Genomic DNA, 943,070 nt, shown 5'->3' on the forward strand with positions numbered 1-943,070 from the left:
GTGCTGATGCATTGATTACATTTATTTTAAATGTCAGCTTCCATTTGGGGCTCTGAGTTGAGCTGAAATTTTTCTCTACTAAATTGCATAGATTTATTATTTATTATGAGCATCATGAAATTTTACACATGTAGCTGGAAAGTCCATTTTAAATGACATGGAGTCACCCCCTCAATTGCAGAGGTATCTCAACTCGGGTAAGAGAGTTCCCCAAAGGGAAATGAGTAGCAAGCCTCAGTAGTGGGATGAGGCAGGAAACGCAATCATCCCCCAGTGCTTCCCCCGATGAGAGAAGGGTCCTCTTGGCACCCAAAACAGCCTTCAGTCAGGTCAGCTGGGTGAGGGAGACACACACTGAGATGGCTGGGTTCCTCTGTGGAAAAGCACTGGGCGGGGGGCATTTTGGACAGCTCTTTGGAAAGCTGTAAAATAAAATGCAGTTCAGAACACATGGTGTTTGATCAAACAGAGCCTCCTCTCAAGCGCCAAGACTCGGCGGAGGCACTCAGAACTGCATATTGTAAGCCAGAGTGTGTGTTCATAGGAATAATTTAAATATTAGGGAACTTAGTCGTTTGTTTGTGAAACAATTTCTAAATGTGTGTGCTGTCTCATTCTGCTTGGGAAAAGAGCCAAGTTACCAATACAGGAGTGTGTGGGGTGTGTGCGTGTGTGTGTGTGTGTGTGTTTGTCATGCATGTGTGCCATGTGTATGTGTGGGCATGGGTGCTGGCACACAGCACGTTCCACAGGATAGTTATTTCTCAGAACATGAGCCAATATTTTTCTCTTTCTAAAACATGTTTTTCTTAGTTTAAGTACATTTTCTTCACAGAATAATTGTCCTTTACAATTACAAACCAAGATTGGGGCCACTGATTCCACTCCTTTTCCTTCCTTCCTCCCTCCCTCCCTGCTTCCCTCCCTCCCTCCCTCCCTCCCTTCTCCTTCTTTCCTTCCTTCCTTCCTTCCTTCCTTCCTTCCTTCCTTCCTTCCTTCCTTCCTTCTTTCCTTCCTTCCTTCCTTCCTTCCTTCCTTCTTTCCTTCCTTCCTTCCTTCCTTCCTTCCTTCCTTCCCTCCTTCCTTCCTTCCTTCCTCTTTCCTTCCTGCCTTGCTTTCTGCTTCCTTCCTTCCTCTCTCTCTCTCTCTCTCTCTCTCTCTCTCTCTTTCTTTCTTTCTTTCTTTCCTGATGGAGTCTTGGTCTGTCATCCAGGGTGGAGTGCACTGGCACGACCTTGGCTCACAGCAACCTCTGCCTCTTGCCTCCCAGGCTCAAGCAATCCTCTCACCTTAGCCTCCCGAGTACCTGGGAATACACGTATATGCCACCAAGCCTGGCTAATTTTTAAAATTTTTGCATAGAGACAAGCTCTCACTATATTGCTAAGCTGGTCTCAAACTCCTGGGCTCAAGTGATCCTCCCGCCTCAGTCATCAAAAGCGCTGGGATTACAGGCACAAACCACTGCACCCAGCCTAATTTCTTTTTAATTCGACAGATTATTATTTTTCGAATGAGTTTCTTTTTTAAAAAGAATTTCCAAAGAGGAGAAGTCGCCATCAGTATGTTATATTCATCAGCTAGCAGGACACAAGTATTGGGCTTTGCCAACACAGTGTGGTGGTTATCAGACCTTGTTTTATAATTTTTAACTTAATTTTATGTTTGAATAGTCAGTAATTGGAGATGATACACAATTTAAAAGTGTATGTAAAAAAAAAAAAATTGCATTTCTCTCCTTCTCTCCTTACCCCTAGCTACCTAGTTTCTTCTAGAGAGGCCCTCCAGCACTTGTGGCTACCGGCCTTTTCTTTCTTTTTTTATACAAATGGGAACTACCATGGCTGCACTGTTCTGCACCTTGCATTTTCACCCCAGTACACCTTGGAGAACACTCTATATCAAAATAGTTTCCTTATTTTTGTTCAGAGCTACAAAGTTTTCACATTTTAGATATTTCTAATAATTGGCTATTATAATTAATAACTGTGGATGTGCTGTTCGCATATGTGCAAGTACAGCTGCATAGTAAAATGCCTGAAGCAGAATTTCCGGGTAGAAGTGCTTAGAGTTTTGATGGGTAAGAACAAATTACAAATCTATAGAGATTGTAATTAATTTACATGCCTTCTAGCAATGTAGGAGACTTCGTGCTTTTTTTTAACTTTTTCTTTAACAAAGTATGCCAATTTTTAAAATCTTTGTCAATCCGGTAGGTGCAAATGGTATTTCTGAGGGAGCTGTTGGCGGGGGGTGGTAATAGATAAAACAAGATTGCCCGTGAGTTGATCAACGTTGACGCAGAGTGATGGGTGGAGGCAGGGAGGTTCACTGCCCTATTTTAGTGCAGGTTTGAAGTTTTCCAAAGTAAAGGCTTAGTAAAATAGCCACTTATTTGTATGTGCTTTGCTGGGTCCTGTCTATTCATAGTCTTTTCCCATTTTTCTGTTACGTTGTTAAAGCTTTTGTACTGGTTTACAAGGAATAATTTAAATATTAGGGAAACTAGCCCTTTGTGAAACAATTTCTAAATATTTTTCATACTTTGTCCTTTAACTTTTGAACTCTCAGAATTTTTTTTGTATATTTGAATTTAACAATCTTTATGACTTCTGAGTTTTGTAACATAATTAGAAAGATGTTTCCTAGTCCAATTTTTTTAAAGTTCTATGCCTCTTAAAGTATTTTCATGGTTTCTTTCTAGGTTTTTTGTTTGTTTACATGCAAAGCTTTGGTATATCTACAGTTTAGATGGTTCTAATATTTACGACAGAATCCAGTTTTATTCAGATGTTTGTCCTGTTGTCCCAGCATTATTTATTATATGATCCATCTATTCTTCCTTGATTTCATTTCCCTTTTATGATACAATGAATCTTCAGAGGTGTTAGAGCCAGTGTATCCCACAGTCTGTCTGAGATAGCTAAAATCCATGACCTCTCTCTCATCGAATTGCAGTGGCTAGTACCACCAAAACAATGCTAAATATTATTGTAATGTTTTGGGTTTTGTTTTTTGCTTGTTTGTTTTTGTTTGTTTGTTTGAGATGGTGTCTCACTCTGTCTCCCAGGCTGGAGTGCAGTGGCATGATTTCAGCTCACTGCAACCTCCGCCTCCTGGGTTCAAGCAATTCTCCTGCCTCAGCCTGCCAAGTAGCTGAGATTACAGGCACCTGCCACCATGCCCAGCTAATTTTAGAATTTTTAGTAGAAACAGGGTTTTACCATGTTGGCCAGGCTGGTTTCGAAGTCCTGACTTTAGGTGATCCACTTGCCGTGGCCTCCCGAAGTGCTGGGATTACAGGCATGAACCACCACTCCTGGCCCCTGCTTCTAACTTTGATGGGAATACTTTGTATTCCCCCATTATGCATGATGCTGGTTTGAGACTAAAATAGGTATCTTTTATTTTAAGGAAGTATCCAACTATTGCTAATTTCTGAAACAATCCCCAAATCTCAGTGATTTGAAGGTTGTTGTTGTTTTAATCACTTAATCACAGCCCAACATGGGTCACAAGGGAATGTGAGGACTTTCTTCCACGTGATCCTTCAGGGACCCATGCTCCTAACATTTCTTGATGCTACTATTCCCAGAGCATCAGAGGCCTTCCTGGATTCTCTGCATCTGAATGGCAGAAAAGCTTAGAGAATATGCAGGGAATTGTATGGAAGATGTTCTACGGGCCAGGCCTAGAAATGGCCACTCACTTCTTCTCACATTTTTCCTACCTGCAAGAGAAGCTGAACAATGTTGCCTATCTTGGTGTCCAGGAAGGAAAAGATACAGTTTGATGAATGCATTACTGTGTCCATTATTCCTATTATTTATTTCCCGCCTATTTGCATGTTCATTTTATGTGCACAAATATGGAGTTTACTGTATTAGTTAGGACTAGCTAGGTTATGCTACAATAATAGACAACCTGAATGGCTCAGCTTATGCCTTACTAATGATCCATAGGCCCAATGTAGAGGATCAGCTCTGCCCATCCTAGTCACTCGGGAACCCAGACAGACCATCCGATACCTGCTTCCACGATAGCCATGACAGATAAGGAAATGCCTAGAAAGGCAGAAACCACGTTTCATTGACTGAAGCAAGTCACACTGCCACGACTAACTACCAGGCAGGGGAGGAGGAGCATGTCCAATTCTCCCATGTGCTCGGACACAGAAGTAAACCAGATATAACTTAGCTGTGGAAATACCTAATTACCTACGTAGTATGTATAAAACTATAAATCTGTGTTCTAAGGCCTATCTCACATCTAATCTATGATTGTTTTTATATCCATAGACATATGTTAATATAGTAGGAAAACACTGAAATGCACCTCACCCCAAGAATAGGATAAGGAGTTGAAGAGATTGTTTATAACCTTTTACACCTTGGTCTACTCAGGGTTTTATATCAATACCCCCAGCCATTAAACTCAACGGAGCCTGTCTAGAAAGACCAGATCTGCATTCGTTTATTATAAAACTGATAAATCAATCCTTAAATCCCACTAAAGCATTTCACAAGTCTCCATTCCAAGGACTAAAACGTACTGCAACTAAAGTTTTTATTTCATTTGGAATCTGTCAAATACCATAAAGAGGCCAAAACTAAATTCTGTTAGCAAAGGTCAAGATTTGTGAAAATTAAATACCAAAAAAAAAAAAAGTCTTATCAGCGGTTACAGTTTCAATAGCCTTCTCCCTCAAATTTTAGAAACAAAGTGCCCCTTTTTTTCTTTATGGGCTACTAGGTACAAAGTAGTACAAGAAAATATACATATTCTAGAGAAATCAATCAGTCAAGAAATGAATTAAGTTCCTACTATGCACGCCAGCTCTTGGAATGTGGGTAATTTGTTTTTCCATTCCAGTCATTATTTGGGTTTCTAACCAGAACTTTACTGGTTGTTGGATGGATGAGAAAAGGTCAGGATGAAATCTGAGCTAAGAGTGCAATTTGGGATGGATTCTCTTCCAAGGTGTGTCACAAAGTAAGCATGGTGGGTATATCATAGAATAATTATCACCTGTCAATCAATATCCCTCCCCTGAGTTTTGTTCCTTCAGGAGAAGTATTGGAAACAGAGACTCTACCCTTGCCAGATTCTTGAGCAAATTACCCAGAGTAAGCTGCTCTTTGTAAACCCTACTGTTAGAGAGAGAGAGGTGGGTGGGGAGGGCTTTAGGGAAGTACCCTTGATGTCTGGGACTCCATTTGCTCCCCTCTGCCTTCTTCTGACCTCTACAAGGTTCATCTGTGTCCGTACGCTTTGTAGCATTCCTTATTTACCCCACAGCTGGCGTTTACTGAGAACTACTATGTACCAGATCCTGTGCCAAGTCAGGGTGATACAAAGTAAAACCAAACGTGGACCCTCCTTTGGAGACCGTCACCACCCAGTAAGGAAATGGACATGTTGGTGAGCTTGGCACGGAGACACTGCTCCGCCGCTTGCTGCGCTGTGCAAGCTGCTTCATTCACGTTAAGGTTTCAGATTAAATCAGTACTGGCTTAAGCCTCCACCTGCAGATTGGCAGGAATTGCAGGATCCCAAACTTGCACTTTCTTGTCCTCCTGGATCATCTAGGAGTCCCGGAAGGCTCCACCACAGTCTTCTTCCAAGTCCTGTTTTCTCCCAGGCTGCGGCTTCTATTTTGCTAACCTGGTTCGCACTGCCAGCCATTACTGCAAATCACCTGTCAGCATTGCTCATCCAGGCTGCAGCCAGAGGGTCTTTCAAAAGAGAGGTGCTGAGCAGGGATCTATTCCTCTCCGTCCTCAATCAGTATAGGTCCCCGTCACTACGCCTCCCAGGGCTGTGGCTCTGAAGACTCAGTCCTTCCAACACTTCCAGCAGAGCCTTCATGGAATCCACAATAACCAACCCCCTTTCCAGACCCAGAGATTCCCAGTAGCATGACTGCTTTCCTTCTCAATCCCAGAAATACAAAGGCTGTATTTCTTCTCTCTTCCAGGCCCTGTTGCCATGACGAATCTAGGTCTTTCAACTACCTGGCTAGCAGGAGGTCCTCCTCCCGATGTTCCAGTGGCTCATTCTGTGGTCTTGAATCAGGGCCACTGCTTATAGTTGTGAAAGTTACACATTGCACAACTTCAAGAGTGGGACTGTTGGGTTACAAGACAGATGCACACTTAAGTTCACAAAGAAATGGATGGTTTTCCAGAATGACTGTACCAGTTTGCACTCCCATTAGCAACACTCTGTCTCTCCATATCCTTGTCAAGGCTTGAGTCATTTACCCTTCTAATTGTTTCCATTCCATGGGGATGAAGTCATTTCCATTACTATACTTTCTAGAGCTGGATTATTGGTGACACTGAGCTTTGGTCATTTATAATCTTAGTCATGAACTGTTATGGTCTGAAGGTTTGAGTCCCCCCCCAAATTCATATGTTGAAATCCTAATACCCAGTGCGATTTTAGGAGGCAGGGCCTTTGGAAATGATTAGTCATGAGGGTGGAGCCCTCGTGATGGAATTAGTGCCCTTATAAGAGACAGCAGAGTGCTTGCAACCTTTGTCTCTCTCTGCCGTGTGAGGATACTGACAGCTGTCTAGCTATTTGTAAACCAAGATGAGAGCCCTCACCAAAGCCCAACCATGCTGGCGCCCTGACCTCAGACTTCCAGCCTCTGGAACCATGAGAAATACATATTTGTTGTTAATAAGCAACTCAGTCTATGGTAATTTGTTATAGCAGCTCAGACTGACTAAGACAAGGACCTGTACCTTAGCGAACAATTTGGAAATATGCTTAATCTAGATGGTATAAGTTAAGGGTAACCAATAACAGATAATCCGTTCCCTGTGAAAATGTTAGTTTTCTTGAAGCACACTAAATACATCACCTTCTTGGGCCCGCACAGCCATGATGTCCAGCACTTTCCAAAGCACATTTCCCCCTGTGGGCAGACAAGGTGCATCTGGCCCTGTGGAGGGATGGGACAGTAGGTGGCATAGCAGAATTCAGCATCAATCTCATTAGACCAATTATTTATATTATCCAAACTACAAACCTTTTCCTGTCCTACACTCACTATTAACAAACACTTGTGAAATGCCAGGCATGGCACTATGTGTGTGCAGGGGATAGGGCAGATGACAGAGGGCCCTCATGGAATTCACCTTCTGAAAGAGAAACAAACAGCTTTAGATGCAATAATGCTACTGGAAGTGCCTGAGTGCAGAGTCTTGGCACCTTCACTCATATCCCCGGCATCCACAGGCAGAGCTACTCCGACCCACACACAGGCCCTGCCATGTGGCAGGTTAGTGGGGATGGTGCCTTCATGCACAGCAAGCAGCCAAGCCATGAGAAGCTGAGATGGTGACAGAGTAGAGTCACCCAGCTGGGCCCAGCAGAAGCCAGGTCCCTGAGGACACAGTGGCACTTGCTCCTTGTTCTGGGCCTTCTTGCCCCTGCCCTCATTCCAACCACACAGCTCGTCAGCGGTGACCACAGTGGAGACTTCAGGCTCTCCCCAGTGAGCAGGAAGAGGTGCCTGCCCTGTGCTCTTGTGCTGGCCTGAGGCCCCTCTCCTTGGCTTGTAGAGGCCATCTTCTCCCTCTGTCTTCACGTGGTCTTCCCTCTATGTGTGTCTGTGTCCTCATCTCCTCTTCTGATATGGACACCAGTCATATTCGATCAGGGAACACCTTAATGACCTCATTTTAATTTGGTTACCTCTGTAAAGACCCTATCTCCAAATATGATCACATATGAGTTTAGGGAGAACACAATTTAGCCCATAACAGGGAGACACCACATGCCCACTAAAATGTCCTCCTCAAATCAAAGGAGACTGACAGATGAAGGTGTGTAGCAGGTAATGAGATATCATCCCAGCCAACAGCAAATTGGGAAAGCAGCTTATTCAGGTTTTATCTATTTTTTTCCCTATGCCTTCCTCTGTCAAGAGCAGGGAGGTGGGAGCTCAGTGGTAGCTGAGCAGCAGCTGCAGCCATGAAGCAGGACAGCCCAAACCACTGTGCCATTCTCCAGCAAAGCAACTTCTACTGAAAACTTCTGCCATGTTCAGTGGCTCATGCTGGTAATCCCAACACTTTGGGAGTGGCATTTTTTAAAATGCCAAGTGTGAGTCTCAGTGACATGACTGTTTGTCTTCTCAATCCCAGAAATACAAAGGCTGAGACTTATATGGCATTTTTAAAGCAACTATTAACTATATAAACACTTTATTCAACACTATCAAGAAATGTCAAGAGTATGTGAGCTAAATCTTCACATTTTATTTTCAACTTAACAGTACAGTTTGGTAGTATGACTCGGAAACCAAAAAGAAAACAATAAAAACGCATGCATTTAACTCCTACAACTCAACAATAAAAACAAAATCTAATTAAAAATGGCATACACTGGAATAGACATTTCTCTGAAAATATACACAGGGCCAATAAGCACATGAAAAGACGTTCAATAACATTAGTCATTAGGGAAGTGCATATCAGCGAAATATCACCTCACAGCCGCTAGGATAGCCCTTAGTAAAATAGGTAGGAATGAGGGTGAATAACAAGTGTGGGCAAGGATGTGGAGAAACTGGAACCTTTATGCATTGCTGGTAGGAACATAAAATGTTGCAGCTGTTGTGGAAGACAGTTTGGTAGTTCCTCAAAAGGTTAAACATAGCACTACAATACGATCCAGCATTCCACTTCTGTGTATAAGTCCAAAATAATTAAAAGTAGGGACTCAAACACATATTTGTACATCCATGCTCAGAGCAGCATTCGTCAAAACAGAAAAACGGCAGAAGCAGCACAATGTTCATCAACAGGGGAATGGACAAACAGAATATGGTGCATACACTGGAACACCCACTCAGCCATAAATAGAAATGATATTCTCACACATGCCACAACAAGGATGAACTGCAAAAACATTATGCTAAGAGAATAGCCACACACAAAGGGCAAATATTGTATGATCTCACTTTGTGAGCTACCTAAAATGGTCAAAATCATAGAGACAGAAAGCAGAAAAGGGGTGTCTGGGGCCCGGGGGCAGGGAGAATGGGGAGTTGGTGTTTAATGGGTACAGAGTTTCGGTTTGGGAAGATGAGAAGTTCTGGAGATGGATGGTGGCGATAGCCACACAACATTGTAAATGCAGAAATGCCACTGAACTGTGCACTTAAAAATGATGAAGATGAGCCGGGCGCAGTGGCTCATGCCTGTAATCCCAGTACTTTGGGAGGCCAAGGTGGACAGATCACCTGAGGTCAGGAGTTTGAGACCAGCCTGGCCAACATGGTGAAACGCCATCTCTACTAAAAACACAAAAAATTAGCTGAGCATGGTGGTGCACACCTGTAATTCCAGCGACTCAGGTGGCTGAGGCAGGAGAATCGCTTGAACCTGGGAGGCGGAGGCTGCAGTGAGCCGAGATAGCACCACTGCACTCCAGCCTGGGCAGCAGAGTGAGACTCTGTCTCAAAAAAAAAAAAATGGTGAAGATGGTAAAGTCTATATTATATAAATTTTACCACGATTTTTTTTTAAAGTCTCTCTGTTTGCTTTGTGGAGGAGAGACCAGAGGAAGGATGGCAGGAATGGAAGCAGAAAGACCCTTTTCAGAGGCAACTGTGACAATCAAGGCTTAGACTAGAATGGCAGTGACACCGGTGGGGATTCGGGGTAAATTTGGATGATCCCAACATTTCCCACTTAACGTCATTAATTTGTTCCTGAAAATCAGATATTCTGTGAAAAACCATTAAAAACTTTCTTACCATTGTTTGTAAATGGAAAAAAAAAAAGTCATACTACAGTGCATGGCAACCATAACCCCAACCAATTTCCTAATATATAACTACAACACAGTCAAATGTCTACAAATAATAAACTATTATGTCAGGATGTGAAATGCTTAAACCATCATTTCCTGACCTCCAAATAGTGAATGTGCTGTTACTTGTTCATCTGATTTGCAGGCAGTAGCAAGTAACAGTTTATATGCCATAATATTTTGTTTACAATGGGCCATGACAAATAACACACAGCAATGAATCCATTTGTTGGAAAAAGTGCAGACAAAAGTTTACAATAAAAGAGTGAGGCTCAGCCGGGCCCCATTACTCATGCCTGCGATCCTAGCACTTTGGAAGGCTGAGGTGGGAGGATCGGTTGAGGCCAGGAGTTCAAGACCAGCCTAGTCAATATAGGGAGACCCCCAACTAAAATTAAAAAAAAAACAACTGAGGATCTTTTCTTAATTAACTGTGATTCTCCACCTTCACAGGTTCCAGGGATGCGGGCATGGATATCTTTGGAGGCTGCTATTCTACAATGCATGAAGGGTGGAGGAAGTATAAGCTGTCATGACGGTGCTAAGCTGAAGAACCTGGGATCTCCTGCCTCTGGCTTTCTTACTACATGAAATGAATTTCCAAACTGTTTAAGCTAAAAAAACATGCATATATCTTAGTTTGCGTTGTGGCTTTCTGGCTGATATTATGAACAAATTCATGCTGTATAACTGTATCCCCTTGATAACTTTTCATACTAAATTTACACTCATGAACACCAAAGTACCAAATGAAAAATTCAGGCAAGTTACAGCAAAGAGCTCAGATAAACAAGGGAAAAAATGCTTGTCTGTGGGCAATCTACCAAATTAGGATCGCTACTTGGAAGCATTCAAAATTAGTCTTTATTATTAAAGTACATTTTTTTCACAGGAAGAAAGACTTCCTGTATATGTCTAAAAGGTTGATGTAAAAGTGCAGCTGGCCATACATAGGCTAATCCACATTAATTTAATATTAAAATACGTATGCCAGCTCTTTCTAAATTTGCTCCAGAGCAATAGATGTCTTGGGAGTCCGTATTAATAAAACATCATGTTGCTCGAAGCAGAAAGGAGCCCTGTGGAACAGCCCTGAAAAGAAGAAAAAGACCAGAAACTCCACAGGCTGCTCTGCTCAAAAGGAAGATTAAAAATACCCACTAGGCCGGGCGCGGTGGCTCAAGCCTGTAATCCCAGCACTTTGGGAGGCCGAGATGGGTGGATCACGAGGTCAGGAGATCGAGACCATCCTGGCGAACACAGTGAAACCCCGTCTCTACTAAAAAATACAAAAAACTAGCCGGGCGAGGTGGCGGCGCCTATAGTCCCAGCTACTCGGGAGGCTGAGGCAGGAGAATGGCGTGAACCCCGGAGGCGGAGCTTGCAGTGAGCTGAGATCCGGCCACTGCACTCCAGCCCGGGCGACAGAGCGAGACTCCGTCTCAAAAAAAAAAAAAAAAAAAAAAAAAAAAAACCCACTAGAAGCAAAATAAGAATTAGAAAACAAATACAAGACCACCTTTCTCTTTAATTTCTCCACTTTTCTCTTTCCACATATGATTTAACACCAGTTTGCCATAATAGGCTATCCTTAATAAAGACAGCACAGAATGAATTAATAAGTGAATGAACGAATACAAAAACAAACGATTGGATAGAATGGCTCATCATTTGGGATCAATACGTCATAGCAATCCTTTCATTGCTATGAAGGATAGCAATGAAAGTACAAGGTATTATTCAGGAGCATAATAATTGTCAACAGTTTCCCTCTTCTTCCTCACTCAGCAGCAGTCACATGTTCTCACTGTCCTTAAGCAGATCTAGTAGTTGTGTGGAGTGCTAAAGTCTAACTGTGAACTCATCTTTTAATGAAGACCCTAATTTTTAAATCACATGGACTCTTGATTTGTTTTGCATATTTCATATATCAATACATATAGCATGCATCCAACACATAGTATAAATTTTTTTAATATATAGATCCAAAAGACTGTGTTAAGACATAGTAGACCCAGAGTGGAACAATGAATGTGTGAACAGCAGTCAAGAAAAAAGTTTAGTTAGTGCTCCGTGAGAATACTCATTCAATTAGGAAGTACAACCCCAGCACCCACTGTTAGTCAAACATACATCCTCGTCCTGACTCAGAAACACATTTGGATACGGAGATGACTTCCTTGGCCACAGAGGGCCTCCATTTCCCCCAAAAAAGAGGGTTGGATCAGGTGGTGGTTATGGCGTCTCCCAGTTCACAAAAACGACAGCATCATTTTAGCGAGGAGTAGTTTAAACTAATGTTTAAAGTATTACAAACGCCAAGCACTCCAAATAGACTTTAACCACTAAGTAAGAAACCCTGGGCTATTCTCCAAGAGTCTTAAAACTTGCTTAGAGTCCAAGAAGACAGAATTGCTGAAAATAAGTTGTGTTGCCTTAAGAATAGGAACCAAAATATGGTTTTAACCAAAATATTTGATTTGTGTGTTAATACAGACACACTTTTAGTTCTATGCCCCAACTTTTAATATTACAGCAGTTATTTTAAAGTCTAAAACTATGATCAATGGGCTTTTAATGTCATATTTATCTTAGATTGTTGTTGTTGCTGCTTGGGGTTTTTAATTTCATTTTTCAGTAGAAATTTTAGAAATTTGTCAAAGAATAAAGTATATATGTCTTTGGGCATATATACTATACTTCAAGTTATATGCATTGGAAATTTTACATATGGTATTATCATTGTGTTCAGATTTAGATATTTCAGCTAACACACGCATAGATTTCCCTAAATCAATCCTACCCCTCCACTACCACCTCCACCACTGCTTTTTAAAGGATTTAGTCCATTACACAAATGTTGCTTATATGTGTTTCTTCCAGGCAGCTCCCATTGTCTGCAAGTACTCTTTTCAAAAACAAATTCCAAAGTAAAGTTAAATGCAGTCACATTACAGAGATAGTAGCAACAATATTTGGTTAACATAACTTCCCAAATGTAATGTGTGGTTCAAATAAATTTGTTGGGAAGTGAATGTTTGCAGTAGAAGAGTATACGCAGATATAAACATCAGAACCTTTACGATTAAATCAACAGAACGCCATTGCAATGTTCTATATCAGTGAAGAATGGCTTTAAAGTACAATGCTTTAGTAAACACAGACCCTCACTTTACTCAGTAATGTTAAACTTCCCTTTCACCAAACATCTCATGAATGCCTGCCAGCATGAGATACAATCGGTTAATGTAAGGTTCACCTTCTTCTCCTTTGTCTCCACTATACGCATATTTTGAAAATGAAAAGACACAAACGTGGAAACCAGGGTATTTACAAAAGTAATTATTAGCACCACAAAGATCCATAATTCCCATTACTTTATACGTATATTGGAAATGGTTTGTTATTGCATATGATACCAATATGTATTCACTCCTATCAAAAGATAACAGTCACACCTAAAGGCATATTTCTGTGAAAGCCATTTCACAAAACAGGAAAAAACGCTGAATTTTGAAATGACAGAGCTTTGCGTCCTTCTGCTAGGTGTTTTATTTTTATCGCATAGTTTCTGTTAAGAGAAATTTAGACACAAATAGTCTTTCTCAATTAGGCCAGCTGGTGGCGGTGTTGACTGCATACCAGAATAGCCTACAGCTGGCAGGAGCTTCTCATTGTTTCAAAAGAGTATTTCCCAAGAAATACAAATGAGTTCATCTTATCTGTGTTTTGAAACTTTCAAAGACATTATTCCCTCATATCAGCACTACTGTGAACTCCCTTTGTAAAGCCTGATGATCCATCTATTTCTCTTGGCCTGTGCACAGCATTCAAGAGACAGGACGCGTTTCATTTCCAAGGCTTAGTTAATCGATGGATACACGTTATCTGTTCACAGCTAGAAAAGCGCCACTGTTTACCTTGCCCGTGACAGGGCTTTGAAACTGCATGGAACTTTTCCTATAAGCAGAAGAAAGGACAACATCTGCTGAGAGAAACACGAGTTTATATTTGGAGTTAAAACATCAAAATCGTCCAGGCTGCTGTCAGATTGATGTGTATACAGACCCACTATGGGTACGCAAATCAGTAACTTCCCACGAACTTCTCTTTAATTGTACTTTTACTTGATATGTCCTTATCTCTGTGTGTGTGTGTGTGCGCGTGCGTGTGTGTGTGTGTGTGTGTTTAACCTGCTACTTAATGGAACAATCTCTGACATCAGGGCTTTGAATCATGCCAACAAGATAAACTGAAATCGATCATATTGTCAAAACGCATTTATAAACATAAATGCTTCTGTATAATCTGAATAAAATTTTCTTTTTATTGCCAAAGTTCTCAGGTTTACTTACATACTCCTCTTCTCTCCATGTGCATGGCTGAGTTAGTTGTTCATTCCCTTTCTGTAGAATAGAGTTGGCAAATTTTTCTTAAAAGGTCAGATAGTAAATATTTCAGGCTTTGGGGACCAAGAGGTAAAGTCGAGGCTATTATGTGGGCACCTACATAATCACTTAAAAACGTAAAAGCCATTCTTAACTCAAGAGCAGTGCCAGGTGCAGAGTCAGGACAGATTTGGCTTTGCAGGCCAAAGTTTGCCAATCAGCTTCCAGAGAATAAATTATATCATGGGATGTATGTATATTTTTCCAGTAAAATCCACAAAGACTGGCAGAAAAATAGACTCTAGCCTGTATATTATGTTAAAATATTTCTAGTTAAAAAGTTTTCCAATTTAAAGCTACATATTAGAATTTGATACGAATCATTTCTATGTTTTAAAGTGCATATTACTATCACCAAGAAATAAAAATCCTGGACCTGAGATCAGAAAATTTGGCCCAAGAGACACTCATAATGCTGCACAGTGGGCTGTGTGCGGGGACAGGGCAAGAGAAAACCACCAGAAACACCCCCAAATAAATAACCATAATGCTGTGCACAACATACCAACCCCAGTAGGCGATTTTCAGCAACTACCTGACAGTGTGTTTTAAAACTTAGTGTTGACAACACAACACTTTTTTCTTGTTATCGGTAAACATTTTAAATTGTATTTGTTTTAATTGACTAATAACAATTATACATATTCATGGAGTTCATAATGATGTTTCAATACATATAAAGTGAGTGATCAGATCAGGGTAATCAGCATTTCCATCACCTCAAACATTTATCATTTCTTTGTGTTGGGGACATTCCATAGGCACCAATACTCTAAATTTTAAATTGAGAATTTATTTATTTTTGACAATTATTAGCACTGTAGGTTTTCAAGAAAAGATCCCCCTTGTTGCAGACCTGGGACCGTGCAGGGAGCGCTCGGAGGCCAGGACAAAGGGTATCGGGGATGGGCTGGTGTTGATGTCTCCTCCACGGAGATCTGAGGGAATGAGGAACTAATTTGTTGAACTAACTTAGAATGAATCATGAGTTTTGGGTTCACACTTTGTTTTTGTTTTATTTTTTTTCCTTTCACCAGCAGCATAGGGTATTTTGCAAAGTAGATTAGCTAGTAGAAAAGGAATGGAATGAAATAACAGAATCACTCAATAATTATTTATCTTTGACTTTGCAATATGGTCAAAAATATTCTCAGAAGCTTACTTTTTGAAAACGAAAAAAAGAAACTTGAGCGCATATGCCTGCATGCTGGGCCCTGACTTAGAGCTAATAGGGAACTTCAGTATCATCCAGCTTAACCCTCTTATTTCACAGGTGAGTAAATGACAGCCCAGTGCACTTGAGTGGCTTGCCCAAGGTCACACAAAAAGAAACTAGCTATTCCAGGCCGATGTACAATCAATCTACTTAACAGCAAACTTTCTAGACTCCAGGGATGGAGCTAAATAAAAGCAAGTTATTTTTCTTGAAATGAATGGGTCTTAGAGGCTCACAAGATAAGGGTAAAATATGAGCTATTTTGAATGCCTTCTAGCATTATCCAGAAACCCAATAAAAATGGGAATTAAGGGATACAACTCTCACTACTACTCCAGACAGGACAGGTGCAAGCTGTGGAGAGCCGGGGGCTCGGGGGGAAGTAAGTGGTGGGTGGGGGTTTGGGAGCTGGCCTCCTCCAGGGGTCACCAGCCTCACTGTGTCTGAGGGTCTCCAGTGCCGGCACAGACCTGCAGCATGTGTCATTGCCTCAGTTGTTCCATTCAGCAGTCACCGGGCCCTCCCTTTTGGGGAATCAAAGGGAAGCATCAGGAGAGACCAGGCATCTCAAGGCTGGGCTCTCTGAACATCACGAGATCAACTCCTTAAACAGGAAGCCAAAGCCTCTCGCCCTTCACATTTAAACATATCAAACTGCTGCGTTCTAATCAAGTCAAGCAGCCAGTGTTGTTTTTAAGACTTAGAGTCTCTACTTTACGGGACACTGTGATCCATAAAATAAATTTTTATCACAAAGTGGCATTTGCTGAAGAGGTTCCTGGCTACTGAAGTGGATTACCCTTGGGCCCTCTATCAAGACGGCTTCATGTCTGGATTCCAGGTGACTAGGATAGTTTTCACTCTACTAAACTGCACCACCTATAACCCACCCGATCTCCCGTGAGTGTCAGAGTTGGACACCCTGCCCTGCAGCACCATAACAACGAGAGAACCCAACCTTGTAGAGTCAGTGCCATGGTCTGGGGACATAGGAAATGCCCCTTTCTACACAGAAGGAAGATTATATTACCTAGTCCTGGTGAGTTTTTTTCCCATCATTGTCATCCAACAGAAACGTCAATCTCCATACATACGGCCAACAAGCATATGAAGCAATGCTCAGCATCACTGATCATCAGAGAAATGCAGATCAAAACCACAATGAGGCACCATCTCACACCGGTCAGAATGGCTATGGTTAAAATGTCAAAAAAAAAATAACAGATGCTGGTGAGGCTGCAGAGAAAAGGGCACACTTATACACTTGGTGGGAATGCAAATTAGTTCAGCCCTTGTGGAAAGCAGTTTGGAAATTTCTCAAAGAAGAAAAAATAGAACTACCATTCAACTCAGCAACCCCATGACTGGGTATACAACCGAAGGAAAATAAATCACAAAAGACACCTGCCCTTGTATGTATGTTTATCACAGCACTGTCCTCAACAGCAAAGACATAGAAACAACCCAGGTGCCTATCAACAGCAGACTGGATAAAGAAAATGTCGGCCGGGGGCAGTGGCTCACACCTGTAATCCCAGCACTTCGGGAGGCCGAGACGGGTGGATCACAAGGTCAGGAGATCGAGACCAGCCTGGCTAACACGGGGAAACCCCATCTCTACTAAAAATACAAAAAAAAAAAAAAAAACCAAAAAACATTAGCCGGACGTGGTGGCGGGTGCCCGTAGTCCCAGCTACTGGGGAGACTGAGGCGGGAGAATGGGTGAACCTGGGGGCAGGGCTTGCAGTGAGCCGAGATCGCACCACTGCACTCCAGCTTGGGTGACAGAGTGAGACTGCATCTCAAAAAAAAAGAGAAGAAAGAAGATGTCAAACGTATACACCACGGAGTACTACAAAGTCACAAAAATGAATGAACTCATGTCCTCTGAAGCAACATGGATGCAGCTGGAGGCCATTATCCTAAGCGAATTGACACAGAAACAGAAAACCAAATACCACATGTTCTCACTTTTTTTTTTTTCTTTTGAGACAGGGTCTTGCTCTGTCTTAAAAGCCCAGCCCAAGCTGGGGTGTAGTGGCATGATCACAGCTCACTACAGCCTCAATCTCTCGGGCTCAAGCAATCCTCCCACCTAAGCCTCCCAAGTTGCTTGGACTACAGGTGTACGCCACCATGCCCAGGTAAGTTTTTAAAATTTTTGTAGAGACAGTGTCTCATCATGTCTAGTCTCAAACTCCTGGGCTCAAGTGATCCTCCCACCTCGGGCTCCCAAAGTGCTGGGATTACAGGTGTGAGCCACCACACCTGGCCTGTTCTCACTTATAAGCTAAACCAATGTTTAGCTTTACCACAAAAGGACACAAAGAAGGGAAAAATAGACACTGGGGACTCCAAAAGGGAGAAGGCCGGGGGCATGGGCTGAAAAACTACTCATCGGGTACTATGTCTGCTACTTGGGCAATAGGATCCTTAGAAGCCCAAACTTCAGCATCACACAATATACTCTTGTAACAAACCTGCACCTGCACCCCAAATCTAAAATAAAAAGTAAAATTTAAAAACAAATACATACATAAACAAAATGGAAAAAAAAGAAATGTCAATCTCCCCTTCAAAATGCAAAGTTAGGACATTTTCTCAGCTGACTACTGAGCTCCCAAGTTTTTAATTTTAAACTAAATTTAATGTTGACAAATAATGTTGGATGCTGTATATACTCTATACTATTATAGCTGTTATTAAGAATATTATGTCTGTCATTTTTCTCCAAAATTTTCAGAATGTTTTATTAAATCCTAACACAAATTTCCCTCAACCCTACATTGCCCCATAATCCTTATCTTGGTGTGGCTCAAATATAACAGAAGAGGCTAAGGTACACAGATAGCCAGAGCAGGCAACGTGATTATGAATGGAGGGTCCTCTGACACCTCAGGAGATAGTCCCCCCACCCCTGGTATGCATTTAATATTAGAATTCCATTTGCAGAATAGACCTTTCCCTACTAAATTTGCAGGAATGGTGTCAGAGAACAGGAAGAGCCCAAAGATTATGGTTAAGGGCTGAGAGACACAAAAAGGCTCTGGATTACTTGAAATCCCAGTGACTTGTGAGTTGCTACCATGAGGAGGTTGAACAAAGGGAGCGGGGTTCAATGGATAAAGAGCGTCTACCAGCAACTGATGAGGACGGCCATCTGCAGTTAAGTTAATTCACCTTGAGTGTTTAAGCATAACAGTATATCGTGCCCTTTGTCCTTCTTCATTGATATGAATTGATACACAACCCCTTCACTGATATGAATCGAGTAATTTTTGTCTTCATTTTTTTTTCTGTTCTCTGTGTGTGTGTGCGTGTGTGTGTGTGTAAGATGGGAAGATCTTCTTTCCAGTTTAAGATATCCCAAAGTGTCCTTGTCCATAGGCGCTTAACTGGGGAGTGGGCTACCCAGCTGTTTGATCTGCAGGGCCACAGTTTACTTTGGATCTTGCCTCATTTTTGTTCTAAAGCCCTTGCAACATGCTGTGCCTCGTGTTGTTGCTCGTCTCAAGTGGCTGTTCTCCATTCTCATTTCTGTTTTTGAATTAGGTCTCCAACTTCAGGTTCAACTCCATTGACAAAGCCAGATGAAAAAGCTGTTGCTACCTGAGCGCCTCTGTAACACTCAGATGTCATCAAAAGTTGTTTTCCAGTCTATCTCAGAAACCTCCTATAGTGTCATCTTTTTCTTTGTTTGTATGATTGAATTATGCTCCAGCAGATCTGTATTGAAAACACTTGGGGTATGACTTTTAGCACACTTGACCTACATTTTGGGTAGGTCCCTTTTTTTGACTGTCAGGTTTATTGTGGAAATGGGAATCCTGTAAGGTCTCTTTCCTGGTCAGTCCAATCAGCTTTTACCCTCCAAGCTTTAGCATCGGAGGTTCTGACCAACATGTGTACATGTTGATAAATGTACAAGGTACACATGTGTGTAAAATGTGTACAAAGTCAGGGGTCCCTGGGTTATATGCCCCCAGAAGAATTCTAAATGTTTCTAATAAATATTTGCTGTTCTTCTTTGGCTTTAAGGAAATTGTTTTGGTTTATTTTTTTCAACTTAAAAAAAAATAGAGACAGGGTCTCACTGTGTTGCCCAGGTTGGTCTCGAACACTTGGGCTTAAGCAATCCTCCTGCCTTGACCTCCCTAAGTGCTGAGATTATAGGCATTAGGGAAATCTTCAATTTTACCTCTTAATTCAGCCCAGGTCCAAGGCTTAATTCTACAGTTGCCCCGCATAACTGGCTTGCAAGAGGAGTTTTAGGAGGGTTGTTTGGGAAAAGTAGGAGGTCTGGACCAAGGGAAGATGAGGGAGGTGGTGTGGGTGTGGAAGGACAGTGATCAGAGCATAAAAGGAAAAGAGAGCTGGATATTAGGAGACAACCAAGGGGGCATGGAGGGGGAGGTTTTCCAGAAAAATGAGTCTAGTGAGTTCTTTCTTACATTTGTCAAATTGCTCATTAGCTTTGGTCAATGAATCTTTTAGTGAAGCACTTTATACTTCAGAATTTTATCTGGAGGTTTACCAATCAAAAAATGCCACCCGTTGGGCCGGAGGAACATTATTTCCTTTCTTCTCAAACAGACCATTTTGTTCAAATGAAATGCTCTGCTGAGTGGCCACTGAAGGCCCAATCACCCTTGGTGAAGTTATGCCATTTAGAGAAACAGGCACAAGAATTTAGACTGAGTCAGATTGCGTATAAGAAGCAGGAGTGTTTTGAGGTACAGGAGAGGATTCAGACTTCGAAGACCCCTGAGAGCTGGCGAGGGTCAGAAGGGATGTAATGCTCTGTACCTCCTGTCTTGGGCCCCTAGACTGACAAGTGGCCACCCCCGAATGCAGGCTTCACAATCTGCTCTCCCAGCAGGCAGAAAGCCAGAGAGGATGCCGTCTTTGGATCAAAACAAGCTCTCAAGACACAAAATCCAGACAGAAGGAGAACCTCATCTGGTTTTATTGGTTACCCATAGCTGAGTTTTGTCCAAGTGGGTGCCTGTCAGTGAGAACCACAAGCTCACAGGTATGTGAGCGAAAAGGACTGTCAAAGAATGGTATGATTCCACCAACGCTGACAAACAAATGGGAACTGATACCTAGTTATTAACAAATGCTGGATACCAAAGTGAGCATAATCAAGGAACTCAACACAAAGAGAATGGGGTTTAGGCTCAGGGCTGACTTAGCACATCCATGCTTCGAGTAGCAAGACACAGGGGACCTCTGTGGGTACCAGACCTGGCTGAAGGTTGAGTCCAGGACAACAGAGTGTGCAGACCTCCACGGCAACTACGGAAATACATGAAGACCAACCAAGTGAGAACAAGCAAAGGCTATTTATTCAGAGTTTGCCACAGCAAGGGCATCACCCACCATCTTGCATTTCGGCAGAGACTCAAAGGCAAGCAGAGAGGTAGGAAAGCTTTATAGTAGAATCAAGGGAAGCTTTCAAGTGTGTGTTGATTGGAGGATATAGGCGTGGGAAAGCTGGAGGCAGCTAACTAGAAGTGGGGCCTCCTATGTGATTGGTTAGGGTGCATACTTGAATTTCTCTGATTGGCTCTTAGTTGGAAGCAGGAACAAAAATTAGAGAAACTATCAGTCATCACTCAAGTTCTTAACCTGTTATGGTGGCTCACACCTCTAATCCCAACACTTTGGGAGACCAAGCTGGGTGGATCACTTGAGCTCAGGAGTTCAAGACCAGCCTGGGCAGCATGGTGAAACCTTGTCTCCACAAAAAAAATACAAAAAAAAAAAAAAAAATATATATATATATATATATAGAGATAGATATATTAGCCAGACATGTCAGCTGCACCTGCAGTCCCAGCTATTCAGGAGAATGAGGTGGGAGGATCACCTGAGCCCAAGAGGTCAAGGCTGCAGTGAGCCATGATCACCAGTGCACTCCAGCCTGGGTGCAGAGTGAGACACTATCTCAAACAAAACAAAACAAAACAAAACAACAACAACAAAAAACAAGTTCTTAACATTTTGGGCCAATTGTTACAGAGATTATTGCTGCAGCTTGTGGATCTGAATTCTATTTCTATATAGCCATATTTATGGTCATTGTCCACTGGTCTGTTCAGTCTCTCAGCACATAGCCTTCACCCCAGCACTTTTGTTCCCGTGTGAATGAAATGAACCATGTAAGGTTATGCATGGCAACATTGTTTTGATAGACAAAAGAAAAGTTGGAAAACAACCAAAATGTCCATAATCAGGGCACAGGATAAATGAGTGAGGCTGCCCCCCTATAATGGAGTACTAAATCAGTGTCCCCTTACTGTGCTCCCAAAGCCCATTGTCCATGCTTTGATGACAGCACTCATCACATGGTGTCCATTTATATGTCTGATTTCTTAACTTCACTCTTAAGGACTCAACACAAATTTTAATTTTCTCTATGTGTCTGCTTAATACTTGTCAGGTGAGAGTAAAACATGGGGAACCTGTTTCCCTCCAACCAGAGGACAGGCAGTCATAAAAAGCAGTACAGAGTTTAAATTTCACTAACAGAAAAACACAATTCAGTAAATTAAAGCATCGTTTTTTTGAAGAAAAATTGTATTCTACCATAAATTTAGACATTAGACTACATTTACAAAAGCAATAGAAGTGTTTAATTCAAATGAAATAAGATTCTAAAAGAAGGAGTCAGCACAGTTTTTCTAAAAGGGGTCAGACTAAATATTTTAGGCTTTGAGGACCATATTGTATTTGTCACCCATTCTTTGATTTTTTTAAAATAAACTTGGCCGGGCGCGATGGCTCACGCCTGTAATCCCAGCACTTTGGGAGGCCGAGGTGGGTGGATCACCTGATGTCCACCAGCCTGACCAACATAGTGAAACTCCTTCTCTACTAAAAATACAAAAATTAGCCTTGGAAATCTAAGTATAAATATCTAAGTATGAATATTAAGGATACTAAATAGGTTTTTTCAGACAAAGTAACCATACAAGAAAAGAGATTGAACTGACTACTGTAACTTTAGAGATAGAAGCACCTCCAGAACCTATTAAAACTCAAATTGCTGTGGGGTCCAAATTCCAAAGTGATGCCCATGTTTTTTGTCTGGGACCACATTTTGAGACCTGTTGCTGGATAGGCTAAAAGCTTTCCAAATCCTTATTTTGCTGCGTCGTGAGGAGATTCTTGTCATCCCTGTGAGCAAAGCTCCTACGAACGAATTCCCCTCCCAGCAGCCATTGTATTGGGCACTTTGTAGCTGTTACACGGAAACTTCACATACCCACCCAAATCTGAGGACAAAAGGAAAATGTTGTCTAACCGGCAACACCCCCTGAGATATAACTCTGGAACAAGAACACAGCAAGAATCTATTAATAGGAGTGATCCCTTTTGAACTGAAAAATTTCTGTACCCCTCCCTGAAGTAAGCGCCAGTATTAAAGTTTGCTGACCTGAATGGGTCATAATGCAATACGGTGACAGTTTATGTAACTTGTGAAACTAGTTCAGCCAATCTTCAAGGACAATAGGCTTAAAATGGATTGATGTTAGATCCTTTTTAGGTGGACTTGGGTGTTCAGTTTGGTTTATTAACCTTCCCTAAGCCTACTAGCCTGTGCCAATTCTTATCATAATCCTTAGCACTCTAAATGTATGGTCCTTGGGATCAAGACCAGCTTACTTGTCTTTGTTGAGTTAATACACATTAGGCACTTAGAACAGTACCTGCACATAACGTGTACTATACAAATCTGAGTAACTGCTGTTACTATTCACAGCACCTAGCATGGAGCTGGGTACTTAGAAGGAGTTCAATAAATACTTTGTAATAATGAATAAACAAACAGTATGACGCATGGTTATGATTTGGGACAGTCCAGATCTTAAGTTTCTGTTTGGGATGATGAAAAAAGTTCTGGAAATAGATAGTGGTGATGGTGTATTAGGTTGGTGCAAAAGTAATTGTGGTTTTTGCCATAGCATTCAATCGCAAAAAATCACAATTACTTTTGCATCAACCTAAATACAACATTATGAATGTACTTTTTTGGGCTTCCACATGTAAGTGAGAACGTGCAGTATTCAACTTTCTCGTCTAGCCTTACTTCACTTAAGTAAGTGTCCTCCAGTTTCATCCACAGTGCTGCAAATGACAAGATTTCATTCTTTTTCATGACTGAATAGTATTCCATTGTGTGTGTGTGTGTGTGTGTGTGTGTGCGCGCGCGCGTGTGTGTGTAATTTTCCTTATCCATTCATCTGGTTTTGGACCCCTAGGTTGATCTCATATCTTGGCTATTGTGAATAGTGATGCAACAAATGTGGAGATGCAGATGTCTCTTCATTATAATGATTTCCTTTGCTTTGGATAAATTCCAGTAGTGGAATTGCTGGATCAAATTGTAGTTCTGTTTGTAGTTTTTTGAGGAATCTCCATGCTGTTCTCCACAGTGGCTATACTACTTTACATTTCCACCAAAAATGTGTAAGAATTCCCTTTTCTTTGCATCCTCACCAGCATTTTATATTTTTTGTCTTTTTGATAACAGCTATCTGAACTGGGGTGAGATGATACCTCCGTGTAGTTTTGATTTGCAATTCCCTGATGATTAGAGATGTGCGCACATTTTCACATATTTCTTAACCATTTTTATGTCTTCTTAGGGAAAAGTCTGTTCCGATCATTTGCTTTTTTTTTTTTTTTGAGATGGAGTTTTACTCTGTCACCCAGGCCGGAGTGCAGTAGGCTGATCTTGGCTCACTGCAAACTCCACCTCCTGGGTTCAAGCAATTCTCATGCATCAGCCACCTAAGTAGCTAGGATTACAGGCATGTGCCACCACACTCAGCTAATTTTTGTATTTTTAATAGAGTCGGGGTTTCGCCATGTTGGCCAGGTTGGTCTCGATCTCCTGGGCTCAAGTGAATCACCCACCTCGGACTCCCAAAGTGCTGGGATTATAGGCATGAGCTACTGCGCCTGGCCCATATGTCCATCTTTTTCTTTCTTTTTTTTTTTTTTTTTTTTTTTTTGAGACGGAGTCTCGCTGTGTCTCCCAGGCTGGAGTGCAGTGGCGTGATCTCGGCTCACTGCAAGCTCCGCCTCCCGGGTTCACGCCATTCTCCCGCCTCAGCCTCCCAAGTAGCTGAGACTACAGGCGCCCGCCACCACGCCTGGCTAGTTTTTTGTATTTTTAGTAGAGATGGGGTTTCACCATGTTAGCCAGGATAGTCTCGATCTCCTGACCTCGTGATCCACTCACCTCGGCCTCCCAAAGTGCTGGGATTACAGGCTTGAGCCACCGTGCCCGGCCCATCTTTTTCTTTCTTTTTTTTTTTTTTTTTTTTTTGTTAGCTGTTAAAGTGCTTGGGTATTCAGGACATTAATCCCAAATTGGATGAGTAGTTTGCATAGATTTTCTCTAATATCATACATTATCTTTTCACTCTATTGATTGTACCCTTTGCTGTGCAGAAACTTTTTAGTTTGCTATAATCCTATTTGTTTATTTTTATTTTTGTTGCTTGTACTTTGGATATCCTATTCATAAAATCTTTTCCCAGACTGATATCCTGAAGCATTTCCCCCAGAAGAACTTCCTCTTCTAGTAATTTCATGGTTTCAGGTCTTAAATTTAGGTCTTCGATCCACTTTAAGTTGATACTTGTATTGGGTGAGAGGTAGGAGTCTAGTTTCATCCACTTTTCCTAGCACCATTTATTGAAGAAACTGTTCTTTCTCCAATGAGTGTTCTTGGTACTTTTGTCAAAAATCAGTTGACTATAAGTATGCACATTTATTCCTGCATTCTCTATTCTGTTCCATTGATGTATGTGTTTTTTAATGCCTGTTTTGGTTATTACAACTTTGTAATATATTCTGAGGTGTGGTAGTGTGACGCCTCCAACTTTTTTATTTCAAACTTTATCCAGTTTTACTAAAGGTACTTTCCATAAACAATCATGGTATTTCAAGCAGGACATGGGCAGACAGTCATTAACAGTACACAACAACTTTCAAACTCCCTTCTTCAGTTGACTACCAAAAATCAGAAAGCCACTATAAAACTCAATTAAGTCTTCATCTGATGCTCTGAACAGAGAAAGTTGAGTGAAGGTTAACATTTCACATTTAGCCTGTTGTTCAACACCTTTTCATGAGCCGGCCCTGACTTTCAGGAAGTGAAATGAAAATGGCAGAATTTATCCAAAGATCCACAACCTAGAAATGGAACCACTGCTCTTTTAAGGAGCACCATCTCAGTGATATCACTGGAAAGTCCAGATTGCCTGACACACTGGCAACCAATTGTTGGGGGTCACATCCCAACAGGTGTCTGGGTTTAAGGGAGTTAAGTCTATGCTGAAAGGTTGAAAGGGAGAAGAGGACATAAAAATGAATTTGTTTTTATGGCTTTTGTGACAAGATGGCCATGTGTGTCAAAGTCAGGAAATCCCTCCTCCTGGGAGCCAAGAGGAAGTCTCTCAAAACTAGAAGGGAAAGGTGTTCCACATCAATCCAGCTTCACAGACATTCTTTTCCCCAAAACAAAAATGAATTGTTCCGTGTGCTAACAACATAGCTTTAAAAAAAAGTGAAACAAAATGCTGCATTTTTATAAAACTTGATAAAAAAGAGTATTTCAAACTGTACAGTCACCTCTAGAGGTACATAGTTATCAAAAATGTGCACACTTCACTTGGCATCTCCAACACCTTCAGATTTCTGTGCCTGGTCTGTTTTGGCATCTCCATTTTCTGCAGGGTTATTCCCCTCCTTGCCAGCAACAGCTTTTCCCTTTTTTTCCATTGGGTACCTTCTCTCCCTTCTTTTCAAGAACCTTTTTCGGCTTGGGCTTTGGCTTTGGAAGGGCAGGTTTAGCAGACAACCTCGCGGATCTTCTCAGTGGTTCGTCTTTTACCTTGGCTTTATCTCCTTTAGCATCCCCTTCAACCTTTATCTTGGGCATGATGGCAGCAATGGTAGTGGGATGTAGGCACTGGGCAAGGGATGCAGTGGCCCATGGGCTTTGGTTAGCCCAGGCGTCATTCTCACCCTTCTTCTTTGATACCTCCAACTTTGTTCTTTCTGTTTGGGATTGCTTTAGATATTCAAAGTCCCTTGTAGTACAATATACATTTTATGATTTTTTTCTATTTCTGTAAAAAATGTCATTGGTATTTTCATAGGGATTACATTGAACCTGTAGATTGCTTTGGGTAGTATTATCATTTGACAATATTAATTCTTCCAATCTATAAGCATGAGATGTCCTTCTATTTGTTTGTATCCTCTTCAATTTCTTTCATCACAGTTCTGTAGTTTTCCTTACAGCAGGCTTTCACCTTCTTGGTTACATTTATTACTGGGTAGTTTATTTGTTTTGTAACTATTGTAAATGGGATTGCCTTTTTGATTTCTGTTTCAGCTAGTTCATTGTATGTGCCTAGAAAAGCTACTGATTTTTGTATATTAATTGTGTATCCTGCACTCTACTGAATTCATTTATCAGTTTTAAGAATTCTTTGTAGAGTCTTTAAGTTTTTCTGTATATAAGATTATGTCATCTGCAAAGAAGAACAATTTGACTTCCTGCTTTCCTATTTGGATTTATTTTCTTCTCTTGGCAATTGCACTCGACAAGACCTCCAGTACTATGTTGAACAAAAGCAATGAGAGTGGACATCCTTGTCTTGTTCCAGGTCTTAAGAGAAAAGCTTTTGGCTTTTTCCCATTCAATAAAATGTTAGCTGTGGTTTTGTCATACATAGCCTTTATTATGTTGAAATACTTTCCTTCCATACCTAATATATTGAGAATTTTGATAATGAAATGATGTTGAATTTAATCAAATGCTTTTGCTTCATCTATTGAGATGATGACATGGTTTTAGTCCTTTATTCTATTGATGTAATAATGATGTTTATTGATTTGTTATGTTGAACCATCCTTGAATTCCTGGCATAAATTTCACTTGAGTATGGTGTATCATCTTTTGATGTAATTTTGGATTCAGTTTACTAGTGTTTCACTGAGAACTTTTTCACCTATGTTCATCAGGGATATTGGCCTGTAGATTGTTTTGTTGCTGTTCTGTTCTTGCCTAGTTTTGGTATCAGGGTTATGCTGACCTCCTAGAATAAATTAGGAAGAATTTCCTCTGCTTCAATATTGCTGGAATAATTTGAGAAAAAATTGGTCTTAATTCTTGTTTAAAGGAGCAATAGAATTCAATGGGAAAGCTATCCAGTCCTGAACTTTTCTTTTTTGGGGAACTTTTTATTATTAATTCAATCTCATTACTTATTTTCTTTTTTTTTTTTTTTTTTTTTTTTTTTTTTTTTTTTTTTGGTGAAAGAGCCTTGCTCTGTCACCCAGGCTGGACTGCAGTGGTGTACTGCTGGCTCACTGCAACCTCTGCCTACTGGGTTCAAGCAATTCTCCTGCCTCGGCCTTCCAAGTAGCTGAGATTACAGGTGCATGCCACCATGCCTGGCTAATTTGTGTATTTTTTCAGTACAGACAGGGTTTCACCATGTTGGCCAGGCTAGTCTTGAACTCCTGACCTTGTGATCCGCCCACCTCAGCCTCCCAAAGTGATGGGATTACAGGCGTGAGCCACTGCGCCCGGCCCAATATCATTACTTCTTATTACTCTGTTCAGGTTTTCTATGTCATCTTGGTTCAATCTTGGGAGGTTGTATGTGTCCAGGAATTTGTCCATTTCCTTGAGGTTTTCAAATTTATTGAAATGTAGTTGTTCATAAGTAGTTTTTAATTATCCTTTGTATTTCTGTGATATCCACTGTGACATCCTCTTTTTCATTTCTGATTTTATTTACTTGGTTTTTTCTCTTTTTTAGTTAGTCTTGCTAATTGTCTATTTTGTTTATCTTTTCAAAAATCCAAATTTTTGTTTCATTGATCTTTTGTAGTTTTTGGCCTCAATTTTGTTTATTTCTGCTCAGATCTTTGTTATTTCCCTTTTTCTACTAATTTTGGATTTGGTTTTTTCTTCCTTTTGTAGATTTGTATCTTTGTGCATTATTAGGTTGTTTATTTGAAATATTTCTATGTCTTCATGTAGGCATTGATTGCTATAAATTTGCCATTTAACATTTCTTTTGTTATGCCCCATAGGCTTTGGTATGTTGTGTTTCTATTTTCATTTGTTTCAAGGAATTTTTAAATTACCTTCCTAGTTTATTCCTTCACTCATTGGTCATTCAGAAGCATGTTTTCTAATTCCCATGTATTTGTATAGTTTTACATGTTCCTCTTGTAACTGATGTCTAGTTTATTCCACTGTGGTCACATAAGATATTTGACATAATTTTGATGTTTTAGTGTTTTGAGACTTGGAATTTCCTTGAGACAAGGAAATTCCTTGTGGGCAAAGGACAGAATGTCTCAAGGAAATTCCTTGTGGGCAAAGGACAGAATTCAAAGTCATCCCTTTGAGGTTGACCTGAAACTAATGAATATCTGATTGTTTCCTCTGCCCTATTCTTTATGTAACAATGCAGATTCACCAAGCCAGACTAAACTGTGTAGTCAGTGGAAAGCTGATCAAGGACTTAAAAGAATGCAACCTTTTGTCTCTTATCTACTTCTGACCTGGAAGCCCCCACTTCAAATTGTCCTGCCTTAGCAGACCAAACCAATGTTCACCTTACACATATTGATTGATGTCTCATGTCTGCCTGAAATGCATAAAAGCAAGCTATTCCCCAACCGCCTTGGGCACATGTCCTCAGGACCACCTGAGGCTGTGTCATGGGTGCATCCTTAACCTTGGCAAAAAAAACTTTCTAAATTGACTGTGACCTGTGTCAGATATTTTGGGTTCACATTATTATCTTTTCACTTTCAGATGCAAGCCTCCCTTGAACATTTCTTGTAAAATCAGGTTAGTGATAATGAATTCCCTTATGTTTTGCTTGTCTGGGAAAGAGTTCATTTCTCCTTCACTTCTGAAGGAGACAGCTTTGCTGAGTATAATATTCCTGGTTGACAGGGGTTTTTTCCAGTACTTTCAATATCTTCCCATTCTCTCCTGGACTGTAATGTTTGTGTAGAGAAATCTGCTCTCAGTCTAATGGGGATTCTCTTAAATATGACTTGACACTTTTCACTTGCTAATTTTAGAATTCTTTCTTTGTCTTTGACTTTTGACAATTGGACTATTATGTACCTTGGAGAGGACCTGTTTGGGTCGAATCTATTTGGAATTCTTTGAGCTTCCTAGACCTGGATGTCCACCTTTCTCTCAAGACTTGTGAAGTTTTCTGTTATTCTTTTGTTAAATGTGTTCTTCTCAGCTTTGCCCATGTCTTCTGCCTCTGGAAAACCCATAATATGAATATTTCTTGGCTTAATAGTGCCCCGTAAATCTTATATCCTTGCTTTGCTTCATTATTTCTTCTTCTTTCTTCCTTTTATCCTCCTCCTCCTCCTTCTTCTTCCTCCTTCTTCACTTTCGTCTCCTTTTCTTCTCCTTCCCCTCCTCCTCCTCCATCTCCTTCTTCTTCTTCTTTCTTCTTCTTCTCCTTCTCCTTCTTCTTTTCTTCTTCTCCTTCTCCTCCTACTCCTCCTTCCTCTTCTTCTTCCACTTCTCCTTCTTTTCCTCCTTCTTGTCCTCCTTCTCCTTCTTGTGCTTCTGCTTCTGCTGCTTCTACTTCCTGAGTTGTTTGAAAAGACCTATCTTTCAGTTCAGAAATTGTTACTTCTACTTGATCTAGTCTTTTGTTGAAACTTTCAATTTTATTTGTTTTATTCATTGAATTATTTAGCTCTAGGAATTCTGTTTGGTTCTTTCTTATGATATCTTTTTCCTGGTATCTTTCTCTTTGTTGAATTTCTCATTTAAATCAACTCAAACCATGAATTGCTTTCCTGATTTTATTGAGTTTGTATGTCTGCATTTTCTTGTATCTCACTGAGTTTCCTTATGACTATTATTTTACATTTTTCTCTGCCTTTCACATATTTTCTTATAATTATGGACTGTTACTGGAGAATTATTGTTTTCCTTTGAGGGGTCTGTTTCCTTGCTTTTTATGTTTGATGTATTCCTACATGAATTTTGCACATCTGATGGAAAAGTTGCCTTCAGCAATTTTATGGAGTAGGTTTCATAGGGAAACCTCATAGGTTTCATACACTTATTCACATAAGTGAGTTTTGGGGTGTCGGCTTGGTGGGACGCATTGGCCTTTTTTCTAGGTTAATAAGTAGTGTGTTAGCCATTTCTTCAGCCATAATCCACACTAGTGGCATTTGTGTGTGTATATATAGATACACACACATATATATGCAAAATTATGTGTATGTACACATATATGTGTATATATATGCAAAATTGTGCATATATACACACATACATACATATATACACATATATATGCAAAATTTAATGAAGCTAATACTGTGACCACTACAGAGGCCCCCAGTGTGTCACTTCTAATCATAATCCTTTCCTTCCCTAATCAGAAATAACCATTATGACTTTTGCAAAATTCAGTTTCTTGCTTAAAATTTTCCATTTGTTTATGCATTTCTAAGTGATATAATTTAGTTTGCCTGTTTTAAAAATTATGTAAATAGAATCACACTGAATGTGTTGTGTGTGTGTGTGTCCTGTTTCTTTCACCTAACATTATATATGTGAGATTTATTTACGTTGTTATGTACAACTACTGTTAATCAATTTTTATGATGCATGGTATTCCATTGTATGAATATACCAAAATTAGGTTGTTGTTGTTTTTTTTTTTCTGAGACAAGTGGCTGGAACTACAAGCATGCACCACCACACCTGGCTAATTTTTGTATTTTTAGTAGAGATGGGTTTCATCATGTTAGCCAGGCTGGTCTCCAACTCCTGAACTCAAGTGATCCACCTGCCTTGGCCTCCCAAAGTGCTGGGATTACAGGTGAGAGCCACCATGCCGGGCCCCAACATTAGTTTATTAACATAGCTATACCAGTTTCTTTCAATTATAATGTGAATAATACATCTTTTTTCATATTTTCATTTTAAACCTTTCTCTACCTTATATTTTGGAAGTATTTTTTGTAGATACCATATAATTGTATTCTTGTGGTTTTGATGTTCTTGTTATCTAATCTGATAATCTTTGTACTTTAGCTGAAGTATTTAATCCATTTGCATATAATATAATTACTTTATACTTGGGCTTAAATCTAGCATATTTTAGACTTTATATTTGTTATAGCTATTCAATGTTTATTCTCTGCTCCTTTTGTAATATTTTTTATCATTCCATTTTTTCTCTACTGATTTCAAATTAGATCATTGGATCCTATTCTTTTCTTTGTTTATAAGATAAAACAATATAGTTTAATGCAATAAGGTATGAAAAAATAATTAATATAGTTTCAGATTTCAATTGCAACAAGCTTTTTTTTTTTTTTTTAAATCACATGATTGGCTCCTCTGGCGACCAGATCCCATCTTCCAAGAGTCACCTCATTAGCACTGACTCCTGTATGATTGAAAGGGGCTTTTTAAATTATTATTTCAATAGATGTTTGGAGAATAGGTGGTATTTGGTTGCATGAATGAGTTCTTTAGTGGTGATATCTGAGATTTTGTGCACCCATTACCTGAGCAGTATATACTCTACCAAATTTGTGTTTTTTTATCCCTCACCCACCTCCCTCCCTTTGCCCTGAGTCCCCAAAGTCCACGGTATTATTCTTTTTTATTTAATAGAGATGGGGTTTCACCATGTTGGCCAGGCTGGTGTCGAACTCCTGACCTCAAGCGATCCACCCGCCTCAGCCTCCGAAAGTGCTGGAATTACAGGAGTGCACCACCATACCTGGCCTGTGTCGTTCTTATGACTTTTCATCCTCATAGTTTAGCTCCCACTTATGAGTGAGAACATACAATGTTTGACTTTCCATTCCTGAGTTACTTCACTTAGAATAATAGTCTTGAATTCCATCCAGGTTGCTGCAAATGCCATTATTCTGTTCCTTTCTATGACTGAGTAGTATTCCATGGTATAAATATACCACAGTTTGTTTAACCACTCATTGAATGATGGGCATTTAGGCTGTTTCCATATTTTTGCAATTGCAAATTGTGCTGCTATACACATGTGTGTGCAAGTATCTTTTTCATATAATGACTTCTTTTTCTCTACCCAGTAGTGAGATTGTTGCTGATACTATTCTTTTAATGGTTATCCTAGAAATAAAAACATGAATACTTATTACTAAGCAAGCAATGGACTTGCTGACTGATGTTTATAGAAGCCAATGTTACGGCAGAGGCTTTTGAGAAAAGAAAGACTTCATTGTGAATCAACTATCAAAAAAGACAGGAAGCAATGCTCAAATCTCCCAAAAAAAGTGCTCAAATCTCCCCAAAAAATCTCCCCAAGCCAGGGGCTTGGGCAGGTTTTACAGGAAAAGGGTAATTAGGTGTGATCTAATTGGATCTTGCAAAGAGGTAATGCCTAGGGGTGTGGTCTAACTGGATGATGCCATGAGGTGATGCCAGGGTACTATCTCATTAGAGCATGAGATGAGGTAATCCCCAGGCTTGCGGCCATATGCAGTCCCTGTTCCTCCATTTGAGAGGCTTGGTTCCACCTGTGGTTGACTGTTTAGTTCTGCCTGGATCTGGAGTCATGAATAAAGCATATTTGGTTCATCTGGGCATGCTCGGGTTATGTGCCCTGCCTTCTAAGGCTTCACAGCAATTGAAAAACAATTCACCATTTTAGTATACAAAGATGAACTAGATTGAGCTGGTTCTATGGTTACATACTTAACAAAATCTAAAGATATCCTCCTCCTAGACAATGAATGGACCTCAGAAAAAAATTTAATTTCATTTACCCTTTTCCTAAATTATATGTTATTGTTGTGAGTATTAACTCTATGTTTTTTTTTCAATCCCACTAAATATTATTGTTCATCTTTTTCCTTTAGGATTATCTAGATACTTAGCACTTTCATTGCTCTTTACTTTTTCTTGCATGTTATGTCTTCCATTGGAATTATTTTCTTTTGCCTGAAGTATATTCTTTTTTTTTTTTTTAAACAGGATGTCACTCTATCACCCAAGTTGGAGTATAGTGGCACAATCATAGCTCACTGCAGCCTCAAACTCCTGGGTTCAAGCAATCCTCCTGCCTCAGCAGCTCAAGTAGCTAGGACTAAAGGCATGCACCACCACACCCAGCTAATTTTTTTTTAAGAGGCAGGGTGTGATATGGTTTGGCTGCGTTCCCACCCAAATCTCATCTTGAATTGTAGCTCCCACAATTCCCACATGCTGTGGGAGGGACCTGGTGGGAGATAATTGAATCATGGGGGTGTTTTCCCCCATACTGTTATCATGGTAGTGAATAAGTCTCACAAGATCTAATTGTTTTATAAAGGGAACCCCCTTTTGCTTGGGTCTCATTCTCTTTCTTTGTCTGCCACCATGTGAGACATGCCTTTCACCTTCTACCATGATTGTAAGCCCTCCCCAGCCACGTGGAACTGTGAGTCCATTAATCCTCTTTCTTTTGTAAATTGCCCAATCTCAGGTACGCCTATATTAGTCCGTTTTCATACGGACTAATATAGGGTGTCACTGTGTTTCCTAGGCTGATCTCAAACTCCTGGCCTCAAGCAAACTTCCTGCCTCAGTCTCTGCAAGTGTTGGGATTACACACATGAGCCACCATGCCTAATCAAGATGTATATTCATTAAAATTTCATTTAGTAATGCTCAGCTGATAGTGAATTCTCTCAGCTTTCATTTATCTGAAAATGCCTTTTTTAAAAGTCATTTTTGAAAAAGGTATTTTTTTGTTGCTTACAGAATACAAGATTGGCAATTATTTTCCTTCAGCAAATTGTCTTCTTATTTAAATTGTTGTGATTGAGAAGTCTGTGTTTCACTCTGATAGTATTTTGAAAGTAATTGCTTTAAACATTTTCTCTTGCCTTTGGCTATCATCATTTTTATTAGTATTTGTTATTTTATCATGATATTTATTTGAGGCTAGATGAGGACACCTTTGTACTTAGTGTGCTTCCCATATTTGTGAATTTGTGATCTTCCATTAATTCCAGAAAATTCTCAGATTTCACCTCCTAACATATTGCCTCTCTCATTCTCTTTCTTTAGAACTCCACTTAGCTATATTAGAGCTCACTTTATTCTCCTCACCTTCTAATCCTCCTTCCATATTTTGTATCTTTTTGTGTCTCAATAATACAGGCTAGATGAATTATTCTCCCCTGTTTCAGTTAACTAATTTTCTCTGTGGTAGGGTTTAATCTTTTGTTAAACATATCCAACATATGTGTAAAGTTTAGTCTTTCAATTTTCCATTTATTATTCTATTTGGTTCTTTTTTAGATTTGGTAGGTCACTTTTTATATGGTTCTATTCCTGCATATATATATTTTTTCTTTAAACACAGTAAACCTGATTGGTTTACAATCAATCCATGGCTGACATTTTCACTGCCTGAAGTGTTTACAAGTTTATTTCTGCAAACTGATGTTTCTGCTTTTTCCTTTTTCTCTTTTTGTGCCCATAATGCAGTGAATCTATGTACACTCTTTAAATTGTGTGCTAGGCACTATCCATGAAAATTTATTTGTGGAGACTTTTTGAGACCTAAGATAAAGGTATCTCTACCCAGTGGTAAATGCCTAGTGGTACTATTAGTAAAAGGACCACTTTTTTTTCTAACTTTTTAAACAACATTATTGAGAAACCACATAAAACAATACTTGCATAGTTTAATAATACATATCAGCACCTTTTAACAAGAGGTTATAAACTGTGTAACCACTGTCAATGCCAACATGTAGAATTTTCTCCTTAGAAAATCACCGTGTGTCAGTTTACCTATGTAACAAACCTGCACTTGTACCCCTGAACTTAAAATTAAAAAAAAGAAACTTACCTTGTGTCTATTTGCAGTCTGTTTTTCCCGCTTTAAACCCTAATGAACCACTAATCTGCTTTCTGTCACTATAAATTAGTTTAGCTTGCTCGAGAATTTGACACAAATTACATTGCACACTTTTTGCTTTTTTATACTCTTGTGTCTGCCTACTGTTATTCAGCATAATATTTCTGAGAATCATCCATGTTGTTGTATGTATCAGCAATTTGTCCTTATTTCTCAATAGTAACTCAAGTTAGAAATATACCACAATTTATTTATCCAGTCAACAGCTCATGGACATTTGAATTGTTTCCAGATTTTGGTCATTTTGAATAAGGCTACTATTCATGAATAGTCCCATTCATATAAATGAACAGGTATTTACAAATATTTCTGTAAACATATGTTTTTGTTTCTCTTGGGGATGGATTTCCTGGGTCAGGTGGTAGGCACAGATTAACTTTACAAAATCTACCAAACTGTCTTCCAAGGTGATTATACCAAGGATCAGTTTTAAATAAACTCAAGGCTTTAAAAAAATTGGCCATGCAGGAGACAACAATTTATGCTGAACATCCATGAGAAGGGTTAAATGTTACTGTTTCTCAGGAATAAGGTCCCTGCCCTCCGTATCACCTCTGATCAACTTCAGGGCAGCCGTTCTTATAGACACCTGGTGAGAGCTCACTTCTGATTACTTTACCCTTATAGTATAGCCTTTTGAACCATCTTAATGTGGGGAGTGTTTTCTCCCCTTCTTAGGCAGATCATGGAATTTGCTTTCTATCATCTTCTAAGGCCATCAGAACCAAAGATCAAACTTCCCAGACCAGCAAATGCCTTTAGAACCCAAGAGGGTTCTGTGCTCTGCTTACCTTCCTGTGCTTTCATTTTCCCTTAGATTTTAGCTGGGGAATTTCTTACATCTTGGCAGCTTTTCAATGATTGCAAATAAAAATCTTTTGTATTTTTCCCAAAATTGTAGGTCTTTTCAGAAGTAGGGTTGGTTCTAATAACTAAGTCCACAACAATATTTGTTCTTTTCTTTCACCTCCTCTGTTATATCAGGAAACCGGTCTGTTTTATATCCTCCTCATGTTTCTAAATTGATTAAATTTTTATAGTTGGAATGCATTCCACTTATAATCAGCAAAAATAATAAAGATATTTCAAATTTGAAAAAAATAGTGATTATCTTTAAATTTTTTCTATGAGAAGTATTTTCCCTACTTCCTTTAAAAGGACAAGCTAAGGTTTTTTTTTTTTTTTTGAGATGAAGTCTCGCTGTGTCACCCAGGATGGAGTACAGTGGCATCATCTCGGCTCACAATCTCCACCTCCCAGGTTCAAGCGATTCTCCTGCCTCAGCCTCCCAAGTGGCTAGGATTACAGGTGCACACTGCCACACCCAGCTAATTTTTTTGTATTTTTAGTAGAGACAAGGTTTCACCGTGTAAAGGGCAGGCTAAGTTTTGTGTTTTAACACTGGAGGTGGGATGAGGGGAGTGGTGGGCTTCCTAGGGCAGCATGCACAAGATCAGACTAGTTGTTATGGGTTGAATTGTGACCCCTAAAAAGAAATATTGAAGTCTTAACACTCATATCTTAGAATACACCCTCATTTGGAAATAAAGCACTTGCCAATATAATTAATTATATTGGAGTATGGTGGACCCTTCCAATATGACCAGTTTCTTACAGGAAAAGAAAACAGAGGGCCTGCATGGTGGCTCATGCCTGTAAATCCAACACTTTGGGAGGCTGAGGCAGATGGATCACTTGAGGCCAGGAGTTCAAGACCAGCCTGGGCAACATGGTAAAACCCCACCTCTACTAAAAATACAAAAATCAATTGGATGTGGTGGCACATCCCTGAAATCCCAGCTACTCGGGAGGCTGAGAATCATTTGAGCCCGGGAAATATAGTGAGCCAAGATCACACCACTGTACTCCAGCCTGGGTGACAGAGGGAGACTCTGTTTCAAAACAAAAACAAAAAAGAAAGAAAGAAAAGAAGAGAACAGAGACAGGGATAGGGGGTAGTGGCTTATGCTTGTAATCCTAGAACTGTGAGAGGTCAAAGTGAGAGGATCACTTGAGACCAACAGTTCAAGGCTGCAGTGAGATATGATTGTGCCACTGTACTCCAGCGTGTGTAACCAAGCAAGACACTATCTTGAAACAAACAAACAAACAAACAACAACAACAACAACAAAAACAGAGACAAAGACAGAGACACACAGAGATAACACCATGGGATGTCAACAATTGTGAGACATCACCAGAACCTAGGAGAAAGGCATGGAGCAAATTCTCCATCAGAGCCCTCAGAAGGAACCCACCCTGCCTACATCTTGTTTTGGGCTTGTAGCCTCCAGAACTTTAAGAGAACAAATACCTGCCTTTTACAGCCATCTATGTTGTAGTACTTTGTTCCAGTAGCCATAGGTAACTAGCATACTAATAAAGGAAAAAAACTGGATTATTCTAAGCAAGAATTCATTCATTTGAAAGAATAAGGGAAAAGTCCTAATCCCAGTGGCAGACTATGCTGATGTATAGTATAAACTGCTGGTGATGAAAATGGGAACAGCACTTCCCACAGTGCTGCAGGAGGAGGTAGGACCTCTGATGGTGTTGACATGTGAGACTAGGCATCAAATCCCTACTCTAAAGGTTTAGCTGACACAAAGCAGGGGAATAGCCTAAGCAGCAGAGTTGCTGGTCTTCCAAGAGCCACCATGGGCTCAGAAAATAAACCACTTGGTTGCATCCCTATGGCATTCTTTAATATGTTCTTCTGTCCCCTGTACTTTTTCTAAACTGGAAATACACTAGAATATTCACTTCAGAGATGGCCATAGATAACAATGCACAAGAACACACCAGCAGGCAGATTCAGGAGCTGCAGACAATAGTGAAAATAGTTTAATAGACTAAGAACAAGAAGCATTTCATCAAGTTTTCTGGACAACAATAGCATTATCCCAGCCCCTACTTTTGTAAAGTTGGGATAGAGTAAGCCAAATAAACAATAAATTTAATCTCTTTTCAACTAGACATATTAGAGCTCAAAGACAGATTTTATCTGATTTGGAAAATAAATAAAAATTATAGTGTTTACACCCAGTTGCTGTTAAGCAAGTTTTTACTTTAACCATATTGGTATGTCAGAGAAAAACATAGAATAAAGTCATTGGAGATCCCCCTATTTAGACCTGGAATTTGACATACTTTTTCTCTCCTAATTCTATCTTTCACCAAGATATTTCTCTCCAATTCTCACACTTACATTAGAAGCCAGGTGCTTTCTATGACAATGGGCTTTTTTGGGGCCTTCCCAGGAGATTTGCTTCCATCTCACCTGTCTCAGAAACTAATGGGACCCAGAAAACTGTAGAGGCCTGGGAGCTCCTGAGAACAAAAAAGAGACAGGTAGTTTGCTTATATCCCAGAAGACTCACATTGCAGCAGACAGTGGCTGTCACAGCTCAGTGATCTCTCCATTGGGGGAAATGGAGAAAAGAGTGTACCATGCACCAATATTCTGTCTTTTTGGGGAGCTGCTCAAGGCACAATCATTAGAGAAAAAAAGAGATTAGGAGTGCCTGAAAAGAAAAACAGCAGATCCTTCTAATTGATAATTCACACATGTAACTCCAGGGAAGACACCTACACAAAAAAAAGTTTAAGAGGACTAGCTAATCGTGAAGGTCTTTCTCTGTACAAATCTAGTCCACAAAGATTGGAGGAGGTAGCCGTTTTTTCAAATGCATGGATCCCAACATAAAGTTACAAGGCAAATAAAGAAACAGGAAACATTGCCCTATCAAAAAAACAAACAAACACACAAAAAACAAAATAAGTCTCCAGGAACTGACCCTAAAGAAATGAAGGTGTGTAATTACCTAACAAAAAATTCGAAAGAAACATAATAAACAAAAAATAAATACATAAAAAATAAAAATGAATAAAATTTAAAAATAAAAAAATTTAAAAAATAAACATAATAAAGATATTTAACAAATTAAGGATAATTATATGAGAACAAAATGAGAATGTTAACAAAGAGACAGAAAATATTAAATAGAACCAAACAATAATTTAGTGACTGAAACATACAATTACTGAATTGAAAAATGTACCAGAGGCCGGGTGTGGTGGCTCATACTTGTAATCACAGCACTTTGAGAGGCCAAGGTGGGCAGATCACTTGAGATCAGGCATTCAAAACAAGCCTGGCCAACATGGTGAGACCCTGTGTCTACTAAAAATACAAAAATCAGCCAGGTGTGGTGGCATGCGCCTGTAATCCCAGCTACTCGGGAGGGTGCAGCATGAGAACCACTTGAACCCAGGAGGCAGAGGTTCGAGTGAGCCGAGATCCTGCCACTGCACTCCAGCCTGGGTGACAGAGTAAGACTCGAAAGAAAGAAAGAAAGAGAGAGAGAGAGAGAGGGAAGGAGAGAGGGAGGGAAGGAGGGAGAGGGGAGGGGAGGGAAAGGGAGGGGAAGGGAGGGGAGGAAAGGAAAGGAAAGGGGAGGAAGGGAAAGGAAAGAAGGGAGGGAGGGAGTGAGGAAGGAAGGAAGAGAGGGGAGGAAGGAAGGAAGGAAGGAAGGAAGATGGATGTACCAGAGAGTTTCAACAGTAGACTTGGTCAAATGGAAGAATTAATTAGAAAGCTCAAAAACAGGTCATTTGAAATTACCCAGTGAGAGGAGAGAGAAAAAGAATGCAAAAGAGTAAAGAAAATATAAGGGATGTATAAGCCACCATCAAGCAGACCAATGGACACATTAGGTAAGTCTCAGAAGAAAAGGGGGGAAGGCAGAGAGAAAGAAACAGAAAGTTTATTTGAAGAAATAATGGTCCAAAACTTCCAAAATCTAGGGAAATAAATGGACATCTAGATTTGAAAAGTTCAAAGATCTCTAACTAGATAAACTGATGAAATGCACACCACAACACTTTCTGATCAAACTGGCAAAGGTCAAAGACAAAGACAACTTTGAAAGCAGGAATAGAAGAGCAAATAATTATATACAAGGGAGCTTCCATAAGACAATCAGCAGATTTCTCAGCAGAAACTTTGTAGGCTGAGGTAATGGAATGATATATTTAAAGTCTTAAAAAAAAAAAGGCTGCCAATCCAGAATGCTATTATCTAGAAAAACTATCCTTCAAAAATGAAGAAATAAAGACTTTTCCACTTTTCCAAATAAACAAAATCTAAAGAAGTTCATTACTACTAGACCTGCCTTATAAGTATACAACTATAAAAGATGTTAAGGGATATACATTAAAAATGGAACTCATGATATCAATTACAGTTTACACAAATGTAATGATTTGCGTAATTGATGATGAGGATTAATAATTACAACAAATACATATTATATCAAATATGTAATCTGTGACAGTAAGTAGAGGGGAGAAGTAAAAGAGCAGAGTTTTGTATGTGATTAAAATTGAGTTGTTATAAGCTTAAAATAGACTGTTATAACTATAACATGTTTTATGTAAATCCAGTAGTAACAACAAAGAAAATATTTGACTGGGTATGGTGGCTCACACCTGTAATCCCAGTACTTTGGGACGCCAAGGCAGGAGCACAATGCCTCTAACCTCTTTGCTAATGCATAACAAGTGACCTTTGCTCCAGTTCCCAATAAGTTCCTCATCTCCACCTGAGACCTCCTTGGCCTGGACCTCATTGACCATATCACCAACAGCATTTTGGTGACAACAATGTAACAAGTCTCTAGAAAGTTTCAAACTTTCCCTCATCTTCCTGTCTTGTTCTAAGCCATCCAAACTGTTCCAATCTCTGCCCTTTACCCAGTTCCGAAATCACTTCTATATTTTCAGGTATCTTTATAGCAATGCCCCACTCTTGGTACCAATTTTCTGCATTAGTCCATTCTCACATTGCTATAAAACACTGCCTGAGACTGGGTAATTTATAAAGAAAAGTTTAATTGACTCACAGTTGCACAGGCTGTACAGAAAGCATGGCTAGGGAGGCCTCAGGAAACTTACAATCATGGTAGGTGAAAAGAAAGGAGGCACATCTTACATGACTGGAACAGGAAGAAGAGAAAGTAGGGAGAGGTGCTACATGCTTTTAAACAACCAAATCTAGTGAGAACTCACTCACTACCACAAGAATAGCAAGGGGGAAATCTGCCCTTATGATCCATGACCTCCCATTAGGCCCCCTCATCCAACATTGGAAATTACAATTAAACATGAGATTTTGGCAGGGACACAACTCCAAATGATATCACCTACAGACCAAATGAACCTAAGAAACATACACTGTATTATCCATCAAACTGCTATAGAATATACATTTTTCTCAAGTGCCCATAAAACATCATCCAGGATAAAACATGTGTTAGGTTAAAAAATAAATCTTAGCAAATTTGTGATGACTGAAATCGTACCAAGTATCTTTTTCTGGCCACAATGTGATAAAACTAGAAATCAATAACAATAGAAAAACTGCAAAATTCACAAATATGTAGAAATTAAACAACACACTCTTGAACTACCTGTGGGTCAAAAAGAAATCAGAAGGTAAATTAGGAAATATCTGGAGACAAATGAAAATAGAAACACAATATACCAAAACTCATGGGATGCAGTAAAAGCAGTACTAAGAGGGAAGTTTATAGCATAAACTTTATGTATAAAAATATACATATATCTCAAATAAGCAATCTAATCTCAAGGAACTAGAAAAAGAAGAACGAACTAAGTCCAAAGTTACAGAAGGGGGAAAAAAAAAAAAAGATTAGAGCAGAAATAAATGAAATAGAAAATAGAAAAACAATAAAAGAACAATAAATGTAAAGGTTCTTTTTTGAAGAGATCAATAAAATTGAAAGACCTTTAGTTATATTAAGAAAAAATCCAGGGGCCAGGCACGGTAGCTTACACCTGTAATCCCTGCACTTTGGGAGGCCAAGGTGGGTGGATCACCTGAGGTCAGGAGTTCGAGACCACCAGCCTGACTAACATGGTGAAACCTCATCTCTACTAAAACTACAAAATTAGTCAAGCATGGTGGTGTACACCTGTAATCCCAGCTACTTGAGAGGCTGAGGCAGGAGAATCACTTGAACCCTGGAGGTGGAGGTTCCAGTGAGCCAAGATCACACCACTGCACTCCAACCTGGGTGAGAGAGCAAGACTCCATCTCAAAAAAAAAAAAGAAAGAAAGAAAGAAAGAAAAAATCCAGAAGACTCAAATAAATAAAATCAGAAATGAAAGAGGAAACATTACAAAAGATAAAGATAACACAGAAATAAAAAGTATTATGAAACAGTAGTATGAACAATTACACATCAACAAATTGAGTAACCTAGAATAAATGAATAAATTCCTAGAAACATACAACCCACCAAGTCTGAACCATAATATATAGAAAATCTAAACAGACTTAAAACTAGTAAAAGATAGAATCAGCAATCAAACACCTCCCAACAATGAAGAGTCCATGACCAGATAGCTTCACTAGTTAATTCCATCAACATTTAAATAATTAATGCCAAATCCTTCTTAAACTCTTCCAAAAAAAGTGAAGAGACGGAATATTTTCAAACTCATCTTACGAAGCCAACATTTCCCTGATACCAAAGGCAGACAAAAAGGCTACAAGAAAAAAAATTAAAGACCAATCTGAATCGAGATGCAAAAATTGTCACCTAGCAAATCAAATTTAGCAGCACATTAATGGCACTATATACCATAGCAAAGTGAAATTTTTCCTGGAATGAAAGGACAGTTCAACATACAAAAATCAATCACAATGATATACTACATTAACAGAACAAAGAATAAAAATCACATGATGATTTCCACAGATGCAGACAGAGCAGTTGACAATGTTCAACACTCTTTCATGATAAAAACACTCAACAAACTAGGAAAATAAGGAAATTACTTCCCAATAATAAAGGAAATGAAAAGTCCATAGCTAATATCATACTCAATAGCTAAAAGCTAAAAGCTTTTTCTCAAGATCAGGTACAAGGCAAGGATGCCTACTGTCACTACTTTTATTCAACATAGTTCTAGAAGTCCTAGCTAGATCAATTAGGCAATATAAAAAATAAAAGTCATCCAAATCAGAAAGAAAGAAGTCACATTATCTTTGTTCACAGATGACATGATATTATAAGTAGAAAACCAAAACAATGCCACACAAAAACTGTTAGAAGTAAAAAATGAATTCAAAGTTTCAGGATAAAACTACCAAAAGCAAAGTTGCGGGATTAAGATACAAAAATCTGTCACATTTCTACACACTATGAAAAATCAAAGCAAAAATAAATTAAGAAAACAATTTCATTTATAATGGCAGTCAAAAGAGTAAAATACTGAATAATAACTTCAAACAAGGATGTGAAGACTTATGCACTGAAAACTACAGAACATTGATGAAAGAAATTAAAGAAGACATCAATAGATGAATAGACACCCTATGTACATGGAATGTACTTAACATTGTTAAGATGTCCACAGTACCCAAAGTGACCTACAGATTCAATGTAATCCTTATAAAACTCCCAATCACATTTTTTGGCAGAAGTAGAAAAAGAATCCTAAAATGTATATGAAAGCACAAAATTTAGCCAAACAATAGCTGAACCCAAACAGACAAAGCAATCTTGAGAAACAACAAAGCTGGAGGCCTTAAACTTCCTGACTTCAAAACATGTTACAAAGTTACATTAATCAAAACAGTATGATACTGTGAAATAGACCAATGGAACAGAACAGAGAGCCCGGAAATAAACCCATCTATATACATTCAACGAATTTTTGACAAGAGCACCAAGAAGACAAAATGAAGAAAGGAGAGTCTCTTCAATAAATGGTGTTGGGATAACCAGATATCCACATGCAAAAGAATGAAATTGGACGCTTTTCTTACACCACACACCTGGTGTAGGAGGTAAACATCCTTAGGGAGATGTTATTGTGCTTCCTAAAAACCGTTTGGTTTATTTAACTTTGGAGCCATGTGAATTTCCTACCTTATTGTAAAACAGGTGATTTTTTTGAAAGACATCTATGAACTGAGAATAAAACATAACAAATTAACTTAATTGTATACCTAGTTGAAGGTATACAAATATAAAGTTGGAGGCATAAACATAGAGGCTAACTACTCCAAGTGAGTTTAAAACACAGTGATATCATTGCATCACAAAAGAGATGAAAAACAAAAAGATTAAAACTGTTTTCAGTAATCACATTGTTAGTTGCATTTAGTACTGTTATTCTGAAACTATTGAACATGTTGTGTGGGTTAAAGGAAATAAACAATTATGTAATATTCTAATTGTATTTACCAGTATCCTTAAGAACCCTGGTTCATACCTCGGAAAAAGGAGATATAGATGTAAACCAGAAAATAAGATATTGCATGGATTTATTGGCCAATATCATTTCTTCAGACAAAGGAACACACTGTACAGCCTGTAATGTCCAGTAATAGGCAGAGAGATTCTCGTTAGAGTAATGTTTGATAGGGAAGTAGAACAGGCAATTAAAACATTGATTTAAAATCACTCTTTAAAAGCATAAAGACTGGATCACACACCTTCATGAGTGTATACTCACACTCAACATGAGTGGAACTAAAGGATCTAAAATTCTCCATTTTTCTGGTGGATCTGGGGAAGAGGGATTGGAGAGTATGCAGGTTTTGACTATGCAGTTCTTGCCAAGGGGGGAATATGCTGGTATAATGATCATGCTTTTTCCTTTTCTCCACATATCACCTCAACTTTTTTCTCCCTACCTGATGCAACGTTCACAGAACCAGGGCTACAACTACAAGTTCTGGAAGGAGGTATAGTTCCTAAGAAATCTTATGTAGAATTCCTAAGGGCCTGATAGAAGTGGGTTGTACTTCACTCCATCTAGCATAATTGGGGTTAGCAGTGAATTCAACTATATGGCCTGGTGGTAAAAACAGTGTTAGTGACAGAAGGCAGAGCAATTCTAGACAAATGGGGTAGGTATCTGGCAAAATCCCTCCTTTGAGACAAAAAGCCTGAAACCCACAGCCCAAAGTGAGAACTTCATTTCTGTTAGCCTGCTCTCTCCCAATTGGTTCTGAATAATGTCTTTTTGCCAATTGAATGTTGCCTTTTCCAAAACTACCTACAGCCCCCTTGCTCCCATCCTGTGCCTATAAGAAACCAGAGACAGAGAGAATAAGTGGCTGGACATCAGGGAGAAGTGGCTGGACATAGGGGAGAGGCAACTTTGACTTTGGAGATGGCGGCTGGATGAGGCAACTTAACTTTGGAAGAGAGAAGCAGAGAGGCAGCTTGACTTCAGGGGAGAGAGACCCGCCCTTCCCATCCTCTTTCCAGCTCCCCTCTCTGCTGAGAGCCACTTTCATTACTCAGTAAAACGCTCCACATTCACCATCCTTCAATTTGTCTGTGTGACCTTGGGCACCAGATAAGAATTTGGGACTTACCAGGTGCAGGTACCTAAAAAGGCTGTCACACTGGCCCTTTGCCTTTGCTGGCGGAGGGCAGGCACCCCACACAATGAGGCAAAGGGCCCACTGAGCTGATAACACACTGTTGTCTTCAGACAATGGAGCTAAGAGAGCATTGTAACATGCCCTCTGGGGCCTTGGGGTCACAGCCACCTCCAGGGCGATGCTACCATGGGTCCTGCACAGAGTTCGCTCCTGCTGGCACTAAAGCAGCTGGTTTCTGCACTTGCTCACCTGTATGTTTCCTCCTATCGGGGTGAAGTGCAGCAGACCCAAGCAAGTGGAATTTGCTTTTGCTGGCACCAAAGAAGCCAGTCAGCTCCTGTGCTTGTTTGCTCGCAGGCTCCCTCCCATGAAGGGTTGAATGGGGCAGGGTAAGTAAACAAGACACCCTGCCATGAATCCCACAAAGATGATATCCTGCATCATCACCCACTAGCTTTGCACCTGTTTCACCTTATCCTATGTCAGTGGGAATGAAGGGAAGGGAAGGAACTTGCTGCTAGACTAGTATTGCTGCCTGCAGTGTAGACAAGCACAGTAGCTGAACCTAATATCTCTTCCAAAGGTGGAAAAGTTTGGTATAAATGAAGAGAAGGAAGAATAGTAGCTGAGGGTAAAAGAATGAACAAATGGATTACAAATTGAGAGAAATTTAGTATTACATTAACACCTTGAAAGATGACCTCCTGTTTTAGCTCAATTATATCAGGTGCCTGAAAGGGTGATGCATATGTTGGCCAAGACTCCTCCTGCTTTTGGAAACTGACAAGATTGGATGGAAACCTGCAAATCTGAGTGGCTTCACTATGGGAGACAGTCATATGAGATGATGAACTGGAGTAATTATTAATGACTGAATGGGATGCTAGCAATATGGCAGTATCTTTTGAATTGTATGTCCTTTTGATATAAGGTATTTGGGTTCAAAGATCAGGGTGGATTGTGATACTGTAAAATATATATTTGGCCTTCATCTTGGTTTTCTGGCATACAACTCCTAAAATCCTTGGAATCTTCAAGGTAATACCTCTCTTCGTATGCAAATGAGTTCACTGATGCCTGCCAGCCCCCAGGTAGCTTCAGAATAGGGGCTGGTCACCAGAAAGATCAAGGCAGGATTAGAGGGTTTTGACTTTCAGCAGCCCCTATCTTTGAGAGGGGAGAGGGACTAAAGGTTGAGTTGATCACCAGTGGCCAATGATTTACTCAATCATGCCTACATAATGAAGCCTCCATAAAAACTCAAAAGGACTGGCTTCAGGGAGCTTCCTTCTGGACAGCTAAAAACATGGAGGTTCCTGGAGAGTGATGCACCCAAGGAAGGTCTGGAAGCTCCATGCCCCTTCCCATAATTCACCCTATACATCTCTTCATCTGTATCCATTGTGATATCCTTCATAATAAACCAATAAACATGTTTCCCTGAGTTCTGTGAGCTGCTCTACCAAGCTAATCAAACCTAAGGAGGGAGTCATAGGAACCCTGATTTACAGCCAGTTGGCCAGAAGTACAGGTTAAAAAAAAGAAAACCAGTTTGCAACTGGCATTGGAAGTAGAGGCAGTCTTGTGGCACTGAGCCCTTGACCTGTGGGATCTGATGCTAACTTCAGGTAGACGGTGTCGGAATTGAATCAAATTAGAAGACACCCAGCTGGTGTCTCCTATACAACTGATTGCTTGCTTGGTGTGTGGGGAAAAACCCTCACACATTTGGTCACAGAAGTCTTTTGTGTTGATTGCTGTGGTGTAACAGCAGAGAAAAAAGTTTCTTTTTTTTCTCTAATGGCTCTAATTCTATTATATGGACTCTACCCTCATGACCTAATTACCTGTCAAAAACCCCATCTCTGAATAATACCAAATAGGAGGGTTAGTGCTTTAACCTATGAATTTTGAGGGGGACACATTTAGCCCATAACAATTTAGGTTTGCACAGAATAGAAAGATTAGCCAACATTGTTCCCCAAAGAGAAAATTAATACATGTGTTTTACCTTGAAGTCTTCAATAAATAAACTTGAAGTTTCTTTCCCCCTCATATAATCCTAGGCTAGAATGGCAGCTCCATGACCATAGAGAGCCAGGCTTCTACCTTATTTCTCTGCCATCCTCAACACATGGCTTCCTCCTCATTGTTCATGGTGATTACTGGAGCTATAGCTATAACCTCCACATTCCACCCAGCAAGAAGGATAAAAAAGGGCATGTGGCCAGGTGCGGTGGCTCATGCCTGTAATCCCTGCACTTTGGGAGGCCAAGGCGGGTAGATCACCTGAGATCAGGAGTTTCAGACCAGTCTGGCCAATATGATGAAACCCCTCTCTACTGAAAATACAAAAAAAAATTAGCCGGGCATAGGGGCAGGCACCTGTAGTGCCAGCTACTCGGGAGGCTGAGGCAGGAGAATGGCGGAGCTTGCAGCAAGCCGAGATCATGCCACTGCACTCCAGCCTGGGCGACAGAGCAAGACTCCGTCTCAAAAAAAAAAAAAAAAAAAAAAAAAATTACCTGGGCATGGTGGCATGTACTTGTAATCCCAGCTACTTAGGAGGCTGAGGCAGGAGAATTGCTTGAACTCGGGAGGTGGAGGTTACAGTGAGCCAAGATCACGTCACTGCACTCCAGCCTGGGCGACAAGAGCAAAACTCTGTCTTAAAAAAAAAAAAAAAAAAAAAAAGAACACAAAAAGAAGGGCATGCCTCTCTGTTTTTATGATAGCAACTAACTAAACAATTCTCCACATTAGGTACAAAGTTCTAAGAATTCATTACCAATTTCCATAGACCCCAGAGGTCTGATATGCTGACTTCCTTTTGAAAAGTGGGAGTTTTCTCACATTTTCACCTTATGGCTAGTATGTTAGGGTAGCAATAAAATCAAATCAAATTTTACACATTTTTTTCCCCAATAGTCATTGCCAGTATGCTAGCAGGGAAAAACAAACAAACAAACCAAAAAAAATCATGGTATTCAAATAAAGTGACTTCTGGTGTGGAAAATAGCAAGTGTTATCCCATAAAACTTCAAAACTGACCTAAAACTGGTATAAGAACTCCTACAGAACTCTCACATCATCAAAAATGGAGGGAAAATATTAAACTTAATTTTTCAAAGACCAAAAATATAGAATATGTTTGTGTAGATGTCAGTAAGGATGCTTCAGTGGTACTAGCTTAAGACTGAAACAAAACAGACCAGATGACTATATATACATTCATGTGTGCTTTTTCTGGATTCTCATTATCTTTAATTTTCTTGTTCCTGGAAAAGGCATACACAACCCTGAGGCTCCTTTTGTAATAAGACCTTTCTGAAGGTCTCTGGTTCAATGGCACTCAATAAATATTTTAAAATAGTAAAATTGAAGGCAGCATTTTTAAATGTCCCAAGACAATATCCTGTCTCATAAGCATTAGGATTAGTACTCAAGGAAGAGAATTTTTGGTAAAACACTGATAGAGCTTAGTATAGCATACTTCACAATAGTCTGGAAGAGATTTCTAACAGTTCACCTGCTAGCGAGTAAAGCCAACATTTTCTGAACAGGCTGATGATTAGGTTATTAAGGATAATCTGGTCCTTGATCCAGTAGTGATTCTCTACCATCAACAACTTGATGATGGGTAAGCTACAAGGAACCATAAAAAAAGAAACAAAAGACATTCCAAACCCTTCTGGTGATGCATACCTCGTTGTTCTAGGCAAAGATGAGATATCCAGCTGTTAAAAGTTGTTATCTGAATTTTAGAGGGGCAATAAAATATATGCTTATAAGGAATGAAGTGTTATACCTGTTTTTGGAGAATATACCCAGTTTTACTTTTTAGGGAGATATTAAAATCATTTTGTTTTCTCGAAAACTTCAATTTGTGGGTTCCTAAGATATGAGTAAGCCATACTTAATAGCTATGGGGGCCCATTTAGACCCCCAAAGTTGGCATAAAGATCATTTTAAAGTGAAAACGTTTGAGCTACAGAATATGCAGAAAGGAATCTTATCTGAACATCTCTGATCTGACTACAGCAGACCCTCCCCAAAATACAGTACCATTAGCCACCCTCCAAGGGAGCTTCCTGCTAATTCAGCTGCCAAAAGGACAGACTATCCATTTCTATTAGCATCAAAAAGCCCAGTAGTACTTTCCCATTGTTCCCCTTCAAGTCCTAACACCACACACCCCTCCCCTCCCATTAAGTTGTTACATAAATTCTTATCTCTGGTTATTCAGTGAGTTACTCATCATTGAGCAACTCCCAAATGCACATGGAAATAAACCTTGTCTTTTCTCCTATTAATCTATTGTCAGTGAATTCGCATACCTCCAACCACTGGAACCTCAAAAGGTAGAGGAAAGAGTTCCTCCCAAAGCTATCGAAGACTCTCTAAGATTATTCTGCCACAAAGATATAAATTGGGGTGGGAAAGGGAATCCAATAAAAATAATAGACTTGAAGGTATAAAATAAACTTGTTCAGGATAAAACAGAGTAAGTTAGAGTAATGCTGATAGTTTTAGTCAGATGTGGAAAATGATTTTTGCATTTTCTCCTGTGTTCAGGGTCTGTTTTAGTCAGGGTTCTCTAGAGGGACAGAACTAATGGAATATATATATATATACACACACACACACATATATATATATACACATACACACACACACACACACACACATAGATATATACACATGAGAGTTTATTAAGTATTAACTCACATGATCACAAGGTCCCACAATAGGCCATCTACAGACTGAGGAGGAAGAAGAGCCAGTCCAAGTTCCAGAACTGAAGAACTTGGAGTCCGATGTTCAAGGGCAAGAAGCACCCAGCATGGGAGAAAGATGTAGGCCGGGAGGCTAGGCCAGTATCTTTTTTCACATTTTCTGCCTGCTTATTATATTCTACCCACACTGGGAGCTGATTAGATTGTGCCCACCCAGATTACGGGTGGGTCTGCCTTTCCCAGCCCACCGACTCAAATGTTAATCTCCTTTGGCAACACCCTCACAGATACACCCACGATGAATACTTTGTATCCTTCAATCCAATCAAGTTGACACTCAGTATTAACCATCGCAAGTCCACCCCTTGTCTACTTGAACCCATACACATCTCCTGAGATCATACATAATCTTCAAATAAAGACAACAATAAGGTCATGATTATGCCTAACATAACTATCCTTCATACAACTGGAAACGCACCAATTCCCAACCCAAACACTATTACACAAAGTTAACCATACTTAAATGTTGATGTCAAGTCAATAAATCTTACATCACATGATAAAGGAGAAAGGAAACAAAATAAAGATATTTTCTTAGTACAAGTGTATACATGCAAAAACATGCTTTTAACAAAAGAAAGAGGAAATCCTCATGACAATTATAGTCTTGACTTCTGCAGCTGGTCATGTGGTCATAGCTGGTATTGATGACCACCTTCTACTACTACCCATTCTGTATTCCCTTTGCCTTCAACAAGCACCTCAGCAGGCTGTGGTTTTTTCCCTGGTGGAATGACCCAAACCTTCATTCCTGAAGGGTCTGGGTCATTTGTAGTCCTGCCTGGATTGGGCTGTTGTAGTTTCCCATTGACCTTAATCACAGGGCATGGTAATACTAAGAGATGTCCTAACGGATCTTCTGTAGTCCATGCTTACTCTTCCTTTCCTCTGTTGTGGAGTAGCAGACTGATTTCATCTTGATAGTCCAGGTCAATCACCCCAGTCAACACTGTCACTCCCTTCTTAGCCTGTTGATTTAAAGGTAGCAGAGGTCCAAAGTGTCCAGGTGGTAATCTTAACTTCCAGTTTAATGGAATTGTTGTTGTGTCTCCTGGTGGCAGCTTTCCTCTCTCTGGAACTAAGACCTCTAGGCCAACAGAACGTAATGTCATGGGAACAGGAAGCAAAAGTTTTACTGGTGGATCACTAGGGGTGATGATGAGTGGTGCCACTTCCACTTCCACCTCTTGATTCCTGGACCTGTGAATCTTGGCTATGGGAGAAACAGTACCATATATTAAATGCTGATTCAGAGCATACATGGCCTTCTGGAGAACTTTGCCCCCACCCTGCAAAGTATTGTCACCTAGCTGGCATTGTAATTGTGACTTCAAAAGGCCATTCCTCCATTCTATCAGTCCAGCTGCTTCAGGATGATGGGAAACATGGTAAGACCAATGAATTCCAAGAGCATGGAGCCCACTGCCACACTTCTTTAGCCATAAAGTGAGTGCTTTGGTCAGAGGCAATGCTGTGTGGAATACCATGATGGTGGATAAGGTATTCTGTGAGTCCCTGGATGGTAGTCTTGGCAGAAGCATTGAATGCAGGATAGAAAAACCCATATCTGGAGTAAGTGTCTATTCCATTGAGGACAAACATCTGCCCTTTTCATGATGGAAGAGGTCCAATACAATCAACCTGCCACCAGGTAGCTGGCTGATCACCCCCAGGAATGGTACCATATTGAGGGCTCAGTGCTGGTCTCTGCTGCTGGCAAATTGGGCACTCAGCAGTGGCCATAGGTCAGCCTTGGTGAGTGGAGGTCGACGTTGCTGAGCCCATGCATAACCTCCATCCCTGCCACCATGGCCACTTTGTTCATGGGCCCATTGGGCGATGACAGGGGTGGCTGGGGAAAGAGGCTGAGTGGTGTCCACAGAACAGGTCATCCTATCCACTTGATTATTAAAATCCTCCTCTGCTGAGGTCACCCATTGGCGAGCACTCATGTGGGATACAAATATCTTCATAGTTTTTGGCCACTTAGAGAGGTCCATCTGCATACCTTTTCCCCAAATGTCTTTGTCACCAATTTTCCAATCATGCTTCTTCCAAGTCCCTGACCATCCAGCCAAACCATTGGCTACAGCCCATGAATCAGTATATAATCGCACGTCTGGCCATTTCTCCTTCCAGGCAAAGCACACAACCAGGTGAGTTGCTCAAAGTTCTGCCCACTAGGAAGATTTCCCTTCACCACCGTCCTTCAGGGATGTCCTACAAGGGGGCTGGAGTGCCGCAGCTGTCCATTTTCAGGTGGCGCCTGCATATCATGTAGAACCATCTGTGAAGCAGGCTCTAGTTCTCTTCCTCTCTTCTCTTCCTCTGTTAACTGAGCATATGGAACTCCCCATGAGGCCATTGGTGCAGGCTGGGGGAGAGAAGGCAGGGTGGCAGGAGTGGAAAACATGGGCATTTGAGCCACTTCATCATGTAAGTTACTCGTGCCTTCAGGACCTGCTTGGGCCCAATCACGTTATATAACACTTTCATTTGGAGATGGAATGTTGCTGTGCACAACCCACTTTATGGCTAGGTGGGTCAGAAAGCACCCAGTACATGATAGACAGTTCAGGTCCCATGGACTTGATGACCCATAGTCAACTGTTCAGTTTCCACCAAAGCCCAGTGACAGGCAAGAGCTGTCTCTCAAAAGGAGAGTAGTTACCTACAGAAGATGGCAGGGCCTTGCTCCAAAATCCTAGAGGCCTCTGCTGTGATTCACTTATGGGGGCCTTGCCAAAGGCTCCAAACAGCATCTCTATCTGCCACTGACATCTCAAGCACCATTGGATCTGCTGGGTCATATGGCCCAAGTAGTAGAGCAGCTTGCACAGCAGCCTGGACCTGCTGTAGAGCCTTCTGTTCTGGACCCCACTCAAAACTGGCAGCATGTCGGGTCACTTGACAAATGGGCTGGAGAAACATATTCAAATGAGGAATGTGTTGCCTGCAAAATCCAAATAGGCCCACTAGGCATTGTGCCCCATCCTGGCTTGTAGGATGGGCCAAATGCAGCAAAGTATTCTTCACCTTAGAAGGAATGTCTCGACAGGCCCCACTGCACTGGACTCCTAGAAATTTTACTAAGGTAGAAGTTCCCTGAATTTTACCCGGATTTATTTCCCATCCTATGGGACACAAATATCTCACCAATAAGTCCAGTGAGTTTACTACTTCTTGCTCACTGGATCCAATCAGCATAATGTCATCAATGTAATGGACTAGTATGATATCTTGTGGAAACAAAAAGCGATCAAGTTCTCTCCGAATAAGATTATACCACAAAGCCAGAGAGTTGATATACTCCTGAGGCAGGACAGTAAAAGCATATTGCTGGCCTTGCCAGCTGAAGGCAAATTGCTTCTGGTGGGCCTTATAGACAGGAATGGAGAAAAAGGCATTTGCCAAGTTAATGACTGTGTACCAGGTCCCAGGAGATATGTTAATTTGCTCAAGCAATGAAACCACATCTGGTACAGCAGCTGTGAGTGGATTCACCACTTGGTTAAGCTTATGATAATCCACTGTCATTCTCTAAGACCGATCTGTCTTCTGCATAGATCAAATGGGAAAGTTGAACAGGGATGTGTTGGGAATCACCACCCCTGCATGTTTCAAATCCTTGATGGTGGCACTAATCTCCACAGTCCCTCCAGGGATGTGATGTTGTTTTTGATTTACTATTTTTCTAGGTAGAGGCAATCTAATGGCTTCCATTTGACCTTTGTCACCATAGTAACCCTCACTCTACCAGTCAGGGAGCCAATGTGGGGGTTCTGCTAGCTGCTAAGTATGTCTATGCCAATTATGCATTCTGACACAGGGGAAATTACCACAGGATGAGTCCAGGGAACCAGTGCACCCACTGTAAGTTGGACCTGAGCTAAAACTCCATTAGTTACCTGACCTTCATAAACCCCTACTTCAATTTGAAGGACCACAATGACGTTTTGGGTCCCCTGGAATCAGTGTGAGCTCAGAGCCAGTGTCCAACAGTTCCTGAAATGTCTGATCATTTCCCTTTTCCCAGCACAGTTACCCTGGAAAAAGGCCAGAGGTCTCCTTGAGGAAGGATGAGTGAAAGATTCACTACATAAATTGTTGGTAATGTAGTGGGGTCCTTCCTCAAGGTGACCAGGCCTCCCCATCATTCAAGGGGTTCCAGGTCTATGAACTGGCTTAAGTCTGGAAATTGATTGAGGGGCTGTGATTCTCTCTTTTTATAATTCAAATTGGTATTTTGTCCATTCAACCTAGAAGTTTTCTGCTTCCATAAATTAAGTAGAAAAGCAGTAGGCTTCCTGTCAATTTAACTTCTAGAAACACCATAATTAATTAGCCAATGCCAGAGCTCTACATGAGTCAGATTGTTCTTTTATAAATTTTTATTTACTTACTTATTTTTTATACTTTAAGTTCCAGGGTACATGTGCACAATGTGCAGTTTTGTTACATAGGTATACATGTGCCATGTTGGTTTGCTGCACCCATTAACTCGGCATTTACATTAGGTATTTCTCCTAATGCTATTCTTCCCCCAGCCCCCCACCCCACGCCAGATCCCAGTGTGTGGCGTTCCCCGCCCTGTGTCCAAGTGTTCTCATTGTTCAGTTCCCACCTGTGAGTGAGAACATGTGGTGTTTGGTTTTCCGTTCTTGCGATAGTTTGCTCAGAATGATGGTTTCCAGCTTCATCCATGTCCCTAAAAAGGACATGAACTCATCCTTTTTTATGGCTGCATAGTATTCCACAGTATATATGTGCCACATTTTCTTAATTCAGTCTATCATTGATGGACATTTGGGTTGGTTCCAAGTCTTTGCTATTGTGAATAGTGCCACAATAAACATATGTGTGCATGTGTCTTTATAGTAGCATGATTTGTAAGCCTTTGGGTATATACCCAGTAATGGGATCGCTGGGTCAAATGGTATTTCTAGTTCTAGATCCCTTAGGAATCACCACAGTGTCTTCCGCAATGGGTGAACTAGTTTACACTCCCACCAACAGTGTAAAAGTGTTCCTATTTCTCTGCATTGTCTCCAGCACCTGTTGTTTCCTGACTTTTTAATGATCACCATTCTAACTGGTGTGGGATGGTATCTCATTGTGGTTTTGATTTGCATTTCTCTGATGAACAGTGATAATGCACATTTTTTCATGTGTCTGTTAGCTGCATAAATATCTTCTTTTGAGAAGTGTCTGTTCATATCCTTTGCCCACTTTTTGATGGGGTTGATTTTTTCTTGTAAATTTGTTTGAGTTCTTTGTAGATTCTGGATATTAGCCCTTTGTCAGATGGGTAGATTGCAAAAATTTTCCCCCATTCCATAGGTTGCCTGTTCACTCTGATGTTAGTTTCTTTTGCTGTGCAGAAGCTCTTTAGTTTAATTAGATCCCATTTGTCTATTTTGGCTCTTGTTGCCATTGCTTTTGTGTTTTAGTCATGGAGTCCTTGCCCATGACTATGTCCTGAATGGTATTGCCTAGGTTTTCTTCTAGGTTTTTTACGGTTTTAGGTCTAACATTTAAGTCTTTCATCCATCTTGAATTAATTTTTGTATAAGGTCTAAGGAAGGGATCCAGTTTCAGCTTTCTGCATATGGCTAGCCAGTTTTCCCAGCTCCATTTATTAAATAGGGAATCCTTTCCCCATTGCTTGTTTTTGTCAGGTTTGTCAAAGATCAGATGGTTGTAGATGTGTGATGTTATTTCTGAGGACTCTGTTCCGTTCCATTGGTCTATCTCTCTGTTTTGGTACCAGTATCATGTTGTTTTGGTTACTGTAGCCTTGTAGTATAGTTTGAAGTCAGGTAGCATGATGCCTCCAGCTTTGTTCTTTTTGCTTAGGATTGTCTTTAATGCAGGCTCTTTTTTGATTCCATATGAACTTTAAAGTAGTTTTTTCCAATTCTGTGAAGAAAGCAATTGGTAGCTTGACAGGGATGGCACTGAATCTATAAATTACTTTCAGCAGTATGGTCATTTTCATATTGATTCTTCCTATCCATGAGCATGGAATGTTCTTCCATTTGTTTGTGTCCTTTCATTTCATTGGGCAGTGGTTTGTAGTTCTCCTTGAAGAGGTCCTTCAAATTCCTTGTACATTGGATTCCTAGGTATTTTTTCTCTTTGTAGCAATTGTGAATGGGAGTTCACTCATGATTTGGCTCTCTGTTTGTGTTATTGGTGTATAGGAATGCTTGTGATTTTTGCACATTGATTTTTTATCCTGAGACTTTGCTGAAATTGCTTATCAGCTTAAGGAGATTTTGGGCTGAGATGATGGGGTTTTCTAAATATACAACCATATCATCTGCAAACAGAGACAATTTGACTTCCTGTTTTCCTAATTGAATACCCTGTATTTCTTCCTCTTGCCTGATTGCCCTGGCCAGAACTTCCAACACTATGTTGAATAGGAGTGGTGAGAGAGGGCATCCCGGTCTTATGCTGGTTTTTAAAGGGAATGCTTCCAGTTTTTGCCCATTCAGTATGATATTGGCTGTGGGTTTGTCATAAATAGCTCTTATTATTTTGAGATACGTTCCATCAATACCTAGTTTACTGAGAGTTTTTAGCATGAAGAGCTGTTGAATTTTGTCAAAGGCCTTTTCTGCATCTATTGAGATAATCATGTGGTTTTTGTCTTTGGTTCTGTTTATGTGATGGATTATGTTTACTGATTTGAGCATGTTGAACCAGCCTTGCATCCCAGGGATGAAGCCAACTTGATCTTGGTGGATAAGCTTTTTGATGTGCTGATGGATTTGGTTTGCCAGTATTTTATTGATGATTTTTGCATCAATGTTCATCAGGGATATTGGTCTAAAATTCTCTTTTTTTATTGTGTCTCTGCCAGGCTTTGGTATCAGGATGATGCTGGCCTCATAAAATGAGTTAGGGAGGATTCCTTCTATTTCTATTGTTTAGAATAGTTTCAGAAGGAATGGTACCAGCTCCTCTTTGTACCTCTGGTAGAATTCGGCTGTGAATCTGTCTGGTCCTGGACTTTTCATTGCTAGGCTATTAATTATTGCCTCAATTTCAGAGCCTGTTATTGGTCTATTCAGGGATTCCACTTCTTCCTGGTTTAGTCTTGGGAGGGTGTATGTGTCCAGGAATTTATCAATTTCTTCTAGATTTTCTAGTTTATTTGTGTAGAGGTGTTTATAGTACTCTCTGATAGTAGTTTGTATTTCTGTGGGATCAGTGGTGATATCCCCTTTATCATTTTTTATTGCATCTATTTGATTTTTCTCTCTTTTCTTCTTTATTAGTCTTGCTAGTAGTCTATCAACTTTGTTGATCTTTTAAAAAAAACAGCTCCTGGATTCATTGATTTTTTGAATGGTTTCTTGTGCCTCTATCTCTTTCAGTTCTGCTCTGATCTTAGTTATTTCTTGCCTTCTGCTAGCTTTTGAATTTGTTTGCTCTTGCTTCTCTAGTTCTTCTAATTGTGATGTTAGAGTATCAATTTTAGATCTTTCCTTCTTTCCCTTGTTGGCATTTAGTGCTATAAATTTCCCTCCGCACACTGCTTTAAATGTGTCCTAGAGATTCTGGTACGTTGTGTCTTTGTTCTCACTGGTTTCAAAGAACATCTTTATTTCTGCCTTCATTTCGTTATTTACCCAGTAGTCATTCAGGAGCAGGTTGTTCAGTTTCCATGTAGTTGTGCAGTTTTGAGTTACTTTCTTAATCCTGAGTTCTAATTTGATTGCACTGTGGTCTGAGAGACAGTTTGTTGTGATTTCTGTTCTTTTACATTTGCTGAGAAGTGCTTTACTTTCAACTATATGGTCAATTTTGGAATAAGTGCAATGTGGTGCTGAGAAGAATGTATATTGTGTTGATTTGAGGTGGAGAGTTCTGTAGATGTCTATTACGTCCACTTGGTGGAGAGCTGAGTTCAAGTCCTGGATATCCTTGTTAACCTTCTGTCTCGTTGGTCTGTCTAATATTGACAGTGAGGTGTTAAAGTCTCCCATTATTATTGTGTGGGAGTCTAAGTCTCTTTGTAGATCTCTAAGAACTTGCTTTATGAATCTGGGTGCTCCTGTAATGGAAGCATATATATTTAGGGTAGTTAGCTCTTTTTGTTGAATGAATCCATTTACCATTATGTAATGGCCTTCTTTGTCTCTTTTGATCTTTGTTGGTTTAAAGTCTGTTTTATCAGAGACTAGGATTGCAACTCCTTTTTTTGTTTTCCATTTGCTTGGTAGATCTTCCTCTATCCCTTTATTTTGAGCCTATGTATGTCTCTGCACCTGAGATGGGTCTCCTGAATACAGAACACTGATGGGTCTTGATTCTTTATCCAATTTGCCAGTCTGTGTCTTTTAACTGGGGCATTTATCCCATTTACATTTAAGGTTAATATTGTCATGTGTGAATTTGATCCTGTCATTATGATGTTAGCTGGTTATTTTGCCTGGTAGTTAATGGAGTTTCTTCCTATCATCAGTGGTATTTACAATTTGGCATGTTTTTGCAGTGACTGGTACTAGTTGTTTCTTTCCATGTTTAGTGCTTCCTTCACAAGCTTGTGTAAGGCAGGCCTGGTGGTGACAACATCTCTCAGCATTTGCTTGTCTGTAAAGGATTTTATTTCTCCTTCACTTATTAAGCTTAGTTTGGCTGGATATGAAATACTGGGTTGAAAATTCTTTTCTTTGAGAATGTTGAATATTGCCCCTACTCTCTTCTGGCTTGTAAGGTTTCTGCCGAGAGATCTGCTGTTAGTCTGATGGGCTTCCCTTTGTGAGTAACCCGACCTTTCTCTCTGGCTGCCCTTAACATTTTTTCCTTCATTTCAACCTTGGTGAATCTGAGAATTATGTATCTTGGGGTTGCTGTTCTTGAGGAGTATCCTTGTGGTGTTCTCTGCATTGCCTGAATTTGAATGTTGGCCTGCCTTGCTTGGTTGGGAAAGTTCTCCTAGATGATATCCTGAAGACTGTTTTCCAGCTTGGTTCCATTCTCCTCATCACTTTCAGGTACACCAATCGAACGCAGATTTGGTCTTTTCACATAGTTCCATACTTCTTGGAGGCTTTGTTAGTTTCTTTTTACTCTTTTTTCTCTAAACTTCTCTTTTCTCTTCATTTCATTAATTTGAACTTCAATCACTGATACCCTTTCTTCCACTTGATCAAATTGGCTACTGAAGCTTGTGCATGCATCATGTAGTTCTCGTGCCATGGTTTTCAGCTCTATCAGGTCATTTAAGGTCTTCTTTACACTGTTTATTCTAGTTAGCCATTCATCTAATCTTTTTTCACGGTTTTTAGCTTCCTTGAAATGGGTTCAAATACCTCCTTTAGCTCAGAGTTTGTTATTACTGACCTTCTGAAGCCTACTTCTGTCAACTCATCAAATCATTCTCCGTCCTGCTTTGTTCCGTTGCTGGCAAGGAGCTGTGACCCTTTGGAGGAGAAGGGGTGCTCTGGTTTTTAGAATTTTCAGCTTTTCTGTTCTGGTTTCTGGTTTCTCTCCATCTTTGTGGTTGTATCTACCTTTGGTCTTTGATGGTGGTGACCTACTGATGGGGTTTTGGTGTGGATGTCCTTTTTGTTGATGTTGATACTATTCCTTTCTGTTTGTTAGTTTTCCTTCTAACAGTCAGGTCCCTCAGCTGCAGGTCTGTTGGAATTTGCTGGAGGTCTACTCCAGACCCTGTTTGCCTGAGTATCACCAGCAGAGGCTGCAGAACAGCAAATATTGCAGAACAGCAAATATTGCTGCCTGATCCTTGTTCTGGAAACTTCATCTCAGAGGGGCACCCGGCTGTATGGGGTGTCAGTCGGCCCCTACTGGGAGGTGTCTCCCAGTTAGGCTACACGGGGGTCAGGGACTCACTTGAGAAGGCACTCTGTCCATTCTCAGAGCTCAAACACTATACTGGGAGAACCACTGCTCTCTTCAGAGCTGTCAGACAGGGATGTTTAAGTCTGCAGAAGTTTCTGCTGCCTTTTGATCAGCTATGCCCTGTACCCAGAGGTGGAGTCTACAGAGGCATGCAGGCCTCATTGAGCTGCGGTGGGCTCCACCCAGTTCAAGCTTCCCAGCCCCTTTGTTTACCTACTCAAGCCTCAGCAATGACAGATGCCCCTCCCCAAGCCAGGCTGCTGCCTCACAGTTCAATCTCAGACTGCTGCACTAGCAGTGAGCAAGGTTCCATGGGTGTGGGACCCGATGAGCCAGGCACAGGATACAATCTCCTGGTGCACCGTTTGCTAAGACCATTGAAAAAGTGCAGTATTTGGGTGGCAATGTCCTGATTTTCCAGGTACAGTCTGTCATGGCTTCCCTTGGCTAGAAAAGGGAAATCCCCCAAACCCTTGTGCTTCCCGGGTGAGGTGACTCCCTGTCCTACTTCAGCTCACCCTCCATGGGCTGCACCCACTGTCCAACCAGTCCCAATGAGACAAACCAGGTACCTCAGTTGGAAATGCAGAAATCACCCATCTTCTGCGTCGAACACGCTGGGAGCTGCAGACCGGAGCTGTTCCTATTCGGCCAACTTGGAACGGACTCTGAGTCAGACTATTCTGATTGCCACTTTGCTTCTGCTGTCCATTACAGTAGCTACACCCACCTTGCCTTTGATGGTTGAGTGCCACCACTTGGCCCCTGCCACCTTGGGATCCAATTATTCCCATTGTATTTAAATTTTGTAGTTGAGTGACTGTGGTTCCCACTGTTACATCTGACATACAGAGAAGAGCAATTACAGAGCTCTCCAAAGATGCAGGTGTTGCCCTCACAAATCTATTTCACAAGGCATTGGTCAAGAGTCTATCTTCTGGACCCTCCCAGCTGGGATGAGTAGGTCTACAGTGACTAATCCACCCCACTATCCCAATCTCCCTAAGCCTTTGGATCCCTTCCTCTACATTAAACCAAGGGAGATCAGGCATTTCCAGCTCACTCACAATGGGCAATCTTTCAATACATATTTCAGCTAACCAAGCACATAAACTATTAGAACCTTTTTTAACTCCCCAAGCTGCAACATTAAATGCTGAGTCCCTACTTTGTGGGCCCAAATCAATAAATTCAGCCTGATCCAACTCTATATTCCTTCCACCATTGTCCCACACCCTTAATATCCATTCCCATGCCTGCTCTCCAGATTTCTCTCTATATAAATTAGAAAACTCAAGCATTTCTTTGCGAGTGTACTGCACCTCCTCATGGGTCACAGTCTCAACCTCACCTCTAAGGCCTGCCAGGACTTTAGTGTAGTTATAGGTCTAGAAACAAACAGGGGTGTTGGTGGTGGCTCCTGAGGAGAATCAACACACTCTTGCTTGGCAACTGCCTCAGGGGAGGTCATCACTGATGCCTCAGGCAGCACAGGGTTTATCTCCTCAGACAAAGGTGGAAAGGCTAATGGCAGCATGGGTGAGGGAGGGGATGTTGCCACTACTGAGGATGGAGAAGCTGTTCTTTCTGGCAAAAAAGGTTCATCAGAGTTTACAAACTCAGTGTCCCCAGCTTCATCAGGGTCCTCCCACACATCCCCATTCCAAGTTGCGGGGTCCATTTTTTTCCATTAATGCCCTCACTTTAACAGTAGACGCCTAGTGAGGCTGTGTATGTGCCTTTCATCACAGGTCAGCTACTCGCATGATAAGAGGTTGTGTCTGTTTTTCCACAATTTCAGCTCTTTCTTTACAGGAGATAAAACTCTCACTCAGGGCAATCTTAGCAGACTTGAGGCTCAGTATCTGCTTCTGAAGCTGGGAGATAGAATCCCTGAATTCATCATTGTCTTTCACCACTTTGTCCACTGAACTTAAGAGCAACCAATCAGCTTCATTATGTTCCTTGATTCCTCACATATGGTCAAAGGTGTTATGTATAGAGTCACTAAACTCCTTGCCTCTCATGAGTGATGAATCAGGAGTGTCAAATGCATGTTTTTGCATACTCTCTAAACAGTTCAAGCCAAGGACTATCAGTGTTCTCCATATTATTAGAAGTAGAGTCCTTAGCATTTTGGGGTCTAATCATATTAAATAGCCAACTCCAAAAACCCCAAAACCAATGAAAGAACTCCATCCTTAATATTCTGTTCCTCTAGAGCCACTCCTGGTACCAAAATGTATATTAGTCAGGGTTCTCTAGATGGACAGCACTAATGGAATATATATACACACACACACATATATAAAGGAGAGTTTATTAAGTATTAAATCACATGATCACAAGGTACCACAATAGGCCTTCTGCAGGCTGAGGAGCAAGAAGAGACAGTCCAACTTCCAAAACTGAAGAACTTGGAGTCTGATATTCGAGGGCAGGAAGCATCCAGCACGGGAAAAAGATGTAGGCTGGGAGGCTAGGCCAGTCTTTCCTCTCACATTTTTCTGCCTGCTTATATTCTTGCCACACTGTCAGCTGATTAGATTGTGCCCACCCACATTAAGGGTGGGTCTGCCTTTCCCAGCCCACTGACTCAAATGTTAATCTCCTTTGGCAACACCCTCACAGACACACCCAGGACAAATACTTTGTATCCTTCAATCCAATTCAGGCTGACACTCAGTATTAACCATCACAGGGTCTCAAGAGTCCTCCCAACCTAGTCCTGCAGTTCGCTTTAGCAGGATTATGAAAGACAATTCGTGTTCAGGTGAATCTGCTGAATTTATTTATTCAGCTTTAATATGTACCAACTTTGTGCCAGGTCTTGAAACAGCAACGGGAAAGCCAGAGAGTAAAAAATGCAGTTTCTGCATTTAAGAGTCATAGCTTCAAGAAAATGCAGTTGTTTTAGTTTTCAGTGATGTCAAGTCAGGAAGGTGAGAGAAAAACTGGACATGTTAGCTTTGGAGAGTTATAGGCAGATACCAGAGGAAACCAGCATTCAGGATCCAGTCCAAATTATAGGTAGATAACAAAACCTCAAAGACAATGAATAGAACTAGAATCTAATAATAGGTGCACTGTAGTCTTCTGGTGAAACATAATTTTACTATATAGTCACTCCATTTCTACCAAAGATAATCACAATAAGACGAATTTGTTCACAAAATAAGTCTAGTCTCACTAAACTTGGCCTGATTATTTACATAACTGCAGCATGAATAGTAATTGAACATGGAGGCTCTTTTCTGTAACTTCTTTGTTTTCTTATTTTTTTAATGAGATGAGGTCTCACTGTGTTGCCCAGGATAATCTCAAACTCCTGGGCTCAAGTGATCCTCTGGCCTTAGTTTCCCAAGTAGCTAGAATTACAGGCACATGCCACTGGGCCAGGATTATAGGTTCTTTTAAAGTTTGCTTTGCTGGACCTTTTCATGAAAAATCTCAGATTAGACTTTTAAAAGCCTCTCGAGGCTATGAAGACAAGCCAAGGGCTTGCTATCAAGCTTCACTTATAATACTGTCAGAGGCATTCAAACCAGAGCAATTCCTTCTTGAATAGGGGCTGGGTAAAACAAGGGTGAGACCTACTGGGCTGCATTCCCAGGAGGTTAGGCACTCTTAATCACAGGATGACATAGGAGGTCAGCAGGAATGGTATCACAAGATACAGGTCATAAAGACCCTGCTGATAAAACAGCAGTAAAGAAGCCAGCCAAAACCCACCAAAACCAAGATGGTGATGAAAATAACTTCTGGTTCTCTTCACTTCTCATTATGCACTAATTATAATATTTTAGCATATTAAAAGACACTCCAACTAGTGCCATGATCATTTACAAATGCCACAGCAACATCAGGAAGTTACTCTATATGGTCTAAAAAGAGAAAGAGCTCTCAGTTCTGGGAACTACCCACCCTATCCCCAGAAAACTCATGAATAACCCATCCCCGTGTAGCACATAATCAAGAAATAACCATAAAAATAGCTAACTACCAGCCCTCGGAGCTGCTCTGCCTATGGAGTAGCCATTCTTTTATTCCTTTACTTTCTTAACAAACTCACTTTCACTTTACTCTATGATCTTGCCCCAAATATTTTCCTGTAAGAGATCCAAGAATCTTCTCTTGGAGTCTGGATTGGTACCCCTTTCCAGTAACAATACCTACAGATTTGGATGAATTCTTCTCTTGTTGAGATCCTCAAGATATCCTAGGGTCCAGGGCCTGCTGGGAAGTGACATTCCTTTCTCACCTGTAAGGCCTGTAAGCCGGGTATCAGTCCAGTTTTTCCAAAGGGAAAAGAGATTTATTGGCATTATAAAATCTACCTTCGTTTCTTTTTTAAATTTTTATTTTATTTTTTTGAGACAGGGTCTTGCTCTGTCACCAAAGCTGGAGTGCAGTGGTGCCATCTCAGCTCACTACAACCTCCACCTCCCTGCAACCTCTGCCTCCCAGGCTCCAGCCAACCTCCCACCTCAGCCTCCTGAGTAGCTAGGACTACAGGCACGCCTTACCATGCCTGGCTAATTTTTTGTATTTTTTTTTATAGAGACGAGATTTTACCATGTTGCTCAGTTTGGTCTAGAACTTATGAGCTCAAGCAATCCACCTGCTTCAGCCTCCCATAGTGCTGGGATTACATTACAGGCATGAGCCATTGGGCCTCAACCTTAGTTTCTTGAAGCTGCTTGTGATAGAGACAGTAGACAGTGAAGATTCCCCAGTGAAACCCCACCTTCAAGCCTAAAACAGCCTGAAGGCTGAAAGATTGGACTGCTGGTCCCAGATGAAAAACACAACCCAGAGGGAGAAATGCCCGTTTCCCAACCTTTCCTAACTGATTCTTTCTGAATAATGCCCACACATGTGCACTGGAGGAATAGGGTGGAGTGACCAGGAATTTGCACCTTACGGAGGGGGAGGAGTCTGGCTTTTCAGCTCATGTGTGGGGACCTGATATTCAATCCACGAGGTGGGAGGCCATTGGCAGGACACCTCTCACTTTGCTGAAAGTTTTTTTTTTCCTTTTTGCCCAGTAAATTCCACTGTCCTCACTCTTCAGTATGTCCACATGCCTAATTTTTCCTGGTCGTGACACAAGAACCCAGATTTAGCTTAACTAAGGAGCAAAAATTCTGCATCACTCGGTCATATCTGACCTATACACATTCTCAAATATGACATTCCAGCCAAAACCTTGGTTATAAAACCAATGCTTCCAATTATGTTCTGTTACAAAGAGAACACAGATTCTTATTGAACCTACATAAATAATTATATTGCCATGAAAGAAGGATAGTCACTAATAGCTTCTGAATTCTGGACAGGTCAAGTAGGGAGAAAAAGTAATTGTACTTTGTTCATAAAGGAGTAATCTACCAAGTTGCTGTAAGCAATAGGTAGTCTGAGAGAAAAGAGAAAATTTTCCTTAAATCTGGAAAACAAAACCAGCAATGATTCAAATAAAATGTCATGAGTTCACTTAGTCTCATGTAACTAATTCTTCTTCTGCTTGATTTTGGGTCTAGCAATTTTATGAACCCAAGAGTTTCCTTATTAGAGTTCTGGAAATCCTTACTCAATACAAGGTATAACGAAGTTACCAGAAACCTGAACCTATCCGTTATTTTCATGAATCTCCTTGAAGATGAAATACTTTCAGACTACACTCACTTGTAAATGTAAGGTTCTTGTATCAGTTCGAATACCATCTCAAAAAAAAAAAAAAAAAAAAAAGAACTGCTGAAAACCAGGTAATTTATAAAGGAAAGAGGTTTAATCGACTCACAATTCAGCATGGCTGGGGAGGCCTCAGGAAACTTACAATCAGGGCAGAAGGTGAAGGGAAACCAAGGCACCTTCTTCACAAGGCAGCAGGAAGGAGAATTGCCGAGCAAAGGGGGAAAAGCCCCTTATAAAACCATCACATCTTGTGAGAACTCACCCACTATCATGAGAATAGCATGGAGGAACTGCCCCCATTATTCAATTACATCCACCTGGTCTCTCCTTTGGCACGTGGGGATAATGGGGATAATGAGGACTGCCAGGCCTCTGAGCCAAAGCTAAGCCATCATATCCCCTGTGACCTGCACGTACACATCCAGATGGCTGGTTCCTGCCTTAACTGATGACATTTCACCACAAAAGAAGTGAAAATGGTCCGTTCCTGCCTTAACTGATGACATTTCACCACAAAAGAAGTGAAAATGGTCTGTTCCTGCCTTAACTGATGACATTACCTTGTGAAATTCCTTTTCCTGGCTCATCCTGGCTCCAAAGCTCTCCCACTGAGCACCTTGTGAGCCCCCCGACCCCTGCCCGCCAGAGAACAACCCCCTTTGACTGTAATTTTCCTTTACCTACCCAAATCCTATAAAACGCCCCCCTTCCCCATCTCCCTTTGCTGACTCTCTTTTCAGACTCAGCCCACCTGCACCCAGGTGATATAAACAGCCTTGTTGCTCACACAAAGCCTATTTGGTGGTCTCTTTACATGGATGCGCATGACAGGGATTATGGAGATTTCAATTCAAGATGAGATTTGGGTGGGAATACAAAGCCTAACCATATCATTCTGCCCCTGGCCCCTCCCAAATCTCAGGTCTTTTCTACATTTCAAAACCAATCATGCCTTCCCAATACTCCCCAAAAATCTTAATTCATTCCAGCACTAACCCAAACGTCCAAGCTCAAAGTCTCTTTGAGACGAGGTAAGTGCCCTCCACCTATACGCTTGTAAAATCAAAAGCTGAACAACTGATTTACAGCCTTGTTGCCACGGGTGAGACCGTCAGCTGGCCCATTACTCAATACAACCATTACAACCAGAAATGCAGACCTCTATACCCTACGCCTCACGTGCTTTGTCCAGCCCAGCCTGTATACCCTATCCCCAATATCAATTCTTGCACTTTGCCTAATAAAAATCCCAACCTTTTCAGAGAGGCAGTGAGGGAATTCTCTTTCTTGTGCTGCCTCCCTTATGCCCATGCATAAGCTCCAGTGAAGTCTCAGGAAAACTCTTTGGGCCTTATGTCAATTTCTATTGCATTGAGAGCCCAAGAACCCATAGTATGTAACAAGCCTAGGCAATGCAGTATGAACTCCCTGGAAAAAATTTAAAGAAAAAGAAAAGGAAGAACTTGGTGTAAGAACCAGGTTGGGAGGAGAGAAGGGTATGTCTTACGTTAAGGAATTCAACTTGGGATTTTAAAGAATAATTCTTTAAGATAGTCCCCAAATCCCTATCTAGATGCCTCTCCTTTGCCTGGTGAAATAAGTTAATGGAGTTTGCTGAAAGATCAGCCACAGGATATGATCAGAAAAGGCAGAGGAGTGAGACAAAGAAAGAGCTAAATGGTTAGTCTACATGATAAAGAATCAAGAGTGAAACTCTGTCTCAAAAAAAAATAAATAAATAAAAAGAATCTGGAGTTTCCTGAAAAAACTTTCAGATAGAAGGATAGGACCTTGCAACCCCATAAACTGGAACCCATGGTGGGAAAGGGGGGTTGGGGAGATGAGAGTGACTGAGGAAATGAGAACAAGGAAGTCTAACTATTGGTGCTCGCTTATCCTCATTACCACTGCCCATGCCCACCTGCCCCTGCCACTGCCTCCAAAGAAGCTTTTTGGTAAAGGAGTGCACTACACAACTACCATATGTTAGTGATAGTTTGTGGGAATTTAAAACAACACCAAAACCAATGCTATATCCCACATTAGTTGGGAAGAGGAGAGGTGGAAACAGGAGGAAGGATAAACTGAGATGGAATTTAGTAGGGGCACAGGAAACAAAAGGCAAAGACCAGGAGAATTCATAGAAATAGAGGAATAAGGGGATGGAGCTCCAAGTACTTTCATTTTAGTATAGTGTGACCACCCCCCCCACACACATACATACATATACATAAGGCGGGTGAGCTGGAGTCATTTGAGAGCCCGAAGCATGATTGTGTTAAATCAAGGTGTCTCTAAACCGGTTGGAACTTCTGAATGGATTCCCTACTGTTAGGGGCTCCTTCCTGTCACCTAAATCCTTTACAGAATACAAGTCCTTTGCCAAGTGTATACTCTGCAAATATCCACTTCAAGTGTGTAGTTTGCCTTTGCTCGCATTATGGTGTCTTTTGAGAAACAGCAGCTTTTATTTTTCTTGTAGCCCAGTTTTTCAATGTATCAATAAAGTATGATGAATACTTTTTTAATGAAGTTTTTGCCAACCCCAAAGTCATAAAGATATTCTCCTATGCTTTCTTCTGAAAGCTTTGTTAGTTTAACCTATTACATTAGGTCTAAAATTCTTCTTGTGGTTTTTGTAAAGAAGAAGGGTTCTGGATACATTTATTTTACTTATAGATATCTGATTGGCACAGCACCATTTATTGGGAAGACCATATGCATTGCACAACAATAACACCTTTATGAAAAAAAAAAATCAGTGGTGGTCTAAGTCTTAGAATCCAGTAGTAATATCTACAGATATTCTTCAAGAACCCCTTTGCAATATGTGGCATATTTGTTTTTACATGTATTTTAGAATCAACTTATTTGTATATAAACATGCTGGGAGTTTGATTAGGATTAGATTAAATCCATTGATTTGGGGAGAACTAAAATCTTTACAATAGTGAGTCTTCCAACAATTATCATGATATAACCCTCCATTTACTTACAGCTACTTCAAAAGGTCTTTTACATCTTTGATTAGATTTATTCTAAAGTTTTTAATTTTTTGAAAATAGTATCTTCTTCCTTATTTCTTTTGTTACTTTGTTGCTAATATTAAAAAATTTGATTTTTTGTATGTTGATCTCATTTCACAAAATTGTTAAATGTACTTATAGTTATTCTATATTAATAACTATTTTTCCTTTTTAAATTTCAGTAGCTTTAGGGGTACAAGTGGTTTTTGGTTACATGGATTAATTGTATAGTGGAAAGTCTGAGACTTTAGTGTACCTGTCACCTGAGTAGTGTACACTGTACCCAATATGCAGTTTTTTATCCCTCATCCTCATTTCACCCTTCCCCCTTCTCAGTCTCCAATGTCCATTCTACCACTCTCTATGCCTTTGCATACCCATAGCTTAGCTCCCATTTATAAGTGAGAAAATACAGTATTTGTTCCATTCCTGAGTTACTTCACTTAGAATAATGACCTCCAGCTCCATCCAAGTTGCTGCAAAAGACATCATTTCATTCTTTTTCGTGGCTGAGTAGTTCTCAATGGTGTATATATACGACGTTTTCTTTATCCATTCATCAGCTGATGAACACTTAGGTTGGTTCCATATCTTTGCAATTGTGAATTGTGCTGCAATAAACATATGTGTGCAGGTGTCTTTTTTTGAAATAATGACTTATTTTCCTTTGGGTAGATACCCTGTAGTGGGATTGCTGGATCAAATGGTAGATCTACCTTTTTTTTTTTCTTTGAGACGAGGACTCAGTCTGTCACCCAGGCTAGAGTGCAGTGGCATGACAATGGCTCACCGCAGCCTCTACCTCCTGAACTCAAGCAATCATCCCACCTCAGCCTCCTGAGACCACAGCTCATCTCCTAGCTGGGACCACAGCTGGGACACCAGCCTGGCTAATATTTAACTTATTTGTTTGTAGTGACATGGTCTCACCATGTTGCCCAGGCTAGTCTGGAACTCCAGGGATCCAGCAATCCTCTTGCCTTGGCCTCCCAAAATGCTAGGATTACAGTCGTGAGCCACTGCACCTGGACTAGATCTACTTTTAGTTGTTTGAGAAATCTCCATACTCTTTTAAGAGATAGTACTAATTTACATTTCCACCAGTAGTGTATAAGCATTTGTGGCTGGGTGAAGTGGCTCATGACTGTAATCCCAGCACTTTGGGAGGCTGAGGTGGGAGGATTGCTTGAGCCCAGGAGTTCAAGGCCAGCCTGGGCAACATAGTGAGACCCTGTCTCTACAAAAATTTTTTTTTTTAATTAGCCAGGCATGGTGGCACATACCTGTAGTCCCAGCTACTTGGGAGGCTGAGGTAGGAGCATCACTTGAGCCCAGGAGCTTGAGACTGCAGTGAGCCATGTTCATGCCACTGCATTCCAGTCTGGGTGACAGAGTAAGACCCTATCTCAAAAACAAACAAAAACAAAAACAAAACAAAAAAACCAAAAAAAACATCATTCCCCTTTCACCACATCAATGCCAACATCTGTTGTTTTTTGACTTTTCAATAATGACCATTCTGGTGGGGGTAAGATGGTATCTTATTGTAGTTTTAATTTGCATTTTCCTGATGATTAATGATGTTGAGCATTTTTTCATGTTTGTTGGTCATTTGTACATCTTCTTTTGAGAAATATCTGTTTATGTCATTTGCCCAATTTTTGATGGGATTATTTGTTTTTTTCTTACTGATTTGTTTGAGTTCCTCGTAGATACTGGATATTAGTCCTTTTGTTGGCTGCATAGTTTTCAAATATTTTCTCCCATTCTGTGGGTTGTCTGTTTACTCTGATTATTAGTTTTGCTATGCAGAAGATTTTTAGTTTAATTAGGTCTCATTTATTTATTTTTGCTTTTGTTGTATTTGCTTTAGGAGTCTTAGTCAGAAATTCTAGGTTTTCCTAGGTTTTTTTGTAGAATTTTTATGGCTTCGAGTCTTAGATTTAAGACTTCAATCCATCTTGAGTTGATTTTTGTATATGATGAGAGATAGAGATCCAGTTTCTTTCTGCTACATGTGGGCATCCAGTTTGCCCAGCCCCATTTATTGTATAGAGTATCCTTTCCCTAATTTATGTTTTTGTAATGCTTTGTCAAAGATCAGTTGGTTGTAAGTATGTGGCTTTATTTTTGGATTCTCTATTATGTTCCATTGGTCTATGTATTTACTTTTATACAAGTAGCATGCTGTTTTGGTTACTCTAGCCTTATAGTATAATTTGAAGTTCAAGTAATGTGATGACTCTAGATTTGTTCTTTTTGTTTAGGATTGCTTTGGCTATTCAGGCTCTTTTTTGGATTCATATCAATTTTGGGATCATTTTCCTAATTCTGTGGAAAACGATGTTGGTATTTTGATAGGAATTACATTGAATCTGTAGATTGCTTTGGGCAATATGGTCCTTTTCATGATATTGATCTCTTCAATCCATGACTATGGGTTATATTTCCATTTGTTTGTGTCATCTATAATTTCTTTCAGCAATGTTTTGTAGTTATCCTTGTAGAGATCTTTCACCTCTTTGGTTAAGTATCTTCCTATGTATTTTTTTCTTTTGCAGCTATCGTAAAAGGGATTGAGTTCTTGATTTGAGTGTCAGCCTGGTTGGTTTTGGTGTATAGCAGTGCCACTGTTTTGTGTACACTGATTTTGTAATCTGAAACTTTACTGAATTCATGTATTAAATCTAGAAGTCTTTTGGAGGAGTCTTTAGGGTTTTCTAGGTACACAGTCACATCATCGGAAACCAGGGATAGTTTGACTTCCTCTTTTCCAATTTGGATGCCCTTTATTTCTTTTTCTTGCCTGATTGCTCTGGCTAGGACTTCCAATAACTAATTCTAATATTATTTCTGTGGTCTTTTGAATTTTTATAAGTACAACATGTGTTGACTGAAAATTTCTCTTACTCCCACTTCTTTTTACATGTGGTAAATTATGTTGACTTTTTTTCTTTTTTCTTTTCTTTTTTTTCTAATTATACTTTAAGTTCTGGGGTACATGTGCAGAATGTGTAGGTTTGTTACATAGCTATACATGTGCCATGGTAGCCAGCTGCATCCATCAACCTGTCATCCATATTAGGTATTTCTCTTAATGCTATCACTCCCCTAGCCCCTGCCCCCCAAGAGGCCCTGGTGTGTGATGTTCCCCTCCCTGTGTCCATGTGTACTCATTGCTCAACTCCCACTTATGAGTGAGAACATGCAGTGTTTGGTTTTCTGTTCTTGTGTTAGTTTGCTGAGAATGACAGTTTCCAGCTTCATCCATGTTCCTGTAAAGGTAATGAACTCATCCTTTTTTTTATAGCTGCATAGTATTCTTTGATGAATATGTGCCACATTTTCTTTATGCAGTCTATCATTGATGGGCATTTGGGTTGGTTCCAAGTCTTTGTTATTGTGAATACTGCATATTGTTTATGCAATACACATATGTGTGCATGTGTTTTTATTAGTAGAATGATTTATAATACTTTGAGTATATACCCAGTAATGGGATTGCTGGGTCAAATGATATTTCTAGTTTCAGATCCTTTAGGAATCGCCACACTGTCTTCCACAATGGTTGAACTAATTTATATTCCCACCAACAGTGTAAAAGCGTTCCTATTCCTTGACATCCTCTCCAGCATCTGTTGTTTCTGACTTTTAAATGATCGCCATTCTAACTGGTGTGAGATGGTATTTCATTGTGGTTCTGATTTGCAATTCTCTAATGACTAGTGATGATGAGCTTTTTTTCCCCATGTTTTTTGGACACATAAATGTCTAATTTTGAGAAGTGCCTGCTCATATCCTTCACCCACTTTTTGACGGAGTTGTTTTTTCCTTGTAAATTTGTTTACATTCTTTGTAGAGTCTAGATATTAGCCCTTTGTCAGATGGATAAAATGCAAAAATTTTCTCCCATTCCATAGGTTGCCTGTTCACTCTGATGATAGTTTCTTTTGCAGTGCAGAAGTCTTTAGTTTAATTAGATCCCATTTGTCTGTTTTGGCTTTTGTTGCCATTGCTTTTGGTGTTTTAATCATGAAGTCTTTGCCCACTCCTATGTACTGAATGGTATTACCTAAGTTTTCTTCTAGGGTTTTTATGGTTTTAGGTTTTACATTTAAGTCTTTAATCCATCTTGAGTTAATTTTTGTATTAGGTGTAAGGAAGGGGTCCAGTTTCAGCTTTCTGCATATGGCTAGCCAGTTTTCCCAGCACCATTTATTAAATAGGGAATCATTTCCCCATTGCTTGTTTTTGTCAGGTTTGTCAAAGATCAGATGGTCGTAGATGTGTGGTGTTATTTCTGAGGCCTCTGTTCTGTTCCATTGGTCCACATACCTGTTTTGGTACCAACACTGTGCTGTTTTTTGTAGTATAGTTTGAAGTCAGGTAGCATGATGCCTCCAGCTTTGTTCTTTTTGCTTAGGATTGTCTTGGGTATGGAGGCACTTTTTTGGTTCCATATGAAATTTAAAGCAGATTTTTCTAATTCTGTGAAGAAAGAAAGTCAATGGTAGCTTGATGGGGATAACATTGAATCTATAAATTACTTTGGGCAGCATGGCCATTTTCACGATATTGATTCTTCCTATCCATGAGCATGGAATATTTTTCCATTTATTTGTGTCCTCTCTTATTTCCTTGAGCAGTGGTTTGTGGTTTTCCTTGAAGAGGTCCTTCAAATCCCTTGTAAGTTATATTCCTAGGTATTTTATTCTCTTTGTAGCAATTGTGAATGGGAGTTCACTCATGATTTGGCTCTCTGTCTGTTATTGGTGTATAGGAATGCTTGTGACTTTTGCACATTGATTTTTTATCCTGAGACTTTGCTGAGGTTATCAGCTTAAGGACGTTTGGGGCTGAGACAATGGTGTTTTCTAAATATACAATCATATCATCTGCAAACAGAGACAATTTGACTTCCTGTTTTCCTAATCGAATACCCTTTATTTCTTCCTCTTGCCTGATTGCCCTGGCCAGAACTTCCAATACTATATTGAATAGGAGTGGTGAGAGAGGGCATCCTTGTCTTGTGCTTGTTTTCAAAGGGAATGCTTCCAGTTTTTGCCCATTCAGTATGATATTGGCTTTGTGTCTGTCATAAATAGCTCTTATTATTTTGAGATATGTTCCATCAATATCTAGTTTATTGAGAATTTTTAGGATGAAGGCTGTTGAATTTTGTCAAAGGCCTTTTCTGCATCTATTGAGATAATCATGTGGTTTTTGTCATTGGTTCTGTTTATGTTATGGATTACGTTTGTAGGTTTGCATATGTTGAACCAGCCTTCCATCCCAGGGATGAAGCCAACTTGATCTTGGTGGATAAGCTTTTTGATGTGCTGCTGGATTTGGTTTGCCAGTATTTTATTGAGGATTTTCACTGCGATTTTCATCAAGGATATTCACCTGTAATTTTCTTTTTGTGCTGTGTCTCTGACAGGTTTTGATACCAGGATGATGCTGGCCTCATGAAATGAGTTAGGGAGGAGTCCCTCTTTTTCTATTGTTTAGAATAGTTTCAGAAGGAATGGTACCAGCTCCTCTTTGTACCTCTGGCCCGGGACTTTTTTGGTTGGTAGGCTATTAATTACTGCCTCAATTTCAGAACTTGTTATTAGTCTATTCAGGGATTCCACTTCTTCCTGGTTTAGACTGGGGAGGGTGTATATGTCCAGGAATTTATCCATTTCTTCTAGATTTTCTAGTTTATTTGCATAGAGGTGTTTATAGTATTGTCTGATGGTAGTTTGTATTTCTGTGGGATCAGTGGCGATATCCCCTGTATCATTTTTTAGTGCATCTATTTTATTCTTCTCTCTTTTCTTCTTTATTACTCTGGCTAGCAATCTATCTATTTGGTTGATGTTTTCAAAAAAACATCTCCTGGATTCACTGATTTTTTGAAGAGTTTTTTTTGTGTGTGTCTCTATCTCCTTCAGTTCAGTTCTGATCTTAGTTATTTCTTGTCTTCTGCTAGCTTTGGAATTTGTTTGCTCTTGCTTCTCTAGTTCTTTTAATTGTGATGTTAGAATGTCAATTTTAGATCTTTCCTGCTTTCTCTTGTGGACATTTAGTGCTATAAATTTCCCTCTAACCACTACTTTAAATGTGTCCCAGAGATTCTGGTAAATTGTGTCTCTGTTCTCATTGGTTTCAAAGCATATCTTCATTTCTGCCTTAATTTCGTTACTTACTCAGTAGTCATTCAGGAGCAGGTTGTTCAGTTTCCATGTAGTTGTGTGATTTTGCGTGAGTTTCTTAATCTGCAGATCTTTATTTGCAGTTCTAATGTTATTGCACTATCGTCTGAGAGACCGTTTGTTATGATTTCTGTTCTTTTGCATTTGCTGAAGCATGTTTTACTTCCAATTATGTGGTCAATTTTAGAATAAGTGCAAGGTGGTGCTGAGAATGTATATTCTGTTGATTTGGGGTGGCGAGTTCTGTAGATGTCTATTAGGTTTGCTTGTTCCAGAACTGAGTTCTGAATATCCTTGTTAATTTTTTGTCTCGTTGATCTAACATTGACAATGGGGTGTTAAAGTCTCCCACTATTATTGTGTGGGAGCCTAAGTCTCTTTGTAGGTTTCTAAGAACTTGCTTTATGAATCTGGGTGCTCCTGTATTGGGAGCATATATATTTAGGATAGTTAACTTTTCTTGTTGCATGATCCCTTTACCATTATGTAATGCCCTTCTTTGTCTCTTTTGACCTTTGTTGGTTAAAAGTCTGTTTTATCAGAGACTAGGATTACAACCCCTGCTTTTTTTGTTTTCCATTTGTTTGGTAGATCTTCCTCCATCCCTTTATTTTGAGCCTATGTGTGTCTTTGCACATGAGATGGGTCTCCTGAATACAGCACACCAATGGGTCTCGACCCTTTATCCAATTTGCCAGTCTGTGTCTTTTAATTGGGGCAATTAGTCCACTAACATTTAAGGTTAATATTGTTATATGTGAATTTGATCCTGTCATTATGATGCTAGCTGGATATTTTGCCCATTAGTTGATGCCATTTCTTCATAGTGTTGATGGCCTTTACAATTTGACATGTTTTTGCAGTGGCTGGTACTGGTTGTTCCTTTCCACGTTTAGTGCTTCCTTCATGAGCTCTTGTAAGGCAGGCCTGGTGGTGACAACATCTCTCAGCATTTGCTTGTCTGTAAAGGATTTTATTTCTCCTTCACTTATTAAGCTTAGTTTGGCTGGATATGAAATACTGGGTTGAAAATTCTTTTCTTTGAGAATGTTGAATATTGGCCCTCACTCTCTTCTGGCTTGTATGGTTTCTGCCGAGAGATCCGCTGTTAGTCTGATGGGCTTCCCTTTGTGGGTAACCCGATCTTTCTCTCTGGCTGCCCTTAACATTTTTCCCTTCATTTCAACCTTGGTGAATCTGACGATTATGTGTCTTAGGGTTGCTGTTCTTGAGGAGTATCTTTGTGGTGTTCTCTGTATTTCCCGAATTTGAATGTTGGCCTGTCTTGTTAGGTTGGGGAAGTTCTCCTGGATAATATCCTGAAGAGTGTTTTCCAACTTGGTTTCATTCTCCCTGTCACTTTCAGGTACACCAGTCAAATGTAGTTTTGGTCTTTTCACATAGTCCTATATTTTCTGGAGGCTTCGTTCATTCCTTTTCATTCTTTTTTCTCTAATCTTGTCTTCTTGCTTTATTTCATTGAGTTGATCTTCAATCTCTGATATCCTTTCTTCTGCTTGATTGATTCAGCTTTGATACTTGTTTATGTTTCATGAAGTTCTTGTGCTGTGTTTTTCAGCTCCATCAGGTCATTTATGTTCTTCTCTAAACTGGTTATTCTAGGTAGCAATTCATTTAACTTTTTTCAGGGTTCTTAGCTTCCTTGCATTGGGTTAGAGCACGCTCCTTTAGCTTGGAGGAGTTTGTTATTATCCACCTTCTGAAGCCTACTTCTGTCAATTTGTCAAACTCATTCTCCATCCAGTTTTGTTCCCTTCCTGGTGGGAAGTAGTGATCCTTCGGAGGAGGAGAGGCATTCTGGTTTTTGGAATTTTCAGCCTTTTTGCACTGGTTTGTTCCCATCTTCGTGGATTTATCTACCTTTGGTGTTTGATGTTGGTGACCTTTGGATGGGGTCTCTGAGTGGATGTCCTCTTTATTGATGTTGATGCTCTTCCTTTCTGTTTGTTAGTTTTCCTTCTAACAGTCAGGCCCCTTTGCTGCAGGTCTGCTGGAGTTTGCTGGAGGTTCACACCAGGCCCTGTTTTCCTGGGTATCACCAGCAGAGGCTGCAGAATAGCAAAGATTTCTGCCTGCTCCTTCCTCTGTAAGCTTCATCCCAGAGGAGCACCTGCCAGATGCCAGCCAGAGCTCTCCTGTAGGAGGTGTCTGTCGGCCTCTAAGGGAGATGTCTCCCAGTCAGAAAACATGGGGGTCCGTGACCCACTTGAGGAGGCCGTCTGACCCTTAACAGAGCTCAAGCACAGTACTGGAAGATCCACTGTTTTCTTCAGAGGCATCAGGCAGGACATTTAAGTCAGCTGAAGCTGCCACCACAGCTGCCCCTTCCCCCAGGTGCTCTGTCCCAGGGAGATGGGGCTTTTATTTTAACTGGGGATGCTGCCTTTGTTTCAGAGATGCCCTGCCCAGAGAGGAGGAATCTAGTGAGGCAGTCCAGCCACAGTGGCCTTGCTGAGCTGCAGTGGTCTCTGCCCAGTGCGAACTTCCTGGTAGCTTTGTTTACACTGTGAGGGTAAAATCACCTACTCAAGCCTCAGCAATGGTGGATGCCACTCCCTGCACCAAGCTCGAGCATCCCAGGTTGACCTCAGACTGCTGTGCTGGCAGTGAGAATTTCAAGCCAGTGAATCTTACTTCCTGGGCTCTGTGGGTGTGGGACCCGCGGAGCCAGACCACTTGGCTCCCTGGCTTCAGCCCCTTTTCCAGGGCAGTGAATGGTTCTGTCTTGGTGGTGTTTCAGGTGCCACTGGGGTATGAAAAAAAAAAAATTCCTGCAGCTAGCTCGGTGTCTGCCCAAATGGCCACCCAGTTTTGTGCTTGAAACCCAGGGTCCTGGTGGTGTAGGCACTGGGGGGAGTCTCCTGGTCTGCAGGTTGCAAAGACCATGGGGAGAGTGCAGTATCTAGGCTGGAGCGCACTGTTCACAGTCCCCTCCCAGCTATCCTTGGCTAGGGCAGGGAATTCCCCAACCCCTTGTGCTTCCCAGGTGAGGCAACACCCCACTCTGCTTCGGCTCACCCTCTGTGGGCTGCACCCACTGTCCAACCAGTCCCAGTGAGATGAACCGGGTACCTCAGTTGGAAATGCAGAAATCATCCATCTTCTGCGTCGATCTCACTGGGAGCTCTGGACTGGAGCTGTTCCTGTTTGGCCATCTTGTCAGCAATCATGTTGACAGATTTTTAAGTGGGAAACTAACATTGCATTATTGAAATTAACCCTTACTTGTTGTAATGTACTAGTCTCTCTTATTTGGTGATTTTTAAAAGCATTTTCTTCTAAAAATTAGTCTACAATTTTCCTTTCTTATATGTTTTAGAATTAAGATCATATTGGCCTTACAAAAAAGTAGAGAAGTGTTTCCTTTTTCTATTCTCTAAAAGAATTTATGTAAGATTGTTGTTATTTCTTCATTTAATGTTTAAAAGAAATCACTGGTGAAACCATTGAATCTGGAGTTTCACTTGTGTGAACGTTTTTAATTATAGGTTAGGTTTTTTAAATAGAGATATGAATTTTTGTTTCTCTTTGTGTCCATTTTGGTAAGCTATGTTTTTCTAGGGATTTCTCAGTTTCACCACAATTTTAAATGACATAATTATTGATTATATTCCTTATTATCTATTCAATATCTATATAACTTGAGGAATGTTTCATTTTTCCTCCTAATGTTGAAAATTTGTCTTTGCTTCTGTTTATGATGTCATGCTAAAGGACCTATCAATTTTATTGTTATTTTCAAATAATACAATTTGGGTTTTGTTTATTTTCTCTAGTGAACATCTGTTTTATATTTTTCTGCTCCTATATTCATTCTACATTTTAATCCCATAAGACATTAAATTATTGATACATATGGTGAATATTTACTTACATTTACCCCCATATTATCTCTTTTCATTTTTCTTTATTATTTTCTCATGTTTCCATGCTTCTGTGTGGGACCATTTTTCTTTTGTCTGCAGAATTCCTTTTAGTATTTCTTCTAGTTCGCATCTGCTAGTGATGAATATTTTTACTCTTGTTTAACTAGAAATGTCTTCAGTTTCCCTTCAGTTTTGAATAGCATTTTTGCTTGGTATAGAGTTCTAGATTGGCAATTATTTTCTTTCAGCACCTTTTGCTTTTCTTATTTTTACTTTTATTTAAGACATTTTTATTTTAGAATTCCCCAGGCTGGTCTGGTCTGAAACTCCTGGCTCAAGTGATACTCCTGCCTCATCCTTCCAAGTAGCTGAGATTACAGATGTGAGCTACCATACCCAACTCTTTCAGCACTTTTTAAATGTTATTTCATTGTCTTCCATCTTCCATCATCTCAGTTGAGGAGTGAATTTAAGTCTTTTGTTGCTTTTACAACTACTGTGCCTTTTAAAAATCCAACTGCCTGAACGATTTTCACTTGTCTTTGGTTTTAACAGTTTGGCTATAATGTGCTAAGGTTGTATTCTTAAATTCATCTTACTTTGGGTTTGTAGGCTTGAATCTGAGACTTGTCTTTCATTAATTTCAGAGAATTTTTCAGCCATTGTTTATTAAAATATTGCTTCTGACTTGATATGGTTTGGCTCTGTGTCCTCACTGAGATCTCATCTTGAATTTTAATCTGAATTGTAATCCCCACATGTTCAGAAAGAGACTTCATGGAAGGTAACTGAATTATGGGGGCAGTTTCTCCCTGCTGTTCTCGTGATAGTGAATGAGTTCTCACAAGTTCTGATGGTTTTGTGAGGGGCTTCCCCTACCCCTTTGTTCTGCACTTCTCTCATTCTTCTTCTTCCTGCCACCACGTGAAGAAGGACATGTTTCCATCTTCTTCCACCATGATTGTAAGTTTCCTGAGGCTTCCCCAGCCATTTGTGAGTCAATTAAACCTCTTTCCTTTAAAAATTATCCAGTCTTAGGCAGTTCTTTACAGCAGCATGAGAACAAACTGATACATGACCCATTATTATACTTTTCTCTTTTGGAGACTTTAATTTCAAAAGTACACAGTACTCTTTTTCTATATTACCCACCCTTTTTACAAATTATGCTTCAGTTTGCATATTTTCTATTCACTTTTCTTCTAGTTCACTACTATTTTGGTCTTGTATAGCTAATGTGCTGTTAAACTCTTTCATTGAGTACTTAATTTCAGTTTTTGAATTTTTCAGTTCTAGTATTTCTATTTTATGGATTCAAATTTTCTAGTAAAACTCTATTTTTCTCTATTATCTTGACATATTAATCATAGCTATCTTATTTTTCTAATAATTCTAATACTTGGTTTTCCTTGAAACTGTTTTTATTGTGTTTTTTCTATTGTTATTTTTCAGTCATAAGGTGTGCCATGCCTAGTAACTTTTTATTAAATGTGGCACATTGTGTACGAAAATTTTTAGGGGTTGTGGATGATTTTATCTTATCTTCCTTCAGGGATTACTATTTCCTCTGCTAGCAGATCAAGTAGGCGATTAATGCTTTGTTCCCATTCAAAACTGAAATGACTATAGGTTCAGTGTACTTCTAGATCAACCCTGACTCTTTGGTCATAGCATCTAGGTGTTTCACCTGAGGACTTATGGAGGCCTGACATCTAATACCTCCCTTTTCAGCAATAAGTGATTACCAAAATCTGTGCAGTACTTATCAGAGGTTTTCATCTGGCCTCTAATCTCCATCCCAGCACAGCCTGAGAATTCAGCAGATGTCTTCAAGCAAGTCCAACAAAGTATTGGGGTCAGTTTCTCACTTCTCTTTCCTTATAAAAATCAAGCCTCTATGACTTGTTGTCTTTCTAGTGTGAGATGGTGAAAGGCTTCACTGGTTTCTCTGCCTCTTAGTAGCAATCCTCTCCCTGATCCCTTTGCTTGAATTCTTCATTTCTTTTATTGCTCTATACTTAGAATTTTAAAATGTCCTGAGGAAAACAGTGACTGCATAATGTCAGCTCAATTCTCTATATGGTTCTCCCTTCTCCAAGATTTTGTCCCATTAATTCCTATTTTCCTCTGTAACTCTTTGATTACTTCAAACATATATTTAAAATACATATTTAACTTCTCTAGCTGATCTTAGAAGAAGCATTATTCTATCTGAACTATTCCATCACACCTGCAAGTAAGTGGGGTTTTGTTTGTTTGTTTGCTTTTTGAGATGGAGTCTCACTCTGTTGCCCAGGCTAGAGTGCAATGGTGCGACCTTTGTTCACTGCAACCTCTGGCACCCGGGTTCAAGCAATTCTCCCACCTCAGCCTCCCAAGCAGCTGGGATTGCAGGCACCCACCATCATGCCCAGCTAATGTTTTTCATGTTTTTGTAGAGAGGGGGTTTAACCATGTTGGTCAGGCTGGTCTTGAACTCCTGACCTCTGGTGATCCACCTGCCTCAGCCTCCCAAAGTGCTGGGATTACAGGTGTCAGCCACTGCGCCTGGTCCAGTTTTCTTTTTTGAACAAAAATTTTATAACATTCTACTCAGCTTGAGGTATTTTTTGCCTACAGAATGAAATCCAAACTTCTTACCAGGTCAGAGAAGTTCCTTTTAACCACCTAGTGTTAGTATATCTTTCTAGCTTCATCTCCTGCTACTCCCTTTCATTCACCCTATAACTCAGTCAAATTGACCTGCTCATGAATCCTCAAATATACCATGCTCCTCCACCATTTTAAGCCTTTGCACAAGCCATATCTTTTGCTAAAAATTCCCTTTCCCTTTTCTCTCTTCCCAAGCTACTACTGATCATTAAGGCTCATCTTAAATGCCACTTCCTCTATGAAGCATTGCCTGTGTGCCAAGAAAAAAGTTAGATACTCCTTCTTTTAAATATCTATGTTGATACTACTATTTTAACACTTTCTTTGTTATTATGTATGTTAATCCGTTTATCTTCTCCAGTGGACTCTGAGATACTTGAAGGTAAGAATATGACATTATGAGTACTTGTATCTTCAATGTCCAGAATAGTAGTTGGCATATATTAAGCTCAAGTTTAGGAGTCCTCATGGTATATCGTTCTCACTAAAAGCCCTTGGAATTCTTTTCTACCTGCCATCCTAATTGTAGAAGACTACGTGCTCGCAAACGAGACTGAGATGTTCCCGATAAGTCCTGCTCTTGCAAACGAAGCAGGGCATTCCTTCCCTGCAAACAGGGAGGACAAAGGAGCCAGCTGCTAACAGCAGACCCTGGGGGCTTGTTTATTTGTAAACATCTTGAAAATCCAGAAAGTCAGGGAAAGGTCAGAAAAACAACAATGTGTCTTGTGACTTGGCAACATTCCACAAACAACTGTATAAAATAAAGCAGAGCGCGCCATTTGAGGCGGCCGCCATGTTTGTCTTGTCTTGTGTTGTCTTGTGTGTTCATTCCTTTGTTTAGGAAATATGCGGACCCCAACACTAATCAATCTACTTTTCTTCCTTTCCTTCATAGTCAAACTTGCCACAAATGATCTAAAACTCTGCCTTAATTATCTCAATTTCCATAATATCAAATATTTATTTTACTGAAATTTGTCAATTGTCCTATAACTTTACAGAAACAACACTCTTGAAATTGCCCAACATTTCCTTCTCACTGTACACCTCGTTTTTTATTAATTGATCCTATGAACTTCAGAATTGATGTACACCTTGTTTTAAAATCATTTCTATATAATTTATCTGACAAACTATTAAAAATTATAGTAGAATTTTTTTGCGTATTAATACCACAAAAAGTCTTAAACTTAGTAAGTCAGATAAAGAATGAAGGCCGTCTTCAAAGATCTTACTACAGTTCTATCCTTCTATGTCTCCTTTGTATCAGCTGAGACTGCTTACTATCTTCTTCAAATCTCTTTCCGAAAGAGACAATACCCGCATCTAGCTCTATACTACTTCTACTACTTCTATGTGTTAAATCATGTGGGAATGAAAGAGAATTCAAAGGGTACACAGCACAAATGTGGTTGGATTTAGCCAGAAGAGGAAGTAGTAATCAGGGTAGGACCAGCTGCATGATGAAAAACGCCACTATCATTTTGACCATGAGATAGCATCGGGGATTTCACCATAATCAAAAAGATTTGTGATGGTCACAGGCAGTTTCAACCTTTCTGGTATTCAGAATCATGATATAGGGACTGAGGATATGAGTATCTCAAAATACTGAGTAAAGATCCATGTTGTCCATTTGGCTGAGAGTGATAACAGGTAGAACCCAAACTGCTTAGAGAAAAGAAAACAAGCAAAAGAATAAGGGAAAGTTGCACTAGATGACTGGCTAAAAAGGTATACTGCTCTTTAATATGAGTTGAACTAGTCACAAGGATCAAGAGTAAATCAGGAGGGAGTAGAAAGAATTGCTTGATCTCATAGTGGCTAAGCATGAAATTGCCACTGGAGTTCCTAGTCCTACCCAGTTTATTCCCACTCCAGAATGGGGATAGAGTTTGGCACGATGTAAACTTTTCTAGCTTCTCTTTTTCTTCCCATTCCAGCTGTGGCCATTCTCCCATATTCTCTATTTTTATCCGTCTTCCTTCTGTTGCTTCTCTTCAGAGTCTCATTTTGCTTACCTTATTTCAATCATTATCTCTTTTCAGATGTCTCTGTTTTGCTGCCTTCTGGAGTGCAGGCAATCATCAAATCTATAGATCTCTAGCCTTATCCTGTGTAGTAAGACCCACATATTTTAAATTTCCTACTAAACATGACCATCTCATAAAATTCCTCAGTAAAATACTAGCAAACTGACTTGAATAACACATCAAAAATATTATACACCATGACCAAGTGAGATTTGTCCCTGAGATGCAAGATGAGTTCAACATACACAAATCAATCAATGTCATATGCTACAAAACAGAATGAAAGATAAAAACCATATGATCATCTCAATAATAGATGCAGAAAAGCATTTGACAAAGTTCAACATCCATTTATGATAAACACTCAACAAAATAGGGACAGAAATTCCTTCAACATATCAGGTCATTTATGAAAAGCTTACAGTTAACATCATAATTCATGGAGAAAAACTGAAAGTTTTTCCTCTAAGATCCAGTACAAAGCAAGAATGCCCATCATCACTACTTCTATTCAACCTAGTACTTATTGTATTTCCTTGATGATTAGTGATGTTGAATACCTTTTCATATCTCTGTTGGCCATTGGTATGTCTTCCTTAGAAAAATGTCTGTTGCAAGTCCTTTGCCCAATCAGCAAGAGCAATCAGACACAAAAAAGAAATAAAAAGTGTCCACTTGGAAAGAAGAGGTAAAATTATCCCTATTTGCAGATGGCATGATTCTATATGTAGAAAATACTAAAGGCTCCAGAAAAGAAAAAACACACCATGATTCGACTAATAAATTCATTAAAGTTGTAGAATACAAAATCAGGATACAAAAATCAGTAGCATTTATATACACCAATAACAAACTGTCTGAAAGAGAATCAAGAAAGTAACCCTATTTATGAGAGCATCAAAAAGAATAAAATACTTAGGAATTAATTTAACCAAAGAAGTGAAAGATTTGAAAACTGAAAACTATAAAACATTGATTAAAAAAATTGAAGAAGACACAAATAAATGGAAAGATACTCTATGTTCACAGATTGGAAAACATTAATATTATTAAAATGTCCATACTACAAAAAGTAATCTAGAGACTGAATGTAATTTCTCTGAAAATTTCAGACATTTTTCACGAAAATAGAAAAACCTATTCTAGAATTTGTATGAAACCACAAAAGACCATGAGTAGCAAAAGCAGTCTTGAGAAAGGAAAATAAAGTTGGAGGAATTGCATTTCCTGATTTCAAATTATATTACAAATTTATAGTATCTAAGTAGTATGATATTAGCATAAAACCACATGCATAGACCAATGGATCAGAATAGGGAGCCCAGAAATAAACCCAAACATTTATCATCAACTGACCTTCAACAAGGAAACCAATAAGACACAATAGGAAAATGATAGTCTATTCCACAAATGGTGCTGGGAAAACTGGATATCCACATACAAAGGAATGAAATTGACCCCCACCCTGGCCTTTTTTTAACACCATATACAAAAATCAGCTCAAAATGGATTAAAAGTTTAAATGTGACCTTAAACTGTAGAACTTCTAGAAATAAGTTAGGAGAAAAGCTTTTTAATCTTGGCTTTGGCAATTATTTTTTAACATAACATAAAAAATTCAGGCAACAGAAGCAAAAATAAACAAGTGGGACTATATTAAACTAAAAAGCTTCTGCACAGCAAAGGGAACAATCAACAAAATGAAAAGGCAATCTATGAATTGGGAGAAAATATTTACAAACCACGTATCTGGTAACGGGTTAATATCCACAATATATAAGAAACTCACACAACTCAATAACAAAAAACAACCTGATTTAAAAATGGGCAAAGGACTTGCAACAGACATTTTTCTGAGGAAGACATACCAATGGCCAACAGATATATGAAAAGGTATTCAAAGTCACTAATCATCAAGGAAATACAAATTAAAACTACTGAGATATCACCTTACACCTGTTAGGATGGCTGTTGTCAAAAACACAAGCAATAAGTGTTGGTGAGGGTATGGAGAAAAGGGAACCATGTACACTATTTGTGGGAATGTAGATTGGTACAGCCCCATTTATAAAAAATAGCACAGGCCGGGCGCGGTGGCTCAAGCCTGTAATCCCAGCACTTTGGGAGGCCGAGACGGGTGGATCACGAGGTCAGGAGATCGAGACCATCCTGGCTAACACGGTGAAACCCTGTCTCTACTAAAAAATACAAAAAACTAGCCGGGCGAGGTGGCAGGCGCCTGTAGTCCCAGCTACTCGGGAGGCTGAGGCAGGAGAATGGCGTGAACCCGGGAGGCGGAGCTTGCAGTGAGCTGAGATCCGGCCACTGCACTCCAGCCCGGGCGACAGAGCCAGACTCCGTTTCAAAACAACAACAACAACAACAACACAGCACAGAGGTTCCTCAAAAAATTAAAAATAGAATTGCCACATTATCTAGCTCTTCCACTTCTGGGTATATATCCAAAGACAATGAAATCAGTACCTCAAAAAGATCATCTGAACTCCCATGTTCACTGCAGCATAATTTATAACAGCTAAGATATAGAAACAACCTGTGTCTGTTGATGGATGAACGGATAGAGAAAATGTGATGTATGTGTGTATATACACACTTACATACACACACCCAGCGGAATATTAGGCAGCCTTAAAAAAGGAGATCCTGTCATTTACAACAACATGGATGAAGCTGGAGGACGTTATGCTAAGTGAAATAAGCCGTGCATGGAAAGAAAACCAGTTCATGATCTCACTTACACGTGGAATTTTAAAAAGTCATACACTGAAACAGAGAGTAGAACAGAGCTTCCCAGGGGCAGAGATTGGGGAAACAGGAAGATGTTGCTTAAAGTGTACAAAGTTGCAGTTCTGTAGGATAAAGGAGTTTAGAGATCTAATGTACAGCATGGTGACCATAATTAATAATACTGTGCTGTATACTGGAAATTTTCTGAGAGACTTCAAGTGCTCTCACTCTAAAAACAAAAAAAATGGGGTGACTATGTGAAGAGATAAATGTATTAATTTGCGTGACTTTAGCAATCATTTCACTATGTATGTGTTTCAAAATATCATGTTAGGCTGGGCATGGTGGCTCATGCTTGTAATTCCAGCACTTTGGGAGGCTGAGGCGAGTGGGTTGCCTGAGGTCAGGAGTTCAAGAACAGCCTGGCCAACATGGTGAAACCCTATCTCTACTAAAAATACAAAAATTAGCCAGACGTAGTGGTGGGCACCTGTAGTACCAGCCAGTCAGGAGGCTGAGGCAGGAAAATCGCTTGAACCCAGGCAATGGAGGTTGTAATGAGCTGAGATTGCGCCATTGTACTGCAGCCTAGGCAACAGAGTGAGACTCTGTCTAAATATATATATATATCCCAGCACTTTGGGAGGCCAAGGTGGACAGATCACAAGGTCAGGAGATCGAGACCATCCTGGCTAACATGGTGAAACCCGGTTTCTACTAAAAATACAGAAAATTAGCTGGGCATGGTGGTAGGTGCCTGTAGTCCCAGCTACTCGGGAGGCTGAGGCAGGAGAATGGCTTGAACCCGGGAGGCAGAGCTTGCAATGAGCCGAGATCGTGCCACTACACTCCAGCCTGGGCAACAGTGTGAGACTCCATCTAAAAATAAATAAATAAATAATAAAAATAAATAAAACAAAACGTGTTTCACACCTGAAATACATGAAATTTTAAAATTATTTAAATTTCCTTCTTTCATCTCAAAATCAGACTTATCATTTCCCCCTCAAACCTTTTCTGACTTCCCTATTTCTTTTACTATTTAACCAGCCTGGCTATTATAGGTTGTGAGGCTGAGTCTGTGTAAGGAATCATTCATCTAGCAGTGATGACTATGCAATAGAATCACCTGGGGGAGCTTTCAAAACATACCAATGCCAAAAAAGAAAAAAAAAAAAAAAATGCCTGCACTGATCTCTGGACAAATGGAATCAGAATCACCGAGGGGAGAGTGTGAAGTCTGTTCCAGTCCCAGTCTGGGCTTTTGTTTCTCATCTACAAAATGGATACAATATTATTTTCCATATGGAATTGTTGTGAAGATGAAAAATAAACTATGTAATACACCTACCGCAATACCTGGTACATAACTGGGGGCTCAGTGAATGGTTTCTATTAATAAGAATAATACCTTTATTTTCCTGTTATTCTAATCACTGAAGTTCATGGTAATTCCTAGTTCTCTGGGTCCTCATTCCCTACATTCAGTTATGCCAAGCTTTATCAATTCAAATTGTAAAATACCACTGGATTCATTCTCTGCTTCAAACTCTTTTTCTCTCCTACAGTTTAGTATGAAAAATTTTAAATATGTATCAAAGTTGAAAGAATTGTATAGCAAATGTGCATAGACTCACCACCTAGGTTCTTCCATGAATATGTTAGCTACACTTGCTTTATCACATAACTCTTCATCTTAGTTTCTGATACATTTCAAAGTAGATTACAGACATCAGTGCACTTCCCTCTAAATGTAATCATTAACTAGAGATCCATGTTTACAGTTTTTTTTTCTGTGACAAAACTTACATATAACGTAGTACACAAATCTTACGTGTACATTTACTGACTCATTTTACAAATGAATATGCCCTTTGAACTGAAATTCCTAACAAGATATAGAATATTACCATTACCCCAAAAAGTTTTCTCATGCTTTCCCCATCAGTGGCCACCTTTCCTCCCCAATCAACTTCTGTTCCAATTTTTTCCAACACAGAGGAATTTTGTCAGGCCCTTATTAATTCACACCAACCTAGACTATGAAGTAGTCTTCAAACTGGTTTTCCTGCCTCAACTAGAATCACTCTTTACTGAATTAGCCTTTCATCCAGATGCTACAATAATCTCCTAAGCCACCACTTTGTCAGGTCACCACTCCACCCTGTACCATTTCATAAGCTCCCATTGCCTGTAAAGGCCAAGCTGGCCCCAGCCTGGTTTTGGCTTCATCCCTACCACTCCTGAAGTAGAAAACTTCGAACTTCTTTCAAGGCACTACACACTTCCCTGGGTTTAGTTAGTTGTAGAAAACTGGACGTAAGCATCTTGAAAACTGAAGTGGTATCCTAAGTATCTTTTTATCTGCTGCGGCACGTGACACTTCCTTGCGCATAATCAGCAGCCAATAGATAAGCATGGAATAAACTAACGGTTAAATTTTAAGGAGGAAATGAATGAGTCTTTAACTCTGACATTGCCCTGGCATTAACTTGGATTGGTTTTATTTACTGTTTCTAGCTCATAAGAATGTGGTGAGGTCACTGTGTAACAGTTCCTCAAGGAACCCTATAAGATTCAGGGATCAAAAAGAGAGGGGGATGGAAGGGGAATCCACTGAAAATTTCTGATTGGAACTCTACAGTGTGACCTTATGCTACAAAAAGATTGAAACTTTGATTTTTTTAAAGTTAGTTCTTGTCTTGTTAATTCAACAAGAAGTTGAATTAACTAACTCTCCAGTTTCAAGTGTACAGCTTAGAGCAGGGATCTCAACCGTGGCTGCATATTAGAAGCATCTGGGGAGCTTTTAAAACTTACTGGTGCCCACACTCCACCCCCAGCCATTTTGATTCCATGTGTCTGGGGTTCAGCCCTGGCGCTGGTATGTTTTGAAAGCTCCCAAGGTGATTCTAATGTGCAGTCACTACTGCTAGATGAATCGTTCCTCACACAGACTCAGCCTCACAACCTGTGATAAATACACAAGCAAATTTACTGCCACCTCCTCTCCCTCCAGAGACCCAGTGTGAAAGGAAAGAGAAAATCTCTAGTCAAAGAGGATAATTTGTTTTGTACCACTCCTGGCAGAGTACAGCATGTGTGTGTGTGCACACCACAGAGGAGAGGTGTGTGCGCACCACAGAGGAGAGGTGTGTGCGCACCACAGAGGAGAGGTGTGTGCGCACCACAGAGGAGAGGTGTGTGCGCACCACAGAGGAGAGGTGTGGGTCTTTGCAGCAGCTACAGGTTCTTAAAGAGCGGGGCCCTTCCTCTTAGCTGCAGGAAGGCTAGGTCAGTAGTTGCCAGGCAGGAAAGGCAGTCACATAAGGTTCATGTGAATCCTGTTGCTTCAGACTGTCCCAGTGAGAGGCCATCATGCTTCTTAATCACATGGGAAATGACTAGGAGGGTAGGGGGAGGAGGTTCTCAGCAAAAATAACCATCAAACTTTTTAGAACAGAGATGCTGAAGATAGCCACATACTACTTGTATTTCAAACATAAAGTTGGGGCCTGTCACATGGAAGGGTAGACACGAGTAGATGTGTCAGTCAAGTTTCTATGCAATAACCAAAGTACACCAGGGCTCCCCAGCCTTTTATTTTCAGGACAGTAATGGAAAATAGTACAGTTTTCCATATGTTGGGTAAACTAAAGGCAATGGTGAGAGGGCATCTGTGTTGAACTTAGTGAAAAAAAAAATCATTTCTTTATATTATATGATTAAAAGAAAACTAAAATGCTAAGTATACAGGAAAGTATTAAACGCTGAGTTTGTTTAAAATTTCCAAATAAAATCTGATCAAAATTTTAATGAGAAAATGAACTTGTCTTTTTAGAATAATTCCTTTTCCTCTGAACCCCAGTGGGTTTTTATACCCTTCAGTTGTATCGTTGGTCCCTGCTGGACTGATGGTTCCCTTATCCCACTCTCATTATCACTGCCCTGCCCCTCCCAAAGGGCAGCCACTCTATTCTGTTTCATCTGTATTTTTTATTTGTCTGTGCTCTTATAAAATGTGCATTGTTGCTTTGTAGGAGGTACTTTTAATTTGTGTAGATAGCATTGTGATCTAGACCTCATTTTATTCCTTTGCTTTGTTTTCAACAAGCGCTGTTTTTTCAGCACAATCCAAAGTGTTCTGTGTATTTTTCATCCTCTGCTTCCCATTGCTGCACGGCGCTCCACAGAGTGCACGCACATGGTTCACCTACCCACACGCGGGGCGCTTTCAATACTTTGTCACCACGAAAAACATTCATTTTCTGCAACGGAAGGAAACCACTTTCCTGTCCTCAACTGGAATCCAGATCATTTGCTCCTTTAAGTTATACTTCTTTAAGTCTAACAGCTAGCTATTCCTACTGTGGAATGCAAATGGTAAATCATAATGCAAATGGTTTCCAGTTCAATTAAACTTTTTCTTTGTTTTTAGAGACAGGGTCCTGCTATGCTGCCCAGGCTGGAGTGCAGTGGCTATTCACAGGCATGATCATGGCATACTACAGCCTTGAACTCCTGGGCTCAAGCAATCCTCCAGCCTCAGCCTCCTGAGTAGCTGGGACTACAGGTGTGAGTCACTGTACCTGGCTAAAGCTGAACTTTTTTATATCAAGTATTCAAAAATAATAATTTTTTCCTCAAACATACTCACCATTATACTTGTAACTCCATTGTTTTGAATAATTCCATTCAAAAATTCAAATCGTAACCCCAGTAAGTATCTCCAGTGAACTTTGTTATGCCCCATTTTCCCAGGTTCAGGTTTTGCTGTGATTCCTTAAATTTTGTCAGTACACAATAACACATTTTCACACAGCTCTTATAATTTTCCTGTCCCAAGTAAAAGTTACCACTATAAACATGTTTTGCAGTTGTCATGTGTTGCTTACCTATCTCTTCTGTCTGGTAACAGACTTGACCTTATTGCAGGTGGGGAGTCTGCCGCTGAGAACAGCAAGAGGTAGCTGGTTTCTTCTCCCTTTTTGCAGTCTGGCTGCTACCCTTCCTCCCGTCTCGCCGGAGATGGTTTCTGACCCTTCTCTGGGATGAGAAATTAGGAGTGAGGAAAGGAGAGGCACAACATTTTTGCCGCTGCCAGAGTTGTATTGCTCTCTTTGGATGTAGCAAAAGTTTAAAACTGGGGTTTTCTCATCTGAGGTATCCTTGTAGGTAATACACTCTCCTCCTACTCAAAATTAAGATCTCAGCCCCTGGAGAACTGGCAGTTCATTTGCAGATTCTTTTCACTGATAGCCTTTTGTCCCTCTGGGCAGTCTTTGGGTAGACCTAAGTCACTCCCTGGTTCGTTCTTGCACAAGATCTGCACCTGGTCCTTGGGTTCCGTCCATGCATATTTTTAGGCCCCTCCCAGCACAGCAGAAATCTCTCCTTGACCAGCTCTGAAGAGCAGCTGACCAGCGCAACTCCCATCTCTCCCCATCCCTGGTCAAGAGGCAGAGGTGAGTCCTCTGTGAGTCCTCTGTGTCTCCCATACCGTAACAGAACACACATCCCATCACACATTACCATTAAAACTCCATTCCCGGGACTTCCGGAGAGTTTAGACAGTTTCATCCTCCAGCATTTCCACGCACACAGAGAGTGAGGTTCACAAAACATCAGCAGTTCTCTCCAAAAGCACCCTCCAAATCTCCTTCGGTCTCCACTGACACAGGTGAGGGGTGGGACATCATCTCATTGGCTCTCTGCCCCTCCTTTCTGCACATCCTGCATAGCTGTGGTCCTCACACTTCACTCTGGCAGCCAGGGTCTTAGGGTCTCCGCTGAAAGTTTCTTGGAACATTCTGTTGCATGCACATTATGATGCCCTGGCTGAGGCAGGTTGATGGCTTTTGATGAAAACAACAGAAGTTGACAGGAAAACAAGAGCATGCACACTGTGTAAAAACGTGTGGTCCAGCTCGACTATGATTCCGCAGCTAGCACGGTCCCTTCCTGCAAAGTATACCTGCTCTCTTTGAAACCGACATTAAAAATCAGGAAAATCCCAGCTTCTCTTAGTAGCCATGTGCAGCAGTTTCTTCTCAAATTAATGCATTCTTTTTGAGGCCTATTTTTTTTTTTTTTTTTTTTTTTTTTTGAGTTTGCCAGAAGGAAGAAAGAGCCAGGGCAGGGGTTTGTTACTGGAAAAAGGGTCTTGTCCCAGACACCAAGAGTGGGTTCTTGGATCTCTCACGGGAAAGAATTCAGGGTCTTTATTTAGTTAGCCTCACTAACTTATTCCCTCAACCTTAAATATCTTGTGAGCAGGACTGCCCAATCCCCTGGGAATAGAACCCAGCAGGTTTGGCTTTATCCAGCCTCTATTCAGGATGGGGGCACTCTGGTTAGGATGACTCTGACAGGTTCACTGCAGCACCAGTCGAGCGCTCCTCCAGAGCTAAGAGCAGGAGAGGCAAGGCCACTCCAAAACACAGGAACCGCCAGACTTGAAGGGTCAACAGCAAGATTCCAGCAGGAACTATGAGATCTGAAATGGCCAGTTATTAGGGGGTGTTACCACAGGAAGGCGCTAAAGTCAGCCTATGACACAAAGCAGAGGACTTGCAACCAAGGGCTTAAAATTTCTTAAAAACAAAGAATAAGAGTTGTTTGTATACTTGTTGGCAATTTTTGAAACTTTTTATTCATGCTAAGTATCTGGACATTAAAAATATTATAAATAAATTAACCTTGGTACATTTTCACATTTTTTTTTTTTTTTTTTTTTTTTGAGACGGAGTCTCGCTCTGTCACCCAGGCTGGAGTGCGGTGGCTGGATCTCAGCTCACTGCAAGCTCCGCCTCCCAGGTTCACGCCATTCTCCTGCCTCAGCCTCCCGAGTAGCTGGGACTATAGGCGCCCGCCACCTCGCCCGGCTAGTTTTTTGTATTTTTTAGTAGAGACGGGGTTTCACCGTGTTAGCCAGGATGGTCTCGATCTCCTGACCTCGTGATCCGCCCATCTTGGCCTCCCAAAGTGCTGGGATTACAGGCGTGAGCCACCGCGCCCGGCCACATTTTCACATATTTTGATCAGTTTCTGAGTTGTACCTGTGTATAATACTGGTTAATGGCATTTCTCTAAAGACTTTTCATTTGGTGAGTAAACCAAGATTAAAATTGTAAGCCCCCCAACTGACTGAATGGACCCCCCTAGTCAAGAGGATTCCAAAGAAACCTGAAAAACCAGTTCCTGCCACGGTGAGAAGTGGGGTCAGACATGCCTCATTACACCCACTGCCTTTTGGAGTTTAGCACAACTGACCAGCGTTCACATTAAAACAGAGATCCTAAGACTCACTGAACAGACTCTTTGTAGCAACCAGACACCAATGTCAACCTGACTCAGCTACAACATCATGACACATAACAGACCCTAAAGGAAATCAAACTATTTTACCCCCAAAATAGGTTTCTTTGATATATTCTGAAATGGCCTTGAAAAGCTGTCTCTTGTAGGGGAAATTTACATTTTGTAGAGAATCTCCTTCCCTTTCCAGGTCTTTTCCTGATTCAGGAGCAAGTTAACTGAGTCTGACACGTTTTAAGGTATGATAAGAGATATTTACCATCTGTTCTCTCTGACGCCTTCTCCCTGAACCTTAACTTCCACAACTCCTCCACCCCCACTGCCACCCCAACGCTTACTTTAATTCAAGCTGATGTCAACTCTCCAGGTATAGCTTAACTCTTTCAATCAACTGCCAACCAGGAAAGCTTTGAATCCACCTGTGACCTGGAAGCCCCTTCCCACCTGCTTCAAGATGTCCCGCCCTTTTTAGCTGAACCAATGTATATCTTAAATGTATTAATCTATGTCACTGCCTGTCACTACTGTCTCCCTAAAATGTATAAAATCAAGCTATAACCCAGTCACCTTGGGCACATGCTCTCAGGACCTCCTGAAGCTGTATAACTGGCCATGGCCCTCAACTTTGGCAAAATAAACCTCTAAATCCGTTTAGACCTGTCTCATACTTTTTGGTTTACAGATATCATTATCATTAATTTTCTTTCACAAAATTGCCAGCAATATTATTCAAAGTGGCATTTTGCAGTTACTACCTTTGAGAGCTTTTTGACTCCTTCATTTGACCTTCTCTGTAGATCATGTTATTTCAAATTGAGAAAGTTCTCCCTTTATGGGCCCTGAGGTACCTGGAGAGCACCAAGCAAATTCTATAAATGATGGGTATTTTCAATTCTACTTTCTTTGGTATTAAATGTGTAAATATTTCAGTCCCAATATCCTCCCAGTTACTGCCTTTTGCCCCTGCCCTCATCTCTCAGGCTTGTCCTTGCTGTGAGCTTCAGAGCAGGTGGACTGATCTCACCATGCCCTTCGCATGTTGCTGTGACACGGCTCAGGGCCCAGGCCTCCCCGGACTCTGACTTGCATGCTTCCCCACACATCCTTTATCTGACTTTATTTCTCCCTCTTCCAAGCTCTGGAAACCTTTCCCAAGTACCATTGAGAATAGAGTTGTCCATAGGAAAGAGAATGACAGTCATATATATAATTTCAAATTATCCAGTGACCATATTTAAAAAGCAAAAAGAAACAGATAAAATTGCCTTAAATATATTTTAATTCAATATATTAAGAAATTATTATTTCAATATACAACCTGGCTGGGTACAGTGGCTCACACCTATAACGCCAGCACTTTAGGAGACTGAGGCAGGAGGATTACTTGAGCCCAAGAGTTCAATACCAGCCTGGGCAACAAAGTTAGATCTCATCTCCACAAAAAATAAAAAAATTAGCCGGGAGTGGTGGCACACACCTGTGGTCCTAGCTACTTGGGAGGCTGAGGCAGGAGGATCCCTTGAGCCCAGGAATTCGAGGTTGCAGTGAGCCATGATTGCACCACTGCACTCCAGCCAGCCTGTGCAACAGAGTGAGACGCTGTCTCGATAACAATAATAATAATTTCTATGGGTAGACTGAATGTTTATATCACCCCAAATTCATAAGATCAAATCCTAACCCCCAATGTGATGGTCTACAGAGGTGGGGCCTTTGGGAGATTAGGTCCTGAGAGTAGAACCCTCATGAATGGGATTAATGCCTTTGTGAACGGGACCCTAGAGAATTCTCTGGCAGTCGTTCCACCATGTGAGGATACACCTGGAAATCAGCAGTCTACAACTTGGAAGAGGCTTCTTATCAGATCCCATGATGCTGACACCTTGAAACTGGACTTCCAGCCTCCAAAACGGTGAGGAAAAAAATGTGTTGTTTAAGCCACCCAGTCTATGGCAATTTGTTATAGCAGCCTAAACTAAGTTGAGTGCAGTGGCTGAGTGCGGTGGCACGATCATACCTCACTGCAGCCTCAATTTCCTGAGTTCAAGTGATCCTCCTGCCTCAGCCTCCTGAGTAGTGGGACCATAGGTATGCACCACCATGGCCAGCTAATTTTTTTGATTTTTAGTAGAGATGGGGTATTGCTGTGTTGCTCAGGCTGGTCTCAAACTCCAGAGCTCAAGTGATCCTTCCACCTTGGCCTCCCAAAGTGCTGGGATTACAGGCCTGAGACACCATACTCAGCCAAGAAATTATTAATGAGACATTTTATATTCTTTTATTGTCCTGAAAATCCAGTGTGTATTTTATACTTTTGGCACATCCCATTTCAAATGAGCCACATTTTCAGTGCTCAGTAGCTGTATGTACTGGTAGTTGCCACATGGGACCTTGGTGCTTTGAGTGTGGTCCAAAGACCAGCAGCAGCATCACCTGTGACCTTGTTAGAAATGCAGAAACACTACATCTCAGAACTTAAAGTAAAATAATAATAATAATAATAATAATAATAAAGAAACGCAGAGACCCAGGCTCCACTCAAGACCTGCTGAATCAGGATGTGTATTTTAACAAGACTCCCCAGGCGACATGGCTGCACATTAAAGTTTGAGACACTCTGGTCTGGAAGACACAGTCAGTCCTCAGTAGAATCCCCCATATCCTCCACTTTTTCCTGAACATCCCCATCACCTGCCTGGTCTTGCTGAAACCTGCTCTGACCTGGGGTACTCCTGCCCCTGCAGGTCTCTCCAGTGGTGCCTGTTTCCCTCTTCTTTCCCTCTCCCAAGGCCCTCCTGGCTCTGTGTCCCATGCCAGCAGGTCATACCACCCACTTGCTCTTGTGGTTGCTATCCTTGACTGACCCTAGTAGCTGCTTGGCACTTCTGGTTCCTTGTCACTCCAACACGACTTAGTGATTTCAGCATCTGGTGATCCATTCAGTGTCCTGGACCCTCAGTTCTCTCCTCACCTCCAAAAAGCTTGACTTCCATGATTATACCTTAGATCTTCCCATTACGGAAAACACACACACACACACACACACCCTTCTGCATCCTTGCTATAAGCTCAGTTTCAAGTAACCACTCTCCAGCCACTATTTCCCATTTTCCTCCTCACTCCCTCAAGCACTTCGATGGTATTTCTACCACTGCAGGACCCATAACACATTGATTCATCCTCCACCTCCCTGTCCCTCACCCCTCATCTCCTCATTTCTCTCCTTGCCACTGTTATTCCACGCTTCATCCTTACAAGCAATCTCTTCCATACACCACCCTCCTCTCTCTTTTGGTCATACATCCTCAACAAAGTCACCGTCTTGGTTAAATCCAACTCTCTGCCTTCACCATGCAGTTGTACACAACCCAAGAAAAACTCGTAACTATTACTTTAAGCACAAGATGATTAACCAAGTTATCCTTGAGTGTTGCCAGGCATTTCCCTAGTCTGTTCTCTCTTCTGCTCTCCTAGATGACTGTCCCATTCCCCTTCCTCAAACTCTGAACACCCCTCCCCCATCCTCACTCTTGGAACCAATGTAGTGATTCATGTTAGGTGTTCACCTGATGGGGTTTAGGTCGGGGTTTCACCATGTTGACCAGGCTGGTGTCGAACTTCTGACCTTAAATGATCCACCCACCTTGGCCTCCTGAAGTTTTTTATCTTGAAATTTGTGATGAGCATGGAGTTACAGTGAGAGAGGTAAGGGCCACTTTGAGTTTTACCTAGTTCCATTTCCCATTTTCCTGTTGCTCCTCGAAGAGACAGAGTGGTCACACATCTTATCAATGATCTGCAGTGGTTCATATTATACACTTCTTTAGTAGCTCACTCTAGCAGCTCACCCAGCATTAACAAGTAGTTATCACAGTGCTTGGTGTGCAGTGGACAGTAATAAATATTTGCCAAGTGAAGACTGAATAAATAAAACGTTCAATCAAAATGTAAATCTGTCTCTTTTGTCTTCCTTGAACTTTAGCGAAAAGGAAACTGCTCAGCATTTTTCTCAAAGCCCTTGATTAGACTTGAAGAGAACATTAAAGAAGGTTTTTCTCTTGACAAAATGACTTCTTAAAACTTTTAATAGGAGCACTTGTTTTTGTTTTTCATTTTTATAGGAATTCTGGTACTAGTCTGTATTTTATGCAAGGAGGAATGCTGAATACAATAAGCTGTAAAAGGCTTCCAGGAATACAGAGCGAGGAAGAAGGAATAACATTCCTGACCTTGAATGTCATCATCTAAATTGATTAATTTTTAAGCTACCCCCATAAAATAGAACTAATAGAAGAACAGAATTATCTGTTTCTCATCAAGATTCAATTCAGGAGGCATTTGCTGAGTATCTTTGCAATGTGTTCTGGGTGCATTCAAATAAGTAAAATGTACAGCTGGTAACTTCGGAGATGCTCTGTTTTTTCAACAGTGTGAATTAAGATGTCTTTTTTGATTTGGCATAACCCAAGAAGGCTTTTTAAAGGAAACACTAATTTCTAGTGTTTACTTGCCTTAGAACTTTGAATCAAGAAGCAGAGAAAGGCAGTTAGGGAGGTGTGAAATGTTTTAACTGACCAAGAATTTCCTTTCTCTTTGAATGCTCTCTTTCCATTTTGCCATTTCACATTTTAAAATTTTTTATAAATACTATCAAAGGTTTATGCTGGATTCCAAAGAAGTTAATAGAAACTTTGCATATATAAATGGAATTCCCAGAATAGTTGAATGGAATGTATACTATTGTGAGTAAATGTTTTTTATAATTTTTTCCTTTTACTTATTCTCATTGCCATTATATTATTCAATTTTGTGACGTTTTATAAATTCACCATTTATGTGATATTTTTGGGCAGGAATTTTTAAAAAGATAGGCAGCAGCTTTTTATAAGTTGCAAAAACCATTCTTAGATGCCACATTTAACCAGGAACACTTAAAAAATAAAAGCATTTTTATTTATTTTTTATTTTTTGAGACGGAGTCTCACTCTGTCGCCCAGGCTGGAGTGCAGTGGCCGGATCTCAGCTCACTGCAAGCTCCGCCTCCCGGATTTACACCATTCTCCTGCCTCAGCCTCCCGAAAAAGCATTTTTAAAATATCCATTTTTAATATTTTAGATGAGATTTATTTTTAGTTAATTTTAGTTAACTCAGCAATATTGTTTATTTGGAATCCTGTTACTTAAATGTACAAGCTCTTGCCCAGAGATGAGGTTTATGTATTTTCTCAGGACTGACTTGGAAGATCTATAATAAGTATTAAGGGAAAGTTTCAGTAACATTCTTAGTTAAGGATATCAATGAAAAGTGGTAATAATGTTTGGTCCAATTTATGCCTTGATTGATTTAAATTCCTGATAATTAAAATGAGAAGGGAAACTTGGCTTAATTAGGAGGTATACCGCATTTTTTAAATGATCATATATTTCACTATTAGAAGGGAACAAAAACGATAATTTTCTCCTGCACCCTAAGACCTTGCTCCCTGGGGGTCAGGGCTGTGTCTTAGTCTCTAGAGTTTGCTAAGTTTCTGGAATGTGTGCTCAGGAAACAGAGGGAGAGAGGGGAGGCCTATCTGCCCCCATTTAATTGTGAAGCAATGGAGGTCAAAGAAGTTTCCTGAGATGACATAACCAAGAATTACAGTCCCAGATTTTCTGCATCCTCTTGTGTGACATGACAAGAATATATATATCTGGCCTCTGCTCCTGATTCCTGACACAGAGTTCCAAAAACCTTTGTAACTGCCTGAATGATAGGAATGCTAGGAACATCTTTTTGTTATAATATTTGATCTTAGTACCCAGTTTCTAAAACAAGAACTTCTAAGACCCTTGGAATCTCCAGAGTGATGACTGTCCTTCACTAATGAAATGACTCAGTATTGGGGGCCCCAGCTAGCTTCAGGATGGGGTTTGGGGAATGAAGACCAAGGCATGATCCGAGGGATGGACTTCCAGCCTCCCCGACCTTCGGGGAGGGCAGCGGGGCTGGAGATGAGTTAATCACCAATGGCTCATGATTTAAAAACTCATGCCCAAATAATAAAGTCTGAATGAAAACCATTAAATTTCTTATTCCTCTGCCCCTGGCACCTCATCGTCTTACCACTACTATGCACATCCCTTTGCCATCCTGAGATTCTTTTCCTTCTGGTTTCTAAGCCTAGCTAAAGTGACCTCTGACAGCATGGGATACTGAAAGAGAAAGATCAGGACTTTTACTATCCTACTGTAGGCTGTGTCTTGTACTGTCTTGTGGGAAGGAAATTGGCTTAAAGCAGGATGAGTCAGAAATCGGGGACTGTTTCCTAACACTAAGTAGTCTCTATGCCTTCCCCTTCTCAGATGTGGTTTTGTTCACCATTAGGTTGGTCCACATTGAGTGTTCAGGAAATACTTAGTTCCATCGGTCCTAGTTTCCATTCATGGGGATGGGTGACTCCTGAACATTCATTCATACGATGGTCCTACCTAGGCTCTACCCATGTTCATACAGGTGTAAGAGTCAGACCCCAGTAGTAGATGAAAACTCTATGATGTGTATCTCTTATGTACTGATCTCATGCATGAATGGAGGTGCTGGCCACTTGGGCTCTACCCATCCACATGATTTCTAGAATCTAAGCCTACCCATCTGAAGGTACTCATACCCTTCCACAGCCTTCATGTCTCCCCAAGGCACATTGTTTCCTTAATCACTAATGGGAATCTGTCCCTTTGTTCTGCCTGCATATAGTCAGCTTGTCATAAGAGTACTAGAATGGCGGAGATTTCCACCCTATGGGCCTCTTTACATGTAGACTGGCATGCTCCATTTACCACCGTGATAGTCAAAAAAGCTCTCTGTCTAAAAACGGCCTTAATATGCTAAGTCTTTGCCTAACATTAGCATTCAAGGCCTAATGGGGTTTGTCTTAATCTACTTGGGCTGCTATGACTATATACCACAGGCTGGATGTCTTGAATAACAGAATTTATTTTCTCACAGTTCTGGAGGCAAGAGGTCCAAGATTAAGGTGTTGGAAAATTTGGTTTCTGGTGAGGCCTTACTTCCTGGCTTGCAGATGATTGCCTTCTCCTTGTGTCCTCACATGGAGTCTCTCTTCCCTCCCCTTCAGCCTGCCTGTGACTTTGCAACTGCCTTGACTAATAGAGTACAGCTGAAGGCAATACAACATCTACCCAGCTCTCTCTCAGGATACTTGGCCTTGGGAACCAGCCATCGTGCTGTGAGAATGCCTAGCTCTGAGCTGTGGCTGAGCTCCCACACAGAGGCAGTGAGTACCGACTTGCCAACTGTGTGTTAGCCAGCCTGGAGGTGGACCTTCCAGCCACTGAATGTCCCTGCGAGGCAGAGATGAGCCTTCCCTGCAGAGCCCTGCCCAGACTGCAATTCACAGGCAACGTGAATGGCCACTGCTGTTTAAATCACCAAGTTTTGGGCTGGTTTACTAAGCAACACAATAGGCACCAGGAACAACTGGGGATGAACCTTTTCTCTTGTTGCTTCCTTGTGATACAATTTTTAACTCCTCAGAACGTGAAAGAGATTTCTCCAGACTTTCAGAAATATAACTGGGGCAAAAGCAATGACTGAATGTATGCATCTACGTCTTTTTTATTCCAATATCCTAATGAAATTATATGAAATTTCATATAAAAAATCCAGCAAACTAAATCTGAAATGTATAAGATGAAATATATGCCATGATCCACAGGGATTTATCCCACATACATGAGGCTGGCTCAACATTCAAAAATCAGTTAACGTAGTCCATCACATCAACAGGCTAGAAAAGGAAATCACATGATCTCATCAATATATGCAGAAAAGACATTTGACAAAATCCAATGCCTGTTCATGATAAAAACACTCAGCCTACTAAGAATAGTGAGGAGCTTCCTAAACCTTATAAATAATGTATAAATAATGTATATATTTAAAGTCCTACAGTTAATACCATGCCTAATAGTGAGAAATTAGAAGTTTTCTGGCTAAGATTAGGAACAAGACAAGGGTGACCCCTCTTGCCACTCTTTTTCAACATCTTACTGGCAGTCCTAGCTAGTGCAGTTGGACAAAAAAAGGAAATAAAATGTATACTGATTGGGAAGAAAGAAATAAAACTGTCTTTGTTCACAGATGACACAATCATCTACATAGACAATTGAGAAGAGTCTCCAAAAATCTCCCGGCCCTTATAAATAATTATGGTAAGGATGCAGGATGTAAGGTCAATTTATAAAAATCTATCTCTTTCATAAAAATGAACAATAAACAAATAGATAAAATTACAAATACAATACCATTTACATTAGCACCCCAAAAGTTATATACTTAGGTATAAATCTAACAAAATATGTACATGATATACATAAGAAAATCTATAAAACTGTGATAATAGAAATCAAAGAAGAACTAAATAAAATGGAGAGATATTTTATTTTCATGGGCGGGAAGACAATATTGTCAAGATGTCAATTCTTCCCAACTTGATCTCATTTTGGGGTGGTTTATTAAACACTATATAATAGGGACTCAATAGGGACTCAATGCAATCTCAATCAAAATTCCAGCAAGTTATTTTGTGGATACTTACAAACTGATTATTGAATTTATATAGAGAGATGAAAGACCTAGAACAGCCAAATCTATATTGAAAGAGAAAAACAGGGTTGTGGACTGACACTACAAGACTTCAAGACTTCAAGACTTCAAGCAATAAAGCTTCAGTAATCAAGATTGTATGATATTAGCAAAAGAATGGACAAGTAGATTAGTGGGACAGAATAGAGAGCCCAGGAATAGAACCACATAACAACTGACCTTTGAAAAAGAAGCAAAGAAAACTCAATGGAGAAAAGACAGTCTTTTCCTCAAATGTGCTGGAACAACTGGCCATCCATATGCAAAAACAAACAAGCAAGCAAACAAACAAACAAAAAAACTGAATCGAGACACAGAGATTACATCTTTCACAACAGTTAACTCAAATGGATCATAGACCTAAATATTAAGTGCAAAATTATAAAACTCCCAGAAGATAACATAAGAGAAAATCTAGATGTCCTTGGGTATGATGATTGTTTTTAAACTACAGTAACAAAGATAAAATTGATACGCAAAGCTTCATTAAAATTAAAAATTGCTCTATGAAAGGACTCTCAAGAGAATGTAAAGACAAGTCACAGACTGGAAGGAAATATTTGCAAAACACATATCTGATAAAGGATTGTTATCCAAAATATGCAAAGAACTCTTAAAACTCAACAATAAGGAAAGGAATAACTCAATTTAAAAAATGGGCAAAAGACCTGAATAAACATCTCACCAAATAAAGTATATAGATGGCAAATAAGCACATGAAAAGATGCTCAACATTGCATGTCATTAGAGAATTGTAAATTAAAATGACACTACACATCTATTAGAATGTACACATCAACTACACATCTATTAGAATGGCCAAAATCCAGAACGCCTGATGAAACCACGTGCTGACAAAGATGTGGAACAGCAGGAATTTTCATTCATTGATGGTGGGGATGCAAAATGGTCCAGACACTCTGGAAGATAGTTTGGCAGTTTCTTACAAAACTAAACATACTCTTACCACATAATCCAGCAATCACATACCTTACTATTTACAAAACAAAGTTTTGTGGTAAAAACTTTGTCCACAAAAAAACTTGTGCAAAGATGTTTGTAACATCATTATTACTAATTGCCCACACTTGGAAGCTACCAAGACATCCTTCAGTGGGTGAACGACTAAACAAACTCTGGTAGATTCAGACAATGGAACATTGTTCAGTGATAAAAAGAAATAATCTATCATGCCAAGAAAAGATATAGAGGAACCTTAAATGCATATTACTAAGTAAAAGAAACCAATGTGAAAAGGCCATATACAGTATGATTCCAACAACATGACCTTTGAAAAAGGTAAAACTATGAAGACAGTAAAAAGATCAGTGGTTGTCGGATGGGCGCGGTGGCTCACGCCTGTAATCCCAGCACTTTGGGAGGCCGAGAGGAGTGGATCACGAGGTCAGGAAATCGAGACCATCCTGGCAAACACGGTAAAACCCGGTCTTACTAAAAAAATACAAAAAACTAGCTGGGCGTGGTGGCGGGCGCCTGTGGTCCCAGCTACTCGGGAGGCTGAGGCAGGAGAATGGCGTAAACCCGGGAGGTGAAGCTTGCAGTGAGCCTAGATTGCGCCACTGCACTCCAGCCTGGGCAACTGAGAGAAACTCTGTCTCAAAGAGGAAAAAAAAAAAAGATCTGTGGTTGTCAGGGGTTGTAAGGAGAGAGGGATGAATAGGCAGAGCACAGAGGGCAGTGGAACTATCCTGTATGCTACTATCATATAATGGTAAATACATGCCAATATACATTCGTCCATACCCATAGGATGTACAACACTTGTTGAACCCTATGTAAACTGTGGAGTTTGGGTAATAATATTGTGTCAGTGCAGGTTCATTGATTATAACAAATGTACTACTTTGGTGGGAGATGCTGATAGTGAAGAAGGTTGTGGGTATGTGACAAGAGGGGGATATGGGAACTCTCTGCACCTTCTGTTCAATTTTCCTATAAATCTAAAACTGCTATAAAACATAAAGTCACTTTAAAAAATATATAATCTTTATATAATTAAATATATATAATGTTTAATGTCCATAAAAGCACTAGAAAGCCAGGAGAGCTAGAACTAGCTTATCAGAAACGAGAGGACTTTCAGGAAGACATAAAGAATTGATTATGGTAAATCCAGTAGTGTGGGAAAAAAGATCAAGATGCAGAAATAATGGATTCTATATTTTGGTTTCTTATTTTTTCAACAATAACAATAAAAGGAAATATCAGGAAAAATAGATTCCCACTCACAATTGCAACATAAATTATAAAACCCTGGTTGAAATGTAATAAGAAAAACGTAAGAGCTAAGTGACAAAACTTTAAAACTTTAAGTCATAAATAAATTGGTAGAAAATAATTCTATACATATTAATATAAAATATAAGTATTTTATATTAATCTGTAAATATAATATTAGTCCCCCTGCAAAGAAAAAATCCTAGTGGAAAGAATTAGATAATTCTGATATTTTCTAGGAAGAGAAAATGTGTAAGAATAGAACATAGCTGGGTGTGGTGGCTTACACCTGTAATCCCAGCACTTTGGAAGGCCAAGATGGGTGGACAACTTGAGGTCAGGAGTTTGAAAACAGCCTGGCCAATGTGGTGAAACCCTGTCTCTACTAAAAATACAAAAAAAATTAGCCGGGTGTGGTGGCATGTGCCTGTAATCACAGCTACTTGGGAGGCTGAGACAGGAGAACTGCTTGAACCTGGGAGGTGGAAGTTGCAGTGAGCTGAGATTACGCCACTGCAATCCAGCCTGGGTGACAGAGCAAGATTTTGTCAAAAGAAAAAAAAAAAAAGAGTAGAATATAAATTTAAAAAATGAAGAATCGGCCGGGCGCGGTGGCTCACGCCTGTAATCCCAGCACTTTGGGAGGCCGAGGCGGGCGGATCACAAGGTCAGGAGATCGAGACCACGGTGAAACCCCGTTTCTACTAAAAATACAAAAAAAATTAGCCGGGCGCGGTGGCGGGCGCCTGTAGTCCCAGCTACTCAGGAGGCTGAGGCAGGAGAATGGCGTGAACCCGGGAGGCGGAGCTTGCAGTGAGCCGAGATTGCGCCACTGCACTCCAGCCTGGGCGACAGAGCGAGACTCTGTCTCAAGAAAAAAAAAAAAAAAAAAAAAAAATGAAGAATCATAAAGGGGAAATGATTAAGCTATCATATTGAAAAAGTTTGACACTGAAAGGTTAGAAAATTAATCCAGTTAAACAAATGAGCTTCTAGTAAAATACCTATTTGTAAATTCCAATTCAAGATACAATCAAGACAAAATATCAAATTAGTGGGGGGAGGATGGACTAATCAACAGATAGCTTTGAGATCATTGATCAATGACTGTCCAGTTGAGAAAAAACATTACATTTTATATAAAAATATATGTACAGCGGTGACTACTGGCTTACACCTATAATCCAACACTTTGGGAGGCCAAGAGGCAGGAGGATCGCTTGAGGTCAGGAGTTTGAGACAAACCTGGGCAAAACAGTGGCAAAAAAAATCTCTACAAAATAAATAAATAAATAAAAATTAGCCAGGCATGGTGGTACATGCCAGTAGTCCCAGCTACTCGGGAGGCTGAGGTGGGAGGGTCCCCCGCTTGAGCACAGAAGTTGTAGGCTGTAGTGAGCTAGGATCACACCTCTGAAGCCTGGGGCAGAGTGGGACCCCATCTCTTCAAACAGACAAACCAACCAACCATATACAGAAGAAAATAGAAGGACAGTGTTATCATCTTGCTGTGGGGAATATCTTTCTAAGTAAGTTCCTAGAAACAAAGCAAAACGAAAAGCAACTTAATGGGAGGATGTATTTGTAACATACAAAATGACATAGTATTGATTTCATATATAAAAAACTTCAACAAATCTATATGATAAACAACCCCACAGAAAATGCGCAAAATATATGACAAGACAATTTAGAGAAAAGGAAATAGAAATGGTTAAGATAAGCATTTGAAGAGACGTTCAACTTCACTAATAATCAAAAACATGCACATTAAAACAAGATACCACTTTTTAAACATCTAGTTTTAAACAATTCCGGGTTGAATATTCAGTGCTGGGAATGGTCTGTGTAATCAGGCACTTTCCTACAGTGTAAGTGGAAATGTAAACTGTGATCACCTTTGTCCAAGGCAGTTTGGCAGCATATATCCCGACACACCCCTGGGTCCTGTACCTGGCAGATATTACATACGGGGTAATTATTTATTGACTTAGTGCAGGATTACTTTCACAAACGGAAAGAGTTCGCTGTGAGACAGAGAGGGCTTTCATTCCTGGCTTTGCCATTTATTTACTAAATAACCTTTAAGCAATTGACTGTAACTTCCCTATGTTCCAACTTCCTTATCTAAAAAAAGTGGAGATATTCCTACCTTGTAGGCTGTGAGGAATACTGAAACAATACATGAAATGTTTCATCTAAAGGCTACCAGCTTACAAGTGCTGAATGAAGAAAAGACTTTATTCTCCCCATATGATTTTCCTGACAACCCAAGAGAAATCCATTTCCTCAGAAAACTTTACCAGCTTCTTTTTACATTCTCCTTCCTCCTCAATCAACCTTCTCGACCTGCCCTTAGGCTCTTGTCTTTTGCCAACACAGTTTATTAGACTCTTCCCACTGAGGGTGATGTTCATTACTACATCAGTCCTTTGATAGACTTGACTGCTGTGGGTTGAATTGAGTTCCCCAAAGAGATGTTTGGGTCCTGACCTCTGGTATGTATAAATGTGACCTTATTTGGAAATAGGGTCTTTACAGATGTTATCAAGGTAAGATGAAGTTAGAGCGGCGTAGGGTGGCCCCTGACCCAATTCAACTGTCGTCCTTATTAAAAGAGGGAAATTTTTAACACAGACACACACAGGGAGAACGTCATGTAACTACAGAGGCAAAGAGGGAAGCAACGTGCCTATAAGCCAAGGAAGGCCAAGGAATGCCGGCAACCACCAGAAGCTAGGAAGAGGCAGACACGATCCTTCCCTAGAGCCTGCAGAGAGGATGTGGGCCTGCGGACACCTTAATTTCAGATTTCTAGCCTCCAGAATGTGAGAGAATACATTTGTTTTAAGTCATCGAGTTTGTAGTATTTTGTTACAGCAGTCCTAGGAGACTAATACCCTCCTGCACAAAAGGTCAACTGACTAATTCTCAGTTTGGTAATAACCAGTGGAACAGATGGAGATGATACAAGGTTTTGGGTAAGTACGGATAAATCCCCTAAAATATAAACTTGTTTTTCCACATTAAGCTAGGGTTAGAAAAGAGAAGAATTATTATCAATCTTTTTTTTTAGTGTGTGTGTGTGTGTGTGTGTGTGTGTGTGTGCGCGCGCACTGCTATAACAGAATACCACACACTAGGAAATGTTAAAGAACAGAAACTTATTTCTCACAGTTCTGGACGCTGGGAAGCCCAGGATTAAGCTGCCAGCATATTTAGTCTCTGGTTCCAAGACGGTGCCTCACTGCTGCATCCTCCAGCGGGGGGAACACTGTCCTCACACGGCAGAAGACTGGGAGAGAGGGCGCGAGAGAGAAAGCCCACTTCCACAAGCCCTTTTCATACCAGCATTAATCCATTCATGAGGGCAAAGCCCTCATGACTTACAGATCTCCCATTAGGCCCCACCTCCCGGTTCTGTTGCATTGGGGATTAAGTTTCCAGCACATGAATTTTGGAGGCATCACTTTCAAACCATAGCAATGTTTAAGGGTCAGATGGGTGTAAAAAAAAAATTTATAAGAAACAAAACATAAGCTTGTCTCTCAGTCCACTCGGACTAAGGGAGGAAAATTAAGGGTGTGGTTTTCCAAGCATGAAGCTCCAAAGGCCCCAAATTTCCCTGGCAGGGTGCCAGATGATTGTATGTTCTTAGTGGCCATTAAAGTTCTCCTACTGTGGCTCCAGGCTCCTTTCTTCTTCACTATTTGGTGGTCTAGAGAGATGTAACAATAAAAATAAATTGATCAAAATTAGTTTAGATGAGTTGGCTAAAACAAAAAATGTATTGAGTTGCAAGGAACAGAAAATCCAGTTAAGGTGGTTTAAAAAAATAAGGAATGTACTGTCTCACATAGAAGTCTAAAGGTAAGAAGTTTTAGGGTTGGTTACTATTGCAGCTCAATTATGTCGGGATTCTGAGTTGCTTTTGTACAATATTTGACTTTCCCTTCATAGTCACAGGATATCCAGTAGAACTCCAAGCATCATACCTACAGAACAACCCCCACGACCAGAAAACTAAGTTTGTCTTTGCCCGTCTCTTTTCAGGAAGGGAAACCCTTTCCAGCCCAGCACACTTGGTTGTGATGAACTCTGAGCTATCAGAGCTAATGGACAATGCATGCCCATGGCATGGTATATACTTTCTTGTTTTATTTATTTATTTTTTTTGAGATGGAGTTTCACTCTTGTTGCCCAGGCTGGAGGGCAATGGCATGATCTTGGCTCACTCGCAACCTCCACCTCCTGGGTTCAAGCCATTATTCTGCCTCAGCCTCCCGAGTAGCTGGGATTACAGGCACGCGCCACCACACCTGGCTAATCTTGTATTTTTAGTAGAGACGGGGTTTTTCCATGTTGGTCAGGGTGGTCTTGAACTCCCAACCTCAGGTGATCCACCTGCCTCAGCCTCCCAAAGTGCTGGGATTATAGGCATGAGCCACTGCACCCAGCCTAGGTACATACTTTCATTGTGACCATGTGACTATGCATGTTTGATGCCTGGCTTTATTAAATAATGCACCAACATGGCATTAGTTTCTCAGTCAAAATCTGTGACATGGAATCTGAATATAAATCTTGGTGATGTTCTTGTGGGAAGTAGTTTTAGAAACCATATAATTACGTTGCTTTTCCAAGTTGATATATTTAATAGTCTCCACAAATAGCTCCCCCAATAAGCTGTACCTCCTATGATTCACACCCTAGGGGAGTCTCCACCCCTTGAATCTGGGCTGGCCTTGTAACTTGCTTTTGATTAACAGAATGTGACAGAAATCGCACTGCATGACTGCTGAGCCCACACCACCCAAAGCCTTGTAGCTTCCTCCTAGGACTGTTGCAATGTTTACTTTTGTGAAGTGAACTACCATGTGTAAGTCCCACCACTCAGACTCCCACACTGTGAGAAAGCCCAGGCCAGCCACATGGAGAGGGCTTCATGGACAGAAAGAAATGCTTAGCCAGGCCCTTGCATTGTCATCCCAACCCAGGCAAGAAACATGTGTGTGAAGAAGCCATTTTGAACTTCTAACCCAATCAAACCTTCAGAGGATCCCTGCTCCAGATGCCATCTGACTGCAACCAGAATCAAAATCCCAAGTAACAACTTCCCATCTGAAGCTCAGCCAACACATAGAACCACAAGAGATAATAACATTTTTTTCTTTAATTAAACCATCAAATTTGGGGCCTCCAAAAAGGGAATGTGATGGACAGGTCCTAGGGTCAATTATTTTCACCTCTTGCTGTTTATGTCTTCTTAACATTCCCCTCCCCTTGAATGAGGGTGAGACTTATGTTATACAAGGCTCTGTCTTAGCATACTGGACTCGGAGATTCTTTTTGCTGGCTTCATGCAGTAAGTAGCCATGTTGAGAAAACCCACATTGTAAGGAGCCACAGGTGGTATCTAGGACCCAAGACTGGCCTCTTCTGACAGCTAGCAAAAAGCCAGGGTCCTCAGTCATACATCCACAATGGAGTGAATTCTACCACCAATCTAATGAACTTGGAAGTACACTCTTCCCCTGTCAAGCCTCCAGATGAGAATATAGCTCATCTGACACCTTGACTGCAGTCACATGAGACCCTGAGCAGAGGACCTAGCTGAGTCATGCCCAGGCTCCTGCCCCACAGAAACTAATATAATAAATGTGTATTATTTAAGGCTGCTACGTTTGTAGTAATTTGTTACACAGCATAGAAAACAAATGCAAGAGGTGAGTGTATTTTGCATAAGAGCTATGAATTGAGGTGACCCAATGATGGCCTGAGATAGTTTTCAAAGAGGGCCACAATCAACTCCTTTCCTCTCTGCATATTCATGCTGCTCCTCACATTGAGATGCGGAATCTAATTCCTTCCTATTGAGTTTGGACTGGTCTTAGTGTCTTACTTTAACCAGTAGAATGTGAGAAGAAGTGATGTTCTGAGAGTTCAAGGCTAAGTCATAAGGAGTCTTGCAGTTTTTTTCCTCAGTCTTTTAGAACCCTATACCTGGTAGTACTGACTCACCATGTGAGCTGTCTCCCACACTGAAGGCACCATGTGGAGAGGCCACAGAGAGGCCAGGGAGAGAGGGCTTGGCCACTTAGATTCCATCTGAGCCCTGTTTTCCAGACTTCCCTGTCAAGGCACGAGACTGTAAGGGAAGACTTTATGAACTCTCCAGCCACCATCTGAATACCACTGAGTGACTCCAGTTAATGTCACAAGGAGCAGAATAACTGCCCAGCAGAGCCCTATCCTAATTACCCATAGAATGATGTGCTGCCATCAGGCAGGATCTGGAAGGACCTCAGACAGGAAAGGCTGAATGCCTTCAACACTAACCTGAGGTTATCTCCTATAGGAGGTGGGCAGGAGGGACTTAATAGTAGAATAATTCCACCTATTTCAACTCAGGGGCTAGGGTTGCATAACATGGCTATGCCTAAGTCCTTCATTGACAAGGGGAATGGAACTAATATGATGGCTGTAGACAAATCAGGATTAACTCCCTAGCGTTTTCACTGAACACTTCACTTGGCTGAACACTTCTTGCGTTGGGAGCCAAGCCATAGTGTCTGTCATGATTATTTGAAGCCATGGTCATTTTGCCAGGATCGCAGCTGATACTGATTTTGCTACAACTATCTCTACTGCTCACTGGCTGCTGAAGGTCCCATCTTCACTAGCGCTTACTGCTTTTTTGGTCAGGTTCCCAGAGGAGCAGCTTGCTTTTTCAAGACTTACAGTTTGCTTGAGAATATGGAACAAATTATCCCAGAGTTGCATGTGAGGATTACTTAGTGATCCTATCCAATGTCAAGTCAAAAGTGGGTCTTCTCACTAACAATTAGGACACAATCCAGGACAGAACCCAGATACTCTTCAGCACTCTTCTATCCTAGGGCGAGTTTCCCAAGGCATGCCTCCTGGAGGTTGATGAAAGATATCTTAGTGGGAATGAGGGGGCCATGTAAAAAAATTCATTAGGATCAAAGTTCTCTTTCCCAGAAGGTCTAGCAAATTCTCTATTGCATAGGATTCGTGATGCTTGCCTTTACAGTCTTAGCATTCCCATTAGCTATGCAGATTAGGACCTCAGCCAACCCTTTACCAGTCATCAAAAATGACTGGAAGCCATTACTAGTTGAAGTGGACTCAGCCATGAGGAGCCTGAGATTTATGACAGCATCTTGAACATGTTAAACATATTAGTACAAAATGGTAAGGTTTCTCTGGCATTACAGTGCTTAGAATTAGCAATAAGACCAATATCTTAACCTTGAGGCAATTTTGACACATTATAAGAATCAGACTAGTAACCAGGAACTGGAAAGTTTCCATAGCAGTCAATGGTGTTTTATTACCTCATCTATTTTAAAGAACAATGTATTACTTCATCTCTAGTGTTTTATGTTATTAGAGATTCACTTTTATTGAGCAAGGCTTTAAGAAATGTTACAAAGGGAGGAGTGGGCATATGCATGTTCTCAAATCCCGAGGGAAAAATAAGGGCCATGGAAGACTTAAACCTTCACATGCTTTTCCTCTCTGGGTTTGATGCTGCTAACAGAAAAGCAATGCTGTGTTCCTTGAGAGGAGGTTCTAATTAGACAGTATAGCAATGATTCCAAGGCTCTGCTCCCTGGGTTTTAGCACATTGAGAAATTGAGATTATTAGAGTGGAAAACCTTCCCAATAAAATGTCCCCAATGAAGTTTTCTAGCTTGAAGACTATTGGTCAAAAGAAAAAAAAAAAAAGGAAAAAAGAAAAATTAAAAAACAGAGGAGCAGGCCAGGTGCGGTGGCTGATGCCTGTAACCCCAGCACTTTGGGAGGCCAAGGTGGGCGGATCACTTGAAGTCAGGAGTTCAAGACCAGCCTGGGGAACCCTATCTCTGCCAAAAATGCAAAAATTAGCTGGGCGTGGTGGCACATGCTTGTAATCCCAGCTACTCAGGAGGCTGAGGCGGGAGAATTGCTTGAACCTGGGAGGTGGGGGTTGCAGTGAACTGAGATCATACCCCTGCACCCCAGGCTGGGTGACAGAGCGAGACTCCATCTCAACAAAACAACAACAACAACAACAACAACAACAACACAACAACAAAAACCCAGAGGAGCTAGAGACAAAGTGACTCAGGCTTACATACAGAGCCTGCTATAGATAGGTATACACATGGCCCAGAACTCATACTTGTAATACTCATTTGCCTGAAGACAGCTATCTGATGGGAAATTATATGAGTGAGGATATAAGAGAAAACAAATAAATGTGCTCAATTATTTTGAATACCTTTGTTTCCCTTTTCTAAATGCATCATTCAAAAAATTTGTTATAGTCTGATTTCATTTGTAGGATGGTATATTCCAAAGTTGAGGTGGCAGATTTCAGGAACTTCCTAGAAGTTTTAGAGCTATTGGCCAGGTGTGGTAGCTCACACCTGTAATCCCAGCACTTTGGGAAGCCGAGGTGGGTGGACCACCTGAGGTCAGGAGTTTGAGACCAGCTTGACCAACATGGAGAAACCCTGTATCTACTAAAAATACAAAAAATTAGCCAGGCGTGGTGGCACATGCCTGTAATCCCAGCTACTCAGGAGGCTGAGGCAGGAGAATCACTTGAACCCAGGAGGCAGAGGTTGCGGTGAGCCGAGATCACACCATTGCACTCCAGACTGGGCAACAAGAGCGAAACCCGTCTCAAAAAAATAGAAAGAAATTTTAGAGCTATCTCGTTGCCTTTTAACTCTGTTTCTAAAACCCTGCTGCCTCTGCTATGCATTCTAAGAAAGAAGATTTATGTGATCTAATTTATTCCAGTGGAAAAGCAGGGATCTAAGTTGTCTCATGTCCAACAAAGTTGGATTGTATAAGATTTTATTAAAAAATCCAGTGCTTCTACTCTGTTTATTACCTGAACTGGAAATCTGGTGTAAATCTTGGAGTTCAGGGAAGGTCAAAAAAAAAAAAAAAAAGAAAAGGAAATGGTCTCTACTTCTCCACTGGATGCTTTCTGTTGCCCCGACCTTTCTCTCTCTGTCATTTTCATGCACTCAGGAGGTCATCTCTTTGGTCTTCCAGTCTTGGTTAAGAGCGCTGGGTCTGAAGTTTGAGCCATGTCAGCCAAGGGTTAGAGCTGGACACAGAAGCCACTACAGGCATCTCAAGTAGAAAGGGATTTAATACAGGAAATTCTATGTTTACAAAATCCTTGCGAGAAAAAAATTTGGCAGTTAAAAACAAACAAACAAACAAACAGACAATTAAACATGCAATGATCACAGGACCCAGCAATTGCACTCTTGGGCAAAGTGAAAATGTATGTTCACACAAAAACCTGTGTGTGAATGTTCACAGTGGCTTTGTTTGTAGTGGTCCCAAACTGGAAACAGCTGAGATATCCTTCAGTAAGTGAACAGTTAAACCAGCGATTGTACTGCCATACTATGGAACGCTACTCAACAATAAAAATTAATGAGGCTGGGGGCAGTGGCTTACCCCTGTAATCCCAGCACTTTGGGAGGCAGAGGTGGGCAGATCACTTGAGGTCAGGAGTTTGAGACCAGCCTGGCCAAAATGGTGAAACGTTGTCTCTACTAAAATATGAAAATTAGCTGGGTATGGTGGAGGGTGCCCGCAATCCCAGGTACTTGGGAGGCTGAAGCAGGACAATTGCTTGAACCTGGGAGGCAGAGGTTGCAGCAAGCCAAGATCGCACCACTGCACTCCAAGCCTGGGCGACAGAGCAAGACTCCCTCTCAAAAATAACTAACTAACTAAATAAACAAACTATTCATACACACAATATCTTGGATGATGAATCTCCAGGAAACTTGAATGACAAAAGCACATTTCAAAAGATTATTCATTTATAATACTTAAAAAAAATTAAGACACGGTCTTGCTCTGTCACTCAGGCTGGAGTGCAGTGGTGCGATCATGGCTCATTGTAGCCTCAATCCCCTGGGATCAAATGAGGCCCCAGCCTCCCCAGTAGCTGGGACCAGAGGCATGTGCCACCATGTCTGGCTAGTTTTTATTTTTTGTTGAGCTGGGGTCTTGCTATATTGCTCAGGCTGGTCTCAAACTCCTGGGTTCAAGCAATTCTCCCGACTTTGTCTGCCAAAATGCTGGGATTACAGGCGTGAACCACTCCACTTGGCCTATAGTACATTTTGAAATGACAAAATTTTAAAAATAGAGGACAGGTTCATGTTTTCAAGAGGTTAGGGATGGGTGTGGGAGGGAGGTGGTGCAGTTATAAAGGGGTAACATGAGGTATCCTGGTGGTTTTGGAATCTTGAGGGCGGTGGTGGATGAATGAATATATACATGCAATAAAACTGTATGGAAGTAGACCAGACATGGTGGCTCATGCCTGTAACCCCAGCCCTGTGGGAGGCCAAGGCAGGAGGATTACTCGAGCTCAAGAGTTCAAGACCAGTCTGGGCAACAAAGTGAGACTTCTCTCTCTACTCAAAATAAATAAATAAATAAATAAAATAGTTGGGCATGGTGGGTGGCCAAGGAGGGAGGATCAATGGAGCCCAGGAGCTGAAGACCAGCCTTGGAAAAAGCGAGACCTCGTTTCTACTAAAAATAAGCAAATTAGCTGGACATGGTGGTGTGTACTTGTGGTCTCAGCTACATAGGAGGCTGAGACAGGAGGACGACTTGAGCCCAGGAGGTTGAGGTTGCAAGTGAGCCTGGATGACAGAGTGAGACCTTGTCTCAGACAAAACAAACCAAACCAAACTGTATACAAGTAAATATACATACTCTTGCACAAATAAGTACAAAAACTGAGGAAATCTGAATGAGATTGGTGAATTCTATTGATGCCAATATGCTGCTTGTGCTATTGCTCTACAGTATTTGAAGACATGACCATGTCACTCACTGTATTATTTCTTAAAAATACATTTGAATCTACAATTATCAGTTGAAAAAAATATTCATGAGACAGAGGAAGAGAACTTGGAGGGCCATCAGTTGTTGTTGAAGTCAGGACATTACCGCCATAGCTGAAGGCCAGAATTCAGAAAACCACTCCTGCTGCTCCCCCAACCCAAGTGGCTCTCATGCCCGTGAAAACGGTGACTAGAAACAAACTTGGACTCTAGCTGCCATTAATCCTCATGTCAGTTGGACCAGAAAGCGGAAAGATGGCTTCTGTTTCACTTCCACCTGCCAGATTGATCAGGAACACATCTAACTGACAAAGCTCAATTTGCTTCCTATATGTGAGATGCAAAATGGTCTGGGACATGTGGCTGTTAGCACTCCAATTTTTCCAAAGAGAATATGGAATGGGAGTTGAATGACTATAATATCTACCATAACCAGCCACTAGCTATGTGGCCTTGGGCAAGTTTATTAATGTTTCCAATTCTTAGTTTCTGACTCTATGAAATAAAGACCATTATCATACTGAGTGTGGAAAAACTCAAATTGTTTTTCCCCTGCTCTAATACAACAATCAACAGAGAAGACTTCTGTGACCAAGTATGCAAGGGATTTCTTCCCACCAACAAGCAAGCAATCAGTTCTACAGGCGACACCAGCAGGGTGCCCTTCGACTCCATTCAATTCTGACACTGTCTCCTTGGAGATGGCATCAGATCCCACAGGTCAAGGGTTGAGTCTCCAATACTGTGCCCCCGCCAACTTCTGATGCCAGTTGCAAGCCCCAGCTTATTTTACCTGTGCTTCTGACTGGCTAAAAATTGGGGTTCACATGACCCCCTTCTTAGGTTTATTAATCTGATAGAGTGGCTCGCAGAACTCAGGGAACCCCTTACTCAGGATTACCAGTTACTATAAAGGATATGACAAAGGATGCAGATGAAGAGATGTACAGGGCAAGGTACAGGAGAATGAGCTTGGAGCTTTGGTGCCCACCCTGAAGCGTCACCCTCCATGAACCTCCACGTGTTCAACGATCTAGAACTCTCCACACACAGTCCTTTTGGGTTTTTATGGAGGCTTCATTACCTAGGCATGATTGATTAAATCATTGGCCATTGGTGATCAAGTTAGCCATCAGCTTCTCTCTCCTCCCTGGAGGTTAGGGGATGGGGCTGAAAGTCCTAGCCCTCTAATCCTGCCTTGGTCTTCACAATGACCAGTTTCCACCCTGAAGCCACCTAAGGGCTGCCACTCAACAGCGAACTCATTAGCATACAAAATACATCATTTTGGTGATTCTAAGCATTTTAGAAATTGTATGCCAGGAAAACGGAAATGACGACCAAATATATATTTTACCACAGCAAATACACTTACCTCCTAGAGTTGGCTGAGACGTAGCACACTGCCCGGCATATCTCATACGCTCCCTCCATCCTTGCTGGCCATTATCATGGTTTGTGCAGTCTGAGAAAGAAAATCAGCAAATGTTCCAGGTGAAAAGCAAAGGAAATAAATATTTAAAAACAGAGAGAAGAGAGAATTTTAAAGGGAAAGCAGGAGAATCATTCTTGAATAACTGGCATGTACTCAGCGGCAAGAGATGGGAAAGAAAGATGTGAAAAATGTTATTCCACATATTTAGTCTTGTATAGAATGATTGACTTATATCCAATTAGAGAACTTGGAGTTGGAGGCCTCACTCTTCTCCCCATATTTTGTATCATGTTAAAACAAATATGAAAATGTTATGAAAGTCATAAAATGATTCAATATCATATCCCCTTTAGATTATAGCCCCTTGAAGATTATTTCTCCTCTACTGCTATACCCTCAGCAGCTAGTATGTTTTGGAGATTAGCCAAGTTTGTGAGTAAAGGTGTCAGCATCAACAACTAGCTACTAAATGTATTTGCTTCTTTTCTGACATACCATGAAGTCACTATATAGTATAACCAGAGTGTCTGTCAGTTCAACCACCCGCTTGTTAACATCTTTCACTGGCCTTTTATCGCCTCCTGGAGAAGGGTTTCTGGGCCTCAGCACTATTGACATTTTGGGCTAGAAAAATCTTTGTTGTGGGGGCGACCTGTGCACTGCAGATGGTGAGCGAAATACTTAACTTCTACTCATTAGATACCTATAGCACAGCTCCGTTTGTGACAATCAAGAATGCCTCCAGGCGTTGTCAAATGTCTCCTGGGGACAAAATCACCCAGGGATGAGAACCACTGTGTTAGAGGAAAACACAACTGAGCCATCACCCTTAGAGCTTTCCATTACAGCTGGTAGCTTTACTTCTAGTTCATGTAATCTTCTTATGCTGCCCCAGACCCTGTGCTGACTTTGTTCAAGTTGCCCTAATGCTACTGGGAAAATGACAACAACCTCCACTACCAACCTCCTCCCTCTGCGCCCAAAAACAGTTAAAAAAAGAACCTCTTTTTCCCTCTAGCTGTCAATTATGGGTTGAATTTCGTCCCTCTCCCAATTAATATATTGATGTCGTAACCCTTAGTAGCTCAAAATGTGACTGTATTTGTAAATAAGGTCATTAAGGTGGGCCCTCATCAAATGTAACTGGTGTTCTTATAAGAATAGGAAGTTTAGACACAGACAGATATATAGAGAGAACACCATGTGAACATGAAGACAGCCAGCTACAAGAAAAGGAGAGAAGCCTCAGAAGAAATCAGCCCTTGATCCTAAACTTCCAGTCTCTGGAACTGTGAGGAAATAAATTTCTATCATTTGTCACCCTATGGATGGTATGTTGCTGTAGCAGACCTACCACCTGTCTTCAGCAAAGTTTTCTAGAGAAATAGCCTTTATTCGGCCGGGCGCGGTGGCTCAAGCCTGTAATCCCAGCACTTTGGGAGGCCGAGGCAGGTGGATCACGAGGTCAGGAGATCGAGACTATCCTGGCTAACATGGTGAAACCCCGTCTCTACTAAAAAAAAATAAAAAAATAAAAATACAAAAAACTAGCCGGGCGTGGTGGTGGGCGCCTGTAGTCTCAGCTACTTGGGAGGCTGAGGCGGGAGAATGGCGTGAACCCGGGAGGCGGAGCTTGCAGTGAGCCGAGATCACGCCACTGCACTCCAGCCTGGGAGACACAGCGAGACTCCGTCTCAAAAAAAAAAAAAAAAAAAAAAAAAAAAAGAGAAATACCCTTTATTCTTCAAGCTCCCTCTGACCTACCATTTCCCATCATTTTGTAAATATTTTCAGGCCCTAATAATGTTGATTTAATTTCCATTATTTCTTCTACTGTCACACACTTCTTAATAGGGCAGGTATTTGGGGGTGTGACCGGAAATTGACTGGTATCAACTTCCAGTGTTTGTGTGATAGGAGGTCTCAAACTACAGGATAAATGTGTCATATCTCCCATAAGTATCCGTTTTGCTCAGTGATTTTTTTTTTTTTTTTTTGAGATGGAGTTTTGCTCTTCTTGCCCAGGCTGGAGTGCAATGGCAAGATCTCAGGCTCACTGTAACCTCCCCCTCCCAGGTTCAAGCAATTCTTCTGCCTCAGTCTCCCGAGTAGCTGGGATTACAGGCGCCCACCATCACGCCTGGCTAGTTTTTTGTATTTTTGTAGAGACGGGTTTTCACCATGTTGGCCAGGCTGGTCTCGAACTCCTGACCTCAGGGTGATCTACCTGCCGCAGCTTCCCACAGTGCCGGGATTACAGGCATGAGCCACCGCGCCCGGCTTGCTCAGTGATTTTTGTTTTTTGTTTTTGTTTTTTTTTTTGAGATGGAGTCTCACTCTGTCACCCAGGCTGGAGTGCAGTAGCGACTCACTGCAGCCTCTGCCTCCCTGGTTCAAACGATTCTCCTGCCTCAGCCTCCTGAGTAACTGGGAATACAGGCACGCATCACCAGGCCCAGCTAATTTTTGTATTTTTAGTAGGGACGGGGTTTCATTATGTTAGTCAGGCTGGTCTCGAACTCCTCATCTCGTGATCCACCCGCCTCGGCCTCCCAAAATGCTGGGATTACAGGTGTGAGCCACCGCGCCCGGCCGCTTAGTGATTTTTTCAGGAAAATGTTAAATAATTTGTTCATGCATTAATTTAAAGCCTATTTACATGAAAACGAATATAGTTGTAGCATATTGCTGTATATTTCACAGACATTTCTAGCTTATAGCATGTTCCTCTCAATGGAAGCGTTCCCTTTCCTCAGCTTCAGGGTCCCTTCATCACTCAGAGGCAGCATCCTACTGGCGCACCAGATGTTTGTTCAGCCATTCTCCTCATAGAACGCAGAGAGGCCGGGTGTGAAACCAGACCGTCTATCTACAAAGCTAAGAAATATTCCTAACGGACTTCGCGGAGCGGGAGAGGGAGGTTTTAAATTAATCCTAAGCTTTTCTGATTTTGGGGTTCCAGGTCTGCTATACATACTCTTGCATGTTATAATGGGCACAGCCCTAGTAACTCTGATTTGAAACGATGATCTGAGGTTATCGATTAGGGGGAGGAGTAAGGACAGAGAAGCAGAGCAACGGAGACCGGGAAGTTTCCGGCTGTGCCCTGGATTGCAGCCAACTGCTTAGGCACACACACCTGCTGTCCTCCAGGCTCTGAGTCACCTCCTCGTCTCTCCCTGTCCAACGAGCAGCTGCCAAATGGCAGCCAAATCCAATAGATATAAGCCAGGACCCCACCTGTGTTTGAATTACTTTCTTTGAAATTTGCCACGTCCAGGTTTATTGACCCGGGCAGTCTTTTCAACATTTCCTTATGCTGCATACGGGCGGGGCCAGCGACTTGCTTGTGCACTGCCAGTCCCCAGAACAGAACACGTTGAATTCAGCTATTTGGAACCTCGTTCCTGGTTCCGACCTCAGGGAACGCCAGAAGAGCAAGAGCCAGCCTCGTTAGTCACCCCCACAACTGCAACCCCCGTTTCGGGGCCTTGTAACGCCAGCGCCCTTCAGGTACCATAAACCAGGCTTCCCAAAGGCGCTGCGACAGGTTTCCAGGAGTCATCAAAGTCGATGGTCCCGGCCCTGGGACCCCAGGGTTTGCAAATTCAGACCTTTAGCCCAATGGAGAGGTCGGCTCAGCGTTCCTCCCAGCATCCTCGGGTGACATTAGGATTCCTGGGAGATTCGAGAGGCCGCCGGGGAGGACAAGGGAACCGCGTCCAGGCCGCCCATGGCCAGCCAGGCGAGAGGCGGGACGCGAAGCCGCTGCCTTCTTCCTCTTCCCTCAGGCGGCGGCGGCGGCAGGCCCCGCCCCGCGCGGCGGCCGTCAGCGGAGGGGCGGGGCCTGCCCCAGCGTCGCCGGTTGACGCGAATGACGCGGCGCCAGTGAGGCCGCAGCCCCGCTGCTTGGCCGTCGGGCCCGCCTCGGCCGGCTCGGCCCGCCCCCGGCCCTCCCCGCGCGGCCTCCCGTGCGCCCCTGTCAGACTGTGGCGGCCGGTCGCGCGGTGCGCTCTCCCTCCCCGCCCGCAGCCTGGAGAGGCGCTTCGCGCCGCACACACCCGCGTTCCTGCCGGCGCCGCGCCTGCCCTCTGCCGCGCTCCGCCCTGCCGCCGACCGCACGCCCGCCGCGGGACATGGCACACGCACCGGCACGCTGCTCCAGCGCCCGGGGCTCCGGGGACGGCGAGATGGGCAAGCCCAGGAACGTGGCGCTCATCACCGGCATCACGGGCCAGGTGAGTGTGGGGGCGGGGGCGCGCCGGCCGAGGCCGCCTGGGCACGCGTGCTCTCCCTGCGCGCCGCTCCTCGCGGGCTGCGGCGTCTCCAGGAACAGCCGTCTCGGTGTCCCGGAAGGGGTCTGCTGCCGGGAGGTGGGACGGAAGGTGCGGTGCCGTGAGTGTGTCGTGTGTGGGGTGTGCTGGATGCATCGAGTGCCTCTGGTCTTCCTCTGGGGGCTGTGAGCGTGTGTGCCGCGCGGGATGTCGCCCTCACACCCGGGCAGGACCGGCCGCTCGCACCTGCCCCTCAGGTGACCGCAGCGTCTCTTCCTCCAAGCCCATTTCGTGCTTCGCAGCTGCTGGTGCCGGGAGGGGAAAAGAACTGGTGATCGATGAACTTGCGGGTGAGGTCCTCTTGATGTATCTCGGCTCACGGGGCGCTTACCTGCTAATGTTTGGGAAGCAGGAAAAAGGGTGCTTTGCTGGTTTCGTCCCCTATCACCGGCTTTCCAGATAGAAAAGAGAACGTGAAAGAAAGTGATGCTGTGGAGTCACCCACTAGGACATGTTTAGGAAAAAGAACTTGAAAAACTTTTAAAAATCACACCAACTTCTGGGATTCAGGTTCACACGTTTGGACGTGTATCTGAGACACACTGGTCCAAAAGTGAGGCTAGGTTCCATTTCCAGAGGAATAAGTTCCTCGAGTAAGGTCATCAGGAGGAGGTCTTCGGAATGTCTCAGGCTAGGCATGGCTGGTTTGTGAGAGTCGTCTCAGAGGTGTTGCAATAGGTAGGATCCGACCACTGTGCTTTATTAAAAGCTGTGCTGTTTGAGATTCAGTGGTCATGAAGTAGTCATGCCCACATATTGCTGTAGAAAGAATGTGATATATGTGCTCTTGGGTATCTCTGGGTGGTGGCCATATAACACAAATAAAGATGAAAATGGCTAATACATATTGTGTCTATTAGTTCCAGTCGCTTGACTAATACTAACTCATTTAGTTCTCATAACAAACTCTTTGAGGAGGTACTTTTATTATCTCTCTGTGGAAACGGAGGCATGGGAGTTTGATTGGCCTGAGGTTAAATCGCTGGGAAGTGTCCAGTTGGTATTGAAACCACTCTGAAAGTTCTCTAGTGTTAGAAAAGGCTAAGTGGGCAGGAGGCAGCGGTTCATAACTGAAATCTCAGCACTTCGGTAGGCAGAGGCGGGAGGATTGCTTGAGGTGAGGCCAGGAGTTTGAGACCAGCTTGGGCAACATATTGAGACCTTATCGCTACAAAAAAAAAAAAAAAAAAAAAATTAGGCAGGCATGTTGGTGCTCATTTGTAGTGCTAGCTACTGGGAGGCCGAAGCAGGAGGATCACTTGAGTCCAGGAGTTTGAGGCTGCAGTGAGCAGTGATGGCACCACTGTACTCCAGTCTGGGGCAAGAGAGTGAGATCCTGCCTCAAAAAAAGAAACAAAAAATTAGAGAGAAGGAGAAGTTGAAATTGGCCAGATGCACAGTCACAGAATATTACACAATTTCAACTATTGAATACCTGATTTACTGCTGGTTATTCATGCATCTTGCTTTGCTTAAGGTAATCATAATAGACAAGAGTTTGAAAACTAGTAAGAGGTGGATCTGAGTTTGAGGAAGAGGGCAAGGATCTGAGGTTGAGAAATTGAATACTTGAATTGAGGCAGTAAGAAAGGTCAGGGCCTACATACTGTCCTCCCCCTTCTCTTTGTTTTCTAATGCTGGGACCTTTCTGCAGATGAATCCCTTTTTATTCCGTTTTGTCAGACTGGACCTGAAGCTCAAATGTTTACCAAGTTTATATAATCTCTGGAAAGTAGAGATTTGATTTTTAGTATTGTCAGGAAATTAGTTAAGATGTTAATGTGCTGTGTTGGTGTGGCCTATACCAATTTACGTGACCAGCAGTATGAATCAGTGCAGATTAGAAATGGAACCTGATTTTGACTTTTAAGAGCAGTCATTTGGATGGAACTGAGTGGCCAGGAAGGTGTGGAGGTGGACCCCCACTCTAGTTTGTCCTGCAGCCTGTCATGTGAGTCTACCTGAAGCACCACACTCAGCAGACCACTCCCTGACCAGAATTTTTTGGTTCCTCATTTCATTTCCAACTTAAAACACCTGCGTGGCTTTCAGGCTGGTGTGAATCTCTGCCCCAGTGTTTTTTTCTTCCCTACAGCATTTGCCCTCTGCATTGTCACCTCATTTGGTGTTGCACTGGCGTATGTACCCCTAGCGTAGTGCTGAATTCTGTAGCTACCACATAAACACTTGCAGAGGGAATGGACTGCTCTTCTATGTTTTTTATTTGTATTCCAGGACAGTGACTCCCAACTTGAGTATCAAGGATCTCTGGAGCACTGTGGTGTTAATGCAAGGGGTCTGAAAATCCATACCTTATTGTACGTTTTCTTAATAATACTGACTGAGAACTTACTGGGCTATTCACTCTGCTAAGCATTTTGTATATCCCTACCTAAGGGGCAGGTATAATAATTATTCCCATTTTATTCCTGGCTAAGTAAGGTTAAGTATGTTCCCTGAGGTCGTACATCTAATGAGTGTCAGAACTGAGATCTGAACCCAGATCTCAGCAGTTGCTCTAAGTCATTTTGCTGTATAGACTGTGGTAAGCCTTATGAGACAGAGAGAAATAAATAGTCTTACTCTAAGAAGAGGTTTCAGATTCAAGTGCCGCTGCTCTGGCACTCAGGGCTATCATGGCATTTGTGCCAAGATGGGCTCTTAAATGAGTTGTCCCAAATTCCCGCTTGAGAATGGTGCGGACAGCCAGGGTGTCCTGTCTGCTGTGTATCTCTAGTATGTATTGTCAGGCTTCTTATTCTAGCCTTCCCCTCCCATCTATTCTTGACACACTCCTTCCCAAAGTGGGAACCTTACTAAATAGGCTTTAAAGAAGCTCAGGCGCTGGCTTTGCATTGCTGTCTCCAGGCCCTCTGCCAGCCACTCTTAAAAGCTCACCCCCATTGGCTAATGATGCTGTTCTTTACTGCACTCTTGGAGATGTTCTTGCTATTCTTTGAATACTGTTGCTTTGTACCTCTTTGGAGTAATTATTTGTGGCTGAATGGCCTCACAATTCTTACTCCTTTTAACTTGAGCCTCAGTGTTCTCAGCCTAATCCTGACAAATGCAACCATTCCAGGAACTTCCTTTGTATTTACATGTATGCAGTCCCTGTTGATTGTATAAGTAATTTACATATCTTTGGTCTTGAGATTATAAACTACTTTAAGATAGAAATCTCATTTGCAGCCTATTGCCTCCCACATGCCTTCGTCTAGTGGGGTTTCAAAAATGTTGACTTACTTTTTCCGTTAGCAGAACGTATCTTCACTGCATGTCTGCTGTGTCCAAGGCTTGTTACAGATGCTGCTACAGATATAAAGATATGAAAGTTGTCTTCATCCGTTTGTGTTGCTATAAAGGAATACCTGAGGCTGGGTAATTTATAAAGAAAAGAGGTTTATTTGGCTCATGGTTCTGAAGGCTGTACAAGAAGCATGGCACCAGCATCTGCTTCTGCTGAAAGATTTAGGCTTCCACTCATGGAGCTGGTGTATGCAGAGATTACATGGTGAGAGAGGAAGCAAGAGGTGGGGTGGGCTGTGGCGTGCCAGGCTCTTTTTAGCAACCAGCTCTAGTGGGAACTAGTAGAGGGAGGAGTCACTCATTACTGTGAGGATGGCACCAAGGCTTCATGAGGGATCTGCTTCCATGAAAAAAACACCTCCTATTAGTCCCCACCTCCAACATTGGGGATTAAATTTCAGCGTGAGATTTGGAGGGGTCAGACATCCAAACCATGGCATTCCACCCCTGACCACCCAGCTCTCATCCTTCTCACATGCAAAAGACAGTCATTCTTCTCACATGCAAAATACAATTCCAGTAGTCCCTAAAATTCTTAACTTGTTCCAGCATCAACTTCGAGGTTCAAAGTCTGAGAATCAAAGCAAGTTCCTTTGAGCTATGAGCCTGTAAAACCGAAAACGAATTTTTTTTTCCAAGATACAATGGTTGTACAGTCATTAGGTAGACATTCTGTGACTGCAGCAGCTGGGTGTTGGAGCAGCATGCAGGACGTTTCAGGACTCCTTGAGGTGTTCCAGGCCAGCTGTGCCCTGGGCCTGTCTCCCCAAACCATGCTGTCCTCCTAGGTCTCTGGGCCTCTGATGGGAGAGGCAGCCTCAATTATGTCTGAGATGCCTTCAGGGTCTTTTCCCATTGTTCTGACTATTAGCACCTGGCTCCCTTTTATCCATGCTAACCTCTTTAGCAAGTGATTGCTCTCCAGCACCACTGGATTTCTTTCCTGAAAAATGTCACTACCACATGTCCAGGTTGTAGATTTGAGAAATTTTTCTGATCTGTTTCCCTCTTCTCTACCAGTTCTACAAGTAATTACAAGTAATGCACTTTGACCAGCACATGCAGCAGACTGAATTACCACCTTCCTCAACGACATCGATAGTCTAGTGTTATGATGACGGCGATAGTGAATAATTAAGGTAGATTAAAATAATTAACGTGTATTGAGCATTTAGTTTGTGACAGGTACTTTTCGAAGTGCATTAAATTTTGTTCAAAGTATATTTGTGGAAGCAACAGAGAGCTTCTATGAGGTGGTTTCCTTTTTTTTTTTTTTTGAGACGGAGTCTCGCTCTGTGTCCCAGGCTGGAGTGCAGTGGCGCGATCTCGGCTCACTGCAAGCTCCTCCTCCAGGGTTCACGCCATTCTCCTGCCTCAGCCTCCTGAGTAGCTGGGACTACAGGCGCCCGCCACCTCGCTTGGCTAATTTTTGGTATTTTTTAGTAGAGACGGGGTTTCACCATGTTAGCCAGGATGCTCTCGATCTCTTGATCTCGTGATCCGCCCGCCTCGGCCTCCCAAAGTGCTGGGATTATATGAGCCACTGTGCCTGGCCTTTTTTTGTTTTTTGTTTTTTTTGGAGACAGAGTCTTACTCTGTTGTCCAGGTTGGAGCACAGTGGTGCAATCTCTGTTTACTGCATCCTCTACCTTCCAGGTTCAAGTGATTCTCGTGCCTTAGCCTCCCGAGTAGCTGGGATAACAGGTGTTTGAATTACTGCTTAGCCCTTTCTGAACTGCAGTGGCTTTGGGTAAGTCACTTATCTTTTCTGCCAGGTTGGAAGAGTAATTCTTATCAAATAGGAAGTAAATCTGCACATAGTAGTGGCCTTTGCCTCGTTACTGGAATAGACCTTCGCTCCACAGTGTTAACAGAATAATGAAACATTTCTTGACTTTCAGGAAAAAGTGGGAGGTATTACTATTTAGCCTTGCTTTGCATGGGGAATCTATTATCTACAAGCAGAAAGTTCTGTAGTATTTGGAATCAACCACAAGGCTATAAGGTACTGGGAGGCCAACAGATTTAATGTTTAGTGAGTCTTTCAAGACTGTGCAAAGCAGATCTGGGAGCTGGTCTTATCTTCTCATATAAGAGGATTGTAGGCAGTGACTTCCACTCTAAATCTTCCTTGCTGGGATTTGCAGTCCTGGGATAAAAGGTTTGGCATTATTGGGCTGGGCGTGGTGGCTCACGCCTGTGGTGCCAGCACTTTGGGAGGCCGAGGCGGGCCTCCCAAATCTCCCGATCACGAGGTCAGGAGATTGATACCATCCTGGCTAACATGGTGAAACCCCGTCTCTACTAAAAGTACAAAAAATTAGCCAGGTGTGGGGGCGGGTGCCTGTAGTCCCATCTACTTGGGAGGCTGAGGCAGGAGAATGGCGTGAACCCGGGAGGCAGAGCTTGCAGTGAGCTGAGATCCTGCCACTGCACTCCAGCCTGGGCGACAGAGCAAGACTATCTCAAAAAAAAAAAAAAAAAGAAAGAAAAAAATAGTCTGGCATTATTGGAGGTGAGAGAGTTGTCTTGAGTACTGCCCTGCTTAATCGAAGACTGTTACATGTGATTAATTGAAAGAGCTCTGGACTGGGAATCAGAGGTTGGGTTTTGATACCAATTAATTGTATAGCCTTACATTTTTAGAGGTTTTTCTTAACTTGTCAAGTGAAAGGGTTACCTGGTTATTCTTAGGGATCTAAGGTGTGTTCCTAGTCTATAGTAGTGTCTTGTTTGGATTACATGCTGACTTATGATTGATTATGTGTACTATAGAGAAATTATACAACTATCTTTATATTTAAGCAGTGCAGTAATGTAATTGCAGTTTTAGACATAAAACCATCTGGATTTTTTTTTTTTTTTTTTTTTTTTTTTTTTTTTGAGACAGAGTCTTACTCTGTTGCCTAGGCTGGAGTGCAATGGTGGTACGATCTCACTCACTGCAACCTCCATGTGCCGGGTTCAAGTGATTCTTGTGCCTCAGCGTCCTGGGTAGCTGGGATTACAGGCGTGCGCTACCATGCCCAGCTAATTTTTATATTTTTAGTAGAGTTGGGTTTTCACCATGTTGACCAGGCTGGTCTTGAACTCTTGGCCTCAAGTCATCCACCCACCTCGGCCTCCCAAAATGCTGGGATTATAGGCGTGAACCACCATGCCTGGCCGGGATAATTTTTTAAAAATGAAACCAGTGAACTATTAATTTTACTGAATTTGAAATTAAGTTTGTAAACTAAGAAGAAATTCATATGAGTTGTATGTTGTCAGAATTTGTAAGGATAGAGTGAAAAATCAGAGCTGTCCATCTTTGTAGGACATATCAAATGAATGAAGTGACTTTTTGGTGAGGAACGATTTTTTTTTTTTAACTGGTACATAATAATTGTACATATTTGCGGGGTATGTGTGATATTTTGGTACATGCATGTAATGCGTAATGATCAAAGCAGGGAAATTAGGATAGAGGAAGGAGTTTTAAATTCTTGGGTTTTTCTTGGGTAGAAAAATGGAGTTAATTATGCCCACATCACAAATTTATGTGTGGATTAAAAATGATGATCATATTATAATAAGGCCTAGCACTGTTCCTGGCATATATTGTTTATGAAGTGATAATTCTTATTTAGTGTGTATAAGTTCTCACAATGGAAGGAATGAGGGAAGGATGGAGAAGTGCTTGGGAATGCAGTTAGGGGTATGTAGGATGAATGAGAATAGTAAAAGGATGGAAGCAGAAGTACCAGCTCCTGTAATATAAGGATAATGAGATCAAGGATGCAAACATATTTTGGCGACAGGTTGGATGGTAATACTATGGCCAGAAATGCAGTCACTGGGCAGGAAAATCAGTTTTCTTGGGGAAGACAGTGAATTATTTTGTTCCTCTGGAGTTCGAAGTGCAGTGGTGCAATCATAGCTCACTGCAGCCCTAAACTCCTGGACTCAGGTGATCCTCCCGCCTCAGCCTCCCTGGTAGCTGGGACTACAGGCTTGTGCCACCAAGCCTGGCTAATTTTTTACTAATTTTTTTTTTTTTTTTTTTGTAGAGACAGGATCTCACCAGCTGACCAGGCTAGTCTTGAACTCCTGGCCCCAAGCGATCATCTGGCCTTGGTCTCCCAAGTGCTGATGATACAGGTGTGAGCCACTGCACCTGGCTTCTTTGTCTTAAAAATGACTTGGGCAATGTGGTCAGAGGTGGCTGCTGTGGAGTGGGCAAGTCCTAAAGGTGGCCATGCTGCTGTGCTGTACCTTTAGCCAGTCTTCTTCCCTGTCTCCCAGAACTTTCTGTAGCTCTCATTTACAAGGCAAGAAAACGAACACTTTCCCTTCAGTTTACCAGGCTATTCTTAGTATACTTCAGTTTTCTCCTTCCTTTCTCCTTTATTTATTTGTTGATTGTTTGCATTTCCTAATGCCAAAACCTTGTTAAAGATACTTCCAGGTGGGGCGCGGTGGCTCATGCTTGTAATCCCAACACTTTGGGAGGCCGAGGTGGGCAGATCACCTGAGGCCGGGAGTTCAAGACCACCTTGGCCAATGTGGAGAAACCCCATCTCTACTAAAAATACAAAAATTAGCCGGGCATGGTGGTGGGTGCCTGAAATCTCAGGTACTTGGGATGCTGAGGTGGGAGAATCTCTTGAACCTGGGAGGCAGAGCTTGCAGTGAGCCGAGATTGTACCACTGTACTCCAGCCTGGGTGACAGAGCTAGACTTTGTCTCAAAAAAAAAACCAAAAAAAGAGATACTTCCAATTTACAATTTCTCATGCTTTTCTTCCTTTCTTGAGGAATTTTGGGAATCCCGCACTTCCAGAAGTAAGGTGCTCAGTTGCACTAACCATTCCTATATAAGCTTAATACATAGGAAATGAATGAGTAAAACATGTCTGAAAGGTAATCCTATAGGATAGAAGGCTGATTATCAGTAATGTTCTTGGCAGTGGGGCACCAGTGTGCCAAACGTAGTCTTTGGCAAGCCAATAAGCAATTTTCCTGCCAAAATCTTGTGACTTACCATAAGTGGTAACCCAATTGTTTATATAAATTTACTCATTGAAATGACTCAGCTTTCCAGGATATTATTTTGGCATTTACTTATGTAAAACTGAGTGACATAGACTTGAGGTTAGATGATTTTATATGCAGTGATGTTCTTGGCTGAAGGGTATTTACCTCATTTGTTTCAGACTCTTCATGCTGTGCCTTTTAAACAATTTACCACATGTGATTTTAGGGGAATCCTTTCTCAGATCTTCATGCTAAGTTCTTTTAAACTTAAGAGTGAAAAAATAAAGGTATTTACTAGGGATTTATAGAAAGTATTTCTTTATACCGACTAATTACACTTAGGAAAATGAACCACCAAAGCTTGGTTGTATTATATATATGTTATGCTTGAGCACTGGGTTTGATTATAATGTGAAATGAATTGCTTGATCATGTTTAACAGAAATGTGTTCCTTAATGCTGAGTGAAAAAGCCTCTAATTGGCACTTTTAGAAATCTTTTAAAATCAAAACATGATTTTTCTATGTTTCTTAGAAGGGTGCTGTATTTCTATACCTTTTCACAAAAGAAGTTAGATTTTTAATGTTGCTTTATTCAAACTATATTTTTACATCTGTAAAAATGATGAATTGGAATTTTGCAGGTATGTGCAGACTAGTAGTATTTTTTGGTGATCAATATTGATAAACATATTTATTGCAGTTTAGAGTGGAATCCTTCAAAATGGAAGCTTTGTTGCAAGAGACCTGCAGGTCAAAATGCAAGTGTGGCATATACGCCTGTTGGAGTAAACCCAGTCAAGGAGAAAGACAGTGGAAACCCTGTTTGTCAAGAGTTGTGGGAGGCCTGAGATTTTACCTTACTTGCAGGCTAACAAATTAGCTTCCTAAAATTCCATGGATGATGGCAGAAGACACAGCACTCCTGGGTCAGCAGGCAGTATGAACTTCGTGTTTGTGACAGCTTTGTTTTTATAGTATTTTCTTGCCCCCCAAAGACCATGTGGGCAACACGGTGGCTGGGTGGGTCTAGGTGGATGTTGTCCATGCAGTGGGTATGTACCACGGTTGAGGAAATCTGAGACTGGGAAACCCCAATTTTTAATAAGGGAACTAATAAACCTACCCAACTTTTGCTTTGAGGGAGACATTATTTTTATTATTCTCCATAGCAAACAAATCTTCCTTCTGCTCCAGAGAGAAACACTATTGCTATCTTAAAATACTATCTACAGATGTCCTGTACAGGAAAGATAGTAGCCAATAAAAGCTGTCAGTGCAACCTGCTCATAAGACATGCAGAAAGTGGAAAGACCCATGGAGAACTGGCTCCCAACACTGTTTGTTTGTCTTGTTCCTGAAACTTACCAGATTGACAACACAGACCAGTTTTCCTCTTTTTTTCTTTGAGACAGGGTCTTGCCCAGGCTGGAGTGCAGAGGTGCAAACACAGATCACTGGAGCCTCAACCTCGTGTGCTCAAGTGATCTTTTGGCCTCAGCCTCCTGAGAAGCTGGGATAACAGATGGGCACCACTACACCTGGCTAATTTTTGTGTGTGTGTTTTTTTATTGTTGTTAAGGCGGGGTCTTGCCGTGCTGCTCAGGCTGGTTTCAAACTCCTAGGCTCAAGCAATTCTACCATCTCAGCCTCTCCAAGTGCTAGTATTACAGGTTTGAGCCACTGTGCCTGGCCCCAGTTTTCCTCTTATTTCTCCGTGCAGTCTATGGGGAGCTCCAGCTTTGCATTTGTTTTCTTTTTGCTTGAAGAACAGAATGATAAGACCTGAATTTGGGTGCTTAGTATGGAATGAATGGGCATTGTCCCTGGGGGAGGCATTTTATATTTCCCTGTATGTATAGGCCTGGGAAGTACAGTAGGTTTGGCTTTGTTGAAACTTTTAGTAAGTTTAATCTGATAGATTAGTCTCAGTTGGCCTGAAGAACTCTAGCTCAGAAGGACATTTTTCCAGCCCTGAAGAAGAATATGCCTGCTTCCTCATCACCTCTAAGGGGATGATTCTAACTCCATTGGCTGAAACCTTCCCTTCCTTATCTGGTCCCTTTGTATAGTACACATATCAGCACCTTTTTTTTTTTTGAGACGGAGTTTCGCTCTTGTTGCCCAGGCTGGAGTGCGATGGTGCGATCTCGGCTCACAGCAACCTCCGCCTCCTGGGTTCAAGCGATTCTCCTGCCTCAGCCTCCAGAGTAGCTGGGATTACAGGCATGCGCCACCACGCCAGGCTAATTTTGTGTTTTTGGTAGAGACGGGGTTTCTCCATGTTGGTCAGGCCGGTCTGGAACTCCAGACCTCAGGTGATCTGTCTGCCTTGGCTTCCCAAAGTGCTGGGATTACAGGTCATCACTTGTTTTTAATTTACTCACTGAGTGACTGTAAACTTCTTGCATTAGTTTCAGTGCTTTCTCTTTTTTTGCTTTATAATTGTACCTGATGTAAACTCTCATACCTTCATTTAGAGATTACTTCTATCATTTTTGAGTATGTTTCTCTAGTGTCTACCATATGCTAGTAGGGCCTGCCCTCGAGATCAGGAAATGTATGTCGTTTCAAATCTTCTTACAAGTTTGCTAGGATCTTTTCTTTTTCTTTTTTTTTTTTTTTTTGATATGGAGTTGCGCTCTTGCCCAGGCTGGAGTGCAGTGGTGTGATCTCAGCTCACTGCAGCCTCTGCCTACCGGGTTCAAGTGATTCTCCTGCTTTAGCCTCCTGAGTAGCTGGGATTACAGGCGCCCGCTACTATGCCCAGGTAATTTTTTGTAGTTTTAGTAGAGACGGGGTTTCACCATGTTGGCCAGGCTGGTCTCGAACTCCTGGTCTCAGGTGATCCGCCCGCCTCAGCCTCCCAGTAGGATCTTGTTTTGATTTTCATGAGTTTTGATGTTATCATTGAAATATCTAGAAATCTGCATATTTTATTTAAGAGAGTCTGCTTTTTGTACACAAGGAATGCTTGTTCTTGGTGAAGCCTCATATATGATGGATAGGAAGGAATAAGAAAGCTGTGAGAGGAGAATAAAAGGACTTAGCTACTGATTGGATTGTTGGATTGGGGAAGTCAGGAGAAGTAAGGGTTTTTGTTTTGTTTGTTGTGTTTATTTTTATGGTTGGTCCCATTGACATTCAGTTTGTGTAAATCCGTGAAGACAAGACTGTATTTTACTGCTGTATCCCTAGTGCAGTGTCTGGAATATGGTGGGCTCTCAATAGATATTTGTTGAATGACATCGGGAGTTCATACCTCCTCAGAAATCCTGGAGGAAATCTACTGCATATAAGAAGTAATGGGAATGTAGATGTGCAGTGTATCATACTTTAGAGCAGTATCGACAAACTTTCCCCTGGATCAAGTCCACCTGCCTCCTGTTTTTGTTTTTGTTTTTGTTTTTCGAGACGGAGTCTCCATCTGTTGCCCAGGTTGGAGTGCAGTGGTGCGATCTCTGCCCACTGTAACTTCTGCCTTGCCCCGGGTTCACGAGATTCTCATCCCTCAGCCTCCTGGTTAGCTGGGACTATAGGCGCCTGCCACCACGCCTGGCTAATTTTTGTATTTTTAGTAGAATTGGGGTTTCTCCATGTTGGCCATGCTGGTCTAGAACTCCTGACCTCAAGTGATCTGCCTGATCTGCCCACCTTGGCCTCTCAAAGTGTTGGGATTACAGGCGTGAGCTACCACAGCTGGCCCTGTTTTTGTAAATAAAGGTTTGTTAGAGCAAAGAACATCTGTTTACTTATTGTTTCTGGCTGCTTCCACATAGAGTTAAATAGCTGCAACAGAGACTGTGTGGCTTTGAAAGCCTGAAATGTTTACTATCTGGCTCTTCACTGAAGGAGTTTTCGAAGATTTGCTGTAGAGCTCTCTTCCTTAGGGTGGATAGTGGAATTGCTACTGGTCATAGGTGATATCTCCAAATGAGAGAATATGGAGACAGAAAGATGAGAGTGAGAAGGAGGAAAATGTTTGCATTTCAGGTTTGGAAGAGAAGGAAGCTAGGGAGGGAGGGGAGAAGAGAGAGAACAAAAGTACTGAGTAATGTCGTGGAATCTGAGGGAGGCCAGAGACGTTTTTGTTGTTTTGGTGGTAACACATAACATACAATTTATCATTACTGACATTTAGTAGATTTACAAGGTTGTGCCGTCTTTACATTTAGTACATTTACAAGGTTGTGCCGTCTTTACCGCTATCGTTCCCGAATACTTTTTCATCACTCCCTTTAAAAAGGAAAGCCCATTCCCATGATCAGTCACTCCCCATCCCCTCCTTTCCCAGCCCCTGGCAGCACAAATTTACATTCTGTCTTGCATGTTTTTCCCTCTTGCTTAGATCTGGGAAAGGTTTTTTTTCATGATGGAGGGAAATGGGCTTCTGTGCAGTCAGAGGAGAAGCCGATGGAGGAAAGGAGTAGTGTGGTTATGGAAGAAGCTGAAGGGGAGAAGGTCTCGGGCATCTGGAGGCCTGAGACGGGCATGAGCATCCAGTCCTGCACTGGCACTGGCGCTGGTGCTGCAGCTGCAGCAGTGCCGTCTCTGTCGCTGCAGTTCTGTTCTCCGGGAGCTGTCCCGCAGTGTGATTTTGGGTGCTGTTCCTTGTTATGAAGCCTCTCAGTCATCTTCTTCAGTCTGCACTGTAGCTTTCATAGATTTCTGATTCAATTAGCTGCAGATTGGTTTCTGTGGCTTCCCACCTGAACAGTGATAGAAAGTGATGATGTGTATGATGGTGGACAGAGAGATGAGAAACCAGTTTTGAAGTCCTCTAAGAAACATGGAAGTGGATGTGAGTGGTTGATCACACCAGTGAGGTGGTGATTTTGATTAGAGTGTAAGTAAATTTCATGGGCGGTAAGTGCTGAGAAACAAAGATTGTTACGGTTTGACGTTTCAAAAGTGGCATCAGGAATTGAGGGTAAGGTGTTTCCTGTTGTACCCCGTTTTGGGGTCTAGGAGAATGAATGAGTAAAAATCCTGAATGTCAGTAGCTCATGGAGTTTTGGATTTTACATAGACTGGTAAAAACTTGAGATTGTTATATGGTGGCTAGGTTATTTTGAAAGTAAAAATCTTAGGAATAACAAATTGCTATCTGCTGTCACAGTAATTAAAAAAAAAAAGTTTTACACACCAAAATGTAAGAAGAACATGCTCCCAGAATAAAGAACACTCACCAAATTACATACTTTTGGCTATGTGAACTACTTTTTCTCATTTCTGTTTTTTTCATTTTGCTGAAGAACGGGTTAAAAATGTGTCATGGATTGGCATTAGTCCATAGAGTACATTTGGGAACCACCTGTTGAATACTATTAAACAAATTTCATTTGTCCAATTTCATTTGTTCAGATTCTGAGATGAAAAACAATTTCATTTATCTGATTTCATTTGCTCAGAACCGAAATATGAACTTCTTGGGGATAGGGATCATGTCTTCAAACTGTGGTGACCATTTTTTTTTTCTTGACTCCAAGGTAGGACACACATTATCTCATATATAAATGATCTAGAGTGCAACTGAATGTTGGAAACCAGGGCTGTCTGAAAGAATTTGGAGTTACTTTATAGTACTTCATCCTTCCTGGTACCCATTTGATGTTGAGCACCATAAAAGGTGCTTGGTAAGCATTCGTTTGTTGGTTGTTTCAGATTTCATTTTTAACCGCTTCCTTTGGCATGCTGGGCAAATTCCTTAGGCTTTTTTTTTTTTTTTTTTTTTTTTTGAGACAAGGTCTGGCTCTTTTGCCCAGGCTGAAAAGCAGTGGAGCCATCTCAGCTCACTGCAGCCTCCGCCTCCTGGGCTCAAGCCATCCTCGCACCTCAGCCCCGTGAGTTCCTGGGACTTTGGGTGGGCTCTACCATATCTGGCTACTTTTTCTATTTTTCTTTTTGTAGAGATGGGGTTTTGCCGTGTTGCCCAGGCTGGTCTCAAACTTGTGAGCTCAAGCCATCTGCCCACCTCGGGCCTCCTAAACTGCTGAGATAACAGGTGTGAGCCACTGTTCCTGGCCCTTAGGCACTTTTCATACCTCACCAAAGAATATACTAGCAGAACCTAGGCGTCAAGATCCCTACGGAATCCTTACAGCTCTGTTTCTGCAGCTCTCCCTAGTCTCTGAGTGTGCTTGGAAGGAATATTCAAATCATTATTGTGTTGTTTCAGGTTTAACTTGGGAACTTGAAACTGAAATCAAGTTTTGGGGAGCTTCTGGGTGGTGACAGATCTTCTTGTTTTGACCAGGCACTCTTTCTAGTCCCCCTGTCCTTATAATGTTGACTTAGGCATCCTGCTGGCTTTGTGAGTTGGTCAACCCTGGGTATTAGGGGGAGGTACAGGGGGAAGAGAATGCTAAATGCATTAAGTGAAGGTTTTGGGGGTTGTTTTTGAGGGGAAGTAATAATACATAGATTTTTGTAAAGTTTTGCGTTTCTACATTTCAGTATAAACCTTGAAAAGGAGAAATAGGAAGAGTTGACCAAGTATTGAAGTCCCTCTTTTTTTCCTTTCAGCTTTTTTGTGGACAACAGTGGTTTTTTATTTTATCCCTTATCAATTTTGCTATTTTGACTAATTTAGCAAGTTCAAATTATTTAAATTTATATAGTATTTTCTTTCCATTGAGTTGTCTTTTAATATTTACTGATGTTTGAACATACAGTTTTTAACCTATTTAAGCGTTACCAAAAGTTTATACTATTGCCAGATTGTTACTATGGGAAATTTGATTTTAGTTGCTAAAAACAAGGAAGTATTTTATATAGACCAGGGAAATAATTGGGAGCACAACTAGAAATCTTAGCAGATTCTCTATATGGGACATCGCTGTTAGTGGAGGACTTAGGGATGGGTCCAGGAAACCTGAGATTACTGCTTAGATCTTTGAAGAATGGAGATCACTTAACCTTTATGGACTGTGGTTTTTCTTCTCTTTAAATGTACATTTCAGAAAATAGATGTAAATATACGTAGATAATAAAAGCGTCTAGATTTTTAGTTTTCCTAAGTCAAAATTTATGTAGATAATGCTTAACATTTGGATTTGGGAAAGATTCCAGGAATTAATCCTGTGGCAGGACTCTGAGGAGGAAGTCAACTGTGGACTCTGGAGACGGGTCTTCAGAGGAGTCTCGAAATGCCAGTAGTGGAAGAGGCAGCATTGGCTGGGCGCGGTGGCTCACGCCTGTAATCCCAGCACTTTGGGAGGCCGAGACGGGCGGATCATGAGGTCAGGAGATCGAGACCATCCTGGCTAACACGGTGAAACCCCGTCTCTACTAAAAAATACAAAAAAACTAGCCGGGCGAGGTGGCGGCGCCTGTAGTGCCAGCTACTCGGGAGGCTGAGGCAGGAGAATGGCGTAAACCCGGGAGGCGGAGCTTGCAGTGAGCTGAGATCCGGCCACCGCACTCCAGCCTGGGCGGCAGAGCGAGACTCTGTTTCAAAAAAAAAAAAAAAAAAAAAGGCAGCATTGTTGTTTCCCTAGCAGCTTGGAATGTGGAGGCAGAAGCTGCTTCCCTGGGGCTCTAGGCAGGAATAAGCCTTCGAGGTTTACAAAGTAGAGGCTCATGCTGGATGACTGGGTTACAATTTAGTATTCTTCAGGTAGAGCAACCAAATAATGCTTTGAAAGATTAATTTATCTTATAGCTCAACAGGTTTTGTTTTCTCTTTAGTTGTAATAAGATTATGTTAATAGGCAAACATTTTTGTCAGGAATGATCTGGGCAAAGTACCCATTTCTGGTACCTGAATTCTGGCCTTGGAATTAAGATAAATCTGTAAAGGGAGAGGAGAGAAAGATGAACATGAGTTTGATTCCTGACCTCAATACTCACTGGGCGTCACAAGGAAATTTACTTTTTTTTTGTCTTCCTCTCACCCAGGCTGGAGTGCAGTGGCATGATCTTTGCTTAACGCAGCCTGGACATGCTGGGCTCAACTAATCTTCCCACCCCAGCCTTCTGAGTAGCTGGGATCACAGGTGTGCGCCACCACACCTGACTCATTTTCGTATTTTTTTTTTTTAGAGACAGGATCTCTCTGTGTTGCCCAGGCTGGTCTTGAACTCCTGGGCTCAAGTGATTCTCCTATCTTGGCCTCCCAAAGTGCTGGGATTACAGGCATGAATCACCATGCACAGCCCATGGGCAAACTTCTGAGTCTTTCTGAACCACGCTTATCTGTACTAGGATGAAAGAAGGTGCCTTGCATAATGATGTTCTGGAAATGGGAACATTGTTATCCTGGAGGATCACTTTGGTTTTTCTTGTGTACCAGACTGGATGCAGGCAGTGTCCTACGTCTGGACACCCCGTCTGCGCTGAAGCACTGGGGAAAAGTGGAGCACAGGAGAACCCCATCACTAAAAGTTTGCTTCAGGGACTCTTGCTTTTCCTGTCTTCTTCCCCTTCCCTTTCCCCACTTTATCACATCAGTCGTAGTTTTGCCTCCAGGAGCCAGCCTCTGTTGTGGTTGCTGCCCAGAGCCTGGCTGCCTGGCCACTTGTATTGCCCCATTGTCTATTGGAGCCTTATTTTACTCGCTTCTCAGATGTCATACCTGGACTCCACTTGTTGAAACTGTCAACAGGGGATATTGGGGCTAATTCCAGGGGAAAAAAGGGAACTTTACAACACTACACAGTTGAACTGAGAAAGCCATTCCATGCAGCTAATGCGTTATTCAGGGTGACTTTTAACACTGCACATTATGGTTCAAGAACTAAATTTGTGTTCAAGTCAATGCCCTTCCTACAGAGAAAAGGGCTCCAAGTTTAAATAGCTGATTTCCAAGTTTTCTTTGGAAGGATTTGTTAAAGCACACCCTTTGGATCAGTTCGTACCACCAGTTCCAGAGCTCACCAAGCTTAGGTGGAGGAGGCGTGACTGCCCTGCGGATGGGGAAGGGCTGCTTTCTTCATTGTACTCTGCGTGGCAGAAATGTTTCTTTCTCTTAAAAGCAGTTTTACCTGTTTTAAAAAATGGGCTCAGCTCAAGGCAGATCACTTAAGGTGGGATGAGAGGGTTTGGAGTGTACACTGAAGAAAAGGGGAGCACTTATAAAGGTGGGGGAGGAAAAGGAGGATGTGAAGGCCCAGAAGTGCTGAGAAGCACAGAAGGGTGGTGAGAAGCACAGAAGGGTGGTGAGAAGCACAGAGGGTGGTGAGAAGCACAGAGGGTGGTGAGAAGCACAGAGGGTGGTGAGAAGCACAGAAGGGTGGTGAGAAGCACAGAAGGGTGGTGAGAAGCATAGAAGGGTGGTGTTGGTGTTGGCTTTTCAGTCTTCATTTTCCTCTGTGAATGAATCCTTTTAGATCAGTGGTGGGATGTCATAAACATTTAATCCTGAGTGACCCAGAAGTTGACACAGGCTTGCACTTTATATCGAAGAGGAACCAAGCACACTCAGACAGGTGTCTGCCATTTTTGTTTCTCAAGGAAAAGTTCCTAAAGGTGTTAAGAGGGGTACATTTTGTCCAGGTTCAGCACTGAGAGGGAGGTGTAAGAAGCTGCTTGCCTTCCTTTTCCCTCGTACTTCACTGTGTAGACCCCGCACAGGCCTGGGCCACGTTCTGAGAAAGGGCCGCACAGCCACAGGTTGGCTCTCATTGAGCATGGTTGTGTGTTAACTACCCATGTTCCCTGGAAATGCTGCAGAACTGAAGATGGAAGCAGGTAGGAGAGCCTGTGTGTGGACAGCAAGGGGAGTGCTGGGCAGCTGCACTTTTATCGACCTTGGGCAGCTGGCCCTGTCGTTGCCTTGCTCTCATGGCCACTGAGATTCAGCTGCCATTCGGACCCCTGTGTGTCACAGCCTCTGTTCTGGAATCCCAGGGAAACCAGCTCTGGCCTTTCCGCTCCGTCCTATAGTTTCAGCCACAGCTGGCACCTCTCCCTGCGTCCAGTGCAGTCTCAGGTGTCTCCTGCTGTGCTTGCCTTTCCACAGTCACTCTCTAGGAATTACTGAAACTCTCACTAGAATCAACTGTTTCTCTAGATTTGGAGCTTGTTCCAAAAGAATACTTTGCTTTTTTGTTGATATTCTGACCTTTGATTCAGTCCTCTCCAAAGATAAGAAAGTTGCCATTTGTAGTTGAAGCATCCATAAAGCATAGTTCTGATGGTGATGGTACAATAGAATTACTTGGGCACGTTGAATAATTCTTGGCTCTTCTCTGCATTTCAGTGGGCTTAGGGCAGGACTTGGATCTGATTGTTTTTAAAAACATTCTGAGGTGTTTGAAAAGTGAGATTGGGGTTGAGAACCACTCATTTATGGTGACTGTGGTAGTGACTTGAAACATTTTATATGTATATATGACATATATATGGAAATATATATTTCATAAACTTTTTTCCTTAACAGTTATTCAGAATAGTAAAAATAATGTTCAGTACTGTACAGTAAAAATAATGTTCAGTACGGAAGTATGGGAGGATATAAAGTTTCAGGGGGAAAAAAACCTAACACCTGTAATCACATCACTCAGAAGTAATTACTGCCTGCATTATCTTTTCTTCATTGTTTTGACTAACTTGTTACTGATTGACTTCACTGCTTTTCAGCAAATGTTACTCGTCTAGAATTGGGTATGGAACTTAAACTGGATCTGGAATAATTCCTGGATGATTCTTTTGGAGTACAAGGAACTACAGGAATGAATGCATCTGGGGTTCTAGGGTGAGGAAAAATCCCAGCCTCAAGAGATATTGTTAGTTAACCAGCTTAGCACCTCCTATTATGATTGTCATAGACATTTGCATGTATATTTTAGTTCACATGTTAGGTGTTTTTAGTAGTTTCATATTATTTTGAGTGATATAATTTAAGAGAGTGAGTGCTGGTAGAATCAGAGTTCATTAGTTTTTGACATGTTATATGCAAACACTTAAAAAAATTCCTGTGATGTTTACTGAAGTTTGCATTTCCAGATATTCATATTCCATTTCTGCATATTCTGATAGGAGGGTTGTGATATCTTTTTTGTTGGGACTATTGCTCTGGTTTATTTATCGATTAACTTTTGTTAATGATATACTCTGTGAAAACACTTTATTAACTGGATTAAAAAATTGTAGCACACAGTAATGCGAAAATTTAGTTGGAATGTTACCCTCATGGACAGTTACCACAGGCAGAATCTAACTCTTGGATACAAACAGCAATCATGATCTCACAGGTCTCCTACAGCTCCGACAAATTTTTTCAAAATTAGTGAACTGCATTCTGGGTCTTTACTATAGAAAAGGCTCTAACTTAACGGGTTTCGTGTTATTTTTACCCAGGAATCAGGATGCCTCACCCAAGGGCAGTTCTGACAAAAATAAAGTATGTTGTTGGTGAGTGTCCAGAAGAGGGTGAAAACTGGCATGGCCTGGCTCAGTGTTGGTCTATCGGAACCTACCCCTAGCATAATTATTTGTTTCCTTTCTCCCTCCTCTTTGTTTTCTCCCTCTCCTTCGTTTCTTTCTTTTCACAGTTTTTTCTTTTCTATTCCCCTCTTTTTTTTTTTTTTTCTCGTCTTAGGTTAGGCTTTCAGGGGTTGGAATGGGAGCAGAGTTCACCTGCCAGGAAGTGAGAATGGCAGTCCTTGGCTCTCCTGTGGCCAAGGTCTGATTACCTGCTAGGTAGTCACTGTGTCCCAGGAGATTTCAGAGAACAAACAGTGGAATCTTATTTAAAGAGTTCTGATAGGAGCATTAATGGTGTTTGTAGATTGTGGTCCAGATGGAAGCTGGCACTTTTCTGACAAACCCCTTGAAACATTTCCTTATTCTACTGTATGTTAGGATTTTACAATCATTCTTTTCTGAACCCTAGCTTACTGGATAGTCACAAGTGCTTTTTACTTCCTTTGTGCTGTAATATTGATCATCCGTGTTGGTTGTTTTACAGCAAATACACTGATCCGGATGCAAGCCGGAAAATGTAAGAGTTGGCAAATGACTCGTCATTTGCATAGAACAGCCGAGGACCTGTCAGAATGAACTTGTGGAAGAGAGCTGTGGCATAGGAGCAGGAGAAAGTGTAAGTTAGGGGCTGTTTGGTTTTGCACTTCATCTTTAGTTCAGCTTTGTTGCAGGGATCAAGACAGCACGTTAAAGTACAAGTTAGGGGGCACCTCTGTCTTTAATAAGATCATAGGCTAAAGGCTTATTTATTTGTTTGCTTATTTATTGAGACAGGGTCTTTCTTGGTTACTCAGGATAGAGTGTGATGGTGCAGTCTTGGCTCACAGCAGCCTTGACTTCCCCAGCTCAGGCAGTCCTTCCACCTCAGCCTTCCGAGTAGCTGGGACCACAGTTGTGCACTACCATGCCCAGCTAATTTTTTTTGCATTTTTTATAGAAACGAGGTTTGGCCATGTTGCCCAGGCTGCTCTTGAACTCCTGGGCCCAAGCAATCCACCCACCTCAGCTTCCCAAAGTGATGAGATTACAGGCGTGAGCCACCATGCCTGGCCAAGGCTTACTGTTAATCTCAGGTAGTGTCTGAAATTGTGCGGATGCACGTGCATTCAAATCTCCTCTCTGCTAGTTCTCAGTTCTGTGACTTTCAAGTAATTATTCAACCTCTCTGTGCCTCAGTTTTCTCTTTTGTAAAGTGAGGATGATGATACTAGCCATAGGTAGAGGTTAAAGGACACAGTGTCTGGCACATAATATTGATAAATATTCATTAATATTTTATTCTTGGCTGTCCTGAACATTAGTCTGCTTTGGCCTAGAATTCCTTTCCTGAAGACATGCTATAATTTCGGTAAGAGTAAACAACTAACTCTTATTTGCAAGTTCAAATAAACATGTTTTATGAAGGTACTTGGTGTTCATTAACAAATGCTATACTTACGATTTTTTTTCTCTGTCTGAGACATAATACCAAACTTGTACACAAAATATTTCTGATCACTGATCTTTGCTCCTATAACTATAAAATTATATGTAAAATAGTTAAAAACTACTTAGTGCACTCTTTGGAATAAATGTATTCCTCCTATGAGAAGCATCATTGAGATCTTTTATTTGGGAAGCAATTAGGTTGCAAATTGTAAACAGTTTCCAACATCATCACCCAACTGAAAATGCCAAGTTGTCTGAGTCTAATGTCTAGAAGTCACTGTGGCCCTGTGGTCAGTGTTCTGCATTAGGGATCCCTGCAACAGGGCTGAATTAAAGATGAAGTGCAGTAACCCAACACCTGTGTTAATAAGTGTGGACAATTTCTTGGGTTCCACAACAGGCTGTCAGTATCCTTCTCATTATTCCCCTAGCCTTTGTTTCACAACCCAGTGGCTTCAGTCACTGTGTCCATTTTCTTATCTCTTAGGGACTGTTCAACTCATTATATTTGGTTACTTTTCCCATCATACCCTAAACCGTTGTTATGTAAGATCATCTAAATTATCTTTCATGGCTAAACTCTGTAACTTCAGTCCTTGACTTACTTGCTTTGTTGGCATGTGTTATCACTGTTACTTTTCCTCTTGATTTTCCCTCCTCTGCTGGTCTTCCTTGTACCTCTCTGTCAGTGCTTTGTTCCGCCCACCCTTGCCGGTTAGTGTGTCTTAACATACCATTCCTGGCTCTCTTCTACTTTGTTCACTTGCTATGTCCATAGCTGCAGCCACTCTGCCCTTGTGATTCCCAAAGCATTGGCTCCAGTCCAGATTTGTTTCCTGTGTTCCAGACCCTGAATTCCAAATGCCTCAACATTTCCATGTAGGTATTTCATAGACATCTCCTACTCCACATGCCCCTCCCTTCTATCATCTCTGTGTTTTTCCCCATCCTAGTTCAAAGCAGGACCACAATCCATTTGGGAGCCAAAGTCAGAAATCTTGGAGTCATCCTATCTTCCTCCTTCCCCCTCACTCCTCCACCAGCAGGTCCTGTTGATTTTATCCTACTGACATAACTTTGGTAGCGGTGTCATCTCTGGTTCTTTCCCTGCCCACATCAGTTACCTTGTCCTGCCTGGGCTGTTGTAGTAACCTCGTACCTGATCTTCTGCTTCCAGTCTCTCTCTCTTCCATTCGTTTGCTGCTGGTGAGTTTTAGCTGGAGTGGCCATCTGATCCTGTCAGATGATCTCGCCTCAGTTCAAACTGTTGGTGGCTGTCTCTTGCCCTGGGGTGAGTGTAACTTCCCCAGTGTCTCAGTGCCTTTGTGACTAGCACTTTCCTGCCTTTGCACCACATGCACCCCAGCTTGTGTATATGTGTTTTATAAAACTGATAGTTTCTTGAATTCACCATATCCACATTAGTCATGGTTCTCTGGAGTAACAGAACCATTGGAGTATATATATATGGAGAGAGAGATATTGATTGATTGATTGATTTTGAAGGAATTGGTTCATGTGATTGTGGGGGCTGGCAAGTCTGAGATTTGCAGGGTGGGCTGGCAAGCTAGAGACACGGGAAAGAGTTGGTGTTTCAGCTCCAGTCCAACATCTAGGCTGCCTGGAGGCAGAATTAGTTGTTCCTTCTGGGTAATGTCTTTGAGTGGATGAAGACCACTCACGTTATAGGGAGTTATCTGCTTTGCTCAGTGTACTGATTTAACTGTTAATCACATCTAAAAAATAACCGTCAGAGCAACATCTAGGCAGGTGTTTGACCAAGTCTGGTTGGCATATCCTAGTTAACACACAGAATTAACCGCCTCACTGTCTTTCTCAATTTTGCTCGTGTTTGTATCTGTCCATATTTCCCCCACACCTACTGTGGTGCCTACTGACCACCTGGAGACCCACTGCTCATCCTGTGCTCCCCTCTCAGCCAGCCCTGACCTTCTCAAGCAGCACAGCATTTGGTAGTACAGCGTTCCTTTTCTGTTCCTAATTGGCTGGTAACTACTTCGATTACAGTATTCCCCCTGGCTGTGAGTATTCTTAAATTGCCTGTCTTCCCTAACAGAATCAGTATGCCTGCAGGACCAGGCTTCTATTGTTTACATTCACCAGTGCTTCAGCACCTGATGAGTACCCAATAACTGTGTAATGAGGCACTGAATGAATGGAGACCTTTGGGCCAAAGGGTCTGAGATCAGCAGGGAGAATGGAAGCAGTTGAGGGAGAGAGCAGGAGTTTCGGAGCCATTTTGAATTGGGGGAATCCCATTCGCTGCACCAGGGCGTGGTCTGTAATCCCCAGGAGAGCATCTTAGACGCCTAGGGAAAGCAGCTCTGCAGTAAGGTTAAAGACAGGGTCGGAGTAAACCTCTGAGAAGCTCCAAAAGTCAATCCCAGATCTTCCTTCTTACAGTGAGTGCTGGTCTAATGATTTCCATAGAATTTGCATCGTAATTTGGTGACAGTATGCAAAAGCTGTCACTTCTCAGACTTCAGCATACTGGACGCTTCCAGCTAATCACCTCCATGCAAGGGAGCCTGGACTGAAACATTGTCTGTTGCTTTTCGTTATCTTGGAGAATAATTTAGGTAGAATTACTGTTTAATTTTCGTATTTCCTATTTAAGAAAACCTGTTTCTTTACGGCCCTTTGACTTTCATTTTCTCTTTTTCTTCCCACTGACCTGGCTGCTTCTTAAAGGGGCAGCACCAAGTTTCCTGTTGTCCCCATGGGCAGTGGCCACAGACTGACTTCTTTTTATTCTTTTATACTCCATGGCACACTCTGAAAGTATTTTCTTTTTTGTTGTTGTTGTTTGTTTTGTTTTTGTTTGGGACTGCTATAAGCTGAATACGACATTCTCATTAATTCTTTTACTCATGTTGCAAAATTCGCTAAGATCCCTTTGTTAACAGAACATTTTAGATGACACTACTTTAAATAATGTAATGTTGTGTTTAAGGGAGGCTGATTAAAATAATAAAATGCAATTGAATTCAAAACAGATGGATAAATCATGACATTACAAGTGAGAACTAGAATTCTACGTGAAGCCAGGAATAAAGCCTAGAGGTAATCTTTGAGCCACAATTTTGTGTTTTTTTGTTTGTTTGAGATTGGGTCTTTCTTCTTACTCTGTTGCCTAGGCTGGAGTAGAGTGGCTCACTGTGACCTGAAACTGTTAGGTTCAAGTGATCTTCCCACCTGAGTCTCCTGAGTAGCTGGGACTATAGGTGTACACTACCACGTCTGGCTAATTAAAAAAATTTCTGTATAGGTGGGGTCTCACTATATTCCCCAAGCTGGTTGTGAACTCCTAATCTCAAGTGATCTTCCCACATTGACCTCCCCCAAATGCTCGGATTCCAGGTGTGAGCCACTGTGCCTGGGCTTGTACATCCTTTCTTAGAAGGTCACAGCTTTATTACCTTTATCAAACAGGACATACAAGTACAGGTTGAATATCCCTTATCTGAAGTGTTTGGGAGCGTAAGTGTTTCAGATTTTTTTTTTTTCCAGATTTTGAAATATTTTCATATACGTAGAAAAATGTGTATACAAATCTTGGGGGTGGGACCCAAGTTTAAACATGAAATTTATTTGTTTTCACATATACCTTAAACACATAGCCTGAAGGTAATTTTATACAATACGTTAAGTAATTTTGTGTGTGTAGCAAAGTTTGTGTACATCGAACTGTCAGAAAGCGAAGGTGACTCTATCGGAGCCACCCATGTGGACAGTCTGTAGTTGTCTGGCATCCCCATCCTTCCTGAGGCTGAATTTATATGCTGCATATAAGCAATTATTGTCTTACACCTATTTACATGAAAGCACGTAACAGTAAAAAATACGACATACCATTATTACAGCGAGAAAACAAGTGTCAGGGTGAATAAGCAGCACAGGAGCATCACCAGACACCTGTACCAGCTGGTAAATCACAGCAGCAGCAAACAGCATCAGGCTTTCAGTCTCCATCTGTGATGCCTTGTTTTGATTAAAAGATTACTGTATCTTATTTTTGGGGGGTTAAAAGAAACCTCAGAAGCATTGAAAGACCGGGAAACTGAGTCCTCTAGGGATAAGGAGGCGTTCTGCTGGATGGCTTTTAAAGATGTTTCCTCCAGAGTCATCTGCCTCATTAGCCACGATGTTTGTCTTACGAGTCTTTGATTTTATAAACTGACATGATTTCATGTTTTATTATGAATGCACACTGCCCTAGCCCTTCAATAAGCCCTTCACACATTTTCAGCATGTTGTCTGTAGGTCCTTTTTCTCAGTGTTGATGTCACCTTCATTGTCACCATTGTATGTTGAGTGTCCCTTATCTGAAATGCTTGGGACCAGAGGGGTGGACTTTTCCACTTCTGGTGCCGTGTTGGCGCTAAAAAAGTTTTGGATTTGGGGACATTTTGGTTTTTCAGATTAGGGATGCTTAACCTGTTGTTGTAAAATTTATGACATTTGAGGAAAACAAAAGTAACCCGGCTGCTCAGGAGCAATATTCATGATACTGAAATCAGAGGGATTTTTTTTTTTTTAAAGTTTCTGGTTTAAGTTGGTGCCCAGGAAGTGTGGTCTTTTAACTGGTGTGGTCTGTGCTCTGTTTGTTACTGGTCTGTGACAAGGTAAGTACAGAAAATGAGAGTAAGTTTAGAAGCTTTTATGGCAGGTTGACATTCCTGAGACATTTACATTGAATCTTTTTTTTTAGTAATTCACCTTCAATTGTATTTTACAGAAGAACCAGTTCGTGATGGATTAGAAATTTAAAATGAGGATGCTGACAGTAACTAGTTCTTTACTGCAGACAGTTTGGGAACCACCGGTTTAGAGGATCCTGTGTAAAGTGATTACAAATAACATCCATATAGTAAGTTCTATGTTTTCTTCTCACTTAACAGGATGTCCTCTTGGCTGATGGCCTAGTGTCAGCATGCTCTTCAGCTAAACCAGTTCTGTAGGGACTCAAGTTTCTACCTCTTGTATAATCTGGCTTTTATTTAGATTTTGCTTTATTTATAAATTTTTATTTATTTTCTGGGTAGGTAATATATTCACCTAATTTAAAATATAAAGATGCAAATGGGTATTCAGGTGAGTCGTCCTGTGCCTGTCCCCCATCACCCCATTTCCTCTTCTCAGAGCACCCACCTGTTGCCTATTTACTTTCTTTTTTTGTTTTTCACACAGGGTCTTGCTCTGTTGCCCAGGCTGGAGTACAGTGGTATGATCAGAGCTCACTGCAGCCTTGACCTGCTGGGCTCCACCAATCTTCCCTCTTCAACCTCCCAAGTAGCTAGAACTCAGGCCTGAATCACTGTGCCCAGCCTATTTATTTATTAAAAGATTTTTAAAGAAATTCTCAATGCTTAGAACCTGTGAAAAAGAGCACGGGTGTTAGGTTAGCTCTTGGAACCTTGTGACCCTGAATAAACTTTAGCCTCTACAAACCTCAGTTTCATAACTTACAGAATGAAGATAATTAACACTAATTGCAGGGTTGTTGGTACGTAACATAGCTTTCAATAAATGATATGGTGATTATAATCTGAAACACTTTAGAATACACATTAAGATATATAGAAGATTCATAATTACAAATGTGCATATTAAATGTATTCAACAATTATTTGGGAAAGATAAAAATTAAGATAATGTTCTGTACTCTCTGAAGTGAATTTTAAAATATTGCTTATTTTCCATTGCAAGATGTAAAAATGTGGTATCATAGTATATTTGCAAAAGTGAATCACTACTTTCTGGCAAAGACAGACTTTTAGTCCAAGAAACAATATAAGGTGAAAAATTTTGTAATTTATGGATGATCTGATCTAACTGGTTTGGCCTAATTTTTCACTTCCTGTAGTCAAAGATATCTTCATCCCTTGTTTTTCGTCATTAAAACTAAGAAGGGAGGCAATTTCTGTGGACTTGAGGTAGAGAAAGATGGCGCTCCTTTTTGCTGTTTCCTTCCTTGCTTTTCTTTCACCTGTGCATTTCCAGAGGTGAGTTGGGTTGTTGTCTTGGTATTCAGATGAGTTCATTGTAATCCTCGACTTTCTTCTCTTTTCCTCTTTTTCTCTGAGGTGTTCGCTCCAACTTTGCATATGTTACAAAAAGGGGAGTAAGTCAGAAAATGGTCAGGCTTGAGGTGGTGCTGGGGAAGCAGTGAGGAAAGGTGGTGAGGAGGTTTGGAAGCCGTTTTGAGGCTTAGGGGTACCCCTGCAGGTGATGGTGAATACTCACTTGACAAACCACTTGTCAGCTCCTTGGGAGCCTGACAGCGATTGTTTTCAGTCACTTTGTCCTTCGGACACTGGCAGAATAATTCCAGAGTCCAAATTAACTTGGGTAAAATACTGCTTGACTTTTTATTTTCTGGATCAAAACTAATCTTTTCTTTACTCCTTTAAAAGAAGGATGTGTAGGGCTCTTTCTTGGTAGGTTTTGGCTCCAGTTAACTCAGTTCATCCGGGGCCTTGGGGGGCACTGGGAGGCTTGGAGGAGAGTGGGAGGGGCTCACTTACCTGTATTAAAGTGCCCTGATATTTCAGTTATTAACATGCAAAGCCACTAATAACAGCAGCTGAAACATATTGAGTGCTTATAGATACCAGGCCTTTTGTGTGTTAAGATCTTTGCAGGTTTAATCCTCAGAAGATACCATCACTTTATAAGCTATTTGCAGCATTATTGTAAGCACATTTTGATGTTTGCTGTTTAAAACAGGGTTGGGAGATGTTTCTCCTACCTTACCCCAGTAAAAGGCTTAGTTCAAAAGCAAGTTAATGAAATTATATGTTTCTCCCTTAAAATTAAACCGCAAATATAAACCTTCACTTAATATTGAAAATATTTTTATATGTCATATATTTTACTGTATAAATATTAAGTTGTATTATAAAAGTATTATAGTATGTTAAAAATATATGGCAGATCTCTATTATGGGCAAACACATGTACTGGTAATAGAGCTGGCAGCTCTTGGTATGGTGGAGAATGAGGTGAGGGGAAATCAAGCAGGGCAGGCCAGGAAGCAGGGGAGGGTCAGGTGGGAGGGGATGCGGTCAGGTGGGATGGGATGCAGCCAGGTGTCCCAGCGTGGGCTTCACAGAAGTTGGTGTCTGATGATCTCTGTCCCTCTAGTGACCACTGCTGAGCTGCTTACCTGATGCTTACAGTTCAGAGCTGTGTTCTGAGCTGGGTGCAGAGCCAGCTCGAGTCCACGTGCTGAGCGCTCAGGCCAGGTGGGCGGTTGAAGCCAGGGCGGCTGTGGGAGGCTGGCAGGGAGGTCTGATGTGTGGGTTTCAGAAGGGTGAAAACCTTGCCAAGTCCTGGGGAAGTGTCCTAGAGTAGGAACCACTGAGCTCCCCTTCCGTGAGAAGCCATGGGAGTTGGCTGCGAAAAGGGGTTGAGGTGCGGGGGCTGCCGCAGAGGCACCTGCCCAGGAGAGGCAGGTGGGAAGCAGCCAACTTAAAGCACTCCGGGGGGTTTGGAGCACGTAAATGCAGTGTAAAAGGGATAGCACGAAGGGCTATGAAGAATCCTAGTGATTATCTTGTAGATGTGTTTCCTCCTTAGAAAATTTGTATGTGTGCAAGTTGCTCGTTAAGCAGGTTTCATTGACCCAGGTTGGCATTGAACTCCTGGGCTCAAGTGCTTCTCCTGCCTCAGTCTTCTGAGTACCTGAGACTACAGGTGCATGCCACCACACCAGCTCAGACCCCTTTAACTGAAGTCTGGCTCTTTCCCACAAAGAAGCGTGAGTGCAGTTTACCTATGTGCACACGTGCTCACATATGCACACACCACCATGTAATCTTAGAGGTTCATAGTACTCTGGAAACACACGCCTGTCGTTCTGATTAAGGTAGAATCTGTTTCATACTAACTTGAGTCAGTGAAGATCATGTTTTTGTTAAAATGTTCAAAATAATTTATCATGTAGGAATTATGGAATGAGATTGTTAGTCTCTTCATTAGAGTTTAAAAACATTTTGTACATATTTCTGAACCTTAAATGCTATATAACTAGAAATTAAAATATCTTTCATTGTAACTCCTTAAGTAGCATGTATTGTCCCCTTTAAAACTATTTAATCTAAAATCTTTTGAGTCTATATGCTGTCCTATTCCCAAAGTGATTCAAGGCAGCCTTTTTTATTTAAACTTTTTATTAAGGAAATTTTCAAATATATACTGAGGTAGATAATCATAGTATAGTGAGCCCCCACATACCCATCCTCTAATTGTAATTATTAACTCATAGACAAATTTATTTCATGTGTAGCTCTATGTTTCTGTGATCCTCTTCCAGATTTTTACAGTAAATTCTGGTCACTGTATGATTTCAGCTGTATTTATTATAGTATGTATCTTTAATTGGCTCTTTTAAAAAGTAACCGCGGGCTGGGCGCGGTGTCTCAAGCCTGTAATCCCAGCACTTTGGGAGGCTGAGACGGGTGGATCACGAGGTCAGGAGATCGAGACCATCCTGGCGAACACGGTGAAACCCCGTCTCTACTAAAAAAAAATACAAAAAACTAGCCGGGCGAGGTGGCGGGCGCCTGTAGTCCCAGCTACTCGGGAGGCTGAGGCAGGAGAAAGGCGGGAACCCGGGAGGCGGAGCTTGCAGTGAGCTGAGATCCGGCCACTGCACTCCAGCCTGGGCAACAGAGCGAGACTCCGTCTCAAAAAAACAAAACAAAACCACACAACCTTTACTGTATTTACCAAGTTAATAATAGTTTGTTAATACAAGTAGATACCTGTCAGTGTTCAGATTTCACTAATTGTCTCATAATTATTTTTAATAATTTGCTTGAATCAGGGTCTGAATAAGGTGATACATTAAATTGATCGATGTCTCTTAGCATGTCTTTAATTACCTCCTTTCCCCCTTCCTTCATTTCCTTCCTTTCTCCTATTTTTCTTCCCTCCCCATCTCTCTCTCTTTTCCCTCTCTACTGTCTCTTTCTCCCTCCTTCCCCCACTGATATGGTTTGGCTGTATCTCCACCCAAATCTCATCTTGAATTGTAGCTCCCATAATTCCCATGTGTTGTGGGAGGGACCCGGTGGGAGATAACTGAATCATGGGGGTGGTTCCCCCATGCTGTCTACAAGTCTCATGAGATCTGATGGTTTTATAAAGGGAAACCCTTTTGCTTGGCTCTCATTTTTCCTTTTGCCTTCTGCCATGATTGTGAGGCCTCCCCAGCCGCGTGGAACTGCGAGTCCATTAAACCTCTTTTTCTTTATAGATTACCCAGTCTGGGTTATGTCTTTATCAGCAGCTTGAAAACGGACTGTTACCCCCTCTCTCTGTCTCTCTGTCTCTTTTTCTCTCTCTATGTCTCTATCTCTGTATGTGTCTCTTTCTCCCTTCCCCATCCTCTCTCATAATCTGTTTGTCGAGGACACTGAGCCATTTGCTGTGTTTTGTTTCTTCCATAGTCTGAATTTGATGGATTATATTCCCAAACTGTTCTTTTATCCCTTTATTTCCTGTAAACTGATGATTTTTCTTGATGTGGGGTGGAGACAAAAGTACTTCACAGTTGGTCTTATGTACTTCCATTAAGAAATATATGATGTCTTGGTTTTCTTCATGTAATATCAGCAACCATTAAGGATCATTCTCAAGATTATCCATTATTTCATTAGAAGTTGCAAGTTGTGATAACCTAATTCTATAATTTTTTTCTTCAGTGATTAGTGGAATACTTTTAAAAAGAGAAGCTCCTGTTGTGTGTGGTGGCTCTTGCCTGTAATCCCAGCACTTTGGGAGGCTGAGGAGTGAGGATCACGTGAGGCTATGAATTCAAGACTAGCCCAGCCAACATAGTGAGACCCTGTCTCTTAAAAGAAAGAAAGAAAATTTATATAAAAAAAGAAGCTCGTAAGTGTAATCATTCCTTGGTATCCATGAGGGATAGATTCCAGACACTTGTAGACACCAGCATCCACAGATGCTCAAGTCCCTTAAATAAAATGGCGTAATATTTGCATATAACCTACACACATCCTGCTATATAGGTTAAATCATACTTAGATTACTTATAATATCTAATACAATGGAAATACTCTGTAAATAGTTGTTATACTATATTGTTTAGGGAATAGTGACAATAAAAGTCTGTACATGTTCATTACAGGTGCAAAACCATCCCTTTTTTTCCCTCATATTTTTGATCTGCGATTGGTTGAATCCTCAGTGAGGAACCAGTGGGTACAGGGGCCAACTGTATTTGGTTACTCTGAGGTATAGAAAAGGCAAAATAAATGATCAGTTGTTTTTCTGTACCAGTTTTTAATGACTTGGTTCCATACCAGTCTCCAATGGTGACTGATTTTGTTTTTAGTACCGTTATGAATTCATGGAATGAAATATTGTTGATGTGTGTCAGTTGAAGCTTGTTGTCCTATTGTTGAAGTTCTGGTTGTCCTAATCTGTGGCCTAATCTAGTTGTCCTAATCTGTGAACCTTTCCATTTGGCTTCTGTGTCCTTTTGATACAGTCTTAATAGTCTTTGCTTCATTGCTTTCTGGTATGACAAAAGGATTCATACATTTTTCCTGCACCAGATCTGCAATCAACTCTTTTTCTAAGGAGCCCAAAGTCAGGTTTATTTTAATTTTGGAAATATTTAAATGAAAAATTAACACTCCATAGGTCATCTTGACGTTTCTGCTAAAGTACTTATTTTAGTTGTTGCCTCAAAGTGTGTAAGGAACATTACCTTGTTCACCTTTTCATTTAACCAAAAACTCTGAATAGTGTTAGTTCATCCCTTCTCCCCTTTAAGCTTGAATTCTAGCCTTCATCATCCTATTCTCATAACGACCCCACTGTGCTTTCTTCTCATCCTGCCGTGTCCTTTAATGCTCGCTGATTGGTGGTCTCCTTATGTGGGTTAGTTTTTAAAGAGTGCTCTTCCTAGCTGCCCTACACTGAAGCATGGCCCAGCAATCTGCTCTGGGCCTACCCTTGTTTTATTTTTTTTACTCCATATGTGCCCCTTCCTTCCCCCCAATCTATAGAACTGTTTTGTGTACTTTTATGACAACATCAATTTGTATTTTATTTGCTCTCGTTTTTCAAAGTGAGTTTACATCAAATATCCCATTTAGTTTCTACAACTGCTTTTGTCAAGACCATTGGGTCTATATTGTTATTTTCATGTCACAAATGAAAAAGAGATTGAAACCCAAAGAGTTTAATGGGCCTAAGGTCCCACCATTAGTAAATGACAGATTAATAAGCAGCTGGAATTAGAATTTAGAGCTGCAGAGTCTGCCCCACTGCCAGGTTTCACCAGCTACCATAAATCAAGGGATTCCTTGCTACATATTTTGAGGGACTCTTGAGTCAGAACAGTCTGAAAAGGCTTCTCTCAGTGACATTTGCCACCTGTGGTGAGTTTTTGCTGTGGATTACAGTTTTGTGATTTCTAATACTGTGAACAGAGATCAGCAGTGAGAGCCCATGCCCCCTTTATTGAATTCAAGGAAACTGGGACAAAAGGAATGTACAGTAGGGGCTAATTTTGATTTCTCTGTCCCTAAGGTTCCTAAGTCACCTAGAAAGGGAGTAACCTTAGGGGATAGAAGTTAAGTAAAAGAATGCCATGGGCATGCAGAAGAAATGATAAGAAACGGTGGTATTTTTCTTTTTAAAGACTTAAACTGATTATTTTTAACAGAATTAACCATTCAGAAAATACTGCCCTTTTAAGCTTTCCAGAGGATGACACACGCTCTTATGGTTTATAGTCAGAATCCATGTCGGGCTGTACATGTAAAAGATGATTGTCATGTTGTTTTCAAGTAGTAAGCTCAGTGTTTCTAATTTAGTTTTTTTTTTTAACAAATTAATATAATTTTTGTATAAGTGGAAAAGCTGATAATTTAAGAAGTCAGGTCCTTTCTGACACAAAGACTACCAAGGATGTTTTCTCCAGCAATTATATTCTTAATAGCTTTATAGTTTTTATTCCCTTGTGAAACATGGGCTTGGGGCTATGCAATTAGAGAATATGTATTGTTTAAGTGTAAAATTTAAGTGCATAAGGAATATCCTGTAACTTTTATTATTATCTAAAAATTGTTGTAATGTTTTTGAGGTTTTGTCCTGTTGATTTTTTTTGTTGCTCTTTCTTTTTGGGAAAAATTCTTTGAAATGTTGGTCCTGCAGTGCTCAAGTCTTGAAGCAGTGTTTTGTCTAAGCTTGGGTGGATTCTGAATAGTTAACATGTCTGTATGCTTGCCTGCGTAAGTTTTTGAGAAAGATCTTCTTGAACTCTTAACTTTCCCAGGTAGAAAATAACACTAGCGCCACTGAAGGAGTTAGTTGAGATATTGCTATTTTATAATTGAATTCATATGTTAAGAAGTCCATGTTTGAAGTATAACTTTTCTTTATCATATCACAAAATATCACATCTACTTGGCTTCCTAATCAATTGAATTACAGAGAAATGTAACACAGGTTCTAAATTAAAAACAAATAGGTACTATGACATTAAAATTCCTTACAGAGTTTTACTATATTTACTTAATTGAATGAACTGTAATTCAAAAGGGATGGGTTAAATTATTACCAATTGTTGAAGGTTTAGTTGAATTTTAGGTGATGAAACTGGGAAAAGGGATGAGAAAGTCGTAATTTTGGAAGGCTTTTATGCATTACGTCTTACAAGAGTACCTAGTTCCTACTTTGGCTTACCTAAAAGACTGGAAGTCGCAAACTTGGTAACATTGTTTTCAAATTGAATAAATATTTCATGGGAATTTAGAATTCTGGGCTCATTCTCACTAATGTCTGTTTTCTGACCTCACGGCATAGATTATTTAAGAAGTACTAACATTTTTCCTGCCTTACATGTTCTTTGGGAGTTAAAAAAATTTTTCTAGTGTTTTTTTGATGGGGAGGATCTTCCTAAAAAGGATAGTGAGACTATTTGAGCATTTCAAATAGATATATTTGTGCATCCTTTTGGTTTGTTTTGCACATCTTTTGATGTAGGGTCTATTTTTTTAAAAAAACATATAGGGCAGATGTTACTATTGAATTAGTCTTATCTAAAGTTTAACATGGAAATTAGAGAATTGTAGGAGAAAGTAATTGAAAGTATTATACACATTAAAAATAAGCGGATGTCATTTGGAAAACAAATAGATATTCTTGCCTTGGAATGAGATTATTTTATTACTTCTTCAGCAGGTATTTGCTGAACACCCACTATGTTCAGGGGGGAATGAACGTGGTAGACATGGCCCCAGATGTCAAGTACTTGTGTAAGGGGCATTAGTAATGCACATCCCCAAAAGACATTCCTCTTACTCTTCTAGTGTGGTGGCAGAGGAAAGACGTAAGTAAACAAAGCAGAGCTATTTTGGGTAATCACTGTGTTAGTCCGCCCTCAGACTGCTCTAAAGAGCTACCTGAGGCTGGGTAGTTTATGGAGAAAAGAAGTTTAATTGACTGACAGTTATGCGGGCTGTACAGGAAGTATGCCCCGGAGGCTGCAGGAAACTTGCAATCGTGGTGGAAGGGTTGAAGGGGGAGGGAAGCACATCTTCACATGGCAGCAGAAGAAAGAGTGAAGGGAGAAGTGCCACACACTTTTAAACCATCAGATCTCATGATAACTCACTATCACGAGAACAGAAAGGGGGACATCCACCCCCATGATTCGGTTACCTCCCACCAGGTCCCTCCCCCAAAACTGGGAATTATAATTCAACATGAGATTTGGATAGGGACACAGAGCCAAACCATGTCAGTCACTAAGTTCCGTGAAAGGGATGAACTACATGTGGTGTGATAGGGCAGAGGGTGGGTGTAGCACCTCCAGGTGCCGTGTCCAGAGATGCGGGTTGAGGAGGAGACACCTTTGCCCATGTCCCGGCTCTGTCTTTCTCTTACCCCACCTTAGGAGTAAGCAGACCTTTCCTGGACCGCTAGCTGATTTCCTTTCCTGTCTCATTGGTCTGCACTGAACCCCATACTCACATCTTAGCCCATCCATTCTCAAGGCACTCCTGGGGCTGTGTTACACCAGGAAAGGATGGGTAAGCACATTGGGGATTTTGTTAGATAACTTGGTAGTTAGCAAACCCTGACCACTACAGGTTTTCTTAATAATCGGTAAAATATATTGAGCACTTACTATTTGCCAGGCTAAGTGTTCTAAGTATTTTATGTGCATTATACCATTTAATCTTTTAAACAGTGTGGTAAGGTAGGTGCAGAAACTAAAGCTTATGGAGATGAACTTGGCCTGCCTTGTGTGGTAGACCTGGAATGCTAACTGCGCACTCTGGTTTCAGAGCTTGCATCCTTAAAATGCAATCTGTGGAAAGTAGGAAATAGATTTTTGAAATATTCTATACAAATTTGTTGATTATAATATTTAAAAAAAAGCACTCAGGAGCTAAATTGGTTACTTTCAGTAGCCAGAAAATTTATTTGTATGAAGATTTGTTTTCTCTACAGTGTAAAATAGTGATTATCTTTTTTACTAATTACATACAACAGATTATATCACCTTTATATATGTTAAGACTGTCTTGTTTACGGATCATTTCATGCTAGGTTTTGGGTCCTTTGGGTGAGGAGTGTGTGTTCTGTCGTCCTGTGCCTGGCAGCCATGGTAGTGGTGAGCTGGGCTCTGTTAGCCTCTTGTTTTACCTGAAACAGCTTAAGAATCTGTCTTAAGCCTAGCATTAAACATTGTGGTAAATCGTATTAGAACCCCCAATATAGATTTTCCTCCCAATTTAAAAATTATTTTATCTTACGTGTCCTTTTTTAGGGCCACTTACTGGCTTTCCAGAGGTTTTAATAAATGCACGTTTGATATTGCTAACTATAAGTACTATAAGCAGAATTTTTCTAGAATTCAGTCCAGAGAGAGAGAGAGAATGTGTGTGTGTGTGTATTAGAGATACGTTATATGCAAGGTTTGACTTGGCACTTGAAAACTGACAACAGGTGTGTGAGTACCCACTGTGGTCAAGGCATCTTGGCTTACACCTGCCTGTTGTGCGGGACTGCTCCCCCTGCAGGGGGAAGATGAGCTCGTCAGCCAGTTCTGGCATTTGCCGTTGAGCTGAGGCTGCCCAAAACATCGGATCTGCAGAGTCCGTTGTGTTTAGTGGCCCAGACTTTTTGATTTCCTTAACTAGCAGCCTCTACCCCCGCAGTATGTACTAATTCCAGGTTCAGTGTGGGGCAACCAGTGCTCTTGTTTTTTCAACCAAGTGTATTTTAGGTTGCCGTCATTTAAAATAAAGGATATTTTAACATCAGAATAGTTAGGAAGTAATCTCAAGAGTAGAAGATGTTATAAGAAGTCTGATTATTGAGTCATGGGCTTATCTGATAATATCTTGATTTCTTTTTTCATTTTGCGATGGCCTGGTGAACACTTAACCGTGTGCTGTTAACATTAAGGAGGTGGGGATCCAAAACAGTTTTCTTGAAGTGATGGAAGAGGTTTCTAAAATTGAGCTTGAGAATTAAGTTTGGTAAGATTCTTGCTCTTATGCTTGGCCAGGACTGCTCAGGTCAGACACACAGTTGTTACCTGTGCTACTGAGAACATTAGATTTCCTTAACCCAAGACATCCTTATTTTTCATTAAATAAGGATGGTGATAGTGAGTTTTCAGATGGATATTTCAGTTTTTTTTTTTAATGTAGCCTACCGTACAGACCTTAGAATTCAGTTAGTGATAATCGTTTAGCAAAATGTGTTTAACTTGAAGAAAATAGTACAACATGCCCTTTCTAAAATTATGGCTTCTCAAATTACCACATCTTGGGCAAGCTATTTTCTAAAGCACTTTTACTTTCCTTTGGATATTTCAACTGCATTGAGCTCTTCCACAGTTTGGGCTGCCGTAAAGCTATGGGAAAGGGTTTTGAATAATCATGCAGACAGTTTCTTATAAGCATCTAAGATGTGTGGGCCTCCATCACTACCACCTGTTTGTGGCCCTGAAAGCTGTGGAAAAATGGTATGTACAGCTTGTATATAATACTCTGTACAATTTTCCTGTGACTGTAAGAAATATGGACTGGTGATCAAGAATAGTAGCTTCTGTTTTTAGGTTTGCCACTGATTTGATATTTACCCTTAGGTAAGTTGCTTAGCCTTTCTTTGTGACAATTTTGTCATCTGTAAAATGGAATATTGAATGCAGTTAAGCTAACTGCACTGTTCAGCTGTGATACAGCTGATAACAGAGCAGGTCTCCTGAAAATGATGGATACATCTTTTCTAATCTAAACTGCTCCAGCAGCAGTTTTGGGTGATGGCATAAACTTGAGGGTAGAAGCCAGATATAGAAGGAGGCTACCTAGGTCATTGATTATCGTTGACCCTGTAATCAGCAGTTCTTGACTGGCTACCATCAGACTTCTTTTATGTGATGTGTGTGGGGTTCTAACTTATGTGCAGCTTCACCTAATCCTAACAGACTAAAGCTTATGTTTTCATGACCTTCTAAGTAAAACTTTCCTAATCTGGGAAAGGAATACCTGTTTGCCTTTTCCACCTCGTCTTTCCTGACTGGGTTTTTCATATGCCTGGAAAAAAGCTACTAACTTGGCAAACATATGCTTAATTTCTTGGTTCTTAAGATCCTATTTTAGAGAAATCTTCTCAATATTTTCCTACTGAGAGGAATTTACTGTGTAACTCCCTTAGTTATTAAGAAAATTGCTTGTGGCCTTGTTAACCTTGCAGTCTTCCCTGCAGAAACTTCAAATGGGCAGGACTGTAATTTCCAGAGGGGAAGGGGTGATCTAAAATGAGAATCACTTTTATTTTTACATAACGATAGGCTAATTGCTCTTAGGGATAGTATTCATTCCTTCAACAAATATTTATTGAGCATCTGCTAGGTGCTAGGAACAAAATAGTTCTAGGAACAATGCAGACAAGTTAATGGGCAATTTGAATCCAATACAGATTTTGTAAATTTGATTACAATTCTAAACTCTAATGTTATAAGTTCAATAGTTAGTTGTCATTGTGGCATGGACAACCAGTTAGTCTCCACTTCTTCCTTATAAATACAATCCCTATATTATTTGGGGTGAACTCTGAGCTTAATTAAAAGACTACATTTCCAGCTTCCTTAGCAGTAAACGTGACTGTGATTCAATTCTGGCCAATGAACATAAGTGACAGTGCTTTGTGGAACTTCTGGAAAGCCTGCTTAACGGAACTTGAGAGTTGGGAGACACGTCCCCTGTGCCTTTACCTTCTGCTTTTCTGTTTCTTGGTACACGGATGTGATGTCTGGAGCTCCAGCAGCAGTTTTGGGTGATGACATAAACTTGAAGGTAGAAGCCAGATATAGAAGGAGGCTACCTAGGTCATCAATTATTGTTGATCCCATAATCGGCAGTTCTTGACTGGCTACCATCAGACTTCTTTTACATGATGTGTGTTGGGTTCTAACTTATGTGCAGCTTCACCTGATCCTAATAGAGTAAAGCTTATGTTTTCATGACTTTATAAGTAAAACTTATAAGGTTTTCTTTGACCTCATAGCATGGCTGTGAATGCCACCACTAATACTTCTGGGAGCGTGGTTTTCAGTAGTTCACCCCTGTGCTTGTTCTCCCTTCATGGCTCTGATGGACTGCTGGAGTAATTTCAGATAACAGGTAAGGAAATCCTCAGACTAAGGAATATCATCTGCACTGTTCCTAAACAAATATTCCTGGAAATACTTTAAAGCAGTGGTTCCCATAGTGTTTCCTCAGATCAACAGTAGCGGCATCAGTCTGGGAATTTGTTTGGAATCCTCGGCCCACATTCTAGACCTACCAAGCCAGAACTCTGAGGCGTGGGGCCTAGCAGTCTGTGAATGAATGACTTGGATGCAGCCTAAAGTGTAAGAACCACTGCTATGTGGTTTTCTGCATCTTGTCACTCAAAGTGGTATATGAATATGAGGTTGGCCAGGTGACAGTGATGGTTGAGTTTGACAAATTTGATGAAAATGACTACTTGGACTCTGTTCAACTTGTTTCCTCTTATTTACTACTGAATGGACAAATGAATACATCAAAAGATGCATGAATTCATGCAAGAGACAAGTAGACCTATGAAGGAGTGGGCATAGCTCCTCAGTGTCTCCTAGAGTCTCCCAGAGGTACCCTGGAGTCTGACCACACTCCACTTGGGGTGAGAACCCAGAACCATCCAGTATTAAAGATAACAACACTTTGCTTGAATGGGAAAACTCATTCAGAGTTGGATGTCTGGGCATCCAGACATGTTTTTTTTTTTTTTTTGAGACGGAGTTCTGTTCTTATTGCCCAGGTTGGAGTGCAATGGTGCGATCTTGGCTCACCACAACCTCTGCCTCCTGAGTAACTGGGATTACAGGCATGTGCCACCATGCCCAGCTAATTTCGTATTTTTAGTAGAGACAGGGTTTCTCCATGTTGGTCAGGCTGGTCTCGAACTCCTGACCTCGGGTGATCTGCCCGTCTTGGCCTCCCAAAGTGCTGGGATTACAGGCGCGAGCCACCACGCCCGGCCGTCTGTGCTTTTGTAGTGCCACCAAATTGTTACAGTGAAAAATGGGGAAGTTGCTTGAAAAAGGACAGCCAGCCTAAACTGACTTGTCATGAAACAGAACACACGTATGGTAGCATATATATTAAAGAAGTTGGTATCATTATCAAAAACCTCTCTGTCACACATACACGCAAAAGCCTACAACACACACACACAGACACACACCCCCTCCCCTGAAGGCTTAGATTGAAGAGTGAAAAAGAGTCCACCTTGTAGCAGTCTGTGGGGGTACATGGAAGAGGTGCAAGCAGAGATGCAGTGGCTCCAGCATAAGAACTTCTTTGGTAACATCTCTGCATATTGCAAGGGCTGCGTCGTGCAGGACTCGCAAGAACCTGATAAGGCATTTGGATATCATTCTAATTGGAATCGGAAACAAATGGGAGCTATTAAATAGAAAAGAGTTAGGATCTGATTTGTAATGTAATCCTCATTCTGGCAGCTTTATAGAAGCTAGACTCCAGAGGGCCACACTGGCAGAAGGGAGACCAGTTAGGAGGCTGTTAGAATAGTCTGGACACAAGGACAGTGTGCCTTGGATTAGAGGACATGGTAAGAAGGCGGCTGGATGTGTGGGATTTGCTACAGGATAGAACTTAAGGAGACGAACTTTTCAATGGGGGAGTTTTATATGCAACTAATGGTGAACTTAGGCAGAGAATGGGGAATAGTAGCATTTAAAACCAAAGAACATACAACTCTGAGTGGAATGTTTCAGCTTTGCAACTATCCACTGATAATTTGGCTTTAACCAAGTTATGCTGTATCTTCAAAACTTTCATTTGTAAAATGGTGTTATTAACATTCACCTTTGGGATTGCTGAGAGAATTAAATGAGAAAAACTCTGTTAAAGGGTTTAGGACAATAACCAGCAGACAGCAAATGCTCAATAAAGGTCATAATTATTTTTCTTTGTAAAACTTTAGATGTAAAAAAATTTCAATATTAGAAAAAGTTCTTCATCAAACCACACATAGTATAGATTAACTTTTGTTACAGAAACAAATGGTATTCATAGATTTTAGCATTATGGTAATTATGTAGGAGATAACAGAAAGATGGCCCCTAACACAAGCTTGGGCTTAAAAAAGAGTGCTGTGGTCAAGTTGTGGAGCTAAGTAGTTTGCCACCTTCTACCGGTAGGTGAAAGGGACAGATTATATGATGATCCCGGGTCTTGTAACCTGACCAAAACCATGAGTGATAACTGTCTACTAGGAAAGTGCTGGCCAGTGAAATTTTCTGTAATGATGGGAATGTTCCGTTCTGCACCATATAATATAACAGCCACTAGCCACATGTGGTTATTGAACACTTGAAATATGACTAATGCAACTGAACAACTGAATTTCTAATTTTCTTTCATTTTAATTGATTTAAGTAGCCGCATGTGGGTAGTGGCTGCTGTATTGAATAGCACAGCTCTAGAAGGTGAGCTCCACAAATGCAGGGACTTTGTCTCGTGTCACTGTACCCACATGCCTAAAGCAGCACTTGGCACATGAGCAATACTCGGTAAATATTAGTTGAATAAATGAAAGGGTGTCCTTTACACATAGGGGATGTATGCAGGAAGATAGTAAACTGAATCATTGCTATTTAATTGTTGCATTACAGTAGTAGAGGGATGAGAGAGCATTGGACAAGATTTGGGGGAAGAAAGGAGATGACAAATCAGGCAGGAGCACTTCTTGATACAGAAATTAACTCTACCTGCGGAAAGACCAGCATGAAGAGGCTGGGAAAACGACCCCGTCACAGGCCAGCCCACAGCTCTGGTGATTGATAATGTATATTTGGCGTGTAGAGAAAATGGTGTGAACCTGAATCCTAACCCTAACCCTATCAAAATAAAGACAAACTAGGATGCTAGTTTTGTAGTTTCCTGAAATAAGTTTCCCTAAGAATGTTAGTCACCCAAATTGAGAAAATTTGGAAAGTCAGGTTTTCCAGAGATAACCTCTACTTAGCTTCAAGGGAAATCGCACTTTCCCACCCCCAATTAAGGAAAATGGTAAATGCTGATATATGTTGGTTTACAATAATCTTTAGTCTTACAAAATGCCGTTTTCTGTGTGTATTTGTGTGATCATTTACAGTTTTCATTCCCTGTGCTACTGTGATGATGTTTCGCTTGCTTTCCTCCCAGCCTACAGTGAGGTTTTCTACCAAAATGTATCCACCTGTGAAGAAAACCTGGTAGAGACATTGGAATCAACCTAAACTACTTATATTTCTTTGGTATACCAGTTAGATTCTATTTAAAAACACTTTTTTTTTTTTTTGGGTACCGTTAACCACTGTCTCCAAATCATTACAGAAAACTTTGTTTTAAAAGTCATTAAAAAAATCTGGACACATAAAACAAAAATCATAGCCTAAATGTCACACCAGTATTCACACTGTGCCTCCACAGTGGGCCTACTGTACTGTCTAAAGAAACTTGGCATTTTGTCTAAGAATAAGTCAATAACAGGAACTCCATCATAAATGCCCTGGTTTCCTGCTAATACAAGACTCTCAGCTGCTGACTCTCACCAGGCAGGAGCATACAAGTTTAAATAACAGCTGGCAGCAAAGCCTGACAGGGAAGGCCATATTATTTTTAAATTGGGGAATTGTTTTTCATAAATGTCTTACATATTCTTTTCCAATTTTACCATCATTTTTCATTTCAAAATTGAATAAATGTCCTCAAAGTGACAGGAAAAACTACATTGAATCAATAAACGTTAACTAGCCCCCAACCCCCCAGTGGCCTAAAGTAACTCCAGTACATAAGCATCAGCCTTTTATTAATTGGACAAGCCTTCAAAAATGAGGAAAAGTAATTTATGTTGGCAATTTGATTAACAGGCTTCCTATGAACACACATTCCTGTAAAGTTAACAAGTATGAGCCATTCAAGACACACCAAGAACAGTTCTTAGAAACCTTGCAAATGAAAATGTGGCAGAATACTTCTGGCCAAAGGGGGTGCACAGCCCGGACCCAGACGCCTTTATTGCTTGATTCAGGGTGACTTTCTGCAGACCCTGTCAAGCGTAAGATGCCACGACTGCTTCTCTAGGACCATGCTCACGATCTGGGACCTTCTTTGTTTCCATCCCTGCTCCATCCATCTCTCCACTGTGGTCCAGAACCAGGGGCACAACTTATCTTTATTGCAGCAGGAGGCATTTCAAGGCAGAAACAGCCCATTCTATCCAGGTAAACCACAACAGACTTGGCATCATGTCAGATTCAATAGCTCTTTCATGCGGTAGCTCCCTTCCTTTGCCAGGACATAGGCCATGAGGCCAGTCTCTGAGCCTATGAGCTACCGTGACTGTTCCCACCTTACTCAGTTTCCAACAGTTAACTCCATTCCCTTTCATCAGCCTGTCCCCTCCTCTCCAACTGAGGCACAGAGAGAATTAAGAGCTAGTCAAGTAAGCATTTGAGTTGAAACCAGACATGTAAGCGTATCAGTGTCAGAGAAGATTGTATCTGTAAAAAAGAAAAAAAAAAAAAAAAAGAAATTGGCAGCAGTCTTACTTGACTGTGCTAAGACCATATCTAAATTACCCAGAGCCAGCTAGGTGCTCTTCCCATTTACCATAATATGATTTATTATAAGGTGATATAATTAACAATAATAATGGCTGACAGCAACAGCATTGGAAAGTATCCCATAACATGCTGAGCTGAGTGCACACAAAACTGTTTTTTTAAAGTTTTTAACTCAAAAGCACTCTGAGTCTTCACACACACACACACACACACACACACACACACACACACGTACATCTATATACATACACATTAGAATTACATCTGTTTTTCATTATTGAAATAAGCATTTTCTGTGCTGTGCTAGTCCATATTAGTCCATGTTTTCTGTGCTGTGCTAGTCCATTGTTACCACATTGAACACCTGCAAATGAGTATTGCCAGTGTTAACAAACACATGGAAAGAGCTTGGTGCCACTACATGGACCACACAGAGCTGAGGACATCTGAGGAATAGTTATGTAACATCACTCCTGCTAAATTATCACATCAAAAGGTGGAGTGTTGTGAGTGCCCGTTTACAGTTGGAAATGAAGTTACTGCTGATAATGGGAGAGATTGAGGGGGTGAGTAGAGGGACATGGGAAATCTCTGTACCTTCTACTCAATTTTTCTGTGAACCATAAAACTGCTTTCAAAAATAAAGCCTATTAAAGTTTTTTTAAAAAATGAAGTTAACAGTAATGATGATTATTTATATTTTGTTCTTTACAAACATATAGGTTTAACTATATGATCTTACCAGTATTCAACCATTTTTGACCCATAAAAACAACAACATCATATGGCTGAAGGTACAATTTGTTTCAAGATTTTTAGGTGGTCAGTATGTTCACTCATTTAAGAATTTGCCCAGCTTTGAGTTTGCTGTGGTGGGCCATGGCCAGGTCTGCCATTGGCCTGCGGTTGAGTGAAAAGCATTAAACACAGGATGGCATAACTGTGGAGCCTTGTGGAATCCTTACGTGGCGACAGAACCTTGAGCTCTGAAGTGGTACCTCCCCAGCTTAGAATATAATAGAGCCTGTGGCTCTGGGTTCCTGCAGATCTGGAGTTCTCACCCTGAGTGGGTTGCACAGACTGGCAAGCTCCAGGGGTGCCTGTGGGAGGCACTGGGGAAGCACCGAGGAGCTGTGCCCTTTTCCTTGTGGATATGCTTATCTCTTGCATGAATTCATCCATCTTTTTTTGCTTAATTTATTTGAAGATTGGTCATCGTGTACAATACTCCTTTAAGGAAGATTGTCTTTTTTGATAATTTTATTATTACATTATCCTTTTGAAATGTTCCTCTTTATCCCTGGTAATATTACTTCTTTTGAAGTCTACTTTGATATTAATTAGCCCCTCAGTTTTCTTATGATTAGTGTTTGTGTTATATAGCTAAGAATGTTTGCTGTTGCGTGCCGTAGTATACTAATCTATTTATTTAGAGGTTAGACTCCTGCAATCTTAGTTATTTGTGAAATAGCTTAGTAACTCACAAGAAAAAAGCCTGAAATCTTCTAAGTAATTAAAATAAGTGCTGTATGCTTCAAACACTTAGTACATAGCTAAGACCCTCCCCTCTAGTGCAGGGAATTCCTAACTAGTCTTCCTGCTCCTACCTTTACCTCCCCAGAATCCCCTTACCTCCTACTCTTACATCCCTGGAATCTCTCTTCAGGGGGGTGACCAGAGTGACCTTTTGAGGTCATGTCATCCTCTTCCCAGCACTGTCCAGTGACACCTATTTCAGGAAAAGCCGGAGTCCTTTCTGTAGCGTGCCGAAAGCCTTCAGCCAGCCCCTCCTGCTCTTTCATCATCCTCATGTCCCATTTCCCCTGCTAGCCTCAATCACACTGGTCTCCCTGTTCTCTGAATATATTAAGCATGCTCCTGATGCAGCCTGTGCACTTGCTGCCCTCACTGCCTAGATTGTTTCGTCTCAGATGTCCATGTGGTGTCCTCTCTTCGTCCTTCACCTCTCTGCTAACATGTCATCTTCTACTGAGGCCCTTAAAATAGTGCTCCCATCCCTTCCATTCTCTTAGACTGCTGTGTTTTTCTCTATAGCACTTTTCATCACCTGGCACATGTATTTGTTTCTTGTCTGTGTCGCTTGTCTAGAGCATAAACTTCCTCAGTGTAGAGTCTTATGTTTACTGCTGGAATCTCTGCTGCCTAGAGTAGTATCTGACACAGTGGATGTGCAATAGATATTTGTTTAATAAATGAATGAATATATTCTAGAGCTATTTGTACAAGGCAGAGATTTCCAGATCACAGTGTTCATATGTATAACATACAATCCCGTACTCTTTCTAATTTGCTATGGTATGGAATAGCATTTACCATATATAGCTTGGGTTTGTAGGCTTTATCTTCTAGAAATCCTTGATTCTTAGACTTCTCACTCATTTATTATGTTTGATAAATATTCTTGTGTCTGCTCTGTGCCTGGTACTATTTCTAGGTACTGCTGAAAAGTGGTTAACAAGCAGTAAGTGTTCTGCTTTCAAGGAGTTTATACTTAAATGAAGAAGACTGAAATAAATGAAGATACTAATAATTTCAACAAATGATAAAAGCCATGAAAATAATCTTAGGAATAGAGATTGAATTGAGCTTGGGGCATTGCATTAAGTTGTTGGTAAGAATGCCTTCTGAGGAGGCATCGGAGGAGCTGAAAATGGAGAGGAGGAAGGGTTTCAGGCAGTGGAAAAGATGGCGCCAAGGCCCCAAGTAGGCTGTATTCTAGAACACAAAGAAAGTTGCAGTACATTTAAGGGAGGGGGCAATGAGTGGGGCGGGTAGTGAGAAGAGAGAGTGGAGGCTTTTGAAGGCAGAAAGTAAACAGGGGATTGTGTTGGATTTTGTAGGCCATTGTTTCAGGTTTATACTTTATTCCCTTAGAAATGGGAAGCCAATGGAATGACATTTGATTTGTATTTTATAAAGATTTCTGGCTGCCTGTGAGTTGTTGTGTCAGAGAGTTAGTTTATTTTGGGTTCCTGTTAAGGTCCAACAGAGATATTTGAGTATAATACTTTGTTGCCATCCATAAAACTAAATATTTTCATTAAATGGAGTTTAGGAAAATCTTAATTAATGAGTAAACAGCACCACGTATTGTGGACATGAAGTTAAAAACAAAAGGTAAATTAGTCTAAATATTTACACCATTATGTCCAATAAGAGATGGATAATGTTGCATATGAAGTTTTTTTAATATGAATTAGGGAATTACATTTTTAAATATTTTAGGGAAGGAAAATGGATAGATGGTTAGAGATTCAGCTTTATGTATAAAGATAGTTGTATTTCTCTTTAGTTTAGCAATGGCAAGCCCTTGATATAAGGACATCATAAGCAAAGCTGTAAGCCATTACCAAGCCTGAATTGTTGACTTAATAAATGGTCTGTTTTCTACCTGTTCTCATTCTAACCAAGAGTGGTCTTACAGCCAGGCTAGAGACACCCCTGTAGATAGACTAGCATAATTCTTCTGGTTTAGGATCCACAATTGCTACCCTTTCTATTTCAGACACCATGCATTTCAAAATGCTTAGCTTTTCTTGAACTTGTTGAGAAGTCTGATGTTGTATAGAAGTTTCAACAGTTCTAATATTTTCCAGTTTCACACAGGCAAACACAATTTTCTGATTCTGTAAAATACCTTGTAGCAGTAAAATGAAATTTTCCTTATTCATTTCTTCTCCGCAGCACTACTTTTCTTTATTGCTTAATTCTCTCTCTCTCTCTCTCTCTCTTTTTTTTTTTGTTACTCATACAGTGATCTCTGGAACATGATTAAAAATTCATATAAACTTGGACCTTCTGGTCATTGAAGAGTCCTAGCATACTTTAACATTTTAGAAAAGAAAAACAGAATTGAAGGAGACACAAAGTACATTAGTTTATGGGAAGTTCCTCAAAGCCTTTCTCTAATATTTTGGATGTATTTCATTTCCTAACAAATATTTTTTCTGTTTTGAGGTAGGCAGTGAGGATATACCTGTTAACAGGCAGCCCCTTCTTCAGGAATTACATGTATTTGTATATTGTGTACAGGCATATGCATCTGTGTATACATAGCCAGATTTGTCATCATGGCCAGGAAATTACCCTTTAGCTCCTGCTGCAAGTTCTGCATTCTTCGTTACTTTTCTCATTGGCTGGTCCTGGTCTCAGGCTCCCCTCGAGTGACTGCTTAGTTTAGGAAATTTCACACACGTTCTCATCATTCATTCACAGTAAGCCTGTGGCACGATGTGCATCATTTCCATTTTATAGATGGGCATAGGAATGATCAGAGAAGGCACTTTGTGCATTGTCTCCCTGATGATAAATGACAGAGCTGGGATTTCGGGAGACCTGGCTTTCTAACTCTAATGCACGCGTCCTCCACTGGTACCTGTGTTGTTTCTCAGTAACAGCTTGAGGAAATGAATGACAGGAAGTAAAATCTGCCTTCTAGCCCTGCAGAACGGGCTCCTCTGTGAGAGCGTGGTTTCCACGAGAGGGGCGTCTTCCTTTGCCATCCCTACTTGTGCCATTGCTTCTCTCACAAGGCGGCTGTGTTCTGGCAGCACCCAGAATTAGGTTGTGCAAAATTAAAGCCATGTTATCCTGGTAGAGTGTTTCAGGGAAATGGGATACTTTGATTTGCGTGGAGGAAAATGCCAAGCCCATGTCTCACATTTTGATTTGTTCACAGCAAAGCCAGAGCTTCTCTAGTGCAGTGCTCCCTTGTGAAGGCAAATGGTGCAGAGCCAGGCAGGCCCTTTTATGGGAAATGTCATCATTTTTATAGACCTGGCCCTTGACGTGGTCAGGTTTAGCAACTTACTTGGGACCACACAGGCAGCGGAGCCGGAGGAACAGCTGGCAACAAAGCCTCCTCCTTCCAGCCAAATGGTCTTTCCCTGAAACTGTCTACCTTCCTCAGGAAACTAGTCTTTTAATAGCATCTACCCTCCACCGAGAACCTGGGCGGGAGGAGGAATAGAGGCATCCTTTGAGAGCCTCCTTCCCACTCAGTGTTTCCACGTGGAGAGCTGGGCGGCCTTGAGTCGCTTGGATGAGTCAGGGACGTGGAGCGCTTTGCCTTAGGGTGGGGGACAGCTTCTGGCATCACCTCCTCCTAAAGCCAGTAGGGAGCAGTTACTATAATGGATGTGTCAGTTTGCTAATGACATTATTTAATGCTGAGTTTATTGGTTCTTCACATAAGACATTATTGAAACTTAAAGTGAGGAAGTTACTTCTCCTAGAAGGGTGTGGGACTGCTGCTGGACACAGAGGTTTAACTCTCCAACCCTTTTACTAGTTAAACGGCTTAAATTTTCACTGGCTTTTTGACAAGTATCCATTTAGAATCAAGTCATCACCACCATCATCATTAGAATTGTCATGGCTCCTGTCTAATGCACTCCAGCTGTTAGGCTAGTAAGCTTGAAGATACACCTTTATCTTCCTTTGCTTTGAACACATTCTGCTTTGATAAAATCTTGATCACTCCAAGACTCCCTAATTTGAAGTCAGAGTCACAAAGATTGCTGTTCTGCAGCTTTCCTCTTGGTAACAGAGTGTACCTTTTGTTTAATTTTTTTTCCCTATATTTTTTAACCAATGTCTCTGAACACCTATTACCACCTTGCTTGACAGTTAAGACAGCACCTTTAGAAGTTAACGTGCTCTGTCCTGAACTGTCCAGAACTAGGCAAGAGGTAAAGAAACCACAAGCAAGCCTGAGGCATGATCTGCAGTTTGTTTGAATTTGTTTTGGATTCTGTGTTTACTGTAGGCATCAAACACTGTAGAAAAAAACATAAAAAAAAACAATTCTAGAGACCTGCTGTGGTAGATTTCAGGAGTGACTTCTGTACTTAGCAACAGTGAACTTTTTAAGTGCTTCCAAGTAGACCTGTGCCTTGTGACCCACACTATTACTACATTTTGGTTAAAGTAAACTCTCTTTGGTCTTGGCACCAGAGGTAAAACTTGTAGAGTTTTAAGTTTAATTAAGGTTGTGTGCATACCACTAGGTGTTTATCAGTGCAGTGCGGGAAATAAACCACCAGGTGGCTCAAGTATATCATCTGCATTTTTTTAGTCCTTGATAATTAAAAAGTTTGCAGTTGCTTCGTACTTTAGGGAGACCATTTAATATAAACCATTGTAAGAGTTTATCTGTTTTTCACACAATCTTAGAATGCTAAAGTAGAAGATTAACTGTTTTGAACTGTTACTAATGTTTATAAGGTTTTGGGCACAAACACTATGTTTTGCTTAATAAAATAAAAACTTAGATCTTATTTGTGTTTGGCTGAAATAAGTCCCCAATTGTCATCTTACGGTTATTTACTTATGTATGTGTATATTTATTTTGGCATATACTCTCCACGATTGCAAATGAAATTAATAGATAGATGTTTAACTTCACTGTTGAAATGTAAACTGTCAGCATAATTTATTATTTGTATATTTAATTTTATTAACTTTTTTTTTTTTTTTGGGTGGAGACAGGGTCTTGCCTATGTTGCCCAGACTGGTCTCGAACTCCTGATATCAAGCCATCCTTCCGGTTTGGCCTCCCAGAGAACTGGGCTTGTAGGCGTGAGCTGCCATACCCAACCTTGTTGCCATGGTTTATATTGTCTTATTTTATACCTTCATTCTTTACACATAATACCTAAGAAATCAACATGTAATTTTTGTGGACTTAATTATTTCTCAAGAAGGCTTTTAAAAACTTACTTCATCCCCTGAAAAGGAAGTTGCTGTGTAGCCTCCCACTTGCATTAGGATAAAAAGAATAAAATGTCAAAGTATTTGCTTTACTTTAGAATATATATGCAGCAAAGTTCAAGAAAATTATCACAGTTCTCAGCAGACCAAGGCATAGCATCTTAATTTTGGTTCTCATACTTTTTATATTTTAATCACAGAGTTCTTGGAATAGATTTTTTTTTTTTTGGCCTGATAGACTTAAGGAATAATGGAAAATAAAACACTTCTTCAAAAATATAATGTCTAATTTCCTATTTATCTAGGTCTTTTTGCTTCAGAATTTTTGAACAGAATCATTCAGTACTACTGCTTCTACTACAGAAGAAGAAAAAGGAAAAGACAGTGAAATTCAAATCTATTTTTTCTTTATACTAATTATGGTTAAAGCTTTTACTGGAGAAAAGATGCAAGTTTTTAAGCATGTGTTTTAAAATTACTATGATTTTACTCTTGCTAACTTCATGTGTGTATAATTACCTCAGAAAGGAAACAAAGATTTTTTTGATATTATTTAAAATAATGTTTTCTTTTTCTTTTTAGCAGAGTAAAGACTGATAATTCCAAAGGCTATAAGGGGTAGTTGTGGCTAACAGAGCAGCATTCACCGAACATCACTACTGTACTTGGCTGGGAACAGTGTTACCGTGTCCGAAAGTCTTGTTATATGTTCCATTGACTATACTAATTGTCCTCTTTTATGCATGGTTAGCCAAGTGGTAGCTAAGAGTTTTAAACAATGGATCTTTATTAAGGTGTTAATTTTTGTCAAGGAAACTGATGTGATTTTAAAGAATGTTGACTGTGCATGACACGTGTAGAAGAAGCTGTGTTTTCCCCTCTTCCATGTTTAGGAAATAAAACAACCAAAAAGTGTGTGTGTGTGTGTGTAGCACTTTTTAACCTTAATTATCTTTTGTTTATATTGGTATCTTGGTATAAAAATTGAAATTTGTTATAATGATAAAGAAATTAGAGATGTGAAACATGTTGATTGATAAAGTAAGGAAGTAAAATTGGTAGAAAATGCTTAAAGATATAATTTAGTGTTATAATACTTTTAGCTGAAATGTTTGTTTATTGGGTTTAAACAACTATATATGTATGTGTGTATGTTTAAAATATATTCCATGAGGAATTGACCTTTAAGAATCATGAAGCATCTTTTCCCCAACTTTCTTCACTCTTCTTTACAGGTCTTAATTTTTCTTATTGTGAATATTATAATGCCATTTCTCTCTGCTTTAATGTTCTTTTAAAAAACATTCAAAGATTACAGTGATTTAAAAAATTAAGCCTTGAACTCAAGAAAAACTCAGTGGAGAATACAAAAGCACCTTGATCAATAGATGCCTTTCCTCCCCTCACACACACACACACTGCTGACAGAGCTGAGAGTAAGCCAGGATTTCCTGAGGCATGAGAACTACCTAACTTCACTTGCATCATGCTGAATTGAGAAAGACACGCCATATATATAATGCCTTTTTTTTTAAAATAGCATTTTTGGCTGGATGTGGTGGCTCACGCCTGTAATCCCAACACTTTGGGAGGCTGAGGCGGGTGGATCATGAGGTCAGGAAATGGAGACCATCCTGGCTAACACGGTGAAACCTGTCTCTACTAAAAATACAAAAAATTAGCCAGGCATGGTGGTGGACGCCTGTAGTCCCAGCTACTCGGGAGGCTGAGGCAGGAGAATGACATGAACCTGGGAGGTGGAGCTTGCAGTGAGCCAAGATTGCACCACTGCACTCCAGCCTGGGCGACAGAGCGAGACTCTGTCTCCAAAAAAAAGCATTTTCACTAAGCTTCTGCTATTCCTGGAATCCATCTGGCTATTTCATGTGTATTTGCCACCTTTACAATCCTAAAATAAAATTTGCGAATAACATATCCTAACTACACACGTTATTTTAAAAAATCCATATATCCTTTTTATTACAGTGAAAAAGGAAATGAAAAGAAAGTTGTTTGCCAGGAGAACTTGCATCTCAGTATTCAGATGTGGAGACCTTGCTGCCTAGAGCGTGGAGGAACTGCTCAGAGGCCACACCTCGGGAGCATCCCTACTGTGGTGGCTGCAAATGCAGACTCAGCAAGCACTGGTGGTGTGCTGTTGGTGTCATTGTTTCTTGAAATGGTCAAATTTGGTTAAATTTGGAATAAAATGGTAGTCTTCCTGTTTAACACATACTCTGTAACACATACGTTGTGCCTATGTAATAACTTGTTTCAGGTTCTACGCTCAGACAATTAATAGGCAGATTTTTTACCCACATGAATATTCAGCAGGACTTGAAGAAGTTCTGAGGACTGCAGAAGTCTTTGGCTGTGCAGACTGTCCTGGGTGCCTGCTGGGCTCGTTCCTCCCACTTGGCCTGGCAGGCTGTGCTTAGCTCATGCTACCAGCCTGGATCCCACACCTCGAAGGGAGACTGAGTCAGATGTGGACTGGTGAGAGGTGTGTGAGCGAGTGTGAGGTCTGGCTATTGCACAGTCAGACATGCTGGCTGCTGCTGTGGGGCTGTCAGCTCCAGGTGCCAGCATGGGCACTGGCTCCCTGTGAGGCTGCGGCTGGACCAGGTGCACCCCAGACAGCTTCCCCAGCTGGAACTGGGGAATGCGATGGCTCCCAGAAGCTTGGAGATGCCAGGAACCACGGGGCCCCAAAGAAGGAGTCACAGCCCTGGCTTGGGGAGCTCCCAGGTCAGGGCTCCCTGAAGGGCCACAGCTGTTCTCTCCTCTTTACCTGCAATATGGTGAGCAGAGGGGCATGTTTCAGCCCTGTTTGTGTTATAGCTCTTTTAGCCTTGCCATTTAGTGGGTCCCAAGTTCTTGTCTTGTGACCAGGAAGACTGAGGTACACAGACAAGTGGAGGGTGAGCAAGACAAAGAGGAGCTTTATTGAGTAATAGAACATCTCAGAGAAGACCCACAGTGGGCAGCTCCTCTCCATAGCCAGGGTGTCCTGATGAGTGTTCAGCTCCTAGCAGAGAGGGTAGCTCCTGTAGTCTGCAGCTCTTGGCACAGAGGAGGCCCTAGACTGGGTGGCTCCTCTCTATAGGCAGCTTGTCCTGTTGTCTCTGCAGCTCTGAGCAGAGAGGGTAGCTCCTCTCTGCAGCTGGTCATCTCATCATCTCTCCATCCCCTGCTGTGCTCTGGCTGAGCCTGGGGCTTTTATGGTCTTCAGAGCGGAGAAAGTGAGTGCCAGTTGGTCCATGGGTGGCCATGGGCAGGCCCAGAAAAGTCACCACAAGCCTGCACTCTGGTCTGTGGTACTGGTAGCCTGGCTCCCAGCCTTCAGGCCCTGCCTGGCCTGAAGGTGGGGCCTCACCAGGGACTTATCCCCTTCCGCACAGGAACCTGTCTGCTTCTTGCCATGGTCTGTGGTGCCCAGGCTGTTTGTGCCAAGGGGTACCTGCAGGCCAGCATCAAGCTGCCCTCAGTGTCCCCCTAAGTTCCACATCCCATGCTTCTCAGCACACAAAGTCTGGAGGGAGCTGAGGTGGCAGGACCCTCACATACCCATCTGGGCTGTGACAGCTCTCTGGCTTGGCCCCAACCCCGTTCGGAGATCATAGCAGGTGCCTGGAGCGGGGAGAGGCCAGACAGTGGGAGTAGGCACCTCTGAGCCTGCAAGGGCAAGGTGGGGGCCTTCCAGGGCCCCCAAGAGCACAGAGAGGCCCAGGTCCACAGCCCCAACTGGGCGGCTGCAGTTGTGCCCAGGAGGGCAGGGCTGGTGTCTGCTCCTGGCTCCCGGTTTCATGGAGCGGGAAGTCCCAGCTGTGCCCCACTTGCAGCCTGCTGTGGGGGCTCCAGGTCCTCGCTGGGCCTGGGCTGGTGTCCAGGGACATCACTGCGAGCTCCCCTGTGGCCCCTGCACTCAGGGGCAGCCTAGAGCTCCCCCTTGTCCTGCTTGCGGCCCTTCCCCAGGGGTTGCCTCCAGAAGCGGATAGCGGGTCGGGAGTGTCAGGCCCAGTGGTCACCCCATGCGGGGTGGACACCTTGGACGTGGCCCTGGGCAGCCCCCTCTGGAGGCGCAGGAGCCTGGCGCCCTTGGCGCAGTGGGCGTGGTGACCGCACCACTGGCAGGGTCCCTGAAGTGGGGACCACTCCCATTTCCCCCTCCCACCCCAGGTTCCCCAGCGCCGCCACCTCCTGGTGCCCTCCCCACAGCAGTTGTGGGTGAGAGTGGTGGTGTGGGGCTAGGGTCCGGAGCCACTGAGGTTCCAGGCCTGGGAGCAGGTCCTGCCTGGCCACATGAGGGTGGGGGCATTGCAGTTTGCTGCCTCGGGGACAAGGGGCACAGGGGCCCACCTCTGCCATTGCCGCCCCTGCAGCCACCTCCCGCCACCACCCATGCCTCCCCTGCTGCGGACGGCGCCCTGCTGCCATCAGTAGGACTGCTAAGAACCTTCTTTGTGATAGGCAGTGATAGGTGCTGCTGAATGGAGGATGATGCCACTGGTTTCCTTCCCCGAGAGTGTGCAGTCTTTTGTGTGATAAAACATGTGCTGTGTCAGGGAGGGTGAGGTAACTTGGCCGCTAGTGGAATCCAGAAAAAATTATTCTCTCCTGAATTGTGACAGCCTCTCGGGGTCCTGTGCGAGAGGACACTGACCTCAGGAAACACTGGATGGGAATTCTAGTTCTGCCCCCTTGAGAAGTGAGACCTTGAGCAGAAACGTGACTTGTCTGAGCCTTGGTATTTTTGTCTGTAGACGCAAGGATCGTGAGATTACCTACAGAGCAGAATAACTGTGAGAATTAAATGAGAAATTTTATATGAATTTCACAGTGTATTATAGTGAGTGCATAAAAGGTTTCCTTTTACTCTTTTTTAAACAAAAGTGAGAAAACAAGCAATCAAAATGGGGTTAGGGTTACTCATACTGAACTATATTTGCTTTTATTAGAAACGTTTAAAAAATAAAATTCGCATAGTTTGCAATGTCAGGTTTCCATTCCACATTTGCTCTTTTTTCCCAATGTGGTTATTTTCAGAAATAAAATATAAAATAAAAGCATGTTATACTTTATTGAAAGTTGAAGGTTGAATGTTTTCCATTGGCTGAGCTGCCTTCCTGAGCTTAACGGTCTCACCATGATGGGGTGGAAAAGGAGATGGGAGTAGTGAAAGGACTTGGAGCCAGGAGTCTATAAAAGATTCACATTTGAAGCTATGAGTTATCCCATAATCTCACTGTGCTCCATTATTAAAACAAAAACACTACTTAGTGCACATTGTTACCAACCCAGTAGTCCTGGAGTCAGGAGTTATCTTGTTCACTTTAAGTTTTAGCGGAATTGATCTCTGTGCTGTAGTAGTTGTTACTTTGCAGACTGAGACCATCAGTTATGCAGTAGAATATCAAAGCCATTCCCCAGAACGGATGGAATACAGACTGAGAAGTAATTATTTTCAAATGTGAGAGTGTGTTTCCAGTCCTCCAGAGAAGTGTGCTAGTTTCACATTCTGCAAGTGTCCCTCCCCCCAGAAAAATGCTCTCGACGTATATTCAGAACGATTAAGGCAGGAGATTATGAACTGCACAGTGAGCAGAGCACCAGAGGGTGGTGGCTTCCACCCTGGGCTTCTAAACCGTAGGATTCCTGGGCCCCATCCCAGATCTACTTAGTTAGAATTTCTTAGGATGGGACTTTTGGGGGAGGATGGTGCCACTGGGGAATCAACAGGTTCCCCAGTTGTTTTTGATAGTCATATGGATTTGGGAATCACCATTATGGATTGAAAAATTAACACTCCACGTATAAGATTATCCTGCATTTCCGGTTGTCCATTTGATATCTCTAAATCTCTCCCTACATCTGAAAGTCACCACAAGTAAAACGACCCATCGGCACCCCTGGCGGTCTCCTTCCTCACACCCTACTCCTACCTCTGCTGTTTGCTTGGCTAACCTCCCTGTAACCTGGACTGAAAACACCAGTTGCCTTTGAACAGTTTTCTGCTGCCTTTTTTCCCCCAGACCAGTCACTGTGTGTTCTTTCATTTTTCTTATCTATCCTTGTCCCTTTCCTGTCTGTGTTTTTATTAATCCTCACTTGGTATTTTGCAGTCTCATTGGTTTTACTGGATTCAGTGTTCTCTACCAGTTCATATAACTAGTTCATCATGAAATTTGTTTTCTTAGCGTAGCCTTCTGATATTGAGTTCGGCTCTTCAGCCAAGTCTTCTAGCCTTATGACACGGTTACCCCAATTCTCTCTCTTCTATGTATGGCAAGCTTTGGCCATAGTGGGCTCTTGAGTTTTCTCTTACCTTACCCTGCTGATCTTCTCCAGGGCCCACCTTGTTGCTTCTGGGTATGGCAGCCTCTTGCACGTCCTCACCGGCTGCTCTCCCACCATTCCTTATACCCAGCTCAAATTTCATGCACTTAGAAGGCCTCCTGGTTCCTCCTTTGCAACATGTGCCCTCGCCTGCCTTGCAGTCCTCTGTTGCATGTTATAATTAGTTAGTTATTGGCTTATCATTATGACTGGACAGTAAATTCCTTGAGAACCAAGACTTGTCATCATGATATCCTGACAGTGAGGAACCTAACCATTGTTGTTGAAGCAATAACTGTTGAATTCTTTAGAAGTGAAATTACCTGGAACATATTTCATTACTTCTAAGAGTAAGAATTAAAACCTCTTAACTACTTTTTCCTATTTCAGTAATGAATCCCCGTCCATATCAAAATAGTATTTTTTCCCTTTGGCTCTCAAGGGGAGAGATGGATTAGTGACCAGGATATGGTAGTTTCAGACATCCCAGATGAGGCAGCTGGAGAGACTAAAGGAAGATTATTGATACTGTTTTTATAGGCAGCTTTAAATTACCTTTGATTTTGGAATTAAGGTGTTGAATAAGAAAGCTAAAATTGTTTAAACGTTTGGCCACTGGTGCATTTCAGCTAAATTGGGCTTTGTGCCTGAGGAGACATTTTGGAGCATTTCGGTAAAATAACCAAATTTGTACTCCAGTTGTCTCCAGAGCAGGAGCCTCTGTGCGTGCTTGTTGATCCTTTGAGTCCCCTTCCTCGGTGGGCGTGTTGCCCCCAGTAATGCAGCAAGTTGTCAGCCTGAATTGAGAACCAGCCTTCATGTGTATAGAATTGACTTGTCAGTTATTAACAGACCTGGGTTCGCGAGCTCATCATTTCCGTCCTAAGCTGAGCGCTGTACAAGGAGGCTGAAGGCTTTACTGTTCTCCTTTCCTAGGCAAATTTCTTGTGGATATTGTTTTCTAGGGTTTTAGAGGCAAGAATTGAAGAGTGATTCTGAAATGAGAGTGGTGGTTTGAATCCACAGTTTTCTGTTCTTTAGAAATTTGATTGAAACCCCTTTTAAATAACAGTCTCTTTGAATAAAATAATTTCAGTGTAAAAACCTTTCTTCATGTTCTCCTAATATGGATGCTGTTTTTATGTTGGCTGTTACGGTGAAAGAAAGGCAGATAAAAGTCACAGCCTAGGGTTTAAATCTTTACTCTTCTACTCATTTGATGTGTCATCTTAAGCAAAGCGTTCTTAAATTTAAACCTCAGTGTTCTTTTCTGGAAAGTGGGCATAGTGATGGTGGCACCACTCTCATAGGATAGGATCTCATGGTGGATTAAATGAAATGATGCATAGCAAGCACTGTATCTCTCAATGTAAATTTTTTCTAAATGGAACCCTGTGAGGAGGCATTTTTGTGTTTCTTCCATTTTGCGTTTTGTCTCAGAGCTCACTACCTCTCTGAGGAGTAGTTTAGGTCTGCTTGGGTGAGAGTCAGGCTTGTGACATGACTGTTGGCGCCATAGGTAAACCAAATTGAGAAAAATATGAATATTTGCTGGTGATAAAAGAATGAAACATAGTTCCTGCAGGTCTTGCTAGTCACTGCGACTTCATCCCAGACCAGTGGGGTAGAAGTGAAGTGGAATCTGAAGACAGGTAGGGGCCACTCCTTGGCCGGAGACAGAATGCTTTACCTGCTGACCAGCCTGAGACATCTTCCTGCCTCAGTGCAGAAAGGACCAGCTGAAGCCAACTTACTCATCCATTTCTTTTGTGAACTTTGCTGATGAATGAAGAATATCTCTGGGAGCTAAATGATGTCATTGTAAAATTCATACAATAGACACGAAATAGAGGAAAATAGAAAATATGATTGCCTAAGGCCGGGCGCGGTGGCTCAAGCCTGTAATCCCAGCACTTTGGGAGGCCGAGACGGGCGGATCACGAGTTCAGGAGATCGAGACCATCCTGGCTAACACGGTGAAACCCCGTCTCTACTAAAATACAAAAAAAATTAGCCGGGCGAGGTGGCGGGCGCCTGTACTCCCAGCTACTCGGGAGGCTGAGGCAGGAGAATGGCGTGAACCCGGGAGATCCGGCCACTGCACTCCAGCCTGGGCGACAGAGCCAGACTCTGTATCAAAAAAAAAAAAAAAAAAAAAGAAAATATGATTGCCTAAAGAGCAAGAATCATTTAGGATGTTTTAATGATCTAGTAAAGTTTTTAAAACATTTATTGTTTTTGAACATAGAGAATCACTAATGTTTGATAGTAGACTTTTTATCGAAAGTATAAAGCTACCCGCATACATAATTATACATGTAAAATATATGTACACGTATATATACTATTTGTGCAATGTGGCAAATCCAAATAAAGACTTCTTTTAGGCACCAGTTTTAAAGTCCAACAATGAGAGAGAATTAGTACATAACGACTCAGTAATTTCAGTTCCTCACCTTGATTAGTCAGATCCTCCTAAGTGAAACTGTGTAGGTGGTTGTGTGGTTTTTAGTACTTGCTTGTCAGAATGGATTTTTTTTCTTTAAATTAATAAATATACCTAAACAATGGTCTTCAGTGTGTATTAAAGCAAATGCTTGAAGGCAGCTGGAAGGGACATCAAATACAAAGATGAAGTTCTTTTAGCATGTTTAATTTATTATGGAAAGGCTAGCGAACACATTGTTTCTGGAGAGGTAACTGCAGGGGCTTGTTATAGATTCCTCTTTCATCCAGGTTGATTCAGATATTCAAGTGTATTAATGGAAATCTTTAAATAGTGCCCTTAGCCTTATTTTGGGAATCAGCTAAATTAAGTAGGTAGACTTATGCCAGATTTCATTAATTGGTATTTTTGCTATTTTTAAGGGATAGGCCCAGTCCTTGATTACAGTAACATAAACATCTGAAGTGAGTTTTGAATTGCTACACAAACAGTATTTTGTTAACATTGTTCATTAAAACATTACAGAGGTCCCCATGGGCTTTGGAAATGAGTAGATTTCTTTTTCCTACATTCCCTTTATGTTTCTGTTTGTATGTACACTTGATTTTTACATGGCAAATTTCACTGGTTCCTAGTGCCAGTTTGGCTTCATTAGAACCACCTGGTAACTCTGTTCATTACAGTTTGGGTGACTTGAAGCCTAACCAAGTTTGGGACTTATTGGTAAGAACATTGTATTTAATATAAAAATTTAATAAATATATGTTAATTTATTTTTTGAGAAATGTTACTAAACATGTGGTTCTCAGTTTTCTCATCTGTAAAATGGGAATCATAACAATCTGCAGAATTTTGAGGGAGATAGTGAGTTGATTGAATGACAATGGAAAGAATGTGAGCATGTCCTAGAAATTCAGGGTGCAGCCCTAGCCCTTACATAGATGAGGCTGATGTGTTCTGAGTGGGGACCTTATTTTAATCACAAGCTGATGAGACTTAAGGAAATTGGGTTATGGATTTGTTAGGTTTAACATTATCTTGGCCCTAGGGTGGCAGTACTTAGGCGTCGATTACATCTTGGGAGAAATTCTGGCTGTTTTAACTGCTGATCTGAGACATGTGGGTGAAGAAACTTGCACATAGGGTGGAATGACACAGCAGGACAGCCTTGGTACACATCTGGGCAGCTTAGCTGTGGAAAATGAGTAAAATGGCTGTAACTGTATTTATTGTTGTTGGCTGCAGACACTGGTTGAAGTTTAACTCTTCCACATTGTTGGATCCTCAGAGTTGGTATCTCAATGTGTACCAATTTAAAGTAATTATTTTGATTAAAATATTTGGTCGGTGTACAGTATAAAGAATACATAATACAAAGTGCAGTGTTTTTGAGGAAGAAATGGTGGTGTGCGTGAGTCAGAAGTACCACGTTGGATCAGATGCATCCCAGTATGCTACAGCTGGCAGTGACCACAGGCATGTTTTGTGGGAGGATATTGTTGTTGATAACGACTTTGAGAAAACTTCAGTTTGTTCAGTAATTGTATTCCAGCTTTCATGTCTTTCTCCCTGACTGGGATGTGTTTGGCATACTTCACTGCTTAGCTATAATGCTGGAGATTTTTCAGAACCCAGGAAAAGCCGTGAAGTCAAACCTTAAGTTTAAAGCTGGCTTTGCCTTGTGGACTTGAACAATAGCCTATCCTCCCTGGGCCTCCACCGTAGAATTATGAGCCCTGTGAGTGCAGGGATCTTGTCTGTTTCATTGATCGCTTCAATTCCAGGGCCTAAAACATTGTCTAGTCCAGATCAACACATACATGAACAGCGACTGTAGAGTGTGGTGAGTATTGTGAAAGGAATGAGCTCGGTGGCACACTGGAGCAGTGTCACAGTCGTATCTGCTGATGGTTTGGTGAGTATTGTGAAAGGAATGAGCTCGGTAGCTCACTGGAGCAGTGTCACAGTCATATCTGCTGATGGTTGCGTGCAGATTACAGTGGTTCCCAATGGTGTAAACACAGAAAACGAGAGACTTATGGTACTATGATAGATTTTTTGACTGTTAATGCTGATAATGAGAATTTTGGGCTTGTATTTTATGTGTTTTTAAAGTTATATTTTTAAAAGAAAAATTTTTATTGCATTTTTACGAAGAAGGGTTTTATGATAGATTGACAATGAAAAACAGTGGGTCCTTTATCACAGATAGTTTGGGAAGCACCGTGCTGGAGAGTGACAGAGAATGACAGCTGTGTAGGTCCAGGCGGCCTCTCTGAGATGAGACTGGAACTGAAATCTAAAGTCGTCAGAGAAGACCTTTCTAGGCAGAACAAATAGAAGTGCAAAGACCTCAAGGTAGCAAAAAGCCTAGTTAGTGTGTTCTAGGAATGGAAAGAGGCCAGTAGTATAATGAGTAAGAGAATCGTAAGAGAGGTGGGGGGAAGGTAGGCAAGGGCCAGATCTTCTAGGGGCTTAATTGACTTGGTCATGAGTTATAGTTTTTCTTAGAGCCAGTTGTTGAGTGGAAGTGGTGTCTCACGTGTGGTGTAAGATCACTTTTGCTACATATGGATTTTAGGGAGCCAATAGTGAAAGAAAATGTACCTATTAGGAGGCTATTACAGTAGTCAGGTGAGAGATGTTGGAGGATTGGATGAAAGTGTGGGCAGAGAAAATGGAGAGAAGTTGACCATCTGTATGATACAGGCACACCTCTGAGATATTGTAGATTTGGTTCCAGACCACTGTGATAAAGTGAATATGACAATAAAATGAGTGACATGAATATATAAGTTATATATAACTTATGCATATATGTTATGTTGTACATATATAAGTGATGTTGATACTGTGCTGTAGTCTATTAAGTGTACAGTAGCATTGTATCTAAAAAATGTATATAACTAAAATACATCTTATGCTAAAGAATGCTAATGATCATCTGAACCTTCAGTGAGTTGCAATCTATTTGTTAGTAGAGGGTCTTGCCTCGCTGTTAGTGGCTGCTGCCTGATCAGGGTGGTGGTTGCTGAAGGCTGGGGTGGCTGTGGCCATTTCTTACGATAAGACAGTAATAAAGTTCGCCACATTGGTTGACCCCTCCTTTCACAAAAGATTTCTCCGTGGCATTCAGCTGTTTGCTAGCATTTTACTCACTGTAGAACTTCTTTAAAAAATGGAATCAATCCTCTCAAACCCTGTGGCTGCTAAAATTATCACTAAGTTTATGTAATACTCTTTGTTGCTATTTCAACAATGTTCATAGCATCTTCACCAGGAGTAGATTCGGTCTCAGCAGACTACTTTCTTTGCTTATCCATAAGAAGCAACTCCTCAGCCATTCAAGTTTTATCACGATATTGCAGCAGTTCAGTCCTATCTTCAGGCTGCACTTCTACTGTGGTTCTTCCTCCACTGAAGTCTTGAACCTCTCAAAGTCATCCATGAGGACTGGAATCAACTTCTTCCAAACTTATGTTAATGTTGCTATTTTGACCCCTTTCCATGAATCATGAACGTGCATCATGGCATCTAGAATGGTGAATCCCTGTCTAGAAGATTTTCATTCCATCAGTGAATCACTCGCTGTGGCAGGTATAGCCTAAGAAAAATGCATTTCTTAAATAATAAGACTGAAAGTTGAAATTACTTCCTGATCCATGGGCTGCAAAATGGATGTTGTGTTAGCAGGCGTGAAAACAACTTGTTAACCTCCTTGTACATCTCCATCAGAGCTCTTGGGTAACCAGGTACATTGTCAAAGAACAGTAATAATCTGCAAATAATCTTCTGGCTGGGTGTGACGGCTCACACCTGTAATCTCAGTACTTTGGGAGGCTGAGGCTGATCGTTTGAGCCCAGGAGCTTGAGACCAGCCTGGGGAACATGGCGAAACCCTGTCTTAAGTTTCATTTCTGTTTCTAAATGATGGGTGTTTTGAGATAGATGGGTGTTTCAGGATATTTGTTTGATCTTATGGACTCACATTGGTGTAAGAAACTTCTTTTCAAGGCTTTTCTAAATGTCTCATAGATGGGTAGATAGATGGGTTTATTACCTTAAGTTTCATTTCTATTTCTAAATGATGATTTCACTGATTTTACATACTTTGGCAGTATCTTAATCTGTTCGTGCTGCTGTAACAAAATACTACGGACTGAGTAATTTATAAATAATAGAAATTTATTTCTCAAATTCTGGAGGCTGAGAAGTCTGATCAAGGCACTGCAGGATTGGTGTCTGGTGAGGGCTGCTCTCTGCTTCCAAGATGGTGCCTAGTCACGGCATCCTCTGGAGGGGAGGATCACTGTGTCTTCACGTGAGAGAACAAAAGAATGAGAATGACTCTCTCTGAAGCCTCTTTTATAAGGGCATAATTTATTTATGAAGACAGAACACTCATGTCTTAATTACTTGCCCAAAGGTGTTTCCTCTTAATAAGTTTTAACACATGATTTAGGGCAACATTCAGACTATAGCAGGCAGTAATTATAATTTCAAGATTGAGAACCCTAAAATATTTTTTTTTGGCATAACCCTTTTGTCTTCTCTGTGAACCTTGATACTGTTACTTCTTGAAATCAAGTTTTAAGATATTTTGAAATTTTTTCTTAGAGAGCCAACAACCTCTTGTTTCTATAAAGGAGTTATCTGAGATTTAAGTTGGATTGTTCTGTAATATTTGTGCTGTAACATTTTACTGTGTTTACAATGCTTGTGTGCATGTACTATGGTGGTTTGCATTTATTTCTCATCCCTTGAATTTCATAATAGTATTCTTGAAGACAGGCAACGTTCTTATTCGCTGTTTATGCCACATGAAGAATGAAATTGTACAAAGTAGTTATTCAATGGAAGGATATTGAGAGATTTCAAATTATTCTATTCCGATAATGACATCTCCGTTTTTCTATACTTATTTGTGGTATACACCATTTTTTAACAAAGAATGTTTGCAAGGATGTTTTGGTGTTAGAATATCATTGTTAGTCAGGGAAGTCAGGGCCTGTGGATGTTCAAAGACATTGAAAAAGGGGAATTATATGAAAATTCTGTTAAATCCTGACTTAATGCCAGCTATGTTTCTTTATTTAAACTTTTATTTCAGATTCATGGAGTACACACACAGGTGTGTATTCACCACATAAAGAGAATTAAAAACAAAAACCATATGATCATCAAAAGTACATTGTGTGATGCTTAGGTTTGGAGTATGAATGAATCTGTCACTCAGGTAGCGAGCATAGTGCCTAATACCATTTGGATTTGTGTCCCTGCCTAAATCTTACGTTGAATTGGAACCCCTGGTGTTGCAGGTAGAGCCTAGAGGGAGGTGATTGGATCATGGGGGTGGGTCTTTCGTGAATGGTTTGGCACCATCTACTTGGTGGTGTTCTTGTGAAACAGTACCCTTGAGATCTGGTTGTTTAAAGCGTGTGGCACCTCTTCTCTTTCTCCTCTTCCTCCTGCTTTGGCCATGTCAGACATGCCTGCTTCCCCTTCACCTCCTTCCACCATGATTGTAAGCTTCCTGAGGCCTCCCCAGAAGCCAAGCAGATGCCAGCATCATGCTTCCTGTATAGTCTGTGGAACCATGAGCCAATTAAACATCTTTTCTTTATAAATTACCTAGCCTCAGGTATTTCTTTATAGCAGTGCAGGAACGGACTAAAACAGTACACAATAAGTAGTTTTTCAGCTATTGCTCCCCTTCTTCTCTCGCCCCAGTAGTCCCCAGTGTCTATTGTTCCCGTCTTTAGGTCCATGAATACCCAGTGTCTATCTCTGACTTATATGTGAAAATATGTGGGATTTGGTTTTCTGTTTCTGCTTTAGTTTGCTTAGGATAATGGCCTTCAACTGCATCCATGTTGCTGCAAAGGACACGATTTTGTTCTTTTTTATGGCTGTATAGTATTCCATGGTGTGTAGGTACCACATTTTCTTTAGTCCACTGTTGATGAGCACCTGGGTTGATTCTATGTCTTTACCATTGTGAATGATGCTGCGGTGAATATTCAAGTATTCATGTCTGTTTGGTAGGATGATTTATTTTCTTTTGGGACTGTCTTGTTCCAGTTGTGAAGGGGAATGCTTCCAGCTTTTGCCTATTGAGTATGATGTGGGCTGTCATCTGGTCATACATGGTTCTTATTATTTTTAGGCACGTTCCTTTGATGTCTAGTGTTTTGAGGGTTTTTATCATGAAAGGATGTTGGATTTTATCGAAAACTTTTTCTGTGTCTATTGAGATGATCATATGGTTTTTGTTTTTAATTCTCTTTATGTGGTGAATCATATTTATTGATTTGTGTATATTGAACCAGTCTGGCATTTCAGAAATAAAGCCTACTTGATTGTGGTGAATAAACTTTTTGATGTGCTGCTGGGTTCAGTTTGCCAGTATTTTGTTGAGGATTTTGTGTCTCTTTATCAGGGATGTTGGCCTGAAGTTTTATTTTTTCATTGTTTCTTTGCCAAATTTTGATATCAGGATTATGGCCACCTATGTTTTTATTCATCTCATTGTCTAGTTGTTTTTTGTCTTCATAGTTACTACCCCAAACCTAGTCTACTTTCCTGATCTCTCCAGATTATACGTACTGCAGACCCATCCCCTTTAACAAAATTTTTCCGGCTTCATTGAGATTAAGCCCGTTCTTAGGTAAAGTACCTTCATCCCTTCATAATCTCTCTGTGGTTTAATGGTCCCCCTCTTCTTAGTCTCTGAACAGGAAAACATGCATCCTGCTTACCAAGGCTGACCTTCCAACTGCATTCTGGTACCTAAGACTTTTCCTACTGAATCCAGCTCCATTTATTTGCTGCCCTTTCCTGTTCTCTCTTCCCCACCTGCCTACAAATTTTCGGAGACCATCCCTTTCTTACAGAAGAGCTCTCTTCCTTTGTCACTGCTGCCTGCTTCGGTAGCTTTTCCTAACCTGCTTGCCTTGATGGCCACATCTTTTCAAGGTGTCCCCTCGGTGCCAGGCCTTTCACCTGACCCTTCCTTCCTCCTCGGCCCTGCACTGTAACCTGTGTGCGGGACCTGACCCTTCCTTCCTCCTCGGCCCTGCACCATGACCTGTGTGCGGGACCTGACCCTTCCTTCCTCCTCGGCCCTGCACTGTAACCTGTGTGCGGGACCTGACCCTTCCTTCCTCCTCGGCCCTGCACTGTAACCTGTGTGCGGGACCTGACCCTTCCTTCCTCCTCGGCCCTGCACTAGAACCTGTGTGCGGGACCTGACCCTTCCTTCCTCCTCGGCCCTGCACCATGACCTGTGTGCGGGACCTGACCCTTCCTTCCTCCTCGACCCTGCACTAGAACCTGTGTGCAGGACTCTGCCCTAGCACTGAAAGGTGTCTTCTGCAGGGAAGGAACCAATTGCTTCTGGGCCAATTCCCACTTTACTCTCCGGGATTGTCTGGGGAGAGTTTCTGAGAGGGAGCATGAGACGAAGGATCTCTCCATATGGTTATCCTTTCCCACCTTTCTTGCTTCCTTGCACTCTCCACGTGCCCTCCCCACTACCCCAACCAGCAGATCAGGTTGTCTCTACATCTTGCCCCAACTTAAGCCAGTAGGTGATTTCTATGAGCTTTGCTCTGCTTCCTTCCTGGTTTATTCCCACCCAACCCCAAATTTCCTCCAAGTTAAGTTGTTTTAGCAGACACTGGGTTAGGAACTTCATGCTTTAATCTTTGCTTGACTTCATGAAACACTGCTCACTTCACAAAAATGAGAAACAACTTAGCTGAAGTAATGCAGCTGGGAAGAACCAAACTTCTGACATCAAAGTCTGTTTTTAACCATTGTTGCATTGTCTTAAGTGCTTGGAATTTTTTCCACAGTGAGAAAAAATGTTAAGAAGATAACAAAGTTTTGTTTTTTAAAAGAAAAACTGATTTTTCTAAACCCTTTGTTTAGAAAATTGCTAATATATAATTTATCAATAAATATAGTGAATCAGAATCTGTCCTGTTTTGATACTATTTGTCAATTAGCAAAAGTAACTGATGTGGGGAGGAAGTCATCCCTGGTTGTAAAAGGGGGGGCTGGTGACACCAGAATTACATGTTGTCAGTGTGCATTTAGCTGTAGTCACATCTGCTGTCTTCAGCCTGTTGACAGTAAAGCATCTGTGCTCTGAGGCACTTTTGTGTGATCCAGTTTTGTACACAGGCAGTTTGTCGGGAGCATTACCATTGCCTCTGTTTCCTCATCTGTAAAATGGTGACAAAATAGTATTACCTTATGAAATGGGGCTAGTAATAGTGCCACAAGCCTGATAGGGCTGTTTATGTGGGTTCATGAACTTATGTGGGTTCATGCATAAGGCGCTTAGAACATGTTTTAAGGGCTATATAACTTTTAGCTATAAAAATAATAATTACTATTATTGTTAATAGAAATTGTTATTGGATATTTTATTTATGGTAACACGAGAGGGGCAGCTTATCTGCCTTTGTACGTGTGTTAAAGCAAAAGCATGCTCGTTTCTCAGGAGCTCTGTTCTGTGAGGCTTGGGTAATTACAGCGTGAGCATGACTGGAAAGTTGAATTGGAGAGGGGCAATTCTTTGAGTGAAATGATGCGACCGCTGCTTCTTGGTTCTTCCCAAGCTGAGGTGTAGTAATGCTGCTCTCTTTTTTTCTGTCGACACAATTCCCTCAGGAATATCTGCAGAGTAGTGGGTCTGATGTCTCCTTTGCTTAACATTTTTTTACGTAGGAACTTACCTACCTCAAGTCCAAGGTGGCGTATGGAAAAGAATTTCCTCTTTGAGCTCAACAGTGATGGGAACCATGTTTTTGTCATTCTTTAGACTGCTTAAATTGCTGAGACTTTTAAAGGTTAATAATATTTTTATCCACCTTCAGTTTTTCAATTTACTATTGTTATATTGTGTAACATGTGCTGTTCTCTTTTTGAGTTAATATATTGTAAGTTAACTTACGTTAATAAATAAAACATCTCCTTTTTCAAGAAGCAAAAATGTGATTATTTCATAGATCCCCAAATCTGTCCAACCATAAGACTTCTCAGGAAATCTTTAAAATTATTATTTTGTACTGTGTTTCAAATAGCTGCCCACACCCCCTCCCCCCTCAAATGATGAGCGAATTCCTCTGGTGTGGTCTGTGTGGCCTGCCTAGAGAGTCCTGATGCCCCACAGTGGCTGTAGACCTGGCCGCAAGTCCTGAAGGCTTCTACCTTCCCAGGTGCATGTCTTTTGCTGTTTCCTATATTTCATATTTGTGGTTAAGCCTTTAGAAACTAGGCACCATTTGCCCAGGCGTGGTGGCTCACGCCTGTAACCCCAGAACTTTGGGAGGCCAAGACGGGCAGATCACTGGAGGTCAGGAGTTCGAGATCAGCCTGGCCAACATGGTGAAATCCCGTCTCTACTGAAAAAATACAAAAAATTAGCCTGGCATGGTGGTGCATGCCTGCAGTCCTAGCTGCTAGAGAGGCTGAGGCAGGATAATCACTTGAACCCAGGAGGTAGAGGTTGCAATGAGCTGAGATTGCACCACCACACTCCAGCCCAGGTGACAGAGTGAGACTCCATCTCAAAAAAAAAAAAAAAAAAAAAAGTCTCAAAAAAAAAAAAAAAAAAAAAAAAGAAACTAGCACCATTAAATTCTATTCCCATTTGTGGTTATTCTTTGATTGTCTCAACAATACTTAAGATGAAAAATGAAGTTTTAAAAAAATTTAGCATGGTGTTTATCCTTGATTTAAGTATTCCACAAGTATAGTTTAAAAAACATGAAATGAGTGAATTTAAACATGGAGTTCTAAATTTTCTATGCGAGACCTGAAGATATCTTAGCAGGAAAGGATGGTATTCAATAAGTTCTTTGTACTTTTTAAAAAGTACTTTTGTAAGCATTTATCATCCATCCCCTCAGCCTTTTGAAGTAGATTGTGTATTTGTTTATATTTTTTGGAATTCAAGAACTCTGAGCCTCCAGCATCTAAGCACAGAACCTTGCACACAGAAGATGCTTAATAAATATTTATTGAATGAGTGAGACTGCCCAAGGTTGCATTATTAGTTACTGTTAGTAGCCTATAATTCATCTATATCTTGGTCCTAAGTCTCATGGTTTTACTCAATAATTATAATATTTTGGGATCGAGGGTTGGAATCCCCACTTGGACCTTTGCTAGTTATATGGCCTTTGGACCTATTCTGGAACTCAGTTTGCTTCTAAGTAAATTGGCAATGCCAACCTGCCCTTTCTGTTCCTTAGCATGAGAAGAAGTGTTACCCAGTTCTTGACACACTCAGATGCTTGAGGAATGGTAGATATTCCTAAAACCAATCTTATGGAATGCTAGTGTAAGACTCAGTGGGTGTGGAAACCATCTATTTTATAATCTCTGAATGTGGGCTTATTTCACTTATAAAAACTACCACTGCAGTAATTCAGAAGCCTGGGTATTTTCCTTGACTCTTGATTATCAGAACTACAAGCAACCACAAACTTTAGAAGCATTCAGGGAATTATTTTTTCCTATATCATTGATGTAGAATAGAACTTCCTGTTTGCACTATTTCTCTGTATAACTTCAATTTATGCCCACTCAGAATTATACAAAGAAAAATGGATATATACTAAACTGTCTTCTGTGCCCCAGTCTCTACTTTTGAACCCTTCTAAATCTGTTACTTTCTCTGCCTTGCTGCCCTCCTTCCCTCCATGCCCTGTAAAAACATGGAAGCATCTAGTATTAGTTAATGTTATCAGATCATTGGCTGGGTGCAGGTGGCCTAAAACTGGTTCATTCTGAAGCATGTTGTCTTCAACTATGGATTTGTACTTTAACTCCTTTAATTTCTTACTGTAGATGAAAACATTTCTACCTTCCTGCTGTTTTTGGATAAACGAGGTGTCAGCACGTAGGCAGGAAGATTTTTCTATTTTTAATAATGAAAGGCTTTAAGACTGTCTATTTTCTTCAGACTTACCTGATTTTATTTCCTAAGTGTTGATAAGCAGTAGTATTATTGTTTTTTAAAATAACCTAGAATTGCAGATTTCTTTTTTAATCCATTAATTAGACTAGTACTTAAAAATTTCTAATATTTGTATCATTTTAAAATTAGTAATTTTATTGCTTTGGAAATTGAGAACATGGCTTTGTGTACAGTTTATGTTTGTTTGGAACTTTTTGAAATTTTCTTTGTGGCCTAATATATTAATATTAGTTTTTACAAATGTTTCATGAATTCTTTAGAAGGAAGATATATTTTTAAAATGTCAGTACAAAGCCTGATATCCACTAATGTTATCAATTATATAATTCCAATCCTCCATGCTTTGTTAAGTTTTTCCTGCACAGTAGATCAGACTGAGGTGTGTGCTCTTCTAATGTGAGTGGATTTTGGGGCACCAGTTTTCCATGCAATTCTAATAATTTTTGCATTTTGTTATATCAGTTCTTTTTTTTTTTTCTTGATACAGAGCCTCACTGTGTCGCTCAGGCTGGAGTGCAGTGGTGCAATCATGGCTCACTGCAACCTCTGCCTCCCGGGTTCAAGCAATTCTCTGCCTCAGCCTCCTGAGTAGGTAGGATTATAGGTGCCCACCACCATGCCCGGTTAATTTTTTTGTATTTTTAGAAGAGATGGGGTTTCACCATCTTGGCAAGCTGGTCTTGAACTCCTGGCCTCGTGATCCACCTGCCTCGGCCTCCCAAAGTGCTGGGATTACAGGTGTGAGCCACTGTGCCTGACCATATCAATTCTTTTTAATTTTTCAGTGTAATGATAGTTCAAACAGAAATTCATGCTTTTTGTGTCTTAATTATTGTTCCACTTAATACTTTTGCCTTGAATTCTATTTTGTCTTGTGTTAATATTGTCACTCCTTTTATTTTTATCTTCTTGAGATATAACCTATCTGGTTGTTTTGACAGGTAGTATCTCATTTTTTCTCCTCAATCTGGAAGACTTTGTCTTTAATATTGGGGAGATCAATTCATTTATGATGGTCATCATAGAAGATAAGTTCAGTTCTACTTGTGCCTTCTTCTTTTTGTTTTAAATATATTCTTGCTTTTTGTGGGGGTTGGGAGGTCTGCTTTTTGTTATGCGTGCTGTCTTTGATGTCTTCCATAGTGTTTGGAAGGCATCTATTTCTAATTCTACAGTCTGGGAAAGCCTCTCAGATTAGCCGGCCACGTGGATTGTTTCTCTGCCATTTATTGTGGCGGTTTAGCCCCTCACTGCTCTCTGTATGGATTTTAAGTTCTGTTGAAATTTTAGTTTCCTTCCTTATGTTGTTCATCTCCTTACATTATCCTATTATCTTTTTGCCTTAGCTTCTTTCTTTCATTATGGCTCTTTGCACCTTTTTCATTGAAGTCTTTGTGCATTTTAATGAGGATATTGAAGACTTTCCCGATACTTTCTTCTGGCTTCTGTGGTAAATAGTTTCACATTGTGTATTTCTGAGTCATTAGGATGATGATCTCATTTTTTGTTCCCTGTGCTATCCATCCACCTGCAGGAAGCACAGTTTTGTTAGTTTTATTTTCTCTTTATTAAATCCTAATATATTTACTGACTGCTTCCTAGAGATACATAGATAAATTAGGCAGACTTTATTCTGTGTTTGTTTTCTGGATTTTAATTTTTTTCCACTCAGTTAATTGCATCTGATCAACAACACATCTGCCTTTTTTTTTCTGTTTGCTTGTTTGTTTGGGTAGTTGATCTTGGACTTTCCAGGCTCCAAATCTGTGAGAAAGAAGAGAACTAAGCACCTACTTTATGGTATTTTGTTATAGCAGACCGAAAGGGCTAAGAGAATGTTAAACAAATTACTTACATTCTGTCTCTGTCCTATCTTCCTTTTTTGTTGTTATTCTTTTAATCTTTTGAATATGTGTACAAACTCATCACTCCATTTTATTAAGCTCCTGAGACCACTGAAAGTTGTATGACAATGCCATAATCTTTACTCTTAAGGTTAAGAGGCACAGACTCCTGAATTCAAGTTCATGAGTTCCTGAATTCATTTACCAATGTGTATTTGCAATTTTTGGTACTATGATTTTGATTGACAGATATTTAAAGGTAGTAAGTTTTTTCAGTCTGATACATATTTGTTTTTAGAGTTTTTATTTTATTTTATTTTATTTTTTTGAGACGGAGTTTCGCTCTTTTGCCCAGGCTGGAGTGCCCTAGCGCTATCTCGGCTCACTGCAAGCTCCGCCTCCCGGGTTCACGCCATTTTCCTGCCTTAGCCTCCCTAGTAGCTGGGACTACAGACGCCCGCCACCCTGCCGGACTAACTGTTTTGCATTTTTAGTAGAGAAGAGGTTTCACCATGTTAGCCAGTATGGTCTTGATCTCCTGACCTTGTGATCTGTCCTCCTCGGCCTCGCAAGGTGCTGGGATTGCAGGCATGAGCCACTGTGCCCAGCCTGTTTTTAGAGTTTTCACTTCTAAAAAAGGTAATCAAATAGGTTAGTCTTTCATTATGCTTTTTTTTTTTTTTTCTTTAAAGACTGGATCACACCGTGTCACCCAGGCTGGAATGCAATGGTGCAGTCATAGCCCACTGCAACCTTGAACTCCTGGGCTCAAGTGATCCTCCCACGTCAGCCTCCTGAGCAGCTGGGACTATAGGTGTGCACCACTATGCCCATCTAATTTTTATTTTTTTCTGTAGAGATAGGGTCTTGCTGTGTTGCTCAGGCTGGTCTCAAACTCCTGGCCTCAAGAGATCCTTCTGCCTTGGCCTTCCAAAATGTTTAGAATATAGGTATGAGCTAGTGCACCTGGCCTAATTGTGCTTCTATTTAGTTTAGAACATACGGTAACAAGGATAATGGACTTAAACCAATCTGTGAGTAATAACGTTTTCTTAAAATTGCATGGAGAAAGTGGAATCCTGTTTTCTTCCTTTCTCTCTTTTTTTTTTTTTTTTTTTTTTGAGATGGAGTTTCACTGTTGTTGCCCAGGCTGCAGTGCAGTGGCGCAATCTTGGCTCACCACAACCTCCACTTCCTGGGTTCAAACGATTTTTCTGCCTCAGCCTTCCGAGTAGCTGTGATTACAGGCATCTGCCACCATGCCTGGCTGATTTTGTATTTTTAATAGAGATGGGGTTTCTTCATGTTGGTCAGGCTATTCGTGAACTCCCGACTTCAGGTGATCTGCCCATCTTGGCCTCCCAAAGTGCTGGGATTACAGGCATGAGCCACCGCACCCGGCCAGTCCTCTTTTCTAATATACCACCAGATAGCGCATTCTGAATCAGCCTAGGACTCTTAAAGCAGTAATTGATAGTCAGGGCTTGCCAGCTGAACACGTGACTGAGTTCTCTCTAGATCTGTTTTTTGAATTCGTATTTGAGGATGGTGTTCTGCTGTAGGAGTTGTGTAAGTTAAAAGTCTCGGATCCTGGCAAATATTTTATGAAATCAAAGGGAAAAGTAAGTTATTCTTCTCATGGCCTCTGTTTTCCCAGAAAACTTAAAATTATATTGCTTTTTTTTTTTTTTTTTTTTTTTTTGCTATTTTTGCTGCCTGGTTCCTTTAAACTGTTCTTGCTGTGTTGCCTTGGCTGGAGTGCAGTGATATGATCTCAGCTCACTGCAACGTCTGTGTCCTTGGTTCATGTGATTCTCCTGCCCCAGCCTCCTGAGTAGCTGGGATTACAGGCTCTTGCCACCACACCCAGCTAATTTTTGTGTTTTCAGTAGAGACGAGAGTCTTACCATGTTGGCTAAGCTGGTCTCAAACTCCTAGCCTCAGGTGTTCCTCCAACCTCGGCCTCCCAAAGTGCTGGGATTACAGGCATGAGCCACCATACTGATATATGTAGTGTTGTTGAAGGAACTCTTTCTTATGAAGATTTTTCAACTGGTTTTAATATCAACTGGACTTTTGTTTAAGAGTTTTCATAATAATGATATTAATAACTTCTGTTTCATTATTTTTTCGAAGTGCCTTCCAGTTCTTAATTTGTCCCTGGTTCATGTTGGGTGAATTTAACACCTTCTGATGTTTAAGGTTATCCTAGATACTAAGAATGTGGGGGAATTTTTAGTTTTTTTCCCCCTAGAAAGATGATTGTGGAGTCTAAAATAAAATCCACAAATTCTCTCTGAATCCTAGTATCTTTTTTCAAGTATTCTTTCTACCTATGACTTTAAACTTTTGGTATTTACATGATACAGTCTTGGTTGTATTATCATATCTTGTCAATATAGTATATCCGGATAGAATTTTAAATACCAGTGGAGTTTTTTGTTCTTCGTCGGCTGTAAGGACTTCTTAGAAATATATCAAAATTGAGAGTAAATTTTTTTATTCTAAATACTCAGAGGTGGAGTTCCTTTTAATAATTTTGACCTTGCCTACAATACTTGTATTAAATTTATATTTAGAAACAGAGTCCTTATTTGGCATCTACTCCATTTTTAAGAGTTTCTTTTAAAAGAAGCAGTTGATGTGTTCTGACTGGTATTTGAAGAATTTAACTGATTCATTTAACTTCAGAAAGTACAGCAAAGAAAAGAAAAAGCATAGTAGAAATCTAAATTTTTGGTTTATGAAATGGAAGCATAGTTAGGGTCTTTTCTACAGTGTATCCTCTCTCTACTCAATATATAAAGACGCTTTTAGTTATTTAATATTGATTTGTAATGACACAGACTAAAAGCTGCCATCTGACATTCATATCATGTAAGATTTTCTTGCTTCACATTCTAAGGCCCACATTTTGTTTGTAGGGAAGTGACCTTTTGCTTTGTTCCTTGTTTCTTCTACTCATGGATCTCAGGCCTTAAAGTGGTGCAAGTGAAGCTGTCAGATATAAAGGTGGTTTTGGTTTTGGATGCTATTGATGGTAAAGAACAAGTTTCGTGCTCACCCTTCCCTGTAGTTTGCAGACCCTCAGAGAGCTAAGGAGGGGAAATGGAAAGAATTAGAGCATGACTATTGCTAACCCATGTTTCCTTCAGAGGAAGGAAGGGAAAGAGCAGGCAAATGTTGAAAAAATAAAGATGGAAGGGGCACCCTTAGAAACGTTTGTACCTCCTCAGTGTAGAGGCATGAAATGACACCCACAAAGGAGAGACATGGTATTGTCTTGCTTCCTGCCTCGGTATTGGCTAACTTTCACTTTAAAGGAATTTTTGAAATTGGTAGGACGTAATAAATGCTCCAGTCAAGGCACGTTAGTCATCCAGCCATTTGTTCGCTTATTTAAGAAGTACTTATTGACTGCCTGCTGTGTGAATCCAGTAATTTCACTAGGCATTGAAGGTACAAGAGGAATGTTGTTCTCGTGGAATTAATACCAGTATATATATATACAATTTAGTGGAGTGGGATGTTGCTGAAATGGACGTCTATGTAACTTGTAATGGGAGCAAGGAGGTAAGAGCAGCCAGAGGAATTACCAGAGGAGGACTGGCTTGGGCTGAGTTTTTTTCAGGCTGGCTAGCTGGGAGCAGACATTCTAGGAAGAAGCTGCATGTAAAGACAGGAAAGGGCATATTACATGTGAGGGTGGGGGAGGATGCATGGCAACAGATTAGGTGGAATCGTAAGGGCATCTTATGTCTTCTGGTAGAGTTAAGGTTTATGGGGGACTTGTAAAGTTGAAGAGGGTTTGACTCTGATGAGATTTGAATTTTGAAAGATCATTCTGGTAGATGATGTTCTGGTAGACAATGAATTGGAGAGGGAAATGAAACTGCAGGTGTGATGCCCAGTAAGGAAACTAGTATACTAGTTGAGATTAGGGATGATGAGGAGCTAGATGAGGCAATATAGATAAAAGAAAGAAAATGGGTGTGGTAAGTATCAAGAAGACAGAATAGATGAATTCATTGACTAATTGGTGGGTATAGAGGCGGCATCTAGGATGACTTTCCCGTTTTGCCTTAAGTAACTGGGTGAGTATTGGCACCCATAACTTCCTGGTTAACCAAATGAAATGCTACGGAAAGTTTAAGGAAGACAAGGTCTGAAAAAAATGTCCACTGAGTTAGGCATCTAGGAAGTCATTGGTGAATTCACTGAAAGGGGAAAGTGTAATGATTCAGTCACAGTTTAAAATTGCTTGGGAGAAACAGTGGCCTAGAAGATGTCATAGTGTTGCAGGGCAGTTCTGACTATGCAATTGCAATTGAATCATCTTTATTTGTAGAGGCAACAATCTCCCCTGGGATTTTCCTTGGCCTATTTCAGCTGCCTGGGATTAGGAACGGAGAATGTAAACAAGATCTTGGCTGATGAGGAAAGAGTAGGATGGCAGAGTTGGGGTTTTGCTCACTAGGTGTGACAGGCTGGCAAGGTGTCAGACTCTTGGAGGAACTGGGAGAACAGTTAGCATTGGCCACATTTTTTACAGATGAAGAAACTGAGGCCTGCTGATGAGGGATTTATCACAGCAGAAGGAGCATGCTTTTGGAGTAAGATAGCGCTAGACTTGATACTTAATAACTCTGTGACCTGGGAAAGTTATTTAAAAATCTTTGTTCACATAAATCTTCTTACTCTGCCATTCCAGATGAAGAATCTAATAGCAGCTATTTGTGGGTGATTGTGAGTAGTAGTATGAATAAGGTTCTAGGGTTCAGAGTCAGATCCGAATTTGAATTTCAGAAGTCCTTGTGTAATTTACTTGAACTCTGAGCTTGTTTCTTCATCTATAAAATGAAAATATTCTCAAATGCTGTTTTGAAGCCTAAAACTAGAAGAGATAATTGTAATGTTTTCTTAGTATAGGGACTGGCAAAGGGTAACAGCACAGAAACTGACAGCCATTTATTATGTTGTTATTTTTACTGTTAATCTTTGGGAACAGTTGGGCTTTTCTTTCCCTAAGAATTTGTGTCAGTTACCTTATGGAGTTTCAGTAAGATAAACTGAAGATATTCAGTATAGGAATGAAGTTTTTTATTTATTCTGCCTGATACTCAATACGTTTTTCCTGCTTTCGGGCCATCTTCAGTTCTGGGTAGTGTTCTGCGAGTGTTGGCGTGACTGCTCATGTTCTGTTTTCTTGCTGCTTTTTTCTTATTCCTGTTGAATACTTTGCTTGTTGGAGTTGCCCAGTCTGTCAACCATTTAGTCTGTTTCCATGCTTGTCTTTCGTATTTACTGGCTTTCTATCTCTGAGTAATTTCAGATGATTTCTTCTGACATTTGACTTGATTCTTTTTTTTTAATCTTTATTTTTTTACCTTTGTCAAGTCTACTGTTTAACCCATCCTTGAGTTCATTTTAATAACCATGTATTTTCCTATCTGGAATGTCTGTGTTTCTTTTTCAGAACTGCCCATTTTTATTTCAAAGTGTTCTCTTGTTGCATTATGAATTTGATTCCTTCCTTTATGTCTCAGCTCCTTATATTTTAAAGTCCTGTGGAGAATGTTCTGTTGTCTAATATATGCTATATGAGCTGATAATATTTTATGTAGTTTTTAACGTGAGTTGTCTTCCACAGGATGCAGATTATGAGATAAACATGCTGTGCTATATGATGGTTATTTTGTGTGCCAACTGACATTCGGTCAGACATTCTGGGTGTATCTGTGAGGGTGTTTTTGGATGAGGCTAACCTTTGTATTGGTAAACAGAGTATAACAGATGGCCCTCCCTAATGTGGGTGGGCCCCATCCAATGAGTTGAAAGCCTGAATGGAACAAAAAGGCTGATTCTCCCATGAGTCAGAGGGAATTCCTCCTACCTGATATCCATGAGCTGGGACATGGGTCTTCTCCTTCCTTTGGACTGAAAGTGAAATATCAGCTGTTCTTGGGTCTCAGAGCTGCTGGCTTTCCGACAGTGACTATACCAAGGCGCTCCTGGCTCTTCAGTGTGTGGACTGCAGATCTTGGGATTACCAGTTTCTCTCTTACTGTTTCTGTGTCTCTCCACACACTTTCTTGGTCCTGTTTCCGGAGAATCCTGACTAGTACAGATTTTAGTCCAGGGAGTGGTTCTAGAGGAGCAGTGTTTTCAGGATGGGTTTTCTGAACGTGATTCTGGGGTTTCTAGAAGTGACTCTCTAATCTGATTAGACTAAAATATGCTGATAACTCTTTCCAGTAGTAAAGAGAGCACTGATAGGCCATGGCATGATCTGGCAATAGAGATACACAAGATATCACCATTGGATACTCCTAACAAACCACTTAAAGCAATCAAGGGTCTGGGTACTGTGTATATGATATTTTTGAACATTTTTGGTAAAGTAACAAATATAGCGAGATTGGCTGGTTGTTACTAATGTCACTGGACAAAGTGGGGAAAGAAAAGGATGAGCTCAAGCATTTAAATTCCCAGCTGAAACACCACATAAATGCCCTGAAGGCTTGTATGTGTGCCCTGAAGGAGAACCTTAAGTTGTATTAGTTGCAGGGCTGAAATGGCTAAAAAACCCAGATTCTTATCCTGTGACTGGCTGTATTATGATACACATTGAACTCCCCATCTCATAGGGTGAATACTGTTAAAGGCATTGATTGGGAAGGAATGGGGTGCTGAAAGTTGGGATGGGGATGTGTGGGAAGACCCTGATGAAACTGGGGATAGTGAACCCTAAATTCTGATGAGTCCTCTTTGCCAGTGGATGTGGCCTCTCCACCCACGATGGGAATAGCCTCTGCATCCCTGTTTGAGGGCATTAACCCTGCATTGTCTGAGGAAACTGTAGTGGCTTCCTTGAGGCAGTTGCTTTGTAAGATAAATTTAAATTTATCTTACAAAGGCATTGAAGGTACAAGAGGAATGTTGTTTCCATGGAATTAATATCAGTATATTAATTCCTGAATTATATAATTATATAATAATGCTGAATCTACTCAGGACCCACCTTTACCACAGCTCTTTGTTTTTAGACCAGTAACTCCAGCAGGCTCCTAAAGGTGAAGGTTCAAAGCATGACCCCTGAGAAGGTGCACTACACTCCAAAATAACTACTTGAGTTTTCTAACCTATACAGACAGAAACCTGGGGAACAAATGTGGGCATGGATATTAAGACTGTGGAATAATGGTGGAAGGAACATGAAGTTGTATCAGACTGAATTTGTTGACATATACTCACTAAGCAAAGATTCTGCATTTAATGTTGCAGTTCAGTGAGTTAGAAAGTGCTTTAATAGTATGTTGGGTTGGCTGAACCATGGACCAAAAGGTGGCCTGCAGTGATTGAATTAGACGTGCTAGACTCGGCTTGTTTTAATGTAGAGAAAAGGATTCAAAGGCTTATTAGGAAGAATGAAATGTTAGAGTGGATTTGTCATTTAAGATCTACTTACCCCACCATGAGAGGGTCCAGAAGACATGCCTTTCACACCTGTGAGAAATCCATTTGTGAGGGGAGCCCCAGCATCCTTGAAGAGCTCTGTGGTTGCTTTTGTCTGTTAGACCTTACAGTGGGAACTGTAGTCACTGAGTTGGGAAACCTAATGCAGCAGGAGCAACTGGATCCCAGGGGCCAAGTGGCAGCACTCAGCCTACAGTGTTCATCCTGTGTGTCTAACGTGGGTGGTATCACCAGTCATTTGAAGGCCTGAGTAGAACAAAGGCTGACCCTCTTAACAAGTAACAACTCTTCCTGCCTGACTGCCCTGAGCTGGGACATGGTCTTTTCCTCCCTTTGGACTCAGATGGAAACATTAGCTCCTTTTGGGTCTTGAACCTGTTGGCTTTCATGCTGGAACTTACACCATTGGCTCTCCTGGGTCTACAGCTTATTGACTGCAGATCTTGGGACTTCTCAGCCTCCATAATCACACGAGCCATTTTCTTGTAGTAAATCAATCTCTCTCTCTCTCTCTCTCTCTCTCTCTCTCTCTCTCTCTCTCTCTCTCACACACACACACACACACACACACACACACACACACACACACACACACACACACACATTATTGGTCCAGTTTTCCTGGAGAACCCTAACACAGCTATTTAGTGTTTGCCTCTCCTGGACCCTGTGGACCTGCTCGAGAATCCCACATGATCTGAGTAGGCTTGGAAATCTGACTTCTCCTTGGTGATTCTCTTTCCACCTGAGAATCAAGGCAGATGACATGATTTCTGACACTTCCCTGGCTTGTAGGCAATTTTTATAGTCCCTGTTCACTGTTAGGACAGTTTATTATTGTCACCTGGGCCTATTATTCAGTATTATAAAAGTAGCCTCCTAGGCACGTCATCAGTCTTGACTGAATATATCAAGAACTTGTCCAGACTTTCCTTACGACAGTTTACATCAGCTACACTGCAGTGTGCAAGGATTGATGAGAAAATGAGAGCGCTGTCTAGATCAGTGGGCTGTTACTCCTCTAATTTTTTGTTTTTAGATGTAGTCCCAGAGCCGGCAAAGTGTCTGAGAGGGATGGCCACAGGAACGAAGGATGGCAGGAATAAATTGAAACTGCAGTGACCCCAGAACTTGGGGAGCAGGAGGGAGCTCAGTTCCCCGTGGAAGCAGTGTGGGTGGGAAGTGTGCATCACTGCTGCTGTCTCCTCTCAACTCAGGGCCACTTGTTAGACGTTGCTTATCTCGTGGGTCTTCCTCAAATCTGGTCATGTAGGGAAGCACCAGGAAAGCTTTGTGCGTGTGTGTGCATGTGTGTTTGCTGGAATGTTATGAAAACAGATATGTTTTATTCTATTATTTGAACCAGGAATAATTTTGCTAGGAATAAGTAAGACTGTTTTAAGTATAAGTTTAAAATTCTCATCCTGAATACGTGAGACTGGAAAAAACAAAAAGGATCTACTCCTTTTTTCTGCTTCCTTTTAGCAGACAAGTAGTTTCAAGCCCCAGAGGTATAAGGAAAAAATTATGGGAAAGAACTTTGGAAACAGATGTCTATTATTTGATTTTAGCCACAGAAAGCCACAGTCTTAATTAGTGGAACCCTGGTGTTCCATGGGAGGAGATTTTGAGAACCACCAAACTTGTCTAGTCAGTTCCTTGTCACCACTGCAACACTGGCCCCTCTATCCTGTGGCTTACTCACAATTCCAAGGTCATGTAGCTTGGGGCAGAGGCATGATTAGAACCTAGGCACCCACAGGTATTCTTTCTGCTCCTTGGAAAATGGACTTCTTTTATTTTTAAAATAGGCACTGGAATGTATGTCTTGGTGTGACTCTGGGGCCAGTTTAGTCTCAAGAGATTTTTGTCTATGAATGCAGTGACCTTATCAGGCATAGACAATTTCCTGTGTCATTAAGATGTTCCTTGGCAGAATATTATTTTTCTTGGTGAATATACTGTGGTATAAAACACGCATGGAGAACCAGCTCTGTTTTTTTCTGAGTGAATTAGCTGTATTGTAGCTTATCTGTGGCAAGATCTTGCTTTTGAGTTTATTGACAGTGACTCCTGTCATTAGTGACTTGCTTGAATGAAGTCTTGGCTTTCTCTCCTTTTATTTTGACTTTTTTAGCAGTCTGAGTCACAGCCAGGAAGTCCTTTGAAACCAAACCCTTAGCCCTTTTTTGTGTTTCAGGGACAGTTTGGGAAATGTCCCTTAAAGGGGTCCTTTGGTTTCTCTGTTGGGTCCCTTATCTTTTTCACCAGCCCCACGTAGGTCCTTGTTCTGTCCTAAACTGATTGGTTTGAGGGTCATGGTGGGGAATTCGGGTTTCCCCCGCTGCCTCTGGTCAGCACTTTATAGCACAGTTTTATTAAGATGTGGAAAATGAATTTTCAAATCCTCAAGTACACCCAAATGGAAACAGAAAACCTCAAAGAAACACTGAAGTTTCTTGAGGGAAGCTGTCAATACTCTGCCTAATTCATAAATCTTGTCCCAGTACTCATAAGATGTAAGATGGTAGATACAGTAGGTGAACTGCAAGCACCTGTAATCAGTTGTGTCATTTGTTACTATTTAAATAGCTTGTTTCAGTCAGTGAGCAAAACTAGCATATACACAGAACTAAAGATTTTATACTTTAAAATTATCTTAGCATATAGGCCGGGTGTGGTGGCTCACACTTGTAATCCCAGCACTTTGGGAGGCCGAGGCAGGCGGATCACAAGGTCAGGAGATCGAGACCATCCCGGCTAATATGGTGAAATCCCGTCTCTACTGAAAATACAGAAAATTAGCTAGGCATGGTGGTGTGCCTGTAGTCCCAGCCACTGGGAAGGCTGAGAATCGCTTGAACCTGGGAGGCGGAGGTTGCAGTGAGCTGAAATCACGCCATTGCACTCCAGCTAGGGCAACAGAGAGAGACTCTATCTCAAAAAAACAAAAACAAAAAACTTAACATATAATGCTTTTGACAAAGTTTATTAAAAATAATTCTTTCAAAGAGCTTCAGGTCATTGTTCATTCAGGTTGAAAGAATAAAGAAAATATATTTAGAGAAATGGTATTTATTGGAATATTTGCAGTCTGTGCTCGTTCAGTAAATTGAGTTGGAACAATAATCCATCAGAGTCTTTGGTCAGGTGTGGTAGTGGCTCATGCCTGTAATCCAGCACTTTGGGAGCCAAGGTGGGCGGATAGCTTGGGCTCAGGAGTTGGAGACCAGTCTAGGCAACATGGTGAAATTCCATCTCTACAAAAAATTAGCCAGGTATGGTGGTGTGCACCTCTAGTTCCAGCTACCCAGGAGGCTGAGGTAGCTGGAACTACCTGATGGTCGAGGCTGTAGCGAGCAATGATGGCACCACCACACTGCAGCATGAGTGACACCTGTCTCAAAATCTTCGTAGACTTATATAACAGTCATGACAATCGAATGACATTTTTCTACAACTTGAAAATTTGTCTTTAAAAAGAATCAATTTTAAAAAAGAGTTAATAAAGTTGGAGTTTGGCGTCAGACCTAGGTTGATTCCTAGTTCTTTCTAGCTGAAAGTATTTCCACTTATAAAATGGGATCATAGTAGTGCTTATTCATTATATCTTAGTGAAGATTAAATGTTAGAAGCTGTGTTACATATTTAGTGCAAGGCCTGGACACTCTCTGTTAACGTCAGTCACTGTCACTCTTCTGATGAGAAATTGCTATCCCAAATTCACTATTCTCAGAGTTCAAATATGATATTTTGGCTGAACTTGCAATTTAGAAAGAAAAACTATTGTATGTAGTAAAAATCTGTTGGAAAATATAGTACTACTTTTCTTTAATGGGGGAGAGGTTTATGTTTTTCTTTAAAATATGTTAATATTTAGGTTTAAATTGTTCATAGTTGCTTTCTATTAACTCTAAAAAGATTGAATTATGTTTTCAACCCAAGATTTTTTGTAGGTTTCCTTGTTCATTTATGCTCCGATGCATGGTGCTATGTAATATGACTATAAAATTGCGTGTTTTATATATTACAGTTGACCCTTAACACGGGTTTGAACTTTTTTTCAATAAATATATTGCAAGATGTTTTGGAGATTTGTGACAATTTGAAGAAACACATAGATGAACCGTGTAGCCTAGAAATACTGAATAAATTGGCTAGGTGCAGTGGCTCACACCTGTAGTCTCAGCGCTTTGGGAGGCCAAGGCAGGCAGATCACCTGAGGTCAGGTTCAAGACCAGCCTGGCCAACATGGTGAAACCCCGTTTCTAGTAAAAATACCAAAATTAGTTGGGCGTAGTGGCATGTGTCTGTAATCCCAGCTACTCGGGAGGCTGAGGCAGGAGAATTGTTGAGCCTGGGAGATGGAGGTTACCGTGAGCCAAGATCACGCCACTGCACTCCAGTCTGGCTGGCAGAGTGAGATTCTGTCTCAAAAAAAAAAAAAAAAAAAAAAATTGAAAAAAATTAAGAAAAAGCTATGCCACTAATGCATAAAATGTATGTAGATACTAGTCTGTTTCGTCATTTACTCTCATAAAATATACACAAATCTATCATAAAAAGTTAAAATTGGCTGGATGTTGTGGCTCACGACTATAAATCCCAGCACTTTGGGAGGCTGAGGTGGGTGGATCACTTGAGCCCAAAAGTAGGCAATTAGCAGTTACATTTTTGGGATCAGAAGTTATCTGAGGATTTCTGACTGCACAGGAGGTCGGTACCCCTGTCTCCTCCCCCTCACATTGTTCAAGGGTCAACTATACGTACAAGGAACTTTTAAAAATAACTTTTTTGACCTAAATTTAATATGTATCCCCAAAGTTGGACTTAGTTTAACTTAACATGTGGTAGAAACACTTTGGGAGTGTTGACTTTCATGAAGTGTCACAATTCTAAAACGCTGAGGAAAAATTCATACATATTCAGTACCTGTGTTTATCCAGAGCACATAATTACTTACCTTCCTTGTAAACCCCAACCTTATGTTCAGTGATTTCTTTTCTTATAGGAGTTAACCTTGATGCTTTTTGATGTAAGTAGCTATATTTGTTAAAACAGCTAAGGACTTGGCTCACCTCACCGCCTCTGGCAGTGTAAGGAATTAACCACCGTGGACACTGTGGGGAGGAAGCATCATTGATGCCGGATGGCAAAGGAAAGGCCATAGTCAGCGCATCTGTGTTGCCACTGCTTTGGGTGAGCGCTAGGGGGCAGTAAGAAGCGATTCACTAAGTCCCCATCCTAACTTTCCCCACTTTCTTGCCCTAGTACTGAAGGGAAGTCAGACCAAATATCTTGGTAAACAAAAAGTGGCCAGCAGATTGTCAAAGCGGTTTTCACTAAGGAGTGAGCAGTTTTGATTTGTGATTCTTACTGAGGTTGAAGTTCGTATTTTGATGTCTTCTGAAACATTGTCACTTCCATTTAACTGATGGGAAATGCCATTTTATTTTAGCATCTAGATGATCTATTTGAGGTTGATTGGAAATTTTGCTTTACAATTTTTTCATTTTTCAGAAAAACCAGTTGTCACATGTTTATGTTTTACTTTTGTGTTGTATTTTCACCATACTGTAGGAAGTACTTTTTTCAATTATAAATTAAGGAATCCCTCCCAGAGCAGTTACATGAATGTCAAGCTGAGATAGCCTTTGAATTCCGTTTCCCTTATGTATACACATGTTTTATTTTGCTATCGTTTTTAAACTATTATATATGTATGTATATATGTATATAACATTACTAGAAACTATTTTGCTATTGTTTTTATTTATTATTTTTTATTTATTTATTTATTTATTTTTTGAGACGGAGTCTCGCTCTGTCGCCCAGGCTGGAGTGCAGTGGCGCGATCTCGGCTCACTGCAAGCTCTACCTCCCGGGTTCACGCCATTCTCCCGCCTCAGCCTCCGAGTAGCTGGGACTACAGGCGCCCGCCACCACGCCCGGCTAGTTTTTTGTATTTTTAGTAGAGACGGGGTTTCACCATGTTAGCCAGGATGGTCTCGATCTCCTGACCTCGTGATCCACCCGCCTCGGCCTCCCAAAGTGCTGGGATTACAGGCTTGAGCCACCGCGCCCGGCCTTTGCTATTGTTTTTAAACATATGTGTGTGTATATATATTGCATATATAGTATTACTAGAAAATATGAAGGGAAAATAAAAGCTGGAACCAGCAAGGTGATGAAAAGGCCACTGTGGGAGTTGAACATGAAAGAATGGTGCTTTCATGAGGAAGGAGTTATTGATGTGGTTTTGGGGGCTGAGGTTTGTTTTTGTTTCAGCTACCATCTTAGAGACAATAGTGAATCAGAACTGTATCAGGCAGGCAGATTTTAATGCCCATTCCAAACAGAGATGTCTCTCTTAGATACACAGGGAAAGAGTCACATAGACCGTCTGTATTTGTTCTGCTTCTCATTTTACCCTTGCGGAATGAAGGAATTCTGCTGAACAGTGCCAGCATTAGTTTAGGCTGAAACATATAATTGTATTGAGTAATAAAGGAATTTTAAAATTCCTGTTTTTTCCTGTGGCTCTCTTTCACAAAACAGGCTAATGGTGAAATACTTTTGCAAGCGTTCCCATTCATCTCTGGCTGATGCAAGATGCCTAGTGCCTTGTGGTTTCCTAATTACTGAAGCCCTAATTTCTTTGGCAAATCTCTCCTCTGTAGATTTCCTTTTGGTAGTGAAAATTACTCACATGACAAGATGAGCACTGGCATCTCTGGTCTGGTTAAGGCAACATCTGGATGCTGAGATTAGCCGTAGGGATGGGTCATCTTTTCTACTCAGGTTAGCAGATTAGTGGTCCTTGGTCAGTGGGCTGAGACAGATTTCTTACCACTTACTTGTTTCCTGGCTCACTTAAAATGAATCAAAGACAATAGCTTGCATTCTACCATAGAAAGTAGCAATCATATTGCCCACAGTCAGAAAGAAGACAAAAGAATTTGAATGCACTTGACTGACTGTCTTAGTGGAGGCCTCTAGAAACTTGTTGCCCAACGTAGGGTTTACAGATAAACAGTGTCGTCTGAGAGCCTATGAGACATGCAGAGTCTCTGGCCCCTGCCCAATCATACTGAAATTAGAACTTTCATGTTAGTAAGATGTCAAGTAATTCTGATACACAAGTAAAGTTTGAGAAGCTCTGCTCTAGAACTGTAAGTCTATGAAGACAATCTGTGCTATACTACAGTTATAAATGGAGTTTTTAGTCAGTCTGTCAGTCACTGCAGTACTTTTTACAAAAGGTAAATTCCTCTGGAATATGAAGAAATAAAAGTTTATTATATATACAGGTAGAAAAAAAAATCTGAACTAGTTTTTCTGTGATTTTTAAAATAATTTGTGGATAGTTTTATGTTCAATGAATTTAGCAATATGTGCAGAGAAAACTGTGGTGTTTGGCTTTCTTAAAATCCTGAGACCTTTTTCCTTCTCATTTTAACAGAACATTGAAGAATGTATGGGTTTATGTGTGGTGTTTGTAAAGAAAATAGATATATATTCAGAAAGGAAGTTTAAAAGTTCTCATGCACAAAGATAAAAATAATATCTACCCCAAGACATATTTATCTTTTAAAAATAGTGATGTTTTGAGTCATAATCTCAATTCTTACCTTACTTTAGGATAAAAAGAAAGTAATTTGCTTTGTTGGTCGTATTTTAAAATTTAAGTTTTTAAAATTTCTTAACATAAAGTATCATTACACTCATTTTAATATTTTAATAGTTATCAAAGAAATGTTCTAAGACTATATTTGTAAAAAAACAGCGACTTTTAAATTTGTTGTGAAAGTCAGTATTTGCTTGTTTGCCTGATTCTCTTTTGTTTTCTCATTAATCTCAACATTTGTTGAGCATATGCTGTGGGCTGATACTGTGCAAGGCAGGCAGGCCTGCCTTTGATTTTCTTTAAAAAATCAATATCCTTTTTCAGTAAAAACATCTCAAAAAATTCACAGTGATAGTGACGTGGAGATAACTGCATTAGCACAGGAAGGTGTTTTTTTGAGTGACAATTTCTCTGTCGCTAGTTTTCCTTTCACACTTTTACCTTGAAATTATGATATGCAACATACAAACCAATGTGGGAGAACCAGCTTTTCAGGACACTGTATAATATATTTGTAATTTTCTAAGCCCGAATCAGAAAGTGGCATTAACTGAAAATATTTAAAGCGAGAACACACTAGATTATCCATCCGTTCAGATTTTTCTTGACGTTAGGAAAGCTAGTAATTACTCTGCCTTCCTGGAATCGTTAAAAAAGTAACCCTAGTAGTCAAGTCTAATAAATGTGGAGAACAATGAGTGATTTAAATTTCCTTTTGTTGTTGTTTTTTTTCTTTATACCTGAGTTTGATTTTATAAGTAGGTTAGTTTAAAATATCTTTTCAAATCCTGGCTGTTATATCTGGTTTCATTTACGTAATTTAGAACTTGACGGAATTTGTGAAATCTTCACGACCCGATTTAAAAACACTTTTCAGCAGAGATACCGATCCTTACCCCTCCTTTCAAGACAGAGCAAACAGCTTGACGGAGCTGCTGCTTAGGAGGAGAGTGGCATGACGGCTGTTCTTCTTACACATCATTTTTCTTAAGGATATGGTATCCCAGAGTGCTCCATTAATACGCAACTCCTGTGAACATGGTGCCTGAATTTGAAAAATTTAAAACAATTATGTTCTTATCTGCTGCTTGGTACACACTAATCTTCTCCTGTCAGTCAGATGCAGTTAGGTTGAAATGTTGATCTGTCATATATTGGTGGTAAGGAAGTAAAATGCTTCCTTTTAAATGGAGGAACTGTGAGAGAGGTCCAAGATAAATTTTGGGCCTTTGGTCACAAGGTTCAGCCAGAAAAGACATCCACCCAAATGGTAATTACCTTTTATGTCATGCCATGAATCCACTTCATTTCTGGAAACTGTCCAATTTTCTGTTTGTTTTAAAATTAATTTTGGGGGAAAAATTGTAGTCTTTTTTGCAGTTTCTCAGCTTTTGTGTTTTGTCTGTTAAAATATTATTAGGAAATAGTAAAGATAAACTTGGTTGTAGATAGTCTTCTAATTGGTAAGGACAAATATCCTTATGATTTGATATCATTTGCATTGTATCAGATTGGGCATATAAAGCCTCATTTAAAGATGTTAATTTGTTTGCTTTTTTGAAGTGGTCACCATTTATCAAGTATTTGTGCCAGTATGGGAAATGTATATAAAAAATAAAGTATGATAGTTATCTTACGGGTTGAAAAAGATGTTATGAAAGAGTTGATTTATCAGCCTCTTTAAAGGTTAAACATTAGCCTGAACCATATGAAATAGGTAAAAATCTGTAAAATGTTGAATACTGAAATTTTATATGGTTATGGTTCAACTTTTTATATTACTCTTGGAATAGATTGGTTTTTGTCTTTTTTTTTTTTTTTGTATCTCTTCAATAAGAGGCTTTTGCTGAACTCGTCTTTAGCCAAATAAAATTCAGCACAGGGTTGGGTCTTGCCAAAAGTTCAGGTCGTTAGCGATAAATACTTTGAAAAACCCAGCTTTTCTCTGATCAGTCATTTAGTTGCGTATCTGGGCATATATTTATTTGATGTAATTATTATTAATACTATAAACCTTAGAATTAGTCAAGAGAACAACGTTTGGGTGGCACCAGACAATGAATGTCTGGAGTCGAGTGGCCTAAGTTTAGGTGGAAAAAATCTTTTTCTGAATTTGAGTTGGAAAAGAATTGGTGCATACTTGTGGTCACTGCCTTTCTTTCCTATTTTATATGCCAAAATCCAAATTACAGATTTTAACCACTTCCCAGTATCTTAATTTAATTTTGAATATGAGTACTTTTTGAACATTACTTTTTGTATGTTAGTTAATGTAAATTATTAACAGCAATCTGAATAGAAAAGAAAATTTATTTTAAATGCTATTTTGATGTTGGATAGAATTTCTGAAATAGAAGTAAATGCATTCCCAAATAGGGTTGTTGTATGTATTCACAAACCATTTTTCTTTTAAGTCAGAAAAATGTGGACTGGGCCAACAGCTGAGGAAGAAAGACTAAATATACTTCATGGTTTTTCCATTTTTGTGTCTAAAATCTACCCTGAAATATAAAATCTTTTAATTTAAATTTTCAATAAACGTGATTGTGACTTGGAATTGTGCGTGTTGGGAAGAATAATTAGTGAATGGTTGAATATAGAAACATATAAAGCAACCTTCATCCTTTCTTACCTTTTTTTTTTTTTTTTAATGAAAGTATTGTATGGACAAGGCAAAAATCCAACTGTGTATAAAGTCCCTCTGGTCACATTTATCCCTAGTGCTATATCTTCCCTTCAGAGTATAATTTTTGGTGTATTTTCTAGCAATACTAGTGTCTAACCTTTACAAATTTATGTAAACGTTATTTTCTACAGACAGCTCTGCCTTTTGCTGGAATAGAGATTCTTGTTCTTGCACATGTATATAACTTGTACATTTTTGAGTATATTCTTAGTCTAAAATTCTTAGCTTTGGAATAGCTGGGTCAGAGGGTAACTTTTCTTCTCTAAAAGTATCTCTACCAATAGCATATGAAAGCACCTTATCACAGTGGGGTTTAGATAACTTTTCTTTGTCAATTTGATAGGTGAACAGTATAGTATTTCATTTTGATTTATATTTATTTCATTTTGATTAGGGGTCAGTATCTTTGCCTGTAAATCTATTTATGAGTTCATTTATATATGAACTCATTTCTCTTAATTGCCTGTTCATCAACTGCCATTTTCCCTATTGGACTGTTGTTATGTTTACTTTTCATACTGGACACATTATTTGTTTATTTGGACATCATTTCTTTTTGTCATATTCATAAGCTTTCTCCCTCCAGTTTGTCATTTGCTTTTTAATTATTTGGTAGTTTTTGGCCCTACAGAAGTTTCTAGTTTTCCTGTAGCCAGTCAGATTATCAGCCTTTTTCCTTTATGATCTCTGGATTTTGTGTCCTGCTTAAAATATTCCCTGGTCTAGAGTTGTAAATACATTTATCCAGGCTTTTTCTAATATTTTATCATAAAATTTCCTTTTTAACCTTTGTTGTATCTGAAAGGTCTTTTGGCATAAAGAATGAAGTAGGGCTGTAGCTTTACTTGCTTCCTAAAATGTGGTTTCCTAGCATAATTGATTGAATAGTCCATTTTTTTCTCCATTGATTAAAAGATACTACTTTTATCTTTTTTTTTTTTTTTTTTTTTTTTTTTGAGGTGGAGTCTTGCGCTGTTGCCCAGGCTGGAGTGCAGCGACTTCCGCCTACTGGGTTCAAGCAATGCCCCTGCCTCAGCTTCCCAAGTAGCTGGGATTACAGGCGCCCACCACCACGCCTGGCTAATTGCTACCTTTATCTTATACTACATTCCTGTATGTATGTGGGACTGTATCTAGATTTTGATTGTATCATTGATATCTCTCTGATATAGTTATATTTTCATAATACATAATTTTTATGATTAAAATGATTCTATCCTTTTAATATTTTTTAAGATTTCTAGGTTATCCTTGCATATTTATATGACTCCAGCGTATAATTTTTCACCTGTCCAAATCTCTGTAACCTGTTGTTTAATTAAACTGAAGGTTAATTAGAGTACAGTGGATGTCTTCATGATGTTGAATCTTCTAATCCAGGAGCAAGAGTTTTCTTTCAATATTTAAAAATATTTTGTTTATACATCTTAGAAGAGCTTAAAGTTTTCTTTATATTATTCCTATTAATATCTTGTTAACTCCATTTTAGGTGTTCGGATTTGTTGCTAGTATTAATAGGATATTTCCTCCCAGCATAATTTCCTCGAATGTTATCATTTTTAAATTTGGAAACTCCTGATTTTGAATAATAATTTTGTAACCAGTTGATACATTCTTGTGTTTTAGGTATACAGTTATATCATCAATCAAATGATAATTTTAGTCTCTTTAGTTCTTTTATTTAATTGCATTGGCTAGTAGCAGTAACAAATTCTGTGTCTTTTAAATACTATCAAATTGGCCAATAAAGTGCCTTGAGTGAATTCAATTTGATTTTAAAGAGCCTTTCAGAAAGGTACTCTTGAATTTAGTTTTGTATTTAATAAAGGACTTTAAATATCATTCTTAATTAAAGTCAAAGTATAAGGAACCAAAAAGTGTAGACTTAGGTATTTGTTTACTGTATTGATATTTTCAGATTAGAGAATTATCTGTGTTTATGACATTGACCTGCCAACTTGTGTGTGGCCTTCAACTATGGTGGACTTTCTAACAGAACATGTCATCTTTAATTTGAAAACCTAGTACAGTTAAGCAAATGCCAGTTTAGGCCAGTGTTTCTTAAAACTATTGGTAAGGTAACATGAAATATTTTAAGGGGTACATTTTAAATTAATAGTTATATCTAATTTTAATTTGTCATAAGAAAAAATCATATACCCATTTTTAACCTGTGTGTTAATGGTTGACGTTTGGTTAGAACAAGATTAAGATGAATGGATTTAAAGAAAAATGTGTGGTACATAGATGTCTTAAACTCTTAAAGAGCATGAGAAATTGATTGAAATAAGGAAAACCCAGTTTTGGATTAATATTAAGATGCATACATTTTCAGAGATCAAGAGCAGGTGTTTCGCATATTTTGTTAATAACAAGGCTTAGTAAATAGCAGTACTGATGATAATACTGAAGATTATTATGAGTAATAGGTTACACTATGAGCTTTTATGCATTATCTCATAAACTGATTATAAGAATTTACCTTCCTGGCATTACAGTCTCAAAGACATACAGCTTACTTCCACCAGATTACATAGGTAGCAAATGGCTATATTTCTCATTTATTGTAAATTTTACTTATTCAAAATTCACTCCAATTCATATTTACATAAGATAATTATTTTTACAAGTTATATTTGCTTTTGGGGATCTTCAGTGAAAATAAAATTAAATCAAAAAATTTTTAATTTTTTTCATTTTTAATTTTTGTGGGTACATATTAAGTGTATAGATTTGTGGGTTACATGAGATATTTTGATACAGGTATGCAATGTGTAATAATCACATCAGGGTAAATGGGATATCCATCACCTCAAACATTTATCGTTTGTGTTACAAACAACCCCATTATACTCTTTAATTTTAAAATGTATAAAATTAGATGATTTTTGATGATTGTCACCCTATTGTGCTAGCAAATACTAGGTCTTATTCTTTCTGTTTTTTGTACCCATAAAATTAAATATATTTAAGCTAATTTTACATTGTAGACAAATACATGAAAGTACTTTGTCTCATTAAATCTAGGGATATCACTAATAGTTCAGGCATTTCTAAGGGAAATTTGCCGGTGTAAAAGCAGTCTAATCATATTCTCATTCATAATTTCCAAATATTCAAATTAGGTAGAAGCTGTGAACTTTAACTGTGGTCTGTATAAATTTTTGTGGACTAGAGATAGCTTGTATTAGGTATCATATAATTAAAGATAGAAGTGTTGATAACAGAAATGTTAGTCAGCTTAAGCACTTCTAAATTGACTGAGTAATTAGCACTCAGTTTATGGCCAAAATCTAGAGTTTGCAACACCCCATCTTTTAAATATTCTTTAGTTTAAGATTGTTGTGACTTCTTAATCTGAAATAATTGCTTCTTATAGGTGGAAATAATTTTAGAGATTGTTTTAGGGTGTGAAGCCCTAATTTTATAGGTGAGAAAACTGAAGCCAAAAGAAGTTAGTGATTTTCCCACAGGACATTGTTATAAATGGTAAAGCTAATCTGATACTGGAATCCATATCCCTAGAATTCAGTGGAGATAGTTTTGTGTTAGTGGGAGAGGTAGACTTTACAGCTAGAGGCCTTCCACTTAGTGAAATTTTATTTTTATGTTGTAAAATTTTTGTTTTTTAAAAATAGAAAGGAGTCTCCCTATGTTGCCCAGGCTGGTCTTGAACTCGTGGGATCCCACCTCAGCCTCCCAAAGTGCTAGGATTAGAGTCACGAACCACTGCACCTGGCCTTAGTGAAATCATTAATTTATTTCACCTTGATCAGAAGTTGGTGATTTGTCATTCTAGTCACTTCCAAATACTGTTAATCTGTATATACCTGTTCCTAAATGAAAATTATTTTACAAGTGCCTGATCTTCTCTCATAATACGTACTAGGTGGAATGAGTGTTTTTTCAAGGAAATAATAAAGTACTTACAAACTTTAAGAAGACTGGGTCGTGGCAGTGTTTGCCTTGAGCATATTGTTCATATAATTAAAAATATCGGGACTTAACCTATACAGCAGACCAAAATAGAGGGTCTTTTAAATATTTTCTGTTATTTCCAGGATATAATGTAATTTTAAGACATGTGAAGAAGATGGAAAAAAAAAAAAAAAAAGAAAACTCCCAAACCTAAAAACCTTGGGACTTAGTTAATGTGCACAATCCTGGCTGGAATCTGCTGTGTGTACTCAGTCTCCCCACAGCTTGTAAAGTCAGTTAAATATAGTCACAGTTGGGTTCTGGGGACGAGCAAATAGGAAAAGAAGGGAAAGCTGGAGGCGTGTTGTAGAAATACACTTCAAAGTAATTTATTCTAACGCTTTTTAAAGCCTTCTTTGTAAATGCACTTTTAAATAGTAGTTCTGTTTCCTTGAATCCACGCAAGAGCATAAAATAGACGGGATTCAGAACTGGCGTGGGAATATTGTCAGCTCCATTACTGCCTGTGTTGGGACAGCTGCTCTGCTCCACGCTGCCTAGTTTCTTTTAATGAACCTAGGTTCAGGTGGCTGAAAAAGCCGTTCTGTGGTAGACGCCTCCCATAATCCTTATGTGCATGTTTATTTTGTGTGCCTGTTCATCGGAGTTTTGTGGCAGTTAAATTGTCCACCTAGGATTTCCAAACAGAAGGAAACACACGTATAAGTGATACAGTATTTGCTGGCAGTGTGGCTGAAAAAATAAAAAGTCCATATACCTTGTTCTCCTTACATTCATTTTAATGAAATCAACTAAACTGATTCTTCAAATCAAACCACTGGCTCTTCAATGATCTTTCCAATTAATAAGAATATAGTTGCCTACCTTTTTTTCTGTGAGTTAAGCATTCCAAGATAAAGCCCTTAATCATCTTAAATTGTCTGGGATAACTTTGAGCAACCTAAAGAAATGTTATGTGTGTCTATTTTTATTCTTTTCTGTATTTTATGTCATCAAGGTTTTGCTTTCCTCATTGGTGAAACAGTTAGATTAGGTGATCCCTCAGGCACTCTCCATGTTGAACTGATGATTCGTACCATGCTGAGGAAGCCTGGTGTATCAGCAGTACCTGCATGTTGCGTCTCTAGGGTGGGGTGCTTGTGTTACAGGGCAGTCCAGACGAGCAGTTTCTCACCTTTTCTACTGTGTTGCTGCATGTCCGTGAGTGGTGTTCCCATAGACTTACTCAGATTTGGGGTTTTTATGAAACACAGCTTCCTAAACTTCACCTCTTTGACAAAGCTGGTACAACACACAGGATGTAATAATAGGTCTTTGAGAACCTTCCATCAAGATTAACTTCAGGCCGGACGTGGTGGTTCATGCCTGTAATCCCAGCACTTTGGGAGGCCAAGACAGGAGGATCACCTGAGGTCAGGAGTTGGAGACCAGCCTGGCCAACATGGTGAGATCCCTTCTCTACTGAAAATACAAAATTAGCCAGGCGTGGTGGTGCATGCCTGTAATCCCAGCTACTCAAGAGACTGAGGCAGGAGAATTGCTTGAACCCAGGACATGGCGGTTTCAGTGAGCAGAGAGCAGAGATCGCACCATTGCACTCCAGCCTGGGCGACAAAAGAGATAAACTCCATCTCAAACAAACAAACAAACAAACAAACAAAAAAAACAACAAACAAACTACATAGATGTGAACACAAACTCAAGAGACCAGAGAATGCTTTCAAGTCTTATATTTATACTTTGCTGCCCAACTTAAGACTTGGAGGTGCATGTTGAATCACTGAATAGATCTATTAACTGGAGGTGTTCACACTGCAAATCAGAATTTACCACACTCGGCTTAGTCACACCAGCATTTAATTTATTTTGGATCAGCACTTCTAGCAAGGAACTTAAGGTTTTACTACTCTAAAAATGCTTTTGAAAAGTTATTTACCCTGTTGCTCACTCAACATCTGACAAAAATGTGAAAATGTTTCCAGGAATAGTAAAAATGTGTTTCAAAACACAGGACTGAAACAGGGAGTTTAATTCTATGGTATGGGTGCCCTGCTTTGAGAATGTCTAATATACAACAACCTTTTTAGAGGCTTTTACCCAAGATTCTACTCCTAACATATTTCAAATGTGAGTCAATATATAAATATTTTGTTAAGACAACTTGTCAGCAACACATCTATGTCATTATGCATAAAATGTAACTACTTTTAGTTTCTAAGTTGTGGAATTATCTAGTATGCTCAGGGGAATTGCTCTAAATTTAAAGCATGTACTAGGCTTGGATACATCTTTACATTTTTTTGAGGCTCTAAAAGAAAGAGATCTGTGTTTTGTAGCATGATCTGCTTTGTAAGCATCTCATTAAGAAATGAATCCTTGTGAGAAGTACAAGCTTGTTGCGCTTCTCACTTGATGGATGGTGGTGGCATGTATGTGGAGAGGGGAGGGATAAATTGATAAATGTAGGGAACTCTACAGTGATGATCTGGGAATGATGCAGAGGTTTCCAATGTCTTAACGCCAGACTAGAGATAATTAATGCTAAGGTTTCAAAATTATAGGAGTCTGATGTCTAGGTCTTTCCTTCTCCATTTGGAATTTCATCACAATATCCTTTTGGACCAAGTCACTGGAAACTTTAGGTTCAGAGTCTTATGCATCTCTTCTGGGCTAGAAACCAATGTCATGTACTGCTGAAATTAGGGACGCTAAACGTGTATGTGAGTGGGGGCAAGCTAGTATTGGTTTTCTCTCTTGGCAGAGTCTGCTGTGTCAGAGGTTTAAATGGTTACCATTTTGATTATCTTCATGATTTGTTTCAGACCATCGCTCTTGCATTTTGGCCAACCGGTAACTTTTTTAAGGTTTCATGGAAACCAAACAGCTTTCTGAATAGTTCTGTTTTTCTCTTCATCCCAGTATACTGCCTTTGACTCTACAATAGTGTAAGAAAATAGACATCTTTAGTTTAAGAATCAACTGGGTGAGTATAAGTCAAATGGGACTCCTATTTTCCTTTGCCTTTGGTCCTGCAGTGCCAGTTAATGGTGTACCAGATCTATCAGCAACATCCTCTTTCCAGTCTTCATACCCTTGGGATACACCATTCTTTCTACCAAGTATAATATCGCTTTCCTCTTCTCTGCTAAGTAAGTTCCTTTCCATCTCCAAAAGGCTGGCTGAAAATTTATCCTTAGGAAGACTTTGTTGTTAGATTGTATTTGACAGTTAACTCTTGCTCTGTTCCATTTAGGGTGAAAACATTACTTTTTGTATGACTAACATTGTAGTAGAAGGCACTCTGAGAAAAGAAGATCAACACTTTCATACCCCTTCAGGAACTGATTGTCTAGCTGAAGAACCAAGAAAAAAATTGAACATCCCTACTGTAAAGACATTTTGAGAGGGGGCTGTTGTTAAAAATCTTGTTTGAGTGTGCAAGAATGTAGAGTGCCAAAGAAGTTAATTATAGCAGAATACTTGAATGAGCCATGGAATTTGGCCCTTTCTGATGGTGTCGTAGGATCACAAGGGCTACTTTAGAGATCGGGTCATTAGACAAGGGTCGTTAGAGATCATGTAATATGATACAATTCCTATCTGTGAGTATTTTGTTAATGCCTGAGACTCAAAATGCCCAAAATGAAGTATCATATTTTCCCACCAAACCAGCCCACCCATTTTTACCATTCTTCAGTTAACTCGACTCTATTCCTTCCTCCTGCCCTGTGACTGTTGACTTTGCCCATCCTTTATGTGTTTATATCACTACCCTTATTTAGGAACTTAATCACCTTCATATGTCTTCAAGGTATATCCTACATCTTATGGTATGAGCAACTTCAACATTGGAAAATAAATGACTGTTGATCTTGTAAAGTGGTTTTACCAATTTACAGTCCTACCAACTGTGCCCAAGAACATGTCTTCCTAACATATCTTCATTAATAATTGATTTTGGTAGTTTATCACACTTTGGCTAATCTACTAGGTGTGAAATGTTATTTCATTGTGGTTTTAACTTGCATTTCCATGTTTGCTAATGAAAACTCAGGATCTTTCATGTGACTACTGGTGACTTATGTTTTGTCTTCTCTGACATACCTACCCATGCATTTGCCAGCATAGTTGTCTCTCAGTATGCATGAGTGATTGGTTCCAGGAACCCTCATGAGTGCTTAGTCCTGTATTTAAAATGGCGTGGTATTTGCCTGTAACTTATGCACATCCTCCTGTATACTTTATTTTCGAGATAGATGTCGCTCTGTAGCCAGGCTGGTCTTGAACTCTGTGCTCAAGGCATCCTCTTGTCTCAGCCTTCTAAGTAGCTGGAACTGCAGTCCTCTGTATACTTCAAATCATCTCTAGATTACTTATAACATCTAATACAGTGTAAACATGGTATAAGTAGTTGTTATACTGTATTTTTAAAGGTGGCATTGCTGTTTTTTTATTGTTTCTTTTCTGAATATTTTCCATCTGACATTGGTTTAATCCGTGGATGCAGCGGGCCATCTGTGTTTCCACTGGGTTGTCTCTTTAGTTTTTTTTTTTTGAGACACAGTCTCACTCTGTCACCCAGGCTGGAGTATAGTGGCACCATGCCGGCTCACTGTAACCTCCATCTCCTGGGTTCAAGAAATTCTCCTGCCTCAGCCTCCCGAGTAGCTGGGATTACAGGCATCCACCACCACGCCCAGCTAATTGTTATATTTTTTTTTAGTAGAGATGGGGTTTCACCCTGTTGGCCAGGCTGGTCTCGAATTCCTGACCTCAGGTGATCCACCTGCCTCAGCCTCCCAAAGTGCTGGGATTACAGGCGTGAGCCACCGCACCCAGCCTAAGATTTGATATTTAAGACTTCTTAAATACCTTTGGTATTTTGGGTACTAAATGTTTCTGTTATATGTGAGCTTACATTATACTTAGCACTTAATAAACCCTTGAGATCTATTCATACTACCTGTCATTATACACCTAATTGAAAATTAGGGATTCTTGCCCAGGCCCGCATCTCTGTCCTCATCTTTAGTGCTGTCCCAGGACCCTGGCTCCAGCGGCATCGGCACAGCAGCTAACTGGACTGGCCAGGTTGGTTTTTCATTGGTCAGTCCCTTTGCCTGGAAAGTCTTTCTTTCATCCTTATCCTCTTGAAAGCTTCTGTGTTTCCTTTATTATTGATGTGCTTTAAGTGCTGCCTTTGTGGATCTTTTTCTCACCTTCCAGAGGCCTTCATTGTGTCTCCTACTTGGCCTTACTTTGTGCAGTCACTCTGCTGGGGATGCAGCAGGCACAGTTGCTGAAGGCTTGAAGTCAGGTAGTCTGGTGTATTATTTTTGGTTTTTATTTTTTATATATTATGATATTTTGACATCTTAGAAACCATTGTGGTTGGGAAGAGGCTACCCTTGCCGGTCTAGCCAATTCTGAGAGGGAGCCAGGGCCTAGCCAGGAGCATGCCTTTGAGATACAAACCAACCAGTCCATACCCAGACCTCCTCTATCTGGCCCTTACACTTCAGGAAGCAGTATTCCCTTGCTCACATCATTCAAGGCTAGGTGCCAGGCAACTAGAGACCACCTCTGTAGCCCAAAGCCTGCTGAAATTATTCAACTTAACCACTCCTAACCTATTCACCCTGCCCCGCCTTGTTTTTCCTGGAAGTCTATTAAGGACTGTGGCCTGGTTCTCTCCTCCTCCTGCCCACTCTGCCTCTCACCACCCTGAGGCTTTCCAGTGTGGCCTGCATGGCGGGCCTCCTGTCTCTAGGATCACTGAGGACAATCAACTGGTTCCTGAGCCTCTACTGTGTTGCCTCTTGTGGCCACACCTGACTGGGATCACCTAAAATAGCATAGAACATATGGTTTGTAATCTTCACTTTGCCTCTTTCTAGCTGGTGACCTGACCTCACCTCCTCAAGACTTTATTTCCTCATCCTTAAAATTGGGATAATTATGGGACCCTCCCTAAAGGGTTGTTCAGAAGACTAATGCACATAGAATACTTCTACCAGTGCTGCCTATGGTAAATATTGCCTGTTATTTTTATTATTACTATTTTTACATATGTTAATGGGCACAACTGTCTTATTTACTGCATTGCTGTTTGTTGAAGGCAAGGCATCTCTGTAACCTTGGACCACCTCCTAAAACAGCAACAGATTTCTGATGAATGAATGAATGAATATGGGAAGGAAAAATTGGAGCCAAGATACGGAATGTTCACATGAAGATGTTTGTTTTTATTTGGTTATGCTTTTGACAATAGAGGTGATAGTTAAATGAAGAACCTTGATTCCTTTACTAAAAAGGCTAGGTTTAACCAGAGGGGCCTGTGATTTCTACACTGTTGTGAGGAGCCCTGGGTTACCTGGAATGCCTCAAGATTTGCTAAGAGGTGGGGTGGGAGTGTGACACAAAGAGGAGTGGGAGGCCACTGCTTGGGAGGAGGCTTGCCTCTCCCATAGCCATTCACAGCTTCCCCACCCTGAAACCAGACAGTTCTGTGGTAATCCCTTGCATAGATTTGATTTCTGCTTTAAAAAAAATTACTTTAGAATAAGCAGTGGAAATCAAGTTGATTTTTAAGTAAAGAGTAGCACAGCCAGTTTATCCTGGTGTGTGGGTGCTGCCACCTGAATGCTGGGGCAGGAAGACCATGGACACTGCCCAGATGATGGGAGTGGGAGTGGATGGCAGTGGTTAAATCTGAGAAGTTCTGTAGGGGAAGGGAGAGCCCCTGTGGCTCTGCAGAGAAAGGGTCACTACTGCCCCTCAATGGACAATGTAGGAGACCAGAGCCCGGGGATATCGCATGTTTGAAGACAGAGGCCAAGCTGATGATACAGATTCGATATAAAAGTTTTAGACATCATCAGGGCGTTGGCGTGTCTGCTGGAGCCATAGGACGTGTGAGATTAGTAACCCAAGGACATTGAATTTTAATTTATGGAGCAAATATGTATTCCAGCCAACCAGTCACATCATGTTGAGCAATGCAGTCGTGGTCCTGCCCTTGTGGACCCTACATACCAGTGGGAAATAGTGGGGTCTGATGCAGGCTGGAGGGATCAGGACGTATTTTCTGAGAAAGTGATGGTTGAACCAGCATTTAGAATTATGAGTTCCACTGAATGAGAGTGTGAGGGACAGGAGCAGCTGGGAGAGTTGAGGAAGGACCAGCAGCTTATGCCAAGCTCAGGAGCGACGGATGATGGAGCCCAAAGAAAGCCAGTGTGACAGGCAGGCGAGTCGGGGGCTTCCTGACAGTTAACTAGAGGTGCAAAGAGTGGAAACTCTTTCCTCCGAACTTGTCCAGCCACCTTGCCTGACCTTTCAGTTGCCACTCTCCTGATTCTTTTGGGTCTTGTGTTAGTCTGCTAGAGCTGCCATATCAAAGTACCACAGACTGGGTGGTTCAAGCAACTGAAACTTATTGTCTCACAGCTGTGGAGGCCGGAAGTCCATGATCAAGGTGTTGTCAGGGTTGGTTCCTTCTGAGGGCTGTGAGGGAAGGATCTGTTCCAGGCCTCTTACCTTGCCGCTGGTGGCTTTCTGGCAATATTTGGTGTTCCTTGGCTTGTGGAAACACCATTCTACTTTATCATCCGGTGACGTTCTTGCTGAGTGTTGCCTGTGTCCAGATTTTCTTTTCTTTTCTTTTCTTTTTTTTTTTTTTTAAATGAGGATCCACTCATATTGGATTAGGGGCCACCTACTTTAGTATGACCTAGTCTTAACTAATTACATCTGCACCAACCCTATCTCCAACTAAGGTCCTATTCCCAGGTCCTGGAGGTTAGGGCTTCAGCATATACATTTTCAGGGGGACACAATTCAACCTCTAACAGATCCTGCTTTTGCCAGATATTGTTGTTGTTGTTATTATTTAAATAGCTCCTTCGAATATGAACAGGAACCTACTCTTTTTTGTCTTATGGCCTAGGGACAAAAACGTAAAATTGAAACTGGCTTGTAGTAAACGTGCAGTAAAACTTAAATAATAAGGTCTTTGTTCAAGTGCCATAATTTACCTCCCCCGTATAAGAAAATACAAGTGCCTATTGTTGGGCATTAACCTACCAGACAGTTGCTGCCAAATGGATAAGCCTGCAACCAGTGGAACCCAAATTGACGCTATAGGAGCGGGGTCGGAGAGAAGGGGGAGTCTGGATGGTAGGAGGAGGGTTGTGGGGGAGAAGAAAGAGGAGAGAGAGAGAGAGCATGCACAGCCAAAACCAAACCCAGACTTCCTGGTGTGTCATGAGGTTGTAGCAGTGCCGAGCCAGTGGCCTTGGAGATGGCAGTGCCACAGTATGTGGCTGCCAGCCCTTTGTGGTCCGAGATCCTGTGTTTAGAACGTGGCTTCCAGCCTACCTGGTCACCTTTCCTTGACGTCTGTTGCTTCCCAAAATGGGGGACCTACTATCAGTTCAAATCAGTTTTTAAGTGGCAGTAATTTCCCCTCCCCTCTTCATCCCTGCCTGTTCAGAATCTGTTTTCAACTCTCAGTCAGTGTTCACGGTTTTATGAAGGCTGAACTTCAGGAGGTGGGCATCTACCTGTAGGCACGATAAGCTGGGATGCATTCTGATGGGTCAGTGCCTGTGCTATGCAGGTTATTAAATATTTCGAATTTCACCCCTAGTTTAACACAATATTTTTGAAATTCAGTTTCTATTCCAGCTCTACATGTGGATATGATAAACAGGTCTGTGTCCAGTTTAGGGCAGGAAATCTTAGACTTGTGGAAGCTGGTTGGTTTTGAGGTCCAGCTTCCTATGCAGTGTGGATTTTCTCCTCCTGTGGCAGCCTGACAACTTGTCTTCCAGTCTCCACAAGAAGATCCAGACAGGCCAGGAGCTTCTTACTGCAGAGGTCTATGGACAGCTTCCTGTTGACCTAATCCCACTCCCCTTGATGGCTTCACCTTGGACTTTTACTGAACCCTTTGTAGTTCATTTTTTGTTATTAATAATGTATTTTAGCACTTCGTTTACTTGAAGGTAGTGCTATTTTGTTTCCCTTTTGAATATTGCTCTCTAGCACAACGCTTCTTTCGTTCTTTTATGTCATTTCTCACTCGTCACACTGGGAAGCCACTTTAGTTTGTCAGCATCCCTCATGACAGGAGCACTTCCCAGAGGAGGTGGTTCCATCAGGACAGAGTGCACTACTGTCAGCTGGAAGGGCTGGCTCAGCTGCTGACATGTTTTGTCTTCCAAAGCAATGCATTCTGCCACTTTGAAGCTACCCTGAATTCAGGGTCACAGGGTCCTGGATTTCCTCACCCCAAATGGTTGACTTCTTGCAATGTTTCTTAAAAACCTTCGGTGGTTTTTGCATTGTTTGAATAAAGTTCAGACTTACTTGACTAATTGCCTTCCAGAATGTGAGTTGGGTTAGGAATTCCCAAACTTTGTTAGAGGAATATTAGGTATGCCAGATGCTAACAGGTTTTATGTTAGCTTTCACCACCAGCTCTCTCTTTCTGGGGAGTGCGTATTCTCTCATTAAATAAATTGGGAACTACTGCTTGCTAGATTGACCTCTTGCTGATTCACAAGGTCCCTTTGCATGTTGCAGGTTTTGAGAGGTTCTAAGCTGTATTAGTTTCCTGTGGCTTTTGAAACAGACTGAGTGGCCTAAAACAACACAGTTGACTTCTCACAGTTCTGGATGTCCAAAATCAAGGTGTATGTCAGAAAGGCCATGTTCCCTTTGGAGGTCTCAAGAGGAGAATTCCTTGCTTTCTTCTTTCAGCTTCTAGTGGCTGCTGGGATCCTTTGACTTGGGGCACATGGCCCTAATCTCTGCTACTGTGGTCTCATGGCCTCCTCTTCTGACTGTGTGAAATCTCCCACTGCCTCTTTCTTATAAGGACTCTGTGATTGTGCTTAGTGTTCACCCAGACAATCCATGGCAATCTCCCTGGCACAAGATCCTTAACTTCATCATATCTGCAAAGATGATTTTCTAATATGAGGTATCAGTCACAGATTTCAGTGGTGAGGACATGGCTGTATCTTTTGGGGACCAATTTTTAGCCTGCTGCGTTAACTCCACAGCTGACCCACTTTACTTGTTCATGGCTAAACACTCTTTTTTCACACTTCGCACACCTACTCCTCCTGCACCCAACTGCCTGTGCTGTTTATCTGCAGCATTTATCTTGGACTACGCAGCTCAAGTCTTTCTTCCTCTTTCACGATGTCTTCCTGTGAGTTCTGGCTTCCCTCTTTTCATTGCAAAGTAGTTTGGTTTATATATATATTTTTAATACACTCTGCATCTCTTGCCTCATCTCTCATGAAATGCTGTGCTGTTGTTGAACTTCTGGCGGTGTGGAATAGTGGATAAGAGTCTCTGGAGTCAGACTGTCTGGGTTGAAATCCCAGTTCCCCAGTTAATAGCTCTGTGACTTTGGGTAAGTCACTTAATTACTTCTGCCTAAATTCCATTGTCTGTAATGTGGGGATAATTAGAGTAAATACTTCTCTTCCTTGTGAGAATTACCACAATTAATAAATACAGACTGCCGTGAACACAGCCTCTCATATGATCAGGAACAATAGCTATAAGCCACATGTGGCTGTCAAGCAGTTCAGTGTGACTAGCACACCCGAGGAACTGGATTTTTAAGATGGAAGCAATGCACAATATATTTCTGTTAAACATACTTTCTTGTTTTGGTAAGACTACGTTAACATACATAAACACACTACCAGTCTTGTTGGTGTCAAATAATTTATTCAGTATATATTTTTTCTGCATTCTAACATTATGGTGTTTATTAAATATTTTGTGCAGATGGTGCAGCTTATAGTGATACAAGTACGTTATTTTGTTGAAACAAATTCGTAATTAAATTGAAATGTTTAATTTTTTATTTCAATTGCTTTTGGGGTACTAGAAGTTTTTGGTTACATGGATGAATTGTATGGTGGTAAAGTCTGAGATTTCAGTGCCCCTGTCACCCAAGTAGTGTACATGGTACCTAACATGTAGATTTTTATCCCTCAGCCCCCAGAAATGTTTAAGTGATATATAAAATAAAGGTAATTAAATTACTTTTTAGTAAAGAAATATGGACAATTTTTAAATTTGAAGTGAAGGCATACTACTGCTGCCGAGTGAGTAGAGATACAGAAATTAATAGTATGATCAAAGCAGTGGGAACAACAAGAGACTAGGGACTTCATGATGAATCTCATTTGCAATTGAATAAAAAAATTTAAAGAAAATGAAATGGGCAATATTAAGACATTTTCAAGAAATCTGTGGTAGATTTGATGAGAAGCTTTTTCTCAGAGGTCAATAAAGAATTGATGCAAGTAATTGCCTGAAAGCAGAATCTAGTGTTTTGTTAGTCCGTTTTGCATTACTGTAAAGGAATACTTGAGACCACATAACTTATAAAGAAAAGAGGTTTATTTGACTGTGAGTTCTGCAGATGTTAGCATGGCACTAACTAACACTCATTCATGAGGGATCTATCCCCATGTCTCAAACACCTCCCACTAGACCCCACCTTCAACACTGAGGATCACATTTCAGCATGAGATTTGGAGGGACAAAAAATCTAAACTATATCAAATGTTCAGTAAATTAAAAAATTTTAACAGAGTATTAGCCTGTAACTTTGGCCACCTATAAAGTGTCTTGGATTCATGCACTATAGAGAAAGCCAGTTTAAGATGGAGAGATGGCAGAAGGAATTATTGTAGGTACCAAAATTTTGTTAGAAAATTATGAGAAGAGACAAAAATGTGTTTCACAAAAACTTAAAGATGTTTTTCGCCAAACAGTTGCCTATAGACCACATGACCCATGTGAAATTTGAAACATTTCAATTATCTTCCTTTAGCTTTATGTAAATTATACAGTATGATGATTCACTGTCCAATTAATACAGACTTTAACTTTAAGGTTTATAAAGAAATGTTGTAATTTTTTTTGCCAAAAATAACAATTTGTGTCAGAGATATTTTTGAATGTTTTAAGAACATTCAATTCAAACATTTGAATGTTGCAAAGACTTTCAGATGGATATGAAAAAATTAATTTCTATCACAACAGACCCATTTGACCCAGCTCTGTTAGGCCAAATTTTGTATTTATTGGAATTTTACAAGAGGTTGGTATTTCTTTTATTGCTTCATTCCACTGTATTCTGAAGCTGGACAGAGTATAAGACAGTAGTTAACTTGGCAAAAAGTGTCATAGATACTAGTAGTTAAAATTGTCCAGTCTATAAGTGCAAATCCATGGATCATTGCTGATTTATGGACCTGCTGAAAGAAATGGAAGGACAATGAAGGCAGTGACCTTGCGATCTTTAGCAGCACTCATTGGTGGAGTCCTGGACAAGTTTTACACAGATTTCTGTTGCATAATATTTATTCCAACCAAAGGTGATCTTTTGTTGAAACAAAAAGGGGCACTTGCGCTAGTATTCAGTACTTAAAAAGGGAATATGGACGGGGTGCAGTGGCTCACGCCTGTAATCTCAGCACTTTGGGAAGCTGAAGCAGGTGGATCACCTGAGGTCAGGACTTCGAGACCAGCCTGACCAACATGGAGAAACCCCATCTCTACTAAAAATACAAAATTAGCCAGGTGTGGTGATGCACGCCTATAATCCCAGCTATTCGGGAGGCTGAGGCAGGAGAATCACTTGGACCAGGGAGGCGGAGGTTGCAGTGAGCTGAGATCACGCCATTGCACTCCAGCCTGGGCAACCAGAGCAAAAAACTGTCTCAAAAAAAGAAAAAAAGGGAATATAGCAGTATAGTTGATGTTTTCTGACTCAGATCACACCACTTTTGAATGAACTAATTTGAAGCTCTCAGGAAAGGACAAGGTGATTTGTCAGCTAGCTAGGCAGATATTAGAATTTATGTTGAAATTGAAGGTTTTCATAATATAAGTCAGTAACGATTAATCAATGTGCAGAAGATTTTAATTACAAATACCGTTGTATACATTGGCTACAAAAACTAGAAAGAATTTGAAGAGCTCTTTGTTGATACTGATAAATTCAGAGTTGTTTTCCAAATTTTGGAAATACTCCTTTGAATCCAGTGTTAATACTGACTTGACATGAGTTAGTGAGCTTACTTAACTTGAACAGATATGGATTTGAAACTAATTTGCTTATACTTCAGAGTCAATCAGTTTTTCTTTCTTTCTTTTTTTTTTTTGAAACAATGTCTCATTCTGTCACCCAGGCTAGAATGTAGTAGCTAGCCTGGTCATAGTTCACTGCAGTCTTGAACTCTTGGGCTTTGGCAGTTCTCCTGTCCCAGCTTTCCAAGTAGTAGGACTACAGGCCTGCCTCACCATGCCCAGCTTACTTTAAAATAACAAACATTTTTTGTTTTTTTGGTACATGGTCTCATTCTGTCACCCAGGTTGAATGCAGTGGTGTGATCATGGCACACTGCAGCCTTGACCTTCTGGACTGCAAGCAGTCTTCCTGTGTCAGCCTACTGAGCAGCTGAGACACACCCAACTAATTAAAAAAATATTGTTTTAAAAATGTTTTGTAGAAATGGGGTCTCACTATGTTGCCCAGGGTGGCCTTGAGCTCTTGGCCTCAAGCCATACTTTGGCTTTGGTTTGGCTTCCCAAAGTGCTGGAATTATAGGAAGGAGTCACCACGCCTGGCCCAAATCAGTTCTTTTAAACAAAGGTGAACCAGTTTTGTCAATGTACTCGTGAAAACTAAAGGAAAGTGATTTTTTGGATACTCAATTTAGTTATGAGAAAACTTTTAAGTATATTTGGTGCAAGTTGGGTACATAAATTTACTTTTTCAGTGATCAGTTTAATGAAATCTAAATACAGATCAAGTATTTCTGTTGAAAATTTACATTTGAATTGTGATATACCATAAGTGTAAAATACAGTCATGTGCTGTATAATGACATGTAGATCAATCAGCAAGGGACCACATACAATGAATGGTAGTCCCATAAGATACCATATTTTCACTGTACCTTTTCTGTTTAGACATACAAATACTTACAATAGTGTGACAGTTGCCTACAGTATTCAGTACAGTAACATGCTGTACAGGTTGCAACCTAGGCACCATAAGACTATGTCATATATCCTAGGTGTGTAGTTGACTCTGCTACCTAGGTTTGTGGGCGTACACTCTGTGATGTTCATGTGATGATACATTTCTCAGAATGTATCCTCATTGTTATGTAACTTATTGACTGCATTGGATTTTGGAGAGTTTAATATGAAAAAGTATGTAAAATATCTGGATAATTTTTTTATTAACATGTGCATAAAACATTCTAGATATATGTGTTAAATAAATGTATTATTAAAATTAATCTTTATCTCTTTCTTTTTACCTTTTTTAATTTGACTGCTGGAAAATTAAAAATTACATAATGGGCTCACATTATATTTCTGTTGGCCAGTGCTGGCCTAAAATGTGAGAAGTATGTAGTGAATGAATGTTGGCATTAATGTTGTTGCTAATATGATGATGATGATGATGTAGTAGATGAGTTGTTTCCTTGCCCTCTCACTAAATTATGTAAACTCAAATGTAGGAAATGCATCTTATTCTTATTTTCATTTACTCTGTCATGTTGCATAGTACATTAGATATTAATAGATGGTTATTAGCTGATTGATTGCTCCATGATCTGCTTTTAACACTGAAAATTCAGACCTCACTGTTTTTAAGCCTCAGGATAAAGGTATAGATATCCCTTTAAATGAGCTTGGGCAAGCATGCACACACTTACTCACTGATGATCCCAAACACACACAGTAGCACGTTGTTTAGTACACTTAAAGGGGGGATTGGTTTAAGCAGTGGCTTTTAATAGTGGATTGTTGCAAGGATAATTGAAGATACTTAAATTTAAAACATTATTTTGTGCTAAACTGCATATGGGTTTTTATATAAATTTATTAATTTCTTTAAAAAACTGCTGTGGCATCTTATTTTGGTTGAAACATTTTTTATTTTGGTCGGGGGAGAGCTATTGTGGACATAACACTGTAATTAGAATTAGACAAATTGGTTTCATATTCTGCCAAGTTCTCTAACTAGCTCTATGACCTTGAACAAGGGATTTGTGCTTTCTTCAATTTTCTGATCCGGAAAAATGAGGATAATATCAGCTACTTCACCAGGATGTTGTGAGATATAAATGGGAAAAAACATCTTAAGATTACTTAGCAACTGTAAGGAATTACAGAAATGTAAGATATTATTTTGATAGAAACAATAATAAATACTTTGAATACTGTATAGTGTAAGGTTGAAGAATGTATAAGGCAAACTAGGTCTATAGAAAGGTGATAGCTTAACTATATAACTCAAATCTACAAAATACTGTCACATAGCCCAGATATATCATAAATATTAGGAGAGAATAGCTGGGAAACAGAAGCAGTTGTTAGACATTTAAGTATTATAAGATTAGACCAAAAGGTGCATGTGGTCAGATTAGACTGAATCAGAGACCCCTGCTTTTCAGCTTCCACACTGAAGGTAAGACTCACTTCTGCCTTAGCCTAAGGGCCTGGCCAGATTGGCAATTTAGAGTTTGGTGCTATTGAGACCAAGGTGTGGGTGGTGGTGCCCAATCCCTATTTGGCCAGGAGGTTATTTTTCCACCTAGAGAACTCCACTGCCCTTACAAAGCTCTGGTCTTTCTCAGTGGAATCTTGAAAAAATGTTTTCTATCAGTACCACTGAATAGAGATTTTAAAAAGTGTATGGTTGGAAAAGAGTTAAGCCCCCGTTGCTGTTGGCAAAATAAAGCAAAGCAACAAAATTGAAAACAACCTAAAAGCATTAGTCCTGTAGAGGCTCAAACTGCAATCTCAGTATCTCACCAACTGTTCGTTTTATCCCCTTTGTTTCTGTGGCGGAGCTAAGCTATCTAGAATCACACCATGATTGTACAGTCTACAAGGCAGTGACACTGGAAGACAGCTGCAAGCATGCAGGAGGCACAGACTTGGACTTTTAATATGTGATTCCCCTATGTCCACCCCAAGTAATTTTGGATGCCTTCTCTGGATGTCAGAACCCTAATACACAGTATAGCAGAACCTAACAAATACGGGGATTCAGTAGCCCAGAAAATCGAGTTTTGCTGGGTGAACCACACCTCAGTGAAATCAACATTCTTTGTGCTAACGTGGAGCTCTCCTTGCCTCCAGTGACTTGCAGTTGTTTTTACAAAATTTGATAGATCCTCGGGCGCCGAATATGAGTTAGCTTTATTAGTTTAATGATCTGCACCTTTCTGGGTAAATGCTTACAGATTTCTGCATTTACGCTCCTGTATATATGCTTGAATTTTGTCTATTTTTTAGTAATTTTAAGTGACAAAATCACAGTTCTTAACTTGTATGTTTCTTCAGTGATTTACAATGTTTCCTGCCTGGCTGGAACTCTGTAGTGGCAGAGATCTGAAATGCATCAGGGAGTTGACAAGTGACGTTTCTATCATGACATGCACGTATTTTAAGAACGGTCTTAACTGGATTAATTATATCCTTGAAAGAAATTGGGTTAAAAAGAACAAGAATATTTTAAAATAGTTAACTCTGTGCTTAACCAACAGCAGTTTTTCAGTAGCAGACTGTTAAATTAATGTACAGTGAAATAGGGAAAGATATAGTCATCGGTATTTATGTATCCTTTTGTTATTCTTACGACCTTTTTAAAGCCATAAACAAAAGGACATTTGTTTTGCCTTCCTGCCTTAGCCAGGACACAAATTATAAAAAGAAATGCACAAGGAAACATTAATAAATCAAGTAAATACTAAAATTTCATAATTCTTCTCTTTTTACTGCAGTTTTTTTTCCTTCCAAATTTAAAGTTTTTCATTAAGCATGGCCTTGCACACTGGACAAAGTGCAGCTCTGTTTTAGAGTACCTGCAAAACATCATTTCCTCTATAAATCACTCGAGTGATTAGAACTGCAAAGCATGGACTTTGCAAAGAAACAGCCTTTAATTGTATGGCCTGTCACTTTGAGAGAGAATGAGAAAGGGAGGAGAGAGGAACTCTAATTTTATATTTTGTACAGTTTTAATTTTTTAATATGTATAGCTATTTACTGCAAAGAGGTTATTATTTCAGTGTGAAGTTTACTGTTAATTTATTATTAACTTCCCTACACACGTATACAAATCTTTATTAATGTATTTGGAACCCTAAGTTCTAAAAACTTTCAGCTAGTATATTCTAAACTTGAAAGGAGTTATTCACATCAGCACTGAACTGGCCAGTTAGGCAGATCTTTAAAAGGATTTGATAGGGATATTCTTCTTGTATTTCCTGTGTATTTTCCCAGTCCTGATTTCATGCTTATGTGTAGTGATTTATTTTTCCAGGGCACTGTGCCATCCAGTAGAGAAGAGGTCAGTGTGGTAGTATTTCATAGCTTTTCTTTCATCCAAAGCCTTGCCACCTTCTGTCCATGACTCATGCATCTACTGGTGTTCTCTGATAGCAAGAACGTTTTGATTAGCTATACAGGTTACCTGGCTATTATTCTCGTCCTGTCCACATGTGGGTGGATGTGTGTGAAATCTGGAGGTCCTAGCCAATATTGAAACATAATCCTATCTAGGCCAGGAAATGCCTGGCTTCCCAGATACTTCTCAGAGCAATAGGGCAGAGACTAAATTTCTTACTTCCTTCCTGTCCTTCTCCATCCCATAACACCTATGGTTCAAATGGGTATTTGATAGTCATTGTATATATTTTATGTGAAAATATCTCTAGGCCCATCATTATCCATTCTAATAGTATCCATTATAGAGGGATCGATCCTATTAGTGAAGCAAATTGCCATATAAATAATTTATTACAAGTAGACATAGTTTAAATCCATGTTCTACCTACTAACTATTAGACCTGAGCTATTACCTCTCAATTCACCTCAGATTCCTCATTTGTAAAATCGAGATGAAAACAGTACCAACGGCATGGGGTTATTGTGAAGAGTTAAAAAGATACTGAATGCAGAGCACTTAGTGCATGCCGGGTGTATACCAAGTGCTGTACAAGTGCTCACTATTCTTCTTAGTACTGCTATCATCATTTGTACTAATAGTAGTCCACATGAAGTTTTTTTTTTTTTTTCCTCTGGTGGATAAAAACTTCAGTATGAGTGGCAAGAATGGGAGGGAGGGAGAGAGTGGAAAATAGAGGTTCAAACAAAAGGAACTTACGTTAAGGAAAAAAAAAAAAAAAGGAAAACCAGTGAGATACTGTATTCCTTGGGCATGCTTGTATTCATGTAGTGATGAGCAGGCGGACTCACCCTTGCTGTATCTATATATTTTGTACCGTCCAGCACACACATAGGCTGTTAATAGATGCCTTTGGATTTACAGATGTTCCTTAACTTACAGTGGGGGTCTGTCCCTATAAATCCTTTGTACGTCGAAAATATCGAAAGTACATTTTTGATTTACAGTATCTTCAACGTATCATGGATTTATCTTAGACTCCATTGTAAGTTGAGAAGTGTACTGAATGTGTATCGTTTTCATACCATCATAGAGTTGAAGAATTGTGGGTGGAACCGTCATAAGTTGGGGACTGCTTGTCCTTTTGAGGCTTTTCCAGCATTTCTGGGACTGTATTTATTGAAGTATCTGTGTGTATGTGTACTGTTTTTCTCTTAATCATTTAATTAGAAATTAATCTTTCTATACCTTACCAACAGTTGCTTCCTTTGTGCCGGCTTGTTTTAAACCCTTTAGTCTCATTTTCCTTATAGAGTTTGCCTAAATTATAGAGAATTATTTTAGTATGTTGAAGTTAGTATTATTACACATGTTGAGTTGTACAAAGATGTGCACTCCTGAGTTCACATGGTGTTTGCATTCTTCCTTGCTCTAATATTATACTAAGGGTTTGCAATAATCATTTGCAATATAAAAGAGACTGAAGATTTGCTAGCCTGCTTCAAAATATCAGGTTTGGAGTGGCTTTTATTGGAGGTAAAAATTAGCCGATTTTATACATGTTCTTGATACTTTTAAGAACAAACCAAATGGTAAAACACAGCCTACTAGAAAAATAGGTACAGTGTATATATAATTCCCTGAAAAAAAAAATTAAGGTCACAAACACCAAAAACTCTGTCGTGTTAATACTAGTCCAAAACTGAAAAAACACGTTTGTACCATTTTTAAAAAGCTATCACATTGGGGAACATTTTTTTAAATTAATCTTTTAGGATATTTCTTCCCTGTTTGATATTTTTTATATGTAAATCTTTTTCTTTTATTTTTTCTTATCAAACTAACCATGGACATAACATAATATTGCAATCTATTGAAACTATGTATGTTTTGGGGGAGATAATTCTGTGCCATGGTAGACCAGTATATAGGATGATTGAAAGCCTCTGGCCTCTTTCTGAAAGGTTGATACCTGTGTTAGCCTTACACTCATCACCCAATACTAGAGAAGGTATTGTGTCTGGCACAGAGCAGCTCTCTTTTCTTGATGTGTTTGAGGTGTATGTGCAACCACTGAGCACCTGTTTGCAAGGCTATTGCCTTTGAAAGGAGGGAAGGGGTGGCTATGTAAAGAGTATCTTAGCTGCTGGACATAAGCAATTCTTCATTATTCAGAGGTTATTGATCATGTTGCTGGATTGCAGTGCTTCTCTGTACCAGGAGGTAAAGCAAAGGAAGTGAAAGTTGTTTCTTTGATGACAGCAGCTTTTATGGGGAAATATTTTTCACCTTTAAAGACTATAGGAGATGGGAGTTATTTCTATGTTTTAAATATTGATGGTATCCTCATTTCCTCTCTACTAATCAGTTAATTATTGCTCTATCGATAATTATTGGCTCTATTCTTGTTCTTCACTTTGGTAATTCCATTTGTCTGTTTTACCTGGTTCTCAATTGTGGTCATTAGTGCAGCCTCTTCATTTTAGATATTTACTCAGTATTTTTTAGTGCAAAATTCTGAGGTCTGGGAGTCCAGGGACCTGGTTTTCATTTTTATTTTTTGGTTGCAGGTTCTGCTACTTCATAACTGTGACTGTATAATAAATATTTACCTGCTTTGAATCCCAATTTCCTGATCTGTAAAATGAGAGGGTTGGATTAATTAATCCCCAGTCTTTTGAATTTTGTGAGTCTCACAGAGATTTTGTCCAATGATTTGTGTTACAAACATAACCTAGGTATAAATACTTTTATATTATATTCTGTCTCTGTATTCTTCACAGCAGTGGTTAAATCATTGGAAGCTTTCAGTCTCATTCAAAACAGCATCATTTGTTAATCATTGAAGCGTTCATGTATTGCTTATTGGAGGTACAGATTACCTTGACATTGTAATTCCAATTAGCTGGGAAGATGTTTTAGGAGTAATTAGACAACATAGAGTTAAAGAACATAAAAAGGCAGTGCAAACGAGTGCTTTCTCTTCTTGCAGAAGGGGATATTCTATTTCCTGATGCTTGAGATGATCTAAACAAAGAGATTCATTTTATTAGTGGTTTGGTTTCTTTAGCCCAGTACCATGACCTTATCCTGTTCAAAGAAGCTGCCACAGGGTGCTTAAGTAGAAACATACAGTATGATTTAGCATGCAGTTCAGAGGGGCCAGGTTCTCACATTGCATATAAGAAAGTTCCCTTTTCATTTGTCTGTCTGGGCTATTCATTCATCTGTATTAGAAGAGAAGAGAAAAATACTAGTCTTTCTGTGTTGCAGGAGGATGGCTTGCCCTTATACATAATGTGTTTGGATGGGGTGTGTAGGGTGTGTGTGTGTGGATGTGAGATCAGTCTTTTTTCAGCCACCTGTGGTCATTGAGAGAAGGGGGAAACTTTCTGTGTTTCTCTCAGCTTTCCATAGTTGTGAAATTTTAGGTAGTTGTCATACTGTAGTCAAAACATGATTCTGTGAATTTTGGAACTGCTCTTTAATTTTTACGTAACTCTGTCTGGAACATTTCTGAGTACTCCATGAAAAGTGAGGGTCCATCCCCTTGGAAGAACAGGAGAGGCATCGGGAACACTGAAACCTGGCCCCTTGGGACCCTGGTGCCCTGCCCTTTGGCCCCAAAGCCGGACTTACAACCACCAGCAATCTAAATCCACCTCCAAACAACACTGAACCACTGCATGGGCAGTGCAAGTGCCCCCAGAACCCATACCTGGAAATTCTCAGGTGCTGTGTCCTTTCTCCCTCCTCTGAGCTCTGGAGTGTTCTACAATTACATGACTTCTCTGCGCTTGGGTCACCTGATTAAAACTGGAAGCACTGTTGCATCATAAAACGCCCTGTAATGGAAAATGACTGAATCAATTTGGTTTGAAAATGCATCTTTTATGGTCTTTTATTATTTTGTTGGGTTTTGACATGTTTTGGTACCAGGTAGAGGAGTGGAAGGAAGGAGATTATTTTCTACTTCAAAACGATGGATGGCTAGGATTCTAGTCCTGGCTTGGTCTGTAACTAGTGTGGTATTAGAAAAGTTGGCTAACCCCTGCTGTGCCTCAGTTACCTGAGAGGCCAAATATGTGCCTGCCTTCCTAGCTTTGTTCTTGTGAGAGTAGGACGGTGGCTCACACCTGCAATCCCAGCACTTTGAGAGGCCGAGGCAGGTGGATCACCTGAGGTCAGGGGTTTGAGAACAGCCTGGCCAACATGGTGAAACCTGTCTCTACTAAAAATACAAAAAATTAGCTGAGTGTGGTGGTGGGCGCTTGTAATCTCAATTACTCAGGAGGCTGAGACAGGAGAATCACTTGAACCCGGGAGGTGGAGGTCACAGTGAGCCGAAATTGTGCTATTGTACTCTAGCCTGGGCAACAAGAGCGAAATTCTGTCTCAAAAAAAAAAGAAAAAAAAAAAAAGGAAAATATTTCTGTGTCTTGAAAATGTTAAAGCCACGGTGATTGCTCAAAATAGTGTGGTATTTAATATAAAATAGATACCCTTCATAGCCCATTTGTGAAATTAAACTTAAAAGGGTCACATTGGGACATTATTTTTACAATTAAAAAGTTTTCTGTAACAAGGATTGAACCTAGGCAGGACTTTATACCGGATTAATTGTGTTCATACTGAGTGAGTTACAGATTTAGTCTATTTGTTCCTTGGTTTCAGAGGAGTCAAGCGTCAGAACTTAATGGTAGTTGTAGGTTCTCATTTGCTATGACATTTCAGTCATTAGTCTGATTGGAGCATTCTTTATCAGCCCTGTGCTTCAAGAGGAGGCGGAAACCACCATCCTGTTGGCTTGGCGGACGTCTGCCTGCTCAGATACTGCGTCTCTCCTCGAGTCCCCAGGGCCTGGGGAAAGGACGAGGGGGCAGCCAGCTGGGCCCCTGGGCTGGGGACCAGGAGCCCTCGCTCGGCTCGTTTCCCACTCATTGTGCGGCCCAGGCCCTATCACTCGAGAGGCCTGGCAAGGAAGCAAGGAGGAAGCCGGTGCCACTACTGGTTCAGAATGTTCCAGTGTGGTTGGAAAGTCTGAGAAGCAGCCTGGGTGAGAAGAACAAGACCTTATTGACAGGGTTCAGTCCTGGTCAGGTCTGTTTCACATCAGCTCTCTAAATAATCACAGCTCTTCCCACCTCAGGGATCTCCAGCACGTTTACTTCTGGCTTTTTTTTTTTTTTTTTTTAAACATTTAATGTAGCTATGGTAGAACACAAAGCATTCGAACTTTTTATTCCAAGAGGATGATTAAAAGTGTAGTGTTGCCTGCTTCAAAACAAGAATAGCGAAACAAAGCCCAAACTTCGTACTTTACGTGGCTTTCCAACCTACTGCCAAATTGTTATTCTTATTGCAAATATTTTTCTATTAAGCTGTTTTCTCATTGATTGATTTATAGGGATATTGATTATCCTAAATAACATTTTCAATGGTTATGTAGCCCAACTTGGCTTGTCATGGTCTGAATTGGTCAGTGTCATTATCTAACTTAAATAATGGTCAGTGTCATTATCTCACATATATTTTAGATATGTAAAAACCATAAGAATTGTAAGAATGGGATTAAAAAAGAATATACCAAACATTTTCTCTTCTCCACGTGAATCTACAAACTGAAATATTTACCTCAAGAAGTCAGAAGAAAATCTGCTGGAGATTTTAGGCCTGGCATGGTGGCTCACGCCTGAATCCCAGCCTTTGGGAGGCCAAGGCAGGCAGATCACATGAGGTCTGGAGTTCCAGATCAGCCTGCCAACATGGTGAAAACCCGTCTCTACTACAAATACGAACATTAGCTGGGGATGGTGCCACTCACCTGTAATCCCAGCTACTCAGGAGGCTGAGGCACAAGAATCGCTTGAACCCGGAGGCAGAGGTTGCAGTGAGCCGAGCTAACACCACTGCACTCCGGCCTGGGTGAAAGAGCGAGATTCCATCTTAAAAAAGAAGAAGAAGAAGAAGAAGAAGAAAATCTGCTCCAGGTTTTAATGAACCACAGAGTGTGTTCCTTGTATGCTTCGCCGTGTCATTCTGCCTGAATTTATGCATGACTTCTGCGTTAATGTAGTAAACACTCGCTTGGCAGTCCTTTCATTTTCAGGACCCATAGGGTATCTCCAATTCCAGCTTTTGGTCAAGTAATAAGAAAAAGGGTTTTTTTTTTCTTTTTTTTCCTGGAATATTTGGTAGGAGCTTTTGAAGCTCAAAGGGATATTTAAAGCCTATTCAAGTTGAAGAAACTGAAGAAAACCCAACCATCCCCAACCGCTTTTGAGGACACGAATTTCCAGTGGTTAGAGCTTCTCATTTTTATCTTTTAGTCTGAATGAGATGGATGGGGACCCTCTCATTGGGCAGAAAGCAGAGGAGCAATTGTGGGATTGACTGCAAAATGTCTAACCAGTTTAAGAGGCTGGTGACTTTTTATAGCACCTCCAGAATGGTGATTTTTGAACTTTCGACCTATTAAATAGTTTAATTATATGTTTCTCATGCTTTCTGTCTGAAAGTGGCTCACGAAATATAGTAGGTCAAATGAAGACCCCTACCAGAAATTTTAAAAATAATTATTAAGAACCAGTTGAGAATCTCTGTATTTTGTCGGATACCTTCATTTTAAGGCAGGAATTAGCCATCTGATTTAAGATTAATAAAAAGGAAATGCTTATGATTTTACAAAAAAGAGAATATCTTCTTTTTTTAAGAGTTCATATGTGTGTGTGCATAGTAATACAAATCTGATCCCCATCCCTGCTCCCTGCCACCTTAAAACCCTTTCAAGCCTTCAGTGAAAAGGCCAGCTGTCCAAAGGTACTTGCCTTCCTCCATGTCCCCTGGCCTTCTTTATTCTGCCATGGAGTCTTTTCCTCCTCACACTAACCCTTCCATGTCCCCAACCCACATAGCTCCCATCTTATCCATTCCCCAGTGGTTCTTTTTCTCTTTACCACTGGAGACAGGGTCTCCTTCTGCTACCCAGGCTGGAGTGCAGTTTTGCAATCATGGCTTACTCCAGCCTCGAACTCCCAGGTTCAAATGATCCTCCCACCTCAGCCTCCCAAGTAGCTGGTACCACAGGCATGAGCCACCATGCCTGGCTAATTTTTAAAGATGTTTTAGACTGGGCATGGTGGCTCACACCTGTAATTCAGCAATTTGGGAGGCCAAGGTAGGAAGAACACTTGTGTCCAGGAGTTTGACACCAGCCTGGGCAACATAGTGAGACCCCGTCTCCACCAATTTTTTGTTTTGTTTTGTTTTAATAGTGGTAGGGTCTCACTGTGTTGCTCAGGCTAGTCTCCAACTCTTGAGTGCAAGTGATCCTCCTGCCTTGACCTCCCAAAGTACTGGGATTACAGGTGTGAGCCACTGTGCCTGGCCCCCGATGATCTTTTTTAACAACCCCCCAGAATTACTAAGATTTCTTTATGTTGCTATGATACCAAGGCATTCTGCCCCCATATTTTGCATGTTTCATACAACTAGTAAGTGGCAAAACCTAAACCCAAATCCATCTGATTCTGGAACTTCATGCTGTCTGTTGATGCTTATCACTTTCCTGGATTTCATTTTCATCCTCTGTCTTCTGTGGAGCTCAAATGAATACTGTTTGTGAAAATGCTTTGTGTACAGTGGAACACCATGTGGTATTTATCGACATCATAGGTAGCCTTTTAAATGCTTTTCTCAAAACTCTTCGTCTCGACCACCTTTCTATACCACTATAAGACTGACGTTTTGCAATTTTTCCTTTCTTCCCAGGATGGTTCCTACCTGGCTGAGTTCCTGCTGGAGAAAGGCTATGAGGTGGGTGACTCAATGGGAAGCAGGCGCAGGCTGGAGGGATTGCTCGCATGCGGTGGCCACATGCTTCCTCTGCTGCCGTCCTCCTGAGTGTGTTTTCCACTGAAACGCAGATAACAAATCAGAATCCAGGGAAGAATGTGTCTTTGGGCTTGTGAGCCTGCCAACCCATTGTGCTGTTTATCTGCTGGTGAGCACTGGTGGCTCCCCTGCACTCACAGTGCTCAGCTGTGGTGCACACTTCCCACATTCTCCGATAACGCAGCAGCCTGTGCAAGCTGAAGCTGTAACATTATTCGGGTTAATTTATGATGTAATGTGTTTCATAAGAAAGTCTTACTCACAGTGAAGTCACTTAATTCAGAAATTACAGAGAGCAATAAAAACCAAGCTGATCGTTGGCAAACGAATGAAAAATTTGTACCTGGAGGTTTTCCTTTCTAAAAGGCAACCATATATTTTATGGAGCTGAAACTTTTAGGTTTGCTGCTTTTGTCGTTGTCTTCACCATTTCTCTTTACTTTAAAAGAAACAATAGTTTTATATATTAATTTTGATGTGCTAAGTATGTACAACTTAATTTTTTAAAGAACGTTTTTCAGATATATACATGTATATAAATTCATGCTATAACAGAAAAAAAAAAAAAACCTTTACAGTGGCCCATATGCTCTGATCTGCTTTATGAATGTTTACATTAATAATTTAGGATTGTCTGTTTATTCTAATTGTTGGTACATTGTTTTAAAAATGTGTAATTTGGGCAAATGGAAACACAACAGGAAAGAATTTGGCATCTAAACGCCAACATTATTTGAAGAAAAAAAGTTAATTTCTTTTAACTCATAATCTGAGAGCCTTGACTTTTAGACTTGGAGAAGTAACAGTAGATGTGTTTAGCACCTTCTGTACCCTTTTCTAATAGCTAATGCTACATTTTGTAATTATATCAAAATAAAACAAACGGAATTATGAAATTCATGTGTATACATATGTCCATATGCATAAGTTGCTGCTATAATCGAGAAAGAAATACCAATTCTACAGAGCAGAGACTTTTAGACTAGGTTATGTGTAGTACAAAGTGTTGGTTTTAGAGAAAGACCTATATTTATTCAGGCTAGATTAACCTAAGGCCTGAATATCTATTAAAAGGAATAGCTTGGCAGAGGGATGCCCATACTGTGTTTCAGATGTTTGGGACCAGCTGAGAGATGTTTGGTGGCTAGAGAGGAATTAGTGATGTTGTTGTGTATTGAGTGAACCTAGGAAAGGAGCTAGCTGGAGCAGAAATTGCTGCACTTGTGAAGAGTGTAATTTGGGCAAATGGAAACACAACGGGAAAGAATTTTGAGTGAGGTGGCATGTCAGAAGTGATGCTCAAAACCACATGAGTGTTGGGATCCGCTCTTCCGGGGACAAGGTGGGCTGAGACTGGAGGTGAGGGTGGTGTTAACAGGCAGCGCCTGTGTCTAGTCCAGAAGAGGAGGGAGCACGGCTGTGCACTGCAGTGATGGTAGACCCAGTGACAGTGACAGAGCGAGTTTGGATGTGTAGATGGTAACCATTCTCAAGCATGTGGTACTGTTAGTGTTACTCGAAAAGGCACAGAAGCAGATCTCTGTTTAGGTGTCCCTTGTTAAGGAACTAGCAGACTTCAGAAGACAAGAAGGATGAGAGATTTGCAAATAGATGTAACAAGAGTCTAGGACTGCCTGATAAGCTGCAGATGTTTTTGCGGTATTTGAAATCGTAAGAGCAGATTTTATTCTGATACAAAAAGACAATAGAAGGCCCACTTGGCAAATCATAGTTAATGGGAGGAATTTATCACCGAAACAATGGTTGAGAGAGAAAACAGGTTTAGGAGAGAGAGATCCGTAAACTCATGGAAGGAAACATGGTTGACACTATAGCGGGAAAGTACACAGCCACAAAGCATAATCAGAAATCAATTCTCTTCCTAGTCCGGGGAAATGTGAGCTGTCTGCATATTGTGGGACTGTAAGTGTGTTTATCCGTACTGTATTCAATTTTAATAGGCTGCTGTCCTCGATTTTAAGAGTTTGGTGTGATTGGAGAATAAACTTTAAGAGGAATCTGATGGTGGCACAGGCTTTGTGTTTTTATGCTTACGTCAAAGTAAATGTTAGAGTAATTTTTCAAATTGGCTGCATTGGAAAATTTCCTGATTTATCAGCGGCATCCCTGATTTTTGAAGGCCACGAGTAAAAGAATAGGATTAGTAGATTGCATGAATTAGGATGAGAGAGGGATGTATTTTATTACATGTGAACTTGGGGTGGGGGGCAGTGGTCGTGGTCAACAGCAACAATTTTGGATGCTTAGAGACGTCAGGCTCTCCAGCTTTAGTGTGCATCAGAATCAGGCCCTGTTAAGACACAGGAGGCTGGTTCGGGGCTCTGGGAACTGTTCTTTCTAACATGACCCCAGTCAGTGTGACATCGCTTGCCTGGGTACTACAGACAGAGAAACCATCACAACTAAAGGTTTAGATGAGATCAGGTGATGGATTGAATCATATGATGAAGTTGAACAAGGTACCCTAAGACGTTTTAGATCCGTGAGGCCTTGCTTCTCTGGGTTACGTATTGTGTTGAATCTAGCCTTTGTGTGAGGTATATTCCAAAGGTCAGAACAGCTGGAAACAACCTTCTTAGGGACGGCAGAGGACAAACCAGGAACAGATCAGCCCTGTGAAGAAGAGGCGTGATGCTGAGGCTGAGTTGTTCTTTCTAGAAAAGCAAGGCACACTGGTTGGTTAGCAGTGGTAAGGCCAATTGTGCATTTTGAAACTGGGAAGCATGGGCAATGTGGAGAGGCCACAGCCACCTGGAGGGGAGTGTGCAGGAGGGCAGGGCTAGGTTGGTGGAGTCGTGATGATGGGTGGTGTAGGCAAAAACAAACCCTGTGTCTGGAATTCATGTAGCGCGGTTAGACGTGCTCCTTTACTTTTTCTCCCATCAGAAAAGCAAAATGAAAGCACAAATAACTTAGCTAGCCTTAAAGCAAAAATAGGCAAAAATAGGCATTTGCGGATGACTTGAAAAGCAATAGCGTATACTAACAGATTGATTAGTTACGGTTAATCACTTTGTATCACCTCACGCACATTTAGATTCCTGAAGCCGTGGGGCCTCGCCATCAAATGGGGCCACTGAAATCCACATCTCTGAATGAACCGTTTGAAGTGAAAAAGTGAAGGGTTACTTCTCACTGAGAAAAGCCTTAATTTAGAAGTTTAAAATGACAGGTTTAAATGTTGTTGCTTGAATTTTGCTCAGGATTAAATGTTAAGGAGAGCACAAGGAGAATGGATGTAACACTCATTCATTCTTTATTACTTATAGGTGTCATCTCATAATGAGGAAACCCAAAAATTGTTGGGTTTTATGGACAATCATTCTTTGATACTTTATACACTTAATTCCACACATTGCTGAAGTGCAGAGGATCATTCTCCTTTACCCCTGTTGTCAGTACAGAGCCAGAGGGGTGGACAAGGTGGTTAGCTCGCTGTGGCAAAGGAGCCTCAGGCTGGGCACTGGACGCCTGTGTCTCACTCTTCCTCTGCCACTTGCAGGCTCCATGACCCTGTGCAAGTCACTCGACCCCTCTGAAACTTAGTTGCCTTTTCTGTAAATGGGGTGATAAGCACACCTATCTCCGGAGGTGGTTGCGGAGATTAGGTAAGACAGTACGTGGAAAATGCTTAGCCCAGTGGAGTTCTGTGGGACTCATGGGCTTATTGATACGGAGCTGGCAGAGTGACATGTGGTCTAATGTGGGCAAGCCAGTGGACACGGATCTTTAATCGGCTCTTTAGTTGGATTCGTTAATCAGCATTCCTGAGCAGCAGGCATGCTCTGTTGCCTAGGATGCTGGAGCTGTTTGCATTTCTTCCTGTCATAAGGGAAAACGGAGGATTGACAGAAATGAAGCTTTTTATGAAAGCGCGTTCTAGTTCCAAGTGTGTTTCCAGCACCACTGTTAGCAGATAAACCAACAACACACTTTTGTACCCATTTTGCAGTAAGTACAGAGGAAAACCAGAGAAGTAAAGACAATGTTGAACCCTTTAAAAGCTAAAATCTGGGACTATATGGCAAATCTGTATTGAATAACTTAGTAACAGCTACAACACAATGTATTAGAATTTAAAATAAATAATAGGTAAATTGTGACATGAAGGATCAGCATAGAAAAGAAAAGGATGTAGGGATAGTCCGATTGTTATCTCTGGGAGATTTTTTGTTAGAACATGGAGTTGCTATACTTTCTTAATCTATGAGAATCCTTCAACTCTTTTTCCTCTGGGTTGTTATCCCAGAAGCCTTTATACTTTGATTAGAAAAAAGGTGAAGCTTTTATGGATTTCATTTTGAAACTATACTGAGTGTTGGCAGGGTTGACCGAGTCTATGTTCTTTAACATTGCTGCTTACTAGCTGTGTTATCTCAGGCAATGTCCTCATTCATGGAATGGGACCAGTATTATTATAGTAAGGTTGTTGTGATGATTAAGTCATTTAATACATACAGAGAACAGTGTCTAGTACATGATCATTGCTGTGTAAGTGTTAACTATTGATATTACTTAAATAATCTGTACTTTTCAAAAGGTGAGTGACAGTAACCATCCCTGGGAGTCATCCTTGCCTCCAAGAGAAATCTAGACACTAAGAATTTGAAATTCAGTGGTAATAATTTTCCATTTTCTTGATCATAATTAATAAATAATAAAGCATTTCTGTTATTTTCCTGATCTGACTGTGGATTTTGAAGTTAAACCAACTTTGTTTTAAATGGAAAGAACTTGAAATTTTTCTTTTTATCACCTTGTTAAGTGGGACATGAAATTTGTCAAAAAACTCATTTTCATTTATTATAAGACCTCAGTATTTCAGAATTATATTTTGTGTCTGAACTACTATAATTTTGTAATGATTTTGATTAAGTTTATATAAAGCCAGATTCAGCTCTTTATCTTTTCAGTTTGGTTCCTAATACCTCATATCTTTTTCTCCCAAAATCCTTATAAAAACAAACAAAAAGCTCTATCTACATCCTTTCTGTAAAGAGAAAGCCGCTAATCTCAAATTCTTAACTAGATTATGCAGTTTGCACACATTTTGGCTTGTGTTGAAGTCCGTATTTCACCTGTCTCAGAAGCAGACAGACCTAGCTTTCATTAGTTCTTAGAATAATACCTGCTGTCATGGATTAAGCATTTGGCAGGTCTTTCTTTCCGTGTGTACACATACCAAATGGTGGGAGTTAGAGGAAATTAAAACACTTGATTTGAAAAAAAAAGCAACCAGTGCTTAATGCTTTTGATTTTTAACGTGACAGTAAAGTCTTGGTTGTGATTGGCTGTGACTTCGTGTAGTTGTCTGCATTTTACATGGAATGCATCAAAATCGTTTCATGTTTTTGTCAAAGCTTTTTATATTTATATGTAATGAATACATATTAATAAATGGCATCTCTCTATATTTTGGGCTGCTGGAATATGTGACTTCCCCAGAATCCAGCAATCTAGAGAAGATAACCTAAATAACACTAATGTTATTCTTTTCACTGTCAAAGTTAAATTACTGTTTTTAGAACATAGACATTCTTTTCTATTTAATAAAACAGAATTTACATCTGAGAAATCTATTTCAGAAGTAACTTTGATAGTAAACGCAAGTTTTGCTATGTATAAGTATATATGTGAAATACATACTTTTTGTTAAAATTGAGTTTGTAGAGCAGTTCAACTTTACAATTAACTAGCAACCTGAAAAATTGGAGATCATGAAGTAGAACAGATAAGCTTAATACTAGTGTTTTCTCCATGTCTAAATTAGGAAGTAGATATGTATAGCCAGATCTCAATTTAATGCTTCCTAGGGTTGAATGTTTGCCTCCTCAAATGTCAACCAAGTTTGTGAAGTTCGTTTCCCAAAATATTTTCATGTTTACTAACTTCTCTTGGGTTTCGTTCTTTTGGAAAATAATGTTGATGAGTGCTTTTCTCCCAAAGCAGCTCACCAACAGAAACATTAATTGTGGGTGTGTTGTATCTTTCGCAGAAGTCAATTTCTCATGTATGCCATTTAAAATTATGACATTTCTTTCTGTTTGAAAGAAAGTCTTATATTCTTATAATTTACCTCCATATTTGGAATATTTGAGTCATACCAAGGATTAATTTTGGTTTGAAATAGAAACGATTGAGTTAAAATATAGAAGTATATTCAGCTGCAAATGAACTTTTCAACATAAGAAGGAACACTTCTAAAATAAGTCAGGGATTAAAGCTGCCACCAGTAGAACTGGAGCCAGGGCAGCTGGTGACAGAAGCTGGTGTTAGCACTGGCAGCACAAAGGGAGCAATCTTGACATGAGAAGGAAGCGGGACCAGGTCTGGAACAATTTCTCCTGTGTTTCATACACAAATAGTCTTTTCTTCAGTATCAGGCAAGTGTGCATTACATTCCTGTTCTATCAACTTTCACCCCGCCCCCCACCTATGGTTAAGTCAAGATAAAAAAATTTAAAAAATCCTCTCTTCGTTTGAGTTTTCTTGAGGTCTTAAATCGAGTAGTACATAAATGTTGTCTCTTACCTATGCTCTTTAGCTTTCTGTCTTTTCTGCTTAGCTGCATAATAACATCTGCTCTCTGATTATGTCTGTGGCTCCAGAAATACATACAGTAGATGCAAAATGCAAGCTCTGAGGACACTGAGAAGATGTGATGACCTTGTGCTCTGTGTTAAGCAGGCCACAAACGCCGTTTTACCGATATGGCCTCACATGGTCTGTCTTCAGTTTCAAATGGAAGAGATATTTTTGTCAGCAGTTAGGCTGTAAGTGTGTGTGTTTGGAAAAGGAGATGTTTGAGTATCTACAACTAAGCATGAAGTCACATAATTACCTGATTACGTTTGTTGAGATTGGCAGTAAAATCACTGGGGAAAGACAGAGGTAGGATGTTGGTAGCTGGTGGACAGTGGTTGGGGAGAAAGTAAGCAGTGGGACTATTTCTAATAATTTAAAATGATGCTTAGAAATCATTTTTTTCATAAAGCTAAACATTAGCTAAAGAAGTCGTTTATTAGTCCTCATTGCACATTTATCTTTCCACACTGTAAAAACTCAGGTCCATGGAATTGTACGGCGGTCCAGTTCATTTAACACGGGTCGAATTGAGCATCTGTATAAGAATCCCCAGGCTCACATTGAAGGAAGTAAGTGATTTTCTTTTTCTAGAATCTCTTTCTATAATGTATTTTCAGATGTTCCTATATTCAGATAAGGTGTTTTCAACTATCATTTTTGTCAGTGCCCAACAAGTCACAGTTATTTATGCATGAATTACTGCACTGAATACGATTTACATATGTTGAAAATCTTCTCTGCTCACTGCCATAGTGTCATGATGGTTTGGGTGTTAGAAGGCTGTGGAGTAGATGGCTTAGAGAGACCAAGGAAGGGCATGCCTTTGATCACCCCTCTGCAGGTGTCCTTATTCCTTCAAGTAAGAGCAGTTCCATACTGACAGTGCACTGACCCACTTTTTATATTTGGTCCAATTTAATCAACTTAAACAATCTTTGTACATTTAATTATTTTTAAAAATGATTTGTGAAGATAGGCCTAAATAAATGGCAATCAAAATGTTCCAAATTACTGTCACTGTCAGTATTTGCAGTTGTTTTGCTGCTTTTGTTAATTTGTCTGTATGTAGCTGTACAGTTTATATGGCACAAGCCGAATGTTTTCTTGTTTGAACTTATGGCAACTCCTGAGGTGAATAGGGAGACCCAGAGAGCATTTTATAGTTGAGGAAATGGAGATAGGGAGGTTTTGAATTTTCTGAGGTTGCACACTGTGAAGAAGGCAGAGCTGGCACCAGGACACAGGGATTTTAACTCCAAGTTCAGCCTGCATTATGTGGCCAGTTTTTCCAGCCAGCAAGGACAATACACTCAGCTTGTAAACCATATCTGGTTTTGTGTTCACCCCTCAACCCCTGCATATTTGAAGGTTTGGGTTACTTGTATAGATAGTGACAGCATCAGGAAGATGGTGCAGTAGTCTCCAGTAAAAGGCTTTCCACTTTAAGTCATTAAGTGCATTGTCTTTGAAACTCATGTTTTTGTGCAAAGGTCAGAGCAGGCCTGCCATTGGATCTAGATGTAGATCAATATTATGTAAAAATGATGACAATATCAAGTTAGTAAATCACCCTTCCACATGTGTCAAATTCTTGTATAATGAAGTCAGTGTAAGGATCTGTTTAGATTTAGGAGGTCAAATAGGCTAGTTGTCCTTTAACCAGTTGTGTCACCACATCAGGCATTCATGCAGGGCCTACGGATTGATGTTTATAAGGTACTTAAAAATTACTAGATAAAAGTGTCTAAAGAAAACAGTCATCTTCATCATCATCAGTGTTATAGATTTCTTTAGATGATATACATGTTATCACAATGTTTTCTTTTTTTGAATCTCATTCTTACAGAACACATCTTACAAGCACCTGGAGCCCTAAGATATGTTATTGTATCGTATGTTCATGATACTACGCTTTAAAAAAAAGTTTCTCTGAGTTTACTACCAAAATCTTTTACAGACATAGGCATTATGTAGCTATCTTTCTATTATTTAGGTTAAAGATTACAGTTATATTCTGCTACTCCAGAACCATCAGTACAGCATTTCCATTTTGACCCTGGTTTTCAGACTTTCCAGATATGCACATCAATTTTGATATTTTAAAAAATTGAGCTTCTGTTGCTTTTCTCTATCTAATGGTATGTTTTTGTATCCTGAAGACATGAAGTTGCACTATGGCGATCTCACTGACAGTACCTGCCTTGTGAAGATCATTAATGAAGTAAAGCCCACGGAGATCTACAACCTTGGAGCCCAGAGCCATGTCAAAGTAAGCATTTTCATTATGATTTCTCTGGCTATGTTTCTGTGGTGTTCTGTATTTTACTTGTGTCTGTTGCTTCTCAGTACAGTAATATAATCACCGGTCTTAGTCTTCAAGTTGAATTGTCAGTGTTAGTTTGAGTATTAATCCTAATTGAAGTACTCATAGATTTTTTAAAAGTCTCTTGTCTTTTATTGAACAATATAATAAAACCTTACCACTAATATTGAAATAGCAGTATTTGTTTATTTTGGGTTGTTCCCTGTAGCCGTGAGCCCCATGGATGTGTTTTTTGCCATTTCAAATAACAGATTGTGAATTAAATGTTTTGTTAAAATGTTGGAAGATATAACTAAGTAAAACCTTTATTTTAATATCAGTTTTTGGTAGTGGCTGAATTACTGGCTGAGAGAATATTTTTGAGTCCCAATAATATGTTAAAATTAGCTGAATTAACTTTTTAATTGTGAATAGTGAAAATCATTGGAAGAAAGCTTTTTAGTCTCCCTCCTCCTCAGTGTGATATAGCCAATATGGAATTTCCCCTCTATTCGCACTGTGGAAGGAATCACGGTAAACATCACAGGCCCATCCTTAGGGTTCTAGTGATCTGCTTAATTCAAGTTTTTGTTGCTGTGTCCTCCTGCTCACATGAATAAGTGAAATCTGAAGCCACAAATGATAGGAGTTCTATTTAGATACTTGTTCAGTCAGGATGGTTAGTGGACCTTAGAAATAAAAGCAAGTAACTCTTAAGTTATAAAAGCCCCCCAAAAGTCCAGAAAATCTATGAGTATCTTTGTTGTTGTTGTTGTTGTTGCTATTTAATGAACAAGTACAGGACTCTTATCTCAGAAAGTTTTTCTTAGGTGATTGGCTATTTTTCTGTATCCCAATTTTGCATAGAATGGAAGCTAAATGCCTATTCTATATACCTCTGCTTGTTGAAGGAAGAAATCATGAACTAGATAAAATGAAACCAAGTGGAGAACATAGAGAAACATAGCAATAAACTCAATCTTATAACTGATTGTCAGTCTTCATTATACATATCTCTTTCAAATGTTAACCTTGAAGGATGGCTACATATTGATGAATAAAGATACCTCATGTCTGTGTTGTCTATGAAAAAACATTTTTCTTTTCTTAATCTGTGATGATTCTGTTCTATATTCAGACTTTCACCCAAGTCTGTGAAAGGTATCAGGGTCTTTAGGTTACAGCAGAGCTATTTTTCTAAATGATTCTCCGTGTGTTTTTTTCATTTTGGAAAGTCTTTCATGCATACTGTGCTTGAGAAATTGCATCCCTTCTTTCCTATAGAGAAGCGGTGACTTTTTATCATTCCAGGAATGAAGACTTTATTTTTCCCTAATTGAGGTAGTCAGTCTATCTTCCACATTATAATTCATCTGGCTGCTTCTTGACCTTCCTGATCAGCCATGAGAGTATCTTCCAGACAAAACAGAATGTTTTGGAATGAACATTCTGTTATTCAGTTTCCTTTAGATTAAGAAGTTTCCTTTGTAATCATAGATAGTTTATCACCTGTAGGAGCTAAAAATTGTAATCAAAGATGCAGAAAATGTTTATAAAGGTTTATTTATAGAAGACCTTCCCCTTGTCATTTTAGTATTAAATGGGCTGATTGTTTCCTTTCTCCAAAACATATTTATAGTTCAGAAATGTGTTATAGTTGGTTTTCTTAGTTGTAGTTATCATGATAGTGTTTTGTTATCATTCTGGTGTGGTTGTACCGTAAGTAATAGAAATCATAGGCAATTTGAGTTGATTCCCTCTACATTGCTACGCATGTGAAGTTTATCTGTTTTTATTGTATTTTGGCTGCTTTTCTTAATGGTTAGTTAATGGGCAGAAATGGTACTCTTAGTGAGAATTTTGGTTTGTAAGGTCGTTTAATCTTCCAACAAATATTTACTGAGTGCATACGTCATGCAAGGTATCATGCATGGTACACACAAAAAGATATGTCAGATACACTTCTGCTGTGGGGGTTTCAACTTTAGTAGGGGTGATTCGCACAAATGTCTGATTCTTTAGAGGAGGGTAAGAGAGAACTTCCGTCTGAGACAATTATGAATAGTGCAAGGTGGAATTGACACTGGCTCTAGTGTTGAGGTATAGGGAGGACAATTACAGACATACTGGGAAACTAATAGTTGAAATGGGGGTGGTAATATGAGCCAAAGAGAAGTGAGAAAACTTGGGACATGTTTGCAGCATCATGAACATTCTAGATGAGCTGAGCAGAACCAATATGAGGAGAAATGTGAGGTAAGGCCAGGTAGGAAGTTGGGCTGTGCCTGGGCAGCCTACCCATGTTTTGAATGGGAGGAGATACATTCAGTGATGACTTTTAGAGGTAAGAGTCTAGAGGTAGGGCTTAAGAAGAGGTAGGAAGTTGCTGGATGAGAATGGTGTCACTAGAAATGGGGGTGGGAGTGAGGAACGAAACAGGATGCCAGGTGGAACTGACTCCTCTATGCACTGATGTGGTCACTAGAGAAGAGGGAAACCCAGGGCTCCAGTGACCAGGGGACCAGATGGTCAGTGGAACCAGTACTAGAAACCAACATTCAAGGAGGAACTTTCAGAGTGGGATTGGAGAAATAAGTTCCCTTTTGGAAACATTTTACTGGCATTACTTGAAGGACATTCAAGGGAAGCAGGTTATAAAGTAGCTTAAAATATGCTGTGAGTTTTGAGAGAGATCTAGGGTACAGACGTGTATATTCAGCTCTTGAAATCTTTTTTTTTTTTTTTTTTTTTTTTTTTGAGACGGAGTCTCGCTCTGCTGCCCAGACTGGAGTGCAGTGGCGCGATCTCGGCTCACTGCAAGCTCCGCCTCCCGGGTTCCCGCCATTCTCCTGCCTCAGCCTCCCGAGTAGCTGGGACCACAGGCGCCGCCACCTCGCCCGGCTAGTTTTTTATATTTTTAGTAGAGACGGGGTTTCGCCGTGTTAGCCAGGATGGTCTCCATCTCCTGACCTCGTGATCCGCCCTCCTCGGCCTCCCATAGTGCTGGGATTACAGGCGGGAGCCACCGCGCCCGGCCAGCTCTTGAAGTCTTCATGATGCCAAGTAGTAACTGGAGAAAGATGGGTAGAGGACTGAAGATTGAATCTTGGAAACATGCTGCTAGTGAGAGGGTGGGATGAGGATGAGTAGGGCTGATGACAGAAGTCGAGGGGGCAGAGGGTGGGATTGTGCCATGGCAGTCAAGAAATTAGGTCCGTGTAAGCAAGAGGGGATGAGGCTAGGAGAATGAGGACCAGGAAGAGTCACCGGCCTTGCCAGTTAGGTCAGCGAGGATTTGTTACTTTTTAAAGGAACATTTTAGTGATGCGGCAGACGAACTTGGCCAGTGTTCCGGGGGTTTAGAAGTTGAGAGGTTATAAGGGAAATGCAAGTTGAATGCATTTTTTCCAGAAATTTTTATGTAGAGGGACAAGAGAGGATATGATAGATAAAGCTTGCAGCATAGCCGGGCGCGGTGGCTCAAGCCTGTAATCCCAGCACTTTGGGAGGCCGAGACGGGCGGATCACGAGGTCAGGAGATCGAGACCATCCTGGCTAACACGGTGAAACCCCGTCTCTACTAAAAAAATACAAAAAATTAGCCGGGCGCGGTTGTGGGCGCCTGTAGTCCCAGCTACTCGGGAGGCTGAGGCAGGAGAATGGCGGGAACCCGGGAGGCAGAGCTTGCAGTGAGCCGAGATCCGGCCACTGCACTCCAGCCTGGGCGGCAGAGCGAGACTCCGTCTCAAAAAAAAAAAAAGCTTGCAGCATCATGTGGGTTGTCAGGCCTCTCTTCAGAATCCTTGATTCTTTAGGTCTAGGGTGGGGTCTTAGAACTTGCATTTTTAGGATGTGTCCAGATGATGCTGTCCCTGGTCTGGGAACCACACTTTGAGAACCCTTGTTCTTGTGTTTCAGGTTTCTTGATTTATCCATATAGAATGTGTTCCTTAAATCCTTTCTTCTTATACCTTCTCCTTTTAATGTGTAGGTTTTTGAGTTTGATGTAAAATAATCCTGTTACGTACTAGTTAATGACTTAATGAGCTTTTAAAGCCCAAAACTATGTCTGCAGACAGAAATTATAAGAATGGAAAGAGAATTTGATATATGTTTGTATCAAAGTTCTTGATATTCAGAAACCTCCTTTTCTGAATAGTACATAGTCTGAGATAATAAATACTTCTTGAGTACTTAGTATGAGTACAAGTGCCTCTTAGAATGTCCTTCAAAATCCCTTGTTCCAGACCACTGTTTATGCTGTGATCTGTGGGCAGGCTTAATCATGGCCAGAGCAGGCGTGGGGAAGGGGCTTGGGATGGTGGCGCTGTGTGAGCACAGACTGCTCACCTGCCTTGCTGGCGGCATGCTGCTGTGTTCCCTCACCTCTCCAAGGCTCTCCATGGCGGGTTGCAGTTGTTTGCTTTTTTTCTAGTAGCTTGTTAGGGAAGGAATTAGGATGAAAAAAATACGTATTTTGTTTCTTATAGTTAATTTCTCTGTATTAATCAGCTTTGTAGAATTTATTGTATTCATAGATATATTCAGACAAAAAAGTTACTTCTGATAGGGTAATGTTTGCCATAAGATTAATTAAATTTCTTGTTATTTGGTTTGGTGTCGTTTTGAAAAAAGGTTCTAATATTAGCACATATTTGCATTTAATTTGAATCCGTGACTTCTAGACTGGGTATTGTTTGTGTTGGCTTCTGTTTGTACAGAGTAAAGTCTCCTATCACTCTCACTTCCAGTTAATTTGATGTGGGCTAGGGTATGCTAAAAGTAAGGAAAATAAAATAATAGGAAGTTGGTCTGGTTTCCTGTAGGAAACCAATGAAGATGAAATTGGTTCTTGGAATAAACCCACAGCAGTCTGGGAAATACTGACTGAAGACATTTTTCTGAATCATAAACAGAAAAATTATGACTCATGAAGTAGGTCACTGAAAGGCTGGTTTGATCTTATGTGGGAGAAAGTGAGAGATGACTGAAATGTACTAGTTATTAAAAGAAGTTAAACCTAGCATGATGACATCATCCAAGTAGGAACAAATTATCCAATTTGTAGTCCTGCCCATTTGATGGAGAAAACGTTTTGAGAAACTGCTTTTTTGTTGTGGTTGTGTGGTTGGTTTGTTTGTGTACTTTTGCTGTATAATAGTGTTTCTTAGTTGTTTAATTGCTGTCCTGATTTTCGATTTGTCCCCCATTTCTTGCAGCTTCTTTAATAATCTTAATGTCATTTTCAAAGTAGTGGTGTTGGTGAGATCTTTCTACAGTGAACCTGGTGCAGTATTTCTTTCCTTTGTCTCACAGTGCCATGTTGGAATTGCCTTGATTTTTCTCAAAGAAACGACAGTTATTCCATCGTGGAATATGTCTTTAGTGGAGACAGAAAGTCACTTAGTCTTTTTTTTTAGTTTTGAAAAGGATTTTCAAATTATTTCTCAGTGTTACAAACCATGAGTATGTCTTTCTTCCACTTTCTGTTACTCAGATTGAATAACTCCATACTTTCTATTCCTTTTCTAACCCTTTAAATATCTGTATTACTTTCCTTTTCAAGTCTCTGTGTAAGTTATTTGTTTAATTTTGTTTCAGGACTGCTAGGAGGCATGAGTGCCTGGGAGGTACACTGGGGCATGACCATGTGGCAGGAGCTGAGATTTCCTCTCACAGTTGTGTGGGACAAGTTAGCAGACTCTGTGGAAGCCCCAAGGGGTTGAGTCTAAACGCTCCTCCTCGCGGGACTTTAAGCTTGGGACACCAGTCAGGAAGCAGAGTTGATTGTGAGTCAAGGGGCCCAAGTAGTGACCTGACACCAAGTTAGAATCGAGGAGGGATGAGACAGAAAAGCTAATTAAAGGAATGGAGGTGGGAATAAAAATAGTCATGGGAATTAAATCTGTGGCCCCTGGGAAAGGGCCCAAGCAACTGAATTACCTAAGCTAAAAAATTGTCATCTCCAGAGACATTTTCCTGGTGGTTCTGAGAGTTGAAATCCATACCTTAATAGCTGACCCCCATATTCATCCCCAGGAAGCCTGAACCTCTTGGGGCTGTTCTAAATGAGGGAAGGGGGTGGGTGAACAAATACACTGGGAGAATTGCATGATGGTGGGGAAGGGTGGTTGGGGAAGGGTGGGAGTCTGTAGTTGAACATCTGGTTAGTGCCTGACTAACCCAATTATAGAACAAAACAAAATTGCAACAGCATGGCCCTTTACTGTGTAATTATAGTAAGGATAGGGAGTAACCTATTAAAAACCCAGAGCAAACAGCAGAGAGGGACTGTTCTTCTGTGTTCTTGCTCATTCATTTATTTATTTTGGACCCTGGGGAGCCTCACAGTGAGGTGTCAGTAGAGCAGGAAAGTAAGGAGTAGGCAGGGAGCATAGCTATTGCTGTTAGAAGTAAAGAGAAACTGTTAGAACATCCTTAAACTTGTGTGAGGGCCTGGCCTGTGGCCCATACAATTGCATATTAGCATTCAGTGAGTTAACACGTGAATACAGCCATCGGCCGTTTACCAGGCCCTGTGCCCAGAGGATGCAGGGGGGAGACGTTATGGCCGCTACTGGAATAGACGACTGCCATGGGGCAGAAGAGAGGAATGTTCTCACAAGAAACTATGGACCAGGCAAGGTTATCAAATCAGGGGTACACATCACAGTTCCTGGGACAACTCTAAAACTTCCAGGGTCCACACCAGACCTTGCGTCTTGGACTTTTCTGTGGCTTAAAATCCTGGTCACGTCACATGCTCACTACACAACCCTGAGAGGGCACTTAGCCTTTTTATGCTTCTGTTTTCTCATCCATGCAGCAAGCACATGCCTTAGGCTGTGTTTCCTTAAGACATGATTCTACCTGTGGTCCCATGTATGTGGACTTGACTGTAACTCTTTTTCCCTAGATATCTACTTGTCTCATTCCCTTAACTACACTCAAACTTAAGCATCAGCTTCTCAGTAAGGCCCCCTGACCATCCTATCTCCAATAATACCTCTCCTGGGATTGGACTCTCACCATCCCAAGTCCTGATGAAGTAGGCAAGCAGTGAATGCAGTGGGCACGGGGGAAAGGAAATGCACGTTGGCCTCTATGTGTCCTCCTTCCCTTCAGTCCCAGTGTGCTGCCTGCTCACAGTTCAGTCTAACTTGAGGCAAATTATGTGGAGAAATGGGTGGGCTCAGGTTACATGGTCAACATATCGTCTTTGCTGTTTCTGCCTGGGACGGAGGCCTGTCATTTGCCTTAGCTGCTGTTCGAAATGATTGCAAGAATGTCTTCCCCATTCAAATAACTGTATTTCCTGCCACCAAAATGTTAACTTATTATGACATATTCTCAAGGAAAAAGTGATGTTTTGGATCCTTTGCTTTTTAACAGATGGGCGCTAAAATTCTCAAGTGGCAGAGATTTTGGCACAGAGCCAGCTTAAGCGCTTATTTCACAGGTGCCCACCTGGACTTGCAGTTGATAAGCAGCCACACGCTACCTAGCCTCCAACCCCAGATATGATGCCACTCAGTCTTCCTGTCACACTGCTAAGCTCAGAAGACCGAGGCGGGCAGTATTGTTGAACTATGAGGGGAAGATACCACAGGACTCTGATGCTTTATATTCAACCTCTCTTGTCATTCCCACTGTTTACTACAGTGAAATGAAGTTTTGGTGCAGTAGGTTTGAGTTTAAAACATTGTTCTTTCCTTGTTGGAGGGAACTGGTTATAATTAATACCATTTGAAAGAGTGTTTGAATAGCTAGAAGATCCCCAAATTCAACAATGCCAGGTGCAGTGTTAGCACATCAGTGATACTAACATAAAATTAATATATATGGAAAACAGAAATCCACAGTACTAACTCATCAGGAATGATAATCACCTTTTTGGTTAGGGTAGTACAATTTAATTCAATATAAAATTTGAAATTTTGAATATCTGCACCATGGTGGTTTGTAAGTTAGTTTCCCTAAAAGCTATGGGAGGCAAATAATAATTGCTACAATTTCTTAATGAAGACGTTGTTAGAATGAGCAGCTTGTTCCTATTTGTACACTTATTTTTAAATGAAATTGTCAGTTATATAAATATAATGTGAATTAACCTATTTTCTAAGATTTAAAGATAAATATTTCTGCTTTATTACTGAAAATACATTTTTGTCCATGTATTAGTATACACAAACTGTAACTCCATATTAGGTCTCTGAAGATAACTTATTTTGCTTAGTAGATTTATGAATCGATATAGGCTATTATGATAGTATATGAGTTTTAAAACTCATTGTTATCTTGTCATATGTAATTTTTAGATGTGCTCAGAGCAACACAAATCACTTGTTTGTTAGCAAATTATGAATGTTCAAATAATAAAGATTTCTTATGAGCAGAATGCTTAGAGCAGTGAGTACAACTTTGAAAGCCTGAGGATTAATAAGGTATGTTTGCATTTAGACCTAATATCCATACATACTGTAGTGCATTTTGCGTCTAGAAGAATTAGCTCTCTTACAGATAAAGTGAGTAGGTGCTTGGAGCAAAGACTGGATGCTTTTAATCGCTGTGGATAGATGGTGTGGATGGAACAAACCTCTATGGCCAAGTAACATTATGGTTTTGTTTGTTTTTGTTCTATAAGCTCCCATTTCTTTCTGATCAGTCCTGTTGTCCCTTTACCTGTTTGGACACAGCCTCTGTGATACTTAATACAGTTCGTAGCCACTTTTGTTTGTTACAGGGTGAAATTGCAATACAAAACCTTTTTCATTTTATAATTTCATGTTTAGGTTTATAATGAATAAATGCTACTATTTTAAATATGACTAGTTTATTCCCATGGTTCTTAGGAAGAAGTTGAACACTTTTGACTTTGTATTTATCAGGGTAGGCAGGAGTGTATGCTGTTGGTGGGTGCCTGTGTGTCATCTGGCTCAAATTCTTCTTGGAAGCCTGTTGTAGATTTGAGCAATTGAATTCAAATCTAAAACCACTTAAAAAGTCCTTTATAGTCCATTAAGAATTTATATGAGAGAGAACACTCTATGAAAGCTCTCCTCTCCCTGTTCAAACAGATTGTTCTGTTTTATTAGATCTAGGTGGTATTGTAATTTTGATAACAGCTAATAATGTTTGGAATTTTGCTCATAATTAATTAGTAGACCACACAAAGGTATGCTTATTGGGTTTTTTACCCTTAATGTATTTATAAATAGTGGCTTGTTTACTAAATAAAATCCAAAGTAGCATTATTTTAGTATTGCAACATTATTTTATATATATTAAGCTAAAATTAATACAAATAGCTAACTGTACATATTTACCATAATATTAATTTCTAGATGCTATTTATAAAAATGGTGGGCACAGAGTAAGCTAGTAAATATATTGTGAGTAAAACTTTTCTTTTCTTTTCTTTTCTCTTCTTCTTTCTTTTTTCTTTCTTTTCTTTTTCTTTTTGAGACAGAGTCTTGCTCTGTTGCCCAGGCTGGAGTGCAGTGACACCGTGTCGGCTCACTGCAACCTCTGTTGCCTGAGTTCAAGCAATTCTCCTGCCTCAGTAGCTGGTATTACAGGCGCCCACCACCACACCTGGCTAATTTTTATATTTTTAGTAGAGATGGGGTTTCACCATGTTGGCCAGGCTGGTCTCGAACTCCTAACCTTAGATGATGCACCTGCCTTGGCCTCCCAAAGTGCTATGGGATTACAGGTGTGAGCCACCTCGCCTGGCCAGGATTCTTAATTAAATTACAGTATGTAATTTATGTAAATTAAGGTGAAGACATAAATGATACTTTGTTTAATACCATAATGTATCTCCCCAGCCCCAAAATTTGTATGTATATTTAAAAAAATTGAACTTAATACCTCTTTTAAAATACATAGTAAAGCTTGATATTAAATATGATTTCTACTTTATCCTTACATATAGGTGGAGTTTATAAAATTTGCTTTGTTAAAGTTGGATCCTTAAAGTTGGTACAGTAAAATAAAATGAAACCTTTTCTAGTTCAAAAAATTTAATGTGTAAGAATTTTTTCTGGTACTTTCTACTGTAAATCATTAATTGGATACCTTACTAGTGCCAGCAAGAAATAAATCATATGAAAATGGTTTTAATGTATCAAATTTCTATTTTTTTGAAAAATGTCTAACATCGAAGATGAATGATTAGTAGGTATCACTTTTACTTTTTAAAAAGTGACATAATATGTTCATAGTTTGGAAATGTTAATTTAAAATGTAATCCACAATGAATTTAAATTTGCTTCATGTATAAGAAACTATGCCTCAAGTCTTGGTTTGGCATGTTAAAACTCTGTTAAGTTTATCATTAGAAGACTAATTCTTTAGAAAATACTGCACCCTGAAAAATTAGCTCAACTTGTGTATGGTTCTAGTGCTGATAATTAAAATGAACTGTTTACCAGAGAAGAGGAATATTGTGTTGATAGCCATTATGCGGTTATTCTAAATGGGAGTTGATAGAGAAGAGGCAGTAGTTTCTAACTTACGTTGTTTGGTGTATCAGGGTAAAAAAACCTTTTCCTGAGTTTCCTTTCTACTCCCATTCCATATATTTCATTGGTGCCAGGTTTTTATTTTTTTAAATATATAACAGCAAAATCTTTTAGAAATTAGTAGTATTGACAAAAATAAACCTTTTAGGGACATTCTTCAAGACTGTCAACCCATATTGTTAGTACTGATGGTAAATAACCAGTCTTTACCCTGATTGCATGGATTAATTGTTAAATGGTATAGGGGACAGGATTTTTTTTTGTTTAACATTCCCATATGGCTCACACTAGAGTGCCTTTCTATTTGTTTGACACTAACATATCTTAGGACAATTCAGAGCCAGTATAGTCAGTCCTAAAGTGGAGGCTGAGAGGCTCTTCAGTGTGGTCTGATAGATTTCTCCGTCTTCCCTAGAGAAGAAGTGTTTGAAGATTTGACAGAGGTTAGTTGATTGCTATGTCACAATATTTGAGTTCTTGGTTGTTTAAATAATGTGTGTAAATAATTTTTTATCTGTTTGCTTTGCATTTGCTTTATATTAAATATTATGAAAGTGTTTTGGTTTAGTGATCATTTCACTCTATCATTTGGCAAGATATTTAGATTGCAATTTAGCAAAAATTAATTTATCTTATTAGAATTATTTACTTAAGTGACTTAAAATTTCAGCTGTTTCAAAAGTTCATCAAATTTTCCAGATTAAAATTTATCAACAGCAATAATGGAAAAAATCTGTTGGTATGTTCAATAATATTATGTTAAATAATGTACCTTCAGTCATTTTTCAGTTTTATAAATTTGCTTCACAGAGAAAGAAATGGAAATTCCCGATAAGCTTTACGTTTGAGTAGGGAAGCAAATAATTCCTAAAGCTTCCTTCTTCATCTTTCTAGATTAGAGACATGATTGTTTTTGAAACAGAGGAAGTTTCTGGTGTGTTTAAGAATGTTGTGCTCTTTTATACACATAGATGGCAGCAAAGAATTAGACAAAGGAAGTGAACCTTGCAGTTATAATGAAAGATGAGTGACAGTACAAACTGACTCCATCAGCATAGCTGCCTGTGTCTCGTACTTAAACATAAAATAAGAAAGAAAGCTACTATTGATAACACAAGAATATAGGAGAATGAAGAAGGCTCTGGGAAGCTGTAATACACTGAATTTCTGGACAAATCCCAGGTGGGAAAGCTTAATCTTTTAAGGTATGTCATCCACTCCTGTAAGATGATTGAAATCAGCTAAGATAATATGCATGTCAAAATAAAGAGACAGTGAAGGGCTGAGGGGCAGTAGGGCAAGAGGGAAGTAAAAGAGAAACCACGCACAAGTTTCAGCGGCCAGCAATGGCCTGCTGCCTGCGGGCACTGTGGAGTTTGGCCTGCATGTCTCCTTTTTAGTTAAGCAAGTTACAAAGAGGAAATGTCAGTCCACGAATCAGGCAAACATTCCATGGGAACATTTGCTCAAATGTCAGCATTTTAGAAAATAGAACTGTAGTCTATTATGGTTCAGTCCCCATGCTGGATTTGCTGTTAAGTGCACAAGTACAAATATATTGCTTAAGAATGCATTTGCTATTAACAAGTCATTTTATATCTTAATTAGCATTCCTAAATAGTGACATAATCACTATAAAAGATGACAGTCATCATTATAATTAATATTTAATATGTGCATGCTTCCGAGGACCTTTCTGTGGCTTCTCACAAATTTCCAAGGTAATTTTCAAGTTTTAGAATTGCATTTGGTGAGATCACAGTCATGAGGATCTAATGAAGTAGAATCATATTTAGTAGAAACTGAGATTCAGAAGTGAGTTATAGAAAAGCAATTTATAACACGTCCTTAACAATCCCATACCTCAGTATCTTACTAATTATAAACGAAATAAGGGCTTAATGCCACTAGAGTAATGCTAACGTTGTTTAGGAAAACATTTCTCCTACCCTCTATTTTTTTTTCTGGTCTACTCTCAGGAATTTTAGTACCACAGACTAATCTCTGGGTCACAAAATTTATTCTAAAGGTGTGTATAACAACGTGCTTAAAAGCAGTATCTGGCAAGTCTCTCTTGTGACAGCAACTTATTTCTCACATAATTATTTTCTTAGTAAATTTGATATCTTAACAACCCCTTCCCTCATTTCTGAGTTCAAAAAATAACACTTAATATAATTTATTTCTCATACTTAATAAAAGCTTACTTGAGAGTATATTGCCATTCACCCTCTAGCTGCTTCCACCAAATGAGGTTAGAAGGGAATGCGGTTTGCAGGGGTATAAGGTGGTTTCCAGCATCATTTGCTGTGTACTGTAATGGGCCTCAATGTTGTTTTAATGAAGCATAAAACATATTCTGGCTGCTGCTTGTTACTTATTAATGATTAATTGGTTATACTCTGTCATATCAGTAGGAAAAGAAGATATATATGTAGTTTTTCTGTTTTAAGCAGTCTACTGTGTTAACTTTAGTTTGTATGCACAGATATTATCTGTGTTACCCTAATATTTTTAGTAGTGTAGGTGGTCTGAAAACAAGAACAAAGAAAATTCTGATGTCTAAACACATAATCCTGCAATTTTGTGAATTTTTAATTTAATTAATTAAATGGAATTTTATAAGTTGAACTTTCATTATCACGTGTTTCTTAAAACCAGGGTATAAGATGATTGAATTAGTCACAATTACATAAACATTTCTTTATAAGTCATTTTTGAGATAACAAATGGCTGTTAGATTAAAAGGTTATTTAAAAACAACTTTTAATCAGAATATAATATATTTTGCAGGTGACTGCGTACTTTTTCTTTTACACTTTTAGCCCCTCTTTGGCAGTCCTTAGATTTAGACTGTGACTTTCTTAATGGAATAACATCGTGCAGATTATTTATGTGACCTTTTCACTGCCACGGTTTTCATTAAAAGGACAGTATTGCAACACCATTTCCTTCAATTGCTTGGTTTCAAAAGAATCGTGTCTCAGGCAGGCAAATCTAAGTGATTTGTGTTGCTTACTAACTGAAGAATATTGTTGTAAAACTTTTTTAAAAAACCAGTATATTAATTTTCTTCATATCAGTAGCACTAGAACATTTATTTTCCTTGACAATGTTTTATAAATATTTTGCGTGAATAATTAAATGTTGGATAATTAATAACATGTTTTTCAATTTCCTTATAATTTTTAAATGGGCTTTTAAAAAGATACACTTTATAGTTTTTGATGCCCTTTTTAAACTCTAAAAATAGATTTTGTATGAATTATAGGGGACTTCAGTGTTTTATTGGCATTTTATAAACAATTTTAATTTATAATGGCTTTACATTTGTTTACGTGACTACATCTTACAAAATCTTAGATATCTGAAAAATTTCCAGTATAGTATAATAATAGCTTAAGTAATACTTGCCTTGTTTGTCTTTCTTAATTACATTAACTTTAACATAGTTAATTAGGTAGCGTTCCTGTTGATTAATAAACTAGAGTGCACACTGTTGTTTGAGATTAAAGTACCAAAGTTTTGTGCTTATGATACTTAGATTTTCCTTTATGTCCAAATTGTCCTTTCTTTTATCTGATGTAAAATATTTAAACATATATAGATACTTTTAAAATTATTTAAATTGATAGATGATTGCATGTAATCACGAAGTATATTTTCTCATGTGGCCATTGTTTTTCAGTGAAGTGTTAATAGTGGGAAAATGTATGTAATATAAATGCCTTAAAGTTCAATTTTGGCGCTAAATTTAATTGCCTCTTTTCTACAGATTATGTCTTTATTTTAGATAAACACATATGTTCATAAATGTATTGCTCATAGTTTGTATTTCTTGAGGAATGATTTCAGATAGATTTGATACACTTTCTCTCATTTTGTGGGAGGTTCTTTTCTCTTTCTCTCAGTTTCTAACTGGGGATTCCACTTATCAGGTTGAACCATCTTATATGATGATGAGTCTTGGTGGTGCAACTTTGTTGGCACAGGATCCAGAGACTAATCCATAAAGCAGTTACTAGATTTCCAATGTGTGAAATATTAGTTTGTCCCTTTTTCTTGTGTTTTTTCTTCTTAAAAGCTTTACTGAAATTTCGTTTATTTTCTCTCTCTCTCTCTTTTTTTTTTAGAAGTGTTTTCTACCATGCTACTTATGAAAGAATTTCTTAAGAACTTTCCCAAGTTCCATCACTTGGGAAAAGATGTATTTTAACTACAACAGAAACATCTTGGTTAAACCCTTATCTGGTCAGAGATTTTTAGTTCCTAGCCAGTAAAAACTTGTTTTTTATAATGTCACATAAATTACATACTAAATTAGTACTTTCAGTAAAAACTTTTTAGTAAAATTTTGACACTTAAATACTCACTTTTTTAAAAAAAGAAATCTCAGTAATGTCAGGTCATAGGCACATGAAATGTTTAATAGAAAAATTGCGATATCTTTCATAATAACATAGGCGTTAACAGAGTTTTGACTAATCTTACTCATTTTCTTGCATTCTTACAGAAAATACTAGTACAATTGTAACTTTTAGTGAAATTAGTTCTTCGTAAGAATTACATTTCTATGTGTAAAACAACTATAAAAAGAGTGCCAAGATTTAATGCGTGCCTTCACTTTTCGGGGACGTTTTATTTTCTCCACTATAAGTAATCTTAATTCCAGATGTTAGCACATGACATTTTGTGTAGTGCCCCTATCAGTTGTTTGAGTTTTTTTAACATCAGCTCTATGATCTGATGCTGTGTGTACTATCTTGACTTGTCAGTGATACAGATTTTGTTGCTGTCATTTAGTTTTTATTAATAGTCTTCCGTTTGTATTAATCAAACTTAAAGGCATATGTTTGTCGCCACATATAACATATTTTATGGAATAATTTGTAGTTGATTTTCATTGTATTGTGACTTTAGACCTTTCTAGTAGAGCTTTATAAAATAAAATAAAATAAAATAAAATAAAATAAAATAGTTGGTTGCATATACAGGTATCTTACTGAAACATCAGTATAATGATAAAAATATTAATTGTCGTAATGTATAGGATATTAGAGCACAGATGTTGGCCACCTTATGAAAACTTAGACATTATTTATCTCTCAGGAATTTGTAATAAATCCAAAAGATAACTACAGAGTTGACACATGAAATGACAATTTCACTATTAGCAATTTATTTACATTTCTTTAACCCAATTTTAATTGTAATTCTGTGATTTAAGCCTCATTGATTTATAATTTTGATTGGTATATTAAAATATAAAACCTGCTAAATTCTAACTAACACAGGGTACTTTTTCTTTGTGATGAGAAATTAAAGGAATTAATCTTGTCAGAATTTTTATAATAATGTAAAATAAACTTGTAAGGAAGACACATAACCTCTCTGGGCCTCAGTTTTCCCATCTGTAAAATAGGATGTGAGGTTTTGGGAAATAGGAAAGAGTTATGTTGTATGTTCTCCAAGATCTCCTACAACCCCAAAATTTCATGATTGTCCGATTTGTTTTTAAGTGGTGTTGTGCTTATTAATATAAATTACATGTCGTGTCTAATGAAAACATCAGTGTTAATAAAACCTAAGGATGAAAAGTTGAGTTTCTTTTAAAAATCATACTTTTTCGGAAGAAACAGTTGTCAGATATTAGCATATAGTGGTTTTCTCAAGAAATATTTAAAATCTTTGTATAAAGTTATCTTACGCCTTTTTAAAAACTTAATGCAGAATAGTGGAAATTCTGGGATGGAAAAGGCATTATATTCTATTTTGTCTGAAAGTACAAATTAAAGTTGAGTGCTGTATAAGCCTTGGTCATACTGTTAATGTGGGAATATCTTATCTAGAGGAAATTAGTATGTGAATATTTTCTATAAAATAGAAATCTGAATGAATAAGTTGATTTGCTGAGTTTTCTTACAGGTAAATAAATATACATGAATTTCCATGAAATGATTCTGAGGCATGTAAATACATTTAGGAGTCAGTGTTAATTTTCTACATTTAGCTTCGATATTTATTATAATTTACAGACAATTATAGTAGAACTTGTCGTGCCCCAAAATTGCTCACCAGGGAAAAATACAAACAAACCTATTTCATGCCCTAACTATATTGACTATATAGAGTGTGATTATGAAAACTAAGCTTCTTAATACTGTAGCTTTCACTTAAGTACAACTTTCCAGAAATTTCTGTATAATGAATTGATGCTTTTTTTGTGGGGAAGGGGAAGTAGCTGTTTGGAGAAGTAGTTAAGTTTAAAACACATATTTGATTTGTATAATAATAGACCATTATTGACTGCTGTACTAAATGTATGCTAAATGAGAGTTTATAATGTAAAAATAGTGGTTAAATGTAGATGACTTAGAGTACAAAAAGTGAACGTTTTAAAAATGTATCTTTAAAAGACAGTATTGTAGTATCCCAAGCACAGCACAAATTCCTCCTGTAGCAGAAAAAAAGTTAAAACTTTTAATTTTCAAAGCATTCATTTTTTGTTAATTTTTTACTTGAATAAGGGATTTCTGTTGATTTGTAGAGTTTATAAAAGTCAAAGAAAAATACTCATAATAATAAAACTTTTCCTCTTAACTGTCATTGTATTTAAACCTTGGATTCCCAAGTAAAAGATTCCAGGATTTATAACCAGCATAGATTCAATTATTTTAGAGCCATCCAGATTCCATTTTCAATTTAGTGGCATTTCATACAGTCAAGGTGGCAAACTTATTCCTAAGTTAGTTTTTTTAAGCTTATTATCAGCCATATTTTAACCCCAATCAAGACATTCCTAAGAGATTTACTCCGAGCTTTTATAAGTTTCTTTATTTATCTTGTGGAAATTTTCAGTTCAGTGCAGGGTTTGCTTTAAGTGTTTCTCAACTAAACGTATAAAAATTAAGACTTTTTCTACCTTTCTTTTATGAATTACCATAAGGATTTAATATTTTGTTTCTAAATAAAGCTATACATTACATACAAATTCTTAGATTGGTGTTTATCTTTGTTAATCTATAATAAAAGCTAAAAATATTTCAAGTAGATTACTTTCTTTGTTACTAAATTTTCCTTATTTGAAGAGTAATTATAAAAATAATTTATGTTGCTGGGCATGGTGGCTCATGCCTGTAATCCCAGCACTTTGGGAAGCCGAGGCAAGTGGATCGCCTGAGGTCAGGAGTTTGAGACCTGCCTGGCCAACATGGCAAAACACCATCTCTACTAAAATATAAAAATTAGCCGGGTGTGGTGGTGCGCACCTGTAATCCCACCTACCGGGAGGCTGAGGCAGGAGAATCACCTGAACCTGGGAGACAGAGGTTGCAGTGAGCCGAGATCGTGCCACTCCACACCAGCCTGGGTGACAGAGATTTCGTCTCAAAAAAAAAAAAAAAAAGTAATTTTCTTATTGTCCTAGTTTAGTGTTTTTTGTTTTTTTAATTTAAACAGCTTTATACTTTGTTTTCACATGCTTTGGTAGTTTGAAAGGTTTTTTTGGTTTTGTTTTTTTTTTATAGTCATGGTACTAAATTTAGAAAGTACCTGCAAATAAATTATATTTAATGGCAACCATTTATTTATTTGACATGTTTCTTTTGTTTGTCACTATCCTAACCATGTAGACTGATAATTGCCTTGCCATGAGAAGATCCTGGTCTTTTCTACAATCAAACAAACAGCTCGATTTTAGGACAGAACTGGATCCTAGAGTCTAAAGGCTCACTTTCTTAACTCTTCACTTGGAGCTAAATCTCTTCTACCCATGGCCTCTCCCTTGCTTTGTCAAAGTATGACATGGATGGATTGCTTGGAATTCTTTCAAAGCCTTTCCTGTGTAATAATGATGGCAAAGATTTCAGGCATTTGTCAGGGGCCACTAGCACATGTTGTGACAGCAGTTTAAGGGGGAAGACAGTGGATTTATTACTAATAAAATATTAAAACTCTTATATTTAAAGCCAGGTATAATTTACATTCACTTTCACCCCTCATCGTTTTAGCTGTCCATTTTTTACTTAAGCTACACGCTGTTTCTCTTCCCAGAAGGCTTCATCCTCCTTTTTGCCACCCCCGCACCACCATCTCCTTCTCTAGATTGGTGATAATGCTCAGTCGCCGAGGGGCTTTGACCAGAACCATCTGTTCTACTCTCTCTCAAGAACAACAGACAAGGCATTATTCTGTGTATACAATTATCTACAATAATAAAATGTAAAACTACAGAGTTTTCAGATTCCAAAAATTCAGTGATCTGTAACAGCTTCCTTTGGGTTTCTGCGTGTTCTTGTAATTCATTTTTTCATTTATTACCTGGAACTTGCAAACCCTTTTTTCTTTTCAAATATATTTTCTGTATATTTTTGTATAGCATGATATCATTAAAATAATACCTGTTGGATTCACATTGTCTGTTAGTATATATACATATTATGCATCTGTCTTTAGTGACTAGATAAAAACGACAACTCTTCTTTGACTCTTAAATATATGGGCATTTTTATATATGAAATGTGCAATCACTAGCTTAGTCTCTAGATGTGTCTGTGTGCACATGTGTATGATGTACACACAACTAAAATATCAAGTCGATGTTGGCTTTTTGTGTCGTGTGCTCATTGTGACTTGTTTGGAATTTTAGTGAGATAACTGTACTTGGAGCTTTTATCCATCTGTTTGAATGGAGAACCTCCCTTTTTGGCATAGGTCAAATAGGTTTTCACTGACCCCAGGCTAGTGAGAATTGTTTTTTTCTATTTGCTTTTGATTAGTCCTAGAATTACTGAGTAATATGTGGACTTCACAGCTAAAGAACCTATTTAAATGTTTCTTAGAACTAACTAAGCCGACTGAATTGCATTTGACCTACTGACAGCTGTTACTTAGCTTGTCATTTTCCTTAAAATGGCAAATCATTAATGTAGTCCTTTCCACTACATTAGTTAACATAAAGTGTCTTATTTCTGAAATAGACACGGTGAATGTTTCCCTGACTAGGTTGTGCTTACACAGTGTTCAAGTTTGTAAATATGTTGTTTTCTGAAACAAAAACAAATTCTAGTAATAAAATAAAAACAAATTAAATATATATGTTTTTACTTGGAAATCATAAAATATAGTTTATTTCTCTGTACAAATCCCTGCTTTAAGACACTGGATGTATAAAAACTTTAATTTAAAAACAAATTACATGAATATTTACTTCTTTCATTTCACGGTTCTTTTTCATAAACTTTCTGTTTCACATCATTAAAATTAAGTTCTACCCTTTTACTCTGCAAACTGGAGGAGAGTTACATAATGTCATAGCTGTACCTCTGATTAATAGTGGGGTTGAACTCGCTTTATAGATTTAGATATTCTGGTGTTTCTTTCTGTCAAATGCCTCTTCCTATCCTTTGTCCATTCAGTTTTTATTGCGAATTTGTAGGAATTCCTATTAATTTTGTATCAGGTGTATATGTTGCAGATACCTTCTTCCAGTTGTTACTTCTATGCTTGCTCTATCTGTGATGTCCTTCACAGAACGTAAATCTTAAATTTCATTGAGGTCAAACCTCTCTCCCCCTTTTCTGAGGGGAGACCTGAGGGGACTTAACTTGAGAAATCTTCTTTTGGATAGCATACTTTCCACAATTGCTGAATGTCTTTCAGCTTCTTTAAAAGTTGTCATCCAGTACAGTAGATATATCACTGAAAGGGTTTATATGCTAGATTGAGTTTATTTTCAAATGACTTCCAAGGTTTCATCCAACTCTACAATTCTAAGATTCCCTTATATTAAAGATAGATTAAAAATAAAGTGCTCTGTCTATAAAGTCTACATCACATTTGCAAGAAACACATTGTATTTCACTTATTCTGCAACACCGATTTTCAGATGCATCATTATTTTATGTACCATTAGGAAAGCACAAGCTCTTCTGATTAAACTATGACTCAATTCTTTCTCACCACTGAGATTCTTAATGTTTTATACTTATTGATGAACTTATTTAGATTTATGGAGACATAGATTTGTATCATTTTACTCTTGTGTATATGTCTAAAACAAAATAGCGAAATGAATTAATTACTTTGCAAGAAAATACAGAATTGTAGACATCTTTCAAATGGCAGATACTTTCTCAAGTTAATACAAGTTTGTGCCCCACTGAGTATTTTAGTTACTTTCTATGTATAACTTTTTGTTTTATTACTGAATTATAGTGTCATTAAACTTAAGATATGTAATACCTGAAGCATGCACTATTTAACTTAAGTAACTGGTATTAACAGTGATGATCAGGTGTGCACATGATCAGGCAAGGACAACTACACCACTGCCACCTGGCCGACTGCGATCGTAAGGTACAACCTGATTTTGGGGGTAACACAATATGAGAATATGTACGGCATTCTGTGCTGTATTGTAAACCTGGGTGCACGTGTTCACTGCTTTCGGGGAGTGTGCCATCTGCTCCACAGTGTCTAGAGAAAATAACCATTCATTTGATTCTTAGTGAGAAAATTTCATATAGAATCATTTTCAGTGTTGGTAGAGTTGTACTTCCCACACTGTGCCTCCGTTGGTTTAACACATGAAGAAATGTAGCAGCTGGAAGAGATTGTGCAGGTGTCTGCGCTTATCTTTTCTATAGTGCTGGGCTGTTTTCTGCAGCTTCCCTGACCACGTGTAAGAGTTAAGGTGTGCTTCCATGTGGCTGCCTGTGCTAGGAGCCCAGTCTGTGTTTGGGCTGCTTTCTGGTGGGAAAAATCTTCCTTATATTGAACCCAAATCTGCTTCTCTCCAATCTCTATACCATTGATTCTAACTCCCCTCAACCCCTAAACTGCACCAAATATGCCTACCCGCTTCTTAGGTAACTTCTACTTTAAAACGTGAATGTTATTCTTAAATCTGCTCCTTTTTTTTCCCAAGTGCTTAGTTCATGACTGTCCTTTATAGAATGTGGTACTGAACATGGTATATGGCACGACCGTCTTCTCTTTTCAGCAGTCTAGAATTGTATTTGCTTTATTGGCAGTCATGCCGTGCTGTTGAGTGACAATTAAAATGCCTAAGTTTTTCTCAGATATTTGGTCTCTTAGTTATATTTCCTTGTGCCCTACTTATACAGTTAATATTTGGACCTACTAGAGGACTTTAGATTTATCTTTGTTAAGTTGCCATCTTGTAGATCTAGCTCAAATTTTTCTAGTCTATACAAATTAAACATAAAACCTTAGTCTGTTCTACAATGTCTAATATAATTGTAATCATTTCTGGTACTTTCTGATGTGTACAGCGTGTTTCTCAGTGTGCGTCTGCCTCACTGTCACGTTTCTGGTACTTTCTATGTGCACAGCGTGTTTCTCAGTGTGCGTCTGCCTCACTGTCACATGCAGTGGACAGGACAGTCTTGTGAAGAGAGCTCTTGTTGTGTGCAGTAGAATCTTACTGACATGGGTCTTCAGTTCCCTTGGGAGTAGTCATTTAGCCAGTTGAGAATCTCCCTGTTTCCGCCCAAAGGCCCACATTTCGTTATCCAGTCTGAGGATATCATGAAGAACTTCATTGAGGCTTCAAGATTGTTGGGAAATTATCACAGGATTGTTTCTTGAGCAATCTGTCTCCCGCCATAAGCATTGTTTTCCAGGTCTTCCTAACAAATTTCAAATGAAAATTTAAATGAAATTTTAATAATACAAAGGTGACATAATATTAGCACAGATTTGGAAAACCAAAAAAAGTTACTTAAAATCTTAACACGAGGCCGGGCGCGGTGGCTCAAGCCTGTAATCCCAGCACTTTGGGAGGCCGAGGCGGGCGGATCACAAGGTCAGGAGATCGAGACCACAGTGAAACCCCGTCTCTACTAAAAATACAAAAAATTAGCCGGGCGCGGTGGCGGGCGCCTGTAGTCCCAGCTACTCAGGAGGCTGAGGCAGGAGAATGGCGGGAACCCGGGAGGCGGAGCTTGCAGTGAGCCGAGATCGTGCCACTGCACTCCAGCCTGGGCAACAGCGTGAGACTCCGTCTCAAAAAAAAAAAAAAAAAAAAAAAAAATCTTAACACGAGACCCTATGTTTTTTTTTCTTTTTTCTTTTTTTTGCTGCTTTTCTTGTCTGTTATCAGATATTTCTGACACACACAGTCATAATATGCATTTAATTTGTATCTTTTTTAGAATTTAATTTTTATAAGATCATTCTTCTTTTTGTAATAAGCAACATTTCATTTGCTGCATAATTGTAAATGAGTCTTTCCCCTTGAAGAATAATGCAGAATAATGATTTTTAACCTTATATTGAGCATTATAATTAAAATGCTATCTTATGCGTTTTTCTCATTTGTTTGGATCCTGTCCCTGGTTATCTATAATTAGGACTATTGCAGTCATTAACAGCTATTACTAGTTTTTCAGGGGATTAAGTTGAACCTTTGCTAATCATTTGAAACACCCTGAATGTTTCTTTATAGTCAAGAATATTTCGTGGTCTTGTAGACCTGTTTTTCTTTAAAAGTAGAGATTTCTCAAAGCCCAACAAGAATGGCTTAAGGTAAGTATGTGTGGACTTAATTCACAGTCCATGTAGTTGCACGTGGAAAGACTGGTCACAATGGAAATATTTGACTTGGTGGTGAGACTATAGGTTTCCTGCTTTGTCTTACTTTTATAGTTTTGGCATATGTCAATGAGTAAGTTGAAAATAGAGCCCAGAAAAAGAGGATAATGAATAATTTTTGTTTCATAGATTTGTAATCTGGTAACTACTGGCTGAATACACATACTCCTTCGTATTTCCTGACAACCTCCTATTATCTTTTTGTATCTATCATTCTGTTTTATTTAGAATATCATTTATATTGCTATTCAGTTGAAGGTTGTTTTTTTGGATATCTAAAATGTCCAACTTATACCTGTTGAGTTTTTGCATAAGTTTTTTGTTTTTACTGTTGGAAGAAATGTACTGGATCCTGAGTCTATTTCTGTTTAAGGGCACATGTATAGTACTTTTTTCGGCATATCAGTGTTAGAGAATCTTCTGTGTTCACTGCTAAAAGTCCTTAAACATGTCTCTACATTTTCTAGTACCATAGAATCTCAGTGTCTTGGAGTCATCTAGGTTGACTCTGCATCTATTATTTGTATATTATCTACATTTCAAAATAAATCTGTTACCTACAATAAATGCACTAAAATTATGCCAGACACAACACAGGTACCAAGAATATAATTACAATAGTCTGTATGTTTTGTTATCACACTTTAGGTAAATACGGTAATAGAAGAACACAAAAAGTGCTACTTCTGTAATAGAAGAGGTAAATACTGTAATAGAAGAACACAAAAAGTGCTGCATAAGCTGGGATGAGGTGATGATTAATTCTAAGGATGGGAAGGTTTGGGGGAAAGAGTGATGTCAGGGAAAATTGTAGAAAGGGCAATGTGTGAGTAGAATGATTGAAGTTATATTTTGCCAGGTGGTCACAGAAGGAGACTAGTTCGGGGAACAGCACAGCTTAGGCAAGATTGTGTGATGGTGCGTGGATACTTAGTGTGGATTAACAAGTATACCCTGAAAGAGTAGTTTAGTTCACTACTACTAACCAGTCGCAGCAGTTCATTCCATCCACAACTCTCCTTGAAAATCTCTCTCCATAGCTTACTTTACACATATTATTTCTAATTTCTTTCCTTGAGAATCCATGTAAAATTCATTGTTTTTGTATATTTCTATTTTAACATTTTATATTTAATGTTTAGAAGTGGATTCCCATGAATCCACTCTTCCTGAGTCCTGGCCCAAACCGGGTCATATAGCCCTATCCTTGTAGTTGCTCTTTTTGTTATGTAGATTCGGGTCCTGTAACTCTACTGATTTTTTTTTTTTTTTTTTTCCTTTTTCGGAGACAGAGTCTTGCTCTGTCACCCAGATTGGAGTGCAGTGGTGCCATAACAGCTCATTCAACCTCTCAGGCTCAGGGGATCCTCCCACCTCAGCCTCCTGAGTAGCTGGGACCACGGCTGTGCATCCCTGCACCTGGCTAATTAAAAAAATATTATTTTCTTTGCAGAGATGGGTCCAGGCTGGTTGTGAATTCCTTGGGCTCAAGTGATCCTCCCACCTTGCCCTCTCTTATAGGCATGAGCTATTGTGCCCAGCCTCCTGATTCTTATCTGCCCAGCACATCCCACTTGTCTTTATCCTTCTTAAGGTATAATGCTCAGAATTAAGCACCTTATACTAGGTGTGGGCTGACTGGTGTGGAAAGAAATAAGACTGTCATTTTCTTTGTTCTAGTGACTAAACGTATGTTTTTTCAGACTAAGAGGATGAGTCTGTATTGGTGACCATATCAAACTGTTCCATTGTCCAGTCACATTAAGTGTACTTATGCTGTCCTTGTAGCTCATTATTACTTGACATTTATTGAGATCCTGATAGTCCAAAGAGGATGGATAGAATTTGAGTTCCTAGTACTGGAAAATGCAAGAACTAGTTCATTTCCCCTGAAGAGTTTTAATGTGGTTGATCAGTTGAAGTTGTTAAATGTATGAGCCTATGTATTATACAGCTAATGGTAGTTTGGATCTCCTTTTGATATGTGTTGGTTTCACATCTATCCAAACATCTGGTGAGGATATTTCAAACCACATTGGGTTTTCTACCAGCACACTTTAAAAGTAAGCAATTCCAACTAAACATTATGAAGTCTTCCATACTATAAACCAAGAAGCAATTTAGTTGGCAACTCAAAAGTGGAATGTAGAATGAAAATGAACTGAGATAAATTCCCCCCACAAGGCAGTCCACAGTGTACACCCTAAAGGGATGAATGCTGATACTGTACATAAAGTATGCTTTTGTGAAAGCTTGGAATTTCCAAATATTTATCATGGCAGTGTTTTATACTTAAATCACATAATGAATATAGTGTCAGTTTTGTTTTTAGTTCTGTTATGCTGATAGTTTGAACTAATAAGTGATGAGACCTCAAAACTTCAGCTAAATCCTTCTTCAATGCTCTAAAGCATATATTCCACTTCAGTTGCAGAAGAGTTGTTCAAATTATTTTATGCCATTATAAACATAGTAAGAGTATCAGTATAAAACACAGTACCATTCCAAAAACTTTTGGTTTTTACTCCACTGTAATTAAGATTGAGAAACAAGGATTTGTTGTTGTTGTTTTAGCTTATGATTGGAATCCTAGAAAGCAATTTAAAACAAGTCATTTTATAAGCTTAAGAGTTTAAAAAATCTATTTGTTTATCCAGGTTGAATTTTGCTTTGAAAATATAACAGATTTGTTGATACCTAGAATGTACATCATTATGAGTATTTTCTATGTACTCTTGGTTGATGGCCTAATAACACCATTTTTAGTGGTGAATAAATGTGTTTATAACTATTGTCAGATGAACTTGTTAACCTCAGTTAACCTCAGTTTTTCAGATACTGATTTTTTTCCAAAGTATAGGAATTTTTTATACATGTTTCCTACTGTTTGCCATCAGATTTGGGACCAGGTATTTCCATGGCTGACCACAACACTTTTTGTATAGAGATTTGAATTTATTGTTTGTTTCACATCCAGAAATTAGGTAGCCTAGATTATATGGATCAAATCTTCTACTGAAAACAACGAAAAATGCAGAATATAAAATTCTTTAAAATCTCCTTAAAATAATTGAAGAACTAACTGCACGGTGAGCCGTTATCAGACTGATACTTACGGGAAAGTAGAGGAGGTAAGCTACAAATTTAGGCTGTTTTGATCCTGACGACATTTGCCCGTTTGGCAAACTGGAACTTCATTTTGACAGTCCTGTGTGATCAAAGGTACAGAAATCAAAGGGTCACATTCTTAGATTTATGATGAATTATACCTAAACCCTCTTTCCACGTGGCCCCAGCATGTTCCACAGGAAAAGTACTTTTGTGCTAAGCAGAGCAGAAGTGGAAGGGAATTCCTAAGAAGGTGTAACCACAAGTAGACCCTCAAGCATACTGTAATCCAAATACATACTGCTTCGGTAGTCCAGAACGTTTTAAACTCAGGATTTAGTTTTAGGAGTTTAGGAACTTGTGGGAGTCCTAGGTTCTAACACAAGCCAACACAATTTCTCTCTGGAGGAAGTTACCATAAATAAGACCCAAGAATAAGTTTTCAAAAGCGATGAGCGACACATAATAAAAAATAACCAGGCACTGAAGGAAAAAGTCTAATGAGACCTCTCCTCTTACATCTCCTTTTTCCTTTTCCTTTGGGTGCTGCTTCTCTTTTTCGTTCTGCTTCTCTTTTCTTTCTTACTATCTATTCTCCCTTCTTCAGCTTTTATAGCTGTTTTATTTCCATTGAAACTCATCCTCTACTTTGTGGCCTCTTGAAGCATTTTTTTTTTTTTTTTTTGTTCTCAGTTCTGTTGCTCTGGTTAAGTCCTTCCTTGTCATCTCACAAATGGTCTATTGTTAGTACCTTTTAGTTGATTTTAATTTTATTTTTTCTTCCCAAATTCAATAGTAAGTCAGGTTCAGGCTATTAAGTCTCTTCTCACAATCCTTCAGTAGTTTCTCCGTGAAAATTCCTGAGCATGACTGTTGATTTCCTTGTAATCTGGCCCCAGATAAAAGAGCTAAAAAGTATTGGAAGCTGGGGGAATGATTGAGCACCATTTATTCATAACATTCACTTCCATACTGGATAGCAATATTTTAAATGAATCTATACGCTGTTTGAGAAATTAGAGTTTTTTTGTTTTGTTTTAGTATTACCATTGGCTTTTTATGTAGTGGTTTACACATAATAGCTGCCCAATGAATGTTCACTGGATGAATTAATGACTAAAGAGAGAACAGATAAAACTGTTCAGTCACCTGCCTCCCTTGGCACATGTTGCCTCCATCGAGGATAAAGGGAGAAGGGCCGGCTCTGATATGCCTGTTGTCACACTGTGGATTGTCCTTTGTTCTATCAGTTTCTCAGTGTGTCACCAAACTCACTGAGTTATGCATCTTACCAGCATTCTGAGCTTCAGCTCTCTTGGTGGTTGGATATAGGGAAAGAGTGGTGCCAACATAAGCCATGCTTAGGGCATGACATGAGGCCTGGATTTTCCTCTCTTGCCAGGTGGAGTGTTTCATCTCTAGGATTAAGGTTGTGATCAGAAAGAACCAGTTTTCTCTAATTTCCAGAGCCAGTAACAATGTCATTCATTTTAAGTAAACTATGCGTAGAAAATTTCTGTCTCAATAAAAAAGAGAAATCAGGAAACTATTTATTTTGTACAACCCAAAGACTTAAGGAATTTCGAAACTGGAAGAATGTGTGAGTTATTAGGCAAGATGAGGTTGATAGGAGGAACCTGCATTCACTGATGGTTCATTACAGTTTGCAGGTTTTTCTGTGTATTATCTCTTTTTGTCTTTATACCAGTCCTATGATACAGGCAAAGCAGATTCCTATTATTACCATTTTACAGACAAGTTAATGTCTAGCTAGCCTTTGTTTTTGCAAACAAATCACTTACATCATTTCCAGAAGCATTAGCTGAATACCTCCCATATCCCCCACACTCTGCTCTTGATTGCATTTTTTTTCTGATCTCCGCTACTATCACTGATTAAGCTTTGTAATCTCAGCAAGACACTGACTGTTTTCTTCCATAACGTTCTAGTTTGTAAAATCTTTACTCTATATCACAGCATTTTTGTTTTACTTTCTACATCTCGTTTTAACCTTTCTAGCCACCTTTCTTTCCTCTGCTCCAGCGTATGAGCATGTTACTTTGTAGACAAATAAATTAGGCAAACCCTGAAATTAAGTCACAAGCTCCTCTTTCAGCCTTTTTGGGTTAGGAAAAACAAAGATCCTACTTGTATAAACAAAATGTCAACAGAATATGTGCAATAATGCCTATAAAAATCTGAGGACCCAAAACTTGGGCAATGCAGATAATCTACCTTGATTATAGGGAATTCACTCAATCTCACATTTTGGCAAAATGAAAACTTCTTTGATGTTGACAATATTTGAGAGCAAATGGGCACACTGTGTTAGGTCTTGGGATAAAGTAAACGTCCAAGATGTATTTTTCAGGTTTATAAGCAAGTGAGCAACATTCAAGGAATACTGAAGTTGCGTGTGGCTAAGTGCTAATACCTGCAGTTTACTTACCACAGCATTCATTGAGTGCTGCTTTTTCTGGGTACTGAGATTAAACACAGAAATCTGTCCTTAAATTTGAATAGTGAAGATGAAATTGTGGGCCTGAATGCAAATTGTCTCTTCTGTTAGAGATTTTCTTATTTGAGAATATTTCTGTTAAGATTGAGTTCAGAGACAATTCATGAATACTCAAAGATTATTTATGTTACTAATGTTGGGCTCAGTTCCTCCCTGATAGATTATTATCACTAATTAATTTGTTACATTTTGAGGCCAAATTTTTCAACTCAAGTAAATAAATCTACATTTAGGATGACAGGAAGAAAGAAAAAGTATTTTTCCTATACAAAAGACGTAATCATCATTTCTTCAAATAAAATTATACGAACTGACTATTGGTTTACTAAGTGTCCATCTACTCAAGAAATGAATCATGACAGTTTTCCTTGTTCATCTAATCTACCCTGTCAGAACTTCTGAGGCCCCCCAAAGCAATTCATTCTGGTTGGCGGCATCTATGCTGTGTGAAGAACAATACCAAACATGTGCCTGTGGTGGGAGTGGAAAGGCCCTTATGAGGTGAAGGCACTCATATCCTCATAAATTACAGCTGTGGCCGTAATTCTTTAGTATTTTAGCTCAACATTTCAACAAGTTTTTTTATGTTAATATTTTATTTGGAGTAATATTGTGATTTTCCAAGTGATTTCTCTTATGGAAACTCTTGGGTCTATGGAGGACACAGACAAATATTTCAGAGCTTTTTTATTGCTCCAGACAGCAGCAAACACATGGCAACAATAATACACTAAAAGGAAAACTATTATAGTCGGCCTGAACATTCTTCGTCAAAGCCCTTCTTTCATAATCTTGGCCATAACGGGCCTGGAAAGGCATACTACCACCTCTTCATTGTGTTATTCTCTGCCAGCACACAGCCCAGAAGGGAAATAAAACACATTTAACTGATGTGCACAGGCAGAAGAAAATCTATCAACAACTTTATGTGAAATGTCTATTATATGAATTGAAAAGTATGTAAAAGTTGGGAAGCAGCCTTTGCCGCTGCTGCAGTTGTTTCGAAGTCCGTGAGTTAGCTGCAGAACAGCAGCTTTGGGGAGGACCAGCAGCATGCTGGTTACTCATGGTTGGCTGTTCCCTTATTATTTAAGTGGAGATGCTGCCTTGCCAGTGTGCCTTGCAAGGTCTGGATCTTAGAATATCTATCTGTATTGTATTAGAATGATGGGAACTCTAGATATGTGAGCCACAATTTTCTATTGTGTAAGATCAATGTCTTTGACTTGGGTCTTAGAACAAAAGTGTTGCTTCTAGTAGAGGGATGAAAAGAAGAAAGGGAAGTCAGGGTTTCATTGAAACTGCCAGCCTCTAGGTCAGTGCACATAAATAGTTACTGCCTCCAGATGCACAATTGCTGGGTAAATGGTACTACAGAGATTGTTTTAGAGTCATGGTTAGTGGGGTGTTCTACATGTCATCTCTGGAAGAAAAGCAGGTGTGTTTTTGAGACAGTATATTTTCATGTGGAGCAAACAACCAAAACCAGGGGAGTGAGAGCAACCCCAGCATGACCACTGGTTCCTCACCTGTGCCACACTATGTGAAGAGCTGTGTCCACACATTAGTTTATTTAATAATTTGATATAATCTGTATTATATCCTTCATTTTATTGAGAAAACAAGCTCAGAGAGTTTTTATATCCTAAGGCCACAGAATTAATGAATGACAGTAGAGCCTGGATTAATGAGTGACTGGAGAGTTCAGGTATGCCTGACTCTAGTAACGTCTAAATTTCATGGCTGGCCAGGTATGGTGGCTCATGCCTGTAATCCAGCACTGTGGGAAGCCAGGGCAGGTGCATTGCTTGAGCGCAGGAGTTTGAGACCAGCCTGGGAAACATAGTGAGACCCTGTTTCTACAAAAAATACAAAAATTAGCTGGTGTGGTGGTGAGCGCCTGTAGTCCCAGTTACTTGGGAGGCCGAGGTGGGAGGATCACTTGAGCCCAAAATGTTGAGGCTACAGTGAGTTGAGATAGTGACACTGCACTCCAGCCTGGATGACAGAGTGAGATCCTGTTTCAGAGAAAAAAAAAAAAGTTAGATTTTTCTCTTCTGATGAGATTGATGTGCAAAAATGTCAGAGAAACTAGAAGGAAGTGCATATGACTGCTAAAAATGTAAGGTAAGGTACATAGGCAATTAAGAATAATGTTAATTCAAGATGAAATGTTATAATCAGAGTTATTTACTTGACTTAGTGAGAAAAGAAACCCGATTTTTAAATTTAGCCTAGCGTATTTGCTATACACTATAGCCACAGGTGATTCACAAGAAAAAATAAGTGAGAAAATAATGAAAATAACCATGTTACGGATACCTAGGGAGAAAGAAAGGAATAGAGAAAGGTAAGGTCATGAGAGTGGGCCTAGGGTTGCCTTAAAGATTTCTAAGCTAAGGAAAAACAAATGTGTGTGTGTGTGTGTGTGTGTGTGTGTGTGTGTGTGTATTTTGCTTCTTTCATGGAAGAGAAAATACTTTCACAAATTTAAGGATCTCATGACATTCGTTAAATATGACTGTAGAAGAGTAGACTTTTCTAAATGTGAACATGTTCAGGTTATTTTCCTAGGCTTCATTTGCTTTGTCTAGTAAAAAGTGGTACAACCTTGAAAAATGATCGGGTTGCTAAATTTTGTACTGACCTCTGAATTTGGTTGTGGTTTTATATAACTAATTGCAAGACTGGTTCTTTCATTTTAATAGTGTCAGAAAGTCTCTGATGAAAGGAATAGTCCTCTCTGGTTTACTCAAATTATACGTAAACCCACTCTTTTACTTTTGAGATGTTGAATTAAAGAGTTTTATTTAGAGTATTTTATTATAGCTACTTGCTGTGAAATGAAGGGTAATTGAATAATCTAGAATCTGGGAGCGATTTTAGAGATTGGAAAATTTGATCATCATCTGCTGCATGAACAAATAAGCAGCTTATCACATGTGAGCCCAACCACTTGATGCAAAAGGGCGCGTTTAGGGGGTGGCCACTTGTTCATTTGTTTTTCAAGTTTATATGATTTTTAAAATCGCTTTTCTCCCTCAAACCTCTCAAACCCAGATACCTCTACATTATAGGTATAGGTACTTGGAAATACATAAATTGATATGAAGAGTATCATGAGGGGGAAGGAAAAGGTTAATTAAGTTTTATGTAATCAATTGTAATTTTTATAATCTGACCCAAGACTTTAGCTGGGAAAGTAATTTACTTGCATTTACCTAAAATATAAAGTCTAGCACAGTATTTTGCATATAGAGGGCATTTAATTAAGTATTTGTTAATTTGGTTTACTCTGCCTGGAACTGTCCTTGAGACATATAATTTGACTGATTTATGATTTACTATATCTTAAATATTATGTATTTTATTTAGCTGTTTCTTTGTATTCAAGTTGAAATAATTTCTGTTGATGTGGGCCATTGTAATACCCCCCAATTAACTAGAATATTTTGTTAAAAATAGACCTCCACTTGAGTATATCTGTCAGGAGTCAATAGCAAATGATAAATATACCATAATTTGTAGATTAGTTGATGATGGACTTACCCAATAAGCTGTAGTTATATTAAGACTCAAATTGCATGAAGGTTTGTGAGAAATCAGAGACTTGATTGTAAAATGAAGGCAAAATTAGCTTTCTGAGGGTATAGGCATAACCTTCAACTCTTGATTGTCTAGAAGCTGTTTGGGTCAGTCTTTCAAAGTGGTTAGAATTAACCAAAATGTCAAGAGGAGATGTCTGTATTCTGTATTCAGTGTGGCATTTTCATTTGAATGAATGATTTGATTCTTCCTTCTTAAATGGTTGTTTTGAATCTTGTTTTTCTGTCCACTCCATTTAATTTTATAACCCATTAGAATAAGTCAGGATGTTTTTATGGTTTTTTGTTTCCTTAGGGCTGCCTCAGATACTTGAAGAGTTACAGATTGCTTAATAATGGTAATACCATGGTTGGGTAGCTACAATAGATGGAAGATTTGCTATTGTTGGATGATGTGGGCTCCATCCAGGCCCAAGCTATATGGATGCGAAAGTCCAGGAAGTATGATGAAGGAAGATAGTAGCATTTATTCAGTGCTTGACATTGTGTTAAAGTGTTAAAGGTATCGAATCTTGTGTTGATTAAAAGCCACAGTGCCTTGTTTCTAATCCCACTGTCTGATTTCACCTTGAGAACCTACATTTGCCAAGTGACTTGGAGAAATTGTTTAAGTTGTTTATACTCAATTCTCTGAAAAATTTGCAGATACCTGCTTCTGTGTTTTATAAATGATGATGTTTAGTGGGACTTTTAAAAAAAGAATTGTAGAAATGGGATTGTGGTTTTTCTTAAAAAGACATCTTGTGATAAAGAATGAATAGGTTTGAATCCTTGTCAGTACCAAGTTGTGTAACTTGTTTTAACCACCTTTACCCACTTTGGGGTTCAGTTTTGTCATCAAATGAGGATACTGAATTAGATCAGTGTTTTGAAGCCTTTTGTTTAAATGAGTGCAACCCACAGTAAGAAATACATTTTATAAAACATTATAGCACAGACACGTGTTGAAAACAGAAATTTTACAAACCAGTACATGTTCTTACAATGTGCAATATTTCTTTAATATTTAGGTGTCATTAACTAAATTGATTTTGTGACCCATAACCATTACTTTCAGTTTGAAAGACACTGTTTTAGATGCTCTCAGACCGTTCTTTCAGTGTTAGGATTTATAAGTGAGATTTTGAATTTAATTTTCTTATTTTTGATCAAAAAATGCAGGTTGAGTTTTTATAAATGCTGAGCTGTAATCCTCATTGTAACATGGAGGGGACATGATAGGACCCATGCCTGCAATTTTATGAGGTGACCTGCCAGATAGACTGCTGTGGGATATGTAGAGCCCTGGCCTGGCCAGCAGCAGTGACACTCTTCTCTTTGTCCCCTTCTGTTGACTGTCTCCCTGTCGCAGGACCTCATTCTTTGTGCTACCTTCCTTTTCCTGATTATTAAAAGAAAATACTTGAAGTGCATCGAGGAAATGACCAGTGAGCCCTGTGGTAAATGTAATCAGCTGATGGGTTCTTGAAGAGTCCATGGATTTTCTGTTTGAGTGTGTGTGTGCACACGTGTGTGCGTGCATGTGTGTGTAAAGTAGGGAACACATATTATGTGTCTTTTATCTCATTACTTTTCTTCATCTTGAATGTTATTACTATGCATATAGTTGCTTGTATAGCTGGGATGAATGTAGAAATAGTGTTCCATCAAGTAAGAACAACGAGAGTATTTCCTATTGTGGCGAAATTGCCCGAACTTTGTGGCAGTGGTGAGATTGAGCTGGACACTGGGTTTGTTACACCACATTCTGCTTTTGCTTATACTGCTCCTGGAAGTCAGACAATTTTGAAGTGGGTGATAATTGAGAGGCCACTTTTGTTGATATCTTTTTGCTTGAGAGAGGGAGAGGGGAGATCTCAGCAATAAGCATATCAATTCTGGAATTCCAAAGACCTCATTAGAACAGAAATGATGGGTCATTCACCTGCGCTGAATTTTTCATTGTGAATATCCTCTAAAACAGAGAGAAGGGTTCCAGATCAAACCCGTACTGTAAGGAGGCCTACAAAAGCAAATCGGTACACTGTGGCGGCGTAGTGTGGCTTGTGGCCTGTGGCTTTCGGGGCTGTGGTTAATCTTACTGCTAAAATGCAAACGCTGGCTTTTTTCCCCCCTCAAAGTCTGCATAGGTCAGGGGAGCAAGCTGCATAACTGGTTAATGTCAGTTCAAATGATTAGGTGATGGAAGGACTCTAGGACAAGGGCATTCCAGAGCAGAGGGATGTGGACAGACAAGCAGAAAGTTGTTTGGAGGAATCCGGAGGGGAAGTCCTGATGAAAGACTTTGTGTAGTCCTTCATAAGACTCTCTGGGTGTTCAGGGAAAGGAGGCAGGGCCATCCCACTGAGCTGCACAGAGAGGGCATAGAGCAGCCCTCTGGGACTGAGCCCTTAGCAGTGTGTGGACTCTTTGCGTGTAGCCAGAGAAAGCCGTTTGGAGTTCCTAGGACATATTTTTCTGTCCTGATTGTTTTTTTTTTCCCCCCAGCCCAGAAGTCGTGATTTTACCATTATCTTTTTCGTCTTTCAAAAGTTTAAAATATAGAACATGGGTTTCTCACGAAGAATCTGACATTTTACGTTTACTAACACATTTTAAAACACACCTTTAATAAAAATATTGAAAGAGTTTTTGTGAGACTATTGTATGAGCCCATGCAATGGCCCTGTTAAGTTGGGGGATATTTTCTCAGTTTTACAGAAAATTTAGGCTACTGTAATTATTCAGTTGGGCCACATGAAACTGCCATCTTGTAGCCCCCAAATACAGTAGTTGAATATCAGCAGTATTAGGTTGTTCAACCTAGTAACTTACCTGAGATGAAACACCCAGGAAGTGACAGGAATGGTATTCTGATTCAGCTCTGATGACACCCAAATTAATCTTCACGGTTTTCTACTTTCCAAGAATTGGCCTGCTTGGACCTGTAACACCAGTGCCATGTACACTGCCTTGGGGCCCAAGGAAATGCATGCTCAACCCACTGCTGCTATCATGGGGCCTGAAGGCTGACTTACCTGCCACCCCAGGTCCTAGCAAACGTTACCACAGCCTCCACTAATAAATGTACCATAAGCTACTGAGGAAATCACAGATAACTGGTGCTATGTACAGCTGAAGAAATCTTACGGAGACTACACTACTGCATACATCTAGAATCATAGCTAAAGTGCCCTACCCAACCAACACCATAGATACATGTTCAAAAAAATGCCCTCCCCTGTTAAAGTAAATTAAAAAAATTGAAGGCAGTGACTGACACCAGGTGTCCAAGTAGCAGTGTAAGGATGCAGGAAACATGAAAAAGCAAGGAAATATAACATCTCCAGGGGAACATAATAATTCTTCAGCAACTATTCCAATCAAAAAGAAATTCACAAAATCCTGGACAAATAATTCAGATTCTTGATTGTGAAGAAGCTCAGTGAGATACCAGGGAATTATGAAAGACTATACGTAGAAATCAGAAAAACAATGCAGGATATGAATGAAAAATTTACCAAAGAGATAGTTATCATAAAAAAGAACCATACAGAAATCCTGAAACTGAAGAATTCATTGAATGAAATAAAAAGTGTTAGAAAGATTCAACAATAGTCTAGATTAAGCAGGAGAAGGAATCTGAGAACTTAAAGACAGGTCTTTCAAAATAACCTAATCAGACACAAATAATGCTAAAAGAATAAAAAAGAATAATCGAAGCCTTTGAAGCCTTCGCGACATATGGGATACCATAAAGCCGCCAAATATTTGAATCATTTGGGTCCCAGAAGACAGGGAACAAAAGGATTGGAAAACTGATCTACTTTTGTTACTAAATAATAGATGAAAACTTCCCAAATCTAGCAAATGATTTAGATATCCAGAAACAGGAGGCTCCAAGATCCCAAACAGATACAATGCAAGAAAGTCTTCTCCTTGGCACATTGTAGTCAAACTATCTAAAGTGAAAGACAGAGAGGATTCTGAAAAAGGCAAGAGAAAAGTGCCTAGTCAGTTATAAAGAAAACCTTATCAGGCTAACAGTGAATTTCTCAACAGAAACCTTATAGGCCAGGAAAGAATGATAATTCAAAGTACTGGAAGAAAAAGAATGCTATCCAAAGGATACTATGTCCAGCAAAAATATTCTTTGTAACTGAAGGAGAAATAAAATCTTCCCCAGAAATTGCTCAAGGGAGTCCTAATCCCGGGGGCAAAATGACTACAGTTACCATCGTGAAAACTTATGAATGTGTAAAACCTGCTAATAAAGCAATCACACAAAGGAATAAGGGAAAGTAATCAAATGGTACCTGTACAGAAAACCACCAAACCACAATTAGAAACAATAAATGAAAAAGAAAGGAATGAATAATATATAAAACAACCAGAAAACAAAACAATAGCCATATAATAGGAACAAAACCTCACATGTTAATAATAATCTTGAATGTGGAAGGATTGAATTTTCCACTTAGAAGCTACAGCCTGGCAGAATGGATTAAAAATTAGGATCCAGCTATACATTACCTGCAAGAAACACACTTAACTTATAATGGCACATGTAGACTAAAAATAAAGGAATGGAAAAAATTACTCCACACAAACAGAAACCAAAAGTGAGTAGGAGTAGCTATACTTATGTCAGATAAAACAGAATTTAAGTTAAACACAGTAAAACAAAACCAAACAAGGTCATTATATAATGACAAAGGAATCCATTCAGCAACAGAATATTATGGCTCTAAATATATATGTGTCCAACACTGGAGCAACAAGATTCATAGGATAAATATTACTAGATTTAAGGAGAGAGACTACAATACAGTAATAGTGGGGAACTCCAACCCCACTCTCAGCACTAGACAAATCATTTAGACAGAAAGTTAACAAACATTTGTGAACTTTTATTTAAACTGGACTTTAGACTACCTGGACTCAACAGATATTTACAGAACATTTTATCCAAAAACTACACAATCTAAAGTCTTCTCATCAGCACATGGAATATTCTCCAGAGTAGACTATCTGTTAGGCCACAAAATAAGTAACAACAAATTTTTAAAAAGCAAGATCATAGCAAGTATGTTCTCAGAACACAATGGAATAAAACTAGAAATATCAAGAGGATCTTTGGAAACTATCCAAATGTATGGAACTTAAACATGCTCCTGAATGACGATTAGATCAATGAAGAAATTAAGAAGTAAGTTAAAAAATTTCTTGAAACAAATGAAAATGGAAACACAACATACCAAAACCTGTGGGATACAGCAAAAGCAGTACTGACATGAAGTTTATAGCAATAAATGCCCACATCAAAACAGTAGAGTTTAAATAGGCAATCTAATGATGCACCTCAAGGATCTAGAAAAGCGAGAACAAAACAAAGCCAAGATTAGCAGAGGAAAGAAATAGTGTAGATCAGGGCAGAGATAAGCAAAGTAGAGACTAGAGTAACAGTTCAAAGGGTCAGTGAAAGGAAAAGTTGATTCTTTGGAAAGGCACAAAATTGATAAATCACTCGCTTGACTAACCAAGAAAAGAGAGATGACCCACATAAATCAGAAATAAAAAAGAAATTACATCTGATACCACAGAAATACAAAGGATCATCAGAGGCTATCATGAACAGCTACACACTCACAGACTGGAAAATCTAGAGGAAATGGATAATTTCCTGGACACCTACCATCTACCAAGCTTGAATCTGGAAGAAACAGAAAATCTGAACAAACAAATAACCAGTAGCAAAGTCATATCAGTAATAAAAAGTCTCAGCAAAAAAAGGGCTAGTATCAGATTGATTCTTGGCTAAATTCTACCATATGTATAAAGAAGAACTGATACCAATCCTCTTGAAACTATTCCAGATAATTGAAGAGGAAGGAATTCACCCTAACTCATTCTGTGAGGGCAGCATCACCCTTATACCAAAACCAGACAAGAACACACAAAAAAAGAAAAGTACAGATCATTATTCTTGATGACTATAGATGCAAAAATCCTTGACAGAATACTAGCAAACTGATTCCTACTGCACATCGAAAAGATAATACACCACTATCAAATGAGCTTTATACCAGGACTACAAGGATGGTTCAATGCATGCAAATTAACAAATGTGATACATCACATAAACAGAATGAATGATTAAAAAAATATGATCATCTCAATTGTTGTAGGAAAAGGCATTTGATAAAATTCAGTAGAAAAAGCATTTGATAAAATTCAGCATCCCTTCATGATAAAAACTCTCAACAAATATGGCATAGAAGAAACATACCTCAAAATCATAAAGGGCATATATAGCAAACTCACGCTAACATCATACTGAATGGGGAAAAGTTGAAAGTCTTTGCTTTAGGAATGGAGACAATCCCAGGATGCCCATTTTTACCACTCCTGTTCTACGTGGCACTGGAAATCCTAGCAAATCATACAAGATTAAGAAATAAAATGCATTTAAATTGGTAGAAAGGAAGTCAGGTTGTTTACCTTTGCAGATGACATTATCTTATTAGAAAAAAACAAGACTACCACAAAAAACCCTTAGAACTGATAAACCAATTCAGCAAAGTTGCAGAATACAAAATGAACATGTAAAAATCAGTAGTCTTCCTATACAAGTATAATGAAATAGCCACTAAAGATACCAAGAAGGCAATTCTGTTTACACTAGCTATTAAAAAAAACCTAGGAATAAATTTAACCAAGGAGGTGAAAGATTTCGACAAAGCAAACTGCAAAAGATCAATGAAAGAAATAGAAGACAAACAAATGAAAAGATGTCCCATGCTCATGAATCAAAAGAATTTATAGCATTAACATTTCAGTACTGCTCAAAGGCATCTACTGAATCAGTGCAGTCTCTATCAAAATAACAATGTCATTTCTCACAGAAATAGAAAAAATAATTCTAATATTGGTATGGAACCAAAGAGAACAGCCAAAGAAATCCTGAGCAAAAAGAATAAAGCTGGAAGCATCACACTATCTGACCTCAAAATATATTTCAAGACTATAGTAATCAAAATATCATCATATAACTATAAAAAGTTATATAGATCAGTGGAACAGAATAGAAAACCCAGAAATAAATCCATATACTTATAACAACTGATTTTTGACAAAGACGCCAAGAGCATACATTAGGAAAAGTACACCCTCTTCAATAAATGGTTCTGGGGAAAATTGGATATCCACATACAGAAGAATGAAACTGGACCTGACTTTCTCCCAACATAGAAAGATTTAGATGTGGTCAGGCATGGTGGCTCGTGCTTGTAATCCCAGCACTTTGAGAGGCCAAATCAGGATAATTTCTTGAGACGAGGAGTTCAAGACCAGCCTTGGCAACCTAGTGAGACCCTATCTTTGTTAAAAATAGATAATTAATTTTTTAAAAGACTTAATCGTTAGACCCGAAGCTATAAAACTGCTAGAATAAAACATAGGGAAAATATTTAAGGTCATTGTCTTTTAAAAAACACTAAGGACATTGTCCTTAAGTGTTTTCCCTATGTTTTATTCTAGCAGTTTTATTGCTTCGGGTCTAACGTTTAAGTCATATTTGACTTAAATGTTTATGCCATATTTGTTGAGAGATTTTATGGTTAAGATCTCAAAGCACAGAGAACTAAAACAAAAATAGACAAATGGCACTATATTAAACTAAAAAGCTTCTACACGTGAAGGAAGCAGTCAAAGGAATGAATAAACAACTTGTTGAGCGGAAAAAACATTCGCAAACTATTCATCCAACAATAGACTAATATCCAAAATGTGCAGGGTACTCAAATAGCTCAACACCAAAAATCCCATTGAGAAGTAGGCAAAGGACATAAATGGACAATTCTCCAAAGACTTGCAAGTGGCCAACAGGTATTTGAAAGGATGCTCAAGATCACTAAGTGTCAGGGAAATGCAAATCAATACCACAATGACGGTATTGATTCTTACCCGTGGGTAAGAATGGGTAATTTTTTCCATTTCCTTATTTTTAGTCTACATGTGCCATTATAGGTTAAGAGTGGGTAACCATTCTTACCCCAGTTAGAATGGTTATCATTAAAAAGACAAAAAATAGCAGATGTTGTCAAGGATATGGAGGAAAGTGAACCCTTGTACACTGTTTGTGGGAAGGTAAATTAATACAACCACTTATGGAAAACAGTATGGATATTTCTTAGAAAACTAACAATAGAACTGTCATACTCTCCATCAATTCTACTATTGGGCATCTATCCAAAGGAAAGGAAATTGGCATCTCAAAGGCATACCTGCACTTGCATGTTTATTGCAGCAGTATTCACAATAGGAAAGGGAATTATGGAATCAACCTAAGTGTTCATAGTGGACAAATGTATAAAGAAAATGTGGTATATATACATGATGGAATGTTATCTGACCATAAAAAATAATGAAAGAATGAAATCATATTATTTGCAGCCACATGTATGGAACTGGAGGTCATTATATAACCCAGGCACAGAAAGATAAACTCCACGTGTTGTCACTCATGTGCAAGCTGAAAAGCTTACTCTTGTGGCAGTAAAGAGTAGAACGGAGAACAGTAGATGGAGAGAGTGGGAAGGATGTGTGGGTGGCAGGGGTTGGAGGGAAACCGATAAAGTTTGGTCAATGAGTACAAACATACAGTTAGAAGCTATAAGTTCTGATATTTGGTAGCAGAGTAGGGTGACTGTAGTTAGTGACAATGTGTTGTATATTTCAAAGTAGCTAGAAGAGAGGACTTGAAATGTTCTCAACACATAGAAATGATAAATACTCAAGGTGGTGGACACCCCAGGTACCTTAACTTGATCATTACACGTTCTATACCTGTAGCAAAATATCACATGTGCCCCAAAAATATGTAAAATATGTATCAATAAAAGTTTTTGTTTTTTTTAAAGCAGCCTATAAACAGTGTCATTTTCTGAATACTAAAGATATTCCTTTTTTATGCATCTGCTGAGTGGCTTCTTTTTATTCTGCAGACTGACGCTCTGCCTTTCTGGGATGCCACGATGTCGAAGAGTAACCAGATACGTTTAGAAAAGGTGCCTCTCCCAGGCCCAGAGCTATTCCCAAGGTGTACTGGTACATTCAGCACAAAGCGGTGTAGGCAAAAATTAACATGAGTTGCATCAGGTGGGGGCTGTATTAATTTTCCCTGTGCACTGACTGTCTAATCTAAACATTCCATGGTGAAAACAAAACCGTTAGTTTGTATTTCTAGGGAAGGGACATTGAGCCTCAGATGGATTAAAACAATATATGCAAAAAGAAAATAGTCTATTAATGCAGATTATCTGAACCTGAGATAGAGAAAGGTCACACACTCAGCTTATTTAAGCAAATAGAAATTCACAAATGTGTTTGTGATTTTACCAGTTGTAGAAATTTCAAGTATTGAAATGGCATTTGGAACAAGAAGATAGGGTTCAGGTTAGAGCACAGTGAATAACAAAGTGAAAATATTGTTATTCTTGCAGCTTATCGATACCTCCTTGTGTTTACTTCTGCTAACTCCTGATGAAATGATCTTGAAAGAGCAATGCCTGTTGTGCTTGGCGTCTATTGATTTTGTTCCATGCAGTGTGAAGGATCTACTGCTTGTCCTAAACTGATGAAATTGAAAGAAGATTGATTTTGGATGACATCCAGTATCTTTCCTTAACTTCAGTTTGCAGAAATTGGTCACCCAAAAACAAAACTGTAACTCCCAGAATCCACTCCCTACTCCTGTGAAACTAAAACTTAGAGTTCATGCTCCTAATATCTTTGAGAGAATTGGAAATTACAGCATATTTTGGAGCAAGAATCCATGTTGATCAGTTTTATTTAAAATGAAAAGGGTAGGCAGGCTCCCTTCAGACATCCTAAGCCTTTGTAGATATCTTACTTTTCTTCATTTATTCATGAGGAGTAACTGTTGGAAACTTCATGAATTATGGTATTGAAGGTAAAGAAGATTTGCTCCCCTTTCTTTTAGAATTTTGAACATTTTACTGGATCTCAATTGTAGAAACAAAAATTTTTTAATGTAAATTAATAGTGGCTTTGTTCTAAGGCATACATTTCCTACTGTGTAAAGGAAAAGTTAAGCATGTAAATTGTATCCATGGCCAAACACCTACACAGACACACACAGGCAAGCAACACACAGACATGTAATACACACACACATGCACACACCCCCTGCCTGGCAAGAACCCTCTTACTCACATGTGGGTTTCTTCGTTAATAAAGAAAGAATTGTTCTACAAATTCAGAGAAGGCTTTTTTTTTTTTTTTAATCACTTTTACTCTTTTTTCCCCCCTTTGTGGCTTTAATCAAAGTGTTTCCATTTTAGAGATAAAGAAAGTGAGGTATAGGTATGTGGTGTGAACTGCCCAAGATCACATTTAACGTAAGAAACATCGATATAAGCAGCTTGAGCTTGAACCGTCATGGAATTGGTTTTCAGTCTTCACAATCATTTGCCCTTTTGCTATCTTAGACACTCCAACTATGGCACTACAGGTCCCTGAATGGAGGTTTGGGGTTTGAGGGTTTAGAACTTTTCTTTCTTTTTTTTTTTTTTAAGTGTAAAGTATCCCATATGTCATTGTTTTTCATAGCTTTTTCAGTTGTTAAATGTTGAGGAAGATGCAATGCTTATTCTTTGCTAGAGATGCTGCCTTTGGGTACATCTTTAGTGTCTTTACTTTGTTGTTCTTGTACACCTCTAGCATTTATTGAGCTCCTGTTAATTATAAGGTAGCCATGTGGGATATACAAACGTGTACAGCATTGTCTTTGTTCTCCAGCAATTTATTAGCTAGTAGGGCACATGGACTCATGGAAAGGAATAACGGAGTGTCTCACAAAGGACAAACTCTTGTCACCCTTATGCTAATGGAATAAAAGGAGCATTTGTGATTTCTTAGTTGAGATCGATTCATCAGGATAAGAAGTAGAAAAGGTGTGTAGAAAGAAAAGTAAAGACGGCTGAAATGCCCTGTGCACTTTATCTTAAAAATTTCTAATTTGGGTTTCATAGGTAATTTAACAAGGAATTTAGGATTTGAGGGTTATAATTCTGGTTTTGACCCAGTTAACATCTGGGATGTGGGGTCAGTAGGGAATGCTTGGTGGGCAGCTCATGTTCTTCAGAGCAGATGTGTGTGTGTGGATAAGAGACAGACAAGCCATTGGAAGAAGAGCACTTTCCCTCTGCTTGGTGGGAATCTCTTCTGTTGATTAGGGTTTCTGGGTGTCATTTCTGGAGCAAGGGCATGTCTTCTGTGGGTAGAGAAGAGTGAGGAAATGTCTCTAAGAGTAAATGTGGTGTGTGGTAGTGGCAGATAAAGACCAGAAGAGCCAGTCAGGAATTCACTAAGCAGTGTTCCGCAGGATACTGGTTTTATGATATACACTCTGATAGGAATCCTTTGGACTTACCTGTGTTCGGAAATTGGAAGAACTGCAGAAGGAGCGGACGTGGAAAAGTAGGAGATGCAGGTAAGCATGGGTTCTTAGGAGCCATGGGTGAGGACGTCCTGGGACCCTGGAATTCTGGTGAGGTCAAGTGCACTGGGACTGAAAAAAACTTCTGGATCAGGAGTATTTAGAGCCATCTTAAGAGATCATCTGACTTTTGTTATATTGTGGTCTTAGTATTGATAATGCCTATAAACATATATAACATATATAAAGAAGTGTTTTTAGTTCATATATTTTATGACATTTCCAGCCCCAGCTCTTGTGACCTCATCCATCAGATTGCTAGATCTTAAAGGATATATATTACTATATCATAAATTTGCTTTTCTGAATATTTTGATAATGGTTTTTCAATATGATTTACTTCCTTTGTAATGTTAGGTACAAATTTATTTTGTATCTTTAAAAACATTATTCTGAAAAAGGGTCCGCATGCTTCCTATATTGCCAGAGGTCCATGGCACAAAGTGGTGACAAATTCTGCCCTGAGGTCTCCATTTTGAGTCTCTAATAAATAAATTACCCAGTCTCGGGTGTTTCTTTATAGCAGCATGAAAACGGACTAATATACCATGGCTGTCTCATGTTATATTTTCCCTTCCTTGTTTTGATCCAAAAGCCTTTTAAAATTGACGGATTGATTTCTCTGTCCCCTCTGAAACCCAGAGAGAGAAAACATCACAACCACTTTTTCTTGAAGAGCCTGCATTTTTCATGACTTTATAGTTTTATTTTGAGTTGTTTTGCTTTCCTCCTAATCTATTGATTATGAGATTTATGTCAATATGTTCAAATAAATATTATAAGAATCCTAGTAAATAGTTGTTTATATCCAGATTTTACTTGTGTGGTGTGCTGCTTCTAGGTTATAAGTAGGGTTTCAGAGAAAAGAGTTTCAGGGCAGTAGGGTGAGTGGTTTGGATGTGTGGATGGGGGCTAGATGATCTGGGTTTGAGCCCTTTCTGTGCCACTTGCTGATTTTTGTGACCTTGGGCAAGCTGCTTAAATTTTTTGTTCCCAGCTTCCTTATCCATAACAGTACTTCACTGGGTTATTGAGAAGTTTATAGGAATATAAGTGAAATGCTTAGAGTGACCTCTCTCTCCCCAAAAGCACTCTGTAAGTAGTCTATTGTGGCATCCCCAAAGAATCAGCTAATACGAAATCAGCCTAGGTTTTCTGAAAACTGGTGAAGCAGGGCTTCCTTTCTTCTCCCCATGCCAGCTTCATTAACTGGCCAGGCTGCCCTCGCCTCAACATCAGGCCTTGTGTCAGAAAGTCTAACTGTCAGCAACAGGGCTGCAGGAACCTGGGTGACTTGGCCAGAGTGGAATCAAGTGGGTAATATAGAAGCAATTGTTTGTAGGGAATCGGGGAGGAGGTCCTTTGGGATCCCAGGTGGGGGAAAAACAGGTTTTCCCTTTGCATGGACACAGTGTCTCTGTCAGCAAGCCCCAGGGACAAAAATAATGGGAACGTATTCAGTCAAGAAGGATTTTGCATCAAGTATGTAAACATGATTGGTCAGAATATACTTATTCTTTCCCTCTGCTCTTCCTCCTCCCACACTTAGGTTTTTTGTAAACCTTCTATTGGCCTTATTATTTCTTATTCTGATTTCCAAAATAATTTTACTAAATTTGATAAACTGAAAAACATAGTAATTACATTTATAATTTGTGATTATTAACAAAGTTTAATTTTTAAAAATTCTGAAGTACTTCTCTAAATTTTTAGTATCACTTGGATCAAAGAAAACATAACTTATGCAGGGTCTACTTTTCAGTTGATGGAAAATATGAGATCTACTCTTTGTATTTTGAAAGCCGTTTTATTGGGTGCCTTTTGTTGGTGTTTCAAATGTGTGAGATCTCTTTTCCACATGGTCTGTTATTAATTATTCATTCTTCATATCTTTATTTGTAGATCACCTATTTATATAACTCAATTTGCCCATCACCTTGGCATGTAGTTATACTAGTAACATCTGTTAATTCATGACTATTTTTGACTAGCAATGTTAGGGGCATTAACAAGTTTTATTTATTGCTGTTCTTTTAAACTGCTCGTGGTACTTCTAACCTTCAAACAGCTTTTTCTGGCTCGTTCTCTGCGCACATTTGACATGCAACAAAAGTGACTTTTGTCTTGTTATGGAAGTGGGCCAAACTGTTTGACATAATGACAGGTGGGATATTATTTAGGGCTGCCGAGACCTTGGGCTCCATGAATGCTTTGTTCCCGCTAGATTGTGTTTTGACTTGCATGTTTCTGACAGCCATTGTGGCATTCACCTCTTTAATTGAGTTTGGAACATGCCTGTGAGAGCTAGCCTCATAAAGGTTTTAACTGTATGTTTGCAGTTTCTTAAACATTTCACATATTAATATTTATTATGGTTTCATTTTAGTATTAATATTATACTTAGCATCTATTATGGTTTGGTTTTGTTTGTTTTTGCACAGTTTCCCTTTATGAGGAATACAGCCACTGTGTTTATGGTTGTGAATATTTGTGCTTTGTGATTTCTTGGCCTTTGAGACACATGCAGAATGTCTTGACATGTATTTACTTACAAATTGAAAAAAATACGACAGATTTTACTGTTTCAGGTAAATGAATTCCTTAAGAAATTAAAACTTTCGCTGATTAGATATCTTCAGTACCAGAAGTATCAGAGTATACTATTACAGCAGGAAGTGACAGGCCAATCCCAAATTTGAGGTTTATTAAAATACTCTACAGGGGTAGTGATTTATCTTTTTTCTTGCTTTTCAATAAAAATATCTTTATTTGATACCTTTAAAATTTCAGGCACTGCTCAGCAAAGTATCGCAAGAACCGAAAACCGAACACCGCATGTTCTCACTCATAGGTGGGAAATGAACAATGAGATCACTAGGACACAGGAAGGGGGACATCACACACCCACATAGCGGGGCCTGTTGTGGGGGGGTGGAGGGGAGGGGGAGGGATAGCATTAGGAGAGACACCTAATGTAAATGACGAGTTAATGGATGCAGCACACCAACATGGCACCTGTGTGTTGTGCACATGTATCCTAGAACTTAAAGTACAGTAATAATAAAAAAAATTCAGGCACTGTGCTGCGCATGGGGAAGGTAGCAATGAAGCAGACAAGCAGAAACCTTGTCCTGGGCTTGTGTGCCACAGCTTGTACCTCTGGCTCATCACAGCAAATGCCCTATTTATAGGATCTCACCAAAAGCAAATTCTAACACAGATTGGTAGCAGTAATGTTGTAGCTACTGTTCCCTGAGAGCTGGATGCTTTGTGTATGAGATCTCCAACCCTTACAAGTGAGAAAGAGCTGTCACTAGCTTCATTTTACAGGTAAATGAACTGAGGCTCAGAAACGTTAATTTGTCCCAAATCACAGCTAGTCATGAGAATTTTAAAACTCCAGTCTTTTTGTTGCCAGTTGTTCCTTTCTATTATGATTTATCTCTGAATATAGGTTTTAGACTAGTGCTATTAACTTCTTTTTAAGAAAAAATCAAGGCATTGACATTTAAAACTTGCTGGTTTGGATCAACAAAGAAAATGGCTATTTTTGTATCTTGACTTTTGTTTTATTTGAATGAATGAAGGAAGAATGATAGGCTTTAAAATTTTACCAACCGCATATTTTTGGATACAGTTTATGTACGTATACATTATGGCAAGAGGATTTTTTTTCTTATTTTATTGCAGAGTAACAATATATCTGTCATTGTTCTTCTGGGGATCTTCACAAATATCCACGCAAGTCCCAGTGATCTTAAGTGTATGGAATCCCTCTTCCTAGTTTTTGTCACAAGCCACAAATGTTTCATGTCAACAGTGCAGAACAATCCCTTATGTAGTCTGAATTTTGTTTTTGAGTTGAACCTACATATAGAGTTCTATGAGATTTTGCAGTAGATAGATCTATTTATTGAAGGGAGACAGTGACCCAGAAGAGAAACTGCTGCATGCGGCCATGCAGGGCTCTCAGGTGCCCTCCAGCGCCTCAGGTAGGGGCTTCTCTTGGGCCACTAAGAAGCTTCCCCCTCTTGTGACCACAGATGGGAAAATTGCCTCAGGGCCTGCTGCAGGGAATATTGCTGGCAGGCTTGCTTTGGTTTCTTGTGCTGATCTAGGCATAATTGTGGTCAAGAAAATATTGAGTGAATGATTAACATATAGTTCTCAATTTTATTCAGCTGCCAAACTTGTAGCACTAGGATATAATCCAGGCCAACTACCTTGCTGTGGCTTAGGATTTCAGGTTTTAAAGTCAAAATTCAAAGCTGTAAAAACATTTGAATCCTTTTAATGTATTGTAAAGATAAATAATGACTAATGAGATAAAATGTATGTCAACACACATATTTCTTCCTCTACCCTTTAGTCTCCTGTTGTTTTATTTGGGGCTATAATAAGCATCTGTAATGATCATTCCAATTGAGGTAGTTTGTGGGTTGGTAACTGCTTCAGAATTCTTTTTTCTTGAGAGAGTCTTCTCTGTCACCCAGGATGGAGTGCAGTGACATGATCTCAGCTCAGTGCAACCTCCGCCTCCCAGGTGCAAGTATTTCTTGTGCCTCTGTCTCCTGAGTAGTTGGGGTTACAGGCATGTACCACCATACCTGGCTAGTTTTTTTTTGTATTTTTAGTAGAGATAGGGTTTTGCCATGTTGGCCAAGTTGGTCTCGAAGTCCTGGCCTCAAGCGATCCCATTGCCTCAGCCTCCCAAAGCGTTGGGATTACGGGTATAAGCCACCATGCCTGGCCCACCTCAGATCTTTAATACTGATTTTCACACACCTAAGGATAGATTTGGGGAAACTGCCAATTCATGGAAAAATGTTTTCCTCTTTTTTTTTTTTTTCAAAATACCGTAATGACTTCTTACTTGATTTCATCTCATCTCAGATGTGTGAGGTTCGGAGATACAGGGTGTGAGTGAGGATGGTGGGTGGTAAAGGCAGTGAACAAGCAGCTGGTCAGTTCTACAAGGTTTTCCAGGGTATAGCTCCACCTTCGTTTCCCATCCCTTTCCTCTATGACCTCAGGTGCAGGGTGTCAGCCACACTGGCCTTCTTGCAGACCCAGGACACACCAACCATGCTCCTGCCTCACGGCCTTCTGCTCCCAGACACCTCACAATTTCCCTCCCTCACTCACTCCCTTCCTTCCTTCTTTCCTTCTTTCCTTCCCTCCCTCCCTCCCCTCCCTTCCCTCCCTCCCTCCCCTCCCTTCCCTCCCTCCCTCCCTCCCCTCCCTTCCCTCCCTTCCCTCCTTCCTTCCCTCTCTCCCTCCCACCCTCTTCTCAGCATCTGGCTGTGTTGCCAGACTGGAGTGCAGTGGCGCGATCTCGGCTCACTGCAATCCCCGGGTTCAAGCGATTCTCCTGCGTCAGCCTCCCGAGTAGCTGGGACTACAGGTGCACACCACCATGCGTGGCTAATTTTTGTATTTTCAGTAGAGACAGCATTTCACCATGTTGGCCAGGATGGTCTCGATTTCTTGACCGCGTGATCCACCCACCTTGACCTCCCAAAGTGCTGGGATTACAGGCGTGAGGTATGAGCCACCTTTCTTAAATAGGTCACCTTCTCAGTGACGTGTTCCCTTACCCTGTTTGACATGCAGTCTGCTCATACCTCATCCTTTTCTCTGCTGTTACTTTTCTCCATAGCATTTATCACTATGTAACATACTCTATATATTTTACTTACCTATTGTTTGTTCTTCGCACACTAAAGTATAAGAGATCTATTAAGGCAGAGATTTTTATCTGTGTAGCACCTCCTAGAATGGATAAGCTAGAATGGTGTCTCAAATGGTGATGGCCCATTCTAGGTGCCCAATTGTCATGTTTTGAATGCATGGAAGATTTTCTGTGTAATCACGGTACTTCAAAACTGGCTTCATTTTGTTTTGCTGTTTTCAAGAACTTGAAAATAAAATATGAATATTCAAGCTGTGCCTCTTGTTGTATATTTACGGGGGAAAAAAAACCACACACACACACACAAAACAAGCATCGTGGAGTCCTCTTCTGGAGTCAGCTTTTCTGAAGTCAGAGCAGCCAGGCAGTCATGATGAGTGCTGTGGAGCAGAGGGGCAGAGAATGCAGGGACCTGGGAAGCAGTACTCCAGGGTCACCTTGCTTGGGAGGCTGGACGAGTGATCCCAGTCAGTTTTTCACCTATCAAACGTGGGTGTTTGTGTCACTGATGTCCCTTCTGTGGTTTAATGACTAGAGAGAACAATTTTGAAGAAAGGAAAACGTAGCTTAGTGAAAAAATGAGGGAAGTTTATTATTTGCTTATGTATTCTTTTTTTTTTATTTTGAAAATGTGGTTATGTTATTCGTTGTCATTTCATTAATAAAGCTTATTTCATAAAGGTAAATAAATTCGAAAGGTAGATTCTAATACCAGTGTTGAGAATGGGACAGTCCTACTTTCATTTAAAAAATTTATTTATTACTATGCAAATTTTTTGGGGCCAGTGCCTCTGAGCTTTGCCCTATCTGAATTATTTATTATATATTTGGGGTTGGTAAGTTTAAAAAGTGTTTAAGGATTAAATACTTTTTTTTTCTTTAGGAGTTGAACAGTAGTGCATTTTTAAGTCTTGCTAAATAAATGAATAATTTTCTAAAATATCACTTAAGGAGATGATAATGAGCTCTGTAGGCAAAACTGTGAAATATTTTCTAATGTTCTAATCAGATTTTTAATATGCCTCAAATTCAAAGAAAATAATAGTTCAAATAAATAACGTATTTTCAAATATGTACCTCTTTTGGGTTCATAAAGAAGCACTGGACATGATGACTTTATTTTTTTTTTGAGACAGAGTCTTGCTCTGTTGCCCAGGCTGGAGTGCAGACGCATGATCTCGGCTCACTACAACCTCCACCTCCCAGGTTCAAGCAATTCTCCTGGCTCAGCCTCCCAAGTAGCTGGGATTACAGGTGCCCGTCACCATGCCCGGCTAATTTTTGTATTTTCAGTAGAGTTGGGTTTTCACCATGTTGGCCAGGCTGCTGTTGAACTTCTGACCTCAGGCAGTCTGCCCACCTCAGCCTCTCAAAGTGCTGGGATTACAGGTGCCACCTGGTCTGATGACATGTTTAATGGATGTCACTGCCAGCAATTTCAGGTGAAATCCAGGACATCTTAAACAACTTTGAAATGTGTGATGGATGCCCCTAGTCTAGTGGGCAGAATGGGTCGGAGGTCGGAAGGTCTGGATCTCCTTCCCAGCTGCCCCTCTGACTCCCATGACAGTATTTAGAAAAGCAGATGCTTCTGTCTTGACTCTGTGAATCTCTGCTGGACTTCCACGCTTAGACTTTGATAGTTGCTATTCCACACACTGGTCCCAGGCTCCACATCCCTTCCCAGGGATCTTAAATATGGTAGTTGGAGAGATTCTTGAACATCTTGGGTTATGTGGAACTTTATACCTCTCAATGTATTCTTTCCTACCTTCGGATAGTCCTGCAGTCCGATGAGGGTTTTGTGCTTGTTTGGGGAGTTTGGTGTTTTAGTCTCTTTTTACTCATTTTTATTAAATGTGCTAGATACCACTGGTACTGGTATTTTGGCACCAGTATCTTCTTTAGGGACATTATTCCTTCTTCTAATGCATTCACTTTTCTTTTCAGCTTTTTTTTTTTTTTTTTTTTTTTGAGTCTCACTCTGTCACCTCGGCTGGAGTGCAGTGGTGCCATCTTGGCTCAGTGCAACTTCTGCCTCCCAGGGTCAGGTTATTCTCCTCAGTAGCTGGGATTGCAGGTACATGCCACCACGCCTGGTTGATTTTTGCATTTTTAGTGGAGACAAGGTTTCATCATGTTGGCCAGAATGTTCTCAGACCCCTGACCTCAAGTGATCTGCAGCCTTGGCCTACCAAAGTGCTGGGATTATAGGCATGAGCCACTGCGCCCAGCCCCTTTTCAGCTTTTATCATTGAAACACTTGATGTGAGGTATTAATGCTAATATAAAGATTGAGTAGGTTGAGGCTGGAGACGTTTCTCTGTGGTGTACCCTGAAGTGCCCTAGATTTGTGCTGCCCAATGTTGTTGTCATGTGCACTATTTTGATTTATATTTTAGTGAATTAAACCCAAATGAAATGAAAAATTTAGCCCTTAAACGTCACTAGCTGCATGTTAAGTACTCATTAGCCACATGTGGCTATTGGACAGCATTGATCCAGAATATTTCTATTATCACAGGAAGTTTTGCTGGACAGTGTGGCTGTAGTTCGATATTGATCCCTAGTACTCTGAAAAATAAAAAGAATTCCATGAATTATTTTTCCATGCTTCTCTGCATTTATTTCTTCAATTTTACTATAGCAGATGATTAAAGTGACACTTTATTTGAGGGAATCAGGCAAGTTTAAATGGAAGAGATGCAGTTTAATTTGTATTTTGAAGGAAGAGAATGATTTTTAGAATAGATATTGGTGGACTTGTTAATTTCTTGGCAAGACTGGGTAACAAAGACATGAGTAATTTGACATTACAGGGGATTAAAGTGTGAAGTTTTCACCTAGAGATGTACTTGGAAAAATAAGTTGGGGAAATTAAGTTCTATTAAAAAATATATATATATATGTATGTGTATATATATGTAAAATACTGATGTAAGTGTGAAGTATGAATTAGAGGAAGAATTTGTTCATTTAGTAATTATTTGTTGAGTTTCTACTCTGTTCTGACACTGAACTACATGTAGAAGATACTATCATGAGATCGCTCCTCGGGAGGGTCTCATGATAGTATCAGTGGGTGAGACCAACACAGAAGCACATCACTGTATTTTGCCATGTGCTATGATTGAGAGGGATGATGTCCTTAGGAAGTAAGGCTGGTGGCCTGGGAAAGCATTACCAAACAGACGCTTTCAGTGTTTGTCACTGAGGTTGTAGTTTGACAAAGACGCTGTTTTGTTCAAAAGCATTTTGTTTCATTTTCCTCATCAGGCTAGGAATGGCCACATTTTGATCATTTCACAATGTATTCATATTAAATGGGCAGTAATGCTGTATTTATACAGAAACAGAAATTCCCTTTCTCAACAGTCTCAAATATACCAGTAATACTTTTTTTATTTTAAAACATATAATGAGGTTAAATTAAGATCATATTAACATCAGAATACTTTTGGTTGGTGTAGAGTGAACTTTTTATTACCTGGGTGCAGATTATTATAAGAGTAACAGAGAGCATATCAATGGAAAAAAAAACAACAAAAACAGAACGCTAAAACCAGATTGCTCAAGATTGATTGGTCCTCAAGGCCAGCCATGTGCAGAGTGACTTCTGGAGCATTAAAGTGTGTGCATATCTCTATATTCCAACCCTGGAGATTTTGATTTAGTAAGGCTGGGGTTATTTCCTGGTATCTGTGGTATTTTTTGAGCACCTGAAGTGAGTGATTCTGATGGGCAGCCAGGGTTGAAAACCATGGTCTCTTGTGTGGAATTTTGTAATAAATAATAGATGCCACATTTTGTATCTTACAGCATGGAATGGCCCTCTTTTGCATCTGTCAGAGTCTGACATTATTCTTGTGCAGATTTGAGGCTTGTGGTATTGGTGAACATTCAAAGTTAATAAAAAGATGGAACTGGAGAAAAACAGAGGTATTTACATGTGCAGTGGCTAACAGCAAGAGCTCTGAAACCAGTTTGCCTGTCTTTGAATCCTGCCTTACTGTTTACCACCTTTGTGACTTAGGGATTTACTTAACTTTGTGGACCTCAATTTCTTCACTTGAAAATTGGGAATAATAATATCTATCTTGTAGAGCTTAATATGTGATAATTAAAGGAGTTATATGTGTCTTATTTAATAAGATGTACTTGTTATCACCTCTGCAATCAGGAGACATATGTTTCTTATATGGTGACATACAAGCAGTAGAATGTTTTGGTTCAGTTGGCAACATTCTGTATGGTACATAAAATCTGATCTTACACTGATGATGTCTTACCTTCATTTATGACATGCTAATGATTAGATGTATTAATTTTTAAACATAAAGTGGAATGCTTTGGTCTTTTCTTTAAACTGAATAATTACAATGATGAGTATTAATTTCAAGCAAGTGTTGGGCATTTCTCTGTGGGAATTGCTAAGCATTTAATCTTCATAACAGGAATCATAGTAGGTATTTTGGGGGATGATTTTTAGGCAGCTAGAAAATCATGAAACTAAGATTTAACCACACTTGACTCTAAAATAACCACTGTGCTATACTGACTATCCTGATATTTAATCTACAGATCTGTGCCTAATCCTCAGAGTTAGTTAGTCCTTTTTAGGTAATGTGGCAAGAAATATAAACCAAGAGGAGTCCAATTTAGTGTTCTTTCTCCATTAACCACTCAGCCCTAAATGCTCACCTATGAGGTTGAGGAAAAAAATGGTTAAGAAAGAGAATACAGTAATTTGACATCCTTAGGGCAAGATTCTGGACTGTACAAATACCAGAAGCATCATAGCCAGACATGACAGTAAGTAGGAAGACTTAGAATGTCATATAGTAAATAGTGGACCAGCCAACAATTAGGTGATTTCCTTCATTGTTGATTGTCATTTGACTGACATTCCTATGTGTGACTTTCTTTGTATTTATCCTGTTTGGGATTTGCTGGCCTTTATGAATCTATAGATTTATGACTTATATCCTTTTAGGGAAATATATCTTCTGCCTCATTCTCTCTCTTTTTTTTTTCTTCTTCTCTGGGATCCCAATTACAGGAATGTTGTAATATTGTCCCTCAGATTCTTAATATCTCTTCCTTTTGTTTGATATGTTTTCTCTCCGTTCCTCAGATTCAGTAGTTTTTCTTGCTCTATCTTTACAGGAAAGTCTTTACTGACTCTTTGTCATCACCAATCTGCTAAGCCCATTTGTTTCTTAACATTGTCGATTTTGTATCAGTATGGTATGTTTTAGTTTTAGAATTTTTATTAGATTCTTTTACAACAGATTTTTTTTTCTGATGATATTCTTTTCATTCATCATGGGCATATTTTTCTGTATAACCTTGATCAAACTTACAGCAGCTGGTTGAAGATACTTATCTGCTAATTTCAACATCTGGGTCTACTCAGGGTTGGGGTCAGTCTTCATTAATTGTCTTCTCTTTTGAGAATGGATCATGGGTTTTTGTTTGTTTGTTTGTTTGTTTGTTTCTGGATTCTGTTAACATTTGTTCCAACAATGTGTTCCCCCCCACCCCTCCAGGTAAAAAGTTAATTTTGGTGACTCAAACTGCAAACTCAGACTCATGGGTGGTAACTGAAATCATACTTCATTTGGTTTTGTCTTAGTCTGGTTTAAATGTCAACCAGAGATTTGGACAGAGTTTATACACAGAATTTATGCATCGTCTTCTCTATGTCTGTCTCTTTGCTGGGATTCGCTGTTATTGCCAGCCTCATTTGCAGTAGATATGGTTGCCTTAAACTCTGTCCTTTGGTTCTTGAAGCCAGTAAGACAATGGGTTTTCTATTGGAGATTTTGGTATCTGTGGAGCTTGCAAATTCATAAAAATTAGGAAATTCACTAGAGCTGTTCCTTTATCTTTATTGCAAGTGTCACTTCCTTCCGGAATCTTCCTACTTCTGATGATCTCAAATGCCTTTAGCTAGTTTTGTTATCGTTGTTTGTTTGTTTTTACATGTCATTCATGGTTTATAGTTACTATATGTGGGCAATTGAAAAACAGGTCTTTGAAAATTTCTTCTGGAGAGGACTCTTCTGGATCGCTTCCTTTTAATACCTGCAGATGTTTCTTGTGGAGAAGACATCCATAAAGGTTACATTTTGGGCTGAAGAATTAATGAAATTTCTGGTTCCCAACACCCTGCAGTGGAGGTTTACAGCTCCTGCGTCATTTTCCCTGAGAAATGAATGTATTCTTTTGTAACTTTAGTGTCTTTCATGAATATAACTTATTCTGAATTTTCAATGAGCACATTTGATGTGGTTTTTATAGGAATTAGAATGCTTTAATATATTGAAACATTGGACCTGCTAACAACTCTTGTGTTATATAATTGTGTATGTAGTAGGAGGAAAAGTAAACTCTGCTTAATTTGCCTAGAGAATTGCCCAACTATTTAGTTAACATAATGTTAACCTAGTTATTAATACATATCCATTATTAGAAATATTTTATCTTTATTTTCTTGATTATAATTTAAAAATCAAAGGTTTCTGCTTGATCATATGGGAACTGGAAAACACTGTTCTCAGTATGTTTAATCCCTTATTTCTCAAAATTATGTAGTGTTAGATTTTAATATGTTGAATAAGTACCTTATTAGATAATATATGTCTCCCTCTTCTATGATTTTCTCATTTGAACTATTATGATGCAAAATTTGATAGGACAACTATAAAAAGTTAAGTGTAAGTCAGAATGTGGAAAATAGTGAGAAATGTAAAAATTTTAATTTCTTTTTATACTTGCTAATTTGTTTAAAAATCTCAAAAAAGCCATAAGAGCTTTAATTTTGAAATGTCTCGTTCTAGGCTGCATTTTGTGTGTATGGCACTTGTGTGGTTGTTTTCCTGGGATTTAGTTATATTCATTTTTATGTCTTATTTCTTAATTTATTGTACTTTCCCTTTGTCAAGACCAGACATGGAAGCCATATTTTCAAATAGAATCACTGTAAGACTATTAATTGTTAAGGATTATAGAATGGTTATATATTTTGCCATTTACAAATGGTTATATATTCACAAATGGTTTTATATTTAACGTTTATGTTTTACATAAGGCCTATTTTTTGATAATGTAAAATTTACATTTCTAAATATTTTTGACAATTATGTAATGTTTATGTATCAATGGATGGGGAAACAGTAAAAAATACACATTTTCTTGTGTAGATTATACAATTTTGGAAATTTTCAGCAATCTCTTGTTATTTAACATTGGGAATTTCAAAAAACAATCAAAAAGTGGTATGTAAGGATGCATCAGTTGCAAGGAGCAGAAAAAACTTAGCTAAAAGTTTCCTAATGATGAAAAGTTTATAAACTTATAAAGCAGAAAGTTGGACACAGGGCTAGGTCAGCAGTGTTAGTGTGGACAAAGGCTCCTTCTGTTGTTTGGGCCTGAAAATCTTATTGTATTATCTTGGTCCTAGAACTAGTTTCCTCATTCTTACAAAGTGGTTGCTACAGCTCCAGATATCTGGATTTTTTTCCCCACGATGGTTGTATTAGAGGAGAAAACCTTTTTTTAAGTTTCTCCTGTATTCTATTCCATTGGCTGGGGGAATAGACTTCTTTAAATTGTCTTGCAACAATAATAATTTATTCTCTTGGTCTAGACCATGTATTTCCTGCCCATCTGGAAGAGTGAATACCAGAACAAAATTAGGACTCTGGCTGTTATCAGGGAAGGAGTGTAAGGTGGAGACTGTTGTCCTTACACACAGATTTTAGATGGCAAAGATATTTCAGTTCCGTGAAAGAGCCATATTCTCTCTTGCCTTCAGGACCCTATCAGGATCAAGCACACCTTGCTGTGTGGAGGTTTTTCTCTCTGTTTACCCAACAGACTTCTTCCCATCCCTTAACTTTCAGCTTAGAGATAAGTCTTAAATGTCAGAAAATACAGAGACTTTAAAGCTAAAAGTACTACTATAGGTAAAGAAAGATACTTTGTAATATAAAGGTTCAATTCTTAGGAAGAGATAACAACTCTAAATTTGTCTCCATTTAACCTAGCATCAAACCATATAAAGTAGAAGTTGACTGAACTAAAAGGTGAAGTAGACAAATTACAAACATAGCAGGAGATTTTAGCCTACTTTTCTTGTCTTTTGTTTTTGAGGCAGAGTTGCTCTGTTGCCCAGGCTGGAGTGCAGTGGCGTGATCTTGGCTCATTGCAACCTCTGCCTCCCAGGTTCAAGCAATTCTGCATCAGCCTCCCGAGTAGCTGGGATTACAGTTGCTCGCCACCATGCCCTACTAATTTTTGTATTTTTAGTAGAGATGGGGTTTCACTATGTTGGCCAGATTGGTCTTGAACTCCTGACCTTGTGGTCTGCCCGCCTTGGCCTCTCAAAGTGTTGGGATTACAGGCGTGAGCCACGGTGCCTGGCCAGCCCGCTTTTCTTAATAACTGCTAGAAGCAGACAGAAAAGAAGGAAGATTTAAACAGCACAATTACCACTTTAGCTAAGAGCCAAATCATGTGGCTTAATATATATTTAGATTAGGGTATATTCCAAAGAATATACAAATAGGGAATACTCCTCAACTTCCTTTATAAAGTAGTACAAGTTAGTGAGAATAGTTAGAGAAAGGAACATTACAGACCAATCTCACTTATGAACTTTCATACCAAAAAAAACCCACAAAAAATCCTGCAAATAAAAGCCAGCTATATATAATAAGCCTAACATAATATTAGCCAATTGAGTTTATTCCAGGAATATATTGATGGTTTAACATTTTAAAATCAATTAGTGTATTTTACCATGTTATTCAAATAAATATGATAAATTATATGCTTCTTTGACCAGAAGCAGAAAACTGATATTAAGGGAACTTAAATCTGCCATATATATGTTTTCTACTGCTGCTGTACCAAATAACTACAAACCTAGTGGCTTAAAACAACAAAAACTTGTTGTCTTACAGTTCTTCCAGGAGACCTGAAGCCAACATAGGTGTCACTGGCAGGATGTGTCCTTCTAGAGGCTCCGGGGAGAATTTATTTCATTGCCTATTGAAGCTTTTAGAGGCTGCCTGCATTCCTTGGCTCATAGCCTTGCATCACTCGAACCTTTTTTTTTTTTTTTACTTTAAGTTCTAGGGTACATGTGTACAACGTACAGGTTTGTTACGTAGGTATACATGAGCCATGTTGATTTGCTACACCCATCAACTCATTATTTGCATTATGTATTTCTCCTAATACTATCCCTCCCCCAGACCCCCACCCCCAATAGGCCCCAGTGTGTGATATTCCCTGCCCTGTGTCCAAGTATTCTCATTCATTTCCCACCTATAGAGTGAGGAAATGTGGTGTTTGATTTTCTGTCTTTGTGATAGTTTGCTGAGAATGATGGTTTCTGGCTTCATCCATGTCCCTGCAAAGGACATGAACTCATCCATTTCTATGGCTGCACAGTATTCCATGGTGTATATGTGCCATGTTTTCTTAATCCAGTCTATCATTGATGGACATTTCGGTTGGTTCCAAGTCTTTCCTATTGTGAATAGTGCCGCAATAAACATATGTGTGCATGTGTCTTTATAGTAGCATGATTTATAATCCTTTGGGTATATACCCAGTAATGGGATGGCTGGGTCAAAAGGTATTTCTAGTTCTAGATCCTTGAGGAATCGCCACACTGTCTTCCACAATGACTGAACTAATTTACACTCCCACCAACAGTGTAAAAGTGTTCCTATTTCTCCACATCCTTTCCAGCATCTGTTGTCTCCTGACTTTTTAATGATTGCCATTCTAACTGGTGTGAGATGGTATCTCATTGTGGTTTTGATTTGCATTTCTCTGATGACCACTATTGATGAGCGTTTTTTCATGTGTCTGTTGGCTGCATAAATGTCTTCTTTTGAGAAGTGTCTGTTCATATCCTTTGCCCACTTTTTGATGGGTTTTTTTCTTGTAAATTTGTTTAAGTTCTTTGTAGATTCTGGATATTAGCCCTTTGTCAGATGAGTAGATTGCAAAACTTTTCTCCCATTCTATAGGTTGCCTGTTCACACTAATGTTAGTTTCTTTTGCTGTGCAGAAGCTCTTTAGTTTAATTAGATCCCATTTGTCTATTTTGGCTCTTGTTGCCATTGCTTTTGGTGTTTTAGTCATTAAGTCCTTGCCCATGCCTGTGTCCTGAAGGGTATTGCCTAGGTTTTCTTCTCGGGTTTTTATCTAACATTTAAGTCTTTAATCCATCTTGAATTAATATTTGTATAAGGTGTAAGGAAGGGATCCATTTTCAGCTTTCTACATAGGGCTAGCCAGTTTTCCGAGCACGATTTATTAAATAGGGAATCCTTTCCTCATTTCTTGTTTTTGTCAGGTTTGTCAAAGATCAGATGGTTGTAGATGTGTGGTGTTATTTCTGAGGCCTCTGTTCTGTTTCATTGGTCTATATCTCTGTTTTGTTACCAGTATCATGCTGTTTTGGTTACTGTAGCCTTGTTGTATAGTTTGAAGTCAGGTAGCATGATGCCTCCAGCTTTGTTCTTTTGACTTAGGATTGTCTTGGCAATGCGGGGTCTTTTTTGGTTCCATATGAACTTTGAAGTAGTTTTTTCCAGTTCTGTGAAGAAAGTCAATGGAAGCTTGTTGGGGATGGCGTTGAATCTATAAATTACCTTGGGCAGTATGGCCATTTTCATGATATTGTTTCTTCCTATTCTTGAGCGTGGAATGTTCTTCCATTTGTTTGTGTCCTCTCTTATTTTCTTGAGCAGTGGTTTGTAGTTCTCCTTGAAGAGGTCCTTCACATCCCTTGTAAGGTAGATTCCTAAGTATTTTATTCTCTCTGTAGTAATTGTGAATGGGAGTTCATTCATGATTTGGCTCTCTATTTGTCTGTTACTGGTGTATAGGAATGCTTGTGATTTTTGCACATTGATTTTGTATCCTGAGACTTTGCTGAAGTTGCTTATCAGCTTGAGGAGATTTTGGGCTGAGATGATGGGGTTTTCTCAATATACAGTCATGTCATCTGCAAACAGAGATAATTTGACTTCCTCTTTTCCTAATTGAATACGCTTTATTTCTTTCTCTTGCCTGATTGCCCTAGCCAGAACTTCCAACACTATGTTGAATAGGAGTGGTGAGAGAGGGCATCCCTGTCTTGTGCCGGTTTTCAAAGGGAATGCTTCCAGTTTTTGCCCATTCAGTATGATATTGGCTGTGGGTTTGTCATAAATAGCTCTTATTATTTTGAGATAGTTCCATCATTACCTAGTTCATTAAGAGTTTTTAGCATGAAGCGCTGTTGAATATTGTTGAAGGCCTTTTCTGCATCTATTGAGATAACCATGTGGTTTTTATCTTTGGTTCTGTTTATATGCTGGATTACGTTTATTGATATGCGAATGTTGAGCCAGCCTTGCATCCCAGGGATGAAGCCCACTTAATCATGGTGGATAAGCTTTTTGATGTGCTGCTGGATTCGGTTTGCCAGTGTTTTCTTGAGGTTTTTCGCATCAATATTCATCAGGATGTTGGTCTAAAATTCTTTTTTCACTGTGTCTCTGCCAGGCTTTGATATTAGGATGATGCTGGCCTCATAAAATGAGTTAGGGAGGATTCCCTCTTTTTCTAATCATTGGAATAGTTTCAGAAGGATTGGTACCAGCTCCTCTTTGTACCTCTGGTAGAATTCGGCTGTGAATCCATCTGGTCCCAGACTTTTTTTGTTGGTAGGCTATTAATCATTGCCTCAATTTCAGAGCCTGTTATTGGTCTGTTCAGAGATTCAACTTCTTCCTGGTTTAGTCTTGGGAGGGTGTATGTGTCCAGTAATTTATCCATTTCTTCTAGATTTTCTGTTTTATTTGTGTAGAGGTGTTTGTAGTATTCTCTGATGGTAGTTTGTATTTCTGTGGGATTGGTGGTGATATCCGCTTTATCATTTTTTATTGCGTCTATTTGATTCTTCTCTCTTTTCTTCTTTATGAGTCTTGCTAGCGGCCTATCAATTTTGTTGATCTTTTCCAAAAACCAGCTCCTGGTTTCAGTGATTTTTTTTGAAGGGTTTTTTGTGTCTCTGTCTTTCAGTTCTGCTCTGATCTTAGTTATTTCTTGCCTTCTGCTAGCTTTTGAATTCGTTTGCTCTTGCTTTTCTGGTTCTGTTAATTGTGATGTTAGCATGTCGATTTTAGATCTTTCTTGCTTTCTCTTGTGGGCATTTAGTGCTATAAATTTCCCTTTATATACTGCTTTACATATGTCCTGGAGCTTCTGGTACATTGTGTCTTTGTTTTCATTGGTTTCAAAGAACATCTTTATTTCTGCCTTCATTTCGTTATTTACCCAGTAGTCATTTCAGGAGCAGATTGTTCAGTTTCCATGTTGTTGTGCAGTTTTGATGCATCACTCTAACCTTTTTATCTGTCATCATAGCACCTTCCCTGACTCTGGCCCTACTACCTCCCTCTTTCCTTTAAGAGGACCCTGGTGATTCCGTTGGCCAATCTGGGTAATCCAGGGCAAGCTCCTCATCTCAAGATCCTTACCTTGATCACATTTGCTGAGTCCCTTTTGCTTCAAGGTATAACATATTCACAGGTTCTGAGGGCTAGAACATGGACATTTGTGTTGGGAGAGATTATTCTGCTTAGCACTGCAGTGCTAAGAATGTGTGTAAAGAACATTCTACTCATTTATAAAAATCTTTCTGATACAGCGAATAAGACAGCAGTGCCCACTAACACCATATGTGTTTGACATTGGAGTGGAGGACATGTCTAACACATTTAGGCATATAAGTAAACAAATATGATCTCACAGAGGAATAAATCTCTCATATTTGCAGATAAATATGATTGTAAATGAAGGAAATTCCTAATGAATCTATAGATAAATTACTGGAATAATACATAATTTTTGGTATTAATTTTAGCTCATGTTGCCATAACAAAATACTGCAGATTGGGTAACTTAACAGAAAGTTTTACTTTTGCAGTTCTGGAAGCTGGGAAGTCACAAGATCCAGGCAAATTCAGTTCTTGGTGAGGGCTCGCTTCCTTCCTTGTCATCTCCCCACGTGACAGGGAGAGAAAGGGAGTAAGCTCTCTGGTGTGTCTTCTCGTAAGGGCATGAATCCCATGCGGAGGCCCCCATCTTCATGCCTCATCTAACCTGCTTACCTCCCAAAGGCCCATCTCCATTCCCATCTTGGTATTTTGGGAGGAGACACAAACATTCAGTCCTTAATAGAAATATTGCTGGATGCAAAGTCAATACAGTGGATAAAATCAGTTGTATTTCCTCAGAATGACAACAAATAGAAAAGAAAAATTTGAAAACATACTGTTAATAGTAGCATAAAATATCAATTAGAAGCAGTGAAAAATATGCAAGATCACAAGAAGAAAAACATTATTGAGAGGAAATTTTAGAAGGCTTAAGAGAAAATAGGTAATATGATGGTGGTCAGTAGGAAGACTCAATATCATTAATATGTAGCTCCCCTAATTCATCTATAGATTTATAAGCAATTCAGCAGATGTATATGTGAATATGTAAATTGATAAGTTGATTCCAAGATATATATGTAAATGCAAAGGAACAAGAATTGTCAATGCAGTCTTGAAGGAAAACAGAGCATGGGGGAAGAACTGCTCAGGTAGTTAGTAAAATTTATTTTAAGCCACATTAATTAAAACAATGAGGCATTGACCTGAGAGTAACATATAGACCAGTTTAACAGAGTATTAAAGACTTTGTGTAGTGCCTTGGGAAGGACTTATCTTTTTACTAATTGATGCTGGCCACATGTAAAAAATTCTTATACCATCTTATAACATTTCTGCATGGATTATAGAATGTGAAAGAAAAAATAATTAGCCTTCTAAAACATGATACAGTGGAATATTTTCAAAACCTTAAGGCAGGGAAAGGTCTCTTATACAGGCCATAAAAAGCTTAACCAGTGTTTTGATCTTTGCAGTTTGAATGATGAGGTTGCTATTGGTCATCAGAGACTGTTCGTAAGTGAGAAAGTATACACATGAATAATGGTCACTGACTTCTCGAATGCTAGTTTTCAGAGTGATCGCACCATACATTTTTAGTGCTGTTTCTCAGTATGAACCCAAGGGTATGAGCATTATGGAAACATTGAAATAACTTCATCTAAAAGTATCTGGAATCCAAAATCTATTTATCAAACTTTGCCAAGTTTTCTAACACTACATGTAGCTTCCTTGTGGAATTTCCTTTAAGGGGTGACAGTGCATTTAAAAAAATATTTAATATGTATAATCTTTATGTAATTTTATGCTTAAAAAATTGTGTGAATGGGCTGGGCGTGGTGGCTCATGCCTGTAATCCCAGCACTTTGGGAGGCTGAGACTGGTTGATCACCTGAAGTCAGGAGTTTGAGACCAGCCTGGCCAACATGGCGAGACCCCATCTCTACTAAAATTTAAAAAATTAGCTGGCCATGGTGGTGCACACCTGTAATCCCAGCTACTCAGGAGGCTGAGGCAGGAGAATCACTGGAACCCAGGAGGCAAAGGTTGTAGTGAGCTGAGATTGCGCCACTGCACTGCCCAGCCTGGGCAACAAGAGTGAAATTCTGTCTCAAAAAAAAAAAAAAAAAATTGTGTGAATGATTTGAATATTATTCAGTTTTTAAAAATCATGTGACTTTTTTTAGAGGAATTCCACACAAATTTGCTTTGCACAGCCACAGATTCCTCAGTGACCCCAGTAGTCACACTTTCTTTCCCACTTCCTCAGTTTGTTGTTAAGATAAAGTTACATTGGTTAATCCAGTTCACAAGGATATTGCCAGAGGTGTGTGCTCATAGCTCTTAATATAACTTGAACTCTGCAGGACAGTACAAAGAGAATGGCCAGAAGATTTGTGTTCCAATGGATTATATCAAGTGTCAGTTACAATAAGACTATAATCTAGAATGTGAATTGGGTATTGGCTTTAGTATATATTCAAGCTGCTTTTGAGTTTTTAGTGTCTGGAATTTTTCCAAACAAAACTAAAAAGTAAAATTTGTACTCAATATAGTCAGAATTTCTAGTAATTGCTTTGTGTGTGTGAATATGCTTCTGTGCAGCACAAATTCATGAGTATACACAAGTAGAAAAATAAAACTAATTCCTGAATTCGCCATTTAATGTAAGGATTATGATGGAGTTGGGGGATCCAATCACTGCCCATATTTCTTTATCACTCCCCCCAACAGTTTGAAAAATGGGTCAGAAAATGAGCAAATTAGTGTTACTTTATTCAAGTAATATATAAATATGGGAAACCTGGACATTGGTTTAGCCATGGAACATGGATGATGTGCAAATTCAAGAAACACTGTAGCTTGTAATCCCAGCACATTGGGAGGCTGGGCAGGCGGATCGCATGAGCTCAGTAGTTTGAGACCAGTCTGGGCAACGTGGCGAAACCCCATCTCCACAAAAAAATACAAAAAATTAGCCGGGGGTGGTGGCACCTGCTTGTAGTCCCAGCTCCTCTGGAGGCTGAGGTGGGAGGATCACTTGAGCCTGGGACATGTAGGTTGCAGTGAGCCAAGATCACATAACTGCCCTCCAACCTAGGTGACAGAGTGAGACCCTGTGTCCAAAAAAGAAAAAAAAAGGAAACATCATAGAAGGAAGGTTTTGCTTATGTAATTAAGACTGATTTGTAAATGTGTTACTTTTTAGGTTTGATTAATGGATATTTCCTATGACAATCTGGTTATTTCATATGAGGATCAAAAAAGAGATTTCACTAAACAGTATGCTTTCAGAAATCTGTCAGCTTTTGAATCCTATAAAGTTTTACAGAACACATTGGTTTGTCTAATTTTCTCTAGTTTATGATTTTATTTTACTTTTCTGAGACAGGCTCTTGCCTGTTGCCCATGGTGGAGTGCAGTAGCATTATCTTGGCTCACTGTAGCCTCCACTCTCTGGGCTCAAGCGATCCTCCCACCTCAGCCTCCTGAGTAGCTAGGACTACAAGTGTGTGACCACTTCTGGCTAGTTTTTATATTTTTGTAGAAACAGATCTTGCTATATTGCTTAGGCTGGTCTTGAACTCCTGAGCTCAAGTGATCCTCCTGCCTTGGCCTCCCAAAGTTCTGGGATTACAGGTGTAAACCATTGCACTCAGCTGAGCTTATGGTTTTAAAAACTAAGCTGTCTCATATATGCATATTGTTTTTAATGACCCGTGGCCTTCATCCATGTCTAGTGATGTTATAGTTATTACTTACAAATGGGATTGTTGAAATCAAACTCATAGTAAAAGATATTTAATTTGATTTTTTTTTCTTTTATTGGGGCTAGCTTTTCTTTATTTCAGCGCTAGTTTAAGAACTCCATTGTCATGACATTTAGGATTACTCCAGGAAAGGTTGTTAATCTCCTCCCCGCTCCCTTACCACCACTGTCACCATGCAGCCCTACCTCTTGTAAAAACAAGCAAACCTAGAAACAAAACCCCCAAAACCAATTATGGTGAAATAGAAAACACAACAACGTGATGCCTTTTAACTTTTTGAATTAAAAAAAGAAACAGAAACTTTGAGAATGGCTTATTTTGGCCTTAACATTAGTATTAGAATTATAAATCATGCTGAAATTTTGTCATTAAACAAGAAAGAAAAAAACAGCTATTTATTCAATTCTTAGGAAAAATAAGAACCTGAAACAATAGAGGAAGGAATTAATAAATATAAAAACATTAAGTAGTGATGTATAAACAATATAATTAATGAATTTAAAATATGGTTATTGATTGACAGTGCTAATCAAGAATAAAGGAGAGAAGAAATGCATGCCTAAAAATGTAAGAATTAAGAGATGAAATATCTTTTAGAGAGGAGATTTTTCCTTAAATTTAAGACTTTTTAACATGATACAAGATATGGGAAAAATGATGAAATGAATTTTATAGGAAAATATAAATTATTAAAATTGACTCAAGAAAATCTAAATAGACTAGTGACCACAGAAATAACAGTTACAAAGCATTAGTAACAATTGTGAAAACAAAGTTCTGAAAGGCTCTTTTTCTTCATCATTTTATAAGCCTTTAGTGAATGGATGATTTTTGTGCCATTTTACTTTTGAAATGTTCTGAAAAAAGTGAGATGGGTCCTAGTCGAATTGTAAAGTTATCAAAGGCCTGAAAAAAAGAAAAAAAAAAAAAACCACAGAAAAGAAAAAATTCTAGATTGAACAAGTGCCAGGCATAAATAAAATTCTACCTGGAACCATTAACTGACATTTTTATCCATGAAACACTTGAAGTGTTCCAATTAATAATGGCATTTCCTGTATTCACTTTGAAACTATGCTGTACTTAACATTTTTTGTTAACTTTTAAGTTCAGGGGCACATGTGCAGGTTTGTTATATAGGTAAACTCATGCCACGGGGTTTGTTGTTCAGATTATTTCATCATCCAGGTGTTAAGCCTTGTACCCATTAGTTTTTTTTCCTGATCTTCTCCCTCTTCTCACCCTCCACCCTCTTGTCACCCTCCACCCTCTGGTAAGCCCCAGTGTCTGTTGTTTTCCCCTATGTGTCTGTGTGTTCTCATCATTTAGCTTGCACTTTCAAGTGAGAACATGCAGTATTTGGTTTTTCTGTTCCTGCATTAGTTTGCTAAGGATAATGGCCTTCAGCTCCATCCATGTCCCCGCAAAGCATATGATCTTGTTCTTTTTTATGGCTGCATAGTATTCCATGGTGTATTCATACTACATTTTTTAAAACCCAGTCTACTCTCAATGGACATTTAGGTTGGTTTCATGTCTTCTGTTATGAATAGTGCTGCAGTGAACATATGCGTGCATGTGTCTTTATGATGGAATTATTTACATTTCTTTGGGTATATACCCTGTAATGGGATTGCTGGGTTGAATGTTAGTTCTGTTTTTAGTTCTTTGAGGAATCGCCATACTGCTCTTCACAGTGTTTGAACTAATTTATATGCCCACCAACAGTGTGTAAGCATTCTTTTTTCTCCACAACCTTGCCAGCATGTTTTGACTTTTTAATAATAGCCATTCTGACTCGTGTGAGATGATATCTCACTGTATTTTGATTTACATTTCTCTAATGATCAGTGATGTTGAGCTTTTTTTCATATGCTTGTTGGCTGCACATATGTCTTCTTTTAAAAAGTGGCTGTTCATGTCCTTTGCCCACTTTTAATGGGGTTCCCCCCCCCCCGCAAATTTGTAGATTTAAGTTACTAATATGTGTTGGATATTAGACTATTGTTAGATGTATAGTTTGCAAAAACTTTCTCCCATTTTGTAAGCTTGTCTACTCTGTCGATAGTTTATTTTGCTGTGCTGAAGCTCAAAAACAAGTTTATTTTTTATCTCACAGGTAAGAGTGCAAGCTAGCACTATCTCATAGAAATGTAATGTATCACATGCAATTTCAAATTTGATAATAACCACATTTAAAACACTTAAACAGATAAATTAGTGTTAATAATATGTTCTATTTAATTCAAAATGTCCAAATGAGTGCCTAACATATGATAGTGGCCCTCTTCCAAGTGTTCCTGTGCTAGGGGTTGCCGTGTGGTCAGACAGGTGGGAGCTGTGGAGACAGGGCTGTGCTGCTGGCTCTGCCCACTGTGGCTCCCAGTGCTCTGGCTTTGCTTCTCTCTAGCTTCATCCAGCTTATGAAGGTGTTAAGACTGCTGAAATGAAATCAGGAAAGCAACTAGGATCTTACGAGGTATATTCGAATACTTTTCCTACAAGATTGCTTGAGTGGTAAAGATTTGCAGGAGCCCTGTTACGGAACAGGAAAACAAAGGATTTTTCAACAGTGATGCAACCTTGCTTTGAACAGAGAGGTCTGACTTGTGAAGCCAGGTAAGCTAGCTACAGAGGACAGCTGTCACTGTGGGCAAACCATCTCTGCCTCCTTAAGCTGAGGTGCTGAGTGATGGCAGGAACCTTCTGCTTGCTGCAGGACCCCTTTGTCTTCACATCACTCTTTTAGACTCATGAGACTTGATGAAAGCCCAGAGAAGTCCGCAGGTGCCTTTCTAGCTATAATACTGTCTTCATTAGTACTTTAGTGAACCAACGGAACTTACAGAAAGTGTCATATGGATGGTTATGAATATTTCGGTCATAGTCAGCTTTCACTTTACCTAAATATTTTGGAGGGTGTTTGTGAATCATACCATAATTTATTTAGTGTCTTAATTTAAGGAAACGAGTCCGAGTGGAAATTAATTATAGTCATCATCAGGCTTTGTTAGTTACTACTGGGTCTTTAAAAAATATTAAATTTCATGTGTTTATGATATGTTTTCAAAATGACAAAGGATTTGAATCTAATAATAGGTTCTAAAGACTACATGCATCAAAATTATCTGGACTCCATATTGAAAATTCAGGTTCCTTGGCACTAAGCCACAAATTAAAACAATTTTTTAAGCTACAACTTCTTAAATTGGAATTTAACAATTGGAATCTCAATAGATGAGCCCCATAAATCTGTTTTGGAACAATTTTCCCATGTAATTCTTATGCTAAAAGCTTTAGAGAGCAGGATATAGCCTGGAAAGGTGACTGGCTACATTATGGAGGATGCCTAGGGTATGGGGTGGGGACAAGTTTGAGTTCAGGTAGGGCTGGGAGGAAGTGAATTTGAGAGAATTTGGGGAAGTAGAACAGAGAAGACCTACGGATGGGTCAGCTCTTGGGCATTAGGAGAAGAAAAGAGGCCAGGAAATTTCCTTAGCCATTGTGGATAATTTTTAATAGTCTTTTCTTTTTCTTAACTGTTGAATACTTTAAGGTGTTCACTATTAAAGGCAATGCTTGTTAAAGTTAAGTAGAATCAGTGGAACACCCATAAATGCAAGTTCATGTAGCTTTCAAGCAAGCAAACTTAAAATGTTTTTCTTTACTGTCTCGTCTAAAATTATATGTCATTTTGTCATGATTTCCCACAGTTATCTCATGGTTCTCTCCTTCAGACACAAAGTCTCACTTATTGATCAGGGTGTTTGACCCAAATTTTAAGTGATATCTTATCCATTAAAGCAATTTCCATGGATGGGATGGAATATTACACAGGCCATGTGCATATGCATGTGGGAAATGGTCACATTTGTGGGTGGCATTGTCACCTCTGCTCTTGGATACATATCTTCTTTTTAAAAAGGTATTTGTTTACTTAATCTCCACTTCTGTCGATGCTGGTATTTGTAATAGACTTTCTACCATTTTTTACCTGAAACTTTTCTAGGAGTTTCCAAATTTATGTGTTTTTACAATGTCATATGATATAAAATTGATGTTTAAAAAATGTATCAAGCAGTATGTTCGGCAGACCCCTGAGCCCTACTGCACTCCTGACCTCCACCTCCCCATGACCCCACCTCCCCTTGACCCTCACCTCAGCCTGCTCCCCACCTCTTCTTCAGGCCCAGGATGGGAGGGTGAGGATCAGGGATTAGGTCAGCTGTCTTTAACACATGTTAGTGGATAATGTTTTAAAAGTTGAAACAGTTCAATGGTTTGTTTTCTTTAAGCCCAGTCAAAATGACCTTGGTGTCAGAATGACTCTGTAAAAAATGTCTCATGCCATATAGTTTAATTAAATGGTCTGAGATAAATGCCATGGGTGTTAGTATCACTACCTGTGGTCCATTAGTGAACACACCACTCTCCAGGTGACTGAAATAGTCACATTCTCTTGCATTTCAGTTTTTTCATTTATTACCGTTTTCGGGGCATACATATAACAAGCACTGCCTTAGGCATTTATTTATCTAATCTTTTTTTTCACCTTTTACTGCAGGCTTTGCAGTTATTAGAAATTGTTTATATATATCGGCATATGTGCATTTTTGTATACATATTTACATGCATTTGTACATGGATGTAATATTCTTTTGAGTATTAGTTAGCTTTCTACCTTAGAACCACAGAGCAAGAATTCTGCAAGTAAAGTTGTCTCTGTAGGGGAGAGAAAGTAATGTCCTTTCTCATCTGTTACAAGGTTCTTTGGTAAGACCCCTAAAATAAAAGGTTAACAAAAGAAAAGCGTAGATGTTTATTTGCTGTCAGTTTTAAGGTACATGGCAGTCTTCAGAAATGAGGACCCAAAGAAACAGGGAAACCTGTGTATTTTTGTGCTGTGTTTGATGAAGAAATAGACAGTCCAGAGAAGTGTGATTGGAGGATAAGAGGGTTTGATCTCTTTCATCAGAGATAAGGGTGTTCTTTTCCTCTGAGTTTTGGGAGGACACCTCTGGAAGGAGAGTTTTATGACCTGTTTCGGGGGAGAAGGGTGAGGGGAAGGTGAGAGTGACCTTCCTGCTTCTGCTGTTATCTCAAATGCCAGTGTGCCATATTTTGGGGTAATGTGTCCTAAACCTTATCACCTCCTATTGCCTCTAGTTTTTCTTCATAGAGTCCACTACAGCTTTTCCAGCCTGATATATTTTCAAAAATTAATGTACATTGCTGCTGGAAAGGAACATATGAATAATGAATACAAAGATAATGTTATTAATGTGCTTTCTATAAAGAGCCATCCTTTCTGATAGCAAGTAAGCCATGTAGATCATATAACTGTTTCCTAACCCGTGTTCTGGATAGTAACTAGCCTCTAATTTCACACAGTCACTGATTCTGTCTCTAAAAAGCATGATCATAAAAATGTGTTTTATTCCACAGGGTTTAAGCCAAATTTATGATATGCCCACCACCTGGTGCTAACGTTGATGAATGTTCTTATTGGCCCAGTGTTGCATTGCGCCCCTGCTTTAAATGCATCTGTGGACACAGCAGTCTACCTGCCCTTTGTCACTCCCCCTTCTTTGTAGAGAGGTAAGAGTGTGGTCTGGTGTGCTCTCTCACTTAGGTAATGAGGAGCCCTTGAGTTTAGAGGAAGTACAGTTAGGTGCTGCACAACCATATTTTGGTCAGTGAAGGACTGGATATACAGTGGCACCTTAAGATTATAATGGTGCTGAAAAGTTTCTATCACCTAGTGATGCTGCCATTGTAATATTATAGCACATGTTACTCAGGTGTTTGTGCCGCTGGTGTAAACAAACGTACTGCGTTGCCAGTGGTGTGGAAGTCTAGCACATACAGTTATGTACTGTACATAATACTTCATAATAAATGACTATAATACTAGTTTATGTGCTTATTACACCATACTTTTTTGTCATTATTTTCGACTGTACTTCTGCTTATATTAAAAGTTAACCATAAAACAGCTTTAGGCAGCTCTCTCAGAAGGGATTTCAGAAGAAGGTGTTGTTATCATAGGAGACGACAGCTCCTTGCATATCATTGCCCCTGAAGACCTTCCAGCGGGAGAAGATGCGGAGGCAGCAGACGGTGATACTGGCGTTCCTGACCCTGTGCAAGCCTAGGGTAATGTGTGTGCTCGTGTCTTCACTTCTAACAAAAAAGTCTAAAAAGTTCATAAAAGTTTGGGGAAAAAAAACCCTTCTAGAATAAGAATATAAAGAAAAAAAATATTTTTTGTTTAACTATACAGCGTGTTTACATTTTCAGCTATGTAATATTACAAAGCAGTCAAAAAATTAACAATACTAAAAAGTTTATAAAATGAAAAAGAAGAAATTGAATCCCTGAACAGACCAATAGCAGGCTCTGAAATTGAGGCAATAATTAATAGCCTACCAACCAAAGAAAGTCCAGGACTAGATGGATTCACAGCCGAATTCTACCAGAGGTACAAGGAGGAGCTGGTACCATTCCTTCTGAAACTATTCCAATCAATAGAAAAAGAGGGAATCCTCCCTAACTCATTTTATGAGGCAAACATCATCCTAATACCAAAGCCTGGCAGAGACACAACAAAAAAAGAGAATTTTAGACCAATATCTCTGATGAACATCAATGCAAAAATCCTCAATAAAATACTGGCAAACTGAATCCAGCAGCACATCATAAAGCTTATCCACCATGATCAAGTGGGCTTCATCCCTGGGATGCAAGGCTGGTTCAACATACGCAAATCAATAAACGTAATCCAGCATATAAACAGAACCAAAGATAAAAACCGCATGATTATCTCAATAGATGCAGAAAAGGCCTTTAACAAAATTCAACAGCCCTTCATGCTAAAAACTCTCAATAAATTCGGTATTGATGGAATGTATCTCAAAATAATTAGAGCTATTTATGACAAACCCACAGCCAATACATACTGAATGGGCAAAAACTGGAAACATTCCCCTTAAAAACTGGCACAAGACAGGGATGCCCTCTCTCACCACTCCTATTCAACATAGTGTTAGAAATTCTGGCCAGGGCAATCAGGCAAGAGAAAGAAATAAAGGGTATTCAATTAGGAAAAGAAGAAGTCAAATTGTCCCTGTTTGCAGATGACATGATTGTCTATTTAGAAAACCCCATTGTCTCAGCCCAAAATCTCCTCAAGCTGATAAGCAACTTCAGCAAAGTCTCAGGATACAAAATCAATGTGCAAAAATCACAAGCATTCTTATACACCAATAACAGACAAACAGAGAGCCAAATCATGAATGAACTCCCATTCACAGTTACTACAAAGAGAATAAAATACCTAGGAATCCAACTTACAAGGGATGTGAAGGACCTCTTCAAGGAGAACTACAAACCACTGCTCAAGAAAATAAAAGAGGACACAAACAAATGGAAGAACATTCCATGGTCATGGATAGGAAGAAAAAATATCGTGAAAATGGCCATACTGCCCAAGGTAATTTATAGATTCAATGCCATCCCCATCAAGCTACCAATGACTTTCTTCACAGAATTGGAAAAAACTAATTTAAAGTTCATATGGAACCAAAAAAGACCCCTCATTGCCAAGACAATCTTAAGTCAAAAGAACAAAGCTGGAGGCCTCACGCTACCTGACTTCAAACTATACAAGAAGGCTACAGTAACCAAAACAGCATGATACTGGTAACAAAACAGAGATATAGACCAATGGAACAGAACAGAGCCATCAGAAATAATACCACACATCTACAGCCATCTGATCTTTGACAAACCTGACAAAAACAAGAAATGGGGAAAGGATTCCCTGTTTAATAAATGGTGCTGGGAAAACTGGCTAGCCATAAGTAGAAAGCTGAAACTGGATCCTTTCCTTACTCCTTATATGAAAATTAATTCAAGATGGATTAGAGACTTAAATGTTAGACCTAAAACCATAAAAACCCTAGAAGAAAACCTAGGCAATACCCTTCAGGACATAGGCATGGGCAAGGACTTCATGTCTAAAACACCAAAAGCAATGGCAACAAAAGCCAAAATTGACACATGGGATCTAACTAAACTACAGAGCTTCTGCACAGCAAAAGAAACTACCATCAGAGTGAAAAGGCAACCTACAGAATGGGAGAAAATTTTTGCAATCTACCCATCTGACAAAGGGCTAATATCCAGAATCTACAAAGAACTCAAACAAATTTACAAGAAAAAAACAACCCCATCAAAAAGTGGGCAAAGGGTATGAACAGACACTTCTCAAAAGAAGACATACATACAGCCAACAGACACATGAAAAAATGCTCATCATCACTCACCATCAGAGAAATGCAAATCAAAACCACAATGAGATACCATCTCACACCAGTTAGAATGGCAGTCATTAAAAAATCAGGAAACAACAGGTGCTGGAGAGGATGTGGAGAAATAGGAATGCTTTTCCACTGTTGGTGGGACTGTAAAGTAGTTCAATCATTGTGGAAGACAGTGTGGTGATTCCTCAAGGATCTAGAACTAGAAATACCTTTTGACCCAGCCATCCCATTACTGGGTATATACCCAAAGGATTATAAATCATGCTGCTATAAAGACACATGCACACGTATGTTTATTGTGGCATTATTCACAATAGAAGAGACTTGGAACCAATCCAATGTCCATCAATGACAGACTGGATTAAGAAAACGTGGCACATATACACCATGGAATACTATGCAGCCATAAAAAAGGATGAGTTCATGTCCTTTGTAGGGACATGGATGTAGCTGGAAACCATCATTCTCAGCAAACTGTCACAAGAACAGAAAACCAAATACTGCATGTTCTCACTCATAGGTGGGAATTGAACAGTGAGATCACTTGGACACAGGAAGGGGAACATCACACACCAGGTCGTATTGTGGGATGAGGGGACGGGGAGGGATAGCATTAGGAGAGATACCTAATGTAAATGACGAGTTAATGGGTGTAGCACACCAACATGGCACATGTTTACATATGAAACAAACCTGCACGTTGCTCACATGTACCCTAGAACATTAAGTATAAAATAAACAAATAAAAAATTTACAGTAAGCAAGGTTAATTATATTTTTGTAAATTTAGTGTAGCCTAAGTGTACAGTGTTCATAAAGTCCATATTGGTGTGCATTAATGTCCTAGGCCTTCACATTGACTCGCCACTCACTCACTCTCACCCAGAGCAACTTCTAGTCCTGCAAGCTGCATTCATGGGAAGTTCCTTTTATGGGTGTACCATTTTTCATCTCTTGTACTGTATTTTTACTGTACTCTTCCTGTTTATAAACACACATACTTACCATTGTGTCACAGTTGCCTACAGTGTTCAGTACAGCAGCCTGCTGTACAGATTGGGAGCCTAGGAGCAATAGGCTCTACCACACAGCCTAGGTGTACAGCAGACTCTACCATCCAGGTTTATGTAAATTCACTCCGTGATGTTTGCACGATGAAATTGCCTAGTGACACATTTCTCAGAATGTATCCCCACTGTTATGTGATGCATGGCTGTATGTTAGTGGAATTCAAGCACTCCAGTCCACCAGTCTAAATGAGGGACACATTCCCAAAGGGAAACATTAGTTAAGGTTAGTGTGTATTCACGTTGCCCCTGCTATCTACCATTAGTGAGCAACTGTATGTCCAGAGTGCATAGTAATTGAAACTCCAAATAACCCTCATATTTTTTAACTTCAAATTTCATTTTGTTAATAAAAGTTGGAGAAAATTTTATGTGCTTATGTTACTCAGCAGCCACTGATCCGAGGAGCATATTTCAGGAGGAATTAATGCTCTGCTTCTCATAGGAGTTTGAATTGGGAAGAATACTTTTGAGAAAATTTATATGAAGAGCTGTTTTTTTTTTTTTTGCAGTATTTTAAAATATATATTTGTTTTTCTGTATGAGCAGGATATTGATTTGACATATCAAAGAACTGGTCTTGCTGCTAGCTGAAGGAACACTGAAGTGTGCGGGCCCAGGGGAGGTGGGGACCACGAGTGAAGGCTAAAGTCGACAATGGGAAAGCATAGGCTCCCTCAAAACAAGCCTGCATTCATTCTTGAGAGCGACCCCTCTGGCACTCTTTCCAGCTTTTACCAGTATAGTTTGCTTATCAAAGCACTTTATCAGTGGGGAAGGGATGTGGCTTAACCACTTCACTTAGCTCTAGCTGGCTGTCCCAGTTCGCAGTCTGTCAGCAAACAGCTGCTTTTCAGCATGTACACCCTGTACCGTGCAGCTGATGCAAGGCTGGGACAAAACCAGCTTTGTGTCAGGAGGCGGGGATGGCAAAGGCGGTCCATCTTCAATGAAAGGGGACCGAGCCCAACTTCAGGCTTTAATTTATAAGGGCTCTCTGGTGAGCTAGTTTTTTTTTTTTTTTTTTTCCCTCCTCCTCTACCCTCTTTATTTCAAGGTTCAAGGTTACCTTTAAAACTATGTTGTACCAAGGCAGGTAAACTAGAGATATTGTGGCAGGGAGTAGTTAAAAATGTTTATCTTTGGAAACAACTGTTGTACTACTTACAGTACTTATTTCTTTCTTTATTTTTTACCACTTTTCTCTTTCCCCTGCTCTCTTGTCTTCATTTACTCATTGTCTTTATGTCTTCCTTTCAGGCTACTTGAGAAACAACGTGCGGGTTACCAACAACTTTGAGACCTTAGTGGTGAGGGAAGTGTGGCTTTAGTGGTTGTAAACGCTAGAGAGCAGCAGAACCAAATCCCAAGCAACCACTTCTTTCTGTTCACAAAATCCAGGCGCTTTGTTATGTTACAGTGTAATTTGTAGGATTTTCCCCTCCCGAAAACATAATTTGAGTGAACTATGACATAGACGCTGACGCCATCACGGATGTTTGGTTTCTTGTTCTGAGCACAAGATAGGATTGTACTTCTCTGTCCATTTGAACTCAGACTTACCAAAACCAGAGTTTTCCTTCCAGCGACTCCCTCCCCCATTGTGAGGGACATGTGTCAGATGCTACTTCTCTGTCCTGGGAGTCCAGGATGAGCAGGACCCCCATGCACAGCTGACTAGTGAGGGACCTGCAGTGTGAACCAGCATACTTCAGTGGAATGGTTTATTTGACGTCTCTGGTTACAACAATGTAGTGTAGTTTTTTGACTAGTTCTACAGTGTGGAACTTAATCTAGTTTACCTCCCTTTTGGACCATGTGTAACCCTCCACTAAGATTTTTATCTGTTTCCCACCTTCTTTTATTTGTACAAAAAGCAGTTCTCAGTGAGGGTGAAGTTGAAGTGTCATTGTCAGTTCACAGGAGAGTGCCAAGCGTATGAAGTGTTGATAACCAGACAGTTTGCCTGACTGAGCCAGTTCTTCAGCTCCCTAAGTGGAGATGCCTTTATTAGAGAAGCATCGTTTGTAATCATGATGCTACCAAGGCCTCTCTCCTTTTATCTCACAAGTTCAAGTTGTTCCTACCTCATTACCTTTTGCTTCCAAAAGATAACTCCAGGTAGAACAGAAGTATAAATTGGAATATCTAGTGAGTACTTATTTAAAACCTTACTTTCGAAAGTGTGTTTTATGGCTCAAGATAGCATAAGGTGAGCTACACCACATTAATTTGGGGAATACTGCTTACCATGCAGATTTCACAATACGTATCAGCACGCCATAGGCTCTGAAGTCTTTCAGTAATGCAGCTTGTTTTATCTTGTTTATGGTTTATTTTTCCCATAGAATATGCTTCATGAGGATAACTGCTTATTCTCAGTATATCCTATATTCACTTTCTGACATTTACAGGAAGAGAATTATCATCAATCAGCATATGTGGTCTTACTGTTTAACACTCTCTTGGCATTTTGCCTGGAGCCCCATTTATTTGGGATACACAAGTATGATAATGGGTAATGCCAGGAATTTCTGTATGCCTTGTATGGATTGCTAAATCCTAGAACAGTTGATGTACTAAGTGACCCCTGAGAGCCTTCCTGGGAGGAAGCATTGATTACTAGGTGCAACAAACAGGCTCTGAAAATCAGTGATTTTTTTTTTCCAGTTAGCAAATGTATTAATGAATCAATAACTCAGTTTATTCCCAAGATCTGCATTTATGGAAGACAACTTCATAATCTGTTATACTGATGTGTTTAGATCTTTATCCAGCCAAGACCTAATTTATCAACACCTTGTTATCTTAAACACTTTACACAGAAGGGTCATAAATCCTCCTTAAAAGGGCTTTATTTCACCATTTAATTAAGTCTCCCTGATTTCCTTCATTGACTTTAAAGGGGAGTTCAGGGTTGAGTTGATTTTCATTAGGCACACAAATTCTTACATTAAATTAAAGTTGGGTGAAAGGAGAACACTGTCATCTGATTCTTGGAGGCACAATAAATGACGGCTGAGACAGTCCCCCAGGCCAGGCTGCCCTGCGACATGAGATTACTTGTGGAGAGGATTTAAAAGTACTCTTTTGGCTGGGCGCGGTGGCTCATACCTGTAATCCCAGCACTTTAGGAGGCCAAGGTGGTGGATCACTTGAGGTCAGTAGTTCAAGACCAGCCTGGCCAACATGGTGAAACCCCATTTTTATTAAAAATATAGAAATTAGCCGGACATGGTGCATGCCTGTAATCCTAGCTGCTCAGGAGGCTGAGGTGGGAGAATCACTTGAACCTGGGAGGCAGAGGTTGCAGTGAATTGAGATCGCACCATTGCACTCCAGCCTGGGTGACAGAATGAGACTCCATCTCAAAAAATAAATAAATAAATAAACTACTCTTTTACTCTGTTGTTCTATGTTATTTTCTGCTTCCTAAATAACTTGATTATAGGTAAATATGTAATATTGATATAATTGACACAAATTTGAGCTTTATTTAGGAGAAAAGTTCCTTGGTACATATGAGGGGGGGATACAGAAATGAATGATAAGACAGAGAAATAGGTCAAACGCCAAATAGAAAGTAAGTGCCATTTGGGGCACAGATGTGGGAGAAGTATAGTGTGAATCCTTGGAAAATACAGGAAGATATATCCTGAGGAGCTGACTCATGAGTTGGGTTGGCCTTGAAGAAGGGATAAGCTTTGAGCTTTGAGAGATGGAGAGAAGGGCATCTAGGCAGGTCAGGCACAACATTGAAAATACCGAGGAGAGAAAACTTGGCACATGAGGGGAGGGCAGTTAATTTGACCTCTTTGTTAATGATTAACACCTTTCATAATGAAGCCTGCCCTCCACGTGGTGTAGCCTGGCTTGAGGCCAACTGAGGAGAGACAGTGGTCGGCGGGAGGGTTCTGTTTATGAATTGTGGAGCAATGGATGCTGCCTATGTGAAGAATTTTATTCAGCTATAAGTTAGAGGCCTGAAAACAGCTTAAATCATTTTTTCTCATGTGGTAAGAAGGCTAGAGAAGGTAGACTAGAGATGGTATAGCGGTTCCATAGGGCTAGCAGAGGTGGCAGCTTCTTCTTTTTCCCCTCAACCATCCTCAGCCTGGGTTTCTTCCTCTTGGTCTCAAAGTGGTTGCCTCACCTTGGGCATGATGCCTACCTTCCAGGCCAGAAAAGGATTGGCTGTCTTCTCATATCTGCTTCTGCATTTGGTGTGTTTTAATACATATCAGGTAAGCTGTAGACAACTTCACTGTATACATATGAGAATATAAGAACAAAAAAGGCAAATTATGTGTTCGTAAATTTTTTGATAATAGTTTTGACTTCGTAGACAGCCCCGAAGTGTCTTGGAAACACTCTCTAGACTTCCAGACCATACTTTGAGAACTGTTGTTCTAGATCAGTGTTTGCATTTGGCCTGTGAGCCAAATGCAACCCAGAGGTAAAAAGAAATGTTACAGTTTTCAATAACAGCTTTGTTGACATTAAAATTCACATACCCTAAATTCAACTACTTAAAGTATAACATTCAGTAGTTTTTAGTTGATTCCTAGAGTTCTGTAACTATCATCACAGTGAATTTTAGAACATTGTCATCACCCCCAAACAGGAAGCTCATACCCATTGGCACTAACATTCCTTTTCTCTCTTAACCCCCAGCCCCTGGCAACCACGAATGTACTTTGTAGCTTTGCTCATTCTAGACATTTCATGTAAATGGAATAATATAATATGTAATCTTTTTTTTTTTTTTTTACTGGGAGTTGTTATATTTTTAAAGGTTTGTAAAAGAAATACAGCAAAGATGATTATACAACAGAGATGATATGTGGCCTGGAAAGTTTAAAATAGTTACTGTCTGTCCCTAAACAGAAGAAGTTTGCTGACCCCTGTTATAGAAGATTAGTGCACATATTTAATAGTTTTGAACATGTATCCCTTTTATACACACACATATTTGCATATACATATATATATTTATCATTAAATACCTTTAATAGTATAACAGTATATTTTGTGTGTTAGAAATCATTTGGCTGAAAAATTGAAGTGGATAACAATGAATATGAAAGTTTTAATTTTTTTTTCAGTATCCCCATGGGTTCTTTTATATGTCCCCCCGACTGGTAACAGTCTCCTTCGGATCTGATTCCAAAATATTTACAAATAGGCCATATTAGAAACATTTTGGCAATTGCAAAAAGTACAGTTTCTACACCTCCATCTTAGAGCTACTGAAACGTGTTCTCTGGAGGTTAAACCCAAGAATCTGCATTTTAGAAAGTACCTCCGGTGATTCTTTGTGCAACTTAGTTTAGGAACGACTCCTCTGTACCGTTAGGATCTAAGCTCATCACGAGGCAAAAGGGGCAATAAAAGCAATGGCGGTGAAAATCTGATAGTTTAATCCTTACGTAACTAATTTCCAGAAGCCTTCTTATATCCTGAAAGCATTCTTTTAAGAAAGAAATTTATTCTTATAAATCATTGTTAACTTTTTCCTTAGGAAGTTACTTACAAAAAGTTTAAGAAGACAGAAGACTATTTGATTCAGTGGTAAAGTGAAGGATTTGTCCTATGCCTGACCAGTTTCAGTGTACATCTTTTTCAGAAAGTCTGGAAAGGTTTCCTTAGGCCCTCGGTCAAAAATAATTGAGAAGCCTTCTGATCAATTAATATGATATATGTTTAAGGGAAATGTTGTTCTAGCTTATTAATTTAAGAGCAGAATAACATGATACTTTGGAAACTTCTTGCTGACTTCTTTACTCCTAACCACATGATTGGGTTTGTGGTATCTTTAAGCAATATTATTCGTTGGTTAATGAATCATTGCATTATTGATTCAGTGATTATGCAATTATTATTTCATTGGTCATATGGTTTGGCTTAAATTATAAATGAAGGAAGTATCAATTTAAAATAATCTGGGATTGGAAACTACTTGAATTGCAAACACTTCATTTTCCTTCATGATAATTCATTCAACTGTTTGTATGATTTAACATACTTCTTCCTTTGAAAAGATAATATAACTTAACTACATGTTACATGTTTATTTGCATTTTATGCTTTCAATTTAGAATTTTTAAAAATGAAATTTGAGAAGTTCCAGATTGGTGTTAGAAGTTTTCTTTGCCTCCGCTCCTTAGAGGAATTAGTGAGTTACATGGCAAATCAGTAAGAGGAACTGTATCATATCTATCACCACAGTTTGTATTCCAAATGCTACCTCTGTTTTTATATGTTGACTTTGTGGAAGACATTTTAGCTAGCTGTGAATTAGCAGTTTTATAATGATGAACGGAGATACTGCTACTATCAGTTAGGTTACTGGTTAAATCAGACTCCTTGTGAGCAACTTATCTTTTTGTTTTATGCCTGTCTCTATATTTTTGTAAGCCTTCTACGGTCCGGAATCTTCGTTTTGTTTTCTGTTATATACCCAAGAACCTAAAACAGTAACTGTCGTGTAGTAGGCATCAATAAATATTTAATAAATGCATGGATTCCAGGCCTCATTTTGAAAAGGATTTAAGGAGACTTAAGGATTATGCAAATACGTACAATATGCCAAGAGAAAATAAACTTAATATTGGTATGGAAAACGAGACAATAGGAAAATATAAGTAAGGAGCAACGTAAGATGGTACCAAAAATGAGATTAGTACACATACAAATTATATCCATGAAATTCTATAGGTTTCCTGAGAAGGCTTACAGATTTGGCCCTGAGATTTCCAGCTGTATAGGATTCCATAATAAGAAGATAACTAAGACAAATTTGATTTATTGTCTCTTAAGGCATCCTTGACCTGGGCTACTTTCCTTTCAGATGCTTGACACGGATTACAGAGAGACGGAGGAATAGCTGTATGTCTCTAGTTCAAACCTATCACCAGCACCAGAAAAACAGTTCACAGTGTGTGTCTTCCAGATGATGAACTAGCAACAGTTGATGGGCAACTGAATATTATCTTTTGCTGGGATTTTATTCCACCCTTTGGTCATTGAGAGGTCCTAACTTCTACACTTGTTCTTTATGGATCTTTGTGTGTGCCTATTTTCAATCATAAATTCTGATTATACAATTATAAATTTTTAATATAGTTTAAGACAGGAGAAATTAGGCAGTAATAAAAATGGCTAATGTTTTCATAAAGCATTTCACTAAAATGTTAATTGTATTTTCAAACTTTTAAAACTACAGAAGCCAGAAAGTGGTGACCATGGGCCTAAAATATTTTCTAAAGTTACAACTTAGTTGTTAGCATTTAGAAATCAGAAGAAAGTACAGGAAACATACACGCTTTAAGGTATACACCAGGCTTGCCCACAGTCACTCTGCTCCTCAGCTGCCTGGCCTCTGTGCCAGTTCAGTTTCACACTCAGGGAGTGCCCTAAGCCTAGATTTCCTACCTCTGTTTTTTACTTCTCTTTCTTTCCCCAGATGTCCTCATAGCTTTCTTCTTCACTTTCTTCCAGGGACTCAAATATCACACTTTCAGTGAGACCATCTCTGGTCACCCTATCTCAAATTGTATCTCCATCTGTCCACCTTGACACACACACACTCTCTTCAACTTGTTTTTTCTCTCCCTCCCTAAGCACTTACACTAGCCTATACATTTTACTTATTTATCTTGTTGGGTGTCTCTTCTCTCGGATTATCCAGGTAACTCTGTGAGGGCATGCATTTTTTATTTTTATTTTTTGAGATGGAGTCTCGCTCTGTCGCCCAGGCTGGAATGCAGCGGTGCGATTTCCCCTCACTGCAAGCTCCGCCTCCCGGGTTCGTACCATTCTCCTGCCTCAGCCTCCCGAGTACCTGGAACTACAGGCGCCCGCCACCACGCCTGGCTAATTTGTTTTATATTTTTAGTAGAGAGGGGGTTTCACCGTGTTAGCCAGGATGGTCTCAATCTCCTGACCTCGTGATCCACCCGCCTCAGCCTCCCAAAGTGCTGGGATTACAGGTGTGAACCACCGCGCCCGGTGGAGGGCATGCATTTTTAAATGTTTGGTTCACTGCTACATCTTTACTGTCAAGGACACCTAGAACACAGAAGAGATTGGGAAACTGATTGAATGAGTGAATTTCCAGCTTTTGAGAAATCACCAGCACCAAGCCCAGTGGCACTCCTGTGTAGAGGCCTCCGCCTGGGCAAAACAGCTGAAAGGGAAAAGGGCTCTCTGAGTCTTTGCTTTTCTGAGGAGCTTGTTTGAAACTCAGAATCCATGGCTCCAGCCCAGAACTACTGCATCAGGATGTGCGTTTCAACAGGGCGGTTCTGTACGCACATTCAAGTGTGAGAACCGTGGTTTGAGTTTACCACAGCTGCACCTGGCCCGCTTTATGTATTTATACCACGTGCTTGCATTTGAATTTGTGACCCTGGTATAGAGAGTAACGTGATCATCTTTACGTGTGAGAGAGTTGATACAGTCATCATTTATTTGTTTATAAAAGGAATTGGAGAAAATCCTTGTTTTTGTATTGGTGTTGAGTCACAAAGATAATACTTGTGTTCTAGGCTTTTACACATTTTAGTGAAACATACGCAGTATATCACTATGTCCCCAAGCAATACATTTTGAGCTATAGTATATCTACAGTCTAGCAAACCACTTTATAACAGTTTCACTGTGTTTGTCTAACGCACACGGCCTTGTTTGGAGCCAATGGGTAGTTTGTCAACTGTACTACTTAAAAAAAAAATCTATTGCCTTCACCCTCAGAAAGTAATAGTTCCAAGGGAACTGTTATAGAGTGAGTCTTATAAATTCTTCTCTGCACACATGTCATTCATCCCCAGAGGTTATTTAGAGCCCTGAGACTTACTGTGGCCAAGTGTGTTGTACAAACTGCTGCAAATCCTTGGGAAATTTAAATAAGAAAGTGTTTTATATGCATTTTATGTAGGGACCAAGGTCCATGTAAAATAGAGGTTGGGACAACATTGGAAGTTGTGTGCCCCTTCTTAACATCTTCCTACAAACTCACAGATGCTGAAGAACAGCAAAATATCCTTCAGGTGCTTTACAGCCATCAGACTCAGGTATGCCTCCATTATCTTTTTCTTGGCTCTACAGCATCACAAATTTGACACAGGTGTTCCCATGCACCACCCCCACGCATACTTTAAGAAGATGTAGGCATATATTATCTTTGCCCACTTTTATTTCGAAATGATCTTGCAAAGACCAAACGCACAGACTCTTGGGGAGGAGATGGACAGTCACCAGCAGTGATGGATCTGTCTGGGTGTGCAGAGCGTGCTGCGGGAACCACACGGGCTGTGTGTTGATCTCCGTGTGGGCACCCGCTTCCCTCCTCCTCCAACCTGCCCTCTTCTCTGGACTGTCCTCATAGCACTGGGAGAAAGACAGTTCACGAGTTGGATGTAATGCATGCTATCTGTTTTCATTCTAGAGGTTTGACTAGGACCTGAGTAAAATTCTTAGGAGGCCCCCAGCACAGAAGATAATATTACATGCTGCTCCTGTACACCCCAATATATAATTCAAAATGACACAAAATTTAAATGTATATTTAAAGTACCTTCTTCAAAATATTTCTCTGATAAATTTTGATGTCAAAATTTTAGACAAATTTGTTAAAGATAAGCTTTTCTTTTGGGGCGACACATGGAATCCAAGCATACACTTAGTAAGACTTATGTGATCCAACATGGGGTTGGCCCCAGATCCCTCCAGAACACAATTCAAGATTATTTCATAATAGAAGTGATGCCTGACACAAGTCTTGTAAAATGAGCAAAGTGTTTCCAGGCTTTTTAAGTTTGCCACTTACACTGGGAGGAGAGGTTGGGTTGGACTGCAGGTGCAGCTGGCAAAACTGTCCTGTCAGGGTAAGAGACAATTCTTGGAAATTACCAATACCCTGGACAATTTGCAGTGAATTTTTGCCAGGTAGATAATTTATCTGCTTTTCATGTCTCTTAGTTGAGGTGTTAAGAAATAGCAGAATACCCCGAGGATTACTGATAGGTGGTTAAGAAGGAATTTGAGGGGAGTCAGAGACGGGGTAAGTTGAGAAACTGGACAGTCACCTGCTGAATAATTAAATAAATGTTATGATTTATTTTAATGTAGTTGCAAAATATCTGGTTAGGGTGTGTGTGTACATATAGGTGTGTGAGACACAGACACACACAGACACAGGCAGAGATGGAAGAAGCCAAAAGATGATGTCCACAATTAAATTTAGATTGATATTTGGTGGGATTTTGATTGGATTTACTTTCTGTCTTGAAAGAGATTAAACTTTAACAAAATGCTTTGCAGTTCTTAAACATACACAATAATCTGTTCTTTTAAAAAGGTATGGTAAAGGTCTTAATTTCTGCCTTCTCATTCCCTCTGGTTAAAAAAAAGAAAAAAAAAATCCTCCAGCAGAGCCGTCTATCTTGTATAATTATCCTCATAAACCCCTAAAGTATGCTTTGCTCCCAAAACATTATTGGCGTTGATCCTGGCATACAGTCATCACACCAGTAATTACAGCTGTTAACTGGAATATAGTCGTTAGTATTTACTAGCCTCTATTATGAACACATAAATCATTTAATAAAACGGTGAGTGGACACACTACTTGTCGTTTTGTTTATGTTAGACATTCTCTGCAGGTATTCTACATGAAAGTTAAAACATTCTGAGGCTCTTTTTGTAGACTGTGCTTATCATTAATAGAAAGCAGCATGTGTGCATCCTGCAAGCCCATTTCCTTATTTAAAGTGGGCATCCTTCCTCTGCTGAGATGTGCTTCCTCTTTTATTACAGGACTGAAGATCAAGCCTTTGTAAGCCCTTAAAGGCACATCCCTTCCAAATGACCTTTTGTCCTGAGCGACTAAGATGTATTGTTTAGTCCACTCAGAATTACATGGAGTGTCCTAAGAATTTTTGTTTTGGTTAATTAAATTTGGAAATGTGTCATTTTTTCCTATTATAAAGCATAAATGAAAGTCCAGTCAAATTGATGTTAGAGTTCTGGTGGATGAGATAATTGCAGAAGGTAAATGATTTAGGGTTTAAAAATATGTTTAGCTTTTCTCCACTTAGAGAAACTTAAAACATATTTAACTTTAGTTAAGTGAACTTGTCTGTGCTGCTTTTAATCTTAGAAGGCTATTTTATATCAATGTCATATGCTAAGCAGTCTTACGAATTACACTAAATGGAATGAGACGCTGTTTGTATGAACGAAAGTATTCATTTTACACATAAAGATGTTTGTTCAAAGAAGCTAACATGGAGATCTAAGGCAGAATTTATTGAAATATGCAAGATATTGTTTTACAAGCTAGATTTTTTTAAGGTGGGCCCTTTAACGGTAGCTTTCGCCAAGAATTCTGTTTTTCTTTAAATATTTGAAGCTTTTTTAAACCTTTGTTCAAAGAACTATAGACACTAGAATTTTTTTAAGAGTCCAAAAGTATGGAAGAAAAGGACTCCGCAGTGGCAATAAGTTTACATATTGTATCCTGATAGCCAATTTGATTAATATGACAAAACTTCCATTTTCTTCTACTGTACATGTTCAAATTATGCAGATCATTTTGTGAAGTTTTTACTTTCCATTAAAATATTTTTAATAAAAACTTTTTGTAAACGTTATGAAATATAAATGTATGGCTTCTTGCTGTGTCTGTATTATTACATGCCATTTACCCTGTTTTCTAATAACTGTCTTGTACTCTGCTGTCTATTTCCTTACATTTGTTTTTGGAAGAATCTTCTTTGCCTTTAGCTGCCGTGTTCAGACAGCAGTAAGTTCTGCTGTTGTTTCTCTCTCATGCCAAATATGCTTATCATTACATTGATGATTTCCTATTCCAAACCCTAACACTTTTCTCCTGGACTTGCAAGAATTTCTCCCTCCATCTCTGCATATTTTATATATTCAAATAAAAATCTTTCAAATCCACTGCTTGAAAACAAAATCACCTTAGCCCCTTTCTGAGCATACTAAACTCAAAGGAAAAGAAAATATTATTAATTAAGCCCTGGTTGTAGAGCTTTCTACCTGTGAATCTCTCTATATCTGGCTGCCTTTTTTTCTCCCATTACCTTCACTTGTTCTCCCCATACAGCCAGTCTCACATAGAGAATGTCCTTGCTCAAAATGTGTTCACTCCTTCCTCTGGCCCTGTCCATCTACGCCACGTTTTTCTCCAAGGACTTCATTCTCCCTCCCTTCGTAAGATCAGAATGCTACAACTTCCAGAGTACCGGCCAGGGTCCCCTTCTTCAAGGAGCCATTTAGACACAATGGTCTTGTTTCAAACTGTATTCTCTGGTTCCCGTTCTTAGTTTACCATTATGTTTTTGATTATGTGCATGCTAAAATGTATTCCATAACTTCTGGGGGGATTTTTATATGTTTTCTTTGATATTATTATTTCTTATATGATCCTTGGAAAAGGTATTTACCTCATTTCCTATTTCTTCGTAACATCTCAGAATTAGTACAAAGGTCTTCACCTGGGCAATATTCAATAAACTAATGAAGCTGTAACAGTCATTTTACAAAGTAGATAATTTTGGCTTGATTAATATGCACTGACGTCCCACGTCTCTGTTGCCCTAGCAGCTGGCTGCCTCATCCACAGACACTGGGTTCTATGAAGTTCACTTTGCTCTGCATCCGTCGGTATTATCCAAACCAGGTCCTGGGAGGAATTCCCAGGAAGTATTGAGAGTGGCTGTGAGCACTTTAGGAAATGTTCATGCTAAAATCAAAACAATTTTTCTGATAACATGTACAAATTACAAAACAGATTCACAACAGGTTTGTTTCTGTAGCCAGTGACGTAGAAAATAAAAATGTCGATTCAGCTGCTGGTGGTTTTGAATATCATGCTAAGAGAGATGGTCTGTGCGTTAACCCTTCTCTTTATGTCTCGTGTGTAAATTGCAAAGATCTTTCTGCATGACTTCGTGTTGTTATTATCCTTATTTTCCACATCATTAAGTCCATAATGCATTCTGAAGATACTTGTGTGAGGACTGGGAGAGCAGAACAAATGGAGCCTCATGAATGGAGAGTGAAGGTGTGTGCTTGGGAACTAAGACTAGATGGAGCTTTTTGAGTTTGAAGTGAGAGAAGCTGGGAGGCTTTCCACACCTTGAGATAAAGAGCGAGCCACATGGCCAGAAAGCCCAGGGGGTCTCTCGCCTAGGACCAGGTGGTGGCCTTTGACCTCCCTTTGCCTTTTCAGCACTGGTTTTGGTGGGTATCTGTTGAACTAAAGTAATTGTTCTTAGAGTTAAACCTCTTACATTAAAAAAATAGTGAAACTTGAACATTTGAGTACAATGTACTAAGGAATCTTAAAATTAATTTAAAAAGTTATTTGGTAATGTCAAAAAGTTCTAAGGACTATGTGGCCATGTAGCAGTTAAAAAAAATTTTTTTTAACAAAAAGATGTAACATCTTAGAGAAAGGGAGCCATGATAATTTACCATGTGACTGGTAGAATAATCTAATTTACAGAGCTGATTATTCAGTCAATTTCATATGTAGGTTTTTTAGAATTAAGAAAGAACTTGCCCTTTTTGTTTCCATTTTGTATTCTCTACATACTGAGTTGAGCTTGAAACATGTATTCAGATTGCTAGAGAACATACTGACCTAGCCGCTGGCTACATTATATACATCTTTATTCATTCATTTGTAGACCCAAAGGTTAAGGTACAAGTGTTAGGAAATTCTTTTTATTACTCATGCAGTATGTTAGTTTAATTTACTTGGAGGATAATAGCTGTGTAATGTTAAGTGAATGCTTGATTTGATTTTTTTTTCAATTACAAAGAGAAAGAAATCTTCCACTGTGCATGTATGTGTGGGTGAGTGTGTGCATGTGTATTGGTTCTAAATATTTATTTTCTTGACATGAACATTTTATCCTGACCATTTAATAGGCACTTAATAAATATTTACCAACACACACACACACACACACACACACACACACACACAAAACACCATCAGATTTACAGAACTAATAGTTATGGTTTTTTAATTCTTCAAGTATATTTAATAATATATAAGCCCTTAATGGCATTAACAACATGTGAATAAAAATGGAAGCAAATTCGACGTCTTTACAAAATAAAAATAAAAATCAATTTTAATGTCTTCTTTCTTTGAGTTGTTTTGTTCTGTTCCTTCTTCTATTGAATGTTAGGCTTATTTATTTTAGTATCTTTTTCTAAATGATTGCATTGAAGACTATAATGTTCCTACAAAGTATCAAAATCTCTCACTGTCATTATAGTTTTATCTATTTCTCCTTGTTGTATGATTATCATATCCTTTTGGTGGATACTTTTACTAGTATGTGGTATACTTTTTTATTCTTATTAGTATTAGAATTTAAAAGAAAGAAGGATTAATGCTAAATGAACTTTCTTTTTATAACTAGTTGCCTGGGATTTCTTTTTTTACTAATATTTTCAATTAATTGTCCTTTTTTGCTTTTCAGTGTGTATGAGTGATAATTAGGTATTTTTTTAACTTAAGAGTTACTGTCTTTCCCTTTTGTAGGTAATAATGCACTTACACTTATTGCTGTTATTGATATAAAGGAGATGATTTCCATCTTGTTAATTTATGTTTTGTCCTTTTTCTTTGCTTCTCTTTTCTTTCTTGCTTTTGACTAGTCTGATTGAATTTTCTTAATTTCCTTTTCCATGGCTGTTGGTTACAAATTTATACTTTCTCTTTGTATTCTTTTTGCTTTTATAGTTAACTTTAACATGCGTACTTGATGAAGTCTAAATCTAATTAATAGTTCCCGCTGCCCACTGAGAACACTTTAACTCTGAACTGCTACTTCCCATGTTTCAATTTATTGCTTTCCAGTAATTTCATTCTCTCTTGTTTGCCTTTCTTTCAAATTAATCATTGTTTATTTTTGTTATTTTTAAATAAGGCTGGTAATTGTTTAGATGTATCCATATGTTCACCAGTTTCTTTACTCACTATTATTTCTGCCATTCTGCTCCTGCAATTTGAGTTAATCTTCCTTCTTGATAAAGTCTGTCCTTTGGTGATAGTTTCTGTGAAGGTGTGTGAGTTATAAACTCTCCGTCTTGTCTGAAAAAAATATCTACTTTGCTTTTACTTTTGAATAGTATTTTGGCTAGTTACAAAATTCTAAATTGGCAGTAAGTTTCTCTTGGCAATATGAAAATATCCGATTATCTCTTACTATCTATTTTTGCTATTGGTGTAATTGTTATTCCTTTCTAAGTAGTATCTCTTCTCTCCTTTTAAGATTCTTTTCTCCTTTTGATTATTAGAAAGTGAAAAGCAATTCTCCCTGATTGTGTTCCTCAGTTGTATCACAGTATATCCAGATGTGGGTTAATCTCGGATGCAGTTCAGTGTCTTTTCACCTGAGAATTTGTGGTTTTCTTTGATTATGGAAAATTCTCAATCATATCTCCTTGCTTCACGCACATATTATTTACTTCTTTCCTATGTAATTTTTATTAGGCACATTTTGGAACATCTCAGCCTCTTTTCCGTATCTTTAAGATTCTCTTTCATCTATTTTTAACTTTTTGGTTTTTGTGCAGCATTTTGGATGATGTTCTCATCTCTTTCTTTTAGAGCATGATGTCTACTACTCACCTTATCCATTTGGTGATAATTTTTGTGACCATTTTACTACACATAAGAAAGTTCTGTTCAGTGCTTGCCTCAAATCTACCTTTTCTTGCCTATGGCTTTACTTCCTTCTTGTACCTCTTTGAATATTTCAAATACAGTTATTTTAGAGAGTCCTTTGTATTCTGTGTTTAGTTCTTGGAGTGCACATGCTCCTGGTGTCACACCTCTGCCCTCTGTGGCATGCCGTCCACTGGAGCTGCAGACAGGCCCCTCAAGAGGGATCTCATTGTGCCAAGGCTCCTCAGGTTTCACCTGTTTCCTTATGTTTTGAATTCTGAAAATTATGGCACAAAACAGTTTATCCAACCCATAGTTATTATGAGGAGGAGACACAAGTCCTGTCCTTTTGTAGCTTATGGCCATCGTCATTAATGAAAGGTTCGAGTATATGTAAAGATGGCAGGAGAAGCTTTATTCTAAAGTCAAACTATAAGTTTAATTTGATAGTACATATCTAGGTAATTACTAGTGTTTTAAAAGTCAGTGTCACTTACATGTGAATTTGAATGTAGTTTTCCTATAGTGTAAAATGAAATTCAAGCCAGCTGTTTGAAAAATGCCCAGAACAACTCTGGAAACACAGTTTGACAACCATTTACCTAGATTCTAGGTCCTACATCATTATTAGCTGACATTGTTTGCAAGAAGTTCCAGGATCTATGTATTTAATGAAATAAATTAGGAAATTATAAATAATTTTTTAAAAAACCCTCTAATTACATAAATTTAGATTTAACACACAATTCTTAAAAGACACATACCTGAAGAGTTTTTATTATTCCTCAGACAGAGGGCTTATTGGAGTTTTGGAAGTTCTCTGTGTGTGTTCTAAATGTTCACTATTATTGGCTGAGCTGCTTTCTAATTAACTGATATCCAATTGTGTTTTACATATAAAGTAAAATCTTTGCTCTTTTGGGATTGCTGTTTTCCTGTTTCATCAAATATGCAGTCAATAGAATGAAATTCAAAAACACAGATTTTTGTCGTCTAAAATGCTTCTGTGCACTAGAACGTTGAGTTTGGATAATAACAAATCTTGTGTAGCTAAGTTCAGTTTTGTACTGTTAAATGTGGTGGTGATTTTTATTTCGTAATGTGCATTATCGCTAGCAGATTTAACAGGTGATCTAATTTCTGATATTTTCCACTCATTTTCTTCTAAAATTTGAATTTTAAAAATCATTGAATTCCAGTGTTATTTTAAATATTGTGTAGCATCACTATGGTGCTCTTAATCTCATGAATCTCACAAATGCAAAAGAATACCGGGAAAGTTCCACAAAATTGTCACTTGTCTTTCAGAGCACGGGTTTTATGCCAGTTAGGGATTAAGAGCTACTGCCATTGTGTGTATCCTATATCCACCCATTTACAATTAATACCTTGAAGGTTTGCTCTTCCTACCCTGGCTGATATATTTGCTTTAAATTTTTCTTCACCTTCCTATGAGATTTTCTTTAGATTTTGCTCCATTTTAGTTCTTTTAGACCCTGTTCCCTGTCTTTCTGGTTTTGCGTCTTCTACTTTTGGTACAACTTATAAGAGTTGCCTGTGTCATCTTTCCATACCCTGTTGCCTTGTTAGGCTTAGGCAGCCTGTCAGGCTATAAAACTCAGGTTTCAATGAAAAGCATTCCCTCATCCTCAAGTCCAGCTTTTCTCATCCTTTGGCTTATTAGGATTACACAAAGGCCATTTGATGTTGGGCCTGCTGTGTTAGCAATTTAATGATGTTGAGAAAGAGACAGTGGCCAAGTCTTAATGAGACTGCCATTTCACAACCTCCAAATCAAGACTATCCAGCTGAGGAAGCCTGGCTCTTTGCCACCCGACCAGCTGGGTGGTGCATGCATTGTTAGTATCGCCTTACAGAGCGGTTGGAGCCCAGGAGTGCAGGGTGTGTGGTGTGGTGAAGAGTCATTTCCACAGATGGGTGGGGACGGGAACTTGGAATGCTGTTGTTAGTGGATATAACTGCTATGTTTTACCTGTCCAAAATGCTGCCAACTTGCAAAACTGGGACTAGAGTGTTAGGAATTGAGGTTAACACAAGACCTGGAGACTAAGAGAGCCACAAATATTTTACTTATTATATTCATTTTTGGAATTTTTTTTCCACTTTGTATCTTTACTTATGAATTTATTGTTTCTAGTGATTGAATTCCTAAGTTTTTGGACTGAGCCTTTAAAGACTCATTTTATGTCTCTTTATTATTAGGAAAAAGGCACCCAGATCTCTTAGTCTGTTAATTGACTATCTTAAGGGTCTTAAGACCACTACAACTAGTGTCTCATCTGTTGATCTCTGCTGTTTTTATTTCAGAATTAGGTGACTATCCATTCCTTGTTTCATTCCTAAATTTGAGGTTCCAGTAGATAAAGAGGATCAGCATTTGGCTCCTTAGAGCGGCTGGTTATAAATAGACCGGAAAATAGCAACAAGCTGGGCTGCTGCTTCACTAATGGCCCTTTTCAAATACTTAAAAGCAAATGATTCATCAAGTAGAATCACTACAAGCAGAAACCTGCCAATTTGTAGAATTTGACTCCTCCTAATCAGAGTAAGGCAACAGGATGTGGAGTTCCTGCTCTGCACCTGATTAAAGCCAAATGCAGGAGAAGCAGCTGGGAGAAGGAGGAAGCTCAAGACCATCTCAGCTGGGGGTAGAACTGCGACAGAAATTTAGAGGAAGATGATTTTACAAAACCTTTCACATTTGTTTTATTTTTCCAGATATGCTTAGTAGATAAGCACATACGCAGTATGGGGTTTTAAATTTTTTAAAGTAATACTCCATGTGCTGTTAAGCAGAAACAATAAATCTAATGATTTTAATGTAAGTGAAGAGAATGATTCTGTTAATAATAGAATAAACACTGAAAGAGAAAATTAGGCAAATTTAGGACAACAGAAATACCTAAAAACAATGCACCTACTCACATGGAAGCTAAATTCTTCCAATGATTTGATTTTTAAAAAAATATATGCCTCTGGATGCATTTGTAGTGTTTTCTCATGATGTATTAAAGCCTGCAAAAAGTATTATCTATAGTAATTTTACTACTTTTACAAAGGTAAACTAAAAAAAGTATTCTGCCTCCACTAAAGTAGAACCAATAAAATATTAAGACACTTCAGATTATTTTTATATAATCTTAGTTTGTAAATCTTGCTGTTTAGGATTCTCTGTGTAATCTCTCATAACTGACATGTACATTGTTTTTATTTACCCCTAAATTATGACCTTTAGGCATACATATTGAATGTCAACAATTTCAATTTTTCTGCATACTTTTATTGTTCTCAAGGCTAGCCTTAAATACTATTTTCTTGGAACAAATATGAATGTATGCAGCATCAGTCATACATATATAAACTCCTAAGGCTCATAGCAGTTTTCTGGACTTTTGACAGTTTAAGATTTTAGGTTAAACATATGATATTAAGTATCAAGAAGCAGTCAAAGACATCACAAGAAAACAGTATCCCAGTATCTTCTCTGAATAGATGCAAAAATCCAAAACAAAATATTAACAGATTGAATGAAGCAACATATACAAAGGATTATACACCATGACCAACTGTAATTTATCTCAGGAATGCAAGGTTGGTTTCACATACAAAATTTGACTGCTGTAATATCAGTAGAACAAAGGGCAAACACCACATAATGGTCTTAGTAGATGCAGAAAAATTTGACATTTGAAGAAATAGAACACCCTTTCATGGTAATAGCCACCAAACTAGGAATAAAAGAACTTCTGGCGGGGTGAGGTGGCTCATGCCTGTAATCTCAGTACTTTGGGAGGCCGAGACAGGTGTATCACCTAAGGTCAGGAGTTCGAGACCAGCCTGGCCAACATGGTGTGAAACTCTGTCTCTACTAAAAATACAAAAATTAGCTGGGCATGGTGGTGGGTGCCTGTAATCCCAACTACTTGGGAGGCTGAGGCAGGAGAATCACGAGAATCATTTGAACCAGGGAGGCAGAGATTGCAGTGAGCTGAGATCATGCCGTTGCACTCCAGCCTGGGCAACAGAGTGAGACTCCGTCTCAAATAAATAAATAAATAAATAAATAAATAAATAAAATTAAAAAAAAAGGAAAAGGAGAACGTCTTCAACCTGAAAAAGAGGATCTAGAAAAAACTCATAGGTAATATCATACTTAATAGTGAGAGATAGGATGTTTTCCCTCTAAGATGAGTAACAAGAGGAGATTATGGGCTGTCTCTGCTTCATTCAACATTGCATGGAGACTGGAGCTAGAGCAGTTAGGAAACAAAAAGAAACAAAAGACATCTACATTGGAAAGGAAGAAGTTAAACTATCTCTATTTGGAGATGACATCATCTTATATTGTATATAGATGATCATAAGGAATCCACTAAAAATTATTTCAGCCGATAATTCAGCAAAGGTTCAGGATGCTAGATCAATATATAAAAATCACTTGTATTTCTATACACTGTCAGTGGTCAGTAAGCACATAAAAACATTACTAACCATCGGGGAAATGCAAATCAAGACCACAGTGAGGTGACATTTCACATCTACTAGGGTGGCTATAATAAAAAAGATCGTACCAAGCGTTGATGAGGATGTGGAAAAATGGGAACTTTGATACACTGCTGGTGTGAATGTAAAGTGATGTAGCCACTTTAGAAAATAGATGGGCAGTTCCCTGAAAGGTTACATGTCAAGTTACCATGTACTCCAGCAATTCCATCCCTAGATATATACTCCAAAGAAATTAAAATGCATATTCATAGAAAAACCTGTACATGAATGTTCACAGCAGCATTATTTATAATAGCCAAAAGATGACAGCAACCAAATGTCCAAATAAATCAAATGTAATTTATCTGTACACACAATGAAATATTTTCAGTCACAAAAAGTGAATGAAATACCTATGCTACAACATGGATGAACCTTGAAAACATTATGGTAAGTGAAAGAGCCAGTTAGTAAAAACCACCACATATTATTATTCCGTTAATATGAAGAGTTTGGAATAGATAAATCTATAGGCGTAGAAGGCTGACTAGTGGTTGTCTAGAGTTGGGGGATTGGGGACAAATGGCCAGCGACTGCTAAAAGGGGCATAAGGTTTCTTTTGAGAGGGTTAGAAATGTTCTAAAATTGACTATGTTGATGGTTGCTCAGCAACCATCAGTGTGTTACTGAAATTGAACTGTACGCTTTATGTGGGTGAATTACATGGTATGGGAATGATGTCTCAACAAAATCACTGTCAAAAACTTTGCATAACTCGTTACTGCTCCATTATGTGAAGCTATGTATGTTTAGATATGATTTGAGTCATAGAATCAGTGTAATTGTGTTCTAAAATCATTATAAACCTTTAAGTTTAAGGCAGATTATATGTCAGGTTGTTGCCAGTAGATACAGAAGATTCAAATTAATACTCTGAGAAAATAAAAGTTACACAGAACTGTAGCTGAAGATTCAATGAAGAAACAAAAATTTTAAAGGTTTTTGTGGATGACAGGCAGGGTGAGGAAACCTATGGATGGCACAATATTTTGAATTAAGTTGAACATTTTAAATTTAAAAAATATTTCTGGCCGGGCGCGGTGGCTCACACCTGTAATCCCAGCACCTTGGGAGGCCGAGGTGGGTGGATCACGAGGTCAGGAGATCGAGACCATCCTGGCTAACACGGTGAAACCCCGTCTCTACTAAAAATACAAAAAAAAAAAAATTAGCGTGGTGGGCTCCTGTAGTCCCAGCTACTCTGGAGGCTAATGCAGGAGAATGGCTTGAACCCTGGAGGCGGAGCTTGCAGTGAGCCGAGATGGTGTCACTGCACTCCAGCCTGGGCAACAGAGTGAGACTCCGTCTCAAAAAAAAAAAAAAAAAATTATTTCTATTTTAAAAAAACAAGCTTAATTCTTTACCAAGTATAACTGCAGCATATGCAGCTTTCTTCAGTAATGTTAGAATGGTGGCTTGGTGACAATATGGCTTAATTTTAGATACGACTTTTTTGGAAATGTAACGTTTTTTCCTTCTTTACAATTTTCTTAACATTTTCTTTTCTCTAGCTTTGTTGTAAGAATGCAGTATATAATACATATAACATATGACATATGTATTAATCAATGGTTAAGACTTTCAGTCAACAGTAAGTAGTAAGCAGTTAGCAATTAAATTTTGGGGAAGTAAAAAGTTATAAATGGATTTTCAACTGCAAGGGGGGTTGGCACCCCTAATTCCCATGTTGTTAAAGAGTCAATTGTGGGCTGGACATGGTGGCTCACACCTGTAATCCCAGCACTTTGGAAGGCTGAGGCAGGAGGATCATCTGAGGTATGGAATTTGAGACCAGGCTGGGCAACATGGTGAAACCCTGTCTCTACTAAAAATACAAAAATTAACTGGGTGCAATGGCAGGCGCCTGTAATCCCAGTTACTCAGGAGACTGAGGCAGGAGAATCACTGGAACCCAGGAGGCGGAGGTTGCAGTGAGCAGAGATAGCGCCACCGTGCTCCTACCTGGCAAACAGAGTGAGACTCTGTCTCGGGGAAAAAAAAGAAAAAGAAGAAAAGAAAAAGAATCAATTGTGGTTGGTTATAGCATTTCTTTTTTAATATTTGTAAGATCTACAGATAACTTGCTTTCATTCCCGGTATGATAACTGTGTCTTGTCTCCCCCGCTGTCCTTTCAGCGCTACCTGTAAATGTTTCTTCATTTTATTGATCTTTTCAACAAACTACCTTTGGCTTCATTAATTTTTCTCTGTTGGTTTTTCCTTTGCAGTTCATTGCTTTCAGCTTTTATGTTTATTTCTTTTCTTCTACTTACTTGGGGATCGATTTGTTTTTTTTTTTTTAGCTTCTCAAGATGAAATTTAGATTATGTGTTTTAGATCTTTCTGCTCTTTGTAAGTGTTTAAAACCATAATTAACCTCTCAGCACTGCCTTTGCTGACTGAAATTTTTGATATAATTTTCAATCAATTAAAATATATATTCTAATTTCTCTTCTGACTTCTTGGACCCATGGTTTATTTAGAAATATGCTCTTTCTAAATATTTGCATGTTTTCTAGAAATTGTTTTTATTGATTTATAGTTTAATTCTATTGTTGTTAGAGAGTATTTTCTTTGTTATTTTGATCCTTTTAAATTTATGGAAACATGGTTTTGGTCCACCTTATAGTGTTACTACATGAGCATTTTGAAAATAATACGTAATCATCTGTTCTTAAATATAGTGTTCATTAATTGTCCATTAGTTCAAGTTAGTTGATAGTGTTATTTCTTGATTTCCTATTCTGTACTTTCAGCAATGACTGATGAAACAGTTGAAATATCCAATAATAATTCTGAATTTGAGTCTGTCTCTTTTGGTTGTGGTAGTTTTTGCATTTTATGTTTTGTAGCTCTATTATTGGGTCCATACACATTTAGGATGGTTATGCCTTCTTTATTAATTGATAACTTTTTTATTCTGATAGATTCCCCTTTATTTCTGGAAGTACTCCTTGATTCTCTGTTGTTTGTTTTCTGGACAATCGTCTGTATTTTCATCTCTGCTTTCTGCTTTTTTTTTTTTTTTTGAGACTGAGCCTTGCTCTGTTGCCTAGGCTAGCGTGCAGTGGTGCAACCACAGCTCACTGCAGCCTCAACCTCCCAGGCTCAAGCAATCCTTCCATCTCAGCCTCCCAAGTAGCTGGGACTACAGTTGTGTGCCACCATGCTTGCATAATTTTTCTGTTTTGTTTTGTTTTTTTTTTTTAGAAACAGGGTTTTGCCTAGGCTGGTCTCTATTTCCTGGGCTCAAGCAATCTGCCTGCCGCGGCCTCCCAAAGTGCTGGGATTACAGACCTATGCCGCTACACCTAGTCTTCTTTTAAGGTGAAAGCTCTCAACAAGGAAAGGAAAAAACCATAAACTGAGATTGCTAAGAATGAATATTCTATTCTTAAAATGGGAAAGAAAAAGTCATGCTAGTTTTACTGTTTTGCTAGTTTTGCTGAACTACGAAAGTTGGGCCACAGTGCATGATAAATGTCATTAAGATGGGAAGGCATTAAATTTGTGGGTAGAAGACATGAACAAACGTGTTCCAATTCATAGTAGTCAGATTTGGTACTGTCTGCAGTTTCAGGCATCCACTGGGGATCTTGGAAAATACACCTTACAGATAAGAGGGACTGCTCTATTTTATTTGGCTTGCTTTTAGTTTATATTGCCCTTCTTTCTCTAGTTTCCTAAGATTATTGATTTTAGAACTTTCCTCTTTCCTAATGTTGCATTCAATACTATACATTTTCCTCTAAGCACTGCTTTTCCTGCATCCCACACATTTTGATAAACTGTAGTTTTACTTTTATTAGTTAAAAATATTTAAACATTTATCTTGATACTTCTCTGATCTATTTTTTATTTAGAAGTATGCTATTTAATCTCCAAATATTTTCTAAATTTAATTTTGTTGTGATCTGAGGGTACAGTTTAATTTCTGTTTTTTGAATTTTGTTACTGTGTGTTTTATGATCCCATCCATGGTGTATCTTAGTGTTTTATGTGACAGTGAAGAGAATGTGTACTCTAAAGTAATCAGTAAATATCAGTTAAGTCTTTTTAGCAGATTGATGGTGGTTTTCACTTCAGCTATGTCCTTGCTGATTTTCTGCCAGTTGGATCTGTGAATTACTGATAGAGGGTGGTGTATAGTCTCCATTTCTAAAAATGGCTTTATTTCCCCTTGCATTATCAGTCATGTCTGATGAATTTTGTTGTTCTTTTGTAGGGTACTTACTTGTTAAGGATTATTATGTTTTCTTGGAGAATTGACCCCTTTATCATTACATAATATCTTCCTTATTACTAATAATTTTCTTTGTTCTCTCTGAGATTAATATACCTACTTCAACTATCTTTTGATTAGTGTTGGCATGATATACACTTACCCATCCCTTTGCTTTTGATCTACCTGTGACTTTATACTTCAAGGTGAATTTCTTATAGACAACATATAGTCGGGTCTTATTTTTTATCCACTGTGTCACTCTTTGTATTTTAATGAGTATATTTAGACTATTTACATTGAAAATGATTGTTGATATGGTAGAATTAATATCTGTGATATTTGTATCAGTTTTCTTTTTTTTGCAGTTATATTTTATTCTTCATCTTCCTCTCTATTCTTGCCTTCTCCGATTTTCATTAAGCATTTTATATTACTCTATTTTTTCTCCTGCCTTAACCAAATATACTTATTGGAAAAAATTTTCAGTGGCTGCCCTAAAGTTTGGGATATACATTAGTAGCTAATTTAAATCCACTTTTAAATAACAGTATGCTGCTTCACAGATAGTTCATGTACTTTGTACTTAGAGTATTTTCAACGTCTCCCTTCCACCTCTTAAAATATTACTGTCCTTCTTTTCACTTATCCATATGCTATAATCACCCATATGTTGTTTTGTTTCTGTTATCACTTCGAACAGTTACATATTAAATCAGTTGAGAATAAAAACAATTTTATTTTACCCTTGTTTCTTCTCTCTCTTTTTTTTTTTTTTAAATGGTTGTTGTTTCCTGAGTTTTTGACCTATATAATTTTCCTTCTCGCTGAAGAATTTCCTTCAGTGTTTCTTGCCAGGCAGGTCTCTTGGCAACACATTCCCTCACTTTTGTTTGCCTTAGAAAGTTTTTATTTTTATTTTTGGGGGGATAATTTTGTTGTATATGAAATTTTAGTTTGTTGGGTGTTTTTCTTTTAATACTTTAAAATATTTCATACAGTTCTCTTTTGGCTTGCTTGTTTTTTGACAATCTTCTTTGAAGATACTCTCTGGTTTTCTGCAGTTATTATATGCCTATATATATGTGTCTTATCTATATATATGTATATATGTTTTGTTTTGTTTTGTTTTTATCCTCTCAGGTGTTCTCTGAGCTTCCTTGACTTTTGATTTGGTATTTGTTGCTAGATGTGGGCAATTCTCAGCCATTATTACTTTAAATATTTCTTCTTCTCCTTCCTTTCTTTGCTCTTTCTCTGGCATTCTCATTACATGTTGGTTACATCTTTTGTAATGGTCCCACAGTTCTTGGACATTCTCTGCATTTTAGTTTGCGATGCTTCTATTGATATATCTTCGAGCTCACTGACTTTTTCTGTGGTCATGTCAAGGGAACTCATTTCTGTCAGTATTTTGATTTCTATCATTTTCTTTTGGTTCTTTTCCCCATCTTTCTTCTTACATTACACGTATCTTCTTGTATGTTGTCTACTTTTTCCATTAAGGGCCCTAAAATATTAATCGTAATTATTTTAACTTCCCTATCTGATAATTAAAAAATCTGTTATAGGCCGGGCGCGGTGGCTCACGCCTGTGATCCCTGCACTTTGGGAGGCCGAGATGGGCGGATCACGAGGTCAGGAGATCGAGACCATCCTGGCTAACACGGTGAAACCCCGTCTCTACTAAAATACAAAAAAAAAAATTAGCCGGGCGAGGTGGCGGCGCCTGTAGTCCCAGCTACTCGGGAGGCTGAGGCAGGAGAATGGCGCGAACCCGGGAGGCGGAGCTTGCAGTGAGCCGAGATGGTGCCACTGCACTCCAGCCTGGGCGACAGAGTGAAGACTCCGCCTCAAAAAAAAAAAAAAAAATCTGTTATATGTGAATCTGTTTCTAATGCTTACTTTGTTTTTTTAGATGGTGGTTTTTCTTGTTTTTCTTTTGTCATGACCTTGTCATTTTTTGTTGAAAGCTGGACTTAACGTATCAAGTAATAGGAACTGAGATAGCAAGCTTTTGGTGTGCGGTTTTATGTTAACCTGACTGTGAGCTGGGTTTTGCTTAGTATTTGCTGTAGCTGTAGGTGCCAGAGGTGTTCGTTTTCTCTAGTTTACTTGTGATGTTGTTTCTTCCCCTTCTTGTGTGGGATTCCCTGAGAACTATTTCCTAAATAGAGTCTGTGGCTTGCTGCTCTCTCACTTGTAATCCGCTCTTACTATATGGAAGCCCTGGTGATGAATGTTGGTAAGGTCCTATTTTAAAAATAAGGCTGAGTTTCTGGCCTGTGACTTCAGAATTGTTTCTTAGCAGTTTTTTTCTTTCTCTTTCAAAGGAGACAGGACAGATAGATACGGCCAGAGTTGAGTTCCTGCTTTTCCCCGAGGTCAGAGAAGGCTTTGTTGAAGCGTTTTCCCTGAGAAGGCACGTTTTTGTTAGGGAGACCAGAACACCCTTGGCGTATTTCAAAACTGTTCCTGCAACAGGAGGGGGTTTCTCTGATGTTCACCATGAAGATTGTCTTGGAGTTCTTGGAAGTAAAATTCTTAAACGTTTGGGGATTCCTCTAAGTTGGGGCTCCTGGGACTTTTTAAACTCCCAAGCTAGTGCATATTCATTCCCCAGCAATTCGCTGAAGTTACCATTTTGATTTTCCTGGTGGTTTCTCCTTCAGATAAGCCAATCTCAACTGCCATTCTCTATATTCACCTGTCTCTCCAGAAAAAAAATAAAAAATAATAATTTTAATGTGGTTGTTTGCCCTGTGACCTAAATTCTCAGATGGACCTAAGAAAAGTCATTGGTTTTCCATTTCCTCAGCATTTTTCTTGTTGTGAGGACTAGTGATAAACCCAGGTTCTTTATATTTTGTAGCTGAAACCACCCAGCTTTCTTTTCATTAGTGTTTGCATGATAAAACTGTCCATCCTTTTAACCAATCTGTCTTCATACTTATATTTCACATAAAAAAACGTATTATTGAATCTTACAATTTTATCTAGTGTGACAATCTATTAATTAGAGTGTTTAGACCATTTCACTTAATGTACTTATTCACCTAATTAAGTTACAGTCTTTTAATTTTATTTCATTTGTATTTGTATAAACTTAGGGGGTGTGAGTGCAGTTTGGATCCGTGGATATATTGTGTGGTGGTGAAATCTGGGTTTTTAGTGTAATCATCACCCAAATAGTGTACGTTATACCCATTACATAATTTCTCATCCCTAACCCTCCTCCTGCCCTTCCAAGCCTGTGTGGTATCTTTTATTCCACTCTCTATGTCCATGTGTACACATTATTTCACTCCTATTTGTAAGTGAGGATATACAGTATTTGAATTTTTGTTTCTGAGCTATTTCACTTAAGATAATGGCCTCTTGTTTCATATACATTGCTAGAAAAGATGTGATTTTGTTCTTATTTTATTTTACTTTTTATTTTTGAAGATAGAGTCTTGCTCTGTTGCCCAGACAAGAATGCAATAGCATAATCATAGCTGATCGCAGCCTCAAGTCCTAGGCTCAATGGGTTTTCCCATCTCAGCCTCCCAGGCAGCCAGGACTATAGGTAATGTGCAACCACGCTTATCTAATTTTAAATTTTTAATTTTTTTTTCTAGAGACTGAGTCTCACTATGTCACTGTGTTGCCAAGGATGGTCACGAATTCCTGGCCTCAGGCAATCCTTCTGTCTCAGCCTTTCAAAGTGTTGGGATTACAGGCATGAGTCACCATACCCGGCCCTGATTTTGTTCTTTTTTATGACTGAGTAGTATTCCAGGGTATATATGCCACATTTTCAATCCAGTCTTCCAATGATGGACCTGTATGCTGATTCCATCTTTATTATTATGAATAGTTCCATGATAAACATATGAGTGAAGGTATCCTTTTTATATAATTGTTTCTTTTCCTCTGGGTAGATACCAAGTAGTGGGATTGCTAGATCGAATTGTAGTTCTATTTTTAGTTCTTTGAGAAATCTTCATACTGTTTTTCATATAGTTTGTATTAATTTACATTCCCACCAACAGCATATGTGTTTCCTTCTCTTTGCATCCTCACCAACATCTTCTATTTTTTGACATTTAGTAATAGCCATTCGGACTATTGTAAGATGATACCTCATTGTGGTTTTCATTTGCATTTCCCTGATTAGAGATGTTGATCATTTTTTCTCATGCTTGTTGACCATTTGTATGTCTTCTTTTGAAAAATGTCTGTTCATGTCCTTTGCTGAGTTAAGCCGTTCTAATGTTTCGGTTTTTATTTGTCACATTTGTTCTTGGATCCTTTCCCCTATCTTTTCTTGCCTTATTTGGGTTGAATTGGGTATATTTAAAGCATTCTTTTAAATCTTTATCTTACTTGTTTATACCTGTTTGATTTTTTAAAAAATGATTTCTCCAGATTTTGTAATATGCACCTTCATCTTATCTCTCTCTATTTGTAGACAGTTTATATCACTTTCCATATAATGTAAGAGGTAGACAATAATATACTTCCATTTCCTCATTTGGTCTTTGTTCTATTGTTTTCATAGATTTTATTTCCCCATGTTTTTAACCCTGCAATATAGTTTTATTATTTTGGCTTTAAATAATTTTTAAAACAATTTTTAAATGTTTAAAAGGCTTATTTACCCACATCTTTATCACTTCTCACATTCTTCATTTCTTTACATAGATGGAAGTTTTTATTTGGTATAGTTTTTGTTTAGTCTGAACATTACATTTACATTTCATGTAGTTTCTGTTTGCTCTCAGTGAATTTTTTCAGCTCTTGTTTCTCTCAGCCAACATCTTCATTTTACCTTTTTGAGTATTATTTTCATAGATATAGAATACTAGTGACTTTTAGCACTTTAAAACTCTTTTTACATTAGATTCTGTTTAACATTTTGACAAGTAATCTCATTATCCTTGTGTTTGTTTCTCTGTGGGTCTTTTTCACTTTGCAGCATTTTCGCTATATCACTAGCTTAGGGTAATTTGATTTTGATATGCTATGTGTTTTTCTTTTCTTTTCTTTTCTTTTTTTTTTTTTGAGATGGAGTCTTGCTATGTCACCCAGGCTGGAATATAATGGCGCAATCTCAGCTCACTGCAACCTCTGCCTCTTGGGTTTAAGCGATTCCCCTGCCTCATCCTCCCGAGTTGCTGGTACTACAGGTGCCTGCCACCACACCTGGCTAATTATTGTATTTTTAGTAGAGACGGGGTTTCACCATATTGGCCAGGCTGGTCTTGAACTCCTGATGTTGTGATCTGCCTGCCTCGGCCTCCCAAAGTGCTGGGATTACAGGCGTGAGCCACAATGCCTGACCTGATGTGCTATGTGTTTTTCTTGTGTTTATCCTGCTCAGGGTCCGTTGGGTTTCTTGGATCAGAAGGATTACAGTCTTTATCAATTTATGACAGTTTTCAGCCATTATATTTTCAAGTATTTTTCTTGTATGTCAGTGACATGTTAGACCACTTTTTTCCTACTGGTCATTGAGGCTGTGTTCAAAATAAATATAAGCAATCTGTTTTGGAGAGTACAGTAACATGTTTTCAATACTTTGTTGAATTCTGATAGAGATGAAGATCCCATTTGTCATTGACATTGGCAGCTTTTATCACATTCTGTATAAACAGTCATTTTCCCTTTCCATTTTTTAGTATCTTCACCAGTTTTCATCTCCTTTATTCCTGATTTTTTGGATTCACATTAAATCTTCGCTGCTTGATTTATTCCTTGCTTAGGCTTACCTGTGCTGCTTTAAACGAACCAAGGATTGAATGGTTTTCTGTGCTCAGATCTAATATATTTGTGAAAGAGACCCCCCTGCCTTTTAAAGCGTATCTTTGTGGCACTGTGAAAAGTTCCCAGGGTTTCCAGTTGGGAATCTTGGATTCTAGTCTGCTTTAGACAGCAATTACAGGACCTAAGATTTCTGAGGTGTAGTTTTCTAAACCATTGGTTCCTGAATCCGGCCATATACCTAAAGAAAACATTCTGAATGCCCATTCCTCAAGTGTCTGATATCATAGATGTAGTATGGGATTTGGGAAGCTATCTGTATAAAAAGTCACCTAAATGGAGCCTGTTTCACTGTTGAGAGTTGGCTGGTCACTACTTCTTCATGGTTTAACCAAATGTCAGTCAGGAAATAGAGAATGTAGAGGCATCAGGATGTGTGAATGTTCATATCCGAGTTTAGTCTGGGAACAAAGAGCCTAAAATGTGTTCCCAAATGTGACTGGTCAGTCACGAAGTGGCACTAAATACAAACCTAACCACTTTTCTCCTTTAAATTAGAATAAAAATACCTAGCTCATGGATTGTTACAAAGATTAAAGGAAATGCTGGATATAAGATAATGACAGTAATAACAGCCCTTAACATCTTGCTTCCTGTTTTTATTTTTATAAACTCAGTTACCAATCTAGCAACTTGCTTTTCATATAGTAATTGGCGAAGTGAGTAAGAGAGAAAGCTGGAACTTGAACACAAAACCAGAAAATGAGGTATGTTACATACCTGCTAGGTAGCATGTAGCAAACTAAGATCAGTGCTGTGGAGCGCGTGTCTGCTCGGGTCTGTGGAGCGCGTGTCTGCTCGGCCCTGTGGAGCGCGTGTCTGCTCGGCCCTGTGGAGCGCGTGTCTGCTCGGCCCTGTGGAGCGCGTGTCTGCACCACCTTGGGAGCAAAGGAACTTCCAGCAGCACTCACAGGACAAGTATGAAGCACTAGTTAATCTCTGAGATTCATTTGAGAAATAAAATATTTTTCTAAATGAGTCATATTCTGCAGTCTTGGCCTATCAATATGGTTTACGTACATGCAAGCTAAGCTCCTTAATAGTCTGTTAGCTACAAGAATGCTTCTCTTTTTGCCCAGCAATATAGAGTATCAGCATTTCTATCAGTCATCAACAAGCTTCACAGTGAATGGTCAGCTGCTGAGCTCAGGGGTGGAAGAGGTGAGTAGTTACGAAAGAGGCAGCCAAGGGACACACTGCTGATTCCATCCGCTAGATCAGCCAGTCCTGACGTGTATGCCATAACATACTAGCTCCACTGTCAGTGAAGAGAAATGCATCGTGTGTAAGTGTGACAGGTATTGGTTCAAATATGTATAAATCAAAGCCATATGTTTTGTCTTTCATCAGGAATCAATATAAGAAACAATCTTAACAAGGACATTTTACATTCAAAACGATGTTAAAAATGCTTTCCTACTGAAATTTAGTGCTAAGAAAATGTTACTGTCTTGGGAAGAATATGGATACTCTTCATCAAATGATGAGAAAGATATGATTTTTAACCTACTTGTATTTTATTTCTAAAGTATTTTGAATGCAAATAGACTATAAATTGCAATTTAAAAAAGTATTTTGGAAATAAATGGAGTAGAAAAGATAAATTTTAAAATGTTCTGAAATTACACAAAATAGTAAAATGAGGTCATAGTATATTTTATTTGTAATACATGGTGATAAGCACTTAAGTTTTGATATTTAGTTTATAGTTGACCCTGAAAAAACTTGTGGAACCAAATACTCAAGAAAAGAGAATATACCCTCTAGCACTACTGACTCAATGGCTGTGCTGAGAATCCTTCTATTATTTGAACATTTTTCCCCTAAAATATACCACTTTGTAATATCAACCATTCAATTTTGAAGAACTGTAAGATTGTTTTCAACACTGCAAAAGACCTTAAGCTTCAGAAGCCAAGAAATTAAAACATCAGGCTCTTTTATGAGACAACCAAGTAAATTTGAGAACATAGTGAGGAAACAGCAAAGAACTGGAAGATTGCATGTGTATCCCCTGAATCTAAAAATTAAAGTTGGAAAGAAATATAATTAAATAAACCAAGAAAAAAAGAGAAAAAACTGAAAGTAGCTAGAGAAAACTAATTGAAGGCTAAATTTCTTATAGAATGTTTCATTATGTACAGATAATGTTCTCCAGAAATGTACATGCTTAGAATTATGAAAGAATGTCATGTTTTAATTAGGGGAAAGCTTATGGTGTGCTATAATGGTATTACTTGCATTGGTCCTGTTAGTTCATTCAGTAACACACTTTGTGTTACACATATGCACACACACACAGCTCCTAAGGTTGTGGTTTCATGGGATAATTGCATGCCTGACAGAATTTGAGATACTTTCCTGCATTTTATGCCTTGAAGCTACCTAAGGATGAGATTTTTGTACAATTATTCCACCTCATCAAAATCTGTTCAAAATTGTGTTTTCTGAGTAATTTATTTTCTATTTTATTTATAAGAGTACTGTATTTGAAACTTTCTTTAATATTTTGTCACTTTTTCTCTATTCCTAGGGAAAGTTATAAGAAAAGAAATTATGTAACAGATTGGCATTTTTCTTCTGCATAAGCGTATACTAAGCGTATTGCTCAAAACACGTCTGCATTTGAGGGCAAATTGTTTGCAGTGTGTCCTGCAAATAACTCTCCCAACTGCTTTAAACACTATGTTTGCGAAGCTTCGTGCACTTTGTATTCATATAAATTAAAGATCAGAATGTAGTGAGGTAATTTTGTGTGATTAATTTATTTAGGGGAAAGCTAAATAAATGCCTTGCTAGCTTTTTGGTTACAGAATGGGAAGGTGGGGAAACTACTGAGAGAGAGACACAGGAAAATGATGTTGAAAAGTGTGTTTTCAGCTAATGTAGAAACACAAAACAATGCAAATAGTATATAAAATATTAATTTGTAGGTTTTCCTAGAAATTAGTAAAAATTATATTTTGTGGCAGTTGTTAAGAAATGCATAGTAATTATGAGCCGAGATTTAGAACCCAGCGCTTTTTCCTTCACCCCGGAAACCCGTGGATTAGATGATTTCTATACTTGTCTTTCTTTTTTCTTTTCTGGAGACAGGATCTTGCTGTGTGGTTCAGTCAGAGGTGCAGTGGTGTGATCATAGCTCACTACAACCTTAGTATCTTGGGCTCAAGCGATCTTCCCACCTCAGCCTCCTGAGTTGCTGGGACTATAGGCATGAGCCACTATTCTTGGCTTTCTTTCTTTTTTTTTTTTTTAAATTGTTTGTAGAGTGATAGTCTCCCTGTGTTTCCCAGGCCAGTCTCAAACTCCTGGGCTCAAGTGATCCTCCTGCCTCGGCCTCCTAAAGTGCTGGGATTGCAGGTGTGAACCAACATGCCTTGCCAATTTTTATATTTCTGTTGGTGCGACTGAGTGAATGGAGGTGAGGGCATTCAGGTGGAGGGAGCTGGACATGCTTGTGTGGAACTCAGAAGATGATTGAATTAGAAATGAGGATTTGGAGGTCATTAGTATATTAAATGATAGGCGAGTGTGAGGAAATCAGTCTGACAAAATGAGTTCTGTGGGGGAAAGAGACAGACATTGGGAACACCAAGTGTTAAGGGTGTCGAGTGAAAAGAGCCTGGTTAGGAGTGATTAGAAAAGTAGGAGAAGAATTAGGAGTTGCTGATACATGAAGACCAAGGGGAGGGAACATATTTCAAGAAGCCTGGCACAGTCTCCTTGAGTCAAATGCTGTCAGCTGTACCAGGTGGTCTGGAGGGTCTAGCTGAGTCTGGAAGCTGGATATCTGAGGTGTGTGCCAGTTATCAGACCTCTGTGCTTTTCTCTTTGAAGTTGAACACACTGGGTGTAGAAATGGAGAAGACAAATGGGTAGGTTGTACTGGATTAATGGAGGATCAAGAAGGTAAGATATTGGTCCTGATAGAGTGAGTCAAGTGACAGACTGTGGGGTTTAGACTTTTTTCTGCTCTACCAAGATTTCTGATGGAAAATGAGCCAACAGAAACTAAAACTGTTAAAGTAGATTTTACATGTCAAAATGCCAGTTGATTTAGGATGTAACTCCAGTCTCTGTCCATTCCAAGACACATAAATTTGTCTCTGCTTTCCCCTTAAAGAATTGAAATCATAAAGGGGCAATTGTTTTCTGAGGGATAAATGGCCTTTATGCACTGGCTTTGACTAGGATTTTCTTACCTCTAGCTTGGACCATACAGTTGAATTCCCTGAATCCTAGTGATACTTAACATATTGCATGAGGCCTTGTATTTTGAGGTAATTTAAAACCTTATTAATCCAGGCCCCATTGAGTAAGGACTTGAGCTATTCCAGACACAAGCCTTATTAAAACTCACAATAACAGTCTCTGAAAAAAGTTCCACTAAGCAAGCTAATAGTGCAAACAAGATTTTAGCAAGAATGTTCGAACTACTTACAACAGGACTTTGTTTATAAGCACCCTTAAGTACTTCTTAAGTACTTGAGAAGCTCTGACTTACCTATAAACTGTCTGTATACTCATTGCAAATCACCCTTATCTGGTTATTAAATCTATGGATTGATACTGTGTATGATTTTATTAGTTTAATTCCAGTTGCTGTATTTTATAGATTTCAGCCGCTAATGTCAAACATTCGCTCAAATAATTTTCTAACGAGCATTTACATCAGAAACCCACTTAAAACTTTCTTAAAATTAGGGCCTGTCTTTGTACTCCTTGCTCCTTTATCCCACAATCCTTATTTTGATCACTATGCTGCATTAAATCTGTATCTCTCCTTTTAGGCAGTAGGTGTTGTATGACCAATAAGTACTTTCAAATTGTCAGTCTGAAGGAAGGGCTTGCCCTATAGCCATTTGGCAATGGACATACTCTAAAAACTTGAATAAATAATTTTAAATATAGAGATATATGTCCAGATGACTTTTTATTTCATTGATCTCTGACTATTTTGTATTATTTCAAAGAGAAGAAGAGCCTTGTCTCAAGCTGAATCGTAGCCTTGGAAGATTTAACTCTGTGGCGTATGGTTCAGGATGCTATGTGAACATGGTATCAAGTCTTAATTTAATGTGTGGTAGATGTCCAATGCCAGAATATAATTACCTACACTGGATCTTTACCAGAAATTTAGTGCAAAATAGCTGCCTTGGGCAAAGATAGCATTGGAAAAGGGACATAATAAACAGGAATTCGGTGCAGTGGTAACTTAACGGCCGTGAGCCTAGCTCAGGGCAGCTGTTTCCTTGACCTTTGAAAGGTGTCAATTTATTTCTGAGATGATTTTATCCCTCCTTATTGCACAGCAAGTTGTTTCAAAGCACAAGAATTTGCTACTCCAAACCTAACTGTTTTGTACTCCAGTTTAACTGTTTTTGAGATTGTGAGGCAAATACTTTATGGTTAAGGAAGTTGGTAGGTCCTGTGTAGCTCTTCAGTTGTAGCAAGTCTTACTCTGGGTAATCCCTTTGGAATTTGATGCTGGTGCTGCCACTTGGAAATTTCTGCTTTAATTTTTGTCACAGATTCTTTTGGGGCATAAATGACAAGTGCTTGCTAAATTTATAGTTTAATGGGCAGATTGTTTACACTAGTCATTTAGCTTGGCAGTGCTTTGATTGGTTGGAATTTTAAGTAAATTATTTTATTTATGGTTTCCTAATTTGCAAAATTGAAATATGTGGTCTCTCCTTACCTCAAAGAGATGTAAAGGATATTAATAAGGTAACATTCCAAACCTCAGTGGGATTCTGATGCCGCACAAATATATGGTATCATCATCCTCCTGCTCATCATCATCCATTAGCAACCTTGTCATCAAGGTTTTCTCTGTATCTAGATTAATTGTGACTAAGGAGTAAATTATTCCATATATGCACTCTGATTTTCACTCTGACACTTCTTTACAAGTATGTTAGCTTAGGAAACATACTTTATTATCAGGTACTCTATTACAGAAGATGATCTTGTGGTAGCCAGTGTTCTATATGTTCAAACGGGGATTCTTCATGTTAAATGTATTTTTTTTTCTGACTTCTGGTAGTTGGAAAATAGATTTATAAAAGCTCAAATTTTCAACATAACCTGTCCACAAGAACTTTTCCACATCCATGTAAGAGTGGTAGATATTTCTGGCATGATTTTAAAGTACATCTAATTTGTGAAGATAAGAATACTCTATTAAGTTTGGGATTTTTTACAGGTGTAACACTCAAGGTGCCAGATACTTAACGGTAGATGTTGAATTTGTTTCTAGAGGTAGTGTTTGTGATTTCTGTTACAGTGTTTTCAAAAAAGTTGTCTCATGCATGGATTTCCAGCTCAGAAGTCTGTGATGCTTGTCTCTGATGTGGTTTGAAATTATTATGAAATGGAGTTGTATGGCATAGAACCTTCTTCAGTATTTAAGTTCTTGAAATTAGTATAGGGTAGGGTTTCATGGAAGGATATTTTCAATTTAAGGAATAAATAATAGTGACATTGAAAGAACTCCTCAACTTCAGATTAATTCCTTTTCATTATATTAATATTTGACATTAGTTTCTAAAAGATCCTCAACAGTAAAGGTAAGAAAGGATTATCAAAAGCATAGAAGTTGACACATTTTTGACAGTATGTTTACATTTATAATTCAGTCTCTAACTACATCCCTCATTCATCCTGCCTTATTTGCCACCAGCTGATATATAACTTTTGTTGATTATTTCCTTCCAATACGATAAAAGAGCCTTGAGGGCAGGGACACTGTCTTTTCCCCACTACTGTCTAACATGCCGTAGGCACTCAACAATATTTGTTAAAAGAATGAATGAATGAATAAGTTCTTGATTTTAGAAAATGGTGGAACAAAGGAAATGTGATTCCAGAACTTTATATAAATCCAATTTTCCCTTCAAGACCATTTTAAAACAAACTTTTATAAACAAATATTAAACAATTGTGATTATTCGGTACCTATGCACTTCTTCTTGGAAACCATCTGAGAGTATAATTCAGCCAGCAAATTGATGAAGCAAAATAAAGAAAATTGGAATAGTAAAGCCACAGTAAAAGGAATTGGTGGTAAATAGTGAATGTATTTAAATATAAAACTAAGACTGCTACATTTAGGTCTTAGATCCATTTGAGTTAAGTTTTCTATGTGCTATGAGGTAAGGGCAAACTTCCTTCTTTGGCGTGTAGCTCTCCCGTGGTCCGCGCACCGTCTGTTGAAAAGACTACTGTTTCCCACCAAATGGTCCTAGCACTCTTGTCAAAATCAGTCGATCCTAGACACATGGGTTTTTTCTGGACTCACGTTTCTAGTCCATTGATTTATACATCTATTCTTATGCCAGTGCAGCACTTTGTTGATTACTGTTGCTAGTATTATAAGTTTAGAATTTAGGAAGTGTAAGTCCTCCAACTTTGTTCTTTTTCTGGTTATTCTGGATCCTTTGCTGTTTTATATGGATTTTATAATCAGTGCCTCAGTTTCAAAACCCTAATGTAAGAGCTAAAAGTATAAAACTCTGAAAAGAAAAAAATTAGAAACTTTTGCTTTTCAAAAGATACCATGAAGAAAGTGAATGGCAACCCACAGAATGAGAGATACTATGTGAAACTCATATATCTGATAAGGGATATAGATTTAGAATATCTAAAAACTCTTGCAACTCAGTAATAAAAAGACAACCCAATTAAAAAGTGGGCAAAGGAGCTGAGTAAACGTTGCTCCAAAAAAGATTTACATATGACCAATAAGCATGCGAAAAGATGCTTGACGTCATTAGTCATTAGGGTAATGCAAATCAAAACCATAATGAAATACCAGTCTGTATCTATTATGATGAGTGGAATCAAAAGTCAGATCATAACAGGTGTTGGTGAAGAAATTACAGAATTGGAAACCTCGTACACTACTGATGAAAACGTAAATTAGTGCAGCCACTTCTGCAAACAGTCTGTGGTTCTTCACATTGTTAACTGTAGAACCACCGCTTGATGATCTAGCGATTCTACTCCACCCAAGAGAAATGAAAGCATAGGTCCACACAAAAACTTAAACAAGAATGTTTATAGCAGTGCTATTCATAGCAGCTAAAAGATAGCAACAATCCGAATGTCCATGTGGCTGGTTAACAGATAAACAAATATATTATACATTGGTATACAAAGGAATAGTATTTCTTAAAAAGGAATGAAGGCTGGACATGGTGGTGTGTGCCTATAGTTCCAGTTACTTGGGAGGCTAAGGTGGGAGAACCTCTTGAGCCCATGAGTTCCAGGCTGCAGAAGCTATGATTGTGCCACTGCACTTCAACCTGAGCACAAGAGTGAGACCCTGTCTCTCAAAGAACCACTAAAATGAAAAAAGAGACTTCATACACAAGTGAGACTGACAGTTTTTTTTAGGTAGTAAAGTACTGATACATGCTCCAATATAGATGAACCTTAAAAATATTATACTAATCGAAAGAGGCAGCTTACAAAAGACATCTACATGAAATGTCCAAAACAGGCAATAGAGACACAAAATAGATGAATGGTTTTTAGGGATTGGGGAGGGTTGAAGGGACAGGGGCTGTCCTGGGAGGTGACTGCTAATGAATGCATAGTTTATTTTGGAATGATTAAAATGCTTGGAAATGGACTATGGTGATAGTTGTAGAAACCAGTTAATATAGTAAATACTGGCCGGGAGCGGTGGCTCACACCTGTAATCCCAGCACTTTGGGAGACTGAGGCGGGTGGATCACAAGGTTGGGAGATGGAGACCATCCTGGCTAACACAGTGAAACCCCATCTTTACCAAAAATACAAAAACATTAGCCAGCTGTGGTGGCAGGCGCCTGTAGTCCCAGCTACTTGGGGAAGCTGAAGCAGGAGAATGGCGTGAACCCAGGAGGTGGAGCTTGCAGTGAGCGGAGATCACACCACTGCACTCCAGCCATCTCAAAAAAAAAAAAAAAAGATATGTGTGTATATATATAGTAAATACCATTGAATTGTCACTTTAAATGGGAAATTATAAATTATACCTCAACTTGTGAATATGTGCGTTATGTCTCAATAAAGCTGGTATTTTTAAAATGTAAGACCGAACAGCTGTGTGAACTATGGCAACAGATAAGAATGTCAGTGTTAACTATGTTTTTAAGAAAGGGGAGTAATATCGTCTAGCGAAATTGGGAGAGATTTCCTTATCTTTCAGAGCATATTATCCTTGTCCTAATTCCTGTCATTCCTTTTTGTCTTTAAAATTTATGTTCCCATTTTTTTGTATGTTTCTGATGTCTCTGATCTAATTTTTTTAAAAACTATATTCCACCTCTAGTTATTTAAGTTCTTCATTCCAACTATATTTTGTTGGTTGGTCCTCATTAGAATATTTGAACTTGTAAATTCCAAGACTGTAGCAGTATCTTCCTGCCACTGTATCCTTGCCAAGGATCAAAGGAAATCTTGTGCAAACTTTTAAGCTAGTCTACCATCTTCTACTTGAAATTCTAGGTTTTGTAGAAATAACTTATATTTTAAATACTAGATCAACTTGTTTTTACAGTATGCCCTTTCTCTTTTAATATCTTTCTGAACAATTGCAGTTAATTCATTATCTGCATTTTTTTTTTTCCTTGAGACAGAGTCTGGCTCTGTCACCAGGCTGTAGTGCAGTGGCACCCTCTCTCCTGCAACCTCCAACTCCCTGGTTCAAGTGATTTTCCTGCCTCAGCCTCTGGAGTAGCTGGGATTACAGGCACACGCCACCATGCCCAGCTATTTTTTGTATTTTTAGTAGAGGCGGGGTTTCACCATGTTGGCCAGGCTGGTCTCAATCTCTTGACCTCGTGATTCACCCACCTCGGCCTCCCAAAGTGCTGGGATTATAGGCATGAGCCACCACGCCTGGCCCATTATCTGCATTATTTAAAATGGTTTGGGATAATTAAAATTACTATCTTTATTACTTATTGCTCATTGCATATCTTATTTATTTGTACTTTTTTGGCTGAAGTATTTCTCAAGTAGTATCTTGCATTGGTTGTATAATTTCTAAGTCTCTTTTTAAAAAAGTAAAACAGTTTTCCTTTATTTTTACACTTAATACAGTTGTCACTTGGCATCCATGGGGGATTGTTTCCAGGAGCCTTCTTGGATACCAAAATCCATGGATGCCCAAGTTGCTTATGTAAAATGATGTGGTTATTTGCAAATAGCCCATGTACATCCTGCTGTATTCTTCAAATCATCTTAGATAACTTATAATACCTAATGCAATATAAATGCTATGTAAATAATTATGCTGTATTTTTAAAAAGCAATACTTTTTATTCTTGTATTGTTATTAAAAATTTTTTCTGAATATTTTGGATTGTGGTTGATTGAATCTGCAGCTGCTGAACCTACGGATACGAAGGGCTGACTGTTTAATATTTTGTTTCCATTCTGGGGTTATAATCCTTTTCCTCAGATTTGTGTAATTATTGCTCTATACTTTTTAGCATTTAGAATTGCCTTCCATGTCCCTTCCTTCCCCTTCTATTTTTCCCTCCTTTTCCTTCCTTATTTCTTACTAGGGAGCTCATGGTGACTTTCTTTTTATTATTTTATTTAGAAACTTCACCAGGAGTTTGTGCGTACATGATCTGTCGATATTTTTATCTGGCGCTTCATGAGCTGTTTATCCTCTTGGAAGTTTTTCATTAGGTTGATGATTCTTTCTCTTTCATTCATTCATTTTCACAGCTATGATAACTCCTGGATATGACGTTTATGTTTCTCATTTGTTCTCTCATTATTTTTCCTCTACATTCTGGAAGGTCACTTTCAGATCATTTTCTAAATCAAGATTTGGTCTTCCCCGATGTTTATGTGTTTACGTAAGGTCTCCAGTGAGTAGCTTCCCTCAGTAACTGGTTTTTCATTTCCCGGAGCTCTTTCTTGGTACTTATTTGCTCTTCCTTCTTCATAGGCTTCTTGTACTGCCTCTGAGAGGCAGTGTCTTTCATTTCGCAGAAGATACAGAGGAAAGACCGTTTCCCCTGCCTACTCAGCTTGGCTCCTGTCCCACTTTTGATCTTCCTCCAGTGTTCATTGACTCTTCATGGCCTGCTTGTTTTTATAGAGAGGTATAAAGTGACCAATGTGGGTAGTTGGCAGGTGCCCCTCGATGCAGTTGGGGAAGTCTCTGTTTGCTGTCTCCCAGGGGTCTCTGCTCCCCAAATGGCCCTTGGAGATGAACCTCACTAGGGTCCACAGGTCAAAAGTTGGCCTTCCCTTCCAGGTGTATCTCCTGGGAACAGACAAGAAAGTCATGACCCCTTTAGGAAGCCACCACAGGGTGTTGAGGAGGACTTTTCTGTACACTGGTGATTTCTATCCAAAGCAGAGGTCTTAGAAATGTGAAGTCCTCACTTTTTTTTTTTTTTTTTTTTTTTTTTTGAGATGCAGTCTCACTGTGTCACCCAGGCTGGAGTGCAGTGGTGCGATCTCAGCTCACTGTAGCCTCCGCATCCCAGGTTCAAGCGATTCTCCTGCCTCAGCCTGGGTAGCTGGGACTGCAGGTGTGCGCCACCACGCCTGGCTAATTATTGTATTTTTAGTAGAGATGGTGTTTCACCATGTTGGCCAGGATGGTCTTGATCTCCTGACCTCATGATCCACCCACCTCGGCCTCCCAAAGTGCTGAGATTACAGGCATGAGCCACCGTGCCCAGCCAGTCTTCACTTTCTTAAGAAAACCATCAACAACTGGGACCTATTCCTTCCTCAGGTCTTAAGAAGCAGTTATCAAAACCAACTTTGCTGTCTGCCAGCACCTTCCCTCTTTACCCCATCCCTTCCTCTCCCTGGTTGTCAGAGCAGATTGAGTAGAAGGAGGGGGCTGAGAATCATCAGCTCACTAGGAAGTACCATGGCTCTTCCCTCCTCTCACCAAGCTAAGTGGGGTGGGCATCAAAAGACTTACTTGGAAAATTTGATGGTGATTTAAAAACAAACAAACAAAGGCTAGGATCTTACTCCTTAGATGGAACTCTGTTTAGGTAGTATGGAAAACACTGTTGGTTGTCCCTCAATTTCTGTTTTCCTCTTCTGAGTAGTGGAATTCTCAATTTTTGTCTGAGTACATGTCCTCAGACATGAAGAACTACATTTTTTAGCTCCCCTTATACCTAGGCGTGGTCGTGTGACCCCATTCTAAGAAATCACTTTTAGGTAGAAATGACGTGTGCAGCTTCTTAGAAGAATCCATAAAGTAGAAGGGAAACTGATGGGAAGGTGTATGTGATGGCAGAAACTCTGCCAACCATTTTGGACCAAGAATTGGAAGCCATATGATGCAGAGAGTGGAGAAATATATAGAAAAAAATACCGTCCCTAGCAATTGTTAGGATACTATACCATCCCTTTCTGTCTACCAGCAGACTTATGTAAGTGAAAGAGAACTAAACCTTCATCTTATTTAAACTTCTCTAGCTTTTTTAATCACTGTTACATGAGCTCAGTTCTAATAGAGGTAGTCTCCTACAGCAGAGAAGAAGAGAATGGGAAGAGAAATGGCAGGGCAGAGAGAAAGGACAGCAGTGGAATAGCCATCCTCTCTCTTAAAAAGGAAGATGCACTCCCAGTGAGGAAACCCTGGCAGCGGACACTAAGCTGTGGTGTTGGCTGTGCTTGAAGCAGTTGTTGGGGGCAGGGAGTGTGTGAGAAGAGGCTGTTCCTTGGTACCAAGTTAGAGAAGAAAGAGAAAGAGGAAGGAGGAAGGAAGAAGAAGGAGGAAGAAGGGGAAGAGGAAGGAGGAGGAAGGAGAAGAGAGAAAAGAAGGAAAGAAAGAAAAGAAGAGGCTATCCCAAAGCCTTGTTGCTCCCTCCCTGAGGGAACTGTGCAGTGGTACAGCCTCCCCGCCACCCCCAGGCTCTTGCAGATCCAACTTCAGTAAAGCATGTTTAGTTGGCACGTGTCTATTTGCCACCCAGCGACCCAGCTGGCCATTGTTAAAGAAAAAACTAGAGATCACCAGAAAGAAGGAAATGTAACCCCAAGCAGTTAGGCGGGACCAGAAAGAGGGAAGTGTTCCCAGAGCCAGGCACAGCTTCTCTTCCCAGTCAGTGCTACTGGATTGGGAGGAGGGGTCCAAGTAGAGCATGGCCCTTCCCAAGCCATGTGCCCTGAGCCGCAGGACTGACTGACATTGCAGGAAAATTTGGAAGATTAGAGTGGTGATGTCAGAAAGTAACCAGGAATTTCTTGGATCTGCTCACATGTGGTTGAAGGTTCTTCTTAGGAGAAAGAGTGTTTGACACAGTGAGCTGGGGACAGTGGTGGAAGGATTAAATGCTTCATGTTTTTATTTCCCCAAGTGCAGGATCTTTAGTAAACCTTACGCAAGTACCCATGGAAATGTTCGTGGGGATAGGAGTTGATTTTGTTGTTGTTGTTTTTGTTCTCCCTAAGACAACACAGGGCTGGAACACTGTGGACAACCACTCTCTATTTGGAGTTTCTGATAGCTTCCCTAAGTCTGTTGGTTTGCTTCCCATCTTCTGCTCCTTCTTCCTTACCCTTTTTGGTAGAGCCTGTGCACTGGGTAGGGCAGGGGTCACAGGCACCTGTGTCCAGGCAGAGCTGTAGCCAGCAGGGGAGTAGACCTGGAGGTGAGGTGCAAGACTGGTCTTCCCATCCCTCTCTGTCATTGTGGTCCTCCCCTGTACCCCACTGTAAATGATCTGTGGCACAGCACCTACCCTCCCAATTACATGGTGGACCGTCTTCTCCAGGCATTGCCATAGTGGCCCCGCAGTTTCTGCTGCCGCATTGCTCCCTGGCTTTGGTGTACAGCCAGGTTGCTGCTTACGGCTTGCAGATTTTTAGGGGTTTGTAAGGTGACTTCATTTAAGGTTTCTGCCTTGGTGTTGTGTTGATACTGACTAAGCATGGATTATTTTTGTCTGATCCAATCATACATGCTTTATAGTGTTCAAAAGTTCTTTAGTTTCCCTTTGTTGGGTGTTCCCTTTACTGTTTCCTGGAGCTGCTATTGATATTTTTCTTAATTTTATATTGCTTTAGTGATTTCCATATGACTTTTTTAAGTAGGAGAAATAAATGTGAGTTATCACTTTTTCTTCTTAAAAGTGGGACTATTTTGTGCCTTTGCAGGCCATGTATCCTTGTATGCCCCTTCCTCCCAACCTATCCAGTGAAACTCAGCTTAATGCCACCTCCTTCTGAAAGCCCCAGGCTCCCAGAGCATATATACACATACTTGCTCAAGTCCCTTTTCTCCGCTTACTGTTTGCCCATACTTCTGATTGTGCGGTAAAAAGATTTATTGTTATTATTTCTTTGCATCTATGTGTCCCAGACATATCATGGGTTCCTCAATGACAAAGTTTGCGCCTCATTCATCTTTCTGTTCCCAAACTCAACACAGTGCCTGGCCTGAGTAAATGGTTCGTGAATGTTTGCTGAAGAGTTATTTATGGCCTGCCTTCTTGATGCTTTGTGAAAATTAAAAGCTTGCAAATTATGGAATATAGCATATCATTTCCCTCATGGGAAAACTGAAATACCAGAAATTAGTTTCAGGAATGATGTTAATATCATCTAAGAGTGTAGCCTTCTACTTTCACACACTAACTTTCTATCATGATTATGTATTTGTTTTGATTGAGAGAATTGGAAAGGGGTTTGTGTCTGTGTATTTTGTTGATATAATCTAAATGTTTTTTTAACATAATAAGAACAAGAAAATAAAGTAGACAATGTGACTTTATTTTGGGAGCCACATCTAATATCTAATTACAAATAGAAGGAATAAGAAAATTATTCAGATTCTTAACTATTCTCTGAACTTGTAAAACCAGTTCTTAAATGCCTGCTTTGCAGGCTTCCTTGTAAGTCACTACACCAAAGCAATTGCTATAATGGAACATGTTAAAGGCTACTATCTGCACTTCCTTCAAGCACTAGAAAAGTGTGGTGGGAGGTGTGGAGTGGGTGGGTACGGGTGGGCAGAGCCCCATGGAGTGGGGAGACCTCTTGTCACAGTCCCATGGCACTGGGAGAATATAGGAAATTTGCAGCTAGAGCTAGCTTTTTAGACAAGAATCCACTCACATTCCATACGTGGCTGATGATAAGTCTTTGGATTTTTAAGTTTCTTTTGAACTTAGATAAATCTTTACTTTTTTGCCCTTTTATTTTTTTAGAGAAGGAGCCATTAAAGATTGAGGGCTGGAGAGTAAATGTTAGGATTAATTTAAAGCTCTGCAAACGTTTATAAAATAGCGCTTTGTGATGAATTGGAGAATGAGGAAATAATAATGAAACATGGCCCTGAAGAGAGAGAAACAGAGCCTCTGTTGCACATTTTTGTTTCTTGCCTGATCATCTTTCACTTTCCATGGTAAGATTTTCTTTTTTCTTTTAGCAACTGCCTTGAGCAGAGGTTTATTGAACATGTAGCAGGTGCCAGGCCCTCTGCAGAGGTGTTGTCCACACACATGTGGAATAACCACAGACCCTGCTCTCAGGGAGTCCACACGTCAGAAGTGTGGGGTGTTCTATTGCAGCTGATAATGTAGTGTTGAAGGCGACAGAGGAAAAGTTACCTGATTCAGTTCCTGGGATTGAGGGATTGCCAAAGAAGGATTAATTGGTCAGGGATCCCCCACATGACTAAGGCAGCAGTGAAACTAACAAAACCGTGAGCCATGGTAGAAGTGAGAATGCTCATGCCGCTCTGCAGAAGGAAGAGAAGTTTGGTGGACGGATAGACAGTGCAGTGTGGGCTGGGCAAGGCTGGGGCAAGGGAGAGGAGATGGGACTGCATCCAGGTGACAGAGGCCTGTGAGCATTCCCGAGAGAATCTAGTATTTATTCTGTAGGAAAAGCAGCTGGACCATCTACTCACATCTGTGGTGCTGCATCATTTTCCTTTTCATAGTTCTTTCTTTTCATTCATACACTATTTCAAATATAGTGCTATTGAAAAATGTCACTGTGCTTCTTGCTTGAAGTGCGGGGGAGGTGTTGGTTGGGACAGAGCTGGTCACTGGAATACCAGAGGAAGCCTGTTCATCTCCTGTAGATCAACACACTCAGCAGGAAATTAAAGAGCAGCTTCTCTTTGCCAGGCACTGGCTCTCAGTGTTTGGGATCTGTTGGGGAACAAGGTAAGCCCTGGTGGGGAGTACGTTCATGACTGAAGACCGTAATACTGAGTAAATAAGCCAACAGGCCAGCAAGTTATATATTCTTTTAGGAGATGATAAATCCTGTAGGCCAAGGGCATTGGGAGTGCCGGGGCAGAGGCAGTGTGGGCATGGGTCACAGGGGCCTCATTTGGAAGGCGACATTTGAGTGAAAAGCTGAGTAAAGTTGGGGGTGGTAGCCATGCAGTTTTCTAGGGGAAACATAGGCAGTAGGAACAGGTGCTGCAAAGCCCCTACGTCAGGAACGTGCCTGGTGTGTTGAGGAACAGCCTGGACACTGATGTGGGTGAACAGGCAGGAGGATTGGCCTGGGAAAATGCAGTGGAACAGAGAAGACCTGAGGTTAGCCTGAAGAAGGGGAGGGAGGAGTGGATGGTCACCAGCCTTGCTTCAGGTGAGGTGGTGGCCATGAACAGCGGAGGCCAGAGAGATCACCAGGTTAATGCGGAGATTTTAGACAGAATGAGATTGAGAGACTCGCAGAGTGCCCAGTTAGGGGCCGGTTCATTGTGTAGTGTGAGTCTGGAGCTCAGTGCGGATGCTAGGCTAGAAATACACCTTGGGGAATACTCAGAAACTCAGTGTATGCTCAGGTACAGCTGCCCTAACAAAGACCCACACACTGTGTGGCTTAAACAAGAGGCATTTATTGTCTCACCATTCTGGAGGCTAATGTCCAAAACTAAGGTGTCAGCAGGGCTGTGCTCCCTTTGAAGCAGGTGGGGGACTCCTTCCATGCCTCTTCCTCGCATCTAGGGATTTGCAGCAATTTGACCTTCCTTGCCGTGGAGCTGCATAACTCCGATCTGTCCTCATCACCACACGACGTCTCCCTCTGTCTTTGTGTCTGTGTCTTCTCTTCTCACAAGGACACCAGTCACAGTGGACTGGGTGTCAACCCTACCCCTGTATGACTTCATCTTATCAAATTACATCTGCAAGTACCCTAATTACAAATGAGATCACATTCTGAGGTGCCAGGGATTAGGACTTATACATGTCTTTTTTGGGAGGGCACTGTTCAATCCCACACTAAACAATGTGAACGAAGCCCTAAATCCAGAAAAGCCAGTAAAAAAAGAAACAAAACAAAACAGAGAAAGAACAGCCATAGGGATCAGAGGAGAATTTGAGCAAAATGAAGTGATCAAAGTCCTGGGGAGACAGAGAAGTCAACACGCAGGGAAGTCAGGAGCACGTAGTTCTCGAAAGGGTATTGGACTTGGCAGCATTGGCCACCCTCCTAAGAGCCTGGTCACAGGAGACCAGCAGTTACTGGTGGTAAAGGAGGGAAGCAGCCACACAGTCTGTTCTTTCTAAGGGTGTTTGACAACGAAGTGAAGTGGAGATGGGGGATGATGTGGGTAGGAGGCCAGGTGCGGGAAAAGAGATGGAGCTTTTTAGGGGGGCCCTTGAGCACTTATATGAGACCAGAAGAAGAAGTTGAAAATGCCGGAGCTGTGGAAGAGCCTTGGATTCGGGGCCTGGGAGAAGATTGGTCCTGGAAAGGAATAGGGACATTTCTCCCATTAAGAGGCAGAAAGAAGGGAAGACTGGTGGAGTTATCCAAGTACAGCATTTGTGAAAACTTACATTCCAGCGACTTGTCTGCTTTCTGGGTGAGGTAAGGGGATAGTCTGCTGGAGAACAAGAGGAATAGGAAGGGGTAGGAACATTGAGAGGAGGGGTAGGAACATTGAGAGGAGGGGTAGGGAACCGAAAAGGGAGCTAATTAAAAATATGTGACATGACTGAACACTATACTGACTAATATTACAACATCCTTGCTAATATTAACATCCACAAGTTGATAATGCCCACTTAATGCCCATTTTTTGGCAGCCAAGGAGTTAGAATAGAAGGAAAAACAAACAGTTGGCCGGGCATGGTGGCTTACGCCTGTAATCTCAGCACTTTGGGAGGCCAAGATGGAAGGATCACTTGAACCCAGGAGTTCGAGACCAACTTGGGCAACATGGTGAAACCCTGTACCTACCGGAAAAAAAAAAAAAAAAAAAAAAGAAAAACTGCTGGATGTGCTGATGTGCACCTGTAGTCCAAGCTACTCTGGAGGCTAAGGTGGGAGGATTGCTTTAGCCTGGGAGGTGGAGATTAGAATGAGATGAGATTGTGTCACTGCACTCTAGCCTAGGTGACAAGAGACCCTGTCTCAACAAAAAAAGAATAAAACGGAGACGATTGATAAGGGGTTGACATTTGTCAGGGGGTACGTTCCACTGTGTATTAGTAAGAATACAGGTTAAATGACTGATCAACAGAGACCCAGCCAGATTACTGAAAGGAAGTAGAGACAACATCTGAGCAGAAGGTGGAATCAATGGAGAATTTCCTTTATCCCAGAATGTGGCTTTAAGAGGTCACAGTGGAAGGCCAAAGGGAGAGGGACCATTAGGCTGGGATAGTGATGGTAGTGGTGCTGGCTAACATTTCTTTCTTTCTTTTTCTTTTTTTTTTTTTGTTTTGTTTTGTTTTGTTTTGTTTTGTTTTGTTTTGTTTTTTGAGACAGAGTCTCACTCTGTCTCCCAGGCTGGAGTGCAGTGGCGCCATCTCGGCTCATTGCAACCTCTGCCTTCTGGGTTCAAGCGATTCTCCTGCCTCAGCCTTCCGGGCAGCTGGGACTACAGGTGCATGCCACCATACCTGGCTACTTTTTTGTATTTTTAGTAGAGATGGGGTTTCGATGTGTTAGCCAAGATGGTCTCGATCTCCTGACCTCATGATCCACCCGCCTCGGCCTCCCAAAGTGTTGGGATTACAGGTGTGAGCCATTGCGCCCAGCCTGTGGCTAACATTTCTTAAGCACCTACGTGGAAAATCTTCACAGTTGCCTTGTAGGGTGGATAAAATTTGTATCCATCTTCTACATATGAAGAAACCAAAGTACAAAAAGGTTCAGTACCATGTCCAAAATTACACTCCTGCTGAAAAGTAGAGCTGGGCCTGGCCCCAAGGGTGTATCTTCAGCCCCTCACGCTGGATGTGCTCCAGACCAGGGAAGGCAGGGCCAGGCTGGACAGGGGTCACAGAGAGCAACTAGCCAGGACTGTGACTGTGAATCTCCAGATGAGGGTCAGGCCGAGGGGTAGCACTGGAGAGGAGTGTTTGGAAGGGAGTGCACCAGCCTTGGTTTGTTGTGGCAGGGGCCCCAGGAGGAGTTAGTCATCTGGTGCCCACAGTGTTCTAGGTACTCAGAGCTTTTTTGCCTTTCAAAGATTAAACAAAGTCTTTTGGATTTTTCCTTACAAATCTGCAGAGTGAATTTTCTGCATCTTGAATTTACATGTAAAGTGTCACACTGGGTGAAAATACGAATGTGTGAACACAGAGGCTTTCTTAGCGTTTCTTCTTTGGGAATCTTAGGGTTACCCTCACACCTCAGAGCGAACTCTTGATCTCTCTCTTTTTTCCCTGGTGTTGACCACATACCAGCCTGGCTGTCCTGATGTAGGAATTTGCACATGTAACCTTCTCTTCCATTAACAGCCTTTTTACCAACTCTCTGCTTCTCTTCCTCACACCAAGAGTATGCCCATTTCTTAGCTCTCGGATTCTGAAGTACTCAGCCCTATCTACTTCTTTTCTTGGCCTTAAATGTCTTGGAAAGTATTGCATTAACCACCAGATTGTAACTTGTAGGACTTTCCTAAGTTCCCATACCCCCATGACCTTCCACTATGCCAGTTCTGTCACGTGGAATAAACTTGTGTCAGCTTTCTCCGTTCCATTGTCAGGATCGTTACTGTAAGAAAATTCTGGACGTATGTCCCCTGCTGCTGAGTCCTTGCTGACACTTAGAAGTCCTCTATACTCCAAGAGGACCAGCCTTTCTGCTCTTACTGCTCCCAGCATAGCTCGTGACAAGTGCAGGTTACCCAAATCCGCCTGGGGTTTCCTTAAAGGTTTTTTTTTTTTTTTTTTTTTTTGGTTCTCACCTGTATTTTTTTCCTAACCATTTATCTATATCCTATTCATCTCTCAAAGCCAGCTAACAAACATTTAAAATATTTCAAATTCTACTTCTCATTTTAAAATATCAGTTTATTTTCTTTTGTTTTTTTTAAACATTGTTTTTAGATACTGTTTTTAAACATTGACAATACTTAAGCCTATCAGCATGGTGCCCTGATTGCCTGTGTCTGCAGTTCCAAATAATGCTTTCTTGTTAAATACACAGGACATGGCATTATTATAGATGGCATGCGTGTTCCACAATTCACATTATTACAGATGGCATGCGTGTTCCACAGTTCACATTATTACAGATGGCATGCGTGTTCCACAGTTCACATGGAGGGTTATTCTACTGGGAAGAACATGCATTTGGGGTGAGCTGGATAGGGAGCCCAAATTGGAGCACACTCTGCACCCTGGGTTTGGAGCCCCCTGCTCCCCCGCAACAAGAAGGAGCTGTTTCATCCTAAAGGGAGATGAGGGTGGGATTGGGCTGGAGGAGGGGGTACAGCTGCAGGGAGGATATATTATTACATTCTTTCTTTTTAAATTTGTATGTATGTATTTATTTAGCTTCACCCTGAATCACATAGGATTATATGAAGTTAAGCCACTATTTACTGTATTGCATCTAAGAGAAAATATACTCTGAATTATGAAAAATCATCATGAAAATATGCTTTTATAGGCAACCTGATTCTAAATCACAGCCACCCTGTTTTTGGAAAAAGTGAAGCATCATCTTGGTGTTAAATTGCACAGAAAAATTAGGCTACCAGTTCTGTATCTAGCTTGTAGTTAAAGAAAATATTATATGTTATAGAAAATAGTAAAGAATGCCTATGGGGGCCTGTGCGTATGCATGTATATGTATGTGTTGGTGGTAGTTTGGTTGTTTTCCTTATATTCTAATTTTTTCCTTAGTGTTAATCCCAGTTCTATTGCTTGTTAACTGTGACCATAAGCAAGCTCCTTAATTGCTCTGAGCTTTAGCTTTTTTCCAAAGGGAAAATAAATATAATAGTAGTCCCTGACTCACAGACTTGTCATGATACTTAAATGGCAGAGTGCATGTAAAGCACCTGGCCTATTGCCTGGCACGTGGCAAGTTTTGAACTTAAATTACTACGAAGTAGACTACAACTGCTTCTTCAGTGCCTACTACGTTTCTATTTTTATGTTTAATTCTTTTGCTGAGAAAAGCTTTACCATATTTAAAAGTTCAACCCAACATCCTCTCCGTCCCCTGCTTTTTTTCCTCATAGTTCTTATCACTATTGAACTTCTTTATATTGTCTATTTTCTTCTCCTCTCACTAATGGAAGCTCTGAAAGGCGGGGAGTTTTGCTTGTTCCCTTCACGATTGTGTCCTGGTGCCGAGAACAGTTCCGGGGCCTCAGGTGTCACGCTGTAAATATTTGTTGAATGAACAAAAACACAGCTATCAAGTGATAGTTTTGCAAATACTCAATGTGTCTTAAGCAAAAAGTGAAAAGAGCAAAATGAGAGAAAATTCCATACCAATTGAGAGACACATCAATTTTCGGTAGATTTTAAACTTTGAGTGTATTTTAAATGTATGTATATAAATAGAAAAGAAGGAAAAAAAGTTGAAAAAAGGTTTTAAAAATTCCTTTCCCACATTTAGACTCAGTCTTTTTTCCCTTGACACAAATAAGGAAAATATGAATGGGCTATCTTTTTACATCTTTATACTAATGTTCTCTGGTGGTTTCTCAAGTCCCTTTTCTGCCCCTAACTTCTGTGTAGTAGGGAAGCTTCTAGCACAGCTGGCTCTGGCTTGTGTAAGCAAACTCACAGAGTACTACCATGTCACTCATCACGGAGGGTACAACGTTGCCTCAGACAAAACCTCTTCTGACTCAACTACTGGTTTATTGTGCTTTTGCAGTGTGAAATAAAGAGAATAGTGTTTACAATATCTCCTTTGAAAAAATGTTGTCTATTGCTTCTTAGCTTATTCACCATCCTTCTTACCTTCCTTCCCTAGCCAGCCCTCTTACTCTCAAATTCTGTGTAGCTTAAAGCTAAAAAAAATTTTGAATAATGGGCTGGAGATTATCCCGGAAGAGAAATTGCTCTTACCAAATATCCCTGACAGCTCCCCAGACCATTAAATTAATAGCAATGAGTGGAGAGATAAGCAGAACTAATGGCATGCTTAAAGCTTTGTGACAGAGGTTTGGAGTCATCATGATTCTCAGGGTCTCCTGAGATCACTCCTACAACCCTCCTTCATTTTCATACTGTAGCGTTTGGCTATGTAAAGTCTACCTGCATAGAGAAGTATGAAGATTGGCTTTTAATACAGCTTTCTGATCATGTAGCACCACATTCTTAGAAACTTAAGACAACTTTCTTAGGTATTTAATTCTTAATATATTTTCTGCCCTCTTTAAGGTAGTGAAAGACTAGGTTTCCTAGGGAATTCACAGATGCAAGTTCTGGGTCCTTGTTGATGGTAAATTTACAAGCCTTATCCTTTTTTCCTGCCACTGTACCCCATATCAGCATCCAGCATTGAGGGAGGCACACTGTTTTCGTATTATACTTGGCCAGACTGCACTGGTACTTCCCTGGATAGTTAACCTGGAAAGAAGCAAGAGTAATTTGAGGAAGGGAAAGCAGGTAACATCTCACTTGACTTTAGAGAACTCCCAGGGGAAGCTCCTTTTCTCACTTGTTTTTAAGAACACAGTTACAGATTACCTGTGATTTAAGACCTTGTCTTATTGAAATAAATCTTCAAGGAAAGCAATGTTATTTTGAGTAAAAGAAATGTTGAAACTTGAAATTATGGGCCCTCACTAGTTTTCTAGGTCATCCGTTTTTCAAAGGGTCATAAATATGCCAGTGTACCAAGCTAAGCTTTGTGCATCGTGAAGCTGTAGAAAAATAAAGTGGTTCTTATATTATGGAAATGCACCATTTCCCAAATACCACTAGTGCCAGGGGAAAATTCTGACTTGCCCATTTTCCTTTAAGCTATATTTTAAGACTAGTAAACTTCTGCCACCGTTTAGTTCTTGAAGATCTCGGTTTTAGTAGCCCACCTCTCCCTTGTTTGGTCACCAATCATCCTTCTCTCGCTCCCTCTTTTCACTGAACTGAGATGTTTTCTGCCCATGTGACTTCTTCTGGTGTCTGTTCTTGCTGTGAGTTTTCTAGGTGTGTTTTCTAAAGCCTTGCACCTTTCTATATTTTGAGTTTTGTTGTTTGAATGTTTTATTTCCAGAATTTTGGTTCCTTTTTAAATCTGTTTTGTTTTAGCCTGCTTATAAAAATGCTTTCTTGTTTTTAGCTGATTTTTTTTCTTGGTTTCTTTGAGACATATTTAAAAGTCATTGTTAAAGAGATATATTTCAAAGTCATTTTCAGAATGCTATCTTATTTTCATGTTCTCCGTAGTAAATGTTCTCTTCAGTTATATTAAATAGTTCTTATTGGTTCTTTCTTGACATTAATGTTCTTTAAAAAAAAAAAATTGGTTTGCAAGCCTGTATTAAATAGGAGCCCTACCCCTCTTGTATTCTTATCCCATATGTTAATGGTTCTGTGGCTGCCACCATTCAGCCTCTAGGATGCTCTGGTCCAGAACCAGTTCTATATTGGTGGCACAGAGCTTCATCCAGCTCTGATATTGGAAATCTCACAGCTCTGTTCAGTGGAAAAGCCAGCAGGCGTCTGGAGCAGACCCTTGCGTAAAGCTTTGTCTGTTACCATGTGCCTCTTTTTTAGACACTTAGCTTTATGTTAAATAAAAAAGAAATAACTCCTTTGATCGTTTTTTCGTGGGCAGGAAAATTCTGCCTCTGCATTGGATTTTAAGCAGCAAACCTGACTGAATTCCCTTTTCATTAGGTGCTTTTAGCTGTTATCCTATTACTCATGGGGGCTGAAACCCCACCTTTGCCTTGAACTCCCAACAGACTCGCAGCTTCAGCCTTACTTTCTGCTTTGTTTTTCAGTAGCTTTTGTTGTTTGAGGCCAGTTCCACCCAGTCATGCCTTTTTAATTTTCTAATTTAAAATTTCATCGTTGTTGTACAGAGAGTGGCAGCAGTGGGAATTGTGGCCTACTGGAATTATTTACGCTAAGCTGTTTGAACTTCACCCGAAAGCTCTGGGAGCCATTATACGTTTAGAAGGGTGTGACCTGAGTGGGTTTTATAATTTAGAAAGATAATTTTGGTAGCATGGAGGATGGATTGTAGAAAGGCCAGATAGAGACCAGGAAACCTGTTTGAAGAATTTTGCCTATAGGCCGAGGAGTCATGAGAGATCCAAGGTGTTAAGGGGGCAGATTTATAAAGGACATTAGGGTCTCTAGGAGCAGTTGTAGTGTACTGGCCTGGATATTCAGTGATGCCCAGATGTCTTGTTTTCACCCTCAGGGCCAGCCCTGTTTCCTAATTATACCTCTCATTAGATTACTCACTGGCTATTTCTTTTTGTTTTGGGTCGGGGGAGGGTGGCGGGGATTTCTGACTTTTATTTTAAGTTCAGGGGTACATGTGCAGGATGTGCAGGTTTGTTACATATGTAAGCATGTGCCATGGTGGTTGTCTGCAGAGATTATCTCATCATCTAGGTATTAAGCCCAGAATTCATTAGCTATTCTTCCCAATGCTCTCCCTCTTCTCTTTCCCCACCCTCTGACAGACCCCAGTGTGTGTCATTCCCCACTGTGTGTCCATATATTCTTATCATTCACCTCCCACTTACAAGTGAGAACACACAGTATTTGGTTTTCTGTTCTATTCTGTTAGTTTGCTGAGGATAACGGCTTCCAGCTCCATCCATGTCCCTGCTAAGCACATTGTCTCATTCCTTTTCATGGCTGCATAGTATTCCATGGTGTATATGTACCACATTTTCTTAATTCAGTATATCATTGATGGGCATGTAGGTTGATTCCATGCCTTTGCTAATGTGAATAGTGCTGCACTGAACATACGCACGTGTGTATCTTCATAATAGAATGATTTATATTCTTTTGGGTATATACCCAGTAATGGGATTGCTGGATCAAATGGTATTTCTGCCTGTAGGTCTTTGAGGAATTACCACACTGTCTTCCACAATGGTTGAACTAATTTACACTCCCACCAACAGTGTAAAAGCATTTCTTTTTCTCCACAACCTTGCCAGCATCTGTTGTTTTTTTGACATTTTAAATAGCCTTTTGGACTGGCATGAGATGGTATCTCATTGTGGTTTTGATTTGCATTTTTCTAATGATCAGTGATGTTGAGCTTTTTTTTTTCATATGCTTGTTGGCCACGTGTGTCTTCTTTAGAGAAGTGTCTGTTCATGTTCTTTGCCCACTTGGTTAATGGTTTATTTTTTTCTTGTAGATTTAAGTTCCTTATGGATGCTGGATATTAGACCTTTGTCAGAGGTAGATTGGATAAATTTTCTTCCATTCCGTAGGTTGTCTGTTTACTCTGTTGATCGTTTCTTTTGCTGTACAGAAGCTCTTTAGTTTAATTAGATACAATCTGTCAATTTTTGCTTTTGTTGCAATTGCTTTTGGTGCCTTGGTCAGGAAATCTTTACCTGTGCCTATGTCCTGAATGGTGTTGCCTAGATTTTCTTCTAGGAATTTTATAGTTTTGGGTTTTACATTTAAGTCTTTAGTCCATGTTGAGTTGATTTTTGTATATGGTGTAAGGAAGGAATCCAGTTTCAATTTTCTGCATATGGCTAGCAAGTTCTCCTGTCACCATTTATTAACTAAGGAATCCTTTCCCCATTGCTTGTTTTTGTCAGGTTTGTCAAAGATCAGTTGGTTGTGTGTGTGCGGTCTTATTTTTGGGTTCTGTATTCTGTTTCATTGGTCTATGTGTCTGTTCTTATACCAGTACCATGCTGTTTTGATTACTGTAGCCTTGTAGGATAGTTTGAATTCAGGTAGCGTGATGTCTCCAGTTTTGTTCTTTTTGCTCAGCATTGTCTTGACTGTTTGGACTCTTTTTTTGTTCCATATGAATTTTAAAATAGTCTTTTTCTAATTCCATTAAGAATGTCAATGGTAGTTTAATGGGAATAGCATTGAATATATAAATTGCTTTGGGCAATATGGCCATTTTCATGATATTGTCCTTCCTATCCATGAGCATTTGATGTTTTTCCATTTGTTTTTGTCATCTCTGATTTCTTTGAGCAGTGGTTTCTAGTTATCCTTGAAGGGGTCCTTTACTTCCCTTGATAGCTGTATTCCTGGGTATTTTATTCCTTTTGTGGCAGTTGTGAATGGGAGTTCATTCATGATTTTACTCTCAGCTTGCATGTGGTTGGTGTACAGGAATGCTAGTGGTTTTTGCACAGCGATCCTGAGACTTGGCTGAAGTTGCTTATCAGCTTAAGAAGTTTTTGGGCTGAGACAATGGGGTTTTCTAGATATAGGATCATGTCATCTGCAAACAAAGATAGTTTGATTTCCTCTCTTCCTGTTTGAATACCCTATATTTATTTCCCTTACCTGATTGCCCTGGCCAGAACTTCCAATATATGTTGAATAGGAGTGGTGAGAGAGGACATCCTTGTCTTGTGCTGGTTTTCAAGGGGAATGCTTCCAGCTTTTGCTCATTCAGTATGATAATGGCTGTGGGTTTATCATATTCACTGCAACCTCTGCCTCCCGGATTCAAGTGATTCTCCTGCCTCAGCCTCCCAAGTAGCTGGGATTACAGACACCTACCACCACGTCTGGCTAATTTTTGTATTTTTAGTAGAGATGAGGTTTCACCATGTCGGCCAGGCTGGTCTTGGAACTCCTGACCTTAGGTGATCTGCCTGCCTCAGCCTCCCAAAGTGCCTGGACTACAAGTGTGAGCCACCGCGCCTGGCTGAAGTATGTTCTGTTAATACCTAGTTTACTGAGAGTTTTTACATGCGGGGATGTTGAATTTTATCAAAGGCCTTTTCTCATCTATTGAGATAATCATGTGTTTTGTGTTCTGTTTATGTGATGAATCACATTTATTGATTTGTGTATGTTAAACCAACCTTGCATCCTGGGGATGAAGCCAACTTGATCGTGATGGATAAACTTTCTGATGTGCTGCTAGATTCGGTTTGCCAGTATTTGGTTGAGGATTTTTGCACTGATGTTCATCAAGGATATTGGCCTGAAGTTTTCTTTTTTTGTTGTACCTCTGCCAGGTTTTAGTATCAGCATGATGCTGGTTTCATAAAATGAGTTAGGAAAGAGTCCCTCATCCTCAATTTTTTGGAATAATTTCAGTAGAAATGGTACCAGCTCCTCTTTGTACCTCTGGTAGAATTCAGCTATGAATCTATCTGGCCCTGGGCTTTCTTTGGTTTGACTGCCTCAATTTCAGACTTATTATTGGTCTATTCAGGGATTCCGTTGCTTCCTGGTTCAGTCTTGGGAGAGTGTATGTGTCCAGGAATTTATCCATTTCTTCTAGATTTTCTAGTTTATGTGCTTATAGGTGTTTGTAGTATTCTTTGATGGTTGCTTGTATTTCTGTGGGATCTGTGGTGGTATCCCCCTTATCATTTCTGATTGTGTTTATTTGAATCTTCTCTCTTTTCTTCTTGATTAGTCTAGCTAGCAGTCTATTTCATTAATTTTTGTTTTGTTTTGTTTTTTGGTTTTTGTTTTTGTTTTTTTTTTTTTGCAGGATTTTTCATGTCTCTGTCTTCTTTAGTTCAACTCTGATCTTGGTTATTTTTTGTCTTCTGCTAGCTTTGGGGTTTGTTTGCTCTTGGTTCTCTAGTTCTATTAATTCTGATGTTAAGTTGTTAATTTGAGATCTTTCTAGCTTTTTGATGTGGGCATTTAGTGCTGTGAATTTTTCTTTTAATACATCTTTAGCTATGTCCCAGAAATTATGGTATGTTGTCTCTTTGTTCTGATTAGTTTCAAAGAACTTCTTGATTTCTGCCTTCATTTCATTATTTATCCAAGAGTCATTAAGGAGCAGGTGTTCAATTTCCATGTATTGATAGTTGTGTAGTTTTGAGTGAGTTTATTAGTCTTGAGTTCTAATTTGATTGAGCTGTGGTCTGAGAGACTGCTGTGATTTCAGTTCTCTTACATTTCCTGAGGAGTGTTTTACCTCTGATTACGTGATTAATTTTAGAGTAAGTCTCATGTAGCTATGAGAAGAATGTTTCCGGGTGGACAGTTCTGTAAATATCCATCAGTTCCACTTGATCCAGAGCTGTGTTCAGGTCCAAAATATCTTGGTTAATTTTCTGTTTTGATGATCTGTCTAATATTATCAGTGGAGTGTTAAAGTCTCCCACTATTATTGTGTGGGAGTCTAAGTCTTTTTGAAGGTCTCTAAGAACTTGCTTTATGAACTTGGGTGGTCCTTTATTGGGTATTTATATAATTAGCTCTTAGGATAGTTAGCTCTTCTTGTTGAATTGAGCCCTTTGCTATTATGTATGCCCTTCTTTGTGTTTGTTTGTTTTTTTTTTTTTTTTTTTTTTTAATCTTTGTTGGTTTAAAGTCTGTTTTGTCAGAAACTAGGATTGCAACCCCTGCTTTTTTTTGTTTTCTATTTGTTTGGTAAATTTTCCTTCATTTCTTTATTTTGAGCCTATGTGTGTTCTTGCACGTGAGATGTGTCTCTTGAACACGGCATAACAATGGGTCTTGTTTTTTTATCCAGCTTGCCATTCTGTGTCGTTTAATTGGAGCATTTAACGCATTTACATTTAAGGTTAGTATTGTTATGTGTGGATTAAATCCTGTCATGCTAGCTGGGTATTTTGCAGACTTGTTTATATGGTTACTTCATAGTGTCACTGGCCTGTGTACTTCAGTATGTCTTTGTAGTGACTGGTAACAGTTTTTCTTTTTCATATTTAGTTCTTCCTTCAGGAGCTCTTGTAAGGCAGGTCTGGTGGTGACCAATTTCCTCAGCATTTATTTGTCTGAAAAGGATCTTATTTCTCCTTCACTTATGAAGCTTAGTTTGGACAGATATGAAATTCTAGATAGGAAATTCTTTTCTTTAGGAATGTTGAATATTGGCCACCACTCTCTTCTGGCTGGTAGAGTTTCCACTGAGAGGTCTGCTGTTAGTCTGATGGGCTTCCTTTTGTAGGTGATCTGGCCTTTCTCTCTGGCTGCCCTCAACATTTTTTCTTTTATTTCAACCTTGGAGAATTGATGATTATGTGTCTTGGGGATCATCTTCTTATGAAGTATCTTACTGGGATTCTCTGGATTTCCTGAATTTGAATGTTGGCCTATCTTGCTAGGCTGAGGAAGTTCTCCTAGGTGATAACCTGAAGTATATTTTCCAACTTGGTTCCATTCTTCCCATATCTTTCAAGTATCCCAATCAGTTGTAGATTCATTCTCTTTGCATAATCCCATATTTTTCAGAGGTTTTGTTCATTTCTTTTCATTCTTTTTTCTCTATTCTTTTCTGCCTGTCTTATTTCAGAAAGACAGTCTTCAAGCTCTAAGATTCTTTTCTCCCCTTGGTCTATTCTGCTATTAATACTTGTGATTGCATTGTAAAGTTCTTGTAGTGTGTTTTTTAGCTTAGCTCTAACAGATTGGTTCTGTTCCTCTCTAAACTGACTATTTTGGCTGTCAGCTCCCACATGTATTGTTTTGTCATGGTTCTTAGCTTCTTCACACTGGGTTACAACATGCTCCTTTAGCTCAGCAAAGTTCATTATTACCCACGTTCTGAAGTCTCCTTCTGTTATTTCAACCATCTCATCCTCACCCCAGTTCTGAGCCCTTGCTGGAGAGGTACTGTGGTCATTTGGAGGAAAAGGGGCACTCTGGCTTATTGAGTTTTCAGAGTTTTTGTGTTGATTTTTTTCTCATCTTTGTGGGCTTATTTACAAATGAGTTGCTGACCTTTGGATGGAGTTCTTGTGGTTTTGCTTTTGTTGTTTTGTGTTTGTATGTTTGTTTGTTTTTAATAGTCTGGCCACTCCAGACCCTAGTTGCTTCAGTTTTTCCAGTATCTATCACCAGTGAAGGCTGTGAAATAGCAAAGATGGCAGCTTGCCCCTTCCTCTGGAAGCTTCATCCCACAAGGGTACTGATCCATTGCTGGCCTGAACACACCTGGAGGAGGTGGCTGGAGACCCTAATTGGAAGTCTCACCCACTCAGGAGGAACAAGATCAGGGACCCACTTAAAAAAAAAAAATCTGGCTGCTTTTTGATAGAGCAGCTATGCTGTATTGGAGATCTCATCAGCCCCTGATTGGTTTGGGCTCCCCATGGCCCACAGGCTGGACTGGCTGAGAAGCCCAAATCGGCAAGGTGATGACCTGCCCCACCACTCAGGCACTCTGTCCCAGGGTGAAATTAGAGCTCTTTAGACCCTATAGAACATGGGGTGGGAGGGAGTGGCTGGAGGCCCCAGCTGGTAGGACCCACCCCACAAGGAGGAGTGTAATGGAGTCCTGCTTAAAGAAGCAGTCTGGCTACACCTCTACAAAACAGCTATCATGGTGGGGAACCCCCTCTGCCCCAGTTGGCTTGGACTCTCCAAAGCTGGCAGACTGGAATGGCTGAGTTGTCCAACCAACTCAGGTGGTGGCCCTTTCCTCTTCCAGGCACTCCATCCCAGGGAGACATCAGGGCTCTGTCCCTAATACATGCCCTTGGGCATGGCTGGAGGGCCCACCAGGTAGGTCCCGCCCAGTGAGGAGTAGATTGATGTCCTGGCTAAAGTAGCAGTCTGGCCATTATCTGGCAGAGCTGCTGTGGTTCACTGCTGGGAGCACCCTTCCTCGTTGGGACCCTTTGGACTCTCCAAAGCCCGCAGGTTGGAACAGCTGAGTTGTCTAGCCACCCAGGTGGCAGCCTGCCCCTCTCTCCATGGGCTCCGTCTGGTCTCAGGCAATCTCCGCTGTGTTGCTGGTGGCCAGCTGGAATTCCAAGACAGTAGGTCTTATCTTGTGAGGTGCAGTGGAAGTGGGGCCCACAGAATGATGCTGCTTGGTTCCCTGGATTCAGCCCCTCTCCTAGGATATGTGCAGACCTCCTGCCTTGCCTTAGCTGTAGACATATTTTCTGGGGATCTTGGGACTTGACTATGTAAAGCTTCTGGGTCTGTGTGTGTGCCTCAGCAGCTGTTCTGCCAAGACTCCACACAGCTCTGTGTGTCAGACCCACGGCCCTGGTAGCATGGGCTCACAAGGGGATCTCCTGATCCGTGAGTTGCAAAGATCTGTGGGAGAAGCATGTTTTCCCAGGGTCACACAATCACTCATCGCTTCCCTTGGCTGGGGGTGGGGGTTCCCTCGGCTCCATGACGCTCCCAGGTGAGCCATTGCCCCACCCTGCTTTTCTGCATTTTCCATGGGTTGAGTTGTTTTCCTAATCTGTTCCAATGCGAGAATGTAGATATTTCAGTTGAGGGTGCTGTATTCACTCACCCCTTTCACTCCTCTCCATGAGTGCCATGGACTGTAGCTGCTTCTAATTGGCCCTTCTCCCTCACTGGCTATTTTGAATTGAACATTGAGTGTTGGTTTTCTTTGTTTCTTCTGATCTTCGAATTTATGTTTGCTAGATACTTGTGTGGCATCCTGAATTCCATAGAAGAGTCAGGGTATGGTATTTAGGAGAAAGAAACTGAGGCTTAGAGAGGCTGATTTCTTTGCCTGTTGGTTATTGGCAAAATATGGATTTTTAGTTAATTGTCATAAATAACTTTCAATGTCAATTTCTTCTTGTTTCTCATTCATCATTCACACATACACAAGCATCTTTTCACTTATCCAATGAAATTACTTGTCATAGCAAATTAGTATTTTTCTTCCTCTGCTTTGTGATTCTTTTGCTGAACTCCAACTTGGATAGTGATTTTTTTCCCCTGTACTTTGACTTAATTTCTGTTTATCAATTCCTCTGCTTTCCTCCAGTGCCATAGGTACAGGCATCATTCTCTTCCAGCCTCTTGTCTTCAGTTGCTTTGCTTGTTTCTCATCAGCCCACAGATCCCAAGGAAACAGACATTGACCTGCATTGCAGTAGCATAATCATGAGCAATATTCAAAAGAAAATAAGACATATATCCTGTTCAGTGTGGAGTGCATTTTCCCATAAAATCTAAATATTGCATTGCATTGCATAACAGTTTAAGTATGAAAAAGTTGAAAACACAGCATTCATATTTTTCCGTTTTGGAAAGTATATGGTGAATACCTTTTGTTGCTATCAGAAAGATGCTAGTTTTAAAGTAATGTTTAATACTACTAAACATTAATACCAGAAGTATTAATAACAGTATACTATTATCATTAATTTTTTCCTCTTAGGGAGTGATATATCTTGCTGAATTGCCTAATCATATGCTTATATTAGGTTTGTTACATCATTGTTATTATTGAAATTATTCTCCATTAGAAACTTAAACATGGAATTTACAAAAAGGCATCTAGAGAGGAAGAAGCCGTTTGGAAACACTGTCTTCTCTGAGGATCTCTGCCATATTGGATGGTATTGGAACACCCTGCTCTTATTCATTCATTCCCTCAAGAAACGTTGCTGTGTTCCTATTAAGTGCCAGGCACTGGTTTAGGCACATACTGGTGAACAAGACAGAGGTAGTTCCTGTTATTAAATTTACCTGTAAAATTCATGGTTTTATGTATGCATGATTTGCTTCTCAAGAGAATGGGCTCCTCCAAATGGAGCAGAATAAGCACATTGTTCTTCAAATATTGGTCAGTTGAAGATAACCTTCTTTTCTATTAATGTAATCAGACTTAAACAAAGGGTATACCCTCATTCAGGTCTTCTGGACTCATAATAGGCTGATATGTCATCTCTATCCATATTCTTTATTATTTTACAAAGACTAAATCATTGTACTACTTTCTGGCCTAGAGTTCACAAGCCAAAGAAGTGTAATTTTTTTGGTAACATTCTTTGTATACTAGCTGCTCTGTTTCGTGGAACTTTTTTTTATTCTGAGTTGTGTAGATATTTTTCGAGTTCCAGGTGACCATCTCAAAGTGTGGTTACCAGGACTTCACAGCCTCCTAGGGGTACAAGAACCTCAGGCTTCTACAGAGGGACTCTACTTTCTGCTCTGCTTATTCTTTGTGGAGACTACATTTTCTTGGCTTTTTAGTGTCAAACCAAAGCCTGCTGTCTTTAGGGAACTTGGGATATTCAGCACTCTGAGACTGTGGGTACAGTTTTATTTGTTCCCCTTCTGTTTGAAATGTATTATCTTCAAATGGTCCAATTTGAATTTTCTTCCCGTTTTTCAAGTCCCTTAGGTAGCCCCAAGAGATCTTGCAGTTTCCTATTCCTAATGTGACTTTCTACTTTTCTGGAAAAACAGTAGAGCCTTAGGAGATTTTCATAGTGTATTCCCTTTCCTAGATTGTTTTTAAAACATTAAGTAAGAATAATCTCTAAACTGGTCATTGACAGGATCTACTTTGTATATTTTGCTTTTTCAGCTTGTATGTTTTATTCCTACTTTTAGTTTTCTGCCTGAAGGTTCCTGATTATAGTGGGGTGGGAGGCGCTGGAGATGCAGCAGAGCCTGCTGTTGGTGACTGGAAGCTGGAACATTCTCCCAGTCTCAGAGTCAATGTTATTACTTTCTGAAATACACTTTGTTGTAGTATTTGTCATGGCCTATGACAGTCTAGGTGAATTATATCCATGGGTTTTCCCCTCATTCTTCATTGCCCATATGCTTATTTATCCCTTAAATAATTTTGCAAAAATAGTGAGGCGGTATTGACTCTCACAAAGCCGCTTTACTTTTTGCCATGGGATTATCTTTGTTCCTTGATTTGGTGTGCTGCCATAGACTTTGCTAGATTTTTCACTATGAAAATGATATCTAACAATATCCTGGCAATTCGAGTTTATCTGCAGTGTGACCATTGTTTACCCCCCTTTTTTTTTTTTTTTTTTTTTTTTTGAGACAGAGTCTCACTCTGTCACCCAGGCTGGAGTACAGTGGCACAATCTCAGCTCACTGCAACCTCCACCTCCCAGGTTCAAGCAGTTCTCCTGCCTCAACCTCCCAAGTAGCTGGGATTACAGGTGCCCACCACCACGCCTGGCTACTTTTTTTTTTTTTTTTTTTTTTTTTTTTTTTTTTTTTTGTAGAGACGGGGTTTCACCATGTTGGCCAGGCTGGTCTCGAACTCCTGACCTCAAGTGATCCGCCCACCTTGGCCTCCCAAAGTGCTGGGATTACAGGCGTGAGCCACTGTGTCCGGCCCATTGGTTACCTTTTTATGGGCATTAGTAATCTGTTGGCATTTTCGTCATAGTGCGTATAGTTCTACAGTATCACTCCTGACTTCTTGAATGCATGATTCTTAGCAATTTGTTGACACTTTAGTTTGTCTGTTAGATCTAGAGACTCCTTGATATTTACCAGTGTTCTTACCTACCTGTCTCAAACAGCAGTTTGAGACTTGGAACCTGCCTTGTGTCTTACACAGCAAGTAGAGAGAAAACATGTGACTGTTCCTTGCCTGGGCCTCTGCATCCCTCCTGTGCCTGCTTCCCTAGCAGCCTTCTCTTGTATCTGCTTGCTCTTCTTATTTATTTTGCATTCATGTCCTTGAACCCCACTTTGTTCTTTCTTGAGCATTATTTTAATTTTATTCCATTTTGTTAAAGGCATCTTTTCCCATTTTCCATTGAGCTTCTGGTCCTTCTTTTCAAATCTTTCAATAAAATATTTCTAGTGAAACATGTAGGTCTCTCATGAGGGCTTACTTATTTTAAAAGGGGTCTTTTACATTTCTCTCATAGCTTAGATTTTTTTTAAATATTCCTTCTAAAATTAATTTACTATCTGCTATTTTTGGAGGAGAGAGGTCAAGAGAAATCAAGGTGAGGAAGGAGGGAAAACAGCTTATTATCTGCATAATATGATGTTGCATTGACCTCTCTTGTTTTGTGACTTACAAAGACTTGGATATACCACTTGCCAGTGGGATTGAAGGCTCCTGACACTGAGTTATTTGTCCTGCCTGGAAACCTTAGCTCTGCTTCTTGTCTTAAATGAACTCTCGCATATGGATAGTTGAGACTTACATTGTTGTAACCACAGGCCATGTTGTGGCATCTCAGTCATTGAAACATTTCAGTGAGTTCTCTTTTTTTGTTGTTGTTCTGTCATTTTATCTATTAACGAAAGAATTGTTAGCTATTTAGATGCCAGTGTTACTGCTCTCTTCCTATTTCAATGTTATAGTAGTGACCATTCTAAATGTAATTATAGTATTCATAAAAGGAAAGTAAAACTTTATAATAATATAATAATGAAGACTGTATGATGTTTACTGTGTTTCAGTCTCTTTATATGTAGCTGAAGTGACTTTTCATTATTTGTCCCCAAATTACTATAATCTGGGTGGTAACTGGCAGCAAACATTAAATCTTCTATTTATCTCTTGATTATCTTCCAACAAATATTTTTAATCCCCTGATTTTTAATGCCTGGATTTTTAATCCCCAGGGGTACAGGTCATTGGCTAAATACCCTTCATATAATCAGTCCCTTTATTCATTCCTGTGCTATCACTCTCTGCCAACAGAGAGCTTGGGGGATGCTAACTCATCTTGGTATATATATGATCAAAATAACTCAGATTAAAGTTATAAACATTACAAAATGCATTTGAAAGCTAATTTCATTGTTTAATTTTTGATTATATGTACAACTCTAGTGTCATGTTAATGCCTTAGTGTATTTATGTACTTTTGGAGCTTTGTCATTGAGGTCAGGAACCTATTGAATGACCCAAACCATTGAGCAATTGGTTATGTAACAATAATGCTTTTAGGTTACACACGTACAGATTTCAAAATGGCTGACGAGAGCTTATTTATCCGGCTGGATATAGGTGGTGAGAGAGATTTAGTGACTTTTCTTCTTTAAGCACATTCTAAAATACTGAAATTTTGTCACTACCACTTGGAGTGACAAAAGGAGATGTTTTAACCTTTCTTATGCCATGGACTCCTTCAGCAATCTGATGAAGTCTATGGATATTCTCAGAATAACGTTTTAGAGGTATAAACCAAATGCATAGAATTGCCAAGGAAACTGACTCTTAATCTGTTAATATACTTAAAAACCAGGTTTGTGATATAATAATGTGCCATAACACATTATAGCACAAGACCTGGCAGTGGGCCTGGTAAACATTGGAACTTCAAAGCAGTGATGGGCACAAGCGATGCCTCCAGTCATCTGCGGTGACTGTATAGTAGTGTTGACATGGCTGTTGTCTCTATTGGTGGAAAGGTCAGAAGTAATGTTATTACTGAGGATTGTTGGCTTACATTCAAAATAGAAGGGAATTCCAAATTTCAGATAGAATTGAGTGAAAATGAAGACATGCATTTTTTAATTTTTTAAGCCAAATCTGTGTGCTCTCCTGAGTTTTATCCATGGACCCCGTGAATTCTTAGTTAAGTATTCCTGCTATAATAAATTCCATTAGGTAAGTTGATTTGTTATTTCTGTTTCTCTGTAAAGAATCTCTGTGAGTTTTTCTCTAGAAAAACCTGGGTAGTTACTTCTGGTGACATTTTCTTGTACAGAAATCATGACAGGTTTTTCTGTATTTATCAGCGACTGATAAACTGTAAAATGACAGAGAAAAGACATCTAATATGGCTAATTTCTGATAATTGGAGTCTCTAAGTATTTTTAAATTAAGATTTTCTAAAAATAAAAACCCAGGAGACTTAGTTTAATATTTGTTTTAAATAATTTAACTAATTAGAACAAATTAGCATTTATTTAAAAATTCTGTAATGTATTTTTTAACTGAAAAAGAATGAAAGGAATAGGACCAGAGGTTCTCAGAGGATGTGGAAGTGGCAGAGAATTGTGACCAAGGAGTTATAACTGAAGTCAGGGTGGGGGGGTGCAGAACCCAACATTTTAGAAATGAAGGTTCTCAAACTCAAGGAATGTTAGTGGGGCAACTGTTCTTCATTTTGGAGTTAGTAAGTCAGAAGAGCTGACAGATTTGATGAGGTTGTTAAAGCGTGGTCAGCCTTCCAGAGCAGCGACTGAGTCCTTAGAATAAGGCAAGAACTGGAGGGTGTTGTGAGAACAGAGTCCCGCATATGCTTTCTGCTCTGACTTGTGAGAGCTCCAGTTCGCCTTTGTGGCTAAAATGTAAACACATGACAAAAATCAATACCATTATTTCAACAAAGATTTTCCAGCCCTCCAGGGTGCTAAGCAGTAGGGGTGAGAGATGCAAAGTCATGGCCCGACGGTGTGGAGAGTGGACGGACAGAAGCAGTGTGTGCAGCCTTGCCTCTCATCAGAGTCACTGGGAGCAGGGTGCATTTGGGGATTGTTACCTTGTCCTGTGTCATCAGTGTTCTGATTCCCTATGAGAGCCCTTAGTCTACTTTGAGCATTTCAAAACACTAAGGGAACTATACCTTAATATGCTTTGAGCATACAAAGGTAAACCAAGATGTCACATTTGTTTACTCTGGTTAGCATTTGTCACTCTGGTGGAGTAACAACCCTGTATGATATTCCAAATTGTAATTATAAACAGTTTTGAAGAAAAATAGAATTGCAAAAGAATAAGGAAAAATCATACAAAATTGAGGAAGAAAAGTTTCTAAACTCTAGAGCTGGGCCTTGGGCTGGGCTGGAGGCAAATAGAACAGGTTGGGAGTATAGCACTGGTGAAAGGGCCCAGATAAAGTGATGCTGTCCTCTGCTCCAGAGCCATTGCCAGCTCCCCAGTGCCCGCTGAACAAACTATAGACTGGCATATATAATTTGCTCCAGAATAGCTTCTACTTACATTACATCAATATAGCACTCTATTCCCCAAACATTGCCAGTGCATTTGTCTCTCCTTTTGCTCATGCTGATGATCCCCGCCCCCATCAGAATGTCTCATCACCTCTCCAAACCCCCACTCCACCAGTCCCTATCCCCCACCCCTGCCCACCCCATGGACCCTACTATTTCTTTTTAATTTAAGTTCTGGGATACATTGCAGGACGTGCAGGTATGTTACATAGGTAAACATGTGCCATGGTGATTGGCTGCACCCATCAACCCATCACCTAGGTATTAAGCCCTGCATGGATTAGCTATTTATCCTGACGCTCTCCTTCCTCCCCCCTCCCTGTGCCCATGGACCCTACTTTGATCTGTCCATGTCCTCTGTCTCTCCTTTGGATCTCTATCCTCCCACTCCCACACTTTGTAACCATCTCAGGATGCCTTTCTTAATCCCTGTGGCCTCCCTTTTGTAGCCTCTTCAAACCCTGTCTAATCGACACCCATAAGGAAGGCTACAGGAGGGCAAGGCAAGGCCCTGTCTCTTTCACCTTTGGATTTCCTGGAATCAGAACCTGTGGCCTGCTCATGGTAGGGTGCACCTTCTCTCGATTCCTTCCCTGCCCACTGAGCTGCAGTGCTTCTAGGTCCACACCTGCCTAATTCCTGTCCAGCTCTGGAGCCGGGGCGCCGGGGGGGAAAGATTTGCATCTGGCTCCAGCTGCTAAATAAATGTCAGCTCTGCTGAGCTGCTAACTGGGAAAAACTGATCCATGATGGAAAGTAATGTTTTATTGTTGCTGTCCTTGATTAATAACTTTCACTTACAGAGAAGCAGTAAACAGTGCAGCTGCTTGTGTGGTCTTACGCATTTCCAGCTCACTGGTATCATGAGCCTCCTCTTGTGTCTGTGAAATCAAATGTTAGAGGAAAAGATTTCCTGTTCTCTGGTTATCTTTTACCACATTTAGTTCTTTTGCAGACAAATCTCTTTTTCCGACACCACATTTGTAGTCAGGAAACTTTGGCTCATTCGTTGAGATTTTTCAAATGGAATTTGCTCCATATATAAAGTTTGTTCCGTTCTTAATTGTGTACTGAAATCATTGGGGAATTCTATGCCTAAGCTTCAGACCAAATACTGTCTTATTCACTCAAGTAATATTTCCTGAGTACTTTCCATGTGGCAGGTATTCTTCTAAGTGGTAGGAGCAATGAGAAAAAGTGAACAGAGCCCTTAACCTCGTGAAGCTTACAAGCTTGCTAAACCGATGAAGATGCTTTCTCTGTACTTAGAGTCCAATGGACTGAGTTCTCCTAAGTGAAGCACGCCAGGGGAGGATGAGGTGAAAGTAGAGATGGCCAGGTCCAGGAATCCTCTTGGCTGCAGGAAGGGAGGCGTGAACCCTGGGGAAAATGTTCTGAGTAGAGGGAAGGGGCAAACACCAAGACCCTGAGATGGCAGGAAATCAAACTGCAAAGGACAAATCGCTTGGAACTTAGAGGCCGCCCCGCTGAACCATACGGGTCTGAAGAGGCAAACAACGTATGTTATAAGCAATTTTGCCTATCTTCACATTCCTACATATATTCTTCTTGTTTCAGCTAAAAAGCCTGAAAAGTGTTCAGCCTTACTCATTAATTTGTTATGTACTTCTCTTCTGCTGTGTTTGAAATGTTTTTCCTTACTAAAATTGTTATTCAAATACTTTCCCTTAATTCATTTACACTTCAGAAGATAATATTTCTATTAACATTTACAGGATACTTAAATGTATATTTCATCTAATTTCTTATAAATAAATGAAACTTCTCTTCACATGGCTTTCTATTTTAAAATTACAGATGTATTTTTACCTCTGTGCAATTCTTGGGGATTTAATGGTGAACAGAAATAGTCAAGGGCCCTGCGCCTGTAGAGTTTACAGACTAGTGGGGTAGGGGCTGTTTGTGATCTTTTTCATTTACCCTAGCTTTTGCTTTCAGTAGATTTCAGAATTTTAAAAATGTGTGCTCTTTAGTTGTATTAATATTTTGAAGTAAGAGTACAGTATGTGAGGAGGAAATACGAGGGAGCCACAGTGGGGCAGACCTGGCAAACCACTCACACTAGACTCCGATGACTAGAGCTGCCTCTCTGTCTCCGAGCCCGAAATTTACTTCCCAGACTGCCATTGAGGAAGAGAGCTAGTCCATTATGAGAGACTCAGGACCCAGGGGAGGAGTTGGAACACTCTAAACCCCCTAAGTTGGGAGTGGGCCTTGCAGAGAGCTCCAGAATGGTGCCTGATCAGCAGTCTCTCAGGATCATCCAAGATCCTGACTTCAGAAGCTGGAAGGTTACTTGCTGTGCTTCTTGGGGAAAGAGTCACAGTGTGTGACATTTTGACCTCAAGGATTCAGTTTTGGTGGCCATTTCAAATACGTAAAGCTGTGAGCACCATAGTTACCAACACATGACAACCGCTCCACTAACCAGACACAGTCTGTTTTCTCTTGTAATCATCTAATGTAAGTAATAGTCTGTCACTGTTATGACTGGTCAATGTACTGTATGTTAATAGTGGCGTTTATCTTGTCCTACTTGGTTAGAATGCCCTCTTTCATCTCTGTTCAATTTCACATAGTTATAAAATTAACATTTAGTTATAATGAGTTTGGAGAGGTAAAAGGGCTTCAGTGATCCTGGAATGAGTGTTATCATTTGTTTTATTTGCTGTGAGGCCTAGCACAGTGAACTCAGGTCTTCCCTGATGTGGCTTTAAAAGCACCTGGGATCTACATTCCATGTTGTAGACTACAGAATTGGCATGTGAACTTTCAGCATCTATATCTTATCCCTTTCAGCCCATTTAAAGGACTCATTCTAATTTTCTGTTTGCTTTAAGAAAGGCTGTGATTTACCACTCATAAATAAATAAGGTCAATTCTTTGGATATCTGTTTATATCTTTGAATGTTGATAAGAGTAATTAACTTTATATTTGAACTTAAATTTCCTGTTTCCTATGACTTTAAATTTTTCTGTCATTTCTCCGGCTTTACTACTCGCCTCTGAGACTGCCCTGACTGCGCCTTAAGAATCAATATCCCATCACCGTGTCTTTGGATATTTTAGTAACTATCTTCTCCCACCTGCACTTCAATTATGTCTAAGATTCTTCTTCTGCACTCTGAATTCTGACTATATAGTGTAACTGTTAAAACTATTGTTGTTGTTATGCTAAAGCTTTGAAATTTATATAGAGTTTTATCTGTCTTGCCCTTTGAAATTTTACCTTTTATTTCAGTGATATTAAATTATCAAATTTGTTTTATTCTGATAGCGCATTTTCTTTCCTACTGGCTTTTGTGTTTTTATTTTGATGTTTGTGTATTTGACATTTAGATTTCTCATTAGTTTACACACTGTCTTCGTTCACTTAGCAAATACTGTGCCAAGCCACGCTTCAGGCATGGGAGACACTGCAGAGAACAAGATGAAACCCAGCTCTTATGGAGCTTACATTTTAATGGGGGAGCTAGATCATAAATAAGTAAACAGATAAAATACAAGTTTAAAATTAAGGTGAAATGAAGCAAGATAAAGAGAGGGGTGGATAAGCATAGAATGGCAAGCATGGGATGTTTTTAGAGAGGGAGGCAGGGAAGTGGTGAGGGGCACAGCATACAGAGGGGTCAGCAGCATGAAGGCTCCAGGCAGGACCAGCTAACATCAGAGTAGGACCACAGGTGGCCGGAGAGGCCGCATCATCGTAGTGGGGGATGAGTGTGGTAGGTTATGAGGTCAAGTACCAGGATGTCAGGTGGGGAAGGACTGAAATTGAACTAGTTAGAGGTCCTTGCAGTGGTTCCCATGAAAGGTGATGCCAGACTAAATTAAGGTGTGGGCAAAGTGGTGGGAACTGGTTAGATTTCAGTAAGCTGCACAGGGAAGGAAGTGTTAGGGAAGATTCCTAGGATTTGTTTGGAATGGGTGCTATTTACACAGAGGGAGGGGCCATGGGAAAGAAGAGCTTTGGAGACAGCTTCAGGAACCCTCTTTGGGGCCATCTCAGTGTGACATGCCATTAGGTACAGCAAGTGCACAGGAACATATGAGAGGCTGCTGCTCCAAGAGGTGCCCTGGAGGTGGGCCTTTGGGCCCATTTGGACAGATGGTGAATTAAGACCCCAGACTGAGTGATGACACAGCTGGAGGGTGGGTTGGGGTAGAAAAACCTCAGCACTGAGCCCAGGGCTGGAGTTGGGGTGCAGGGGACCTGGTAGACTGGCGGGCAGTGGCACAACAGCCTGGAGAATTGATGCCAATCGAGTGGAAAAAAAACTGGAAGAATATGGGGATATGGGAGCCCACTGAAGAAAATATTTCAAGAAAGAGAGTTTGGGCAGTATTTTGTAGGCTTGTTTTTTTATCAGTCTGATTTTTTCTTCTCCTTATTAGGTGAAAGAAGATTTTTACTGTTAACTTGGTCTGCATGCCTCTGAAAATGCAACTTTCTTTGTGATTGGAAATATACTTCATAATCATCCCATAGTACTGAGAAGGTAGAGAAAAAGATAATGATAAAAAACAACCACCACCAAAACCCTACTCATTTTGGCTCCCAGTTATAACTGTGGTTTAGTTTCGGGAGTTTGGAAGCTGCTTCTGTAAAGGTCCAGAGAGTAAATATTTTTGGCTTCATGGGAAATACCTGTGTTGCAGCTATTCAAGTCTGCTGTCATAGTGTGGAAACAAGCATAGGAAACCTGTAAACAAATGAGTGTTTGTTAGGGCTGTGCCCTATAAAACTTAATTACAGAAGCAGATGGTAGGTCAGATTTGACCTGTGAACTGTAGCTCTCTGGACCTTCCATGTTTCCATGTGTTTCAGAATCACACTCCTAACCTTTAATTTTACTTAAAAATAATCTTTCTTTGGCCAGGCGCAGTGGCTCACGCCTGTAATCCTAGCACTTTGGGAGGCCGAGGCAGGTGGATCATGAGGTCAGCAGATCGAGACCATCCTGGCTAACACAGTGAAGTCCCGTCTCTACTAAAAATACAAAAAAAATTAGCCAGGCCTGATGGCGGCCACCTGTAGTCCCAGCCACTCAGGAGACTGAAGAAATCTTTCTTTCTTTTCTTTTCTTTTTTTTTTTTTTAACCTGCATTTCATTTTGAGACAGAGTCTTGCTCTGTTGCCCAGATTGGAGTGCAGTGTCATGATGATGGCCCACTGCAACCTCAACCTCCTGGGTTCAGGTAATTCTTCTGCTTCAGCCTCTTGAGTAGCTGGGACCACTGGTGTGTGCCGCCACGGCCGGCTAATTTTTTTTACTTTAATTTTTTTTTGTAGACACAGGACCTTTCTGTGTTGCCCAGACTGGTGTTGATCTCCAGGGCCCAACTGGCCCTCTGGCCTCAGCCTCCCAAAGTGTTGGACTGCAGGTGTGAGCCACTGTGCCTGGCCAACACTTGTAAGCTTTAGGAGTTGATCAGTCACAACATACTGTTCAGATTTTCTTTTTTAAGGAAACCACTTAATTTGTTACTTTATATTATAAAACACTTCATAATCAGTTAGATTTTATCAGCTAATCTTATCCTGTAGCATGTTGAACATCAAATACATGTGTTTAATTCTCTCTGGAGTTACCTCAAAATCTGCAAACATGCAACCATCCTTCCCCCCATACTCTCCTATCTTATTTACTATCTTTAGTCTAACGGTGCTTAATTCTTTTCCATGAGGTATGTGCTCTGAATAATGACCTGTTAGTTATCTAAATTGGATTCCCTGGCATAAGTGAAAACTTTCAGGTTGTACAGTTTCCTTATTCTATGTTCTAACGGTTAAGGTGCTTATGCTAGGACATGTGGTTCACTGTGAATGTGACATACCTGTGTGTAATCTAATCAATGTATAGAACGTTCACCACGAATACAACATATGGTGCCACCACTTGCTGTAGCTTCTCTGTGTCAGTGTAAATACTTACCTGCTCTTAGGATTAAATAATATATACTCGCAAAATGCCTAGGATGATATGCATGTGTCTGGTACTGAGTACTTAAAAAATACTAGCTATTCCTTCTTGGAGCTGTTCAGGCAGCATGTACATAAATGAAAACCTAGTCAAGGAAAGAGAAAAAAACTCACAACATTCTCATTATTGTTCAAATTTGACTGGTCCCTTGAAAAAGAGTGCAAATACCATGGGATAAGAACTTATACCTAAAAATATTTTGAATACAGACACTTGATGTCAGAGAAGGTATTCAGGAAGATCTAGTTTAAGGTTTCTTAATCTGCAATCTACAAATCTCTGGAAAGCGCAGGCAGTTGTGTGTGTCTGTGTGTGCACGTGTTTCTCCTCAGAGCCTCTGGCTTTTATGAGACCCTCACAGAGGGGGTGGCTGAATTCAGCTTTTGTGGTGAGCATCATCCAGGGACTTGCTTGGATTCCTGGCTCTGCTGCTCCTAGGCAGTGTGGCTTTTAGCAGCTCCATCTTTCTGAACCTCAGGACGTAGTTTCTGTTTCTCCTAGGATTGTTAAAAGCCCAAACAAAAGCACTTTTGAATTGTATAGTGTCATATAAATTACAGTTGTGGCACTGATGTGGTGAGGAAACTACGGCCAGCAGAAGTGGTTGAGTGATCTGCTCAGTGACCACTACCAGTGGTCCCAGAGCCCTGACACCCCCTCTCCCAAGGCCTTCTCAATACACTGTTTCCTCAAAATAAGGCCGTGGCTTTTCCTGATAACAAAATGACCCAGTGCAAAAACCATTCAACAGGGAAAAACTGACCTTTTCAACAAATGGTGCTGGGACAACTAGATATCCATCTGCAGAAAATGAAGTTGGATCCCTAACCATACACAAAATTTAACTCAAAATGGATCATGGAATTAAATGCATGAGACAAAACTATAAAACTCTTGGAATATAACATTAGGAGTAAATCTTCATGATCTTGGTTTAAGTAAAGTGTTCTTAGATATAGCATTGAAAGCACACGCAACAAAATAAAAAGTAGATAAATGGGACTTCTGTGCTTCATAAGACACCAGTAAGAAAGTGAAAAGACATTAGCCCAGCACTGTACCATGTGCCTGTATTCCCAGCTATTCAGCAAGAGGCTGAGGTAGGAGGATCACTTAAGCAGGGTTTGAGGCTGTAGTTTGCTATGATTGTGCCTGTGAATAGCCACTGTACTCCAGCCTGGGCAGCCACTGTACTCCAGCCTGGGCAGCATAATGGGACCCTGTCTTAAAAAGAAAAAGAAAAAAGGGGGTGGGGGACAGGGTGCGGTGACTCACACCTGTAATCCCAGCACTTTGGGAGGCCGAGGCGGGCAGATCACAAGGTCAGGAGATCGAGACCACAGTGAAACCCCGTCTCTATTAAAAATACAAAAAATTAGCCAGGCGCCTGAATTCTCAGCTATTCGTGAGGCTGAGGCAGGAGAATGGTGTGAACCCAGGAGGTGGAGCTTGCAGTGAGCCGAGATCGTGCCACTACAATCCAGCCTGGGTGACAGAGCGAGACTCCATCTCAAAAAAAAAAAAAAAAAAAAAAAAAAAAGGAAGTAGGCCAGGCATGGTGGCTCATGCCTGTAATCCCAGCACTTTGGGAGGCCAAGGTGGGTGGATCACGAGGTCAGGAGTTTGAGACCAGCCTAGCCAGCATGGTGAAACCACGTCTCTACTAAGAATGCAAAAATTAGTCAGGCATGGTGGTGCACGCCTGTAATCTCAAGCTACTCAGGAGGCTGAGGCAGGATAATCACTTGAATCCCGGAGGCGGAGGTTGCAGTGAGCTGAGATTGCGCCATTGCACTCCAGCCTAGGTAACAGAGCGAGACTCCATCTTAAAAAAAAAAAAAGGTAAAAAGACAACCATCATAATGGGAGGAAAGATTGCAAGTCAAGGCCAGGCATGGTGGCTCAGGCCCGTAATCCCAGCACTTTGGGAGACCGAGGCAGGCGGATCACGAGGTCAGCAGATCGAGACCATCCTGGCTAACACGGTGAAACCCTGTGTTTACTAAAAACACAAAAAATTAGCCGGGTGATGTGGCGGATGCCTGTAGTCCCAGCTACTCGGGAGGCTGAGGCAGGAGAATGGCGTGAACCCGGGAGACGGAGCTTGTGGCGAGCCGAGATCCGGCCACTGCACTCCAGCCTGGGTGACAGAGCGAGACTCCATCTCAACAAAATAAATAAATAAATAAAGATCACAAGTCATAGATTTGATAAGGGACTTGTATTCAGAATATATATGTGTGTGTGTGTGTGTGTGTATATATATATATGTGAAAAAACTTTTACAACTCAACCAATGACCCAATTTAAAAATGGCTAAAGGACTCAGATACACATTTCTACAAAGACAAGATACAAATGGCTGATAAGCATATGAAAAGATGCTGAACATTATTTATTAGGAAAAAGAAAAACCACACTGAGATACCACTTCACACCACTAGGATGGATATAACAAAAAAGACAACAAGAAGTCTACATAAGATGCGGAGAAATTGGAACTCTTATTAAATTGATGGTGAGAATGTGAAATGATGCAGCCATTTTGGAAAATGGTCTGGTAGTTCTTCAAAATGTTAAATATAGTGTTACTGTATGACCCAGCAACTACATTCGTAGGTATATACTCAACCAAAATGGAAACATAGTAAACGAAAGAAGCCGGTCACTAAAAGCCACCTATTGTATGATTCCATTTGTATGAAATATCCACAGTAGGCAAATACATAGTGACAGGGCTGCTGGGGTCAGAGTTGAAGTTGGGGATCAGAGAGTGGCTGCTGATACTAGGTACTAAGGTACTGAGTACTAGGTACGGAATTTCTTTTTGGGGTGATGAAAATGTTCTGGGCTTAGATGGTGTTGATTGCATATACTGCTGTGAATGTACTAAAAACCACTGAATTATAATTGTCTAAAAGGGTGAATTTTATGGGTGTGAATTATATCTTAACACACTGTTATTAGAAAAGAATAAAAATAACAGGCTTCCAAATTTGCTTTCTTGCCTTTTGAAAGATTGTGGATGAAACATACTTTTTTTCTTTTGATTTCCTGGCAGCCACGTGACCTTTACTCACAGGCCTAAATCACATGAGTTTAGTGGTCTAAACAGGGTCCCTGGTGAGCGGTGGCCTGAATACCATTTGCATGTACCAGGGAACAGCTTCTGCTCCAGGGCACACGTGCAAGACCCAGCAGTAACGAAGGCCAGTGGCCTTGCCCCTCAGAGGGGTTTTTCCAGGTGAAGATTCACAAGGCAGCAGGGGAAGCCTGTTTGCACTGTGCCCAGCTATATTAGCCTATGAATAAACCAGTAACAAAGATTTTGAGCCTTATTATTTTAGAGGGTTTAATGTTAGGTTATTTTGTTCATCATATGTAAATAGAACGATTTCAGAAAGCTTACCAGTCACACTTGTTTTTAAAAAGTACTCTAAAGAACTGCAAAATATTGAATTATTCCTCAGCATTCTCTTAGAAGTTGGTTCATATATACATTAGCATCTTGCTGTTTGCTCTGTGTCTCATACTAAAAAAAAGATTATACATTCGTGTAATAGATTACAAATTCATTATTTTACCTTTAAAATAGAAAATAAAACAACCCTTTTTAAATTCAATTGTGTTCTAAAGCACATGTTCCAAAACTACTCTGTACATAAAAATCAATTGGGGCTCATTAAAAATGTAAATTTCCTAGGTCCCTACCCCCCAAGAGATTGGTTCAAACTGAATTTTTAAGGAACATTCCATATAATTCTGAGGAATAGGGTTTTCCCTATAATAGACTATGCCCTAGGGACTCTAGCCTAGAATTCGGAGTAGTAGAAAGGCGGTTAAAGTGTTCTTCACATTACCATAGGTAATTAATAGGAATTAAGATATTTTTAGCCTTTTGATATTGTATGTAGATGACATCCACATTCTTACTGTGCTGTTAGAAAGTAATATTTTCTCACCAACATTTCACAGTGTGTGAAATTGTAGTCTCTGCCCCTACTGACAGGACCTTTGTGCTATGAAGCTATTAATGCAGCCCTGTCGCCGCCTGCTTTTTCCAGATTTCCTTTGACCTCGCTGAGTACACTGCAGATGTTGATGGAGTTGGCACTCTACGACTTCTAGATGCAGTTAAGACTTGTGGCCTTATCAACTCTGTGAAGTTCTACCAAGCCTCAACAAGTGAACTTTATGGGAAAGTGCAGGAAATACCCCAGAAGGAGACCACCCCTTTCTATCCCCGGTCACCCTATGGTGAGAATGCATGTGCACACCTGAGCGCATGTGCGGCATTATCTGTGGGTGTGGGAGGTGTGTGTTTTTTCTTTCATTCTGTTCATGTCTCACGGCTGAAGTCATTTGGGTGTGAAGTTAACATTAAGGTAAAGTGACTGAACTTGTTGAGAAGCATACCTTTATACATTGCTAACTGCAAGTATTTGCTGCCATTACCTTGGGGGTGAAATTACCGCCTCACTTCACCAACCCATGTTCGTTCAACCCTTCCATACAGATCGCTTTAAATGGAAAATCAGACCCAATGTGATGCTTTTTCTAAACTGTTGAGGTTATACTGAAATGATAAGATTTCATGTTTATTTTCCATGAAAGTTTCCTTGAGCTCAAAACCTTAAAAAAAAAAAAAAAAAAGACTATTATGTCTAATACATTTGTAAAGAGAATATTAATGAAAGACTTGAGTGATAAAATTTCAAAATATTTGGAATGTTAAGATCCCCATTTTTTTCCAATTCCTCAAAAGTTAAAAGAGGAGAGAGAGAGAGAGAATGAGAGAGAATAAGATCTAAGAAAGATTCAATCAATTAGATTGTCACATAGTGCATTGTAGGCATTACAAAAGTAAGAAATTCTTAAAATATTTCCTGGTGAACATAATTAACTGGCGTCAGAACCTTTATTTTGCCTTTGGTTTTTGATACTTTTTTGTATTTTGATGCATTACAGATTATTATTTTGGCAAGTTGTTACTGTTTAAAATGGGTGAAAATCACTGTCTTTTATAACAAACTTCATTGTTTAAAAAATTTATTCCAACAGGGGCAGCAAAACTCTATGCCTATTGGATTGTGGTGAACTTCCGTGAGGCGTATAATCTCTTTGCAGTGAATGGCATTCTCTTCAATCATGAGAGTCCCAGAAGAGGTCAGTAAATATATTAACTGAAAAGAGAATTTCAGACTTGAACAGCAACAAGTTGCATGTATATTTGGTGTATGTACTACAGAGACTGAAAAATTTCCTATCTGTATCTAATTATTGTGAATGTCAGAGTGGCAAATGAAGAAATGTATACCCAGCCTTAGTTTTTTGTAATTTTATTTTGAGTTTGTAGGGTTTTAAATTTTAACATTCAAAACTGAGCAGTGTTCCAGTTTTACCATTTTAATTAGTAGGTCTTATCAAGTATGTTTTCAACCTGAGTATTAGGAATCTGCTATATGAATGCAAAGGAATAAGTAGTAAACTAATGATTGCTTTTGGAAATTACTCCTATTCAAATAGTCTCAATTTGTAGAATCTATATTATTTTTTGACTTTCAACCAGTTAGATATTCAGTATTTTTTCTTTATATTTCATTAAATAGGCATCCAGAAATTACTATACTTGTAGAGTGTATTTTAAAATGAATTTGATCAGTTTTTTAACAAGATTTTTAAAAAATGACACATAACATTTTTATGGAGTACATAGTATTGTTTTGAAATAATGTATAGTGATCAAATCAGAGTAATTAGCATATCTGTCACCTCAGACATTTACTGTATGTTTGTGTTAGGAACATTTAAAAACCTCTTTTCTAGCTAATTAGAAAATACATAATAATGTGGTGAACTATAGAGCACTCTACAGAACACTAGAATTTAATGTCTATCTAGCTGTAATTTTATATCCTTTAAGAACTCTCTCCTTATTCCCCACTCCCTTGAGGTCAGCTCTTAATTTAGAAGTATTATCAGGTATTTTTGGAAAACCATATTTGTTTGCATTGGTTTGTTGCCTTTTCAGAGTTGTTGATGAGACTGTAGCAACGTGCTAGTTCTCTTGTTCCCAGTATTAAGTTTTAAGTAAGAAAATGTGCACCCCCGTCATTACTTCTGGTTTACTGAAGCATGAGAAAGCTTTACAAAGCATGCACATGCTTTACAAAGTAAAAATCATCTGTAAGCCTTCCAAGAGGTTTTGTTAAATGTTGCTATCACTTAGATTTTCAGTCTGAGAATAAATGAGAAGTCCAGTGTTAAAAGCTGTTTCATGACCAACAACTGCTACGAATATAACTTTTCAGTGAAATTTTATGTGACTATATAGCCTAGTTAAACCAAGAAGTCATGAAGAAAGATTAAAGTGACAGGTTTATAAAGGTGTCTTTAGCGTCAGTACATTTTTATTTTATAATTGCTTAAGTTAAAAATTCCCATCATGGGCTGTTAAAGCCTAAGAACCCAGCCTGTCATCAGGTTGCCTGAAAGGAAAACAAGTTCACAAGCAGCGAGAAACATTTATTTAATGAATTTTGTGATCCTGGGTGCCAGTGGTGAGGGAGAAAGGAAAAGGAAGATCCTGGCTGTGGTTGCCTGCAGCATGTGGTATGAGGGCGCCCACAGAGTCTGCTGAGTCGTGGTGATCCCTGCCTCTTTCTCACAAACATGTTCATACACATTGTTTGGGTTTCTGTGTTCTTCCTCCCTCAACTTTTCCACCTGCAAAAAAAATAAAATAAAAGTTAATTGTTGTGAATCAGGTCAGGATAGGGAGAAACATTCCTGGGTTGCAAAGTGAAAAAAGATAAATTTAAGTATAACTCCCCCTAATTCTCTCTTTGTGTACCTCCTAATGAGAACTTATTTTTTGTCTTTGTAGATGTTAACCACTAAAAAAAAAAAAAACTATATTTTAAGGCCAGGCACAGTGCCCCACATCTGTAATCCCAGAACTTTGGGAAGCCAAGTTGGGGGGGATCACTTGAGGCCACGAGTTTGGGACCAGCCTGGGCAACATAGCAAGATCCCGTCTCTCAAAAAAAATAAAAAATGAATCAGCCAGGTGTGGTCATGTGTACCTGAAGTCCTAGCTACTCGGGAAGCTGAGTTGGGAAGATTCTTGGAGCCTAAGAGTTCGAGGCTGCAGTGGGCTGTAATTGTGCCACTGCACTCTAGCCTGGGCAACATAGTGAGACCCCTGTCTCTAAAAAGATTGTTTTAAAGTAATAAAAAATATTTTAAAAGTAATACTTCTTCATTTAAAATAAAATTATCAAGTAAAAGTTCCCACCCTCATGATAACTGCCAGCCCTGTCCTCAGACCCACTGTTAACATTCCTTCAGAAAAGGTCTATCTATCTTTAAACATATAGAGTTCTGCTATACATATTGTTCTGCAGCTTCAGGCTTCTATTAAATATCTTTAGGAACTTGACCTTAACTGTAGCATACACCATTTTGTTTTGTTCTATTATATGCCTGGAAATCAATGGTATCACATTTTTAACTATATAATCAAATAATGAGAAAAAGAGGTGTATATGAAAATGATATTAATATTTTGATATGTAATGCCTACTATTGACAGCATTTCTTAAAACTTGATAATTAATTTTCATATTAAATTAATCTGACAGTAATGTTGTTTTGCCAACATTAATTATTGTTTTCTGAGGAGATTTCTTTTCCAGACTGAGAATTCTGTGATGGCAGGACTCTGTTGTATTTGTACATCTCCAGCTTCCAGGCGGTGCCTAATTGCTAATAAGCATTCAGTAAATATTTTTAAATGAATGAATAAATGAATATCTCATGTTTCAGTAACAGCTTACTGACTTGAAAGCTAGGTGGTCTGAATTACAGAAAAGTAGAAATTATATAAATATTTATAAATATTGTTTTGTTGATGTTACTCATATAGTAGTTAAAGTTAATAAACGGGCTGGGCGCAGTGGCTCATGCCTGTAATCCCATCACTTTGGGATACTGACTCAGGTGCAACACGAGATCAGGAGTTCGAGACCAGCCTGGCCAACATGGTGAAACCCCATCTCTACTAAAAATACAAAAAATTAGCTGGGCATGGTGCTGGGAGCCTATAATCCCGGCTGCTCAGGAGGCTGAGGGAGGAGAATCACTTGAACCCAGGAGGCAGAGGTTGCAATGAGCCAAGACTGCGCCAGCCCGGGCGACAGTGCGAGACTCCATCTCAAAAAAAAAAAAAAAAAAAAAAAGCTAATAAATGATTTTGAAGTAAAGTTTCAATCTGATATACATTAATAAACAGCTAAAATTCAGTTTTTGTTCATTTTTTTGTTCATAATCTTTGTAAACGTAGAATTTCCTGTGGTACTTTAAGTGAGTTCGTTTTCTTAAGTTGGTTGAACATTTATACATCAGTCTTTTTGTTCCCTGTTATTGCAGGGAACAAACCCTTTTTTTCTACATGGTGTAGGAAAACCTTGGTAAACCTCAATCTAGTCCTAGGTATCCAATCACACATGCTGAATTTGTAGAGCCCAAGTTGATGCAGTTTTGGGGGGCCATATACTTTTTCTCTAACAAAGTATAATTGTCAAAGGTCCCCTCTCATTGCATGAATAACATTTCATGAGAATTTCTGACTTTCAAACGTGGGGAAAAGTATTTTTTAATCTAACGATAGGCTAAACCAGAAGTTGACAGTCTAGGACTCATGGGCCAAATCTGTCCTACCAGCCTAGTTTTGAAAATGAAGTTTTATTGTAACACAGGCAGATGCACTTGTTTATATATCATCTATCGCTGCTTTCACCTATGGAGTCTTGCAGTGTGCAGAGCCTAAAATATTTGTTGTCTGGGCCTTTAAGAAAACATTTGCTGGCCCCAGCTGTAGACAGATCCTCAACATTCAAGAAACTTTCACTTGGGTTGATTGTGGGTTTCTCCCACGGTGACAAGGTAGTCTTTTAGAAAGATTTCCTATAAATGTTAAACAGCATAGTGCACCAGTCCTTAAGCAAAATTCCTGAAGTGCTTTGGCAGGTTGGAGTTCTGTCGTACTTCACTGCTGTACGCAGGTCACCAAGTGCTCTGAAGGAAAGCTCGTTGTCAGTGACGTATGAAACCAAATAAGCTAGTAGCTGATGATATATATGTAGCGTGGTTTGTCCAACAGTCACAGCTCCTGAGCTTGGACACTGCTCATTGTGATTGTGACTGCCTTCTGTGTCTTTTCTCCATCCCAGCCTGTTTTTGGTTTTCTTTCTTTTTCTTTTTCTGAAGACTTCATTTATTTATTTAGGTTTTCTTTCTAAATATATTTGTTTTGAGAACCGTGTAATACATCTAGAGATAGTAAGAATCACCTGTGTTAGCATCAGATCAACAGTTGGAAATCATTGATTTAGGGAATAAAGCCAATAATCTACTGACTCTGCATCCCTCAGTCGGCCTTCCAGTCACTCTGTTGGTGAAAGCAAGAGGGTGGATGGCACTAGTGCTATAGGCTTGCTTCTTGTAAAATGGGAGCACTTTGGTAATATTTACTACAAATTAAGAGTAATAGAATTTTATAATTAAATGTCTGTAAGTCATAAAAATGTATATAGTAATATATGTTTTATGAATAACTATTACTATGTATTATATACTGATATTCGCGGACGTTAACCAGGTGCCTTCTTTCATATGTACTTAGTTTTTTAAAATAAAAAAGGAGGCAGTCATAACCTGCATAACGAATTTTGGTCAATGAGGGACTACAATGGTCCCATAAGATTATAATACTGTATTATAATTACAAAATCACATTTTTACCGTACTTTTTCTGTGTTTAGGTATGCTTAAATACACGAGTTTAGGCGTATGTTATTTTATTGTGCTTCATAGATACTGCTTTTTTTTGTTTTTCAAACTGAAGGTGTGTGGCAACCCTGCATTAAGCAAATCTATAGGTACTATTTTTTCGGGTGTTCATCTCCTGTCTGTCTGTCACATTTTGATAATTCTCCTAATATTTCAAACTTTTAATTATTATTATATTTGTTATGATGATCTGTGATCAGTGATCTTTGGTTTCACTGTTGTGATTGTTTTCAGGCACCATGAACTGCACCCATAAAAGACAGTGAACTTAATCCATAAATGTGTGTTTGTTCTGGCTGCTCCGTGAGCTGGTCATTGTCCCCCTCGCCCCCCATCCCTGAGACACAACAATATTGAAATTAGGCCGGTTAATAACCCTACATTGGCCTCTAAGTGGAGGGAGTAGTTGCAGATGTGGGGGAAATAGCAAGAGAGCTAGAATTAAAAGGAGAGTCTGAAGATGTGACTGCTTTTGTCATGTGCAATCGCAAAATAAAGCTTTCACTGGTGAGGAGCTGCTTCTTATGATGAACAAAGAATGGATCTTCTTAAGATGGAATCTGTTCCTGGTGAAGATGCTGTGAATGTTGTTGAAATAACAAAAAAGCGTTTCTAATACTGCATAGGTTTGTTAGCAACCACCATCCTGATCAGTTAGCAGCTGTCAACATGACCCCTACCAGCAAAAGACTCAGATGGTCAGTAACATTTTTCAGTGATAAAGTAATTTTTAGTTAAGGTTGTACAGAGCTTTTTAAAACATACTATTATTACACGCTTAATAAACAGTTTTTTCCTTTTGTGTTGTTTCTTCAAACCTGAAATTGTGTATCTACCTGGCTGTTCCATTACATATCTTTATTTTTATATTTACATACATACAGTATTCCTTTTGCCGCAAATGTGGATATAATGATAGCTTTCTACTGGAAATACAGATTTACATTATATGTAATAGAGAGTAGATTCTCTATTTAGGGAAGAAGGTTTTGTTTATTATCTCAAACTATTTAATATCTATGAGGAAATTGACATGTACAAAAATGTTCTTGCCTTATTACATTTCTTTGAAAAACTAAACAATAAGACTTGTCATAAAGATGTTAATTATTATATAAATTGTAAACTATGGGGAAAATGTTGAGAGGTTTTTTAATTATTTAAAAATAGTTCATAAATAAGTATATTAGTTTCTTTTCAAATGTGTTATTTACCAGTAATAAAATCTACTCTTAAAGATTATGCTATAAATTGGAACATTGGAAACAAGCCTATTTAGTAAAACTAACAATATTTCTAGTTCTGGCTGCTTATTACATTAGGAGGTAAACAAGAAGGATAACTACTGTTTATCACCTATGTAATGTAACAGGTTGGGCTAATTATGTCTTAATTCTTAACATTGGCAGAGTACTTTGGCATGCCATAAATACAAATATGGTGATCTTTACAAAACTATAAATAACACTAATATAAGTGTATTCTAAATTAAGAGAAAACATTTTGCATGATAATTAAGAGAAAAAAAATACATTCTACCTTCTACTTTTAGATGTTTTAACGATTATCCCTGATTTTCTAGTTTTGATGACAGTAGCTATTGTGAATAAAGGGTGAAATACACGTAATATTCAGCATTCTTTTTTTTAAATGTGATTTTTCAGTTTTCAGTGTGAGTGTAGAGTTAGTGGCTTAGATTCCCTACATTAAGAACTAGCCTTGGCTTCTGTGAGACTTCCCAGGGTCCACGTCTTGGAGGAGAAAGCGCTGACCCAGGAGTGTGCATGGGGGAAGCTGTTCTGTGCTGCCGGCTGTCGGCAGGCCTGGCTGTCATACTGAACAGGCCTCTGCTTTCCACAGGAGATCAATTGAAGATTTCCGTCTTTCGATGAGGATATTTTTCTTATGTTGACTCATTTTAGTCTTTCGATCATTAGGAAAGTTTGGGCAATATAGTAACCTGTACTTCCGGGCCTGACTGAGGAGGTAGTGTTTGGTTACCTGAGCCTACCTCGTGGGCCGTTGGTTACCAGCCATGAGTCACTCATAGGGATTGGCTTCATCCCTGGATACCTTTAGCCTGAGTAAGAAACCACGTTCCATGCTGACAGCATGTTTCTTCCATTCTCTTACCACTCTTTTTCTTCTTCTCTCAGTGTTTAAGAATGGGATATTTACTCAGTCTGGGTCAAGTATTCTCTCTCCCCTGTAGATCTTCTTTTCTCTTTCTTTCCAGATTTGCCTAACTCCTGACTGAGCCTCTCTTCTACTTACCATATGTAACTTTGCTCCTCCCTCTCTGACCATGGGGCTTTGCAACAGATTCCATCACTACCTTCTTCCTCCAGGAGCTCTTCTGTTGCTAAACTGTCTGTTCAAAATTTCATGAGATCCTAGTAAATACCACCAGAAAGCTGGTTTATTTTGTATTTCATTCTGAGTCACAAAGAATTTTTTTTAATCATCTCCCAGCTGAGGAATCAGAGGGGTTTGCCTATCATCATCATTATCATCATCGTCCTCACTGTGAAGAATGTATACTCGTTAGCTCTTTGTGTTGCATTTGACATAGAGATTTAATACTCCAAAGGTACTTTCAGAGACATTTCGACTAACTTGTTTAACTTACAAATTTTTTATCTGTGTGTGGAAATGAAATTCACGCGTACTTCTATTTTTCTCTATTTTTTTATTTTAAAAATGTGTATTAAGCCGTTAGATACTATTCTTTCATTGAAAGAGCTTGTAGGGAGCAGCCAGTTAACATCCACCTGTATGTATTCTCCCAGAATACCCTCAGAATTTATGACAGGAATTTAAAGCTCATTCCATCTCAGTTTTTTCAGCAATAAGGAAACAGAAGCAGCATGAGATTGAGTTGTCCAAGGTCGTGAAGCCAACAAATGCTAACACTGAGACTAGAAATAATCCGAGGAGAAGTCATGTAAATATTGTACGTATTTGTGGAAATAACATATATACAAATTTTAGAGCTCAGCTTGAGCAAATAAACCCCTGTGACGCTGAGTGGACACTTCAGCTTGCCAGTGAGTTAAGTGGACAAGTTGGAAACTAAATGTCTCAGTTGCTCTTATCTTTGTAAAAGACCATTAGTTTGCTTAAAGGCAATATTCCTTTAAGATGTTTGACAGAAATAATTACAATAAACATAGTTTTATAATATTAGAATATAAATATTGTTTGAAATTAATAACTTCTCTTGCTTGTTATCAAGAAGTTGGTAATAGGAAGAATATAAAATACATTAAAAATCAGGCCGGGCATGGTGGCTCATGCTTGTAATTCCAGCACTTTGGGAGGCCAAGGCAGGAGGATAACTTGAGGCCAGGAGTTTTAGACCAGCCTGAGCAATATAGTGAAACCTCATCCCTACCACAAAATAAAAAATAAAACATTAAAAATCATGTGGCAGTGGGAAGCTATAAAGTACTTTAAATATACCCGTAATTAACAGTGTGAGACTACCACAAATGGATGGTGTACTAGCACTGTTTAGATATTGAGCCATTCCTAGATGATATAGGACATTCCTCTAAATATGGGCTTCATAAGAAATCATATACATCAGTCTAAACACAGTATTCACCTGACTGAAAGAATCTGACATTTTTAAGGTTCATGAACTTGTGGTTTTGAGTTTTCGTCTTGAGCATTTTTTTAGCTGCCAAGTATTTTGCTTTATAAAATATCTGACTGTATTTATCTTTGTAAATTATCTTCAAAATTTTTAAAATGATAATTCATGTAAAAATTACTTAAGTCAAAATTTAAGTAAAATTTTGGATAATTTTCCTTTTGATATTTTTTCTAAAGATTGTCTTTATTTGTTGCTGTAAAGATAAGATTAATGCTCTAGAACAGTGGTTCTCAGCTAGGGGTGGGGAATGGGGAGAGAGTGACTTTTTCCCCCAGAGGACATGTGGCAATGTCTGGAGATATTTTCCTTGTCCCAGCTGAGGAGGGGGCTACTATTGGTGTCTGGTAGGTAGAGGCCAGGGATGCTGCTGAACATCCTACAGTGCACAGGATGGCTCTATAACAAATGATTATGCAATCGAGATGGTTGATAGTGGTGAGGATAAGAAACCCTGCCCTAGAATGTCATCCTTCAAAATGTTCCCACAGAATCTACATGAATACCATCTGTAACAGATGAGATGAATGCCATCTCATTTTTCGTTACACTTCACTTTTACTTTACAGTAAATTCTTCATAGAACAATAGTAGGGTCTCATTTTTCTTTACATATCACTTTCACTTTGCAGTAAATTCTTCATAGAACTTTAGCAAACATTTACATGAACACCAAAGAAAAACATTTAGATTCAAATAGCTCCAGGGCCTTAAGTATTATGGTCTACTGCAGGTCAGACCCAACTCAAGGAAAACCCAGGACTCTTCTAATCATGGGTGGCTGAACCCTCACCTCAGTGACCCACTGATTCACACGGCCAAGTCAAGTTGGGTCTGGGACCCTCCCAAGCCTCCAAAATCAGTGAATGTGTTTACGTTTTGTTATTAGTTATAAGAATAACAAATTATTCATTTGGGATTAAGTTGTATAATCCATGTTCTGGCTTTGATATAAAACAACAGTTAGAACTGATTCGAGATTGTCTTTCAATGCATAGGATTATAGTAATATTAGTGTGAAAGGTTCACTGCATATAAGAATTTTCCTTTAAAACTATTAGAATTCATAGATGTTCTAGTGCTTTAGGGAATAATATAATGCATGATAGAAATTAGGTAACTGGGACTTGTTTTCACTTAATCACAATAGGCAGAAAACACTATCCCTCTGTATAAATAGTACATATAACATGTCTAAATAAAATGATCTTCAAAAAAATGACTGAATATTTTCCAGTCTGACTGGCAAATTCAAATCATGCACTGTAGAAGTATCAAACAGGCAAACCAATACCAAATACTTGATATTTTATGTGTATTTCTAGCTATAAAAGGTGCCTTGTGGCTTTTGTAGATGAGCATCAGAGACTTAATTTATTGCAAAAAATTTTAGCAGCCCATTGTGAAATCGGGATGAAGTAATCTCCTGTTGGAGTTCAGTAGAGCATTATAGGTTTTACACAATACCATTTGTCTGTCCATAAATGGTTAGACTATTGGCCACTATTCTTGGACCCACCAGGTTCTGGGTAGCCTTTCTGGTTGGGGCACAAAGTGACATCATCTGGTTTACCATTGCATTTGTAGACTATGATACTTCATAGATGACATGTACACTTGGCGATCACAAAGCTGTCTGGCCCATGTTATTCTTTGTGGAGAGAAGAGGTGTAATTGCTTAAACATAAAAGACTTTTGAAGCAATACTTGGTCTAATGTAGGTGCTGATTACCACCAAACAAAATGAAGTCCCTCCCATCTCCTGAGGTGAGACTTCTGGGATTGTTAAATTGAATTCAAGGGTTTGTTTTTCAGTGTTTTGTAATTTACGTGACGTTTATGTTTGAAACCAAACTGATAACTGTCTGATGACATGTAGCACAGTTCCCTGCAATATAGCCAGGCAGTATACACAGAGAATTTGGCCGTTCATCATCAGCTGTGTGCATTTGGGCAAGTCACTTACTCAGACCTCAGTTTCTGCACCTGTACATGGAGAGCTTAATAACGCCCACCCACCTGATGGAGCAAAGCGCGGCTCTGTCATTTCGACTCACCGTGAAGGTGTCTGGGAAAGCCTGCAGGGAAAAGATTAATACAGTGCATAGTAGATTTTGAAGATTTATTTCATTTTTCCTTTCTCTTTTCTTCCCTTTTCCTATATTTTCAATGCTGAAAGCTAGAGACTTAGTTGTTTTACTCCTTGCCTTCCAAAGTGAAAGACCCTGTTGGAGGCAGCCCTGTGAGTGGATTGCTGTGGCTACTGATATAAGAGGACAGTGAGAAATGTGAACGCTGCAGTGCCCGCCAACTGAAGATGGTGTTGAACCAAAAGCCAAGAATCTTTCAGTGATGTTGACAGATAAAATACACTAGTTCACTGAGACACCCATGAATTGCAAAAAGATAAAATGTAAATAGTATTGAAGAATTGCTGGAATCACAGGAAAAGCCATTCAAAATGAGATTTTGCCAGGTAAACCATTTAACGTTTGAATTAGGAAAGTCAAGAAAAGACGATGATGAATGGAAGACTTATGGATAAATATCAAGGACATGTGAAAGATTCTTGAGAAAATTAGTGAAACTCTCTTTATATATTTTTTAATAGAGCCACAGCCTCACTGTGTTGCACAGCGCTCAGGCTGGAGTACAGCAGTGGTCATAGTTCACTGCAGGCTCGGACTGCTGGGCTCAAGAGATCCTCCTGCCATTGTCTCCTGAGCAGCTGGGTCGACAGGTGTACACTACCACACCAGGCTAATTTTTTGAAGTATTTTTTAAGTGATACATATATATTTTTTTAATGGTGCTGTAAAAGTCTTATGTGAAATGTATATGGTTGTGTCAAAAAATTACAAAAAGAAAACCTTACTTTGTGACTAGACTAACAAAAATTACATAGATGCGGTTGTAATTTAAATTTTGTTAATTATAAGTGGAAATTTTTTTCAAAATAACATTCTTAAGTTTTCAAAATTTAATTTGAGTCAAAACTTTCTTTTCCACTATTTGTTGTGGAATATTATTCCCCTTTTTAAGTGGTTCACGTAAGGATATAGAAGTGTTCAACTACTTGGACTCAGTCCAGGTTCTACTACATACTAGATGAACAACTCTGGCAGGTTTCTCAATCTCTCTGAGTCTCAGTTTTCTCATCTGTAAAGTGGGGTAATCATAGTGTTCACTTAAGGTTGTTACGAGCATTAAAGGAAATCGTGTAAGTGAAGTTATTAGCCCATTATTATTATTACCATCACTGCTGCTAATGTCCCACCTAGAGAAGTAAGTTCAGTTTGTGCCACCTCACAGCTTAAAATGTATTATTAATAAACAGGAGGAATAAAGGGGAAATGCATAAAGGAATATACGACTTTGTTTTCTCTGAACGAGTTAAAAAAGTTAAGGTTTCACAGCTTAGTAAGTGATAATTAAAGTAGGTAAGACCTGGTAAAGTAACTTATGGGATATTGAATATTAAGTGCTAGAAGAATAATGGTCTGTGCTTCTGTTATTTATGGGCTAATTCCCAAGTATTGTTATTAGATGTTTCTGGTGTGGACAAACTCTAATGATTCCTAGAGTAAAAAAATCCCAGATTAAGCCAGATTTTATTTTTCAGAAGGCTTGCTTCTGCCTTCTTCTTTCTATTTCTGTTGGTAAGTTTAAGATTTCTGAAAAGCTGCTAAAGCAGGATGTACATGAGGATAACCAGCCCATGAGGGTATGCAAGTAAGGAAGTGAACATCAGTGCGGTCACAGAGAAACCCTCCTGGCAGTGAGAAGGGTGAGTTTTCAGTACAGTTGTATCAGAGGAATAGGGGAAGCCCTAGTGCCCACAGGATGTAAAGAAGGCTTGAGAAGTACCCAGGAAACAGCTCAACCCTGGCTCCAGTGCCTCCTATGATCCTAACAGTTTAATTTGTACATAAAGAATAAACCTTGTTTTAAGGAGGAAGAAGGTGTTACTCAGAGGAACACTGATTAATTTTTTTTGAGGAAGACAAAATGTAGGTTGGTGAGAACCTTAGTACTAACATATCCCCATTCTGACTGGCAAACGACTGTGTGGTCCCAATTTCACGGAGAACATTTAGTTGAGAATGCTGGACATTGAAGAATGTTTCGTAAATCTGCAAACACAGGGAAATACTTCCCTATAGGAAGCAAATATTAAGACAGGGAACTGAACACATAAGAAAACAAGATAATCTACTCTTCCACTCCCAGCACTAAAATGAGCTAACATACCGTATGCGAAAAGTGATCTATATACTTCTTTCCAAAAAATGTGCAGAACTCGCTAGACACCATTGAATTTGGCTATATTAATTAAGATCGATGGTTATTAAAATGAAATCGCTGTTCTGAGCCAGATTTGGGGGATGGGGATTGCAATAGTTGAGTGCTCCTTGTGAAACATGCCTAGTGAGCTTGGTGGCACTCCTGCCCAAAGGAGGACTGCCAGCACGTGCCCACTAGTGGCTCTTGTGCCCATTCACTTTGAACCTTGGTGCAGGGGCTGTGCCTGACACACGCTCCTCCTTTTCTGCAGCCGAGGGCTGAGCGTGCCGTGTGGTCCCTTCCCAGAAAGCCTTCGATTTCCGCCTGATGTTCTCAGCATGTGCCCCTTTCTTTGGCTGGATTCTAAGTGCATCTGAGACTGGAATTTTTAAACACAAATGCTTCTTGAGAAGTGTAGAGTGCTCTTGAACTAATATCTTAGAATTTTTAAAAGTTTCAACCTACGGGACTGTTAGTGATGCTAGTAATGATAATGATAGCATAGCAGCTAACATTTATTTAGCTCTGACCATGTGCCAGACACTCTGTCACTCATCTCTTTTAATCCCCATAATAAAACTATGAAGTAGTTGTAGTTATATCCATTTTACAGGTAAGGAGACAGGAGTTTAGAGAAGTTAAATTACCTTCCCATAGTACTGAAGGATACAGGATTTGTACCCAGGCGGTTTCACCCTAGACCTGTGTGACTATCCGTTACCTTATGCTGCCCCTATGGTGGCCTGCCCCTTCCGTCACATTTCATTGCCCCAGTGAACTTTTTTCCAGTTACATCAGCTGCCTTTCTTGACCCTTTAGTTTTTCCTCGAGACCGTTCTTCTTGTTTGACTTTTTGTTGCCTCTTTCCTTCCCTTAGTTTTCATTTTAGGTTTGCTGAATTCTAAATTTAATTAGTAAGAAAAGGAAGTGATGAAGTAAAGTATAGAAGCAAATCTTTCACCTAAAATTTTGCCACATAGGTGACATAGAAACTGGGACTAAGCTGTTAAGCTGTCTTGTAACTCAGTCTATTAACTTTAAAAAAAACTGTTTCATGGTATTTAGTTTCTAGACACTATCCTGGGAGTACCATGTCAGTGATACTGCTGAATGACAGATACCTTCAGTTTTAGAATTATTTGTAGTTTACATGTTTTACCTGGTTGTTAAATCCGCTTTTCTGTGATTCTCTTCACAATATTCGTTCTTGACTGATTTGAAGAATGTTGGGGATTTTTGTTGGTGGTGTTTGTTGTTTAAAAAACAGGGATCACGATGTTTCCCAAGCTGAAATCTAACTCGTAGGCTTAAGCAATCCTCCTGCCTCAGCCTCCCTAGTGGCTGGATCTACAGGTGTAGGCCATGGCCCCAGGCTTGAAGAATATTGGGTTCACAGATATTGCCGTCATGCAAATCAGTTAAGGGCCTCTGTAGCTGTATGTGCGTACTCTAAAGTTCAAGCCAACCTGACTATAACGAACCACAAGAAAAAAAAAAGTGTGAAATACTTTATCTCCTTGAGTATTATGGTCTGTTGTCAGCATGCGTTAAAAACATCTCATCTAGTACTGACCAAATGCTTTCTGTGCTCATTACCTAATTTCCAGAAAGTGTAGCTTCGGCCGCTCCTGTTGCCACACAGGCTCAGTCTCTGCTGCTGCTCTGGTGAGCTTGAGAGGCACGCTACTGCCTCCTGCATGCCCGTTCATCTCATTAGGCTTGTAGCTGAGAACCCCACAGATAAAAAGAACCTCAAAAAGTTATAGATGTGATTCAAGCAGAGAGGCTAAGTCACTAGTAAGAAAGCCGTAATTTCTCTTCCTTGCATTTTTCGTTCCTTAATATTACTTTATATTGTATATCAATAACTAAGACAGTGTTTTCTGACTGGCACACAATTCTTAGAAGTCATCCTTTATTTCTAATTATGCTCTAATTATCCTTTATTTCTAATATTCTTGGAGTCTGACCCTTCTTGAAAAACTGCTTGAAGTCCAAATCAATAATTATTAGCAATAGTTATTACAGAGGAGGCAATGTTACTTATTTTCCTTGGGTGAATAAATATCTTTTGTATGTATTTGTTTTCAGGGTATTGCAGATATTTACTTTTCTGTGACAGAAGAGAATAACAGAAACTGTCACGAGAGCCAAGTAAGATTCTTGTGGAAGGAGACACGATTGCATCATTTTATGGACATTTATCTTGCCCCAATTTTCTATCAGATGAAGAATTTGAACCAAAGGTCTTTTGAAGATTTCGTTACTTTGCAGTCTTTATGCTGGCTGGCTATAGGCCAATACTATTTTTGTAAAGTTACTTTAACATGAAATTTATAGGAAGTGGCTCTGCATTACTACTTAAATATCACTACACTTCTGAGTCGAGATGGAAGCTAAAGAGGAATTGTAATCCAAGGCGTTTCAGTATGGGTGTCGTCAAACAGAAGTGTGAACATTGTCCTTCTGTGAAATAGCTCTATCAGTTCTGAAGTAAAGCCCAAACATGATGTGGAATGATGTGGGATAAGTCATTTTTAAAGCAAATAAGTCATTTCTACAAAAAGGAGTTGATTTCAGAAGATGATTTACGTATCTCTATATTGTTCCATGTGTTTTTCATTCTTATATGTACTGAATATATTGAATTTGATGCTCTCTCTTTCACAACAAAGTTTTTATCCTTCTCACATCCCTTTGCCACACCTCTGATTATACAGGTAAAAGTGTATACAGAGGTCCCTACAAATATGAAGGCAGAGAAGAAACCCTAATATATGTCAGAAGAGAGACAAGCTGCCTAGTGTGACCAGATAATTTCTTTGTTCTGAACTGGCATCTGTGGTATTTACCTTTATTCTTATTAGTTTGCAAGTCCTTGAAAAACAGACGTATCAGTGGAAGCGTTTAATCATTCCTGAGACTCTGGAATTATGGCAGAAGCAATTAGATAATCAGGCTCATTATGTCCGAAGTTTGTAAATGTAAAGATGCCTTCCTGTTGAAACTGTGGCATGGCCCTGCTCCCCTCCCTCTCCCTGCAGAAAATGTTGACTGAACACCTGTCGTGTGTTATGTCTGTGTCAGACACTGGTAAGACAGTATAGAATGCTCGTCTTTAAGAAGCTCACAGCTGAGTGAGTAAACTGAAGATTGCAGTTGCTGTCATGAGAGCAGGTAGCCTGTGCAAGGGTGATGGAAGAGCACGGAAGAGTGACAGCCCCCACCGGGGGAGGCGTCAGGAATCCCTTCCACTGAGATGACACTTGGAGTGCCAGGCAGTTGGGAAGCAGCTGTGGATGCAGATATTTCTCACAAAGAGAAGGGGCTGTCCAGAGAAGGAGAAGACACCTGTGTGTGCTGTGGGGGGGGGGGGTTCTGCACACAGTAGGATGTCACTGGAGAGAGCTGTGAGGGGGACAGGGTAGTAGGAGATGCTGGGGATGGGGCCAGTGACAGGACACAAAGGAGCTTCTGGCCCATAGGCAGTTTATAGCCATTACTCTTGAATAAATCAATGCAGTCAGGATGGCTACTCCCATTAGAACCATGTGAAGTAGGAAAGAGCACCAAAGCATGCTTCAGGGAATCTGCATTGAGCCCCACCTCATTTGTGGCCTACTAGAGGCTGGGTTGGGGAGTTATTTAGGACTGCTGAAGAAACAGACTCAGTAGGACTTGATGAGCAGTTGACTAATGGAAGAGTGAGAAAGGAATCAAAGAGGACTCCCAGGCTACTGGGTGCAGGGTGAGACCATTCACCATGCAGGGCCATCCAGAAAGTCGTGTTAGCTCGGAGTAAAAGGAGAAGCGAACTAGAGCTAATGGTAATGTCTCCTGAGGTGAACAGGAGGAAGATCCGACCAGGAAGTTGCAGGTCATCATGACCAGGCAGCAAGAGCTTAGCTCTCGCTGGAGAACACAGTCAGCGCAGGTGTGCAAAAGTTCTCCCGCAGACTCAGGCCACAGTGCAGGAGCAGAGACAGTGGGAGAGGTGAGGGAGGTGGGGTGAATCGTGTAGTCAGAATGGGGTGTGTGTTTAAGATTTGAGCAGGAATAAAAGTCCTCAGAACATCTGAACTCTGCCTTCCTGCGTTTGTGTTCTCCCCACCTATTCTCCTGTGCCCTGGAGGAGCTGTCTGGAGCTCCTATCTGCTACCACCTCCTTGAAGACTTGGCATCAGCAATTCTCACCTCTCTCCTGGATCAGTTTCTCCATCATCACTAGGATCTTTCCCTCAGCATGCAAAGATGCTGCTTTCATGCCCATCTTGAAATGCAGTCCTCCCAGTCTCACCCCCTTCTCTCCCTGACAGCAGAAGTTCTCAGAAGTTATCTGTGCTCCTTGCCTCCGAAATCTCACCGCCTTTCTTTCTTGAGCCCTCTCCTTCCTTGGACTTTTGTCCCCCTCTTTTGGAAGCTCTCCCGTCAAGGTCACTTCTCTGTCTTTGTCCTTCTGACCTGCAGTCATGGTGATCACTCCCTCCTGGATACAGGCTTTCCAGACTATTAGGATACTCCTATGCCCTTGCTTTCCCTCACTGCTTCCTCCTCATCTGACCTGTAAACATTATAGCATCAGTGTATTTGGTTCTCTGACCATTTATGTTTTGTTGCTAACATTCCTTTCTTGGTGGTCTCAGCTGGCCTCAGGACTTGAAATATCATCCATACATAAATAGTTCCCAAATGTGTACCCTCAGCCTAGACTCTCCTTGGAAGGCCAGGCTCATAGATTCATGCCAGTGTTAAATGAAGACTCACCCTTGTCTCATCCTGATTTAAATATTTCATGTTTATTAGTTCCCCAATAGTTTTGTTAGTGTATCGAATGAATAGAGATACTTGAAAGCTATATATTTGTTTTGATTTTGGGGATTTTGTCTTTGCAGGGTTGTTTTATTTGACTAAGGCCATGGTTCTCAACCAGGGCAGTTTTGTTCCCCCAGGGGGAGTTGGCAACATCTGTGGACGTAACTGAGGGGTGCTCCTGGCATCTACTGGGTTAAAGCCAGTGACGCTGCTAAACACTGCAAAGCACAGCACAAACCGCAATGAAAAGGACTTATTCAGCCTTACAGGTCAATAGTCCCAAACTTGAGAAAACCTGAAACGAAGACTTACAAATTTGAATTATCTCACTGTCAGTGGAAAATGCATTGAACATTTGATACAAATAGCAAAGTAGTTTGATCATTTCTCTTTAAACACATATTTTAAATAGTTGCCAAAAGGTGGTAGCTATCTCAGACAAATGCACATTGTGAATTGTCCTCTTTTAAGCCTGAGATTCCTTTAAATGCGCCTATTGGATTTTGAGTACCTGCAGTTAAATAGTGTTGCTGTTGGCAGGACTTAGTGAGAAATGAGGTATGATCTCTCTGATCTCAGTCGTCTGCTCAGTCAGCCATGGCCTTCTCCGTGTCTCTTCTTTCTGCACGCTGTCTCCACTGAGCCACGGCCCAGGCAGTTCACAGCGGGGTGGCCAGAGGTTACCACAGGGGAAAAACGCAGGGCCCCAGGGCGGAGGTTCATGCGGGGTTCAGGATACATTGGAATGATTTCTGTTTTCCAATGAATATTGTCCAAACTGTCATTGTACTTTAACTCCAAAAAACTCTTTCAATCAAAAGCTTTTGGATGAAGTACTGAGCAATGGGATAGAATTTTTATTAGACAAATTTTGGTTACTTCAGGTTCCATTTGGATGTGGACAGATAATTTTTACATATGTATATATGTATGCATCATGCACATACACAATCATGTGTACCTGTATACACACAAACAATAAAAATTGCCACAGGGCCATAGGAAATATACATTTGAAAAAGAAGTAATTTTGTGTAGTGTGATAAGTAGAATTGTCCCTAGTAGGACTTAGTGAACCTCCCATAGGGTTTCTTCCTTACGTCTACTGCTTCATCAGAGGATGTCCAAGGTTGCATTTTGTTTTTAAAAATAAATCTCTATTGAAGTAATACATTGTGGAAAAGATTGTGATCTAATATCTGATCAGATTCTTTAATAAATTGGCTACTATTCATGTCTTAAAGGCAATTCCATTGTTTTCAGTTTAATGCTGGCAATTTGAAGTGTGTTTTCCAAATTTTGTCAGTTTTTTTTCCTTTAATGTTTGTTATAGAAGCTTAGAGATGTTATGTTGGTATGCTTTATAATATAATAGAAACTTTAAATTAACACGGACTGTGTGTGTGTGTTTTGTGTGTGGGTGTGTATCTCTCCTTGGTTCTTTAGGGAACACCTAGCCTCTTTAATCAGTAGATCACAGTCAAGGGGAAGAACAGAATTGTGTTAACCTGTGCATTCTGGAAGGGGATGAGCATCCCAGGTGTTAGTATCTCCTGGTCCCAAAGAGAAACAAACAAACCGTGACGGTCTCAGGAGGAAGCCATCATTTGCGTTGATGTCCTCTGGTCTCCAGCAAATTAAGGTTACTAAACATGAACTCTCACTAAATGCACATGGAAACAAACCACCATCAGTCAAAGTCAGCAGAAATAACAAATAATAAATAAGTCCCCAAAGAACTTCAAATACTGGAATTATCTAATTCAGAATATAAAATGACAAAAACGTGTGTAAATAAAAATGTCAAATCAGAAAAAATAAGCAAGCAAGAACAGAATGTAAAAATGCCCAGGTAGGTTTGAAAAAGAACCAAAGAGAACTTTGGATGTGCCAAAAAATAAAAATAAAAAAAGAAAGAAAGTGTTAAGTGGCCGATTTAGGATTAAATTAGATTGCTGAAGGACAATTAGTTGGCTGTGCAGAAATTAACCCAGACTATTACAGATAAAAACAAAGAGATAAAAATTACAAAAAGGAAATTAAGAGAATAGAAAGTAAAAGGAGAAGTCTAATATTCTTTCCCAGAAGAAAATAGAGTGAAAAGAGGCAATATCTAAAGAGATAGTTGCTGAGAAATTTCTAGACTTAATAAAAGAGTCACAGATGCAGGAAGCACCATGGACCCCAAGCAGAAAGCCGTGTAGACACATTGGAGTGAAACCCCAGGATACCAAACAAAACAGGAAAATCTTTACATTAACAAGAGAAAAAAGACATGACATTACCTACAAAGGAATGACAATTAGACCGGAAGCACACTTCTCCCTAGCAGAAATTGCAAACCAGAAGACAGTAGGAAAATACTGTCAGCATGGAAGAGAAGATAATTTTCAACCTTGAACTGTGCACTTAGCAAAACTTCTTTCAAATACGAACAAGTTAATTTTTCCCCATTAAGGGAACTTCTAAAGAATGCATTTTAAGAAGGGAATTTATGCTCCAAGAAAGATGCAAGAAAGAATGAGTTAATATTGAAAGCCAAAATCATTCAAGAAATGTTTATTATTGCTTCCTATGTAGGCCCACATGCCTGGCTGTTTATTTTGATTTTTTTCTCAATCTCAGACTTTCAAAATCAGAGAATTAAGAGATGTAGTCGTCTATTAGTAAAAGAACTAAGAAATCTTAACTTTCCATTGAGACTTAATTATAGATACCATTAACATTGTAATGTAATCGTTATAATAATGGCTAACAGTTACTACTTGCTGATAACCATGAAACCTGGATTTTCTCTTTTAAACATCAAAGCTTTTAGGTACTATTACTATCCTTATTTTACAAACAGAGACATACTGATTTTCTTACATTTCTATGAGAAGTGCCATTTAATCTACATTAGTGTACCCGGTGATTTGGCATGGCAGATATTAATATGCAAGTAGTACAGAGGAGACTATGACTTTAGAGTCGTTAAGTGGTTTGTGTTAAGATATCACAGCTGGTTACTAACAGAGCTGGCTCTCCATTCGTTGAGCTAACTTTTCTTAGTCCTCTTTCTACCTAGAATCTTATAGTTTAAGGCTTTTATAAATCAAGTATGTATTTAAATTAATTATAGGAGTTCCATTATCCACATGTGCTATGATTCACAAACACTTAGGTCATCTCATCGCAGGAGGGATTCCTCCTGCATTGCACTGTGGCTTAGCGAAACAGCGCAAGGCTAGAAAGCCAGTGAGACAGGCCTGGGTCAGGCTCGACTACTTGTGCTGACTCAGGAAAGGTGTGCAGTCTCTGTGCACTTCTTTTTCTTCACCTGTCACTTGGGATAGTCTCAGCCCTCATGTTCTATGCTTTTATATAGTTTTTTCCTTAAAAGAGCAGTCTTCCGTAACATGGACTAAAAATGAGGAGAGCAAATTTAAAAAAAAAATCATTTTAAGCCTTTCTTGAGAATTAAGTAGCAAAACATATGGTTACAAAAATGTTTAAAATTAATCAAAAACTTTTTCTTGGAATCAAGAAAACAATTCTATTTATAATAAAAAAGAATAAAGTGTTTAGGAACGAATTTAGCCAAAGTGTAAACATTATTCCCTGAAAACTATTACGCATTGTTGAAAGAAATATTAAAGACCAAAATAAAGGGGAATAACATCCTATAGTCGTGGATTGGAAGGCACAATAATGTTAGCATGGGAATAGTCCCCATTTTGATCTACAGATTCAACATGATCCCTTTCAGATTCCCTGTTGGTGTTTTTGCAAAAATCAACAGGCTGATCCTAAAATTCATATGGAAATTCAAGGGACAGAGAGTAGCTAAAATAACGTTAAAAAAGAACAAAGTTGGAGAACTCATACTTCCTGATTTTTAAACTTGCCACAGAGCTACAGTAACCAGGACTGTGTGGTACTGGCATAAGGACAGACATTGAGTACAGCAATGAAATCGAATTGAAAGTCAGAAATTATCTCCCACATTTTTGATTAATTGATTTTTGAGGAAAGTGCTAAGACAATTGAATGAGAAAAATAACCTTTCCAACAAATAATACTGAGACAGCTGGATGTCAACATGCAAATGAATGAAGTTAGACCCTTTCATCACACCAAATATAAAAATTTACTAAAAATTGATCAAAAATTCAAATGTAAGAAGAAAAACTATAAAACTCATAAAAATGTATAGGAATAAATCTCCATAACCTTAGATTAATGAAGCCTTCTCGAATATGACACCACAAACACCTGCTACACAAGTGAATATAGACAAATTGGACTTCATCAAAATTAAAAGATAAAAAAGCTTTTATGCTTCAGAGAGCACAGTCAAGAAAGTGAAAAGTCAGCCTACAGAATGAGAGAAAATATTTACAAATTATATATCTGATAAGGGACTTGGATCCAGAATGTATAAAGAATTCTTACAACTCTATAATAAAAAGATAAGTAATCCGATTTGAAAATGGGCAAAGGATTTGAATAGACATGTCTCCAAAAAAGATATACAAGTGGCCAGTAGGCACATGAAAAGGTAATTGCTTCATATCATTAGTTATCAGAGAAGTACACATCGAAACCACAGTAAGGTACCACTCAGTGCCCACTAGAATGACCACAGTCTAGCGGACCATAACAAGTACTGGGGAGAATGGGAAGAAATCAGAGCCCTGTTTCCCTGCTGGTGGGAATGTAAAGTGGTGCAGCCACATTGGAAAAGTCTACATTTCCTCAATTGGTAAAACAGTTCTCATCTGACCCAGCAATTCCACCCCTAAGTATATAACTAAAAGAAATTAAAACATATGTTTGTGAAAAGACATGAACATTGCATTATTCACAAAAGGCAAAGGATGGAGGCACCACAGATATTCATCTCATGGACGGTTAAATAAAATTTGGTATACTTATATAATAGAATATTAATTTGGCCATAAAAAATGAACAATGTACTGATTCAAACCACAATATGGATGAACTTTGAAAATGTTATGCTAAGTAAAAGAAACCAGGCACAAAGACCAGACATTAATATAATTCCATTTATACGAAGTGCCCAGAATAGGCAAATCTGGAGATACAAGGTAGATTATCTGTTTGCCAGGGCTAGGGTACTAGGAGAAAACTGCTAAATGATACAGGGTTTCTTTCTGGGATGATGAAAGTGTTCTAAAATTGATTGTGGTGATGGTTGTACATTTCTATGAATATAACAAAAGCCATTGAAGCATATGCTTTAAATGCATGAGTTGTATGCTATGTGAATTGTATCTCAAAATAGCTGTTCTAAATAATCGTTAAAATTACATTTTGACCAGGCGTGGTGACTCATGCCTGTAATCCCAGCACTTTGGGAGGTCGAGACAGGGAGATCACGAGGTCAGGAGTTCAAGACCAACCTGGCCAAGATGGTGAAGCCCCACCTCTACTGAAAAAGAAAACCCAAAAGTAGCTAGGTGTAGTGGCAGGTGCCTGTAATCCCATCTATTCGGGAGGCTGAGACAGAATTGCTTGAACCTGGGAGGCGGAGGGTGCAGTGAGCCGAGATCGCGCCACTGCACTCCAGCCAGGGCGACAGAGCGAGTCTCTGTCTCAAAAAAACAAAACCAAAAATTACATTTTAAGAACTAGAAATTATAGTTAATTTTGACTGGTTATCCAAGATAACTTTAGGAACCAGATAAGAAAAGATCCACCTTTCTAGCATGACATTAAAGTTCTGGTAATATAAGAACTTTGTAGTCACATAGCTCTTGATTTGAATCCTGTTTTAGAATAGTTGATTTATGTAGCTTCCCTGAATCTCAGCTTCATGTGGGTACTAATAGTTCTTAGCCCGTGGGTTGCTTGGAAAATTAAATGAGTGACCCCATCTAAAGAGCTTAGCACAGTGCTATCAGTGATAGCCCTCAGGAGGGGCCATAACCATCATAAGGTTGTGGTAAGAGTTGGAGGAGAAAGACCCTTCCTCATCTTTGCGAGTGCTGTTCCTCCTGCCTGGAGTACCACCCTGTCTCACGGCTTGATTAATCCCTTTATGACCTCCCTGGTAGACTCCATTCAAGCTCCATTTCTGGGGGGCATTTCTCACATGCTGCGCCTGGCAGCCATGCTACAACCCCAAAGCCTTTCTCCCCTTGCAGACCTGTCATTTTATTAGGTTCAGCACTGGTTTGTTGGCCCATCTGACCCTCTCTGTGATACCTGAGAGCAGGAGCTGCGGCTTCACTCCCAGATCCCCAGTGCTTAGCTCAGTGCTCAGTGATTGGTGGGTGCGTAGTGAACAATGGCTGAGAGAATCAATAAATTGTATGAATAGGGTCAAATGCTTCCACTGGACTCCCAAACATTAGTTTACTGGTAAATAGGTTAATCTGAAATGTTTTATGTTGAAAAATTTATTTAATGATTTGACATCATTGGTTTCTTAGTATACTTTGAGAAAATAGTATAGTCCTGACATTGAAATAACGATAAACATCAAAAAACCTAAATTTAATTATAAATTTACATTTAAATTTAACTGTTACAAGTCAATAGAAAAATTTTTTAAATTAATAATTAGCCACTAATTACTTACTGGCTAATAAGTAGGTTTTCATTTCAAAAGGCACTTTTTTTGAAGGACCTCTTTGTGCTATATAAACCTCTGTGGAAAGTTGAAACTTTGTATTTTTTAAGGTACCATCTGAATTGACAAGGGAAATTGAAAATTTGGATTTCCACGGTAGTCCCATTGTATTTCTTAAGGATAATAATGTTGCTGTAAACGTACGTATCAAGTTTGTGGAGTAAGTGAATCTGGTGTATGTTTGAACTTGCGCTAAGCCATATTCTTGCCAAACTTTGGAAAACGTATTTAGAAATATTGCCCTTATCCGTGTGCCTGTTCTCCAGAAGCCATACACTTTGATCATAATATTTGCCTCCCTGCTTCATCTGCAAAAGAACATAAAGTCATTGGTATGTGATAAATTATGATATTCATGTATCTAAACTGTATGAATCCATTATTAACTGCTAATATGTGTATTATTACCTTGAGAATTTGGTATTAAATGGTGTTTTCTCATAAACTTACCTTGATACAAGGTAAAACTGTCTCAGAAGTGCCTTTTAACTTTGTGATCTTTTAAAAGCAGGTAGAGTTTTCATTAAAGACCAGAGAACATTAAAACAATTTCAGTACTTTCATCAATATATGGTCCCTTTCATCCAATCATTTCAAAATATTACACAAAATGTAGGAGCCCTTTCTGTAGATAACACTGAAATGAAGTTGGAAAGTGGCATTGCCTTAAGTATAGTACAGAGAAACTTTTGCCCGGGGGCCATATCATATCATTTGGATGGCTGTGCAGGTTTCTGAGTAAGAGCCATCACCACTTATTTTGTTAAGAGAAAGGCAGCCCAAATAAATTCCTTTCTTGTTTCCTTTAACTAGTTACCCTGTGAACTAAGCTATGTTTCTTTCTCTCCCCATGAGTCCCAAAGTAGCTTTATTAATAGGAATATATGATGTTTGTGTTCTTAAAAAAAATCAGGGTGGTCTTAGATGTCTGTCGTCCATTCTGGCATTTCCCTTTATACAACGCTTTTGAATTTTCTGTTAAAAAAACTGGCATTCCAACAGCTTTTCTTTGGCCTAATGCCTGGGCTGCATATTGAAGCAGCAAATTAGGAATGTTAAGATGTCCCCGAAAGAAAAACATTTGTTATGAAAGTAGAGCTGATGTGACACATAGAATTAGGGCTTCTTAACTTGTCTAAATGACAGTTAATGATCTTTCTTCTTTTTCTTTTCTTTTATTATTTTAACAGGGTGGCTGGGAGTGCAGAATGAAAGAAATGCCCAGAGGCCGAAATTGGGTTTGGTTCACCAAACTGTTAAATGTGTCAAATGCACTTGACTGATAATACATCTTTTGCCTCTTTTTAGGAGCTAATTTCGTTACTCGAAAAATTAGCCGGTCAGTAGCTAAGATTTACCTTGGACAACTGGAATGTTTCAGTTTGGGAAATCTGGATGCCAAACGAGATTGGGGCCATGCCAAGGACTATGTGGAGGTAGGAACTGACACATTACATTCTTGAAAATACCCGTATCCATTGATATTCTAAATGCCAAGCGTACAGTGAAAAAGTGTGACCTAGAGATGGGGGCATACAAACCTTTGCCGATGCAGATATGTTTACACTCATGCTACTTTCAATTCTGGGATCGGTAGTTCAGAAGTACAGGTAGCTTACACTGATTGGTACTTGAATGAGGAAAACTTTCACAAATATTCTTTTAATTATTTGTGCTGGATGTTGGATGGATAGATAGATGGAAAAAATGTTTGAATGGTGCTCCTCTTTATTTTGGGGGTATAAAAGTACTAGTTTTCAGATCGTCTAGAAATACTACCTCATTTCAATGTATATAATCCAAGATTCTCGGACTTACATTATTCTACTAAATCCCGCCCCGAGTAATATTCTTATGGAACTCCTTGCTTTCTGCTGCTGAAGAGTCTGGTTATTAACATCACACACTTCTTAACATGTCAGATTGCGTGTCGTGGAGCTTTACCTATTAACAAGAGAGAAAGATGTTAATAATGATTCTCTTGTAAAATAATGGATATTGTTAAAGGGAAATTCAGATTTTCATTCTTGGGATTCCTAGACATGCTGTTTTGGGTTTGCATATATTACATATACAAGTAGTATGATTTTTCTTTTATAAACAAGTGGTTACATTTTACTTTGTCCTGACCTCCCTGCTTTTAAATATCCGTGTTGGTTCTGCGACCAGACATGAGCAAGCATGGTAGAGACATTATCCTTTCCCTGGAGTTGCCTGTCCTTATTCAAGCGCTCACAGATTTCCTGTGCTCATGAGTCTATTTCCGTCCTGAGTGGTCCCTCTCTGGGAAACCGGACCCAGCTTTCTTGTTCATTTATGCAATTCAGAAAGAAACTGTAATGCCTACAAAGAAAGCAAACAATTAGTTTGTTTGCTAGTGCAGAGATTAGGCTCACCTGCGATCTTCTTTTTGTTTATAATAATAAAAAATGTGTGTGTGTTTGAACACCTAATAGTGATTTCTGTTACGCACAAAATAATTAGCTTTGACTTTAAATTTTGAACATTGCAACATTAAGATCATTTATTTATTTAGTTATTTATTTATTTATTTATTTTTGAGACAGAGTCTCACTCTGTTGCTCAGGCTAGAGTGCAGTGGCATGATTTCGGCCTACTCCAACCTCTGCCTCCCAGGTTCGAGCGATTCTCCTGCCTCAGCCTCCCGAGTAGCTGGGATTACAGGCATGTGCCATCACACCTGGCTAAGTTTTGATTTTTTAGCAGAGATGGGGTTTCACCATTTTGGCCAGGTGGGTCTCAAACTCCTGACCTTAGGTGATCCGCCCGCCTCAGCCTTCTGAAGTGCTGGGATTACAGGGATGAGCCACCGTGCCCAGGCTAGATCTTTTAAATATGTGCTTCTAAGCTATAATTACAAAGAAGCATTTTATGACATTAATCCTTAGATATATTTTCAGAACATCACATCGAAAACTATATAGGTCCACACTTAGAAATTATGAGAAAGTAGATACTGGCAAGAGAAGCCAAAACTTTCTTTTGTCTAACCTAAATGACCTTACCTACTAAAAAATAAGAGGCTTGTTTTGTAAAAATACATTATTTTCTCAATAATATCTATTTATCGTTTAGCCTTCTAGCCATCAGCATCTGCATAGAGCTATGTAATAAGCTATATAGGTATTTTTTTTTTTTTTGAGACGGAGTCTTGCTCTGTCGCCAATCTGGAGTGCAGTGGCACAATCTCGGCTCACTGCAACCTCTGCCTCCCGGGTTCAAGAGACTCTCCTGCCTCAGACTCGTGAGTAGATGGGACTACAGGCGCGTGCCACCACACCCAGCTAAGTTTTGTATTTTTAGTAGAGACGAGGTTTCACCGTGTTGACCAGGATGGTCTTGATCTGTTGACCTCATGATCCACCCACCGTGGCCTCCCAAAGTGCTGGGATTACAGGCTTGAGCCACTGCACCTGGCCCTATATAGGTATTCTTTATCCAAAATCTTCTCCAAGTTCAAGGAAACAAATAGATTAAATTTCATTCAATTTTATTATTTTGCACTTAGGTGAAAAAGGAGTCAGGAATCTAATAGATTTTGATAGTGAGGGAAACGGTATACCATAATGTTAATAGTGCTTTTTACAGGTTACGTTTATTTTCTTCTTTATACTGTCTTTATTTTCCATATATTTTAAATGAACGTGTGTAAACCTTTGTAATTGGCTGGAGTAGGAGGTGATATTTCAGAAATAGGCCAAATAGTCTTATGAAAATGAATGAGACTGTTAAGTAAGTAAGGAGAAAGTCTTGTGTAAACTAGTAGATCTGAAAGAAGGACCCTGCTGTGATCTCACTCCCCAAATGCCAAGCTAGCACTGCTGCAAGTGTAGTCCACATCTTGGCACAACAAGCCCACATTTGAATTAGCATAAAATAAAAATATTTTATAAACATTTTGGCTCAAATAGGGGTTGGTGCAAAAAGGTTGTGTCAAATGAAGTCATTTTTATTATTGCTTGACAAGATGGTCTCATTACAGCCTTTTCCACAGGCCAACATATTCACACAACACTCCAGCCTTTGAATAAAAATACATAAACACTCTACCCTTTAAATAAAAATTTGGAATGGTTGGATTCCATGGAGAGACAGATAGAAATGTTAGGTCATTCTCCTTGCCATCCAAGTCTTGATTGGTTCCATAATACAACTGGGTCTTGTGTACTAAGGACTCTCCTGGGTTTCTAATATGTTGATGATGTAGGAAGCATTTTATAGTTCTCATTTATGTGTTCTGATCAAAGTTTAAATTTCTTGGTTTTTGAAAAGGTACGATTATTAAGTAAGAATTTATAGCTTGGTACTCTCCATTTTAAGAAATATTATCATTCCTTGCAATTTTAAATGTATTAACATAAGGTGACTTCAGAGATTTATGACTAAAAGTGAATTTGTTGCCAAAATTAAAGTCAGCAGCCATAAAAATGAAAAAGGAGAGGTATTGTTTGTTTAAAACACATATGCACCCTGACACTGAAATCAACTTTAGAATAAAGAAGTGTTTGCAAATGTAGATCAAACAAGTCCTATTACCGTCTCATTTACACACATTTTAATTATACAGTTGAAATGGGAAGAGTTCCCTTATCCACCTCGCAGAGCGTGTGATGGGGTGTGGCCTGCTTCATTCGTGCCCCACTGCTCAGACCTCTCGGGGGAGCATGCAGATGGGCAGGTTGTGCGGCTCCCACCCTGCGGCAGTGTCTAGAGGTGATGTTGACAGCTGAAGCCCCAGCGCGCATGCGTTACAGGGCGCGCTTTCAGCTTAGCCGTCCATGGGTGGCTTGTGTTAGCTCAGTTAGACTCCTTATCTCCAGGACAGAGCGCTTTCTGTATCCTGAGGTTCTTGTTTTGGTATACTGGAAGAATCAGATCACACGTGGGCTTGGAGAAAAAGTACAAGGTTTTATTGAGTGGAAGTGGCTCTCAGCAGATGGGGGAGCCAGAAGGGAGGTGGAGTGGGAAGGTGGTTTTCCCCTGGAGTCGGGTCTCTCAGTGGCCGGAGCTCTCCTCTCTCCGCCCCGGCCAAACCCCGCATACTTCCACCGGTCTGTGGACTGCTGGTGTACTGGTGCCTGTTGGTACCTCTTGACATTCTCTCAACATCCAGCTGCTTGTGTGTTCCTCTGGATGTCCAGCCGCTTGTGTCTCTGCCTGCTAGAGTCTCGGGGTTTTTATAGGCACAGCATGGGGGTGTGGTGGGCCAGGGTGGTCTTGGGGAAATGCAACATTTGGACGTGAAGGCAGGAGTGCCTGTCCTCACCTAGTCCGTGGGCATAGGCCCCGGGGTGGAGCCCTTACCAGGGACCTGCCCTTCTCCTCCCGGCACTTCCCTGCCCCTCTTCCGTATCACAACCCCTCTCTTTTATACGCAAAAATTTTAGTAAACTTTTAGATGAAGTGACTGACACTTTTTTACTTATCAGTGAATTTCTGTAATGAAGAGCAGAGAGCATTTTCTCCTCCTGTTGTGAGGTGGGTGCTGGTGATCCCTGCTGTGCAAGTAGATTGTTTCTCAGCTTAGACAAGCTGCTTTATCTTGATTTTTCCATCTGTATAAAGGACAGAATATAAACCCTGTAAAAAATTAGCATCAGTGCGCTATACATATATGAATAAAGCTTACCTCTGACTAGTAAAAATTTTCGCAACGATTTATAAAAAGTCCTTACTTGTTGCTGATTCCAATTCATTTTCATCCACCTGTAGTCTTGCTTCCTAGATCAAGATGTCTTCAAAGTTACTTAAATGAGTAAGAAGTATTTCAGCTTGAAGAAAAAATATATACAGCTATATTAAATGATATTGTACTTCTGAATAAAGTCATAGGCAGTTAGATCTTTTCCAGTATTTTATTGTAAAACTTTTTAAACATAGAGAATAATTGAATAAATTTTACCTCAAATACCCACATACCACCCAAATTCTGTAATTAATGTCTACAATTACTGTTGCATTTTGAGCAAAAATTACTATTTAAGTAATTACTGCAGTGCTAATGGCTTACAGCTATAAACAATTTGCACAAACACAAGTTACTAAAAATTTGCATTTTATGGGATATAGATAGCAGTTCAAACTTTTAAAATATTTTTATCTTAAGTATTTACCTGACCCCTCTACAACCTGCTTTTATGCCCACCTCCCTCCATCTAGGCTCAAGCAGCTTCACAAGAAACACTCTAGTGGCAATGCATGCCATTTTCAACCAGTGTCCAGCAGTCAGGATTATAGCAGTGGTGGCTGAAAACAGCAAGGGAGAGAACCTCTGACTTCTCAGGGTGGCATTGTTCGTTCAGCATATATTCTATTGAGTACCTGCCATGGTCACTGTTCTGGTTGCTACAAATGACAGCGTGTGGTCCCACTGAGGTCCCACGTTGATAAAAGTATGTGAAACACAACTATAGCCAGAACATATTGACTGATAAGCTAATTGGTAGGAGCTGGGCCAGAGTATCTTAAGGCTCTTACCGCCCACAAAAAAGGCCCCTTGCTCTTGGGAGACAGGGTGAATCAAGAGACCTAAGTCCATCCTCTTTCCAGGACTCAGTAAAAGCCATGTATAAAGTGGCAAGAGGTTTTCCTGCTACAGCGAATCCCACAGATGCTGCAGAAAGGTCCTACTGGTAATCCAGAGGACGTGAAGATCGTTCGGGGTGAGCGCTGAAATTCAGCAGAATTTAACATCATATACCTGCATCCTTTTTTGTGTGTGGAGGTGGCAGGGGACAGTGAGCACAGACTGAATAATAACAAAACGGCTTTTAGAAATAAATGTAATTGCCAAATGTTAGGTGCTTGTTACATACTGGAAACTTTTGAAGACTTTTTATAGATTTTAAAGGTAAGAAACTGGCTGAGATAGCTATCAGATCTTGCTGAACCTGTGCTATTGGCTGTATCAGGTAAAGAAGCAAAGGGTGTGTTTGGGGAAAGTATGCAGTCAGGTCTCCAGTCCCTTCTGTCCCGTGTCCTCAGAATGAATTCACCTTCATTCCAGCTCTCAGTTCTCAGCTAATGCAGAGACCTGGGGAGGGTGAGGAGCCTCTGGCAGGGTACATAGGTTATAGACAGAGCTGGGAGAATTGCCCACTGCTGCCCAGTCCTTTCTTTCCTATCTGTCCATCTTCTACTAGCATTTTGTATTCTATGTGACACAAATCTGGAGGCATCAGATGTCATTTAAACTTTGAGATCTTATTTAAGGGAAGTGTGCTTGTTGCAACATCACCTTTGATGTCAGATTTTTCACGACCCTTTCATTGGACTTGTGACAGGGTGCTCCGTTTACTTGGCCCGCCATGCTCAACTGCTTGCGGGAGGGAGCACATGAGTGAGCGGGTGTGGGATCCGGCTGGCTGCTGCTCTGTGCACTGGCAGGAGCAAGCTCCATTTACTCAGCGTGCTGCGCTCAACCCCTTGCGGGAAGGAGCATGCACGTGAGAGAGCAAGACCAGCTGCTCTGGTCACCGGCAGGAGCAGTCTCGTGCGGGTGTTGCTGTGGTACACAGGTTGGGGGTGCCTGTGCCCCTGAAGCCCAGAGGGTGTGTTACAGTGCTGTCTTAGCTCTGCCGTCTGCGGACAGCCGTGTGTTATCAGCTCAGCTGGCCCTTTGCCTCATCACGTGGAGCAGCTGCCCTCCACCAGCGAGGGCAAAGGGCCAGTGTAACAGCCTTTTCTGGGTACCCGCACTCAGTGGGTCCTGAGCTCTTGTCTGGAGTCCAGGAAGAATGAGGTGGCGTGGACACTTGAAGGATGGTGAAGGCGGATGCACTAGTCTGTTGTCATGCTGCGGCTGAAAACGTCCTGGAGACTGGGTATTTATAAAGGAAAGGAAAGGAGGTGTGATGGTCTCACGGTTGGTTCCACGTGGCTGGGGAGGCCTCACAATCACGGTGGAAGGCGAAAGGCATGTCTTCCATGGCAGCAGGGAAGAGAGAGAATGAGAGCCAAGTGAAAGGGATTTCCCCGTTTAAAGCCAACAGCTCTTGTGAGACTTATTCGCTACCATGAGAACAGGAGGGGAGACCGCCCCCACGATTCAGTTGTCTCCCACTGGGTCCCTCCCACAACACGTGGGAGTTATGGGAGCTACAATTCAAGGGGAGATTTGAAAGGGGACACAGCCACACTGCACCAATGGAGGATTTTCTTTAGCTTTGGAAATGGCTCTCAGCAGAGAGGGGAGCTGGCTGTGGAGGGGACGGGACAAACAGGTAGTCTTCCCTCGACGTCTGGCCGGCTCTTCCCTGAAGTCCAGCCGCCTCTCCTCCGAAGTCCAGCCGCTCTCTGAAGTCAAGTCTCCTCTCTCCAGTCAAACCACTTTTCTCGCTTCTACTGACTGAGACTGGGGTCTTTATAGGCAGAGGATGGGGTACAGGACGGGCCATCGGTAGTTTTGAAAAAGGCAACGTTTGATGGGCAAAAAGGCATTATTGAGAAAGAACCATTCAGGAGAGAGTGGACAAACAGGAGTAGAGGCTGTCACCTTGGGCCATGAGTTTCAGGCTTTTTGGTTTGAAGGTGGGGCTTCACCAGGGACCTGCCCCTGTCTGCCTCCTGCCTCTGTCTCCATCAGTAGACCATGTTTGTTCATATGCAGGAGAGTAGCATATAGCAGTAGTGTCTTTTTGTGTTTCAGTTGTCTAAAGTGTTAGTGGTGCCTGAATCCGTTTGTTAGTAAGGCCTTACTTAACAGAAAGCAATGGTGAGGTTGTAGCTGTCTCATAAAGTGACAGTGGTCCAGGAAAACCAGGCCTCTGCCGAGAGCTATCTTAACAACATCGTTCCTGTCTTCCTAGCACGGGGGAAGGCATTGTGTAACTATGTGCAGAGGATATTTACCTGGAGAGTTTCCTAGAAAATCTGTTCTATTAGAATATTTGTCAAGTGACTGTTAGATAATAAGGCCAGCAGTTGAATTTCTACTCACTTTGGGAGTCTAATTCCATATTATTACTTCGGAGCCTAAGGTGTTCTTTCTTGGAAGGCAAATATGTCCCTGGCCTGCTTGCTGAATGTGTTATAATACCTGTCGATTTTTTATTTTGACTTTTTATATTGATTAGTGAGGTATTGTTATTGTTTTCCATTGTGGGAAAAAATCTTCTAGCCTTCTGTGGGGCTATTTAATACAATCTCTTTGAAAAATACACCAAGAAATACAAATGGAAATAACTAAATAAATAGTCTCTCCTTTATCTGTATTTAGAAGAACGTGGTTTCTGTGTTGTTTCTAACAAACCAAACATTTAAGGAAGGCAGTTCAAGGGCCTTGATTAATAAAGAGAAAAGAACAGCTTTATTTATAGGAAAAGAAAAGCTTGTAACAGTTTCCTACATCTTTGAAACATAACATGTTTAGATTAAGCAAAAAACCATTTTCCTGATCCGGCTGTGGAAAACTCTGTATAACAAATTCAACTCGCCATTTCTCTTTTTTCCTCTTTTTTCATCCTGAACAGTAAACTTTTCAGTGTATTATTTAAAATAAGTTAGAAAAATGTAGAAAATCAGTTGCCTGTTTTATCTGGCTGGGTCTTGCTTGATTGGAATGACATCCCAGGAGCTGCTGTGTCCCCAAATAAGAACCTGTAGCGCCCGTTTTAAAGTGTTGTTTAATGAAAGACACCTATATCACCCATATTTCCAGTATGAATTGAGTTTTCATTCACAGATAATTTAGAAACATGAGACTGGGTGCATTCTTAGATCACATTTTCAGTTTGATTTAAACCACATAATATTGAGCATATGATGTTAAATCAGAAAAGCAGTTATTGGCAAGGATATGTATGGAGAGAGGATGAAAATGCATAAAGTTGCATATTCATATAAAATGGGTTAGGTATAGTGCCTGTGGACGTGGATTATGAGGATTATGAAACTTCATGTAAGTGCTGCTTAAGTTCTAATGGGTAGCAATTAACCACATTAAGATAGAAGCTTGTACTCCACCCTTTAGTCATGCTCGTTGATGTGGAGTGTCATTATGCCACTGCGGACCATGAAGTGACCCATTGTACTTGAAAGTCATGGTGCTAGTCTTAAGAGCAAAAGTCCCAGGAAAATAGTGTAAGAAAGTTCTTACACTAAAGAACTTCTCACACTTAGGTTAGCTATTCACTTTTACACTTACCAAGTCCATGAGATTCCTTGAGCTTTCTCTATCCACCCCAGCCCGGTCTGCCCTTCCTCTTTCCCTACCCTGCTCCCCAGCTGCCTCTTCCTTCACTGGTGTCTCCCAGTTTTTTGTGACTTCCATGAAAGTCTGGAAAATCTGAAAATATGAACTAAACTGACTGTTTAATTTTAATAACAAGACTGTCCATGGGAAATAGATATAAATATCTCTTATAAGATGCGACATCATCTACATTTAGTGATGATTTTGCTTAGACAAGGTATATATCTTCAGTATTCAGCGCTTCATATTTACACTCATGCACTCTGGAGAGGGCAAATCGTGTTTGCAATCGAGGCAGTCTTTTGCACACACACCATATGTTAATCACTCTGTCTCTCTTGCTCTGTCTCTTTCCTAGACACACACAGGCTGAAAGTCCGATCTCTGTTTTTCAATGCATGCTAAAGTCCTGTTTGGCTTTATCCTACTGATTAGCACCTTTATTGCAGGAAATAATTTACTAAAATTACGTGTTTTGTCTTTGCAGAGCTCTGGTGGAGAAGCCTGGGGGCTCTGCTCTGTCCCTTTGTGGGCCACTTGAATGCCCAAGCCCAAGCGCCCGGTTCCCAGGCTCATCCTCAGGGGACTCTAATGCAAGCATGTTAATCTTGCCTTTGTATCCAAGGACACAAAACAACACCTTTTTTAAGCTGAATGTTCCCAAAAGCAAAGAAACACGTTTTATTTTCAGCCCCGTTCACTTCCTGCTGGAAGACACCTCTTCCGCTTCTGCTGTGGGAGGGAATTAGAGCAGTAATGCCACAAAGATTCTCCTTCTCCTTTTTCTCAGGTGAAGAAGAAAGTTTGATCCTCTCTGTGAGTGTTGGGTCATTTGTATTTTTAGTATCTGTTATTTCAGTTTTCTACCTGTTGACGTCAATACAGCTGGGATAATTGATGGCTTTGTAGTGCTGATTTGATCTCCCCTAGACTCTGATTGTCTAATGACCCAGGGCATCAACGGTAAGACCAGGCAACATGGACTGGATACTGTAGGAAATGGGTCAGATCTCATGTAAGCATAAGCTGTTTAACACCGACTTGCTGGTGAAATACGTTTAATACAGGCTGGGGACTTTGTTCCATGTGCTCCTACTCTATGCCTTATCGAAGGTGAAGAATATTCAAAAGCCATTGTTCTCTTGGGATCAAATTACCAGAGGATTTTTGACTTGTTAGAGATGCTTCAGAAACTATGCTACATATGCCCCAAACAGATAAATTTGGGGTATAGTTAAGTAAAAGTCTCCTTTTCCTTTTAGAAGAGAAAAACAATTGGACTTCTCCTAGGGCCAGTTATGTACAGGTACAGTTTACAGAAGCCGAATTATGTAAAGGCAAAATTGAGAAATCCTTTGAGAAATTGTCTTTACATTGTTGGCCTAAGCCTCATATGGAAATTATTAGTAGAGTTCTCAAAGAAAGGGATGAAATTACTCCATGGGATAGCTTCCCTAAGTACCTCTCAGAGTTATGTAAAATATTTGAGATCACTTTTACCATTTTTCTCATAGAGAGAATGGTTGGGCTCTTGCTATAAAGAGAAAAGTGAGGGAGACCTCTGAGGAGCAGTCAGGACTTTGTTAGCTGTCTCATGTCAGTCTCTTTTGGGGAAGCTTCTTGAAGGCAGGACCTGGATCCTATCCCTCTTTATCTTTAATCATCCCTCCCAACATGCCTGGCACATACAGATGCCCAGATGCCCAGTAAATACCTGAATTGGATCTCCCTGCCCATCGTTTCTTCATAAAATTATAAAAATGAAATTGGTGTATATGAAATGTGTTCCATTTCTTTTACTGTTAAAAGATGCTTTCTTTAGCTAGCACAAGACATTGCCCCCAGAATATGATCTTACCACACTTAGGTTGAGTTGTGCTGGATTTACTTGATGTCAGCAAAACGTTTGCAAGCACCTTTCTTTCTTGTTCAGTGCAGACCATAAAGGAAAGGAAGCAATGTCTATATGTTCTCACACAGCGGCCAGTTTCCTGATTTTCTCTAGAGTCTACTATTATTAGACCTTATGCCTAGCTTTATTTTTACTTTTGACTTACTTGCTTATTTTGAGGTAGGTCTCACTCTGTCACCCATACTGGAGTGCAGTGGCATGATTTTGGCTCACTGAAGCCTTGATCTCCCAGGCTCAAGTGACCCTCCCACCTCAGCCTGCTGAGTAGCTGGGACTACAGGCATGTACCACCACACCCAGCTGATTTTTTTTTCTTTTTAGTAGCGATAAGACCTCCCTATGTTGTCCAGGCTGGTCTTGAACTCCTGAGCTCAAATGATCTGTCCATCTCGGCCTCCCAAAGGGCTGGATTATAGGCGTGAGCCACCATGCCCAGCCTTATTCCTAGTTTTAAAGGAAGAATATCTAAGCAGATAGAAAAATGGAAAGGTAGAAGGATAAACTGGCCCTATTTTACAAAACAATACTTAAAAATCACTAATCTAGCGTTAGCTTGAAAGACCAAGTACCCATGGGAGTACTTGATGATGTCGACATCAGCTCATTCAGAAACCTTTTTGTGTGATCATCACTCTATTTCCTCTCAGTGTTCAAGGATCTCACTGGTTAGAGGATTCTTCTAGAGAGCCAGAGTTCCAAGGAAGGCTCTGTTGTTACGGAAAACCTTCCCACTTTCCTATCCCTCCCTTCTCCCCTCTCTATCGTGTCTCCCCGTCTGTACCCGTCACCAACACATGCAAATTAGAAGCAGGTCATCTTGTAATAATAGGGCTTTATTTTTAATATAGTATATTTTATTATATTAATATACAGAATTTTACTTAAAGATTCTTATGTAGTATTTGACAGTGGCTCTGGGAAAATCTGTGCACACAGTGCGGTAAGAAGAAAGGAAAAGCCTTCTGCAGTACCATTTTCTGTCCCTTGTAAGTGTGGTTTCATTTCCTCCCTGGTCACACATCACCCACATGCTCAGACGACATATCCCTGTTCTCGGGTCCGTCCTCCAGCTTCTGACTCACAAAGCAGAGCAATAATGTGTGGGTGCTTGTGCTGGAGGGTACAGGTTGCATTCCGGGAAGGTGACTTGGCTGGCCTCCTGTCTCTTGGGCCATTCTGTCACCAAGTCCACAGGATACAGATAGCCATTCAAGGTAGTGGAGCTGTGCCTACTTCGTCTCACCAGAAAAAGGCAGAGATGAGGATGTCAAGGGCTGCATAATTTCGTGTGTTTTTTCTTACAGTGTGTCCTTTAGTCAAGAATTATTCGCTGGTTTTGCCTGGGTCTTAAATTTCAAGTTTGAAAATGAAATACAAAGATCTATCACTAGAACTTATTTTAAACCCTGGAAGGTTGTCCTTTTCTATTCCTGTAGTGCTTTGTCGTTTACATCTTCGTATTTGATTCTCCCAACACGTATGTAACCATGGTTAGGAGAGCACGGATTGTGTTTTGTCATTTTCGTGGGAAAAGGCTGACATTGAAAGCAGAAGCCCTTGGCTGATGTCTTCTCTTGGTATCAGGCAGTGGGTCTCAGCCCTGTCCTGCCAGCTCCTCAGGGCAGTGTCTTACCATGATACGGCGCCGTGTTTCTGGGTTGATTTTTGGCATATTTAGTCATTCTTGTGAGATTTTAAAGTCATGTTTTTTAGTGGCTTCAAGTGTTGATTGTGTAGCAAACATACTCCTCTCACTAGGAATGACATATAAACTAGCATCTCTGCTACTGGCCTGATATCTGTAGTCATACTGTGAAACCGCCCCAGTGTGAGAAACTGAGTGAGAAGGAAACTGTAAAACATCTCAGGAGCCAAATGTTAAAAGGCTAGGCCCTGTGTCCTAAACAGACTTCCTTTATAGTAAGTAGTATTTTAATAGTGGTACAATCATATAATTTGAAGAAGATACCACTTGTGTACAGGAAATACAAGTTTAACAGAAGTCATTTCATTTGATGCTTATCTTCAAAAAAACACCTGAAGAAGCTTGAAGCTGTGGCATGGGTGGTTTAGATTCCATTGCCTTTTGTCAGTGGCAGTGGAAACTTCATTGTAGTTAAGCATCTGCCTGGGCCTTTGGGAAAACAAAGCATCATTGACTGGCTGGCTAATGAGTCATCTATTAAAATCATCCCTAATGAATTGTGGGTTTGCTTGTTTAATTGCGCGTGGTGTTGGGCTCTCAAATGTTAGCAGTCCAGTGGGGCTCAAAGAAACTACACTGGTTTTATTGAGCATTTCGGTCGGATTCTTCCAAAGTCACTGTGCCATGATTGGCTTTCTCTCTTGTTCTCCCTCCCTTTTTGTCTCTCTCTCTTTCTTTCCCTCTCCTTCCCCTCTGTTTATCCCTACTTCTCTTTTTCCCTCTTTCCCTTTCCCTCCTTTCCCTTCCCCTCCTTCTAGGTCCTCTTCTCTCCCTCTCCCTTTCTTTCACAGGTTGTGGGGTAGGAATACAATATAAAAACTCTTACTTTGGAGAATCTGTGCTAGGGCCAACAGCATCTTGAGTATGAACCACCCCCGACCCCGCATGTGAAGGGTTGGTAGAGCCTGGTGAGTGGCTGACAGATGCCCCCTTTTCCTTTAGCTGCACCCTCACGTTTCAGCAGCACTGGTCGCTGTGGGCATGCTACCTTGGACCTAGGTGGCTACTGGTCTTCCTTTCCCTACAGCCATGTTGTCAGTCTAGAACAGGGTATCAAAACCATCGTGGGAATAAAGGGCTGAACTCCATAAAAACTACGATTGTATATTGAAAACGTTTAAAGACAGTTTTTACACCAGTAAGAATGCCGAGATTTTCAGGTACAGCTTAGCTTCCACCTGCGAAGCTGCATAAGCAGTGGCTGGGCAGATCCGAATGAGGAAGGTGTCGCCATCTCCCAGTATGGCCCCTTTCTTTATGAACAGCTCTAATGGTCAGTTGTTATTTTAAAGAAGAAGTCTTCCTTGAGCCTGAAACCATTAATTAAAATACCCATTTAGCCTTTATTTTGAAAACCTTACTACATACTGAAAATGCATGAACTACTGGACACTTTTACAAGCTTACTTTCACAGCAGTCTGGTAAGATAGGTGCTATTCTCATATTTTTCTCATTAGAGGGAAAAAAATAAGGTGGAGAGAGAGAAGCTTCCTGAGTTTGGCCCAGATCAGGCGCGTTCATCCGGCCGACCCTCGTGCTGGCTGTGTCCTGCACTGCGATGCTCTCTCTGCCTCCCACATGGCTGCCAGAGTCGCCTTTCTGAGATACAGATACTGTCATATTTCAACTTAAAACCATCAACATCTCCACCACGGAATAAAGGCCACTGTCTGGAGCATGCATTCTCGGCCCTGGGCAGGGCCCCGGCGTCCTCCCCTGGAGCTGCTGGCCCTGCACTGTGCCAGCCCTGGGCTGCCCCTGCTTGCCCTTGGAGTCCTGCCCTGCTCAGGCCCAGCACTCAGCTGTCTCTGCAGATGCCCTCCTCAGGCGCCCTGCTCTCCTGGCCACTTCACTGAAGAACTGGCCGTTTCCCGCTTCTTCTGCAGTGCTTTATTCTCAGCCCTGCGAGCCCCTGCCAGGGCCTGGCTGACACGCTTGCGTCTGGCCCTTGGCATCTCTCACAGCGTCTTGAACCCCGGTGCTCAACTACCTGAGATTGAACTGAGTCAAACCAACTCAGCCTCAAATCCAAGTGTCCAGCTTCTTTATGGGAAAAGCAAAACCACTGGCTCTGTGGGGACACACATTCTCTGCAGATACAGTGGATGGCTCGAGGTCTGAGGCATGCGAGGCCTCCGTGCTGCTCTCCCTTTAGTGGATGCCAGCTCCTACTGTAACTGGAGCCCAGGGTGGGCAGTGGCCGGCCGCTGCCTGACTTGCAGACCTCCTGAGGTATCCTCACCATCCCAAGGTCATGGCAACCTTGCAGACTTCTGCCCAGGCCTAAGCAGGAGGCGGGGCCTGTGTGGGAGAGGCCCTAGCACCGCACTCATCAGAGCTGTGCGCGTGACCACACTGCTCTGCTTCAGGGGGCTCAGTGACTGGGTGTTGAGCTTTGCAGACTCCAGTCAAGAAGGGTGGGCAGTTGGGTGTGACACGAGAGGATCCAGAATTTGCCATCCAAATCCTTGGGAGACACAAGACTAAGGCCCAGTGCCTGCTGCAGTTCTGCCTTTGACATTGTTAGGGATGCACCTTGGGAACTTGGAGCACAGGGATCTTCCCTGGAAATAGTCTCAGGTGTCACGTGTCACCCTGCATTGGGACTTCATGAGACTGTGAATAACTACATTAAACCAGATGTGTAAGAAGCCAGAGTATAGGTTATAGTTACTTCAGACTGTATTTAAAGGTTCTCTCTCTGTCTTTTTTTTTGAGACGGAGTCTCTCTCTGTCGCCCAGGCTGGAGTGCAGTGGCGCGATCTCGGCTCACCGCAAGCTCCGCCTCCCGGGTTCACGCCATTCTCCTGCCTCAGCCTCCCAAGTAGCTGGGACTACAGGTGCCTGTCACCATGCCTGGCTAATTTTTTGTATTTTTAGTAGAGACGGGGTTTCACCGTGTTAACCAGGACGGTCTTGATCTCCTGACCTCATGATCCGCCCACCTCGGCCTCCTAAAGTTCTGGGATTACAGACGTGAGCCACCGCGCCGGCCTAAAGGTTCTCTTAATTAAAAAAAACAAAAAGCAAAACAAAAAAAATTACAAAAAACCTCTTTCGTGATGATTCACACACGTTCTATGTAATACAAATCAGAGGCTGGCTTTTGGCTCCCACAGTTTAGCAGCAGTGCCTAAATGGGATTGCTAGTAGCATTTTTCCCATCAACAAAAAGATCTGTAGGATGGATGTACTGTATTATTTTTTCCTTTCCCCCGCTACATCCATTCACTGATGTAGATGGGAACATAATGCAAACTTAAGCTTGCCTTATTTACATAAATCTTCCTGTTAGCTTTCCGCTTTACCATATCTGCATTTTTATGTTTGACCTATTAGTACTTTTTTGGTTTTATAGAGAAAAAAAGTGCTTCCCTCAGCAGAACCATCTGGCGTCGTTTCCTGTTCCTCAGCAACTACATGTGTATTCTAGCAAGGCCGCCCTGTGGTTTTCTGAGTGGTGCTGTTTCACTGGTGGTCTTAGAATTCAGCTGGAGTGATGGAAAAGTTACACTATGGGCTTCTTTCAAGTCTAGAGTTTCCAAGGTGAAAAAGTGCATATTATTGTCATTTTTGACGTAGCATTTTTTTTTCCTGTAACTGGAATATGGTCTTTTAAAACAAATCACACCCTTCTATTCTTTGAGGAAGAAAACTTGCTTCTAAAAACATCTTTTAGATACTTGGCTACCATATTTCCTTGGCAGCAAACTGAGGCAACTGAGGATATAATCCAGACATTTTTACCACATGCAAATTTTCTTAAAGGGTCAGTTATTAATAACTAGTTTTCTTCAACAATGAAGGAGTAAGGTAACAATAAACAATGAGCAAATTACATAACTAAAGGATGTGACATTCAGTTTATAGTTTGTGTGGCAGAGGTAAGTTCAGTCAGTCTCATCCTGAAGGGCAATGTGTAATACTGCTTTGGGCTTGCGGTACACACAGAGAATCCCAGCTGGTCACTGGGCACATTTTCAGAGGGGTGCGTGCATGAGGTTGAAATTCTGTATTTTTATGTTGTAATATTCTACAGATTTTGAAAATTTTCTGACCAAGTGTGCACTTATTTTTCACTTTGTGAAATACTGCTTTCTAAATCTCTGTTTTTAGAAACAGTCCCCAAAAGATTTTGTTTGTATATGTGTATTTCTTTTTTTTTCTTTTTCTCTTTTGTTTTTGGTCTGTGCACATCCCACGGGTAATTGAGATCCACAGGCTGTGGAAAGAGGAAGACCCCAGAGGATTTTCTTTTTCTTTTTTTGAGGGAAGGTGGGGTATCACATTCATCACCCAGTAGGCATTACATTTCACATTTGGTTAAAACTGTGTTTTATAACTGTTTGTATTTAAAGCTTTCAAATTTTACTGTGTAAGATAATGCAAAGTGTTTAACCTGTTGGCTGTTACATAGAAAGAACTCTAAAAAGATGTAGTGCTCCCCACAATCCTTTGATTAGATCACTTATTTATTTTATTTTATTTTATTTTATTGGACAAAGTTGCACTCTGTTGCCCAGGCTGGAGTGCAGTGGCGTGATCTTGGCTCACTGCAATCTCTGCCTCCTGGGTTCAACTCATTATCGTGCCTCAGCCTCCCGAGTAGCTAGGATTACAAGCGCACACCACCACAACTGGCTAATTTTTGTATTTTTAGTAGAGACAGAGTTTCACTATGTTGGCCAGGCTGGTCTCAAACTTCTGACCTCAGCTGATCCACCCGCCTCGGCCTCCCAAAGTGCTGGGATTACAGAAGTGAGCCACCATGTCCGGCCAAGATCACTTATTTTTAGTGATCAGAAATGGTAGATTCTAAAACGATAAGATTATGAAATATTTTGTTCTTCTCCTTAGTTTGAAAAAGTCCTCAAATGTAGCCTCAGGCCTATAATTTTTTATGAAGACTTTAGAGACATTGAAAAAAACTCTATACTAGGGGATTTGGTTTTTGGAGGTGCTTTTCCCCTACAGAGTGGTTCGTGGTCCCTCGAAGACCTTGCGTAGTCGGGATGTTGCTTGAAGGTGTGCAAAGTTGAAGGGAATGCTCAGTTTTAATTTTAAGAGGAAGGAAAAAAGTTAAAAATTGAGGCTAATAAAAGTTAATGAGGAACATTTAAATCCTTCAATGGTTCAATTTATGTTGCAAGTCAGAATGGTTCATACCGTTATTATATGTGTGTGGCAACATCCTCTCTCTGCTGTAATTCTTTTCCCTTGAAAACTAGCCCGTGCGGCGTGGAAGGCACATCATGCTCTCATGATTGCTGTTCGTTCTTTTGACAAATTCCACGTTTTTTTTTTTTTTTTTTTTTAATAGGGGAAGGAATAGGCACAAGGAAATTAAAATATAAGCGTCTGTTTTTTTTCTGCCATTTTTTTCCTGTTTGACAGATTACTGAATAAAGCATGGTTATCAGCAGAGTGACCATTTCTAACTGTCTCTTTGTGCTTAAAAATTTATTTTGGGATGGGAAACATTCCCCAAACCCAGAGGGTACACTTAATATGCCAGTTTTCATTTGAGAAGAATTACTTTTCAGTTGTAGGTGTTTTGGGATGTAGCCTGACTCAACATACAGTATTAATGGTCCAAAGATAGAACAGCTGAACTTTCTGACTGCCCTTCTTTGGGAGACATTAGCATGTCCCTGGAGACAGTTTCCCCAGCTCTGGTTACGCAGATCAGTATGTAGGGAAAGCTTATTACTTTTAGAAACGTTACTCTTGGATGGCCCTGTCTATTACCCACATCAAATATATGGTACACATTGCTGTTTTCTTTGCTTTGGAAATGCTTTAGAACTAGACCCTCCATCTTTCCCTGACTGTAGGGTCTAAGCTGTGGGAACAGATTTTGCATCAGACCGCCTTGGGAAGTGAAGTGAACTTTTTAGTGATAAATTTAATTAATTAATTGCCATTTTTCCAGAACTTCCAGAGATTTTTCTTAAAAACACAATGCCAGGTTTTTAACAGCAATTTTTAGAAAGTCAATGCTTAACTCATTCAGAGAAAAACCCCTATGATCCATTTCCTAGAGGGCATTAGCCTTATCACTTGTTTTTATTAACAATATGTCTAGATATAGATATAGATATACTTGTGGAATTTATCTCTAAATGGAATATTAAATCTTACCCCTACACATTCCTCATACTGAGGCTTTTTGTGGTGAGGACGGTGACTGTACGCCGGGATCAAAAGAGCCTCGTGTATGTGCAAAGCATCTGTTGTGCTCTATGTTGGGTCCTCAGCCTTTTCATGCTGCTGTCCAGCCTCGTACAATCACTTAACCGTTCCAAATCTTACTTTCCTTATATTCAAAGGGAGGGGGCTGGAGTTCAACATAGGTTAAGATTTAGAAACTGAGAATATGGTATCATCTTTTTCCATACAGCATTATTTACCATCTAGTATAAAGTTTATGTTGTTTTTAAATATATCTGCTAACAAAATGTAGTGTTCTGTGACAGGGTATGATTTTGTGTTTTAACATTGTACAATCCCTAAGTGAAACAAATTATTTATAAAGCCCAGTATCTTTTTTTTCAGTTTCATTTATTATTCTGAGCTTAAGCTAACATCTTTTTTTTTTTTTAAACATACCAGGATAAAAAATACTATAGAAAGTGCTACCTGATAGAAGTAAAATTCAAGCTATACATGCATGCCATACGGTATATAATTTTAAATTTTCAGTGATTATTACACTATAAAAAATAAAGTAGCAGTAATTTTAAGAATATTTTTATATAAGTCAATAAATCCCAAATATTAGTTAAACATGTAAAAATATTAAAAAATTATTGAAACATTTTACCTTCCTTTTTCTGTATGAAGTCTTCAGAATCTGGTGTACATTTTATACTTCACAGCACACCTCATCTCGGATGAGCCACGTTTCAGGTCTCATTTCACGCTAGCCCTGCAATAGTGAACACCGCAGTGGGATTCTGGATCTTGATCAAGAGTTTGCTTTCTTATACATGGAACCACATATTTAAAAACCACTGTTCGTAACTATGGTTACGGAATCCTGAAGGGGGCAGCCGTGAGAAAAGAAAATCAGGATGCTTCTCTGATGCCGTCTTGTTGGATAAGCACTGTATCACTTCCATCGTGGTGACCATGTGACCCTCACCTCGCGCCTACTGACTCGCCCATGGGGCCATTGCCGTGCCGTCCCTGCGTGTGGAAGGAGCGAGCAGAAGACTCTTCCCAGTCTTGTCCCCAGAGGGAGAGTCTCCGGGAGGTTTTGGGGTGGCTGTAGCCAGCACCACACGCAGATGGACACCTTTTACCTTCTGGAGTACAGATTGTCCTTGGAGAAAAGCAACCACACAAGAATCCCACTCAGTGACTACTGGGCCCCTCTCAAAAGGAGGGCAGCTTACACTCACAGCAAGATCCTGTTGCAATCCAGAGAATCCCAGAATTTCTGAAGTAAAGAACCTAAGAAAGCATCTAGTTGTTGACATAGGATTAACCAAAGAACATAGTCTATACTTTTGGGTCTTTAATTTATACTAGACAGAGTCTTTGTAACTGTTCTTTTAAGCAGGCAATTCACAAGTAGGCAGAACCTAAATTGTCAAGTGGGAATTTTGAAAAAACTTTACTCAAGTGCCTCGGCTTCAGACTAAGAATCAATTTCATTATGGAGAGCAGTTTAGCTGCACCTTTCTCTGTGCTTTATCGCACTTAATTTACCAGACTTTACTTGTTCCAAAAGCCGTTAAGTCTTTGTTTAAAAGGAATTTCATCAGGACGTATGATGTGCTCTTTTTATTCCTAGTGGCAGCAATACAGATAAATTAAACGTTTATAACTTGACTAGTGTGACTAATATCCTACGTTTTCTGGTGGATCCCATGTCATTCTTTCATTGATGTAACCTTTTTTCCCCTGGGAATCTCAAAGTATTTTTTTCTGAACTGGTTGGTATAGGCATGCTAATTACAGAGGTGTGGATGTTCTAACTCCCCTCTCTCTAAATGGCTTGCCTTTAGGGTCAGCCATAAGTCAGGTGCAAACCTGGGATTTTAACACAGAACTCCTGATTTTTGAATTTCTGCTCTAATCTTTAGCTACATAAAAATATGAAGAAACTGACTACAGCAGATTATTCTAATACATGTCCAGCTGTCTGAGCAAATAGCCATGGGGAAGAGCTTACCTCTCACTTCTCTTGGAATCATCAAGCCTTCGAGCAGCAGTTCCTGTCTCATGGTGCCTTGTGTGTGTCTGGGGATCAGAGGAATGATAAGAAGTCAAGAGGAAGGGAGGATGGCTGAGTAGAGTGATGGAATTTCTATGCCTTTTTGTTAACTGGAATGATGAAATTAAAATTATGCCACTTTTATTGAGGTTTGTAGCATAGCCCAAATTTAAAGAAATTTTTGATTGAAGTAAATATTTTTTGCCAAGAGACTTTCAGAACAAAATTGGTCAACATTTGTAAACTACTTAGGGCAGAGAAACATTAGTTTAAGCTTTTAAGTGAAAAATATAAGAAAAGGAGCCTACAAAGGATGGTACAGTTGTCCCCTCCTATCTGCAGTTTCACTCTCCATGGCTTCACCTATCTGCAGTCAACCATGATCTGAAAATACTAAATGGGAAATTACAGAAATAAATAATTCTTAAGCTTTAAATCATGCACCTTTCTGAGTAGCGTGATGAAATCTCACACCATCCCACTTCATTCTGCCCAGACGTGAACCATTCCTTTGTCCGGTGGATCCACACTGTCGATGTTCCCCACGCATTAGTCTCTTAGTAGCCTCCTTGGTTATCGGGTTGACTGTTGAAGTATTGTAGTGTTTGTGTTCACTGAATCCTTACTTTACCTAATGGCCCCATGGTGCAAGAGTTTCGATGCTGGCATATTGTTATAATTGTTCTATTTTATTATTAGTTCTTGTTGTTAAGCTCTTACTGTGCCTGATTTTTAAATTATTTATCATGGATATGTATGCATAGGAAAAAACACTGTGTGTGTGTACAGTTTGGTATTTGTTGGTATTTGCAATTTCAGGTATCCACTGGGGACTTTGGAACATCTCCCACAGATAAGAGGGGACTACTACATAGTTCATTTATTGGCCAGTTATTGTCTCTGTTATGTGGACATGCAACTTATATTTATAACCCTATATTCCCTTAAAATTCTGTGCTTTTGTAAAGTGTGTATCAGCTCAGGAGGCTTACCTGCCTCCCGTGGAAGACTCTCATGCTTGCTCTGTGTCAGACTTGCTTTGTGACATTAACTGAGTCACTGACAGTTGCTTTAGGAAATTATTGGCTTGTTTCCTGGGGAAAAGAAATATACCATGTCATAAAACAGAGTTCACCTGTGTGAGTAAGATAATACCTTCAAAGGTGGGACATTTCCAGAAGGGTTCCTGTCACTTCCCTTGTTTCAAAACTGTATTGGCCCAAGGTAGGTGTTGGTTTTGGATTTCTTAAACAAAACTTCTTTTTAAATATTTTTAGAAAGTTACTGTCATTCAGAGGTCTCAGTATCTTGCTTTGTGCCAAGTTCGTTTTGTTGGCTTAAATTCAGCTTTGAAAATCAGTGCATGGGATCGTGGGGTACTTGATTTGCTAGAACCCATCCACCAGTTTCTTATCTTCCCCTCATGTGTCACGTGGAGCTTTAGAGTATCTGAGTCTACGTGTGTTGAGTTCAAGCTGATACACACACTGACACATGCATGCCCACCCTTCTTCCCCAGAAGCCAGTTGTCAAATGGGTAGAGAGATTACATATGCGAAACAGCAAATAATGTTAGGCTGTGTGCTTGCAGACACACATACGTGCCTGTGAGACAATGACAGAAAAACAAGGAATCCTGGAAGCATACGGACTGACTGCTTTGCAGTGCATCTGAGCCTCTATGGTCTGGGAGAGGAACGTGCGATCCACCCTCGCCTCCTCTCGGAGGGCTGGGGGTGTGCAGGGAGCCGCTGCAGTGAATTCTCTGCCCCTTTCGTGCTATGTCAAGTGTTATTAGGGAATGAATGGCTACTGAAAAGGACCTTGCAGCCTGTGCTTTGGGTAGCCTGGGACCCTTGGGAACAGCCCCTTCTGTCTGTGTGATCCAAAGATAGCTCCCAGATGGGGAGAGCTCCTACTCCTTCCCTTGTCCTCCCTCCCTGCTCTCTAGCACAAAAGCTTTTGGAACTGAAGGAAACCCCCTGGCATGCAAACCCAGGACCTGTAGACTTCATAGGTCTTGTGAATGGCCAGTATTTGGGGCTTCACAGCCCCCTAACCTCTTGAGAATTTCTTTGAAAAACTAGAGTATCATAGAGATGTGAAAAGAGTTTGATTTCTAAAATCAGTGCATACATAGGTTTAAAAAAGACAATAAAAATTAAAATATGCTGACTTCAATGACAAAATAATTGCATTTTATTAATCAAATATTTAACTTGACCGAGGTTATTTTACTTAACAGCAATTTGTGTTTTGGTGTGGGCTAAATAGTACCTAAGAATCCCTGGGATTGTGTTAGTTTCACGGTGCAAAGGCTCACTGCACACTTGGAACTGGCTTACTGTGTCCTGGCACCCCAGCCCTCAATGTTGGCACTTCGCTATTTGCAGGAATGGGGAACTGACCACCCACAGGATGGCTTATATACATATATACATATGCCATGCAGCCAGCTTTGAAATGTGATAGCGCTTCTCTGAGGTCCCTAATGTGCTGATCCACCTTTAAGACTAGTCACAAAGCTAACAATTACAGTAATACTTGTTGCAAGCATCACTTATTTGGTAGTTTTGTGTAAAGATCAGTGTCGTTTTTTGGAACAGCCATTCTGTGTGGATCTGTGAAGAAAGACTCGGTGGGTACTTTCCATTTCCATTTGAGAGTGTCAGATGGCTCGGACTCAACAGCCACCTGTGCGCTCCTTCTCAGGGACACCTGCACACATGTTCCCAGATGCCCCATGGGGTTATTCTCAGATGTCAGCATCCACAGCTATGTGTTGGCACCACATGGAGATGCACTGGTATCTTTGAGGTCCCCGCCTCTGATGACACCAGCCAGTGTCCTCGGCATCAGGGGTGAGGTCCAGTGTGGAAGAACTTTGCAAGTCTTTCCCCCGGACCTGACAGCTGCCCTGCAGAATAAGTGCTCGCCCCCCAGAGGAGGCATAGCTTGGTGAAGTAACTTGCACAGAGCACATGCAGGTAGGTCGCTGGGATGGAGTCTGAATCTCATGTCATGGCTGCCAGAGCTTATGCTGTTCTTACTTTCTTGGTCCATTCAACCTCTCTCCATCTTTTCTGCCCTTACCCCCTTTGTTCTGCTTCCCCTCTTCTTTGTTTTGCAACACATTTTTCCTACCATTATCTCCCTTTGAAGGAACTTAACGTTGCCTCCGAGAATTGTTGACACTTGCCCTTTGTCAACCAGGTGACACTGGGACAGGTCCATCTCATGCACTCCTTCTGCCACCCCCAAGGAGGGAACGGGGCTTTGTCAGCAGTCAAAGCTGCTGTGCTGGGGGCTCCTGGCTATGTGCCAGGCATCATGCTAGGCCCAGTGAAGCCTGCAGTGAGGTATTAAGTGGATACCAGCCTGAGCCCTAACTTGGCCAACTGGAGGATACTGTGCAGTGCTGGTGTGGGGACCGGGAGTCACCATTCTGACAGCCCATGCTCAAGGACACAGCAGTGAGCACAGCACACTACTAAGGGCTCAGTCAGGAAAGCCTGGCCGGAAAGGAAACAAAATCATTCGTTAAATGGACTAACCCTTTTGTCTTTGCTTAATGGAATAACTTTGCCTTCTTTTGACTTATTCTGTCTGCCTGCAGAAAGGAAATCTGCTCTCATTTAATGGGCTATCAGTTGTTGGTGTTGCTGAGGAGGGGGCAGTCCTCCTGGCCTTTGCTCTCAGGAAGGACAGACAGCCACACAGAGCAGACCCCGAAAGCAAATGAGAGTCCTGATTAACACTGAGGCCCCCAGGGTTTCCTCCTTTTCCCAGAGATAAGGCTGGGGCTTCCTCCCCTGCCACAATCAGCCAGCTGTTTCAGGAGCCATTTTCTCTCCTCTGTGATTACATTTATTTTGTCTGGTACAATTTCGTGTTATTTAAATCTTAGGGTTTTAAAATGGCCTTTCCCTTCTGAACCGCTTGTCCCGTGGCCCTGGAAGTCTGGAGGGCCTGTCCTGACATCACGTGCTCAACATTCAACAGCGCTTTTCTGTTCCAAGCTTGCCTCCCTCCCCTAAGCTGAAATAAATCAAAGTTGGTTGAGACTCAGTCGCAATAAATCAAGACCTGTCCAGAACTGGAGCCTGCCCAGTCAAAATGTCATAGCTTGGCTTTCACTGAGGATTAATTAAAGGCCTAATATAAAGCCCAGATGTGCTTCAGAAGAGTAGCAAGCTGCCTGGTGGCTGCATCTCCCCAGGTTTCTGCCCACCCAAGAACATGGAGGAGGACAGAAAGGCATCCAGGGTTGGGAGGGCACCGGAGGGGAGGGAGGCACCCATAAGCACATCCAAGTGAACTTTATCTAGTTTGGGGAAAATAGGACAAGCTTTCCAGCAAGGCAAGAAACAAAATCTATGTCAGACTATGTGTGTACAGCATTTAAAGGGAAGGAAAATGTAATGTATCAGAAGGTGTGCTTTAATTGAGGAGACAAAAGAAAATGAACCAAGTAAAGAGGTTTCATTGTTTTAAAAAAATGCAGTGAGATTAATGTCTGGTTCCTACTGAACTTGTAAAGCTTTTAGACCAGAGAAGCTGTGTAGATGAAACACTTTTGAGATATTTTTATTCACAGAAAGTTGAATTAGATGGGGATAGCTTTTGGATTAGGATTTATCCAGTTCTTCCTTTAGTTCTACACAATTCCATATACTCAACAAAAGGGTGCTTAATTAAATTCCCATTGAAGAAATTCATACAAAAAGCAATGTGCAACATTAACTAATTCTCTATATGTACCAAAGTACTGCATTTGAAGTAGGAAACAAGAAACAATGTATATTTCAAAACCCTATATCATGATCATATTGTTATATGACTTTAAAATTAAATTTTACCACTATTTGTAGAAATTTGATTCTGAAGTTGGAAAAAGAAGACATCATCAAAGACTAATAAATCCAAAATTTTTTTTTGTGGTAATGTGTATACTTTCCTAACTTGAATATCTGTAGATCAGCTATTTAGAAACTTTGTAAATAAAACAAAGTGAATTTACTGATTGCTGTGCAATTTATGATAGACATTTGATGCAAATAATTGGAATATTTTGATAGATATAAATAGGTTTTTTGTGACTAGGAGGGCTTGCTATTTTATACAGCCTATCTTTATGTTAACATTAAGCTTTTATCCTTGGAAAATTCAGCTTTCCCCAGAAGATACTTCCTCACAATGTTGTATTGATGTTTAAATTCTAGACCTGAAAATTTTGTTAATAAACAATAGTATATGTGCTGAACAGATTTAAGAAAAATGTTATGGTTTAATTTGAGTAATCAGAGTGTTCTTACTTGTTATTTGACCCAGATATTTAAGTGTGCAATCATATTTACTTGTGAGGAATTTTTAGAAGTCCATTGGCCTGTTAGTAGTCAAATTGTGAGTGGTCATATATAGTGTCTTACTATTTTTTTATCCTATATTCAGCTTATCTTGAGGTTGAAGTATCAATTTAAATGAATTTTAACATACCTGTGCGATTTCCCAGAAGCAGTAATTTCACCTGTTTTCCAGATGTGTTACACATTTCTATTGAGGTTACTGAGGACTGGTAGATCATTTTGGGTTATTAAGGATCTAGCAGCATGATACTTTGTTTTGTAAGGCCTTTCCTCTAGGACCCTTTGCTTATTTTAGTCAATAATATAGAAAAAATAATTTACTACAAATTTACATTTCCATTAGTTCAGATAATTTATGTTTTTAGAAGGGTTACTGTGTCATGCTTTATTGCTTAGTCCATAAATAACTTTTGTATTTACCATTGCCTTTTATTCTATATTTTAGTTTTAATAACATCAAGTGAGAATGAATGGCCTAGGACAATGTGTCTCCAGAATGAGGACTGGATTTTAAGAGCAAGGAAATTTAGATAAATAAGCTTGCCCCATTGCCCATTTTAAATACTCTTGCATACTTAATTCTCAATATGCCGAATTAATTACACACTTCTAGAACTTGGAGCCAGTTGGCATTTGGTAAATGGCACAGCATATGTGATATTTTCCCCCAGATTTTTTAATCCATTAGGTTGTTCTTTTGTATTTTAATTTTGAAGTATTTTCATGTTTAAATACAGCTGTATCCTTTACCATTGCACAGAAGTCATCTGAGCACCCACAGTAGCCCTTCTCCCTGTCTCCCCTCTTTGTGCCTGTGGCCTCCATAGCAGTAACTGATTACTTAATGTTTGTGTGTTTCCCAATTCAGATAGATTACTGGTTTGTTCGGGGCAGAAATGGCGTATTTCATTTTGTTTCTTCAGTGTCTAACTTAGGAACAAGCACATAGGATGAACTCAGTATATGCTGACCGACTGGCTGAGCAAAGGCTGGTATGTGATAGTTAGGGATAGTTGGGTGAGTCATTGCCATGACATATCAAAGGCCACAGTAGAGTTCTCTGAGCTTCAAAAAAAAAAAAAAAAAAAAAAAAAAAAACCCTGTGGGAAAGAGCAACAGAATTTTCCTAGCATATAAGTATTTTTGGAAGATGTGTTAACTCTTTGTATTTGGATCCCTTTTATTTTGTGGAAACCATAGTATGTGGTCTTCAACTGATCTGAAGGAGTTACTGCAATTCCCTAATATAGGTCACCTGACCTCCTAGTATAATCTTTTTCATCATATATTTTCCTTTTCTATGCTTTTTTTGTTACAATGAGATGAAAAGCTGACTTAACAGACCTAACGTAGTTTTGATCAGTGTGAGCATACGCATTGTTGCAGCTAACGCTACCTGTGTGAGCAAGAACATCTCATTACCAAGCCCGAGTAGTAACACGCTGTTAAAATTCAGAAAAGGCTCACTTTAAGAGCTTGCCATAGTCAAAATCAGAATTATGTTCCACAGTCGTGGAGAGAAACATATCTTAATTAGTACAGGCCAGTTCTGTAGCCCGAAATATTGGGCACCAGGTGGCAACTCCAGGCATGCTTGCCCCCAGGAGCTGAGAGCTGGGAGCCAAGGAAGCAGGGAGCCACCTCTGACAGGCTCACGGGAAAGCGGGTGTAGGCACCCAAGGGCTGCTTATACTCTGCTACCAGCGCGTCGCCTTTCTCTGATTTGGATGGTTGCTGAAGACGTGCATTTCTTGCTAGTAAATGTATTAGGAAGTGGCCTGGGAAGGAAAAAGTTGCAGCATAACTACTTTCTCCCTTGCATGGTAGTGAGTAAGCGCAACATGTTGGCATAACTGAGTCATCTGAAACACTGTGAGTGACACCATCTAGAGCGCTTTTCTGCAGTTAAGGCAATATACATTTTCAAAGTATAACATTTTAGACTAGAAGGTACACTTAGAAATTGTCTACTCTGATTAGACGTGGAAATGAAGACTGAAATAAGTCACTGATTTATCCAGTGTTAGAGAGCCAGAATGAAACAAAATGACCCAGCAGCTCCTTTGGCTACTGGTTTTTCCTTTTCACTGTGTCAAACTGCCTCTTCTTATCACATTATTTGAAAGATTAGTAGAAGTTGGACATAAAACTTCATGATTAGTTTCTGACAATACATCAAGCCATGTGCTTGTGATATGTATACTTTTTAATTTGTATATTATACTTCAGTAGAAGTTATCTTAAAAACTTCGTGACTTATGAAATCTGACGTCAGACTTACCAGCAGGGCTCTTTATCAACACATTTTTGATCGTAATGAGGGCTTAGCTCTTAAAGTTGAAGTGGTTGTAAAAAGATGGGTTTCATTGGTTCTTGTGTGTTACGTGCTAACATATCAGACATTTAAAACTTTTTTCCTGCACACATTGTTGACAGTGTTCACTGTAGGCTCTGCATGATAACGCTTCTGATTGTGACATTTTAGCAGCATCTGCTCAGGAGCCGTGGCCTCAGAGTGGTGACTGTGTTCTCTTTGCTGTACTTCTTCACTGCCAAATTCCAAATGATGCAGCCTTTAATAAAGATTAGGTCATGTTTACAAAACAGTCTGAGCTAAGATTCCACTGAAGCCTTAGGAGATTGTTTTTTGGCTTTGAAATTTAATGTTTTTTATAGTGAACTTATTAAAACTTCTACTTTCTTCCATAATTTCCTGGAAAGGCCCACAGGCTCTCTCTCTCGGTTCAATGCAGCTACAGCACCAGGCTTTCTTGGTGAAGGTCTTCTCTCTTTAATGGTGTCTACTCCTTAAAAAGTTCCATGGGTCGCCTTTATTCCACTTTGCCATATCAAGCATTGTAACTGCTACTCATTTTAATCCCCTTAGCCAGGACGCATGGGGACCATGGTCTTAAATTTTCTCCTAGTAATAAAGTTAGATATTACTAATTATGCCAGTGCCTTCTGATGGATCAAAGCATCCAGGAAAAAGAAACACAAATCAAAACAAACACTGATAACATTTAAATCTGACATTCTAAGTAAGATTGGAGAAGAAAACGCCATAAATGACTATCTGTTTACCGTGTGCCTGGTGTGCTCACAACAGATATCTTACCAGCTGCCTAGACAGACAGGCAGGATGGATGGAGAACAGGAGGAAGAGGGAGAGAGGAAAGCAGGAAGAAAGGAAGCTTTCTTTCTGACTTTATTCTCCCATTGCCACTTCTATTATTATTAGCACAGAGGAGCATTTATAAGGCAGGTGAAAGCTCATGAAACACTGTTATGTACATTATTTCATTTCGTTTTATGACATTTATCACTGTTGTAATTAATTCATTATTTGTGCAATCCATTATGTAAGTTCCATTAGGGCAGGAGCCACATCTGTCCTGTTCATTGGAAATCCCCAGCCACTGGCACACTTTCTCGCCCAGCATAGGCTGGTAGGAATATCTCTTAAACCAATACACAATGGGATTTGATTCTCACAGCACCTTCCTTTAGAGTGTCATCTCCCCGCAGGAGGTTGTTCTGATCCCCCAGATTACATTGGCAACTCATTCCCAAGCTTGCATTGGATCCTGTTCTTTATTTTGTAACTGACAGGACACTTGTGGTTAGTTGTTCAAAGTCTTTCTTCCATGCTAGACTGTAAGGTCAGAAGGGCTTGACTGGTGTGCAGTTTTCATTGCTGTGCCCCTACAGACTTAGGGACCAGTAAATGCCCTCCAAACAAGGAGGGTGGGAGCTATTGTTTTGTCCGTCTTGTAGAAAAGGAGGTTGGACCCTAGGAATCGAATGGGCTGATTGTAATCACATCACTTGTGGTTAAACATACCAGAACTGTCTATACCTGCAAGCATGAGTTTCCTCATCTTAAAGAGACTCAACTAGGCAGTTTCTAAGGTATCTTGCAATTCTGATTTTTAAAGTGCCAAATAATTTAATTTAGAAGGTTATTTTCTTTAGTAAACTTTAGTAAGTTTTATTATGGCCTGAAGCCAGGGGAAAGGCCTCGAGGGTCTCTTCCGGGGTGGGATTTGCCACTCATTGGAGAACCCTGAGCAGAAGAGGGGAAGGAAGGCCAGGATAGGTGTCCAGGATCGCAAGGGTGGCCATGGAGTAGATCCAGCCTGTGGGATGCATGAGATAACCTCAGTTATCAGGAGCTGCTTTTCTGTGAAAGGCTGTCTAGGGATCATTCAGCATTGGACAGGTCGTGTCAAGGGATGAAAAGAGGTTGGTTAATGAGTACATACATAGAGTTAGTTAGAAGAAATAAGTTCTAGTGTTTGATTGCACAGTAGAGTGACTATTGTTAAGAATAATTTATCGTGTATTTCAAAGTAGTTGAAAGAGAAATGAGATGCTCCCAACTCAAAGAACTGATAAATGTTTGAGGTAAACAACATTCTTGGCCACTCATTTTCATTCTTTATTACAAACTTTGTTTCTTCAGCCTGTCCCTTAAATATTGGCAAGATATATGATTTATCCAGGTCCCAAAGCTAGAGGAGGCAGAACCTGGACTCCACACAATTTAACCAGGCTCTCAACCCCACATAAAGCTTCCTTTCCAGGATGCCATCCTTGGCCTCTGCTGTGGGCCGAATTTTGCCTCCTACCCACAACCAAACTTTAGATGTTGAAGTGCTAACCCCTCATACCTCAGAATGTGACCATATTTGGAGATAAGTTATTTAAACAGGTGATTAATTTAAAATGGCCATTAGGGTGGGGACTCATCCAGTAGGACTGGTGTCCTCATGAGAAGAGGAACAGACCCCAGGAGTACCTGCACACTGAGGAAAGGCCATGTGAGGACACAGAGAAAAGGCAGCCATCAGGCAGCCGAGATGAGGCCTCAGGAGAAACCAAACCTGTGGCATCTTGATCTTGGATTTCCAATCTGTGGTACAGCAGGTACAGCAGCCCTAACCAACTAAGGCAGCCTTCCCCTCCCTCGTCCAGACCTCTTTTTGTTCACCTGCTGCTCCTCCCGAATCTCCCACCTTTATTGATATGAGGCCCATATACGTAGTTGTCCTTGCCCCAAAACTGGGAAGTCAGCCTACAGTCCTGCCCTCCTCTTCCCTACAACACCAGCAGTGAGCCCTGTCCTTCCCAGAGACATCAGTCACATCCCTGTCTCCCTGTTCGTCCCTATTGTATCACCTGTGATTTGGAACCTGGTTATCTTTACCTGGAAAAAGACTCGCAGTCAGTCTGCCTGCAGTGTAGACATCTGATATCACTTGTGTTTGTCAGTCACACTTTGGTGGGACAAAGTCTATACCACCGTCCAAAAGGTAATCCTGCCCATTTATTCCTTTGTTCAGATTTCTTCACAATAAAATCTGACTTTGGTACAACCCCTGCAGCACACCAACACCTTCATGATCTGACTGCTCCCACCTCACGTGGGTCCTGCCTCACATGGCCCTCACCTGACACCCGCTCTCCTCCCAGCACCGAGCCCCCTTCCCCGCTGTCAGATTCCCCGGGTTTGCTAGCCATCTATACTTTCTTACATGCTGTCCCCCCATTCTAAGTCACCTTCTCCTTTGCCCATTTGTCCACTCTAGTTCCCACCAGACTTTGAGGTCCTTACTGTGAGGACTTTGTCCTTCCCTCTGATTATTCTCACCACTTAGTTTGCAGTAAGTGCCTCACGAATGTTATGGAGTAAGTAAACGAACGTGGCCTTAGCTCAGTGCTTCTCTAAAGGCAGCAATTTTGCCCCCAGGAAACGTTTCCAGTGTCTGGAGACAGTTTTTAGGGGGGAGTGCACATATCTAATGGGTTGAGGCCAAGGATGCTGCTAAACATCCTCCAATACACAGGACAACAATGAATGGTCCAAGCCGAAAGGCCAAAAGTGCCAAGTTTGAGAAACTCTGCCTTAGCTCCAGCCCTTCCATAATCATCTTCAAGCCAAGCTCTCTGCTCCCCTAACTCTGCTTGTGCCTTTATTGGAGCTCTTAGGAAATTCCTCTTTTTCCTTTTCCATATCCTTCATTTGATTATGCTCCTGGAGGTCAGGAATGAAGAATAACTCAGCTTTGCATCTTCAGTGCCTGCACTGTGGCTCAGTAAGTAATAGCTGAGTAGAAGAATGGATAGGGAAAGAAAGGAGTGGGAGAAGGAGCTAATGGCGTGTTTCACCTCTTTATGTTTTAAACTTAGGTCAGCTCTGGATCTATCTCTGTATCTAGTGGTTCTGGTTAGAAACAAAGAGAGGGGCCAAGTGGTGAGTAAACTGAGAACTATGTACAGAACCTATTGGGCAGGATACTAGTTTCAAACCGACAGTGCATAACTGGCATGCATGTTCATTTTGTTACTCATCTCTATTCGATAATGACTAGAGTTTATATAGAAGGTAGGAAGAATAATCATGTAAAACACGTCTGTCCAATAAAAGATTCTGTAATGATAGAAATGTTCTTTATCAGTGCTATTCAATACAGTAGCCCCGGCCACACATGGGTATTGAGCACTTGAGTGTGGCCTCTGCACCTGAAGAGCTCAGTTTTTAATTTTATCATTTTAATTGATATTATCTTAAATGGTCATATGTGGTCACTGGTTACCTTAATGGGCAGTGCAGAGCTGAAGTCTGTTTTCAGGCTGACCCCACTATACGTGATCGTCTTGGGAGTGTTTTGTTAAGCTTGTTACAGTTCATTTTGACCAGAGGAAGATAAAACGAAGGTTTAAGAGAAAATGCAGTGGAGAAACGGTTCATCTTTCCAAGAAACCCTAGTGTTCTGAGTCACATCGTGAGTAAATGGTGGACGGAAGGCAGGTTTAGCTGGGCAGTCATCGAAAATCATGAAGGGCAAGCTGGGTACCACACCCTCAGGTGCTCCCCAAACTCATTGCCCATTGGATGAAGTTAGTCCAAGTGCCAACTCATGCCACAGCAATGCCTTATAAGGACTTTTAAATCCTGTCTTACCTTTGAACAGGTTCAGAGTGTGCTGTGTTCAGATGGGACGGAATATGAAATAATTCTAGAAGATATCCAACCTGTTGATAAATTATAGACCCTGAAGGGGGGCAAAGAACATCTTTTGTCTGGAATTTTCTTGGAGGGGATGTGATTTTTGAGGGTAAGATTTTCAGTAGGTAATAAAGTAAAATCCCGTACCTCAACTAATAACTATTTCCGAAATGCCTATTGCTGTAACCTGAGGATCTATAGACACTGGGGGCGCACCTAAGAGTACTCTTAGATGTAATGCCAAACTCCATGGAGCTCAGTCGTTTGTATAAAACAGCATTTTTTTTAAAAAAAACGATTGTTTGTATTACTATCCCATTTCTCTATAATGCTTTTGACAAAATATCCTATGGTACTTGATTTATGTTTATTCCCTTACTGGATATCTGATTGTGGAAATAAAAAAATAGGTATAACATCTCACTCTCTATGTAACAAGACAGATTTAGGTGAAAATGAAGATAAATGCGTACTCTCACTTTGAAACTGTAAAGAAAGCACTAAACAGTATTTAAGATATTTAATACCAGTATTCATTATTGTTCTGTCAATGTTTTAATATTATGAAATGTTTTAATATTAAAATTAGGTAGTTAAGGAAGGAATAATTTTCCATAATACTGTCCTACTAAATACCCCTATAATATAAAACATAATACAAATACCTATAACATAAAATATGAAATATACTGCAGTCTAAAGACCCTTTTGCTTGTAACTACACCATCATTCTTCCACTGGAATTCCCCCTAGCTTTTCTCAGAGTGGCAGTAAGATCAGATTAGAAGTGTGAGTAAAATATTATTGCAGTCAATTAAAGCATTAGGCTCATAAATTGATCAATAATTTTTCGAGAACACGATAGGTCATGATTTCTTTTCGTTTTGTTGAAGAAAAATGTGATAGCTAAGATGAAAAGACACGTTTGTTTTGTGTCGGGTATTTTGTGATTAGTTAATTACATATTTTCATCAGCTCCGGTGGCCTCTTGTCTCTCAGCTGCATATTGACTTTCCCAACTGTGTCTTCCATCCTTCTGGCCGCGGTAAGAGAAACCAGATTTTGCTCAGCCCCTCCAGGCTCGCTCTTATCTGGCTCAGGAGCGCCTCCTGCCAAGGGGTGCCTGGCAAATAATAAACCCAGAGGTCTCCATTTTTGTAAGAAGGTTCATGGCAGGTCAGTTATTTTTCAGTATATTTTTTAAAGGCGTGGTTGAGCTAATTTAATTTCTTCTGTTCATTAATTTCTCTCCTTTCACCTCCACCCCCTCTGAATAAACGGCCCTTCACACGAGTCCAGTGTAGCTTCAATACACCTTATTCACACTGCCTTTTATTGCAGCTGCATTCCAGCCAGCTGGAGGTGGCCCAGCTGCCTCAGCTTTCCCGATTTAGCTCTGGAAATGATTTCAGCATGGCAAAAACTTTTCACTGGCCAATTTGGAAAACAGGATTCAATTTGTGAAGAAAGCTCAAAATGGCAACTGAGAATGAAAAAGAGGATGGAGAAGGTTGCAGCAGCAAAGCAGTAAAGGAACAGAGATGGGCTGGGTGCGGTGGCTCACACCTGTAATCCCAGCACTTTGGGAGGCCGAGGCAGGAGGATCGCCTAAGGTCAGAAGTTCGAGACCAGCCTGGCCAACGTGGCGAAACCCTGTCTCTACTAAAAATACAAAAGTTAGCCGGGCATGGTGGTGGGTACCTGTAATCCCACCTACTGGGGAGGCTGAGGCAGGATAATTGCTTGAAGCCTGGAGGTGGAGGTTTCAGTGAGCCGATGTCATGCCACTGCACTCCATCCTGGTCGACAGAGCAAGACTGTTTCAAAACAAACAAACAAAAAACAAAAAAACACAGATATGAGAAACTGTCCTTCTCTCCTCATGCTCCTTCCTTCTTCCCGACTGGGCCCCCATTTCCATTCTCTTAAATTGAGGTCAGGTGGGAAGAAGGAAGTGGATGGGGAAGCTGCAGCCAAAAGCCAGTTCTTTGCCTCGCACTTTTGTTGCCCTCTTTGGGACTTCTCTTCTTGGCCCCAGCTTAATTACAGGACTGATACAAACAAGAAGCTAGTGTGGAACTCTGCACAGGCCGCTGGAGAGGACCAGGCAGTGGTGGCCAGGACTGGGTTCTGTGCAGAGGTCTCATCTGGGAGCAGCTGTAAGAAGGGGAAACTGCAGCTGCAAGTCAGAATGTGTGTCCAATCACAGTAGGCCAGGGCATCAGCTGTTCCATTGACACAGCTGGGGTAAAAAATAGTAACACCTTCTTTTTTGCGAACACCGTGCACCTAAAGCCACTCTGCTGAATTTGTGTCTGTCTGTTAGATCCAATAGTTATTTTTTAAGTAATTCATATAGGGAGTTAAAAGCTTAATTAAGGCTGGGTGTGGTGGCTCATGCCTGCAATCTCAGGACTTTGGGAGGCCAAGGCAAGTAGATCACCTGAGGTCAGGAGTTTGAGACCAGCCTGACCAATGTGCTGAAACCCCATTGCTACTAAAAATACAAAAATTAGCCAGGCATGGTGGTGCACACCTGTAATCCCAGCTACTCGGGGTGCTGAGGTGGGAGAATTGCTTGAACCTGGGAAGTGGAGGTTGCAGTGAGCCGAGATCATACCACTGCACTCCAGCCTGGGCAACTGAGCAAGATTCCGTCTCGGGGAGGGGGGCGGGAAGCTTACTTAAAAGTGGATTTATGGTGGTGGGCTTTGGTAACAGTTTTGTTACTGAAATGCACTACAGACAGACAGATTCCAGATTCCCAAGGCTGATTGATTTCAAGTCTAGGGAAGACATATTTCTAGGTAAAAGCTGTATGTGTGTTATGGCTTTCTCTTTGGATATATATTTCAGTCTCTCCCAAGAGAAAAGAAATGTCATATTTAAGTATGAACATACTTTAATAATAGGTGCTACTTATATCTCTACTATGTTGTTTCTGTTCTATGGGATTTGTGGTATAAAAATAAGTACATTATTTATAGTTTTTCTTAAGAGAACACTACATTTTGAATAATTCCAAAAGCTTGTGCTACCTTCAGAAGTTAAACATGGATCCTAACAATTTGTATGTGTAGCCATATCATGAAGACGTAACTACTGAATGTTTACAATCGATGGGGTTTGTGGAGTTCTGTGGCCTCCTTGGCAATTTCAGCATCTGGAAGAGGTGTTGATGTTGTCATGTGATCTCAGCCCTGGATCCTCACCTGTCTCCTAGCCCAGTGGTTATCAAACTTCTAGTGTGCATTGGAATGACCTGGTCGTCTTGTTAAAACACTGATTTTGGTCTTCACTCCCAGAGTTCTTGTTTAGTAGATCTGGGTAGGACCCACGAATGTGTGTTTTTAACAAGTTCCCTGGAGATACTGATGCTGTTACTCTTGCTCTCACATCTTGAGAATGACTGCCCTAGTGGTTCATCCTTATCTTGACCCAACACTAAGGAAGTGGTGACCAAGTTTTAAAAATTAGCCTCTCTTGTTAAATTAGGAGATCAAATACTTAATACTAAATGGCAGTTTCTTTTAAATAACTTGGAAATTTTCGAATCCTCCAGTACTGCCCCTGTTTTCCAAATTAGCATAATCTATTCTAGAAGTTCAGGGATTAGGCTAGAATATGAATGGGCTGGGCCCTTGTTCTGATACAGCCATTCATAGCACTAGCTTATTTCATATCCCAGCACATTAAACTCCTCTGCTTTGGCCATTAGAGGTATATTGGTTGGATTTGTGACAGCACGGTGTGCCCATTTAGACATGAATTTATTTCTCAACCCTTCTGAAGACAACAGTAGTGAGGATTTGATTTGATATAATGACACTGAAAATGGAAAGGAAAGGATGAATGAAAACGACCTGTAGAGATGGAAACCATGTGGTTTGACTAATGCCTGTGTGGGAGAGGCACAGGAAAGGAAAGAATCAAAGATGACTTTATGTATCAGACCAGGAGGATAGATGGCAATACCATTAAAAATCAGGAGTTGACTTTGTGACAGAAAATAAGGTTGATTTTTAAAATATAAGTCCATACATTTGTAATTGGTTGATTTTCAACAAGGGTACCCAGACAAATTAGTGGGGAAAGAGCGTCACAAAAATTAACTCAAAATGAACTCAAAATGATCCTAGCTGGAAATATAAGTGCTAAAATTGAGGCATCAACTGTTCACATTGACATGGCTGGGATAAAAAATAGTAGCACTTTCTTTTTGAAAACATCATTGAACCTAAATCCACTCTGCTAAATTTGTGTCTGTTATTTTTAAGTAATTCATATGAAGTGTTAAAAGCTTAATTAAAAGTGGATTTATTGTGGGCTTTGGTAAAAGGTATGTTACGGGCCGATTCCAGATTTCCAAGGCTGATGGATTGAAAACACAGACAAGAAATACTCTTCTTGAACTCTAGTTAGGCATAGACTTCTTAGATATATAACATCTAAAGCACAAGCAACAAAAGAAAAAATAGATAAAATGGACTCCATCAAAGTTAAAAACTGTTCTGATAGGACACCATCAAAAAAGTAAGAAAGCAACCTACCAAATGGGAGAAAACGTTTGCAAGTCATGTGTCCGATAAGGGGCCAGTATCAGAATGTATAAAGAACTCTTACAACTCAAGAATAAGAAGACAAATAACCTAATTAAAAATAGGCAAAGGACTTAAATAGACATTTCCCCAAAGAAAACATTCAGCGACATGAAAGGACATGCACGTGAGTCATTCAGGAAACGCCACTCAAAACCACGGGGAATACCACTTCACACCCACCAGATCGGCTGTAACAAAAAAGACAGACCGTAGCAAGTATTGGTGATGGTGTGGAGATGTCGGACCCTCACACACTGATAATGTAAGGCACTTAGCCACTTTGTAAAGCAGTTTAACGGCTTCCGGCCGGGCGCGGTGGCTCCCGCCTGTAATCCCAGCACTTCGGGAGGCCGAGGCGGGCGGATCACGAGGTCAGGAGATCGAGACCATCCTGGCCAAGACGGTGAAACCCCGTCTCTACTAAAAAATACAAAAAACTAGCCGGGCGAGGTGGCAGGTGCCTGTAGTCCCAGCTACTCGGGAGGCTGAGGCAGGAGAATGGCGGGAACCCGGGAGGCGGAGCTTGTGGTGAGTCAAGATCCAGCCACTGCACTCCAGCCTGGGCGACAGAGCGAGACTCCGTCTCAAAAAAAAAAAAAAACAAAAAACAAAAAACAGTTTCTCGGTGTTCAATATAGGCACATATTTAAGATAAATGAAAACATATGTCCACATGAAAACTTGCACAGGAATCTTAGTAGCAGCATTATTCACAATAGCCAAAAAGTGGAACTTTTGGTAGAATGATGTCCTTTAATTCATAAATGGATAAATAAAATGTGATTCATCCATATGTCATATTATTCAACCATAAAAAGAAGGAAGGAAGTACTAATGGACACTGCAACATGGATGAACCTGGAAAACAGTATGCTAAGTAAAAGAAGATAGACTCAAAAGGCAACATATTATATGATTCCATTTATATGAAATGTCCAGAATACGTGAATCCATAGACACTGAAAGTACATAGTAGTTGCCATGGGCTGGGTACCAGAAATGGGAACGACTGCTAATGGGTGCAAGGTTTCTTTACGGGTAATGAAATATTCTAAACTTAGGTCGCGGTAATGGTTGTGTAACTCCCTGAGTTTACTAAAATCAATTTAATTGTACGTGAATTATATATCAGTGAAGATTTTTTTAAGTAGAAAATCTCTAAAGAAACCAAGAATAAATGCCAGGGTAAAATCCAGTGGATGTTTGGAAGTTGGGAGAGAGGCCTGTGCCAGAGGGGAACGTGAATCTCTTTGCATAGAAGAGTAGTTGAAGCCATGGAAGTGAATCAAGTGTCCAGGGAGAATGTGGAGGGAGAGCGGTGAAGTTGTTGGAATGCAGAACCTGGGCACACGACTCTTTTTTTAAGGACCAAGAAGTTAGAAGAATGATTGAGAGATAAGGAAGAAACCAGGGTGGCACAGAATAATGAAAGTGAAGGAAGAGAGGCAGGTTTACAGAATAGGCAGTCACAAAGGGAAATGCCATGGAATGACCCAACATGCCCCTGAGTTTGATGTTTGGGAGGTAGTTGTTTTTCATATAGATCCAGTGGAGGTGGAAGCCACATACCAAGTTTTAATGAGTGTGTGGAGAATGAATGAAGGCTGAAGGAAAGTAGCATAGTCAGCCCTTTGTTTTTGCATGTTCTGCATCTGTGATTCTACAATAAAAAATAACAATACAGCAAAATAAATAAATAAATAATATATATATTTATAAATATATATATTTTTATATATATATAAATTTTAAAATATTGACCAGGTGCAGTGGTTCATACCTATAATCCCAACCCTCCTTTGGGAGGCCAAGGTGGGAGTACCCAAGGCCATGGGGGCACACCTCTTGATGTGAGACATGGAGTCAAAGGAGATTATTTTGGAACATTAAGGCTTAATGACCACCCAGCTGGATTTCAGACTTGCATGGGACCTGTAGCCCCTTTGTTTTGGCCAATTTCGCCCATCTGGAATGGGAACATTTACCCAATGCCTATACCCTCATTGTATCTTGGCAGTAACTAACTTGCTTTAGATTTTGCAGTCTTCTAGACAGAAGGGACTTGCCTTGTCTCGTATGAAACTTTGGACTTGGACTTTTGGGTTAATGCTGGAATGAGTTAAGACTTTGGGGGATTGTTGGGAAGGCATGATTGGTTCTGAAATGTGAAAGGGACCTGAGATTTGGGAGGGGCCAGGAGCAGAATGATATGGTTAGGCTTTGTGCCCCCACCCAAATCTCATCTTAAATTATAATCCCCATAATCCCCACGTGTGAGGGAGAGACCAGGTGGAGGTGATTGGATCGTGGGGGTTGTTTCCCCTTGGGGTTCTTGTGATAGTGAGTTCTCACGAGATCTGATGGTTTTATAAGTGTTTGGTCATTCCTCTGGCCTTCTCCTTCCTGCCGCCCTGTGAAGAAGATGCCTTGCTTCCCCTTTGCCTTCCACCATGATTATAAGTTTCCTGAGGCCTCCCCAGCCTTGGTGAACTGTGAGTCGATTAAATCTCTTTCCATTATAAATTACCCAGTCTTAGTAATTATAACAGTGTGAAAACATACTAATACGGAGAGGATAGCTTGAGCCCAGGAGTTTGAGACCAGCCTGGGCAACACAGCAAGACCCCTCTCTCTTCAAAAATAATAATAAATAAAATAGCCAGGAATGGTGGCACATCCCTGTAGTCCCAGCTACTTGGCGTGCTGAGGTGGGAGGATCGTTTTAACCCAGGCAGTCAAGGCTGCAAACAGCCATGATGGCACCATTACACTCCAGTCTAGGCCACAGAGCCTTTGTCTGAAAACAAAACAAAACAAAACAAAAAAACCTAAAAACTAAAAATACAGTGCAACTATTTATATAACATCTACACTGTATTTAGTATTATGAGTAATCTAGAGATGATTTAAGGTATATAGGAGAATGCATATAGGTTATATGCAAATACTATACCATTTTATATAGGGAGTTGAGCGTCCTTGGATTTTTGTATCTGCAGGAGGTCCTGGAACCAATCCTCTGTAAATACTGAGGGATACCTGTACAGAGTAGTTTTTAAGTAATTTGGGAGGAAAAAGAAAATAAATTGCTGAGGGTTGAAGAAAGGTTTTGTTTTTGCTAATGACGATAACATTGTTTAGAAGGGCAAATCTTAAGATTTAAAGGCAGAAGGAAAGGAACCGGTAGAGAAAGATGATTGATAATCAAGGCAGAGCAGAAGAAAATTCATAACAGAGTAAAACTCTGGATCCAGTTATTATAAACATGTGGTGCCTCATTCTCACCTTCACAGCTCTTTCTTCCTATTTTGGAGGTAGTCAAACGTAAATATGTGTACATTTAGTATAAATTTGGTATAAGTTCAGTATAAATTTGGATTTTTTTACTTAATGAAAAATATACCTAGAAACGTTGATAACTTGCAGTTTTGTAAAGTGTTTCCAAATCTGTGGCCTTCTAGCACCTGGAGTCTTTGTAAGATCCCCCTGGTTGGTACCCTGAGCTCAGAAGCCAGCGCTGCCTCTTACCAGCTTTGGCAAAATTGTGTAGACCTCTCCAAGTATGCGTTGTCATCTCTAAACTGATAATGATGTCTACCTGCAAGGTTTTTATTAAGATTATCAAAAAGGTATTATTGAATAACATATATAGCTGCTCAGTGGTAAAGAACAGGACCCTACAGTAGACTTTCGTGGGTTTGAATCCAAGGCAAGTTGCTTACCCTCTCTACATGTCTGTTTTCTCATCTGTGAAATGGATCTGATGAAAGTACTTAAGTCATGTGGTGGTGAAGATGAATAAATGAGAACATCTGTGTAAGTGCAGAGTCTGGCACATCTGTAAGTTTGCTCAGCAATTGAAAGTAGAAGCAGCAGTTGCCAGCACTTTTACTACTACTTAGAGTAAAAATGCTAAGAGCAAATAAGAAAAAAATCTGCCACTTGTTAATAAGAGCTAACCAATAAGAATGAGTTCTACTAATTTAATCATTTTTCAAATTAAAGCTTGGAGCTGCTGGGATAAAGTTTATTATTTGCTAAAAGAGTCAAATCTAATTCTTATTATAATAACCAGACATTATTACCTCTGACACAGAAACTTTAGTGTTTATTCCCTGAGTCACTGGTGTTGATAAATATAATAAATATTGTTTTTATTCTTGATTTTTAAAAATCAGTATAATTGATTAAAATGAAATAAGTAAAGTGGCCATTGTTCCTTACAAAACTGCTCAGTAAGATGCACTTACAATCTGTTTTTTATTGAGAATGCTATTAGTAATTCTAATAGTCTATTTTTTATTAAGAATACTATTAATAAAGTAACTGTTAGATTTATAGGCCCCTGTAAATGAAATGTCTTAATAATATAAAATCTACTTGCATTCACAACAACAGGGTCTCTAATTTATGTTTTATTTCCATCTATGATATGTGACGTTTTTTGATTTATCACAGAATAAAATTGGTGTCATTTCTGGTCAGTCTCATTTTTTATTGATATTTAGTTGTTACAGTAAAATTCCAACAGAATTACACAACTGAGAAAGAATGATTTGATAGGTCCTAAAAGTATATACCCTAATGGATTTCTAATGGAGATTGAGCTTGATGGCAGTATGCTAAGTTCTTGAAGTTGGAAATTAATGTTATATTTTAAGGGGACATTCTTGGCATTGCTTTTACCTTTTGGGAGGAGGCGAGGAGGAAAATCATAACTTTTCTTCTTTTCTCAGACAAATGACCAAGCAGGAAATTTTTTATGAATTACAGAAACATTCAGATTGAATAGCATGCTGCGATTCCCGGCTCAGTCACTTTACTTTACCCTGCCCTTCGCATTTCTACAGACAGCAATAATCAGAGCGGTCTGGGAACCACTCAGTCTGTGTCAGTGCAGCCTAGTGAGTTCAGAAGACTCCTTTGTTTTGAGTTGTGGAACAAGAGGAAAGGGTAAAATTGGCCCCTCTGCCTGCGGCTGGATGCAGCATGGTATCCCAGGCCAGCCTGCCGCTGCAGTAGTTTAAACAAGGTTTGTGGTCTTCACTTTCCATACCACAGGAGGAGCGATGTCCCGTAGGGAATAGCAAGTAGATGGCAACATCAGACACTTAAACGTGGGAAGCGAGCAGCCCACAGACTGCCAAGGTGGACTCTGCCCTCTGATACTTAGGGAACCTCGGAGACCAAGGAACAATCACGACATTGTCACGTTACATTCCACTGTGATCTTTATAAACTAAAGCATAGTGTCTTAACACTGTGAAGGAACACCGCCTCGTTCTTTGCCTTTGTAGTCTCCAGCCAATGTCAGTTTAGATATATCCCTCCCGTGGTTTCTCCTACTCTTCCTTGGTATGAGAAAGTGAAATAAAGTTCAGATTAAACATTTCACTTCTTTACTGGGATTTGTGGCACATTAATTTGATATATGATAAAGATAAACATGCAGACCAGAGAGTAAGGGGGAGAATCCACTTATTCTAAGATAGCTTTTCTTTGTCAACTTCAAAATGAGAAATAATTATATTTATCTCTGTAACATGGAGATAACTAGGTTGTAAATTAATTTCCATGCAGGCTTTTCTAATAAATTACAGAATTTTTCTCTTTTCCAGAATCAGAAGTCCAAAATTGGCATCTCTGGGTCAAGTGCTCTGAGCCTTCTGACCTTGTTTCTCTATAACAAGGACTTTATCCCCTTAAATTCATAAATTACTTAAAACATCCTTTTAACATCTCAGAGGAGAGGTGCCAGATTGCTTAAATATCTCCTGTTTTATCAGAGTGCTACATTCATTTTTCACTCATTTCAATGTAGTTTCCTCCTATAGTTAAATCAGCATTTCAAAATTTAACATTGAGTTAGGGAGCGTATAGATAAATGATAGAACTTTGTGACTGAAATAGATAAATCTTGGGCCACTGCCAGTAGATAAATAATGTCTATTCAAGCCTTTTAGAAGTGATCAGCTACGAGGTCGAGCAGCTCAGGGCACCGGAGCCTAATGCACTTTTTAATGAGTAAATCATTGCTAACTGGTGTGCTCATAATTTAACTCCTTTTTAAATATACTACCCATGGGTTATGCCCCTAAAATGCAAGTGAGGTACCCTAAGGTCCAGAAGGGGACTGGGAACATTTACAAATGAGCGTGACACTGATGTGAACCAATGGATTATTTGCATTCCACTGCTTCAGTTATCACTTAATGGCTGCAGGCTCTGATGGCAGGCCTGTGGACTGTGTTATGTTAGCCTCAAAAATAAATGCTAATATCTGTGAAGTTTTCACATTCCCCACCATATTTGGTCAATTGTACTAGCTTAGCCCCTCAAGGGCTGCCAAGAGTCTTGTTGGCAAAAATGCCACTTTGGTGAAGACATAACTGACCACCAGTCCTATTTGTAGACTTTCCCTGGTTAACGCTACATCATTTCCTCCGCTTAGAACTCTGGGATTTGTGCTTTTTATTAAGTGTGATCATTTGAGTTAAATATAAATTGCCCTCTTATATCATATTTTCCTTTGTTGGCAGTGTTTTAGTCTTTGGATAATTCTCTCAAGGGAAGTTCTCAACTGTATAAGTTTAATGAATGGTTGTATTGATCTGCTTTTCACATAGATATTTGATTGGGTACTTGGGACCATTTGGTAGAAAAGTAAGATATATAGGGTGGAAGGAAATGACTATTTCAGGTTCCTGTATGTGGTTTAATTGTGGCTCCTTTTCCTTACATTGAGGCTCTTGATCTGATTGTAATTACATGAAATCAAAATCTTTACTAGTTAAAAATTGTATAATAAATATTATATAGGAGGCCATGTTCATCTATTCTAAATGAACTGGGATTAAAACTAGGTAATAAATTTTGTAATGATTGGGAAATGCCTAGTTTTGATTAAATAAACATGTACTAATGTGTTTGAGTTTATGCCCTTTATTTGGTTAATAGTGAAACAAAGTATATGGGGTCAAAACTGCTTTTAGATATATTTAAATTAATGTTAAAATTTAAATATTCGTGTTTTAATGATGAATTCTTTTTATTGCTTGGCTCAGTATACAAAATAATTTGTACATTTTAAGTAGGAGGAAATGTCTCTCTTTAGGCACTGGGGAGCCGACTCGTCGTGCTGTGTTTGCTCCTTAAATATGTGTGTGTGTAAAAATTAAAGACTTACCTAGATTTTTTTCAGCAAAACAGGGTTTTAGAGCTCATATACCTGAGAGTATTTCTACCTTTTAAAATCTATGATTTTGTAGTATATGTGGAAAGTTCTTTTTATTATTCAAATTGTCTTTAAGGTATTTAATTTGTTTAATATTTTATTACCAAATTTTAAAATCCATTAATCAATGTATAAAAAAGATAAATGGACAATTGTGATTTCCATAAAATTATTTTTTATTTATTTTTATTTATTTATTTTTTTTGAGACAGAGTCTCGCTCTGTCATTAGGCTGGAGTGCAGTGGCACGATCTCGGCTCACTGCAACCTCCGCCTCCCAGGGTCAAGCAATTCTCCTGCCTCAGCCTCCCACGTAGCTGGGATTACAGGCGCACCTCACCACACCCAGCTAATTTTTGTATTTTTGGTAGAGATGGGGTTTCACCATGTTGGCCAGGATGGTCTCAATCTCTTGACCTCATGATTCTCTCACCTCGGCCTCCCAAAGTGCTGGGATTGCCACTGCACCCGGCCCATAAAATTATATTTTTAAAGAAATCAAAGTCCTACCTATGTATTTATTTTTAATGCCACAAATTGCATATATGCAAAAAGAGTAATCCTTTTCTCTAGGAAATGGCTCGTGCTCGCCCTGCCAGCATACCTGCCGTATGAGTTCCTGTGAGGAGCCAGGCTGGATTACACACACGATTTCTTCTCATCCTCACCACAATCTCCCGTGATAGAGATTTGTCCTGTTTTACCAAAGGAAAAAACTAGAGCTAAGCCTAAAAAAAGACCGGGGAATTCTGAACTTGGATAATAATGAGTTTTCTATTATGTCATGTTGCCTTATCCTTATAAATCCATTAGATAATGACTTCAGGAGAATATGACACAGAATTTAAATCTCCTGTCTGTGGCCACATTAGTGCTTATTAAATAGTCAGCAGTAATAATTGTGTTTGGATCCTTTTGCTCACTGACCCTCCACTAGATACTGCTTACGACGTTGTGTTCTTAAGGTTGGATTTTTTCTTTTTTCTTCCTTAACTCCATATGTAAAGTCCTTCATTTAATTATTTCTCTCTCTTCTTTTTGATTGATTCTGTGTCATGATCATTCTAATTGCAAAATATGGAACCTTGTACTTAACTTGTCATATTATTCTAAGAGCACCTCTCCTTACACTTTGATTTATTTCATTCTAGCTGTTTATTCATATTTGAGTGTATACAGATGTACTTATGTACACACACACGTATATCCTTGTGCATGCTCAACTAAAATGGGAATTTTAACCAATATTTGCATTTCTAAGCAATATTATACATCCATTTTTTAAAAACCAACTAAATAGCTCTTTGGTGCAATACACTGAGAGTATTGTATGTGAGTTTTCTCTGCCTCCAGCTCTGAGGGACCAAGGGCTATGAAGAATTCTCAGACCCCAAATGCCTGCTAAATATGCTGAATTTAGACAGCATAAACTGTATGTTCCAGTTTGAAAATGCCACACCATGTTTGTAAGCCCATGCCTACTTTCGTTGATTTAGGAAAGAAGTTCTAAAAATAAAACACCACAAATAAACCTACTTGCATGTGTACTTAAAAATAATCACTTAGATTATCTTTTGTGGACCAAGAATTGGTGACTTAGGACCTAATCTTGGGAAAACTCTATAACTTTTACTATAGCTTGCAAGACTTTGAATCTTACTGCTGTCTGTGGTTCTGGAAGGTTTTGTCTGCCTCCTTCTAATGGTAATTCTTACCAGATCTCTCGCTGACTGTTGGTCATCTTGCCAGATCTTGAGTGATGTCTTTTGCTTCATCCCGCTGTGCATCTTGCAGGAAAGCAGATGCTCTTGGTCATTTAAGTAATCTGAATCCTGTTATTTCCAGTAAACTCAGTTGGATTTCTGGGATGAGAATTGGAGCAGTCCTGTTGAAAAACTGGAATGAGAGATGAGAAGTTTGCTCAAAACAGAACATTTTTTTTGTGTGTGGATTGATTTGTCTCGTATACCTGCCTTGTACTTTAATCACATCTTTACAGTTTAAAATAGAACACATTATTTCTTCAGATTCACTTATTTTGACTACATCAGTAATGCTCTTACAAGGCTACATGACAGATTTATGGTGACATGCTTTAGGCAGTTCAAAATTTCTTAAACCTATATTCAGCCTCTTTTTTCCTAGAAAGTAAGTGATCTTAATTTTCAATCTTTCTTTCTCTTCAATCTTTTAATGATTTTTTGGTGGGGAGGAGTAAAATTAGATTTTTCAAGCTTGGCTACCAGTGGGTTAAAATATAGTATGAAATATTATACTTTCTCCTGTTTTATTTTGTCTGCTTATTTGTTTCTCCCATGTTCTCAGCATACATTCCAAGTTTATTGTCTGTATCACTTGTTCCATTTCTGCAGGAAAGGCGCTTTTCTACTTGTGTTTGGTCTTTTAAATTTATCTATGCCCCCACTTCTCTCCCGCCTGTTTTTAAATTAATAGTTGAATGTCTTTTTTACTGATGACAGAAAAACACCTTTTTCTAACATTTCCTCTTCATCTCAGAAACGCAGTGCTGGAATGATCTTACTTTTGGTGCAGTCTATTATTTTCAAGATACTAGGATTTTCTTCTTTTTGTTTCTTTATCCTGGATTTCTACTTTAATATTTCATCAACAGTTCATACCCTTCTTTCTAGTTTAATTTTTCTACTAAGTACCCATCTGTCTAGTAGTGGTACATATTTACTTACTCATTTCAGTCATTACCTAAATACAGGCAGAGACATTATAATGGGTAGGCAGTGTTTGACATTTCCAACTAGATATGGCCATGGTTTCTGCTGCTGAAGTTATCTTCGTTTCTAAAGAGTTTTGAAGTCTGTTAATGGAGGTTAGTTAGAATTAGGAAAATATTAGGATCAACTATATTGCCTTCTGCTTTCACAGTGAAAGGTAGCATGTATGTGTACACTTGCTGGTTACCGTGGCAGAAATACCAACTCTAGAAGCTATTTGGATGTTAACCACAATGGCTAGGAACCAAAGCAGTACACTCAGAGTGTGAGGTAAAGGAAGAGTACTAAGCAGTGTTGAGTTAAACAAGAGTAGTAAGCCCCCAACGTAACTCACTTACATTAAAAAAAACTGTCTTTGTTATTATTGTTTTAGAGACAAAATCTTGCTGTGTCACCCAGGCTGGAGTTCAGTGGCACGATCAGGGCCTACTCACCCTCAAATGCCTGGGCTCAAGAAGTCCTTCCGCCTCAACCTCCCGAGTAGCTGGGACAACAAACACGCACCACCATACCTGGTGATTTCTTTTCTAATTTTTTGTGGAGATAAGGTCTCGTTTCATTGTTCAGACCGGTCTTAAACTCTTGGCTTCAAGCATTCTTCCCACCTCAGCCTCCCAAAGTGCTGGGATTACAGGTGTGAGCCACTGTGCCCAGCCTCAACATTTTTATAACAGTAAAACACTTCTGCAACTTTACCTTCCTCTTCTTTTCATTTTCACTGTGTGCCTTTCTACTCCTGTAATATAAACTCTATTTAAGAAATATTCATCGTCACTTATCATTATTCATTCTTCTCCCAAATCAACTCAGATATACGTTGAATAATAAAATCAGTTTATTGTCTCTCCCATCATCTTTGTTAAGGTGTCAAGTTCCCTTAACATCTCGTATGTAAGAAAGACGAGGTCGTGAGTTCTTGAAGCAATATAGGTCGTGCCTCTTATACCCTTAAATACAGTATCAGGGTCCAAAAATGTTGTCATCCTAGAAAGGCTGTACTACTAGTGCCTGAAGTAACTTTCCATCTCTCAGAACCCTCTCTGAGGTCTCATACACGATGTTGAGATCAGATCTTACTATATGTGAGGACAGTTTTTAGAGATGCTTTAAAAATACAACAGATGTCTGAGTTGGTTATTCTGGCAAGAGTCAGCGGGTTATTCTGTTAGCGTGATTACCATCCAGTACTACAGATTTCAGTACTGCTTCAACACGGAGGAGTAAAAGTCAGAAAATCTATAGTGGAAGGCACTTCTCTATATTATCTCAATATTCTTTAAAAAAAAAAAAAAAAACACCTTTGGTAACACAATAAGAAGTAAGAATAGCTTTCTGTCTTCAAGAAATATTGAGTTTTTAGCTTAACATAAAAATGCCTATATTGGCTTGTAATTCTGTTTTATTTAGTGTAAAAGTGCCCATATTGGCTCTGAAGTCACTTGAAGTTTACTCACCCAGCAAGCTTGCCTCCTGAGCAGGTGAGCGTTCGGCCTGGGCAAGGGGTGCGTTTATTTCAAAGGTTTCTGAGAATGCTGATAGATTCCACCACCTTTCTTAGTAGCCCGTTTAATGTTTTTTCTTCTTGTGCTCAAGTCCTCCTCACTTATATGTAAATGTTGTGCTGTATTTTATACCCAATTTTAATTTTTACCTGATTTTAATTTTGTTTAAATAGAAAATAACCATATCATTACTTTCTTTTCCACATGTGTAATGAAATTTTGGAAATAACCCTTGAATTCTTCTTTGTGATCTTTATTGCAACTTTGTATAATCATTTATTTAGCAACTATTTAAACAATACCAGTGGTTTAGTGAAACTCTTTTTTCACTCTGGGGATGGATAACGCCATGAATACAACAGAGCCCCTGCCTTCCCTGGGCCCACTGTGTCACAAAGAAACATGCTTGCAGAAACCGCGTATAATCACTGGTGGTGAGGGTGATGATAGCTCAGGGCCCAGGTATATTTAGAAAAGGCTGGGGCTGTTTCAAACCTTGCTTTCTATCATTTGCTTTTTTGAGTATATATGTGCTGGGAAAATCTTCACCCTTTTAGAGTCTTTTAAATGATATTCTTAAGTGTTATTTTCTGTATATCCTATCACTTACTGTACTAGATTCTGTAGAAAATACACTCTATTCATTTATACTTCATATTTATATTTACTTATAATTAATATTTTAGGTATTAAATAATTGTTGTTGAGTATTAACATGTGCATTTGCATTTTGCACCTCCCACTTCTGTAAATGTTACTTTCTTTTTTCCACACAAGCAGATTCCCACATGGCCAGCAGGAATGGTTGGGCCCACCTCACAGGAATGAGTGTCACACGTCTGTATCTGTGTGCTTTGGGCACACCTGTAGAGCCAAGAGTTCCCCTTTGGTTGCTACATTTCTGAGGGTTACCATCTCACAGAGGCTTTGAGAAGACCCATAGTTGTAAAAACGGAAGGATGTCTTTGGGGAATGATTTCGTGTCGATTGTTTTGCCTAGCTAGCTTAAGGGCTTTTTTTTTTTCTTTTTTTTTCCTTTTTTTTCTTTTTTGAGATGGAATCTCATTCTGTCGCCCAGGCTGGAGTGCAGTGGTGCCATCTCGGCTCACTGCAAGCTCCGCCTCCCGGGTTCATGCCATTCTCCTGCCTCAGCCCCTGAGTAGCTGGGACTGCAGGTGCCCGCCACCTCGCCCGGCTAATTTTTTTGGTATTTTTAGTAGAGACAGGGTTTCACCGTGTTAGCCAGGATGGTCTTGATCTCCTGACCTCGTGATCCACCTGCCTCGGCCTCCCAAAGTGCTGGGATTACAGGCGTCAGCCACCACGCCTGGCAGGACTTCTTAAAGAATGACATTTCTACATACAGTTACATGTTACATCTCCTCATACCAAGGATGTAGCCAATCAAATGGCCAAGAGGGCTGAAGAGAGCACGCAGGTGTGGTTAACCTCTAAATGTTAGAAGTTTGTTTCCAATAGCAAAAATATTTTGCTTTTAGATCATATAATTTGTGCTTTCCAAATGAAGCATCTCTCAGAAAATGTGAAATTCCACTGACCCCCACATTCTGGGATGTAGATATTTAAGATCCCTCATACCAGGTGGCCAGAGAAACAATGCAGCTGCCAACCTTTTCATTCTTTAAATGTCTCTTCAGTGTATTACAAATAACCTGTATTGGACCTCTCTCTCTTTTTTTTTTTTTTTTTTTAATTTTTGAGATGGGGTCTCACTCTGTCAGCCAGGATAGAATACAGTGGTGCAGTCATAGCTCACTGCAGCCTCAAATTCCTGGGCTCAAGTGATCCTCCTGCCCCAGCCTCCCGAGTAGCTGGGACTAAAGGGACACACCACTATACCTGGCTAAGTTTTATTTTTTGTAGACAGGATCTTGCTATGTTGCCCAGGCTGATCTCAAACTCCTTTCCTCAAGCAATCCTCCCACTTTGGCCTCCCAGAGTACTGGGATTACAGAGGTGAGCCACCATGCTCGGCTGGTTGTATCTTAATTGTACATTTTTCCCTTCCAAAATGCACTCTTTAATAGATATCTAAGGCCTGAAGAGGAAAATGAAAGACTTGACAGAAGAAGGTGTACCTTCAATCCTTCCCTTTTTTTGGCCCCTTTTATGTTTTCCATCAGTGGTTCAACTGAACATCTGGGAATCAACAGCACACACCGTGACTTCTGTGCCTCTGGCTGTTAGATGGAGGAAATGTTATGTGAATTCATTCCCTGCCATTACTGGCTGGGACATGATGGTCAGCCCCAGCAGGCGGATTTCCCAGGTGACACTGAAGAGGGAAGAAAGTCTTACCCTGCTGTCCATCAGCATGTCAGACACCAGAGCCAGAACTTCTGAGAGGACCACAGTTCCAAAATAAAGGAGATGCAGGATGTCAAATCACACTGGTGTTTCAGCCATAACCGTTCTCACGGCATTTTTCTCACAGTGTGGTCCCCTGCTCCTGGTTTATCCACTGTAGGAAGGGGTAAAGATGATCAGAGAACCTCCTTACATAGGAGAATTAATTGTCTTATTTTTCACTAGAAATCAAAAAAGAAGGAAAGCATTTGATTTTATGGTATATTCCAAATAAAAGTTTGTTGAACTAACAAACAGAAATGTCGCACATCTAGCATTTATATTGTATTTATATTTATTTTGAGTTTCCAGAAGGCTTTCCTTTAAATAATCTCCTTTCATCAGTTCTCACAATAGTACAAGGTAGTGTTGTTATTACCATTTGAAGTGATGGAGATAAAGATCTCAGAAGTTCAGGAATTGTCCAAGAGCTCGGCATGAACCCTAGTCTTTCTACTCAAACCTCCTCTCTTTTCTACCAGCCTAACAGCACAGCCTCCTGACAACCTGGGCATAAGTTTAGTTCTTTAACAAGTCACCACATTTATTTTCAAAGCCTAGTTACTATATCATAAGGATTACATCCTTAGGTTAAAGAATTAATAAATTATCTCTTTTATGTTTCACTTCAAACGCCTCTTTTTTTCTCATCACCTTCAGCTCCTGAGCATAGCAGAAAACACAGTTAGAAAGTGTCCTTTGCTGTATAACAGATTTTTTTTTTTTTTTTTTTTTTTTTGAGATGGAGTTTCGCTCTTGTTGCCCAGGTTGGAGTGCAATGGTACGATCTCAGCTCACTGCAACCTCTGCCTGCTGGGTTCAAGTGATTCTCCTGCCTCAGTCTCCCTGGTAGCTGGGATTACAGGTGCCCGCCACCACACCCAGCCAATTTTTAGTAACAGAATTTTTTAAATGAATATATAGTAAAAGACTGCATTATTTATGCTCATTTTTTTTTTCTTTTTTTTTTTTTTTTTTTTTGAGATAGAGTTCTCTCTTGTTGCCCAGGCTGGAGTGCAATGGCGCGATCTCGGCTCACCGCAACCTCTGCCTTCTGGGTTCAAGCGATTCTTCTGCCCCAGAGTAGCTGGGATTACAGGCATGTGCCACCACACCCGGCTAATTTTGTATTTTTAGTAGAAACGGGGTTTATCCATGTTCGTCAGGCTGGTCTCGAACTCGTGACCTCAGGTGATCTGCCTCCAAAAGTGCTGGGATTACAGGTGTGAGCCACCATGCCCAGCTATGCTCATATATTTTTAAACATGTGATTATCAATGTGCTATTATTATTTTGAGTAAATTTTACTTTGGCATAATATTTGACAATAGAAATTGTGAAAATATTTGGCAGTATTACAAGGATAAAAACCCATTGAAAACATCTTGACATACAAGATAGTGAGTTTAAGAATAGTGGTAAGAAAATTAAAATCTGACAATTTCTTAGGATTTTGAATCTACCAATATAATTCTGATGTTTAAACGTTTTGAGAGAGTGATATATAGTGCTTGTAGGTTTTATTTGTGTGGGGGAGAGTGTGCTACGATTTTTCTGTAATGTATCTTGTGGCACTTATACACGTTTGAAATTTTTTAAATTCTAACGTTCAGAGATTGTGTTGACACATATCTTTCCAGTCTATGTGCGTGTGTGTGTGTAAATAGAAAAAAAGACTTCAATATAAAATGTATTTGGTTAAATCAGAGTTATTCAAATATGTGAATATCTCAAATCAGAGATATTCAAATATTATAAACATCAAAATTGAGATTCTCTTAATTTAAATTTTTTAACTTCAAAGGACTTGTTTGAATATTGAATAGAACTCTATTGGATATTATTCTTTTTAGTTTGAATTTTATATAGCCAAGAATAGGTAACCCAAATAGGGGGCAGTCCCGTGTTTTCCAAATGAAAAGAAACAAAAAATACTCTAAGCCAACTGAATAGTTAAACTTTTAAGAATGCGGACAAAATGGTCAAGTGACTTTAAATGTTTAATTTACTGAATAGCTATGCATACATTTGTAAAATAACATTAAAATATTTCCAAACATTGGGGTTTTTTCTTCTCACATTTTAAAAAACAATTTTATTGAATATCCTTTAACACATCCTCAACATCAGTGTCTTTATTACTACAAGACACTTTTTGGTCATCTGTTTTCTAGAACACGTTCTCACACAGGGCTTTCAAATCCATTGCCAGTGCTGTCATAGGGAAGTCATCCCAAGTCATAAGTCTTCAGTGCATATATGAGGACGTGTGCTGATGTATATTATATATACGTGTTTTATATATACACATATATATTAAACATTGTCATGCTTCCCCTAGTTTCCTAATATATTGCTTTTTTAAAGGGTTACTGACATATAACTCTTATAAGAGCGTACTCATAATAATGACAGCTAAATTTTTATCTCTTGTTTTCAAGAGATTCTCTTGTGTGACCCTTGAAGCATGGAAAATAGGATTAATTAATGTTATTTCAAACTAACATGTCCTCTCTCTCCACCACTCCAATGTAGTACTTAGTTCTTCAAAATAGTATAACTGAGAAACTGCCCCATAATACATGGGATTTTGATAGTACTTGAGTATAAGGGGACCGACTCTCTTTTTACTAAGGAGTGTTAGGGAGGAAGAATTGAAAGTTTAAACCACAACTTAAATGTTCACCTCTCCCACCATTATTTCTATACTATCTGTTGATTTTCACATTTTTTTCTACCAGCCTAACATTTCTTTCATTAAACTTTTCTGTATAAACAAAATAACAAACTTTAAACTCCATCAAGCCACAGTGAAAACTAAAAGTAAAGAACAAGTAAAAGTAAAGTCAAGAACAGAGTGACTCCTAGCACCAGAGGCCAAGTGGCTGTGCAGTCCCTGTGGGGTGGCGCACCTCCAAGCAGGTCATCTCTGGAGGCCGGTGCCCTGTTCGAGACAGTGGTCACCCTTCCTCCCACTGGTCCGTCTGCCTCCTGGAAGCGATAATTACACACAGCCCTAATACAGCTGTGGCCCTTGGGGAATACAAAAGCACAATCGATTGATTGTTCCATGTGAATAAAGCAAGTGTGTGGTATAAGAGGGTTTGATGAGTTCTGGTGAGTTTCTGCTCCTTTGGTAGAGGGTGGCACTTGTCTTTTCTTAGTAAATTGTGGCCCCATCCAAACAGGGTAGGGCGTTGTGTTTTCCTGCTGTCACCAGCTTCTCCTCTTGATTAAGCTTGTCTTTCACCAAGCTGGCGTTACTGAAGTACTTGAAATCACAGATAAAGAGGTAGGATCTTTACTGCTTAAAAATTTAGTGCGCTGATATGGTGTTTGGGTCTCTCAGCTTTTTACGTAGTAAAATCTTCATTTTCCTGTCTTTTTCAGTCCTTCAGTCTTAGTGCTAGTTTCTTCGGTGCTGCCTGAATATTGTGGACAATAATAAAATTACCAAGTATGTCAGCTGGCATTTCATTTCTCAGTGTCTAAGCTTGCTGTGTGCCCTGTTTCCAGGGAAAAAGTGGCCCCAGTATAGGCATCCTTCGGGGAAGTTGTTGCTCAAAATTCCATTCCCTTATTGCACAGTTTAGTTGTGGCATTGCTCTCTTCTTCCAAAGGTGGGGCAGGATGGTTGGCGATGGAATTAAGGATGTGGATGTGGATCCAGCCCAAGCGACAATTTTCTTAAGGAAAAGTGGTGGGAGGAGGTCAAATGCAAAGCACCCTCTGACAGGCAGCAATGTTGCAATGCACAATAATAATCTTTAGGACTGGTGTAGACAACCCTTTTCGTCTTCAAAGCATTTTGCTAACATTTAGTTCGTTAATTCTACCAACAGCCCTGTAGGGAGTTACGTTTTTATTATAATAGCTTTACGTTGCCTTTAAAGAACTGAGACCGGGTTGGAGAAGGCGACTTGCTGAATGCCACCGGGCCATCCCTCACTGTCTCGGTGTCTCTGTCTTTCCTGTGAAACGATTCATGCGACCGACAAAAGAGTGGGGATTTCGGCGGTTCCCAGAAACCTGTGTGGTGCAGGAATCCACTGCCACTTGTTGCTCCAGAAAATACCATGCCTCCTGCTCCTGCGCTCTGTGGCTGCTTACAGCAGCAAGGCGCAGAGACTGAAAACTTGTAAACAGCTGTCGGGGGCTGGGGGTGGGCAGAGTGTAACAGAATAGGCTGCCAAATTCCTGACTGCCATATGTGCTGTGTAATACTTGTCATCTCAAGTGAGTCATTAAAAGGTTTCCCCTTAATGGGGCTTTGAAGTGCTGGGACAGCTTGGGCGCATCTGTAAATTACCACAAACAGCCCTCTGACTGAGTTAGCTAATTGCTTGCTCTTTGACTTATTAGGATCAACTGAGTTAAATAATTTGTCACATGTGTGGCTCGTAATAAATAATGTGACTAGCCAGTTTGTGGGCTGTTTCAGTGATATATTGTACCCCTTTTGGACGATGTCACAAGTAGCTAGCAAATGTGGGCTATTTTATCCATAGGACTATCATATCCCTGAAGAAAGAGTCAGTTCTGACAGAGCAATTGGGGAAAAAATGCTAAAAGGAGTCTAGTTACTAACAAATGTGTTCACTTCTTCAACCTTTCCATAAAGTATAAATGTCATTTTTCTTGGATATTGGGCACATACATCACACATCATACAAGTCATAGGCAAAAGAATATAAATTATCAGTACGGAATTATTCTAGTTAATATGGACTGAATTATTACAGTTAAAATATTATCTGTTCCCTTTGTGAAAACAAGTAAGCCCTGCTAGCCAGCCCGGTGGATGTGCTCACCCCAGCTAAGCCCAGCACTGCATTCCGGCCAGAGTTTGTGCTGTGGGCTGTGCCAAGGGCATTGTTGTCTACTGCCAGAAGACAGAGAGGGTGACAACTGGGATAGAGAGGACCATGGCTGAGGGGAAGATTAATTTGAAAGAGGGGATTGAGAAGGTCATTGTCCAGTCATAGGGAAAGGAGGATGCTTTGCTAGCCAGCAGTTAGAATTAAGTTCTTCTCTTGCCTAATAAATAATCTGTTGACTGTAGGTGCTCGTAGCATCTCACAGAAAGCGGATAGTGCCAGCACATCGGGGCTGGCTGGCTTTGGTAGCAGTGTCTTTGTCCTCATTCACAAAAGAAAAAAGAAAAGAAGGCAAGTAACTTGCCATGTTGTTAATGTGAACTATGCTCTTGTAGAAAGTATTATTATGTGAGTAATAGGAAAATAATTGAGCCGTCTGTAACTGTTTTTAGAAAATCCTTGCAAGAATACATCATAATTGGCTTTCCTTATTATTCGCAACAGCAGCTTGGGACAGCAATTTTACTGTATTTAGCATGGAACAAGTATCAAGTATGTTTAAAACAAGGATCATTACGTTTTTCTATTATAAAATTGGTAGGTGAACCCTTTTATAATTTCATGAAAAAAGGTAATTTCTATAACAAAGAAGGATAGAAAAAGTCCAGTTTACCAAAGATTTCTTTTAGCTCTTCATTTCAGGGAACATCATTTGTTATTTATTTGATTGTGCTCCCCAAAGAACTAAATTAAAATAATAATGGCTTTAACTAATATTCTTATGGCAATTTTTAAAATTGAAATATTACATTCTCTGTACATGTCACTTCAAAATTAATGTTCTTTTGCTGTTTTCTCTAATGACCTACTCTTTTTCTTTCTTTGAATGTGTTCACTTAGGTTTTTAATATATCTCTATGCTTGCACATTATCACTGAGACAACAGGCAATAAAAACGCCAGAAAGTCTCAAACAGTGAGGCCGAGAAGTCACAAACAGGACCCAGCTGGAGGGTCCCCAGCTTGTTCTCCCCTCCCCTTTCTGGCCGCCCCTTTTAACCCTTGGTACTTGTCAACTCTCCTTGTGGATGTTCAGAGTAATTAGACAGTGGTTTAAATGTGTGTGTGTGTGTGTGTGTGTGTGTGTGTGTGTGTGTGTGCGCGCGCGTGCGCGCTGGGGGATAGTGATACGGAAGGGTGAATGCAGTTTGCAAACGAGAGGCATTTCTCTCTAATTAGTAGAAGCCACCCAAACCTCGATTTGTTTCATATGCAAAATAGTAAATGTCTGCAGCAGACCCAGACATCTATCTGGCATTTGGAACAGGTGACCTTATTAGTTCCCTGGGCCTGTTTGTGTTTACTTTTGTTTACATAAGTTAATTAGGTGGTTAGAACAAAAGTATCATTTCTGCCTTCTGAAAAAATAAAACTTTACTCTCTCAATACGGCTTAATTTAATAGTGTGTGTTTTGCATTTGTTTTGGATATTATTTCTAAGTGACACCTTAAACTTCATAGGTGTGTCTTGGGTGTAACAAAAATAATTATTCTATTAAAAAGAGTATGTATAAGGAAGAGTGTATTTAATGATATTTATCTCAAGATAACTGGCACTGAACTAAATAGTTCCTTCCCTTAAAAGACAAAATGTGCTGAGACTGTACTCACACAGCCAATCTGAGGCATCCTAAATCACAAGCAGAGAGCCACTATAATGATTTGGCTTGGGCTGTTTTGCAGCTGTGCTTTGTATGTGTGTGCATAGGTGTTTGTGGGGCTGGGGTTGGGGAGGAAGATTGAGATTGTGGCTTGATTGGCACAGGTATATATCATGCTTCTAAGGGTTGGGCTTATCTTCATTGCTGAAAGTACAAGCTGGATGAAGTGCTCATCCTTAGCTCTTCTGGAAGAGCTCATAGAATGGATGTCCTAGTTTCTTAGTGTCCAGTGACATATAGCTGTCACCACCAAGTGCACTTGTCTGTACAAACCTGCCGTATTAATCGTGGGGTGTCATCCAGCACTGAGGAGCAAGGAGGTACAGAAAGAGGAAAAATGACATCAAAAGGCCACTGAATTAAAGCCTTCAACACTAGTGCCAGAGACACCTGGCAGATACCAGCCCTGTGTGACTCTTGTCCTGGCATGGTCTTCCTATCTGCCCAGGAAAGCAGGCCCCAGGCACAACCTGTGAGAGAACAGGCACCGCCTCCTTGGGGAGAATGGACGGCAGACAGTCGTGGTCAGAGCCGTCTCAGCTGTGCCCACCCTGCGGTAGAAGGACCTCTCCAGGGCATGCAGGGCTGTTTGGCTGCCCCTCCTATCCAGACTGTGTGGAAAAATGTGCCAAGAAATTAGTCTCCCTGGTTTTGTAACAGTAGCACGTCTAGGAGGAAGAGCCGGGGATCGGGGATGATGTGAAGGGGACGCCATCCACTAAATGTTCAGGTCTCAAACACTGGGTTCTGCGCTGATTTCTTTTTTATTTTTTAACATTAAAAGTTTCTTTCTGCCTGTAAGTGTTTTTGCTACTTACTTTCCTCCCTTGCTGAGAAGCAGAAGTAATATGGTCTCAGGTTTTTCATTAGTTCTAACCATTGTCAGAAACTGCCTAACTATCTAAAGGCCGTGGTTCTTACGCGATCAGCAGTTCCAGATACCCAAATACCAGACATTCACCAGGGGCAGGACCTTGACAGCCCTTCAGCTCCTGCCACAAGTGAGTCTGAAATAATTGCTGTTGAAAGAATGACTCCATGCCACCCTCTTCTTTGCTGTCTGGACCCTCAGTCGGCCTCAAATTAGATCACCATAGAGAAACATACTTGAGCCACAGATGGATCACCTCCTCCTCTCGTGTCCTGCCCGTGATTTACGCCTTTGATTTTTATTTAGGAACGCTATTTAAAAAATAGGAACAAAGAAAGGAACAATCTGTGACTTTGAAAACCTTCCCACTTGTGTTCGTCAGTATCCATGTATGAGACCTTATGTACCTAGTGCCAGAGAAAAGCATTCCCTAAAGAACTAGTGTTTTTCTTTTATACAAGCAGTGTGAGCTTTCTCACCCAGTAGGGCCTTTTCTTGCTGCAGTTGCCTCATGTTCTCAGAGAGCGAAAAGATGGTGCTTGTAAGTTTTAACCATCTTATGCAAAGCTCTGGGGCATTTCCCCACTGTCACGGATGGTTTCGTATGCCTATGTTAATGTTTCTTTTGCAGTTTATATTATTTCACTTGTACGTGTTCACATTGTAAGAATATATTAAATCATTTTTAGAAGGAGAGCAGGTACAAATTATGAGTTATTAATTAAAATGAATATTTTAAATATATTCATAATTTTCTGATTTCTAATAATATACAAATACTGCCTTAGAAGATTCTAAGTTATAGAGCTACTTTATCTGAATATTGAGCCTCTGAATTCACAACCATATATAATATATTCAGCACATTCTGGAGCCACTAAGCATTTACGTGTAACCTTTACAGCACATTAAACTGGGAAGACTTTGAGTTCAGAGATTTAGGAATGAATCCTAACTCTGCCACTTTGGTAACTTTGAGATAAAATTTTTCATCTGTAAAATTCTTAAAGAATACTAAAAATTATTAAATAAAGTAAGAAATATCAACATGCCTACCTCAGTGCTCTGCAAAATATGACTCTCAATGTCCTTCCGTCTGTTTTTGCTCCTGAATGCAAGGCAGTCTTGTGACGAAGGGTCTAGGAAACTAAATGCATTCAGCTGGGATCACTGCAGTCTTCCTGCGTTCGTCCATGTGTGTATTTACCCCACATTTACTTCATCAATCCAGGAAAATATGTTCCAGGTTACCTGATTAGACATTTAGAATAGACTGGTGAAGAAGCATGATGGCATGATGGCAGAACAACTGTTGAGGGCCGGGCGCGGTGGCTCACGCCTGTAATACCAGCACTTTGGGAGGCCGAGGTAGGTGGATCACAAAGTCAGGAGTTCGAGACCAGCCTGGCCAATATGGTGAAACCCCATCTCTACTAAAAATACAAAAATTAGCCAGGCATGCTGATGGGAGCCTGTGGTCCCAGCTACTTGGGAGGCTGAGGCAAGAGAATAGCTTGAACATGGGAAGCAGAGGTTACAGTGAGCCGAGATCATGCCACTGCACTCCAGCCTGGGCGACAGAGCGAGGCTCCGGAAAAAAAAAAAAAAAAAAAAAAAAAAGAACAGCTGTTGAGAAGGAAAGTCAGCATTCAGGAGCCTCCCTTCCTAGGACCATCTTTTGGGGGAAGCACCATCCACAGACATGAGGGACACCTACAAATGACACAGGAGGCTGTTTCTTATACCTCCAAAAATCCTGCCTCTGTTACTAGTATTCTTGAATGTGTGTTTTCTTTATCATTTTACCTCTCAGACAAGTTTGACTTTTATTCTGATTTTTTTCTCAGACTTTTCTTTGGATTTACTGACTTGTTTAAACATCTTAGTCATGCTTATGAATAATTCACAATTACCTAATTAATAGAGGGAACTTTTCTCTTATCTCCCTGTTCTCTAAGATATGTATCCACTTGTTTCTAGAGATCTCTGTGACAGGACCTTCTCCTTCAATGCTTAGGGAATGTCCAGGGTTCCGGCTTTTGGCTGGTTAGGTGTCAGTAAGCTGGTGAGTGTTAGGATGAAAATATTCTGGTAGTCTGTGTCTACAATGTTGTAAAATCCAGATGAATGGATTTTAGATTTGTACAAATTTCTCTAGTCTATATTTGTCTGCACACTCTATCACATCTGTCAGACTGACACCATCTTACTGATGGATACCTTTTTAAACGCACAGCTAACTGCTTGTATTGCCCTGTACTATAGAAGTAAAATATGTTTTGGCTAATATTTCACAAAGAAAAATAATTCCTTTTAGAAAATGTTTAAAGAGACTTATTTAACTACTTTTAAAAGTAATCCTTAGTTGGCCCTATTAGCATGTCATATAAGAAAATGCAATTTACAACTTTTTTGAGTTCAAAGTAACTTTTGCATTTATTAAAGATTTCACCAGAATTAATATCATCAAAGTGGAGTACAGTGAGTCTCTGTAAATTATTGTCAGTGAATTGGGAAGTGTAGCTAAATATATCCATGTAATTTGTCAGGAGCATAATTTTTACTTAAACTGAAATACAACACTGATTGTTTTAACTTTTTAAAAATTGTTGTTAATTTAAAAGTTAACAAAACAATCAATTATAAACCAAGGAGTATATTGTTGTTATCATCCAGTGAGCATGGTGTGTGTTAGATGATTTTCCTTCCTCAGCAGGACTTGAGCAAGCATACTGTCCGTGCTGCACGTGCTGGCCACAGGGATTTAGGGTGCCCTGGGGCGCGGTGTGGCAAGTGGATTCCCAAAGGTTCAGCAGCGTCTGCTCCCTCGCGGACTTTCTGCTGTTTTCTGGGATGTCGATGCTGTAGTGCGGCCCAGAGCTCTTCACCAAACACGGTTCACGCGTTACCTTTTTGAAATTTAAAAATAAAACTTTTATATTGTAACTACTACATTTGTAAAAGCTTAAATATTTTCTTTTTCTTGGTCTCAGCAGGTTTAATTGTTGAACTTCAGGAAACAATTCAGAATGGCCCATTGAACTGGCTGCTGGTCAGGAGTAAACTGAGACCTGCCCTTTAATAAATAGAAAACCAAACGATTAGCAGCAGAATTAGCTCATACTCACTACTAACTACCTGCTCTCTGTATGGCACTCAGTAGCTCCAGCCACTTAACATTTTTAAGCCTTTTTTCCCCTCTGTAATGTAAACTTTGTGAAGCTCAGGCCTTTTTAAAATGTATACCCTTTGCTAAGTAAGCTCGATACAATGAAATCTTTGTTCTCTGCAGCATTGCAGATTCATATATGTATATACACACATGCACTGTCTAATATTTATCTGGTCTGGAATAAGCATTAATCTTTAATTACTATATAAACATTTTAAACAGGTGTGGAATAACTGCACTCTCAAAAATGCAGTGTTTATCTCCTTGCTGCCTGATGGCATCGGCCCCACTGCCTGACAGCTTTCACCTCCCTGTGCTTGAGGTGGAAACGGAGAGGCGGTGGGTAAAGGGCAAAGAAATGCCCCAAATCCCACATGAATCAGAAATTTCCAGTTATAAATTATGCACCACCATAACATCCTTTACCACAGTTTGCCAGCCAGGAATTGAGTTTGGGGTAGTGTTTTTCTGTGTTGGTAGGGTGTGGGGCCGGGGGCTGTATATATAGCCATGCATTTTTTTTCTTCCTGTGGATTGTACACCCTCAGCCGCCTTTTCTTGGGGCTGTGCGCGGAGCCTGTGGTGTGAGGAGATATAAAGCAGCATTTTTCTAACTGCCTTTGGAAACAATGAGGGCTCTGTTAACAGGAGCCCAAGCCTCTGCAGACTGCCTCGCTGGGCGGAATGACTGGTGGAGCCCAGGTTCAAAGCCATTGGCCTCCAAGTGCTTTAATTCAGCATTATTTTTGCTTCTCTAACCTCTTTTTTCCTTTCGTTCTTCTTTTTTCTTTTTTAACCTAAGCGTTCTGAGGTCTCCTTGTTTGGTAGGGAACTGAGCAGCAACTTTTTATAATTAGATTCAAGTTAATCAAATGAAGGCTTGGATATTTTTAAATGTCATTTAATCTGCTTCTCTTCTTCCTTCATGGATTTTATCACTCTAGCTTAATTCGTTGTAAAATTTCCCCTCATTTTTGCCTAGTACCAGGTTTTCCAGTTTAAAATAAAATAGAAATAGAAAACAACAGATATTTTCAGTAATCTTTGTTCTTCCTTGAAATACACAAACTCAATTCTGTACTAGACTTAACACCAAGAAGTTGTAATATTCCTAGTAGTAATTTTTCTGCTATTACAAATCTGCTAGGTTGGAGAAATGAAAGGGAAATAGGAAATAAAAGGTTCTATAATTAAGGACAAAACGAAGAGGATAAAGTTCTCAAGAAACCTTAATTGAGGAATATTTCTTACAGAAAGCAGTTTATGTCTGTGGTAAGTGCTGACTGATTAAGGTAGGATATTTTGGTCAATTTAAAATGATAATCCCTGAAGAGAGAGTTGGGATCATGGAGCTGGGGAGCATAGATGATGGCGTTTCTATGCTCCGGCAGTAAAAATGTAAACATCCTTTCTTGTTCAGTCAAAAACTCTATCTTTTGTACGTTTTGCAAATGAAATATGAAAACAAGGCAAAGGAAACAATGTTCAAAACTATTTTTAACATCTCACACTGCTGTAAACTCAAGATATTATATGAAGTTTGACTTTATACTTGGGGTCTTTCTCTGCTTTTGGGAGTTTGCTGCCCAGCTTAGCCTTGTCGGGGGTTTGCTGCTCAGCTTAGGCTCTGACAAGCCTACTTTCTACGCAGAGGAGGGGAGATCAGGTTTCCAATTTGTTAGGCGATAGGCAGTGGGGTGGTACACCGACAGGTCTGGTTCTGATTTTTAAGTGGTGTTAAAAAGGTCAAGGTTCACAGTTTTCCCATTTTATCCTGAGTTCATCACCAGCAAATCTGCCTTTGCCACATTTAGTCGACACTACTAAATGAACGCAGACCGGAAATGGCGATCATGGGTTCGCTTTCCCTCTTGGTTATGGTCTAGCATCCACTACAGAAAAAGAAAAATTCGTGTCACCGTACAGTGGCCCTTGCTTCATAGTTTTGACTAGTAGTCTGATCATTTAAATGTCTAGTTAACATTTCTTATTTAGAGTGAAAATAAATAGCTCAATAATTTTAATGTTTGAAGATAAGAATGGAGTGCTGTTTTATTAATTCATCATTTTTCCTTTGTCATGGTTCTTTAAGTTTACACTTCTGTTTTGAAAAATGCTGTTAGGAACTGCATTATGTAAAAATATGTAATATTGAAATTATCTTTTTTTCTAACACAGGAGTTAACAATAGCTTCCCAAATCTCTGCTATAAAATATTAAGCATCATTTTTATGTAATAATACTAATAAATAATGAGAAAAGTTTAGAGAAATAATTCTTGATATTTATAATGTTTTATCTTGGTTGTTTTTTGAACTGATGATAAACTAGAAAGTTAATTTATTTTTGCAAAAAGTGACAAAACTTATATAAATAAAACGTTATGACCCACGCCCTTAGAGAAATTAATTGTATCAGTTGAAAATGGCCACTCTTTTTTGCTGGTTTTTGGCTAATTTGTTTGAAATTGATGAATGCTTTTTTTAAATGACACATTAGAAAATATATGTTATCAAACTTATATTTTTATTTTGAGATAAACATGTGAAAACTTTAGTTTGGTAATTTGTGATTTGCTAAAATGCAGAAATGTGAAGAAATGTACATGTATGTGAGATGTTTGGCTTTCATTGGCTTTGCAATAATGATAAAGTGATTTATAGATTATCAAACTACTATACTGTTTAGACATATATTATGATGTTCCTGTGTGATCTCAGGCAACCTTGTAAACCTGTCTGAATCTTTAAAGAAGAATTTCACTTATAAGACTTAAAAGAAGCTTGTGGGAGGTGTCAGAATTTTTAAATTACTACTATTTTATTCGCAAAAAGCTAACCAGGTACTTCATGTAAAATGAGAGATATTGAATAAAATTACTGGGAAGCTTCTTACCCACTTCCCCATTTATGTTGGAACACACACACACATGCACGCACACACACGATATTTTTCTGTGTTTATGAGTGCTATATAAAGAATTAATATGTGGACACATTACATAATACCTTAGAATTTTACAGCCAAACGTTTGTGGGTGCTGTTTCCACTCCCACCCTTCTTGAACACAAATATGTACTTAAATAAGGAAAAATACACCCTCTGAAGTGAAATCCTAAAAACATTTTCTTTTTTACTTGCTAAAATTTTTCCTATGGTGGGTTTTCCTAAACATGTAGAAGAAACTAATGGTTATGGGTGATTTTAGTGCCTCCTAAGAGCTAATTGATAGGCCAGTTCATTAAGATTCCCCTACCTCTTATAGTCACATAGGTAGTAAAAACCACTGATGCAACAGATAACAGTCCGAAACTTCTGAATTTAATGTTCAAAATCAGAGTTGCTAAAAAAATTTCTTCCTTTTCTGCGGGATAAAAATGCAAACATTTTACATGTTAAAAAGTAGGATAATGTGATTAGTTTAGCCTTAAACAGTTATTACTCATAATGAATTATCTATACCTTTAGTATTTAACTTACCTAATTTTGGGGATGTTTTCTCAGTGTTTTGTATAAGTTGTATGTTTTATATTTGGAAGAGATAATGTTGCTTGAAAGACTTACTTATAACAGTGTTAGAGACATTATATGCATAAAAACTATAGCTCTCCACCAATAAATCTTATGTTATCCCCATGATTTTATTCTAAAGAAGAATATAGATCACCAGTACAACATAGTAAGAAGTATGGAACTTTTTTTACCCAGGGAACTATATGAATAAAACGTTAGGTGTTTTCAAGTTAATTTGACAGGGTTGTCATTCCAGGATACTGCTGAATGCAGCTGGGAAGGGTTCTTTGGCAAAGACTAATCAGTACAAGCTCCATCAGGTTGTGGAAATCTATTAATCACAGAATCCTTTTATGGACAATTTCAATGTGTGTTAACCTTGTTCTAGCTAATACAGAGAGCTGTTTCCGAGACACAGATGGTGTGATCAGCAGATTCTCTTAGCTCGATAAGCTGCACCTAGCATTGAGGAGAGCAGTGGTGTGTGTCGCTCATACATTTCAGTGATGCCCGCTGGATTCGAGGCTGTGCCAGCAGGATCTTTTGTCTTTTCCTGATACCTCTTGCTCAAGGTGTGTTTATGTAAACGCAGAACCATTATTTTAAAACATTAAGCAAAGTAATGTTATTTCCGTTTCAATGCTGACGGGTCACCCAGTGCCCCAAAAATACGTGAACGGCCGAAGTCACAGACCACGTTGTTTTTATTGTCTGGTTTGTGAAGAGTGCGAAGTCCGAGTGCGAAGTCCGAGTGCAAAGTCCGAGTGCGAAGTCCGAGTGCGAAGTCCGAGTGTGAAGTCCGAGTGCGAAGCCCCAGTGCAGAGGCAAGGATCTGTTCTTTCCTCATCGCCAGCTCCCTTCCGTTCTGGTTATTGTCCGTAAATCCCAGCTAAGTACTCAAAGATTTAAAGTGTAATGAAACTTAGATGCTTGGGAAAGTGGTTGAAGTGAATGTTCTCTGTGAAGTCTTTTTATTATCTAAAAGTTTGGGTAATTCCATTGTTCTTTTTTCCTAAATATATTCAATAATACCTGCTTTCAGTTTGGATTTTAACAATCCTAATTTTCAGTGCAACAGATAAAATGTATTTTATTTTATGTAGACATTGCTATCTCTCACATTTTCAGAGGTGAAGTCAGAAAAAACAAAATGTGTTTCTAAAACCCTAGACTCACTTGTGACTGGGGACTAAAGTGCATTTCTTCCAACTCTCTTATGTTGGCTTCTCCACAGAAGACGCCATGACACCAGCTCAGGAGGCTGATAGGAGGCCAGATCACTCTAGCCGATTAGCCCATTTCCCTGTGACCTGTGGGATACCTCCTGCCTTTTTGCCTTTTTTGGGGGGGTGGAGGGAGAAAGAGCAGTGATAACCTTTAGCCACTGACATTTCTGCTTCATGCCCCAAAATTAGAGGAATCTGATCAGCCTGATTAGTGCTAGCAGTCCAACCCTGTAGGCTGGTATTCCCACTGGAACAGGCTCTCCTGATTTACCCCGAAAATGTAGTTTCCAAGATGCCTAACCCAGGCTGTATGGTAAAATGAAACCCCCTCACCATCCCCAGATACACCACACTGGAGTGGCCCCTGCTGGTTCTGTAGACCCTGTGATTCTCAGTCCTGTTTGTTCATTCTGCAAAACATTATTTTGTTTCGTTTAAATATGTTTCATCACCTCTTCCTATTTTATACACATGTATCCTCCCAGAATGAACACTCACTCAACGCAGGACTGAGTCCAGAACTTCAGAGATGTCAGTTGGCTTCCTGCTTCTCCATTCACTGAGGGTGCTTTCCCCTTGTGTGCATGTCACCCTCCAGGTGATTTGTAAAGCTCTCCTCCAATGATCTGGCTCAGAAGCAGACATCTTACTTAGTAGTTTAACAGTGCACTAACCGGAAGGCAGAGTAAAGACAGACAGATCTTGTTTCGGTAACTCTGTTCTTGAATGGAGAAGAGTGATATTTCATTGCCCTAATGATGGGGTCTAGGCCAAGGGCATGTGAGTGAGAGTGTGCCACTGACTGGCGCAGTTAGTAGAGCAAGTCCAGGGAAGGCACCAGCCCTTCTGAGCACGCATCACAAACACAGACCTGCCTGGGTTCCTCTCTCCTTCCCATCGGTGCGTGCCTGCCATGTAACTCTGCAAGTTGGAGAACTTCTTAGCTTGTTTAATCTCTGAAAGTACCCTTGGATTTTGCCTTCCCCATCAAGTTCCTACAACCCTAACCTGTGGGCCAGCCCTTCTCTTCTTCACAGTTGACGATGTGAGAAGACTCTTCTCGTCCTTTTTTGGGGGCACCAGACATATATCAGTGAAAGATATCAGCCGTTTAGGCGGGTGTATTGAGGTGTAACTTATATACAGTTAAATGTACTGTTACTAGTATGTAATTCTATGATTTAAAAACTGCATATAGGCCTGCAGCTACCACCATAACCGAGACACAGAACAATCCATCTGTCACAAGATTCCCCTGAGCATCTTCAGAGTCGGCTTCCTCCTCTCTCCCCCGAGCCTTGTAATCTCGAATGTTTTCTGTCCTACTGTTTTTCCTTTTCCAGAATACCATATAAATGGAATAATCCTGTAGGTAACTTTTGGAGTCTGTCTTCTTTCACTTCACATGTGCATTTGAGATTTATCCATGTTGTGTCTATCAGTAGTCGATTCCTTTTTTATTGCTGAGTAGTAATCTATTGTATAGATCAACTTATTTTTTAACTTCAGAAACAAAATCGTATAACTTCATTATAAGATTTTTATTACATATCACATTTATATGTATTAACAGTTTAAGTTACATATAATTAAAGTCTGAGATACAATGGTTAATTTTTAATTCTTGTATTCCTCTTTTAAACATTGTTATATAGGGTTTTGTTTTGTTTTGTTTTACTATTATTTTCAGTTTATCTTATTCACTACAATATGAAGTCTAGAAGGCCAGTGGAGATCAGGACTGTCTTCAGGACAATCTATAGGTCAATCTGTATAAGAAGCCTCTACTCCGATCATATATATATATATATATATATTTTTTTTTTTTTTTTTTTTCTTTTCTTTTTGAGACGGAGTCTCGCTCTGTTTCCCAGGCTGGAGTGCAGTGGCACGATCTGGGCTCACTGCAAGCTCCGCCTCCCGGGTTCACGCCATTCTCCTGCACAGCCTCCCGAGTAGCTGAGACTACAGGCGCCCGCCACCGCGCTGGCTAATTTTTTGTATTTTTAGTAGAGATGGGGTTTCACCGTGTTAGCCAGGATGGTCTCGATCTCCTGACCTCGTGATCCACCCGCCTCGGCCTCCCAAAGTTCTGGGATTATAGGAGTGAGCCACCGCGCCCGGCCTACTCCGATCATATTAAAGTAAGATTTTCTAATTTCTTAAAATTTTTACCTATGTATTATTTTCTTAAAATAAGGACTGAATATGTTCGAAGGCACTGAATGATACATTACGATGTTTGTTCTTCAGATACAATCAGGTTCTGATTCGGAGATCAAATGTGACTATTATAAGGCTACAGAAATCACCTGTAAGTCCCCAGATTTCACAGTAGGGAATGTCAACAGATGTGGGGACCACTCAGTCATTCACTCAGTGGAAGGGCAGACCCCAGTCTCCACTCCTGGTCCAGGCTGTGCTTCCAGGGGCTCCTCAGCACTTCCTCTGAGGTTACCTGACTGGTCTTTTGACAGACCATCCAGAAACAAGGGCTTTAGGATTCTTTCTCCTTTGCTCAAAAAACCAAAAACAAAGAAGACAAAGGTTTGAAGTGCAGCATCATCATGAGGCATAAACTTGTGAAAGTAATTGGATTCATTTCATTGCACGTTTGGTGGCCATTACAGCTGAAATGTTGCAGTTTTATGCCAAATTGAATGAATTTTTTGTATTACTTTTTTTCATCCAACAAACTACAGCCTAGCTCCATTTGTCTTTCTACCTGGTGGAAGGTTTTTATTTTTATATTCTCTGGCATGAAAGACATTTTAATATATAGTTTGTCGAGGGCCATTGTCCGAGCAGCAGTATTTGCAGACGCCGTTTCTGTGAGCAGTGCCGAGGCAGCACCAGGGTTCCACGCTGGAATCCTCTTTTCCAGTGAGGTATCAGCGTCTATGGGTCAGACTTCTAGGTAAGTGCTGCATCTGGATGTCAGCAAGAGCTGCAAGATAGTTTGCTAGTCAACCAGTTACTGCCAGGGCTGGCTGGAAGCACCATCTCTGTGCAGGGCTGAGTGCAAAGTTCACACAGCACAGGCCTGTAGGGCGGACTGCGTCACCTCAGACCTGAGAATCCGGCCAGTGCGCTTCTGTGTCATCTCAGTTAAGTGCCCGCCCCCCGAGAAAAAGCACTGAGATACGGTCATTTCTCCTTTAATGTACCCTGCCAATGCTTGTAGATGATCTTAAACCATTAAAATTCATTTTTTAAAGTTGAATAGATTATAACTTCTTATGTAGACAGTAAGGAAAACACAAAAATTGTCATTTTTATTGCTTTCTCGTAAGATCAGCAAATGGTGCTCAATATTAATGATCCCAGGAAGGTCTATAGAAATGTTAAAAAGTCTCTTTAACCTTGCCAAAGAGAATGGTCTTGGGAGTTAAAAAAACTTTGACTCTCGGTGTCAGAAATAAACATTTGAATTTGCTCTTCTCTCTCCATTACATTTCTCTCCCTGTTTTTATCCCTATTCAGTAATATATAGTGTGCATTTCTCAGTGAAAATAACAACCAAAGAAAGTAATTGGAAATAAGTAAAATCTAAACCAAATACTAGTGTGAAGTAGTAGAAAAAAATGAAATGGAAATCTAGTGACAAGCAAAGCATTGTTATTGAAAGGTTTTTGGAAAAAAGCCTCTTTCACTTTGCTGGCCCAGTTAGAAAGTTTGGTCCCTGGTACAAAGCCATACAGCTGCACACAATATAAAGTAAGGTTAACAGCATATTTGGTGCGTTTATAACTTCCCTAGGGCATTTTAACATTAAAAATAGTGATTGTTAACCCGGTCCATCTGAACTTAAATATGAGCTTACTTTGCAAGAAATGAGGGGTAACGTCTAAGCACTTTTCTCTAGGTTTTATTATTCTTTTAAGGTTTTACATTATAGCTCCTTTTTTGTCTGTTTTATACGTTTTATTCCGTGTACTGAGATACTTGGAGTTGTAGGCTAATTGGATATAAGACTCTTGACTCTCAACTCTGTAACTTTACTCTTAGGCAGTGTGACATAGATCTTCATAAGTGCAATACATTCCTTACTCTTACGTAGGGTGACACTGATCTTCATATATGTATGCACTTTCCTCTAACATGGTGTGACATTGATGGTCATAAACATAACACAAGCTTATGGTGGATGTGGTAGTACTTTATCTTAGAATGGCCCATGAGTGTTCCAAGATGATAATTATAGACAACTACCTTAGTATGTTTTGATCATAATCACAGAAATGCAATTCCTAACAAGGGTGGCAACTTCTAGACTGTCGGAATGGTTGCAGCCATATTTATGATTTTTATTAATAAAGAAAACCAAGAAGTCTGCAAATGGACTAGGGCTCAGTCTTGCTAAAAATATAGTGAATAACACAAATACACTTTATTATATCTTCGATAATGCAAAAAAGGTAGAAGCATCCATCCTTTCAAGACTGAGGGATGTGTGTATTCTACTTGGCAATTCTCCAACTCACAAACAGGAAGCAAATATATTTAACCATAAGAGGCATCCTGAGAAAAATAAGTTCGGGGGCACTTTCCAAGCTAGTCCCTACTGTGATCCTAAAGTCAAGTAACTATTAGCCAGAGCCAAACAGCAATTTCCAAGGTGTAAGGAGATAAAGATTCTAGAGCAGACAGCAACCCTCAGCCCAGATCCAATGTAACACACCACAGAGGCGGCTGCCTCCATATGTCCCCAGCCTTATTTATTGTTCATGGGCTTTGGAAGCTGCCACCCAGGTAATCCCTGTGCTTCCTTTTGTGATGACTGGAACTGAATGCAGCATATGGACTGTCAGGTGATTTTTTGAAGTGTGAAAACAGCAAAACCCAATTACATTCACTGCAATGAATGTCATATGAATGTTTTCCTCTGTACCATCTCTAAGACCCACTTCCTTTTTTACTTTATAACTTGGTAATGGAGTCAGTACTGTCTGAGACAAGAGACTTGGAGCATCTTGATGACAGATTAGAATGGCAAGTGCTGGTGCTCTTTCTCTCTGGAAAGCACAGGGAACTCTTGATAGAGGTGGAAATCTATTCGCATGTGGGACAACTGTGCATTCTGGGACCGAGTTCATTTGTTTAGTTTCTTAGATTATAAGTGTGCTGAAAAACTCATGAACTCACAAGGTGTCCTTTCAGAAATGGTTTTTAGTATTTTTGCCCTCTCTGTCAGTGGCACATGAGAGTTGATGCCCCTCACCTCCAAGATGGACATAAAGAAGGAGTGTGTTCACATCCACATGGTCCTGTAGGGAGCGAAGTGATTGGTCACAAGGGTGAGATGTCTAGGATGGAATATCAAAACTATGCAGCCTAAAGAGTTCCACGCCAAGCACTTCTAAGCTGGCTGCTGGGTCTAGGGTGGGGACCCCTACCTGTTGAACTCTGTTGGAAATAAGAGTCTGTGCTCTTGCATTTTGTCCAGATCTGCTACAGCTTCCTTGCTCTGGGCAGTATGCCAGGATTGTCTGTCTTGAGCAAAGCTGGGGCATCCCCATCATAAAGTGAAAGGAGTCCACTGCAGCTGCAGACTATTAAAATGCAAATTGGGCAAATACGTTAGCTCTCAGCCATCTGAAGAGCTAATGTCTACATCAGTGGTAGAGTTTGGCGCTCCATATGGAAGCTAATAACGCTTTCAGGGCCAGGAGGAGTTTTCTGATTTATGGAAGTAAAGGGAGAGAGTGTAGCCGCTGAGTTATAAGTAAGAAGAGATACAGGCAACCTCTCACAGGTAGGTTAGAGCGCAATCTTCTGTGATGTTGCATGCAGCAAGCCTGCGTGAATTATAAAGACGGTTCAACCTCTCACAGGTAGGTTAGAGCGCAATCTTCTGTGATGTTGCAGCAAGCCTGCGTGAATTATAAAGACGGTTTTCATTCTCAGCAACTTTATTCACCAAAATCAGGAGATGAAAAAAGTTAGGGTATTTTAAAGACACATACACCAGCATTATCACCATCACTCCCGACAAGTGTGATCCTCACCAGCCATAACTCCAAAATACGAAACTGACCCCCTGAGGCAGTCTCTGCACTTACAGGGAGGTTAAGGATTCCCCAGATACTGTACTGCTCATTGTTCAGCCATCTGAAATTCTGGAGGATGTTGGAACAGTTGTGGGGAGATTTTGGATTTGAGAGATTAGGTACACAGACACACAGTATGTATGAATATATATTTATACATCCAATTTGTCGCAGTCAGAATCTCCCTGTAATGTACCTGCATGCATCCATCCATCCATACGTGTGTTCGTGTGTGTGTATCGTAGTGGCAGATAGAAAGGAGAAGGTTAGACTGTATGGTGCCTAAAATTTGTTGAAAAAGTAAATTAAAATTCATTGTCAAATGTTCCCATTTCCGGAAGGGTGAATCTGTGTACATTTTTTCTTGAAAAATATTGTTTCTTTGTCAATCTGCTGGTCAGCATCCTGCTGTCAGACCGTGTTTTGGTTAACAAAAGTGATATTTTTATCACTTGGTCCAGTTGAATATTTTTCTCAGTGGATCCTTGAGTTCTTTTTCCTCTGATATTTAACTTCATTTACTACTCCTGGCGACAGCTGTTTACCTGACAAGTCAGGTACCCTCTCAATACCTCAGGAGTAGTACCAGCCATCTCTAAACTGTGCATTCTGGATTCTGCAATGATCTCTATTCGAGAATAGAACTCTGTTCTGTTTAGTGTTAACTGAAAAACCCTTGGCCACACTCCAGCTTCTGGCATTTTTACTTTTTCTTTACTAAGTAGGCCCTCCCTTCAATGGTAGAAATAAGAAAGAAAATGAGTTGTAATTTAAGTCACCAAAATTTTCTTTTTTTTTTTTTTTTTTTTTTGAGTCGGAGTCTAGCTCTGTCGCCCAGGCTGGAGTGCAGTGGCCGGATCTCAGCTCACTGCAAGCTCCGCCTCCCGGGTTTACGCCATTCTCCTGCCTCAGCCTCCCGAGTAGCTGGGACTACAGGCGCCCGCCACCTCGCCCGGCTAGTTTTTTGTATTTTTTAGTAGAGACGGGGTTTCACCGTGTTAACCAGGATGGTCTCGATCTGCTGACCTTGTGATCCGCCCGTCTCGGCCTCCCAAAGTGCTGGGATTACAGGCTTGAGCCACCGCGCCCGGCCCAAAATTTTCTTGATTATGGTTTGAGCAAATGGCTGACCCCTCGAGAAGATGTTGATGTGAATGGCTAACAGCTCTGGGACTCTATGCATCCCCAGTGCTTTTCCCAGAGTGGGTCGTACAGGCACTTGGAGCCGCCTGATGTCTTTCCTGACACCATACGGGGAGATTGTTTGGTTGATCAACTGACTTATAAAGTAGGGGAGTTAGCTCTCTCTCTTTGTCATAGGTAAACAAAGAGCAACAAAATAAATACAGAAAGGTTTTTAGATGCCAAGTGCTTTACCTACTACAGATGAGGAGCTTTTATTTTTTTTCCGACAACTACATATCTCAGACCCACAGACTTTTCCTCTCTAAAGAAAACGTAAAAACCATCGGTTAATAGTTAAGAATGACTTATTTCTCATCTTCTTTTCAATTCCTTTTTCTGATTATCTGTGTGCTTTAGAGTGAGCTATCCCTTTAAGGAAGGATGATAATAAAGGAAATGTTCCAGGATAATTTGAGATTTCGAGGTATCTCCTCTCCTCTAAACATAAAAAGAAGACAAGACAATCTCAAGACATTGGAGATAAGGCTGTTTGTGGATGTGGCCCATCTCACTGCTAGATTGCGAGTCTGCAGGCAGTGTCTGATGTGCCCACATGCTGAATGAGAATGGTTCTGCAATGTGGTACTGACATTTTAGACCAAATAATTCTAGCTGTTCTGTTCAACAGTGTCCCTGAGCTCTGCCCACTAAAAGCACCCAGACAGCCCCAGCTGTGACAATCACAGATGTCTCCAGATATTGCCACATGTAGCTTGGGTGATAAAATCACCCCCAGTTGGAAACCACTCTTCTAGAAGGATAGATAGGAGCTAGACAGTGCTGGAGGACATTATTAACAGAAAACATTGGAAGTTTCTCTTCAACCTGTTGTGTTTTGGTGTTTACAACAAAATCTGTCTTCTTAAGTCTGAAATTTCAATTTGGTACGTGGTATTTTTGCCCTTGTTTTAGTAAAATAATGCCGTTAAGGTAAACTCAATGTCAGTGGCCTCATCCATACACACAGACTCATAATTTGCCTTTCTCTAAGTTCTGTTATCACACGTCTGTGTATGAAAATTGGTGCACACTAAAATATGACTTTTAAGACAAGCATAATTTTCAGTTTTACAGAATAAAAGCATTTCTGCTACCAAATCTTGCCTGGGTGTGAATTTTTACAACTGAGATATTAATCCTTGAAAAGAGGTTTTTATAATGGAAATGCTGACACAACCTTAGCTGCCCTGCTTCAAATGGTATCATTATATTATTCCACTCTTGACCATGTCCATGTTCTGAAAACAGTGGCAGCATTGTCTGCCTCTGAATAGTGCTAAAGGACCACGGAGGGGAAGGGTTTGGCACTGATATCGGAAGGGGGGAGATTAAAAATACACCTTGCCTGCATGACTCATTCATTCAACTCGGGGGATTCTCTAAAATGAGTAAGTGAGTTTGATCCACACAGAGTTGATACATTTCACCATAGATGGGCAACTCAAATTGATTCTATCTCCCAGACTATTTTAACTGAGACTTCAATAGCTAATCACTTTTCTGTTGGATAACTTATAATATGAAATTTTCATTAGGCTCTGTAGCTACTAACAGCCCATAAAGACAGCTTGAAATAATGTTTTCTGTCTTGCCCTGTACACCTGGTTGTCCAAATGTGTACACACACACACGCACACATGCACACACACGCACTCACACGAGTTGTCTCCTTGTATAATCCTGAGACAACCTTTTCCAAAAAGGCAGTGTTTTGTGTCTTGTGTTGACAGTATTTCATGTCTCAGATACTCTTCAGAGTTTCCTGTATGCCTTTGGTGAGTGGGAAAGGGAAAAAAATTCTCCTAGCAAGTCCCACCTGCAGTTTTCCTTTCCCCTTTCTCTCAACAAGGACAGAAATGAGAACATTCTCCAAGATGCACACAGACTTTAAAGCGGATCCCAGCCAGGCGCGGTGGCTCACGCCTGTAATCCCAGCACTCTGGGGAGCTGAGGTGGATCACCTGAGGTCGGGAGTTCAAGACCAGCCTGACCAACAAAGAGAAACTCACACGTCTCCACTGAACTGGGCATGGTGGCACATGCCTAAAATCCGAGCTACTCGGGAGGCTGAGGCAGGAAAATCGCTTGAACCCGGAAGGCAGAGATTGCAGTGAGCCAAGATTGTACCATTGCACTCCAGCCTAGGCAGCAAGAGCGAAACTCCATCTCGGGGGGATAAAAAAAAAAAAAAGAAGTGGATCCCACGTCCCACCATCCTTCTGCCATTCCCAGGGACAGAAAAAATAGTTCAGGATAGTTAGTAACAAAATTAAGAGAGAAAAAAAGACACTAAGGAAAACGTAATGCTAAATTTTCAAAGCAAGTATTATAAAGAAACACACCTTTTTAGTGGAGGGGAAGCTTGTGGAAAATAAAGAGCGAAAAAGCCCTGTTAAACTTGTTTACTCTCAGGCACAGGGCAGAAAATGTATCGCTGTGCCTAGCATGGAAAGGCTACTGAAGTTTTTTCGTATACACCTCAACTGCCATTTTTGAGTTCCCTCGTTAAGCAAAAAAATTTTATTACAGAAAATATCCTTGAAAGATTTTGAACAAAAGGAAGTACTGGTAAATTTATCATTTGATTTTAAGTTTTTGGCATGCATACTACATATTGGTAACCATTCTTTCGCTTAAACGGATATTGCGAGCTCTTGAGGCCTGTGGCTTTGAGGGAACTGTGTAATGCCCCACTGCGTTTTCATCTGCTGCTGCTGCACCAACACACGGCTTTGAATTTCAGTTGCCAGCAAAGCTGTGGTGGTTGGAGTGACCACTATGGAAGAGATTCATTTCAGAGCCTCCCTCCGCTATGGCTCAGAACAAAGTAGATGGCACTGTCCAGAAACATGTTCTGCATCTCTTTCTTGCTGCCTTCAGGGACTCTTGTGATTGCGTGTGTGGGAGCTTCTCCGCCTCCGTTTCCCTGCCAGTGATAGGGCACTGAGACATTAGTACCCATGGTCACAGAAGCTGCCCAGGTGATGACAAGACACACATGTGTGCACCTGCTCCAGATGTCTGCTGTGGGTGGAGCCTGTCGTTTGTAAAGTGTTCATCTCCACAAATCAAAGGTGCTTGTTCTGAAGAAGAAACACAGTCACCTCAGACTGCCATTAAAAGCATTTCACATTCTGTGGGCAGTTCTGAATTCCAGCTTTTCTTTTTAAATTATTATTTTTAAAAAATATAGTGTTCAATGGTAAAATCCAGAGTGAAGGAAAGCTCCCCAGTACTTGAATACTGGTGATCGCTTCCTCATTAGCTGGCCCACATTTATAGCCCTACAAACACAGTCCCCTTATTAAATGTATTAAATGCCTGTGTTCTGTATCCAGTATGGGGTCTGCTATACAGTATGTGTGTTTTCAAACAATTAGATAGCACAGGAAAGAAACAAATCCCTGCCCCGAAGGTTCTAACTTTAATAAAGTATGTTATTTCCAATAAGCCCCTTTAATATAAGTATAATATTATATTGTTTGCCAAATGAATTTAAATATTTTAATGTTGAAATGATATCAGCAAGTACCTAAAACTTATTTCCTGTTGCAGTAAAATACATGTTTTCTCAGTCTCACAACTTTCCACATTAATAATAATTAAAAGGTTAGAAGGCAGCTTTAATTACATAGCTAATCACTCGGCCTTTCCCCTCGTTGTTTGGGACAAACATACAAGTTTTCTAACTGTCTTAGCCAAAATGTCCTACATTCCATTCTTCCTCTTCTTTTATCTCATGTGTGAGAAAGCGCGTTTGATTGATGGAACATCCCATCCACAACCTCTCCAGTAAATCTCTCAAAGTCCTTAACCTTGTGCAGCCTGCCTGATAGAGCCTTGGCTGTTGTTTATAGTCTCTTATCCCAGGGATTGGCTTTCTGTGTAATAAAGTACTAAAAATCTCGTAGAGTAGGATCAACTTGGGTGTTCTGCGGTTTGCATGGTGGTGGTTATGCCTAATTCCCACAGCAGAGACGGGAGTTAGAGGGAGCATCATAAAGAACAAAAGTCAGTGGGCTGCCAGCTGAGTGAGCCGCCCTGCGACCAGGTTTGGGTAATAGCAATATTTCTAAAAGGGAGGGCAGTGACACTTAAGTGAGGTTGGTCTTAGGAAGCAGTTGCAGGTCTGGATCCAATAACGTATCATTGACTGCGTCTGGAATAGATCGCCGGATAAATTGAGTGAACTCTTACCCTGCTGGGAGCTTTTTTGCTGTGTGCTCTGTGCTTATTAGCCTCCTAGCCCTCGTTTGACCCTGTTCCCTTTTTAAATTAATGCATCTCCAATTCCCTAATCTAGACTTTTTTTTTAATCTCATGTTTCTTTGTTTCCACCCAATTTGAGGAAATAGCTGAGGAGTTTTCAACTATTTACCCAAAGGCAAAATTAACAGGTGCATTCAGGGTTTTGGTAAAACTCATCAAATACACTGAAGGCCTGGCCCGTTTCCAGTTCTGATAAACAAGTTAGCATTGTAAATTAATTGAAAACTGACAAAGATAAAAAGCAGTATTTAGTGGCCTAGATAAAAGTTTTACTGTGCACATGTAGAAGAGCCTCACTACAACATGTATCTTGACACTTATGTCCATAGTAATGAGTTTCTAATTAGCAGAACCTGAGTAATAGACGCTGAAGCTAAACCAAAAAGATCCTGCTTTTAACACAGTCTAGGAACGTATTTACATCCGATAGCAGCTTGGCACAAGGAAGAAAGTGTTCAGGAGTTTGACCATCTGTTTGCTGTAGTTTGTGCCTTTATTTGGAGGCAGTTAGCAGAAGGTCCGTGAGCGTGCATAAGGAGGATTAGGAAGAAAAGGCACTGAGAAAAATAAGGTCTCTGATATTTTACATTGGAACATGTGAGGATCATTTACAGGGAAACAAATAGTATTTTACGTGCAGTGAATGTCTTCAGGTACAAAAAGCTCTTTAAGACCTAGCTTCCTTATTTTGAAAAACGAACTTCATATTTTGCAAAGCAATTCTAGCTCCATGAAAGGGTTTTGAAAAGTTAATTGTTAGATAGAAGGGATTGCAAAACTGTGTCACCATAATACTGATGGTGCTGCTGTTTTATATAATATGGCAAAGAGCTTCAGTCTGCGCTGTCGATTCTCTGGACATAATAGGGTAATTCTTATAGTAGACTCTTTAGAATAAAGAGCTTATAAACATTTTGGAAAGTCAAATTCAGGGAAAAGCTACAACATCAGTCATTCTAGGATTTATTTTTGCAATGATAAAATTATTTTATTCCACATAACTTAAGTACATTTACTGGGTATTCACAGGTTATTCCCAAATAAAAAGCCTTCACGTTTTTGCGTTTATTAGCAAGTCAGCAACTTTCCTGGGTCTGGAGAGTAAAAAGAAATACAGTGCTGTTTGCTTTTTTACCCTTTGTCACCTCCTTTAAGAAGGATCATCATGTACATGAAGTGACTACATTCCTACTCCCCTGTGATCGATCATTCACGAGCACGTGTGGCCTGTAGGTGCGTGAAGATGAAGCAGTTTGATCTACATGCTTATGGTGGTCATATTCCTTTATGAATCCCCAGGTTTATATTACTAGAAGTTTTCCTGAAATTTAGCATTTTTTCATTTATTTACTAAATATTTATTAAGCATCCAGCATTGGCCTCCAGTGTGCCTTATACATAATAGAAGTGTATCAAGCATTTGTTTAACAATTAATTTAATCAACAAGTGACTAAATCACAGGAAGAAAGAAACGTGCTTAGAACCTATACTTACAGGTCTAGGCCAGCTGTGCTCAAATGGTGGCAATTTTGCCCCCCAGGGGAGTTTTAGCAATGTCTGGAGACAGGTTTGATTGGTATAATTGGGGGATGGGGAGCAGGGAGGTAGTTGCCACTGTCATCTAGTGGGTTGAAGTAGTTGCCACTGTCATCTAGTGGGTTGAGGCCAGGTATGCTGCTAAACATCCTACAGTCACAGGAAAGCCCCCACAACAGAGAACTATCTGGACCAAAGCGTCAGGGATGCCACTGCTGAAAAAACTGTGCTAGTAGAAGAGACAGTATATGCTAACCCATCCCTACCCGTCAGCCCTCTTCACTATACTTCACACACCCTCCTAGGTGATTCCTACTCTCATGGGGCTCTCAACAGCCATGTGCACCATGATTACGTACAAGTTCTTGTCTTCAGCCCATACCACTCCCTGAAGTCCAGCTCTATGCAATCCTGCCCTCTGGACATTCCCACCCCACTGTCTTCAAAAGCTCTTTCAAGCACAGAGCAACCAAGTTGGAATTCACCATCTTTTACTCAAACATCCGCTTACAGCATTCCGCCGGGCACATGGTTGTCACTCAGAAACAAAACAAAACAAGAAAACCAAAAACCTTTGTTAAATCAAATTGCATAAGGTTCCCACGACAGAGAGTAGTCAGTGTCCAGAGAGGGCCCGGAGCTTTCAGAATAAGGATAAAGTGCTTTTTGCTTTAAAGGCGGTAGGAGCCGGGGTGTGATGGGAGCCGGGAATCCATAGAGATTTTGTAGAGAAGTTGTCAACTGAGCTGGGCATGAAGGAAAAGTGGCATTTAATCCCCTGGGATTCTGGGTGGAGGGAACAGATGAGCAGAGGCACAGACGCTGGAAACGGCCATGAGCAGAGGCTACGTGACAGAGCACTGTGAGTCTCCAAGCAGTGGATGATGAAATGGAGCGGTACATTGGGACCTGGTCATGGAGAATTTACATGCAAAGGTCCACGCTTCACTCTGAAGCCAGTGTGGAACTATGAAGATTTGAAATTGAGATGATTTGTGGTGGATTTTCGGAGACAAACTAACAGCAGTGCCTGCCTTCTCCCTCACATCCTTCAAGTCTCATTTCAGTGTCACTTCCTTTGGAAAGGCTTCTCCAGCACCCGTGGTTTGGCTTAATGCCTTGGCCGTGCACTCCCATGGTGTCTTATACTTCTCTTTCATAAATCTCGTCTCACTCTTTCCTCCTCCTAAAGTGCTGATCTTCCCCTTAGATAGCACACCCTCACCACGTCTATTTCAGTGTACTTGAACCCCAGACCACACAAACCAAAATATCAGCCTTGGTTGACAGAGATGTTGCCTGGGTAGACACTGTGTAGAACTTACCAACTGATTATATTGGGGCAAAGTGAAAAATGAATTAAGAATGACTCCAAGGTTGTAAGCCTTCCTAACAGGGGCATGTGGTGCATTTGGATTATTAATATTAATATTTCTGTCTAGCTGAGTTCTGTATTGGACACACTGAGATTGAAGTGCTGGTTAGTACTGGTATGGAGAGATTTAGTAAGCACGGGACATGTGCAAGAGAACTTAGGCAATGGAATTAGACATGAATGTCCACTGAGGTGATGGTATTTAAAACCACTCCAAGACAGACTGAATAGGCTTCTGTTACTTCGATCTTCTCAAAATTGCCATGAATGACTATTTCATAGCTGTTCCCCCATGATCTTTCTCACCATCTTCTAGATTTCTTATAGAATATTTACCTTTGGCTAGGTGCGGTGGCTCATACCTGTAATCTTCAGGAGGCCAAGGCAAGAGGATCACTTGAGCCCAGGAGTTTGAGACCAGCCTGGGCAACACAGGAAGACCCTGTCTCTACAAAATATAAGCAAATTAGCCAGGCGTGGTGGCTTGTGCCTGTAGTCCCAGCTACTCGGGAGGTTTAGGCGGGAGGATACTTGAGCCCAGGAGTTCTAGACTGCAGTGAGCTATGATTGTACCACTGCACACCAGCCTAGGTGGCAGAGCAAGACCATCTTTTATTTTTAAAAGGGGGTGGGGAAAATATTTACTCTCTCTCCAATAAAAGGTACATAATAATTCTATTTAAATACATCTGAAAGGTCAAGCATGATTGCATCTGCTGTTTCTCCCCCTGCACCTCAGTCATTATCAGGAGTCTTCTCCACCTTAATACTTGTTTTGCTGGAGTTTTTGCCTCCTCGGTTTAGTAGAGTCCACAGTGATATATTTGATATATCCTAAAAGGTATGTGCTGTACATAAATGTTCTAAGTGTTTTAAAAATATCTGCTCAAATGCTGTCCTGAGGCTTTGCTTTCCAGTACACAGAGTCTCCTGGCCACATCTCTAACTTTCACTTGCTTTCCAGCACACAGAGTCTCCTGGCCCCATCTCTAGCTTTCACTGAGTGTTCCTCTCAGTACTTGCCTTGCCCAGCCCTAGTCTTTCAGAGTACGATTTGCAGTTTTGACCTTCATTGGAGGAGACAGAGGTTCACAATCTAGGATTGGAAGAATGTAGAGAACAGCTTCTCTGTCCGTGTTCTCATGGCTTCCATTGTTTCCCTGTCCCTGCCAGCCTCTTAGAGTTTTCTCATCTTTCCTATCAGTGGAGAGAAATTTATTCACTGTTTTTTATGAACTTTGGTTCACTTTAATCCAATGTTGTAGTAGTTTTGTTTCCTTTTATTGGTATTGACAATTTTAGAGAGAAAAGGGCATTAGAATCATGGTGTCTGGCTGGACGCAGTGGCTCACGCCTGGTATCCAAACACTTTGGGAAGCCAAAGCAGGTGGATCACTTGAGCCCAGGAGTTCAAGACCAGCCTGGGCAACATGGCAAAACCCTTCCTCTACGAAAAATACAAAATTTAGCCAGGCATGGCGGCACACACCTATAGCCCCCACTACTTGAGAGGTTGTGGTGGGAGGATTGCTTGAGCCTGGGAGGTTGAGGCTGCATTGAGCCGTGATTGTGCCACTGCACTCCAGCCTGAGTCACAGAGCAAAGAAACCTTGTCTCAAGAAAAAAAAAGAAAAGAAACATGGTGTCTGGCCCCAGACCTTGACTCCCCATCTAATATTATCAAAAAGACCACAGGACACCTGGCATCCCAGGGATGACATGCTTCAGGCCGAGGATTCAGCACTACTCCACTATGTCCTCGTGCCTGAGGATCGCCATGAGGACTTACAGCAGGGGTTCCCAACCCCTTGGGCCGCCGACCAGTACTGGTCCATGGCCTGTTAGGAACCAGGCTGCACAGCAGGAGGTGAGTGGTGGACAAGCCTTGCCTCCTGAGCGCCACCTCCTGTCAGATCAGTGGCAGCATTAGATTCTCATAGGAGCACAGACCCTGCTGTGTACTGTGCATGCAGGAGGGCTAGGTTATGTGGTCCTTATGAAAATCTAATGCCTGATGATCTGAGGTGGAACCATTTCATCCCAAAACTATCCCCCTACACCCCCAGTCCTTGGAAAAATTGTCTTCCACAAAACCAGTCCCTGGTGCTAAAAAAAGGATGGGGACCACTGACTTACAGCATTCAGAGGGAGGGTACCCTGTGAAGAATTTAAAGTAGTAGAGAGCCGCCTGAGAATGTCTCAACATATGCTAGATATTCATTGAATGTTTGTAAGCAGTGAAGTGGTTGGCTAATAAAACTGGACCAGACAGTTGTTCTACTATAATCTTCAATGTGCATTTTCTACAAATCTATGTTCTGTATATGTTCATCACTGATAAATGGTACAAAGAGAATCTGGATATCCTTTTCTTCCTCTAAAAGCATACGTACAATGTTGAATATGGGATAATAAATGATGACCACGAAACCCATTACACTTTCTGCCATTAACTCAGTCTGTGACCTTATATAAGTCACTTATTTTACTTTCAATGTACAATAGAGAAATCATTAGAGAGTCAGATGATGACATTGACGAATTGCCGCAATCTCAGATGTAAAATGCCGTGTGATGTGAAAACAATTTGTCTGGCCATTATTTCAGATGTTTCTACTTTCCTCCTGAAACCAGAGTCACATTTCATAATCTGTTTGAACATGAGAAAAATATTAAGAGTACATGATTTAAATGCATTGAGCTTTAGCAACACTTACTGACTGGTACAGTAAAACCTAAGGATTTCTTCTGAGGCCAAATTTCCCTTCCTGAAAAGCGCTTCTTATTTAGTTATTATCCATTCTTATAAAGAAGTGTTACCTTCTGATTACAGTTATAACTCTCTGTTGTTAATTTCTTCTAGTTAAATGAAGTGGTCTGAGAAAGAAGCTAATCTGTTTATAAAAGTATATATTTGTTTTTGGGCCAAAAGTCATTTTGAGATGCACTTTCATCTATTAACGTCACTGAAAGTTGCTAGATAGTTGCAGCTTGAACTTCCATTTTCTTTGTCATAATTGCAAACCCAAATATTTTAAACATAAGACACTGCTAAAATCAGATTTTTTTTCAGATCGAGGAAAAAAGGTGTAGGTTGTTATGTTTCTTGTTACAAAGTTTTGAAATATTTTCTCAGATAATGAAGGCTATTTATAATTGATTTTAGGAAAACTCAAGCTAACTGTAATAAATATGCCAAGCGTTAAGTTTGAAATTTCAAGCTGAATGCAAAAAGTATGGTATGCTAAGAATTTTAAGTTTAATCCTGACATAGGTAAAAACTGTTTGAGGTAGGTTTGCTGTAATATTAACTATTTTTAAAGATCAAATCACAACATTAAAAGTACAACTCAAGTACATACAATCCATTCAGTAGTCAGTAAGTTTTCATCCTAGTCTTTTCTTTGAGAAAAATTCATTCTACTTTAGATTTTTTTAAACTTCGTTTTATTTAGGTAATATGCCACACTAGGAAAAATACAAGGTTTAGAGACAAACTTGCATGTAAACCCCAGCTCTGCTATTTAACCAGTTGTGGACTTTGGAGATAATAAGCCCTAGTGAGTGGAATTATCATGAGAATTCGATCTGTCAGTATATCTAAAGCTCCTAACATAGTGCACAGCACATCATAGATATTCCGTAAGTAGTAGTTGTTGCTATTGTGATTATTTATATCCTCACATTGAAAGTGCAACCTGTGAACAAGGTGAGAAGAGATGCTGAGGGCGAGTTGAAGTCTCTTGCTGACAAGCCGACACCACAGCTCTCCTGCATTTCTAACAGATCATGCAGATGCTATGGCCTCAGTTCTCCCCTTTCTTCTTTTGGAGGGACCTGGTGATGGGGCATGGCAGTGTCGGAGGCTACCCTGTTCTCAGCAAAGGTTGGCTTTAACCAACATACTCCATTTATTTATTTATTTATTTATTTATTTATTTATTTATTTATGGCAGGGTCTCACTCTGTCATCCAGGCTGGAGTTGCAGTGGCACAATCTCTGCTCACTGCAACCTCCACCTCATGGGTTCAAGTGATTCTCATGCCTCAGCCTCCCGAGTAGCTGGGACTACAGGTGCGTGCCACCACACCCAGCTAATTTTTGTATTTTCAGTAGAGATAAGTTTTCCCCATGTTGCCCAGGCTGGTCTCAAACTCATGAGCTCGAGCAGTCTGCCTACTTTGGCCTCCCAAAGTGCTGGGATTACAGGCGTGAGCCACCGTGTCTGGCCTGCACCTTGCATTTAAGAGAGCCCCTGTGGAGCTCTGGTCTTTTTTATTTTGTGGTTCTCACACCTTAACTGTACATGGACTTAGGTTATTTTCTAACATAGGAGTCCAGAGACCCAGATAAGTTGACAAATGTTTCCTTTTGATCCACATGGCCATGGCCTGCTTTGTGCATGAGTGGGCCTGCCTGCTTGAGACTAGCACCTGCTGCCAATCTGAGGGCCATCCGCTTGGCTATGGGCAGTGATGCTGGCTCAGCGGCTCATAACCCTCATAATCTGTACTGTCTGTTCTGTACCACCCAGGCAGAGTCCAGCTAGAAATTCTCTTTATTTTTATTTTTATTTTATTTGATTTTATTTGATGCAGGGTCTTACTCTGTTGCTCAGACTGGAGTGCAGTGGCATGATTCCGGCTCACTCACTGCAACCTCCACCTCCTGGACTCAACTGATCCTCCCACCTCAGCCTCCTAAGTAGCCAGGACTACAGGGGTGCACCAGCATGGCTGACTAATTTTTTGTAGCAACATGGTTTCACCATGTTGCCCAGGCTGGTCTTGAATACCTGAGCTCAAGCAATCCGCCTGCCTTGGCCTCCCAAAGTGCTGGGATTACAGGTGTGAGCCACAGCTCCTGGCTGAAAGTTTCTTACTTAAAACATACAGTGGCAGCCTCTGTACCTCATTGCAACCTTTGAAAGCAAGAAATACTAGGCAGTTTATCCTCTATCCCCACGCCTCAAAATAGGATATTTTTAGCTTCAAGTAACAGAAAATTTGAATTAAATTGGCTTTAACCTTAGAAAATGTATTGTCTCCTGTGATCCGAGTTTTGGATTTGTGGTTGGCTAATACAGAGTCATCTAGGACCCAGGCTGTGTCTTCTCTTTGCTGTCCACAGTATTGACATCATTCGCAGGCTGGTCCCTGTTGTGGCTTTAGGTCAGCTGCCAGCAGCAGTTGGAGTCACATTCTTCTCCATTTGGAGAAACAGAGTGACTTCCCTGACCTTCCCTGAAGTCCTCAGCAGGCCTCCTCTCCCATCTCCCTGGTTAGAGTCGGGTCATATATCCAGACCTGGGCTGTTTGCCAGTCAGAGGTGTGGGATTGCTCTTTCTTAGGCTACTGCTGTGGGCAGCCTCCCTGAGGCAAAAGGGTAAGAACAAACACCCAAACTACAATAGGGTTCCCTTCAGAAAGGAGAAGGTGGGAATGTAATGACCACTACCGCAAATGCCTACAGAAGACTTTTTGGAGGAGGAGATTTTTGTGCTGGGTTTTGAAGAATAAGTCGAGTTAGGAAGAGGTGAGGCGGAGATTTTAAGTTGATGGAGCATCATATACAGAAAGTTCAGAAGTGGGAGAGAACACGACGTTTTAGAGGGAGCTGTGAGTGTGTGAATATGGAGAATGGTTAGAGTCACGAGGGATGAACCTGGGAAAGAGTCTGTGTCTGTCACGTAGAAGTCTGAATGCCATTCCGGATTGTGAGAGCATCCAGAGCAGACATGAGGAAGGTCCTGGTTAAGACAATGGTGGGAAAAATGGAGAGGAAGTGGCGTTTAGGGATATAGGCATTGCAGGACGTTCTGGCCAGTGGGATAGGAGTGAGTGAGAAGAAAGGAGTCAAGTGGTGGATCTGAACAAGTCACATGTCCTCCAACCACTGGAACCACCTGTGTCGGCATCCTTCCTCGTGGTTCTTCCTCCCTCCCTCTCTGTGTCTCTACATCACACACACACACACGCACACACACACACACACACGCACACACACACACACACGCACACACCGTGGTTCTTCCTCCCTCCCTCTCTGTGTCTCTACATCACACACACACACACACACACACACACACACACCGCGGTTCTTCCTCCCTCCCTCTGTGTCTCTACATCACACACACACGCACGCACACACACACACACGCACACACACACACGCACACACACGCGCACACACACGCGCGCGCACACACACACACGCACACACACGTGCACACACACACGCGCGCGCACACGCACACACGCGCACACGCACACACGCGCACGCGCACGCACACACACGCACGTGCACACACACGCACACGCGCACACACACGCACGCACACGCACACACACACGCACACACACACGCACACACACGCACCATCTGTACCTGTACAGAGAGACAATTTCTGTAGCAGTGACATTACAGCAAAAACAGGGACATATATGCAAAATATTGTTAATTTGTTCTGTTTCCCATTCTAATATTAATAGCATCCTCTTTCCTAATCTTTGGAAATATTTTAAATAAACAATTGTGCTTATTTGAGGAAAAAAATGAGTTGGTAATTTCTAATGAGCTGTGACATGGATCTTTAGTAGGAAGCAATCATTTCAGAAACCTTAGCATTTGGTTATCAGCTTGTGAGTTTGTGAGGTTCGACAGAAGTTTCTCTTTGCAGTGAGAGTTTGGGAGGAAACGCTGTTTTCCAGGATCATGTTTCTTACAAAGGACTAAAATATGCTTCGCCAACCTCCTCCCTGCATAAAGTTCACCTCTGAACTCAGACCAAACTGAAAACAAGGAACGCCTTGAAAGATTTTGGGATGTTCTGAAAGCAGGGGATTATAGGAGAGAGAGTTCATTTGATTTTTAGCACTTCCAGCACTTTAGCACTCCCTGAAGATAAATGTGCATGACTTACCAGCCTTATTCTTTTACTACATAGGATCTTTTTATATCACTATAAAACATTAGTCAACAAAGCTTTAAAAAGTCCAGAGTATTAAAAATGTCTAATTTGCTCAGTCTCTGATACCTAAATTCTGTTCATCCAGTGTGTCCACCTTGCAGAAACATGAAAGAAATTTGACTCGTAAGTTTCCGTCTGTCCTGTTTGTTTGTAACTTGCGTTATGCATACAGTGCAGCTGCATGGTACGACAGTCGCCCTCACAATGTCATTAGTGACTGCCAGATCCGGTGAGTTCCAAACTGCCACTGAGGCATTTTAACCAATCCCAACACTATTTACTGAGATTACCCTCAAGACCACACATTACGGCTATTCTACAATTTTTTCCTTTTTTTAAGTCCAGCAGAGTCACATGCCAGTTTTGGCTCCTTTTGGAAAGCAGGCTTCTGGATTAGCTGGCCACAAGAGCCCAGTCTCCACTCAGGGTTCCACTTGGAAGTGCGGCTGACCTACACTTTGGCTTCTTAGAGTAGCCAGAAAAGAGCATCTGGCCCTAATTTAGACTGAGCGTAGGGGCTCCCACTAGCAACAAATACATCTCTTGCCGTCTTTCCTCTCTGCTGGGGTATAGTGTGGGGGTTGGATATCAGCAATACATGCTCCTGTTTTCCTGGCTTGGACTCTCACTTCCAGTAACATTCTTCTTTCTCCTTGCACAAAACTAGTTGACATTTCTGGTTGGCGTGATTGCCTCTGTAAGCTATTTTCATGACTGCTGGGTTTATTTAACACCCATTCAGAAAGTTTCGGAGAACCTACTATGTGCCAGGCTGTGTATTCTGGAAGGGGTGAGGGGAGGCAGAGCATGAGGTGGGTGTATCACTCCTGAACTGGAGACCTGGGTGCCCCTTCCAGGTGGGAGGTCTTGCAAGTCTCAACAGAATATTATTCATTTATCTTGTAAAAGTGGGTATTGCCTAATGAGGACCCTTTCTAGCCCATCTTTTGAATTAAAATACATTTCAAGAACTCTGACATTTGAAGATCACTGGTTTTGTGTGTTAACATTCTGTGAGAGTTTTACACCATAGCAGAAAAAAGGCAGTAAACGCCTCGCATTGCTTCTATCCAGGCATTTTCTGCCTAGGAAACCTCAAGGAAATTTAAATAATACACGTCCCAAATCATACCTCAATAAAGTTGATTTCAAATGAATGAAAACAGTTTCCAAAATATTTCTTTCACGATTGCGAGCTGAAGACGAAATTGGTTCTAAAGCATCCCACAAAGGCACAGTGGGCTGGCCTGAGCCAGAGAGCAGCCCACGTCCCCTCGGCGGCAGCCTGCTCCTCACAGTCGTCGCTGGGACTCCTGACTGGTAGCACAGCCTGCCCCTTCCATGGCGTAGCATCAGCAACGAGCGCTTTCACCTTTGCCTGACAGCGCTCATTGTAAAGCCCATGATTTTATTTCCACTTCCAGGGTGAAAATTACAACATCAGTTGGAATAGTACGTCTGACTTGGAATTGACTGGAGTGGTCCGAATGATGGATCTGATGTATACTTGAAGGGATAATTGTACACAACCAGTTTAAAAGCTGGTAAATATTTAAGGGTCAGGGGTTAAATGTCAAAGCCACAGTGCTGGGGCTCAGCTCCATAAAGTATCTAGAATGACTGCTAATTAAATCCAGGGTATATTTCACCAAAGGGAAATAAATGTGACAGCTAACAGCCAATACTGGATTACCGCCTTACAGAGGTTAGGGATCATGCTAGTAATTGTGGGTGGTTTACAGTTCTTAACCCAGTACTAATCGGGAGGATGATTGCTTACAGTTACAGATTACCACACTAAAGAAAGTTACGTCTTATGAGCCAAAAATAAGCAGTACCACAAGCATATAGATCTGGGTCCCCTGGCTCACTTCTTGTTTAAAAATAAATGCCCTCTGGCTGTTGCAGAGCAAATCACTAAAACAAATGTAGACATGCTCACTTTTTTTTTTTTTTCTGAGCTGAAAATTTTCTCTGTGATTAATAATTACCAACCAGTGCTGTAGCCAACTATGAAATTAGATGAATTGGATTTTCAAACCAGTACAGCAAATTGAAGGCAGAAAATGTCAGCTAAAGGTATAATAGTCCCTTTCCTAGTCAAACACTTGTTGTTATACTTAGGTAATGTGATATATTTTTCTTAAGTTCAGCATCCTTACATGGGCATGTAATTTGGACGCTACTTTGGATGCCCCACCTCAGGGAAAAAGCTGTTTACCTTCAGATGAGATACACCTTATGAGCGCTAAGCAAACAGAGTAATTGTAGTATTTTAATAGCTATGTTTACATGCAGATCTTGAGATTATTTCTGCATTAGGTGATTTATAGGGCTATATTAAGTAAATCACACTTGGAATGCTGTTCCAAAGAATGACTCATAAAATACTGCCATCTCCTCTTTCTCCTTTCAATAGAGAGCTCCAAGGGAAAGAGACAAAAGAGGAATTCCTCCGCTCTTCATACCCATCACAGTACTAACCAAGAAAGCAGCCCATTTAAGTTAACAGTTCAGCTATTTTTGATATTTTATTGGCATTGCCTAGTCTGTGTAAAATAAAATTGCCTAACCCAAAGCTTCACAGAGGTAAATTTATCTGGAAAAAAACAGCCAAAGCCTTTATAGAAAAAGCCTCATCATCCCTGATACTCCAACTTCTGCCGGCTGCACTAATTACTGCATGATCTCTACTTGAGGTATTGGTTCTATCAATTAAGTTGTTAGGAGTAATTTCAATAATGCTAGTGTTTGAGAGAACTACATAGCAAACATGATTTGCCTTAATTAGACTTTTAAATTCAGAGCCCTGTCTAAGTCTGGAGCCAGGAGCTCTATTTTGATTCTCTTGTGCATTGACTTAGTTGTAAAGGGAAATTTTTTAATATGTCTGGCTCTAAGTAATTAGTTTGCAAATTTGTAATGTGAGATGTTGTAGGAGCTGAGTTGGAAAAGGAGAGCAAAGCCTCCTCCCTTTTTCTTTTATTAGCGTTTCCTGTATCTGGAGACTTCCTGCAAGGATGGAACATTCCTTTAAGTTCAACTCGTGGGAGGTTTGCACCAATAGCATAAAATGCCTCCAGACAGGTACCTACCACTGACCTTCATGCACCTTTTGCCCTTGAAAAAATAGCAATGCTTTTCTTTGTCAAGCCTTTCAGAGCACTTGGTGGGCAGTGGAGCCTGTGGGCGGCCTGAGCAGTGTCCCCCTAGTCCTCCTGTCTGCTCCCTGTGAGGCCTGGGTCTCCTTCCTCCCTGAGCTGTAGATGCTGAGCTGGAGATCCTGTCCAGACCTGTGGGAAAGTGCGCAAAGCCCCAGCCATTCATCCTGCGTCTTTCCCACTCACTGGGGAAGGAACTCCCAGCAGGAAGGCTTCATTAGCCTGAAAGAATATCATGCCTTCGCTTTAACTCTTTGGCCCCTATGGCACTCAGTCCACCGAGTGCAGTATTCATATATAAGATGTCGAAGTTCTTGAGAGAGTCTTCATTGCTTGGCTCCCACAGAGAATATTCCCAGTAACTTCCTTCACTAGGCAAGGGTTTATTATAATGTGTTCCTGTCCGTGGAAAAATCAGGATTCGGTGTGGGGGTCCACCACACTAATCAACACTTTGAGTCATGCCATTAAGCATCACGTATGCAAATAACAGATTAGGAAGCAAAAAGGCCACATTGTAATGGAATCTAAATCCTGAGTAAAATGTAAGTTGTTTAGGGTTTCCCATCCTGCAAAGACGACATTTCTGTAATTTTATCTTAACTTAGTATATGTTTTGAAGAACCAGCTATGTCTCTTCCATTGGTAAAGAACTCTCCCTTACCCACCCCTGCCTAAATACAGAAAAATCACCACAATGATGACATACAATTATAATAAACATTTAAGAATCTTGTACTTTCCCAGGTTTATCTCATCATCTGAACATATGGTGAGCCCAAATTAGTTGTCTTTTCCCTAAGGTACAGTATTTCTACACTTTTTAATGCAATTTACATTTTATTTTTAAAGACTTACAGTGACACATTTGAACATTCTGAAAATTAAACTTTGTATGAACGTAATTGCAAGAGTTAGCGGAAATTGAACAAATGAAATATAAAGACTTCCACTTCCTGTATATGAATTTTTAGCCTTTTCCCAAACTTTCTCTATTGTAAACTTAAAACAAAGTCTTATCAGCAAGTACCAAAGAATAGCAGCTGGATATCATTAAATCCCTCCGTCTAAGCTATTCTTCTTCATTACCTTTTTCCTGACAGCTCTTGCTCTGCACAGAAAATGTAACTTTGTGATAGAGATTTATGTAATTCAGGTGTCCTCTATCCTGAATGAGAGCTTGGCTGCAAAAGAATGAAGGGTTTGCCAGAGTCCATAGAGTTTTATAAGAAGAAAAAGGGGAACTGTACAAAATTCAGTGAAGAAACACAAGTTAATGTAACCAGTTCATCAGCCGCTTCTACCCAATCTCTCTTTTATGGACTATTTTTGTAAGAATATTTTTCTGCAAACTAATATAGTTAGTAGATTTCATTATACTAATGAAAGGACATTAGCTATTTTATCATAAAAAATGCACCAGCACTTTGCAGATTCAGTGAAACTCCAAAAATGTCTTTACTAGCAACATAATAGAAAATACTGTGATAGACATCCAACCATAAACAAATTAGAACAGGCAACGCAAATGCCTTTTTCAGTTTAGTGAGATAGTATAGCAGTTGCTTAGTTGATGGAGACCTGGTAACATACATATGCCAATCTGTGAGCATTTAATTTCGCCTCTGCTAGCTTTCATACCTCAAATTTTGAGTTCAGGTCTCGGAATTTGTCTTTCATTTACACGGCAAAACCACCAGGAAAGAGACTTTAAAAGAGACTGTCATGCATGACAAGATACTGGTGAATCCAAAAACATACTTAAAAAATAAAGCAAACGAAAAAAAACTCTAATGGCTCCCATAGACATTACATTGATAGCCTCTTCTTTCCTTGATATAATAGTTATTGTTTGCCCTGTTAACAGATTGGTATCTTAAAGAATTGTTTTGATCAAAATGCACTTATGTGCAGTTTTACTCATGGTCCCTCACAATCAACAATTTAAATGATATTTATGCCCATCTGCCTGCACTTATTGTTTGAATTAGAAATACAAAAAAGATCTAAGAACTTATAAAATAGTTGGGTTTATCAAGCCTAAAAAGACATCAATCTAATTTAGTAATTTAAATGTGAAAATTACTAGGTTTTTTTAACGATTATTTTATAGTGACATATCTCCTTCTACTTAACCTTTGTTTCACATTGTTTTCTGTAAAAGCAGATTAAGAATTCACCAAATTTGATATAACAACTCCCTACAAAGAATGCTGCTGTCCTCCCAGCATGTGAGATGTTGTAGGAGCTGAGCTGGGAAAGGAGAGCAAAGCCTCCTCCTTCCACTGTTCCAGAGACAGGGGAGGTAGAATGCTGCCCTGAGTTCCCATCTGCCAGTAGCATCAGCCACCTCCACCCTGTCCCAGTGATCTGTCCCTGTGTGCTCTTCTCCTGGCTGACTTACAGTATTCTTCAGCCAGTTTCAATGTCATGTCCTCAAGGAAAACTTCCCTGACAGACTCTCCTCACACAACACAGGCTCTGTGCCCCTCCTGTCCATGTCATTTGTCCCATGTTAGCAGTTAGCACTCACTTTATATTCCCTCCCTCCTTCCCTCTCCCTCTCTATCAGTAAAGAACTAATTAATGTCTAAAAAAAAAAAAATTAAACTGTGGTAAATCTATCATATGATTTGCTTGCATCTGTAGGAAAGTACAAGAACATTCTCCATGAAACTGAAATGCCCTCAGAGACATTAAGTTGAAAAAACAAAAATCGTGTGTATAAAGTAGTATTAAAAAGGTGGATGGGGGAATAAGACTGTTACTATGGTTGCCTGGGTGCAGGAAGGGGGCTGAACAAACAGGGTTCCCAGGACCTGGATGGAGACAATTGAGTAATGCCTCATTAATTTTTGAGATTTTAGCCATATGAGTGCAATATCTGATCTTTAAAAATGAGTTATTCTGGAATTATTGTATAATGTAGTTTAATAAGTTATAGTTTATATAAGTTTAATAAGTTTAATAGGAAATTGTTTAGTAAGAAATTGCCCTTCAATTCTCTTTAAGAACTGAGTAATCTTGTATTTAAATTAGAAGTGTGTTAAAAGCTTAACACACTTCTAATGCCTAAACCAAATCTTACAAAAGCACTGTAAATAAAGGATTTTGTTGTGTTTTTTTATTTAATGAAAGGGAGTTGCCGACTCTCCCCATAGATGTCAAGCACTAAGAAAAGATGGATCCCAACTGGAGCCAACAGACAAATGATGTATCATGGTGCCTCTGACATTCCGTAACCTCCAGGCCCTCAGAGCAATTGCTCAGGGAAATGCAACATTGTAGGTCTGTTCTACCAGATGGAAATTAGTGCCTTAAAATAGCCCAGCGTTTTTTCCCCCACCAGTGAGAACATTTTAAGTGGAATCTTTTTTAGATTTAAATATTTTTAAATCTTCAATGGACATTTAATGAATCCTTATAGAATAGCTTTTATTTTCTTGATAATTGGTGAAATTAATATCATCTGTTTTAATTTCAAAGCATGCCAAGCATTTTAACCTGCAAATCTGTAACCTACCCGGATTGAACTCTAACTACTAGGTTTTAAGATGCTAATTCTTAATAATTTCTATTTAATTTTTTTGCAAATTTTAACCAGAACCTAAGCTTTGACTTTGTGATTCAGTTATGTTTGTATACCTATGTCTTCATTTTTGAGTGAGTAAGAATATTGGAATTGTTCTGTGGATTTGATGGGATATATGCATTGTGATTTTAAGGAGAGCATATTTCTCATTTAGATATTGACTAGAAATAGAGAAAACCTAATCAACGGCTTCTTAATTTACTTTGTTTGTTTAATGAGCAGTTTGGGTTTGATATTAATTTCTGCCTTCATAAATTTCCCTTCTCTTGAATAATGAGGATCTTTCAACCCACTGCCCTTCCATGTGAAAATGGTTTTTTAAAACAACCTTGGTTATAGTTTTAAACTTCGCTGGAAGAATTAGATCATCTAAAATATGTGTGGAGTGTGAAGTTTTGTTTTCTGCACAAAGACTTGTCATGAGTCTAAACATTTCTCTCTCAAGTAATTTACCATTTAATTACCTTGTGTTATATTCCCTCAGGAAGGGGAGGAGAAGGGAAAGGAAGAAAAGGCAAAAAAAAAAAAAAAAGTTTTTAAAAGTGTGTGCTGCATTCAGGATTTAGATTTCACCTTATAAAGTTTTTATTACAGTGTCCTCCTCCCCTCATTGTGCCATGAAATAGTGAATCACTCTGCTTGGTCTCTGAGGACAGATGCTGTTCTCATGTTTTATCCTGACACCTCCGAGATGAGCTTTCCATATGAAGGAAGGGAGGACATTCGATGCGTCCAGTGTTGTTCTGGGGCCTCCCCTTTTCTGGAAGTCACTGACACGTGTAGTTTTGCCATTGAAGCCCAGCGGGAGGTGACATTTGGCCAATTCCCCTGCTGATTAACGTGCCTGAGGGTCCATGCCACCCTTTGCCCCCTTCCAGTGCATTAGTTATATAAAAAAAAAAAAAAATTAAAAAAAAAGGGAGGCTTTCATACGCTCCACTGCCGGGTGAGCTGGGCACAGGTCCAGCGGCGCCAGCAATTTTCCGTCCTTTGTGTGAGTGATCAGAGGCCAACCCCACAAAACTGACAGTGGTTGCACTCAGTGCTCCTAATGATCTTCAGTAGCCGAAGACTTCCTTCCTCATGTGGCCTGAATGTTTTTACTGGGTAAATATGTGATCTGGAAAGTGGCCACAGAGACGCAGCCTGATAAAGTTCATTGTGTGCGTTACGTGTCCATGCTGACTTTTCCGCTGAAGCTCATCAGGTCTGTGGCAGGCAAGCCCAACTTAAAAGAGAGAAAATGAGAAGCTCACTTTTGCCTTATAGGCAGTTTGCAAATGTGCTTTCTGAAATGTGTCAGCCTCACTTTGTTAATTCTTTTCTTACTGTAAAGAACTTTGCAGTCAAGCTAACAATTCATGTGGTGGACCATTTTTAAGACCAAAGAGTCTTTGTCTCTGTCTTACCTTTACCTGTCCTTTTCCACTTCTCCACTTTTTCATCCTGAACATCCAGTGAGTCCGAAACAGCCAAGTTACTGCTTGTGGAAAGGGCACAAAAGTAGATGGTCATGTTGTGACTGGCTGTCAGTGCATTTACATGCTCAACACACACACAAAAAATAAGTCATCACTCCAGTCATTGAGTCAAACGCTACAAATAAAAATTAACCTCTAAGGAGTTTTTGGTTGTTTTTTGGTGGGGATATGCAGAGTCTCACTCTGTCCGCCAGGCTGGAGTGCAGTGGCTCAATCATAACTCACTGCAACCTCAAACTCCTGGTGGGTTCAAGGAGCTTCCAGACTCAGCCTCCCTAGTAGCTGGGACTACAGGCACATGGCACCACACCTCGCTAATTTTCTTATTTTTTGTAGAGACGGGGTCTTATTATATTGCCCAGGCTGGTCTCAAACTCCTGGACAATTTTGAGAACAGCCTGGGCAATATAGCAAGTTGCTCAAGTGATCCTCCCACCTCGGCCTCCCAAAGTGCTGGGATTATAGACATGAGCCACTGCTCTAAAGAGATTTTATATTCTGTACCCTACCTTCACTTAGTTCTAATCAAACCGTGTAAGATGGTAGTTTTTACATATTTATTAAATTTCTGAAGACATTTTCAACCACCTCATGGTTTTTTGTTCTAGAACAAACCAACTGTGACTAGAAAGAAATTTCTTTGGAATTACGTATTTACAAAAATTTTTATAGGGAGGGTAAAAGTGGCTGAAACTACCCTTTGGCCTTTGTGCATTGGCTGTGTAGAGACCTGGTAAAAGATGGAGACTGTGGGCTGGAACTAGGCTACCAGGGATTGAACATCTGATTTTTCAATGTGCCAGCTTGCTCTGGCAAATACCTCTAGAAGCAGGCTTCAGCGCCTTCAGATAAGTAATCCCTACGGGTGCTTAAAGAACTTTTAAGATTTTATAAAAAACCAAAAAAGATTAGGAGTATGTTTGTTCAGATGAATCCTCAGAAAGCTGGAATAAAAAACTTTCTTCTATTGCCTGAGTGACAAGGCATCCTACAGTGTTTATTTTTATTTTACTCAATCATGTTTCCGTAACTGCCTCTGGGATTGTAATTCTCGTTGATGAGTGCTCTTCTTTAGTCCCTTTGCTAGAAACTTTATAACCTAAAATACTTAAAATCGGCATCTGTTTAGTGTTTTGCAGTTCATAGAGATTTTCCCTTCAAGCTTCCCTAAAGGAATGATTATCTGGACTCCTCATTTTACTAAAGAAACTGACAAATGGCACATTGGTAAGTGGCAGATCCAGAGTACAGACATTCTTGCTTATATCACCTGTCACACATGGCAGACGGGACACAGCCACTGAATTCTCCTTTAGTTTCAGTATGAGAGGGCTTTGACCTAGTGTCTAGGAGGCTAGTGTAACCAGTGGAATGATTTAGAGGAAAGAAGGCCATCGACTTACTTTAATCCTATAATGGCAGTAATGTCTTTGTAGCCAATCAGGAAACAATTTACGAATGACCTTAGCAGAGTGACTCTGCTGGATCATTCTGATTTGGAAATATTGAACTGTATCTGCATTGGCCAAATATAGCCGACAAGATAATCATGTTTATGTGGATTACTTTTGAAGAACCACTTAAAATTATAATGCTTTGGGCAAATAGTTCTAGATATGGACTACATTTTCTGGAGTGTTTGGGTGCGTTTTCACATATCAGTCTACAAAATAGGCATATTCTCAAAGAGGTTCTAAGAGTTGTATCTATTTCTTATCCCTGAAATGCCTTGGTGTAGTGCAGAGGATTCAATTTTATATAAATTTCAGACAATTTAATATCTTGTTGTAATAACTATCACATAGATTTCTGAACAGACAATTTAATATCTTGTTGTGATAACTATCACATAGATTTCTGAACAGACAATTTAGTATCTTGTTGTGATAACTATCACATAGATTTCTGAACAGACAATTTAATATCTTGTTGTGATAACTATCACATAGATTTCTGAACAGACAATTTAATATCTTGTTGTGATAACTATCACATAGATTTCTGAACAATTTAATATCTTGTTGTGATAACTATCACATAGATTTCTGAACAGACAATTTAATATCTTGTAATAACTATCACATAGATTTCTGAACAGATAATTTAATATCTTGTTGTGATAACTATCTCATAGATTTCTGAACAGATAATTTAATATCTTGTTGTGATAACTATCTCATAGATTTCTGAACAGGTGCCAGATGCAGCTTATCATTTGCTTACATTCTGGGCAAAAGCAACATCATTGATTGTTGTAGTCTTTGTTGGCTTAAAAATCTGGAGAAGGGTTGTACCTTTGTTAGAGTGGAAAATCACTCACTGCTTAGGCGCTTTGCTTCTGTCTCATCTTCTTATCTTTACTTCTTAACATACATGTGATTGGTTATATGCAGTACAAAGCTGAATACACATAGTCCCTCTTCTTAAGATGTTTAGAGTCTAGAACAATGGTTCTCAATCCAGGGCAATGTGTGGAGACATTTTGGTTGTCACTGCTGGGGGAATGGTCTTGATACCTAGTGGGTAGAAGTTGCTAAGCATCCTAAAATGCATGAGACAGACTCCACAACAAAGAATCATTTGACACAGAGTGTCAGTCGTGCTTAGGTTGGGAAATCCTGATCTGGAGCAGCTCTGTTGAATAGAATTTTATCTGCTTATGGGAATGTTCTATATCTGCAATGTCCCACATGATAGCCAGTGGCCACATGTAGATTTTGAGTACTTGAAATTTGTCTAGTATAACTGAGGAACTGAATTATTTAATTTAATTTTGATTAATTTAAATTAAAAAGCCGCTAGTGTCTACCATATTGGACAGTGGCAGTCTAGAAGAAGAGACTAGTAAGTTAACCAGTGATTACAGCTCTATATGTAAGATAACTCAACGTGAAGGCTTGTGACAGGAGTTATGAGAATACACACACACACAAAAGGATTCTGAATTAGGCTGAGGCAAGAGGCAGCTTTCCCAGAACATAGCACACAGAGGGTGATTCTTGAGCTGAGTGTTGAAGAACTAAAACGTACCATACATGCCTACATATAAAGTGACTTAGAATGTTTGATGATGTAAGATGATTCCCCCTGTCCACCTAATACGAAGATTCACTAAAATATTAGGGGAAGGAAGCCAGATGTGGTGGCTACGCCTGTAATCCCTGCACTTTGGGAGGCCGAGGTGGGTGGATCGCTTGAGCCCAGGGGTTCAAGACCAGCCCGGCCAACATGGCAAAACCCCATCTCTACAAAACATTTTAAAAATTAACCAGCCATGGTGGCGCATGCCTGTATTCCCAGCTACTTTACAGGCTGAGGCATGAGCATCACCTTAGTGAGCCCAGAATGTTAAGTCTGTGGTGAGCTGGGATCCACACCAGTGCACTCCAGCCTGGATGATATAGTAAGACGACATCTCAAAAACAAAACAAAACAGACAAAACAAATTGGGTGTAGGGTCAACTCGAATAAACAACCTTTTAGGGGAAAATGCCTATGCATAATATATTTTTTTATTTAGTTATACAAACATTTAAAAGTATACACACACACACGTGCTCACATACATATATACACACACGTATCTTCCTATATCCATATGTATTCATTTAGAAATATATATATATATACAGTTAACCCTTGAACAACATGGATTTGAACTGTGCGGGTTCACTTATACATGGATTTTCTTCCACTTCTGCCACTCCTGAGACATCAAGACCAACCCCTCCTCTTTCTTGTTCTCTTAAGCCTAGTCAGTGTGAAGACAAGGATGAAGACCTTTGTGATGATCCACTGCCCCTTAATTAATAGCAAATATATGTTTCTTATGATTTGCCTAATAAAATTTTTTCCTGTAGCTTACTTCACTGTAAGAATACAGTATATGGTACATATATACAAAATATGTGTTAATCAAAAATTCTTGGTATCAGCAAGGCTTGCAGTCAACAGTTAGATATTAGTAGTTAAGTTTTTGGTAAGTCAAATATTATATGTAATTTTTTTTTTTTTTTTGAGACAGAGTCTCGCTCTGTCGCCCAGGCTGGAGTGCAGTGGCATGCTCTGGACTCACTGCAAGCTCCGCCTCCTGGGTTCACGCCATTCTCCTGCCTCAGCCTCCGAGTAACTGGGACTACAGGTGCCCCCCACCATGCCTGGCTAATTTTTTGTATTTTTAGTAGAGACGGGGTTTCACCGTGTTAGCCAGGATGGTCTCGATCTCCTGGCCTCGTGATCTGCCTGCCTTGGCCTCCCAAAGTGCTGGGATTGTATGAGCCACCGTGCCCGGCCCTATATGTAATTTTTTTACTGTGCAGTGTTTTGGCACCCCTAACCCTCCATGTTAAGGGTCAACTATACTACATTTTTAAAATTTCAAACTGAAGGGCTCACTTTGACATTTCTTGTAGGAGAGGTATAGTGGTAATGAACTTTCTTAGCTTATCTGGGAATGTCTTATTTTCTGCCTTGTTTCCTGGGACAATTTTGCTGAATATAGAATTCTTGGTTAACATTGTTTTTGTTTTAGCACTTTGAATATATCAGCCAGTGGGCCTTCTTACCTCCCAGATATCAGATGAGAAATTGACTAATAATCTTATTGAAGTTCCCTTATATGTGATGAATTGTTACTGTTTTGCTGCTTTTAAGATTCTGTCTTTACCTTTGGCTTTTGATAATTTGAATACGTCTCAGGATAGTTCTCTTTGAGTTTATCTTACTTGTTTGGTGAGCTTCTTGGATTTGTGGAGTCGTTTTTCATCAAATTTGGAAAGTTACCAGTCATTACTTCTTCAAATACACTTTCTGGCCCCTTCTCTCTGCTGCTTCTGTGACTCCCACAGATTATGTTGGTCTGCTTGATGGTGTCCCTCAAGTTCCTTAGGCTCTGTTCACTTTTTTTCATTCATTCTTCTGTTTCTCAAACTGAGTAAATTTGATCTTCAAGTTTATTGATTCTTCTGCTTGCTTAAATTTGCTTTTGAGTCCCCTCTATTGTATTTTCCATTTTACTTATTGTACTTTTCAGCTCCAGAATTTCTTCTGGTTTCTTTTTTAAAATTTCTCTTTCTGTTGTTATTCTCGTTTTGTTCATACATTCTTTTCCTGTCTTTGTCCATGACTTACCCTAGATCTTTGATTACCTTTAAGATAGTTATTTAATGTGGTAAGTCCAAAGTTTAGGCTTCCTCGGGTATGTTTTATGTCATTTTATTTTGTTCCTTTGAGTGCTCTATACCTTCCTTTTCCTTTCTATGTCTTATTTTTCCATTGTTGTTGAAACCTGGACATTTGAGTCTTAGAATATGGTAACTCTGGAAATCCAGTTCTTTCCCTTCCCTAGCATTTGCTGTGGGTTTTCTAACTGTTGTAGGGTGTGTCTGTGCCAGGGATCATCCCGAATTGAAATCTTAAGATCTTGTGAGGTCTTTTCTGAGTCTGCATTTCACCCTGGGTATGCATGGTGGCTTCCTAAATCCCCTCGTCTGTGCAGTTGTTTTGAACAGCCAAAAAAATATGTACCATTCTTTTGAATCCCTTGGAAGCTGCTTCAGCCAGTGGAAGTTGAAATAGTGATGTCAAAGGCTTATCTTTTACTAAAGCATACGTAAAAGGTTGTTAAAGCTAAGGAATCGACCTTAGGACTTTTCCAAAACATATATATTCCAAAACATTGTATTCAATCCCTTGAAGCTAGTGTGTATCCAGGAGATAGATAGATAGATAGATAGATAGATAGATAGATAGATAGATAGATAGATAGAGATAGATATATATATAGATATATAGATATATATACACACACATAGTGTGTGTCTGTGTGTCTGTGTGTATTTATCCTGGATACACACACACATGCATATATATACACACACATATATGTGTGTATATATATGTATGTGTCTATATTTTAAGAGACAGGGTAGCTCTTCTGCTTAGGCTGGAATGAGGGGCACAATCATAGCTCACTGTGACCTTGAACTCCTAGGCTCAGGTGATCTTTCTGCCTCAGTCTCCCAAGTAGCTAGGACTACAGGTACGTACCACTTTTCCTGGCTAATTAAAGAAACCTTTTTTTTAGAGAGTGTCACTATGCTGCACAGACTACTCTCAAACTCCTGGCCTCAAGTGATCCTGCCACCTCAGCTTCCCTATACACTGGTATTACAGTCATGAGCCACCACACCCAGCCAGATATTTGTTAAATTATAATAAACAATAGCTCTACAAACTTCATTTTGTATTTACCAGGCTTCTAAAATGAAATGATTTCAGATAACCATCTGAAACTTATAGAGGGCCTCAGGACATGCTTGATAAAACCTCAGAATTGAAAATTTAATCAGGTATTATATGTATTAAAGTCAGGCTATTTTAACTTGCCTCATTAATTTGGAGTTTATATCAACAATATCTGTAGAAAGGATTTGTTTAGCATGTTAATAGTTTAAACAAGGTCCAAATAATGCACACCTACAAAAAACTTTTAAGCACTTAAAATAATTTTAGAACCTCCTTTTGCATGAAAACAATTTGCTAAAATAAATTTTATGTCTCTTTGTAAATTAGGATCTCATCTGCTCTCTACTTAGAGATATTCCAAGATCTTCTTACTAAAGATACAGTCATGCACCACATAATGACATTTTGGTCAGCGACAGATCACATACACAATGTTGATACCATAAGATTATAATGGACCTGAAGATTTTTTAATCGTGTAGTGACATGGTAGCCATCCAAACATCATAACACAATTACCTTATTTTTAAATTTCCTTTAGCCTAAGTATACAGTGTTTACAAATTCCACAGCAGTGTGCAGTAATGTCCTAGACCTTCACATTGACTCACCTCTCACTCACTGACTCACCCAGAGCAACTTCCAGTCCTGCGGGCTTCCTTCATGGTAAGTGCCTATACATGTGTACCATTTTCTATCTTTTTATTTTTTTGAGAGAAAGCCTCAAATCTGTCGCCCAGGCTGCGGTACAGTGGTATGAGCTCAGCTCACTGCAACCTCCCCCTCCTAGGTGCAAGCGATCCTTGTGCCTCAGCTCCCCAAGTAGCTGGGATTACATGTGCGTGCTACCACACCCGGCTAAGTTTTGTATTTTTAGTAGAGATGGGGTTTCGCCATGTTGGCCAGGCTGGTCTCAAGCTCCTAGCTAGCCTCAAGTGATCTGCCCGCCTTGGCCTCCCAATGTGCTGGGATTACAGACATGAGCCATGGCACCCAGCCATTTTCTCTCTTTTATGCTATATTTTACTGTACAGTAAAACTGTTTTGAAATGTTTAGAAACACAGATAATTGCCGAGACGGGCGGATCACGAGGTCAGGAGATCGAGACCATCCTGGCTAACACGGTGAAACCCCGTCTCTACTAAAAATACAAAAAACTAGCCAGGCCTGGTGGCGGGCGCCTGTAATCCCAGCTACTCGGGAAGCTGAGGCAGGAGAATGGCGTAAACCCAGAAGGCGGAACTTGCAGTGAGCTGAGATCCGGCCACTACACTCCAGCCTGGGCAACAGAGCGACACTCCGTCTCAAAAAAAAAAAAAGAAAAAAAGAAGCACAGATAATTATCACCATGTTACGGTTGCTTAAATTAGTTTAGTAACATGGTGTACAGATCTGTAGTATATAGCATATAGCATACTATATAGCCTAGTTATGTAGTAGACTCTACTATCTAGGTTTGTGTCAGTGCACTGTATGATTTGGGCACAACAAAATCACCTAAGGACACATTTCTCAGAATGTCTTTCTGTCGTTAAATGATGCATGACTGTGTTCCAACTAGTTCCTCAAATTAGACTGGCAGTATTTATTCACCATAGCTTAATTATGCCAATGTTTAATTTATTTGTCTGCTATTTTGCAAACCGGAGGTTTTGTAATGCATTTGGTTTGGTCCATTTTTAAGAGGTAAGAAAATATATGCTTTGTGGAATTTTTGTTTTCTGTATCCTATGAACATGTCCTCCCAAGAGTCATGATGTTTTGAAGGATGCTATACAAGTTAATCTTCATCAGCGATCTTCTCAGCCAATGTGTTGCTTTGCTACATGTAAATATACACTAGGTGTTGTATCCTATGTGCAACTCTGAAATGGTGACTGACTTTCATAAGGAGATTTATTTGCAAGTAAAGGATCTAACGTCTGTGTAGTTCTTCCACCCTTTTGTCCCCTTGACCTCCAGTAAATTCTGGCCCAAGAAAGAATGACTTAAGAAAAATAACCACGTATTTAGTAAGCACCTACTATGTGTAAGGCACTGTGCTAGGTGCCCAAGGTGATTTAAATATGATAGTGCATGCCCCTGACATCTAAAATCATATTTGGGAGGCGACAAAACAACAAATGTATGATACTAGAATCCAAAGCAGAGGATATAGGAGAATGAAATCATTACTGGGAGTGAGGATGTTAAAATAACAGCTAAAAAATATTGAACACTTAAAAAGTACCAGGTACTTAATATGCATTATATTTCATTTAATCCTCACATCCTAACTGTTAAATTTTGTCCCCGCTTTAAAAGGAGGCCCTAGGTGTGGATAGTTTAATTAGTTTACAGGAGACTACTTGAGTAGTTCATGTTAGTGGAGCTGGGGTTGAATCCTAATCTGATACCCGCATGCTTACATTCTGCCCTAGTGAAAGCTTCATGGGAGAGACAAGCAGAAGACAGACCACCAGGCATTATGGGAGGTGGGGATTTGGTGGTATTTTCCAAAACACAGATCAGCATGCATTGTGACACAAAGACTTACAGAAAAAGTGTGGGCATATTCAGTGAATGTGAACAGTTAATTTTGGATGGGGGAGGGGAGCGGCGGTATAGTTAAAATGGGCTGTAGAGGAAAGTGAGAATGATGTTGTAGAAAGGATAGAAGTGCACACCTGAATTCACTGGCTGTGCACACGGCCTTGGAGCTTCCATCATGTTGCATGGAGATATGTTGCATTTGCAGAGTGTGACATGAATTGCAGCCCCTGGAACTGTGCAACAGTGGCCACCCTGGATGAGGAGACAGTTATAAGGCAACCTGACCACATAGTATACTTCAAGGTCCTGGGCTAAAGGGATGGTGGTGGAAACAGATGAGAAGCCTCAGACTTGCAGCTAATTGCAGTTGCTGGATGAGGGAGAAAGGAGAGTCTCAGAGATGGTAGGGTGGCAATATCATAAGCACATAGAAGACACAGGAGAAGGAATGTTCTCAGGAGGAGGCCAGTCATGAGAACAGCCTGAGTCTGAAGTACTATTGATGCTGGGAATACCCAGGTGAAGGTGTTCAGTTGGGCTACTGGAGCCATTCTGGTGTGGAAAGTGGTGGCGGGGTTGACTTTTCTTTTCTTTTTGAGTCATGGACAGCTTTCCATGACAATTTTGGATTCTCAACAACAAAATATGCACCTGTTTATGCATACATTCTAACATAGTATCAGCAGTCTAATGAATATTTTAACTCCCTCCATAAACCTTCTGTGCCTAACTTAACCATCCTTAGGCTAAAAACATAGATATTTAAAACCATATATATTAGTGGGTAAATTTACTGGAAAAAACAGTATGTAAAAGGAAAAGAAGGGGGAGGTAAAGTCACAACCTCGGGAAATGCTACATTTGAGGTGCCAGAAAGGGGATGTGGGCAGTGGTGTCGGGGGAGGAATCCTCAGGACTCATGCGGGAGGAAGAAGAGGAACCTGCCGTTTGTAGTGTCCTGGGAACCCAGAGTCTTTCCACCAGGAGGCTGTGCTCAGAACATACAATTGAGAAGATCATGACTGAAAAACTTCAGACTTGATGAGTTATTGCAGTTCAATATTATTCTTCCCATTTTTACAAATAACTTTGAGAGAAAAGGTCAGATTTTAAACTGAAGAAGAGCTGGTTGTGAGAAATTAGAGATAATGCGGAATCTTATTAATTCAGTGTCACGATATATAGTATTTTTTCACTAAATTCTGACCCAAGAAAATAATCAAGCAATTAATAGTAACTACCATGCTGTGTTTGGCTCTAGAGGGCATTTAAATATAAAAATTGAGTAATTTTATATATGTTGTATAAATAAGTTTTATTTTACAAATGAGTTTTGCCAAATATTTTACTCACTTCTAGTATCCATACCAAATCTTTTTAATGAACTCTAAATTACAAAAGTACAAAAAGCCACTGGAATTGAGAGGATGTTTGCAAAGAAGGAAATCCTGTGGTATAAATGACCCAAATTTGTAATATTTTCACCATGCTGTAACTAGATTGAAGGATTTTTCTATTGCATTTTGTAATTTGGGGAAAACCTGTTTATTTCTTCTCTCAGACTTCTCTTAATCGAAAATACTTGTAGTAAAATGTACACCAAAAATACTTTTTACATTATAGGTCATTTTAAAAGTTAACAGTATTGAAATAGTTAAAATATGAGAGAGGCATTTCACTGAAGCTTTTTAATTTTTATATTATTGTAACCTGACTTAGCATCTCATACAAGAAAAAGCAAGTCTCCAAGTATGTAAATAAATTTCAAACATGCTTCTACTTTTGGTTTATTTGTCTATTCATCACAAAGCCTTAAACATAGCAGATAATTCTATTTCTCCTTTTTTCATCTTTTTCATCTATTGGAATGTTAACTGTTAAGTAATTTTCTAAGTAATTTTGCTAATCTAGAAAAATATCAATATTTTTCTTGAACTATCTCATGACTATGTATTGTTTCCACAATTCCTTTCTGCTCTTGGAATTCATCAGATTATTACTGGAGTTTGTATATGTATTTTTTTCCCTCTTTTTCATCCTAACAAACTCACTTCCTGTGAAAATAATCAGAGCACTGTCAATACTACCAGGAATATGTGACCTAAATCTTACCCCAATACTTCTCAGAATGATGAGTTTCTAAATGTGTTTGGGCTTTGCCAAGCCATCACACACTTTAAAATATAGCTATGGTTTTGGATTTCCAAATGCATTCACATTAAGTAATTTTATAATGTTAATTTTTTTTAATGGGAAAATGTGAGTTGGGTCAGAAAGCTGGCTTTCTCCATGTGTTCTCCAGCTTGGTGACGTGTGGTACCATTTCATTATGCAGAACTCAGCGAACAAGAAGTCAGTTGTCACAGCCGTCTGTTTCCTGGTAGTTTACACACCAGAAACTGAAATCTGAGAATGGTACTTGAAGGAAAACAAAGAGCTTTACAGTATTTTTTTTTTCTTTTCAGGAAAACACACAGAAGCTAATTTTAGCGTCTTGATCAAATTGACCCAGCCTTTAACCCTGGCAAACGTTACCACAACACACTTCCAATAGACAATAGTTTGCATACCAGCATCGCACTGGAAACAGATGTGCATGCAGCATTGGCCTCCCTCCCCCGCTGCAAGACTGAGCCCGCCACTGTCATGAAAGTGGAAATGTGGTCCTTCCTAATTGGGGAAAAAACTAGGTCTTCTTTCAAATTTCAAACTACAAGCTTTCATGACTTCTTTAAAAGTTTATTATGTCACAGTTATGTTTTGACCAGAGTTTCAAAATGTCATTCACTAGAGAAACATCTCTTGGCTTTAGCATGATTTTTATCTTGGTGAAAAAAAAAAAAAAAAAAAAAACAAATAAATTGTTAGCAGCTGCGCTATTCATGAGTGATGGTTACACAGTTTATATATTAAAATGTTTGGAATGTGCACAATTACCTCTTTTACTTTCTCACCAGGTCTCCTACAGTTTATATAAACTGCATTTTTATTACCAAAGAACTGTCAGTCTTTCCCCTCTCATCCTCGCCCATCTTGGCTTGGCAGAGTTTGCTCCCTAAAGCCCATCCACCAGCGGTGGCTCCCCTGGCAGTGTTGAGTTCAGCCTCTCCACTCAAAAGGAGCTGAGGAGGGTTTGCTCAGTTTAGGATTATTTAGCACAGAACCTTCTCAGAACCTCCAGGAGACCCACTCACTTGTGAAATGCGAGAGAGTTTTTCCATTTTTGCCGAGAGACAAGAAACAAGTGTCTGTGTTTCTTGAGCAATAGAAAAGGATGTTTCCTGTCTCATTTGCTATAATAATTGCTTCTCTCAAAATATCCTTTCACCCTGGGATAGCTATAATTGGTTGCAGTATATGCATCCATTTATAGAGTCCATGTATATAAAACACAATGAGGTGGCATTTTGTAAGCATGTTCTATAACTTAAAAATATACATATGTTTAGAAAACATAGGCCCTGTGACTTCCCTGAAGCCATAGAGAAGTTAGTGACAGTCGGGCCTAAGCTAGAACCCCATGCTCGTGAGTGCGGAACCACCCAGTGGCCAGGAACAGCGACCTCTATGTTACAGGCAGAGAAATCGCAATTGATAATTCGTGTTTTTAAAATATGAATTTAGGGAAATGCATAATTGTTTAAAAAGCGGAGGCCTTGCAGTTATAAAGCACTGTGTAAACTATAGTGCTTATAGTTTCAGTGAACTTAGTTCAAAAGTGAGTTGTTACCTCTCTAAAATATTCTTATCTCTAAAGAAATAATGAGTGCTGCTTATCCCTTTAGGTGAATTGTTTACATTAAAACTTAAATAGAATTTGAGAATTCTATTTAGAATTATAATTCATCTGTATGGAATTGCATTAAACAGATTTTGGACTACTGAAACAGTAATTGCATGTGAGATATATTAAATGCAAAAATTATTCTAAATTTTATAGGGTCCATAAACAACCATTAGTCAGATACCCAGACTGAAATGTTATTTCTTATATTTGCAAGTTAATACCAATAGCTATATTTGAACTTTGTGAAGGGAATTTAAACTATTTTCCTGGAATTTTTGTTTGACTGCCAAAGGGGGAAAATTCTCATTGGACTTTGATTGTGAAATCCAATGCTTTGTGTGTGTGTGTTTTTACTACCAAAGCATTCTTTATCCACATTTTATTTTTTCATCATGAAATTCATGCCTCTTCTTTCAGTAACACATGAGTAGCAGCTAACTACCCCAAGTACTTTTCTCCTATTTATAATTTATATTAAATGTTTTCACGATTTTAGGTTTCATTTCATTAATGCTGACCAAAATATGTATTTATAAACTATAACAAAAACTAGAAAATGTGCAATATCATAAAATAATTGTTTTCAAAGAGCTTTTCAGATTAGTACCAGACAGAAATGTTTGTGTGATATGTGTAGTTATTGTGTAGATTGCAAGATAAACATTCAAAATTAAAGTAGTACTTTCTGCTTAGCATGAGGATTCCTAATCTGTATCCTTTTATCAATAAAATAAAAATCTATTTTATTTTCTGTAATGATTTTATTATTACAGTGAAGCAAGGAGATAAACATTACCCCTAAAGTGTCTACTTGTCATTTTCTGTTTCTGTGAGAAACATAACCCAAGGTAGGTTTTTTTTTTTTTTTCTTGAGACAGAGTCTCACTCTATTGCCTAGGCTGGAGCGCAGTGGCATGATCTCGGCTCACTGCAACTTCTGCCTCCAGGGTTCAAGCAATTCTCCTGCCTCTGCCTTTCAAATAGCTGGGATGACAGGCGCCTGCCACCACGCCCAGCTAATTTTTGTATTTTTAGTAGAGACAGAGTTTCACCAGGTTGGCCAGGCTTGTCTCAAACTTCTGACCTCAAGTGATCCGCCCCCCTCAGCCTCCAAAAGTGCTGGGATTACAGGCACGAGCCACTGCACCCAGCCCCAAGATAGATTTTTAAATGGATATAAAGAAATATCTTTCAAAGAGCAGAGCTTTTCCATGTGACTTTTCTGATACAACAAGGTACAACTCAATGCTTTTCACAGAAAATAATGAATCTATCGAATAAAAACATTTTAAGTTTATTAAAATAAACCACTTAGTAACCCGCATTAACTTTTTATTTCTCTGAGTATGTAACTATATATGTGTAAATACCATCTTCTATGTAGTCATGCCACTTTTCTTAGGTGTGGTCACTGCTGATTTACTATGACGAGTCTGTTTTTCAACCTTGCCAAGTTAAAAGAAAATGTAAACCCATTTGTATTAGAACAGGAAGGCATGTTCTTGATTGCAGTCTGTCAGTAGTGTCTTGTATGTGAGTGTGTGAGTGTGTGTGTGTGTGTGAAGGAGCAATACATTAAATATATCTGTGTGAATACCAGCTTCTGTCTAGTCATGCGCTTTTCTTAGGTATGACCACTGCTGATTTACTAATGACAGATTTTTTAGATACTGCTTTAGAATTAAGGTGAGTGGTATTATCTCTAGTTTGAGACAAAGAGAAGCGAAGTAACTTAAGCAAGGCCACATAAGTGATAAATAGTGGACCTGGAGTTTAAACCCGGGATCCCCACCTAAATCATAGATACAAAATGAACCACTTTTTTGATGAGCCAGTGTCCATGTGTATGTATTACATGTATGTATGTATATATATGTACATACGTATAGATGTGCCTATACTAGTGTTTTTCCCACCAGATAGTTAGCCTTTCTTCTCCCATTTGCTCACTTTTTTTTTTTTTTAGATGAAGTCTCACTCTTGTCCCCCAGGCTAGAGTACAGTGGCGCGATCTCGGCTCACTGTAACCTCCGTCTCCCGGGTTCGAGTGATTCTCCTGCCTCAGCCTCCTGAGTAGCTGGGATTACAGGTGCCGCCACCGCGCCCGGCTCATTTTTGTATTTTTAATAGAGACAGGGTTTTCGCCATGTTGACCAGGCTGGTATCGAACTCCCGGCCTCAGGTGATCCGCCCACCTCAGCCTCCCAAAGTGCTGGGATTACAGGCATGAGCCACTGCTTCCGGCCAAAGGAGAAAACTTTTATTTAGGAAAACTTTCACTCTTTAGAAAAATGTGTTCTTGATAATCTAATTTTTTAAAATGCATTAATTATGTCTTATCTTGGCTAACACATTTTAATTTACCTAGTTATTTCCCAGAAATTTAATAGATACAGGAGATATATTCATTTTTGGTGATATTTATACCTGTCATCATATCATAAATATGCACCATGCATTAATGTGCATTCAGATTACGCAGCGGCATCCTTCAGTCTTCGGCACTTTCTACGGTTTTCAGGTGGGCCAGTGATTATGGGGCACACTTTTAAGGCAAACTCTGGTTTCAGAAAAGTAAATAGTGGATTCACTTTTTCCACCTTTTTAGCTTTTTACACCATTACAATTTTTCTTTCCTTTACAGTTCTCCATTAAAAAAAGAAAGAAAAAGAAAAATAGTTCATCATTCTGTTATCATCTTTCTTACTGTGCTGGGAATGGGTTGCTTTTTCTGCTGTTAACCAGGCTTTTACCTCCGTCCTGGGGCGCGGACCCTTGAAGTATCGAGAGAGTCGGGTCACATGAATAGCATGCAGGTTGTAGACTCCCCACAAACCAAGGGGTACTCCTGACCCAGCTTCATCAGGAGCTATTTGCCCTCACAAGGACAGAAGCAATTAAATTGTTTGTTCTGCTACAGAGTAAATGGTCTACTGAGAACTTGTTTGTACTTTTATATGTTTTTATGGTTAATGTTTTCAGTGACCCATGTTATAAAGTAAACCATAACTACTTCTGGAAGCATGTTATAGCAGTAAAGCAAAACTGTATATTCCAGATATTTATATCACTTCACTCAAACCCTCGGAGTAAAACTTAAAAAAGAAAAGATTTCTTTCCAAACATTTCAGTTAGAAACTCAATTTCAGAACCTTGGCAGTCTTATGTATAGGCTTTCTTACATGATTGTTGAATAACATGTTATTATACGTGGGGGAAGAATAGTTCTTTTGTTGGCTGCATTACATTTTGTGGTGAAATTGGAGAAAACAAATCATTAAGGAAGTCTATTTTGGTTCAAGACATTACACACTTATGACGAGTCTGTTTTTCAACCTTGCCAAGTTAAAAGAAAATGCAGACCCATTTGTATTAGAACAGGAAGGCATGTTCTAGATTGCAGTCTGTCAGTAGCATCTTGTGTGTGTGTGTGTGTGTGTGTGTGTGTGTGTGTGTGTGTGTGTGTGTGAGGGAGCAATGTATTAAATAGATATGTGTAAATACCAGCTTCTATCTAGACATGCTGCTTTTCTTAGGTATGACCACTGCTAATTTACTAATGACAAATTTTTTTAGATACTGCTTTAGAATTAAGGAAAAATATATTTTCTGGATGAAATGTTAAACTCTGTGACAACCCCACCCAGACCTGCTTTCCTCTGACAGTTTTCCTCGTCTTCCAAACTCTATCACCCCCTTCCATTGAAACTCCGATCCCCGCCCGTGCCTTGTGGTCAGCAGACTGAAAGAAAGACCTCCACCACTTTAAAAAAGAAGGAGGAGGAGAAAATCAAATACGTACGTATTTGCTGCAGTTTGTGAGCAGAGATACGTGTGAAAAGAAATACGCTAAACGTTAGATGTTCGTTAACTGGTTGAAAACGTGGAGGAACTGTTAATTCTGTGCGCTCTGTTCTTCCATTGATGACAATGAGAACATATTACTTTTATATTAGTTATGAAAACAAATACAGCAAAATCGATGACGGTATACTGAGAATTGTCAGTACAGTCTTCCATCTTCTGTGTCTTTTGGTAATACCCGTATTTTAGAAGAGTGCTGCTACTGTGTATGAACAAGCCTAATTCATGGTGGTATTCTGTTGGGTCCCCATGATATAGTCATCAGTGAACACCTGAGCTTTGGAATGAGACAAAATTGGGATCCAGCCATAAGTCAGTCCTTATTTGATGTGATGTAAGATGCCTAAATAAGCTCTCTGAACCCATTTCCTTACCTATCAGTCATAAAAATATTATTTCTCTAAGGTGGTACCAAGATGAATGGAGATAAATAAAGCTGCTAGCACATAGCAGATCTTCCATAAATACCACCTGGGATGTTGCCAAGCACATCGTAGGCTCTCATAAATACCGAGTGAATAGACAGGTGAATGAATGGTCACTTCTCTTCCCACCCTCCACCCCGTACCCCATCCCACCACCTTCAGGGTCAGATCGAGGCAGGAGGGCAAGGCCCCACCTTGGCTCAGTACCCGCACTGGCGGGGCAGTGAACCTGCGGGGCAGTGAGCCTGCTTGCTCACTTACTTCCCCTTGCAGACAGCCAGGATTGTTAGCAACCATAGTGTGTCAGAGGCGGGAAATGTATTCAGTGTCATGGATGAAAACTTTCTATTCCCAGCTGAAGTTCTTCCTTTTCCTCTTTATTTTGCAACATTCTGTCAGCTGTTTTCTTGTGAAAGAAATCTGGAAGAGTGAAAACAAGAATTGACATCAGGATAAGGTGTAAAACAGGCAGAGGGTCATCAAAAACAGCTGAACTAGTGACAGCAAGCTATCTGTAGAATGTGTCTTGGCCTTCTTCTTGTGTTCCTTTTCATTAACAGAAGCAAAAAGAAAGAAAAGAATGGGAAGTCTCATCTTTTGCCTTGTGAATGGGAGTGGGTTGATGTTTAAAATCTCACTTGAACAACCTTATAGATGATTTTTAATAAAAGATGTTTGAAAAAAGCATGTGGCACATTACAAAGGAGAAAAACAAAAATTTAGACTGTTTTTCATTTGGTTTTCAAATAAATGGATTATTCCATGGCCTTATTCACCAAGTGGAAGCCCCCCTTTTAATTCCATATAAGGCTGTTGCCCAGGTCTAGGGATCTATTCAGTGGATCAATAAGGTTGGGACCACAAGTAGCCTTCATTTAGAACTTAACAGTAAAACTGAAGGCACTGAAATTTTCTGCTGTAACTTTTTTCCTCCGGAAGTAAAGAAGTTGTATAATACTTTGTGAAAATATCACTTTTTATATACATTTGTATATAATAACTTGGGGTAAAATTTTTACTTATATGGCTAATTGAGACTCTAAGCCTGCCTCAAACCTAAGGTGAATTGCTGAATTTTTTTTCAGTAGATGAATTACTTTTTTATTGCAGATAATACATGCATTGGGTGAAAAAATCTTAAATGATCTGAAGTATCTAAGCACAGAGAGAAGCCCCAGCTTTCTATGTGAAAAAGATGTACTATGTACGTGGGAGATTAACCCACAGCAGATTTTATTTCATCTTAAAGAGGGGTGTTTTATAACATGATTATGTGTTTTGTCTTAGAATTTATGATATTTTATTGCATGCCTGTTGTCCACAATGTGACAAATGTGACCTATTTTGTTTTCCACATTTGATTTGAAATAGACACCTTTCTTTCCTTAGTACAAGTCAATTAAATACAGAACTGTTCCTACTATCGTTTTTAACTGGAAACTGAAATGTCAGGAAATGTTACAGAATCATGAAATAAATGCCAGTTGTTTAATTGATTTTATATAAAGAGGTTTAGAGACTGAATTATAAGACAGGATTGCTTCATGTAAGTGAATTTTGAATATATGTATTTACATACACATGGCATCTAAAAATTTAGTATAATTAAATATGAATATAATTTTTAAGTTATCAGTCAAATATATATATTACATCCATGCGCTATTTCTTCATAAAAACATAAAATACCTTCAGATTAAATATGTTTATCTTTTACTTCAGAGTTCCTTAAAACTATGGACATGAAGTTGCTCAGGTTTTCATAATATCCCACACGTGCTTAACGTGCTCTCTCGCCTCATGTGGCACAGCCCCAAACTTAGAACATACAGCGTGGGTGGTCCTGAGGGTTCCAAAGGCAGCTGCATTTTTCTTTTCTGGGTGCCCTTATCTTGGGTTATAGTGTTGAAAACATTGTAAGACTTATCAGAATGTTTCAATAGTCTTTATAGTCCCAAAATGCACACCTCTTTTAGAAAAGAAAGAAAACAGAAAGCTGTTCTAGCCGTGGTCCTCTGAGTGTGGGATGCTTCTTCCTCCAGTGGAGAAAGTGCCTGTCTCTGGTACAGGCTCCGACAACTAAGGAGAATGAAAGCTTCCCAGTTTTGCTAGCTCGAAACCTTCTTGTAGCCACATCGCATTTGATCAGACTCTAATGCTAGAACCGACATTCTGATTTGGTTTAAAATTATGTGGTCAGTCTTAGTTTTTCTTATCAACATGTCAGAATCTGCCGAAATGAAAGTGGAAACACAAATCACAAACAGGCTCCAGGTTGCCTTAGAACACTGAACTTCGTTTTGAAAGTACAGCACAGCTCTCATAATGTCAGTTTTCAAAATTTACTCACATGAAGCAATTAGATTTTACAATTCAGGCTCTCTGTGTCTTTATATGAGCCTGAATATTACTGTGTGTGTTAAGCAATGCATGGAATCTATTCTCTAATTTTCCTCCCAATATTTCAGTTTCCAGTTATAAGACAATAAGTTGGATAATTCTGTATTTAGCTGACCCATACTAAGAAAAATCTAAAAGGAATTTTTTTTAAAAAATCATACACGAGCACAGATCAGTAAGGGCTTTATTACTAGAGGAAAAGCCAGTGAATCACTGCTACTCTCTTACTTGAAGACCGTAAGTGTCGCATGGGGATGCTGTAATCTTTGCAAAGATGCTCTTATTTAAACCTCTGGAGCTCTCTCTGTTTTCTCAGCCATCCATTATTCGCTATCTAGAACTAATTATTCTCAAGGCACCACTTCAGGGATTTTATGATTCTTTCTGTCTCCTGGGACTCATGTAAAGTTTTCAAATGATAAAAGAAGCCCCAAAAAGTTATTTCTTTTTCTCAAGTCAGATGAAGATAGGAATGACTCAGGAGTAGCAGTTTCTAAAATAACCTTTCTTAGGCATTGAGCTCTGGGTTTCTCTTCTGAACCTTCATCTAACGAACCCTTTAAAGTGATTAGCTTAGAAAAAAAATAATTCTTATTCTTTCCCAAGATTCTTGAAAACATATTGATTCTTAATATCTAATTTTATTTCGATTTTTTAAATTAAGGGTTTTTTTGTTTTGTTTTGTTTTGTTTTGTTTTGTTTTAGAGAAAGAGTATTGCTCTGTCATACAGGCTTGAGTGCAGTGGCACATTCACAGTTTACTATAACCTTGAACTCCTAGGTTCAAGTCATCTTCCCACCTCAACCTCCTGAGTAGCTGGGACTATGCTCATATACCACCGGACCCCGCTAATTAAAAAAAATTTTTTTTGGTAGAGATAGGATTTTGCTGTGTTAGTCCAGCTGGTCTCGACCGCCTCAAGCAGTCCTCCTGCCTTGGTCTCCCGAAGTTCTGGGATTACAGGCATGAGCCACACGCTTGGCTTAATAACTTATTTTAGAAGCACCTACAGAATAATCAAAAAGATAAAGTAATAAAACACTAACAAAAATAAATTTCTGTTCCCAGTATACATTCTTTTTTACTGAAGTCTAAGAAATCTACATCAAACTGAGTCTTTTGTTTTCTTTTCAAAAACAAATGAAAAAAACCATCTACCTCCCCTTCAATGAGACTGAGAAATGACACTAACAGATCTCAAACCTGGTTGTGTAATAACTGCAGCTTCCTCAGCCCCTGGTTTGCAGATCCTAATTCAGTCGGTGGGGGGTTTGGGAACTGGAATCTGGTTGTCCTCCTGTTCTGGTGCCTCTGACCTGCTGTCTCCCTTTTGTGAGTTCTCTTCTCTGTCCCCCTTTGCTCCCCCTTCTCTTCCACTTCCTCCTCTCCCTCTCCCCTTTCCCTTTCTTTCCTCTGCCCTTTCTTCTTTTCTTCCCCTCAGATCCTCCTCCTGAATTTCCTAGAAGATTCTACAGCTGCCAACACTGGGAACCTCTGGTTTGTTCTACTTTTCTAAATTTACTGTTAGCGAAACTCTGGAGGCCCCAGTAGGTAATCCTCTGGTCCTAGTTTATGGACTGAAATCCCCCTTCTCATGCTCTCTTCACATCAGTTACCAGAGTCCTGGGCATTTCTTTAACTTGCTCTGTGCTCTGAGTCCAGTGTACTTTGCTGTCCTGTTTACTCTGCCCGGACTACACAGCCTCTCTCTGGCTTGTGAGCTCTTCCTCATTCTACAAGGTCCTCCACTAAAACTTTGCCTCTGTGAGTTTTGCACCACCCTAGCTTTTATACCATTCAAAACTAATTCCTCTCTCTGCGGTACTTCTATAGCATTATGTGCAGATCTGCATTTTAGCATTTATTAGATCTTAATTGTAAATCTCTTCCCCTGCTTGACTATGATTCCTCGGACAGTAGAAAGATATCATTTTTATATTTCCAGCAGTGTACCTGGAACATAGTAGGTGTACAATGAACATTGGTTAAATGAATATCAGAACTTTTGATTCTAATATGAAAACAGAGCTTTTTAAAATTAGGCACTTAACTTCCAGTGGATTTGTGTTAGATAGCCAAAGAGAATTCTGTGGGCATAGTCTGTACTGTAATGGACCATCAAAGTTACTCAAAGAATTGCAGATAGTAAAATAGGAATAGAAAACCAGTGTGTCACTGTCGTTAAACGTGGAGTGCCTACTGCGTGCAGCGACAGTAGAGGATTAGCAGTATTTGCATCTTTCAGTGAGGTACAAAGGTTGTGCCTGTAGATGTTTCAAATGCTTGTTGTAACAGGAAGCAAGACACGTCTTTCCCGGAAGTCTCCAGAAAGCATTGTGAAAGGCTTCGGTTGAAAAAAAAAAACAGTTTGAATAGTCTAAATATTTTAGTTATTGTACAAATAAAATTTTGTGTATTAAAGATACATTAAAATGATATCATCTACTCCAGTTAAAAGCAGTACTCATTTATTTCATTTATTGAGGGTGTTTTTAATCACCTACTCTGTGCAAAATGCCAGAGAATTATAACTAGACATGAATAAAACTCAGCTGATAATGCTTCCATGACTTGTTTGTCCGAATGTCTGTTTGTGGCAGTTCAAACTTCGTGGCATCGTCCTGAATATCAGAAAAGATCGCAAGGGTATGTTCTTGGATGACTTTTATGGAAAAAGACATATTTCTTTTTGACAAAGGTAAAAGATCTTAAATAACTATTTTATTTCAACTTCAGAAAGATATGAGAGTTTACTTAGCACAGCGCTGTCTTGGCGGTCAATTAAGTAATCAGGAAACCAAAAGAAGACTTTGAAAGTCTATCCTCTCAACACAGGACCAGCTATCGTCAAGATTCTGTTTCATGTTGTCAGAATCTTCCTAAAACACTTACAAATCATTTTACAGCAATACTGGGAGAGGGGGAAAAAAAAAAAAAAAACACCCAGGAGAAAAGACAGGCTCATGCCTAAGTGTCATTGTGAGATACCTTCTGTTTCCACAGAAAATGCCACAAAGGTATGTTTTTAGTTTCCGTTATTGTTCTATTTAAAAGCCAAAAATGCCTAACTTTGATCATTAAATGGTGTTCTAATGAAATTAGCTACCGTGATGAAGGAATAATCTTTCTAAATGCCAATCTGATCTCACCATTGGCCTGCTTGTCTGCCAGGTTACGTCCACTCATCCCCTTTGGCTCAGAAAACCCTTGGTGATTTTGACCCCTGCCAACCTTCCCTCCTCCCCTCCTGCCTGTCTGTTCCCTGGCAGATCAGGCTCTTCATGCCTCTTTCACATACCCTGTTCCACCTGCCCTAAAACTGCTCCTTTCAGCCGGGTGTGGTGGCGCACACCTGTAACCCTAGCACTCTGGGAGGCCGAGGCAGGTGGATCACTGGAGGTCAAGAGTTCAAGACCATCCTGGCCAACACCGTGAAACCCTGTCTCTGCTAAAAATACAAAAATTAGCCAGGCGTGGTGGCACAGCCTGTAGTCCCATCTACTCAGGAGGCCGAGGCAGGAGAATCATTTGAACCCAGGAGACGGAGGTTGCAGTGAGTTAGTGCACTCCAGCCTGGGTGACAGAGTAAGGCTCCATCTCAAAAAATAAATAACTAAAAATAAAAATAAACTTCTCCTCCGCCCCCTGCCTATTCCTCCCACTTGTCCTGCCCACCTCTCCAGCTGAGTTCCACTCCTCTGGTGTGCACCGTCCCACACCTGGGGCTGCTCTGTGATAGCACACAGTGGCAGATGCAGCCAGCTCCCTCTCCTCTGGAATGTGAGCTCCTCCAGGGGAGGGCAGGGCTGTGCCTTATTCATTTCAATGCCCCACCCCAGCCCAGGGGCTAGCACATAGCAACTGCTCAGTGTAGTTGAGCTGCGTAACCGAAGGAACTGTTAACCACATTTAAGAATTAATATTGGTTATTAAAAATCACCCTCCAAGGTTTAGCTCTGTGACACCTGATACCAGTGTCTACCCTTTGTGATACGCAAATAAGACTATAAATATAAAATATATTGCAAAGTGAACCTGAGTTTTGAACTATCACCAGGTGATAGTTCAGTTATTGTAATGCATTGCCCTCCAGTTAACATAAATATTCCATGAGTGGTTGTTGCATCACTCTCCTTCCATTCTCCTGAAAAGAGAGAAGATTCTCTTTTCTTTTATACCAAGATTCTCTTTTCAGGATCTTAATCCTGATCTGTTCTTAGGATTTCAGAATTCTTTCACTAGCCCTCTTCTTTGTCACTAGTTCTTTAATTTACACAGTTGGTTGGCTGGTTCCTGTTACTCGGCCTACAAATCTGTCCTATGTCATCTCCTTTGAGTAATTTATATCCTCCATAAAATGCCACGTAGAGGCACTTTTTCACATTTTTGAGTAATGGCAAGAAAGAATTGCCTTGGGAATCAAAAATCCAATGAGTCACAGATTATTTTGTTATTTATGACCAGAGAGTGGTCATTGACAATATTTGGCAATTTTACAGCTGTGAGCCTAGGCTATTGTGCTTTAGAATGTAATTTATTAAGCAAATAAAACTCTTACTGGTAATGGGTTCTGTTAAACCTGGGGAACCATGTGAGCTTCAGGCCGGTACAGCTGTGGAAGTTTCATAGTAGCCACATACATCTCAGATGTCTGGACACTAGTATTTTACACTTACTTCATGGTTTTATTTATTCAGTTGCCTTTATATTCTTGATTGGATTCTGACCAACCATTTTGGTTTAAGAAGTCATCAACTTTGAGTAGTGAGGGAGGAGCCTGGATAAAATAAAATGAATTTATGTTGAAAAAACATAAATCCCTGTTTCATTAGATATGACATTTAGTAAATCCAGGCTATAAAGAAACACCAGATGTGTTCATGGAAAGTATTGATATAAAATCATCTTTGAGAAAGAAAAAGACAAGGACCTAAAATTTCCTTAAATACTAATTTTGTTAAATTCCATTAAATATAGACACAGAGGTAGGTAAATAATGGATGTGTATAGATACACACACACACACACACACACAGAGAGAGAGAGAGAGCGTGCACTCATGCAAAGAAGTCTGAGTGAGCAAGCTTAGGAATTTTTTTTAATTACTCGTTTATATCAGTAGTATTTTGTAATGTTGGCTTCAGTTTAGTAATTAATGGAATTCTAGCTATTATCTTTTAATATATTTGGAGGAAAGGAAAATCTTGAAATTCTCAAGATAAGGTGATCTTTTTCTAAATGGCAACATGAGGCAATATTAATTTTTTTAATATTTTAAAGCTAGAAATTTATCTCCTTTGATGTAACTGTTGTATGTATGTACCTGGCACCTAGGATTAGAGCCATTCAGTTCTGTACTAAACTGTATGAAACACTGTCAAGAAACTGGATCTAAATTCAAGCTCTAAATACTGATCAATAAGAAAATTCCATTTCTTTTGAAAGTAAGTTCTGGATGTTGACCTAGCTATCCGTTCTATAAGTCATTCATTTAACCTCACCATAGCCATTGCCTCGTGTCTCTGTTTAGCAAGAGGTGGGCAAGTAAGACTTCAGTATGTGTGGTAGAAGTGGCAATAATAAAAATAAGATGGGAAGGAGATGAAACTAGTTATGTGACCTTCAGGACTGCCCTGTAACTTAGCCAAGCCTCATCATAAGGAAAAGCTAAGAGCCCCCAATTTTCCAACTAACGATCGCCATTTGCCCTGAGAAATAGAATCAAACCAACTAGCAGGGCAGCAACTTGTTGATTCATTCAAGTATGTTCCTTGTTCCTGGTACTTGACTCATGTTAGGAACTGTGAACATACAGTTGATCAAATACATGACAAGAAGTTATCAGTTTAATCAGGGAGGCAGAAAAGTACACTGCAGATTATATAATACAGTGGGAAATGGCTTTTCCTTATGAATTTCTAGTTCTTTATATAGTCTAGAAATGAAGTCCTCTGCTAATTATGTTCATTGTATTTTCTCCAAATCTGTGACTTTCCTTTTCACTTCCTTAATGGTCTCTTTTGATGAGCAGTTTTTATCTGTCATCAAGTCCAGTTTATAATTTTTTTCGTGTTTAGTGATTTTTGTGCCTTTAAGAAATATTTGCCTTAATCCTTATGGTTATGAAGATATTCTGTGTTTCTTTGAGAAGCTCCATAGTTGTGGCTTTCACATTTACCTCTATGATCCACCTCTAACTAATTTTGTGTATGATGGAGGTACGGATGGAGATTCATTACTTTCCACATGGACATCCAGTTGCTCTAGAATCTTACTGAAAAACCTCCTTTTGCCCCATTGAATTGCTTTGGTGGTGTCATTCAGTTAAAAATTAGAATAATAGATACATTTATAAAAACTGTCCTAATGAATTATAATGAGTTTATGGTATAGGTATTGTCGAAATAAGGGTGAAAAATAGACACAGTTTCTGCCCTCATGGGGTTCACAGTCCATGGGTCTCCCCTTGATTAAGACTGAAGCAGGGACAGGATTGTATGACAGTAAAAATCTGTCAACTTAAGCATGGTCCCTATCGGTAAATCTCACTGCCTCTAATATGTTCTTTGAATTTTTAAACTAAATATTGTGACAAAAACAAAACAATTAGGCTGAGTGCAGTGTAATCCCAACACTTTAGGAGGCCAAGGCGGGAGAATCGCTTGAGTGCAGAAGTTCAAGACCAGCCTAGACCACATAGCAAGACCTCATCTTTACAAAAAATTTAAAAATTTGCCAGGCATGGTGGTACACACTTGTAGTCCTGCTTCTCAGGGGGCTAAGACAGGAGGATCACTTGAGTTCAGGAAGTTCAGGCTGCGGTGAGCCCTGATTGCCACACTGCACTCCAGCCTGGGCAACAGAGCAAGACCCTGTCTCAAAAAAAAATTATAATTCTGAAAATGCTTTTTCAAAGCATAAAAACTGCTTCCACTCCTCTCCCCATATTGAGATTTTTCTGGTCTAAATTAAGACAAATATGCATATTATATTTATAGCATGAAGACAGAATATATCAGTAATTCACGAGGCTACAGTGGTTGAATGATGAGATTTCTTTGTGCTAAATCTGATGACATGCGTATACAGACTCAGCACTGGCGGTCAACTTGAAGGAAGAACCTTAACTGGTTCCTGAAGTTGAGAGATATTTATGGTTCTATTTTTGAAAGATAACCATTGCTTAAATAAAACCCTGCGATTCAAGGATAGGTATCAATATGTGAAAATATCAACAGAGCCTCTTTCTCGTTTTGATATGTAAGAATCCTAAATTCTAACCTAGACAAATTCAGATCCATTATATGTGACTGCCAACTGTTAATAGCTGTAGTAACAGAAGGTTTTGGTGTCAAATAATAAAATGGACAGGGTGGAAACAATGTTTAAGCCCCGACTTGTGCAGTTACAGAAGAGCCTACAGACTGGGGTTTCATTAAGGATTTGTGTGTGTGCATGTGCGTGTGTGTGTCTTCCCATGTGCTCAAGGTCTCTTTTGACAGTTGATAGAGAACCCATCCCAAAATTCAGTCTTTCTTTGATTTGAATTACATTGACAGCATAAACCCTAATCTAAAGGAATCTGCCTCTCTAATCCAAAACTGAGTTTTCAATTTATAAGAACCTTTAGTAGTATTCAGTACTTTTAGTAGCCTATGATAAGCAAATACTAATGCCTATTTTTTAAGTGAGAATAACTCTCTTTCAAGCCCCTAAACTTAATTTTTGAATGACTAACTCCTTCCTCCAGTGTATGAAGGACTAAATTGGACTTGGAGAGAAAAGTTGATTACCTGGACACCTTTTTAAAGCTTTTTTTCTTTCCTCTGTTTCCTTTTTTAGAGACAGGGTCTCACTATATTGCCCAGGCTGGACTCAAACTCCTTGGCTCACAAGATCTTCCTGCCTCGGCCTCCTGAGTAGCTAGGACTACTGTCTCATACCATCAAGCCCAGAACCCACATGTATTTTTATATACCTACCACAATTACATGTATCTACATTTTCATATAAATTGAAGTTTCACAATGAAGTAGCACAAAATTGGAAACAACCTAAATACCTTATACCAGAGTTTCTCAAACTGTTTTTGTCTCAGAACTCCTCTTGACAGTCTTAAAAATACCGAGGGTCCAAAAGCACTTTTGCTTATGTGGGTTATATCTATCAACCATAGTAGCAGATAAAACTGCAATATTTAAAGGATATTTATTAATTTATTTTCGTGATAAATATTTTTATGAAAAATAACTGTATTTTCCCAGACAAAAATATTAATAAAGTGGCATTGTTTCACAATTTTAAAAAATTTCATTAATGTCTGCATTAACAGAAGACAGTTGGGTTCTCTTAACTGCTTCAGTGTCTCCTGTATACTGGTGAAAGAATGTGGATGCCAAAGAAATATGGTTCTAGTATTATCATAAAAATGGTTTTGTCCTTGAAGACCAAACGAAAGGGTCTTAGAGACCTCCAGAGGCGCCTGGACCATACTTTGAGAACTTCTGCCCTGTGCTCTTGGAATGCTTATGGTAAACATGTTAGAGCAGTACAGGAGAATACCACGTAACTCTGTACAGTGGCATGTGTGTGGGGGACTGTCAATACATCGAAATACAGTTTTAGTAAGATATGTTCCTCCCCGTCAGAAAAGCAGCAGTAAATCTGGTAATACTTTAGTGCATATGTAACTACCAGGAAAAACAAAGCATAAATGTCAAACCCCTTCTTATATTAATATTTAATAAAATCCTACAACTTAGCATTGAATCATCTCAAAGAACTAAACTAACAATTTACTTTATGGAAATCTAACAATATAAAGACAGAGATATGAGTTCTGTATCATATCTCTGTCTTTATAGAGATAAAGAGAGATCCATCAGCTCCAGAAATGAAATAAAGCAGGTAGGAAAGTTCACACTGTTGTAGATGGTAAGATGCCTGTCTTAATTTCTTTTTGAAATAGACACTCAACTTCTTTAGAAGGTTGGCTACAGGATACTTAGAGACCAAGGTTTTTCCTCGAACGAAGGCATTAATTCTTTTGAAGCACTTGGAAATACATTCCATTGAGAGCCTAGTGTTCTACGCCTTAAAGTTTGGCAGAGATGACGTTAGCCTAAAAAATATTAAGGGTAATATGGTTCAGCTGCCATTGAAAATGAGCATATGATGTTAAAGAATTTTAGAAAATCACAAAGTAGAATAAACACATTTCTGCCATGTTTAAAAAAAAAAAAACTATTGATAGGGATTCAAAGTGAGTTTTTAATAAATTTTCAGAATTTTCTGTTTGCTGGCTTCTTTCTTTCCATAAAGTTCATATATAATGAAGTTCTATAGTTTTAAATGAAAGCATATACAATTCATGACACATAAGAGATCTGAGTGTTCTGTGGTAGTGTAATCCGCTGAGAGGCCCAGCATGCACTGCAGTTCTGATTCACTGGCAAAATAGCAATAAAGCCAACAGTTTTACCTAAAATCCCAGCAGTGATGAAGGAAAAAGCAGAGAGGAGAAGTGGAGGTGGCAGACGCCACAGTTACCAGTGGTGGAGATGAGCCTCAGGGATGGCTAGGGTGGGCCTGGGTGGGCCACATGGGCGCCCGCCCGCCGGCCAGCTGTGAGTTCAGACTGACGGGCAATGCATGGCTTCCACGGTCTCTTGAGAGCCAAGCTAGTGTGCACAAGGGGAACCCGCCACGTAGCAGAGAGCACTGGCAAACTGCACTGAGAGCTTTTATTGTTCTACTTCTTTAGAGCAAATGAATTTGCCAATCAAATTGACCATAAAGCATTTAAAGAATGAAGACAAAAAGGAGACAGCGCATCTTATTAAAAACAAAAACAAAGGAATGGTTAAAGTTTCATCTCGAATTTGAGTAGTCACCTTATGCTTAAATCTCTTTTCTTGTGGTGAACAGCCAAGTTTTACCTTCTCTTTCATTGAAACCCCTAGGATTTTGGCACTTCTTTCAAAATATATATTAAAACTCAGAGACACTAAATTATACCTGTGAGCTTAAAGCAGCAAAAATAATTTACTGACCTTATTCACCCCTTCAATTGCAGCAAACTCTTTACTGTATATTTCCTGTACCTCAAGCAAGTAGAGAGTCCGTTTTTTACTTCTGAACCTCTCCTCCACTCTCTCCCACCTCATTTCCCCTCAGTGTAACCAAATACTTTCAGCAACTAGAGGCCCAAACAATCTTGTTAACTTAAAAGTTTTCCTGCAGATTTATTGACCCAGCAGAGTTAAACAGGGTGAGTGTTGATCAACACCTCTCAGGTATTTCTTTAATTATTGGCCTGGCATCTCTAGAGCCTAATAAAAATTTGTAATGTGAGTTTGTAATAAAGTAACTATTATATTTATTTATTTATTTATTTGGGGGCGGGGAGGGAGCATTTTGGTTTTTCTAAAGGGAGCCTCTACCTTTTGCCATAAATTGTAGCTGTAGCCTTGATAATACTGTGGTTGAACAATAAGGTCTCAAGGGCTGCTCGCTGAAAGAGATTAAACTGTAATTAAACTACACTATGAGTAAGGAGAGACGGAAAAAAGAAAAAAAAAATTGTGGTTTTCATAAAGCAGAAAAGAAATACATTGACTGGTGTTTACAGCCCAGAGACGTTTTTTGCCTTCTCGACTACAAAATAGTCTTATTTTTAGCCAGCCAAGGTTTTGCTAGAATGCCGTATCAATCCCACATTTCTGTTCTTTGAAATAATTGCACCAAGCTGGTCCCAAATCAGCAGTAACTAACTGAAAAGCAGGAGGGAGACATTTCTCAAACATACAGTGCCGATGAAATTTGCCATAACACTATGAGTTATGTCGGCTGCCTGCATGAGGTTCCACATAATGGGAAAAAAGAATTTAACTAGATCTTAATTGAACATGCAGCTACATAATATCCTTTTGTTTAGGCTCAAAAATGGATTTTTTTAAACCTCCTTATCAGCGCAGCTATTAAATATTGTGGCTCTCCAGCTATCAGTCTCCGATCAGCACAGTTAGTGCATTTTACCTTCCAAGGAAGTGCACTTTGAGCCAGCTGGAGCACAAGAAATGTAGGAGCTGGAGAAAGTCGTAATTGAAACAGGCGACTGCTTCAGTACAGACAGGAAATAAAAGGAAGACTGGCCCTCCAATGGATTAAATTAGATGTTTCAAATTCAGACAGTATCAGGAAAAAGAAGACTTATGTTCGAGGGGGAAAAAGGTAACAGTAAGTTCATTCAGCAGAGTGCCCCCCCTCCCTGCGTAACACATGTTTCTGCTGGAATCTCACTGTGCCGCCCTGTAGGGCAGACTCGCCCGGGCCTCCCTCCTGCCAGACAACAGCGGAGCAGGTCCCTGTGTTAATGTCACACTATCCTTTCCCTCCTGCCTGCCCTCTCCTTTCAGAGGCCTTTGGTATTCTATTTCCATAAATTAGGCGTGAAATTATGTTGGGCTGAGGATACATGATTTCAGCTGTTTTATAGTTGGAAAGGAAAATCTTTTAGACCTAAAGCAAAAACATTTTTTTAAATATACTTCCTGCCTATTAGTTTGAGATATGCCTATTATAGAAAATGCTTGCTGTGTAGAAACTTTATTATTATTATTTTTTGATCTCACAGATTGCTGTCTTGTCCTTCAGGTCAAGTAATATTTATTGAGTAGCGACTATATACAAGATCCCAAACTAACTGGTGTCTGCAAAGTTGTACATTCATTAGGACAGTATTAATTTATGTGAAATTTAAATTCTCAAATGAAGACTTGTACTTCTGTTCAAATATTTTAAGAAGCTGATTTTATTTTACATTGGAATAATCTACTGAAACTTTCAACATTTTTCACTTTAGGTAGAACTGCATCTCAGTTTTTCTATTTAGGCAAATATGGCCTTTATTAAATACAATTTGTTTAAATATCCAAGTCCAAATTTTGTTGCTGGCAGTGCCTGAGACAGTGGCTTTTAAGGTCAGTGGCTATTTCAACATTATAGTGTCCAGTGCCATTTTTATTTGGGGTGGGAGGGTAGCATTAGATGAAGTCTTTCTCTGAGATGTAAATAAATAAACCACAAAATTCAACAAGCTAAAAATTACTATGGTTCTTCATTGTCCCCTCATGAAAGCTGATAAAGTTAAACAGTATAGCAAGTGAATAGAATTCCAACTTTCAAGCTTGAAAATGCCTTTCTTTTCTACCCTCTGTGGCTCTCTGTGTGTGGAAAACATAGTCTTGGAAAAATGTGGGGCTTCTGCCCAGGACTCTGCCTGCCAGAGCCAGGCCTCATTTGCTCAGGTGTGCTCACTGTTTCAGCTTCTTGAATTAAGCCTGGGAAAATTCCCGTGCAAACATCTGCTCCCTTTGCCCTGCCTCTCCGACGGGAGTGAGGTGGGGTGGGGAATGCATCATGTGAGTGGGTTTTGCATGGAAAATGTTGCGGGTTGCCTCCACTCCAGCTGGACAGCTTTATACAGCTATAAACCTTTACTGCTGTATTAAGGTTCTGTTCAAAGGGTATGAATCTCTGATACTCATGGTCCAACAAAACTGTTACTAATTACTTATCTACTGAATAGCTACCAGGATTGGCAGCTTGAATAACAATCACAAAAATCTATGTACTCATTATTCTCCAACAAGGCAAGATTCTCATTCCTATAAGGAGCATAGCTTGCTTCTTTGAAAACTCACACGAACTAACTGGAAATTTATACTTGTGCCCCCTTCCTCAGGAGGCCACCTTACATAGCTTCCTCACAGAATATTTCTCTGTTCCTGAAAGGTAATTTTGGTGCAAGTCTCGCAGAATAAGCACATTTTACAGCTCTGGGCAGGCTGTGCTAGTCACAGGTCCTCATAGTCGCGCTCCAGGGAGCACCTGGAAGCAGATTGTATCCCCCGAGTGTCACTTTTCAGGAGCAGGGATGAAGTGGCAGCTGCCTGCTTCGGAGATCTGTCACATTCATGACCCTGAGACAGGACTCACTCTTCAAGAATCACCAGTAACCAGAGCTCGCTCCTCCAGCAGTTCTTCCCAGAAGTTTACTCAGCACCTTGACGTCTTTTGGTGTGACTCCGTTCTTGGAGGCCCAGGCCCACCTCTGCGCTTTCAGAGGCAGAATCACATCCACTTCTTGTAGCTATTTGCTGTGCTATGCCTGCTTCACCCAGGGCTAAGCAGTTGATGATGACTGTGCAGTTCCCTAGAGAAATAGATGTATAATCCCAGCACGTGGGGAGGCTGAGGCAGGCAGATCACTTGAGGTAAGGAGTTCAAGACGAGCCTGGCCAACATGGTGAAACCCCATCTCTACTTAAGAAAGAAAAAGAAAAAGAAAAATTAACTGGGCGTGGTGGCTCATTCCTGTAGTCCCAGCTACTCGGGAGGCTGAGACAGGAGAAACACTTGAACCCAGGAGGCAGAGGTTGCAGTGAGCTGAGATCATGCCACTGTGCTCCAGCCTGGGTGACAGAGCTAGACTCCGTCTCAAAAAAAAAAAAAAAAAAAAAGAAATGATGGGTGCAGCACACCAACATGGCACAAGTATACATATGTAACAAACCTGCACGTTATGCACATGTACCCTACAACTTAAAGTATAGTAATAATAAATAAATAAATAAAAAAGAAAAGAAATGGATATTAGTAGGAGTCATAAGAACTTTCTGCTGGCTTTTTACCCTCCTGAGAAAGGTTGGTGTTACTATCCACTTTTTACAAATTCGTAAACTGAGACTTAAAGAGTTGAAGGAGCTCACCAATATCAATACAACCTGTGTTTGGAGTTGCCAGGGTTCACAACCAGACTTCTCAGAATCGGAAGCTTCTTTATTTCCATATATCACGTTACTTAAACCAGACCTTATTCACCTTGGAAACCTAAATTTTATTTCAGGAGACCTTGTTGAGAAGGAAGAATTTCAGAGGCCAACCACCATATGGGCATCATCAAACAGCCCTCGTCAAGGTGGGAGGAAGGAAGGGAAGGCTGGCCTCCTTTTCCCCTGGCCTCCTGCTCTCTTCCTTACTGCAAAGCTCTGAATCACTGAGACCATTGCAGCTAGCTGGGGTTTTTGTTTTTTTAAAAAAAGACATTAAGGTATGAATGACCGACTACCTTAACCCTTGGAGAGTTTGTTAATCTAAACAAGTCTCCAACCGATATAAATATGTGAGGAGGTATTTGAAGTAGTGGTTGAGTTTTCTTGTCTGTTCAGAGAGGGAGTCCCAAAATTAGTGTATCTAGGAATAAAGGATGCAGTTTGTTTAGTAGGCTGTAGCCCTGAAATAACAATGTGTGTTAGTGGTAACATATAGCATTAAATGGATAGCATATGCATACATCAAGAGTCATCTTCTCTGGAGTCTCCCTCCAGTTTTAATTCTCCCTCCCTCCCCAGCCCCTCAGCCAGTTTCTCTTGATTTCCTTGCTTTGCCTTCCTTCTTTTCCTGGACTTTCCTGACTTCTGTTATTCTAGAATGTGACTAAGAAGTAAGGAAGAACAAGCACAGCGCTATTTTCTCATCTTCTTTCACCTATTTCGATAATAATGAAGACCTTCAGACTTAAAAGTATATCTTGATCACAGTTTTCCCATGTAAAAATTACTCCCATCAGAGGTATCACAACTTGAAAAAGAAAACTAGACCAAAGGCAGGTGGCTGGGAGTCAAAAGGCACCGTGTTGCCAAGGCTTGGGCTTTCTTAGATATATGCCATCTACTCCAGCATATCAGGGCCACTCACTTTCATCGTTAGGGATTAAATCCATAATAAATTGGATGTTTTAAAGAGACTGTTTTTTATTATCTGAACGTTGAGGGGAAAAGAGGGAGGGGGCAGGGGACTCTTGGCCAGCAGGAAGCGCAGGGCTAGCTGGCTCCCCTCCCCACCCGCACCCTCCACCCTCGTCATGGCCAGTTCTCCGCTGTTAATCCACCTCCAGCCCAGATCCCTGGCTCCAGTCCCTTCCCTTGCTCATCTTTGACCTACACGATATCCTGGGGATCGGCAGGAGTAAAGGTTTGAAAGTTCCTTTTTAAAAACAAGTTGTAGTGATCAAAATGCCTCTTTGCTGGCTCATGAAGTATGGACCGGGCCCAGAACACTCTATGTTTGACAGAAGTAAGTTGGGGGGATTCTAAGTTATTTGTGTTCCAGTACTTCCCATAAGGAAGAAGTATGTTTTGAAGCAAGCAAGATGCAGGTTTGTGTTGCCACCAATGTGTCATAGCCTGCAGTTCACACGCCCGGTGTAGGTGTCAACAAAGCTGTCTCGTATTCTCCAACAGTATGCGATGCCAAAACCAGAAAATGGGATCTGATTGCAAGGGAGGCACTGGCAAAACAGAACTTTATAGTGCTCGGTTCTGTTTGACATTTAGGGGACATTCGCTTGGAGGACTCCCAAACAAGTAATACGCCAAGAAAAAGGATGGCTTCTGCCTTCTCTTGGAGATTCCGTGGGTGGCTGGCTGTAGGCAGAACTACAGAGCCTTCTGATCCAAAGGAGGCTCATGCTCTTACCTCCACATGGGCCTCACTCCCATTCCAGCTACGAGAAAGCCTGGATGCTCGTCCAGACCCACCCACACAATAGGTTTGCACAAGGCTCAGTGGTTCTACAGGTTCTGCTCTTATCTGAGAACTCAGTACAGAAACAGTTTCTTAATATTTCTTTAAAAATCTGGTTTCTTTTAAAATTATCCAGTACAGTGACTTATTTGGAAATCATAACAGTGTGGAGTTGCATCTTGCAATGATAGCTTTTAAATTCTTAGAACTTTTCTCTTAAGACAGCAGTGTGGGTGTGGGTGTGTGTGTGTGCGCTCTGGAATTAGAAGTAAACTCATAAATCAAAATTTAAGCAAGGTTGTTCTTCAGAATGCAGTCACAGTTAATGAAATTTCTAGAACTTTGGAATGAGTGCTTTTCTGAAGCTGGTACAAACTGAGATCGAAACCAAAACTGGAAAAATGTGAAAACTTTGTGTCCTCTGACTCCTTTGTTCAAGAATTGCAGGAAGATGTTTTCCAGGAGTACTTTTGAGTATATAAAACCAGGAAATAACTATGTGACATTCCTAGCATTAGAACCAAAAAGTGAGTCAGAGACAAAACTGAAACAAACAGAGACAAAGTGTCTGTCATCGAAGTGCAGATACCTTGACTTGTTAGCAAACCTGTCCTGGTATAGGCCAAGGCATGGGATCTGGTGATTATAGAGGACACTCCAAGCTGTGTCCATTGGGGTCCACAATTGTACACCTTCCCTTGTATTTATGTGAATGGTGTCCCTTGGAACATAATTTCTGAGCTTCCTGGGTTCAGATACTGGCTCTGCCACACTTCCTAGCTGTGAAATGCTGGCCAAGTCTATTAAGTTCTTTGTGCCTCAGTTTCTCTCTGTGTAAAATGAAGATAACATTCATACTTACCTCATAGGATTCCAGTGGGAAATTAAACACATTAGTGTGTGTGAAGTGCTTTGGACTGTGAATATTTTAAAATGTTAGTAACTCTGATGACGATGACAATACTGACATGTACTTGCCACTGTGTTTTGCATTGTACAAATCAAAACATCGCAAAACACTTACTTGAGAGGAGCTTTCAGTTTCATAGAAAGTCAGCGTAGATGGACACAAGTCTATTAAAATATTTAGGACCTAGCTCGAGAAGGAAGTGAGAGAGTTCTTTTTACCTTTTTAACACGTGGAGTTTACCAGATACACCTGTGCTTTCAACAGGCTAGCTATAACATTTAAATGACAATTTTTCCACTGACCAGGGGGTGGGGACGCTTTCGTGATGAAACTGTTCCACCTCAGATCATCAGGCATTAGATTCTCATAAAGAGTGTGCAACCTGGATCCCTCGCACGTGCAGTTCACAGTAGGGTTCACACCCCTGTGAGACTCTGATGCCTCGGCTGATCTGCCAGGAGGCAGAGCTCAGGCAGTAATGCTCACTTGCAGGCTGCTCACCTCCTGCTGTGCGGCCCAGTTCCTAGCAGGCCACATACTGGTACGGGTCCCTGGCCTGGGTGTTAGGGATCCCTGCTTGAGCACGCAGCAGTCATGATCTAGTGATCATTTGTTGTACATATAGTAACACCATTCTTCCTACATCGTTGAGCCATTTAAATAAACATTCCTCACTGAATCAAGATCACTTTTCTCTGACTTACTGTAAGGGAATGGGTAAAGCATCTGATGAGCATATCAAACGTCACTACAGTTTGAAGGAGCTAGATCTTTCCTAAGTGCCGAGGAAGGAAGAAGCTTGTTCTCCGCTTCCTCAAGTTTTTTGCTACGAAAGTGAGCATTTGAATGGAAAACACAGCAAATTAATATTTTATGATTGTTATTTTTAACTGAAATGAGAGGTAAGTCAGTGAATTATTTTGTTGCTAACGGAGCAAGTGTATGTAGAAGTTCAATATTAGAAGATTGAAATAAACTCTGAGGGTTGTGATTTGAAGTCATGTTATCCCAAGGAAATTTTCCAAAACAGCATCAAATCTGAGCTCCCAAACATGACTTGATCATTATGAGCATTTGGGGAGCTTTATAACATTAGAGTTTCCTGGGTCCCTCTCCAGTGTACCTGATTGCAATCTGCAGGCATGAGGCCTGAGAATTTGTGTTTTTTAAATGTGCCACAAGGGTTTGAAAATATACTAAGAGTAGTCTATAACCTGGACCAGCTTCATTTTTAATCCTATTTTTTGAAGATCTATCTTACTGAAAAATGACAAGTTTCATACATTTTTCCTACATACATTTTTTTCGTACATGTCTTCCTGCCTGAGATATAGTGACTACGGATCCCTGATTTCAGTAAGCCTACAAGGAGGAACTGTGAGGCTGGGTGGACTTCCAGAGCCAGCATTCCAGGATCTCTTCCCCAGAGCCCTGTCGACAGTTCACAGCTGCAGAGCCCTCCAGGTCCTGTGGGGATTGTCGAATAGAGAAGGTACACAGCCCTGTGCTTATATAGGGAAAGGAACTCGTTCCGCCAAAGCCACACTTCTGGTTACCACTTTCTTTTCTGATATAGGCGTCCTGCTAATCTGGTGGAGTTTGTAGAGAGAAGAGAACTGGCCAGGCCCTGCCTTCCCCCAATCTCTGGCTTCACTGTTTATTGGGTCACTGTAAATATGCAGATTATATATTTCGAATAAATTATTAGCATTCATCTGAGTGCTTATTTAGGGTCCTGTTGAAAATGTTTCTTGCATATTTTAAAATTAAGGAGATGTTTAAATTGAGTTCACCGAAATGTGGATGACTGTTAATGTGAATGAACTGCTTTCAGAATAAGAACATTTATTTACAAGTTCTTTAAATTGCAAAGCTTATTATACCATTGAAGCATTTCATGTGAACTTCCTGTTTTGACCTAATCTTTAAATTTTATTTGAATTCAAAGCATATTTCCTCCTGATTTGCCCATTTCTCATTGTTTGATTATCATTTTAAAATCTGTAATGTTTCATTCACCTTTTAATTTTTCCCCAGTAAGGAAATATAGTTTACGAGGTATGCATAGATACTCTTCCTAATAAATGATTTTAGGGAAATATATGCATATATACATATATATCTGTATGTATATATACAGTTACATGGGAAAAGGGATGAATATTCAGAAGGAAAATCAGTAGACTCCATACAGTCATTTTAGCCATTAGACTAGCGTTGTATGCATTTGTGTAATTTTGATGCCTTGTGGATTTTAGGTATAACTAGGAATTCCTTAAACAAAAAATCTGTACCTCAGAGTCTTTGGTAGCATGTAGAAATCTATGTATGAAAATACATTCATTTTTGATGATGGTGATGATTGTTATTATTTTTGAGACAGAGTCTGACTCTGTCACCTAGGCAAGAGTGCAGTAGTGCTATCTCAGCTAACTGTAACCTCTTCCTCCCCAGCTCAAGTGATCCTCCCACCTCGGCCTCCAGAGTAGCTAGGACTACAGGCGTGCGCCACCATGCCTGGCTAATTTTTGTGGTTTTGGGGGTTTCTTTGCTTTTGTTTCTGTTTTGTAGAGATAGGGTTTCGCCATGTTTCCCAGGCTGGTCTCAAACTCCTGGGCTCAAGTAATCGCCCACCCCACCTTAGCCTCCAAAGTGCTGGGATTACAGTGGTGAGCCACCACACCTGGCCCCAGCTTCATTTTAGATTACTCAGGATATCATCGTCCAGGTGCGGTGGCTCACCCCTGTAAATTAAATTTTAAATACATTTAATCTAGAATGGATTACTCTAGATTAATGGATTAACCTTTTCAGAGGTTCCATATGATTTTTATATATTTGGGATAAGAATGACATTCCCGAATAGTACACATATAAAGGTCTTGTCAGGAAATATATATAGCTCTCAATCAATCTATAAAATGATTTGGGTATCATTATTAATATTCAGAGTTGATAGGAAGTTTTGATCAACCCAATAGTGTTAACCCTACTGTGGTATGAAGTCAAACTGAGGCCAAATTCTCTAAGGCTGGTACATTTCCTGCAGCTTCTGGGTACCAGATTTGACCTCAAATTCTGTCCTAGACGTAGAACCTACCATGGTTTCAACCACCAACCAAACACCCAGCTTTCTATGTAATGCCACAGTTTCCTTTCCCTGTGATTTCTGCTAATATACATGTGTCTTTGCTTATTTAAATGTTTTGTACCACCTCAGTGGTTTATATATGGTGCTGCAATTTTTCAAGTTTTTTTTTTTTTTTTTTTTTTTTTTTTTGCCTCAGTGAAGTTATTTTAGAGAATATCTTAGGTAGAGAAATATTTGTAGTAGAGTAGACAGAAGTAAATGGGATTTGGAACGCAATTATTTAACTGGAAATCTTCATGGATTTATCATAAAAGGAGGAAGAACCCACTAGGTGTTGATAGGGCATTGGAAAAGTGGCTGGTAAATTGATTTCAAAAGGTTAGGATAAACTTCTCATATAGATCCAACATTATATTTTGTTGTTTCTTTTTTCTCATTCTCCTGGGATAATCATTCACTGACCCAGTCTTTGTTTAGAAGTATCTGTCTCCATCTCCTGTCCACTTAAAGTGAAGTTATTCCCACGTCAATGTGTAAAGCCCTTTCCATCATTCCACTTCTACCATTATTGGGGACTCTTTGTCCTGTTAGACCTAAGCACATTATATTTTAAACTGAGGACAAACATTTCTTCATTTTTGGCAATAAGCTGGTGAAACTTTCTGTTCGTTTCAGTCTTAGACGTTTGGAAGAAACATTGAGATGTGAGATGCCCTGGCAGGGAATTTATGTTTCTCCAGGAATACTAGCAAAATGAGAAACCCAGAATTCCAGGTGACCATAAAATTGCAGAGAATGAAGAGAAAGGGTAGTAATTATCCTCCACGTGGCTTTTGACTTCCTTTGGCATTTTAAAGTAGGAAGATTAGCTGCCTTCACAATAAACTATATCTATCACCTCTGTACACAAGGCACTCCAGTCTCCACCTGCAGTGGCTCAAAAACATCCAGGTGTCCTGGAGTTGATGACGTCCGCTGTCATAAAAGCAGACTCATCAAGTCCATGGACATCTTAAAGGTAATAAGTCAGATTTTTGTTTCCTGAACTTCTTGAAAGAGGTCATTTAAAGTTTCCCACCCTGGTTGAGGCCTACTTTGAAGGGAAATGGAATTTATAAGTTTATCTGAATTTCTTGTAAACTGTTCTGAAGTCAGCTGGAACACTTAAGCTCATGTTAACCTCTGTCTCTATCCCTAGAACAGCCTCATAGGCTCCTAAAGCCGTCCTGAAGTAGAGAAGTACCTCGCAAATGCATCGTCATTTTATCGTGGGTTCTGAGACTATCATAGAGCACAGGACATTGGGGAATTTACGGCCCAGGAAACTGCCCCATGGTGTCCCCGGAGGAAACCTGAAGAAGGCGTTTGTTGAAACTAGAAGAGATCACTATTGGAGTGAGTATAGATAGGGAAAGGGCATCAAGAAAGGGATGAAAATGAGATATATGGGAATTAGAGGATATATTGATGAGTGAAAACATCTAATAAGAATTTCATAGTGAGAGATGGAAAAGATAAGGAAATTATCATATGAGTATGTGAAGAAAATTTCCTAGAGCAGAATATAATTCTTGAGATTGTAAAGGCTGTGTGATTGTCCAGCCCAGTGGATGAACAAAGGCCCACACCAAATACTGTTGTCAAATTTCAACATTGGAGTTAAAGAGAAGATCATAAAACTTCCAGAAGTACAGATTTCAGACACATGATCAGGAGTAAATATGGCATTCTGTTAATATTGGAATAAGAAGCCAGTAAAGCAAAACCCTCTAAATTTTGGAAATGACTTTTAATTTGAAATTCTAAACCAAGTCAAGATATTACAGACGTTTTCAAACACGTATCATTTTTAATGTAATTATCCTCCATGTACTTTTCTGAGAAAGCTATTGGTAGATACACTCTACCAAAACAAGGGACTAAATCAAGAAAAATGAAGGTGTAATATTCAGGAATAGTTGTAGGAGATCCAACACAGGGAGAGAAGGGAATTCTCAGGATGACAGCAAAGGAAGTCCCAAGCAGACAACAGTAGCAGGTCTAGGTGAAACGATCAATACTGAAGGTGAAACAAACAGTATTGAACACCGATCCCTTCAAAAGAGATGTTACCATGAGAAAAATAAAAAGGAAGCAGTAAGTTCTCTGACAGGTTTGAAGGTATGAAAAATTACATTGGCGCCAGGCGTGGTGGCTCAAGCCTGTAATCCCAGCACTTTGGGAGGCTGAGGCGGGTGGATCACGAGGTCAGGAGATCAAGACCATCCTGGCTAACGCGGTGAAACCCCGTCTCTAATACAAAATACAAAAAACTAGCCGGGCGAGGTGGCGGCGCCTGTAGTCCCAGCTACTCGGGAGGCTGAGGCAGGAGAATGGCGTCAACCCGGGAGGCGGAGGTTGCAGTGAGCTGAGATCCAGCCACTGCACTCCAGCCTGGGCGACAGAGCGAGACTCTGTCTCAAAAAAAAGAAAAAAAATTACATTGGCATGTGTTATATAGAGTTGAAGCGTGTGAGAAAGTGATATATAAGGAAAACTAATCCAAGAAAAAAAAAAAAAAACTAACAGTTAAACCTGGTGGGGAAAGGGGATGGGTTTTTTTTGTTTGTTGTTTTTTAATTTTTTTATTATTATTATACTTTAAGTTCTAGGGTACATGTGCACAACGTACAGGTTTGTTACATACGTATACATGTGCCATGTTGGTGTGCTGCATCCAGTAACTCATCATTTACATTAGGTATTTCTCCCCACTCCCCCCACATCACAACAGGCCCCGTTGTGTGATGTTCCCCGCCCTGTGTCCAAGTGTTCTCATTGTGCAGTTCCCACCTATGAGTGAGAACATGCGGTGTTTGGTTTTCTGTCCTTGCAATAGTTTGCTCAGAATGATGGTTTCCAGCTTCATCCATGTCCCTACAAAGGACACGAACTGATCCTTTTTTATGGCTGCATAGTATTCCGTGGTGTTTATGTGCCATATTTTCTTAATCCAGTCTGTCACTAATGGACATTTGGGTTGATTCCAAGTCTTTGCTATTGTGAATAGTGCTGCAATAAACATACTTGTGCATGTGTCTTTATAGCAGCATGACTTATAATCCTTTGGGTATATACCCAGTAATGGGATGGCTGGGTCAAGTGGTATTTCTAGTTCTAGATCCTTGAGGAATCGCTGCACTGTTTTCCACAATGGTTGAACTAGTTTACAGTCCCACCAACAGTATAAAAGTGTTCCTATTTCTCCACATCCTCTCCAGCACCTGTTGTTTCCTGATTTTTTAATGATTGCCATTCTACCTGGTGTGAGATGGTATCTCATTGTGGTTTTGATTTGCATTTCTCTAATGGTGAGTGATGATGAGCATTTTTTCATGTGTCCGTTGGCTGTATGAATGTCTTCGTTTGAAAAGTGTCTGTTCATATCCTTTGCCCACTTTTTGATGGGGTTGTTTGATTTTTTTCTTGTAAATTTGTTTGAGTTCTTTGTAGGTTCTGGATATTAGCCCTTTGTCAGATGAGTAGATTGCAAAAATTTTCTCCCATTCTGTAGGTTGCCTGTTCACTCTGATGGTAGTTTCTTTTGCTGTGCAGAAGCTCTTTAGTTTAATTAGATCCCATTTGTCAATTTTGGCTTTTGTTGCCGTTGCTTTTGGTGTTTTAGACATGAAGTCCTTGCCCATGCCTATGTTTTGAATGGTATTACCTAGGTTTTCTTCTAGGGTTTCTATGGTTTTAGGTCTAACATTTAAGTCTGTAATCCATCTTGAATTAATTTTCGTATAAGGAGTAAGGAAAGGATCCAGTTTCAGCTTTCTACTTATGGCTAGCCTATTTTCCCAGCACCATTTATTAAAGGGGAATCCTTTCCCCATTTCTTGTTTTTGTCAGGTTTGTCAAAGATCAGATGGTTGTAGATGTGTGGTATTATTTCTAAGGGTTCTGTTCTGTTCCATTGGTCTATATCTCCGTTTTGGTACCAGTACCATGCTGTTTTGGTTACTGTAGGCTTGTAGTATAGTTTGAAGTCAGGTAGCGTGATGCCTCCAGCTTTGTTCTTTTGGCTTAGGATTGTCTTGGCAATGCGGGGTCTTTTTTGGTTCCATATGAACTTTAAAGTAGTTTTTTTCCAATTCTGTGAAGAAAGTCATTGGTAGCTTAATGGGGATGGCATTGAATCTATAAATTACGTTGGGCAGTATGGCCATTTTCACAATATTGATTCTTCCTATCCATGAGCATGGTATGTCTTCCATTTGTTTGTGTCCTCTTTTATTTCACTGAGCAGTGGTTTGTAGTTCTGCTTGAAGAGGTCCTTTACATCCCTTGTACGTTGGATATCCCGGCCCGCGGGATAGTCAGAGCAGGCCCTGGAAGAGGGGGTGGGAATTTGGGGAACAAGAGACACGAGAAATGGAGACAAGACAGTGCTCTGATCAAGTCTCGTTTAATGGCGGTAATGCAATGCCTTATATACATTTGGAGGGGAAGGGGTTGGGCTAAGGCGGAAATGACCTAAAAGAGGAAGGCGTGGCCAGATAGGCTTCGGTTTCTCCAGTCGGACGTCATGTTGCGCCTGCGCAGTCAGGTAGTCTTTTCGCGGGCGCGGGAAAAAGGAATGAAGAAGAAGCAGGAAGAGCGCCATCTTTTAATGGCGGTATTAATACAGGGAAGAAGGTAAATCTAGGGAGAAAGTGTGGGGTGGAAATGAATATAGCTCAGGCGTTTAATCCTTAATTATTATTCGCTATGGCCGGGGCGTGCAGCTCCGGACAGGTCCCCCTTTTTATATTTTTATGATAAGAAAACCCCTCGGGAACTGCGCCTGTCTTAGGTTGGGTCAACTCATCCCCACCTTCTAGGCCCGTCATGGGATAAGGCAGCAGCAAGGGCGGCCCTCCTGTCTTAGGCTCCAATGGAGATAGTGTCCTCTTACCCGTCATTGACTGTCCAGTTCAGCACACAGGGGAGGTGGTCTTATTAAGGTAAATAAGACTCACCATTTTCAGTCATCTCAAGGCGATGATAATGGACCTGTATAGGTTTGGCCTGGAAGGCCTCGATTTGTTGTCTGACAAATGCCATAAGCTTATTAAGGATTATAGGCCCGAGAGTGAGGAAGAGTAGAAGAGTGAATAAAGGACCAAGAAATGGCAGGAGATAGGGGAGAAGTCCATTGAGTCCAGTCCATAGTGGGTTGGCGGCCAGGCCTTTTCTGCGCTTTTCTAGTTCTTCTTGCAAAGTTTTTATCTTATCTCTGACGATTCCGGATTTGTTGGCGTAAAAACAGCACTTTTCCTGTAAAGCCAAACATATCCCTCCCTGTTCTGCCGTTAACAAATCTAGACCTCTTCTATTCTGGAGAACTACTTCAGCTAACGAGTCTACTTGGTCTTGTAAATCTTGTATAGTACTGGATAAGGTCTGTACATCTGAGATTAATTGATTGGATAATTTAGTATATTGGGTTAGTGAGACTCCTAGGCCTGTGGCTCCTGTAGTAAAAGCAGTGGTGATTCCTAGTCCAGCCAATAAGGGAATAAATGGTATGGCTCGTTTCGGTCTATAAATAAAATGTTTAATAGCGGGGATGGGGATAGGTTCATCTCCAGGGATGATATCAATGTCGGGGAGAAGAGTGGCTAGAACACAAAGCCCTGTCTAATTTGTAGGTAGATACGTATATGCCATGTTGTTTCCGCAAACGAAAACCGAGCCATTTATAGCACACAAAGGGTTGGTGGCATTGATTATGGAAGTACAGTTGCCAAACACAACATAGCCTAAATCAATTTCTTTAGTGTTATTATATGATGGTGAAAAGAGGCAAGAGGAATTAGAAAACGTCATCGGTTGAACTAAGGTGGGGGGGTAATAGGACAGGAATTATTTACTAAGGATTCATTTGAGTAATTGACGTAGGGCAATGAAAGGTTAGGTATGGCTAGAGGAATAGGGGGGCCCATTTTAAGACAAAGCCAACAATCGTGGGCCAGGCTTGTATTGGACATTTGAAGTAAATTGTAAGTAGCATTGAGGATATCAAAGGTTTGGGCATCGAGCCTAAAATTACCTCTAAGCTCAGGCAGGGCTAAAGGGTGATATTGAAGTTCGGGATATGAAGCTTTATGAATTTCTTCTAATTTTTTCTGGATGGTTTTAATTCTTGCAATATCTAATGGGCCTCCTCCATCAGAAATGTGAATGGGGGCGGTAGTGCTCCAACAAACAGGCTTTCCTTTTTGGCCGTTACAAGGAGATTGTACAAGTTTATTAGTGGATCCTAATACTTGTACGTCATTGATGCCTCCAGTTTGTGTTTTTAGTAACATGGCCGTATAATATGTTCTATTGCCTGATTTGCATTGTTGATAGGAGGTATAACAGGAACTATGTACAGAAGATTGGAAAGAGCTACAAGGGCATTCTAGGAGCGGCCCGCTAGGTGAGGTATCTCTTGGGGTAGACTTACATTTCCATAACTGGTTTGGCATTAGGTAAGCTATCTTGCCCTTGCAGGTCACCTGGGTGATTCTATCTGACGGAGGTTCAGATATTTGTCCCCCTCTGCAGTCACAAGGCTGGCCGTATTGTTTTCGTAATAATTCTTTTGCCTTACGAGGGTCACCAAAACCTGCATAGACTGTCACTATGTTATATAGAGTGATTATTCTCTAAAGGAATTTCATGTTAGGCTTCATTTTCTGAAAAACAAGAAGGAAAGAACTTCTCAGGGAGATTTATCTTCCCTGGACTGACAATGGTTATGATTTATTTGTCTTACCAATCTTTCAGGCAGCCATCTGGCTGCATCATTTTTTTGTGAGAAGATGCATACTGAGCCTCTTCCCCAAATTAAAACTGGATTGGGGCCATGCCATGAACCATCAAGTGGATCTTTCCATTTTACCATTGCAAACTGTTTTTGAGATTCGGGATGCCAGAAACGGTCAGCAGCCGATTTTCCATGACTGTCCAAATTTTAAAAATTAAGGATAAACAGGGCATGATTGAGTATGTTTCTGGGGGTACCCTTCACGGGGTACCAGCTCCCCCCTTTTAATTTTGTGATAATAGTTTTTAATGACAGATGAGCTCTTTCTACTATACCTTGTCCTTGGGGATTATAGGGAATGCCTGTGGTATGTTTAATTTGTAGGGTATTACAAAATTGTAAGAAGGTTTTGGCTGTATAACCGGGGCCATTATCTGTTTTGATTTGTTTGGGTATTCCTAAAATAGAAAAGCAGTGTAATAAATGAGCTATGACATGTTTGGTGGCCTCTCCTGTTTGGAGAGTTGCACTGATGAATCCACTATAGGTGTCTATGCATACATGGATATATTTTACTTGACCGAATTCTAAGTGGTGAGTAACGTCCATTTGCCAAATTTCGTTGGGGATGAGTCCTCGGGGGTTAACTCCTAGATGGGGAACAGGTAAATATGTTATGCAGTTGGCGCATTGTTTAACTATTTGTCGAGCTTGTTTTCTGGTAAGTTTAAACATAAGTCTTAAGGTTTGGGCGTTTAAATGATGTAAGGCATGTGCTTTTTGCGCTTGTTGCAAATTGTCTATAGTGACTGTGGCTATGGTTTTTGTTGCCGTGTCAGCTGTTGCGTTACCTTGTGTTAGAGGTCCCGGTAATCCTGAATGTGCTCTAATATGCCCAAGAAAAAAGGGAGTAGTCCTTTTTTGGATAAGTTGTTGACATTGTAAGAATAGGTTAGCTGTGTCTGAAATATGTTTAATTTGAGACACGGTCTCTAAGAGGGGTATTGAATGAGCCAGGTAGGCGCTGTCTGTATAAATGTTAAGTGGCTGACAAGGAAAAGCTGATAGTGCTGCAATTATAGCTTGCAATTCGACTAGCTGAGCTGATGTATAAGTGGTCTGGAATTTAACGACTACATTATTGTAAGTGTAAGCGGCAAGTCCTGTGGAAGATCCATCAGTGAAAATTAGTAATGCGTCATTGAGAGGTTCTTTACTGGTAATATGGGGAAATACAAACGCATGAAGTTTACAAAATTGAATAAGTTTGTTAGGTGGGTAATGGTTGTCAATCGCGCCAGTATAAGAAGCGCAAGCAATTGGCCAGGCTTCCGTATTTTGTAACAGCCAATGGATGCGTGATTGAGTGTAGGGCTGTATAATGGTAGAGGGTTCTATTCCAAAGTATTTTCTACTGTTTTCTCTTCCCAAGATAATTAGATCAGCTACGGCATCATAATAAGGCAACAAAACCTTTTTAGGGGAGGAGGGCAGGTGTATCCACATAATGGGATTGTTCTGCCAAAATAGGCCAGTAGGGGTTATTGTTGTGTTAAAAATAAGGAGTATTAATGGCTGAGAATAATCAATACCGGTAACAAATTGTGTTGCAATGGCATGTTCTACCTGTTGGAGTGTTATTAATGCTTCTTTAGTAATGGACCTGGGGGATTTTGGGTTAGAGTCTCCTTTTAATATATCGAAAAGAGGTTTTAACTCTCCTGTGGTGAGCTTTAAGTACGGTCGAAGCCAATTTATGTCTCCCAGTAATTTTTGGAAATCATTTAAAGTTTTTAAATGATCACGACGTATAACGGCCTTTTGATTAATGATTTTGGGTCCATTAATCTGGAAACCAAGATAAGTGTATGGATCTTGTAATTGTACTTTTTCTGGGGCTATTTGTAGTCCGGCTGCTGTTAACTCTTGTTTGAGTTGGGCGAAGCACTGTAAGACTTGTTCGCCAATTTCTCCTGCTATTAAAATATCATCCATATAATGTATAATATACATTTGTGCCCATGTTTTTCTGACTGGCTCTATAGCGGCAGCTACATATTTTTGACACAAGGTAGGACTATTGGCCATACCCTGAGGTAAGACTTTCCATTGATAGCGCTTCATTGGTTGTTTAAAATTTGTAGATGGAAGGCTAAAGGCAAATCTTTTCTGGTCAGCAGGGTGAAGGGGAATTGTAAAAAAAACAATCTTTAAGGTCAATAATGATTTTAAAATATTTTTGAGGAATCGCAACTGGTGAAGGCAATCCTGGTTGTAAGGCACCCATAAGGATCATAGTGATATTTACTGCTCTTAAATCTTGTAAGAGTCTCCATTTACCAGACTTCTTTTTAATAACAAAAATAGGTGTATTCCAAGGGGAATTACTTTCCTCAATATGTCCTGCTGCTAGTTGTTCCTGCACTAACTGTTGGGCAGCACTTAGTTTATCATTGAGTAAAGGCCACTGATCAACCCAAACGGGCTCATCTGACTTCCAAGTAATGGGGTCAGCGCACCTTTGGGGTGCAGGTATGTCAGTGGCCTGAACTAAAAATTTCCAAACCCCTTTTTATCAAGTTGTCCTGAAACTAGTATAGGCTGTGGGATACCGTTCTCTCCTTTTCCAAGACCTTTACCAGGGGTGTATCCTTGAGTTAACATTTGTGCAGTAACTATATCATTTGGACTACACATTATAATTTTCATTTGAGAGAGTAGATCTCGCCCCCAAAGGTTAACAGGTAGGTAAGGGATGACAAATGGCTTAATGAGGCCTGAATTGTTTTCTTTATCTGTCCATGTTAGGTATTTAGAACTTTGTTTAGGATTACTGCTTTGTCCAATTCCTCTCAAATGAGTTAAAGTTTCTGTGGTAGACCAATGAGAGGGCCAATCTTCCTGTTTAATGATAGTTACATCAGCCCCTGTGTCTGTTAGTCCAGTGAATGCCTTCCCGTCTAACCATAAGGTTAGAGAGGGTTTTTGATTTGTAATTGGTTGCACCCAATATATATCTGATGATTCGAAACCTTTTATATTTCTATTAGAGTATTGGATATTATTATCTGTTTTAACCAAAGGTAGCAGGAGTAACTGAGCTATTCTAACTCCTTGAGGGACAGTAATAATACTATCAATAGCTCTGGCCATAATTTTAATTTCTCCTTCATAATCATTATCGATAACTCCAGGGAGGACTTGTAAGCCTCTCATGGTGACACTACTTCTTCCTAAAAGTAGCCCCAAAGTGTTAGGTGGTAAGGGTCCATATATTCCGGTATTTAAGGTTTGCGGTCCCATTTCAGGTGTTAGTATTGTGTGGGAGGTGGAACTGAGGTCCAATCCCGCGCTTCCCGGGGTTGCTCTACTAAGTTTTGAAATGGATTGCTGTTGCTGGCTGGAACAAAGCTGACTGCCCCATATGCTTGTTTCAGGGCCTGAGGCTGGCCCCTCATCCCGTTTCCCTGCCTGGGGGGTAAAGGATTTCTTGAATGTCAGTTTTAGATTTACATTCGTTTGCCCAGTGCCTTCCTCTTTTACACCTTGGGCAAAGGCCTGGGATTTTTGCTTCTGGACTCTTATTTTGGTTTTCACAGCAATCTTTTGCAAAGTGTCCCCTTTTACCGCATCTAAAACATCCCCCTTTATCTTTACCTTTGTTAGTGAGGAAATCTCTTACTGTTTGGCCGCTAAAAGCGGCGGCCATTGCTAGGCCTTGTTGATATGAGGGCCCAATATCTGAACAAAGGCGAATGTATCCTGTTAAATCTGTTTTCTTTCGATAAGGTCTGATTGCCGCTTGGCAGGCGGGGTTAGCATTTTCATAAGCTAACTGTTTAACATAATCTACACCCGTTTCTGCATTTCCAAAGATTCTACCTGCCGTGGTCATAAGTCTATGCACAAAGTCTGAAAATGGCTCATCGGGTCCTTGTTTAACCGCTGTGAGCGAGGCCCCTGGATCTCCTTTAACGGGAAGTTTTCTCCAGGCCTTTGTAGCAGCAGCCTGGATTTGTGAGAACAGTCCAGGGTCATATTGCATTTGGGCCTGAGTGTCTGCATAATTACCTGAACCAGTTAACATATCAAAATCCCAACCGTTTCCTGCCTGTTGATTTCTTTTAGCTGTATCTCTACAATTTTCAAAGAACTCTGACTTCCAAATTAAGTGGTCTCCCCCGGAAAGAACTGCCCTGACTAAGGTATTCCAGTCTGTAGGGGTGAGCCAATTCTCAGCTACAGATTCCACTATAGCAAGAGTATATGGAGCAGTAGCCCCATACTGAGAGGCAGCAGTCTTTAGCTCTTTTATAATAGTAAAATCAAACCCAGTATGATGCCTCCAAGCCTGTCCCTGTTCATCTATGGTTTCCGTGACCGGAAAAACGTCTTTGGGGGAGGAGTCTTCTCTATGTCGGCTAGCAACTAACCTCCCTCTTGGAACATGTTGTCCAGGCTGCGGAAGTGGGCACAAGGAACCCTCCATAGCGTCTGAGTTAGGTATTTTTTCATTTCCTGTTTTTAGCTTTTGGAGCCTAATTATCAATGATTGATGTAACTCTTCAAGTTTAATCTGCTCTTCTAGTTGAGCAATTTTTTGCTTTAATTCTTCTTTGGGATCTATTGCTGCCATAACAATGGGCGCAGAAGCCTCATTATGTGTCTTATTATATGGGGGTGGGTATGAAGTAAAGGGAGGCAAATCAGGGTTGTGATATTTAGCCGCCTCTTCCTCTAAATCATCCCAATTTATATCCGATTGATTAGGCTTATTAATTTCCTCCTCCTTTTGAAGCATCTGTAAAATTGGGTATTTTTTTGGTTTGTTTTCGTGTGGTATTTCTTTATCTGTTACAGAAGGAGACTTGATTTCTTCATGATCACTTTCGAGGGAAATGAGATCTTCCTCCGTATCTTGCGGAGGCTTTGTGAGGTTAGAGCGGGAGCTAACCTTTAAAATATGCTCTGTCTGAGCGACCGCAGCCATGACTTGCGGATCGGCCTCCTTCTTATCTATTAAATCTCTAATGAGGTTCCAATAAGAGAAGGCGGTTACAGGATTTTTTTCTGGCCCAAAAGTATTATAATAGTCCTGAAAACAATCCCCTACTCTACGCCATACCTTGATATCAATAGTTCCTTCCTGTGGGAACCAAGGGCAAGTGTCTTTTACAAAATCAAAAAATTTAAACAAATCATTACCTTTAACCTTTACTCCTCGTATCTTTAAAGCCTCTTTTAATTGTCCTACATATATTTGATGTTGGCTTAATTCTTGTCCCATTTCGGACGCGTCACTTACCTTCGATTCTGACGCGGCAGGTTCCCGCGGTGATCGGAAGAGTTTGACTCCTTTTGTCTTCGTTAGCGGTCGACCGTCCTTTGGCGTCCTCTTCCTCACGGAGTCCCTCGTTTCCAGGCCCCTGTTCGGGCGCCACGTATCCCGGCCCGCGGGATAGTCAGAGCAGGCCCTGGAGGAGGGGGTGGGAATTTGGGGAACAAGAGACACGAGAAATGGAGACAAGACAGTGCTCTGATCAAGTCTCGTTTAATGGCGGTAATGCACTGCCTTATATACATTTGGAGGGGAAGGGGTTGGGCTAAGGCGGAAATGACCTAAAAGAGGAAGGCGTGGCCAGATAGGCTTCGGTTTCTCCGGTCGGACGTCATGTTGCGCCTGCGCAGTCAGGTAGTCTTTTCGCGGGCGCGGGAAAAAGGAATGAAGAAGAAGCAGGAAGAGCGCCATCTTTTAATGGCGGTATTAATACAGGGAAGAAGGTAAATCTAGGGAGAAAGTGTGGGGTGGAAATGAATATAGCTCAGGCGTTTAATCCTTAATTATTATTCGCTATGGCCGGGGCGTGCAGCTCCGGACAGTTGGATTCCTAGGTATTTTATTCTTTTTGAAGCTATTGTGAATGGGAGTTCATTCATGATTTGGCTCTCTGTCTGTTAGTGGTGTATAAGAATGCCTGTGATTTTTGCATATTGGTTTTGTATCCTGAGACTTTGCTGAAGTTGCTTATCAGCTTGAGGAGATTTTGGGCTGAGACGATGGGGTTTTCTAAATAGACAATCATGTCATCTGCAAACAGGGACAATTTGACTTCTTCTTTTCCTAACTGAACCCTTTGTTTCTTTCTCCTGCCTGATTGCCCTGGCCAGAACTTCCAACACTGTGTTGAATAGGAGTGGTGAGAGAGGGCATCCCTGTCTTGTGCCAGTATTCAAAGGGAATGCTTCCAGTTTTTACCCATTCAAAGAAAGGAATGAAATCATGTTGTACTAGCTGATCCTGAAGAAAATAATATTTATATAGAAACTAATAATTGCTACTGTGAATATAGACTTAACCAAGAATTGAGAAGTAATTATAGAGGGGAAGTGAATTTGAAAGTCAGTGCTGTAATAAGAAGTAAGTAGTTAATTCCTCAAATACATTGATCAGGAGGTGACAGAACAGACACATCATTTGGCAAACTGTAAGTATTGAAAGGGGACTCTGAAGAGTCTGGCAATGTGGGAGGAGCAAGAAACGAGATTTCTGTTTTTTATTATGTCTCATCACTATTTTACTTTTCATATTATTTATATATGCTATTTTGATTAGATTAAAAATTCATTTTAAACCATGTAATTTGACTGTATATTATAAACAGTAGTAAAGTTTTAAAATATATTCAGCTTTTGTCTTTACTAAAAACACCAAAATAAATGCACGTTGTAGTCTAGGAACAGGAAACAAGATGTTAATTCCACTTAGGAGGAAGGGAACAAGCCATACTTGTTTCTTTTCTTTTCTGATTACCACAGAACCAGTGACTTAAAACAACAGTGGACTGAATTGTGTCTCCCCAAAATTCATATGTTGAAGCCCTAACTCCTAATGTGATCGGATTTGGAGATGTGGCCTTTGGGAGATCACTAGGTTTAGATGAGTTCAGGAGGCCAGGGCTTCATAATGGGATTAGCATCCTTATAAGAAGAGGAAGGGACACCAGAGCTCTCCCCCGCCCGCCACCATTGAGGACACGGTGAGAATGCAGCCACCATCTATAAGCCAGGAAGAGCGTCCTCACTAGAAAAAGACCATGCTGGTAGTGTCATCTCAGAAGTGTAGTCTCCAGGACTGTGAAAAAACAAATTTCTGTGTTTAAGCGCCCAGGCCAAGGTATTTTGTATTGGCAGCCCAAGTAAACTGAGACAAACACAAATTATCATCTTACGGTTCTGGAATCAGAAGTCCAAATGAGTGTTACAGCCAAGGTATCTGGCAAAGCTACATCCCTTCCTGAGGCTCTAGGGGAGAATCTGTTTCTTTGCCTTTTCCGGTTTCTAGAGGCCACCTGCATTTCTTGGCTTGTGGCTGTTTCCAGTGCCTACAAAGTACATATCTCCTTTGCTTCCATCATCACTTGCCTTCTCTCTCTTCTGACCTTTTTGCCTTGTAGCCCTTTGATGACATTGGGTCCACCTAGACTGGGATCATCTCCCCAACTCAGCATTCTTAATCACATCTGCAAAGACCATTTTGCCATAGACCATAGTCACTGATTGGGAATTAGGGCATGGACATCTTTGGGAGGCATTACTCAGCCTGCCCCAAGAGGTAAAGGAGGCGGCAGCAGAACTTCTTTACACTTCATCCCTAAGTATCACGACTGTTGTCAGTGAATTGGTATTCACTGAAGATCACATAGTCCTTGGTACATGTGGATATAAATGAAAATTCAAATCATACAACTATATATAACTACTATACTTACATATACTATAGAAAAACTATATATACCATATATAACTAACTACTATAGAAAAACTATAGCAAACCTTGATATTTTGGAAAACTTGGAAACTTCATGCAAAATTTGCCTCATGAAATTCTTCCCTACCTGTTTCCTTTAAAACAGGTAGTTAAGCCAACAAGTTAAGAGTTGAGGTGCTAGAGTCAAAGCAGAATTTTAAAAGCCAACTTCCCCACTTTCTGTGTGAATCTGAACAAGTAACTCAGCCTCTCTACATCTCATTTTGTTTCTTTATAAAATAAAGAAAATAGTCGTGTCTGCCCTACTGGGCTGTTGTAAGACCATGCCTGACTCCCATGGAGACACTGGAGGCATTCAATAATTGCGAGCTCTTAGTATTATTATTATTGCTAATTATTGGCTCGTCTTCTTTCTGAGAAGAGGGGCTTGTCTAATAAGCCCTAAATACTGAAAATTTCTTTCTGAGCTGTCATACTGGAGTGTGACCGTTTGTTTCTAGATTTCTCGCCAAGTAAGTAGGATTGATAAGATTGTTGACAGAAAGAGTGAGGTGTTCAGGATGACTCTGACAATGTGAGAAGCATTTCATCAAAAATAATAAGAACTTTAATAGCAATAAATGCAATGTCATATATTTAAGAACAGAAAAATGTATCTTTATGAATACAAGATGGGGAAAGAATGATAGAATATACCAAAGTGGATCACAAACGATAGAAGCTCATAAATATAAGTGTGATATTATTTAAACAGGAGTGGGATTATATGCCACTTCTTTAAATGCTGGCATAATATTTAGCTATGTTACTAGCAGTAAGATAGAAAGTAATTTTAGGCTGGGCGTGGTGCCTCACACCCACAATCCCATCACTGGGAGGCTGAGCTGGAAGGATCGCACGAACCCAGGAGCTCAGCACTAGCCTGGGCAACATAGTGAGACCCCATCTCTACAAAAAAATACAGAAAAATTAGCCAGGTGTGGTGGCCTGCACCTGTAGTCCCAGCTACAAGGGAGGCTGAGGTGGGAGGATTGCTTGAGCCTGGGAGGTCGAGACTGCAGGGAGCCATGATCACACCATTGCACTCCAGCATGGGTAACAGAGCAAGAGCCTGTCAGGAAAAAAAAAAGGAAAAAGAAAAGAAAAAATATTTTTTTTGTTGAGTTCTATCTAACTTATATAATAAATAATTTGGCCTTTGTCCTGATTCCTAGGAGAGAGACTAAATCCTTGGCATTTCCTAAGTAATAGGAGTGTCTCTGTTATTCATGGTGGGCCCCTGTATGGTTTCAGGGTGGGGGCTGGTCATGCTAGATAAGCCAACCATGGGCTTAGAAAGTCAGGGCCTTGAGTCAAGTGAGGTCAGCATATGGCCAGTGGTTCAGTCAGTCATGACTATGTAATGAGACCTCAGTAAAAACTCTGGGCAGTGCAGCTTCCGGGTAGTGAACACATTGATGTAATAAGGGGGTGATGCATCTTGAACACATGGAAGCTTTGCCTTTGGGGCCCTCCCAGACCATCCCCTGCTGTCCCTTCATTTGGCTGGTCCTGAGTTGTATCCTTTCTAATAACACTGTCATTACATGACTGTTGTGTCCTGAGTTCTGTGAGTCATCCTCGCAATTATCAAACTTAAGGTGGAGACCCCTCAAGTGTATAACCCGTCGGTTGTAAGTGCAGGTGACCTGGGGACCCACAAACTGTGGCTGGTGCCCGAAGCGAGGGCTGTCTTGTTGGGGATAGTGCCCTTCAGTCTGCAGAGTCACTCCCTAACTCCAGGTGGGTAGCAGAAGAATTGCTTTGCAGTTTTACACTAACGCATAGAGGAAAATGAAGGGTGTCCAGAAATCTAAGTTAATTAATTTTTTTTTATTGTAACTAAAATCCAACAAGTGGCTTTTGAAAGAGTTAAAATTATTTGACCTAAAATATAGAGTTCCATTAACAGCATTTGAGCCAAATTCCAGCATTTGAGAAACTTGGATATTTCTTAATGACTAGATTGAAGGTTAGCCCTAAATTACAGGTTTGTGAAAAAGGAGAATTCCGACAGAAGCTCTTTTTCTCTTATCTGAAGTGATGGAGTCATCACCTGCAGACCTTATTGTTCCCCTTCCATTGCTAGTGTAATATCAGAAACTACCTCTTGCTTGTAACTATTTCCGAGCAGATCATCCCAGACATTTCTGCCAGGAAACCCCAGGATAGTAATGCCTGTGAATGAATTGACGCATGCCTCTTAGGGACCAACAAAAATGCCCCCCAAATTAGACCATTCGTGTGCTACTGCCTCCCTTTAACTCTTGTCCCATTGCTTTTAAATTTTGAAGAAATTGAAGAATCCGGTGGAGTACACAGTACACATAAGATATCCTTTACCTGTGCAATTCTGCCCTGCGTTCTTCAAGCCTGCCTGTTCCTCCACCTCCCTGGTCTGAACTCTGGATCGCCCTCCCGACTGTGGCCTTGGTCGGCTCCCAGTCTTTGCCTCTGTCTCCCTTACTTGTGACTCATGGTTTCCTCTCTGTGCCTGCTTCTAGCTTTCTTGCCAAGCCTTTCCTCATTGCCTGTCTAACCTCCGTGCGTTAATATTCCAATTTGACATCTGGGCGACTGAGAGCAAGGGTGAGCAACCTGCCAAGGCTGCATGGTGGGCAGTGGCAGGTCTGGGCTCCCAGTCTGCCTGTCTCGGGTTGCCTTCTCCACACTCTCCCATGCCACCTCCCACTAGCCGCGCCTCCAGCACCAGGCAGAGGTCCACATTTCAGTCCTGTACACACTCCTCTTTGAAAAATGATGTATTTGCCACCAAAACCTTAGGGTTAAAAAGTTTACAAAAGTGTGTGTGCCCCACAAAAAATATTCCAAACAAAATCCCCTTTTTTCTATATTTACTCATTTCAGGCAGTTTATGAAATTTATGTAGGCTGTTTCTACTCTGCAGTCTGTCTGTCTTTGGTGTCCAGGAAAATGTTTTTACACCTTCTTCACATTAAAAATGTTTCAAGTATCCAGGACTTGTTCGCCCTCCTTTTTCTTGTATTTAGATGAAGAGACTTTGCATATTAATTTTGTTGTTTAAAAAAGAGTCAAACCAATTAATATTAAAACTAAAAAGCTAACAACTTAAATCCAACAGAACATTTCAAGATCTGTTTTTTCCCTTTTACTGTAAGTGAAATTCCCATTAATGGCAGCCAGGACTGAACACCGATAGTGAACGGGGCCCCTCGTGCTCTGAGATGGACTTATCACATGGTTAGCAGCTGGAATTTATGTGGAGACTCATTAAATAAAACAGCAGTGGCAGCTCCCTCCTGCTGTAGCACACTTGGAGGTACAGTACCTGAATTTTTCCGAACCTAGCTGGTCCTTTATACTTTGTTTTATGTCTCGCTCATTTTTCTGACTGGTCTTGACATTTTCTGACCTCACAGTGCTTTTATTATTATTTTTATTATTACTAGAACAATGATAACTCACGGCTCTGATTTATATGATGGCAGCTTAGCCAGGGGAGAGATTAAGGCCTACCCAAAAACATGCAGTAAATGTTCAAGTCTATTAGCCTTTCGCTTTTATTAAGTGGGAAACTTTAGTTTTGTTTTGACACACATGAGTCTGGAGAGTCATGAGTGGCCGCGGGGCTGAGCTTGCTGATGGGCCCTTGACTGTGGGTCCGTGCGCTGGCAGAGTGGCGGGAGACTCCAGGCATGTGTGAGGTGGCTCCTGGTCACAGTCCTGCCGTCAGCTCACTCACTTCCGTTGTACATTTTGAGTAACTGGTAGTCATTCTTCTGTTCTTTTCTTTTCCAGTGTAATCATGGTTTTCAACTTATTGCAGTGATAAAAAAATACCACAAATTACTGACAGATTTCCTTGATTTTAATAATTTCGCTATGCAACGGTCTCATTTAGGAGATGCCACAGCTCCTGCTGTCACCACCAAAACCAGGCTCCGAGGAGTGTGGGCAGCATTGCTTCGAGCTTCCAAGCCCAAAGACTTTTCCAGGCCTCTGCTATGCTTAGTCTGTGGGGAGGAGACTGCCCAGTGCCACCCCAGGTAGTGCCTGAACCATCACACACTCAGGGCCAGAGTTCAGTTCATTTGGCCCCAGTATGTGGCCTCAGCCTGGGATGCTGAGGTCTCCTCCTGACCATGAAGCCCCTACTGTTTTTGCCCAGGCTGTACGAGGGGCCTCGTCTTAAGTCTTTGCGTCCTGCTCCCAGAGGCTACAGTCTCACTCTTTCCCTGGCCTGCTGGCCTTGGTTCTCACTGGTACCTGCCCATAGCTGACCCTCCTTCCTGCGCTGCTTCCCTCAGCCAAGGCTCTAGACCTCCTGGGTGCTTTGTACGGGGCATTGCATTTCCGTCTTTCTGGACCATAGTTATCAACCTCATTGATGGCTGCAATTTAATGAATTTTGGTGAACTGAATTGAACTGTAAATGATAAAACTTTTTATGGAGTTACTAAAATCACATCATTCTGCATACATTATATGACCTTGAGCTTCACTGAAAGACTTTCCAAGACCTTAACCATCTCCAAATTCTCAGACAGCACTGGAACATCACGCTGAAATAGTAGCACACTGGTTTTAGGTGAATTTTTTTTTCCCTTTACCACTGTCATATTTAACATCTCACTCCTTACTATTTCAAGTTTCTGACGAAGAACCATCTCTGCTGAGCCCCTTCACCTCCTCCATCAGCACTTGCATTTGAATTTATTTCTGGGAGCATTTTTCACCCTCTTACTTTTTGGGAGTAAGAATGGTGAGCAGAAAATGAGCCCTTCTGAAGCTCTCAGAGATGAACTCTACCAAGCCACCGTGGCAGATTATGCTGTAAATACGACCGCATTACAGTCCCACATGCTCTTCCAGAGCCTTGCTGCCCCCATCAGGAGGCGGAGCCTCCTTCCCTGCCGTGGATGCTGGGCCCTGCCATGGATGCTGGGCAGGACGGTCATGGCTGCCTGGACGAAGAGAAGGCAGCACTGGTGCTGAGGCAGGTCGTGGTAGGCAACACTGCTCCTCCTGACTTGCTCTTGTGGGATCTAGTCATTGTCCTGGGAGGGTGCCCAAGGGAGCCCACGTGGAGAGGGCTGCATGGAAGGGCCTGGAGGTCAGCACTGACCTCCGGACATAGGAGTGAATGACCTTTCCAACAAGTACAGCTGCCAGCTGTGGAATCTCCCAGCTCAGGCCCCAGACAACACCTCTGTCCAAATTGCTGGCCCAAAGAATTCATGACCATAGAAAATGGTTGTTTTAAGCTACCAAGTTTTAAGGCAATTTGTTCTTGCTACTTGTCAGAATTTTTCTTAACCTACCATCTAGAGCTCTTTTTTATTTTTTACATTCCATGCTGAAGATTTATTAAGAGCACAAAAAAACACACATTTTTATTTTGTTTTTCAGTTATTAACCACCTAGATGTGCTATAGCAAGACAAAGAGCTTCATGAATTATATACATAACCCTGTTTGGGTAATGTAACTCTCTGCTAGAAAATAATGGGTCAACTTCTTAGACTTGAAGGTATTGCTGTAGCTTTATCCAGCAGTTTTATGTTGATCCTTGCCCTATTAAACTAAAAAGCCACCTTTTATCCTTTGAGAAAACTTTGCTATAGCACAGATTGTTTTTGCATCAGAACTATTCTTGAAAATTCTCTAAGTAACTTTTTCTTCACATTGTATGAATGAATAGTAATGTTCACAATTAATTGTGCAGTAGTTCAGTTAATTGTGCAATTGTTGGTGTTCTGCAGTGCTCCCTCAGTAAGGCCTGCAAAGGCGTAACAGTCCTAGGCTGGAGAATGACATCAGTGCACTTTACATGTAAGCAAAGGAAGGAAGCTTGCTGCTGGGTGGTCAGCCTTAGTCCAGTGTTCCATCCAAGAGAAGCACAAGCCAACTTCACTGTGAAGCATGGGAAAATGGTTTTATTCTCTTCTGCAGTCTCTAGAAGTGGCATAGGGGTGTCAATCACATGACCCAGAGCAGTAAGTCTGAAAGTTTCTCTACCATCCATCTCCCCAAATGTCTCCAGATTCATTTGATCCCTCTCAGCCCCAGACTTGGCTCTGACATCCAGCCAGATCTGCTGTCTCCTCTCCCCACGGCTCTCACCTCTGCTCTCCTTCCCGCCCTGGGTAGTCCTGGGATCAGGCAAACCGAACATCCTCAGGCAGGGGAAAGAGAGGGAGTTTTATGAAAATTTTCTTTTCTTTTCTTTTCTTTTTTTTTTTTTTTTTTTTTTTTGAGGCGGAGTCTCGCTCTGTTTCCCAGGCTGGAGTGCAGTGGCGCAATCTTGGCTCACTGCCACCTCTGCCTCCCAGGTTCAAGTGATTCTCCTCCCTCAGCCTCCTGAGTAGCTGGGAGTACAGGCACCCACCACCACGCCAGGCCAATTTTTGTATTTTTAGTAGAGACGAGGTTTCACCATGTTGGTCAGGTTGGTCAAGATTTTCAAACTGACTTTTCAGGTCTCTGTCACATATTATTATGCTCAGAAATCTTTTTAAATGGATAAAAATAAATAGCCCACCTATAACATAGAAAATATTACTTTTATTACAACAGATTTAATTTCCTAATTTTTTTACTGCTGTTAGGGCCTTATCTAAGGCCTTAACTAAAGTTGAGACATGTTCATGGTTTGGGGTGTTTTTAGGCTTGTTCACCTTGTGTCACAACCTACTGAGTTATCACAAAATCCAGGACTTGCATAGACCCAGGGGCAAGGGACAGGGCTTTATAGTCACCCAAAGTAACCTTCGTATCTCAACGTCATTTCTGTCACTCAGTACAAAGAGCCTCGTGGCCTTTTTGTATGTGTATGTGAAGCTTATTAATTTGAATGAGTAAGCTTCATTGCCAGATAGCTTATACCTACTTAATGTTTTCAAATTTCTCTCTACCTTGTATTTTCAGTAGTAATAAAAATACCACCTCCTAAAATAGCCGAGTATTTATTGCAGCGATGTTATCACTACCTGTGTAAAACATCATGGTTTCTCCTAAGGAACAGGGAAAGGTTAAGTTTATTCAGTGTGCGTTTTATTATTTTGATTCACAAATTTTATTCGGATTCTGTATTCCAAACAATAAGAGAAACATGCTTCTCCATTTGGATTTTTTTTTGATGTGCGGATCCTGACTTCAGTGTTTTTCTCATACTTGAGTCAGGCATGAGGGATCCAGTGGTCTACGAAGCACCATACTTACCTCAAGGGATGTATAATTTTGTGGGACATACCCACGTAAATAGCTTATTAGAATATCAGAGCCCATTACTTGCACCTGCACCCCAGGGAACCTCAGGAGCAAGATCTCCTAAAGGAAGGGATATCAGAGTGCTTTAAGTTGAGTGATTACGTCCGGTTTGAGGTTTGATGTTAAATAACTTGTTCAGGATTCAGCTCCCCAGTTACTCCCCCCGTTATACCAGTTTCTTAACCTTCTTCTCTCCTCTCCTCTCCTCGACAAAGTCTCACTCTGTTGCCCAGGCTGGAGTGCAGTGGCGTGGTCTCTGCTCACTACAGCCTCAACCTCCCAAGCTCGCGCGATCTTCCCACCTCAGCTTCCGGAGTAGCTGGGACCACAGGTGCATATGCCACCATGCCCAGCTATTTTAAAATGTTGTTTGTAAAGACGGAGCCCCACTGCGTTGCCCAGGCTGGTCTCGAACTCTTGGACTCAAGCAGTCCTCCCACCTCAGCCTCTGAAAGTTTTGGGATTACAGGCATGAGCCACCACACCCAGCCTCTGATCTTTTCTTGACAGAGAAATAATAATGCCTCCTTTACAGCGTTATTCTGAGAATTAGACAAGTCCACGCCCAGGTCGGGGAAGTGCCTGGCCCACAGTGGACGTTTAGTAAAATTATTTTATAAGTGTTTTATTTCATTTTGATCTGTGTTCTCATTTCACCCTTACTTACCCCTTCCTAACAGTTTCCTAATATTTGCCTTTACCAAGAGTGAGTTAAAATCAGTAAGCTCTAAAAATCAGCCAGTTAGCCATGAGGCATTTCTATCCAAAGTGTCTTTATGAAGAGCATTCATCTTTCTATGGGTAATACGAAATTTGCGTTTAATGATGGTCCCTTTTTCTCTAAATTCAGGTTTTTGTTAGTCCTAACAAAGTTGGTCTTAAGGCTTGGACTGAAAAGATATTAAAAGATTAAGGATCGGAAGCTTTTTGTGGCCTCTGATGAGATAATAAAAATGTTATCTGTTTGTCCTTACTCAAGATAAATAAGTAAGCGAATGTTCGCAGAGCTTGAAGTGCAGATGATTGTGTTTGGTTATGGGCATCTGGAAACAGTGACTCCTACCGTACACCTATGTTTACGCTTATTGGTTTGGTGTTTTGTTTTTCCTTCATGCTTTTTAAATGCATGTAACTGAGTCTTTTGCTAGAAATATCTTTTGGGCTAAGTTGGTATAAGGTAGTAAATGAAAGAATTGGACAAAATTCTGTGAGTCTGGACTAAACTGGGTCAAATTCTCTTTCCCCCATGCAGTTTCAATAGAATTCCATTGAATTAATTTTACTCATAATAAAATCAGTTGTATTTCAAGCCTGCTTCAAGACTCTCAGGTCCTTTTGATCCAAGCACAACAGCCTGTTGCTGTGCAGTCTGTTGAACTTGGCGGCGAGGTGTAGGGACCGGGATTTGTGTTTGAAGTTAGCCCACTTTACCCCTGCTCATCAATATTTCAGGACAGCTGGGATTCTCTAAAACTCAGCTTTTGCCAGAAAAAAAAAAAAAAAGGTGGTTTGAGAGGATTGCACCAGTTCTAAATTATTATTCCTACAATACTATAAAATTGTACAAAGGCCCCATGACCATTAGGAATATTGGAATCTGGTGACTCATCTTTCAGTACTAAGTTGAAAGGAAAGGAAGTTGTGACCCGCAGGGTTCATTTCAGAGGATATTCACAGCGGGATGTCATTCTCCCAGCTGACAATTCAGAGGGCTCAAGGCCACGTGGAAGAGCCATCACCACATTTGACTTGAGGTGGCCCCATCTGGGTGTGAGGGTGGCAAGGAGACAGCAGAGGGGAGCAGGCCCTAGAGTTCAGCCTCCACACGCGGGCACTCAGGCTCATCAGGCCCAGTGGGAGCAGTGGCCCAAGGAAGTAGGCAGAAGGCACGGCAGAGTCAGCTTGAGGAGCAGAGAGCTAGAAGCCCAGGCCGGGGCCCAGAGTCGCACAATACCAGAAACCCACAGCAGCGAGAATAAGCAGCAAGAGCCTGGGAGCCTGGCGGCAGGTCTGCACACTGGGCAAGGACCACTAGCAGCAGCAGAAACACAGCCCATTCTGACTCTGTCCTTCGCCCAGGACCTGAACCAGCAGCAAGGACACCTGGAGGAAGGCCCACGAAGGCAGGAGCCGGGCACCTGGAGGAAGGCCCGCGAAGGCAGGAGCCGGGCACCTGGAGGAAGGCCCGCGAAGGCAGGAGCCGGGCACCTGGAGGAAGGCCCGCGAAGGCAGGAGCCGGGCACCTGGAGGAAGGCCCGCGAAGGCAGGAGCCGGGCAGAGCTCGAGACCCTTTCATGAGGCCTGCCTTGGTTCCCTGAAACACAAGGCCATTTTCTTACTGTTGGTCAGCAAAGAGCTTTTTCTAACCGGCAAGCTGTCATGTGCCTTCTCTAGTTCCTTCATCTTGCAATCGTGTGACTCCCCACTTAAGACAGTGCTTGTGGATTTGATGCTTTTACAGCACAGATCGGTTTCTGTCCAACTGCAACAGTTTCAGAGAAAAACTCACTCCCCACAGACAATTCTTCAAATTCAAATTGTTTTCAGAATGAGATGTGAAGGAAAAGTAAAAGGGAAATCTGGTTCTAGTTTTTAAAATTTAAGTTTGGTTCCTTGATATAATGGCTTTAGGTTTACACCTGGGGGAAAAAAAAAAGGTCTCGAGACATGACGCTGCATTGCAACCTCTGCACCATGTTAAATTTCTCCCTGGGCTTTGTGCTTGTAAATACAAGCTACAATTACCGTTCAGTCTCTCTGATTAAATGGAACCATGACCTTGGTGTATAACAAAGCAAAACAAGATGGCAGGGTTCTTCTGAGTCTGACATCTCACGAAGCACTGGAACTCCTGCGATGGCGTGAATGAGCCCTGCAGCCTGGGGAGGTGACGGTGAGCCGTTGCATGTTGATGCTACCGGGACCTGGGCAGAGGATGGGCAGAGCAGTGCGGGAGCCAGCTCCCGGGCCTGGCACCCAGCAGCCCCGCTCTCGTCGGGCAGGAAGAGAGGCTGGGAAGCAGGAGGGGAAGGAGAGGGTTTATAACTGACCAAAAGGCTCCTGATGCTGTGGATCGGTGTAGAGGTGGAGGCCTTGCCATGCCTCTCTCTCTCTCTGAGGCCAGCAGAGGAAGCGCTCCCAGGAAGCTGTGGGGACACAGTTGCCACTGTATGAGCAGCCCATGATAACAGTAGTAGTTGCCAATGACTGAATACGTTCTGTGTGTCTCCTACCATCCTAGGGACTGTAATTTAACCCCTAAAAGAGTCTCTGTGGCACTACGTAGTATTATCGCCATTTTACAGATGAGGAGACTAGGACCTGGAGAAGTGATTTGCCTGAAGTCACACATTTCCAAAGGATTAGAAATCATTATTTAGAAAACAAAACTTTTACTTATGTATACCAAACACAACTGCCAGCATGTGTATTTACGTATAAGCCAGGGGTGGGCTGTGCGCAGAGGGAGTGTGTCGGATTCACTTCGCTCTTTTCAGTTTGGCGTCCATTCCCCACTTGTAGTGAGGCGTGCTCGCTGTGGCTCCTGGCCTGAGAGCTGTTGGGTGGGACATGCCCTCAGAAGACGAAACTCAGAATTGGACCACACTGTCCCTTTGGTGGCCTTCAACCAGCCGAGGCAGGACTTGGGAAAGGTGACTCTCTTCAGCAGTTTTGGTACCAGCCTGGCTGCGTCTGTTGTTCACTAAAATGTGTCTGATATGACAGTCACAGGGCCAACTTCCACTCAGCTCTGCACTCGAAACACAGACACTTAGCCCAGTTACATCTGTGGTCTTCAATCAGTTAAAAAAGAAATTGAATTTGGTCAGTGTTCTTTTCATTTTACCACTACCAACGAGAGGGACAGATTCGCATCCATGTTGAGCCATGCGTATGCAGCTGCTTATACGCTGTTCTTGGGAGGGGGTGGGAAACACAAGAGCGCTTTTGTGGTCGTTTCCTATCAGAGAACATTCCTTTTCACACAGACGCATGCTCATGGATTAGATGAGGATTGTCTCTGCAGGGGTCACACGCATTGTTGCCTGCTGGAAAATCGCAGACTCTCAAAAACTTTCCTTCCACAGTCATTGTCTCTAGAAGCTTCTCAATTCACACAGGGTTCTACTCAATAGTAAAAGTTACCTTTATCTGTGGTGGCAGTTGGAGGCAGAGGGCCCAGGTAGAGTCCCAGGCTGTTAATTCACCTGATCTGTGACCTTGGGCCTTGGCAGATTCATCAGGATGCCGCAGGAGCACTTCCAGCTCCAGAAGCAGCATCATCCCCCGGCCAGGAGGCCGTGTTAGCAGCACTGGGCTAGAATGGTCGGAACTGGGCCTGGGCTCAGAGGGGAGCATCGGGGGATGAAAGACCCTCCTCTGAAGTTTCCAGTAAGTGGAGCCTTGGACAGAAAGTCCTCCAGCATGACCCTGAGAGGGCTGCTGGAGGAAGGCTGTCCCGGTACCCAGAGGCACACGGACGGTGGTGATCACGTCTGGTCTGATTTGCGGATGAGTACACCTCATTTCTCTTGAGGCCCCCACTCGAGCGCCCCCTCCTCACTCCCACCCCAGCCAGGACTGGTCCAGGGAACAGCACGGGAGGCCATGCCCGCACCGCGAGATGATGGGCTAGGCCTTTGAAGGGCCAGGCACAGCAACAAGAAACCTGAACCAGGAGGGCGGCAGGGGTGTTGGGGTTGGAAAAACATTTTCAGGCATATTTCTGCTGTAAGAGAAAAAAGAAAAAAAAAAAAAAAAAACAAGAAAATGCAAGGGGCCAGGTTCTGACTGCAGAGCTGGTACAGTCCCGGCCCACACTGGCCAGGCCGCTGCTGCCGACGAGCTTTGAGGTCTGAGCTGCAAACGTCAGCAGGGCTTTTTCCTGGCCGGCAGGAAGGGAAAGTTCCCTCCAGTGACAGACAAAAGTAATGGATTTGGGGCAAGTCTCGGCCTTCAGAGGTTATAGTGAAAATTAATGGAGGGCCACGTTAACTAATGTTACTCTAATCCTGCAGTTTGGGACATCGGGCTAAATTTCTGTTTTACGGCACGTTTTACAAACTAACCTATTTCAGATCTTGGAACACTCCAGGCTGGAGTAAGTTCCAGGTCAGGAAGGCTGCCCCCTCCTCTTGAATTCCACAGTTCCTTGGCCACTCCTCAGCGCAGTGCCTGCCGTTCCACTCGTCTGCGGTCTCCACTGAACCTTTAACATCAGCTCATTTATCTTTCAGGTGTTATAATAATTGACTTCAATCAGTATTCCATTATCCTAAACAGGCAATTATCCACATTGTCACTTTTGCATTTGCTCTTTTGACCTAGGGGTCACAGAGGCCCTAGTGTAACAGAATCCAGCAAAATTATTCCCTTACCTGTCATATAAATAGTCATCCCGGCAAAATGAGACCCAAGGGGGCTTTTCGTGAGGTGTTGAGAAGGCCAGTCTAACTCGATCCTTTATTCAGCTCTTTAAGGAATGCAGTACTGTTTTGGCACTCTATCAAAATAAAACAAAGTTCCATTTTTCAGCTTCTTTTTTCAATGCATGCACCCCTGAGCTTACAAATGCTTCTTTGTGGCCCTCTTTATTGAAATTTCCATTCAGCTCTTCCATCTGTTAGCTGTGTTTACCTCTATTTCTAGGGAAAGAATTCAGCATTTCACCTTTATTTGGGGTGTAAGGTCATAAAACTGTCTGGATTATTTCAGCTATATTTATACCAAACTTAATATTGCTTCTTTAACAGGTTTAAAGCTTTTAATTCCCTGGTTCGTTATTCATGGTGAGCCGTCTGCTGAGAACAGTTTGTGTTTTATAATGGAGAAGGTACTTTATACCCTCTTGCTATCCCTCCATCCCCCGAAGAAGAAAGTGTTCCACAAATGTGAATCTCATCCAAAGATCATCTAATTTAAACTCGAGTTCTGTTGCCTACACATGACTGCCGAATGCACAGAACTGCATTTCAGAAGCAGAGACTTGCTCAACATTCTCCTTTTTCCTAGAAATACTGATGTCATTACAGTCTCGGAAATCTCTCTTCAGAGTGACGGTGTAACACACACTGTTGAAGTGGAGTCTCCAGATGGAGCTGGTGTGTGTGTGTATTTTCTTAGTTTTTCAAAACAAAGTGACTTCAGCCTTCAGCAATAAATTTGGAAATATATCAAGAAGAAATATAGAAATAACATAAAAATACAAGCGGAATAGTTTTCTTTCTAGAATTGCCACATTTAAAAAAATATCACACATCCTCCGTAGCAACATGAACATGAAGGAAGCAGTGTGGAATAGTGGAACGAACATTACCTTTGAAGTGGACAGGATCTCCAGGCTGCACAGGAGCTGTGCTATGTCGGCGCAGCAGTGCGTCTCACCTCCACGTCTTCTGCCACCCAGCAGGAGCCATGTAACCTGTTTCGCTGCTGGTGTGAGGATCAGGGATATGGAGCATGCCTATATGGTGCCTGGCACACGGTAGGCATTCATCAGTGAGGGGCTCTATTATTACTATGCCAAATTTTACAGGGTAAAATGTGCCTAGAATTAGTGTCTGAAGCCATTTGTTTTCACACTCATGATTATCTAACACCTCATCTGTCATCTGGGGCCTAGTGCCAGATCCCCACCTACAGATGTTCTTGTTGTTGCTTCCTTAGTTGATGAGGTTTGGGCCACATCCCGCCAGGACTTGGCAGATCTTGGGGGAGAAGAGTGTCGGTCTTCACCCATATATCTTTGCATTTCCTGTTTAATGGTCTTTCAGGGCAGGCAAGTTGAGTGCCCAGATAGAAAGGAGCAAAATCAGTGCTTTGAAAATTTACTTAGATGCAGGTTTCGATGGTGTAAATCTGAAACAGAGCCTAAGAGTCCACATATTTCACTCTCAAGTGATGCCCACAGACCTTCTTAATTTTTTTAGGGACAGGGTCTTGCTCTGTTGCCCAGGCTGGAGTGTGGTGGTGCAATCATAGCTCACTGCAGCCTCCAACTCCTGGGCTGAGAGTGACCCTCCTGAGTAGCTGGAACCACAGGTACATGCCACCATGCTCAGCTAATTTTTTTTTTCTTTTTTTTTTTTCTGTAGAGACAGTCTTGCTATGTTGCCCAGGCTGGTATCAACCTCCTGGCCTCAAGTGATCTCCATGCCTCGGCCAACTGAAGCACTGAGATTACAGATGTGAGCCACCACACCTGGCCCTACAGACCATTTTTTGAAAACCAAGGATTTAATATTCCACAAATTCTGTGTGGGACAGAAGTCTTTGTGATTTTGGCAATGCCTTAGATTTAACGAAATCTTAAATGAAAATTCTGTGTAGTTTTGCATGATTTGTTCAAAGAGAGGCAGCAACTGTCCTCTGACTTTCCAAACTCAGTGGAAAGAGAAATGGTCTTGATTCATTGCCCTCCCATGAATGGTTAAGAAAACTGTTTGTTCTTGATCCTGGTGTATAGTCTGCTCCAGATTCTGAACGGTCATGCCTTTCGTTGGAGGTTGATGCAGTCACTGAGTCTCCGAGTCCAGCCGGCTCACTCCTGGCTGCTCATGTCATTCCACAATGGTGGCAGTGCAGAGGCTGTGCCGACACAGCACAGGACAGGACAGGACACCCACTGTATTGCTCACACAGCACAGGAGGGGACAGGACACCCACTGTATTGCTCACACAGCACAGGAGGGGACAGGACACCCACTGTATTGCTCAGTAGGATGTTATCATAAAACCCCACATACCTCCCATCTCCCCTTTTTTTATTTCTCAAAAATAAACTTTTCTTTTTTCAAAATAAAGACAGAAAAGAATAAGTGTTCATTTTCGAGAATTTAGAGAACTTGAAGAAAAAATAACTATTATGTAAAGACAGCCATCTATTACTCATATTTTTGAAAAAATGTAGGATAATTTCTCTGTATTTCAAAGAACCGTGTTTTGAACTCCAAGCCACAGACGTTTCTAGAGGAAAAACAAAAAAACTTTCATTACATTTCACAGCAACATGGAAACTATCTGGCAAAACACTGCCTTTTTTTCTATCCCTGGATCCCTGGATCCCTGGAGCAGGGCATCAGGCCAGCTGCAAATCACTCTGTATACACAGGCTTCAAAGTAATGTGTTTTGACCCCTGCTAAACATGAGGTCAAGAAAGCTTCAAAGTATAGTGGGTTCAAGCACATCATGTCCAGTGTGAGTGCCATTCTTACAGACATCCTTGGTGTGTATACTTGTGGTAATTTTCTGGCAAGTGACAGTAAAGTGTTTTATCGTAAGAATCAACATATTAATATAGTTTTTCAACAGAGTAAAAGGAAAAGGCACCTTTCTCTAAGACACTCAAAGATGCCTTTGAGCCAGCAGCCACCCTGTAGAATTGGTGGTGGTTATGCAGTGTTTGTCTTTTAATATTTGCATAGTTTTGGCTCTTCGAGTATCTCCAAATACTATGCAGATAGATAGGAAGATGTATGACTAAAGAGGATGAGTAGTGGGGTCTTACCAAGGTTGCCCATAAAACTCCCCACCTTCAACCATGCATGTGCTTGCTAGCGTAATTCTCCAGCTCTTCTCTAGAAGGCTTGGTATTTCTGAAGAACTTCATTTGTGGGTCCTTGATTTATTATTACTTTTCCTATCAATCATATTAGGTGGTACAGATTTTATTAAGTTGTTGTCTTTAACAGACTTGTCTTTCGGAATAAGCCAAAGACAGGAGGCCATCGGGCAGGCTCCACTTGGAAATTTCTCATCCCATTCAACTCCCCCTGGAATGGGCAGTCATTTGCCTGGCCCCAAAGACATTCCTCGCTAGTCAGCCTGGCCTTGCCTCTGATGCACTAGCCACCTTCAGCTCTCTGAAACTCAGTTCCCTTTCCCCAATCTCCGGTCTTCTGATCCCTGAAATTGTATGCCACACTGATTCAGTCACAGTGGCAGGTGAAGATGACTGCAGTGATGACTGATGAAAGTTTGCTTCTTTATAACCACAGAGGAGAACTTTGGAAGCTACTCCTTCTTTAGCTCGGGTCAGGTCGTTTCCACCCCGACATGAGTTAACATGCCTTTCTGCGCATATGTTTTCAATGTGACTGTAGCCTGAAACATCTTTCCTGGATATTTGGTGAGACAGACAGAAGGACAAGTGTGTGCATTCATGTACAGGTTTGTCTGTGTGTCTGCACATTTACACACAGTCATCATTTGGGGATGCTGATGGGCCTTAATCCACCTTAATAACACAGTGAGAGATTGCCTCATGTTTTACTTTATAAAATATGAAAACTATCTCCAGCTGTGAAGGAATGACCCTCATAATTCATCTGAGAGCCTGCCCCTCTTCCTTGTGGGATATGCTCCATATCTCATATCAACTCATTGCTCTGAGTGTCCTCCACAGATGCAGAATGATCCTATGATAGATACTGTGATTCCCGCAGCGGGGGAGGTTAGCCTGTGACATGTGAGTGATGAGACACAAGTGAGTTACGAAGACAGTACATCTCTCCACACCAGATAATATACTGTCCTTTATTCTGCAGCTATGTTTCTATGAACATTACAGCTAAGAAAAGAGATGAGGGAAGTAGAATTCTTATGGTTTTGATTCATTTATTTATAAGGCCTTTCCTCTGATGTATTCAGTGCTCTTTGGGAATTTTTTAAGGAGCAAAAATGGCCATCACTTTCTTCTTTCAAGATTTTCTCTAAGTTTTGTATGTCATTCTAATGTTGGCTTCAAATAGTTTGTCATTTCTGTGCTTTAAATTGAAGCTACTACTCAAAATCCAGTTTAGTTCCTATTTTTCAAAAATGTACAGTGTATAGTGGTTTGAACTTTTGACCCAATAGTAAATGTTTGAAGTCTGAGATACTCATAAACTCTTAATGGATTTGATATTTCTTAAAAACAAGTCTACACCCTTTCATGTGAAACTCTCCTAGGTGCTTCCCAAGGAGACTGAAATCTTGATTAACCTTTCCTTCTTGGAATAAGATATAACTACCTCCGTGGTGGATTCCTCCTCGCAAATCCAGTCAAGAGTGAAATGTTAGAATTCCTGTGTCAGATACTCCCAGTGGAGAACCCGGCCAGTCCATCCGACAGCCATCGATGCCGCTCGGCACAGGCCTGTTTCAGAGCCAGTGAAGCACTTCTCTGGCCCACTGTGAAGCTGTCACACCACATGTGCTCAGATTTCCCTCTGATGTGCGCACCTGCCCAAGTGCAGCCCTCTTCCTCCATTAGCATCACTCTGCGGACTGTAGTCCCCAGGCATCCCCAGCCATTTTGTGAAACAATTTAGCACAAACGTGTATTTCATGCCTAACACTTTGACATTGCTGAGCACTAAGCATTCTAAGCAACAGTCAGAGCTTTTGTTAATGACCTTGTTAAGAGAAGAGAGTTGTATTTAAAGAATTATTACTTCAGTAGATGCTGTTACTTTCAAGGAATATCGTAACTATTGAAAAAGACCTTGGTTAACCCAAATAATGTAGATATTTCTCTCAAATAGTAGACTTCTCCTAAAGTTAAAAAAAAAAAAAAGAGAGAGAGAGAGAGAGAGACCATCTGTGCATTTTCTAGCTGCCCTGAATGCGTATAAAATACAAAGGCCATGCTCTGTTTTTCCCCTTGAATTTCTGCTGCCTTTTTTCATCATCCAGTGAGTTAGTCTAAACCCTCCTTCCAAGAGCCTCCCCTGTCCTTGCAGTTTGCTTTAACCCTGCCATTTGAGCCTAATGTTTGCAAATAGGGATTAGCAGGCTCTGTCCTTCACAAAGTAAGAATATGGTTTTACAATATTGGTTCCAGCTAATGACAGTCAAAAGTTTTCCTGTGTAATCTTTTTAACTGCTATTTTGCTCTGAAACATCCATTTCAGCTTAAGCATGAGGAATATTAAACAGGAACACAGAGGTAGTATTTTCAATAAAACTCTCTTTCTAGAAACGAGTTGTTGCTGACAAGCCACCACCTACAGCTCAGTGGAGAGGAAGCAAAGAGACCCTGAGTCCATGCTTGTTTTTGTTTTTCACCTTTGGTGTCATCACCAGCCCTGACCAACTGTTCAGCCAGGCTTCCTCCGCAGTCACCAGCTGGTTTTCAAAGTTCCCATATGCCCGTCCCCACGGACGTACACTCCTCCGTGCTCTGCTCCGTCTAGATAAGCCAGTACCACGGCCCACGGACGTACACTCCTCCATGCTCTGCTCCGTCTAGATAAGCCAGTACCACGGCCCACGGACGTACACTCCTCCATGCTCTGCTCTGTCTAGATAAGCCAGTACCATGGCAGATGATGTTACACCCCAAATTTCAGTGAATGACCTCTGCATCTCTGTTCAAGCATTATTTACTTTAATTGAAGAAATAAGTAGAATTTGTAAAATGTCTAACCATTGTTGGATGCAGTTCCGGTACCCAGTGAAATCCTTTATTGGCCCCTTTTGGATTTGAAACTTGCCTTTTCTCTTTCTGTGCAGATTCAAATGAAGAGGTATGCCATGTTTTTCTCTGGGGGTTAAAAGAAAGGACTCAGGAAATTATGTGCATCAGAATTTCTCCACACATACTACAAACACTTTCCAATTATAAGGAACATATTTTTTCTTTTCTTTAGCATATTCCTTCCTTGTCCTACCCTCAGGGGTTAAAAAAGAGAGAGCTCATGCATTAGGTTTTGATTATGGTCTTCAATTCATTGTCTCCTTCTTCATTTTCCTTGTAACAGTGACTGAAAATAGCATGAGATTCTGGAGATTACAAAAGGGCATGTATACTTCGACACATTATTGTACTGTTTTCATAAATATCATTCTTCTAGTCCCTGTAAGCCCAGCCCTCGGTAACGCCACAGGTTTCCGCTCACAGGGCTGTTCTTTCTGTTGCCGTTGGAAATTGAACAAAAACCTCTTTGCCTGCTCTTCCTTTTCTTTCTTAGACTCTAAAGTTTCTCCTGAGACTGACTGCCTCCTAGTTATACGTTCATGTTTCACAGATAGCTCTTCTCTTTTTCTGTTTCTTGAATTTTTACAGTATTCATAGAGCTGAGCTTGAACATCATACTGTACCTATAGATGCTGATAATGTAAGATACTCTTCTGGCTAGACGTATCAGATATTGTCAAACTCCAGTTTTCAATTGGACCACTTCTTATTTCTACACTGTGTGACTTTGACCAATCAGTGAACATCTCTCATTCATTGTTTTCTCACAGGTTACAATAAGACTTGCACAAAACTCAGAAATTTATCATGAGGAACAAATGACATCTGCATGAAGGTGTTTTGCAAAACAGACAGTGCTATGTAACTGTAGGATACATGCATCCAATTTACTCAGGAAATGGCATCATCAGTGCACACTATTGCAGCCACCATTGTATTGACTCACTACTATTTGCCTGGCACCGTTCCAGGCACTTTACACTCATTTTCTTGTTCATTTTGTTTAGGCCTGCAAAGGAGGCATTGTTATCATAATTTTACAGAAGAGGTGACTTGCCAGCATCACAGTCATTAAGTAGCAGAGCTGGGATTCACACCAGAGTGTGTCTGAGGCCCAGGCCTTCCTCACCATTTCTTTCAGCATCCTAAGTTAGGATGAAGAGAGTTAGGAGGCAGAGAAGACAAAGAAACCCAGCACAGCCATCCTCAGTGGGATGCATTTGGAACTGAATATGATTTGTTTGACTGTCTGGTAGCTGACACGCTCCAGATCAATCACACTTTCAGACTTAGATGGCTTCCCTCCAAAAGAATATTGATATTTTAACACCAGGGAGGGGCTATTTTAGCATATAAGAAAGAAGTGACTATGCCTCATAAACATTTCACTTATTTAATTTATTTAATTTAGTTTGTTTATATATCCTATGAAAACATGAATAGCTCATCATTTTACATATATCAGAAATATCTGGGATTGCCTGAAAATGGAAATTAAAATAACACTGTTCATAAACTCACAGGCAGAGCTCCATGCTACAGTGGCAAATGCTTCTTCAATTATTACCTTGGCAGTTTTCTTTCTTATTGGATCATCATTTTAAAATACCTTTTCAGAACAGTTGACTGGATGCTTTTGGTATGCAGACTCCTGATTAAGTGATCTTCTATCCTCATTAAGAAGACCCTTATGGATGTCCCTGGCTAATCCTCTGCCATCTCACTTTCACTTTCCTGGTATAAATTTTTGGTTTACTACTCAATGGTTGGCTCTCAAAACAGGAAAGCAAGTTTGACTTCATAAAACCAACAGCTAACACTTGCACAGTGGTTTACCACTTACAAAGCAAGTACTGTTCACTCTCATTGTCACGCTCCCCACACCGTGGGGTCATGGCAAGGACTCCACATCACCAAGGAGGAAACGGGCATCCCGGAGGCGCTCTGGAGCAGCCGCGTTGACGGTGTCTGCCGCTTCACCCTGTGTGTGCTCCACGGTCAGGTTCTCCACTGCCAGAACCGGATTCCATAGTTCCTTGTGTCCCACACAGCTTTTAGTACAGTGCCTTAACACATGGTCTTCAGTAAACACATGCAAAATTGAAGCATCAGTGAGTGAAAGATCACTGGAAATCGTGGCCTTCTCTCTGAAAATCCAAATTTCCTAACCTAGGGTCTAAAGCTGTCTGTGAATCTCCTCAAGTCGTAGGTAAAAAAGTGTCCACGTGTCAGCTCACATGTGTGTGCAGTTCTCAGGAAAGAAGATATCCTCCTCATTTTTCATCAGATTCTCAAAGGAGTCCATGACTCAAAGTTAATAATAAGTGCTTTAAAATATTAAACAGAGAGCCCCAAAATGTTTTAAGATTTTAGTTAACATTCATAACAAAAGATATAAATCATTAGAAAGTTAGATTTAGGCTGGGTGCGGTGGCTCACACCTGTAATCCCAGCACTTGGGGAGGCCGAGGCGGGTGGTCACTTGTAGTCGGGAGTTTGAGACCAGCCTGGCCAGTATGGCAAAACCCCATCTCTACTAAAAATACAAAAATTAGCCAGGCCTGGTGGTGCGCACCCGTAATCCCAGTTACTTGGGAGGCTGAGGAACAAGAATCACTTGAACCTGGGAGGTGGAGATTGCAGTGTGCAGAGATCACTCATTTTTTGGTTGCAGAGATTGTGCCACTGCACTCCAGCCTGGGTGACAGTGCAAGACTCCGTCTAAAAAAAAAGAAAGAAAGAAAGAAAGAAAGATTTAAACTCTGTGTTACCTAAAGAATATCAAAATTTTGTGTCTGTGCTAATTGATGTTGGTTTGTTAGAGCTTTTAACTATTGAGGTTGAAGCTTGGGCTTCACTCTTCCTCCTGGCCAATTAATAGCCTGGTTATGTGGCTGAGGATTTCACTGAGTCCTGCCAGTCACCTTGAAAATGCCCATGAAGGGTTAACAAAAGGGAAGGCAGGGAATTACAGTATGCCAATCAATTTCATCCCTGTGCTTCCTGGGTTGTTTGTGTTTTCATAGTTTCAGTGTGAATATAACTTGGATTTTAGCTGAGAAGTAGCTTGACACAGATTAAAGTGTCATTCTCTTTATTTCCCCTAGCTTTGAGAGAATTTGTTACCCCAGTATTGGACATTCCAGAATTCTGTTTACTCACAAGTTAGACTGTGTACCTTCTGTTACACTGGTTGCTTGTGGGAGAAGGATCCGTTTCCTCTTTATCTCCATAAACCCAATTCTATTAGTGTCAGTTATTGTTGTGAAGCTTAAGTGAAAGTCAATTACACAAAATCACCAAGTCAAAATAAAGGACTTTTCTGGGAACAAATTACATCAGTAGATAACGTAACTTAAATTATAATATACTAGTGAATAATTTTTTATCACTGAGTACTTTACTGTCTGTAGAATATAGTATAATCAGACAGAGTAAACTGTTATTTCCTATCCTGGGCATATTATTCTGTATCTTTTATCTCTTACACTAATCAAAGAATATTAAAAGGAACTCAAAATGAATAAGCACACAAAAAATGAGAAATATAAGCGTAACTCTTTTAGTCTGTAAAATGTCAGTAGTTAAATAGTAGTTGTGAAGTGCCCGTTTTTACAAATTATGAATATTCAAAGGATACAAAAACATTTTTAAATCAAAGCAAAATATATAGATTATTTCTCATGTGAAATGCTTGGGAACAGAAATGTTTTGGGTTTTAGAGTATCTGCATTATTCTTACTGGTCAAACATCCCAAATCCAAAAACTGAAATGCTCCAATGAGCATGTCCTTTGGACGTTAAGTCAGCACTCAAAAAGTTCGGATTTTGGAACGAGAAACATTTATTCATGAAGGAATGAGTAAACACGGCACTTCCTAGTTGAAGCAGAGGAGTTCTGAGGTATGTACCCAAGTTTGAATTCTTCAGTATCTTATCTGTCATATATTGTTGGTAGCTGGCAATATTGATCCCTTTTTTGGAGCTGTTCTTCCAATTGAACTTTTAGAAGCAAATGATGAAATCATCCTTGCACTTTTTGAACATATCTATTAATTATACTGTCGTTCTAAATATTTACAATGTATTCTTTCAAATATTTGTAGATAGAAAGCATATCTCTATGACATGCTTTACTGAAGTGACATTAGATATTCCCCTGTTTACACACATTCATGTGGTTAATGACTCACGTTACCTGTTAAGGTTTCCTGTTTCCTGATTTAAAGATATTTAAAGGCCTCAGTACTGAAATGTTTATTTTTTACCTCTGGATCTTCTGCTTCATATGGTAACATATAAACAGGCTAAATACTTATTTTAGCACTACCAGACCCACTTTTTACCTTTATTATGAAACTAAGGTTTGGTCAGCTGAGGGCAAGTTGTATGCATAACATACCTGGCAGTATAGTCAGTGAACTGTCACAGAGAAGAGAGTCAAAATATAAACTCTGAGCATTTCTACAGCAGCTTAGAGCCAGGATTAACTTGGATCACCTAGTATTCTGTTTTTAATGAAATTCTCTCCCTTGTATTTTCATGTTTGGGAGAGAGTCCAAAGTTATCTCATGCTAATTTAGTTAGGCAGTGCCCTCCGGGGATGTCACAGGCTTCCCTGACCTCTCCAGAGAGAGATTCAGTGAAGGGATGAGGAGAATTAAACATTCCTGAGAAATTGGAAAGCAACAACCCCCAGAGAATTTGCAGAGAAACTCGCTCCAGACTCGGCTGCCAGAGACTCAAGTCACCTTTTCAGCACTTGCTTAACGTCTCTCTCAGTCCCATCTGGCTTGACTCAGAGGTCAGTCTGGGGGACTGGGGAGTGGTGGCAGCTCGGAGAAGAATTCAAGGGAGGGCCACCAATAGCACGTTCTGCTTTTGTTGCTTGTTTTTATCTGAAGTACATTTGAAAAGATGGACAGGGCATAGGATTGAAGTAATAACTTGATTTTGCTTGGCTATCTTTTTTTCCTTTTAACCCAAAATTTACTTAAGGTGAACTGGTATTTTCATTTCCTAAATAATGAGCTCCTTGATTCTTGATGACTGAAATTTAAGAGTTGTTGTTGTTTCTATTATACAGGACCTCTGTGACTAATTATTTTGTAATTATATTAGGTATTTTACAAAGGATATTTTCTCTTACGCATTTAATGAAATTTGGGGGGTGGGGGTTGGAAAATATGTTTCCAGTTTTAAAATCATATTCCCTTTGTGGTTTACATTTCCTATGTGAAGAATTTCAGAAAACTAGGAAAACAAGAGTATTATTAAATATTGAATCTGTATTATAAAGAAATCTAAGGAGTTGCATTTTATAGTTTGTTCATTGTATTTTCTACTGAACAGAATAAAGTTCAGTGTGCCCTACAGGTGTGGTATGAGAAGAAGGTTTGGGGTTCCCTGCTCGATTTTACACTGAAGTCAGATTCACCAGGAAATAAACAGCCCTTACCAGGTGCTCCTTTAGACCAGATTGCTGAGCTGGGAGACCTAGCTGACCAAACCCGTTGCCAGGCTTTGTTTAGTCCAGTCGGTGTTTCAGCCCACAGTTAACATTTTAGAGTTTGTTGGGTTTTTTGAAAACATAACTCAGTTTTTAGCATGTTCGATGTGCAGCTCCTCTGTGTAAGCAGATCTGGTGAGACTGGTTCAACATCCCCGGGTGGGAACAGTCTGTGGGAAACGGGGCGCTCGCTGGGCCTTCTAGAAGGGGAGAGCGTCTGCACGCTGCCTGCGGTGAGCTTACCTGGGCTCTGGAGGCACTGGAGTAGCGAGGCCCACCTTAGACTCTCTTCCCAGGCCATACACAAGAGAGAAATCACTTTTCAAAATAAGCGACTTTGTTCATTAGATAGTTATAGCAGATATATAAACACGACACTTATCTCTTCAGTGGCTCACATTAGGATTCTCAAGATGCTTTTCTCTGTCCACGGTGGCCTCCAAAGAGACCTGGCCTGGGAGACGGAAGGTGTGGGTTCTAATGCAGAGCCTTTCCCCAGCACCTGAAACAGCTCACGCGACTCTTTTCCTAAAGCCCAAATGAACCTGCCGTCTCAAAAGTTCTGTGATCTTTGCTCCTGTCTAATTTCCTGTGACTCAGTGCACATCAGCTTCAATAACCTAACTTCTCCTTCCTTCTGTGTCGCACACAAAAATTAATCATGGAATCAGGTATCTTGATGCACTAAGAGTATTACATTTAAACAGATGAGCAGAGAATCCCTTTGTGAAGATACGAATCATCCTGTACTTCACATACCCACCCTCCATTTCACATGTGTCGTTTTCGTATAGTGCAGCCAGTCTGCCCACTGCGAGAGAGGACATTTGCGGTTGATATCTGAAGTAGAGGAGTTAATGAAGGCACTAGGCATGTTTCGAAGGACCCAGGTGAAAGCCTTCTTACATCCTCAGCCCTTTGCTTTAGGGCTGAAGATAGGACAGAGAGAAGAGTCCTGGGCTGAGTCTCGGAAGGACCTTCTCAAGGCCTTTGCGTTTGTTCTGCTGTTTCCTAAACCTTTCTCCACTGTGTCGAAGGAGTTAAAGGGCTCCGAGCCCTAACCGTCCATCGGGGAGTGTCTCGGGCACCAGAGAGAATCTGGCACAGGACATGTTTTCATGGAACTGCTTATCAAAACTAAGCTTCTGCCGTTTCATTTAGACGGGGTAGATTGGGTGGAAAACTGGCCCCGGGACCAGGAAATTTGCCTTCTGTTCCTGCTCACCCGCCGCGTGACCCTGTTGCAGGTCAGTCCTCCAAGCATGTCTCAGTTTCTCCATCTGTAAAATTAGACAATGAAATGAATGTTATTTGTAAGAAACCTGAGGGAAATCCTTCTGATTATTTTCACTGGAACAATGAGAATGAATATTTTCGTGGGGGCTCTGCCTGGCTGTCTTCTGGGCTCACTCTTGCCTAGCGCCTTCTCTCTGCTCGAGGGGTTTTTCAGACCACAGCCTTCTCAACGCCTGTTAATGCGTTGTGTTCCCATCTTACCTTCTTGTTAACACCATCCCCAGCTCTAGGAAGAGAGGCGGTGGCCCTGGGAACTCTTCATGCCAAAATAAACAATAAAGTTTGGAAACATTTAGACCAAGATAATTAGGAAAATGGTGTTGAATAAAAGATAGCATTAGAGTTGCTATCATGCTTAAGTTAGAATCCGGTTCCAAAAAGCACAATCTCCAGTTAACTGATCTGTTGTAAAATTTCTTTTCTTTTTGGTTTAGTTTTGTTTTTTAAAAGATTTAAATTGTTTAAATCTTCTGATCATTCCTGTCAGTTAAGATTTCTTCCTCATTGAGAAGTCACACTGGGGAAAAAAAAATGTGCCAACAGCTGTTTACTGTTTAGCAACACTATTAAAGGAACACTATTTAACAATAATTAATGAAGCTAACTATTCAGAAAAAAAGACAGCTCCTCTGAAATATCTACCTATATAATACAAATTTGTTTTCTTCAAATTGCAAAAACCCACATGTGAAGACATATGTAAATTGCCAGGTTTTTTATGTTCTTTCAAAACTTAAATATAACCAAACGATTTTGGGCAGGGAATCAGAAATTCTTTAGAATGGAAATGTTGAAACCCCAGATTCAGTTCTAAAACTCATCTTTCAAAAAGAATTCATGCTCTGAAAAATGCAGCGTTTTTATGTTTGGTATGATAACAGCCCCATGGAATTATCACATCGTATCTTGACGATCGTTATGGAGAACTGATGATCTCTTACACATTAACCCAGGGATTTTCTCCAATAATATTATCATTTATAATAGCAATAACATTTTGTAGATCACAGAGTGCTTTTAACATATTATCTGATGGGATACCTGAAACCCTATAACCTGTGTAAGAAAATCACGGGTGAAATGAGTAAGTTGTCTAAAGTGACAAGCCTGTTCCAGACAGGGCCCAGCATTTTAGGACTTCCGTCCGAGTTCTTTTCACTACATAATATTAAGACTGTCCTTTATTGTTGCCTATTTTCCTGTAAAAATGATTCATTTGGAAAGACGAAGAAACACATAAAGCCTCCGTCTCTCGCCTCTGTGCACCTCTCGGCTTTCGCGTCCCGCACAGGGCCTTGGTTTGAGTGCATGATTCTGTCCTCACCCTCACAGCACATTCCCAGCTTTAAATACTTGCCTCCCATCTTGTGTGAACGTACATTTGTGATCACAGAAAGGCCTTCTCAGTCACCAGCACTGTTTTTACCGCTGGGAACACAATCATTTCAAACAAACAGCGTTTTTTTTCTTCACTCCTTCACTCTTAACCCCCAGCCTCAGTAGCGCTGTGAGGAGCCGTACTGGACACGGAGCAGGCAGGCCTGCAATGCCCGCGCTGTCTTTCCCCCGCACACCCTCCAGACTGGCAGGGGTGCCTGCCAAGAGGGCGTGCCTCAGCTCCCGTGGATCACAGGTGCGGCAGACGGCACTGTTCCCTCCAAGGGAGCCCTACACCTGTGCCCCAGCGTGGAGACAGGGAGCACTCTTCACTCTTAGGAGTAGATGTTCACTACTTTGGCTAGTGCTCCTAGCAAAGTTTCCAACTGAGCTGCTGAGTGGGAGACAGATTCGTACACATGGAGAAACTGGTTCTTCTGCTTTCTAGATTTCATGCCACCATGATGACTGGGATGTCCCATTGTCCCCCTGGGCAAACCTGAAGTCCATTTTACTGTTAGAAATGCTTGATTTTTAAAAAATCTGTTTATTCTAGAGTCAGTCACACACAGGGCAATCTATGTGAAATAAAAGAAAAAAAGGAAGGAGCAGTTGTGTAATTGCGATACCGTCAATCATGTTCATTCTCACACTGACCGTGGTTTTTAATGTCTGTCCACCTGCAATCTGCAGCCTCCCTAGAAAGTAAGGGCAGCACCCTGGAGGTGCGGGAATTACCACTTGCCGGTAGGTTTACTCTCGGGGAGACACTGGGGTTTTATCTCCATGCCCTTGGAGAATTGAGTTACTGAATACTTCCCTTAAAGACCTAAGTCACTGCAGCCCATTTGCATAGTCCTCTCACTGAAGTCAGAACTGAATTTGTTCTTCTTCATTTTTGGTTAAGAAGATACACATTTAGGGGACAGCTCAGAGCGATGCGGCTGACCTAGTGGGAAAAGACACTTTGGTTTCTTGTCGTGTTTCTGGGTGACCCATGGCCCGCATCTGCCAGCATCTTCGAACGTGTCTGCAGCACCAGTCAGCCTCACCCACCTTGTCTTTCCCTTTGCGATCTTAGAAAGGATTTAGTAGAAATGGGAACTGAAGATTGAGCAGAAAGTATAATTACCACATGTATTTACCAGCTCCTTTTCAACAGCAGTAAAAGTATTCTAAATATTCTGCTTGTACATACACTGGCACTCTAAAACTACCAGCTTTGTAAAACATAGTTTTGATTTTTGGAGCAAATGTTCAATTGCTGTTCTTTGACATTATTGATTTATAAACAAAATGATCAGCATTCCCTGATATCTCGAAGCAAAGAAATTAGGGGAACACATTTAAAATGTATGTTTGAAACCTTCTAAATGCTCCTATCTAAATCATAACCACAAGACACTGAAAATATCAAGTTCTATAAAAAATGAATAGGAACGTGAATGTGTTGGGCCTGGTATGCTTTATTTTGAAGACCCAGCGTGTTTCTCATCTTCCCAAGGAAGATTCAAATCATGAAGTTAACATCTGCCTTTTCATAAACACCACCCTCAAAGTGCTCTTTCTCTTAAGGTTGGAGGCTGAAAGAAAGAAGCACAAATCTTCCCTGGGCCAAGAGTTTCATCATAAGCCCTGTGTGATCAATAAGTACATTGTGGTGGTTATTTCATAGCTGATTAACTTATATGTCTACAAGCCAACACTTGACTTGAAAGGCTGGTCGGGTTGCTCGCTGTGCGAGCGTGGCCTTTACCGGCCTGCCCTGGCAGCCAGCTCTGGGACTGCTCACTCCTGACCGCAACCTGGGTACAGCCCCTGAAGTTTCGTCATGAGTAACCCGTCAGCAGGAGCCCATGCTTCTCTGAAAGGGCATTTTGTCTTTTTTGGCAGTACCAAATGGCAAGATAATTAGTGTTAGAGAGAGAAAAAACAGAATTGAAAACCACATCCGATACCTGGTTACGGACTCTTCAGCTTTGTGCGGCAGAAAATGTGGTGGCTTTATTTTCCTTAATAAATGCAGACGGTTAGAAGCAATTGAGCATCTAATGATGAGATGATGCTGAAAGGCATAACTTAATAAAAATTGCCTCTGTGTTTCTCACTGCATTGTTGAAACATACTGTGCTTCTCGGCTTTTTCTGTAATCAGGTTTTTATCAGATTGTCCTTTAATTCATGTCAGGATCTTACATCTTAGTACTTCCTCTTTGAGTTTTTGTATTCCTCCTTGCAAACTCTTTCATTTTTAGGGAAAGGGGTTCCTATAGTTTTTTTAGTCTCTAGTGTTGTTTTTAATTTCACCAATTATGGAGTAAATAAATCACTGTGTACTTGGAAGAAAACTTGGCAGGAGAGCAGAATATGTTAAGGACTCTTGCTTTTCATGGTGAGCGAGATTTCCCAACTGGAGCGCCTCTGTTTTATTTGCCTCTGGCTAACATCTGAAGATCAGTAATAAAGCCCTATGCAAATACTTTCATGTATTAAAAGAACAATATTTTGACACTCATTGACACAAGCAAAAAAAATACAACATTAAATTAGTCTTCAGGAAAACAATGAAGACATTGTTCATTCACATGAAATGAATGTGAAAAATGTTGTGTTATATTAACAGAAAAGCTTGCTCCTCCAATCTCGACCTTTAGCACCGGCGTAAATGACATTACTCATGGTGCTGTATAGTATTAGACAGAGTTTCTTGTTAACAATCTTGAGCAGTCGTTGATAACTTGTCAGACTGGAGAATTTCAGTCATCAAAAAATAAATGTTCATTCTCAGTGTCTGATAATTTAAGTTTCTCTAAAGATTTTTAAAAGCATTTTTTGGATATTTTAGAGTTTTCAAATACTCGATAAGTTAAATACTTTTAAAGTGTTAATTCACTGTAGGCTTTTTCTACTTGTTTTTCCAGATTTCATCTAGAATTAAGTAGACTTAATTTTTTAAAACTCCCTTGATCATCTATAATGTGTTTTTAAAATAATTGAGCTTCAGGGCGCACTCCTGATTTCTGTTCTGAATCTTGGAGCACACAAGGGCTTTTTTCTTTACTTTTTGGTGGTGTGGACAGGCCCTCCCGTGGAAGGGGAGGTTTCTCTAGGTGACTGTTTGCACGTATGGAGTAGAATTTCTTTCCTCCTGTATCACTACACTCAAATGTTACAGTTACAATCATTGTTTTCTCAAATATAACTGGCTTCCCTTTTCATCTGTGTGATCCAGGACATTGCAGAGTCAGCATCTGGGAAATCATTATGACAATAGAGCATCCTAGTCCCGGGTGAGATCAAGTTAGTAAGAGCAATTTGACCACCCGAAAGAACAAAACTCAGATACTCCTCATAGTGGGACATTCTTAGATTAGCAAACAAAAATTAAAAGAAGAATGATTCAATCTAATTATATTCAGTATATTTTTCAGAGCACTGAGTGGAAGAGTGACTTTTAACTTGACATCTTGATTTTTGTGAATGAAGAAACTGGGGAAACACGTTTGAAATGAGTTTTAACCAACAAGTTGCATGGGACGCTAGGTTCCCAGTTACAAAGATGGTGCATGTCCTAGCCTGCCATCTTCAGAGGCACTCGGGGTGGGCAGGCCTTGGTGGTGGGGACTGTGGGGGCCATGGGTTGATGACGCCCTCACGAGGACCCTGAGTGCTCCTCCTCCTCTGGGGTACTGGGTGGGTTGATGACACCCTCACGAGGACCCTGAGTGCTCCTCCTCCTCTGGGGTACTGGGTGGGTTGATGACGCCCTCACGAGGACCCTGAGTGCTCCTCCTCCTCTGGTGTACTGGGTTGTCTCCTCTGTGTTCCCACAGCTCCTTTCACACTGGCTCCTCTCCCATCATTTTGGTGGCTGACTGGGCAAGAGGCCATCTTCCCCTCTGGATACTGAGGTCAGCAAGTGGTGACTTATCCCCCCTGGAGCTCCCTTCTTACCACTGAACACAGAGCTGATACACAACTGGTCCCATATACTCGTGGTCCAGAAGTGCTGTTTGCTCTTTATCCAAAGTTGTTTGCTAAAGGAGCAGAAACCAACTCAAAGAAATTCATGGAAAACGGGATTGATTGTAAGGAGCCTCAGGGCACCTCACAGGAATGGGAAAGGAGGATCTGCTTTCCTCTGTGTCTGCACATCTCTCCTTCACTCCCTCCCTCCTCATGGGCTCCCTTTCCCACTCTGCTGCCCACACAGGTCTCCTTCATGCCTCCCAGTTGCTCCAGCTGGCTCCGCTCCTGGTGACAGTCTCACGACTTCGTGCTCAACCCTTTCCCGCTGTTTCTGCCTCTGTGTCTCATACTGCAAATGTCTTTGACACTCCCGTTGGCCCAGAATATGTTAGCTCTCCATCCATGGAGACCGAAGGGTATTGGGGGTGGGGGGCTGGGGCGCAGTAGGCACGGGGACAGGTCACCTGGTTTGGATACACCTGGTTTGACTCACCCCTTCATCAAGAGCAGTGTGTGGGGACGGTCTGATCAGGACGAAGGTTTTAGGAAGGAGCCATACCTGACAGTTACCTGGTAACTACCTGAAGCCTCTGTCCCAAAAGTTATTTCTTAAATCAGATTTGGGCTTTTAAAACCCTTTTTCCTATATAAATGTTGAAAGCACGTAGGCCAGGCACAGTGTCTTCCTTGTCTCTTCCTACGTGGTCTCTCCCCAGACTCCAGCACAGTGCCCAGCAACTAGCAGGCACACTGCAAACATTCCTTTCCTGCCTGGTCAGGTCCCCAGGTCAGTTCACAAAAGTCCACACAGCCATTTGTAACCGACATGTAGAAGAGAGTATCAACAAGAAAATGTATTCCAGACACAGCCATTAGAAAAATCACATGAGCATCATGCAGTCGCAAGAATACAGGAAAGGGAGCTGAGGTTCCAGCCCCAGCTCTAACACTTAGCAGGTGTATGACTTCAGGTGAACCATTTACTCTCTCTAGTTTCAGCTGCTTCATCTTTAACATTTGTCGAATTGAATGAGAACACCTCTAAGGCCCCTTCCAGCTATTAAATTCTGTGGCTTTGACTAACATAATCAGGATTTAATTCACTCCACCCTATTAGTCTTCCTTCCCTATGCTATTTATGGGTGCAAGAGTTTGACTGTGGAGATGAACTACACATTCTCCCAGGTACCAGTAACTCCCTCAAGATGTGTAATCATCACTGTCATCATCCTGATGAAAATATTAGCTGGGCGTGGTGGCGCACACCTGTAGTCCCAGCTCCTCTAGAGGCTGAGGCGTGAGAATCACTTGAACCCGGGAGGCAGAGGTTGCAGTGAGCTGAGATCGTGCCACCGCACTTCAGCCTGGGTAACACAGTGAGACTCCGTGTCAAAAATAATAATAAATAAATAAAACAGCCCCTGAGGTAGGCATTATTATTATTTTTTATTATTATTTGAGAAAAGACTGGTCTCTAACTCCTGACCTCAGGTGGTCCGCCTGCCTCGGCTTCCCAAAGTGCTGGGATTACAGGCGTGAGCCCCCACGCCTGTAATCCAGAAGTCACCCAGAGAGTAGTGGGGCTGGAGTTTAGATGCGGGTTTCTGATTCCCAGCCTGAGCTCCAGCCACAGAGTTTCTCAGCGTGCTTCCCAGATCAGCAGCCCCCTGCTTCAACTTGCACATTCTCCAGCTCCACCCAGGCCTATTGAATCTGAATCCCCGGGGCTCAAGGGGCCAGCAGCCTGCGTTCTAATCTTCCAGAGGATTGCAGTGCACACTTGTAGCCTAGCAGATGACTCTAATGCACACTAACGTCTGAGAACACCTACCCCCTCTTCAGCACTGCATTTCACCAGACTCCAAAGGGTTTCTCAGGTGTTTACTCCCAGGTAGTCCAGTTGGGGAGGGAGTGTGGTGTGAGTGCCCATTTGTGGATGGATGAGGCAGGCAGGCATGCAAATGTCAAGTGCCTGTACATCAGGAGCTAGTTGTACTGCTTTTCAAACACTCACTCTTTCCCAGTTGTCATCACTGATGAAATCACTACTGAAGAAGTCAGGAGGTAGAGAGAATGACAAAGAAGGGAGGAGGGGCCATTGTTCCTCTAGTTGTGCTATGAAGAAAATAAGGAGGCCTTCTCCAAGAAGCCCGGGCAGAGTGTCTTAGCAGGATGAGCAAACAGGATTAGGGTAGGGTGTCACATAGCAAGGTTCACTCTCCCTCTTGAACATAAGGCTTGCTCTGTAGCCCCACACAGCCCAGTGTGGTAGCCACAGCCCTGTGTGTCTGTTGAGCACTCAAATTGTGCCTCTTCTGAATTGAGATGCCCTGTGAGGACAAAAGACAGGCCAGACTTCAAAGTCTTGGTACATAGAAAAGGAATGTGAAATATCTCAATCATATTTTGTATTGAAATGGTAACATACTGAATATATTCCATTAAATAAAACATCAAAAGTAGCTTCACCTTTTCTTTTTACTTTTTCAATGCAACTGATAGAAAATTTTATTGTTACATGTGGCTCACATTATATTTCTATTGGGCAGTGCTGTTTTAGGCTAATCCTTCAAGCCCTGTCTACACCCACCTTAATGCACGCACTATGACGTCCATAAGTTGATATTTGCTGGTAACAGTGATTGTCAACACTTGAACCAAGAGACCTGTGATGATCTTAGGACCTATTCTAAGTATTCTAGTGGGCGTAGAATCAGTTCAGAGGTTAAATTCCCAAAGTCAGAGTTGGACCAAGAGGCAGAATCAGGTGGTCAGGATGACTAGCTTGAAGAATAAGGTCATAGAAAGGTCATAATGGCTTCCCAGGAATAGATTGAGGTAGCACAGTCAGGAGCCAAGAGCATGAAGATGGAGGATCAGGTGGTCATGAGTGTGAAGAAACTTCCTCCTGCATGCCCAGCGCTTTTCTGTTGTTCCTCCTGGACCAGGAACTAATTCTAGAGTGGCTTACCCAGGTTTCCGAGTGACAGAAGATAATTGGAAGCACCTGGCTGAAGTAGGCGGCTTGGCACACTGCAGGAGACAGCCACTTCTGGGAAATACGTTGCGACCGTAGGGGTGTTAGGGCCAGTCCGAGCCTTCGTTAGATGGGGGGACCTGAAAGTGAGCTTCCATATCCCAGGTGTGTGTGGTGCGAGTTACTGTTGCCCTCGTTTAAACCTACCACTGCACAATGTTAAAGGTAGATGGAGCTGACATAAAAACTGCAGACTGAAGCAGTGTTTACATTAGAGACAAGAATAATAACTTCATTGCTGTGCTGAAACAATCAGCTGACATTAGAGTTATCACAGGGTAGTCCTTTGTGGTAGATTTTTTTCTGGAGATGGCTACAGTAACCCCTCCCATCCTGCATGCCCTTTTGCAGTGTGACTCCACCACCCCTCCCGTAAGGGGAGAGTCTGTTTCCCCTTTGTGTGAATTTGGGCTGATCCTGTAGCCAGTGTATGTGGAGGATGTGAACTGGACAGCTTCCAGGCCAAGGCCTTAGGATGCTTTGCAGCTTTTGTTTTGCCACCTTGGAAGCAGCCACCAAGTAAAGAAGCATCAACTAGACTAATGAACGACGACAGAACGCTTATCTTAGAACGCGTAGCTGGAGAATGACCCACGTGGAGGAGAACTGGGGTGCATCCAGCACCCAGCACCAGACCTGTGAGGGAGGCCATCCTGGCCCCACTGCCCCAGTCAGACCCCCATGGCCATCACCTCCGGGAGCAGAGAGAAACTGTGTCCTCTGAACCCTCTTGAGTTCCTGCACACTGAATCGCAAACAATCAAAAGGCTGCAGCCAGCCGGGCATGGTGGCTCACGCCTGTAATCCCAGCACCTTGGGAGGCCGAGGCAGGCGGATCACCTGAGGTCAGGAGTTCAAGACCAGCCTGACCAACATGGTGAAAGCCTCTCTCCACTAAAAAAAAAAAAAAAATTCAAAAATTAGCTGGGCGTGGTGGTGGGTGCCTGTAATTCCAGCTACTCAGGAGGCTGAGGCAGGAGAATCGCTTGAACCCGGGAGGCGGAGGTTGCAGTGAGCCAAGATCGCGCCATTGTACTCCAGCCAGGGAGACAAAAGCGAAACTCCATCTCAGGGAAAAAAAAAAAAGCTGCAGCCATGAGGCTTTGGGATGGCTTGTTAAGCATCAGCAGACAGTGAAACAGCCTTTATTTATATGTGTATTTTTCATTAAGGTTCTTTCATACATTATTTACATGGTCACATAATTGGGGTATATATTGTTTATGGTAATTCTTTATGTGCTCATTCAGAATGTATTATGCTGCATACTGTATCCAGCAAGTTATACAGGTTTGGTGCTTATCTTTTCAGATGTCATGCTTTAAAAATGGATATATGGAGAAACAATTTTTTTTTAATTATCCTTTAAGTTCTGAGATACATGTGCAGAACGTGCAGGTTTGTTTCATAGGTATACATGTGCCAGGGTGGTTTGCTGCACCCAGCAACCCGTCATCTACATTAAGTATTTCTCCTAATGCTCTCCCTCCCCTAGCCCCCCACCCACCGACAGGTCCCAGTGTGTGACGTTACCCTCCCTGTGTCCATGTGTTCTCATCGTTCAGCTCCCACTTATGAGTGAGAAAATGTGGTGTTTGGTTTTCTATTCTTGTGTTAGTTTGCTGAGAATGATAGTTTCCAGCTTCATTCATTTTCCTGCAAAGAGTATGAACTCATCCTTTTTTAGGGTGCGTAGTATTCCATGGTGTATATGTGCCACATTTTCTTTATGCAGTCTATAACTGATGGGCATTTGGGTTGGTTCCAAGTCTTTGCTATTGTGAATAGTGCTGTAATAAACATTCATGGTCATGTGTCTTTATAATAGAATGATTTATAATCCTTTGGGTATGTACCCAGTAATGGGATGGCTGGGTCAAATGGTATTTCTGGTTCCAGATCTTTGAGGAATTGCCACACTGTCTTCCACAATTGTTGAACTAATGTACACTCCCACCACCAGTGTAAAAGCATTCCTATTTCTCCACATCCTCTCCAGCATCTTTTGTTTCCTGACTTTGTAATGATCATCATTCTAACTGGCGTGAGATGGTATCTCATTGTGGTTCTTATTTGCATTTCTCTAAAGACCAGTGATGATGAGCTTTTTTTCATGTTTGTTGGCCACATAAATGCCTTCTTTTGAGAAGTGTCTGTTCATATCCTTCACCCAGTTTTTGATGGAGTTGTTGTTTTCTTGTACATTTGTTTAAGTTCCTTATAGATTCTGGATATTAGCCCTTTGTCAGATGGATAGATTACAAAATTTTTCTCCCATCCTGTAGGTTGTCTCTTTACTCTGATGATAGTTTCTTTTGCTGTGCAGAAACTCTTTAGTTTAATGAGATCCTATTTGTCAATGATGGCTTTTGTTTCCATTGTTTTTGGTGTTTTAGTCATGAAGTCTTTGCCCATGCCTATGTCCTGAATGGTATTGCCTAGGTTTTCTTCTAGGTTTTTTATTATTTTAGGGCTCACTTAAGTCTTTAATCCGTCTTGAGTTAACTTTTGTATAAGGCATAAGAAAGGGGTCCAGTTTCAGTTTTCTGCGTATGGCTAGCCAGTTTTTCAACACCATTTGTTAAAAATAGGGAACCCTTTCCCCATTGCTTGTTTTTGTCAGGTTGTCAAAGATCAGACAGCTGTAGATGTGTGGTGTTAATTCTGAGGCCTCTGTTCTGTTCCATTGGTCTATATATTTGTTTTGGTACTAGTACCATGCTGTTTTGGGTACGGTGGTCTTGCAGTATAGTTTGAAGTCAGGTAGTGTGATGCCTCCAGCTCTGTTCTTTTTACTGAGGATTGTCTTTGCTATACGGGCTCTTTTTGGTTCCATATGAAATTTAAAGTAGTTTTTTCTAATTCTATGAAGAAAGTCAATGGCAGCTTGATGGGGATAGCGTTGAATCTACAGATTACCTTGGGCAGTATGTCCATTTTCACGATACTGATTCTTCCTATCCATGATCATGGAAAGTTTTTCCATTTCTTTGTGTCCTCTCTTATTTCCTTGAGCAGTAGTTCTCCTTGAAGAGGTCCCTCACATCTCTTGTAAGTTGTATTCCTAAGTATTTTATTCTCTTAGTAGCAATTGTGAATGGGGAGTTCACTCATGCTTTGACTGTTTGTCTATTATTGGTGTATAGGAATGCTTGTGATTTTTGCATATTGATTTTGTATCCTGAGACTTTGCGAAGTTGCTTATCAGCTTAAGGAGATTTTGGGCTGAGACGATAGGGTTTTCTAAATATACAATCATGTCATCTGCAAACAGAGACAATTTTACTTACTCTCTTCCTATTCGAATACTCTTTATTTCTTTCTCTTGCCTGATTGCCCTGGCCAGAGCTTCCAACACTATGTTGAATAGAAGTGGTGAGAGAGGGCATCCTTGTCTTGTGCCAGTTTTCAAAGGGAATGCTTCCAGCTTTTGCTCATTGGCCTAAAATTTTCTTTTCGTGTTGTATCTCAGCCAAGTTTTGGTATCAGGATGATGCTGGCCTCATAAAATGACTTAGGGAGGATTCCCTCTTTTTCTATTGCTTGAAATTGTTTCAGAAGAATGGCACCAGCTCCTCTTTGTACCTCTAGTAGAATTCAGCTGTGAACCCATCTGGTCCTGGGCTTTTTTCGGTTGGTAGGCTATTAATTACTGCCTCAATTTCAGAACTTGTTATTGGTCTGTTCAGGGATTTGACTTCTTCCTGGCTTAGTCTTGGGAGGCTGTATGTGTCCAGGAATTTTTCCATTTCTTCTAGATTTTCTAGTTTATTTGCATAGAGGTGTTTATAGTATTCTCTGATGGTAGTTTGTATTTCTGTGGGATCAGTGGTGATATCCCCTTTATCATTTTATTTTGTGTCTATTTGATTCTTCTCTCTTTCCTTCTTTATTATTCTGACTAGCAGTCTACTTATTTTGTTAATCTTTTCAAAAAACCAGCTCCTATATTCATTGATTTTTTTGAAGGGTTTTTCATGTCTCTAATCTCCTTCAGTTCTGCTCTAATCTTAGTTAGTTCTTGTCTTCTCCTTGCTTTTGAATTTGTTTGCTGTTACTTCTCTAGTGCTTTTAATTGTGATGTTAGGGTGTTGATTTTAGATCTTTTCTGCTTTCTCCTGTGGGCATTTAGTGCTATAAATTGTCCTCTAAACACTGCTTTAGGTGTGTCCCAGAGATTCTGGTACATTGTATCTTTGTTCTTATTGGTTTCAAATAACTTACTGAGTTCTGCCCTAATTTTGTTATTTACCCAGTAGTCCTTATTCAGGAGCAGGTTGTTCAGTTTCCATGTATTTATGCGGTTTTGAGTGAGTTCCTTAATCCTGAGTTCTAATTTGATTGCACTGTGGTCTGAGAGACTGTTTGTTATACTTCCGTTCTTTTGCATTTGCTGAGGAGTGTTTACTTCCAATTATGTGGTCAGTTTTAGAATAAGTGCAGTGTGGTCCTGAGAATAAATTATATTCTCTTGATTTGCGGTGGAGAGTTCTGTAGCTGTCTATTAGATCTGCTTGGTCCAGAGCTAAGTTCAAGTCCTGAATATCCTTGTAAATTTTCTGTCTCAATGATCTAATATTGACAGTGGGGTGTTAAGTCTCCCACTATTATTGTGTGGGAGTCTAAGTCTCTTTGTAGGTCTCTAAGAACTTGCTTTATGAATCTGGGTGCTCCTGTATTGGGTGCATATATATCTAGGACAATTAGCTCTTCTTGTTGCATTGATCCCTTTACCATTATGTAATGCCCTTCTTTGTCTTTTTTGATCTTTGTTGGTTTAAAATCTGTTTTATCAGAGACTAGGGTTGCAATCCCTGCCTTTTTTTTTTCTTTTTTGCTTTCCATTTGCTTCGTAAATATTCCTCCATCCCTTTATTTTGAGCCCATGTGTGTCTTTGCACGTGAAATGGGTCTCCTGAATACAGCACACCTATGGGTCTGACTCTTTATCCAATTTGCCAGTCTGTGAGTTTTAATTGGGGCATTAAGCCCATTTACAATTAAGGTTACTATTGTTATGTGTAAATTTAATCCTGTAATTATGATGCTAGCTGGTTATTTTGGCCATTCGTTGATGCAGTTTCTTCACAATGTTGATAGTGTTTACAATTTGGCATGTTTTTGCAGTGGATGGTACCAGTTTTTCCTTTCTATATTTAGTGTTCCTTCAGGAGCTCTTGTAAGGCAGGCCAGGTGGTGACAAAATCTCTCAGCATTTGTTTGTCTGTAAAGGATTTCATTTCTCCTTCACTTTTGAAGCTTAGTTTGGCTGGATATGGAATTCTGAGTTGGAAATTCTTTTCTTTAAGAATGTTGAATATTGGCCCCCACTCTTTTCTGGCTTGTAGGGTTTCTGCCAAGAGATCCGCTGTTAGTCTGATGGACTTCCCTTTGTGGGTAACCCGATCTTTCTCTCTGGCTGCCCTTAACATTCTTTCCTTCATTTCAACCTTGGTGAATCTGACGATTATGTGTCTTGGGGTTGCTCTTCTTGAGGAGAATCTTTGTGGTGTTCTCTTTATTTCCTGAATTTGAATGTTCGCCTGTCTTGCTAGATTGGGGAAGTTCTCCTGGATGATATCCTGAAGAGTGTTTTCCAACTTGGTTCCGTTCTCCCTGTCACTTTCAGGTACACCAATCAAAGGTAGGTTTGGTCTTTTCACATAGTCCCATATTTCTTGAAGGCTTTGTTCGTTCCTTTTCATTCTTTTTCTCTAATCTTGTCTTCACACTGTATTTCATTAAGTTGATCTTCAATCTCTTATACCCTTTTTTCCACTTGATTGATTCGGCTATTGATACTTGCATATACTTCACAAAGTTCTCGTGCTGTGTTTTTCAGCTCCATCAGGTCATTTATGTTCTTCTCTAAACTGGCTATTCCAGTTAGCAGTTCATCTAACATTTTCTCAAGGTTCTTAGCTTCCTTGCATTGGGTTAGAGCATGCTCCTTTAGCTCGGAAGAGTTTATTACCTGCCTTCTGAAACCTACTTCTGTCAATTTGTCAAACTCATTCTCCATCCAGGTTTGTTCCCTTGCTGGCGAGGAGTTGTGATCCTTTGGAGGAGAAGAGGCGTTCTGGTTTTTGGAATTTTCAGCCTTTTTGCACTGGTTTTTCTTCATCTTCATGGAGTTATCTATCTTTGATCTTTGATGTTGGTGACCTTTGGGTGGAGTTTTTGTGTGGACATCCTTTTTGTTGATGTTGATGCTACTCCTTTCTGTTAGTTTTCCTTCTAACAGTCAGTCCCTACTGGGCGCGGGTGGTCACGCCTATAATCCCAACACTTTGGGAGGCCAAGGCAGGTGGATCACGAAGTTAGGAGATCAAGACCATCCTGGCCAATATGGTGAAACCCCATCTCTACTAAAAATACAAAAATTAGCTGTGTGTGATGGTGTGCACCTTAATCCCAACTACTCAGGAGTCTGAGGCAGGAGAATCGCTTAAACCTGGGAGGCAGAGGTTGCAGTGAGCTGAGATCGTGCCATTGCACTCCATCCTGGCAACAGAGCAAGACTCCATCTCAAATAAATAAACAAATGAAAAAACAGGCCCCTCTGCTGCAGGTCTGCTGGAGTTTGCTGGAGGTCCACTCCAGACCCTGTTTGTTTTGGTATCACCAGCGGAGGCTGCAGAACAGCAAAGATTGCTGCCTGTTCCTTCCTCTAGGAGCTTCATCCCAGAGGGGCACCAGCCAGATGCCAGCCAGAGCTCTCCTGTGTGAGGTGTCTGTCCACCCCTGCTGGGAGGTGTCTCCCAGTCAGGAGGCACGGGGTCAGGGACCCACTTGAGGAGGCCGTCTGTCCCTTAGCAGAGCTCGAGCGCTGTGCTGGGAGATCCACTGCTCTCTTCAGAGCCGGCAGGCAGGAACGTTTTAAGTCTGCTGAAACAGCGCCCGCAGTCACCGCTTTCCCCAGGTGCTCTGTCCCAGGGAGATGGGAGTTTTATCTATAAGCTCCTGACTAGGATTGCTGCCTTTCTTTCAGAAATGCTCTGCCCAGAGAGGAGGAATCTAGCGAGGCAGTCTGGCCACAGCAGCTTTGCCAAGCTGTGGTGGGCTCCGCCCCATTCAAACTTCCTGGTGGCTTTGTTTACACTGTGAGGGGAAAACCGCCTACTCAAGCCTCAGTAATGGCAATGCCCCTTCCCCTACGAAGGTCCGATGTCCCAGGTCGACTTCATACTGCTGTGCTGGCAGCCAGAATTTCGAGCCAGTGGATCTTAGCGTGCTGCGCACTGTGGGGGTGGGATCTGCTGAGCTAGACCTCTTGGATCCCTGGCTTCAGCCCTCTTTCCAGGGGAGTGAACGGTTCTTGTTCACTGGTGTTCCAGGTGCCACCAGGGCATGAAAAAAAAAAACTCCTGCAGCTAGCTCGGTGTCTGCCCAGTTTTTTGCTTGAAATCCAGGGCCCTGGTGGTGTAGGCACCCAAAGGAATCTCCTGGTCTGTGGGTTGCAAAGACCATGGGAAAAGCGTAGTATCTAGGCCAGAATCCACTGTTCACCATGGCACAGTCCCTCAAAGCTTCCCTTGGCTAGGAGATGGAGTTCCCCAACCCCTTGTGCTTCCCAGATGAGAGAACACCCTACCCTGCTCCGGCTCGCCCTCCGTGGGCTGCACCCACTGTCTAACCAATGAGATGAGCCGGTGCCTCAGCTGGAGATGCGGAAATCACCTGCTTTCTGCGTTGGTCCCTTTGGGAACTCCAGACCGGAGCTGTTCCTATTCAGCCATCTTCAAGAAAGACATTTTTAAATGGCTGAATATAAGGGCATTTTCATTCAACACTCCTTTTTTTGAAACCCTCTGAAATCAAGAAAAATAATAAAGCTAAGAGAAAACTTCTTCTTCATTATAACAGTGAAATTGGACACAACTTGAAATGTGAGGTATTAATAATTTGAGGCTGCTGGCTCACTCCTTTTGTCCCAGCACTGTGCGAGGCCAAGGCAGGAAGATTTCTTGAGGCCAGGAGCAATGCAGCCCATACATACATTTTTACTATTTTTGCATATTAAAAATAAAAAACATCAGCCAAGTGTGGTGGTGCTGCCTGTAGTGCCAGTTAGTTGGAAGGCTGAAGCTGGAGGATCACTTGAGTCCAGGAGTTCGCGGCTGCAGTGAGCTACGATCATGCCACGGCACTACAGCCTGGGTGACAGGGTAAGACCCTGTCTACAAAGAAATGAAAAAGTATTTGAGAGAGATACCATGAAATTTGAAGAAAATTTAGAGCAGATGTTGGGAACTATACACACAGGCTGTGAATTTTGCGCAAAATAATTTCAGTCCTAAAAAACCCATAAAATAATATTACCTATTAGAAAGAAGTGGAAAATATCCTCATAGATACCCACTTGTACACTACACAATGGCAAGAAGGTGTTGCTGAAGGAAAAGACAATTTCTTTTTTTTAATGTTTAATTTTTTTTTTTTTTTTTGAGATAAAATCTCTGTCACCCATGCTGGAGTGCAGTGGCACGATCTCAGCTCACTGCCACCTCCACCTCTGGGGTTCGAGTGATTGTTGTGCCTCAGCCTCTGAGGTGGCCGGGATTACAGGTGCCCCCCCCCCAACATGCCCAGCTAAGTTTTGTATTTTTAGTAGAGACGGAGTTTTGCCATGTTGGCCAGGCTGGTCTTAAACTCCTCACCTCAAGATATCTGCCTGCCTCAGCCTTCCAAAGTGCTAAGATGGCAGGTGTGAGCCACCACATCTAGCCAGAAGCCAATTTTATTGTCATGGCATAGCCTCCTAGCCTCCTAGCCAAGGAACACTGCAGATTGTGATCTGGGGTGGAGGCAGAGTGAAAGCAAACATCGCCAGATAGCGCTAGGGAAGCCCTACAATTCATGTGCTCCTTTCCACTAATCACACTAACCAGCAAAATCTTGAGAAATTGTGGCAGCCATGTCCTGGGGCAAAGCATGCAATGAAGTTGGTGGGAGGGCTTTGAGAGAAGCCTGAATGAAAGCTGCAGGCTGTCCTCCGTGTACTTTCCTGTTCCCCCTCCCAAGATTCTTCAGCAAACAGCCAGCCTCATTCAAGTATAATAATAAGTAGAAAGGCACTACCCCAGAATCTACGCTTGAGTGTGAGTGGGGAAAGGATTGCAAGAAGAAGAAAAGGAACATAAGCAAAACGAATGTGTGGTGCATATCATAAGGGGTGTCATTCAAAACAATAAGCAGCTGGAGCTTGGGTAACTGTTCTCTGTAGAATCAAAGAAATCACAGGCAACATATTTTTGTTAAGTTTGCTGAAAGCAAAGGTGGGCAAATTATAGTCCATGGGCCTTGTAACTGTTTTATTGGAACACAGTCATACCCACTTGATGCTGTTTTGTCCGTTGCTGTTTTGTGCTACAACAGCAGAGAAACAGAGACAATATGGTTCACAAACCTAAAATACATACTATCTGGCTTTGTAAGAAAAAAGGTGTCTGTCTCCTAGCTTAAATAAAGTCACAGAAAGATAAAAAGCAAGCTGGTAGTAAACAGGAAAACTATGAAAGAGAAAAAAACCCTTACAGAAATTGAAACCATATTAGCAACAAAATATAAAGTAAATTTTACTAAAACAATCAGGTGAGCAGGCTGGAGGAAATCATATAAATGAATATGAAACAAAACCCAAACATCATTAGCTCGGAGGTGATAGATGTAAAAGATAGAACGAAAGAGATATAACATATGCATAATTGGTGTGCATGAAAAAGAAATGGAATAGAAGAAATAAGATATATTCAAAGATAAATAGAAGAAATAAATATATAACTAGAATCTGCAAATTGAAAGAACAGATAATATCCTGGAAAACTGATTCAGAATTATAAACACAAGACTAGGAGCTGTTCGATTTTATATTGTTTCTGGGGAAGAGAAACATTAACCCCAACATGAAGTTTGTAGCTGTGTATTCCTGGCTAGAGTTAAAAGATAGAGGGCAAAACGAAGTTTGACATTGCCTCTTTCTTTCAGTACATATGGTGTCAATATAGAATGATATGTTAGCAAAGAAAAAAGCAAGAGCTATATGGCTTTCTGGGTTGTGTTCTTTTATTTTTGGTCCTTTTATTAATTAATTTTTTTTTTCTGTTCAGTAACATCATGTCTTTAAAATGTCTAGAAGTCCCTTAATCTAAGGAATCCATGTGACACAGCATTTTGGCCCAGGAAGAAAATAGACATAGAGATAGCCATAAGGCCAGACTTTGGTTTTACACTGTTTGTTTTTATTAGTATAGTTTTATTAATTAAAACTAACCCAAAGACCTAAGACCTACCGATGTGGATTCCACAAAGAATAAGGCCTGACTGACCACAAAACTACTGGAGGTCCTGACTCAAACTAAACACCAGGCTGCCATCATGAAAACAGCTACTAAATGTTTAGAGATGAAATGCATATGAATGGGTTCACACTGGGCATCCTTTCTCTGGAAATTTAATTTCCATTTGTTCAAATTTCCATGATTTTTATTAAAGTTATTTCATACATGTTCTCCCCTGAAATGCGTATACATACATAATTGTGTGTGTCTGTGTGTGTGTGTGTGTGTGTGTGTGTGTGTGTGTGTGGTTTTTAAGATTTTTGTGACAGTAGCACGTAAAGCACAAAAGCACCAGGGTGAAAAATAGCAGTCACATAGACATAGTTAAACATAACCTTCATTAACAAATCTTGTTATTCATGGATGCCAGCTCAGTTAATAAGTGTTTGTGTCTTGGATACTGAACTGGAGGTTAATGTCGAGGTGGAAGCAATTGTAGAATCCAAATTTTTAAGACAAACACACATCCCACCACAGAAGGCATGCATGGAATCAGGTGTAGTCAGTCGGCTGTGGTGATGCACTTGGAGTGTTCTCCTTCATTGGCCCAGCTCTGAACAGCCACTGGAGCCGGCAGCTTCCCGAGAGGAGCGGCCTTCCTGAGCCTCCCAAACCACTTCCGCATCCACCCCTCAAATTACCAAATGGGAGACTGGGAGAGGGGGGTATTTTTATTTGACATTTTACAATTAAAGTTTTATAGGCCGGGAGCGGTGGTTCACGCCTGTAATCCCAGCACTTTGGGAGGCCGAGGCTGGCAGATCACAAGATCAGGAGTTCAAGACCAGCCTGACCAACATGGCTAAACCCCGTCTCTACTAAAAGTACAAAAATTAGCCAGGTGTGGTGGTGCACACCTGTAATCCCAGCTACTCGGGAGGCTGAGGCAGGAGAACTGCTTGAACCCTGGAGGCGGAGGTTGCAGTGAGCCGAAATTGTGCCACTGCGCTCCAGCCTGGGCGACAGAGAGAGATTCTGTCTAAATAAATAAATAAATAATAAAATTAAAGTTTTATTTTGACTTCTCCAAATTGGATTTGTAGAACAGATAGACTATATAGTTATAAAATAGTACATGTCCAAATTTAAGTAATATTTATACCCGTCTTGACTTGGCCATCAAAAGTCAATGGTATGGAGTCAGATTTCCCTTAAACTTCATTTGCTTAAAAGCCCTTGAATGCAAGACAGGATTTGAAAACTGCACTGTTTTTTGGCAATTAAGGGACATTCTTATGTTAAAGAATCTGAGGCCCTGGCGCATTCCTTAACTGATTTGCTTTCCTCTCCATGAGATGGATTAAAAAGGAGACTTTTTTCATGTGCACTGGTAATCAGGTCAGGACTGAAAGTAAATAAGTGTTTGAGGAAGTGGACAAGTCAGTCACATCCTCAAAGGACACCAGAGGAATGCAGGCAGACTGTCTTTTTCCTTCTTCATTCCTTGAGAGACAGAGAGAGAAGACTGACCTCTAAACCATGTAACCTCAACGCTGTTTCTCTAGTCAGAAGCCAGAGCTGGGTGGCGATTTGCTCACAGAGTGTGGCCTGGCCATGTCATGGGTCATGTGGTCCAGCATGTGAACAGGAAGGTGAGAACGGGTGAACTTTTGCCTCAGTTGTGCCATCCATCAGAGAATAAATGGAGCACATCAACGTGTGCAGCTGTATAAGGAGGCGGATGGCTGCGTCCTTCTCACACAGGGGCCTTTGTCTGCTGGACATGATCTAGCATTACAACGGGACGCACTCAGCCTCGGCTTTGTGGTGAATTACTAACCCATTATCACACCAGAACACAGGATCATTTATCTTCTAATCCAGAGTGTCACCTGTTCTTCATTTACCAGTCAATAACCATTAATTATGCTCAGTGGAAATTTAAACAAAGCTCTATCCCTCTGTTGAAACCAGTAAACTATTCAGTAATAACAAATAAATCTGGAGTTGTATATCCTTTCTCTTCTCATTCCCAGACTGGAGTCTGGTACAATATGAACGTTAGAGGAAATGCCTAGAAATTGATAGGTCAAAGGCCACAGATAGTCTGATGGAGAAGAAAAGAGCAGATTCTTGGCTCTCGCTCTAGTAAAAGGAGAGGCCCTGACTGATCCCCAGATTCCTGCCGGGAACAAAACAAGCACCAGGGGACCCGGGCCGGTGTTTAAAGTGATCCACCGTTAACCAACAGCCATATTTTCTCCTTACATTTTTAGCAAGCCCTTGCCTTCTTTCACATGACTAAAAATAGGACTTTTTCGAGACCATTCTAACACAGCGGACTTTCTAAAGAAATAAAATAAGCTGAGTGGTCCTGAAAGACCTATTTGAAATGTTATTTTTAGAATGGAAATTTGAGTCAAACACATTTAAGTGTATTTACCCCCTTACATCTAATCCCGCAGAAGAATGTTCAGATAGAAATTCTAGCCATAAGCATAATTTAATTTTTCCTAAAAATTCTGAAGGTATTTTGGCAAAAGTCAAAATAAGTTTCTGTGTGTGTTGTGTGTGCACGTGTGCCTGTGTGTGTGTCCACGGGTACACTCGTGCGCCCACTTGGGTGAAGTGGGAGGCGCAGCTCAGTTGGGAAGGGGGCCAAAGGGCAGGCCCGATCCCATTGAAGCCACCACACTGTGTGCACTGGAATTCATGCCAATGGCCAGACTTGGGACCCTGGTCCAGGACCTAGAGAGGGGTCGGCGTTCCCAGACAGACGAGGAGACAGGGCGTTCCAGGGCGTTCCAGGCCGCGGGAATTTCACTTGCAGGCGCAGGCTCACTAGGCGTCTGCTCAGGCACACAGGCCTTGGTGCCCCTTTCAAAAAGACACCTTGGGGAACTCCTTGACAGACGGTGCTGCGCCTGGGCTGCATTTCAGACCCCATTGCTCTCCTCAGCCCCCAGTGTTTAACAGCGTTCAGGGAGCTACCAAGCCATTGTAGACTCCATCTGCTTGCATGGACTATCCCACAACAGTGAACAACTTGTATTTCATGCCTTTTAAAAGCTCATGCTTTATTAGTAGTAGTGGTGGTGTTAGTGTAACATTTAAAAAGTGTTGTGGCTAAGTTCACCAACCATGATTTCTTAAGGCAAAATGAAATTGGGTATTTCATTAATGTGAACAAAATTGTCTTCTCGCCAAGATAATTTCATCTGTCAGTTACTTTATAGAATATCACTGACTTGAAACCATTACCATTGTACCAACCAGCATGCCACATCTCCAAGGCATGTAAAATAGCCCAAAATCTTATCTTCTATATGATTTAAAACAATCTTGTAATAGACCAAAAATACAAAAACATACACAGGAAATAACTTCAGGTAAAGGAGAAATTATTTTTAATTTTATTTTTTAGAAGGTTTCCACAAATTCAAATGAATAAAAAGGAAATTAAACTTTTTTGGTGGCCTTTTCTAAGAGAAAATAGGCTGGCTCATTGATTTTAACAACTTCTTGTTTTCAGCTTATCAAGGAACAACTTAGGGAGACACAAACCAAAACAGTTTTGTTTAAATGCTAGAACAAGAGTTCAATGCACGTATCATTGGAGGCTGTGTTGTAATTAAGTCCTTATTGTTTTTACCTGTTTTATTTTGAGAATTGGGTGGAAGTGATGAAAAAATAGAGAACGATTTTTTTTTCTTTTTTGTTTCAACCTTTTTTGAAGAGACGTATTCCTGTTGGATTCCTGCTACGCTTAATTTTTTTTAAAACTGCATCTTCTATCTGTGTTTAAAAAAAAATCTTTAAGGTGTAATTGCAAGGTACAGGAACTCCGGGTCTATCTGCTGTTGATAAAAGCTAACCAAGGGGAGCGGGGCTGTGCTGGTGCCACCAGTCTGTATCTTGGATATGCAGGGGCATTTTCACCCACCAGACTCCTGACTCCTACTGAGAAAGTGTACCTGTATAGACATCCATTTTGATGTGGAAGTTGATCACCTGGCCTTGAAATGCTGCCTTATGAACCCATTAACTCTGGCATAAATGTTTTCATTGCCTCTCAGACAACTTTTTTATAATAGTAGTACTCTCCATTACGTGGTGGTTTTTCCATTAATGGTTTGCACTTATTTTGTTTTGTGACTAGTACATTCTCAACTTTATTATTCAAAAATTAGGTTCTACTTTTGAAGACAAACATCTGTCTTTAAATGGTTTTCTCCTTGCCTGCTATCTATGATATGAAGAAAAATTAGTGCTTTTAGAACTGTTCTTTTTGGCCAGGCGCAGTGGCTTACGCCTGTAATCCCAGCACTTTGGGAGGCCGAGGCGGACGGATCACAAGGTCAGGAGATCGAGACCATCCTGGCTAACATGGTGAAACACTGTCTTTACTAAAAATACAAAAAATTACCTGGGCGTGGTGGTGGGTGCCTGTAGTCCCAGCTACTCAGGAGGCTGAGGCAGGAGAATGGCGTGAACCCGGAAGGCGGAGCTTGCAGTGAGCTGAGATAGCACCACTGCACTCCAGGTTGGACAACAGAGGGAGACTCCGTCTCAAAAAAAAAAAAAACAAAGAACTGTTCTTTTTGTAAATAATACTATAAAAAGGTTATTTGCTATACACACTGCTTCACATCACATTCCTCTACGTTGTGGTCTGAGGACCTGCAACATGAGAATCACCTGTGATGTTAAGGATACAGATTCTGAGAAACAATCTCCAGGCCTCTGAGCCCACCCTGCTGTGGCTGCAGCCCTGGCATCCACACCAAAATGTTCCTCATATTATTCTGATGCTCAGTAAAAGTTGGGAGCCATTGCTGTTGTGGTTAGAATGTAGTATGAAATTCATGCTCATGTTCCAGCTGTCCATGTCCTTATCTGATTATGTGCGCTGGAAAACTGTGTGGCCACTTAGTGTGACTCCAGAATGAACTTGCCTCTGTTTCCCTCTAGGCTATGTGGCTGATGTTGCAGAACGATGAGCCAGAGGACTTCGTCATAGCTACTGGGGAGGTCCATAGTGTCCGGGAATTTGTCGAGAAATCATTCATGCACATTGGAAAAACCATTGTGTAAGTATACCTGAGAAATGACTACTTCTAGCTGTCTGGCAGGTATGCACCTGAGCTTGCTGAAGCCTCGGTTCTAGCTGTCATCTTCCCCCTTCAGTCTCCTGAAGAGCAATACAGAAAGTTTCAGTGTGGAGCGGGGCCTTTGCTCTGCTCTGCATCCAACCCTACTTCTGTTATTTGTCAAATGTTGGTCAGCATCTAAATCAAGTTTTTCCAAATTTCTTTCATCTTTCTTTTAAGATGTTTTTGGCCACACATGGTGGTTCATGCCTGTAATCCCAGCACTTTGGGAAGCCGAGGTGGGAAGATCATGAGGTCAGGAGTTCAAGACCAGCCTGACCAACATGGTGAAACCCTGTCTCTACTAAAAATACAAAAATTAGCCAGTCGTATGCACCTGTTATTCCAGCTACTCAGGAGGCTGAGGCAGGAGAATTGCTTGAACCCGGGAGGCAGAGGTTGCAGTGAGCTGAGATTGTGCCATTGCACTCCAGCCTGGGTGACAGAGCAAGACTCTGTCTCAGGGGGAAAAAAAAAAAAAAAAAGATGTTTTCAATTTCATTTATTTGTAAATATTATTTTTTTAAGTTTGAAATTTATCGCAATATAAGCACCTTCTTTTTTTTTTTTTTTTTTTTTGGAGACAGAGTCTTGCTCTGTTGCTCAGGCTAGAGTGCAGTGGTACGATCTTGGCTCACTGCAACCTCTGCCTCCCAAGTAGCTGGGATTACGGGAATGTGCCACTATGCCCAGCTAAGTTTTGTATTCTTAGTAGGGATGGGGTTTCACCACGTTGACCAGGCTAGTCTTGAACTCCTGACCTCAGGTGATCCGCCTGCCTTGGCCTCCTAAAGTGCTAGGATTACAGGCGTGAGCCACCACGCCCAGCCAAAATCCTGTCATTTGTGACAACATGGATGAATCTAGAGGACATCATGTTAAGTGAAATAAGCCAGACACAGAATGACAAATACTTTAGATATCACTCCTGTGAAATCTAAAGAAAGATGATAGAGAAACAGAGAGTAGAACAGTGCTTACCAAAAACTGAGTAAGGGAGAGGTGGAAAGAGGCTGAGGAGAGGGTGGCAAATGGGTACAAAGTAACTATAAGATAGGAGAAGTAAGTTCTGGTGTTCTGTTGTACAATAGGGTGACTAAGGTTAACAATACCTATTGTATATGTCAAAGTAGCTAGAAGAGAGAATTTTTGATGTTGTCACCAGAAAGAAACATGTACATGAGCTGATAGATACACTAACTACCCTGACTAGATCATTATACAACCTATACATGTATCAGAATATCAAAATGTACCCCATAAATGTGCGCAATTATAATGTGTCAATTAAAATTTTGAAAACAAAAATAAGAACACTCAGAAAAAAGAGATACAATTATTTTGTGAACATTTTGTCTCAATATGCTTCCAATTTTATGAAAAAATATTGACAATTCATGGCCAAAAGTTAAATAAATTTGTTTTGCATAAAACCTTTGTGCAGGAAACTAGTGACATTAATTATAGAAAATTAAAAATGAGAAAGCAAAAATAAGATCTTCAAATTTTACGTATAACATGGGGAATTGGAAAACAGCATAAAGATAAGAAGCAAGAAGATATAAAATAATCTTTGAAGTGTAATTTGGTCATGTTTATTCTTCTGGCCTTCTATTTTATTTTTTAAAGAAGATACCTCATTTTTCCAAAAAAATTGGCCTTATTCTTTTGTGGACTTAAAAATGCATTGTTGGATTGATTATGTTTGGGACTGAGGTTTTTTATGCCTTTCAAATATACAGTTTATTATGTTGCTTCTAAGTAACCCTCCCCCTTTTTTTTTTTAAGAGATGGAGTCTCACTCTGTCACCCAGGCTGGAGTGCAGTGGCGTGATCTCGGCTCACTACAACCTCCGCCTCCTGGGTTCCAGTGATTCTGCTGCCTTGGCCTCCCAAGTAGCTGGGATTACAGGCGTGCACCACCACGCCCATCTAATTTTTGTATTTTTAGTAGAGACGGGGTTTTACTGTATTGGCCAGGCTCGTCTCAAACTCCTGACCTCAAGTGATCCATCCACCTCGGCCTCCCAAAGTGTTGGGATTACAGGCATGAGCCAGCGCACCCAGCCCAAAAATTTTAATTAAAATGTATAGTTTAGCAGAAATTAGTATCTGCCACTCTCATTAATTACTTTTTTAAAACAACTCTCAAATATAGTTTAACAAATTTATATTGTATATATGAATAACACAGATTATACTTAAACAAGTTTAATGAGAAAAATAAGATGTAAGCATAACATCTTATTCTTTAAAAACTATGTGCTCTTTTGTTTGTATTCTCTATAGGAATCGAACATGACATTTTTTTATTAGGAGTGTCCTGTTATGCTCCAAAAGTTGCAAAGGATGATACACATGAATTATTTTTTAAATGTGTGAAGTATCTGTTCTAATAAAACAAAGGCTTAAGCATACTGAAAGTATTTAGTAATATATTAGGAAAGGGAGAAAAGTGAATGGACTTTTCCAGCAGTCAGAGTTCTTTTGTTTTTCAGGAACTGAAACTGAACTCAGAGTAGCCTTAGGTACCTGGTGCTCCTTCAGGGCCCCTCTGCTCCTTGGCTCCAGTGCTCCTGGATGTTGCCTCCATCCCTCAGCTACTCCCCATGGCAGAGGGCAGTCTAGACTGCCTTTCTGGTTCACAGCCTCTCACAGTCAAAGAGGAATAGAACCTGTAAGAACAATCCCCTTAAAAACTCCTGAGGAAGGACCGTGGCTGGCCCTGTGCGGGTCCTGCAGTTATCCCTAGACCTGTCGCTGTGGCCAGTGTGGGACTGGATCCCAGGCCTTGGCCTGTTTTCAGGGTGTGAGGATCCTGGGATGAGCGGCCCCGCTGACAGTCCACTGTTTGAATGCACGGGAGCAGGGTCTTCCCCTACAGCCGGATGCCATTGCTGAAGAACAGCAGGATGTGGTCCAAGGCAGACAGAGACAGCCCATGCTCACCACGGCACGCAGGAGTGGTTAGGGCGAGCCCGGAAGCATGCCAGGAGACGCGTCCCTATTCTCTTTAATTTCCAGGGCTGGGGCACTATTGCACTGAGAAGGAAACTGAGGCACAGTGCAGTTCAGTGCTCTCCCCAGGTCACATAGCGTGGGAGTAGCAGAACCAGGGTCTGAAATGAGTATTTTGTGACCCAAGACGCCCCTCTTTTCTTTATATGCACTTTTTATCCTTCTTGTTCATATGCTGTCAAAAAAAACTTTGTGATAGGATATTTGCAGTGAACACAGACCCAGGTCTTCATGCCTGTGGGCATCGGCTCATTCCCAGGTTATCCTCAGTGCTCTCAACAGCTGAGGGTGCTCTGTAAATACGTAATCAAGCACAAGTGGACGTCCCAAAAGCCAGTTTATCCAGAAAGTCCTCCCGGAAATGCAGTCACCCTGATTTCTGCAGATTTCATGGTTAGCATTATTCCCTCTCACATGGTGGGGGCGGCTTGAGGGAAACCACCATGCTTCCTCCCTAGAGGCCTGTTGGAGCTGTCCAGCTAAGGATGAGGAGGACCTGCATTCAGCCGAGAACATGGAGAGGGAGAGGAGCGATTGATTTGAGTCTTAGAATTGGCAGGATTTGGTGAACAGCCAGATGTAGAGGGTGAAGGAGAGCCAAGGTCTCTAGTTTCATTAGCATTGCCATTAGTTAAGCTTTCTGCTTGCTCGTAGTTCTACCTGTTGTACTTTGTGTGCTTGTCTCATATCACATGAGGCTATACCATATCAGACACACCTCTCAGTATCTGGAACATTCTCACTTTTGCTATTCTCAGATCTCCTGTCTCTTCCCATTTTTGCTATCATTTTTAAAATTTATCTGTTGTAATGTTCACCGAAAAGGCTTGACACGTGTTGCCATCTGTATATTTAGAATCGACACAGATATTTCTTCTTGACCTTTGACATCACTTGAGTAATTTGAATAATTTTTGTTTTGCATTTGTTAGAAAATAGCACATTAATTTGAGTTTGGGTTGGTAGAAGATATCCAGGGAAGCAGATCAGTACCACTTGCAGTCCTGATAAAATTTAAGGTATCGTTTTAAATTCTTAGGCAGTCATTTGTATTGAGAAAGGCAGCCTTATGACAACTGCTTTCTTGTAAGAGCATCACTGTGTGTGTGTGTGTGTGTGAGTGTGTGTATGTGTGTGTGTGTGAGTGTGTGAGAGAGTGTGTGTGTGTGTGTGGTGTGTGCGAGTGTGTGTGGAGCACATTGCATTGTTGGGGCTCTTTTTAGTGCTGTGTTTTGTTTTTCCTTTCACATCAACTTACCACTAAGTATGTAGTGTGAAAAGGAAACACTTTTCTCCTACAATTAAAATGATAGTAGGATAACCCAAACAGGCAAATACTTGTCTAATTTCCTGTCATTAATCTTGTTAAATTTGGAGAAGAGAGTTGTAAGAGTACCCTACAACCAGGTGAGAACCAACATCTGCTGCTTGCTGTTGTGGGGGAGTGGGTAATGTTTCAGACATGGAAATTGTTATTGTAGCCTGTGGTACTGAATTTACATTTTCAGTAAAAGTAACAAGGGCAACATTGTTACACATCAGAAAAGAAACCCATTTCTAAGGTCCTCCTGGCAGAGGTAACAAGCTGTTTTGTGCTCATGCACATTTCTCCCTTCATTTGACACTGTTTCCTGATGGATGGGATTTCTGGACCCTGGGTCCTGAGCTGAAGCCTCTGGAGGCCGATCTTGAAGACAGCGCCTGAGAAGAAAGGCCTGGCTGCAGGTTCCGGGGGGTGGATAGAGCATCCCTGCGGCCAGGGTAGCTACTGTAAGGCATTCCTCGGGAATTTGCAGAGCCTGGGACTGTCAGACTCACTGTGGGAGAGCACATCCCTCCACTCAGTCAGTTGTGGGTGATGAACAGAACTCTCACGTGAGGAGCCGTACTTCTAAGGGTTCTATGTAGGGGCAAAGTCGGGAGAAGGAAATTCGCTGCAGCTCTGTATTCTTCCCTAACCTTTCAATGTGCTGTGTTTAGACCAGCCACCTTTGATCCCTGAGATAGATTGAACTCCCACCTCAGCAGCTGGCCGAAGCTTCCTTTGATGTCCATGCTGTGACCAGGTTGAGTAAAACTTGTGACACTGAATGATGGAAATATAACTCATCTTCATTCATCATCACTCAAAATCCCCATTAGAGCTGGAAAAAGCAGTCATGCTGAGAAAACGTGCCTAGAGAACCCTGAGAACTTTCTGGAGAGACTCTAAAGGGACTCAGGCCTTCAAGAGTATTCACGTTATATTCAGTCATCAGAAAGAGGTTGGACTTTTCATATAAGCTTCAAGTTACCATTTAAATGAGGTCTCCTTCACTTTTTCCTCTTGCTTTCTTCTTCTCTGTCTCTCTACCTCCCTCCTGGAAATGTGAATCCTACTATCATTTATAGTTCTGAACTTCTAAGATGGTTAGATTTTTAACCCTTAAAAAACAAAATACTACAACATAAGGTGATGTGTGCCTTTGTTGGAGCAAGAGACTTTTGAATTATTGGCACCTGCAAGATCTAATTTGAGCCCTGATGTCATGCTGGGCTGTGGGTCTGAGGCAACCCTCATTCCATTTCATAGTCAGTTGATGCAATTCACTAGGTTGCGGGCCCATTTTCATTCTTAACTAAGGGTCTGTTAGATCCTCAAAATAGCTGCTGCCTTCATGAGTACGTAAACAGCTGCCACAGTACCTCACACCTCTTAGATGCTCTATTCTTAACTAAGGGTCTGTTAGATCCTCAAAATAGCTGCTGCCTTCATGAGTATGTAAACAGCTGCCCCAGCACCTCACACCTCTCAGATGCTCTACACATGTGTTATTTGCTCATCTAATTTCCTCTCAATGCCAAACTAATCAAAGAGAATTGAAAGAGATTTCCTAGCCCTGGAGAAATACAGACTCTAATTGGGTGTCAATTAATAAGAACACATTATTTACAAATATCTGTGCAAATATGAAGACATTCTGCAGATTTATTCTATCAATCCTGAAGTAATAGCCTCACAATCATGATTGGAGTTACGTCTTCAGAAAGTTAGATGTAAGCTGGTCCTCGTCCACATTGGGAGATATGGATGATAGGAAGGAGGAAGACATTCCAGTGGGTGGCAGGGCATGGGAAAAGGCATGGAGGCAGGAGCTAGTGCACTGTGTGTGGGCGCTGGGCAAGCTGATGAGCGAGGGTGGACCAGCCCGGCCACACTGGGCTCGTCAGATCCCTGCTCCTACAGTCCGTCTGCTTCCCCTGGCCACTTCCCACTCATTCTTCAGGTCTTAGCTGAGGCATCCTCCCTCTGACCAACACCCTCCCTCCACCTAGTCTGTGCTAGGTGCCTACATCCTGGCTCTGACAACACCCTGGCTCTCTGCCATCGTTCCCTCACAAGACTGTGGTGGCCATAGACTGCAGGCTCCTTAAACACAGAGACGTGTCTGGCTTCCACATACCCGTGTCCTTAGCAACTGGCTTAGCTTACTGGCTGGCACCTAGTGGGTGCGTGCTGAAGATTTGTGGGGGTGGGAGGAAGGGAGATGGATAGACACAGTTGTGTAGGTGAAAGAGGTACAGATGCAGATGGCCCAGAACAGTGGCTGCAACTCTGGGGGTGCTTGGGCACTGGTCCTTTGGGCACTGCCTACTTACTGTGGCCCTGCAGGAAGGCCTCCGTCAGTTTTGCTTTCCCCCATACAGCAGAAGCTCCATCCTTATCCATTGGGGGTGGCTAATATGCCCCAGTTGGGTAAATATAAATGAAGCAGGCAGCTAGAGCACATTTAATGAGCTGTGCAAGGTAGCGTGGACACGCTGAGGCTCATTGAAATGCTAGCTCTGTATCAGAATATCCTTTCACTGTCATTTTCACAGCCGAGGAGAGCCATCTCTGGTCTTGTCTTTTTATTATCATTATTATTATTTGATCTCTTGAGCTACCCTCAGCAGGCACCACCTCACAAGGCTTTTTCCGTTGAGTTCGTCTTCCTAGTCTGACTTCCTAGGGATGAAGCTTAAGAAAAGACTGAGAGGAGAGCCTCCCTATTAAGTAATTTCTCAGTCCTACTGCTAAAAAGAAGACAGCAAGGGAAGTATTGACCAGTTGACCACTCTTCCTGAAAGTAATGTTTGAGGAGGTCTCCCCACAAAAATGGCTATGCCCTTTTGAGAGGGTACCGCACCTTTTCGGGTCAGACCATGTGAAACGGGTGTTGTCTGGGCCCAGGGTGGGGCAGCCCAAGAGCCTGGCTTGGCAGCCTTGGCTCCAGCAGCCCTTCCCCATGTGCCATCTGTAAATTGTTCAGCCCTGCAAACTTCTGTTCCTCCACTTATACACTGCAGATGATGCTACTCGTCTGCCTCTTGGCGCATGAATTCAGCAAGTAACATTCATAAGGGCCCCATGATAGAGAAATCACAGAATAGATGCAGGCGTTAATCTTAAGAAGTGCCTTCTGCATGAACAGCTGTATAATGGATTTAAATTTCACATTTTTTGTTGTAGATGGTTATTCCTTAACTACAGCGTAACAGCTGGGCTTGGTACTGCCGGAAGCCCCTTACTTAGAATAATTATCAGAAATAAATTGGAAGAATTCTAGGCATGGATGGAGGCTAACCGGCCTCCATTTCAGTAGCAATGCAAGAGGCCATACACAGCTAAGGTTCTCTTAGATCCAGGGTCCACCCTTTAGACTCGTGCTGTATTTTAAATGTTAGAGTGGGTCTGTGATTAAAACAGTGGTCCCCAAGCATAAAAATGGCACCCGCCCTCACTTCGCCTGTCCCACTAGCAGGTCGCCCTGATGCCCCTTGGAAGGGTGCCTCCTCCTGGCCTATGGCCTCAGCCCTTCTGCCTGCTCAAGAGGTTCAGGCTGCCGCTCAGCCTCCGCACTCAGCCCTAGCCCTCTTTCTTTTATTAGACAGAGTCTCACTCTGTCACCCTGGCCCCCTGACTGGAGTGCAGTAGCACGATTTCGGCTCACTGCAACCTCTGCCTCCCAGGTTCAAGCAATCCTCCCACCTCTGCCTCCCAAGTAGTTGGACAACAGGTGCACACCACCAAGCCCAGCTAATTTTTCTATTTAGAGACCTAACATGGTTTCACCATGTTGCCCTGGCTGGTCTCAAGCTCCTGGTCTCAAGTGATCCGCCTGCCTCAGCTTCCCAAAGTGCTGGGATTACAGGTGTGAGCCACTGCATCTGGCCTCTGGCCCTCCTTTGAGGCTCCCTCTCATCTTTTACAGATGCCCCTTCAGAATTGGGGTCCCTCTAGTCACTGCCTGGCCTCTCTCTTCCCCTGCTCTGCCAAAAGGCATCAAGGAGCCACCTCCACACACAGCCTCACCCCATCCACTCAGCTCCCGACACCCTATCCAAGTAGCTTTCTCTGATGTGCCCAGGGCCCTGCTCGAGTCCCTGCATCCTGCTGACATCTGCCCATCATCACAGTTTGGCAGTGCTGACCGCCCTCCTCCCTGGGCTGCTCAGGTCGCATACTTCACCTTGGCTTGCCTCTTCCCAGGGTTGCCTGTTCCGTCTTCTCTGCAGATTTCACCTGCTCACCCTGATAGTGGCTTTTGTGGTGATGCAAGATCTGGAATGTTGATGGTGCCAAAGACGTCAGCCCCTTCCCATCCAGAAGCAGGGTGACAGATTAATCCTGTAAGGAAGTGCTGGGTCTGTAGTGGAGCTAGTGGGACAGAATACCCCTTCCGGTTACAGAGCTCAGGCTGGGCTGTGCTGAGGCCCATCTTCTTCGTTCCAGACTCGCTTTCTCTGCAACCTAGAGGGGCCTGTGGGGTGGGGGTTAGTCACTCACACTCTGCTACTTACAAAGCTCACATTTATAATTCTTTTTTCCCTTCTTTATTAGATGTTTTTGCCCAGTTACCCCAGCACCCTAGTCCTCTAATCGTTGTACGGGAGTTCTCACAAATCCCTGCTGTCTCCTACCCTCCGCTTCCTCCCTGCCCATTTCCCTGGCTAGGCCCATCTGCTGGGGAATGTTCTGTGCTCCGCTGTTTGGGGTGCTCTGTGGGCCTTTTCCAACATACAGAAATGTTTGTTGTTCTGCTGCGGTACACTGTCTTATTTAAAGATAAATATTTGTTTCTGGAAATTCTATTGCCCTGTGTTACAATTACTTTGGCATTTATCTCCATGTTTCCAAATATCATGTCGTTACTGATTTTTCCCTTCTAGGCTTTATCTGTTGGCTTCCTCTTATTCAAAACAAGAGTTCTGCTCTCTTTTTCTCCCCTTGACCCATCCCTCCATTCTCTTAATACTCAATTGTTATATTGTAATTTTGGAGTCAAGTCAATATTTACTGTTACATTACCATGACTGATGAATGCTATTCATTCCAGTAAACCACATTTATTTTATTTTATTTTATTTTTTTGAGACGGAGCCTCACTCTCACCAGGCTGGAATGCAATGGCCCGATCTGGGCTCACTGCAACCTCTGCCTCCGGGCTTCAAGCGATTCTTCTGCCTCAGCCTCCCAAGTAGCTGGGACTACAGGCGCCCGCCACCACATCTGGCTCATTTTTTGTATTTTTAGTAGAGACAGGGTTTCATCATGTTGGCCAGGATGGTCTTGAACTCCAGACCTTGTGATCTGCCCGCGTTGGCCTCCCAAAGTGCTGGGATTACAGGCGTGAGCCACCGCGCCCGGCCTATTTTATCTTTTATGTATAATTGTCATTTGTTTACCGTAGAGCTAACAGATGCCTTCTTTCTCTGTTCTATTCATTTTCTATGTACTTATCACTAACTTTACCCCATACTCTGCCCCAGCTGTGCCAATCACCTCTCTAGGCTCTCAGACCCCTGGTTGGGCTGTCAGTCACATCTTCCTGAGGCAGCCCTGGAGCCTCTGACCTGACCGCGTGTGGACTGGCCCGAAGGTCAAACCCTGCTGTGTCCCTTCATGCTCCTCTGGGGGCTCTCTTAGCTGCTGTCCTACACTGAGCCCCTGTTTCCTGACATCTTACTCAAGACTGCTTGGTTTGGTAAAGCAAAATCATAATTAGTTTCCTGAGAAGGATGCATGGGAAACAAATACTTTGTGACAAAATATACCTGAAAATATCTTTAGTCCAATCTCGAAATTAACGATGTTGCTGGTATATATTTCTAGACTGGAATAATTTTTCTTCAGAACTTTGAAGGTGTTACTCCATTGCCTATTAATTTGCAGTATCACCATGGGAAACCAAGAGCCATTCTGACTCCCAGTCCCGTCTGTCCCCTGTGGAAAGTGGTTCAGACCTTCTCTTGGTCCCAGTGGTGTGGAACTTGATCTGAGGTGGGTCTAGACCCATTCATTATTGGGGGACACCCTTTCGGTGTAGAAATGCATGTGCCTCTGCTTTGATCAATATTCTTGATTTGTTTTAAGAGAGTTATTTGCTCTGCTCCATTTTTTCTGTACTCTCTTTCTGGAAATCCTATTATACTGACTGCCCTGAGGCACTCCAATGTTCTTATCTTCCTTCTTCTGGTCTTTCATATCTACATATTTTTGCTCTACTTTCTGGGAGATTTCTTCAACTCCCAGAAGATACTCTCAGGTATCTTCGAAATCTTCTCTTGAGTTATAAATTTCTGTTTTTTGTTTTCAACTTCTAAAATCCTGTGTTTCAAATTGTTTCTTTTTATGTAGTATCCTGTTCTTGTTTGTTTGATATCTTTCCTGATCTGTCTGAGGATATTAAAGGTGGTATATGTGGAGATTTTCTTGTTTTATTTTGTTTTTAATTCTCTTCCCCCTGCTTGTTCTGTTTCCTCCAAGTTGCTTTTTTTCAGTTTGTTCGTTTTGATTTCTATTTTTTATATATGTGATTTTCCTTATATATTTCCTGTCTCATAATACTTGGTTTTCTGCTTCTTTAAAAGTCGGGTGCCTAAAAAGCTACTTGTAAGTTTTGAGGGCATAGTGAGAGCTTGTTGGCTATTTTATTATAAGAGGACTTGATAAGGCCTTTTAGTTGGAGAATCTCTGATGCCCAGAGGAGCCTCCCCAGTGTCCTCATTGGAAGGAAATAGGCCCGACTGCCAGCCCACAGAGAGCTGGGTGGTGGGTCTCAGTATTCACCATGCATACAGTCACCTAATTTCCTCTGTCTTCAGCATGGTGACCCACTCTTCACTGAGCCCATAGCCTTCAGTCCAGCCACCTCTTACCTCAGGGAGGGTGAGGCAGTGAGCGGCCAAGCAGTGCGGAATCGGGGAGGGGATGGAGCCCCAGACTGCTGCCTACGGAGACTTGCAATCAGGCCTCACTTCCTGAGCATTTGGAGACTTCTGCAAGTGTAAATTGGGGCCATTCTCAGCTCTCCCACTGTTGGTTTAGGAGACTTTTCTAGGGCTTCTGCTAAGTCCTTTAACACTCATCCATCTGCTTTCCAGCTTCCAGAATTTGGTTTCTCACATCTCTTTCCCGCCCTCTTAGCTCATGTGAGTTTATTCCTTTTTGAAAGGTTTCTGGGGAAGGAGCAAAAGTGTGTGAAAAACCACCATCTTTATCCAGAAGCTAATGCTTCCTCCAGGCCTGCCTTATGGCACTGACTAAATTTTAGCTGCTGCAGCTTCCTACTTCCATACCCTAATTAAATAGCCTAATTAAATAAATCAGAATAATTCCTGAGCGCTTTTATGATATTTGGGTCACTAGAAGGAGTGTGTTGCCCCCCCACACTTAGGTCTAATAGCCCCAAACTTGACTCATGATCACTACAAGGAGTGTGTTGCCACCCCCCACCCCCACCCCAATGCGCGCGCACACGCACGCGCACGCACACACACACGCGCGCACACACACACACACACACACACACACACTTAGGTCTAATAGCCCCAAACTTGACTCATGTGGCTGACTTTGCTTTTGTTGTTCCTTCAAAGGAATGCCGAGTTGAGTGGATTTTAATAGTGCTTTATCTTGCCTTATTGTCCTTGATTCTGTTATTCTTCAGTGCTTTCTATTGCTATTTAATGCTTATTAGGAGGCAACAATTTATTTTAAAAATTGAATTATACAGGATCCGTGCTTGGTGAGCCGTTGATCTAAATTAGTGGGTAGTAATTCTTGTTAATTAACCGAATTCTCTCCTCTCTGTCAAGCCACCATCATTTCATTAACATTGCAGCTCTGCTTTGAGTCATAACGTTACTTGTTAGGACATGTTGGCTGTTACCTTTTACTTGTTAATACAAGTGTTTCATGTTTTGTCGTAACTGAATGTTTTTTGGCACTTGGCGGAAACTTTTGCTTACTGCCCTCATTCAGACCTGGTGCAAATTAGAAAGTGGTTTTTGCCAACTCAATTCAGCTTTGAGCCATTTCCTGATTACATTTGCTTATTCAATGTAGCTATATTAATTGTAGAGGGCAATGCCATGCCCTTGGAGACTGTTTTGACTGTAGACAGCATTTGCAAGATGAAAGTTCAGCAGACAGCGTTCAGACAATGGCAAAAAGTCGTGCAAGGGAGCTGGTGCCTGTTGAGCGCCAAAGTAGCACCAGACCCAAGTCTGACTTTCAGGCTGTATTTAATAAACCCCTTAGAGAGGGAGTGTTTCTCCTTCAGCCTTTTCGCATTTCAGCTAGTGTTACAAATCCCAAATGTTAGTCTATGACCAGCAAAGCAATCAAAGAGAATCAGTAGTAGACACTAAAATTCAAGTGGTCTAGCCGTGCAGGCCGCTGCTATAAACAGGAATTAAATGCTTTCCTTCAGCTGAGGGTGAGGCGATACCATTAACCTGATCGGCCAAAGCAGGAATGGGCAGCTGTGGCCTGTGGGCCAAATCCCAGCTGAGGCCCCTTTTTTTTTTTTTTTTTAACTGTCCTGGAGGTAAGGACAGGTTTTACAGTTTTAAAGGGTGGTTAAAAAAAAAAGAAGAAGAAAGTAAAGAGGAAGAAAAATAAGAGGAAGAAGAAGAAACAAAAAAAGGAGGAGGAAAAAGGAAAAATATGTAACAGAGACTGTATGTGATCTGTAAAACTTTAAGTATTTACTATCTGGCTCGTCACAGAAACAGTTTATAGACCCCACTGAAGTCTAAAGACCCCTCAGGCGGGGCCTCAGTCCTCTCCTGACTCACATGCTCCCTCCCAAATCAAGAAAACTCTCTCCAACTCTTTACCAAGGCTCTGTTGGTTTAAAGATGTGTGTGTGCTTGTGTGTGGTTTTTTAAAAATTGAATTATAAATGGATTTGAATCACCAGTCCTCATGTTTGTGGCATTTGAGATTTACCAGTGGAAGAACAGTGCAATATTTATGTGCACATAAGTCAGCATGGCCAATCACAGACCAAATACCCAGCTACAAATGAAAAATCAATCAGCAGAACTGTAAATGGTATTTCTGTTACAACTCTTTGACTTGGTTGGAGATACGATCATGCAAGTATCTGCTGAACTTGTTTCTCTTTGCAAAGTATGAAATGTGAGCAAAAATATTTAAAACATGCCTGTGAAATACAAATATACTTTCATCTACTGAAAGCCTAACCAAAATTTAAAAAAAAAAAAAAGTTCTACTTAAATAATTAACTTTAGAATTAGATAGTTAATTTTTTAAAAAAATCGTGACTTAACCAATTGTCCTCCCTTCCTGTGGATATCAGCTAAGATTTGGTCTTTATCCACAGGAGATGTATGAGGGTCATCATTCCTTTAGGTTATGTTTTAAAACACTTTGAATCTCCATGCTCCAAAACATCCACTTAACGTTTCCCGGTGAATTTTCCAAAAACTTCGCTCTGATACTACCTGCCAATCCCCTTGCTTTGAAATTCTTAGACCTACATGACCTGCCAAACGATCTAGTCAACATTAAGAAAGAAATGAAAACAAATTACCAAACATCCCTTTTTGTGTTAATAATCAATATAAAAGTCACGGGGAAATGACCAGTTGTACAGTTGTATATTATTCAACATATTGTGCTATATAATTCTCTGCGCTACAGGACAATTTTCATATTTGCCTTGAGTCCATTGGTAAATTCAGCACACTAACAAACTGATTATTCCTCCAACAGTGAAATATCTCCCCTTTGCTACCAGAACATTCAGGTGATTCATCAGAAATAAGGCTTATGAGGCCAGTTCATGTCTTTAATTCTCAACCTATTCCAAAATGTAACTGGGATCAACATTTAATGTTCATTTTCAGTGGTGCCTGTGGCTTACATAGTCAAGTAACTAATTTTGTCTTCCCCATGGTGACTGACCCAGACAGCACCCAGAATTGTCCTGTGTCCACAGGATTCATCTCCAGCTCATAATGCAAACCGGTTCTAATGATAAACGGTAAAGTCAAACATGCCATACTTGTTCATTTCTTTTCTTTCTTTGCCAAATAGTTCATATGTAAAAATAAATAACCCAAATTGTATACTATTATAGAAATCCAGAGGTTACCATTAAGCGAGTGGCTTGATTTATAAAAATAAGAACATAAAATGGATAAGTAGAATTTTAGCGAGAAGGTAATCTCGAAGCATATGAGCTCATGCTGCATAGTGTGGACTTGGGGAGTCGCTCCTGGGATCCTTCCTGCTGTCAACCGTGGATGTTCAGGGAAGGAAACTTGTGTGCAAACAGTATCCTAGCTAGGTCAGAGGAGGTTGTAGGAAAGTAATATTGATATACCCTCTCTCAGCAGGAAACGAACAATTAGTTGTGTTCTTTTTGGAGGTTTAATCATCTGAGACTTATTAAGGGGGCCCACCATTGACTGGGAAGAGCAGGAGAACTTGTATCTGATCCAGGGATGCTTTGAATGGTTAATTAGGTTATGGAACTTATTCCCAAATGGAATGCGTCAACTTAACATTGAATATTCCTAAAACTACAAAAGAAAGAAAAGAAAAAAGGGGGAGGACAAAAGACATTAATTAATTTATAATTAATCTAATTAATTTACAATATTTAATTTAATTAATTTATAATAATTGATTCATTTAATTAATTTATTTATAATAATTAATGACCAAGAATAGTCTAGAAAAATACAAAATCTTTGAAATCCCAAAAGTTGCCCAATTTTCTGGCTAATCTGTTCATTTCTAAAGCCTCACTTCTGAATTCATCATGATTTTCTTAAAAAGAAGAGGAAAAAACCCTGCCCTTTCAAAACAGATCTAGAGCAGTCTGAAAGTCCCCGTTGCTTTAATAATCAAGTTGGGCATCAGCCTGTGCCGCTGCAGTTAATGAGCTTAAGCACTCCTGCAGGGAGCGGGCTGGGGCATCCCAAGGTGCTACAGCATGGCCAAATGTTCCCGAGCAATTAGGAGCTGACTCGGTGTTTATCTTCTTTACAGGTGGGAAGGAAAGAATGAAAATGAAGTGGGCAGATGTAAAGAGACCGGCAAAGTTCACGTGACTGTGGATCTCAAGTACTACCGGCCAACTGAAGTGGTAAGGACTCTGGCCACCCAGTGCATGGCCACATTTGGCTGGCTGACTGGGAAAATGTACTCATGGAATGCCTGCTGCCAGCCTTTGGAGCTGTCAGTTCAGCTCCCTGGCATCCTTCAGCGTGCATTTCCAAAATCAGAAAACAATGAATTCAATTTAAGATTATCATTCTCACCACAAACTTCATTGCTCTATAAAGGAAAACAAGAGTTAAACCCATCAAAAGAAATCTTTGATTTCAGAAATGGAATTTCACATCACAAGTAGATCTCGTCATGTTGGTCTTCTATTCTAATGGCTGGTCCCTGATAGCCTACAGGATGCCTGACTTAGCAACACCCTCCCAGACCTGCAGGACATCTGGGGCCTGGAGGGCCTGCTTGCCTCTCCAGCTGTGTCAGTGTCTGTGTCTGTGTACTCATACACAAGTACACACTTGCACACTATACCATAAATGGTTTCCCCTGCATTTTTTAAGACTCAGGTCAGGTACCACCCTGTCCATGAAGCCTTTCCTGGCCAATACATCAGTACTGCTGAAATTCCTTCCCACTCCTTTCTTTGTATCCGCATTATATGCTATACCTAATTCTATTATAGTACCTATTATAACTCACTATAATCTAATCATTTGTTTACATATCTGTTTCTCTTTACCAAATTGTGAACTCTTTGAGGATAGGGACTTTAAAAAAATATCTTAAGGCCAGGCATGGTGGCTCACGCCTATAATCCCAGCACTTTGGAAGGCAGAGGCAGGCAGATCACCTGAGGTCAGGAGTTCAAGACCAGCCTGACCAACATGGTAAAACACCATCTCTACTAGAAATACAAAATTAGCCGGGCCTGGTGGTGCAAGCCTGTAATCCCCGCTACTCGGAAGGCTGAGGCAGGAGAATCACTTGAACCCGGGAGGCAGAGGTCGCAGTGAGCCGAGATCGCATGCATTGCACTCCAGCCTGGGCAACAACAGCGAAACTCTGTCTCAAAAAAAAAAAAAAAAATCTTAGACTAGACTATAACAAGGTAGGTACTTAATAAATACTGACTGATTGCTAGATGGATGGGTGAATTTCTAAATACAGAAGTTCCTGTGTTAAAAAATGGTTGTTAGAACATAACATCCTCCTTTCCTAAATTTATAAAGCTGCCTAGCCTGCTGTTATTGCTTTAATGAGGTCCATCCTCACCATGGAAGCAAAACTCAACGTAGAAAATATACCTAAAGATAGTAGAAAGCATCGTCTCCAGAGAGAAACGTTCGTATGTGTTACCTAGTGAAGTGAACATTAACTGTGAAAATTGAATTTTTTTGAAACCATTTTCCCGGTGTTCTGAACAAAATTCCTATCTGTTGTACAACCTTGGAGAGGTTAGGAAAACTCCGTGGAGGAGAGACTGAAAGTGAATCGGTCATCATTTACCACTCTTTAAAATGTCCTGTTTCAGACAGAAGGAAAAAACTGTGTTTCATGCACTCTGCACACTGGAGGAAATAAAAAGGAAAGGAAGTAACCGGTGCTTGGGAGAGGTAGGGCTGTGGAGTTGTGCATTGTCCGGGCGAAGGGCGTGGCCGGGGCTCCGACACAGCGAACAATTGTTCCCGGTGCTAACGGAGAGTGGGTGTGCCCAGGAGAGGATGTGTGCTGGCCCTCGGGGAGGGAGATGCCAGCCACATTGTGCTGACACAGCCAGGACTGGCGGCTGGAGCCCTGAGCTGTGCTGCCATCTGACTCTCTGGCCTGAGGAGGTGCGACAGAGATGTCAGTTTTCTGGGACATGGCACAGATCACATATTTGGGTAAATGCGTTTCTGTATCTACAATCAAAAACGGCCATCTCAGAGAAGGAAATTTCCTAAGCCAACAGAATCCTCAATTTTTACAACTTAAATGTGGCTCTTTCCCTCTCTGACACCAAAATAGTTTCAAAAGCTAGGAAGTCATTAAGAATGGCTTGTCTGTCATTCCTACTTAGGCAAGGTGTGGGATTGATAAGGACACAGAACAAAAGAATTCACTGAGCAGGAAAAGGACCCTCAGACTAACAAGACTGTTCTTGAATCTGCATCGACCCCCTTTCCTGCTGTGACCGACGCTGCATCCCTCCCGTTTCTTTTGTTCATTCAAATGCTATCATCATACCTGTTCTGCAGCTCTGTTGACACTAGCATTCTTTCAGTATAAGAGTGGTGTCTGATTTCATATACTTGCTTTATTTTTCCACTGATTTGGCTCTCTCCTGAGCTTCCCTTTACTGTCCAATTTTGAATCTTGAACTACATTTTATCTTTCTAAGCCTCTAGGCTGCATTAATTTCATTCACTCTGCTTCAACTTAATATTCCACTGGGTAAGCTTTTCTTGTATGGTGAGACTAAACTTTTAACCTCATTCCTCAGAACAACAAGTTTTCCTAAAACTTGGATCAACTTGACAGCCTCCTGTTGAGTTGCCTCAGGGATGAGAATATTCTTCCAGTTGAAAGGTAACCAGAACTGGAGACTACATTGTAAATAAGCTGTTAGTTAGGTGTGAGGTCCCAACAGCCAACGGTCTAGAGCCATTTTGTGTGAGTCCTGAAGAGCACCAAGCTTCTCTGAGGTTTGTCCACATTCAACTTAGGGCAGATGTGGGATTCTCTCACATCTAAACTGAATCTTTCCCTTCTCAGGGTCTCAGTCCATCCTGCACATGCCAAAGGCTGCTGCTGCTTCTTCTTCTAGTACTACAAAAGTGCTTCCACTGGTCAGCTTAGGCCATCTGTCCCCTGAGATCTTCTGCACGGAGGGACACTCAACCAATAACTACGTCTTCTTAGAATCATTTCAGAATGATAGGGGGAAAAAAATGCCATAAAGAAAATTTGAAAAACAAAGTGGTGAAGACACGTCAGGTCTCAGAACACTGATATCCTACAGCAAGACTAAAGGGAAATAGAGCTTTATATTGTGTTTTGAATAACACTCAAAAATGGCCCTTTGCTCAGGAAAGGCAGGTACTAGCTTGAAAGAGGCCACCAGTGATTCCATATAGGGCATAGTTCCACATGTGCTGGTAATTTTTTTTTTCCCCATTGATTTAGTGCCTCAAAACCTTAAATATCGCTCTGTGCCAGTGTGAAGTTTTCAAAGTGTTTGCTCTGGACTAAGGACTCCAGCATCCAATTAAAGCTCAATCGAGCAACATTTTTTGGTGCTCTGCCTACAGAGGTTTGTTACCACAGAGAGCCTGATCCTGGAAATTAGACTTTAAATTTTCCATCACTCCTGAATTCTGGTATTTGTTGATGATAACATTAGTACTTGAGTTCTGTGCCACTTAAGACCCCTGTCTTGTGTATAGTTTTCTATACATGCACGCGTTGATGCACAGATTTATTGCATTGTGTGTTCATTCTTAAAGAGGAAGTGGTATTATGCTCAGATGTGGGCCTGTTGGCCAAACGGCCTGAGTTTGAAACCTATTGATTACTAGCTGTGTGACCTTAGGCAAGTTCCTTAACTTCTCAGTGCCTCTGTTCCCTCATTTTTAAAAATGAGATTAATAATAGGACTTCTTTCAAAAAATTATTGGAGAATTGACAGAGTCAGTTATGCGAAGTACTTATTAGTACAGTGTCTGGCACAGAGTAAATATCCAATATTGTTGTTGTTCTTAACCATTCATTCATTCACTAAATATTTACCAGACACTGTGCTAGGCCCTAGGTGTACAATGATGAACAAAACAGATACAGTCCCCACCACTGGGAAGATTGCAAATGTAGAAATGATAGCAGTTTGGCCGGGCGCAGTGGCTCACGCCTGTAATCCCAGCATTTTGGGAGGCTGAGGCAGGCAGATCATGAGGTCAAGAGATTGAGACCATCCTGGCTAACATGGTGAAACCCCGTCTCTACTAAAAATACAAAAAAAATAATTAGCCGAGCATGGTGGCAGCGCCTGTAGTCGCAGCTACTGGGGAGGCTGAGGCAGGAGAATGGCGGGAACCCAGGAGGTAGAGCTTGCAGTGAGCCGAGATCGCGCCACTGCACTCCAGCTTGGGCGACAGAGCGAGACTCCGTCTCAAAAAAAAAAAAAAAGACATGATAGTATTTCCTGGAGTCCAGGATCTTTGGAGTAGAACGGCCTTATTAGTGAATTGACTAACATTCAGACTAACCAGCCAAAAATAGATAGCAAAACATACTTGAAGCTTCTAACAAACATTATTAAGCACTTTTTAAAATGCTAATTTTTTCTTGGCTTTCACCCTTTTTGATCCTCTTTCTGAAAGTTCAGGAGCTATTCTGTAGTACAGAAATATTGTGTAAATATGAGAAAACTACTATTGACCTATTAATGTATATAAAATAACCACAAACATGTCTTCTTCTTATTTGAGAATTTTTAACTTAAAATTCACAAAGGAAGGATTAATGAAGTAGTCATCCTAATGTGCCAAATTTTTAACCACATCAAATGGTCAATCCACTAAAAAAGCAAAACAAAAGAAAAAAAAGCAAAGAGATTTTTTCAGTCAAACAAAAAGTCCCTTTTTTTTTCTGCAGAGCATCTTAGGAAATGGGATAAAGGGACACATTCACAGACCCAAAGCAAGTATTTTCCATGAAAAGTATCTTGGCTTAAACTCTACTAGCTGATGTTTACTCCTTTTTTTCCTTGCTACACTGTTTGTCTTTAACACTCATTTTTCTTCCCACTGTATTTTTAATCTCCTCAGTTGTGATTGGTTTTTGTTTTATTTACTTAGATATCTGATATTTATTCCTAATCTTTATAGCTATCAGGAAAAAATCATGGGTTAAAACCTAGAACTAAGAAAGCAGTAACTTCAAAGAAGTCCAACAAGCTGGTTAAAACAACACCTTCCTCCGGTAAAAACATGTGGCCTGTTTCTAATCAAATTACCGTGTGCTTGTCGTTGTCCTCCCAGCCCCGCACACTTTTCCTAATATTTTTCTGTAAGTGATGTTAAGTTAAATGGCCTGTAATTGCTTGCTCTATCTCATAGCCCTGTTTAGAATAATGATATGTAACACTTTCCAGACCTCAGGAACCTGATCTGTCATCAGAGGACTTATATAAATACCAGTCAGAGCTTCCCTCGGCTCTGTCTCCACATTTGGGGGTGAGAAGCCCTCGACACACTCACCAGCCTGGCCTTTTGTCCCGAAACTGTCCCCCTTTTCTCCCATAGCTGTTCTCACCACCTTCTCACACTTCCCCTCCCAAAGCAGGAAATTAGATCCCCCGACTCTATCCCTTCATCTGTCCCAGCTCTGTTAGAAGCCAGTCCGTCCCTCCCGGCCCTGCTCCCTCTGACCTCTGAGGCTCTAATCCTCCCCTCCACCCCTGCTCTTCTTTGTTCCTTCTCTGACGAGTGGGAGCCTGGGTCAGAGGATGTGGGGAGAGCAGATTAAGGATGAGTGCCTTTCTTCCCGCACTCTTGGGCCTGTAGAAAGAGGTGAGACTACTCATTCTGAAGGTCCCTTCCCATTTGAATATCCTGGCATCCTCTGCCCTCATAAATGTCGGACCACAGTAGCGTGGAATGCTGATCAGAATGCTTCCTCTTTTGTAATTATTCTCCGAACTTCTTACTGCTTGTATTTTATAAATAGGTTATATCTCTAAATCACTGTTTATATATTTTAAGCCTCCCTCTTAGGCTCCTCATACTAATCTTGATATCCTTCCTTAATCACATTGGCCTTTCCTGCCCTTTTCCTTCCTTGGACTTAAGCAAGGGAGCTTTAAGTTTCAGTCTCTTCAGTTGATTCTTAAATGCTCCACTGTATGTTCTCCATACTTCATAGGATCGCATACAAAACCCCCAGGGCCATATAGCTTTCCTCCTGAAGCCTGGGTTCTTTCCTCGGTTGCCCTCCCTCTTCGAGAGCATTTCATATCTAATGAAATAGTAATTGCGTACTAATTATAATACCCCCAACTTCCTCCGTTTTTCCTCGGTTGCCCTCCCTCTTCGAGAGCGTTTCATATCGAATGAAATAGTAATTGCGTACTAATTATAATACCCCCAGCTTCCTCCGTTTTTCCTCGGTTGCCCTCCCTCTTCGAGAGCGTTTCATATCTAATGAAATAGTAATTGCGTACTAATTATAATACCCCCAACTTCCTCCGTTTTTCCTTGAAGTTTCTTTTCTTATGATCAGATCTAGATTTAAATGATGTCATCAAAGACTCAAAAACCCTTATGGGTGTACATAGCTATGTATCTTCCCTTGTTTAAGAATAGTTTTGGATTTATCCTTAAGACCCTCTGGTGTTGCTAATGGAGATATGGTCATTACCTGGACCGTAGGGCGTTCCTGCACCACCTGTACCTTTTTTCCATAAAGCTATCCAGGTGATGACTGGCTATCCTCATTTATAATCATAATGTAGATTTATTGACATCTACAAAATAAGTTTCAAAATCTTTTTATCATCGTAAAGGTTTGTGTTAGCATCTGCATCAACTTTCCATAGGAGGAGCAATAGTGGTTGAGCTCAGCTTCTCCCTGAAGTAGCTCTGATGTAGATCACCCCAAGAACAGAATTCCGTATGAGAGATCCATTCATCCCTTATGTGTTCCATCTTTGTTTTCATCTTTAGACAATAAGCTGTATATTCTGGAATCTAAAAAATCCCTCTTTTTTTTTTCTTTAAACAAATCAGCCATGTTCTTCCTGTTCTACCAAGCCATATTTATCTTCCAAAATAACAGCAGTCCAAAAATCTGTGTTCATGGAGATTTCACAGATAATACTGCCTGTGGTTTCTCTCACCCTGTTCTGCCTCATGCTCTCGATAAGGTTAATTATTTTTTATCAAATTTGATTGTTTTCCTAGCACCTTCTTTACTTGAAAACAGTTGCTCTGCAGACACTAAAATATTCTGGGGCTGAAATGTAGTCCATGCCCATCTACCGTGGGCTCTGTGCCACCTTTCTCTCACCCTGCCTGCCTTCTCCAGCCTCACTGCCCACACCTGTGCTCATGCCAGGCTGGCTTCTCTATCCACTGTTAACTCTAATAGCAAAGATAAAAACTCATCTGGCTCCTTTTGTCGTTAACTGCCAAGGTGATAGGTCCACCACTGATGGGCTTCCATCCCAACTTAGTAGCTCTGATCTGCTTCTAGACATTTAATGCTTAACAGGTTTGGCCCATCAGTAAATACCTGGTTTCATTCAGCTGTTACGCAGAAATAGGAACCGTCCTTAATAGCAAAATCTAGCTTGTACATTTTGTAATGCTGTCATCAATTTGCTAGTTTCCTGAGTAAATCAGGTGTGCCTTGCCCCCATGAAAACCTGGTATAAGAATATCTTAAACTAAAAAATAAGTAATTGTGTAGGTACTAACAGATTCTGCAGTTTTTAGGATTTTTACAGGAATATTTTAGATAGTACATTGACCATGCACATTTAAAATATAATTCTGATTTACCTTCAGCTTCTCAGATACGTATCAGTATATATGAAAATAAAATATATGGTTGAGTTCTTAACATTCAATTTGAAAACAATGTTTATCAAACATTCCATTACCATGGAAGTAAGTCCCAGTCTAACACCAAGAAATTTAAAGATAAATGAGATAAGGTCCTTGTCCAATAGAAACTCTCAGATGAAAGGGGAGCAGCTGCGAAGCTGCTGGGACAGCCCGGGGTGTCGGAGGGTGTAATGAGGGACTGACCGAACCAGGGCAGCCCAGGCGAGACAAACAGTGACAGGTGCCAGAACATGGCAGAGATGGAGACCATGGAATCAGAGTGGACTAAGGACATGTGGAAGAGAAGCCAGAGCTGAGGGTGACTCCCAGGACAGAGGCTGAACCGTGCAGGGTAGTGGGGAGGTGATGATGCTGAAGCCCAGATCAGAGATCCAGTGAGAAGACTTATTTTGCAGGGGAGGTGTTGAGGCGCTCTGTCACACTCACGGTGCCTCGGGGATATCTGTGCAGCAAAATCAGGGCAGCAGTTGGAGCTGGAGGCCTAGTGTGGAGAAAAGAGGTCGGGGCTAGGGCCTGGATGTGCAAGAGCTGAAATCCTGACATACATAAACTCCCTAAAGGAGCATGTCTAGGGGAAAACAGAAGAGTGTGCACCGGGAGCTGGTCGCAGAGCCAGGCAAATGTGAATTCCAGGAGGTAAGTCCTAGAAACATATTTTGAAAAAGTAGGTTAATAAGTCACAGAATACACAAACTAAGCACTTTTATCTGAGAGCCATACGGCCAGACTAATGTGTAAAGAGCTACTATCAAAGAGTTTACATTGGCAGATGATTACTTCATCTCAATCCAGGAAAAACTGAGTTTCAGGGGGCAAGCAGAGACCCAGTTTCAAATCACTGTGTCCTGGAAGTCAGGTTGAAAAGCATTTTCGAATTCTTAAAGATGAATTCACAAAGTATGTGCTACATATTGTCATTTTATTAGTCGTCATTATTAATTATCCTTACCATATACTCTTGTGAAATTATTAGTTGTCAAAAGACATCTTCTGAAAGGATACTTTGGGCTCTTCAACTCCTGACATTTTTTTATTTAAACACTTATTTTGTTGTATACCTGAAGAGCTTCATGCAGAAAAAGTTGCTTGTTCCTTAGTACTGCCATCAGTGTGCTTCCTGATCCAGCGGTAGAAAGGAGGATTGTGTGGAAGGTACACAGTCAACTCATGTTGAACGAGTGATCGACTTCTGACTCTGCCTAAACGGTGTGTTTCGAGGGAGTGTGGCAGGTGCTGAGATCCAGCAAGCTCTACGGCTCCTCCTGGAACTGCCGTATCCCCAGTAGGCTAGAGAGCAGCGCCCAAGGAATACACCAGGCTGTCATCTGCTTTTATCTGCCAGCCACCCCCCACGCTTCTCCCTCAGAGACCTGTCTGCAAAAACCCCTCTTAGTACTCGCTCCCCAGAGCCAGCTGAGTGTCACTTTGATAGTCTAAAATCTGTGCTGGGTTACTATTGCTGATGAAACGAATAATCACAAACTTAGTGGCTTAAAACTACCCAAATCCATTGCCTTACAGTTCTGGAGGTCAGAAGACCAGATGGAGTCCCACTGAGCTAAATCAAGGTGCTGGCAAAGCCACCTTTCTTGTGGAGGCTCCAGAGTTCTCAGACAGTAAGAATACTGAGTTAATCACTCGAACCAATGCTGGGCTAGTGTTTTCTATGGCGTGGATAGCATATTGTTAATCACTTTGAGGACAAAACCAAAATGGAAGACTCTGGTGCATCATCTGTTTAAAATTGCATAATGTACACACTCAGAAAACACTGCTGATACATTTGAGCAACTGGAAATGAGGACAGGTCATGCTTGGGCCTGAGGAAACATCAGACAGAGGGACAAGGACAGGCTTCCTAATAAAGGGGAGTTTGAGAGCAGGGCTTTGGAAAGATCTGTGCTTAAAAGAGAGAGCTGAGGGACGGGGTGTAGGAGCTGGGAAGGAGTTCACAGTTGGGGCAGGAGGTGCTGTGGGGATGAACCAGGGACGGGGTGTAGGAGCTGGGAAGGAGTTCACAACTGGGGCAGGAGGTGCTGTGGGGATGAACCAGGGACGGGGTGTAGGAACTGGGAAGGAGTTCACAGTTGGGGCAGGAGGTGCTGTGGGAATGGACCAGGGACGGGGTATAGGAGCTGGGAAGGAGTTCACAACTGGGGCAGGAGGTGCTGTGGGGATGAACCAGGGACGGGGTGTAGGAACTGGGAAGGAGTTCACAGTTGGGGCAGGAGGTGCTGTGGGGATGGACCAGCCGCATGAACAGAGACATAGGCAGGGACTCTGTGAGGTGGAGTGGGTGGGTGGCCCAGTCCAGGAACCCTGAGAAGCCAGGTTGGTGGAGCCGATATCACCACACCCTGCCCTGACCAGGCCTTCCCTCACGTAGCCTGCAGGCCACCCCTCTTCACGGCCTCACCTCCTCTTTTATTTGTACCTCCTATTTTCTTGCCTTTTTCTTTCTTACTGTCACGAGTCTTAAAACCAGTCATACGTCATCATTAAACTCCACGTAGCCACTATTCTGATACCACCAATCTGGCTTTTGATTCCTGCCATCTGACCCCTGATGGGTTCAAATTCTGGAAGAGTGTCTCCTCACCTGTTCCATTAAGTTAGTTAAACAAGTTTTGCGTTTCAGACAAATTCTTAAACAGTTCCCGGCTGTTTTAGTGATTAAAAAGCAGAGCCAGGAGTAGGGAGGGCCTTACTTTCATAAGAGAGATTTGTTTATAGCATAAACATGGATCTTTAGTCACTCAGGGAAAACCAATCTAAAGATGTTTTTATATCTTTTTTACATATTCTTTGACTTTGTAATGAAATGTTTCCCTATTTTACAGGGATTTTGTTGAGAATGAAATTAATTCTGTGTGAATGTTTTTCACAGTGATATTAGAAAGACACTGTACATTTTAAATTCAGGCTGTTTCTATTATTTTTTGAAAAGAGGTCAGTGGAGAAAAATGTGCCTAACATCATCATCTAAAACCTGTTTGAATTTTGGGGAATATGTCATTTTTTCTAAGGCAAGTTACTAAGGTGTTGAAGTTAAGATGTATTTGTTTCTGAATCAGTTTTTGTTTTGGAGGATTAGAAAGTGCTATAGTCCCTTACTGAAATTCTGAAATTTAAAAAGTATAGTGGTAGTTTGAATATGTCCTACTGGCTTGCATTATAAGTTTTAAAAGTATATATCTCAACACCTTTTATTCCCAGTTCTCAAACTTTTGAAGTCTTCTAGAAGCTCCTAACCTCTCCTTCCTTCTGTTTTTCCTGCTACAACGTAACAATGAATATTTTCCCACTGATCTCAATGGGCATGTTGAAAACTCTGGTGAAATATTAGTTACTAGACCCTGCACAAGTGTCAGCTCCTTGACGCAGCCCGCGCCCGTTGCCCCAGGCAGAGTCAGCACTTACGTCTCGTTCCATCACACTGTGATGGGCCATTTCCACCTGGGTCCTGGGGGAAGAACGACATCTGAGGGCCTTGAAGACTACCTGGCCCGTTGTCAGGGGATAAAGAATGAATGAATGTGCACATTGCCAAAGAATCATTCTTACGCTTTACAGCCAAGTCTGATAGAACCAAAATTATTCAAACCAGTGTATTAAACTATTGGAGAGCAATAGTTTAAACTATTCTAAATAGCAAAGAAGATAAAAATAATCATGTTCCTCTTTCTTTCTATTTGAGATTCCATGGCAAGATGAGTGTTAAGTTCACTCACAACTTACACTTATATATCCAGCCTTTGAAGAGGTCATATTTTGTTTCTATTCCTTTATCTCTGTACATGTTTTGTCACTAGTTCTTCCATTTTCTGCCACTTTCCTATCTCCTTGTGTTTTTGCTGATGTTCTCCCCTTTTTTCTTCATCTGTTCTGAAACTCTTATTTTCGTAGGTTCTGTTTGTTTCTCCACTTCCCTCTGCACCTTTCTCATTGATCTATCCCACCTGTCTCACACAAGCTCAGCACTCCAGACGTGCTCCCTGGCTCCTCTCTGTAGGAAGACCTAGTGATGCCATATTACAGCCACTGCAGCCTGACCCCACCCTTGTGGCCATTAGGGCATGATGCCTCCGGCAGCCATTACGCACAGCGTGTGAAATCCTCGTGGTATCTTGAAGTCTTGGCAGACGACATCAACAATAATGTATATGCAAAAGGCATCTGGTTGCTTCTGTCTGAAGAGAGTACGCCTACCAACTGGAGGCTTGGCCAGCTCTGAGTCTCCAAAGGAATGCCCAGCTGTCAGCCACCGTCTTTCCTTTACCCACTCTGAGGCTATGCTTGTGGAACAAGGTGTCACCTAGCATAAAAGACACCCAGGCCTCTGGCTTTCCCCGTCACACACGTTTCTCTGCTACTATAGAACTTTCTGAACTACGAAGTGAGAAATAAGTTCCACTCAGTGAATGGCCGTCGTGGCTGGTGTTGGTATTGTGGACCAAGGTCTTCCAGAAACCTGGTGGCATGATATTACTCTTTTTATTCACTTAGAATCTTCAATGTTTTTCTTTTTTTTTTTTTTTAACGTAAGCGCAAAGAACTTAAATATATGATTGTGTAAGATGATAGTCATTTAGAACAATGTTTTTTAAATTTCAGGAAAAGTGAGGCCTGGCACAGTGGCTCATGCCTGTAATCCCAGCACTTTGGGAGGCCGAGGTGAGCGGATCACGAGGTCAGGAGATTAAGACCGTCCTGGCTAACACGGTGAAATCCCATCTCAACTAAAAATAAAAAAAAACTAGCCGGGCGAGGTGGCGGGCGCCTGTAGTCCCAGCTACTTGGGAGGCTGAGATGGTAGAATGGCATGAACCCAGGAGGCAGAGCTTGCAGTGAGCCGAGATTGCGCCACTGCGCTCCAGCCAGGGCAACATAGCGAGACTCTGTCTCCAAAAAAAAAAAAAAAAGTCTGAAAAAGTGTCGGGCTTGTAGAGATTTTCCTAATAAGTGTACAGTGTCTTCCTCTTTGCACATCCATTTTGGTGGAAAATTCAGGCAAATGCACTAGAATAGTCTTTGGATATGTTTTCTAAAACAAGTATATAACTACAGTTGTTTTGGGTTTTTTTTAATATTATGTTTCCCACATGAAGAGAAATGGCCTGATTGAGTATGCCTCTCTTACCAAAATGGCTAACTTACAGTGAGGATGTGAAAAAATAAGAACTCAAATGGGTCCATGGATCAGATGAATAAGAAAAAGAGAAGAGACTATGGATAAAAACAGTTGCTGATTTTCCTTTGAGATGTTTGTGCTTCATGCTGCCAAATTGAGATGAGAGAAAAGCCAATTTCATGCAGTTTGGCACATCTGTGAAATGCAGCACAAACACACGTGTGTGTGTGTGTGCGCGTGTGTGTGTGTATGAGTGTGTGTGTGCGTGTGAGTGTGTGTGTGAGTGTGTGTGCGCGTGTGTGTGTATGAGTGTGTGTGTGCGTGTGAGTGTGTGCGTGTGTGTGAGTGTGTGTGTGCGTGTGGGTGTGTGAGTGTGTGTGCGTGTGTATGAGTGTGTGTGTGCGTGTGTGTATGAGTGTGTGTGCGCGTGTGTGCGTGTGTGTGTGAGTGTGTGCGTGTGTGAGTGTGTGTGTGTGCGCGTGTGTGTGTGTGTTGTGTAGCCCATTGATCCAAAAAGCCTGTTTATCTATCAGCAAGACGAAGTATTATCTTCATGCATCAGTGCCTCCTCCTAAAGGTGGGATGGGGATGGCCGTCAGTGCCAATACATTGTCTCTTCTTTCAGCTGGCGGGGGTGGGCAGTGGGAGGGAGCCATGGGGCAGAGACTCAGAGCAAACAGTGCCAGCACTGGATCCCGGCGTGGGCGGGTGGTGGGTGCTGGGAGCAGCCAGGGCCTGTGCCTCGTCATCACGTGGTGCTGAGCAACCACCACCTCATCCCAGAAAGGAGGTGAAAAGATAACACGCGCTGGAGTCCAGTGGGGGCGAGGCCACTTCACCCCACAGGGAGCACAGTGGCCAAGGGTATGGTTTTTCATGGTGGTTTGACTTAGCATACTTATGAAAAGACTAGCACCCACCCCCTGGCGTGTGGGTTTATTTGGCAAAACATAAAACAGAGTCAGTTGCTTGTCCTTGAGAGTGGCCACTATGGATCCACCGCATTTCTTCTGACTTGTCAGTCTGACACCGTGGCTGGATTCTACAGTCTTGTGTTGACGGACTTGATGCTTTGGGAGAAACGCAGATACGATGGCGTGGCCTTCTTGCTTTCTGCAGCAGAAACGGCCTTGTCTGCCGCGTGTCCCCAGTCATCCACGCACATTTGTCAGGCTTTCTGATTCATACCAGTTTCTCCTCAGCCCTCCAACTAAGCCATGTTTACATTGTTCTGCTAACAACCTCTATTGAAATCCAAACTTAATAACCTATTGCTTGCTAGAAATATTCTCCTCTTCCTTTCTGCCTTTTTCATGATCTTGATTTTTTTTAAAGAATTCAACCCTTTTTCTTTTTCCCTTTCTCCATCTTTATAACTTTGACAGACAATTGAACTTCTATCTGAACTTCTGAACTTTCCGATACCCTCATACTTTGCAGTCAGCATCAGAGACATCAAAGTAAAGGGGATATTTGTTTGAAACCCTGAGTTGATGATAAGTCATTTTGTCTGCTGCATCTTCTCTCCATGTGAGTGACATTTTGCACCCCGGGTTTAGTTATAGGGAGTAAGTTAGGAATATGTGTTTTGCAGTTTCTGTTGTGTATGTAAACCATTGATATCAGTTTATTTATCTGAAGGAAATAAGAAAAAACACTTCAGTCAAAATAATTAGGAGCTAAGAACATAGCACTTGAAAGTTCATTTAGCTATTTACATCTTCTACTTTACACATCATCTCAGTTTCCCTATCTCCTAAGTGAAGGATGATTATGATAAACTTCACAAAAGTAGTGGGAGGTTAAATTAGTGTTTGTGAAGCATGTTGAGATCTTATGATCAAAGATACTATAGTATTGCAGAATGGTGTGATTACTATCAAAGAAAAGAATCCCTCAAACCAAGAGTCTGGATTAATCTGACTGAATTTTCCAGCATCTTCTGTATCTGCCAAGAAGCCCCAAACCTCCAATCTCGCAGTTTTCTCTTGATCTTAGAGTCTGTTTCCAAGTGTTGGAGAGGGTGAGAGAGTAGGCTGCAGTCATGAACTGGTAAACAGAGGAAATGTGTCGTGTGTTAACGAAGGCTCAGGTGAGGGGCTGGATGGGGCTGGATGGCGCTGGATGGGGCTTGCGGGGCGTGTTCTGCTGGTGACTATGCAGTGCTGCTCTCAGCAGCCACTGGTTGCTGGTGCTCGGGTGGGGCCTTCACTATGCCAGAAACACTGTCCCTCCACCCAGCTCATTCCTTAGAATCAACAGAGACTTTCATCCACGCTGCACAAAATCTGACTGAAAAGATTTCTTTCCACAAGTTTCCCAAGTCACTTAAGGGGCATGGAAGGGGTATGCAGGCAGCCAGGGTGTCAGAGGCAAGAACAGGCTGATAGCACGGAGGTAAGCAAGGTGGATGGAAAACCGTACCTAGACATAAGTGTGCAAAAATTGCAGAGGGATATCTCCAAAACCACAGGCCGCAAATGCACAGATTCAGTGCAGACAGTGGCAAAATGAGTTTCTACATCGATTTCCCACCCATGTGTTTCATTTTGCCTGTAAGCATCAGAGCTGTTGTGGATGTGTGGGTTACCCAAGTGTTCTTAAAGAGGCAACCCGTTTCTTCTCAGGTTGCCTCTTTAAGAACACTTGGGTAATGCTACTACTTTAAGCAAAGTTGCAGGCATCCTTAATCAAGGGTGTCTCCCCTAGTCCATGGTACTTAAGCCTGGTACATGAGACTCATCCAGAAAGCTGTTAAAAATACAGTCCTCCAGGGTTCATCCTCAAACCAGTTGAGCAGCAGACCCTGGAAATGTAGGACTCTGCAGGGATCCTGAGGCAGCCAGCTCTGAGGCTGGCCGAGCCTCGGTAAGTGGGGGCAGCTGTGCCCTGGGCTGCAGTCCGGGAGTGATGCACACAGTTCACTTGTCCCTAACCTTATTGGTTTCATTCATCTCTTGAAGAATTCGATAAAAGCTGATTCCCCCCGGGGGAAAATGCTCAGAATACAACATCATGTATGTAGTTGTAGGGAATTGTGCCCGTCCAGCTGTCCGTGCGGAGAAAACAAAGCGGAACTGCCAAGTCCGGCTCCTTTCTTCTCCAGCCCCAAGTTTTTGCTTGACTTGGCACATCCTTTCATAGGGGCACATGTTTTCTAAATACTCATTTCAAGTGAGTAAAACTGCCATTGGTATAATTTCTGATGATGTGTAGTCAACCCCTTCACAAGTCTGTCATTAAACCCTCCACAAACTCACAGGGGTGCTTTGAAAGAGCTTCACATGCCCCGTCCCCAAGAGAACATAAGAGCCATTCACACCCCCACCCCCCAAGGCAGGGTGTGCTTAGGGCCTGGACATTGAGCTTGGCAGTATCATGAGATCATTTACCCATTGAAGTTAAATTGATGATAGAAATGTAGACGTCAAGATTTTTATGCCTAGATAGTCTCGGCTTCCCTGACCCCATCCTCGGAGAGCTCCAGGTCCAGGGTGACCATTCCCAAGGGGACCCTCAAAAGTGTATCTGCCATGTCAGGGCAGACGTGTGTTTTGGTGGGTTTTGGTGAAGCCCCAGAGGGCACTGCCCCTACATAGTTCTCTGGTAGGCGGAAGCTCTATGACATCTGACCACAACCTGGCTATACCACAGCAGGTACAGAGCAGGTGGCTGCTCAGGGTTTAGTGACTAAATGAATGCCGCAGACATGTGGGAAAGAAAATCCTGGAAAAGAAAATGAGCCAGCTGTTTTAGGCATCTGATCAATCAGTGTGATTGGTTTCTTTACCACGTTGATGAATAGATCTGCTGTGCTCTCAGCAGGAATGTGGTTAAGCTTCTCGGGAATATACACATATACAAATGTTTTTCCCGGTCTGGTGGAGGCTGGTAATAAAAAGCAGAGCATTTAGAGACAACGTCAACTTGACAGGCAGAGTGGAGGTAAACAGCCTCCCTCTGCAGGAGCAGTGTTGACAAGCAGTGATTCTTGGGAAGCGTCCAGCTGTAGCACGGGCTTTGACTTCAGGGACTTCAGCAGAATAAAAACAATTTTTAAAGATCCAAAGTCATTTATATTAAGTATACTTGTATGGTTTGGGGTTTTATGTTATCGGTTTACATACATATGTAATTTTTATTGACCATTTCCAGAAATAATTCTGCAGTCAAGCCAAAAGCTGCTGCATGAGGCAAAAACTCTTCCTCCATAGATAGCCTGCCCCAGTTGAGCCAGGCAGGTTTAGCCCAACCAAAGGACTGTATTCGTTGAGAGAAGAGACATTTGTTTTCTCCCCAAACTTCAAGCTCTGGTTTTGAAACATAACTGTCAGTCCCATCTCTAAATCCTAGTTACAGCATTAATTCTCAATAAATTCCTCTTTTTGCATTTACTCTCACGCAAGCAGTAGTCTAAATAGCCACGTAAGGGTAGCCAGAGAAGTGGGTTTCATGCCTTGGGGAACAGTGGAGCCAAGGCCCATCCACGTTACTTGTCCACTTCTCCTTCCATCTGTGACAATCAGCTCCAAGCATCGAGGGCTTCTCCTGGTCCTAGGGGCAACACGTCACCTCTGAGATGTTGGCCTTTGCCACAGTGGCTTCTCCAGCACAGAGCCTCATTGTCACTTCCTCCAGCTGCTCAGGGAACGTGATCTTCACTGTCGTCATGTCAGATGAGGAAATTGGGCCACCAGGAAGCTGAGTGACTTGCCCAAGGTCACGCTGTGTGTAGTGTCACCACCAGTTTCCAGGCCGTGCTACCCCATGAAGCCTCCCCCACTTTCCTCCCAGATCACGTGCACTGGATCACCCAAAAACTTTGCCCTTCTGCGCCTTGGCCTCCAAGGACAGCTGCTGTCAGCACTTTCTAGCCAGGCCCCTCAGCAGCAGCACTACAAGCGTGGCTGGCACTCTGGTTCTGTGGACACGTCTCCTGCCTTTTCTCAGGGCTGCAGTGGGTGTATTTGCACCGACTTAATGGCCTGAATCTATAAACCAGCAGTCAGAGACCTGCTGTGCATTCAGGGGACATACCTGTCATGCCTACCTCTGGAGTTGAGGCAGTGTACACGGTTCTCAGGCAATCAGGGGACATCAGACAGCTGCACCCTCTTAGCCAGCGACACAGGCACCGGGCATGAAGGCTTTGAGGGATTTTCTGGGGGTAGGAAGGGTCAGGGCCCAGCTGAACCTATCACCACAGTGCCTGACAATGGCTTTTTGTCCTTTCAGTATGTGACTGGCACACACTTACTTACCACGTAAAGGTGCTTCTGTTTTACATTTAAAACCCAAAGCTGTGAGATGCAGCACACAGGGTCGTGACCCCAGTCGGCCTTTTGCTGTTTCAGGTAGCAGTGCTCACAGGAATGCCAACAAGGCCCAGAAGGCCCCCGGCAGTCACTGGCCTTTCTTTCCTGTGCCCTTGGAGTTCTTAGAATAGATTGTGAGATTTTTATTTACAAGGAATATTCTACCAGTAGTTTATAATAGGCATGGTTTGAGGAAAACCCAAACCTGCTTTTCCCAAGATCTAAACCATTTAATCCACCAGTTATCTGAGGTAGTGGGGTTCTTGCCCTGATCCATTCTTTGGAGCTACACCATCCTCGATGGCGCAATGACTGACTTGTCCCTGCGCAGTTCAGACTTGGACCCACCGTGTGGCATGTTTGTCCTAGTTGCTGTTGCTGTACTGACAACACCTTCAGAGGTGGTTTCGAACGCAAGCCCCCTACCCGCCTTCCCTCCACTCCTCACCTGCCCTCCGGCTTCTCCAAACACGCTTCGCTGCCTGCTGGGAATGCTGCCTTGCAAAGGAGTGACGTCTCAAGTGTCGGAAAAGTTACAGCCTTCGAGTTGTTTCCTTCCCTACCTTTGAGATATACACAGATGCCGCATTTTGTTTCACGCTTTTCTGTGGATGGTGAGCAAATGGCTCATTCTTTATGGCCCTCAGAGCCCCAGGAGGGTGTGGACAAGCACCTTTCCCACTTGATAGTTCTGGATATTTCCTTTCTATGCCATTGAAACCGGATGAGTGCTGTATGTGTTTCTTTATTTGTATTTCATTTATTTATACATTACCTTACTTCAGAAAATGTTTAATAATACATGTGAGTAGTAAGGATGTAGCCTAGTTTGTGAAGTCTTCAGTGCAATAACAGATTTGGTACTTGAAAACCTGTTTCTCCCAGAAAGCATGTTTTAAATGTTATGAGGGCCCCAGCCCTGCCAACACAAGCCTGTTTTCCCCATAACATACCTAAAATACTAATAAAAATATTTAACTGCGTCTAGTTACCATATATAAAATTGCTTTCAGTGCAAGTGCACATTCCAAGTTCCAAACCTGGGTGCTGCTCACGTGTGTCTTTCAGAAGAGTGGGTGAGTGGGGAAGGCCAGGGGCTGGCAGAGCTCCTCCCAGGCCTGTGTGTGGTGGGCCGCGCCAGGCTGCCTGGGAGGAGGAAGGCGGGGAGCACGCCTCCGTCTGGTTCCTCACCCTGGACAACGCCGTGGATGAGAGGGCTCTGGAACAGGGCCTTTGAGAGTGTCCTGTGATTACTTCTCTCAACTGTGGGGCTGTTCAGTCTATCACTAAAGCCTTTCCTCCCCCTTCTGTGAGACCAAGAAGTATTTCTAAGCAATACATAGGTAGATGGATGAACAGATAGATATTTTTAAAAATCAGAATATTTTCAGCTCACATTTTGACCTCAAAACCTTATGACTTGGTTTTGCTTCCTTAAAGTCACATTAAAAAGTATGGTTAGCAGAGACGTGGTTCTGGTGGGCACAATGGAGATGTAATTTTAATTCCTTCTATTCACAACCAATACTAATATTAAAGTTTTGGGTAAGCAACATTTGAGAGGCACTGAAACTTGAGATTCACTTAAATGCTAAAATACTACTCTGTTATCCACAAACTACCAGTTATACATGTTTCCATGCCCAGTTCAGTGACAGCAAGAGACTTCGGAAGGCTGTAAGCTAGGAACCAGTATGAGATGCCAAATGCTTCCTTGCCTTCCCGAAAATACTGCCATGAGAGTAGGCCTTTAAAGCAATTTCCTTCAGATTTAGAGATCTGTTCGACAGCATAGTGTCCAACTGTAGGGGATAATTGAGTACAGTCCTTCCAAATGCCATCATGCAGCAAATCCATTAAAATCCGTGTCCATTCAGACGATGGAGTAGCTCAGGAAAGTGTCCGGGATAAAATGCTAGGTGAAAAAAGAAGCATAAAAAGTACACAGACAGTATGATCACAACCGTATAAGAAAAACTACACACAGGCGAGCAAAAGCTGGGAATCAGCCACGTGCTGTGGACGCCTCGTGCTCCCAGCCTCGTTCCAGCAGAACTGTTAACAGCAGTGGTGTCTTCATGAGGGGCCTGCGAGGGGCTCTCCTCCGCTGGTTGGTGTTTTCCAAATGTTCATTAGTGAAGTGAACGTGTGTGACTTTACAACCAAAAAACAGCGGCAAAGCATGTTAGTCAGACCTCAGCCTCATTCTCATCAGTTAGAATAAAGAAACGCGTGAGGGAGGAGACAAGTATTTTCCACAGGCCTCAGGTTAGAACACGTAGGCAGAACAGCATGGACGCTTCCCTTGACTCCCCTGTTTCCCTTGCTGCCCCCACCTCTGATCAGTCACCACACCTGTGCCTCTGTCTCTGGAATGCCTGTCTTCATGGCTTACTTGTTGTATTCCTGCCTCAACGCCTGCCCACCACCTCCCCTCAGAATCATCAGCTGCGATGCTGCCAGAGCACCGCACACATCTGACTGTGTTCTTCAGGGCTTCATGCCCCCCAGATGCACCTGTTCTTGCAAGGGCCTTCCTGCCGCGCCGCCCCCCGTTCTCATTGCTGTGTGGGTCTAGCCCTGGATCACTGGGTGCCCAGCCGCCTCCCAGGACTGCAACCTGATGGTCATTCCCGCCCTCCCCAGTTCCCAAGCTCTCCTGAAGCTGCCTCTCCTCCTCCCTCGGGTCTCAGGTTTACTGGAACTTCCTCTGGAAACTCCTGCAACTTCCCCGGAGTGAGCTAGGCGCTGCCTCTTCTGTTCCCACGGACACCCACACTCACGGCCCCACACCACGCACAGTCCATTATCCGGGATTCCAAACTCCAGAGAGCTCAGGGAGAATCAAAACTTCCCGTAAAACCCATTCGGCACAAAATCTGACCCGACCTGACACAAGACTAATTATCTAGTCTGTCTTTTTATTACGTAGTGTACTGTTCTACGTTTTGCTGAAGGAATATTTGCGTTTGATGATGGTGTGCTGGCCAGATGTTGCTGGGGCTGCTCAGAAAGATGGGATTAGGGTAACTACAAACTTACCACGTCTGTTGAGAGTACAAGGGGCAGGGGCAGAGGCAGCACCAAGACAAGCCTAACTCAGCCTGTCCTGGCAGTACAGGGCAAATGTCCACCTGTGTGCGCTACGCCCGTCACCCCGTGTCTCCACAAGCCAAAACATCGCAACTCCAAGCTCTCCGGAGGCTTTGGACAGGCTCTGTGCACCTGTATTCCGATGATTTATGTGTCTATTTCTACCACTGTCTTTCTGGCTCTTTAAGTATAGGGAAAGTGTTTTGTTCCATTTGTATCCCCAGTGCCTTGCCTGACATGTAGTAAGCTATCGATATTCTCTGGTCAAAGTGCTCAGCAGTCATCACTTGGTTGTGTAGCGGTATTTAATAATTATCTATAGAACCAGTGTCTCACCATCAAAAGTTACTGAGGTAGGAAACTCCACCTAGGTTTGTTCAGCATTTTAAACATGACTGTTACTATTAAATGCTTTAATAACACAACCATTCAATGATTCAGGTTCAAAGGTACTTTTGAGGAAGAACAAATACGTACTTGAACCCCCGCCCCCACCCCCTTCCCGCCAAAACAATAGAACAAAAGCTGTTATAGCCACGTGGCCTTAATATTAATCCACAAAGCAAGCTCCACGCAGGCAGGGACGGTGTTTGTTACTTCCAATTTACATATTTCTCTTCTCACACATGAAAATAGCCACAGCAACGGAAGTTCAGGAGTGAGCACTCACTGAGTACGTGTTACACACGGGACACTGTGCTCAGGAGTGAACACTGACTGAGTTCGTATTACACACGGGACACTGTGCTCAGGAGTGAGCACTGACTGAGTACGTGTTACACACGGGACACTGTGCTCAGGAGTGAGCACTGACTGAGTACGTATTACACACGGGACACTGTGCTCAGGAGTGAGCACTGACTGAGTACGTGTTACACACGGGACACTATGCTCAGGAGTGAACACTGACTGAGTACGTGTTACACACGGGACATTATGCTCAGGAGTGAACACTGACTGAGTACATATTACACACGGGACACTGTGCTCAGGAGTGAGCACTGACTGAGTACGTGTTACACACGGGACACTGTGCTCAGGAGTGAACACTGACTGAGTTCGTATTACACACGGGACACTGTGCTCAGGAGTGAGCACTGACTGAGTACGTGTTACACACAGGACATTATGCTCAGGAGTGAACACTGACTGAGTACATATTACACACGGGACACTATGCTCAGGAGTGAGCACTCACTGAGTACGTATTACACACGGGACACTGTGCTCAGGAGTGAACACTGACTGAGTACGTGTTACACACGGGACACTGTCCTCAGGAGTGAACACTGAGTACGTGTTACACACGGACACTATGCTCAGGAGTGAGCACTGACTGAGTACGTATTACACACGGGACACTATGCTCAGGAGTGAACACTGACTGAGTACATATTACACACGGGACACTGTCCTCAGGAGTGAACACTGACTGAGTGCGTGTTACACACGGGACACTATGCTCAGGAGTGAGCACTGACTGAGTACGTGTTACACACGGCACACTGTGCTCAGGAGTGAGCACTGACTGAGTACGTATTACACACGGGACACTGCTCAGGAGTGAGCACTGACTGAGTACGTATTACACACGGGACACTGTGCTCAGGAGTCAGCACTGACTGAGTTCGTATTACACACGGGACACTGTGCTCAGGAGTGAGCACTGACTGAGTTCGTATTACACACGGGACACTGTGCTCAGGAGTGAGCACTGACTGAGTACGTATTACACGCGGGACACTATGCTCAGGAGTGAGCACTTAGTGAGTACGTGTTACACACGGGACACTGTGCTCAGGAGTGAGCACTGACTGAGTACGTATTACACACGGGACACTATGCTCAGGAGTGAGCACTGACTGAGTACGTATTACACACGGGACATTATGCTCAGGAGTGAACACTGACTGAGTACATATTACACACGGGACACTGTGCTCAGGAGTGAGCACTCACTGAGTTCGTGTTACACACGGGACACTGTCCTCAGGAGTGAACACTGACTGAGTACGTGTTACACACGGGACACTATGCTCAGGAGTGAGCACTGACTGAGTACGTGTTACACACGGGACACTGTCCTCAGGAGTGAACACTGACTGAGTACGTGTTACACACGGGACACTATGCTCAGGAGTGAGCACTGACTGAGTACGTGTTACACACGGGACATTATGCTCAGGAGTGAACACTGACTGAGTACATATTACACACGGGACACTGTGCTCAGGAGTGAGCACTGACTGAATACGTATTACACACGGGACACTATGCTCAGGAGTGAGCACTGACTGAGCACGTATTACACACGGGACACTGCTCAGGAGTGAGCACTGACTGAGTACGTATTACACACGGGACACTGTGCTCAGGAGTGAACACTGACTGAGTACGTGTTACACACGGGACACTGCTCAGGAGTGAGCACTCACTGAGTACGTGTTACACACGGGACACTGTCCTCAGGAGTGAACACTGACTGAGTACGTGTTACACACGGGACACTATGCTCAGGGTTGAGCACTCACTGAGTACGTATTACACACGGGACACTATGCTCAGGAGTGAACACTCACTGAGTTCGTATTACACACGGGACACTATGCTCAGGAGTGAACACTCACTGAGTTAGTATTACACACGGGACACTATGCTCAGGAGTGAACACTGACTGAGTACGTATTACACACGGGACACTGCTCAGGAGTGAGCACTGATTACATATTACACACGGGACACTATGCTCAGGAGTGAGCACTCACTGAGTACGTGTTACACACGGGACACTGTCCTCAGGAGTGAACACTGACTGAGTACGTGTTACACACGGGACACTATGCTCAGGAGTGAGCACTGACTGAGTACGTGTTACACACGGGACACTGTCCTCAGGAGTGAACACTGACTGAGTACGTGTTACACACGGGACACTATGCTCAGGAGTGAGCACTGACTGAGTACGTGTTACACACGGGACATTATGCTCAGGAGTGAACACTGACTGAGTACATATTACACACGGGACACTGTGCTCAGGAGTGAGCACTGACTGAATACGTATTACACACGGGACACTATGCTCAGGAGTGAGCACTGACTGAGCACGTATTACACACGGGACACTGCTCAGGAGTGAGCACTGACTGAGTACGTATTACACACGGGACACTGTGCTCAGGAGTGAACACTGACTGAGTACGTGTTACACACGGGACACTGCTCAGGAGTGAGCACTCACTGAGTACGTGTTACACACGGGACACTGTCCTCAGGAGTGAACACTGACTGAGTACGTGTTACACACGGGACACTATGCTCAGGGTTGAGCACTCACTGAGTACGTATTACACACGGGACACTATGCTCAGGAGTGAACACTCACTGAGTTCGTATTACACACGGGACACTATGCTCAGGAGTGAGCACTCACCGAGTTCGTATTACACACGGGACACTGTGCTCAGCACTGCCGATGCACTTTCTCATTTACTCTTTTCAGTGACATCACAACACAGTATTTTCATGCTCTCCAGCCACCTGTCCTGGCCCTCTTCCTTTCTGGGGTGTTCCTTTAATTTTTTGAAGTTTCTTTCTAGTTGGTCTTGCTGATTTCCTCCTTTTTTTCCAACAGACCATCCTGAATGGTACTCCTGTACCGACCTTCCTTCCTCATCCCGTACCGACCTTCCTTCCTCACAGACACACTCTTGCTCACTTACCCTCAGTGGCCCTCTGTTGCCCACTCCATGGAGCCCACACCACTCTGCCAGCCTCAGAGTGTCCAGAACCTGATTTCCTGTGGATTCTTCAGGCAGAGCAGCCTTCACCCCCACACTCACCCTGCCTTGAATCTCAGTGCCTTTATTCAGGCTGCCCCCACCCCTGCGGTCCTCTGTCTCCTTCTGATGGCTCTATTATATTTACGGCCAGCATCCCCCAGTCAGCCTGGAGACAACCTTGTGTTGACGACTGCTATCATCAGTGTTGATCTTGTCCCCTTAGCAAAAACGTTAACTTGTTGGAGTCAAGAACCAGGTCTTGTCTTGCTGTTGTGCCTGCCTCGTGCCTGTCACTGTGGCAGACAAATGATAGGTGATGAATAGGGTGATGAATGAGCCTTAGGAAGTCAGGGTGCACGGACTTTCAGAAACACATACTCTGGTTTGCAAGGACAATGTTCTTAAATCCATTTTTACAAGAAGCTAATGCCAAAGGTGAAAGAAAAAAAGAAAGAGAAATATGATTAAGTCTAAAACATAGATCTAAAAATCAAGTTGTGGGAAAAATACAACTTCACAGGGCTACACATGGAAAAAGCCTTGGCACTGCAGCCACTGGTGAGCTGAGTGTGGACCAAGCCTGTGTCATGGGGTCCTCAAGTGCAGCTCAGCCCCGGGCTGCTTTCACACCAGTGTGATGCTCAGGAGGTGAGTGGTGTCCCCACGGTGCACCTGGCGGCTGTGGGGCAGGATACATCGACAGATGCCAGCAGACGCGTCCAGGCACAGTGGCCAGCATGCTACCCCACAGCTTCACTGGGGAGTAGGGAAGAGGATTGCATTTCTTCATTTACACAGAGTAGCTTTGAATGGACTTCCACCCAGCACAGAAAAAGCAGTATGCAAAAGCAACTTAAAAAATGTGTTTGAATGAAAGTCTCTAACTAGCTGAGGCACAGACTCCTCTTTGGTATCACAAGGCATGTTTGGATATGTTGTGTCACCACTTTCGGGTGGAACTGGAGATAAGAAAGGTGAAGTCAGGTAGCAACTGTCTGCCTTAAGAATATTTACAAATTATCAGTTAAAACATCTGCTCTCCCTGAGGAAGAGCAAGAGCCAGAGGGGTGGAGGCAGGGACGGAGGAGGGAGAGAGAGAACAAAGTGAGCACACCCCGCTTACCCCAGCTCACTTTTCCCTGCCATGCCCTGTGCCCACGTAGCCAGCATGCAGGAGCTCCTCCGTCTCACTCAGGAGTTGCCAACACCAAGCAACCCACTGCATGTGTCTGTCCTCGTTGTGCTTAAGAAAGATCTCAGCTTCCTTCCCCCAAAAGGTGCTACTGCAGCTGGATCTCAGGGCATGGGTTTTGTTTCGCACTTCAACTCATCTCTGCTTCCGTGGACTCTGGTTCAGTGGCTTAGGATCTGGGACACAAAACCCAGCAATCGTAAGTCAACACCATGTATTGGCCCTCATCTTAGCGAGGGTTGGGCGGAGCTGTCACAGGGCCAAGTATCTTTCATAGAGAAGTGATTTCCCCAGACTGAGGTTAGTGTGAGGCAGACATTATCTGCTGTCCAGTCCGGAGCCCCAAGACCCTGAGTGCTGATGGCTTAAGTGCATCAGCCTGAAACCTTCCTGCTGAAGCTCTTAAGGCCTCCCCAGGGTTCCCCACAGGTGGCCACCGCCCTTCTCAACAATAGTATTGATGCCACCACAGCTGGAGGACCCACAGAGGGACAACACGCGTGGTGGCTTCTCTCGAAGACATCTCTGTCATCTTCCCTGTGGAACGAGCTTCAGTCGTAGCAAGTGTGGATCTTTTTAGTGCTGCTTTCTCTGCCCTCCTAACTACTCCTCCCACATACAGTGAAGTTATAAAACAGAGCCAGAATCAGCGCTATCAGGAAAGGGTCCTGCACATCAAGCTCTTGAATGGGCAAAGAGTATTTTTAATCAAGACTGTGGGTGAGAGAGCAGAATACAAGTTTTAACATCTCATGTTTTAGGCCAGGCTATGCTCTGACTAAAGTGTGTGCTGCTTTATCTCTGCCCTGACTCAAACCAGGGAGCCATATCAGGCATTCCTGCTGCTCTAAACGTCTGTAATTCTCTCCAAGGCTCTAGCAGTGCCTGAGTTAAGCTGCACCTTTACAAAGAGTCAGAGTCCAGCTACTGCCATCAGAACTCGAGCTTGCATCAGGCATTGCTGAGAAAACCGCCAGCTCTGACTGTGGCGTTGTGGCGTCTTCTACATTTTCCTTGTCTTAAAGGGGGCATTCCAGTTTCAAGCTCGATAATACCCAAGAGAGGCAAGCGTCATTTGAGAAGAATCTCTCACACACCCCCATCTCAGAAATGTTGGCCATCTGACATTTCATAACATCATGTCTGCCTGTAAAAGGCAAACTCCTGTGTTGTGAATCAGCTTTCAGCTACTTTGGAAGAATTACTCCTCTTTGAATCAGAACATGTTTCCCTCCAAATAAAATTGTCATACCTGTCATCAGTAAACAAAAATAATTAGTTGTAAGGAACTTACTTTAAACTTACAGACATAGGCACATTCATAGAGGTATGGAAAGGAAGAATTTATAAATAAATTTATTTATTACTTATAATAAATATATATTATTTGAAAATAAGACCTCTGCCCCAGTGACCTTAGATTTAATGGATTAACATTAGAAAATAAAATGTAATAAATTATTTTTAGTTTTGCCATCACAGACCATGATTTTACTCTCTCAAAAATTTGAATATGCATCTTTTCTTTTCTTTTTCTTTCAGTTGTACAGACTTGTCTTTAAGCTCAAACACTGCCCTAATTAAGGAATGAAGTTGCTCTGTTGATGAACGAGAAAGTGTCAGAGTAGATGCGGGTCACGTGTTCTGAAAACACGTAAGCAGGCGTGTTTAACGAGGGTGGAAGGACACTGCGGAGACATCGGGTTGAAGGACAGAACTTTGGTCATTATTTTATTCTCTGTGGGAAGAAAACGTGTATACATAATGAAACAGTGAACAATGACAGAAACATGGCCTGTATTTTTTAAATAGTAAGTGCCATTTATGTGTAGAATTGGGGTCAGTTGGTTATTTGTAAATGAAAGCTTAACACAAATATAGTTTATCCCTTTGGACGGATTGATGGACTCCACGCTAAGGGAAGGGAGGGAGAGGCAGGGAGACAGGAAGAAACGAAGGAGGGAAAAAGGGGTTTAGCAAAGGCATGCACTGTAAATATGGGAGGGGGGTATCTAGTCATTCTACAGTTAATTACCTAAAGATTCCCGAACCCAGACTTTTGAAGAGTCCCTGGTTTGTTACCCTGGTGGCATCTCCAGCCTGAGGTGGCTTCCTGGGACTTTGCACTTCGCTGTTATGATTTATGAATAGGATAAGTTATGACTGACCCATCTCCTTGACTCCTGCCACTTGTCAATCATCTTTTAAAGCACAGTTAGGGTCTCGGATTTCCAGAACTGGGGCTGCGACGTCCTTTGAGGGTCATGTCAGGCATTCCTGTTCTTGGTGGAGGTGGACGGCTCAGCCTCAAGTCCCAGTGCCGGGCTCGAGGAGGGACAGCGCGAGGTGTGCTGGCACCTGCAGTCTTCTTTCTTGTCACCACATAGGACATCACTAGACAAAAGACATCAAAATCATGCTGTTGTGCCGCGTTGCCATCTCTCTTCTCAAATCAGTGTCCCAGCAGCCAGGCAGACTCGGTTCATCCTGTTTTCGCTGCGCACTAGAATTTAAACGTGGCCGTGCAGCTCCTGACCCCGTTGAGAGTGCCTCGGAACCAGAAGACTGTAGCTCTTCTCTTCTCCCAAGGGAGGAAACTAATGATTTGCAGAAGCTAGTAATTTAGAGTCTATGAAACTCGCCCTGGGCTCTCCCTTCCCTCCTGCTTTCAGTGGTACTGAGGAGCTCTATTTAATCTGAACAGAAAATTCCATTTTCTTCTGATGATTTTGTGACTATATGAAAATGGAATTAAGGGATTGTAGATTTCTTCCCCACAAGCATATTTTAAAATCCAGAGTAAAAATGAAAACTTTCGCAGTGTAATTGAGAATAAAGGTGAGAGGTTTTCTAATAATACTTTTAAAAATTCTCATACACAGATAAATTAGAAGAAGCATGAAGACTTTTCCTTAAAGAAATGTCCCTTTCCCTGCACTTTGAATAGATGGACAAAATGAGTTAGCAGGGACAGATTCAACTTTTGTGGGAGCTCATACACCTCGGTGTTGGGGGGAGGTTCTTTTATAGAAAAAGAATGCAAAGATATCTCACTTTTGCAGAATGTTCACCTTCTGCACGTGTGAGCTGCTGCTCTCCTCACCTGGGCCTGCAGAGCGTGGGTGAGATGCTGAGCCCCAGGGCTTAGGCCAGCTGCCTCTGCATGGGGGGCTGTGTGTTGCCCTTAGCTGTGCCAGGGTGGAGCCACAGCAGATGGCGTGCTGCCCTCCTAATCTCTGTGGCACACAGGAGAATGTCCCCACCCCCAAGGAAGTCCCCATGCTAATTCTAGAACACGTGGCTGTGTCACCTTATATGATAGTCCAGAGACTTTGCAAATGGGATTGAATGAAGGGTCTGGAGATGGTCCTGGATTTTCCAGGGCACCCTAATGGTAACCACAGGGTCCATATAGGAGAAATGCAGGCAGGAGGGTCAGAGTCAGAAAAGGAGCAGTGAAGACGAAGCGGGGTAAGGGTGATTCGAGAAAGGGGCTGTGAGCCAAGGGGTGCAGGCGCCTCTAGAAGCTGGACAAGGCAAGGGAACGGGTTCTTTCTGGGAGCCTCTGGAGGGAGCAGCCCTGCCCACACCCAGAACTGTAAGAGGATCAACATGTTTTAAACCCCCACACCTGTGGTCATTTGTGAGGCTGGGCTGGCTCCAGCCTCTCCCCTCCAGCCACTCAGCAACCTCCACAGTTAGGCCTCTCCTGGCTGCCCCAGGCCCTGTCTCCTGTACGTCCCTCCTCCGCCCCTCATCCAGCTTGTTGTTCCTCCCTACCCCCATCTTCCTTAGTTGTCTTCTTTTCTTTGCATCCTCAAAACATAAACCCTCAGGCTCATCTCCCCAGCCTGATGTACAGTCTTCCTCTCTGTCTTGTGTCTCTCCTCTGACCAGGGCCTCCATGGGGGGCAGAAGGCTACACCGTGTGGCTGTGGCAGCCCCTCACTCCACAGTGTGGGCATGTGCTGTTCAATCACACATGGACACTAAGAGCTCTTGTCAAGTAGACAGAGACTAAGAGGGCCTATGTGTTCATGACATTTTTAAAGGTCTGAGCTGCCCATTCAGCTTTGCATGAAAATGGAGATTGGGGGTTTTGACCACTCCATGACTGTGGCTTGTTGTGAATGTCTGCTGTGAAGTGGCACTGCCTATTCATATTGTTGGAATTTCATTTGGCCAGGTGACAAGAAAGTGTTCATAAGCCGAAGGAGGAACTTACCTGCTCCTTCCTGAGGAAATATGTGCCCCCACAAAAAAAAAAAAAAAAGGGAAACCAGGCCCCAGTGTGCCACCGAGCAGCACCACCGCTGGAGGCCGCCTCTGTCCAGGGTCGTGCACACGTGGGAGCTGGGGCCAGAAGCCCCCATGCCTGACTTCTCAGAGTGGGCCGTGCTGGGCTGATTGCTTTTCCACCTCAATACCGACATTGTAGACTTGACTTACAGCGGCGGTCCTGACTCAGCTCATCTCCCGGCCATCTCCTTTCCTTACTCGGGAGATCGGCGATTCTGTGTTATTTTTCTTATAAGCGAAATCCCCAGAGATGAAAGAAGCCACCACAAAATACTCGACTCTTTCTGGAAGCAGAAGAAAGACTGCTGACCCTGTTTGTAGGGAGGGAGGGTGTCCTTCCTGGAACACCTGAGCATGTGTTTGGACCACACGGGTGGAGGACAGTTCAGGGAAACCAAGTTTGCATTTAAAAGATCTTGGTTCCAACGTCATAGGTGTTGTGCACCCATTCCAGGCCTTGTCTCCAGCGCTACCTCACATGTATACCAGCTATAAATACTGCAGTGTATGTGTATGTACAGATACACACAAAGCTGAAGTATACATTCACCAGGATAAACGGTGCTTGCCAGGGCTTTAATCTCCCCAGGAGGCTGTTATTACTGGAGTCCGGCCCCAGAGCGCCAGCTGAGGAGAGGAAGTGAGACTCTGGTATTGGGAGGCTGGGCGGCGTTCCTCTTTGTCTACTCTTTGCTTTGTGGAACACATGCATAGCTAGCATTCACATGTGGCCACAGATGAAATGATATGCTTGACTTGCCCCTAAAGATGCCTTTCTTGTCAGTATGTTGCTTTTCGGAGATCCTTTACCCTTGATCGTCTGCAGCCATACTGGATTCCCATGGAGCGAGAGAGGAGGAAGTGCTTTCATCGTATTTTCCCTGTTCAGTTTGAGCAAATCCGAAATAGAGGTGATCACGACAAAGGAAGAAAGTTTCCTCTGTGAGCTTGCATTGTTTTAATTCTCCTTGTCATCTAGTCTGACTTCTACTTGTGGTCTGGACCAGTGGTTCTCAGAGGCGCACAAGCATCAGAAACACCCAGAAGGCTTGTTCAAACCCAGATTCCTAGGCCTCATCCCCACAGTTTCTGACTTATGAGGTGTGCATGGTGCCCAAAATTTGTTTTTCTAGCAAGCTCTCATGGGACACGGATGCTGCTGGCCTGGTTTGGGGACCGTACTTTGAGAACCACTGGTTCAGAACATGAGGCTGCAGCACTCCAAGGTTTTTGCATTGTTTTGTATTAAGGAATAGCTTTTGATAAATAGGTTTCTAGCTTTTTAATTTTGTTACCAGCCTAGATTCTATGATTGAGAGGGTGACCAGCTGTCCCAGTGTACCCTGGGGCACAGGACTATTCATGCTGAAACTGAGAGAGTCCTAGGCAAACTGGGATGAATTGGCCACCTACACTAGTGATCCAGCTTCCCAAATGCTTTGTCTACATTGCTGGTATCTGGCTCGGAGGAGGCCCTATTGGAAAGGCTGTAAGTGTGTTGCCCCAGGGTTCCACAGGACACTTAGAGTTTGGGGAACACCTGCCATCAAAGCACTGCAACAATATTTAGGGATGTTAATTGTTCCTCAGGAGGCATACGTAGGAATCACATCCACCTTAAACATGCCCACTTGTGGCATTTGGGCTCACACAGCCAAACAGCTGCCACTGTCTGAAGTAACACGTGCGCTGTGGGGTTTCTACAATGTGACAGACACACTTCTCTGCATCATCCAGGTACCAGCCTGTTTTCTTCTCACTGCAGCCCAATCAGCTAATTATCATCATTTCCATCTTTCACACACATATGCATAAAGATGCCATTGTTTACCCAGCGTCACAGATGGTAAAAGTGGCAGAACCACAGCCAAACACTCGTTGTTTTACCATGTGACTCTGAAGACCATTAAACCGGAGGCTCTGTCCATGGGTTTTTCCAGCCGCTCACGTCTCTTCCTCTAGTGGAGATGAAGCCTCTCCAGACTGGAAGGCAGTGGACCTAGCTTGGATCGGGACGCCTGGACTTGGCTGCTGCTTCTTCCAGATCCGGGCTCTATGACTTGTATCAAGTCACCTTTTAACTCCTCTGAGCCTCACTTTCCCCATCGGTGACATGGACATAATAATGCCTGCCTTACCTTCTGCCTTAGCTTGTGTTGAGGAGAAATAGAAATGATGTTTATGAAGCTGTCGGTAACCTGTGAAAGCGCTGTCCCTGTGAGCATACATGTGTTAAACCTTCTGTTATTCCAAAAGAAAGGTTTGGCACATCAACTTGAGGAATATTTACTTAAGTGGAGGAGAAACAAAGCAACTAAAGTAGCCAAAATTAGCAGTGAACAGAAGAAAATTCTCAGGAGGAAAATGGTTCTTCAGCTGGTTTTACAAGGATTAGCAACACGTGTGTCCCGTTCCAGAGCAGCAAATCACAGCGCAGGCCCTAGCCATTTTGCTCAGGGAGGACTGCGCTCTTTGGGAAACGTTCTGTTGCAAGTCACAGATGATAGGTGTGTGGTAGGCCAGGCCTGAGCTGTCAGTTCCTCAGTGTCAAAGGGTCTCATTACATTTCATTACAGTGATTTTCTTTTTGCTGAAACATTAGGAACCCTGGTGCCCTGAGCCAAGATCATGGAACAGAATCACCCTCCTGCATGTTTTTGTTTCTGCTCCTGCCTTTCTGTTCTTTTCCATTTTCTCTGTGTGTGTATTGACTTGGCTGCCTATAGCTTCATCGTCAAAGCTGGTCCATGTGGGTTCACCTGGTGCCCTCACTCCCTTCAGCATTGTTTTTGTCATCAAAGCTAAAACTTAAAAAAAAGAGGGAGGGAGGGAGGGAGGGAGGGAGGGAGGGAGGAAGGGAGGGAGGGAGGGAGGGAGGGAGGAAGGAAGGAAGGAAGGAAGGAAGGAAGGAAGGAAGGAAGGAAGGAAGGAAGGAAGGAAGGGGTTAGGAAGGTTGGTTGTGATTGCTTTCTGGCAGTTGCTCATGGAGCCACAGGCTTCATCTCAGCACTGTTCGTTCTCGGGGCCGAGTCACTGGAAACCAGGCTCTAAGTCTGAGCCTGGAGAAGAACCCGTGGGACTCTGAAGAGGCGGTGCCAGAACCTCCGAGTGAAAGGGCAGTGTCCGTGCACACAGGGACCTTGCAGGGAAAAGCACACATCTTCTGCTTGCAACTTGAAGGATTCTGCCAAGAGCTGCTGCCAGACTTCATTTGTCATGGCCACATGCTGATGCTGATGCTGATGCTGATGTTGAGAAAGGACTGGCCTGTTAGACATTATCTACTGCTGCATGAGAGAGCCCTCTATGATTACCAATATAACATTCAGAAAATCTGTGCCCTGTATGTCACTGTCACCCCTTCCTCTTCTGAAATAGGACACACAGTTGAGCCTTTCATATGAAAAATAGTGCATTGCAAGGCCAGGATTATAGCAGTCTTTGCATTAAGATAACTATGATTTTGTAGAGGGTATTACTGATGCGAGGCCTCAAAGATCGTTGAATTTCATTCTACTGTTTCAATGCTATTCATTGGTTCAGTTTTTACAGAAGACTCCGAATGTAAGATTCACTCAGTAGAGATTTTTTCTAACTCATACCAGAAATAAGGATCTTAAATAGTAGCCAGACTCTTCAGGATTCTCCACATCACGTAATGAGCTTTCCCGGACACCGTCATGGGCTGCATTTGTCAATCCAAGTAAATGACCATCCTCACACTTTTATCCTCAGGGAAGTTTGTTGTTGTTGGGTTTTTTTTGTTTTTTTTTGTTTGTTTGTTTGTTTGCTCATAGAAGTATGACTCTGTTCTCTGTTTTTTACACTACAGAGATACAGAATTAACAAGAAAACAGAAAGAAATTCTACTTGAAATGGCACCCTGCTCTATAGTATTGTGAGGAAGCATTCCTTATTCGCAGAGCATTAGACAAAGACATTCCCAAAGCAGAGCTGGCTTTGGGTCTTAATGCACTCAAACTCGATAGGAATCTATAAAAGTAATAGATACTTTTCATTTCAACAGATGTATGTCCTAGTTTAAAATTTGGCTATTGCTGCAGTAAATACCATAAGCTTTTTCTAAGTTTATGTAACCTTCATGACATAATTGTTGATTCACTAGATTCTGGGCAGATGAGAAATTTCATTCTGCCAACACTCATTTATCCTATTTCCACCTCTTGCTATCCTACTAAAGCAAATATAACTCCCAGGGAGCACCTAGGAATATACATGTGTGCAGATGTGTGTATGTACACACATGGGCTTGACATGCCATTAAAAGCATATGTTTGATTTTAATAGGACTGATTTTTTTACAAGCATATAAGAAATAGCAAAAGCCTGGCACTGCCGTTTACCACAGTGTGACCTTAGACGTGTCACCTACCCATGAGCCTGAGCCTCAGTTTCTACTTTCATAAATACACACCACAGTGGCTGCCTTTCAGGGTTGTTGAAAGAATCAAAAGCAACAACAGTACATAATAGGTACCCAGTACATGATACTGTATCATTTTATTGATCTTAATATGCATATTGTTTCCTTTTTAACAACCCTAAAATTGAGATCCACTCTAAAATTAATGGCATCTAAAACACTATGCCATGGTTTAGTGGGCAGATTTTTTCCCTTCTTACAGACAGATAAAATAATAGTACCTCTTACAATCCGTAGCATAGGAGAATCAGTAAAGGAGTAATTGGCATCATTATGCTTTGTCAAGTCATCAGAGAATTGTGTATTTCAACAATGCTACCATTGTTCAGACACATTTTGGGGACCCAGGATCTTCTCTGTAGTGCATTCAGAAGTGCAGTGAATAAAAGCACAGTCTTTGGAATTGGAGAAACTTGGTTTCAACTCAGCCCTGTCACCTGCTAGTTGTATAACCTTGGGCAAGTTATTTGACTCTCTAAGTTTCAGTTTCCTCTTATATAAAATAAAAATCCTAGTATTTATTTTATAAGTTTGTTAGAAAGATTACAATAAGAAAATGTACATAAAGCACAGCCTACTTGGAGGGTACATAGTACGTGCTCAGTAAATGATAATAGAGAAAACAAACTAGTAGCTGTGCTTGCTAGTAACAGAACTTTATCTCTGCCATTTTATTTTCCTGAAATAAGAAAAAGTAATCCAAAGTCAACCCTCGCCAAGTTGATGGCCACACTGAGTGATACTAAACACTAGCATTAAGACAGCCAGTTCCAGCCAAGATGGAGTAACAGGGAGGAACAGATTTGCCCTCCTGCCCAAAAGACAAAACAACAACAACAACAACAAAATATATAGAAATATGTTTTTTAGTACACACTTGATATCAGGCAACAGAGGACAGTAACCTCTGAGATACAGGAAACAAACGAGGTGAGCCCTTCGACTACCCCAGCCCACTGCTGGGAGAGTGAGCAGGATGCAGCATGGGGAAAAGAATCGGGCAGAGCCCAGCAAGTCCCCTAAGCTTAGAGAACAGAGGTCAGGGCAGCCGGACTGGTGAGAGAACACAGGGCAGAGGTGGGGAGAATCGCACAGAGAACTCCAGAGGTCTGCAGAGGCGCCCCTGGAGCAGCCAGGGGAGTGCTGATCAGCACAGGAGGAAACAAGCTACGGCTGCGGAAGAACCACCCAAAAAGATTAGAGGGAACACACAGGGCTGGGAAGGTTGCCTGTTTCCACCAGCCAGACTGGAGAAGATTAAAATCCACAGAGCATTGGTTAGAGTGTTCAGAAGGGTCTTGCCTCTGTATTAGGGATTTATTAGCCCTAAAAGGGGCACTGACTGCTCCACATCTACCTAACAAATCACGAGAGGAAGACCCAAAAGGACCACTGCCTCCAAGTAACATAACTGTGTCCCAGAAACAAAGTTCAAGAGTATGTACAGTCATATAAAAATATCTACTGCCCCACAAGATAAATTTCACAATTTACAGCATCCAATAAAAAAATTACCAAGCTTGCAAAGAACCAGGAAAATATGTCCCCTAAACAAGAGAAGAAGAACCAATCAAAATCAACCCAGAACTGATACAGATGTTAGAATTAGCAGTAGAGATGTTAAACTAATTCTTAGAAACTAATTTTGTATGTTAAGAAAGTTAAGTAGAAGGAAGATAAAAAGAAGACACTCAGACTGAACTTAAAGATGAAATCTATAATGTCTGTCATGAAAATTATATCAACAGAATTAATGATGTATTAGACATTGTAAAAGAAAAGATTAGTGAACTTGAAGACATAGCAATAGGAACTATCTAATATGACACAGAAAAACAGGATTTTTAAAAAATGAACAGAGAATCAGTTCTGGAGGACAACTTCCAATGCCCTAATGTATGTGTGTAATTGGAGTGCCCAAAAAAGAGGGGAGGACAGAAAAGATATTTGAAGAAATAATGCTAAACATTTTTTCCAAATTTCATGAAAACTATAAACACAAATATCCAAGAAGCTCAACAAACCCTGTATTAGTCAGCATTCGCTGGAGGGACAGAACTAATAGGATAGATGAATATATGAAGGGTAGTTTATTAGGAGAATTGACTCATGTGATCACAGGGTGAAGTCCCGCAATAGGCCATCTGCAAGCCGAGGAACTAGGAAGCCAGTCCGAGTCCCAAAATCTCAAAAGTAGGGAAGCCGATAGTGCAGCCTTCAGTCTGGCCGAAGGCCCAAGAGCCCCAGGCAAATCACTAGTATAAGTCCAAGAGTTCAAAAACTGAAGAACTTGGAATCTGATGTTCCAGGGTAGGAAGAATCTAGCACAGGAGGAAGCTGGAGACCAGAAGACTCAGCAAATCTGCCCTTTCCGTGTCTGCTTTTACACTGGCAGCTGATTAGATGCTGACCACCCAGATTGAGGGTGGGTCTGCCTCTCCCAGGCAACTGACTCAAATGTTGATCTCCTTTGGCAGCTCCCTCACAGACACACCCAGGAACAATACTTTGCATCCTTCAGTCCAATCAAGCTAACATTCAGTATTAACCATCACAAACCCCAACAAAAGAAACATGAAAAAGAACTGCACTGAGGTCCCTCATAATCATACAGCACAAAACTAGTGATAAACAAAAATGTTAAAGGTAGCCAGAGAAAAAGGACATGATATGTTTACATAGGAACACAGATAGGATGCCACCTCTTTATTGTATGTTAATTATATACCTTAATAAAGTTGTTAGGGCAAAACAAATTTTAGAATACTGTAACTATACCATATAAAACTGCTTTTCTAATGTGCCTTGTAGACCCACTGTTAAGGCAGTTCCTAAAGGGACACTTAAGATGTGTTTTGAACCAAGACTGGTATAGGTAATAGTAGACTTCTAAGATGATTTTATTTTTATTTTTATTTTATTTTTAAATTCCGAGGTACATGTGCAGGATGTGCAGGTTTGTTACTTAGGTAAACGTATGCCATGGTGGTTTGCTGCACCTGTCAACCCATCACCTAAGTATTAAGCCCAGCATGCATTAGCTATTTTTCCTGATGCTCTCCTTCCCCGACACCGCACCCCAACAGGCCCCAGTGTGTGTGCCCCTCCCTGTGTCCATATGTTCTCATTGTTCACCTCCCACTTACAAGTGAGAACATGTGGTGTTTGGTTTTCTGTTCCTGCATTAGTTTGCTGAGAGTAATGGCTTCCAGCTCCATCCATGTCCCTGCAAAGGACATCATCTCATTCCTTTTTATGTTTTCATAGTATTCCGTGGTATATATGTACCACATTTTCTTTCTCCAGTCTATCATTGATTAGCATTTGGGTTGAATCCATGTATTTGCTATTGTGACTAGTACTGCAGTGAACATATTTGTGCATGTATCTTTATAATAGAACAGTTTCTATTCCTTTGGGTATATACCCAGTAATTGGATTGCTGGGTCAAATGGTATTTCTTCCTCTAGGTCTTTGAGAAATTGTCCCACTGTCTTCCACGATGGTTGAACTAATTTACATTCCCACCAATAGTGTAAAAGCGTCCCTACCTCTCCACAGCCTCACCAGCATCCGTTGTTTCTTGACTTTAATAATCACCATCTGACTGATGTGAGATGGTATCTCATTGTGGTTTTGATTTGCATTTCACTAATGATCAGTGATGTTGAGCTTCTTTTTATGTTTGTTGGCTGCATAAATGTCTTCTTTTGAGAAGTGTGTGTTTGTGTCCTTTGCCCACTTTTTAATGGAGTTTTTTTTTCTTGTAAATGTGTTTAAGTTCCGTGTAGACTCTGGATATTAGACCTTTGTTAGATGGATAAGTTGCAAACATTTTCTCTTATTCTGTAGGTTGTTTGTTCACTCTGATAGAGAACTTAGGAATAAGACCACACATCTACAACTATCTGATCTTCAACAGACCTGACAAAAACAAGCAATAGGGAAAGGATCTCCTGTTTAGTAAAGTATTGGGAGAACTGGCTAGCTGTATGCAAAAAACTGAAACTGGACCCCTTCCTTAGACGTTACACAGAAATTAACTCAAGATGGATAAAGACTTAAATGTAAAATCTCGAACTATAAAACCCTAGAAGAAAATCTAGGCAATACCATACATAGGCATGGGCAAAGATTTCGTGACAAAAACGTCAAAAGCAGTTGCAACAAAAGCAAAAATTGACAAATGAGATCTAATTAAACTAAAGAGCTTTTGCACAGCAAAAGATGTTTTCTTTAAAACAAATGATGCTCAAATTATTTGTATATGTAAATGGGTGCCCAGTTTTTGTGGGTTGGTTTGTTGTTGTTATTTTTGAGACAAGGTCTCACTCTGTCTCCCAGGCTGGAGAGCAGTGATGCGATCTCAGTTCACTACAGCCTCTGCCTCCCAGGTTCAAGAGATTCTCCTGCCTCAGCCTCCCTAGTAGCCGGGATTACCGATGGGTGCCCAGTTTTATTTTGATTAATAAAAGCAATCTTATTAATCAGTGGTCATACTTTACATGTTATATACATATTTCAACTTGTTTTCTATGCCATTGTAAGCCTGTGTGAATACTCATTTATGATTAATCCAGGTATGCTCCACTTGACCTAAGGAAATCATGTGTCTTTATTACAATTTTTCAGAAGACATTTATGAGGTGTTCATTTGCTAGACATTACAGCATATTAATCCTGTGCCAAGGTGACCCTCAAATTAGAATTGTAGACAATGTTGTTGGACAAAAATCCTGGGAAGATAAATAGTTACAGGACACAAAAGCAGTAAGAATGAGATTTGTGTGTCAGTAAGGGATGGGCTCAACCCTGAATTTTCAAGTTTACTTAGGCAGGGTTGCCAGGAACGTATTTACTCCTAATATCCATCGTCTTATATCAGAAGATACAAATGTATCTGATTCAAAGAGGTAGTGTCATGTCTAATATTATAGCTCTATTTCAGTTCCACACTGCTGGTTATTCAGGGGGAGTGTCCTACCTTGCTACATTGCTAGATGACATTAATCATGAGGCAGACCATTCAAAGAATGAAAAGTTACTTTATAAAACTAGTGAAAGCTTTTAAGTATTCATTGTGAGGTAGGCCTACACTTGGGTAATTTTATGGGCTCTCTTGACTCATGTTTGCAGTATTGGGTGTGGAGCAGTCAGATGAAGAGGAAGAGAGAAGTGGTTGCAGAATCCTTCCCTGATTGTATTTTACCAAGTTTGAAATATGGAATCCCACACAGGCCATTCCTCCTGCATCTCTACCATGGTTAAAAACATGTATCTGACCCAACCAACACCTCAGCTTGATTTAATAAAAACAACTTTGCATCTGTCCATGTAAAAAGTTACCGGTGCTTATTATGGCCCAAAGGTTATCGTTTCAGAGCATCATTTTTCAATGCAACCCTCATAACAAGACCATGTTATAAGAAAGTAACCTTTACAGTAATGATCATCCACATCTGCATTCTCTAATGTCAATTTTAAGTGAGTTTTAGGGCAAATGGCAGTATGTTGAAGTGCTATCATTTATTTCCCTTCCAAAACTTCCAGGAATATGTGGAGAGCTGACTTAAAAAAAATGAACTCACATTCCTCAAATGGATGCTATAAATTGGAAAAGGCAGTACCCCAAAAATCTGCATATACCTCAGAAGTGTTAGCTGGCTATCTTTATAGAATTGCTACTTTATCCCATCTTGGTGCCTCCAATGAAGACCATTACAGAAGCATGTTTAACATAAGTTAAATTCTACGCAGAAGTATTAAGTCCCCAGGCAAATTCTTTCTTTTTGGCTGGTATTTAAGATCAAGGCCTCATGAGAGCTGCAGTGGATTTGTGGCTCAATAGCTAAATATATGCTTTGAAGAGCGTGGAGAGGTCTCAGAGGAGAATCACGGAGAGGAAGTAACGTAGAAACACACACAAACTTTAGAAGGTAGAGGGAACTGGAGTTGCTTGATTGCTGGAAGCAGATCCAAGTAGGAGAAAGAACAAGAGCTAGATCAGCCTGTATTCCACTCAGCATGTCCCACCTGCGTGACCATAGCAAGCTGCTGGGTTTCCACGAGCCGTCGTTCATCTGTGTAATGAGGGCAAATGCCCACACTTGAGAGTTTCTGGGACTGATAGAGAAAATATGCTTGACACTTAGGTGCTCAGCAAATGTTGGGGTTCTTTTTGCTGAACCCCCAAAGCATCAGAGTCAACATTGACTCCCCTCCCTCTCTCACACCCCACAACTTATCCATCAGCAAACTGTCCACTCACTCTTCTTTGAAAATCAACCCAGAATCCAGCCATGTCTCACCAGCCTCCCAGACCCCCTTAAACGAAGCTGTCATCCTCTCTGCTATGGATTTAACAGCCTCACAGCCTCCGTTCTTGCCCTCCTACAGCCCATCGTGAAGACAGCGGCACTTTTGACATCAGTGAGACCACATTACCTCTCATTCAGAACCCCTCTGTGACTTTACAGCTCAGTGGAATCCCAGGTCCTTCCCATTACAGTGTTCATGACCTGCCCCGCCCCGACCTCACCCTGCTTCCCTCCTGCCCTCTTACCCCCATGCTCTCTCTCCAACCACACTGACCCTTCAGCTTCACCTCAGGGCACTGACACCTGCTTCTCCCCCAGAAAGTTAGAGGGCAGGGCTGTTCCCCCCACTCTTTCAGTCTCTGCATCAGAGAAGCCTCCATGACTTCTTTGAACCCCCCTCTCACATTCTTCACCTGCCTCTTTGTACTCTCCTCCCATTAGAATGGAAGCTGCGTGGCTCAGGGCCCTGTCCATTGTGCTGGCGACTCTCTCCCTAGTGTCTAGGACAGTGCCTGGAACGCAGGTGCTTGCCGACGGCTGCTGAGTGGAGGAGTTAGTATTGGCCCTGGAATCCAATGGGAAGCATTCTGGGCTGAAATTCAGAACACCTGGGGCCTGAATGCAGCGCCTGACCTTGATACCTACCACCTGTCTGATCTTAGGCAAGCCCTCGACCTAGAACATAGGCCTCATCCTCCTCCCGTGAAGGATGGAGGCCTGGGCCACTTCCAGGTCTGAAACCCAACCAGCCCGTGAAGTGCGGGAGAGTCTGGGTAGCAGGTGCCGCCCAGCTGTTCACATCCTTCCTGATGTTCAAGCCTCGGGGGTGTTGCCGGAGTTGAACAGGAGCTTTCGTTTCTGTTATGGGAGTTTTTTGTCAGTGAGAAGGTTCGTTACAGATGTAGGTAAGGACATCTCTGGGGCCTGACAAATGGGGTGGCACCTCTTCTCCTGGAAAATATTATAGTTTGCCTAAAACTGAGGATGGAGTTCCAGTACTACTTGTGATTCTAAACATTTGCATCTTCCTTTAAGTAAATATTATTTGGGATGGAGGAAATGAAGTTTTGGAATATTTCAACAGATGGCGCTGCTGGTAGCTATTATCTGACTATAAAAATTAAATTTAATCCTTACTAATTTCAGTAATTTCATTTAAAAAAAAATTGTATTGCCTCCAAGGATAACACATTAATTTGTTTAGTCCTTTATCTTACCAGTACTTCAGAGTGAATGGTTTTAACCCTTTTATAAAGCACTGCCAGCCCTGCCACCCAGGCAGCTCAATTTCAGAAGCTGTTGCATTAATATATGGTGCACTCTGACTCAGTGCTGTCATAGAAAATATGCCAAAATGCTTTACTCAGAGGAAAAGATCATTTGCATATAAGTACAGTCCATTGTGGCTTATGACATAAATACAAGCCAACCGGGAGGGGGGTCTATCTGGATCCTTTAAATAGATACAAATATTTTCTTAAATGGTTACACAGAGACAAATACTGGGACTAATCAGTGGACACAGAGAAAGATGTGTGCTTGCTAGAGTCTAAGGAGAAAATGTTTTTCAGAGAGTGATGGCCGAAGTGTCAGATCCCAGTAACACTCACTCATCAGCTTCCCCCCACACCCCCTCCAACCATTTCCAGCTGGTCTTCCAGCAAGATCATTTTAATTATGCAGCCGTGCACTTGCTTCTGGGTGTGGTTTCCCTGATTGCATACTTAAGTGCAGATTACAAATATTTGGCAGGATTCCTTCCTCTGTGGGAACCAGACAAGTCATAACACCAACTGAACGCTCTAGAGTGTTGTGCGGGAAGGAGTCCATGTCATCTCGGGTTTCAGAGTGCAGAGCAGGAGAAACTGGCTTCAGTCCTGCTCCTCTCTCACAGCCACATGCCCCCAGCCAGGAAAGGGTCTGTAATGAGGGCTACAGATTTCTTGTCTTCTGCCACCTCTGTAACTAGACCCATGGCCAAAAAGAACCAGCCAGAAAGATCAATGTGGAGCAACTTCTTGTCTCAGAAAATGACTCCACAGCCTGTGTTTATGGTACGATCACTCAGAATGGGAAAGATGGGAAAGAGAATTAAGATTCGGGCACGCCCCTCTATGCCAAAAGACTTCACCAGGGGATATTCAAGAATTCACTGATAAGCTTAAGAAGATTTTTGCAGTTGTTAGCTCTTAAAATCATTGTTAATTAGTGAAGCCAAGAAATGCTGAGTGAAACAGCCATACTTTTCCCAGCTTGATTGGGAAAATCTCCATCCTGTGCCCCTCCATTCCTTCCCATCCTTCCTCTTCACTCCATTTTTCCTGGTGAATGTTATGCCCACATACTCAGCAACCACCCTCCTTGTGTTCTGTGCAGGACTGTGCAGCCAGCTTGGTACTATAGGTGGAGGAGGATGGACACCCATTTCCTGTCCCCCAATTTGGGAATCCATGGGCATAAATCTGCAAACGCTAGCATAGTCATCTGTCAGTACGAAGGAAGATGAGGAATATATTGTCAGCAGGCCTTTTAATTTCATTTTCAGATTAAACAGTTTTAATAAAAAGAAAAACCTTCTTACTAAAGTCACTTAGCAAACAAAGAGCTATACTATTTGCATCATTGAAAACAGAAGAGTAATAACAATGCCAGGTACTGCTCTATTACTTTGTTTGTGTGCTGTTTTTTGTTTTTGAGGTGGAGTCTTGCTCTGTCACCCAGGCTGGAGTGCAGTGGCGCTATCTTGGCTTACTGCAACCTCTGCCTCCCAGGTTCAAGCAATTCTCCTGCCTCAGCCTCCCAAGTAGCTTGGATTACAGGCGCCCACCACCACACCAGGCTAATTTTTTTGGTGTTTTTAGTAGAGATGGGGGTCTCACTATGTTGACCAGGCTGATCTCGAACTCCTGATCTCAAGTGATTTGCCCACTGGCCTCCCAAGTGCTGGGATTCCAGGCATGAGCCGTCACACCCAGCCTCCTCGATGACTTTTTAATTCAGGTGTCTCAGGTGCTTTACAAGGTGTTAATTAAGTCTACCTTTTTTTTTTTTAGGTGGGTAAGTAGTTAAAAAAAGGGGGGAGGGAGCAGTTTTGTGTCATAAGTATTTGAAGGAGAAAAGCAACACTTAAGCCTGACATCATTGTGGCTTCAGTGACAGGTGACATTAACATAGGCACAGGTTTATAATTCTAAGTGACAGCAAGAAGAGGATGAACAATTTACTATGTATATGTATTTGGTGCCAGGTGCTGGACTCGGTTTAACCCCCAGCTTTAATGAGGTATAATTTATTTTTTAAAAATCACCCACTTAGAGTGTACAACTTGACGAGTTTTGGCCATATACAGTTGTGTAACCATCACCACAGCCAAGACAGGACCATCTCCAACACCAGCAAAAAGCTCGCTCCTCCCACTTTGCAGTCCTGCCCCCAGCACCACCCCTTTTCCGGTCACTTAAGTTTAGAATGTTGTGTAAATGGAATCCTTCAGTGTGTGTCTTTTGTGCTTGCCTTCCTTTACCTGGCACAATGTCATTGAGATTTACCATGTTCCCCGGTGTGTCCGTTCGTTCCTTTTCATTGCTGAGTAGTCTTCCGTTCGTGTGGATGCAGTGCCGCATAGCCATGGCGGTTGGGTTGAAGCTCATTTGGGTTGTTTTCTTTGGCAATGATATGAACATTGCTGCTGTGAACATTTGCATTCACAGTTTGTGTAGACATATGTTTTTATTGCTCTGGATACATACGTTTGAGTGAGCCCACAGTTCATCTGGGAAGTATGTCTGTGGCCAGGCTCAGGCCGTTTCCCACAGCTGCTCTGCCCTGTTGCATTCCTACCAGCAACACGGGAGAGTTCCAGCCGCCCCACATCCTGGTGTTTACATACAGCTTCAGCGGATGCTCACACAGCACCGTGAAGTCACTACTACTGTTACTCCCACTTCACCAAGGAGGAAGCTGAAGCCTGAAAAGAGTGACTGGTATAAAGTACATAGCTGATAGAGGGCAGATCCAGGCCTACTGATGCCAAAACCCACCCTCTTTCTATTACAGTATAAAATGTGTTACGCTTCAAGTTAGAAAAATGTCTGTTGATAACCTAGAGGACATTAGGACAGGTGCGGTGTGATTACTTGAATGTCGAAGCCAAGAGCCTACTACTTCATCTCATGAATTATGAAAAGTTGAACGTGTCCAAGGGAACTTTCTAAATTAACTAAAAATCAAGTTTAGGAAAAACACGAGTGAGACAAAAGCACCTCTCATGTCTAAAGGTTTTTCCCCCAAATGAGTGCATCACGTCATTTCTATGTAATAACCGATCCTCATCCTTGAAAGCCATGAGGGCAGTAGCCACATCCTATTTGCTAAAGTTGGGAGAAGATGGTGCATCAGACCCAGGATTTCTGGCCCTCTCAAACCAGCCTCCCACCAGTTTCTTGGGTTAAAATAAATTTTCCGTTGTGATAGGGCTTGAGGCAGATATCCTAAGACCTTTAAAACTAGAGCCGTCCACGCTGGGCGCAGTGACTCACGCCTGTAATCCCAGCACTTTGGGAGGCCGAGGCGGGCGTATCATGAGGTCAGGAGATCGAGACCATCCTGGCTAACATGGTGAAACCCCGTCTCTACTAAAAATACAAAAAACTAGCTGGGTGTGGTGGCAGGTGCCTGTAGTCCCAGCTACTCAGGAGGCTGAGGCAGGAGAATGGCGTGAACCTGGGAGGAGGAGCTTGCAGTGAGCCGAGATGGCGCCACTGCACTCCAGCTTGGGCGACAGAGCGAGACTCTGACTCAAAACAACAAAACAAAACAAACAAATAAACAAACAAAAAAAAAACTAAAGCTGTCCCTGAAGTAAAATGTGTGCTGGAGGAGCCAGTCCCAAAGAGACAGGATGTGAACATCCACATAGTGAGGCTCTCATGCTCACCCACGTGCGTGGTTTTACCCCCACTCCATGGCCCAGCCACGGGTCTTATATTGGGGGCCTCTAGGACCAACTAGGCCAACAGAAGTGCCTTCTTTAACTGAATTAAAATCATCAGCATGCAGGGAGGTCAGCAAATTTCACCCAAAAATCCAGATTTCGCTTTCTAAAAAAATGAAAGACCATCAGCACTGGGGCACATTCCTCACTGACTGGCCTGCCCGCCTGCCTAGCCCAGTGGGCACAGAGTCCCTGGTCCTCCCAGTGGCAATGGCACCAGCATGGCCAAAGGGCACAAGCCTCAATCTCTTTCATGTGAGCTGACCAGAAACGCCAGCAGTGAGGCTGAGCTTGGTAGTGGTGGAGGCCTGAGGAGGCGGGAACTGGCAGGGGAGCTTGTCTGGGCCCAGACGCTGTCGCCTCTTTCTGTCTGAAGGTGTTATGAAGTATACCTCTCTTTTGGGACATAGATTCCTTTTACTCCTTTCTTTGTATTTGTCATAAAATAAATAATAGAATAAAATAAATGAGTATCATCAAATTACTCGTAATTGCATCTACGTGGGAAGGTAAAACAGGTATTTAACAAACATCAAAGTTTTGGAAGGAAAAGGCATTTCATAAATCTAGAGATACGCAATACTGAAGGCCAGGAGACTTATAAGTGAAGGTGCCATACCATGGAGCCAGGTCTTCTAAATCTAAATCTCATAATCTTTCCATATTAAAAAATAAAAAGAAGTCAGGCACAGTGGCTCACGCCTGTAATCCCAACACTTTGGGAGGCCAAGGCAGATGAATCACTTGAGCCCAGGAATTGAGATCAGCCTGGGCAACATAGCAAGACCTTGTCTCTATAAGAAATACAAAAATTAGCCGGACACCGTGGTGCATGCTTACAGTCCCATCTACTCAGGAGGCTGAGGTGGGAGGATCACCAGCATGCAGGGAGGTCAAAACTGCCGTGAGCTGTGGTCATGCCACTGCACTCCAGCCTTAGTGTGTTTCTGCACAAACACACTGAGCGGTGTTTTGAAAATCAGATTCACAGCATTCTCTTTAGCCACTTTGCAGCACTTTATGGTGGGGGTTGCTGGTGAGATCCCATGGCCCCTTTGCCTGGGGCTGTCGGGGAGGGGAGTTGGCAGATGCTACTCTCTGCCGGAGGCCTTCTCTGGCAGTCATAGACTGTTCCCACCGTGCGCCGGGTCTGCTGCCTGGTCCTCCTCACCTGGAGCCACACCAATTTCCATCTTGTCCTGAATGGCAGAGCTTTCATAATTTCTTACAACCTCAGATTCTGACTTCTATAGAGTCACTTTCTTGAGCCATTTTGGGACTGTAGATGCTAGGACACAGCAGATTGAAAAATAAGTGACATATTCAACCATGTAACAGAATCTGCAGTAAGATGTCACACATGGCAGCCAAGCAGAAGCTTTTATCACTGCCCAACAAGTACCAGCGTGTCTTGGTGGCAGGGTAGCAGGACACTGCCAGGAGGCAGGTGTGTAGACACAATCCTCTTCTGCATTGGCACATGCCCTGTGCTCATCACCTATCGGTGGGGGAGGTGTGTGTGTGTATATAGGTGTGTGTATTTGTAAGTGTGTGTATTTGTAGGTGTATGCATGTGTATGATGTGTGTTGTGCATTTGTGTATGTGTTAGCATGTGTATGTATATACGATGTATGTGAGAGTATATTTATGTGTTACTTCTTTTTATCCTCCTTGCCAAGGAGTCAACAGTAAATGTGAACTGTGAGAGAGAACAGACTAGTTGTGACATGCTGTCTCACCCACTGATGTGACTTTAGGAAACATTATCCAGGGTAACCTGTCATGAAAAGCTGCCTTTTAGGGCACTTATACCCATTTCAGAAATGGCAAGGGCTCTGGGCATCCACCAGGCACCAGGCCCTATTATAAGAAGACCCCTTTGCAGTCCTCTTTTTACAATTTGTTCAATAGTGAGAGGTAGCAACGTGCTAGCAGCCCTCGCTCTCGGTGCCTCCTTGGCCTTGGCGTCCACTCTGGCGGCGCTTGAGCCCTTCAGCCCTCCACGGCACCGCGGAAGCCCCTCTCTGGGCTGGCTGAGGCCAGAGCCGCCTCCCTCTGCTTGCCGGGAGGTGTGGAGGGAGAGGCGCAGGTGGGAACCGGGGCTGCACGCGGCACTCGCGGGCCAGTGCGAGTTCCTGGCGGGCGCGGGCGCGGGCTCGGTGGGCCCTGCACACGGAACGGCCGGCCGGCGCTGCTGGCCCAGAGCAGTGAGGGGCTTAGCACCCTGGCCAGCAGCTGCGGAGGTTGCGCCGGGTCCCCCAGCAGTGCCAGCGGCACTGCACTCAAATTCTCGCCGGGGCTTAGTTGCCTCCCGGCGAGGCAGGGCTCGGGACCTGCAGCCCGCCACGTCTGAGCTCCCCGCCTGCCGCGGGCTCCCGCGTGGCCGGAGCCTCCCGAACAGGCGCCGCCCCCTGCTCCGTGGCGCCTGGTCCCATCGACAGCCCAGGGGCTGAGGAGTGCAGGCTGCGGACTGGCGGGCAGCTCCACCTGCAGCCCCAGTGCAGGATCCACTGGGTGAAGCCAGCTGGGCTCCTGAAGCAAACGGGGACTTGGAGAACTTTTATATCTAGCCAGAGGATCGTATGTGCACCAATCAGCACTCTGTCTAGCTCAGGGTTTGTAAATACAGCAATCAGTGCTCTGTGTCTAGCTAACCTAGTGGGGACTTGGAGGACTAGCACTCTGTGACCCTGTGTCTAGGTCAAGGATTGTAAACGCACCAATCAGCACTCTGTCTAGCTCAGGGTTTGTAAATACACCAATCAGCACTCTGTGTCTAGCTCAGAATTTGTGAATACACCAATCAGTACTCTATCTAGCTAACCTAGTGGAGACTTGGAGGACTAGCACTCTGTGACTGTGTCTAGCTCAGAATTTGTGAATACACCAACTGGTACTCTGTATCTAGCTAACTCTGTATCTAGCTAACTAGCACTCTGTGACTCTGTCTAGCTCAAGGATTGTAAGCGCACCAATCAGCACTATGCCCAAATGGACCAATCAGCTCTCTGTAAAGTGGACCAATCAGCAGGATGTGGGTGGGGCCAGATAAGGGAATAAAAGCAGGTTGCCGGAGCAGCCAGCGGCAACTCGCTTGGGTCTCCTTCCGGGTCATGGAAGGTTTGTTCTTTGCAATGAATCTTGCTTTTGCTCACTTTGTGAGTCCACGTTGTCTTTATGAGCTGTGGCACTCACCGCGAAGGTCTGCAGCTTCACTCCTGAAGCTAGCAAGACCACAAACCCCCCGGGAAAAGCGAACAACTTCAGACGCACTGCTTTTAAGAGCTGTAACACTCATCAAGAAAGTCTGTACCTTAGACCAGGAACCCACCAGAAGGAAGAAGCTCCAGACACATCTGAAAGTCAGAAGGAACAACCTGCGGACACACCATCTTTAAGAACTGTAACACCGCAAGGGTCCGTGGCTTTATTCTTGAAGTCAGTGCGAGCAAGAACCCACCAATTCCAGACAAATTAGTGCACATGCTGGGCAAAGGCACTTAACAACCAAACCATTATGTGGCTCTGGTGGCCCAAGTGGTGCACCTGGAACGTATGCCATTCATGACACTTTGCCTTTATAAGCGCCTTTAACTCGAGGATCTCAAAGGGACTTAGCAGTATGACCTTGCGTGTCCTGGCTGGGCACCCAAGGGAGGCAGGCCGGAAGGCCCATGCCACTTTCAGTGTGAGAAGTCAGCCGCCGTGCAGGATCAAAACTCGCACCTGGCCTGCGCCCTCATTGGTGCGGTACTTTGGGAGGCAGAGGTATAAGAGGAGAACTAGCAATGTTGGCAGATGCTGATAGTTGGGGTTAGGATCCCAAAACATTTAAATTCTGATAGGGGTCAGGCCCCTGTTTATTTACTGTCGCTCAGCTCCCTGCCTGTCCTGTTCATTAACCTGACTGCTTAGAGTCATGTATGGATGGTTTGGAAGGTGCCATGAGGAAGCAGGTGCATGAAGGGTGCACATCAAGAATTCATGGTAGTGCAGAGAAATGCCTAAGTGAAGTTCATCTCAGAGGCCTGGTCTTTGAGTATCTGGATGCCTCTTCTCTTAGGCAGTAGAATTTCCTCTTTGTGACCAACTGAAAATATAATCGACAAAGTGAACCTAGTTTCACTGTACAAGACTTAGCCTGATGTGTGAAATTATAGACTAGTTGAAATTAATGATCAATTTGGCAGGTATTTGTTCAATGTGGCTATGACTTATCCAGGCTATGACATCCAAGAACAATATATTTCATTGTCGATCTTTTGTTTTCTTTCCCTTTTTTTTTTCCCTCGTCTCCAGGAGACCAATTAATTGTTCAAAGGTAATATATAGAGATCTCAAGAGCATTTACTTTGGCATAGTCTCTCCCCCTTTGTGGTCTGCCTAACAATAAAGCTAAAATTTGTTTTGTAATGACGGTTCCAGTTGGGCTGGAATTCCTTTGAAGTTCCTGAAGTTTGCTGTTGTGAGAGCTCAAAATATTATTTGACTGCAATAAAACACTCTGTGTATTCTCAAAATATGGTATACACTGAACTGTAACAACTTGCAAAACCAGAGTTCTCCTTCGAGGTGCCCTACCTGAGTGGAGTGCATCCACAGAGAGATGAGCTTCTCCCCACATCCATTTAGTGTTCAGTCATCATGGGCCACTCATGGATCTGAACCTTCTTACAAGGTCGATACCAACAAGTGTGAGGAGCAGAGAGCAAATTCAGCACAGAGCAGCATTAGCTGGGGCCCCCTGGCCTAGCCTGGTAATTAAGGTAGAGCACTGTGCCAGTTGTCTTTCAGCTTCTCAGTTCTTGCATCAGCTGACCTAAATTATTTAAGGATGTTGTCACCTCTAAATAAATATAGTCATTGTCCTGGTCTCTATTTATATTTTAAAACTCTTTCCCAACCCACCCCCGTAGCCTAAAACAATTCATATACTTCAGAAGAAGAGGGTGTCACAGGGCTATTTGCACAGGTTTGGATCCAGTGCCAACGTTAGCCTTCACACAAGTTACTGCTCCTCTGAGATGTAACTGTCTCCTGTATATCAGTGCCAAAGTATTTGATAACCACCATGTGTCTGCTCTCCACACAGGATTCACCAGCACAGCGATGTCTTCCACTGTTTTCATAATAAATGTGAGTGTGTGAGAGAGAGAGGACTCTGTATGTATGCACATGTTTGGAGTTGCATAAATCTGAAAAGCAGTTTTTGTCTAGGGTTGTTTCAGTAAATGGGACTCATTTAGTCAGTTTACTTTGCTATCAGAATCATATTCCAGGTATCAGAATGTGCTATGGCAGGTGCTTGTTTAAAACAAGTAGTAATATCCTTGTAATGTTTAGCAATACAGCGGACTGGTCTGTGTTCCATTACTTGTGTAAATGGAAATATGTAAAGCTTTTAAAAATAAGATTAAATGATCAAAAGAGATGCCTGTAAATATATTTTGGAATAGGAAATTACAGTAATTTATAATTGTGTCATGTGGAAAGATAATTACAAAATTTATTTTAATCTTTTATCACTGACTGAATCTTAAGTTAAAATGTTCTGCCTGGGATCCCGTCTAGTTTTTGCTACTGTCCCTGCTTTATGTGTTACCTTTCCATGTTGATCTGAGTTGCATTTAGTTGAGGAGAAAAAAAAAATCCATTGAACTCACTTCTGGTTCCAGCCCAACTTGTAAGGAGCAAGGAAGTTGTCACTCAGCCCCCACAACAAGAAGAAAGCCAAACAAACTGAAAATCAGCAGCTCTTCCTGGTTCCTTTAGTGAATCAAGGTCACCAGGGAACCTCCGCCCCTAAAATCAGAAAGATCGATGAATACAAAGAATTCAGAGCTTGCTAGGAGCAACAACTGCCACTGGAGCCAGCGTTGGGTGGGAACTTTGGGAGGGTCATTGACTAATTGCTGCAGAATCGGTGTGGATTAGCTTGAGGGAAGACCTTTGTTAAGGAGAACAGAATCCTCTGGGTATATTTCAAAATGGTTACTTTTCTCCTCCTGCCAGAAGCACAGGGGATTTTTTCCTGATCTTCACCTTGAGAACCTACTAAGAGGTAAAACTCATGCAAGTTGTGGGGTCCCTCCCAAGGCTGGCCACCAAGAGATTTTTTCTCTCTCAAGCTAATAAAAACCAGAGCAGAAATTAATAGAAATGAAAACAGGAAATTACAAATATAGAAAATTAAAGAAGTTCCATCACTATTAATCCCATCGATATTAGAAGGCGAACAAAGGAATGTTTTTTACTCAAATGTTTTTATTTATTTATGTTTTTTATTATACTTTATAAGTTCTAGGATATACTATACTTTATAAGTTCTAGGATACATGCGCACAACGTGCAGGTTTGTTACATATGTATACATGTGCCATGTTGGTGTGCTATACCCATTAACTGGTCATTTACACTGGGTATATCTCCTAATGCTAAACCTCCCCCCTCCTCCCACCCCACAACAGGCCCCGTTGTGTGATGTTCCCCGCCCTGTGTCCAAGTGTTCTCATTCTGCAGTTCCCACCTATGAGTGAGAACATGCTGTGTTTGGTTTTCTGTCCTTGCAATAGTTTGCTCAGAATGATGGTTTCCAGCTTCCTCCATGTCCCTACAAAGGACATGAACTCATCTTTTTTATGGCCGCATAGTATTACATGGTGTATATGTGCCACATTTTCTTAATCCAGTCTATCATTGATGGACATTTGGGTTGGTTCCAACTCTTTGCTATTGTGAATAGTGCCGCAATAAACATACATGTGCGTGTGTCTTTAGAGCAGCATGATTTATAATCCTTTGGGTATATGCCCAGTAATAGGAATCGCCACACCGTCTTCCACAATGGTTGAACTAGTTTACAGTCCCACCAACAGTGTAAAAGCGTTCCTATTTCTCCACATCCTCTCCAGCACTTGTTGTTTCCTGACTTTTTAATGACCACCATTCTAACTGGTGTGAAATGGTATCTCATTGTGGTTTTGATTTGCATTTCTCTGATGGCCAGTGATGATGAGCATTTTTTCATGTATCTGTTGGCTGCATAAATGTCTTCTTTTGAGAAGTGTCTGTACATATCCTTCACCCACTTTCTGATGGGGTTGTTTGATTTTTTCTTGTAAATTTGTTTAAGTTCATTGTAGATTCTGGATATTAGCCGTTTGTCAGATGGGTAGATTGCAAAAATTTTCTCCCATTCTGTAGGTTGCCTTTTCACTCTGATGGTAGTTTCTTTTGCTGTGCAGAAGCTCTTCAGTTTAATTAGATCCCATTTGTCACTTTTGGCTTTTGTTGCCATTGCTTTTGGTGTTTTAGACATGAAGTCCTTGCCCATGCCTATGTCCTGAATGGTATTGCCTAGGTTTTCTTCTAGAGTTTCTATGGTTTTAGGTCTAACATTTAAGTCTTTCATCCATCTTGAATTAATTTTTGTATCAGGTGTAAAGAAGGGATCCAGTTTCAGCTTTCTATATATGGCTAGCCAGTTTTCCCAGCACCATTTATTAAATAGGGAATCCTTTCCCCATTTCCTGTTTTTGTCAGATTTGTCAAAGATCAGATGGTTGTAGATGTGTGGTATTATTTCAGGGGGCTCAATTCTGTTCCATTGGTCTATATCTCTGTTTTGGTACCAGTACCATGCTGTTTTGGTTACTGTAGACTTGTAGTATAGTTTGAAGTCAAGTGGCATGATGCCTCCAGCTTTGTTCTTTTGGCTTAGGATTGTCTTGGCAATGTGGGCTCTTTTTTGGTTCCATATGAACTTTAAAGTACTTTTGTTCCAGTTCTGTGAAGAAAGTCATTGGTAGCTTGATGGGGTTGGCATTGAATCTATAAATTACCTTGGGCAGTATGGCCATTTTCACGATATTGATTCTTCCTGTCTATGAGCATGAAATGTTCTTCCATTTGTTTGTGTCCTCTTATTTTCTTGAGCAGTGGTTTGTAGTTCTCCTTGAAGAGTTCCTTCACATCCCTTGTAAGTTGGATTCCTAGGTATTTTATTATATTTGTAGCAGTTGTGAATAGGAGTTCACTCATGATTTGGCTCTCTGTTTGTCTGTTTTTGGTGTATGGGAATGCTTGTGATTTTTGCACATTGATTTTGTATCCTGAGACTTTGCTGAAGTTGCTTATCAGCCTAAGGAGATTTTGGGCTGAGATGATGGGGTTTTCTAAATATACAGTCATGTCATCTGCAAACAGGGTCAGTTTGACTTCCTCTTTTCCTAATTGAATACCCTTTATTTCTTTCTCTTGCCTGATTGCCCTGGCCAGAACTTCCAACACTATGTTGAATAGGAGTGGTGAGAGAGGGCATCCCTGTCTTGTGCCAGTTTTCAAAGGGAATGCTTCCAGTTTTTGCCCATTCAGAATGATATTGGCTGTGGGTTTGTCATAAATAGCTCTTATTATTTTGAGATATGTCCCATCAATACCTAGTTTATTGAGAGATTTCAGCATGAAGTGCTGTTGAATTTTGTCAAAGGCCTTTTCTGCATCTATTGAGATAATCATGTGGTTTTTGTCTTTGGTTCTGTTTATATGATGGATTACATTTATTGATTTGCCTATGTTGAACCAGCCTTGCATACCAAGGATGAAGCCAACTTGATCGTGGTGGATGAGCTTTTTGATGTGCTGCTGGATTCTGTTTGCCAGTATTTTGTTGAGAATTTTTGCATCAATGTTCATCAGGGATATTGGTCTAAAACTCTCTTTTTTTGTTGTATCTCTGCCAGGCTTTGGTATCAGGATGATGTTGGCCTCATAAAATAAGTTAGGGAGGATTCCCTCTTTTTCTATTGATTGGAATAGTTTCAGAAGGATTGGTACCAGCTCCTCTTTGTACCTCTGGTAGAATTCAGCTGTGAATCCATCTGGTTCTGGACTTTTTTTTGGTTGGTAGGCTATTAATTATTGCCTCAGTTTCAGAACCTGTTCTTGGTCTATTCAGGGATTCAACTTCTTCCTGGTTTAGTCTTGGGAGGGTGTATATGTCCAGGAATTTATCCATTTCTTCTAGATTTTCTAGTTTATTTGAATAGAAGTGTTTATAGTATTCTTTGATGGTAGTTTATATTTCTGGGGGATCGGTGACAATATCTCCTTTATCACTTTTTATTGCATCTGTTTGATTCTTCTCTCTTTTCTTCTTTATTAGTCTTGCCAGCGGTTGATCAATTTTGTTGATCTTTTCAAAAACCAGCTCCTGGATTCATTGATTTTTTGAAGGGTTTTTTGTGTCTCTGTCCCTTTCAGTTCTGCTCTTAGTTATTTCTTGCCTTCTGCTAGCTTTTGAATTTGTTTGCTCTTGCTTCTCTAGTTCTTTTAATTGTGATGGTAGAATATCAATTTTAGATCTTTCCTGCTTTCTCTTGTGGGCATTTAGTGCTATAAATTTCCCTCAACACACTGCTTTAAATGTGTCCCAGAGATTCTGGTATGTTGTGTCTTTGTTCTCATTGGTGTCAAAGAACATCTTTATTTCTGTCGTCATTTTGTTATGTACCCAGTAGTTATTCAGGAGCAGGTTGTTCAGTTTCCATGGTATTGAGCGGTTTTTGAGTGAGTTTCTTAATCCTGAGTTCTAGTTTGATTGCACTGTGGTCTGAGAGACAGTTTGTTATAATTTCTGTTCTTTTGCATTTGCTGAGGAGTGCTTTACTTCCAACTATGTGGTCAATTTTGGAGTAAGTGCGATGTGGTGCTGAGAAGAATGTATATTCTGTTGATTTGGGGTGGAGAGTTCTGTAGATGTCCACTTGGTGCAAAGCTGAGTTCAATTCTTGGATATCCTTGTTAACTTTCTGTCTCATTGATCTGTCTAATGTTAACAGTGGGGTGTTAAAGTCTCCCATTATTATTGTGTGGGAGTCTAAGTCTCTTTGTAGGTCTCTAAGGACTTGCTTTATAAATCTTGGTGCTCCTTTATTGGGTGCATATATATTTAGGATAGTTAGCTCTTCCTGTTGAATTGATCCCTTTACCATTATGTAATGGCCTTCTTTGTCTCTTTTGATCTTTGTTGGTTTAAAGTCTGATTTATCAGAGACTAGGATTGCAACCCCTGCTTTTTTTTTTGTTTGTTTTCCATTTGCTTGGTAGATCTTCCTCCATCCCTTTATTTTGAGCCTGTGTGTGTCTCTGCACGTGAGATGGGTCTCCTGAATACAGCACAGTGATGGGTCCTGACTCTTTATCCAATTTGCCAGTCTGTGTCTTTTAATTGGAGCATTTAGCCCATTTACATTTAAGGGTAATATTGTTATGTGTGAATTTGATCCTGTCATTATGATGTTAGCTGGTTATTTTGCTCATTAGTTGATGCAGTTTCTTCCTAGCATTGATGGTCTTTACAATTTGACATGTTTTTGCAGTGGCAGGTACTGGTTGTTCCTTTCCATGTTTAGTGCTTCCTTCAGGAGCTCTTGTAAGCCAGGCCTGGTGGTGAAAGTATTTCTCCGCATTTGTTTGTCTGTAAACAATTTTATTTCTTCTTCACTTATGAAGCTTAGCTTGGCTGGATATGAAATTCTGGATTGAAAATTCTTTTCTTTAACAATGTTGAATACTGGCCCCCACTCTCTTCTGGCTTGGAGAGTTTCTGCCGAGAGATCCGCTGTTAGTCTGATGGGCTTCCCTTTGTGGGTGACCCGACCTTTCTCTCTGGCTGCCCTTAACATTTTTTCCTTCATTTCAACTTTGGTGAATGTGACAATTATGTGTCTTGCTGTTGCTCTTCTCGAGGAGTATCTTTGTGGCGTTCTCTGTATTTCCTGAATTTGAATGTTGGCCTGACTCCCTAGGTTGGGCAAGTTCTCCTGAATAATATCCTGAGGAGTGTTTTCCAACTTGGTTCCATTCTCCCTGTCACTTTCAGGTACACCAATCAGACATACATTTGGTCTTTTCACATAGTCCCGTATTTCTTGGAGGCTTTGTTTATGTCTTTTTACTCTTTTTTCTCTAAACTTCTCTTCTCGCTTCATTTCATTCGTTTGATCTTCAGTCACTGATACCCTTTCTTCCACTTGATCAAATCGGCTACTGAAGCTTGCCCTTGCATCATGAAGTTCTCATGCCATGGTTTTCAGCTCCATCAGGTCATTTAAGGACTCCTCTACACTGTTTATTCTTGTTAGCCATTCATCTAACCTTTTTTCAAGGTTTTTAGCTTCTTTGCAATGGGTTCGAACATCCTCCTTTAGCTCAGAGAAGTTTGTTATTACCGATCGTCAGAAGCCTTCTTCTCTCAACTTGTCAAAGTCATTCTCTGTCCAGCTTTGTTCCGTTGCTGGCAAGGAGCTGTGTTCCTTTGAAGGAGAAGAGGTGCTCTGATTTTTAGAATTTTCAGCTTTTCTGCACTGGTTTCTACCCATCTTTGTGGTTTTGTCTACCTTTTGTCTTTGATGATGGTGACAGACAGATGGGGTTTTGGTGTGGGTGTCCTTTCTGTTTGTTAGTTTTCTTCTAACAGTCGGGACCCTCAGCTGCAGGTCTGTTGGTGTTTGCTGGAGGTCCACTCCAGACCCTGGTTGCCTGGGTCACCAACGGAGGCTGCAGAACAGCAAATATTACAGAATGGCAAATGTTGCTGTCTGATCTTTCTTCTGGAAGCTTCCTCTCAGAGGGGCACCCGGCTGTATGAGGTGTCAGTTGACCCCTACTGGGTGGTATCTCCCAGTTAGGCTACTCGGGGGTCAGGGACCCACTTGAGGAGGCAGTCTGTCAGTTCTCAGATCTCAGACTCCATGCTGGGAGAAGCACTGCTCTCTTCAAAGCTGTGATAGGGAGGTTTAAGTCTGCAGAAGTTTCTCCTGCCTTTTGTTCAGCTGTGCCCTGCCCCCAGAGGTGGAGTCTGCAGAGGCAGGCAGGTCTCCTTGAGCTGTGGTGGGCTCCACCCAGTTGGAGCAGCTTTGTTTACCCACTCAAGCCTCAGCAATGGTGGACACCCCTCCCCCAGCCTCGCTGTGGCCTTGCAGTTTGATCTCAGACTGCTGTGCTAGCAGTGAGCGAGGCTCCGTGGGCATGGGACCCTCCGAGCCAGGCGCGGGATATAATCACCTGGTGTGCCATTTGCTAAGGTCGTTGAAAAAGTGCAGCACTAGGGTAGGAATGTCCCAATTTTCCAGGTACCGTCTGTCACGACTTCCCTTTGCTAGGAAAGGGAATTCCCCTACCCCTTGCGCTTCCTGGGTGAGGCGATGCCCCACCCTGCTCCATTGGCTGCACCCACTGTCCAGCAAGCCCCAGTGAGATGAACCCGGTACCTCAGTTGGAAATGCAGAAATCACTCGTCTTTTGCATCGCTCACGCTGGAAGCTGCAGACTGGAGCTGTTCCTGTTTGGTCATCTTGGACTAACAAAGAAATATTATGAACAACTCTAAACCGACAAATTTGACAATTTAAGTAAAATGGATCAATTCGTTTAAAGACTTACCTATCAAAGTTAACACAAGAAGAGACAGATAATCTGAATAAGCCTATATCTTTTAAAGAAATTGAATCAATAATTAATAACCTTCCAAAACAGAAAGAACAGGCTAGTTTCACTGATGATGAATTCTACCAAACATTTAAGGAAGAAATTATACCAATTCTCTACCATGTCTTCCAGAAAATATAAGCAAGGAGAAACTTCCTAACTCATTCTATGAGGCCAGCATTACCCTAACACCAAAACCAGACAAAGAAAGGAAAATTAGTATCTCTTATGAACATAGATGCAGAAAATTCCAGCAGAATATTAGCAAATTAGATCAGGCTGGTTGTAGTGGCTAACGCCTGTAATCCCAACACTTTGGGAGGCCGAGGTAGGTATATCACCTGAGGTCAGGAGTTCAAGACCAGCCTGGCCAAGATAGTGAAACCCCATCTCTACTAAAAATACAAAAACTAGCTGGGCGTGGTAGCAGGCACCTGTGGTCCCAGCTACTCAGGAGGCTGAGGCACAAGAATCACTTGAACCAGAGAGGCAGAGGTTGCAATGAGCTGATATCATCCCACTACACTCCAGCCTGGGTCATAGAGTGAGACCCTGTCTTAAAAAACAAAACAAAACAAAAGAATATTAGCAAATTAAATCTAACTGTGTATAAAAGGAATTGTATACAATAACCAAGTGGGACCTATTCCAGGTATGAAGGGCTGGTTCATCATTAGACAGTCAAGTAATACCCATCACATCAACAGGCAAAGAAGGCAAATCAGATGAGCATATCAATAGGTCTAGGAAAAAAATGACAAAATCAAACACCTGCATGATTAAACATTTAAAACCAACTCTCAACAAATTCGGAGTAGAGGGTACCTTCCTTAACTTGATACAGAACATCTATTTAAAAATCTACAGCTAACATTATACTTTTTTTTTTGTTTTGAGACGGAGTCTCGCTCTGTCACCCAGGCTGGAGTGCAGTGGTGCGATCTGGGCTCACTGCAAGCTCCGCCTCCCGGGTTCATGCCATTCTCCTGCCTCAGCCTCCCGAGTAGCTGGGACTACAGGTGCCCGCCACCACGCCTGGCTAATTTTATGTATTTGTAGTAGAGACGGGGTTTCACCATGTTAGCCAGGATGGTCTTAATCTGCTGACCTTGTGATCCACCCGCCTCAGCCTCCCAAAGTGCTGGGATTACAGGTGTGAGCCACCACGCCCAGCCAGCTAACATTATACTTGATGGTGACAAACTAGATGCTTTCCCCCAAGATGAGGAACAAGGCAAGGATGTCCCTTCTTTCACCACCAAGATTCAGTGTTGTACTGGAAGTCCTTGCTAATACAATAATATAAGAAAAAGAATAAAAGACATGCAGATTGGGAAGGAAGAAATAACACTGTCTTTGTCTTTCACAAGCGACATGTTGGTCTATATAGAAAATCCTGAAGAAACAACCAAAAAAAAAAATCCTGTAACTAATTTATAACAAGATTGCAGGATACAAACTTAATATACAACAGATAGTTGTTTTCTATATTCTAACAATGAACAAGTGCAATTTGAAATTTAAAACAATGTGTTAGCACTTTGGGAGGCTGAAGCGGGTGGATCACCTGAGGTCAGGAGTTCGAGATCAGCCTGACCAACATGGAGAAACCCCATCTCTACTAAAAATACAAAATTAGCCAGGCATGGTAGTGTGCACCTGTAATCCCAGCTACTTGGGAGGCTGAGGCAGGAGAATCGCTTGAACCTGGGAGGCAGAGGTTGCAGTGAGCCGAGATCGCGCCATTGCACTCCAGCCTGGGCAACAAGAGCAAAACTGTGTCTCAAAAAAGAAAAAAAGAAAGAAATTTAAAACAATGGAATTTACATTAACACCCCCCAAAAAAGAAATAGTTGTAAGTCTAAAAAATTATGTATAAGATCTATATGAAGGGCCAGCCACGTTGGCTCACACCTGGAATTCCAGCACTTTCAGAGGGCAAGGCAGGTAGATTGCTTGAGCCCTGGAGTTCAAGACCAACCTGGGCAACATGGTAAAACTCCATCTCTATTAAAAAAAAAAAAATTAGCTGGGCATCCCAGCTACATGGGAGGCTGAGGTGGGAGAATAGCTTGAGCCCGGGAGGTTGAGGCTACAGTGAGCTGTGTGAATGCATCACTGCACTCCAGCCTGGGCGACAGAGCAAGACTCTTTCTCAAAAAAAAAAAAAGAGAGAGAGAGTTGATGAGTGGAACTTCAGAAAAAGTAAAAACTTCTGCTCCATGAAAGACACTGTTAAGACAGTGAAAAGACAAGTCAAGACTGGGAGAAGAAGCTTTGCAATACACATATCTGGTAAAGGACTGATTATCTAGAATATACAAGGAACTCTTAAAACTCAACCACCAGAAAATGAACAACCTGATTTTAAAATGAGCTAATAGACACCTCACCAAAGAAGATATACAGATGGCAAGTAAGTTTATGAAAATATGCTCAGCATCATATGTCACTAGGGAATTTAAACTAAAACAGCCATGAGATACCACTACAAACCTATTAGAATGGCAGAAGCTTAGAATACTAACACCAAATGCTGACTAGGGTGAGGAGCAACAGGAACTCCTATTGATTGCTAGTGGGAATGCAGAAGATACAGGCACTTTGCAGGAATATTTGCAATTTCACGAAAAGCAGAATGGTTTCACTACAACCAGCGGTTTCACTGCACAATCAGCAACCTTGCTGCTATGTATTTACCCAATTAAGTTGAAAATATGTCCTCAGAAAAACCTGAGCATAGATGTTTCTAGCAGCATCATTCATAATCAACCTAAACTGGAAGCAAGCAAAACGTCCTTGTAGCGGATCAATTGTGTATATTCATACGATGGAATGCTGCTCAGTGATGAAAGGAAAGGCGCTCTCAAGCCATGAAAAGCCATGGAGGAACCTTAAATGCATGTTGCTCAATGAAAGAAGCCAATCTGAAAAAGCTGAATACTGTATAATTCCAACTATATTACATTCTGGGAATGGCAAAACTATGGAGAGAGTTAAAAGATCAGTGTTTGCTCAGGGTCCGGGGGAGGGATAGAGGAAAAGTACAGGGGGCTTTTGCGGCAGCAAAACTACTCTATATGATATAGTAATGGTGGACACATGACGTTATACGTTTCTCAGAATCTGTAGACTCATGCCATAGAGGGAACCCTAATGTAAAATCTATGGACTTTAGGTAATAATAATCAATATCAGTTCATCAGTTATAACAAATATAACACTCTAAGGTACATTGTTAATAGGGGAAATTGTGCAGGAGTGGGATGGAGGAAAGCTCCCATGAGAACTCTCTGTACTTTCTGTGTAGTTTTTCTGTAAAGCTAAAACTGCTCTAAAACTACTGTCTATTAAAAAAAAAAAAAAAAAAAAAGCCCTTTGGTAACCTAACTGAGGAGAAGTCACAGTCAAAGTTGGAAAAAACTGAGTCTCATCATGCCAAAAAAGTAGTGGGATGGAGGGGAAGGGATGTGGTCCCCTGATCACTTGGCCCTGCAGTTTGCGGAACTAAGCAGCCACAGCATTGTGCGGGCATCAGGCAGCTGAGGATGAGCAGGCTGGACGGCCTGAGATACTAGAAAACAGAGCTGGCATTGGTGATTGTCTGAAACTGGAGAGGCCTCTCTGAGATCTTAAACCTCATCTCTTCTCAACAAAGTTCAAGCCACTGGTGGCCCTGCTTGGTCCACTGCCAGCTGCTGTTGGCTGATCAATGTTTGTTTCATGCTGTTTGAAAATACAGTATAGACTTCGGAATTGGGTAGCGTTTCCAACCCCGCTGAAATGCCCGGCCGGGAGTGGTGGGAGTGCACAGCCAACAGTAAGATGTGTCTTTTGTCACATACAGAAAGGACACCAGGGAGTGCCTTCCCTCCAGCCCTGTGACATCTCCAACATCTGACTAGCATCTCAGGGCAGTTTCTTAAGAAAGCGTCAGAAGATGCAGCATCAGACAGAGTACAGTTAACCCCAGAATTTGGCGTCACGCTGCTCCGTTGCCGGGTGGGGTGCTTAGTTTCTCTGGCAGCCCTAGGTGAATAGGAGGGTTTTCACTTTTGGGAAAGGTACCCAGTCTGGTGGTGATGAAATAGGTTTTCTCTCTGTACTCCCAGGTGAACCCTCTGCAGTCTGTCATTTCTTGGAATCCTCTTAACCCATCTTAGAATTATCTCCCAGCATCAGATTTTGCTTATTAAGGAAACCAGGCATTGTGAAATGCCCCTTTCTACACTAATCTGAAAGACATAAATAGTGGCAGAGAATGTTAGACATAGAGCTGGAAATTTCAGAGACTTTTGTTTCGAAGAATCATCACTCTCCTGCAGGAACTGCACAAAACACTTGGTCCCTCTCTGCACATGCCTGCACATACAGAGAGAGGCCCTAATCAGTGGCTCATGGACAGCCTTCTATCACAGCTACCCGATTTTCTCTATTACCTTCCCTTCTCTTCCACTCCATGTTTCTCCTGACTCTCATTCATGCATCATGGCTTGGGCGCTTGGGCTGCCTTTTTCATTTGGGACAACATGGTGCAGCAACGGCCTCAAGTTTGTCAGAACTTCTCAAATACCCCACAGTCGTCATCTTTGAAGCCAGACCCAAATGTGGTTGTCTTGGTGATTACTGGGCATTGTCTAATCCAGGAAAAAACACTCTTTTGAAATGGATCTGCAGTTTTGCCATTTTAAAATTTATTGGGTTGATGCAAAAATAATCGCAATTTTTGCCATTAAAAGTAATGGCAGAAAGTAATTAAAAATAGTCCAGGCACAGTAGCTCACGCCTGTAATCCCAGTAATTTGGGAAGCTGAGGCGGGCAGATCACGAGGTTGAGAGATTGAGGCCATCCTGGCCAACATGGTGAAACCCTGTCTCTATTAAAAATACAAAAATTAGCCAGATGTGATGGTGCACACCTGTAGTCCCGGCTACTCGGGAGACTGAGGCAGGAGAATCACCTGAACTGGGGGGGGCGGAGGTTGCAGTGAGCCGAGATCGCACCACTGCACTCCAGCCTGGCAACACAGTGAGATTCTGTCTCAAAACAAAACAAAAAAAGTAATTAAAAGTATGGCAAACACCGAGATTACTTTTGCACCAACCTTAATATCTTATACATACTTAGGAATGGACACAGCGCTTTCCTCTCAAATTCTCGGAATGACGTCATTGATTCCGTGTTTCTACATATTTACTTGGTGGTTTACATTTATATACATTGTGACCGTAAACCCAGAAAATCATAATGCCTTTTAGTAGAGTAGCCTTTTGTGGTGGGGTGCGTGGGGGTGGGTGTTGTTTTGGCCTGATCCCAAAAGCAAGGCATTCACCTCCCGATGATTGTGGGGCTTCCCGGAGAGCACCCCAGCCGGGGAGCAGTCTTCAGTCGCTGCTTCCTGTAAACAGGGCACCGAGTGAGAAGCAGCCTCCTGAACACATGCACCAACATGAATGTGTCTGTAAACTCCTAATTGAGAGTGATAAGCCTGCCACCAGACTCTGAAGAGCTGGCATCTTTGTAGGTCACAGGTTGCGGAGAAAGGTAAGCTCAGTGCGCTGATTGACACTTGGAGCAGTTACATTGTTCTGCGGCCTTCGGGGGTTACTGTGGTTTGCAGGGGAGCTGCCATCAGATCTTTGCCTGAGACTGTAGGCTCAAGCCTTCTGAAGGCCCCCACAGTCACTGCAAGGGGAGCAACATGGAAATGAGCTTCATTGTCTAGAATTTCGAAAAGCCCTGCAGCTATGGGGTGACAGCAAAACTCTGAGCAAAAGTCCGGGCGAGCAGGGAACTATGAACAACTTGTAAGAGGTGTGGTTCATTGAATCCAGCCTCAGAGCAAGAGTTTTCATGTTTTCAGAATGAAGGTGCATTTTTTAAAAACGTACTAGGTACTTACCCCAGGCCATGGTTTGACCTGCAGATGACTTCAACTTTTGGAACGATGGAATGCAGAATGAAAACTGAAAGTATAGCTGAAAACAAAAGCACAAGAAGATGGTTATCTTTCTCTCTAGCACTACTGAACTATTACCTTAGGAAGAATATATTTAGAGCATGGAAGTCTATTAACTTCTCCTCATTTTAAATGTTATTTTTAATTACAGAGCCACTTAGAAAATATTCTAGCTTTTCATGTTAGTGTTTTCTTCTCTTTCTTATCCCAGTGTAGATAAGCCAATTTCTTTTACATATCTGAGCTGCTCATTAATAAAGAAAAACTCAGCATTAGTAACCATTCATGATTCCTCAGAAACACGAAATTCCACATTCCAGCATGTGTTACATTAAGTGGAAAGATTTGTCTAATTACTAGAAAGTTTCCTAAAGCATGCTGTCCTCACAGTTCAGGTGAAAAAACAAAACAAAACAAAAAAACAAACTTGATTTTGAAGTAGGTCTTTCAAATCAGGGCAAGAAAAATATTACTTCTGAAAGTCGTATGCAACACCTGTAACCAGTGCATCCCTTCTTGTCTCTGATCCTCATTACAGTCATTTCACACCCTCTCACCCGCTTATCCCGGAAGGCTGCTGGGCAGAAGCCCCTGAGCTGCTGGCACCATGGAGAGAGGAGTTGAGGGGCTGGGGCAGTGCCGTGCATGCGTGCAGCTCTCTTACTTGAGGCTTCCAGGAGACTTGATGGATTTCAAAACATTGTTCAAGATCTCCCTTCGTTGGTGACACCAGGATGTTCATGTGGAACCCACCCAGCACCCCCCAACCACCTCCCTTCCCGAGGAAGCCATCATGGGACAGGCGGTGACAGCTTTTTTATTTTTTTGTTTATCTATTTATTTTTTGAGACAGAGTCTCGCTCTGTTGTCCAGGCTGGAGTGCAGTGGGGCGATCTCGGCTCACTGCAAGCTCCACCTCCCGGGTTCACACCATTCTCCTGCCTCAGCCTCCCGAGTAGCTGGGACCACAAGTACCCGCCACCACGCCCGGCTAATTTTTTGTATTTTCGGTAGAAACGGAGTTTCACCGTGTTAGCCAGGATGCTCTCGATCTCCTGACCTCATGAGCCACCCGCCTCAGCCTCCCAGAGTGTTGGGATTACAGGCGTGAGCCACCGCGCCCGGCCAGCTTTATTTTTATTAGATGGAGTCTCATCTCACTTTTTCACCTAGGCTGGAGTGCAGTGGCACCATCTCTGCTCGCTCCAACCTCCGCCTCCCAGGTTCAAGTGATTCTCCTGCCTCAGCCTCCCTAGTTGCTTTGATTACAGGCATGTGCCATCACACCTGGCTAATTTTTGTATTTTTAGTAGAGATGGAGTTTCACCATGTTGGCCAGGCTGGTCTTGAACTCCTGACCTCAAGTGATCCGCCTGCCCCAGCCTCCCCAAGTGCTGGGATTACAGGTGTGAGCCACTGTACCCAGCTGGTGACAGCTCTTGATGCCAAACCCCTGCTTGAACACAGAGGCATCTGACCTGCCGTGAAGTGCTGCGGCACGTGGCAATCTCGTTTTCAGCACCCCCATTTTTAATATGTGTCTCCGTTTACATGACGTAGGAAGGTGTCATCCACAAAGTGCGTTTTTCCCTCTAAACAAACATTTCATACATTTATTGAATCCTCGAAATGGGAAGAACCTCAGAGATGACTGATTGTGAAGCGTATCCCAGAGAGTGTGTGTGCCTCCAGAGTGTAGACTCAGAATAGTGGAGCCTGAACGAATCCCAGAGGCCATCTCCTCTGAAGTGCATGCTTGGCTGAGAAGGCTAAGCCCCAAAGAGGCCCCTAAAATTCCCAAAAAGCACACCAGATTATGATAGCCAACCCTCATCCCAGCCTGCCCAACCCTGCTTTGCACTTTTTTCCATTATCGTATGAAATTAATGTCTTCTGTCTCTTTCTTCCAGAGAAAAATTATAATAATTCTTTTAATCAGGGTAGCAAGACATTTGACAAAATTTTCTTAGACCGTGGCATTAGATTTTAATGTTGCAGAGAGTTTTTCACTAGTGAAAACAGTATTGACATAAGTTAGAAATAGATTCCATTCAGGTCTGTGAGTCTTCGCTAATTCCAGGGTCTGTCAAGTTCAGTGTAAAAGTCCCTTTGGCAGCTCACTGGCTCTGTTCTCCTGAGCTGATACCTTGGTACTTGTTTGATTTGGCCAGAATTACATGATGTGTTGCTTTGTATATACATCTTTACACATATTTCAAGAAAGTTTATTTCTAAATTCATAGCATTGTTTTCTTCCCCTTACTGGAGAATGTTCTGTTTTAATGTTTCGGCTCCTTTTTATTTCCTCTGTGTGTGTGTGTGTGTGTGTGTGTGTGTGTGTGTGTGTGTGTGTGTTTGTTTTAGACAGAGTCTCACTCTGTTGCCCAGTCTGGAGTGCAGTAGTGTGGTCTCAGCTCACTGTAAACTCCAACTCCCAGGCTCAAGTGATACTCCTGCCTCAGCCTCCCAAGTAGCTGGGATTACAGGCGTGCGCCACCACACCTGGCTAATTTTTGTATTTTTAGTAGAGACGGGGTTTCACCATGTTGGCCAAGCTGTTCTCAAACTTCTGACCTCAGGTGATCTGCCCACCTTGGTCTCCCAAAGTGCTGGGATTACAGGCATGAGCCACTGTGCCCGGCCCGCAGTGTCTCTTAAAATATTTACATTTTCTACCTAATTTTTATAATTTGCAATTTATTATTCAAAGGCCTTTTTATCTTACTGATAAGATATATTACAAAGTCATTTCTGTAAGAGTTTATAAATCTTAAACATGTATTTGTTCCCCAGTGTCCTGTTTTAGCATTTTAACAGAAACTAACAGTCTCCTACTTATTTGGAAACTCAGTCACAAAGTAACTGAATAAACTTTTTATACAAAGCAAAAAAAGAAAAAAGTAAACACTTCTAAGATCAGCCTTCTCTTTTGAAATACCTTTACACTGAGGTATATTTATTTACAAAAGACAAATATATGCTTACATTTTATAGAACATCTAAGTTTTATTGAAATATGAGCAAATCAGTAGCCATGTACAGTCGCCCCCTTTGTTCACCCTGGGACTTGTGCATCGGCCAGAATCCCGGAACGTCAGCTGCGTGCGGCGTGCGGAGAACTGCGATCTCATTGTCTGAATTATCTGAAATGTTTGAATGCGGAGAGGGTCCTACTCTTCATTAGAAAGAAACTTAACCAGTACCGTAAATATGTCCAAGTCCTCTTAAAAAGTCCAATTTACTGATACGTGGGGCACATTTTTTTCATTTTTAAAAAGTTGGAATGGCCACCTTAAAGCAAACATTTGAGAAAGAAGAAAAATAATACAAATATATTACTTAGAAAACAATACAAAAGTGTCTCAGACCAAAAAAATAAAAAAAAAATACGAAAGTGCCCATTCCATGTTGCCATTAGACCAACCAGTCTTCAGACAGGACTGTCACCATCAATTTTTCATTTTTAAAGGATTTTAATTCTTTCAGCATGCTCATATGGTTTTCTAAAGCCCCAGATACCCAGCAAATCCCCTTGGTGTTGTAAGACAAGATTGCTGTTAAAAAATGTTTAGGCTTAGTCAGCTTCTTCTCACTGCTGACTTCACGAGGGGCTCTGGGAAATAGTGTTTATACTGAGCTTAAATTGATAGGGCAGGTTTAATGCAACTGGGTCAAAGGTACAACTGCTTAGCTGGGCTCATCAACCACTCAGGTTTCACCATGGGTTTATAAAGAGCAGTCTGTAATGATAACATCTGGCTGCTTGAGCGTGACTGCATTTTGCCTACTATGATTGAATGGAATTTAATGGTGGGAGGAGAAAAGCTGGGGCAATTTCATTCTTGAGTTATGGTTCTAGATAGATAAGGCAAAATGGTAGACTTTGATCAGTCTGAGCCCGGCCATCTCGCAGTTGGCTTAACAGACCTGCTTCTTCCATAGAACCCTGCCGTCACCACTCTCAAAGACAGCTGCCCTCACTGGGTCCATGGTAGGGGCATGGGGTGGGCCCAGCTGCTCTGGGCTCATGTGTGTCTGCATACCAGGCCTCGTCTTTGGCCTTGCTCTTCTCACTGAGTTCTGACTTGTTGCTCTCTGAAGCCTGCGAAGGTCCTAGCACTCAGCAGAAAACACGGTGCCCGTCTCCCAGAGGGTGCTCCATTAATGGGAGAGTTGATTCCATTCGCTGCTGGACAGAAAGTGGATAGAAAGCCAGTGCCAAGCTGAGTTCAGGCTGTCAAAGAGAGGAAGTGAAGAAGTTAGTTCCCAGTCTCCACCATCGTTCCACTTAGAAGGACACTGTGACCTTCAGGATCAAAAATGTAAATGTGTCGTAAGTCAGCTGTAGACGTTACAGGAGAAGCCTACTACACAACACCTCCAGAGAGGAAGCAATTTAACCATAGCTCGGGATCCCAAGGGTCCTTTTCGTTCTGTGGAAACTCAATCATTCCATTAGTGATCACACAACCGTCATGTGAAAACCTGACTGTATAATTTCATATTGCTTACGGTCTTTTATAGTCTTCTCAACTTTACCTTTGGATCATTGAGTGTATAACTTTTAAATTTGCAAGAACTTTTAATATAAACAAGTAGGTAGGCGAACAGGCAGGAATTTACCTCCCTGGTGTAACTAGGCTGAGAGAATAGAGGAAGGGTCAGGGCCGTACACTTGGCACTTAACCATGTTTCCTCCATAAAGAAGAAATATTCTTGGTCTTGTGCATCCTCAGGACCAACAGGAGAGGAGCCATAGCCCACCAGATCCACACTGTAAAACAAAGACGACAGAGAAAAGGAGGGGACGCAGGTACTGGGGTGCAGGGGAGAGGATGCTGGGCAGAGCAGGACTGCCGTCTCTGGGATCTGAGAGCTACTTGGCCCTCAGGGACTCTCACGGCCTTAGCTGCTTCATCCATAACAAGGGGCAAATGCCTAATCAATTCACTTCCCATATACTCAGCCCGATTATGTGAAAGCCCTTCTGTAGACCAGAAGCCCTGTGTGAATGGAAGTGTCACTGTCACTCCTCCACTGATGACCCACTTGGCTGAACTCTGTTAATGTGCCCAGAGGTCAAGTTTGACTCCTCCAAGTCACTGAAATTAAAAATACGGTCTCCAAAAGGAAATAGTCTACGTATTATAGGACTCAACTTGGATACCAAATCCAAACCTGCCAGATATAGTAAGGTGACATTTAGAAAGTAGTTCTTATTTGAGCTCAGGAGAGCTTTTTCTCACAGCAAGCTTCCTTGCAGCCTTAAGACATGATGATATGTACACAGACCCTGTTCTTTTAGGGCTGTTTAGTTATTATGTGTAGCAAGGCACACGCGTGTCCTCCTTCATCCTGTTGTTGCCCATGGAGGTGGAGTATGTGGCCGCCAGAGAGCAGAAAGGAGGCCTCCTGCTCTGGTCCTGGTAAAAGAAGGAAACCAAGACATCGAAAACAACAGCAGAGCCTTCTGCCCCGTGCACCTCCCTGTCAGATCTCGTTCCTACCCAAATGGGTAATGGGGAGGAAAACGGGAGAAAGTAATGTATAAAGTGAACCCCATATAAGTTTTCTGTTGTACTAGCAAGCCAAAGGTCTGTCTCCCTTCCCCTTTTACGTTCATATTTCATTATCACTTTTGATTCTTAGGCTGGCCCATTACCTCCCTCAAACATGGAATTGAAACAAATCCCTTTAAAGCAATCATGGTTATATATATTGTGCCCTTAAAAGCATAAGCCACCTCAGAATACCGTGATCAAAGATAAACTGCCAACTGCACTTCCACCAGTCATACTCCGTCCAGGAGATGTGCGTACTCTGTGGTAGAGATGCGCAAAGCCCACTGGATATGCAGAAGTGTATCTGTATTCACATAGCACGGTGTCGTGTGTGAGTGATCCTGGTGGACAATACCGAAGTGACAGTGTTCATTCCACAGATAGGGCGCTTTTAACTGTAGTTTCAAAATGTTTCTACTGCGCTATACCTTGGGTATCAATGAGATTTTTTAAAAATCCCTACCCCATGTGAAGCCTCTTTACTGCTATATAATCACTAGTAGTTTCCAAATTAAATATTATGCTTAAATTATCGGACATTAGCATTTCTCCCTAACTGTTAGGCTAGAACTGCGGCTGATCAGGGAATAGTTTACTTGAATCTCAAACATGTCCATATGACAGAGAGACACAGTAAATCACCTCTCACCAATATGGCATATACTCAAAAGCACATTGCTTTCAGCTTCCTTGTGTGGTTGTCTGTGCTGGACCCGTAGGAGTGGCCAGACACCATGGATCGGGGGCTCCAGGGAGAACAGGACACTCATTCATCTCAGGCCTCTCTAAGGAGAAGTAATTCCTCTCCTCTGGAGAGAAGATTCCCGGTCTCCCATGTGAGTGAACGACGAAGTTGTAAGAATGCTCCTCCACCTCACTGTTGGTGACAGAGGACAGTGTGGTTCCGGGGGTGGGCAGGTGAGAGGGTCCAGAGAGTGAAGGAGATGCTCGGATGATCCAGAAATCTGGGGCCAGCTCGTTGGTCCAGACTTTCGTTAGTTTTGACTGAAGGCTGACACAAGATTCATGTAGCAAAGAGCAGATTCTCGGCCTTACAAAGAAATGATAAAGATTCCAAGAGTTGATTTTTGGAGTAAGAATGGGTAACATTCTTATGTGTAGTAAATGTGACTAGGTTACTTTTTTTTCTTTTTATAATCTACTTTTAGCCTAATTATTGCAAAGAAACTATAACAGGGCATGCATGTGATTTATTTGTTGAAATAAATGTAAGCACTTATTCAACAAGTTCTTACTGGGTGCCTACCATGTGCCAGGCACGGCGCTGAGTCCTGAGAGTGCTAAGCCAGTAGGTGACTTATTCCAACAAATTACGACAAATAAATTACATGCTCCCATTCTAAGAGGAGGGCACAGACCACAGACAAGTGAATAACATGTCAGGAGGAGATCTGTGCTATGAAGAAAAATAAAGCAGGGTAAAAGGTGATCAAGGAAGGCCTCTCTAATGAGACATTTCAGCAGAGGAAATGAGGGAGCAGGCCACACGGATCTTCACCGGACACCAGGGGACTCCTGTGCAAAGGCCCTGTGGCAGGTATATGCTTTGCCAGATGAAGGAACAGCAGTGGGGCCAGTATTCCTGGCACAGAGAAGTGGTGAGGGTGGCAGCCACAAGCAGTCACATAAGGTGCTGCAGGCCAGTGGTAGGGTTGGGGTTCCAGGCTGTGAGGAGGAGAGCCGCCGTGTACTTGGCATTCACAAGAGCACCACTGGTACCTTCGGAAGAATTCTCTAGGGGCAAGGATAAAGGCAGGGAAAAAGGAGCTTGGTTTCCTGCTCTTCTAGAAGAGATGATAGCTAAAATCTCTTCTAGCGAACTTTGGGACGTTTCAGTTAAGCCGGTAAGAACAAGAGGCAATCTGGGGGTGCTTTGGTGAAGGAGGTCCCACAGTTCAGACTGAACTGGGCTCCTAAATGAAAACAGTGGCTGCCTTTTCGGAGCCAGCGACTGCGCTGTGCTTCTGTGCATCCGTCACTTCCCAGCGTCCCTAACGGAGATTGCAGAGATGCCCCGAGTCGTATTTCTCTCCCTTTCCTTCTCAGTGCATGTTCTAGAAAAGCCATAAGACACTAAGAAAAGCTACAGGCTGTTCTTAAGTGTCATATTTGAGCAGTAAGTTCTAACAAATTCTATTTTAGGTTTGACATCTGGCTAAAGGAGATCAGAGAAAGAAATGTCATATTTGAAACGAAAAGGTCAAGCCCCTTACCATATCCAGAAAGGAGGGAAGTAGGAAGCTTTTAGTAAAATAAATAAATGCAAACCTATATCCTTATTCTGACAGTCTCGTTGGGAGGATTCATACACTGTGGAAGTTTTGCTTCTGAATCTGTGCTCATTCTTTACTCAGCAAGCTTCAATTTATCCCCAAAGTAGCATTCCTCCCAGCCGACTGCCCTCAGCATCTTGGCAGGAGAGAACACAAAATGTTAAGCAGCAGTAAGCCCTAAATTTGTGTTTCTGCCAAATAATTGGGAAAATGTTGGAATGATTTTTTTCAGCTCAACTTTGTTAAGAATGTAAGGCATTTCCCTTGGCTCTCAGGACAGTATACATACATTGACATAAACCAACGATGTCATATATACAGTCCACTCGACTGCCTCTCCTTGGATGTTCCAGTGGTACAGACAGGCCTGGACCTCCCACTCCTACCTCTGGGCCCTCCCCCTCTCTCTGAGACTCTGTCCTCAGATCAACTGTGCTTCTTTGTGTGGGAACTCTAATCCTTTGATGCCAAGGTACTAGTCACCCATGCCACAGGTTCCAGAATTCAAAGTGGAGCCCTCCGCACACAGGTTGCTGCTATCATTTCTCCGGCTCTTCCCAGAGGCCCTCCTGCCATGTCACTGATCCCAACGTCCAGAGTCCGTACCTGTCTCAGGTGGTGTGGGGTCACCATCATCATCCAGACATGGACTTGATTCTAATTCTGCCTGAAAACTCACCATTGTCACCTCCATGTCCCAGTGCTCAGATAAGAATAAGATGAAGTCATGTTCACCTGGTGGAGCTGATCTGAGGATTCAACAAATTAATGCTGTAAAGATCTGGAACACAGAAGGCACCAAGAAGTGCTGGCTCCCTTCCCTCTTTTCCCAGTCCTGCACAACGCCTTCCAGCCACGCCGTTCCTCTCCCTCCACCAGCAGCTTTGCAGCCAGAGCAGGTCGCCATTTGCGACTCCCGGTGCAGGAGCAGTAGTATCTCATCTAGTTCTCAGGTCCTTCCTCCATCTCCCCAGTGTAGCTGTCTGTCACGGGTTTTTTGATGACCCTCAGATGATAGCCTCCTCCTACCCATGCTTCCTCCATTTTCTCCGCCCTCGGGCGCCCGCCCCTTGACAGTGACATCTGACTGTCCACTGCCAGCTCCACTCAGCAGCAGGGAATGCTGAAGCAAGGGCTGCACTCCCCATCCCTGCAGCTGGACCCAGCAGTGGATTTGCTAGAGCTCGCTCTTGCTCACTTGCTCTCTGTCAGACTCTTACTAACTCTTTTGGGTTGGAACGTGGTTGAGGAAGATCGGGGCAGGGTCCTCTGACAGCCTGTCAGCAGATCTGCAGCCACAGTCCCGCGTGCTGGAGATGGCGAGGGCTGGGGAGTGGGTGAGCCTCTTGACCTGCCACCAGCACACCTCCATGTGTGCTGGATCAGGTGCTTCTAAATTACGTTCCCAGACCCACTCAGGCTTGTTGTGTGGCCTCAAGCAAGCCACTTAACCTGTCTGTTTCCTTATATGTCAAATGGAGGTAATCATACTTAACGACATCACAGGGGTGTCATACATATTAATTAATTAATGTTTGTAGTGAGCTTTGAAGATGCAAAGCTGCTTAAGTGTTGAAGTATTCTGATGATAGTCCTTGCATGTTATTAGAACCTTCCCAGGTTCCTGGACCATCACTCACTGATTACAACTAGGATCTAATAGCACCTGCTGTGCAATCCACTCAGGGATCTATGGCACGACCCATGAGGATTTAACTCAAGTGGATAATTTGAAAAAGATCAGTGAGGCCTGTACCCAGACTTGAGGCCAGTTACAGGGCTCCTCAGCAGTTTTCCAGAAGCCGAGAGGACTGCCTCATGGTATTCGCTGCAAATGGTGTTTGGTGTAATCATGTGGGAACTCTGATCCTTAGATGCCAAGGTACCAGTCACCCAAGCCACATCTTTTATGTGGCGCTGCTCAGATACTGATTGAAAACTGCTTGCTGGGACTTGTGATCTGCCATATCTCAAGGTCATGATGGGAGAAAATGGAGGCCATCTGGTATGATCAGCTCTGATTTATTTACAAACCCGTGGAACTATGCTGGAAAGAAAGAGTTACTAATATGGTTGTCTTCTAGGCAGCTCTCAAAGACTCCAGATCTGCATAGGAATATTCTTTGCCACCAACATCTCCTGTCATCTTGTATTGCCTGTACTTCACAAACTAAATTGGTAGGTTGAATTCAGGTACTAGATACTAATAATCAGAATAGAGAGAATCCAACTCCCAAATCTGGTTTGACATATGCCTCTTATTCAGTTGATCTGCGTCCCTGCTTCTCGCAGCTTTGATCACACTGCCTGATGACTTGAACCAGAAGTGTGATTCCTGTGCCTTTTCCTTGTTGACACGTGTCTTCATTTTCTCCTACTGGATGTGCTACATGTGACCCCCTACGTCCGTTTTCCTCCCCAGCCTCTCCACAGAAATGCGTCCCGTGTCTGCAGTATTTTCAAAGTTTCAGAAAGCCAAAGTGGTGCTCTTAGTTTTCTGGGCACGTTGTGTTGTTTTTGTGTCTTTTGAATTTTGGATGCTATCAATCTAAAGACACTAAAAGCCCCCACTCTTCAAGATTTGTGTGAAAAATTAACTCTTGATGTTTTAAAATTCCTACAACTGAAATCCTAGACTTTGCCTTAAAAAAAATGATGCTGGTCTCAATAGGACCGCTTGCTTGAAATGTAATTGGCACATGGTTTGGTGGCTTTGCCTGGCCCATCCCATGATGATTACCCCCAGATGTGGTCCGCAGGGGCTTTCCAGGAATGCTTTAGCAAGGCAGGATGCGGGTGTACATAACACAGCAAGCACATCTTCTTCTTCAAGGAGCCACTTAGGCACCTGCTGTAAGAACACAACAGGTCCACGGCTGGGGAGCCACGTGACACATGCGGGGTGTGCAGCAGGGATGCTGCCCTGACTGGACGTCGGAGTCTAGGCCACCGAGACTTCCTTTTGGGGTGCACCACAGGGAGCCCAGGTTTAAAAAGGACTCCCTTTTTCTGGTTAACATATATTAACATGTCAGGGAAATGAATTGGGTTTAAACTGGCTGTTACCGGTTTGTTTTTTTTAATGGATATTATGTAACAATTATGATCATCTTTTTACTAGAAGTTTCTGAGTTTCAGTTACTCAGTTTCCTGAATAACAAAGTCCTTTTCAAGTAATTCATTACTGCTGAAAGAATCATTGAAGTTTATTATGATACATGGTCAGAGTGAAAAGTGTCCTCTGCCTGAAACACATTCACTGTATGTGAGTAGGGGTTGGGGGGGGCCGTGAGAGAAGCAGCTACCCTATCCCGTTGCCCCCTCAATGGCATCTGCCCTTGGCCCACTGGGTGCTGTCACCCACCTGCCAGCCTTTTCCTGTCCATCCAGCCCCTTCCTTGCCTGAATCTATCTGGGTAGACAATATGGATATTACTTATTGGCACAACACCCTGTCACACCCAGAGCAAGGTACCCAGGCTGTAACTGGGAGGACTAGGTTGGAAAGCATGTGAGACAGGCCCCTCCCAAGACAGCCGTAGTCCCAAGAGACCTGCTTTAGTTGAAACTCTGTCCCCATAGGACCTCAATGGGATGAAAGGGTTCTAAAACTGATGTATCATGAACAACTTGCACAAGTTGGTAAAGTTACTAAAGGCCACTGGATTGTGCAGTTGAAATGAGTGAATTTTATGATACATAAAACATGTAACAATGATGTTTAAAAAAAAAAAAAGGTCCTGCCACCAAAGATCCCACAACATCCAGTGTCCCCTGCCCAGCCTCCCTCCACCAGAGCAGGAACCACATATGCCCCGCAGAGGCCCATGGTTAATGAGGAGTTCGCCACTGGCCCGCACGGCTGCCCTTTCCACTCTCAGAAGGCCAACAGAAAGTGGTTTGGGGTTTTTTTTTCTATTAAACTCAAACCTGCCTCATGTGACTTCTACATATATCTACCCCAAGCAGTTCCAGCCCCTCACTCTTATGAGAGCCGTTCAGGTATTCCAGGACGTCTGTCTTCTCTAAGCAAACTCTCATTGCTCCCCGGATGTTTGTAACTGCAAGCTTGGCTGGGGCAACAGCACCATGCCAGCAAAGTGACTTAGTCAGAATGTCGTCTTCCCAAGCGTGTGCCTCAGTTCCTGGCTGTGAGCTGAAAGCCGAGCTAAATAGTGTCTCAGGCAACTGAAATATTCTAGGTTCTGTGATCTGAGACAAATAATTCCAAATGTATATGTCAATTTTTAAAACCTTACTCTAGACGTATTTATTGTTCTGTGCAAGTATTCTTTAAAACAATTTAATTACCCATTCAGAAAGATGGATTTTTCTTCATTCAACTGAGTATGTCATACAGTAGAGGAAACATTCTGTAACAATGGAGAGCTTCCCCTACCTGTCCAGGAGGACGCCTGTGATGCCCTCTCACCTGGAGAGAGGTGGGCGGAGCACTGGGCTGTGTGGGCACAGGGCCCAGTGCCAGCAGGCGGCGGGATGATACTGTAGGTTCCTCAGCAAGGCCCAGGTGGAAAAGCCGTCGGGAAGATGCGACTTCGCAAAGTGCAGCTTCAGCTTTGAAACAGTGAACACGTTGAAGGGTCCTCAGTAGAGAAGCAACATCTGCTGGGTGATAACTGGTGTTTTCACCTCAGTCCCCAGGAGGAGATCATGCTGTGTACACCTTCAGTGGGAAGGACTGTGGCATGTATAAAGGTGGCTCATGATGGACCACCCAAATTGAAGGCAAATAACCCTCAAAATCATTGTCTTTTCACTTGGAATTCAGAGGCACGTTTTCTAGATAATCATTCAGGTATCTATGTGCAAACACACACCCCTGGCACTACCAGCCTCTGAGCAGTTCCGAGACAATGCTCCAGAAACTCCAGACCCCAGCGCTACGCAAGGCAGGCCTGCAGAGGCGCCGGTGTGCTGCCGCGCACGGAGCTCACCTCACTTTAAAAAGGGGAGGGGGATGGGATGCCTCCTAGTCTAATTATGGGATTTTTTTTTTTTTTTTTTTTGCTTGAGTTCTTTGTTACAAGGATCTTTTAGGAATCAAGAATAAAAGTAACGACAGAGAATTTTGCCCAACTCTCCAGGGAGAGAGGAAGTAAGTAGGATAGAAATTGGTGAGTGCGGGGCACCTGCCCCCGACTGTCATTTCTCATGGAAACGTTCTGAGGCGCCCACATGGTTGCCGCTCCCGCAGGAATACTAAGGACAGGAAATCTGGTCTCGCCTCACAAACTCAGGCAGTGAAAGAGCCGTGTGAACACCAGTTAATAAATGCCTATGTCTGTCTTTAACAACGGAGGGTATCAGTGTCCTGCTTGAAAGCATTCCTGAGCTAGTCAATGTTGTAAAATAATACAGAAAACTGACATTTTTATTGTGGCACGAGTTACCATACAGCGGCTAGCTGCTGCCTCATCTGGTTTTTATAATCTGCCATGTTGCTGTCATACTGAGACTTGACCCGCTGTCTTCAGGTACAGCCTCTCTCATTTCAGCACCTGCCTAAGTGCATAAGCACCGCTTCCAGCACAGAGGTTGATGGGTGCTGTCCACTGTGCACCTGTGCTGTCTTTCTGCCTTCGGTCCTCACTCTCCACTCTGTCTGGGGAAGAATGTCCTTGAGACAGAGATTCCAGAAGGCCCATGACACATCATCATGGACTTCATGCTTGTCAGGAGTCTAGAGGCATCAAAGATCTCTTTAAGAGGATTCGTGGTCAGCCATCCATGAATCAGTCAAGAGGACCAAGGCTCCCAAGGAGCCAGTGGTCACCCTGTGCAAAAGAAACCCTCCTACTCTCCCCCACACCAAGGAGCCCCTCTGCAACTGGATAGGGCAGAGTGGCCTTGGGTGAGATGTGTCCCCCGCCACTGAGACCTCCAGCATGGTGCTCTGGGGGGGCCAGACTTCAGTCTTTCCTTGTGGCTAGTGCAGGTAAAGATTGCCTCCTGGGGAGAGGCTGCTTGAAGGGACACTCAGCACTTCTCCAGCGCGGTCCTTTACAGGTAGTGTCTCGGCTGTATGGTGGAGAGGGACACCGCGTGCAGCCAGGAGCCTATAGCGCAGATCCAGAAGATGGACTTTTTTTTTTTTTTTTTTGAGACAGAGTCTCCCTCTGTCACCCAGGCTGGAGTGCAGTGGTGCAATCTCAGCTCACTGCAGCCTCCGCCTCCCAGGTTCAAGCAATTCTCCTGCCTCAGCCTCCTGAGCAGCTGGGATTATAGGCACGCACCACCATGCCCAGCTAATTTTTGTATGTTTTTAGTAGAGACAGTGTTTCACCATGTTGATCAGGCTGGTCTCGAACTCCTGACCTCGTGATCTGCCCACTTCGGCCTCCCAGAGTGCTGGGATTACAGGCGGGAGCCACTGCGCCCGGCCCCAGAAGATGTGAATTTGTGTTTTCCAACAATCAGATCAATCCTACATCACCCTGTGTGCTGACTCACCATTTACGGAGCTCTGCACAGATGTTGTCTCCTTTGAGCCTGAATTTGTGATTTGTGGTGGCAAATCTGTCTGGGGAGCAGGGTGAAAAAAAAAGGGCAAAAACCATTTTTCCAAAATGAATAAATTGCTTCCTCATTGACAAAAATAAGGATAAATCTGGGTCTAATTTAGCCATGTGAATTGTAACTGCCTGTGGAGGTAGTAACTTTCTCTTCCGAGTTGCACAGCAGTGCAGCCCTGCTGCCTCAAACCCAGGTTCCCCAGTGCATGTGCATGCCTCAAATAAGTCAGGGCTGCAGACACAGAACTGAGCTCTTGGAGACAGTAGTGACATTTCAAAACCTCAAACACCATGGCCAGGAGACCACTCACTCATAAGGCATTTATTTTCTGTTTTAGAAAGTTCCATTAGCCTTATCTGAAAAAAAAATGGGCTAAGTTTTGGAAAATTAATCTTATTAGTTAAGATCAACTTGTATAAATAAAATTCAGGCTAATGCATTTGGCAGATGTCCTAGAGCCAGGGCCATGGAGACAGGTGTCCTGGGTTCCAGCATCAGCTCCACCACCCACTCTCTGTGTCACCTGGGTCCAGTCACTCACCTCCATATGCCTCAGCCTCCACATGTATGACCTGGCGGTGGGGTGTGCGTGACATAACAACGCGATCCTGACTCTGAGGACATTATCATTAACACATATACACTGTGACCAAATTAAATATCCTAAGTTGTTGAATCTGGGAATGTATCTGCAGGCTTATTATGCTCTTGTTTCCAGTTTTGTATAAAAATATGTTAAAGACAACCAGGTGTAGTGGCTCACACCTGTAATCCCAGCACTGTGGGAGGCTGAAGTGGGCAGATCACGAGGTCAGAAGTTTGAGACCATCCTGGCCAATACGGTGAAACCCCGTCTCTACTGAAAATACAAAAAATTAGCCAGGTGTAGTGGCTCACACCTGTAATCCCAGCACTGTGGGAGGCCGAGGAGGGCGGATCACGAGGTCAGGAGTTCAAGACCATCCTGGCCAACACGGTGAAACCCCCATCTCTACTGAAAATACAAAAAATTAGCCAGGTGTGGTGGCTCACGCCTGTAATCCCAGCTACTCAGGAGGCTGACCCAGGAGAATGGCTTGAACCCAGGAGGCGGAGGCTGCAATGAGCTAAGATTGTGCCATTGCACTCCAGCCTGGGTGACAGAGCATATAATATGTGTGTGTGTGTGTGTTAAAGGCTTTCAACCTTAAGGGAAAAAAAAAAGTAAATATTTTACATAAATAGGAAAAGGTTTCAATTGAGAAAAGAATATATACATGTCAGTGCAATATAAAAGAGCTCAACGAGTAGCCTTAGAAATTTAAGAAAATAATCAGAACCCCTGTATTCATCCCTGCACATTATTTTTAAAATTTCGTTTACCCAGTTCCCATGATGGAACCAGCACTGTTCCAGGTGCTAATGATACAACAATTAAGGCCAAGGCTCAGATGCCCCCAAGGAAGTAACTTTAGTGTGACACTTTTTGTCTTTTTTGAAAAGATACTTTTAATCTCCTTTTTGAAAAGAAAAATGATTTTTCTTTTCTTAGTGATTTTCCTTTTTTAGTGATTCAGTGTAGTGATTTATTTTATTTTTCAAGTTAAGTATCGGTGGAATTTTTTTGTTTGTTGTTTTTTGTTTTTAGTTTTTTGTTTTTGAGATGGTATTTCCGCTCTGTCGCCCAGGCTTGAGTGCAGTGGCACGATCTTGGCTCACTGCAGCCTCTGCCTCCCGGGTTCAAGCGATTCTCCTGCCTCAGCCTCCCGAGTAGCTAGAACTACAGGCATGTGCCACCACACACAGCTAATTTTTGTATTTTTAGTAGAGACGGGATTTCACCATGTTGACCAGGATGGTCTCGATCTCTTGACCTCGTGATCTGCCCACCTCGGCCTCCCAAAGTGCTGGAGTTACAGGCATGCACCACCATGCCCGGCCCAGTGGAATATTTTTTAAATAATGGTAAAGTACACATAAAACTTACCATCTTAACCATTTTCAAGTGTGCAGTTCAGTGGCATTAAGTACATTCACAGTGTCATGCAGTCGTCACCACCACCCATCTCCAGGACTCTTTCTCCTCTAAAACTAAAACTCTACCCCATTTTCTCCATTCCAAGCTGTGGCAACCACCATTTTTTCCATCTTTATGAATTTGAACTCTAAGAACTTTGTGTAAGTGGAACCGTAGTGTTTGTCTTTTTGTAATGGGCTTACTTCACTTAGCATAGTCGATGCATGATTTATCCATGTTGTAGCATGTGTCAGAATTATCTTCCTCCTTAAGGAGGAATAATATTCCATAGCAAATATTACCACAGTCTGTTTATTCAATAATCTGTTAACGGACACTTAGGTTCCCTCCATACTCTGGCTATTTTGAATAATGCTGCTATGAATATGAGTGTACAAGTGTCTAATTGAGACTCTGCTTTCAGTTCTTCTGTTCACAAGCCCAGAAGTAGAAATGCTGGATCATATGGTAATTCTGTATTTAATTTTTTGAGGAACTACCATGCTTGTTTTCCGTTATGACTGCACAATTTTACATTCCAATCATCAGAGCACAAGGATTCCAGTTTCTATATATTATTCCCCAATACTTATTATTTTCTGGGTTTTTTGATAGTAACCCTCCTAATGGGTATGAGATGGTATCTCATGTTGGTTTTGACTTGCATTTCCCTAATGAGTAGCAATGTTGAGCACTCTCTTATGTGCTTGTTCTTTATTTTGTTGTTGTTATTGTTAAGTTGTGGGAGTTCTTTATTTTGTTGTTGTTGTTGTTGTTAAGTTGTAGGAGTTCACTTTATCTGTTTTTACTCTTATTGCCCATGCCTTTGGTGTCATATCTAAGAAATCATTGCCAAACCCAATGTCATGAAGCTTTTCTCCTGTTTTCTTCTGAGTTTTATAGTTTTAAGTCTTATGTTTGGGTCTTCAATCTATTTGAGTTGATTTTTATATACGATGTAAGGTAAGGGTCCAGCTGTGTTCTTTCGCATGTGGATATCCAGTTTTCCGGTACCATTTGTGGAAGAGACTGTTCTTTCCCCGTAGTGTGGTCTTGGCACCCTTATTGAAAATCAGTTGGGGTACATAAGGGTTTATTGCTGGGTCTCTTGTTCCATCATTGTTATCTGTGTCTGTCTTTATGCTGATACCACACTGTTGTGATTACTGTATCTTTCAGGAAATGTGAGCTCTCCAACTTTGCTGTTGTTTTTGTTGTTGTTTTCAAAATTGTTTTGGCTATTCAGAGTCCCTTGAGATTCCATGTAAATTTCAAAATGGATTTCTATTTCTGCAGAAACATCATTGGGGTTTTGATAGGGATTGCACTGGATCTGTAGATCACGTTGTGTAATGATCTTCACCCTGACAATGGTACGTCTTCCAGTCCGTGAACACAAGATGTCTTTGCATTTATTGGTGTCTTTTGCAACTTGCGTTTGAAGGCCTACTATAAGTGAAGTACTTATAAGTGAAGTATATGTGGTCATGGAAAAATAATTTAATCTTTTTCCTACGGCAGTGTACAGTCCAGTTTAAACAGTAAGACAAATTGTACAAATAAGAGTGTAGATGGGAAGTGACACTGGCACCTTGGGGACATGCCACGGGGTCTGTGGAGGGAGGCGTGCCTCTGTGCTCCTCACAGCTGCCCAGCAGTAGGACCTGTGGGAGACAATAGGAGCCACGCGGGCCAGGGTCTAGTGGGTTGGAGACCTGGGTGACTGCAGGTGGCCTGGAAGGCCAAAATACAATACAGACAAGCCTGAGGGATCAAGAGGGAACATACACAGACACAAGTGACCCAGAAGGGCAAGAATAAGGCCAGCAGCACACTTATGAGTGTGGCAGTGTGTACACATCCCACAAGCAGAGGCAGGACAAACAGCAGATCCAGACAGGAGGGAGACCTCGGTGTCTGAGCTGGCCAGAAAGAAATCCAGTTTATTAAGGTCTCTCTCTCTCTCTCTCTCTCTCTCTCTCTCTCTCTCTCTCTCTTCATACATATACATATATATGAAGCAGAGTTTCACTCTTGTCACCCAGGTTGGAGTGCCATGGCACGATCTCAGCTTACTGCAACCTCTACCTCCTGGGTTCAAGATATTCTCCTGCCTCAGCCTCCCAAGTAGCTGGGATTACAGGTGCCTGCTACCACACCAGGCTAATTTTTGTATTTTTAGTAGAGACAGGGTTTCACCACGTTGGCTAGGCTGGTCTTGAACTCTTGACCTCAGATGATCCACCTGCCTTGGCCTCCCAAAGTGCTGGGATTATAGACATAAGCCACCACGCCCAGCCTATTAAGGATAATCTTAGAAGCTTTCTGCTGATCTTAGATCTCTCAGTTCTACCAAGAGAAAGCTCAGATTAACATTTCTGAGTTCTGCACTGCTGCCAACAGAGAAAACATCAAACACGGAACTTTCATTCCCCAGCACGTGCAGTAGCACAGAAGACATCCACTGAGGGTGTGATGTTGAAGGTCATTGTGTCTCTCTCGAATGCACCCTTGAAAAACAAGGCATTTGGGCAGCTATACTTTTAAATAGGAACAAATGAATATTGTTGTTTATCAAGTGCCAGGTGTAGGGGTTTTTCATACACATTATCTCATTTATTTCCTTACAACTCTGGCGTAGGGATCATGGTGTCCATCTAAGGAAGAAGAAGTTGGCATGGAGATCATCTCAAAGATGGTAAAAACTGAACAGTCACACTTGTGTGATGCCAGCCACAGGCTCACATCTGAATCTGTTTTCTCCCGGGACAGAAATGGGTGCCAGGGTAAAAGTCTAGCTTCAGACCTGGACAGGATGAACCAAGTATGTACCACGCCCTGGGTGCAGCCCCCAACAACTGTTCTTCTAGTTAAAGGAGGGTGTGCACATAGGATGGCCGGAACCCTGGTGACACCAGCCCTGGAAGTGAAGATGCACAGAGCATCTGAGAAAGAGGCTCCAGGAGAACATCTACCTCCCTTCTCTGTTTTTTGCCAGGAAGGTTGAGATGCCAGTCCCAGGACAGTGTGCACAGAACTACTCCTGTGAGACACCCTGCTGGGCCTTAGTGAGCCCCGCCAGGCTGCTCCCTCACAGCAGCTGGACTCTTTGAACTTGTCATTGAGTTTTCCAAACCAGCACGAAAGGTGTGAGCTGAAGACCCAGTGAGAAGGGGTGCAGGCTGCCCCACCAGATCCAGCACAGTGCCACACTCCTGGTGGGGCTGAGGCCCAGCAGGGCCATGGTCATCCAGAGAGCAGCTCAGCAGGGCAGGTGCACCCACTGAGGACAAGCCTAGTTTTCCTCCCATGCAGGGCCCGGGAGAACCGATCTTCACTGTAGAGCCGGCCCTGCCTCCTCAGGGGACATGGCAGGGTTGCCGAGTACGTTTCTGTTTTGTTCATCTGCTCATTTGCTTTTCAATCTAGCAAGACTGTTTTATTCTTTCAAGCATTTAATCTTGAGAGTCAGAGGATGAGAACAGAAAATTGTCTGGGCACAGTGGCTCACAGCTGTAATCCCAACACTTTGGGAGGCCAAGGCAAGTGGATCACTTCAGGTCAGGAGTTCAAGATCAGCCTGGCCAACATGGTGAAACCCCATCTCTACTAAAAACACAAAACCAATTAGCCAGGCGTGGTGATGCACACCTGTAATCCAGCTACTCGGGAGGCTGAGGTGGGAGAATCACTTGAACCTGGGAGGCAGAGATTGCAGTGAGCTGAGATCATGCCGCTATACTCCAGCCTGGGTGACAAAGTGAGACCCTATATCTAAATAAATAAATAAATAATAAATAAAAGTGTTGAATCAGTAGACAGTAAGGGTTAGGAGGATTTTTCCTCTGTGCTTGATCATTAAAATGAAATACGAATTGGTAGGAGAAGGCTTTGAGTGATTTGGATTCTGCCTGAATTTGAACGGACTGGAATGTTTCTTACATGTTCTCAAAAAGGTGCCACCGCACCAAACCATCGGACGGGACACACCAGGGGTCTCAGAACCTAAGGAACCTCTTATGTCTTTAAAGGAAGAAATTAGCGTGTAACTAATGGTTGTTCTTTTTTTTTTTTTTTTTTTTTTTTTCTTTCCTGGATATGAGTTAGATGAAAAGAGAACTGTCAGAGCCACGGGCTAGAGTTGATCTTGTCAGTCTTCGCTGGGCTCACAGCTGCCCTGACAATTAAAACTCTTTGTACAATACATGCAGTTGCTGGTGGTACTGGCACCAGTCCCCACGAGCTAGATGAGGAAAGGAAAAGGAGGCCATCTCAGCGTGGCTGAGAGAACCTAGACGATTACAGCCAACATTGCCACTTTGCAGCTGAAGAAACTGAGGCCATGGAAGTCATTGCTTGCCCAAGGTCAGACGGCAAGACCGCCACTTCGGAAGTTACTTTCAGAAGGCAAGGTGCACATTCACTGGTCAGGAGATTGCTGGAAAGTTCCAGTCTGCTCTTTCAAGGGCTCTCTTGAGAGGCGGATTTAGAAAACTGTGAAACCAGGCACTCACTGGCCACCCTCATAAAGGGACAAGACACCTAACATGTTTTCCCGCAGAGCTGTGAGGAGCATGATATCTAAGGGGTGTCTTTGAAGTGCAGTAAAAATGTCGATTGGAGAAGGATGCAATAAGCTTTCTTTAAAAATAAAGAAGAGACAGTTTGGAAAGAACCGGGGGTCACTGGCCTTGTGTTTGAGAATGAGTTGGAATGTAGCAAAGGGAAAAAGATACCCTTTGAAAAGCCTGCACGTAAAGATGCAGTAATTAGGGCAGGAGCATGTGGATCTAGTGCATCTGTGCCTTGGATAACGTGCCTTCATGTTACAAGGTGCAAAGATAGCAGATTTCAGTTCCTCTAGGACTCTTACTTTCATGGCGTATTATGAGAAAAAATAAAGTATATTGTTAAATGTGTCCTGAAAGAGGCTAGATGCACAGTGTTACAGTCAGTTTTAATGTTCCTGGCATAAGTATCATGAGTTAAATTTAGAGGTTAGGAAATTATCAGACATTCTGACCTCCTCAATTTGAACTAAAGGCAAGTCATTGACCTCTGAGTCTGAATTTTCCTGTCCGTGAAGAGTTAATGACATATACTTGAAACACAGGTTGAGGTGAATCACAGCAAGACTGTATAGAACCCCAAAAGAGTGATCGGCTAATTTCTTCCTAGTACCCAAGCTTTCTTCCTGACAGCACATCACAATATTATTCCAAACCAGGCCCCCAGTGGCTAGAAAGGGTTAATGTGTCATTCCTGCCCCATGAACCCCAGACTTATTGGCAAGTGATTTGCAGCATAACCCAAAACCTGGTGTATGAATAATATTTGAAGGACAGTGTTATAAATTTACACTTTTTAAAAATAAGAGTTGTAATTATATGTGTGTAAATGTGAATGATTGCCTTAAACGTAAGCTCGTGTTCTCTTTCTGATTCTGTATAGTGTTGCCTTAACAACCATTACATCTGGAAATTTGGAGCAAAAAAGTCAAATAAGAGTTCTCAGAAGACTGTATGTGTTAGATCTTTTATCAGCAAGATCTCTGGGACAGCCAGCGGAGAAGTCAAACAGGGAAGCAGCAGGCCAGTGATTGTCGTAATATTTTAAACTTAGACCAGTAAAATGGAGCTATTTTACAAAAAACTATGGCATTCAAAACTGCTAAAAGTTACGTTTCATTATTTGGGAGTGGTCATTAACTAGACAACCTATGGTTAAACTATTACGAAACTAACGGATCTGAAAGTTCTCTTTGCAAAATCTCTTTGCATTTTTACTAAGGAGGCAAGAGCCATGCTTTTGTGTGTGCAGAGGAAAATTTGATTGCATATTCTTAACGTGTTCAAAATAATTCCTTGCTATTGATACTGGTTCTAAGTTTTCCCCACATAAATTGCAGTAGCACTGTGAGACTAATTGTGAAACTAAGCCCTCTTTTATGGAGTTGCCCTTAGAGGTGATGTAAAATAGTATTTAGGGTCTCTTGTGTTACTGAATACAGATCATAGGCAGCTTCAAATAAGTGGGCAGTTACATCAGAAAGCATGACGCTGAAGAGAAAGGTTTCCTTTGGACCAAGGTAGAACCTGAAATGTCCAGATATATTGGAAACATGAAATTTATCCAGCGTAACTTCCACTGCTATCTGCCACACAGAACAACACTGCTTATATTGTCAGTTCTAAAGAATAATAGTGAGGAGACCCTGAGAAGAGAGCATATGATAAGCCATTGCCCAAATTACAGAGCTCCAGGCCTGTTCCATCTAATCAGGAGAAAGAGCTTTAGGCGAGGATGTGCTCACGCTCTCGAGAGATATATTTTGAATACTCACTATAGGCAAATAGGTACTGGGCTCTGAACAGGGTGGCTAATGAACAAGACCCAGTTCCTTTACCATCCGGAAGCCCTTGCAGGTACAGAACACCGCGCATCAGGGATGTGTGAACTAAGCTGGTCCCTGGGATGAGAACAGCTGTGGTTCAAGGGAAGATCAGACTGCCAGCATCATTGTACTCTGAGAGGAGGTGGCATTCGGCTGGCCCTGGAGGGATGGGTACAGTGTTGGTAGGTCCAGATGCTGCGAAGGGCATTCCAGGAAGAAGGAAGGGCTTGTCCTTCCCCACTCCAGCCTGAGAATGTGTCCGAGATTCCCCAGGACTCAGCCCAGGCGACTCCTCCTCTACAGAGCCACGTTCCACACAAGAGTGGGGACTCACACCCCTTCCTACTTTCCTTCCACTGTGCCCAGCAACTAAGTCAGTGTCTTGTCACACTACATGGCAGTTCCTGGCATATGTGTCTGTGTCCCCTTGGCCTTGTTCATTAGCACCCTGTTCAGAGCCTAGTACCTATTTGACTATAATGAGTACTCAAAATATATCCCTTGAGAGAGTGACCACATCCTCTGGTATAGCTGAAGGTATTAATTCTTATTTCAGTATCCCAGGTATCAGCTTCCAGACCCTTCAGCCTGCTGGGGACACACTGTTTTTAGGATTTGGGGGTGGGAGAAGCTGCTTAAATTCCTGTTCCCATCCAGCAGGACACCCCATGTCTCCCCAGTAGCTCTGAGAATTACCTGGCGCCACTGAAACTCTGAATGCCCTGCATCCTCCATTTCCTACATCCCAGAGCAAATAAGATGTTCCGTGATTGCAGGTGTTCAGTAGAGGGGTTATATCTTGGTTAATAAACCACTTTAAAGCCGCATAGTGGACAGGCCTGTTCTCGAAGGTTCCTGGTCATTGTTTCTTGCAGAACACTGGTTCCTCTGGGAAGGGATGGAGTTCCTCTCCCTCTGCACCTGCCCAGCTGCCCTGACCAGCCCTTGTCACCTTTATGCAAAGCAGCCCAGCCCTTTCTGCCATCCCTCCTCCCTCGCCAGGGCAAGGAAGGGGCAAGAGGCCTGACTACCGCCCATGCCCACAGGAGCCATCAAGGTGGTCTTTTTGTAAGAGGCTGAGTGAGCCCAATAGGACCCCTCTGACCTGGCTTTTGAACTAACCTCCCCAGCCCACCCCCCGCCACATGGGGCACCCAGGACCTGGAGCGGGCAGGCACTCAATGAGGCCTCTTCAGGGAGTTTTCTCAGTGCCGAACTGGGGAGTCTTCAGCCTGTGCCTGATTCCTGGTTAATCTGACTTTTCCTGAATGCAGGGTATAGCTGGAAAAAAATGGGAAATAAACCTGGAAAAGGAGGTTGGCATCATATTGAAAGATACCAGGCTGGACACAGTGGCTCATGACTGTAATTTCAGCACTTTGGGAGGCCAAGGTGGGTGGATCACTTGAGCCCAGGAGTTTGAGACCACCCTGGGCAACGTGGCAAAAATCCATCTCTACAAAACAAAAACAAAAATTAGCCATGTGCTGTGGCATGCACCTGTAGTCCTGGCTACTTGGGAGGATTGATTGAGCTGGGGAGACCGGAGGCTACAGTAAGCCATGATCGTGCCACTGCACTCCAGCCTAGGTGACAGAGCCAGACCCTGTCTCAGAACACAGTGGCCAGATACTGGAAGTCAGGGTGAGAGTTTGGCTTTTATTTGGCAAGTAATGGAGGGTCCTGACTCAGGGACTGTCACAGAAAAGCACTGGGTAGAATGAGCACGGACCCAAGAGCAGGGGAGGGCTGGTCTGTGAAGGGGGAGGATGCTGTCGTCCTCCAAGGACACGGGAACTGAGGGCTTGGGCCACCGCGGTGGTGCAGGAGATACGCAAGGAAAGCCTGAGTGCAGAAGGTACTGGAAGTGGGCAAAACAGAGAAGGAAGTGACCAAGATTTTAAGCCTCAAGGATGAGAGTGAGTGAGAGGAATGGCAACAATGCAACAGGAAAAGAACAAGTGCATTCAGTTGGGGGGAGATATTCTGACTTCAGTTTTAAGCATCCCTTGAAGCATTCCACAAATACTGATGGAGTGCCTCTGCCTGCCAGGTCCTGAAGACAGGGGTCCATATGACGCACTGAGGTTCTAGGGAGGCAGACGACAGGGTAGTGGGTGGATTGACAAAATAACCACAGATGGTTAAAAAGTCCTCAGAGGAATGAAGAGGACACTGTGCTAGAGAGAAGCGAGGTTACACGTGGAGACTCCTCACAGGAGATGCTTGCTCTAGAAGGGAGACGTAGCGGTGGCCATGGGCGCTGGCTGCAGCTGTCAGGCTGGAAAGAAGAATGCAGCCCTGGAATCTAGAGAAAGGCAAAGGCTGAAGATAGAGAGAGTGATGTCCTCGCACAGAGGCCATGGTTGAAGTTGTGTGCAGAAAGGGGCCCACCCCGGGAGAGCCTGCAGAAAGCAGACACTGAAGCCAAGGGCACAGCCTTGGACCGGGAGAGTGGGAGGAAAAAAGCAAGTGTGACAAGGCAAGGACAGCATGGGGAACACCAGGCGAGGGCTGCGGACCTCCAGGACAGGGGTGAGAGTCCCCGGGCACTTGAGCATGCCGTGCACATGCCATCCTGGGGGTAGAAGGCGCCATTTGCACAGTGATTGAAAAGTGCTTTCTGCCCTCAAGACAGCATCCATGGGATATTTTAGTGCTGATGGGTGCCGGAAGCTACGCTAGGCACAGCACGGGTGACCGGAAATAGGCACCACAGATTCTCTGCCTAAGGGGGCTTGCACTCAGTTTGGGGGAAAGTGTGCTGGATGACAGGGTATAAGAATCAAGTAGGCCGGGCGCAGTGGCTCACGCCTGTAATCCCAGCACTTTGGGAGGCTGAGGTGGGTGGATCATGAGGTCAGGCGTTCGAGACCAGCCTGACCAATATGGTGAAACCCCATCTCTACTAAAAATACAAAAATTAGCTGGGCATGGTGGTGCATGCCTGTAATCCCAGCTACTCAAGAGGCTGAGGCAAGAGAATTGCTTGAACCCGCGAGGTGGAAGTTGCAGTGAGCCAAGATCGCGCCACTGCACTCCAGGCTGGGCGACAAAGCAAGACTCCGTCTCAAAAAAAAAAGAAAAAGAAAAAGAAGACCAGAGTTTGAATCTCATCCTGATACACCCCACTTCCCAACCTCGTGACTCTGGGCAAGTTACTCACTAAGCCTCAGCTTCCTCATCTGCAGAATGCAGGTGCTGGCCAGGCCCTGAGGTGGCTGAAGCAGTCAGAGCTGGCAGTGGGTGCAAGAAACGGCAGTGGGGGTGGCCGTGAACCCCGACTCTGTGGTCACCAGAAAACCTCACAGTCCCTCCTCTTCGCCATAAATCAGGGACCTTGGGATCTCCTTCCTGGGGGGCAGCAGGGATTAGAGCAGCACCCTGTGGGAGGGTACCTGGCTCCTCCCGACAGGGGATGCTGAGAAACGTTTGCTGACTCAGAGCACAAATTTCATCTTCCAAAGTGGAGAGAATGTCAGCTGGGAAACGGGAAGGGAGGACAAAGTGCAAGGTGGTGAGAAAGGCAGGAGCACGGTGCAGGCAGCGGCAAAGGTGGTGAGAAAGGCAGGGGCACAGTGCAGGCAGCAGCAAAGGTTTAACCTGTTGGGAGTGCAGCCCACGGCTCACGTGCAGCCCATTTATGGCGAAGGTGAGAAGCCAGCAGGAAGGCAGGAGGGCTCTGGCCGTGTTGGGGGCAGGTTTGGATGCCCAGCACAGGCTTCCAGGAGGCAATCTGCAGCCCACCTGACAGGCCCTAGTCACAGCTGCAGCCATCTGCTCTCGCTCACATTCCCTCAGGTGGAATCGGGGTCTTCCCTGGTGGTGGAGGGCCCTCCTGGGTGGGTCCCTGGAGGAAGAGTGGATCCTCATACTGGTGGCTGCAGGCTACTGGTGACTGCAGGCTACTGGTGGCTGCAGGCTGAGGTGCTGTGAGGCTGAGGTGCTGTGAGGCTGAGGTGCTGTGAGGCTGAGGTGCTGTGCCGACCCACCTGCAGGCTGGGGGTTCCTTGCCAGAAGAGCAGGCTGAGGACCTGGGGCAATGTCGGTCACAGGGCTGGGCCCTGGGGCTCAGAGGGGAGGTATCTGGGGACAGCAGGGGCTGGGTAAGGGCCGCCCACCCTGGGAGCCTTGTCAGCTGAGGGGTCAGGCTTGGCCTCTAGAGAGGATCCACCTGCAGGGTGCTTGTCTCCTTTGTTTCCTCTCAGGGTTTTTAAAAGGACTTTTTTTTTAGAGGGGAGGGGAGCTGGGAAGAGACTTTCAACTTTTTAAAATTTTTAAACAATTTTATTGAGGTATAATTCACACATCATACAGTTCACCCACTTAAAGTATTTGATCAATGGGTTTTAGTCTGCTCAGTGTGCAGCCATCACCACAATCAACTCTAGGGCATTTTCATCACCGGAGGCAAAAACTCCGTAACCATTAGCAGTCCCCAGTGTCCCCCCGACCCTGGCCCAGGTGGTCACCTCTCTACCCCGTCTCCACGCATCTGCCTATTCTGAACTTCCCCCGTCCCCACCTAGCTATAGGTATGTATCCTTTGACCAGCACCGCCACAACTACCCAAGGCCCTGGTAACCACATCCTACTCTGCTAAAAGGACTTTTGAAGGCTCTCTGCCTCATTTATGCCATGGGAGCTGAGGGAGGGATGAGAACCTTGAGAGCCACAGGTGCAGCAAGAGAGCCTCGGGGGCTCAGCCGCACCGTGGGCAGTCAGGGTTCATTTTCAGGAAGGTGTAAGGAAATTGCATTTCCTTACTGTGCCTGTGTGTCCTGCCAAATGGGCTGGGTCCCAGGGACACCAAGCTGAGTGAGATGCTGTCCCTGCCCTCCACGCTTGTCTAGTCTGGTGAATCAATCCTCAGACACCTTCTATGAGGGCACCCTTGGAGGTTCCGGCGCATCTCACCTGGCTGAGGACCTCACCAAGCTCTACTTTTCACAAACTCCACAGGATATGTTGAGAATCACCAGTTTATCTGGGGAGACTCAGGGGAAGAAAAGCAGCTGGATAAGAAAATAAAAGGAAGTATGGACTGGCTCTGCAGGAAGCCTTCTTCGTCAGCAGATGCCTCATGATGTGGTTGTACTACTCGTCTATGGCCAGGGCTGTTTTAAAGCCCCTAAAGAGTCTCTGTGAACAGCTATTTTAAAATAGGGGACAAACCTCAGAAAGGAAGGGGACTCCGTGAGGAGTAAAGGTAACGGGCTTCGAGGGGCCCAGCTTTAGGAGCAGAGATCCGAGGTCCATCCTGATCTTCCTGTTGGACTTGGAGAGACAGACCATCCAGGCCCAGCTTGCCTGTCGCCCACATGGGACCAGCACAGCTGCCCACCTCTGCTGTTCACAAAGACACAAGAAGCCATCATGAAGGCAGGATTTATAGAGTCAAAATATTACCCCACGTCTGTTATGCGTAAGGACTCAGGACGATGGTCACCATGGAACCCTGTTCTCCAACCTAGGGGACAAAGACCAGGTTGACCTTCCCCTTAGGGGGAAGGTGGAGATTTTGAAGGATAAATTTATTTTCTCCCTGACAAAACCAAAATGTTCAGACAAATCTGAGCAACAGTTATAGAACTGATGCCTTTGGGGTAGGTTTAAAGATGGAAACTGGTCGGGTGTGGTGACTCATGCCTAAAATCCCAGCATTTTGGGAGGCCGAGGTGGGCAGATCATTTGAGGTCAGGAGTTCGAGACCAGCCTGACCAGCATGGTGAAACCCCATCTCTACTAAAAACACAAAAAAATTAGCCAGGCGTGGTAGCACGTGCCTGTAGTCCCAGCTACTCAGGAAGCTGAGGCAGGAAAATCGCTTGAACCTGGGAGGTGGAGGTTGCAGTGAGCCGAGATTACTCCACTGCACTCCAACCTGGGCGATAGAGTGAGACTCCGTCAAAAAAAAAAAAAATTAAATAAATGGAAACTGCCCAGATTTCAAGGTAATTGAAGCTTGCTGCTGTCCCCTCAGTTTCTGAAGAGCAGGGTTCCCAGTGAGCGAGAACAGGATGAAAAGGAGCATGCTAGGCAGGATGAACTTTCTGAGCCGGGGCCAGTAGGAAAGGACAGGGACATCCTGAAGGAGCAGGTGAAATGAGGCCCTTCGGGGTTCTGAGGAACTTTCTAGTGTGCTTCCACTGTTTGGGAAAAAAGAAGTGTGCTGAATTGTTGGGGTATTTCCGTTTCACCTTTCATGAAGGTAAGTCAGAGAGATGCATGGGGGAGCACCAGGGCAGACCGCAAATATCCAACAGGAGGCTGACCAGTATTTAAAAACCTGACTTTCGGCCGGGCGCGGTGGCTCAAGCCTGTAATCCCAGCACTTTGGGAGGCCGAGACGGGTGGATCACGAGGTCAGGAGATCGAGACCATCCTGGCTAACACCGTGAAACCCCGTCTCTACTAAAAATACAAAAAACTAGCCGGGCGTGTGGCGGCGCCTGTAGTCCCAGCTACTCCGGAGGCTGAGGCAGGAGAATGGCCTAAACCCGGGAGGCGGAGCTTGCAGTGAGCTGAGATCCGGCCACTGCACCCCAGCCCGGGCTACAGAGCAAGACTCCGTCTCAAAAAAAAAAAAAAAAAACCTGACTTTCAATTAATTAAATCCTGCAGAAGGAAAGGGAGAGAGAAGAGGGATAGAAGAGAGAGAGAGAGATCATCTGAGAGACATGAGCTGTGCGCGCCTGACTGCTGGAGGTAATGGCCTGAGCAGCAGAATGGAGCACTCCTGCCTGGGCTGCTCGGGGCCTCTCCACGGCACCTTCTGTGCCTGCTCCATGCTCCGCCCTTCCCCAGTGCTAAGCACTGAGTCACCTGATAAAGATCGCAGTGGCCCTTCAGGTTCTGCCACAGGCTGGGGTCAGGCAGGCACTTGCCGGGCACACAGCACCCTGACCTTCCCCAAGGTATTTCCTCCTTTGACAGGAAGAAGATAAAGGTTTTCTTCTGTCCATTCGGAGACGCAGGCTGTGTTGCTCCATGGCACTTTCTGAGTGCCACCAGCTGGCAGGGCATATTTCTGTCCATTTATCTTCACTAACATGGTGACAGTGACATAGATTGTCCTGAGGAACATAAGACTAGCCCCTGAATTACATCCAGGAACTCCAGGCTGCACAGGAATGGATGAGGACCTCAGTGAGCCCCAGCAGCCCCTGAATGACAGAGACAGCATGTGTCAGGATGTCCCAAAATGAGTCCAATCCAATCTCCAGCATTTGGGTGGCCACCCAACTTTCCCCAAGGGGACTCCTAAGACCACCTTCAGGCAGAGGGTCTGATGAGCACCCAGAGGAAGAAATACATACAGGAATCTTTCCTGAGGACGCCAGAAATAAGTATCGTGGCTGTGGAGCCACCGCCACCTGTAACAGCTTCCCTGACCCCAGCCCCAGAGGGCCACTCTGGACTTCAGGGTGTCTGACCAGCCGGCCCTTCGGGGCCCTAGCCCAGCCTGCTCCCTCCACCTCGAGATTTTCCTGGGGCAGCCCCCACTGTCAATCATAACTCTGGGCCGGGCGCGGTGGCTCAAGCCTGTAATCCCAGCACTTTGGGAGGCCGAGACGGGCGGATCACGAGGTCAGGAGATCGAGACCATCCTGGCTAACACGGTGAAACCCCGTCTCTACTAAGAAATACAAAAAACTAGCCGGGCGAGGTGGCAGGCGCCTGTAGTCCCAGCTACTCGGGAGGCTGAGGCCGGAGAATGGCGTGAACCCGGGAGGCGGAGCTTGCAGTGAGCCGAGATCCGGCCACTGCACTCCAGCCTGGGCGGCAGAGTGAGACTCCGTCTCAAAAAAAAAAAAAAATAATAATAATAATAATAATAACTCTGCCTAAAGAGCGCCTTGTTGGCATTCGTGACCCCCCATTACCCAATTTTATTCTTATCAGAGGCCTGGTAACCACCTGGTTGTTTCCTTGCTTGCCTGTTTACTGGCAGTGCCCCCACAGTAGAAGTGAGCTCCCCATGCGTCTGGTTGGCTGCTGTGTCGGCAGCCCTGGGCAGCACTGTGGGGACGCAAGGGCACATTCCACATGCTCTGGAGCCACACGTGAGGCAGCCTGCCCTGCCATTTGTAAGAAATGTATTGTCTCCAAAACGGGCACCTAGAAGGCAGAGCCACATCCCACATGTTCCACGGGCGTGGGATGGCCTCAGAGAGCCGCTCAGCAGAGGGGTAGGTCAGGGAGGCGCAAGGCTGGGGAGTGGCCAACACTTAAAGAGGGACCTGAGGCAGGAGGAGAGCCAGCATACATGGAAGGCCTTCCCCTGTGACAGGTGCTTAACACACCTGCAGGGGTGGCATGCGTGAGGATGAGGACACCAAGCCACCTCAAAAGTGGTGAATCTAGTGTCAACCTAAGTCTCTGTGACCCTAAATCCCATGTGCTTCTCCATGGGCACAGTTTCAGTAAATGAAGAGGAGGAAGCATATCCCAGGCTGTTGGGAAACAACTGCATGAGGAGGGCTGCAGATTGCTAGAATTGAAGAGTGATGTGGGGGAGCCTTGGGCAACAGTGCTGCAGAGCTGGCGCCATGGACTGGTACATCCTTCAAGGGTCTAACTGCATTCCCTGGGCCCCAGTAGAGCCGTCACTGACTGTGCACTGGCAGGAGCTGCTGTCTGTTGGGCACTTATCCAACATCAGGCCTGATTTTATCTCTGATCTTTAGTATTGGTAGATATCATTCAACAGGCTTATACATAGTGGAACCTAAGCCCAGTGAGGTTCAGGGCATCCAGGAATTAAGTGGCAGAACTGGAATTCAGCTTGGATCTGTGTTTTCATTTTGTTTTGTTCTGTTTTGTTTTGTTTTGAGACAAGGTCTGGCTCTATCACCCAGTCTGGAGTGCAGTGGTATGATCTTGGCTCACTGCAACGTCCGTCTCCCGGACTCAAGCCATCCTCCTACCTCAGCTTCCCAAGTAGCTGAGACTAAAGACATGCACCACCACACCCAGCTAGTTTTTGTGGAGATGGGGTTTCGCCATATTGCCCAGGCTAATCTCGAACTTGTGAGCTCAAGCGATCCACCTGCCTTGGCCTCCCAAGTGCTGGGATTACAGGCATGAGCCACCGTGCCCAGCCTCACTGGGATCTGACTCCAAAGCTCATGCTCACCTGGTGATGACTGCTTTGCACCTGGGAGTCCACATTCAGCAAACAAAAGAGTTCCACTTGGCCCCCAGCCGTACCAAACGCGGCGGTTCCTGGGAGGTTCTCTAACACCACTGGGTCCTTGAACAGCCGTCTGCATCTGGACTGTTAGCCTTGCACTTTGCCTTCCTACCTTCTGCTCATTCCTCACAAGCCAGCTCAGGGAAAATCTTCTCTGGGAAGTATTTCCCAAGAGCCCTCACTTCACTGGCCTGTGAGCCCCTCCTGTGTCCCACTGTGAAGGTAGCTTAATCCTAGCACTTCCCCCAGTGGGAGAATGCTAGGCACGTCACCCAGTATCTGTTTCTGCAAGTGTCTCAGTGGCATCCTTAACATGGCATGTTGTCGAGGCCGCCACCAAGCCCTCTCTCCTCCGCTCCTGCTCCTCTTCAAGCCTGGCCGTCTCCGCATGTCCACAGGTACCCACCTCCTTCTCTGCTAGCCTGCCCTTGTTGCCTACCCTAGGCACAGGTACCTGTCGGAGATCACCATCTGTGTCAGTCTCCATCACTGACCTTGAGCTTCTGGGCTGACTGCATGAATGAATAATGTTGACCAGGGTGGAATAAGAAGAGTTCAGGGCGTCTCTTTCTGAACTCTCACTATCCAGACTCATGAGCTAAGTAGTTGTAGATAAAGTCTTCGTGTAGCTCCAGACTCACTCTACTCATGCAGCTCCCGTTGACAGGGTCCCCTCACTCTCCACACCCTAAGGAATATTTGTTAGTAGTCATGGTGGTGGCATGAAATAGACCCCGGGAGTTCTTTCTAATTCTGTGAGTTGGGTTCCTCTCGTAGAAAAGTGGGCTCTAAAGAGGACAGATACCAAGCAAAGGTCCCTTGGAAGTATCCCAAACCCCAGAGTCCCCATGTCAGGTGGCTCTGAGTGTTCCTTGCCATCCTCAAAAGCAATACTTCCTTGAATAATGCCCCCCAAAGCCCAGTCCTGCCTGAGAAGTCTTCTGGGAGTCTCACAGCCTCATAGTGTCGGGGGTTGGGGGCTGGGGCATAGAATCCATCCATGGGTACAGAGCCACTGGCCCGTGTTTAAGCTACTTATAAAGTTCAGGATCACGACCATCCTGATGGCACTCCAGGAGCTGATCGTGTTTTCGAGAAAGCTACATTAATTAACCGAATCAATGATGCTTTTTCTTCAGCCAGGGTTCCCTCTGTGAAACCTTTCATCTCCAGCTGGAGAGAAACAGTGGAATTTTTGTTTTGCTCTAAACCCAGGGCTGCATCAGGCTGTTTTAATGTGGGACTTTGACATGAAGAGACAGACCCATGCCCGTTTCTGTCTGGTGTCGCTCATGCCCCCACCTTTGTTTCTAACTCTCAGGTTCCATTCCTGTCTCTGCTCTAATCTAACTCGGACCTCTGGAGCTCAGAAGCATATTCTCTGTCCGTGTTGTTGGCAGATTCTTTCTTTACACACCTCAGCCTCTACGTGGTGGTGAACGCGTGGCTTTGTGTTTATTGTTACCACATAACTAAAGAGAGAAGACACCCAGGGGAGGTGGTGTAGGTTAATGGGCTAGTAACCTAGTCTTTGGAGTCAGAGAAGACTGGGTTTGAATCCAAGATCCACCTCGAGTGGCCCAGGGCAAGTTACCTACTTCCCAGCACCGCCGTTTCCTTGCCTGCCTCGTAGGACTGTTAGAAGGCTAAAGGACCGGGGCGTGTTGCTGCTGGTCTAAGGGCCCTCAGAGAACCTTTGCCTAAACTGGGAAAAACCCATCCTGAACAACAAGTGCAGGGACTCGCTGGCCCACTGCAGAGGGAACTCCACTCGTGAGCCTTCTGCACAGAGGCCTCTGTCCCCACAACAGTCTGCAGCAGGTCAGGCCACTGGATTGATTTGTGTTGGGGAACCTGCTTCCCCCTTGTGCCATTATTGATGTGTTATGCAAGTGCCTCAGTGACGTGCTCCACCCAGGGCAATAAGGTGCCACGAGTGTCCACTTTATAGCCACGAGATAGCATAGGCACCCAGAGAGCCTGACTTGCCGTCGGCGACAGCTCCCCGAAAGTCCAGCCGTGCTTTCACGGGGGAGAGTTTGAATCAGTAGTTTCCTCGGGGCCTTGTTCAGCACACCAGAACCAAGTCAGACCTCCACCCTCCAGGCCACCTGCCTTCTCACAGGTGCCGTCTGCGGGGCCGACCGGGAAGCACATGCCCAGCTGCAGGGCTCCTGGGCCTGGAAAGATGCCTGGAAAGGCCTTACTGGGCAGAGGTGCAGGGCGACCAGGGCCAAGGGAGGCCTCTCCACCACCCCTTGCCACCTGACAATGTGCTGAGTCACCCGGCTCCCCCAGACACCTGGCTTGACTCAGACTCAGTGCAGACAACGAGCCAGATGGAGCCCAGCTGGGACAACTTGAGTCCTACTGCTCTGCTGCCACAGCTGCCATGGAGCCATGCCTGGTGCTAGGCTAGGAGGCACAGTGCGGGGTCCCCAAGGCACAGAAGCAGTCTCAAGGTGTTATGCGAGCACCAGCAGGCTTGGCAGAATAGCAAGCAGTAGCTTGGAGAGAGGCCATTAGAGTTCTTCCAGTCCCGGCATTCCCCCACGTGCAGGTGAGGCAAGCCTAGGTTCAGAGCTTGTGCTGCAGGGCCAGGCCTAGGCCTCACCTCTCCTTCCTGCTGCCTTCCATGCCATTCCCATTCCCGCACAGAACCTTGGGCAGGTGAGGCATGGGCAGACCTTCCGGGGCCCGCTGGTGTGTGTAAGAATCAAACTTGCAAGGACATAACCGCAGCATGATAAGGGCTGCCTGGGTGGCAGCCAGTGCCCCCAGCCCGAGGCTCATAGTGTCAGTCTAGGCCCTGAGCTCTCCAGCCTGGGGGCTCATCCCTCCATGGGAGCCTGTTCCTCCATGGGGGCCGCATCAGCACCGACTTTCCAGGCACCTTCAGGATGGCCAGAGAGGTGTTGGTGGCTGTGTTCTCACACGAGTCTTTGATCATCTTGTGAGTAATCTTCATGCTGCACACTTGCTGGTGTAACAGTTAAATGAGGTGAAAGTAACTTTGAACTGAATCCAGGTGTTGATTTTTGCCAACCTTCAACCTCAGGCTAGCCCTTTGTCAGCCCTGGCTCAATCTTTATAATGTCTGTCTTCTCCAAACTCAGGAATCCCAAGACCTTCAGAGTAGGCATTACTTTGCAAAGATAGGCCTACTTTCTACACCAACAGGCTTTTTAGAATTGATGTGGCCAGAATTCTAGAACTATCCCACACTCTAGGCCACCCTTGTCCCTCTTTCCTGTGTTTATTTGGAGAGCATGTTGTGCACATCAAAGAAGAGGTTCCTGCTGGTGGTTTTATCAAATTACTGAGCAAGAGAAGCACCGAAGAGATGTAGACATTCCTGGAAGAGATTACTTGTGGCACGCGGATCTCATCCCTTTATTTCTATTTCTGCCGACATTTTGGAGTGTCTCTTTTCTGTCATCTCCTAGTCCTCTTTGTGACGAGGAGGGCTGCCACAGTGGCAGGTTAATCTGGAAATACAACGTAGGAAAAGTGCCTTGTGAGGAAAGGGCTCTAACCAAACAGTAGTATCCTAAAGATAGCCCCAGCTGAGAGCAGAGAAGAGCAAGTCACAGACACAGTGTTGGAGGTGCCGAGGCCGGCCCTGCTTCCCTGGAGGGGCTGTGGGTTATGTACAGGCTGTAATCGGTAATTTCTCACATTTGGATAGAGCTATCTTTTCCAGAGTGCTTTCACATCCACCAAAGTATCATTTTAGGCAAGTTGGCAGAGTATGAAACAAGCCCTGCAGACTTGAGGGCCACACTCCCCTGTGGGCTTTGCACAGCACAGACCCTCAGACTTGTCTGTGAGGCTGGCCCTAATGGCAAACAAAGCACCTGCCAAGGGTCACCACACAGTGTCGCACTTGGAGTCCCCACCAAAGCTCCCATCAAAGTCAGCCTGATTATTTTCCACTGCATTTTCCTGAAAGGATGTTATGATTTTCTCGATGTTTGGTGGCTGGCGATAAATCAGGCTTTTATGATGTCATGTGAAAGGCCCCCTCTCGGACTTCCTCCTGCTGCAGCCGGAGGATGAAAGTGGGCCATGTTGGTTGCGCAGTGGACACAGCTTGCCTTAACCCTTTCCTTGCCTGTCCTGTAGACCAGGGTCACAGAAGAAGACAAGCTGTTTCCCCTCAGCCTCCCTTTCACAGGAGCCTAGCCAGGACCTGTGAAATGGAGCTCCTTTCTTAGAGCTAAGCAGACTTTCTCAGCAGAGAGGCTTTGGCTTCAAATCAGGATCAAAACAAGAAGGCGTGCTCCATGCAATGATATGAGAGATCTCAGGTGATGCTCTAGAAGTAATCTTTTAGAAGAGTCCCTGTTCTCTCATCATGAAATGAGAGGTTTCCTGAAAAAGGAGATGACATGCAATGCTGGCAGGGCTGTGGTGAGAGGCACACGCAGACTCCACTAGGAGAACTTCTTTCCTGGCATTGTTGATTCATGGAATGTCTTTGAAAGCAATAAAAGGTTCTCATTCAGACAAACATCCTGGGAGCTCTGTCAGTCCCCTTTCCCTCACCCCCATCTCCAACCCCAGGGAGGCCTTTTCTGCTCTTTCTCCAAGATCATCTCAAGTGCACCCACGCCTTTCCGTCGCCATGTCCCCACCCGACCCCTCGTGTCCAGGCCGCCATCTTCTCTCACCACATCTGTGGCTGGAGTCTCTTAGCTAGTCTCTCCCCCGCTCTTGCCCCTCTTTCTCACCCTCAAGGCAGCATCTGCAGGCATCTTTGAACTCGTCCATCACAGCATATGCCCCAGTACTTAAAACCCCCTGTGGCTCCGAGCAAAGCCCAAACTCCATATTCGATGTGCTGGGCCAGTAAAGGATGGAGTTCAAAGTGAGTGGGTTCTTACTGTAAATGGGTGGACTTTTACACAGTGCACACGGACACAGAGACACACACCCAGAGAGAGACAGAGAGAAAGACACATACACACAAGAGTAATGTAAAAATGTTTTCAAAACTCAGGCAAGTTCCAGTGCTGTGCCTCATCCTCCTGAGAGCTACTGGGAAAGGAGAAGGCCCTTAACCAGCAAGGAGAGCTCAGGGCCACAGCTTCACTGCAGGCAGGAAGAAATGAAGGGGGCAGCAGCATCTCAGTCGGCCTCAGAGGCTGAGTGTGTCATCATTTGGCCAGAAGAGGGGCAGCCCTTTCACAGCACACCCTAGCAGGTGCTGGAGTAGCATTGCCAGGTTACTGCCTCTGGCCTCTGGTGACCCCTAGTCTCCACGTCTTTCAGGGCCAGCTGGGTGCAGTCCTGACTCTCTGCTGCAGTGGCCTGCACCTGAGTTGCCAGGTGCTTTTAGGTTAGGTGGCCCAAGCACATCAAAGAGTGGCAGATTTTCCAGGGGAGGAGGGAGTTGGGCCATGCAGGGCAAGGACGACTCATGCACCTTCTTAAAAATACTTACACCTAATGTCAGTTATAGTCAGTTCCAGACTTTCAAAAATTGGCACCAGAAAGTCAGACTTGTAAACTCCATCAAGTTGAAGTAGGAAGTGGAAGCCAGCTTTCCAACCTCCAGCCACAGCCTGCAGGCTGTAGGTGCTCCAAGGCACAGTCACTGTGACTGCACAGCAGAGCCTCGCAACCATGTGGCTTTGCTGGGAAGGGCCTGGGCTCCATGGCAGAAACCACCAGGGAGGCCAACAGTGCCTGCCTCTGTGTCCCTCCCAGCCTCGTGGTCATGGGTTCCCCTCCCCTCTCTCCATGCCCAGTCACAGCAGCCTTCTCTCCAGGTTCCCTTAAGGCCTTTTTACCTGCAGTGTCCCCAAGAGACCCTTACACCCCAGATCTTTCTGTGACCGGCCCCTGCACATTGTGCAGATCTCTGATCCAGTCACCTCTGAGGAAGGCCTTCCCCGCCCAGCCAGTAGAGTGCCCTCCCACCCTCCAACAAGCCAGCCCCCTCTGCACTCGCTCCCTCACGCTCCCATCGGCCGAAACTCGCGTCTCTGCATACTCTTGTGCTAGAACATGGACTTCACGACAGCCACAGCCTTCTCTGGTCCATGTTTGCTTCCCCAAGGCCTAAAGCAGTAAATATGTGGCAACAAGCAAGCAAGAGCCTGTGAAATGTCTGCAGAAATTGAGGGAGAGCAGAGTACAAAATCTTCTGCATTCTGTTACAGCTGTTCAGAAAATGATTATCTAAAACTGGAGGAAGGGTTGGGGTGCAGGGTAAAATTGCATGTAAGTATCAAAGAAAAACTAAAACAGCCCACCTAAAAATATTATATCTTCATCCATGATGTTACTACAAGAAATTAAAAGAATCATTTTTCCTACATTTTAGTGATAAATAATAGCCTTGATAGAAAGCCTGTATAGGATGAATTAGAAATAGTTCTAGCTGCTTTTCCTGTGCAATTTTGAATTCTCACACAACTTTGCAAGCATTGCTGTCCCCATTTTACAGATTTAAAACCTGAATCTCAGAGGTATTAAGAAAGAGTTAAGTGGTTGAGCCACTTTATGATTCCAGGTCTCTCCAGCAATGTCTCCATGTTGGTTGTGTCTAAGAATTTTTTTTCTTTTAGAGGCAAGGTCTCATTCTGTCACCCAGGCTAGAGCACAGTGGTTCAATCATAGCTCAGTGCAGCTTTAAACGGCTTGGCTCAAGCAATCCTCCAACCTCAGCCTCCCAAGTAGCTGGAACCACAGGCAAGTGCCACTACACCCAGCTAATTTTTAAAATTATTTTGTAGAGACAGGGTCTTGCCATGTTGCCCAGACCATGGCTGGTCTCAAACTTCTGGCCTCAAGCAGTCCTCCTGCCCCAGCCTTTCAAAGCACTGGGATTACAGGCATGAGCTATCACACCTGATCAAATTTTTGTTTTGAGATAAAATCTATATACTGTGAAATGCACAAATGTTGAACTGCAGTTTGATCAGTTCTGACAAATGCATGCACTCATGTAACCAACACTCCTATTCATATAAGGAGCATTTCATCACTCCAGAAAATTCCTTGGTGAACCTTCCCAGTCAGTACTCCTCCCCCGTCCTCCAGTCTCGTTTCTATAACCATGGATGCCTGTTCTAGGACCTCACATACAGCAAATCATACAATATGGACTCCTGTGTCAGTTTCCATCCAGCATTAAGTTGATATTTCTGTGTGTTGATACCATCTATTACTTGGAGACCTCTTTGCCACTCAAATTAATGTGTGTGAAGTGTATTGCTTACAACACATACTATGGAGGGTTTTGTCCTATTGAGTGTTGCGACTGCTGGACTAGGAATCAGCAGAACCTGACCACTAAATGACTTTGTGACATTCTCAAGTACTTGGCTGAAATACCTCTGCAGATGCATTTCAGTATAGGACTGTGTTCCTCTCATGAAGATATAAAGAAGAAGTGCCAGGTGACCATGTAGTATAGACACCTGACAAAAGCCCGTTAGCCTTCCTGTGATGATGGGTGGCCAAATGGGTGATAACAGAATTACGGTAAACCTAAAGAGTCGTCATCATGCTCATCTCCTCTCCATACTTCTCCAAAAACTTGCTAACAAATATCATAGTAATTGTCTTCATCTGTTCTCCAATATGAAAGTCCCCAGAGGAATGGCCAGAAAGCAAGAATCTGGATGTGGTCAGGTGTTTGACTAGGCCTTGAGTTTCTTAAGAAGTGGCTGAGGGAATGAATATTTGGAGGAACCTATGGGTATATGTTTGAAAGACCCTGTTTGAATGACTCTATTATGTTACTTATATTTGGATTGGGGAGAAGGAGGAAGGGGAGGAAGGAAGGGAGGGAGGGAGGGAGGGAGGGAGATGGATTATTGAAGTGAGGTGTGTTGAATTGGAGGACTTAATATACTGTATACATTGAGAAAAACCACAAAGGAAAAAAATCCCATCTATATTGTACTGTGTAGTACTAATGTCCAAAGCAGTGGTGGTGGTGGTATTGGGGCATTTCTAAGAGGTGGGTAGATTTCCTAACAAACTAGAAGGAAACAAGCTTAAGGAAAATTACCTTCCTCTTATGCAACTCAGGATACCCTGTGGCCTAGGTAGGCATTCCTAGATGAGAAGGTGCAGGGTAAAGATAAGCCAGATGACAATTACTTTGGCTTTTACCTCCGAGATACTTTGCTTTTGACAGAACTTTCATCTCTAGGAAAGAGGCCACCTGCGACAGATACAAAATCTCCTAAGTTGCATTTTGGATGTGATTGTTTTGTGGTTTAATTAGCTGATGTCTATAAAGCGCTTTGAGGGTAGAAAGTCCTAAGTGGCAAGAGTGCAGCGGCCTCTTGTATCCAGGGTGCCACTTGCCAGCAATGTCACAAGAGTCGCTAATCGGTCCAGTCAAAGGTGCTTTATCTCCTGTCCTCAGGGTTTTGCCACCTCGTTCCAGCATGGATAAATCTTTACACCCTAGATCCAGTTATTAACAGTAACCAGTAATTTCCAACCAAGATGGTGCTGGCTTTGAAGCCTGGAATGCTGAAGTCACTAACAATCTTATCTCCTTTTCATTAAATGGCCCCTGCATTGCAGCTGTGAGTCAGCCACTCTCCATCTCAGCTAGTCAGAGTGGAGATCAGTGAAGTAACCGGAACTAAGAGGACTTTAGTTACAGTAATTAATCTAGCTTTCCCCAGGTTGATGCTACTGTAAGCACCCGGGATCAAGAAATAAAGCTAACAAAAAATTAATTCCACGATTGCAATTATAGATGTAGAACAGGTACAGACAGACACAGCACCTTGTAAATATGTATGATGCAAGATGACATCCCCAAAGTCTTATATGGTTATTTCATTTAAAGAAACCTGTTAGACACCGACCTGTGAGCAGGCAGCCCCTCCAGAAGCTTCCCAGCGCAGCTTCTGAGAAGTGCTTTCCTCTCCAGCTGGCTCAGACTGCTGCCTGGCTGAACAGGGAAGGCCTCAAAGTTGCACAGGGCTGGACAGGGCAGAGAGCGGGCATGTTCCTGGGCTGGGCCCCACTCAGGAGGTGGGGGGCGTGCTCCTCTGTCCCAGTCAAAGGCCAGGCAGCCAATGGGCAGGGGGACGCGGCCAGGGCAACCACCTGGTCTGGGAAACGGAACAAGCTTTGGGGTGGCATAAACCGCATAGACCACATGCGGTTCATCCCATGGAGGAAAGAGGACTGACGCACTCATCTCCACACATCTCAAGCATGTCTGCTAGAAAGGTCTTTCTCCAGAATATTTTTTAAAACTTTGTTTAAAAGGAAGTTAACTTGCTTAAATCCTGTATTTCTCCTAAATAATTATGTTGTCTGTGTAGCTTATAGAGCCCTTTTTTGCCTAGCTACAGTTCTTGTTTTATGTCAACTATGTCAACCATATTTTTTTAAATATAAATGAAAATGATCCATTTATATATAGGTTGCACTACACATGCCATTAAGTTCTCCTTTCGTGAAGTGAACACCTGTAATTTTTTTTACACCCATGCTTTATTGACAAGCAGGCACATAATGAAGGCCGTGTTCTCATTTACTTTCCACGAAAGCTCTACTGTGCTAGCCGGACTTTGCCGCTGGTATCTGGGGCATGCATATGGATGGATGCATTTCTTTCCATTTGTTTAGTAGTGCTTAACAGCTGCTGATCCCAAATGACAAAATCTACCAACTGCGATCCCATCAGAAAAGTGGGATCAGCAAGAGGGGTGCTCAGAGGATTTTAAAGTGCCCATTAGGCACCATCCAGGAGGACTGGACCGCACATCCTGAGTCATCTAAGGAGGCTCCCAGCAGAGGTGACAGTGGTGACGGTGGGAGTGCCCCGTGGTGGTTTTATTCTAAGTCTACACCATTGCTGATTGCCACACAGCGGCCTCCATAAGGGTGGCCACGGACGAGGCCATGGTGCAGGGCCTGCTCGAGCTGTTCTCCTCCCTCTGCCACTTCCTCTCCACTGCCTGCACCCTCCGCAGGCCAGTGCTGACTGACTCCATTTCCCTGAGGCTGCCTGAGCATTGTTTGAGCTCTGCCGGCATTCCGTTAGCCTCTGTTGATGGACAGTCCCACCGAGTCCGCTTCCTGAGCAGACAGGACTGCCTGCTGTTTTCTTCTCCTCTCTTATCGCCCCTGTCGTTAAAGGAGAGGTCTGACGTCCACTTCAGTTTGTGTGGATAGACAGCAGTAAGGGAACAGGGGGGAATGTTCATTACCGCTGTTAACAGCACAGCATTTCTTACTGCCCGGACATTCGCTCCCTCTTTGGGAAGGGTTAAACCAAAGGATAAATTCGTGAGCCTGGAAGGCTTCAAGCTACACCCAGGAAGAGATATCATATATTGCAGATTTTCTGGGGGAGCTTTCAGAATTCATTTTTTGTTATTTCCCAGTCTTATTCTCAACTATCTGGAATCTTGACTAGGATACTCTGTGCGGCTTGAGAGCTTTTTCCTGAGGCTTTTTGTTGTTGTTTAGCAGCTCTGTCTTTCTGAAAAAGAAACATTACCCGCAGAGTCCAGCTTTCCTATTCACTCTACACTGGCAGAAAGTTGGATCAAGAACCAAATTCATTGGCATTCTTTTATTCCCTTGGAACCTAAGCTATTCCTCAATTTTGCTTTTCTAAGAAAAGTAGAAGGGGGAGAAAAAGAATATTAAGTGCCACTCACAGCTCTGTATCTTAAATTCCTGAAGACATTTCTCCAAGGCTTTCATCAGTCTCGGCTTTCCTTATTAACATCCCTGTCCATACATCTTCTCCTATTTATAGCACTCAAGAGTCAATTTCTTCCAAGAGGTACATTAGAAATTTAACAATAGTCTGCCAAAAGATCTCATACTCTTAAAATATTTCTCCACCTAAACATGTTCTTTGCAAGTCTTATAAGCAGACCTGTTGAGGAAATGCAGCGTCCGACATCTAGTTTGAACTAAATATTAAAGTTTTCCCAAAGCAAACTCAGTGAAAAGGGGAGAAAATGAAATGAGACTGTGAACTTCAAAAAATCATCCTATGTGATACGATCTGTTTAATAGCATTCCCCACAGTGGTTTTAGAGAAAGTGGTATGGAGGTGGGAGTATCAAAGGGAATGAATGTGTTAAAGAATGATCAAAATAACATCCGGGGAAGGAATGAAAACTAACCAGTGTGATTTTAAAGCTGCGTTGTTATCTAGATGGAAGAGATCTGAGGAAAGGGACCTGTAGTTAGGGTAGAAGATAATGGCACACTGTGGTCTCTCCTTTTCTGGACTTTGCGTTAACTACTGTGGGCTCAGAAACGGGCTTAATGACTTTTCCAGCATTTGGTCTGGCTTTTTATCAGTTCACTTTAACAAGAGCATAAGCCAGGAAAGCCTAAAAAATGGCTGCAGCCAAACGTGCCCTCCTCCATGCTGCTGTTTGCAACTCCGTAGAAGTACGTGTGGATGGCACAGCTAAAGGACAGCTCCCGAAGGTCAAATGAATGCACACGGTCCGTGAGTCAGAAATCTGAAGGGCCATGTGGACCCAGACATTGCTCCTGCTGTTTTGCTGCTGTAAAATGCTCAGTGAAACCTAATTGAATTTGACAATTATAAATTACATATTGAAACCGTATAGTTCACCTAAGGAATAGCAATGAAAACAGTGAAGACACCAGAAGCCAGAGTTCAGGAAATGTCATATTCACATAGAAATACTTTACATTTTTCTCAAAGCTTTATTTTCTCTTTTTTCAAGAAAAGCTCCAGACCACCCAGTGCACGAAGTCCTTTTTGGAAGCTGTACGTAAAATCATCACTTTAATTCGGCTTTTGTCATACTAAGGCTGTAAGCACATGTATAATGAAGGAACTGAGCTGTCAAAAAAGAAGAAAAGAGCACAGCAGATAAGCTCACTCTTCTCTCTTGTCCTGAGGAGCTGATTATACCCTAGCGGAGGAGATTTGTGGAAGTTCAAAAATCTTTAAGAGGGAGGTAAAGATTAAAGGAACACGTATCAGGGCCCACACTCCCCTCTCACTCCTCACAGTTCTGTATCTGAGCATGGCAGTTCGGACCCGTTGTATGAACACAGTATCCACCACCTGATTTCTTCTCAGCCCACAGGAAGCCTTATTTAAAGAAAGGAATCCACATCCTTGCTCTCCTTCTAGAGCTACGTGCACTCTCCCACACAGGCCCTCCCCGTGCCACCCTTTAGGTGTGTCCTGTGCCTAGAACCATGCAGAATGAACCACTGACTGTATCTTTTCTATAAATGACACCAGTGGGAAGAAATAAGAAATTCCTTCAGGAACAGTTAAGTGTAAAACAAGCTGGGATGCTCGTCATCTTTCCTTAAAAGTTGATTGGAACATAAGCTTACTGCCCAGTCCAGATGTCAGTCTAGGAGCAGCTGGCATGGAGAGCCGATGTTTTGTTCTAAGGGGACCTCATCCTCTTTCTTCCCAAGGTCTCTTGGTCTAATTAAATTTCAGGGAGACAGAGCCTTGGCAGAAGGTTAAAGGAAGCAGCTAGACTGCAGTATTGGAGCTAGGCTCAAAACTAAATTGAGAAGTTTAACTGGGTTCGTCTCTGGTTTCAATGAAATACTTTTACAATGTATGGTAGCAATGTCTGTTTCTAAGCCTTTGAAAACCATTTTTCTTTTTCCTTAATGGTAGTTCCCTGGTTGTTTTTATATTATGAGCTCCTTGTAGAAAACTACAGGAAACATAATTACAATACAAAGCTCCATTTCCCAAGCCTACCAAGATTATTTGAAGCCAAACCGGGTTTTAGGGTTTTGCTAACTGTAAGTTCACAGCCATGAATTGCATCCTATGCCGTGCTGGTTGATTTACAGCCAGTGTGATGTGATTAAACAATAACCATGCTTCTCCACACCATCTAGCTGCTATAGGATTGAGAGAGGGAAGGGATGGGCTGCATGACTCCACATTGCACAGCTTCCCCTGGGGAAAAAGAAAGAGTATCTTTGTGTGACGCTTATAGCAAAATAGAAGCCTGTAGAAATATATACAAGTTTATTTAGGGAGGGGAAAGAAAAATAAATTACTTTGTTTTTCTGCTTATATTGCTGTTTCCTTGTAGCGCTATGTTAAATTGCTAATTACTAATTTTTGTATTCTACTTTTCCTGAAGAATCTGTATGTGGACTTTTAGGGCCAGCAGAAATAACTTGTTTTAGTATTATTAACACTCTGGGGAGGAAACTGGTACTTTAGTGTATTGTGAAGTGCAAAGCGTTTGAAAAAGTCGTGATGGATGATGAGAACGAGAGGGAGAGTCGCCGTGTACTCTGCTGCAGCCCTATTTCAAGCCCGCGGGTGCAGGCGTTCAGTAGGATCCAGACAGCCTCTACTCTAGAAGGCTTAGCAGAGAAGGTGAGCTCCAAACCCAGGGCAAAGCAGTCCCGCCCCTGCCCTCCCGACCTTTCCCGTCATGAATCTAGAACAAATTCCCCCGCCTGCCAAGTTTCAGGGAAGAAAATAAGCAGGAAAGGCTTCAGTGGCAGCTTGCTGTTACTTTCACACGATGAAACTCCTTTTAGGCTGTTCTTTAATTTGTATGTAGCTGAAATAGAATGATCGAGTATTTCTCTCCTACAAACATCAGCTATTGTCGTACTGCCTTCGCATTCTGTTTTATTTCGAGGAATCACATCTTATGTGTTATTTGATGAGTACATCTGTGTATGGAAAAGCTAAATATTTATCTCACTTCTAACAATTATGTATCTCAAAGTCTTTTTTCTTTCTTCCCTCCTTTCCTTCCCCTCTTTCTCCTTTCCTCCTTTCCTTTCTTCCTTGTTTCCTATTTTGTAATTCATCTTGAACTCATCTCAATCTTCAGGTAAATCAGTCTTCACAGAGCTGTAACAAAGACATTGGTGAGCAGGGGCTGAGAGCAGGATTAATTTCTTCTCCACTGGTTTTGTTTTCGCCAGCCTTCCTTCCAAGGACGCCTCTTAAGTAGATGGAAATGAAATGCCCTCGTTTCCTCGAGTGGAGCAGTTGGGGAAAGCGGGAGAAGGAACGCCCTCCCAGAGGGGACACTGGCGGGCAGTGCGGGGTCCCGCAGAGCTGCTGGCTGCAGCTCCGTGCTGGATCGTGGAAGGAGAAGTGGGTCGAGATCAGCATTTTCTTAGGAACAGAATCAAACCGAGTAGAATAGGGGTAGAATAGAATAGACCGTCTATAGAGTTCCTGGACGCTAAGGCTAAGTATTGCTTCGTGAAACTCCAGTTTCGTTTTATGAACGCGTGTGTGTGCGGGAGGCGATGTGAACTGACTTTACTGTGGGTACAAAAAGCCCAAAGCCACCGCCCAGGAAGATACATCCATGGCGCCTTAGAAAGAGGGTCGCACGCTCCCACCGAGACAGAGGGGTCCACGAGTCCTGGGACCTCGCGCCCCACACCCCAAGTCCCTTCCCCGCGGGGCTGCTGGCTGTGGGTAGGATGGGCGCTTGGCGCGGCCAGCCCTGCAGCGGGAGCTGAGCGCGCGGGGCACGGGCAACTGGGAGGGGCGCCTGGTGATTTACTCACATCCCTCCTAGCCGGAGAAGTGCAGTAATTCGAAACAGTTCTCACAGTAGTGTCCCTGACAACTTAATGTAAAAAAAATAAAAAATAAAAAGTAAGCATTAAGAGTCCAAGGGACTCGTTGGGGAGAAGAGGGGTGGAGGTGGCTGGGACGAGCTGGGGATGGATCGCTGTCACCGTCCTCACGGGCCCGCACAGCACCTTCTTAACCGCGACCTAGTGATTTACGGCGCCGAGAGCCGCAACTGAACGCGCGCAGCAGGGACCGACAGCAGGGAACCCCGGAGCCTTGTGCGCTCAGAGGGAGCGGAACGGTGGGGGTTCCCGGGGCTCGGGACCTGCTGCCCCCCGACCCACACCTGCTTCGTCTCCCCCTCTTCTTCCCTAGGACTTTCTGCAGGGCGACTGCACCAAAGCGAAACAGAAGCTGAACTGGAAGCCCCGGGTCGCTTTCGATGTGAGTATCTCTTAGGGCGCACGCCGCCCGCTGCGGGGCCCCGAGCTGCAGGGCGGCAGCTCTCAGGGTTGGGCGCCTGAGGCGCCTGCGATGCCCAAAGCCCGGAGGGCGGGGTGCGGGAGAAGTGAGGGGAGCTGGAATGAGGGACGCGGAGGCCTCTCTGGGGCGGACACCCGGGGTGGGGTGTCACCAGGAGAGGGTGGCAGGAGCTCCTCCCTCACGCCCACCCTGTGTTGCAGGAGCTGGTGAGGGAGATGGTGCACGCCGACGTGGAGCTCATGAGGACAAACCCCAATGCCTGAGCACAGCCGCGGAGCCCGCCCGCCAGCCCGCCCTCCGGCTGCGATCCCCGCAGAGTCGCCGGTGCAGACGCACTGTGGGGATGGGGAGGGGCGTGCCAATCTGCGGGTCCCTGTGGCCCCTGCTGCCACCGCGCTGTCCCGGCCGCAGGAGCGGGCCGCCCCGCCGAGTTTTGTAGCAGCCGGGATGTGACCCTCCGGGGTTTGGGCCGCTTCGCTTTTGTCGAAGCCTCCTCTGAATGGCTTTGTGAAATCAAGATGTTTTAATCATACTCACTTTACTTGAAATTATGTTGTTAGACAACAAATTGTGGGGCCTTCAAATTGTTTTTCTCTTTTCATATTAAAAATGGTCTTTCTGTGAACTAGCATTTACAGGGTCGGTGTGGATGCTTTCTCCAAGTTATGAGCACGGCTATAAGGGTCCCCAAACAAAAACCCCACAATCCAGGCCTTTGAATGAGATCGCTGTGGTCAGGCCTTGCCCTGTTTTGAGAAAAAGCCCTTGGTGGGAGGACTCCTGCAAGGCTAAGGGGGCGGGGGTGCTCTGGGGAGCCTCCTCCTTAGTCTTCGCCTGGGACATTTCTTTCCCCTCCTGGTGACAAGTCACTCTGGAAACCTAGTTCCCGAAGAAGGGAGGAATTCACACCCTGGCTGGGCTCTGCTGACTATAATTAGAACCCAAGGGCTCGCACCACCTGGAAAGAAGTCTTGAGAAATAGAGGGGGTCAGAAGAAGAAACTTGAAGGTAAGCAAATACTGTTGGAACATTCCATGGCAAAGCCCCCGGGTTACCTAGCGGTCTCTGAGCCTGTGCCTTTCCTTGTGGTCTAGAATCTTTCACACAGTGCTTATTTCCACCCTCTTCTTATTAATACTAGGTCACTTTTTAAATCTAAGCTTAATGTATTCATTCAGCCATTTATGTTAAGTGCCTAATACATGCCAGACATTGTGCTTATGCACTTGAACATCAGCGTTAGTCTGAAGTTATATTAAAAAGGTTTAAGGCTCAGATCTGGTTTTGTTGAGTGCATCATGTAGGTGGCCTGGGTGAGACCACAGGTGTGTGCTGCTGAGCTGTGTATGGTGTACAGCTACAGGTAGGCTAACACAAAGGGCAGGACACCCGCAGGCAGCAAGCAGGGATTCGTGTACAGGTGTATACCTCTGCGTGAAATTAACAGTATTTTGCCCTAGAACAAATTAGGTCAGGACACTTCTCCCCCTCACTCCCCTTCCAAGCAAAATAAAATAAAACTTTACAGCAAATGGAATTCCAGCCTTTGCACATGTGTGTGTGAGTGCGGGTAAACTATTTCTGAACGTCTTCACAGGCAGGTTTATGATCTGGGGGAGGACCGAGTCTCCAACGGCTGGCGCAGGAGAGAGGGCTCTTTGTGTGGCTGCCCAGTCGCTGCGAAAGCATGCTGGCCGGGTGGCCTCGCCCTCGACGGAGCAGAACTGGGGGGCCTGAGCTAGCCCACCCGCTCCTCAGAAGCTGCCCCAGGACCCGCCTCTCTGCGCTCCCAGGCGGGATGCTGCTAATTGGAAACACATGGTTGCTGGGAGGCCGGGCCTCCGAGCCTGGGCGAGATGGTGGGCACACACACAGATACATACTCACACGGTGTCACACATCGGCTCGAACACAAACATCCATGCACATCCATTCACAAGTGCACATACACTCCACAAACATGCCATCTCACAGTCACACATTCTCACAAACACTTGCAAACCCAACTCCCAGACCCACTGTCACACACATCCTCCAACAAATCTCACAGAGTCACGTTCCCTTTAGCCTTGACCCTGATGGGCAGGCACCCCCTCTCCTCTGACCACCGGAACCTCCATTCCCACACCCAGGAGAGACCATTCCAGGGGCCCGCAGGCTTGCCGTGGCCCTGTTTAATTCAATGTTGCTTGTTTGGACACTTAGAAGAGATTCTAGGCAGGGGTTTATAAAACTCCAATTGAGCCATGATGTTGAATTCTACTTCTCCAAATAGATGGCAGCATCCGTGTTTGAAGGAAACTAAAGTATTTTTGGTTGCAACCTTCTCACTGCTCCTGCACCCTGAGTAATGCAAGGAGCGGGAGTTCATTTGGCTTCCTGGTGTATGTGTTTAAAAGGAAAAAAGGAGAATAGATTTACTTCGACATTTTTTTATCTATTTCTGTGCTATGAGAGAATTTCATTTGGGCGTCCTTCAAGACAATTCTTATTACAAGGTTTCTTCTATCTTAAATCTCAATTAAATTTCAGTGAACTTATTGTTTCCTGCTCTGCCAAATTTTGGCTATTCGTTTCAAATGTTATAAAACATCTTCCACCTTGATTTTTTTGAAGGAAAAACTGAGAAAGTTAAACCTTCAGTACACTCACATACCATGGCAAAGCAGTTTTGCCCGAGTTTGTGCAGGAGGTGCGTGGAACCCGGGCCTCGCAGCGGCCGTCTGACCCGCAGGCCAGGCCCTGTCGCGGGCTCTCTCCGCTGCCCTTTGTCTTTAAGGAATTACGAGCGAGCTAGGCCCAGCATAATCAACCTGTCGCACCTCTGCAGCTGTTTAGGGGCGCAGGCTCAGCCGGGCAGGCTGCGCGACCTTAAGGGAGTGCTAAAGGGCTTGGGCCGCTGGTGCAGCGCGCAAGATGGCTCCTTAGGAAGGCGGGGTCCGCTTGGCCTCGGGCGCTGGCGAGGGGCGGGTCGGCGCTGGCAAACCCTACAGGCATGGCTTTGGGTTCTTTTTCGCCCCTTTTAGTCGCCTTCGCCTACACCAACACCAACACCACGAACCTCGTGGAACCGCTGGCAGCCCGTTGGAGGGCTCCTGGCAGATGCAAGGAGTGTTATTATAACACTAATGTGTTGTTAGAGCTTGGAGCAGGCAACACTTTAAACATTGACTTGAAAACAACCTGAAATGTATTGTTTACAAGTAACTTTTTAACACCCCCCCCCCCAATCTCAAAGCACCCTACGCACTTTATTTGTATTTGGGAATGCCTACCGGGTGGATTCTGTTCTAAGGTGCAGCCCACACACATCCAGGTATTTTCTACAACTTGCAGCTTTGATTGGTACGCGGGTGGCATGGGGGGTGGGGGCAACGCCCATCTAGGTTTTACAAAATGAGTGTCCCTGTGTGTGCGTGGACGTGCCTTACAAAGAGATCTTCACGTCCGTACATGCCACCCGCACCCTCCAGAAGTTGTGGATTGTCATCACGGGTCGCTAACACTTTTAACAAGCAGCAGCGGCAATGGGGGACGACACGGTGCTAGGAACTGGCCCGCCGTCCACAGTGTCCCTGAGAACACTCGGGGTCTAGGCCTGATCTCCAGGAGTTGGAGGAGGCGCCCCCGCCCCGTGCCGAGCGGCCCCAAGGCCGGAGGCCTCCCCCCACACACCCCCGGTGCCGGGAGCACATCTTCGAGGGGCCGTCGGGGTTGTTACTCGCGACTGGACCTCGAGCCGTGTTGCTATCCTCGGCCCTCGAGCCCGCCCAGGGGTCTGCACGGCCCAGGTCTGCGCTGCGGGCTTCTCCTGTGGGGCGCTGGGAGTGAGCTCTATCCGCAAAGCCCATTTCAACGTCCCAGGGATGACTACGGCAGGGGCAGGCCACCCACCCTCACCCCCTTCCTCGGCTGGAGCGCCTCTGCTGGGAGCCGACGACCGCGGCCTGACCCCAGGCCCCACCGCCCACTCCCGGCTCCCGCCCTTCCTCCACGGTCAGGGGTCACACCCAGCGGACGCCCAGTTCTCGGCTGCCCCTTTGATCTCCGAATTTGGGAGCCAGTGTGTCCGCTTGAGCGTGCACTGCCACGGGCACTGGGACCCCTTTGCTGCTGCGGGGAGGAGCCCCGACGGCAGGTGGGAAGACCTGGCTTGCCTGCGTCCCCCGCCCCCCAGCTCCCGCGACCCGGGGCGAGGCTCTCAGCCCCTGGGCTTCCCCGCTCGGGTTTTGAGGGAGGGGCCGGGCCTTCGGGCCCGCAGACCCGCCACCGCGCGTGCGCATGCGCCGGCCGCGAGCCCCTGGGTGCAGGACTGGGCGGCTCCGGCCTGCGCACTTGTCCAGGCGCCGCGGCTTAGCGCGCCCCAACCTCCGGCTCCGGTGGAGAGCTGGGGCGGGACTGAAGCACCGTGTTCATCAAAGTATCCCCTCGCCGTCAGCAGCCCTGGCCTCGCAAACGCTCCAGTGCGCTCCGGCGCACGCAGGGACTGGCGCTGCAGCCTCCGGGCCAACGGCACGCGAGCAAAGCTGGTTGGCAAACTGGGACACGCAATAGAAGTTGGGGCTGCACCGACTCTCGCCGCTTCGGGGGAGGCATGGGCCCGGGCAGGCCTAGGAGGAAGCTGCACAGCCCGAGGCCCGGGCGGGAGTGGCGGGCTGCGGACAAGGGAATGTATATTTGGAAGGGGTCAGGACCTCGGCTGGAGTCTGTCTTTTTATGGCTAGGAAGCCGACTGGGAAGGGCCTTCGGCGAGGCTTTCCTGTTGTGCCACTTTTCCCCGGCAGCGCCGGGCGCGGGGAACGCGGGGCTGCACCGGGGCGGGGGAGGGGGCTTTACCCGGCGGCTCCGGGGACTCCACTGTGGGGTCGGCCCCGCGGGTAGGCCCGCCCGGGAGCCGGCTGGCAGTTGCAGCGGACTGTCACGTTATGCCGCTGTCACCAAACACTTACTATAAATCACTGTCCTGCGCCTCCGGGAGGATCCGTCGAACCTGAGAGGGGGGAGGGGGAAGGGGGTGGGCGCGCAGGAAGCCCCACAGACACCAGGACATCAGCCCCTCGAGTTCTCTCTGGGAACTTCTAGCACCCGGACTGTCCCTGACTGTGGGAACCACGGTGGGCCGTCTTCCTCCTAAGCGCTCCCTGGGACACCGGGCGCGCCCCCTCGCCCCTGGGTTAGCGCACACCCCTCCACGCGATGACCAGCACAGCCGCTGTGAGGCCCGGCCTTGGCCGCATGTGTCCTTTGCGAGTGATAATAATAAAAATCATTGGAATCGCAAGGAAGCCCCTGGCCCCGACTCCGCAGCCGCTGCTGTCCCGAGTGCCCCGGCTGCGGAAAGACCCTGCAGCCGGCCGGATCCACGAGTGAACACCCGGCTGCAGACCGAGCCGGGCCTACCGGACTGGCGCGGGGCTCCGGGGACAGGCCTCGCAGGGCCCTCCTGCGCACCGTCTGGGACGCCGATTTTGCCAACTTGGAGGACAATTTTTGTTTTCACTCTACCAACAGATTTTTAAAAATCCAATGGCCGCTGAAACGTGCTTCTCCCCCACCCCCGCCCCCCCGTCCGGTTTGTACGTCTGTAGCCATTAACGAGCCCCGGCACAGCCTCCGGGACCGATGACCTGCTTTTATACTGAAGGAAATGCGGAGGCCTTAAGAGTTAATGGCGCTAAATGTGTTGGTTTTCCTGCTTTTTCCCCGGGGTAGGTAATGGGACTCCCCTCTCTTTCCATCTCCCTCTCCCTCTCCCCCATCTCAGGATCTAAGTCGTCCTCAAAGCTCTCCAAAAAACTCCTTCCTTTCCCAACCTTGAGTACATGGAACCACATCCCCACCCCGCTGGAGCCCCTCCCTGGAGCCTCCTCCGCCTCTCTAGGCCCTGCCTGGGGTCCCACCACTTAGGTCAGGCCAGAGGCCTCACTGCCTGGTCCTGGTTCCCGCTCTGATGCTCTGATGCTCACTTGCGGGGCTCACAAATTGCTCTCCCATGCCCACCCAAGTAGCACCAAGCTGTGTTGACTCAGGGGGTCAAGGAGCAGCCCACTGAGTCCCCTCAGTAGGAGCGGCCTGCAGTGGCAGCTACAGGAGAGGGTGGGGAGTCAAGTCCTAATGACACCCATGGGGACCAGTGGGCTTGGAGGGGCCCATGGACAGCCCAGAGAAAGAAGATGCTCTTTGGGAGAAAGGGAGGCATCCTCTGGACCAGGAAGGGGCCGGGGAGAAGCCCCACTGAGGCTTGCCAGGTCACCCTCCCAACCCCAGGCAGGGAGATTCTGAGCTGGGAGCAATTCCAGGCCCTCCCCAAGGACCACACAGACCCAGCCTCTTCTCTCTGGCTGTGTCTCCCAGTGTGAGCTCCAGCCTTCTCCAGGACAGGGCCAGGTCTATGTGCAAGGAAATTCCAGATCCTACTGCATCTCCCATAATACGCTCAATATGCTGCAAATTTGAAATCAGTGAGGGAAAAAATCAAGTAAACAACTAAAAAAATAATATAAACCAGAGGGTTTCTTTGGGGCAGGGTAAGACGGGAAAGGAGCACAACAAAGCTCTTAAATTGAGCCTTATGCTCTCGCGCTACTTTGGTTTCCAAGAAGGTGGATATGGTACATTCTGCTCAATTTTCCACTCGTAATCACGTTGAGAAGGTTCGTGGAGAAGCTGCTTTCATTTTCCTGAATGGGTTTTGGAGCTGGAATTCATTTACTTAAGTATTGTTTCTTTCCCAGCCGACTAGGACCTGGAACCTGCCGGTCAGGCTGCAGTGTGGCCACAAGTCTGTCCAGGCCTGGGTGCAAGCTCGGCATCAGGGCTGCATCCGGCCCATCCCCCAGATGGTGCAGTGGAGGGTAGGCATGCAGGCCCCAGAGCTGGGCTGGGAGTGGGGACATCCGGGAGAAACTTTGGGGCCCCACAGCCTTCTGTGGGCGCAGGAAGGGAGAAGGATGGGGAAAAGTGACAGAGACACAGAAACAGAGACACAAAGACGCACAGAGCCTAATGGTTATGGTGGATTCCCACCAAAAAGGGGGAGATGGGTTAAAAGGGGGTGGGAAATCAAGGCCACAGAAGTTCCAGACAAGAAGCTAGAGCCCCAGTTGCAAAGGAAGACATTCGGTTAAGGTGGGAGGGAAATCGTCAACAATAAAAGCTCTTTGCAGGGAACATTTTGACTTTGTTATAAATGGAAATAGGAGATTTCAGAAAGTGGGTTTTCTGAAGCTGGCATTTAGGACCCCATGGCAAATCTCAGTGGGTTTCTCTTCCTGCCTAAGTGGACATTGTCAGAATAAATTAAACTTCCCTGTCGGGAACTCTCCTGAGCTCCCCTCTCAGATTGGTGGGGGGAAGACTCTGACACAGTGTCTTGGTCCCACACCCCAGTCTCTCTGCTTGGCTGAAGAATGGCTGCCCGCACACAATCATATTCTGTCCCGCCTGGCCAGCTTTATGACTTGGCCACCATCAATCTTGTCCCTAACACGACATTTGTTTATGACGGGTGGGAAGGGCTAATGGCTTCATGAACTGTCCGTGAAATGCCTATAGTGGAGAAGGCCCTGCAATACCAGGCAGGCCCAAGGAGCAGGGGACCTGAGCTAAGCTCTGAAGCAAACGGCCCCGGGTTGGGGGGGCCTAACAAACGAGAGGCCCTCTCACAGAGCTCTTAGAGGTGGGGCAGGAGTAGAGGTAAACTGTCACTCCAACTTGCCTTGCTTTGGGTGCTGCTAACAGCCTCAGAGAACACTGGTGTGGGTGCCTGAGGCCTGATCAAGTATGGACACCTCTTGTCCCTCCCGGGCAATCTGTCCCGGCAGCCTCAACCTGCAGAGGGTTCAAAATCTCTTGGGTTTTGCACCATTAAGAACAAAACTAATGACATTCCACCTTAAAAACGGAGACCCTTCTTGCCCTATGTCCTTTACTCGCCTATCAAAGTTAGGGAGAGCCCAATAGGACTATAAGGCACTCTTGTTTCCTGACCCTTGTTTCTGACCCGGCAGGAAACAGCCAGGAGCTTGCAGGCCACCAGTACAATTGAGCCTTATTCCTTTGCAAGCATCGATTCTTAATGACACAAATTTTGTGGAATAATAAATTGTAAAACGCATGCTTGTTTGCACTCCGTCTGGTGAAAAAGGTCTGCTAACTACATAACCCTGGAAAATTCAGCACTGGTTCCTCCCACACGTGCAACATGCCAAATGCAAGACTGCATATGGCATGTGGCATGCTGGCATTTATGTACTCATGGCATAAATTGCTATTAAAATAAATGTGCCCATTTCTACATAAAGGACAAAATACTTACTCTCCTAAAGCTTTTTACAGAGGCTATTTTAAAAACTAGCCGATCCCCCGCCATGGATCTGGATTGCTGTCACAGCTAATTTCAAAATGTACTGGCTATTAGTTAAAGTATCAAGGAGTTCTTCTTAGAATATTTCACAGGAAAATTATCCTTATTCCTAAAACAGTACAAACCAAACTTTCAGACCTCTAAGGAATAAATTGTTACACGTTAAATAAGGTTGGCAGGAGTTGGTTTTCTTAAATCGGATGTGAGAATCGAAAAGGTAATGTACTGATAGGAGACGTTACATAGATGTGGTTTTAAAATCCGAATAATGAGCAGAACTTCTCTCCTTCCACTCAGCATGGCTTCTAAACTTGCACAGGCAACGAGTGCAGAAATGACTACGTCATGTATGTTTAACACAAACACCTTCTTAGACACATGTATGTTTCATGCCTAATTTTCAAACATTCGAATAGACGAGGGTAAAGCAAGTTGCTAAGCAGCTTTCCTGGAGCACGCCTGTAAACATTCTCGACCTGTGGGCCAGGGGCTCCTCGCCGACCGCAGAAACCCAAGCACCGCGCTTCACCCCATACCCGCTTCCTCTCCTGCAGCTGGGACTGGAGACCCGCAAGGAAGGACAGGGGCTGCTTGTGGCCCACTCCTAGGCAGGCCAGACTCGGAAGGGCCCCCAGCCAGGAGCAAACGGACTCTTTCCTTCTCCCAGGTCACCCCAGCAGCTCGCTCCCGCCGCTGGGAACGGTAGGGAAAGCCCGCCGAGCTCTCCAGGGCCGACCTGGGCCTGGGCCGGGGCTGACTGCGACCGCCACCTCCTCCGGGCTGCAAAGCCGAGGCCCAAGGAGAGTGGAGAGTCGCAGGCACGTGTGGGCTCCGAACACGCTGAGCCCGCCGCTCGCCCAAGGGCTTCTGGCGTCCTTGAGGCCGAGCGACTCTCCGCACGGCCACTGCCAAGTGATTGGTGGCCTCTGCAAACCTCACACACTGCACGAGGACGCAGCCCTGCCGGGGAGGCCGCCTGGGGCCGCAGCGCTGGCCCTGGCAGGTCTGGCGCGGCCAGGCCTAGGCGGGTGGGCCGGGGGTGGTCCTGCAAACGCGCAGCTCCGGGACCCCGCGCCTGGAGGCTGCGGGCCGGCGCGGGGCGAGCTGTCACCCGTGAGCAATCAAGTGCCTCTGACCTTTCCACCCCAGCTGCGCTCCTAAACACACGTGTGTCTTCACAACAAAGGCCAGCGAGGAGGAAATGAGAGCTCGGCGGGGCCCTGCAGCGCCCGGCAGAGACGCGGGGTGACCGGGCGGGGGGCGGGCTCCTCCGAGCGCCGCGGCCAGAGCCCCGAGGGCGCTTCTCCCCGCTCGGCGCCCCCGCCCCGTCCCCATCCCCGGCACTCCGCGCCTGCCACCCTCCCTCAGCGCCGTCTTGCTGGCACCCCGATGAACCCAGCTAAACTAACAGGGGTCTCCTTTGAATCTGTTGTCCCCAACGACTCATTTCAGGAGGAGGCCGCGGAGACCCGGGCTGATCTGGGGGGAGAGGCAGCGGGGCGGGGTGGGGAGAGGAAGGAGCTCCAAACGCAAACAGAAGCCGGCCCGGGCCGCCGCGGGTAATTACAGCTAATTAGCTGGAGAGCGTTCCCGTCGCGAGCGGCGTCCAGGAGGCCGGCGTCGGGGCGGGCGCGACTCGGAAGGGACTGGGCCTCCGAGAAACGCCCCAGCCGGAAAGCCAAGCGTGGGCCGCGCGGGTCTCCACCCGCCAGCCCTACTCCAGAGAGTCCAACCAGACACGTCGAGAACCGCACCGTCTCCGGCCGACCTGCTCGGCCTCGGGCTGGGCCCGCCCGCCCGCCCGCGGGGACAGGGCCGGGAGTCACCTGCTGCAGCTCCCCTTCCGGGCCTCGACACCCCACTCCGGCCGCGGGCCTTTGTCCGCCAATCCCAGCTCCTCGCTCGGCTCCCCAAAGTGGAGAAAGACACCAAACTCCGGCAGACTGCGGGGGAGTCTTCGCCGTCACCCCCTCCCCTTCTCCTGCCCCGAAAGAGGCTGTAACCCGAGGAAGCGGGAGGCAGCCCCGGGACCTAGCGCCGCGACAGCCCAGAGAGATTGAAACGGGGCCGTGAGGCCACCCCCAGCCGGCCTGCCCCAAAGAGACACCCGCGCCAGCGCCGCTGCGATCTTCCCGGCGATTAGGTTACGACCCTGGGGGAGGGGACCGAGCGAATCACAGGCCACGTAGAGCAGTTTTTGACTGAAATTAAAGTGTATTTATTTGCAGCAATCCTTTAACAATGATCAAATTTTGACAACAAGCAACAGCAATTACTGCTTAAGTGTTGCCTCTAGATAGGAGCGGCAGATAGCAGGAAACTGTATTATCTCCAAAACAAACTGCAAGCCCCCCCACGCCTGTAATCAAATCGCCATCTCCCCAAAGTCTGATTGGCAGGGCAGATCACCCTAAGATAAGGAATTTATTACATTTCCTGGGTTATTTACAAAAGGGGGAGGGCCAATCCGGATTGTCCCCTAGGTTTAACTGTAAATTAACAAGAAAAATTGGTTTAAAAAGAAACCACCCTAGACCAAAGTGTTCTGTTCCTCTCGCCTTCCTTCTTGTTATTGCTTTAAATCTTTTTCAAAAATAGTTGTTCTACAAACATATTTTCTAAAATAGTTTCCCAAAGATTAAATATCCCTTTCCAACCCGCAGTATATTTTTAAAAAAGCAATCCTTCTATGTAATACATGAAGGATTGTAAATGGGGGAGAATTATATACATACATTTAAAAACTAGTTTATGTTTCCTTTTATAAAGGACTGAAATTAACAGGAAAAAATCTATTCAGCATCTGGCTCACAGGGATGTGTAATTTGCATTGCAATTTTATATGGAATACACAAGCCAAATATTTGTGCATATCTGGCCGCACAGTCCCATCTCTGGGCACACAGGTATCACCGTGGTAAGACCGCGGCTGATTCATGGGCCTAAAATTTCCGAATCCTGGTCTGTCATTAGTGAGAAAACGTATTTGTTTATATGCCAACTCCAATCTGTTTAGAAAAATATCTTTTTACTAGCCTCAAAGCAAGCTGACTATATAGCACATTTTGCAGAAGATGCTGCAGGAGAATAATTCTAAACAAAAAGACTTTCAGTAAAATTTGACACGGACTAGTCAGAGGGTTTCTCCATTTTTCAGAGATTTAGGTGGAGAATAGGTAACTTCTAGTGTTTTCTCTCTGAAATCTTTTTTCGTAATAATTAAAGCTCTATTAAAGTATCCAGACATATAGGTCTCATTCAAACTGAATGGTAATTTATTAATAAACAATGAATATGTTCAACAAAAAGAAAAGAGGATAGAATAAGATTAATACAGTTTCCCTTTTTATAATGAGAAAAAAAGCACAATTTAAAGTTTCAGGCAATTTAACGTCAGGTTTTGGAAACACTTTCTGGCGTTTGGTCCACGACATCCAACTACAAATTAAAAATAAATTACTATGTTGCAATTTACATTTTAAAACAAGTCCATGAATAAAAAGAAAGCGACTTTCATAAACGGGGACTTTCCCCTCCCTTCAACATAGGATAAAATAATATCTTACAGGTGAGAGGCAAGGAAGAAGGCAAGAGAGGGGAGACGGGGGGAAGGGAAAGCAGGTCTCTGAAAAGCGAGAAGAAACTTACGTGTTATCTGGAGTAACACTGTCCTTTAATAAACCATGATTTTGCTGTCTCTGTACAAAACAGTTTACAGGTTTGTTTATTTAGATAAGGCAAAGTGGAGGTGGCTCTGAATTAATCTGTTAAGAAAATAGAGTTTTCTTCGTGCTGGTGCTGGTGAGCTGAATTTTTGGAGGGATATTCTGTTCGCTGGTGTGGTGAATATTCTCAAGGTTTTGTTTTGTTTTGTTTTTTAATTGGATTTTTTTTTTTTAGTTTCGATTTTGCCTTGATGGGTTCCTTTGGCTTTTCCTGCTTTGGGGTTCGATTCAGTTCGGCTTTGAGAGGGTGTCAGAACTTGCTACAGTCATAGACGAAAGCTCCGGACGTGCGGTACAGAGACTGGCTGGAAGGGAAGGCCATTTGACAGCTACTATTCCCGTTCACTGGAGAGTTGTTCAAGCCGATCCTCTGCGACTCGAACATCTCCCGCACCGAGTGGAAGTTCTGCTGCTGGCCCGGGTAGCCTGCGGCCGCCGCCGCCGCCGCCGCGCTCGCCAAGTGGCCCAGGTCTCCGCCTGCCTGGTTCAGGTACCACGAGGTGAGGCGGCCCTGGTGGGCCGCAGGGTGGTGGCCGGCCTCCTGGCCTCCCCCGCCGCCGCCGCCGCCGCCGTGACTCAGGGACGACGAGCTGCTGCTGGTGACCGGAGGCAGAGAGTAGTCGGGCAGGGGGTCGTCCACGGCCGAGCCGCCCGCGCCCCCGGGCGCGCCCTGCAAGTGGCCCCCGCGCTCGCCGGCCGCGTACAGGCTCATGGCCTGCAGGTTGCAGTGGTAGGTCCCGGCGCCGCCCGCAGCCCCCGCGCCCCCCGCGCCGCCGCCGCCGCCCGAGCTGCCCGCGCTGGAGCTCTGGCTGCAGGGGGAGCTGTAGAGGGAGCTCTGACCCGGAGAGTAGGCGCCGAGCGCCAGCGGGGGTGCGATCCCTGCGCGCGAGGACGCCGCAGCCGAGGCCAGAAGGCCGGAGCCGAGCTCCGCTGCCGCGCTCTGCGGCGACCCCCGCAGCGACGTCATGATGTTGTCCACGCTGAAGCCCTGGCTATGGTGCGGCGGCGGAGGCGCGGAGGGCGCGGGCGGCGGCGGCGCGGAATCCGCACCGTCCAGGCTGAGCGGCCGCGCCGAAGGCAGGCTGCCCGGGGGGCTACTCCCGCTGGACAGGCTGCTGCTGCTGCTGTCGGGGCTCTCGATCTTGGGCACCGTGGCGGCGCTGCCGCTGCCCAGGGCGGCGGCCGGGGACAGGGGCTGGGGCGGCGAGGGGCACGTACCGTTCTCGGTCTTGATGTCCTGGATGCGCACGGGCGGCGGCTGCGGGCCGGGCGCGTTGCCGTCGGCCTGCTCGGGCGGCGCGGGCGGGGGCTGGCGGCCGGGCGGGGGCGGCTCCTTGAGGTGCAGCCTGTCCTTCTCCTCCTTGTCCTTCACCGCGTCCTTCTTCTTGAAGCGCCGCCGCCGCCGCAGGAAGCTGCCGTTCTCGAACATGTTGTAGGAGTCCGGATCCAGCGTCCAGTAGCTGCCCTTGCCCGGCTTCTTGTCGTCGCGCGGCACCTTGACGAAGCACTCGTTGAGCGAGAGGTTGTGGCGGATGCTGTTCTGCCAGCCCTGCTTGTTGTCCCGGTAGAAGGGGAAGCGGTCCATGATGAACTGGTAGATGCCGTTCAGGGTGATCTTCTTGTCCGGGGCGTTCTGGATGGCCATGGTGATGAGCGCGATGTAGCTATAGGGCGGCTTCACCATGTCCTTGGGCTGCGGCTGCGGCGTGTAGGGCCCGTAGGCGCGGGCCATGCCGCCCGGGTACTGCTCGGCGTGCGCAGGGTGCGAGTACACGCTCATGGGGGCCGGCATGGCGGTGTAGCCGCCCCCGGCCGCCGCGGCCGCCGCGCGGTAGTAGCTCTGCTCGCCGCCGAGGTAGGGCACCACTCCCAGGGAGTTGGGGCTGGACACCGAGTAGCGCGCCTGCATGGCCCCCGCTCGCCGCCGCCCCGCGCCGCCCGCCGCCCCCCACCCTCGCTCGGGCCGGGCCGCGCCGCGCCGGCCGCCGAGTCCGAGTCCGGGCCCGGCCGAGCTGGTGCCGGCCCGCTGCGCTGTGCGTCCGGCTGCGCTGCCGCCTCTCCCGGCGCTCGCTGGGGCTGGCTCCTCCGGCGCCTCGGGCTACCTCGGGGCCCGCGCGGCCGCGAGGCGGGGTCGCTGCGAGGGGAGAAGGCCGGGCCGGGCCGCGGCAGACCGCCTTGCAGGAACTCGCGGCGCAGCTTCCAGGCGCAAACGGGGAAAAGCAGACAAAAAGAAAGAACAAGCAGGCGCCCTTCTCGCCACACTGCCTGCGCCTTCCAGGAGACTCTGCCCCGAGCTGCCGGCGAAGGCGGCCAAATAACCAGGGCGGGGGGGGCCGCGCGCCGGCCGCCTGCCCGGGCCCCGCGTCACCTTTTCTCGGTCTCTCGCGCGCCAACCGCTTAAGGAAGCATTGGGAAAACTTCTGAACTTTTGAGCATCCGTCACCCAGGCGAGGACTTTTTTACGCAGTTACACTTTTTTCCGGGCAGCGGGGCCCCGCCCCGCCAGCGGCGGCAGCCAATGGGAGGTGAGAACCGCCTCTGAATGAGCCGGAGGCCGAGCCCTGCCGGCCCGCTCCCGGAGGCCGGAGGACCGCGGGGCTGACCACACGCGCGCCGGCCGCCCTGGCCCGGGCCCCGGCCCTGCGCCCGGCCCGCCGTCGGTTCGCCCCCCGCAGTCCACCTGCCCGCCGCCGGCGCCCGGCAGACCTCCCACCCCGGGCCCTGCGGACCCACGCCCGCTCTTCGCGCAGACTTCCTGGGTCCTCCCGGGCCCCGTGCAGACCCTACCTCCGTCCACCGCTCCCGAATGGCCCTGGCGTCTCCGCCCCGCCTCGCGCTGGCTCGCTCCATTCCTTCGCCCGCCCCGCCGACGCCAGCCTTGGGGTCTCCCCGGCCTCTCCTCCCCGCCGCCTCTCCTCTCCCGCAGCCCCTTCCCTCCCTTCTCCAACGTCAGTCTCACTCGGGTCTTTGACGTCTCCGGCTTTTCTCCACTTGGAGGTTCTCCTGTCCTGAACTCGGCTACAAAGGACATGATTTTGAGGGCTCGGTCACAGCCAGGCCCTGTTCGCGGTGGGGAAGAAGACTCGTTGCCCATCTGGCCCCCCTCCATGACCCCTCCCCAGTCGAAATTAAGGCAAGGGGTGCGGGGCCCTGCTGGGAGTTTCCGACGGCCGTTCACCCGCGAAGGATGAGCCTGCCCCACTGCGGGCCGCCCTGCTTCCCTCCCCCCTCCCCGGGGGGCCCTTGGCGGCCTGAGGGTGCGGGCGGCAAGGGCTGCGGGAGCACGGCTGCTTCCCCGCGCGCCCCTGCTCTCCCGCGAGGGTCCCGCCGCCTCGCCGCGCCGCCGCCCCCTCTGATTGCGTCAGGCGCATTTCGGCTGAGATGAGGGGTCAGGCTGCGGGCTCGGCGACATTAGCAGGTGTGATGACAAGAAACAAATAAATATGTCTAAGAGCTTAACGCTTCCCCAGGCCAGTCTCCATCTCCACATGCGCGGGGCTGCCGGCTCGCAGACATAACGGGTGTGTCTGGGAGAACGTACAGGATCGCACCTGGAGGGCGGTTCAAGGATTCTGGGGGGATACGCACAGAAGGGCCCCCGCTTCTTGTGCACAGGCCTGAGATTTGCCGTCGCTGGGTGGTTGGAATGGGACAGGAAGAAGAGAAACGAGGGAAAGAAACGAAGGACCGGGAAAGAGCCAGGCCTCCCCCGCGACCCCGGCACGGCGATTCTGCATTCTAGCGACTTTAGGAGAGACCCTCCCGGAGGCTGAATCCCAAGTTGTTCACTAGAAGCTGGGGGAAGTGGCGAGTTCAGGAGACTGCAAAGAAGCGTGCGTGACGCATTTAACAGCTCCGCTCCCCATGATTTCCGACCATCTGTTAACTCCAAGGACATGTTCGGGGCCCCTTTTGTCTCCCCTGTTCGAATCCCGGCTTCCTCACGTTGGCAGGAAAATTCAAATTGCAGCTTCGGCTGTTACATGTGAAGGATGCTGACGTGTAGCAGGCGCATCTCCGTGTCACCTGAACATTTAAAAAGTACTGTTTCATGATGGACATTGACATCGAAGAAAAGAGGACCTGCCTCTTCTGGAATTAGCCTTTGGAGGAGGGAGGGTTGCCCCGAGGTTGCTCTGAATCCCGGGGCCGCTGCCTCCTGGCCTGCTGTGCGCCGGGGTCTCTGGAGGCTCCTTTTCCAGGTGGTTTGCAGGCCAAGTCACTGGTGGGCTGGAGAAGCACCAACAGGAGGCTCAGTACTTGCTGGTTGCCAAGGACACTAGACAGGGGCGAGGGTGGTGGTGAAGCCCCACGACTTGAACACTTAATTCGTGTTCAGCCCCCAGCCCGGCACCCTGAAGGTCTTATCAGCGCACTTGGTCGAGGCTTTAAGCAGTGCTCTGGCTTCAGCCTGGAGGAGATTTAAGTGGTCTCCCTGAACACCTCAACAAGTGGTGAATTCGGTCTTTAAGCTGCTTTTTGCACTGCTAGCGGTGCGCGGAGATGAACGCAGCGATTACGGATGCTTTGTTTTCCGAATGCGGGAAACGCCTTCGGCCCCGAGTTTTGCAACAGGCAATTGTGCCCCGCCGCCCCCTCCCCCACCAGCCTGTCGCCTCCTGCTCTTCCCTGCCTCCTCCCTCCATCGGCCCAGTGAAGTGTAAACAGCTTGTTATGTAAATTGCAAATCGAACTGCAGCGGTGTTCTCAGCTCTCTGTTTTGGGTATAAAAGTTGCCGTTGTGAAATTAGTATCTGGCATGCGAAAAAAAATGGAGGGATGTGGTTTTATCAAGATCAACTTTCCACTGGTTTAGCTCTGCATATTCGCCAAGAAAAGATATTTGCATTTGTGTTTTATAAACTTACTCGGAAGCAAGCCTCCAGTAAGCGACTTGATTGTATTTCAAGCACTTATTTCATTTTTGTTGTTAGTGGTGTTATTTGAACATTAACACGCACACATGAAGTCTTTGGGGGAACAGGTTAAAGTTTTTATTTTCAGGTTACAGTTTTTGATGCCCCTTTCTGCTACTCCAGGGGGTACTTCAATCATCCTCTTCCGCACATCTCTTGACTCATTTGGCAAAAGAGCCCCCACAGGAACCCTTCAGCTTCTTTTCTGACACCTCACGTACTTGCAGCCTGAAGGCCCCGCAGGCGACAGCGGTAATGGATGTTTGGTGGAACCCTCCCTCGGCCCACACTCCGCCCCTCCCCAGCAGGCCGGGCAACAATTCCCAGGACCCACCGAGGAGTGCTCAGCTCGGAGGAGGGGGAGTGACGTCACAGCGATGTTCAAAACAAAGTCTCCCCTGGCCCCACCATAGAAAAGCACCAGGAAGGGGAATGTGGCGAGCACTCCAAGAAATGCTCGGATTGGGGACCAGGTGACACTGTAGGAATGTGTGTGCTGGGGGATGGGATGGTGTCCTAAATACGGGTCACCAGGAGCCAGAAGGCGCTCTCTTTCTTTTTCTTTTTCAAGTAAAGTAGAGGGAGTGGAGATCGGGATGGGGGCAGTCCCGAAAAATCACTCCGTAGGGGTGTGAGCTCCGGGTGTGAGCTCGGCTCTTATAGTGCGGATTGTCCCTGACACAGCCCAGTCACCTCTGAGGTGTGCCTAGACGCCCTCTCCCTTACCTCCCCGCTTTCTGGCTTCTCCATCCTCTGGGCTCTGGGTTCAGCCCTGAAAGCTGGACTGTGGGCTGGAGTGGGGAGGCGAGGGCAGGTAGGATACCAGCTTCAGGGGGAGCTCCACCTGGCCCAGGACCTGGGGGACAACAGAAAACGCAGGCTTAGAACATGATGGAAAGCGCTTCTCCTGCTCCACTCGGGTCAGTGATTCCTGGGGGCTCTGCACACACAGGAGGGAGGCTGCAAGTCCACAGCTGCCTCAGCATCTTTCCCTTTGCTGAGGGAGACAAAGTGGAAGATTAAGGCAATTAACCTCAGAAGGCCACTAGAAAACTGCCCACTGGGCTGCCATCACAGACCACTGGAGCAAGGTCCGCTTGGGGGTGTCTTTGAGCTATTTAGACTACTTAGATAATTGTCTGAGTTCTCCACTTGGCCTCCTTTGCTTAGACCAGAAGCCCAAGGGTAGGGGAGGATATCCTGGTATCAATGCCCGGTATTCGTTTTCAAACCACCAGGCCGGCAGGCAACGTTTGTCATCGGTGCGACTTTTCAGCGGAGGAAGGAGTGGGGACCGAACATCTGTGTGGCCGCGACCTTGGGTAGATACTCCTTAGCTAGGGGATTTTCAAGTAGAGGTTTTGTTAGCACAGTCAGCACAGTCCCTCCAATTCAGCCCCCTCCCTAGTAGAAAAATAACTTCTACAATAAACGAAAAGAGCGTTTGGTTTTCGATTGTTTTAAAGACAAAGTGATCCATATTGCCTGTCTACATGATTGGATTAATCCGATAGTTGCCCTCCTAGGGGCAGACCTCCACGGGAAGTTTGTGTGACGGGATAATTTAATGTCATCTCCTAACTCCCCTAGATGGGCGGTTCCCCTATTTACTCACCCAGGAGAAAGTCAGCCAACACCTGCTCGTTCCCGCCTCGGGATGGCCCACCTGTCGCCCCTTTGCAGAAAAGCCCCCGCCTCGAAGGGCGTTTCTGGGGCTCAGAGCCGAGCTAAGCTGCAAGAAGGGGCCGTAGGGAATGCGGGAAGTGAATCTTTAACTTTGGTGCCCGGCTTCAAAAGACTCAGGGCTGCCTGTGTTCCGGCAGAGGTAAATGGAGATTCAAACTGTCACCTCGCATTAACAATCCGGAATAAAAATAAAATTTGTAAAGGGATAGATGATCGGAAAGAACAAATGGTGCGTGTGTGCACGCACGAGCTCCAGTTTCTCCCCATCCAGGTCCCCAGCGGACCCAGAGCGGCCGCCGCCCTCCACGGCCGGGAGGCAGAGGCCCCGCAGCCTCCCAACCTGGGCTCCTGTGGGGCGCAGTGGGGGGGGGAGGGCCGCGCAGGGCGGGCGAGTCCCCAGGTCCCAGAATCTGCCAGAGCCAGGGTGCGCGGCGCAGGGTGCGGCGGGCGCCGGCCGTCGGAGGACTGCAGGGCGAAAGCGCCTTCCTGGGGCTGGAGCGGAAGGCGTGTGCGCCTGCATGGACGCGCCTTGGCTACGGGTGTCGGAAGACAGGGCTTTGCTCCGTGAGACAGACCCACAGACAGCTCCGGAGCCGCCGGCGTGGTGAGGTGCGCTGCAACCTTGCAGGTGGCGGGCTGTTCCCGGGTCTCCGGCCCCGCGCCGCAGCGGACCCAGGCGCCCGGGCTGCCGCCAGCCTTCCTTCCGAGGGCTCCCTTGGCAGAGCCCTGCGCCCTGGGACCTTCCTTCCGAAGTCCCTCACCCGGGTCGGGGCGTAGCACCACGCGGACGCACCGCCGGGCCCGCTGCGGGTAAGGCGCGCTCGGGCCCCCCGCCCCCCACTCTGAACCTTTGGGCAGCAGCCCCAGGGCCCTGGGCCGGGCCGGCGTTTGCACCTCTCAGGGCAGGGACAAGGCCGGTACCTGGCTCGGTGCCGCTGGCCTCCCCTGAGGGCCTGAGGGCCGACGCCGCCGGGAACTGCGGGTCCTCGAGAGTGGGTGGGCGCCCGGACGCGTGCACTGGTGACCCGGTGGTCTCCGCTCCCAGGCCGCCCTCCGCAGGCTCCCCGCCGCTTCCCCGCATGCGTAGGTAGAAGAAGGGACGATGTGGACGCCCGGAGGCCCCTTGGTCCACCCAGACGGGGGCTCTCAGGCTGGGGGACCAGACCCCGGCAGGTCCCGCGCGGGGGAACCCGGGGCCAGGCAGCCGTCCTGGGCGCCCGCACCGGGCACTGCGCGTGCTACGAGCGCCCCCTGCCGTCCGAGGCGTAGTCTCCGCGGCGCCTCTGCCCGCGCCGGGCCCCGAAGGCCGGCTCAGCCCATCCATCCCGCCACAGCGTCCCTTGGGAACCCGGTCTCTAGAGAAGGAGGCTTGGGGAAGACCACGCCGCCGGTGTAGGACCCCGCAGGGCCTGGCACCTGGTTTTCCTAGGCTGCAACTCTCGTCCCTCAGGGTCCAGGCGGGAATAGCCCCATCGGGGAGACCATCTCAGACTGCCAGGCACAGACCACAGATGCTTTTGTTCCTGGAGTGGAGGGAGGTGACCTGAGACTGGAGCTTTCAGCCACCACTACGCATTCCTTCCAGGCGGCCCTTTTAATTGATGTACACGTTACAGAAAAATCAAGGCCGCTCCATCAAGTGAATTACATTGTGGGAGATGCCAAGGAATGTATTTACTGGCAGCCAGGTTTGCCAATAAAAGTTGCAAATAAAGACTGCTGGTTTCCAGGAAAATGTACTTCTGTTTTTTAAGCACTCCTTAGTCTTAATTACCAAAAACTGAGCCTCCAAAGAACCGGTTTCGAGAACAGGACCAGTGAGTGGCGGTGCTGACTAGGTCTCACACTCCCACGTGCAATTACGCACCCCGAAGTCACCTATGGGAACAAGGACCATGCATCTCTATGGCTTTGCCCGCAGAGAGGCTTGTCCGTATTTACATACGCAGCAGACACAGACACAGGCTAAACGCTGGCACACAGAGAGGTATGCATTCGGATTAGCGCTGTTTAGTTTGGAAGTGAAAAAATAAGTTTGTCTTAAACTATGGCAAATAGGCGAATTTCCACAGAAATAAATGTGTGCGAGGAAAGGAGGCACTTGCTCTGTAGTGTTTAGTTACGGTTGCCCTGGTAGTTCTTTTTAGTCCAGCTGGGTTGACTATAAATGAAGGCAGCAGAGAAATGCAGAATTTACTTTTGCTAAAGGTTAGCTTTGGCTTGGGGTCACAAGGACCCCAGTGGGAATTAGAAAATCTCCCCACTCACTAGATGGAGCAGCACCTCCCCCCAACAAAAAAAAGGGGGTTTGGGGCGGAGTGTGCACACTAATGAGAGGCAGATTTATTCCATGTTTCTCCAATCTTAAACACGGACACTAACAACCACAATTACAAGGACAGGTAACATGCACTGAACACTTAGTATGCGGTCATCCTGCTGCGTGCTTTAAATACTCCTTTCACCTAATCCTCACAAGGACGCTGACATGGATACTATGATCTACATCGTATACATGAGGAAACTGAGCTTAAAGAGAAGAAAGAGCTTGCCCCAGGTTACACAGCCCTAGCGATGGCACTCTGCGTGGGCTCGCGGGATCTAAGATGCCATTTATGATAAGGTACAGTGCTTATCAGCCACTAAGAGGGGAAAAACTAAATTATTAAATATCATCAGTGGTAAATGTCATCTCTGTTTCAGTTGCTAAAATGTAAACAGAAAAATGTGCATTTCAGATCGATGATACATTTACTAATCCATGTAATCAACAAACACATAGAGGCCTGCTCCGTGTTTGGCCTTCTTCTAGCAGCTGGGTGTATAACGGAACACCCTTTGCAGACATCCATGAAGCTAAATACTATCATGGGAAGGATGCTTACCCACAGCAACCCTTGAATCTATTATATATGTGTACACATACTGACTTGCATTGGTCTGGTTCATCTGCACACTTCTATACTATTCTAGAGATGCTCACACCAGTGCTATGAGGAGAAACTGGTATAAGGGCAAGCACAGAAAAATGGTATATATTTGGACACAGACATTCTGTATACGTGAATAAAGGACCTGCTGGTGAATGCATTTTTCTCTCCTCCTGGATGCTATCTGGTGGCTTCTCTCCTGCTTTCCCCTCCATTTAGTTTCCCCAAGGAAGATTCTCCAGAAAACACAGCAAATAAAGCAGAGAAGCTCTTTTCCGCCCCTGCCTCAATGGTAGGCCCGCCCTTACCCACAGCTCCAGACAGATGGGCAGGCAGGCAGGCCAGGAGCCTCAGGACACTGAGGAAGCAGGAACACTTCCTCTGGGACCCAGGGCAGAAGTCAGCCAGAGGAGGGAGGCTGGAGGAGGGACAGGCAGCAGGAGGCGGGCTTCAGGTTGTAGCTCACCTCCAGGACACCATGGGGGACTGTCCAGAAGTCACCAGTCAAGCCCTTGGAATCATAGAGAGGGAAACTGAGGCTCTCAGAAGAGAGCTGGCCCAAGATCAGGAGGGCTCCTACCCAGGACTTGTAGTCTTGTGCGGCCTGCCCCCAGCAAATGCCCAGGCACCTCCGCCTTCAGTCACACCAAGGCCTAGCGACTGATGCAGCTGTTGTCTTTGGCCAGGTGGGCCTTGAGGGTCAGGATTGGGGTCGAAGCAGGGAAAAGGGGAGAGTGGGTGGCAGGGAAGATGAATGAAGGGCGGAGGGTGGCAGGACCTTTTTCCTTTTCCAGGAATTCCTCCCTTGCCCAACACAAGCTTGGCTTGGGTCTGGACGATTGACCCAAAGACCAACCTTGGGGGAGAGAGAGAATCCCGGACGCAGAGCCAGAGGAGGCCCAAGACCTCAGTCTCCGGAGGTGTTTGGCCACCAAGGGGTGCGCGGGGCAGCAGGGGCTCTACTCTCCTGGGGTCCGGGCCGTCACAGGGGTGCCCAGGGCCTCTCTGTGCCCTCTTCCCTGCAAGAGCCGGGGAAGCCCAGTCCTGGCGGAGTGGGGCACGGGGCACCGCGGCCCAGACCCCTGGGGAGCGCCCGGCCCTGCCGGCCGCAGCGACAGTCTGGGGCGGCCCTGCTTCTCCTCAAGACCTGCCGATGGGTCGGGGCGCCTGGTCTCCCGGTGTCTCCCCCTCGTGCGCAGGAAGTTGCTTTTAAAGGCCGGCCGCCGGCGCACAAGCTCGAACTCTGCAGCCGCGCCGGCCTGTGTTTAGTCTGGCGCTGACGTCCTTCCTGAGCAGATGGTAAGAGGAAGCCTTCTCCGGGCCGTTCCTGCCGTCGCCCACCCGGCCCATCCATCATTTTCTCACCTACTGGCCCCAGGACCGCCAAGTCCTCACTGAGAACTCGGCAGAAAGTCCGAGCCAGGTCGCAGACCCCGCCACCTCGCCCGTGTGAGAGCCTCTCCTTCTTCCTTGAGCACAAAACTTCCATGATTGCATATCCCTGTGATGAAACACGCACCAGATTAGATAAGGTTGAATTGCACTTTTATAGGGTGCCAGTATCGTCCACGAGACACTCTCCTTTTATTCGTGAGATTGTGCGCTTACAAGCATGGTCTGCTTGAGTACTTATTACTGTCCTCAGACAGACAACATCTACCCACAGGGCGACTTCCTAGGCAAGGACTGCGGGCTGCCCAGGCGGGGGAGATTAGTTACTTGCCGAGAAAGAGCAAGTTACTAAAAGTTGCTGACATCTGGGGCCTGGCCCAGTCAGCCAGTAGCACTGTTTTGCTTTTGTGTGTGGCAATTCTGCATGGCGCCCGGTGCCATCCTAAGAAACGCACCCTGGGAGTTTTCATTGTTTGCCTTTGTGAGCATTTGCTATTAAAGGTGATGTGTTAGGCGTATTTGTTTTAGTGAGGAACGCATCCAGAGGCGGGCAGGCGTGTCACCGGGAGAATGTTTGGGCAGGAGTGGGGCAGGGGTTTTACATAATAGGAAAACAGATGCAGCTCCACCCTTCCAACATCAAGGCAAACACATCCACGCATTTTGTTTAATATCAGTCGCATTGTCTACTGTCTGCTGGAAGTAGGTTAGTTTTCTAGTAAACACCACTCTTACTGCTGCCAACTGTTTTTTCTGGAATGGGCTCAGCCTCACCCAGGTCCTCCTGCTTTGTTAATTTCAGGTTGTCTTTGGATGTTTTAAAAGAGAGAGCTAATGCATGACAATAATATTTCCATATATATATGCAAATATCTATATCTATATATGTATATATATGTATATATATATAGAGAGAGTCTTACTCTGCGGCCCTGGCTGGAGTGTAATGGAGGGATCCTTTTGCTTCTAAACAAAACTTGAGAAAACTATACCTCGTATTTCTCTTTCTCCTTAGCTGGGCAAATTTTGCATTGATTCCCTTGATTTCCCTTGATTAGGCATTAAACGGAGTAAAATCAGTTTTTCTTATTCTTTTCTTCTTCTTGCTGGTTTGTACATCAGCTTTCCTGCTCATATCTCTACAGCTCTGCCGATTTCAAGGAGATTCATTTATCAGATGGTGTTGACAGTCTGCTGTAAATCTCATAAAAGGAGACCTGGGCTTTATTTTCTGGCTGTGCCAGACATTTTCCAATTATTTAGAACCCAGAAGGCATCCCTGACTAGATCAGAGTAATATGAAATACAGGTCAAGTGCTGGATTCAAAGTCCTTGGCAATGTCCCTTTAAAAACAAATTTCTCTGATATGCCCAGATCTAGGTTTCCAATATTAGTGTAACTTTCAGTTTTATCCACCAGACAAACAAATATTGTAAGTGTCTACATTTGGGGCAAGAAGAAAATGATGGATGCGTAATCTTTTTCTCTTAGGAAGAGTTTCTGGAATTTTGAGGAGTTCACTCTGGTGTGTACCTGGATGGTCTCAATTCGTCCTCCCCCAGGTGCCCCCCATTGCTGGCCGTTTACTATGCATAATTTTTAAAGTTTGACATTAGTTGGATGTGCAGGGATAGAAGACAGAATGGGGGTGGCATCAGAAAAGAGATCAGAGGTCCAGAACTGTGAAGAAAGAGTGTGATGAGCCTTTTACTGCGAGCGACCACGTTCTCTGAGGAAGCAGGAGGACTATGGTGTAAATTCCCTTATATTTGGAAGGGCTCATTGATGACCATAGGGTGCAAACTGTGTGAAAGGGAGGGACGTCGCAGGGAAGCCCCCTTCCCCTGGTTGGTGATGCCTCTGATATCCCCCGGGGATGGCCGTGCATAGGGCATCCCTTGTCGTCTGCTGGCTGGATTGCAGTCCTTTTGGCTGCAGGGTGAGATGACTCCTTTTTCTGTCTTTTCTGTTTTAAAAGATACAGGACCTCTCTGAAATTTCAGTGCTGATTGCTTAGATGTCATCGTTTCCTTCATTAGAGACACTGGGCCCTGGGGGGAAGGGACAGAGGGAGGAGGTGGCTTAGAGAAGGCCCCTCTGGTGAAGAGAGCAGGGGAAACCCACACCCACTGGCTTCCAGAACTTGGAAAGAGGTGGGGGGCGGTCCCAGGATTTGAGCTTCTCAGCCAGCTCCTCCGTTCTAGGGGCAGCTGCTTCCTTTCCTCGGGTGCAGAGAAGACTGGGCCGGCTCGGGAGCTCCAGCGGAGGAGGCACTCAGGTGTGGGGCCAGCGCTGGGGCTCGCTTCTCCGCTGGAGCGTGGGTGTCGAGTGTGGGTGTTCACCCTGAATATTTTCCGTCTCTCTGCGGAGCTCTACCTCTGCCCGGTCCAATTTCTGCCCACATTCCGTATACGCCATGAAAGGCCGTTTTTCTTTTTGAAGCAAATCCAAAATAATACACATGATGAAGTGCAGGCAGGATGCCTGTGGAAAAAAGAACTTCTCCAATTATTTCAGTGGAACGAAATAGTTGGGCTCTCCAAGCAAAATCTGACTGAGAAATCTGACCTTCCTGCATTTAAGGCTGAGGAGGTCCGGGGTACACAGCCTGTTCACCAGCAGCTATAGGTTAGACCAGGCATTGCAAGGCCCTGCCGGTCAATCAGGCCCGGGGCATGACAGGCTTAGCCGTGCCTCAGTTTATTTTTTCTCAAAGGAATGAATCATATCTATCTCTTATAACTTAAACGTTTGAGCTGTCTTTTAAGAGGGGTTTTAATGAGATGATTCAATGGAGAACCTTTGGAATGCCTTTGAGAAAAACTGTGTAAATACAGGAAATTAAAACACGAGGATAAACCGGAAGTGAGAGAGTGTGGTAGGGCTGTCAAGTTCTGGTTCCGTCGCTGGAGTTGAAGGGCCCCCGTGTTGCCAGGAGCTGTGTGTTTGAGTCTCACTCTGCTCAGGAAAGAAGCTGCAGATGGAGGCGGGCAGCATGGCTGGGAGAGGCTCAGATGCCTGCAGGGCCCAGGAAGCCTCCCCTCAGAGCACCTGCCTGTGCCTCCTCACCCATCATAGTTTGTGTATAAACCGTCTCAATGAGCTTCAGAAAAAATTGCATCATAGTTTGAAACAAAGGGAGCTATGAAGTCTAGGAAAAGTCGTCCTTTATATGTTGCTATAGATATTTAGATTTGTAAATATACATAAATGACTAATATACACAACATACTAGTTTACTCCAGTGTGAGTTAGGTGTTAAACACAAGTGAGGCTTTCAGTAGTGAAATATTTTAAGCCAACTGGAAGTTCACTACTAAAAACATCAACTGAATGGGATCACACAAAAAAAGAAGAATGAGGACTTTGCAAAGCCTGGAATGGTGAGCTGCAGATGGACTCCTTTGGATGGAGAATGTTGAAGAAAATGCAAAATAAAAATGATGGCTGGGGTCAGGGGGTGATGCTTGTATGATTGTGCAGGTTTTTAAATTACACAGTGGGAAAATAGAATTTGGAAAAACACTGTTTGCCATTTGAGATCTCAGAACGCACCCAGAGAAGCCTCTGAGAAATCCCCACCAATAAGCATGGGACCAGCAGTGGGACAGGCAGAGAGCCTCACAGAAGGCGTGGGAAGAGAAGGAAGCTGAGCTGGTGGGGGAAGGAGACGTGTAAATGGCCCGAAGTAATTTGGTGAGAGGAAGAGATAAACAAGGGGCCTAAAGCCCTGGGAAGGCAGAGAAGGAAAGCCTCAGTCACCCCTAACACCGTGGCTTCGAGTGTCACACAGAGCCCCTTATCTTCCTCTGGCCTGATGTTATCGCACCTTTAAAATGGTAAATCATTTATATAACATTTGCTGATTCACAGAATGAAGGCACTGAGAATTAACATGAGCATGGGGGGGCAGTTAGGGGGTACAGGCTTCAGGAGTGTGGATTTCTTTTGTCACCTGGCGTAATCTTATCTCTGGGGCTTGTCATGGGGAGGTGTGGAGGCAGGGAAGGGGCCAGAACTGGAGCTGGGGGGAGGGGGCTGGCAAGGAAGGCTGAGGGCTGTTCTTGTTTTTCTGGGCTGGGGGTGTGTGTGTGTGTGTGTGCGTGTGTGTGTCCCTGTGAGCCTCCAGGGCAAATGACTCTGGCTTTCCCGGGGGAGAATTTTCATGAAGCCTTATCTCTTGGCAAGTCGACTGTTGGAACTTCACTCTGCACACTGTATCAGGGGGAGGAGGAGCCTGGAATCTTAGGTGATGTCTGTCTTAAACAGAAGAGAGGCTCTGACAATAGGAAAGACTGAGAGCAACCAAGAAGTTCCCTGTGTTCAACTCCAGCCAAGATGAGCTTTCTTGTCCATCGGCATCTACAGCAAAGAAACTGCTTTTAAAAACCCATTATTTCCTAGCCTGTTTCAGACATGCTGGATGCAATCAGTGGCATTTTATTGGGGGCTACGAATTAAAGAGAGCTTCCATCTCTTGTACTTATTTGTTGCAAATTTAGTTGCTATGGGTTTAATGCATTGTGTTCTCTTATGATTCCAGATAAACTAGAATTGGACCTTGTTTTTGTGTTTGGATTATTTACCAATTTAACAGTGGGGCGTTGTATATCAACTTTAGTGACTCTAAAGTTGGTAAGTTCTGATAACCTATTGCCATGGGCCTTGGTTTTCAAGACTGGAACCAGTGGCTTTAGTTATTCCTCAACTTCGTACGAAGGTATTGACAGACATTATTTCCCACCCCTGCGCCCTCCCCTCCCTATAATTTTCGTGCCCCCCGCAGGAATCCAGTCTGCGTTAAGGCCCAGTGTGCAGGGACTGTGATGGAGCGCTCTTGCCATCTAGTGGCAACACTGGAGAAGCGCACTAGATGCCTCGCCTCGGCTGGTGTGAAAGCCCCGGCGGTTTCACACCAGCAAGGTGGTGAGATGTGTTTGCCAGGCGGAGTCCTTGAGCCTTAGGACTCAGCATTTGCAAGCCAAGAACCTTCCCAGCAGATTTGGAGTGGCAATACACCGCATGGGCTTTACTGCTGGGTCCATAGCGTGACTGCAGCTCATGAGGGAGAGAGAGCAGCTGAATGCCACGGTGGGAAACTGGGGTGTGCTTTGGTGGGCCTGTGCCCCTGCGGAGGGCCAAAAAACCCTCGATGAACTTCGTTTTCCTTGCTTTGTGCTTTGGTTCTCTCCAGCCCCAGATCCAAATGTACCCAGAGGCAAGGGAGGCCCAGAAAAGCTGAAAATGTGTGTGCGGCACACAGCTCTGCTGACAAAGCTGAGGGCTGTGCTTGGCCAGCGTGGCTCACATTATCTCCAAAATTAATTTTGACCGCTGTGTTGCCCCTCCTTAAAGAAGACCCCCCTAAACCAAGCTGTTCTTTTGGTGCTCCACGGTAAACTTGGGTAGTGGGGGCGGGGAGAGAAGAGGTTGGGAAGGCGGAGGACGGTCAGGGGAGGGCCAAGCTCCTGTGGTTTGCAAGGTGCAGGCTGGCACTCGAGAAGGGAGGTGGGAAGGAGAGCCCCGAGGAGCAGTCTCAGGCCCAGTGATTTCAGGGAAGAGTGCGTGGGAGCTAGGAGCTGAGTTTCCCAAAGCGATCCGCGCCCAGGCAGCTGCTGGAGAGTCTGTGTGAGGCACGTGGCTCCCAGGGTCCAGATTCTCACTGAGAGAGGAAGGGGCCATGACCACCTCACCCTATGCGGTGCTGCGCTTCTGAACTGGAAGCAGACCCGGGGTGCCGGGAACCTGCTTTGGGGAAGGCAGGCGCCTGCTGGGGCCCAGGAGCAGCCGCCCACCCTGGCCTGTGCACCCCGGCCAGCATGGCCCCACGGCCATCCTGAGGGGCAGCCCCGGGCTGATGGGGCCCCTAGGGATACCCAGTCTGCTGGCAGACGTTTTCCAACCATCCTGGTGGCCTTAGATGTGGGTGTGTCGCCTAAAAATACAGCCTGTGGAGATTCCTCAACTGTGGTTCCCACGAGGGGGCATGATGGTTGAAATTAACTGATAAAACAAAATGTTTGTAACTGTCTCCGACGATTCCTGGGAATTACAGAAAGCTCACCTTCGTCTCTCTTAGTCATTGGTTCATTCAACACAGAATCCTCAGTAAAGCAGCTAGGACTGCGCGCTATTGTGTCTGCCTGACTGGGACCCCCGGGACCAGCTTGGACCCTCCCTTTCCTCCTCTGCTTTGTTGCCACACAAGACACAGGTGCGGGGAGACTGTCGCCCGCCTGCGCACGGCTGGAGAGCAGGGAGGGCTTGCAGGGGGCGGTGAGGTTGAAGGAAATTTCAGCATGGACGGGGAGGAGGAGCACGGCTGGGCTTTTGGTGCAGGGTGTTTAGGCTGTGCATTTTGAATGTTAATTTCTAAGTCCTGAGCCTGCCTCAGTTGTCACCATCGGTTATGGTGAGGGCGCTGCGGCCCACACTGTTCCACCGCAGCTGGTGGCTACCGACCTGACTCAGCCAGCGTCCTGCCAGGCTGGGGGCTCTTCCAGAGACCAACTTCAATTGCGAGGTGCCTGCGCCTCCCTCCTCCCTTTGCCCGTGGTCCCGAGGGGCCCAAGTCATCACGAAATGCCTGAATCCCGGTGGGAAAAAGGGCCTGCAGGGTGCGTCCCCGGGGCAGGGCCGAGACACGCTGGGCGCTGGGAGGGGCGTGGTGGGGGATGTGGGATCTCCCGCAGTCGCTGCCTGCCCAGGTACTGCCTGACTGCAGTTATATAAAAAGCCTTTATGAGCTGGGGCGAGTGTGTAATTTGTTCTGGAAGAACATAAAGTTCATTGTTTTCCCTCGGCTGCGGGTCACTCCGCTCAATCTGTGCCACAAGCGCTCACAGCCTCGTCTCCTCCCCAGGCAAATTTTCCACGGGCTTCCAAGAGGCGGGTTTTGGACAACAGAATTCTAGCCCTTTAGGAATGAAAGAGAAATCAGAGCTTTCTCTCCGTGCCACGGATGGGAGGCGGGTGTTCTGTCGAAGCCCACCCTTGACACGTTGCCTGTTTCCCGGGCCATTGGAATGGGGGCTCCAGAAGGCGCCTGGCGCGCGTGTGCCCGTCAGAGGGGTTCGGTCGCTCTCCGGGGGAGACCTGCAGCGCGGGGGCTTTCTCGCCATTTGGGTCGCGCCTTGATAGACTCGGAACCCGCAGGGAAGGATTAGGACGAACTCGGCCGACCTGTCCGCAGGGAGAGCCCCGGCGAGAAAGACTTGTCTCCTGGACTAAGTGTCCCGGTGCAAGCTAAGCGGCTGGAGGAAGCCGGTAACCGGGTGAGGCTGCCCTGGCCAGGAATTTCTTTCTCAGCCATTTTCTGTGCCTTCGTCTTTTTCTTTTTTTAGGATGGTAAAATGAAAACAGCTTATCACACACATGCACGCACACACACGCGCACACACACCCACACAGCACACACACGCACACACACGGACACACACGTGAACATATGCACACACACACGCACACACCCACAGACGTGCACACACAGGCATGCACACACACGTGCATACACACCCACACAGCACACACACGCACACACACGGACACACACGTGCACATATGCACACACACACGCGCACACACACACAGACGTGCACACACAGGCATGCACACACACGTGCATACACACCCACACAGCACACACACGCACACACACGCGCACACACACCCACACAGCACACACACACACGCGCACACACCCACAGACGTGCACACACAGGCATGCACACACACGTGCATACACACCCACACAGCACACACACGCACACACACGGACACACACGTGCACATATGCACACACACACACACGCACACACCCACAGATGTGCACACACAGGCACGCACACACACGCGCACACACCCACACAGCACACACACGTGCACACGCGGACACACACGTGCACATACGCGTGCACACACACACGTGCACACACTCACAGACATGCACACACAGGCACGCACACACACGTGCATACACACCCACACAGCACACACATGCACACACACGGACACGCACACACGGACAACACGCACACACACGTGCACACACGCGCACATGGACACGCACACATGTGCACGCACATGCACACACACGGACACGTGTGCACACATGCAGACGCACACACGGACATGTGCACACATGTGCACACACGCACACACATGCAGGCACACATGCACACACACTCATGCACGCACACACGCATGCACACTCACACCCGTACACACACGTGCAGACACATGCGCGCACACACGCACCCACACACACGCACACAGACCCCCCCCACACACACACCTGAATTCACCATGGAAGCCACAGGAACGTCAGCGCCCTCAGCTACCACGCAGATTCCAGTGAGAGCAGGAGGAACCCAGCCAAGCCAGGGAGCACTTTCTTGTGCTACAACCTCATCCCAGAATCTAGTTTTGTTAAAACTCCAGAAGGAAGGAAACCCTCCAACAACCTCACGTGTGTTTCTTTCCCACAGGAGGGTCTTGTCTGTTCTTTGTCCCAACCCCCCTGTCCCTTGGAGAAAGAGACCCGGGTCCTTTGCCAGTGGGTGGGGCTGCTGGGGAGGGCAAGGGGGCCCGGAGCTCCTACCTGTGACTTTCTTCCCGGGACGCGGGCTCGGAGTCTCTGTCCCTCCAAGGCCAGCTCTTCTGGACAAAGGTGGCAGGGTCTGGGATCCCTTTGGTCGGGCAAAGAGATAAGCACAAACCCGACAGATCAGCACAGGTTCCCAGAAGCACTGGATGCGTTCATGGGGTGGGAGTAGCCTCAGCAGGGCTTCCAGAAAATTCGCTACAGGAGGAAAAGGTCTTCCTCAGCCTCATGAAGCCTGACTTTGTGTCTGATTTTCTCACCCCTGTTGTGTGTTTGTAGAAGAAAAATCCCTGGAAATTGCCTCACTCCTCACAAACACTCCGCATAGCCTTCAACATCGCCCACGGATTTTTCCTTAGTTCAAAGGAAAAATGTGCTCCTTCAGTCCGTGAATGTAACCCTTTACAGCGACAGAATCATCACATCATGCGCTGTGCATGCCACACCTGGGGGCAGGGGATGATCAGAAAGTGCTTTTCTTGTAGTGTCTTTTCCACTGAATATACCTCAAAATCAGACTTACCTGGCTGCAACCTTCTGCTCATGGGCTGAGTCTAGGGGCATGCATATGTATTTTTTCGGTTGTCATGTTATTTAAGTTTTGTTTAAATCGATTAGAATGAGCCCCTGCTTTTTTGTGGTCTTTCATGTTACTGAGATTTTTGAAGAGTCCAGAGCAGCTGTCTTGTAGAATGTGCCACCGCCTGGATTTGTTAAATTATTTCCTCACAATTATATTAGGGTTAAGCATTTAAAAATTATTTTAAATTCCGGGGTACACGTGCATGTTTGTTACAGGGGTCTATTGCATCATAGTGGGGACTGGGCTTCCAGTGTATCCAACACCCAAATATTGAACATTGCACCCAATAGGTATTTTTGCCCCTCACCCTCTTCTCATCCACCCCGCTGCTGGAGTCTCCCGTGTCTGTTATTTCCATCTTTATGTCCACGTGTGCCCATTGTTTAGCTCCCGTTCATAAGTGAGAACATGTGATATCTGATTTTCTGCTTCTTAGTACACTTAGGGTAATGGCCCCCAGCTCCACCCATGCTGCTGCAGAGGACTTGGTTTCATTCTTTTCTATGGCTGCATGGGAAGAAGCTTGCATTTTATTAAAGATTAAGCAAGATCCCTGTTGCTGAGGATGTTTTGTCTGTGTGTGTGTGTGTGTGTGTGTGTGTGTGTGTGTGTGTGTGAAGAGGGGTAGGTAGAGTATACTGGAAGGAGGTAGGACTGTAGATGTTGAACTTTTTGTCTGCCAGATACAGAATTGAATGTGGTCCACGCTGGTGTTTGTGGAGCTCCAGGATGGCTGAGCTGTGGTAACTGATGTTGCCAGGAGCTTTGTCTGTTCTGTGTGGACCCAAGCCTCCGCCATGTTGCCCAGTTCTCTTTCAAGTCAGTGGAAGCTGCATGGCCTGGCCTGGCATGGCTGCGGGTGATGCGGCCACTGTTGGGTGAGCCTGGCCTCATTCAGAAATGATCTCTGAAATTCCTTAGAGAAAAGGGTGAGATTGCTGTGTGAAAAACGTCTGCTGATGTCTGCAGACCTTTCTAAAGCTGCTTGCGATTACAGCTGTACTTTATTGTCATGATGTTTCGAATGTAGTAGATCTTGACTGCAAATGAGCTAAGAAAAGAACAACATTTTAGCATGGCAGACGCCCTGCTGGGAATACAGTTTTGCAGCTGGGGCATCATTTGGTTGTTTCTATTAGGAATTGAAAAAAAAAAAAAAACTGCTGAGGGTAGAATTAGAAAGAATTAGAAAGAAGACGGTGTCACACACAGGGTTGACAGACTGGCTGCAGATTGAGTGCAAATAGCACATTTACCTGCATGCCCCATCAGAAAGGGCAGAGGAGGAATGCCTGGCAGCCGGATGACAGCTTCTGTTTTCTTCCCAAGGTTTGGTATCTCGCATCACCCAGACTCATCCGTAGTCTGTCACCTTCTTGAAATCATCCTGTTCAACTTCCGTAAGACATTTTCTTAACAGAAACTTTTTTCATTGCTATCCAGATTACAACACCTAATTCTCATGATCTCGGTAGTTATGTTCTACAAAGTCGCCACGAACATGGAATTAGCACATAATGAGCCGTTGCTCTTAGGAGAAGTACAGGCTGGGTTCCTGCAAGCCTCTGGTCACATTTTTGTCAACGGATCACTGCACTTTGTTTTTGTTTGTTAGTTTTTTGTTGTTTTTTTTCTTGAGATAGGGGCTCGCTATGTTGCCCAGATTGTAGCGCAGTGGCACTGTCATGGCTCACTACAGCCTCTGCCTCCCAAGCTCAGGTGATCTTCCCACCTCAGCCTCCTGAGTAGCTGGGATGACAGGCGCACACCACATGCCTGGCTAATAATTTTTTTTTTTTTCCATAGAGATGATGGTTCACTATATTGCCCAGGCTGGTCTCAAACTCCTGGGCTCAAGCAATCCTCCTGCCTCAGCCTCCCAAAGTGCTGGGATTATAAGCGTGAACCACCATGTCTGACCTACACTTTGTTTTATGTGTGTTCCTATTTAAAGTCACTGTATTTAATATATGTTTTTGATTCATTAACATCAAACTCAGAGTGACGCCACCAGCACTTGTGCCTGAATGGAGTTTCACTGACACACCTGGCTTCTCGCCTTCTGTGCTCAGAAACACTGCATAGCCCAGCACTGTGATTGGGGCCGTCCTGGACTTGAAACCACCAACACAAGTGTGAAAATGGGGCAGTCAATCGGCTATGGAAAGGACACGTGTTTACCACATGAGCTGGAGCGTGGCGTGGTCAGCCAGGATCATGCACGTCAGGAAACTCCAACGTTTTGCCGCTCAGCACATGTCCACGAGTAACTGGGAAAGCAGCACCAGGGTTGATTTGGGGGTTACAATAAATTTTAGTTAGGAGAAGAATTTACATATGTGGAATCTGTGAGTCATGAGGGCTGACCGTATATTGATGCAGCCAATGTGCAGTTTTAAGATCTGTTGATTGTGGATAATGGTTAACTCCTAGGAAGTGAGTTTTCAGTCTTATCTAATGTCAAACCATTAACAAAATTAATTCCATTTATACAGTGCTTTGTTGGTGAAGATGTGACTTGGGAAATAACTCTTTACTTTTCTTACCCCTTGAAGTCTTTCAAGCTTGTCCCTCCAGCTTGTCTTTCTACATCCACCAAGGAAATCACCCACCAAACACTGTCTGCATCTCTGGGTGTGCAGAAGGACCTGGTGTTAAGCCTTATATACCTGTCAACAATAATAGAGTTCTGAGATGTCCTAAAGACCAGCATTTCATCATCGTTGAAGTAGGAATATGAGCGTGTTCAACATGTTGGAGGAGAGAATAATTTAGGGATGGTGTTTTTGCCCTTGTGGGCTATATCAGGGAAAAATACTTCATGTAAAGGATCTCTTTCATGTGGCCTTTTCACATTTTTCATGAAAAGGGAGGTTTATCAGCTTTTTCCTAAGTTAGATTATGAAGCCGCCCCCATAGGGCACCATTCCCTAAGCTGAGTGCCATAGAGAACCAGCAACATGGGTTATGCAATTGTATAAACTTGGGAATTATGAGCAATGTTGAATCGTTTCCTGCTGCAGACCTTTTCAGAGCCTTCAGCAGCTAATGTACCTTTTGAAATCACAGGGCATGGAATGTGTCTCACAGAGTTGACCGTGGAATAATCTCCTGGATTCGTGTTCTCCAGGCTCATTTTGGGAAACAGTCTGATAAGGACTGGATGGATGGTGCACAGAATACACAGGGAGTGTCCGAGGCTGAGGTGCTGCCCCAGTGTTTGGCTTCGGGTGTTGCTTCCCTCATGGATGGAGGGCGGGCGGGGTGGTGGCCACAATAAAATTAAAGACTCCCTCCCGTTGTCTTGCGTAAGTGAAATGATGGTCCCTCTCTTTTCTCTTTGAGTCGATATTAGGGGATCGTTGCCTGGTTTTCAGGCACTGAAATGGACACGCTCCTCTCTCATACCTGATTGTGTAAGAAGCATTTATTAACCACTGATGAGGAGCAGACACTGTCTGGTGTGGGCCGTGCAAAGGTGAATGAGACCTGGAGTTGCCAAGAGAAGAAAGAAACTCATAGTGACTTCCCTTTGATCTTGCTTTTCTGGGTGCGTTGGTAATCATCTCCACCTCAGTTACCAAATACAAAGATTTCAGGAGTGCCTTGGCAGAAGTTCACTGCCGGCCAGTCCCAGTCCTGTGATGACTATTGTTGAAATGCTGTGGCTTTTCCTTCCCTGTTCACGTTTCTCGTGTGGACGGTGTCCCACGCCCAGCCACCAGCTCACAACAGTGTGTTTCACATTTCTCGTGTGGACAGTGTCACACGCCCAGCCACCAGCTCATAATAGTGTGTTCAAAAGATTGCCCTACCATGGGCTTTTGGAAGGGGAGTCAATCAATCAATCAAGAGGGTCATGAATTCTCAATGTTCCTCTTTTACTTTGTGCAATTTGAGACTTCACATCAGTCATCTCTGTCCATGAGAAAAACATGATGGCATTGTAGTTAAAGGCCTTTTATGTGCCAGGGACCATGCTAAGTACTAGGAGACAGTCAGTGAGATGTAATTTCTGTCCCAATTGAAAGAAGTAAACAGTAACAATGACAGCTAACATTTCTCAAACACCCACTCTGTACCAAACACTGCTTGAAGGCTGCAGGTTTGCTCTGAACACTAACTCCCATATTGCTGGCAATGTTTTGTACAAAGATTTTTTTGAGTGGAATTGACAGTAATTGTTGGGGAATAAATGAAATTGCAAAGCACCTTGTCCAGCGTTGGCCTTGTGGTAGGAGCGAATGAAAATAGCCTTCACTGCCCATTGTAATTGTAATGCTAGGCAACATCTGTTTCTTATTCATCTTTGTCTTCTCAGTACCTGGCCCAGAACACACGCTTGATAAATGTTTGTTAACAATTAATGATGAGCCGGGTGTTGTGGCTCACGCCTATGATTCCAGCACTTTGGGAAGCCCAGGCAGGCGGATCACTTGAGATCAGGAGTTCCAGACCAGCCTGGCCAACATGGTGAAACCCCGTCAGTACTAAAAATACAAAAATTAACCAGGCGTGGTGGTGTATGCCTGTAATCCCAGCTACTCAGGAGGCTGAGGCAGGAGAATTGCTTGAACCCGGGAGGCAGAGGTCGCAGTGAGCCGGGACTGCACCACTACATTGCAGCCTGGGCGACAGAGCAAGACCTTGTTGCAAAAAACAAATACACACAAAAAATTAATGATGATGATGACTCAAGTAAGAAATAACAATTAACTACTCAGCAAAACAGAGTAGATAGACAGTCACTTTCATACTTTTAATTTTTAGACTTGTTTATTTTGCTCATTTGGAGAACTAAGGGCACATGTGACTGAAGTGGAGCCTGGCGTTGAGTCATTAGATAAATCAAGGAAGTCCGGGTATTAGCACGCATTACCTTGATAATTCAGGCACAAAGAGTTTGGGACCACGTATTCTTTGGAAGATGTCCTTACTTTCACGTGAATTTCCACACTGGGGATTGGCAGAAGTTCGGGAACATTACAAACTCTTACCATGAACTCAGGACAAACTGACTCTTCGATGCGGGTCTGTATTTCGCAGGAAGGGTTACCATGGGATTGATTCGGAGCAGGCAAGGTTCTGCACGGAGATAGCTTTAGGATAAATCTACGGGTTTTCCTGTGATGTCGACAGCATATGATATTTCCATAAAGGTCACTTAAGCGCACAAAAGCCTTCATGGGATGTAATCCTGCAGCTGCCAAGCCAGGTGAGCCAAGTCCCGCCGCCCGGGGAATTGTGCCTAAGTCAAGACTAGAGCCGGCGCTGCCTGGTGTTAACAGGAGCAAACAAGTTCGCTGCAGTGATCTACGGAGTCTCATTTCCAGCTTCTTTATTCACTTGCTCGTAACTTTCTGCCAAATTCTTTGAGGCTGAAAGCTTTCTTGTCTGGGGCTGGGCCATGTCTGCCCAAAGGTAAATTTTTCTGGAGAGTTTCTGCCAGAGCTATTAAGCCTTCCTTGAATCAATGAAAAAAGAAATTCTTCATTTGAATTCGTTGGCATCAGTTCTCTGGTAATTCAGAACTTAGCTCAGTCACCTGAAAGATCTTCTCTCTCACACACACATACACACACACCCCAATACTTGAATACACACACACACACCCAACCCACACACATATGCAGACACACACCCACCCAATACACATGCACACAACTTACACGCTTGCACACTCACATACACCCATACTCTCACACACCACACACCCATATGCACACACACCCAACACACCCTCACACACACTCTCATACACCCAATACATTCAATATACCACACACAGAGATGCACACACCACACATGGACACACGCACACACACACAGGGCCTACACTCTTGGTCTAGCCCATGCAAACCTGAACCACGAGGTCATTTTTCCCTTGGGGGTACTGCAGGCTCTCGCACCTGGTCCTGTGGGGAAGGGAGGCTGGAGGAGCAGACAGACTCATCAGATCATCCCTCTGTTCTTTCTCAGCAACAAACAGATGCACTCATTTGCCTGCTGTTTCAAAAGCAGGAGTGTGGCCTGGGTGCGGTGGCTCACGCCTGCAATCCCAGCACTTTGCAGGGCCGAGGCAAGAAGATCGTTTGAGGACAGGTGTTAGAGACCAGCCTGGGCAACAAAGGGAGACCCGTCTCTACAAAAAATTAGAAAAAAACTTAGCCAGGTGTGATGGTGCACACCTGTAGTCCTAGCTACTTGGGGGGCCGAGGTGGGAGGATGGCTTGAGCCTGGGAATTGGAGGCTGCGGTGAGCAGAGATCACACCACTTCACTCCAGCCTGGACCACACAGTAAGACCCTGTCTCTAAAAAAAAAAGAAAAAAGAAAAGCAGGAGTGTGAACCTGAATGGGAACAGCAGTGAAGGCTGAGTCCTGGGCACATTCACTCAATGCCTGTTACCACATAAGAGGGGAAGAGGGGCACCCCCCGGACCTGCGTTTTTATATTGGTAGGAAATAGTGACCCTTGAAAACAAGAGGAAGGAAGAAGACACTGTGGCTAGAGCCCCACCATGGAGGTAAGCACCAGCCCGCCTCCATGTCGTCCTCCGTGTCGTCCTCCGTGTCCTCCACGCCGTTCATAATCAGTTGAGGGGATGCCACTTGTCAATAGCTATAGTCAGTAGCAATTACGATCTCCAATTTTCTGGAGGAAAAAGTGCTGGCTTGATGAATGAAGTGGCTTCTAGTCAGTCAGACGTCTGGTCCTGGGAGAGCAAAAATCATAACTAATAGTTCTTTTATTTAGTAGACCTTTTTGCAACCTGAAACTCTCTTCACAAGGGCTCTGAAAAATAACTGGACCCTAACATTACCTGATTTGGGAAAAACTGAAGTCACTAATTTTCCATATTGAAATATTTTATTGCCTTGTTCTTTCATTTCACGAAAGGAAAACAGAAAAAGCCAAAAGTCACAGAATGGAAAAGGTCAAAGAATTTAAGAGGATGAATTGAAGAAGAAAATAAAATGTTGAGGTTGGCTTGGCTTGTTCCAGGGAGCACCATGGCTGGAACAACAGGGTGCTCATGGGGAATTCGGAGGCTGCGTGGACCCTCCAGGGAGCTGGTGCCCAAACTGTCCTCCGGGTGGGGACTGAGGATGCAGAGAATGGCTCTGTGGGCACTGAGCAGTGGCCATGGGCCCCTGCCGGGTTGGCAGAGTTACCTTTGCCGCTGCATCCGTGAAAGACCTTTCCTCCTCGAGCTAGCCAGGGAACCCACGGTGGCCAAGGAAATGCACCACCTTCTACAGACACATTCCTCCCGGCTGCAGGAGCTTTTCAGTGAGTGTTTTAGTCTCTTCCCAACTGTTTCTTTTAACCAAATTGCACGAAAGCCCCCAGTAGGGTGTCAGAATGTGGGGAGGGTGGAGGGATACTTGGCCGGATTGCCCGAGCCTCGGTCCCTACCCCATCACCTCGCTGAGGAGGGTGGCAGTTCAGGGCCATCATCTTCACGGCAGCTACGTTCTGCAGAGTATTCCGTGCTAAAGCCAGGAGCTTCTGGGGGAGGGCGGTGGGTTTCATGTGGATCCTAGCATTTCCTGCCCATGTTACAGGCATGTGAAACACCTCGGTTCTTCTCTCTTATGAAAAGAACTAGAACGAATGGAGTCTGTACATGTGGCCTTCCGGCATTGGGGTGGCTCAGAGGGGAGGAGAGGTGCTTTGAGTTGGTTTTTTGGACAAGACCCAGTGGAGCAGTGCTTATTCCCCCTCTGTTGAACCACAGCCAACACTCTGCGCTGTTGATCTTCTTACCTCCGTATTTGTTTATGAATTATCTGGAAAGGCGATTGTATAAGCTTACCGAGACAGAGCTCCAGGAGCCCCCGGGGGAAGCCGGGCAGTGTCTCCACAAGCAAAGCAGTGTGGGAGGGCTGGTAGGACACGCAGAGGAAAGCCCCTGTTCCTTGCCACCGAAGAGAGCGTTCTCATGCTCTTAACTGGTATAGTGAGCTCCCCATAAGCACTAAACTCACCCGGTAAAACATTGGCTCTTTATTTTGCGCAATATGAGATGACCGAGGTTATGTAACATGTTGAGAATAAAGATTTTTTGACCCGACAACTCATAATCTTCAAAATAAGTATTACCAGCATTTAAGAAACTTTATTCAAAAATCAAAAGAAAGCCTTGAGTTTTTCTGACAGTTCTCTGTTTTTATTTTAAATCAAATTTTATTGTTTGAATAGCAAACCATGAGCACGATTTAAATAGAAAAAAGGCATCTGAAGATAGACATTGAGAAACCTTTTTCCCATTCAGGTCCAAATCCCACCGCCAGATATACCTACTAAGCAAACATAACTTAGATTACTTTTGTGGGAGGGGAGGTGGGAGTATGTGCATCCCTTGTGGAACAATATTCATAATTTTGAAAATTCTTATTTTTCATTCTTTCATGACCAGTAAAACCTTGCTTTTGGCACTTAAGGTGGCTTCCTGTTGGTCTCCCCTTTGTACATAGGGCCTCCCCTTTTATAATTGCCTGGTATTCTATGGGGTGGAGAGGCCTCAGGTGATTTAACACGGCCCCTGTAGATGGATACTTGTGCTGTTGCCAGTCTTGGCCGTAACAAACACCGATTCAACAGAGCGCCTTGGCCATGTGTCATTAAGTACGGAAGTGGGAGCATCCACAGGGTAAATCTCCAAAGTCAGATTGCTGGGTCATGGGGCCAGGCACGGATAGTTCTGATAGACAGAAAATCCCTCTTCATCAGCATCTTACCTCCCTGCCCTCCTACCAGCCACGAGGAGACGGTTTGTTTCCTCACAGCCTTACCAGCCTAATGTGCCGACTAATTTTTGGATTTTACCAGTCTGATAAGTGATAAATGTTATCTCAGTGTAGTTGAATTAGAATTTCCTTTGAGGTCTTTTCATACATTCTATTTCTTTTCCTGTGAACTATTTCTTCCTTTGTCCACCTTTCTATTGGGTTATTAGACTTTTTCTTCCTGATTTATAGAAGTTCTTTATGTATTAGGAAGATTAACCCTTGTCTGTAATATGAGTTACGAACATTTTTTCCCCAGTTTGTCATTTGTCTTTTGACTTTGTTGATGGTGTATTTTCCAGCTTTCTCTTATGCATAAATAAATAATGGAAAGAATAGTACAATGATCAGCTGTATGTCCACCTCCTAAATTCAACAATTTGAATTGACATCGGGTACCACTTCTGCCTTATCTCTGTGTGTGCGCACGTGTGTGTGCTCATGTGTGGGCATGTGTGTGTGTGTGTGCATCTGGACAACAAGGACTTCTGTGTGTACCTTCTAAAAATAAAGACATTTTATTATACACTCATCATACCATTATCACATCCAAGAGAATTTACAATAATTCCTTAATATCATCTCACATGCATACTATCTATGGTGTTTTCCACATAGAAGTTTTTGATTTTTATATGTTTAGATTAGCCAATATCTCTCAATTTTTTCTTTTAATGGTTACTAAAGTTTTGTGTTACAGTTAAAAAGATCTCCCTCTTCAGGGCTGTAAAGGTAGATATCTGCCCTTGAATTTTTCTGCTGCTTTCTGTGCTTCCATTTTCTTATGTTTAGATCTGTGATACATTTGAAGTTACTCTAGCACGTTCTAGGAAGGGTGGGTCCACTTTACTTTCTTCCAGATGGCTGCCTGATGGCACCGGCCTGCTTTATTTAAAAGTCAGTCTTTACTGCCACCAAGCTAAGATGTAGTCTTGATCATATATCGGTTTCACATATTCATTTGACCTGCTTCTTTTCCACAGGTTTGCATTTCAGTTTTACTTATTTAATTAACACCTTTAGAATATGTTTTAATACCTCTGAGGGCTGGTCCTTCTTCATTTTTCTTTCTCTTCAGAATTTTCTTGCTCCTTCCTTTTTTTCTCTGTATTAACTTTAAAACTACATGTCTAGTTCCAGAAAAATCCTCTTTTTAAAAATGGAGATGATGTTTATATTTAAGTGACCTTAGAGATAATTGATGCCTTTTTTTTTTTTTTTTTTTTTTTTTTTTGAGATGGAGTCTCACTCTGTCACCCAGGCTGGAGTGCAGTGTTGCGATCTCGGCTCACTGCAACCTCTGCCTCCTGGGTTCAAGTGATTTTCCTGCCTCAGCCTCCCAAGTAGCTGGGGATTACAGGTGCCTATTACACCTGGCTAATTTTGTATTTTTTAGTAGAGACGGGGTTTTGCCATGTTGGCCAGGCTACTCTCAAACTCCTGATCTCAGGTGATCCACCTGACTTGGCCTCCCAGAGTGCTGGGCTTACAGGTGTGAGCCACCGCGCCTGGCCATTGATGCCCTTTAATGCTGAGTCTTCCTAACAAGAGGTGAGTAAGGTCTGTCCTTCCATCCACACAGCTCCACCCTGTGTTCCTCAGGAGCATTCTGAAGTTTCATCCTAAAGGTCTACGCATTTCTTGTTATGTTTTTCCTGTGTACGAACGGCTGGGTGAAACCACCCAAGATACGGGAACTGGGACCTTACGAATCCCCTAGAACTGTGTCCCACCCCAGGAAGGCGGCTGCCGTGGGCCATTCGCAATCGCATCTTTGTCTCCCTTCTCTGTAGATGTTTGCTTTGCTGCCTAAGGGTAACCCCTAAACTGTGCAGGGTAGCGGTCTTTATTGTGCCTGTCTTAGAGTTTTCTGGAAGTGGCGTCATATTGCCTGGGTCTTTTGTTTGTTTGTTTGTTTGTTTGTTTTGAGACGGAGTTTTGCTCTTATTGCCCAGGCTGGAGTGCAGTGGTGCAATCTCAGCTCACGAAAACTCTGCCTCCCGGATTCAAGCGATTCTCCTGCCTCAGCCTCCCAAGTAGCTGAAATTACAGACATGTGCACCACATCTGGCTAATTTGTTTGTATTTAGTAGAGATGGGGTTTCACCACGTTGGGGAGATTGGTCTCAAACTCCTGACCTCAGGTGATCCACCTGCCTAGGCCTCCCGAAGTATTGGGATTACAGGCGTGAGCTGCCACACCTGGCCAACTTGGGGTCTGGATTGATTCTCTTCTAAACCTCAGGCTTGTGAGATGGAGCCTGCCTTGTGTGCATCTCTGTGGTTCACTGTTTTCATTGCTTATAATGCTCCTTTGTTCATTTTCTACTCATTTGTAGCCGCTAAGTGTCTGGGTTGCTTGCAGTTTGGGGACGCTGTGAACAGGCTCTGTGCAGCTCTCACGTTCGACGCTGTTGTGCCTGTGCATGTGTCTATGAAGTGTGTCCCTGGATGTGAAATTATTGGGTCACAGGCAGGGACACTGTCGTGGACATTACCAATGATGGACACTCCCGGGAGGAATGTCACTGAGCTCCGGGTGGCCCACGTCCTCCCCGAGTAGTGACTCCACATGGTGGAGACCCCTCCCTTGCACACCTTGACTAAAGTGTGTCCCAGCTCCCGTTCCCTGTGCCCGGTCTCCCTCTCTGGACGGTCCCGATTCCAGTGTGGGGACCCAAGTGCTGTTATTCTTCCCATCAGCCAAAAGCTTTGTGGTCAAGGACAGTGGCTTCAGGCACGGCTCTCGGTGGGTGGCCACACATGAAGGTGGGAGTTGGTGAGATGGGGCGCTGCTGGGACGGCGGCACAAGAAGAGCACGTGAGGGGACAGTGATGTGCCCAGAGCCAGCCTCCCAGCATTGGGCTCTCAGGTCAGTGCACCCCTCACTGTGGCCAGCCCCTCCCCGCCCTGTGGCTGTTGCATGGGTGAACCAGCCCCACAGAGACGGCCCAGGAGGCTTTCTGCCCGCTGTCTCTGCTGGGGTCTTTGGGACTCACTCCATGAGCTCTCCAAGCCTCCCCTCCCCAGGCATCCTGGGTACCTCTAGGCAGTCCACGTCCTCTCTGGGCTCAAGGGTCCTTCATGTGCGCTCCTGGTCTCATAGGACAGTAGCCCTCACCCACCCCAGGCCTGACTCCCTCCTGCAGCCTCTCGGAGTCCCTCCCTCAGCCTTTCTGACAATGCCCAGCTGCTGCTTTAGTATAAGGGCGAGCAGGAGACCCTGGTGTAGAGGATCCCCACCATCCCAGAGCCTGCAAGACAAAGGCTCAGGTGGAAGAAGGAGGGCAAGGGACTGCAGGAAGGCAGGAGGATGCGGGGTTAACCGAGGTAGCTGGAAGTGTTGCTGAAATCCACACTCGCATGCCCCAGCTTGCCCCGCAGCCGGCTGCACTGCTTTCCCTCCTCAGCCCACTCATGGCTCGGGTCAGCTGACGTCCCTTCCTGTGCCCTTCCATGGTGGGAGACCACCGCGGGATGGGCCTGTGCTCCTGACCAAGCCTGAATTATGAGAGAATTCTTGTGCTTCTAAAGGCTTCTAAGGCAGAAAAGTAGACACAGGTTCTGAAAATTCTGATCTCAGAGTTCTGACTTTCCCAGACATGAAGCTCCCTTTAAGGCCCTCAGTTCCACTAGCAAAGCATGGGGTGCTTCCCGGCCACCCTGCAAGCTGGGCTCCCAGGTAAGTCATCCACGATGTCGGTGCCCACCTCTCCTCTAGGTGTGCTGGCTCATGGAGTTTTCTCTGTGCTGATTTTATCACTTCATATAAACTTGGACCTTGGTTGTTTTTAGCCAATGCAGTATTATTATTATTATTTTTTAAATAGACTCATGACAGCGTTTCCCAGCTGGGTCAGAAGTAACGCATCCCTAAGCTGCTCCAAGTAACAATCCTGTTAGTGGACTGGAAAACCGCTTGTTCTCAGACCATTGATTTCAAAGCTAGAAAACAGCAGGTAACTCTCTCACATCTTTTTTTTTTTTTTTTAATTTAGAGCAAGCGGTTGTGTGTTTCAGGGAAGGATAGGCTTGGGATGGTTGTGGGAAGGGGAGGATAGACGGCTCGTTCCAGCAGAGAGCAGACCTTGGTCTCTGTCCCTGATGCTGCGGTGGCTCCAGGCTGAGCGAGGAGCTCACACAGGGGAGAACAGTGGCCCGGGACCGTCCCCAGCCACCTGGTCCACTGGTGCCTCCATCTGCACAGGTGCTTCCGTCTCGGAGGTGAATTTTCAGAGCTACTCGCACCTTCAGGGAAACCAGTTCATCATCTCATTGTCCTCCTGGACTGGGGAAGCTGGTGTGACAGAAAGGTCCTCGCAAGGAGGAGTGGGAGGAAGGGCCGTACAGGAAAGAGGGGGAAAGGGCTGGATGTGAGGAGGGGTGAAATGAGCGGTGAACACACCTGACACTAACCTGGGCTCATTCCCCTGTCCCTGGGGGCTGCTTCTTTTGGAGCTTGTCACCCCCTGTGGGACAATGTCCCTGACAGTTGACCTTGCTATTCCTAGCACAGGCAAGCCAGCAACCATGGGCCCTGGAAGCTGCAAGTTTATAAATATATCGTGGGCTCCTTGGCCATGAGCCTGGGTGTGGTCTGCAGCTGCCCAGGTCTCCATCCTGGGCAGAATGGAAACCTTCTTCATCGGGGAGGCCCTGGGATTATTTTTAGGTCGTCCTTGCCCCGGTTGACTTACAGCCACAGCACTTACTCCGTGTTTAATGCTGTTGACCCTCTCTCCACTGCTCAGCCCTCGCAGCCTGCAACTCAGCTTTGTGGTTCCTTTCTGGAAGGTTTCCAGTGTCTCAATGTTCCTCTGAACTTGGGGTGCTCCAAACTGTCTGCGGTCTTCTTTCGGGGCTGAACTAAGGTTGGGATCTGCAGAATAAAGAACGTCTTGTTCTCACCCCAGCCTGCAGTGTTTGCCTCTTTGTATGCAGCCAGTGTATCATGTCTTTTTAAAAAAAGTTCCTTTTTGTGACTACATTACATTATGTATTTGTAATGACTCTGCTGTTCACTGATACACCCAGACCGTTCCTGGAACCTCGCTTTCCCCCGGCATCTTCCCACTGTTTCTCTATATCCGCCACGGGAACAGATGTGAACTAATAAAAATGTGCCTCTGCTTTTGGAGAGTTTTGATGTGGTGATAAGTGTGTTCTTCCCAGGTAGAGAAAGGTCCCATCCGTGGTCTCTTTTCAGCCTGGGGAATGGTGTGCATCTCAGCCCAGACCTCTTTGCCTACTGGGGTGCTAAACTCAGGCTGCAGAATCTCTCTAGAAATCAAAAAGGATGAACTCTGATTTCAGAATCCAGAGGGATCCCTTTTCCCTCCCCTTAGGGGAGACAGGACCATCTGCTATTCCCATCATCAATTCCTCTTCAGTCTTTCTTGCTCATTTCTTACAAGATATTACCTGATTTTTTTTCCTGCCTCTTGTAAATTATAAGGTAAGATCATGGAGTCTCGGGCCAGAAGCCTATTTTAGACTAATTTTAGAGCCAGTTCATCTGAGCATCAGAGGGGACAGATGTGACCTGACCACAGTCGTGGTTAGCTGCTGGTGCACTGGACCAGAACCCATGCGGGATGTTTTCCGGACCATTTGTTCAAACAGCTAATAAATGATCAGTAAATCTGGATGTAAGCGAGAACTCACTGGGCGTTTCCCCACAATGCCTCATCCTCAATTTATGAGGAGGGAATTTGTACGATTTTTCCTGTGCATGGCCACTAGGCTTAAATTCATCATACCTAGCCTAGCCTTTGTGGAAAGGACTATGGTCAAAATCTGACTAATTCATCAATGAATTTATGGTCTGTTCAAAGCCCACGTAAGAAATGGAAAGAACCATGGCCAGTCTGCGACAACGGGAGGATTTATTTGGTATGAGATGGTTACCATAGAGGGACTCTTTATAATTTGTTGGCTACAAGGTTCTTGCAGCCGTGGAATTTTGGACATGTGGCATTATTGTTTTTGGAGAGCTGGTGGAGTAGCCCACTCAATGATCAGTTGTGCTTGGATAAGCAATAAATTCCAGCAAAGAAATGCAGAAAGCAGAGCGGCAGGCCTTCCTCCCCAGAGCGCCGGGTGCCGCGCAGTCCCTCTCACCCCTCCCTGCCTCTCACTGGCTTTTCCTTGCAGTTTCATTTTTGAGGCGTTCCAAAGCAGGATTTTCTACACAAAATAATAAAATGTAAACGTAAAAACAAACCCTGCCACTGGCATTTGAAGGCAGGTTGTTCTGTATCCAAGTGCCAGCTTCCCTTCCAAGAGTGGAACATCAGGGAGGGACGCGGGGCTCCGGATGACGGTGGTGCGCCGTGTTTACGCTCGCCTGTGCCCTCAGGACTCACTGTTCCTTCTTTCCAGGGACAGCTTGACACAGGTGGCATCCAAGGTTCTCTTCGTCCTTCTTGGTACAGTTGTTTCTTACCCTTTGATGATCACAATGTGAAAATGTAACACTGAGCTTCGAGGCCGCTGTTGTTTCCAAATGCTCTGACAGCTACATGCAGTTTCGTGCCCACGTATTCCGCTCCCTTTCAGTGCCCATTTTCAGATATTCATCCTCATTTGGGACTTCTGATCTGTCCTGGATGCTCTCCAGCCTGGGCCAGGTAGGAGTGTGGCAGGCATGGCAGGGGCAGGCAGGGCTGGCACAGCTGCCCCAGTGGTTGGGGATGACCAGCCCGGGCTCGGCTTTGTTTCCACATCACAAATGTCTTCTAAAGTTGGCCTGCGGCTGGCGGGGCTCCTGAAGCCTGAAATGGACCAGGGGATGCTAATATCTCACCTCTCCCAATTCAGGTCCCCGCCTGCAGGCAGGGGGAGATCTTGGCAGCCAGTGTCCTGGGAGGAGGATGAGTGTCCCTCAACCCGCTAGGGGATGTTTGCTAGCAGAAGCTGGAGGAAGGAATGGCCGAGTGAGGGGGCATTCGGGTCAAAGCAGTGGTGGGAGGTGGTACATCTGAGGTGGGGTGTGGAGGCTGTCTGGGCTGGGGGCCCCCTGGCTGGTCCCTTTTCCGTTTGCTCTCTGTGTATTTGTTACACAGAACTAAGAATCATTTGACAGCATTTTCTGATAGTGCCCTGAAGTCTATTGAAAATGGTGCATCTCAGTTGCTTGGCTCCAAGGGTGTTGAGTATGTTCCGTTCACTCCAGAACAGGGTTCTGAAGCTCAGACGGTCCCGGCAGCCTGGCGTGGCGGCTGTGCTGAGTGGGAGTGGGACAGCCGACCTAGGGGCAGATGCTCTCAGACCCACAGATGATGCCACACGGGACAGCGGGCCTCACGAAGCCTCATTTTCCAATCCACAGAGAGGAGCAGGGAACCGAGACTTGTGTAGGTGTGACCTCTCCGCAAGGGTGGGAACTAACTCACCTCTTCCAAAAGAACCCACAATAATGCCCTGAAGGAACAACATGACCATTTTGGGTCTGTTTGCTTTCCCGTGGTCACTAGTATTTTCTAGACTCCCTCCCTGATGTCGAGAAGAGACCCTAGCTGGTCTTTCCCAAAGAGCTTTGTCTTAAATTACCGGGAGTTAACGTAGCCATTAAGTTAGGTTCTCCACTGAGCAGTGGTGGCGTCTGGGCCCTAGCTGTGTTTTTTTTCCAATTCCTCCTCTTTCATTTATTGCCAGGACTAGTTGCTCTGCATGTTATTTCATCAACTGACCTCTAAGAAATATGTACTGAAAGAGCATGGCAGAATTTGAGAGCCGAACTCCAACAAGTTGGGGTGTGGGTGCAAGTGACAAAGTCCTGTGGGCACCATTAGGTCGATTGCAAATGTAAGTGAATTCCCGGCCTCGGGGATATTTAGGGGATCTCTGTAGAGGTCTCCGTCCTATGCAAACATTCTGCCCCCAGGCTGTGCCTAGGGTGCTTCTGGGCTTGTGAACTGACCTCAAAGACAGTGTTTCAGACCCCTTTCGAGGCTGGGTTTTCTAAACCCCCGGCCGTGACCCTGCAGCACAATGGGTCACAACTAAAAATTAAAAATGAAGTTTTAATTTCCTTTCCCACTGGGGCCAGAAGTTCAGAGAAAACACGGCCGGCAGCCGGTTTACTGGCAGCCTCCTTTTCCCAGGCCTTGCCGCCAGGAGTGTCTGTCACAAAGCCTGTTGAAATGTGCACTTTAATCATCAAAACTGCATTTTCGGATTGTGGGGAGCCACAGTGCTGCTTTCCCATCAGAACAAGGCCAGCCTTTCATTCCCCACTGAGTGCTGTCTTTCCTGCTTTGGCTGAGGTCTGGGTGTGAAGAAACATTTCAAAATAGGGCTTCCGGGTCTGCCGGTTTTGGAGAGGGAACTTCTGGTGTTACTGGAATCCTTTTCTTTGTGAACAGGAGCAAATGCAGTCTGAAACCCTGAGACCACAGCCTCTGTGGCCCGTGGGGGAGTCAGTGTCACGCCTGGGCTGCGGCCGGAGTGGGGCTGGCCTCCGGCGTGGGGAGGCTGTGGGGCAGTGGGGGTTTTGGCTCTCTTCCTGGTAGAGCAGGATAATTGCCCAATTCGCCCTGCTTCCCAGGTGGACATGATCTCCTGTGAGAACGCCACTCAGGACGCTCCTTCCCCTGTTTCACTTTGCTGCTTACAGCTTGAAGCTGTGGTGGAACTGTCAGCTGCTTACGAAAACCTCAGCTGCTTTTTCTAAAAACCAGACTTGTGCTTTTAAACTGCTCCCAGGGGATCACTGGCCACTGCCTGCATTAGCTGTGAGGTGACAGGGCTCCGTGGGCTGACAAAGAGCCTGGGAACTTGGAGCTTGTGAGTTTTATGGTCCCAGCTCACTCCAGCACCGAAGCCCTCTGAGGCTGTTCAGGGCCAGGGTTCCCAGGCCTACCCACACCTACAGAGGAGGCCCCGCCAGGGCAGGCGCTGGGGGAAGGCTCCAGGCTCCCGTGTGGGTGGGTGGTCACGGCCCTGACACCACAGGGCAAGCCCAGGGCCTTAACAGAACTCTGCCCTTGTTGGGGGGTGGAGGGGGTTGTGTGGAGATAAAGTCCGTGCAGGGGATTAGGAGGAAGGAGCTCAGGTTTATTGAGTTGCCAGCTGGGACGGTAATTAACACTTCAAGGTGCGGGAAGGAGAGACCTGGTGAGCAAACACAAGGTAGCCCTCCCTGCGTTCTCCAGACCCTTAGAAGACACTCAGAACACGGCTGGGAAGGCTCTGCTGTATTTTTTTTCACAGATGAGAAAGCTGAGACTCCTGGAGGGTTAGCGTGGAGCTCAGGGACACAGAACTGACAAAGGTTGGGTCAGGCACCTTGCCTTTTCTGCTGTGGGAACTGCCCTTCTGGGGCCATTGAAGAAATTTTCAGAGCCAGAAAATCTGATCATGATCTGATAAAGGAACTCCTCATTCATAATTTAAACTGTTCTGGAAACTCAGAGCTGTGGCCATCAGGTCATTATATGGGGAAAGGATACAGCCGGGTCTTTTGCCAAAGCTGCTGGTCCAGATGGGGCCCATTGTGGGTGCAAGGCCTGGAGCTCATTCAGCTGAGAGTGGATGCCTTGGGGGCAGTCGTGCACGCTGGGAAACCTGGGGTGGGAGAGAAATCGCTGAGTGAGGATTATTCAAAGTCGCCTGTTCCTGTTCCAGGCCGTAAAGTCTGGCCCAGGATTGCAGATGGGCAAGAACTGGGCCTCGTTGGTGCAATCTTGCTTTAAGTTGTTTGCCATTGAAGTAGGAAACAGCAGTGCAAAGAGATGGGGTGTGGATGGCAGCTGTGGCTCCTCTTGTCCCTGTGAGTTTCTCAGCTCCGTGCCCAAGCTCCCTGCTCTTGGCAGGCCGCGCGGCGTGGGTCGACTGCCAGTGTGGAGGAATGCTGAACTGTGTGCTCACTGCCTTTTATGTTTCCAGCCACATCAGCCCCAGAAACAGCAGAGACAACCATAGAAGGCAACGCTTCTCCTCGGTGAGCCATGTCCCCCAAGCCTGGCGCGAGGGGCGCTGAGGTTTATGCGGAGCGATTGCTGGGCTGCCTCCCTTTCTCTGGGCCCAGGAGTTTCCCTCTGATGCCTGCTGGGGGCTTATCCGTGAGCAGGCCTGGCCATGCCCACACACGATAAGGAGACCCAACTTTTCACCCAGAGGTTGCAACCTGGCAGCTCACAGGTTGGATTCATTCTGCAAATGTGTTTTATTGGGTCCACATAGTGTTTCCAAACATTCTGAATCATTATTTTTAAAATCAGGAATATTTAAATTAAAGTCTGGATTTCTAGCTCTGTTCCAAAAGTCAGAGGATCTGGCAATACTGTACCTGAATTCCACATGACAATCGGTGATAGGAAGTCCCTGTGAACCCAGGGAAAGCTATGGACACATCTGCAGATGATCCTCAATCAGAAAGCAGACCAAGAGAAAGGGCAGCCCACGGATGCCTGCTCCTGCTCTGCTCACCTGTGCCTCTGTCCAGCTGGGTCTGCCAGCCTATTTGAATCTAATCCCCGTTAAACATTTGCATTTTTATGAATACCCCTTGCTTTGATTCTTTGCTCACCAAACAACTTCCTTATTGTAATTTGACCTCAATTACCTGAATAAGAGAAGGCACCAGATCTCTGGACTGTAGTGAATGCAACCAAGTAAACTCTACCTTATGCAACACTTCAGCCCCCTACCTCATTGTATCCCTTCCTTTTTTAGCATCTACAACTGTAGGAACTGGCATCTGTACAGAATTGAGGGGCCTGGCCAGAGGCTGTAACTGCTGTAACTGAAAAAACTGCTCTAACTCCTGCGAGCTCACTGGCTAGGATTCCCCAGCGTTGATGGCAAGTGGTTCTGGATCTCTCCAGCATCTCACAATGCTCTTTTAATTTCCACCTGCTGATCAGGAGGTCTAAGAGAAGGAAGCAAATCTGAGAACAGAACTATCACTGGAACACACTCTGAATGTTACCCTCAGTTCCAGTTATCTTTTGCAGTGTAATAAACCACCCCAAACTGCAGGGCCTAAAACAACCATTCTCTTTGTCTGACAGGTTATGTGGGTCAGATTTTGGCTGGGACATGGCAAGGACAGCTCGTATCTGTTGCACAACGTCTGATCCTTAGCTGAACAGCTGGGGATGATTTAAATGTCTGGGGCTGGCATGTGGGCTGAGATGACTTGATGGCTTGGCTTAGCTGGGCTTCTCCATGTGGCTTGGGCTTCCTTATAGCATGGCGGGCTCAGGATAGTCAGACATCTCACCAGATAGCTGCGGATTCCTACAGCAAGTCTTCACCAGACAAGGAAGAATCTGCATGATATTTTATGATCTGCTTTGAAATTGCTCATTTTATTATTTTTAAAAGGAAAAAACATATTCCAATACAGATTGGTATTAAATGAAAGTAATTTTATCTCCTCCTCCATCCTTCTGTACACAATTTCTTGAATATTCTCCCCTAAGCATGATTATGCTTAAATAAGCACATATGATGAACTCACTTCTGGAATGGTGGGGTGAGGCACTCCGTGGACATGTTCCCTAGCAGAACAACCATAGCTAATTAAAATTATGTTGTAAAAGTTCAACCATTTAAAACTTCTGGATGTTGTCTTAAGAGTATTACATGAATTAACAAATAATTTTTTTTGTTTGTTTTTGTTTTTTTTGAGATGGAGTCTCGCTCTGTCGCCAGGCTGGAGTGCAGTGGCGCGATCTCGGCTCACTGCAAGCTCCGCCTCCCGGGTTCAAGCCATTCTCCTGCCTCAGCCTCCTGAGTAGCTGGGACTACAGGCGCCCGCCACCATGCCCGGCTAATTTTTTGTATTTTTTAATAGAGATGGGGTTTCACCGTGGTCTCGATCTCCTGACCTTGTGATCCGCCCGCCTCGGCCTCCCAAAGTGCTGGGATTACAGGCGTGAGCCACTGCGCCCGGCCAAATCATTTTTTCAAGAAACTCTACTAAATCTCTGTAAGAAGAGCGAGGGTCTGTGGAACTTAAGCCACAACCTGCTCTCCCCACCAGCTCATCATGATAGCAGGTGTGTGTGCCCAAGACATGGCGCTTCCTCTCCCACCAGCTCTCAGTCAGGGGCTACAGTACCTATCCAGGAGGGGCAGGCCACCAGCATTTCACATCTTTCCAAGTTCTGTGTTGAATAGGTTAAATTCTATATGAGTGTGGCTGAGGTCAGGGGCTCCCTTCCTCCATACAGCTCTTATTCATAGAGTGGAAGCTCTACCCCAGATGTGGCAGGCTAAGAATACTGTGGCCCCAGTTGCTTTTGCCCAGCTCACTCACTGGGTAGAAGTTTCATGCTGGGGGAGGCAAGGCAAACAGATCAGAGAAGCTACTTTCCCTGCCCAGTATGCTGCTCATAAAGATGGGGTGTTGCTCAGAGAGAAATAAGCAGTGGGGAGAGATTTTTGCCTGACAGGAAGGGGGCCTTAAGAACAGAGAACTCTGAAGCTCTCCGTAAATGAACTGACTTTATTTAGAACAGAATGTGGGGGAAGTTCATGCCTAAGGGAGCTCTCAAAAACAATAGACATTCTGGTGGTAAGCAGTGAAGAAAAGGCTGGAAGCTGTATGAGAGCAACAAGTGAAACTGTGGATCAGCTAGCTTATAAAAAAAGAACCACGGAAAGAGACATCTAAGAAGGGCCTTCTTGAGGCTCAAAAACAAAAACAAAAGCAAAATCTCAAAGCTAGCTCAAAAACTATCCTTGCAAAGGGGCTTGAACTTGATTGACTGAGACCGTGGAGCAATTTATGCACCAGGGCACTATCACAAACAACAGAGCAACCAACAGGCAATTAGTAGAATCTAACAGTTGAGTAAGATATCAAGAGACATAGACAGCTTACAGAGAGATCAAGTAAACAAACAGTGAAAGAGAACCCTGCTAAAACCACTGTCATCCCATGGTGACTATGCACATGCTCAAGGCTGTGCTTTCCAAGGAGCAACATCAGTGCCTTTACATTGCAGGAAAAGTAGACTTCACTCAAATGGACCAGCCAAATTACTAAACAGATAAACAACAAAGAACAACAATCTTCAGACACAGGGGCTTCAGGGAAAATCAGTATTCTGAGTGGCTATAGTATATTATCTAAAATGTCCAATTTTCAACAAAAAAATATGAGGCACACAAATAAACATGACAGGGAGACTCATACAGGGGAGGTAAAAGCAGATAACACAAACTGTCAGAGGGCCCAAACACAAGACTTAACAAAGATAACCATCACAAATATATCCAAAAAATAAAGGAAATCATGCTTAAGGAAGTAAGAAATGATGATGCTGTCTCATTGAATAGAGAATATCAATAAAGAGATAGAACTGATTAAAAAGATTCAAATGGAAATTCTGGAGTTGAAAAGTATAATAACCAAAGTAGAAAATTCACAAGAGGAGTTCAACAGTAGGTTTGAACTGCCAGAAAAAAAGAATCAGCAAACATGAAGATGTATTCATAAAGATTGTGAAATAAAAAACAGAGACAACAAAATGAAGAAAAATGAACAAAACCTCAAAGAAATGTGGGGCACCATAATGTGTACAGATATACATGATGATTATACAAGAAGAAGAGGGAAAGGAAAGAGCAGAAAAAAATATTTGAAGAAATAATGCCTGAAATGTATCAAATTTGATAAAAAATTAATATATCCAAGAACCCCAACAAACTCCAAGTAGGATTAATACAAACATATCCATGCCCAGATGCATCATATTAAAAATGTTAAACCTCCAAAACATTAACAGTTGACTTCTCATCAGAAACAGTGGCATCCAGAAGGCAATGGGATTCCATATTTAAAGTGCTAAAAGAAAAAATTCAACCAAGAATCTTACATCCAGAAAAAAAATCTTTCAAAAAAGAGGGTATAATAAAAATATTACCAGATAAACAAAAACTAAGAGAGTTTATTGCTGGAAGACCCCCCTCACAAAAATACTCAAGGGAAAATTTTCAGGTTGACAAGTGACCCTAGATGGAGTTTTGAGTTTACATTAAAAAAGGGCATCAGTAAATATAAGTATGTAATTATAAAAGACATGGATATTTCTATAAAAGACATGGATGTAATTATAAAATAAATGAATATTCTTTCTTCTCTTAACCTATTTCAAAAGCAGTGGTATGAAACAATATATATTTAATTGTATTGTTGAGCCAAAACATATAGAAATGTAATATATTTGACAAGAACAGTACCAATGACGTGAATGTGAACAAAGCTGTATTTGTGTAAGACAATGACACAAGATGGCAACTGGAATGTACAAGAACAAATGAAGAGAGCTATAAATGGTAAATAATAAGGTTAATATAACAAACTTCATAATCATAAACTTGTTATCCTTTCTTCTCTTCTTTAAAAGACATAAAATTATGTAATGCAATAAGTATAACTGTACCATTGGGTTTGTTATATATATGTATATGTGCAATTATTGTTATATGTATATAAAATAACATAAATAACATAAAAAGGATAAAAAGGTATACAGCTATGTAGAAGCAACACTTCTATATCTTATTGAAATTAAGTTAATATAAATCTGAAGTAGATTCTAAGTTGAGGTGTATATGATAAATCATATAAAAGCCACTAAGAAAATAACTCAAAAATACGGTGAAAAATTATTAAAGCAATTAAAATATTACACAAGAAAATATTTACTTAATGCAAAAGAAGCAGTAAAGGAGAAATAGATGAACAAAAAAGACATGAGATACGTAGAAAACAAAAAGCAAAATGACAGACATAAGTCCAACTTTAAAAAATAACATTAAATGTGAATCGATTAAACAATCCAACTAAAAGGCTGATATTTTCAGACTGAATAAAAAAATAAGATCTAACTATATGCTGTGTGTAGGAGACACACTTTAGAACCAACAATACAAATAGGTAAAAAGTAAAAAGATGGAAAAACATTTATCATGCGAACATAACCATAAGAATGAAGTGGCAGCTCTGCTAATATTAGAAAGACTGTAAAACAAAAAAAAATTACTACAGGCAAAGATAAACATTTAAATTGATAAAATTTATCAGAAAAATGTAATAATTATAAACACATATGTACCTAAAAATAGAGCCTCCTAAAAACATGAAGCAAAAACAGAAGTGAAAGGAAAAACAGGCAATTCAACAATAACAGTTGGAGACTTCAATATCCCACTTTCAATAATGGCTAGAACAACAAAGCAGAAGGAGGTAGAAGAAGCAAGGAAGTAGAAGACTTGAGCAACCCCATAAATCAACTAGGTCTATGAAATACACATTTCACCGAACAGCAGGATACACATTCTTCTCGAATGCACATGGAACATTTGCCATAAGAGACCAATATGCCAGTTCATAAAACAAGCCTCAACAAATTTTTTTAAAAATTAAAATCCTATAAAGTATGTTCTCTGACTACAATAGAATGAAACTAGAACTCAATAACAGAAAATTTGGGGAATTTACAAATATGTGGAAATTTAAAAACACATCCCTATATAACCAATACGTCAATAAAGAAATCACAAGAGAAATTACAAAACACTTACAGGTGAGTGAAAATGAAGACATAGGATGTTGAAACTTATGGGAAGCAGCTAAAGCAGTGTCTAGAGGGTATTTAATAGCTGTTAATACCTCTGTTAAAAAAGAAGAAAGATTTTACATCACTAGCCTGATTTTCCATCTTAAGACACTGAAAAAAGGAGAGCAAATTCAATCTAAAACAAACAAAAGGAAGAAAGTAATAGAGATTAGGGCGGCTATTAATGAAGCAGAAGAAAAACAAAAGAGAAAGTGAACAAAACCAAAAGTTGTTTCTGTGAAAAGATCATCAAAATCAACAATTAGCTAGACTGACCAAGAAAAAGAGAGAAAACTCAAATTACTAAAATCAGGAATAAAAAAGATGACAATTCTATTGACCTTACAGAAATAAGAAGGATTGGAAGGGAATACTATAAACATTTATATGCTAACAAATTCAAAAAACTTGGATGAAATGAACATATTTCTAGGAAACTCAAACTACTAAAACTGAATCAAGAAGAAATAGATAACCTAAATAGACCTGTGAAAATGAAGACGTTGAATTAGCAATTTGAAAACTTCCCACAAAAATGGCCTAGGCCCAAAAAGGCTTCACTTTTTAATTCTCCAAACATTTAAAATAGAGTTAATACAAATTATTTTTTAAAAAAGGAAAAGAATAGAAGGGAGTAGTTACCAAGTTATTCTTTGAGGTCAGTATTACCCAGATACCAAAACCATCAAAAACATCAAAACCACCAAAGACATCATAAAAGAAAGGAGAAAAAAAAAAAGAAAATAGCCTTAAAAGGGCAAATCTGAGTGTTGTTGGCCTTAAAGAGGTGGCAGAGAGAGAGAGAGAGAGAGGAGCAGAAAGTTTATTCAAAGTGATAATAACAGAGAACTTTCCAAGCCTAGAGAAAGATATTAATATCCAAGTACAAGAAAGTTCTAGACCACCTAGCAGATTTAACCTGAAGAAGATGACCTCAAGGCATCTAATAATTCAACTCCTAAGGGTAAAGGATAAAGAAAGTTTCCAAAAAGCAGCAAGAGAAAAGAAACAAACAGCGTACAATGGAGCTCCAGTACGTCTGGCAGTAGACTTTTCAGTGGAAACCTTACGGGCCAGGAGAGCGTGGTGTGACGTATTTCAAGTGCCTAAGGAAAAAACTTTTACTCTAGAATAGTATATCCGGTGAAAATATCTTTCAGACATGAAGGGGAAGTAAACGCTTTCCCAGGCAAACAAAAGCTGAGGAATCTCAATACCAGATCTGTCCTACAAATCATGCCAAAGGGAGTTCTTCAATCTGAAAGAAAATAACATTGATGAGCAATAAGATATCATCTGAAGGCACAGAACTCACTAGTAATAGTGAGCACACAGAAAAACACAGAATCTTATAAAACTGTAATTGTGGTGTATAAATTACTCATATTTTAAGTAGAAAGATGATAATATAAATTGATCAGAAAAAATAACTACATCAACTTTTCAAGACATAATACAATAAGATATAAATAAAAACAACAAAAAGTTAAAAAGACTGGGTGTGGTGGCTCACGTCTGTAATCCCAGCACTTTGGGAGGCCAAAGCAGGCAAATCACTTGAGCTCAGGAGTTCAAGACCAGCCTGGGCAACATGGTGAAATGCTGTTTCTACAAAAAATTACAAAAAATTTAGCTGGGTGTGATGATGTGTGCCTGTAGTCTCAGCTACTCGGAGGGCTGAGGTGGGAGAATCACTTGAGCCCAGGAAGTCAAAGCTGCAGTGAGCTGTGACTGTCTGTGCTCTAGCCAGGGCAACAGAGTGAGATACTGTCTCAAAAAAAAAAAAAAAGGTAAAAAGTAGGGAGACAAAGTTGGAGTATAGAGTTTTCATTAGTTTTCTTTTTACTTGTTGGTTTATGCAATCAGTGTTGTCATCAGTTTAAAATAATGGATTATAAGATATTATTTGCAAGCCTCATGGTAACCTCAAATCTAAAAACATACAACTGGTACTTAAAAATAAGGAGCAAGAAAAGAAACAATTCCAGTTACAAAGAAGAACAAACTAGGAGGACTCACACTTTCTTTTCTTTCTTTCTTTTCTTTTTCTTTTTTTTTTTTTTGAGATGGAATCTTGCTCTTATCGCCCAGGCTGGAGTGTAATGGCACAACCTTGGCTCACCGCAACCTCCACCTCCTGGGTTCAAGTGATTCTCCTGCCTCAGCCTTCCGAGTAGCTGGGATTACAGGCATGTGCCACCCCTCCAGGCTAATTTTGTATTTTTAGTAGAGATGGGGTTTCTTCGTGTTGGTCAGGCTGGTCTCGAACTCCCGACCTCAGGTGATCTGCCCACCTCAGCTTCTTAAAGTGCTGGGATTACAGGCGTAAGCCACCATGCCCAGCTAATTTTTTGTATTTTTAGTAGATTTTTTTGTATTTTTAGCAGAAATGTTGGCCAGGCTGGTCTCAAACTCCTGACCTCAGGTGATGCACTTGCCTCGGCCTCCCAAAGTGCTGGGATTACAGGTGTGAGCCACTGTTTCAGGCCAGGACTCACACTTTCTGAAATCTAAATAGCTACAAAAGAATGAAATGCTTAGGAATAAACTTACAAAATTAAAAAAAAAAACATATATTGAAATTACAAAATATTGTTGAAAAAGACCTGAATAAATGGAATGACATCCTGTGTTTATGGATCAGAAGATTTAATATTTTAAAATGGTAATACCTCCTCCCAAACTGACCTACCAACTCAAAGCAATTTGTATTCTAATCCCAGTTGATTTGGTTGTAGAACTTGACAAACTGGTTCTCAAATTCATATGGAAATTCAAAGGATCCAGGATAACCAAAGCATTCTTGAAAAAGGGGATCAAAATTGAAGGACCCACACTTCCTGAGTTCAAAACTTATTACAAAGCTTATGCCTTATGCACCAGGATCCATTCCTTCAAAGCTGGCCTTGTGCAGATATTTCTTATCCTTTCCAGTGCTCTTCAGTTCTCTGCTGCAGTTTTATGTTTCTGTCTATGACAATTTTTCTTCAACCCAAGAACTTCCTGTAGCATTTTTTTGTAGTGCCAATGTGCTGATGATCAATCCTCTCAGCTTTTGTTTGTCAGCAAAGTGTCTTTATTTCACTTTTAATTAATGAATTAATTAATTTTTCTTGAGTCAGGGTCTTGCTCATGTCACCCAGGTTGCAGTGCAGTAGTGGGATCACAGCTCGCTGTAGCCTTGAACTCCTGGACTCAAATGATCTTCCACCTCAGCCTCTTGAGTAGTTGGGACTATTTTTGGAGAGATGGTGTATTGCCCAGGCTGGTCTCAAACTCCTGGCCTCAAGCGATCCTCCTGCCTCAGCCTCCCAAAGTGCTGAGATTACAGGGCATGAGCCATCTTGTCCAACCATATTTCACCTTAATTTGCAAATAACATTTTTACTGGGTATAAAATTCAAGGTTGGCAGTTTCCTTCAGCACTGTAAAGATGTCGCTCTATTGTCTTTTTGTTTTCAGTTTCTGTTGAAAAGTTGGCTGTCAGTTTTATTGCTGCTCCTTTGAAGGTAATGTGTCTTTTCTTCCTGTAACTGTCATTTTTCTCAGGTTTTTCTGTAGTTTGATTATAGGATGGTAGATGTGGTTTCTGTGATTTATCTTGCTTTGGGTTTTTGAGATTTTAAAATCTGTGCGTTGATGTCTTCTCATAAATTTTGGAATATTCTTGGCCATTATTTCTTCTGCCCCATGTATTGCTTCTTCTCTGATCTTTTGCTCTTCTTCTTCTGGCACTTTGGTTACATATACATTGTGTTTTCAAATTATGTCCTCTACATACCTTCTTTTTCCTCTCTGTGCTTTGGTGTATGTATTTTCTATTTATCTCTAACTGGACTTCTTTTGTTCCCAGCCTTTTATGATACCCACCTGAAATTAAGAAATTATGATTCTTAATTTCAGACAGTTTGTTTTTCAATTTTAGCACGTTGACTCGATTGTTTTGTATAGATTCTAATCCTCTGTTGATTTCCATTCATCTTTCCCTGTACTTTCTGTTGATTTCTGTTCATCTTTTCCTCTACTTTCTTGAATGTAATGTTACCTATTTGAATATCTTTCACTTCTAATTCCAAACCCTGGATTTTTGGTCAGTTTGCCTCTGTTGTTCGTTTCTGTCTTGATGTTTGATCATCTCTTGCTGTCTCTTTGCTGCTGTATGCTCACACGTAAAAGAACTACACTGGCTCCATATGATTTTTTTTTTTTTCCATCGGGAATGATCTTCATTTTCTTCTGTGTAGCATCCTATAATTATTTAAATGAAAACGGGATCTGAGCTGGGTTGGGACTAGTTTGTAGTTTTAGTAAAACTTGGTTCAGTTCTGGTTAATTCCTCTTCCTTGGGTGTGGTCCTTTTAGGCTTTGAATTGAGCCTAGCTATTCTTTCTCTCTTCAGCCTTAGAAGTTTTGCCATTCCGAGGTTTTAGCTTAGTTTTTCTTTCCCCCTGCTGCTAGATGTAGCTTCAAAATCTGATAAACATGTTGTAATGAAGACCTGTTGTTTCCTGTTCCAGGCTCCTTCTCTCTAGCAGGACATTATCTTCACAGCACTGCAAGACTGTGGAAGATTTTATTCTATCTTTCTGGCCAAACTCCCCAGTCTTCTACACCACCCCTGCATTCAGCCAATGACAAATGAGGAAAGCCAGCCTTGCATTTGGCCCTCTCTCACTTCCAGTTCTTTGGGCTGGTTTGATGCAACTGCCAAAAGCTCTCATGGCATCTCCTTACCCCAGCCTAGTACCTCTTTTGGGGGCCGGAGTTGGGAAATGCTCCTGGGAAAAAAATGGCCAGTGATCCTCGGATTACCTTGAAAGGGCTTCTTTCTTATTTGAAATTTAGTTCATCTAATTCTTGTTGCTTTTGCATCTCTCCAGTGCCTTTAAAAACATGATCATTACAATTTAGCTTTTCAAACTGCAACAAACATGCTGCTCTTTCCTGACCTCCTATATTATACTCAAATTTTTTGGTTTTTAATTACAACTCTCTTGGGTTTTCTGTGTATTGTTTGAACATGAGAAACTACTTGATGAAGAAGACTGTACATTACACAGAGAATTGGAGTTACACTGAGTACATTTCATGTAGGCATGAGTGAGAGGAGTATGGATATCAGGAAGTTAAAGGGGTGGACTATAGTTGACACAGTTGATTGTCTTCTCAGGATTTATCCCTTGCTTCTTTCCTCTTAAGAGGAAAGTTCAGGCATCTACCTTCCCATGTGCTATTCACCTTCATATGACTTATGGGAAAGCTAATTCTCTGCTTAGCTTTATGGAGTGGATCTAATTGGTATAAGTATAATCTCATCTCTATTGCTAATGATTTAGTTAAGGAAAGCACAGGTATTTCCATGATTTGAGATGGATGGATTTTTGACATTATCTTTGCATGTGGGAGATTCTCACCTGGGAAAGTTGGAAAACAACAAAGTTATGAAGTTTTATAATTTAGTTTCTAAAGCAGCATCAGAAGCTGAATAATGTTTCATTTAAGCAGTTCAGTGATCTCAATGTTGTTCCAACATGTGGCGTCATATGCCCCAAGTAGCCTCTTAAGGCAAAGTGTATCTGTTTATGCCTGATCCAGCTCCTGATCATTCACATGAAAGTGAATAAGGCCTCATTGTAATGCAAGGTATTAGATCCCTTTGCAACTCATAGTGCCATAAATCAGAGCCCTGTGGTTGACTTGGCCCTTCAGTTTCATCTGCAATAACAATTGAAGCTCTGTCTTCAGAACTGAACTGGATACATAGCTAAAGTCAACACAGGGAGTGACCGCTTTTCTCTGGCATTATATCTTCATTTCCCCCATAATTCATTTGAATAGGAATTTCTGTGGTTTAAGCCAAGAAATAGCAGCCCATTCACATTTGTAAATGCTCCTGCATAGCTATAATTATATCTTTAATAACTGGGCCCTAGCGATGTTTTAGTTTCATGCCCATCAGTCTTTCATGCTTAAATGAATGAAAAGTTTCATATTTTCATTTCTTCCTTCAACAAACATTGACTGGTCATTTGCTATTTCAGGCACTGTGTTGGGAGTAAGGAATGTGGAGTCATCTCTTCCCTCAGAGAAACACTGACAAGTGTTAGCTCACAGACTTGTGTGCACAAAGATGGATCCTCACAGTTGTCCACTGGAGCACTGTTTGAAGCAGCAAAAGGAACCAAGTCAACTTTCCCTGAGTACGAAAATGGCTAAATAAATGGTAATTTATTCATAGAAAAGAATATAATACAACTATTAAAATCATGAAAAAAGGTACATGTTACACCATGAGTAAATCTCAAAAACATCAGTTTAAAAAAAAAAGCAAGTAAAAGCAAGTATCAAAAGTATCCACACAGCCTGATGCCATTTACGTAGACCTTAAAGATCCAATACATGCAATGGTATATCTTGATCAGGAATTTATATGTGTGAAATAAATTACAAAACCATGCTGTAAGATGGGCATTTCCTCTGAAAAGGAAAGCATGAGGGAAGTGGGGAGGTGAGACTTTATCTCTTTGGTAACATTATTATTTTTTTATTAAGAAGAAAGATGAAGCCAAATAGACAAACTATCAAATTTTGCTTAATTTTGGTGGTGGGTACTTAAGCGTCAGTTATATAATTTTTTCTGCATGAAATATTTTAACATGAAAACAGCATTTAAATAAAAAACACAGAGGCATTATCTGAGTATAATAACTCACATTTTAGTGAGGAAGAGAAACAGGCAAACTAAGAGTGTTTAGATAAATGCTGATAACACAAAATACAGGGCAGCTGCCGGCAGCTCAGCCTGGGGGCTTGGGAGGACCTCCTGGAAGAGGTAATGGTTGACTGAAATGTTGAAAACCGCATGGAGTTAGGAGGACACGTTGGAGAGGAACATCCTGGGAAGAGAATAGAGCCATTGTTGATATCTCCATAGTGTTAGGGTAATAACACGCATTGTTAAAAATTTATCTTGCTAACCAAGGCCAAGTCTCCCCTGGATTGGAGATAAGATAAGCTCCCCTTCCAGCAGCATCAGAGGCTGCTCAGGGCCTGTGACATACCCTTGGAGAAGAATCCTCCATGTGCAAAGTGGTCTAATGGTTAACTTCTAAAAGAAAATAGCTGAATCTGATGGCACTATGGGCCAACTACCACTTCTAAGAACTTTACCTGTTTTCACCCACTTAAACAGCCCCATGAGGAACGTACTATTATAGTCATCCAATTTACAGATGGGGAAACTGAGGCACAGAGAAGTGAAATAATTTGCTCCCAGATACTCAGCTATAAGGGGCAGAGCCAAGATTTAAACCCAGACAGTCTGGCTTTACAGTCTCATGCAAGGTCCCCAGAAGGTCTCTCTCCTGGGTCCTGAGACATTACATTGCCTGGGCTCTCAATACAGCATTGAGCTTAGCTGTCTTGGTTCCAGGCCCTCACCTTCTGGATTCAACCCAGCTACCAAAACCCTCAGCCCTGACTTTTTATTCAATGCCTGGCTCCCAATTTCCAGCAAGCCCTTTGTGCCTTGACTCCATCTGTCCCAGCTCTTGAGCTGCTCATGCCTGAATCCCATCCCATGCCTGCCCCAAGTCCTCTCCTGCCTTCTGTCTTACAACCTGCCATCCTGCCCACCTGAGGCTCTGCCTACTGACATGCCTCTCCCAGGACAAGACCAGCTTCTAGGAAAAGCACTGTACTCAGAAGGCATGCCTTTCAAGTCAGGGGCAGGCTTGTTAGGGTCAAAATGGTCCCAATTCTGGGGATGTCATTTGAAAAAAGACTGTTTTCAGGAAACAATCTTCCCATCTGTGATGATTTAAAAATATAGTTCTCAAATTGTGTGTAGGAAAAGAAAGTAGCAATACAGGTGCAGGAAGAGCATGACTGTGTGGATAAAAAGATGATGTATGCACATGAACATGCAAACTGAGAACTTAGGTTAAGTTACAGCATGATATGGTAGGTACTACGGTTTGAATGTGTTCCCCAAAGTTCATGTGTTGGAAACTAAATCTTCAATGCAACAGTGGGACTTTTAAGAGGTGATTGTGTCATGAGGGTTCTGCACTCATGAATGTTGATATCATGTGAGTAATAGCTTTAATAATTGGGTCCTAGTGATGTTTTAATTCTATGCCCATCACTATTTCATGGTTAAATGAATGAAAAGTTTCATATTTTCATTTCTTTCTTCCCTGTCTTTCTCATGCACACACACACTCTCTTTCCCTTCCATCTTCCACACCATGGGACAACACAGCAAGAAGGCCCTTGCCAGATGCCGGCCTCGTGACAGGACTTTCCAGCTTCCAGAATTGCAAGAAATAGATTTCCGCACTTCATATAAAAAATTATGATGTGATTGATGCTTTATATGTGCTTCTCTTGCCACTCCTTGTAACAACTTCAAAAGTCAATCATTACTGTTCCTAGTTTATAAATGAAATCGTTATGGTGTAAATAGCTTGCCCAAGATCACATAGTTTATAGGCAGTGGGTCTTTCACAGAAATTTGTTAGGCTGTAAATTTTGTGCTCTTTCCATTAGACCATGCAAGACTTTGTGTATCTTCCCTACTAAGGAATTTCACAGAAAAAAGGCATCCTTATTCATAGTAGTTAGAAATGGCATAACTGAGGCACCTTTTCAAGGGGAAGGGCAAATCATAAAGCTGAACAACCTCAGAAGAGGTTACAGTGAACCTTATCAAGGACCTATATATAATTATCAGCTTACATGAAGTACAGGGGACTTTTAAATGACATCACCAGCATACAATCAGCAAATTCAGATCATAGAAAACACTATGGTACAAATGACCTGACTTCTTCAACAAATGCATTACAAGGAAAAAGAAAGAGAAAGAGAAACTATAGATTTAAAATGTGCTAAGAAACATATCAATCAACTATAATGCATGGACTTTTGGCCTGATTTGAACAGAACATAAAAAGAAATGATGAAATGATTGATTTAAACACTGACAGGAAATTTTATGATGTTAAAAAATTGCTGTTATTTGTTTTAGGTATGATAATTATAATATAGCTGTGCTTTTTTTTAAAAGAGTCATTATATTTTAGAAATACCTACCGAAATATTTTGTATGAAATGATGTATCTTGTTTTACTTCAAGGTAATTGAGGGAGGGAAGAATTAGATAAAGCTATATATATAAATAATACATGACAATGTAGTGATAACTGTTGAATTGTGTGAAGGCTATAGGAGGAATTATTGCAATATTCTCTCTACTTTTTATATATTTTTTGGCTGGGCATGGTGGCTCACACCTATAATCCCAGCACTTTGGGAGGCCCAGATGGGTGGATCACCTGAGGTCAGGAGTTTGAAACCAGCCTGGGCAACATGGCAAAACCCCATCTCTACTAAAAATACAAAAATTAGCTGGGTGTGGTGGCATGCACCTGTAATTCCAGCTACTAGGGAGGCAGAGGCAGGAGAACTGCTCGAACCTGGGAGGTGGAGGTTGTGGTGAGCCGAGATCATATCACTGCACTTCAGCCTATGCAACAAAGCAAGACTCTATCTCAAATATATATATTTCAATAAAAAGCTAGAAAAATGGAGAGGTATATCAGGCTGTTCTTGCATTGCTATAAATAAAGAAAAGAGGTTTAATTGGCTCATGGTTCTGCAGGCTGTAGAGGAAGATACAGAGGTATCTACTTCTGAGAAGGCCTCAGGAAGCTTCCAATCATGGTGGAAGGTAAAGAGGGAGTAGATGTCTCACATGGTGGGAGCAGGAGCAAGGGGGTGGGGAGGTGCCACGCACACTTTTAAACTACCAGATCTCAAGAGAACTCACTCACCATCACGAGAATAGCACCAAAGGAATGGTGCTAAACCATTCATGAGATATCCTCTCCCATGATTCAGGCCCCAGCTCCAACAATGAGGATTACATTTCAACATGAGATTTGGGAGGGAACACAGATCCAAACCACCCAAACAGAGGCAATAAAGACTATCTGGTCTAACTGTCTTGCCGCTGCCTGAACCCCCTTTGTGGTATGTCAATTACATAAAAGCGTGAACTCATGCATTCTCCTACTCTTTTAAACTTATTATTCTTTTCAAAGTTTAGTTTGTTTGTTTGCTTGTTTTAGTAAACTATCATGGTGGAGAAAAGAAAGCTTAATTTCCTTGGGAGCACTGTCTTGGAATGGGAAATCTTTTTGTTGTACGGCATTGTAAAGCTTAAATCTTTCACATGTAAAAATTATGTAGCCCTCGTTTTTCATTTTCAGGGGAAGCACAAAGACTTCATGATCCATTTAGATTTAATTTAACCTGAGATAGTTAAATAAATGCTGAAATGTTTGATTATGAGTTAAGTTGAAATATAGTTGAAATTTATTTTATTTATTTATTTATTTATTTATTTTAATTTTGTTGTTGTTGGTTTTTTTTTTTGAGACAGAGTCTTGCTCTGTTGCCCAGGCTGGAGTGCAGTGGTGTGATCTCGGCTCACTGCAAACTCTGCCTCCTGGGTTCCAGTGATTCTCCTGCCTCAGCCTCCTGGGTAGCTGGGATTATAGGCACCCACCATCACGCCTGGCTAATTTTTGTATTTTTGGTAGATACAGGGTTTCCCATGTTGGCCAGGCTGGTCTCGAACTCCTGACCTCAAGTGATCTGCCCACTTCGGCCTCCCAAAGTGCTGGGATTACAGGTATGAGCCACCGCGCCTGGCCTATAGTCTAAATTTATAAGTTAATTGTAAAACTCTGGAAATAACTCACTGTAGAAAGGTCTTCAGTATGAACTAAATTTTAAAAACTCTTTTATCTGAGCACATTGGTGTTATTTGGCTTTGCAACCATCATCCTTATTTCACATTTACTGACTGTCGACTACATACAGGTCTAAGGGAAGAATAATGTGCCTGATTAGTTAATTAAAGGCAGTTATAAAAAGAAAACAATATAATGCTAAGCATAATGGTGCCGGGTTGGACCCCGGGGCTCATTTACCTTGGACCCAGTAACTATCATCTATAAGCCTCAGTGTACTCAGGTGGAAAATGGAGGCAATTTCAGTCCCTACTTCGAGAAAGCTGTGAGAGATTCCATGTACTAATACATTCCTGGCACATAGAATATGTGAGAGATTCCATGTACTAATACACTCCTGGCACATAGAATATGCTCTACATGTACTAGCTCTTGTTTGTTCCTGGGATCCCTGTGTGTATATTAATCCCTGTGTGTATTATAATGATGATATGGGCTGGGTGTGGTGGCTCACGCCTGTAATTCCAGGACTTTGGGAGGCCAAGGCAAGAGGATAGCTTGAGATCAGGAGGTTGAGGCTGCAGAGAGCTATGATTGACGCCACTGCACTCCGGCCTGGGCAATAGAGTGAGACCCTGCCTTTAAAAAAAAAAAAAAAAAAAAGATAACACAGGAACCATGTGGCAGCTATAGAGAATGTGGAAGACATGGCCCAGGCTTCTGGCTACCATCTGAGTTGAAGAGCAAGAGCTCACTCTGCACGGCACTTGCTCCGTCTGAGCTCACGTGTGGCAAGGTGAGAAACTGGGTCCTGAGTGGCCTCCAGCACCAATCAGCCACACCGAGCCTGCAAGTCCCTGAAAGGAGATTTTTGTTTAAAATGAAATTCCACATGTTTCAGGGCAGGAAATTGAAATAGCGTCTCTGAAAATGATGAAGAGAAGGGATTTTAAACATGCACATATGTACGTATTTTGGGTAGCAGTAAAGATACTTTTAGTTCACAGAAGCTTACCAAATTTTAAGGACTGCAACTTTTTTTTAAAATGAGGATACCAAAAATGTGTCTGGACCTCTGCCTTTAAGTAAACATAATTGGGAGCACCTCTTCTGGCTGAATGTGACCTTTGTATACAATTCTGCATGCCTTTCCAATGGTTTTCAGCATTTGTCTTTCTTTAAAAAAAGATACAATTGCAGGAGGAGTAGGAAGGTATTGTCATTCTAGATGCCCATTGTTTGTTTTTCCAACGTCTTGTAAGAGAGAATATACTGCAGGATGGTTAGTACTTACGATGTTCCCGGTTTGTCGGCTCCATCAGCTTTGCCATGTAGGTGGGGACTTCTTTTGGGAGTTCTCAACATTGACCCAGTGGCCAATGAGAAGTATGCTGAGCATGTCTACACATGCAGCTTTTCTCGTTTATCACCAGAATAGGTTTACATTCTTTTAATATATGGTTGGTTCCTAGTGAAACAAGCATTTTTTGCATAGGTGAATGCAAAACATAACAAAAAGGTGTGTAATGCAATCCATTCATTAAAGGAAAGACCAGTTGAAGTCAGAACAGGAACAAGTCTATGTCCTTGGCAAGGTTGCCAACCTTCCCATTAAGGAATCTCTTCAGGTTATGTTTTAGTTCCACATCTTAAATGTTGATTCGGGGGCACGTCACACAAGTTGTTAGAGAAAGCATTGGTTTTATTACTCAAAGAATATTGAGTTTTTGGAAATGACACATAGACTTTGGCGTCATTTTGGAAATGACACAAACGACAGTTGACCAACTAGTTTGCCTTGCATTTTTATTTTAGTTTTGTAAAATGTATTAAAATGTAGATGATGTTGTTAATTGCCAATTATTATCTCTCTTCATTTTCTAAAGTGGTTGACACTGCTGTCGAAGTTGGACGATATTGCTCATGGAGGAGCCTTCTGAGAATGGCATAAATGGGTTTTAAAAAAGCAGTGAATTGGAATGGGAATGGCAGATAAAGGGAAACACATTTTCTGCATTTTCTAATGATTTCTCACATAGTTGAACCATTGCACGTTATATTTATTAGAATGACCACCCCTCATTTAGTTTTCCTTTGAAAAATCTTTCTTGAGAATGATGGTTTCCAGCTTCATCCATGTCCCTACAAAGGACATGAACTCATCCTTTTTTATGGCTGCATAGTATTCCATGGTGTATATATGCCACCTTTTCTTAATCCAGTCTATCACTGATGGGCATTTGGGTTGGTTCCAAGTCTTTGCCATTGTGAATAGTGCTGCAAAAAACATACATGTGCATGTGTCTTTATAACAGCATGATTTATAATCCTTTGGGTGTATACCCAGTAATGGGATGGCTGGGTCAAATGGTGTTTCTAGTTCTAGATCCTTGAGGAATTGCCACACTGTCTTCCACAATGGTTGAACTAGTTTACAGTCCCACCAACAGTGTAAAAGTGTTCCTGTTTCTCCACATCCTCTCCAGCACCTGCTGTTTCCTTTTTAATGATCACCATTCTACCTGGTGTGAGATGGTATCTCACTGTGGTTTTGATTTGCATTTCTCTGATGGCCAGTGATGACGAGCATTTTTTTCATGTGTCTGTTGGCTGCATAAATGTCCCCTTTTGAGAAGTGTCTGTTCATATCCTTTGCCCACTTTTTGATGGGGTTGTTTTTTTCTTGTAAATTTGTTTGAGTTCTTTGTAGGTTCTGGATATTAGCCCTTTGTCAGATGAGTAGATTGCAAAAATTTTCTCCCATTCTGTAGGTTTCCTGTTCACTCTGATGGTAGTTTCTTTTGCCATGCAGAAGCTCTTTAGTTTAATTAGATCCTATTTGTCAATTCTGGCTTTTGTTGCCATTGCTTTTGGTGTTTTAGACATGAAGTCCTTGCCCATGCCTATGTCCTGAATGGTAGTGCCTAGGTTTTCTTCTAGAGTTTTATGTTTTTAGGTGTAATATTTAAGTCTTTAATCCATCTTGAATTAATTTTTGTATAAGGTGTAAGGGAGGGATCCAGTTCCAGCTTTCTACCCATGGCTAGCCAGTTTTCCCAGCACCAGTTATTAAATAGGGAATCCTTTCCCCATTTCTTGTTTTTGTCAGGTTTGTCAAAGATCAGATGGTTGTAGATGTGTGGTATTATTTCGGGGGGCTCTATTCTGTTCCATTGGTCTATATCTCTGTTTTGGTACCAGTACCATGCTGTTTTGGTTACTGTAGCCTTGTAGTATAGTTTGAAGTCAGGTAGCATGATGCCTCCAGCTTTGTTCTTTTGGCTTAGGATTGTCTTGGCAATGTGGGGTCTTTTTGGGTTCCATATGAACTTTAAAGTAGTTTTTTTCCAGTTCTGTGAAGAAAGTCATTGGCAGCTTGAAGTGGATGGCATTGAATCTATAAATTACCCTGGGCAGTATGGCCATTTTCATGATATTGATTCTTCCTATCCATGAGCATGGAATATTCTTCCATTTGTCTGTGTCCTCTTTATTTCATTGAGAAGTGGTTTGTAGTTCTTCTTGAAGAGGTCCTTCACATCCCTTGTAAGTTGTATTCCTAGGTATTTTATTCTCTTTGTAGCAATTGTGAAAGGGAGTTCACTCATGATTTGGTTCTCTGTCTGTTATTGGTGTATAGGAATGCTTGTGATTTTTGCACATTGATTTTGTATCCTGAGATTTTGCTGAAGTTGCTTATCAGCTTAAGGAGATTTTGGGCTGAGATGATGGGGTTTTCTAAATATACAGTCATGTCATCTGCAAACAGGGACAGTTTGACTTCCTCTTTTCCTAATTGAATACCCTTTATTTCTTTCTCCGGCCTGATTGCCCTGGCCAGAACTTCCAACACTATGTTGAATAGGAGTGGTGAGAGAGGGCATCCCTGTCTTGTGCCAGTTTTCAAAGGGAATGCTTCCAGTTTTTGCCCATTCAGTATGACAAAAAACCAAATACCGCATGTTCTTACTCATGGGTGGGAATTGAACAGTGAGAACACTTGGACATAGGAAGGGGAACATCACACACCAGTGCCTGTGGTGGGGTGGGCGGAGAGGGGAGGGATAGCATTAGGAGATATACCCAATGTAGATGACGAGTTAATGGGTGCAGTGCACCAACAGGGCACATGTATACATATGTAACAAACCTGTATGTTGTGCCCATGTACCCTAGAACGTAAAGTATAATTAAAAAGAGCAAGCAAGCAAGCAAGCAAGAAAGAAAAGTGTTTCTTGTAAGCCGTCGGTGCGTTTGTGTTTGTGTCCTGATTTGCCAGCGCTGGAGGCCGAGTGGAAAGTGCGCAGCGGCGAAGTGGAGTCAACGCCGGTGAGAGCGCGGGGCGCAGGGCCGGGGCAGCCTTCAGGGGGCGGTGTCGCTGGAGCACCTGCGTGTTGGGGACCCGGGCAGGCCTGGGGGGCTGTGCTGGGCTCCAGGCCTCCTGCAGGTGGGGATGCTTTGTTGACAGGTTCGGGCGTCCTCCCCTGAACGAATGTCCTTGCGGGCGTGCTCAGCCCCCATCCAGCCTCAGAGGCAATGGCCGGGTGTCCTGAGAACGGGAGAGAGAAGGAAGCAGAAGAGAGAGAGCTGGAAAGACTAGAGGAATAAGTGGTCGCGTCTTTTGCCATCCCAGCCTTAAACTGCAGTGTTTAAGGCCTCGTCTGCCCTGCTATGGTCACAGGACTTTTTACTTTATGTGAAAAGTGCTTCCCACGGGAGGCACAGGGACTTCGGTTCTGAAACCGATTAATGGTCTTAGAGCCCCCAATAAGCCTACTAAAGTGTCTGGGTCACAGTTGCAGAGGAAGTGAGAAGCGTTTTTGACCTCATCTGAAATGGCTTCACGGAGGGTAAATCTCAAGTAGATTTTTTAAAAGGGAAAGCCTGTGGTTTGGCCGAGAAGAATAAATAATATATTCTAGATCCACGTGTAGTGACTTGGTTTAGGGAAAAAAGAATCCGCAGGGAGAGGAACAGCGCAGTGGGTTCTGTGGTCTATCGCCCAGGCTGGCTTGCAGAGAACGGAATTCAATCTAGTTAGTTTAAGCAGAAAGGGATTTGCGGCAGGATATTAAGTGGTTTACAGACTCTTTGGGAAGACTGAAGGATCAGATTCCAGACTGATCTTTTAAGAGCATGACCCAAAGCCACCCTGAAGAACTAAAGAAACTAATGCCCCTCCTCGAGTTCAGCAGACACCAGTGGCGCAGGGAAACGGTGGCCACAGCTGCTAGCTCCAGAACCATGCCACCTGCCGGGGTTGGAAACCACCATGACAGGCGATTGATATAGTCAAGAAACTCCCCCAAGCAGAAAGCTGCTGCTAGTGCTGCCAGCTCCACAACCGTGACAGCCCTGGTATAACCCACACCAGCAAATAGGTTCCCTGGGCAGTGCTGTCGTACTCCACAACTGTGACACCTCTCGTATAACCCACACCAGCAAATAGGTTCCCTGGGCAGTGCTGTCGTACTCCACAAAGCCAGTCACTAGACACTGAGACCTCTTCTCACGCTTTCAGAGAGAAACCAGGTACCTGCACAATGGTGCTTGTCAGCAGAATATTAGAAACATATCTTCCTAATCTTGCACTAATTCTCCTGAATAGTGGAATCTAAATCTCTGTAGCACCCTAGATGCAAGGGAGTTGGGGAAATAAAGTAAAAACTCTAGCGTCCCAGCTCCTATAATACATGAAGGCATGCTAGGATGATGCATGGTTGCTGGTGACTCAATCCTCAGTGCACATCACAGTCCTCTGCCTGGTTACTCAACTCCCATACACTCCCCTCTTCTCATACGTAAACTTCCAAATGGCAATGATTCCCCATGCCATAAAAAATGGAATTCACTTTCTTCCCAAAAGGGGGAAGTACCATGAGCCACTGCATCCTGTGTCTCACGGAGGTTCTATGTTCTAGATTCTGTCCTGGTGTTCATTCGAGTTCAGTCATAATCCTACATTGATGTCTTATAACCCATAGACCTAATTATAAAGTCACATCTTATATAAAACACATCCAATATAAAATGTTAAGGGAAACAGGGAGGACAGGCATGAGCCACCATGCCCAGCCATCTCTACATCTTTCAAGTCTTTGGCAGTTCATTCAGGGATGTGATGTTGCTTTTGATAACTCTTGTTAGGAAGAAGTGGTTTCAGGGTTTCCCACTTGATCCTTCTTACCTAAATAGTCCTCACTTCCTGGGCCAGGGATGAGTGTGGGGATGCTGTAGCTGGGGTATTTCTGCATGCATTCATAGAGTTTCTGCATAGAGAATGCTCTGCATTCGGAAACCCAGGAAATGCTACAGGATAAGTTTATAGACTTACAAGGTACATCATGAGAAGCACATGAGCCAAAACTCCACTTATCACTTGACTCCTATAACCCCAACTCTGAAAGCAGAGTTCAAGCAGCTGTTGTGTCACCTTTTGCTACAGAGCACCAGGGTCCCCCTTCTGATGTGTTTCTTAGTCCTGAGTTCTAGTTTGATTGCACTGTGGTCTGAGAGACACTTTGTTATAATTTCTGTTCTTGTACATTTGCTGAGGAGTGCTTTACTTCCAATTATGTGGTTAATTTTGGAATAAGTGCAATGCGGTGCTGAGAAGAATGTATATTCTGTTGATATGGGGTGGAGAGTTCTGTAGATGTCTATTAGGTCCGCTTGGTACAGAGTTGAGTTCAATTCCTGGATATCCTTGTCAACTTTCTGTCTCATTGATCTGTCTAATGTTGACAATGGGGTGTTGAAGTCTCCCATTATTATTGTATGGGAGTCTACATCTCTTTGTAAGTCTCTAAGGACTTGCCTTATGAATCTGAGAGCTCCTGTATTGGGTGCATATATATTTAGGATAGTTAGCTCTTCCTGTTGAATTGATCCCTTTACCATTATGTAATGGCCTTCTTTGTCTCTTTTGATCTTTGATGGTTTAAAGTCTGTTTTATCAGGGACTAGGATTGCCCCCCTGCTTTTTTTTGTTCTCCATTTGCTTGGTAGATCTTCCTCCATCCCTTTATTTTGAGCCTATGTGTGTCTCTGCGTGTGAGATGGGTCTCCTGAATACAACAAACTGATGGGTCTTGACTCTCTATCCAATTTACCAGTCTGTGTCTTTTAATTGGATCATTTAGTCCATTTACATTTAAGGTTAATATTGTTATGTGTGAACTTGATCCTGTCATTGTCATATTAGCTGGTTATTTTGCTCGTTAGTTGATGCAGTTTTTTCCTAGCATTGATGGTCTTTACATTTTGGCATGTTTTTGCAATGGCTGGTACCGGTTGTTCCTTTCCATGTTTAGTGCTTCCTTCAGAGTCTCTTGTAGGGCGGCCTGGTGGTGACAAAATCTCTAAGCATTTGCTTGTCTGTAAAGGATTTTATTTCTCCTTCACTTATGAAACTTAGTTTGGCTGGATATGAAATTCTGGGTTGAAAAGTCTTTTCTTGAAGAATGTTGAACATTGGCCCCCACTCTCTTCTGGCTTGGAGACTTTCTGTTGAGAGATCTCCTGTTAGTCTGATGGGCTTCCCTTTGTAGGTAACCTGACCTTTCTCTCTGGCTGCCCTTAACATTTTTTCCTTCATTTCAACTTTGGTGAATCTGACAATTATGTGTCTTGGAGTTGCTCTTCTCAAGGAGTATCTTTGTGGCATTCTCTGTATTTCCTGAATTTGAATGTTGGCCTGCCTTACTAGGTTGGGGAAGTTCTCTTGGATGATATCCTGAAGAGTGTTTTCCAACTTGGTTCCATTTTCCCCCTCACTTTCAGGCACCCCAATCAGGCGTAGATTTGGTCTTTTCACATAATCCCATATTTCTTGAAAGCTTTGTTCATTTCTTTTTCCTCTTTTTTCTTTAGGCTTCTCTTCTTGCTTCATTTCATTCATTTGATCCTCAATCGCTGATACTCTTTCTTCCAGTTGATTGAGTCAGTTACTGAAGCTTGTGCATTTGTCACGTGTTTCTCGTGTCATGGTTTTTATCTCTGTCAGTTTGTTTATGGCCTTCTCTGCATTGATTATTCTAGTTATCCATTCTTCCATTCTTTTCTCAAGATTTTTAGTTTCTTTGCGCTGGGTACGTAATTCCTGCTTTAGCTCTGAGAAGTTTGATGGACTGAAGCCTTCTTCTCTCAACTCGTCAAAGTCATTCTCCGTCCAGCTTTGATCCGTTGCTGGCGATGAGCTGCATTCCTTTGGAGGAGAAGATGCACTCTGATTTTTTGAATTTCCAGCTTTTCTGCCCTGCTTTTTCCCCATCTTTGTGGTTTTATCTGCCTTTGGTCTTTGATGATGGTGATGTACTGATGGGGTTTTGGTGTGGGTGTCCTTTCTGTTTGTTAGTTTTCCTTCTAACAGTCAGGACCCTCAGCTGTAGGTCTGTTGGAGATTGCTTGAGGTCCACTCCAGACCCTGTTTGCCTGGGTATCAGCAGCGGAGGCTGCAGAAGTTAGAATATTGCTGAACAGCGAGAGTTCCTGTCTGATTCTTGCTCTGGAAGCTTCGTCTCAGGGGTGTACCCCACTGTGTGAGGTGTGGGGTGTCAGTCTGCACCTGGTGGGGGATGTCTCCCAGTTAGGCTACTCAGGGGTCAGGGACCCACTTGAGCAGGCAGTCTGTCCATTCTCAGATCTCAACCTCCATGCTGGGAGATCCACTGCTCTCTTCAAAGCTGTCAGACAGGGTCATTTGCATCTGCAGAGGTTTCTGCTGCTTTTTGTTTAGCTGTGTCTGTCCCCAGAGGTGGAGTCTACAAAGACAGGCAGGCCCCCTTGAGCTGCTGTGGGCTCCACTCAGTTCCAGCTTCCCAGCAGCTTTGTTTACCTACTTAAGCCTCAGCAATGGCGGGCGCCCCTCCCCCAGCCTCGCTGCCGCCTTGCGGTTAGATAGCAGACTGCTGTGCTAGCAATGAGGGAGGCTCCGTGGGCGTGGGACCCTCCCAGCCAGGTGTGGGATATAATCTTCTAGTGTGCCGTTTGCTAAGACCCTTGGTAACGCACAGTATTAGGGTGGGAGTTACCTGATTTTCCAGGTGTTGTGTGTCTCAGTTTCCCTTGGCTAGAAAAAGGGATTCCCTTCCCCCTTGTGCTTCCCAGGTGAGGCGATGCCTCGCCCTGCTTCAGCTCTCACTGGTCGGGCTGCAGCAGCTGACCAGCACCAATTGTCTGGCACTCCCCAGTGAAATGAACCCAGTACCTCAGTTGAAAATGCAGAAATCACCCGTCTTCTGTGTTGCTCGAGCTGGGAGCTGGAGACTGGAGCTGTTCCTATTCGGCCATCTTGCTCCAGGTCCCCTTCTGATGTGAATGAGACCTTCTGTGCTTCAAGCCCAGACAAGTCAGATAACTTAGTGGTCTTCAAATTTTTTTCTGTATATACCCCTAAAGACAATTTAGAAAAATAATTTACCCTTCACCCACCTTTTTTTTTTTTTTTTTTTTTGAGATGGAATCTTGCTCTGTTGCCAGGCTGGAGTTCAGTGGCATGATCTTGGCTCACTGCAACCTCTGCATCCTGGGTTCAAGTGATTCTCCTGCCTCAGCCTCCCAAGTAGCTGGGACTACAGGTGTGTGCCACCAGGCCTGGCTAATTTGTGTATTTTTAGTAGAGATAGGGTTTCATCATGTTGGCCAGGATGATCTTGATCTCCTGACCTCGCCTTCACCCACTTTTTAACTTGACATCTCACCATTTCCTGATAAGTGTAAATAGTTGAAATGGATCACAGAACATTAGAATTTTTAAAAAAGCTAACATGACAAAACCTAAGAAAGAGATCTTTTTATTGAAGATGTGCCTGATTCATCTCTATTATGCGTTTGCGTAGACTGGCTTCTGGTTGTGTGCATTTCCAACCTTATGTCTTCTCTACTGTCCACACGTTCCTGGTGCTGGTCACTACAGAAAATGAATATCACAGCATGACTTCTGGCCCTCAGGACCATGGGCAGAAGGAGTATTTCTAGAAATCATTTTTACACCAGAGGGGATAGCAATGACATAACCATATATGGAAGTTACTGCACCAGTAAATACATCCTGTGAAACCCCAACTAACTTATTTATCCCAATTTAATTAGTAGACTTTCAAAAGCACCCATGGCCACTACAATGCCACCACACATGAGGAGAAGAAAGACAAAGGGGAGTGTAAAAAGAGGCATTGATCCTTAAGGTTGACAGGTCTTAGTCTTGCAAATTTTACTAAAATATGTGACCCAGAAGAGCCATTTCTAGGCCTTGGAGGTGGCCTGTGCTAGTGAAAGCCTCTGAAGATTAGGGTTCGTTAGCTTCGGGGTGAATCTACCTCTGCACTGTCAATAGGGACATTCTGATAAAAATGTCATGTAACTTTGTAAAAAGTATCCACGGAGTCTAAACACTATGATGACATGCTATCCATCATCATTTACTTTAAAAATATTTGAACAATCTCTTTAATTTTTGAAAATTTTGTTTGTCTTTTTACTCTTTGAGCATACATTTCCATTTCATTTTCTTCTCAGGATTCCTTCATGATGTAATGTGTGTGTGTGTGTGTGTGTATGTGTGTGTGTGTATGTATATATGTATAACTATACGTATATTATATATATTTTTTAGACAGGATCTCACTTTGTTGCTCTGGCTAAAGTACAGTAGTGAAATCAAACTCACTGCAGCTTTGAACTCCCGGGCTTAAGCCATCCTCCCACCTCAGCCTCCTGAGAAGCTGGGGTTACAGACATGCCACCACACCCAGCTAATTGCTTTTTCGTTTCTTTTGTAGAGATAGGGAGTCTCACTTTTTTTCCCAGGCTGGTCTTGAACTCCTGGTCTCAAGCAATCCTCCCATCTCAACTTCCCAAAGTGCTGTGATTATAGGTGTGAACCACTGTGCCCAACCTAATGTATATTTTTAACAGCTTTATTAAGATGTAATTTATATATTGTACAATTCACATAAGTGTGCAATTGAATGCCTTTTAATATATTCAGAGTTTTACATCATGACCACAATATATTTTAGAACATTTTTATTTCAAAAGAAGCCCTACACCCCTCAGCTATCATCACCCTGGCAATTGTTCCATCTCCCTCAACCCCACCCAGTTCTGGGTCACCATTAATCCACTTTCTGTCTCTATAGAATTGCTCACTCCAAGCATTTATATGTAAATGGAATCATGCAGTATGCTGTCCTTTGAGACTGGCTTCCTTCAGTTAGTATAATTTTTTCAAGGTTCATCCTATACTTATGCTTGAAACATTTATTAATCACCCTTTTCTGCAACCAAAAATGTATGTGAATCGAAATTGTAAAGTGTTCTTTATTTCCTGTGACCAAAAGACTTTAGGAATTTAAAGTGTTTTCTGGGTCAAGCCATGATTACAATGGTTGTTATCATGCAACTAATGAAAACAACATAAATGTTATAAACATTGCTAAAACAATCATGTTAATTCAAAGAGTGAAATATTATTGGAAATGTCTCACTTACATGATAAGTTTTTAAAATTTTCTCTCTCTCTCCCTCTCTCTCTCTCTCTCTCTCTCTCAGGCTCTCACTTTGCTGTCCAGCCTGGAGTGCAGTACTGTCATCTCGGCTCACGGCAGCCTCAAACTCCTGGGCTCGAGTGATCCTCTCACCTTAATCTCCTGAGTAGCTGGGACTACAGGTGCGTGCCACCATGTCTGGGTAATTTTTAAAGTTTTTTTTGTAGAGATGGGATCTCCCTATGTTGCCCAGGCTGGTCTCAAACTCCTGGGCTCAGGCGATGCTCCCAAAGTGCTGGGATTACAGGTGTGAGCTACTCCGCCCAGCTGGAATTTTCTTATTTTAAAAATGTATGACTGAATCTACCACTGCCAGATGGTTCTGCCTGGATTCTTTTCCTACTTTTCGTGCTTCATAGGTGTAACCTCTGGAAAGCCTGATCACAAAATTAAGCTGATGGGAACAGGAAACGTTTGTTATAGAAATGTCCGTCAATTCTCCCAATTCTTTCCTCTTTTTCTTCCCCAAATCACCTAGCATTCCTTACCCAGGTCCCCACAGGACTCCTCCTGCAGAACAATGCCTCTTTTGACAGTAGATAGAGATATCAGAGATGAGGTCATTATTCAGCACATGTCATTACTCGCCAGCTCACTATCATATACCTGAATTCAGAACATCCCAACATGGGCCGAAAGCCAGGCCCCTTTCTTATCAGAAAGTACCATGAGGCAGGGAAAGCTGGAAAGGGCCTTGCGTGGTTATCAGGACAGGCTGTCCCTGTGTTTATGGCATTTGAAGGTTTCTAAACCCTCGTGGAGTAAGTTTGGGAAGGCTGAGGGCTAGTGCTTTCTTTTATAAAGTGTGTGCTTTTGAACTCTTGCCTTGAGGCAAGAGTGTATAAAGGAGGCGAGGATCTGGAAATTCATTTCTCTAAAGTTATGCGTATACATTTGGGCCCAGGAGTTTGAACACCACCTAGCCGAGGGAGCTGAGACTTTGATTCCTAAGACTCAGTCCTACGACCCCTCCTGATACCAGTCTCGGTGTTGGTTAGGGTTCAGTTACAGAGCAGAGCAGAAAGGGATTTATTTCAGGATATTAAATGGCTCATGGAATCACGGGGAAGGTGAACAAACAGGCTGTAGCCTGAGCTTCCTAAGGGACTCCTGGAGTCCTGTGTAGCCAGGAAGGTTAAGGCTCTTCTCTGACGACTTGGGAAGCTGTTGCTGCGGCCGCTGCATCAGACACCCCGCCACGGCCCTGAGCCAGGTGGGGTTTAGATTCCCAGCCACGTGTAAAGGCGGGCACACCATCCACCCTGCCAGTGGAGTACAACCTGGCAGGCAGCGAGAAGGCACCAGGATTTTTCGGAGTTAAGTGACTGTGGTAAGTAGGATGGGCTAGAAGAAGAGTGAACGCTGGCTGAGCTTGCTGTGGCTGTGAGAGTGTGCAATCCCGGGAGGGAGGCAGGGGCCAGGGGCCACCACAGGACCCAGGGTGCAGGGTTTACCTACAGAGATCACGTGGACCAAGTGTGCCTGAAGCGGTGCTCTGTGTGGGTACAGAATATGACAGCAGTGTTTGCCAGTCCACTTCACTTGCAAGGGGTGAGTTCTATGCCTACTTATTTCCAAAGACTCCGCAAGGTAACTTTGCGGTTCTTCAAAGACTCTTGAGTGGGCCAGGCCTGTAATCCCAACAGTGGCTCACGCCTGTAATCCCAACACTTTGGGAGGCTGAGGCGGGCAGATCGCTTGAGCCCAGGAGTTTGAGACCAGCCTGGGCAACAAGCAAAACCCATCTCTACTAATTTTTTTTTTTTTAATTTTTTAAATCAGGCGTTTGAGACCGACCTGACCAACATGTGAAACCCCATCTCTACTAAAAATACAAAATTAACTGAGTGCACACCTGTAATCCCAGCTATTCAGGAAGCTGAGGCAGGAGAATTGCTTGAACCTGGGAGGTGGAGGTTGCAGTGAGCTGAGATCGCACCATTGCACTCCAACCTGGGCAACAAGAGTGAAATTCCATCTCAAAAAAAAAAAAAAAAAAAAATTAGCCGGGCCTGGTGGTGCATGCCTGTAGTCCCAGCTACTTGGGAGGCTGATGCAGGAGGATCACTTGAGTCCAGGAGGTTGAGGCTACCTTGAGCTATGCTTGCACCACTACCCTCTAGCCTGGGCCACAGCGTGAGACTTGGTCTCTAAAAAAAAAAACAAAACAAAAATTAATTAATTAAAAATAAAATAAGATAAAAAATTGAAAACAAAGACCATAAATGCCATGAGTTGATTTATGTTTGTTTTCTCTAAAATTTTATTCCCAGCATAGGGAATACATGCAGAAGAGGTGCTTAATAAATATGTACTGAATTAACGGATAAAACGAGGGTTTATAATAAGAACCTAGATTCCTTGGAGGGTCCGTGAGAAGGTTTTTCTTTGTGTCTGAGTGACAAATTGTCAGTCCCAGGGTGGTGCCAGAAGTAAAGCTGGGTCATTGGAGGGTGATTTTGACAATGTCTGAGATCTGCAGAGAAGAGGCGGATGTTTTGATCACGTAGCCGTCACTGCTCATGACATCAAAAGTCACGATGGCTTTAAAACTACAATCTAACAGCAACAAGAATTTTAATTTAAGGGCCGATATGTGCAAGATACTATAGTAAGTGCTTAATATTCATTATCTCATGTAATCGTCACAATAGGCCTTGGGGTAGCTTTTATTATTCCTATTTACAAATGAGCAAACGTTGTCTCAGGTAGGTAAGTGACCAGCCCAAGGTCCTTGGATTAGAGCCTAGTTGCATTTTTACTTGAGCCATTTACTCGGCCACAGAATAGGAATATTGGAAAGAAATCCAGAGAACTTGGTGATATGGTTTGGATCTGTGTCCCCACCCAAATCTCAAGTTCAATTGTAATCCCCAATGTTGGAGGTGGGGCCTGGTGGGTGGTGATGGGATCATAGGGCTGATTTCTCATGGTTTAGCATTTGGTACTGTATAGTGAGTGAGTTCTCGTGAGGTCTGGTTATTTAAGAGTTTGTGGCATTTACCCCCTCCTTCTTCCTCCTGCTCTGGCCATGTGAGATGTCTGCTCCCTGTTTGCCTTCCACCATGTCTGTAAGCTTCGCACCGTGCTTCCTGTACAGTCTGGAGAACTGTGAGCCAATCAAATTCCTTTCTTTAAAAATCACCCAGTCTCAGGTATTTCTTTATAGCAGTGTGAGAACAGACTAATATGCTTGGGCTCTGGACCCAGCTCTGTGCTGCCTTCCCTGGCTTGGTGGATGTCGCCAGCCTCTCTCCTGCCCTGCCCACACAGAGAAGTGTACTTCCCAGCCACTGCTGGGGGACAGTCACACGGCCAACTCTGCCCAACAGGCAGTGAGTGGAGATGACTTGTGCTGTGTGTGGGTAAAGCACTTTGATCGTTGGTTGCCTTCTTTTCTCCCACCGTGAGATGGAGGAGACGTGTGTCCCCCAACTTCCCAGATGAGAAGGCCATGTGCTTTGATGCTGTGGCTATAAGATGGCACAGCCTCCATCCTAGGTCCCAAACGGGGCTGTAGAGCAGAATTCCGTGCAACCCATATTGGATACCATGTGAGCAAGAGCACACACATATGTTGAGGCACTGGGATTTTAGGATTGTTTGTTGCCATAGGTAACCCAGGTTATTGTGACTAACGCATTTGGCCCACTCTTGTTAATCCTCTGAGTATCGGTTTTGCCATATGTAACTGATGATAATAATATCTATCAGTCAGCTATATGGGGGCTGTTAAAAGAGATAAGGGAGGAAGTGGTTCCTTGCAGGTCTAACATTCTCCAGAACCTTCTAGCTTAGTGATATGGCATGCTCTACAAATAGAGTTTTTTTCATGGCCATTGTATTTTGTGCTTAAGGTCTTAAGATCTGACTCTCAGTATTCGCAGATTTGATGACAAAGAGCCAGAACTAAGGATGCCCAGGGCTTCCTGTGGCTTCGGGCTGGGATTTTTCCAAGCTTCTGTCAGAGGTCAGTTCTATGGTATTTTGAGAAAGGTGTTGCAGTGAGCCTTGTTTTTGCCTCTCCCTACCCTCGTAATGCAAAACATGGGAGGTGTAGACCATTCCCAAAGCTGCCCTGTGGGTTATTAAATAGTGACTGCAGGCAGGGCTGGTGTGGAAGACATTTCTCAAGCTCCCTAATATTTTTATTCTCCCCTTCTTGGAAATAAGGGAGGATTACATTTCTCCAACCTCCCAGAGACTTGCTTTGGCTAATGAGGTGGGAGTGGCAGGGACACAGGTCACTTTTGGGTGGAGGCATGGAAGAGCTGCTGGGAGATTTCTGTGTTCTCTCTACCCGCAGCAGCGAACTTGAAGACTGTCTGGGGAGATGGCCATGACCTCAGATGGTGAAACTCTGTCAGCCCAAGTCTCTGACTGGCTGAGGTGAGCAGAGCACTGTTCTGCAGAACAGCTGTGGACATGTAGTGTAGGCAAGAAGTCAACCATTGTTGTGTTGAGCCATGGAGATTTGGCCGTTGGCTCCTATTGCAGAATAAATTAGTTTGAACTGGCTAATTCCATTAGGACTGAGACAAAATAGCAATATTAGACCTCTGGACTGGGAGGCAGCAATCTTGGATTTTAGGTCTCACTGGGGGAACCATGGACTTGGTCTCCCTGGGCTTCTGCTTCCTCATCAGTAAATAAAGGGAAATGAACTACATTTTCTCTCAATCATCTGATAATTCTAATAGTTTCTCTATTTCTCTCTCTCTCACTTACTCTTTTCCTCTCCTTCTCTCATCCATCCCCTCACCCTTCCACCCATCCATCCATCCATCCATCCATCCATCCACCCATTCATCTACCCACCTATCCACCCATCCATCCATTCACCCATCTACTCATCCATCCATCCATCCATCCATCCATCCACCCACCCACCCATCCATCCACCCATCCACTCATCCATCCACCCATCCACTCATCCATCCATCCACTCATCCATCCATCCATCCACCCACCCATCCATCCATCCACCCATTCATCTACCCACCCATCCACCCATCCATCCATTCACCCATCTACTCATCCATCCATCCACCCATCTACTCATCCATCCATCCATCCATCCACCCACCAATCCACTCATCCATCCACCAGCCCACCCATCCATCTACCTATCCACTCATCCACCCACTCTTCCACCCACCCGTCAGTTTATTCATCTATTTACCCATCCTTCCATTCACTCATCCACACACGCATCAATTCATCTATGTCTCTATTTATTCATCCATCCTTATTTTAAAGACCAAAGCAAGTGACTGAATCATGATATTTTCACAAAATTCAACTCATATTTTACTTATCATCGTATACAAAAGTTACCTTAAAAGAAGAAAGCAAACTTGTCATGAACTTTTCCTTAGATGACATTATTTCTGAGAGGAAGAAGAATCCGACATTTTCATTGTGAGAAAACCTTTTGTTTCTAAGGTGGGCCTTGCTTCATTTTGTTTGCACATAGAAAGAATTAAATAAGGAGCTCTTGAGTTGGGGTCAGACAGCTGGAAAAGGTATTTAATCAAACATATGCTAATCAAAATAGCTTTGCTTTCCTTCTTACATCAATTTACTGTATCAAAAATAAACTTCCTCTTATTGAAACTTGATTCCTGACAGATGGAGAAAAAAGGGTAGGAACCTGGAGAAAAGATCACAACTGAGTGACTTGGCAACCTTGTGGTGAGAGTCTCCATCCAAAAGGGCAAACAGGCAAGAAAATGAGAATGAGATTTACAGAGAAATTTATATCATGAAAGCAAAGATTGGTGCAAACCCACGTGTATAACCATGTAAAGAATCTGGCAAGGAAAACATAATTCCTCTCCTGTAGAAAGGAGAAAGGGCCACAGGCTAAGATTCTGGGTGAGGAGGAATCCCTAGACAGAGAGGAAATTTTGCTGTTTGTTATCAGGTAATAGATCATGCTTCACTTGGAACAACAGCTGGGAAGATGGAAGTTTATTGGAAAGCTGGCCAGATCTCCTGAGGTAGAAACTCTCTCAGGTAGTGACTGTCTTTTCTTTAGTTAAGATTTGGCTTCATTACATATAAAAGAAAACCCCCAGTTATGGTGACTTAAACACACAAGTGTTTGTTTTGTTATCAGGTCTAAATGTAGGCATTCCTGAGCTGGTATGGCAGCTTCAAAATGTCAGCAGAGACCCAGGCCCCTTCTGCCTTTCCGATCCCACATCCTTAGTGCATAGCTTCTATTGTCAGGGTAACCTCATGGTCCAAAATAGTTGATGGGGCTCCTGCCATCATATCTGCATTCCAGACAGAAGAAAAAAGGAGCCATGAAAGGGCAAAATGGCGTCACTACCCAACTGAATTAGCTTTCATTAAGAAACCCTCCCCAAAGCCCCACTAGTACTGTCTCATTGGCCAGAATATAGTTATTGGCAATACTTAGCTGTAAAGGAGATTGGGAGATGTAGTTTTTAGTTGGCCAAGTTGCCACCCCCAAATAAAATCAGGGTTCCGTGACTAAAGAAGAAGAGAAGAAAGGATATTATGAGACAACTAACAGCTTCTGTTATGTTGTGTTTTTTTTTCATCTATTATCTATGAGATGACTATTGAGCTCAGTTATATATTCAGAAATCTTAAAGCATACTCAGTTATCCACAGAGAAAATGGTACCTTGGCTCTAAATTCTAAAATTTATCATTTAATTGACAGAAGTAGGCTGGTGTTTCCAGAGTATGTTCTGACAATACCTAGTTTCATGGGCTGTCAGTAGCTGTCAATGGTGCAATCTGAAAAGTCAATTCTAGTGACAAGTAAATCTTAAAGTAATTTTCACAAGTCTTTAATGTGCTAATGTGTTTTGTGATTCTCCACAAACAATGTCTTCCCAAATCATCTGAGTGTTTTCTCCCTGAGCATTTCATGAAATTATTGCTCCATAGAACACATGGCCTTGGAAGACCAGGTCTCCCTCCCTCCCTCCTTCTCTCCCTCCTTCCCTCCCTCCCTCCCTCCCTCCCTCCCTCCCTCCCTCCCTCCCTTCCTTCCTTCCTTCCTTCCTTCCTTCCTTCCTTCCTTCCTTCCTTCCTTCCTTCCTTCCTTCCCTCCCTCCCTCCCTTCCTTCCTTTTTCTTCCCCCACCTCTCTCTCTTTCTGATCTTTCTTTTCCTTCCTTCCTTCCTTCCTTCCTTCCTTCCTTCCTTCCTTCCTTCCTTCCTTCCTTCCTTCCTTCCTTCCTTCCTTCCTTCCTTTAGTTCTTTCTTTCTTTCTTTCTCTCTTTTTTTCTCTCTTTCTTTCTCTCTCTCTCTCTTTCTAGACAAGGCCTTGCTCTGTCACCTAGGCTGAAGTGTAGTGGTGTGATCAAGGCTCTCTGTGGCCTACACATCCTGGGCTCAAGCAATCTTCTCACTTTAGCCTCCTGAGTAACTGGAACTACAGGAGTGCCACCATGTCCGGCACTTTGGGAGGCTGAGGTGGGAGGATTGCTTAAGACCAGGAGTTCAAGACCAGTCTGGGCAACATAGTGAGACCCCCATCTCTACAGGAAAAAAAAAAATTAGCTGGGTGTGGTGGCCTTGGCCTTCCAAAATGCTGGAATTCCAGGCATGAACCAGCCTGCCCACCCAGGTCCTCTGTTTCTTTGTAATATTGCTAATCTACTGTAAGCAATCCCAATATGTTTTCTAATTGCTACTCAAGTAGTTGGGTGATTCTGATCATTTCACAAGGGATCCAGAAATAGCGAATTTTCACCCTATGATGAAAGATAGATTGGATCCCATGGGATGGAGGAGAGGCTCCTGCCCCCAGCTCCCTCCTCTGCTCACACTTCAGGTTTCTCTGTGCTCAGGCTTTCTATTCACAGTCCTGCCCTATCCTAGGAGTTGGGGTCCCACGAGTCTTCCTCCAGGATGATGCATTCTCCAACAGTAGTTGAAGAATGTATGAGGTAAAGTTATTTCCAAAACGTATCACACCACTGTATCATTTATGTGAATACAGAATATTCCAACACAGGCCGAAATGCTCAGCTTCTCAAAACAGCCTCACCCTTCATAGAATTGATGTAGGACGGGGCAGACGGGGTGTCCTGGCGCCTGTTTAATTGTTAACTAAGGCTCTCCGTGTTTGGGAAGGGTGGGGAAGATGTCACTCTTTTGGACAAAAAGTACAATAGGGCTTTCCAGGGGCTGGGGCAAGGGGAGCTGGGAGTTGGGGTTTAGTGGGTGCAGAGTTTCAGTTTGGGAAGATGAGAAGGTTCTGGAGACGGATGGTGGTGATGGCTGCAAAACACGTGAGTGTAGTAATGCCACTGAACTGTGCACTTAAAAATGGCTAAGCGGGCACGTTTGATGTTACATGTATTTTACCACAATGCAAATGCAGATGAAAAAAGAGATGGCTTTCTTGTGTGGGGTGGTGATCCCTGGCTTGTTCGTGGGAAAATGTGTGGACATGGAGGATCAGGAAAGGGCTTTCTTCTTGCCATCTTTGTCAGCCTGTGTTTCTCACTTCCCTGGGATCCGGGAGCACAGAGTGCCTGCTGTCGACTTCGTCCTTGTGCTCTGTATACCCAGGGGCAGGTGGGGAGGGTTGACAACAAACATTTTGTTTTTTTGAGATGGAGTCTCGCTCTATTGCCCAGGCTGGACTGCAGTGGTGCAGCCTTGGCTCACTGCAACCTCCACCTCCGGGTTCAAGCAATTCTCCTGCCTCAGCCTCCCAAGTAGCTGGGATCACAGGTGTGCACCACCACACCCAGCTAATTTTTGTATTTTCAGTAGAGACGGGTTTCACCATGTTGGCCAGGCTGGTCTCAAACTCCTGACCTCAGGTGATCCGTCCACCTTGGCCTTCCAAAGTGCTGGGATTACAGGTGTGAGCCACTGCGCCCGGCCTAACACATGTAATTTTAAGGGCCAATCAGGTAAGGTTGATTAGTGAGTTGGTGGGACATTGGGGAGGGCGCACTTGTGTTTCACAGGTGACCACAGCCCTGCCTGTTGATTTCGATGGACACATTTTCCAAAGCACTGCACTGGCTGAGTTATACACATTGTTGCTAAATTGACTAAATAGGCCTTGAGTTTGTGGCCTCCTAGTCCATGCATACATGCATTATTTTATTTTCTTCACAACTTCACAAAGATGGCATTATTGCCGTGGTTTGGTGAAGAAGCAGGTTCAGAGAGAGGAAGGCAGAGTGGACGTTGGAGTTGGGCAGACCTGTGTTCACATTCCTGCTCTTGCCAGTGCTTGGACTCCACCAGAGGCAATAGGACCTTCCGATTTTAGTTTTGTTCCCACAAAATTGTGGGTGCTCTCCTTGTCAGCAAGACAAGGAGAAGGACAGCCAAACGGGGGGTAATCATATTTTCCTTGAAAGGTGATTGTGACTGGGCATCGTGGCTGAAACCCCATCTCTACTAAAAACACAAAAATTAGCTGGGTGTGGTGGCGCACACCTGTAGTCCCAGCTACTCAGGAGTCTGAGGCAGGAGAATCACTTAAACCCAGTAGGCGGAGTTTGCAGCGAGCCGAGATCGCGCCACTGCACTCAAGCTTGGATGACAGAGTGAGACTCCATCTCAAAAAGGAAAAAAAAAAAAAGATGATTGTAAGGATTAGAAATAATGCTTAAAGCACCTAGTACAGTTTGCAAAACTTAGTAGGTCCTCAGTAGGTAGTACCTGAAACCATGAAAACAAGTTATAAGTTATATTTTCAACAGGATCTTTTCATACAGCAAAACATCTGGATATTGAAAGTACACTGTGTCAACATGGTTTAAATCTTCATACTTGGGAACATCTGGAGAGTTTAGCACTGTGCAGGCTGAACTTGGGTTCAGTGGAGTCTTTGGGGTCACATAGTAGTAAAGAGAGCTGGCAGTGACCCTGGACTTGATATCCAGTCATGATTTCTACTGCAATATGCCAGCTATGGAAGTGCTCTCGCCTCTTCCTCCGTGGCAGCCGCCGAGTGAGTGGACGGAAGTGCCTTGGGAGATCACCCCATGTGTGTACACATGTCGCTGGATGCTCTGTGAATGTGCGAGCCTTCAAGACATATGGTTTCAACATTGAAACCCTAACATTGAAAGTAGGCCTGCTGTCTCTGTTGGCCCATCAGATCACTTTTCTGGCGATCTTTCTGGTGTGTCGGACGTCAGCCAGCCAGCCGAGGCACAGGGAGCTCCCTGGGACTCTCTCGTTCTCACATAAGGAAAAACATTCTGCACTCCTTGTCTTTGTTCAAGTCCAGCTGCCTGCTCTGGAAGAGGAACCACAGGCCTTCCAGCTCCCTGGCTCTGAGACCTGGGCTCTTACAAGCATTTGATCCAGAGGCCCTGAAATTACAAGGACAGAGTTAAATATATCTGCACAGAACTTCCCCAGGCCTGCCTTGATGCCTATACACATGTGTCGCCATAGTTGTAATGTAAGCATCCTCTCTCCATCTTTCTTCACCCTCAGCATCTCCGAACCTGGTTCACGCATGTGAAAGAGCATTCCAGCAAAGCTCAGCCGGTGGCTGTGGGTGAGGGGACTGGGGAGCCAGCAGAGGGGCCCAGCAGAACCAGTGCCCGCAGGGGGATTTGAGGCTGGAACACAGCTGAGCACAGCACTTGCCAAGGCATGTTCCTCACAACACCAGCTGTGGGGAAATTAGCCATTCCTATCAGAAAAAGGAAGACATAACCTTGATCCAGTACGTTTGGGAAAGCATGTTTTTAAGCCCACCTTGTTTGGGGAGATACTTCTTTCAGGCCAGATTATTGATGAGTATGGGATGGACGTGGGCCACGGAGGCTCTGAGAAGACCAACCCAACCCAGTGTTTGACCAACAAAGGGAAACTCATCTTAGGAAATGAGTGCACGATTCACATCTGCTAAGCCTTGCTGTGCGCTTCATCCGGCGACGTCTACACTCCAGCACTTCTGCCCTCCGGGGGCTCAGGGCGTAATGAGGTCAGGTCTGCACACAAGGGAGACAGCAGCCTGGGGCAGGGGCTGCAGTGAGGTGGGGAGTTAGGGTGTGTTCCCAGCCCTCACTCCTTTTCTTCAGTCTTCATCTATTCATTTATTTTGTAAATTGTCATCACTAAGGTCTATTATTTTTGGTTTAAAAATTCTTGCTCTATTATTAAGTGGACATAAGTAAGTTAATTTCTCAAAGCCGTGACCACCAAACATGCACGTTGACAAACAAAACAAAGCATGGCAGTGATCAACCAGCTATTCGGAGCCTAATTCACGGCCTATTTGGATCCATTAGCCCTCAAAATAGATTTTGGCCAAATGAACAGTCTAGCAGCTACCTGCAGACGAATCAAATAAAACAGATAACTACCAGACCTACTCTGTGCCTTGCAGACAATGGGAAAATCCATTACTTCTACCGTAAAATAGATCCAAAAATACTACTCGCTTCATACTGAAAGTTCATGTGCATCTTCAGAGGGATATGTGAGCTCCTGTGGCCTGGTTTCAGTGCAACCTATTATCACCACATAACTCCTAATAATGTTCCCAAATAATCCTCCCTAGTCTGTATGAAGCCCTTCCTCCCACAGTTTCCCTTGGTTTGCTTCCCTCGGTTTTATACGATGCTGGCCACCCAAGTGCCTGGAATCCTGCCTCAGCAACCCAGAGGAATGGGCTTAGGACAATTTTGAGGTCTCTTATTTTTATAAAGGGCACAGTTGGTACTGAGAGGAGAGCCAAATTGTTTCCTTTTTTAAGCAAATCTTCATTTCTTCCAGACCACTGAAAGCTATTCTTTAAAAAGGGGTTATTTCTTTGGCAGTATCTGTAATACCTTGGTGTGTCTATTTTTCAGTGGGGTGTGTAAGTGGCTTTCCATAGGTCGGTTTCCCCTGTTCTTGAAAGTTTGGGCACTCTTGTGGTTACAACAGTGATTCGGGCCCTTGATCATCATGTCACTGTTTCTGAAACAGTAGCCACCACAGTCGATCTGAGGTGTCTTTGGGGAGCGGAGTCCACACTGGGTAATAATGGGGAGCGGAGCCCACACTGGGTAATAATGGGGAGCGGAGTCCACACTGGGTAATAATGGGGAGCAGAGTCCACACTGGGTAATGAGAGCAGACAGAGGAAATAAACCTGCAGACCCCTTCCTTATGGTTTGCACTTGTGGGGTTTGTTAAGGGTGGAGAGGGTGTAGGTTTCTCTGAAAACAAAGTCTCTGAACACGTGGTGTGCTCTTTAGCCAACTGTTTGTGTCTATGAGCACAGCCAGAGAATGTCAGATGTCCTCGTGCCTACCTATTGTGCAGTTTTCAAAACAACATTAGGGTATGTGTGCCGTTTCTGCGCATGGAGATACATCCAGCTAAGACAGGCGCATTTTTGAAGCACCAGGCATGATTTGGGAGTGGGGGCCTGGAGGATCGCTGTGTTCAGGGCAAGTCCCACAGCGGCTGCAGGGGAATGTCAGAGGGGTCTACAGAGACAGCCTGGCTGTTGGCTCCTGTGAAGTGAAAGCTGCACCTGAGAGGGAGGAAGTTAACGGGTCCCTGTGCCTGGCTGCTCTTGAATCCCGCCCCCGCCATGGTCATTACAGGCATTCCTTAGTATCTGGAGAACTGGTTCCAAGACCCCAGAGGATACCAAAATCCTAGGGTGCTCAAGTCCCGAAATGTAAGATTTGCATATAACCTAAGCACATTCTCCTGCATACTTTAAATCATCTCTAGACTACTTTTAAGACCAAATACAGTGAAAATAACATGTTAATAGTTGTTATACTGTACTGTTGTTATTTGTATTTTTTATTGTTGTATTGTTGTTTTTTAAATTTCTTTTTTGAGATGAGGTCTCACTTTGTCGCCCAGGCTCGACTGCAATGGCATGATCTCAGCCCACAGCAATCTCTGCCTCCCAGGCTCAAGTGATCCTCCCACCTCAAGGATCCAATAGCTGGGACTACAAGCATGCACCACCATGCTTGGCTAATTTTTTTTTTTTTTTTTTTAAGAAATGGGGTTTCACTATGTTGCCCAGGCTAGTCTTGAACTGGGCTCAAGTCATCTCCCTGCTTTGGCCTCCCAAAACGCTGGGATTACAGGGGTGAGTCACCATGACTGGCTTGTATTTTTTCTTTTTTTTAAAATAATTTGATCTGTGGTTGGTTGGATCTGTGGATGCAGAACCACAGATAAGAAGGGCCGACTGTATTAATGTAAGTTAAATCCGTAAAACATCTAATACCATTTTCATGAGAGACAACCGCTGTGCCGGGACATGAAACTTTAATTTCCAAGTATATTTCATTGTTCAAGGAGTCTCAAGATATTCGAATGGACTATTTCCAACTTTCCTAAGATGGCATCATCGGTGAAGTAAGCAGGATATTGGCCCAGGAAAAACTGTCAAGGAACAACTTCTATCCTGATTTAGGTCATTCTCTGGGCAATGACCTCTCATTGAAACTGGAGGGTGTTTGGCTGTGCAACGCCGAGACTAGGAAAGCATTCACGGTATTTGGCAGCTTTTGTGCGTCTGACTTCAGGAATGACACATGCAGAGGCGTGTGTCCCACTGATGTGTGCTGCTCTGCCTTCCGCTTCCTGCCCCAGCACACTTGGAGTCCGTAAGATGAGAGGCAGGATGAGCTAAGATATACAGTGTTCAGTACAAGGGCCAGGAATCAATATTTGTTGCTGTAATTATTACTATTGTGAGGACTTCATGGCATCTTCTTATGCAGACATGTATCCTTGGATCTACTTTGAAACGAAAGTCTTCATTAATCTCATTTAAGAATAATGATTCAAAATCTTTATCAAAACAGCAGCAAAGAGAACCTAGCGGCTCATTAGGAGAATTCAGTGACTATGATTCAGTGACTTTCTTTCCAGGACGTCAGGATTGGCTCAAAGCAGGAAATATATTAATCACGTTCAACATATTAATAGAATACAAGAGAAAAATAATTGAGTTATTCCACAGATTCCAAAAAGACATTTATCAAAATGTGTTATTCCTTTTTTTTTTTTTTAACTTTGTGTAATGGAGAATTTCAAACAAATACAAAAGTAGACAGAATAGCAAATAAACTGCCATGCACCCACTGCAGCGCTCACACTGTGGCCAATCTCATTACTCTGTGCTCCCCTCCATGCTTCCCCGTATACTCTTCCGAACCAAATCCTAGACAGCATATCATTTCATCCATCAGTAATGTAGTACATATCTCTTCAAGATGAAGATTTTATAAAACAACCATAATGACATTATCACACCAAAAATAATTAACAATACTTTCTTAATGTCATCAAATATCCAGAAAGTGATCAAAGTTCTGATTGTCTCTTGAATACTTTTTTGACATCATGTTGATTTGAGTCAGGACCCCAGTAAAGCAGTTGGTTGATGTGTTTTAAGTTTCCTTTAACCTAAAGGGATCTCCTTCCATCTTTTGGTTTTCCCCACTTGAAACATATTTGTTGAAAGACCTGGGCTGTGTGTCCTGTAGAGTTTCTCAGAGTCTGTGTTTTGCAGCGTGCTCCCTGTGTGTAGGGTACTAAATAGACTGTTCTTCTGTCCTCTGCATTTCTATAAGTTGCTAGTTAGATCTAGAGGCTTGGTGAGATCCAACTTTGATATTTTTATGAAAAATTACTTTTTAGGTTGTGTGTGCTTTTCTCTCAGGAGATACTTAACGCCTGGTTGACTCTTTGTTTGCAATGTTAGCAGCCATTTTTTGGTTCATGTTTAGCTTCATTAATCCATTAGTGTTATTTATTCTGCATAAAGTATCTTAAAATAATAATAAATATGTCCTTAGTGTGATATAAAAGCATATTTTAATCCCAAAGACAGTATCATACTTAAAAATGCAGAAACACTTGAATCATTGACATTAAAGAAAGGAGTAAGACAAGAACATACACTTTCACAAATATCATGTACACTGTTCCAGAGATCAGTCAATATAACACACTAGAAGAAATGAGATATACAAAACTTCAAAAGGAGAAGGTAAACTATCATCATTTGAAGCTTCCACAGTAGTTATTTTATTCCAGCAGATTTTCTTGGGGTTTCCAGGGACTTACAAACAGTAACATATTTTAGCAAGTTGGCTTGAATGAAAATTTATACCCTGCAGTCATTAGCTTAGGACTTTAGTCAAGAACAAACAACAACAATAATAAACCAAAACCAAAACCAACCAACCAACCTACCAACCTACCAACCAAACAAATAAACCAAAACCCCCCAGAACAACAAGAAAAAACCCCCCACATACCGTGTTATTGTATAACACTTGGTATCATTAACAGGTTGATTTTCTATAGGTTAAATATTTCGATATAATATTTTTGGATGTAGACGTTAATGCCAAGGCTCTTATGGGAGGATAAATAAGCAGAGGCAGGAAAGTTCTAGAAAAAAAGGAATAATAGGGGAAGGGGACTATCTGTGCCAGATATTAGACACATATTAAGCTATAATAATAAACACTGAGTTTCTGATGTGGAGCGAAAGCTCAATGGAACAGTTTATAAAGTTCAAGAACATTCAAATACATATTAGAATTTAGTATACATGCTAAAAGTATGACAAAAATGCAAAAAGACTAAAAGAAAATAAATACAGTTCATCCTCGGTATCTGGGGAATTGGGTTCAGGACCCCCACAGATACCAAAATCTGCAGATGTTTAAGTCCCTGATATAAAATGGTATAGTGTATACTTATAACTTATGTACATCTTCCTGTATACTTTAAATCATCTCTGGGTTACTTATGATAGCAAATACAATGTGAATGCCATGTAAAGAGCTGTTATACTGTATAATTTTTTTTTATTGCTGTGTTGTTATTTTTAATCGTTTCTTTTCCAAATATTTTCCATCTGTGGTTGGTTGAATCTGCAGATGTGGAACCCATAGAGGGATGACTGTATGTAAAAGAAAAAACCTTCCACATGGCAGAAAACAAACAAAACAGCAAAGTTCCCCAAATACCTCAGTCAAAGGGGAAAGAAATGCTTCAACTTGGACTGCACAGGGGTCTAATGCTCTTGAGGTGTAGAGTTCTTACAAATTAGTAACGAAAGAACCCAGCGGAAACATGGGTGAAGAGGGTGAAGTCAGAGTTGAACGACAAGCAGAACCAATGCCTCTAAAGCCTAGCAAAAGATGCTCAACCTCATAATATAAGAAATACAACTCAGCCAGGTGCGGTGGCTCACGCCTGTAGTCCTAGCACTTTGGGAGGACCAGGCGGGTTGATCATGAAATCAGGAGATCGAGACCACCCTGGCTAACACAGTGAAACCCCGTCTCCACTAAAAACACAAAAAATTAGCCAGGTGGGGTGGCATGCACTGGTAGTCCAAGCTACTCGGGAGGGTGAGGCAGGAGAATCGCTTGAACACCCGGGAGGCAGAGGTTACAGTGAGCGGAGATCGTGCCATTGCACCCCAGCATGGGTGACAGAGTGAGACTCCATCTCAAAAAAAAGAAAAGAAATACAAATGAAAACTTCAATAGTTTTTTTCATTTATCAGATTAACAAAGATTAAACAGGTGATAAAATATCATGAGCCCAAGGAGAGGCAGGCACATTCACACATGGTCAACTTAAGTGAGAACTGGCGTCAGTATCTGTGCAGGACAATTGGATAATCCCTACCCATAATAAAAATGCACATGCCCTTTGACCTAGCAATCCCACTTTAGGACCACATCTTGCAGATATAATTTCCCAAGAATGTGCAACATTGCTCATAATAGAAGTCTGAGAACAACTTAAATGCCCCTCAGTGGGTGGCAGGTTAAACAGATTATGGTAAATCCACATGGGATACTACACAGCCATGAAAAAGAACAAGACTGATATAGACTGGACCCCAAGACAAGGTGCTAAGTGAAAAGACAGTAATATTGTAATAATATTAGTAATAAGTGAAAAGTGAATAATAAGTAATAAGTGATAGTAAAAAGTGAAAAGATAGTAATATTGTCCTATCATATGCAAAAAAAAAAAAAAATAGAAGCTATGTACCTGCCTATACTATATATGCATAAAATTTCTTTAAAAAGCTGTCTGGGGTTTGGTGAACACATAGCAGTCTCTAACACAAATTGTATAAAGCTATAGCAAGGCACTCGGCACAGATAATGATCTGAATATTTCAAAGGGGGAGTTTTTAAAAGAACCAAAACCAGATGAAACTGATTATTTCTCACTATACCCAGATAGAAAGACTGGCCCATGATCTTCAAGGAAGTTTGTCACAGTCAGGGCCAGTAATTTTATTATCAGAGTGTCGCTGATTGCTGGTCCCAGGAGGCCACCTGGGATGGTGTGATTACCCTGCAGGGACTGATAAGCTTCCACCAAGAATGCAGCAAGTGCCCCGGCTTCCTGCTCTGGGGACTAATGCTTAACGGGTAGCTGGTTGGTTCAGGAGGTGGCAGGCTGGCTCCCAAGAAGCTGATGTCAAGGGTTTTATTCATATGGGTCCTGCATGGGTTCACATGGGCCCTTGGCCACATGGGATTCTGGGCAGGGGAGCTGTTTGGGGGGGATGGTTAGAACAGATCTTGGTGCTGTTACCTTCTCTGTGCCTCGATTTCCATCCCAGCTCTGCAGTCATCCACTTACTCAAGGAGGGTCAGTGTTAGGTCTGTCTACCTGATAGCAAACCAGGCTCATTCTCCCTGCGTGTAGTAAGCCAATCACTGTGACAATGGGCTTTGCCAAGAAGAAAGGGTTGATCTGTGAGGCCACCAAGCAAGGAGGCGGGAGAACAGGTCTCAAATCTTTCTCCCCAAAAGTCAGGTTAGAGATACGTACGGCATAAAGAAGCAGGGTGATCTGAGGCATGGGGAAAGGTAACTGAGGCTGAAGAGAAGCGAGGTAATCGGCCATCTGCACATGCATAGTAAGGCTTCATGGCTCTTCATGGCTCTTCATAGGCTGCATGTTCAGAAAATGGTGGTGTTAGCATGACCCGAGGGGACAGTTTTTGGCCCTGTGATCTCAAAAGATCACCTCTCAGGCATTCATGCAGGGCTAGTTGAAAGGTTGGTGGTCTCAACTGATTTAAACTGGACAGGACCTGCCCCATAGTTCCTAAAAAACAACTTAAAGTGACTGTTACTATAGTGACCCACTGTCAGAGATGTTATCTATCAGGACGCTAGAGGGAATTGAAGTAGGTGCTTTTGGCTATGTGACTTTTAGCTACGTAGGTTAAAAAGTTGACAAGAAGCAAGTGATTAGAAGCATGCAAGGCAGCTTAAATTTGATGGGCTTAATCAGATTAGCCCTTGGTTTCATGCCCAAAGCCATTCATTCACTCAACACTCCCACGGCTTGTCATGAGCTGGGAATAGGAGAAGTGGGAGATGCTCTTGTTTCCCGGATTTGACAATCTAATGGGAGAGACAGATACACAAGCAGACACATGTCATGTGGGCAACACCTGCCACTCTAGAGGGAAAAACGCAGCACAGCGTAGGAACCCCAAGAAGCTCAGGAGTGTGATTGTCCGAGGGACCAGGTTTGATGGTTTGCAGGGAAACCATCTGTCTAGGACAGTAGATAAGCTTTTCTGGGAAGGGCTGTTTAATATAAGAGTAAAGAGTCCTGAATGTTGGAATTAAGATCCTCATAAGTAGAGAACTCCTTAGATGCCTCAACATCCGGGAAACATGGCAGATGCCCTGCCCCTGATTTCTCACCAGGTTTCTCTTTCTCATCATCCAAAGCTGTCCCTTAACTTCCTCAAAAGACAACATCAGTCCTGGCGGGCCTCAAGAAGAGCCATTCCAAGGCATTGGCTAGGCATCGCTGTCCTCACTAGGGTAACACGGAACATCCCTGCGGAGTTCCTGGTGGCTGCAGTGGCTGATATAGGATGTATGCCTGCTTTCCATCAGATTCCCAAAGGGGAGCCCCTGGAGGCTTTGGCCCATGGCCCTGAAGCTCCCTTTCGCAAGGAAGAAAGACTTTGCAAAGCCAACACCACTACTGGAGAGAAAGTGGAGAGTGTGTATTATAAGTACCAGTCTTTGAATGCAAAACAGCTGTATAGAGTGAGCTTAAGTGCTGGGTCCCTGGGGTTAGGAAGGGAAACTAAGCCTCCGGAATGTGAGAGTCCATGGAAGGCAGTAGGCCCAGGATAAAGCAGGTGTCAGCAAAGAAAACCCACTATCACCCAGAAAAGGGAAGAAATATGCTACAACCGTCACTCTCCCTGCCAATGACTTCTTTGCACACCCCCACCCCATCTCCTGGCTCAATCTCCCATGTTCTCATAGCTGGGGGGGTCTCCATTGTAATTTGTACGGGAAGGTTGGAGGTTAACCTACAGGTCATTCTGATGATCCCAGATCCCTTTCACGGCAACCCTCATCTGCATCTTTTGCTTTGCAGTAGGAGTTGAGAGAGGAAAGATGAAGTTGTAGCCATAGGCTACATTTAAACATGCACAGAGTTTGGCGGGGGTGGGAGTGTGGGGGAGTTGGGCGGGGAGCAAAAACAAAACAATAAAACCTTCACCAGTCATTAAAGAAATGAAAATGAACCTTCTGAGGTTATCAATTTTTATCTACTAAGTCAAGAAAAGCTAATTTAATTCCTGGCAAGTTCACAATAAAAAAAAAATTATGCTAGCTCTTGTTGGCATTGTAAGTAGTTAAAAGCTTCTCGGGAAGTAATTTGGAATACAACAAGTCTTGAAAATGATTATACCAGTGGATCCAATCATCTTGCTTGTGGAAATTCATCTGAAGGAAATAATTCAGTGGAAGAAAACAACCCGTCTACACTTGTTGCACTTAAACGTCCAGCAATAAAGGAATGACAAAAGAAATCCCAGCACATTCTCTGAATGGAACAGAAACAGCATTTGGAACTAGAACTGCGCAGACTGAATTGAATACGGAAGTGGCTTTAAACAGCCTATTAGGTGGAAACACTGGATGTCCAGCTGAAGTTTGCTAATCGCTTTAAACAGCATGTTAGGTGGAAACACTGGATGTCCAGCTGAAGTTTGGTAAGACACACATTCCCATGATCGGAATTGGAAAATTTCAACAAATGAAAATCACGGGTTTCCCAAAGAGGTGTTGTGGGTTATAGAAAGCTATTTTCAAAAATTAATGATTCAAAATTGTATTTCAAAAAAAGTAGAAGATTTAAAAACATGTATTTTAGGAAGTATGGACCGTGGTGTCTATTGGGAAAAAAGTGGAAGACCTGATGCATTGCCCAAGGGAACTCTCTAGCCTAAGATTACACTGACGCGGACTCGGAAACACTCAGGTGCTTTGAGACACGCTTAGTACCGGGGTGTCCTTTTACGCAGAGAGAAGGTGCTCTGTGGTCCACCCTTTACTTGGATCTCCAGATCAGAGTTCTCGTAGAGCAGAAGTCACCAGGGGAGGAAACATTTCTTCAAAGCTGAAGAGAGCTTTTTGGAGGGAAAATAAAAAATCCTAGGAACTTCTTGCATGGCTGATGGTTTGAACAATGGCTTTGCACCCCAAGACCAGCCTGGCCTCGTGGTTGTAAATCTGGGGGCCGTTGACAAACGGTTTCCCACCTTGGGACTTGAGTCTGCAGTTCAAGAGTCACGTGGGCCTGCCTGAGCCGCAGGGCTTGGCCCCTGTGCTGAGCACAGGCTTCTAGAAGAAGCCTTACGGGAAAGGAAACGCTCGGGTTTCACATGAAGGAGGGTGTGTGTGGAGGGGGCAGGGCGGGAGCGGGAGGGAAAGAATGGTCCCTTTCAACGCAGACAGATGCAGCCTGGCTCAGAGTCAGCTCGGTCTCAAAAAAAAAAAAAAAAAACCCAAGTGGTCCAGTAACATTAAAAAATCTGCACACATTCGCAGTTGTATTTTAAATACTGCACAAGGACAGACAATAAATGTGATGGCTTTTCCATCCCCTTCATGTGGAGTGCCGGCCGCCTCCTGAAGCTCTCAGCATACTGGCACAGGGAGACACACGTGCATGCCCTGGGTGGGTGTGTGTAAATGCTACCTACAAACATGAGTGCACACCCACACACACCACTGCAGCACACATGCTTCCATTCTCGCCTCAGAAAGCTCCAAGCCTGCAGTTGATCTAAGTTTGGCACGGACTGAAGGCCGCACTTGGAACGGCTGCTTGGACTGTTTCTGAGCAGAGCGACAGGCACAGCTTCTAAGAAAATGAATTCCATTTTTATCGTGTTGGTAGATGAAGATATCAATCGTCGGTTTAGAAACTATGCTGCAGGGGAGGGCCCAACCCTGATGCACTCCTTCAGGCTCTAGGACAGAATAATTCTGGTCACGAGCTTCCAGTTTCTAAGTGTTCATTCCATGATGGAGAAAATGACATGGAAAATAGGAGTCACGGGGTTTCCAAGGCCCAGGGAGGGGCTTGCTCCTGGGTGCTCCCATCCTCACGGTCCTTTCCTTGATGTTGTGGCTTATTCAGGTGTTCCTCACTCAGGACAGCCCAGAGCGGCAGATCTGGGCCAGTGAAGGCCCTGGGGTGTCCCACTGGGGAGCCAGCTGGACCCGGGTCAGAGGGAAGGCTCTGTGAATCAGGCACTGTCACGTCAGCCTCTTGAGAATGGCAAACGCCTCATGAAACTGTTGCCTAATGGAAGGCAGTGTGCGTCCTGGGCAGGGGTGGCTCTGCTGCCCCAGGGTAACCTGGATGGTTGAACTGGGGTGGACAGGAAAGGTGCAAGTGAAGTGTCCAGCACATCTGCTTTATCCCCTAACCAGCCTGCCAGGAAAAGTGGACAGACAGGTGGGACTTGGGGCCAGAGAATCACTGAAGGGCTCGCAGGTGGGACTGGCTCTCTGGCCGTCCCCAGGCCAGTGGGATCTGGGTGGGTGCTCACAGCTGCTGGACAGCAGGCCCTGGAATCACACAGGAGCCCAGGAAGCAGTGCAGGGCTGTATATTTATGCATTCCTCATATATTCTCCCAGGAGAACGAGATGTTCTACCAGCAACAAACAAGGAGTTGCAGAGCCCTGTGCCCTTTGTGCCTTTGGGAAGGTCACAGTGCCCTTGCCCCTGACCGCATCCTTTTCTAAGAAGCATGCTCTGGCCTGGCTCGCTGACTCCTCCTGCTGGGACTCTCTTCCTCTGTTTTGGCTTCATGTGTACTAAATGGGGCATGTTGTGCCAGGCCAGTTCTCAGAAAGCTGGCACTCCAAGGCTTCTCAGGGATCATCTTGTCCAACCCTCTCATTTTCAATGAGGGACCTGCTGCTCAGAGAAGGCACAGGACTCCCTAAAGCAACCAGGGGCCAGCAAACTGGGCCAGGGAGCCAGAGGTCCCCAAGAGTTGCTTGTTATTGCTGCTGCTTCTCACCACCAGTCCTGGAGTCCGGGCTGTCCTGAAGACTGAGGAGCTGGAGGAAGCACTCTATAACGCGTGAATATTAAACGAAGTGTGGGAACACTCGCGCTGTGTTGCAACAAGAGTGATACGCTGGAGTGGAATGGGAAGGGGGCATGCTGCCTGCTCCCTGCCCACGCACTGGGTTCTCTCCACAACCATTGCCCCCGGCAGTTCAGGCAGGCCCAGGAAGGGGCCTGTGCAAGTCGCTGATGTCCTCTTCCGGGGAGGGAGCTAGAAAGAGCCCTGGTGCCAGAGATGTGGAAGGCAGCAGGGCCTGGGCAGCACCGACAGTCACCCCTCCCTGTCTTTGCCCATGTGTTTCTCTGAAATTGGGGTGGAATGTGAATTAGCTACCTTTGATTTTTTATTGTGTTAAAATACACATAACATAAAATCTAACATCTTAATTTTTTTTTGATGGCGTCTCATTATGTTGCCCAGGCTGGAGTGCTGTGGTGCAATCTCACCTCACTGCAACCTCCGCCTCCTGGGTTCAAGCGATTCTCGTGCCTCAGCCTCCCCAGTAGTTAGGATGACAGTAGTTAGGGCGTGTCACCACGCCCAGCTAATTTTTGTATTTTTAGTAGAGACTGGGTTACACCATGTTGACCAGGCTGGTCTCCAACTCCCTGCCTCAAGTGATCTCACCCCCTTGGTCTCCCAAAGTGTTGGGATTACAGGCGTGAGCCACTGCGCCCAGCCCTTAACCATTTTTAAGTGTGCAGTTCAGTGTGGCATTAAGTGTACTCATAATGGTGCGCAGCCATCACCACCATCCGTGTTCAGAACTTTTCATCTTGCAAAACTGAAACTGTCCCCAGGAAACGCTAGCTCCCCATTCCCCCTTCTCGTAGCCCCTGTCACCACCATTCTACCTCCTGTCTCCACCAGTCTGACTTACTGTAGTGCAACCGACTGTTCATGCCGCACCCCCTTCTCCACAAAGTTGCTTGTTGACATCCTGACCCCCAAAGTGATAGTCTTAGGAGGTGGGGCCTTTGGGCGACAGTGCAATCAGGTGATGGGGCAGGGTCCTAATCAGTGGGATTGATGGACTTATGAAAGAGACCCCAGGGATCCTCGGCCCCTCCCACCATGTGAGGTTGCAGTGAAAAGACAGCAGGGACCAGGAAGAGGACCTGGGCCGGGCATCCCGGTCCCTTGATCTCGTACTTCCCAGCGTCCGAACAATGGGAATTGAATTTCTGTCACTGATAAGCTGCAGTCTATGGTATTTTTCTACGGCAGCGCGGAACAGAATGACAGATGGTGGGTGGTCAGTGGAGTGACGCCGTGGTTGTGCTCTGGGGATTGGCTGGTTTCACTAAGCGTTTCGCCCTCCAGATTCTTCCAGGCCGTGGCCCGGGTTTCCGCGCCCCGGCCCGCCCCCGGCCCGGGTTTCCGCGCCCCGGCCCGCCCCCGGCCCGCCCCCGGCCCGCCCCCGGCCCGCCCCCGGCCCGCCCCCGGCCCGCCCCCGGCCCGCCCCCGGCCCGCCCCCGGCCCGCGGGTTCAGCCGTTCCGGAGCGCGCCGTCTCGCTGGGCGCGGGGCTTGGCACTGGCGCCCTCTAGCGTTGCCGGAGTCAGGGCCGTCCCCGCACAGCCGGGGTTTCTGGAGCTCAGACCCCGCCCTCTGGTGCTCCGGGGCTGGATCGCACCAGACCCCTCGCCTCGTTCCGCTTCCCTGTGTTCACACAGGAGGGAGACCCGGACTCTGCAGGTGCAGGGAGAGGGCTGCTGAGCCTGGGGATTTCCACACGCTTCTCTGAGACTTACAACGTTGGCTGGCTTTAAGCAGCTTTTCTGGTTTTTTGTTTTTTGGTTTTTTTTTCGTAAGTTAACATTAAGTGTTTTAGAGAAAATGGGTTTAGACAACTGACATAATGCCTGACTTTGATAATGTTTGTCTGCTGGACTTTCCCGTGTCCTCCACGGACCACCAGGACACCCCTTCAGGGCAGCCCAAGAGTGGCTGGACGCAAAGCAGCCTGTGTGCAAAACAGTGGTTCACTTTCACTCCCGGTGAGCGCCCAGGACCAGCCATCCAGAACATTCCTTTTCTTGTTCAAACTACACACCCCTGGAGATGCCCAGGAACAATGGAATGAAACTTCGTCAGGGAAGTGGGCCTGGGGAGGAGGTGGGGAGGATTAGAGACTCCGGACCGCAGTGACTATTTCCCCACCCGTATACCGCGCTGGCCGGCCGGGGGGTGCAATGCAGCGCTGACGCTAAGAACACCTGCAGATGCAAGCGCCTCTTCTTTCAAGAGGAGTGGAAACCAAGCAAGGCGGTGCACCTCTGCCAGCTGAGCCCTACTCCACTCAGGACGTTTATATGTATATATATATGCACACACACACACACGTATATTATTTGCGTGGTAAAATCTATACCATAAACCTCACCCTTTTAACCATATTTAAGTGTGCAGTGCACTCTAGGAACCTGGAATGGACTGATATAGTATCTGTCTTCTTGTATCTGGTTTATTCCACTTTGCATAACATCCTCAAGGTTCACTCATGTTGAGATGTGTGATGGGATTCCCTTCCTTTTTTATGAGATAGGGTCTTGTATGTTGCCCCAGCTGGAACACAGTGGCTGTTCACGGGTGTAATCCCATTACTGATCAGCACAGGAGTTTTGACCGATTCCTTCCTAAAGCGGAGTAACATTCCGTTGTGTGCACAGACCAGTGAGGAAGTTCCAACCCAGCGCAGCAAGTCTGTTGGAGAGGTCATCCAGGCAAATCTGGTCTCCCTTCCTTCTGCTTTCTGGTCTTTGCTTGGCTTTATGTGGAGGGGTTTCTTCTCTTTTCAGGTCCGTAGTCCGGTGAGAAGGCTGAGGTGAAGCCCTGTGGCTGGTCAGCAGATTGGGACCATGCTGAGACAAGCCAGGCAGCTCTGGCTTGTGGGTTCAGGGGACTCCAAGGAGGGAGGAAGCACTGTGGGCTGAGAAGGAACCCACGGCTGGGTGGACTTCTTGGAGGAGGAGGCAGGGCTTGAGCTGGGAGGAAGAGGGTCAGATGAGTTGAGTAAGGGAGGGGGACGCAGGGAGGCAGAGTGGCAAACTGTCCTCATAGGTGTAAGCATTTATTTCCAAAGCTTTCCTCAACGGACAGTTTAAAGGTGACCTCTGCTATCTGCTTAGTCAGTTTGCATGAAACAGCAGAAAGCCAATTTTGAGCTCCTGTGCAAAAAAAGCTATGAGCTCTGAAGGTGGAAAGATTTGAATTTTTCTGCTATTATACTCTGCCACCTTGGACATGTTTCTTAATAACTTGAGACGTATCTATGGAGTGGGCACGCTCATTCCACATTTTCAGAGATTTTGCCTGATTTTGAGAGATTGAAAATGACAATCTCAGTTTGGACAACATGCCTGATTTTCAGAGATTTGGAGGGTATTAATGAATGTGAAGTTGCCCAGCACAGTGCCTGATGCACAGAGATTCTCAATAAATAGTAGAAATGGTAGGAGCAGAAGTAGTGCTGATAGTGACAGGAGAGTAATAGAAGATTAATTCATTCATTTAACACATACTTATTTCAGCCTGCTGTGAGCAGACATCAGGTATCGTGAGTGAGCCAGGCAAGACACCTGCATTGAGGAGCTATGTGAAGAGGGAGATGGTGTGAAAGAGCAAAATGATAAGAGCAACCACGATTGTAAGGTTGTGATAAATAAGATGATGCACTGAGAATAATGCCAAGCCTTTTCCTAAGGCAGATAGCTCAGGCAGTCAGGGAAGACCCCTCTTCGCTGTGATGGTCAGGGCCGGGAGGGAGAGCTGGGAAAGAGCTTGGTGCCTCTGAAGAGAAAGGAGGCCCTAGAGGTTGCTCAGGGAGCCAGCAGGGAAGTGCTGAGAGGTTGTTTGCAGGTAGCTAGTAACCAGAGAAGGAAACTGGATTGCATTTTAAATGCAGTGGAAAGCCATGATAAGGGGGTGAAGTGGGAGATGACTAGATCTGATTTATGCTTTAAAGGATAAACCTAAAAGACTAGATCTGATTTATGCTTTAAAGGATAAACCTAAAACTCAGCAAGAAAACAATTGAAAAATGATCAAAGGACTTGAATAGATATTTCTCCAAGAAGATATACAGATGGCCAATAAACATATGAAGAAATGCTCAACATTACCAATCATTAGGGAAATGCACAGCAAAACCACAATGAGATCCCATTTCATACCCATCAGGATGGTTTCATAAAACAAACAAACAAACAAAAAACCGCAAGTGCTGGTGAGGGTGTAGAGTAACTGGCACTCTTGTGCAGTGTTAGTAGGAATGTAACATGGGGCAGCTGTGGTTGGGAAACTCTATGGTGGTTCCTCAAAAAATTAAGCCTAGAACTACCATAAGATCCAGCAATTCCACTTCTCAGGATACTCAAAAGAAGTGAAAGCAGGGGCTCGAACAGCTACTTACCTGCCATGTTTATAGCAGTGTTATTCACGATAGCCTAGAGGTGGAAACAGCGCATGTCCATTGACAGATGAATGAGTAAACAAAATGTGGTCTAGCCACACAATGGAATATTAGTCTTCAAAAAAAAAGGACATCTGACACATACCACAACTTGCATGAATGTCATGCTCACTGAAATATGCCAGACACCAAAGGACAAATGCTGTATGATCCCACTCATATGAGGTATCCAGAGTAGTCAAATTCATTGAGAAAGTAAGTGGAGTGGTGGTGGCCAGGGGCTGGACTGAAGGAAATGGTGAGCTGGTGTTTAATGGGGACAGAGTTTCAGTCTGGGGAGATGAAAAAGTCCTGGAGATGGAGGATGGTGATGGTTGGACAACCAAGCGAATGTGCTTCATGCCACTGATCTGTACTCTTAAAAATGGCTAAGACAGTACATTTGATATTGTTTGTATCTCACCACATACACACACAGATGGGACTGGAGGGCTGCAAGTGTGGAGACAGGGTCCCAGCAGGCAGGCTGTTGCAGGAACTGAGCAGATGCTGGTAGCCCCGGCCAGGACCTCCCCAGTGAGTGGGGAGAAGCAGGTGGCTGGTGACACGACACAGATAGGACTGCCACGGGTTGAATGTGGGAGTAAGGAGGGGACAGGACCCAAGGAGGAGATCTCAGGTTTTGAAACAGGCAGCTGTGTGGTGCCATTTGCTGAAATGATGGCAACTGGGGAAGGGTCTCTTTCAGGGGGAAAAGCAAGTGCTCCTTTGTGTCCATATTGTTATTTCAAAACCATTTCATTGAGGTGTAATTGACACACAATAAACTACACATATTTAAAATGCATGATTTGATAAATTTCAACATATGTACATACTAAATTTGATATGTCTATTACATAGCCACGTGGGTATGACAAGAGGTCAGGTGGATATTTAGAGCGAGAAGTTGGGGGAGAATTTAGAGCTAGTCATGTAATTTTGGAAATGACCAGCATAGGCAGGGTATTTACAGACTGAAGACCAGACAAGAACATGTCAGAAATAGGAAGAGGAAGAGATCCCATTTCTTGAATACCAGTATGTGCTGGGCACATTTAATCTAACCTACTTGTTGCAACAGCCTAAGGGGAAGGAAGTATCACCTTTGTGATGGAAAATGCTAGTCGTAAGCCAACATCCACTCTTCCCCTCATTCATAAAAATAAATTCTACCTGGGATCTGGATACCAGCCAGGTACAACCTCTCCCAGTCCTCTCTGTAGTACTTGGGCCAACTTAGCTAAATTCTTCCTATAACGTGGGCCATTTCCATACTGGGGCCCATAAAGCAATGGGAGTGCATCACCCATCCTCTCTGCTCCTTCCATACTGACAACGGTGGCAATGGCCACAGCTACCCTGGAAGTCATGGGCCAAAGATAGCAGAGATGCTCTCTGCCTGGGGCCCTGAATGACTGCGTGGCCCAGAACCACCTGTCAAACTAGAACATTCATCTAGACTATGATGCGAGAGAGCAACAAACTCCTTTGTTTGTTTTTTAATTTAAATTAGTTATTTATTTACTTTTTAGACACAGGGTCTCTTTTTGTTGCCCAGCCTGGAGTGCAGTGGCACAATCATTGCTCACTGCAGCCTAGGACTCCTGGCCTCAAGCGATCCTCTTGCCTCAGCCTCCTGAGTCAGCTGGGACTGCAGGTGCTCACCACCATGATGCCTGACTATTCCCAAAGTTTCTCCCTAAGACGCCGGAAGTGTGATGGGATCCTAATGAGAAGGAGGGATCTTTGGTTTGTGTTTCCATGACAACCAAGGAGGCTGATGGCTGTTACAAGGTTAAAGAGGACTCCTTAGCTGGGCTGGGAAAGAGCACTGTCTTGACCTTCAAGTCACAAAGCGGGGAGTGCTTCCTCCCATCACCATGATGCCATCCTCCCCAGGGAGGCTGCATGGCTAACCCCACTGTCACATGGGGCAGACACAGCTACTCAGGTCAGCACAGGGCTGACATGGCTTCGGGCCTCAGGTGTGCCTCGGACCGTTAATCACCACCGCCTGCTTTGGAACCAAGGCCAGTCGAGGGCAACAGGCTGGTGGTCATTGCTGGAGGCTTCACCTGGAGGATGAGAAACTGTCAGGGCTCCAGGTCTGATTCCCAGCTCCAGATGACTGCAGAATTTGTTGTCCAAACTGGGATGTCATGGAGTGATGGGCTTGCTTCCCAACACACATAGACACCAACGCTATGGCATGGGCTTTTGAGAAAAGAAAAAGCTTTATTGTGAATGTACTGGCAAAGAGACTGGAGAGGACACTCATGTCCATCTCCCCCAGCCAGAGTCTGGGGGCAGGTTTTATAGGCAGAGGGTAACTATGGAGGAGACAGGAAGATGCCGTGAGGTGGGATCCAGCTGGGTCATGCAGAGGGGCAATGGTGGGCCCTTGGCTCTAAAGTCTGTACTGCAACAAAATATGGCACCTCTTGCTTCTTAATTTGCTCTCTGTTCTGCAGTCTGAATATTTCGGTTCCACCTGTGGTTGGCTTTTATGTTCTGGTCAGCATGGATAGAGTTTGCTCAGTTCATCTGGCACACTCAGATTATATGACTTGCAATCTGGGGGTCTGTTGCACTGAAAAACAGTCCACATTTCATTACATTTTGTTACTGACAGGGTTGAATTGGTTTGAACTAGTTCTCTGGTTACAGGATGCCTTCAGTCTGAAAGGGGATGGTGTTAATGATGACCCCGGGTCAGCAGGATAAAATGATACTGCCCTGGGCAAGCTAGAAGGGATGACCGCTATCCTCAGCACTAACCAGTTCCTGCAAGGGCCTCGAAGGGTCTCGGCCTTGACCCACCTGCTTCAATACATGAGCATCTCTAAGGATCCCTCATTAAGGTCTTTTTCTTACCTATCAGCCTTGTGGTTTTTTTATGTGTTTGCTTTGAATCAGGTTGCAATGTTACAGATTTTTAAAAAGAACACACAAAGCCTTCATATTTTTATAAGTATTCCAAGGAAACAACTGCTTTAAGTTCAGTCTTTCTTCCAGTGGTCTTGCAGGGACAGCTACCCGAGGATGATGTCAGAAAAGATGAAGCATAAAATCTAAAAAGGCAGATGCTTCCAGGTTCTCATGAACTTTCTGACTCCCGTATGGGATAAAATCTGGAGACTTGTAAGTCTACGAGTGTGTTTCTTTGGATTTTCGGCAGAGTATTTTGTGTGTCTTAAAATCCACGTTCAATAACGTTCCCCACAGCTAAATAGCTAGACACACAGATCCAGGGGTGAGTGGCCCCTTTGGCTGCCTGCATCACTCATTCCCGCTTCCTGGTGCTGATTGGCTGATGGAGAAGTGGAGTTACAGTGACATTTGGGGACAGGTGACTGGCTCTGGCCCCCTCTCCTTCTTGAAACCATAGTTAGTTATCACATCCCTGCCTGACCTGTCTTGTCCTCAGTTGTTCCCCCACCGAAATCCCACTGCTGGTGGTTATTGCTTGTGAAGGTGCTTCCTCTTTACAAGCCACCACTTCCTGTCTCTCTTGACCAGGCAAGCCCCGAGCACGCTTTCGGGTCATTGCTCCCCATCTTTCATTCTGCACATCTTCTGTGGGTGTCCACCCAGGCTCCTGTTGGAAGTGCTGGTGCCTCATGGAGCAGAGAACCTACCAGCAAATGAATAATAGGCACCTCACTTTCCCTGGAAGGAATTCTCTCGCAACACTAACTTTCCCGTAATACAGGCTCTGTTGTGTGCATGCTGGGGACTGTCAGTTTGCAGTTAGAGCTCAATAAATCCTGTGGCCTTGAGTTGGCCCCTGGGGTATTGCCGTCCACCTCATAAAACTATTACTTAATTAAGTATGGCTCAGTACGATTGGCAGCCTCTGCTTCTGGCCAGAGCACCAGACCTGAGTGTAGATGTGCTCTGGTCTCGCCTGTGCCTCGAGGCTGGTGGGCCCCTGTGCCGCAGAGGAGCCTTCTCCGCAGTCGGCTCCTGAAGGGCAGTCCTCTGGGGTCATGGAAAACACACACAATTGTTACAGAGCTCCCTCCTTTGTGGTCAGAACTCAGTGCTCAGAGGTCGCTGAACGGCTTGCTTTTGGCAAACTGTGTTTCATAGATGTGACATAATTAAAAATAAACAACAAAAAACCATCTTTGATTGGGAAAATGCCAGGTCAATGGTCATTTAGAAACACTAGTTAATACGTGCTTCACTTCAGCAGAGCTTTGAGCAAAGGGGATTCAGCCATTCAGACCCGATTTATCTGAATTAAAAACGACAGCGTCCAACTTTCCTAGTGATGGTAACAGATGGTGATAATAAATGTCAGTGGTTTCTGATGCCTGCTTTTGCACATCCGTCATAGAAGGATGTTATATTATTAAAATCTGTAACAAGTGTAGCTCATGAGATAAGTGTGAGGCCATGTGACAATCACCGGGGGGCTTGGGGCCAAGGATGGGACTGGCGAACAGCTGCTGTGGGGCAAAGCAAGTTCCGAGCACCACCAGGGTCATCTTGGGTCCACGACGGGATAACTTCTTTCAGTTAACGTGATTGACTTTATATAGTTTAATGCAAAAAGGGAGGACACTTCTGCCTGGATTATCCATCAGGTCCTTTCCAACTATGACGACCTTTTAGTACGTTGTAAATACTTTTTTCTTCCTGGAAGATATAGCATATGCAGTAGGAAGAACATAAGCCAGATACACTCAGGTTCCAATTCAGGGTCTGCGACCTGCTGGTCATGTGACTTTAAAATTACGTTCTTTCTAAACCTCATTTCTTCATCTGGAAAATGGTCTGCTATTCCTTATCTTAGGAGGTGGTGGTGAGGCATAAGTGAACTATCCCATAAGGAACCTTTCCTCAATTCACCCAATACATACGGCACAACATGTATTCCCTGATTGTTTTTCCTTTTCTTTTTTTAGACCGTCTTGCTCTATTGCCCAGGCCAGAATGCAGTGGCATGATCCCGGCTCACTGCAACCTCTGCCTTGCGGTTGAAGCGATTTTCCTGCCTCAGCCTCCTGAGTAGCTGAGATTACAGGCATACACAACCACGTCCAGCTAATTTTTGTATTTTTGGTAAAGACAGGGTTTCACCGTGTTGGCCAGGCTGGTCTCGAACTCCCGACCTCAGGTCATCTGCCCACCTTGGCCTCCCAAAGTGTTGGGATTGCAGGCATGAACCACTGCTCCTGGCCCCAGTGATGATTTTTAAAAATAAAGTAGGCGTTGCCAGCTGTGCCCCCTGCCCCTGCCGTTAGGTGGTGGGTTTCTCAGCCCTGCAGCGGGAGGTGGGCTGGCCTCAGCTTCCTTTGGGGCACTGGAGCGTGTGCCAGTGTGTGAGTGTGTGTTGACCGACCACACAGCGTGTGTCTCCGGCCGCAGGTCCACCTCCTCCCCTGCCGCCGCTGCTCACGGTGCAAGTCAGTGTGAAGCAGCAGCTCCAGCCCCGGGATAAACATGGCAACGACTCTCTGCATGAGGGACCCCGAACCAGCTGGATCTGCTCATCTCGGGGGTGGAAGCATCTGTTCACAGCAGTAATGTACACGGTGCAGAGAAGACAGTCGAAGCTGCCAAAGCCCTGCTTCATATGGAATCTCCTACCTGCTGGAGGGATTCGAGAAGTCCTGTGGAAGTGTTTGTCCCTCCTTGTGTATCAACTCCAGAATTTATCCATGCCACTGTGAGACCAGATGTCATTTTACCGAAACTGCAGTGGAGGCGTCGACTGAAGAGTCTGAACCAATGAGTACCTCTCCTATTCCTACATCACCAGATAGCTGTGAACCAATGAAAAAGAAAACAGTTGGCCGTAAACCAAAGACCCAGCAACCACCAGTTTCCAGTGGTCTTCTGAGTTAGGTATAATGAAGAAACTGAGAGAAGGAAAAGGAAACATAACCTATTTGTGGGAGTTTCTTTTAGATCTACTTCAAGATAAAAATACTTGTCCCCGGTATATTAAATGGCCTCAGAGAGAAAAAGGCCTATTCAAGCTGGTGGATCCAAAAGCTATCTCTAAGCTTTGGGGAAAGCATAAGAATAAACCAGACATGAACTATGAAACCATGGGACAAGCTTCAAGATACTACTACCAAAGGGGAATTCTTGCAAAGGTTGCAGGACAGAGGCTTTGTATATCAGTTCAAGGATATGCCCCAAAACATAGTGGTCATAGACGATAACAAAAGTGAAACCTGTAATGAAGATTTAGCAGGAGCTACAGATGAAAAATTATGAGAACGAGTGTCTCTGTCTGCAGAAAGTCTCCTGAAAGCAGCATCCTCTGTTCGTGGTGGAAGAAATTCATCCCCTAGAAACTGCTCCAGAGCTGAGAAGGGTGAGGCTAGATTTCTGAATATCATTTCCCCTGGTCACCATGCTTCATCCAGGTCTCCTACTATCACTGCATCTGTATCAGCAACAGCAGCTCCAAGGACCGTTTGTGTGGCAATGCAAGTACCTGTTGTAATGACATCATTGGGGCCAGAAAATTTCAGCTGTGGCAGTTCAGTCACTTAATGCAGGTGCACCATTAATAATCAGCACGAGTCCAACAACAGCCACCTCTCCCAAGGCAGCCATTCAGGCAGTCCCTGCTGTGATGCCAGCTTCTGCTGAAAACGGAGACAAAATCACCATGAAGCCTGCCAAAATTATTACCATCCCAGCTACACAGCTTGCACAGTGTCAGCTGCAGACAAAGTCAAATCTGATTGGATCAGGAGGCATTCACACTGTTGGAGCCCCTTTGGCTGTGAGAGCAGTTACCCCTGTTTCAATAGCCCCTGGTACACCTGTAATGAGACTGTCAGTGCCTACTCAGCAGGCATCTGGACAGACTCCTCCTCAAGTTACCAGTGTAGTCATAAAGGGACCGGAGGTTAAATCAGAAGCAATGGCATAAAAGCAAGAATGTGATGTGGAAACTTTGCTGTTGGTAGAAGAAAAACTGGCAGATGGAAGTAAGACAGTGACCCATGTGGTGGTGGTCAGTGCGCCTTCAGCTACTGCCCTTCCTGTAACTATGAAAACAGAAGAACTAGTGACATGTGAGAAATAAAACAGGAGCTCCACCATGGACTTCAGGCTGTTAGTGGCAGTCCTGACGTAAACATTGGCAAGGGAAGTCATCAAGAAAAGTCAAAGAAGGCTTTAAACCATTTTTAATGCATGTAAGAAAACAAGCAAACTTACTGGAAATAAATTACCTATCCCATGTTTCACTGGGAAGTAAACTATTTATTGAGATGCTGACAGAAAACTGCTCTTCCAGTAGGAAAACAACTGAAGCCATCGCTAAAAAAAAGGATTGAAAGGAACCAAGCAGCTCACTAAGATATCGAGTCACACTAAGACGATGAACACTAACATTCTGTAAGAGGTTATATAGTTTTCGGTTTCAGTGGGGAGGGGTTGGGACCAGTGGTCTCATTGTTACATATGGCAATTTTTGATGCATTTTATATGCGTACCAGCAATTATTACTGTGTTCGCACAGTACTCAACTGGTGCTATGTGAACACTGTCCTAATATACGTATTTTAGAATGTGAATTGAAGAATGGATCCAAAAACTTCAGAAAGAGGATAGCAAAAAAAGGTCTAGTGTGATACACACACACACACACACACACACACACACACACACACACACACAGCTTAAGCTGATTTAAAACAAAGGCCTTAGACTAATTTTCAGTTTTCTTTCTTGAAATAAGCCAATGGCTTGTTTGTATAAAGTTTTTTTATTAAATGAAAATTTTAAAAATCTTGTACCTAACACAGTATTGTTATAGAGTTTACATGTAAGATTTTATATGGTAGTTTAAGTCTGTCAGTTTCTTAATTGTGGACAACTTAACAGTTGGCCCTGGCCTTTTCCTGTAACATGTCTGTGTCACTCACTTAGCCCTGGCATTTGTGCAGACGTATCAGTTTCAGTTCTAGTGTCACTTGGAAGTTCAAGATCAGCATGAATTTTTGTCAGGTAGCTCTAATACCTGGAGTGAGCTTTCTTTCCTTCCTTTCCTTTCCTTTCCTTTCCTTTCCTTTCCTTTCCTTTCCTTTCCTTTCCTTTCCTTTCCTTTCCTTTCCTTTCCTTTCCTTTCCTTTCTTTTCCTTTCTTTCTTCTTTCCTTCTCCTTCCTTCCTTCCTTCTTTCCTTCTTTTCTTTTCCTTTTCTTCTTTTCTTTCCTCCCTCCCTTCTTCCCTCCCTCCCTTCCTTCTTCCGCCTTTCTTTTCTTACTTTGTTTTTTGTTTTAGTTGAAGTTTATGAGGGAAAGTACCAGTGTTCAGATTTGAACTATAATAGTTTGTATATTCAACATTTGAAGTCTGTTCTATTTTGTTGGACTCTTGTTTCAAAGTGTATTCAAGTAGGTTTTCTGGAATACGGAAATGAAATTTAAAAAATAAAAGTAAAGTAAATATACAATTTGCAATTGCAAAGATATGCAACCAACCTGAGCGCCCTTCAGCCAACGAGTGGATAAAGAAAATGTGGTATATACACCATGGAATACTACTCAGCCATAAAAAGGAATGAAATAATGTCTTTTGCACTAACTTGGATGGAACTGGAGGCCATTATCCTAAGTGAAGTAACTCAGGAGTGGAAGACAGAATATCATCTGTTCTCACTTACAAGTGGGAGCTAAACTATGAGGATGAAAAGGCATAAGAATGATATAATGGGCTCTGGGATCTTAGAAGGAAGGATTGGAGGGGGGTAAGGGACACTGCTCAGGTGACAGGTGCACCGAAATCTTACAAATCACCACTAAAGAATTTATCCATGTAACACAAAACCACCTGTTCCGCAAAAACTATTGATATAAAAATAAGCGTTAAAAAATAAAGTGGATACACAAGTGGCTCTTGAACAATGTGGGGTAGAGGCACTGATCCCTGCACAGTTGAAAATCTGAGTATAATTTTTGATTCCCCTATTAATAGCTTGCTGTCATCCAGATGCCTTACTGATAACACAGTCTATTAACACATATTTTGTATGTGTATGATGTACTGTTTTCTTAAAGTAAGCTTGAGAAAAGAAAATGGCATTAAGAAAATCACAAGGAAGGAAAAACACATTTGCTGTTCGTGAAGTGGATCCTCACCAAGTGTTCATCCTCTTCATCTTCACATCGAGTAGGCCAAGAAGGAGCAGGAAGAGGAGGGGTTGGCTTTGCTGTCTCAGGGGTGGCAGAGGTGAAAGAAAATCCACATCGAAGTGGACCCATGCAGTTCAAGCCCATCTCCTGAGATGGAGGCAGAAGCACCTCCTCTGCCTGCCTCTCCTCTTACACACGAGGCACTAAGGCAGGAGTGCATTGTGGCGGAGGACGCAGCTTTCCCGAGGAGCTCTGCCAGTGCTATGGCTTGACATGTGACCGCAACTCTAGTTCTCCGTCCAACTTGCCACAGAGTCGGGTGGGAGCCCTCCTGGGGCTATGGTAAATAACACAGCACAGGCTGCACAGCTGTGGATTAGGAAGCTCAAAGGATTCTTGAAGAATTCTGGCCTCATTACTGTCTTATCTCCAATCACAGGTAGCTAGAGGTGGTGGCCATGAACTGCACCCGGTCAGCAGGTGCCCTACTGTGTACCAGGCTCTGTTCCAGGCTCTGGGGATACAGCACAGGACAGAAGAAACAAAACTCCACCCACTTGGGCCTCATGTCTGGTGGAAGAACAGGCAGTACATCCGGTCCGAAGTGGGGAACTCCATCCGTAAATATTTATTGTCTGGGACTGAATTCTCAACCACTGGGCCCTACCACCCCTGAGCGAGAGCTCTGTGCCCTGTTCCTTCTCATTCTCCTCTGGCTCCTCTTTGCATCAGGCCCAGGAGATTTGGGTTTGGGGGTGCCCCACTGAACAGGTGCCCGCTGAAAGGTAGCAGGCTGGCCCCGGCACATTAGGCTTGAGTTCCACACAGAAAGCCACTTTCACACAGTAAGACCTTGACGTGGATTGTACAAAAGGCCCAGAGGACAGGACTTCTAGAAAGGCAGCCCCCTTCCTCAGCAGAGCAACCACTGAACTGGAGAAAATTAATTAAAAGGTAAAACGTAAATCAACAACCATTTAAAGCCTGTGGTAATTGTTCTAAGGGCAAACAGCAAAGGGAAAACCGTCTTTCAAGAAAACCTATGAAATCTCAATCAAAATAGCAGGAATCTATGGCATTTGAGCCAGGGCTTGTATCCCCACAGCCTTTTCATCAGCTCTGTGTGGTGGGGGCTCCCTCTACCCTCAGCTCCCAGTCCCAGCTCCAGCTTCACACCAGTGGGGGCGGGCCATGTGCATCTCCCGTCTTCCCCAGCCTTGTGCTGTGGAAATGCTACCTGTTGGGCTCAGCCTGGAGGACTGGGGCTTCCCTCGTCACACAGACTCCATTAGCAGGGCGAGTGTTTTGCCCAGGACGAAGAATAGAGGGGCTCGATTGCCCTCCTCCAGCTCATTGGTAGGAAGGAGCTTCCGGGTCTAGCAATAGAAGACCCATCATTAAGGGGCCTTTAGCCTTTCTGGCTCCAGGGACTTGACGCAGCCTCTGACCACACACTGGCTAAACAACAGTTACTCTGACCCAAGGCTGACTCCTAGGAAGCCAGGTCTAAAAATAAAATCATACTGGCTCCTGGTCATTTGGAAGACTCTGCACACACCCAAGGCTATACCTCTTCAGGAAAGAGAAACTCTGAGCTACCAGACCCTGGCCAAAGGCAGGGTGAAATCGTGAACTCTCTGCGCAGTGAAAGCAGTCTGCAGCCACACACAGACACAGTGCTAAAGGCGAAAAGCTGATTGGCTAAGCAGCTTAGGTACAGTCTTTGACCAGTAAGTGATTTATGCAGACCCAGGGTGAACCCCAGGATGCCGGGGTAAAAGACATACTCAAGGGGAAAATACCTGAGCCGGGACATCGCATTGTAAGGAAAATAAAACTTCACAGATTCAGCCCAGCCACATCACGAATCAAGTAAACAACCAAAATGACAAAAAAAAAAAAAAAAAAAAAAAAAAAAAAAGAAAATCAAGCCACCAAATGGGATGTCAGTATCCCGAGTTACTACAAGGTAGTATTTAATGTCCAGTTTTCAACAAAAAAATTAGGCTTACAAAGAAACAAAGCATGACTGATACCTGGGAAAAGCAACGGGCGATAGAAACTGCCTTCGAAGGGCTTAGATGTTGGACCAAGCAGGTACATACTCAAAGTAGGATTGTAAATGTGTTCAGAGGACTAAGGAAACCACATGTAAATAATTTTAAAAGGGTTTGATAGCAATGACATAGAGAGAGACGGTCACTAAAGAGAGGAGTTACAAAAAAGAGCCAGACGGAAATTTTGGAGTTGAAAAGCACAATGACAAAAATTTAAAGATCGCTAGAAATGCTCAACAGGAACATGTTATTTGAACATGTTGAGTCGTTCAAATACAAAGAATCAGCAAACTTTGAAGATAGATATATAGGATAGGTAGAAATTATGCAGCTTGAAGAACAGAAAGAAAAAAATAAGAAAAATGAGCAGAGCGCTGGAGAAATGTTGAACACAAGCTCACCACACGTAAGCACACACAATGGGAGATCCAAAAAGGCCGTGGAAGATCTCTCTCTACAAAACCGTTAAAATGGGAGTATTTCAGCTACTCCAGGGGTATTAGCTATAACAGATTTTCCAAACTTAAATTATTATTATTATTATTATTTTTTAGAAACAGTGTCTTGCTCTGTCACCTGGGCTGGAGTGCAGTGGTGCAGACTACAGTTCATTGCAGCCTCAACCTCCTGGGCTCAAGCAATACTCCTGTCTCTGCCTCCTCAGTAGCTGGGACCACAGACACGCACCACTGCATCCAGTGCTGAGTAATGATCTCAACTCTGACATCTCCAACTGTTGTCAAAGGAGGCATCATTCTGGGGGAGGAGTCCTGTGAAGACCTGGATGATCTGGAGAATAAAATGAGGAAAGAATTGGGAGAATTGACGGACATTTCTATAACAAACCTTTTCCATTCACATCAGCTTAATTTTGTGATTAAGTTTTCCAGAAGTTATATCTACAAAGCACAAAAAGTAGGAAAAGAATTAATTCCGGGCTGTGTTGCATTCTGGCAGTGGTATATTTATCCTGTTACATTTTAAAATGAGAAAATTCAAACTGGACGCAGTAGCTCACACCTGTAATCCCAGCACTTTGTGAGGATCACTTAAGCCCAGGAGTTTGAGATCAGCCTGAGCAACACAGCAAGACTCCATCTCTATAAAAAATAGAGTGAGTGTGGTGACATAGACCCGTAGTCCTAGCCACTGGGGAGACTGAGGCAGGAGGATCCCTTGAGCCCAGGACCTCTACAATGAACCATGATCACACTACTGCATTCCAGCTTGAGTGACAGCATGAGATCCCAACTCAAAAAAAAAAAAAAAAAAAAAAAAAAAAAGAGAGAGAGAGAGAACATTCATCACACAAGTGATACATTTCCAATAAAAATTTCTTCCTTGCATTTAGTAACACAATTTTTAAATCAGTATTTATAACATTTATGTTGTTTTCATTAGTTGCATACAATAACAACAGTTATAATCATGACTCAAACCAGAAAATACTTTAAACTCCTAAAGTCTTTTGGTCACAGGGAATAAAGAACTTTTTTTTTTTTTTTTTTTTGGAGACAGGTTCTCACTCTGTCGCTTAAGCTGGAGTGCAGTGCTGCAATCACTGCTCAATATAGCCTCAACCTCCTGGGCTCAAGCAGTCCTCCTGCCTCAGCCTCCCAAGTAGCTGAGACTACAGCACACACACCATGCCTGGTTAATTTAAAAATTTTACTTTTTAGAAATGGGGTCTCATTATGTTCCCTAGGCTGGCCTTGAACTCCTGGCCTCAAGCAATCCTCCCGCTTAGACCTCCTAAAGTGCTTGGATTGGAGGCACGAACCACCACACCCAGCCTCCAAACCTTTTTGACTGAGAACTACAATAAGCAATACATTTTACACTGCAACAATCTAACACCTATATGTGTGTGTGGATTGGAAACAGAAATTTCTTGAAATAATACTTATTCTTACTATATATGATTTACTCTAATTTTTAAAATTTGATTTCCTTAAATTTTTTTTTTTGTTTTTTTTGAGACAGAGTCTCGCTCTGTCGCCCAGGCTGGAGTGCAGTGGCCGGATCTCAGCTCACTGCAAGCTCCGTCTCCCGGGTTCACGACATTCTCCTGCCTCAGCCTCCTGAGTAGCTGGGACTACAGGCGGCGCCACCGCGCCCGGCTAGTTTTTTGTATTTTTTAGTAGAGACGGGGTTTCACCGTGTTAGCCAGGATGGTATCGATCTCCTGACCTCGTGATCCGCCCGTCTCGGCCTCCCAAAGTGCCGGGATTACAGGCTTGAGCCACCGCGCCCGGCCTAAATTTTTAAAAATTTTATTTTTATTTAATTAATTTATGTGTTTCTTTTCTTTTCTTTTTTAACTTTTAAGTTTTTAATTTTCCAAGAGACAGGGTCTGTGTTGCCCAGGCAGGAGTGGCTCTTCACAGGTGTGATCCCACCACTGATTGGCACAGGAGTTTCAGCTGCTCTGTTTCCAAAGCAGGCTGGTTCATTCCTTCTTAGGCAGCCCAGTGGGTCCCGTGCTCTTGATGCTGAACTTAGTGCAGACACCTGATGGGTGTCACCCGATGGGCACCGTGCCCTACAGTACAGAACTCCTGGGCTCAAGTAATCCTTCCCACCTCAGCCTCCCAAGCAGCTGGGACTACAGGCACATGCCACCCTGGCTGGCTATTTCTTTTAAAATTTTCTTTATGTTGGTGGTCACAGCCCATTGCAATGATCTCAGGACCCTCTATTGGGCAGCCTGCTGGATGAGAAATGCTGTGCTGGAGGATGCTTCTGCCTACTCTTTTTTTTTTTTTTTTTTTTTTGAGTGGAATTTCACTCTTGTTGCCCAGGCTGGAGTACAATGGCATGATCTCAGCTCACTGTAACCTCTGCCTCCTGGATTCAAGTGATGCTCCTGCCTCAGCCTCCTGAGTAGCTGGGATTACAGGTGCACACCACTAAGCCCGACTAATTTTGTATATTTAGTAGAGACAAGGTTTCACCATGTTGGTCAGGCTGGTCTTGAACTCCTGACCTCAAGTGATCCGTCCACCTGGGACTCCCAAAGTGCTGGGACTACAGGCGTGAGCCACCGTGCCTGGCCTCTTCTGCCCACTCTTAATCAATAGATGGAGAAATGCCTTGTCCTGCAGAACCAGCGGGTTCTCAGCCTCTCTTGCCTGCTCTTCAGTGCTCCTGTATCCTGCCTGATTGGTGCAATTCATTCAATATTTATTTATCCCACCGGTGAATATAACAGTGATTTGCTGAGCACTAACTGTACACCAGACACTGTTCTGGGCTCTGAGAATACGTCATGGAACAAAATAAGCAAAAAGATCCCTGTCTTTGTTATTCTCAAATCCTGGTTGAGGGAAACAGATAGTAAGCAAGGTAAATAAGTGGAATCAATAGCTGGTTACATGGTGACAGGGACTATGAAGTAAAATAAAGCCAGGACAGAGGTTGCAGTGAGCCGAGATCATGCCACTGCACTGCAGCCTGGGTGACAGAGCAAGATTCTGTCTCAAAATAAATAAATAAATGAAATAAAGCCAGGAAAAAGGAATGGGGGGCGTGGGGTGCATGTTTGAGTAAAGACTGGAAAGGGATGAGAAATCAGCCTAAAATGTAAGCCTTATAGACAGAAGGAACAGCAGGTGCAAAGGGCCTGTGGTGGGACCACGTCTGGAAAGTTCAAGGAGTTACAAGGACAGAATGGCTGGGGTGGTGTGAGCAAGAAGAATAGCCAGAGAGGTCAGAGAAATAACAGGATCCAGTTACATAGGGCCTCGTCACCCGTGTGAGACTTTGCTTGGCTCGTAACTCTTGGAGAGTTCTGAGCAGTGGGCTGGTGTGATCAGACACATATTTTAACAGCATTGCTTTGGCTGCCATTTGGAGACTAGGATGAAGGGTGCAAGGAAGGACCCAGGGACACCAATTAGGAAGCCCGTGTAGCACCCAGGTGAGAGAAGAGCGGGGTGGTCAGCCCAGGGCACAGCGGTGGAACTGGCAAGTGCTGGCTGCCGTCGGTGCTATGTAGAAGGTAGAGTTACGGGACCAGTTCATGGGTCAGATTTGGGGTTCGAGAGACAGGACTCATGGAGGGGTCCCTCCTCTAACACAAGGGTGCTGGTCTTGAGTCCCATTCCATTCAATGTAATTTTAGCTGGTGGGGACTGAGGGAGATATGTACATTAAAAAAGAAGGTGCTGGAAGCTCAAGATCCCATCTCCATTAAAACAAAACAAAACAAAACAAAACAAAAAACCCAGAAAACAACAACAGAAAACCAGCTCCGATTCTCTGATTCTGGCAGGAGAGGGAATTGAAGCAAATGCATGGATGCAGCCCCTGTCCCAATGCCCTTCTCCGTCCCCAAATCTCATGCTCCCGACCACTGTGACGCTGTCCAAATGTGGCCCTGGCTGACTGCTAGCAGAGCTGCTATGTCCTAGATAACCGTGGTTTCCAGTTTTCTTCTTTAATCTGAGCAAAAGGAAAGTGATGGGCAGACACCAGGTATTCCCTGTTTGTGCCCTGCCTGTGTCTGGACAGAAGGGAGCTCTCCCTGGGCTGTCTGTGCTGCTTTCTGTTCTGTTGGCTCATTTCTGCATCTTGAGGGTGGCTGAGGAAGTGACAAAGAGCTCCCCTCCGCCGCTAGGAGGTGAGGGCCACCTTCCAGGGTGTGCCGATGTCCCCCCACCTGCTGCCCCAGTGCCACCTGGGACCTTCTGGGCTGTCTGCACCCAAGTCCGAGGCAAGGAGGCCAGATAGCCTCGTTCGTCCTGACGCGGCCAGTCTGGGTGTCTGAGCGGGGATACAAGGACGTCAGTGCCCTATTTTTCCATTTCTGACCATCCAGTTTCACTGATACTGTTTTAAACAAATGCTGCACATTTGTGCTCTGGAGGGACTAGCTTTATGTAGCTAACAGAACTAAATGAATATCCCAGCATGAATTATTAGCTTTAATGGCTTCTCCATTCTGCTTAAGCAGAATTCCATCGTGCAGTTTGCAACACTTGCTTCACTGGTGCCTCCTTGCTCCCCCTAGCTTCATTCTTCAGTGCTTCGCCTCAACAGGGACGGATGCCATGCTGTTCAAGACAGTCTTGCAGGGAAAAATAAACTACATGTTTTTGGTGACTGGACAGGATTAGGCCATCCCATACGCCCTGTAAAACAGGTAGCATGCACACTTTCTGCTAAGTAGAAGATGGAGAATGCAGAGGTGGAAAGCCGTGCAAAGAAAACCACATGTTCCGGCATGCAAGTCACTTGCTATCCTCCCCAGAGGTGTCTTCAGTTCTGGCTCGGACGTGCGGATCCACCAATGCCACCTCTGGCAGCACTGCTGGGATTCGAATGTGAGGCACGGCCTCTTGGCAGGCAGCATGATCTTAGCACTCTGCACTCTCCCAGTCCCAAACCAGCAGGCTGCTTTCTTACTTCGTTAGTGTTTTCACGGGAGCAGTCCTTGATTAGTGGTTTCTTTGAGCACATTGTTCTTCAGATGGATGGGTCAATGCTTGCTCAATGAAATAATTCTTGTTAAATCAAGGTTGTTCTAGATAATGCTTCCCTCCATGGAATTCATTTTTCTGTATCTAAGTGAGACGTCAAAGTGCATTATGCACTGACGAAATGAGTTTACATTAGAAGAGGTTAGATAAAGGGGCTTCCCTGTTGCCAAGGGTCTCTGCTGGTCCATCTGGTGCCGCTGCCACTGGGATACCCAGCCCACAGGCTTCAGTACAGGTCCTCTTGGGGTTTTCATGCGAGTCCTGAGCAGGAAAAAAGACTTAAGGATCTGGCCAGAGAAGGTTTTCAGAGCCAAATAGCCAGGCTTTTTTTTTTTTTTTAAATTATTATTCTTTAAATGGACTTTGCTGATTTTGGCAAACTCTTCCATTTACAACATTTAGTGCATTTACAAATAATAACGTGAGTTGAGACAGGAGAACAAGTGTTTCCTGATGATACAGTCAGATTTCATTATTTATGATACCACCACAAAAAGAGGCAATTTCAATGTTTTGCACACATGCGTTGTTTCAATAACATGTTTTTGCCAGGTGAATTAGTAGCACAGGGAGATGGGTGTTACATGTGTGGGTATGAGCACTGACAAAATCTTCCTCAGTTGAGGTGGTTTATACACTAAACTGGACCATTTGCAGATTGGTACAAAGAAAGTGACTAAGTGCAGAGAGTATTTTGACATAGATATTTTAAAAACAAATATACAAAAATATTTCTTGGAGTAATAGGCAGTAAATTGAAAACAATAAAATGTAAAAAGATAGATGCATGATTTTTAGGAGCCAGTGACACTGTTTCACTTGTTGTTACAAGCTGGAGTGTGGAGTCCAGGCTTCTTCTAGTATAGTGGGTTCAAATGAGGTGATTTGCTATGCGGAGGTGCAAAAAAACTTGAAGAAAAAGCCAACGCCAATTGAAGCATCAAAATATTTTGAAGACTTAGACTCATGTCATGGATGTGAGGTAAAGCAGAGAGAATTCCTGTTTGGAATACGCTTCATCCAGCTTCCCCTAATGTTAGCATCTGACACATTTGTATTACAATAGTCAAAATCGGGAAATTAACATTAGTCCAATATTAACTAAAGTACAGACCTTAGTTGGTTTTCTATTAATGTCCTTTTTTCTGCTGCAGGATGCAATCCAGGGTCCCATATTGCAGTTAGCTGCCATCTGTCCTGAGTGTCCTCCAATTATCACAGAGATCATTAATAACCACAATGACAATCATTACACTTTACATTTCTACCTCGTCTCACGGGATTATACTGCTTAGGTTTCATCCTAAAGATGTAGGATTCTGTCTGGCAATGCAGCATCTCAGGAGTCAAAGCTCTGAGTTAATTTCTCTGGCGTGAGACCTCTGATAGCTTCTCTGTGTTCATAAGACTTAGCCATCAAGAGAGTGGAAGTTCTTTGATTCGTGAGACTATTCAATATCAGAAAAGCACTAACTGTATTCTACGCATCTTCATATGGCGAATAGTAAATAAATAAACACATCAACAAATAAATAGCTACCGTTTACTGGGAATGTCAGGAAATATGAATCTGATTTATTTTTCTGTTTTCTCTTTTTACAATTTCATCATGTTTTATTTTTTCATATAGCCCCCTGTTCTGTTTCTAATCTCTGAAAGAAAAGTCATCATGGATAGTGGCACTTTAACTTTTTACAGTTGTGGTTTCTGGCATTGACCTTTGACATTACTGTTATAATGATGATAATAAAGATAACGAAAACTATTTTATATGTAATTTCTATCCTGAAATGTATAGGGCTTTAATATTTCTTCCCTTACTCATCCTCAGAGCATATCTGGGAAGTAGGAGAGAAAAATGTTAGTACCTCCATCACATGGGCGACATCTGCCATTTCAATTTGATATTTGCATCGACCTCTTGGCAATGCTTTGTTTCCTTGGCTCTTAGGATGGAACATGCTGCTGGCTTTTCCATGTCTCAGTCTCCTTCTACTGAGTATTCTCATATTTCAATCATGGGTGTAGCAGCCCATTTCAATATACTGCAAACACTCACCCTAGGTAAGTGTCCATCCCTGTGCCTCCGATCCATTTAAATGGCAGCTGCTCTAGGTTCCAGGTGGCAGTGTTAGCACGTGTTCATTTACTAATGGAGGTCTAGGACATAAGGTGCAGTGTCTGGCAAAGGGTACGGCTCGGGAATTACCTGCTGGGTAAACCTCATTCCAATCCTGTCCGTCTCTCCAAGCTCCAGACTACGTATCCAACGACTTGCTCAACATCTCCAGATTGACAGCTTGCAGGGCTTCACACTTGGCATTTCCCAAACCTGTTTCCCGCCCACAATGCCCTTTCGTAGAAAGTGACCCCAGTGTACAAGCCATTGTCAGGCCAGCTTCCTAGGAGTCGGACTCCGGTCTCCTCCCGTCACCTCACTTCGCATATTCAATTCACTGCCACATCCTGGTGTTTCTCTTTCCTGAATAGTTTTCACACTTATCCACTTCTTCACCCTCACTGGCACACCCAGATGCGGGACAGCACCAGCTCCCTCCACTGCAGCCGCTTCCCTGGCTTCCAGTCTCATCCCCGTCAGTCCCTTCTCTTCTCTGCCACCAGGGTAGAACATTTTTTATTTTTTTGAGAAACAGTCTTGCTCTGTTGCCCAGGCTTCAGTTCAGTGGCATGATTTTGGCTCACTGCAACTTCTGCCTCCCAGGTTCAAGCAATTCTCCTGCCTCAGCCTCCCGAGTAGCTGAGATTACAGGTGCCTACCACCACACCTGGCTAATTTTCATTTTTTTTTTTTTTTTTTGGTAGAGACGGGATTTCACCATGTTGGCCAGGCTGGTCTTGAACTCCTGACCTCAGGTGATCTCCCTGCCTGGCCTCCCAAAATGGTGGGATTCCGGGTGTGAGCCACCGCACGCGGCCCCAGGGTAGAACTTTTAAAATGCAGTCTGGTCAGCATTGTGGCTCAAAAACCTTCGATAGTTTCCCAGTTCACTCAGGAGAAGCCATAGTTTTCACAGTTTTTGACTCGTGTCAGTTGTAAGGAAGACTTCTTACATCTAGACCCAATAAACACACACGCACACGCGAGTGCACACACACACACACACGCATACTTTGATGGGTGCTCAGATAAGGAATAAAGATGCATAGGATACTGGGCGCGGTGGCTCAAGCCTGTAATCCCAGCACTTTGGGAGGCCGAGACAGGTGGATCACGAGGTCAGGAGATCGAGACCATCCTGGCTAACACGGTGAAACTAAACGCGTCTAAACTAAACACTACTCTACTAAAACGAAACTAAACACGTCTCTACTAAAAAATACAAAAAACTAGCCGGGCGAGGTGGCGGGAGCCTGTAGTCCCAGCTACTCGGGAGGCTGAGGCAGGAGAATGGTGTAAACCCGGGAGGCGGAGCTTGCAGTGAGCTGAGATCCAGCCACTGCACTCCAGCCTGGGTGACAGAGCAAGACTCCATCTCAAAAAAAAAAAAAAAAAAAAAAAAAAAAAAAAGATGCATAGGATAAAGATAAATGGAAGTAAAGAGTAAAGTGCATCTGCACTCTGGCTGCCAGGTCTGAAGGGGCTGTGTTCTCACACGGTGAGACGTGAGGTTTCCTCCACCTGCAAGGACCCCACGCCCCGCAGACATCCCCCTCGCCTCCTTCACTCCAGCCTTTAGGGCTCATGTTCTTAAGGACATGTTCTTTCTCCACGGCAGCTGTGCCTGATGTGCCCTCCCCCACCCCAGCCTTAGCTCCCGTTACCCCTGTTAGCTTCCAGCCTGTGTAGCACTTATGAGATGAATAATCAAGTTTTCACCCCATGAGGGCAGGGGCTGTGTTTGTCTTTCTCATGGCTGTATTCAGAGTGCCTGGCCTCAGACAAGGAATAGATATTTGCTAAGTGACCAGATTGACTAATCAGACTCTTTCTGTGTCCTGGTCAAGCTCATAAACTTAAATCTGTGAAGATAGAAACATTGCTTCCTGATTGAAAATGAATTATTTGGCAGTGTGAAACTGGGTTTGGGTTTCTCAGCTGGGTTTCTAGGAGTGCTGTATCTTACATAGTTCAAGAGGACATTTATAGAACTGTAAATTCATGTGCACTTAATGCTTAACTATTTAAATAGCCTTACAATAACTTTAGTACATCATAAATGTCTAAGTTAAACAGCCCTTGGGTTCCTAAGATAAAAAACAGCAAATGAGATTTTATGAACAAATTGAAAATTAAATTGTAGATCTATATAATATATAAATTCTGGCAATACTATACTTACCTTAGTTGAAAATATTATTTCATTCATACAGTTCAGTATATTTTGAGCACCAGCATAATAACCATGTGATTATTGATAGATTATTTTTATCCTGCTAGATATATTATACCAAGATAGCAAAAACTGGAGAGAAACTTTTAATAACAACTTTATTAATCCATTGGCCAAATACATGTCATTATTAGAATGACATGGAGACCAAGATATTAGGTTAGATATGTCTACTGTTACTATTTAGCATTTTCTTACTGTTTTATCATTGTAATGCTCTGCCTTATTTTATTTGTTAAAATTTCTCAGCATAATTGATTCTTAGAAATCCTCTTCATCGTACCCCAAACCCTCCATATCATCCTCTGAAGGCAATTGTCCAGCCTGTACCTCTCTCCTCAGGCATGTGTGCTGGAGCAGACTCAGGCCTGGCTGAAGCCATGTGTTTCATGCTCAAACAGCTAGAATGATGAGAAGGGCCTCACGTATGTGGAGTTGGAATCTGGCCCCTCCCCCATAGCTTTGGCCTCCTGGCTCTCTCTCTATCTGACTTCTGAATCCAACAGAACAAGGCCAAGTCTGTTTCCAAAGCCAGCTTCCCTGGAACTTGAAGGCAGTGGCTCACATCTGCTAGAATGGCCTCCAGCTGCCCTCGATTCCAGCCAGTTATCCCTAGTGTGGCATGATTTCTGCCTCTGTCAAAGACTTGGTCTCCCTTCTTGGAATCTAGGAAACCCACACTGCTTTTCAGAGGGAAAAAGCGAGTCACTTAGTGCATCAGCCAGGGCCCAACAGGGAAATTTGAACAGGGAAAGTTTAATATAAAGAATTAGTTGGGCATGGTGGCTCATGCCTGTAATCCCAGCACTTTGGGAGGCCGAGGCAGGTAGATCACCAGAGGTCAGGAGTTTGAGACCAGCCTGGCCAACATGGTGAAACCCCGTCTCTACTAAAAATACAAAACAAACAAACAAACAAACAAACAAAAATTAGCCAGGCAAGGTGATGTGTGCCTGTAATCCCAGTGGGAGGCTGAGGCAGGAGAATCACTGGAACCCGGGAGGTGGAGGCTTCAGTGAGCCAAGATCGTGCCACTGCACTCCAGTCTGGGTAACAAAGCGAGACTCCATCTCAAAACAGAAAACAACAACAACAACAAAAAGAATTATGAACATAACAGGGGACTGGAGTCCTGAAGGATTGGCTAGTTAGAAGTAGCCTCAAGATTAAAGAAATAACATATATAAGGAGTGGCCAGTCCCCCATGGGCTGAGATACACTTCCCAAGAAAGGGCTCCTATTTCCCAACCTGAGATCCAGACCTAGTTAGAAAGACCTCATCAGACATGGTCATGGCTCCCTGAATGGCAGAGAAGCTGCTCTGGTACTGTGTGGGAGGACTTTCTGGAAATCTGCCTTTCAGAACTTGCTAGAAATCTCCCCTCTAGTACCAGGTGAAAGCTGTTCACCAGGAGGCATCTTGCCAAAGGCCTGAACCCAAGGTGGGGGTCTGGAAGGGAGCTCCTGGCCACTGGGGATTGCCGGCTGCAGGAGCCTGGCAAGAGGGCCCCCTGGAACCAGGATGGAAAGCCCCTTCCTCCTATAATGTTTCTCTAGTGCCCTCTACTGACAAAGCTGAGCACTGCCAACTGGCAAAAGAAGTAGGCCAGCTATGTTTTGTAGGTAGGCAATGAATGGGTGAATATGGAGCTGTTGATAAACGGACAGTGGGCACAGGTGATGGACAGGTGGCTTGGGTCATGCCATGAACACATCCCTGTGTTTGCCCCGAATCCCTGCCTCCCGCTGAAGCTGAGTCATGTTGGTGCTGTGAACGCTTTGGGCTGGAGGGAGCATCTGGGGTGGGCGGACTCGCCTGGTGAGGCAGCATGAGACATGGCTGCTGTGTTGTGGGCTGAGAGGCTCGTGTGACCCACTGGCCCCAGATGGCCGATGTCTGGGAAAGAGTAGTGGGCTATGTGCCCACATCCCTCCCTCTCCTCACCTGGCCACGTCCCACCCGGGTGGAAGGCCCTGCAGCAGCGGGACACTTGACCTCTGTAAGATGAGGCTCTGCTCTGCTCTGCTGAGGTCCCAGGTAACTAACTGCAGGGTCCAGTGAGACAGCGGGAGAGGAGGACGCAGGCGTGAGCTGCTGGCGCGGCTGTTTCCCGCTAGTAATATGAGTCGGCTTGGTCCCGGGTCTTTGTTCATGAATGACTTTCTGCTACTGAGATAGAGTCTCTGGTGGAGGAAAATAACCTCATGCAGTAAAGACAGCAGTTTTGAGGGGTTAAGTGCATTTGTCCATTGGCCTGGGTCTCTGACTCTCTCCAATGATAAAGCACGCATTGTGACCCAGACTCCCCCAGTCACACCCAAGGATGCTTGTCCTGTGCCTATCAAATTGCTGCAGGGCTGCCGGCCTCGGGAAGAGCAGCCCATCTCACATAAGAAGGTTTCAGAGGCAGGAACAGTGAGTAAGGCACAATCTCACAGGCACCCAGCTTGGACCAGCAGGATCTGAGGCCAGGGCCTAGCAGATGGAGCTGAGGGGAGAGCCTGTGAGTTCCCTTTGTGAAGAATTTGGTAGCACAATGCAGACACAGGAGAACTTGAAGTGCAGACGCGAAGGGGGCACCTGGGGAAGCTTGGATATTGAAAACAACCACGTGGTAAGGAGGATGCTGGGAGGTGGCCTGACAGAGGAAAAAGAGCTATCCCAGATAAAGGATTCAGCTCTGTGGCTGCAAACTGAGCTTCGCCTCCACGGACAGGCACTCTCCCTGCAGGATGCCGCAGAGCCCCCCGCTGGCTTGTACCAGACACCCCTGCAATCCAGGCCTGGGCCGTGTCCCACAGCCCTGGCCAAGAGAGCCGCTTGCCAGTGGTTTTCTTGCTCTACATAAACCAGACATGGCCTCTGCTTGCCAAGAGCACTTTGCTGTCAGGCTGGCGGGGCTGGGGCCTGGCTCTGGGCTCTGCAGAGGGGAAAGTCGGTGTGCTCACCTGCTGCCCACCCTGACCGTGCCCGGCTGGCCCAGCGTCACACACATCGTTCATGACAGGAGCTTGCAGAGCTGAGTGAAATGCGAGATCCTTAATGGAACACTGAGCGTCCTATTTGTCCCTCTTTTCAGCAGGTGGGACTCGTGCCTCACCTAACAGCCTGACCGCGGGAGCCAGGCTCACAGGAGAGCCATCTGTGTTGGTGCCTGAAAATCTCTGGCAGGTTTGGCCCTTCCCCCAGCACTCTGAAGAATGGGCCCCGGGGGGACATGCACAGGCATGACCTAGGACTCCAGCCTCCTTGGCCGGTTGTCATCACACCCCTGGCGCTTTTCTTATTCTCATGATCATGGGAGGTGGGCACTGGTATTTCCATTGTGCATGAGAGAAGAGTTCACATCATCATAACTTGCATTCTTGTTCCTGTGCAGTATTTCAATTTCAGTTTAGTACATACGATTATCCAGTGTCTAGGCAAGAACATGCAGTGAGTTGATCATCCTAACTTGCATTCTTGTCCCTGTACGGTATTTCAATTTCAGTTTAGTACATACGATTATCCAGTGTCTAGGTAAGAACATGCAGTGAGTCGGTGTTCCTGCCCAAGCAGTGAGAACTCGGTACTTGGGGAATGTGAGTTACTGACAGGTCAGTCTCCCTTTAGGGAGGTAGGATGGTTTGAATTATGTCCCCCACAGTTTGTATGTTGAGGTTTGAAGCCCCGGTACCTCAGAATGTAACTCTGTTTGGAGACAGGGTCTTTACAGGAGTAAAGGAGTAAAAATGTAATCTTTAGAGTGGGTCCTAATCCCACCCAACTGTTGTCATTGTCAGAAGAGGAGATGAGGATACAGACACACATGGGGAGGGGATGTGAGGACACAGGGAGAAGACACCACTTACAAGCCAGAGAGAAACCTCAGGAGAAACCAATCCCACAGACACCGAAATCTTGGACCTCCAGCCCCAGAGTGGTGAGAAATAAAATTCTGTGTAACCATCCTGTCTGCAATATTTTGTTATGACAGTCCTAGCAAGCTAGTATAAGAGGTCAGGCAGTGTTCTAGCTTTTCACTGCTGCGCAACAAATTATTCCACAACCTAGTGGCTTAAAATAACAGTCTTTTATGTATATAGTTCATGACTCTGTGGGTCTGGATTTCAGGCAGGGCTCATCCAGGCAGTTCTCCTCTGCGTGGAATTGCCTGGCATCACTTGGTGGTATTCAGTGGGCAGAGACTGGCCAGCCTGGGTGGTCTGAGACTCACATATCTGATGCTGAGGGTGGGGTGTAGAACGTGAGACACCCGATCACAGCTGGGCTTACAGACTGGAGTGCAGCCGCAGTCCACAGCCTCAGGGTAGCTGGACTTCTTATATGGTGGCTCAGGGATCTAAGAGTGAGGGTTCCAAGGAGCAACTGTATGGCTATTGATGACCTCACAGTAGGATGCAGCATCATTTCCAGCACCATACTCTACTAGTCAGAGGAGCCATGAGCCCACTCCGCTTTAAAGGGTGCAGGGGATTGTCCCCACCTCTCAGTAGGAAGAAGGGCAAAGACCTTACTGTCCAACCGCCCTATGTGGCACCCTGGGGAGATCATGCAGGGCATGGCATTTGGTGTGTACTAGCCCCTGTCATTTCAGTAACAAGTTGACTGGCTTTGGGCAAATCCTTTAGGCTTTAGCTTCTACCCTGTAAAAACGATAAGAGAAGTCAAAGGATCTCAGAGATGTTTCCAGCGCTAAGATTCTAGGATTGGATGTACACCAGAAAGTCTTATTCAAATGGTTTCTAAGCGTATCAGATCTCTCCTGGGAAGTCAAGGGTGTGGGGTCTGAGAAGGTCTGAGAAGGAGGGATGCATTTTACTCTGCATTTGTGGTTGAACGACTAGAGCTGGATTTGGGGCAGCTTCTGCTCTCTCCTTCTCTCTGGATCTGGTGGCTCATGTGCCTGGGCCCGATATGCTTTTGGAGGTAGGTGGGGCTTCCCGTGTGAGAACGGTGACAACCATTCTCATCACCACCATCAGAATGTCTGGAGCCATGGGGCACAGCACAGGGGACAGATGAGAGTCCCAGAGCAAGTGGCAGTGGTGAATGAATGAACGACTGTTAGGTTGGTGGGGGTAGGGACATGGAGATGCTGGAGCAGGTCTCTAGGGACACCTGAGTGCCTGGGAGTTTGGTCTCTGAGTAAGGGAGGATGTGACTATTCACTGTGGTGTTTACTTATTTAGCTCTCCTTAGAAAAATAGCGAATGCCTAATGGGCCCATCAGAGTGGGCACAGGAACTCGGGTGTGAGCTCCTTGAGTCTGGAGAAGGCACTCTTTCACCTTCTGTCGGGGGTGGAGGGTGAGAGTGGGGTGGGAAATGGAGCAATGAGGCTACTGGATCACAGTGCTGGGTCATCCAGGGGGACTCCGTGTGATAAGATCCAGGTCCTGTTGGCTGGCAGGAGAGGGAGCTGAGGTTTGTTGCAGGGTAGACCCAGCTAGTGAGTTACGGAGGAGAAGTAGTTCGGGCCAGGATGGAAACCCGGAAGCCCAGATAGAAGCTTTAAGGCTGTAAAGTGAAGTGCTCTTCTAACACAGGATTCCAGCAGGGCTTGAGCAGATGGCATCATGTTGGAGAGAACGAGAGCCGGGGCCCAGGCAGGACTGAGACGTCTAAGACTCCATGGTGTCAAAAGCAATGCCTCCAGTCTATTTCCTTTTTGATTCTTGCACAGTGCGGGTCACCTTCTTGCTGCAAATTTCAGTATGCTCCCGAGTGCTTAGGGCATCCGCAGATAAAGTGTGCTGAGCATGCCTAAGGGGGCTCTGATGGAGCAGCAACACGGGCGTGGAGACAAGAGGAAGTTCCCACAGCGGAAGTCAGCATGGAGCCCCCGTGGGGAAGGAGGACACACGTAGCCTGGGGCCATGTCAACAGCTCCTCTGTCCACCTGGAGACACTCTCTTGTTGAAGCCCTTCTCTGCTTAGACCTCAGGAGTTCAAGTCTTCATAAGGGAGACTGACACTGGATGCGGGTGGCACGGGTCAGGTTCTTTTTATGGGTATTTGATTTCCTTACATGTCATACAAGGGTCCCTAACCTCCAGGTCATGGACCAGTACCAGTCTGTGGCCTGTTGGGAATCGAGCCACACAGCAGAAGGTGAGCGACAGGTGATCGACCAGTCCCGCCTGAGCTTCTCCTCCTGTCACATCAGCGGTGGCATTAGATTCTCCCAGGAGCACGAACCCTACTGTGAACTGCGTGTGTGAGGAGCAGAGACTGCACACTCCTTATGAGAATCTAAGAAATGCCTGATCATCTGCGGTGGAACGGTTCTATCCCAAAACCACCCCCTACCCCACCATCTGTGGAAAAATCGTCTGCTATGAAACTGGTCCCTGGTGCCAAAAAGGTTGGGGACTGCCAATCTAATAGCTGTCTCCACTTTGTGACTCATTTTGTTTTATGTAAAATCACAGCCAATGGTAAAAATGCACCAGGCCAAAGAAGAACTTGAATTATGATCAAGTCTCTGAAGACGATTCAAGTGGGGTTGAGCTCAGAGGCTTTTCAATCACTTAGCTATATCAAAAAGTGTTAACTCAGTGGGCATGGTGTGACCCTGTCATCCCTGCACCTTGGGGGGCTGAGGCAAGGAGAATGGCTTGAGCCCAGGAGTTCCAGACCAGCCTGGGCAACAGAGTGAGACCAGATCTCTGCAAAGGAAAAACAAATTAGCCGGGCACGGTGACATGCACCTGTAGTCTCGGCTACTCAGGAGGCTGAGGAGGGAGGATCACTTAAGCTCTCGAGTCCCAGGCTGCAGTGAGTCAGGACATGAAAACTCCACTGCACTCCAGCCTGGGCGACAGCAACACCTTGTCTCAAAAAAGAAAAAATAAGTCAATAACTTTTTAGGATAAATCCATTGAGGGACTTTATATGGGAAGAGTTCTTTTCTCTTTGGCTTTTAGGATCAGTAATTGAAAGTGACAGAAGCAGGGTTTTGTACTGGCAGGAAGAGGAAATCCCTAGCTCAGGGAGTGACCTGGCAAAGGGGACTTGTGCATGGGGCTGGTCAGTGACTCTAAAGGACCTTTCTTTTATTTTCTTTGTTCTTTTTTTTTTTTTTGAGACGGAGTCTCGCTCTCGCCCAGGCTGGAGTGCAGTGGCGCGATCTCGGCTCACTGCAAGCTGCGCCTCCCGGGTTCACGCCATTCTCCTGCCTCAGCCTCCTGAGTAGCTGGGACCACAGGCGCCGCCACCGCGCCCAGCTAATGTTTTGTATTTTAGTAGAGACGGGGTTTCACCGTGTTAGCCAGGACGGTCTCGATCTCCGGACCTCGTGATCCGCCTGCCTCGGCCTCCCAAAGTGCTGGGATTACCGGCGTGAGCCACTGCGCCCGGCCCAAAGGACCTTTCTTACTCTAAGAGCTCAGGATTCCGTAATTCCAAGCCTCAACTTTTCTCCTTCAAAGATAAGCCTTTGGATCCAAGATGTTCACACGGGAACTACAGGCCCTGCCTGCAATGTTTTAAAAAAGGTTCTGGGGGATGTGTTTATGCATCCCCTGAGAAGAGACCAAGTTAGTCCTAATTGTGGTTTCTTTACCTTCAAATAATAAATGTCAGACTTGCGTGAGTCTGGACTTTTCACTCAGGGCTTATTTTCTAGGTGGAACCTTTGCTCCGTGAAAAAGTAAACACATCCCAGAAGGGCTGCAACACAGCAGCCACTCCACAGATCTGGGAGAAACGCTTCTGCCAACCCAGGGTGTAGCCGGGCTCCACAGAGCGAGGCCCGGCACTGTGTCCCATCCTCAGATCTGGCCGTGGACACTCTACTAGGGGGCTGTGACTTTCAAGCCTTTTTTTTTTAAACTGCAGTTTACATTTCCAACCCAGCACATACCCATATACGCAACCAAAGCAAAAGCTTCACAAAATAGCGACCTACTTCACTTCCCTCCCCACGATCGACTCTGATATTTCCACTCGTATTTTCTGCTAGGCCCTTTTATTTTCTACCTCATTTTAAAAAAATGTTGGTCGCAGTTCACTAAATTGACTTTGTGATGCATGAATGGGTGAGACCCTTAGTTTGAAATTTTGAGGGAGACTGAATTCTGAAGTCAATCCATAGATTTAGGCATATTTTAGCCCCACTTTATGGATGGGAAAATCAAGGCTTTGATGTTAATCAGTTTGTCGAAAGCTGTCAAGGCTGTCAGCATTGCTTAGGAAAATAAGAAGCTGAGATTGATATTGATGCATGTGTCTACGGACGGGTATGGTCATTCACATTTATTGATTCAACATTTATTGCCTGGTTACTATGCATCAGATGCTGCCTGACTCTATGGATATAAAAAATATAAAAATTAATAGTCCGGAGCTGGGTGCGGCAGCGTGTGCCTGCAGTCTCAGCTGCTTGGGAGGCCGTGGAGGGAGGATTGCTTGAGCCCAGGAGTTTGAGGACGTGGTCCCCTATGATCGCGTCATGATCGTCTGTGAATAGCCAATGCACTCTAGCCTGGGCAACAGAGTGAGGACCCATCTCTAAAAAAATTAATATATTAATTAATAAATTAATCTCTCTCCTCAGTGAACTCACAGCCTGGGAGATTAGAGCCAATTCAAGATGGAACTTTTTCCGCAGGGTCCCCTGAGCATGACTTTGGGAAACCTGGCCTTCGTGGATAGAGTGGAGAGGCTGGTCCTCGGTGGGTGAGTGTCCTGTTAGCTTTGGCTGCATGTGCATAAAATAAGGAGCGTTTAGTTTTAGGGGTGCCACATGCAGAACTGTAGCCTCCCTCCCCGCATTCCAGAGGATAGGAGCACGGTGTGGGAAGGGGGCCAAGTTCCCTCTCTCTTTGCCCAAACCCTCCCATTTGGTGTCTCCTGTCTCAGACAGAGGCCAGTGGCCGCACAGCATGTCTTTCTGTTAGTGGGAAGAGACAAGAAGCCCCTGGGTGCTGGATGGTGAGGTGTGACCACCAGGGAGGGCCCACATGCTGGCCTGGCTCCAGTGGCCATCTGGGGACAGCCAGGCTTTGGTTCTTCTCTGATGAGCTGATGGTGTGAAGGGCAACCCTGCAGTCCCAGAAAGTACAGTCATAATAATCCCATGCCCTGGGCTCTTTGATCACTCATACAACCCACCCAACAACCCAAGGAAGGGGCAATGAGCCCCATTTTGCAGATAAAGTAAAGCACCGTATAGTGAATATTGCCCAGGATCCTCAGCTAGAAATGGCCGAGGATTAGCCTTGGTCGGCCTGTGGGTGAGGGCTGAGGCTAATCCTAAGGAAGAGAGGAGCGTAAAAGAAACTGAGACTTGGCTGGAAGGCCCTGCGGGGGCAGGGTTTGCAGTTCCCTGTCCAGTCTTTGCCAGCTGCCCTGCACTGTGCCACCCTCTGCCCCTTTCTGCCCCAAGCTGGGGAAGGCTAAGACGGGCCCAGTGAGGGCACGGTGAGTGTGCATTTTTGAGATCCATGGAGCTCATGCACAAGGCCCTTACTCAACCTGCGCCCTCGGACCAGGCAGCTTGGGGAGCTCTTCTGCTCCTTCCCCAAGGCCCCACCTTAATTCGCAGAAACACATGAGCAGGACCTCCGTCTGCAGTTCCTGGGAAAGTCAGCCGCCTTGTCTTCCTGGAAACTCTGCTTCAGGCTCTGCCCTGTCGAGTGCGTCTCTGGGAATGAGGGTGTCTGCGGAGCTGGTTCTATCAGTGATGAGGCTTTGCTGCAAAATGGTTTATCCTCTGGGCTGATGCAGTGGACTCTAAACGGTGTGGGTGGAGAGGGTGCGGGAGGCGGCAGGGCCTGCTGCTCCTGCCTGTGCTCCTGGCTCACTTGCCTCAGTCGTGCTCTCCCAGACCCATAATGGCATCAGAGTTTGGAAATTCCTGGGCAGATACAAAATGTTCATGCCAAATGCTCATGCGAAAGGATTGCTGGTATAGAAATACCTTTTTATTTCTACATCAAAGTAGAAATAAAAAGTTTGCTCCTTGGGGAGACCACAAAAATAGAAGCTGGGCCCTTTTCCATCTCCTGCAGATAGCTGGCCATGCCAGGGCCTTGGTAAGGAAAGGGGTCATTCAGATTCTTGAGTGTGCACTTCTTGGCCCTTTATCAAACTAATACATTTAATGTGAGAATCAAACCATTATTGTCAAGCAAGAACAATGGGTCTAGGTCCCAGACAAAGCCATCTAGAGTTTCACAGACCAGAACCGTGTTATTCAAGTTGGACACCCCACCCCCGATTCAATTTATTTATTCAGCCAGGGACTTGGGGAATATATAATTTAAGTTGGAAAACAAGACTGAGAAGGGTATTGTATGTCAATCTGGTTACCAAAAGAGAGGCTACAGTCCAGCCTTGTCTTGATACCATGTGGCTTTCTCCAGAGGCCCCTATGTAAATCCAGAGACTGTGTGCTGACAAAGCCTTTTGATAAGATCAACCTTACACCCGACCTTAAAAATTTCAATGGGAAAACTAGAGTTTTGCTTTGAATAAGCCATCAGCTTGGAAGAGGTCCCTCTATTGCGATGAAGTCCATCAAGCAATGAGAATATTCAGCCAGACACGCTTTGCAAGCTTCCCTGCATGCCCGAACTCGGGAGCAAGTTCAGGAGGCTTGAGAAAGAGCTGAGAGAGACCTAGCTGGTGTGGGACGTGACACAGTAAGATCTGGGTTTCTGTAGAGGGACAGACTTTCAAGGTTCCGGATGAAACCACTCCCGTCTTTGTGTATGGAATGAACTGTGTCCTCACTCCAAATTCCTATCTTGAAGTTTCAATCCGCAGTACCTCCGAATGGCTGAATTTGAAGATAGCGCCTTTAAGGAGGTAATAAATAAGGTTAGATGAGGTCGTTAGGGTGGGCCCTAACCCAGTGTGATTGGTGTCTTTATTAGAAGAGCAGATGAGGGCACAGACACAAAGGAACGGCCCTGGGAGGACAGAGGGAGAGGAAGCCGTCTGCAGGCGAAGGGGAGAGGCCTCAGGAGAAACCAGCCCTGCCCACACCTGGGCCTTGGGCTTCCAACCCCCAGGACTGTGGGGAAATGAAATTCTGTTTAAGCCAACCAGGCCGTGGCGTTTTGTTATGGCAGCCCTAGCAACAGAATCCACTTTGTGAGGAAGAATGACTTCATTGGGCAGTTCCAGCGATGGCTTGGGGACATTTTGAGGTGACCTAGAAAACCAATCATTAAGCTTTCAATTTCCAAAAGAAGTTATTCTAATGTAATGAATGAAAAAGACATCCTCGCTCCCTGCCTGCCTCCCACCCAGCCCCAACCCTGGGGAGTGAGGATGAGAGGGGCTCAGGCATGGGGCGAGGGAGTGCTGAAGAAGGTGTGTATTAGTCCGTTCTCTCATTGCTGTAAAGAACTACGCAAGGCCGGGCGCGGTGGCTCAAGCCTGTAATCCCAGCACTTTGGGAGGCCGAGACGGGCGGATCACGAGGTCAGGAGATCGAGACCATCCTGGCTAACATGGTGAAACCCCGTCTCTACTAAAAAAAATACAAAAAACTAGCCGGGCGAGGTGGCGGGCGCCTGTAGTCCCAGCTACTCGGGAGGCTGGGGCAGGAGAATGGCGGGAACCCGGGAGCCGAGATTTTGAGCCGAGACTCCGCCTCAAAAAAAAAAAAAAAAAAGAACTACGCAAGACTGGGTAATTTATAAAGAAAGAGGTTTAATTGGCTCCTGGTTCTGTAGGCTCTGCAGCAAGCATGGCTAGGGAGGCCGCAGGAAACTTTCAATTGTGGCAGAAGGTGAACAGGGAGCCAGCATGTCCCACGTGGCTGGAGCAGTAGGAAGAGAGTGAAGGGGGATGTGCCACACACTTTTCTTTCCCCCCAAGACAGAGTCTGGCTCTGTCGCCCAGGCTGGAGTACAGTGGTGCGATCTCGGTTCACTGCAACCTCCACCTCCCAGATTCAAGTGATTCTCATGCCTCAGCCTCCTGAGTAGCTGGGATTACAGGTGAGTGCCACCACGCCTGGCTAATTTTTGTATTTTTAGTGAAGATGGGGTTTTACTATTTGGCCAGGCTGGTCTCGAACTCCTGACCTCAGGTGATCTGCCTGCCTCGGCCTCCCAAAGTGCTGGGATTACAGGCATGAGCCACCATGCCCAGCCCACACTTTTAAACAACCAGATCTGGTGAGAACTCAGGGTCACGAGAACAGTAAAGGGGAAGTCTGCTCCCAGGATCCAGTCATCTCCCGTCGGGCCCCTCCCCCAACACCAAGGATTACAATTCGACAGGAGATCTGGGCGGGGACCCGAATCCAAACCATCTCAGGGTGCAGGGTCCGGCATGGCTACTGGGGCCTTGGCTTTGTAACAGGTGTGAACCTGACCATGCAAACTCAGATAGGAAAGGCTGCTCTTCTTCCCTCTTCCTTTCAAATCAAATTAAAGCTGACTCAGCCCTTCCCCTGCTGAGCTGGTGAGAAATCCAACTCAGTCAATGGGGCTGTGAGCAAGGTGTTTTCAATTTTATATTTTTTATTTCTTACATTGTGGTAAAATATCTATCACATTAAGTTTACCATTTTCACCGCTTTTAAGTGTACATCCCTAATGCTGTGCAGCCACCACCACCATCCATCTCCAGAACGATTTCATCTTCTCAAACTGAGACTCTGTACCCATCTAACACTAACTCCCCACTCTCTGCTTCCCTGGCCCCTGGCAATACCCATTCTACTTGCTATGACTTTGACTACTTTAGGTACCTCGTCTAAGTGGAACCACACGGTATTTGTCCGTCTGTGACCGGCTTATTTCACTGAGCACAGGCCATCCAGTTCATTCACGCAGCATGTGTCAGAATTCCCTTTCTTTTTACAGTGGAGTAACATTCCTTGGTAGGGATTAATCACACTCGTTTGTCCATCATCTCTTGAATATGCTGCTACGGACATGGGTGTGCCAATATCTGTTCGAGTTCTTGCTTTCCATCCTTCTGTGCATTTGTCTGGAGAAGAATTGCTGGGTTGTATGGTCATTCTAAGTTTAACTTTTTCAGGAACTGCCATACCGTTTTCCACAGTGGTGGCACCATTTCACATTCTCACTGGCACTGCACAAGGGTTCCAATACCCACATCTTCACCCACACTTGTTATGTTACGTTTTAGGTTTTTCTTTGGGTAACCATCCTAACTGGTATGCCAAGTATTTGGCAAAGGGGACTGGATCTTACAGAGTCCCAAAGCACCAGGGAGACCATTCTGGTCACCACTTGAGGTCTTACCCTCAATGGACATGAATTCTGTTGCTGCCAAAGTGTGGTCACCTCTCCAAGGGCTGAGAGACAGTGCTCAAGACCTGGCCTCCTCAGACATATCATTCAGCTGCCCCTGAGTGCCTGCCATCATCTCAGAACACCGGCATGGGGAGGTCCTCACAGTCCCTGGCCCCTTCTCAGTGCTGGGCCCCTTGTCCTCTCTCTCCTGCCCTCCCAGAACACGCACACAATCTCCTCAACAAGCCCAGGCCACAGGCACACAGCCAACTCCAGCACCGAATGCCGCTCATCAACGTGCTTTGGCTAGCTCACAACAAACTTAGCTTTTCCTTTCATTAAAATCCATGCCTGCAGTGGAAGATTAACCATGAACCAGCAGCCAGACGGGAGACGGCTTGGAATCCCTGCACTGTCTGCCCTCCTGATGGGCCCCTCGGCTGGCGGGTGTGGCACAGCCACTGACCCTAAGGACAGGGCTTCCTAAGTGCTTCTTCCTTTGCCCCAGGCCAGCCCTGTCGTAAGCGTTCTCTGTGCTGGACACCTGGAGTAGCCCTTCACAAAGGCAGGTGAGAAATGGGCCTGGGGTGACCCCGTGGGGCTCTGTGATGCAAACCTCCCCACAGGCCTGCTGACCTGCATGCAGTGGAGATTTTATAAAAACGCTGGGAAAGCAAAACATAAATTCTGTTCTCAAGAATGCACATTTTCACACAGTAATTTCACAAACAAGCAAGCAAGGTAAATAGAGTCATTTAACTTTTCCTTGTTGATAGCTGTCTCAATACCACGGCTCCATAATGGCTGTATTTTTCTGGCTTTGGCCCGTCCAGCTCGCTATCTGTGAGAACCAAGGGTCTGATCTGGGGGCACGGGGGGATTCTGGGCAGGGATATGGGGAGATGTTTTAATGGAGGGCTACTTGTAGGCCTAGACACTTCTTGAGTTCTCAAGACAGTCTACAGGCTTGAGATTTCCCTGTGCACCTATGGACTAGGTCGATGTTGTGTGCAGTAAGTGAGGAAGTCTAATGAAGACTAATCCCAGATAATAACCACAAAGACTGCCTGCTTGTGCAGGTGAGAACACGACAATGACCTCATGTAATTCTGGTGACTACCATTCAGGAACGGGATGACAACATTGAGATTTAGGTATTTATTCCACCTATATTTTATTTTTAAATAACCCCCCCCTTTTTTTTTTAGGGCTGTTTTAGGTTCACAACAAAATCGAGTGGCAGGCATAGAAAGTTCCCATACACTGCCTGTTCCCACACATGCACAGCCTCCCTCACTACAGACAGCCCCCAGGACAGTGGCACATCTGTTACAGTCAGGTGACCCTGCATTGATACACTGTTCACACCCAGAGTTCAGAGTTTATGTAGGAGTTCACTCTTGTTAGACATCTATAAGTTTGGACACACGTATGATGCGTAGCATCTTGCAGAGAGTCTCACTGCCAGAAAAATCCCTGGTGCTCTGCCTATTCATCCCGCCCTCCCCTTGATCCCTGGCAACCACTGATCTTTTTTTCTGTCTTCATAGCTTTCTCTTTTCCAGAATAGGCACTGGCTTTTTAAACTTTGTAGAATTTAACAACCATTAAAACTTTTTGAAAGCTTTTTATGTCCTTTGTATCAAACCCAAATTCCTTCAGCTGTCAAGGTCACATTAAATTAGACCATTCCTTGTCTTATTTTCTGCAGACACCACACCCTGCACCGTCATCATTGCTGTGATTCATACCTAGCTTGACGCTTCACAGTGCACTGTTCACAGGAGCTGACTCATTAGTCATGCGCTCATGGCTCACAAGCTTTTCCTCATCATTCACTTTTCCTGTTTTTAAAAAGCAGCTTTATTGAAGTATAACTCACCATAAAAATCCACTCACTATGGACCATCCTCAGTTTATAATGGGATTATATCCTGATAGACCCATTGTAAGTTGGAAATACTGTTAAGCTGAAAATGTGTTCAATATACCGAACCTCCCGAACATCGCAGCTCAGCCCAGCCTACCTTCAACACGCTCGGAACACTGACATTAACCTATCGTTGGGCAAAACCATTCAACACATAGCCCATTTTATTATAAAGTGTTGAATATCTCCTGTAACTTATTGAATACTGTGCCCAAACTGAAAAACAGAAGTGTTGTATGGGTATGCAAAATATGATTTCTACTGAATGTGTATTGCCTCTGAGCCATCCTCAAGTCAAAAAAATCGTCGAGTGAACCATTGTAAGCCAAGGACTGTCTGTACAAGTGTACAATTCAGTGATTTTTTAAAATCAAATTTATAGAGTTGTGGAGCTCTCGCTGCGACCCGGTTTTAGGATGTTTTTGTCACTCCAGAGATTGCTCTTGTGCTCACTTGCAGTCCTTTCTTCTACCCTAGTCCCAGGCATTTGTGAATCTTTCTGATTCTGCAGATTTGCCATTTCTGGACATTTTATATAAATCGAATCACACAATATGTAGTCTTTTCTATCTGGCTTTTCTCCCCTAACTTAATGTTTCTGAGACTCATCTGTGTTAGAGGATGGGTCATTGGTAGTGGCTCTCCTTTTCAGATTACAGCCATTCCAGTGGGCTTGCCGTGTTTCTCGTGGGTTTATTAGCCATTCACATTTCTTCTCTGGTGAAACGTGATTGAAATACTTCATCCCTTTAAAAATTGGATTATGAGGGGAATGGGGAAACAATGGTCAAAGGATATCAAATCTTAGGAGGAATAAGGGTTTCTTTTGAGATCTGTTGCACAGCGTGGCGAGTATAGTTAATAATAATATTAGTTAATAATAGTGTTAATAGTTAATAATGATAGTTATAGTGTAGTGTACATTTCAAAATTGCTAAGACTCAGCTGGGTGCAGTGGCTCACACCTATAATCCCAGCACTTTGGGAGACCGAGGAAGGCGGATGACTTGAGGTCATCAAGACTAGCCTGTCCAACATGGCGGAACCCCATCTCTAATAAAAATACAAAAAACATTAGCTGGGCGTGCTGGTGCATGCCTGTAATCCCAGCTACTCGGGAGGCTGAGGCAGGAGAATTGCTTGAACCTGGGAGGTGGAGGTTGCAGTGAGCTGAGATTGCACCATTGCATGCCAGCCTGTGTGATAGAATAAGACTCCATCTCAGCCGGGCGCGGTGGCTCACGCCTGTAATCCCAGCACTTTGGGTGGCCGAGGCGGGCGGATCACAAGGTCAGGAGATCGAGACCATGGTGAAACCCCGTCTCTACTAAAAATACAAAAAATTAGCCGGGCGCGGTTGTGGGCGCCTGTAGTCCCAGCTACTCGGGAGGCTGAGGCAGGAGAATGGCGTGAACCCGGGAGGCGGAGCTTGCAGTGAGCCGAGATCGCGCCACTGCACTCCAGCCTGGGCGACAGAGCGAGACTCCGTCTCAAAAAAAAAAAAAAAAAAAAATTTGCTTAGAGTCAATTTCAAAAGTTCTCGTTACAAAAAATGGTAAGTATTTGAGGTGATGGATATGTTAATTAGCTTGACTTAATTAGTCCACATTGTATTCATAAATCATGACATTGTTTTATGCCCCATTAATATATACAATTACACATTGCAAATTTTATAACAAAAAAATTGGGTGTTTTCTTGTATTAAGCTGTAGGAGTTCTTAATATACTCTAGGTAGACACCCTTTAATTAGATATATTATTTGCAGAATTCTCCCCCCAGTCTGTAGCTTGTGTTTTCATTTTCTTAAGAGTGTCTTTTGAAGACCAAAATTATTAATTTTGATAAAGTTCAAGTTATCAAAACTTTTTTGATGATATTTTTGGTGTCATTCTAAGTAATCATTGTCCAACTAAACTTCACAAAGATTTCCTCCTATGTTTTCATCTAGGTGTTTTGTAGTTTTAACTTTTATATTTAAGTTGATGCTCCATTTTGGATTTTTTTGTGTATCGTATGAGGTGAGAATATAAGTTTTTCATTGTTTTTGTTGTTGCATGTGGATATCTAATTGTCCCAGCACCATTTGCTGAAAAGCTACCCTTTCATCATCCAGTTACTTTGGCAAGATTGTCTGGAAACATAAAGGTATATTTCTTGCTTTTGTATTCTGTTCCGTTGATCCATGTGAATCCCAACATGGATTCCATGCTGCCTGGATCACTGCAGCTGTATGCGAAGCTTTGAAGTGGGGCAGAGGCTCAGTCTGATGAGACACATTTGTTCATGCTCCCTGGCCCACTTTCTGGAACTGTGAATCTGTTTACAGGTTACTTATGGACTTTCTTTCTTTCTATTCTTTTTTTTTTTGAGACAGGGTATCACTCTGTTGCCCAGGCTGGAGTGCAGTGGCACGATCTCGGCTCACTGTAACCTCTGCCTCCCAGGTTCAGGAGATTTTCCTGCATCAGCCTCCCTAGTGGCTGAGACTACAGGCATGTACACACGCCACTACATCCGGCTAATTTTTGTATTTTTAGTAGAGACGGGGTTTTGCCATGTTGTCCAGGCTGATCTCAAACTCCTGACCTCAGGTGATCTACCTGCCTTGGCCTCCCAAGGTGCTGGGATTACAGGCATGAGCCACCGTGCCTGGCCCACTTACAGACTTACTTTCTTCAAGCTTAAACCAGTTTCTGGGAATCCTAAATCTTAGATGTGCTGAAGAAGAAGCTTGCCAGAGAAAAATGTTAAGGCCCTTCTGAGTCCTGTCTCTGAGTCACTTCTATCAGAATCAAAGAAATCTCAACTGGTCCAATGAGACCAATCGACCTTGGTCCCATTTATAAAGGGTGGCAGAGTCCAGACCTGACTATTGTGTGGTTTAAATAAATGGACCCCAGGAGGCCTGTCCTTTGTAACTTTCTAATAGATTAGAGACTTCCCTGATTACCTGAAATCTGTTCCCATAGAGTTAAAGAAAAAACAGTGACTGACAGAAATTTTTGAGCTTACAGGATAGCAGATAAGAAAAAAACGTGCTGAAACACTGAAATTCCCTCCACTTTTTTTTGTTTTGTTTTGAGACAGAGTCTCACTCTGTCACCCAGGCTGGAGTGCAATGGCTCAATCTCAGCTCACTGTAACCTCTGCCTCCCAGGTTCAAGCAATTATCCTGCCTCAGCCTCCCAAATAACTGGGATTACAGGCACATTCCACCACGCCCAGCTAACTTTTTGTATTTTTTTGTAGAGATGGGGTTTCACCATGTTGGCCAGGCTGGTCTTGAACTCCTCACCTCAAGTGATCCACCCACCTCGACCTCCCAAAGTGCTGGGATTACAGACATGAACCACTGTGCCTGGCCTCCCGCCACTTGTGAGATAACAAAACCGGCTGAAGTTGGTTGGAACCAACGTAGCCAACTTGAGTCTGTGCAGAATGAACTAGCTGACCTAACAGCCAGAATTTCTACCATACGTCTCTTACAAACTCCTCTCAAATTTGTATGTGCCACCCATGAGGACGAAGGAAGAGATAACTCTCACACCTGAGGACCTTCAGACCTTCTCTTTCCTTCCACCCATCACCTGCTAATCCCAGAAACCACTCCTTAAGCTTTTTCTAATAAAATAGCTGCCTTGAAGTCAGCACAGGGAGACAAATTGGAGTTGGATTCCTGTCTCCTTGTTAGTTGACTCACAGTAAAATCTTTTCTTTTCTCAAAAACTCAGCATCATAGTACTGACTTCTAGCACATCGGGCAGAAAGCCCTTTTGCCTGGTAACAATGACCCACCTGGAACACTGTGTCACATCTGCCTAAAAGGTACACCACATTCAACTGCCCCGATGCCTAGATTTCACCGTTGCCAGTTATTATAGTGTGTGCTGTGTTCTTGTAAAAATACGGTCTCCTCCATTCACTAAGTTGCAAGCTCCATGCCTTCTGCTTTTCGTGTTTTAGAATAACCGTCTCAGGTTTGGCATACTGTAGGTACTAAATAGATTCGTGTAGGCTGATGGACTAGTTCATTTCTCATAGGTCTTGCCCTCTTTCTGATTTTATTTAGAAAAAAAGCAACTAAGTTTGCATTCAGTTTCTAAAATTTAAACTTTGTCACACTTAAATTTTCTTTACCAGGTATTTATCACTCTATAATAAAACACTCCAACATTAAATTACTTAAAATAATAATGATTTATTTGCCTACAATTCTGCAATATGACACCAGCTCAGCTGAGACCCAGGTAGTACCTCTGCTGTCTCACCTGAGGTCACTGATGAAGTACAGTCATCTGAAAGCTTGACTGGGGCCGGGTGATGCAAAAAAGCCTCACCTACATAGCTGGCACCTCAGACGGGACGGCTGGAACAGCTTGGGTCTGTTCTTCTTGGCTGATCGTCTCTCTCCATGAGATCTCTTTGGCAGAGTCCTCGAACTTCTTCTTCTTCTTTTTTTTTTTTTTTAGATGAAGTATCACTCTTTTGCCCAGGCTGGAGTACAGTGGCATGATCCTGGCTCACTGCAGCCTCCACCTCCTGGGTTCAAGTGATTCTCCTGCCTCAGCCTCCCTAGTAGCTGGGATTACAGGCATGTGCCACTGTGCCCAGCTGAGTTTTGTATTTTTAGTAGAGATGGGGTTTCACCATGTTGGCCAGGCTGATCTCAAACTCCTGACCTCAAGTGATCTGCCCACCTCAGCCTCCCAAAGTGCTGGGATTACAGGAGTGAGCCACTGCGCCCGGCCATTGAACTTCTTAATATAATAGCTCAGGACTTCAAGACAGCAAGCATGGAGGCTGCAGTGCCTCTTAAGGTCTAGGCTCTAGCACTCTCACCTGTCATTGCTGCTGCATTCTGTTGGTCACAGTGAGTCATAATGCTGTAATCCCAGCAGGGAAAATAGGCTCCTCCTCTTGATGGGAGAAGTGTATGGGCATTCAGAGACAGGAGGAACTTTTGGCTACCGTCTTTGTAGATGATCCACCACAACTCCCACCCGGAGAGCCTTCGTTTCGTATGTTAAGTGCCACACTGTAAGACGTGGGAACAGAGTAAATGCTCAAAAAATAGTAATTGGCTGATTGTAGAGGTGCCTCCTCAAGGTGAGAGTAGCACAAAACAGGAAGGTGACATTGGCGACATTGAGAGTTAAACCTCACAATTTTTTCTAGAACTTTGTGCCAAGTCTGATGATGTTAAGGTCGACTCTACCAGTCATGATGAAATCTTTTACTGGAGCACAGGCTCTAACCAGTGCTTTTAGTCCAATTTATTAGAATAAAAATAGATTAAAACAAAATCTCACTTCTCCTTTTGTAAAAAAAAAAAAAATCTGCTTCCCATGTCAGACAGCTCCAGGTCATTCTGTTTCACCCACCATCAAGTTCTGTCACTTCCACCTACCAGATAGCCCTCAAATCTGTCTGTTCCTCTATCTGCATTCCTCATCCTCTTACCTCTGACCTACCTCATTCATCTTCCAGCCTCCAGCATGCTTCTCTTCCACATCACTACCAGTGTCATTTTTCTAAAATGCTCATCCTATAGGACACTCTTATGCCCAGAGGATGAAGTCTCCATTGCTTAGAAGAGTGCCCAAAGGCTTTTGGGATTTAGCCCTGCCTACATCTCTGGCCACTTCTACCTCTGCTCTCCACTTGAATTATTTACCCCAGGCATGCATGTTAACTTATAGTGCTTGAAATTTTCCTTGAGTATGCTTTTCTATTTTAAGTCTCTGTACCTTTGCACATACTGTCCCTTGGGCCTGGAATACCCCTCCCCAACCTCTAACATCCACCTGATGAAAACTCCTGTTAATGCACATCAGCTTTTCAAAGCCTCGTCACACACTCATCCATGCAATTATGTAAAACGATTTAAAGCCAACATTTCTGGGCAGTTTCAGCCTGCAGTAGTATTTAATGGTATCACACAGAGTCACAGACATTGTTGATTCCTGCACAAAAGCTGGTCCTCCTTTCAATCCTTGCTAAAAGACTTTGACTTGGCTCAGCTTCTCACGTTCTCTGTGCTTCGGGGGATGTAGGTCCCAGCTCAATGGGAAAAATCATCATTGACCCAAACCATGATTTAGACATGACCATGTAATGCAGCTCTGGCCAGTGTAGGGTGAGTAGAGTAGAAACCTGTGGAGGGATTTCCAGGAAACCCTTCTTCACCCTTAAAAAAATGTAAAAGAGAAAAAAATGATTTTTTTCTTTCCGCTGGATGTTGTCCAGTTCACATATGATAAACCCCAACTTGCTAAGAACATGAAAATGACAGAATTGAAAGTTGAAAGGAAATTGGGTCCTTAATAACAGCCCTGAGTTGCAGACTTAAACATCTCTGAAATTGACCTAGATGTTGACTTTTGATGTGAGACAAAACAAGTTTCTTTATTGTTTATGTCATTTTAATTTGGATTTCTTATTGACATGTTGGCCCAAATTGAGTCACATGCTCTTGTCTGAACTGTTAACCTAAGGATGGAAATGTTGATTAATTTATTCTGAGCTACACTCTCCATCTCTGGTATCTATTATATATTTTATAATATAGTATTTTAGATTATTTTTAGATTATTAGTTTCTCATTATTTGTGGATTTTGTATTTATAAATTTACCCACTGGCTAAAATTTATTTGTAACCCCAAAATCAATACTTTCAGCACTTTTATGGTCTTTTGTGGATGTGTGCATGTGCAGAGTAATGTAAAAATGGAGTCTCTCAGCACACAGGTACCTAGCTGAGGCAGAACAAGGCAATTCTCTGCCTCCTTATACCATTAGTGTCCGTCTTGCTATCTATCTGGTGCCGTATTTTTTACATTTTTGTGCTTTTGTTGGTAATGTTGCTGTTTAAAATGGCCTCCAAGCATCGTGCTGAGTGCTAGCTAGCGTTTCTGAGAACACAAAGTCTGTGGTTTTCTCAGGGAGGGAATACGTGTGTGACAGAAGCATTTTTCAGGTAGGAGCTATGGTGCTATTGGCTGTGAGCTCGATGTTAATGAATCGACAATATATACTAAATAACGTATCCTGAAACAGAAACATACATAAGACAAGGTGATGTATTGATCAGTTGGTGAAAATGTTGTGGCCAAGAGCTTGTAGGAACCTACCCCTGCAGTTCTCTTTGGAGCAATGCTTCTGTATTTGCTAATTCAGTCTTTGCAGTGACTTTATAAGACGTAACAGCCACTAATAATGAGAAGCAATCAACTACATAAGATGTATAAGCTAATGGGGAAGAAATACAAACCATCATGTTAATGTGATGGAAATTCACCTGGGAACATTCTGGAAGACTTCAGTAGAGGAACGATCCCTCAGCTGAGTCTGGGAAGAAGGGCTCACCGGGGGCTCAGAAGATGGGTGAGTAGGAGAGATGGGAGCATGTGACGTTTCTCAGAGTTGCCAGAAGATTGGCATCAGGTCAGGGAACGCAGAGGGAGGCTGGGAAGGTGGGCTGCCATGATGGTTCCAAAGCTCTTCTGTATCAAAGAATGTGGGTGATTTTTCGATAAAGCCACTCCTCAGCACTCTCATGCCCTAGCCATGTGAATAGGCCCCTGTGGCTGTGTTTGTACCAGGCTGTGACCCTCCTGACTAAGGTCACATAGCTGGGCAGTGCTCCATAGCTCCAGAGCTGGGCTATGACAGTATGATTACTCTCCTAAGAATTTGGAATTGAAACTGGAGTCACTAAGCAGACTTAGTTAGAGCTTGAACTGGGAGGACACAAATTTTGGGAACCAAGTAGAAGCTGTCTTTTGCCCTCTGCATTGAGAAAAATGGCCAGAGAGAGAAAGAGAGAGACAGACAGACACACAGAGAGAGTCAGAGACAGACTGAGACATGATTAGGGACTGAATTTTGTTTCCCTCAAATTCACATGTGGAAGCCTTCATCGCCAATGTGTCTGCATGTGGAGAGAGGGTCTTTAAAGAGAGAATTAAAGTTAAATCCAGTCATAAGGATGGGGCCTTGACCCAGCAGAGCTGTGTGTCTAAAGGAAGAGAGATACTGGCCGGGTGAGGTGGCTCACACCTGTAATCCCAGGACTTTGGGAGGCTGAGGCAGGAGGATTGCTTGAGTCCAGAAGTTTGAGACCAGCCTGGGCAATGTGGTGAAATCCCATCTCTACAAAAAATACAAAAAAATCAGCCTGGTGTGGTGGTGCCTGCCTGTGGTCCCAGCTACTTGGGAGGCTGAGGTGGGAGGATCACCTGAGCCCAGGAGGCAGAGGTTGCAGTGAGCTGAGATTGCACCATGGCACTCCAGCCTGGTGACAGAGTGAGACCTTATCTCAAAAAAAAAAAAAAAAAAAAAAGGGACATACCAGTGATGGCCGTGGCATATGAGGACACAGCAAGGAGGTGGCCATCTGTAAGCCAAGGAGGGAGGCCTCAGAGAATCCACCCCTGCCAGCACCTTGATCTTGGACTTCCAGCCTCCAGGACTATGAAGAATATAAGCCCCCTAGCATGTGGTATTTTGTTATGGCAGCCCTGGCAAACTAGTACAGAGACAGAGAGAGAGAGACTGGGCCACAGAGAAATAAAGAGAAACACAGACAAAAATATGGGATGCCAGAGATTGGTGTGGAGAGCTGACTGCCCTGTTTGTAGAGGATTTCCATTTCCTGCTTCTCATCCCTTTTGGGGCTTCACTGTACTTCTTGTCCTTGGGTTCTGCAGGGCTCCCTCTGTATCCTTGTGGTAGCCCATATATTTCTGAAGCTACTTCTAATGAGTTTGTTACATCCAAGACAAAGGCAGAGGCACATGTAGGAGGTAATGATTCCAGCTTTTGGCAGGCTGAGTTTGCAGTACCAGGTAGAGCTGCCCAGTAAGCAGCTCAAGACCAGAATTCAAGGCAGAGGAGAGAGCCTACTAGAACCTCCCTGGGTCCAGCCCCATGAAGAAAAGGACCACTGTATCCTGACCTTAGCCCGAGAACACAGTAGGTGTTCGATAGTCATTTATTAAATGAATGCGTGAAGATGGACTTGCTACGTAGTAATAGACATTGCTTTTCACATTTGAAGGTTTTGTGAGACCTCAGTGACTACTGTGTGGAGCAGCAGCTCTCTTCTTAAAGCCCTGATAATGGAGGAACAGAAGGCACAAGGGATTGGGCTTATCATGTACAGACTTCAGAAAAGTCCCTGGAAGATTCTTTTTTATTTTCTTGCAAATTCCTTTCACAAAATCCCCAACATTAGCTAATTTTCTTCTGATTTTTTTTTTGTCTTTCCTCAGAATGGAACAGGATAACCTGTTGTAGCTCTTTTAAGCATTTGATCCTTAAACTTCAATAAACGTACACTCTGAACTATTGGAATTTATATATATTTTTTAGAATTAACATTGGTTAATGACAACCTCAGCTCAGGAATGAAGCTCATTTGAATTGTTTTTTAGGCTGCTCAGTGCATTTCTGAGACTTACCTGCTTTCCGGGTAATTTTTCTTTGGGCCTAAATACCTAAAATGTAACTTAAAAAATAAATTGGGAGACATGCACTTACCTATAAATTTAGTTGGGGGCAGAGGTTTGAGGTGACTTTATAGACTCCAACTACACCGAGAGAAAAGCTGAGGAAGATTAAAGAGACCAAATTCCAGAAGTAACTGATTTGGAAAAGACTCAATGAAAGATTGAAGGCCCTAGTGGTTGTTCTGGGGCTTAAGAAACATAAGTGCTTTTGGCCACTTTACTTGCTTTGAAAACCACACAAAATAGTTTTTCCATTTTACTTGGGGTTTTGAACCTCTATGTTCAAAATAACTTCAAACAGATGTGTTTGATGTCAAACATTCTCCCAGAAGACCACGCCTGCTTCTCTGCAGGGGAAAGTGACGCGTAGCCCCTGGAAAACAGAGCCTCTTATGCGATGGTGCCGTTCATCTTCTTTCTCTCCAGACTGGGAAACAGTCAAGCCCAAGTCAAGTTAGCCACAACTGGCTTTGAAAACATAGGCTGAGTTTCATAAAAACTGAAATACAAACTTGAATGTGGTCATTCAAAGACTAAGAGTTTGAGGGAAGAAGGCAGGAGAGGAAGGGAAAGGGCAGAATATTTGAGGGAGAAGACCTGCTTGAAAGGCTCTGGATTCTGTCTGTTTAACTTGACACTCTATGTAATTGTGTATTAGTGTCCTTTGTAATGAGGATTAGGCATGTTTGTCTCATTCCAAGGGGCTAAGTGTAACTAATATATGTATACACATCACCACTACCTCCATCTGCACCATCGTGACTATCACCACCACAATACTACCTTCACCACAACCACCACCACCACCAACATCATAACCGTTAGCACCACCACCACCGCCACCAACACCACTACAACCATCACCATTGCCCATCACCACCACCATCACTGCTATCACCACCACCATCACCATCCCTACCACCACTATGACAACACTATCATCACCATCATCCCCACCACCAAAATGCTACCTTCACCACCTCCACCAACATCATAACTATTAGCACCATCATCACCACTACCATTACCACCACCATCACCATCACTATCATCACCACTACCACCACAATACCATCACCACCACCACATCACAATACATCATTGCTATCACCACCACCATTACCATTACCACCATTGTTACAGTCACCACCATCACCACCACTGTCACCACCACCACCACCACAATCATCACCAACATCACCACCACCATCACCAACATCACCACCACCATCACCATCCCCACCACCACTATGACAACACTATCATCACCATCATCACTATCACCACCCCTACCATTACCACCACCACTACCATCATCACCACCACCACAATACTACCTTCACCACCAACAACATCATAACCGTTACCACCATCATCACCACCACTACCATCACCTCCATCACCACCACCACTATCATCACTATCACCACCACTACCACCACAACAATAACCATCAACACCACCACATCACAATACCACCACCATCATCACTATCACCACCACCACTACACCACCATCACTACTATCATCACCAATACCACCACCACCATCACCAGCACCACCACCACCATCACCACCATCAGCACCATGACCAAAACACTACCCTCAATGTTTGAAGCAGAAACCTCAGGTTAAAAGCAAGGACAAAAAGTTTGCATGTAGAAGTCAGCCCACCCAGGCTTTATATTTACTAAATCTGCTTAAGAGAATTAAAATCCTAATTTAACAGCCATCTGGTACAAAATTCCACCAATTCATTACCTCTCTTATGTCAAGGATTATACATCAAAGTCAGGTCGTGTTTCGCATCTTACCCCACGATTCAGCCAAACGCTTCTTGAGGAATTTAATTTATTTCAAGACTACATCTCATTGATGTTCCTTGCATTCTTACCTAACTATGTTCTTTGTATTTACTTTGGCTGATGCATCATCACATAGTTAGATGAAAGGAAATAGCTGTATTTTCCACGTTGCTAACGCTAAGGGGAGCACTTAATCTTCAGAGTGTTTTGCGGAGAAATCCAACTTCAAGATACGTGCCAGAAAACACATGGATTCTTTGTGCTGAAATTTTCAGGGATCATGACTAATGTCTAGGGCAGAGCACACTTACTGAATAGAAATCACATAGCAGAATTAGCCTTGTTTCAACATGTGAAAATGAGCATTTGGTGCGATTTTCAGAGTTCTTTGTACTCTTTGAGAAGTGTGTTTCTTTTTCCTCTCAGACACTATGATAATAGGAAAAATAATTAGTTAAGTGCACAGTTTATCAATTATCTTCTTGATACAGGTATTTGGCCAGGCAATTTAAGATTCATAAGCTCATTTAGTTCTCCAAGAAAATTCCAAGGTAAGTGAACACTTTGCACAGTGCCTGACACACAGAAGAAGCTGGACAAATTTGAGCTATGATTACAACTATTCTAATGCTCCAGTGGGGAAAATTATATTACATGCTCTTCGTCCCACAGCGATGGGTGTAAGGGGCAGAATGCAAGTCTGGTTCGATGTGACTCTGAAACCCAGCTTTCCAACTTACCAGGAATTCTCCCCTATGACAACGCACACACCTAGACTATGGGTTATCAAAGACTAGTATGGATCCACTCCATCCTCAGACCCCTTTAAGACCACTGGGTGAGAGGACATTCTGTAGCTTTGGAACAAAACTAAGTTAGATCGAAGGGAGTGGACCTGGAATCGGGTAAGCCCACGCAGCACTGCGATCTGCCTGGAGCCAACTCTAGGGAAAGTAAACAGCTGGCAATGTTATTTGAAGCAACCCCGTCCCCGTAACCTGCACACAGGGATGCATGTGCACACGTACACACACACATACACATGCACACAGGCATATACCCATCCCCATATCTCTAGGTGTTGCCTTTCTTTCCTCCTCAGCCTCCCAAGGCCTGTTCACGATTCTGACTAATATTCGAATTGGGAGGTAGAAAGTCCCCATTTCCAGTGGGAAGACTTTGGAGCAGCCCGGAGTGGGCGTTGATGGCCCGCAGCTGAGCGGGAGTTGATGCGTTCACGTGAAGGGTGGCCTCTCCTCTAAAAGTCTGGTGGAGACGCCCTTCTCAGGATATCACTGCTGACTCAAAGGATCCTGATATACTTCTCAGAGTCTTGAATATCTAGCCAACTAACTTCTAGATTGTTTTTCAGGAAAATCTTTAAACTTTTTATTTTGGAATAATGATTGGTCCACAGGAAGTTTTAAAAATCAAAGGCCTGTGTACCCTTCTCCAACTTTCCCCCAAGAGTAACAGCTTATAGGACGATTGTACAGAGCCAGGAAACAGACGTGAGTAAATACTGCTGACTAGTCCATAGACCTTAGGCAGAGTCCCCAGTTTTCACCTGCACTCATTTGTGTGTGTGTGTGTGTGTGTGTGTGTGTGTATAATTCCATGCAATCTTGTCCCAAGTGCAGTTTCCACCACAACCCAAATCCCAACTGTTCTATGTGCACAACGTCACTCTCACACTGTTTTTTGTGTGTGTGTGTGGACATTTTTTTTTTAAATTTGACTTTAAGTTCTGGGATACATGTGCAGAATGTGCAGGTTTGTTGCGTAGGTATACATGTGCCATGGTGGTTTGCTGCACCTATCAACTCATCATCTAGGTTTTAAGTCCCACATGCATTAGGTTTTTGTCACAATGATCTCCCTCCCCTTGCTCCCCACCCCCCAACAGGCCCCAGTGTGTGATGTTCCCCTCCCTGTGTCCATCTGTTCTTATTGTTCAACTCCCACTTATGAGTGAGAACATGCAGTGTCTGGTTTTCTGTTCCTGTGTTAGTTTGCTGAGAATGATGGTTTCCAGCTTCATCCATGTCCCTGCAAAGGCCATTAATTCATTCTTTTTTATGGCAGCATAGTATTCCATGGTGTATATGTGCCACATTTTCTTTATCCAGTCTATCATTGATGGACATTTGGGTTGGTTCCAAGTCTTTGCTATTGTAAATAGTGCTGCAATAAACATACATGTGCATGTGTCTTTATAGTAGAATGATGTATAATCCTTTGGGTATACACCCAGTAATGGAATTGCTGGGCACACTGCCTCTTTACAGTCACATACCACTACACATGCACATTCCCCCTGCATCCCCGTCCCCTGGCAAACACTAATTTTTCTCCATCTCTATAATGACGTCATTTCAAGAATGTTGTATGACTGGGATCACGTAGTATGAAACCTTCTGAGACTGGCTTTTCTCACTCAGCATAAAGCCTCAGCACTGTGTTCCTTCGGACTGCTCAGGAGTATGCCACAGTGCGGATACGCCACAGTTTAGCCATGCATTCTCCCAAGGACATTTGGATGATTTTCAGGTTTCGATTGTTGCAAATAACGCTGCTACAAATATTTCTGTGTGGGTTTTCGCATGGACATGAGTTTCCGCCTCTCTGGGATAAATGCTGAGGGGCAAGTTCTGCACCATGCGACAAGTATATGTTTAGTTTCATAAGAAACTGCAAAACTGTTCTTCAGAGTGTCTGCACCACTTTGCCTCCCCACATGCAATGTCTGAGAGATGCAGTATGTCTGCCTTCTTGCCAGTGTTTGGAACCATCACCATTTTTTTGTTCTAGCTGTTCTGATAGGTGTGTAGTGTTGTGTCAGATATCTCATTGTGGCTCTAATTTGCATTTCCCTAATGGCTAGTGAAGTTGAGCAACTTTTCATTGCATATTTGCAATCTCTTCTTTGGTGAAATATCTGTTCAGGTTAGGTTATGTTGGAGTGGTGATCTTTTCTTGACTTTAATTGCATTTGTATAGTCGTTACCACACAACTGAATAAAGGAAAATTAAAGTGGCGAGTACTTATTCTATTATCTGTTTTTGCCTCCATAGTGCTGTGTTTGGAGTCTAAGGCTCTGCCAGTTATAAACAGAATGCACTATCCTTTTACATTCTGTTAAGGAAAAACATGCTGAAATTAAAACAACCAATGCTGATTTTAGAGCGGCTACAAGTGAAGGCAATGTACATCTTAGAGTAGGAAAAGAGGATGTATTACTTAGACCTCACTCTTATAGGCAGGCCCAGTGAGGTTTAATGTGTGAGTCAAGGTCATCCTGGTGGTGGAGTCAGGCTTTGCAGGTTCTGGCCTGAGCAGAAAGTTCCTTCTGCTCTTTGGCCTCAGATGGTCTTGTGTGTATTGGTTCTGTCTTCTGAGTTTGTTAGATGCTTTTTGGTTTTGAAAAGTCAATCGCCGAATTACTATATGATCCAGCATTACACTTCTAAGTATATACCCCGAAGAATTGAAAGCAGAGACTCTAACAGACACTTTATACCTGTGTGCATAGCGTTATTACTCACAATAGGAAAAGGCGGAAACCACCCAGGTCTCCATCAACAGGTGAACGGCTGAACAAGATGTGACGTATCCATACAACAGAACACGATTCAGCCTTGAAAAGGAAGGAAATCCTGACACCTGCTATAGCATGGACCTTGACATTATGCTAAGTGAAATAAACCAGTCACAAAAGGACAAATACTGTATGATTCCACTTGTTTAGGTACCTAGAATAGTAAAATTCATACAGACAGAAAATAAAATAGTGGTTGCCAGGGGCTGGGGAAGAAAGAATAGGGAATTATTGGTTAATGGGTGCAGAGTTTCAGTTTGGGAAGATAAAAAAAATCCCTAGAGATAAATGCTTTACAATGATTGCACAACAATGTGAATTACTTATACCACAAAACTATACCCTTGGTTATAAGGTTAAAATGGTACATGGTTAAACATGTTAAAATGGTTAAATGCTACATTTAACATGGTTAAAATGGTACATTTTATATTACGTATATTTTAACACAATAAATAAAAGCTTCTTGTGGACAGAGACCATGACTCAGGTTCCCCAGAGGTGGAGACACATAGACACTCAGTGACAGGTGCTCGTGTGGTGTTCAGGAAGGAACCCCCGTCCTCAGAGAGCTCACACTGTCCCTGGAATGTTCTCCAGACACACAGACACACATGAAACCAAGATGAGCCACAGCAAGTGTGTGCAGGTGTGGAAGAGGCTCTGCAGTGGGCCGAGGGGGCTGGAAGTGAGGGGAAGGCATCCTTCACGATGGTGCCGGTCAGGAGGGCTTTGTGGAGCTCTGTCTTAGACTGTGCCTGAAAGGAAGCGTGGGGATTTTAGTAGCTGGAGTGTAATGTGTGACTTCAAAGTGGACCAAAGAGTCAAAGGAAATGCCTGGAGGTCCCTGAGTGCCGGAGGTGGTCAGGGGATGGAGAGGGCTGGTGTGGGGGAAGAGGACTGTGGGCAAGTGGTGAGAGATAGCACAGGATGCACCGCGTGGGAAGGGCAGGCTGAGTGGGTCCAGAAGGCAGGAGCGAGGGTCTATCTATCTATCATCTGTCTATGTATGTATGTATGTATGTATGTATGTATGTATGTATGTATGTATCTATTATCTATCTATCTATCTACCTATTATCTATCATCTGTCTGTGTATCTATGTATCTAGTCATCTATTCATCTATTATCTATCAGCTGTCTATGTATCTATGCTTCTACCTATGTATCTATCTAACTATTGTCTATATATCTATTATCTTTCTATCATTTATTATCTATCTATCTTCATCTCTCAATCATCATTTATCTATCTATCATCTACTTATATCTATCATCTACTTATATCTATCTATCTATCTATCTATCTATCTATCTATCTATCTATCTACAGCTGTGTTATAATACACTCAATCCACCATTTCAACCATTTAAGGTGTACAGTTTGGTGGCACTAAGCACATTCACACTGTTGGGCAGCCATCACCAGCACCCATTCCCAGGACTTTTCCCATCTTCCCTAACTGAAGCTCTGAACCCATTAAACAGCAACTCCTCATACCTCGCTCCTCCCAGCCCCTGGCGAGAGAGGTTTGGTTTTGAAGTAGCAATTAAGAACAAGGTCTCGTGTCAGGAGGCCTGACATGTGTGTCCTACGGTGTTTAGGTCACAAAAAGCAAACTCCCCCTTAGCTGGTTCAAATGGAGGGGCTCTGGGACAGAGAGGCACAGCGGGCAGAAGGCGTCCTTGCTGTGACCCCAGAATGGAGCCACAAAAGGGAAGACAAGGTGTGGGGGTCCCAGGTCAGGAGTCCTGTCAGCCCTGGGGCTTCAGTCAGCGCAGACACACCTCTAGCACCTTCAGAGTGACTCAGCTCCTCTCTGTTGGTCGGGCCAGCTGACAATTCATCTATTCAGGCTCTGAATAGTAGCTGGCCAGAGGCTGTGGGGCGACTGAGGCATAAACACCCAAGGAGCCGGCAGGAAGAAGCAGCCCTGCTCTGGGAAGGGGCAAAGGGAAAAGGGGTGCATGTGGTGTTCAGAGAAGACTCTTGCCCAGTTGGGTTTCAGAAGGACCTGGCAGCTAGGGACACCCACTTAGGGCTGATACACTGTCCCATGTGTGAGAGGGAGGGCCTGTGCCAGGGGAGAGGTGAACCCCAAAGGTGTGTCAGGAGAGGAAGTGCTGAGAGGCACAGCCCTGACGGGCAAGGGGCCATGCCAGGTTGAAGTTTGAGCTTGGAGGATGTGGAGTGTTATCTGCAGGGAATGAGGGTATCCTCTAAAGAGTCTGACATGTAATTTCTTCCTCTAGACTCAGGTAACAACCCTCACAGCCTGTGACAGGTAACAGTCCTGTCACAACCCTCTAGACTCAGTTAGTGCCTGATCTTTGGTGGATGATGGTTCTGAACTTGAGCCCTGGTCCTGCCATAGCAGCCTGACCTTGGGGAGTCATTAGCTCCTCTGAATCTCAACGTTGTAAACTGGGACTGTAACCAATTCAAGTTCGCCTGCTCGCCACACAAGAAAAAGGTACAGTTAAAAATAAAAGCAACGTTATTTAGGTGCTAGCAGTCAAGAAAAAGCCAGGTGCGTGCCTCTGAAAGACCATTTCATATTTTTTGGCTCAGTAAAGGGTTTAAGAAGGGAAACCCGGTACGAGAAGCATGTGGGAATGGTGCTGGGAATGGGATCTATGTGTCTTGTTTCAATGGCTATCTTGAGTTATGGTGCACCTGAAGCGCAGGCTGGAGCCATCTCGACGAGGGCTGAGTTGTAGAGTAACCACCATGAAGTCACCTCTAGATGGGAGGGTTCTGCAGCTGGGTCTCCATGTCTGGTTCATTTCAAGATTAGGCCCTGGAATTTCTAAGCAAGCACATAATTAGATTAACTCTCACAGTGCAAGGAGTGTCCAGTGGGAAGTTAGGGAAACAAAGAGTTTCAAAGTATATTTCAAGGCTAAAAGTAGAGAGAAGAAAAGAATGTTTTTAAATGCGTTTTGGAGCTAAGCTAATTGGTTACAGATCAAGTCACAGGACCTACCTCATGGGGTTGTGCAACGGATCAGCTCTAGGCTGTGTTAGGTGGTTCTAGGCTGTGTTAGGTGGCTCTAGGCTGTGTTCTAGGCTGTGTTAGGTGGTTTTAGGCTGTGTTAGGTGGCTCTAGGCTGTGTTAGGTGGCTCTAGGCTGTGTTGGGTGGTTCTAGGCTGTGTTCTAGGCTGTGTTAGGTGGTTCTAGGCTGTGTTGGGTGGTTCTAGGCTGTGTTAGGTGGCTCTAGGCTGTGTTGGGTGGTTCTAGGCTGTGTTAGGTGGCTCTAGGCTGTGTTGGGTGGCTCTAGGCTGTGTTGGGTGGCTCTAGGCTGTGTTGGGTGGCTCTAGGCTGTGTTAAGGTGCCTGGTAAGGCACAGAGGAGATGCTTAAGGAACAGCAGAGTGTTATTAGGTATTGTCAGTGCATCAGGTCAGCATTTTCCAAAGCCGTCAATCCTTCCTTGTCCTGGGAAGAGTTCTAAGAGGGCCTGTGAGATCTGAGAGCCGGGGCCCTGAGCGCTCGCCCTGATGGCTCCTCTCTGGGGTATGAGTGGGGCCATGGACCTGCTGGGCTCTCCCTCTTGTGTTTGGGCCACTAATTGGTTGATTTTGCGATAATCAGAAAGAAGACTGACCTGTTTGCTATCTTCAGCTGATATTGTATTATTCTGTCCCTTGCCCAGTCTATATAACTTTTTTCTATTTTTCAAAAATTTCAGAGTTTGTTCCCACATTTAGGGCAGCCATGCATAGAAATAACACCATTGTCTCTCTCCCTCTTCCCCACGGCCATCACACAAGGTTCTTGCACCTCTTTACAAATCCTCCGCAGCTGCCATTTACTTCTGTAGTTACGCCTTTTCATCCTGATGCTCATTTTGATTGTTTCCACTTAGAAAACAACTAATTTGGAGATGAGACAGAGTATGTTGGTGTCGGTAGGAATTTCACTCAGCAAATAGGAACCGCTGAACTTCAGAGGGGTACGTTTGCCGGTTTCAGTGGAATCAGGGAGCAGTGTTTAAGACGGGCTGAGAAGGGCTCACAGCCAAGTGAGAGGTGTTAATTGTTCCAGGAATAGAATCACATAGAAAAACCCTTCTGTGGGCTGGGCGCGGTGGCTCACGCCTGTAATCCCAGCACTTTGGAAGGCCGAGGCGGGTGGATCACAAGGTCAGGAGATCGAGACCATGGTGAAACCCCGTCTCTACTAAAAATAGAAAAAATTAGCCGGGCGCAGTGGCGGGCGCCTGTAGTCCCAGCTACTTGGGAGGCTGAGGCAGGAGAATGGCGTGAACCCGGGAGGCGGAGCTTGCAGTGAGCCGAGATTGCGCCACTGCACTCCAGCTTGGGCGACAGAGCAAGACTCCGTCTCAAAAAAAAAAAAAAAAAGAAAAAGAAAAACCCTTCTGTGAAGTGATCTGTGGTTTCTCGTGATGATTTCCAGCTGAAGCTCATTACAAACGGGCAGGAAAGACCTGTGCATTAAGGTAAGTACGGCCCCCAGGGGAAAGAAGGGCTCTCTGGAAGCTGTTTCCCTCTTCCTGGGCTGGCCAGGAGATGGAGGAACCAAGGAGCAGAACTTTGTTTGTGACTTTCTCTAGTTGTTCTTGGATAGTCAGTTTGAAACGAGTGATTTCACGATCAGTACATGCTGTCTTTGTCTCCTCGTCCCTCAAGGATTCTGACAAAACCCTTCTTCAAGGGCCTAGTTTGTAAAAAATGTACAGTTTTCCAGAGTCCCACAATTGCTTTTCAAAATCACTGCTCCAAATGCTTTTTGGAACTGAATACTTTTGTTAGAATTCATAAAGCAAATCTTTGGGATCAGAGGAGTAAAGGAGGAAGCTTAGAGCTCGGCAAACCAGGAGACGTTTAAAAGAGAGAGCCGGGAAGGACGTGAGGCTTCGGGGTGTGACGCAGATGGTTGGGTGGAGTGTCCTGCAGGGGCCCAGCACTTACAGTACCTGAGGGAATCCTTGGGGAGAAATGCCGCAGCCCTGAAATAAGAAAAATGTCCACCTAGACTGGTGAAATCTCCACCTGATTTGCTCCAATGAATATATATTTGCATATGTTATAAAATTTCCAAGAATTAACTTCCTAAAGAACGTTTAGTGGCATTGTTCTATTGGTCTCTGTGGTAAAGATGTAAGCAAAGTAAATGCCCATTAGCCGAGGATGGTTGAATACATTGGGATAGGTCTCCTCTATGGAGTTTTATGTAGCCATAAGGAATGAGTGACAGCCGCCCTGCCAACTCACCTGGTGGGATTTCCACGAGGAGTGTATGAGTGAAGACAGGAAGGCGTGGGGAAGTGTGAATACTGGAACCCAAAATGTATAAAAGAAACACCGACAAGCCTCGGTCTGCCTATATGTCCTACAGTTCATAGATCCCGATGGTTACAGGTGCGTGGGTGAAGCTCTGAAGGACACACGCCAGGTGTCAGCTGTGGTGGAGGCAGGGGGAGGTGACATAGAGAAGAAACAGGTGGGGGCAAGGAAGCAAGGAAAAGAAGGCCATGTCAGTCGCAAACCTTCATCTATACGATGTGACTCCATTTATGTCAACTTTCACCTGTCTGTCTGTGAAAGGAAAACAGGATCTCAAGACTCCAAACTCGCTAAGCCAAAGGGAAAAGTCAAGCTTGGGAGCTGAGTCAGGCAAATACTGCTTGTTTTTTGTTCCTAAGTAGATGGCGACAAGGATAAAAGGCCGTAAAAGACTCCCCAGGGCCAGTGACTCATGTCTAATCCCAGCACTTTGGGAGGCCGAGGTGGGTGGATCACCTGAGTTCAGGAGTTCGACACTGGCCTGGCCAACATGGGGAAACCCCATCTCTGCTAAAAATACAAAAATTAGCCGGACATCATGGCGCATGCCTGTAGTCCAGCTACTTGAGAGGCTGAGGGAGGAGAATCGCTTGAACCTGGGAGGCGGAAGTTGCAGTGAGCCGAGATCGCACCACTGCACTCCAGCCTGGGTAACAAGAGCGAAACTCCATCTCAAAATAAATAAATAAATAAATAAATAAATAAATAGGCTCCCCAGAGGGTCTCCCACACAATTTACTTACAAGGAAATTCCTTGTGAACCCCAAGATCTTTACCCTAAAACAGTTCTGTTGAATTTCACCCTGATAGTGTAAATCAGCAGCTTATCTTACAGGTAGGGAAGGAAGGCAGGACTGGAAGTCACTCATCTGCTCGCCTGAGACAAACGCGTGTGTGACTGCCCCCTCTACTCTGTGTATCTAATGTGAAAATGCAGATTCGCTGAGTGTAACTGACTGATCCTCGACCCCCTCCCTCTCACATGCAACACGTGGATTCCCTGAAAGCTGATAAAAGCCTGGAAAGAATGCAGCTGCTTGACCCTTATACAGTCCCCTTTCATTTGCTCCTCTTTCCCCTACTGCCCGCTCTTTGCCTTTAAATGCTGAAGTCCCCAAACTCTCTGGAGAAAGCCTGGATCACAGACGTTCCTGCAATTCTGTGCTGCTATTTCCAGGCCGTATCATCAACCTTGGCAAAACAAACCTTTACTGATTGAGACTCGCTTTGGCCATTGTCTTTGGTTTGACATCTGTCTGCAAGAAGAAATGAGATAAAGGGCCCTGCTCTTGCCATTGGTAGGAGGTACATTAAGTGAAATATGTTAGGGCAAAAAGGCTTGTTGCCAATTAATATGCGTAAGCCAAAAATAAAATCCTAAAGTCCCCAACCAACCGGACAGACCCCCCCCCCAGCCTTGGCCAAGAGGTCCCCAGAGAAACCTGAAAAAGTGAAATGTAGGCCACGATGGGAAGGAAGGTTGGACACCCCTCCGTTTTGTAGTTTAGGCAGAACTGACCATCATTAAAATAGGATTAAAAATAGGATTAAGATAGAGATCCTAAAGCTGACAGAGCAGAGTTTGTGGCAATAAGATACCGAATTCCAACCTGACTCTGGTGTGGTATCATGTGACAGATGGCAGATCCTGAAGACAATCCAAATATTTTACCTCAGCTGGGAGTGGTGGCTCATACTTGTAATCCCAGCACCTTGGGAGGCTGAGATGGGCAGATCAACTGAGGTTAACAGTTTGAGACCTGTCTGGCCAATGTGGTGAAACCCTGTCTCTACTAAAAATATAAAAATTAGCTAGGCGTGGTGGTGGGCACCTGTAATCCCAGCTACTCGGGAGGCTGAGGCAGGAGAATCACTTGAACCCAGGAGACGGAGGTTGCAGTGAGCCAAGACCGTGCCATTGCACTCCAGCCCGGACAACAAGAATGAAACTCTGTCTCAAAAAAAAAAAAAAAATCTCAAAATATATTTCCTTGACATATTTTGAAATGGGCCTATAAAGCTGTCTTTTGTGGGGACATTTTGTATCTGTAGATAATTCCCTTCCCTTTCTAGGTCTTCCCCAGATCTAAGAGATTAATTGAGTCTGACACCTTTAAGGTCTAAGAAGAAACATTTACTATATTCTCTCTAAGGCTGCTACCTGGAGGCTTCATTTACATAGCAAGAAACTTGGCTTCTACCACCCTCCTTATCTTTCTTTGTTTTTTTGTTTGTTTCTGAGACAGGGTCTCACTCTGTTGCCCAGGCTGGAGTGCAGTGGCACAATCTTGGCTCACTGCAACCTCCGCCTCCTGGGCTCAAGTGAGCATCCCACCTCAGTCTCCAGAGTAGCTGGGACTATAGGCATGCACCACCATGCCTGGCTAATTTTTTTATTTTTAGTAGAGACAAGGTTTTGCCCTGTTGCCCAAGCTGCTTTCGAACTCCTTGGCTCAAGCCATCCACCCACCTTGGCCTCCCAAAGTACTAGGATTACAGGCCTGAGACATCGTGCCCAGCCAAACCCTCCTTATCTTAACTTGATAAATTGAAGCATTTACCTCAATTCTTTAGACAAAGCTTAACTCTTTCAACCAATTACCAATCAGTAAATCTTTGAATCCACCTATGATGTGTAACACCACCTCCCCACTCCACTTTGGGATGTTTCAACCTTTGCTGGCCAAACCAATGTATACCTTACATGTATTGATTTATGTCTTTGCCTATAACTTCTGTCTCCCTAAAATGTATAACTCCAAGCTGTAACCTGACCACCTGGGGCACATGTTCTCAGGACCTCTTGAGACTGTACCCAGCCCTTGGTCACTCATATTAGCTCAGAATAAACCTCTTTAAATATCACCCAGTTTGTTTTTTTCATCAACATGTGCATACAATGAGTCTAGTTCCATAAAAAGATAAAAGTTCCATAAAAAGAAACAAAATCTCCATGTATACAGGTATTTGTTTTTAATCTGTTTATAAGCAAGGGGAAGGTGTGGACACATGTTTTTCAGGTTTTTAAAAACAGTGCCTTAGTTTTGTTTTAATATACCTTTGTCCTCTGAAATGGCCAGAAACCATGTGAGGCACATGGAAATGTTCCACTTACCCTTTAAGGAAATCAAAATATTTCACCCCTAGATATACGTCTTTGACGTATTTTGAGGCAGCTGTTCAGACAGCCTGCACACAGATGCCACCTTGCAGCACCGTCTTGTGGGGAGATAAGTCTCCGTGGAGAATCTGCACGGACATAGCCAAGCTTCCTCTGCGCCCCTCCCTTGTCCAGATGTAGGAAAGAGTAACCAAGACTCTGTCATCTTAAAGCTCCAAAAGGGACATTTACCTCTATTCTCTCTGACGGCTGCTACCTGTGAAGTTTTATTTATTTCTTTATTTATTTTTGAGACAGAGTCTCACTCTGTCACTCAGATCTTGGCTCACTGGAGCCTCTGCCTCCTGGGTTCAAGTGATTCTCCTGCCTCAGTTTCCCAAGTAGCTGGGATGACAGGCGCTCAGCTAATTTTTGTATTTTTAGTGGAGACAGGGTTTCACCATGTTGGCCAGGCTGGCCTCAAACTCCTGATCTCAAATGATCCACCCACCTCAGCCTCCCAAAGTGCTGGGATTACAGAGGTGAGCCCCCATGCCCAGCCTATTTATTTACCATTTATTTATTTATTTATTTATTTATTTTGCTGTGCAAGGCCACTTTTGCTAGCCAGGCCTTCTCTTCTCCCCCTCCCATAACCTGTCTTGCTGCCATCCAAGCCCTTTTTCTTTTTATACCCTCTAGATACATCTGGCTACTTCTTTGTGTGCTTATATTTTGTATGACCGCCGTGCATGGTAATACCTTGGTATGCCTTTTTTCCTTTAGTCTGCCTTTTGTCAGTTGACTTTTCAGCAAACCTTCAGAGGGTGAAAGGGGAGTTTTTTCTTGGCCCCTGCACTAGCTGACCATCTTGCCCAGAAAGAAGGCACTGGAACAAGGTCCTAAAGTTTGAGATAAGGCAGCTACCAGAAATTAATTAGGGAATGCCCCATGTTGACAGAAGATCATCTTTTTAAACTGAAACCCTTTTCCTGCTGAGACCATTCTGTGTTACCATTCACGTGTGACCATGAGGTTCACAGAACAGGCAGCGGCATCTAGCAAACTAAGCTTCAGGGTAAATAGAATGTAGGCTCCAGCCACTTCAACTTGCACTAGTGAATATGTCAAGACTTGTTCTCCATTTGTTAACCATTGGCTAGAACGGAAGTGTGTGCATATCTGAGCCTGCGTGGCTGGCATCTAAGTTGTGGCTCGTCACAGGATTCCACTGCTGATCTTGACATTAGCTAGGGTTTCATCGACATCTGGAAAGTCAGAGCTCTGGAAGGTTGACATTTTTGTGGGCTGGAATATAAGGGTTGGGATTATGGTGGCCATTTGGAAGATTCCTCCCCTGCTTATTGCGTGGGGTTAATGGATGGATGGTCTTTTTCAGCATCTCGAACTATCCTAGGTTTCTTCTTTCAGGCACGCTGTTTACTCTTCTTTTGGATGATGACACCCAGGACAGTAATTGCTACTTCAGTGCGTGATTGAAACTTTAAAAGAGTCTATTCCGCATTAAGTGTGCAATGGAAGAAACTGGAAACTTGTGTCTGGTCTTCGTCGCACGATGTAAGTAAAGAAATGTGTGTAGCATGCTGACTTATTTTATTTAGCATTCTGTGCACATCCTCTGGGGCTTTCAAGTCCCTGCCGTGGACAATCTGCATGTGACAGCTGAGACAGGAGGAAGAGGTCCCAGGGAACACATTCCTGCTAGGGCAGAGCTGGCTGGCTGCACAGTGGAGAGTGTTTGCTGGAAGCTGCGGCCAGCCACGGGGCACCCACCCGCCCAGCGGCCCCTGCATCCAGGTAGGGCTGTGTGAGTGGCTTTGGCTAGTGGCTACCACTTCATGATCTAATGTGATTCAGAGTGTGTTATGGGCTAAGTGATGTCCCCACCCCCAAATGTATATGTTGAAATCTTAAGCCCCTATATTTCAGAATATCACTATTGTCATATTTGAAGATAGGATCGTTAAAAAAGTAATTAAGATTAAATGAGGTCATTAGGGTGGGTCCTAATTGTAGAGTCCAAGAAAAGGTGTTCCTTCACCCTCTGAAAATCAACTCACAAAAGACAGATTAATAGGAGAAATGGCACACAAATGTATTAACATACATGGAGGGAAAAATCACAGAGTGGTTACCCCAACCCCCGATGGTGTACAGAGCTTATCTTTTTTTCTTTTTTTTTCTTTTTTTTTTTTTGAGACAGGGTATCACTCTGTCGCCCAGGCTGGAGTGCGGTGGCACAATCTCGGCTTCCTGCAACCTCTGCCTCCCAGGTTCAAGTGATTCTTGTGCCTCAGCCTCCTGAGCAGCTGGGGTTTGTGTATCATCTTGAGGTTCCAAAAAGAATAGGGGCTCACAGCATAACCAAAAACAGGGATGGTAGTGAATGAGGTTACAGTGGCAAGACGGGTTTTGGGAGAGGAGCAGAGGCTGGGCAGCGGTCTTGTCATGTAGATGGAGTGTCACGGGTAGCATCCTTTAGAAAGAAAAGGTGGTAAATGTTCCTTCCAGACCTTTAAAGGTATCAGCCTTTCAGTTCATCTTTCCTAGATCAGGGCAAGGGAGAGCCTCAGGGAAAGCCTGGCCGCATGGATGCGGGTTCTCTGCAGATGCAAATCTGTCCACAAGACAGTTTTGCAGGACGACTTCTGTCTGTATGCCCTCTGACAGCCACCTCCAACTATTCAAGAAGTATTTTTTGGGTGAAATATTTTGGTTTCCTTCAGTCCCCATTTTGAAACTGTACTTTCAGAAAGTTTCCCATCAAAGCCAAGTTGATAGCTTTGGGTTAGAGGTTGTTAGATAAGAGACAGGCAAGGCCGGGCGCGGTGGCTCAAGCCTGTAATCCCAGTACTTTGGGAGGCCGAGGCGGGTGGATCACGAAGTCAGGAGATCGAGACCATCCTGGCTAACATGGTGAAACCCCGTCTCTACTAAAAATACAAAAAACTAGCCGGGCGTGGTGGCGGGCGCCTGTAGTCCCAGCTACTCGGAGGCTGAGGCAGGAGAATGGCGTAAACCCGGGAGGCGGAGCTTGCAGTGAGCCGAGATCGCGCCACTGCACTCCAGCCTGGGTGACACAGCAAGACTCCGTCTCAAAAAAAAAAAAAAAAAAAAAAAAGAGACAGGCAAAGGAAGGGCAGAACACATTGGGATAAGCAGAAAGGAACAAACTTAGATACATCATCCCATATCTCCTTGAAGCATTCTCTTTTTTTTTGAGATGGAGTTTTGCTCTTGTTGCCCAAGCCAGAGTGCAATGGCACCATCTCAGCTCACTGCAACCTCCACCTCCCAGGTTCAAGCGATTCTCCTGCCTCAGCCTCCTGAGTAGCTGGGATTACAGGCGTGTGTCACCACACCCGGCTAATTTTTTGTATTTTTAGTAGAAACAGGGTTTCACCATGTTGGCCAGGCTGGTCTTGAACTCGTGACCTCAGATGATCCGCCCACCTCAGCCTCCCAAAGTGCTAGGATTACAGGCGCGAGCCACTGCGCCCTGCCTGAACCATTCTCTTAGTCCTGAGACTAGATCAGTTCAGTTAAATAGCTGTGTCTCATTCTAGGAGGCGGCCTTGCAGGCCAGCTCTCGGAGCTAGGCCTCTACAGAGGATGCAGGCAAACAGATCTCTAGTAAGAGGCATTTCTATGGAAACAGAAGGAAAACAAAGGTTTGTGTCTGGGATAGTCTAGTAGACCAGTTTTCTTAGAACCTGAAGCATCTTCAGATTTCAGAGGCAATCTGATAGATTTTTCTGGATTGCAGTTTGAATCATGTGTTACAGTCGGCTTTCTGAGTAGTCCATGCATCCACAGGAACAAAGGCTGTTTCTATATGGGTTACTGTAGGAATTTCTCCCAAAGTTTATATAGTTGTCTAACTTCAGTTTCCAGGGTTTTAAGAAAAGCATAGTTTTATTTTCTAGTGATTCCAAGTCAGAAAAAAATGGGAGAAAACCTTGAAAATGTTAGTTTGGAGGCTTATAGCCAGGAAAGGATTCAGGATTTAGTCCAAATTGTAGGTTAAAAATAAAAACTCAAAAACAACGGACAAGGCTATAATCTAATAACAGGTATGCTACGGTTTTCTTCTGTTAAAAGACAAACTTCAGCCGAGTTCAATGTAAAGGTGTTTTAATCGAACAACGAACAATTGGAGAATCGGGCAGCTCGCAGAATCACGGCACATTCAGAGAGATTCCAGGGGTGCCTCGTGGTCAGAACAAATTTATGGACAAAAGAAAGTAAAGTGACGTACAGAATTCAGAAGTGAGGTATGGGAACAACTGAACTGGTTACAGCTTGGTGTTTGCCTTTTGTGAACACAGTGTGAAGACTCAGCAGTGTGTGACTGGCGTGGCTGGGATCGTCTAAGACTCAGCGATTGTTACAGGCACATACTCCTAGGGCAGGTTTTCAATCTTGTCTATCTATTAAGTCACGTTGCAGTTCATCCACAAGGACTCACATACAGAAGCACAGAGTCCTTCTCAGGCCATATTTAGTTTGCTTTAACACTTCTGAATCATAATTTGTCTCTCTCCAGTCCCACAGTTATACCAAGAATATTATGACCAGTTTATTTGCAAAATAAGTTTTAGTTGTACTTGGCCTGTTTATTTGCATAAAGTGCAGCACAAATAGTAATTTGCCACAGAGGCTCCTTTTAAGTTGGCTTTGCTGAAATATTTTCATAAGGAATCTCCAATCAGACTTTCAAAAGCCTCTTGAGGCTAGAAAGCCAAGTCAAAATTTCTTCATCAGACTGTGTAATACCTGAATGAGTCAGCCTCCTGGTAGCTGCTACTATAGGCACAGGTCATTAACCTGGCTAATTAAAAAAAAATACATATATATATATATATATTTTATAGAGATGGGCCCCTACTATATTGCCCGAGCTGGTCTCAAGCAATCCTCTTTTCTTGGCCTTCCAAAGTGCTGGAATTACAGGTGTGAACCACCACACCTGGCCATGCCATGGCCCCCCCCCCACCACAGGATTTTATAATGAGACTAATTTTAATAAGTAGTTTTTAATTTAATCTCTGTTTTCCAACTGGGCAACTGAACCCATTAACAGACCCAACAAAGAATGTGCAGTTTTCAGGGTCTAATATTTAAATATGTGAGAACCAGGCACAGCTGGAAGGCAGAACCTCCAGATCTTTAAATATCAAGGATCCTGCTTTTACGCTGGATCTTGAGTCCCCCCAAGCGGGAAATTCCACAGGACTGTGTTGCACAATGCTCCACAGTACACCTGGCTGCAAGGACGACCCGGTGACCATCAGCTCACTCTGTGGTCAGCTCATCGCCTATGGGAGTCTTCTTCCTTCATGGTGAGTGCTCCATAGCCTCTGAGTTTCAAACCACACCTTTCTCATATAAATGCACAAAGAAACGAGTAACTCCTGCAGTGATAATCATTCACTGCAAACACTGTCAGCCACCTCCAAAGCTGCAGCCCTTGACAGTGACCTGCCAACCATCACACATACAAAGGCCAAGTGCTTCTTGGCCTTACGGTACAAAGCAATCTCTGGTATCCACAAAAGCCAAAGAAACCTGGTAATGCCATAGAAAAGAGAGCAGGGCTGTAGACCTGGGAAGAACATGGACCCTGCCTACAACAAGGAAGACAGAATAGTGCATAAGAGGATCAAGTCGAGCCTTTTTCTGTGTTCCACAGGGGGTCGCGGAGTCATTAGAAGTCCTCTCTGGAACGCTGCATGTGGTGCTGAGGATAGCAAAAGGAAGGAGGGGCAGAAGTGGAAGGAAATGAAAGAACAATTTCTACAGAAGCCAATTTGAGGATATTTAAAGTTTTCTAAAAGGCCAATGAAAACATTACATTTTTCCCTGCAAAAGTTATACCAGCAAGGAAGGAAGCAAACAGAAGGACTAAATATACTTACAAAGGGGGTGTCAGTCAACTGAAGAAAGTTCCCAGAAACAGGATCTAAAAGAGAAAAGGCAGAAAGGCTTTGTGTACACGTAGCTTGAACATCAGCTTTTAATTAAGCTGACTTCTGACCAGAGAGCTCTTAAAAAGTGTTTTTTCAAATCTTTTATTATCTTATTTTAGTTGGGACTGGTTCCCTGACTTGGAATTGAACCCAGGCTGTGACAGTGAAAGCATGAAATTTTAACTGCCAGAAACTACAGGTAGAGTAGCCTTCACTGTGAATTCCACAGTACCTGTTCAAAGCAGGTACTTCGAGTGTACAAGGATTTAAAAAATGCTTTAGGCTGGGCGCAGTGGCTTATGCCTATAATCCCAGCACTTTGGGAGGCCAAGGCGGGTGGATCACCTGAGGTCAGGAGTTCGAGACCAGCCCAGCCAACATGGTGAAACCCCGTCTCTACTAAAAATACAAAAATTAGCCGGCGTGGTGGCACATGCCTATAGTCCCAGCTACTTGGGAGGCTGAGGCAGGAGAATCGCTTGAATCTAGGAGGCAGAGGTTACAGTGAGCTGAGATCATGCCACTGCACTCTAGCCTGGGCAACAGAGCAAGACTCTCTCAAAAAAATATACAATAAATAAAAAATGCTTTAGGTCTTTATTTATTAATTTTTTTTTTTTAAAGAAAGGGGGTCTTGCCATGTTGCCCAGGCTAATCTTGAACTCCTGGGCTCAAGTGATCCTCCCACCTTGGCCTCAAAATGCTGGGATTAGGGCATGAGCCTTTGGGTCCAGCCAAAGTCAGGTATTTTTGCTCTTTAGTTTTATCAAGGGAATTTCTAAGGCTAGCCATGACACTATTATTTGTCTTTCTTTTTAATTTAATCTTAAAAATAAGGCAATTGTTTAGAAGGAGAGATCTCTAAAATCTCTCTTTCTCTTTTTTTTAATTTAGAAGTCTAATTTTAAGGATCCATCTTTTTACCACTAACGATTAGAATTTCCAGTGGTGTACTTATTCCAATAGCAGCTCAATCCAATAGACTCTTCATTGGAAGCCCACGAAGTAATTTTCCAGGTTTAGATTAAATTTTTAGCATATGTGTAAGAGGTGTTTCCTGGAGAGGGCAGAGAAGAAGCAATTCTAGTGCTTCCCTAAAGGTCCAATCCCAGGAATAAGCTAAGATAGCCAAAGCCTTTGGCTGCCACAGATGGTTAAGGATAATGTTTGTGTGTATGACGCCTCCAGTAGCCCACAGACTTATGGGAGGGGGCACTGGTCGCAGACTCATTAATCTCTGACACTGTATAGGCCATTTTAGGATTGGACTTTCCCAGGATTACCAGGTCACAAGGGTTGAGATGACAAAAACCCCTTATGGATGGGACTTCTTGGTAAGACAGCTCCCCCTGAGAGCCTGACACAATTGGAGTGAAAAGTGTGCTCCTTTAAATCTTACGTGTCTCAGATTCTCAGTCATTTTCAGATCGCCCACCTGATGGGACCCAAAAATCTCACCCCATGGGTGGTGGAGACCAAGAGAGAGCTCCCACTTGGTCACAAGTCAGGTTCGTAGGGACATAATGCAAGATGACAGGGATCCTCATCCAAGCTTTATTTACGTACCCACAGTGAAGTTTTGTCTAACTAGATACAGGTCTGATTAGAACGGTAAAACTGACCAGCCTTCAGGGCTGGCTCGAACGATGGGCTTCGGCCTGTGTTCTATCCTGTGATACCCTTCTTAATGAAACAACACAGAAAGACAAAGACAAAGGAATAGACTCAGGGAGGAAAAGGGATCCAGCAGTATGGATGCTCACACTAAAAAGTACTACAGAGTTGCTACGCCCAAGACTAGTCACAAATCCTTTGTCCCTATTAACCAAAACTTTTCGGAGAGTGATTTTTACCACCTGCTCAACCAGATTCCACACGGAGAGACCGAAGCTAGCTGTGAAATTTTCCCCTTCTGCCTGCCTGTTAGGTCCTGGGTTCCCTTGACTGTGGCTTCCAGAAGAGCAGAGCTTTGGAGTCCTGATGACAGTGCCAAAACTGTGGGGCCCAGAGATAACTCTCCCTTGACCCTCAAGTTTCACTGAAACATCACCCGACAAAAACCAGATTAATAGGAGAAATGGCATACAAATGTGTTAAGGTGCGTGGAGGGAATATCCTAGAGTGGTTACCCCAACCCCTCAATGGTGTACAGAGCTTATACACCATCCTGAGTTTCCAAAAAGAATGAAGGCTCACAGCATATGCAAAACCAGGGATGGTGGTGAGTCAGGTTCTAGTGCCAAGACGGGTTACAGGAGCTGGAGAAGATGAGGTCTGGCCTGCAACGCTGGTCTTGTGGTAGAAATGAAACCTCACATTAGCGGCCCTCAGAGAGAAGGGAAGGCAAATGTTCCTCTCTGACCTTCACGGTGTCAGACTCTCACGTAATCTTTTCTAGGATCCTTCCCAAGGGCGGGCCTCAGAGAAAGCCTGGCTTCGTCAAAGCGACTTCTCTATAGAGGCGAATCTCCCCACGAAAGGCAGCAGGGCAGGGCTACCTCTGTCTGCAGGCCTCTGACAGGCACCTCCAAATATGTCCAAGGAGTACATTTTCAGATAAAATATTCTGATTTTCTTCATCATCCAGTATGACTGATGTCCTTATAAAAAGAGGAAATTAGGACCCAGGCAGGCAGATAGGAAAGCCCTCATGACAACGCAAGGGGAAAAGCGGCCACGTGCAAGCTAAGGAGAACGGCCTCAGGAGAAACCCACCTGGCCACACCTCGATCTGGACTTCAGCTCCAGAATGTGCGGCAACAGACTTCTGCTATCCGAGCCCCCGGTCGGCGGTACTTCGTTACAGTAGCCTGAGGTGACTCCTGAAGACGGGGTGTGTAACTGCCTTTGCAAAATTATGACAGTAAGATAAATCTGACATAGCTGACTGCATCTCGCTTCTGGCCTCCAAGTGAGACAGAGTAGAGGTGGAGTTTCATCCCCACCAGAGCGTTCCCGCTGATCACAAAACCCACAGCACTACCTCACTGACACCGTGTTTAACCGTGCCTTTTACTAAAGAATTCCAGAAACTGGCCTTAGGAGATAACCAAGGTTGTGGAGTGTCCCGCCTCAGGAAAGAATGCTGAACAATTGATTCGTAGCCTTGTGGCTGTTGGCCAGACCACCAGGTGACCTATTATTAATCAAGAGAACCATTACAGCCAAATAATGCTGACCTGCATACCCTACCCTTCAGGTGCTTCGCCCAGCCCAGCCCGCGCACCCTATCGCTGATGTCAGTTCCCATGCTTTGCCTAACAAAAAAGGCCCACCAGCTTTTTTGAGGGAGTGAGTCAGGGCGTTCTCCTTCTCTCTCTCTCTTCCTCTCCCTTGCGTGCTGCCTCCTTATGTCCAGGCATAAGCTCCAATGAAGCCTTGTCTAGAAAGCTCTTTCAGCCTTATGTCAATTTCTATCGCATCGAGAGCCCACGAGCTCACGGGTAACACAAGCTGTCTTTGGTCATTCCTGGGCGTAGGCCAGGCTAACTGTGGGAGAAATTTAGTTTATAGTGTAACTTAAATGATACTAAAGTAAAGATGATAAGAGTCCTTCCCAGAAACTAACTCCCTCCTTGCTCAGGGACCAGCAACAACTCTGTAAGCAAGAATAGGACTATGAGGGGGTCTGAACTCTGCTAAGATATAGACATATTTTCTGTAATCTTTTACTGCTTTGGGATTATAGAAAATGTGGCTAGAGGTCACGAGATTTGTGATTTTCTCATTTATAGATAACATCACTATTGTAGAACCTAAGGGCTTTTTTGAGATGTTTTTCAGACTGACCCCACCCAGACTTGTGACTCAGCTGGTGCAGACTTAATGCTGAAGGACCATTTTCCACACCCCTATTGTTGCATCCCCACCAATTAGCAACACCCATTCCCTAGCCCCCTGCTTATCAAACTGTCCATAAAAACCCTAACCTCTGAGTCTTCAGGGAGGCTAATTTGAGTGTTAACTCCTGTTCTCCTGTGTGGAACAGCCTCCAGTCACTTCAAGTCTTTCTCTTCTGCAACGCTATTGTCTCAGTGTGCTGAGTTTTGTCCGTGCCGTGGGCAGAAAGAACCCATTAGGTGACTGTAGGGGCACCTCCTCTGTTCTCTTTCTTCCTATCCTTGCTGGGTGGGCTGTGGGTGTCCAGAACAAACTTGGAAGCTTTGCTGAAGACGGTGGGTCCCCTCTTAGCCCAGGTTTCTGCATAACTCTGTGGTTTGGAGCCTGTTGTTGATGATAGTCTGAAATATCCATTTGGGATTTTACATAAATGAGGATCAAATTTGCTTCATATGAAGCCATGGAAATGTTGAGATTTATTCATTACAACAGTCACAGTTACTCTTTCCAAATGGAGAAACCTTGTAAGTAGATTAAAGGAGACAGGTGGCCACCCCCGGAAGAAGGGGGGCAGCAGTGAAATGCGAAGGGCTGCCCCCCCTCAGCCACAGAGCACTTGGGGTGGCCTAGGAAGGATGAACTAAAGCTACTAAGATGCCTCATTAATTACTGAGAAAAGAAAAATAGCTCAGAGAAGTCTGAGCTCTGTGAGGCACACAGACCCAGAGAGAAAAGGGTTGAGCCAATCCCTACCCCTGCACCCATGCTCAGGACCTAGTGTTTTCGTTTTATTCTTTTGAGACAGGGTCTAGTTCTGTCACCCAGGCTGGAGTTCAGTGGCTCAATCACGGTCACTGCAGCCTCAACCTGCAACTCTCCTGCTCACGCCCCTGAGTGCTGAGTAGCTGGGGCCACAGATGCGTGCCACTGCACCTGGCTAATTTTTTTTATTTTTTGTAGAGATGGGGGAGTCTCAAACTCCTGAGCTCATGGGATCCTCCTGCTTCATCTTTCCAAAGTGCTGGGATTACAGGCATGAGCCACTCAGTCCAGTGACAATTACTTCAGGTAATTTTGTTACTGACAAGCTGCCTCACTCATTGAGTTCCTGGATTTTTGTGATACAAAGAACAATGTATAGACAATCAATAGCTGATGTTATTTGAATGTATCTGCTTGGTAAACAATTTGGGAACCACCCCTTCTTTCCCTTTAAAGCCTCCTTGTAACTGTTGCTAATTGGAGGGCATACTCAGGGCAACCGGAATCTGTGCTCCCAGCTTGCAAGTTGAAAGCCTGATCCAAAGAAACTCCACTTATGTAAATTTTGCCTCAGCATCTTCCTTTTAGGTCGGTATTATGATACGGTCCTGCAAGTGGAGAGGAAGTAAATGCTAAAACCACGTGATGCCACAAGAAAGACACTAGGATCCAGGACGAGAACCCTTGGTGGAGTGAGTCTCAGTAAGACAAACTGTGGGGTCCATGCCGCTAAGTGACGGCCATGGCAGAGAAGGCACAGCGTGTGTGTTTATGTCGGCTTTCACTGTTCGGGCTTTTCATGTTGAGGGTATTGTGCGTGATGCTTTCTGTCTAAGTCATTTAATAGGTCACCCAAGCACCAGGGTAATGAAAGGTGGGTGGTCTATGTTGAAGGGTAAACAATATAATTCATCTGTGGTCCTTTCAGTTCCCACTGTTGGAATGAGTTCCACCTTCACAAACCTCGTTCAGAGCTAAAATCAAAAACCATACTTGGTTGTAAGCAAGTGAATGATCTGTCATCCAAACCCAGGGGCCCACTAGCTCCTACCTTGGTGTGGTGGGCTGTGAGGGGATCCCAGGGCTGGAGCCATGCACAGGTGCCAGACTGCCTGCTGCCTTTCTAGGACTGTCCTGCGGCAGTGGGGCTGACCTGCAGCTCCTCAAGGTGCCATAGACCCTGTTCTTGCTCATTCCTTTGGCCTCTTCTTCCTCCAAGTTCATACAGGGGTGTGCCCTGTCCCCTTGGAGTTAGGAGTGGCCATGTGACTTGCTTCAGTCAGGGAAATCTGAGCAGACACACTGGATGCCACTTGCAGGCGGAAGCATTTGGGAGCTGGCGCCAGGTTTACCATGCCATATCCTCCCAGCCAGTGTGATGACGGAGCCCAGGTTGGCATGCGTGAAGCAACCTGGAATACTGAACTCTCCCAGGGAGACAGTTGTCTCAGAAGGTGTCCTAGGCCTTCAATGGACTGAGAAAGAGCTCACCTTTTGTGTAGTTAGACAATGAAACCTCGGGGTTCCTTTGTTCCTGCTCCATCTTGCCCATCCTGACTAAAGCCCAGCCTAGCCCTATAAATGTCTCTTAATGCCCAGGCGGGCTCCGAGGCTGCTACTTGTGTCTCGATATCTGTTCTCCTCTTATTTCTTAGATTAACAGAGAATTTTTAGCAGGGCAGAGAGGTGCATACGACAAGGTGACATTGCCCTGCCTCCCCTGAAGCTAGGACGTGGCTGTGTAACGGAGTCCTCGCTGCGTCTGTGCTGGAGTGCCTCTTTGGGATGCCGCCAGTCTGTGTCCACAAAGGAGACAGCAGAAGGGTGGCAGGGCTCTAAGGCAGAAGGAGTCTGGGCCCCTGACAATTTCACAGAGCTCAACTGCTGCATCAGCTTGGACTCTTAGAGAAAAATAAGTTTCTCTCTCATTTAAGCCACAATGATTTTGGGTGTCTTGTAAGGAAGCTGAGCCTACATCATGACCAAAACATTTACGTGAATTCTGTTGAATGCAAAGGCTCCAGGAAGCAAAATGTCCTGAAACAAAGGTTTTTCAAAGAAACTGAGAATGCTCACATTACTGAAAGCTTATCAAGAGACTTGAAGTCAGATATGTAAGAGTCATTTTCTTCCTCCCAAACTGTAAATTATGGAAACTAGTCTCTTCAAAATGAAGCAAAGGCGAGACTTGGGAATGTCGGGAAGAGAAAACTTGAGGATGGAATGGATCATGTTGGCAGCTGAGAAGGGGTCTGGGCAGTCAGCAGGCAGACTGATGATTTGCATTCTTATTCACAAGAATTCTTTTGTAGATCAGGCTAAATAGCTCTTTTCAAAAGAAAACAAGTGTCTGCATGGGATCATGTTTATATTGAAAGCTAATAAAGCGGCATTTTAAATGTGCCACCAATGTGTAGCTACGTATGCATGGCTGCAACCCACAGCAGCAATGTAAATTCCTTCTGAAATGCCTCAGGAGGATGTGGCAAAGAGGGAACGCTCACACACTGCTGGTGGGAATGTAAATGAGTACAACCTCACGGAAAACAGTGTGGAGATTTCTCAGAGAACCAAAAGTTGATCAACCATTCAATCCACCAATCCCACTACTGGGTATATACCCAAAGGAAAAGTAATTACATCAAAAAGACATCTGTCTGTTGATTACGGAACAATTCACAATTACAAAGATATGGAACCAACCTAAGTGCCCATCAACAAATGAGTGGATAAAGAAAACCTGATACTGGCCGGGCGCGGTGGCTCACGCCTGTAATCCCAGCACTTTGGGAGGCCGAGGTGGGCGGATCACGAGGTCAGGAGATCGAGACCATCCTGGCTAACATGGTGAAACCCAGTCTCTACTAAAAATACAAAAAATTTGCCGTGCGTGGTGGCGGGCGCCTGTAGTCCCAGCTACTCGGGAGGCTGAGGCAGGAGACTGGCGTGAACTCAGAGGTGGAGCTTACAGTGAGCCGAGATCACGCCACTGCACTATAGCCTGGACGACAGAACGAGACTCCGTCTCAAAAACAAAACAACCAAAAAACTGATACGTATGCACCATGGAATATTACTCAGCCATAAAACAGAATGAAATGATGTTTTTGCAGCAAGTTGGGTGGAACTGGAGGCCGTTATTCTAAGTGAAGTAATTCAGGAATGGAAAACCAAATACCATATATTTTCATTTATGAGTAGGAGCTAAACTGTGGGAACGCAAAGGCATACTGTGTGGTATAATGGAGACTGGAGACTCAGAAACGGGGAGGGTGGGGGGTGGAAATGAGGAATAATGAACTGCATATTGGAGGCCAGGTGCGGTGGCTCACACCTGTAATTCCAGCACTTTGGGAGGCCAAGGTGAGTGAATCACTTGAGCTCAGGAGTGTGAGACCAGCCTGGGCAACATGGTAAAACCCCATCTCTACAAAAAAATATTAAAAGTTTCTGGGTGTGGTGACCTTCACCTGTAGTCCCAACTTCTTGGGAGGCTGGGACAGGAGGATCTCTTGAGCCCAGGAAGTTGAGGCTGCAGAGAGCTGCACTCCAACCTGGGTGACAGAGCAAGACCCTGTCTCAAAAAAACAAAACAGAAAAATTACATATTGGGTAATTGTACACTATTCAGATGATGAGTGCACTAAAATCTCAGACTTCACCATTATACACTTCATCCATGTAGCCAAAAGCCACTTGTACCCCAAAAGCTACTGAGTTTTTTTTTAATGAGGTCAGCTTTCTGTTGGTGAAAAATAGAGTTTCATCCACTGTGAAGAGTTATGGGTGGCACAGAGATGGAGCCGTCACTGTGATGGAGGCGATTTGTTTTCTAATCCTCAAGTTTAATGTTGTAAGTTTTACAAATAGCTAAAATTAGGACAGAGGTAAAACACATCACTAACATCATCTGATCTCAAACCCATCCAGTTTGCGAGTGAATCAGAGTTCTGCCAGTGCGTCCTGTTTTCATGACTGATTCTACCCCGATCCTGTGCACGCCGACTGTGAAAACAGACTGAATACAAACACCTGAAAAGCAGTCGACCTCTCAGACACGAATAAAGACTTTAATGAAGGGAATAATCTGTCTGTTCTTGGACTAGGAGACAGTATTTTAAAGGATAATTTCCCCTCAATTATTCTATTTAATTCAATATCATTAAAGGTAAACATCTCAACAGAGTTTGGGGAGAACCTGACAAAATTATTCTAGAGTTGAGCTGGAAAATAAATACTTGAAATTCACTGAGAATATTTTGGAGAAGAAGAATAAGGGAAGAATTGTCTTATACAAATGAAATACATTCTTATAGTAATAAAACAGTTACAGTAACAAAAACAGTGTGGTCCTGGCCCAGGAATAGACAGGTAAATTAATAGACTGGAACAGAAGGTTCAAAATAGACTTCCATGGACCTGGAAATGCTGTGCAAAGAAAGACACTGTGTCAACTCAGAAATAGAAAACAACCTAATAAAAAAATTGGCACAAGATTTGAAGAGACACTTCACCAGAGAAGATCTATAAATGGCAAATAAACTCACGAAAAAGATGCTCCACGCCATTCCCCATTAGGGGAACGAGAGGCCACTACAAGCCTGTTAGAGTGATTAAGAAAACAGCCAGAACGACACAGCAATGGAAAAGAGCAGGTGCTGATGGGAACGTGGGGCAACTGCAACTCCCAGGTGCTCCCCGGGGGAAGGCAAAGCCGGCCGGGCCGCTGCTTTGGAAACCAGCGAGAGCCTCTCAGAAAGGTAAGAAACACTTGCTAGATGTGATGGCCCAGTGACGCTACTCCTAGCCTTTTGCCCAAGACAAATGAAAATGTATTCTCTTCCGAAAACCTGTAGGCGAGTGTGAATAGCAAACTCACTCATAACCACAAAAAGCGGAAAACTCCCCAAATGTCCTTTAACTGGTGAATGTGTTACTGGGAAGTGTGGGTTATGAAGGATGTGAGAGCACATCCCAGGAAAGGGCTGGGCTGGCCTGAGAGCTCTGTGTTGGGCTGTTCATTATGTCAGACTGTTTCCTTAAGTTCCTGCCTCTGTCTGGAGTCTCCGCCTTGCTCCTGCCTGGTTCCCACCCCAAGTTTGTGGATTCTCCGTTACTCTCAGTTAACATGCGTGTGCTGGTCCAGATCAACATGAATCTTGGCTGATGGCAGCCTTGCTCATGTCCGCCACCCCGGAAGGTCCTACAGCGGTTAAATTTGTGCCTATTGCGCCTGTGTACCTCGTAGGAATTTCCCTTTTGCCCTTCTTCCACTCTTACCAGCACACAGCTACTGACCTTCTGCCAGGTTAACTGCAGAGTGAGCAGTGACTGGGTTTCCTGAGCAGCATTTCGGGGTGTCCCCTTCTGCACAGGAGTCTCCCCTCCTCTCTGCTCGTATCTAGCATGCATGTTTCAGGGGATCCCAAGGGTGTGAGATTTTCCAGAGCTTCCTTTTTCAGGGCTTCCCTAACCTGTTCATGGCTGGTTATCTGCCTACTCTAGCAAATGGTTAAACAGACTATGGCCAACGGAATACTACTCAGCAGTGAAAAGCCGTGAGCTGTCCACAGACACACACGGCAACACACGGGATCTCACGGGCGGCTCTAAGTGAAAGAAGCGATGCTCAGAGGTGCACCCCACGCCATTCCATCCTTAGGACATTCTGGAAGGGGCAAAAGCCTGGGAGGGAGAAGAGGGCTGTGGAGTGCTGTGGGTTGGGAGTGCGGATTCACTACAGAGGGGCAGGGGGAGGGAGTTTTGGGGGGTGCCTTGTGATGGTGGTTACACAAGTCGACACATTTGCCCAAATCATGCAACTATACACCAGAAGAGAATTTCATGCAATGCAAAATATAAAACAAACTTAAAAAGACGTCATGTCATCTTTGAGTTAAAAAATAAACTAATAAATGAGGTATGATAACAGGCTGGTGACTTAGACAAAAAATAGAGGTAGAGCTTTACTTCAGACCTCACATGAAAATAGCGTCTAGGTGGATTGAGGATTTAATTGTAAATGTAGAAATTATAAAATAGCGTAAGAAAATATGGGTGAATATTTTTATAATCTTGGTTGCAGGAGGTCCTTCAAATGAACAGATCAGAAATCCCCAAACCCCAAATCCACGTATTTGGTGATACACAAATTCAAAACTACTTTTTTGTTGTTTAAGATGGAGTCCTGCTCTGTTGCCCAGGCTGGAGACGTGATCTAGGCTCACTGCAGCCTCCACCTCCCGGGTTCAAGTGATTCTCCTGCCTCAGCGTCCCTGGTAGCTGGGATTACGGGCATGTGCCACCACTCCCAGCTAATTTTTGTATTTTTGGTAGAGACGGTTTTTCACCTTGTTTGCCAGGCTGGTCTTTAATTCCTGATCTCAAGTGATCTGCCCGCTTCGGCCTCCCAAAGTGCTGGGGAAAATGACTTTATAACACAATAAAATAAGAATGTTGAAAACTAAATTGGTAAAAATATTTGCAACCCACATACTAAAAGATAAATTTTCTTATTAAACAAAGAACTCAAAAAATAAAAAAAAAAAATCCAAATTTGACAATTTATAAATTAATAAACACCTCATGAACGATTGAAGAAACAATAGAAACAGCAGTTAGCTTTGTTTGTGTTATCAGATTGATCAACAGCAAAGGAACTGGTAAAGTCTGTAGCAGTAGGGTTTAGAAAATGGGAACTCTCATGGGCAATTAGTGGGAGTATAAAGTTGCACAGCCTTTGGGGAGGGCACTGTGCATGCTTTGTTTCCCCTAAGAAAATAATAACACAATTGAAAAAATACAGACACTTAAGGATACTTGTTTGTAGTGGCAAAACTTTTTGCTGTAAGTTTTCTGAGTCTTGAAAACTCTAATGCTCTCTGTGACCTCCAGGTGGGGACTATAATACCCAGAAGCTTCTCAAAATTATTTGACCAGAGGAACCTCTCCCCTGCTGCCCTTTCCTTTACCCAAATGGGTCACTCATAGGTCACAAAGAGGGGACTGGAAGAACAGTCACTAAGATGTTAATGAAGGCCACGGTGAGATTTTTGTTGTTTGTTCTCTTCTGTATTGCTTGACTTCTTTAAGCAATGAACATTTATCATTTTGATAAAGAATAATCAATTCATTTTCAAAAGGAAGAAAAAGGATCCCATCTATAAAAGGATAGTAACTTGAAACTTCACTGCAAAGCAAGCCCTTCTGTGAGTCAGAATGACGCAAAGACAAGAGACTGGTGTATACAGTAGACCCTCAAAATCTTCCAGTGAAACACAGACCGAGGGGTTCCGAGTGAAAAGATAAACCTTCATCTGGCACAGGGGCTCCAGCACTTCAAGAGACCATAGTGAGAGGATTTCTTGAGCCCAGGAGTTTGAGACCAACCTGGGGAACAAAGCGAGAGCCTGTCTCTACAAAAACACACAAAAATTAGCTGGGCATTGTGGTGCATGCCTGTAGTCCCAGCTACTCAGGAGGCTGAGGTGGGAGGACCACTTGAACCCAGGAGGTCCAGGCTGTAGTGAGCCAAGATTGTGCCACTGTACTCCAGCCTGGGCAACAGAGCAAGCAAGACCTTATCTCAAAAATACATACATACATACATACATACATACATACATACATACATACATACAGATGAAGTTTTGAGCCCTCACTATCGCTTATATGCTTTAGCACTGGATACATTATTAACCTCCCTAAGCTTTAGTTTTCTCATCTGTAAAATGGAGATAATGGTATCTATCTTGCCTCACTCACCATAAGTGGCTGTTAAAATGAGTATCAGTGTAAAATTACTTTGCTTAAATCCCTGAAATAATTCTAGGAATGGTTACCTTGGGCACCTTGAAGAATCTAAGGCTCAGAGATTCTTTCTCCTCAGTCATACAGACACTAAGTGATGAAACCGACACACAAATTGAACAGACAGAACTAAGTCTCCTCCGAGGGTTACATCCACCTCTACATACATACATTTTAGAGTTTTGCTACTTAAAGTGTGGTCTGCTGACCAGTAGAATCAGAACCACCTGAGAAACACAGCATCTAGGGCCTGACCTGATGAAACTGATTTTGTACGTTAAGAAGATCCCCAAGTGATTCTGTTACCGAAACGCCTGGGGTTTGGTCTAGGTCTTATTGCTTGTTGCTCAGAGAGCCAATCACTGAAATGAGTTTTGCCGGGGAAGAAGGGCTTTAACTGGGTGCTGCAGCTGAGGAGAAGGGAGATCTCTCTCAAATCTGTCTCCTTGATTGACTAAAACTGGGGAGTTTATATAGCGAGGAAGGAGTGTTAAACAGAATTAGGGAGGGGTAAGGAAATGATACGGTTTGCTGTGTCCCCACCCAAATCTCATCTTGAATTGTAGTTCCCATCATCCCTATGTGTTGTTAGAGGGGCCTGGTAGGAGGTATGTGAGTCATGGGGGCAGTGACCCCAGTGCTGCTGTTCTCATGGTAGTGATGAGTCCTCACGATATCTGATGGTTTTATGAGGGGCTTTTCCCTTTTGCTCATTCTTCTCCTCCTGACACCATGTGAAGAAGGACATGTTGGCTTCCCCTTCCACCTGAGGCCTCCCCAGCCACGCTGAACTGTGAGCCAATTAAACCTCTTTCCTTTATAAATTACCCAGTGTTGAGTATGTCCTTGTAGCAGTGTGAGAACAGATTAATAGAGGAAGCAATCATGAATGAGCGGACTGGCATCTTGTCTGGATGTGGTCCTCTGAGGAATTTTGGCTCCTTTCCTGAGGCAACCCAGATGAGACAAACTAAGTTTCAAGTTTTAAGATCAGGAGGGTCAATGTCTATGTTTGTTCAAAAAATTGTCCCAGTTCTATGGGACAATTGGGCTGGTTTTAATTCGTGTGCATGTCCAAGTGTGAGAGGCGTGGTTTTATGGGACATGGTCTAATCTCCAGTACAGTCAGCCCTCTGCATCTGTGGGTTCTGCATGTATGGATTCAACCAACCGCAGAAAATAAATTCTGCAGAGTTCCAAAAACCAAAGCTTGAATTTGCTGCGCATTGAGTACTACATTGAATCCACGTGGATAAAGTGAGGTGCAGGCATTGTATTAGGTATTGTAAGTAGTCCATCGAGAAGTTAAAGTCCACGGTTCTATGCAAATGTTGTGTCATTTTCTATCAGCAACTGGTAGGTTCACAGGTTTTTGCATCTGAAACCAACCTCCCTGTGGATACTAAGGGAAAACTATATCTATAAATCTCTGTGATAATGAATAGGACTTTTCTATCACGGGGAAGATGACTAAATATTAGTTTCTAATCTGAACTGTTGCTACAAACAGCCCTCAGGAAAATGAAGTTATTTAACTTTAACTCAGCATTTCCCAAATTCTCCTTTTCCACAACATCAGTTAACATAAATTAACTGAAGTAAAGAATTAACTCTGTAGAACACACTTTGAGGAAGATCCATCTACATAACATGTGGGGCCCAGCGTGTCAAACAAAAAATGTGAGGCCCTTTGTTCAAAAACTGTTGGCCAGGTGTGGTGGCTCAGGCCTGTAATCTCAGCTCTTTGGGAGGCCAAGGTGGGCGGATCATGAGGTCAGGAGTTCGAGACCAGCCTGGGTAACATGGTGAAACCCCGTATCTACTAAAAATACAAAAATTAGCCAGGTGTGGTGGTGGGTGCCTGTAATCCCAGCTACCCGGGAGGCTGAGGCAGGAGAATCGCTTGAGCCAGGGAGATGGAGGTTGCAGTGAGCCGAGATCACACCATTGCACTCCAACCTGGGCAACAGAGCAAGACTCCATCTCAAAAATGAAATAAAATAAAAAAATAATTAAGCATTTTGAGACAGTAACAGGAGAGCATTAAATGGAATTTGGGGGCAGGGGGCTTCTAAACTTGGGCCCTTCGTGACTGAATGGGTGTTGTCCTCCTGAAGCTGGTCCTGCATTGGGGGATGTTTGAGATTATAAAGAATTGTGACTGTGGGAAATCCAAACCAGCAGAACTGTGGGATAGAACCAGATTGGTCACTGCTGAAGCCTTGCTACATTTTTTATAACTTCACATTCTTGCCAGAGGTTAGAGCCTTGAACTCGTAGTTCACAGGATGGAGATGTCCGTCATCTGCCAGGGTTCCCTTTGGCCCTTTTGTAGTCCTTCCCTCTCACCCCTCCTTGTTCCAGTCTCCTCTTCCAAACTTTCTCTCTCTGAAGATTAGTTCTCATTTTCTAAAATTTCATAGAAGTAGAACCAGGCAGTATGATTCTTTTGCGTCTGGTTTCTTTTGCCCGGTGTATTATTTGAAGATGTGACTCTGTTGTGGCATGTATTCAATAGTTCATTGCTTTTTTTTTTTTTTTTTTAAGACGGACTCTCACTCTGTCACCCAGGCTAAAGCACAATGGTGTGCTTTCAGCTCACTGCAACCTCTGCCTCCCAGGTTTAAGAGATTCTCCCACTTCACCCTCCCAGATAGCTGGGATTACAGGCATCAGCCATCATGCCCGGCTAATTTTTGTAGAGACGGGGTTTCACCATGTTGGCCAGGCTGGTCTCGAACTCCTGACCTCAGGTGATCCACCCTCCTTAGCCTCCCAAAGTGCTGGGATTAGAGGCGTGAGCCACCACGCCCGGCCCAGTTCATTGCTTTTTATTGCTGAGTGGTGTCCCACTGAATGGATGCTACTCAATGCATGTATCCATGAACTTTTGTTTCCCCATCGACCTATTGATGGACATTTAAGTTGTTTCCAGTTTGGAGCTCTTACAAATGAAGCTGCTGTGAGCCTTCCTGGATAACTCTTTGTGTGGCCATGTATTTTCAGTTTTGGAGAGTAAAAAGCTAATAATGGACTATCTGGGTGGTAGGATGGGTGTATGTTTGAATTTTGAAGAAACTGCCAACTCTTTTCTCGAGTGACGGCAGCATTTTTCATTTCCATCACAGTGTCTGCGAAGTCGGGCTCCTCCACCTCCTTGTCAACACTGGCTGTGGCCAGGCTATTAAGTTAGCCATTCTAATAGGTGTGCGCTGGTCACTTACTGTGGCTTGAATTTGTATTTCTTTTTCTTTTTAATTTTGTTGTTCATTGACATAAAATATACATATAAAATTTATCATCTTTACCGTTTTTAATTGTACAGCTCAGTGGTAATAATTCCATTTTAATTTGTATTTCTCTAGTGACCAAAGCTGTTGAACGTCTTTTCATTCCTTCTTTACCATCCCTGTAGGATCTTCGGTGAAATGTCTGTTTACATCTTTGGCCCATTTAAAAAAATTGGGTTTTTTAAAAAAATGATGAATGAGTTTAGAGAACACTTTATATATGCTGCAAGCAAGTCCTCTATCAGATACACAATTCTCTATGGGTGGAGCCTCCATCACGGGCCAGGTGCGGGGGATACAGCAGGGACGAAAACCAGCAAAAAGTGCCTGCCTGGAGGGAACCTGCTGGAGTAAAACACTGCGCGCCA

The 943,070-nt window shown here is 42.2% G+C and overlaps 2 protein-coding genes, 5 long non-coding RNA genes and 1 pseudogene across 17 annotated transcripts; 5 read left to right on the top strand and 3 right to left on the bottom strand.

Moving 5' to 3' along the window:
- Positions 1 to 121,353: 121,353 nt before the first annotated feature.
- Positions 121,354 to 756,424, top strand: LOC105487306 (GDP-mannose 4,6-dehydratase). Of its 3 annotated transcripts, XM_011750748.3 has the most exons (11): positions 121,354 to 121,638; positions 240,418 to 240,462; positions 247,628 to 247,715; positions 249,306 to 249,415; positions 403,066 to 403,258; positions 404,063 to 404,167; positions 429,550 to 429,677; positions 628,640 to 628,758; positions 644,168 to 644,264; positions 755,686 to 755,754; positions 755,994 to 756,424. In XM_011750748.3, exons 1-11 carry the CDS (start codon positions 121,537 to 121,539, stop codon positions 756,054 to 756,056), a joined length of 1,119 nt encoding a protein of 372 aa, XP_011749050.1. In that variant the 5' UTR covers positions 121,354 to 121,536; the 3' UTR covers positions 756,057 to 756,424. The 3 variants fall into 3 exon arrangements, with proteins under 3 accessions (XP_011749050.1, XP_070953833.1, XP_070953834.1); XM_071097732.1 differs by lacking the exons at positions 755,686 to 755,754; positions 755,994 to 756,424 and adding an exon at positions 730,639 to 739,121 and having other exon boundaries at positions 121,482 to 121,638; XM_071097733.1 differs by lacking the exons at positions 121,354 to 121,638; positions 755,686 to 755,754; positions 755,994 to 756,424 and adding exons at positions 121,803 to 122,024; positions 730,639 to 739,121.
- Positions 122,032 to 215,351, top strand: LOC105487304 (uncharacterized). 4 transcript variants are annotated; one of them, XR_011624133.1, is made up of 4 exons: positions 122,032 to 145,996; positions 147,672 to 147,803; positions 160,502 to 160,617; positions 172,130 to 215,351. It is a non-coding gene; the product is annotated as an uncharacterized lncRNA (long non-coding RNA). The 4 variants fall into 4 exon arrangements; XR_011624130.1 differs by having other exon boundaries at positions 160,502 to 215,351; XR_011624132.1 differs by lacking the exon at positions 160,502 to 160,617 and having other exon boundaries at positions 173,811 to 215,351.
- LOC112427661 (uncharacterized) lies at positions 433,678 to 449,031 on the bottom strand. Of its 2 annotated transcripts, none has more exons than XR_011624134.1 (3): positions 448,896 to 449,031; positions 433,938 to 434,033; positions 433,678 to 433,817 (listed from the first exon to the last, which is right to left on the bottom strand). It is a non-coding gene; the product is annotated as an uncharacterized lncRNA (long non-coding RNA). The 2 variants fall into 2 exon arrangements; XR_003019361.2 differs by having other exon boundaries at positions 433,711 to 433,842.
- Positions 756,425 to 762,919: 6,495 nt separating the features above from the next.
- LOC105487300 (forkhead box C1) lies at positions 762,920 to 770,317 on the bottom strand. Its single transcript, XM_011750744.3, has one exon. The coding sequence runs from the start codon at positions 769,790 to 769,792 to the stop codon at positions 768,134 to 768,136; it is 1,659 nt and encodes a 552-aa protein (XP_011749046.1). The 5' UTR covers positions 769,793 to 770,317; the 3' UTR covers positions 762,920 to 768,133.
- A 30,479-nt stretch (positions 770,318 to 800,796) lies between these two features.
- Positions 800,797 to 807,461, bottom strand: LOC105487299 (uncharacterized). The gene is made up of 3 exons (XR_011623174.1): positions 807,354 to 807,461; positions 801,499 to 801,665; positions 800,797 to 801,034 (listed from the first exon to the last, which is right to left on the bottom strand). It is a non-coding gene; the product is annotated as an uncharacterized lncRNA (long non-coding RNA).
- An 8,391-nt stretch (positions 807,462 to 815,852) lies between these two features.
- Positions 815,853 to 834,810, top strand: LOC105487297 (uncharacterized). The gene is made up of 3 exons (XR_011623175.1): positions 815,853 to 815,873; positions 818,406 to 818,587; positions 834,678 to 834,810. It is a non-coding gene; the product is annotated as an uncharacterized lncRNA (long non-coding RNA).
- Positions 834,811 to 863,467: 28,657 nt separating this feature from the next.
- LOC139363522 (ETS-related transcription factor Elf-2 pseudogene) lies at positions 863,468 to 868,662 on the top strand (annotated as a pseudogene).
- A 16,103-nt stretch (positions 868,663 to 884,765) lies between these two features.
- On the top strand, positions 884,766 to 922,617 carry LOC105464808 (uncharacterized). Of its 5 annotated transcripts, none has more exons than XR_011624136.1 (5): positions 884,766 to 885,141; positions 885,607 to 885,698; positions 886,310 to 887,456; positions 891,087 to 891,208; positions 922,443 to 922,617. It is a non-coding gene; the product is annotated as an uncharacterized lncRNA (long non-coding RNA). The 5 variants fall into 5 exon arrangements; XR_011624138.1 differs by lacking the exon at positions 922,443 to 922,617 and adding an exon at positions 906,746 to 906,904; XR_011624139.1 differs by lacking the exon at positions 922,443 to 922,617 and adding an exon at positions 894,366 to 894,659 and having other exon boundaries at positions 886,310 to 887,098.
- Positions 922,618 to 943,070: the final 20,453 nt, after the last annotated feature.

This window comes from Macaca nemestrina, chromosome 5 (genome assembly GCF_043159975.1).
Source record: "Macaca nemestrina isolate mMacNem1 chromosome 5, mMacNem.hap1, whole genome shotgun sequence".
Classification (NCBI taxonomy): domain Eukaryota; kingdom Metazoa; phylum Chordata; class Mammalia; order Primates; family Cercopithecidae; genus Macaca; species Macaca nemestrina.

Excerpts from the sequence above, each read along its gene's own strand:
- LOC105487306 (XM_071097732.1), top strand. The coding sequence starts at position 121,537 with ATGGCACACGCACCGGCACGCTGCTCCAGCGCCCGGGGCTCCGGGGAC. Across the intron at positions 121,639-240,417 it reads TCACCGGCATCACGGGCCAG|GATGGTTCCTACCTGGCTGA; the intron begins GTGAGTGTGGGG and ends CTTTCTTCCCAG. Across the intron at positions 628,759-644,167 it reads CACATTGGAAAAACCATTGT|GTGGGAAGGAAAGAATGAAA; the intron begins GTAAGTATACCT and ends TCTTCTTTACAG.
- LOC105487300 (XM_011750744.3), bottom strand. The coding sequence starts at position 769,792 with ATGCAGGCGCGCTACTCGGTGTCCAGCCCCAACTCCCTGGGAGTGGTG.